Source organism: Panthera leo, chromosome B4, assembly GCF_018350215.1.
Source record: "Panthera leo isolate Ple1 chromosome B4, P.leo_Ple1_pat1.1, whole genome shotgun sequence".
NCBI classification, from domain to species: Eukaryota; Metazoa; Chordata; class Mammalia; order Carnivora; family Felidae; genus Panthera; species Panthera leo.
In genome coordinates, this window is record NC_056685.1 from 7321 (window position 1) to 908917 (window position 901597).

Below are 901597 nucleotides of genomic sequence, written 5' to 3' on the forward strand. Positions count from 1 at the left end.
GATGGACTCAGGCAGAAACAGGAAGAAACGCATGGCTTCTCACATGTGGCTGTCGAGGGAGCAGAGCTTCCTGTGTTTGAAATTCTTCGTGCAATCAAATAAAAAGAGAGAAAAAAAAAACCAAGGAAATCATGCTCTGTGCAGATTTGCTCTGGCTCAATCTAAATACTGTGCCTGAGCAAAAGTGACCATCAAACTGTAGGTGCACAGTGACCAAGTTATTCAAGAAATACTTTTGGTCTGTAATAATTTTTAAGAAAGTAATTTACCACTACAGTTCTTTTTCATTTCCCCTAGGTTTTTACTTACTGCGCATATCCCCTGTGAGATCTAAAATGTTTTAAACATTTTCTTCAGGTCTTTAAGGGTTTATCACTGGACAATTCAGCAAGACACAGTTTCCTTCCCATATTAGAGGGAAGATTACAACACAGAAGGACATTTCATATTTCATGACTTCTAGAAGACAATCTTTTCATGAGCTATTTATTTAGAATTATTGCCTCTAATGTTCCTGTCCCCTGAGGGTTTTAAAAATTCCTCTCAAGTCTTTGGATATTACAAAACTGAAACGTGCGTCAAGGTAACATCACTTTTAATTTTATGTGAATTATCCAAATACTCTACCTAAAATGGAAGATCCTTCAAAATGAAGTAAAATTCCAAGGTAACTGACAGGAGCTACTCTGATGTTTTCTTAAATATGAATTTGTGTGGGAAGGAGCATCACTATCGAAACACAACCATCATGAAGCTGAAGGAAGAAAGTGAAGAGAAAATCTTAGGTACAATATATCATAGTCTTGGGTTGTCAAGAAGCTGAGAGTATTTCCCACAGGTTCTCATTTGTCACCACAAATGGTGGTAATGACAGAAAATGGTTTCCGTAGAATGTAGCACCAAGGAAAGCCTTCTGTTCAGAGTTCCATGTGATTAGCTGTGCTCACCCACCATTGCCAAGAGAGTAAACCTTAGCAATAATGGGTAAGTGCAGGTGTTTCCTATTTTAATGTAAACCCACTACATGAAATCCTTCGTAAGATGATGGTGTGGCATGTAACTAACTTTTGTCCTCCCTGAAAAGTGACAAGATCTTGAAAATGTCTCCCTGAGGAGAGGCTGGGGGATGTACATAGACATATAAATGTGCATTTCCTGGTGTATTAAATGTTTAATGAAAAGGAGGGAGAAAGGCCTCCATCTGGAGCCAACGGGTCTGCTGGTGCCTGTGCGGAGGCCAGGAATGATTTAAATCCAAACAAGCCAACCACCAGAAGTGCGGGGAAAAGAGAGAAGATAAAGCAAGAGTAGAGAGAAGGGTGCATGAACCAGAAGGATTACCTGATAAAAGGGCATTCACGAAGTCTCTTAGAACAGGTGAGTTGGGAGCAGGCAGGAACAACAGGCTTTCCAGGAACAGGTGAGGGGGTAGAACTGGACTTCCACGTAAAATTTTAGCTCTTGTGGGAAGCTTCCAGCAAAGTTAGTAAACCTCCATTTGCAAAGGAGAAACTGCTGCTTGCCAAAAGTTATATAACCAGTCAAAGGCAATGTTTGGGAAAGTGCCTGCTGGGCTCGGTACAGGCTGAAATTTAAAATTCTTCTGTTCCAGGTTGTGGCAACTAGGACATCAGAAGCCGCGATGGTCCCCGGGACCTGTCTGAGGGCTTAGCTGTTGGAGGGTCAGTAGGGCTCAATGAGGTGGGGGTGGGGAGGGGAGATGCTGCTGTGACTCTCTCATCTGCACATCCTTGTCCTCAGGTTTCTGGCTTCTGTTCTCCTGTGTGCCCTGTGTCATGGTGACAGGGGAGCACTTAATGTCTGAGTTTACTTGGTAAAGTAGATATTACTGCCCCCATTTTATGGATGACAATACCAACAGTAGCTATTAATTATCAAGCAGTTACTCTGGTTGGGCATCAGTAGGGAACAGCGCATTTGCTTTCTTATTCAATCCTCACAATGATGCAATGAACTAGAATAATATTCCCATTTCACAGATGACAATAATGAGACTTGTCCAAGATCAACAGCTATAGAATGCGGGAGTTAGGGTTCTGATCCAAGCAATCTGGTGCCAAAAATCCATGCTCCTGACAGGTAGTGGCACTGAGGTCCTTCCTCAAAAGTTCTCAAGGTTAGTTGGAATTTGAATCAGGCACTCCAATGCCAAAGCCCACGCACTTTCGCTGTGTCATGTTAGAGAAGAGAGATAGGAAAAAGGCTAGGAGGGAATTTTGGAGGAAAAAAGACACATGCATACACAAACAAACTTTCCATCTTGTATGATGAGCTTCCAGTGAAAAGACACAGGGTCCTGCTTTCCTTTAAATGCCCTGAGGCAAATTAACCAGGGTGTGGGAGGACCCACTTATTTTTTTTTTTAACATTTATTTATTTTTGAGACAGAGAGAGAGCATGAACGGGGAAGGGTCAGAGAGAGAGGGAGACACAGAATCTGAAAATGCTCCAGGCTCTGAGCTGTCAGCACAGAGCCCAACGCGGGGCTCAAACTCACAGACCGCAAGATCATGACCTGAGCCGAAGTCGGACACCCAACCAACTGAGCCACCCAGGCGCCCCTAGGACCTACTTATTTTTTTTTAATGTTTATTTATTTTTTAGAGAGAGAGAGAAAGAGAGCAGGGGAGGAGCAGAGAAAGGGGAGACAGAGAATCTGAAGCAGGCTCCAAGCTCTGAGTTGTCAGTACAGAGCCCAACCTGGGGCTTGAACTCACAGACCGTGAGATCATAACCTGAGCGGAAGTCTGATGCTCAACAGCTGAACTGACTTAGCCACCCAGGGGCCCCCAGGATGGCCTACATCTAGTAGCACTGCATATTCACAGACGGAAGCAGGAGACACACAAAGGATCCTGAAGAAATGCCTGGGTCAGACCCTGAAACACAGCAGCCCAGAGGAACAGGTCCAACGTACCACACAGGCAGTAGGGGACTCGGGCTTTCCAGGGAAATAGATCTCTTATTTTATTTTTTTTATTTATTTTTTATTTATTTTTTTTAATGTTTTATTTATTTTTGAGAGAGACAGAGACAGAATGTGAGTGGGTTAGGGGCAGAGACAGAGGGAGACACAGAATCCGAGGCAGGCTCCAGGCTCTGAGCTGTTAGCACAGAGCCTGACGTGGGGCTCGAACTCAAGGACTGTGAGATCATGACCTGAGCTGAAGTCGGACGCTCAATCAACTGAGCCACCCAGGTGCCCCTAGATCTCTTATTTTATACTGGAATGTTTCTGAAATTAAAATATGCACAATGCCCATTTCAGTCTGAGTCACAAAGGATGACAACTTCAATGAATACTAATTGCCATTACCAGGTTTGGTCCGCAGCTTTTTACTTTCGAAAACATGATTTTTAATCATCCACAGACAGTTAGGCACTGAGAAACTAAGCAACACTAACTAAACTTGTTATATAGTAATTTGACATCAGAATGCTAATTTACTTTTAGGGAAGATAAGGAGAAACTATATTTCTATCTAAAACATCAATATCTAATATAAAAGACTGGCAAAATCCAATGGGAAGCCAGAAAGGTGCAGAATAAACTCAAACCAAATTAGTAAAATGAAGGTACAGTCTTAGAAAACATTTTATTGGCCCCTGAGAGACATTATCACTCTGCCCTCTATAATGGCCAGCACATGGACACTCACGTTAGTATCTCCCCTTTATTAAAAAATGGTTCTTATCCTCTTGGGGATGGGGAGCTGTAGTACACTTAAGAGATGCTGTTCACCTAGACCACACATTCCCATGGATGCGAGTTTTAGTATCATTCCTTTCTTTCCCACATCAGGAAGTGTCCCTAAGGTGAGTGAGTAAAAAAAAGGGTATTATTACAGGTATAACTTTCAATTTCACTCATATGCCACACTTTATTACCAGTAACAAATTGCCATGCTAATATCTTACATTGCAAACATATATATTTGGTGGTATTAAACACACACAAATCTTTACTTCTTGATTCTTTCTGGATTGGTGAATTTTGAAATGGGTTTCTCAGAGATACCATACGTGCTGTTTCTGCCTGCGAGATGTTCCTCCTCTGTTCTTGATCTGTTTTCTACAAATAATGCCTGGATAAGATTTCATTGCCTGGCTATCGTGACAATGTAGTAATTAAAGCAGTAATTACTTAAACTCACTTTGGATGAGTTAGTAATTGGTAAGTAGTACATTTGTAAGCCTTTTCTCATGATGACCTTCTCCTGTGACAACCACCTCATCTATTTTAGAGTCAGTTTCATTAACTTCAATTACCTAATAGTTCTATGTTTTGCCTTTTCATGTAAATTTTGGGATGTGAGCTATGTATAGATTGCAGCCACAGATCTCTATACATTAAAGAATCAGTGGAAAATAAGAATCTATACAACTTAATTTTATAGTTACTTTTCTGAAAAGTAGATATTCTTTAAAAAAAATTTTTTTTTAATGCTTATTTTTGAGAGAGAGAGAGAGAGTGCACAAGCTGGGGGTGGGGGGCAGATAGAGAGGGAGACACAGAATCTGAAGCAGGCTCCAGGCTCCGAGCTGTCAGCACAGAACCCGAGGTGGGGCTTGAACTCACAAACCATGAGATCATGACCTGAGCTGAAGTTGGTCGCTTAAACAACTGAGCCACCCAGGCACCCCAGAAGTAGATATTCTTTTAAGTGAGGAATATATACACTGTGTCATTCCATAAATGGGGAACAACCAGTCTCTCAGGCTAGTATTATTACAATTTTTTTCCTGATTATAAGCAAAGATTCTTTAAAAATAAGATACCCGTAACCCAAAGCAACATGCATTAACATTTTCTTCCACAGTATTTACTTGTAGTATTTAACAAAATGGAAATCATATGTATACATTTTTTTTAAGTAGGCTTCATGCCCAGCACAGAGCCCAACTCAGGGCTTGAACTCATTACCTTGAGATTAAGACCTGAGCTGAGATCAAGAGTCAGACTGGGACACCCAGACACCCCTGTTTAAGTGGTTTTATGTATTTTTTCAAGTAACAGGTTTTTTTCTTTTTCTTTTTTTAAATGTTTATTTATTTTTGAGAGAGAGACAGACAGAGAACAAGCAGGGAAGGGGCAGAGAGAGAGGGAGACACAGAATCTGAAGCAGGCTCCAGGCTCTGAGCTGACAGCACAGAGATGTGTTAAGAAGCCCCGACAAGGAGCTCTGACTCACAAACCGTGAGATCATGACCTGAGCTGAAGTCAGACACTCAACCAACTGGGCCACCCAGGTGCCGCTCCAATTAACAGTTTCTAATGCTAGATGTTTTAAATCCTTCCATTTGACTTTACTGATAACACAAAAAACATTGTGATGAAACTCATTCATTAGTTCATTAAATATTTCTGAGTTCCAAGTATTTGGAAAAAGTGCCTCGCCCCAGGCCATTTCATACCCCACCACCCACAACCTGACTCCTCTCTCCCTTGGTTTCTCTCCCAGCCCCCACCCTAGGTGGTGAGATTCAGTGGTCCACTATGCCAGACCTGTTCTTTTTTTGTTTTTTAATGTTTATTTAATTTTGAAGGGGAGAGAGACAGAGTGTGAGTTGGGGAGGGTCAGAGAGAAGGAGGAGACACAGAATCAGAAGCAGCCTCCAAGCTCTGAGCTGTCAGCACAGAGTCCTACATGGGCCTCGAACTCACGAGCAGGAAGTCATGACCTGAGCTGAAGTCTGACTCTTAATCAACTGAGCCACCCAGGCTCCCCCAGACCTGTTCTTAAATATGTTGAAAGTGAGAAAAAACAACTTGGAGAATCATGTTCTCTCTCAATAAAGCCATGCTTGCAGCCCTATTGTCTTGCAGCAGATTAAAATTTCTTATTTGGAGTAATCAGCAGCTTAGTGTTAACTTTTCTTCTATGTCCATTCGCGCTGTGGCAATCCTAATGGCCTCCAAGGTATGCAGGTGCTGGGGGCTAACAAACGACCTTGTGCGTGGAAATGCAAAGGTGAAAACATATTAATGTGCTCCAAGAATATCAGCCCAGGTATACATACTTGTTCTGTTATACACACAAACACACACAGGCATCCATGGACAGGGAGAACATTACATAGACCTCTCAAAGTTTGGGAGACCTGCATTTACAAGATTCTTTACTTCACAGCCCTCGAGCAACCTAAGTACAACATGATCTGATTAACATGTAGTTTTAATTAAGATGTGTTAAGAAGGACTATGATACTTGATGAACAGAACCACTAGTATGTTATTTGAAAGCAAAACAGTAATATCCTGACAGTGTTCTATCAAGTGCAATGAAATCACCAATCTTATCTGTGGCATTTTTCCATTTAACCATATTTATTGGGTGCCAGGGTATTCTATGGAGAACAATCCTCTCATCAGACTGGAAACACTAAATCTAATAACACTATATTTACACTGAGGTAAATATATCATTAAGATAGAAAAATAGGCCAATTTAAATTGGGGGCTCTGGAAGGTCCTTTTGGAAAAAGTGACAGTCCAGCAGATAGATACCTGATGAGTAGGATTATCCCCAGGAAGATGGGAGAAAGATGCTCCAGAAGACCCTCCTTCTGGAGGTACAAACTCTGTACCATTCTGAGATGGGACAAAGGTCAACAAGACAGGAATGAAATGCACAATGAATTTAAATTTAGGAGCTAAGTAGGTGCCAGAAAATGCTGGGCCTTGCAACCCCAAGAACAGGATTTGATTTTATTCAAAATGCAGCAGAAAATCGTTGGTTTTAAGTAGGGACAGACATGAACAATGTGTTCATACATTTTTGCCTATCTCGCAAATAGAGTCTTTATGATAGGTTTCTAAATGTGGATATCTGGGGTCAACGCCAGGAATATTTTTCAGGCTCTTGCAATCTCAAGAGAGTTCATAACAAGTCAGTTCAGTGATGAATGAGTCTCCATGTCTCTCACCCTCAATAATATGACCACTGAAGAATTCTGCCATTTGAAAAAAAGCAGTGTTGTGTTGTTTTGTCATTTTATTGTTAATTTGAATATTGGTCAATATTTGCTAATAGTTTATAGTTCTTCTTTTATAAATCACCAGTGGCTTTTGTCCCTTCTTTGAGGAGGATAATGTTGGTACACATATATACATATATATTTAATTTTTTCAATATTTATTTATTTTTGAGAGAGAGAGAGAGAGAGAGAGAGAGAGAGAGAGAGACTGAGCATGAGTGGGGAAGGGGCAGAGAGAGAGGGAGACACAGAATCCGAAACAGGCTCCACAGGCTCTGAGCTGTCAGCACAGAGCCCTACTCGGGGCTCCAACCGTGAGATCATAACCTGAGCTGAAGTCTGATGCTCAACCAACTGAACTACCCAGGTGCCTATATGTTGGTGTATATCTTACTGATGTGAAGTAGCTTTTTATATCTAAGAGCTATTACCCTAGTTCTCATTTCTTGCATATATATATATAGTACCAGTTTGTTTGCTTTTTAAATTTTACTTGCACAGTCTTTCCACTTACAAGGGTAATCTGTTATTGAAAAAAAATTCTTGTAAGTTGAAAATGTAGTTACTATTACTTTAAATCAAAATATATGCTATGTATTCTGGAGTCCCCATTCATGAAAAACACCAAGTCTCATTGAGACCTGTCTATTTCACTCGTTTACATTACTTAAGGTAACACAATGTAATACTTCTACTTACCAGTTTCTCTATTTTGTGCTGTTCATTTGCATTCCTGAAGCTTTTTCATACAGTTAGTTATTCTGCATTATATACTTAAGACTACGTTCTGAAAGCGTATATACAGTACTCAATATTTATATGTCAATCTTTAATGCAAAACAATCTTTAATGCAAAACTATTATGTTGAAAAAGGCAAAATAAATAAAAGCAATGCATTTCAGTAGCACCTCCCTGGACTCATTATTGCTACATGCTAGCAAACCGGGAACACTCTGAGGCAAGAACTCAACAGGAGACCCCAAGGCTATAGCTGTGAAGTAGCCCCAACCCTACCAGTCCCAAGAAATTGGAATTGGTCCTCGTAGGTGAACAAAGCAGGAAGGAGGATATTAGAGAAACTCTTTAGAGGTATAAAAGTTGTAGCTCCCATGGGCGTATTAAGTAGGTCTGTATTTGGTTTGGACTTACAGGGTTCATAAATTTTTATACAGCCAAATTTACTACTCATTTTTTTTTTATAAAAATCACTGCTTTAGGTCTCATATTCTTATTCACCTTCAATATTACAAATATCCACCTATAGTTTCTTGAACCTATTGAAAAATGATTTTTAGTTTTTACAATGACATTTAGGTCATTTGGGTTTTTTTAGTGCAAGGTAAGGACATAATTTGATGTATTTTTTGAAGAGACAAAATTTCCACATTAAGTTGTTGGATAATGTATGCCTTTTCTATTCAAATAATATTTCTTAAAGCAGAAGCTGGACAAAGCAATACGCTGATCAGGTCAAGTATTAGTTAAGGGTAGAAACTGGTGGTAGGATTTGGGAAGGATTAGGCCTGTTGTGGGTCCTTCCTTGGGAGGTGCTAAATCTCTGAAACATGTCCTAGTTGATGCAAACCACTCCTTATGGCTGGCTGCTCTTCCTTTTCCCCTCTTCTCTGACACCTTTGCCCTCTCTTTGCAGTCAGATGGTAAATTCATGGTATAATCTGAGTTGTATGGAAATAACTATTTTGGTATTCTGGGTCTTCCTCAACTCCCTCCCCCCACCCCCAAACTTAAATTATTGACACCAAACCATTGGCTCAGACCATATCCCCTCCTCCATATTCACTCAGCTGAGAGAAAAATGAGGTAAATGAAACTGTTCTGAAGGGAAAATGGAACCAAGGGCTAAATTCTAGGCAATTTGGGGAATTGTCCAAATTTGGAGTTTGGGGATAAACTATTTGGGAATTTGAGGATAAACTAACTTAGATTAGATAGAATGAGAGATAAGATCTGAGTATGAACACTGAAAAGATGCCTGAACAATTTAACTGGAGGAAAATGTGGAATCATGCAGTCACTTCTTTCCTAAAAGGTAAGCTTCCTTTTTTACACATACATGAATTTGTCTTACTTGAGCAGCCTCCTGGAAATACACAGAACCATGCAGTCCTCTATTTTATAGATGACTTAAAAAAAAAAAAAAAAAAAAGATGATTTAAAGCTGTTCATTGTTAGAATATCTGGGCCAGTGTTTAAATATCAGGTATGACTTGATTTTTTTCTGACACCATTTAATTCCTCTCCTGGATCATAAAGACATATATTAATCTGTAAAAATGATTTAAAATTATTTTGTGACATCTCTTGATCTAACCAAAAACTCTGTGAGATGCATCAGATCCAGGGTTGAGTGTGGAAAGACTGTTTCCTTGAGTGGTGTGCATCATAGAACACCTATTCAAGTACTACCCATTTCCAAATTCTTAGCCTTAGCGACCAGGTATGAAAGAAGATTGATAAATTGGATTAGAATCCTTAAATTTCTTGAACGGTCTCTTCCTAGTGATTTTCAGTACATATGTACAAGGAGAACCAGAGTAAGAAATTTTGGCTGATAGGTCGGTCTTCCTTCCAAAGTCCTACCGGAGAAAGGTCATTATGGAGAATATGTGAAATCTGTAAAAGTCTGTTTATCTCTGAGTCTCAGTAAAGCATCCACTGGGATCTCCTCTGGTTAGATGTAGGATTACAAACTGAAACAGATACTTCTCCTTACACCTGTACGGGTGTAGCCAGGTGGATAACGGGTGGTCCTGTTCCTCTCGCAGTCCTGGCTGTGCGCGCCTGGAACGAGGAATCTAGCACCCCCCAGCAATTGTTTCTGACGGCCGAGCTGGAAAGACCTCGCCCGCACGTTCGCGGGATCCGCCGACCTGCGGGAGCCGGCGGCCCTGCGGGCGCGCGGCCCACCGGAGCAGACGCGGCCGCCTCGCCCCCAGCCCCGCAGGTCGGAGCCTGACGATGCTGCGAGCGCCGGGCGCTTTGTGCGCTGGGCCGCCGGCTCCCGCGTGCCCGCACGTACGTAGCCTTCACGTGTGTGCTGCTCTCGAGTGCATGTGTGGATATGTAAGAATATGCTGAAGCAAATTCGGAGACAGGCGCCGAGGACAGGACCGAGGGAAGGTGGGTGTGGGCGTGCGCGGCGCCGGCTCGGCCGGGAGGGAGCCCGCGGCCCGCACCCCGCGGCCCGCTCCCCCGCGCGGCCCGCACCCCGCGCGGCCCGCCCGGCCCGGCCACACAATAAAGTCCGGGGGCGGGCGGGCGGAGGTGGAGGAGGCCGGGCCGGGCGAGCGGCCGCCCCGCGCACCCACCGCCATGTGAGCGGCGCCGCGGCCTCGCAGGACGCAAACTTTCCCCGGCGGCGGCGCCCCAACTTCCCGCCCCCAGGCCTGCCGCGCGGCGCCGAGACCCCGTAAGTGCGGGCGGCGGCGGGCCCCCCGAGTTCCCGGTCCGGCCGCCGCGCCTTCCCGGCCGGGAACGCGCGGGTGTCCGCGGCGGTGGCTTGTCAACATGGCGCCCCTGAAGCGCGGAGTCGGGGAGGGCGGCGGGGAGCCGGGGGCCCGGGGAGGCGGAGGCCGGGCCCGCGAAGCCGGCGGGCAGGCCCGGCAGGAAGGCGGCGGCGGGGCGGGGAGGCGGCGCGGAGGCGGCGCGGAGGCCGGGAGGCGGGGAGCCTCCCCCCCCCCCCCCCCGCGCCCCGCAGGCCTGGGCCCGGGAGGCGGCGGCGGCGGGAAGGAGGCGGCGCGGCGGCGGCGGGGCCGGGCGCGGAGGGGGAGGGCCGGGCGCGGCGGCGGCGGCGGCGGCGGCGGCGGCGAGGACCGGAGCATAATGGTGGGAGACTCGGCCGCGGCGGCGCGGGGCGCGGGGCGCGGGCGGGGGCGTCCGAGCGGTGGCGCCGTCGCTTTGTGGAGCCCGGCCCCGGCTGCAGCCTCTCGGGCCGCCGGCGCGGTGCGCTCGCCGCCCGCCCTCCGAGAACCGCCCCGAGTGGCCCGCCGGGCTTTGTGCAGGCGGGCGGGGGCGGCGGGGCCTGCGGGGATCCCGCCCGCGCCCCCTCGCCCTCGGCGGGTCCGGGAGGGGCGGGCCGCAGCAGGAGGACCGTGCAGGGCCTGCTCGGGCCGGAAGCCGGGGAGTCGCGTGAGCGCCGCCCGCCGGGCCGGCCCTTCCCGCGCGGCCAGGCCTGGGGCCCTCGGGCCGGGGTCCGCGGATGCGCGGCCCTGTGAGTGGGGGAGGGCGGCGGCGCGCTGGCCGTCGCGGCTCGTTGTTGGAGGGCGGCGGCCGCGGCCGGGGCAGGGCGGGCCCCGAGGACCCAGGCGGGGCCGGGTCCGCGTTCTGTGGGGTAGCCTCGGCGGCCGCCAGGCCTCCGTCTCCTCAACAGGTCCTCCCGGGCCTCGGCGCGGCGTCCGGAGCGGGGCCGCCGACTGCAGGCCCGCCCGGGACCCCGGCTTCCACGTGGACGGCCCCCCGCGCCCCCCACCCCCACCCCCGTGCGACCCGCGGTGCGGTGTTCGTGGGCCCTGGGCCCGGGTCTGGCTGGGCGCTCAGGGCAGGTGCCTGCAGGTTGGAGGGACCCACGGGTGCCCCGAGGTTTAGGTCCTGGGCCCTTAGGTCCGCTTCATCCGGTGTTTTGCATCCTACAGTAAGCCTGCCTAAAAAGAATTTGGTCTGTTGAAAAGCAGAAAGTAAAAGGCTTGTTTTGTTTTAAAGTGAGAAATGAAGTAGTTGTAGCTTACTAAATGTGGGATGCATAACCTTTTCGGGTTTTGGGGTCATTGACTCTAAAGGTTGGAAGTTATTGAGGAGACAGTCTTGGTTGTACTTTAAAAGTTTGCTTTCTGGTAAGCACTGTCACCTTTGGTTTTTCTGAATTCTAATTTGTACAGTAATTAGATAGAATATGAATTTTGTACAGGCATGTTATTTTCCACGTCTTTGGCGAATTGGCGCTGGTTATGGTCATTTTTGGTGGATTCTTTATAGGATTGTTAGGCTAGAGATTCAAAGAGTAGGAGATGTGGGATGTGTTTATGAGAGAATCAATTTATTTTTTTTTTCTTAACTCTACCTGTGGTTAACAGAGGATTTCTGTCTTTTACATGGTACTTTCTCCCCATAGATGTTCATGAGAAAACTGAATCTCCCTTTCACATTCTGTAAAGTGGGCAATTTATTTCTGCAGTTACCTGTTGCAACGTGTTTAAATACACCTGTAAATGATTTACAGAGAACGATCACTTAAAATGTTAATTTTCGCTTCTGAGCTCATGCTGAATATTCCTGGGACCTGGTTATGTTGGTACTTGGAGTGGGGTGTCTTTTTTCCGATTTCCTTGAATTGACACGTGTTTATGTAAACTCTTTCCTAACTCTACCCCTTTTTCCTTAGGGGTTGTTCAGGTAATTCTCTCACGAGCACTGTAATAGAGACACCCATGCATTTTGGCATACCTTGAGATTTTAAGTTAATGAAGAATTCCGGCTTTTGTAATAGAGGTATCAGATGCTGCCTTCATATTGCTTAAAGACCTAAACCTTTGGCGTCCTATTTCCTTTACCTTCCTTTACTATCCATCCATTAAATTCTACATAGTAAATGTCATTTAGGTAAAGAGGGTGTATCTGGAAAAAAAAAATGGAGTTAATGGTCAGACTTTGCCTTATGATAGCTAAACACTTTTCACTGTTTGAAAACCTTAACTTGGACTTAACACTGAACTTTTTTTAATAGGGTGATTAGATTTTTTTTTTTTTTTTTTGGTCATTTAGATCAGAGAGGTGGCATAGCAAAATGATCCCTGAGCCAGATGACTTGGGTCTGAATCTCCTCTGTCAAAGTAACAGCAGGCAAATTAATTACACTTACCATGCCTGGTCTCAGTTTCCCCATCTGGAATACAGGAATGATAGTAATTGTACCTACCTCATAGACCTATGGGTGCACAATAGTCTAATAGTGATTAGACTAATTCAGTTCAGTTGAGTAAAATTCAGGCTAATAATTTAAACTCCTGTGTACAGGAGAGAAGCTCTGAAATTACAGCACATCGTGCTCACATGTGTCTTGTTTACCGATTTGTGGTGTTGTGCACCTCGGAATCTGTATTTTCAACTTTAGTCATTTCAGAAAGTTGGAAAATAAGCATTTGTTTGTTGTAGTCCTTGTGGTTCATTTACTTGAAGCAGTGTTAAGGGTCTTTTCATCATTACTTTTTTTTGCTTTTACTCTTTTTTTTTTTTTTTACTGGTAAAGTATACATAACAAAATTTATCATCTTAATTTTAAAGTGTATAGTCTGGTGATATTAAATTCACACTATTGTGCAGCCATCACCACTGTCCATCTCCAGAGTTCTTTTCATTTTGTAAAACTTAAAATCCAGTCATACAAACACTGACTCCCTACCTGCCTCCCCCCGTGCCTGGCACCCACCTATCCTGACTTCTGTATCTTTGATGAAGAGTCTGGGTAGCTGAAGTACACGGTGTGAGGTCTTGTTGTAACTGTTGGTAATCAGTGAATCATTTTCTCTTTTCTCACATCTGTCACCCTGTCTGTAACTGCTTCAGGTCGTATGTTTTATATTTACTTGAAGCAGAAGGACTTTCTGAATAAAGAATAACTGCTTGTCATCTCTTCCTTTGGAAGAGGAATTCATAACCTTCACCAATATCTTTACTAGAATTTTGACAAGTAAAAAATAATTGAGTTTAATTTTTACTTGTATGTATTGAGCAGTAACTTTAAGTTACTCTTTTTGTGGTGGCGTCAAAATTTAAAAAACAAATCTGCTTTGGTGCAGTGATTTCGTGACAGTCATTAGTGATCTAAAGGTTCTCTGTATCATCAGTGGTTTTGGTCTTGATTTTTGAAACATTTGGTATCTACAAGTTCATCACATAAATGAATACCATAATAATATGAACCAAATGGTGTATATTCATTGAGTCTTAGCCATTGTGCAAAGTCCTTTACATATGCTGTTCCACTTTTAGAAATCCCACAGCACAGCAGTCTTTGTTTTAATATGAGAGGCCCCACCACCTCCTCCCACACCCCATTCCAGCGTAGGCTCTTTAACAAGAAGTGGGCAAACGAGGAGTTTTGTGAGAGAATGTGCTCTGTAGAACCTAAGTTTGAGGATCCCTGTGAGAGGAGGTAAAGTGATACAAACGAAGCTTAATGGGAGGGAGAGAACAATCCAAATCTAAATACCCAAGAGTATGGTCTTTTTGAGTAGTCAAGTCTTAGCTGTATTATTTTAAACATGTCGAACCGCCGTAAGGAAAGATCTTATCGCACATGTGTGTGCCTGTTACGAATAATTTTTCAGGCAGAAAATTCTTAAAAAGTGGTTTATTGTGAAAATGCTGTATTATACTTAATGTGAAAGTTATTTACAAGTGTAAATAGTCTATGTTTACTTGGACGTTAAAAAGTATTTGTGTAGTAGTTCATTATTTAGTAGGGACATTTAGTATATTGTTAGATACTTATTTACCTCAATTTTACAACTAATCTATGTGGAACTAATAAACATTTAGACATTTAGTCTTTCATTGTATTATATTTTCTATTCAGTAGTAAAAGGTTAAATGTTTGCCTAATTTTACGTGAATTTGAAGAAATTACAAAGGTAACGGGATACTGTTAAGTCCACATTTTTCAGGCATCCTAGGACTCCTCTGTTCTTCAGTGTTGAGAGGAATATATCTCGCAGATCACATTATATTGGAAAAATGTGTATTGATGAAAACTTGTGTGGTGTTTTATTTATTTTGTAAACTGAGTAATATTTAAATATAGTAGGTTACCTAACTTTGTTTTAAATAAATGCTTTTGTAGTTCACATTACTCCATAATTACTGTTTCATAAGATTACATTAAAATGTTGTATGTTCTGACAATAGGTAGAATGTTTTAATATCTCGTTCATTAAACATTGTTCTTTATGGAAACATAAACATTGTTCTTTATGTTTTAGACACTTGCTAGGTAACAATTACTGAAGCAAGTGAAAGGTGACAGAAGAAAGTAAGGATAGGTGCTGTGGAATAGTATATTGCATTTGAGTTAAGATTACTTTTGAGGTTTTAACACTGATTTCAGATTTATTCTGATTTGTAACTTTGTGATTTTATTATGTTCATCACATGAGGATTTTTAAAAACAACTTTGTTGTGATTAATACTTTTTTATGTTCTTCAGATATTATCTAAGTATTTAGTGAAAGGTAGACCCGCTTAAAAATTTTAATATTTTCCCCAGTTTGATATGCTTACATGCTAAGTAAATTTAAAATATAACGAGGGAAGAATCTTCTTACCTAGGTAGGCATGTATCATGTAAACACAAAAATATTCAAAATTTCCAATGGATTTGTGGAAAGTTAGTCACCTAATGCTAATTCTCACAATTGGGATTAAAAAATGCTAAGTTTTTTGTTTTTGTTGTTGTTTTTTTTTAATCAGGAAGATACAGGGATTTATAGCAGGAGAATCTGTCATAGATATATTTTAATTTGCTGTGTATTGACATTAGGTCCTTTGAGAAGTTCACCTTCCAGGCAGTTTTAGAAAGCAAGGTTCTGGGGCGCCTGGGTGGCTCAGTCGGTTGAGCGTCCGACTTCGGCTCAGGTCATGATCTCGCGGTCCGTGAGTTCGAGCCCCGCGTCGGGCTCTGTGCTGACAGCTCAGAGCCTGGAGCCTGTTTCAGATTCTGTGTCTCCCTCTCTCTGACCCTCCCCTGTTCATGCTCTGTCTCTCTCTGTCTCAAAAATAAACGTTAAAAAAAACAATTTTAGAAAACAAGGTTCTATCATCTACACCATGCTTGTGGCAGCACCGTTTTCTTAAGGTGTCACTTAGTGAACACCTACTTTACTAGGCAGTTATACTCTGGTTCAGTCTTCGCTACAGCACAAGGAGAGAAGTGTTATTACGGTATGATTATATGATAAATTACATTGCTACAGTACAGTTGTAAGTACCCTGTGACTTACAAGGAGACAGCTGGACCCAGTGGGTTAAGTACCAGTGCCAGAGGTCACACAGCATACATGATCAAATGGGTTTTGAGTTCAAGTGTATGACTGCCACACTTATACTCTATTTGGCTGCTGTTTCCCTAAAACCTACCAACTACTGGGCTCTTTTTACTGTTATACCTTCATCCACCAAATGTACATTTATAATCCTGAAAAAGCACAGAGTAATAAAAGAATTTAACACTATGCCTACTCTCCTTACAAAAAGTAGGAGGTGGGAAGAAAGGACTGTTGGGTACCTCCTGGTAATCAGAACTTTCCAAATGCAAAGTTCTGGTTAATTCCAATCTCTCTGGTAAATGACAGCTAGTAATCTGAGAGCAGGCATCAATGATTGGCTCATTGTCTTGCTGTCACTATTGGCAGTCACACTATGAAGATAACTTGGTGCAGGTGTTGGGGCCAACTTACAATCTTCATTTTAATACTTACATATAGAAGAGAAATGTCTGAGAATTTTCAGAATTCACTCCAACAATAGAGTGTTCTTGCTATATGAGAGGGAAAAGTCATTGTCTTGAGGAAGCTTTTAGCATTCCCTTTGCTAAATAAGTTCAGTTTGGATGGAAGTAGCTAATTTCTTGGAAGTAGCTGTAAGTACTGAGGCTTCAGAATTCAGTAGGTGTTTACTATTATCTAAAATAAAGTACTATGAGAACCATATGGTGAAGAGAGACCTAGATGAATGGAGTTGTAGCCTGCACAGATCCAGACCATCTTGATACTCGTCAGAAGGGATGTTAGAGTGGGATATTAAACATGGTTTTCCCATTTAATGGCTGTAGAAAGATTTTTAGGAAGAAGGCTTAATGAAAGGGTAAGCATGGAAACCATGTTGGCTTGAAAGCTGCTGTGAACTCTTTAGTTTTTTTTGTAGATTCTTATCTGCCTGTTGATTTTTTTTCCGTCTCAGAAATGCACCTGAGAAACGGTGTCTGGGAGATCAAGTCCTTAATTTTTGGGTTTTGACATGTAGCACGTCTCCTTTACCCGATTCTTTCAGTAGGAACAAGTGAGATTAATGTATTTGGGATTTCCACTGATACCATATTTAATTTTTCAGGCATTTTATTTATCATTAGAGGTGTTGTCTTTTTAAATTATAGAGTACATAAAGTTTAAGGTGATTTATTTTTCTATTGTACTTATAATTTAACCTATTTTTTAAGTTTATTTTTGAGAGAGAGGCAGAGAGGGGGAGAGAGTGTGCACGTGCACACAAGTGGGGGAAGGGCAGAGAGACAGAAGGAAAGAATCCCAAGCAGATTTCCACGCTGTCAGCCCAGAGCCTGATGCGGAGCTCGATCCCACGAACCGTGAGATCATGGCCCCAGCCGAAATTAGATACTTAACTGAGCCACCCAGGTACCTCTACATATTTCTTATATTTTAAAACATTTAATATGTAATGTCAAAAACCTGTTTTCTCTTTTTTGAAATACCTTCTTAGGTTACTACTCTGCACACCTGTATTAACACAATTTTAAGAAGTCTCTTGTAATCTCTAGTCATGTTGGATTGTTTCAGGTAAGAAACTTCTGTTTGAATAATTTGAAAGTTAAATTTTATTTTCTGAGGATTATTAGAACTAGCTTCTAGTCCCCATTATTTTCAGGTGAACAACCTGAAACAACCACGAAGCCAGTTTAAAGTTAGGCTTTCTCTTGGCTCCCTACTTCTGTAGAAGCCAGGGTACACGGCAGCTGGTTTTTAGATGGGGAGGAAGCAGCCCTGTGCACACTTCATTTCCTACTGGTCCCCGGCTTCTTACTGCTTTTTCTTTTTTTTTTTTTTTTTTTTTTTTTTTTAATTTTTTTTTTTTTCCAACGTTTTTTATTTATTTTTGGGACAGAGAGAGACAGAGCATGAACGGGGGAGGGGCAGAGAGAGAGGGAGACACAGAATCGGAAACAGGCTCCAGGCTCCGACACATCAGCCCAGAGCCCGACGCGGGGCTCGAACTCACGGACCGCGAGATCGTGACCTGGCTGAAGTCGGACGCTTAACCGACTGCGCCACCCAGGCGCCCCTCTTACTGCTTTTTCTAGTTCTACATCATGTGACAACACACAGCTTTTAGAGTGTGTTGTCATATTTTCTTACCTATAAATAATTTTCTCAGTTTTAGAGTACCAGATATGTTCAGAAGCAATTATTAAATTGCTGTTGTTAGAATTGCATTTTTTCCCCCAAGAGAACACTTTTAATAAAATGAGGCACAATGTTTAATAAGGCAAAAATTCACACAGAGGGTTAATATAACATCACATTCTCTTGTGTGTCCTGTGGGGAAAAAAGGAGGTATAGAATTGAAGTAGCTTAAATTTTTTTAGAGCCTTTACCGTTACAAAGTAATATATAAATTTGATGTACCTAACTATCTTGTTCTGAAAATAAATTTTTTTTAAAAATATTTATTTATTGTTAAGAGACCGAGAGAGTGTGAGCAGGGAAGGGGCAGAGAGAGAGAGGGAGATACAGAATTCGAAACAAGCTCTAGGTTCTGGGCTGTCAGCACAGAGCCTAATGTGGGGCTCAAACTCATGAACCGTGAGATCATGACCTGAGCCAAAGTCAGATGCTTAACCGACTGAGCCACCCAGGCGCCCCTGAAAAGAAAATTGCTGAATCGTGTTGCTGAATTACATTTATTATCATAAAGTTTTAAATATCTATATATTTATAGATATTCTTAATTCACAAGATTTCAAATACATAAAATTAAGAAATCAGACGCTGAAAAGTAATTTGACTAAAGTAAAAGTACATGTATTTTCCATAGGCGGACCTCAGGCAGTCAGGTCTCTCCATGATGATATTGTTGCAAGGTGATTGTTGAAATTAATATTCCTTCTCAACATACATCACATCAGTGACCACATCAATGTCAACCATTTAAATTTAAAAGGATTCTCTTGAAATATCTGTTGTAGACAGAAGAACTAACCAATTTAGTAATGTTTTTGTAGTACCAGCAATAGCACTTTTAATCTTATCTCAGTTTCTTTCAACTACAATTTAGAATAAAACAGTTGTATCCCATTTATTCACAGCCAAAGAAAGTAAGTTCTGCTGAGTGCCCATAGTCAATCCAACCATGGCTCTCTGGTACAATGGTATATAAATAACTTTCATCAAACTAGTAAGTTTTAATATTTACTAGATTGAATACTGTACCTTAGGACAAATTGAGACTGTCAAGTCCCAGGTAAAAGTCTAGTAGCACCCACGTCAGTATTACCCTGTGAGTGTTCAATAATGTTTGGTGTTAGTGAACTGGTATTTTCTACCTCAATTCTTAATATGGACCATAGAGAGCAAAATGGAGATGTTGACATGAAAAATGTTAGAACATAGCCCCTTGCAAGCTAGTGTTACAAAGACACCACTTACAAAATATCCTAGGCTTTACAGCAATAAAATCTTTGTATCATGCTATTGATTCGAAGTTGGTTAGAAGGCCTAAGATATTTTGTGAGTGGTTTCTAACCAACTTCATATGAATTGTATTTTAAATAGCATCGTCTTCTAGAGTTTCACCTTGAAGAATAGAGTGGGGATGTTAGACGGGTGTAGGACCGGGAGTCAGTGTTTGTTCTTCAGTAGAGGTGCCGCTTCCTAGAATGATTCTAAATACTGTAACTAATAGGAGCGGGATCACAGGAAGTTTGATTTATAGGAAGTAATTGAGAAAAATCTGAATTCTTTCAAGTGAAATGCTGAACTGAACGCTGGCTGTTGCAGCATCTGCCCTCCGTGTCCTGGACCCCGGGTGGCGGGAGGCTCTGCTTCTGGTCTCTTCCCTGCGCTGAGGCCTGGAATCTGTTACCAGGCAGTGCACGGAAGTCTCTGTGAACGTGTCCTTCACTTTCTCCCCTGGGGACTACAACAACCCTGTCATTCAGGAAATTTTGGAGTCCACTCTTATGCCCTGCTGTGCTTTATGTAAAACTTCTTTAGCCAGTAATTGTTTATCCTTCCAACAGTGGGTTTTTGTTTTTGTTTTGCTTGTTTTCAGTGAGCAAGTATATTGGTTAATATTAATAATAGTTTGTAACCTTTGGTTGGGTATCCACCTTTCACTTCCTCATTCCACTGCCAATGGTGAAGTCAACTCAAAATTTACTTGACAGTTTGTGGGCATTTACGTTCTCTGCCGAGTCTCGTCTTCTCCACCTTACTGCCAGCCGTCAGTGGTTTGTCCCTCAGTTGAACTGCATTAGCCTCAGCTGGTTCGTATTCTGTTGCTTGTTTTTATTTAAACTTTACCCCATAATCGTCTTGCCAGTTCCTTGACCTGAGAACCCTGACGGAGATTTTGGTATAATTCCTGGTATGGTGCTGTACATGGCACGTGGAGGTAGGCAAGACTGCCTGCGTACTGTAGGCACTACACCACCATCTGGGCTCTAAATCCTGCTGGATTTCTCAGCTGAGCTCATTTTCCACTTTCTGTCCTGACTTACTAGAGCCCTTTCTCCTGGGCGAGAGCAGGCTTGTGTGGGAAGTAACATGCTGCACCTGCCGTCCTCTTCACCTGTGCCCTGCACATCTGCCCTCCAGAAGCCTCTCACCTGCTGTCAGACACATGTGACATCTCCCACCATCACAGAATAACACAGAGCAGCAGACATCGTGCTGAACTGCACACCTGCTCTGGTTTTCTTTTCTCCTGTACTAACCTTTCTGAGCACCCGTCAAAAGAACCGTTTCCCCCTTCGTTTCTCCACTTCTTCTGGTCCAGTGTCCTCCACCATCGGGTGATTGAAGCTGCTCCAGCGAGGTCACGGTGACGTGACCTGTCGGGCTTCATTCTGTGGTTGTGAGGCACGGTTGACCATCCCCTCCTTGGTTTCTGAAATGCCACACTCTTGAGCTTCTCTTGAGCATTTCTGACTGCTGCTTCTGTGTTTGCCAGATGCTGCTGCCCTTTCTTCTCCTCTTTCTCCTCTTGATTTTAGAGGGAGACTGTGCTCAATCCCACAACCGTGGGATCAGGATCTGAGCCGCAATCAGGAGGCAGACGCTCAACCGACTGAGCCACCCCTGCACCCCCGAGATGCTCTTCTGCCTAGAAGTGAACGTGAGGTGCCCCTGTGCTCTGCCCTCGGAACCCTGTTCTTTTCCTGCCTGGCTCCCTCCACAGTCTCATCCCTGCTCATGGTCTGTTATCATCAACATGGTGGTAGTTACTGTATCAGCTTAGATGCTTTCAGTTCAAACTCGGAGAAGACCGTGGCTCACACTGGAAGTCCAGGGATAGGACGGACTGTGGGTCATCCTGTCAGCAGCTTGGAGGCCTGTCTTTCCCTTGTGCAGTCACCCCTGCCCCCAGCAGCAGCTTTATTCTGAGACTAGTGTCCCTCATGGTTGCAAGATGGCTGCATCACGTCTAGAACTACTGATACTCAGAGAAGGAGGAGGCTGTTTTTTAGGGGCAAGGGCATCTGTCCTAGAAGTAGAAGTGAGGAGGGTGGAATTACTATGACTGATACTGAATAACCCTCCGAGCCAAAAAGCTGTTGGGGAACTAATCGCTTTCTTTGGCTGGACAATTCTTCAGTGACTTCCCAGTGTCTTACGTTGTAGTCTCGAATCCTTCATAATGGCTTATGAAGCCCCTCCCTGCAGTCTGGCTCATGCACACAGTACCACCTTTGATGCTACTCTTTGCTTCAGCCTTGCTGGCTAATTTTAAATGTCTGGAGGCTTTGGGTTAAATGTCACTTCTTCAGGGAGAGATGAGGGACCACAACCTCTTCCAAAGTGCTTCCATACTTTTTTTTTTAGTATTTTTTAATGTTTATTTTTGACAGCGAGAGAGATGGAGCATGAGCGGGGGAGGGGCAGAGAGGGAGACACAGAATCCAAAGCAGGCTCCAGGCTCTGAGCCCTCAGCACAGAGCCTGACGTAGGGCTCAAACTCACAGACCACGAGATCATGACCTGAGCCGAAGTCGGACGCTCAACCGACTGAACCACCCAGGCGCCCCATACTTTTTTTTTTTTTTTTTTAAAGTATGTACAACGTGGGCCTTGAACTCAGTCCCTAAGATCAAGAGGTTCCTGAGATCAAGAGCTGCACACACTCCACTGATGGAGCCCCCTGGGCATGTCTGGCTGCAGCCATTTCTAATGCTGATGTGATGGGATTATTTTAGAAAACAATGTGCCTTCATTAACCGCAGTTAATAATTACATGCTTCTTGTAGTTTCCTGGGGACTGCCTCCCCTCCCCCTCGTTCCCAATAACCTGTAAGTTTACAGGTTAAAATCCTTCTTAACACAGTGGCCTAGGAGTTACTAAGCACAGGCCAGAAATGTGAATGAGACCAAACCTTTTTTGACACCTTTCTTCAGGGTTGCAGGAAACACATTTTAACCAAACTAAAACTGAGAGTACTTCAGGAACAGAGGTTGTATTAAAATAACGGGTATTTGGCACTTCAGCTGTGGAAAGTGCTCATCAGTGTCTGTTGTTGTCTGTGTCCTCTGTTGCCATACACTTTGCTATGTGTAAGGTAGTGGTTAAGATTTCATAGTTTCTGGAAGATGTAATAAAACATGGAATTCAAAGATATTATAAGCTTTGATATGTTTATTACATCAATTCAATATAAAAAACAAGACAAGAATGTGTATTACCCAGGCCTGCTCAGAGGTTAGATGTCAGCTGAAATGCATTCTTTTCTCGATGTTTGCCGCTGTTGCAAGAGTGCGTGCCGGGAGCCCGCGTGCCACTGTCTCCCCCTGCTTTGTGTGTTTGCGATCTGTGAGCTGCAAAATGGTCCCGTAACTTCTTAGTTCTCCTCTTGTCATTCATTATAATAAAATTCACGTACAGTAAAATAAGATTTGCTCCTTCATGAGAGTAAAATATCCTTAAGTGGACTGCTAAATAATTGAGGGTTTAAAATTTTTTTTTTAATGTTTATTTTTGAGAGAGAGACAGAGCCAGGGAGAAGCAGAGAGAGAGAGACAGAATCTGAAACAGGCTCCAGGCTCTGAGCTGTTAGCACACAGCCCGATGTGGGGCTCGAACTCATGAACTGGGAGATGATGACCTGAGCCGAAGTCAGACACTTAGCTGACTGAGGCACCCAGGCGCCCCAAGGGTTTTAAAAAATTCTCATTGAGTCTCATGTAATCAGAATCTACACAGTGGAAAAGTTCACCTGCAAAGTTTGGTCTAATTTCATGCATTAAAGAGATGATATTTTATAGGCAAACGTATTAGGAAGAAAGAGAGGTCTATATAAACCGATTAAATTCCTTCAAAGATTTATTTGTTTTAAAGTTTATTTTGAGAGAAAGAGCGTGTGCTAGCAAGTCAGGGAGGGCTGGAGAGAGAGAATCCCAAGCAGGCTCCACACTATCAATGCAGAGCCTGACATGGGGCTCAAACCCAGGAACTGTGAGATAATGACCCGAGCTGAAACCGAGTTGGATGCTTAACTGACTGAGCCACCGAGGTGACCCTTCATTCAAACATTTATTAAGCGATAAGTGTTACCTGTAGTATAAGCTCTCTACAGCGGATGACATGGACCTTCCTGTTGTCCCTCTGCTGTTGAACTCCTTAGCACAGTGCTGATGTGTACCTAAATAGTTCATACTCTGTCGCTTCTGAAGTACAGAATTGTTATGTGTCCTTCAAAGTTGATGTTTACCAGTGTACAGTCTGCAAATTATGACAGATTCCTCTTGGAAAAAAATATTTGAGAAACAACGCCTTTTGGCTAACTTAGCATGGGCTGGTATGGTTGCTGTGTTGTAAATAATGGCTTCAAAAAATAATTCTCGACACAAACATTATGACCCTGTTCATAGTTTTTTAAGTTCCTGAAAGACCGTGATCATGTCATTTTAACTGACTTGTTAGGAAATAATGTTATGAGTGAGTTATAGGACAGGGAATACTCTGCCATGGTGGCAGTGATCAGCCTTGGCTGTATATCTAACTGGAAAGCTCATAAAAGCTTTGGTTTTCTTCATCTCCCTGCTTAAAATGGTTTGCAGGATGTTCACTTTATCATGTTACAAAAATGACTATTTAAAACCTCTGAAAAGTAAAGATTACATTTTATTATAATTATAGTCCATCTTTTTATTCATAGTAATGTTATGTCAGGTCACCACAGACAGGGAATTCACCAACATTGATCCTTTGCTTCTGAGGGAAAAACACAGGGTTACGTTCCTGCTAGCCCTCTGCTCACGTTTTTGTAAACCGAAATGCCATTTCTGTTCTACAGTGTCATTTGCTAAAATCCTTATAAAACAAGCCAGTATATGCAGGCAAATTTAACCTTTTTTCATATGGTGTCACTTTTTGAAACATGGCAGGCAGCCAGCACTACCTGAGGAGGGTCTAGCGTTTTCTTGACCCCAGGTAACTGGACTGTAAATTTCTTGGACTTTCACCTCAGAACAATGCCGTCCACTACACTTTTTGATCTGTTATCATCTCCTGGATCCATGAATGCAGCTGCTTTTCCATCTTTTGAGCACCGTAGATGTTACCGTAGCACTTTCTGGAGTAGCCTCAGGCACGAGTGGGCGCACTTCTCCTGCCTGGTTCTGGGTGACGGGGCAGGTGAGTTGTTAGGGACAGCCCTGTGACCGGCTGCCTGAATGAGGCCTACCTGACACGTGCACCCTCTCCATGAGGCAGCCACAGCCTGCTGTGCTCAGGAGCCCTCGCTTAGACTGTTCAAGCTGGGAGATCACCAGCAGCGCGCAGAAATGCAAAAACCATGCATTAAGTAGACCGCAGAAAGGGCACTGTTTACTGTCTGGGCTGGAACAGGAGGCGGAATGGAAGCTGGGAAAGTGTCCTGTCCTGAGTGACTGCGGCCACAGGTACGGATTTCAGCAAGAGGGGAGTTCACACGTGTGAGTTCTACAAATGATGAGAATCTGCCGTAGGTAGGTATCTGAAGTCTTTCTGTGTCAGGGTTTTTATGTTCATTTCATGTTTGTATCTTTTATTTTTACCTGAAAGTTCATGGCTACAAGTGAAATATGAGAAAATTCCTCTTGTTTTGACTTCCTTTAATTGGACATCTTTTCCTAGTAGTTTTATCTGCAGAGAACACAGATGAGCACTTGTGTAGAAAAGGGTTACACATGTTAAAAAAAGGAAGACCTATTTGGCCTCAGTGGCAACGTAAGAAAAGCACAATAAGACAGGATACAATTTTTGCACCTTTGTTTTTGACTGAAAATGAAAACAAGGGTCGTTGGAACGTGTGGCTGTTGATCTTGGGAGTGTGAGTTCGAGCCTCATGTTGGGCATACAGAGAGAACTTAAAAAAGAATGAAAAGACCAAAAATCTAGAGAGGCTAACTGATATCCATAGTGGTTAGAAATCTAAAAACTCATACCCTTTATTTAGAGGAGAACTCCTACCCTCTTACAGCATGACCCTGGGAAACCATCTGTCATCAGGGTGGTGGTCTGATATTTGGTGGATATTTGAAACAGCTTTTAAAGGAAAAGTGCATCTTTTAAGAAACATGCATACTGGGAAGAGGTTAGTGGGTCAGTGGTGAACAGTAAGGGAGGAGATAGAAAATTAACAAAAGTCAAGCGCACATATGTAAAAAGCATGTCTGATTTGCAACATGAGCTCACCACAGGACATGTGGCAATGTCTGGAGACCTGGGACATTTTTGACTGTCATGCCTTAGGAGAAATTATTGGCGTCTAGTGGGTAGACGTCAGGGATTCTGCTAAGAGCCCCACAGCATAGACGCCTGCTCTGTGACACCCCGAGGTAGGTAGGTAGGTAGGTAGGTAGGTAGGTAGGTAGGTAGGTAGGTAGGTAGGTGTCTCTGTGCATGGCGACGACCCTGGATTATTAGGGAAACGTGTTTGCTATCTCTACATGCTGTCTAAGCAGCTAGGCTGTGTCTGATAGATGTTTGATTGCCAGTCACCTTGCTTTAAGGAAATTTTAGTGCTTAAAAAAAAAATCATCATCAGGGGCACCTGGGTGGCTCAGTCAGTTAAGCAGCTGACAAGCTCAGGTCGTGATCTCATGGTTCATGGGTTTGAGCCCCGCGTCGGGCTGTGTGCTGACAGCTCACAGCCCACTTCAGATCCTCTGCCTCCTTCTCTCTCTGCCCCTTCCCTGTACTCTTTCTCAAAAATAAATTAAAAACAAAAAAAAATCATACTTATTTGGAAGATTTATACATCTTGTTTTTAATTATTTTAAGTTCCAGTATAGTTAACATACAGTGTTCTATTAGTTTCAGGTGTACAATATCATGACTCAACAGTTCTTACATGTCTTGTTTTTAAATAAGGATAAACTGTTTTTGTATTTTAGTTGTTTTACTTATGAGTCCTGTAACAGTAACTCTTTGGAAAAGCTTTTTTCCTTGTCAGGTGATTAATTTCTTAAGATAAATATAATCAGATATGATACATACTTTAGCTTAAAGACTTATTTAAATTAGAAAGAAAAAACAACTAGTGCTGTCACGTTTAGATAGTGTGAAAACCATACATTTGGAGGTAGATTGGTGGATTATATTCTTTTGAGAGACAGCATAGTATGGTCTGCATTTTCATCACTATCCAGCACATGACTCCGAGTACCTACCTAGTAAAAGCACAAAGTAGTTTGAGTCAGATTAGGAATACAAACAAAAAATACCTTCATATTAATATTTTAGGTTATGTAGGTACAGATCTTTTCATTGATACTTGAAACTTGGCAGTATATAATCTGACATTTCTTTGATATTTTTTGGTGGTAGAAGAGGATATTATAAAGAGTTTTAAGTTTTTTTAAACTGAATTTTATAATTAATTGTTGTTTTCTGTTATTAAGGATCAGCTACTATGTACAGTATTGAGTGTTTGATACCTAGGTCTTGGGAACTTGAGGAAAGTAATTTAGATTTAAAATACATGGCAGGGGGTGCCTGGGTAGCTCAGCTGGTTAAGCGTCTGACTTCGGCTCAGGTCATGGAGCCTGCTTCAGAATCCGTGTCTCCCTCTCTCTCTGCCCCTCCTCCACTTGCCCTTGTGCTCTCTCTCCCTCTGTCTCAAAAATAAGCATTAAGATTTAAAATCTGTGGCAAAGGGGCACCTGCGTGGCTCAGTCAGTTAAGCATCCAACTTTTGGTTTTAGCTTAGGTCATGATCTCACGGTTCCTGAGTTTGAGCCCCACATTGGGCTCCTTACTGACAGTGTGAAGCCTGCTTGGGATTCTCTGTCTCCCTCTCTCTGTCTCTGCCCCTCCCCTGCTTGCTCTCTCAAAAAATAAATAAAGTTAAAATATATATATATATGTGTGTGTGTGTGTGTGTGTGTGTATGGCAACATGTTAATTATTAAAACACAGAAGATTCATGTAATTCTACTTTTGTAAGACTCCTCATGTGAATAAGCTGTGTCCTTTGGCTTCTGTGACTTGTGTTTTAAGTGCGCAGTTCAGTGGTTTCTAGCACATTCTCAAGGTGGCGCAGCGCTTTCACTCTCTAATCCTAGAGTATTTTCACACCCCAGAAGGAAACCCCGAATCCATTAACATATTCCCCATTCACCTCTCCCAGCCCAGGCAGCCCCTCCTCTGCTTGCTGTCTCTGTAGATGGACCCATTCTGGATGTTTCCTGTCATTGGGGTCCTAGGGCATGTGGCCTTTTGAGTCTGGATTCTCTCACTGAGCATCATGTTCAAGGTTCACCCATGTAACAGGTGTCCGTACTTCCTTCCGTTTTATGGTTCGGGAGTTTTCCGTTGTATGAGCAATAACCTAGTAGATAGACCATATTTTATTTACCCAGTCATCAGTTGATGGATATTTGCGTTGTTTTCATTTTTTGGCCGTTACGAATCACGCTGCTATGTCTATATCCGCACAAGTTTTGTTGGACATAGGTTTTTCTTTTTGATTGAGATCTAATTGCCATACCAAGGTGTACTGTGTGTTGATTTGATACCTTATGTATTTCCATATGATTATACCATGGAGGTAGCCAACACCTCTATCACATCTCATAGTTATGATTTCTGTTGTGGTAAGAACATGTAAGATCTGACTGCTCAGCAACTTTCAAGTGTACGATATAGTATTGTTAACTGTAATTACAGTGCTATGCATTACGCCCCCAGAACTCATTTATCTTCGAATTGGAAGCTTATACCATTTGACCAACATCTCTCCAATTCTCTTGGTCATTTGCCTAGAAAAATTGCTGGGTCATATGCCTCCTCTCGAGAAACTGCCACACTATTTTCAAAAGCCACTGCATCATTTTACCTGCCCACTAGCGTTGTGTGAGGATACAACTTCTCCCCATCTTAGCTGGCACTTGCTTTTGTCTTGTTTTTTTGAGTAGAGTTTTCTTATGAGTGTCAAGTAATATCTCACTTTGGTTTTGATTTGCATTTTCCTAGTGATCCGATGATGTTGGGCGTCTCTTCATGTGGTCGTTGGTCATTTGTTTATCTTCTTTGGAGAAATGTCTCCTTATATCCTGATATCTTTTTGTATCATTGCCCATGTTATAAGTGGGTTGTCTTTTTATTATCAAATTGTAAGAATTTTTTTTTGTAGAGTGTGCATAGAAGTCCTTTTTCAGATATATGATTTACAAATAGTTTTTGTCTTGTGGATTGTCTTTTCACTTTCGTGATGGTGTGCTATGAAGCAAAACTTTTAATTTTCATGAAGCCCATTTCTTGGTTGCCTTTTCACATGACCTCTCGTTCTTTTTTACACCTGCTTTGTACTCCACTGGGTGGGTGCCCCATGCTATGTTTAACCAGTCCCCTATTGATTTAATATTACAGATAGCGCTATAATAAATGGCTTTTTGCGCATATCATTTGTGATTGTGTCAGTGATATTGCTAGCCCAACTAGTAAATGCATACATGATTTTGGTGGTTACTGCCACCTTCCTCACATGAAGACTGTGGTGTTTGTGTTCTTACCAGCAGGGTGTGAGGAGGGTTGTTGCTGTGCTGCTGTACAGCAGAGGATCTTGCCAGGCTCTTCTACTTCCAATAGTCTGATAGGTGAGAAATGGTAAAATGGAGTCCCAGATTACTCTTCTAAAAGATTTCCGTAAGCACTTGGGACTAAATCTCAACTTTCTATCTTCATGCATTAATCTCTTTTCATGTGCCAGTCCTGCACTTATTAATTATATTTACTAATAATTAGTTATGTATTAATTCCTGGTAGGGTTAGCTCTTCCTCATTGTTTTTCTTTTTGTGAAAATTCTTGCTATTCTTCCTAATGAAGTTTTATGAAACTGTTTTCTTTCTTAAGAAAATAATTTTGAATATTTGATTGAAATTGTATTAACTTCTAAATTAACTTAGAAAGAATTGGCATTTTGATGATCCTGAGCCTTTCTACCTGAGAACATGGTATCTTTCCAGCTATTCAATTTTACATTTGTGTTTTTCAGGAGCATGTTATAACTCTCACCATATTGGTTTGTGTATTTCTTTAAGTTTATGACTACTAGATATTTCATTGTTTTTAATCTTTTGTTATAAATGGGATATATTTTTGTTTCTTCTAAATTGTGTATATGAAGACACTGCTGCATGTTAATTTTTTATCCTATTAAATAAAGTATTTTGATTGAATTTTTTATTCTTCTTAGTTTTCTGGATACATAATCATACCATCTGTGTGTGCAAATAGAGGTATTGCTACCTTCCCCCCCCCCCTTTCCTGTTCCTCTGATTGCTTCCTCTTGTGTAACTGCACTGATAAGTACCTCCAGTGCAGTATTAAATGAGAACAATGTAGTGAGGACCCATAATTCTTTATTTACTCTAGCAGAGAATTCTCTAATAATTCATTAATGCTGACTTTGTTGCTACATGCATGTATATGTACACATAGTTCCCTCAGTTCATTTTTTTTTACATGAATGGATGTTAAATTTTGTCAAGTGCCTTTTCAGCATTTACAGAGGTGATCATATTCTTCTTAGCTCTTCTCACGTTAATTATGTTAATGTATTTCCTAATATTGAACCATCATTTCATTCCTGGAAAACTGCATTTATTTTAATGTGCTGTTTGGTTCTGTTTGCAAAAATTTTATTTAAGATTTCTGCAAGGATATCCATAAATTTATGTGTATTGTTTATTGTTTATAATATAAGTTTGTGTGTTTATTGAATCTAAGAAATTCTCCATTTCACCCTGATCCCTCTTATGTTTCTCTCTGATGTGGACTGGATACTCCGGTTCTGCCTTAGAGCACTCGCTCCAGGAATTTGCTGTCTGCTTCCTGTGTTCAGTCCTGTTTCCTACATAGCACAGGGTTCCCAGGTCTTCCTTAATTATGGTGTATTTATTCATATTCATAGCTTCCTGAAAAGGGGTGCATAGGGCATTCTTTTCTGGGTTATGTGCAGATGGAAAATCTCTTCGCAGTAAATTCAACCTTCACTAGTTGATTGTTTGCATAGTTACAGAAATTTGGGTTGAAAATAATTTTTCCTCAGCATTTGTAAGGCATTCTCCCATCATTTCCTAGCTTCTACATTGCTGTTGAGAAATCCGAAACATCTCAGACTGTGGCAGCCTGGGGGCTCTGCTGCTTTCCGCTGGTGTTCTGACCTTTGAAGGCAGCGTGCTTTGGCCCTCCTCCCATTCCTGTGCTGGGCACCTGATGGGCCCTTTCCCCTGCACATGCCTGTCTTCATTGCTAGGTTCTTTCCTTGAATTATTTCTTGGATAACTTTCTCCCCTCCAGATACTCTTTCTGAAACTCTTGTTATTCGGATATTGTATCACCTATAAGATTTTCTCCTCTGGTCTCCTGTTGTGCGTTTCTTGTCTTTTTCTTCAACTTTATGGGACATAGCCTAAACTTATCTTCTATTCCTTTAGCAGGGTTTGTTATTCATCATCTTTAAATATTTTCTCAATATTCCTGCTTACAATGTTCTATTTATGGGTTCATAGATACATTCTCTTTTCCATCTCTTGGATATTTGTTATGTGTATTTTGAAAATCTTTACTATTCCTGCATTTTCTGTTTAAGTATCATGTCCTCTCCCACCTCCCCTGGTTTTCTGTTTGCATGATACGACCTTTTTCTTTGTTTTATTGAGAAACTGTTCACCAGTGTCTGGTGATCCTTGGCTGTCCGTCCATATTTAAGGGTGAGGCACTAGAAAGATATATGAAATTCTGCATATGGGCTTTACAGTAAGGATGTCAGTGGGCCAGATGGCTGCTTCTTAGTTTCCCTCGGACATCAGTGTCTGTGATAATTTAATTTCTCCACAAAGTTCTCATCTGGCCTCTTGCCTGAGCCTGAGATTGGGTACCTGGAATTTAGTGGTAGAAAGGAGCTGCCAGGTATTTACAATTCATCGTGTAGCTTTTTATTGAACCTCCTGTTTTTCGCTTGTATATCACCACCACCCTTGTTTCTGCCAGATGCACTTTCTGGTTCTACCTATTCATAGCCTTTGTCTCCTGTTCCCTCAGGGATGCGGATGGGTGGATGTCTGATTGAACCTGCCTGATGGCATTACAGATGCAGGAGTCTAATGGCTTCTTATCCAGTCTATTAAGTAAGGCCATTTATTCAGCATCCCTGGTTATCCCTGCACCTGCTGCCTCCTGTTCCCAAATTTTCCTGGAGTTGTAGGCCGGTGGCTTGCTTCTCATTACTACACCCCTGTGTAAATTTGATCTTTCACTCTTTGGCCAGAACATTTATAGTTGATTTATCTTTTTATCTTTTTTCATTTTTTCGTAGAGTATATGTTCTTCAAAGATATTTGTTTTGTTTGTTGCTTTTAGAGAAGAGGATAAAATAGAAAAATCTTTATTCTGTCATCTAAGGATTACTTTCTTAAATCAGATTGTTGCCTCTTCTGTTCTTCTGAAGTTTAAAATCCTGTTTGTTGCTGCCTATTGAAATTATGTGGAAATCCACACTGGTGTGGTCACTCTGGACTTCGGATCTCAGCATACCTCTCTGTCTCTTTGCACGTTACAGTCACTGTGCGTTCTGCCTTCCTCCATCCCAGGCTTTCTCACACGACTAGCTCTTTTTCATCATTCAGGTCTTACCTCAAATAGAATCTCCCTAATATTCTAGGATCATCAGGATTGGTTAGGTTATACTACCATAACAAGCAACCTCCACATCTCAGTGGCTTTAAAGAAGAGTGATTCTTGCCCATCTGACACGTCCCTTATAGATGGTCTGGGAACACTGCTGTGCACTGTCCTCATTCTGGGACGTAGGGTGACACAGCAGCCACCATCTGGCTTTACCCATGGCATAAAGAAAAAAGGGCATAGCCTATCAGAGAGAGAGAGAGGTTCTAAATCTTCCCAAATGGAATTGGTATAGATCCTTTTTACACAGATTCCATTCGCCAAATCTAGTTACGTGGCCAAACCTAATTTAAGGGCAGTGGGGGAGTTCAGTCCTGCTAGTGCCAGGGACAAGAACTACAAATATCTGATGAACACTAATGACACTGCCATGGCAATGTGACCAGCCAGTGTAAAGGAGCTGTACTAGGCAGGGTTCTCCAGGGACACAGAACCCACAGGACACATGCACGCACACACATGGAGATTGGTTTTGCTCTTTGTTTATGGAGGCTGGGAGGTCCCCAAATCTGTAAGCTGGAGACCAGGAAAGCTGGTGTTGCGTTCCTGTCCAAGTAAAGCCAGGGGAGCTGATGGTGTAAATCCCCGTCCCAAGTCAGAAGATGAGATGAGCTGACCAGCCACCCTAATAGGCCCAGGCCCCCCGTGGATTGGAGGAGGCCCACTTTTGTGGGGAGGGAAGTCGCTTTACTGAGTGCACCCATTCAGATGTTGATCTCACCCAGAAACTGTGTCTAACCAGCCTTGGGCTGGTGGCCTGTGAAATTGACACATAAAATTAATCGTCTCAGGAGGCCTCACCATTGCCTTTTATTTTTTTTATAGGACTTGGCACTGTCTGAATTCATCTTGTTTTTATGTGTATTATCTGCCCGCCCCCCCTTTCTGAGTTGTCCACCACGTCCTGAGTACCTAGAGCAGTGCTAGGCAAACAGGCGCTCGTAAACCTGTGTACGTGATGACCCAAAGGCTGGTTTTTAACAGGAGCACGTCATGAAAGCCTTTGCTGCTAAAGAGACTACCGTAAGACTGCTTCTCTCTTTTCTTTCCTGCCCAGTAAACAAAATTAGGTATGCTTTGTGTGAACTGCTGTAGACAGCTAACAGTAGTTTCCTTTAATATTATAGAGTTAGCGGTTAAGTGTTCGAAACACTTTAGTAAAAGTAGTTGAGAAATCACCTCCCATTTGTAATGACATGGATGGAGCTAGAGAGTATTCTGCTAGGTGAAATAAGTCCATCAGAGAAAGACACACACCATATGATCTCACTCATATGTAAATTTAAGAAACAAATAAGCAAAGGGAAAAAGAGAGGCAAACCAAGGTACACTGTTAACTATAGAGAACACACTGATGGTCACCAGAGGGGAGGTGGGTGGGGGATCAAGGATGCACTTGTTATGAGGAGCAGTGGGTGATGTATGGAAGTGTTAAATCACTGTATTGTACACCTGAAACTAATATAACACTGCCTGTTAACTAATTGGAATTAAAATAAAAACTTAAAACCACTTCAATTAAGAGAAAACAAAGTTATGCCAAGAATACAGTGTATGTGCTTGTAACTTAATAAACTTACACTGATGACATCAGTTTATATCACTGGTTAAAATTTTCGTCCAGGGGCATCTGGGTGGCTCAGTGGGTTAAGTGTCTGACTCTTGATTTCGGCTCCCATTATGATCTCGGGGTTCGGGAGATCAAGAAACGGGTCGGGCTGTGCACTGACAGCAGGGAGCCTGTTTGGGATTCTCTCTCTCTCCCTCCCTCTCCCTCCCTCCCTCTCCCTCCCTCTCCCTCCCTCCCTCTCCCTCCCTCCCCCTCCCTCCCCCTCCCTCCCCCTCCCTCCCCCTCCCTCCCCCTCCCTCCCCCTCCCTCCCCCTCCCTCCCCCTCCCTCCCCCTCCCTCCCCCTCCCTCCCCCTCCCTCTCTCCCCCTCTCTCCCCCTCTCTCCCTCCCTCTCCCTCTCTCCCTCCCCTCTCCCTCCCCTTCATCTGCTGATGCTAACTCTCTCTCTCTTTCTCAAAATAAATAAGTAAACATTTACAAAAAATTTTCCTTGGCCCAACAATGTGGAAATGCAAAGTTAGTGGTGTTGTCTAAAAGCAAGTATTTATACCTCTTTGCTATATATTTTTGTGAGATACTTATATGTCTTTGCTTTATAAGGAGAGAGACATTTATGTTCTATTTAATTAATTTTACATTACGAAACGTTTAAAAAAAAGTCTTTATTATCTTTCAATCTTTTATATCTTACCAGTTCTTTTTGTGCCTGTACCAATCACTAGTTCCTAGTTTTACTCCCTCTTGTTTGCAGATGACATTCTTATGAAAGGAAGTTTGTTTTTTCCTTGAATAAAAAGTTTTCACATTTCACAAAATTTAAGCTTTTTACATTTATGCTGTTATAAGAACTGTAAAATACTAGAGGTTTTAATAAAAATTTCCGTACATTAATATCCATTAGATTTGGACACATTACCCACTTTGGGTAAAATTGAAATTGTTTAAGGCAAGGCAGAAAAACTAACAGTTTGGGTTTCATACTGCAGTTCCCAAATTTTTAGATCAAGATGGTATGCCCATTTTGTTTAATAAATTGTTTAAAAGAGAAGTTATAACTCAGATCGTTCATAGTTTCATAGTTTGATTCTTTGCAGACTTCCATTTTTATGATGAAATCTGTAGAGATGGCAAAACTGTAGGTTGTCATTTTCTGTGTGCTTGTTTCTGACATGTTCAAGATGCAACATGAAATTTCTTTTTTTTTTCTTAATGTTTATTTATTTTGAGAGAGAGACAGAGCATGAGCAGGGGAAGGGGCAGAGAGAGAGAGAGGGAGACACAGAATCTGAAGCAGGCTGCGGGCTCGGAGCTGTCATCATAGAGCCTGATGTGGGGCTGGAACCCATGAACTGTGAGATCATGACCTGAGCTGGTCAGATGCTTAACTGACTGAGCTACTCAGATGCCCCTGTGAAATTTCTTGATGCAGATATAATTGACATAGAACACTGTATTAGTTTCAGGTGTACAGCATGATGATTCCATCTATTTATATATTGTGAAATGATCACCACAATGAGTTTAGTTAACCTCTCTCACCTCACATACATATTTTTTCCCCTTGTGATGGCATCTTTTAAGGTTTACTCTCTCTTAGCAGCTTTCAACACAACACAGTAAAGTATTGGTAACTGTGGTCGCCATACCGTCCTTGACATCCCCAGGGTTTACTTATCTTAGAACTGGAAGTTTGTACCTTTCAACCTCCTTCACCCCTCTTCTGTTTCTGAGCTTGTTTGGTTGTTTTCAGATTCCACACGTAAGTGAGATTGTAGAGTGTCTGACTTATTTCATGTAACATAATGCCCTCAAGGTTCATCTGTGTTGTTGCAAATGGCAGGGCATCCTTCCATTTTTATGGCTGAATAGTATTCCAGGGCGCGCGCGCGCGTGTGTGTGACGTTTTATCCGTGAACACTTAAGTTGTTTTTGTGTCTTGGCTGTTGTAATTTATGCAGTAATGAACAAGAAGGTGTAGATATCACTTTGAGATAGCAATTTTATTTCCTTCCAATAAACACCCAGCAGTAGAATTGCTGGGTCACGTGGTAGTTCTGTGTTTTCTTTTTTTTTTGAGCATCTTCCATACTGCTGTCTGTAGTGGCTGCACCAGTTTACAACCCCACCAGCAGTGCACAAGGGCTCCCTTTTTCTCCACATCCTTGCTGACACTTGATATTTCTTGTGTTTTTGATGGTAACCATTCTGACAGGTGTGAGGTGATATCTCATGGTGGTTTTGATTTACATTTCCTTAATGATTACTGAAACGTTCAGCACCTTTTCATGTACTTGTTGGCAGTCTGGATGTCTTTTTTGAAAAAATGTCCACTGCAATTAGGCAAATATTGCAGTAGAGTGAAATGAATTTTTTGGTTTCCCAGTGCTTGTAGAAGTTATGTCTACAACATACTGTGGTCTGTTAAGTGTGCAATAGCATTATGTATGAAAAAAAAATTATACATACTTAAAAATATTAGTGAAGAATGCTAATCATCACCTCAGCTTTCAGCAAGTCAAAATCACTGGTCACAGATCACCATGGCAAGTAGAATAATAACAAAAAATATTTTGAGAATTACCAAAGTGTGGTACAGACATGAGTGAGCAAATGCTGTTGGAAAATAGCACCAATAGACTCACTCTGTGCAGAGTTGCCACAAACGTTTAATTTGTAAAAAATGCAATATCTGTGAAGCACAATGAAATCAAGTGCAGTAAGAGAAGTTGCCTATATTGAGACCCTCTGCTACTTTTTTAATTGGATTGTTTTCTGTTGGGTTGCATGAGTTATTTGTATATTTGGGGGATTAACCTCATATCAGATACATGATTTGCACATATTTTCCCCATTCTGTAGGTTGCTTTTCATTTTGTTGATGGTTTTGTTTCTTGGGCAGAAGCCTTTTGGTTTGATGTAGTTCCACTTGTTTATTTCTGCTTTTATTGCTTTGCTTTGGTGTCAAATAATATATATGTATATATATGTATAATATATATATATATATATATATATATATATATATATATACATGTATATATATATTCACACATATATATTATATATATATATATATATTGCCGAGAGACCAGTGTTTAGGAGCTTGCCCCTTGTATTTTCTTGTAGGAGTTTTAAGGTTTCAGGTCCTAGGTTCAAATCCATTTTGAGTTGATTTTTGTGTATGATGTAATGGTTCATTTTTATTCTTTTGTAGTGGCTGTCTTGTTTTTGAGACTGTCTTTCCCCATGGTGTGTTTTTGGCTCCTTTGCCATAAAGTAATTGAACATATATGTGTGGGGTTTTTTTCTGGGTTCTCTTTTGTGGTTCATTGATCTATGTGCCTGTCTTCATGCCAGTACCATACTTTTTTGATTACTATAGCTTTGTAATACCATTTTTGTCTATAAGATCTTTTCTTCCGGTTTTTCTGAGAAGTAATTGACATACAGCCCTGTATAGTCTAAGGTACACACCTAATGATTTGACCTCTAGATTGTGAAACGGTTACCATAAAGTTTAGTTAATATCCATCATCTCTACAGATATGAAAAGAAATAAAGGAGCAAGAAAAAGGTGATTTTCCTCATGATGAGAACTCTTAGGATATACTATCTTCACAACTTTCAAATGTACCACACAGCAGTCTTAGCTCTCCAAATAATATAGTTTGCAGTCAGGAAGTGTGATGCTTCCGGCTCTGTTCTTCAAGATGGAAAGGTTTTAATTACACATGTGTACCCCAAATTTCTATTGAGATATATTTATTTGCCTCCACAGGCAACTTAATTTGCACTCTTTGGGGATTATTAAATTCAGACTTAGTCGTATGACAAATACTTGTTGACTACCTGCTGTGTGTCAGGCTTGTAGGACATCATGCTGGACATTGGTGAGCCCCTATTCTACAGAACACACATTCTGGAAGGAAGTAGAGCAAGCCATTACAAGAACTGTGCTGTGTGAGAACGGCCCTGACAGCTACAGGGTAGATGGCTGTGTAAGCTCATGGCAGCAGCTTTTATATTTCAGGAGCTTGAGGCTGACTGCCAGACCCTCATCATTTCCCCACTTTATGTGATTGAGCGGTAGAAAATTGAGTACTGCCCTTTCACTGTTCTTTATTTTTTTCAGTTTATTTATTTTGGGGGAGAGAGAACGAGCATGAGCAGGGGACGGGCAGAGAGAGAATCTCAAGTGGGGTCCATGTTGTCAGCACAGAGCCCGACATGGGGCTCAGTCTCATGAACTGTGAGATCATGACCTGAACGGAAACCCAAGAGTCTGGTGCTTAACTGACTGAGCCACCCAGACACCCTTACTAACTATTCTTTTATTATTGATCTCAGTACCATGGAGTATTCCCAAACACAAAATGAGTGTTTTCCTTAGTATTCACTAGATTTGGAAATGTCCATTATTTTCAGATCTGACTAGAATTATTGCTAATTTGCATATATTTCTGTTATGTTCATAATAAAGGGTAATTACTCCTTTTCTGGTTTGGATTCATCTCCTGGCTTTCCAGAGAGGTTATCTATTCCTTCCCTCTTGGATAGTCTACCTTAGCCTTTCCAGTGAATCTTAACTGGATCTCAAACATTTTCAGGTCTTTTGCATTTGAAATAAAAGTTCAAATGTGTCTTGGCAAAACCTGACAAATTGAACATATATTCTTTCCTGAAATCCAATTAAAAAGAGTAAAGTTCCTAAATGTATGAGGACAAAACGTATGAGCTAGACTAGGGTGTAGAAGAGCTGTCGTGAGCATTGTGTAAACTGGAAAGAAGTGGGTGAAGTGTTTTCGATTTAGCAGGCAGGGTAGCTACGTGCCTGCAGAGGGAAGGAGCAAGAAGCATGCCAGTTGTGTCCCAAAATAGGGGAAATCTCAGGAATTAGAATTAGTGGGGTGGTGGGGCGCCTGGGTGGCTCAGTCAGTTGAGCGTCTGACTTCGGCCTGGGTCACGATCTCACAGTTCGTGAGTTCGAGCCCCGCATCGGGCTCTGTGCTGACAGCTCGGAGCCTGGAGCCTGCTTCGGATTCTGTGTCTCCCTCTCCCTCTCTGCACCTCCCAGCTCATGCTCACACTCTGTCTCTGTCAAAAATAAATAAAACTTAAACAAAATTTTTTTTAAACTAAAAAAAAAAAAAACTAGAATTAGTGGGGTGGGGAGTGGGTGGGGTTAATGACAGGATGATTTGTCCTCGTCTGCACAGTACTGTGCACAGCCCGCTCACTACCCTCCTCTGTACTACAGACCTCATGGAAAGGACAGTTCTGATCTAGGTCCACCTGAAAGTGGGTGAGGCCACGTTGAAAACGGGGGTTGGGAGGAGGTCTAGACTCCCACTTCTGGCCATGAAGGACCACTTGCTACTATGCTTGTGTTCCCATCGCAGACCGTGGGGAACATGGGTAGGATCTGGGAAGCAGTTGTTTGCAGGCCCTGGATGATGGGCAGCGTAGGACTGATCCCTGAGATGAAGAGACAGGAGGTGAATGCCACCATTGCCCTGTTCTCTGCCTGGGGAAGGTCCTGCTGGAGCCCCAGTGGAACATGGGGTCCTGGGAGCTAAGAGGCAGGGAGTTGAGAGTTGAAAGTGTGGGTTATTGCATGGAGAGGGGGCGACTTATGTCCCAGTTAGGAATAGTGTTTGCTCTGTCCTGAAAATACAGACATTGAGTATTGATTTAACCGGAATGATTTTCTCGAGCAGATAAAAGGAAGGATGAGGGTGGGGGAGGAAGGTGTGTGAAAGAGATGAATTGACATAGGATAGGAAGTCTGTGGATGAGGTAGGATAATCATGTTATTTATGGATACTGAAGTAAGTACCAAAAAACAAGACTAAAAGTGGTTGACCGTGATCTCTTTAGGGTGGGAGTGTTGGCACTGTTTGGTTAAAAGAAATCTTACACACATATTTAGGTACAGTGAAGATAAAATTCAGATAAACCACAGACCACATGACATCCGTTTCTTTCCTGCTACCTCTTCTGGGTCTGTCTTCTGGAGTTTGTTCTGTCCCTCCACCTCCCACTTACTCCTAAGCCGCTCGTCTGGCTGTGGGCAAAACTGCTCTTGCTGCGGGTCACTAGTGACCGGCCTTGTGCTACACCTGGTGGATGCTTTTCAGTTCTTTTTGTGCCTTCTCGGCAGCACTCCTCCCTCCTTGAAGTCCTGTCTGTGCTCACTTGCCTAAGACAGCTCTCCCAGATGTGCTCCTCAGTCAGGTCAGGTCTTCCCTCCCCAGCCCGCACGTCCTTCATCCCGCTATCTCATCAGCAGATGTTGGTCCAGTGTCGCGCTCTACTCCGTCCTGTCTTGGGCCGTGGGATCTGCTGTGATGGTTTCAGTCAGCGTGTGCTTTCGGCTCCGCAGCACCCTGACCGCACCTACTCCATGCCCCCCTTGGGAGCTCTGAAAGAGACCTCGGACTTGGTAGGTCCAGACCCAGAGCCCACAACACTCCCCTCTGCAGTCACGGTCTTCACCCTAAACTCCACACGCCAGTTGAAAACACCCCAATGCGACATGCTGTGTAAGCCAGAAACCTTGACATTCGCCTCACCCTCATTCACAGCCCAAAGTCAAGCCCTGGTGATCTTTTCTCCTCTGATATGTATGCCGTAGCAGGGGTAACCTAAAAACCCATTATTTTCCAAAGCTCCTGTTGGCCTTCCTTGCCGTTTGCCTTTTTTTCCTTCAACTTTCTCCCTCCTCCCCCTCTGCCTCGTCCTTTCCTTCTGTCTTTCCCTTCCCTCTGCCCTCTTTTGTACCCACCCCCTTCCTCCTCTTTAACCCTTTTTGAAATCAAATTTGCTCTTCCTGGTTGTATAGGCTAGAGCTCCAGTTCACATACAGGGTGTCTTCTTTCTGGGCTAATAACAACTGGGGAGATGTTTCTGTAGGTCTCCTCAGGGGTGGTTCGTGTTCTGACCGTGGCATATGGCAGTGACGACTGTGAGGGTTTGTGACAGCGAGAGGACTGTTTTTGGTTTTATTCTGAACAAGGCCATTGATCTTCATGCAAAGCCAGGAGTAAGCAGAGGTGCACTGGCTGGTTGTGGCACCTCCATGGACTCTGCAGATTCAGACACAAGTGTTACCGCTGGTTTTCAGTGTGTTTGGCCGAGGACAGAAGCTCTGCAGACAGGGCGGTTATCACTGTTACTGTGAGAACGGCTGGCCCTTCTTCCCTCACGCTCCTCTCGCACCCAGGACAAGGCACCTTCTGTGGCTCCCTTGAGGGGCCCCTCCCGCACAGGCTGTGGTCCCTGAGGGTTTGGCTGGGCCCCACAGAGCACTTTGTCTCCGGTGCGTAGCCCGGCGCCGTGGGTGTGCGCTGAGTGTTTGCCACCAAGGGAAAGTACATGTGACATGATGTGACAGCAGTGGTCTGAGAGCCTTGGCTGATGGTCTGCTGTCCACCTACGGGGAAGCTGAATTAGCGTCCTGCATCCTGGTCCTGGCACTCTTCGTGCTTGATGTAGTTTTTATCAATAAACAGTTTATATGGATTCCATATTAGTTGCCCATCAGAATTTCTCATTCCTTTTCAGACTCATTTGTGAAGTTGAAGAAAATACACACATTCAGACTCCATCCCACAGTCTTTGGCAATACATGCACTTTAAAAGGAGACTTAGATTCTATGAACATTTATCTTTATGGCTAGGTATTATTTCTCCTAGAGTGGGCTGTTAAGTATATAAAATTCCATGATGCATAAAATCAGGAAAAACACTTGACTTTGTGCCTCTTACGTGTTTTCTGCAGAGAGTGTGATCCTTTTTAAATATGTGGGCAAGATCACATGATGGTTCTGGTGGTTCCTTGTTGGCTGGTGTTGGATGATGTATCTGCTGGAACTTGCATCTTGGTTTTGCTAGTACTGAACACTAATAGATGTCATAAAATTTATAGTACTTTAAAAAAGGATTTCAGGGGCACCTGGATGTCTCAGTTTGTCAAGTGCCCGACTCTTGGTGTTTGCTCAGCTCATGGTCTCACAGTTCGTGGGATTGAGTCCTGTGTCGGCTCTGTGCTGTGTGGAGCCTGCTTGGGATTCTGTCTCACTCTCTCTCTGTCCCTCCCCTGTTTGCTCTCTCTCTCAAAATAAATAAACTTAAAAAAAGTTTTTAAATAGTAGTTAAAAACTCAAATATAGTTATCTGTACCTTTAACTTAATAGAAAAAGGTAATCTACTGGCGGTAAATGATTATTGCAAAGAGTACTATGAAAGGCATTTAAAAACCCAGGAATCAATTAAAGGATTCCTTTTTGACATTCAGATTCGTCGCATTAAAGAAATTTGTATCCTGCTGAAATACACATAAAGTTTACTGCAGTCCATCCCATACCTTTTCATCTTGTAAAACTGAAAATGTACCCGTTAACCGCTAACTCACGTCCCTCTGCCCCCAGCCCCTGGCACCCACCACTCCACTGTCTGTGACTGATTGTGACCATTCCGAGAATCAGAATGGTGGGGGATGTGTCTTTTTGTGACTGGCTGGCTGGTTTCTCTCAGCGTGACGTACTCGGCTTATTCATGTTGTAGCATGTTGCAGAATTTCCTTCCTTTTTACACTGAATAGCATTCCCTTTTATGTAAACGCCACGTTTCGTTACGCATTCATCTGTGGATGGACACTTGTGTTGCTCACGTGTTTTAGCTATTGTGAGTAATGCTGCTGTAAATGTGGGTGTACAGATACCCTTCAAGACTCTGCTTTCAGTTCTGTGGGGTATATACCCAGAAGTGTAATGGCTGGATCATATGATAATTCTATTTATAGTTTTTTTGAGGATCCTCAGTACTGATGACCACAGTGGCTGCGCTATCTTCCATTTGTACCAACAGTGCACAAGGGTTCTCTTTTCTGTGTCCTCACTGCTAGTTTTCTGCCTTTTAAAAATTAGTAGCCATCTAATTATTGTGAGGTAGTATCTTATTGCAGTTTTGATTTGCATTTCCCTAATAAATCCATTACGATTTCAGGTAGTAGTGTTTTAAAAATTTTTTTTAAGTTTCTTTATTTATTTTGAGAGAGAGAGCACATGGGAAGGGCAGAGAGGGAGAGAGGGGATGCCAAGCAGGCTCTGTGCTGTTAGTGTGAAGCCTGACATGGGGCTCAAACTCAGGAACGGTGAAATCATGAACTGAGCCAAAATCACGAGTTGGACGCTTAACTGACTGAGCCACCCAGGTGCCCCTCAGGGGATGGTCTTTTAAGTTAACCAGTCCGTTTACAGATCTGATGGTCCTACTTCAGGAATTAGTGCAACATACTCCTTTTAAAGCTTCGTGTTCCTTTTAGCATCAATTCAGGTCTTAGAACATAAAAGATTAAATGAACCCCAAGCACCTTGGTTTGATGTTTTCCAGCTAAGCTGTTTAGCGGGCAGATGAGAGTTTCTAAAGGCTCCTGCCATCACCTGCTCACACCTTCTCAGAGCCCGCACCTTCCTTCTTTGTCGTGCATTTTGGTTTTAGTGAGAAAAGGAAGCATCACATAAATTTAGGACAGATGCACTGTTATGATAATTCAGAAATTTCTTGAAAGCAGAGTTTGCCATTTCCCTTGAAGGAGCATGAAATAGGTGAGGACGAGCAAGGTGATACGTCTTCACCATTCCCCAGCTGCCCACAGAAGATCTCTGGAGATTACTTTCCCTTCTCTGATTGGCAGGGTGTCCTTGGAATGTGTCTGATCGCATCCGTTCTCTTCGCAAAAGCTCGGTGTGGCTTAGTTTAAAGGTAGTAAGACACACAGACTTAGGCTTTTGTGTATGATTCAGTCTTTTATTTCAACATCTGTGTTACAGATTTCCAATTGGCAAATAAATATAAAATCTAGATGGAAATGGTTTGGTGTTGTTAATTTAAAATTTTAAGGCAATTTGAAAGGAATACAGAATTGTTAATAGCTCGTGTTTATAAGTCCCAGTTTCTTTCTTGCAGTTATGTGAAAAATGATAGGTGTGTATCAGTATTTGTGATTTACTTAAATAACAAATGTTAGTTTTCAATGGTATTATTTATATCGTATTACCTTTCTGCCTCTTAAAAAATTTGAAGAAAGACCTATCCGTACAGGAACGTGAATATGGCATCATCAGCATAATCCATGGCTCAGTGAATTATCGCTGAGTAAATATACCCATATAATCACAACCCAGGTGGAGAAACAGACTCTTGGCAGCATTGCAGAATGTGGAGGAAGAGTGCTTCCTTCTCGTCACTGCCCTGGTCCTAGAACCTCTGTGATCAGCTGTTTTGAACTTTTTGTATTTGGTTCTCATGTATTATTTTGTGAGTGGTTTTCCAGAGAATCATTAGTTCATTCAGTTTCACTGTTAATGTAGTTGTTATGTTTCATGGTATGACTAAACCACAATATTTTTATCTAGTCTGCTGGTAGTGGAGGTTGAGTTACTTCCAGTTTGGGGTTTTTACAAATACTGCTGCTTTGAAATTCTTGTACATATCTTTTGGTGACCATGTGCGTGCATTTCTGTTGGGTATATATACCTAGGGTAGAATGTTCAACTTTAACATATAATTTCAAACTGTTTTTGAGAGCAGTGTACCACTTTATACTTAGCAGAGTACGTCAGAGTTCTTTTGGATCTCAGTTTTACTGGCCTAATGATACCTCTTTTTAAACGAATTCTTAATTTTAATGTAGCCCTATTTAGCAATTTACTGTTTGTAGGTACCCTGTATAAGAAATCTTCCTCCCCCCCCCCCCAAAAAAAGGAAGCTTTCCCCATTTCAAGATCATGAAAATAGTATGCAACATTTTCTTTTAGAAGCTTATGTGTCTGTATCTGTAATCTGTAGGGAATTAATTTTGGTGTATGTTGTACTGGTTGTCTGATTGTCTTTTCCCCATATGGGTATCTAGTTGATCTGGCATTATTTATGGAAAGCATTACCTTAAATCCACTGCTCTGAGTGCCGTCCTTGTCACATAAATCTAGTGTCCATGGATGCATGAGGCTGTTTTTGGGTTCTTTGTTAGTTTCCATGAATTTATAACTGTTTTGATCTCTTGTCTTAATTGCTGTAACTTTATAATAAATTTTGATACATGGTATCAGATCGTCCAATTATAGCTTGTTATGGGTCTTGTTACTTACTTGTTTTCATTTTATTACTGGCTATTGACCATTTAAATTTCTGTATAAATTTAAGAATCCTTTTGTTAATTTATACACAGAAAATTCTAGAATACTGATTGGATTTGTACTGAATTTTAAATCCATTTGGGGAAGAATTAACATTTTAATAATACTATTTCTAATCTGTGAATATAATATATTCTTCTATTATTTAAGGCATTTTTACTTTTTCTCAATAATGTTTCATGGCTTTCTGGATAGAGATCTTGCATATCTTTGGTTACGTTTCTGACTTTTTTGGCGACATTATAAAATTGTAATTTTTTTCATTTATTCATTGTTAGTTGGGTTGATCAATGAAAGGCAAAACTGCAACTTGCAAAATAAAATGTGTGCATTTATTTGGGGTCTTAAGGATTGCCCTCTGGGAGACACAGAGTTGACTAAAGTCAATAGTTTGCTCCAGAGAGATAGAGGAGGTTAGAGTTTTTAAAGAGGAAAGAGGGAATTTACATAGCTGGGTTTTTTTCTAGTTTTGGTTATTTTTATTTATTTTATTTTAGTTTTTTAAATTTTTAAATTTTTATTTTTTATGAAATTTATTGTCAGATTGGTTTCCATAGACATCCGGTGCTCATCCCAACAGGTGCCCTCCTCAAATGCCCATCACCCACTTTCCCCTCTCCCTCACCCCCCATCAACCCTCAGTTTGTTCTCAGTATTTTAAGAGTCTCGTATGGTTTGCCTCCTTCTCTCTCTGTAACTTTATTTTCCCCCTCCCCCTCCCCCTCCCCCCTGGTCTTCTGTTGAGTTTCTCAGAACCCACATATGAGTGAAAACATATGTTATCTTTCTCTGCCTGACTTATTTCACTTAGCATAACACTCTCCAGTTCCATCCACGTTGCTGCAAATGGCCAGATTTCATTCTTTCTCATTGCCAAGTAGTATTCCATTGTATATATAAACCACATCTTCTTTATCCATTTGTCACCTGATGGACATTTAGGCTTTTTCCATAATTTGGCTATTGTTAAAAGTGCTGCTATAAACATTGGGGTATAAGTGCCCCTGTGCATCAGCACTCCTGTATTCCTTGGGTAAATTCCTAGCAGTGCTATTGCTGGGTCATAGGGTAGATCTATTTCTAGTTTTTTGAGGCACCTCCACACTGTTTTCCAGAGCAGCTGCACCAGTTTGCATTCCCATCAACGGTGCAAGAGGGTTCCCGTTTCTCCATATCCTTGCCAGCATCGCTAGTCTCCTGATTTGTTCATTTTAGCCACTCTGACTGGCGTGAGGTGGTATCTCAGTATGGATTTGACTTTATTTCCCTAATAAGCAGTGACGTTGAGCATATTTTCATGTATCAGTTGGCCATCTGGATGTCTTCTTTAGGAAAGTGTCTATTCATGTCTTCTGCCCATTTCTTCACTGGAAGACCCTGAATAGCCAAAGTAATACTGAAGAAGAAAACCAAAGCGGGAGGCATCACAATCCCAGACTTTAGCCTCTACTGCAAAGCTGTAATCATCAAGACAGCATGGTATTGGCACAAAAACAGACACATAGACCAACATGAAATAGAATAGAGACTCCAGAATTGGACCCACAAATGTATGGCCAACTAATAATCTTTGACAAAGCAGGAAAGAATATCTGATGGAAAAAAGACAGTCTCTTTAACAAATGGTGGGAAAGTCCTAGAGGAAAAAGCAGGAAGAAACCTGACTCAGCAGCAGCAATTTCTTATTTTACACATCTCCAAAGGCAAGGGGATTAAAAGCAAAAATGAACCATTGGGACCTCATGAAGATAAAAAGCTTCTGCGCTGTAAAGGAAACAACAAAACGACAAGGCAACCGATGGAATGAGAAAAGATATTTGCAAATGACATATCGGATAAAGGGCTAGGATCCAAAATTTATAAAGAACTCCCCAAACTCTACACCTGAAATACATAGTTGTTTTGAACGAAGTGTGATTGGTACTGGTCTGGCTACCGTTAAACAAATCTATACCTGATTGCTTGCTAAGACTACTGCTAGGCAGGAAGTCCATTTATGTCCCTTCTAACATGCAACAGATGCCTTGGCTTTTAAGCTGGGTTCAGCAACAATTCTGAGACTGAGACCTGAGGTATACTTGAGCCCACTTCCTCTCTGTTCTCCTGGCTCTTTTATTTATTTATTTATTTTTATTTAAAAAAAAAAAATTTTTTTTAACATTTATTTATTTTTGAGACAGAGACAGAGCATGAATGGGGGAGGGGCTCTCCTGGCTCTTTTAAATCACTCTCTTAGTGCTTTCTTCATTGTATTCTCTCCGTTCTATATAAATAGGTAGTTTTCTGTACAGACCTTCTACCCATCCACTAATACTCTCAAAGGCATTTATTAATTTAATTCATATGTAGATTTTTTGGATTTTTCCATAGAGAGAAGCATGTTCTCTCTGAATGACAGTTTTAATTATTCTTTTCCAATCTGTATATATCTTTTTATTTTTGCCTTATTGCACCAACTGGGTCTTCTGGTACAATGTTGAATAAAAGTGGTGAGTATGGGTGCCTTAACTCATGCTTATTTGTAGAGATAAAACTTTCAACATTTCATTGAGTCTGGTTTTTCTGCCGTTGGTTTTATGTAGATACACTTTTGCAGATAGAGGAGTTTCCCCTCTATTCCTATTTTGCTTTGAATGTTATGAATGGTTGAAGAATTTTATCCAATGTTTTCCTGCATTTATTGAGCTGAATTTATGATTATTCTTTATGATTATTAATGGGTGAATTGCTAGGATTCTAACAACCTTGGTCACACTGTATTGTACTCTACATATGTCTGGACTTGATTTGCTAATATTTTGATTAGGATTTTTGCATTCATGAATATGAATGACCTAAGGCCTATAATTTTCTCTCAGTGACCCTTTCCAGGTTTTGATATCAAGGTTACATTGATGTCACATAACAACTTATGGGCATATTTCCTCTTTTTCTTTTGTCGGAAAGAGTTTCTGAAAGATTAGTGTTTTTTGTTTTTTTTCTTCTTGAAATGTTTGGTAGAATATAAGGCGAAGCTATTTGGTTCTGGAGTTTTTCTTTGTGGGAAAGTTCTTAATTATGAGTCCAACCTCTTTTAATAGTTAAAGGCTTGTTTGCGGTTTCTGTTTCTTTGTGTCTGTTTTGGTAGTTGTTTGGTAGCTTAACCAAGGATTTATCAATTTTGTCTGTCTTTTCAAAGAAGCAGTGTTTCCTTTTATTGAGTCTCTCTTTTGTATGTTGTCTAGTTTATTGATTTCTGTTCCGTGTTGTGTGTAATTCCACTGTTGTGGTTTAATTTTTTATTTTAGATTTTCTTGAGATGGATGTTTAGATTATTGCTTTTTAGCGTCCCTCCCTTTTATGATATATGTTTAGGCTATAAATTTCTTTTTAAGTACATCTTAGAACTTTTGATGATTAGTATTTCATTCCTTTCATTAAATTTCCTGATTCTTATGGTGATTTTTTTCATCGACCTATAATGTTATTTAGAATATAGCAATTTGGGGGTTATCTTTTGTTACTGATTTCTTCTTCAGTTCTATCATAGGCAGAAAGCAAACTATAATTTCAGTCCTTTGAAATTTGTCAAGACTTTACCCGGTGTGTGATCAATTTTGTAAACATTCCATGTGCCTTTGAAAGGAATGTGTGTTCTGCATTTGTTGACTGCAGAGGTTTATGTAAATGAGGTCAAGTTTGTTAAATGTTTTTGTAAATCTTCTCTGTTTAGTAGTCTCCTTTGTCAGTTATTGAGAGAAGTATGTTAAAATCTGTTATGACTGGATTTGTTTTTCTTTCAGTTTTGTCAGTTGTTTTGCTTTCTATGTTTTGACACTATGCTAAGGATATAAATCTTAAAATATTTTCTAATGGGTTGAATCTTTTTATTATAATGAAATTACCCTGTTTTTCTTTAGTAACACTTTGTTGTTATGCTCTTTCCAGCTTTCTTTTTGATAATAATTCTGCATGGTATACGTATATATATTTTTACCCTTTACAAACTTTTTGTGTCCTTATATTTGAGATCTGTCTTTTGCGAGCAGCATACAGATGAGTTTTTGTTTACTTCCAGGCTCAAAATTGCTATCTATTACTGAAGCTACACTGTTTAGATTTAATGTAGTTACTGATATATTTGGGTTTTAATCTGTCATTATAATATGTTTTGTATTCATCTTGCTCCTTTTTCTTCTTTGTTGTGTTGGGAGTGGTGTTCATAAAGCAGTATTCTTTAACCTCCTTCTGATAGCTTGGTGGTTATATGCTCTTTTAGAGGCGGTATCTTTTGTCCTTGATGTATCAATTTCTAAAATTTTTTTTAATTTTTTCCAGATAATGCAAGGAACTTACATATGAATTATGTGTTCAAAATCTAGAAGACATTTTTGTTGTTTTATACAATCAGTATTTATTTAGATTTACCTACGTCTGTCCCCTTCTCGTTGCTCTTAGTCTCTTTCTGCAATTTCTGAGTTGTCCTCTGGGATTCTTGTTCTGTCTGAGGAATGTCTGCATTTGTGGGACTGCTGTCGTGAAGTCTTGGCTCATATACATGATACCTTACTCAGCTTTCAGTTTTGCAGGCAGAACAGTTTTGATTGGCAGCTCTTTTCTTGGAGATCTTTGAAGACAGGATTTCTTTATCTTCTGACTTCCATTGTTTTTGAGAAGTCTGCTTTTGAGGGTAGTATGTCTTTTCCTGTGGTGTCTTAAACCCTTCGCATTTATCACTGGTTTCCAGCAGTTTTACTGTGAAATGCCTGGGTGGAGTTGTCTGTGTTCACTTGCTTTTGCTTTCTGGGAAGGATTCTTGATTCTGAAGCTGAATGTCCTTCGCAGTTATGGAAGATTATCAGCCACTCTCTGTTCCGCTTCCTTCTTCCTTTCTCTGTTCTTAGGGTCACAGTGGAATGCAAGTCAGACCTTCTCAAGCCTATCCATGTATGCCTCATGCTCTTGTTGATCCATGCTTTCTTCTGCATGCTTTCTTTTGAAAATAGTTTTCAGGTTCACGAACTCTCTTTTCATCTGTATCTAATCTGGTATTGAACCCTTCATTGAGTGCTTTAGTTATTAAACTTTTTCAGTTCTGCCCTTTTCATTTAGCTTTTTGTATTTCATGTTCTCTGCTGCAGTTTTCAGTCTTGTAATTTCTTGAACATATCAAGTATTGTTATTTTTAAAATGTTTTTTAATGTTTATTTTTTTATTTTTGAGGGAGAGAGAGTGAGCAGGCAGGGGAGGGGAGAGGGAGACAGGATCCAAAGCAGGCTCCAGGCTCTGAGCTGTCGGCAGAGAGCTGGACACAGGGCTGGAACTCACAAACAGTGAGATCATGACCTGAGCCAAAGTTGGACACTTAACCGACTGTGCCACCCAGGTGCCCCAACAAGCATTGTTATTTAAAAAAAATTTTTTTTATGTTTACTTTTGAGAGAAAGAGAGTGCGAGTAGGGGAGGGGCAGACACACACACACACACACACAGACACACACACACATCTCCAGCAGGCTCCAGGTTCTGAGCTGTCAGCACAGACGCGAGGCTCGAACTCAGGAACAGCAAGATCATGACCCAAGCCAAAGTCGGGTGCTTAACCGACTAAGCCACCCAGGCGCCCCAAGCGTTGTTATTTTAAAGGCCATGTCTAATCCCTCACCATCTAGAACTCTTCCTGCAGTTTGTATTGTTTTTGTTTTGCTTTTCTTGTTTTGGTGATACTGTCTTACTCTTTGTGGATTTGGTTGTTTTTACGTGTGTTCCAGATCCTGTAATGAAAAACTATAGGTGTGAATTGAAACTCAGGAGGATGTTATCCAGAGAGGGTTTATGTTTGCTTCTGACTGACAGACGGCTAGGGTCCCCAGTAGTCCTGGATTACATTAATCTCTTCAGAAGTTGAGATGATTTGAAGTTTAAGAAAATGGTAATTTTGTAGTTAATTAGCTACTTTCATTTTTTGCTAGGTAGTTATTTTATGCGTGAAGAATGAATTCTTGGTAGTTTTCTTACTTGTAGGATGCAGCACTTTGGTGTCTGAATTTAAAATTTGGGGGGATTACAATATTCCCCTCCTCGTGGTAGGCACTCACTGCTGATTTTAATCGTCTTAGCCTTGTGTCTGCTGAAAGCTTTGCTGCTTTCAAAACTGCCAGGTGCTTGTATAGGAGAAATGTGACTCTATACACAGGATTTACCTCTTGGTTTTCTGTTTTCCTCAATCTTAAATTCTGTAAGTTTTCAGTGCTCTGTTTGATGCCTTCAAATAGGTTTTTTCTTCTCAGTTCATCTTTTCAGGTTCTCATGAGCAGGTAATTTGCTATTACCAAGCTACAGCATTCTGAAGTAAATTTTATTTCAGATTTCCAACAACTAATGAACATATTGTATGCCTAACTAGTCATACACAATTCAGTTTTCTTCGAAGTAATTACATGTATGTTTTTTTAAAGAACAGGTATAAATTAATAAGTTCATGTATCTCAGTTTTCATAGATTTCCTTTCAAATATTGTTAACCAAAATATGGCTGTAGCAAATAGTTGTTTTACTTTTTTTTTTAATGTTTATTATTTTTGAGAGAGCGAGAACAGGAGAAGGATAGAGAGAGGGAGACACAGAATCTGAACCAGGCTCCAGGCTCTGAGCTGTTGGCACAGAGCCCGATGCGGGGCTCAAACTCACAGACTGTGAGATCGTGACCTGAGGTGAAGTCGGACGCTTAACTGACTGAACCACCCAGGTGCCCTTGTAGCTAATAATTTTTATAATGCTGGGGTAAATACTACTTCTTTGATGGTTCGTGGCAAACACTCATTCAGAGACTGATAAAAGTCAAAGATAAGTCCTTTGAAGGGAATAAATTCAGATTCATAAAAAGTATTCATTGTGGGGAGCCTGGGTGGCTCAGTTGGTTAAGCGTCCGACTTCGTCTCAGGTCATGATCTCGCGGTCTGTGAGTTCGAGCCCCGCATCAGGCTCTGTGCTGACCGCTCAGAGCCTGGAGCCTGTTTCCGATTCTGTGTCTCCCTCTCTCTCTGACCCTCCCCCATTCATGCTCTTTATCTGTCTCAAAAATAAATAAACATTAAAAAAAAAATTTAAAAAAAAAGTATTCATTGTATTGTTTCTATTTTTCTCACATAACAGATTATTTCTGATACGGGTCCATTTTATTATGATTAAAATATTTTTTATTTTGTGAAATGTTGGTAAAACCAGTGTCTTTGGTTTGCTGTGTGTAACAAAGTGCTACAAACTGGGTGGCTTATAAACAATAGACATTTATTTCTCACAGTTCTGGAGGCAGGGCGTCCATTCAGGGTGCCGGCAGGGTTGAGTTACAGGCCTTCTAACCCAGTGGACTATTGAATTCTCCTTCTGTCGTACGTGGTAGAAGGACCAAGAGATATCTCTGGGGCTACTTTTATGAGGACATTAATCCCATTCATGAAGTCTCTACTTTCCTCATCTTCTAAAGGACACACCTCCTAGGATACCATCACTTCAGGCACTAGGTTTTTTTTTTTTTTTTTTTTAGCACATGAGTTTTGGGAAGCACATAGATGGACACCATGACCAGGTGAAAGTTATAGATCAACATTAGGAAATCCATCAATGTAATACATCACATTAGTAGAAGGAAGGAAAAAAAGTATTATATCAATTGAAAACTAGGACCTGTAGGACCTTCCTCAACATGATAAAGGGCATTGATGAAAACCCAAACTAATACTATACTCAGTGATGAAAGACTGGAGCTGTTCTCCTTAAGAGCAAGAGCAAGACAAAGATGCCCGCTTTCATTACTGCTGTTCAACATCGTACTGGCAACCTTGGCGAGAGGAATTGGACAAGGAAAAGAAATCAAAGGCATTCAAATTGGAAAAGAAGCAATGGAACTGTATTTGCTAACATGGTCCTGTTGTTTAGAAAATTCAAAAGAAATCCACAAGAAAGTTATTAGAACTAATAAGTTCAGCCAAGTTGTAGGGTAATCAGTTGGGTTTCAGTACACCAGTAGTGAACAATCAGAAAACGAAATTAAAGCAATTCCATTCACCTTGGCATGTAAAAGAACAAAATACCTAGGAGTAAACTTAACCATTGGAGGTGAAAGACTTGTACACTATAAATTATAAAACATTGCAGAAGGAAATTAAAGAAGACCAGAATAAATGGAAAGACACCTTGGGTTCATGGATGAGAAAACTAAATACTACCCAAAGCAGTTTAGAGTTCGGCACAATCCCCATGAAAATTCCAATGGCCTTTTTTTCCCCTCCAGAACGAAAAAGCCAATCTTGAAATTCATGTGGGATTTGAAAGGGCCCTGGATAGCCAAAACGATCTTGAAAAAGAACAAAATTGAAAGACACACACTTCACTGTGTCAAAACTTGCTTCAGAGCTACAATAATCAAAACAGTGTGGTACTGACATAAGGATAGACATATGGAATTTAGAAATCTGAAATAAATTCATACACATTTGGCCAATTGATTTGTTTTTCATTTTAATTTTGGCATAGTAAACCTATGGTGTTATATTGATTTCAGGTGTACAGTGCAGTGATTCAGTACTTACACACACACACACACACACACACACACACACACACACAGTGCTCATCATGACAAGTACACTTGTTAATCCCCTTCACCCATCCCCCCACCCCTCCCTTCTGGTAACTATCAGTGTCCTCTGTAGTTAAGATTCTGTTTCTTGATTTGCCTCTTTTTATTCCCCTTTGCTCATTTGTTTTGTTCAGTTCCACATATGAGTGAAATCATACTGTGTTTGTTATTCTCTGATGGACTTATTTTGCTTAACGTTATACTCTAACTCCTTTATTATGGCTGAGTAATAGTCCATTGTGTATATATACATCTTCTTTATCTGTTCATCTATTGATGGACACTTGGGCTGCTTCCATCATTTGACTATTGTGGATAGTGCTGCTATAAACATCAGGGTGTATGTCCCTTTTAATTAGTGTTTTTGTATTCTTTGGATAAATGCCTAGTAGTGTGATTAGTGGATGATAGGGTAGTTGTTTAGAGAGACCGCAAGTGTGGGAGAGGGGCTGAGGGAGAGAGAGACACTCTTAAGCAGGCTCCACACTCAAATTGGAGCTCAGTGCAGGGCTTGATCCCACAACCCTAGTATCGTGACCTGAGCCAAGTATCATGACCTGAAATCAAGAGTCAAATGCTTAACAAACTGAGCCACCTGGGTGCCCCTCATAGAGTAATTCTGTTTTTAACTTTTTGAGGAACCTCTATACTGTCTTCCAGGTTTGGCCAATTGATTTTTGACAAGGGAATTAAGTCCATTCAATTAGGAAACCATAGTGTCTTCACAAGATGGTGCTGGGATAACTGGATTTCCACATATAAAAGAATGAGTTTGGATTCCTTCCCTATACCATAGACAAAAATTCAAAATGGTTCAATGACTGAAACAGAAGAACTAAAACTGTAAGACTTCTTAGAAAAAAACATAGGGGTTAATCTTTATACTTTATACCTTAGATATTACTTTGGAATTGACATGAAAAGCAAGAGCAATGAAAGAAAAGATATATCTATTATACTTTATCCAAACTAAAAACTTTTGTGCATCATAATCATAGGATATTATCAAAGTGAAAACATAACAAAATGGGAGAAAAGATTTGCAAAATATATGGATAAGGGGTTAATATTTAGAATATGTAAAGAACCCCCTCAACCTATCAACAAAAAGATGACACAGTTAAAAATGAGCAAAGGCCTCCAATAGACATTTCCCCAAAGAGGATAGATAACCAGTGAACACGAAAAGATGCTCAACATCTTTAGTCGTTAAGGAAATGCAAGTCAAAACTACAATGAAATACTATTTCACACACCTACTAAGATGGCAACTAAAACCACATTGAGATGCCATCTCACACCAGAGTGGCTAAAATGAACAAGTCAGGAAACAACAGATGTTGGCAAGGATGTGGAGAAATGGGAACCCTCTTGCACTGTTGGTGGGAATGCAAACTGGTACAGCCACTCTGGAAAACAGTGTGGAGTTCCCTTGAAAAATTAAAAATAGAATTACCCTACAACCCAGCAATAGCACTACTAGGAATTTATCCAAAGGATACAGGAGTGCTGATTCATAGGGGCACATGTACCCCATATAGCAGCACTATCAACAATAGCCAAATTATGGAAAGAGCCCAAATGTCCATTAACTGATGAATGGATAAAAAAGGTGTGGTTTATATATACAATGGAATAGTACTTGGCATTGAGAAAGAATGAAATCTTGCCATTTGCAACAACGTGGATGGAACTGGAGGGTTTTATGCCAAGTGAAATAAATCAGCCAGAGAAAGATATCATGTATTTTCACTCATATGTGGAACTTGAGAACCTTAACAGAAGACAATGGGGGAAGAGGAGGGTAGGGAAAAAAGTACAGAGAGGGAGGCAAACCATAAGGAACAAACTGAGGGTTGAAATGGGGGCTGAGGGGAGGGGAAAATGGGTGATGGGCTTTGGGGAGGGCACTTGTTGGGATGAGCAGTGGGTGTTGTATGTAAATGATGAATCATGGGAATCTACTCTTAAAGCCAAGAGCACACTGTATACACTGTATGTTAGCTACCTTGGCAATTATATTAAAAAACAGAATGGCAAGTGTCTGCTGGGAAGTGGAGAAATTGTAACTTTCACATGTTGCCTGTGTAATGTAAAATGGTGTAGCCACTGTAGAATACAGTTTCGTAAAATGTTGAATGTAGAATTAATGATCCAGCAGTCCCACTTCTGGGGATATACCGAAGGGAATTGAAAGCAGGACCAGGACACACACTTGTATGCCAGTGTTCATTGCAGTTTTTCACAGTGTCCAGACTACAGAAACCACGCACGTGTCCATCAGCACGTGAATGATGCCACTGAACTGTACACTTAAAAATGGTTAAGATGGCAAGTTTTATGTTACATATACTGCACCATAGTTTAAAAAATTAATACTACATACCCCAAACCTCTGAGTTGTAGATTTTTGGTGGGTGAAACAGAGTATGTGAATTATATCTCAATAAAGGTGTTATAAACAAAGGGTTAACCTCTATTTTCCTACATACATTTTGTTTTTTAAAGTAGTATTCTGTCAAATCCGGGAGTCTGGAAAGATTTTTTTTTTTCCTTACTAGTATAACTAATAAAATAATTGAAATACGTTTGTTGTTATTAGGAATCGTGATCAGTATTTAAATGGTGTTACTTTCTGTTGCTAAACTAGTATAATTTGCTTTAAATAAATCTGTTAGGAAATCTACTTCGAGTGTCTGTTTTGCCAGCTCTCCACATTCTATACTTGTTACATATGGAAATTGGACAGCAACTGATTGCTTTGGGGTATTTGAGGGAATATAGTTGCTCTTTAGTCTTGACACTTGGTAGCCAACCACTTATTATCATAGACTAGACTAGCTTTATTTCTTCTCCTTTTATTTTTATTTATTTGTTTAATTTCAGGGCTTGTTGGGGAATGTATTCAATCAGTAAGTGCTTATATTGTATACTTTGTGGTACAACTTGTTAAGGGCCTAAAGTTTGAAATATATGGCCTGCTTTTAGAAAACTTGATGTTGGGTAATGTATATAAAATAATTATGTAGCAATCAATAGAGACATGGAATTAATTGTAATTGTAGATTTTACATATGTGAAGTTGGTATAATAAATAATAACTGAATACAATTTAATTGTAACTTTAACTGAATAATAACTAATAATAAAGCCAGTTATAATAAATAAAATTGTGAGAGACTAACAAAAGACCAAACACATCAAAGAAACTAATGCTAGTGTAGATTAAAATTTTATGTATGATTAGAAAGGTAACACCGTTCATTAGAGAAGAAAGAAATCTTTCAGTAAACCATGCCAATGCAGTTGATTACCTCTCTGGGGTAACCTTCTTATATTTTACCCCACGGTTTCTGTTTGGGCATGTAAGATGCTTGGATTTGCCACTCCATCCTAATAACAAGAACTGAACTGAAAAACCAACAAATATACTGAGATTATGAGAGCAGGAAGGCCACAGGACAAATGGCTGCCACAGAAGTTGGAGAGGCAGAAAGGCAAATAGAATCAAAACTTACCAGAGCAGAAACCCACCAGCAGAAACATCTGCAGGAACCATTGCTGGGTAAGAAAACCTGAGTGTGACTGATGAACTCCTGGAGGCTCAGCGTGGACAAGTCTGAGTTAAAAATCCAGGGGGACCAGCATCATAGGGCCCCCCACACTTTTGTAAGACTTATCTCCAGGAGCTCTCCCAGGTCCTTCTAGTGAATATAGGACAAAAAATGCCCTTGTGGTTCCATTGCGACTGGGGTCAGGGGGAGAGGAACCATTTTAAAGTCTGCCAGAACATTCTGTTCTTAACAAGGCCTGCCCGCTAGAGAAAGTTTCACCAGAGCCTGACTGACCTAGGGAAGAGAAATACCCAAGTCCAGCTCACTCCTAGCAATCCTGTTCCACCTAATGGGGTAAATAAAAGTGAGAAGTACTTGTCAAGTTCACAGTGTATGGGCACAGGCTCACCAAAACACTGAGACTAATCCTGGGACTATAGAAAGCATTCCCTTCCCACATTTTACACTGAATTACTAAACACCTGCTTATGCAGTTCCTTTTACTTAGTACATTCCACCTCTCTCTCTCTCTTTTTTAATGTTCATTATTGAGAGAACATGTCGGGGAGGGACAGAGAGAGAGAGAGAGAGGGAGACACGGAGCTGTCAGCACAGAGCCTGACATGGGACTTGAACTCAGAAACCATGAGGTCATGACCTGCTTGGATGCCAGCCAACTCAGCCACCCAGGTGCCCCAGCGTCCACCTTTCAAAGGAAAATACAAGGCATACTCAAAGGCAAAACAAACACAGGACTTTAACAAGTATCTGAACCTGGGTCAACATGGCAAGGATATTGGAATTATCAGAACAGGAGGTAAAAAAAAAAAAACAAAAACCAAAAAAACAACTGATTAATAGGCTAGGGACTTTAATGTAAAAAAATAGAAAACATGCAAAATTAGATGAATACTGTAAACAGATGAAAAGTCTAAAAACACCAAAAAGAAATGCTAGAGTACAAACACATTGCAATGGAAATGAAGACTACTTTTGATGGGATCAGTAGACTGGACATGGCTAAGGAAGGAATCTCTGAACTTAAGGATATGACAATAAACTTCTAAAACTGAAAAGCAAAGAGCAGAAAGACTGAAGGAAAAAAAACATGCAAGGACAATGGGACAACTACAAAAGGTATATCATACGCAAAATGGGAAAGCCACAGGAGAAGACAGAAGAACAAAAGCAATATTTGAAGCATTCATGATAACAGATTTCCCCAAATTAATGTCCAACCAGATCAAGAAGCTCAGAGAATACCTAGCAGAATAGATGCTGTCAAAACAACACCTAGGTATATCATTTTCAGACCTCAGAAAATCAAAGATTAATCCTAAAGAAGCCAAAGGAAAAAAAACACCTTACTTATAAAGGAGCAGAAATAATAAATACATCAGATTTCTTCTCCGAAACCATGCAAGCGAGAAAACAGAGTGAAATATTGAAAGTATTGAGAGGAACCTCCCCCCCCCCCCCCGCGCCCGCTCCCCTCCATCACCAAATTAGAATTGTATATCCTGCAAAACTGTCCTTCCAGAAGTGGAGAAATACTTATGAGACAAACATTGACAGAATTTGTTGCCAGTAGACCTGCCTTGGAAGAAATGTTAAATGAAGTTCTTTAGAAGGAAAAGGATACATGTCAGAAACTCAAACATACATAGAAGATCATTGGAAATTGAGTAAGGGTAAAATAAACCTGTTTTTCTTATTCTTAATTGATCTAAAAGATAAGTTTGTTCCCAATAGCAACAATGTACTTTTATGTGCTTGTGTGCATCTAGATATTTATGTATGCTCATGCATAAGTGAAAGGAATGACAACAATGATAAAAGGTACAGAAGAGAGGTATTAGGAACATTTTGTTAATAGGTACTTCTACCTGTAAATCTAAATAGTGTTATTTAAAAATAGACATGGTTAGTTTTAAATGTATATTGCAATATTTGGGGCAGCCAGTAAAAAGTAACAACAAAAAAAGTAAAATTAATATGCTACTATAGAAAAAAATAGATGCATATAAAGTATTCAAAATGACAAAAGAGAATATGGGTGGAAATCAAAAGCAGGCACGGGGAACAAAGGCATAGAAAACAGCAACAAATATGATAGACATTAATTCAATTATAGCAAATAATCACCTTAGACAACATGGTTAAAATGTAACAATTAAAAGACGAGATTGTCAGAGTTAATTAAAAAATAGGACCCAACCATGTGTTTTCTACAAGAAATCCATTTTAAATATACACTAATAGTGGGGCGCCTGGGTGGCTCAGTTGGTTGAGCCTCCGACTTCGGCTCAGGTCATGACCTCATGGTCTGTGGGTTCGAGCCCTGTGTTGGGCTCTGTGCTGACAGCTCAGAGCCTGGAGCCTGCTTCGGATTCTGTGTCTCCCTCTCTCTCTCTCTGCCCCTCCCCTGTTCATGCTCTGTCTCAAAAATAAATAAACATTTAAAAAAATTTTTTTTAAATATACACTAGTAGATGAAAATAAATGGGATAGAAAAGCTAATACCATGCTGACACTAATCAAAACAAAGTTGGAATAGCTATACTAATTTCAGATGGAGCAGACGTCAAAGCAAGGAATATTAATGGGTATGAAGAGCATTATGTGAAGAGATTCATACTCAAAGATGGTATAACAGTTCTTAATGTGTATGTGCCTAACAACAGTGTGTCAAAGTATTTCAGGCAAAAACTATTAGAACTGCAAGAAGCGGTAGATGAATGCACTGGTGGTATATTGGAGATTTCAACACCCCTCTCAGAAATGGACAGGTGCAGTAGGCAGGAGATAAGCACACAGTTGAACTCAACAATATTAATTGGATATCATCAATATCTATAGACTACCTCATCCTACAACAAAAGAATATACATTTTAAGGTCACATGGATCATTCACATCCTCAGCCATAAAACTCAATAAATTAAAAAAATTTAGAAATCATACAATATCTGTTGTTAGACCACAATAGAATTAAAATAGAAATCAAGAGGGGTGCCTGGGTGGCTGGGTTGAGCGTCTGACTCTTGATTTTGGCTCAGGTCATGATCCCAGGGTAGTGGGATTGAGGTCCCATCGGGTTCTGCACTGAATGTGGAGCCTGTCTGGAATTCTCTCCCTCCCCCGCCTCTCTCTCCCTCCCCCTCTACCCCTCTCCCTTTCTTGGGTGCACTCTCTTAAAACAAACAAAAATTCAAGAAAACAGAAAAATCACTTTAAATCTCAAAATACTTCAACATTAAACAACATATAGGCTGGAAAAGAAATCTAAAAAAATTTTTTAGATTTGAATTAAATGTAAATGAGAATGAAAATATATCTTATCAAAATTTGTAGAATACAACAAAAGCAATGCTTACAGGGAAATTTATAGCATTGAATGTATATATTAGAAAAGAAGAAACATCTAAAACCAATATTCTAAGCTTCCACCTTAGGACACAAGAAAAAGAAAATTAAACCCAAAGTAAGCAGAAGAAAAGAAATAGCAAGAATTAAAGCAGAAAAATGAAACTAAGTAGGAAATCAGTGGAGAAATCAATGCAGTCAAAGGCTGGTTGTTTGAAAAGATCAGTAGAATCAGTAAGTCTCTATACAAGCCTTAGAAACAAAGACACAGATTATTAATCTAAGAACTAAAAGAAAAGCTATCACTACTGATCCTCTAGACCATAGAAGTATAGTAAAGGAATACTGTGAACAACTCTCTGCCCACAAACTTGATAACAGATGAAATAGATCAATTTCTTGAAAGGCATAATCTGGCAAGACCCCTGCAAGAAGAAATAGATAACCTGTTTACACCTTTATAAAAGAAATTGAATCAGTAGTTAATAACCTTCCAAAACAGAAAGCACCAGACCCAGATGGGTTCTTGATTTTTATGCATCTATTAAGATAATGTAATTTTTCTTTAGCCTGTTAATAGATGCATAAAAATCATTTGATAAAATCCAGCACTCATTTATAATAAAAACTTCAAACTAGGAATAGAAATTACATACAAAAGTTCTACACTAACATCATCATACTTAATGATGAGAAACACAGGTTTCTTGATGAAATCAGGAACAAAGCAAGGATATCTCTTCTTACCATGCCCTTTTCAACATGGTATTGGAAGTCCGAGCTAAAGCAATAAGACAAGAAAAGGAAATAGAAGTATAGAAATTTGGAAGAGAGAAAACTATTTTTGTTTACAGATGACATGATTGTCTACACAGAAAATCTGAAAGAATTGATAGGTACCTGGAGCTAATAATTATAGCAAAGTTAATATATAACAATATATAAAAGCCTATCACTCTCTTATATATCAGCAATGAACAAGTTGAATGTGAAGTTAAAAACACATCACCATTTATATTATCGCCCCCCAAATGGAATACTTAGGTATAAACCTAACAAGATATGTGTAAGATCTGTATGAGGAAAACAAAATTCTGATGAAAAAAAAAATAAGTGGAGAGAGAACCCTTGTTCAGGGATAGGAAGACTTAATATTGTCAACACGTCAGTTCTTCCCAACTTGATCTATGGTATAGATTCAGTGCAGTCCCAATAAAAATCCCAGGAAGTCATATTTTGGATATCAACATAGTGGTTCTGAAATTCATATGGAATGGCAAGAGATCCAGAACAGCCTACACAGTGAGGACAGGGTGGTATTGGTAAAGCAACAAATACATCGGTGGAACAGATGTCAGAGCCCAGAAGTAGACCTGCATAAATATAACCAACTGATCTTTGATAAAAGAGCAAAGGTAGTACGATGGAACAGATATAATCTCTTCATCAGATAGTGGTGGTGGGACAACTGCATCCATATGCCAAAAAAAAAAAAAAATGAATCTAGACACACCTTGTACCCTTCATCAAAATTAACTCAAAATGAATAGAATCATAGACCTAAAATGTAAAACTTCTAGAAGATAACATAGGACACAGCTTAGGTGTCCTGGAGTATGGCAGTGACATTTTAGTAACAACACCAAGACACGACCCTTGAAAGTAATAGTTGATAAGTTGGACTTGATGAAAATTAAAGCTGTGAAGAGAATGAGAGGACAAGCCACAGACTGGGGGATATTTGTGAAAGACACCTGCTACAGGACCATTACCAAACTGTACAAAGAACTTTTTTTTTTGAATGTTTATCTACCCCGAGAGAGCAAGCACGTGCAGGGGCGTGAGGCAGAAAGGAGAGAGAGAATCCCAAGCAGGCTCCACCATGCCAGTGCAGAGCCCGACTGAGGGCTCAAACCCACGAACCACCAGATTGTGACCTGAGCTGAAATCAAGAGCTGGATGCCCAACTGACTGAGCCACCCAAGTGCCCTGAAATGTACAAAGCACGCATGAACAAGTAAGAAGATGGATGCGACTAAAAAATGAACAAAAAATTTGAACTTACGTCTCACCAAAGATGAGATAGAGGTAAAAAGTAAGTGTATAAAAAGATGTTCAACATCCTATGTCCTAAGAGAATTGCAAATTGAAACAACATTAATTTCTCACTACACATCTGTTAGAATGGCTAAAATCCAAAAAACACCAATTGCTGATGAGAATGTGGAGCCATGGGAACTTAGTCATTGCTGGTGGGAACGCTAAATGGTGCAGCCACTTTGGAAGGCCGTTTTCTTACAAAACTAAACATGCTCCTAACCATCCAGCAGTTGCCCTCCTCGTTCTTTATCAAAAAAGCTGACCATGTACACATAGAAATCTTTACAGGGTTGTCGATAGCAGCTTTAATTCATAATTGCCAAAATATGGAAGCAACCAAGATATTCTCTAGTCCGTGAACGGATGAACTGTGTTATGTCCGTTCAATGGAATATTATTCAGCACTAAAAGGAAACGAACTGTCAAACCGTGAAAAGATACGGAGGAATCTTAAATGCATAGTACCAAGTGAAGTCAATCCAAAAAGGCCACGTACTGTATGAGTCCAGCTATAGGACATTCTGGAAAAGGCCAATGATGGAGGCAGTAAAAAAAAAAAAAATCAGTGGTTGCCAGGAATTGGGGACACGGAGGGATGAGTAGGTGGCACACAAAGGATTTTTAGGCAGGGAAACTATTCTGGGTGATACTTTGATGGTATATACTTGTCTTAATGTGTATGTGAAAACCCGTAGGGTGTACGGCACCAAGAGTGAACCAACCATGAGCTGAAGCATGGGCTTTGGGGAAAATACTGGTATGCCAGTGCAGGTTTCTTGATTGTAACAAATGTCATTTCTGGTTTGGGGTGTTGATAAGGTGGGGGGGGGGGCAGGTGCGTGGGGACATGGGATTCCTGGTATGTCCTGCTGAGTTGTGCTATGAACCTAAAACTGATCTATAACACAATGTTTATTAGTGTTACATTATAAAAAGTTATTCTCAGACGGATTAAAAAGTCAATGTTTAAAAAAATTAAAACACAGGTGCCTGGGTGGCTCAGTCAGTTAAGGGTCCAACTCGATTTCAGCTTAGGTAATGGTCTCAGGGTTGTGAGATTGAGCTCCATGTCAAGCTCCATGCTGGGTGTGGAGCCTGCTGAAGATTCTCTCGCTCCTTATACCACTCGCTCTCTCTAAAAAGCAAAAACAGAACAAAACCAGGGAAATACATTTGAATATTTTTTCTGACTTGAATGTGGAAGGACTTATAATCAGAAAAGTTCACATAAAAGAATTCATGGTTAGCTAGATTTCCATATAATTTCATTTAGTGTTTACTAAGAGAGAAAAGTATTTTAGGAATAATCTTAATATATAAAGACATTAATATCTAAATAGGAAAATGCTATGAATAGGCTATCAATGAAAAGTAATTTGAAATTACTAGTAGATTGTGGGAAAATTTCAACCTAACCTAAGTAATCAATACACATTATACAATTGGATTTAGTTTTAAGTTTCATGGAATATTTGATGTAAATATGTCAAAATATTTACAAAACATATTTGTTAGACAACATAAGACAAAAACCTGGACCCACTCACCACTGGAAGCAAACTTCAGAACACACTTGATTATGTGTGTCCTCCCAGTGTGGTCCTGTTGGGTACACTGTTTTCTCAGCCTCCCATTCTTTCAATTTCCTTTTCACGTTTATCACTTCTGCAATAAAAAGTTTGCCCATATATGTATTTATCTGCAAGCATTGTATTACTTAATTTTGCTTATTTTTAATTTCCTGATTGATTTCTCTTAGTCTCTTTTTTCCCCCGTTTGTAGCATTTGCATGATGTTAAAGAAGATACGGGGTGCCTGGGTGGCTCAGTTGGTTAAGCATCCGACTCTGTTTTGGTTCAGGCAGGTCATGATCTCACAGTTTGGGGGATCGAGCTTTGCGTCAGGCTCTGTACTAACAGCATGGAGTCTGCTTAAGACTCTCTCTCCCTCTTTCTCTGTCCCTCCCTTGCTCGTGCTTTCTCTCTCTCTCTCTCTCTCTCTCTCTCATAAAAAAAAAAAAAAAAAGATACACAGATGGAAGGGATTGCATTAAATCTGGATTTGTATGGGTAGAGAATATCAGTATCACCTGGGGGCTTGCCACAGTTACTTGGACCAACTCAGACCCATTAGGATGGCTCGTATCAAAACCAGAAAATTATAAGTGTTGATGAAAATGTGGAGAAATGAGAACCTTGTGCACTACTGGCGGGAAAGTAAAAGGGTGCACCTGCTGTGGAAAACAGTTTGGTGGGTGTTTAAAAAATAAAACATGTAATTGCCAGTTCACATGGCAGTTATGCTTCTGGGTATATCAAAAGCAGGATCTCAAAGACATATTTGTACACATGTGTTCATAGCTATGTTATGTGCTAAACGTGGAAGTAACCCAAGTGTTCATCACAGATGAGTGGATAACAAAATGCAATGTATATGTGCAATGGAATAATATTCAGCCTTAAAAAGGAAGAAAATTCTGTAACCTGCTACAACGTGGGTGAACATTGAGGACATTTTGTTAAGTGAAATATGTCAGGTACAGAAGGACAAAAACTGTCTAATTCCACTTCTAATTCCATAATTCTAAGGTACTTAGATTCGTCACAAAGTCGAAGTAGTACAGTGGGTGCCAGGCGTTGGGGGAGGAGGGGAAGTACTTAGGGACTAACGGGTGCAGAGATTCAGTTTCACAAGATGAAGTGAGTTATGTGACTGGATGGTGGTGACTGCTTCAGGACATTGTAGATGTGGTTAATGCCAGTGAACGTACATGTAAAAATGGTGACGCTGGTTTATGTTATGTCTATTTTACCACAGTAAGAGAGATTGGGGGGAAAATTAGTGGGAAGTGTTTGGTTTTGTATTTTATTTTTTTAAACTATAAGCCTCTTGAGAATCACTTTCTGAAGGAGTTCATCTTCCGAAGGGGAGCCGAAAAGATTGAGGAGGTTTTTTTTGTTTTTTCTTTTTTTGTCTATCATGTCCCTCTGAGGCCACCTTGGAAGGTAGATGAAAGATGAAGCCTGTCCCTTCTTAGTGGAACTGATGGATCTTCTGAGGAATTTATAATTATTTGCACAAGGCAGTAGTATGTCTGTAAGAGACATATTAAAAAATTAAAATATGGAAGAGTTGAGTTTGCTTTAGTGTGATCCTAGAGGAAAGGTCAGTCAGAGACAGTTGCATGGACAGTTGCTCAAGTCCCAGCAAGCAGAGGGCAGAGCACAGCTTAACCAAGGGGACCAAGGTCCAGTGTTTCGGGCAGACTTTGGAATTTTGAGGGGTTCAGTTTAGTAGTAATATGCATTCAGGAGAGAGGGCTGCAGACTTGGGTGTGTTCACATCAGTGAAGACCTTAAATGAGAAGCTGTCTGTACATGGGAACTGAGACACTCATTTCCTAGGATTTTATTGATGAACAGACAAATTGCTATCTGTTTAATATCTAGCCACGTTATTAATCACGTTAAGTCAACAACAGAAGGACTTTTATCTGTTTTACTGCTATATTGCCAGAGCATCTATAACAGGCATGTCTGAACTATGTTACCAAACAATGATTTTAGATTTCATAAGAAGGAAAATCTCTGGTTGTACTTTGGTGCTTTTATGATGTGTCTCAGACATCATCGTGCTCTCCTTTCATGGGTCTGTGTTCTTTGCAAGGCTCTCCTTGGGCTCCTGAGTGTCTTCCTTGTGATGTGTGTACCTATGTTGACTCAGTTCAGGCAGATCTCAAAACTCTTTGGTTTTAACTTTACGTGTTTTCTGAAGTGTGTGCTGCTTAATTCTTGAGTCTTGAGTTTAACCATTTCTAGCAATTAAGTGACCTCACTTGTAGAGTTTCTGCTATTAGTGTCCCCACTGTATTCTTTTGGTTGTTATGTCATATAAATAGTTATATTTACTATATGGCGTTATTTTAAAACACTAGCTTTGGTTTTATATATTTCCTGTAGTTCTGAATAAATCATTCTTAATTTTTCATATATGTACTTAGAAAAAATGCAAGTTAAATTACATGTTTACAATGATATGATTACTTACTACTCTTAAACCCTTTGTGTCACATTGTCCTCTCTTTTACTTCTACATGTCATAAACCTAATGAGATCTAACAATTGTATCTTTGCTTTAAACAGCCAGTTATCTTTTAAAGAAATTAAGGAAATTCCTCTTGTGTTCCCCCACATATCTACCATTCTGTAGTGTTACCTAATCTAGAAGTAGTGTCCCCCTTGTGTAGATTCTCCTGGCATGTATTCTGGACCATGTTGGTCCTCTCTGACCTTACAGTAGTTCATGTATATATCAAACTTCCTCTGCCAGTTTTAGGCCATTTCTGGCAAGGACTACAGTTTTTTCATTTTTAGATAATTCAGTGTATCTATCGAGCACAGAAAATACTTACTTTTTTTTCTTTTTTTTTCCTTCTTTTTTTATTTTATTTTTTTTCTTTCAATATATGAAATTTATTGTCAAATTGGTTTCCATACAACACCCAGTGCTCATCCCAAAAGGTGCCCCCCTCAACACCCATCACCCACCCTCCCCTCCCTCCCACCCCCCATCAACCCTCAGTTCTCAGTTTTTGAAAATACTTACTTTTAAGTATGTAAGTAGGGTTGAAGTAGTGTGTTTTTGACTGAGCATCTGTATAACCTGACAACGTATAGTACCATAGTTCACCATTAGATGTCACTCTGTAACATACTTTACATTCTTGCCAGACAATTCCTTACCGAAACGCTTGTCAGATTCAGAAAGTTGGCATTGCTTAACAGCGCACTTATACTGATACATAGTGGTTTCTCTCTAAACACACATTCATAAATTATAATTGTTACTACCTTTTAATTCTACGTCTAAGTCTGTACTGAACCCAACTGATTTTCCTTAGTTTTCTTTAAAATTTGAATGCTGGCTTTATTTTTTGCTTATTTTCTATGTGGAGCAAAGTCTGCAAATATTACAAGTAGTGGTGGGAAGAAGTAGGATATTCAAGAATACCTTCAAACGTGTTCAGAATTCTTCTGTTAGTAATGCAATTTGAAAAATACCTTATTCCAGGAGGCTGACTGACCCCACACTCATGGGCGACTGCTGGTTTTGTTTGGGTGTGTCAGAGAAAGAGGGAGAACGGACTTGGCTCTGAAGAGAAACGTAGAGGCAGAGAACACGGAGACCTGTAGGCTCTGCTGGCCAGTCCTGGAACACAGGAAAGTGCCAAGAATGAGATTCCTTCACTCATTCCCACCCTTACAAGATAGGAAAGGTCAGGTCAGGGGGGGTTTGATGTTCACCTTATCCCTAAGGTGTGACGATGTAGGGATCAGGTGTCTCAGGGCCGAGGACACTGCTGACAGTCCAGCCCCTCTGTGCCCAGCTGGGAGTCCAGTTGTATGCATGAGCCTCTCCTGCAGCACTGTTGCTCAGTCGTGTTCCCCGCACACCTGCCAGAACACAGCCAGTGACCATTTTCCTCACTTCGCTCAGAATATTGAAATTTGAATGAAACAGCGATGTTGTTTCTGAGTGATACAATGAACAACCCCCCCCTCCCCGCCCCCGCCAGCCCAAGCATGTGAACATTCACGCAGATGCGGATCCACCCATGTCCTCTGGGACACCAGCTCCCAGCCTTTCACACCTCAGCCAGAAATAACTATCTTACAGTTTCTGTTTATGGTTTTATTTGGAAAAAAAAAAAAAAAAAGAATGTTGTCATTTATCAGCATGGTTTTATAAAATTCAAAATTTAAAACCCTGAGTATAATAAAATACCAAAGAATAAGGACATTTGAATCCATTTATATTGATCTGTCAAATTATACACAATGTATTATCAAAAAATGAAATTTTATGTTCTGCTTTTGCTTTAGAATAAGATATGCATTTTTTTTAATACGTTAGTATAGCATGACTACTAACCCTTATCGGGAAGACCTTTTTAATTCTTTGGTCTTAAAATGACATTTTTTAATGAAATAATGAAGCAAATGACAATTTTTGTGAAGTAATTGGTAATGTCGGTGTAGAAAATACAGTAGAAAGGGTGTCATACTCCATACTACAGTAGTGTCCTCACCAGGAGTTAGGACGTGCTGAGACTGTTACTCACTTATACTGATAGAGGTGCATCTTGTAATCCATATATTTTTTCCTTATGTTTTTGTGTATTCCTACAGTTAAAGAAGTGAACAGGTCATGGCACGTTTAACAAAAAGACGACAGGCGGATACGAAAGCTATCCAGCATCTTTGGGCAGCCATTGAGATTATACGGAACCAGAAGCAAATTGCCAACATTGACCGTATTACAAAGTGAGTAATTTAAGCAAAAATATCCTTGTGAAGTTTCCTATAAGATTTTTGGGGGGCAAAGGTCTAAAACCAACTTATTTATTATGCTCATCAAGGCATTACAAAGTAACAGTCGCTTTTTGCCTTATATGTAACTTATTAGAAAAATAATACAGAAGCATAGGCAACTTGTGTTTAGATGTTTTGTAAAGAAATATTAGAGAAGTAAAATACCAGTGTGTACTACTTACAATAGCTTTTTAGTTCTCAAAGATTTTTTTAACTCTTGGGAACAGATCTTTATGTCTTTTTTATCAAAAAGGCTTTGCTTTTGCGTAAACTGTCTAAAACCAGTGTGCTGTTTGTTGAGTGTTCACTGTCACACACGTTGGTCCCTAGTCCACTAACCAGGACTTTCTGACCATTTCATTCTGTGTTTTGGAAATTACATTACTTTGGTAGACCAAGATTCAGGATAGACAATTATCAGAATACTTTATGAATTCTCTACTTACCTGTTATATACTGATTATAACAGTCTTCAAATGGAACTTGATTTTGTTCCTTTGTTTCTCTGAGTATTTTTAAGGGAATAAAGCTCAATCCATCTTTTTTTAAATGGTTGAATGATATTTTTTGGTAATTTAGATAGAATTTCTTTATTTTCTACACATTCCTTAGATGCTATGTGTAAAAGTGGAAACAAGTGATTTACAGAAGTTCATTTAGTGCTTATTTTTGCCTTTATTAATAAGTAACAAAATTGAATACCACATATTTTTGTCTCTTACCTACATTCTGTTAAAGATTATAAAGTTTACTCGAGAGGGCAGGGACCAGAGAAGGAGAAAGAATAATGCCATGTGTTGCTCTAAGTCCGCATTTAAAGTTGCTATGTACATGTCCTAGCTCCTGAGGGCCACTAGCATAAAAATATTCGGTAACACTTGTATGGAAAATAAGAATAAAATAAAGAGCACATTGTAATTAAATTCAAATTAGCATGTTTTTATAAAACAAATAATTTGGGGGTGTTTTACAAAGTATAGGTTATAGTGAGGTGGTATTGGCATAAAAACATGTTTTCAAAACCTCAAGAATAACAGCCATATGTATTTTCCTGTGGTTGGGATTTTTTAAAAACATAGTTTATGTCTGTCAAAATTACCTACAGAAGGATGTGGAAATAAGATGCTGCTCTTTGGGTTTAAATTTTAAACTTCAGGTCATCCCAGTTTGACAGAACTGTCCCGGTGTTGGAGGCGCTTCTTCCTCCCGGGGCCGGCACCTGCTCTGGGAGCCTTGGAGGCGTCTCCTGGTGCCAGGCGTCCATAGTTGGACCGCGAAGGTTGCCGCTAGTTGATGGCAGTGGTGGTGCAGGTGCCGCGCAGGTGATGTGACATCTGTGTGCGTTCTCGTGAGAGAGAAGAGGTTCGTAAGGAGGAGCGCACACCGTGTCGTGCCCTTTCTGCATTAGGGATTGTTGATAAGCATTCTCTTTTCTCCCTTTTCTGTCAGCTCAGCGTTCAGGCTGCCAAGGCTGACTTTTCTCCATGACCTCAGGTCCGTAGATCTTAAGATACATATGAATAAATGTATTCACCTACCAAAAATTATTGTTTTATTAGTGTCATCTACAGATGAAAAGAAATTAACCAGCGGGTAACTGTTTAAGAGTGGTGGCCGGTGTCTCTTCCACTTCGTCTGAGGGGACCTTCTTCCTTTCTGTTACGGGTGCGCTTGATGGTACAAAGAAGAACCAGACAACACTGTTTCTGGCACAGCCTGTGTGTCATTAGTTTCCTACCAGGCCATCAGCCCCAAGGAGGAGCTGTCTGCCTAACCGCCTGGCCTGCTGCCTTAGCTCCTGGGTTGAGCTGGTGTCCTTGTCACCACCCTGGCCAAGGCAGGTTGGGAGAAGCATTGCCCCATGATAGGAAGACAGGTGGCTGTTCTGTATTCTAAATAGGTAAATACTTTTCAAGTCTTAGATTAACTTAAAATCGAGTTGCTCCGCTTACTTACAGCGGAGGCTGAACATAGAGTTACCTTTTAATTTTTACACGTATGGCGAATTCCTGATGGCTGTAGCAGAGTTACTGCGAAGAGGGCATATGTGGTCATCAAGGTCCTTCTGTGTTATGTCTGGTGATGGACTCCATTGTAGGAATGGAACCTGTCTTCAGTCAACACTTTTTAACAGTTTTGGGCTTTGGGATCATGGTTCTTTATGATATTTTGAAGCCTGGCAAACCCCAGACACTGTAGTTAACTTCTGTGCAGTGTTTTAGTTCTGCTTGTTTTTGTTTCTGTTTGAAAGTCTCTTTGAGGTCACCTTCAATCTAAAGGTTTTCATTCATCCTTGTTGTTGTTTTCCTTCGCAGTTTATTGAAGAAACTGGTTCATTTGCTCTAGGTTTCCCACAGTCTGGCTTTTGCTGGTCGCATCCTGTGGTGTATTTGCTTCTCTGCATTTTGTGGAAATTGGTAGTTTTCTGGAGGCTTGGGTGAGGTGAGACTCCTTTGCAGTAGCATGTGGTCCTACCAGGAGGTCATATGCCCATTTCTCATGCGTGAGATTGGCAGTCGTGATGTACAGCGAGTAGTACCCGTAACTCATTAAGGATCATCAACAGGATTACTTCCATAAGGATGTAAACTTGCCTCTGCATCCTGTGTGGCAGCCCCATGGTGTGTCCATGTCCAAAGGGAGAGTAACTGACTCTTTCCCTTTATTTGCCAGTGTTTAAAATGGCATCCTCTCCTGGTAACCAGTTAGTTTTTTTAAAGGGCCATTCGGAATTCATGTGTTTAAATACTTTTGATACGTTTCAGTCCATTTCTGACAAAATCCTTATTTATGCTCAAATTTTTCCATCTTTCACCAGTTGGAGCCTCTCCACATTGACTCCTAAAGTGGCTTTCTGCTTTTTCTTGCAACAGGGTTTTTCAGGCTCATCTGTTTTATACCCTTGGAACCATTGATTTCTCCAAGGGGCTCTGATTTCCTTCACTTAGAAATTGTATTTCAGAAGCATGTCTGGCCCTCAGTGTGCTCACTGCTGCTTGGTTGATCTTTCCAGGCCTTTTAGAGGGCAGAGGAAGTATATATAATTTTAAGACAAAAGAACACCCTATTAATGAATACTGATATTTTCCATTTGAATTTATGACTACTAGTTTTTCCCAAACTCTTCTACCAAAAATGTTTCTCTCTTCTTACATAGTAAAGACATCATGAATCGTAACTAGTCGGTTGTTTTATCCAACATTATATGTCAAGCTATTGCAGAGTAACCACACCAACACTAAAACCAATAAATAGTGTGTTTGATGGAAACCATCTAAATTACTTTACCCATTGTTTTCAAACAGTTGTACTGATTCTAACCTGCCAGAGGTGAGAGCGATTACATGTTCTACTTTCTTCCTCACAATTGGCATTTGGTCTTCGTCTACAAACAAGTATTCATTTTATGGTTACCACCAGCCCTTCTCTTGGTATCCACAATTCATTCTCTGGTAGATTCTTTTTATTCTTGTTCCCCAAGTTTTACTGAGATGTAATTGACATATAATATTGTGTTAGTTTACAAGGTGCATGACATAATGATTTTGTGTTTGTACCTATTGCAAAATGATCACCATGGTATGTTCAGTTAACATCCATCACCTTGTTTTTCCTGTGATGAGAACTCAGATCTGCTCTGTTAGCACCTTTCAAATACATAATACAGTGTTATTAACTGTAGTCAGCATGCTGTCCGCGACATGCCTGGGACTCATTTATCCTATGACTAGAAGTTTACAGCATTGGCTCCCTTCACCCATTTCACCCAACACTTGCCACCACCAGTCTGTTCTGTTTCTGTGAGCTCAGTCTTTTTAGATCATACAGTGTTTGTCTTTCTTCATCTGACTTCCTTCACTTAGCATAATACCCCCAGGTCCTTCCACATTGTCACAAAATGATAAGATTTCCTTCTTTTTGGCAGAATAATAATTCCGTTGTATATACACCACATCTTCTTTATGTATTCATCTGTGGACGGGCACTTAGGGAGTTTCCATGCTTTGGCTACGGTGAGTTTGCTGCAGTGAACATGAAGTGCACATACGTTTTTGAGAGTGTGATTTCATTTCTTTCAGATAAATACCCAGAAGTGGGATTGATGGATGGTACAGTAGTTGTGTTTTAATTTTTTGAGTAGCCTCCATGCTGTTTTTTCAAAGTGGCACAAACATCTAGGAGATTCTTAAGGTTTCATGAGAAGTGATTTTCAAGTTCTTGCTGGTTCTTAACAGTTGGTTGCAGCCTTTTTTACTGGAAAGTCAGTTTGGCTGGGTATAAAATCCTTAACTTCTTTCTTTTTTAGAGTTTTTATAGGTTATGTATGCTGGCTTATAGAGCCTCTCGTGGTTGCCATGTACCCTAGGAAAGAAGCCTGTGCTTCTTTACCAGTTTCTTTTAATTACCTCTCTCTGTTTTTAAACAGCTAGTGTTCTGTTCAAAAAAGGAGTAGAAAAGGAATTATAAATGAGAGAATCATTGTTGAGATTTATTGTGTATTTCAAGTATTTAAAAAGTATAATTTCCAGAAACTTCTTTAACAGGTTCTATTATTTGGGATGGAGAGTACTTTCACCAAAGGAGTCCTTCTGAAACCAAAGTACATCTATGGGATTAAGTTTGATTTTTTAATTAATGGTGAAGCTGTCTCTCTGTTTTAAAAGTACAGATTTATAGATTTGATTTCATGATAATATAAAATTCCATAGTTCTCATTTGGGAGCTACATAAACACAGATAAATTTTGACCTCTCATTAAAAAAAATTTTACAGTTTTAAAAATCAAAGGATGTTTTCTGATGTTTAGTCATCATAAAATTGAAACAAATAAGTCACTTTATCATAAAAAAAATGAAGTACAGTAGTCAGTTGAGATGAAAATAAGCACAAGCAAGGGTAGCTTCTCTTTTAGTTGAAAAGTTTATAAAGGCTAACTTGTGAGTGGCACATATGGATTCGTAAGTTCTATGAAATTTGAATAGGTGTTGTGAAACTAAAGCTTTGAAATGTTTGACTACTTGATATTTATATGAAACAAATATAACAATTTTATGCTTCAGATCATAATGTTAGCTCTTGTTTTACAGTTTTTAAGTCAAAGAACAAAGATTAAGAGTCAGGGGCACCTGGGAGGCTCAGTTGGTTAAGTGTTCAACTCTTAATTTTGGCTCAGGTCATGATTTCACAGTTCGTGTGTGCACGTGCATGCTCTCTCAAAAATAAGTAACTAACTTAAAAAAAATTAAGACTCCTATGACAACAAAATCAGTAACCAGTGAAATTTAGATTTTCAATCCCTGAGATTCCCAATAGTATTCCTAATTCATTATCATGTTATTTTTCTAAATTTCACCTATATGTTAATATTCCATAAAAGTAAGTCACATGTGTCACCTCTGTTTCCTCTTAAATCCAAACATACCATTCATATCTAACTTGGATAATTATAATGTGGCATTGGAATTTTGTAAGTATTCTAAGTAGTAGTTGTGATTTAAAGACCTGTTGAAACAGCATGGCCTTTATGTTCACCTACATGTTCCAGCATTATGGGCGGCTTAGTGCTGTTGGGAGAGGTCGGCTCACATCTGCTCAGTGCTGGGAAACGCAGGTGTGTCTGAGCTGCCTTGAGCACCCCTGTGATGGCCTGTGTTCAGAGGTGACTGTGCTTGTGGCTGATGTGATCAGGCCAACCCTGGGCTGGTAGACTAGTCCCATTCAAATTAATGTTTCAGGTTAGGGCATCAATTAATTACATGTGTTGCTTACTTTAGGGTCACACCCCACTTATAAAATGTGACCTCTGAACTCTTGTGACATGTTTGGCATTGAAATGTGTGACTTTTCCTGGAGTCCTTCCCGTCGCTATAGGCAGACGTAAGCCTGCACTGCAAGTCCCTGTGTGAGGGCTGCCTTTGAAGTTGCACTGGGTACACTCTTTACTCACTTGTTTAAAATTAACTTATGAAACTTCTAGCAGCTATTATGTCACAATTGTGCTCTGTCTCTATGTCAGCTGATTTTCTTTTCTATCTTTGTTTTTTTTTTTGTTTTGTTTTTTGTTTTTTGTTTTTTGTTTTTTTTTTTTGGAGGGGAGGCAGACAGTACAAAAATATGGAATGTTTCACAGATTTTCATGTCACCCTTGCATGGAGCCATGATAATCTTCTAGTGTGGTTCAGTTTTAGCACACATGCTGTGGAAACAAACACTCTGTCCACTCCCTCATTGGATTTGTTGGAGAGGAAGGTGATGGCCCCCGTCTGCTACTTTGGAAATAAGTTACTTTGAAAAACTACCATCTAATAATAGACTGTGGATGTAATCCCAAGAATTCTTCCCAGAATTACTAACCACATACCCTTTTCAATCTACAATGATTTATTCTTTATTGCATTTCTTTTGTGATAGTGGATGGGCAGGTAACTTTACCACCGTTACATCCTTATTTTTATCTTGCATAATAACAGCCTTGCAGAGGAAGTAACTGATTCTGAACAACCATAATCTACAATTCCACAGAGAGCTTTCTCCTGTGTGCACAATTCTTGGGCCCTCCTCTTGGCTTGGATTATTGGCTAGCTGTTTTCATGGTTGACATTTCTTTGCAGTTCTGTGAAGGAAATATACCGCTAAGGCACAGAAAAGTGTAAACAACCATTAAAGTATAAATTAGTGTTACCAAGTAGTAGAGGCCCCCCACATGGAATAGGGGCCAGCCCTTCATGCTGGCTGTCCGGGTTATCCGCACTCCATGCCTTAGTCAAGGGGTCGCTGCAGTCAGGAATTTGTAGAAGGTGTGGGATTAGCTGCACCTGGGAGTTTGGACAGGATTCAGGCAGAGTTGGATCAGACGGACTGGAAGACTTTTAGGGAAGGGAGATGAGAAGGCAGAGCATCAGACAGGGAGGGCTGCTAAGGCCAGCACAGAGGTTTTTAACCTGTAGCCAGAAGGGAATAGTGAGTTTGTTTGGAATATGGAAATAGAGTAAAATACACTCATTTTTCCCTCCCCAGATAGAGCGAATGTTCCTCTTCAATGTTACATGTGTGCGGGCTCTCCCCTGCTCTGGCCTGGGTCTGAGCCCTCCTCATATCTTGCCTGTGCAGTGGCAGCAGGTTCCTAATTGGGCTTCCAGCTTCCCACTCTTGCTGCTGCTCTGTTTCTTCCCATCTTTGGAATCAGAGAGATTTTTCCAGAGCACCATCTGACCACACGCTGCATGATTGAAAGCTTTTTTCTGTTGTTCATGAAGCCTGAATTCTTGTGCGAAGTTGATACTCTCTGGGCCTTCCTCTTCCCCGTCATCTGCTGCCATGACCCACCTGGTGTGCTGCTCTCGGCGCCCGGGACCCCTGCAGACCCTCGGATCCACTGTGATGCACACTGTGCCCGGATGCTGACTCCTCTCTCAAGTCGTGTCCCTGAGGAGGCTGTTCCTGACCCCTTCAAGTGAACTCAACCCTCATACTTCATCAGTATTTTTCTAGATTTTAGATCTGATTATATTCTTCTTAAGATCCTTTCTTTTAGGGGCGCCTGTGTGGCTCAGTCAGATAAGTGTCCAACCTTAGCTCAGGTCATGATCTCGCGGCTTGTGAGTTCAAGCCCGTGTTGGGCTCTGTGCTGACAGATCAGCCTGGAGTCTGCTTCAGATTCTGTGTTTCCATTTGTCTCTGCCCCTCCCCTGCTCACACATTGTCTCTCTCTCTCAAATATAAACATTAAAAAAAATCCTCTTTTATTTCCTCGTTGTGCACAAAGTGCCAATACCTGAACAGGACATTTGTGTGAGCCCTTTGCAGTCAGACCCTGACTGTCCTCCTTTTCATGCCCTGTTGCTCGCCACTAAGGCTTCGTGTGATGAGACTCTTCTCCGTTTTCTGAGCTATTATTTTTGATTCTTTATTTTGTATTTTTCCTTCTTAATCGACAAAACATACCCTTTTAAGATTCAACCAGATAACCGTCTCCTGTGAGGTATTGATTCATTCCTCACTGTAACCAGCCCCATTATCCTTGTTCTTGGCTCACATAGTGATATGTGTGAAATTCAGTTTTATTATTTATTATAGTCTCTTACTACTATAAAAGCATTTCCACTTCCTGTGCTGTGAGCACCTTGAAGGTAGGGCACACATCTTTCCTCTCTTTAGATCTTAGTATGAAGCCAGTAGCTAGGGAAAGGAACTGGGAGAAGGTTTCTAGGTAACCGTAAGTATTCAGTTGCATGAGCTGAAGATGTGGTTTCCAGGAGGCTTAGAATTGAGAAGCAGCCCTGTGCTACTTCGTAGATTTGTGTGAATTCTGCCCACTGCTCCATGAGGTCTGTTTTCCTTCACCTTATTTTGCTGATGAAGGTCTTGAGACCCAGGCTTATGAGATCTGGCCTAAAGCCATGTGGGTTGTCAGTTGCAGAAGAGAAATACGAGTATAGATCTATCTGATGTCGCAGTCCAAACTTTTAATCTTCATTGTTTCCTTTTGGTGTTTGGTGGGTCTACATTTGTATCCTTGCTGGTGTTGAAGATGTTAATTTACTGTCATGAACATGTGCTTCCAGATTATCATGTAACAGCAGCTCCAACGTTCATATTAACCCTGCTTTATGGACGAAGAACGTGAGGCTGTACAAGCAAATTATTTGTCTAGATTGTTAGGAATAACCTTTCTTCAGAGTATATTCTAAATTTTAAATAAATTCATCGATGAAGGATCTAGAAAGGTGTTCTTTAGGTTATGAAGTTTATTTTTGTCTGGTGCAGTATTAAAAAGAATTGTTATATACCCATCTATAAAACACCTAGTGGCAGATCATTGTTACTTTGTTTTTTTTTTTTTTTAATGTGGTAAAGTACACACACATGTAGTTTACAGTCTTAACCATTTTTAAGCCTACAATTAGGTGGCATTAATTACGTCCAGACTGCTGTGCTGCCGTCTCCTCCACCATCCATCCCTGGAACTCACTTCATCTTGTGAAGCTGAATCTCTGCACCTGTTAGTCACTGAGTCCCCATCCCTCCTCCCACAGCTCCTGGCACACACCATTCTGCTTTGACTTTGTGACAGTGACGACTCTATATCCCTCAGAGGCGTAGAGTCATATAGTAGCTGTCTTTTTACAGCTGGTTTCCCTCAGCATAATGTTCTCAATAACACACTCTGAATTTTCTTCCCCTTGAAGGCTGAATAATAGTTGCATGGAGTGTGGCCACATCAGTTATCTATTCACTTCGTGATGGATACAAGGGTTGCTTCCATGTTTTACTATTATGAATAATTCTGCTATGGACATGGGTGGACAGATCTCTTTGAGACCCTGCATTCAGTTCTTTGGGGTATATACCCAGAGGTGGAGTTGTGGGGTCATAGGTAATTCTGTTTTTAATTCTTTTGAGGAACCTCCATACTGTTCTCCACAGTGGCTGCACCAGTTTGCATTCCCACCAGCAGTGCAAGAGTTTCCCTTTTTTAACATCCTTGCCAACACTTGTTATTTCCTGTCTTTTTTATTTTAGCCATGATGACAGGTGCAAGGCGGTATCTGATTGTGGCTTTGATTTACATTTCCCTGATGATCAGTGACATTCAACATCTTTTCATGCTTATTGGTCATTCTTGTATCTTTGGAGACCTGTCTCTTCAACTTCTTTGCCCATTTTTGAATCAGGTTGGTTGGTAGTTTCACAGGTTCTGTATCTCTTGTGGATAGTAATTGCTCACCAGATCCATGATTCACAAATGTTTTCTTTCAGTCTGGGAGTTGCCTTTCTACTCTGTAGACCATGTCTCCTGTCGTACAAAACTTTAGAATTTTTATGAAGTCCACTCTCTTTTTTCTCTTTTGTTGCCTGTGTCCTTGGTCACATCCAAGAAATCATTGCCAAATCCAGTGTTGTGAAGCTTTGTGCTGCATATTCTTCCAAGAGTTTTACTGTCTGGGGCCTTACATTTAGGTCTCTGACCGATTTCGAGTTAATTTCTGTATCTGCTGTTAGGGAGGTGCCCAGCCGCCTCCTTTGTGTGTGGAGATGCAGTTTTCCCAGCTGTGTTGGTTGAAAAGACCGGGTTCCCCATTGAGAGGTCTTGGCCCCCTTGTCAGAAACCCTTTCACTGTATATGTGAGGGTCTCTTTCTGGGCTCTCTCTTCGATTGCATTAGTCTGTATGTCTGGTTATGCCAATGCCACGTGGTTTGCCTACTCTAGCTTCGTGTAGTAGGTTTGAGATGAGGAAGTGTGAGTCCTCCAGTTTCTCCTTAGTTTTAGACTATCTGGGTTATTTAGGGTCCACTGAGATTGCACGTGTTATTTCAGGATGGGTTTTCTATATCAGAAAAAAATGTCGGGGCGCCTGGGTGGCGCAGTCGGTTAAGCGTCCGACTTCAGCCAGGTCACGATCTCGCGGTCTGTGAGTTCGAGCCCCGCGTCAGGCTCTGGGCTGATGGCTCGGAGCCTGGAGCCTGTTTCCGATTCTGTGTCTCCCTCTCTCTCTGCCCCTCCCCCGTTCATGCTCTGTCTCTCTCTGTCCCAAAAATAAATAAAAAACGTTGAAAAAAAAAAATTTAAAAAAAAAAAAAGAAAAAAATGTCAACGGGATTTTGATAGGAATTGCACCGAATCTGTAGATTGCTTTGGGTAATACGGACATTTTAACGATATATGAATTCTCCCAGTCCACAAACATGGGATGTGTTTCCACTTACGTCTTTACTGTCTTTCAGCAGTGTTTGGCAGTCTTCATCGTGCAAGCTTTTCTCCTCCTTGGTTAAGCTAATTTCTACATATTTTATACTTTTTGATGCTATTGCGAGTGGAATTATTGTCATAATTTTCTTTTCAGTGTGTTCATTCTTTGTGTATAGAAACGCAGCTAAATTTTGCGTTTCACCTTGTGAGCTGCTACTTTGCTGAATTCATTTGTTATGACAGCTTTTTTGTGGAGTCTTTAGAGTTTTCTGTGTGTAAGATAATAAAATCTACAGAGGTCATTTTACTTCTTATTTCCAATTTGGATGCTTTGTATCCTTTTATCCAAGTGCTCGGGCTGAGGTGCCTAGTGGTATGTTTACTAGCAGTGGTAGAAGTGGACGTCCTTGTCTTGCTCGGGACCTTACAGGAAAAGCTCTCAAGTTTTCACAATTGAATATGATGTTTGCTGTGGGCTCATCATCTGTGGCCTTTGTTATGGTGAGGAGGTTTCTGTCTGTACCCGGGTGGTTGAGTGTTTTCATGATGAGAGGATGTTGAATTTTGTCACACCTATCTACTAAGATGCCTCCGTTCATTCTGTTAGCATGGTGTCATGTGTACTTAGGTGCATGTGTTTAGCCATCCCTGCATCTATAAAGCACCCAGTGGTAAAGCATTATTATTGAGGATATTTTAGTGTAAGTAAACTAAATAACCAATTGGCAGGACACTTGGAAAACAGGAAGCAGAATAGTCACCTATAATTTCTCTGTCCACAGTCAAGTAAGAGACCCGCTTTGATCTATTTCTTGTCATTTTTTTCTATGCTTGTGTTTTTGTTGACGTTGATTAACCTTTGACCACGTTGTTCCATGGTCACCATAAATTATTATGGTAGCGGGTGTGTGGTATTCCAGTAGGGGCTGGGGGACGCTTCTGCAGCACACCGAGAGGGGGCGAGGGGCACGCAAGGTAAACCACTGTAAGGTTCGCATCCTGTTAGTGTATTTGCCTTCCAGACAACCACAGGGGGTTGACACTATTAATGTTATTTTGTCACTAGGCACTCTGAGATGCAGAGAAGTTAAATAACTAGCCCAGGGCCATGTAGCTAGTTGATCATAAGAGCAGCTGCTCGGGCCGAGGTCTGTGTGACTTTATAGGTCTGGCTTCTCCCACTATGCTTGTCCTGCCCCCCATGCCTCCTCTGTCCAATTCTTATGCGTCCAAGTCTTCTAGTTGTATAGATACGTAGTAATGCAAATATGGGGTGTAAGCCGGGAAGGATAAACGATAATCAGTGCAGGAACCCTGGTTTAGAACATATTTGGTGCCAAGCCCTGGGCTGAGCACCTGACAGTCATTCCAGCCCTATAGCTAACTATGTGTGATCACCTGCGCGTTTGTATCGTGCTGGTGTTGTTTTGTCCTCGGATGACTCGGGTGTTTCCAGTGTTTACACTGTGTTCAGTAGTCTCCTTAAATTGTTGTCTTTCTGCCTGTTTTGATGATTTCTACATGATGGTCACTCGGGTTGTCCCCAGCTTCCTTCTGCCACACATGGCCCCCCAGCGCTCTAGTCCTTCACCAGCACAAACATGAGGAGTCAATTAGTGTGTCTGTCCAGGAGCAGAGTTCCTCCTTGGTTACAGGACGCACATGTACCTATTTGGCCTCAGTCTCGAGAGGATGCCCCACTCCGCAGGGCATGGGGTTCCATGCCCACGTGTCTGCTGCTACTTGCCATTGTTCATCTGCACACATGCTGTCGCTGAGATATTTTAATTTACGTTTCTGTATTCATTCATGAGATTAGGCAGCACTTGGTGTTCTTACAAGGTTGGCCTTTACTTTCTGTGGATGCCTGTTCTTATCCTTTGCCTATTTTCCCAGTGGGGTACTTGTCTTTTTCTGTTGATTTGCAGAACCTCTTGTTCTTCTAGACATTAATTCCTTTATATATGTCACGCTTTGAAATGTCTTTTCTTGTTCTGTTGTCTGTTAATTTTTCCCATACTGTTCTTTGTTGAACAGAGATTTTTATTTTGAGGTCATCAAGTTCATTGCTTTTGGCCTAATGTTTTGTGCTTTTGAGATTTTATTTAAGGAATCCTTCTTAATATGGCTGCAAGAATATTCTGGAGTATATTCTTTCATTAACTTTAGAGTTTTACCTTTCAGAGTTCTTTAATCCATTCATTGTTTCTTTCCCTGATGGTGGTGGGAAAGGGCCCAGTTTTAGTTTTTATTTTTCTCTTCTATGCTAAGTTTGTCTTCTCTTTTGGAATTTAAGCTTTAGGATGAGAGACCCCTGTCGGTATTTTAGGGCCTTGTATTTTGTTAGAGTGCCATCATTTGCCCACTCAGTGAGCATGGTAGTAGGTAAGGGTTTGTTTCTGTTTTGTGGATCAGTGAATGCCAAGAACCAAAAAATAGGAAGTGGCACGTGGCATTGCCTCGTTCACGTGGTTGCTGGATGTTGAGTGACCGTGGGCTCTTTGCCTGCAACCTGTCGTCCTGTCCACAGAAAGCCTGAAATCTTGAGTGGACCAGCACCAATTGCGGAATCAGCTCTCCTGTGAACTAGCAGTATTTCCGCGAGGAAGTCCCTTTCCTTCATTTCTCTGCAAATTGATGCCCCCATGTAACCTCCATCTTAATGAAGATACAGAAGGTTGTTCGCTGTCTCCAGCTGCAAGCAGCCCCTGATCTGCTTTTCACTGCAATGATTAGCTTTGCTTGTTCTATAGTTTTATAGAAGTGGAATCACACAATCCATTCTTTTCCATGATTGCCCTGATTTCTTGGTCAGCAGGTTTTGAGATTCATTTGCTGTGTATGTTGGTAATTCATTGCTTTTCATTGCTGGGCAGTATTCCAGTACATGGATATACCACAGTTTTAAAGTCCGTTCACCTGCTGAGGGACATTTAGGATGTTTCCATTCGGGGGCTGTTATGATAAAAGCTGCACTGTGCTCTCACATGCAGGTGTAGATGATGTGTATTCAGATAAATGCCTAGGGATGGAATATCAGTACTTGGGTAGGGCACTGATGGAAGTTGTGCTATACATGTGAAGCAGACAAGCCAGGAGAAGAGGGTGGAGGGTGGACATTTTTTAATGTGTGTGTGTACATTGTGTTCATATGTGTATATCAGACATGCACCATGTATTTTTTCAGAATGTCACTCGTTCCACATATATTTTGGGAACAATTAGAAAAAGATGTAAGCACAGTAAATAATAGAGTAAGGTCGGCTGGTAGATGGAGATTGAGGAGGAAAGGAGAAAGGAAGGTCAGGCTGCAGAGTGGAGCCAGGAATAAAGATACTGCAGGTGAATTGTCCCTGAAGCCCCACAGCTTGTAAAGGATGTGTTACCGACCTGGCCTTTAGTTTTCTAGTAGCTAAAACCAGGGGAAGCCTCAGATTTTAACAATGTCAGTAACGGAGTCAGTTGCTGAGGTGAACACAGCCATTTCTAACAGTAGTAATGCCAGAAAGAGATTTATTCTTAATGTTTTCATAAAAGTAACCATTTTATGTCCATTGCAAAGCTCGTGTCGGTTGGCAGAGTCTCGTCCCGTGTTGCATAGTTACAGGCTGAGGCCTCAGATGCAGTTTTAATTAAAAGGTCCTTGTTACATACACGAGTGAGGCGGAAGGGTGCCTGCTGCTGCTTGTGCTGTTTCCAGCTGGCAAGGCAACCAGACCTGAAGCTGGCAGCACATTTCCATGTCAGGCATGAAGCCCACACTGCCCCTCAGCCTGTTGTGAGTTGTGCAGCCCCACACAGATCAGGTTGCCTCACGGTGACACATGCACTGCGAAATGATGTTGTTAAAAGTTGGTGAATGTGGGGACATGCCTGATTGAATAGTGTAAGAAAGTACCTTGTAAGATGTATAATTCATCGTTACCGAAATTGAGAGTTCTGAATGTAAACTCTTTCCCTTTTTATATAATGGGACCGGTGTTAACAAGAAAGTAAGCAGTATGTGTGTCCAGGAAAAGTGTGTTTTTTTCCTCCAAATGAAAACTTTGCTTCAGATTTTTAAAGTTTCCATCTAACTGTAAAATAACTACAGATTTTACTTTACTGATTTTAATTAAAGTCACGGCATAAATAATGAAGTAATAATTTACAGTGTGCTGTTTGGTGTAATTAAAATAGAGCAATTCTTTTCTTAAAAATTTTTTTGGTGTTTATTTTACTTAAAAATTTTTTTTAATGTTTATTTATTTTTAGAGAGATAGAGCATGAGTGGGGGAGGAGCAGAGAGAGAGGGAAACACAGAATCCAAAGCAGGCTCCGGGCTCTGAGCTGTCAGCACAGAGCCTGACGCCAGCCTCCAACCCACGAAGCTCTAAATCATGACCTGAGTCAAAATCAAGAGTCGACTCTTAACCAGCTGATCCACCCACCCAGGTGGTCCTAAATTTAACTAGTTCAGAAATGAGGGAGATAGGATTCAAGGGTTATGGTTAAACAGGAATTCTGAAAGGAGGCAGAAAACGTAGCACATTTTGGCTCTCCTTGTTGGGTTTTCCCCAGAGTCACCCTGGAAATCCATGGTGAACAGTTGTCTGGTATTGAGCAGGAGGGCAGACGTCTAGAAGGACCACCTTCCGGATTCTGGCCTTGGACCTGCAAAACTAACAGAAGCCTGCCTCCTGCGCGTGGGCTGGCTCCTGTGCGACAGGTGTGTGTGAAGCAGGCGAACGGGCTTGGGGGAGACCCACCTTCCTCTAGTGAGGTGCTGATCGCTCTAGATGCTTTGTGGTGTTAGTGTTGTGTCCTGGAGAAGTTCCACACCTCTTATGTAGTCAGATGTTGTGGCCCTTCTCTGTTGTTCCCATGGCTTTTATACTCAGAGTGTCCTTTAGCATCAACAGATCAGATCAGCGTTCACTTAAACTTGTATTTTGTTTTCCAGTCCTGGTGTTCTTAGTGGAGTCTTTTCAGCCCCCGAGCACGTGCCTTGGGGCAGCTGTGGCAGGTGTCAGTTAGACAGTGAAATTAGAGGCAGGGCCAACTATATTCAGATTGTCCAGAAGACACTCAAAACAGGTTTGTTATATTTTCATCCAGATGAAGACCTCTAGATTCCAGGATAGTGTGGGGCTGTTCGTGAAGGACGGGACACATGTTCATTATGTCTTTTCCATCAACAGAAGACGTGTCAGATTGGGTCATATTTATACTGGTGTCATCAGTGTGTCATTTCCCAGTATGTGTATTTCCAACAACATGATACAAGTGGCTGAGGTTCAGATCATTATTGGAAAGGTTAAAGGTAGATAATCACTTTTAGAAAATTACCACTTGTGAGATTTCTTTTGTAAAAATGTTCAATCAGCAGTGGCTGTTTACCACTAACTATATATATATATATATATATATATATATATTTATGTGTATGTGTGTATGTGTGTATGTGTGTATATATATATATATATATAGTCTTGGAACTTGCAGAATTACCTCGGGGGAGGTGACCCACCGTAGGATTTGGAGCCTGTTGCTTGGATGCACTTGAGGGCTGAGCAGCAGTTGGGAACTCTTTGGGGACAGACTGCAGGAGAGGGGATGGGTAAGATGAGATAAACCTTACTGAGAAACCCCAGAGAAATCAAACATAACATTTAGGAAGTATTAGACCTTTATGTACTATTTCATGATTCATCCTAAGTGAAAGTAGAATAGGAAACTAGTTGGCCACCGTCTGTGCATCTCAAACCCAGTCTGCTAGTTTTGTGTCTTTATTTGATGGAGATAAGTCCCTGTGATGGGTCAGCAGCGTGTAAGAAAGTGAGAGGCCTGGCAGGACCTTAGCCTGAGTTATTAATCCAAACGTTTTCACGTGGAGCAAACTTGCCTGAAGACCTGAGAAAAGGAATAATGAGCTGGCACCCTCTGTTGTGTTTAAGGTCCTGCACACAGCAGTCAGTTCTAGACTCGTAACTAACTCATGCAGGCCAGTCTTAGGCTTGTCCATGTCCTTGCGATGGCTCGTCACTTAATCAGCGTCTACAGCTCTCCCAAGTCCTTCTTCCTTTTTAAGAAGAGGCGAGAATCACTGCTGTTTTAACAGAACAGAGTAAGGAGTTGTTCACGTTTAGGCATTATTTTATGAGCTGTGTTTGTTGACTCCTGCCAACTTACTGGTGATGTCTGTCACAGTAAACGTTAACCAAAGGTCTTGCGTTACTCGCTAAAGTTTTGGATGTGCTGCGTAGACCACACACACAAAAGGAGCCCTTCAGCACAGTGTTGATAGGTATGTAGTTCACCTTTGTCCTACCTGGTATGTCGTTTTGCTAATTCATTGTTTCCTGTTTTGAGTTTTGTTACTCTTAGATTTTGCAATCTTTTATGTGTTTAAAGCTCTCTTTTGTTTCTTCTATCATTTTAGTTCTTACTTGGCCCTTAATAGAATATATAGACACTTTATTCCAGTTCATTCTTATTTTTGCATTACACTTAAAATTTGATTTATTCAGAATTTATGGTACAGATCTAGATTATTTTTATCCAGATTGCATTTAGTTAGTTTACTATCACTTGCTACATATTGTTAAAATTTCCCTTCTTTTGTAATGCTTGCCTCTCATAATGAGATTTTTGTGTACTTGGACCTATTTCTAGGTATTCTGATCTTTTGTTTGAATGTTTCTGTCCAGTGCATTGTTTTTAAATGGTTGGTACTGTCGGCAGTAATAAAATTTTATGCCAACCTGATTATTGTCACTTTCCCTAGAAGTATTTCATAATAATTTCTGTGGGGCAGAGTTAGTCGTTACTCATTTTTCTTCTTAATACATTTTTATGATATCCTTTCTTTCATTTGTGGATGTTTCTTAAGCTTATAAAGTCCTATACTGAGACATCATGAATTTGGTCCCTCAGAAAAAAAAGCCCGCATAAAGTCTATAGTTTCAAGTGCCAGTGTACTACATTCTACAGTGTTAATTATGACATTAAGAAACGATTACCTGTCGGGGCGCCTGGAGGGCTCAGTTGGTTAAGCGTCCAACTCTTTGATTAAGGCTCAGGTCACGATCTTGTGGTTCACGATGTGGTTCACAGAGCCCCACATTAGGTTCTGTGGTGAAAGTGTGGGGCCTGCTTAGGATTCTCTCACTCTCTCTCTCTCAAAATAAATAAACTTAAAAAAAAAAGGAAAAAAAAAGAAATGTGTACTACCTGTCAACTGCACTTACTGTGGGAACTGTTTTGCAATCTATATAAATATTGCATCCTTATTTTGTGTACCTGAAACTATGTTATATGTGAATTATATTTCAATTTAAAAAATAAGTTTTTAAAGGAAAAATGAACAACTTTTGATAATCGTACTTTTTTACTTAAGATGTTAACATTAGGTACAGTTGGGTGAAGGGCATGTGGGCAGTCTACTACTTTTGCAACTCTTCTGCAAGTCTAAAATAAAAGATTTAAAAGGTGATATTGAAATTCTGTTACTCCTTTATATATCCGAGAAGCATTTATTGAGTGCCAATTTTATGCAAAGCGGTATCTAAAATAATTTTTCATCTCCTAATTTTCTGGCTGCATCTGCAGATAGTTCAGCAAATAGGTCCTAAGGCCTTCACGGGAAGTAAATAGTACCCATCTGAGAAGATTCCAAGGCTAATGTAACAGTCTTACATGTTCCTAGCCTTTAGATGACACTTCTAGATGCGTACTCATCACTTATTCTTTATTCTAAATAACCTAAACCCAGACCTCCCATTGAGAAAACAAAAGCCCTTCCCTCAGAGCTGCGCTATTCCCAGGATGTGCCGGTCCTGGGAGGTAGCACTGTTCTGCCTGGATGCGATTCTCGTGTTCAAGTGCTTCACCCCTGCCTTCTCCTGGTCGTCTTGTCCCTGTGGAAGGGGCTTCCTGAGTCTACCCCGTGTCCTTCCTCATGTGCCCTGTGTGTACCCCTCATTCCCCCCTGGACTGGAACAGCTTCCTTTTAGCCCAACACACTGTTGTCACTAAAGAGAAGAAAATTCTTACTGTGTCTTACTGCACGTTTTGTAGCTGTGTGCATGCTAGTGTGTGGTTACACTCAGCGGATTAAAAAACATCAAGGAATGATGTGATGCCATTCTTGTTAAAACAGCATACTGAGACTGGAAAAGAATTTTCTTAATAAGACATAGCTACCTGTATGTATCCTTAGCACGCAATCGTATTTGTAATTTATTTATTTTGATAAAATACATCTATCAATAACCTTCAGCAAGTGTCATGTTTAATGGTGAACTATTATAATCTTTGCAAAATCTAAGAGCGGGATACCCGCCATCACAGCCCAGTGGTGTTGTGCTAGAAGTCCTGGTCAGCACAGTAAAAAAAAAAAAAAAAAAAAAAAAAAAAAAAAAAAAAAAGGCAAGTTTAATAGACTTACTTAAACAGTTCAGTAGACTTAAACAGAAATACTTTAATGAGCGTTTAGCAAGGTTTCTCAGTATATACTAGCAGCCATCAGCCAGAAAATAGTATATAAAATAAATTCCCTTTTTCAAAAGAAACAAAAAATAGGCAATACCTAGGAAAAATCACAAAAAATATGCAAGAATTTTAGGGAGAAAAATTATAAAACTTTGTTAAAGACACAGAAGATGTAAATGAACAGATGTACCGAGTCTGTCAGTATTGTAATGATATTTGTTCTCAAATTAATGAAAATGTCAATATTTTTCATGGATCTTGGCAAATTGATTTTAAAATCATTATGGATAAATAAATGTCCAAGAAGAGCCAAGATGAGTTTGAAAAGAAAGGAGGGGGCTGCCCAAGATGGGCAAGCTTGTGTTGGAGGAGGGAGCTTCCACGCATTGCTGGAGAGGTGGTAAATGGTAGCTGGCTTTGAAAAGTAACAACAGTCTTCAGATGGACTGATGGACATCTAATAGATGGACAGTCAAGTTCTGAAGAGGGGACCATGGGAAAATGTCTTCATCCTACCCCTGCTTCTGAGCCACTTAGTTCTACTTGAACTTTCTCCACTGTTCCTGGATCTACCTCTGGAGCTCTTATGCATGTACAGAGATGATTATATAATGTTTTTGAGAAACTGGACCGTTTCATACCGTGATTTTATTCACTGATTTCCTTTTTCTTTTCTTTTTTTTTTTTAAATTGAGGCATAATTCACAAATAACGTTAGTTTCAGGTACTCACCATAATGATTGAGTACCTGTATATTCAGTATCTGTATAATTGATTCAGTATCTGTATAAATAGTTGACCCCTTAACGGTGCACTTCTACACGAGTTTTTTTTTTTTTTCAGATGGTATATATAGTATTGTAAATGTATTTTCTTTTTCTTCTGATTTTCTTAGAGACATTTTCCTTTTTCTAGCTTATTTGATTGTAAGAATGTAATAGGTAGCCCATATAACATGTAGAATGTGTGTTAATTGACTGTTTATATTGTTAGGTTTCTGGTCAGCAGTGTGCTGTTAGTAGTTAAATTTTGGGGAGTCAAAAGTTCTGTGTGGATTTTCGACTGTGCAGGGGGTCGACGCCCTTAACCTTGGTGTTGTTTAGGGTCATATGTACTGTGAAATAATCACCACAATAGGTCTAGTTAACATTTATCACCTTGCATGGTTAGAAAAAAATGTTTTTCTTGTGATGAGGACTTTCAAGATCTACTCTCTTAGCAACATCCGAATATGCAGTACAGTGTTGTTAACTGCAGTCGCCATGCTGTGTGTGTTCTCCCCCATGACATTTATTTTGTGACTGAGAGTTTGTGACCTTTTGACCCATTTCACCTCCATCCCTATACCCCACCACTGGCAACCACCAATCTGTTCTTCGTATCTGTCAGCTTGGGGAGTGTGTGTGTGTGTGTGTGTGTGTGTGTGTGTGGTTTTGATTTGCATTTCCTTGATAATTAGTGGTGTTCAGCATCTTTTGTGTACCTGTTGGCCATCTTTATTTCTTCTTTGGAAAAGTGTCTATTCAGATGTTTTGTCATTTTTTAATTGGATTGTTACTTTGCTCTTGAGTTGTATGTTCTATATAGATGTTGGATATAACCTCATGCCCAGATTTTTTAAACATAATATATCTTAGAACTTACATTGTCCTAATAAGATCGACAACACTGCTTCACTTTTTTAACAATCATATAATAATTTTTGGTATAGCTGTAGTATTACAGTTTATCCAGCCCCCTAAGATTTACTTTTAGATTCTTTCTAATCTTGTTGCCAACAATGCTAAAATGAATTTCCTGTCTTGTATATATATTATTTCACACATGTCTGAGTGTATCTATAGGATGAATTTCCAGAAGTGAAACTGTTGGCTCTGAAGGTGTATACGTTTCTATACTTGGTAGACATTTGCCCCACAGTGTAGCGCTCTTTTACATGGCACCTGTGATATACTTCCCATCAAGTCCTGTCTGTCTGCACAGTGTGCCAGACCTATGACAGTCACAGAATGCTGTTTTGTGGTCTTCCTTATTAATTAGGATTTTTTTAAATATATTAAGAATATGTAGAATTTAAGTTCGGTCTTTCAGTCTGTGTGTTCCAAATATATTTCCCAGGTTAGCATTTGTGATTTTAACTTTGGTTATCATGTTTTTTTCCCTATGTAGAAATTGCTGATTTTATGTAAATTTTTCAATCTTTTCTTTAAATCACTCTGGTTTTTGTTTCAGATTAGGCAGGTTTTATTCGCACCATGATTGCTCTCCCGTGTTTTCCTTGTCATAATTTTGTGGTTTTGTTTTCAGTACCTAAATCTGACCTATTCAGAATTTACTTATGGGCACAGACTAAGGCACGGCCCCATCTTTATTCTTTTTCAAGGTAGCAAAGCCCCCTGTCCCAGTGTCCTGTGTTCATTGATTAATCTTTCCCACACTAATTTGAAATGGCACTTTTATTATAGTCAAAATGCGTATTTGGGTCTCTTTCTGGACTTTTATGTTTGTTCCATTGGCCTACTGTTCACACAAAAGTTTAATTACTTTGGCTCAACAGTGTTTTAATACCTTATATTTCCCTGAAAGAATTTTCCTGGGAAGTTGTTTTTTAATTCTCTATAGAACTTTAGAATTAACTTGCCTACTTTGTGGTAGCATTTTATTAAATGATCTTGGAGGCAATTTGGATTTTGTTGTCTTCCATTCAGATATCAGGCATGTGTTCATCCTCTCATGTCCGTTGCATTTCAGCATTTTCTTCATACAGATCTTGTCTTTTCTTCTGTTTATCACTCTGTATTATCTTTCTTATTGCTGTTGTAAACAATTGTGGTCTTATTTTAAATTTCTTAACTTTTTTTTTTGGTTTATATGAATGCTGCTGTTAATTTTAGTATATTTGTACTCAAATGAATAATTGATTACATTATTTGGTTATTTAAAATAGTGTGTCAGCTGATTTCCTTAGGTTTTCTAGATATATAATCTGCAAATAATGATTATTTTAAATCTTTACCAACTTTTACACTTTATTTCCTTTTTTTAGGTATGTTGGTTATTACCTTTGGCATAGGGTTAAAGGCATCTTTGAATATTCCTGATCAGGTTAAGGAAGTGTTTACTCATTCCCTTTTGTTCGGGGCTGGATGGTGAATTTTACTAAATGGACTTTTAACACATATATTTCTCACTTTTGATCTATTAATAGGATGAATCATATTTCTAGATTTCTTTGTGATAAGAGATCTTTGGAGAAATCCTAGAATTAAACCCTTGTTATAGTATATTCTTTTGATATTTGAATGTGTTAATATGTTAACATTTATTTTATATTAATAATATTAGACTATATTCACATACTTAATTTAGGATTTTTATCTGTTCCTATGGGACACTGGTTTTCTTTTTCTTCGCTATTTTTGTAGGGGTTTGTTACTATTAGTTTGCTAGATTTCTTGCATTCCCTCTTTATTAAGTACTGGAAAAGTTTATATCATACTGGAGTTATCTGACCATTAAAAGATTGATAGAAGTGCCTTGTGAAAACGTCCCTACCTGGTGTTTTTCTGAAAGAGCTCTTTGCCAACTTCCTCCATTAATTTCTTTTGAAATTGCCCATTTCAAGTATTCTATTTTTTTCTGTGGTCAAGTTTTGGTCATTAATATTTTCCTAGAAAATTATAGTGTTTATCTTCTATTTTGGCACAGAAATAAAGTAGTTGCTTATAATTGTTTTAACTTCTTTGTTACTTATGGTTATGGCTCCGTAGACATGTCTTAGTATGTATGTTTTTCTGATTTGTGTCTTCATTGTTGATTAGGTCAACTAATGATATCTCTATTTTTCTCTTAAGGAAGGGCTCCTGGACTGTTAGTTTTCACTTTTTATCTTTTAGGCACTGCTTTAGCTTTTTAGTTATGTGCTTAGATTTTTTTTTTGCAATTTTTAGATAACCTTTTTGATTGACTTATTCATGAGTGTTTTCCAGTTCCATTATTATTAATACCTTGTTTACTTTCACTGCAACTAGCAAGTGTCTGCCATCACTTTTGGAATCTGAAATAAGGCTGTTTTTGTGTCCAATTTTATGCTCAACTGTAAAGAATTTTCCTTGGACCTGTTGAAGCTATGTTTGGGTTTCAGAATAAATTTAACTAGATCTGCCTTCTGCCTTGTTAATTAGGTCTTCTGCATGAATACTTAGGTTTGTCCACTAGATGTTTTGTGGATGGAGAGGAGTCGCATAATTCTGTTTTCCTGTCAATATTTCCTTTATTTCTTACAGTCTTTGCTTTATAACATCCTATGCCCTGTTTGTCTTTTTTTTAAACCTGATTTTTGCCTTGGATTCCAAATCCTGTCCATTACAGTGTCGATCCTGTTTCGTTTGGGTTGCATTTTTATGATGTGCCTGTGCCCGTTCTTGTCCAGTTGTCTGAGTCACTTTAAAAGTGTGTCCTGTAGACTGTGTATTTTTAGTGTTGTGATTCAGTCTGTCTTTTTCGTACTGTGGAGATTAGCCAAACTGTATTTATTAAACAGACAAACTTGGTTTTGGTCCTGTCGTCATGTGTAATATATGCTTCCTGTTTCCTTTTGGTGTTTCTGTGCTTCATCACATAATATGTTTTTTAGGAGTTTCTTCAGATCATTTAGAAGGTTTGTATTTTTGTTCTGAGGGTTACCTTTGTGAATTGAGATGGTGTACTTGAGCTCATTTCTGTTGGCTCCTTCCTGTGAACAATGAGGAAATTAAGACACAGTCACCTGGGTTCATGTCCCTTCCCCCATCGCACCTGGACTTGACAATTTCTGCACTGACTCTGCACATGGAAATAGGGCTGCGCCTCTGGCAGCACAGGCGGCACTGTGGGGCTCCTGGGCCTCTCCTGCCGGGTTGGATGTGCTGGGGTGTCGCTCTGTTGAGGCCAGCGTGCGTTCACCACCGTCCCCACCCTCCTCTTCCTATCCTTGCAGCTAACTGCACTGATAGATGGAGCAGCACCTTGTGAGAGTTGGTGGTCTCGTAAACAGAAAGCCGTGATCTTCTACAGACTGCATGCACATCAGTCCTTCTGCCGGGTTCACTGCTTTGCTTTTTTGAAATTTATCCTTTGAATTTAGAAGGGTCTTCTATGATACATTCTTGCATTTTCAAAATGATTTGTTGTGAATGCTTTGATACTTAAATGACAGATTAATTTGGTATAAAATTCTTGTGTGCTAGTAAATTTCCTTAAGGACTGTGGGTGCGGCCCCACGTCTTCTCCGTGCCAGGTTCTCTGGAGCATCCACAGATGGCCTGACTTGCCACATAGTATGTTTTTGTGTCTGGATGTCCAGAGGAAGCTCTTTGTCCAGTAGCTTACTGGAGGAGGCTTTTGGGGTTTGAATGGAGGGAAATGGAGAACAGCACAAATCCAACCATATGTGTAACATTCTATTTCCTTAAAAAACAAGCGATGAAGCAAAGATTCCGTAGTGTTAACGTGAGTTCACTATGGTTGGTGGTTACAAGGGAACCTAAGTGTTATTCTCTGTGGTCCCGAGTACATTTGAGATATTGCATTTCTAGAAATTAAATGAAATGCCACGTGAATGTAAACCAGGGAGTGCCTGTAGGCTTTATTGATTGAATCCAAAGTCTATTTCATTGAAAATCACATTTTTGCTTTATTGATCCCAACATACATTCTTGTTTCTTTATGTCGACAGCCATTCGTGTAATTGTTATATGTTCCTTAGTGTCATTTCCTAAGTTTTGAGTCCAAGTATTCTTTTATATTAAGAAGTCCTGTGACTAGAGATGATAAAATTCTAAATTTAGAATTTGAAGAGTGGGAGTTAGTGGTAATTACTCTAGAAGCCAGACCTACATGAGATGTTTGACTAAAATCTGTTAAGGGATTTATATTGTTGGTTAAAGACTATTTTTGAACAAATATTCCTCTAAATATACAAATAGAATTAAGGTTTAAAATACCATGGTAATTAAAAGACTTAAATATTCAGGACTTTCTTTCTTCAGTAGGGCCCTTGTAAGTACGAGTTGTAACAAAAGAGAAATCACCTCTATTTTTCTTATTTTTATTATTATTTTTTTTAGTACTAAGGGGTTTTTAAATTTGCTTTCCCTCTGTGCTCAGGTATATGTCTCGAGTCCACGGTATGCATCCAAAAGAGACCACCCGTCAGCTGAGCCTGGCTGTGAAAGATGGTCTCATTGTGGAAACCCTAACAGTGGGCTGCAAAGGCTCAAAGGCTGGTATTGAGCAGGAAGGATACTGGTTGCCAGGAGATGAGATTGTAAGTATATTTTATTTGATAAATGTGGAGGTGCTGATTTTAAGCTTTTGAATATCATTTAAATACAACCCGTAGAAATTGATTTTTAGAAGTTTAGTGATATTTCACTTCAGTATTTTTTATTAACCTTAAGGGCATACTTGTGCTGGATGGATAATTTCGTTCTTCTTTAGGAGAAAACTCAGTTCTACAGAGAGCCTGCTTTCTCTGTCTAGGTTACCTTGAATCTGTAAAATGAAGTCCCTTTTAATGTACATGTAATTAATGGTATTCCTATTTTCTTCAGTAAATGCTAGTAAAGAATGTTTCAATGTAGGATAATGTCAGTGCCATCTAGACAGAGTGAAAAGGAGGATGGCCTTCCCTGGGAAACTGCTCACTTCAGGCTGGGTGATGTCCACGCCGAGAGCCACCTGTCCATAGGGTTTCTGCAGGAACAACGGTGGCCACGTTAGGGTCCCCTGGCCTGTGTCCTCACTGACCATGACCATAAGCTGGTTTGGTGGCACTCTAATACAAATCAGGAAAGACAGAGTTAAATTTTCTTTATAGTTTTGCCTAGTTCTTACTTTGACTCCTCTTTGAAGTGAGGACATTTTAGTCTTCTCTTTCCTTTTACGTTATACTTGGATACTCAGGGGCCCATGGAGAAGTGCATTTTTTTTCTTGTGTAAAAATTGGCTTCCTGTGTAATATTTTTATCTTCCTACCTTTATATGCCTCTGATACTTCTTGATTAGAAAAGTCTTAAGTTTTGCTGAGGAACATCATTTAAAGATGGTAGGCTTCAAATATAATAGATACTAATTTTTTTTAGTTTCTGAAAGGAGTCGATTTAGTAAGTAGGTGTTTTGAGAGTGTTTATCATGAATTCTCATAAAAATGACACAAAACCTTAAAATTTGTTCTCTGTGGAAACATTTCCCAAGAATTGTGAATCGTCTTTCCTTTTCTGGCTCCCGGGTGGATGTATGGGCGCACACGCCCGCCGTCAGGCCCGAGGGGCATGCTTTCTGGGGGCAGCTGGTCCATGGGGGCAGCAGTAAGTTTAAACATTAGGGAAGTTGTTCAGTTTCAGTGCTGTGTTTGTCAGTTGAATCTGTGCCTTCAAAGTTTTAGGAAAGAAAATTCACATTTTCCATAAACACAAAATGTGGAAGAAAAAATGTTTAATGTCACTGGTATCATCTGATGTGAGCACTAGAAGTGCTCTTGAAATCTTAAGTCAGAATGTTTCCATCATGGTGATTTCTCTGTTCACTTCCTTTCAGAAAAGTAGAGCTTTGTTGCCAATGAAGAAACTGTGGGGGCCAAGTCGTAATAATTATAGCATGAGGTGATCTAAATCTCCCATCAGACATTGATAATTGATACCTTTTTATACATTGAATATAATCCAGGTAATAGAAAATGTCTAATCCCAACACACTGGGAAGTTTACATGTATAGATGTATAGTATAGTATAGATGGCGATACTGGTAATTTTTGATATTTATATATAATTAACCGATAGTAAGTGCAACTTAATCTAATCCGTAGGATTTTGGTTTGTGGACCATGTGTACATTTTTCATGCAAATGATTTTATTTCTCCTTACTTCCCGTAAGTTTTCTTCCCCTCCAAGTTGGAGGTTCTCTGTTCAGTTTACTTCAACAAGCAGTTAATGAGCTACTATACGTTCACCACTGCATTGGATTCTGTGTTCTTTTTATTTTTACATGTCCTTAGTCTACATATTTATAGCATCATCCTTTTCTTTTTCTTTTTTCATTTTTCAAGATGAAATTTTGTATGTAAATGAAACAACCAGTGTACAGGTTTTATTAATTCTGGTTGGTTCTTATAAACATTTTATGTACTAAGTATGCATGTTATATGTATGCATGTACACAAGTACAACTAGGTGTATAAAATTGTGCCTAGTTTATAGAATAAGCAAATAAAATAAAAATTCGGAGACAGTGTATTGCACCAGAAAGAGGGTCAGGTCTTATATTGTTAATAGATGGCGTTTCCACCCCATCTCAAACATTTATTTTGTTGTGTGACCTTGAGGAAATTTCTTAACCTCTGATCCTCATTCCTCACCTATAATATGGGCGTATTAATATCTATTTCACTTGATTGTTTTAAGGATTCAGTGAAATTATCTGTATAAAGCATATAGCTGTGTACTCAAAGCAAATTTTGGCCAGTGAACAAATATGCTTAAGAAATGCCTACATACAGTTTAGCAAAAGCACATACATTTCCTCCTAACCATACAAGCAAAAATTCTCATCAGGGTCTTTTTACTTTTTAACCTGTATCTTTAAACACAAGGAGCTTTGTATAGAACTTTCCCCAAGACCCTGGATTTGTTTGAGGTGGAACCACAGAGTGATGAGATTGTGTATCTTAGACCCATGACTGGGTTAGCACCTGTTCCCTGAGGGAGGTCCTGCTCCCATTTTCATACACTAAGGATACCCTAGAAGGACATGGAGCTGACGTGTGTCACGCAAACATCTCGAACTGCGTGGCCCGTGCATGTGGGCCACTGCGTCTGGGCCCATTCTGAACCACAGAGCTTGGGAAGTGCACCCAGTCTGCACTACCAGCAGTGCCCTCCCATACGGCACGTCTCTCCCCTGATGAAGCCAGTCTTGGGGAAGGGTCGCCTGTTCTGACTTGCACGGAAGCGCTCTGTAGGCTTGTGGCCACCCCGCTAGTCCAGGCATTGGGTCTGGGGCCTCCTTCATACCTTCTCCACCTTGTACATGGTGGAATCCTCTGAACACTTGAGTTCTTAAATGGAAAGGTGTAGGTTATTATTAATCCTGTTGACTTTCCGACTCCCTACCAAGAGAAGAAAAAGTCAATTAGATGTATATGGCCTTGGGAAGGAAATGCATTAAGATTTTTTTGTTATTTGTCTTAAACCTTTAATTGGGGGTTAAAATACTCTTTACTCAGGAAGTTCTGTCATTTGAAAATGGGTAGTAAACTCTTCTTTTCCTTCTATAACCTCTAAAAGTGTTAGCTGTACCTCAGAGGTGGGGAAAAGGCAGATTTTCCTTAGTAAGTCCGCAAGGCATATTCCTGGTTAGCACGGAGCTTGGATGGTCTTGTCTTCAGTCCTTTATGGTAGCAAAGACCAGGTAGTTCTGATCTGCTCCTCCGTGTTTGAGCAGAGGGCTTGTTGGTGTCATGTTTTTATTCCACCTCGGCTACCTTTTCTCTTGCTAGTTATTTTTACAAACTGATATAATTGAAAGATATGGATATCATACACATTACTTTTATTAATTCCAGAAATCACGTAATAAATGTCTAATGCTAATAGTATGTCAGGATATAATTATATATAATCTGTTTAAAAGGAAGCCTGTGTAAGTCAGGACAGTGGCCTCCATTGTACTGAGGTGCCTTCTGCTAGACTGGAGTGATTTCTGATCCAAACCAGCACGATAGCCCTGTTGAAGTGGTGACTCATTTGGAGAAAGTGATAAAATTGGGTAGAGATAAGCATCCTAATGGTGATATTTAAGTATGACCATTTGAGAAAGCAGAATAAAAAACCCAATTATTAAAAATGAGGCCATTCTCCATTTTAAATGGTTTGCTTAAATATTAGTCAACAAACTAGCAAAAGTATCTGTACCAATCAGTTTTAAAATGACAATCCCGCGAAACCGGGAGACACTCTTGTAAATTTTCTACGGTCCTCTTATACTTCCAGATTTGTATGTCATTAATACTCATGGGATCCAAGGAAGTCATTTAGAAATGTTTTTCAGAGCTTTCCAAATTATATTAATAAAGGCCAGTAGACCCAAGGCATAGAGTGAAATTTTGTGATATCTGACCATTCAGCATTTTGTTCTATCAAGGCTTTTTGAGTTTTTAAAGAAATACTGCATGTTCTCATAGACTGCTTCATCATCTGCTTGCTCTAGAGAAGTATACACTAATGGTTACATTCCATTCATACTTGATCATGATGGTTATTTCCTTTATTCTCACATCATGAGAACTGTATTTCTTGAGCAGAATTTCACCATTTGCTCGGCTAAGTTTGGTATTTAAGGTACTAAGGTAGCTCCCTTTGTAATAAAGACAACTTAATTTCTTATGAGTTAAACTTTTAACTCATAAGGTGCTCAGTAAAGACAGAAGGTCTTATGAAAGTATTGAATGTAGTACAATAGGGCAGGTATCCCTGAGTTATGGATCATTTGCAGATAAATGTATCAAATACACGTTTTGATATTGTGGCAGTTAATACTGTTTATTTCATGCTTCCTGCTTTCTTCACGGCTCCTGGCACAAAGCCATGACTCTGCCCTATTATTTGACAGGTATGTTTGATCTGACACTAAATAACTTGGTTACAAGTGTAGAAGCTGACTTAAAAGTGCCTAGCAATGACATTCTGTATGAAAGCACTCTTTATTCACCTCTCAGATCTGGACTAGGGTCTCATCTCTTCTTTCTTGATTGCTGCCATTTGAAAATCCATGCGCTTGTAGGACACTGCCACTTGGAACCCTTCTGCTGTTCAGATGCACCTGTAGGCAGGAGCTCAGGTCTTGGCTGCTTCAGTCTGAGTGCTTCCTTCTCAGAGAGTCCGGCTGCTCCTGCTGAAAAGCAGGACCTCGTGCTGCTTTTTAAAGTAGGCCCAGGTGAAAAGATAGAATTCTTTAGTTTTTGCTTTTTCTCATGTATTTAATGTTTTAACACTTTCAAAGGAGCATAATTAGGGGCGCCTGGGTGGCTCAGTCGGTTAAGCGTCCAATTCTTGATTTTGGCTCAGGTCATGATCCCATGGTTTGTGGGATTGACCCCCACATTGGGCTCCGTGCTTATAGTGTGGAGTCTGGGAGCTTGGGATTCTGTGTTCCTCTCTTCCTCTCACTCTCACTCTCACTCTCACTCTCACTCTTGCTCTCTGCCTCTCCCCACTCCTCAAAATAAATAAATAAACTTTTGGGAAAAGAAGCATAATTAATGGAAATACACATTTTGTGGTTTCTTGAAGAGATCACAAGTTATCTTGGGGATGCATGGATTTAGTGTTAATTTATAGAGGGGCAACATAGACACATTTTCCCCATAATCTTTTGCTTCTCCAGGTTCAAAGTGGCTAGTCTAAAAGTAGATGTGGTTTGTGTACTTCTCAAAACATGGCTAAGGTCACATCTTTTAGGTAAGACGCAGGAGTTATGCATCTGCGTTTATGTCTTCTCCTTCAGAAATCACACCATTATACAGCCATGGCAACAAAGGGTTCTCTTGCTTTGTTCTTGAAAAAATATTAAGGGAGGCCTGCTGAATTCAACAGCTTGACTGTCCCAGCCCACTTCATAAATACAAGTATTGAAGTAAGAATTTTTTTAAAGACTAGACCTTTGCATTTTTGTTGTTATAGTTGTCACAAATTAATCAATCCTATGTTTTAAGTTCCCTAAATGCAAAATTTCATGCCCCTTGGATACTGTTGATTTTTTTAAGTGAAATATATTTTATTATATTTATGCTGACTGTGTGCAGAACTACAGTTTCTTTCTTCCAAAGGTCCATTACCTGTCTCAGATACAGAAATATACATAGTCACTGGGGCACCTGGGTGGCTCGGTCAGTTGAGCATCTGCATCTTGATTTTGGCTCTGGTCATGATCCCAGGGTCTTGGGACTGAGGCCTGCATTGGGCTCCATGGTGAGCATGGGGCCTGCTTAAGATTCTCCCTCTCTCCATCTCTCTGCCCCACTTTCCTGCTTGCACACACTCCCTCTCTCTCAAATTAAACAAAAAAATTAAAAAAATAAATATATACATAGTCACTTATTTACTAAATGTTAAATATCTGTGATTATTAATCAACTAGAAACCAATTATAATGTGGTTCTATGTGTATTCAAAGTGTAACATACTTAGAAAGTCTTGAATTGGTAAAGAATTTCCATATTCAGTGGAATATTTTGGGTCATGCTGTCCTATATTCTTTTAAGCTTTGATTGACTGATTGGTTTTGTGTGTGTGTGATTCCTTTTTTCCCCTCCTAAATTCTATTTCACTAAGCAACGTACACTGTTGTAATAGTTTTACTTTTGAAAAATAATATTTAAAATACTGGAAATATTTAATCACCAAATTCTTAGCTCTCAATGATATTTATTAACAATTTAATAACAGAATTTGTTTATTAACAGAATTAAGGCTACGATTGTGGAGATTTACTTTTGTATTCTCTCTATGTTAGGATACCACAGACACATATTTGATGATAAAGTAAGGTTTATCTGTTCATTATGTATAAAGAGGGAATTACTTTAAAAGTTGGAGTCTCTCGTGAGTGTGGTGAAGGGTGGATTACAGTGTGGGAGGCCTAGTTATAGACACAGCTCTCCCACTGAGCCCTCTTGTTGCTGTGTTGTCTCTAAGTCAAGTTGGCACTATTTCTGGCTCCATCTAGCTTACAGACACATGTCAGCTGTCACAAGGAACTTGAAGTCTTGGAGGAAACTCGCACACGTATTACTACAAACGTCACACCATTTTGTGACTTGTCCTCAAGTCCTGTTTGTGCACTGTAGTAAACAGATTGTCTTCATCAGCAGAGGGCACCCACTGAGCATAGTAACTCATTCAATCCTTACAAAAACCCCATAAACTAGGCAGTATTACTTTGTTCATTCCCAGGTAGAAAATGATGCAAAGAGAAGCTAGGTATTCTGCCCCAGATCATACAGCCCGTGAATGCGGGAGCCGGGATTTGAGCCTGTGTGGTGGCCCCAGAGTCTTACCCAAATGCTGTTAATGGTGACAGATGTAGGTCAGCAGGCTGCTTCTCTATAGATGGTGGAGTGTTTTCTCCTGGTTCGGAAGACAGCCTGTGTGGCTCTCAGTCTGTGGTCAAGTATTGTATTTACTGCGTTCACAATCATCACTCCTGACTTGAAAAAACAAAAAAAAACCAACTTGAACCAGTTTCAGATCAAAAGGACATATATTCATGGTCTTGTGCAAAGTTTTAATGGCACCGAATTTGTTAGTAAAATGTTTTTCTAACATCACTATAGGTTTCCTGGCACATGAATTCTCTTTGAATTTTCTCTTTGTTCATTTGTAGCTTTTGTGTTAGTGTCAAAGTTTCCTCTCCAACAAGTAATTACCCTTGAGTTTGTGTGCAACTGTCTTTTCATTGATGATTAGACATTCATAGATTATCAGTTATAACATTTAAAAATTAATGTAAGTTGTATAGCAAATAATAGTTTGTGTACAAAAATCCCTTTAGCTCTGTTTATTGCCTGATGTTGAGCAAAGTTATAGTAGAGAGACCAAGATTATTTTGTTTTTATTTTGAAAGGCCTACAGTATGCAGCCTTTCTCCAGGACAGCAGCCCCAAACAAGGTGAACTGATTTTGCACTATGTTATTTTACTTTAATTCTGCTTTTTTTTTTTTTTTTTGGCATTACATTTCTATCTTTTTTTTTTTTAAGGCTTAGTTTACTCTTGTTAGAATTATTCTTTAAAATCATACTATCTTTACACCGCTTCTAGTTTTGGTTTTATGCTAGTAGGTTTGCATTTTTAAAACTTTCTTGAAGTACTGGAATGTCATTTCACATACTACACTGTTGTTCAGGCTCTATCTAGAGTAGTTGCTGACATCTAGTGAAATCCAGTGAATATACACGCTTAGCTTTTTGGCACACTTTGAGCGTTGGTCACAAGTCCTATATTGATGGATTTTGTTTACTAAAAGACAAACTGTAGGCAATTCTGCCTGTAACAAACATGCTTACATTATTTATATCCATAACAGTGTTTCCTGGATTCAGAATCTTTTGAACTTGACTTTTTGCATGTTTCATATGTTCTGAACAGCTATTGCAGTTAAAAGAATGAACAGCGCATACATGCTCTTGTATGAATACGTGTCCCCATGTGTCTCCCCTGCATTTGGGTTACACTTTCGTTCCTATAACGGTTGTGAAACACCAGGCCGAGTACAAACTCCATTGAAGAGAGATGCACTGCCATCTTCACGTCCTGGCTGGACGGGCGAGGGGAGGCTTAGAAAGAAGCGGGAGGTTCTGGAGAGACCTGAGCTGTGCGCCAGCCGTGAGCTCTCTTGCTCTCTGGTCTTGGGGATCTGAGAATTACAGGAAGATGAATTAGTGTAAAAACAATACAAGTGATGAGAGATGGTGGTTTCTTTTGTTTATGATGAGTCACATAAAAGCCACCAAAATCCTTTAAGGTGTTTCTGAACAGCCGTGAAGAAAATATTCTGAAAGAGTTTGTTTCAAACTGGAAAAGAGTTCTGTTAATTAAAAATGGAACAACGTATGTTTTCCCTACTGAAACCTAATTTGTCAACAGTTCATGAGACAAAAATTACAGTAGCTGAAGTACAGCTTCCCACATGAGCCATGCGAGGTGGGTGCCCCAGTGACCACGGTTACAGCCAAGCACCACGCACGTGCTCTGTCCCAGTCGGTGAGCTAGATTCCTTCTGCCATATTTTATGTCAGATCAGTATCCTCAGATTTTTTTTGGTATTCTGACTGAAATTACTCCACCAGAGTAATTTTGCAGAGTATGTATATCCGCAGCAAATCACCAGAAATGGTCATGCTTTTTTCTTTATTACTTTGGTCGATAAAGACCAAACTTTTAATAAAAAGCAAACCAAAAATTTATATTTTTGCACAATATACCATAGCCATGAGGATGGGTAGAAAGTGTAGGAAGATGGGAATTTTAGAACATTAGTGACTCTCTTCTCTTTTGAAGGAGCGGGTAGTAGGCTTCTCATAAGGAAGGTCAGGCAGCAATGCGTTTGGACCACAGGTGCCAGAGGAGCTGCGCTTTCTAGACAAGTTGTTGGAGTTGTTACGGATGTAAGAGAAAATGAGAAAGCTGCCCAGCCTCAGAAGCAGACTGTAGACTGGTTTATGACAGAAAACTGATGGCAGAGCTGAAGCCTGGAATTTCAGGATCCCCGTTGAAAGTGGCTCACTTGATTATGCAAAGTGTAGTTTCAAGCCTTGTCCGTTTAGTTACTGCATCTACAAGAGAAGGTTGGGAGTTAATCCGTCACTCCTAACACAGGTATTTTTTCATAAAAGCTGAGAGTGAAATATGAAAAATGAATTAATGAATTCTAAACTAAGACAACTTGTAACATCTTCCTGTTTATATTTAAATGCCGTTGGCCGTACAGACACGGAGCTAACAGAAAATGTTGAAGACCACCTGTGCACCTGTAGTTATGTTCTTTTACTTCCAAGGATAGTCCCAATAAGAAAATAAACCTACTTCCTTTTTTGGTTTTTTTTTTATGGTAATGTCCTTTGGAGAATGTGATTAAACCTTTAGTTTCACATTTTCAATTTATTTTTCCAAATTCAACAGACCCTGAAAATTTGACAACTGTCAGAACATGGACATTCTGATTAATGTTATTTTCAATAAAGCATCCAATACCATGGATGAGAAGATAAGAATAGTGAGCATCACCATTTATTACTATTCTCTCTGTTCCCACAGTGTGCTAAGTACTTACTATATTTAAAAAAAAAAAACGCAGAACAAAACAGAGGTTTGTTTATTTGAAATATTAAGCTATAGGTGTTGGTGTGGGCTATTCAGTTTACTGGAGAAATTATTCCATAGATTATATTAAAAGATGAAAGATAATGTTAGAATGGGGATTGGCTTTGGACTTACTTCATTTTGGGCTGGTTTTACTATCAGATCACTTTAAGATATTCTGAATATTAATACTGTTTAGGAAAGACATTCAAAATTTAAAGAAGCAAATTTCTAGGTATTTTTTCCCTCTTGTTTTAACACAGTTAATGTCTAAAATTGTTTTTAATGCCTAACTTGTGATGGACTTTAGTTTCAATTTTGTTCTTAGTCATTGCAGATATTGACAAAATGTCATACGAAATTATTTTGTATTTTTTGTAGGACTGGGAAACAGAAAATCATGACTGGTATTGTTTTGAATGCCATTTGCCTGGAGAGGTGTTGATATGTGACCTGTGTTTTCGTGTGTATCATTCCAAGTGTTTGTCTGATGAGTACAGGCTTAGAGACAGCAGTAGTCACTGGCAGTGCCCAGTTTGCAGGGTGAGTACCAATGAGCTTTCGTGTCCTGGTCAGAGGGTTGGAATTCATTAATGAGAGCTGCACAAAGATACCCCAGGTGGTGTGCCAGGTGAAGGGATAAAGTACTGGAGGGTGGGGGGTGTCTACTGGAATGACGGTAAATGAACACAGCACTCGATGCATATCACAGAACACTGACACATTGAGGGTATGGATTTTAGAAAGTTTTAATCACATAAAAATACACTTTCTTCTCTTGCATTACACTTGCCCCTGGACTGTGTGACTCCTTTAATGCATAGTCTTTGGAAAGCAAGAACCAGTCTCCTGTCCCAAGTTGGGTTCAGTCAGTGCTCTCTACTGCTCAGAAAACACAGCTAGCAAAAGGCACATTGTTGGAAACATTTTGTATCTACTTCCCATTTTATATCCATGTAATGTCGCCCTTATTTTTTGTCATATCATGGGTTAGTTTATTCCTTGCTTATATTTTATTTGGAGGGTGGAGGGATGGGATAGTTGTATATAAAGCATTCTAATTATTTAAAGCAAAATGAAATAGTCTGGTAGGTAAAATAGGTACTTTCCACAATTATTTTTGTTCCTATTATTTCCCCAGTGAAAAGTATACCTGGCTGTGCTTGTTGGTTGTAGAATGTGTGTGTGTGTGTGTGTGTGTGTGTGTGTGTGTGTGTGTACGTACACATGATGTGTACATTGCATATGGCATTGATGGTGATTCGTAAGGAATGATTTTATTGTAACTTCTGCTTTGTGTTTATAATTATTATGATATGTATTCGGAACCATGCAAATTGCCCAGATTACTCATGGGCTCAGTTTCTGAATATATTTTACATTACTTGAGTAAGTTAAATATTTGTTTCTATTTTTTAAAAAGTTGTGGCTTCGTAATTTTTCCCTTCTTTAATACTGACCCTAATTTCCTGCCAGTATGATGAGCTTCTAATCTTCTTTTAGTCACTCTGGCTTTGTATTATCTTAGTATATTTCATCTCACCAGCACTACTGTATGTACTCGGTGTTTTACCTCAGTATACTTTTTCTCCCACTGCTACTACACGTCATCAGCATATTACCTTCCTTTACTTTATCTCAGCAGCATACTTTCTTTACTCAGTGTATTACCTCAGTATAGTATATCTCACCATTGTTTTACATACTCAGTGTATTACCTCAGTATGCTTCAGCTCATAGCATTGCTGTGCCTACTCAGTGTATTACCTCAGTGTAGTGTATCTCCCAGCACTACTCTACATACTCGGCATATTGCTTCAGTATACTTCATCCCACAGCGGCTCTGTACTCCTCCATATGTACCTCGGTGTACTTCATCTCACAGTACCACTGTACTGGATACTCTCCGTATATTGCCTCAACAGAGTTCTCCTCACCAGCACGACTATACATACTCAGGGTATTACCTCAGGATACTTCATCCCACAGCACCACTGTACCTACTCAGTGTATTACCTCAGTGTTACAGCTTCACCTCACAGCGCTCTCATACCTGGTCAGTGTCTTACCTCAGTATACATCACCTCACTAGAGGTACTGGATGTACTCGTATTTTACCTTGATATACTTCATCTCACAGTACCACTGTACATACTCAGGCAGACAGGAGACCATTAGGGTAGCATTACAAATACAGTGTGTAATAATGACTCATAATCAAATGCCTAAATGCTAGATCAGTGATAAATCCCTGAATCTGCCTAGATGAGTATCAAGCCTTAAGTTGTGGACTTCCTCTTAGATGTCTGCAATAATTTGTGACGTCTCCATGAAATTAGTTTCATTGGTGGTGTGGGAACTGCGTTAATACCCATATTTTATTTTTGTGGATTTGGATTGTGCATTTTAAAAGCAAATATATAGCTTCTGTTTTCTGATAATAATGACACTTGAGGAGGTTAAGATACTAATGAGACCTTAAGAACAAAAGCATTAAGGTAGTAAAAATAGAAAAGGACGGGTCCCTGGTCAGATAGGGACTCTGAGACTTAGGAAATGCAATTCTGGACACCATGGTGTCTTTACAGCCATAGCTTTTTAATATTTAGTTCTTATTTTCATAGTAAAGACTTCAAAACCGTTGGGATTTTTGAGGATGGGTTAAACTTTATTGTGGATATTTTATATTCCTAAATGGAAATGCAGCAATTATACCTTTGAAGAAAATGTCTAATACTACTTTTGTAGGAACCCACTGTCAAGTTGTCAGATTCCATTCTCTATGTGTTTGCTCTGCTTTTACTGATTAGATGATTTGTTGTTGTTGTTAATTTCAGAGTTACTGGATAACAGAAATATGATAGCCACAGTGCACCCTATTCTGTTTTTCTTTTCTAGCCCTTGGTTTTCCTTCTGTCTTGCTAGTCTGGACTTCCTCATGTTGTGAGGCAGCTCCACTTGCTGTGGTGATGCGGTGTCTGTCGGTAAACACTCATGACTCACACGCTGCTTTCCTAGTCGGGGAGCCACCGTGATGAGGCTCAGAAAGCCTGTGTCTGGGTCGGGGTGGTGAGCTTTATTCTGAGCTTGAAAATTTCTGAAGAAATAGTTACTACTGTGTAGGATCTGTTCTGTTCTTTTAATTATTATGCTCAAGAAGCAGATAGGTGCTAACAATTTCTGTCCTGGGAGAAGGGACCATAATAACCTTGAAATTCTAATGGGATTTTAAATCTCTCTAAGGTAAACCTTCTGGTTGTTGTTTTTTGTTTTTTTCTTTAAGTGTCAAAACTTCAAGTTTACTTGAAGCCATTTTTGTGATCTAATATGAAAGTAACTGAGCAGACTTAAATGTTCTTGCGCTTAATGAACAGAGAGTCTGTACCCTGGGACCCAAGAACATAGTTCCAGATCAGAATTTTGATCTCCAACCTCTTACTCAACGTTTGGAAAGAATATAGATTAAGTAGATATACTAATGAGGAATTTTGAAGATAAGATGCCCAGAGCCAAATTTTAGTGCAGGTGGAAGTAGTAAATGGAAGCTCTGTTCATTACCTAAAAATGAGTATTTCTAATATAGTGATCAGAAGACTTTTGTTTCTACGTAATCTCTATCCCTTGCAGCACTGAAAATGTCACTGAGAATTGGCTGTCTGTTGGCCAGCGGTTAGCTGTTTCCAGATTTGCTTCGGTTCAAACAGCTTTATCTCATGTATCTGACTATTTACAAATATTTTAAGAAAGTGAAAAAAAGTTTTCTGAATTTAAAATAATTTTATTAACATTAATAATAAATCTCAAGAATATCACAACCCTGAGGCTATATCTTTGGAATGTCTGCATTTCTGAAAGTAATTAAACCGTACAGACACAGTAGATTATTCTTGAAAAGTAGCCTATGAATGTCATGTTAGCATTTTGATTTGGAAAAAACACTAGTAACATACTGTTTTACACTCTTATAGAGAACTCTCATTAATTTTAAAAAGGGGGACTTTAAAATTATTTCTTTTATAGTTTGCTGTGAAAAATTCAGGTAATTTAGCAGAGGATAAAAAAATAACATTTCCAGCAATGCTATCACATAGTAGGTGAATGTTCTCACAGACCTCTCCCGCGTGCGTGTGAACATGTGCATGTGCACGTGCCTGTCCATTTGTGTCTGTGTCACTTCACGTGCATGCCTGAATGTAGCCAGATCGTGTCTGTTCGGCAGTAGTATCCCAGGCTCCTCCGCTAGCAGGGTGCACTGTGACGTACTCACACAGTGCCCTGATGGCGTTCATCTGTGTCACCCACTCTGTCCTGACCGGCAGCGCCTTTCCAGTCACAGGACACGCGCTGCTGTGTCCAGAGCTGGGCCGCACTCATGCTGTCGTTATATTCCAGTGTATTTGAATTTTATATTCCTGAAATAGCCATGAAGTTTTCAGGAAAAGATGAGAAAACCATAACTTTTAAGTGAAAGTAGCTTTTAAGATTTTATTTGCCTGAAAGATCCATCTTTAAAACACAGTATGGGCCATTGTATTTTTTTTTTAAAAAGACGCACTTAGCTTACACATATTTATGTAATTACATCTGGCCACCTTCACAGGATAAATGTATTGAAGTGGAATTCTTAAATGTAAAGGGTGAGCACATTGTGTGATAAAAATCACCAAATTGCCCTTCAGAAGATTATACCCGTTTAGACCACCATGAAAGTATTTTCCGATGCTTTTTGTTACCAATTTGATAGGATACAAATGGATGTCTCATTTCAAAGTTGCTTCATTTTTTTATAGTTTCCACATTACAAATTCACTTTATGCTTTAATGCTTTGGTTATGGAAGGCAGTCCTGTGCATGTGCACGAGCCTCTGTGCATACGTGTGTGTGAACACACGTGTGTGCATGTGCATGCATACCTGGTGTGCATGTGTGTATGTGCATGGGTGTGTGTGGGCATGTGTGCATGTGCATGTATGTGTTACCAGGGGCTTCTGTGTTGTATGCTCACGTGTATACATGTGCACGTGTCTGTTGCATGTGTGTACGTGCATGTGTGGCTGTGTGCAGATGTACACGTGTGTGTGTGCGCACCGTATGCTTTCTGGCCTCCACGCCTGCTGGCGAGCATCATGATACTGTTTGAGTGATGATTGCATGAACTTTTTTTTAATATGTGGGCAAAGTAACACGCTCTAGGACCACTCCTTAGGTTGGCGCATGCTGCCTGGTAGACCTTTCTGTGGGGTGGAATGTTCTCTCCTTGCAGTTCTGCGGGAGCACCGGCCACGTGTGTTTAGTGAGCATTTGAGCCCTAGATTTCAATTTGGCAGAGACCTGGCAGGGATTTCACAGGCCTACTAAACGTGAACCAAGACTGAAACGCCACTAGGGGACACCTGCAGTTCCGACGGTGGGCACCAGCTTGTCAGTGCCCGCTTGGTTGTGGGTGAGCTCCGCTGGGGACATTTGCACTGTGACTTCTGTTTGTTGAGGGAGCTAAAGAGAAAATCCTGATGAAAGCTGCTTCCTGAAACTGGAGATAGAAATTTACTTCCGAATCTGTTTTTCTTTCCTTTGGGGTCATGGGCAGGACAATTTTCTTAAATTCCCAAGATAGGGAGATGACTTCTGTAAAGTTCAGAAGGAGTTAGAACAAAATGCTAAAGAAAATACTTTGAAAACATGCATTCCCTGGACGTCTCTGCCAAGGAACGGTAACTGTCCTTTCTGGCCAGTCTTACTTAACGTGGGAAATTCAGTATTTTCACTGGGAATGAAGGTGAGTCAGGTTTTCAACCATATTAACAAATCTGGAATGGAGATTTGATTTTTAAATAGAAGCAGCAGTTTTTGTTTTTGCTTATTTGTCTTACGGTAGACAATCAAAAGTATTATTAAAAAATGCAAAATGAACATTAGTCAAATATTCTGTGCTGTTTTTCAAGACAGCTGGATCATATCATTTTTATACTAACAAAAATAGGAAATTTCTTTTAAAAAGATCTTTGTCTGAACCAAGTCCTCTCTGAAGCGTTTGCTATTCATTAACAGGCCTGACTAGGAAAGGGTGATGGGAAAGCCTAGGGATTTTTAAAATTGGATATAGCATCTGAAACTGTAAAATCTCATGTATTGTTTATCTAATCTCTTTATAAAACCGCCTGGACCCAAACAAGAAAAAAACCCACACATACTTTGTACATTGTCTTCCCATGACGAATTTAACAACATTATGGTCAGAAAGGCTTGGATATGGGTGTAAAATGTCTTGTGGTGGTATGTTCTTCCTGATGTGTTTATTTACTTATATTTATTTATTCATTTATTTATTTGTAATTCATTTCGAGAGAGAGAAAAAGGCAGTGCGTGGGGGAGGAGCAGAGAGAGAATCCCAAGCAGGCTCCACGCTTTCAGTGCAAGCCGGACACAGGGCTTGATCCCATGAACTGCGAGATCATGACCTGAGCTGAAGTCAAGAGTCAGGTGCTCAGCCGACTGAGGCACCCAGGCGCCCCTCCTAATCTCTCATTTTTAACTCTGAGAGATGAAGAGATAATGAGCTAGTTCCTACATCAGGATGGTTACAACTTAATCTAGACAGTGTTTCCAGTATTGATGAACTTAAAATAACTTACCAAGTGTGCATAATCTCCTTATGTTGTCAAGTGCCCCAGGTGGGAGGGCGAGGAGGAAGGAGGAGGGAGGGGCAGGGAGTATTCCTGACAGCTTCGTCAAGCAGAGAACCAAAAGCTACTCGTTCCCTGACCCGACAACAGAGAAATGAAACTTATGTGCAGAGGAGAACAGAGAGGTGTATCCCACTGAGGAATACACGCTGCCTCTGTGTTTTGAATCTCCTTCTTCTTCAGTGTTGTGTACAAGGGGAAGGAACAGGTAGATGCAAAACCTATGTTCCATGCCACAAAATGTTCCTGAATGTTCCTTCCCTGTTCTCCAACCTTGGTGACCCAGAACTAAAAGTTACCCCACAAGTGCATGGAATATTGAACCATAAAATCCCTGATGACATGCATGGCACCCCCTCTCTGTGGCTGATATTTTAGCGGTTTCTTTGTGAACATGTGGATGTTTTTACCATAGTGGTCAGCTTTGTGGCAGGTAGGATTAATTTGAGACTGTGCTTTAATAGACTGGCGGCTACAAAGTTGATTGTATCATCTGAACTTAAAGGCAAATCTCCTAGACCTCAATCAGACAGGAAGGAGTTGACTTTGTAAAAAATAATAAATACAGATAGAGCTGGAGTCGGGATGAGCTAGTCGGGAAACACTGTGCATTAGTGACTCTGGACCCACTTCCCAATGAGGGAGAGGCTTGTGAGCAGAGAGGTGTCTGTCCGTGTGCTCCAAAAATCCACCTCGACCTGTTCGTAGTTGGAATTACCCTCCAGATTCTGTTACCTGTGGGTGAGAAGGCGTATTCATGGCAGCTTAAGGGAGGTTTTTAAACTTAAATTGAAATTCTTTTAACCTGAGTTAAAAAGCTCTCCAGGAAGGCCAGTGCACATGGCTGCGGGATTTAGGGTAGAGTCGCGGGGACCACGCAGCTGAGTGCGGGCACCCCACCTGCAGGAGCAGGCCAGCCGCGCTCTCTGCTGTCGTCACTGACGACCGCTATGGCGTTCTGCCCTCTGGTCTTGCAGAAGAGAGTTAATTTCAGTCTGTTTCTGCCAGGGGTGAAAAGGACTGAACACAGGTATATTTTTAGAAAGTCATCCTAGTAATTGATCGTCGCTGAGGGGCTGCTGGGGCCCCCTCTGGTATGAATGGAGAAAGGGCCGCACTTTGAGCCACTTCCATGGCCGCTTCCAAGGCTGGCACTGCTGCTGTGGAAGTTTCAGATGCTGGGGTTTGTTGTAGATGATGATTCTTTTGTATTCCGTGATAACAAACGGTTGTGGAGGATAGCAGGGCCTCTGATTTCCATAACAGGATAGGCAGTTTATGTGCAGATAAGATTCATTGTGATTCTTTTCTGTTCTGTGATTACAGACAGTCATTGAGGAGAGCTTGGAGCTTCTTGATTCCTCAAATAATGCAGGCGGTTTATAGAAACACTAGAGGCCACTTGCACCCAATTACCTGGTGCTTGTTTAGAACACAGCCTCGGGCCAAGGACTTTTCAGCACGTGCCCTAGATGTCTGTGAGCTCACTAACATTTAAGGGAGTCTGGTGGTTGGAGGCCAGTGGCACTATTTAGGTGACATCTGACAATAATACGGTTTATTCACCAGAAGTAAACAGAATGGTTTATAGTGGCCAGAGTATGCCGACACAGCTGGGTTGTGAATAATTGTTTCACATTTAGAAGGATTTTGTATGGTTGAATTCCACTACATAGAGTATTTTTCCCGGTAAGCAATGAAGTTACTAATGACTACCAGCAGTTCAGTCCCACTAGCATTTATTGAGCACTTACTGTATGCCACATACTGCACAAAGCCCTGGCCCAAGACCAGGCTCAGCTGGAGCACTGTGGACCCTGCTTTCACAGAACAGAGTCTACTCTGGGGTTGGTAAACCCACAGCCCGTGGGGCAAACCAGGCCTGCCAGATTGTGTACTGTTCATGAGTTCAGAATGGGGTTTACATTTTTAAATGGTTGAAGAAAAGACCACTAGTCTAGCTCTGTAACAGGAAAGAAGTTCTGGGTATTAGGATTCCCCAGGAAAGTGAGATACTCTTGACCTGTTTAGTCACAGACTGGGGGACTTGGATTTGGTGAGCTCAAGCAGCACACATACATGATCTAAGGGAAAGCCTCCTGGATCTCTGCATGCTTTTCTCGTCTGGGTACTTGGTGGACTGGAGATGCCGTTTCCACACGTTCATTTTCTGCTGGAACATGTGCTGCATCTGAAAAGCTGGGTCTCTGAGATCAGTCTTGAGGGTTCGTTCATGTGATGGCACTTGGGCACTATTGTCTGTAATTAACTGTGGATGAGCCTTGACCTGGTCTAAGGTTGCTCGTACCTTTTTCCAGCCAGAACCGCCATCAGACCCAGAGTGTAGCTGAATTACTTGATTCCTGTTTTCCCTAGGCCATCCACCTGGCCTTACCCAGCTTGCTCTGACCCAGCAAGTGTTTGTGCTGGTGGTAAGAATCCCTTACTCAAGAAGACGTTTAAGATTTTCTGTTGTTTCTCCCCAGAAAGGAAGGCAGCCCTTTGGTAATCTGTCATGTGTTTAAGAGCGTCTTTAGTGGGCATCTCACACATTTGAATCAGCTTCAGCCGTGTGATCATTCTGTTTTGAAAATGGTTGCAACAACTTTGGCCAGGTAATGCAGAGGCTCTCCTGTTTATAGATATTGACAGAATGATCCCTGTATGCTACCAGTGATGTGAACAGTCCCCAGAACTTTCTGGGCTTTATCTGAGCTGCGTACTGTTGGAGAGAGGCCTTTCCTGACGAGTCCTGAGGTCTGCAAGTAGAGAATATGTACAGTTCTTTATGCCTGAGAAAGGATTGGATCTGAAGTAATCTGCAGATATTTAAAGCATGATTTTTGTTTTTCTGACCTTGTTGTTAGAGCTGTCTGCTTAGTTATGTTACAAACAGAAATAGCATTTACCTTAGAAGCTCTTCCTTTAATTTCTGTCAAAGTGGCTTTTTCTCAAGCCCACTGTCTTGTTTTGCTGACAGACTTAGTTGAGACAGCACTGACGATGTCACACAGGCAGCTCACAACTCCAAGAAATCCCCGCAGGTCTTACGGTGCAGCCCTCAAACAGAGGCTACAATGCTCCATTCCTCTCTTTTGTGAAATACTAAGAGGGAAATGTCTGAAAGCCCACAAGTTTAGCAAGTGTGGAAGCATCTTATGACAAACGTTTTGTCTTCAGGAATTGTGGGGAGAGGCCATGTCTGTTCAGGGCCCTCTCTTGTTGGTGTGGGCTCCCCCAGAGGGCCCCACCCACGGACGGGCCCGTGGGTCTGGGGAACAGGTGCCTGCAAGCCCCTCGGACTGCCTGGGGGCAGCGGCTGACATACGCCCAGAGCGCTCGTGTTACAGTCTGTGCCCTGCTTTTTCAGGAGAACCCATGTTTATCACCAAAAAAGATACTTGATTTATTTTCTAAGGCTCTAAAGAACCAAAAGGGGTTAGGTTGTGACTAACAGTGAAGTACTTCATATAGCTTGATGTCGAGATCACCACCAGGAAAAACCATGTTCCTGTGCAAATGTGGGCTACCCAGCAGCCCTGGAGAGAGGGCGGCCATGCCGTGGTCGCTGCAGTGACAGACTCTGTCCCCAGAATCCCCTCTGCACAGCCGCCCCAGGCCGAGCTGGTGGTATTCGCACGCAGACCTAGAGAGCAGAGTGTCCCCAGCCTGCTTCATGGAGGGAAGGTCTGGAACAATACTTAGCATCGACATGATGTTTCATTACGTGAAGTGTTGTGTATTTCCCTCAGTTACCTGTCATCTATTAAAAGAACCATAACCCCTCAGATAGTATTACAGGACCTGATGTAGGTTGCTATTTCATTGGAGTTTACACAAATTTATGATTTCATGATCAGATTGATATTTGGGATCAGCAGTTTTAGCAGCACATCAGCATATTTTGGAGTTCACATGATCGAGTATGTAGCTAGAAGCTTTCGTTTTTGTTCTCTCTTTTAAGAGAATATAGCTTTCCCGAGAGGTGAGGAAAAAAGCAGCCTTCTTGGCTTTTTCCCCTTTGTTTTTTCCATATTTGACAGTCCACCAGGCTGTTCATTTAGCGTAGAAAGTAGCGCATGGAAGGATGTCCGAAATCATGAAGAGCTGACCGTAGCTTCCCGTCCCCAGAGAGCTCCCTGCACACTCGTCCCGTGTGGGGTGCAGGGGCCGCACCGCACCCTCCTCAGCGGCGCCGGCTGGCGGGAGGGTGGTTCTCACGTGCTGGCGTGGGTCTTGTCAAAAGTGACGGCCCACCAGCTCCTCCCCCACAAAGACTCTCAGCCTGGAGCCCAGGAAGTGTCCTTGTGCAGCCAGCAGCGGTCGCCACCACACATCACAACTCCTGCGGGATCAGCGAATGAGTGGACAAACCGGTGTAGAGCCCGGGGACCTTCCCCCGAAGTCCCCAGTCCCGTGCTCAGCGGCGAGGCCCCACTCTGGGCACGGACGGGGTCGATGCTCTGTAACTGGCATGACTTAGAAGCTGTGTGCACAGCATGTGCCAGATGAGCACAAGAGAAGCAGTGACTGCCCGCGCCAGAGTCCAGGTGACCAGTGGAGAGGGGGCCACCTGAGACACGAAGTGCGGGAGACCACATCTCCAGAAAAGAAAGGGCCCGTTTTCTGTCGAGATGGGTTAGGGTCGTGTGTGTGGATAATCCGTTCCCTGGAGCCCCAGCGAGGCGCTGGTAGTTTGTGGTTAGCTGAGAAATGTTTGCTGCTTCGTCCGGTCCGTTAGCACATCAGGATGACCTCTGGCACACACCGTTCTTCGGGCCTAATGATGTCACTGGGTAGAGGGCCGTCACCTGGTGTCCGAAGGGGGGTGCGCGGTTGTGAAACACCGGCCCGGGCCTAGTGGGCTAGGCGGCATGGCCGCCTCCGTGGGGCTGGGGGTCTGCCCTGAGGCCTCAGTCTCGACAGAGGAGGTGTGTCCTAGCTGACATTTATTTTCTGAGACGTAAATTGAAGAACCTAATTAGTTTTCAGGTCAGACTCATAGAAATTGAAGTTATTACTGAACAGACCCTGACACGTTAAAAGATAAGTAGGTATGCCTGCCTGCACTGCACTCACTCATAGGGGACGCGGATTTTTAATAACCTTTTAGACAAAGAATAACGTTGTGCTGAAATTCACCATTCGATATTACTAATAATGCTCCCTAAAGGGTTTCAGCTGACTTTTTTCTTTTGTAAAATGAGTGATTCTGCGTTATGTCATGATCAGTATTATGTCATTTGTTTTATCTGAAAATAGTGGAAGTTTTAAGTTTTAAAATACTTAAAAAAAGTGCATAGTTGTCTAAGGTATTATGTCCAGTACGACATAATATTTTCCATTTCTTTCTCACATAAAGCACTGTTTTTACCATGCGCATTTCAAAGATTTCTCTGTATCAGATGTGCTGGAAATAGTGCGTGTTTTGTACAGTCCTTGCATACCGTACAAAACCACGTTTTACATCTGGCCTTTTCTATTGTTAACAGAGCATCAAGAAGAAACACACAAACAAACAGGAGATGAGCACGTACTTGCGGTTCATCGTGTCCCGCATGAAGGAGAGGGTGAGTCCTGCACAGTCTCCGGGCCGCCCTGCCAGGCTCCCTCCCTTCATGCCTTGCAAGTTAGCACGTGACACGTCAAGATTCACAGAGCAGGATGGGGGTGGAGAACACCGCCGTCATATTTCTTTTGTGCGTGATGGCGCCACAAGAGGCTTTTATTTTTTTGTCTTGTCTTTGTTTTCATGGGCATTCCTTTAGCTGCATTAGATTAGACGTGCACTTTTCTTTTCCTGCTGATACATTTCTGTTGTTGCGTCTTTTATTTTTCAAAATCTTGAATGAAGGTACAGTTGATCTACAATATTATTACTAGTTTTGGGTGTACCGCATAGGGATTTGATATTTATATACATAACTCCATGCTCACCAGTAATTATAGCCACCACCTGTCACCATGCAAAGTTACTACAATATTACTAGCTATATTCGCCATGCTGCACTTGTCATCCCTGTGACTGACCTGTTTTATAAGTGGAAACTTGTGCTTCTTCATCCCCTTCACCTGTTCTGCCCATCCCCCTCCTCCTTCCCTCTCTCAACCACCAGTTTCTTGGTTGTATTTAAGAGTCTGTTTCTGTTTTTTGTTTGTTTTGCTTTTCAGATCCCATGTACAAGTGAAGCCATGTGGTATCTGTCTTTGTCTGACTTCACTTACCATAATACTTTCTAGCTCCATCCATATTACTGCAGTTATTGCCCAGCAATATTGTGATAATTAGTGTCTAAAGTAAAGTGGCGTTTTCCAAAATAACTGTTCTTTCTATCAGAACCCAAAAAACGCCACATTGAACTATATAGCGCATGTACGTTTTTCCAGTTAATTCTGAAGTGTTTAGAAATTGTGTCACCTGTCTCTCAATGACCTTTCAGGCTATAGACCTTAATAAGAAGGGGAAGGACAACAAACACCCAATGTATCGGAGGCTGGTGCACTCAGCGGTGGACGTCCCCACCATACAGGAGGTAAAGCCAGGCCCTCTGTCCGGTTTCTGATACACCCGTAGCTCCCACATGACTCCCAGCTCCCGGCTGAGCACGATTCTGTTGCCATTCCCCCTAGGGTGTGTGCCTGCTCGTCCTCTACTTAGAGCCTAAAAGGTGTAGCCCCTACAGGGGCATTTGCTGCTACTGAGATGCCTTGTGCTTTTACTGTGCGTGCAGATCAGGTGTCCTGTTCGAAAAGGCCTAGTGTTAAGCCAGCTGTAGATTCTGGATACTTGCTGATCCCAGGAGAGGCGTGTAGAGCCTGGTCAACTGAATATTTCGGATTCGAGGACTCCTATCTGCACATGGTTTCCTAGCACTAGCAGGTACTCAGGAGTTTTTCTCAAGGGAACATTGGAGTCTAGGACTAGAGTCCTGGGAAACAGCAGAGTGAACTTGAACAACACAAAGATTATGTAACCAGAAAACAATTTTCTCAGAGTTCTTAATTTTACCTTCTGTAGCTGAGTATTGTAATGGGTTTGTTAACATGTAATTACAAATTGCAGTAAAATCCACTAGAACATTTTAACGCATTTCCCAGTTAGGGCCGCTGAGTTACTAATTCTGTACTTTATGCATCCTTTTGAATTTCAGATCTCGTGGTTGGCCACAGTAGCTTATAGGGAGACCATAGGAATAATTTTAAGTTATTTTACAAGTTTCTTAGTCCCCTTGGCAGCTGAGAAAGACTGCAGGTGATTACTTCAGTAGGAAATGAGGGTAAATGAAGGGTGTTTTCCCTCTAAAGAGGCTGGCAGAGTCCAAAATAAAAACAAGTAGTTTTCATTTCACCTCCTGCCCCAGGTTCCTGTCCTCAAGCAAAGCCTCTTCTCCTAAACCCCAAGGTCTCTACGGGACAGCCCTTCCTGCCCCTGCTTCTGCTCCTTCCAAGCTTCCCTTAGTCTGATCCCGGCGGATCCGTAGAGAACACCAGCTGGGCTGATGGTGTCTTAGCTTTGTACGTAGCAGGTGCTGTTCATGAACAGAAAGTACTGTAAGGAAAATACGGAGGAAAGCATGATTTTTATCCCAGCAGGAGCTTACAGTTCAAACCAGAATACAGGCCGTGATCGTGCAAATCTCAAAAATCACAAAGATGCTTTGGGAAAGCTGGGTTCAGTTTCTCCACCTGGGTGTAGATCAGGTCACCAGGGGAGCTCTAGACGTTGCCGGTGCCTGAGAGGACTGAGCCCGGGACGGTCGGAAATTCACAGTGGGACTCAGTATCTGTAACTAAGCCTGTGACCCTTGATGCCAGAAGGGAGGCAGGTTCCTCCAGCAGGGGATATCTCGCAAGCCTTCTTGAAGAAAGCCCCACTGAGGTGGGCCTTGGAGGATTTCGGCAGAAAGACAGGATCTTAGTTGTTATTTAGAGGCCTTAGTATTCTAAGTTCTTTCCAAGCTGATTTCCTGAAGCGCTACCAGGATAAGAAAATGCCTGCTTGCTACTTCTAAATAACTCGTCATACCCTTCTTCCGAAAACTTTGCCTGCCTGCGAAAAACCCTCAGATTCCCTCCATAATCCGTCACGCATACGCGTCTAGCACAGCAGAAAGCCTTGCCTTGACCTGGTGTGTAGAGGAACAACTCGGACTTTGTGGGAAAGCGTCACGTAGGCCAGTGGTTGTTGCTTTCAGTCTCTGTAAGACTGTGCTAGAAAAATGGTAGGTGTGTAGTTACCATCTGCACTGACCACAGCCTTCGTCCTCCGCCCAGCCCAGCAGCAGTGAGAGGCCCCGGCTTTTGGCGGAGCTCAGCTGCTGAGTTAGTGCAGAGGAGGGTGGGGGCTGCCCGCGGTCCAGCGCCCTGCACTCCGCACTCCAGCCGCAGGTGGGCTTATCGGTGTCCTCACACGTGTCCCATCCATTCCGTGGGACACGGGAGTGGACATAGCGACATTCTGGAGTGTTCTGCCGTGCCCCTTGCGCTAATAACCCGTTAGCATAAGGCAGACAAACATTCTAGCTATTAACGCTTTGCTGTTCTGTTTCTCGCCCTCTGCAGAAAGTGAACGAAGGGAAATACCGCAGTTACGAAGAGTTCAAAGCTGATGCTCAGCTGCTTCTCCACAACACAGTGATTTTCTACGGAGGTTGAAGGGTTTTTTTCTTTTCTGTGCATGCTTCTCTATACCACTTAACCTTCGTGTTGGGAAATACCTTTTATAAAACATTACATTCAAAAAATTGATACTTTAATGATTTGTAAGTAATAATGTCAGGGTTTCAACTTTGGTAATGTGGTTATAGTTTATAAAATTGACCGGCCAAGAATTCTAGTACTAAATGCTGAAAGTATTTTTATTCTTTATAGTTTTATATATAAGCTTAGTTGAGAGGCTTTTTATAAGCAATTCTGGTCCTTTTCCATTAATGTCCCATCATTTGAAGGAAAAGAAAGAGGGCACTCTACATGTAGAGGATCCGTAGTCTGTTGAATATAACATTACAGCTGTCTATAGAAATGTTGTTTGGCTGCCTGAACTTTATGTTATTTTTAAAAAATGTTTATTTATTTATTTTGAGAGAGCGAGAGAGCAGGGGAGAGGGGCAGAGGGAGAGAGAGTCCCAAGCAAGCCCCATGCTGCCAACACAGAGCCCGACGTGGGGCTCGATCTCATGAACCGTGAGATCATGACCTGAGCAGAAATCAAGAGTCAGATGCTTAACCGACTGAGCCCCCCAGGTGCCCCTGAACTTCATTTAAAATAGACATTTTCATTTTAAATGGTATATGTCCACTTTAGTCACACTGAAAGAAAATGCAAATGGTTGTACTACTTTTGATAGTTTTGTGTTTCTGGATTTGTGGTAATAGATACTGTCTGCCTTTCATTACAGCAGACAGCGAGCAGGCTGACATAGCACGGATGCTGTATAAAGACACCTGTCACGAGGTACTGCTTACTCCCAATAATTAAACTCTTGCTGTTTTCCAGACTAACTTAGTTTAGAATTCTACTCTTACATATGTTTCAGTTTTGCCATTTCCTTTAAATATAATTTTATTTCCATGTTTGAAATACATGGGAAATAATGCAAATCAAGGAGGGAATTTTCTCAGAGAAATCCTAGGAGTTAGATTTAGTGGTTAAGTAACTTGTACAAATAAAGTATGTTTCCTTTTCTGTAACTGCTCTCAGGGATGTTGGTTACATACTGCAGGCAAATGTCTTGCACTGGGCAGACACTCAATAAATGTTGCCCTCCTTTTCATTGCCAAATTAAAGCATAATTAACATACAGTGTGATAATTAGTTTCAGTTATACAGGGTAGTGTTCTGACACTTCCATACGTCACTGAACTCCCCCAAGTGTGGTCCCGTCCGTCACCTCACAGCGTTATTACAACGTGACCAATTGCACTTCCCGCCCCCCCCCCCACCCCCCGCTCTGTGACTTACTAACTTTGTAATTGGAAGTTTGTACTCGATAATCCCCTTCACCCATCCACCCCTGTCCCCTCCCCTCTGGCAACCACCAGTTTGTTCTGTGTTTAGGAGTTGTTTTTATTTTTTTTATTGTTTGGTTTTTTAGATTCCACATATGAGTGAGCTAACATGGTATTTGTCTTTCTCTGACTTATTTCAATTGGCATAATATTCTTAACTCCATCCACATTGTTGCAAACGACAATATTTCATTCTCTTTTTATGGCTGAATAATATTCTAGTGTGTAAGTGTGTGTACCACTCTTTCCTAATCCATTCCTCTACTGATGGACATTTGGACTGTCTTCATAGTTTGGCTGTTGTTGATAGTGCTGCCTGTAAACATCGGGGTGCATGTGCCCTTGAAATCTGTATTTTTCTATCATTTGAATAAATACCTAGTGTGCAATTACTGGATTGCAGCGTAGTTCTACTTTTAAGGTTTTGAGGAACCTCCATACTGTTGTCCAGAGTGACTGTACCAGTTCGCGTTCCCATCAACAGTGCATGAATGTTCCTTTTTCTCCACGTCCTCGCCAACACCTGTTGTTTCTGTGTTGTTAGTTTTAACCATTCTGACAGGTGTGAGGTGGTATCTCCTTGTGGTTTTGATTTATATGTTGCAGATGATGAGTGATGTTGAACTATCTTTTCATGTGTCTCTTGGCCATCTGGATGTCTTCTTTGGAAAAGTGTCTATTCATGTCTTCTGCCCATTTCTTAACTGGATTTTTTGTTTTCTGGGTGTGAAGTATTATGATTTCTTTATAGATTTTGGATACTAACCCTTTATCTGATACGTCGTTTGCAAATAATCTCTTATTCTGTAAATTGCCTTTTAGTTTTGTTGATTGTTTCCTTCGCTGTGCTTTTTATCTTGGTGGGGTCTCAATAGTTCATGTTTGCTTTTGTTCCCTTTGCCTCCAGAGACACGTCTCATAAGTCCCTCCAATCATTGTCAAAGAGGTTACTGCCTGTGTCTTATTTTAGGATTTTGATGGTTTCCTGTGTCACGTTTAGGTCCTTAATGCATTTTGAATTTATTTTTGTGTGTGGTGTAAGAAAGTGGTCCCATTTCGTTCTTCCACATGTGGCTTTCCAGTTTTCCCATCACCACTTGTTGAAGAGACTGTTTTTTTTCCATTGGATATTCTTTCCTGCTTTGTCGAAAACCTGTTGTCCATATAGTTGTGGATTCATTTCTGGGCTTTCTATTCTGTTCCATTGATCTGTGGGTCTGTTTTTGTGCCGTACTGCCTTGATGATTACCGCTTTGTAATACAGCTTGAAGTCCGGAATTGTGATGCCTCCAGTTTTGCTTTTCTTTTCCAAGATTCCTTTAGCTATTCAGGGTCTTTTGTGGTTCTGTACAAATTTCAGAATTGGTTTTTCTAGCTGTCAAAATGTCAAATGGTATTTTGATAGGGACTGCTTTAAACGTGTAGATTGCTTTGGGTAGTATCAACATTTTAACAGTAGATTTGGTCTTCTAATCCATGAGCATGGAATGTCTCCATTTTTGCCATCTTCTGTTTCTTTCATCAGTGTTCGATAATTTTCAGAGTATAGGTGTTTCACCTGTTTGGTTGGCTTTGTTCCTAGGTGTCTTATTGGTGGAATTGTAAATTGGACCAATTCCTCAATTGTTCTCTGATGCTTCGTTATTGGTGTATATAAATGCAACAGGTTTCTATACATTTATGTTGTATCCTGCGGCTTTACTCAGTTTATCAGTTCTAGTAGTTTTTTGGTGGAGTCTTTCAGGTTTTCTACTTAGAATATCACGTTGTCTGCGAATAGTGAAAGTTTGACTTCTTCCTTGCCCATTTGTATGCCTTTGTATGCCTTTTATTTCTTTTTGTTGCCTGACTGCTGTGGCTGGGACTTCCAGTACTGTGTTGAATAAAAGTGTTGAGAGTGGACATCTCTGTCTTGTTCCTGATCTCAGCAGAAAAGCTCTCAGTTTTTCTCCATTGAGGATGATGTTAGCTGTAGGTTGTTCACATGTGGTCTTCATGACCATGTTCCCACTACACCTGCTTTGTTGAGGGTTTTTATAATGAATGGATGTTGTACTTTGTCACATGCTTTTTCTGAATCTATTGAAATGATTATTTGATTTTTGTCATTTCTCTATTAGTGTGGTGTATCATATTGATTGATTTATGAATGTAATCACCTTTGCATCCCCAGAATAAATCCCACTGATTGTGGTGAATGATTTTTTTAATTCTTTATTTATTTTTGAGAGAGAGCGAGACAGAGTGTGAGTGGGGGGAGAAACAGAGAGAGAGGGAGACATAGAATCTGAAGCAGGATCCAAGCTCTGAGCTGTCAGCACAGAGCCCGATGTGGGGCTTGAACTCACGAACCACAAGATCATGACCTGCGCTGAAGTTGGACGCTTAACCGACTGAGCCATCCAGGTGCCCCATGAATGATTTTTTTAAATGTTTTGTTGGATGTGGTGGTGGTGGTTTGTTATTTTTATATCCATGCTCATTAGGGATATTGGCCTATAGTTCTCTTCTTTTTATTGTCTTTATCTGGTTTTGATACAGTGCTGGCCTCATAAAGAATAGTATAATCCATTCATATATTGATGAACCCTTGGGCTGCTTCCATATCTTGGTTATTGCAAATAATGCTGCTGTAAACATTGGGGTGCACATATCCCTTTGAATTAGTGTTTTTGTATTCTTTGGGTAAATACCCAGTAGTGCAATTGCCTAGAATTGTTGACTAGTTCTATTTTTAATTTTTTGAGGAACCTCCACACTGTTCTCCAGAGTGGCTGCACAAGTTTGCATTCCCATCAACAGTGCAAGAGGGTTCCCCTTTCTCTGCATCCTCACGTACACCCTCTTTTTCTTGTGTTAATTTTGCCATTCTGACAGGTGTGATGTGATATCTCATTGTGGTTTTGATTTGTACTTCTCTGATGATGAGTGATGTTGAGCGTCTTTTCTCGTGTGTGTTGGCCATCTGGGTGTTTTCTTTGGAAAAACATTTATTTAGTTCCTCTGCCCATATTTTAATTGGATTTTTTTCTTTTTGGTTTTGAGTTGTGAAATTTTTTTTAAATATACTTTGGATATTAATCCCTTATTGTATATGTCTTTTGCAAATATCTTCTCCCATTCGGTAGGTTGCCTTTTTATTTTGTTGATTGTTCCTTTGCAGTGCAGAAATGTTACCCTCTTTGTTACAATTGTTTTCTTTTAAAATCTTTTTTTTAATGTTTGTTTATTTTGGGAAGAGAGAGAGTGCCAGTCGGGGAGGTGCAGAGAGAGGGAGACAACAGAATCCGAAGCAGACTCCAGGCTCCCAGCTGTCAGCACAGAGCCTGACGCGGGGCTCAAAGTCACAAACCGCGAGATCATGACCTCAGCTGAAGTCGGCGCTTAACCAATGGAGCCACCCGGGCACCCCAATGTTACCCTCTTTGAATGAAAGATCCTATATAGACTTCACAGCAAAACACCCCACAAAAACAAAAAAGTTCCTATTTATACAATAAGTAAAATACATATTAGCATATTAGAGGTTTTATTTGTGTGTATAGTCTTTTTTATTTGAAACACTCACCTGAAAATTTATATAAAAAGTCTTGTTTCCTGATAAAATTTGACCTTTGTTTTTTCATTCATTCCACAAATATTTATTGAGTGTCTACTATGTGCTGTGCAGGGTGTTAGGAGAGATAAAGTGGTGATTGAAGTACTGCTTTTTGCCCATGGGGCTATATTCTTCAGAATATACATTCTGAAGAAAGAGGCTCAAAAAAGAAACGGACAGAATATGTTTCTTCACAAGACGTGAAAGAATGTTATGAAAGAAAACAAGGACTAAAACAGAATGAGGGAATGTAAGGACTGCTTTTATTGGTAATGGTACTTAAGATGGGTAGACCAGAAAGATCTGTCTGCTGAACTAGCATTTAATGTGCATATGAACCAGAAGGAGGGCGGGAGCCAGGCTGGGAGTGGAGGCCAGACCTCCTGAGGAACTGTCTTCTGCTCCAGGCCCGCCTGGGACCATGGAGACGGTCTGAACAGGAACATGGCAGGCTCTCCTAGTATTCATTGAGAAATGAAAAATGTAATCTTGAGGAAAATTCAGGACTATCTGTGCACATGAGAGAGAATGCTAATTTACATGGATCTGTTTTATACAGTTTGATGCTCATGTTTTGTGTAGGCTAAAATAGTTGCTTTTCTTTTTTAGCTGGATGAACTACAGCTTTGCAAGAATTGCTTCTATTTGTCAAATGCTCGTCCTGACAATTGGTTCTGCTACCCTTGTGTATGTGAAATTTTGTGATTTTCTGTTTTTTACCTCTTAAGTGTGTGATGTACTATTCTAAGCAAGGTTATTTCCAATTTATTTAAGGATTATAATCCTTCCTAGGTATTTTTCTTTGTATCATAGTGTATACATGGGCTTAGTGAGCATAAAACCTGAAACACAGGGGAGATAACTTGGCATCATTACCCGTTTTTGACTTTAAAATGAGGAACTTCAGAATAAACCCTTAATAGATAATATAGTGAACTTCTGCTCTTCCCGTTTTTTCACAAGAAAGATAAGGCTTCCTGTATGCTTGTGGCTATGTGTGGTCCCCTGGAATGACAGGATTTCAGGAAGGTCCCGACTGGTCTGTGCCTGTGGTCGGGGCTGCGCCCAGCCCTGGGCGTGCGAGGCTGCCTGTGGAGGACGCCCCTGTGCTCCTCAGGTGCTCTGGGGTCTCTGTGATTCCCTAAGCCTGGAGCGGGACCTCAGACTTTCACATCTCTCACAGGCTCCCAGGTGCTGGAGTGCACCTTACAATGCAGTGAGGGTGTTGCGTTTGCCACTGTTACTCACGGGGGTCTCGCCTTGGAGACTGGCTCGTCCTAAGTGCTGCAGGCTGTGTTTTCTGAGAGATGAGGGTCCATATCTCTGCTCTTATGCAGACTGTAAGTTTTTGGTGCTTTACTTGAAGGCAGAATCAATCCGAGAAAAAAAAAGCTCTATGGGTTTAGGAGTTAAAAAAAAGAAGTGTTTTCAAAATACTGCACTATACTTCCTAAGTTCAGTATTAATGACATGTGTGCATTTAATACTTTGAAAATAACATGGTTACATAAAACATTTTATTTCCAGATACCTAATCATGAACTGGTTTGGGCCAAAATGAAAGGTTTTGGTTTCTGGCCAGCCAAGGTCCTACAGAAGGAGGACAACCAGGTTGATGTTCGCTTCTTCGGTCACCACCACCAGAGGTAAGCGCAGTCCTGCGCCCACCAGGGCTGACCTCTGAGTGACCCTGGGGCATCCATCAGATGGTCCTTGGTATTGGGAGGGCAGAAACAGTCTGTAGTTCAGTTTGGAGAAACAAATCACATCACCTTGGTGTTTTGTTGTTGTCGTTGTTGTTTTTGCATGTATTATCCATCGCTCTATTTGGTTAATTATCTTTTCCTTTTTTCTTGAGAGTTCAATAGATAAGTACAGGGGAAAAAATTAATAAAAACCAGGAAATCTAGTACCCAGAATAGGAAATTACTAATACTTTGCCATTTTTGCCTTTTGTTTTGTTTTGGCTTTTAAAGTTTTTATTTAGTTCCAGTTAGTTAATATATGGCAGATCAGCATGTAGCCTGACGAGGCAGCTGACGACAATTTTTGGAAATGGTGCTCGTAGTTTGGGCTCCCGACATGGTGTGATGCAGCACAGGCTCGTGCTGGGATTGCGTGGTGAGGCGGGTGTGGAAGGGCTCTAAGAATGTGGCCACTTCGTGGTTTGTGAAGACAGGATGCCATTTCAGGCACCTTTTCAAAGCTCTGTTAAAAGCCACAGACAAAAATAATCGACGTGGGAGCAGGAGACCATGTCGATCTTGTGATCTAAAGATGTGCATAAGAATTACATGAAGGGAACTGCCAGACATGGTATCCAGCCTATATTTTGAAGTTCCTGTTGCTAGGGAGATGTGTACAGCCCAGCTTAAAACTTTACATTTTCATGATACAGTATCTGTATCCCAACAGTAAAAAGTTTCTATTACTGTAAATTTATTTTTTTATTAAAAAAATTTTTTTTAATGTTTTTATTTATTTTTGAGGCAGAGGCAGAGCATGAGCGGGGCAGGGGCAGAGAGAGAGAGGGAGACACAGAATCCAAAGCAGGCTCCAGGCTCCGAGCTGTCAGCACAGAGCCCGATGCGGGGCTCGAACTCACGAACCATGAGATCATGACCTGAGCTGAAGTCGGACGCTCAACCGACTGAGCCACCCAGGCGCCCCTGTAAACTTATTTTTGCATAGTTACGTATTTCATACAAAGAATGTGAACTATACTATGAAATCATAGCTGCCTCTTTCATTGTGATATCAAAGCCTTAAAGTATTGTTCTGAGTAACATTGTCACTAATAGCCGTGACTGGACACTGATGAAAGTTCACAGATACTAAAAGTAAAGGGGAAAAATAGCAAGTCAGCTACATGATCTAAAGGCCTTTCCAAGTATTTAAATGTCTGTTGTGCCTGACGTTGTGAGGGTCTTATGTAACTGTCATCACTGTGAGAAACTATGGAACAAGAGACTTTATTCCTCTCCATAGTGAATTTTTAGTCTTCATTTAATTTAAATAGAAGTTTAGTGGCAAGAAACCTGCGGATAGTCTAAGTTTCCAAAAACGTAGTTCCGTTCCTTCAGAGATAGATGCATCCCTAGCTGATGCTGTCAAGGCAGGAGACATGGGTAATCCCACCATTGACTACAGAATGAATGCTTTGACTGTATGGATTATGAGGCAGCAGCACATTGTATTGGGTTTGTTACCGCTCCCCATCAGAACAGGGATGGAGGGGTGGGGAGGACTGGACAGGGGTACGGAGGGCGGCCTCCGTAGCAGTGGAGAAGGCCGGTGGGCTCCACCGTGGCTCGTGCTCTGGCGTCTGCTTGTCCTGCTCTGGTCTCAGACACGGTGTTCAGTCTCTCTCAGCCTTGTTTCCTCACTTGTAAAATGAGGGCTTCCGTAGCCCCTCCTGGAAGAGTTTCTCTGTAAGGGTTAAAGAAATGTTGGTACGTTCCGATCTAAGCATGGTGCCTGGTGTGCAGCAAATACTTAATAAAAGTCAGCTTATAGTACAAATATCCAAACAGGGAGGAAGTTTCATTAGTTAACCTAGAGAAACCAAGAATTCAGTCACTTTGAAAAAAACACACTACTAGGTTAGAACTGAGAATCGCAACTTTTTAGCAGATTAAAAATTTTTCATCCATTTTCCGACAGCTTTATAGTATCTACAACCATAAGTGGTATTTTGATAATGTGAGTTAATTTGTCTTATGTCATTCATTATACTATACAGATAGTATTTTAAAATAATATTTGAGGTAATCTCCTTGGGTCCTTGGCATGTTTGTGATCTGAAGAGAAAATTACAACATAAAATGCCATTTCCAGAGAGTTTTTTTTTTCTTCCAAACTTATTACTTCCTGGAATCTAAAAAATCTAAAAAATTCTGGACAGATGGCTCTCTGAGGACTTTAGTTTAGAAAATACAGCTGACCCTTGAACAACAAGAGGATGGGGGTGCCAGCTCCCCCCCCAGTCCTAACTCACCTATGACTTTTGACTCCCCCAAAAGCTTAACTATAGCCTTTCTGATAATGTAAAGTTAACTCCTGCTTTGTATGTTACATGTATTATATGCTGTATTCTTACAGTAAAGGAGGAGAAAATACATTTACAGCCCTGTCCTATGTCAAAACAGTCTGTGTATGAGTGGACCCGTGCAGTTCAAGCCAGTGTTGTTCAAGAGTCAACTTTAACAGGCCTACAGTTTTACTATAAATTCAGAATCTTTTCTTTTCCTTCTCTGGTTACAGTGTGCCTAATAAAATACTTGAACTAAATGAGTGATGAGGACATACCTTATAAGTTACACTGTATCTTACTGGCATATTTGATTTATTAAAAGCAATCTTTATCCAGTTATAATAATGAGTTTTAATTAAGCAATATGTTACCAACCAAGAGGAGATGGCTAATAAAGGCCTAGCAGCAAGTTTTCACTAACACTGTTTTTAGCGTCATAACTGTTTTTAGGTGCACATCTTGGTGGTGTTGAGTGCATTCATACTGTTAGGCAGCATCACTACCAATAAGTGTTCTTTTGCCAGTTCATCCTATCTTCGTACATAGGCAGGAGAAGGAAAATGTATATAAATCAATGGTCTTACACTAGTCCCCACTGTGTGCTCGGCACAGAGTGTGCTGCCCCTCCCCAGGGCTTATGCAGACTGTGACCAGGAAGAAAGGTGGCTGTGACCCCACTCACTGGAAGCGGGGTTTTGCTAGGATTTGCACGGTTGGCCTGCCAGAGGAAAAAGTAGCAGGGCGGTCTGTGTCAACAAGGCTGAATCTCTGCTGCAGGTGGCCACGGGCCCCGGGAGCCGGCAGGGAGCCGCAGGCAGGAAGGAAGCACACCATTCTGAGCTCATTTGCCATCAGGTTACCGAGCCGTTTGATTCCGCGTGTGTTCAGAGCCTTCAGGATTGACAGATGTGCAGACAGAGCCAAATTAGATTCTGCCTCTTTTTATTGGACTTACCCTGAATCGTAGGGTGTCTTTGTAGATCGGATTGCCAGAGATAACCAGAGAACCTCTTTAAAAGTGGCATCTGATCCCCTGCAGTCATGGAGGGGATCATAGGAGAAAGGGAACGTGTGTGTGAACCACACTGACACTTAATTACGTCTCATGTTAAGAGCAGCCTGAATCAGTTTTCTTGTATCCAAGGGATAAACAGATTATTTAAGGAGAAAAAAAAATACCAACAGGTCACAAATTAGTTCCAGGTAGTCAGCACTGTTAGTGACAGAAATGTGTCTCAAAAACAGTTTTTCAAAAGTGTACTTTACTTTGGTAGGGGGCCTAATGAAGCACTGATGTCAGATGAGACACTGTGGGCGTAATATTTACAGATCCTTACGTGGCAGGTCACGGCTCCAGCTGTCAGCGTATTTAATCTGGAAAGCCTGTGGCCTCACGTGCACAAGCGAGTTCCAAGTCTGCACTTGTGGTTTGTGTGTGTGCACCGTGCTTCCCTCGACCCTTTGGAATAGTCATGAGGCCGGTGTTTGTGACACTCCGTCCCTGCTGGCCGGAGTGGGGGGCAGGGGGAGCTGACCGGGCACACAGTTAAACAGGAGACAGACAAGAATCAGTCTCTCAGTGCTTGTGTGCTGTTCCTCACTTGTCCTGGCTGCTCCAGAGAGCGTCTCCCTAACCGTGGCTCGTGCACCTTGCTGTTTTTGGCCTTGTTTGGGACATTCCCTCTGCCAGTGGCTCCTCTTACGGGGCCTGGTATACATCGTCCTTGTCCTTCAGGCCCGGCCGCAGCTGTCTTCCTCTCAGGAGCACCCTGTCCCTTCACAGCTGTGACAAACCCAAAGAGCCTTCATGGCAGAGGCTGTGTGGGTGCAGGGGCCATCCTAGAACTAGGATGCTTGCACCCGGGACTCCGGCCCCTAATTCATAGCTCTTACCCAGCGCATCTGGGCAGCGTCTCCTCCAGCGGTCCAGTGAGGCCGGAACATGGTAGCGGCCCCGTGCATTATTGGAGGAGCTGCAGTGCCTTCTGCTGCCACACGGTGGAGTCCAGTTGGGTGACTGGTGCCCAGGGAAACTTTCTCGAGAACTAAATCGAGGTTTACATCCAGTACTTTTGGGTCAGTACCACACTTAATGCAGAGAACCTTACGCTCCTACCTGAGCACCTGGCTGCTGAACAGTAGATGCTGCGAGCCTGAATGTGATGAAACGTAACATGGGGAGGCAGCGTTTGCCCTCATCTTGTGCTCACGTATCTGCAGACACACGTACCTGTAGTTGTGGTCTGCACAGAGCGAGTCTTGAGTAACGGAGTGGCAATGGGAGGAGACGCTGGAAAAAGGACTTAGGAACAGGCTAACTGGGCTGAAGAAGGCCGTGACGGTGCTGAGGGGTTTTGAGGTATTTGAGAGTCGGCCCTGTTCCGAGAACCTGTCCCCTCCTTCCTCCTCCATGTGGGTCTCCCCTCCCCCGGCCATTGCAGAATCTCCCAAGGCCTACTTTGCAGTGGGGAGAATCTGCTGCCGTTTTGGGAATTTCCAACTGTATCTCTGCTGTTACTTGAAGGGCCTGGATTCCCTCTGAGAACATCCAGGACATCACGGTCAACGTCCACCGGCTGCATGTGAAGCGCAGCATGGGCTGGAAGAAGGCCTGTGACGAGTTGGAGCTGCACCAGCGCTTCCTTCGCGAAGGAAGGTTCTGGAAGTCTAAGAATGAGGACCGAGGAGAGGAGGAGGCAGAGTCCAGCATCTCCTCCACCAGTAACGAGCAGGTGGGTGTCCCCGTCAGTCACGGTGAGCGCGAGCGCTGCCAGTGCACGTTCCGATGGTTCTCCTTCCTTTCGTACAAAGGGGTAACGGGCTCTGCCAAAGGTATCAAAACCAGTTCAGGCAGACAGATAAGCAACCTGCTCCTGCCTCTCTTCCGTAGGCACATTAGTGCCCACCACCACACCTGTGCGGGAGTTCCGTGGGTGGTGACCACGTGGCCGCAGGTGTGCTAAATGCAAAAGGGGGCGGGTTACTCGCTCCTTCCCTGCGGGCCATGGCCAGTGTTGTCAGCACAGAAGTGTTTCACGGCATCTGGAGTAATGTGCTGTTGTTTTTATGATGCCCACAGCTAAAGGTCACTCAAGAACCAAGAGCAAAGAAAGGACGACGTAATCAGAGTGTGGAACCCAAAAAGGAAGTAAGTGGCCCGCCTTGCAGTGTCCAGGTGGCACTGCGACAGGAAGTATCTCCCAAGTTATGGTCAAGACAGTTGGCTCCAACGTACGGCACTTGTGAAAAGGCACTGCCGTCAGATAACATCAACCAGGTTGGAACCCGTCTTCTATCAGTAGAATAAGCCACACACAAACCAGAAGTCTCCTATCTCAGACCAAGTCTGGCTAAGTGGGAGGGCACTTGGCTGCATTTCCTGCAACTCTGCTGGTTTTCTAGTAGCATGATTAAAAACAAAGCACTTGTCCACTACATCAATTGGGTCAACATTGAAAAACTGGAGGAAACGAGGGTTAAGCTCAGCCTTTTAAAATGATATAGTCTGTTAATGCTCTAAATCCAAGGATTAATCTTAGCACAATTCCAAATACTTAGTGAGAAGTGGTTTAGAATTTTAGGATATCTGTTAATGATCTAGTCCAAAGAAGTGAGTCTAAACTGATAATGGTTTAAGTTTTAAATGATATTTTTGCTTAGGCTACCTGAAAAGCAAAGACCATAGTATTATATGCAATGACATTATAAATGAAGATCCTATTTAGAATTACCGTCTCTATTAATTGAATGGAAGTTTTGAGGGTTTAATTGTGGTAAAATCTGCATAACAGAATTTCCCATCTTAATTCCAGGTTTCTTAACCGTAGTTTATTACGTGGCTATTTATGTGTATCGCTATGTTTTTATCCTAACAGAGCTTGTTCTTGAACTGGCGGACTGGTGGCTTTGTTTCACATCTGAGCACTGTCCTTATCCTTTAGGAACCAGAGCCTGAAACTGAAGCCGTGAGTTCCAGCCAGGAAATCCCCACGATGCCTCAGCCAATCGAAAAGGTTTCTGTGTCTACTCAGACCAAGAAGTTAAGTGCCTCTTCACCAAGAATGCTGCACCGAAGCACACAGACCACCGGTGATGGAGTGTGTCAAAGCATGTGCCACGACAAATACACTAAGATTTTCAATGACTTTAAAGACCGAATGAAGTCTGACCACAAGCGAGAAACGGAAAGAGTTGTACGAGAAGCTCTGGAAAAGGTAAAGCCCCCCCCCCCCCCCCCCCCCCCCCCCACAACGAGGACCCTGAGTGTGATGAGAGTTTTCCCGTGGTGGGTTATTAGCAGCTTTCACATGGGCATCCGCCAGGCTGCTCCTTTGTAAAGCCAGGAACATAATAAGACACCTTTGATAACATTTCAGTTAATAGTAATAACTTGTGTTTCTTCATCGAAGGCGTTGGGAGCTCTTGATGGGTTGGAGGGAAGAGGGGTATCCTCGAAGTAGACGCAGTGTTAGGGTTCTCTTCAGGGTGATGGTCCGTGTGAGCTGAGGGCAGACTATTACGGGCTGACCTTTTCATTTCAGCTCCGTTCCGAAATGGAAGAGGAGAAACGACAAGCTGTAAATAAAGCTGTAGCCAATATGCAGGGTGAGATGGACAGAAAATGTAAGCAAGTAAAGGAAAAGTGTAAAGAAGAATTTGTAGAAGAAATCAAGAAGCTAGCAACACAGCACAAACAACTGATTTCTCAGACCAAGAAGAAGCAGTGGGTAAGTATCCGTGTTTTTCTGAAAATGTACCACCCAGTGTACTGTAGATGTGATGAAAATCCGTTCAGGAAGACATATGTGGAATGTGCAAAGTTCATACCTGAAGTAAGATCAAATGTGAAATCACCAGCTTTAATTAATTTTAAAATTTTTATTGAAAAGTCCTCTCATCTGTGAAGCCACATGACGAGTATTGCTCAGGATTATTTTGTTAAATTGGGATTGTGAAGTGTCAGTACAAATTCAGCACATCTAGTTCACGTGACATGTCCGCTGTGCGGGGAACGTATGTGGATAGGCTGGCCGGCTCTTCCGTCTGCCTGTAACTCCTGGTAGCCAACCTCTTGGTCGTGAGACTATAAATGTCAGCATCCCAACAGCAAGTTAAAAATTTTCACATTTTGCTGCCCAACGTTTATCCATTAGACTCTTTTCAGTCGGTTTACTTTTTGATCGTAACAGCTCACTGGTCTGTAACTCCACTTAGAATCTGACGAATTGTCCCCTTTCACAGTGTCCTGTTTCAGTGTCTCGTCTTCCCCTAGAACAGGAGCTCTGGGCGCATGTGTTCACCCATCTCAGCTAACTGGTGGTGGAAACGTTTTACTCCCAAAAACTCATCACTTGTTTTTTAAATTTTTTTTAATGTTTATTTATATCTCAGAGACAGAGTGCAAGTGGGGGAGGGGCAGAGAGAGCGGGAGACCCAGAATCCAAAGCAGGCCCCAGGCTCCAATGGGTTTGAACCCACACACTAAGATCATGACCTGAGCCGAAGTCAGATGCTCAGCCGAATGAGCCACCCACGCGCCCCTAGCTTGTTCTTTTTAATAAGTAACTGTAAGAAGTTTTGTGATTCTTCATTTGATCCAGACTACATTTTTTAAAATATAATTTATTGTCAAGTTGGCTAACATATAGTGTATACAGTGTGTTCTTGGTTTGGGGGGTAGAGTCCCATCTCTTACATACAATACCCAGTGCTCATCCCACCATTTTCTGAAGAAGGTCTTTACATTACAGTAAATGTTTCCTCAGAAAAGTAAACATTATAAATACTCTGATAAAGAAAAAGGGGAACTTCACATACAATTCAGGAGAATCTGTAAAGATGACCTGATAGGAAAAGCAGATGAATGAGATAAATATCACTAGATGGGAATGAAGGTGTGCTCAAAATAATGACCAGCACGAAGCCCCAACACTACGTCCATGATTCTATCTTCATGCAAAGACTAGAGAAAGCTAGAAAGTGGGCAGTAGATATATGGGAAGAACCCCCATAAGTTTACTAAAGGATCAAAATGGGAGAGGAGGCTGGAGTAGGGAATGAGGACACTGCTTTTTCTACTATGTTCCAGCTGTGAACGAGCAGAAGCTGTGCTGTTAGACCTGCTGTTTATCTGAGTCCACACGGAAATAATGCTATGCAGTATTTCCTTTCTCAGGGATGAATGGTGCTCTGCTGTGTGTACATACATACTGCATCTTCTCTGTTCACCCATTCGTGGATGGACACTTAGTGAATGCGGGGCTATGGGTATCTTTTCAGTATCTGGATTTCATTTCCTTTGGACACATACCCATACGTGGGATTTGCTGGATCAAAGAGTAGTTTTGTTTTTTTATTGGTTGAGGAGCCTCCACACTGTTCTCCAAAGCACCTGCAACACTTTGCATTCCCACCAGCAGTGCACGAGGGTTCCCCTTTCTCTGCATCGTCGCCAACACCTATTGATTCCTGAGTTAATTTTAGCCACTCTGACAGGTGTGAGGTGGCATCTCATCGTGGTTTTTATTTGCATTTCCCAGATGATGAGAGACAGGGACCTGCATAGATCTTTAGAATTTTTTTAAATTAGGTGATTGGTTTTTTTCCATTGAGTTGTAGGAGTAGTTTATCTGGGGCCTAAACCACATATGTCAGATACAGGATTTGCAAATATTTTCTCCCATTCCACAGGCTGCCATTTCACTTTATTGTTTCCTGTGCTGTGCGGCAGCTTTTTAGTTAGATGTGTCCACTTGTTTAGTTTTACTTTTGTTGCCTGTGCTTTTGGTGTCAGGTCCAAAAAAATCATCGCCAAGACTGATGTCAAGGAGCTTTATTGCCTGTTTTCTTCTAGGAGGTTTATGGCTTCAGGTCTTACATTCAAGTCTTTAATCCATTTTGAGTTAACTTCAGTGTTTGAGCAACGAAAGTGAATCTAGTTTCGTTCTGCTGCACGTGGCTGTCCAGTTTTCTGCCTTTCATTGACGAGACTGCCTTCTCCTGTTGTTCTCTTCCACCCCTTTGTTGTAAACGCATCAAGCAGACAGTGCAGGTTTGTTTCTGGGCTCTCTGCTCCACTGAGCTGTGCATCTGTTTTCATATCAACACCAGATTGCTTTCATTTATACCCATTTTTTAAATGAGGAATTGTATGAGCTTATGAGCTTATGAACAGAGTGACTAAAGAAACACTCTGCTTGTCATGTCTGGTAGATGGGTAAATACAATTAAATCTCACATTACAAAATAATAGAACGTTGCCGGACAGAAAGTATGTAGGTATGCCAAAGTATTTCAGATGCCAGAAAATGGATGTTAAGATGAGATACTAACAACAGAATGTAGTACGGATAGTACACTCTTGGAATACACCCACAAAGAAAGGGAGAGATCAAGAATGAAGGAGTGCACGCCTAAATAAATGTCAGGGTACTTGAGAGAAAGGATGGCACTGCCTAAGACACAATTTAAAGGTGGGGAAATGAAGAAAGAAGTTAAAACACCTGGTCGAGACTCACATGAGTAATGAGCACATGCCCAGGATTTAAACTCAGATGGGATTCATTTCAGCTGTTTCCAAAATTAAAACATGCTGTCCATGCTTTTCTAATAGTAACTTTACTGAAATTGCAGTAAGGATCACAGGAGACATCTCAAAAGATTGATTTTGATAAAAAAGCACAGCGTATGCAATGAGGAAGAACGAGGGTAGAATCTTAGGTACCACAGTGTAGACTGCTCCGCCTGGTCCCATCCCTGGGACTCATCTACCTTTATAGGTCATTCTGTCTGTATGGACCACCTCCAGGTGCCGACACCAAGTGCATCCTTCTCTTCCTCGCCAGTACTGGTTCATCCTCACTGTGTGTGTCTGGGGTCTCACTTTTCTGTTGCCAACTCAGCTTGAAACTGTAGTGTTTAGGTTCCCCGAGTCCAAACAGCCCAAACTAGATGAATTCTTCACCTTTGTGTAGACCAGTTTTTCACCCTCAGTTCTGTTCACATTTGGGCCAAGAATTTCTCGTACACAGGCTGCCCTGTGTACCATAGATGTTCAGCAGCATCCCCAGTGTCCACCAGGAGTGCCTGTTCTCCCCACCCAGGTTGTGACAATCAAAATGTCTCCAGATGTTGCCCAATAAGATGAAGGCTGAGAACTGAGCACTAGTTTCGGGTCAAAAGTGACCTTGATAATAGCATATCCAGTGGAGAGATACAAGTGAAAGAGTGCCTTCGGACTAAGAAAGGAAAGAGAATAATTGGAAGTAGGAAGTCTGGCAATTCTTGCAAGGAGTTTGTGAAGGGGAGCAGAAAAACAGGGGGGTCGATTGAAAGAGATGTGAGATGGAGTATTTTTTAACTGTGCTTAAACACACATAACAGTGAAGACGGTAAATTTTAAGTGTACGCTTCAGTGGTATTAAATATACTCCTGTCGTACAACTATTACCACAACTTTTTTACCTTGTAAAGCGGAAACACTTTACCTGCTAAATAACTCACGCCCTGCTCCTGGTAACCACCATTCTGTTTTGTCTTCAGGACTGCGACCGTTCTAAGTATCTCTTATAAGTGTGAGCAAATATATTTGTCCTTTTATAACTGGCTATTTCACTTAGCATTATGCCCTTAAGATTCATCCCTGTTGTGGCACAAGGAAGGTATCTTTTCTTTTTCGGGGTAAATAATGTGACACTCTGCACATGCACTGCACTCAGCTGTGCGTGTACTTGCCGATGGACGCTGGGGTTGCGTCCATGTGTTTGCTGTTGTGAATAATGCTGCTCTGGACATGGGTGGACACATCGTTTTGAGACCTTGCTTTCAGTTGTTTTGGGTATGTAGCCAAAGTGGGGCTGTGGAATCTTATGGTAATTCTGTTTTTAAGTTTTTGAGGAAATACTCGACTGCTTTCCACAGCAGCCATACTATTTTACACTCTTACCAACAGTGCACACATGGGGTTTCAAATTCTCTCCCAGATAGTAGCCATTCTGACAGGTGCGAGGCAGTATCTGATTGTGGCTTTGATTTACATTTCCCTGATGATCAGTGACATTCAACATCTTTTCATGCTTATTGGTCATTCTTGTATCTTTGGAGACCTGTCTCTTCAACTTCTTTGCCCATTTTTGAATCAGGTTGGTTGGTAGTTTCACAGGTTCTGTATCTCTTGTGGATAGTAATTGCTCACCAGATCCATGATTCACAAATGTTTTCTTTCAGTCTGGGAGTTGCCTTTCTACTCTGTAGACCATGTCTCCTGTCGTACAAAACTTTAGAATTTTTATGAAGTCCACTCTCTTTTTTCTCTTTTGTTGCCTGTGTCCTTGGTGACATCCAAGAAATCATTGCCAAATCCAGTGTTGTGAAGCTTTGTGCTGCATATTCTTCCAAGAGTTTTACTGTCTGGGGCCTTACATTTAGGTCTCTGACCGATTTCGAGTTAATTTCTGTATCTGCTGTTAGGGAGGTGCCCAGCCGCCTCCTTTGTGTGTGGAGATGCAGTTTTCCCAGCTGTGTTGGTTGAAAAGACCGGGTTCCCCATTGAGAGGTCTTGGCCCCCTTGTCAGAAACCCTTTCACTGTATATGTGAGGGTCTCTTTCTGGGCTCTCTCTTCGATTGCATTAGTCTGTATGTCTGGTTATGCCAATGCCACGTGGTTTGCCTACTCTAGCTTCGTGTAGTAGGTTTGAGATGAGGAAGTGTGAGTCCTCCAGTTTCTCCTTAGTTTTAGACTATCTGGGTTATTTAGGGTCCACTGAGATTGCACGTGTTATTTCAGGATGGGTTTTCTATATCAGAAAAAAATGTCAACGGGATTTTGATAGGAATTGCACCGAATCTGTAGATTGCTTTGGGTAATACGGACATTTTAACGATATATGAATTCTCCCAGTCCACAAACATGGGATGTGTTTCCACTTACATCTTTACTGTCTTTCAGCAGTGTTTGGCAGTCTTCATCGTGCAAGCTTTTCTCCTCCTTGGTTAAGTCTGTTCCTATCTTAGTTGTCTTTGATTTGAAATAGAATTTTTTTCATGCTTTCCTTTTGAGATTGCTCGTTGTTCCTGTTAGAAATGCAGCTGATTTTAGGACCTTCCATCCGCCTCCTTTGCTGAATTCATTTGTTCTCATAGCTTTGATGTGGAGTCTTATGCATAGAAAACTCTAAAGATGGAGCCATATACAAACCAGGTAAGTTTAGTTCTTTTCAAGTAGGGGTGTCTCTCTTGTTTGCCTGATGCTGTGGCTATACTTCCTGTAGTTGAATACAGGTGGTTAAAAGTGGGTGCCTTCTTGCCTTATTCCTGACTTTAGAGGAAAACTTTCAGTCTTACTGACTCTGATGTTTGCTGTGGGTTTTTCATATTGTGGCAGTTTCCTTCTATTCCTCTTCTGCTGAGTGATTTTTATCATGAAACGGTGTGTTGCATTTTTGTCTGATGCTTTTTCTACATTAGCTGAGATGATCATGTGTTTTTTTTTCCTCATTATGTTGATGTAGCATATTACACTGATCGATTTGGTGGTGTATAATCCTTCTATTCTCCTGAATTCCATTTGCTAATATTTTGTTGAGGATTCTATCCCAGTGTCCATAAGCCATGTTGATCTATAGATTTTGTTTCTTGTAGTGTGTCTGTCTGCCTTTGATATCTGGGTTATGCTGCATTCATAGCATGAATTTAGGGAAGTGTTTCTGGGGTGTCTGGGTGGCTCAGTCAATTGAGCATCTGACTTCAGCTCAGGTCATGATCTCGCAGTTCTTGAGATCGAGTCCTGCGTCAGGCTCTGTGCTGACAGCTCAGAGCCTGGTGCCTGCTTTGGATTCTGTTTCTCCCTCTCTCTGCCCCTCCCCTGTTCATGCTTGCTCTCAAAAATAAATAAACATTAAAAAATTTTTTTTTAATAATAAAGGAAGTGTTTCTGCCTCTTTGCAGTTTTTGGAAAAGTTTGGGAAGAATTGCTATTAATTCTTGTTTAACTATGTGCTAGTATTTAGCATCACCAGCAAATCCAGTGCTTTTTTTTTTTGAGATTTTTTAATTAATAATTCAGTCTGCTTAAATTTGAGTTAGTCTTAGTAGGTTTTGTGCTTCCGGGAGTTTTTCCATTTTATCCAGGTTATTCAGTTTTCTGATGTGGAATAGTTAATGGTACTCTTAGAATCCTTCATATTTCTGTAGAATCCACAATAAGATTTCTGATCTTAGGAATTTGAGTTCTCTCTCTTCTTAGTCCATCTAGCTAAAGATTGTCCATTTTGTCAATGTTTTCAAAGAACCATCTTTGGATTTCATTGATTTTTGTCTGTTTTTCTGCTCTAATTTATCTCTGCTAAACTCTTTATTATCACTTCACCTTGTAGGACTTCACCTGAGTACTTCTTGCAGGGCAGGTCACAAGTTCCCTCAGCTTTTGTGTATCTGGGAATGTTAAAATTTATCCTTCGCTTTTACAAGGACAGTTTTTCTGAATATAGGATTCTGCATTGACAGTATTCTCTTTTAGCACTTGGAATATATCAGTCTTCTGGCCTCCTGGTCTGGTAAGAAATCTGGTGGTGATATACTGATGATCCTTTGACATGTGACAGTTTGTTTCTTTGTACTGCTTTCATGATTCTCTTTTAACTTGGGCTTTTGAAAATTTGGAGAAAATGTGTCTTGATGTGTGTCTCATTGAGGTCATCTGACTTGGAATTTGTTGAGTTTCTTGGATATTTACGTTCATATCTTTTATCGGATTGGCAAGTTTTCAGCCATTATGTCTTCACATTCTCTCTCCGCGTTCCTCTCTCCTCCTGGACTCCCATAAGGAGTATCTTGGTGCATTGGATGGTGTTCCCCAAGGTCTTTCAGGTTCTGCTCATTCTTCTTCTGTCTTGTTAATTTTCCATTGTCCTGTCTTCACTCAGATCTGTCTTTGAATTCCTCTAGAGAATCAGTGTTTTGCTTTAAAGGACTTTTCAGTTCTGGATTTTCTTTCTCATTTCTTTATTTTAGAGCATGAGCGGGGGAGACAGGCAGGGGTGGGGGATGGGGCGAGTCTTAAGCAGGCTCCATGCTCAGCATGGAGCCTGACACGGGGCACAATCTCACAGGATCCCAGGGTTAAACCCTGTTAACTTTAACTCTCTCCACATTTCTCTTTAACACTTGTCCTAAAGATACTCAAAGAATTAGATAACATCTCTGCCATTAAGGGCCTTTTCAGGGACAGCCTTTTTCTCAGTACGCCTTTGTTATTTTTGTTGTTATGGTTGGACACTGGAAGCTAATAACGTGGTAACTCTAGAACTCCTTTCTCCCCTCTTCAGCTTCGCTGATTTTTATTGTAGGCTTGGTGCTGAGGATCAGTTTGAGGCATAAACTTAAGGACTTTTTGGGTCTTTTCTGAGTGTTTCCTTGGACATGCACTCTTATGTGCAGTTAGTTTTACATATACACTGTTGCCACCATGCAGCTGGTGGTAGGGGGCAGCGGCTAAAGTGCTAAGAGCTGAAATTGACTAAAATTAACCAGAAGTTACTGTCCACAACTTACCCTGGGAATAGCCAGCCTTCAACAGACTCCATAGTTGCAAAATAGTTCCTGAAGACTGATTCTACCAATGCAGTTGTCCACATGGGGAGAGATTCCTGGTGCTTCCTGCCCTGCCATCTTTCCAGAATCCTCTCTATTTAGGTTCGTATGCTAATGGGAATGAGCAGTAGAGGTGAGAGGTTTCTGTGCCAGGTAAGCTCACATTTGCTGCTGACTAAATGCTGCAGCTTCCATTGCCCTGTTGTTCCTGCCGTTCAGCTTGGTGCATAAAGCATACTTGATGTTCTTGGTGATACGGCTGAAGGTTGAGCCACAAATATCTTTAAAAGCAGAGCTTCGCAGGTCTCCAGTGTTAACCGCTCTCCAGTTTAAACGCGGCCCTGATTTCTCGTCTGCAGTGCTACAACTGTGAGGAGGAGGCCATGTACCACTGCTGCTGGAACACGTCCTACTGCTCCATCAAGTGCCAGCAGGAGCACTGGCACGCCGAGCACAAGCGCACCTGTCGCCGGAAAAGATGAAGGCGGGTCTCGCGGAGCACCAGCGACGAGTCCTCTTCTCAGACAAAGCGGTTTTTGTTTCCAAGAAGCCAAAATTGTTTAGAATTTGCTTCCCATTTTGCACCAGCCTTTAAACACTTTTCGTGAAGAAATTTTGCACAGTAGTTTAAATCTTTTGTTAATGCTCCTCCGGAGTTTTTCAGGGGGTAAAAGTAACATCAGTGGAGGGTATTATTTTAAATAAATTTTAATTGAGAATTTGTTGCATTTTCAGCAAATTTTAAAACATTTTTAGGTTTTACAGAGATTTTAACCTTTAAACAACAGATCTTTAAAAAACAACAGGTGAATACAAGTGAGTTTAACAAAGAAACATTTAAAATAGATCTGAATGTAAGAACTACAGAACTGTTTCAGAAATAAAACATACTACCTTGATGTGAAATTTATTTCTTAACCTTGTTGAGCTGGTTTTGTTCAGCTTAATTTACTGTTTAAAGGCATTATCTATCTATTGGTTATGCCAGTGGGTATATGATTGAATTTAGGGAACAGGGTTGACACAGCAGGTGCTAGTCCTGCGTATTTTTTCTTAAATATTTCCCAATTGTGTTTTTCATTATTTCTTTTCAATATATAACTTTTATAACAAATTATTAGCTTTGATCTTGTAGTTTAAAATTGCAGGGAACTGGGGTAATCTTTTACTGAGCTGGATCTTAGAGAAAATGAATATTTAAAATTTAAAGTTTGCACATTTCATCTTTGTCCTAACGTGAGTGCTTGTAACAAGATAAACAAAAAATAAAAAGCCAAAAACTACCTTTCTCCATCCATGAAATTATAGATGAGGCATACAAATTTCTTTAATGCTTCCCTTCCCTCCCCAAATATCATCTGATTGCCTATTATCTGGTGTCACCTCGTATATTGTAAATTAATACTGAAAGGAAAGAAAGCACTTAAGTTTCACAGAGGCCGTTATGTTTGTAGTAATGGGTCATTGCCTACTAATGAACTCCATCACTGTACACAGAATGAAGAATAATGCATGTTAATTTTCTTGTATTAAAGATGCCGTGATTTGTAAAAAGTCTGTATTTTGCGGAATGTCTGGATTAAGAAGCATTACCAATAGGAATGGATCGATAGTTGAATAATGATTTTTTTATACATAGATATATAAAATACAGCCAGGAAAATGTTAAATTCCTTTTTTTTAAAAAAAAAAATCTCGCCATTTATGTTTTTCAAAGACTGATCTTAGACCAAGTCAAATTCCCATCTATCATTTAGTTATTTTTTAAGGTTAGAGAAATAATTTGTAAATATTTATTTAGACCTTTGATATTTATTAAAGCAATTACACACCATGGAAGTGAAAGAATCAGGAGGAAAACCTTTTAAAAAGTTTTCTCCAGGTTTGTCAGGGTCACTCTAAAGATGAAAATGTAACTAAGTCTTCTGTGAAAGAATTCTCCATCCAGTCCTGATGCTGTTGAGGTGGTGACACAAGCTAACGCAGGCTGCTGCACCTGAATTAGGCAGTGACTGGGCATCTTGTTCCCTCCCTGTCACTGTGATGCGTCCGCATCGCCACGGTGCCGGTGCCGTGGTCTGAGTGAGATCGTAACCGAGAACACTTACCTTCTCTGATTGTTTTTCAAGTTTTAAAACTTCGATCCACCCCTATGAGAGCAAGTATTGTGGAAATATTTTTGGTGTAAAATCATTCCAGAGTATGTACTATTTACCTGATAGCTGCATGAAAGTAAGATTCGTGTTACTTTGGCTTTTTTGTCTCCGTTGACACGGTTGCAACATTTCCAAGTTACTACAGTGTGAAAACTGTGTGTTTAAAAAAAAAAAAAAAAAACAAAATTAAAAAAAAGAGATTGTGGCCTGGTTTTGTAAAAGTTTTAGGTAAAATTACAACTGATTGTTTTAGGAATCACTATTAAAATTTTTTCTGCAAATCATAAAGCTATATCAAGGTGTTGAGCTTGGCCACTATGCACATTGTAATTACTCATTGTGGCTGTCCAGTTCTATGATGCATTCTGGCATTTTGTAAGCTGCTCTGACTAGCAATATATAGATTCATTTAATGTGTTAACATTGGTTAATAAATGTATTTAAAAAAACTGGCTTTAATACATTGTTGATCTCACCCATTCCCCTATACCGAAGCAGACATGGCCATCTGACATGGTAACCCTGTACTATGGGTTATCCCCTGGTGACCTCAGCTTTCTGTGGACAGTGTCTTAAACATTCACTTACACATTTGAGTTTACTTTTATCAGTCCACAAAAAGACTGAAAATACTTGGACCAGTTCTTGAAACTTTTAGGTCTCATACAAAGCCCATTTTCTTACTTTTTATGCTGTAGGCTGAGCGTTCACCACATCTTGCTTCAAACCCACCTGTGATGCCTGTGTCCATGCAGGTCGGTGTCACCCTCCTGACCAGACCGTGATGCAGAGTGTGGCTCGGCCCTTGTCTGTGCCTTCAGCACCTAATTCAGTGGTTCTCAGACTTCTGACGTGAGGATCACAAGAGAGCTCATCAGGACATTGCTGGGCCCCAGCACCTGCACTGCTCACAACTTCCCAGGTGTCAGTGATGGGGTCATCCTTTCTTGAAAATATACCTGTGTTCACAAAACAGACTGCGTCAATTTTAGTATTTTACAGATTTCTGGGGCCCATCTACAGGCTCCCCACCCCTGGAGGGATCCAGATCCCTCGGGTTAAGAATCTCAGATCTACGGGATTGGAGAGACAGAAGTCTGACAGGCAGGGAGACAAGAGCAGTCCTGTGACTGTGACCCAAATCAGACCGTCTCACAGTCCACGTGCATGCAGATCACCTGGGAATCTAAACTGCAGAGTCTGACCCGGGGGATCTGGGGTCGGCGGAGCAGGTGTGGTGCCACTTTCGTACTTCAAGTGATGTTGATTCTGCTGCCCAGGGATCACAGCTGAAAGGTAGGACATTGAAGGGCACGTAAATTAACAAAACCACTACTGCGCTAAAAACCACAAAATAATGCTGTCAGATGAAAGCCTGTAACGGGCACATAGGTAATTTTAAATTATTTAATAACCATGTTAAAAAAGTAGGTGACATTAGTTTTAACACAACTTAATCTAATATAGCCAAAATATTTCCGTATTTACTATACCCATTAATGAGATATTTACATGCTTGTTTTGCACTAAGTGTTCAAAACCCAGTTGTGGATTTTAGGCCTTTAGCCATCCCCGTTTGGACTAGCCACATTTCATTCCCTGATGAATGATGACTGATGGCTGATGACTACCCTTAATGGACAGAGCAATCTGAAGGAAGGCCTCTGTCTTCCCGAGGGCGTGCCCCATCACTGCCTTACCTGTGGGCAATCTTCACTAAGCGCATGTGTATTAGAAGGCCTACGTGATACCGAGGAGCTGACAAGAAAATCTGTTTTTGCCAGAATTAGAGCTAAGGGTAGGTTCTTGGTTGTTTCAGAGCCTGAGATTGAGAGCTTAGAAATCACCCAGGCAACACATTCTAAAGTGACATTTCAATTAGGCAGCTCTGGGAAGGCATCCTAGAAATCGCTATGGGTCTAAAGGGTGGTTTGAAAACTCTTACCCAATCTAACTTCTTAATCTCACACTGGAGAGAAAGCTGAGGCCCAGAATTGCTCAAAGTCGAGATCCAGGTTCCTAATATCTGCCCCTTGAAGACTGTGGGTGGCTTAATAAAGTCGTGCAATGATAACAGCCCTACCTTCCAGGAACAGGGCAGGGTATAACCGAAGGTGTAGAATGCTAAGGGAACTCAGATGACACAGTGTAAACGTCATTAATTTAACAAATATTTGATCTACAGCATCTGTGTTAGATGCTGAGTATATAATAATGAGAAAAGACATTTCCTGTTCCCATGTAGTTTCTGATCTAGTGGGGGTATCGAATACATACAACGTTCTACTTATAAACCAGAGTTAGGTGCAATGAAGAAAAAACTACAAGACTGTAGGATACACACACAGCACAAAACGTAGAAGGGGGACGAATTAGGGAAGGCTTAGAAATCTTAGGTGAGGAGTTAGCTAGAGAAGCAGCAGTACAGAAGAACCACTATCGATCTGGGGATGCCTCCTTTTTCTCCTTCGTATGTTTACTATGCGCATTACTTTTAAGATCATAAAGTTATAAAAAGTCTTGCTGAAGGGGTCTACAGGGCTTTAAAAAGTTTTTTTTTTTCCTTCTGGGTGAAGAAAGAGATTTGATGTGGTTACGGACACCAAAGGACAGGAAGAGGGGTGACTTTTAACCACCAGAGGATAACCAAAGGATTAAGTTCACAGTGACTAGAGGAGACAGGGGATGGTACAGGAAGTGAAGATCTGGGAACACGACACCTGAGAGGTTGGTTAATGAACGAGAAAAGAAAGACGAGGTAAGTTAGGTTTAGGACAAAAGGAAGAAAGAACACTAAACTGATGTCAGCATCATGGTGGGTAAGATGTTCGGCAAAGAATCAGACCTCTATCTGCCAACCAAAGTGCGCTTATGGCTGCGGTGGGATCTAGCACCATGTGTCCAGGACCCAAGAGAGTCTCATCCACCTGTGCATCCGATAATAGGCAGACACAGCTCCCTCTGAGCAGGAGGAGCAAGTGAAGCCAGTGGGGAGCAAGGATCCTGCCCCAACCCTTCTTGCCACAGTCAGAACAGTACCTGGAGAGTGTTGACCCGGGCAGATTCCCCAGAATACAGAGCAACTGCAGACACCCAGGAACCCCAAAAGCACTTTGGTTCCCAGCTTTGCACCTCGCCCCCAACTCCCCCGCAAGGAAAGACAGCATGGGACTAACTGGAGGCTGCAGTGACCTCTGCACAGGTGAGGAGGCACACGGCCAGGGGAGCCTGGCCACCCCAGTGTTGCAGGACTCAGCCGCAGAACCCACAGTCCTCTGTGGCAGGAGGAGGAGAGGACGGAGGCAGAGAATGTCACAGGGCAGTGAGTGGATGCAGTTTCTGATGGCTGCACTCAGCAGGAAGTCCAACCTGTAGCCTCTGGGGGCACCACACATGGGGACCTCTGCACCAGGTCCAGGGTACCCCCAGTGCCCCAGAGAGAAACCCACGCGACTCCCTGCTCTGCAGCCGCTCCTTATGTTCCTGAGCTCAGCAGCCAGAGCAAGCTCTGAGACCAGAAAAGAGCCAGGCTATGGGGCAAGGGAGAAACCACAAGCATCACTCCCGCCAGAAAACAGGAGAGCGGTTTCCTTTCAGTAGCCAGTAAGATGAATTGTAAGAACCAAAGACAACATAGAGCTTAAGAATTCTGCCACAAGAGGGAACGAGAAGAGTGGAACAGGTGTACCATCCAAAGTCAGAGATAACCCAGGTAATAACAACACTAACAACCAGAACTTACTGAAGGCAGTCTCCTACTTCAAATGCAAGAGCAGCATTGCAAAAATACAAGGAACATGAAAAAAATCAAGAAAACCATCAAAAGTTAATTCTCCAATAATCAAGCTTAAAAACGTGGAATTTTGTGATCTAGTTAATAAGTGAAAAAATAGCTGTTTTGAGGAAGCTCTAAGTGCTACAAGAAAACTCAGAAAGACAATTCAGTGAAATGGGAAAAAAAACACAAGTTTAAAATAAGATACTTCCCAAGAAGATAGGAATCACAAAAAAAAAAAAAAAAAAAAAAAAAAAAAAAAAAAAGGAACCAAGTAGAAATTGTGGCTTGGAAGAACTCCACAAGTGAAATGAAAATGCAATAGAGCACATCTTCAGTAAAGCAAATGGAAGACAGAGTACCTGACTTATAGGATGGGAATTTTGAAATAACCTGATTAGCGGAGAATACAGAAAACAATGAAAAAGATTGAAGAAAGCCTACGTGCCTATGGGATTCAATAAGAAGAACAAATACTAGGGATGTGTGGGTGGCTCAGTTTGTTGAGCGTCCAACATCTGCTCAGGTCACCATCTCCTCTTTCATGAGTTCGAGCCCTGCATTGGACTCTGTGCTGACAGCTTAGAGCCTGGAGCCTGCTTCAGATTCTGTCTCCCTCTCTCTCTGCCCCTCCCTGCTCATGCTCTTTCTCTCAAAAATAAATAAACATTTTTTTAAAGAACAAATATTAGAATAATTGGAATTCCAGAAGAAGAAACAAGGGAGGAAGGGGCAGGAAATTTATTTGAAGAAATGATAGCTGAAAACTTCCCAAACCCAGGGAGAGAACTGGACATCCAAGTTCATGAGGCTAATAGATCTCCCTAATATCTCAATGCAAAAAGAACGTTTTTAAGGCACATTAAAATGAAACTATCAAAAATATAACAGAGAAAGAATTATAAAAGCAGCCAGGGGAAAAAAGATAAGCTACAAAGGAACCCTTCTTAGGCTATCTCAGTGTATATCTCAGCAGAAACCCTGTGGGCAGGAAGGAGACTGTGTAATGACATATACAAAGTGTTGAAAGAAAAAACTGCCAGCCAAGAATGCTTCAGCTGGCAAAGTTATCCCTCGTGTATGAAGGAGAAGTAAAGACCTTCCTAGACAAACAGAAGCAGGGGGAGTTCATCACTAGACCTGCCTTACAGGAAATGCTGAAAGGCTGAGATGCCTGGGGTGGGCGTCTGACTCTTGATTTCAGCTCAGGTCATGATCCCAGGGTTGTGAGATCGATTGAGGCCTGTGTCAGGCTCCTCGCTGGGTGTGGAGCCTGTAAGAGTCTCCCCCCTCTGCCCCTCACCCACTTGTGTGCATGCTCTCTCCCAATAAAAAATAAAAGAAATGCTGAAAGGATTTCTTCAAGCTGAAGTGAAAAAATACTACTTACGACATAAAAACATATGAAAACATACAGTCAGACTTAGAAAACTGTAATTGTGTAATAGGATGGTATGTTAACCACTGAACTATAGCATAAAGGCCAAAGGAAAAAAAGTATTAAAACTAACTAAAGCTACTATAATTTGTTACTGAATATATAAAAAGAGGTCATGACAAAAAAATTGAAAACGGAGAGTAAAAAAATGAAGCTTTTGTATCTAATCAAAGTAGCATCTGCTTAAAGTGGACTGTTTTACCTATGAGACGTCCAATGTGAGGCTCCTGGTAACCACAACGCAAGAACCTAAGTAAACCCACAAAGGTAAAGACAAGGAAACAAGGAATACCACCACAGAAAATCACAAATTTATAAAGGTCGGCAAAAGCACAGTGAAAAGGAAACAATGGAAGTACAAAACAACCAGAAGATAATTAATAAGACGGCACTGGTAAATTCTTACATGTCAATAGCAGCTCTAAATGTAAAAGGATTGAACTGGCCAATCAGAATGTATAAAGTGGCTGGATGAATTTTTAAAAACAAGACCCAACCCCATGCTTCCTACAAAAGATTCACTTCAGGTCTGAAGACACAAATAGGCTCACAGTGAAGAGACAGAAAAAGATACTCCATACAAGTGCAAACCAAAAGAGAGCAGGGATGGGTATCCTTAGATCACACAAAAGAGACTTTAAGCAAAAAATGGTAAGAGACAATGAAGGTCAATATGTAAAGGAGTAAAGTCATCAGGAAAGTAAAGCAACGGTCAATATGTATGCACCTGATACCACAGTACCTACAAATACTAAAGCAAATAGTAACAGGTCTGAGGAAAACAGACAACACAGTCAAGGTAGGGGGAATTAATACCTCACTTTCAGCAACTGATAGGTCATTCAGACAGAAGATTAACCAGGAAACATTACACTAGAGCCATACATTGGACCAAATAGACATTTACAGACACTCTATCCGACAGAAGCAAAATGTACATTCTTCTCAAATACACATGGAATATTCTCCAGCACAGAACATATGAGCAACTATTAGCAAATTTAAGAAGACTGAAATCATAACAGGTATCTTTTCCAACCACAATTGTATGACACTAAAAATCAACAAGAAGAAAGCTGGAAAATCTAGAAATACCTGGAAATAACACACTCTGGAACAACCAAAAGGTCAAAGAAGAAATCAAGAGAAAACTATAGAATATCTGGAAACAAATGAAAATGGAAACAACAACACACACCAAAACTAATGGGGGGGAGGAGGAGGGAGAGGAGCACCCCCACACCTCCCCCTCCCCCCGCCCATTTTAGGAGGCCAGCATTACCCTGATCCCAAAGCCAGATATAGACATGACCAGTAAGCCATACACCAAGACTGCTAGTGAATTTATAGGGAACAGTTGCTGTTTTTTTAACTCCAAATATTTAATTTAAAAAATCATAAACAAAATCAATTACCGTAATTTTAAGGATTATAGATCTTTCTGAAAGGCTACATAATATTTAATCAATTTTCTTTCCCTCTCCAAGTACTGCAATTTGAACATGCCACAAGCTTTATTTCATATTGAGATGTTTTCTTTTTGTCAAAAGCTTTTTTATCATGGCTTGCTCCTTCTCAATTGTCAAAAGGCATCAAGAAAAAAGCTTAACATTTTTAGACAACACCTTCTAGGGAAATTAGTTGAATTCTCATGGAAAAATGCCAAAACAAGAGGATGCATTTTGATTCAGGTAATAAGATGCCTTGAATATATATTCGGTTGTGCCACAGATTTAAAATTTGTATGGAGACCATTTTTGTGACTTTATTTCCACAAGAATTCAGGTGAAGCAAACAAAAAGTAGAAGGTTTGGTTATAAAAGTTTTAATATATTTCCTAGTCAAGGCCTGCAAAAATGTTACATTTTGATTTTCCCTAAAAAGTGACATATTGCTGAGACTATACCTGTTGAAGACCACGGTATTAAATATATTTATGGGTAGAATTGTTGGGATTAGTTGAACAAGAAACACCCCATGGGTATTTTATATTCAACTTCTCTAACAACTCCAAGGGCAGGCCCTCTGATATGGTAGCTTAGCATGAAAGGGTAACTTAGATATTGGTAAATCACAATATAACCTCTGCAGAAACCATGCATGGGAATATTTTCTTGTGGGAATAGTAAGAACTTGTTATTAACGGCAATAGCATTATTTCTTTTCTATTTGCATTTGCCAAACTCTGCCTGACAATGCTTTTCAAAACATGATGTGTTTATCTTAAAACATATTGATGTTAAAAACCATAATGTCATATTAAGAGCTTTAGATAATTATCGGCTCCAGATTTTATTAGTTTGCTTGCATACTCATGTACTTTCTGATTGAATTCGGCTGTTACATTAGGTGTATTTTCCTACAATTAAGTAAAAGTTTAATAAGTTCTCTTCCAATGATGAAGAACCTTCCATAGCTGGTTCCTATACTGTGTTGATATAAAATCAATTGGCCTTGATGAACCCGATATTCATATATCCTTTTTAAGAATCTATTGAGATTAGAGTTCCTTTGTCTCTTTTTTACATCCATAAGTCAATTATTTTTGAAGGATTTTATCTAATCCCATTTTATTCTTTTTTAAAATTTTTATTTAAAATCCAAGTTAGTTAACATATAGCGCAATGATGCAAGAGTAGAATTTAGTGATTTATCACTTACATATAACATCCAGTGCTCATCCCAACAACTGCCCTCCTTAATGCCCATCAGTCATCTAGCCCATCCCCCACCCAATACCTTGCCAGCACCCTCAGTTTGTTCTTTGTCTCTTATAGTTTGCCTCCCTTTCTGTTATCTTATTTTTCCTTCCCTTCCCCTGTGTTCATCTGTTTTGTTTCTTAAATTCCATATATGAGTGAAATCATGATATTTATCTTTCTCTGACTTCTTTCACTTAGCATATTATATTCTAGGAATATATATATATTCATATATATTCATATATATTCATATTATGAATTCATATTCATAATGAATATATATATTCATAATATATTGATATTACATATATATTCTAAGAATACATATATATAGATTCATAATATATTCTAGTTGCATCCACATAATTGCAAATGGCAAGATTTCCTTCTTTTTGATTGCTGAGTAGTATTCCGTTGTGTATATATATATACCACATCTTTTTTATCTATTCGTCAGTTGATGGACATTAGGGCTCTTTCCATGCTTTGGCTATTGTCAGTAGTGCTGCTATAAACATTGGGGTGCATGTGCCCCTTTGAATCAGCATTTCTGTATCCTTTGGATAAAAACCTAACAGTGCAATTGCTGGGTTGGCAACAATTATTTTTAATAATGAATAGTTCACATGAAATATTGTATCAGTTTCAGGTATATTCAATATTTATGTACAGTATGCTGGTCATTACAATAGATCTAGTTAACTTTTGTCACAAAAATTGTTACTGTATTATTGACTACATTCCCTATGCTGTACATTACCTCCCTGTATCTTATTTCATAACTGGAAGACTGTAACTCTCAAGCCCTGATACCTGTTTTTCCATCCCCTTCTCCCTTTCCCTCCCCTCTGGCAATCAACAGTTTAATTCTCTGCATTTATAAGTCTGTTTCAGTTTTATTTTCTTTGTTTTTCTGTTTTTAGATACCACATGTAGGTGAGGTCATATTTGTCTTCCTCTGTTTTTGTATTTGTCTTCCTCTGTTTATTTCACTTAATATAATACCCTTTAGGTCCATCCATGTTGTCACAAATGGTAATAATGCTCCTTCTTTATCCATTCTATCAATAAGCATTTAGGTTGCTTCCATATTTTGGCTGTTGTAAATAATGCTGCAGTGAACATAGGGGTGCATATGTCTTTTCAAATTAGTGTTTTCATTTTCTTCAGATAAAAACCTAAAAGAATATTGGTTCAGATGATATTTCTACTTTTAGCTTTTTGATGAACATCTGTTCTCCACAGTGGCTGAACTAATTTACCATTTCCACCAACAGTGTGCAAAGTTACCTTTTCTCCACATCCTTGCCAACACTTGTTATTTCTTGTTTATAGCCATTCTGACAGGTGTGAGGTGGTATCTCAGTGTGGTTTTGATTTGTACTTCCCTGCTGATCAGTGATGTTGAGCATGTTTTCATGTGCCTACTGGCCATCAGTATATATTCTCTGAAAAACTGTCTCTTCAGTTCCCGCACCCACTTGTTAATCACACTGTTTCTTGTATTGGGTTGGAGATCTTTGTGTATTTGGATGTTAATCCTTTACTGGATGTATTAACCCCTTATTGGATCATTTGAGAATATTTTCTCCCATTCAGTAAGGTTGTCTTTTTGTTTTGCTGATGGTTTCCTTCGCGGTGCAAAAGTTTTTTAGTTTGATGTAGTCCCATTTGTTTATTTTTGCTTTTGTTCTAGTTGCCTGAGGAGACAGCTCCAAAAAATATCACTAAGACCAATGTCAAATACTGCCTATGTTTCTATGGGAATTTTATGATTCTGGGTCTTACACCTAAGTCTCCATTCCATTTTTATTTTTGTAAACGGTGCAAGAAAGTCATCCAATTTCATTCTTTTGCATGTAGCTATCCAATTTTCTGAACATCATCTATTGAAGAGACTGACTTTTCTCTATTGCATATTCTTGTCTCCTTTATTGTTAATTGACCATATAAGCATAGATTCATTTATGGGCTCTCTATTCTGTTCATTGATCTATGTGTCTATTTTTGTGCCAATATCAATACTGTTTTGACTACAATAGCTTTGTAGTTTACTTTAAAATCTGGTATGATGCCTCCAGCTTTGTTCTTTTTTTCTCTAGGTTATTCTAGTTGTTCAGGGTCTTTTGTGGTTCCACACAAATTTTAGGATTCTTTGTTCTAGTTCTGTGAAAAATGCCTTTGTATTTTGATACAGATTGCACTGAACCTGTAGATTGTTTGGGGTAATATGGGCATTTTAACAGTATTAATTCCTCCAATTCATGAGCATGATGTAGTTTTCTATTTGTGTCATCTTCAATTTCTTTATTCAGTATCTTACATTTTTTTTTTATTTTAGCATGCAGATCTTTAACCTCTCTGGTTAAATTTATCCCTAGGTTTTTTGTTTTTTGTTTTTTTTTTTGATGCAACAACAAATTGGGATAGTTTCTAATTTCTCTTTCTGCTACTTTGTTAGCAGTGTACACATATGCAAGAAACTGCTGCTATATATTTATTTTGTATCATGCACCTTTACTGAATTCATTTATCAGTTCTAATAGTTTTTGGTGGAGGCTTTAGGGTTTTCAATATATAGTATCATGTTATCTGAGAATAGTGAAAATTTTACTTGTTCCTTTACAATATGGATGTCATTTCTTTTCTTGCCTAATTAATGTGGCTAAGACTTCCAATAACGTTGAATTGAAGTGGCAAGAGTGGGCATCCTTGTCTTGTTCCTGATCTTAGAGGAAGAGCTTTCAACTTTTCACTGTTGAATATGATGTTATCTGTGGGTCTGTCATATATGGCCTTTATTATTTTGAAGAACATTCTACACCTACTTTGTTGAGAGTTTTTCACATAAATGTATGTTGACTTTTGTCAAATGCTTTTTCTGCATCTGTTGAAATAATCACGATTTTTTATCCTTGTGTTATTCACATGGTATATCATGTTGGTTGATCTGCAGATACTAAATCATCCTTGAATTCCTGAAAGACATCCCACTTGATGAGGATGTGCGATCCTTTTAATGTATTGTTGAGGTCAATTTGCTAATATTGTGGTAAAGATTTCTGCATCTATGTTCATCAGCGATACTGGCCTGTAATTTTCTTTCTTCCCTTTCTCTTCTTTCTCTCTCTCCTTCCCTCCTTCCTTCCTTCCTTTCCCTCCCACCCTCCCTTTTTCTCTCTTTCTCTTTCTCTCTCTTTTACCCTCCCTTCTTTCCTTCTTTCCTCCCTCCCTCCCTCCTTTCCTTCCTTCCTTCCGTGGCTTTGTCTGGTTTAGGCATCAGGATAATGCTAGCCTTGCAGGATGAGCTAGGAACCATTCCTTCCTCTTCAATTTTTGGAATAGTTTGAGAAGAATAGGTATTAACTCTTCTTTAAATGTTTGGTAGAACTTACATGGAATCTAAGAATCAAAACAAATGAGCAAGGGATAAAAAGAGAGAGCAAGCCAAGAAACAGACTCCTAACTATTGAGAACTGATGGGTTACCAGAGGGGAGTTAGGCAAGGGGTGGGTAAAACAGGTAACTGGGATTAGGGAGTGCACTTGTTGTGATGACCACAGGGTGATGTATAGAATTGTTGGATCACTATATTCTACACCTGAAACTAATATTACACTGTATGTTAATTATACTTGAATAAAAAAAAAATGTTTGGTAACTGACCTGTGAAGCCATCTGGTCCTAGGCTTTTGTCTGTTGGGAGTCTTTAGAGTACTGGTTTAATTTCATTACTAGTAATCAGTCTGTTCAGATTTTCTATTTCTTCCTGATTCAATCTATGAAAATTGTACGTTTCTAGGAGTTTATTCGTTTCTTCTAGGTTGTCCAATCTGTTTGCATATAACTGTTCATAGTTGTCTTTTAAGATCCTTTGTATTTGTGTGGCATTTTTGTAACTTCTCTTTCATTTCTTATTGTATGTATTTGGACCTTCTTTTTCTTGAGGAGTCCTGTTAATGGTTTCTCAAGTTTGTTTATCTTTAAAAAAAACCTGTTAGTTTCCTTAATATTTTAGGTTGTTTTTTAGTCTTTACTACATTTACTTCTGCTCTGATCTTTATTATTGTTTTCTTTCTACTAACTTAAGGTTTTATTTGTTTTTTTCTAGTTCTTTAGTAAAGTTAGATTGTTTTCTTGTGTCCTGAAGTGAGCTTGTATAAACTTCCCTCTTAGAACTACTTTTGCTGTATCCCCTAGGTTTTGGAGCATTGTGTTTTCATATTTATTTCACAAAATACCTCACCAAATTTCTTCTTTGATTTATTCACTGATCCACTGGTTGTTTACTACCATGTTGTTTGGCTTTCACGTATGTGTGTGTGTTTTCAATTTTCTTCTTGTAGTTGACTTCTAGTTTCCTACCATTGTGGTTGGGAAAGATTCCTGATATGATTTCAGTCTCCTTAAACTTACTGAGTTTTGTGTGTGACCTAACGTGATCTATCCCAGAAATGTTCCATGTGCACTTGAGAAGAATGTCTACTCTGCTATTTTTGGATAGAATGTTGTTTATATTAAGTCCATCTTGTCTAACGTGTGGTTAAAGCCCATGCTTCTTGTTAATTTTCTGCTTGGATGATCTACCTATTCATGTAAAGTCCCCTACTGTTATTATATTACTGTCAATTTCTCCCTTTGCTTCTGTTAATAATTTGCTTTATATATTTAGGTGGTTCTATGTGGGGTGCATAAATATTTACAAGTATTAATATCTTTTTGTTGGATTGATCACTTTTATCATCATGGAATCTCCTTCTCTGTCTCTTGTTACAGCTTTTGTGTTAAAGTCTATTTACCCTAATATAAATATTGCTACTCCAGCTTTCTTTCAGTTTGTTTGCATGAAGTATATTTTTCCATCACTTAAATTTCAGTCTGTATGTATCTGTAGGTAAAGTGCATCTCTTGTAGGCAGTATTTGGTGATCTTTAATTTTTTTTAAGTCCATTCTGCCAGCTATGTCTTCTGGTTGGAGCATTTAGTAGGTTTACATTTAAAGTAAACAGCGATTGGGGCACCTGGGTGGGTCAGTAGGTTGAGTGTCCAGCTCTTGATTTTGGCTCAGGTCATGCTCTGAGAGTTCGTGAGATTGAGCTCCACGTCAGGCTCCACACTATCAGTGTGGAGCCTGCTTGGGATTCTCTCTCTCCCTCTCTCTGTGCCCCTCCCCTGTGCTCCCTCTTTCTCTCAAACATTAACAAATAAACACTTAAATAGTGATAGGTATTCATTTGTTACCATTTTGTTAATTATTTTCTGGTTGTTTTTATAGTTCTTCTGTTCTTTTCTTCCTCTCTTGTTCCTTTCCTTAGAGACCCTATAACTTTCTTTAGTTACTGTTATATGTGGGTCCAATGCTCTTATTTTTTGTATATCTATTATAGGTTTCTGATTTGTGGTTATCATGAGGTTCATAGATAGTAACCTATATACACAGCAGTCTATTTTAAGTCGGTAGTCATTTAAGTTTGAATGCATCCTAAAAATCACTACATTTTTATCCCCAACCCATGTTTATGCTTTTGACATCATATTTTTACATCTTTTTATTTATTGTGTGCCTTAACTAATTATTGTAGGTTTAGTTGATCTTGCTAAATTTGTCTTTTAACCATCATACTAGCTTTATAAGTTGTCTATCCGCTATGTTTTCTATATGTTTGCATTATAACCAGTGAGATTATTTCTCTCATATATTTTCTTACTTCTAGTTATGACCTTTTCATTTCTGTTTAAAGAATTCCCATTAATATTTATTGTAAAGCCAGTGTAGTGGTGATGGAGTTCCTTCAGCTTTTACTTGTCTGGGAAACTCTTTCTCTCTCCTTCAATTCTGAATGACAACCTTGCTGGGAAGTATATCCTTGGTTTTAAGTTGTTTTTTTTTGTTTTTTGTTTTTTTTTTTTCCTTTTAGCACTCTGAATTTATTGTGCCACTCACTTCTGGCTTGCAAAGTTTCTGCTGGAAAATCAGCTGATGGTCTTATGGGAATCCCCTTGTATGTAACTAATTGCTTTTCTCTTGCTGCTTTTAAGATCCTCTAATTTTTGGCATTTTAATTATAATGTGTCTTGATGTTGACTGCTTTGGGTTTATCTGTGCCTCCTGGACCTGGATATCTGTTTCCTTCATGAAATTTTCCCTTCTCAGGTTAGGGAATATCTTAGCTATTATTTCTTCAAATAAGTTTTCTGCCCATTTCTCTCTCTTCTCCTTCTGGGACCCCTATAATGAGAATGTTAATATCCTTGATACATCCCAGAGGTCCCTCAAACTATCATATCTTTTAGTTTTTTTTTTTTCTTTTTGCTGTTCAATTTGGGTGATTTCCACTACCCTATCTTCCAGATAATGGATCCATTATTCTGTATCATATAATCTACTGTTTTTTTCTTCCAAGAGCATTTTTCATTTCTGTTTTTGTATTCTTCAGCTTAGATTGGTACTTCCTTATATTTCTTTATCTTTGTGTAACTTCTCACTGTGCTTATAAACCACTCTTCTCAGTTTGGTAAATATCTTTATGACCATTACTTTGAATCCTTTATTGAGTAGATTGCTTATCTCCATTTTGTTTAGTTCTTTTCCTGAGGTTTTTGTCTTATTCTTTCATTTAGAATCTATTCCTCAGTCTCCTCATTTTGTCTGACTCTTTGTGTTTGTTTCTATGTACTAGGTAGTACAGCTATGTCTCCCAATCTTGAAGACAGTGGATTTATGCAGGAGACATCCTCTGGGATGTAGAAGTGCAATAATTCCTGGACACCACAGCCAGGTGCTCCAGAGGTGTCCTGTGTGTGGGCTATATGTGCCTCCTGTTGTGGCAGGGCCATGACTACTGCTGGGGAACTACTGGACAGGGTTATCACACTGTTAGGTATAAGGCCCAGTGAAAGCATAGGACTGTGGGGGACTCTCAGCAGGGCAGGGACCCCTGGGATTAGCAGCTTAGAGGAAGGATCCCAAAATGGTGGCCACCAGTGCTGGAATCTGCACAGCAGAATAAGATAGCAAACATGGCTGCTGCTAGTGTCTCTAGCACTAGCACAAAACAATACACACAAAACAAGACAAAAGCAAGAGTACATAATTCTCACCCCCCGTGTGCTGAAGAACAGGTGTTCTTCAGATCACTATTTCCAAGCTCCCTGCCAGGGCTGTTGGCCTGCCTTCTCTCTAGGAGCAGGGCAGTGCCCTCTGGGATCTATCCCAGCCAAGCCAGCTGACCTTTAAAACTCCAGGCTTTAAGTCCCACCAATTGCAAGAATTCATGACATTTGGCCCCTCTCATTTTCCAAGCCAGCAGCTTTGAGCATATGTTCTCCTTGTGTTCATCAACAGACGAAGAGAAAGCATTTGACAAAACTCAATATCCATTCATGATATGAATGGTCAACAAAGTAGGTTTAGTGGAAACATATCGCAACATAATAAACATCATATACGATAAACCCACAGCTAACATCATATTCAGTAGTGAAAAACTAAAACATTTTCCTCTACGATCAGGAACAAGACAAGGATGTCTATTCTCACCACTTCTATTTAACACAGTACTGGAAGTCCTAGCCACAGCAATCAGACGAGAAAAAAGAAATAAAAGGTAAAGCTTCCAGGGAACATGGTGGAGCAGGAGGATCCCTAAGCTTATCTCATCCCACAGACAAACCCTGATAACACTCACATCAGTGTAAATCACCCAGAAAACCACCTAAAGACTGGCAGAACAGACTCTCCCCAAGTAAATGTACAGAAGAGGCTATAACAAAGAGGGTAAAAAGGGGAGAGGACATGGTTTGGAACCAAAATGACCCGAAGGACTGTCCATAGGAGGGAGGGACACTGCAGGCATGGAGAGAGGAGACAAGCAGACCCCACACTGTCCACTGCAGGCACAGGGGACCCACACTAGGAAGATGAATCTACATCAGAGCTTAGAAGACCAGAGAGGCTTAACTTCATGAGGTTGTTTTTTTGTTTTTTGTTTTTTTTTTTAAATCAGTGGGGCTTAACATTGGGAACTTTAAAATTCAGTGGGCTTGGCTCTGGGAGAGAGAGTGAGTGAGCGAGCGAGCGAGTGAACAAGCGAGCGAGCAAGCAGGAGGACATGGAGTTCCTGCACTTAGAGAAAGCACAACAAACAACCCCACTGAGCTACAGCATAGGAGCAGCAGTATGAAAACCCCCTGGGGTACATAGGATGATTTATTTACTAATCTCAGATTGTACACAGGAAGGGCATGGATCTCTAGATTTCTCCAAGAATGAAAGAGCTGTTGGGTGACGTTTACATGTCGCTCCACTCCAGCCTCAACACATGGACATCTGCAGGAACCAGCACCAATACCCTCCAACTAGCTTTGCTAAGAGTGTGCCCTGCCCCAGCATTCTTCTGTGGATCCACCCCATTCAACCTGTCCCACTCAGTAGGTGTCCATTTAAAGGTGCACCACAAGCCCTGAAAGTGGCCAGGACCACCCCAAAATGACTCCTTCCCTGGGGAGACAAAGAGCTAAACACACATACCACTTCAACGGCAGCCATACCAGTGGGCTGGGGGCAGACAAGCCCCTCAGGGGATAACACAGGGTGGCCACCCTGCAGTTCAGTGCCACTGCATCTCTGCCAGACATCTGGCCTAACCCACTACAAGCCCAAGGCAGCCCAAGAAAAGAAGAAAAATTTCACAGGTACATATAAATAAAATAAAAGTAGTAGATTAATCTCCTGTAAAACATATGGGGGTTAGGGGTGCCAGGGTGACTCAGTTAAGCATCCAACTCTTGATTTGGCTCAGGTCATGATCTCAGGGTCCTGAGATGGAGCCCCATGTTGGGCTCCATGCTGGGTGTGCAGCCTGTTTAAGATTCTTCCTTTCTCCCTCTACTGCTTATGTGCTCTGTCTCTAAAACAGAACAGAACAGAACAAAACCAAAATCCAACAAAACAAAACCAAAAACCCCAGAATGTGTGGAGGTTAAAGCATAAAAGCAGTAAAATCAAGTATATCTACAAAACTCAGTCAAGGGATTCACAAAATATAAGGATGTAAAGTATGCTAGCATATACATAAAACACAGGGGTGGGGAGTAAAAGTTTAGTGCTTTTAGAATAGGTTCAAACTTGAGTGACCATCAGCTTAACAGAGACATTATATGCATAAGATGTTACATAAAAAGCTAATGGTGACCACAAATCAAAAACCTATGGTATATATGCAAAAATTAAAGGAAAAGGGACGCAAGAATATCATCAAAGAAAGCAATCAAACAAAAGACAGAAAAAGAAACAGAGAAGAACTACAAAAATAACCCCCAAACAAGTAACAAAACGGCAATAAGTATGTATCTATCAATTAATTTAAAGGGACTAAATGCTCCAATCAAAAGACATAGATGACTGAATGGATAAAAAAGCAAGACCCATCTATATGCTGCTGCTAAGAGACTAATTTCAGAACTAAAGACACATGAACATTGAAAGTGAAGGGATGGCAAAATGTTTATCATACAAATGGAAGTTAAAAGAAAGCTATGGTAACAATGCTTATATGGGGCAAAATAGACTTTAACAAACATAAAGTTATCAATAGTAATACAAAAATAGTAGGGGGCTTTAACACCTCACTTACATTAGTGGGTAGACCGTTGAAAGAGAAAATCAATAAGGAAACCGTGGCTTTAAGTGACACAATGGACCAGATGGATCTACAGACATATTCAGAACATTCCACCCCAGAGAAGCAAAATACACATTCTTTGCAAGTTCACATGGAACATTCTCCAGAACAGATCACATGTTAGGCCACCAAATCAGTCTAAACAAATTCAAAAAGTAGAAGTCATATCACACATCTTTTCCAACCACAGTGGTATAAAACTAGAAATCGACCACAAGAAAAAAATCTGGAGACAACACAATAGCAGAGAGGTTAAATAACATGCTACTATACAATGAACAGGTCAACCAAGAAATCAAAAAGTAAATAAAAAAACTACAGGGAGACAAATAAACTGAACACAACATGGGTCTAAAACCTTTGGGATGCATCAAAAGATATTCCAAGAGGGAAGTCTATAGCAGTACAGGCCTACCTCAAGAAGCAAGAAAAATCTCAAATAAACAACCTAACATGACACCTAAAGCAGTTAGCAAGAGAACAAACAAAACCTAAAACCAGAAGGAGAACAAAAATAGTAAAGATTAGAGCAGTAACAAATGAAATAAAACAAAAACAGAACAGATTAACAAAACCAGGAGCTGGTTCTCTGAAAATAAAATTGATAAAACTCTAGCCAGACTCATCAAAAAACAAAAGTGAGAGAGAGGACTCAAAATCAGAAATGAAAGAGGAGACATTCCTTGCTTCTTGACGTAGGCCTGTATTGCTATATACTTCCCCCTTAGGATCACTTTTGCTGCATCCCAAAGGTTTTGGACGGTCATGTTTCCACTTTCATTTGTTTCCATATATTTTTTAAATTTCTTGCATTTCCTGGTTGACCCAATCACTGTTAAGTAGCATGTGGTTTAACCTTCATGCACTTGTGGTTTTTCCAATTTTTTTTCCTTTTGGTTGACTTCAAATTTCACAGCCTTGTGGTGAGAAAATATGCATGGTATGATTTTAATGTTTTTGTATTTGTTGGGGCCTGCTTTGTGACCTAGTATGTGATTATGGAGAATGTCCCATGTGCAACTGAAAAAACGTGTATTCTGTTGTTTTAGGTTGGAATGTTCTGAATGTACCTGTTAAGTCCAGCTGGCCCAGCGTGTCATTCAAAGCCATTGTTTCATTGTTGATTTTCTGTTTAGATATCTGTCCATTGATGTATGCGGGGTGTAAAAGTCCCCTATATTATTGTATTATTATCAATTCGTTCCTTTATGGTATGAACTCCTTTAGTTTTTGTTTCTGGGAAACTCTTTATCTCTCCTTCTATTTTGAATGACAGCCTTGCTGGATAGAGCATTCTTGGCTGCAGATTTTTCCCATTCAGAACTCTGAATGTCAATCATATCACTCCCTCTGGCTTGCCAAGTTTCTGTTGAGAAATCTTCAACTAGCCTTATGGGACTTCCCTTGTAACTTAAGGACTTCTTTTGTCTTGCCGCTTTTAAGATTTTTTCTTTATCACTATATTTTGCAAATTTAGTTAAATATGTCTTGGCCTGCTTTTGTTGATTTTGATGGGAATTCTCTGTGCCCCCCTGGATCTGAATGTCTATTTCTTTTACCAGATTAGGGTAGTTTTCATCTATGATTTCCTCAGATAAATTCTTGCCCCCTTTTCTATCTGCTATTCTGCTGTGACTCCTATAATATAAATGTTTTTATGTTTTATGGAGTCACTGAGTTTCCTAAGTCTATTCTTATATTGCATAATTCTTCTTATTCTCTTATGTTCAGCTTCAGTATCTTCTATCATTTGTCTTCTAAATCACTAATTCATTACTCTGCTTCTTCCAGCGTGTGTTCATTGCATCAAGACTGATTCCAATATCAGTTTTTACATTCTTCATTTCTGACTTTCATTCTTTTCTCAAGTCCAGTGAGAATCAATAATGATTGTTGCTTTTAAATTTTCCATCAGTCATGTTACTTACATCTGTTTTCCTTAGATCTCTGGCCATGGCCTTATTTTGATCTTCCGTTTCGGATGAATTCCTGTGTTGGCATTCTAAGTCTCTGCCCTCTTCCCTGTGTCAGAAAAGCCAGTTATGTTTCCCACTCTTGAAAGTAATGGCTTTATGAAGGAGAAATCATATAGTGTCCAGGTTCTGAGATTCAGGAAGTGTCTCAGAAAATAATGTTTTTTAAAAAAAGAAATGAAAGGCATCCAACTGGAAAGAAAAAAGTAAAACTGTCACTATTTTGCAGATTATGTATATTCAGAAATCCCTAAAGACCACAAAAAAACTATTAGATCTAATAAATTAATTCAATGAAATTGCAGGATATAAAAGTAACAAAGAGATCTGTTGTGTTTCTATACACTAGTAACAAAGTAACTGAAAAAAATTAAGAAAGCAATCCCATTTACAGTTGTACCAAAAAGAATAAAATAGGGGCTCCTGGGTGGCTCAGTTGGTTGAGCGACCGACTTCGGCTCAGGTCATGATCTCATGGTTTGTGGGTTTGAGCCCCGCGTTGGGCTCTGTGCTGACAGCTCAGAGCCTGGATCCTGCTTCTGATTCTGTGTCTCCCTCTCTCTCTTCCCTTTTCCCATTCACACTCTGTCTCTCTCTCTGTCTCAGAAATAAACATTAAAAAAAAAAATTTTTTTTTAAAAGAACAAAATACCTAGGAATAAAGTTGACCAAGGAAGTGAAAGACCTGGACTCTGAAAACTCTGACATTTATGAAAGAAAATGAAGACAACACAAATGGAAAGATATTATCATGCTCACGGATTGGAAAAATTAATGTTGTTAAAATGTCCACACCACTCAAAGCAATCTACAGATTTAACACAATTCCTTTCAACCAGAACCAGAACAAATAATCCTAAAATTGTAAAACTGTAAGACACAAAAGACCCCAGTTAAGCAAACATCTTGAGAAAGAAGAACAAAACTGGAGTATCACAATCCCAGATTTCAGGATATACCACAAAGCTATAGTAATCCAACAGTATAGTACTGGCACAAAAAAAGACACAGATCAGTGAACAGGATAGAGAGCCCAGAAATAAACCCATGCTAGTGTGGTCAATTAATATACAAGAAAGCAGGCAAAAACACACATTGGAGAAAGGACAGTCTCTTTAATAAATGGTGTTGGGAAAACTGGACTGCTACATGTAAAATTATAAAATGGGACTTCTTTCTTACAACATACACAAAAATAAACTCAATGCAGCTTTAGTGACATATTTATAGACAAATCTCAGGCAAGGAAAACAAAAGTTAAAAAAAAAAGAAAGAAAGAAATGAGACTACACCAAAATAAAAAGCTTTTCCACAGCAAAGGAAGAAATCAACAAAACAAAAATAAACCTTACTGAATAGGAGACAATATCTGCAAATGATACATCCAATAAAAGATTAATATTCAAAGTATATAAAGAACTCCTACAACTCAATAAAAAATAATAAAAATAGGCATAGGACCAGAATAGTTATTTTCAAAAGAAGATGTACAAACATCTAGAAACACATGAAATGATGCTCATCATCACTAATCATCAGGGAAATGCAAATCAAAACCACAATGAGTTATCACCTTATACCTATCAGAATAGATAGTATCAAAAAGACAAGAAGTAACAAACATTGGTGAGGATTTGGAGAAAAGGGAACCCTCATGCACTGTTGGCGGGAATGTAAATTTGTGCAACTGTGGAAAACACTACTGAGGTTCCTCAAAATATTAAAAATAGAAACACCAAATGATCTAGCTTTTCCATTACTGGTTATTTACTCAAAGAAAACAATAATGCTAGGACAAAAAGATATATGCATCTTATGTTTACTGCAGTATTGGGTATGGATGCAGTGTTAAGTGTCCACAAACAGATGAATGGATTAAGATGCCCTCGCCCCCCACACACAGAGGAATATTACTCAGCCACACACACACACACACACACACAAAAGAGATCTTGCCATTTGTGACAGTGGGAACGGATGTAGAGGGTATTCTGCCAAGTGAAATGATCTAAACAAAGACAAATACTATACAATTTCATTTATATGCTGAATCTAATAAACAAAACAAATGAATAAACAAAAACAGAAACAGACTCACAAATACAGAGAACCTGTGGTTTCCAGAAGGGTGGGGGGGGGGTGGTGGGTAAAAATAGATGAAGACAACTGAGAGATACAAATGTCCAGTTATAAAACACACCAATCAGGGGAATGAAAAAGAAAAGTACAACACAGGGAATATAACCAAGAATATAATAACTCTGTCTGATAACCGTAACTATACTTACTGTGGTGAACACTGTGTACGTACACAATTGTCAAATCACTGTGCTGTGCACCTGAAACTAATGGAACATTATGGGTCAACTATAATTTAAAAATACCAAAGTTTTAAAAGTTACGTTTTCTCAAAAATGAAAATTTAGGCTTTCCTACTAGCCCACGTGGTAAATGGTGGGATACTGATGGCAGATGACGGTGATCTTTGTCTCTTCTTTCTCCTTCCCTGATGGCATCGTTCCTAGCGGAGGTCTTCACACAGGCACACATAACGTACCAGTCCATTTCTTGCTTTCCAGCTTTATTTCCCTAATTAGATTGTTGTCGTCGGCAACTTTGTGCCTCCTGGAACTCCGTTTCTATACTCACTTAAGTGCTCTGAACATGGTAGGAACTCCTTAAAGGCCATTAGACCCACTGACCTCATTCTCTGAACACCAAGGGGCCATCAAGCCCATGGCTGAGCTGAACTGAGTACCTGTGTCAGACAGAGATCTGGAAGGACAGGCTGGAAGAAACAAAGAGGCAGCAACGGGGGAAAAGAAGCCATTTGCAAAAAATCATTTCCCACAGGTCATGCTTTCGCAGGATCCTTTTACACAGAATCTTTAACATATGAATACCTGATTATTTGACTTTAACTTTAAACTAACCAAATGGAGAGTTTCACTATTCACATTACAAAGGATCATGGGGTCTCTTTAAAGATCTCCCTAAGTGCCTCTCCACAGGTCCTTAAACAGGTGACAGAGTCAAGGACCAACAGCAAATATGGTTGCCTCTGCTGCTAGATTATCAGTTAGGTACTAAGAGCAATTCTGAACTCTGCTGTTTAAAAAGAATCTTGACATTTGGGGGGATTTTGTTGCATTTTAGGAAATTGGAGCCCTGGAATATTCTGTTCGGTACAGGACCCCCAACACCCTTACTCCTAAGTTAAGGGAGGAGTGTTGACTGGGAAAGTGACAACCACGTGTTGGTCCTGACTCCTTTACCCACCAAGACCCCATCGACCTGACACATTCACCCTTGTGCAACCACTGCACAAGCGAAAAAACAAAAAAATCTAAAACACAAAAACAAAAACAATGCCCCAAACAACCCAAAGCATGTCTTCAGTTACCTTCTGGGTTTACTTTGAGAAATAAGTCACTTCCTCTCTGAGCAGGTCCAGCTCCCCAGGGGGGTTCTCACGTCTGGACGCAGGTTTGTTACAAGAACTAGCTGTTTATGGCAAGGAAACAAGGTTAAATGAGTGCTCGACTTCATGCCCACATTTCAGCTAGAAAATCAGTTTAAAGAACAGTGTACGTGGGGCAACTCAGACCTTGGCGATCATCTCGTCTTACCCCTTGGTTTGGAGACAGTAAAGCTCACGTGATCCCCTCTGTGTGCAGCCAAGACTACATCTCAGTCTCCGACCAGCTGCCTCTCAGCCTCTGCCAGACCTCAAACCTGGGAGAACGATGGGGCTCCTTCGCTTTACCCCGCAACTTCAAATGGTTGGTGCTCAGATATTTATTGATAAGGGAACAACAGAGAAGTTGGAACATTAAAGTGTTTAAAGACCGAACTACCAGACGCAGAAACGAACTCCTGTGGAAGGAAAAATCGCAGTCAAAAGTTACTTCTCAGAAGTTTCCTTACTACTTTGCATCTTAGAACAGGAATCAGCTGACGATGACCTCAGGGCCAAATCTGGTTGCTATTTGTAGGACCCAAAGCTAAAAATGGCAAAGCTTCTAAACCCAAAGCTTCTGAATAGTTGAGAAAAGTCAATGGAATAGTACTTCACGATGGGGAACTGAAACAAAACCCACATTTCTGTGTCTGCTTACTTGAGGGCTGCCTTTGTGTCGCACCATCAGCAACGAGCGGTTGAGACAGAAACCGCCTGGCCGGCAGAGCCCGCACCACTTAACTCCCTGGCCCTTCCACGGCAGGCTGGCAAAGATCTGGTTAAACCCTGGCTGCAGCTGGGGCCAAGACGCGGCATAACTGCTGTGCCTTGTTAGCTTTTCAGGCATAACTGCCCGCCAGCGATTAACGGTTGTCACCAAACGAATCCCTACAGCCCGTCCATGCCCGCCAGCTCCATCTTCAGAGGCGCCTGTCCATCTCCAGGAAGCACAGTGCTGGTGGCACACGTCCACTTACTTTCAGTCTACGCAACCGCTTAAGTCAACGCCTGGGTGACAAAGACCCCGGACGCACTCAGAACCTGGTAGCGCCTCTTGATGACAACACTCTGTCCCCGAGAATCACTGCTTGCTGTGCCCTAGTCACTGACCACACACCAGAGCCGGGGACTTCAGGAACTTAGTCCTCGATGGAACGCCGTCTGATGGTGACCAGGGCGGGTTCCACCTGCCGTTGCCTGGCGAGTGTGCGAAGGGACACCTGGTGGACGCAGGAAGCACAGCCACGGGTCAGGGACTCACCAACGGTTACCGCACAAGACCAGGCCGGTCCCGGGTGCCTTGGGGGCCGCTCTGGATCCACGTTCAGGCTTCAGGGGCACACTGCTGCTGGGCAGTGACCCGGGGTCTGCTGACGTCCTCCCGAAGGGGCAGCCAGCATGCATCGGCGGGGGCTGCCATCCACCCGTGGCTCTCGGCACAGTCCCTTCACAATGCAGCGAGGACGGGGAACATTTCCCCTCGGCTCCGCTCTGGCCTAAGCAGGGAACGGGCTCCAGTCGCTGACCTTTGCCCCGACCTGCCCCCTTACCGCACCTGCACGCTCTCATCCGTGGTGCCCGCTCTCGAACGACGCTGCTTCCCCGCTTGCCAGAGCTCCCTACCGTGCTGTTACCCGGGGAACCAATCCCCCATTCGAGAACCGCGCCGCCCCTCTCTCAGCACCTTCCCCTTTCCCCGTGGCTGTCCCCCACCGTCTTTCTGGTACTTCCAGCCGTTGGTCAGGTGGCAGGGGCACTTGCGCTCCAACGGCGGGTCATTACAGTGCACACGTGTGGCAACAAGGCCTGCGTGGCTGTCAGCCCTCGCTGGCACCTCGTGTAGGACGAAAGTAAGTACCTCTCGCCGTGCCTCCAGCAGCCCCTACCGCCTCCCGAGCTGTCCGCCTCCCACCGGGCTCGAGCCCTGCGGGCACAGGGATCCTCAGACCCTTCCCCCCCAGGACGTCCTGCGTCCGGCCAGCGCTTACAGAACGCCCGCTCTGTGCGGGGCTCCGCGGCGGAGCCAGCATGGCGAGCGGGCAGGTGAAGACGGAGAACGCGCGTCCACACGGGCTCAGGGAACAGCAATGCGCACAGCGGAGCTGCCGCCCCCGCCCTTCTGGGCACTGGGCGCCGGCGGGCCCTTCCTCCTGCTCACTCTCCTCCCTCCCAGGGCAGTGCTCCAGCCCGCTCCTGGAGGAGCGCAGGCGGGGCCGGCACGCTGTCCTCGGGGCGGTGGACGCAGCTCCCCCGGCCACACCATACGCCGTGCCCCACCTTCCCGCCTGCCACACACGGTCTCCCTCTCGGGGCTCGGTCCCGACACGCGCAAGAACGGAGCCTCAGGGGAGGAAGGCCTACGGGCTGACCTGCAGGGGTCGTGTGCCTGGAGATCTATGCCGTGGGGGCGGCAGACACAGCCAAACCACGAAGGCTTCCCCTACCCACTGCCAGCCCGGATGGCAGGTGCGCGGGACGCTCACGCCCCGGTGACAGCGTCGGGAACGCGGCCGACCTCTGTCCCGCCCTGTGGCTCCGGACCCCCCCCCCCCCCCCGGGTCTAGAGGCCCGACACGCTACTACGGCGCGGGGGCGCACACGGGGGGCACGCGTGAGGGGGCCTTCCGTCCGCGCGCGCAGGAGGCCGCAGGGCAGACGACCGCACGGGGACGAGACCCAGCTGCCCCAGGCTGTCGCCGGCCGGGTCCAGGAACCCACCGCCGTGGAGCCGCAGCGCGCGGAGCAGGGCGCCACAGCCGAAAGCACGACGCACACACGCACGCACGCACGCACACTCGCGCATGCGCCGTCCGAAGCATGGCCCCTCAGGACCACGTGTCTGTCAGCGGGTCTCGGGCGCCCAGCTCGCGAGGTCCGAGGCGCCTGCGTGGGGCGTCTCCACCGCCACAGGCAGGGGTGCTCAGGGGCAAACGGCGGGGCACGGGGGCCGCTGCCCCGCGGGCGCTTCGCGGCGCACGTTTGAGGTCTACTGGTTTTGGTGTGTATACAGCTGAGTTCTCGAGAACCATCAGGCTGAAGGTCCGTGCGCCTGCCCCTGCCCTTGCGACACAAACCTGAAAGAATTCTCAGATCTTGGGCAAAAGACAAGAGCTTCTGGTCGTCAGATGAACAAAGATAACTTGGGTTGGAAGAGTCAGCTGGTCCTACTTCCTGACATGCAGAGGTCCCCTGTCATACAGCTGACAGAAAGTATTTGCACACAGGACTCATGCTTACTCTTTGTCCCCCAAATCTAGCAAGAATCTGTACACTTCCAGCAAATGTGAACAAATATATTTAGATATATTTAAAAGAATTAAAAAAAAAACATTTCACAAAACATGTTGCCATAGGAATTTTTTAAGCAATAAATGCCCACATCAAAATTTAAACATTGTTCAAAGTATGATTATCTGTACTAATAAGTAATGCAACAAATTATGTAAACAGAGTCAGATACATTTCCCATTTCCCTGCAGGAGTCACTTCCTTCCTGGGATTGAACCTGTCCCAGACAGTTTTCCAGGGGACCAATTAAGAAACTGCTATTTTCAGAGCAACAAAAATAAAAGCTTTTATTTGTTCATTTGAATATAAAACAGGCGTTATCACAGATGTACAAAGCTTACTGGTGGTTTAACATACGAGAAGGTTGCCGTCCTTTGCACATAAAAATTTTGTTTGAAACCGTGATTGGTTGAGTACATGAATTTCTCTAACCAGTCACCACACTCTATGAAATAACGCTGCTAACATTCAACTGATAAAAGGGACAGTTTCCCTTGGGTAAAGTGTCAAGCAGGATTAAATATATATAATAAACAAGCACCATGAGGAAGCCGCCCTGTTGGGTTAGGTCTGTGTTTCAATGTTCATTGTGTACCCTTCTTTGTGCAAGTTGATTACACGGTTTTGTCTGACTTCAAAAGCACAAGGTCACAAGACAAACATTGTTACATTCTCATGAATGATTTATCTACAGCACAATTTCTAATACAGAACGATCCTTCTTTATTGCTGAAACGGGTTTCCTTTCCTTTTTCTTGCACAAATGACCTTTGATCCCAGCCCCCAACCCTTTGACCTCAACTCTAACATGAGAGATGATAGGACGTCACTAACCATGTTCACAACCGCACCGCCTTGCATGTGAAGGTCCTACTGGAAGTGACACCTGATTTGTTTGCTTCCGACATCAGCTAGACCTCACAAGTTATCCTGCAACTGTGTTTCCTAATCAGTACATGATCTGAAGCCTTAAACCATCCTTCCCCTTAAACAAGGTTGGTATGTGTAAGAAAATGTCTTTTTTCCGTGTGTGGTGGGGATTCCCCCCGCCCCTCGTAGGAAGCAGAAGACTGTAGGAATGTGTATCTGAAGCGTGTAGAAATATTCACACAGCAATGAAGTCAAATAATATTTTAAAAATCAACTAATTTGTGGAGATGGAAGGATGCACCCCACATGCAGACAAAGTTTTAAAAATGCCACTTAAAATTTTAAGAAAACAAGTAGCCTTGGATCTCGGAAGTCAAACAAAACTCTCTTTTAGCAAAGGGCTTACTGCTGGCGCATATAGCAAAGGCAGATGAAGACATTGCCTACAATATAACGAAAAGAGAATCTAAAGTTTGCCCAGCAACAATCTTGGTCATGCATTTCTAGCAACGAGAGCCACTGCGGGGTCATATTGGGGCAGTTACGAGAAAGATCACGCTTGGACAGCTGATACCTCTTCTTGGCTGGACACAGATGGGCCAATTCAATCAAGGAGTGTACAGGTGAGACATGAAAATTGGAAGGCGTGTGAGGCGGCGGCGGCGGCGGCGGCAGCAGCAGCAGCAGCAGCAGCAGCAGCAGCAGCAAGAGACGGAAATCAGAAACGTGTTATCCACAGGTGGCGAGATGAAGGCAGCTGTGAGGCTTTCTTGCTCCAGCCAGTGGCTCTGTTAGGAGTCCGGGGGCAGCTCATGCGAGTTCCCTGTGGGTTTTGCTCACGCCGGGGCAGGGAACCCCAGAGAGCTGGCCGAGGAGACGATCTCCTAGGTGAGTCTTTTCCCTTAAAGCTGTTCTGGACACTCTGTCCACTCCATACAGTGGCCATCTGAGGGGAATCGACACAACCCAGTGCAAATGACCACAGAATATCATTCCTTTTCATACCAAGGACCAAAAGGGGTGACACTAACAAAAATGATGAAGAACATTGTGCAGCGAATTCTTGCAGCTAAGAGAACAGTGCCACACACACCTGCCTTCCCTAATGCCCGCTCCGCGTACTAAGCACATGCTGGCACACCGTTCGCTGTTGCCCCCACAGCAAAGGAAAGATAGTGCACATTTAGCCTCAAATTCCTTCCCCATCTCTGAGATGGCAATAATTTCACTTGCTGGTCTCTGGTTCTGGAAGAAACATTTAGACCGGGCTACCGGCAATCTGTGATTGCTCACGTCAGCAAAGTGGGTGTGAGAGAATCTCTCTTTATCTACAGTACAGTGGAGGGGACACCATGCAAGTGACAGGTTCTGCATTTTAAACTTTAAAATCTCCTTTGTTCATTAGTGAATTTATATTTCATATATATATATTTGTTGTGATACTATCCACGCAAGATAATACAACACTTTTTTATATTAGCAAACATTACAAGACTTTAATGTTCTTGAATGTTTTTTCTCTTTTATACTTCTAAAGAGATCAAAATAAATTAAACGTTTTGTACATAATTACATATGAAGAAGTTAACTTATTTTATCTTTTTAGTTTAGTACAAAGTTATCTGCAAGATAGTTGCCGAAATACACCTTATGTATAATTCCTTCTCACTCTATGCTAACTTCCAAGGCCGTATGCTAGCCTTTGTTTCTTCAGTACATTTCTGACAAAGAAAGCTGCTAAAATCTAATTGGAAGGTGCTATTTGGAAGGTTTCCTCGTACCTCAACAAACTTTCCTAAAAGGATAAGATCTAGCAATGGCTTAAATCAGTAACAAGGTCCATGTCATTAAGATTTCATGACACATTAAACAGAGAAAACAATTCTTTGTCACACTACATAAATTGTTTAAAAGAACCCATCTTGAGGGCAGAATATTTTTTAATTGCTATTTTGGCTTAACAAAATACCACATTTACGAAGAAAGCACTTATCCAATAATTAAAAAAAAAAAAAAAAAAGAAAAGAAAGTTTTTGAAATGGGTTTTCCAACAAACTGAAGGCAGTAATCCAAAGTCCTTCTGAGCAAACTGCAGTGGTAAATTCACATTTCACATTTCACCCCCATGCCAACCAGGACTGCTGTGGAGTCTCGCTGAGGCGTGACCAAAGGCTCCATCCCAGTGAATGTTGCCCTCGTGTCTGCAAACTTCAGTGACACTGAGAAAAACGTTTCCTTCCCTGGAAAGGTCCATGGGAGCCAGAGACGACACTACATGTTGTAGGCCACATAGATGGGGTCCAGCTGGTCAGCCAAAAACCCGTCACGCAGGTGCATGCGCTGCTTCTCTCCACGGGAGTTGATGGGGATCACACCGATGTCCACCACAACCACCACCCCCACCACCAGGTAGTGCTCCTCCAGGACCACATTGGTCACCAAGGGGACCAGGTCCAAGGCTTCTTGCTCTGACCCATCAAGCTCAACCACCACCACCAGCAAATTTGTCCAGGTGAACACAGCGCTGGAAGAGAGAGAAAATCATCACTATACAGCGAGGTTTTTATTGAACAACTACGCTTTCTTGTCAACAAGTCCCATCCGTCTGGCTCTTTTTGGATGTGCCTGTGCGCTGACCATCTCTGAGCCCACGGCCGTCAGCTCATTAAGTGCCGCACACAAGCCTGTCGCTGGCGTTTTCCAACGGCGGCACTCATGGTGGCTGCTGCGCGTGCACGTGATCTCTGTGCTCGGCATCACCCTGACAGCGGCCCTGCCCTCTGCCCTCAGCCGCTGCCGAGGGACACGCCGCGGTCGGGTAGCACAGGAGCCCCACCACCTGTGCGCTGTGCCCCTAAGGTGAAGCCTTTTGTCCCCCCCGCCCCCCCCCCCCCCCCGGGCCTGGGGCTGGTATGCGATGAGGCCTGGGGTAAGTCAGCAGAGGCTGGAGAACAGCTGGGGCTTTGGGGCTGGTCCTGCCCTGCCTGTGCCACAGAGGGAGAGGGCACTGAGGGAGCACGAGCAGCATGGAGAAGAACTGCCAGCTTTGTGTGCAGCTGACCACGGGTCCCGTCACACTGGGGCCGGCTAACCCAGTGGGCAACTGCACACACGGGGGCACAGTAACTGTTTCTAGTACTGAGTCTGGGATGAGTCTAACACAGCAAGAGTGACCTGTATGGGGAACAATTCCTTAAGAACATCAGAGATGGACCCAGAAGTATTCTATTTGGGATCTTTCAATGGAAGGTCACCCAGAGCATTTGGTCCGGCCAGTCTGTGGAAGCCGAAGCTTGGTGCTGCTTTACAATGCCAGCCACCTGAACTTTTACGGTTGGTCGTTAGAAAGTGGTAGTAAGAGGGCGTTAGTGGCCACTGCTCCTGGTGCACACACTCCACTGGCCGCGGAGGTCAGAAGGCTCCCAGGGCGAAGGGGCTGTGTGCAGGAGGAGGCCAGGCTCCAGGGGCCTGCAGGGGGCTGCTGGTATCTGCTTCTCCAGCCAGATGCACAGAGGTTCTATGGGGCAGCAAGTGTTTGCGAAACTCACTATGTTTTCTAATAGCTTCAGAACACATTTATTCAGAAAAAAAACTCGACACATCTTGTTCAGAATGACCAGTAAATATATTAATGTGGAAGGAAAGAGCAGAGAATGTGTTCGACAGATTACTGCTTCTGGGTTTGGCCTGGTGATAAGCGCGTGTACCCAAGGAAACAGTCCTGCCGAGGTCTGTTCCCAAGATGTGCTGGGAGTCTTTGTGACTCTAAAATATTGCTCTGCATGGCCCGAGTGAGCCCATCCTGAGTTTGTGGTATCACAGGTCAGATACACATAGTAGCCACTTTGGGCATAATTTAATTATAGCATTTGACACTGAGGACACAGTATTAGGAACCAGGCTGGATTTCTGCATTGGATGGGGCAGGGCTTTGCCAGGAAGCTGTGGGCGGGCCAACATCTCTCTCCTTCCATCAGAGCTTTCCTAGGCCCAGAGATGTCAACCTCTGGAGACGACGGATGAGAAGCGAAAGACGTGGCTAGCGGGACGGTGCCGCTGTGCACAGTCACATCGAGTGACACACGTGTCGGCCTTGGTCCGAGATACCTGACAGGGCCCGCTGGCGGAGCAGCACAGGCCCGGTGAGGGAAGGAAGAAGGAGCAAGAACGACATAGTAGGCTGCACTGGGCAGTTGCCGGCGGACAAAGCCCGGCACGATCAAGCCGCTGTCCTTTCTGGTGCACACGTGAACAGAGCGGAGCACGAGGCCTGACACACCTCGGGTGAGGCCACACGGCAGGTGGCAACAGCAGTGCTTAGAACAAAACCCGGAACCCTGGAACAGAAACCCACAAGGGGCAGCAAGGAGCACCTGCCACAGACCTGTGAGGGGCAGACAGCCCTTTGCAACTACACAGAAAACGCTAGAGGGAGGCGGTGCAAACCAGTCTGCAGTATTTTCTCACAGACACAGAGCTGGAAGGCTGTAACCGGGGTGCGGCCCGGTGCCATTTCTGGGCCGGGGTCTTTCTAGGGCTTCCGTCTCCTGTCTACACGCAAGCGGACAGGCAGCTTCCGCAGATTCAGGGAGAGCAGGCACGCGTCCAAGTCTGAAGCACAGGACCGTGCGGGGAGTGATGGCCCTCCCATCTCTTCCATCCTGCCAAGCTTTCCGTGTTCCCATTCAGTAAACGGCAACAGATAACCAGCCTGCAATCCGCTCACATGACGCAATGAACGATCTCAGGCCAATCTACCCACGAGGAAAAACTGCTCACAAGACAGTTCGGAACATGCCTCCCTTTGGGTTCGAGAGCAGCTTCGTCAGGCCTCTGCTGGCTCCGGGACCCACCAAGCGCACAAACCTACAGCTACGGGTGCTGAGCCACTTTTCACTCTTAAACACCACGTGAAGGCGCTCCGTGAGCTTGAGGAAGGGCTCCACGCTGCGGCCTCCAGGCCAGCCCCAGGCACCGTGGGCCACCGTCAGCACCGCCAACCAAATGGACCAGGGAGGGAGGGAGCCCAGCTCCAGGAGGACAGGCCCCGGGGCCCCCGGCCTGCCGGAGGGCATCTGGTGTAACTGCCTCCCGTCTGAGCCTTACGGCCTGTGAAGGACCCTCACTCTGAAGTGCCTGCTCGCGCGCCTGTGTGCAGTCCGTTTTCCCCATGTGACCCTCGCGCAGACTCAACGCAAGTAAGTGACAATTTCCGGGACTCGCTCTCCAGGCGCATCGTTCTCAGGAAAACACGCAATCTGTGGACTCTACGCCAAGCGTGCCCTTTTGCGGCTAAGTTATCAGCCCCGAAGGTAAAGGTCTACAATCCAAAGCCGAGGCTCTCCTGCACAGGCCCCCCGTCCATTCCCAATGCCGCACAGTCTCTGTCCCGTGCCACTGTGCACACACCCGCCCACTACTCACCATTCTGTGACGCTTTTATGGGCTCTGATGACTGAGGTCTCGATGTCTATCGGGTGATACCTCATCCCCCGCAGCTCCATTGCCTCATCCAGAGCCCCCACCACATACAGGGCATCGTGGCGCTCTGTGTAGGGAACGGAAAACGTGTGTGAACTTCGCCACAAGGGTGCTCGAGCTGCTTAAAAACAAAAGTCTAAAACTACTCCTGACTGCGAGATGCAAAGGAGTGGGGCCACTGAGCGAGGGGAGCAAGCTCCTTTCTACCAGGGTCGCTGTGCTCCCAAGGAAATGGCCGGGCCAGCATGCAGTCTCCTGGGAGGGCTGCTCTCACACCTGTAACATCGCTCCGCACCTCAACACCACGGAGTAGAGTGCGTTCTCGGACCAGCTTCCGTGCACCTGCAGTAGGCCAGCCCACGTTCCTTGCAGCCCTCAGCCCCAGTGGGGCCGGCAGACGCGCCCCAACCCTCAGAGTGCTCTCCCAAAGCCCTAGGGTCAGGGTGCAGCAGCAGAGCCAAAATTAAACCTGGTTCCCTCTGATGTCATCACATGAGGTCTAAACTCATTCTACCTCTCAGTAGGAAAAAAAGCAGAGTTTCTGATAATGCTCATAAACAAAGATTTCCTTAGCTCATGTAACCGTGAAACGTCTTCTCACTCATGCAAACCTCGGACAGTGGCAACATGAGGTCAGTCCGTCTTTCCTTAAAAGCAAGGAGACACCCTCAATCTTTAGGGTGGTAAGTATATCCGAGAGTATTTGAAAGAAGCGATCGACATACAGAATACCAGAAAAGAAGTCTTTTCCAGTTTTAAGTCAGATGAGATGAGGACATTTATTTGCTGGCCTCTAACTATTAATACAGCAAGGACTCCAGTCTTTTGCGGGGGGTCACAGAGCTGAGGACAACGGCGCTGTCCCAGCACCCCCGACCCAAATGCCACAGGGTGGGACCTATCCCACCTCCTGAGGAGGTCCTGGGAATCCCAGATAACACCCTCCAATAAAATAGCCTATGGTTTTCCCAAATTGCAAACATGATACAAACACGATGCCAAAATATTTTTGTGCTTTGCTTTCCCCCTAAATTCATGCCAGTTCAGCCAGGCTCATAGAGCTCCCGCCATGCAGCTGTGTCTGGAAGCCTTCTTGAAAGTCACCTCCTGGGGCTGGGGTCTGACAGGATCTCACCAAGAAATCTCTGCTCCCATCCTTTGAAATAACGGAGTCCTGCCTCTGTTTTGAGTAGGACTGGTAGCTGAGACCTTAATAGCAAGTAGGACTTTACATTTTCATCTTTCGTAACTTCCCTGCCTGGCACCAGCCGCCCTCAGAGGCGGGAGCAGCAGCCTCCATGCGACCACGGCCTGAGCGCCTGGCTACCTCTCCTTCCTGACAGGCCACACTGCGTCAAGTCCTGCCGCCACCGCCCAGCTGTGGTTGCGGGCGGGCCTCGTTGGGACTGGGCGGCTGCAGGAGGGGCGGGGGGTCTGTCTACTGCACTTAGGGGCGCGGTGTCACGGGCAGGGCACACTCTGGCTCCTGTGAGAGCACACAGGACACGACGCGCAGCTTCAGCGTGGACACTGTCACACCCGCCATCCTTTCTTCCATACTCAGCTGCTTCTTGGCTGATTTGTAGCCAGCATGTGCGAGGAGCTCCTGGGGCTGGGGTCCCAAACCCACACAAGTTCTCAGGGCCTGGGGACCCGGCTTCTCGACGCACCTGCCTGGGCTCTTACCTCCGTTTGCGTCTGTGAGCTCCGTCCTCCGCAGGAACCCCAAATAGCCCGTCCGCGCCCAGACCGTCTGCGTGTCTCCGAAACTTAACCTTGAGTTGAAGTGGTCTGACTGGAGGGACTCGTCTCCATAAATGGTGAAGTAGCCACTGGCGTTGTGGGCACTGTGAACCCAGATCTGTTCAGGAAGCAACAGAATTGGGTGAGTTCACCTGGGAACATCCCTGGGGAAGAAAGTACGTGCGCAAGGCAGCAGCTGATCAAGGTGCCCTCAAGGCACGAACAAGGCCACGTGAGTCTCACGCAGGCTTCTGGGGGGAACGCAGAGGCGCGAAGCAAACCACCAAGCTGTCCACCTATGGAGAAGCTCGTCAGAACAGGAAGGGTTTGAAAGGAGGCACATCAAGTGAACGATGTTGTACTAACCAGTTTCCTTGCACTTATTCAAATATAATGATTGTTTCTAAAAAGCAATTTGGAAAAATGTTGAAAACTTTTATGATTTATTTTTCCCTTTCACGTGGTTTGCACACTTTTGGGAACCTATTCCAACACAACAGCAGAAACCAAAACCGACTCAAAGAAGGAAAGGTGTGTAATATCAAGAAACAAAACAGCCTGTGTGTGTGACACTTGGGCAAATGAGAAAGAACAACATTTTGACTCAAAGTGGTGACCATGTGAGTCATGCAGAGCCATGGAAAAGACTCGAGGTTAAGCCAATTAAGTCCCTGAAACATGCATAAAACTGCATGCAATTCTGTCTCTGCAGAGAAAAGAACCAGAAGTCAGGGTCTTCTGGACTACACAGTGTTTACAGTAAAGACGTTCTGAGCTGGGTTGTTTTCATTATTCTATTACACTGAAAAATGGACGAGTGAGCGACAGTCCACCTTGTCTGCACTGTCCCGTGGCTCTCAGACACTGTGGGCACATCCACAGCCACCCAGTCAGTACCTGCTGAACAAACCCAACCCCAGAGTAAAGAAAAAAGCGACACCATCGTATAAGGGCAATGAAACTTGTTCCTTCTTCTCAGACACAAAATTTCCTTGTGAAGACACGCTCCTGTTCAGAAAACCAGGGTGAAGTGGGCTCTGATGCCCGGCTGGAGCCGAGGCCACTGGCTAGACAGCGGCACAGGCTGGCACCCTCTCCAGGCACCCAGGACAGCACACTGTCCTTCCCAGTTTCATTCCTAGGAATTGACTGACTGATTGAAGTTTATTTATTTTGAGAGACACAGAGAGAGTGGTGGAGGGGCAGAGAGAGAGGAAGAGGGAGAATCTCAAGCAGGCTCCTTGCTGATGTGGGGCTCGAACCCACCAACCATGAGATCATGACCTGAGTCGAAACCAAGAGTCGGACGCTTGACTGGCTGAGCCCCCAGGGGCCCCAAAACAGACTCGTAAGTACAGAGTATAGACTGTGGTGCCAGAGGGGAGGCAGTGGGCAGGGGCTAAGTGCGGGGAGGGGATTGAGAGGTAAAAACCTCCAGGTGTAAAGTCAACAAATCTCGGGGATCAAAAACGCAGCACAGGGAATGTAGGCAATGGAATCGTCATCATGTTGTGTGGTGACCACACTTGTCCTGGTCAAGAGTCACATCACTGTGCTGTGCACCTGACGCTGACACGACACTGTGTGTATCAACGGTCCTTCAAGTAAACAAAGCCGCTGCACCCCTCTTCCTGGTGCCCCAGCGCAGTGGCGCAAGCACACATCACGGGTGGCTGAAGAAACGACAGTGGTGAGTCCTGACCACTGCTCACATCCCAAATGCCTTTTCTGGTTGGGCTGCTGCTTAGCCCTTCGTGGGAATCTCTCAATCACGTGTGAAGATCAGAACTGAGGGGATAAAATACTGTACAGGTCTTACTTAGGAATCTCCTTTAAATATGTTCCTAGACGGGAGCCCGTGTGGCTCACCAGGCTTAACACCCACAGTTGCCTAAGCATCCGATGCTTGGTTTCAGCTCAGGTCGTGATCTTGCGGTTTCGTGGGGTCGAGACCCGCGTCAGGCTCTGTGCTGTCAGCATGAAGCCTGATTGAGATTCTCTCTCCCTCTCTCTCTGCCCCTCCCCTCACTCATACTCACACTCTCAAATAAATAAACTTAAAACAAAAGAGTCTGTTTGTTGAGCAGTGGTGTTTTTAATAAGCTGTTAGCGACAACAGCAGGTCTGTGGGCAGCTGGGGAACCTCTGTGAGGAGGGAAGCTGACCATGTGGGGCAGGTGACACGGCAGCAAGGACGTGGGCATTAGACCCAGTGCCCATGAGGGGCTCGGCCTTGCCGAGAACAGGAGGGAAGGTAAGTGCACCGTGCCCCTTTCTGATGTCCCTCCCACTGGCTGAGTGGGGGAGGGGGTGATCTAGGGCAGCAGGAAGGGGGGTCAACCAGCGTGGGTTTCCTCCTAAATACGAGCGAATGGGTCAAGGCCACTGTTGAGTTTCTGACAGAGAAAATGCCTGTCATTCCCTAAACTGCGACCATTTACTGACACTCCATGGTTCTAGGCTGTGGCCTTGTGCCCTGGGCACGTTCTCCATGGCTGTCCAGATGCGCTTCTCAGCACTAAGTCGGCAAGCGTGCGGGAAAGGCAAGAGCTAGGACATAAGGAAACTCAGTCCACATATGTTCACTATCCTCTGCCCTAAATTCTTTGGAGAGGGCCATTCACACTTGCTCACGGAAATCTGCTTTACAACCCTGAACTTCGGTGACTCGTTCTAGCGGTAAAGCTTATTTCAGGTTCCTTCCCGGCCAGTGACTTGACTTGAGGCTTAGCGGTGCTTCCAGGTGTTGAGGACGACCCGGTGCGTCCAGCAGGGCAGTCATTTGGTCTCAGAGGCTCCATCTCTGAGCACGCCCCGCAGCTCGCCTCCCCCGGGCGGACACCCCGGAACTCACCTCACCCAGGTGGGAGTCGCCCAACGGTCCTTTTGTTTCTGGATTGGCAATTATGATCCGAACCCCCGGGAGGATCTATGTGGCAGAGGAGAACGTTCTGGTCAGTGGACAGACAGGTAGATGCCACACTAATCAACCTTGCTGTGGCCTTTATGCCACATGCCCGTTTTCCTTTCTAAAACTGTCTAGAAAGTGGTATGGCCTTAAATCAAAATTACATACCATAACATAATTACTGCATGACAACCGCATCTTACTGTAATTATTACTACAATGATAGTGCCTGTATTAAAGTGATCTTCACATTAAGAATCTGGGGACACCTGAGTGGCTCAGTTGGTTAAGCATCCACTCTTGGTTTTGGCTCAGTTCATCCCATGGTTCCTGGGATTGAGCCCTGCATCAGGCTCTGCACAGACAGCGAGAAGCCTGCTTGGGATTCTCTCTCTGTCTCTCTCTGACCCTCTCCCACTTGCTCTCTCTTAATAATAAGTAAACACTTAAAAACATTAAGAATGTGAATAAAAACATGATGACTGATACAACTTAACTCAGCATGATGCGTGAAAAATAGGAATTTTCAGACATTTCAATTAACTTTTGAGTTGTGTTTCGTATCGTGCCTGACATCATGGCGCGTGAATGTGGATGAAGGGGGAGGTTTGCAGTCGGTGCTGAAATAAGGAAGTCACTCGTGGATCAAGGTTTCGGAGGTGAGTGTGGACCGAAAAGTGAGGCAGGTGTGGTGGAAGGGAGCAGGGTGGTGGCCCCTGCCGTGCTGTCAGGCGTGTTCTGACTAGAGAGCCTGGACAGCCCTCTCTTTCCTCAATCATGCTTCCAACGTTCTCCTGCCTGTCTCTGTCTTTTATCGTAATATTCGTAGCAACCATCTCCTTTTTTTACATGTTTTTCCATGTTTATTTATTTTTGAGAGAGAGAGAGGAGACAGAGCATGAGGGGGTGAGGAGCAGAGAGACAGGGAGACACAGAATCCGAAACAGGCTCCAGGCTCCGAGCTGTCGGCACGGAGCCCCACGCGGGGCTCGAACCCACGGACCGCGAGATCGTGACCTGAGCCGAAGCCGGACGCTCAAGCAACTGAGCCCCCCGGGAGCCCTGACCATCTCCTTCATAAAGGAAGTTTGGCTTAGAAGCGTTTTGAATTTCACTGAAACCACATGCATCTGGAGGCAAAAGCTGATTCTGCAAATTTGGAATGCAGCCCGTGTGGGTTCAGTTGATCGGACCTTGCAGGGCTGAGCTTCAGTAAGAGCTCTTGGAAGGGGTGTCCTGTCCCCTAGTCTGAAGCGTGACACGGTGGCTCCGGTCTCTGTCTCGCTCAAGGCTGAGTTAGGGCAGGTAAGCACAGGGTCCTGCCATGAGAACCAACTCAGCAGCAAGAATTCTCACTGGCACTCACACTGACACAGATGATAAAGGATCCAGAGCTGACATAAGATGCTTCTGGAATTATGTCAAGTGGAGAAGAGATAGGACAACTGGGGCCAAAACTGAAAAAAGAAATCTTCGCTTTGGTGTAAATATACTTCTCACCCTCAACTTGTAAAAAAAAAAAAAAAAAAAAAAAAAAAAAGACAAACAAACAAACAAAACATAACCACTGTGGCAGGAACTACTCCTCCCCCCACCCCACCATAACCCTTCCTTGCCTGCTTTCACAGCAACCGATACCTGGGTTTATAGCGGGCCCATACACACTCAGAACCAATATAAGGTTTCTAACTTTTCTTTCAGCCAGTGTGACCGTGTGACCGGACTTCGGGTGGCGGTACTTAAGTGTGCACAAGGCAACTCAGAAAACTTCATCTGCATCTTTCCTTTCCTCCTTTTTCTGTTTCTTCTCCGGTTGGCCAGAATGTGAAAACGATGGCTGGAGCTAGAGCAGCCACTTTTGACCCTGAGGTACCCTTAGGAACAGAATCCATGCAAAGTAGAACAAGACAGAAAGTGCTGGGGCCCCTGGAGGTTTCATTTCTTTTTTGTGAAAGAGAAGAAAAACCTAACTTGTTTAAAATACTGTTGTTTTGAGTTTCTGTACTCATGGCCAAACCTATTGTTAAAAATATTCTAAAAAATACATTTCTTAAAATGTCAAAGCTCATACGCTAAGACTCAGGTTTATGGAGAAATACATCTCTCTTCCTTCAATACTTACTTTTCCTGATTCCATCAGGGGCAAGCTGTGAGGAGAGCCTCTTTCCACTAAACGCACTCTACAAAGAGAAAGAGAAGGTATGACTTGGCCGTGTTCTTGAGCCTGTGGTTCCCTTCCTCCATACTTAGCACCTGCCTGGTCAGTGCTGGTCAGGCTGCTGGGGAGCACTGTCCAATGCAATGCACTGTTTAGATGTCCAAGGAAAAAGTGATCCCACAGCGGACAGTAGCTGTGCTCCAGCAGGAACACGGAGAGAGACACAGGAGGGGCCACAGAGAACAGAGGCAAAGTCCCGTTCGCCAATCATGCATGACCACCGGGAAAAGGATTCTGCCTTGACAGGAACCAGGACTCAACTCAGCACTTGCAGAAAAGGAAAGGCGTACGGGTTAGACTGGAGCGCGAATGAGCTGCCGGCCACGGGGATGGTGGCCCAGGTCCGCAGAGCACAGAATCTACCTTCTGAACCAGGTGCATCTGACCCCCACAAGGACTGGCCAATTTAGATGGCAAAACCTTTTAGAAAAGAAACTCTTTTCCACTAAAAAATACTTCATGGTGGTTTAATCTTAAGAACCGTGGATGACATTGCTGCTGGTCACAACCACAGCTGGCTAAACCCCCGCGGTGTTCTTTCTGCCATGGTACAAGACTGGGATGCTGTTCCTTCGCCTAGGGGGCACTTTTTGTTTACAGGGTGCCATGCTTGATACTAGGGATATTCGGGGCACAGCAGTGAGGGGTGCTGGAGGCTGTGTCTCTGTGTCCATGGAGGAGGGATGCTCACCACCCCTGAGCCACCCTCTGCGTGGTCACAGCCATCCTCCTGCTGACTGGCACGTGCTCTGGAGACGGGAGGGGACAGGGGAGAGGGGCAGGAGGCCTCAGAGGGGACCCCTGGTCACAGTGTGGGGGCGCATGAGGCCCCCTCACAGCCGGCCTTTGCAGCACGTGCAAGTGGGATGCCACGGGGGCGGGAGGGTGGTCAGGGGCGGGGCCGGGAGGGAGAGCACCTGACCGGTGGCGGCAGCAACGCGATGATGTGCAAGAGCTCACCATCCCCAGTTCGGGTTGGACGACAGCCACTAAGATCTCTGGTGCTGGTCTTGGGAAAGGCTTTGATGCTGACGACAGCAAATGAGGGCTATCCAAGGAAAGCAGCCCAGATCTTACACACCGCTGCAACGGTTCTAGAACATGCCAACAGGCTTAATGACATGAAGCATCCAAGATAAATTACCCGATGCATCGACAGAACTGTAAGCGACAAATGCTCTCAGGACCCAGGCGGCATTGTGCTCACAGAGGCCGGGTCAGGAGGCTGGGACCGCTACCCTCAACTAAAGCCAAGCTCGTCTGAATGGTCAGGTGACGTGAACACGCCCGTGTCCAGTGGCTGGCCGCACAACTGTGGCTTCTGGATGTCAGCAACGAGCTACAGACGGAGAAAGCTGCAGGGACAGGAGGCTGACCTGGGTGGGAAATTGCGAGTCGTGTGGCTGGGGAAAGACAGAATGAAGGAGCAGGGGCCCAGAGGGGGTGGGCTTGGCATGAGGTCCCACCACCACACAGCCCGGTCTCCGCGCAAGCAGGGCTGCTGCCGTCTGGCTGGGGGTGGGCGGCGGGCCCGCGATGCGGCCGGGCTTCCCCACAGCCCAGCGGGTCAGGCTGGGCAGCAAAACTCCTAGCCAAAAGTTAGGGCTGTTTTGGACACACTCCCACTCTGCCAGCTGTCCACGCAAAGCCAGCACAACCTTAGGATGTGGGAAACCCCTGTCAGGCATTTTGGATGTATCCAGCAGCTGTGACTGCTGCATTAGGAGGGTGAGGACCCTGGACAGGGCACCTAGAGTCACAAATTGAGCCAGACGCTTGAAACAAGGAAACAAGAGCAATGTCCCCGGACTGTGCAATTTGGTGCCCAGGATGTCCATGGCTTTTCCTTCTCTCCCTCCGTGCAGGCTTCTACCTCGGCCTGTGCCTGGACAATCTAGGGCGAGATGACACGGGCGTGGGTCTCCTCTAGCCAGTGGGGCTCCTGGCCATGTGCATGCTGGCTGGCATCTGCTTTGCCAGACGGTGGCCTCCTTGGCCCTCTTCCTGCTTGAAGAGTTTACACGTGTCCTGTCCTTCCCTGTACGGCCCTCAGCCTCTGAGAAAGCAGGCATTTCTTCTCAAATGTGGCAGAGAGGAGGATCTACCACGAGGAATTTCTTCTCTGGCCTTTGTTAGAGCTTCCCAGGAACGCAGGAATGGGGTGCTGGAATCACTCAGGGTTGCTCTGCTGTGAAAAAGTTACAGATCCTACTGGCAAATGCCACAGAGGATGGTCCTACATCCACATGAAAAATATCCAGAGAGTAAAATGAAAAATAAAACAGCCTTACGGAAAAAGGCAAGCTGTGTCCTCAAAGAGCCGGGATGCACATCTGCAGCCCATGGAAGGAGGAATCTTCCCCGCTTGTAAGAGAGATGCTGATACCGAGCGCTGGACGGGCTGCAGGGCGACAGCGGGCACCCGGGCGAAGCCCTGCTTGGCCTGACCTTCCCAGGGTGGGAGGGTGCTGCTCACGGGTCGGGTGAACTCCGTACATCCTGTGCACCTGCCAGGCAGGGTCCGTGAGATGCCCTGGGTGCTGTGCCGCCATCAGCACCGCTCTCTGGAAGCAGCCTGGATGGTCACAGCCAGACTGCAGCTCACGTGGGAGGCTGCAAAGGTGGGCGCCCTGCCCGAGAGTGGGCTTGGCTCCGTCCCACAGTGAAGTGAGATGGTAAACGGAACCCTGTCTCCCGGGAGGTTACAAAGAGACCGAGCCTATGATCAGATCATTCTCCGGGGGACTCGTGTGGACGTGGCAGAATCTGTCTGACACAATTCAGGACCTGATTAAACCTGTCAGCCCTGGGACCAGGATTTTCCGCCCCTTCCCTTGCTGTCCCCTGTCCACTGCTGCTGGCCGTCAGCGCACCTGCTTCCCCACCCCCCTCCAGCCCGCTGTGCAGCGTCAGGAAGGGCCTGCCTCCGACGCTTCCAAACTCAAGCACCAACCCTGGACTTCCGAAAACATGTTTTTCCCCTGAGGCTGTTAATACGGACTTGAAGTTTAGGCTTTCGCTAGAAAAGAAGAAACAGCAAGGTAGAAAGTTCACGTGGGGAGACCGGTCACTCCCTACACAATCCCTCCCTTGTGCGCTGTCCTTACTCCCATCTGAACCTCACCCTGCACAGCTGCAGCCACCAGAGTGACGTCAAGGAGCTACAGACACAGGGCGCTGAAGCAGGAGGTCCGTCTGCAAAGGGCTCCTTCCTCTGGCCTTGTGGAAAAGGCTGGGGGGGGGGGGGCTGCTGCAACCTCACCACCCCCCGGCACGCTGCCCCCTCCTCTCCCTGACACAGGGTGACAAACCACGACTGTCACCCAGGGGAGGTGAGCACCTCCACTTGCACAGCTACCGTCACCCGCTGGCAGGGTGCCCATCACACCACCGGCTCAGGAGACGGGAAACAATCGAGAAATCACACTATCTGTCCCTGTAAGAATGACGGCAGCTGCCACCGCTGCTGCCAGAAATGTCACTTCGGGAACACGGACGAGCCCAGTGCAGATGTGTCCTGAGGGGGGACAGACAGAGGCCGAGGGTGGGTACCCGTCCCTGCCAGCTGTGCCGCTGCCCGGCCCCGGCCACCCGGGGAGGTCTCCGTGACCTGGAGGGTGTGCAGCATCCACACCTCCCAACACCACGACCCGCTCTGCCACACCAGCCAGAGGAGGAAACGGGACCCCAGGTCTGCCCCCGCACCTAGCATGCCACAGATGCACAGCTGCAAACTGGCGGCCTTCCAGGCCCACGTCTACACGGCAGCGTCTTCCAAAACAGCCTGAAGCATCTGAAAGACGGACTATAAGGCCGCTGGCACAAATTTTTCAGAATCCCAGGAGAGGGAGGGGAAGTTCCCAAACACGGGATGTCATGCATGTTCCGAACCCTGGCTTCAGTGACCCGAGGTGCTAGGGTCGGATTTTGTCCCCAGCTTCCCGGCAGCTGGGGCAAAGGGAGGAAAAATGAGACAAGTCTCACGGTCGGTCGAAGTCTGGATTCTAACAGCGTGGTGCTTCCTGAGCTGCTGGTGAAGCCCTACCAGAGAGGACCGCTGGGGGCACGAGGAAACCCCCAACAGAAGGGGCATCACGGCCATGCCCCCACAGGAGCGAGGCAACAGAACACTCCCCAAGCACTGCTGCCCCTAACGGAAGCTCTGCCCCGGAACCCGCGCTCAGAGCTTCGGGTCACACATAGCCCACGGCACTGCCACCAAGCCAGCAGTGGCAGGGGTGACGTGGAAGCCCAAAACCGCGTAAAGCCACCCAAAACGAGTGACACCAGGCACAAGAAAAGACGTGTTTCTCTAACACAGCCACAGGACAAAGCAGTACCGAGCGTCCCCGGTGCCCCTTCTACAACCACGGGTCTAACACGCTCCTGCCCCCAAGGTCCCCTGCCACCACTGGGCCCAGACATTGGTCAGTGCAGTTCCTCGTCTCTCCCTCAGGCTGACGGGAGCCCAGACTCCTCCTCTTCTGGTGGGTCTGTCAGCGGACACCCCAGCCGGAGGTGGGGGCCAAGACCCCGTGTCCGCTCATAAGGCTTTGATGGCAAAGTCATCTGAGGAATTAACATGTTTCGACAGCAGTGTTTGATGCACAGGAAACCTGAAGGAACAGCTCAGCCTCTCTCTCTGGGCCCCCAGCAAGGACCGCGGTCCTGGACACACAAACGCGCCGCGGTCCGGGAGCCAAACCAGCCCACGTTTCCTCAGCTTCTGGCTGACGACTGTCTTCTGGACCCCACAGGACAGCTGGTTCCCACGTCTCCTTAGCTCGTCCCAGCTGCTGCAGTTTCTCAGAACATCCTCGTGTTCCACGACCTTGGTAGTTGTGGGGGCAGGGGCAAGGTGCTGTGCAGAGCATCTGGCATTTCTCACGGGGTTACACCGCGGTTGTGAGCTGGGGGGGGGAAGCGCTCTCATCACGGGACACCCCCACCCGTGCCGACCCTGACCTGCCACGGGGCTGCCAGGTGCCTCACCGAGCGCCTCTCCCCATCCTCCCCACCGTCTAGGGAAAGATGTTGCTCTGCGTGCCCACATGGGCCTCGAGGGGGCTCACGACTCCCACTGCCACTGGCCAAGCTCACACCCCAGGAACATGGACTTAAGACAGGCTGTCCTTCTAACACAGGAAGTGCAAGAAGCTCAGGGCTGCGGGCTGGTAATGTGCCCCCAGGGAGACACAGAGATGTCTGCATGGAGCTGGGCGCTGAGAGGCACCGGGCAATGTGGGAGTCCCTCCGGCTGTTCTGGAGTTTGCTTCTACGCCCCACGGGACACCTCTGGTCCCTTTCTACGTCGATCCGCGTCTGCCAGAAGTGGTTCTGGCTCTGCTCCCTCCCACAGTAAGGGGTTAGTTAACTTACGTGCACCCTTCCCTTTTGAGAAAAGAGTGACCTGAAAAATCATTCCTGGACTTCATACGTTAAGAGTTTTGTTTTTAAAACTTTTTCTCTTTGAAAGTTATTTCAAAACGGTGGAAAACTTACAAAAATGAAAACAGTACAAAGAACTGTTTTAATATCCCTTACTCAGATTCACCCATTTTACTAGCATTTTACTCATTTGCTTAACCATTTGTGTGCTCTCTGCCCTGCTCGCTCGCTCTCTCTCTTTCTCTCTCACTCACACACACATGCACACACGACCCTTTACTGCTAAGTACTTTAGTATGCATTTCCTACAACGATGGATATTCTCATACACAGTCACAGGACAGTTGCCAACTTAAGAACGTTAACATTGATCTGATATTTTCATCTGCGGTCCCCATTCCCATTTTGTCCATTAGCCCAATAATGGCCATTACAGCACTTCCTGCGCCCCCACCCCCTCCCCAAGTATAGGACCTGCTCAGCACCACATTTTGCATTTGGTTGTAATGTCTCTTTAACCTCCATCAACGAGGAACATTTCCAAGCCCTTTCTGTCTTTATGAAATTGACATTTATAAAGAACACAGCCCCTGCCTTTTAAAAATGTCATTTAAAACCTTTTAACTCAAGATGGAACACATACCTAAATGCAAGAGGTAAAAGTATAAAAATGTTACAATAAAACATAGAGAGTAAAAGTTTTACAACATCGGGTTTGATAAAAAGAAAAAAAAAAGAAAAATCCCACGACACCAAGAGCACAGGCAGCGAAAGATGGATAAATTGGGCCACATCAAAATTAAAAGCTCTGTGACTGATAAAGTCAGCAGAACGAAAGGCGACTCATGGAATGGCACAAAATATGTGCAAGTCGTTTATCTGATAAGGGACTTATATCCAGAATATAAAGAAGTCCTACCACTCGAAAGTAAAATAATTTAATCAAGTTAGGCAAAGGACTGGAACAGACATTTCTTCAAAGGAGACACGTGAATGGCCAAGAAGCACGAGAAGATGCTCAACATCACTGGTCATCAGGGAAATGCAAATCACAAGTACAACGAGATACCGCTTCACACCCACTGGGGTGGCTACTCTATCAAAACAGGAACACTAACTGGAGTTGGCGAGGATGCAGACACTGCTGGTGGGAACGTAAAATGGTGCAGCCACTGTGGAAAACGGCCTGGTGGTTCCTTGAAAAGGTAAAGATAGGACTACCCAACGACCCAGCAGTTCCACTTCTGAGTATATACTTAAAACGTTTGCAAGGAGGGTCTAGGAGAGATAACTGCACACCCGTGTTTACGGCAGCTTCACTCACAATAGCAGACAGGTGGAAAGCACCCAAGTGCCCACTAGTGGATGACGGATCAGCAAAACATGGTCCATCCCTACAATGGAACACTATTCACCCTTAAGACACAAGGAATTCTGACACATGCTACGACACGGATGGGCCTTGAGGACATGCTGGGGAATGTGGTCAAAAAGATGTGACCACTCGTTGACCTGTGAGCTCGACCCGGGCACTCAGAGGCTTTTCACCCCTCCTCTGTCTTTGGAATGCGGGTTCCACGTGCCTTTCCTGCTCCCAGTGGCTGTTCCAAGGACATGGCCTTGGACGGTGACATGGTGCTGGGAATATGACTGAACTCAGTTGGGGCCTCTCTATAATCTTTTAAGATCTGGTGGGCAGATGTGGGGATGCAGTCGTCTGGCTGTCACTCAAGACAAGCCTCGAGGGGAACTCCCATGCTCCTTCTAACTGCCACCTCCCTCACCCCCCTGGAGGGGCATCATCTTCCCTCGGGCCGTGCTGGGTTGCACCTGGGAAGCTCCTGGGAGGGTTGTACACAACAGACACTACGCTCAGTAGAATAAGCCAGTCGCAGAAGGACAGACACCGTGTGATTCCACACGTGAGGTACGCGAAGCAGTCTAATTCACAAAGACAGAAAGTGGAATGGGGGGGGGCTGGGGGCAGGGGAGTCAGTGCTTCATGGGGACGGAGCTCCGGTCTGGGAAGAAGAGGAAGTTCTGGAGGCGGATGGTGGGGAAGGGTGCACAGCAACGTGGACGTACTTAATGCAGCTGAACTGTGCACCTGAAGGTGGTACGAGGGTAGGTTCTCAGTTAAAATTTAATCATTTGGACATTATTTTGGGGACTCTAATTCGTCGGGTTCTCAACAGGGCTATGCCTGTCTGTCTGGAGGATCCTGTCTGGAGGTCCATCAGTCCAGCTGGCTCCCCCAGGGTCTGTTCTGAGCTTGTCAGTTGTCCCTTTAAGCAGAATGTTCCAGCACACAAGGACGAAGGCAAGAGCACTCACCAAGCTGCACGCCTGCTTGCAGTTTTCTGTAAAATCACAGGTAAGCAGGAGGCGTGGGAGGAGGTCACATGTCACTTCAACAAGCTGACCACGAACAAATCCCATCATTTCGTGGCGCCTGTCACGCACGCAGCCCTCAGCTCTGGCCCCGTGGTCCCTGCACCAGCCCTGAGCAGTGGTTGGGCCTGCGTCTGAGCAAGCAGCCAGGTTTTCCTCCACAAAAAGACTATCAAAGAATGAGTTTACTGAAGCAAAGAGATGCTTCACTTCTAAGAAAAAGTATCTAGGATTCATTCCTTTTAAAATAACTTTCACTTTCTAATGAGACAGTGACTGAGTCTCTAATGAGACTGAGACAGTAATAGGACAGCCACATGTGAAAGAATTAGGTGGATGCCCTTGGCTTTACATGGACATGTGAAACCTATTAAGATCCTATCATCAAATGGCATCCAAACATTTTGTTATGGTGGTTATTTTGTTAACAGTGAGAGCAGGGTAACTTAGCAGGATATAAAGACACAGGTTGAATGAGCAGGCCAGGAAGAAAGAAAGAGGGTTTTCACAGGCCTGTATTTTTCCACACCTACCAAAACACACTACTGGCCATTTAATTAAATAACACGGCATGTGTGTGTACATTAACACGATAAGGAGGGAAGAGAGGACAAGGAGGTGACGGGGTGCTCACCTAACGGGGGACAGCCGGCATTTCCTTCTGAGCAGTTCGTCTAAGGGAGCAGGTACAGTAAGAACAGAGGCCCCACCCTTTGCGGGGGTTCTGCCGGACCCTTTCTCCTTCTCGAGGCCTGAGATCATGACCACACGTGAGGGGGCCTTACCCACGCCACAGAGCTCCTACCAGCTGGCAGTGACGGACTCCCTGCATGGCATGCCCAGGAGGGGCTCAAGGCACTCTGGCCACGCGGGCTCACAGCTCACGAGTAATCAGGAGACTGTGAACAACTTCTTCTGGAAAAAGAAACTGCAGGAGGCGGCTCTCTGCGGTGGGAGATTTCCCCCATGGAACAGGCAGGAAGTGAACTGAGTCCCTCAACTGTCAGAGAAGAAACACAGCGCTGGTAACACGGTGGCTGTGAGAACAGATGTCTGATTTTAGGGCAGGGTGGCCAGATTTAGCATATAAAAATACAGGACACTTGGTTAAATGTGAATTTCAGATCAACAATGATTTTTAGAGTACATGTCTATCCATGCATATTTGGGACATACTTGTCCTAAAAAAATTATTCCTCTTTTATCTGAAATTCGAATCTAACTGGCTGTCCTGTATTTTATGTGCAACTCCAATTTACAGGATTTGGTGGTGGTCTTCAGGGTAAGATTTAATGAATAAGCCCGTGGAACAAAAACTAGTCATTATGTTACTTATTTTTTATTTGTATTTAATTATTTAAATTTGGTCTTTACTGAAAAAAGACCACAGAACAGTTTCTCAGAAGAACCTAAAATGTTCTAGAAAAGTAAAGGAACATTTAATCAGAACTCAACAGTGTGTTGAATTGCGGAAGGGACTCAAAAATCTGTCCCAATCATTCAGAACTGGGTGGGAAGGGGAAACCAGAAAGAGGGCTGGAACTGGCATGTTCCTCCGGAACTCCCTCCCTCGTGCTGGGGACGAGGGCCCAGGAGGTTCAGGGACTGGGTCTCAGGTCACACTTCCAGGTGGTGGCAGAACTGTGCCCAGGTCTCAGTGCCTCAGTTTGTGGTTCCTCCTTTTCCTCTCAGGATCTCCTGACGGGACAGCAGGTGTCAGAACGGGGTGCAAAGAGCAGAAACAGCACTGGGTTTAAAAGGGGTACAGTCTCTAAGGGATGACGGATGGGGGAAAGTAAATAAAGAAAGCAGTCAAGGGGAAGAGCCTGCCTCCCCCATCTCCTGAAGTTTCCTTAGTGCGAGGCTGGGATGCTGCCCTGCCTCCCACACCTGCCCAGGGCCTCCTCAGATATGGCTTTGGGGCTCTCTGCCTGCACACCCAGCCCAGAAGGAGATTTCGAGAGGCTGTGTACATTGGGTTGGACTCTGAAAAGAGGAGAAGGAGACAAAAGGGAATAATGTCTTTTTTTTTTTTAACGTTTATTTTTGAGACAGAGAGAGACAGAGCATGAATGGGGGAGGGTCTGAGAGAGAGGGAGACACAGAATCCGAAACAGGCTCCAGGCTCTAAGCGGTCAGCAGAGAGCCCAACGTGGGGCTCGAACTCACGGACGGCGAGATCGTGACCTGAGCTGAAGTCGGACACTTAACTGACTGAGCCACCCAGGCGCCCCGGGAATAATGTCTTTTTAAGGAAGCCACAAACTCCAGAGAAGATTTTGGCCTTACAGGGTAGATGGAGGCTGGAAATTCACCCCGAAATTACCATGTAAGGGACACTTTGCAAAGTGTGAACTCTTCTTTTTTTTATCCAGTTATCTCCAGAGGTAAAGTCGTCTGATTTTCAAGAATACTCTGTAAGAAGTATTTCAGGAATGCACAAAACCCACACCACAACTCTGATCAATTAAATCTTCGATTATGAAGCAGCCACTTAGTTGGCTAAACAATGAATTCAAAGAGCGTGCGCCTGCCTGCAGACAGCCAGAAGCAGAAATAAGGGTGGACGATACATACTAGTAGGTGAAAAAGCCAATCTGTAACTACATATACAAGCGCCTATCTATCTATACACCCTCAAGAACGATACGTTGTTTACACGGATGAAATTATTTGATCATCACAATGCTTCTACGACGTAGGTACCCTTGATTCTGTGTGACACGCAGGGAACAGAACACAAAGAACACACGTGCTCAGGCTCACCTGCCACAAGGGGTGGCCACGAACCCAGGAGGAACAGGTCCTGCGTCCAATCGAACGGCAGGGAAACTATTGTGTCATCTGCTTCCAGGCAGAACCTCTGGGGTTAGCTCAGTCCACAAAGGGTCTGGGCAAGTCAGGTGCCCGGCACACCTCCTGGACAGCCACAGAGGACCGTGGGACCAGAAATCAGAGATTCAGTAAGAAGTGTAATGTGAGGTTCCGCGAAGAAGCTCACGCCAATCATACCAGGAGCCAATCAAAAGAAGGGTCTCATTCCAGCTGGTCTGTCTTCATCCAGCCCCCTCCTGCCACAGACTGAGTCAAAAGCTCACCTGTGCACTTCTGTTCTGTGCCTACTTCCCACGGGATCCTGACCCTTGGTTAACCACTGACCAGGGATTAATGGACTATCCTTGCTTTCCTGAGACTTAGCACTTCGGGTTGGGAGGAGTAAGGAAGCTAAGAAAGCTTTATGATAACATTGTATCCATAAGATGAAACTCCTAAAACTATTACTTTAAGTGCTGAAAAATTTCCCCCCCGCCGCCCGGTCCTATCTCAAGTCTGCAAAATGCAAGTGCTTAAGATCCAATTAGAGGTGACTGAGAGACCACGAATTCATCTTACATGAACATATTAGAAACAATATTTTAAAAACACTTTTAAGTAGTCCCAAAGCCATGCCATCATTTCCCTTGTGCACAGTGGAACTAAATTTGTTCCAGAAGTAGGAGCAGGATTATCCTTGCCACTTGAGGCAAAAATGTTCTCCATGGTGACCTCCCAAACACTGTGGTTCATAGAAAACAATGGGAATTAAAAACAGAGGCAGAGGAGCGCCTGGGGGGGCTCAGCTGGTTAAATGTCCGACTTCAGCTCAGGTCATGATCTCACAGTTCCTGAGTTCGAGCCCCGCATCAGGCTCTGCGCTGATAGCTCAGAGCCTGGAGCCTGCTTCGGATTGTTGTCTCCCTCTCTCTGCCCTTCCCCTGCTTGTGCTCTCTCTCTCTCTCAAAACTAAACATTAAAAAAATCAAAATAAATAAAAAAATAGACACAGAAAGTCCAGTACAAATCAAATCAATTTGGGAAATCTATTTGATCACAGGTTTCCACAATGTGGCTGTCCTTTGTCACCTGTCTTTCCATGCGTGCATATGCGAATGCAGTCTCTTTCTGGGGATACTGCACTTAACACGCTGACAGGCTAACCCTCTCCAAGTTAATTAGATCATAATTACGTAGGTGCCCTGGGGCTCCCAGTGAGTGTTCTAGAGCAGCAGGAAGAGTAATTAATCCCACAACTGAATCTTCATACAGTGGAAGTCAGGACAAGAGCCCCATTTTTTTTTTTTTTTTTACACTAATGGTGACAAGACAGAGAGTCGATATTTTCAAAGCTCTGTTTCACCTGCGCCCCGCCGGGACCCCCGGTCACCCTGGTGCTGTGGCCCCACGGGTCCCTGGGAAGGCTGGCTTTACCACACCCCCTCTGAGCACAGGGACACTGAGGTCACAGGGCCTGCCCAGAGGTGAACCCCGTTCACTTGGACCGCAGAGCCTCTCCGTCGCCATCAGCTGCAGCGTAGGGCACACGTGTTACATGTTGACAAAGGTCAGAAGTGAGGCTAGACACTTGAGCTGGAGGACAGCTTCTCTAGGGAATATCCAGGGTTGATGGTGTTTGAATTGGACTGGACTTGAAAGTCGGGGGTTGGCGTGGAGACCGGAGGCCCCGGGGGCACGGCTCACCGCACAGGAGGAGAATCGGCCCAGGAGGCAGGAACCGGACAGGTGAGGGGGAGGTGCCACGGAGGTTTTCTGCTTCAGAGAAGCAGGGCCCGGGCGGCACCCTGACCGGCCCACAGCCTGGCTGCAAGGTCGATTACAGGTCACAGGTCGTGGGAAGTCGGCCCTCGGGAAGAGGCAGCGAAGGACCCCGAGAAAGCGCCCGCAGGGAGGCTCCGGGGACAGGCCTCGCTGCAGGAGTGGCTCCGTCAGGTTCCAGGGCCTCTTGGCTTTGGTTTCCGGAAGTCAAAGGCGGAAAGAGGGGCAGGGGAGCTAAGTCCAGCACAAAACTTTTGGGGTCTGAAGACCTCCCTCAGCTCTGGGCCACCTGTGTCTTTGGATGGCAGGGGAGAGAGGCGAGGACGTGAGACAGCGTGACTGGCGGGCGGGCGGCCAAACCAGAGCGACAAGTGTGCAGCCCCGGGCTCTCCTGGGAGCGGCCTGGGCAGGGCACACGCGGGCGCCTCCGGTGCATCCTGACCCCGGCAGCCAGCTGGGCGCCCCGACACGAATCCACGTGACCACGGGCCATGGTGATCAGCAGCACCACCCAGTTCTCTCTGTAACGTGCGACTGCCAGCAGGTTCACGAGGACGTTTCCTTCATTTTCAGATGACCTCATCAGAGAAAAGCACCTGAGATTACAGGTTAGGACAGAAGTGTCACTTAAGAGGCCGCCGGACTCCAGGGTCGGAGAGCCGGTAAGTCTCCACGGAGCGCTTCCTGCATCTGAGGCGCCCCCCACCCCCCTCAGCCACGCCCCCACTCCTGATTCCACCTCATGTTGCCTCGTGGCACGTTTCCTCCACGGAAAGATATGCCGAGGACCTTGGAAGGCAAGGTCACGGGCACTGCAGGGAGTGCCTACCGTTCTGCTCTTCTCCAGGAAAGAAAACTCAGCCCCCGAGTCCCGCCACCCCCGATGCTCTGGGACCCGTGGACACAAGATGACAGCCTCTGCTCTGATGGCTCCGTGACTGCAGGCCACCCTCCTGGGGGAAAGGGCCGTGGTTTGACCCAGGTGTTTGCGCCCCGTGTGTTTCGAGCTCCAGGCCACACACAAAACGGTGTGTTACTCAAACAGGGATTCTTGGACCAGCCCCCGTCCAAGAAGGTATAAGAGGCATAATAGTATCACAATATTATTTCCAGGTTACTTTTCTAGGGGGGAAAGTCGATTTGTCCTAAAGCCCAGAAGTTACTACGTGAAAACGTGTACATGCCCTTGGAGCAAGTTACGTGAACGCTTCGAAGCCAAGTTTCTGAACCATGAAGATGCTCCAGATGAGACTTCGTGGCGGGGCAGCCGGCGAGGCGCAGTGGGCACGTGCTAGTCTCTGCCCTCGGCCTCCGGGAGGGGCCTCCTTGGTGCCAGAGGGCTCTAACCTTGGTGCCCCTTGAACAGAAGGGTCTGAAACGAGGGCCCCGGGCGCCAGGTGGGACGTGGCTGGCTGAACACAGGTGGTGCCTCCCAACATCAGCTCATTGCGATCGCACGTGGGGGGCTGACTGTGCCCAACAGGAGAGTGTCGTCTGTGTCCCCAGCCCCCATCTCCTGGATGCCGGCCACCCTACTCCCCAAACTGTGCTCAGCAGGCACAGCCCAACATCCACGGGGCACAAGCCCTGTTGGGAATGCCCACGAGAGTCGCGGTGGTCCTCTCCAGGCTGGCTGGCACGTGCACGGGCCGCCCCTCAGTCTCCACAAGCCCGCTCCCAACACACCCACACGACGACTCCGTGTTCCTCCAGGAGCACGCCCAGGCCACCAGCTGTGACCATGAACTCCATTCTTCCCACTGTTGTACAGCACGAGGACACACATTCGTAGGCAAGGGAAGGAGACACGCGGCCTCTGGCCATCACCACACATCCATCGGCCCCCACTGGTCATTTATGGGTCACACCCGTATGAGGTCTACGCTCACTTGTCCCATTGCAACAACGACCGGGCATGTCCCTCGTTACCAAAAAGAAACAGTCTATTTGAGGGGGAGTCTGTAGGAAAGACAGCGCATCCTCCTCCTGGCTGGGGAGGAAATTCCCGGGAAGGTCCTCACCTTGCTTCCACGCCCCCCACTGCCCCCTCCCAGTCTGAGGCAAACTTACAAAGGACCCCCTTTCATTTCTGCTCAAGGCTGCTTGGGAAGCTGCACAGAAGGTAACTTCAGTCCTGTTTTAATTTTCCACAGAAACGTCTTCACAGAAAATTACAATTCAAGTAAAGGAACGTGGGCGGAGCACTGGGGACTTGAAAAGGTGTGACTCTGTCCCCAGCCAGAATGGTGAAGGAAGAGCAGCATGTGTGGTCACCCCCCCCCCCGCCCCTACCCCCCGTTGCAGACCTCAGGGTCCAGGCACAGAGTCGCCTGCCCCGCGGGAACAGAGCACAAGCGGAGGGATGCCGCGGCTCAGGCTGGCCCAGCTCTCCTGCTTGGCTCGGGGCCACCATGCTCAGACAGGACGGACACCGAGCTCCTTCCCCCTCTCGACAGCCCTGCACGCGGGGCCATCAAGACACAAACCCGGAAGCTCATCGTACCTGTCGTGCCTCAGAGCTCGCATGTCAACATACACGGTGGTTGGGTCAGGTCCCGAGGTCCCCTGCAAGCAAGGAGACAGTGCGGTTAGCTCAAGTTTGTGCGGGAGGAACCGGGGCTGTGCTTCCTACCAGTTAGTGAGCATTTCTTTGCTAAAACCTCAAACTAAAAGCACTAAGTGCACAATTCCCTCCAAGATGCCTGCTAACTTCCAGTCTGATAACCTCAGTTCTGAAAGGAACACCTTACTAGGATTATGCTGGACTTTCACACAGCTGAACTATCAGTCACATTTACAAAAATAAGAAGGAAAAGACACGTGCCACACGTCTTGCGCAACGGAAAAGGGCTGGAACTGCCCAGACGTCTGGCTAGCAGGCTGTCAGGGATAGGAAGCCTCGTTTGCTGAGAAGTTGCTACCACAGGCACCCCAAAAGATGTATTTTTAGAGGTCAGGATGTAGAAGCAGAACACATGACACGAACTCACAGCTCGAGAAGGAAACTCTGCTTGTGCCCTGGCTTTCCTCCAGCAGAGGGAGGTCATCTTTGTCTGGGACATAGGTCAGGGAGGCTGTGTGTGTGTGTCAACAGCCCAGTGAGCCCGGGAGCACCCTGTGAACTGCGCTATCTAACACAGGGGGGCCCACAGATCTTCTCTCGGCACCGTGAATCCCTCCACAACATGCTGGGTTGACTTCTCACCAGCGATTTCTATGTAAGAGCTACGTAATTAAAGCTATATTACAAACCCAAATTCTACCTGTTTTCTTGGGAAGGCAATGTGGTACCTTGGGTAGAAAAAGATGGGGCCCAAAACACGTTTCCAAAAAGTGCCACAGCCCTCACAACTTATTTGAAGAAGTATGCTAAAATTCCCCAGCGGCAGATCTTAACCATGTGCCGCACGGGACTAAGATAAAGACACCTCCGTTAAAACGTGCTGCTCCTACCCCTCCTGGTCACGGTCTCCCCCCGCAGACACGGGGAGCAGCACACGCAGCCGGCCTCGGCAGGAGCTTCCACCCCGTGTGATGCAGACCTGGGACTCCCCGGGGGAGCCGTGTCACAGACCAGCGCTGGGTGGGGAAGGGCTCTGACGTTCTGAGTAACGCAGAACACAGCGCCACAGAAGGCCGATTCAGAAGTAAACAAGTCAGGAAACGGGTCACTAAACACAGGAAGTGGAGCAAAACGGACAGAACCCCCAAACCGGCAGGGAAACCACTGACTGTGTACACGGAAGTGTCTGTCGCGAGTGCGCGACGTTCGAAGAGGTCTGGGAGAGCAGGTCATGCCGGGTGCCAGTCCTCCGCCCGCGGCCCGCACACCCCAGCCAGGCTCCGCACTCCACTTCTAGTCTGTCCCACCGCTGGAAGCTGACCAGACGGCGGGGAGGGGGGCACTGGTGTGGACGTACAGGAAGGTCCCCTACCTGCTCGGCCGCCTTCCACAGCCTGTGGGGCTACAGCAGCAGGGCGGGAACAAGAAGAAAGGAGAGAACGCCACACCAACAGGACCACAGGGAAGCGACACACAGACACGCAAACAGAACAACCCAACAATTAAAATGGGATGAGGAAGGGGGGGTGGGGAGGAGAACGCAAAAAGCAGGGAACAAAGTAAAAAGAAGATCAAAAACAATGTCAAATATGGAAATCGTTAAAATCAATCACTGTACCATTAAAGGCTAAAGAAAAAAAAAAAAGAAAAAAATCTTAGATGTCAACATACCCACAGAGCAACGGAAGAGAGCCACAGAATGACTGATCATGGACACACAGACCCGAGTAGTTTCTTTCATACGTGAGGTCGATGGTATTACCAGACAGTTTAATTTTATGGTGCTCTAAGTTTCTTTTCTTTTCTGAGGCAATTGGACATATGAATCTTACTGGCCCAATCTGTTGAACGTTCCCTCACTGAAACACGGTTGCCCCTTGAACAGCACGGGTCTAAACTAGGCAGGGTAGCTTCCATGCGGGCTGCTTCAGAGAAATACAGGGCAGTGCTGCTAATGTATTTCCTTTCCCCTCATGATTTTCTTAGTAACGTTTTTGTTTCTCTAGCTTGCTTTACTGCAAGAATACAGTATGTAATACCCATAATACACAAAATAGGTGTTAATTGGCTGTCTGTGGTATCACCAAGGCTTCTGGTCAACAGCAGGCTATTAGTAAATTTGGGGGGAGTCCGAGGTTCTGTGAATTTTCCACTGTGCGGGGGTCTGCACCCCTAAGCCCCCACGTTGTTCAAGGTCCACTGCAGCCCTAAGTCTCCCAAGACAATCACGAAGGAGAGCCTGGACACGTTTACATCTAAAATCAGGGTGCCTAGCCCTGCTCATCCACAAGGCAGGATGCAAGAGGCCAAAGTACACTTGAAGCATGAAGGAACCAAGCACCAGGCTTGCACAGGGTCCAGGTCAGCTGTCTGATGAGGGTTTTCCCAGGACCCTGGGTCAACCCCTCAAAGACAGTGTCTTCCATTTTTCTCTCATCTTCCATGATTTTGGTGCCCGCCTCTACCCCTTTTAAATGACTTACACTGGCATGACAGAAACACTCCAGAAAGCGCCTGGAGTCAGCTCCCGTAGTGCCACGTGTTTCCCCAGGTGACCGAGGGGTCTGATCCGATGTGCCCAGAAGCACAGAGTGGACACCATCCCACGAGCACTGCGCTGACGTACAGCCACTGGCGCCAACCCCACCCCGCAACCACCACTTCTAGCCAGACTCCATGACAGCAGCAATAAAAAGTAGTCATCAGCTGGGTTTCCTGGGCTGTGGGCAGTGGCACACAAAGCCAGACTGGAAAGCTATCACCGCTCAACACGGAGGCGGGGCGAGCCTATAAAAACAGCAACGGTGCCAGGTTTAAAACAAGGCTTCCCTGCTCCTGTCACTGCCTCCCACTGGTATCTACGGCTGCTGCCTTCTTGACAGGGAGCTGACGTAGGACACGAAGAAAGACCCAGGTAAAGGCATGTGCGCTTCAAAGGAACCCAGGACTTGGGATCTATTCCAGCCGAATGCAATGTTTTAAATAAATCCCTTCACGATTCCTTGAATCGCAAACATATTTTTTTTATTCTCAAGTTAGTGAACATACAGTGCAGTCTTGGCTTCAGGAGGAGGACCCAGTGATTCACCTCTTACATATAACACCCAGTGCTCACCCCAGCAAGTGCCCTCCTTAATGCCCATCACCGAGTTAGCCCATCCCTCACCACCCCCCCCCATCAACCCCCAGTTTGTTCTCCGTATTTAAAAGTCTAACTGGAGCAAAATAAGCCCATATTCTCTCTAAATTATTTTAATTCACAGATTTTGTTGCGATTGCTCAAGGCAGTATTTCGGAGAACAATACGTATGACTAGGAATGGATTTTCCAACTTGTGTAAGCACAGAAGGAACAACTCAGCACCAGGAGCAAAAGTGGTGTACTACATTAACGAGGGCTATGGGAAGGAATAGGTAAAGGGTTAGTATATAGGTGTTTCCAAACTTCAAAAGCCCTAAGGTACACAGATTCGAGATTTCAAGATACATATGAGGGACCGTACATCTAGCAAAATTTCCTCACTGTCACAAAATTAATTTCACTTTGCCAAAGGATGCAAGCTGGAGCTTTAAGGAGATCCCAAATGGGTAAAAGTGCCCTCAAGAATTTAGAGATCATCAAGCAGAAAGCACCGGCAGGAAAGAAAATGCACCCATTCCAATCAAGCTTATTCAGAAATGAAAACAAAGCATGTTTAAGTTTTAAGTTAATCAGGAAAAAGGACTCACTCTAAGGTTCCACTGTACAATAGACATGTCATGTACAGACATATTCATACTAAAACTCATTTTTTCTAGAGGTACAGTTATCAGTCAGGCATTAAGCACTAATTGAACAAATGAGTTATATCTCAATGTCAGCTAAAGATATACAGACTCACACCCTGAACAAAACTCCGACAAGGAACTTACTTTGAATGCTTCAGCCAGGCAGTGCTTAACTAATAAGCGACTCACACACCACAGTTAGCACAATCTAATATTAGCACACAGCCCCTTAAGGCTGAAAGTAATAAATTCCTTAAAGCCTAAGTAATAAACTGCTCACTGGAAATGTGTGGAACACAGTCACAATTCCAAAGCACTGATGTTGAGCATATCCACTGTGCTGCGTGTTGGAGGAAGTTTTCCATAAATGGAGGTCATGGAAGGCAGGTTCCCGGGGTGGGTTCCGGGGAGCATGCAGGGGCATCTGGGCACAGCACAGGGGCTCATCACTGGCCACTCTGGCAGCTGAATTTGGAGCAGGGTTCCTGCCTGCAGGACCCCAGCCAGGATGTTTGGCCCTCCAAGCAAATCTGTGTATTAACAATGATTTCTTCAACATTTTAATTGAGGTATAATTTACACACAACAAAATACACAAGTTTTTCATATCTGGTTACGTGAATTCTGACAACCGTATACACCCCTGTAACTACCACCCCAGGCAGTGTATACAAATTCCCTCACTCCATACCCTAAGAGGCTACAGCTTTGAGATTTCTAACACCACAGACTAGTTTAACCTGTCATTGGACTTCATACAAAGTAATACAGTGCGTACTGAGTCTTGCTTCTTTCACTGAACATGAGGATTCTGGAGTCCTCCGTTGCACCAGCAGCTCGCTCCTCCAAGATCTGGGGGAAGTATCGTGTGAGTAAGTCCTCTATCACACATTCTTGTATCCTGCTGCTGTTGAACATTTGGGTTATTTCCAGTTCCGGGCTGTCATGAAAAAGCTTGTACAAATATGTTTGTAGACGTGTTTTAGTATCTTTCGGGCGCACACGGAGACATGCTGGCTCACGGGGCTGAAATGCACTTATAAAAATCGCTCGATGTGTCTCCAACCAGCAACGAATAAGGATTCTAGTTGGTTCGCAGCTTTACCAACATTTAGTGCTGTCAGCCTTTTGGATTTTAATTATTCTAGGAGGTGATAAATGGAATCACCAAATTTTTTTTTTGGTAGTGAAAAATCACAATTTCAATTGAATACGGCATGTTGTGCTTTGACTCGTTTCCTTTTTCTTCGAGGTAGGAAGGACTTCAGGAATTACACAGAGTATGGAATGCTTCCCAGATCCACAGGTCACCCCGCAGGGGCTGTGCTCACCGGTTTGGTATTGTCCTGATTTTAGAGCATGTGCTGTCTACACAAGCACACCACAGGGTTGTAATCCGCACTTTCCTGATGACTACAGATGCTGACCATGTTCTATGCACTCATTGGACCTTTGTACAGCTCCTTCTGTGAAGTGCTCATTTGAGTCTTTTGCTGCTTATTTTAATAGGTTTCCTTTTTGTTGTTGTAGTTTTTAAAATATATAAACACAAGTCCTTTGTCAGATATGTTATTACAAATATACTTTCCCAGTCTGTATGTCTTCTATTAATTTTCTTTAATATATTAAAATTAATTTTAACTTTGATAAAGTCCAGTAAATTGTTTTTCTTTTATGCTTAGTGTTTTGTGCCCTAAGAAATCTTTCTATATCCCACATCATAGTCTTTTTGTATCTCCTCGAAGCTTTATTCTAATTTTTTAATGTTTATCCATTTTTGAGAGAGCTTGAGTGGGGGAGGGGCAGAGAGAGACAGAATTCGGAGCAGGCTCCAGGCTCTGCACTGTCAGCACAGAGCCCAATGCGGGGCTCGAACTCACTAACTGTGACTTGACCCAAAGTCGGATGCCTAATCAACTGAGCCACTCAGGCGCCCCTGGAAGCTGTGTTCTACAAGTTTCATTATGGACGTTCATGTCTATGATCCACCTAGAGCTGAATTTTATGTATTGTCCGAGAAAGGGATTGAGGTCACTCATACCAATATAAATCTTCAGTCGTTCCAGGGCCATTGGTCAAAAAACCTTTTCTTTCCCTGTTCAATGGACGTGGTAACATGGTGGGTCTATTTCTGGATTCTTTTTTTTTTTTTTTTCAGGTTACTTTGTTTTTGTTGTTTTGCTTTTCCCTGCAGGTCTCCCTCGATGCCACTATCACATTGTGTCGATCACCACAGCTTTAGAGCGAGTTTTGAAATCAGATAGGTAAGTCCTTCCAACACTGTTCTTTTTCAAGACTGGTTATCCTGTTTCACAATTCTGTAACAGCTTTAGAACCATTTTGTCACTTTCTTCAGGAAAGCCTTCTTAGATTTTGATGAGACTGATCAATTTGGGGGGAAAAAAAGTAATCATAAAAATACTGAGTCTCCCACCCCATGAATATGGTGCATCCATGCATTTATTAGAATTTCATTTCTTTCAGCAATATTTTGTGATTTTAGTGTACACCTTTAAGTGTGCCTTTCATTCTTAAGTACTTGCAGTTTTGGGTATTACTATAAATGGCATTTTAAAAATTTCATTCTCTGGTTGTTCACTGCTACTCTATAGAAATACTGTATTTTAAATGCCATATAGTTAACATATAGTGTTATATTAGTTTCAGGTGTACAATACAGTGATTCAACAGTTTCACACAATACCTGGTGCCCATCACAAGTGCATCCTTAATCCCCATCACCCACCCCCACCTCCCCTCTGATAACCGTCAGACGCTCTCTATAGTTAAGAGTGTTTTGGGGGGAACCTGGGTGGCTCAGTCAGTTAAGGGTTTGACTCTTGATTTTCACGCGGGTCATGATTTCAGCTTGGTGGTATCGAGCCCTGAGTCAGGCTCTGCACGGAGCACAGAGATTGCTTGAGATCCTCTCTCTCCCTGCTATCCCTCCCCTGCTCATGCTCTTGCTCTTTCTCTCTCTCAAAAAAAAATTCTGTGTTCTGGGTTGTCTTTCCCCTCCCCTCGCCATGTTAGTTTGTTTCTTAAATTCCACATATGGATGAAATCATATGGTATGTGTCTTTCACTGACTTATTTCAGTTAGAATATCCTCCAGGATCCATCCATGTTGCTGCAAATGTCAAGATTTCATTCCTTTTTATGGCTAGTATTCCATTGTGTGTGTGTATGTACGTATATACCACATATTATCTTCTTTATTCATCTACTAATGGACACTTGAGCTGTTCCCATATTTTGGCTACTGTAAATAACACTGCCATAAACATCAGGATGCATAGAAATACAATTTTTTATGTCTAAACTTAAAAAGATTATTTTTTAATTTACACCCAAGTTAGTTACCGTACAGGGCAACAATGATTTCAGGAGTAGATTCCTTAATGCCCCTTACCCATTTAGCCCATCCCCCCTCCCACAACCCCTCTAGCAACTCTCTGCTTGTTCTCTGGATTTAAGAGTCTCTTGTGTTTTGTCCCCCTCCCTATTTTATATTATTTTTGCTTCCCTTCCCTTATGTTCATCTGTTTTGTATCTTAAAGTCCTTATGAGTGAACTCCTAGATCTGTCCTTCTCTAATTTCACTTAGCATAATACCTTCTAGTTCCATCCACATAGATGCAAATGGCAAGTTTCATTCTTTTTGATTGCCGAGTAGTACCCCATTGTGTGTGTGTGTGTGTGTGTGTGTGTGTGTGTGTGTGTATACATATCACATCTTCTTTATCCATTCATCCGTCAATGGACATGTGGGCTCTTTCCATACTTTGGCTATTGTTGATGGTGCTGCTATAAACATGGGGGTGCATGTGTCCCTTTGAAACAGCACACTGCATCCTGTGGATAAATGCCTAGTAGTGCAATTACTGGGTCATAGAGTAGTTCTATTTTTAGTTTTTCGAGGAACCTCCAGACAGTTTTCCAGAGTGGCTGCACTAGCTTGCATTCCCACCAACAATGCAAAAGAGATCCTCTTTCTCCACATCCTTGCCAACATCGGTTGTTGCCTGAGTTGTTAATGTTGCCATTCTGACAGATGTGAGGTGGTATCTCATTGTGGTTTTGATGTGTATTTCCCTGATGATAAATGATGTTCAGCATTTTTTCATGTGTCAGTTGGCCACCTGGATGTCTTCTTTGGAGAAGTGTCTATTCATGTCTTTTGACTATGTCTTCACTGGATTATTTGTTTTTTGGGTGTTTGATAAGTTCTTTATAGATTTTGGCTACTAACCCTTTATCTGATATGTTGTTTTATCAGATATGTCTTCTCCCATTTCATTGGTTGCCTTTTAGTTTTGCTGGTTGTTTCCTTTGCTGTGCAGAAGCTTTTTACTTTGATGAGGTCCCAATAGTTCATTTTTACTTTGTTTTCCCTTGCCTCTGGAGATGTGTTGAATAAGAAATTGCTGTGGCCTAGGTCAAAGAGGTTTTTGCCTGCTTTCTCCTCAAGGATTTTGATGGCTTCCCATCTTACGTTTAGGTCTTTCATCCATTTTGAGTTTATTTTTGTGTATGGTGTAAGAAAGTGGTCCAGGTTCATTTTTCTGCACGTTGCTGTCCAGTTTTCCCAGCACCACTTTCTGAAGAGACTGTCTTTATTCCATTTGATATTAGTTCCTGCTTTATCAAAGATTAGTTGGTCATACATTTGTGGGTCCATTTCTGGGTTCTCTATTCTGTTCCATTGATCTGAGTGTCTGCTTTGGTGCCATGTATAAATTTTATTTTGTGTCTTTGTAACTTCACACACTAACAATTGTAGTTTTGTAGTTCCATGGGAGTTTTTACATTCACTATCCAGCAGTCTGAAAAAAAAACAAACTTTAGCTCTCCACTTCCAGAGTTTGGGCTTTTTATGCCTTATCACATTGGCTAGGACTTCTAATACAATGCTAATGTTCCTGATTTTAGGGGAAAAGCTCTCAAAGTGGACCACTGAGTATGAGGTTCCAGCTTTTTTATGTTTTAGCTCAGATTGAATAATTTTCTCAGATTGTCTTCCTAGTTATCTCATGAATGAGCACTGAATTCTATCAAATGCATTTCCTGCATATATGGATACATCATACTATATTATTTTTCTCCTTCATTCTGTTAATATGAATTACACTGTTTTTAAATGATAAAGCAACTGTGTATTCCTGAGCTAAAACATGTTTGGTTAGGATGCACTTTTAACTTAAAAAAAAATGCTTATTTTGAGAGAGAGGGAGGGAGAGAACGAACAGGGGAAGGGGGGGAGAGAGAGAATGAATATCCCAAACTCCAAACTCAGCACAGAGCCCAATGTGGGGCCCATGACCCAAGCCAAAATCAAGAGTTGGATGCTAGACTGACTGAGCAACCCAGGTACTCCTGATGTACTACTCTTTGTATATGTTGCTGCATTTAATATGCTAGTATTTTGCTGAGAATTTCTTTTATGTGGGATACTGGCCTGGATTTTACTTTCTGGGAATTTTTTTTAATGTTTGTTTATTCTTGAGAGACAAAGTAAGACACAGCATGAGCAGAGGAGGGGCAGTGAGAGAGGGAGACACAGAATCTGAAGCAGGCTCCAGGCTCTGAGCTGTCAGCACAGAACCTGATGCAGGGCTCAAACCCATGGACTACAAGATCATGACCTGAGCTGAAGTTGGACACCTAACCAACGGAGTCACCCAGGCACCCCACTTTGAGAATTTTTGTCAGATACTGGCATTTAGGTTATGCTCCTTTCATAAAACATGTTTGACAGTGTTCCATTTTCCTCTTTTCTGAACAAGTTTTTCTAGGATTGGTATTTTTTTCTGTGAAATCATCTGAGCCTAGACATTCTTTTTTTTTTTCTCTCTCTCTCTCTCCTGTGAAGGTTCTGGATTGTAGATTCACTTTCTTTCTTGTATATACTAAATTACCTTCTTATAATTACCTTCTCCATCCCTGCAGTATTCTCTGTTTTGAAATTAATATTGCTAGATAATCATATAGCCACTTCAGCTCTCCTTTAAGGTTAGTATGGTACAACTTTTCTGTCCTTTTCCGTTTAATCTATTTGTGTTTAAAACGTGTTTGTCTCTCTGCCAAAAATAAATAAGCATTAAAAAATTTTTTAAAAAAAGGGAGCATCTGGGTGGCTCAGTTGGTTGAGCATCAGACTTTGGCTCAGGTCATGATCTCGCAGTCTGTGAGTTCGAGCCCTGCGGCAGGCTCTGTGCTGACAGCTCAGAGCCTGGAGCCTGCTTCAGATTCTGTGTCTCCCTCTCTGACCTTCCCCCACTCATGCTCTGTCTCTGTCAAAAATAAATAAACATTAAAAAAAATTTAAAACGTGTTTGTTGTAGGCTACATATAGTTAGGTTTTGTGCTTTAAAAATCCAATATCATGATCTCTGCATCTTACTTGGGGTGTTTAGACCATTTATATTTATTGAATTACTAACGTGGTCAAGTTTAAATCCATCTTTTTTTATTCATTCCATCTATATTTTTGCCCTTCTTTTCAGACTTGTTTTGTATTTAGTATTGCTTTATAGGTGCATTTTATCTCCCTTATTGGCTTATTAGTTTATTACCTGCTTAAAGAAAACAAAATTCATGGTCACTTTTGGGTTTATGGCACACATCTTTACCACAGCCTACCTTCAAGTGATATTATGCCACTTTATGTATGGTATGGAAACCCTGTGACCTTATACTTCCATTTCTCCCTTCCCAACCTCTGGACAGTTGTCATACTGATTTTCACATATGATAAACCTCACCACATATTACCGTTTCTGTATAAGCCATCGATAATCTTCTAAAGAGATTTAAGTAGTGGTAAAAGTCTTATATGTTTACCAATGTAGCTGCCATTTCCAACACTACTCATTTGTTGTACAGATCCAGATTTCAATCTGGTATCATTTCTTTTCTGAAAGGATTTTAATATGTCTTCCTGCGTGGGTATGCTGATGGTAAATCCTCAGCTTTTTTTCCTGTGGCTAAAAAAAGGAGTTAGCCTGTGTTCTTGAAAGATATACCCACTGAGTGTAAAATTCTAGGTTGATAGTTCTTTTCTTTCTGTAAAGATGTCCTCTACTGTCTTTTTCACATCATTTCTGATAAGGAATATGAAATGATCCCTATCATTGTTCCTTTGTATGTAACTTGCCTTTTCCCCCCATCTGGAGGCTTTTAAGATATTCCCTATAACACTGGTTTTGAGCAATGTAAGCAGTTTCCTTCATGTTATATTGGAGGTAGCTGAGCTTTGAGATTTGTGGGTTTATAGTTCCATCAAAATTAAAATAGTTCTTCATATATTTTTTTCTGGGTACAGACTCCTTCTTCCTCTTTTGGGGACTCCAAGCTTCTTATATTAAGTCACCTAAAGTTACCCCACAGTTCACTGATGTTCTTACCATTAAATTTTTTTCTATGTTTTATTTTGCAAAGTTTCCATTGCTATGTCTTCAAGTTCACCAATACTTTCTTCTGCCATCGATTCCATCATTATATTTTTCATCCCAAATATTGTAGTTTTCCTTTCTAGAAGTTCAATTGGCTTTTTCCCCCTCTTTAACACTCCATGACTCTTCTTAACTTTTTGAATATCTGGAACATAGTTAAAATAACTCTTTTAGTGTCCTTGTCTGTAAATTTAACATCTGCATCAGTTTACTTCAGTTCTGATGGACTATTCTCTCTCCTCACTGTGGTATTTACCTGTTTTGTGTAATTTTTAATAGTGTATCAGACATTTATTAAATTTGACCTTACTGGGTGCTGGGTATTTTTTTTAATCCCTATAAATCTTCTTGAGCTTTGTTCTAAGTCAAATTGCTTGGAAAGAGCTTGGTCTTCCTGGTTCTTGCTTTAAATATTTGTTAGGTGGGACCTGACCAGTGCCTCATAAATTATGAGATTCTCAGTGTAGTTGCTGGGAACAAGCAGTATTCACTACAGTCCTTTTGGCTGGTTCTTTCATGGTTTTGAGTACTCTTATAACAGGACTGATGCTGATTGGTGTTCAGAGGGATACTTGAGGCAGGTCCTCTGTGAATCCCCGGGGCTCTCCGTGTCTCTCTCCTCTGCAGCACCCTGTCCTGTCACCTGCAGCCACCTTTGTCTCCTCAGACTCAGCTCCATCTCCCCACTCAAAGAGCTCACCAGGCTCTGTCTTCCCTCAGCCCTTGTCTACTGTGCCCTGGAAGCTGTCTCAAAGCAGTGATCTGGAGAAATCACAGGGCTAACCTTGCTTCTCTCAAGGCTTTTCCTTCTTTGTTCCCTGGTATCTAGTGTCATGCTTCCTGTATTTGACCATTATCTGCTTGTTTCAGGAGAGAGGATAAATCTGGACCCTGCTATTCCATCTTGGCCAACAGAAGAAATCCCTATCCCTATTACATGTACTTTCCCCCCTCCCTCACTCCTCCTCTCTCAGATATGTTTAGGTATAATCTGCATGCAGTAAAATTCATCCTTAAGTTTACAGGTTGATTGAGTTTAGCCAATATATAGTCATGTAACCACCATCACAGGACACAGAAAAGTTTCATCACCCCAAAAGTCCCTCCTGCCTCTTTGCAGTCAATTCCTTCCCCTGGCCCTCAACACCTGGCAGCACTGATCTGATTGTTGTGCCTACAGTTTTGCCTTATCCAGGATATCATGTAAACAAACTCAAACTCATATAGTATGCAGACCTCTGTGTCTGGCTTCCCTCACCCAGAAAATTGTTCATGAGGTCCATGCTGTTCCCTGCAGGAGTCTATTCCTCCCATTCGATAATGGAACAATGACAGTAATGATGATGATGATGATGATGATGATGATGATGATGATGATGATATATGTTGCTGCATAAACAGACTACAACCTGCCCCTTGTCCTCAGGTAATAGATATGTAGCTGTTTCCAGGTCTTGATGATTATGAACGAAGCTGCTATATACGTTGTGTATAAGCCCTGAAGAGGATGGATACTGTCACTCCTCTTGGGTGAACACCCACGAGAGAACTGCTGGGTCATATGGGAAGTTCATGTGCAACCATACAAGAAACTTACAAACTGTTCTCCAAAGTTGCTGCACTGTCCCACACCCCAACCGTGATGCACAAAGACTTCAAAAATTGCCCCAGTCCTTGCCAGCACGTGATATTATTCTCTCTTCTCCTAGTGATCAGTATTGGTAGCAGTTTGCCAAATTTATTTTTGTAAAGAATCAATTTTTAATTGTACTGAGTTTTCCATTTGTCTTTTCTATTTAATTCATTTCCACATTTTTATTTTCTGTTTTCAACTTTGGGTTTTAATTTTTTTCTCTTCCCTAGAGTTTTTAAGGTGGAAGCTTAAATAGATTTTAAACTCTCCTCCTCCCTAACACAAACATTTACTGCTGAACACTTCTTTAGGTGCAACCAACAAAATTTGTATGCTATATTTTCATTAACAATCCTTTTAAAGTGTTTCCTAATTTTTCACATGACTTCTTCTCTAATTCATGGCTTATTCATAAGTGTGCTAATTTCCAAATATTTCAGGATTTTCTGGCCATCTTCCTATTATTGATTACTAGTTCAATTACATCACAGAGAACATACTCAGTGATTGCAGTCTTTTAATATTCATTGAAAATTGTTTTCTAGTCTTTCTCGGAGAATTTTTCAGGTTTGAACGAAATGTCAACTCCACAGATGCTGGTGTCTGAGTCTGCTTGGGCTGCCATAACAACATACCACAGACTGTGTGCCTTAACAGAAACTTATTTCCTCATGGTTCTGGAAGCTACAAGTCAGAGACCAAGGAACCGGCAAGGTTGTGTTCTGGTGAGTGTGCTCTTCCAGACTTGCTGACAGCTGCCTTCTTGCTGTGTGTTCACATGGCTTTTCCTTACTGTGTGTGCAGGAGGGTGTAAGCCCTGAGTTCCCCCCCTCTTGTGAGGACACCGACCCTATTAGATTAACTCCCCACCTCTAATGAGCTCCTTCAGCCTTTATTACCTTTTTGCGGGCCCTCTGTTTAAAGTCGTAACGGGGTTAAGGCTTTAACATGTGAATTTTGTGGGGATACAATCCAGTCCATAGAAGTTGAGTACAGTGTTCTTAAACTTCCGTTACATCAGGTTAGGCCACAGTGTTGTTAAAATCGTCTACGTGCTGATTTTTAATGGGAGAGAGATGTAAAGTCTTCAATTATGACTCTGAATTTATCTCCCTTCCCTCTGAATTCTGTCAGTTTTGTTTCACGTATTTTGAAGCTCAGTTTTTGGGTGCACATGCATTTAGGATTTTCGTTTTACTGGTGAATTGACCCTTTAACTATCATGAAATGGACACCTGTTCACTTTTTGGTAACCTTTATGTCTAACACGTTGTTTTTTGTTATGTTTTAAATTCAAGTTAGTTAACATACAGAGTGGTATCTGGTTTCTGGAGTAGAACGCAGTGATCATCTCTTACATATGACACCCAGTGCTTATCCCAGCAAGTGCCCTTCTTAGCGCCCATCACCCATTTAGCCCATCCTTCCACCCACCTCCCCTCCAGCAACCCTGGGTTTATTCTCTGTAGTTAAGCGTCCCTTACGGTTTGCTTCCCTCTCTGTTATTATCTTGTTTTTCCTTCCCTCCCCCTCTTCCTGCACCACCCCCCCCCCGCCCCCCGCACCATGTTCATCTGTTTTGTTTCGTCTTTTGCAGACTTTGTGTTTACTTTCAATCTGTCAATACCCTCAAAGTTAAGGTGTGCTTCTTGGAACTACATACAGCTCAATCTTTTTAGCCTGACAATCTCTGCCTTTTAACTGGCCTACTTAATTTACATTTAATGTAACTGTTGATATAACTGTTTCCTGGTCCCTTTTGTTTTTGTTCCTCCTTTCTCCCCCCCCCCCCCCCCCCCCCCCCCGGCACAGAGTATTTTGGGTATAGCGTTTTATCTGCTCTATTGACCATTGTGTTTTAGTTGTTGAGGTAGACATTAAAATTTGCATAATTTACCACAACCCACCTTCACATAAGATTGCTTTATGACAATGAACAGCAGCGTATTTCTGTCTGCCTCCCTGCCTGCCCTGAGGTTTGTTGCCCCATGTGCTGCTTCTACTCAGGCTCAGAGGCCTCAACCGTCTTTTTGTGTGTTGGGTAGTTAATAGTCTTTAAAGAAATGTAAGGTATTTACATATCTATACAGTGATAGAAAAAAGATCACACATTTACCTGTGTTTACCTTTCCAAGCATTCTTCCCTTCCTCCTACGGGTCTGACCTGCCTCGTGTGATTGCTCTACCTGAGCAACTCAGCCAGACTTTGCTGAGATGATGTCTCTCAGCTTTGCGCTGTCTACAGAATCTGTGGTTTTCTTCCCAAAAGGCACTTTCGCTGGATAAACGGTTTTAGCACTTTAAAGACAGCACTCCACTGGATTCTGACTTGTATTGTTTCTGTCTTTTCTTGTCCTTTATGCACTCTGCCTTCACTTTTAGAGCTGCTTTAACACCATCTCTAATGTTGGCATTTGATGAGGATGCGACCAGGTGTGTTTTTACTTACTTGGACCTCACTGAGATGCTGAGTGTGTAGGTTGACACCTCTCATCAGTCCTCACCATTATCTATTCAAACTGCTCTTTGTCCCATTTCCCTCCCCTGCTGGGATCAGACTACATGGAGTCAGACAACCTGAGGTCACCCCAGAGATCTCAGAGACTGGTCCATTTTGTATCTTTCCTTTTCTCCTTGTCTTTCAACTTGGGAGAGTTTCTACTGATTGGACTTGAAGTTTACTCACTGGCCCTCTCCCCTGCTGCTGGAACCATATGGAATCCTCTGTTCCTATGTCTGCAGCTTACATTTCTAGCATTTCCATTTGCTTTTTTGTAGTTTCTGTCTTTTGGTGATCTCTTCACGCCAGGTGTATACCTTTTCAATTAGATCCTTTAACATACATTTCATAGTTATTTTAGAGCGCTGGTAAATTCCAGCATGTCTGCTCTACTGACCATTTCTTCTTATGGCCACATACTAGATTTCCTTTTCTTTCTGTAGGTCTTTTGGTTTTTTACTGCAAGGCAAGCATTGCATTTAAAAGACCAGTGGAGACTGAAGTAACAAACATGCTACTCCTGGAAAGGGCACACCCTTCTCTGACCTCGTCTGGGTGTCTCAGTGAGTATGCTGCAGGTGGTCTGGGCTCTCCCAACAGCTCCAGTGAGGTGCCATTCAATGCTGGCTTCATGACAGGGCAGGACCAAGAGTTGGAATCTGAGACTCTGGACACCAGCTTTTTGCCTGATGAGGTGGTTCTCCCTTCTGTCCAGCCTCTCCCCAGCTGTCTCCATTCTGCAGCCCAACATCCAGCCTTTGGAAGGCAAATGTGCCGTGTTTGGTGAAGGCCCAGGGGGCTGAGAGGCACGTGTTCCTGACACACCTCCGTCTTCAGAGGACAAGAGTACTGCACCCAGCAGTGTGGGGCTGCCCAAAGGAAGGTACTCGATTCCTGCTCTCTGCTCAGCCCTCAGTCCCTCTGCTTCCCACCCACTGAAGGCCCACAGCCTCTCAGAGGAAATGGTTTCCCTTCCAGGGCCCCTCCTGAGGTTTCAGAATCCTGTTGCTTTGCTTTTACTGGAGGCCTGAAGAACCTTAGATGATTCTCTCGGCTCTCCTGCCCTGCAGACCCCTCTGGACAGCGCTGGTGCAGGGATGCAGAGTGACGGAGCCGTGCTCCTTGGGATTTTCACCCTCCTCCCCACACTACATGCCACATCAGTGCTCTGGCTGGTCTCTCTGGCGAATTCCTCCTGCCGCTCCTGTGCCAGGATGAAAACTTGGGTCTCTTCTCTCCACAGAGGACTTCGGTTCATTGACGCTTCTGGAAGCTTCAGCTCTCTGATGGATCATAAAACCTTTTAACTTGTATATATTAACCAGATTGTTTTAATTGTTAGGGTTGGAATGTGACTTCTACAGCCAAGTAAAAAATGGAAGCCCAGAGTTCTTTTTAATAAATGTATCTTTTACTAACATCAAGCAGAGCCGGTTTCTGTGGTTGGTATTAAGCACTTGATTGAATCAGAAATTGCTATCAGGAGTGGCCGCAGTGAGAGACTGGCAGGGAAATGAGTGGGTCTGTTAGGACCAGAGGTAGTGAAAATCCAGCTCACGTGCCAGGCCAGGCTGTGGCAGTCCGTGCCGCGTACTGACTAACCAGTTAATTAGCTAACTTTCACCAAGGTCAGCAAACCCACGTGCAGAAAAGAAGCCTGCCTGCTTTTGCAGAATTTCCCAGGAACACAGCCATGACCGTTGGCTCACATGCCACCTGCTTCTGCTTGGAGCTATGCTGGCAGAGCAGGGCTGTGCAGACTGGCCATACGGGCCACAGGCCCAGGCTGCCTGCTCTCAACCCTGCAAGACAAAGTGCTATGAAGGCTTCAGGACAGACGGCTGCCAGTCCCCCCAGCGTGAAAGCATGCAGACTGGGAAGCAGGGCGGCTGTGTCTGTGAGCGCAGCTCAAGTGGAAGGACCAACGAGCTCCTAAGCCCATGTTCCTGGTTCAAGGCATAGGCTACAACCTAGAACTTCCTGTGACTGACAATGCACCAACTCAAGCCAAAGTGAACTGACAGTGAGGTGGTCACAGGTATTCACCCGCAGGTGGACAGCCCATCAGGGTGTCTGGGACCCTACGTTCTCCCTGTGGTTACCCCCAAAGCTCCAGAGTGTCCAGAGGGGAAGACACACGTGGAAAGCGGCAGGTCTGACACCAACTGCCTGTCACCGTGGTCACTCCATGCCTAGCACACGCCCAGAGCAGCCCTACAGAGGGACGCGTGAATGTGCCTCCCCTGTCCCTCCACCCATGATCTTACAGAGCCCGTCCGTCCGTGGTGGTGGACTTTACAACCTAGTGCATGGCTTCACTATCAGCAAGGGAAGGGCTACCACCTAGAAATAGCTCAAGTGCCGACGCTTCAGCTCATTTCTTCTTTGGACAGATGGTGGGTGTGTTACTATTGGTTCTAAAAGTGAAAGCCACGTTAGAATTTTTTAGGGGGCAGGCGACATGTAAGAATGGGACAAAGAGTATGTGCTGATTTGGCCAGACAGAGGGATAGGCTGAAATAGCAATCAGTCACCCCTTTTGGTCACCAACCATCTGAACCCTTTTCCTGTATTTGGGGGACCCTCCCCCTACCTTTGGAGCTGTGAGGGATGCAAGGCCCCCGTTCTGTGTAGTAACTAAGAACGGCCCACACTGTCCTCCCCACCACCCCAGAAGCCAGCATGTGACCAGGTAACCGTGTCCACTCACGGCTCCAAAGTCTGAGCTCCCTGCAGATGTGCTGGAAGTGGGGCTGGCATCTAGGACCAGCCACTCAGTGGTGCAGTTTACAACACCAGTGTCCTCCCAGGAACAGCGCTGGGGCATGAGCTATTCCTGGGTGCACGGTCCCAACCCAGGTCCTCGAGCTCCTGGGCTGCTTGTGAGCATGACCCATGGTGTCTTGGTAAATGCATTTTCATTTAAATTGCCAAAGAAGGTTCCTGCTGCGTGGAAATCAGAACACTGACTGGTGCACTGGTAACCAGTACAGTCCATGGTCTCCAGTGTTCATCTTCATGATCTGGGACAACACAGATCAGCAGGAAAGGGTGTGTGAGTTTCCACTGAATATGACTAATTCCAGGGAGCATACAACCCCCTACGGCCTCTCGTTTATTTTTATTTTGCTCCATCTAAAAGCACTGGAGGGGGAACAATGAATTGAGAGCTCAAATTAATGAAAGTATTATAGCTATTAATTTTAGTTTGAGAATTACTTAAGATTTATATTGGCCTCTGATCTTCCTGTTGTTTTTTTTTTTTTTCCTTTCCAACAATCAGTGACTTCACTTTTCATTATCACAGTGGCTGTATTTCTCCTGCATTTGTGAGTTTTAAGATTTAAGGTTGGCTATAACTGTTACTATTGATTTAGTCCCATACAGCTATCTATAATGAGTTTTCCTCCCAGATAGTTAATTTTTTCTAAAATATAATAAAGATCAAAGTTTCTGCTTAAGGTGACTTTAAAGTCTTAGAAAAAAGATGACCTCATCTTCCCTCCCTTCTTTCTGCTGGGGAGGAGAATGCTCAGCTTTCTGTTGCAGTGAGCTAAATTTCTTACTCGAATACAACCGAAGACCTTTCAGCTTCTACTTCTGACAAGAGCAACTGTGACTGTAGGTGATGTCTTTTTCAAAAGAGGTTAATAAGCACGTGACACATCCTAACAGCACTAAGCGAAATTTATGTCAAACTTCATTAAACTGAGAAGTCATAATTTGACCTAACGTCCGCTTCTGTCATAGATTTAACAAATCCAATCGTTTTAAAGCTGTTTTTATGGCTAAAGATTCTGGGAAATGTCATCTCTAAGTATAAAAAATGGCACATACTTCTGCGTTTCTTTCTTGTCTACAATATACCAGTATTTCATGTAAAATCCAAGGCAGCCACACTTAATTTTATGGGTCCATTCTGCCACCACTGAGCTAGGACGTGGAGCTCAAGGGGGATGTGCCAAAACAAATAAAGTGGCAGGTCCTGCCTCGGAACAATAAGCGGGTAAATAAATCACTTGGCTTCTGAGACGGAAGTGCTGAGTCAACAGCATGGAAATTATACCTCAATTTTCTATTTTTATGACGGTCTCACGTCGAAATTTTTTATACTTGCCCATTTGTATATTTGACAATGATACATCTGTCAATCTTCCTGATTTTGTCTTAAATCATGCAGGGCTTCATGCAGCAGTGTAAGCAAGCGGCCAGCACTGCTCTGAGCTGCCCAGACGCCTTCCCTGTAGGCCCCCCACCCCCACAGCAACAGACTGGAACGCTTCCCTCAGCGGCCTCCTACCCACAAAAACACGGCTTTCACAGTGCCCGACTCAGGTCGCACGAAACAGCGGGTCTGCCTTAAGACACTAGAGAGGAGGACACCATTAGAAACAACTCGGGTTCTCCTGGTGTTCACTGTCCGAGCCTGCTTGGATCATGTGGTCCGTGAGCAGTGAAGGCCCTGTCTCTACCTCCCTGCTGGGTCGACGGGGGACGTTCACTTAACTTGTCTGAGCCTCAGTCTCCTCCATCTGAACAAAATGATGAACTCACCCCCAGTGAGGTGTGGGGAGATCCCACCAGATGCCACCTGAACCGCAGGGCCCAACACTCTGGTCAGAGAACGCTTGTGCCCTGAGGGTGAACGTCTTCTCTCCTAAGTTGCAGGCCCGGGACCTGCGACCTGAGCTAACTACACTGAGGGACGGGGAACCCTTGATTCTCGCTGGCAAGGGAGAGCTACAGCCAGGCCATGGCTTCCATCTGGTGGACACTCACGCCATGGGCTCACTGCGGAGGGGACTCATCGTTGCCACAGAACTACTTCACACCGGAGGCTGGACTCTTAACGAAAAACCGCGCCTGGTTTCTCCAAAGTGATTGGTATCTGCAGCTAAAGGGATCGAATTCTGGCCTTTTGATAAGGTTGAGTCAGCTCCGAGCATCAGCTGTGCGACCACACGAGATGCTGCGCTGGGCTGAGTCCCTCACTGACTGCGGGACCAGAAGCTGTTTACAGACAAAGGGATAAGCCGTGGCAGAAAGCGTCAGGTGTGAGGGGTGAAGTGCCACGGGAGGTCAGAGCAAGGAAAATACTTCCAGCTCGAGGACTCAGAGGGCCACGGAGAGAGGTTTTTGTCACATGAAGATGGCAGAAGTGCAGTCAGGCCAAGAACAGCACGAGTGGCGGTGTCCTTGAGTAAAAGCATCAGACTCTATGGTGGAGAATGGCCTTTAGTGTAAAAGTGCAGAGTTGGGAGGGATGCTTGGGGCTAGATGACAAGAGTCAGAGCACCATCCATGAAAACCATTCTTGCAAAGTAAAAACGATCCCCTACCCCGTATCTCCATGTAACATTAAGATCCCACTTTAGTCTGCAGTCATAAAAACCTGCCCACCGTGTGACTCGGCCTTCCCCCGAAGAACAGGGACCCCTTCTGAGAGTGGCAGGTGTCCCCACAGAACATGGCCTGTGACTGCACGGCCAAGGCCCCACCCTGTCTGGCAGTGTCCCTCCCCACCCACTAGGCACCTGGCAGAGGGGAGGCTCCTTCCCGCTCCCGCCGGGGCTGGTCTAGAGGACGACGCGCCAACCGGCAGGCCCACAGTGAGGACGGCCATCAGTCCTCCTGAGAAGGCGTGCCAGACAGTAACGCGTCAGCGGAAGACAAGCGTCCCCGCTCAGCGACTGCACGTGTGCTGCTGGTTCTGCCAGTTCTGCTCCAAGGGGAAAACTAAAACGCCCAACGCCTTTACACACTCAAGTCCAGTATTTGGAACTGAGGGAGGATTACAGCTTTTTGTGCTTTTGATAGTTTTACACCAAGGCATTAATGGTATTACTTCTGGGTAAATGGAATTATGGACTTAATCATTTATTTACCGGCTAATCTGTATTTTCTGTTTTTCTGAAATACTCCTTTATAAAAATATTTAATCTGTAAGAAATTCAGAAACGTTCAGGGTATTTCCCTTATGTGTGTAAACATTCATAAACTTCAGTGTTGTGTGTCTGACAAATCTCATTAGGCACTTGTGGGTCAAGCCCTACAGAAACGCCGTAGGAGCGGGAGCCATGGGTGTCCCCTCGGACCGTGGGCTCTGCTCGCAGCCGTCCCCCACGCCTGCTGTAACCTGTGCTACGACTCATGGAAAACTAATGTTTCCACTGACCGGCCCTGCCTCAGGCTTCTGCCTCTCTGGCTTCCTGGGGCACTCTGCTGAGATACCACCTGCTGGGGGGGGGGCCTTCTTGGACCCCCGTGTCCAAGTCGCTTCACTCACTGAAAAAGCCTCTGTATGTTCACTCTGTACCTCACTGATTATAAGGAAATGCCCAATGAGGGCAGTCTGACTCAGGTGACTCAAGGCTCCTTGCCGTCTGGGGGCCCTCCCTTGAGCTGCAGGGACACTGCTGTGTGTGAAGGTGGGGTGCTGCCTCCTCAAAGCCAGAAAACCCCTCCATCCTGAAGCATACGTGGCCCCACGTGTTTTGGCAAGGGACCATGAGCCTGCATTGCTTTTTAGGATACGCTTGATCTCTGCCGACTTTCACTGATACTAACCATTCAGAAAAAGGAAAAGTGGCTGAAAATGAGTTGAGAATAAAGCAAACAAACAAGTGGAAAAAAACGTAAAATGTACGAGAATATTTCAAGATGCTGCCAAGATTCCAAACTAGCACCATGCCCACGATGGCAATGCCCCTCTGGATGTAGTAGAAAATTAGAAAAGAAAAAAAGAAAGAAAGAAAGAAAAATCCATCTGCAGCTAATGTTTCTGAAGCAATCACATCACCAGTCACATGGTAAGAGGCCCTCCTTGGCCAATATCCGAGGCAGAGCAGCACCCAGAGCGCCGGTGAGGACGCGGCCGCCCCGGAGCTTTCTGAGGTCACCCGTGGGGGTGACTGTGAGCAACCACCTCTGGGGTCAGAAATGCAGGACAGTGGGTGGGCAAGTCGGGAGGAGACCTGTGTCAACATGCCCCCTTCCAGCACCTGCTGTGACTGGCGTTTCTATCTCTCAATATGTTCGAGGAACAAAGTCTACAGCTGTGCCCTGTGATGGAATTCCTATGTGGCTTCCCTGTCCTCGTGTTCAGGCAGCCCTAACCTGGTACAGAATCTCCATGGACGGGTGTGCCAGTGTTCAGGGTTCAAAGAAAGAAAGGAATAGTGAGGATGGTCACAGGTGGGCTTTTAGCCACAGTTGCCACAAGAGTATCTTACGAGGACTGCCTCACACCTATGCCACAGAGGTGCAGCCAATCACGACTGATCACTTCCAGACTGCCATCCCAGCAGCCAATTCCCAAGTCTGCTAAAGTACCTGGCATTCTTCCTACAGAAATTACTGCCTGTACAGGATTTCTTGCCACAATGAAACCTGTGTCTAGTATGGCATCTTTACAAAGCTTGACTTCAGGAGTCTGGGCCAACGGCTACTCACGTTAACAAAAGTTAAACTGTTTCGTACAGAATAAGTTCTACGAATGCTAGTTATGAGTCATGGCTACTGACAAACGCAGAGTGAAAAAAAAGAAAAAGAAAAAAACCACAAACAAGTGTGTACCAATCACATGCATTTGATTAAAGCGTGTCTTGTACGCGTAGCTCAGCGTCGGCCAAGGAGACTACCCCCACTACTCTGTGTGCCTGACATTTACAAGTCACTCTGACTGGGGCACTTAGGGATCCATGAACCCACCTGCAAGCAAATGGCCAGGTTCACTCTGCAGCCGAAGGAGGTGCTCACGGCCCGCGGGTGGAGACCCAGGTCTTTAAAGAGCTTTGAGAAAGACTGGGTGAGCGCTATCCGAGGCCGCTCCTCTGCCACGACCACACAGGTCCGCACGCGGGACAAGTCCAGGCCCCGTGCCTAGAAGCAAGGACAGCGGTGAGACGTCAGCCTTTCAGGGCTCAAGGGTGTGACCTTCTCAACCAGATGGGTGGAAGTCACACACACTCCACACAGATACTCATTCCCAGGGGCTGGTGTCCACGCTGCTAATTAAACTGTCCTAGGACATGCGCGTGGAAAAAGAAATCATTCAGGTACCAGATTATCAAAGACGCCACTGGAAACAGATCTTAAAAACCAGCAAGATGCAGCAGCAAGGAGCACGAGGAGGCCAAGCAAGGTCCTGGACAAAGTAATTAAGGGACAGGGTGTGCGGAAGCAAGGAAGCACCTGGATACACGCCCGTAAGACACGGATACACAGCAGCACACGCTGCCCACGAGTGAGAAACCCTATGTTTAACGTAACAGTGGAAAAGACACATTCCTTCTGGGTCCCATGAGACTTAAAAGGTTACGCCAAATTCTCACGATTAAGAATGTCTGAGCACACCTCAGTTCTGCGCCAAATCCAGTGAACTGCCTCGGAGGAGGGCCTCCCATGAGGGGAGCACGAGACTCTGTGCGGAGGGCGCTTCCCGGCGGGGCTGGGGGCCCGCGGGGTGGAAGGAGCCGCGTTTATGTGCGAGGCGAGTGGCGAACGATGGTCTCCAGCAGAACATGAGCAGTGGGAGGACGTGCGGCACAGGCAGAGCCACGCAGCCCTCCCGGACCCCCCCGCCCCGCACAGTGGCCTGAGCACAGGGCACGGACACAGGCTCCTGAACAGGCAGGAGACACCAGCTCAGGTCACTCTGGCACCGGGAGCTCGTGCACAGATAGGACCTCACAGACAAAAATCACACGGAAAACATTAAAACTGGGTGATACCAACGATCGTTTACACAGTTGCGTGTTTGGGGCGGCAGCGCAGCCCACATCCCGAGATGGCGGACCTGGATGGAGCCAGACATTCCAAACAGGGCTCCAAAATTTATTAAGTGTAAGAACTTGCTAACGGTGCCTAATTTCTCTGTCACGTAAGTGTCTTCATCTTTAAAATGGAGACAGTAGTTTCCATTTCACACACCCATTGTAAAGGTTAGATGAATCAACACGTAAAGTGCTTAGAAAGCACTCAATTGTGTCATCATTCGTGAAAGGTACTCCATGATTTTATAAAACAATACGGGTGGATGTAAGTGATAAGTAGGTCTTACAAATTTCTTTTCCTATATATATTTATAATTTTAAGAAACTACACCTTTATTTACATAACTTAATGTGAATATTATCTCGTATTTCTTTTCTTGTTTAAGCTTAATGCATTAGTTCTAAACAGGAAAACAAAATTCAGGATATAAACGTATTGCGTAAGTATTTATGTATACTTATTTATATATACAGACAATTTATGTACACCCATGTACTCACACATACACGATATAACCTATATATACAAAAAAAAGATACAAGCAATGGATAGTATCAGAATATAAATCAACACAGGTGTATGACTATTCTTTCCTCCCTCCTTACTTGGATAATGACTACTTCATTTACCATGAAAATATGTCTATCAAAATGTTATTGGTTTAAGTGGAAGGAAATGCTAATATTTTGATTAGGATGCACACCTATAAATCAGGGTGATCGAGGAAAACAAAAAGGAACAGCTAAATTCAAATTATCACTTGAACACCAGCATCACAGTAAAATTAACTCCACTGAACAAGGGAATTCACCAACAGAAGAAAAGGCAATTTAGGGCCTTTCAGGCAGACCTAATGGAATCACAGACATCAGTGCCACACACCCTGACCTGTAACTCTTGGTGGCAGTGGGAAATCATCTTCTAAACTAAGATTTTCACATGAAATCAGTCTTGGAAGCTTCCGGTGACAGCGGATTATACCTCGGTTTTTGTGGACAATCATTTTAGCACCAGCAAACCCTCCCCATGCCCTCTGACAGCGAGCTTCCCTAGGATGCTGGCAGGTGTTCCCCTGGAAGCCGGGTGACAGGCTGCTTACCTTGAGTGATTCTGTCTGTGAGCCCAGCCCCTTGGTACAAAGTTCCATCACTGAATAGGAGCAGAACGTGTCCCGGACTTTGTACTGACTCACGGCAAGAAGCCACAAGGCAGGGTTGGTTTCCAGCTCAGAAGGCGGGATGAGAATGGACTGGTGCCCAGAGTACACGCTGCAGAGACAGACAGAGGGGCCGGGTGAGCAGGGGGCCGCAGACATGCACTCGGCCCTCCAGGTTTGCAAACACAAAATGAAAGCGAGCTCACGGAGACACAAAAGAACTATAGGAATCATGGTTCAGTGGCTGCCTTTTTGAGCACTCGTCTGAAAATGTAAAAGCGGAGAGGCTGTTACATTTCTCCCAAAGCCGCTACGTTAGCAAAATGTAGGAAACGTGGGGATGAATTTATAAAACCGTATGCTTTCTTTAGCGGAGCGTCTAATCAAGTCCTTTGTCCATTCTTCTTAGGTCATCTCTAGGCCCAACGTGGAGCTTGAACTCATGACCCTGAGATCAAGAGTCACACACTCCACTGATGGCGCCTCCAGGCCCCTTGTCCATTTATTTTTCAACTGGCTTTTATTGCATTACTGATTGAGGAATTTTAAACCCCAGTATGTTGAAACCAAAATTCAAGACGTATGAGAGTCATCCGACGGTGAGTAATTCACATGCACACACACGCTGTCGTAAAGCTGCGCGGCTTTCTCTTTTACTTCATTACTTAGCAGTAACCTGTAAGCTGGGAATGTTCCTTAATCTGATCGCCTAGGAAGGAACAGCACAGTGAGTAAAAGAGAGCACCGCCATACTTCGTTTCAACAACCATACGCCATTCACTATGTGCACACACGCTGTATCGGCTGCACTCGGGCATCTCCGAGCTCACTCAACTGCCACTGTTACTTTGGTGAGTAACAAAGTCCCACGTAAACCAATCTTTCCTTTCAAATGAGAGTACTTCCTCCAGGGAGGAACAAATACTGACTCGAGAGAGTGGGGGGAAGCGTGTGGAGGAAACCCCACACCAGGAGCCGTGGCCCCACCACGTGCCTGGGCATGCCAGCGGAGAAGTGAAAATCATAAGCAAGAACTTAACAAGTAACTGATATAACCTTTGGATGCATTAGAATCAATACCACTTAAAAGACCCTTTTTTGCTTCAGAAAGCGCCTTAGTCCATCACTAGGTACCCCTCCGACGGTCCTTCAGGAAGGACCTGCTGTGATGCAGTGTGACGACTAAGGGGCTGCCCGGCAGCTGCCAGGGCTCAGGATAGCATGACCCCCCCACCTTGACCTGTGACCTCTCTACCCTTCACAGGTGTGGCCCCCACACCTTTCTGCTAATGCCAACCCCTGACAGCTTTCAGAGGTCATACACTGCCAATAGATGGGTTCTCAAGGCAGATCCCACAAATCTTACATCCAAGACATGTGTTTAGAAACTGCTCATTAAGGGAAGACAGGATATGTAACTACATCTGAACACAGTGACATCTGTGCGGAGAAGCAAACACACACGCCAAAGTACCAGCACAGGTGGCACACATAAGTGGGACGAGGGGTGTTTTTCTGGCCCTTTATTATTTTCTAGAATACTCTCATTCATTTCTATAGAATGTAACACACACGCACACACGCATGATCTCTAACCCGGAAACATCCAATCATACATTTCTTATCAAGATGACAAACCACGGGAAGCTGGGAGTACTTCAGTACTTCTAATGGAGAACTATTTATCACAACATGAGTCGACAACCAGCGTGTGTGGGAAGACAACCTAAGTGTTATTTGAGGAAGGAGGCGTGATAGCCAAGTGGGAGCAATTTTTTTTTTTGAGAGAGACAGAGACAGAGAGCACACGGGGGAGGCGCAGAGAGAGTCCCAAGCAGGCTCCATGCTCAGCACAGAGCTGGACTCTGGGCTCAATCCCACGACCTTGGAATTGTGACCTGAGCCAAAACCAAGAGCTGGATGCTCAACCGACTGAGCTACCCAAGTGCCCCAAGTGAGAGCAGATTTTTAAGAGGTAAGTTTATTAATGAGAACGTTTGGATCTTTCTCAATCCTTCCGAGTCAGTATGAGAATAGACACTCTGTATTTAAAGGGTTAACCAAAAGTGGGACTAGAATCAGAACCAGTTCCGAGCTGATTTTAGATGAGATTTCAAGAGCTCTGAGGATCCACTACTGTTCTTAGTAACCAGGAGAAAAGAATAGCATACCCACAACTTTGAAGTTTCCTTTGAAATCCTGCTGATGGGGAAGTTTCGCTGGGCACGCGGTGACACAGAGCGAGTGGCACACCCCAGTGGGTCCCTAGTTAAGGTGCAGTAAGTTACTTCTATAGTCAATGTCACAAAGTCACTGAGGACCCACTCTGATGATTATAGTGCTCCGAATTCCTGTAAGATTTGTCCTTGGGAAGCTAACTTAGGTCATTAAACATATTACTCGGGAGATCAAATAACATCACCACAAACCTACCTGCATTACGAAGCCCAGGCACCCCGTCCCTGCAGCTGCTTACAAGTTGTCCACTACAACTGCAGGTAGCAACCCATCACACATTTCTGTACAAATGTGGCCTAGAGTTTGCAGTCTGTGAAAACAAACTTTTCCAGCAGTTCTATACAGAACTGAGATTCTTTAAAATGAAAGTTTCCCTCTGGTATAGGAAGTTGGCACGTCTTGTGCTCTCACTTTTGGGGCCTACTGCGCGATTTTCAAAGTAACCTTCTAAGAATTACACACTTGGGGTCTGACACCAACCAAACGTCCCCCCTTGCTGTACTAATACGTCTAAGGGCCCAATGATACCACCGACCACTCTTAGACATGTTTTCCCAGCGGCCATGAGGCACAGCGCTCTCCTCTCTGCTGCCAAGACCCTTTCCTAGAGGCGGGAAGCCCCTGAAAATGGGGACACGTAGCAGGAGGGCACTGCCAAGTGGCCTGACTTGATGGAAAGTGATGTTTTGTTCGGCAACTCTGGGCACAGTCTTACTTTCTGTCCCTTGTATCACAGAGCTCCAGAATCAACTCACACACACCTGCTGTTCTCTGAATTACAGCCTTTCTTGGGAGATAATGTGTTAATTCCAGTCAAAAGCCTCCAGGCAGCATGAAACAGGAAGAAATAAAAATAATGGAAAAGGTACCTCCATGAAATTAACATTAGAAGAACCTCAGGGGCAAAACTGGGATCAAATATGGGACCATACACCAGCCAAGAGCCTAAGATCTAATGAGCCTGCACATTACGAACCTCATAAATGATAATTATCCACTAGGAAGCAAGCATCTCACTTCTTGGAGAAGTGATGGGGCACAGTTTTCTGTTAACAGCAAATGTTATTCAACCTGTTCATGAATCAGGCTTAATAATACAACTTAACTAATTTCCCTGCATGATTTTTATTGCAGCTCAAATTTACACAGTGGCTGTTTCTCACCAAGGACTTTTACGTTTTCAGTGCCAGGTTCCAAACACGGTCAGTGACGTTTGAGCCACACATCTTAGGGAATCACAATGCAGGTAAAACTTTATGATGATATTCCTTTTAATGATGGCAATTTATCATTTCCATACTGTTCCCAGGGTTTTATTTTACAAATACTATCGTAGGGAGACTCAAATGCAGAAAATTAAATACAAAGCACCCATGAGTACTTTTCTCAAGAATACACATCAGGACAAGTGATCTGCTTCATCTGAACCATTCACACATGAGAGAGCTGGGTCCCTGTGCGGAATTCAAAGCTAGAGAATGCCAAGCACACTTATGAAAATTAAGTACAGCTCACCGTTCTCCTCATTCCCACAAGTAGGATGGAAGTCAACATTAAGAAAATAATGACATCTTGATAACAGAGGACAGACAGGAAGCCCGACTCATGAATTTTTTATATGCCCTTTCCTTGCTCAGTCCAGCAGATGCTGATGAACGGTTTCATCTACTAGCCAGCACTGACGTCTTGGCAGTAGCCAAATACTTCCGAAACGGACCTACGTGATAGCAGGTTGCTTATACTGAAGACGTTTAACCTCTGAGAATTTCTGGAACCTGAAAAATTCTAGTTTAGATCTGAACTTCCAAGAGAACAAGATGGTTAAAAAGACACATGGGGGTAAAAAAAAAAAAAAAAAGTTTAAAAAAAGGAGGGGGGGCTCAGTTAGCTATCACAACTCGGGCACTTGGAGCATGGCAGACGCGGGGCGTGACGACACACAGCGCCCTGCGGGCTACTGTCTCGTGCTCTTCAGTTATCCTGATGACGGGCGGTCTTCTTCTTTACACAGTTTCACTTAGGTATAAAGCACGTACCATAAATCCACTCACTTGAAGCACGGAATTGAAAGGATTTTACTAAACTTGCAGCGTTGTAGAATTATCACCACAACGCAGTTCGAGAACACTTCCACCACACACACGTATGGCTTGGGTCCACCTGGCTCGATCGTCCTTTGACCCCAGCCCCAGTTGACCACTGTCCCACTTTCTGCCTCCATAGACTTGTCTTCTCCACACATTTCGTGTAAATGGCGTCCTATGTGTGATACGTGGTATTTGGAGCCTGGCTTCTTAGTGTGACGTTTTGACGTTTATTCACACTGTAGCTGTATTCCATCACGGGATATGACCAACACTGTCCATCCAGCAGCTAGGACGTGTGCACTGCTTCTTTTCCTCTTTTTTATGAAGGCCGCTACGGACATCAAGTCTCTGTGTGTTTTTCCTTCTCTTTGGTAGACGCCTAGGAGTGGAATTGCTGGGTCATGTAGCGAATTTATGCTTAATTTTTAAGAGCATGCCAAACTTAAAAATTTCACCATTTTACATTCCCATCAACAACATATGAGAATTCCAGTTTCTGAACACCCTTGGTTATTGTTGCTCTGTAGTGCAGTTCTGAAACTGGAAAACAGAAGCTTTCCAACCATGTTATTTTCTGGGGTTTGTGGCTGTATCTGCTCCAGTGGGTATGAAGTGTCAGCTCACTGGTTTTAATTTGTATTTTCCTAATGAATGTGAAACATCTTTTCATGCGCTTATCGTCATTTGTGTATTTGTGGTGAAATATCTATTCAAACCTGTTGCCCGTTTTTAAATTCATGTTGCATGTTTTCTTCTGGAGTTTTAAGAGTTCGTTTTGTATCTGTTTGGAAGGACTGCATCAGGTTATGATTTGCAAATACTTTCCCCCAGTGTGTGGTTTGTCTTTCCAACTTTCTATCAAGTGCCATTTGATGTGCCCAAGTTTTTAATTTTACCGAAGCCACATTTACCAATATTTCTTTTATGTATTGCCCCATATCTAAGAACTCTAACTTGAGATTATAAAGATTTACTGATTTGTCTTCTTCCAAAAGTTTTAGTTTTTACATTAAAGTCTGCAACCTATTTTGAATTTATTTATATGATGCAAAATAAAGTTTAAATTAATCTTTTTACAGGTGAATGCCCAATATTCCCAAACATCGTTTGTTGAAAATGCTACCCTTTTATCACTGAACTGTCTTTGCTGAAAAATGAAGTGACCATACGCAACAGGGCTATTTCTGGACTCTCTATTGTGTTTCGTTGACTATTTTTCCTGTATCTACCTTCCTACCTACCTTTCTGCCAGTATAACACTGTCCTGGCTACTATAGTAAGGGTTGAACACGGGAAGTCTGAGTTTTCCAACTTTGTTATCCTATTCCAAAATTGTTTTAGATATTGTGGGTTCTTCCTTTATATTTTAGGACAATGTCAATTTCTGCAAAACAAAAAATATGCTGAGATTTTTGACAGGAATTTCATCAAATCTCTAAACCTATTTGCAAAGAATTTCCAGTTTAACAATATTAAAACTTTTAATCCATGAATATCAACTATCTGAATGCTTTTAAAGACACATTTGATCTTAAAAATATTTTGAAACAAGGGCGCCCGGGTGGCTCAGTCAGTTAAGCATCTTACTCTTGGTTTCAGCTTGGGTCATGATCTCATGGTTCGTGAGTTTAAGCCCTGCATCGGGCTCCACGCTGACAGTATAGAGCCTGCTTGGGATTTCTCTCTCTCTCTCTCTCTCTCTCTCTGCTCCTCCCCTGCTTGCATGCACTCTCTCTTTCAAAATAAATAAACACATGAATATTTTGAAACAACTCTGTTATATCTCAAGTCTCAGATACACAATCCTCTAATTGTTTCATTCAACTTCTTAAAAATGTTGAAACAATCCAAAGTTACAGAAAAGTTTTGAATAGAAATACTTTTTCCCCTCTCGAATCATCTGAGGGTGAGTCACTGACCTGATGCCCCATCAACCCCAAATACTTCAGCAGGTATTTCCAATAAACAAGTTTATTTTCCTCCACAAAGCCGATTCAGGCATCAAAATCAGGGAACAGATACGTTTCTTCCACCCAAGTCTGGGACCCTCAGTCAAGTTTTGCCAGTTGTCCTGATGGTGTCTTTTACAGCAAAAGGAGCCCGTTGGGAGACAAGGCCACAGATGCCATCGGCCTGCCTGGGGGGGAGTGGGGTCCTCAGGCCTCTGTGACACCGGTGTCCACATGCTGCTTTCCGTCCCTCCTTAGTCTGTGTCTGATGCTCCCTGGCTTGGAGTCAGTGAAGTATCTTTGCCAGGAAGACCCCGGATGGCATGCTGTCTTCCCCGCTGCAACCCTCTGGGTGACACACCCCTGCCCCAAGTCTCCACCATGAAGGTTCTCTCCTTCCCTTCGTAATTAACTATTTTCTAGACGTCTGCCGTAGCAATGGAGCTTTTAATCTGTTCATCTGTTTGTCTGAATAGTGAAATAATTTCCCGTTTTATTCAAAGCGTTATCACCTAACATAATCTTTACCTTGATGCTGAAATTCCCCCAATTTGGCCAACGGGAGCCCCTCTGAAGGACATGTCACCGCCCTACTGTGAGCACTCTCTTGCACAAAATGACATCCAGGTTCATCTTGTTCATTTCCTGAAGGAACACGAGCCCATCTGAGAGGAAACCGTGTGTGCAGGATTTATGGGTGTTGGGCATCCTCATCACCACTGGGGGTGGGGTGGGGGGGATGCTCTCAGGTCTGGTCTTTAAGCAACTCTGATGGGATCTGTTTCTATAGAGGACCTCAGAAGGAAGAAGTCTGTAGCTATGGTATACCGATTTCTAGTGTTGCAGGGGCAATCGACAGAACATTGTGATTCTGTGACTGCCGAGTGAATTTGCAGGAGATGTGTTCATTAGGTAAAGGTTCCTTATAACTCCTTTTAAGAGCCCCCACCATGCCCTTGCCGCTACTAGTGAGCATCCCGTGTTGGTGCATGGGCGTTGGCGAAGCGCTCCATTGCTGGCTTCAGCTTTACCGGCACCTTGCCAAGTGACAGACAGACACACGGACGGTCTCCTATAAAGTAGGTAGGTCAGGGCGGCTTCCTTCCTAGTTGGCCACGCATGTCTACGGTCGCTGGCACTACTGCTGGAATACCACATCCTAAACTATCTCCCGAGAGGAAAAGTCACCCACAGGGCTACTGCATTTTACAGTGGGGCAGAAACCATTAAGTATTTTAACTCAATTCCATCTGCTCTCTCAAAAAGTTTAACTGTTCTAACTGAAATGTGTTTTTCAAAAATATAGGATTGGGTTTTAATCCAACTTCATATTATTAAATATTATGAATGCATTAGAATAGCTGAGGGGCACATTTAAAGACATTAGAGAATGTCGGCCAGAAAAAAGGAAATCCTAATCACTTTCATACTGTAGCATCTCCGTTTTATACCTATGTTAGCGCATGCTTACAAAAAAACTGTACGCGTACTTGAAGGTTTATGGTGAAAGCGTGCTGTCTGGTGATTGCATTAAAAATTGGAAGGGGGCGTGAAACAAAGCGGGCCAAATGTTGGTCCACGGGGAGCTGGATGGGGGCACTTCACGTACTTAAAGATGTTCAAAGTGCTAACGACAAAACCATGGTACGCTACACCAGCAATCAAACTGGAAGACGGTATACCAAAACGCTAATAGTGCCTGTTAACTGGTATCACTGGGCAGCATGATTACTGAGGTCTTTACGTTACTGCATATTTTCTACAGTTTCTTCAGGGAACACAGATGCAGTCGGACAAAACGCCAGTGAACTTCCCCAAGTTCATCCTCGCCACGAGCACCTGCTGACCCTGCTCTGGGCTGGACGCTGGGTGGCTGCTGGCTGGGGGGGCGGTGACCGCGGCTGGGAGGTGAGGGGAGTGCTCACGGAGGTTGCTCCCGGCCTTCCTGCAGCTCACGTTCCTCCCCCACCCGCGTCAGGGACAAGCCTGAAGGAAGAGCGAGCCTGAGCTCTCACCGGCCGATGTGACACAAACTCCAGGCCGAGGAAAACTGCTGGGAGCCTCGGGCTGGAGTCCTGCGCTTGGAAAACAGGGGGCCCCACCAGAGAGCCTCCCAGAATGTGCCCAGAGTCTGTCATCCCTGCGGGTGTCAGCAAAGTTCACGGAGACCACGGTCTCCAGACGCTGCGGGACGGGGAATCCAAGGGGGGCTGGCGCAGGGACCCGTGCAGGCCCCCTGCAGCCAGCCCCTCTGCCAGTGGAAGTCCTCCCCAGACGTTAGCGTCTACTCTGCCAACGGTCTCAAGGGGGGCGCACGCGACTGATTTCCTCGTCCTTGTGAAGACGCTGAGGAGGACACTCACCTGCAGAGGCACCACAGGACAAACCCAAGTCCGCAGTACGGGTCCAAGCAGATGGCCACTTCTCTCGAGGGGTAGAGCTCACACTGCAGCTTGATGGAGCGGCAGAAGGCACTGGTGGCTGCGTGGCACATCTGGAAGACAGCAAGGCCGCCTTCAGTCCACGTGGCCGGCACCCAGTGCCCAAGCTGGAGCGACCCCGTCCCGCACCCCGACGGGAAGTGGGCACGCACGGGGTCCTCCGGCGCCCCCACAGCCCAGGGAAGGAGGTGGGGAGACCCTAGACGCTGCGGCTCACGGCCCCTCCCAGGTGTGTGCCCGACGCACGCCCGTCATGCGGTAGGGCCGGCAGGGCGCGTGGATGAACATCCCATGTCAGCGACAGGAACCGGGCTCAGAGAAGGTAGTCTGCTGAAGGCCACACAGCTTCGGGCCAGAACCAGTGTTAGTCACAGGACGACAGCCAAGCTCCCGTCTCCCCGCATCACTGAGGTGACAGTAAGAGGACTCCCACGTGACGGAAGTTACTGCCAAACGGCATAAAATATATCTCATAAAATCAGTTTTCTCACAGAAGCTTTCTAGCCAATCAAGCCTAAGAGGAAAAGGAAAATGGTCCCAAGTTTGTGGTTTGAAAAACATCTGGAGTTAACATGAAGTGAACGTCCCGTGCAGCCGAACCGTGTGGGGGGCTGGAGCAAGCACCCTAATACTCAGGGCGACCCGCCCAAATGCCTGGGGGAAGCACCCGTGAGTCGCGCCGGCAACAGAGGCGAGGAGCCAGGGCCAGGGCCGCTTCCGTGGTAAGCGGGGGAGCCCTGCTGGAAGCTGTGGGTGGAGGCAGGTTTCGCGATGGATCCGCCGCGCAATCCGCACAAGGTGATGCACAAGTACTCGAGACGTGAGCCCGTACGGCTCATTTTCACTTGCTGTCAAGGCCACGATATTTGCTTAAAGAAGAAACAAGGCTGGGTTTCTGAAACATGCCTTCAACCTCTGCCCGCCCACTAGATCAGGAGTGAGCAAAATCCTAGCTACCGAAATAAGGCACGTTCCCAGATTCGCCTTAAAACAAACCTTGCCTGAACCCCTACTCTGTGCAGGCGTTATTTATAGCTTGAGAACAGTTCAGCTCGGCAAATACTAATACGTTAATGGAGTACATGCTATGTCTCAGGCATCGTATTAGGTGCTCAGGATATAAAGAAGAATAAAACACAGCCTCTGTCTGACCTCAGGAGTTTGGGTCCAGTGGAAAATTGGGAGAGAACTCCGGTAACTGCAGGGCCTGTGAGCGCGTTCACAATGGGGGCAGAGAGCATAAGGAGGGCAGAGAAGGGGCTCTCATATCGCCCTGGGGGACCCCAGTGTGCTCTGGGTCTTGAGGCTGAGTAAGCACAAGCAGAACTCATCAGAGTGACAGGAGCACAGACAGATGAAGAAAAACGCAACCAGGAAAGCTAAAGGACTCGTCTCCAAGCACCAGTCCTGGACCTGCCAACACACAGCCCAACAGCCCACGCTGGAAGAAAAACTCCCAATTCTTAGGAAGTCAGACTTGTACCTGGATAAGTCGTTTTGAAAAGCCCCAGACAACAAGCTCTAATGCCCTACTCTGAAACAGATGGTGAGAGTAGACACAGTGGGAGGAAGCAGGGATGAGGGCAACTACATGTATTTCCGGGATGTGCCTCAGCTCTTCTCTTGGGTGGGTTTACCTTCCAGAGCAGTTTTGCTTTAGCTGACGTTAACGTGAGTGTCCACTCCCTGGGCACACGGCAGCTGCACATTCGGTGGAAGGGAGAGCCACCACCAGTATGACAGGGTCCTGTGGGCAAGCCCAGAGGGCCACTGATCTGAAGGGAAGGGTCCTCCACACGACTTCCCCATTGAAGTGAAAACGTTTCTCCAGGGTCTATCAGAAATCTTCAGAGTTCAAATTAAACTTTTAAATGGTTAGTGTTTTAAAACTTAAATTGAACACACAAACATATACTCATGGGCCTTCTACTAAATCAGACATGAAATAGTGCCCGTTAGGGGGAAAACAGATGACTGGCTAAGACTCTCTCAGCGTTCATTCTATATTTGAATACTTAATGACATTTGGACCAAAAGCTGAAACCGAATCAAAATTTCTGAGAAACATGAGGACATGTGCAACCAAAGAGGTAGAAGAGAATTCAATGAGAAGACCATGACCAGATGATTTCAGTTGTTTACGCCTCTCAGTATTTAAGGCAAATGGGTTTTCATTAAATGACATCACAACATATTTTACCTCAGGTACTCATCAAACAAACAATCAGAAGTTTAATAAAAACTTACGAAGATTTCAGAGAAAAGTCTAATTATTTATCCCTCTGGGATTACTAGGGTTTACATTTCTATTAAGTGGAATTACCAAGAGTCACGTCACTTCATCTGTTTCACGTGTAAGTATCTTTATCAAATCAAGATGTAACATTATAGCCCCCACTTCTGTAGACCATGAAAATGGTACGATCTCAAGTGTGTGTTTCTGTTTGGCTATGACAGGAGGCAGCTCAAAGCCACTCACCCTGGTATGAAAAGAAATCTGTACTCCAAAAAGCTTTTGAAGAATTATTTTATTTGATATTACACTTTATTTGGTGTGTCACCTCAGATTCTACTGAAAAGCAGAGGAGAGGATTCTGGGAAGACTGTCTCCATAGCAACCAGACAACAACTGTGTCAGAAAATGATGAGACTCTTTGGAGTTCTGGAGTCCGTTTAAGTCTTATAACTTCCCGAGGAAAGTTTGGGCAATCAATGGTAATTAATTTTGGAAAAAGTAAGATATTCCCATTTAAAAAAAAAACAGTTGTGGGAGCTCATCACATTTAAGTACTCATTAATGTACTCAATTACACTCAGACCTGCCATGAAAGAAAGGCTCAAGGGACTCCTGCAGACTGAAATAATAAGATATTAGACATATCTCAAAGTCATGTGAATAAATTTAGATCTCAGCAAAAGTAAATACAATTCAATTATAAATACTAGCATAATTGTAGCAATACTTTGTAACTCCACTTTTCATTTTTTCATGATTTAAGACACTAATATGGTAAAAAAAAATAATCATTAGCTGAAAAAATGATTGTTATTGTAACTTTGGGTTTAAATTCCACTTTTTTCCCTATATAACTTGAGACTTAAGAAATGCATTTAAAAGACTTGCTACTACATATCTTGGGCCATGCAGTATATAAAGATATAACTTTGTGACATCAGCAACTGAGAAAGGCGGGCACGGAGCAGTTTTGTGTGTTCCTGAAATTAAGCGAGTATAATCCAAACTGGAGTACTGCAACTGTAGGGTGTTCAACTCAACCCCCACTGTCACCTGAGTGACACAAGCTGTAGAATATATACAAAAAGAATTCAAATGTTTCGCTACAAAAAAAATCAACTAAGCACAAAACAAGACAGTAATGCAGGAAATGAGTAACAGAAAAGTTATTTTTTAACTTCTTTTTAATGTTTATTTATTTTTGAGAGAGAGACAGAGGGAGAGAGAGAGAGAGAGAGAGAGAGAGAGAGTGTGTGTGTGAGAGTGAGTGCGAGCTGGCAAGGGGCAGAGAGAGAGGACACAGAATCCAAAACAGGCTCCAGGCTCTGAGCTGTCAGCACAGAGCCCGAGGTGGGGCTTGAACCCACAAACCATGAGATCATGATCTGAGCCAAAGTCAGCCGCTTAACTATTTGAGCCAACCCAGGTGCCCTGCAAAAGCAGTTTGACTGCAGAAATTTACATGAAAACTTAGGCTAAAAAACAAAACAGATCTCACATCAACCAAACTTTACAACTTAAGGAATGACAGAAAGAACAGACTAAACCCCAAGTCAGAAAAAGGAAGTAATAAAGATTAGAGCATAAATAAACAGAGGGTAGAGGAAGAGTTGACTTAATGAAAGCAAAAGATGGTTCCTCAAAAAGATCGACAAAACAGACAAACCTCTAGTTAGATGGACTAAGAAAAAAGGAAGGAAAATTCAAAATACTAAAATCAGAAATGAAAGTGAGGACATTATGGATTCTACAGAAACAAAAATAATTAGAAGAAAGTACTATGAACAGTCGTACACCAACAAACTGCACAACCTATATGAAATGAAGAAATTCCGTTTCATGGAAATTGAAACACAAATTATCAAGAAGAAAGACAAAACTGGGGTGCCTGGGTAGCTCAGTCGGTTAAGCGTCAGACTTTGGCTCAGGTCATGATCTCAGGTTTGTGGTTTCAAGCCCCACACTGGGCTCTGCGCTGATGGCTCAGAGCCTGGAGCCTGCTTCAGATTCTGTGTCTCCCTCTCTCTCTGCCCCTCTCCTGCTCGTGCTGTCTCTCTCAAAAATAAATAAAGTTTAAAAAAATTTAAAAAAAGGAACACATAGCCTACCAAGACTAAATCATAAAGCATAAAAAATCTGAACAGACCAAAAGCAGTAAAGCAAGATCAAATCAGTAAAGAAGATTTTCCAGCAAAGAAAAGCCCTGCTAAAATCTACCAAACATTTAAAGATGAACTAATACTGGTCCTTCTCAAACGTTTCCAAAAAATTAAAGAGAAAGGAACACTATTTTTTTAAGTTTACTTACTTATTTTTAAGATAGAGACAATGTGCACACAAACAAGGGAGGAAAAGAAAGAGGGGCTGATGTGGGGCTCGAACCCATGAACCATGAGATCATGACCTGAGCCGAAGTCCGACGCTTATCCGATAGAGCTGCCCAGGTGCCCCCGAGAAGGGAACACTTCTTAACTCATTCTATGAGATTAGTAAAACTCTGATACCAAAGCCAGACAAAACACTATAAAAACAGAAAACTACAGACCAGTATCTCTGTGAAACACTGATGCCAAAATCCTCAACAAAGCACTTACCCAATTCGGTAGCACATTAAAAAGCTTATACATCAGTGGGATTTACTTCTGTAAGGGATTGTAGGCTCTACAAATGAAAACTCAATCAATGGGGGCACCTCACTGACTCAGAGGAGCATGTGACTCTTGATTTTGGGGCCATAAAGTTAAATCCCACAGTGGGTATAGAGATTACTTAAAAATAAAATCTTAAAAAAAATCAATGTAATATATCATATTCAAAGAACGAGGGGGAAAAAACACATGATATCTCAATTGATGCAAAAAAAATCTGACAAAATCCAACATCTTTTTATGGTAAAAACACTCAATAAACTAGGAGTAGAAAAAAAGGGCTTCAACAGAATAAAAGCCATATATAAAGAACACAGTAAACATCATACTCAGCCATGAAAGACTCAACACTTTACCTCTATGATCAGCAATAAGGCAAGGATGCCTGTTTTCACTCTTTCTATGCATAGTACTAGAAGTTCTAGCCCAAGCCATTAGGTAAGAAAAATAAATAAAAGGCATTCAGATTAGAAAAGCAGAAATAAAATGATCTCTTCATGGATTAAATGAACTTGTATGTAGAAAACACTAAATATCGTACACAAAAAATTGTTAAAAATTGTAAATTCACTAAAGTAGCAAGATAAAAAGTCAACATGCAGAAATCATTTGCATTTCTATACATTAAGTGAAAAATCTGAAGAGGAAATTAAAACAATCCCATTTACGATAGCATCAAAGAATAAAATGTTGAGGAATTAGCCAAGGAGGTGAAAGACTTGTACAATTAAGAGTATAAAATATTGCTAAAAAATAAAGACACACATAAATGGAAACACACACCATATTCACAGATGTCAATACTACCCAAAACAAAACAGACTCAGTGCAATCTTTATTAAAATCTCAATGACTTTTTTGTGTAAGTAGAAAATGCATAGAATTCATACAGAATCTCAAAGAAATCTGAATGGCCAAAACAATCTTGAAAATAAACACAGAGGACTCCCCCATCCTGATTTAAAAACTTAATACAAATATACAGTAGTCAAAGTAGTGCAGTACTGACATAAAAACAGACATACAGATCAACAGAACAGAGAGCCTAGAAATAAACCCTTGCATATATTGGCCAACTGATTTTTGACCAGAGTGCCAAGACTATTCAGTTGGGGAAACAACAGTCTTTTCAACAAAGTGCTAAGAAAATTGCATCTCCAAATGCAAAAGAACGAGGTTGGACCCTTACCTCACACCACACAGAAAAGTTAGCTCAAATTGGATCAAAGACAGAAATGTAAGACCTAAGACAATAAAACTCTTGGAACAAAACAAAGGACAAAGGCTTCATGACACTGGATTTGGCAATGATTTCTTGGATGTGACCAAAGGCACAGGCCAAAAACGACACAGAATTGGACTGTATGAAAATTTAAAGATTTTGTGCATCAAAAGACACCATCCACAGAGTAAGAAGGCAATCCAAAGAAGAGGAGAAAATTAATATACAGAATATACCAAGAGCCTATAAAACTCAACAACAAAAAACCAAGCCATTTGATTCAAAGGACATGAATAGACATGTCTCCAAAGAAGACTTACAAACAGCCAATAACTGCGTGAAAAAAATGCTTAACATCACTAATCATTAGGAACAACAGTGGGCAACAGTATGGCAACTCCCTCCCAGGTTAAAGACGGAAACTACCGCCCGACCCCAAAATTCCACTTCTCCGTATATACCCAGAAGACCTGAAGAGATGTTCGTATGTCTGTGTTCACAGCAGCAATGCTTGCAAGAGCTAAAACTTGGAGACAACCCTAGTGTTCGTTGAGGGATCGACGGACAGGTTAAATGTGGTACACACATTCAACAGAATATTAACTCAGCCTCAGAAAGAAATTCTGATGCCCTCGGCAACATGAATGAACCTCCAGGACATTACGGTGAGTGAAATGAGCCAGTCACAAGAGGACAGTGCACGTGACTCCACTTCTACGGGGTCCCCAGAGCCATCAAAATCACAGAGTTGGGGGTGGGGGTGAGAGGGGATGGGGAGTTATTAATAGGTAGTGAGCTTTAGTTTTAGAAGATAAGATGAGTCATGGGGATGGATGGCAGGGAGGGACGGCTGCATGGCAGTGTAAGAATATTCAACGCCACTGAACCACACACTTGGGTGTGTTATTGTGGTAAACTTATGTCATGTATGTACAACCACAATAAAAAAAAATTGGGAAAAGGGTAGAGAAAGAGAACTCAATGCAGTAAATAACACAAACTGAGTGGTCAGACCCCCAAAGGTGGGCAAAGGACTTCCTGAGGCTACTGAGGATGTACCAGTACCTTGGCAAGGACACTGCCAGAGCCGTGAAGGTCCTCATGAGGTGACGTGCATAGCAAATGAACCCATGAACAACACGGGTCTGTGTGCCCCAGCCCACTTACAGACTTTTTATAGTGCAGGACTGTAATCGTTTATGTTTTTCCTAATCGATTTTCTTTGGCTTACTACTTTACGTAAGAATGCAGTACATATTATGCTGCATACCACGTACTACGTGCACGTGATACACACACTTGCATGTAACACGCCTAACATCATACGATATGTCATATAACACACAAGATAGGTTTCAATCGACTGTTTAGGTCACTGGTAAGCTTTCCAGTCAACAGCAGGCTATCAGGAGGAGTCCCAAGTTACACGTGGATTTTCAAGCGTGCAGGGGGTTGGCGCTCCTAACCCCCCGAGTTGCTCAGGGGTCCACCCTAGTTCCGTGCTTTAATAGGAACACGGGTCACAGCATGAGCCGTCCTCCAGCACACAGTAACAGAACCCACAGTAAAAAAGCAAGAAATCCCAGTGCACACAGTTTCACAACAGAACACTGGGATTCGAAAGCCAGCAAGGAAGAAACACACGCAGTGTTTTATTAGGGGCTGGTGAGGCTGTGTTTACACACACACACACACAGATAGTTGGGACATTCGGAAAGAGTCGGCTGACCTAGGTAACCGTGGAAGTGACCGTGCATCCTAAGGCCTCAGTGAAGCGCAAGCACACACCCCTCACGTGTGCCACCGTGCAGACCGTGTCACTAACCTTCACTCCAGCCAGCATCCCGGTTGTGGACACACTGAAGTCAAGATAAGCTAGCGTGTCTGGGTTGGAAGGTTTGTAGATCTGGGCAGGCCGTTTCTTTGGCAAATCGTCTGGAGCAAAACAAAGCCATTAGCATGTCTGAGCCAACGGCAAAGCAGACAAGCAGGTACAGGTGTCTGGCTGGTTTGAGGACTGACCTGTGTCCAGTATGGGGGGCCACGCCCTGACGTCTACGGCCGCAGCTGCCTCCCGGGACCGCAACAACTTACAGATCAGCTGTGTTGTCATCAAGCAGGCAGAGCGACTCACCTGAGGTGAGAGAACAAGTTGTGGAGGAAGGAGGTGAGCGGTCGCGCACGGCCAGCTGCTCACCACACACCCCGAGGCCAGCGGCTTTCACAGCGGGCCAGGCTGCCTCCCATGGAGCCAGCATGACGGCCAGGATGTGATCGCGGACCCAGAGTTCAGACACTGAGGCCCCTGGAAATTCCTGGAGCCGAGGAGTAGCCACGGTTATGAGCGTGCTCAGAAAGGAGTGTCCCAACCAACCACTCTGTCAGCTCTGATCCACAAAAACTGCCATGTGTCTCCACAGACACGGCCACGACTTTCTAAACAGAGAAATGGCCTGGACAGTACTCCCACACACCCACAAAAAGAATTCGCGTGTGCTATCCCCAAACTAAATTGTCCCTCGTGGTTTCTCCTCCAAGGAGAAAACCTTTTTCTAATCCTCTTCAACTTCCCCAAGCATAAGAAAAGTTAAAATAAATCTGCGCTTTCAAAAAGGAATGGGACACTTCTAAATCTTCAGCAGAGAACTTCAGAAAAATATATGACTTCTTCATCAGTTTGGTGCAAAAAACTCCCACTGTCTTTACAGACGCCCGTGAGAGGGGTCACTTTCTTGAGGGCCCTGCGACTCTAATGCATGAGGGAAGCCACCCCAGCCCCTAATGCCACAAGTGAGTGAAATCATGAAATCCCATTTCCAGAACTAGATGGTAGAGGCCGCATCCTCCCCACCAGCCCCAGAGCTAGCCCTGCCTTGGCTCTGCCATCTGAAAGACCTACGCTTGGACCAGGGCACAGGTGGGAGGAAGGGCCCTACCCCGGGGGGAGCAGGAGGAGGACGAGCAGGAGAGCCCCGGGGTGGGGGGAGGAGGAGAACCCCGGGTGTGGGGGGGTAGGAGTAGAGCCCCAGGGGAAAGGAGGAGGAGATCCCTAGGGAAGAGGAGAAGAGCCCCGGTGGGGGGAGCAGGAAAACCCCAGGGGGAAGGAGGAGAGCCCAGGGAGTGGGTGGAGGAGGAGGAAAAGAACCCCAGTGGGGCGGGGAGTCGGGGGAGCCCCAGTGCTTCCAGGTGTGGTTACCTCCACGATCATCTTCACGGTGGGCAGCGTGGTGGCGATGTTCTGCGGGTGCGGGGGGCGGACGGTTATGGGCACGCAGCCCGCATACAGGCAGCCGTAAAAAGCTGCAATCAGGTCTATTCCTAGACAGGAGGAATGCATAAGTGCTCAGGTGACGGCCCCCGGTACAGAGGTGTCAGCCTGGGGCTGCGACAGGAACGGACTCTTGTCTGTGCTGTCAATTCCCGCCGCCTGTCCTTTCGGCATGAGATGCCCAAGCGGCCCAGGTGGCTGATTTCTGTCATTTCTCTAAGGAATTACTCACACCTCTATCGTCACCAGTTTACTGAAGGATTTAATTATTGTTGCTTAAATGAACTAGCTCAGACATCGAACAAAACAAATTTGGACACAAATGTCTTTGCGAACTTTTGCCCCATGTATGACCTCAGGAGGCACCCAGCATGCAGCACCGCCCTGCAAGAGGCCGCAACTAGACCTAGGGAGCCACACAGAGCACGATGCCGGCTGTCAGCTAGGGCGTGGGCGACAAGGTACCCCGCACGCGGCTGGGGAACTGCCTTCTCACCTGGTGGGTAGACGAGAGCCACGTGGTCCCCGTCCTGCAGGTGCCCTCTCTCCAGTAGCATCACGGCGATCTTCTCGGCACGCTTATGCAGCTGCACACATGTCAGTGAGCTTGCTATGGCACCCTGAGGGTTGCAAGAATGAGCAGGTGGGATTTTTTTAATGTAACAGCTTTACTGAGATGTACTGCAGGTACCAGCCAGGCACCTTATTTCAAATGCACACTTCAACGGGCACTAGTGTGTCCCCAGAACTGTGCGGCCATCCACGATTGGTTTTGGCACGCTTTGGTCATCCCCCAAAGACCCCTATCAGTGGTCCCTTCCCTCTCCTTCCCACTGGCCAAGAAGGGCAGCACCAAAGAGACATCTAGATGTACGTCTGTCAACAAAAGATGTTTTCAAGAATAATTCTTTGACTTAAAGAATAGCTAAACGTACCAAAAAAAAAAAAAAAAAAAGTCAACCTGGTAATTCTGGGACTTTGGTATAATTGCCAAGGGCAGGAAGAGTCAGTGGTGACCCAGCAGGAAAAATAAAACAACTCGAACACGTTTTTAAGAAACACCACGTTAAAAGTCGAGGTCAAAAAAACAAATGAACAAAGCAACAAACCAAAAAACCAGTAAAGTGAAAAATGAACTCATCAAATTCATTTTATGTAGAACATCACACACATAGAAACAAGTGGAAAACACATTTGGATTAAAAAATACCTTAAAAGCACTGTTGTTGCAACTTCTTACTAATCTCCAATTATTTCAAAGTAAACAGTTGAGGAAAATAAATAAAATCTAAACCCTGCTCTTCATGATGAAACCCTATATTAAAGCAATTGACAGGGTGAAGGGCAGGCCGCCCTCTGTGTCTGGGGCCAGGAAGACTCCACGCCACGGAATTTGCGACGACACCGTTTGCTCCCACAGATAGAGCGAGCCAGCAGCGGCAGGAGGAACAGCAAGACACGGGTGATTTTCGGGGACTCTGCGGGTGCGGTAGGCGTCCTGGACCCAAAGGTCATGTGTGGAGAGAAAAGTCCAAAGGGAAGGGCAGTGAGCAGTGCTAGTGTAGAAGGGGGTCACACTGCGTGGACAGAAGTGACCAGGCCCTTGGGGTCCCTTAAAAACAGGCAGTGGTGGCCTAGCGACTGGAGGTGCTGGGAAAACACGTTAGAATTCCTGTCAAAATGGCCTGTTTGTTGGAAACACCTGCTCTGGGTGGGGGTGTGTGGGACCACCTTTTATGATCAGGATTACAAACACCGGTGCTTGATGCTTGCCAAAATCATCCTCAAGATAACTGGTTGTTGTGTGGAGGTCCAGGAAGCAACTCATTCCCCTTCATGACCTGACCCACAAGCAGCGCTTGGGACTGCAAGGGCTCCTGCCCTTTCCCACCGGCTGGGACTGGTTTCTGTGGGGACAGGTCAGTGACGATTCTCTGAATAGAGCCTTCTCATCGCACATTTTCCTTGTCTTCCTTCCGAGGAAGGTTAAAAAATGAGAAAATGGAGGCATGCGTAAGGTGAGAGAGCCACGGCGGAACGTGGCAAAGCTGGGTAACCAGACAGACCCGGAAGGCTGAGGTGCAAGATGCGGCCCAATCGTGAGAGCTCGGTGCCCCCAAAACCAGGCACTCCCAAGCACCCACTCCTGGAGACCACACCTGTCCAAAGGAACTGAAATGAACACACTCACTGAGCCAAGTGTCCTCTGAACATTTCAAAGTGAGATGGTACAGCTGATGGGGAGGCCCAGGACCACCTTGATCCCCAGACTGGCGGTGGGGGGAGCCCATCCTGCCGGCCGAGACACTCACGCACCAGCTGTCCTGGAGGACAGCCAGCACTACCTTCCTGGCCGTCAGACAGGCACAGCCACGATGCCGGTGGGTGGTGGTGTGCCACGGTGGGCAGTGCCAGCACAGAGGGCTCATCTGTACGTTACCACTGAGCTCGGCCCTCCTTTCTGTCCCCACCCTCTGGCCGCTGGTACGGTCTGCTTGTCTTAAGTAGCAAATATTCCCGCTCTGGGCTGTTCAGATTCTGGAGCTGACCTCCTGAGCTTCGGAGATCCGATGCCAATCCCCTATCAATGATCAACTTTTCCATCACGAGACAAAACCTAAGAGATTGCCAGGTATCAGTGGTTCAGAACCATTAGCCTAAGCATATCTGAAAAGATGTTTTGGCCCTAGTCTGTGAAAATTCCCACTGACATACTTAAAAAAGGTGAAATTTAATTGGCATGCTGTCCTTCAGCCCTACTGATCTCTGAAACAGCTTTCACAACACCGTCTGCAGTTCTTTGGGTTTACGGCGGTGAACAGACAAGCCCCCGCCACAGGTGGTAACCATGGGCGGGGGGCGTCCAGTTCCAGAGTCAGCGATAGGGAGCCTGGAGATCCACACTGTCCTCAAGCCCCCAGAAGGTGCCACGCTGGGGCCAGGAGCGCTGGTTCCCAGGCAGTCCAGAGCCTCTCTCAACCCCCCCTCCCCTACATGCGGGGTTGAACATGTCCATACCCCACCTTTCACGAGCCCACAAGGGCACAGGCCACACCCAGCCCCAGATTCCCTGTGGGAGCTTCAGCACAACCCCCACCTCTGGGGAAATGGCCCCGGTGCCGGCTCTGCAGAACAGGAGCGGTCACTGGCGAGCAGTCCAAGAAGTGGCAGCCCAGTAGCCCTGGTCAACGGCTGCCTGGCTACCCCATCCCCAGCCACAGGAAAGGGTGACGTTTCCAGAGAAAGAAAGTTCTAGTGAAACCACCTCACTGGAGAAATCAGGGCTGACTTTTCCAAAAATAAGTTTTGGGTGCAATCATGACAGAATCCAACCCCTGTTCTAAAGTCTGCAGATTTCAGTGTTAGGGACTGTGAATTTTGGCACCACTTTAAAGTCTTGTATTAGGTTAAATAACAAACGAAAAAAATACTAAGGAATTAAGAAAAAGCCAAATGTGATTTATATTTGAAAATTTGAAGGAACTGTCATAAACAAACAAACAAAAAGTTACAAAGAGTTGGCTGATGTTTGTTAAAAGGAGTAACAGATGGTATTTTGTATGGAAACAAGCTCCAAAATGTAAGTTTTCCATGATTTGCAATGAATTATGTCCCCATGTCCTACTATAAATCTGACATAACAGCTTGTGCGCTATCGACAGCTCTGGCCGTGGTGAAGAGCATACGAGTGGACACTGTTTGCAACAAGAGAGCTGCTCTCGCAGGTGCCAAATGGTTCACCGGCTTCTACGAGCCTTGTCAAGTCGCCAAATTCACAATCCACAGACTGTGCCACGCAGGATGGAGGCGAGCCTGAAAACGTGGTGAGCCACGTGCTGGGAAGACAATGGTGTGGATACACGGAGTTAAGTTAGACATCATCAGCGTTTAACCTCACCGGTTTCCATCTTTTTAAAATACTGCTTTTAGAAAACGTGGAACGGCGTGTGTGGCTTGCACTATACTTCCACGGGATAGTGCGGCACCAGCAGGGCGACTGATGTGGAAATTACAAACCACCACCATAAACATGGTGATTACGACCTTCAGCCACGGCTGAGCGTTTGTTGTAAGTTCTACGTGGGGCCGGGGGTGGGGGGCAGGTCCGACCCTTAGACTGGCTCAGGAGACAGCTGCCTGCACGTCCAGAGCCATGTCCAAAGGAAAGCCACCAGTGAGCCACCTCTCTCTGTGCTGACCCAAAGTGGATTCACTCATGGCTCTGATCTCCTCCCCACCCTGTCCACTTTTCTGTTTCTAACAAAGCCCTTTTTCGAGTGACTCATTTTCCCAAACGATCCAGGGTCTAGCTACAGCAGATGACCATGACCATGGGGTCAGGGATGGGAGCGCCATCACCCAGACCAGATCAGCTGACGAGGAGCCCAGTGTCCCGGTGTCACCCCAGTCGACCATCTGAGGGCTCTGCCCCCATGCTGCCACTCCTGTCATTCTATGTGGTTAGAACAGCTCTGTCTTCCTCCCCTGCGGGGGTGGGGCATCTGTGAACATGCCCGATCATCTCTGAGTCTGCGTGTGTGTTGCAGGGTGGTCTCCTCCTCCTTAGGCTGCCTATTTGTGCCTCCAAGGGGTCCGGGCAGATTCCCACCCCCACTGCAAACGGGAGAGACCATGGGGGCCACACTGGGGAGGGTCAAAAAGGTGATGCGGACCTGTCCCTTACTTTTGCGCAGCTTAGCGCTTACGGAGGACACACCATACCCAGCGTGTCGGCACTGCTGCAGCAGCTGGGGAAACTGTAGCTGAAGGGACTTGAGAGGTCCTTCCCAGGACAGGTGACAGTCATCACTCTGGAGGGCCACTGAGAGACCACGGAGGAGGAACAGTCCCCAGGACAAATGAATGTCATGCGTAGAGGGTGGAGAAAGTCAGCACAAAAGATTAAGGAGAAATCGGGATGGCAGCACAGAGCCGAAGACTGTCCGCTGGGCAACAATGTCAGGAAAGCTGAGGGAGGAGCCGATGGAGGAAAGAGAGGAGAAAAGCAGGGTGGACATGTTTCAGGGCCTCGGGTAACTGAACAGACCCTCAGGAGCCCAGGCACTATGCTTCCTACTGCAGCACACCTGGGAGTGCAGAAGAGTCAATCCAGGGAATGGGGTCCACTAGGCCCTAACAGAGGTCAGGGAAGCAGGAGCACTTTCTAAGACTCTTCCCGGGGGACAGTCTTGAACAGACACAAGAATAAATGACCCACCGGGTCAACTCAGCCCACATGGCAACTCAAGGTCATCAGAGCATCCGTGGTCATTTCCAGGAGCCACATCACATGGACGCTGGCCTGATAACTGGGTATCCAAATGAGAAACACAGTTACGTGATTGGCATTGCCTTTTACTGGTCTCTGATCTATTACTTTAAATGGCAAGAGGTACCTCTGCACATTAAGATTTTGGTATTTTGCAACTCTGAATAGCCATAATTTCTGACAACTGTATATACCCATACTTGTCAAGAGACCTATTTCTATTTCTCAGACTTTATTTCCACGGCAGAAAAATAAAAGTTAAGTATATTAAGGCTTTCACATCTAATTTTACTGTTAATACTACTTGCTAGTATATATAAGGTCTTATTCTTAAGTCCTCCTATGAAACAATACTGGAAGAGCTTGCTTTTCCAATGTGAGACGCCAACACAAACCTTAATTACACTTGGAAAATAGAAAAGACTTTCGTTCCCAAGGACTGAAGTCTATAATGAAAGCACAACTTCTTACTTACAGGAGAGTAGTTCACTAATAAAAGACAAAAACGTGCCACAGATCTGACCCATTCCCTGTATTTTGGGGGGGAAATAATGCAAAAAAGATACTGCTGAAACGATCCATAAAGATCTCAGTCAAAATAGCCACAAATAAATAACATGAAGGACATCACATAAGACTGAAGTCAAAGGGTTACGGCGGGAAGAAGACAAAGCCACAGGACAGCGACCGGGAAATTTGAGTTCAGCGTGCCTCACCCTACAGTTGAGCAGCGTGTACAGGACGTGGTCGGGGGTGGTCTGTGCCCTCCACTGCAGGACCTCCGACAGAAACAGGAACTGGAACAAAGCACAGCCGTTAGGCCCAGGCCATCCTGGCACCCCGCGTTCAGATTTAAACTCACACCTCTAGATCAGGCTAGCTTCGGTGCTTTCAGGTGACTTAAAGCATCGCTTTTCCGTGGAGGAAGGAGGGCCTCCCTGTCACAATTAGAAGAAGAATCCAGCACTTAGAGGGTTTTTCCTGCGTGGCCTGGATTTCCACGTCTGGCTGGGATTCGCAAGTCACAGGGGCCGGCGCCGCGCCTGTTCAGAGACGTCTCCCCACACCCTGCCGAAGGCTGGGAGGCGCGTTCCCGGAATGCAAGGGGCAGCCAGCACAGAAAATCCCTTCCGGCCTCCCAGAAGACGGTGATTTCTGGGGGCTGTGATGGCAAGATCAGACCCATGCTGCTTTTGAACTGGGCTCTCTCACACGTGTTGTTTCCAAATGGCCATTCCCTGAGGTCTCCCAACAGCACTGCAAATCACACAGATCACGTGTACTCTACCGAGTCAGTGTGGAGAGGGAAGGTCAGCCCCACCTCAGGTCTAATCACAGGAAACACCTGGGTAGATCCCTTAATCCGCTTTTTTAATAGAAATGTACTGTGAGGGCTGAACATGGTAACCAAGTGCTTTAAATAAACGTATTTCTATTTGTTACCAAACTGACGATATTTTGAACGGTTGACTTTGTCATGTTTCCTGGTAGCTCATACAGACAGGGGTCACCTTTTGGTGAATCATCAGAGTCCTCAAGTCTGCATGGTGATAATGGGGACTGCAGTACGCATGACAAAATGGGACATGTATGCTGCGTGTGGCCCCAGATTTCTCCTCTAGCCCCCGAGGTCACGTTAAGGACGCCAGTTTGCCAACCCGGGTTTCGCACTTCTGTTCTCTTGAATTCCGCCAGTTAAAGGGCCGAAGCCTTTTGCCGTGAGGCCGTCTGGGTGTCACGCCAGGGCTGGCAGGCTCATCAGGAACGAGCGCCCCAGGATGCCAGGACAGAGCGGGCCTCGGGCCTCAGCTCGCGCGCCCGTGGCTCCTCCCACCCCCTTGACCCTCTGCAGCGTCCCGCGACACGGCACCCCCACCACGCACGTCTCTGTGGTGAGACCGCACGGACGTGCGCGCGGGACCGAGAGGGCAGGACGCCCAAGTTCAGGGGCGGGCGCTGAGCCGGCCGGCGGTGTCGTCTGGAGCCGTGTGCGGGCACAGGGCTCGGAGAGGAACCCCGTCCGCCTCTCACCTTGCGGGCCTGATCGTTGTCCTCTATCTGGCCCAGGTCTCTGCCGCTGGCCTGCGCGATCCTCTTCCCAGACACCAGGTTCCCCACCATCACAGAGGCAGGGCCGATTTCTGGAAAGAATGTGAGGAAACAAGTCAACTTAAAACATGACCGCCCACCTCGGCAAAGAGCTGGCTCCGGGGAAACCCTCTGAAAGGCTGAGCTCTGAGAAAATCTTATCGGAACAGGGCTTCCAATGCGTCCCAACAATGAGAATGATGGCAGACACGAGCGAGTCTCGATTACAGGGTAAAACAACGTTTTCACCAGATCCCGGTGGCATCTCCCAAACCCGCTGCTGTTACTCTAATGCCAGTTGGTGGGATGCTGCGATCTATCCACTTGGATGATTGTGAGAAATAATGCTGAAGATGAGGCAGTAAACCATGATGTGTCTCACTGCTAAGCAGTCAGGACTCTGGTGTGGTGTTCCCCAGTGTCCCTGCTTGTCACTGAGCGACCACTGACATAAACTATCGCACATTTTTTATAAATACCTTTATAATGCAGGGGGTAACGCCGCACGGGCACAGTCACCTATCTCACTGACGGAACAGCTCTGGGCTCTCGCCGGCCCCGCAGAGATACGGGAGACCAAGCCCAGAGGCTCCTGTCGGGCCAAAGTTCCTCTTACACCACCATCACAGACTCAATTACCAGCACTCCTTTTACTGTTTATGAAACATTTCACAAGAAAAAAAAAAACAGATGCAATCTAGTCTGACAGCTTTCTCTTCTGTTTCAATGAAAGAAACAAGTTTCCTAAAAAACTGCAGAAACTCTTTCGCAATGTCTAGCTGCAGGAAATCCTGGGCACCCCCCAGGTTTCTCAAAACACAATCATTCACTTTGTTTTGATCACACACACGTATGCACGTCTACCAGGGAAGAGTCAGCTGTAGTGTGTGTGACACAGATGGCGGCAAGGAGTCAGGCAGGGAGCTTAAAGAAGGGAGCGGAAATAACAAAGACGTCAGCCATGTGTGTTTAGTCCATGGTTTAATAAAATACAAGTTGAAGGTCACTACTGAATCCAATTCTTGTTTCACCTTTGCCAAAGGCCACCTTACAAGCTTCTGAATCAGGGCATATGTTGCCTTCTGTTATTGCACATGGAGAGCCGTGTGTCAGCAGGTAAGACAGGTTCAGGTTCAGGGGTAGAGGCCAGCAGCTGCCGGGATGATGACCCCCAGGCACCCTGGGAAGATGGGCAGGGCACGGGCTGCCGCCTCCAGGTGACATTCTTCTCTGCAGACACATGCCCATCCAGAGTTGGGCTGCCGTAAAGCATTCAACGTTTTGGGAGAAGGCAGGCACTTCCAGCAGGACTGAAATCGGGAAAACAGCCCATGACACAGATTTCTGGGCCCCTGCTCACTGGCTTCATTGAAGGCAATTTGTAGGCGCCGTGACGCTGTTTCTGTGGAATCACAGAATACACCTTCCATGCTCTGCTACAGCAGGTCTCAATGGTCAGGTGTGGCAGATTGGGACTGCCTGCATTTTTCTCAGCTGGTAATAAAGACTCTGCAACAGAGGAGCGGTCTTTCCATATTTAACAGGATGAAAAGACAAGGCAGCGTGGCGTACGGGGAAGCGAATGTGGCTGCTGCGTGGATGGTGCACAGGCTCAACCCGGAGTCCAGCCGACTGGCCCTCCGCTTCCTGACCTGGCGTCTGTGGCGTTCTCCTTGGTGCCGCCGGTGGGCAGGAAGGCTCTTCTGAGAAGCCCATCTGGCCTAAACTGGCTTGAAGTCTTCTCCGTAATTTTTTAAGAATTCAAACTAGGGTGGGAGAAGCACTATTCTGAGGCGCTGGCAGCTCGTCCCTCCTTCCCCAGCGCTGGTCTCTACTGGATGCGAAGCTCAGACCTCACATATTTCTCCCCCGAGGTAGACTTAAGAATTATTTTTTTCCAAATGGTGCTGGGAGACAGGCGCTTTCCTGTGGCATTTATTTGCAAAATCTGTCCCCCTCCCAAGAACCAAGGGTCTCCCCCCCCCTGCCAAATGAGGTGGGTGTGGTGCAAGACATCCTCACAGACTTCACCGCCTCATGATTTGAAAACATAAGGTTGAAGAGCGCCTGGGTGGCTCAGTCAACTGAGCGTCTGACTCTTAATTTCAGCTCAGATCATGATCCCAGGGTCATGGGTTCGAGCCCCATATCAGGCTCTGCGCTGAGTGTGAAGCCTGCTTGGGATTCATTCATTCTCTCTCTCTCTCTCCCTCCCTCCTTCCCCTGCTCCTACACTTTCTCTGTAAAATAAAGTAAAACATTAAAAAAAAAAAGAAAATATAAGGTTGAGATGGACCCAAAAATAGGTACTGAAGTTCACATTTGCGTTCTCTCCCTCCCCTCCCACTTACAGATGCAGAAATGGGCAGGTCGGGAGTTTTATATCAGAGTTGTCCTCTTCCTATTACTACCCGACTGTGTCACGCAGGGGACACAGCACATATTGTGTCCTCTGGGTGCAGAACCCGCCAGCCCGGCCGCGCTCCTCCCCTTCTCCCCAGCAGGTGCAGTGCTGTCTGCGGCTGCTCCCCCTGCTGCCCTCTGGCTGCTCAGATACACTGTGTCCCAGGGACTGGTAACACTGGGAGCTGTATTTCAAGTTGTTAAATACTGTTGGTACCCCAATTGATGGGTTAAAGGGCTTTTTTTTTTTTCATTTTTTTAACGTTTTATTTATTTTTGAGACAGGGAGAGACAGAGCATGAACAGGGGAGAGTCAGACAGAGAGAGACACAGAATCTGAAACAGGCTCCAGGCTCTGAGCTGTCAGCACAGAGCCCGACGCAGGGCTCGAACTCACGGACCGAGAGATCATGACCTGAGCCGAAGTCGGACGCTTAACCGACTGAGCTACCCAGGCGCCCCAAAAGGGCTTTTAACATTTTGTGCTCCATTAAGATACTCTCACACACACGTTGTTAGCTCAGTAAATATGAATTCATCTGCTAAAAGAGGCAACTAGATCATCTACAAACTAAGTTTTAGGAGCTTTGTTTCAAGCATCTAGCAACACCCTCATGGAAAAATGGCCTCACTAAATGCTTTGGCCACAACAAGTACTTGTTCGCAGTCTGTGTCTATTCCAAAGGAGACTTAAAACTCACCACATCCAACCCCCTCATTACATTTATGGAAACTGAGGCTTCAGGGAAATGTCACCTGTCTGAGGTACGTTATAGGTCGTTAGCTGAGGTAGGGAAGTGAACCAGCACCTTGTGCTGTCATTAATATTTGTTAAAAACAGCTTTTATTCAGGGGCACCTGGGTGCCTCTGTCAGTTAAGCCTCCAACTCTTGATTTCGGCTCAGGTCATGATCCCAAACTCATGGGATTGAGCACTGTGTCGGGCTCTGTGCTGACAGTGCAGAGCCTACTTGAGATTCTCTATTTCCCCCTCTCTCTCTGCCCCTGCCCTGAGCGCTCTCACTCTCTCTCTCAAAAACAAATAAGTAAACAAACATTAAAAAATAAAAAAAAATATTTCCTTACAATAATCAATCACATAAAGCTTCATTCACCATGCTGCAGCCGTGATATCTAAACTGCCCCAACCTCCCAGCTCATCCTTTCTTCCCAGAGGAAGAAGGCTGTCCTCAGGTGCCCCGACACTGCTCTCGAGCAAAGCACCTTGGCCTTTTCATTCAGTCAGGTTTTGCCTTGACATCCGACAGGTGCACTGAGCCCCGTAGTTCTGGAAGCACATCAGGCCTTTGCAAATGACCCCCACCATGAGTATCTGTCCTGAATTCTGCCGTGAGCTTCTCTGCACCCGGGACCACTGGTGGCCAGGCCCCCAGTGGAGGTGTCTGATGGCGAACGGAGGTGGGCAGGAGACAGGGAGAAGTCAGTCACTGCCGAATGTGTGCAAGGACACACTAAGGAGCCTGACACCATGATCGATTCCATTCACAGACACCAACACACCCACATGGAGCCACTGCTCTGACCTTCCCACGGCTGTTTATGCCCTGAGACAATAGGAGATAAAGAGGTGACTTTTCATCGTTTTGATATGCCCACAGAAAGGCAATGCTTTGTGTTCTGGGGGGCTCGTCGCTTGCAGCCAGTGTGCCCGCGAAACGTAAAGAAATGGATACTTCGTCAGCGGTAACTTTATGTTTTGCTATTGCAGTTGTATAAGCCAAGGACTGAGAGGAAAAAGAAACGAAGGGAGGTATCAGGGGATCTAGAACCTAGAATGTGAGAAAACAACAAACAGCACAGAAATCCGAAGAAAACCAAAAAGCAGAGATAACTGCAAAGCCAAGGTGCCCAGAAAGCAGACAATGACTCCATACTTTCCATGAGAACCCACGCAGAGGAGAGAACCGCAAGGCTACAACGTGTACGTCCTCACGAACACATGTGCATCGTGGGAGGGGGGAAGGACAAGGGATACAGGCTCGAGATCTGGACTCAAGTCTGTCTGCATGCGTGGGGCAACCCTTTCTTCCTGCAGCATCCGCGTCCTCCCCTCACCCTACTGAGGACCACCCACCCACCCTCTCATCCGATCTCACTTACGGGGCGTCGGCCTCAGTCCCTACATTTACCACCAGGTGGGCTATGCCCAGAGGTGACCCAACGGTGTCTGGCTGACTCGTCGTCGGCTCTGCCCTGCAGCCACGCTGTACTGGGTGGAACAAACAGTCAATGGGTCTGGGTCTGCCTCTGTCACTCTCTGGCCCCATCAACCCCCCGCCTCTCTGTGACCCATTCTCCTCATTTGTGAAACAGGGACAGAAGAGTGCCTACCACGCAAGCCTCCATGAGAAGAGACATGTTAATTAGTACAACATGCCGAAACAGTGGCCGTGGGGCCAGCACAGCCCGAGTGTGTGACCCCACCGCCTGCCCCTCCTTGCTTGGACGCCCTGGGACCTCCTGTCACTGCACCAGCAGAAAACCTGGGCCCTCACCTCCCACGGTCTGGAGATAAATTTTCTCCCACTGATGACTATGCAGCCTGAAAGAACATAACTGATTAGTTGCTAGGCATCCAAGTCAGATAAAGGGTAAGAACATGTTCCCCAAACCCCCAAGCGCTAGACACACGTTCACTCTTACAACGTCACAAATGAATTTCTAGACTTCCGCACAGGCTTCAAGAGTTTCCCACACTTATTAGGCTTTGACACCTAAATAACCCATGAGACAGGTAAGGAAGCATTATTCTCATCTGAAGGAAACCGTGACTGAGAGCTTCCATGCCTGGTAAAATGCCACCCGGCCAGACCGAGGGTCAACTACTCCACTGGGATCTACATAGGGCTCCTTCCCAACATGCCCCCAGGTGCCGGGCTCCCAGCCAACCATGCTGTCCCAGGAGAGCCCCTCATCCACCATCCAGGGGGGCAGGTTTATGCCCTGGGAGTGTGGAGACCAGGACAGGAGTGGGGTTAAGAACACCTACAGGCATGGGGCCTGGTCCACAGGGCACCAACAGCACCTGGTTCCAGAGAGCCACCCAGATTCCACACAACTCTCCAGGCCACGGGACATACCTGGCTGCTTCTGTCGAGGTTTAGGCAAGTTTGTGACACAGGTATGGGGACACATCAGGACGTTGCAGGGGTGGAGTGAGCCCTCCAGGAAGAGCTGCTTCGTTTCTGACAAGTGGATCCCACCGAGTGGGGTTTTGGGGAGGGTGTTTGCTGGAACCAAGGCCAGGCAATAAACCCCAACTTGATGTATGCTGTCAATTGCCTGGAAAGTCACGAGGGAGGAAGTGGGTTAGAACAGGTGCCACAGACACGAAGCAAATGTTCAGACGGTGCAAAGTCCCGTCTGTAACATGAGCAAGCACACGCCATCCGAGTGGGGTGAAGATGCCAAGAGAAGGGGTGTCTCTCCAAATCCAGCCAAACTGGCTAATTTTATGTGGGATTTGTGGAATACCACATGCACTAAGGAGGGAAATTTTGAGGAAAAAAATACACTCTTGAGATCAGAACAAAAACTATTCCTTGTGACATCCCCAAGTGAATGGTGGGAGCCAGTTTTGCAGACCCGTGACCCCTAATCTTGGTCTGTTTAGTTATTTTCCAAGAATGAAATACACATTTCCCGGTCGATGCAATTTCTGATCCAATGGGGCAACGGTCGGGGAGCACGGGAGCACCGTTGGTGGGGGTTAAGGGAAGCCGGCGTGGAAGCAGGTGAGGGGCCCCAGGGCGGGAGCAGAGCTATACCTGCAGCACCCTGCTCATCCACTGGAAGCTGTCCTCCTCCGTGGAGTCTGGCCTCTGCTCGGCCACAATCACTATCCTCTCGTCGTGCAGGACAGTTACGGAAAACACAGCTATCCTGCGAGGACAGAAAGGAGCAGGTGCGGTGAGCACGTGCTGTAGATGCCGCCCAAAGCACTGTTCATTCCGCTACTGATGGCAGAGCCCAGGAGAGCACAGCGCCGGCTTCTGCTCCGGCAAACCTGTGAGGGGACAGGCCCCACTTCTCGGGCCAGACGGAAGGTGCTGGGCTGTGGACGTCAGAACCGCGCACAATCCACATCTTGGGTTGCACCTGTGAAGTAAGTCTCCACATCAAGGGAAACTCTGGGATGAACGAGTTTCTGCCTCTCTCTCGGGAAGCACAGCACCACGTGACTCGGACCCCCAGAGTCCCCCCGTCACACAGAGGCTGCCCTGTCTCAGTGAGTTAAATGGGGCAACGCTACATCCACGTGTCTGTCACTTCCACTCTCAGTGGCCTGCCGGGCGGCAGTAAGGCTCTACAGGAGTTATGACCTCCTTCACATGAGCCAAAACCCGGGGAGCCGCCACCGTGAATTAGTATTTACTGTGCCCAGATCATCAGGGAGAAGAGGCCACAGGACTCCATTCTCCCACACGACTGTTGCTCGACTATTACCTTGGGGTCTTTGGAGATGATCTGCTCCAACATGAATTTTTGGCTGTTCCCTTTGTGTATTTCTTTAAAACACAAGTTTTTCAAACAGATATTATTTGACTCAGAGGAGAAGTGATGAAAATTACGTATGGAGCTCAGGAAATTTCTATAAAATTGGGCATTCAGAACTAGACAGAACGTCAGAGGTCACTCACTCCCACAACTAAAGAATTTGTGCAATTTTATATAACCAATGTTGTCTGCAGACAACCCAGGGCTGAATTCCCAGAGGGCACACGCACACCCACCTTCCTCTGTAGACGAATTTCATGGGCTCCACGGCCAGCGCTGTGGCGACGATGTCGTCCGCATTGTGTCGGCGCCCGCTGACCACCATGAGCCCGTCCATCTTGCCCACCACGAAGACGAGCCCCCCGGGGCCGACGAAGCCCAGCAGGCCTGTCCTTACGAAGGGGTACTCGCTGACAGGGGCCCCCGAGCTCGTCACAGGGAACACCTGCAGACACACGAGCAGTGAGTGCCCAGGGGTGCCCACCGCCACCCTCCTCCCTGGAGCCCATTGGAGAAGCCCCCCCACCCCCCAATGCTCATCCCCCACGGTCCACATGCAAGGCTGTCCACCAGTTTCCTTCCACAGCATCCACACCTAAGAATCGATACCGAGATCATGATGATAATCTAATAAATGCTAATTAATTATTCTGCTTTAAATCCACAGTGTAAAAGTGATGAATGGAAAACCAAAAATGTACATAAGTTGTAAGATGATCCCTATTCATTAATGTTTCCTTATGAGGACTACACCAAAAAGGGAAAATACAAACGGGGCAAATCACAGTGTTCTAAGCCTGCACCTGTTTCCTCAGACCCTGCAGGTTAAGTCACAGGAAAAAGGAGAGGGGTTTTCTACAGACTCTGGCTAGCTGGGCTTCAGGGACATTTTAGAACCTGGAAGCCACATTCAACAAAGCACCTCATCGCATCATGCTCTAAGAAATGAACCCCTAAGCAACCCGCATTTTCTTCTTCTTTTCTTAAATATTAATTTATTTTTGAGAGAGAGAGACAGAGACAGAGCGTGAGCAGAGGAGGAACACAGAGAGAGGGAGACACAGAATCTGAAGCAGGTTCCAGGTTCTGAGCTGTCAGCACAGAGCCCCACGCAGGGCTTGAACTCACGGACCGAGAGATCATGACCTGAGCCGAAGTCAGAGATGCTCAACCAACTGAGCCACCCAGGCGCCCCAGCAACCCACATTTTCTCGTGCACAATTTATTCGAAAGTGTGCTCCTCGCAAGGTTAAGTATCATAACGTGGTCAAATGATAGCAATTCTGGGAAACTGAGGTGCAGCAGAGTTTACCACTTAACCGCCAACAAGGCCATTGAGCGTGTACATACGCACTGAGTGCACTAACAGCAAGCCACCCACGCGTGCAAACAAGAAACAAGTATGTGTGGACACCTACCACACACACACAGCATATGCCACACGTGTGTGCATACACACCCGCTCATGCTGTGGAGACAGTTACTTCATGTGTGCATTTGCTCACACCTGGCCAAGTCTGGCTTCAGTGGGCGGGCCGGGCCACAAGGGAGGGGCAGGTCTGTGACAGGTGTGCTCTGCCCTCATTCCTCAGCCTATCAGCTGCAGCACTTACTAAACAGGTTAACGTAAGAACAGCACGACATAAAAAAGGCCTTTCTTTCAATGTTTATCTTTGAGGGGGAGAGAGAGAGCACGCGTGAGCGTGAGCAGGGGAGAGGCAGAGAGAGAGGGAGACACAGAATCCGAAGCAGGCTCCAGGCTCTGAGCTGTCGGCACAGAGCCCCATGTGGGGCTGGAATTCACAGACCACGAGGTCATGACCTGAGCCAAAGTCAATGCTTAACCGACTGAGTCAGGTGCCCCCCAAAAAGCCCTTTTTAAAGAAACTGTTCTTGCCCTTTTTCAACACTGACTATGAGGTGAAAAAAAGCTGATAAGCTAAATTCATTGAAAATTATTAAAATAAAAAAAGGCAGGAAAAAGTGCAACCATCTTAGTTCCTAAGAGTATATTTAGCTGAGAAACTACCACCTTATCTTACATGTCTGTGCACCTGGCATTGGGGCTCAGCTCCATGACCCTACCTCGAAGGTGTTCTTGGTCATGCCCGAGAGGCCGTAATAGGACGTGCCCGTGGCAATGGCGCACACGCAGAGCTCCCCGATTTCATCCGTTCTACACAGCTGAGGAATGCCGTCCGGCTTCACTGAACACATGATGGCTAGAAGCAAAACAGGACACACAGGTAATATTAGAGAGGGGAGGGAGAGGGAGACACAGAGAGGGACAGGGTGGGGAGGGACAGAGAGAGAGAGGGAGGGAGGGAGACAGACAGACAGAGGGACAAGGAGATAGAGACAGAGGGACAGGGTGGGGAGGGACAGAGAGAGACAGGAAGGGAGGGAGGGAGGGAGACAGACAGAGGGACAAGGAGACAGAGACAGAGGGACAGGGTGGGGAGGGACAGAGAGAGAGACAGGGAGGGAGGGAGGGAGGGGGAGAGAGAGAGAGAGACAGAGGGACAAGGAGACAGAGACAGAGGGACAGGGTGGGGAGGGACAGAGAGAGAGAAACAGGGAGGGAGGGAGGGGGAGAGAGAGAGACAGGGAGGGAGGGAGGGAGGGAGGGAGGGAGGGGGAGAGAGAGAGAGGGAGAGAGAGACAGAGGGACAAGGAGACAGAGACAGAGGGACAGGGTGGGGAGAGACAGGGACAAGGGGACAGAGAGGGACAGGGGGGCAGAGAGAGAGAGACAGGGAGGGAGGGAGGGAGGGAGGGAGGGAGGGGGAGAGAGAGAGAGAGAGAGAGAGACAGAGGGACAAGGAGACAGAGACAGAGGGACAGGGTGGGGAGGGACAGAGAGAGAGACAGGGAGGGAGGGAGGGGGAGAGAGAGAGACAGGGAGGGAGGGAGGGAGGGGGAGAGAGAGAGAGAGAGAGAGACAGAGGGACAAGGAGACAGAGACAGAGGGACAGGGTGGGGAGGGACAGAGAGAGAGACAGGGAGGGAGGGAGGGAGGGAGGGAGGGGGAGAGAGAGAGAGAGAGAGAGAGACAGAGGGACAAGGAGACAGAGACAGAGGGACAGGGTGGGGAGGGACAGAGAGAGAGACAGGGAGGGAGGGAGGGAGGGGGAGAGAGAGAGAGAGAGAGAGAGAGACAGGGAGGGAGGGAGGGGGAGAGAGAGAGACAGGGAGGGAGGGAGGGAGGGAGGGAGGGAGGGGGAGAGAGAGAGAGAGAGACAGAGGGACAAGGAGACAGAGACAGAGGGACAGGGTGGGGAGGGACAGAGAGAGAGACAGGGAGGGAGGGAGGGGGAGAGAGAGAGAGACAGAGGGACAAGGAGACAGAGACAGAGGGACAGGGTGGGGAGGGACAGAGAGAGAGAGACAGGGAGGGAGGGAGGGAGGGAGGGAGGGAGGGAGGGGGGAGAGAGAGAGAGAGAGAGAGAGAGACAGAGGGACAAGGAGACAGAGACAGAGGGACAGGGTGGGGAGAGACAGGGACAAGGGGACAGAGAGGGACGGGGGGCAGAGAGAGGGAGACAGGGGCGGGGCAGGGGGACAGAAGAAATGACTGAACACAGGGAGGGCACAGTGAGCGGAAACCGCATTTGGAACGGGAGTGTGAAGGTAAAAGGGAGGCCAGGCCGGTCCTGGTCTTCCCTGGAGCCATGAGCTTTCATGTTCCCAGAAAACGTCCACTGACACAGCTGTGGTGTAAGATTCTGACAGCTTGAACTTTAATGTGCAAATCGTACTGAGGGGATGGGGACTTCTCCCATCTGGACCAAGAGACACCTGGGAGGAGCCCAAGGCCCCCCCGCACACAGCCCCTCTGTTCCCTGCAAGCCCCGCGCTCCCCCTCCAGTCATCCGGGAGCCCCGGCCGGCACATCAGGAGGCAGCGTGTGCAGCGCCCTGACGGCCTCGTGTGCGCATTTGTGGGAACGGTTCCCTGACTTTTAAAAACGGGCTCTTCTGCTAGAACCAAGCATTGCTCATCGTCTGGAGCCCCGTCCCTGGATTTTTATACCATCTGCTACCAGCCTCAGTGCCCAGCTTTGTCCAAAAGGTGGATGGCCGGCGGGAACTTGACCCTTGCAGGGAGAGAAGCCCCCCATGGGCTGCAGGGGCACGGCATGGCCCACGGCGCCCCCTAGGGGACAGGACCCCGGGATCCCAGCATGGGAGGTAGCAGAGATGCCCCGTGAAGCTTCCTGAACGTTCTTTCATCAGGAGAGGCAGCAGTGACAAGCCCGGATTTAAGTGCTCCGTCTGACCTCGCGCCAGAGGGGCACGGTGGTCCCCGGTGGGAAGCAGCCCGCTGGACACGGCTGGGGCTCCTGACTCGACCCCCGCCCCCAACGTGTGCAGCCCAGCGTCCACACTCACCGCCAGGCATCACGAGGCCGACATCCTGCACGGTGAGCACAGACAGCTTTTCTTCGGAGTCCACCCGGATGACCCCGTAGGTAAGCCCATGCATGGAGAGGACACCCCGGCCCGGGGGCTGGTTGCTGTCATCTGTGGGCCTGAAAGAGCAGTTTTGTCTGAACACATAGGAGCAAACAAGCCACCATCACCAGAGAGGCATTCAAGTGCACACACACCAGAGGCAGCCAGACACGTCTGGGATCCCAAGGATCCCCGAAGCAGATCTGAATGCCACACTGTCCTGTGTTCTTAGCGTGCCAAGGGGTGCTGGTTGTCTGTGAGACGTCAACATCATTAACTCTGTCTCTGGAATGCCCCTCCCTTACGCGTATCAGCCATCGACTGATTCCTTCCCTCCCCTCTCTCCGCAGGTCTGATTTTCCAGTTTTGAAAGTGGCTAACAAGGGACCACAATGTCTCCAAGAACACGGATGATGGCACGGAACAGAAACAAGGGAGGTGGGGTGGCCTGGGCTCAAGTTGAGACGTGCACTGGGCAGACAGAAGCTCATGGTGCAGGAATCTGAAATGACAGGCCATGCCATTCTGCATGACAAGCTTGGGGAAGTCTTTCTTCGCAGAAGGCATATGGTGAAATGCTTTCACTCCATCTTCAGCCCGTCTTCTCCATGGCCCCCGCCACTCCAGCTCACTCCACGCCAGCCCCAGGCCCTTTATCCAGCACCCAGCCCACCCCTTCTGGGGGCTTTCACACTTGTCCCTGCCTCCATCTGGAATGTTCTTGGAGCAGACATCCCCCTGGCAGCTCAAATACGCAAGTACTCATTACCCCCCAAGACGGCACAGTAGGGCCACCTGACTACCCACACCAGGCCTCCTGCATCAGAGTCTCTGCTCCCCAAGGGTTCCCTTCTGTTCACTGCATAGCCTTACCCCTGGACAAGTGTGCAGTAATAAAGGTCTGCTGACTAATTACTGAGTAAATAAAATATTTCCAAGAACATGGACTTTGTCCCTGTAACTAAAGAATCTTCCATGTGGGCTAAGTGAGGCACACGTTAGGGAAAGACCGCACTTCTTTTTCTAATTTTCTGTATATACATGGGTAGCATCCTTTTAGGATCTAAAAGTTAGAAAATAAACAGAAGTTTGCTGTTTAGCTTTAAAACTGATAAATCTTGATAATGTTTCAAGAAAATATCTTTACAATGAACCTAGAAATACAAGTAGAGAAACATAAAGGTTAAAATGTGCAAAAGGAGGGGTGCCTGGGTGGCTCAGTCAGTTGAGCACCTGACTCTTGATTTCAACTCAGGTCATGATCTCACAGTTCATGGGATCAAGCCCCACGTCAGACTCTGCATTGAGCACAGAGCCTGCTTGTGATTCTCTCTTGCTCCCCCTCTGGCCCTCCCCCACTTGTACTCTCTCTCAAAAAAACAATGTGCAAAATATCTCATTTGAATCAAGTAACTAGGTATTATAAAAAGAAGCATATATTATAGGTCAATTATACCTCAAATAAAAAAAAATAAAAGTAAACAATAAAAAGGAAGCATAAGAGAGTCTGGAAATTGAAATGGTTCTGTCTGTGAAGCATCCAAAAGGGTAGCGCTAACCAGACAGAAGAAAAGTCTGCCCAGTGATAAGGTCCACCCAGAACTACCCGGAAATGAGCCCCAAACACTGGAATCTATATTGTTCCGCAGGGTGAGAGAGGAGCCCCGCAGCAACCCTCTGCTGCTACGAATCCCTGACCCCACTATTGTCCTTGGCCAAAACACAAAGCGAGAGTCTTAAATCAGAATGCTCAGTGCCTGTTGTGGACTGAGTTGTGTCCCCAAAGCTGTCACCAGTCCTGGTCCCAGTACCTTGACTATCACCGTATTAACATGAAAGAGGATCTTTGTGGACGTCATTAGTTAGATGAGATCATCCTGGAATCGGGACGGGCCCCAAATGCAATGATCGGTGTCCTTACAAGAGGAGACACAGGCGTCATGTGACAATAGCAGCCGTACTGCAAGGAGAGGGGTGCCAGCAGCAGCGGGAGGGCCTGGAGCAGATGGGCCGTGAGAGCCCCTGGGAGCACCCGGCCCTCAGACACCTTGACCCCGGGCTTCTTGCCCCCAGAACTCTGAGGCAGCAGGTTCTCCTTGTGTCACACCACCCGGGAGGGGTGGAGGCACTTACGACAGCCCCAGGAGACAAACGCACCAAGGAATGGGATTTAAAGGTACACGTATTTGGCTGGAATGACCACAGGATAGCAAAAGGCTGGCGTGGCCATGACTCAGCCCAAGCAAGGGATACAGGGGGACCGGGATGGGCCGTGCCCGTGCGCCAAGAGGGAAAGGCTCTCTTAACATTCAAAGATGCAAGTTCTGGGGTCTTAGGCACGAGACCTGCTTTCCTAGAAACAAGACTCACTGGAGCACAATTATGAACCGTGTTTGCTACAGGAACCCTTCAACTGTAGGTGTAAAACGAAACTATGGAAACTTGGGTACATGCACTTAAAATGTGAACCAATGACACCACTCAGGTTTTACTTTGATCTACAGCTATATGTTTGTATTTAATAGAGTCCCTTGCTCGTCAGAGAAATCTCAGACACGCTCAGCCAACAGCCCTGCCTCCCGATGACACAGCTCTGCTCAGCTGGCACCTGGGTGTGCCCAACTGTCCCGAGCCCTCTGCACACAGAGACTCACTCACTTGGCAGGTACACCCGCACGGCACCACTGTCCTCCGCTTTACAGACCACAACTGCGGGCTTGGGCACGTTCAGTTCATCATCTGCATCCCTGTGGGGCTTGGTGGGATACAGACCCACAGCTCCAGTTAGGGACAGCTTCCCATCTCCCTTTCCTGCCTCTGGCCTCAAAGACTGAGCACTTCTTAGTTCACGGCACACTTTTCTTTTGAGGGAACTTTAGGACAAATGACACGAGTAACACAGGGGCAAATGGGGCACTGCACAAAAAGTCACAGCAAAGGCAAAAGCACCTGCCTGACCGCATCCCAGCCCTGCCTCACCGGCAGCCACAACAGATGATCCACCAGTTCCTTTAATCTGTATTTACATAAAAGGTGCATGTGTAAATACACCTGTATTTAAAAAAAGCAAAGCCACAATAAGCATGTTCTCTTGCAACTTGCTTTTCCACCAAATGGATCTTGCGGATCTTCCTGTGTGTGTGTGTGTGTGTGTGTGTGTGTGTGTGTGTGTGTGTGTGATATAAACACTATGTATACCGCACATGCCAATGACCCGACCGGTCTTAATTGTTGGTGGTGTTCGATAATAGTGACAGTAGTCACTTTATTTCATTTCTATACAATTAGAAGTATGACTGTAAAACACATATCTAGAAAAAGAACTGAAGAATCAAAAAGTATACACGTTTAAAATTTTAATAAAGCCTATATAACTTCCCAAAAGACTATCACCTTGCACGTCCACTCTAAGTACTGTTTTCCAATCTACCAGACGTGCACAGGGTACTGTTTTATGCAGGAGGCCACCGGAAGCATGTTGTGCACGTGAAGTATCTCACAGCAGCTCTGAGACACGCATGTCTGTCGTCCCCACTCACGGGCAAGAAGCGGAGTGTGTCAGGCAGTGGCATCTGGGGCACAGCTGCGGGGCAGACCCCGGCATCGAGCGCAGACTGGCCTCAAACCTGCGCTCGTGGCCACGGGGAAGGCGGCCTCCCAGCAGCCACTTCCGCACACCCGTGCCCACACAACCCTAAAAGTGTTCCCGCTTTGGTGGTGAAACCCTGTTCCTCTCTGTTACTTTGGTTTGCATTTGAGTGATGAACAAAGTCAGCTTATCTTTCTCTCCATTAACACCTTCCTAGGAAACAAAAAGTCCAAGTAGACTAAACTAGATATGGAAGTGAAAAAATGATCCCAATAAGAATTCCCAGAGATTTCAAAAAGATGTGGTTTCACAATCAAACACAGTGCGACGAACAACGGCTGACAGAGCTTGAGCCGTTAGTCCCCCCAGGTTCAATGCCCAGATGACGCGGAGGGCTGACGGCGTGGAAGAGCAATTCTTGCAGTTCCCAGGACTGCCGAGGGGGTCTCTGCGCACAGAGATACAGAAGGAATGCAGCTGTGAGCGGCCAGCCCCGCGACCACGGGCAAATGGCACAAAGACCTAAGTGAAGAGACGGAAGCCGGAAGGTGCGTGCCGGCCTCGGGCTCAGGAGGAATGTTCCTGATGGCCGATGGCTTCAACGGGATAGCGTGCGCACCTGTTCCCTGGCCATGCCAGTCCTGCCTCCGCGAGATGTTAGATAACCCTCAGGTAATCACGCTGTGTGACACCTGAAGAGGTAGCTATAAGTTTCAACTAACACGTCCACAGTTTGCTGTCACTGGCCACGCTCAAATCTGCACCCACACGAAATAAATGCAGTCACGTAAGCCACAAGCATTTGGGACAATTTGCATTCTCAGGATGTAATGGGGAAGTGGCCACCACATCTCTAAGGGTTTAGCGCCACCGTCTCTCACTGCAGCCTCCTGCAGGTGTGACAGCAAAGGTCCTTCCCTGCTTCCATCAGACGGAGGCAACCCCCAACTCCAGGAACGGTTGACTCAGGAACATCCAGAGAGCAAAGGGGTCAAGTCTCAGGAAACAGCCCTTTCCTTTGCCAATGTCAGGGTTGACTACAACATTTCCGAAGGGCATGTTGTCATGGGACGCACACGCCCAAGTACATGTGACGCTATCGTAATGACACTAACATTAGCCTGAGCCCTGAATTCTTATGGGCACCATGCAGACCTTCGGCACTCTACACGCACAGATGTTCACACCGTCCTGTGACACAGGCCAGTGGTCACGCCCCTTCACAGATGGGGACTCCGAGGACTGAAGGAGGCCCTATGCCGAGTGACAAAGCTGGCAAGAGGCAAAGCAAAGCACAAACAAGCCAGAATGGTGACCCGGGGTCAACAGACTCTGAAATGCACGGGGGGGGGGGGGGGCGCTGGGCCAGGCTCACTGGACCCAGAGCGTAAGGAGGTGTAAGTGCACACGTGGGGTCCACACACGGGCATGAGAGTGGCTCCTGTAACACCACCTCCCTAGGAAATACATACTTGGAGCCACAGGGCCATCAGTCTGTGTGAGGGAGGGGCGCCCTTGTGCCTGTGGCCAGCAAGGCGCTCCTTTCTGGATGGAGGACGTTCTTTCCAGGAGAGGTACCCTGCCCCGCTTGTCTGGTGCTGTCGTCCTTGACTGAAGTCTCTCTACAGCTGAACGTAACCTCATTGACCGTGGCAGCTGGCCCCCGAGAACTGAACAGCACCCGGTAAAAACGCCCTTTGAAGAGAGTGGAGCAGCAGACACTGCGCGCTTGTAACAGAAACAACATTTTTAGGAACACTCCTGCAAATTTCGGGACAGAGCCAGTCAAATCCGTGAATACGTGCACCCTTCTTCAACGTTGAGATGGAGACTTTCAAAACCACCCACACTAAAGTCTCAGTAAAATTCTTGCTGTTTTTTTTTTTGAGAGAGAGTGAGGGAGAGAGAGAATCTCAAGCAGGCTCCGTGCTCAGTGCAGAGCCCAATGCGGGGCTCGATCCCACGAACTGTGAGATAATGACCTGAGCGAAATTAGGAGTTGGACACTCAACCAACTAAGTCACCCAGGTGCCCTTAAAATTCATGATTTTTGACAGGGGAAGTTACAAGATTAAAACATCACACCTTTAATTTCTAAGTTATTTTAGTGTGATTTTCTCCCCTTTCTCTGACGAGAGCAATGCACACTTATTTTTTAAAAATTTTTAAATGTTTATTTATTTTTGAGAGAAAAAGACAGAGTAGGAGTGGGGGAGGGGCAGAGAGAGGGAGAGACACAGAATCTGAAGCAGCTCCAGGATCTGAGTTGTCTGCCCAGAGCCCGACACGGGGCTTGAACCCAGGAACAATGAGATAATGACCTGAGCCAAAGCAGGACACTTAACCAACTGAGCCACCCAGGCAGCCTGCACACTGATTTAAAAAAAAAAAAAAAAAGCCTGCTTCAAGAGCTATGTAATATAAAAAGGGAATGTTTTCTCCTCCATTATTTTACCTACTCACTTTAGAGAGAATTCTTTTCAGCCGGAAAAGGGACCATACCATACAAGCGGTGTGCAAACTTTGGTTTCATTTGCCCTGGCAACTTCTCCGCATCTCAGGGCAGGCGATCAGGGTGCACAGCAGGGAAGTGTCAGCATGTACATCAAGGGTGGGGCTGCGCCCCGAGCGGCACCTGCTCTCTGCAAGCTAACCCTCCACCACACCAAGCACACAGTCCAACCAAACACAAAACAGAACACGGTTCGCTCCTGCACGTGGGCGGTCAGAACAACTCACACAAGGCAACTCGAGTCACTGGGCTCTTCAATGCTACCTGATTAGTCCATATTTCCACTTAGATATGGTGATTCTCATCTTCAAACTATTTTACACTTAGACAAGTTCTACAGTTTTGTCTGAATTTAAAACTTTCAGATTAAAATTTCTGATAATGTAATTTATCTTGTGTTATAAAAACAAGATTATAGAACTTCATGTCTGACTTTTTTTTTATGGGGCAAAGCCATTCGTGAAAACCCCACTTCAATTCACAGGCTTGTTAACTATTTTTATTCTGGGTCACTGGTTGGGGTGTCCCCAGCAAAACTGTCCGATTCTGGCCCCCAACAGACATCCTGCCACATGGGCCCCTCCCAGCTCTCTAAATTCTAGGGGGACATTTCAACATGCAAAATGACTTTGGTGGCAAAGGGGCAACTTTATTATCCTCTGGAATTGCTGTTTTAATTACTGCTTTACATAATTATTACCCTTTCATTGCTAAAGCATCAAGGTATTAAAAGAACATCCTGCAGATAAAAAGCCCACAGAGGGGTGACCTGGGTGGCTCAGTCACTTAAGCGTCTGACTTTTGATTTCAGCTCAGGTCTTGACTTCAGGGTCATGAATTCAGGCTCTGCACTGGGTGTGAAGCCTACTTAAAGAGCCTACAAAATATTTTTTTTATTTCAATCAACATTACCACAATGTAGCTTTAAAAAGCAGGTTCTGCATCTATATTTCAGTGATGGAAACAGAACCAGACAGCAATCCCAGAGATACATGGGGCCATGAATGATTTGCCAGTTTTCATTCTGCAATTTGCCCTCTTGAAATAATTCTCCAGATAACTTTAGGTATCATGAAACCATATTTCTCCAATATTTTTGATTTTACAACTATTCCTCAAAGAAAAAGGAAACAGAAAACATGAACCTGGGTGATGACAGTTTTAAAAACAAGAAAGACAAATACCTTGGTTGCTCAGGAAGCCAGGGAAGACCTCAAAGGGGAACAGTGTGGTTTACTGCCATTACCTGGTCGACATGCATGGAAACAGACATGCATGAACAGACACCCGTGAAGACAGATACACGTGAACACAGGCACTTTCAGATAGATACCCATGAAGACAGGCACAAACAGGACACACATGAAATCAGACCACACGAAGACAAATACCCACGGGATGGACAAACACACAGATAGTCACTCATGGAGACAGACACTCGTAAGCAGGGACACCCATGGAGATGGACACCCATGGAGATGGACACCCCCAGAGATGGACACCAACGGAGACGGACACCCACGAGACAGACACACGGAGACAAACACCCATGAAGACGGACACCCATGAAGACGGACACCCATGAGACAGACACCCCAGGAGACAGACACCCACGGACACAGACACCCACGGAGACAGACACCCACGGAGACAGACACCCACGAAGATGGACACCCCCAGAGATGGGACACCAATGGAGATGGACACTCACGAGACAGACACACGGAGACAAACACCCATGAAGACGGACACCCATGAAGACGGACACCCATGAGACAGACACCCACGGACATAGACACCCATGGAGACAGACACCCACGAAGATGGACACCCCCGGAGATGGACACCCACAGAGATGGACACCCATGAAGACAGACACCCCCAGAGACAGACACCCTTGAGGACAGACACCCATGCTGTCACAGGGTGTGACACTGCAGAAACAGACAGGTGTGGAGACAGGCATCCCTCCTGCCCTTGTCCCTTCAAGTTCCCTGACTTTCAGGGAAAAGTGGCTGTTCCTAGGGGGCTGCTTACAGGGCTGGTCCTACCGATCAGACATGGCCTGGGCAGCTCTCTGCCCCAGGGGCCAGGGCACCAGCCACTGCCCCCAGATCATGGCCACAGTCCTACCACTGTCTCTCAGGACGACATCTGCATCCTGCCTGTGTTTCGGGGGTGGGGGGGGGGACGTCTAAGGCTTCCACTGAAAACTGTGAGCCCAGAACCTTCTAACACACTCACTATTGTGTTGGTGACAGGCGATCGGCTACTGACCAGGGCAAGGACATCAAGATGCCTAACAACCACGGCACCCACCGTGAGGCCGGCTCTCTGCTCTGGACAGGCAAACTCACGGCAGCCAGAGAAGCCGACCAGTGTGCACGGCTGGCCCTCACAGCCCAAACCCATGGGGGTCTGGCAGTTTTGCCATGGCTACTCCGCTGGCTAATTCATGGATGCTTCTTACAGAAGAGAACCACAGACTGACAGACCTTCCAGAAAGGGCCTGAAGTCCTACAAGTTGTGAGCCATGAACACACCTCCAATTTCACCTTCACTGCTGACCACACACAGGAACTGGGCATCATTTCTTAGTTAAATGGACTAAAAGCCAAGCGAGCCATTAGCTGCTCTAGGCAGTTTCCTGGAAGTTCAATCTCTTTTTCATTATGAGGGCAGAGCACCTGTCCCTAGAAGATTATTAAGCATAGGACAGAGCAGCTTAGACGAAAGAAGGTGGTCAGATCTCAAACCCATTTGAACAAGGGGAAACCAGTCCCCTTTGGGGCAGGCCTTTCTTTCCAAAATGGGGTGACCTAGCAGCCAAACACTTTTTTCTTTATAAATTATTATATATAAGGGGAGGAGCAAAATGTGAGGACGTAACACCTCCCATACTAGAATTCATGAAGCTAAGAATGGGTGCATTTTGGGGCGCCTGGGTGGCTCAGTCGGTTGAGTGGCCGACTTCAGCCCAGGTCATGATCTCATGGTTCGTGGGTTCAAGCCCCATGTTGGGCTCTGTGCTGACAGCTCAGAGCCTGGAACCTGCTTCGGATTCTGTGTCTCCCTCTCTCTCTGCCCCTCCCCCACTTGTGCCCTGTCTCTCTCTCAAAATTAAATATTAAAAAAACTTAAAAGAAGAAAAAAATAACGTGTGCATTTTGTCCTCACTCTGGACCCACAAGAGTGTCCATTAGCCATCCTGGATCCCCACGCAGAACGGCTTGAATAGAATGGATAAAGACATTTTTACTCAGTAACCCAGCTTCTGACCTTTTATGTGTGGAAAATCCTCTCCAGTCTTCAGCGTGCTTGGAGTCAAGTGCACAGACTCACTCTCCAAAAGCAAGAGTTGCTACCACCTCTGCGCAGACCCTGAACATGACTGGGAACATGCATGTGCATGTTCACATGCAACATTAGGAATGGGGAGTTTTCCCTTCTATTCACGGAAAGGAACATGTTCACAAAATGCAAGTGACTGGCGTTTCCATCATATCTGTTTGAAAATGACTTAAATATTCCAGGTCAACCAAAGAACAGCGTAACCAGTGACCATCCATGCGGGGTTGATGCGATGGCTGGTGACCATCCACGTGAGGCACGTGGTAGTTGGTTACGAAGGCTTCTTCCGTGTGACCGCTGGCGTGTAACAGCTTCCATATGCATCGCTGGCCTCACGCGAAAGATCCTGGTGACCAGACTGAGGCGCAAGGAAAGGTAGCGTGGAACATGTGGGTGTGCCCTGAGGCCAACTTAATTTTGATGGCGCCGTCATTCCCAATTCCATTTGGCACCCTGCAGTCGTGGCTCGTGTTCCTATCTGTTCCTGTCCCCAGACTTATCTGTGGGCCTGGGAGAGGATGCCCATCACAGGACTGTGATGTCTGAGGAGACGTCCCAGCCAACGGGGTGGGGGCCCTGGGAGGGCTGCAGGGGTTCTTCCTCAGAGCTGGGCGGGGCGATGGCCATCTATCTCTGTTCTCATCAACTCCTGACCTTATACAGCTTTGCACGCGACTTAAATCCTGTGCCGCGCTCCCCAAGTTCCGGTGGGAAGCAGGCCTCCTGCCCACGCTCTGGGGTCCCAAGCTTGCCTTCTCTGCCCTGCATTAGCACATCGCTGGGGACACGCGCAGCTGCTGTTCAAGACCTCACCCCCGAGGGCGTGTCCTCCTGCCTCAGTCTATCACGGGACCGACCTTGAAGGGCCGCCCACGGAAAGCAGGAAGGACGCACGGCCTTCCTGCTGCTGTTCTCTCGGTGGACCCGGACATGACACCAAACTGCAGCTGGATCGTCACGTGAAAACACAAACCAGCAGACATTAACACCACACGTGACTCCACTCAGAACGCAAGCTAGAAACCTTCCTGCACACGTGTGTGGGCTCGTCTGCACAGACACCTGGGCAAAGCCCCGACTCTTCATGGCGTCTGCTTTTGGTGAGTCGCACAGGGTGGTCAGCGGGATGTGCACGGGAAGGACCTTTGCATCTCGGGTCACATACTTAACGTTTTTGTTTCACTTGTTTCACTTGCTTATTTGTAAACTACACACAAGGCCAGGACACAATCGACGACGGACACACCGGGAAATCACACGGCACATGGGGCGGTAGCGAACATGAAGAAGGGAGGGCAGCAAGTCTGGAGGACCACGGTCAGGACAGGCCCCCAGCGAGGCCAGCAGGGACGGGCTGGACCCAGCCCCTGTGCTTGCAGGTGGGGAAAGGGCAAGGAGGCCATGGCTGGGCTGTGTGCAGGGTGGGGGCGAGTGTGGCCTGTGCACCCCTGCACACAAGCTGCCACGGAGTGGGGCCAGGGGAGGCAGGGGGGTGGGAGGCACAGGGGATTCATGGTGTTTACACGGCCTCCTCTGAACGGTAAGCGAAGCACACCTTGGGGCTGGACGATGCTTGTACTGAAAGTCATTTCCGCTCTGCCTCCTTCCTTCCCATACTAAGGAGAACGGAGTCATGTCTGGTCTCTGCACAGTCCTGGATTTAACCTAAAATTTCATAGAGAAGCTACAGCAGCGGGCTGGTGTGAGGGGAAAGCTCCGTGACCGAGTTGCCAGGCCGCGGCTGATGGGCAGGGCGCTAACTGACCTTGAGACGTAGCTGGTGTGGGCCGGGGCTCAGGGTCTGGGGTGTGCGCGTTAGCAGACACGGCTAGTCGCATCTGCTTCCTCTACAGGTGGGAGAAACTGAGTGTCTCAGAGGTGAACAGGTCTACAGTGACGCAAGTAGACGATCAGTGTAAAAATCTGCCTTTTCTGCCACCTAGCGTGGCCATGAGATCACAATGACACTTAAAAAGTGCTCTCCCAGACCTATACGGTTCTGGGCAGACAACGGGAGGTGGGTGACAGCACAGCACATGCCTGGCAGACACCTGCCAAGCTACCCAGTCTCGAAATGCAGCTTGAACCTTGTCCACAGGACCCAGATTCCCTTCCAGATGGTACAGTGGGGACACAGTTCGTGATTTCAAGTCTCATCAAACCCAAAACGAGGGGCAGGGAAGCACCCGGGAGCACTGCCCACCATGCGGCGTCTCAGCACGTGGGGCTAGACGTCACGATCCCTCACCCCTGCTCATCATGACCAAGCAGAGGGCTGTCTTCCCAAGCCGCTCCGTGCAGAAGTGTGCAATCGGAGGCTACGTTTCTCCAGGACCCAGGACGTCTTGAGGACAGGAAACCACTCAGCCAAGACCACAGTGCTACCCAAAACGACGGGTTTTAAAAACTGCAACACGGTTTTTAACATCACCTGCAGCCTGCTTCTTCGTGTCAGGTGTGTTGGCGGGGATTTTCATCTGAATTTCAGAAACATCCTCCTACTTCAGTTTTGGTCCAAGACACTGAAGAACGCGAAATCTGAGAATGAAGGCAGTTAAACGGTGCAGAGGCATTTATGGGGCCCAGGAGAACCTCCAACGGATCACACGATGATCTTTAAGAACCCTCTGCTTTCAAATACCTTACAAGGATCTTCCCCAAAATTATCTTTATTTGGCTACAACTGTTAAGTTGATGATCAAGTATGTTAGAATTCCAACTAAAAGCTTTTCCCTGTTTGATGCAGAAGCAAAATGGAGGGGTCACACTTCACTATCTGTCACCAAGCGTGACCATGAGGCCACAGGCCAGGGGACCATCTTCCGAGAAGCCTCGGGAGATACCCGGGCCATCCCAACACGTTCAAACGGTGGTCAACAGTGCAAGCTGAGCACAGGGCTCACATCTTTATTCTGAAACAGGCAGCCCGGAAGCTTTAAGACAAAACAGCAGAAACATTTAAACCTCACAGCTTCAGCAAGGACAGGGTGACACAGAAGACGTCAGGCCTGGCCGTTGCCTCCCTCGGGAGTCTGCTCCTCTGGAGCCACGCTGCTGCTGCCACCAGAGGCAGACACGTGAGCCACCACTGACCCTGTGAGGCATCAAGGGAGCTGTTTCCGTGCTAAGCAGGTCCAAGTGGTGACTGCCACTCATCCCAGCACCAGCGAGCGGCTAACATGCGCTCCTGGTGACTCAAGTGCTGAAGACAGTGACAGGAGGTGGCTGGCGAGCTTGGGTTTCTCTGGGAGGAAGATGGCCAACGGTGTCTGAGGACAGAGTGAGCCTTCCCGTGCACCAGAACCACGGGCCAGCCCCGCAAGCTGGGAGCACAGGCGGACACAGCTCATCCACTGCCTTTCCAGTATACTCCGGGCCCCGTAGCCCTGCCGGCTTCCATTAACCAGCAGCTCTGCCGGTGCCGGCCCCACGCGAGCAGGTGCCGCCGTGCGCCAGCGACGCTTCAGAACGGCCCGTGTGAGACTCAAGGACTCGCGCTCTATTCCCCTCACTCAATGAGAGCATCAGGGCAAATCCTCTCACTGCCTCACGTGGGTGGTGTGCCCTCCGAGGCCCATGCGGGCCCCACTTTGCTCACAGCTCTGTGTCCAGCACAGCACTGTGCTGAGGGGACAGGCACCCATGGACACCTGCTGAGCTAAGAGCCTGAGGAGGACCAGCGCCCACAAACAGTGCAAGTGAAGTGAATAAATACCGCTCTTGAGGATTAGGAAATGTTTGCAGTAAAACCAGTTTGGGATTAGAAACTGACATTTGCTGAAGCCAGTCACAAACCTTTTCTGTTTTAACCCTTTGGACTATTAAGGATGCCCGATAACTGATACGAGCTACGGAAGATTTTGTGAGGAGAGCGTGGCAGATATTTGGCCGAGGTGGTAACCTCATGTGTCATTTCTGCTAAGTCAGCTCCACTTGTGACACGTGGAGTGAGGACAGGTGGTGCAGGGGGCAGGTGGATGGTCCTGAGCCGTTCTGGTGGCAATCTTTCTGCCAGCCTGCCACCCCGACCCCTGCCCACATGACAGCCGTCTCCAGCTATGGAGGGCTACAGGACAGAGGGCTCACAAGGAGCCCTGGTCACCTGTATCCACTGCCCTATCCCAGTCCCTTGATTTTCTTCTGGTTATTTTGGAAACAGCAGACCTCGAAGGTGTGAGAGTGGCGGCCAGGGTCGTGGTTGGGTGCGAGAGCAGCCGGTGGGTCTGCAAAGAGATGCCAGCTCAGTTCAAAGCAAGGCAGATGGAATCAAGTCTCTGCAAGTGTAACCACACTCCTGCCTGCTCCGAGCAGGAGCTGACCAGCCCACGGTCTCACAGAGGAGTGGCATCTGCCAGCCGCAGGGCAGAGAAGGACGAGAGCCTCTAACGCTGCCATTCCCAGCCCTCGATGGTGGTGTGGACTCAGCCAAGGCAGGTCTGTGCAGGGGATGTGTGGGGATGCATGGGGGGAGGCGTGGGCGCATGGGGGGGGGGGGGAGGCACACGGGGCAATGTGTGATGGTGTGTGGTGTAAGGCAGGGCATGGGGGGCCTGGGGAGGCAAACGGGGAGGCCTGGGGCACGTGTGGGGCGTGGGGAGCTGGGGGAGGCTCATGGAAAAGCGCATGGGGGAGGAGCAGGGGGCACGCGGCGGGTGCCTGGGGATGTTTGAGGCACTGACCACAGGGGAACTGCAGCAGAGGCCATTCAACACAACCCCAGGAAAGAGCAACCCCTTACTTTGTCTGTTTGGGGTATTAAAGTTTTAATCTTCTTAAAGATTTTTAAACATTTTTAGAGAAACAGCGAAAACTCCTTAGCTGATGGGGCGCCTGGGTGGCTCACTTGGTTAAGCCTCTGGTTTCTGCTCAGGTCATGATCTCACAATTCGTGGGTTTGAGCCCTGCATCAGGCTCTGTGCTGACGGCTCAGAACCTGGAGGCTGCTTCGGATTCTGTGTCTCCTCTCTGCCCCTCCCGGCTCATACCATCTCTCTCTCGAAAATAAAATAAATAAATGTGTGTGTATACATACGTACACACATATATATATGTATACACATACACACACACACATGTGTGTGTGTGTGCTTATCCTTTCAAAAAAAAATCCTTCACTGACCCTCCCTCCCTCTGCCATCAAGTCTGGCATAATCCACTCTACATATCCCAATGTACACAGGAAGCTTCTAGGAAATACACAAATCATCTGATGCTAACAACTGGATCTTCTATGTGTCAGCATCATTACTCATCTTGTGAATTATGTGTGGCAATGGTGCTACGTCACACAACTGCACAATCTTAACACTTCAAGGCCAGAGGAAATTAAGAGTCCTGAGTCCAAGCCCCTCAACTCATTGGTGGAGAAAACTAAGGCCCTGGAGATAAGGAACATGCCCAGGACCCCGTGGGCCAGACCCTGGCTGTATCTCCCGGGGGTGTCTCCCTAGTGTCTACACTCAGGCTCAAACTGGACATGGTTTAATACTGATCTTGGGAGAGCACTGTGGTATCCAACCTGCTCCCAAAGCCTCCAGGATTCTGTCCAAGGCCAGACACGAATAGCGGGAGATTATATGTGGAGCGCCTCCTGTTAGAACAGTGACACCTTCTAAAAATTGGAAATTGGATTCTGGTTAGTGGCGCCATATTCCCTCATCAATTTTAAAATGTGCGACAGACTTCTAATTTCTGCTTCAATCAAAATTAAAACTTTGTTGATACTTTAAAGGTTTTCGATTTCTCAACCTGTTAGGCAGTGTGGTTGACTTTACGTTAACCAACAAGTAAAACCGTCAGAAGTTGTATTACTTACACTCTTCCACGGAGTATTTTTGGGGACCCCAACCTTTCAGTAAGGAGGGCAGAAATCACATGCTTTTGCGTGCTGAAAGCTGTGTCGTCCATTCTTATGACGGAGCACATTTGTGTGACGCGAGATACAACCTCGCCAGCGAGGGAATGCAAAGATACCGAGTCGGGTCCCAAGCTGCAAGCATGCAGGTGGTGCAAATATTCCTTTCCCACACTGCGCGGATGGCAGATGGTGGAAGACGATCAAACAGGCCCTCCCTGCACTTCTCAGCTTGGGTGGGATGGGCTTTATGCACCCGTATCCACGCCACCCCACAAGTGTGCCCAGCACCAGAGCAGGCGGTGAGGCCGACTGACTAATGAACGACCGAGAGCATGAGTGACGCAGGCCCTGTGTCCACGCACAGACCCGAAAGCCCTCGCACGTGCCACCACCGCGCGAGAGCTCAGAAAGCCAGGACCTCGTGGAAACTGCACGTCGGCAGGCCCAGCCCTGCCGTGAACACCTCACCCCACCCAGCATCGACGCAGCCCACCCCCGCATAACACCAGGCCAGACGCGGGCACATGGAAATGTGGGAGACCCCCAAGGACAGGACGTCACTGCTCGCTGTACCTCCAGACGGGCCTCACGCAGTCACTCCCCAGACTAATGGATCCGGAAGAATCCGTGCCGGCACACGCAGGGAAGCAAAGCTGGCCGCAAATGGGCCGGGTCCTGCCCTCCCCCCACGCGGTGGCACCACGCATGCGCCGCTGCAGGGGCCCAGCTGTACCTCCGGATGGCGACGGTGAGAGCCTCTGGGGAGCTGGCACAAGGACAGATGACCTCCTGGCGCAGGCCTTTACTTTGGAAGACGTTGAGGAACGCGTCGCAGGAGGAGATAGACCCTGCAGGTGAAAGGGGACCACAGTCAGCCAGAGGAAGCTCGGGACTGACTAAAACCAGCCAAACCAGCCAGACGCGAGTGCTCCTCGAGTGCTCCTCGAGTGAGGGTGCGAGGCAGGCGGTGCGGGAACACACTTCGCTCAATACCGCTTAGTACTTATGTCACCCCGAAAGATGATCCCCTCAGGCCGACTGAGCTCAAGGATTTAAAAGTGTAACTTCCGCCAATGAGCCTGCATACCTTCCCTGAGGCTTGTTCCCCCATTTTTGATATGCGTGTTCGCAAGAGGACTATATCTAAGCCAAGTGAAGACAACTCTCCCGTGTTAACCCCACCGGAGAGATACGGGAGTGCGGGAGTAACCGCCAGAAGCCTATCGGCAGACTCCTGGCTTCCTCCACAACTGCTGCCTGAGAGCAGCCATGTGCGAGAGTGGCTCACAAGTCACGGAGCCACTGGGGAAACGGAAGAACCATGTACACAACTAACACCGAATCGCGTGGGTGGGAGTCCGTGCGTACACATCACGTGTTCTGCTTTAATTGACAAATGTCAACAACGGTCAGAAACAAATGCCTCGTTCACTCACTCTCCTTCCGGCTCACGCGCCCCCCTCACAGACAACAAGCCAGCTGGGTTCTCTTCCAACCCAGGGTAGTACTTCCCGAGGTATGTTTACGGCATTCTGTGGGACTCCTAATTCACTTTACCTGGGTGGTTTTTCCCATAAAATTTTATAATGAAATTCCCTTAAAATGACAGATTAATTTCTTGACCAATAAAATTACTAAAGACCATAAACCAATAACAGTTAATATTTCTTGAGCACGCAGCATCACTCAAGGAAATACATGCAGGGACGACTTAATTCAATCCTCATAAACTCAAGATTTAGGCACCGTTTTCAGCAAAAGAAGGAGAAGGACTGAGATCAGAAGGTTAGGGTTTCTGGCACAGAATCAGGAAATGGCAACAGCAGTACTCAAGCCCCAGGCGGGAGCCAGGCACTCCTGGTCCCCTACCCGCCACCGGTCGTGGTGCCTTCAGGCTTCAGACAGTCACACTGTGAGGTCATGAGTTTGACACCGCTTCCTAACCACAGTAATGGCCGGAAAAGGAGAAGCAAAGCGCACAAACAGACCGAAGGGGATGAGGCTCTCTCCCGCCCGCCTGCCCGCCCCACGCAGCAGGTAGATCACTTACAGGGATTTGCACCATCAGCCACGATCAGCATCCGGAGAGAAGAGAGGTTGATGTCTCTCTGATCTCTGTGTGCTACTAATGCCCAGTGCATGTCCCTGGATTTGACACAAGCCACCTTTGCTGTGGGGACAGTAGAGGAAGGGGTCAATATGCACACTGTCAGACCAGGAGCTGTTTGAAGGAGGGAACCGGGGCTCCGAGGCCTCTGGATGCCTACCTTTGTACTGGCAGACCTTCTGAATCCACGACAGCGGGTTCACCTTCATCAGCGCGTATGGGATGCTGATCACGTGCATCATGTTCATGACGCTCTGGAAACAACGCACCAGGTGACTGCCGACACACTAGCAGGACAGGCACCCCGCCCCACCAGGCTTCGCGCGGGGACACGACAGGCCCGGGCCCCCATCACGGGCTTGCTCCCTGCTCCACGCTGGGGGCCAAGGGCACCACTGGCCACACAGAAGATGCCAGAGAGGAGCGTGTGCATCCAGCAGGAGCCAGGCCTTGCTCTAGGAGGTGGCAGTGAAATAGAGACTCAGAAACTGCCGATCCAAAGCAACGGCGAGCAGCTGGGTGACAGCACCAACAAGACTTTTGCAGAGCAACAGCATCAAAGAGGAGCTTGAACGGCAACAGCCCCCAGGCGGCTGCCACGACCATCGGGCAGGGAGGTGGACTGAGTGCTCACGACACCACACAGGACCATCACCCCACTTGACAGGCAGGAACCCTGTGGTTCAGGAGGTCCCGGGGGCAGACGACGGGCCTGCGGGCACAGAGCTGCAGAAGGCAGGACTGGCGTCGGCTGGGGTGAGGCAGCCCGCGCTCTCTCCACGATACCTGCTCGCCTCACGAGCGCACACGGGCAGCCTGGCTTCTCCAGGCTGGCACCTCCCGGACCCAGAGGCAGAGACCAACCACAGGGAAGCCACAGAGCCCCCACCCTCCGGTCCATGTGCTGCTCACGTGCCCTCACCAAGAGGCGACAAATCACACTTCGTCTACTCATATCCTATCACTCGTGCAAAAGCCCCTAGAATTTTCTACCTCAGGAAAGATGAAGCTTAGCATAAGGAACTTACAAACAGGGGAGTAAAGATCACCACCTGTGAAACCGACACAGCGATGCTCCAGCAGTTAAGCTATGCAAACCCGCAAGGGCTGTGCAGACCTTAGATAACCAGGCTGGGTCTCCATCAAAGCGCCTGCAGCTCTGAACTGCCTGCAGCACCCACAAGGAGGCGGCACGCATTTCTTTATGACGGGAGTGGAACTGTCAGCACAAGGGGGACCTGTAAAGCGCTTCCCCTGTGGCATAACCAAGCAGGTTTGCAAAATATTCACAAGCACTGACTCACAGAAAGGCAAAAGAACAACAGTGTCAGAGTGAAACCAAATGCAAAGGAAAAGTGACCCAGACGGGAGATGTGACTAACATCATCGCAGTCGTGATTCCAGAAGGGGGCAGAGAGATACCCTGTTTCCTCAACAGCTGCACCTCTATATGGTGGTGGTGGGGGGGGGGGTTGTGACTCCCGTGAGCGGCTGACTCCCGCAGGCTTCCTGGGCTTGGGAAGTCGCATTAGCAGACAGCTTAAAGATTCCAGCAATAACAGCTTTTCTCCCCAGTGCGAGAGGGGCTTGGGTGAGTGGCCGTGTGTACAGACCCTAATTCTGGCTGTGGCCCGGGGGGACAGGGGAAGGGTCACACTTACTGTTAGGATGCCATGCCAGAGCCCAACGTCCTTCTTGAAATCCAACACATTCACTATGGTTTCCGCTGAACAAATAAAAACGAAGATTTTCATGTAGCACAGCCCAAAGGGCAAAGAAAATCCAACATCATGTCAGGGGCAGTACAGGACCTTGGAAAAATGGTTCCCAGTACCTCTGCAGACATCCTGCAGCCTGCAAACCCATTTTAAAACGCTGCCCACCTGGAAAAGTGTTTCTAGCCTCCTGACATATCAGTTAACAGCGACGGCTTCACAGGCCACTTAAAACATTTTATTCCTTCTATTTATGTCCTTACTGCCCCTCCCTGCCTGTAACTTTTTAAAGATTCTTTTCATTTCCATCATGGGATCCCCCAGGAAAGGGAAGTGCTTTCCAGCAAACACAGGGAGTCACATCACTAGAAGCCTTGGGGTGGCTGGAGTCATAAAGGAGGCACGGGATTTGGAAGGACGGTGACAGAACAGTGTTCAAGGTTTACGGGGGACACCTCGTGAAGCGGGAAGAAAAGCTGCTAACGATACACAGTTGAAAACAAGGGCCACAGTGGCACGTGGAAGCTACGTGGAAAAACTTTTCTGAAGCCACACTTGACACCAGGCATTTCCTGACACCTCCTCTTAGGTCCGTACGCTGTCGTGCTGCTCGCCAGAGCTTTGGTATCGTGCACCTGACCCCACTTCACAGAGAAGGCAGGCGTCCCCACGTGAAGGAAACAGCCTCTGTTCCACGCCCTACGAGCATTTTCACTTTAGAAATAAGGAGCCAGTGTGTGTGTGTGTGTTTTCTCTGGCACCTGTGAAAGCGACAGCCCTGGACCTTCAAGAAAGCAGGGCAAGGAACGCGAGTCCTGAGGCTGTGAGAAATGATTAGCAGTCACGTGTCTCAAGGTGAAAGTACCTTGGAAACTAGTTTAGGGACCAAACGTGAGCCAGAACATCCCCAGGACGCAAATGAATTGTTTTTCAGAGGGACGTTGCCAGTGGCATTGGGGACAGAGAAGGAGAGGAGCATCCAACCCCCAGGGCAGCGCAGATGCCACCACCAGCTTCCTCAGGCACCAGCCCCAGGGCTGCGCTCACGTCCAAGTCCCCAGGGCAGGGCCTTGGTCACAGAAGCCCCAGCCAGGGGGTAGCTGGTTACCTGGGCGGACCCTGCCTTTTATGAGCCCCAGCCAGCACCGTGGCCACGGTTACCTCTGGCCACCTACCTCCTGGCCTCCAGGACTGTCCCGTTTGGGAGAGAGAGTGTGCATCATAAAAACCACACCCTCGGCAGCTGCTGCCCACCCTGAGAAGCTCGCAGAATCCCCATCAGAGATTTTCCCTGAGCTGCTAGGGGTGGGCTGAACATGGGCTTTTTCTGAAGATCCCAGAGACCCTAACTTGCACCCAGGGATGAACACCCACAGAATTAACTATCTGCTACAGCTTGAGCCGTGCCCTCTGATGGAAGCCCGCACACCGGCATGGCTGCCATTGGAAATACGGCTTCTGCCAAGGTCATGAGGGTTCGGTGAGGTCATGGGGCGGGTCTGATCCCATCAGGACCCACATCCTGGGGAGATGAGACACCAGAGCTCTCTCTCCCTGCACAGCGAGGGCAACAAGAAGGCACCGCCTGCCAAGCTCCGTGCAAACCTGACATCACTCCTTCCGTTACCACGGGGAGTGACTCAGTCCCTCCACAGCTGACATGAGCCTCCCAGGGACGCAGTCTTGGGTCAGGGCCCTGCCCATACCTTCCGTGTAGCCGCATGCCTGCGTGAGGGCCTGGCAGTGGGTCAGCAGCGCGATCCTGGTCACGGTCACCCCGAGCACGCTTCCGTCCTTGCAGGTCTTATACTGAAATGAGATGGGGACGTGCAGAGAGGGGTACAGAGAGGACAACGCGGCTGCCCCAGTCAGGCCAAGGTCGGCCCAACTGCTCGACACCCGTGGGCAGCACTGCAACTCACCTCTATGTACGCGGTATCGTTGTTCGCATCTTTGATGTGTGGGAACCAATCTCGAGGGGGCTTGGAGAGATGCTTCGACTCTGTGACAAACCACAGCAGCTTTGGCCAACCTTGCAAACAAACAAACAGACCCCTCTGAGAGGCGTACTACCCAGAAACCAGGCTTGCCACGTCGTCCCCCTTCCTGTGGCCCACGTGACACGAGCCAGGGGGGATTGCCAGTGCTTCCTCAAGCCTCAGACAACGTCAACAGCACGCATGCTGCCGGGTAAACCACGCCACACGGCAGGCTGACAACAGCAGATGTATCGCGTTCCGTGTGCAGAAGAGCATGTCCAGGGGAGACGCAGGACCTTCCTGAGTAAAGAGCCAGACGCCCAACTAGGCTCCTGGCTGTGGCTTACCTTTGAACTGGGGGATCTCCCCGGTTGGGCTTTTCGGCAGCCCTTTGTGGCAGGCGTCGCTCGTCAAGGCCACAGTGACTCCACAGCTTCCAAGCAAGAACCCGATCTGCTGGCTCCCTGCATCCTGGGAGAGGCGACAGACACATAAGTCACAAAGCCGGGAAGGACGGGTACCCTCCTGGCAAGACGTGGCCTTGTCCCTGGGTTCTGGGAGGGAGGGAACCTCCCCGGACTCTGCAGAACTGGGATCACAGCCCCGGTTGCCGCTTGCTGCTGTGTGACCTCGAACGGGACGGCGAGGTCACTCAGCCTCAGTTTCCTCACCTGTGCCATGGGGTGAGAGCAGAGCCCTCGAGTGGGTCTGCTGCAAAGAATAAACTGGAGGAGCGTGGACAGTGCCCAGTGTGCGCCTGGCACACAGTGGATCCCTTAAACAGCTGCTGCTACGTCTCCCTCCAGTTCCCTAAGACTGTGACCATAGAACGTAACCGTCGTGGAGAACGGAAAGGGTTCGTCTTCCTCCGTAACACAGAGCCTGACTTTACACAGAGCACATGGCCCTGTTGTGTCTGTTGACATCCACTGTGGGCGAACTAGACGCCCGTTCCCAACCAAAAGGCCTGCCACCCTCGTGCGCCCAGAGTACGTCTGTGACCAAGGACACAGCCGGACAGGCGCCTGCTGCAGGACTTGGATGCTGGCAGGCCAGAGCACCAGAAGCCCCAAATGACCAGCACTGACTTAGGAGCACGGCATCCCGCGGACCCCACGGGATGGAGCTTTCCTCGGAGGGCGGTCCAGGGGCCGCCAACCTGTGGTTTTGTTGCTGACCACATCTGGCTGCCCGCAGCAGCTCTGCTCAACCGGCTTTCTTCACCCCCACAGTCACACCAGCCAGGATTTAGAAAATAAAACGAAAGCCAGCAAGGAGTGGACATTCCTACAACTGAAACAACACGGTGAACCGGCCACCCTGGTTTGTTCCCACCGGGCTCTTCCTGAACCCGTGGACAACCCAGCAAGCTTGTGGGCAGACCAGCCCCGCCTTCCGGTCGCTCCGCCCACGTATGCCTCACTAAGAAAGTGTGTGATGACGGGGTCTCCAGTGGGTAAAATCAGCAGCACGGGTATCTTCAAACTAGCCCGTCAAGCAACTGGTTCACAGGTTAACCCTACGGTGAAATCCAGGTCTCCTCACTCGGAATCGCACCGCCAACCTCCCGATACACCATGCAGCGCAGAGAGGCGAGCAGGGGGCTGGCGCCCGACGGACAGGGATGTTCCCGTTTCAGGACCCTCACAGTACTTTTCCCTCAAGCAATGCTTTTTCAAGTGGAGTCTTTAATACTCGCTCCAATGTGAATTTGGAGGTCATGTTGCCAAACATCGAGACAAGTTCTGAGGTCACGTCTGGTGGCAGGGAGGCATTTCTTTGTGAGCCGGAATTCGCTACCTCAGAGCTACATGAGCCAACAGCTCGGGAGAGTGAGCACGGGTCTGTGGGCTGGGACCTGCCAGGGCCCACGGCCGTGCCAAGGGCTCGCAACCCATCTCGGTTTTCCTGGCAGACACCGTCCCTGCGCCCTTTCTACAACCTGCTCGAGACTGATGTCCAAAGTGACACATTCACACACACGAGACAGCTGACATAAAGAAGCAGCAGGGGACGGCAGATGAGAAGAGTAATGGACAGAATGCCACAGAGTTCAGCCCCAAATTCAGACCTCACCTCCAAGGGGCTTCTGTCCTCTTCATCTGGAAAATTCCTACTTGGAGCTCCAGGCAGCTGTGCAGAAACAGCTCTGCCCACCCAACCCCAGCGGCGCAGACGAGACCCCATCGCCTGCTCCCGAAAAAGCCTGTGTGTCTCCTTCACACGCTGAAGCTGAACGTGCTTGACCCCAGAGCCCAGAGCGGGCGGACACACTCTCAACACCACGTCAGAGCCACGGTCCTCCCCGGGCCCCGTCTCTACATGGGGCCTCCCGCCCCGCCTGCGGAAAGAGCCGCCTCCAGGCGGCCCGACCTGCCGCTGGCTTCGGGAAGCCGCCGTCCCGTCTCAGGGAGACTGAATGAAGCCTGTGCACTCTGGCCCCGACTCAGCGCTCCGCGTGCACCTTCCCAGGGAAGGCCCACACGCCTGGCCCGTGGTTCCTCCTCGGTTCGGTTGGGGCTCCACCCTCTCAAGAGCTGTGCTGTCAAGGCAGCCGGTGACCACCTCCCCGGTCACAACATCCTGACAACGATTCTTTCGGGCTCGTCAAGAAAAGCCAGACCGCACCTGACTTCAGCCTGTCACCTCCAACCCTCTTGCAACAGAGAGGCGCCACGTTAGGTCGCCTCGTGGGAAGCCTCCCGGTCTCTCCGACGACCCCTGGAGCACCCACCAGGCCAGGCTGTACACGTCTCAACCAGGGTCTGCTCCGCCCCAGCCTCCCAGGCAGGAAGCAGCAATCTCACACACAGAATAACAAATGTGAGGACGGCTCACAGAAAAGTCCCTTTCGTGAACTCACTCTGCGTCTGGGGCCCCTCACCACGAGGCTTGAGTTTACCCAAGTTTCTCCTTTGCCAGCTGAGCAGCTCCTTGGCTCTCAGCAGGTGGAGCAGGACAGAAGCGCAAAGGCGTCTCACACGTGCACGGTGCTGCTGATGCCCGTGGCCCACGGGCCGTTGTGTCTCCGGTCCTGTGGTACTTTGGAACACACGCAGTTCGGCCCCTCCTAACAGCCTGTCACTCTCCTGTAAGATTTGCACGCCTGAGGAGCAGCCTGTGTCGGCAGAGGGGGACTGTTGGCTGGGCCTGCTCGCGGGCCGACAGGGCCTCCCCGCACTCAGCCGGCATGAACCGAAGCGCAGCCGCCTCAGGAGGGTGACAGCGCCGGGCTGTCCTAGCTCTGCTGCGACCCTGCCAGGCCCATCTCAGGAGGCCCCTGGAGGCTCCCCTCTGGCTCCCCCACACCCCCTGGCCAAATGATCCAGGAACGCCAGCCCTTCCTACTGCAAACCCCTCACAGAAAGGGGAGCTTTCTCCTCCCACCCAAGAACTAGGAGGGAGGGTAAAGAAACACACAGGACACAAAATCGTTCAGCCCATCAAACAACGTTCAGGATTTGGAAAACGGCTCTCATCAGGCCCTCCGTGGCAAACCCAGTGGCGCAGAAGCGGCAGAGCAAGTGTGCGACTCCATCACCCACGCTTCCGTGCACACCTTACCCCGTGCTGACCTGCAAAGGACCAACGTGGGCTTCTGTTCAAAACTCAGAAAAGTCTTCCAAGGCACGAATGTCATGTTCTGAGCTCAGAGCCCGAGGCCTGGCACGCAGCCTCTGGCGTCACTGAGACAAAGTCATCTCCCGGTCCCGTTTCCCAGCAGAAGATGCTCTATGGACGGAGGAACCTAGCATCTTCCTCTGACAAGTGCCTTCTGGTCCCCTGGTTCAGGCCGATAACCCGAGGGTCTCCGTGGGCTGGGGAGGTGAGGGCACACCACCTGGCAGGTTGCAGCCTAGATGCCCAAGACAGTAGGCAGCCCAGTCCCAGCAGGGCCAACACGGCATAGGTGAGACTGTACTCCCCTGCCCACGCCTGTACCAGCAGAGCTCGCTTGTGGGTGCTCACACCTGCACGGACCCTTGCCGAAGCACCAGGCTTGCCACGAAGAGCTCTCAGCCTCAAAGGGGATGGTTGGGCCCCAGGGCCTAGGATAAAACACACCTAATGACATCTCCCGTCCCGTTGATTATTACTGCAGTAACCTAATACTCACACAGTTAGGAAGGTTTCCAGTACAATTAAAGTGAACAGCTTACGTGCCTGTCAAACGTCCAAAGGATACTTAACCTCGTTATTTAAATGAAGAATGTTTATTCATTTATTTTATTTTATTTTTTTTAATTTTTTTTTTAACATTTTTATTTATTTTTGAGACAGAGAGAGACAGAGCATGAACGGGGGAGGGGCAGAGAGAGAGGGAGACACAGAATTGGAAGCAGGCTCCAGGCTCTGAGCCATCAGCCCAGAGCCTGACGCGGGGCTCGAACTCACGGACCGCGAGATCGTGACCTGAGCCGAAGTCGGCCGCCTAACCGACTGAGCCACCCAGGCGCCCCTTTATTCATTTAATATACATCCAAGTGTGTATTAAGAAATGTTACACGGTGGCACACGTTTGCATCAGCAGTATCTGAAATGACGTGCTTGTGTCGTCACGTGACCCAAAGGGCAGAGGCACGTGTCTCTTTGTTCACGTGATTTTCCTCTGCAAACCAGCTCTGCTTTGGGAGACATCAGGCTATAGACTTAAGTAGAAAAGTCTAAACCCTCCATGTGATGAGAAGCACATAAATAATAGCAACTGATCACATGAGAACATCACAGAGATAACCGTCTGGTTACTGCAGTGCTAAGAACCAGTCTCTGTACGAACAGCAACCTACAAATTCTTCCAGATTATCGTTTTGACCCTATTGACGACAGAACTCAGAGGGCTTTGAGCCTTGAAGTCAGGTAACCAGCCCTCTGCATTTCCAAAAGACCTCAACCCACTGAATTTAATATCAATTGAAGGAGGAGCGTCATATGCCCCGAGTAGGCTTTCAGGTGAACCGTAGTGGAATTTACCACAGTGCCAAAGAATCGCTTAGAAGAACATGGCTATCCATTCACTCAGTCCCCAAACTCTTCCACATTTCTCCATTGTGAATATCCTAGGACTCGGGGGTGGAGCCTGGAACCCTGGCAGCAAGCACTTGCAAGTAAGCCTTGGACAAAAAACCTGACACTGATATGTGGGGTACGTACAACATATGCTTCTTATTTTCGAATACACTGTGAGAGCAAGATTTGGAATTACATCTGACAAATCATAGTGAACATGGGACTCAATCGCGTCCAAACACCAAAACGTAAGCAACAACCGACATCCCCCAAAATAAAATCAAAACCCTCTAATTTATCCAGATTTCTAGTGTAATGACACTGAGGAATGAGATATTCAAACACTTAGTTATTGACAGATCACTAGGCTCAGTGTTCTTTTTTCAAAAGGTTCAGATATAATTGACATATAACATTCCAGCAGTTTTAGATGTATAATATGATGATTCATTATTTGTATATACTGCAAAATCACCAATACACAAAAAAAGTTGAGAACTTTTAAGATTTACTCTCTTGGTAACTTTCAAATGTGCGTGAAGTATCGCTGAATGTAGTCACCCTTGTGACTATACCCCCATGACTTCTTTATTACTGGAAGTTGGTGCTTCTTCACTCCCTTCAGCCATTTCACCCACCCCACAACCACCACCACTGGCATCCACCGTCTATTGTGTTTCTTTAAGTTCTGGTTGTCCATTTGTTTTCTTAGATTCCATATTTAAGAGAAATCCCATGGTGTTTGTCTTTCTCTGTCTGACTTACTTCACTTAGCGTAACACCTTCAGGGTCCCTTCATGTCGTTGTAAATGGCAAGATTTCATTCTTTTTTATGGTTGAGTAATATTCCGTTGGTCTACACATATAATCTCTTCTTTATCCATTCATCCATTGATGGACACTTGGGTTGTTTCCGTATCTGATTATAAATAATGTTGCAATGAATATTCAGTGTATGTATCTTTTTGAATTAGCGCTTATACCTTTGTTTAGAAAAATACCTAGTGTAACTGCTGGATCATAAGGTAATACTATTTTTAATTTTTTGAGGCACTTTCGTAGTTGCTATTACTTGCTATCTCTTGTCTTTTTGATATTAGCCATTTTAATAGGTATGAGGTGAGACCTCATTGTGGTTTTGGTTTCTATTTCTATGATGATTAGTGATGTTGAGCATCTTTGTGCCTGTGTGTGTGTCTCCTCTGGAAAAATGTCTATTTAGATCTTCTCCCTATTTTTTAATCGGATTCTCTTGCTATTAAGTAGTATGAATTCTTCACGTATGTTAGATATTAATCCCTTATCAGATACACAATGTACAAGTATTTTCTTCCATTCTGTAGGTTGACGGTGGAAGGTTTCCTCTGCTGTGCACAAGATTTTTAGTTTGATGTGGTCCCACTTGTGTGTTTTTGCTTCTGTTGCCTTTGCTTTTGGTGTCAAATCCAAAAACTCATCACGAGACTGATGTCAAGGAACTTACTGCCTATGTTTTCTTCTAGAAGTTTTACGGTTTCAGGTCTTACATTCAAGTCTTTAATCCATTTTGAGTTAATTTTTGTGTATGGGGTAAGATGAGAGTCTAGTTTCATTCTTTGGTGCATAGCTGTCCAACTTCCCCAACATCATTTATTGAAGAGACTGTCCTTTCCCTGTCGGGTATTCTTGGATCTTCTGTCCTAAATTGACCATGCATGTGTGGGTTTATTTCTGGGCTATTTTATTCCACTGACCTATGTGTCCATACTGTTTTAATTACTAAAGCTTTGTAATAGAGCTTGAGATCAGGAAGCCAGGTGTCCCCAGCTTTGTCCTTGTTACTCAAGATTGTTTTGGCCATTTGGGTTCTCCTGTAGTTCCATACAAATTTTTGGAATGTTTTTTCTATTTCTGTGAACAGTTAGATTGAGTGCCATTGGAATTTTGATAGGGATTGCTGAATACCGTAGATTGCTTTAGGTAATACAGACATTTTAACAATATTACTTCTCTCAATTCCTAAGTATGGAATGTCTTTCCGTTCATTGTGTGTGTGTGTCTTCATCCATTTCGTTCACCAAGGTCTTATAATTTTCAGAGTATTTCCACTTCCTTGGTTAAGTTTATTCCTAGATATGTTGTTCTTTTTGATGTAACTATAAATGAGATTGTTTTCTTAATTTCTCTGATAGATCACCGTTAGTGTATAGAAATGCAACCAATTTTTATATGCTGATTTTCTATCCTGCAACTTTACTCAATTCACTAAAAAGTTCTAAGAGTTTTTGGGGGGAGTCTTTATTGTTTTCTATATATAAAATCATGTCATCCTCAAATAGAGATAGTTTTACTTCTTCCTTAGTAATCGAATGCCATTATACATCTTTTTCTTGCCTAACTGCTATGCCCAGGACTTCCAATACTATGTTGAACAGAAATGGCAAGAATGGGTTGATCTTAGAAGAAAAACTTAGAGCTTTTCACAACTGAATGAAAGGTTAGCTGTGGGCTTGTCATATATGGCCTTTATTATGTCGAAGTACATTCCCTTTATACTCACTTTGCTGACTTTCTTTACTCAAAAAATGAATGTTGACGAATAGACATCTCTCCAAAGATGACATCCAGATGCCAACAGACACAAGAAAAGATGCTCAACATCACTGGTCATCAGGGGAATGCAAATCAAAACTACAATGAGATACCACCTCACACCTGTCAGAATGGCTGAAATCAACAACACAAGAAACAACAGGTGTTGGCAAGGATGTAGAGAAAGGGAAACCTTGCACTGTTAGTGGGAATGCAAACTGGTGTAGCCGCTCTGGAAAACAGTATGGAAATTAAAAGCTAAAGCTACGGAAGTCTCAAAGCTAAAAACAGAACTACCCTATGATGCAGCTATCACACTACTGGGTATTTACCCCCCAAAATACAAAAATACTAATTCAAAGGGATACATGCACCCCTATGTTTACAGCAGCATTATCTACAATAGCCAAACTATGGAAACAGCCCAAGTGTCCATCAACTGATAGGTGATAAAGAAGATGGGGTATATATATGCAATGGAAAATTAGTCATAAGAAGGAAACTTGCCATTTTCAATGGCATGGATAGAGCCAGAGATCATTATGCTAAGTGAAGCCAGAAAAACACAATACCGTATGATTTCACTCCTACGTGGAATTGAAGAAATAAAACAAAGGGAAAAAAAGAGGGGGGTCTTGTCAGGGCAAACCAAGACTGAGACTCTCAATTACAGAGGACACACTGATGGTGTTATCAGGGGGGGAGGTAGGTGGGAGAATGGGGGAAACGTGATGGGGATTAAGGAGCGAGCTTGTTGTGATGAGCACTGGGTGTCGTATGAAGTGTTGAATCACTACACTGTACACCTGAAATTGACATTACACTATATGTTAACAGGAATTTACATAAAAACTTTAAAAAAAAGAATGTCGAATTTTGCTAGTGCTTTTTCTGTGTCTATGATCATATGATTACCTTTCATTTTGTTGGTGTGGTATATCACATTGACTAATTCACAAATGTTGATCCATTTGTGCATCAATGAAATAAATCCCACTAACTTATGGAATATGATCCTTTTAACATATTATTGAGTTCTGTTTGCTAATATTTTGTTGAGGATTTTTGCATCTATGTTCATAAAGGATATTTGGCCTGTAATCTTATTTTCTTATGGTATCCTTGCCTGGTGTTGGTATCAGGGCAACACTGATCTTGTAAAAATGAATTTGAAAGTTTCCTTTGCTCTCAATTTTTTGGAAGAGTTTGAGAAGGAGAGGTATTAAATCTTTCTGAATGTTTGGCAGAATTCACCAGTGAAGCCATCTGATGATCCTGGACTTCTGTTTACTGGAGGTTTTTGATAACTGAGTCAATCTACTTACTACTAACCCGTATTCAGATTTTCTACTTCTTCATGATTCAGCCTTGGAAGAGTGTACATTTATGGAATTTATCCAATTCTAGGAGTCCAATTTGTTGGCATATAGTTATTCATGGTGGTATCCCCTAACCCTTTTTCTGTGGCATCAGTTATAACTTGTTTCATTTCTGATTATATTTGAGTCCTGTTCTCTTGTTTTCTTGCTGAGTCTAGCTAAATGTGTATGGATTTTGTTTATCTTTTGAAAGAATCAGCTTCATGGTGTCACTGATTTTTTTTTCTATATTCTTTTTAGTCTCTATATCATGTATTCCCACAATGATCTTTGCTACTTCCTTCTACTAACTGGGCTTCATTTGCTTTTATTTTCTAGTTCCTGAAAGTTTCAAATTAGATTAGAGATTTTTCTGATGGACTGAGGTAGGCCTGTATTGCTGTGACCTTTCTTCTTAGAACCACTTCTGCTGAGTTCTGAAGGTTTCATATGTTCTGTTACCATTTAAGTTAGTCTCAAGCTGTTTCTTGACTTTTCTTTTGATTTCTTCATTGACCTACTGGTTGTTCAGAAGCATGCTGCATAAAATCCACATATCTTGTGAAATTTCCAGTTTTCTCCCTGTAACCGACTTCTACTTTCATACCATTATGGGTCAGAAAAGATGCTTGATAGAATTTCAACCTTCTTTGATTTATTGAGACTTGTTTTGTGGCCTAACATGTGATCTATCTTGGAGAACATTGGAAATGTCCTTGAGAAGAATGTGTATTCTATTGCTTATGGATGGAGTGTTCAGTATAAATTAAGTCCACTGATGTCAGTGGGGTATTGACATCCCTACTACTATTGAATCGCATGTCTCCCTTTAGGTCTGTTAATATTTGCTTCATAGATTTAGGTGCTTCCATATTGGGTACATAAATGTCTACAAATGCTGTGTCTTCTCAGTGGACTGATCCTTTCATCATTAAGTATCTCCCCTTCTTTGTCTCTTATTACAGTCTTTGGTTTAAAGTGTATTTTGTCTGATAGAACTACAGCTACTCCTCTTCCTTTACGTCCCCACTTCTGTGGAGTATGTTTCTGCAACCCCTCACTTTCCTCTGTGTGCGTCCTTACATCTGAACGGAGCCTCTTGTAGGCAGCAGATCGATTGTTTTTGTTTTTTCCCATTAACCCACTCTGTGTCTCTTGATCAGAGAATTTAGTTCTTTTACATTTAAAGTAATTATTGATAAGTATGTACTTATTGTCATTTTGGTAATTGTTTTCTGGTTTTTTAGTTGGGCCTCTCTGTTCCTCTTTTCCTCGATTTTTTGTGGTTTGATGACTTTCTTTAGTATTACACTTAGATTTCTTTCCCTTTGTATTTTGTGTATCTATTAGAGGTATTTGCTTTTTGGTCACCATAAGGCTCACACATAACAGCCTATACACACACACACACACACACACACACACACACATTTAATCTTGTGTGTGTGTGTGTGTGTGTATTTATATATTAAGTTTGAACATACTCTAAAACTCTTGAGTTTTTACCTGCCCTCCCCACAATTAAATGTTTTGATGTTACATTTATATCTTTTCATGTTGTGTATCCCGTAACTAAGTATCGTAGTTTTCCTGATTTTTACTACTTTTGCCTTTTTAACCTTCGTTCTAGTTTAGTAAGTAATTAATCCATTATCTTTACTGTACATTTACCTTTACCAATGAGATTTATACTCTCTCGTATTTTGCTACTAATCAAGGCCCTCTCACTGTAACATTTCTCCCACGGCCCGTTTAGTGGCAATGAGCTCCTTTATGGTTTGTTTGTCTGGAAAACTATCCCTCCTTCAATTCTGAATGACGGCCCTTGCTGGGCAGAGTATTCTTGGTTGTAGGTTTTCTTTTCAGTACTTTGAATATATCCTGCCGCTCCCTTCTGGGCTGCAAGGTTTCTGCTGAAAATGTGCTGACCATCTTAGCTGTTTCCTTGTATGGAACAAGTTGTTTTTCTCCTGCTGCTCTTAAGATTCTCTCGTTAGCCTCTGACATTTTAATTATAACATGTCTTGGTGTGAACTCCTTGGATTGATCTTACTTACAGCTCTCCAGGCTCCATGGACCTGGATGTCTGTTTCTCTCCCGAGGTTAGGAATGTTTTCTGTTCCTTTCTCTCTTTCTTTTCTGTGACACACATATTGTGAATGCTGTTCTGATTGATGCTGTCCTACAGGTCCCTCAAGCTATCTTAAATTTTTCCTGGTTTCTTTTTGCTGCTCTGTGTGAGGTCTATTGTCCTGTCTTCTTGATGGCTGCTGCTTCCTTCTGTTTTTTTCTAGTGGGAACTTCACAGGGCATTCTTCAGTTCCGTTACTGTATTCTTTTCTGTCTTTTAATTAAAAACATTTTTAATGTTTATTTTTTGAGAGAGAAAGAGATACAGAGAGAGAGAGAAAACACACAAGTAGGGGAGGGGCAGAGAGAGAGGGAGACACAGAATGTCAAACAGGCTCCAGGCTCTGAGCTGACAGCACATGCCCGACACAGGGCTCCAACACAGAAACCGTGAGATCATGATCTGAGCTGAAGTTGCACGCTCAACCGGCTAAGCCACCAGGCGCCCCACTTTACTGTATCTTAAGTGGCTTGACCTAAGTGGTATTCCCTCCTATTTTCCATCTCCCCGTTGAAGTTGCGTGTTCATCCTTCCTTCTCCTGAGTTCTGTGAGATTCCTCATGACCATTACTTTGAACTCCTAATTAGGTAAAGTATTGATCTCTGTTCATTAAGGTTCTATCTTGTTCTTTCTTCTGGAACACGTTCGTCTGTCTGCTCGTTTTGTTGGCCTCTCTGTATTAAGTGCAGCAGGTACCTCTCCCAGTCTGGAAGGAGTGGGCTGTGGAAGTAATGAATCTCCTCGTTCAGCCTTGCCCTTGGTTGTCTCCTGAACCCTTCTGATTGTCTACGCAGCCAAATGTACTCCAGATATGTTCCCACTGTTAAGGGTGTGCCGAGACCTGTCCAAGTTCCAAAGGGAGGAATCCCACTGAGCACTAGTTACAGGCTGACTGGCAGCCAGGCCCTCAGGCAGCAGCTTTTAAAGTATGCGTATACATACAGTTTGTGGGACCACAGTCCTAAATCCTGCTGGCCTCCAGACCAGGATGTCTGGAGGTGTCTCCTGGTTACAGTTGCAAAAATTAGGGCCCCTTTCATGGAGGTGCCAGTGAACTGGAGCACAGTCAAGGGAAAGTGCAAAGTTGTCCCCCTGTCCACGTTCCCTGGGAGCACCTCCACAGTCTCTAGATGTGACAAACCTGAAGCCTGTACCTCAGGCTGTGCCCCAGGACAGGTAACCTGTGCCCCAGGACAGGTAAACAGACCTTCCTCCCAGAAAGCCTGGGCTGTGTTTCAGTCTGTCGTTTGTGCAGTGCCCCGCAAGCCATCTGTCAAGAACAGTCTCTCCCCATGATACAGACCTACGGGGCCCAGGTGTCCTAGCCCCTGGCTCCCAGTGCCAGGCGTGCATGGGTATCCCTGTGCGGTCTACGGGCACCTGCAGCTCTAGCAAGGCAGGAGGCAAGTGTGGGGCTGCAGCACACTTACTGGCTTCGGTGATGCAGGAGGAGGGCACGGGGCTGGGGTGCACCTGTTGGCTATAGCAGAACAGCACTGGCAAGGTAGAAGCAATGTGCAGAAATGGTCCCCATCAGCACCTCTATCCCCAGATGGAGTTCCAGCAGGCCCTTGCCCCTGTGGCAGATGCTTTAGGGTCAGCAAATGAACCCTCTTCACACACAGTGGAATCACTTTCTAAACTGCTGCTTCTGTGCTGGGCCTTGGGACAAAGTGAGCGGAGCATGAGCCCCGTGGGTGTGCTGGACACAAGCCCCAGTATTTCCAAAGGCAGATGTTTTGGGGGTTCATCTCTCTGGTGCAGGCCCCAAGGGCTGAAATGCCTGATGGGTGACGTGAACACCCCACTCAAGGAGAAGCTCTGAATGTGTGAGACTCCCCCTGTGTGTGGTGGCAGTGCAGGGCTGGGGCGTCTGGTGAGACAGTGTCCCTGCCTCGGCCCCCCCAATCCCCCGTCTCCCTTGAAATGGAGGAGCTGGTGAGCGGGTTCTTGGGTGTTCTGCACAGGGAGTTGCTCCACATGCAGCCACAGCCGCGGGGCCAGGGGAAGAGGCCAGCTCTGCATCCCCTGCGCCACCGTCTCAAACGGCCCCCCATCAGCGCTCGGAGGCCGGGGTGCGGCAGCCCCACCCCTGAAAAGCTGCTCCTGCTTCATCTTTCCGCTGAGCTGCGCACCCAGTAACCGTCCCCTCTACTGACACAAGTGACAAGAACCTGTAGAGCCTCCCCAATGACAAAAACACTTCTGTGCTTCTCGGTCCACCTCCCGCTGAGATAAAGAGCCACTTAAAAACCAGCCACCTACACATTCTGACTTCACCACAGAACGTTCCTCTGCGGCCCAGCCGGACCCTCCCTGATGGCAACAGCATGCTCTTTACCTTTCTGGTGAGTGGCACTTCGATGGGCACGGGAACAACTTCAGCCAGCAGGCAGCCATAGAAGGCCACCATGGACGCGGCGGGGTCATTGTTGGGGAACACCAGCGCCACCTGCACAGACACAGAGCAGGAGGGATTAACCAGCAAATCGATGCCACCAGCTTTCAAAATACCGAAAAACGATGCAAACCGCCATGGGCAGCAGGGCTCATGTTCTCAGTGAGAACAGAGGCTGGAACAAAAATTAGGTGCACGCTTGAAACTACCCTTCAGCAAGATGCATTCAAGTACCGTGTACTTTCCCTTTGATTCACGTGGAAGCGACACGTATCGCCCGCAGTCCTTCCTAACGCTGCCCCCAGAAGACAACTACCCGGCTGTTCCGCTCGTCATCTTCCTGTCACGTACTTAACACAGGGTGAACCGCATCATCCTCGCTGGGCTCGGTAAGAACTCGTGTTTCCACGTAGCCTTCACAGGGGTGACCGAGCGCTGTGTGCTTCCTCACTGGGGCAAGGCTGGCAGGGTGCTGACCACAGGGCTCCATCCTGGTCCCAGGTCAGTATCAGCCCCTCCAGGCCTCAGTTTTCCTGCCTACGTCCTAGTGCTGCGGTGAAGGTCACAGAGAAAGTGGTGAGGGCTCGGTGCAAGGCCCGGCGCACAGCACACAGCCATGAATGCCAGCCAGCCGGGGCTGTCAGTCCATCCGTGGCACCCTCACAGATGAGGCTCCACGAACGCCTGCTGCCCTGGTTCCACCCACCGCCTTCCTGCTCGGCCTTAGGGACGAAAAGCACAATAATCTTGGAGTTATAAGAGGCAGGCTGATTTAAAATTACCCTGAATAGTAGGACTTGTTTTTTAAAGTTTATTTATCTTGAGAAAGAGAAATAGCCTGTGCATGCAAGAGCAGGGGACCAGCTCACAGAGGGAGAAGGAGCATCCCAAGCAGGCTCCATGCTGCCAGCCAGCACAGAGCCCAGCGCAGAGCCTGATCCCATGACCCTGGGATCGTGACCTGAGCCGGAATCCAGAGTCTGATGCTTAACTGACTGAGCCGTCCAGGTGCCCCGGGTAATATGATTTCTAAAATGTTTTCTGATAGGCCTGAGGTTATCTTAACATTGAATGATTTTTCCATGGGATGGCTTGTAATTATTCTTCCTCACGTGAAATGCTTTTCATTCCGCTTTTCACCTATTAGCCTATTTAGCCCATCAGTGTTTTGACAAGTACCCTAAAATCAGGATGGATCTTAAATATATTTGACAGCATTAACTCTTACGCTTGATGCAAAGACTTCTTGCTGCAGTACTGTTTGGTTTTTATCGCTGCGTTTTTTACTGGACGTTTGTCAAGACGCCCCTTTCTGTCAGTGCCTACTACTTAACAAGTATGTCATCTCACGTGAGTCCGTCCGGGGCTCGTCCCAGGGTCTCCCGTGTAGCTCACCTGGCACCAGCCAGCTCTCCTGTTACTGCAGCCCCTCCTGGAGCAGCCGTGCCCACCTCTCGGGCAGACTGCCTCCTCAGGACACCGCAGTAGCTGTCCCGTGGCTGCGTGTCTGCACTGCCCGCTCCGCCCTGCAGACCCCACTCCTGCTGTAGCCCGCGTCACCCCCATGTCCTGATCGGGCATCGGGGTTCCACTCCCCCCTTGCGGACAAGTTTGCTGCGTGTTCACAGGCACCCAGATCCCATGACATAACACGCACAGGTCACTTCTGCATTACTCATTCAGGAATTTAACCAATTTTTTTCTCTCAAAATGTCCTAACTAGAAGTTGCCAGTTTTTCCAGGAGCAGGTGGGCAACACACTCAATTTCAATATACAAATAAGCAGGTTGGTGTAAAGGGACGCAGACGGCAGCTGAGAACAGAACAGGCCACATCATAAATTTGTCCATGTTTGAAACTTAGCGACACAGGATAGCAGGCGGGGAAGAAATCAGCTTGGGATTCAATGAAGGTTTCCTTTCCATGCAGCACTCCTGCAGTTCACTGAAATCAGCTAAATGAGAGACACATGACCCCATAAGGCCAGTAAAAGCCATTCTGCACCACCGACGACCCGTGTTTGAGAACCCTGAGAGGTAACTGTTGCTTATGTCAACTTATTCCATCCTGACAGCACTCAGCCGTGAGCAGGGCTTTCCAGAAGTAACTGACTTGCACACGTACACATATGAACCATCAGCAATTATTTTAACAAAGTGTGTGAGGATCGCAGTAGCTGTAGGGGCTCTGCCTTCAAGTGGCAGCTGAGCTGAGAGCAACAGGTTTTAGATGTGGGTCTGGCAAGGCAATACTGAGCCTTCCGGGTATCTGTGAGCTTCTGGGTGCCGCTGCCACAAGACGTCTCTCCCTGAAACGGACCAAAATGTTTGAGGAAGTCGTTCAAACTGCAGGGAAACACAGGACATACTGCTGTTCCATTCCAAACCAATGGATGCACCTATTCATAAAGGACCAGTTAAATACCGACTTGTTAGTCTTCTTGGAGCACCTGCTCTGGATGCAGGAGTCCCTGCCAGGAGCACAGAACCGAGAGCGAGAAGATGGGGCACCCCCAGACTGGGAACAAGGTCTGGCTGCCACTCCGGCTCCGTTCAAAGGGAGATCAACCGAACCTGGGATTGAAAGTTCCCACTGCTTTGTTGCTGCAGCTCATGCTGGTGAGGCCACACTGTATAAACCTGGCAGAATTGCGTTAGATAGGATGAAACGTTAAGTTACAACGTAAAGTGAATAAAAGCAGACTATGAAATTGTATATTGTATCTCTCAATGATATAAAAGTAAGGGACAGGGAGGGTCAGATCCCTCTGAAGGCTCAGAATAAAAACTGAAGGTTTGTTGCTGTTTTGTTTTGCAGTTTAAGGAAGGGGAGTCTGTACTTCAGTCATTCCTGTTAAGTCTTGCTTCCGTTTCGGAGTCGGTCACAAGCCCTGTCTTACTGGCAGGTCCACAGTGATTCCCGTGCGACGCACGCACGCAGGCGCTCGGTTCTGAGGGACCCACACAGCTCCCCTGTATTCGCTCCTCCACGGATTCCTTGAGATGTCATTGGACCTAATCCCCCACACGGCACAGCAGGCATCCACAAACCAAGAGGCAAAGGCGCAACCCACCGCCGTGCTTCGGAGGGTCTCCTCTTGGTAAAGGGACGCCCCTCGGCCAGCTTGCCTTCAGCGCTCTTCACACCAGGAGCTGCTGCACACGCTTCCCACGTCAGCTCCTTCCCATGCTTTCCTGGAGCCTAGCCTACAGCTCACAGGCTCCCTTTTCCTCTCTGGGAAGACTTCTCAGGCCCCAGATGCTCCTCAAAATGAAAAACATCTCTCTTCTTCCAGATAGTTCATCTCCGCCTCTTACCCCTCTTTCGGGGACTTGTATCACTTTCCCTTTATAGAAAAGCTGATTATCAGTAATGTGTCTATTTATATTTTAATACAACTGGCAGGCTCCCTTCAGATGTGACGCACCTTCATGCCTTCCAAAGCTCTGACGAGATATCCCCAAACCCTATTCAGCTTAGGCACATAAAGCCCTTCTCGGAAGCCCAAGAAGGTAATTCCCCAAACAACATTAGTAAGGTCACACGCACACAAAATGTAAATTTTTATGCTAAGGACTGAATGTTCACTATTCTGGGGAAAATTATGTTTTATTCAAAAGTGATTTTCAAAGAGGGCAAAAAATTCCGTTTATAGCAACATAAGCTTATGATCAATTTACTGCTATGGTCGTGTATATTTATTTAATAAAAGTATCGGTACCCATGTGCCTGATATTAACTACATGAATAATGTTTTAAATAACTTAGAAAAGTAGTCTCCCTCACACAGTCAAACCAACCTCTACCGACAAACCTCTTTACATAGTTTATTTTCTCAAAACTGTGCCCCGCAAATTCCTACTAACGTCTTAGCTGAACAGAGGTGGTTTATTTTGTAGTTGTTATTTTAAGGGAACTTCAATAATCTGGAGGCCATGCTCTATAAGAATTTTTAACGAAATCACTCTACTAACACTATCCGTGAAATTATAGTTAAGGGAGATATTACATACAACTGATTTTTTATTGGGGTAAAACATACACAACGTTGACCATTCATTTATTTAATTTATTTTGAAAATAAAGTGCACAGCTCAGCAGCATGAAGTACATTCACAACCAGAACCATCTCCCGACCTTCTCATCTTCCTAAACTGAAGCCTCACTCCCATTAAGGAACTTCCCAGCCCCCGCCAGCCCCCTAGCTACCATCACCCTTCTGATTCCATGAATTTAACTACTCTAAGTACCTGGTACATTTGTCCTTTGCAGCTGCCATATTCCGTGTCACGTAGTCTTCGAGCCCATCGTGTTTTAGTATGTGTCTCCGTGCATCTGCCGACGGACACTTGAGTTACCGCCACCTTTTGGTTTTGTGAACAATGTTATCTGCTCAAGCCCCTGATTTCGGTGCTTTTGAAACGGAAGGGAAACTGTTGGATCAAGCAGTAATTTATGTTCAATTTCTAGAGGAGCCGCCATACTGTTGTCTGCAGTGGCAGCACACCGGGGTTCAATCTCTTCATTCTTGCCAACATTTACTTTCTGCTTTCTGACAACAGCCACCCCAATGGCTGTGGAGTGCGGTCTCACTGTGGTTTTAACATGCAGCGCCCTAACGAGCAGCGACATGGGGCGTCTTTTCAGGTGCTCACTGGCCATCTGCAAAGCTTCTCTGGAGAAATGTCTATTCAAGTCCTCTGCCCATTTTTTAAACTTATGTTTTGTTTGTTTGTTTTAGCATAGTGTGGATACTAACCTCTCATCAGATATAGAATTCGTCAATATTTTCTCCCATCTTGTATGTTTCTTTTTCAGTCTCGATAATGTCCTTTGGTGCACAGAAGTTATTTTGATGAAATCCAATTTATGTTTTTATTTTTGTTCCACGGTGTTTTTGGTATCACGTAAAAAAATCATTGCCAAATTCTGTGTTATGAAGCTTTCCCCCATGTTTTATTCTAAGAGTTTTATAGTTTTTGTTCTTTAAGTCTCCGAACCATTGTGAGTTAATTTTTTAATAGACGGTGTAAAAGGTCCAACTTTGTCCTTTTGCTTGTGGGTGGTCTAGTTTTCCCAGCACCATTTATCGAAGAGACTGTCCTTTCCCCGTGTCATATCTTAACATCCTCGATGAACCTGCTTCACCGTGCACACGAGGGTTTGTTTCTGGGCTCTCTGTTCTACTCCATTCTCCACATCTGCCTTTATGTTAGCACTGCACTGCTTTGATTACTGTAGCCTTATAGTTTTATAATCAGGGAAGTGCTAAGACCTATAACTGAGATTTACAAGCCACAGGTCAAACTTGTTCAATAAAAAAATGGAAAGAATCATAGTCCACCACAGAAGGCTGGGCCTCTGGTAATCTTCTAAAAAATTCCTCATGACGGGCCCCTGTCTTTATAATATCTTAAGTAAATCACAGCTTCTGTTCTTGTTGGTTTATGGTGCTCAGCACTGATATTTTTACTGAATTCACTTGGGAGTTCTTTGGGCACAGGTAGGATAACCCAGTGTTGGGGTCTCAGATACAAAGCAGCAAATGGAAAAAAAAGATGCTACATTTGAAGGCAAGAAAATGCGGGTCTAACCCTGCCTCACATCTAAATTGGGGTACAAAGCTTGGACAAGGGTATCAAGTTCTTGGAGTATAACATTGCAAAGGAATACTAACATATTCAATCTGTAACTTAATCAGATTGCAGGAAGAATAAAAATTTGCTTATTGGTTAAACATAGTAGCCTCTATCCAGAAATTTAACACCAGGAAAGGAATGGCACCAGCAGCGTGCTATAAAGATTTCAGTACACTGATGGATGTAAACAAAGTTTTACGTATAATTTGTCCTGCCGGCCCAGGTAGATGACACACGAATGTTTCAAAGTAGCAGACGAGAGGACAAAGGTTGGGAATGTGGCTCTGGGGTCTGCCAGAAACAGCTGCGAGTGCTGAGCCACTTATGAGTTATGTGCCTTCATCTGATGTGACACTCTCAAGTCTGCACGTCCTCATGGATGAAACAGAAGTACTACAGCTGAACTTACGGGGTTGTTGTAAAGGCTAAATGACATATTGTGTAACTGACCCCGATTCATAGTTAATGTTAAGAAAGCCTGACTTAGCAGCATTAGCATTAGGAGACACTGAACTCTAGAACTTCAAACAGCAGGTGTCTCTGTCGCATACGATGGAGCGTTTGCAGACGTGCACTTACCCTGTCTCCTGGTCGTACCATAGGTTCCTGCTTTGTACCTAATTTATGCAGAATGTTGTAAGCAACCTTCATACTTCTTGTCCACAGTTTGCCTATTAATAAAAATGATAAAGATATAAGTAAGTGGACACATGCATTTTCAGTTATGTCTCAACATGCACATAACTAGAGACGGTACTCATTCATTTTAAGCCTTCAAGTAACCCTGAGTCCATGGAACCCTGAAGGAAAATAAAAGCCAGAAACTCTGACTCATAGGCTCTGAGAGGCCTAAACACTGGAACAAGGTACGGATACACACTCTAAGTGTGCAAAGCAGGTACAGCAAAGCCACAGAACATTTATCATCACAGAAGATGGGAAGATTTCTGGGGAGGAGAGCAGGGACAAGGGCAATAGTGTGTCACTGCCAATTCATGTTACGCAAAATGACACGTTTCCACTGTTATCAGGGCCTTGCTCATGAAATGAATGAAATGAATGCAAAAGGTACTTAGGACACACTTTGCAAGGCCTGACCCCTCTTCCCTCCCCAAGTCTTGAGTTTCTCAGCATCACATCTTGCTTGTCTTGGGGATTCAGGATTTTTTGAGAGTAATGTTTGAACTTAAAGATGGCGGTAAGTATTCAGAGCTAAAGTTCTGAACTCCAGAAAAAATTGACCACAAAGGAGGATTAAAAACAGGATTGAAAACACACACACACACACACACACACACACACACACCAGAAAGGACAGCCAGCTTGGAAGAACCTCCAGGGTTCCCACCCCTGCCTCCATTCTAGCACCAGATGCTCCTGCATAGGAGGACAGGGCAGGGGACAAAGTGACTCTGACACCTAATATGAGCTCTTAGACACCTAAAGGGCTTCATGATATCAGCTTCCACATGCTTTCAGAAGCAGGCGAGGTGTTAGAAGTTACATTAACATGATCGTAACAACAGTTAGGAGCAACTTTAACTTTCCCGTAAATACAATCACTGTTTTCATCTTCTTCCTATTTTAAATGTAAGAGTTAAGAAGTTTTATGTTTATAACACTTGTTTTACTTCACATTGGATTTTGCAGCAACCTAAATTAGGGTTATTGTTTATCTTCCACAGGATTTATCAACTTATCTCCTCCTTAGCGATAAGGGGACAAAAGGAATGTTGTTATCTTAATTTCTCTAACTCCTAGGGTATTACTGGTTTACAGTATGTGCTCAATACATGGCCTTCGTTTCACTGATGTCATAGGCAACCTAAAAAGGACAAAATGACAGTATGCTCTTTGGCCATATTTCTTGAGCACTTAGGCTAATTATCAGACACGAAGGTCTTGTCTGTCCTCCACCCTCTTCTCTAGATCTGCCTCAACACTGCAGTCCTCAAGAGTGGCCACCTTACAAGCATTTGGTATTTTGTTAGGTGGCTATATTTTTTCCACAAAAACAGCCACTGGCTATTAGAAATAACTCAGTGATTTTTCATCTAAAGAAAACAAGTATTTTGTGCCTTCAAATCTTTTTAATGTGAACAATATTAGGGAATCACAATTAAATAAACAATTACAATCAATTTGTTGTAACTGAAAAACCCAATGGCTTTGTGAACAAATCCGTTACAGTCAGATGATTAGCAAAGTTACGTTTTGTTACACTTTCAACGTCATTCTCTGTTTGGATATTATCATATATTCATACAGAAGCCAGTCTACAGTCGGGAGCTTGAAAAGAGCAACATACTTTTGGCAAAATACCACTTGCTGTTTTTCAAGGAGAAAAGCTTTGCTGATTTAAGTTGCAGGAGACACAATGGTTCTTTACTGATTTACAGAGGAGAATGAAAAACTTTCCAAACAAGAGAAGTTACTGGGAAAGGGATCAATCAGAATGGAAGGGCAGACCATGCATATTCCCAGAAGCAAATGCAAAACCAGACGTGTAAGAAATGTTAAAAAGATGGGGCGCCTGAGTGGCTTAGTCGGTTTAGCGTCCGACTTCGGCTCAGGTCATGATCTCACAGTCTGTGAGTTCGAGCCCCACGTCAGGCTCTGTGCTGACAGCTCAGAGCCTGGAGCCTGCTTCAGATTCTGTGTCTCCCTCTCTCTCTGACCCTCCCCCATTCATGCTGTCTCTCTCTGTCTCAAAAATAAACAAACATTAAAAAACAATTTTTTTAAATAAAAAAAGAAATGTTAAAAAGACTTTTTCATGCTGAAAAGAAATGGCACTAATAAGTAACAAGAAAATAAATAGAAGTATAAATCCCACTAGGAAAGGTAAATCTAGAATAAAGGTAGTGGACTATATAAAGCCAGTATAAAAGGAAAAGGACAAAAGTAGTAAATAGGGACACGCAAGATATCAAGATGTAAAATGTGACATCAAGAACATGAAATGTGGGTGGGAGAGTAAAAATGCACAGGTTTAGAATGTGTTCAAACATAAGTTGTTATCAACTTAAAACTGATGGTTATAAATATAAGTTGTTGTATGTGAGCCTCATGGTAACCACCAAGCAAACACCTCTAGCAGATACACAAATATAAAGGGATAGCAATGTAAGCCTCACACTAAAGAAAGTCATGAAACCACAAAGGAAGAGAAAAGGAACAGAGAGGCCCTACAAAAACAACCGGATAACAATTACCAAAATGGGAATGAGTACCTCTTATCAATAGTTATTTTAAACGTAGAAGGACTAAATTCTCTCATTAAAAGACACAGAGTGAGTTAATGGGGGAAAAAAACACACAAAAAAACAAGAACAACTGATCTGCTGCCTACAAGAGGCTCCATTCAGACGTAAGGATGCACACAGAGGAAAGTGAGGGGTTGCAGAAAGACACTCCACAGAAGTGGGGACATAAAGGAAGATGAGTAGCTGTAGTTCTATCAGACAAAACACACTTTAAACCAAAGACTGTAATAAGAGACAAAGAAGGGGAGATACTTAATGATGAAGGGATCAGTCCACTGAGAAGACATAACATTTGTAAACATTTGTGTACCCAATATGGAGGCACCTAAATCTATGAAGCAAATATTCATAGCCCTAAAGGGAGAAATTAACAGCAATATGATAATAGTAGGAACTTTAATACCCCACTCACATCAACGGATAAATCATCTGGACAGAAAACCAGTAAGGAAATAGTGGCCTTGAACAACACGTTAGAACATATGGACTTAATTTTTATCAAACACTCCATCCATAAGCACCAAATACACATTCTTCTCAAGTGCACATGGAACATTCTCCAAATCATACGTAAGGCCACAAAACAAATCTCTATAAATTCAAGACTGAAAACATAGCAAGCGTCTTTTCTGATCCATAATGGTATGAAGTGAGAAGTCAATTATAAGAAGAAAACTGGAAAATTCACAAGTATGTGGAGATTAAACAACATGCTACTGAACAACCAGTGTGACAACAAAACATTCAAAGAAGAAATTAAAAAAATACTTTGAGACAAGTAAAAACGGAAATACAACATACCAAAACTTACGATTTGTAGCAAAAGCGGTTCTGAGACAGAAGTCCATAGCAATACAGGTGTACCTCAATGAACAAGAAAAATCTCAACTAAACAGCCTAGTCTTACACCTCAAGGAACCAGGAGAAGAACAAATGAAGCCCAAGCTAGCAGAAAGAAGGAAGTAACAAAGATCAGAGCAGAAATTGTTAAAATAGGGACTAAAAAGGCAATAGAGAAGATCAACAAAACCAAGAGCTGGTTCTTGGAAAAGGTAAACAAAACTGACAACCCTTGGATAGACTCACCAAAAGAAAACGAGAGTGGACTCTCATTTAAAATCTCAGATAAAATAAAAAATGAAAGTTATAACCAACACCACAGAAATACAAAGGATCACAAGAGACCACCAGGAACAACGATATGCCAACAAACTGGAAAAAATGAATAAATCCTAGAAACATACGATCTTCCACCAATGAATCATGAGGAAACAAAATCTGAATAGAATGATTACTAGTAAGGAGATTTAATCAGAAATTTAAAAACCTCCCTACAAACAGAAGCCTTTCCTTATGAATTCTATCAAACATTCAAAGAAGATTTAATACTTATCCTTCCTAAACTCTTCCAAAATAATTAGAGGAGGGGAATGATTCCAAACTCATTTTATGAAGCCAGTGTTACCCTGATACCAAAACCAGACAAGGACACACAAAAGAAATAAGAGGCCCTTACTCCTCATAAACATAGATGCAAAATTCCTCAACAAAATATTAGCAAACTGAATTCAACAATACAGTAAAAGGATCATACACCGTGATCAGTGGGATTTATTCCAGGGATATGTGGATGGCTCAATGCTGTCAAATCGATCAACATGATACACCACATTAACAAAATGAAGAATAAAAATCACTTCTCCATACATGCAGAAAAAAGCATTTGACAAAATTCAACATTTTTTGATGAAAAACCCTCAACAAAGGGAATACAGAGGGACCATACCTCAACATAATAAAAGCCATACATTCAAAACCCACAGCTAGTATTGTGTGCCGAGAAAAGAATCAAGACCAGGATGTCCAGTCTCACCACTTTTATTCAATGGTTTTGGAAGTGCTAGCCAGAGTATTTGGGCAAGAAAAAGACTTAAAAGGTATCCATATTGGAAAGGAAGAAGTAAAACTATCTGTATTTGAGGATGATAGGGTTTTATATACAGAAAAACTCTAAAGATGCCACCAAAACCAAAGAAATAAACAAACAAAAAACCCCGTTAGAACTAATCCAAGAATTGAGTAACGTTGCAGAGTGCAAACTGATGCACAAAATTCAACAACTGCATTTCTAGAAACAATGAATTATCAGAGAAATTAAGAAAACATTTAGAGTTGCATCAAAAAGAGTAAGTACCATGAAAAATTTCAACCAAGGGGCTAAAAGACCTAAACTCTGAAAATTATAAGACACTGATGAAAGAAACTGAGGAAGACACAAACAAATGAAAGACATTCCATGCTCATGAACTGGGAGAAATAATATTGTTAAAATGTCTATACTACCCAAAGCAATCTACAGATTTAATGCAATCCCTACCAAAATATCTATGGCATCTTTCATGGAGGTAGAACAAAGAATCCTAACATTTGTATGGAAACACAAAAGGCCCCAAACAGCCAAAGGAATCTTGAGTACGAAGAACAAAGCTGGGGGCAGCTGGCTCCCTGATTTTAAACTGTATTACAAAGCTACAGTAATTAAAACAGTGTGGCACTGGCATAAAACAGACACACATCAATGGAACAGAGAGCCCATAAATAAACTCATGCACATATGTCAATTAGTTTACAGCAAAGGAGTCTAGAATACACAATAGGGAAGAGGCAGTCTCTTCAATAAGTAGTAGTGAGAAAACTGGACAGTCACATGCAGCAGAATGGCACTGAACCACACCTAAAAATTAACTCAAAATGAATGAAAAAAAATCGAACCTAAGACTTGAAACCATAAAACTCCTAGAAGAAAACAGGTGCTAAAATCCTTGACATGGATCTTGGGGATGATTTTTTGGATCCGACACCAAAAGCAAAAATAAACAAGTGGGACCATATCACACTAAAAAGCTTTTGTGCAGGACGGGAAACCATCCACACAATGAAAAAGCAAATTACAGAACAGAAGATATTTGCAAATCATTTATCCAATAAGGGGTTAACATCTAAGTACAGAAAGGACTCAACTCAATGGAAAAAAATAATGGATTCAAAAATGGGCACAGGAACTGAATAGACATTTCTCCAAAGACACACAGATGGCCAAAAGACAATGACAGGTACTCAACATCACTCATCACCAGGGAGATTAAATCAAAATCACTGAGCTACCACCTCATACCGGTCAGAATGGCTAGCATCAAAAAGACAGGAGATGACAAGTGTTGGCGAAGATGTGGAGAAAGGGGAACCTCTTACACTGTTGGTGGGAGGGCAAACTGGGCAGCCACTCTGGAAAAACCAGTATGGGGGTTAAAACTGGTCATCAACAGATGAGTGGATGAAGAAAAGGTGGTATATGTACACAGGACATTATTCAGCCATAACAAGGCATGAAATCTTGCCATTTACAACAACATGCGTGGACTTGGAGGCATCATGCTACGTGAAACAGGTGAGACAGAGAGAGACAAATACCTTGTGATCTCACTCACTTGCAGAATCTAAAACCCAAGCTCATACATATACAGAGAACAGACTGGTGGCGGGGGGAGAGGGAGGCATTAATGGGTGAAGGGGGTCAAAGGTACAAACATCCAGTTATAAAATAAGTCATGAGACGTATAAAATGGTGACCATGGCCAATACCAGTTAATAATAATTCCGTACTATGTATTTGGAAGGTGGGGGACACGAAGTCTCAACTGATTTTGCCAAGTTAAACTGGTATTTTAACTGAGAAAATAGATATTAAGACTCTAAGATATCTTGTGCATATAGAAAAAAGAAAGAGATGCGGACATGATGCACGCACTGTCTTACTACAGATTAATTTTAATTTCAATTGGATTTCTGTGAGGAGTACGCAACCATAAGAAGAGTGTAGGTCTGAGGAAACGGGTAGGTGGGTGAGGAAGGGGTTTCAGAGCTCACGCTCAGCACAGCGGCTAAGTCACCTGCGAACAGCAGTGGAGCCTGAGAAACACATCGGCAATAATGCAAAGCATAAACCACGTAGAAAGGTTTCCCAACGCTTTTGTAGCTCAAGCACCTGAATATTTCAAAATATCTGGAGCAAAAGCCAAGTCATAAGTCACAAAAGGAAAGAAGGAAGAAAAGAAAAAGAGGAAGAGGGAGGAAGGGAGGGAGGGAGAGAGGAGAGGGAGTTTGCCTGGTAATAAAAGCGCACTGCAGCAAAGTAGAATAAATTTGCAGGTATCGTGCTGAGAACAGGAGGAAGCGAAGATTCATGATAGAAGGAAATTAGTTGCTTAGCATGATTTATTTTTATTAACTGAAGATTGTAAGATGTGTTTTATTTGTATTGGTAAATGGAGAACAGTGGATTATTCTACAGGGTTGTTAACCTTCACTCCCTGTATTTTCCATCAAAGATCCCAAGTTTCTCAGCTACCATCCGGCTTTGCAGGAAGTTAAATGAGAGCCGAAAGTGAACTACAAGACGGTAAACAGTCCAGTCTGCCAATGAGACCGAGTTCCTTGGTATGAGAACAATTCTCATTCAGTGAGCTCTCCTCTGTATTCTGAGCAACACCCGGCCATTACAGGTTCATCTATCTCAGTGTTTCTACCTATAGAGCACTTTTCTACGGTTTTTCTCGTATTGGCCAACACTCCCCTTTTACATCCTGATGAACTATCACCGTGTTTTTGGAAACGCATTGCTTACATTTCTTCAACAGGTCAAAACCAAGAGTGACCCACAGCATATGCCTCATACGGACGAGTAAACGCAAGAAAACACAGATGACTGAAGAGCAGGGGCTGTGATGCTGGGGTGTAGACACACTTCCCTTAGCCGAATTCCCTCAGACAACTTTCGGCGTCCATCTTACACCACAGCTCGCAGTAACGTGCACGGAGGCAAAGTCAGCGCTTCTCTGCTCTTTGTTCCCTCAGGAGAAGGGCTGCCCTTCCGACTGGAGTCCTCAGCCTGGAGAACCGTGTCTCCTTCTCCGATGCCCTGCCCTGCGCCGGGCAGGTACACAGTTAGCGCCTCGCGCATCTCAGCGCACGCTTGTAGGCAGCCAGGTGGGCGCTTCGCTGCGTGTGCACACGGTGGGTCCTGGGAGTCCCCGTACGTGGCAGATGATCTCTGGAAGAAGCTAAGGAGTGACAGCTCCAGCCACACCACCAGCTTCAGGGCTGGGTCTGGCCAGGGACGGGGGTCACTAAGGAAAGTCTTCCACTTACTTGACTGACACCTATTTCCAAAGAGCATAGTGAAAAAATCCAGCTAAGCCTCACCATGGGTGAAATGCTCTTTATCCACTTAGAAATACCCAACATTGCCAGAAAACGGCAAAGCTGGGAGACATATGCTCCTAAACCCCAAACCCATTTCTGTCCCTGAGACGCACAGGTGATGCTGGAGTCCACAGCAGGTACCCCCTGAGGCCCCACATCCCAAAAGGCTGGACTCTGTCGCTTATCGTAACACGGGCCAATGTAGAAATGAGTCACCTTCCTACTCCACGTAAGAGCACTGCTGCCAGGGACACAAAACTTCGATCTAGACACAGGTCACCTAATCTCACACGTGCAGACAGAGGAGGGTCGGCTCTGGTCTTTCTGTTATTCAGCTGGTCTCTCTGCAAAGCTGCAGCAGGTGCTGTGACAGTAACCCAACCACCTGCTTTCTCCTTGGCCCCTTACCCAGGGAACAAAGAGAACGAAATCTTTCTGGTACAGAAAACTACTTCCAAAAGTTCACAGATTTCATTAATTGTACTGAATGAAGAACTAAAGAAAACCCTGTTTCTCTTGCTTTTTTTGAGTAATCACTTTGGAAATGGTTTTTGTTTTTTCTGAAGGATACACATAAAAGAGTTTAGATACATATTCTTTAATTACCCATCCTTCCTGAAGGCACGACTTGCAAGAACATCACATGCATGTTCCAAGAAATAAAACCCACTATCTTATTAGGGTTATGACTGATTTTTTTTGTACCCATTTCTGGATTTTACTCCAAAAACGCTTAATAAGTAGTAACTTTTCATATTCAAATTAAGTACTTTCCCTAAAATATTTCCTTTCTAAGTCCATTTTGTTTCTGTACTGGATTTACAAACGTAAGTGAAGCACCCCAAAAGTGGCTGTTGTATGCAGGCAGAGTCAGGAAGGTGAAGCGGCATACGGAATTACCGTAAGTGAGGATGTACAGGGGCTTCCCGTTCGTGTCCATCGTGGTCAAGCATGGGGCCTTCGGGGAGATGGTCCCCCACCGCTGCAATGCAGCCTCTAGCGATGGCGGCCAGTTCGTCACCACTCCCAGCTGCTCCCCACGTACCGCCAACATCTGCGCTCCCTCTGGCTTTGGCTGGTTCGGATCCGGTTGCTGAACTAAATACATTGGAAGTTTTTTTATTTTTTTTTATTTTTTTATTTAATTTTTTTTTTTTAACGTTTATTTATTTTTGGGACAGAGAGAGACAGAGCATGAACAGGGGAGGGGCAGAGAGAGAGGGAGACACAGAATCGGAAGCAGGCTCCAGGCTCTGAGCCATCAGCCCAGAGCGCGACGCGGGGCTCGAACTCATGGACCACAAGATCGTGACCTGAGCTGAAGTCGGATGCTTAACCAACTGAGCCACCCAGGCGCCCCCATTGGAAGTTTTTTTAAAAAAATACATGCATATTAGCACAATCACCGTTCTCTTCCTTTTAAAGAAGGTAGAAGACTTACACATGTTTATTGGTGGACTACAAACATGCACACGTGCTTTTCTAGAATCACAGCCAGGACCTATATGCTAGCTTCACGGACGTAACGGAAGCACTTAATTCTTACACTTTCTAAGGCAATGTTGGGATGGTGAATATAGGGAGACCTGAGTGCATCTGTAAACCGACAGATGAACTGTGTATTTTAACATGCCTGGACTCTGGGATTGCAACAGCTGTTCAAAATATCAGCTCCTGATGTACATACACTAGTAATTCTGGACTCCAGAGCTCAAATTTCGTTAAATTATATTTTGCCCTTAAATATGGGGATGTAAGTTTGAATTTGCAACAATTACTATCAATAACCAACCCAAGTACATTTTCTTGAGTAAAACAAAAAATGGCCTATAATGCAATACAATCTTCCCAACTCTTTAGTTTACGTTAGCAACTGTTACGCTTCTCACTTTTAGAAAAGGATTCTCTCCCTCACGGTCTGCGATTGACAATCTCCCCCTGCTGGCCAGAGAATCAGCAGTGTCTTACTTGTGGTACAAAGAACAAGAAAATAAGGAATCTGGGTTTGACATAGTCCTGAATTTGCACAGAGGGGCAGGAAATGAGCCCAGCCGCATGCACACTCTGCCTTCCTCTTAATGAGCTTACGTAGAGAGCACATGTCACCCTGAGTCACGGTTTTGTATGCTTCCCTGCGTTTCTGCTACCTGGTGGAGGCCGGGCTCACGGCCGTGACTGCACCCTGGGAGGGCCACAAACATGCAGCCTGGGTGTCTATCCTGCCTTGCCCGCACTTAGCCTGTCTTTAAAGGCGGCTTTGGGAACAGTGCCTACAGTCTCTAGAGAAGATTCTTGTCTTGCAGGGGTGCCAAGATTGTTACTCTTAACAGCCCAGTCATGACAGTCCCTGGGATCACGCAGACAGAGTAAGTGGGGGGCGGAAGCCCCTCTCACCTTCCAGCAATTCTTCAAAGTCATCAACAAAGAATTCCCGTAACGGCGGCCGCTTCGGTCGTTTGAGCGTATTGACGAGCTGTTGAATTTTCGCTGACACCCGGCTACTTACTGGCACCCCTGGAAAACAGAACCACCGACAGAAGAAGGACCAGTCAGTACCTCACCAGCTGAACAAGCAGCCACAGGAAAAATGGTCGTGACACCAGTGCCAGGGCCCCATATTGAGGGTCCTGCAATTGCCACCCAGGACACCCCACCCGGCAAGAGCTTGCCCCTGAGTAGATGTCAGGGTGCAGTGGTCCCACCAGCACCACAGGGTCTGCAGAGACCCCTGGAACGATGCTGCAGATGTCCTGCTGGGGTTGGGGGAGGGGCACCAGACCCTGGGCTGCACCCAATCACACCTCCCATTCCTGAAAGAGGATCTGCTCCCCTGTCCTTCTCCGATGGAGTTCTGAGAGCTGTCTCTGGAGACCACCAGCACTGCCCTCTCTGTGGCCAGAGTGGCCTGCCCAATGTGCCAGGCACATCCGTGGCAGGCCTGCACTCTGACTATCCAGTGGCCCTCGTCCATGCCTCAGTTTCTGCTCACCTGAGTGCATGTTCAGCCAGTGCTTCCTGAGCACAGCAATTTAAATGCTCTTAATTTTTTGCATAACCCAAAACACCAGGATACGGCACATATTCACATGTACACACAAAAATAAACTCCGTATCATAACAACATATTTCTTATCTACAACAACGAACATCATTTTGGAAACTGAATAAATGATTGCCAAAAAGGCAGAAAGATTTTTAAACGCCCCAAATTAACAAATACAAGGAGCATCAGGGTGCTGACATCCTCAAGCCAGACAAGAGTGTCCTTGTAGCACATTCTACTCCGCGGAGAGGTCCTGCAAGGGAACCAGGCTGGAAGGGGCTTTCCCGAAACCCTGGCAGAGCTGCCCTCCTCCTCCTCCTCCTCCTCCTCCTCCCCCTCCCCCACTGATGGTCACGTATCATAAAGACAGATCTCAGTGTCTGGAACAAATATGACAGATCTCAAGGAAGCTTTTTATCAAATAAAAAGCTTTTTCACAGATAGCTTCAAAATATATTGGGCACTTGCAGAATTGAAACATTAAATATTTTATAGTTTGGGAAACATACAAAGATATAGCACCCAGAATTCTCAATATCTAAACACAGTATTTCTCCATTAAGTGCCCCACTGAGTAGGTTCGGGTGAACGGAAGGTCGTCTCCCACTGCCACTGGTGCTCCGGCTCGGCCACAACACGCAAGAGTCCTCCTGAGGACCCCGCCCCGAGCCTGTGATGGCTTAGGGCTGGGAGGGTTCCAGAATCTGCTTTCTGACAAGGTCCTGGGTGACTCTGATACAGGGGTCATTGCATACAGAGAAACACAGGACACGGAGGACTCACGTGGTGTCAACGGGACAACATGAATTCACCTAGGGGAACAGACAAAGGCAGACTTCACAGACAACAGAGCTATTAAATGGTGACAAGAACAACAGTAACAACCGACTGGATACAGGATGACTTTTAACAGGGACACAAAGCAACACTGGCACTGCGAGCACCCCAGGGAAACCAGGGCGGCTCACCGACCCCAGGGGCGTGGGACTGGAACGAGGACTGGGCATGCCACCCGACACACAGGTCGGGGCCTTCCTCGCCAGCCCCAAACCACACAGTGCCACAGGACACACACCCAGAGGGATGGACAGCACACCAAGGCCACTCTGGCTGCCTTCACGAAAATCACATCTTACATCACCCCTGGGTCTACCGCGGCCTGGGAAGGGCTGAGCACATGGAAAGCAGAACAGAGCATGGGGTTGACGCCCAAGCCTGCTTCTCCAGACCGGGTCACAGAAACGGCCACCATACTCAGAATGTACTGACACAGAAGGACGAGGAATGAGGGAGAGCCCCCACTACTGTACTTGATCACCGCTGACATTTTTTTTTCCGATATGGAGGAAAAAACCCTCTTTCTTCAGAAGTCTAAAGCATCACACTAGCCCATACATGTCAATCATCGGTTTACATTTAACTTCACGTTATCCTTCTCCTAACTGCTCGTGGTCTTAACACTTCCATGCTAATTTCTTAACTGCCGAACCAACATTTGTTACTGATTAGCGAACACGTCAGACTCACAAAATTTCTGTTTTCTTCTCATGACTGAGTTCCCCCCACACTGATATTTTTTCCTACAAGGAAACACTCTTGGACAACTTGGAGATCGTTTGCATTTCTTGTCCCCGTGCCACCTTCCATGGGAGCCACGTAAAGAAGGTGATAAACCAGGTTCCGTGAGTCACTTTGTGTCTACAAGAAACACATCCAATCCTGCGCACAGAAGGGCAACCTACTAGAAATGAGGATTTATAAAGAAGGAAAAATGATTGTCAGAAGACCTACCATCGCCAGTCTCCATGAGCTCCGCGTTGCCATACTTTGGTGCTGTCCGTGATGTCGTTGAGCCTTGTGGCCTTTCTACTTGTATCGAGTGTTCTGAGGTGTAAGTGGTTACATCAGGAGGTGCAGAGTGATTTTCTATAAAGAAGCAAATTACAAGTTTTCGGATCATCGCAATGGAGTTATTCTGAAGGGTAAGTGAGCAAGGGGGCTTCAAAAACTGCCACATCCCAAGAAAGGGCCAAGAATCTGAGTCCAAGTGCGCCACAGAAGTGTCAGGACAAAGATTATGTCTAAGGCAATTTATACTTCTCAAGATGGAACCACGCTGGTACAATGATATTACAGCTGGAGCCGCATCAACGCAGCACTTTAAAATGACGTTTTCAAACAGCCAGTGGAAAGAGAAATATTTTAAGTTACGGGTTTGTTCATAAAGGGCAACTTCCTTGTCTGTCCTAACGGAGACAGTGAGGAGCTCAAGCTCTACAGGTAGAGAGCCTGGGGCTTGTATCCCAGCTTCCTCCAGGCCCCAGGGGGCGTGTCGGTGCCCTCCTCCACTAAATGGGAATGACATGGCCAGTCCCCTGCAGGGTACAGTGAATGGATTAAACACACGTAAAGCTCTTAAGATACTTTATGATAGAAGGTAAGCATTCAAGAAGTATTAGCTGTTCTATTTGTTTTAGCACGCATGATACTGAATAATCATTCCAAAGTATGTTTATAACCAGCATGTATCAGCGCGGTATCACCCACGAGACTGGCCCCAGTCCCTCCCCACCGCGACAGTCACTACGAAGGGAAGCACTCACTGGTTAAGTGGGGGAAGCACAATTTTTCTATTTACTAAATAAGGCATTAAGAAAAGTGTGTCAAGGAGACCATCAATGACATTTTGCATACCCTCAGTTCTAACCACGGGCATTATACCATTAACTATGATTTGGCTATCCTTACTAGGCAGCAGCTTGACCGGGTTTCTGTGGCTCCGCATGATTAGAAGCACATGCTCCGTAGCCGGCCTGTCTCCTCTGGATGTTGCCCCACTTCAGCACCACATACGAGGACTGTTTAAGCACTGAAACCACCAACCAAAAGCACAAGAAAGACGACAAACACGGTGCCAAACAGATCGTGTAAAGAACACTTTCTATAGTCCAAGGTGATAAAAGAGGTAGAGCGTTACCCTGTTGGCCCTCAGCGGGGAACACGCATGCCGGGGACTCAAACTTTAGCCGTTCTGCACATGTCCTCAGAGAACCGATTTACAGTTACAAATAGTTTGCCCAAGTAGGCGGGTCTGCAACTATGCACGCACGGAGACTGCGGAGTGACCGATTACGAAAGTGATCTCCTATCACGAGGGGACGCCACAGCGGAGGGAGATTAACACGCACCCCTAGGCAAGCTTCATGGGGGCAACCCCCCAGCGGCCAACACATCCCGATGTGCCTGGATGGTCCGAGGCATGCCGACCCTGCAGGCACACGGACACACCCATGGCCCGGGGAGCTGGGCTGCCGGCGTCACAGGGTTTGGTCGTCTGCTCGTCGCTGATCCCCTAGGACCAGTTACTAACCAACCTATGCTTTAGGGTCCTCCTCCGTAAAATGGGGATGGTGATGATAACACCTACCTTAAGCGGTAAACACACAGAGGCACCCAAGCGCTGCTACCATTAGGCGCACAGCACAGATGTTTGCCAAAGGGAGCCCGTGAACGCACCTGCAAGGGCAGCACAGGCAGGAGCAGAGCCCCAGATGGCAGCGGTCGTGCAGTCTGAACCCGGAATCTCCGCACGGCAGACAAGCGGACCAGAGCGCCAAGCACAGCCCGCAGCAGACAGCTGGGTTCTCCACGTCTCACCTCCCTTTTCCAGGAGTGTTTGCCCCCGCATGAGCTGAACTGTGTCCCCGCTAAGTCCCACGTGCCAGTCCTCACCCCGAGGGCCTCAGAATGCGAGTGCACACTGAGACGGGTCTTTAGAGGGGTCACCAGGTATCCTCCTGAGGTAGTCGGAACAGACGCACACAGAAGGACGACCACGAGAGGACACGGAGAGAGGGCGGCGTCTGCACGTCCAGCAGAGAGGCCTCCGGAGGAACCAGCCCTGCCCACACCCGGATCCTAGACTCCCCGCCTCCAGCAGGCAGGGCAGTGAACTCTGCTGGTTAAGCTCCAAGTCCAGGGTGCTTGTCACGGCAGCCAAAGCGGCCTCACACACCCCCAAAGGACAATTTCCTGGATCTTAGCTCAGAAAAGGAACACCTCTGACAAGGGCGAGTAGGCAGCTCTGTCCTGTCACCGAGCGACGTGTGGCAGGGGGACTCGTGTCGCCTCTTCAATGTCTGAGACGCCGTTTCCACCCTCCTTTTCAGCCCTACCCACGCTTCGACCAAAAAGACTTGCCTTGGCAGTAAGAACGCTGACTCTGTGGCTAAGCGGTACGCTCGCTGGGGTCTCCTATCTTGAATGAAGGCACAGCAGGCAGCAGAGCGAAATGACAAAGATCCAAGCCAGCCACCTAGCACGGAAGCGGAGAGGCGCTCACCGCGCTGGGGCCTCACTCAACGTTCGCGTGAACCTACATCGCCAGGCAGCCACGTGGCGGGCTCACGTCCGGGCGTGCCTACGTCGCCGGGCAGCCACGTCGCGGGCTCACGTCCGCGTGTGCCTACGTCACCAGGCAGCCACATCGCCGGCTCAGGTCCGCATGAACCTACGTCACCAGGCAGCCATGTCGCTGGCTCAGGTCCGCATGAGCCTACGTCACCAGGCAGCCACGTCGCCGGCTCACGTCCACGCGTGTCTACGTCACCAGGCAGCCACGTCGCGGGCTCACGTCCGCGTGTGCCTACGTCACCAGGCAGCCACGTCGCGGGCTCACGTCCGCGTGTGCCTACGTCACCAGGCAGCCACGTCGCGGGCTCACGTCCGCGTGTGCCTACGTCACCAGGCAGCCACGTCGCGGGCTCACGTCCGCGTGTGCCTACGTCACCAGGCAGCCACGTCGCGGGCTCACGTCCGCGTGTGCCTACGTCACCAGGCAGCCACGTCGCGGGCTCACGTCCGCGTGTGCCTACGTCACCAGGCAGCCACGTCGCGGGCTCACGTCCGCGTGTGCCTACGTCACCAGGCAGCCACGTCGCGGGCTCACGTCCGCGTGTGCCTACGTCACCAGGCAGCCACGTCGCCGGCTCAGGTCCGCGTGTCTACGTCACCAGGCAGCCACGTCGCCGGCTCACGTCCGCGTGAGCCTACGTCGCCAGGCAGCCACGTCGCGGGCTCACGTCCGCGTGTGCCTACGTCACCAGGCAGCCACGTCGCGGGCTCACGTCCGCGTGTGCCTACGTCACCAGGCAGCCACATCGCCGGCTCAGGTCCGCATGAACCTACGTCACCAGGCAACCACGTCGCCGGCTCACGTCCGCGTGAGCCTACGTCACCAGGCAGCCACGTCGCGGGCTCACGTCCGCGTGTGCCTACGTCACCAGGCAGCCACGTTGCCGGCTCACGTCTACGTGAACCTACGTCACCGGGCAGCCATGTCGCGGGCTCACGTCCGTGTGTGCCTACGTCACCGGGCAGCCACGTCGCGGGCTCACGTCCGCATGAACCTACGTCGCCAGGCAGCCACGTCGCCGGCTCATGTCCGCGTGTGTCTGTCACCAGACAGCCACGTCGCTGGCTCACGTCCGGGTGAACCTACGTCGCTAGGCAGCCGCGTCGTGGGCTCACATCCGGGTGTGCCTACGTCACCAGGCAGCCACGTCGCCGGCTCACGTCCGCGTGTCTACGTCACCAGGCAGCCACGTCGCGGGCTCACGTCCGCATGTGCCTACGTCGCCAGGCAGCCACGTCGCCGGCTCACGTCCGCGTGAGCCTACATCGCCAGGCAGCCACGTCGCGGGCTCACGTCCGCGTGTGCCTACGTCACCAGGCAGCCACGTCACTGGGCAGCCACGTCGCTGGCTCACTTTCTCCTGAGCCTACGTCACCGGGCAGCCAGGTCACCAGGCAGCCACGTTGCAGGCTCACGTCCACGTGAAACTACATCACCAGGCAGCCAGGTCACCAGGCAGCCATGTCGCCAGCTCCGCGTCCACGTGAACCTACGTCACCAAACAGCCACGTCACCAGGCGGCCACATCACTGGGAGTGGCCACTCAGGGCTGCGCAGCGAGGCGCGAACATTACAGGGTCTCCACTCTGAAACAGGGAAGTAACAATTCCAATGCATCTGGTGAGTAAGAAGTAGGAGCGGTGACAGTTGGGTGACTCCAAAATGCCTTCCAAATTTACTTCTACATCATCTCCCCTCCCTCTCAACCTGCTCACAAATCGCACATGTAGCCATGGTGGGGTCACTGCCCCCGCAGCCGGCATCCGGGAGGGCACCAGAGGACGCCGCGCTGCCGTGACACGGGGCTCCAGGGACTTAACTAGGCTGCCTCGAAGCCTGTGTGTGACAGGTGCTGGAAGCGCGGCTCAAGGACTGTAAGGCTCATCCGCTCCTGGGGTGAGGCCACAGAAGGCCACCTGCAGTAGGAGAACTTTGAGATCGTCAGACCAGGTCTCCATCTTCTGCGCAAGCGAGTTCACTGCTAATCAATTTCCCTGTACTTTTAAAATAAAGAAAAAATGGTGGCCATCCTCCAGCCACCTGTCAAGGGTCACCTCTGCTGTGAACCCCACCCAGAGCTGCCCCCACAGGTGGGTTCTGTATCATCCATGCCATAGGACTTTTGTCCCCAGCAGCAGATGGTTGCTTCAGAATCTGCAATGCATGATAGCACGGGAGGGGAGTGGTTGGGAGAGGGGTGAGAGGAAGGAGAGAGACAGAGAGAAAGAAGAGGGGGGAGGGAAGGAGAGAGGAGGGGGGGAGGGAAGGAGAGAGGAGGGGGGAGGGAGACAGAGGGACGGGGTTGGGACAGGGGGGAGAGAGGGGTGAGAGGAAGGAGAGAGAGAGAGGAGGGGGAAAGAGAGGAGAGGGGGAGGGAAGGAGGGAGGAGGGGGGTGGGAGGGGGTTGGGATGGGAGAGAGGAAGGAGAGAGAGGAAGGAGGGAGAGGGAGAGAGAGAGAGGAAGGAGGGAGAGGGAGAGAGAGAGGGAGAGAGGAGAGGGTGGGAGGGAGGGAGAGAGGAGAGGGTGGGAGGGAGGGAGGGGAGAGCAGAGGGAGGGAGAGAGGAGGGGGAGGGAGAGAGGAGGGGGAGGGAGAGAGGAGGGGGAGGGAGAGAGGAGGGGGAGGGAGAGAGGAGGGGGGAGGGAGAGAGGGGGGGGGAGGGAGAGGGGGGGGGGAGGGAGAGGGGGGGGGGAGGGAGAGGGGGGGGGAGGGAGAGGGGGGGGGAGGGAGAGAGGGGGGGGAGGGAGGGAGGGGGGGGGGAGGGAGAGAGGAGGGGGGAGGGAGAGAGGGGGGGGGAGGGAGAGAGGAGGGGGGGGGGGAGAGAGGAGGGGGGGAGGGAGAGAGGAGGGGGGGAGGGAGAGAGGAGGGGGGGAGGGAGAGAGGAGGGGGGGTGGGAGGGAGGGAGACGGAGGGAGGGGGTTGGGATGGGAGAGAGGAAGGAGGGAGAGAAAGAAAGAGGAGGGGGAGGGTGGGAGGGAGAGAGAAAGAGGAGGGGGTGGGAGAGAGAGAGGAGGGAGGGGGTTGGGACGGGGGGGAGAGGAAGGAGGGAGAGAGGAGGGAGGGGGTTGGGACGGGGGGGGGGGAGAGGAAGGAGGGAGAGAGGAGGGGGTGGGAGGGAGGGAGACGGAGGGAGGGAGTTGGGACAGGGGGGAGAGGAAGGAGGGAGAGAAAAGAAGTGGGGGAGGGAGAGAGGAGGGGGGAGGGAGGGAGATGGAGGGAGGGGGTTGGGACAGGGGGAGAGGAAGGAGGGGGAGAGGAAGGAGGGGGAGAGAGAGAAAGAGGAGGAGGAGGGAAGGAGAGAGGAGGAGGGAAGGAGAGAGGAGGGGGGTGGGAGGGAGGGGGTTGGGATGGGGGGAGAGGAAGGAGGGGGAGGAAGGGATAGGCGAGAGGAGGAAGGGGGTTGGGAGAGGAGTGAGGGAGGAAGGAAGGAGAGAGAAAGATGAGTGGGAGGGAGAGAGGAGGTAGGGGAGTGGGAAAGGAGGGGGGCATGGAGGGAGGCTGGTCTTCCGGCTGAACCTGGAAACTCCCTGCCTCCTGACCTAGCTCCTTCCAGCTCTCAAGGTCCAGACCCCTGGGTCCTTCTTGGTCGCTGAGGTTACTCCACCTGCCCGCATCCTCGGCACTTGGCCAAGGCTGAAGAAAGACTTCAAAGAATGAATGAACAGAACCTGAAGTAAATTAAGGATACCTGACAACCCGAGAGAAAATGCCTCTGGTTCTAACACCGGCAGACGTGTTAATTCTGACTGTATGCCTGGGGATCCCCAGGGTAAATGGTGATAGACCCCACTTTTTAAACCATATTAACTATTTTTCAGTCCCCAGACAGCTTCTAAGTGAAGAGAGGAACGGCAGAAAACCTGGTTTTGGCATGTAGAAGGCAACGTGCTTCAGGGCCACTGACCGACACAGATGATACACCACGGGCTTCCACTCGTGGAGAATGCTCCCCCGGAGTCCCCCCAACCTGACAACGTTACCGTGGAGAAGGGGGCAGTGGGGATCCCTGCTCCATGGCCCTGAGACCACTCTGTCCACCCCGCCGCTCCGGCCTGTGCGCCTTCCAGGTGGTTCCTCGATGAAACGGTGGTGGGGAGCCACACAGGACCTTCCCAGAGAGAAGGGGCCGGCCCTCACGAGAGTCAGAACATCAGCTTCCCGCCTGGGTCCGTCCTCCACGCACAACCGACTGGGAAAGAGGACTCCCCGCGGTGTCACCTGCGGAGTCTGCTGACCGGCTCCTGGTGGTGGTGACCCACTCCTGCCTTCCAGTTGGTAGGCACGATATCCACAGACTGGACCCGGACGTGGCTGCAGGACAGCCTGGCGGTTTATACGCCAGCACCTCTCCGGCCACAGTTCCGAGTCGGGGCCGACCTAGGACCGCCTCCCTCCCACACGATGCTACGTGATTCCGTGAAGGCGTGAGAGCCACCGTCAGGTCTCTGGAAGTGCACGCTAACATCGGAATGGGAGCCTTCGTCTTCACACAGGAGCCTCTGGATTTTTATATGCATGATTTCAAGTCCGCGATGAGAGGCGAGAATTGCCAGGAAGACCGCACAGACCTCAGGCCCTGTGGGGGTGTGATGGGGACACCGAAGTCTTCATTCTTCACGCAAAGTTTAACTGGGCTTTTGTCTGGAAAAGAGCTCTCCTCTGTTGTAACAGGCAGGGCCGCGCCCGAACGGAGACACCACAGGAGACAGGGAACCGGCACCATGAGCAGGCACCCCCACATCCCACAGGTCTGTGTCTGGTCCCGCTGACCACTGACCAGCCGGGTGCCCTGCAGTCTCATGTCAACTGTCCTGAGCCTTAGTCTCCTGACTGCAGAACAAGGCGGCCACCACCCCTCACCGGGCTGCAGGAACTGACAGGGCACCCTGACTCCCTGCTGCAGGCTTCCCTCCACCTTTTCCTCCCTTAGGTGGGAACCCTGCCCCGGGAAAGAACCTGTGAAACTCATGTGCATAAAGCCATAAATAATTGTGTTACTACTTTAAGAGTTAAATGTTGCAAAACACCAGAAAAGGCGCATCTCTCTCGTGAGCACCGAGTGACTGTGCAGGCCAGGGAGGTATTCCTGCTGAATGGCACACACAGCGCATGAAGGGTTAGGACACTTTGGGATCCAAAAATCTTTACTTTCATCCTAAGTATAAAATCCAAATAAGCAAAATTTTGAGAGGTGGAGGTCCCAGGCACACTTCTGCAAAGAGACAGGAGCAGACCTGTGTCCTAGTAACACTGAAGGAGCAACACACTCCAAACAGCATGGAGGGAAAGGACACGAGGGCACAGGGGCCGTCACGGTCCAGACGGAGGGTGAGGGGCCAGGAGCAGTCACGAGAGAAGAAGGTGTGCAACACATGTGGCAGCCAAACACCCAGAACGTGGACACGCGTGGTTCGTGGGAATGAGGAGCCGAGGATGCTAATGCCTGGAGCCTGCTCCTCCAGGGACCAACTCTTTGGCACGCTGGCCTTGGGGTGCAGGGGCCAGTGGGCCGTGTCGGGAGGCACTTGGAAACGGGGGCCGTGAAGGATTTCTTGGTGGGAGATGCAGATCTGAGCATCAGTGAAAAGCAGGTGGCCTTGAAGACCGCAAGTCATGTGTGAGTGCATGATGTCAGCGAGAATGTGGAGACACAAGGGCAGGACAGGAGCCACCTGGGGGGAGGGTAGGGACAGGAGGCCATGAGTGCCAGTGACACCCCCAGCTGGGTGGGAAAGAACCGACCTCCTGGGACCCAGCATCAGAGCAGAGGATGAGCCTTCGAAGAGCGAGCACCTCTGTCCAGAAAAGGAAACAGGAAGACACAGCAGAGACACGAGACATCTGCTGCTAAGGTGTCCGTGGTTACAGAATGTTCCCCAAGGAGATGGAAACACATGGGCGGTGACATTAGCTCCACGCCCCTGGTATTTCTGCAGGTATCAGCTTTATTTACTGTCACCTAAACGTGACACAGGGGTGAGAAGCCTGACAAGAGAGGAGGGTCCTTCTCACAAGCCGGGATTGTCAGCCCCAAATCACCAAAGGAGCCCCCCGAAACCTATAATGGATACCAGAGTCTCCACTCTGCCAGAGTTATCTGACACATGGTCCGGGTTCTCCTTCCGGCCGTCTCAGAAGCATGGTTTGCAATGCTCTGAACAGGAGTGTCAAAATTATGATCATAGGACAGCCTGCCACCCATTTTTATAAATAAAGTTTTACTGCCACACTGACATGCCCTCACGTTTCCAGATGCCTTGGTACTAGAGAGCAGAGAGGAGAAGTATCAGAGCACACTGCTGGGCCCATAAAGCCTCAGTCATTTACTCTCTGGCCCCGTGAAGGAAAAGCTTGCTGAGCCAGCTGTGTAGTCTAGCTGTGGGAGACAGAGCAGGGGGACCCCAGCTCAAGCGAGCGAGCTTTGCCAACATCACCATCCTTGACAGGTATTTGATGTTTTAAGACTAAGTGTCTGAAAAGTATCAATGCAGAGATTATGAGAGAATTCAGTACTTCAGATGATTATACATAAATACGTGAGGGTAAGTTATCAAGCGCTCAGAATAAATCCCTAGGAAAGAGGTGTCTACATACAAATACACAGCAGCCACACTCCGGGCTAATCACGCAACAAGCGTGTGGGAGTGGGAGCGCCCTCTGATCTCCACCGTAGCAGGATCAGATGCAGGAAACCTGATGAGAACCAGCTTGCTTACGTGGTACACAGCAAACACAGTGTTCACGTCGACGAATCCTAAAACACTCTGGAAACGGCAAGTACTTCTGTGAACCTCTGGCTAATGACAACACACCCAGCATACGCTAATGGAACCCCAGTGATGATGCCTCCGCTGTGTCGGTCAGCAAAGGGTGACACAGACCTCACCACCACGGTACCTGTGGCCACAAAATGAGAGACAAGAGCTCAAGCCAAAGTCTATTTGCTGAACGTACAAATTTTATTATAAATGTACAACTACATTATCTATTCTGCTTTGTTCTTACTTCTTCGTCTAGAAACGTACCAATAGTTTCTGCCCAAATTTTCCACTTCCGTGTAGTAACTAATTCATTTTCCTCTCACGCTTTTTGTGAACAAGCCTCCTGGAGTTTAAAAGCGTTCCGCTAATTTTCCTACTGAGTGACGCTCCTCGACTTTCGATACTGATACAGTACTTGAGGGGTGTTAATCCTGCCTGTTCCCGTTGTCTCAAGCATGTGACATGCACAGAGTTCTGAATGAATACCGCCTAGTAACGATCCACAACATTCTGGTACTCACTGGAACAAGAGCCCTTGCCTGAGGAGCGGGGAGCGACGTCACCCGGGGCCCTCTGCGTGGCATCCTGGAGGCCTCCATCCTCGCGACGGCACACCACGCGAGAACCCACAGGAAGCAGAGCCGCAGGGAGGAAAATCTCCTGGAGGGGGCTTTACACCATACACGGAGCGGGCCTGACTTTGGGGACACACGTGTGGGGTCCCTATGTACACGGTCAGGGTGAAAACCCGTGGGATTTTGCTTCAACAACAAGGTAGAACAGCCCACTTTGTGGCAGACCCTTGTTGACCTCTGTTGTCTGTAACCACCAGGCTTTCCTCCCCCAGTCAGGGAGCAGCAGGGCCTGTCCCTCCAGCAAGTATCTCACCGAGCGGGATGAGGGGTACGGCGCTGGTGGGCTTACTCTGTGAACACACACACTGTCTCATATGCAGGTGCACACACATTTACATATACACACTCTCACAACACACACAGGCACATTCTCTTGTGCGCACCCTCCCTCACACGCGCAGTCTCTCATACATACTTCCACACATATGTACACACACTCATATACACATGCACATGCACGTATACACTCCCAACACACTCATGCACCTTCTTACATTCTGCCCTCACACACCCACGGTCACACTCTCACACACCCTCACACTCTAGACTTCTCAGAGTCTCAACAAGAGGGTAGATGCTGCCAGTTCTAGGACTTTCCACGTTGTCTGCTTCGCCATGTAGCTGTAGGTCTCCTCTTCCTCGTTTTATTCTGTTTTGCCACTGCTTTCTTTCAAATTTTTCACACTGACAGAAAATTTCCAGGTACCCTAGGAACTGATCTTTGCGCCAAATTAGAGAGGACTGTGACGTCACGCTCCCAGCAGCTGTTTTTAGATTCTGCTGAGACATGAAGCACATGAGTCATGCAGCCTCTTACAGTCTGGATAAATCTAACCCTGCAACCGGACCTTCCTCCAGGACGTCACAGGTCACGTCACAAAGGGACAGCCAGATGCGGGGACGGTCCGTGTGTCTCACGGTAAAATTCTGAGGCTTCTTTACAAGGGAGGTGAGTCACACCGTACACACTCCCCCAGGTCGGGGTGAGCAGCGCAGGTGGACTGCCTTCCACGTCACACCACCCACATGGGAGCCACGCGACACGCACAGACACCCTCTCAGGTCCTGCAACACGCACGATGAAACCTCATCTCTTTCACGGGCACACGTCTCTGCGTAATTTTTAGCTTACTCTGATCCCAAACGGAGTTCTTGGTGCTCACAAAACTGTGTCACTGTCACCCAAGGATAGAAAAGTGAACTCTAATACGACCACTTGGCATTGGACTGTTACTTTACAAAAAGGCAGAATTTTCCTATTTTCTTTGTACTCACAACAGCTCTGAGAGGAACAAAGGAAGGAAATCGTTATTCTTTTTTTCCCCACTAAACAACTAGAGCAGGAAAAGGGGCTTCTGAAGCTGCCAGCAGCCATTCATGTGGCAACAGAGGCCAGAGCCAGCTCTCCTGACCGGCTGCCTGAGCATCTACAGTAGAATCGAGGGCGCACTGCTGACACTGTTACCAGCGAGGTTAACTCTAACTTCATTCAGAGCGAGTGCTCTTGGGGCAAAGTCCTAAGAAAGTGGTTTGAGTTTCTTTGAACTCTGCCAAGTAGCTAATAATCTAGAAATAAAAGCTTGTGCGTCTGAGATGTCTGTCGAGTACTTAATTCACTACCTTTACCTGTTTCCTAAATTTGGGCTTTCTGCAGACATGAGGTTTGCTGTGGCGAGGAGGGCATGGTGTCGACAAGCACCGTGAGGAGTGTGTGTCCTGTGAGCGAGGTGAGCCCTGCCCACATCGCTATTTTAATGGGGACCTTCCTGAGCTATCCCGGAACCACGTTCAAAGCACGTAGTTCACTCTGTGAAAGATTTTTATTGGGAGTTTAAAAACCTTAATCCACAACTAAAACTGGGTGAGAACAGATCTGGATGCCATACTCCTCCCGTCCACGCTGGATAAGGCCTCATTTCGCGGCACGCACCTCCTGTGTCTACGATTCAGACAGCACTGCGGCTCATCCAACGCCCTCTCTTTCCTGCTAGTAATTCTTACCCTCCTTTCACACTATTTTCAAACATCTCAAGCAACGCTTGAGAACGTTTCCTTTACGAGCAGGAAGCCCGACATCCTCGCTGTCAGGGACCCTGGGGGCAGTGAAAAGCCAACTTCACAAAACAGAAAAACGAAAGCAGCAAAGCAGCTGAAGGGTTGGAGCCGGGCTCTGTGCCGTCCCTCGAATGGATTCCGCGGCCGACATGCACAGATGAATCCACAGACACCAAGACCACGGCTACCAGATGGCCACCGGCTTCGGGACGACCACAGCGAGGCACTCACCTATGTGCGTCTGGGCCATGACGTCGGCCAGTCTGTGGGCGGCCCCGCTCCCCCCGCTTTGGGTGGAGGAGGAAGAGGTCGTGGACGTGGTGGAGCCGTGGATGGCCTGGCTGATCCAGTGCTCCATGTTGATGCTGCCCTGGCTGGAGGTGGGGGTCCCCTGGGAGTCTCCCTGCACCGAGCCTTCGTCTTCCGAGCCAGAAGAGGTATCTGCGAGAGACAGATCTGCTATGCATCACGGCAAAGAGACAAACACCAGGGCAAACACCACCAGCACACACTAACCGCCGATGCTTTGTGTTTCGACACTCTTGAAAAGTCACGCATCCCAGAGAACGAATTCTTTTTTGGTATAATGATTTTGTTCATCGAAAACACCTTAAATAAATACGCTACAAAAAGGGTTTTTTTGTTTTGTTTTGTTTTTTTGACATTACAATCTTGGGCAGAGACATACTCACCTATTTTCTTCACTCAGTTTGCGAAGAAGCCAACTGTTTCTAGGCATGCTTACAGCAAGCGAGAAGGATGGGGGCGGCATTTTCTCAGAGGCATTGAACTTCCATGTGTTTCAAAGTGTGACTATAGCCCTTGTTTAGACCTGAGGTACTTCTCTGGGCTGTATTGTTATGTTTATTAATTTTTGGCAGAGAGAGAGAGAGCGTGAGCTGGAGAGAGGCAGAGAGAGAGGGGGACAGAGGATCCAAAGCAGGCCCGTGCTGATATCAGCAAGCCTGACACGGGGGCTGGAACTTACAAATCGCGAGATCATAAGCTCAGCCGAGATCAAGAGTCGGACGCTCAACCGACTGAGCCAACAAGGTGCCCTCTGAGCTGTATTTTTAAATTTCGTGTGAGTCAAGGTAACCACGTCCCTCCCCAAAGAGTAAGGTGTCAGCAAGGATAGTGGTGTAGAAGTTAGAATGACTCCCATCTCTTTCCCACCAAGGCTTTGCTTCCTCCTCTGGTGAGGATAGTATGTCAGCACATTACATGAGTAAACTAAACGTATTTGCTTTAACGCTCATTTCTGTTAAATTTTTTCACTATTCACTTGATTTATCTTCTCTCTGAATACTGTGCAACTTGGATTGAGATCAAACACGTCACTTTTTTTCATTAAAAGTGATAGAACTATTTTTATGTAACACGATTTCCCTAGCAGCCGTGACGTTTTCAAGAATGAAATACTGGTATACTTGTAATTTAAACCCTCGTGTAAGAACAGCTTCTGGGTCCTACCACGGGTGAGGTACACCAGGAGGAAGGAGAGACCGGAGCAGCTCGAGAACATCTAAGGAGAACAAGGGAAATGACAATGTGTCTTAAATCAAGACACGGACTCGTTTTTTCCAACACAACAGTATTTGTGAAGGACATTTACATTCATATTTTATTATCATTGCGATATGGCCAAGCTCTCTGGAAAATTTTTGGAAGTTTGTTAGGAATTTGTTAGAAAAGCAGCAGTATCAGTAGAAGACCAACAAATTCTCTCCCTCTGCTCTGCTTTGTGAAATAGTGGGATTATAATTTAAAGAAAATGTACACATTTTTTTGTATTCAGGCTTAAGGCTTCTTTCGTTTTTGTTTTTGTGGTAAAATACAACATAAAACTTACCACTGTAACCATTAAGTAGAAATTCAGTGATACCAAATACACTTATAATCTGTGCAACTGTACCCACCATTTCAGTATTTCTCTTCATCTTGCAAATCTGAAACTCTGTCCCCGTTAAACAATGACCCTCCATTCTCCCTTCCCCAAAGGCCCTGGGAACCACCATTTTGCTTTCTCCTTATACAACTGGGGCCACTTTAAGTACCTCACACAAGTGTTTTCATACAGTATTTGTCTCTTTGTGTGTGGCTCATCTCATTCTGCGTAACATCCTCAAGGCTCATCCATATTGTGGCACACTGCACAATTTCTTTCCTAAGGGTGAATGATAACCTACTTCACGTATGTAGCACATTTTGCTTACATGTCCATCTGTGGACAGACAAGGGGTTGCTTCCATGTCTTAGCTATTTTGAATAATGCTATGAATATGAGTGTACAAATACCTCTTTAAGATATTTCAATTCCTTTGGGTACAGACCCAAAAGTAGAATTGCTGGGTCATGTAGCATTTTTTAAGTAACTGCCATACTTTTTGCCATAGAGGTGTTCCCACCAATAGTGCACAAAGGTTTGAATTTCTCCCCATCCTCACCAACCACTGGTAATTTTCTGGTTTCTGACAGTAGCCATTCTAGTGGGTGTGAGGTCGTATCTCATTGCAGTTTTGACTTGTGTTTCCCTAATGACCACTGATGCTGGGCATTTTTTCATGCTATTATTGGCCATCTGTATCTCATCTGGAAAAACGTTCAAGTCCTCAGACTTATGATTTTTGAGAAACGCACATACCCCTACATCCATCCAAATATTATTATCCCCCCAAAAAGTATTCTTATGCTTCTTTACTGTGATCCTGTCAATCGATGCAGAAAAGGCCTTTGACAAAATCCAGCACCCTTTCTTAATAAAAACCCTCGAGAAAGTCGGGATAGAAGGAACATACTTAAACATCATAAAAGCCATTTATGAAAAGCCCACAGCTAACATCATCCTCAATGGGGAAAAACTGAGAGCTTTTTCCCTGAGATCAGGAACACGACAGGGATGCCCACTCTCACCGCTGTTGTTTAACATAGTGCTAGAAGTTCTAGCATCAGCAATCAGACAACAAAAGGAAATCAAAGGCATACTGTCAATCTTTCATTCCCACCCCGCCCTTTCACAAGAAAACTACAGAAAAATATCCCTCATGATACAGACACAAAAATCCTCAAAACATATTAGCTAACAGAATCGAGCAAAATATAAAATGGATAGTACACATCAGGACCAAGTGGTGACATTCAAAAGTCAATTAACGTTATGCACCATATTAGTAGGATAAAGGGACAAAAACCCTAAGTTAACTTTCAAAGTCACAGAAAAAGCATTTCACAAAATCTAAAACTAACTTATGATAAAACCTTTCAACAAAGCAGGAATAGAAAGAAATTTTCTCTACCTGACACAGGGCATCTGTGAAAACTCATAGCTAACACTGTATTTAATGTTAAAAGATTAAACGTGCAGCCCCTAAAATCAAGACTAAGGTAAGGATGCCCCCTCTTACCACTCCTATTCAACATTATTTGCAAACCTCCAGCCAGTGAAATAAAGCAAAAAGAATAACTTCAAGGCATCCAGATTGGAAAGGAAACACTGAAACTGTCTTTAATCAATTTAATATGATCTTTTATGTAAAAAGTCCCAAGGAACACAACTAAATTCTTCAATTAATAAATTTAGCAAGGTCACGGAATACAAGATAAAGATACAAAATATCTTTATATAGATACTAGACACAATTAATGGAAGACAAAACATAGTTTGAAAATTGTGAATCTGGTACAGGATTTGTATTCAGATTATATGAAGAACTGTTAACTAGTGAGGAGACAACTCATATAAAAAATGGGAGAGTGTGAACACTTAACCAATGAATATATACAAACAGCAAATAGGCCCATTAAGAAAATGCAAATTAAAACCACAATGAGATAACATTTCATATCTACCAGAATGGCTACAATAAAAAATACTGACAATATAAACATTCGTAAGGATGTTGAGAAACAAATCCTCCTACATTGCTGGTGAGAATGTAAAATGGCAGTACCCATATAGAAACAATTTGGCAGTTTCCTGAAAGTTAAGCATAAAATAACTATAGGATTCGTTAAGAAATGATCTATGTTGATGCAAACATATGTACATAAATGTGGAGAGCAGTATTATTCATAACAGCCAAAAGCTGGAAACAAGCTCAATATCTACCAACTAGTCATGGGTAAACAAAACCCATGTGGTGTACCTAACAGGATACAATTCAACAAGAAGGAATGAACTGATGATATGCATGCTACAACATGGAAGATGCTCAAAAAATTATGCTAAAGAAGATGCAAAAGAACATATCTTTTCGTTTTATTTACAAAATTTCCAGAATATTTACAGAGGCATAGAAATCAGATCAGAGGCCCCTGTGAGTGAATGTTATAAGGGGAATTAACTGCAAATGGGCACAAGGAAACTTGTGGAGTGGTGGAAATGTTCTAAAACGAGATTATGGCCATGACAGCATTATCTATATATTTATTAAAAATCACTCAGTCACACGCTTACAATAGGTTAATTTTGTGGAATGCGAATTACACCTCAAGAAATGTATTAAAGACGAATGTGTGTTCCACAGTAGTTGAGTATAAGATTCTGTGAACGGTGACCGCATCAAGCTGGATGACCGTGTTGTTTTGACCCGTTATTAAGACGGGTATTTTTTAAATCTCTAGTTATTATTCTTGACTCTTCTATTCCCCCTCACTATTCCAGCTTCTGCTTTCTAAGCTATACTGCTCTTTTATGTATGCAGGTATTCATTATTACATCCTACTGATAAATTGTTCACTTTCCATTATGTAAGGTCCCACTTTATATCTTGTATTACTATGTCTTGCCATCTATTTTGATATTAAGAAAGACTTGTATGCTTTATATTTAATGTTTCAACCTTGTATTTTTAACTACCTTCATTTTTGATTTAAATGTGTCCTGGCTGGATCAGTGGGTAGAGCATGTGACTCTTGATCTCAGGGTTGTGAGTTCGAGCCCCATGTTAGGGGTGGAGTTTACTTTAAAAAATACGGCTGTATCTCTTATAGAAGACATATAGATGTATCTTCTTTTTTTTATCCAGTCTGACAATCTCAATATTTTAATTGGGTGTTTGGTCCATTTATAATTATCATAATCACTGATATAAATGTGCTAAAATTGAGCATTTTGCTATTTTTCATTCATTCCACCTATTTTTTATATCTGTTGATTTTTCCTATGTTCTTTAACCACATTTTTTTAGTTTCATTTTATGTCTTCTATTAAATCTTACTTGTACTTTTTTTTTAGTGGTTGATGTAAGACTAACAGGTATGCATCCTTAATGGGTCTATATGGGGTCAATATTCTGTTTATTCTTCAAATCTGACACCATAAACTTTTTCTTTCACCTCTACTCCCAATACACCTGACACTACTCATTTTCTACTGTTCACATTCTACCTACTTCACAAAAGTAATAGCCACACAACAGTATAATTCCACTCACCCCTCCTTATTGTTTTAAAGCAAATTACAAGAGGAAAACATAGTATTCTGTTTGCCCAATTATTAACTATTTCCAGTGTTTTTTCCTTTTTACCGATTACATTTTTCATCTAACATCATTTCCCATCAGCCTAAACGACATCCGTTAGCGTGTTTGCAGCGCAGTCCTCCTGGCACTATATTCTCTCACTTTTCATGTCTCATTATGTCTTCATTCCATCCTTGTTTATTAAGGATACTTTCTCTGAATATGAGTTTTTTTTTCCCTTTAGGACTTTAAATATGTCTTTATACTGTCTTCCAGTCTCTATAGTGTCTTTATGTAGGTCATTCATCATTCATATGATGTGCTCTTGTATGTAGTATAGGTTTTCCTCCAATTACTTTCAAGATTTCCTCTTAATCATGGGATTTCAGCACTTTGACCATTGTGAACTGAGGTATGATTTTTTTTAACTTATCCTGCTTTGGGTTCACTGAACTTCTGGGATCTATAAGGTGGATTTTATAGCAGTCTGAGAAGTTCTCGACTATTGTTTCTTCAAATATTTTTTTCTGCCCTCTCCTTTTTTCCTTCTTGGGTTCCAAATAAGTGGGTAACATTGTACCATAATACTTGAGGTTCTTCTGTTAACTTTAATTATGTCTCCCTGCTCTTCAGTTTGGTTAATTTCTCTTCATGTCTCTTCAGGTTTACAGACACCTTCATCTTCCTCCTTCTCCAATCTGATGTTAAGCCAATCCAGTGAAGTCTCACCTTCGTGAGAACTTTACTGTTCTAGAGTCTCCATTAATTTAAAAAAAAGTATTTTTCCCTTTCTCTACTCAGCTACATATTGAGACAATATTTTCCTTCAGTACTTTAACATATTTTGATTCCCTGAATGTTTATAATCAGATTTTAAAACTCCATCTTCCACTATATCAAACATCTAAAACCAGAGCTCTCCAACAGAAATAGGAGTCTTATAACATAGTTTTAAACTTTCTAGTAGCCACGTTAAAAAATAAATAGATACAATTAACTTTTTAAATGTATTTTTATTTATCACTAAATATTCCAAATACTGTTGCTTTAATAAATAATAAATATGAAAATTAAATACCTTCCAGTGATTTTTTCATATTAACTCTTCAAAATCTGGCATGAATTTCACACTTACAGCAAATACAACTGACACCACCCACAGATGATTAGTGGTTACCAAGAGCACAATGAGGCCATCTTATGTTCATTTTATGTTGACTCCTTTTTCTGTGGCCACAGATCACATTTCCTGTATCTCTTCATATCTAGTGACTGTTTACCGAGCGGTACACATTGTGGATGGTATGTGGAGGAGACTCTGGATTCTATAATCTTCCTCTAAAGCCTTGTGATTCTTATTTTAGGAAGCAGTCGGACGTTGAGCAGACGTGGAGTGATTCTTTGCTAGTGTGGATCTGCAGAAAGCTCCAATCCTGTCATCTGCCTGAACTCAGATCTCTGCCTCCTCAACTTAGCAGAACTACTGGCCTTGCTTAGATCTCAATCACTGGGCCATGGTCTAAAAACTTCTCCAGGCAGAAAGAAAACTGTGAACTGTGGGGCTCACCTCACAAGTTTTCCTGCTCTCAGGTTAGTCTCTCACTGCTGGATGTCCGTGGCTTAAAAACAGCTGCCCCATTCATTCGGGGAAGTTTTATAGTTATTTACAGTGCATGGGTTAGTCCAGTACAGTTATTTCATTATGAATAGAAACAGAATTGCTGGCAAATTCTTATTATATTTTTAAATGTGAAAACTAAAGGAAAGCTTCACCTGTAAAAGACTGTCAGTGTAACAGTGATACTGGTTGGTTACACTGGTCAGTGACCAGTCATTTCACAGAGAAATTATGTATTTCAGGAATATGCTCTGAAGATCAGAGGACATGAGATGAGTTTTAACTCATCAGTGTTAAAGCAACAAAGGAAAAAAGAATGAGAGAAAATAGAGCTCAGCCCCAAGGTTTTGGTCAAGCAAGTATGGTTATAAACAGGTAGAGTACTGCTACGCACAGAACAGGTTGTAAATAAAAATTTTATGATGATGGAGCTGGCATTTGATTGTATGAAACTATCCCATGTGATATTATCACCAGGACCTCTGAATGACAGTTTACAAAATGTATTACACGGTATACAAGAAAGGGCTAACTAAATGGAAATATTTCACCAAAATTATACTCCCAGTAACGTTCTTTTATATTTCGTAAAGATATACGTACAATGTTTGATTTCCTAAAGTTTTGTCTTTCATCATGTACAATAAAATAACATTTCTGAGGATGGGTTCAATGTGTGAAAAGGCACATACATAATCACACTGTTTCTTGCATTTTAAACTCAACATTTCTCATAAAAAATGTAGCTCAGAAAAACGTCAATCTCTTTGAATGCTGTCTAGTTCCAAACATCTAGTTAAAATATTTTAAGTGGGTTTGTTATCCTTGTAAGTGCATTCTGTTACAAAAACACATACAAAATAAAACTTTTCACCACATTAGCAGAACAGAGAGTCCAGAAATGAACCCCTGTTTATATGGTCAACTAATCTATGACAAAGGGGGCAAGAATATGCAATGGAGAAAAGACAGTCTTTTTTTTTTTATATTTATTTTTGAGAGAGACAGAGAGAGACACAGACGGACGGGTGCACACAGAGTGCAAGCAAGGGAGGGGCAGAGAGAGATAAGGAGACACAGAATCTGAAGCAGGCTCCAGGAGCTGAGCTGTCAGCACAGAGCCTAACTCAGGGCTCGAATTTGTGAACCGCGAGATCATGACCTGAGCTGAAGTCGGGTGTTTAACTGACTGAGCCACCCAGACGCCCTAAAAAGACAGTCTCTAACAAATGGTGTTGGGAAAACTGGACAACAGATAAAAGAGTGAAACTAAACCACTTTCTTATACCACACAAAAATGAACTCACAATGGATTACAGACCTAGATGTTTAGATGTGACATCTAAAACCATAAAACTCCTGTAAAAAAACAGCCAGTAGACTCCTAGACATAGGTCTTAGCAATATTTTTTGGACATGTCTCCCCACACAAGGGAAACAAAAGCAAAAATAAGGAATTAAGACTATACAACTGAAAAGCTTTGCACAGTGAAAGAAAGCTTTGCACAGAAAAAGCAACCTACTGAATGGGAGAAGATATTTGTAAATCATGTATCTGATAAGGGGTTAATATCCAAATAAATATATAAAGAACTCATAAAACTCAAGACCAAAAAATAATAATAATCCAAACTATCTGAGTAAAAATGGGCAGAGGACCTCAAAAGACATTTTCCAGAGAAGACAAAAGATGGCCAACACATGAAAAGATGCTCATCATCACTCACCATCAGGGAAATGCAAATCAAAATCAGGTATCACATCACATCTGTCATAATGGCTAGTATCAAAAAGACAATAAATCACAAATGTTGGCGAGGATGTGGAGAAAGAGGAAGCCTCTTTCACTCTTGGTGGGAACGCAAACTGGTGCAGCCACTGTGGAAAACAGTATGGAGGTTCCTCAAAAAACAGAACTATCATATGATCCAGCAATTCTGCTTCTGAGTATTTATCAGAGGAAAATGAAAATACTAATTCAAAAAGATAAATGCACCCCTATGTCTTTTGTTGCATTATTTACAATAAGCAAGATATGGAAGCAACTTAAGTGTCCAGCATATGATGAATGAAGATGTGCTATCCGTACAATGGAATATTAGTCATATAAAAGAATGAAATCTTGCCATTTGCAACAACATGGGTGTGCCTAGAAGGCATTATACTCAGTGGAATGTCAGAGAAAGACAAAATACTGTAAGATTTCACTTGTATATGGAATCTAAAAACCGCAACAAATGAACAAAAACCAGAAACAGACTCAAATATGGAGAACTGGTGGTTCCAGAGGGGAGGTGGGTTGGGGGATAGGCAGAATAGGTAAAGAGGATTAGAAGTTACAAACTTCCAGGAGCACCTGGGTGGCTCAGTCGGTTAAGCGTCCAACTTCAGCTCAGCTCAGGATGTCCCAGTTCATAAGTTTGAGCCCCGCATCAGGCTCTGTGCTGACGGCTCGGAGCCTGGAGCCCATCTCAGATTTTGTGTCTTCCTCTCTCTCTCTGCCCCTCCTCTGCTCACATTCTGTCTGTCTGTCTCTCTCTTTCAAAAATAAACATTAAAAAAAAGAAGTTACAAACTTCCAGTTATGAAATAGAGTCACGGAAACAGAAGGTGCAGCATCGGGAATACGGTGACTAACACTGCACTAACTTCATATGGCGACACGGTGACCACACATCACAGGGAGCACTGAGTAATGTGCATAAATGCTGAATCACTATGTTGTACACATCTCTGAGTTGAAGTATGTGTTTCTATTACTCTCACTGCTTGCAAACACTCAGGACTCAACTTCAAAACACTCTAAACAGCGTTGTACCCATCCATTTGTTCTTACTGTGCAAGGTAACTAGGGTCTGCAGGAAGGGAGAGTGGCAACAAGGACATGAATAATGTTGGAACCCAACACACAGAAAAAACACGTAATTTAGGCTCAATACTTCACGTTTTCTAATAGATACCTGTGTAATTTAACTTTGCTCTTTACTTTGGTTTTGAAGATCATAAAACACAGACTGTAATTATTTGGGTAAAGAACAGAACTTAGGTAGTTATATAAAGTTCAAGACTAAATAAAAGCATAAATATGAATGGGATATTACCTTCAACCATTTAAGATCGAGGTCAGCAGGCCTGTGGATCAAACTGGCCCTCTGCCTGCCTTTATAAATAAAGTTTTATTGGCAAGCGGCTACAGCCACTCACTGACATGTTGCCTGTTTTCACACCACCACAGCAGAATAAGCAGCTGTGACAGACACTGCATTGTCCAGAAACCAAAATACTACCTGCACTTTACATACTCCAAACTGAGGTAACAGGATACATTTTTCAATTCATTTGGTTTCTTAATATAACCTTATGACATATTTATGTTTTAAGAGTTTGAGAATACATATACATCTATCCAAGCAGAAGAGAAGTCCAAATTCAGTTATAACTATGGAGGCACAAACTCTTCTCTTTCGCTACATGAAGAATTAAGTAAAATTTCATAAGACTAAAAGTCTGCATCATTTACGAGTCTCAATGAAAAGGTTAAAATACTATTTGAATAGACATACCTAGTAACATAAATTTTCCCTCCGAGTTTAATATAGAGCGTATACACCATTTCTGGACTTCTAGTTCCGAAAATCTGAATTACAGCACCATTACTTTGAAAGCTACAAGGACCGGGACTGCTGAAGCTAGCAGTGAATTAATCCCCAGGCTCGCCTGTCACTTTGGGAAGCAGACAGCGGGCCTGCTTCTCACCTGGAGGTGTGTAGGCGTCCATCGAGGTCTGCACAACCAAGGACCTGCGTTTGGAAGGCATAGGCACTGCCATCTTCCTCTCTTTGTGTTTAGCCAGCGCTGCCTGCACAGCTTCTGTGTGGACATCTAAAACAAAAAGAGAGCTCAATCACTCCATTGTTCAGAGACATCCTGAAGGCCCCAGGCTTTTTTTTTTTCCTTTCTGTCTGGTCCTGTGAAATAGTTTACCCTACAGAAACTGTTACAAACAGATGTGTGGGGAAGGAATGAAAAGAAGGATAAACCTGCTGGTTTGAAAGCTGCAGTGAAATGACATTCAAATTCATTCGGGCTTTTAATTATTCATTTTATTACCCTAGAATCTATATAAATAATCACACACTGGCTGCAGAGTGCTGTGTGACTTTTCTTAGGTGAGTGGGTCTTGATCTTTCTCTACTTCTTCAGAAAGAAATTTCTGAAGAATACATTTTTCAAGCCTCGTAATGCATTCTGATGCTCTGCTAAAGGAGGCACGTACTCCTCACAGGCTGTGGCAATGATTTTCACTAACACTTACCAAGCACTCAGGGCCAGTCACTGTGTTTGGCCTTTTGAGTGTATTAAAACCAACTGCAGGGGGCGCCTGGGTGGCTCAGCCGGTTAAGCGTCCAACTTCGGCTCAGGTCATGATCTCGCGGTCTGTGAGTTCGAGCCCTGCATCGGGCTCTGTGCCGACAGCTCAGAGCCTGGAGCCTGTTTCAGATTCTGTGTCTTCCTCTCTCTGACCCTCCCCCGTTCATGCTCTGTCTCTGTCTCAAAAATTAAAAAATAAACGTTTAAAAAAAAAAACCAACTGCAGCCACCCCACAGAATTTACTGAATGCCTACTTTGTAAGCGCCTCAGGGCTGGGTACAGTGGAGAACGAGGTGGACGAGGTACTGTATCTCACGCAGCTTACTTGCTAACAGGTAAGGGACACACAAAAGACAATCGCATAGGGCAGGAATTAGAACAGAATAAACATACGGCCTACTTAACAATGAGGCCAGGGAAGAGTTCAGTCAATGTTACGTGTGAGCAGTAAGAATAAACAGCCATTCTGGCAAGATGAGGATCTCCAGAACAGAGAGAAAACCCAGCTCCCAGGTATGGAAGCTGACGGAGCAGGTGCCAGCAGAGAGAACAGAACCATGCGGAGGGATGCACCTGGCTCCCACTTTCAGTGTGACAGGAGCACTGGGGATTTTCAAGAGGGGATGACATGATCTGACTCCGAGTCAGGGGGTCATCTGGCTGCCGTGAAGGCGGCCACAGGAGAACAAGTGGGAGCAGGGAACCAACCAGAAGGCAGTGGGTGGTCAGGCGCCAGATGGCTCTACGCAACCTTCCACACAATCCCACAAAGGAGGGACTCTGAGTATTTTGCAAATGAGTAAGCAGAGGTATGAAGCTCTCCCAGTTATTTAAGCGTGAGTGGCAACGCTAGGTGTGAACCCAGGTGTGAACAACTCTGGTGCCCACACCCTTCACCATCAACCACACCACACTCTAGCTGCTCCTATGAAAACTCTAAGAGATTAGCATTTTAGAAGAGGCCACCGAGCCACTCCCACGGGCCAACTGCAGCCTGCGTCTCTCCTTATACAAAGTGTGAAAAGACACTGTGAAAAGAAAAATCTATTAAGCAGAGGTAAGTATTCATTTACAGGTGTGGGGGAGAAAATAGAAAATATACATGCAGTGAAATGTTCAGATCTTTACAATGATAAAGTTCAATGCATGGAAATGTATCTATAGAACCACTACCCCAATCAAGACACAGGACATATCTATCAACCCACAGTACTTACGTGTGTCCTTCCAATCAAACCCCACCCTGAATAAACAGCTACTATTCAATATTTTGACTAGCTTTCCTTGGTTCTTGACCTTAATATAAATAGAATCACACTGATTTTATATAACCATATATAGACTCTGCTATAGTGCTATATGGATCAGCACTTCATAGGTTTTTACTGATGAGAACTGTTACAACATATCAATGTATCATCATCTGCATTTCTCCAGTTGATGGTTATTTATGTTATGTGGCCAAAAACACTAAAATTCACCCTCCCAACAATCCAGGTAGTCAGTACAACATTGTCAACCACAGGCACATGGTTGTGCAACAGATTCTCAAAGCTCCCCATCCCACAAGATTGAAACTCTACAACCCCACCTCCCTCTCTCTCAGCTTCTGGCAACCACCATTCTACTTTCTATTTCTCTGAGTTCGACTAGCCTAGATACCTCACGTAAGTATAATTGTGCAGAATTTGTCTTCTTGTGATTGGCCCATTTCTCTTAACATAATGTCCTCAAGGTCCATCTATGTTGTGGCATTTATCAGAATTTCCTTCCTTTTTACAGCTGAATAATGTTCTACTATATGGATACAACATATATTCTTTATTGATTCATCCACCATTAAATACTTAAGTTTTGACTACCTCTTGGCTGTTGTGAATATGCTACTATAAACACCTGTGTATAAATATCTGTTTGAGTCCCTGCTTTCATTTCTTTCAGATAAACACCCAGAATTGGGATTGCTCAGACTTCCAGGGAAGGTGGGGACGTAGGAGGGTCCTACTCTCACCTTGTCCCATGAACACATCTAGATAACAGGCACATCATTGCAACTAACCCAGAAAAAACCCTAAGACTGACAGAACAAGCTCTCCACAGTTAATGGTAGACAGGAAACCAAAGTGAAAACAGAAGGAAGGGCAGAGACCCTTCCAGAACCAAACTAACCTGTGAGACTAACCACAAACAGGAAGGAGAACATGAGTGTAGAGAAGGGAGAGGAAAAGACCCCACACCAGCCACCCCAGACACGGGGGACCCTGCACTGGGAAGATGAGACCCTGAGACATTTGGCTTTGAAAACCAATGGGGCTTAACTTTGTGAGTGTTTACAATCAGTGGGACTTAACCCAGGGTACTTTAAAACTCAGCTGGCTTACTTCTGGGAGAGCCTGAGGCCAACAAGAAACTGAGTCTCTGCCCTTGAAGAGACAGCAAAACACACAACCCCAGAGATGAAGCATAAAACAGCAGTATGAAAAACTCCTGAGGTACACAGGAAGGATATTTATTTACTAATTTCAGAAACCCACAGGATGGGCAGGGGTCTTTAGGAGACTCGTCTAAGAACAAAACAACTGGCGGGCACCATTTCTCTCCCCGCCCCCCAGCCCAGTTACCTGGATACCTACAGGAACCAGCACCTACAGTGGCCACCTAGCTCTGCTAACAGTACACCTGACCCCCACATTTTCCTTCGGCCTCACTCCACCCAACCTGCCCCACTCTGCAGGCATCCCTCGAAGTGGCTCCAGTTCCCATTCTGCAACCAGACCAGCACATCTAGCTAACACCCAAGGTGCTGCCACCCTTGGATCCACCTCATCCAGCTTGCCCACTGAACAGGAGTCCATCCAAAGCAGTGCCTGCCTCACCTCATTTTGCAAGCAACCCCACAGTGACCAGCACCACGCCAAAGTGACTCCTGCCCCAGGAGGGGGGAAGATCACCACACACACCAGTCCAACCACAGCCCCAGCAGTGGACTGGGGGCAGACATCAGGTCTGACTGCTAGCCCCACCCACCAGCAAAAAAAAAAAAAAAAAAAAAAAAAAGAGAGAGAGAGAGAGAGAGAGAGCCCTGGAGTTCAGAGTCACTGCAACCCCAACAGTCAGAGTGGGGGCAGACTGCAGGCCTCATCTCCAAGAAAAGCCCCTTAGGGGCCAGCACAAGAGAGTACCCTGCAGTAAGGTGTGACTGAAGCCCAGCACACAGGCTAAGAGGAAGCATCTAGTCTGACCCAAGGCAGCCAAGACTGGCCTCTGATAGCACAGGAACCAAACCCTGCCCACAACAGGCAGAGAGAGTCATTGTGGGCAACTGGAAGGCAAACATGGCTCAACCACAACAGCATGGCACATGCAACACACACAGGTGACACCCCTGAAGTACCAGGTTCTGGTCAACAGGGGACATTGTACAGGACACTGAACAGGGAGGCACAATAACTCTTCATAAGGCCCCTACTTGCAACATTAGGGGTCATAGCTGACTCTCCTAACAAAAGAAAACAGACACAGAGAGTGAGACAAAGTGAGACAGAGGAATATGCCCTGATGAAAAAACATGAGAAATTCACAGCAAAACAGCTCAATGAAACAGAGATAAGCAATATACCTGATAAAGAATTCAAAGTAATGGTCATAAAGACACTAGATTTGAAAAGGAGTGGAAGATTCAGCGAGACCCTCAACAAAGAGATAGAAAATATAAAAGTGAACCAATCAGAGATGAGAACTTAATAATTGATATTAAAAATACATGAGAGGGAATAAACAGTAGACTAGAAGAAGCAGAATAGATCAGTGACCTGGAGGACAGAGTAATGGAAGCAGCCAAGCTGAATAGCAAAAGAAAAAGAACAATAAAAAATGATAACAGATTAAGGGAACTCAGTGACACCATCAAGCATACTAATATTCACATATTTATAGGGGTCCCAGAAGGCAAAGAGAGAGAAAAGGGGACTGAATATCTACTTGAAGAAATAATAGTTGAAAACTTCCTAAATCTGGAGAAAGAAACAGAAATCCAGATCCAGGAGGCACAGAAAGTCCCCAGCAAAACTAACCTGAAGAATTCACATCAAGACACAGTGATTAAAGTGACAAAAAATGGTGATAGAGATTTGTTAAAGCAACATGAGAAAACAGTTACATTCTAGGAAACCTCTTAAGGCTATCAGCTGATTTTTCAGCAGAAACTTTGCAGGCCAGAATGGAGTGGCAGGATATAGTCAATGTGCTGAAAGAAAAAAAAAAAAAACCTGCAACCAACAATACTCTACCCAGCAAGGCTACCATTCAGAATAGGAGAGATAAAAAGTTCCCCAAATAATAGGCAAAGAAGTTCATCACCACGACACTAGCTTTACAAGAAATACTAAAGGGAATTCTTTGAGTGGAAAGTAAAGATCATAACCAGGAATAAGAAAATTAGGGAAGAAAAAAATTTCATAGGTACATACCAACGCAAGTACATTAATTTCTTATAAAACCAATATGGAAGTAAAAGCATAAAAGCAGTAAAATCAATTGTATCTATAAATATTAGTCAATGGATTCACAAGAGTATGTGAAGTATGACACCATATACATAAAACCTGGGGGGAGGCAGTAAAAATTCAGTGCTTTTACAATGGGTTCAAACTTAAGCAACCATCAACTTAATATAGACTGCTGTATGCACAGGATATTATATATAAACCTAATGGTGGCCAAAAATCAAAAACTGGTAATATATATGCAAAAAATAAAGAGAAAGGAATCCAAGCGTATCAACAGAGAAAACCATCAAACAACAAGCCAGCAGGGAACACGAAAAAGGAACAGAGAAGAACTACAAAAACAACCATAAAACAATAACAAAATAGCAATGAGTAGACAACTGTCAATAACTGCTTTGAATGTAAATGGACTAAATGCTTCAATCAAAACAATTGGTGAAAGGGGCACCTGGGTGGCTCAGTCCGTTGAGGTTTGACTTCGGCTCAGGTCATGATCTCTTGATTCGTGAGTTTGAGCCCCGCATCGGGCTCTCTGCTGTCAGTGCAGAGCCTGGAGCCTGCTTCTCATTTTGTGTCTCCCTCTCTCTCTGCCCCTTCCCCGTTTGTGCTTTGTCTCTCTTCCTTTTTCAAAACTAAACAAACATTAAAAAAAAAAAAACAACAGTGGGTGGATGGAATGGATAAGAAAATAAGACCCATCTATATGTTGACTGTAATAGATTCACTTCAGACCTAAAGACACATACAGATGGAAAGTGAAGGGTGGAAGAACATTTATCACGCAAATGGAAGTAAAAAGAAAGCTGAGGTAGCAATACTTTAACAAAAGAGACTTTAAAACAGGCTATAACAAAAGACAAAGAAGGACACTACATAATCATCAAGACAACAACCCACAAAAAGATGTGACAGTGGGGCGACTGGGTGGCTCAGTCGGTTAAGCGTCAGACTTCAGCTCAGGTCACGATCTCGTGGTCCGTGAGTTCGAGCCGCGTGTCGGGCTCTGGGCTGATGGCTCAGAGCCTGGAGCCTGCTTCCGATTCTGTGTCTCCCTCTCTCTCTGCCCCTCCCCTGTTCATGCTCTGTCTGTTCTATGTCTGTCTCAAAAATAAATAAACATTAAAAAAAAATTTAAAAAAAAAAGATGTGACAGTTGTAAATATTAATGCACCCACCATAGAAGTACCCAAATACATAAAGCAGCTATTAACTAACATAAATGAAAAAAATGAAAGTAATACAATGATAGTAGGGGGCTTTAACACCCAACTCACCTCAATGAATAAATCATCCAAACAGAAAATCAACAAGGAAACAGTGGCTTTAAATGATATAATGGACCAGATGGACTTAACAGCTATATCCTGAGCATTCCATCCCAAAACAGCAGAATACACATTCTTTGCAAGTGCACATGTAACACTCTCCAGAACAGATCACGTATTAGGCTGCAAAACAAGTCTCAAGAAATTCAAAAAGACTGAAGTCATATCATACATCTTTTCTGACCACAGTGGTATGAAACTAGAAATCAACAAGACAGGGGCGCCTGGGTGGCTCAGTCGGTTGAGCGCTAACTTTGGCTCAGGTCACGATCTCACGGTCTGTGAGTTCGAGCCCCGCATCGGGCCCCTGTGCTGACAGCTCAGAGCCCGGAGCCTGTTTCAGATTCTGTGTCTCCCTCTCTCTGACCCTCCCCCATTCATGCTCTGTCTCTCTCTGTCTCAAAAATAAATAAACGTTAAAAAAAAAAAAAAATTAAAAAAAAAAAAAGAAATCAACAAGACAAATTCTGGAAAGGACACAAACAAATTGATGTCAAAAACCATGCTACTAAACAGTGAATAGGTCAACCAAGAAACCAAATAAGTCGTCAAAAAATACATAGAGAAAAATGAAAATGAAAACACAATGGTCCAAATTCTTTGGAATGAAGCAAAAGCTGTTCTAAGAGGGAAGATTATAACAATACAGGGCTATGTAAAGAAATGAGAAATATCTCAAACAATCTAATGTTAAACCTAAGGAAGCCAGAAAAAGAAGAACTAAGCGTAAAAGCCAGTAAAAGGAAGGAAATAATAAATATTGGAGAAGAAATAAATGAAATCAAGACCAAAACAATAGAACAGATTGATGAAATGAGGAGCTGGTTCTTTGAAAGGATCAAAAAATTGATAAATCTTTAGCCAGAATTATCAAAAAGGGAGAGGACTAAAAAATAAAATCAGTAATGAAAGAATAAATACCAAAGAAACACAAAGAATTATAAAAGACTATTATAAAAAATTATACATCAACAAATTGGATAACTTAGAATGGGTAAATTCCTATAAACATACAATCTCCCAAAACTGAATCAGGAAGAAATAAAAAACTTGAACAGACTAGTTACTAGCAATAAAATTGATCAGTAATCAAAAATCTCCCAATAGACCAAAGTTCAGAACCAGATGGCTCCAAAGGTGAATTCTAACATTTAAAGAAGAGTTAATACTTACTCTTCTCAAACTATTCCCAAAAATGGGAGAGGAAGGAAAGCTTCCAAACCCATGCTATGAAGCCAGCATTACCCCAATACCAAAACAATATACACTACAAAAAAGGAAAACTATAGGCCAGTATCTCTGATGGACACAGATGCAAAAATCCTCAACAAAACATTAGCAAACTGAACCAAACGATACATTTAAAAAATCATTCACCATGATCAAGTGGAATTTATTTCCAGGATGCAAGGGTAGTTCAATATTCGCAAAATCAATGTGATACATCACATCAACAAGAAAAAGGATAAAAACCATACGGTCATTTCAACAGATGTAGAAAAAGCATTTGATAAACTACAACATCCATTCACAATTACAATCCCTCAACAATGAGGGTTTAGAGGGAACATACCTCAACAAATAAAGGTTATGTATAAATATATAAAAGTTATACACACACACATATATATAAATATAAATATATGCGTGTGTGTGTGTTACCTTCCTTTTAGTGTCTATAAGGACTGTAACATACATTTACTCATTTGTAATACTGGTTATATTTATTTTTTCTTCCTTGATCTTGCTAGAAACAATCTTCTCTTTCTTTCCTATTTCATTGTTTTCTACTATTATTATTTCCTTCTTTCTACTTACTTTGGCTTAATTTTCTTTTCAATTTCTAGCCCCTTAAAGTGGAAACTTCGACCACTGACTGATTTTGACCTTTCTTTTTTCTGACATAAGCACTTAAAGCTGTGTATTTCTCTCTATACATTGCCTTAGTTCCTTTCCACACATTTTGATATTTTGTATTTTAAGAACCTTTTAATTACAACCTGTTTCCTTCTCTTTAAAGTAAACCCCTTATTCACAATATACAGTTGAGTTTTTACTTTCTCAAATTCACTGACTTTTATCCATTTATACTTAACAGTTGCACTTAAGTCTTATTTTTGGTATTTATTTTCTGTTTGTTTCATTGGGTTTTCATTCTCCCCCCCCCCCTTATACCTCTGTCTTAATCAAGTTTTTTCCTTAAGTATTTCATCTTAGTTCCCTCATTGTATTGCTATCATAACTTTACATATTCTTTTTGATGGCTGATAAAGGAATTATTATATGATTCCTTAACACAGTCTACTTAGAGTTAATATTGTGCCAGTCTGTGAAATAAAGCAATATGGGGAAACAAAGAAACCAACTTGCAATAGAATTCCACCTCTCTCCATCTTTAGGGCTATTGTTATCATATATTTTACAACTGCATTGATAACTACCACTACACAATGCTATAATTTTTGTTTCACACAGCATTTTTCACAGAACTAGACAAAGAATCCTAAAATGTGTATGGCACCATAAAAGACTATGAATAATCAGAGCAACCTTGAAAAAGAGAAAAAACCTGGAGATTTCATGGTATTTGATTTCAGGCTATACCACAAAGCTATAGTAATCAAAGTGGTATGTTATTGGCATGAAAACAGATACACCGATCAATGGAACAGAGAGCCCAGAAATAAACCCACACATATATGGCCAATTAATCTACAACAATGGAGGCAAGAATATGCGATAGGTAAAGGACAGTCTCTTGAACAAATGGTATTTGGGAAACTGGACAGCCACATGCAAAAGAATGACGGAAACTGGACCACTTCTTCACAACATACACAAAAATCAACTCAAAATGGGTTGAAGACTTGAATGTAAGACCTGAAACCATAAAATTCCTAAAAGAAAACATAGGCAGTAAGCTCTCTGATATTGGTCTCAGCAACATTTTTTGTATCTGTCTCCTCAGGCAAAGACAACAAAAGACAAACATGTGGGACTAACTAACTAAAAAGGTTTTGAAAAGCAGACAGTTATTTTTAATGAAGTTAACAAAAACTTGGTATCTTCACTCTTGTGTATGAATTCCATCTGTTGTTTTTTCCTTTAGGCTGAGGTCCTAGCTCAGGTGCTAACCATCAATTCTCTGCTGGCCCTAAGCCAGAAAGACTGGGTTTCAGTGGCCATTAGTCACGTGAGGATTGGAGAACGCCCTTAGGAAGAGCACTGCCAATCTTACCAGGGTCAGTTCCTAAATTTCAGGGGTAGATTCCTCTCCCAAAATATAACAACAGGGGAGAGGGAGAGCGCTAGACCTTGTCATGGATATCGGCGAGCCCAGTGTGACCAGGCTAGAGCTGGAAGCACTCCTGCTTCCTTAAGATATGTGTTCTGGTTGTCACAGAATTTTGTGTGGACACTGTTTTAACTCATCATTTGTAATGACACTGTCCCTAAAGGGACGTCAGCTGTACAATATATCATTGTTTCCTTTCCTATAATCTGTTCTGATTTCAAGATTTTCTCTTTATCTTCAGTTTTCTTCGGCTTGACCACAATGTACCCAGGAGTGTTTTTCCTGGTCTTCAACCTGTTTGGGGTTCACTCTTCTTAAATCTGAGGTTTACAACAAATCTGGAGAGATTCTTATTATTTCTGCAGGTATTCTGTCTGCCCCTCCTCCCGTCTCCTCCGGGGACTCCACCTATATTTGTGTCAGGCTGTCTACTGGCTCATAGATCACTAGGACTTTCTTCGGTGCTTTTGATCTATTTTCTGTTACTCAGACCGAATCACTTTTATGACCTACGTTCAGGTTTCCTGAGTACCCCACTCTGTCCAATCCTGTGTTATGCCTATCCACCCAAAGTTCTCGATTTTTATGTATGTTTTCAGATAATATTTCTATTTGGCTCCTTTTATAATTTCCATTACCGTGCTCAGTTCCCTATCGTTCCTTCATTTTAAATATATTTTCCTTTAACTCCTTATACAACTTATAATAGCTGCTTTAACATCCCTGTCTGCAGTTGGCTTTATTAACTGTTTTCTCTTGACTATGGGTCATGTTTTCCTATTTCCTCACATGTCCAGAAGATTTTGGTAGAACAATGGAGCCTGTGGATAACACTTCATGAAGATGAGGTTCTCTGCTGAGTACTGATTTTTGTCCCAGCAGTCAATTAAGCTGGCCAGACTCAGGTTCTAGACTATGGCCCCACCACTAGCAGCTGGAACCCATGCAGAGTGGAATTCAAGTCCCCACAGGCAACCACAGTCCAGGGTTTGCCACAAATCTGAATGGAGTTTACACCCAGATTTGGGGGCCCCCTGCTTTGTGGCTCTTTCTCTCCCAAAATTTTCCCTCATCTCCAGCTGTTCTGAAAGTCCCGAATTCTTTTTTCTGACACATTAAGCTAGTAACTCAATGGCTTTCAGCTTGGGTTTTAGAAGTCCCAGACTATGCAAACAGGGAGTATCTTCAAGGCAAAAGCCAAATAAATAAGAATCTCACATTGTGCCACACCCTTCTTTCAAGTGGTCCCTCCATATTTAGCCAAGGTTTGGGAGTTGCTCTCCAGTTCAAGTAATTATTAATATTGTGTCAAATTGTTATTGTAATATGTGGAAAGGCTGGTCTCATACCAGCTCCAGAACCAGATCCTACATTCCTTAAGAATTTAATAGGATTGTCCAAGTCAAGTAAAATATAAGTTCAAACCTACTTGGGGCACCTGGGTGGCTCAGTCAGTTAAGCATCTGACTCTTGATCTCAGCTCAGGTCATGATCTCACAGTTTGTGAGCTCTGGGCCAACAGTGCAGAGCCTGCTTGGGATTCTCTCTCTGCCTCCTCCCCTGCTTGTGCACCCTCACTCTCTCTTTCTCCCTTCCTCCCTCCCTCTCTTTCTCTCTCAAAAATAATTAAATAAACATTAAAAAAAAAAAAACTCTACTCAGTTGAGAATGAGTTAATGGACAACTCTTACCTAAATTAAACCCTTCATAAAGTGACTTTTTAAAAATTTGTGACATTAAAAAAAAAAAAATACCAGGGGCACCTGGGTGGCTCAGTCAGTTAAGCGTCCGACTTCGGCTCAGGTCATGATCTAACAGTCTGTGAGTGTGAGCCCTGCGTCGGCCTCTGTGCTGACAGCTGCAAGCCTGGAGCCTGCTTCAGATTCTGTGTCTCCCTCTCTCTCTGCCCCTCCCCTATTCATGCTCTGTGTCTGTCTCAAAAATAAATAAACGTTAAAAAAAAAAAAAACTTTAAATACTAGAATCAACTGAAAACACCCAAGGCTTACAGGGAACGCCACCACTTGGCCATATGCTTCCTAAAAGGAAATTAGTCGAAACAAGTGACTCCCAAAATTTCAAGTCAAAGGCACAAATTATGTTTTTTTTGGGGGGTTGTTATTCTTCATATGACAACTTTAGGTTACACCATCGAGGCAGTTACTAAAACTGCAGGCTACCTGCATACCTTCACTGTGGCTCCACAGCTCAGCTCACCACTTTAAGAAAAATACTTTAGTTTTCTGATTGCAAGTTAAACTTAAGGAAAACAAATTTTAAGAATCCATTTGAGTGATTCAGTTTTTTACACAGAGTTTCTTCCTCTAATTAGTAAACAGTCAACAAAATGCAAATCCAGCTAACAGCTACTCCATGAACTTCTCACAAGTACCTGGGATGCGCTCACCTGGAATCAGCAACGAGCAAGGGGAGATGCAGCCTCACTACTCTTAGTTTCTGGCAGCTTCTGGCACTACCAGCAATTCCCGTTTGTTAAGGAAGTCAGCACACACACTAACTTGGGGCAAATCGTCAACCTCTGTGGACCTATGTGCAACACAGTTCTATTTAATGATCTATTCAATTCTCCTTTTCAAAAAGGCAACTCTGTTCTCTTTTTGCCATAGCAGGGGTTTAGAGAAATTGACAGTGTGTTTGTAAAATTTCCATGGAAGTGCAATCAAGTTTGGAGAGCCAAACAGACGGCACCTACTGCACAGAGCCTATGAGCTCATAGGTGGTGGGCAGGGATCTTGTCCCCCAGGTTCTGCTGCCTGGAGAGGCGTCTGTTCATCTGCCCGGTGCCTGTGGAAGGTGGCCAATGAGAGCAACAAATCCTCCCTCTCCTGTTTCTTCTGTCTCACATTATGAACAGGGATGCACACCCGACTAGCAAAACTCCCTTCCTGGACTGAACTGACCAATTCAAGCTCCTTCAGATTTACCTCCTAATCTTTCTTTAGCGTATTCCTCCAAAAGGCCCAATTTTTAGCAAAGTAACCAAAACAAAAGCCACAACCCTGAAACCCACTCTTGCTCTACCGAGAGAGGGAGAGAGAATGTGTACCTGGGGTTGCCATGGGACACCAAAAGCCCCACAACATGCAAACGGAACACACACATCCACACAACCTCTAGTGCACGAACCTCCCTCCTCAGTGCCCTGAGTTGTGCTTAAACAATTCACCTCTTGTGCTTAACATAAAACCACCTCCACCACCACAATGGATATCCAGCATGTCTTAGAAGTTTTACAAAGTTTTAGATGCTTTTTATATACGGTCTTCTTTTTGCCTCAAAGTTGGCGTGCTTTTCATTTTCTCCTCATTTCCTATCTGACCATGATTTGGCCAATATAATTAAAATTCTTGTGTTTAAAGTTATTTTACTTTTAAACAATTAAATGAACCATACCAAAATATTAACAGTAGTCATTTAAGAATGATGAAATGATAGGGGTACCTGGGTGGTGCAGCTGCTCAAGCCATCGACTCTTGACTTCGGCTCAGGTCGCAATCTCACAGTTCATGGGTTCGAGCCCTGTTGGGCTCTGTGCTAACAGTGTGGAGCCTGCTTGGGAATCTCTCTCACTCTCTGCTGCTCGTGCACACATGCATGCTCTCTCAAAATAAACACTTTTTTTTTTTTAAAAAAAGAATAAGGACATTACAATGTATTGATTTTTGTTCATCCTTTTTGACGTTTACTAAGTTTTTTGCTTTGAGGATACGTTACTTTGAAAACCCAATAAAAATACACTTTTAATATAAAATGATTTTAGTGAAGATGGACAGGTACATTTTAAATAAACTGTGTATAGAGGCACCTGGGTGGCTCAGGTGGCTGAGCCTCAGGTCATGATCTAGCGGTCCGTGGGTTCAAGCCCCTCGTTGGGCTCTGTGCTGACAGCTCGGAGGCTAGAGCCTGCTTCAGATTCTGTTTCTCCCTCTCTTTCTGCCCCTCCCTGGCTCATACTCGCTCTCTCTCAAAAATAAACATTAAAAATTTTTTTAAAATAAATTGTGTATCTTTCCCATAAAAGTAAAAGACTTTTTAAAAATTGCTCATACTACACACGAGTCTGCTAAGTTTTTTCACAAAATTGAGAGAAAATAGAAAAGTAGAATATTTCTAGTCACCTAGAGACCAGCACGCCCAGCCAGGGGCTGCTCTTCTGGCCTATGCCCCAGAATGAAAACAAGACTTTACCTATAGTTGACCAGGAGTAAGAAAGAAATGTTTGCTGTAAGTCATGAAGATGTTGTTTGTTTACAGCAAAACTGAACAATACATACAAGTGAGTAACTAAACTTCAGACTATTTTCAAAGAGGCAACTCTATGTGTTATCTTAATGACAAAACAATGGCATAATAAATACTTAAAAATATCTATCCATAGCACTCAGAAGGTTCCATCAGACTACGTATTGAATAATAATGTTAGGTAAAATAACAGGATGATCCCTTCCCAAAATGCACCATGGTGTTAGCACCCAGACCCCTGGGAGAGGCATGCTAATCCGATCAAAACTAAACAAGGACAGTATGTGGAAAGACATGAGCTCCCCTGTAGCTGAAGATGAGCTTCTTGAGGATGTGAGGTAATGATGGCAAATAGCGTTCCCTGCCCTATAAGAATAAAATCTTTAGATCAAAATTTCCCTCTGTGTGTTAAGGTGTTGTCCCATTCTAACCCCCTAGTGTCCTCGACTGCTAACTCAGATGCTAAACTGCTAACCCTCCACAGAGTGACCAGGTCTTTTTGGAAAAATGTTTTGAAATACAGTGAGTTGTGGGGGACAGACTGACCCACGTCACCGTGCCTCTCCGGGGCCTCCTGACCTTCCTTCTCCCTTTTCCCTCTATGGGGCTGGGGTCCTCACAGAAGACAAGGGACAAATCCTCCTCCTTTGTGGGCCAGCACCAGTGGGCACCTCTGGGAAGCCCTGGGCAGTTCCGAGGGCCCTTGGACACAGGACGGGGGCACATTAGGTGCACAGAAGATGGGAGAGGGGTATTTGCTGAGAATAAGTTCATAGTTCTTAGCCTAAAACCCAGACCAATCCTACGAGAGCTCACAAAACTAAAACCTTTTAGAAAAATACAGGTAGGTAGGTAGGTGGCTACACAACCAATCTCCCCCTGAAAGCCCAACATCTCCTAAAACGAGACTACGAAGTCCAGCAGCTACGACGCGCAGGAGATCCATTACAGCCTTCAATCGAGTGTTGCTGAACCTTCACCACAAAGGTCCTGGACATCGTTTTCACCCAGCCACGTGATTCAGACACGAGGCGTTGGCCCGGGCGGTGGAACGTGCCAGGTACAAGTGAGCAACAGCCGGAGTGAAGAGTGTAGCAGGCAGCAGCGACAACAGCGGACCACACTGGGCGAGCTCAGCCCCAGTGAGGGGCCCAAATACAGGCACCAAGAGATCAGAACACGCACCAGGAGAAAACCATCTGGCTCTAGAGCTGTACTCTTACTTCCACAGGTCAGAGAACGTTATCTTCTACAATTTCTAAGGATCAAAGGAGACGGGTACCCAAAACAGGTCAAAGATACTCCAGGCTGCTCGCAGAGAGGACAGGAAGTGGCACTCTGTCATCTCATGTAAGGTGAACACGATTTCAGTTTGGGATTCCAAGTCGGTAATAGCTTGCTGACCGCTGGTGGTTTCCACCTCGTCCCTGCACACCAAGAGCGTGAATTCTCAAAGCAGCACTGTCACAGTGCTGGCGTTTCTGCAAGCCACATGTCACAGGGCCCTGCGACAGACAGCAGGAAGAGACACAGGCACGAATACAGGCTCCCTGCGCCCACCCTGCACGTGGCCTGCGGACAGTACCCTGCTCTCCCTGCAGCTGCTAGAATGCTCTCGAAGGTCACAGGGCCTTCTCTTCACAAGAGAAAAGCCTCTTCCAAAGTTTCAGGGAGATCCTTGAACAGGAACATCTCACACAGAAAATTCCACTTGCCCTTTGGTTTCCTGCAGTAAGTAGCCCATTTGTTTGCCTAGAAGAAAGTCCTATCTTGCGATATGGCGAACAACGGGGTACTTGGAAAATAACAGTACAAGCGATCAGAACACCTTTACCCCTCAGAGGGAGGGCATATCTGTGTACACCTGGGAGTTTAAATCTTAAGAAAAACCGACATGTGGCCCCCTCACTTCTCCGTGCTGAAGCTGAAAACCACTGCCCATCCCCTGGAGCTCCCACCGGTCACGGAGTCGTCAGTGTCCTACCGTCAGTAACACGCATGTGGGCACTGAGGGCACGGCTGCCCAACTTCACACCAACAGCGAATTAAGCCACGAGAAAGCCTCTGCAACAATGCTGTTTCACAAAAACAGGGCAGTGAAGGCCATGGTTCCAGAACCTGACTACCTGGATTCCTCTAGAGGAGTGTGGGCACGTTATTTACCCATCCATGCCTCAGTTTCCCTATGTACACCTACGTACAGGGGTGGCTCGGAGAACGAATGAGTCAGGGTCCCGAAAGCCTCAGGGCAGAGCGTGGCCCGAAGTAAGGGTGACACCTGTGCCACGCCCTCATGTCTCAACCCGCCACTGCTCAGGATTAACGTCAGCCCGAGCGAGGACAGCCAAGCACTGGAGATACCAAACCTGCGCCGAGAGCCAAGAGGGGCAAGCTTGCCTGTACTCTGACCACTGTCCTGCTACCCCGTCCTCACAGCCAGCAGCCGTCCCAGCGCATCTCTTTCACGGCTGCCCTATTTGTTCTTTGGGTAGAACGCGCGCCCAGAGGCAGAGGTGCGGCACACTGAGTGAAAATGAAGAGTGAAAGCAAGAACATGGGGACGGTAGGCAGAGTGCGTTTCCAGCGAGGGTGTCCATCAGAGCAGCAGGAAGGGTCATCCCCGGGGCACGTCCACTCCTCCTCTCCCTGAGCTTCAGCTGTGAAGACAGGAAGTCCCAGAACACATGGGGTGGGGACGGACGGCTCGTGGAAGGGGGCTCTGGTCCAACAGCTGCCCATTCAACAATTATTCATTGAAACTCTCCTGGGTCACTGCTTGCACTTTTGTCTGTAGAACCGTTTCCAAGGAAGAAAGAACAATGTCACTATTCAGCCAGTAAGTGAACACGTACCAAGTGCTTTCACTGTGCTAGGCTCTGCTCTAGACATAAATTCTCTTTATTCATTATAAACTCATCCCCATGTTTAGCACTTTGAACTAATGCTTTTGTCCTTAGTGAATGGCACGGGAGATAAAACTTTATAACAGCTATAAACTACCCAGGAAAGACCCCAAAAGTTAGCAGAAAAACAAAGGCCAATAACCTTGTTCATACAAAACGAGGCAGTGACACTCTGGAATCGTGTGATAGATTCCATGAGTCCCATAAAAAGCACTTAAAGCCGTGTGTGGTACGAAGCAAGTGCTCGAATAAATGCGGACCGTCAGGACCAGGACTACTTGGAGCAAACACTAAGTGTTGCCGTGTGCTAGAGGCCCTGGTTGAACACCGATGCGTGCCAGGCGTTGCTACTGTTCCGCATTTTCTAGAATTTCAAGACACGGAACTGTGCACGATTAGTCTTTGTATCTGGCTTCCTTCTATCAGCAAAATGCGGAGACCCATCCAGCACATCCACCATGGCTCATCTGTCCTTATTACCTCTTGCCTGTCCCTGGCCCTCCGCTTTCACACATAAATTCCAGCCAGTTTGTCTCTGTAGAGGACCCTGTGGGAATCTTTATTAGAACTGAATATAGGAGAGCTGACACCTATACAGGATCACGACTCCTGGGCCCTTAGAGCAGGGCACCCATTCATTTAGCTTCTTTCACCACTTTTATATACGATTTTATAATTTTCACCATAGAAGTCTTACACGTCTTCTGTTTCAATTTTCATTAGGTTCTTTATAAGTTGCTTTTTGTTTTTTAGTTTATGGAATCTTCGTATTACTTATTGGGAAAAATTTTTAAGAAAACTAAGAAACAAGATCACCAGGAAACAACAGAAATATTCAACAGAATTAAAAGCTCCATTTAATTTTAACTTTTTTTCTTTTTAGAGAGAGCACATGGGCAGAGTAGGGGGGAGGGGGAGAGAGAGAGCGAGAGAGCGAGAATGAATGAATGAATGAATCCCAAGCAGGCTCCATGCCCAGCACAGAGCCTGTGACCTGAGCCAAAATTAAGAGTGGGACACTCAACTGACTGAGCCACCCAGGCACTGTTAATTTTTACATTTTAAAATCTACTGTACGTACAACTAAAAAAAATTGTTTAATGTTTATTCATTTTTGAGACAGAGCATGAGTGGGGGGAGAAGAGAGTGGGGAGGGGAGAAAGAGAGAGAGGCGGGGCGCCTGGGTGGCGCAGTCGGTTAAGCGTCCGACTTCAGCCAGGTCACGATCTCGCGGTCCGTGAGTTCGAGCCCCGCGTCGGGCTCTGGGCTGATGGCTCGGAGCCTGGAGCCTGTTTCCGATTCTGTGTCTCCCTCTCTCTCTGCCCCTCCCCCGTTCATGCTCTGTCTCTCTCTGTCCCAAAAATAAATAAAAAAAAAAAAAAACAAACAAAAAAAAAAAACGTTGAAAAAAAAAGAAAGAGAGAGAGGCAACAGAATCTGAAGCAGGTTCCAGGCTCTGAGCTGTCAGCACAGAGCCTGATGTGGGGCTCGAACTCACAAACCATGAGATCATGACCTGAAGTGGGACACTTAACCAAATGAGCCACCCAGATGTCCCTGTACATACAATTTTTTAAATCACATTTTGACACTTAAGTATGTAGACACAGGATTTTTGTTTGTTCAGGGTATATTGATCCATTTGCTAAACACTCATTATTTCTAAAGCCTGGATATTACTTTGGAATTTTTATGTAGATAACATCGTCCAATTTTCCTTTCCCATCACTGTCAGCATCCATTATTGACACATTATTCTGTCCTAGAATGAACTGGGAAGGGTCCTTCTCTCCTCTTTCCACTCTCTAAAACTACAGAGAATCAGACTGGTTAATTGCTTGATAGTGGGATATAACTTAAATACAAAGCCTTCTGAGCCTGCTGTGTTCTTTGTGAAAAAGTTTCTAGATACTCTTTCCTTTTAGTTATGGCCATGGGACTACTCAAGGTTTCCACTTCTTCATAAGATTTTATATTAGGAATTTGTCCATTTAAGTTTCAAACTTACTGTCCTATAGTTACACTATTCTGATTATCTTGTTTTCTCCAATATATCTGTAGTAACATGTCCCATTTTTAATTCCTTATACCATTCACTTGTCTTGTTTCATATTTCTGACTGCAGATTCTCCAACATTATTAGTATTTTCCAAAAATAACTTTCATCTTTGTTGATCCTCTAAATGTTATCATTCTCCTTTCATTTTTTTTTAACAGATTTTTATTTTTAGGGAAATTTTAGATTTAGGGAAAAACTGAGTGGGAAGTACAACATGTTCCAATTATCCCCCTCACCTCTACACACACTTACGCCCCTACACTGATGTATTACTTTAGTACAACTAATGAGACAATATTGGTACGTTATTAACTAAAGTCCATAGTTTACGTTAGGGTTCAATCTTGGTGCTGTACATTCTTTGTGTTTTGATGAATGCAGAAGGACATGAATACACGGTCACAGTGCCATATTGAATAGATTCACTGCCTAAAAATCCTCTGTGCTCTACCTGTTCATCCCTTTCTTCCCAAGCACCTGGAAACTGATCTTTTTGCTGACTCCACAGTTCTGTCTTTTCCAGAATGTCATGTATTTGGCACCATAGAGTCTTTTCAAATTGGCTTCTTATATTTTGTAACATGCATTTACAGTTTCTTCGTGTCTTTTCAAGGCTTGATAATTTCATTTTAGCACTAAATATTCTATGCTAATGGATTACCACAATATATCCATTCATCTGGGTTTTAATTTTTAACTTTTTTTTAATGTTTTTATTTATTCTTGAGACAGAGAGTGAGCATGAGCAGGGGAGGGGCAGAGAGGTAGGCACAGAATCTGAAGCAGGCTCCAGGCTCCGAGCCGTCAGCACAGAGCCCGACGCGGGGCTCAAACTCACAGACTGTGAGATCATGACCTGAGCCAAAGTCGGACGCTCAACTGACTGAGCCACCCAGGTGCCCCTCCAGTCATGCACTGTTTTTATTTTTTATTTTTATTTTTTTACTGTTTATTTTTGAGAGGCAGAGAGACAGAGTATGAGCAGGGTAGGGGGCAGAGAGAAAGGGAGACACAGAATCCAAAACAGGCTCCAGTCTCCAAGCCGTTAGCACAGAGCCTGACGCAGGGCTCGAACCCACAAACCGTGAGATCATGACCTGAACCGAAGTCGGAATCTTAACCGACTGAGCCACCCAGGCACCCTGATCCATTCATTTGTTAAAGGACATCTTGGTGCTTTTAAGTTTAGGCAATGAATGAATAAAGCTGCTATAAACATTCATATGCAAATTTCTGTATGGATTTATTTCCAACACATTTGGGTAAATACCAAGGAATATGATTGCTAGATCATATGGTACTGGTAGGTTCTGTTTTGCAAGAAACTAGCAAACGTTATTCCTAAGTGGCTGTACCAGTCCACATTCCCAGCAGTAATGAGAGTTCCTGTGGCTTCACATCCTTGCCTGCATTTGATGTTGTCAGGGTCCTGGATTTTTGTCATTCTAATAGTGGTATCTCATGATTAATTTGCAATTCTCTAATGATAAATGACACTCAGCATCTTTTCTTTTGTGTATTTGCCATCTGTGTGCCTTCTTTGGTAAGGTGTCAGTTCAGATTTTTCCCCCACTTCTTAATGGGTTGTTTTCCTACTCAGGGTCTGAAAAGTTTCTTGTATATCCTAGACACCAGGGTTTTGTTGTTTTGTTTTGTTTTGTTTTTATCAGAAATGTGTTTTGCAAAGATTTTTCTCCCAGTCTATGGTTTGCCTTTTCATTCTGTCTTTTGCAAGGCAGAAATCTCTAATTTTATTGAAACCTAACTTATCAAATTTTTTTGTCTCTCGCAGATTATGCTTTTGGCATTGTTCTTAAAAAGTCATCACCAAACCCAAGGTTTATATTTTTATATTTTATATTATATATACATTTTTCATATATATTATATATATATATATTATATAATATATATTATATATATTACATTATATATATTACAAATATATTATATATTATATATATATTATATATATTATATATATATTATATATTATATATATATATTATATATATATTTCCCCTATATTCCAACAATTTTATAGTTGTTGGTTTTATTTGGGTCTATGATGCATTCTGAGTTAATTTTCCAATGGTATGTGTTGAAAAGACTATCATTTCTCTACTGAATTGTCTTTGTGTCTTTGTCAAATATTGACCATATTTGTGTGCGTCTGTTCTGGGCTATCTATTATGATACATTGATTTATATGTCTATTATTACACCAATACCTCTATCTGTACTATCACTAATTTTATAGTAAGTCTTGAAGTCAATTAACATCAGTCCTCAACTTTGTTCTTCTTTGTTGTGTTGACTATTATTTAGGGTCTTCCGCCTTTCCATGTAAACTTTAGAATTGACTTGTTGATATTCACAAAATAACTTGCTGGGATTTTGGCCAGAACTGTACTGAATCTATGCATCAAATTGGGAAGAACTGACATCTTGATAATATTGAATCTTCCTATACACGTACATGGAATCTCTATTTAGTTAAGATTTCTTTTATCACTTCTATCATTTTCCTCATATAGGCCCCGTACATTTTTAAATTCCATCCATGTATTTTATTTTGGGGGGGGGGGGGGGCTGATGTAAATGACATTGCCTTTGAATTTCAAATTCCGATTATTTGTTGCTGATATATAAGAAAGCGATTGGTTTCTGTATGTTAACCTTATATCCTGCAACTTTGTTATAATCACTTATTACTTCCAGATTTATTCTTGATTCTTGGGATATACTTTTGATTCCCTTTTACTGTCCTATTGGCATTAGCTAGGACTTCCAGGACAATATTGAAAAGTAACAGCGAGAGGGGACATCCTTGCCTTGCTCCTGACTTGGTGGTAGATCACTTAGTATGATGTTAACTGTAATTTTTTTTTAGATGTTCTTTATCAAATTGAGGAGGTTCCCCTGAGTTCCTAGTTTGCAGGGAGTTTTTAATCATGAACAGTTGTTAGATTTTGTCAAATGCTTTTTCTGTATCTATTGGTAGAGTCATATGGGTTGTTGTCCTTAGTTTGCTGATGTGATGAATTACATTAATTTATTTCCAAACATTAATAAATCAGCCTTGCATACCTGGAATAAATCCCACTTGGTAATGGTATATAGTTTTTATACATTATTGCATTTTATTTGCTATTTTGTTGCAGAAATTTATATATTCATGAGAGACAGCCTGCAGTTCTCCTTTCCAGGAGAGATACTAACCTGTAGTTTCCCTTTCTTGTAATGCTTTTGTTACAGTTTTTGGTATCAGGTTAAATGCTGGTCTCACAGAACGATAAGGAAGCATTCCCTCTACTTTTGTCTACAGGAACTGAATGTAAAAATGGATACAATCTCTTCCTTAGATGTTTGGTAGAATTCACTAGTAACCCATCTGAGCCTGGTGCTTTGCTTTGGAAATTAATTACTGATTTTTTAAATAGACACAGCCTTATTCAGATTGTCCATTTCTTCTCGTGTGACTGTTGACAGATTGTGTATTTCAAGGAATGGGTCCATTTCACCTACATAATCAAATCTGTGGACATAGGGTTGCTCATAATATTCCTTCATCATCCTTTATTGTCCTTTATTCCTACTATAAGTAGGAATAATCAGTTTTTCATTTCTGGTATTAGTAATTTTTATCTTCTCTAGTTCTTTTTAGTTAACCTAGTTTATTTTTATTGATCTTTTCAAAGAACCAGTTTTTGTCTTCTTTGATTTTCTTGCTTTTTCAATTGCATTATCTCTTAAGTTTTACTATTTTTCTTTTTTTTTTTAATGTTTATTTCTGAGACAGAGAGAGACAGAGCATGAGCAGGGGAGGGGCAGAGAGAGAGGGAGACACAGAATCAGAAGCAGGCTCCAGGCTCCGAGCTGTCAGCACAGAGCCCGACGTGGGGCTCGAACTCACGGACTGTGAGATCATGAGTTTTGTTGCATCCCGCAAATTTTGATCACCTTTATTTTCTCTTTTTTAGTTCAAAGTATTTCACAAATTTCTTAGGCTTCTTTGATCTGTGTATTATTCAGAAAAGTGCTGTCTACTCTCCAAGAAAGTGGGAGTTCTCCGGTTATGGGTCAGAAATTTTTAGGATAAGTCCACTGTGGTCTGAGAGAATATTTTCATTCCTGTTCCCTTCCACTTGAGGTGTGTTGTACGGCCCAGAATGTGGTCTGTTTTGGTGACTGTTCCGTGTGAGCTTGGGGATGCGTACTCTGCTGTTGCTGCACGGAACACACTCCAAACGTCAATCAAATGCAGCTGATCCCACTCAACTCTTCAGTTCAACATGTCCTCACTGAGCTGCTGCCCGTTGGGTCTGTCCACCCGGATACAGAGATGCTGAAGTCTTCACTGTAGTGGGTTTGTCTATTTAGGCCTGCAGACTTACGGTTCCTGCCTCATGTATCGTGATATCTTAGTAAGGCAGGTATACATTAAGAACTATGTCTTCTTAGAGAATCAACTTCTTTATCACATGTAATGCCTGATAACTTTTCTTGCTCTTAAGTCGGCTCCATAAGAAAACGTAGCTATTCCAGCTTTTTTAAAAATTAGTGTTAGCATGCGGAGCACCTGGGTTGCTCAGTCGGTTGGGTGTCCGACTTCGGCTCAGGTCACGATCTCACGTCTCGTGAGTTTGAGCCCCGCGTCGGGCTCTGTGCTGACAGCTCAGAGCCTGGAGCCTGCTTCGGATTCCTTGTCTCCCTCTCTCTCTCTGCCCCTCCCCCACTCGTACTCTCAAAAATAAACAAATATTAAAAAAATATCAGTTAGCATGGTGTATCTTTCTCCGTGTCTTCACTTTCAACCTAGGTCTTTATATTTAAAGGGCATTTCTCATAGACCACATACAGTGGGTTTGTCTACTCTGAAGGTGTAAGTGGAGCAGGCAGGTCAATGACATTTAAAGTGATTTGCATGTTTGGGTTACTGTTTAACAGGTTGTTACTCTTACCTATTTATTGCACTTATTCTTTGTCTTCTACTCTTTTTCTGCCCTTTCCAGTTTTAACTGAATGTTGTCTATGATCTGACTTTTACTCCTCTCTGGGCACATCAATTATACTTCTTTTTTTTTTTTTTTTTACTTTATTACGTAGTTGCCCTTAAATTCACAGTATGCATTTATAAATAACCCAAGTCCGCTTTTATAAGACTTCAAGGGTAGTACAGATGTTTTATAACAGAGTACTCTCAATTCCTCCCTCCTGCCCCCTATAACATCACTACCATTCATGTCACTCATGCACTTGCACCCAGTACATTGTTCCTATTATTACTCTGAACAGACCTTAATCTGTAAGATTTGTAAAAATAACAGATTCTATTTCATCTTCACGTAACCCTTCTCTAACATTCCTCCTTTATGTAGATCTGAATTTCTGACCCCGCCACTTGCGGTCTACTGATGAGCCCATTCATCATCTCTGTTACAGTGGTCTCTGACTTCTGGCATTGCCCTTCCATTCTTTCCAGGTTGCCCATCTCTCTGCTTCCAAGGCCCACCCCTAGTTTTCCCTGTGACTTCATTCTGCTGACAGACCAAACAGGGGGTGCTGGTTTTCCATTTGCTAAGCTTCTTTCTTGTACAGACCCATGTGAAGTGTGCATGCTGTCATGGAAGCCGAAACTATCTCCTCTACTCCATTTTACTGTTATTTCTCATTTCTCCGGGACTTACTCAATCTTCCTTTTCCAACTTAAGTTAAATCCTTATTTCTTCACTTTCCAGGATTTCATATTACCTAATGTAAATATTTTAGGCTATCAATTTCTAGGTAACACTTCGCTGTACCCGACAAATTTTGACTATTCTTTCACCTGAAATATAATAGCCTCTTAACGTCTCCCTGCTTTCAGACAGGAACCCACCCCAATTCAACCAACCTATCCCACACTACCTGCTACACACGGACATTTCCAACATGCACATCTGACTGTCATTTTCTGTTAAAATGACTAGGCCCAGACATCAAAAATGAGTTCGTTTTCATTAGTTTTGGACAAACAGGCCTTTATGGTCTGTCTTCAACCACATCTTCCATCTTCCAAGTCTCTCACAGCCGTGGTTCTAGCGTGGCTCCGTGGGATGACACCTTCTGCCGTGGCAGTTTTCTACGCCTGCACTGCCCAGTGCAGCAGCCGCTGGTCTTAAATACGGCTGGCGAAGCAGAACAGAATTTTAATTTTAATTAACTTAAATGTAAGAGGTCCCGTGTGGGTACTGGCTACCACACTGTGTGGTGCAGCTGGACACAGCTGGGCCTGTCTTTCACGGGGAATACTGAACCAGGTATGCGGTCTGATTTAGTGCCTTCTACTCTTACTCTGCCGTGCAAAATATGTTCTGATGTATACTAAATAATGAAAAAACTTATTTCAGACAGAATCGGATCTCAGAGTCAGGAAGCATGTTAAAATCAGTGAATTCAAGCTGACTAGAGAAGGAAGACCTTCTCCATGTAGTAAATTAAACTGTAATGTCAAGGAAGGACTCACTACGGGGTAAACACACTCTGTGGAAGCAAATACAGCGTGTTCCGTATTCTTGGCTCACCGACAGTGCACAGCAAAAGCGCAGCACGCCAAACTGTCTGCACCCGTGTTGAACGGGGGCCAGGACACCAGCAACACTGGAGTAAGTCAGACTGCAAACCGTCAGCAGCGCACAGCCAGCCTCGGGAAGGGGTTCGCGCGTGGAAGTTTGCAGCTCATATCATCTCTCAAGTTTGAAAGAGCGATTTCATTTTTACCACATAGCAGTGGTTCTCAAACTCTTAGACCCAAAGGATGTTTTTTAAACTGTTAAAAAGGGGCGAGAACATTTTAAAAGCTTTTGTTTATAGGACTGACGTCTTGATGTTCACTGTATTAGAAAGTAAACTGAGAAACTTTTTAAAATGTGAGATTTCGCAATCACCATCTGCACCAACTGTCAGAACGCAGCACGTGTCCAGCAGCCTCAGGACAATCCGCGTACGACCAGGAGGGGATGGGTGTGGACACAGCAGATCACGTGACAGTGTTACTCTGGCAACAGTCTGACCTCACAGATGTCCCTGGAGGGTGGGGGTCCCCCTGGGTCCCTGGACCTGTCTCGGTCTGCTGCGCAGGAGGGAGACAGGGCTCTGTGGTGTTCCACCCGGAGTGAGTGTCGGGCCCCTGGAAGGCAACCTCTCTGGTCCATGCACACATGTGAACTGGGATGTGCTTTTTAAAGCTGTGTGTCAGCTCACCAAGAGACAAAACCGTCATTTTAAACATACTATAGTAGGAAACTGTATGCTCCATGTTTATTTTAATGTATCCTAGCTGGTCCTGGTAGGAACAGAAACAACACAAATCTTCAAGTTTTTTCTAGGACTCCTGGTTGGGGGAAAAGGGTGTAAAAAAAACAGCTAAACTCCCTTTAAGCTCCAACCTAGACTTATTCAGTAAAAGTAACAGAGTTCCTAATACAGAGTTTGACATTTTCTAGGTACTCAGGAAATGCCTGTTTGTTCATTCATGCATTCATTCACTTTCCAAATCAAATTTAAGTTTCCAAATAAAGTTATTTTAAAAAGAGGAGAGGTACACACTACTATAAAGAATTCCAGTAGGACTTCATTACAATGGAAGACCATGGGTTTGGAAATGAGATGGAAAAGTATAGCCAAGAGAGATTAAATTTGAGGCTATGTGGTTGACTGGATTGAGTGTTAATTAGGGCAATTATCAATGAGATAATAGAATTACTTCTTGGTTGACGTCATTTGATCACTAAAGCATCCAAAGTACTTCTGCTGCAAGCTGAGTGGTCTAAGAATTTTAGAAAACAAAATCTCCTGAGGGCCACAAAACTTTTTCTTTTGAGTCTCTTAAATCTTCCAAGCTGGCTCAGGAAAAAACAAACCAGAAAATCCTGACACCTGTACACTGGCCATAGACCACAATAAGCTCTTAAAGTTTCACATCATATTTTAAAAAATGATATGTGAATATACACTGTAAGAGAAAGTAACTTACAGTGTATTAGTGAAATGTCTAAATTAAGAAAACTCATGACTAGTCTATTTTAACAACAGGAAATAGCAGAGAATAAGGTCATGAGTGAGACCATCAAATGGGCTGAATCGTGACCCACAAGCCCTCACGAGCACTCCTCCAGGGTGGCCACCACGAGACACTGGGGAGGTGCTCTGTGTGGGTCATAGGAGATGACAGTCCTGATGAAACCCCGCTGAGATTCACAAGCACATGCGAAGAGCTTCTGGATAGGTTTCCCCTATATGTAAATTAAGCAGTTATTATTTATTCAAAATTGACAGTAGTATGAATTTTAAAAAATTAGAAGTCTATAAGGAATAACATTTTCATAGTATTCTTTACACAGTAAGTGAACAGCAGGACAAATCCCACCATCTTTAACTTACAAAAACCTTAATCCTCTAAAGCAGAACTGGAGACCATCACCCACACAGCTGGAGGGCACCAGTCACCAGGAATTCCCACCTCACGTGCCCCCAGGCTGACCCAGCCTCAAGGTCCTGTTGCTGTCACCTTCTAAACAGATGTCAGATCTCACTGGCATGGATGCCTCTCCTAAACGTGCATCAATCTCAGAGTTTTTCCAATTCCTCTACATGCAATCCACAGGCCATAAAGCTGCCAAAGTCCTTCCCAAACCCTAAATCCTCTCCTCTTGTGCCTTTGCATAAAATCTTCAAGGAGTACCCTGTCATCTTCAATATAATGTCTAAGTTCTCAGGCACAGTACACAACAGATCTTAAAATCTGGCCATCCCACCTAACTTCTTGCTTTTCCCCAAATGTGCTATGCTCCTTCACCTTCCTTCCTTCCAGTACTATTAACTAGGCACCATTTTCAATGCTTGCCATACATGAACAAACAAAAAAGACCCCGGTCTTTGTGAGCCTTACATTCCCACGGTACACAGACAGGTGGATAAATTGGTATACAGATTACTAACATAGGTAGCAAAATGACAGATAGATGGACAGATGACAGGCAGGTAGGCAGGAAGACAGATGGCTGATAGTGCTGGGGTTGGTAACTCAATGGACACACATGAAATCAGGAGGGGAAGGGTAGGGACTACACACAAGGTGATACCGCGTCTTACCATTTTAACAGGGTGGTCAGGGAATGCCTCACAAAAGCAGTAACCCTTGAGCACAGATCTGATGGAAAGGTAACAAGCAATGTATATACATGAGAGGACATTCTAGGCAGCAGGAGCAGGGAGTGAAAGGCCCCATAGCAATCAGGTGCTCAAGAAACATCCAGAAACCAGCAGAGCTGTGGGAAGAGGATGATATGAAAGACCAGGGAATAACGGGAACCCAGACCACACACACGGTAGATGCGAATCTTACTCTCAGACCGACGGAAGCTACAGGAATACAGAGCAGAGGAGTGTCACCAGCTAACACTAGGTCACTGGTCCAGCTCTTCCCTTGGACTGTGAGCTCCTTTGCCCAAAGCAGGCTGAGCTCTGAGCTCACTCCCGAGTCTGGGTTCTAACTGGAAAGGGCAGACACCAAGCACAGCAGGTGTTACACCACCTCATGGGGATGCTGTCTGATGTGAGCAGAGATTCCGAAGGAGGGCTCCAGGTGGCCCGGATGGAGACAGGTGCAGTCTCCTCCACTACCACCCTCCACCCACGCTTCCCTCCCACATCTACTCCACTCTCCCTACACAGGCTCACGGAAATGCACCTGAGGCCAAGGCAGCACCGTTTCCTACTTTGTCAACCTCTCTCAATGACAGAGGTTTTCTTTTCTCCTTGAAAAGAAAAACAATGAGGCAAGCAGCACCTCGCCTGTCTCCTACAATAGCCAGGAGGATTAGCAAAATATACCTTAGCAAATGCCAGGTAAACTTAGGGTTATCATCCCCACCCCTCCTCATTAGGAAACAGAGGTAACACAGGAAATAGACTGTGCTATGTCTTGATTTCCAATTAAAAAAAAATTTAACACAGAAAGTTAGAGCCTGGAGAACAAGACAAGTTGCAGTCTTCTATGTGGTAAGAAGCCAGATAACAGACCAGACAAAGCTAGACTTGCACCGTTTTGATGAGCTATTCACTGGGCTATCATTAACAATCACATACCTCCCTGAACTTCTAGTTTCTCATCTAGAAGATGGAAAAAAGAACACTTAACTAGTCTGTGAGAACTGAAGATACCGGTGATAGTAAACGTGTGTCTACATGTACATGTCTACACATCCGCATGTGTCTGTGCGTGTCGGTGTCCACATGCGTCTACATGTGTGTGTCTGTGTACAGATCTACACATGTGCCTACACATGTGTGTCTATGGGTCTACATATGCACCTGTGTGTATCTATGTGTGTACCTATGTGTTTACGTTTGTGGGTCTACATGTGTGCTGCGTACCTATGTGTCTACATGCGTCTGTGTTTACACGTGTATCTACATACGTATTTACTTTGTGGGGTTATATGTACATTGGTGTGTGTATGAGTGTGTGTCTATGTATGTACCTGTGTCCACTGTATGTCCGTGTGACTCTGTATGCATCTATATGTGTCAGTACTTGTGTGTCCACTGTATATGTGACTGTGTCTACGTGGGTGTCTGTACCTGTGAGTCTCCCCTATATGTGACTATGTGTATGTTTATGTGAACCTACTTGTGTTTACTGTACACATGACTTGTATTGTATACACACGTACAATACTAACGTAGTAGCATTAAGACAGTGAGGTAGCTGAAGCATTTCATAGAAAGCTGACAGCCCGTGTGTGCCTGCCTCCACCCTCCCGGCTATCTGAAAGAGGCCTGGTCACCAGAATGAGGATGGGTTCCTGACACATGCTGGCTGTTCACACACCTCTGGAAAACAGAAGGTGGGGTTGAGAACCAGCTCCCGCTTCATTCCATCCCCACACTGTCCCCACATCCAGGCGTCCTGGGGTGTGTGGCAAAGGGGCAGCCCTCAGCATTGGCTGCCTTTCAAGCCCACTCTTCTTCCGCAGATGATGACCAGTGATACCCTAAGATCTGCCCTACCTCTTCCTCCCTCCTGGGAAGGAGCACAGCCAAGATGTCAGGGAGACAGCTCTGTACAGGAAAGGGTGGGGGGTGAGGGTTCATCCTGTCACCCCCACTACTGGGAGGAGGCGTGAAAACAGAACTGAGAGCCTTATGTGGTCGACCAGCCCAGCCCTAGGGTGAACTGCCTGAGCTGCCTCGTGCCGTATCCTCGGATTCCTTGTCTGCAACATGAAGGCACAATAAGTAAGTCACCTGTTGGTTATAAAAACCACAGGAGACAGAGCCTGTCAAAGTGCTCTGCTGAATAGAAAGTAAAGCAGAAACATGATCTTTTGACTGCTGTCATTAGCAATCCACATGTGGCCTGAACAATGACACTTCCTGACAATTTTCCTTAAAAACTGTAGTGAGGGAAGCAGGAAAAAGCAACTGGAATGTAGGTGTCAGGAAAAAATCTCTCAAAACATAATTAAAAAATTCATCACTGTGCAAGTTTCCTGATGCTAAATTAATGAAAGAAATGCAAGCCAGCCAAACCCAGGTGATGGCTCCAACAGAACGGAATTACTAAGACACAGCACCATAAAACACAAAAGAAATAACAGAGAACATAGAAAAGTTTAAGAATTTTCTTTTTTGAAAACTACTGTTTTGAAAAACAAATCCTGAGGTTAAAATGAAAAATTATACTAGGAACCGAGATAATAAAAACCAAACTGCAAAATTTGTCTCCCGGGAGATTACTGTTCAATTGTCACTAATTTCTAAATAGCAGACAGTATCTATAAGAATGTGAAAAGAGTCACTGTTTACTGAGCTTTAATGTGTACCCCTGAGGGTATATTTGTTTATGAGGTAGAATGTCACCAGCTATGATCACACAACCAACCAAAGGACATTCAAACACACTGCACCTCTGCCTCGTCACCACACAGCTGCTGCAGACATGCACCCACCCACCCACCCATTTCAGCATCACATCACAGACTAGGGGGTCAGTGACCTCACGGCCGCACGGTGCCTTACCCGACCGATAGCGCTCATCTCGTGACCCTGAGGACCTTCGGCGGTGATAGCGAGTGGAAGAGGCAGGAGTGACTGGAGCCCGGCGCTCAGGAGGCAAAGCTTGATCCACCCCTGGGTTAAGGGAAACAGCAAAGTAAGATAAGGCTTTACTTGGCAGCCAAAGTCCATCCACTTTGCAGAGTAAATCATTCGGAAGAATAAAGCCCTGACTCACTGCATGCCTACAGCCAAGCTAGAGCTCACAAGGGCATGGCCGGGGTGGGGAGGGTTGGGGACAACGGACAGGAAAGGGAGAAGCGTCCTGGGCAGGGGCAGGCTCATACCCCGACACTACAGCCTTCAGACACCAGCACAGCCTCCCTTACAGCACAAATGTCTATTAGGTCATGTGAAGAGACTGAAGTCTCTAGAACATGGGTAAGAAAACTAGAGCCCAACAAATCAAGTTGTGATTTTCTTTATGTAATACACATACAGGAAGGGTTATATTAATTCTCAAGGAAATTTAAAATCACGTTTATCATTAAGTTACCTATGAAATAAATTTTATAGGGTATCTTAACACCACAATTCAGGTACCAGGATTGAGCATAAATTTTCATCTTTGTTCATTCAAAATTTCTAACTCTGAAACCTTATTCCATTTGATGTGAAATAGCTGAAAATTTTTTATTTCAATATGGCTTTGATGAATTACCTAAAATGATAAAATGGTCAGATAAAAACGACTTGAGAGGTATCTGTCAAAAGCTGACCTAAATCTGGCAACCATGATACCTGTTGGACCTCGGAACTAGAGCAGCAAGAAGCACAGTCTAGATAAAACTAAGTAAGTTGACGGGGAATATTTCATCATTATAGTTCGGAAGTAAAGACGTTCTGAGCACTGAGCAAACAGTGATTGTTGCTTCTTCAGAAAAGGACCAGGCAAAACCTGGCAGAGAAAGTAAACCAGAGACAGCAGCTTTATCAGAAACTATTTATGGTTTTCCACGATGGCTCCGCGAGAGTTATTTCCATCAGGGATTTAATACTTCTCTCGTGCTGGTGATTTCTGCACCCCAATTCTTTTTTCTTGAAGTAGGATCTACACCCAATGTGAGGCTTGAACTCACAACCCTGATATCAAGACTTGCACACCCCTCTGCACCTTAATTCCTGGTGGCATGTTTGTGGTAGATGACAGGTTAGGTTAACCTCACTACGGACTAACTGTACCCGGTGAACTGCGTTAAGCACTGTGTGGAAGATACCCGGCCCACAGTCGCCTGGTGAGGTTCCGTGAGCTCCTCGTCTAGCAGGCGCATTGACGCTTCTTGACGACACAACAGTCCACAGCTACCGAACCTCACCCAGTTGTAGTCTACAAATCATCTTTCTAAAAAAACTACTCTGGATTCTCATTAAAGAGATACACAGAATTTATGACATCAAGGAGTACTATTAAGTCATAATGAAAATTGGTCACTTGGCATTTACATCGTATTTATAAGCATGGATTTAACAATCCCTCTTAATTACCCATTTTAGACAATACATGACTTCTTCACACCAGTGTAGCCGTCACTACACCATTATTAGGATCATGAGTCAGTAGTGTGTTGCAAATACCCTTCTAATCTTACGTGCTTTTATTATTCTGGGGTTAATATCTATCTTTGGGCTCCATCATCTTGGTTTTCAATGTACTTGTTAAATCCTTCAAAATATCCCAACAGAAATGAAAAAATCTTTCCAATGCATTCCTCACTGTGGGCAATCACTGATAACCTGGTAACAGTCTTAGTTTGATTTTCTTTTTCCTTAGAGACCCTCCTGGTGGATCCCCTCCTGTTCTAACCCCAGCTGGCTGGTCCACACCTGCTGCATAACCACCAGGGAAGCACTCCTGCCTCCCAGAACTTGCTTTCGCCTAGAAGACTAAGCAAGATCATGTATAAATTTGAAATCTTGAAAATGTGTATGGATAGATTTATTTAAAAGTTACGTGGGAGCGCCTGGGTGGCTCAGTCGGTTAAGCCTCCAACTTCAGCTCAGGTCATGATCTTGTGGTTCTTGAATTCAGGCCCCACATCAGGCTCTGTGCTGACAGCTGAGAGTCTGGAGCCTGCTTCAGATTCCTTGTCTCCCTCTCTCTCTGCCTCCCCAACCACCCCCGCCCCCCGGCCCACTCACATTCTTTCTCTCTCTCTCTCTCTCTCTCAAAAAATTTAAAAAAAAATTTTAAGTTATATGCATTCATTACCTCTCAAGTATTGTTCTCAAGTTACATGTCACTCTGACGGTATATTCTTTACGAAAAATCTGTTTTTTTCTTTTCTCCTCTACTTTCACAATTTTTTCTTTCCTGCCACCAAAGGAGTTGCAAGCCTGTGTCTTCTGTGGTGAGGTTATCACCATATCTACCTGCAGCAGATCTTTTATGTGAGCTGTTCCATTTACCCAAAGAAGAGCCCTCCCCAGTCCCCTGTCTTGTGAGACACCTGTCAGTCAACACAGAAGCATTTGTCATTTGGGGCTGAAGCTGTTCTCACCCTCCAGGGCACAGGCTCCAGTTCGGCACTGCCTGGCACCCCGACTCCAAAGGTTCTCAGTTCCATGTCTCCAGAGAACGAACATCTCTGGGGGAGTGGGGAAGACGTGGACCACCCGGTTCCAAGGCGCTAAGCCTACCCCTCCCCCTCTCATGGTGCCCTGAAACCAGCACCGTCACTTGTCACATCCTCCCCCCTGCTAAACTTGGCAGCCTAGTCGTCAACCCCAGAGATCGTAAAACCCTGTCACGGACTCTCCCACTCTTTCGTCCTGTGAATGACACGTCATCCGTTTGCAGACATCTCAGTGCAGTTCCGGGAAGCAGAGCTAAATGTGCATATTCAAGCCGCTGAGGTCAAACAGTGCCTGATTTATGCATATATTCAAGTCTGGCGTTCAACTTCAGCCGTGCCACAGACCTAGTGCATTCAAACACGCTTCCTGGAATTAACTTTCACCCCGCTCGGGTCCCCAGGTGACCACGTACTTCTGGGAAATGCAGTCACGGGACACAGACCAGTGCCCGTCCACAGAGGTGCACATCTGTCTTCAACCAATTTCGCATGCAAACACCGTGCACGTTTACAGGCTTCACAGGCTGAAGTTCACAGCTTACAGCACAAGTTTTAAAAGGAATGAGGTATTTTGATAAAAGAAAAACAGCTTCAACAGGTCACTGGCAACAGAGCATTTAAAACAAACTAAAATATTAGCGGAGCATGTGCATACCCACCATTAATTTTAATCTGACCTCACTGCGAATGAAATCTGAAGTACTGTCAAGGTATGTTCTGACGGGAAGAAGCCATCAGTCAAATCTGCAGCTGAAATCAGAATTTCCAACGTGTCACCACAGGAGGACCCAGAGGTAGTAACTGAGGGTGCTTCCTGTCGAATTCCATAAAGTGAGTACACGAATCATTACTCAAACACACAGAGCTCAGCACACAGCTAGCCGAGGGCCCATGTTCACACCACAACTGGAAACCAGCTCTCAGGAAAAGCACAGAGCAACCAGAGTGCCTACAACAGGATGCGTGAGTCGGATCTGAGAGACGTCACTGGAAGGTGAGCCGTCTCATGGGAGGCGGGGTAACCCTCCAGAAACACACAAATCTCAGGGGGGGGAATGAAAACATGACAGGGATGGAGAGGAGCTATCTCCTGGGCACTTACTAAGCATCAGGTCCCACGTGAACTGAGGGAAAGAGCACCAGAGACAACATCCTCTCGGATACCCATCACTGTGACCCTGGGCCTCAGTTTCCCATCTGTACACAGCCACGACACTTTCAAGTAGCACGTGAATGTTCTCGGGTAGCTGCCCCTTCCCTTGAGATGGGTGCCCCCCCACACCAGGGATCTCGCTCTCCCTCTCGCTCTCCCTCTCTCTCCCTCTCGAGATCCACCCCGCCAGCACTCCAGGCTCACAACAACGCTCTGGTGGCTGGGTCCTCGTGGCAGAGGCCGTGTGCTGCTTGGTGCTGCGCTCTTGATACAATGGCCATTTGTCACATGGCTGAATCTAGCTGGTACCTTGAAGCCACCAAGAAGTGCCTTCATGATCTCACTGCCAGACTAGTCATCCACCAGTGATCTTCTCAGGACACAGTGCTGCCCAGGAGTTAAATCCAGGCTGCTGAGAGCCATGAGGTCATCTGACAACAATGTGGTCTTCATCTTCTTACTCAGGAGGCTGTGGTCAGGAGCTAGGATGTCTGTGGGCTCCTCTCCTCCCTGGGCCGAATGGCCCCTGGCCCGCAGGAGGGGCTCAGTGATGTTCCTGAACCAACATGGGATGTTTTCACAGCACGTGCGGGTCCTCGCAAGGCTCCTGCAAGGCTTCAGTTCAGCCATGACCATGAGATTTTGGTTTTCCTCGAGTTGCAAAGGGACGCCAAGTACGACTCATGAGAGGAAGGAACCCCAGTAGCCTAAGGGGGGAGGAGAGGGGCGGCCAGGATGGGAGAGAGGGACCCGGCCTCCAGGCCCCTGACCTTCAGCGACGCCACTTCCAACACATGATGAACAAAGGACTCACTGAAGAAAATTCTTGACAACGCAGTTCTGTCACTCCAACAACCCACCAATTCCAGACCCTCAAATACAAATACACCCAGTGAATTCATCATCACTACAGGCAACCAGACACCAGAAACCACAACAATCCCTACAGTAACCCGGAAATATGGCCATCGGGGCTCCAGCACTCTGACGCACCATGTGCCATGGGCCAGGAGACCTGTGGTGTAGACAACACGGGGTCATTCAGGATGGCAAATGTTCCAGAAAACATCAAGACTTTTCCAGACAGCAAGGGAAAGAAGACACTGATAAATCTTGGTTTTCAACATATTTTCAAAAGAAATCATGAAAGATACACAGAAGAGGACTTGAAGAAAAACGTATATGAGAGTCAAAACCAGAAGACCTTGATCCAGACTCTGGTCTGACTCTTACCACATGCACAACTGGACAAATCCCTCAGCTGCTACCTCAGCTCCCATGTATGTTGGGGTGCAGACATGGACACGGTCACCTGTGACATCCCCCAGGACCCTTGCTGGAACGGACACCTCTCTGGCCTTATCCCCTGGCAGACAGTGCCTGTAGAGCCCAGCCACATCCCAGCACCTAGCAGAGCCCGCCACATCCACGGGGCTCTGACACACACAGATCCTGCTTCAGGAACCTGGTAAAATTGCTGAGGACTTTTCCAGATTTCAAGTCTGCACAAGAACAATTTCTGGGTTGTCCCCTACTCTTCTAGTATCTAATTATACTCTCAAAAAACAGCACTTACTTCTAAAACAAGTGCAATCAAGCCTTTGCCAGAAAATAACCAGTACAATCATTGCACATACAGGTAAGAAATTTACTGCATCTGCTTTGTATTGACTCAGATGAGAACACAGCACAGAAAGACAAGTTCTGTCACCTTAACATCTGCCCCAACCATCAGCCCGAGTCTTATGTTTCTGCCACTGTTGTTTCTACCCCTCAAAACAGAAGTCCTTGCCAAAAATCAGTATGAATTTGCTACAATATTCTTGTTGATGTGTTTTAGTTTGATTAGATATCATAATGTGGAAAAGTGCAGAAGATCTGGAACTTTAGGGAGTTTTAAGTGCACCCAAACTCTCGGCCTCTGCCCATCGGGTAAGAGAAGCTCAGGAAGGATGGAGCGTGCAAAGTCAGGAGCAGGGCTTCAAATATGTGCGTTTCTCAGACACCTCACATGCTCTTTGCAAAAACCCACACGAGCCAGTTCCAGAGGGGATGCATCTCCAGCTGCCCGGGTGAATGATCAGAGATCCTGCCACCAGCTCTGCTCAAGCTCCAGGGGCAGCTTTGCTGCTGTAACCACTGATAACTGGGGAGGAAAAATCCGGCTGGTAAAACACCACTAAACATAATGGGAAGTCCATCTGACCAAACCAACAACTGTGTGTGAGAAAACAAGAGTACTTCTCAGGCAAATGACAGCAACAAATTGTGTCCCAAGATCAAGATCATGGATGGCTTCCCAAGACACAGGTAGTTTACCTCTAGTTGAGAGAAACTTATTTCCTACTGCAATTCAATCTGGAAAGAATTCATGCTAAGTCAGACAGGCAACCTGATTTAAATACCCTTTTTTTCCTCTGGGAGTTAACCCTGCAGCTTACACCCCACCCATCATCAACAAATGGCACAGCATGACTCGGCTGAGCAGGCCCCCAGGGACAGGCTTGTGCCCCTGAAGCCCAGGTTGGGACAGGCAAACATGGCTTCTGGGCCGAGGGATGCACTTTGGGAGACTCTAACTCCTGTTACAGAAAGACGGCCTGGGCCAAATCGTGCACCGGGCACCAGAGAAGCACAGCAGTTGTTCGTGTGAAGAACCACAACCGGCCGCCCCCAGTCTCAGGGAGACCACAGCACTGGCACACTTGATCCTCTGACTCTGGAACACAATGGCAAAACACTCCGGTCTATATCCTTCAACACAGGACGAGAAAGTTCATCTCCTGTGAGACTATAAATTGCACAATTCACAAGCTAGGAGCTCTGCCCCTTGCAGGAGACTCCTTCACAAACCTGCAAACCCAGCAGACTCCTCATTAGCTGGGTTTCAGCTACAGCTGCCTCCACACAGGCCTGTCGTCAGGATGGTGGGTCTGCAGTTGAAGCTCTCAACACCGGGGTTGTTGAGCTGAAATCCAGGATTCACGATAATAATAAGACACAATTCAACTAACTAGTGTGCAGAGGCCCCAAATCGTGTTATTCTTTAACCACTAAGGTATGGAAACAAGGAGAGCACTACGTGTCACCGTTTACCACTTAAATGTACCCAAACTGGAAATCAAATAGAGCTGTGCTCACAGATAGGAGACGGCTACGGCACTAACAGGTCCATTTGTCTGGATGTTCGAGGCATCACACAGAGCTAAGCACCACACTGGCCGCCAGCTCTGCCCTCAGCTGGGCTCCCCAAGACCCACTGAGCACCAGCACCTGCCGGACACATTTGCTTCACTGCCACATGTGGTCTGTGGCCAGGAGGACACGGGGCAGGGCCCTGCCTGCTACCTGCGTGGTTGTATAGGTGGCCTGCCCCCCAGCAAATGGCCTGTAACGTGCAGATGGTTACTCGTTCATCCTGGTGGGGGTGGAATCATCTCATATTCAACCACCACTGACCTACAACTTCGTAATCATTTCAGAAGTAGGATGCTGTTCAGGGGCCTGTTCTAACCCCAGAGATCCTTGCAGAAGTGACACCTGACATGAGCTTCAAATGATGCGCAGATGCAGGCAGAGGGCACCGGCACATGCAGAAAGCCGGCCTTGGAAACGGGTGGCCGTCAGACAGAGTCCAGCAGCAGGAAGGTGCGTGGAGGTGAAGAGCAGCTGGGACTGCCGTGTGCAAGGCCCTCCTGACCCAGACCCGGCTACACTCTGCGCATGGCCATCTGCCGTCTCTGGTAGGAGCAAACGTGGTACAGTTAACCTAACCGAGAGAGGTCCCCCCTGCGAGGGGGCCATTCATGCAGGTCCCACGGCCGATTCCCAGGGAGCAGGAAAGCAGCAGACAGACTAGCTCCCTGTTCTCATTATCAGAATTCACCCAGATTTCCACAACCACGCAGTCACGGGAAATCCTCATAATTGAGCCACTGAAGGAAAGGCAGGCTGGGCACAGAGTAGACCAGACCCACATAAACCACTCACCACGGGGAAATATGCCCGGACAGTCCCAAGAAAAGTAAAATCCAGCTAACATACACGTTATTAGAAAGAGGAACTATATCTGGTTGAGAAAGTTTCGCTACTTATGGTAACCGGAATTTTACTACGTTACGTCCCCATGGCCTTGTCACAGGGGCCGTGAAGACTCAGTGATAGAAGATATGCCTGGAGAGACTGGTAGAGCAGAGTCTTCTCCCGTTTTTTAAGTTTCATCAGGTTTAGGAATGAGTGAAAGAGGTGCTACGTAACGGAGCACTAGTACCCAATGAGTATGTCTTAAGATTTTCTCCTTGCAAATGATCTTTAACGTATTCTTTCTGACCCTTCGTTAAACACACAATTTTCATCTTTCCTTCTAGCTTCTGGCACACTTTTTCTCATCTGGATTTAAGGCAGGGCTCAACACTGCTCCTCAAAAACACAGTTATCTCCTGGGCAGACGGGGCCAGGAAGCAGCCTGTGTAGGGAGCACAGTCCCCGGACTCTGGCACCAGGGCTCAGATGCTGGATGCACAAGCCATTCTGGTTCAGAACTGTGCGTCCCAAACCACATCTTAGGAATATTTGTAGCATACTTTACAGAAGTGTTAATATTTTCTCTGGTAAGTAAAAATAATGTGTAAAAAAAAAAAAAAAAGTTCATCAAAACACAAATCCCCTTGTAAAAAAGCAGAGGGTGGGTTAGGGTCACTACAAACAAGATGCTTTTCATGAGATCCTACCCAAAAGAATGACTTCTCAGACTGAGCTCGTCAAGGAATAACACTCTGAGAAGCTGCTTCTTTCCATGCTACTTCCCCAAAGTTCCACATAATGAACAACTGCTCACCCCAGCAGTTTCTCAGAAACAAAGATGAGCAGAGAAAACTGCAAAACTGACGGGGAACCTGGTCCCCCGAGCTTAGAACCATGGGGGACCTGCCTTCCCTTCCCTGAGGGCATGGGAGGTGGGGGACCCAGGCACCCAGAGCAGCGGCCCCAGACAGGTGCTGCCTCCCCACGTTGTGGTCAGGCGCACGCGGCTTATGTAAACCGTGATGTGGGCCCCGCAGCTAGAGCCAACTCCTCCACGCACTCCCCGCCTCTGTCCCCAAGCTGGTCCAGAGAAGAGGGGCAGGAGCCACAGCCAAGGCCTCTTCTGAGACCCTAGGGCCAACGCAACATTACATTTCTCTATTTCTTCCTGATTTTCAAATAATGGCTTTTATTTGGGATTAAACCCTAAGGGTAAACTTAAAGCTTACGCACATTTGTTTTCTTTTTCTACTAAAAGATGCACTGAACTCAAATTTGGGGCTTCTCATATTCAAAATATTGCCCACTGGAGTAACTCCGGCCTCTGAATAGGCTTATTACCTCTGAGTATACACTCTAGGATCACTGGCTCGGTTTTCCTATTTCCCAGTGGCATGGTGCCCTCTGGAAACCTGACGGTGCTGCAGTGCAGACTCGCCCCCAAGCAGAGCTCAGGGCCAGAATGGCCCAGCACACCCTCGCTGAGGCCAGGGACATAGGGTGGCGGAGGACCAACCATTTCAACTAGAATTTTATGATTTGTCACGCATTCTTCTTTCTCTAGTGTTTTGTAAATGGTGCTCCAACTGCGAAAATAGGATTATAAAACACGGTATCATATTTTCACAGGAAAGACTCAGAACTGGGCCCTGAGGCAGCGGGACAATCAGGGTCCGGGGATCGTGACAAGCTCTGTGACCAAGGGGCGGTGGGGCCCTGGCTGAGTCACAGGAGCTCGCCTGGAGGCTGGGGCTCAAGCCCGGAGCCCCGCCTGAGCCTGCACGCGGCTCCGGTCCCCCACGCTGGGCGTGCACGGCGGCGGCAGGGGGAGGCCGGCCCCGGAGGCCCCCCTCCGGGTCTCTCTCAGTGGAGTGCGCTCACCGAAGCGAAAGTAAAACAGCGGCCGGTTCCCCGCGGTGCTGGCCGCCCGCTCTCTGACCGCGGCTTCTCGGATGTCACACACCCCGATGTTGCCGGAGTGCAGCGCTCTTCCCGGGGCTCCTTCACTGTGCTGCAGTCTACACCGGACCACGGCAGCTCCATTCGCTGCTGTAACAAGTTGAAAAAAACTAATTAATGCAAACTTTAGTTTTTTTAAAATTTGTTACAGCACTGAGCAGAGCTGCCGACCCCATGCAGAACGGCACAAAGAAAACCAAAGGACAACGCGACACAGGGCCACCCTCAACGCCCAGCCAACACGGGTCAACCATGTCCTCTGCACCACCGCGGCTCAAGAATGCCTTCTGGGGACGGGCGGCACCGTCACAGGAATTAAAACCCAACAATGTCAAGAGCCCACATCTGCCCCCGAGCAGCCCTCCTCCAAAACGTGGAGGCGCCTCCTGCAGAAAGGAATTCACAAGGACGGGCCAAGGAAACGGCCAACAGCTTGGCGGTTCTGTTAGAAAACCGTCTGGCCATCTGCCCACATCTACTCTGAAAGCCTCTCACACATGGGTGTCAGCCAGCCAGAAATCGGATTCGTTTTTAATTCACTGAATAGAACCGAGCTTCTTCCTTCCATGAGCCAGACAACAGGAAAATCCAGCCCATCGGCTAAGTCAGGCCAACACAAGACGCCCACCTTTACGTTAACTTCTTAAGTATCAAGGAAGGAAAGAAAAATACACAGAATCAAAACAAAACTACAAACACAATGGAGACTCAACACACGAATTCAGTTCCCTGGAACGTGCTCTGTGGGACGCGCCCCTTGCCAACCTAACGGAACACCAGCTGGACATGTCATAGCCTGGAGAGCAGAGGGGCAGAGCGGGGGTCTGTACGCTGTGTGCACCTGCAGATCTGAACCTCTCACTGGGCTTTACACATGTTGTTTCAACAGTGAAAACTAGGAGTTCAGGAAGCACCTTCGAGATTTAGGTTGCTATCCTTTATTCTTGAGGACTTGGGTCAGCCTGGAACCATTCCTAAAGCCTAGCCGATTTTCAAGGTCACCTCTGACTGAACCACACCTCCATCAGAACTAACGTGTTGGAACTCCAGCCTGGTAGCATTTTCTTTTCCCTGAAATGTGCAGAATGCATCTCAAGTGCACAGAGATTCTACAAACCTCCGCACAGGAAACACCTGAGTGAAACAGACTTTGTACTTCAGGGAAGATCCACGGCATTTTACAATCACATTTCAGAACACACCCAACCTTTACCATTTCATAATCCCAGGCAGGATGTTATTCAGTTTCTAGATTCTAGATCTGCCCCCCTGTGAACCAACAAAAACCTTGGCTTAATATAAACTATAATCAATAGCAATAATTTTTAACTCACTAAACCAAAAGTTATGTTTACATCATAATGTTCATATTTTTATGGTTACAAGAAGCATTTTAGAGTAATCAACATATTCTTGCCTTCTACAGATGAAATACCTACTAAATTTATTGCACACATTTATAGAAAAGTCACGTGTGCCCCCCTGTATCCACAAAACATGAGCAACCACACAGAGAGTTTGACGTGGCCTGCACATCAGAAGTGTGACTTCCGTGCAAGTTGGGCTAGAGGAAGGGTCTGCACTCAGAAGCTTCTCTCTCATGTCACACTTAACTCTTAAAATTAGACGCTTTATGTACTCATGGAAGGTACGTACTCGGAGGCTGGGGCAGGTAGGCTCCAATTAGTTTTGACCTCTTCTTTTCATATCCTTTTTGGGTGATGTCACCTGTAAGAGAAGGAAAGAGGCATTCAGCATGGTCTCAGTGACGAGGGGTCACTCAATGGACTCTAAGACGTCGCAAGTTACCTCCTTTGTGTCTTGTTTGCCTTGTACTTCTATTTCAAAGGAGAAAGCACCATATGTCATTCACCTTGGCCCTCCCCACCCTCACAGAGTCATCTAAGACACATAAAAATCCTCGCTAGGCTCACATTTGTCCCAGACCCTCCTCACAAGGTTCCGGCTCTGACTGGACCCAGAGTGAGTCTTGTGACTTTATTCACATGGGCCGAGCAGAAAGGCCCCCAGTCTACCTGGCTCCCAATAGCTTAGCCAACAGGAAACTGCAGGCATCTACGCTGGGGATAGATGTCCACCAAAACCATTGCTGATTAGTATTTTCCTCCACTGACTGACCTGCTTGTTGGTCCCACAGACACTCAACTGCTAGGGTGTTTATGAAATAAATGACTCAGACCAGATGAAACATGAAATAAAACAGAGCAAGAAAATGTGGGACCTACAAAAATCCAAAGTATGCAAGCAAGGTGCTTATCCTTAAAGCATAAATTAAAATTTTAAAGCCACAGGTTCACGCACAGAAGAGCAGGGGGGCTCACCATGCTGACCTTTTCCCCAAATGCGGAGTACCAAGGACAGAGTGGAAGCACTAACACACACAAAATGCTGGGTTTGCCCCTGAACGTTTTGTGATTATTTTTTCCTAACATTCGGGACAAGCCATCATTCCCAGAAGAGCTTAAAAACTCAAGTTTTAATAAAAATACAGCAAATGAGAAGTTATGACTCATACACAAATTGGTGAATTTGCTTTTCCTAGTGACATATGCTCACTGAATCTGAGCAAACCACAAGCACCCTGTATAAAGACTGCCCGTGACCGACCCGACAAACTCACAGCTCACTTTGCAGGCCGTGTGCCAGGTGAAACACACACCTAGTTTTTAAACAACCAAAGTTTCTGGAAAACGTATCCCACCATCCACGATGAGCACTTCCGATGCTGACGGCGTGTCAGCGGCCACTGTCGACACACAGACGGTCTGCGGCCCTTAGGTGTATGTGCTATGGCTGCACACATAACACAGTTAAGCACCAAGTCTGCTCAGTTGCTTCTGGAGACGCTCCATCAGGTCCCCCGTTTTAAAAGGCTGTCTAAAATCTCAACAACCAAAACATCCCGTGTGCACATACACACTCTGGGGCATGTTTGTGATTTACCAGGAAAACAGAGTAAGTTACCGAATTAGGATACGGCCGAGAAGTGGCAGTCATCGGCCATGCCTTCTGATTTCTGCCCACGACTACCACGCCTCTTAAATGTTAAAGACGAGGGGCACCAGCGTGGCTCAGTCAGTCAATCATCCGACACTTGATTTCGACTCAGGTCATGATCTCGCGGTTCTGGAGTTGGAGCCACGAATCAAGCTTTGGGCTGACAGTGCTGCTTGGGATTCTCTCTCTCCTTTTCTCCCTCCCTCTGTCCCTCCCCTGCTTGTGTGCCCGAGCACTCACTCTCTCTCTCAAAATAAATAAACTTAAAAAAACAAACATTAAAGGCAAGGAGCCATCTGGCTTTGGAAAAACGGATAAAACCAATCTGCAGAAGGAATCCCAGCGATGCCTGGAAGCTGTGTGGTCAAGGTAGGACCACAGCGGCCGAGGAGGGGGAGGGTGGTCCATGGGGAACCAGGCCCTCCAGGCTGCTTCACATCAATCTGCCTGAGGGCAGAATAAGAAAAGCAGTCAAGCCCCAGGGGACGGTTGAAGCTCCCAGTCCTGCTCACAGACAAGGAGGAGCCCCCCCACCTCAGATGACAGATGACAGGACAGCAGGACCACCACGCCTTCTCTCAGCCCCTGGGTTCGCTGTCCCTCACCACGCATGCTTCCCCAACGTTCTCTGAAAAGAACGCTATCGAGGAAGCCAGTTCCCTTGTAATTTACGGCTCCTGCGTCCGCCGTGGCTCATGTCAGCCTTTCCCGGACTCAGAGCCCGTCTGCTCCCTGCAAGGGAGGGGAGGGGAGATGAAATCAGGGACAGGAAGAGGAAGGCACAGGTGAGGTGTACGTCTGGGACCACCGCACACACAGCCTCCTGAGCACGAGGTAGACACCTGCTGTTTACCTGTACTCTGCAGGGTCCTACACCTGAGTCCCAGCAGGGTAGGCCAGCACCTTTCATGGTGTGTTCCGTACCCAAAATTCAGCTCAAGTTTCAAAAACTTCTCAGATGAACATCTATGTGTGGGGGAAGGAAGTCTGCACCTAATTGTCAGCAGAGACCAACCACAAGGAAACTCAGTTTTAACTCTGTGTTACTTCAGGAAGCTCCCATTAAGACTTTAGGCCTCAAGGAAAATAAGCCCTTTCCAGGTGAAAACACACTCTTCACTCTTCATGAAGTCAGAAGACGTCAGTGTTGTTCTCCAGAGCATCTCTACCCACGTTCCTGGCCTGGCTCAGAAGGGGCTGGATGGTGGGAGGAGTCAGTGCTTCTGAGCAGGTGATTCGCTCCAGCCCCACTATGAAATCATGCTCGCAAGCACCGGGCTCACAGGGGATTCCAGATCCCACTCTCAGAGACCCCAGGTTGCTACCAGCTCTTAAAACGTACAGGCGTGGAAAAAGAGACACTTTTTATTAAATAACTTCACCTAAATGAGGGGGCGGCAAACTACAAATCCGGCTTGCAGACTGTTTTTGCACACAACGCTTTCCTGGCACACAGCCGCACCCCCTGTGTGCACCACAGCCCGGACCACACGGCCCACACCAGAGGGATTTACCACGACAGACAAGTTTCCACAGCCCCTGTCCCACGCGTCCCAAAGAGCCTTTAATCCTTAGAACTACTGATTTGACAGGCAAATGGTGCTCCTGTTTCTGGCCCAGGTCCCCAGATCTAAGAAAACAAACTCTGACCAAATCCCAAACAACTTCCCACCGAAGCCACACCTGAAACCGTCCACTCCAGCCAACACGGACGTGGTCAGCGTTCTGGCCACCTGCCCACGACATGCCCCCCCCCCCCCCCCCCCCCGCAGGACCATCCTGGCCTTGGGCTCCAGCCGCAGAGAACTCTGCACAAGTCATGGTAGTGCTTTCCTCACGAGGCCTTGGACAGCTGCTGCCAGCTTACTCCTGTCACACACACAAGTGACTCCCTCAGAATACGGGCAATGCCGTCAGGACTAGCATCCTACATTGCTGAGCCCCAGACCCACCGTTTCACAAACAGGCACCGTGTGTCAGTGGGTTTAGTCACACAAGCCGGCACTGGAATGTCACAGAGTGACTTCCAATAAACAGCTGGACAGAGTCTGTGCTCATCATCGGGGCACACAGAGGGTGATTATTTAACTGTTTGGGGATCATTTGGGAAAGAGGCAGAGAGGGATGCTCAATGACTCCATTATTAGGGTGTCTGAGACAACAGCTTCAGTGTGTGTTCCCCGAAAGGATCCAGTATCTGTGCCAAGGGCCCAGGGTCATTCAGGCGCCCCAAGCATCAGGGCTAAAAACGCTGCCGCTTTTCCATGGAGAAAGTCCAGTTACTTTGAACTCTGCAACTACTTTAGCATCAATCTGTAGCCACCTCTCACTGTGAGTTTATACAGGCAGATTTTCTCGCCAGGGGCTCTTACGTTCTGCCAGTGAGGTTTTCTGCGCTGATACAGTAACAAAGACACGGAAGTTGGAGAAAGAGGAGAGAGATGATTGACCGATGAAAGGAGGATGGATGGAGCGATGGAAGGAAAAAGGATGAAGGGGTACACAGGACGGACACGAGCTGGCTGGCTTCACACATGACTCTGTCCTCCCAGGACGCCTCCCCAGTCTCTGCCCAAAGCTGATTGACAATCCGTGCCATGATGTAACACCACCGTGAAAACATGCTTCTCTCATCATCCAGGCTGAAGGCTCCATGGGCACTCCTCTCTCCTCCTCACCCTGGATCTGTGGTGAGCATGCAGCCTTCAGGGTAAAACTGTGACTCTGAGTAGAAGGGCCACCCTGGGAGGAGCCACTCCTTCCTGCCACACCAACCCTTGCTCAAGTATTTGCCACATAAAATCCAAACGGCATACTTCCATACTCCTGTGTTGAAGACACCTGTCCACGTAACGCCTTTTTCCTTTCAGGAGTAAGAACACAGGACACAAAAGTGCAGAAATCATCCTTTCTCAGTGAGAAGAAAACGCAACCGATCTTTTGAAATACTTCCCACTTTAGCAAAAATTTCCATATTGTCATCCTCCAAGAAGCTCAATAAAACTTAAAGTTTCATAAGAAATTGAAGTTATGTCTTTCGTTACAAAAAAAAAAAAAAAAAAAAAAAATTTGCGGACAAGTTCTAAACCTAAAACGAAAAGCCAAGTAAGGCAAAACTACCAATACATAGCTGAGCAACACTGAGCAGAGACCTTTCTCACCTTCCGCAAAGGAAGCATCCTCTTATTACCATCGTAGCCCAGAGTTTCCTTGAACCCCCAAGTCCTTGAAAAGAAGCCAAGCAGGGGCGCCTGGGTGGCTCAGTCGGTTAAGCATCCGACTTCGGCTCAGGTCACGATCTCACGGTCCGTGAGTTCCAGCCCCGCGTCGGGCTCTGTGCTGATGGCTCAGAGCCTGGAGCCCGTTTCAGATTCTGTGTCTCCCTCTCTCTCTGCCCCTCCCCCGTTCATGCTCTGTCTCTCTCTGTCTCAAAAATAAACGTAAAAAAAAAAAAAATTAAAAAAAAAGAAAAGAAGCCAAGCAAATGCAGGGCTGAAGGAGACACTGCAGGCCCCCATCTTTCTGACCCAGCCTCGCACCATACACTCAGGCCCCACGAGGGTCTGTGCAGAGCCACTGGCCCTGTGATGCCTGGCTGGGAAGGGGGAGCCTGGACCACCAAGACATCTCAAGGTGACAGGATGCTCCCTAGGAGTGAAACTCAGGCCACAGAGCCAGGCTGGGATCAGAGTAAACAGACCAGCCTAATGGGATGGTTTCCATTCCCAGCATTAGGACTTTGATTCTTCATCTGAAGCTGGAACGAATGCTTATGTAACAAAGCAATCATTCCCATGTTTGGAATTTTACAGCTGTCAGGAACCTTCCTAACATCCCTCTCCTAGGCTGATGGCTTTATAAGGTATCAGGAGCACCCTGGAAGGCACTCTCCCCCCCCCCCCCCCCCCGGCCCGGCTGCTGGAGGCGTGTTAGCCACTCTGTGCTGAGCTTTTCTTTCTGCAGAAAGAGACTGCGGCGTCTGTGCTTGCACCCGCCTGTCCAAGGTGGTGGGAGCACACAGACCCGGGACCCCTTCTGTCCCTGAACACAGCTGGGGGACCTGCAGGGTCAGTTTACTTCCCCAGGCCTCACCTCTCTTTTATAAAATACCGGTAATAATATCTACTACCTTCGGGGCACCTAGGTGGTGCAGTCGGCTGGGCGTCCGACTTCAGCTCAGGTCATGATCTCGCGGTTTGTGGGTTCGAGCCCTATGTTGGGCTCTGTGCTGACAGCTCAGAGCCTGGAGCCTGGTTTGGATTCTGTGTCTCCCTCTCTCTATGCCCGCCCCACACACACACACTCTCTCTCAAAAATAAAGATTAAAAAAATTAAAAAAAATAATACCTACTACCTTCTACTGCAGTGGAAAAGGTCAAATACAAGGGACGGGAAAGGTCTCAGTGAGCACCAGTAGACGGGAGAAGGTACTTTCAGCCCCACAAATGCTTTCTGTGATCTGTGACCCGTTCATACTGTGAGGGACACTGGGGTGCCCAGGCAGCGTTCCCACCCCGGAAGACCTCCAAGCACCTGCTCAGCTCACTAGCATGCGGCCAACAGGCAGCAGGCAGCCATAAAAGGACCCTCCCAGGAGAGGAGGCCAAAGGCCGTTTACAGAAGCAGAAACACTGAGGAAACGCAACATTACGCCCTCTAAAACGTCCACTTGCTTCTCCTCTCTCCCTGACACCGCTACCTGGGCCAACAGTCCCACATCGTCTGGACAGCCACTTGCAGCCCATGACCTCCAGCCCAGCGCCTGTCCTCACTAAAAGGGCAACACGGCCATGGGACCGCAGTACTCAGCACACGGAAGGCTGGTCACCGCACTCAGGGTGGACACCAAGCCCCCTGGCGGGGCCCGTACGTCCTCACAGAGTGTGGCCCCACGTCCTGCCAACACACACCCCACAGCCACGACGCTTCCTCTGACGCCATCTAGATGCAGGGCTGCTTTCACTGCCCCCAAGTTTTCTAAGATGGAAGCCACGCTTCCAGTGTAAAGTTCAGAAACTTGAATTCCATAGGGCATTTTAAGTAAGGTGATTGGGGTGAAGACAGTCCCTTCTGTATGAATGCAAAATCACCAAGGCCCATTTAAACCCTCAGTATGATGGGAAAAGACTCTGAAGAACTACCAATTAACACAATTGGTATTTTTATGTTTATGTGAATGACCAGAAACTTCCGTAAGGCATTCAGCTAATGCCATGACCAGAAAGACAAATATCATAAATGTGCCACTGTGATAAAATCCTAATCCTAGCCAATAAGGTCTCAGATATTATCACTTAAGGTTTTACTTTTTGTTGTTAAATATTATCATGTGGCCCCTGTAGCTGCCTTTTTTGGTTTGTCAGGAACTCCAACTGCATGAAGGTTTAAAGAAAATAACCCATTGGAAGTCCGTTCTATTCCAAACCACACAGGAGGCGTCTGCCCAGCCCCGCAGCAGACATGCAACCAAGCTGCGGGTGTAAAGGGGACCCTGTACCAGCACCCCCCCCCCCCAGCCGGACAGGACACCAGGGCTCTTCAAGAATCCCAAAAGAACCTGTCAAATTCTTAGGATGCTGTAGGTCTGCTGTGCAGGTGAGGGAGGCTTTGTAAGTGTGAGGCTGCTTTGTTCTCTGGCTGCAAGGCCTCCCTCCTGCCCGGTCAGTCCAGAACATTTAACTTGCTGTGATCACTTGCTATAAATACATTAAACAAGCGTCCTTTCTTGGTATTTTCTGAGATTCAGAGATCCTTCCCTCAGAAAAGGAGGAAACAGTCTCACACTCCAAGAACAGTGTTCCTGAAAAGACCACAGAAGTCTGAAACACAGCTGCTCCCACTTTCCAGACGGGACTCACTTTTGTGGATCCCGAGTCCCACAGGTAAGCAGGTTTTACTAGATGCTGTGACTCTTTCTCTGTGGGAGAGCAGGAAGGGGTAAGGTTGGGTGATGGACACCATTTTTCATGATTTCTAGCTAGAAATTCAGAAGGAGCTGAGGGCAGGGTCCCGGCTGGCCCCCCTCTCTCATCCAAGCCCCAGAGACCCCATGAGTGAGCCTCCTGCCCAACGACAGGGACAGCGTCTGTACCTTGGATTGGGAGGGGACGAAGCACAGAAGGGAAAAGGACGGGTACGGGCTGTCTCATGATTCGGGATCTTCCTGGGCACCTTACAAATAAAGGCATTTATACTTCAGAGTTCCCGTAACCATCCTCCTGCTCATCTTCCAGTGAAGGGGTGGCCTGACCTGGCTACCGCACTTGCCCACAGGCCCGCCAAAGGCACCACCCAGGACCGTCAGGTGCCCATCCTCTGAAGCTCCCCCGCTGTCCCACCATGAAATGTGTCCACACCTTCTGCAGAAGTGGAAAGAGGGCAAACAGAACCAACAATGTCCGTGTCACTCCTAGGACCAGGACGGTCTCAGGCGTGGCCCGTGGCAAGCGCGCAGCAGGCAGCAAAGGCAGGGCGTGTGGGCCAAGCACCGGCAGTGGTTATGAACTCCACCCCTCGGTGCCCGGTCGGAAAGGGCTACATGGGCACCAAAGGAGAACGAGAAAACTATGGAGTTTACCAAAGGCTTCGTACTGAAACAACAGGAGGAAAACAGGCCCATTAGTAGATACAAAAGTTCATTCCAGTGCAGAAACCCCAACACCCAGAAAATCGTGTTCCTGAAACAAAACTCAGAACCATTATTTATACACATCAGTTACGGGAGTGCCAGCAGAAAAGGATCCAAAAGAGAGGCTGTCCTAGTTTTCCACAAACATAAAAGTACTATCTCCCTGTTTCATAAACACACCCTCACTCACCTAGAGTTTGGTCTTAAGTGTTCCTGGAATCATTTAAACAGCTCCACTGAGGGTCGCTACAGCTATGGTAGTCTGCTCGGCTGTTTTTGTGGCAATACCAACAAGGCAAAGCAATCTGAGAGGACGCCTGGTCTGCCCCAACACAGCGTCACGAGAGGAAGCTCACAGAGAGGTGAGAGACCTGACCACCTGTGCCCTGCCAAAGAGACCCAAGGCAACACGGAAACAGGTTCCAAGCAGGGTCCCCAAAGACAGCTACTGCATACCCTGTTGGGTGCCACTGCTGTTTTTACTTGGGCCAGTCTGATGGGAAGGCAGCAGCATCTCAAAATGGTTTTACTTTGCTTTTCTCTAACAGCCAATGATACCGAGCCTGTTTTCGTGTTGTTGTTTTTTTTTTTTTTTTCCATATGCACATCCTCTCTAGTGAAGTGTCTGTACATGTCTTTAGCCTGTTTTCTCACTGGATTTCTAGGGATAATGTTGAATTCGGAAAGTTCTTTATGTATTGTGAATGCCAGTCTGTTGTTGAGCATGTGGGTTGCACATACTATCCACATCTGTACCTGGTCTGTCCACCCTCTTTCACAGAGCAGGTTTTAATTTTCATGAAATCCAATTCATCAATATTTCTCTCTTAATTTTTGAAAGGACTGTGCTTGTAGATTCAAGTCTACAACCTGTTTGCCTAAGCCTAAATCTTGAAGATCTTCTATGATTTTTTGCTATAAGTTTCACAGGTTCACATTTTACACTCACATCTATGATCCTTAAGCAGATTTTTGTGTAAGTGTGGGATTCAGATCTAGATTTTTTTTCTTACGGACATCCAACTGTTCCAACATGATTCTGGAGAAGCTTATCCTTCCCCCAATGAATTGCTTTCGCTCCTTGGTCAAAAATTAATGTGGCATGCTTACGTAGCTGTGTTGCTTTCTGGGCTGTTGGGATTTAATGAGTACTTGTCCCAAGGACACCTTCAACGTCCAGATGTCATTCTCTAAGTGTCACTGTCATCCTAAAGAAATCATTGATACGTTAACCCCTAAAGCTTAAAATGACCTAAGGGGTGGCCTGGGACTGGACACTGCCATGGCTGGAGAGTGGCCAGCTCTCAACTCAGGTGGGCTCTTGGGGCACAAAGGACCCAAGTAGGTTCAGACTCAGGGAACACAACTGGGGACCTGCCAGCAAGTGCAGGCCACCTACAAACTTTCATAGGACATTTGGGCGGGGTCATGCCCTCTTCTGCATATCCACACACAGGGGCCTACTTCCCCTCACAGCTACCTGCCCATGGGTCAGAGGTTAGGGCCCAAAGTGAGCTCACACTCACTCCCTGCAGCACACCTACCCGCCCCACCTGCAGGCCCCAGGAGCACTTCAGGGAGCGTGGAGATGCTGGTGAGCACCGCACATCAGGCATAGTGATGCAAGCCCAGTCTTCCTCCCTAGAAATAAGGAGCCCCATCACCCGCCCCCTTCTTTCAGACTGAATAAAACAGCACCAAGGAGTCACTCTGACCTTCAGGAAATGCAGAAATCTACAGCTCAGTAGGGCATCCCACCTAAAACAGCAGCAAAGTAACACTGAAGCTTTGGCCTGCACCTGAGCTCGGAATTTCCTAATGCCATCAGAGGGTCTGGAGTTTTAGTACCATTCACTCATTCATTCGTCCAGCAAACACGTATTAATACCTACTATGTGCCAAGCAGTTGGTAGAGGATGGTACATGAGAGAGACATGGCCCCATCATCTGCTGGACCGAAGATAAAAGTTTTTGAAACTTTTTAAAGGTGGAAATAAAGTAGTGACTAAGTTAATGATTCTAATGACGTTCTTAAATTGCCCCATCTGGCCGAGTAATGGGAAATAAGAATGGGTAAGTATGATGGCCCTCTTGTTGGGGTCAAGAGACAGAATATGTCAAGATTTTTTAAATCATTTTATCTTCAAATTGTATATATATTTTTAATCCTGCTTTCTAAAATAATGGCTCAGTCCTGTAAAGTCTTGCTGTTAATTTCAAGGATTTTGGAGGCAGGGAGGAAAAAGGAGAGGGCAGATATGCCAGGAGACACATGTGATAAACTAGTTATTTGGATAATTTTATGTAATCATTAAAAAAGATGTATACTTTTTGTGAGACCGATGACCTATGAGAGTCCCTCCAGAAAACATGCTGAAGTGCACAAATCCACCTGCGAACAAGACCAAAACTATTCTGAACTGTTGGGAATAAAACATCTTCACAGCCCCGGCACCTAATGTGTGCATGATAAAACTCTGATGAACCACTACCTACTTAAAAAGAAACATGAAAATATAAACTTTTTACTCACGGAAACACTGTGCTTTTTAAACATTCTGCCCAACTTGGATCAAGTGGCAATTATTAATAATACATTTTATTCAAAAGGCCAATAATAAAGCATAATGTATACAATCTTGTACCTGATGATAAACTGTTTGAGGTATCTGCTTTACTGCTGGAATCAACAAACCTCTGCTGGATATTTGACTACACACATGATTAAAGGTAACTTTTTAATCTTTACAAAATAACAGACACTGGCACCATACATCCCAATAGAGGAAAGATGAGCACACAGAATGACAAAATAGAAAAAAAACAAAAACAAAAAAACAACTTTTACATAAAATAAGAAAAAATAACAAGTAACTAAAGCTTAAATCAACATATAAAATGGCTTGAGGGGCCCCTGGGTGGCTCAGTAGGTTAAGCGTCCGACTTCAGCTCAGGTCATGATCTCGCAGTTTGTGAGTTCAAGCCCCGCGTCGGGCTCTGTGCTGACAGCTCAGAGCCTGAAGCCTACTTCTGAGTCTGTGTCTCCCTCTCTCTCCGCCCCTCCCCTGCTCATGCTCTGTTTCTCTGTCTCAGAAATAAACATTAAAAAAAAAAACTGGCTTGAAAACATGGTCATGTTGCAAAATAGCTTCCAGAGCAAAGCAGCTGACATAAGCCCAGAGACCAGGGTGAGTAAGTACAAAAGTGAAATTACACTTGATCAATGCGTAAGAAGTACAACGCCAAACACATAAAAAGCCTCACATGCCTGCTGCGTGCCGAGCCCTGGTCCTGGTATGAGGCAACAGCAGAATACAAACCAGAAGACCCCTGTCATCCCTGTCGTCATGGCACTCAAGTTCAAACTCCCACACGGTAATGACTTTTACATCACCAACACTCCACACATCAGCCAACCTCCCTGACAAGCTCCACTGCTGTTAGTGGCCGGTCAAGGCACAGACCATGAGAATATCAGGTGGGAATGCTGGAAATAAACCTGCACAAATCCTAATCGTGATCGCTAGCCAAAATGAGATTTGGATGAACTACACAAAAGTACCTTGACCTCTCAAATGAGAGTCAAAGATATTTCCCACTGAACAAAAATGGAAACCAAAATTTCTGGAATATAGCCAAAATAGTGATTAGTACACTTATGGCATTAAAAGTTCATATCTGAAAAGAAAGGTCTGAAATCACTAATCTACCCTTCTTCTACCTTAAGAAAGTTGGGGGTGGGGGATCCAAAGCAAGTGAAGGGAAAGAAATAACAAAGGGCAGAAATCAGAGAAACTGAAAACAGAAAAAACCAAAAGCCTACAAAGAAAATCCCAAGGAATCCATAAAATTAACTGCTAGACCTACTAACTGACTTTAGCAAGGTCACAACATACCAAATCAAATCATATTAATATACACTAATAATGAGTATCTGGGACTAAATTTTTAAAAACATTTTACCTTTACATATCATTTACAGTAGCTATACAAATGAGAAGTACTTAGATATAAACCTAACAAAACATCCAAAACATGTATAGGATCTGTAGGATTTTTACAGAATCTGTATGCTGACAAGTATGAAACAGTGAAGAAAGAAATCAGAGAAGATCCATACAAATTAAGAGACATACCATGTCCGTGAACATAAAGATGCCAGTTCTCTCCAAATTAATGGATACATTTAACATGATCAAACTAAAATCCTAGCAGAATTCTTTTAGATATACCCCATTCTACAAGATATATGAAAAGTCAAAGAAACCAGAATAGCAAAAAAATGAGAATAAAGTTGGAGGTTTCATGCTACCATATTTAAGATTTATCATAAATTTACAAAAATCAAAACAATATGACCACACACACGTCTAAATGCTTTTTGACAAGGGTGCAAAATGAATTAAATAGGGAAAGGATGGTCTTTTCAACATGGCTGGAGTAACTGGTATCTATATGCAAAAAAAAGAATCATCGTCATCTCAACCTAACCCTCAAATAACTCAAAATAGATGACAGAGCTAAATGTATTAGCAAAACTAAAATTTTAGAAGAGAACACAGGGGAGAATCCGTATAACTTTGGGTTAAACAAAGAATATGAGCCATAAAAAAATAATGAAGTGGACTTCATCAAAATTTAAAAATTTGTTCTGAAAAAGGCACTCTTCAGAGAATGAACACTAAGCTAGTGACTGGGAGAAAATATTTTCAAACCACACCTCTAACAAAGGACAGACAGCATCCTGATTAAGAGCCTGGCAAAGACATGAACAGACATGTCAAAAGGGTGGAACAAAAGCTTGCGAAATAAGCACCATGAAACGCACAGATCTGGGCACCAGAGAGTTAGTTTTACTATATGTTAATCTTAAAAACAAGACAGAATTCCTATGAAAAGTAGAGACAGCATCACAGGCTACAAGGCATGCAGTGTACCAGCCTGAAGAAAACCACTAGGTGTCCCCCACTCACGGCACCACCTGACTACCCCCGCGAGCCCCCAGCAACCACCTGGAAACCCACAGTTTACACACAAGGTGAAAGAGAAAACGCAATTTCAGCAACATTCAGAAGTATTTCTCCAGCTCTTAACCTCCTGTTAAACTGGAAAAGGAGCCACACTTTGATGGACCTTCTACAGAAAATTAGGTGGCATTGCTAACACTTTTGAATTCCTTTTGAGAAGAATCTTCCTGTCCATTCTCACCCCCCCGCCAAGGTTTTCATAAAGATTCTTACACACCTGATAAACTCTGTAGCTATAACAGCTTATGTCTGGACCCATCACAGGGACTTAGCCTAAAGTTCCATGTCATTCTGATTTCAAAGCCAAGTCAAAAGGCATATTGACATAGTGATTATTTCACCCAAGAATTAAACTACAGCTTCCTGATCATACTACTTGAACATGGCAACTTCCTTCTATTTGGGGGTAATAGGTAAAATTGGCCTACCTTTGTGAGCTAAGAAACAACTGCACGGAGGGGCACCTGGGTGGCTCAGTTGGTTGGGCATCTGACTTCGGCGCAGGTCATGATCTCACGGTTCGTGAGTCTGAGCCCCACATCAGGCACTGTGTGGCAGCTCAGAGCCTGGAGCCTGCTTTGGATTCTGTATCTCCCTCTTTTTCTGTCCCTCCCATTCTCGTTCTCTCTCTCTCAGAAATGAATAAACATTAAAAAATTTAAAAAAAAAAAAGGAAAGAATTCATGGAAAGACCTCCCCTTCAACTCCCTGTAGTTTACAGATGGAGTACCCCAGCCTTCCCCACTAGAGCGTGCCTGTCCAGTGTCCAGAGTAAGGGTGAACAACAGAGAATATTTATCCCCAAGTCTCTGTGACGTATAGAAATCATTGTCAAATCACCACTGGGCAGAAATTTGTTCACATGCTCTGGAGAAGATACAGCCCACACTGAACACACGAGAACAGCTATCAGCAGGATGATGGTCTGTGCTCCCACACCCAAGGTCAGAGCTGCTTCCAGATTCCCTTCATGCAGAAGGACAAGGGCTAGTCGTCCCAGATACACACACTGCACCCTGTTGTTACTCCCCTGAAGTTTTAGGGTGGAAATGCAGTGAGTGATCCTGCCTCAAACCGAGGATTTCATTACCAGCTTCCATGTTAGGACCAAGATAGTAAAAGATGAATAAAAATAGGTTCCTAAAGCTACAGGATGCCAATTCAGAAGAAAATACCCTGAAATCTCAGTGATCTAAATTATAGACAGTGAAACTTTTTCCTGGTATTTTGTGTTACCTTACTTGGCAACTAAATAATTCTGTATATCTTCTTTTTAAAAAAAAAAAAAAAAAAAAGCATAAAGACTAACAAGATGTGCCAGCTAACCTGCTTCTTTCCAGCTTCATGTCAAAGAGAGGAAACAAACCAAAATGACAAAGGTACCACACCTTACATTTGCATGGTCCCCTTTCTTGCAGGGCAAACCCTCACTTTCACCAAACAGAACCTACTCCAGGTAGAGGTGGGAAAGAGCACAGCTAAGCTCGTTTACATCTGTTTCCTGACACAGTTACTCTCACGTATTCCTTTGTGAGCTCATGCGAATGGCTGGCGGGTAGTGGGTTTAATACCTTCAGTCATGCAAACATCTTACAGGCGTGACTTAGGAGATTCCATGGGTGAATAGGGCCTACTCCCGCCCCAGGAGACCAGGCTCTCGTCGTCGCACTGTATCCTTGCCTCTGCAGCATTCTGGCCGCCTCACTGGACCTGGGCTCGCCCTGGAGGGAGAAAATGTCCTGCCGCACAGAGCAGTCGTGGCTCCCAAGTGCTTTGAGGAGCCATTACAACTCCAAACATTTAAAGGAAACAACCAATACGTAAAGAAGGGATTAGTAACACTCCATCAATTCCTTCAATCCCTTTCAAAGATTATATAGCCACAAAAACATGAGCCGTCCGGGAGTCTAAGACGCGCTGCAGACAGGGCTGCCTCTACTGTCCACGGCTACAGCACGTGTGCCCGTGACAATCAGGGCACGGCCTGTCAGCTTCTCAAGCTGTTGTTTTTTTTTTTTTGAGAGATAGAGTGAGACCAGAGGAGGTGGGGGAAGAAGAGACAGATAGAGAGAAAGAAGAAGGGACAGAGAGAGAATCTCAAGCAGGTTCCATGTTCAGCACAGAGACCAATGGCCCTGGGGTCATGACCTGAGCCAGAATCAAGAACCAGATGCTCAACCGACTGAGCCACCCCAAGCTTCTTCATCTATTAACCCCTCAATCTATGAATCTCATTTCTCTGCAGCACATCCCCAGTTAAAAAAAAATGTGTCAAGCTTCCCTTTCTTGCTGTGTATTATGACAACAGTAACCATACTGAATATATTTTCTCAAATGACACTGGACCCACCCTGAGAACACAGACCTGGTCTCACCTCCATCTGCCCCACCATCCACCTGTGGAAATCACTTTAAAGGCAACCAAATCAGAAAGGAAGAAGTAAAACAATCACTATTTGCAGATGGCACAACACTGTACGTAGAATACACTAAAAATAAATGAATTCCATAAAGGTGTACAATACAAAACATACAAAATCTGTTATATTTCTATACTAATAGGAAGCTATCAGAAGGAGAAATTTTTAACAGCCCCATTTACAATTACATCAAAAAGAATAAAATACTCAGGAGTAAATTTAACCACAGAGGTGAAAGACCTGTATTCTGAAACACAGATGAAAAAAACTGAAGATGACACAAATACCCCTTGCTCACAGATCAGAATTACTAGAGTTGAAATGTCCATGCCTATCCAGAGCAATCTACAGATTCAATGCAATACCCATCAAAAAAACCAGGGCATTTTTACAGAAGTAACATAAAAAAATCCTAAAAATATATGGAACCTCCAAAGACACTAAATAGCCACAGTAATCGGGAGGAAGAACAAAGCTGGAGGCATCATGCTTCCTGGTGTCAGACTATCTTCCTAAAGCTGGAGTAATCAAAACAGCATGATAAATGGCATGAAAACAGACACACACATCAACAGACCAGGAGAAACACCCTGGAAATAAACCCAGGCTAACATGTTCAATTAATCCATGACAAAGGAGGCAAGAATACAAAATGGGGAGAAAAACAGTCTCTTCAACAAATGGTGCTGGAAAACTGGGCACCCACATGCAAAAGAATGAAACTGGACCACTTTCTTACACCATACACAAAAATACATTTACAATGGATTAAGGACTTAAATGGAAGATCTAAAATGATAAAATTCCCAGAAGAAAACACAAACAGTAAACTCTCTGACATTGGTCTTAGCAATATTTTTTGCACCTGTATCCTTCAGGCAAGGGCAACAAAAGGCAAAAATAAATACATGGGCTCACATCAAACTGAAACACTTCTGCACAGCGAAGGAAACAAAATGAAAGGGCAATCTAATAAATGGGAAAAGATATTTATAAGTCATATCCAGTAGGGGTAATATCCGAGATACATAAAGAACTTACACGGTATCAAAAAAACTAAATAGCCCAACTTTAAAAATGGGAAATGGACTTTAGTAAACGTTTTCCCAAAGGCATACAGTTGCTCAACTCACTCATCATCAGAGGAATACAAATCAAAATCAGGTATCACCACACACCTGTGGGACGGCTAGTATCAAAAAGACAACAAACGAGTGCTGACAGTGCAACAGTGAGGCACCGTTGGTGGGAATGCAAACTGGTGCAGCCACTGCGGACCGCAGTGCGGAGGTTCCTCAAAAAGTTAAAAATCGAACTATCGTAAGGAATTCCTACTTCTGGGTATTTATGTGAAGATCAAAAACACCAATCTGAAGAGGTATCTGCACCCCACGTTCACTGCGTTATTTACAACAGCCAAGATAGGGAAGCAGCCCAAGTGTCCACAGACAGATAAATGGAAGATGTGGGGCATTTACACACATACAGGAATGTTACTCAGCCTTAAAAAAGGAATGAAAGCTCGGCCACTTCTGAAACATGGATGGATCTAGAGAATATAATTCTGAATGAAGTAAGTCAGAGACAAGTCCGTATGATTTCACTTCTGTGGGGAATTTAAACAAAGCAAATTAGAAAGAGACTCACAAGTACAGAGAACAAATGTAGCAGGATGGGCAGAAGTTGGGGGCAGGAGAAATAGGTGAAGAGGATTAAGAGGTAGAAACGTCCAGTTATAAAATAATAAATAATTGTGGGGATGTCATGGACAGCATAGGGAATATAGTCGTTAATAACGTGGTAACTTTCGATGGTGACTACACTTACAACATGGGGATCAGCTCATGATGTGTAAAAACATCAAATACACCCAAAGCTAATAGGATATCCAACGGCAATCACACCTCAACAAAAATATCACTCTAAAGAGTCACGAGCATTGGTGAGCAATTCTCTTTTTCAAAGAAAAGGGAGAGTGCTGAGACACCATGGGGCGTCTACAGCAGTTTGTTGGCACAAGGAGATTAGGGGGGAGGTATGGCAGTTAAACTTGGTCACGCGTGGTGGGTGCAGCTGGACGACGACTGCTCTTAACAGAGCTACCACTGTCCACGTTCCAATGCGCTTTCCACACACAGTACCTTCGGGAGACACATCCAGATAAATTCATGACTCACTGGAGCACGACCAAGGACGAACACAAGCCAGTATTCTAACCCCTGTATCCCGTGAATGCAGGATTTTAGCCTTAAGCCAACACAACTCAAAGTGTGTAAGATTTACAAAAAGCACACAGGTTCACTGAGACTCAAAGAAACCACAGCAGAACTATTTTCCTGCTCCCATCTTTGGGCACAGAGAGTCTTATAAAGTTCGGTACTAAAATTTAAAAAGTTCAAAATCCTGGGAGGAAAAAAAAGGTGTGTATGGATGCAATTCTGTATGTGCCTGTGTCTGTATATATGTGTATCTGTGTGTGTCTGCATACATATGTGCCTACCTGTGTGTGCATCTGTGTGTACGTGTGTGCATCCATGTGTGCATTATGTGCTTGTGTGTATGTGCAAATGTCTGTGTGCATGTGCATGCCCGTGTGTGCATGTCTGTGAACATGTGTCCTTGCATGTATGTGCATGCGTGTTCACGTCTCTATGTGCACATATGTACGTGTATGCATGTGTATGCATGTCTGTGCCTGCCTGTGTGTGCATGTGTCTGTGTATGCATGTGTGCGTGCCTGCATGTGTGTGCATGCCTGTGTACATTTAAATTGAAGCGTTCAGAGAAAGCGATTCTCTCTGGATCATGTGTATTTACCAACGTCTTGGCATTTTGTAGGCACAGACAGCTAATAAAGTATAGCAACCATTTTTAAAATCCTCTAATGAAACAAATTACTAACTCAGTGTCATGGAAAAACCAGGCTGGCTGACACTTTGGCTGCAGCAGGAGCTGGTAACTCCATAAGGAAAGAAGAGAAAACTGAAAATTTTAATTTACACTTTGGAATGTCTCATTAACCCAGCCCTGTAACAATGACTGTGTAAAGCATACAGCACTGGGGTGCATGGTGTGTTGGGACATGAGGAGAGAAGCACCTCGACTCCCAACTGCTGTGCCACACACTCCCCACATGCACTCGCCCCAAGGCAGGATGGGGGAGCAACAACTCGGCCGCAACAGGCTCAGTTCACCAAGCCCTGGGCAGAACAACAAACACGTTTAAACACACACACTATTTAAAAACACACTTCTGAAGGCATTACGTGACAGAGTCGATTTAAACACGGTCACAGTAAGTTCTGGACAACCAGTTGTGACAGGTCCACCAGAGTCCACACTTCTCAATACGAGGACTTTTCTGATCTCTGGTGTCAAATTCCAGTTATGACAACTTGTGTCCTCAAGGGGGAAAGTGACACACACATTGGTCGTTACAAAGTGATAAGTGGTGAGACCAGGAAAAGAACACAAGTGGAGAAAAGGAAGCGTCAACAGGAACTAAATATAAAAATATTTAAAATGCCCACAAAATGAGATAAGCCAAGACAAGAAACAGAAGAGAGACCAGAGAGATACACACAAGGAAAAGCTACTGTGGACCAGGAAAGGGAACTGAGAAAAAATCATGGCTCTACTTCCTACTCAGTTCAGGAAACCTCATCTCTGAGCTCTGGGTTCTTCTCCTGGCAAAGACTCAACAGGAGGTCCACGAAGCTGCCACGGCAGAAACAGAAAACACACAAACAGGGACTCTTCCGAGCAGAAGCAAACCTCGTCTCCTCACCCAACCCTAAGGACTGCCACAGTTGAGGCAGCAGAGAACCACGCAGTGCCTTCGTGGTCTTCAGTTTAATGGAACCATCCACAGAGCCTTCAATCCTGCCTCTACCTGGAGACGGACCAGACCCAAACCCGCTCGCTCTTCTTGCTGCACAGCTGGACTTTGGTCCCAGCTTCTTCCAGGGTCAGAGGTGTCAGGCGTGTCAGAGGCATGCCAGCTGTGGCTGAGACCAGTCCGCTACATCAGACACGTGGTGACGCCATGACAGCTGACGCACTGGCCCATCCTGTCCCTCCCCACAATGCCTGAACGTAGAGACTGCCAGGAAGATGGCGGGTGCACCCACGGCCGCCAGCACTTGTCCCAAAGGCCACCTGCTGGCCAAGAACTCCACATGAGTTGGAGTTAGGCCATTAAAATCTTGAGACTTGTTGTAACAGCTAGAATTATGAAGATTAATCCAAAAACCAATTATCTTTTTTAACTAGACCCTAATTATGTGAGATTGCTTTAGACACCCGTGGACTTGAGATCCAAACACACCTGAGCATGAGCACCTTACAGCCAACAAGCTGGGGCCCTGGACGCCACTGCCTTCCCTCCCTAATGGATCCTGTACACACAATAAGCACTGCAGCTTGTGAACACTTGCTGTACGCTGTTTTCTTTGATCCTTACAACAATCCCACTGGCACCTGTCAGGGCTCAGTATGGGAGAGATCTGGGGCTCAAGGCGGAAAATTACATTAACTGCTTGGTGGGGGCCACAGGGTTCGAATCCAGCCGGTCTGATAGCGAACGCCATGCTCTCAGCCTGTGACATTAAGCTTTCCCCTGAAGTGCCTGATCACCCCGAAATCTTCTGTGTTTCAGTCATTTGCAAAGGAAAGGAACACCAAACCAAGGAAATACATAAACTGGGGGGAAAACGGGGTGTTACCAAATTTTAATACAGTAAAGGCTACGATAGTGAAAAAGTCGCCGCCACATACGCGCCACCAAAGCTTTCAACAGCATTTTAAATGCGTTACTCTGTCTCCCCAGCCACACTGTGCAGAAGGCAGTGCTAACAGCCCTGCTGCACAGATGAGAGGACTGAAGCCCAGAAAGGTGAGGAGTGGAATCTCATTCGCCAGCGTTTCCGCAGAGTAAACCCTCAACACGTGCAGGACAAATGAACACAACGTGGGTGTTGCTAATGATTAACGGAAACCCCCGCCGAGCTCACCGATGACGAACCCATCAGGGCTCCCGCCGGTCAGGGGGACGGAGGCCCAACAACACGGACCGGCCCGTAACCACACGACAGCGTGGGGTTCAGCGTGAGGCTCTGCCTGCCCAGAGCTCTCGGCTCCGTGCAGGCGCAGAGGGGACGCCCACTTGGCGTCTGAGCTGCACCCACAAGACACGGCCCGTAAAAGAGCAGGCGCAACGGTCTAAAATTCACAGCCGCTGCTAGAACGCCTCCGTCCGCCCCCGGGAGGAAGCCGCGCTCAAGCGTGGGTGCAAAGCTCAGTACGCACCGCGTCCCGCCCCACGCCGTCCCCGACCGGGGCGAGCCCTCACGTGGGCCAGCGTCCCGCTCAGAGGTCCCGCGAACTCTCCTGCCGGCGTACACCCAGCCCCACCTCTACTGCGCAAACTCGGCCTCTCACAACGTGCCCTGGCAACGCCCAGAGGAGCCCCCCCCCCCCCCCGGGGTCGACGGGCTCGGGACTCACACCCGGAGCCCTCTTGTCGACGGGGCGGGGACCACGCCACTCTCCGGCCGCTCCCTGCACCCTATCCTCCCCGCAAACTCACCGCCGGGGCTCCCCAAGGGCATACCCACGTCCTCAGCAGTGACAACGGAGGTGTCCGCGCCTCCGGTACCGCCCCGGCCCGCCCCCAGCGCTCAGTGGCCGGGAGCGCTCACCGGGAAGACGATGTTCCCGAGTTCTCTTCGGCGCCGGCCCGCCGGCCCTGGAACCGCACTGCCGGCAGAGCACCGCCCTCCTTCCGAGGAGCCGTCGCCGCGGGGCTGCATGGACCCCGGGGGCACAGACACCCTGCGGGGGGGTGGGGGGGGCGCCCACGCCGTCCCTCGTGGGTCCGGGACCCCTGGAGCTCGGGGCTGCTGCGGGCGCGGGGCGACGCCCCCTGTCGGCCGGCTGCGCAGGTACCGCGTGAGAGCCAGTGAGCGCGGCGCGGTCTGTGCCCAGGGCCCTCCGCGCGTCCACCCGCGCCACAGCCCCTCTGCAGAGGGGGTCTCTGCAAAGGCGCCCCCCCCCAACAACGCCACACGACCGAGGAGACGCAGGCGGCTCACCCCGCCCCATCCCCCGCGGAGACCCCGGGCGGCGGGCGCTCAAGAGCCGGTTTGGGCTGCAAACCCGCGGTAAAGGGCGGGCGGCCCCAGCCCTGCGGGGAACGAGGAAGCCCAGGCCCGACGGGACGTCCCCAGGAGGGCGCCGGCCCCCGGTCTACCTCCCCACACCCACCGCGCCGGGGTGGGCGTGAGCGCGCGTCACAGGGACCCCAGCTCCTGACCCGTTCCCCTCAGAGCTGCCGAAGGCGCCACGAGGAAGACACGCGGTGGCAACCGGCACGTCACGTGCTGTCCCGGACAAGCTTCGGGGGCGGGAAACCGTCCCCGGGGACGACGAGAAAATCACCGACAGCGCTGACTTTACCGACAAAGTGTTCGTCCGCTGGCTGTGAAGGACGCACCACCCCCTCGCGTCAGGGATACACCTCCCTGCTCGCGTAACAGACCCGCCCGAGGAGTGGTGGACGCGTCCCGCTCGCGGGACGGACGGAGGGGCTCGGAGAGTGAGGGCGGCGCCCCGCTCGCGGGACGGACGCGCCCAGAGACTGACGACGCGCCCGGCTCGCGTGGGGCGTCCGCCAGGGGCAGGAAGTGTGGGGTCCGCGGGAAGCCGGTAGCGCAATCACAAGGAGCTGTTCTACGGTTTGGTATGGAGATTCACTTCATTGGAAAACGAAGCCATTCCCACGAAAACTTTGCCTTAGAAGCATAAAGGACTTCAATTTCTCCAGAAAGGTAACACGGCAGGAAATAGACGATGCGTCAGCTGCGTCTGCTGCTCGAGGCCCCGGAATCGCTGGGAAACCACCCCCCACCCCCACCCCCACCCCGGGCCTGGACCACCGTTGACACCGCAGGCAGGTCGGGCAATGCGGGGCCGCGCGGGCAGCACAGACGACGTCAGGGCGACGGTTCCGGCCTCCTGCTGCCCCGGCCAGGACACGCACAGCCCGTCCGCCTGCCCCAAATCACAAGCCCCACGGACTGACAGAAACCGTCCGCCGGGGGCACCTGGGCCTGCGGTCGCCGCCAGCACGGACACTGGAGCAGCCCCATTAGCTCGCTGGGTCTGGGGCTCCCGCGTCCTCTTCCTGAGCAGCACCGCGGGCCCGCAGACGCTCCCTCCCTTGTGTCTGGGGCTCAGGCTCACACCCCCGGACCCCGCCGCCGTGCGTGCGTGCAGCTCCCGCAGCCACAGGAGGCCTGGCCGTGGCCCACGCCGGGTGTGCTGGCTCCCCGACAGCCCAGCTCAAGGCGAACACGCTCACGCAGTCCCCATGGAGGCTACCGAGTGACGCGCAGACAACGACGCGGGAAGGGCCGCCCCGCGGGCACCCCCACCGAGCAAGTCGGCTGCCAGGCCCGGTGCCTCCAAGCGGCACAGCACCGCCGGCCGCGCCTGCAGGCTCCAGCTTAGTGCACGAGCTGCCACAAGTTCTCACTTCAGATCTCCAGACTGCCTGGCTGCGCACGATGGCACAGGAATGCGACTGTGTGGCCGGAGCCATCACTCTCAGTGTTACCTCGGCCTCCTTCGGAAGCTCACGTCTTCAGGGCTTTTGTGGAAGCTCACCCCCTTCAAAGTGCCACCTGTTCCTCCACAGAGCGTCCAAGATCGGAGCCTCCACACCCAGCCCCTCCTGTCTGATCCAGAAACGGAGTCAGTGTGTCCAGGCGTTGGGGGCCACAGTGGGGTCCCTGCAGTCCTGCGCCCCAGACCCCAAATCTCCATCCACGATGACTGCAACTCAAGGTCATTTGTCCGACCAACAGTTTGTGCCTGGGGTTTTAGCAAAGAAATCGGAGACAGCCTCATCTTGGCCCCAACTGTCACAGCAGAGACCACGAGACTGGCCCCTCAGACTCCAGCCTCACGGGAAGGTGGTGCCAACCTGAAGTCACCAGCTCTACCCACAGGGTCACAGGCTGCCTGGACTGCTGTGGGCAGCATCTCGTGTTCGCTACCCACACTCCCAGGACTCGACCACAGAATCGGCCCCACGTACTTGGGCATGCAGCTCAGGGAAGCCTTCGTGACCTCCAGCCTCAGTTTCCCCATCGGCAAGCTGTCCATTCGCTGCCAGCTGAGGCTCCCAAGTATAAATGGGCTACATTTTAAAGAAACAGTGAAAAGGAACTGAAAGCAAATTTTTCTGCCAACTACATTCCTTTCGCCTCCCCTTCCCAAGCCCACAAGGGCTGCCACATGCCTCTGCCTGTCACGCTGCCATCCGCCACATCTTGCTGTCCTCCCGTTCCTCCTTCGAGACTCTCCTGGCTGGCTCACTGCCCTGACCCGGCCATACACGCTGTCATTCTAAAACGGAAAGCACTCTTTTTCTGTTTCTGGGAATATCTGAAGGGGTTCCACCTTCTCCCCAAACCCCTCGGCGCCTGCCAACTACACCGTCCCTCGCACATGGTGGGCTGGCCAGGCATCAGGGTCCCAGCCCTGCACCCGTGTCCCCAGCTCCCTGCCACTGCCTTCCTGGGCATCAATCCCCTAATGAATAAAGGAGGAGGAGCCCAGGGCACTGCAGGATTGAAGGGGCACCACACACATCACTGCTCAGAGCATGTGCTGCTCTCGTGACAGCTCTTATGTGGGGCTGCTGTCAGGGCCCGTGTCTCCAGCTCCCCCAGTGCCTCGCAGCCCATCACAGAAAGTCCCTGTGGGGACAGGGCCCGGCAGAGGGCCAGGCCATTGTCCTTATGTCCTCAGGGGGCAAGACCTCTGGCAAATGAATGGTAGATGGTGACATGATGCTCCATCGTGAGATTAATCTTAAAATAGCATTTGTTCTGGCCAGTAGGATGAGAAAACGCTGCAGGCATTTTGTTGCTATCTGATTTCTAACACGTCCAGGAAGAGATGCACGTACCCCCACCCAACTTACATCACTTGGCCTCCAACACCCGCAGGGCCTCGGATTTCAGATGCCTGATTCTGCAGCGCTCCCTCCAGGACCACAGTTTCCACAGCACATACCGCCAGGAAGAGCAGAGCAACCAGGAGGTGGGCCCGGAACAGTAGACTCCAAGCCCCCACAGCACGCACAGAGACACTCAGAGCCACCGTCACACAGGTGGGCAGAGGAGGAGATCCCCACCACGTCTCATCCCTGCTGGCCTGGGTGCCCCTTCTGCGCTCCCCTCACTGCAGTCTCTCCCAGCTGGAAGTCCGACAACCTGCCCCCCACACCCTGAACCAGCTCGTGCAAGGGATCCCTGTGAAAATCCACGCTTGATGAACAGGGGAAAGGCAGTTTAGGGGATTTCTTGGCAAGGATGTCAATGAGGCGTGACCAAAAAAGTAGGAGTCATTTCCAAAGAGGGCAAATGACCTCTGGTGTGGGCCCAGCTGTCCAGCCCCCAGACCGCCACAAAGGGCTCCATGACCTGCCCCTGCCCCACCTGCTTCAGTGATCTCTTCTCCTCTGGCTCCCTGTCAACCGTCCCACAGACACTGACTAACCAAGAGGAAGAGAGGGAAGACTCGGGACTGCCCTCTCAAGCACCTAGCATCACCTTCACACACACTAACATCTCAGACTCAGCTGTGGACAACCTTGTCCTACAAACAAGAAAACCTATGTTCACAGACACTAAGGCACTGCTCCAAGGTCAACAGGTAAAAGTCCACACTCCCATCACACAGCCTGCCCATGCCACGATGGCTCCTGACATGGAGTGCAGGACGGTGCCCACCATCCACCAACATGTAACGACGCACAACTCAGCTCCTAATGGTAGAAACTCAGCCAGACTTGAACTCTGGGGACCACATGCAATCAGCTCCGAGAGGATCTCCCTTGTGCTCAGAAATCTGGGCGACAGGCACACACTGCTGCACACCCTCATTCAAGTGGAGGAACCCCCCCCCCCCCTGCCTGGCCAGTGCCCCACTCATACCTCCCTGGATTTCCTGCTAGGACCTGCAGGGGTTGGGGTCCCAGACCCTCCTCTCCAGCTTGCTCTCCAGAAGCAGGTGCTCCAGGGAAGTGGTATGTTCCCCCAGCCTGCCCTTCCCACCACCTGCCCCACACCACACTCCACTGCTGGGGACAGAACATGTTCACACACTCATCTGCAAAGTCACAGATGTAGGCTGTTCTCCGGGGCTCACACAACCAGACAAGACAGAGCTACACGAGATGGACAGCTAGTTAGTTCAAGTGCCATTTATTATGTACCAGCTGGATGCCATCACTGTGTTAAGAGCTACCAGTCCTGAGGTGACAGAACAGGAATCCAGGCTTCCCTGCAGATCTCCTTCACAGTGGACATGGTTCCCAGAAACAGTAAGACTGGGACAGTTCACTGCTAAGGAGTCAGACTGGCCTCTTAGTGGCCATCAGCACGCATAACAGATCACCAGCTTAATGAACAAGCAGTAATTGGAGATCAGGGGCCCTGAAGCCAGGCATAGAAGGAGGAAGCTGGGGTGTACCACAAAGATCAGGGGCAGGAGCGTTCCTTACATAGGAGCATCTGGACAGTGGTGGGCAGATGTGAACCTGGACTCCAGCAAACCCCACACCTGTAGTCCACACTTAGAGATCAGCTCAGAAACAGAGACGCTCCAGCCCGTGCCTGGGACAGGTCCTCCATGGCATTTCATCATCCTCCACTGGGTGTCTGGATGCTTCCCAGGTTCTTGCTTTCATAGCAACAAGACGAGAAGGTGATCGCCAGTGTGACATGTCTTAGCCCAGCAGTAAGGAACAGGGGACTGAGCACAAGTTTGCTATGTATCAGACAAATGAAAAGCCAGGTTACCATTTTAGCGCTCAGCAGCAGAGCTATCTACTATGTATATTTATCTGTACCAATTATTATCTTTAGAACGTTAAGGATGACTAATATTTACTGAATTCTTACCTAGCTTCCAAGCACTACACCAGGACTTTGTGCATGACCTCAACCAGTAGCAGCAAATCTGTGAAGGAAGTTACATGTGATCATCCCTAATTTGGGGACCAGGAAAGTGGGGTTTGAAGGGCTAAGTGAGAAAACCAGACTGTATACCACATCTGTCACCTCTGAGACCCTTGCTCCCACCTTTTTTGTTTTGCTTTTAAAAATTATTATTGTGCTCCAACTTTTTTTTCATGAACTTCCTATTTACCCTGAATATACGCATACTTGCTAAGTAATACAGGTGCACCAGCACATGCCAGTTAACCGTGACCTTTCCCTCTTCCAGATGTTCCTGGTCTCTCTGATCCTGCCTGCCAGGCTTCAAGACACAGCAGCACTGAAACCAGCACAAACAAGCAGTGGCTGGTATTTTAAACAGGACTGCCAGTTCAACAGTACAGATAAATTGGACAAAAACTCTTTCATTGAAACACAGACTGAAGTCCAGAAGGACAAGGAGAAAACCCCAGTGAAAGAGCAAGAGTACAAATGATAGTGGACTGTTTCAGATGCCCCACGAGCCAGCAGGTTTGAAGGCAGCATTATTACCTGTCTGCTCTGGGGCTGCTGATCAAACCTGTGGCATAGATCATTGGTAACTCAATCAACCCAATGTGGACATTCTGATCATTCTAATACGGCGGCACAGAATGACCAGGATTAGTCACACTGGGGCACAAAACACACCCTCTTTCCATTCCTGTGTTCTTTACACCTCCTTCCTCAAAACCCAGTGTTTTCTCCTAGACAAGAGGCATAACACGGCCAAATTCACTGTGATCCTGTAGACATTCTCAACATCAACGTGCTCTGAGCTAGCAACCTAATGTGCATTGAAATCTTTATTGCTGCTCTCAACACAAACGTTGGTGCACAGCTGCTTCTGGAACGCAGCACCTCATGACCAAGGGCATCCTGCCCCGAGTGTCCCTACAGTCTCCAGTGCACAGCCCTTTGGGGGGGGCTGTCACCCAACCTGCCATCAGGAGCAGCGAAGAGTGACAGCAGTCTAATCAAGAAGGAATGGTCAGGAGTGCCTGGAGCACAGGGTGCAGTACTGCCTATAAAGCGTTTTTATGTGTACACAAGAGTGTGCCCTGTGCAAACTTCTTAGTCACCAACTCTTCTGCTGAAGAAGTGCTTTCAGTGGCTTAGCTAAAATGAGGGGCTGGCAGATTGATCAGAGTTACACATGAGAAAAATTGTGCCCACCTTTTTTTTTTCTTTTTTTTTTTTTTTTTTAGGAAAAAAATGTTACCAAACAACCTTAATCTTAGAATTCAATGTAAAATAAACAACAATTTTGTTTTCAGGCCAATGTGCTACTTACTGATCCTATTCGGGATCCTATTCAGATAAGTTAAAACAGGCAAAGCATGGCATTTACTTTGAAGAAACGAAACCAAACCCCTCTAATTTTCCCCATTTCCTAAAGACTGAGAACTGTGTAATCTTTACAGACGTGTGAAGGATGGATTCCGATGCCTGCCCAGCCTCCAGCAGGGAAGTTCTCTTCCATGACGCATCAGACCTCTCCCGGAGGTTGACCTGGTCAGGCAACAAGGTCACTCCACACAGCCAATGCCAACACACATGCCCGTCCTATTTACCACCTGTCCCACCAGACCTGACAGTCGGAATTTTGGATGCTTGTGCTTACTTGGGAGTATTTCCTCCAAGAATGGACCAATCAAGTTCCAATAGCATGTGATGACCCCATGTCTGTAGCTAAGCAACCACAGTGGTGACACAAAGCACAGGGTTTTAATGTCTTTCTACACAAACTGAATACAATTTAATTTTTTCACATCCACGTGTTTAAGACTTCCCACCTGGTGGGCACACAAGTGCTAATTCCCAGAGAAACAAGCTGTTCAGGAATTTTAACATTTACCGTTATTATCACTATGAAGCAAGAATTATCCTTAAAAATGCATAATAATCTCATTCTCACATTCACCAACTGATAGTCACACAGGAATGTTTCCTGTCAGGTTTCTGATCAGGAAAAAAAATGGATTGCTGGCAAAGAGATAAATATGTAAAACTATGCAAAATACCTCAAGAAAAGTTAAGAAATAACATAACCCAATTACTTCTTTAAAATGTTGTAAATGCAGGTGAATTTCAATAGTAATTTGTCTATAATTAAAAGTATCACAAAAATCTTTCAAAATGTTGATACTCGAAGAATAACCATAAATGGATATAAAATGCAAGCCAGCAAGCTGGCACCAGGGTTAATTCTGGGCTGTTATTTTTAACATACGCGGTTATTATTTACTCAGCTAAAGTATAAGCCTCTCCACCCCAAGACTGATTTTCATAGGGAGGCTGATTTTTAGTAAGTAAAGGCAGTTTTAAAAGAGGTTGGGACATCTAAAAATAAGCGGTAAGCACTCTCCCAGGGGTCGCAAGGCCAGCTTCACATCCGATGTCAGCACCACAGATAAAGGTTCGCCCCGCTCTGCACACACGATAGTCAACGCTCCACAGCAGCATGAGAAACATCAGCGCTAACACTGGACTAAAAGAAAACCATCGGGCTCATAGGTAGCATTCAGTTATACGAGCTGTGGCTTTAAGACCATGTTTATGCTCAAAACTAGATTCCTTTGATTTGGGGGCAGGGGAGAATCCTCTGGGTGGAGAAGCTTCTGTTTCTAAGGTGAACTGGACACTGCTGTCTGGAGCCTGCCTGTCACAGGTCAGCAGATGGTGGAGCAGGGGGAGGTGGGGTGGCTTTCCCTGTCTTCCCCAGCAGGCCAGGACTTGTCCACTAGCGCAATGGGGCCAAAGTCTTCCAGGTCCAGTAATGCACCTAGCGACCCACTTGCGTTGGAAATCAGTGACAACACGCGATTTATTCTGTTTTAGCAACAACCCAGCACATAGGTGAATTTTAAACATCAGACTGTGTGGAAGTGCCAGCAGAAGTCACCCTGTAGCTGTCCCTTGTCCTTACTTGAAATCGGCTGTTCACCCCCTCGAGTGAACTAGCCCTCCTGGCTCAGGCGTCACGTGTATCACCCTCGAAGAGACAGCATCCGGTGGCAGGAGGCTGCCAGCCTCACCCACATCTGTGGCCGGGCACGCAGACACGGGAGAGGGGCCAAGCATTCCCCACCGAGAACTGGGTGTGGGTCCCACCACCCTGCCCAGGGTGTTATTTTCCAATACATCCATCAGCAAACTCCCTGCTTTCTGCTTCATCAGCAACACGTGTTTATATCAATGGACTTACTCTAAAAAACAGGAAGCAAATTCAGATTTCAGATTAACAGGGATTGTGTGAACTCAGGATCTCAACACAAGACAAACACAAGCAGCAGGAGCACTGGCTGCACCCCACACGTGCAAGCCCGACAGGGCCCCAGGGTTTTCTTGGGAACTAAGACACAACAGGGAACATGGGCTACCTCAATCACTTTCTGCCAATAGCAAGTACACCCACTGTCCCCTGGGCGCACGCCTTGTCCTAGAAACAACCCCAAGCAGCAAGCATCCAATCAGCAGGCAAAGGGTGTCTTCACACCCTGTGGGGGATATGGGGCCACATCATAAGTCCTGTGTTTTGGGAGCTGAGAAGAAGACACAGACGTCCACAGACTGATGCAGGGACTCCCGAGGGCACCACAGGGTGATGCGCTGAGTCTGTCCCTGCCAAGGCCTGGATCTCCGGTGACTCTGCACTGAGCCCCACAACCCACAGCGCAAACCCACTGACACCCAATCCCACCCTGCAGAGTCTGTACCCCAAGCAAGGCTCAGTGTGGACCCCATTTCCCAGGCCCAAGGCAGTCAGCAAATCAACAAAGAGTTGTCTGGAACACCTCCCAGAGACAGCTGGGGCTTGTCCTCTGCCTTGGGCGGACAGTGCAGTCTGTGGTTGACGGATTCCACGAGAGCAGCCTGACACTGGACTCTGCTGCCCCCATTCCACACACAAGCCCCCACCTTGCCAAGCACATGCCTCTTCCTCAACCACCCTCCCTCCCCGTCTGCAGTCCACCATCTTCATGGAGTGTAATCCCACCACTCAAGGCAAAGGCACCACTAACCTACCTGCCACCGAGATGGAGACGTGCTAATTACGCTACGATGCCACTTAGAAGATGCATCACCATTTCAGCGATGCTAAATGAAAGAACAAAGGAGACTGCAGGGGGGCCTTAGGACCCTTCCATGAAGCTCCTTTGCTGCCATGGCCCCAAGTCCCCTCCTCCACGCACCCCCTGTGCGCCTCCCCCACACCCTTCCTCCACATGCCCCACCTCCACGCACCCCCTCACACACCCTACCCCGCCCCAGTCTGAGAGTTCACGAGGCCCTGTTTATATCTCAGCGGCCAAAAGTAACAGGTGCTCCACATAAGCTTTCTTGGTGATGATGACTAAACACAATTTCTCATTATACCTAGACCACGAGGAGAAACAAATCATGAGACCAAACAAAATGGGGACGGCTTCTAGATAAATTTTTAAAAGATTATACTGAAGGCCATTCATCATTTTCCATCAGAGTGAGAACAAAATCAATATTTCAAACAGATTTGCCCCTGGCAGAGATGCCCTTTCCTTTCTCTGACAGCTCACTAATACTCCTACATTACACTGAATTTATCTCAAGGCATCCTATTTGTGCCAACATAAAAGGTCACTCTACTAACAATCAACAGCCACCCCGACTGATGCGTTCAACAGCAAGAAAGCAAACCCTGCAACACTCAGATGTCATCTGAAGCAAGTCTAGAAGCATCCTCAGTGCAGTTTCACGGCAAAGAAACGTAACATCATGACGTCATGCTCTCCCTACACCACCAGATGAAATGCTCACTGCAAACACCACGCAGGGACCCGGACACCTCCAGAAACAGGTCTCCTTAGCGGTGCTGAGGAGATTTCACATACAGAAGAAGCCACTAACCTCTGCCCTCCCCTCTAACTCAGGAGACAGCCCAGCTCCCATCAGAGCCACCCCTGTGACCAAGTATGACCCTGTTTCAGGCTGCAGCCCCAGGACAGCTCCGAACCCTCACAGAACAGCAAACAGCAATCCCCAGTCACCCCGCAGCTCCAAGCTCTGCTCCCCACCGGACGAAATCTCAGAGTAAGTCAAGTCTGTCACAAGACCCAGCAGTGGTGTTTATCCAGACAGGACTCTCCGGGGGACCCTGAAGCCCAGCGCTCTGACTCCTGGGCTCGCCAGGACCTGCAGGGGCACTTCCTGCTTATGTCCAGGCACAGGCTCCACCCTTTAAGGACCCAGTTTGACAGAAAACCACACGTACGTTAGGAACCTCTGCACAGGATGGACTTCACCGGGGACAGCTGCCCCTGTCCCAGGAGAGGCTGTAGACCTGGTCTGATCAGAACTCCTTACTGCTCTCCCCCACCCCCACGACAACAAAATTTCTGATTCCAGCAGGCAGCTCTTCACTGCCCTCAGCCTTTAAGTAAGCAGCTATTACCGTTAAAAGAAAGGAGACTCCCTGTTCGTCGAAAGACTACAGCCTCAACAGCCATCACTTTATGCAAACGCCCCCACCGACCCAGAGCCTAGGCTCTGCGTGTGGGGTCACGTGGACCTTCCAAGTCATATTCAGTCCCCACCTCTTTGTCCACTTCGCTTACAGCGTGCAGACTTTTCTTCATTATCTACCCACCCTCCAGCCCAGGAGCTCCCGATCCGGCCCCTGCCATGGTCACGGGCCCATGCACCGGCCATTCTCATGGCCACAGGGTAAGGACTGACCCTCTGGCAGGCACTCGGCATCCCCAGCCTGTCCCCAGGTCCTCAGGGCACATCCAGGGGCCTTCCAGAACTACATCAGTGGTCCGCAGCCACAGGGAGGCACCACAGATGGGGCATAGAGCCGCTAGACAAAGTCCTGGCTATCAGGCCCAGTCGTTCAATCGCTGACGCCACCGAGCCGGCCACAGGCAGTGGCTACGGCACTGAAACACCTGTGCAAACCACTCCCGCAGTTAGACGCCCAGCCAATACGCGGCATTGCCCACACCTCACATCTCAGCAGAGGTGTGGGCCTGATAAATCCCCTTCACGGCCAAAGCCAGTGAGCATCAGGCCCGTTACCCAACAGAATTCGAGCCCTCCCAAGTGCCTGACAGCGCGTGGACACATCAGGGAGGGACACGGCCCCTTGCCGTTAACACACACGGCCTGGGGTACAGAAAGACTCCAGACCCCTCCCTGCAGCTGCTCCACGCGGTGTCAGAGGAGGGGTGGGCTCCGTCACCAAGAAAAGAGACCTTGAACCCCCAACACAGAGGGTGCCTTGAAGGGTGGCTTTCCCCAAAGAGAGCCTTGCAGGAGTCCTGGAGGGCAACAGAAAGCGTGAAGCTCAACTCAGACAACGACGACATCTCTCCCCAAAACAGTCACGAGCAAGCTCTGGCGTCACCACCACACCCACCAACTGTACTTACACCTTGAAAAAATCTCAACAGTACTGACGTGGAAAGGTCACGCAACAGAGTTCAGAAGGCTGCACGGAATTTCCCTAGACGCACAGATTTTTGAGCTAAACTCAGTAAGCTAAGATACTGGGTAGTTTTTACATAGGACCTTCAATGAACACAGCTTAACGACAAGCGGCATAGTATTTAGGGTGATCACACCAGGAAGCCCACGGTGAAATTTAAAACAGAGATATCTTGACAAAATTATCAAAAAGTAAAACTGAAGCGTCAAATGATCTTTAAACAATACTATGTAGCTTCCAACAACTGTAATGTGTATCAGGTATAAGACCTACACCCACATACAGAAAATTATTAGGGATGTAACAGGGGAAGAAAAATTAGAAACAATTTTAAACGTATTTACAAAAATAACGTTTCCACATCCACAGGCTAAGGACTCCCACAAACTGCGCATCCCAAGTTAAACAGTGTGTGTCTTGCATGGGAAGAGACCACTTCTCTCCAGAAACCACGTGAACGCCATAGCCTCACAGGAGTTTCAGCCCACGTGCTGTCCTGTCTGCCCCGCCACCAGGCCCCAGGCGGCCCGTGCCCCTCTGTGCTCAAGCCAGACAAGGCAACATCCCAGCACCCCACGACCTTTCTGTTCTGTGGCCACTGACCCTTAGCCACTGAAGTTGGGCTTTAGGGGAAACAAGTCAAAATTGGAAAATCACAGAACCTTTAGCCTTTTAAAAATCTGCATTTTCAGTTAACACAAATGATCTGAAAGGGTAATATGATAGGCACTGATTCTGCTTCTGTGGTTTGCTGCCTACCTCTGCATATTAAAGTATACTTGTGAAATACATATGTCCTTTAATCAACATTTACAGGGCATACGCCATTGACCATGTGTAATAGTCACGTGATATCGTTTTAAACGAGAAGTTTTAACTCGGAGTTGAGACATCACTCAAAAGTTAAGCCCCCGACAACCGTTAACTGAAAATACTGCACAGGACGATTACAAAACCAGGGACAGGGTTCAATACAGATCCTGTGGCTTTGTTTCCCTCAGTGTGCACGCTAATATATAAATGTTTCCACTTAGCATTCTCACAAATCTTTGAGCCCAAATTCCCTAATTTTCATAACCACAGGTAAATAAGTATCCACATAGGATGAAAGGGAACAAAGCATCAGTTCCTGAAAGCGAGTAACTGATTCCAGGCACTGCAGAGTCCCAGCCCCCACTATCCCGGCAAAGTCATGCTGACAGGAGGAGCCTTTACTGTGGTTCTGGTTTCAGGGGACCACTGCTCATAACTGCCTTTGCTCTTTGAGTCCCTGTGTCAAAGAAGAAGACGCTATGTGGCCCCTGGTGCCCAAGAACAGATCAGCTCGTTAAACTTAAAAAAAAAAAAAAAAAAAAAAAAACCAGTAAAAAAACTTAACCCTGTTCCAGGTCTAACATCATCTCTGCCACCCAGGCCCGTTCCTGGCCACACTCCAGCTGCGTGACCCTGGCAGTCACGTCGCCTGGAAGATGATCTCTGCATCCTGCCAGCTCTAGAGACCTTGCCGATGCTGTGATTTACTTCTCAGTGAATGAGCTAACGATAAAGGGTTAAGTGATAAGTCATTTGGGCATGAATAGATTAACATGGAAGTCCTGGACAAAACAGCACAGGCCTCCTCTCCCTCACAGAATTCCACTAGTATTCAGCCCCCCTCCATTATAGACCTTATTTTTAAAACAGCTGGCGATTCACAGAAGAGTGGAAGGTATAGACTCTCCCATGCAGCCCTTCCCCGCACCATGCACAGCCTCCCCCACCATCAGCGTCCCCACCGGACGGTGCATGTGTCACAATCCGTGAACCAACATGGACATGTCATCGTCACCCAAGGTCCATAGTTCGCATATGGTTCACTCTGGCCGCTGTACATTCTGTGGGTTTGGACGCATGTATAATGACACACACCCCCGACCCACCTCCCACCCTGGCATCTTTCATCATCTTTTATCTTTTTTTATCATCTTTTTTATCATCTCCATAGGTTTGTCTTTCCCGGAATGTCTAGAGTTGGGATCATACAGGATGGAGCCTCTTTAGACTGATGTCCTCACTCAGTAACATGCACGTACAGTTTGCCTTTTTATAGCCTGAAGCGCATTTCTTTTTAACACTGAATGAGATCCCACTGTCTGGAGTAACACAGTTTATGTGTCCATTGACCTTGAAGAACATGGTGGCTGCTTCCAAGTTTTGGCAATTCTGAATAAAGCTGCTGGCGACAACCATCGTGTAGATGTAAGTTCTCAGCTCCCTTGGGTAAACGCCAAAACTGCTGTATCCTGTAGTGAGGGTACATTTAGTTCTGTAGGAACCCACGAGACGGTCCTCCCGAGTGGCTGCCCCCATCCGCGTGCCCGCCTGCCGTGCATGAGAGACGTGTCCTCACCAGCATGTGCTGGTGTCAGGGGCCTGGATTTTCCACTGTGTCCCTAGCCCCTTACAACTTTCTAAGGAAGGTAACTTAAGTCAGACAGGGCTTGGCATCTGCAAGGGGCTGATCAGGCAGGAAGGAGGCTGTGAAGGCTGGTGACACAGTCACACTGGGACAGGGAGGCTTCCCAGCTGCCCTCAGGTCACACACACACTTGGCGGAGCCAGGAGAAAGGCCAGCCTGGGTCCCCGCTAGAGCTCCCATTCCGCACCAGGACAGGATGCACAGGAGAGCCTCAGAAGCTCCACCAACCGGGGGCAAAGGCCCGTCACTGTCGCAGGTTTTAAATTGAGAAACAAAAGTGCAATGCCCTGAATGAGAAACCCATACAGCTCCGAATTCTTTGCATGGCTGCAGGGTGTGTTTTCCCTCATGTAAGGAGCTCATACACTAGGAGGTGTTAGCCTGGACCTTAGAACTCCTCTGAGGACCTGGGGGGTAGGACCATGAGGTCCCCAGGGAAGGACCCTGACCACGTGGTAAGAGTTGGGCAGCTAAGGCGCAGCGTGGGGCTAGTCTTGCCCACACCCCATCCCCCGACTCTTACAAGCTGTGACTCTGGGGTATTCTAGACACCGCCCTGCAGTGACCCCCTGGCGCAGAACTGAGTGTCCATGCTAAGGGAAGGCAGGTCTACCCAAGGGACGCTAGTCCAGACAGACCAGAGACACCCCTGAGACGATCCTGTGCTATTCTGAGCAACCCTCAAAACTGAAACGTGCTGTGTAAGATGGAGAATGTGGGAGAGTCCACACAAGATGTACCTGCTCAGATCTGGGAGGAGGCGCGAAGCGCACACCACAGGACAATCTCTACGGCCCTTCGGGCCACAGAGGAAATCACAGTAACTTAGACGTATACCTGACCATAAAGCACATGTGATAGAAAATAAGCCACGAACAGAAACATCTTCAGATCTGGCAGTCACACTACCTCACCGATGAAAGATCTCTGAGGGAGGTGACTACTCTCCAGTTGCACATAGAGATTAAAATGTGAAGGTCTAGCAACAAAACAGAGTTCTCTCAAGTGTCAGCATTTTGTTTTTTAAAACTAAGGACGTGTTGGGGTCCTAGTGTTCAGGGTGGCTCAGTCGGTTGACTGTCCAACTCTTGGTTTCCGCTCAGGTCAGGATCTTACCGTTTGTGAGTTCAAGCCCCACGTCGGGCTCTGTGCTGACAGTGCAGAGCCTGCTCGGGATTCTCTCTCTCTCTGCCCCGCCCCTGCTCACACATGCGCTCTCTTTCCTTCTCTCTCTGCCCCTCCCCTGCTCTCTCAAAAATAAATATTAAAAAAAAAAAAAACCCAAACCACTAAGGACATTATCCTCTTTCCCCTTTTGAACTTCCATTTTAAATAATCACTTTTACTTAGAAATTCCAGAACTTGCTAACTTGATAGCTAAAATTAATAGTTAATAGGTTCAGGCATTACTGAATTGATTTATTTTTTTAATGGAAACAATAGGATTAGGAAATCTGCTTGAAGGACCATCAAGGTTTTAAAACATAACATTGTCTCTTCCTTTGACTCGTGAACAAGGTGGTGTGCCCGCAGACAGGTTCAAAGCCAGATGGTGAACATACAGAATCACATCCCCAAGGGCAGAAGGTCAAGAATGAATGCAGAATATGCTGAATAAGATCATTTTACACACGTCATTTAAAACATCCCGCATATCTGGGACTTTATACCATGTCATTTAAAATATCACACGTATCTGGGACTTGGGTGGAACAAATATCAGGAAAGCATTCCTAACCAGTGTAATGGCTCAGTGACAGATCGTTTCATATCAAATTTGAAATTTAATTAAATGGTCATTTTCATTTCATAGTTTCAGGATTTCTAAAGCTCTTATATCCTCCAACCAAACTTAGACTTTGGCTGGGCTAGGCAGTCTCCACATCACAAAGAGCCTTTGCGTCAGAAGCAACAGAATGCCACTTTTGATGAAGATTTTGTAAGTGGAGACAAAAGCCCCTGGGGACCACAAAGGCAGATTAACCTGTAACAGAACAGATATAAGTGCATCCTGACAGAAAACAGTGGAGAAAGTACTCAACAGAACAGGAAGGTGAACACGGTGTTTCTCACGCAGGGGGCGGACGCTTGAGGAAACATTGTCAACTCCAATGCGGGATTGGGCAGAAAGCTCCCTCTGGGGTTTCCCCTTCCATACGAGGAGACAGACCTCTGGATTGCCCACCTGAGAGGTCAAGAATATCAGGAGAGCACCCAATAAAAAGCCTGGCAAGTGGAAAAAGAAAAGCCAGGAAAACAGAGCCAACACTGAGCACCTGTCATAAGCCACCCCGTTCACATATTTAATCCCAATGTCAGTATCTGGTGGAAGAATCCATACCCAAGGGCAGACAGGACTTGTGTAGTCAGTGGTTCTCCAACTGGGGCTGGTTGAACCCAGATTCTCATCCAGGAGGACAGAGCCCAGGGTCTGCACTTCCGGGCACCCGCAGTGGGCAGCAGGGGAGGACAGTGCCCTGCCCCACACTCCCTTCTCCACAAGAGCTGGTGCTGGACTCTCCTTCACGACCCACACTGGTCACCAGCAGAACAACAGGGAGGAACACAGAGCTTATGCAAGTAAGGGGGTGGACCTGAAAGAGCACTAACTGGGGCTTGCGGTCAAATGCAGACAAAATGCAGGACACACACGCACACCCTCACAAGAAGAGGTGAAGCCCTACCTAGCAGCCCCATCAACGCCGAGTGGACCGCTTTGGAAAGTTCCGACTGGTGGAAGGGACGGAGGCACCCCCTAACTGTGTTCGTGCTAAATTACAGAATCCAGGTGTTTACATGTTTTCATCCCGTCTCCTACAGCTGTACCCGCCCGCCTGTGGTCCGATCGCCATCATGGGCACAGACCCACATGGCCCAGAAACCCAGTCAGAGCTTCTTCATTCAAATTGTAACAGAAGTACTTTGACAATGTTTTTAGAGATAAAAATTCTCCCCCAGAGACTGCCTCATGTAATGAATTTCACAATAAAAGTACCTTCTGAGCTCTTTCAAGAATGCATCCACACTCATGACTTTAACTATTTGTACGCGGATAACTTCCAAGGGCATTTCACTCATGTGTTACATCGAAGTATCAGTCTACACTCTAACAGCAAACTGATAGTGACTCCTGGACGTTTTATGCCTGTTCGTGCCTCCATCGCGCTGGAGCACCATTTCCTCCAGGTGAGGCCCTGGCTCTGAGGTGGGGAATGCTCCACACCTGTCCCCACATCACCCAGTTACGTCCTGAGGAGGGAGAGAGGTGTCCTCACCGTGGGAGACGCCATCAGACCTGCTCCAACAGTGACCGGGAACAGTAATTTAACCTGAATCTTTTCGGACCATGCACTCAGGATACAGACTACCGCAGCAGGCAGAGGGAGGAGTGAGCCTCTGAAGGGATTAAGGACAGCGAAAGCAGGTCCACCACAGCAGCCACAGAGCAGGTGCTCTGCCTCTGGGAACACAAGGTCGTGTCCCCCCGCTGGGCTTCCCTGGGTCTCCCCCACCTGTCGCCCCAGCCCTGTGGACCCGGTTAGCCTTCAGCGATACTCACTTGGTCTCCATTCGGACACATTCGTGACCTTTGCCCAATTCATAATTCAGTCCCAAACGACCTTGGTGTCCTGGCAAGGGGACGCCTGTGGCATCTACTTTTTCTCCACAGCATCCGAAGAGCAGACCTGCCTTCGTCGCCTTCCTGACCTGGGTTCCCAGCTGGCTCGTCGGCAGGCGGTGCTGATGGCTGGAATCTCCCTCCTTCGTTCTTGCCACAGCTTGTTTAAAAATTAATGATCTTGGTACTTCCGGGGTGACTTTGGGGGCAGTAAATTTCTAAAACGATGGGAAGATTTGGGTTCACTCTTCTTTCCGCTCTCAGCAAGGGTCTGCTGGAAGCAGACTCCCCAGAAGAGAGTTCTGTGACCCGCCTCCTAGAGAACAGCTAACAGCTACGTGGACAGAACACCACGTGTGACGGCTACAGCAGGCTGAGAAGTCCACGCCGGTTCGTGGTGCTTCCAAAATCAGCATAAACGTTGCCTGAGGGACACGAAACACTGTCGTGAGATCAGCAAGTGACCAGCCTGGGAACGAGGCTCTCTCAACCTTACGGTGCAAAGCCACTGAGGAAATTCTGTCTACCTGAAAGGGAGAAGGCGGAACTTCACAGCAGAATCGAGCTGTTTTCTCCATCCCGCTCACGACACCAGCGGCGGTGGCTGCTCCTCCAGGGCTCACGCGGCACGTCAGGCCCTGTGCTGCTCAAGCGCGTGCGCGTGAGCTCCTGCAGGGGGCGCCCAGCCGCTGTCCGTCCCAAGAAGGATGCCGGCCTTAGGCCCGCAGAGCAGGGATGTGGAAGGAACCTGGATCATCGGCCTCACGTGAGAGACAACCTTCTTTGTTCTTTAAGCTATTGTGTTACTGCGTTTCCGTTGCAGCACCTGCCTCTACCCCAATACTCGGGCTGCTTGCCCCTTCGCTTCTTGTGCGAGGCACAAGCACACATCGCAGCGACGGTCGGGCACACCACGGACTCATCCACGTCAAAATCCACTGTAGGTGATCCAGCACCTCCACGTCTGGGTCTGTACCCAGGAAAACCGAAAGCAGGGTCCTGAAGAGACTTCTGCACCGTGTTCGTAGCTTCATTCACAACAGCCAAGAGGTGGAAGCGGAGGCCGCCCTAGTGCCCAGTGATGGACAGAAACTGGTAAAAGGTGTAGTTCATCCATACAGTGGAGTATCACACAGCAAGGAGATCCCACAATGTGCTACAGCACAGATGAATCTTGAGGACATTACAGTAAATGAAGTAAGCCAGACCTAAGAGGACATGAGCTACATTACTACACTTCCCTGAGGTACTCAGTGTTTAATGAATTACAGGGATAGATGGATGGCGGGGACGGCTGCACAGCAACGTGAATGTATTTATTTGTAAATATTTGAGAGACAGTGTGAGCACGTGTGCGTGATCGGGGGCGGGGGCGGGGGCGAGGGAGAGGGAGAGGGAGAGGGAGAGGGAGAGGGAATCCTAAGCAGGCTCCGCACTGTCAGCACAGAGCCGGATGTGGGGCTCGAACTCACAAACCGTGAGGTCATGACCTGAGCCAAAATCAAGAGCTGGGCACCTAACTGAGCCACCCAGGTACCCCCAGTGTGAATGAATTTAATACCAGTAAACCACACACTTAAAAACAATCACGATGGCAATTTTATATAAATAATTCAATTTAAGACCAGAGGAGAAGACCCACTGTCCACATTAACTCTATTCATATCATAATCCACTAGAATTACTGTTACAGTTTGCTAATAGATGGCTTTCTGCTGGAGATACATGTTGCATGTTCGTTGCACACAGTCTGTGAGTTGACAGGTGAACACAGGTGGAGACCAGATATTAGCAACATATCACAGCAAGGCACCACCTTCCTTGCAGGACGGTTCTCCGTGTCACTCGCTGTTCCACTCAGCAGCCGACACCCAACCTCAGCCCCGTACGGTCCTCCCGTCACAAGCACACACGCCAGGAAGCACTGCCCTGATACTTCTGCACGGCGGGGCAGGGTGGGAAGGAGCAGCAACACTCTCAGCTGCAAACCACGCCTCCTGGAACCCCTCACACCCAGGCCGTGCCCACGTGGGCACGGAGGCAGCCTGGCCGTGCTCCTCTCCCGGCACATCTGCCTATGCTCTGGAATGGCCAGGAGTCCTAATGAAAACACCGTCAGCAGCTTCTGAGGTGTGAGTACCTTTGTGAGAATCACTGAAAATCTGTCGGAGGAGATTCAAAGCTCTCCAGGAGGCCACAGATGTCCCTGTCACCTGCGGACAGTTTCCCGGGCCGGGGAGCCTCACATTTATGGCGTGTGCGCCTGCACCCCTACCTCCCAGCGGCAGACTGGGGTGCACGCCCACGCCTGTGGGCTCGTGGCGCCTCCTCTAAGTGGGACCCCAGTGGCCTGTGAGCACCCCCGCCGCAGGCAAATCCACTCAGTGCCGCTTAACCGAAACTTTTCTTGTTCTTTTCAGTTCCAAGCTACACAGCCCAGGCAGAGCAAGTCGTCTCGGTAGGAGAGGGAGGTAGTAATTAACGAGCGACAAAGAGGAGGTCCTGCTGGTACCCTCGTGCGTCCAAAGTCTATTCCCTCTCAAAAGAAATCACCCTCCTTTCTGCTTATACGGCTGCCCATTTGTGTCATTTTTGGTTTTTGTCCTTGAAAGATATAAAAGCTATTTCTCAACAGATGGTCTATTTTACTCCTGCTTAGGAATAAAGTAGCTGAGTACTCCAGAAGGCAGAGACCAGGAAAGGAGGAAAGGGACAAGGGAATGATCATAAACCCAGATTAGAGAGAAGATGCCCACAGGCGTACAGGTTAGCAAGAGCGTCAGAGGTAATAACGGGCATTTTTCTCGCTTCTTCCATTAGCCAGTGGTGTACCCTAAGTTCCCCCACTTAACGACTTCTTGTTACACCTGTTAGGATTTCTGCCACTATTATTCTTAACTGTTAATTTCTCCTTGCTACCAAAGAAAGGCTGAGCTCCATTTCTCCGCTAACAAACTCTTATTTGCACGCTGGCAGGTTAGGCCCCCAGTTATCCTGACATCTCCCCCTCCTGACTAGTCGGCCTCCAGGACCTGGCTCACACTGCAGGGCTGCCAAAGCTTTGCAAACAGTGCCGTGCCCTTTGGCCGCTACCTTCAGAGCGCCCCCGTGGCCGAGGCTGACCTACGTGCCAGGCCAAGAGACGGCGAAATTTCCCGCCTTGCTAAGCGTGGATGCTATTTTATCCCATAGTGTAACTCCGCTTCTTGTGATTAGATATCACATGTCACAATGGATAAAATGTGTTGGAAATGAATGCATATCTCAGATATGAAGTGGAGTGTGAGAAGGGCTTATCAGGTGCCTTGGTTATTGGATATGTGGTTGATTGAAAATAGTTTTCTGGACCGGGGACAAACATCCTGATGGGTTAGCTTCTGCCTTTATTTACAGAAGAATCACCCATTTCATAATTGCTCTTCCAAAGGGTAGCATCATGGGACAGATGTTTATACGATGCTGACCAGTGTGCTGAGGGGTCGAGAGAGGCAGGGCATCGCTCTGAGTTCAAATCCATACTATTACAGGGGCATCTGGGGAGCTCCATCAGTTGAACGGCCATCTTCAGCTCAGATCATGATCTCACAGTTCACGACTTCGAGTCCTACATCACGCTCGCGGCTGTCAGCACACAGCCTTCTTGGGACCCTTTGTCCCCCTCTCTGCCCATCCATGCTTGTGTTTCTCTCTCACTCTCCCTCTCTCTCTCTGTCTCTCAAAAATAAATAAAAATCATTAAAAAAAACCCATACTATTGCTAAAATGGTAACAACCAATCACACGATTAACGAACGGCGATTGCTCTAACTGCACAGGGCCTCCTGCGTGCTGGGGCCGAGTAATAAGCCCGGTGCTTCCTGAGCTCCCTGAAAGCTCACTCTGGTGGTGAATCCCGGCAGGTGGAGACTGGGAACGCCCACCAACAAGACAGGCCGTTTCCACCCGGCAGGTGCAGACTAAAGGAAACTGACAGTTGTATGTGAGGAATTCCTGGTCTGACATGCATCTTGTAGAAAACCAGGATGCAACCAGGTACTGCGTCCTCTGTGCAGACCACCGGGTCTGTAAAGCTTTGCACGCACGGAAGGCAATGTCTGACGGCAGAGCCTGGCACTGTGCCCCATCATCAACAAGACAGGCTGCTGGGGAGGAAGGGCCCAATCACACCACAGCTCCTGATAACCACGAGGAGTCATCCACGTGCATGGGCTCCTGGCCGTGCTCAGCCACAAGTGCCAAATTCTGGGACTGAAGTTACCAGCAGGCCATAACTAGCTGTAATCCCATAACGTACATAACCAATTGGGTGAATACAGGGTTCCCTGAGACTCCAAGAGATTAGCCCAGAACCTGTGATCTAGAACAGAGGCAGCTGCCTCTCCTATTAGTCACTCTTCTCTAGTGTGGGAATTCTCGATCTAAATGAATAAACACACTTCTTAAACCACAAGAAGCCTGAGGCTACCTCGAGCAGAATCTTTGAAGAGATTCTTTCAAAACACTCTCACCCAAAGGTCAGTGCACAACCACAACAGGAAGCTCTCAGATCTCGAGCCTCATTTCCCCACTGGACAGACGCAGACACGGATGGTCACAGCAACAGCCTCCTGGACCCCGATCCATCCGTCCCAGCCCTCCCCTGGAGAGCCCTGTGCCCACCACCCGCCTCTCAGAGCAGGAAGCCCAAAATAACTACCCGCCCCCCATCCAGGAGCTGCAGCAGAAAACCAGCTTCATCTGTAAAGTTTGTTTCCAAGAAGGTGATCTGCCCCTGTGTTTCTTACTGGCAAACAAGTCAAAATCATCATCTTGTGCAAGGCAACCAAAACAGGGTGGTTTTTCCCCACTTAAAAGACCTCCCTGTCTTTGTCCATTTAGAAGTGACATTTTTTTAGGGGCACCTGGGTGGCTCAGTTGGTTAAGCATCCGACTCCTCGTTTCGGCTCAGGTCATGATCTTGTGGTTCTGTGAGTTCAAGCCCCACATTGGGCTCTGTGCTGATGGTGCAGAACCTGCTTGGGATTCCCTCTCTACCCCCTCTCTGCCTCTCTCTCTCAAAATAAATAAACAAACTTACAAAAAAAAAAAAAAACAGGAGCGCCTGGGTGGCTCAGTGGGTTGAGCATCCAACTTCAGCTCAGGTTATGATCTCGCGGTTCGTGAGTTCGAACCCTGTGTCGGGCTCTGTGCTGACAGCTCAGAGCCTGGAGCCTGCTTCGGATTCTGTGTCTCCCTCTCTCTCTGCCCCTCCCCTGCTCACATTCTGTCTCTCTCAAAAACAAATATATTTGAAAAAAAACATTAAAAAAAAAAAAAAACCAGAAGTGATATCTTTGGAACTCAAGATTCCTGAGTTTGGCCATGTGAACTTGGTCACGTGGACCTCAGTCCGCCTTTACAGCTTAGAGATTTTTCTAATTCTTGGCTATTTTGGTGTAGTGACGATACCTAAGAAAGGATCAGAAATGACCCTCTCTCTCCATAAATTCTAATGGCAAATGCAGTAAAACCCCCACATAGTGAAGTTCTGACGTTCAAATCCTAATTAACAAGATGTAAGAAGTAGGTCACTCTCGTAAGCACCCACTGATGCTATCTTCTGTAAGTCAAGCTGTGAGATTCCACAAGCCAACCCTGTCCCCTCTGAGCAGATTCTCAGAGCAGCCCCCCGGGCCCACAGATATGCAAACAGCCACACACAACCAAACCCTGTGGCCCCGGGGCTAAAACAAAATGCTTGAGTCCTTCCAACTAGCTTGTTCTTCTCAAAACCACATAGCAGACAGCCTTCTAAAACACTGTGTATGGGACCGATGTGTTCAGCAAACGTTCCCTTCTACACAGATACAAAGACAGAAGCTTGTGGAATTACAAAATGTCATTTGCATGAAGTCCAAGAAACTGAGGGCTTGAAGTACTAAGAATGTTTCAAAAATCCTATGGAAGGGCGCTGGCTGGTTTATTCAGCAGAGATTGCAGTTCTCGATTTTGGGGTTGTGAGTTCAAGCTCCATGTTGGGGGTTGAGTTTACTTTAAAAATGAATGAATGAATGAATGAATGAATGAATGAATGAATGAATGAATAGGGATGCCTGGGTGGCTCAGTCGGTTGAGCATCCAACTCTTTACTTCAGCTCAGGCCATGATCCCAGGGCATGGGATTGAGCCTTGCGTCGGCCTCAGCACTGCTTAGGAATCTCTCTTTCCCTCTGACCCTCTCCCCGCCTCACTCTAAAAAATAAAATTTTTTAAGTTTTCAAAAATTAAAACAAAATAAATAAAAATAAAAGTCCTTTCTGATGCTTAATAACATCATGAAGTCCAAACTCACGTCTTGGGTGCTCAGGACGATGGCAGAGTGGATCTGTCATGTTGACATCCCACACAAGACACCGCCTCTCACACAACTGCTTGAGCCCGGTGCTCAGGGAGAACCCACAGGGACTGAGACTGGCAGGCACTAACACCGTCCCGTCGGGGACAGGCACGTCCCACCCACCTTCCTGTCCTTCCTGCTGGCTGGGCCCGAGGCCCGTGGCAGAGCAGCAAGAGAGGCGAGTCGAGGGTGGAGACAGACCCCCTACCTGGGGTCTATTACAGAAAAAAAGTTTACTTTCATTGTTTGCAAAACCTGAGACAAATAGGACAGGAGTGTTTGCGGACTGGCAGTGTCTAACTCCGTGGCGGGTTTGGGATCGAAACCTAACAGGAGGAAACTGAACCCTGCTGCTTAGGAGACCGAATTCCGGCCTATATTTTCCACGTGCCCCGTGGATGGTCCGTGAGCTTAAATTACAGGCCTTCTCACAAAACAGGTAAGAATCTGCTTCTGGTATGGGGATTCTGGCGGCTACCTCGCGCCCTCCTCCGGGGACAGGGTGCGGCCGCCTCAGTCCCGGAGAACGCGGGTCACAGGCCGCTGGATCAGAGCCACTGTCAAGCACCGGAGAGGCCAGTCCCCACTCTCACGCCGGCGCTCCCGAGACGAAAGCCCAGGGGCCCCACCAGACCTGTGTCCGAGGGCCAGGCTCCCCACCAACGACCCAGCCCGGACAGTAACGCCCTTTGCTTCCAGAACCAGCCTCTTGGTTCAGAGCCAGGCCTGGAGAGGAGGGCAGCAGGGGAATGAGCGGTTTCAGATCTTCACCTGCTGTCCCCGAGTCACACAGGGGGACACAGGGGACCCGTGATGCGCACCGGCATACCAGTGCCTCACTGGTCGTTTGACCCCAATTCCTCGAGGGCACGTTTAAGTTAACAAACCCTGAAATCAGCAACACGTAGCATTCCTCACAGAGCACACCTCACAAGAGGGCGACACCTGGTGGCACCCGTGACACAGGACTTCCTGTGCATCCCACGGCCGTTTCTGTCACCTCTTTGACCTGAAGCGACAAACAGTCCCCGTGCTAGGTCCTGCAGCGAAGTGGGCCGTGCAAACACAAGTCCCCACGCCGACTGGGGACCATGATTCCCTGTTACTTTTTCCCTATTTACTCCTGTTCACTTACTATTATTTCTGTTTTAAGTACTCAGGACAAAATGGGTCTGTCTGGTCACAGAAACCACGGCAGCTCCCGTGGGGTCGGGCCACCTGGATCACACCTTCCACATCGAACCTGAGAACACACAGCCTCGCTTAAGAAATCACTGGGCCGTGCTCAGGAAGCGTGGCCTCTTAGGTCACACTTGCCACGGTGGTAAATTCTTAGACTTAAAGCCGTGGTCAGAGTATGAAGGTTGTACATACGTATCTGCACACGGATGGGTGCGTAGGTTCATGCCGTATCGTTAACGCGTATCCCGCATTCCTCCCGGGAACTTGCACCGGAAGCACAGTACATCTTCAGGCAGAGGCGACATCGTTTCCTGCGGTTGGTGCGATTAGCGTAGACCTAGTGGCTGGGCAGAAATTGCCCCTGACGTGGACCTACACCCTCTGTGGGACCACCCCCCATGCGGACCGACATGGCCCCCACAGCCCCAGTGGGGACGCACCCCCACAAACCTACAGCCTAGCCTCCACAGGACCACCCTCCACCCAAACCTACACCTTCCACGTGACCACCTTCCATGTGACCACCCTCCACGCCAACCTACACCCTCCACCCTCCACACAAACCTACACCCTCCACGTGACCACCCTCCACACAAACCTACACCCTCCACGTGACCACCCTCCACCCAAACCTACCCCTCCACCTGACCACCTTCTGCAGTACCACCCTCCACGCCAACCTCCACCCTCCACGCCAACCTCCACCCCCCACGCCAACCTCCACCCCCCACGTGACCACCCTCCACACAAACTTACACCCTCCGCAGGACCACCCTCCATGCAAACCTACACCCTCCACATGACCACCCTCCACGTGACTACCCTCTGCACAAACCTACACCTTCCACGTGACCACCTTCCGCAGGACCACCCTCCACACAAACCTATACCCTCCGCGCGACCACCCTGCACGCAAACCTACAGCCTGCCTCCAGGATCTGCCCCCGTATCTGAAGCACTCGCAGCAATCCCCACTTGGAGCCCCCAGCTGGGGGGCTGGGTGGTTACCGTGTGGGAAGACAGGGAGGTTCTGTAGAGGGCTGGTGAGCACAGAAGCCCAGCACTGTGAATGTGCTCAATGCCACTTAACTATACACTTGGAAATAGTGAAAATGGTAACTGTTAAAAAAAAAAAAAAAAAAAAAAAAAAAGAGAGAACGAGGAGGGGAAGGGCAGAGACAGAGAGACTCCCAAGCAGGTATAGAACTGTCAGCAAGGAACCCGACAGAGGGCTAAAACCCATGGACCGTGAGATCATGACCTGAGCCGAGATCAAGAGTCAGATGTTGAACCGAGTGAGCCACCCAGGTGCCCCCAAAATGGTAGCTTTTAAGCCATATAATTTTACGATTAAAAATTAAAAAGTTGTCAAGTAATATATAATCTATAACTCACAGTCTCCATTTCTCACATCTTGTACGATGTGTGAAGTCCTGAAAATAGTTGGCTCTGTTATGAAAGATGAACATACCTGAGGTTTGTAAAACCCACACAAAATCTTTCAAGGTGTTTGAGGTAAAGCCAGAAAGCAAAGGGCCTATTGGAAGTAACGCCCACCGAGCTCCTCAATTGACGGGACGTACTGAAGATACACTGAGCACACATGTTCCCCGGATGCTGAGGCGGCCTCGTCTGGCCCTCCAACTCTGACCACCATCCATCTGGCCCCACACCTTCACTGCCCAAGAAACACCAATAAATCCGATGGCTGCACATTAGGCTGACCGGCAAACTACAACTGTGGCCAGGCGAGCCAGAACCCCAAGTGCTTAGAGGGACAGGACCCAGGCAGAGAGGTCCCCCACCCCGCCGCTCCCCACCCTGGGGTATGATCGTAGCCTACCTCCGCCCCTGCTTTCCTGCCGTGTTCGCCACTGACCTAATGAGCTGTGTGGCCAGTCTGTGGGCCTTCTGGTCCCATGATGTTGGGGACAGCTGGCCTGGGAGGCCCCTTCCCAAAAGATACAGGCATTCTTCCAGCTGTGAGAGCCCTCCTGCTTCCACGCTACAGCTCCAAGAGGACCCTCGGCCCTTCTCACACCTGGCAGCCCCCCTGCCCCGGCCCCCTGGCCCTGATGACCTCCTTGTCCGCTGGCATCTCCAAGAAAGCACCTCCAAGTTCAGAGACACCGCTCTGCTCTCACTCCACAGCACCGCCAAAGGCTCACCCACTGAGCATCCACACAGCCACTTTGGATTTTACCTTTCCAGGCCAGGCCGTGCGTATAAGCTACAGTCACAACCGGCCACTGGATTCAAATTCCACTCTGCGACGGGTTTCTTAACCTTTTACCAGACTGCACGGACAGCAGGGCTGAGGCACATCCTCAGAATTCTAACACAACGCAGCACCCAGAACATTGCATCCCTTGACAAACATACCTCCTGCTTCTCTTCTCCTGGGGTTGCACGGTAGAAGGGGACTAACCCTTCAGAGTTCCTGCCCGTAACACCGGGAGAGAAGAGCTGCAAGCACGGACGCCATCATCAAATGCGTTCGGGAATCACACGCGTGCAAACCCGAACCCCTACTGCGGACTGCCGGGCCCAGGAAATGTGAATCGTGATACTAAAAAGAAAGACTCCACAAAGCCACATGAACAACATATGAAAACAATCTAAGGGTGCGGGGTCTTCTGATTCTGTCCCTACCAAGAGCTCAGATAATCAAATAACTCCTTTTTTAAATTAGCACTTTTCTCTACCCCATTTAAGAACCATCGTGAGTTTCGTGGTTAGATACATTTCAGCCAATCACTAGGATGGGTCTTTATTCCCGAAAGAGAAAAGGCACTCAGTCCCACAAAACCCTGGGGAGGAAACCCTACGCTGACTTTAAAACGGTTTACGGGAAGAGGCTGTTGAGCCAAAGCTGTACCAACGACCCGCCGACCACGGCTCACGGACACCCCAACCCAGGCAGTCTGGGGACGGTTTGAAGTGAACAGCACGGGGGACCGGGAAGGATTAAGCTCACAGCAGACGCCAGGCAGCAGCAACCCCCGCTTCCTCAGCAGCACAAGGGGAGGGATGGCTTTCAGGTGGAGGAAACCAAGTGAGCGCGCGGTCCTGAGAAGCCCGCCTCCAACGCCAGCTTCGCCTCCGCCGGGCCTGCTCGCCCAGCACGTCTCCCGCCGTGGCGTCTCCCGGACAAAATCAAGCCGGTGGCTACCGGCCTTCACTGACTGGAGAGCACGTTCCGTAAAAGCCCGGGGTCCCTGGGGCTTCAGGTCCCGGAGAGGGCCAAGAAGAGGACTTCGCAAATCCCCTCGCGCGTCTCTGACGGCGGCCAGGTTTGGAAACCACGCGAGGGACCAGCTCCACGGTGCCGGGCACGCCACCCTCCTCCAAGCATCTCCAGGCCGCGGCCGGCGGGGTCGGGGGGCCCTGGGGGTGGTCAGGCAGCCCCGCACAGCAGTGCCCCAGTCCAGCAGCGCACTCGAGAGACACGGTCTACCCCAACAGCGCAGACAGGCCGGCGCGGGCGGCACGGAACCGTCCTTGCCGTGGACACGGGCTGCTGCCTCAGCGCTCGTACCAGGAACGGCAGCCACCTTGACGTGCGGCACCGGCCACAGTGGAACAGCTGCAGACACGAGCACCACCCGTCAAGGGCCAGGAGCAGCGAGGGCCCTCTGCACGCTCCAGTTCCCGAACCTTCTGGGCACGGCTCAAGCCACTGCGCGTGACAGTCTCCACGAGGTTCCCCGGGAGCCGTCCTGCCAGCACACCTGCCCTAGCCAGACCCACGCCCCTTCTGCGTGGACACCCGTGCCAAGTGTCCTCACTGCTTCCAGTGGGCAAACACGGGGCCCACGAGGGGGGCAACCCTGTCGGGAAGGCTGTGGGAAGGAGGTCAGCGATACACGTACCGAATTCGTGTTGCCGTGGAGATAAAACTCCCGTACTCGGCACCTCTTGCCGCACCGACAGCCACTTGGGTAAAAGACATCTCCTTTGCGTCGCGTTCAGCCTGCACTTACACACCCGTTTTCCCTCTGCAAGAAGGCCAGCAGTAAGTTTTGCGTAAGGCAGATTAACAACGTGAGCTACGGCATAGGGTGGCTCACCGTGTCTAATACGCAAACACAGTTCAAAACGCTATGATGACAGAGCAAGTTTAGACATTTTAGCACAGGAGTTCCCTGGTAACAGCTTCACACACAGCACTTTCCACTAGTGGAAAGGAAGATATTTCCTTCTAAAATATCAACACCAGCAAAGAGCTTCCTAATTTCCCTAACTGAAATACAACGTATAAACCACAAAATCCCTCCTTTTAAAGCATGCAATTCAGTGATTTTTAGGGTGTTCTCAAGGTCATGCACCCATCCCCCACGTTTTCACCACCCCAGAAAGAAGCCCCCCAGCACCTGGCCAGCACTCCCCTCTTGAGTCTCCATAGATGCACCTGTTTAAACATTTCATATGAATGGGATGTTCAATGGGTGGCCTCCTCGGACTGGATTCTTTCCTTTAGCACGAGGTTCATCCACATCCCTTCCTTGTTCTAGCTGAATAACTACCTCATTGTACAGAGGGGCCACATCTTGGTTACGCCTTCATCCCCTGGTAGACATTTGGGTTGTTTCTACTGTCTGGCTATGATGAATAATGGTGCTGTGAACGTTTTTGCATAAGTTCTGTGTGGACGTACATTTTCAAGTTTCTTGGGCATATGCCTAGGAATGGAATTTCTAGGTCACGTGGGGATTCGACGTTTAACATATCGAGGAAATGCTGAACTTTGCAAAACAGCTACACACTTACATCCCCCCCCCCAGCAATGCACGAGGGTTCCAATTTGCGTCCCACCAGCACCTGTCACCTTCACAGTGGGTGTGAAGTATTAATTCATTGTGGTTTCGATTTGCATTTCTATAAAGACAAGTCATGTTGAGCATCTTTTCGTGTGCTTTTTAAGGCACTTATATATCTTAGGAGAATGTCTATTCAACTCCTTTGCCTATTTTTAAATTGGGTTGGTTTTCTTTTTACTGTTAAGTTGTAAGAGTTCTTCATGTATTCTGGATATTAGACTCTTATTAGATTTAATTTGCAAATAATTTTCTGTACGCTTTTTTCTTGCTTGCTAATGTCATTTCAAACAGTTACAAACATTTTTAATTTTGATGAAGCCCAATTTATTTTTTCTTTGGTTTCTTCTGCCTCAGAGGTCACCTTCTGAGAAACCAGTGTCTAACCTAAGGTCACAACGATTTTCACCTGTGTCCTAAAGGTGTTCTGAACTGAAACACATCCCCCAAATTTCATATATGGAAGTCCTAAATGCCTAGGACATAGTTATGTGACTATTTGGAGAGAGTGAGTTTAAAGAAGGAAGGTAGAATGAGGTCACTGGGTGGGTCCTAATCCAATCTGGTGCCCTTATAAGAGGAGGCGGTCAGGACACAGACACACAGAGACACACATGGAGGGATGACCAGGAGAGGACACATGGGGAGGATGGCCCTGCCCACGCTCCGACCCTGGTCGGACCTCCAGCCTCCAGGACATGAGAAAATAAATTTCTATTGTTTACGCCCCACGGTCTGGGGCACTTTGTTACAATAGCCCTAGTAAGCCAACACAAAGGTTTTCTTTTCTTTTTAATAGTTTTTGCTCTTAAGTTTGATCCATTCTTGAGAAATTTTTAGTAATTTTTTTTTTATGTATGGTGAGATAGGGTCCAACTTGCTTCCTCTGCACGTGGGTACAGGACACACCAGAACCACTAGCCGAGAAGACCAGCCCATCCCCACCGAGTGACCTTGGCACCCTCATCAAAATCCAGCTGACCAGAGACATAGGGGTTACTTCTGGAGTCTCAGTTCTCTTCCATCAGTCTGTCTGTCCTCATGCCAGGACCACACTATCTACATTAGTGGGCCTTCGTAGGAAGGTTTAAAATTAGAAAGTGTTGGTCTTCCAATTTTATTCTCTGTCAAGACTATTTTGGCTTTTGACTTCATTTCTAGGGAATTTAAAAACTGTACAGTCAAGGACTGACCTTGCACAATGAAAGGGTTGGCCCTTGTCCCAGGCTCCTGGGGGTAACTGCTGGGCCCTTAGAATTTCTTACCTGGTCGAGCATCCCGGTTTGCCTGGGGGCTCAGGCTGCGCCAGCTATGCCCACCAACAGTATGGGTCATGATGGGTCATAGGCTAGTCTCAACCCCTGGAAGGGCTGGAGGCAGAGGTCAGGCGTGCAGGCAGTCAGTTGCATCTACGAAATGCCCTGGACCCCAAGGCCGGGGGAGCTCCCTGTTGGCCACACTCGGTGTGTGGGGGGAGGTCTGAGCTGTCCACCGACCACTGGGAGGAGCCAGCCAGAGGCTCCACACCTAGACCTGCCCCAACCTTGCCCTGTGTGCACTTCTTTTTGGTGATTTTATCCTGTTTCCTTTCACTGTGAGACACCTTAAATGTGAAGATAACAGCTTGGCTGAGCTCTGTGGGTCCTAGCAGATCACTGAACCTAAGGACGGTCTTAGAAACCATCTGACTTGCACAAATTTAAAAGCAAGGCTCTCTAGGCACTGATAAACTTTTATTCCAAAGTTCTATTGTTCACACTGAAAAGCCCCATTCTGGCTCCTCGCCAAGCTGTCAGGGATTACGTAGGTAATCTACGTGATGTGAGCCTGCTGGTCGTTTGGCATCATCTGGTATTTTCCAAACCATATTCTACAGAAAACTTATTCCACAAAGGACCTTTACACAACCAGCACTATTTTTCAAAATGTGTCCAGGATATGCAATATTCTGAGATAGGAAAGGAAAAAAGTAATCTCTTCAATGATTTTCCAGAAAAAGAAGTTAATGGCAGACAACTTGCCATCCGTCTAGGCCAGTGGCTTTCAGACTGTATGCTTAAAATTACTGAAGATCACAAAAAGCTTTTATGTGACAGTATCTATTATTAGTCACCATATTAGAAATAACAATTTTATGTTTGTACTAACTCACTTTAAAATAAACTCACTACATGCTAATCAACACACTCCTAAAGAAAAAAAATTTCCAAAATTAAAAAACACCAAGGTTAAGGGTTAAAGTGGCAATGAGCTACTTTGCTGCACATTTCTGATGTCTGACTTAATACAAGATAGTAGGACCTCACACCTGCTTCTGTAGCAGTTTGTTGTGTATGTAGTTTTAAGGGTCATGAAGAAAATTGGGCCTCACGCTAGTAGAGACTTGGAAAAGGAAGAGAGACACTGAACAGTGTTTTTCAGGCAATTTTTGGTATTTGTTTATGATGCTACATCAAATCTAACAACTGTTTCTTTCCTTAAAGGTTATTTGAAATGTGGAATCTGAAATTTTTCAGGGAATCTTTTGTGCTCAATGTCTTTTATTTTTTTACTTAATTTTTAAATTTATATCTAAGTTAGTTAGCATCTAGTGCAATAATGATTTCAGGAGTAGAATCCAAGGATTCATCCCCTTCCCAGCAAGTGTCCTCCTAAATTCCCCTTATACATTTAGCCCATCCCCCCACCCACAACCCTCAGTTTGTTCTCTATATTTAAGAGTCTCTTATTGTTTCGTCCTCCTCCCTGTTTTTATATTATTTTCTTCCCTTATGTTCATCTGTTTTGTATCTTAAATTCTTCACGTGAGTGAAGTCATATGCTCTTTGTCTTTCTCTAATTTTGCTTAGCATAATCTAGTTTCATCCATGTTGCTGCAAATGGCAAGATTTCATTCTTTTTGATCGCCAATACTCCACTGTGTGTGTGTCCATGTGTCTGTGTGTCTACACACATCCATACACACACACCACATCCTTTTTATCCATTCATCCATCAATGGACATGTGGGCTCTTTCCATACTTTGGCTATTGTTTGTTGATAGCGCTGCTATAAACATGGGGGTGCATGTGCCCCTTCAAAACAGCACACCTGTATCCCTTGGATTAATACCTAGCAGTGCAATTGCTGGGTTGTAGGGTAGTTCTATTTTTAGTTTTTTGAGGAACCTCCATACTGTTTTCCAGAGTGGCTACACCCGCTTGCATTCCCAACAATGCAAAAGAGATCCTCTTTCTCCGCATCCTCACCAACATCTGTTGTTGCCTGAGTTGTTAATGTTAGCCACTCTGACAGGTGTAGGGTGGTATCTCATTGTGGTTTTGATTTGTATTTCCCTGACGATGAGTGATGTTGAGCGTCTTTTTATGTGTCGGTTGGCCATCTGGATGTCTTCTTTGGAGAAGTGTCTATTCATGTCTCCTGCCCATTTCTTCACTGGGTTATTTGTTTTTTGGGTGTTGAGTTTGATAAATTCTTTATAAATTTTGGATACTAACCCTTTATCTGATATGTCATTTGCAAATACCTTCTCCCATTCTGTCGGTTGCCTTTTAGTTTTGCTGATTGTTTCCTTCGCTGTGCAGAAGCTTTTATTTTGATGAGGTCCCAGTAGTTCATTTTTGCTTTTGTTTCCCTTGCCTCTGGAGACATGTTAAGAAGCTGCTGCAGCCAAGATCGAGGAGGTTTTTGCCTGCTTTCTCCTCGAGGATTTCGAGGGCTTCCTGTCTTACATTCAGGTCTTTCATCCATTCTGAGTTTATTTTTGTGTCTCATGTAAGAAAGTGGTCCAGGTTCATTTTTCTGCTTGTCACTGTCCAGTTTTCCCAGCACCACTTGCTGAAGAGACTGTCTTTATTCCATTGGATATTCTTTCCTGCTTTGCCGAAGATTAGCTGACCATGTGTTTGTGGGTCCATTTCCGGGTTCTCTGTTCCCTTCCACTGATCTGTGTCTGTTTTTGTGCCACATGCTCAATTCTTTTAAACTCATTGACCACCTTGCACAAAGTCAAAAATTAAACCAGAGAAAAGGCTCAGTGCCATGTGCGGCCACTGAGACAAGAACAGAGAATGACCCTGACTTATCAGTAAAAAATAATTCAATCTATAAATACATTATGATAATCAGCATTGGAGAACGTTTACTTATAGAGCAGACTGTTTTTGGACTGAAGCCACGCACGCATTGAGCTAGTTACAAACAGACAAAGCCTGCCCATCTCTGCCGTCCTCACTGAAGCAGGCTGAAGACCTCTTCTCCTGGGGACACATTAGCTTGATTCAAATTCCTTTCTCTAGATTGTTTCTAATTTTATAAACAAGCTTTCATTAAATAAGACCAGTACTGGCATCAAATTCATTTTACTAGATCATGTGACCTGGACGCATTAGGACTCCGTTCCACTGATCAGAACAGAAAACCTCAAAGTTGCAGCAGCTTCAACAATACTCAGGGGTGTTGCCTGCTCACGTGGACAAAACCAGAGCTCTAGGTGTGCCCCCCAATCCTCCAGGACGTGGTGGCCACCAGGGAAAGCAGATGGCCACACCTTAAAAGCTTCCCTTTACTCCTTAGTCAAATCACTGTCAGGTGGCCACAGCAGGGCAGCACAGAGAAGCAATGCCACTCTGTGATAGGACAGCAGGACCTGAGGTGGGTACGGGACACACACACCGACGGGAGCACGAGACGGTCACCTGGTTGGTGCTCCACACGCAGCTCATGACATGAACAGAGGTGTTATTGTTGCCGCTGTGCCATAAACACGAACACTAAGCTCCGGAGAACTGAAGACGGCCATATGCTCTCCCAACAGACTGCGAGGAACACTTACATGTGTGCACACACACATGGCAGTCACGTCTGTGCGTGTGCACACACAAGGACAGAAGCAAGACCGGGCTCACGTCTGGGCCACTCTCCAGTGGGGGAGGTGGGGGGGTTCGGTGCCCTGCCCGGCCCCTCCCCTCCCACCCAGGCTTCTCCTCCTGACCACACCGCACACCTCCCTGGGCCTGGAACGCCCCTATCTTTCAGGGCCGCCTGCTCTCCCTTCAAGCACAGCCCCGAAGCCACTCCTGGAGCGAAGTGTTTCCCACTCACAACTATGACGAGTCACCGAGTCTGCAGGATGATTAGAACCAGCGACCTAGGAAGTGCTTTCCTGGAGCTTGACACCTGCTCAGGAGAGAAGCTGGGGTGCGGCCCCTCCTCCCCACTCCACTGTCCCCCCCAGGCAGGTCTGCACCCCGGGAGGAGAGCCCCCCCCCCCCGGCACTGCAGGAAGCAGGAGGCCAAGCTCCACGTCCTGTGAGCATCCAGGTCCGAGCACCACTCAGGAGCACAAGCCTCGGGGACACCGAGCTTTCTGAAAGGGACAGCGAGCTGAGGGAGGGAAGCAAGTGGCCGCCCTGCAAACCCCTGATGCAAACCCTGTGCCAGAACAGAAGCAGGGGCTGTCTGAGCTGAGCTGCGGGCGACGTCGTAATTAAAATGTTATACCTAATGTCAAAGAAAAGTAGCAATTTAGGTCACTGTGCACATTTAAAGCGGTACAAATATAGCGGCACTTCCGGAACCGAAGAACAGGAGGCTGGCAGAAGATACAGAGCAGCTCAGCTCACCCCAGAAAGACAGGGGGCAGAACAAGTCATTCCAGGTCAGTACGGGGGTGCTCCGCAGCTCACGTGTCCAACCCACCCAGAGGGGAGTGGGGAAAACGACGTAAACTCGCTGTTCGGTTTTACTTTCAACCGGGGGGCTTCCCTGATCACCCTGCTCCTCCGTCTTGTCCCGAAGCTCACGGCAAGCGCAGGTACTCACCCACAGACCCGAGCGTCTGGCCGCAACACAGATCACTAATACCTGCTACATGGGCAGAGGCCACCAGGGACACATGGTGCTTAAAAAAAAGGAGTCAAGGGGCGCCTGGGGGGCTCAGTTGGTTAAGCATCTGACTCAGGTGGCTCAGGTCATGATCTCACAGTTCGTGGGTTCAAGCCCTGCATCAGCCTGGAGCCTGCTTCGGATTCTGGGTCTCCTTCTCTCTCTCTGCCCCTCCTCTGCTTGTGTTCTCATTCTCTCTCTCCCCTCTCTCCCCCTTCTCCCTCTCTGAAAAATAAATTTTTTTTTTTTTTTTTTTTTTTTTTTTTTACAAAAAAGGAGTCCACACCACCAAACTTAACACTGTGCCCTCCACAAATCTCTACCAGAAAAAACTTTACCTTCCAGACCCTGTCCATCCAGGCCAGTAACCACAAGTGACAAGTAGCTAAAGGTAATTGAAATCCAGATCAAACGTCTGGTTCTCTGTGGGCAATAATCCCTTTGCCATGACTCGGCAGCCACGGGGGCTCAGCTCAGAGTTGTGTGTCCATCACTGTTGAACCTTCCACTGGACAGCACTGTTCCAGACCCTCTTGATGTCCACAGACTGAAACCACCAATGCTTTCTCCGCATCCCTGCCACGTAAGTAAGTGTGCTGTCACCACAAACGGATCTGTGCTGATTCTGTCCTTTCAAAGTCCCTCCTCTTCTGTATCACAGCCATCTGCAGGGCGCCCCCTTCCACACCCAGGAAAATGGACACAGAAACCCAAGTTGTAGAAAATCAGAAACAAGATCAAGGTCCCAACCCCCTCCCCTACAAGTTTTGAAAATTCCCCTTAAAATCCAGGATAACCACCAGGGTAGCAACAACAGACACCCCCAGGGCATGTGGCAATGGGGAACCCAGACAGCTCAGGTCCTCTGCTCAGACACGGCCTGTGGCTTCCACCCCCGGCTCAGGTCCACACACTGTCCTCTTTCCTTTCATCTCGCCAAGGGCTTCCCTGCCTCTTCTTGATGCTGAGCGGCCCCTCCTGCCCACAGAGCCAGCATGTGCCCAAGACACATGTGAAGGACAGGCCAGGCCACCCTGCAAACCACCCGAGGTCACCAGACAAGCACCAGTTCATGCCCTCGCTGCACCATCACAATGTCCTGTGCACACAGGGAAAACGGCAGGCCAGGAGTCTGACCTCCACACCTACGCTCGGCTTGTCCTGGCCTCCGTTCTAGAGCAAGCATGGTGCTCTCTGAGCTGGATCCCGAGCTCCTTCGTGGACTTCTTGGAGGGAAGGAAGCCCTGGTTCAGGACCCATGGCTGGAGCTCCAACCTCCTGCCGGGTTGGATCAGGGCCAGCAGCGATGCTCAGGACTGCTGTGCCCCAACATCCACCCCCAGTGTGTGCTGAGCCCAGAGCATGTTGCAAAGAGAACCAGAACTCAAGGCACAACTTTTTTTTTAATGTTTTTTTATTTTTGAGACAGAGAGAGAGAGACAGAGCATGAGCAGGGGAGGGGCAGAGAGAGACAGAGCATGAGCAGGGGAGGGGCAGAGAGAGAGGGAGGCACAGAATCCGAAGCAGGCTCCAGGCTCTGAGCTGTCAGCACAGAGCCCGACACGGGGCTCGAACTCACGAACTGTGAGATCATGACCTGAGCTGAAGTTGGACGCTCAACCAACTGAGCCACCCAGGCGCCCCAAGGCACAACTTTCAAACTTCTCGACCACATTCCCAGTGTTAACAGACTAAAGTTCAGTCTTCACTGATCAGGACCATCTTCTGGGACAACGTACACCTGCCGTCTTCCAGGGACCACAGAGAAAAGTTCGTGTAGATTTTTCACCAGCACAGCATCAGCAAGAAGTAGGAACAGACTCAAGTCCCTGACAGCTGTAGACACCCCGTCCTCCCTCCCTCTCATGGAGGTACAAACACATCAGCACCACGTGACTGTGCCGGAGCAGAAGCACAGAGGTCTCAGAAGGGAAATGACCGGTCAACTCCGGTTCTTCCGGCAAAAGTCTGGGTGCACCCAGGGGACCACTGGACCGAGGCGCAGGCTGGAGCCTTCCGGGCCTCCCGATTCGCCACCCCTTCATCCGGACGTGATGACGCCACTCTGCAGGAGCCACCACCAGGTGTCTCCAGGGAGGGTGTCGCCCTGGATCCCCCCACCCCAAGAAGGCCACACCTGGGAACTGGAGGGCAGACCCTCTCATCTCTGCAGCAAGAGGCTGCACATTGTCTTCGTGACGCGGGAGCAGTTGTGCGGGCCGCTGCCGGTTGCCATGGGGATGCGCACTCTGCCGTAGCCAACGGAGGCTATCAATGGAAGCTCTCGAAAGGCCAGGAATTACAGCTCATTTCTGAGATTTACTCTCCATATTTTCTATTCACTATTTAGATGGAAAGCATCATGGGGTTCTAGTGGAAATAAATTTTCTCTGCAATCTGTCACATCGAGATAGTAGAAATATAGCTGGGATTTTAATAGGATCTATGCAAAGGAACAGATGGTACTATTTTAGGAACAGCGCTTGCTGCCTTTTTAGAAACATAGTAAAGTCCTTGCCAAGTAAAAGGGTTGTTTATGTCTTTGCTTTGGAAACGGAGCGGAAAAGTCCTCCTTTATTATTCTGATATATTCAGTATTTAAGTATTCTGGTACACTAAATGTATTAAATATTCAAAATAAGTAGTCACATTTGGTTTACTTCATTCCTATAATGCAACTGTGAGGATGACGAAGCACCCTGGACCAGCTGGGTCTGACCCCACTGGCCCGTGTGAAGCCGACAAAGGTCTCGGGAAGCATCACGCAGAAGCCTCCGTGGCTCCGGCCTTTGTTCACGGACGAGTGGCTGGGCCGCCACACGCACGGCCATCACAGAGGGAGCCCACGTTTGCTATTTTATCCATGGTGTACGGAGGCCATTCCAACACTGAGCTAGGGCCACTTTGCAAGCAGAGGCTCGGTGCTGCGGGAAGCCCTCTCCCCACCTTCCCCTGGGCCCTGACCCCGTGAGCAGGGGGCTCTCCCTCCACACGGAGGCCCATGCTCTCAGGGCCCCTGCGGGGGAGGGGCTCCTGGTTCCTCGCAGAGGCCGAGGGGCTGGACGCACAGTCCGTCCACGGGGGTTCCGTGCCTGAATAGTCGGGGAAGCAGACTACGTGTGTTCATGACAGAGGGTGTGAGAACCAGGGTTCCCGGGCCCACGCCACACCCTTTCTGATCTGTGACTAAAATAAAAGCCTCTGGGGGGAGAAATCATCATGTTAACTGGCTTTTCACCAAGAACCCGACCCTAGAAGGCAGGGCAGAGCAAGAGCCAACAGCAAACTATCCCAGGTGATTCCTGGAACCAGGAACAGTGGGTGACAGCTGGAGGGGGGTGCAGGTGACAGGAGGGAGCTGTAGACGGCACTCAGGCAACAGCTCGTCCCTCCCTATGTGGACAGTGGGACCAACCACGTCTGCTAAGAAGGAAGACACGCCTCCAGGCACCCGCGGAGGCAGCGGACAGCAGCCTCCCCATGCCGGTCACCATAAAGGCGCCTCGACACCCGCCTTCCGTGACCACGTGAACCCTGAGGTCCGCTCCTCCTCGTTCACTGAAGACACAGGTTCTGGGCTTCCCATTCAAATGTGGAGCCTCAAGGCAGAGAAACCCCACCCAGGGACCATGCACAGATGCCTCCAGGATCAGACCGCGCATGCCTACTCTGGGTAACCTTCTGGCATATTTTCGAAAACCAGTGCAAACTACAATCAGCTAATTCAAATGCAACATGCAAATAAAAGCAAATGCAAACGTGCACCTACAAGACGCAACCCTCCCTCCACACCCTAGATACCTGACTTCGGTGTGTGTTTTTATCAGCGCTTCATTACCGCGTACACTGTCCCCATCAGCTACGTCCTCAGATGTGCTCGCTTTCCTGCGCACGAGGAGTCTACCCACTACACACAGGGACTTCTTCCCCACGGTCTGACCATCTGCGAGTTGTAACGGCAGCATGATTTCCCCATCAGCTTTGTGTTTCCTCCACCACCAACTTGACATCAATAAAGAGAGTAAGAGCTGTGCATCAAAACTCAAGTAACTCAAGTTTGTGACAAGCTAGAATAAGGAAATGTTGGATACTTAGGACAGAAAGTTCCTTGGCCACCGGGTCCTGAGCCCCAGGCACTCCCAGCTCCCAAGAAGTGACATGGGCTGACAGCACAGACCCCGTCACATGTCAGCGACAAAAACAAGGAAGAGAAGGCGGATGATTCATAAGCAGGAGATGTGGACAGTTCAGGTGCACGGTGGTCTGGGGACCGGCCACCTGCACATAAGCACCTTGCCGGACTCAGACCTGCTACATCCGAGTTCTAACGTGGGGGCTTAACGAGCTCCCAGGGCAATCACTTTGTACTCCAAGTTCAAAAGACCCACCTGCTTTGAACCAACTGCATGTGGCTCAAAGCAAGACTTTCATACAGGGAGTCCTCACCCCACTGTTCAAGGAGAAAGAACAGTCTTCAGAGAACAGCCTCCCACATGATGCTGATGACCCCCCCAGATCCTACCGACTCTGTCCATGGAGGGCAGGACCTCGTAGGCTGCGCCTTTGATCAGCCCATTTTCGTGGAGTCCCCTGTGCCCTCCCTTCTGGTCGGACATGATTTCACCTTCCAAGCCCAGGGCTGAGCTCACTCAATCCCATGTTACCCTCAGACACCTTTGTATTTAACGTTACTTGTGAACAGCACTGCCTGGTTTTGCCACAGTTTCATCCTGACCGAAGCCCCAGGAGGCAGGTGCCACTGGAGGTCCACCATGCACACAGGGCCCAGAGCAGTGACATCAGAAGGCGTGGAGCATGAGGCGGCAAGCTTAGGTTTGCACCGCGGTGGCGGGTGCCGACAGTCCATACCCTTTGCTGCCCTCTTACCAGCACAACTAAACGGCTTTCTGACAAAAGGAAACTGGAATTTGAACAGGAAGTTTCTTACAGGTTAAGTTCCAGGGGGCACGCTCCAGGAATCTTGCCTGGAGAAGGACTAAGGCAGCAAAGTGCAGGGAGGGGCGTCGTGTGATGAATGGCTGAAGAAAGTCCATTCTTCTGAAAGGGGGAAGGCTGGAGAGATGTGACAACTGTGCCAACGTCTGAAGGGCCATCAGGGGAAGAGGGAGCAGATCTGATCTCAGCTGTTTCTGGAGGCAAAGCAGAGAACTTCCAGGGAGCCTGTCTGAGGCGGTGCACAGGGCACAGCCTGTGAGGATGCCAGGCGTACGGGCAGCAAAGGGGTAGGGGTGGTTAGCTCACCCCTGCTCGGCTGGGCCGAGGGCCGGTCATCTGCTCCCGTGTCCACGTGAGCCTCCAGAGAGGCAGCAGCCGGGGGCCAGGATACGGCCCCCAAGGGAGCCCAGGCAGCCCTGAGCAACCCAGCCGCAAACCCGGCACCTCCCCCGGCTCCGCGGCCGCGGGGGGAGCACCCGGCAGCCCCGAGCGCCCTGCAAGACCGCGTCCCCCTGGAAAACGCTCTTGCCCCTAGAATGTCTCAAGTCACGTGGATCCTATAGCTTCAGCTTTGCAGGGCTCTAAGTTCCCCAGACCAACTCTTGGGAAAATTCCTTGACGATCCAGCTCAACTAATCCTGCTGTCGTTTCAGCTACTCGCTGTTTTCTTTCGACTCGGACGCTCATTCCCCCAGGGGACAGAAGTGGCTCTCTGTGGGACAGGGGAAACGCGGGGAACCGGAGAAGCCCTGGGGAGGCACCACCCCACGAGGCCAGGTAGACAGAACCCAGCAGGCCCCGAGGGACCTGTCACCTCCCGCTGTAACACCTTCCCCATCCGGGGGCTTCCTCAAGTTCCCACCAGGCCAGCAGGACGGGTAGAGGATTTCCTCAGGAGAGGAGCCCTGGGACATGCGTGGGGTAGACATAAGCCTGTACCTGACGGGGTTTGCACGTGACTACCGCGCGACCTTGGGGACCACTGGACGACCACGCTCAGCACCCAGGACAGGGGCTCAGAGCAGCTGCCACCAGTCACCCCGCCCCCAGATCTGGAATGCGCGGTAGCTCGAGAGGGCTCCTGTGCCCCTTGAGTGTCCCCGTGTCCCAGAGGCGAGCCTCACATGGGAGAGGATGCAGAACCGCCCTGCCCCGTCCAGGCCCCGCTCGGCCACCAAAAGTAGCCAGACCACAAAGGGACAGTCACGGTGACAGCTGCAGGGACCGTGGCTGGCCATCAGGAGCCAGATAGAGAAATAAACCTCAGTGTGCAAACTGCCCACCATCGGGATTCGGTCACACTGACACGGATAGCGACGAAGAGGAAGAAACACTGATGCAGATGTCAAGGCAGCGACACCCGGCGTGAGAGTCGCCGTAGAAGCCTGAAGCTGGCTGCAGCTCCAGCCCCAGAGGACGTGGTGCTGGGCCCACACGAAGCCACAGAGGACACACTCTGGGTCTGTGGAAGGCTGCACAGGACGTGGCCTCGGGTCTGTGCGGAGCCTGGACGTTCACTCCCCTTCGACCCCCAGGGGGCAGCAGCAAGGATCCCCCCCGTGCGGAGTGTGCTGGCCACGGAGGCACACGCCCTCAGCGTCACGTCCACCTAACACAGACGGTCTCTCCCACATACTCGGAGTCGAACGGGGTTTAACTCTTGCGATCACCTCGTGGGACAAGCGAGCTCATTTCACAGACCCGCTGTCTGGCCACGAGCCTGAGTGGTCTGCCCGCCCCTTTGCTGACTGTCTCCCCACCCGCCAGGTTTGCTGCAGGGACAGAAACTCTGGGGTCTCTGGGCCAGACCCAGAGTCGGAACCTACGGTTGACACAAACGTGCACAAATTGGTGTTGTAAAAAGCACCGGCCCTCGGTCTTTATGCGGCCAAGGAACCCCGCAGGTGAGCCCAGGCCACGGTGGCCGGGGAGGGCACTGACAAGCACCAGACCGCCGACCCTTGGCCCCATCCCTGGAAGTGGGGTCGTCACACAGTCTCTCACACACACACACACACACACACACACACACACACACACACACACACGCCCTGTCGTGTGAGCCAGCCACAACCCAGAGCAGGCTGGGCCCCACAGACCTGCCTCTCCCAGCTCTCTTCCATCACGCTCACGCAGCTGGGACAAAAGTACAGGTCCTTTTGTCAATTCACAACAAACCAGAAGGCAGCTGTTAATTCCATCACTTTTCAGATAAAGAAAGTGAAGTAACACAGGTCAAGGCCAAAGGAGGCGGGCAGGGCGGGACGACCACGCTGGGCTCTGCGAGCCTCCGTTCAGTATTCAGAACGCGCACGTACAGTCTCGGTACCAAACACGCTCATTTCCAAGGTGAGTCGCCCGTGGCAGCTCCCAGGACAGGTTCCCACCTGCTAGCCGGCCTTCGACACCTCGAGGTCTGGGGGGCAAGCGTCCGTGCTCCGCTTTCTCTGAGGGAGAGAGCAGTGCACGTAGCGTTCGGGCCGCCCCGTGTAGAGGAGGGTGAGTGCCTGGCCTGCTGCCTCATAACTGTGCACCCCAGGCTCCATCGTCTCCCTCCACACCTTTCAAGGGCTGCCCAGACGGCCCCGTCTTACAGGGGCGCCCAGCCCACGCTTAAAACGGAGCCTCCTTGCTTCACCGAACCCAGTCACGCCCGCCCTCCCTCCCTGGGCCGGCTCCTCAGAAGGGGCCCCGCCTTCCAGTCTCCGTAAGCCCGGGACCTAGAAGAGCACCTAACAGGAAAGCCGGTCCCTCGTCAGCGTATCCGGAAGAAAGAAGGCACATTTCTGGCACAGGGTGCTGTGCTGGCACAGGTTCTTGAATGGAATGGGCCACGGCGCCTCAGTTCCAGAAGGCTGTGGATCGCTACTGGGGTGAAAACCCTCCTTTTGGACAGGAGCAAACCCAGAGCCAGAGAGGCCAAGTGGTCTGTGCCCAGCTCACAGCATGAGGGGGTGGAACCCGGCCACGCTCCCCACCGCGGGCTCCGGCTGGTGCCAAGCACCAGGTCACCCGTCACTTACAGAGTGACCCAGGCAAACATGATTCAATGAGCTGGTATTTTCCACCACTAGTGACCTCCACGGTTTCCATGTCCTGGGAGGCAGCAAACTGGTGAAGCTCATGGAGGTTTCTCCCTCCTGAGCAGGTCTCCCCACCTCCCGCTCCACGTGGACACCACACATCAGTGTGCAGGACGCGTTCTGGAGCCCCATGTGGCCCCGCCCCTTGAGGGTCCCCAGCTTCAGCCGACCCCAAGTCCCGGCCCCTCTACCTTTCAGCGAGCCCAGAGCCTGCACCTGTGTGAAGCCCGAAACATGCTGAAATGCGTTGATCAGAAGACTTCTGTATCTCCTCCTGTCTTCAATTTAAGGTCTCGTAATGAGGGTGTTCAACAGGCCAAGGGGCGAGCAGGACAGCCTTGCTCCCACCCTCACTTACCAGGTGCCCCGCGAGCAAGCTCAAGGGTAGATGCCCTGTGAATGCCACCAGCCTGGCACTGGCACCCAGAGCCTGCGGGGCCTGCATCCGGGCACACCCAGCCGGCCACAGCCACGGTCACCTGCACACGAGGGTCACAGCCCTGCCCCAAGGAACATGCCCCCAGTCGGCACAGACATGGCCAGTAGGCCAGGGCAGCTGTCCTCCCAGTCCCCCATCTGTAATCACGTTGTCCCAAATTCTCAGACTAATTCCACAGTCTGACTTGAGAATAATTACTCTAAACTCAAGTTCCCTTGACTTTCCCCCACGTCGATGGCTATTCCTTCCCCAACAAGGCTCATTTTAAAACACCCTTCCCATTCAGCATCACAAACATACTTACTGTCCTAATAAGGTTTTCATTCAGACTCTGGAAAGCTTTGTACCTGAACTCGGAAACAATTAAGCTGGTGCTCACGGCCGACCCATCCCTGAATAGGCCTGAGGGACCAAGGTGAAGGGGCCCCAAGCACAGGCAGCAATGACCAAAACGCAACCGCAGGAGGCCCCGGGGCGTGGACAGGCCGTCGGAGGGAAAGGCCACTCGGAAACTACCTCTGAGCCCGTCCTGGAAATCAGCACACAGGAACGGGTGCAGGCAGGACCGTCCCCACGCACAGCTCCACGCCAAGGGGCACCCAGGGAACCACCTGAGCACGTGACCGGAGGCCCATTGACTCTTGATGCCACGGCTGCCGCTGGCAAACCCACGTGGCATTGCGGACTCCCATCCCAGAAACCACTTCTTCATCCTTTTTATGCACCCACACCACATGCCTTCCTGTTCTTATTCTGTCACATTAATTTCAAAATTTAATCATTTTTATCAGATCTGCAGGACAACGAAAGGAAGAAACATAAATGAAAGACCCAGATAAGCACACAGGGTGACACAGACACTTTGGTGACCCGACTACCCTCTTCCTAGAGATCCTGGGAGGATCTCACACAGGACATGGAGCACCAAGGAAAACAGCAGAGTCTGAGGGGAAACGGTGCCTCAGTTTCTCTGGCTGGTCCCCTCTAGCCCCTCTCCTCCATCCTGAGTGTCCGCGGATGTCCACCTGGACCTTCCCTGAAGACAACCCACCAGCCACCTGATCACTCCATGGGAAATTTCCAAGGACCTTGAACAAACTCAGTTTGTCCCACTGCCCTCAAACTCATCCCCCACAAAGCCACCTCAGGAAACAGCACCGTCCACCCGGTGCTCAAAGCTCCCTACTGTCCCGCGATGGCACGGCCGCGTCCCCACCTGAGGGTACCCCTGGACAGTTCCCAACGAACTCTCCGTGTTCTTCATTACAAACAGAACAGACGACCTCCGAAAGCAAGTGTGTGCCATAATGAATTATTCTAGAGTGAGCATCCATATAACCGGTCCCAAGACAACCAGAACTCTGCGACCCCCCAACCAGAAACCTGTCTGTGCTCCCCAAGGACCCTGGTGTTTTTAGCTATCCCTGTGCCTCTCTGCTCCTTCTCTGTATTCCAGATTATGTCAAACCCCAGTTCAAACTCTTTCAGGCCTAACTCAACTTTAAGATCATGTCCCAAATCCTACATGGCCTGGGAGCCGGGTCCAGATGGCCCCAGTGACCCCACGTCCGGGGCCCCTCCCTCCGCTGTCAGTGAAACCTGGCACAAGGAATGCTGTGAGAAGAGGAGGTCTTGTGAGAGGACCTCCAGGGACGCTCAGGTGGTGAGGGGGACAAGATCCTTGAGGTGTATGCAGCCCCGCCAACATCTGGAGCCAGAACTACCCGGGTCAAGGCTACCCACGGACCCGGGACGCTAAAAACGGGAAGAACAAAGATTCGCTGTTTGAGGCCACGACGTTCTGGGGTAACTTGTTAAAACAACAATGGACGACTAACACGCACAGGCTAGTGGGGTGCGGGACCTGCTCCCGGCTCCCTCTCTGGTCTCTCCCAGCGTCACGCGTGGAGCTCTGCCCACCAGCAACGCGGCATCACTCTCGGCGACTCACCGTTGCCAGATTCCCTTTGCCACAGAATATCTGCAGACGCGAGAAACGTTCAGTGAAGAAGCATTATGTGATCACGTGATCTGAGTAGGTATGCAGAAATGCCTGCACACGTATGGACTCACCAAGACGGTAACAATCACACCTGGTGTCCGCTCTCCCAAGACCCGGTTGGAGGCTGCTCTGCACCGCACACGCCATCCCCCCCACGCCAGCCCTCGTCCGCGGCCTCTCCAGAGCGAGGCTGCACCTCCCCCACCTGCTCTCAGCGTCCAACAGACGCCGGCAACGAATATTTACTTAACCAAGACCCGTCTGTGGATAAATCTGAAAAATGGTCGTTAACACGATTCTGGAATTTTTATCAGAGATCTCATAATTAAATGTTTCCATTATTCTTCCTGTAGTACTTCTAAATGTTTGGTGCAGAGTTGGCAAAAATACCAGTGGGTTCAGGCCAAGACGCTCTGACCGCGGACCCCAGACTCGGAGTCCACGCGGGATGATTAACAGGCATTGTGTTTGGACACTTGTCTTTTGTACTTAGATTAAAATTAAAAAAAAAACAAAAAACAAGACACTCAAGTAGCTCACATTCTATTTCAATTCCCTTGATTTCTGTAGTAACGGGCCCCCTTCCCTCCGCTTCCCCAGCCAACTGCTAAAAAGGGCCAGCTGGAAAGTATCGATGTCTGGGCCTCTGTTCTAGTGTGAGGGAAAGACGGAGACAGAGACACAGAGACAGAGGGAGAGAATGTGGGAGACACTGGTGTCTCGGCTCCATAAGGAGTTGGCAACACAGCCAGAGCTGAAGTAACAAAAACACTTAAAGGAAGATGCTCTAGCGCCTACCAGTTCTTACATTAGTGTCCTCGTTTGCATTCTCCCTTACGTAATTTTCTACAAATTGCAAGATAATGCATTTTGCTGCCAGATACACTGTTACCAAAGAATTACACACGTAATAAAACCCAGCTCACACCGCAGGCCGTGAGCTCTCTCAACACAGCCCTCGAGGCAGGAATTCCTTTCCCTTCTTTCCCGATAAACAGGTTCCAAGAAAGCACGTGCCCAAAGTTACACAGCCAGCCCAGAAGGCCCGGCCCTCTCCTCACTCTTTCCTTGCAAGGACGAGCCCAAACTGTCCACACAAGTAACGAGTTACACTCCTCTGAACTTAGATGTTCAACCCCTGAATCCAAAACCCTCTCCTTACTCAAAAATGCATACATATAAACATAGGGGCACCTGGCGGGCTCAGTTGGGTGAGCGTCCAACTCTCGACTTCAGCTCAGGTCTTGATCTTAGGGACACAAGTTCAAGCCCTACATTGGGCTCCATGCTGGACGTAAGGCCTACTTAAAAAAAGTATACAGATACATAGGATTATTTGAGGATAAGCTGCCATATGAAACACAGGACTGATTTGCCTGTGTTGGCCTTATTTAATTACATTTAATTTCAAAGCACGGCAGTAGAAAATCCAAAGTTTCTCCAAAGGGGTAGGTGTAGGCCCTTCGACGGAGCACACGGCCCGTGGCAGGCTGTGGAACAGGGAGGCAGGCCAGCCCACGGGGGGGTCCGTGTAGCAAACGGACAGCAGAAAACAGGGGACACAGGCGGCTCAGCACCACAAAACCCGTCAACATCAGCATCAGACGGTGGCAGAGGGAAACTATAAGTTACAAACAGGAAAGGTCTTTGCTGGCTCGTAAAACACGACACCTTCATCACCGGTTCTGCCTCCACCAGCTGCACCATTCCTTCCGCTCGCGTCCGCTCAGCGGGGCCTAAACAACAGAGCACAACGTTTTCCACCCAATGGTGAAGACGCTCAGTCAAACGTACGGTAGCGACTGGACAGGTCTGAAAGTTGCCGTCTGTTGGCATATTCCAACCAGGTCTAAAATGTGATGAATGTGCACGGAAACCACACAATCTGTCACTGCTGGATAAAGGACAATGGGAAGTATGAACTACTAACCTCATCAGTGTGCTTTCCAAGAGAACCTTATTCTCCATCTATTTAAAAAAGTGGGATAAACCATTAATGTTTTGTGAAATGACCCTTATACAAAGATTCTAGGTACTGCTTGGTATTCATACTTAATTCCCACAAGTGGTCAGTGTTCGGTTTGGGTTTTTATGGAAACACTTGTTTTGACTGTTTCCTCTAGAAACCCTTAGCAGAGAGTTTGTGCAGCAGCCTTTTCCCTACGAAGCAGTTTTTCCTCATCTTTCCATCAATCACGCTATTCCAAAAACGAGTATTCCTTTTACATACAGCCACACACAGCACACATACATTTTTAGACCATCGATGCGCAATCTGGTGAGGGTTACGAGCCAGCAGAAACAGGACAGCTTTGCTACAAACCATGAGCTCACAGAGTTCTGGATAACCAACCAATTATCTTCTGCACTTACAAATGACCATGTCATTCATTAATCCATTTGTAAACATTTATCAAACACCCACTAAGAATCTGCCACTGTTAACTGGCTCTCAGGGAGCATTCTGGTGGAAGGAGCCAGAAGGCAGAGAAAACAGTGAGCAAACAATAAAAGATCAGTAGGAGTTAAAGGTAGGAGGCACCTGGGAATAACGACTCTAGATTAAGTAGTCAAGAGAGGTCTGAGTTGTCAGAATGGAAAGACAAATGCCCCAAGATTCAGATGTGGGGCAGGGGCCAAGGTGCAGGCTGGCACAGCTGGCCAGCACTCAAGCCATCCACTGTCAAAGGATCATCAAGGGACTCTTCCCTTTCTGGTTAAGGAAATGTCACTTTCCCTCGCTATGACCTCAGACTGATAAGGCGCATATGAATCAATGTTTCAGGGATGCCTGGGTGGCTCAGTCAGCTAAGCGGCCAACTTCGGCTCAGGTCATGATCTCACACTCCATGAGTTCAAGCCCCACGTTGGGCTCTGTGCTGACAGCTCAGAGCCTGGAGCCTGCTTCAGATTCTGTGTCTCCCTCTCTCTCTCTCTGCCCTTTCCGCACTCACACTTTGTCTCTCAAAAATAAAATAAAAACAATGCTTCAAAAGTCAGAGGTTCTGTCAGATACTAACCCTTACGACAAGAAGCCCGTTAAGACTTTTCCAGCTCTGGGACTCAGGTTTCTCCGCAACAAAGGGTGTTCTCTATAGAAGGCATTCAGAACGAAGAGACCCACTGAGATGCAAAGCCAAGCCCCAAGTGTATCTGGCTCTGGTAAACACTTCTCTAAGTTACTTCAGGCAACACTGGAACAAAATGAAAAGTGTCTGTTAACTCACTTAGCCAGCTAATAGCTCAGGACCTGTCACAACGCTCCCCCACGGCTGTCCCATTAAGCACGTTAATGGGAAGAACCCAGAGAAGGAGACAGAACCCTAGAGCCTTCACGGAGACCCCAGAGACGTCCCCCGACTCTTCCTGTAATTCCCGCTCAGCAAGACAGGCAGGTGGTGGGATCAGACCAGTGACTGCCAACCAGGAGTCTGAGGGAGACCGTTCAAGATTTTGAACATTTATGAGAATGGTCTATTTGCATCTGTGAGATCACACAAGCTAATAAAAGGCGACATTTCTCCTTTCCTCGAGAATTATCATCAATGCACTGTGTGAGCACTGGCTGTACTTCCTGGTGGCCACAAGTTTGGAAGGCAATTCTGTGTCTGTGATGAGGGGTCTAATGATGACAAGAGTGCCTGGGCATGTGGGCCACCAGACCCTAGACATGATCCGTAACTGGGCACAGAGCCAGGCCTGGGTGTCTCGTCTTTGTGGGGGAGCCCTGGAGCAAAGAACCAGACAGGACAGGGCATGGCACGGCCAGGTAGGACCAGAGGACAACACCGCAGATGGGTGGCCATGGCACATGGTTATTTGAGCGGAAGGCACTCAGGAGACAGCAGGTGCAGGGAGAGACTTTCTCCTGAACTCCCCTCAGATGCCTGAAGACAGATCCTCCAGAAAGACCTCTGCATCCTCGGTCCCTCCCCGGGAGACCCACCAACCAGGAGGACGGACTCTCGTCACAGGAGACGAACTGAGAAGTAGGCTCACACCCAGAAGACTGTCAAAAACTGTCCCCCTCCCATCTGTTCCTCTGAGGACCTAGCCATCCCCCCCAACCCGTTCACTCCCCGAGAGGCCTGCACCCCGCCTCCCCCATGAGGATGGCACAGGAGCCCAAGTCTAAGCCATCCCGGGAAGGGACCAGCTTCCCTGGGCATCTCCCGTGTGTACACGAGGTAACACAGATTAACAAACTTCTTTTCTCTTCTCTCATCCATCTTGTTTACTACGGGGGTGTCAGCTAAGAACTCAGGAGGGTAGAGGGAAGACTGCTTTTTCTCCCCGACAGAACTTCTACTCAAGAAGGAAGCTCTTAGCCCAGAACAAGCACTCCCGCCTCAGGGCCCCACGCACATCCTCAAAGCCTGTGACTTGGCGGCTTAGTCAGCGTCATGCCTCACGTTGATGATGACGCATCCTGCACAGAGCTCCTGACGGTCCTCCAGCCACGGGTGACGGCCGAGAACCTCCCACCACGAGGACTGCACACCCGCCGAGGCTGTGGCCGTCCTGCCCGCCCACCCCCACCCCCGCACCGTGCTCTGCTCACACCTGTGTGCTTCCCTCCCAACCGCCAGGGGCGGCGTGGCCACCGTCCCTGAGTCCCAGAGTCACATCGGGAGAAACAGGCGCTCATTCGACCAATTAGCCCGTCAACCTGAGACACAGAGACCTCGAGACGGATCTCTGCCCTGGACCAAACGCCCTCCCCATCCCCCAGCTCCATCCACTGGCACCCCGTCTGCCACTGTGCCTGACGTGGCCCGAGGGACAGGGCGCTGGGAGGCCCAGACAGTGCAGTCGCTGGAGCCGACGGTGACCCACGAAGGGACCACACGACCCAAGTGTGTCCCAAGCACCCACCGCACACGGCACTGGGCTCCCGGGGCTAAATCCCGTGAGGAAGGGGGCACGCGTACAGCAAGAAGGAAAGCCGGGCAGGAAGGCCGCGAGACGGCGCAGGAACTGAGGGCAGACAGCAGAGCTAAGCAGCGTTCAGTGGGTGGCACTGGGGACAAAGAAACAAGAGCCGGTGACACGTGAGTCCCACAAACACTCATCTTTAAAGGACACCTCGCTGCTAATTAAGACTCAGTCAGGATTTAAGTTCTTGACCGCCTGACGTATCACCGTGCAAGCTTCTCCGATGTCCTCCACTTGCTGGCAACCAACCCGAGTCGCTCCCGGGAAGAGGCCCACTCGATGCGTCACGAGTTCTCAGGCTGGTTTCTAAGCAAACTTAGCCCCTTGGCTGTAACTCAATAACTAACATGCTTGAAAACCCACTGATGGCCAGAAAGATCAGCTAATTTCAGCAAGTATTAATTACCACACGGTGCCCTCAGCAACAAATGGCTTTCTGGTTCTTTTTCATACGTGTGTTTTCTTGTTCTTGGAGGGGAAGAAGCCTCACAAAGTAGGGCTGATGATCAGCATCTGGCCAGGGGATTCCACACCGCCTGAAGGAGATGTTCTCACACACGTGTACGTATGTGTTCATGCATGTACACACACACTCGGTGGGGTACTGGCGGATCGGCACCCGGTAGGGTTTCTCGTTTCAAAGCCCCAGTAATAAAGCCCCCGAACTTGACCACGTGGCAGGCTATCTGTTCAGGCCTACTGTGTATTTTTTCTTCTTTGGCTTCCCCTGGAGTCCACACCTCAGACAGCTGTACGCGTGGGCCCGCACCCGCGGCGAGTCTCCCTGGCTCGCGAGCGTGGTCCCGTGGTCCCGTTCCCCGCAGTCTCCTTGCACTCACACTGGACTTCACGGGCAGGGAACCTCTTCAAGCAAGTGACCGCAGCCCCTCACTCTTGGTGCCAGTGCAGCTTGTCTGCTGGGAAGGAACCTCCAGACACCAGGAGGTTCCTGTTCCGGTTGTAACCACTGGAAGACAAAGTCCTTCCGGAGTTAACACTCGCCCTCCTGCGAAACCACCGATTCACCGTTGTCAATACCATCTGCACATGACCAGCACGGAAGCCACATTCCGGGCTTGGTGGCCACCACGACCTTGAGTGATGACAGAAGGGTCTCTTCCTGGTCTCCTCGCGCCCCCTGGTTCTCCACGCTTCTTGCTGTCTGCTCAGCCGCGTGCCCGCCCCACTCCTGTTAACGGGACTGTGGACAGAGAAGGCACACCACCAGGGTCGGGTGCGGGCATGTTTCAGCAAGATATTTCTTTACAAAAAAGCAGGAATTTTACTGCAGGAAGTCTGCTGTATCTTTTGTTATTCCCAGTTTTGATTTTCCCAAGGTTCCAAAAATGATCCTCGCCGCGAGGGTCCCAAGTACAAAAGGACAGGCATCAGGCTATTTTCTAATGTTTAAAATGCTGTAAAGAGGTCCACCCTCAAGAACTTTCTGTCAGTAACACCAAACAAGGTAAATTTTCCTGTTGAGAAAACGGAGCTCCAGAACCACAACTATGCTCTTGACGAAGTTGTGTATGGATGCTTCTGTCTGTGAATCGTTATTTTAAGAATGGTGGCTCTCTATTCAAAGACATCACTTTGCTGTAAAGAAATGTGATTTATCATTTTCTCTAATTTCAGTTTCAAGTATCTGACACATGAAGAGACTCCGGATAAACTATAAAATCTCTACTAACCAGACAAAATTCCTTTTTTTTTTTTTTTTTTTTTAGCAGATACCACCATTTTTTTCACCCCACATGTGTGTGTGTGAGCATGTGAGTATACATGTGTACTTATGACTGCAATTTTAACTTGACCATCCCAAATTAAGATGCTTTCCATTTTAAACATTGTTCGAATGTTAAATGTTCTATTACTACACATTTGTAATGGGATTTGTGTGAACAGTCTTCCAGATTTCTTCCTCACTGAAAACCAATGTATTCCAAACCATTTTCTCTTGCTTAACCAACTTCTCATGTTTTCATCGATAAACAATCCACTGCAGAAAATTCCAGAAACCAAAATAGTTTTCAACAGTGAACATAATTATGACAGGCCAGCAGCAGTCTAACAATAGGGCAGAACTAAATGTTTATTCATTTTTTTGAGGAGGGGAGGGGCAGAGGGAGAGAGGGAGACACAGAATCCAAAGCAGGTTCCAGGCTCTGAGCTGTCAGCACAGAGCCGGACGCGGGGCTCAAACTCACAAACTGGGAGATCGTGACCTGAGATGAAGTCGGACGCTTAACAACTGAGCCATCCGGTGCCCCCTCAACTTGCCCGCTTTTAAAAGGAACAAACACAGGTCAAGGTTCGCATGTGTTGATCTGTACACGACCTGGGCAGAGCCCCCACTGACCTGCAGGGTGTCAACGGACAGGGCTCTCGCCCGTGTGGACCCGCCTAACAACCACACACTACAGCCTCCATACCCCCTGCATCCACCTCCTGGAAATCGTCCCAGGCTTAGATCCACCTACTGCACTGAAATCTGAGTCAAATGCCTTCCCGTAATCCAGCCCGCAAATCCCTCAGGGCTCACGGCCAATGGCGACCAACACCCACAGCTTTTCCTGAGGCGTCCTGCAGGCTGGCTCTGCTATGCGTACAGTTATAAGGTCTGGCTTGGGGTTTATTTTTTCCCCCATTATAGGTGAATACTTAAGTGTTCTTAAAGCTGCAAGCTTTCCCTGTTTTTTGTATTTGTTCCTTAATGAGAATAGAAAGTTTTCAAGTATCCTTCATCCTAAAACATCTCCTACCAATAGCAGCTGTGTTTTACCCCCTGTAAATAAAAGGAAATTAATTAACAGAATTTACCAAACTGAGTCAGACCGATCTTCAGGAGAAAATGAGAATTATACACAGGTATTCAACAGACTTTCTCAAAACTAGTTTAAGTCAGGGACCAAGAAACCTGAGCCTGGGGGCCAAATCCAGTCAACACCCTGCTTTTGCACAGTTATGAGCTGAAAACTGGGCGTCTACTCTCAGGTGGTGGAAAGAATCAGAAGAATATTATTTTGTGACACATTAAGATTCTACCAAGTTCAAATCTAAGTGTCCCTAACCGCAGTCACCCTGGGGCACAGCCACACTCCTTGTGCCTGGCACGTGACTCTGTCACTCTGCAGTGCTGTGACGGGAGCTACGTGCGCCTCACGACGACGCACGGGAGGCGGTTCTACCTCGAGTGCCACGTAAATCCTGTAATATCTTACATCATCACGTCAAAACAAAAAGAGAAAAGTGGATTTCAGATGCACCCCTTTTATGGCGCCTGGCGGGCTCAGTCAGAGGAGCGTGTAACTCTTGATCTCGGGGTCGAGTTCCAGCCCCATGTTGGGTGTAGAGATTCTAAATAAATAAAACTTAAAAAAAAAATTTAAACACACATAAATATGATCCTTTTCAGCATAGAAGAGCAGGCAATACTTAGTCACAGAGATGAATGACAAAGCACTGTGCTCACGAGGCCAGCACACGACAGCTGGGCCAACGTGCCCAAACTCTAACACTAACTACATCACAGCAGAATTCCACCAAGAACAAAATTGAAACTGCAGCCGATGTCTCAGAGGCACGTCTGTCAGCCAGGCAGGGAAAGGCGGTCAGCAGCAGTGAGATAAATTGTGTCTGACCACAGCGACTCAGGACCTGTGTCCAGAGGAAAATAAACTTTGTAAAGAGCAGCAACCTTTCAGCAACAGCAGCCATTTGACGCTTCAGAACACGAAGCAACATCGACAATTAACACGGCAAATTATTCCAAGTTTTCCTTGGCTCTTAACGAACCAATAGTTCCAACACTGCTCAGTGTTTATTCAAAGGATCGGAGTCTCAGATGCCAGAACTGTCCCCTAGGAATACTCTGGATGGACCAACTACAAAGGACGGTATTTTCAAAGCTGAGATGACACTTGTTCAGAACAACCTGAAGTGGGATCTGCTGAGAAGTGTTAGAAGTCATCGCGGGGACGGCGTGCAAGGGAAAGGCATCGGAGGACAAATTTACAGGGCTTGTGGAATCACCCAGCATTTAAGGTACAGGGTGCTCACTGTATCATTTACCTGCAGCTATGCTGGGGGAAGATTTTAATCCCTCCTGCTTTAGCGGAGGAGTGGGGTCACGTGAACCTCTCTGGCTCTCGTGGGCTGAACCAGCTTCCGTCCTTTAGTGTCCAGGGCCGATCAGCCAGTCTCCTTGGTCACGATTCCCTGGGCTCTGCCTGGGTCCCCTCCGCACATGGAGGACCAGGGACCTCAAGGCAGGAGGAGCTCACCACAGGGCTCACCTGCCTCGTTTCCCGTCTGTCAGGTCAAGTCCTTTGGAAACTGATTGTCCACATCCTTTGTTGTGCTTTGAGGCAGAAGGGTGATGCTGCCGGGGGGGGGGGGGGGGGGGGGTCACCCCACCTTGGATAGAAGCCGGAGTCCACGGTTACTCAGTGATTTGCACCAGCTCCAAAGCCAGACGCCTGTGTTAAACCTCTGCTTTGTCATCTTTTGCAAGGACAGGCATACCTCGTTTTATTGAACTCTCTAGATTTTTTCTTTTTCCTTTTTTAATTGAAAGTTTGTGGCAACTCTGTGTCAAGCAAATCTATTGGCACCATTTTGCCAACAGTACTCGCTCACTTCAGGTCTCTATCACATTTTGGTCATTCTCATAATATTTCATACTTTTCATTATTATTATATTTGTTATGGTGACCCCTGATCGGTGATTATGACTTGTCAAAAGCTCAGATGATAATTAGCATTTTTTGGCAATCAAGTATTTTTTAACTTGGGTATTTACATTTTTTAGACATAATGCCACTGCACACTTAATTACCATATAGAGTAAACATAACAGGTATGCACTCGGAAACCAGAGAGTTCATTTCACTCACTTTGTTGCAATATTTGCTTTCTTGCAGTGAGTCTAGACCCAAACCCACAATATCTCCAAGGCATGTTTGAACCTTTTGGCATCATGGTCTTTACCTGTGAGTTCCAATTTTAAAAGAAGGCATTTTCCACAGCCGACTATCCCAATTACACTGACAATTCACTTGTGCAAATACAGGTAATAGTATTTGCCTGTTAAGGTTTTTAGGAGGATTAAAGGAATCAATGACATCTTTACGAAGCACTTAGAACAGTGCCTGACATATAGCAGGTATTACATTAAAAACTGCTATTTTGGAGGCCACTTCGGCTAAAACCACCCATTTGCTTTTGACATTTTTTTAAAAAAGTTTTTAATATTTATTTATTTTGGGGAGACAGAGTGCAAGCAGGGGAGGGGCAGAGAAAGAGAGAGACAGACTCTGAAGCAGGCTCCAGGCTACGAGCTGTCGGCACAGAGCCCGACGTGGGGCTTGACCTGGGTTGAAGTCGGATGCCCAACCAACTGAGCTACCCAGGCGCTCCTGCGTTTGACATTTTAAAAACGTACAGATATAAACAAGAAAACAAGAAATATATTTTCAACCTGACTTGTTGGAAAACTCAAACAACCAGACAACAAAAGTTATTTTCCTCTCTCTCTCTCTCATTTTGACCTTCTATCATATTCGAGCAAAACTGCATCGCAACTCAGTTCAGTCTTCTACTACAAAGCCTGGCAATGCCACACAGAGCCTTCTTGAAGGTGAAGAGAAGAGGAAAAAACTTACCTGCCCCCTTATCTGCTACAGATTTGCCTACTGCTGTTGAGGGGAAAGGCACCAAGCTGCCCTATGCTGCAGGTACAGGACCGCAGCGTCACTGGGGAGCTGGAAGGACACCCCCGCCTATGGGCAGCTGGGCCAGCTCAAGCCCGGGGCCGCCCTGGTCGGCGTTAGGGCCCCGGCTGCCCACGGGCCAGGAGGAGAACACAGCCTTCCATCAACGGACCAAGTGTTGACAGTCAGGAACATCCCTGCACCAAGAATTACACTAGAGTATACGCACATCTGTAAGTATAAAGTGAGTACTGTCCTCCAAAATGTTTAATTCACTTAAGGCACACTACTGCAAGGTCACCACCTACACTTTCAAAAATATACATTCTACATGAGTGAAATGGCCTTCAACTAGAATTAGCCCAGAAAGTTTCTTTTCCATCTTGGTTCTGCTTTTTTAAACAATGAATATGAGGAGTAATCAGTTTTTCCCATTTTAAAAGAAGGCATTTTCCACAGCCTACTATGCTGGTTACACCCAGAATTCACAAGCACCAAGACACAAAACCATGCTTTTCCACTTGATACGTGCAAGTTTAGTTTCTACCACATCACCAAATGCACTTAAATTTCAAACCCATGGAGAGAGAAGCACTGTTACACACAGTCACAGAAACTCACCATCGCAAAGAAAACTTTAACACGGGAATTATACACACTCCAACACAGTGCTCTGCTCACAAGTATCCAATAGCTTAATAACGTAATAGAAATACTGCTGAGCCTGGGTGGCTCCATTGGTTAAGTGTCCAACTTCAGCTCAGGTCATGATCTCACAGTTCGTGGGTTCCAGCCCCACGTCAGGCTCTGTGCTGACAGCTCAGAGCCTGGAGCCTGCTTCGGATTCTGTGACTTCCTCTCTCTCTCTCTGCCCCTTCCCCACTCACACTCTTTCTCTCTCTCAAAAATAAATAAACATTCAAGAAAATTAAAAAGAAAAAAAAATATTGCTGAGTCTGAATAAACAAAGAAACTTGATTAGTACTTACAACACATCCAGGAAAATGGAACATCATTTAGCACAAAAGCTGCGTCTGTGACTTATTGTTAAACTCAAGTGGCTGCCTTAGCAGCACGTGTCCTCCTCTGCTGGTTCGCCTGTCACCACAGCACACCTCCATCCTGACACCCTTGCAACTTTACAATAGAAAGAAGATTCCAAACCACATCAGAGAAACAAGAAGGTGCTTTTCAAAATCCGAAATCGTTTTTAAGAGATACATTAAAAGGGTTTTTTTGTTTGTTTGTTTTAGAGAGCAGGTGCCTGCATGCAGGGGAGAGGCAGAGAGATGGGGAGAGGCAGAGAGATGGGGAGAGGCAGAGAGATGGGGAGAGGCAGAGAGATGGGGAGAGGCAGAGAGATGGGGAGAGGCAGAGAGATGGGGAGAGGCAGAGAGATAGGGAGAGGGAAAACTCCAAGCAGCCTCCACACTGTCAGCATACAGGCTGAGACGTGGGCTTGAACTCACAAACCGTGAGATCACGACCTGAGCCGACGTTTAACCAACTGAGCTACCCAGGTGCCCCTCTAAAAAAGTTCTAAAATCAGTGCTTCTTTTAGAGCATTCTTATATTAAAATCTTCAGTCCAAACAATGTAACAGCTTACCTGGTCACTTCTCAAAAGAGCTGCCATGTAATTTTTGCCAATTGGAAACTAAATCATGACTACTATTTATTGAAAGCTTACTTTTAATAGACCTTTAAAAAAGGAATCCTACAAATATGCTTTTCTTTAGAAGGCTGTACTATTACTCGTCTGTTCACATGATACACAAACATTGGCCACCAGGAGACACGACCAAAGCCTTTACTTCTACACTTGGCTTTCTTCTTTTATTTTAAAAACCATTCCAAGAATAAACAGTGCTAACTCACTGGCACAGTTGCTATTTTTACAGCTCATTTAGACTTGAAGCTGTCACACTCAGAAGGCAGCAGTGACACTCGGTGTGGAGGGGACGGGCCGGCCGGTTCCAGCTGTGGGCACCCACAGTAGGCTCCCAGGCCAGCGGCAGGTGGAAAACAGGAGCCTGTCTGAATAGCGAGCGGCTCAGGGTCCTTGAGTATCTCACCACAGAGACAAGGCTTCTACGACACCACGGGCACCACAGAGCGGCCCAAACGGGAGTGTAGTTGTGGCCTCTGTCGATCCTCATCTGCAGAAATGGCCGCTCACTGGACAGGCCAGGGCCATGTGGACAGGCTAACAGGGCAGCTAGGGTGAACCTGAGGGCCAGATGAGAATGGGGCTCTGCACACCACACCCCTGCTCCCCCAAAGCCCTTCCTCTGAATCAAGACTCAGATGAGAGACATCCTCCTCCACAAACCATGAAATGACAGCCACACAGCCTCAGAACTGACACTCCAGGAGTTTAAATCTATTTGTGATAACTGACCTATTCTGGAAAAGTAATTCTAAGTAAATGGAAATAAGACGCTAAACTCCACCACAAAGTGGGCTCCCAGAGCGTAGATCAGTGGTTCTCAACAAGCCTGGGAACTTGTTAGAAAGGCACATATTGGGGCGCCTGGGTGGCGCAGTCGGTTAAGCGTCCGACTTCAGCCAGGTCACGATCTCGCGGTCCGTGAGTTCGAGCCCCGCGTCAGGCTCTGGGCTGATGGCTCGGAGCCTGGAGCCTGTTTCCGATTCTGTGTCTCCCTCTCTCTCTGCCCCTCCCCCGTTCATGCTCTGTCTCTCTCTGTCCCAAAAATAAATAAAAAACGTTGAAAAAAAAAAAAAAAAAAAAAAAAAAAGAAAGGCACATATTTGGGCCCATTCCAGACCCACGACATCAGAAACTCTGGCCCAAGGACAGTAACCTGGCATCTGTGAGGCTGTGGCTAACACACAAAGGGGAGAAACAGCAGAAAATTAACCTGGCTGTGGTTCCTCTTGGTCAAAAGTGCTTCCTAAGTCGTCTGAGTGTTTCTGGAGAAACTGTTCGCAGCTTCACTTACATGCCTTGAGCATCAGCAAGAGTTTCTGATCAAGGCTCAGAGCACAGTTCTGGGGTCAGCTTTATGGCACAGAAGGGGTGTCCTGGGCCATCAGTCGCCATCCTGAGCTTAAGAGTTATTGGGGACACAAGGAGGAGGACGGGGCTCTACAAACTGACATGACATTGCCTGACCCCAGGAGGGAGACCCACGGCAGCGTGGGAACAGTCAACAAGGAACATGGTCCCTTTTCCACGTTCAGGCGTGGAGGAAGGAAAATGGTTTTTGTTCATTTCTATAGCCCTAAAAAAAGAGTAAATACTAACCCACTTGTGAAATCAGAGCTCAAGGTCTAAGTTAGGCAGAAAAAGCCTATCTTCAACAAGTCTCAGATCCAAATGGGAGCAGGAAGGTACACGTGTCCTTAGGGAGAAGATTAAGCTCCTTTCTGACCTAGAGATCAGCTGTGGATCTCCCAGAATGTTTCTGCAGATGCCTCCGAGAGATGTTCCCGGGAGAAGTGAACAGCATGGCTAGACCACCAAGGCCTGCCCGTAGTTTCTTGGGCCTGAGACAGTGTGGGCGTCAGCAGCCCTCCAGACTCAGGAGCGACACTGGCCTCACAGAAAGGGAAGGGGGCTGCCCAGGAAACTTCCCACCCCAGGGCGAGTGCTTCTTAGCCCAAGCAGTCAAGGAACAAAGTAGCCAATGGCCCTACTGCTCCCAGCACCAAGAACAAACCTGAGTGACCAAAGGTCTTCAAACTATGGTCCCTGGAAGAAATCCAATGAGCTCAGAGTGAGTTTTACATTTTTCATGGGTTCTTGAAAGCCAACAACAAACATGACTACATAAGAGACCCAGACGTGGCTAGTACAGCCTAAGACATGTGCCCTCTGCGTCCTCACAGAAAGTTCCCAGCTCCAGCCACCGTGTTTCTACAAAACAAGGTCACCGACTCTCTAAAACCAAAGCACTGGGGCATCTAGGGCTGGAGGAGACGCTTCCAAACACCCTCAATAGGTACATAAGGTCCCATCCTTAGCTCACATTTGATTTTTGTAAAAGCTACAAGGAAGGCGGTTCATCTGAGAAGCAGTACAGCTCGGGACCCATAAGAGCATGCGCTGGTGAGGCAGTGAGCAGGTGTCCCCGTGCGGCGATAACCAGCCCAAAGCCAAGTGCCCAACCACCCAAAGCACGGCTGGACGACGCCCAGTGGCAGGACGGCACAACCGAGGTTGAAGGCTTACAGTCCGTGCTCAGGGTGACCTGGGCATCACTGTAATGCAGGCGAACATACGTGCACACGGCCATCAGAGTGAAGCCACACGTCTGACGTGCAGGACCCTGTGGCCAGTGTAACCCCCTCACGTCCCATGTCTATGAGCCGACAAGCGCCAGCACTCAGAAGTCCCACCATTTCTGACCCACGGACCTTCCCTGCGACTCCTCTGCCTGGACCTACGTCACGTACCTGAGCCGCTCACTCCTGCACTATTTCTGCAGCCTCTCGGCAGTCGCGCACCATGCACACCACAGACCAGTGACCTCGGTGCCACTTGGAGGGGGTCCCTCCAACGGGCAGAGACTCAGTCTTGCACCAATGATGAGTCCATGCGCTTCCCCTGCCCTGCACAGCTCCAGCATCAGCCCAGCCACCTCCTGGCCCGCCCGTATGTGCCACAGAGGAAAACACCTGCTCCAGAGGTGCACTGTGTCCTCTGCAGACACAGAAACGGCCTTCCGGTTCGCTGAGAGTGCCGTCCAGAATGACACACGGAGGAGCCCGGCAGAGGCCCTGCTGACTCTGGGCCGGAGGGGGACCTCTGTCCGAGGCCTCCCGGTCTCCACATCCATCACCAACCACATGAGCCCATCCCCCGCCATTCCCAAAACACAGCCTGCAGCTCCCATTCTTGCTGTCGCACAGGCCACACCCACACGTTTCCAACTCTCCACAAGGACCCAGCACCACCCCATGCAGAGGCGGCACCCCTCCCCTGTACGCAGCAGGAGCCCACAGCCCCTCCCCTGTACGCAGCACGATCCACGGCCCCTTCCCTCTACTAGCATGATCTACAGCCCCTCCCCTGTACGCAGCATGAGTCCACGGCCCCTCCCCTGTACACGGCATGAGTCCACGGCCCCTCCCCTGTACACGGCATGAGTCCACAGCCCCTCCCCTGTACGCAGCATGATCCACAGGCCCTCCCCTGTATTCAGTATGATCCACGGCCTTCCGGTCATTACAGGGGTTGTTACAAATTCTTGTGCAGCACCATGGGACTGGATAGAGTCAGAGACACTGGTCTCCAAAATTCCTATCCCTCCCAGAACATTGCCCTACACAAGCTAAGCAACCAATTAATTCTAGAATTAAGTATCAGCAAAATACTCCCTTTCAAAGAAAGAAAAGATCACAAGGGACTTTAGTAATACCGAAAAGTTCCATTAGTCATTAAAAATTGTTTGCTGCATCGTGATGAAAACATACTATTCCTCATTTAGCTTTGGTAAGAGCCTATTTTTTCAAAAGAAATCATTTATCAGGATTCCTGTACAACAAGGGCATCATACATCACCTCGGCGTTGCCACAATTGGACCGGCCTGAGTCCAACAAACCTCAGTACTTTCTCCAGCAAGAATTCAAGAATCTGAACTGGCCAATTGGTGTGCAATGATACAGAGACATCATTAAACCCTGACAGTCCCACGGAGAAGCTGCTCAGCTGACCAGGGTAAACATCGCCGCTCAAGTATGACCCACCGGGAGGAGAGCCCTTCCCAGGCAGACGCAACAAGTGACAACCGCCATGGCAATCATCTGTTTGGCGGACATTTATCACCGTTGAGTCCCCGTAACAGTCGCCCACTGATGAAGCAGAAACCCTCATCAGAGCGCCCTCCCCACATGCGCCAGAAGCCTGACTCCTCAAGCTGGCCTCACGAGCGACCTCCACAGGTGGCACCACACCCACCACGCTGCCCACTTCCCAGAACAGGTGACTTTTACCGCCTCCTTCCACCTATCCCCTCTCCCTTCTCCCTTCCCCAGCCTCTCCCCTCTTCTGTCTCTCACTTGTCCCGGGATCAATTTCTCAGTCCGAGTGAGGCAATGTATTGGCAGGATCCACCAGGTTTGCTGGGAAATGTTTTTCCTCCTGTGTTTTCACAGCAATGATCATCCTTAACCTTAATCTAAATATGCATGCTCCAGCCCCCCCCCCCCCCCATAGCTGCCCGTAACCGACTTCTGCCCTGGGATTGCCATGTCACATGTGCACAGGCCCACCTGCTAAGGCAGCTGTTGGGGAGGCACAGGGCACACAAGGGACAGATCAACCACACTCAAGATGCAAGCAGCTATTTCCGCAAAACGTCCTTTAAATTGACCTTGATTTCGGAGATTATACAGTTCTGCTATTTAACTCGCATGCTGCGTTACTTAGGTGGTCTGGAACGAACCCAAGGTATCGCCAAGGTGTGTCTGTAACTCGCGACAGATCAGCTCTACAGTGGAGTGGATTTAAGATTACCAAGGATAAAACTTCCCAGTGGCCCCCAAGACAAAATAATCGAGCACCCTTTTTCTGTAACTTCTACAAATCCAACAGGCATATGTACGTTTTCTTGCATAAAGCTCCAAAAGACCAGTAGGCAAGGTTTAAACGTGTGAGCCCAGGTGAGAAAATGGCTCCCTCCAGCCCCACAGGTGAACGTCTGGAAAGCCACCACCCTCTGCGACCAGTGTGTCAGAAGCCCACTGTGTCCAATGTTCAACTAAATAGTAGCCAATCCTATTAGACCAACTAAGTAGGCCAGAGATTGGGACCTCTCAGAAGTCCTATCCATCGTGGATTTTTCTACAAACAACAGGGCATTATGCCCGAATACTAAGATGTAAAGATAAAAATATTTGCAGAAAACAAGACAATCACCCATAAAAGGTACCGCTGTCATTCTACAAGGGAGATATTTTAAAGCACATAAATTTTAACAAACGTGAACTCCTCGGGTTTCATTGCTTCTGTTATCAAATGTAGTATATCATTCCAAAAGTCAAAGCCATGTAACTCACATCCAAGGAAATGAAAAATAATCCCAGTTATTAGCAATCATATAAGAACCCTGCTCAAGGGGTCCAATTGTTCAGACTATAAACAACGATACACTAAAGAAATTGGAATAATGAAATTTCCAATATTTTTTTTTTTTATACCATTGAGGCCACCCAGCTCTTTTTTTTTTTCAACTTTTTTTTTTTTTTTTTTTTTTTTTTTTCATTTTTGGGACAGAGAGAGACAGAGCATGAACGGGGGAGGGGCAGAGAGAGAGGGAGACACAGAATCGGAAACAGGCTCCAGGCTCCAAGCCATCAGCCCAGAGCCTGACGTGGGGCTCGAACTCACGGAGCGCGAGATCGTGACCTGAGCTGAAGTTGGACGCTCAACCGACTGCGCCACCCAGGCGCCCCTGAAATTTCCAATATTAGTGAGAGACTAAACATGGTTAAATTTACATGACTCTAAAATGATACAGAGTATCACATCCGATACAGTTCATTCACATCCGAATTCTATTATATATCTATTTTATGATTAACTGCTTCAAATTATTAACGGCATTCACATACATTTTCCAAACTAAGCCAAGTACAGTAATTTTATAAGAGAAAGAAACTGTTAACAGAGTTTTCACACATCTCAAACTCACAACTGAAGGGGCACCTGGGTGGCTCACTCAGTTAAGCATCTGACTAGTTCAGGGCATGATCTCGCGGTCCATGGGTTTGAGCCCCGCGGTGGGCACTGTGCTGATAGCTCAGAGCCTGGCGCCTGCTTCGGATTCTGCGCCTCCCTCTCGCTCTGCCCCTCCCCTGCTCACACTCTGTCTCTCTCTCAAAAATAAACATTTGGGCACCTGGGTGGCTCAGTCAGTTAAGCGTCTGACTTCAGCTCAGGTCATGATCTCCTGGGTCTGTGAGTTCGAGCCCCACATCGGGCTCTGTGCTGACAGCTCAGAGCCTGGATCCCGCTTCGGATTCTGTGTCTCCCTCTCTCTCTGCCCCTCCCCTGCTCACGGTCTGTCTCTCTCTCAATAATAAATAAGTATTAAAAAAATAATAAACATTAAAAAAAACCTCACAATTGACATGCTAGGAAAAACACGCTGTATTTTATTCATGAAAGCAGCTTTCTGAAATTACTACAGAAGTCATTCTGTGGACCCTACCAGTAGCAACTACAAACTCAAGAGTAACAAGACTATTTCTAGAAAACTCGGGCCATGCTCTGGAGGTCTGAACTCATTCTGAATGGTCCTCCTGATGACTCTTGATTCTGTTTTCCACTCAAATATTTTGCAGAGGACTCTAAGAAAATGTCACAGATAATTTTTTAAAACTGATGCTTTTCTTATATTAAGTCACATTATAATGTATCTTACTGACTAGATGGTCAAAAATGTTTAAACATTTACCCACATCAATAAAGAGAACCATTCCTTTTAGCAATAAAACTTCCTCTTTTACACATTAACATCAGTAATGTAATAGACTGATCATTTTCCATAAAGACTTTGCACAACTCCTAGCACAGATTATAGCAAGAAAAACTCCATAACAGTCTTTCCACAACTAAATAATTAAGAAGAGGGAACTACATATTGCTTATTAGAACGCTTGTGTTGTTTTACATATACATAAATTCAAACGAAAAAATTCAGTAGAGTTATGCTTTGGAAAACAGCATTTCCAGTAATGGGAACAGTGAAATAGAAAACTAGTCCTCAGGTGACAGCCTCACGTGGCATGTGACAAGTGAAGTACCCAGTCCCAAACCCAAGCTTATTAACTGAGAAACACAGAAAAAAAGCACTAGGCCCAGAGGGTCATCATAACAGGCTGGGAACTGGGAGAAGTGGCAACAATTCCTCCATCTTCTTGAAGGGAAAAGCAACTCTTTTTTGAGAGATATGGATAAAAAAGGAAAACAATCTGCCCCACTGCAAACATCCTTAAGCTCTTAGTAACACAAAACATGGCACAACCACAGAGGTTCTCAGGCAGGTTCTCGGAAACCAGAGTGTGGAAGGTACACAGTTTTTCAAATGCTCAAAGCCAGTTGTCGTGAAGTTGCTATCACACCAAGGTCTCATGCAGGCCAAGTAGAACCTCCTTGGTCATCGGCCTCTCCCAGCACTTGGTGCTTTATATATACAAAGGCAGCTCTTAAAACTTACTTGGTTTAATAGGATTCCATTCACCAGAGAAGTGATTTGTGAAATTCGACATGCCAATTCTTCTCACCAACATGGCAGAATGGCTTCAATATACTGAGCAGAGCTGGGGAGAACCAGGAGAGCTGCTCTGATGCTGGGCACTCAGAACCGATACCACCCATCAGTGTGCAGGCCTGGCTTACAGAGAAACAGACCCAAGGATGGAACTAAACCTGTTCCATCCAATATGGCTGTGTTTTCAACTTCACCTTGTAAAAAACTAGAGCATGACGTTGTGAACACTTATTTGAAACTCAGAGAACTGGGGTGCCTGGGTGGCTCAGTCTGTTAAGCATCTGACTTCAGCTCAGGTCATGATCTCATGGTTCGAGCCCCGCATCAGGCTCTGTGCTGACAGCTCAGAACCTGGAGCCCGCTTCGGATTCTGTGTCTCCCTCGCTCTCTGCCCCTCCCCCGCTCACATTCTATCTTTCAAATAAACATTAGGAAAAAAAAAAACATTAAAAGCCTTTGAAACTCAGAGAATTAGATAACAAATTTTATTATGAGTATAATTCACTAAGTATATATAAAACATTTAGCAAGATCTTTTGAGATTGCCTTTATAGAAAGTAAATTCTCATTTGAGGGTCATGTACATTAACTGATGGTCTCAAATACCAGCAGTAATTGGCATTAAGTATATCTGCGGAAACTTCTTTTGGCTGGTCGAGGCAGCCTTGTTTTTAAAAGGTACCGATCACGGACCATAGTGTCCAATTAAGTGAATAAACCACTAGATTTTAGGGCACATCCATCAGTGATTAGCAATGATTTGTTTTTAAAGGGAGAAAAGGGAAACATCGGGATTATAAATAGGAATTAATACAGGCAAATGGAAACTTGAAAAATCTGTCACATTCAGGTCAATGCCGTTTTCCCTGTGCCATAAAGATGCCCGCACGCCGGTTTCTTAGACTTGAACACACTGGTTGTGATGTGCCGTGTGTGAGGACGGCCTCCCCAAGAACAGAACCTCGGGCTCGTCTCTGTGCCCCAAGCAGCAAGCACCACGTGAGGCACACAGTAAGAGCTTGTGAATGTCTGTCAAGGGAATAAAGGGATGAATAAAGGGTTTGCTATGCTGTCACCGGCCCTGGGGCTCATGAAACGTAGAGTACCTTCCTGCCTCAAAGGTACTTACATTTAACCAGTTTAAGATTTTCTTTCTGTGAAACGTTCAGACACACACACACGCACAATTTTTTTAAGAGACTGGGAACACACGTTCAGTAAGATGAACTTGGCCATAACTAAACATAAAGATCATTTTTCACTGTCGGAGAAAGGAGCTGAGACGGTGTCTTTTAAAATGTTGTAACTTGTTTCTCCAGAAGCAGAACCTGAAGTCTGCCTCTGACACAGCCTGTTCTTTTGTTCTAAGAAAGCAGAATATCCTAGCAGTAGTCCGTCAAAAGCACAGTTCCCCCAAGAAATGGCAAACAGACATTACTTATTTAAAAATAGAAAACTTCAGACAAATATTGTAAGATTTGAAATATCCTACTGTCAAATCTCAAACCTGGACATGTTTTTCACACAAACTTCTTATTTTCCCGGTTTACTTAAATGCCCTCCACCCTTCTCTCATCCTGAAAGTCCTACTCCTCCTTCCAAACAATCCCTAAAAATGAGCTTATGTGTCATTTTCAACACAGTGATAACTGTGTTGATTTTTAACTGCTTCCATGAGCAACATCACAAAGATTCTGCTACTTAGTGACAGAGCACAGCACACTCGTCTCCCTCCGAACAAAGAGCAGCAGGAAGAAGATGAACGTTTCCTGGCGGCTGGTAACTGTTAAGCGGCTACCAACAAAGGCTGTGATAAAGAAGGGAAGGAACAAGAGAGCTGATCTGTCCCTTCGCATCTACAAGCCACCCCGGGCACGGTGAAGTCGGTCTTCCCTTCTGGGGACAAAACCCACTTCGTAGCGCTGTTACGAAGAGTAAGCAAACACACGCCCGCATGTCAATTACGTGATAGGGATCGTTCCCACATTACTCCAAAGGTACAAAACCTCGCCCAGTTCCATGCCGTATGCAGCCGGCAGAGAACAAATGTTTTACCCTACACTATGCCTGCGCTAGCCGCCTGGTGCCTCACCAGAGCCCTACTGGAGCCACGTTCCTGCTAATGCGTGGTGTGCACACATACACGTCCACATGGCGCACGCACATGTAGAGCACGTGTACAGCACCTGACCATACCCATACACACATATACGTCCATAGAGCGCACGCACATGTACAGAGCACGTGCGTACTGTGCCTGACCATACGCGTACACACATACCTGCCCATAGAGCACATGCGCATGTACAGAGCACGTGCGTACAACTCCTGACCATACGCGTACACACATGCGTGTCCATAGAGCGCACGCACATGTACAGAGCATGTACATACAGTGCCTGACCATACGCATACACACACACGCGCCCATAGAGCACAGGCACATGTACAGAGCACGTGCGTACGGTGCCTGACCATACGCGTACACACATACACGTCCATAGAGCGCATGCACATGTACAGAGCACGTGCGTACGGTGCCTGACCATACGCGTACACACATACACGTCCATAGAGCGCATGCACATGTACAGAGCACGTGCGTACGGTGCCTGACCATACGCGTACACACATACGTGCCCATAGAGCACACGCACATGTACAGAGAACGTGCGTACAGCACCTGACCATACGCGTACACACATACACGTCCATATGGCGCACGCACATGTAGAGCACGTGTACAGCACCTGACCATACGCATACACACATATACGTTCATAGAGCGCACGCACACGTACAGAGCACGTGCATACTGTGCCTGACCATACGCATACACACATACACGTCCATATGGCGCACGCACATGTACAGAGCACGTGTACAGCACCTGACCATACGCATACACACATATACGTCCATAGAGAGCCCACACATGTACAGAGCACGTGCGTACTGTGCCTGACCATACGCGTACACACATACGCGCCCATAGAGCACACGTGCATGTACAGAGAACGTGCGTACAGTGCCTGACCATATGTGTACACACATACACGTCCATAGAGCGCACACACATGTACAGAGAATGTACATACAGTGCCTGACCATACGCATACACACGTACGCATCCATAGAGCACACGCGCATGTACAGAGAACATGCGTACAGCGCCTAACCATACGCGTACACACATACACGTCCATAGAGCGCACGCACATGTACAGAGCATGTACATACAGTGCCTGACCATACGCGTACACACATACGCGACCATAGAGCGCACGCACATGTACCGAGCATGTATATACAGTGCCTGACCATACGCGTACACACATACGCGACCATGGAGCGCACGCACATGTACCGAGCATGTATATACAGTGCCTGACCATACGCGTACACACATACGCGCCCATAGAGCACACACACATGTACAGAGCACATGCGTACGTTGCCTGACCATACGCATACACACATACACGTCCATAGAGCGCATGCACATGTACAGAGCACGTGCATACTGTGCCTGACCATACGCGTACACACATACACGCCCATAGAGCACATGCACATGTACAGAGCACGTGCGTACGGTGCCTGACCATACGCGTACACACACAGGTGCCCATAGAGCGCATGCACATAGAGAACACGTGCGTACAGTGCCTAACTGTATGTAGCGTACGTACACATAGCTTTTAACCATATAGCATATATACATATACAGTGCATACGGTGTCCACAATTCATAGTGCTTACAGAGCACACACACATACACAGTACACACATACTGCACACATAGTGTATCTGTACATAATATATATCCATGCACTATGTAAATACACAGTGTCCACAAAAATAGTGTATAGTGTATGCATATACAGTATATGCACATATAGACCCATAGTGTATGTGTATATAATACACACGCCCATGTAGTATATAATAGTTTATATATATATGTAAATATTATGCATATGTATAGTCCCTACACATAGAGTATGTACTTATGTCTATACAGTGTGCATGCATATAATGTATCCATGATGCATATATATACAGTGTACATAGCATACATACATACAGCATATATATGGGCAAAAACAGCAAAAAAACACATATGCATAGTGTATACACATGCATTTACAGTGAATGCATATATACCCACAGTATACAAACTATAACGTATATAAACAGTGCACACAGTATATGTAAAATATCCATATATATGTAGGGCATATGCATATAATGTACACACATACAAATGGTGTACATACAGCTTATAGCCATAGAGTCATATACAGTACACGTGTAAATAATGTACACAGCGTATATGCACACACAATGTACACATGGTACACATGCACACTCACAGTACATATCTACAATGTACACACACATCCAGCTATAAATACATGCGGTGTGCATGCACGCACATGCACACGCACAGCAGATACACCAACCCGATGGAAGGTCCTTGCTTAAATGTCACCCTTTTACATTCCATACAAGAGTTGCCAGTTCTATGTAAGTGACTTTTTTCCAAATCAGAACTCAATGTTTTTTTGCTTTTTGTTTTTATTTTTCTCAAGTTTTTAAAATTTATTTTTAATTTATTTTTGAGAGAGAGAGCGCGAGCAGCAGAGGGGCAGAGAGAGGGAGGCAGAGGATCCAAAGCAGGCACAGTGCTGACAGCATACAGCCCAACACGGGCTCGAACTCACGAACAGCGAGATCATGACCCAAGCTGAAGTCAGATGCTCAACTGACTGAGCCACCTATGTGCCCCCACAACTCAGTGTTTTTAAAAATAATTTTGTCCCCCTCTTCTGAGACAAACCCTCGTACTTGATAAAGTTCCTACTAAGATGCTTGAGCTGTAGATTCTGTGTCAGATTATTCTTCATTTTTTGATGAAACAGACAAATGTCCCAGAACAAGGCCACCTGCCAGGCGTCAGAGTTGACGGCCAGCAGCCACACAACGCAGAGCGCAGCCTGAGCCAGGCAGGGCTCTGTCCTGAGGGGCCTGCTGCCAGCCGCTCAGCGTCAGTAACTATTCTGACATTTCTGTTTTTATTTTTATACCTCCTTGTTTCTTGAATTGCACAAGAAAAAAAAAAAAAAAAGAATAGCCCAGTGCCTGGGGGGCTCAGTTGAGCATCTGACTCTTGATTTCGACTCAGGTCGTGACCCCAGGGTGGTGGGATCTCTCTCTCTCCCCCTCTGCCTTCCTCCCCCACTCATGCACATGCTCACTCCCTCCAATCTGAAATGAGTGAATAAATGAATAAAAACAGCCCGCATGTTCGTATTTTTAAAAAATTAAAACTTTCTAAACCAAAGACTGGTATCCGTCAGCAGTATACCATCAACATTCACTAAAAATGTGGCCCCTGTGAAATAAAGGCTCAAAGTCTCCAAACATAAACAAGCTTCTGAAAACACAAAAATCAAGGAAACTTACCTAAGGAAACCTGTCCATCAAATTATTCATCAAAGCTATGAGTCAAATATGTACTTGGAGATTTTTTTCAACATTTTCTCATTGCAATATTTGGACACCGAGGGTGAAAATTAGGAACAAATATACCAGTACCTGGAAGATTCCTACAAAGTTGTTTTTGTGTGTTTTTGATACAAATAAAACCAAATCCTGTAAGTAATGGACTTGGTTATTCTTTATTTGAAGCTCTGAATGGGGTTAATAACCAGGAGGGAGTAAGGTCATGTCTGCAGGACGCAGACAGGAAGCTGCACCTGAGCCTGGGGTCATTAAGTTCTGTGTGCATTCCATCCTCAGGCTCTGCTACAAGAGAGAAGAACCCAGCTTTAGAAGCTATTGATCTCCCAAATCTCTCCAATTTAGCTTCTCCAAAAGCGGCCTGAGCCCAAACATCTACTAACATCCGAGCCCGCATGCGCTTATTAAGTGTGTATAGTTACCCGAGAAGCTCAAAGAAGAGTCCACACGGACTCTGACAAGATAGACCGTCCAACAAACTCAGCCCACCACAGCCCATACAAGAGGTCTCCTGCTACCCTCACTGGTCCGAGGGAAATCCGAGGGAGAGCTCCCGATCTTGGCAATTCTCTTTGGACCTGATCCAATCTAATAGATACAGAAAATTCTCCTTAAAAAAAAACCCACAGTCAATTCCCTAGAAAAACCTAAGGAAACCTAGTGACCCTGAAGTGGAGGAAAAAAACAATGTTATATAGTTTATACTAATAACAACAGGTTTCCAAATGGAGTGTGCACAGCCAACTGGCCATGAGACCCTGTCCTGTCCTTGGGAGTCACTGACAAGGCCGCAGGTTTCCACCTATTCTTGTTTTTAGGTAAAATGGGGCCCAACACTGCCCTAACACCAGCTGTGAGAAGTCTTCCTAGGCTCTCGGATTGCCTGCTTATCAAAAAGAAACAAACGTATGTATGTGTCTATGATTTAGTTGCAAAGTCTGGCTCAAGACTGCAAGAACACAAGTGGAAGGAAGTTTCTGAGTGTCCAGTGCACGTAAAAGTTACTTTGGGAATAAGATTAAGGAAAGGTTCACCCGGAAGAAGTTATTTAGGAACTACAGAACACACAAGCCAATCAAGTACTCTGTAGAAGTACTCTTTACCCAAGATTTACAGGAAGACCTATAATTTTAAACACTCTGGTTATGGCTTGTGATGGTTCCACTTACGATTTTTCAATGTTTAGACTTTACAATGACGCAAAAGCGATATGCATTCGGTAGAAACAATTCCTTGAATTTTGAATTTGGATCTTGTCCCGGGTAAGCGGCATGTGGGATGATGCCCCCTCACGAGTGGCTGTCAGCCCCGCGATCATGAGAGTGACAACGGATGCACGGACAATGACAATCGTCCGCGCCCACACCACCACTCTGCTCCTCACCGCGAGCGCAGGATTCAGCCCACTACGTGAGACAGTCAACACGTCATCATCAAACAGGCGTGGCGTTAAGGACTCTGCCCAAACCTAGGCTGAGGTAAGTGCTCTGAGAACGTCTAAGTAGACCCGGCTAAGCGGTGAGCGCTCAAGGTTAGGGCACTGGATGCACTTACCACTTACGGTATTTATGGAGGATTTTGGAGGGATTTGACCCCACCGTAGGTTGAGGAAGATCTGTAGATGTGACGTTGTAACAAGTTCAGAAAGAAAACAGCCAGGAGGTGAGGCACGTGCTATGGGGCAGAGACACGGGGACGGCTACATGCCTTGGACAGATTTATTAATTAATCTAGAACTCTCATTTTCTATGTAAGTCAAATGAAAATGACATTGCCTAGTTCACTGGTTTCTCTGAAGATCAAGTTTAAAAGTGTGCAAATGCTTAGCTCCTAAGAAGCTCTCGATGTAAGTTATTTCACTATCATTATTATATTTAATATTAATATTAAATATAAAAAATTAACAAATATGAAGTGTACAGCCAAATGTCAGAAAAGCCAAATTCTAGCTTATTCATCACCCCAATAAAAAATTCACTGAGAAATCTGTTGTGAACTTAAAAATGCAGAAATCTAGAGGGCCATCATCAACGACCATGGCCAGATGCTCTTCTGGAAGAACCACGTATTCTGGTATCACCCATGAAGCATGGAAGCAACCTGTGTGCGAAGACCAGGGCACTGGCTGTGGTTTGCCACCACCGTTATTCTTGACCATGTGTAAAATCGCTGGCCTCTGGCCTCAGCGTCCGTCCCGCACAGCAGTCCGCACACGGCCCTTAGTGCCCCAGCACCGACTCTGCCTTTTCCCCACAGTAGGTTCCACTGAGGCCAAATGCTGGTTTTAAATCATCTTAACTACAGTCCCACCTAACTGTCAACAAGGACAAAAACCAAACACTCAGATAGGAAATGAAAAACACCCGCAAACCCTGTCCTACTCAAGAGACATTTTGTTCCTAAAACAACGAGAACGTTATGATAATCACTAAAACAACAGCAACAACCATTTAACATGTGTTTTTGAGGGGTACCTGGGTGGCTGAGTGTCTGACCTCGGCTCAGGTCACGATCTCATGGTTCGTGGGTTCAAGCCCCATGTCGGGCTCTGTGCTGACAGCTCAGAGCCTGGAGCCGGCTTCTTGGATTCTGTCTCCCTCTCTCTCTGTCCCTCCCCTGCTTGTGCTCAGTCTCTCACTCTCAAAAAAAAAAAAAAAAGGTTTAAAAAAAAATCTAATGTGTGCTTTTGAAATGTTTCAGCTGATCAGGACCATCTTCACCAAGAATGTTTTTTTAGGAACTCAGCCGACAGGTCCCACGTGATCTCAAAGCCTGCACGCTGACCCTCACTCAAAGAGATCACCTTTTGTGGTGGAAAAGCCACGGACTCTATTCAAGGACTGAGGACACATGAGGGTTTCCCTCTCCACAATACAAAACATGTGACCTCTCCAAGCTCAAAGAATAACTATGTTCATGTTTTTAAAGTCTCCCACTGACCTTGTTAAACAAACAAATGCTACTATTTACACTTTATCTTTCCTCCTGTGAGAAGTGTCTCCAGCTAGGGAAGCACGAAGCTCACAGATACCTCCTGATTCTCCAAATTCACGTCACACGAGGCCCACTCCTCAAAGACCCCAACTCTGCCCATCAGGAACATCAGGACGATACTCAGCAAACAGTTTTCAAAGAGAAACTCAATTTCTGATTATCCAATACTTCCAGAAAAACAGCAAGTCTGGGGAGAATCCATTCTGTGCTTGGTTCGGACTTTGGCACTTCCCGAAGCTGCTTCCTCCGGGCACCCCCAGGACAGTCCCAGCTCATGCTGCCTTGCAACGAGGAAATGAGAGAAAACCATGGACCGAGCTGTGTCAACACCCAAGGAAAGATACAGCGGGATGAAAGAATCTGTCACCACTCACACCTTACTTCACTATTGGAAAAACTTCCCTTTTTTGGGGACTATTAAAAAAGACAGAGGAGAGGATGACACACATATTTCTGGAGTTTTTTTTCTTGGGAATTCCTTAACCATTATGCCAGGACTCAGAAAAGTAGGCAGAGTAATTTGTAAGAATCAAGAAGATAAGGCAGTATACTGATGTGAAAACAAAACCATTAGGTATGATCTGATTTTAAGTTTCCTAGGACTTCTAACTAATTTTCTAATTTTTGAATGTTTATTTATCTTTGAGACACAGAGTGCAAGCAGGGGAGGGGTAGAGAGAGAGAGAGACACACACAGAATCTGAAGCAGGCTCCAGGCTCTGAGCTGTCAGCACAGAGCCCAACATGGGCCTTGAACTCCTGGGAGATCGTGACCTGAGCCGAAGTCAGATGCTCAACCGACTGAGCCACCCAGGAGCCCCTAGGATTCTAATTTTAAAAATGTTGTTCCACTGGCCTTCTACCACTTTAAATGAAAATAAAATTATTACCACAACCTGAAAAGAAGCTGGTCTAGCTCTGATTGGACTTTATAAAGTGGCCCCACAGCCTAAAGGTCCATCATTATGTTTGTAAGTGATGCAAAAAGGAACAGTCCCACCACACACTGCCCTGCACTTGGGCTGGTACAGACCCAGCATGGATGACAACCATCACGGTGGCAATGACCCCGGGATGAGGGCAGGGACTCTGCGCACAGAGGGTGCTTATAAAGAACACTTTCACCAAGGTTTTTTTTTCACTGTGCAACAGAGAGTTTCCAGATAGACTTTTCCATCCCCTCAGAGAACCATCCTCGTCTTCTACGAAAAGGCACAAACGAGTAAGGAAATTGCAAAGCACAAAGCTGGACAGGACGTGACGGAGTCGGAGCCCGAGCCCAGGACTGCTGACTTCGGCTCAGGTCATGATCTCGTGGTTTGTGGGTTCAAGCCCCACATTGGGCTCTGTGCTGACAGCGTGGGGCCTGCTTGGGATTCTGGGTCTCCCTCTCTGCCCCTGCCTTGCCTGCACTCGGTCTCTTTTAAAAATAAATAAAAACATTTCATCATTCATTTCCTTCTTCTGATAAAAAAGGAACTACAAAGAAACATCTACTGTTAAACCACACATACAAAATTCGGAGATTAGGAAGGGCTTGGGAGCTTTCCCCAGTCCTTCGGAAAATAATAGGTAAGAGCTACTCCAAACAGAATTTATAAAAATTTAGAAAAATATCATTTATTTTTGGTTTCCATAGAGTAACACACCACAGCCCTTAAAAATTTTAAGTTAAAAAAATTTTTTCTTTTAAGTTAGGAACTGTACTTTTTCTAGTACTAAAATGGAGAAAGACTGCCTTTGCCAGGGATAAGGTGCAGGCCGTGACTGGGCACTCGATGTCCGACGGTGCTGGGCTGAACCCTGCCCGTGCGTTACCGCGGCCGGTCCTCACAAGTGCGTGACAGAGGCAGCAAGAAACGCCCTAGTCTGAGAGCCCTGCAGGTCAAGGGCAGGAGGGGTCTCCAGACCCTACTCTCCTGCTTGGTCCCCACAAATTCTGAGCAACAGATCTTTGACCTGAAAGGATGCTCTGTTCTGCCTTTTCAATATCTTTTATTACAGGGTTAAAAAAAAAAAAAAAAAAAGTTAAAAGTCTTACAGTCATTAAAATGACTGGGTATGACCTCCATTACTGGCCGAATTCCAAAGTGGCAGATAACACCGTTTTTTTCTACTTTCTAAGAGTCTAACAAACTTCAAATAGAATTAATGTAACACCAGGGCACCTGGGGGCTCGATCTTACAGTCCTGAGTTCGGGCCTCGCACGGGGCTCTGCTGATAGTGTGGAGCCCACTTAGGATTCTCTCTCTCTCTCTCTCTCTCTCTCTCTCTCTCTCTCTCCTCCTTCCCTGCTCACTCAGGCACGTAAGCTCTCTCTCCAAAAAAAAGAAAAAAGAAAAAAAATTAACAATTAAAAGAAAGGTTTAATGTAACACTAACTTGGGTATATTTTGCCCTGACTCTGAAGTTGTAAAGGGAATTTTTGTAACAGAAAAGTCTTTCTGCCACTGCCTTGCTTAACAGCGGCTTAGTTAAGTGGTCTAAAACAAAGGAGAGGGTCACCATTCTCCCGAAGGTCATACAGCTATAAACGTGAGACAGGTGCCCTCTGCTCCCAGCCTGGCACGGTCAGGGTCTCCCTGGCAGACGATTACCTCCTGGAATCCCTTCAGCCACTTTCATGCGGCTCTTAGAGACACTGCAACCTAAACCGAAAAGTGCGTTTCCTGAGAAAACTACATGAATCTAAGTAGCCAACGACTCTCGACGTGACCCAGGTGATGCCAGGCACAGACAAGAGCACCTGGCACATCGTGGACGTCCTGCGCTCGCTCCGCCAACCAGGGGTGGCACCTCACACACCCGCGACGCGGTTCGAACACGTGCAGACGTGAGGCCTCAAAGATTCTGGATCCTCTGCTGCCTACAGCTCTCCAGCACTGTGCAAACCGTCCCTCCTCCAGAGAGACCACCCCACCCACCGAGCAGGGAGGCCGGACGCCCTCCGTTGAGTAACAGGGGTGTTGATTTGCATCAACGACACTCGCCACAGAACAAGGACCGAGTGTCGTCTCCTCGGCGTCTTCTGTACTTAATACGATTTTTAAAACGCCACTAAGAGCAGCGTGTGCGCAGACGTGTGACTGCGTGTGTGCGTGGCAACCAGGTTACTCCTCCAGCAGCAGCGATACGGTTTCTCTCCTGCACGGCACGCTGTTCTACCGTGTCGCTGTTGACGGGCTCGTGGAGACGCCTGGCCTCCTTCAGGGTCCGGTGGGGCGTCGTGCGGGTGGGCCTGCTCCCACCGCCGTCCACAGGCACCCCAAGCCCTTCCACTCGGCCAGCCCTGCCCACCTGCAGGCCCGCCTCGTGCCTCCGGCTCCCAGCGCATGTTATACACGTCTGCGCCCACGCGGCTCGCCCTCCGAGCCCGCCTGTTTGCTGAGGACTTCCTGTTTATCTGGTCTCCTTAGCACCTAAACTGTGCTTGACACACTAATTATTCACCACAGTTCGTGGCCGATTTAAACAAATGAAGCACGTGGTGTCTCTGAATTAAAGGATAAAGGCCTGCTTACTTAAGACACATCCTGTTACCAGACAAAGAGGATTTTTTTGAGTATGCATAGTACCAACTGGGTGGCTTACTCGACAGGAACCGATGCTTCGGAAGCTCTGACCCGTCACCCGCGGTTCCCAAAGTGCCTCCACCGTGCCCTGGGCTCTGCTTCCCACGCTCACCGCAGCTCGCCCGCGATCGGACCGACCACAGGGCTGTAAAGCTGACACACAGACACACAGACTCTTGAACGCTCCGCTCTTCTGAACTGCAACGTCAGCAGAGCCCAACCCAAGAAGCAGGAATGGAAACGCCAGGCTCCAGACACTTGAGTGTTCTACAGCCCAGAGAATTTTCAAAAAGCTAAAAACAATCCCCACACAGGAAAAAAAAAAAAAAAAAAACATTGGGATGAACACCTTCAAAAGCGTATTCGATCATTAATGGGCAGCCGCCAGGTGGTAAAGCTGGTTCAAAGAACATTTGGGGAATTACTTACAGGCACTTGGGACAATGACGGCGGCCTCAGAGGGCCGGCTAGATGGGGCAGAGGCTGGGGTCAGGACACAAACCAGATGTGTCGCTACCGGAAAAAAACGCGCAAGTGACGGAAACGTCACTCCTGGCCTTTCGTCGGCAGCGACTAACACTGGGCCAAACCAAGCTTGGATTATCAAGCCACGAGTGGGCCTGTCACATGTGTCCCGCCCCACCCGACAGGCACGCTGCTCCCCTCTGCCACATTCTCAAGCTCTGGCCGACTTTTCTCAGCGTCCGGCAGGAAGAACTGTGCTCCACTCGATACGTAAACCAGCCGAGCTGGGCTGGGGCTCCTATTTGATTTTGAAAGGAGAAAATACACTTTATTAAAAACTAAAAAACAGAAGGGGCCTAGCAGGATCGCTTTAACCCAGGGTCACGGATTCCCCGACGGTGCATTTGCCGCCTCGTGATCCACGTTGGGCTTGGGGATGGGACCCGACGCACCCCCCAGGGCTAGACCACGTGGCTTCCACTTTGGCCAGCACACCGGCCCAGGGAGCCATGTGATGGCACGCGGGGAGGGCCACAGCCACAGCCACCAAGCCGCCGCACAAGGGACTCTCAGCCACAGGCGCGGAGGGAAGCGGCCTCCAGGTGGCTCTGGGCCCCAGGTCTGCCCACGCCCAGCTGTGGCCCCAGACGTCCCGAGCAGTGACACATCAGTAACCACCGGCGGGTGGGGAGCTCCCACGGGGAGCAGCGGCCGTCACCTCCCGCGTTGTAGGGCAGGCCTGCAAGTCCCCACTGAAGGCAGCAGGGTCTGCGGTCTGCACCCCCAAGGCTCCAGAGCTGGAGCTGCCACTCTCTCCAGGGCAAAGCTCACCCAAAACTGAGCAGCGGCTACACACGTGTGCAATTACAGTAGGTGAAAATGGGAACGGCCAGGGTGGGTCGGGGTTGTGATCCCGGCAGCTTCGAGGTCTCTTTGGACGGCCCTTGGGGTTACAGGGTCCAGTCTACAGGCTCCGGGGGCTCCGAAGCTGGGACAAGAACCACTCCCTGGTTTAGTTTTACTGGAATCAGCTCACGACTGACTCCCGTTCGGAAGGCTGTGCGTGACACTTCGCACCCCACACCCTGGAGCCGGAGTCACACATGAGGTCAGTGAGGACGACCCCGGCCACCTCAGGGACGGCAGACAGACATGCACACCGAGCGCTAACAGCGGGGCGATAGGCAGGTGGCGGCCGGCCAGCTTCTCTCTGGAGAAGGATCCGGAACAGCGCTAAGCGGCTGCTTTCCCCACAGGGCCCGGTTCTGCTGAGCTGACAGGCCCAACTGGAATCGAGGCTCTGGATCGGCTCGCTACCTGGATGAAGAGCTTTCAGAATTCACTTCGACCCTCAGAATGGGGGCCTCATGCAGCTTTCTCCTGCACACACCTCCTCTCTTACGGGGAAAAGAAAAATCAATCGGGAGAGAACGCAAAGGCCATAGAATACAGCCACCAATTTAAACATTAAAATTTAATAACACTCCGAATCGAAGACGAGTTAAATTACATCTCCAAACCTCTAAAAGCAGCTCAGGCTGTGCAGGGAGGGAGGCCATGTCTGCGAGTGAGGGGCTAAGGGACGCACTCACATGCCCCTGGGACGGGACGGAGGCAGCCCACACGGAGCCCTCCCTCCCTCCCGGCCGTCCGATGGGTCTGTCGGGAAGAGGCGCGTGTGCGGGCCACGAGCACGGGGGAGGAGACCCCTGCCCACCCACACCCGCCCCAGCATGACAGCCACACGGAGGAAACGAGTCACTGGCTCTCAGCTCGCAGGCGAGCTCGCCAGGAGCACCACCGGGAGCACGGCCCGCCATGGCGCAGAAAGAGGAACCAGCAAACGCCACTCACTCTCCCCCAAGGCATCGTCCAGCCACGCATTCCAGCCTCCACCTAGGTGAAGCCGGTTCCTTCCCAGCACCAATGGCAGGGGCGGGACCCCGAATGTGGCCCGCCTCCCCTGCAGAAGCGTCTGCTTGGAGAGGACACCGGTTCCAGGCTGACACCCAGTTGTGCACTCCTGCTCCCCAGCGAGAAGAGCAGGACACGTGGCACCAGGGAGGAGGCTGAGGGAGGACGTGGCCTTGCCACAGCTCCCACCAAGCAGCCACCAGGACGACTTAGCCATCCGAGGCCACAGCCACTTGCCAACAAGGGCCCGATGACTCCAGCGGCCGACGGGCCGTCCTCACGAGGCCGAGGAGGTGGTCGATGGTCCAGCACCAAGAGAACCGGATGCTGACGACACCCAAACCCACCCTGAGGAAGGCCGGAGAGGACACAGGATCACACCTCCGCGGGAACTGGGGTTCTCAACCCTCATCTTGAAGTAAGGCTCAGGCCTCAGCCTGTTTTAACCGCCAGAAAAGTCGGACAGTTAGCCACGGATCATTCACGGTGTTTGTTAGGGACCTACTTTCTCCCAGAGCATCGTGCTGCAAAACACTGGTGACACGACCCCTACCCGGGGCACCCAGCAGATGCCCAGGTGAATCCAGATAACATGATAAGTGAGGCGTGGGAGGTTCTAATAGGAAATCCCACAGACATTTGGGCCTATCATGTCCACAAGACAAGGGAAGTCCTTAAAGTAGAAATGTTAGAGGGGAACCTAGGGGGCTTAGTCGGTTAAACATCAGACTCGATTTTGGCTCAGGTCATGATCTCACAGCTGGTGGGATCGAGCCCAAGTCGGGTTCTGTGCTGACAGTGCGAAGCCTGCTTGGGATTCTCTCTCTGCCCTGCCCCTGCTTGCTTGCGCTGTCTCTCGAAAATTTTTAAAAATTTTTAAAAAACCATAGATGTTATAGAGTCTTTGTGTTCCCCCTAAACTCCTATGTGGAAACTGAACGCCCAGGTGATGATGTTAGGAGATGGGGTCTTTGGGAGGGGAGGGGGGTTTGAAGGTGGAACCTCCATGATGGGATCAGTGTCCTTGTAAAAGAGGCCCCAGGACGCTCCCTCGCCTCTTTGCCATGTGAGGACCCAGGAGAAGATGCTGTGAACCGGGAAGGGTCCCCACCGGACACAGAATCTGCTGGCGCCTGGACCTTGAAGCCTCCAGAGCTGTGAGGAGCCAGTTGGTTTCTGAGCCCATCTGTGGTGTTGGGGCCCAGCAGCCTGAGCTGAGACAAGAGGGAACCTGAGAAGACACGGGATAAAACAGCATCCTCTTAGGGATTCGGACGATAACAGAATTTAGGAGAACACCAGAAAATCCTCGCTTAAAGAAACGTCCAGCCTGATGTAAAGGGAGCTGCCCAGCACGTGTGTGAGTACAGGGGAGCAGCCGTCGCCCGAGTCAGGATGTTCCTGAAAAACTGGACCCGAATTACGTCGAGCAAATAGCATCCAAAGCTCTCTCAGCGAGACTGCTTTTAATCACCCTAGAGTGCATAATTCCATAAAACCAACAACCACAGCCTTATTAGCTCCGCAGGCCATGGGTCTGGCTTCAATGGCATACGTCCCAAAGCCCTGTTTGCTGCAGTGGGGCCAGGGAACTGAGCCGGGTCAGCGCCCAGGGAGGCAGGAAGCCGGCAGGAAGCCGGCCCGAAGCCTGTGCTGCTCACATGGCAACACCCTCACGTCCCTGGGCTTGCCAACGCCGTCCCAGGCAGGTCTGAGAAGACAGTCATCCACACGTGAGGAGTGTGGCAAAGTGCATTCATCAGGGGTGGCACCAACGGCAAGACCCGAGGATGAAAAAACCCTGACCCTTGAAGAATGACCTTGACCCACACCTCAATACACATAAACACACCTAAATCACCACATTAAAACATTGGGGGAGAGAGGACGTTCGCTGTTCATTTCGCATCACACATTTCTGACTGTCACATGAGAGGGGAAAGCAATTTGCCCAGCCAGAAAACAGGGTCTTTTAGAGACCCAAAAGGCCCCTGAGACACTATGGCCTTGAAACCAAGAGGGCAGGGCGATCACAGCATGGATGGGACAGAAATGGCCCTGCCACCCTGGTGAGGGCTCAGCAAAGCGGCACCACACTCCATCCTTACTAGGGTCTGTCTGCCATCGCTTCTTCAGTTCTTTTTAGGTTTCCACCTAATTAGCTCTGAACCATCTCCAGGAGGGAATGAGAATTCAATCACCTGAGCCTCTCTTAACAGGTAAACAAAAGGAAAGCACCGAACTTAAGCTTCTGCAAAGGCTGAGAACAGGGTTCCAGTACTGTATTCTTGTTAAAACCCCAAATTTCCTTCCAAACTGGTAGAGACTGGCATAAGATTAGAGAGCAAGCATGTGTGAGACCCAGAAAGCCCAGACTGTAAAGGGGGAGTCAGGTCCATGGTGGTGAACTCGGTAGGGAACCTGAGGGTCCCACGTTCCTGCTGGGAGTTCTTGCTGCAGGCTGGACCAGAGACCCCGCTCTCAGCCCTCGGCTCTGGAGACCACGCTGGACAAGGCTGCAAACGGGCCACCCCTGCAGTGAATCACGCCCTGGGGAGACTGTGTCCAAGCTGACGAAGTCACCTGTGAGCAGAACCCGCTTGGCTATATCATGCGTAGCCCATTCACCCACGTCGCTCCAAAAACTTTTCAAACTAGAACCCACAAAAACCTGTTCCTGTACGGAATATTTAGTAAACAGAACTTCACAAGTAAAATTCCTACTGTGGAAAACAGATTTTCAGGAGCTCTGATGAAATACAACACACACACATATCCAGCACATTTCCATCGCCTCTGTTCCCCATCCCAGACATGCCTGTTTCAGGGAATGCATGCGTCTCAAAATGCTAACATCTCATCCATTAATAGGAAGTCCCGGTCCTGTCCCACAAACCCACAAATGCTACCTGGAAGCTGGGGAAACCCAGGGGCTTGGGGATGGTCAAGGGCATGAATTCCAAAGCCCGACTACCCGAGTCGTTGTGAAGTTTACACAAATTATCTGAATCTCCTAAGCTTTAATTTCCTTTTCAGTAAAATGTGGATGACAGTAGCTTCCTCCTGGGTCACAGGGTTAACACACAGCGTCAGCTGTCAACACGCAACTCACTGGGGCTGCGCTAACAGAGCAGGCCATCAGCATTATGTATGAAAAATCAACACCGAGGATTTAGCGAAAACCAGAAAGTCTTACACGTCTATAAAAATCATCAATCTTACCTTTGAGCTGTTAAGCAGCAAATACAGAGTCGTCCTGTGCATAGGCTCTAGTCTGACCACCCCCCCAACCAAGCAGGAAAGCCCCCGCCCATCAAGCCTTCTCCGTGTGACATCCCACAAACCACTTCCAGTGATGCAGAAGGACAGACTAAGGGCCAGGACTGCAGCTTCAGGATTTAAGCTAAAGGGGTTGAGTCTGAAGTCAGTGCTGTGCACTCAATGCACGTACGTGTCCCCAATAACCGGGTGAAGATGCTGTCTGCAGGGCTTAAGGTGCTGCATGCTGCCAGGGCCAAGGGCTGTGCGCCCACCCTCTCCCCAAGGAAACCTATGCCAAGACCCCTCTCAGCCAAGGCTCTGCATGTCCAGAGTGGAAAGGACCCTCCTGGAGGCAGGTGCAAGCACCCAGGCTTGCGGACCACTGCCAGGGACGACACCGAGGTGCTGGGGGTACCAAGACCTACACAGCCTCCTCGTGAAAGTACCAAAGCCACAGGGTCACCTTAGGCCAGTGCCGCCTCACATGCACTGACTCACATGCACTGACCACAGCCCCTCCAACAGCACAGTCCGGTTTACCGAGTACTCCAGACCACTGGGCAGCCTGCGTCCCCTTCAACAGCCCCCATCGACAGCCCTCCCCCAGTATTTGTGACTTTTCTTTCAATTCACCACATCAAAACATAAAAATAAAACTCCATACACAGTTATATTAAGGAAACAAGTTTTTTTCAAAAGTAACTTAGGGTAACTTTCACCAGAACTATTGCCATTGCTGTTAAAAGTGACTTTAAATTTGTTTCAGGGCACCTGGGTGGCTCAGTCAGTTTAGAGTCGTGACTCAGCTCAGGTCATGGTCCCAGGGTCCTGGGATCAAGCCCCACTTGGGAGACATAAGATTCTCTCTCTGGCCCTCTCCCCCACTTGCACTCACTCGCTCGCTCTCTCTAAAAATAAATAGAAAGATGAAGATTTTAAAATTAAAAAAATAAAACTATGTTTTTTTATGCCATCTTCCCTTATCAACTAAGACTCCAAGAAAAAGAAAAAAATAGAATCATCATGAATTCCATTTTGTCATCTTGGAAATACACATATTTCCTAAATATTACAAAGCAGTGATGAGCGAAACGAGAAAAATAAACAAGATACCTTGCATTCACAGATAAGAATATTGCGAAAATGTTCACGCTACACAAAAGCATCTATACTTTCAGTGTGATTATCAGAATCCCAATGCATTTTCCACAAATATAGAAAAAACAATCCCCAAATTTGTATGGAACCACAAAAGAGCCAGGATAGCCAAAGCAATACTGAGAAAGAAAATCAAAGCTGGATGCATCCCACTTCCTGATTGGAAGCTATGTTACAAAGCTGTAGCAATCTAAACAGTATGGCATCATCACAAAAACAGACACAGAAGATCAAGAAAACGGAATCAAGAGCCCAAAATAAACCCATGCACATACACCCAACTGTTCAACCAGGCACCAAGAACACACAATTGGGGGATGTATCATCTCCTCAACAAATGGCGCTGGGAAAACTGGACGTCCACATGAAGAAAAATGAAGTTCGATCCCTATCTTACACTACGCACAGCAGTTAACTCAAAAATGGATCAAAGACCTAAAATGTAAAACCTGAAACTACAGTACTCCTAGAAGAAAACACAGGGAAAAAGGTCCTCAACATTCATCTTGGCAACAGGTTTTTTGTTTGTTTTTTTTTTTTAACCTGACACCAAAAGCAAAACCAAACAAGAGGACCACAAACTAAAAGCATCTGTGCTATGAAAGAAACAAGCAGCAAAATGAAGACAGCCCACGGAATGGGAGAAGATACTGGTGAGTCACCCATCCGATAAGGGGCTGATATCCAAAATACAGAAGGGACTCCTACCACTCAACTGCAAAAAAGCAGTTAAGAATTGGGCAAAAGGCTTCAACAGACATTTCTTTTTCCAAAGAAGACATCCAGATGCCAACAGACACATAGATGCTTGACATCACTCTTCATCAAGGAAATACAAATCAAACCCACGATGAGGTACCACCTCATACCTGTCAAAATGGCTAAGCTCAACGACACAAGAAACAAGTGTTGGTGAGGATGCAGAGAAAGGGGAGCCGTCTCGCACTGCTGGTAGGAATGCAAACTGGTGCGGCTGCTCTGGAGAACAGTGTGCAGGTTCCCCAAAAACTTAAAAACAGAACTACCCTATGACCCCGCAATCCCACATCTGAGTGTTCCTCTGAAGGAAGTAAAAACACTGGGTCTAAGACATCTGTGCCCCGACACTCCCTGCAGTATTATTCACAGAAGCCAAGAGTCCATGAAGGGGTGACTGGGCACATACACGGTGGAGTATTATTCAGCCATAAAAAGGAGATTCTGTCCTTTGCAATAACATATATAAACCTGGAAAATGTTGTGCTAACCAATACAAGCCAGACGGAGGAAGGCAACCCCTGGATCATCTCACCCCCATGTGGACTCTAAAAAAGCAAAACTCAAATTGAGATGCGTCCTCTCTTTCTATGGTTTTGTCTTTTCCAGAATGCCATGTAAATGGGATTTTATAGAATGTAATGTGTGAGACCGTATTCTTTCATTCAACACCAAGCCTTTGCGAATCACCCAAGCTGCTGTGTCAATAACTTGTTTCATTTGACAGCGGGGTAGTTAGTATTCCACGGTCTAGATGGCCGTACCACAGTTGGCCTGTTCATCTCTCTTCGGCAACTACGAACGGAGCTTCTGTAAGGGCTCCAGGACAGGTTTTTGTTGGGGAGACATCCAGGCGCAGACCGCCGGGTCACAGGTGAAGCACATGTTCACTTTTGTAAGAAAGTGCCATTTCTGGAGCAGCCGTGCCAGCCTGAGTTCCCACCAGCAGCAACCACACATACCAGTAGCCCCACCCTCGCCAGCACTCGGTACCGGCCGTGCCTCCGTCCCAGCCACGCTTCGGCACGTAAAAGCGTCACGCTCTGGCTGTCATGTGCCTCTCTGTGGGACTGGTCATGGCCAACAGTTCCTGTGCTTATGTCCTTATGTCCTTGTTGATCAAGCATCCATTCGAATATTCTGTGCGAATTATCTCATTTGTGTTCTTTGTATGGAACTGTGGGGTCCTTTACATACTCCGGGCGCAAGCCCTTCGTAGGGTGTGTGGTTTGTGGATACTTTCTCCCAGCGTGTAGGTGGCTTCTGCTTTTTTCCTTAACAATGTCTCTACAGAGCAGAAGTTTTTCGTTTTGGCGAACTACACTTAGGTTCTTCTTTTGTGAGCCGCCGTATTATGTCCAGAATGCTACCTTCAGGGTAAAAAGAGTTCCTCTGATGTTGTGTTCTGGAAGCTTTAGATTTTACATTGGAGCTATGACCCCATTACAGTTGACTCGTGGATATGGCACTTTTCACTTTGTTGCACATGGACGCCCAATGCTTCCTGCACCATTTGTGGAGGAGATACTCTGCTGTCCGCTGAACTGCTTTTGCACCTTGTCAGAAATCAATGGCCACATTTATGCGGGTCTATTTATAAACTCTATGCTCTATTGATCCATGTTCCTTCCTGAGTATATTATAATTCGCGACTTACTTTAGCAAGTGTCTCTTTGTGGGAAAAAAAAATAACATTATTGTCTGGAAGCAAAAACAAACTAATAACGCTCTACATGACATTACTCTTCTTGTAAGGAAGGTGCAAAGCCCTGAACACTTAGATGCCTTCATGGCTCTCAGGCACATACACATGTAAAACCTGAAAACATTTAGGGTGAAAGCAATTCATTTCAAAATAGCTTCCAAAGGCTGTCAGCGTGGAGCCAGTTTCTCCGCGCAAACACCATCCATTCAGCAACAGCCTGAAAGTCATAAGGAACTACTCAAAATCTGTTAATTAAAATTATAATACGAACATATTCGCAGATGAAGACTGGGGGACCTATGCAGACTAGATCATAAACGCCTACAAGGACAGTACAGACAGGTCAGAAGCTGGGAGTGGCTTCCAGAGGAACGAACCTGACAGAGCAGGAGCACAGACACTATCTCTAAACCGATCCTGAGAGTAACTTTATAAACCAAACTGGGGACCAGAGTGGTGGCCGAGGGCCTGCCCCCTGAAGGCCTCAGACCTGACGGCCTGTCCGGTCCCCTGAAGAGAGGGCTCGACTGCTGGGACAAGAGCAACAACAAAAACAAGTAATTATCGGGGGAAAGCATAGAACTAGCGTGTGGTGCTGTAAGGGCCTAGGACCGGACGCTGCCTTGGGGGACACATGGCCTCAAGACACAACATGCATACGGACACACAGCTGCTACCCGGCCCCAGAAAGGTGGAGATTACTGACGCCCACACAGTGCCGGCCTTCCCCTCCCTGGATGACGGCTCTGGATGGCAAGGCCCTCACTTCCTTCTAACCCAGAAGTCCAACAAGATCTCGGACACCGACCCCTCTCCCCAGAATGCTCTCCTTTAAAACCTAGCATGCCATGAGCTACGCACACGCCAGCCTGGAGGCTTCCCCATCTAGGACCAGCACCTCAGGCCCTGACCGGCTGAGAGAAGGGCTCATTAGTCCTTAAAGACGCACACCGAGAGCGGCTCCTCGCTATTTGTCCACGGTGCCCTGTCCCTGAGAGTCAGACGGGATGCTCCCCACGCCTTTGCCTTCACAGCGCCAGAAATTCAGTTAGAAATAGGAGAAGGAAGCTGGAAACTACTAGGACACGAGAATGAAGTCTCCAGCAGTACACGTCATCCTGAGGAAGCGCTTGGAGGGGGACCATTCCCGCCTCAAGGGAGTAGCATACACATCAGTCCACACCAACTGCTATCAAGATGCCGGTGTGGGAAACCCTCTACCCCATCGTCACCAACGCTGCACAGCAATGCCCCCTGCCCACTGCGCAGAGCCCGCGGGGCGGCCATGTTTCCGTAGCAAACAACAAAGGGCACGCATCCCACGTGTTGTCTCTTTGGAAAGAGCCACCAGGGAACATTACACCATCTTCCAAGGAGTGAACGGCATGGCCCCAAACATCTCTGGAACTGTTCTTTTTTTTTTTTTTTTTAAGGTTTATTTATTTTTGAGAAAGAGAAACACAGAGCATGAATGGGGGAGGGGCAGAGAGAGAGGGAGACACAGAAATTGAAACAGGCTCCAGGCTCCGAGCTGTCAGCACGGAGCCTGATGTGGCGCTCGAATTCACGGACCGTGAGATCATGACCTGAGCTGAAGTCGGACGCTTAACCGACTGAGCCACCCAAGCGCCCCTCTGGAACTGTTCTTGACGCCACCTTTCCCTTCCAGTCCAAACGGCCCAAAACAAAATTCATAAAAATCTCTGCACTAAGAAAGACGTCAGGCATCTCCTTCTTTAACCATAAATCTTCACTGTTAGGGTAGGACGTAAAATAACAGGGTCCCCAAACCAGTGGCCCTTTGGCATGTTGTGTCTTGTGTCCGACAATGACACACCTTTGTTCTAAGAACTCTATTTTTATACAGAATCGAGAGTGAGACAAACTATCTCTGGTGACTTAAACTAGTGTCCCGGCTTGTAACGCATGGTGAATAAGCTGGACAAAGGGAACGACTGAAGGGAAGAAAGTAACTCGAAGTCTGACCCCTGAGGAAACCGGACTTAAAGACGGAGCAAGCAGCCAGTGTCGTGGAAACGACGGGAGCCCTGGTTGAGACTGCGCCTCCTCCTTGGGGCTGGTGACCGAGAGGCAGCCTCTGAGCTGGCCTCTTGGAGTTCCCTCCACCTCCCTGGACCCGGGGGGAGGAAGGAAGTGGAGCCCCAAAGCCATTCTTCACCTCATCCTGCCCAACCGCCTCTGGCTGGGACCATCTTCCAGGAACTCCCCCCGGAAACAATGGCTCTCTGCCCTTGGCGCCCCAGCCCTGCCCGTCCTATTCTGGGGGCTCCGTGACCAGGCCCCCTCCACCCCCACAGTCACCTGCAGGCACCTCTGGAGGCTCCGGTCACACAGTCACAACGCACACGCTGAGCCCCAGGGGCCAGAAGGAATCTGCCTCTGGCCCCGCTGGATCCGCCCAGACCTGGAGATGGTCATCACCCTCCCGTGTGCCTGTTCTTTGCTCCTTAGTCCCAGATCCCCGAGCTGAGCTCCAGGGACCCAGGAAGTCGTCTAAGAATGTCCAGGCTCAAGCTCTTACCTTTCCCTGGTCAAGATCAGCACTGCAACATGGATTCCACACGTTTTGTCATAAAAACAAAACAACGATCTCCATTTATCAGAGACCGTGCAGGTGCTTTGCATTATTAGTGTAACTGGTAAGCCAAGTGCACACCCACACGTGCATCTTTTAAAACTAGTCTCGGGCACCTGGGCAACTCAGTCGGTTGAGTATCTGACTTCAGCCCAGGTCATGATCTCACAGTTCGTGAGTTCAAGCCCCGCATCGGGCTCGCTGCTGCCACCCTGGAGCCCACTTCAGATTCTCTGTCCCCTTCTCCCCACCCCTCCCCCACTTGCCCTCTCAATAAATACATACATACATACATACATAAAACTAGTCTCATGGCTACATTTTTCTTGATAGAACCAGATAGTTACCCATTTGGAGGACAAATAACCACACTTTTAAATTATTCTTAAAAACAAAAAATGCCATCGATGTGCACAGAAACTTCCAAATACCCAGCTGATCTGAGCCCTGCACATAAACAGAGGCTGGTGATGGAAGAGAACATCCCTTTTCATTTATTTACATTCCAGGTTGGAAAAAGCACAAAGTCCACAGGACAGAAAGGCAAATAAGACTCGTCAGGCAAATAAAACTTGGGTTCAGCGGAGAAGCAGCATACTCCCCGCCCCCACATCTAGGGACTGCGGGACAGTGAGACTCAGAGGGTCATCAGAAACCTTCTCTGTGCTCAACAGTCCCTACGAGTTCAAGGCCACCTGAGGGGCAAACCACCAGGTCACGCAATGCAGAGGGACCATGTGGAGACATACAACACGCTGCTTACTGGGAAATTCTGGGCCACAAATGGTGAAGGTTCTGTGCAACTGATTTTTACATTTCATTCAAAAATTATGTGCCAGTCTTGGAGAAGAGCTAGAACACTATATTCAAATATAATTTTACATTTCTAGCAAAAAACACAGTGGTCACATAGGAAGAAGAAAAAACTAACAGGTCATATATTTGGGATATGAATTAAAATGCAGTTTCTTTCTGTTCTTAACGTGTAATTTCCAGGGGCGCCTGGGGGGTTCAAGTCGGTTAAGCGTCCGACTTCAGCTCAGGTCATGATCTCGTGGTTCCGTGATCACCGAGTCTCTGCAGAGAGCTAAGGGTCTTCAGGAGAGTCACAAGAGGGTCCCCTAAGGACAGCAAGTGCTGCAGAAATCAAGCCCATGCCGATCCCCTAGAAGGACAGCCCGACTGTGGTGCATTTGGGGGTCAACCTCGGTTTCCCCACTGGAGGTCCACTCCATGGGAGAAGGTTCTGTCGTTCACCTGTGAACTTCCAAGGTCAAACGAGGGCCCACAGGGGTGACGGGCTGGGGGACAGTGTGCAGCAGGCCCTTCCTGCAGCAATCAAAACACCCCATTTATTACTGACAACAGTCATAGCTGAGTCACTGGTGCAGGAATGCGCCCAGCTCGGCTCATCACAGCTCGCTGTAACCAAGCAGCAGTGCGCGAATCCTATACAGAATCTAGTAACGGTAACTGAAAGAGCTCACTGTATATAGTAAGATAACTTAAAAACTCCTGTCGCATTTTGCAAGCACTAGCCAGGAATGGACGTGGTGAAGGTCATGGGCCACCTCAACTGTTTATAAGCAACACCCTTCCTTACAAAAGCCTTTTTTAACTGCACAAATTCCCAAATCTTCCTGCATCCACGTTTACATGAGGAAAAAAATTTAACAGGTATCATACAACCCAAGGAGAAACTTCCCATTTTAGACCCCACCCCGATCTGCACGGGCTCTTTGAGCAATTATTTCACACACAAGGGCGTGGGGAGACAAGAGGAGCCATTCCTGAGTATTCAGTGCTTCCTGACACGACGTCCTCAGCACTGGGAAAGGCCCCATCACAGAGTTACGAAAACGAGTACAAAAATTAGGTATTTTCTCAAGATCACACAAGCGCTGAACCACGAAGCAGGGCCTTGACGCCCAGCTTTCTGGGGTCGAGCTGCATTTACGCTATTCGGTGCCACTGACGCCACGAGAGATGGCCATCCTGGATCCTCTGGGCTTCAACACCCGGTGACCCAGAAGATGCTGGGGTATCTGCCCTGTAAACAGCCCTAAATCTGACACCATACTTCCCGAGTATCGGCCACTTTGGGGCTGCCATGGAGAGGTGTCCGGGACCCGGTGGAGGGAGACTTCTCCACGCGTGGGATTGGGGGCGGCCAGGACGCAGGCTCTAGAATGCCGGGAAAGGAGTCCCACGGGATCCCCTCCAGGCTCCAGGCGGGGCAGCCCCAGCTCTCTGGACAGGCTTCTGAGGGAGCCGGCATGTGTCCTCTACTGGAGTCACATCCGGAGCCAGGTACACGACTGCGGGGAAGACAGAGGCCAGCTGAAGACAGACCTTCTCACCCCTGCAGACACACAGCCATCGGTGAGTTCACAGCAAGCGTCTGGGACCCTCGCGGGATGTTCATCCAGAAGACGCATGTGAACAGGGATGACTCAGAGGCTGCTCCTACAGCAGAAGGCAAGACAGTGAGCTCACCTCCTTCAAGAGGGTCCCTCGGACCGTCAGAAGGAACGGGATGATGACACCGCGAGTGCTCAGTCCCCTGGCCTCTATGTGGAGGGACAAGACCTGTGTGCATACAGCGTGAGGAACACCACCGGGTAGAAACAGCCACGGAGACTCATCCTGCCGGTGCTGTGTATGGGCCCCTGGACACGCGGCCCAGGACCAGTGCAGACACCGCAGTGTGCCCCACCTGCTCGCAGATCAGCAGGGGCCACCCCGCTCCAAGCACCTCAAGCCTGTCCCCACACAACCCAAGTGGTGCTTCGAGGCTGGCTCACAGCTGGCCAGACCCCAGGATCCTGCAGATGCCCCTCTGTTTCACAGGCAGGCAAACACCCACAGCATCACGCGGGGAAGCGGCCAAGGCTGTGACACAGCGGCCTGACGCAGCCCCGGCCCAGGGAGAGGGAGGGCCTGGCCTCAGCCTGGCTCTGTGCAGGCACGACGTCGGAGGGCAGCCGGGGGAGACGCCGCCGTGCAGGGACGGAGGGCTGGCTGTTCCCAGGACACAGCCACACCTGCAAGAGTCATCAAGTGGGCACTGGGTCATTTGTCCCCACGGACACTTAACCCTAAGCTGGAGGGTCAGGATGACGAGTCTGGCATCGCAGCATGCACACGACACAAGTTAGATTTTGCCGCAAAGATGAGTCTTCATTAAGACCGCTTTCACTCAAAACTGCTCGAGCTCACACAGTAAATTTTTAAGGCACCTTCCCAAAAGAAAATAATGTTAAAGAAATGAACGTCTTAAAAGGTGGACTTTTTAAAATTCAAACAGAGTTAACATACAGCGTTCCATTAGTTTCGGGTACACAAAATAATGATTTGACAATTCTAAGTATTTCCCTGTGCTACAAGTTATATGAATATTTTCACATATTGATATTGAGGAAACTAGCTTTAGTCTCCAGAACTGACATCACAAAGACCCCAGACTGTGCCCTGTGTGACAGGACTGGACTCCATCATACCCACCCCCAGCGGCACTCCCCCCAGGACCTCACTGGGCTTCCCCCCAAACCAGAGGCGTCTGTCCACTGTCCTGCCCACCGCAGACAGCAGCCCACGTGCTCTAGCAGCCACGATGTCGGGCGGCTCTTCTGTCCAACAGGGCGGATGTGGGGTGAGGCCCTGTGGCCCCGGGTCTGACCCGGAGGCCGTGAGTGGGGCAACAGAATCGTGTCCAGGCTGCTGCATTTCAGGAGGCTGCCTGACCCCAGCCTTTCTCGTCTGCTGGAGCAACCAGCATGATGTAGGAAACGTCCCGGGGTTGCTGAGCTCCCTCGGGACAGCACCTGGCCCACCCCACGCCGTGCGATGCTCATTTCTATCCCCAGGACACTAGAAACATCGCTATCCCCCTGAAAAAGTCCAGCTTCCCCTGTGAGGGTAAAAAACTAGGTCCATCCTGAATACAGGGAAGCAACCGGAAACGGTCGGTCAGCCACAACGGTCTTCAAAGCATCAAACACAAAAATGACTGGAACGACTTTGGAACTGACGCCCGTCAAGTTTCAGCACGGCAGAGACTCAACGCACCAGCAACGGGGCAACAGTGTCAGCAAGCCGAGCGCCCCAGAGGCACTGCCGACCCCCAGACAGGAGCTGGACGCCAGCTGGTGGGGTGTGAGCACACAGCCCCCCCAGCGTGGGGTGGGGGCATCGCTGGAGGCGGGAGGGCACGCAGGCTCCTGTTAGAGCTTCCCGCGTCGACCATCGTCCCTGGCACGTGTCTGAAGCCTCTCGGCCACCGGCACCTGTGCTGGCCGCAGAGAGAATGCCTCGTGGGCGAGCCGGCCAGGGCGGGCTGTGCCGGGTGACCCCGCCTCAAGGCCCCACGACTGCCAGAGCACAGGGGGCTGGCCCTCTGGGTCCGAGGATTCTGCCCCAAGGAGCTATCTGCAGCTCCCAGAACTGCAGGGGCCCCAAGCAGTGCACGTGCATCCTGCCACAGACACGCGAACACGTCGTCCTCCTCCCACAGCACAAGCCCGCCCTTCATTTCCCCCGTCCTTTACTCCACACACAGGTGCTTCTGCAACGTCCCCTCCGCACTGCTCGTAAATCTTACGGGTTTCATAAGCAAGACTTCACCGTCAAACATCCTATCTGTAGGAGTCACGCTTTCACTTTTTGAAACATTCCTCTAACCGCTGTACCAGGCCCAATCCGGTGCGTGCCCTCCTCCGTCTGACTTAACACACGTGTGGGGGCTCCCCCTACAGACTATCCACAGCAAATCTGCAGCCGAGTGCTCCCCAACCTCAGCAGCCTGCAGCATGTGCCTCCGTGACGTGCCCGCACACCTTTCAGAGGACCTTACCGAGCTTCAAGGCAGAGGGAAAGGTGAGGGGACGGGCCCCTAACAGATTAACTGGCATATCCACAATGCTTACGCAGGAGAAGCTTACCATCAGGCTGACAACGAAATAAAAGATCACAAACATGAACTCGCAGAGCCCAGGGTCCCAGGCCCCAACCTGGTCACTGACCAGCTTCAAGTGCCTGGGTCACTACGGTGGGTCCTCAGTTTCCTCTTCTGTGACGGGACGGAAACACCTTCCCACACTACCAACGAGCATGGAGACATGAGTGAAAGGTGTTGCGGAAAAGATCCCATAAAAAAAAAATCCCTGCCTTTTAATGGAATTCACTGTATCGATACAAATATTGACTAAGTCATGTAATACTTGGTACTAAACTTTCATCTTCATGAGACGTAGCATTTATTTACCTGTTTATTCCATAGGTATTTACTCAACTCTTGAGAAAATTATACATTAGGAGACACGACAAGACAGTTTCCCCTGAAGGAAGACCAAACCCCAAGTGGAAAGCCCACGCTCACTGAGCCACGTGAGGCAGCCCGTCAGAGGGCGAGTGGCGTCCAGAGAACCCGCCTGCGTCCTCGCCCACTGCCTCCTGCTCCACCTGTGCTGCCCAGAACCGGCTTCCCGAGCGTTTCGACCAGCATGTGAGACACAGCAGGACCTCCCTGGACGAGCTCCCAAAGCCAGTGCAGGGGAGGAAGGCGGAGACAGACAAGCAAACCACACTTAAATCCACCCCAGGACCTGGCCCAGATTACCCCCCTGAAGGGAAGACCACCCGTGGCCTGGCCTCGCCCCGAGACCCAGTGCCCCCACCCCTCCCGGGCCACTCAGAGTGAGGAGCCCCCGTGCAGACAGGGCGCACAACGGCTTTAGTGACAAAGGAGATAAACATTTTTACTGAGTATCAATCAATCATCAATGCTTGCCACCACAGATGCAAATAGTAAAGATATTTTTTAACTATTTAAATTAATTTGTCTCAGGGCACCTGGGTGGCTTAGTCAGTTAAGTGCCCCACTTCGGCTCAGGTCATGAGCTCACAGTTTATGGGTTCGAGCCCTGTGTCGGGCTCTGTGCTGACAGCTTGGAGCCTGCTTTGGATTCTGTCTCCCTCACTCTCTGCTCCTCCCCTGCTTACACTTTTTCTCTCTCTCCTTCAAAAATAAATAAATGTTAAAAAAAATTTGTTTTAATGGATTTGTCTCATGATTTGCTCCTAATGAGACATGATAAAACTAGGCTTCTATTATGTAAGTCTTCAAATACCCTTGAACTGTTTCTGTCCCTTCTTATTCTTGTATACAATAAGCCTAAGGTTAGAGGAGCACAAAAAATACCACTGATAGCAGCTGAGATGACGAGGGCAGGACTTGCCCCCACAAGGGACTGACCCCAATTCCTCTCCTTTCCTCACACACAAACACCAAGAATCCAGGAGTTAGGAAGGAGTGTGGACCAGCCCCTGACTGCCAGCATCCCGGGGGGTCACCGCTACCCGGCAAACAGACCCACAGCCAGGATGCTCGCCCCCAGCCCCACCTCACAGCTCCAGAGAGCTCAAGCCTCTGCACACGTCACCGCTCAGGACCACAGCAGGTGCCAGAGAACACTGTTAGCCTGCAGGCAGGTCAAGGGTAGAAGAAGCTGATCAGATAACCACTCCTCCGTGGGGAAGACCCACACGTCCTTCCAGACAAGGAGCCACGGGTGTCCAGCGAATCAACTTAAGGGTAAAGCATTTAGCTCACACATAAAAAAAGGAACAGGTGAGAGCTGCCATTGGGCCAATGTGGCGCGCGCACGCGCACACACACACACACACACACACACACACACACACACACACAAGCTCCAGCCTCCTCTGCAGGGGCGTCTTCCCTGCCCTTGCCCTCCAGCGCCACTACAAGGGAGCACTTTGCTGCCTTTCCCAGAGATCCCCAAATTGTGCCCAAACCCTCTGGTTCAAGCCTTGAAATCAATAAAGAATCTCAACATGGACTTTCTCTCCCGAAATCTAAATCCACCCCTCCCCCGCAAAAAACATACAAAGCATACAACTATGATACACATTTCCTGGAGGAAACCATTGAGATCCCATCCAGACACCACAAGGACACCTTGTCCCCTCCCACCACCATCAGCTGTGCCCCAGAGACCCCTCCCATCCTGCACCCCCGGGGGCCACTGGGGCCGCAGAGCTCAATGAAGCCACTCAGTCCCCAAATCCAAAGCAAAGCAGGGTACGGGGGCATAAAAGAAAACCCACCCCATGCCTCGCTTATGTGCTGACGTTCTTAAGAGTGAGAACAAAGAATCCTCATTTGATGGGAACGTGACAGCAGTCGAAACAGAGCAAAATCTCTGCGGCCAGGGAGAGGTGGTTACCGGGATCTCTGACACCAGTGGTAAATCTGCAGCTTATCTTAAGCCACTCCTGGCAAAACAGAAGCTCGTGGACGTTAGCTTTTCTGTTTACAGAGCATAAATCTCTACAGCCACACCCAGGGACATCTTCCCACGCCTAGAAATGTCTGCATCAGGCACACACGTGGAGCCTCATCCCTGCTTCATACACGGAGGTGACACAGGCCACGTGAAACCAGGACCCCAGAAATAAGAAGGAACAAGTCAGCCTGCAAACCACACCTTTCCTGGTTGTGAACGAAGTCCAGAGCCAGAGTCCCTGACTTCTCACCACTGAACAGAATAAATGCCATTGCCCCCTGGTTTTGGCGGTGATGGGGGGTGCGGCAGGGAACAGCAGCTTCTCATTTGCTCAATGCCAAGAGAAGTGAGGCTTCATTGAAATGATTAGAATTAGTCCACTGTGTGCATGGAGCGTTCCCATTGGAACACAACACCCACAAAAACAGACATTTTTAAAAGGATTCACAGAAACGTCAACTCCTTCGAGTGCCTTTCTCCTCCTGCTGCCAGGAAGGTATTTACTTAGCAACAAATCTAGTGGTCTGGAGCCAGCCTGCCAGTCAGTAGGTCAGGGATGAAAACCCAACAGGGGCTGACACACGCCCTCAGGCCACCAAATCCAGCCACCACACGTGGAGCCCTAAGTCCCTCACTGGACGTTGAGCAGAAATGAAGGGCAAACCAGGCACCCGATTCCCCACCACCCACCTCCACCTGTCTTCCCAGCTCATGGCATTTATGAGTACTAAAGAAATATAAAAATCATAGGTTTCAAAATAACACGTTTAGATTGAGAGCATAAGACGGAAGCTAAAAAAGCAAGGATGAATGGCCAAGAAGCTTTGCAAATTCTCCCAAATATGGTTTACTGAATCCCCAAACTCACACACCAACCCTCCCAAAGGAGAGGCGACGAATTCAGCCTCAACCATTTCTTAAAGTTTCACTTGGGTTTACAGAGTTCCCTTTTCCCTCTTAATAGATGAACAATCCAGTAAGTAGTTATTTCATTTCAGGGAAAAGACTGAAACCATTTTTAAAGTCCATACAACAAAACACCACATTCTCATTCATCTCTGTGCCTTATAATAAAAGGCCTATTCAGCTTCAAGCATCTACAGGACAGCTTCTGTTCAACAGCATTTATGTGAACAGACATGGGAAAGTCAGAAAACACTCAGTCTGAGTTTTCAGAACCCACAGAACACATGTTTTAACAGCAAAGTGTAGGTCACCTAAATATTCTATCTTTGCTGTCACCCAGAGGGGAAAAAAAAGCTAAGTAAATGTCCCATTCCCCACCCCCCCAAACAAGTATTCCTCACACGAGTGATTTCTAACCACCTCCTTCTTATCAACATCAACCAAACAAAACCTGCAAGATAATTTCAACATATTTATCTTTGATTCCACTGAAACTAAGCTGAAGGGTTTACAAATGGTTTATCTTTAGAATCCAAATGCGGGACTCTAACAGAAATTAGCTCCTTTTATTATGGGTACCCTAAACTTTTCTAGAATGTTCTTTGAGAGACACATCCATAAAGCTTCTGTAAGTTTTCCAGTAATTGCTGTGGAATGCAGAGGTTGGGCTGAGAGGCATATGTGTAAACCCACAAACTGCACACATTCCCAAATTCTCCACTCACAGGATGAGTCCTTTTTAAGGACTCAGATAGGAGTACAGTGGTTGTCTGGGAAGGGGGAGGATGATTTTTAGAGAAGATAAAATGGTTTTCATGCAGAAACAACCGCTGACCCTGACCCCTCCTCCCGCCACTGCCCACGTGCACGCCCATCAGCTTAGCGGGGACACCCTCTCTCTGGACCTGCCCGAGATGTCACATGGCTGCCGCCATATGCATTTGTGCTGGCTCGTCTCCGTTTGTGCTCCCCTCTCAGGCCCCAAGTCCCCACGCAGGGGCTGCCAAGGGGGCGCTGGTCCCCTCACTCACAAGGGCATGTTTACGGACACACCCTTAGCGAAAGGCACAGCACCGAGGCCACAAGCAAAACAAGGGAAACCATTTGGTTGAAATGACTAATAGCTGATAAAGTCTGGATGGGGCTTCAAGAGAAGGGAGACCGTCCAGGTCACTGCGTTCTCAACAAAAAGCCACACACCACCCACCCACACAAACACACAAACGCACACACCCACACACCATCTACATGAATCTCAGAAACGTGCAGCACAGCCTGGACCCCATCCCTTGTTGAGTGGCTCCGCGTCCGCTGGGCTCAAGGCGCTTCACGTCCTGGCCTTCCCTTCCTTGCTTAAACTGAAGCAGAAATATTAGCACCCAGGTGGGAGGGCCGGAGGGCTCCAGGAAACCAGCCTCGTGTGGGGCGCAGCAGAGCGTAGGGCACACGGGAGCTGCTGCCGTCCTGGGCCACCATGTGTTACCGGCTGGGCTGGGTCGTGTGCTCCTGAGGCCGCTACTAAGCCTGGTCTACACCCGCTCGTCTCAGACTCACACTGACCCCCAATCCAGAGGAAGGGCTGAGCTGGGAAAACCACCCCCACTGCAGAGCAAGTCCAGGGAGGACCACGTGCTCCAGAGGGAGCCTGGGACCAGCGACCGAGGGTGGGTGGCGGGCTCTCGTCATCAGACAGACAAGAGGGCACAGACACCCCGTGCGTGGCGCTGGCCAGAAGCCTTTGGTCCTGGTATTCCGGGCTCCCCGTAAGATGCAGCTCAAGCAAGGTGCTAGCGCCGTCGGGACTCCAGTTTGATGCCAGGCAGGAACACTGGACACCTGAGAATTTCAGGCAGAGGCGTCATGAAGACCGTTCTGCCAGGTGTGTGTCTCAGGGGTCCACTGTGGTGGCAGAGGGACAGCACCTGGTGACCTCAGGACGTGTAGGGTCACTGGAAGCCGCCCCCAGGTGCTGTTTTCAGAGCACCTGGTGTACATGTCCACAGGCACCCCAACACGCAGAGGACCCCACTCAGAGGACCTCAGTTCGTGGCACGGCCGCGCCTGGATGATTACATGAGCCCCCATGGCACCACCTGTCGAGACCACACAAGGATTCGGTCCCTCTGAAGTGCCGCGCGTTTCAGGGACACCAGCCTTGTCGCTGGGTCACAGGAGGGGCCCGTCCTCCCTTCCCGCCGTCGGCAGGCAGACGCCTGTGCCATGGAATCCAGTGTCCATCCTACCAGAATTCAGGTGTTGAAGCCCACCCTCCCACGTGACAGAGTCACAGGCGGCCTGTGGGAGGCAAGGAAGTCATGGGGGGCCATGGGAGGTAATGGGGGGTCGTGAGGGCCCCTGATTTGGTGGTTAATACCCGTGTAAGAAGAGGCCAGGGAGCTGGCCGCTGGAGGTTGCGTTCAGGTTCCCCTCCCTCCCGCCCCGGCAGGTGCAGCCAGAGTGAGAACCAGAGGGACCCCCGCTTCCTGCACCTGAACTGACCACACGTGGACTCCAGCCTGCAGAGCCACGAGCCACCAATGCTAGAGCCCCCATCTGGGGTCCTTTGTTACCGCGGCCCGAGCTGACGCCTGGAAGGGCCTGTGTGTAGGGGCCACTGCACCCGCACACAATGGCCGCCACCCACCTCCCCCCACTTTCACCGGAGCAGAAATCAACATGACCTCCCAGCTGAGCTTCGAAACCATCTCCCCGCTTCCTGCTCCCTTCCAGCCCCAGAGTAGGGCCGCCCGGGCCAAAAATGGCCCAGAGCCTGGGGAGGACACAGAGCAGAAGGGACGGGCAACATGTGACGGCCACCGGAGCCTGCATGGGGCACACGTGTGACCGTCTCAGTAGCAAGGACGTTCTCCGCACCCTCAGCCGCTTGCTGCACGATGCACTTCCCCACACACATCCCTCTGGTCTGTGCTTGGCAAAGCCCAGCTTGGGCAGACACCAGCTGGCTCCCACGAAACGTGCCGTGGCCGAGTCAGGGTCACAACAGGCTCGAAGCCGTCTCAGGACCAAAGCCAGGCAGTGATGTGGACGAACATTTCCCAGGCCTCCAGCCATGCCTTCACTGCATGATAAACCGCGTGTCCAGAACCCGCCCTGCCAAGATTTACGTGTGACGTGTTACATGTGAGTGTGCTGCACGTGCACGTGAGAAACCGGGCCACGGGATGGCCAGGCCACCCCCCACCCCATCTCCATGCCTGTCCACACCTGTCTGCTCCCCGGCCCCCCGCGCCTGTCCACACCCCGGCCCCACGCCTGCTCACAAAGAAAACCAAAGAGCTTTCTTTCTTTCTAGCCAATCATCCTACTTTGCACTACAGTTAACCCATGAACAGCGTGGGGGTCAGGGCTGACGACACTTGTGCTCCGAAATATCCACGTGACTCCCCCACGTGGAGGACTCCCCCTCCTGTGACTCCCCCAAAAACTTTACAAACAGCCTACTGTCGACAGGACGCCTTACTGATAATATTAACACAGATTTCACATGTGATATTACATACTGTATTCTCACAATAAAGTAGGCTAGAGAAAAGAAAATGCAAGGAAATTTTAAGAGACAATACATTTACAGGGGCTCCTGGGGGCTCAGTCAGTTGAGCCTCCCACTCTTGATTCCGGCTCAGGTCAGGATCTCGCAGTTTGTGGGTTCGAGCCCCACGCTGGGCTCTGTGCTGACAGCACGGAGCCTGTTTGGGATTTTTTGTCTCCTCTCTCTGTCCCTCCCCCACTCTCGTGGCCTCTCTCTCTCTCTCTCTCTCTCAAAATAAACTTTAAAAATGCATTTACAGGGGCGCCTGGGTGGCGCAGTCGGTTAAGCGTCCGACTTCAGCCAGGTCACGATCTCCCGGTCTGTGAGTTCGAGCCCCGCGTCAGGCTCTGGGCTGATGGCTCGGAGCCTGGTGCCTGTTTCCGATTCTGTGTCTCCCTCTCTCTCTGCCCCTCCCCCGTTCATGCTCTGTCTCTCTCTGTCCCAAAAATAAATAAAAAACGTTGAAAAAAAAAAATTTAAAAAAAAAATAAATAAATAAAAAAATAAAAATGCATTTACAGTACTGTTTTGTATTTATGGGGGAAAAAATCTATAGAAATGGACCCACGTACTTAAAACCCATGATGCTCAAGGGTCAACTGTACATGGTTTAAATTACAACACTTTCCTTCTAAAAAAGTCCTACAAATGCAACTAGTATTGTCACCACTTCAAGTTTTCAGTAAATTTCTAGATAACCAGGTAAAAATCAAAAATAAAGCTACATTAAGGTTTACAACACTCTCCAATAAATACAGCCATGCTTTGAAAATCACCATTCCCGTTTTAGACATCTAACTGCATGAGAAAAGCGGAAATGCTCTTGATTTTTCTTAAAACAGAAATGACCACTTTTTACAGTTTTAAGAAATGGCTACTTTTAGAACTACAATAAGTCTGTGGATCCAGCCAGATGCTGTGCATTGGCTCGCTCGATTTCAATTCCAGCTGAAGCTAAAAACTAAAAATATGCTTCCCAGACACGCGGGTTCCCCGTGTGCTCCAACACGGTCTGGAATGCAGCTCACTGCTCTGAGAGCCTCACATCAGGTAAAAATAAAATCGGAATGTGCTAAGCAGAGACTACGCGGAGGGCTTACCAGGGTGGGGGAAGCAAGCACCACAACAGGGAGAGCAGGGGCCATGGGAAGGCGGGAGGCCTGCTCCGAGCTTGGCTAGCAGGCACTCTACCCACCCCCGGGCAGTGGGGCAAGCGGCGGACCTCATCACACGTGCGGCGAAGGTGGGAGTGAGAAGGGTGCACAGGGGCGTCAGGGTCCTTAGGTCTCTGGGGACGGGGTTCCTTGGGGTCGGCACGGCTTAGCCGACCTGTCCTGCAGGACACAGGGCTCGGGAGAGCTCCTTGGTGTCAGACACGAAGGTCTGTGAGGTCTGGAGCACAGAGCAGCGGACAGACCCCTACGGCCACCTGCACGAAGTCCCCATGCCATATTTCCATTGAAGCATCTGGCTCTAACCCCTCAACCCACACAAGCTGCTCCTACTCTCCCTTCAGGAGCACGGCAGGAGGAGACCGTGTTCTGCAGCCCAGACCCGGCTTCTCAACGGGCCGGGGCTCAAGGGGACCCTACAGCCGCAGTCGAGCCTCCCCGGAGCGTGGCAGGGGGCCCGCAGAGACGTGCGCCCCCCACCAGGGCCGGAGCTTCTGCGGCAGAGGCTGGCAGAGCGCTGGGGGACGGCAAGCAGACACACCCACAGAAGTGGGAGACCTACTCGTGCTGATTTGTAGGGACTGTTGTCTCGGGGCGGGCGGGGGGGGGGGGGGGGGGGCTCGCAAACAAGCCGAAACCTGTCCCAGGAATGCGCCACCCCCAGCTTGCTGCAAAGATGTCAGACGTTCACGTTTCAGTTCCGATGTGGAGGTGCACACATGAGACCTACGTGAACCTGAGTGCCAAGTACATAAACCAGGAAAACAGGAACATCCAACAAGCCTTTTTACCCTTCTCAACAGTTAAGCGGGTGAGTTCTGCACGCCGATACCCAAACCTGGATCAGTGCCGACTCAGGACTTCTGTGGATCCCTAATATGCTTTAATTTTTCATTCTAACACACAACGTGTGAAAGCCTAGTCTCCCGGTGATCCCGTACAACGCACGTTAATGGCAGGAATGGACTGTGTACACAGCGTAGGGTTTTTTAAAGGCTCAAACAACAGACGCAAAGATGAGAGTAGTCTGTTCGATTTTCTTTTGCAAAGTTTAAACACCTATTTCTTAGAAACCACCTCTCATGATCATTTAAGGCACAGGAAAGGCTGATACAATGTAGTTCTTCCTAAAACACTCAGAGGTAAACAGCAGAAATGCTGTATTAGTTCCTACTTCTGCTGTAACAAATCACCACAAGCGTAATGGCTTCTAACCCCCAAATTTCTTCTCCTACAGTTGCAGAGATCAGAAATCTTACCAGGCTAAACTCAAGGTGCGGGCAGGGCGGGTTCCTCCAGAAGCTCCAGGAGCACCAGGCCCCCTCCTTTCCAGGCTCTAGGGATCCCTGAGACTCCTTGACTGACAGCAGGCCTCACACACCTCTGCCCTCCCTGTAACAGTGCGGCTAAATCTTATCTCATTACAATAAAACAGAGTCTGATTATATAAATGTTTACAGTTTGGAGCTTTTATTTTTTTTAAGTTTATTTTTATTTTGAGAGAGAGAGAGAGAGAGAGAGAGCGTGCGCACACGCGCACATGAGTGGAGGTGGGGGGGGGAGAGAAAATCCCAAGCAGGCTCCAGGCTCTGAGCTGTCAACACAGAGCCCAATGCAGGGCTCAAACCCATGAACCATGAGATCATGACCTGAGCTGAAATCAAGGGTTGGATGCTTAACCAACTGAGCCATCCAGGCACCCCTACAGTTTGGAGCTTTTATAAGTAACTATAACATACACATACATACATACACACACACACACATTTCTCCACAATTACAGACATGAATTGCCTCCACAAAACACATTTCTCAATTCTATGGTCCCACATTAACTAAAAAGGCAAAGAACAAGGACAAGAACTTTTTAGTTAATTTGAGTTAATTTAGTTAAATTAACTAAATTTAATTTAGTTAACCTGGCCACGCAGGACATACCCCTGGCCAGTCAGGGAGCAGCAGTACCCAATGGGGGGGGGGGGGGGGGGGGAGGGAACACATGATCTCACTCAGGCCCAGGCCACATGTTCCAGGTTTTCTCTATCAAATTGCTGGCTTCCACTTTTCCTAGGCATTCTCAAAACCAGTCTATCACAGAAATTATAGTTCAAGGGCACGGAAATGGCCATCACTATCTGAAACATAGGTGCGGGCCAATCGAGAGAGAGACAGTGCAACTGCTTTACGACAAGACAGAACATCTAAGTACCCCAGGCGGACGGCTGCCTGTGGGTGCTCACGGGGACCCTGAGAACAGGGATGTGGGTGTGGGGGGGGGGTACGCTCCTGACCTGTGACCTGAGAATTACAACCCACCCCCCACCCCCCAATGCAGAGTGTCGGGACTCCGGGCAGTCAGGCGCCAGGACTCAAACACGTGACATTTCACATCCATGCAATGTTTTCTTCCTAAAATGGGAAATCAGGGCCGCATGATGGGATTTCTACCACCATCTCAACCACTGGCCTCAGGGATCTTAGGACATCATGAGAATCCGAATCTGTCAGTTTCACACCAGATTCCAGAATGTCCTGAAACGTTCCTTTCAGTTTGCCAGTCAGGATTCTCTGGCCAAATCCAGTGAAGTCTAAATCCCTGACCAAAACATCATGTCACCACAAATCACAAGATGAATGGATGCCCTGCCCTCAGCCCTGGTCTAAATATATAAACCGTCATTTGTACAAGATGGTACTTGAGGCAAAATCTCAGCGGAAACCAGAAGCCGTGAAATCTCATCATCCCCTTTTCCGATTTGGATGTGAAGGCTATTGCCGAACCAGGTCTCGGAGTCTCAGAACACACGTGTCTAAAGTAGGATGTGCACTTTAATTCACAGCCCCCTCTGTTTGGGGAACTGGTTCCTCCCACGACTACAAACCACAGTCCGCCAATACTTGCGGGTCACTGACCCAGCCACAAAGATTACACAATGATCAAGCCATAAAACTGCCTCCTTGGGAGTGTCTCTCACACTCGGAAGTAAACGAGGAAGTGCGGGGTTGTGCAGGGAATCCCCCCACCGAGCGGAACCACCAGAGCACGGTGGCTCTCTGCTCCCCAGCCCCGGGGACAACAGCCCTCTAGGAATACACCAGTTCTGTGTACACGCCATTCTGGGCCCATCTCACGGGTCCCCTCTTGGGAAGCACCCCCTCCCCCGAGTAACCCAATGGTCTGTCCCAGGCCCCACAGCAGCCAGGTCCACACTCGCCTGGTAACACCTGAAGGCCGTGGTCTTCCTACATGGACCCCGGGAGCCAGAGGCAGAGTTCCCCACTGGGAAGTTTCAGGAAGGGAGAACCAACCAGTCCCTTCTCTTCATTCTGCTCTGCAAATGCTCAGTGGTCTCTTCCAGGCGAATTCTGTGTAAATGAGGAAGGGCCTGCCGCGTGAGACCCGCCCATCACAGCCCGGACATCAGCTCACAAGCTCCACACTCAGGGTCCTCATTTAGATGCTGGCAGGCTCCCCTCTGCCTCCAGAAGGCACAGCAGGGACCCCTGCAGCCACCACCCACCTGACTTCCCTTCTGGGACTTGACTTCTCCGTAATGAAGAGGAGTGTCCCAGTACTCAAGATCTTGCTATCCCCCCCTCCCTAGACCAACCTTCTATAAGGGTCATGTTTCTCCAGTTTCAGAAATCAGACTCATCCCAAGATCAAAAAAGACACCTGCACACAAATTTGTGGGATCCCTAGCTCATCCCCTATCTCAGATCACCACGGCTCATTTCCACTTCGGAGCTTTACCGCAGAGAACCCAACTAGAATCTGAAAAGGGTTTTCAGCAATAATTTGACAGACAGCCAGAACTTACCAAAAAAATCCCCAAACACAAGTTCCTGTATTCATGACATCCCCAATCTTCCGCTACACATGCACACATGCACACACACACGAACCCCACACCGAGAGGTAACACTGATTTGATCTTATGAGCCCTTAATCACACCCAATACAGGGCCAAGCACAGAGCAGGCCCCACAGCATCCTATTGGACTGGGTTCTCCAGCCCAAGGGAAGAGGGTGCTTGGTGCTCAGCCTGGTATTTAAGGCTCTGGAACATCTTCCCTCGTTTTCATCCCAGAAGGCCTTGAGGACACAGACTCGACCTGGATCCACAAGACAATTCAAGTATATGCCCGACTCTGAGGCAGAAGACGACGGTACCTCTAACCTGAGTGACCAGGTACTAACGTAAACATGTACTAACCCAAACACGTACTAACCCACCGAGCTTCAACGAAAACACAGCTGGGATTAGGGCAAAGACACATCAAGAGTCTGCATCCTTGACCAGGAGCTGACCACACCAACCCCTTTCAGGTTTGCAGGCAGACGTGGAGAGGACTGTTCACGACCATTTATGTCCAGGACTCCCCACCAGACGGTGTCTACTTTCGTGGATAAACTACAGCTACCGCCTTCATCAACAGAGACCCAGGGAATCACGATTTACACTCCTCAGAGCAGATAAGGGGGAAACCGACAATTGGATTTGAGCATTTTACGGGTTCAGACGAAGTCAAAAGAGGTTTTGAAGGCCCTCTGCGCCACGTCACTAAGCCACATGAACCTGCAGGGTCCTTACGGCTCTTGCCACTATCCCACAGGGTGAGCATTCCAGAGGACACCAGGGCCAGACAGAAGCCCCGGTGCCAGGTTCTCCCTGAAATACGCACAAATGCTCGCCAGCAAGTCTGACAGAACACCCGTCTCCCTCCCGTCACCCGGAAAAGAAGTCACCACACACAAAGCTCGGCTGGAAAACATGTTAGCACTCGCATTCGGTTCTTGCCACTCAGAACAGACTTTCTGGAGGTAAACCTCCCTCAAGCCTGCTGCATACCTTCAAAGACACAACCCAAGCAGGTTCACTGCACAGGTGATCGTGTATAAAAACATGGCCATTTCATGAGATCATCATCCCCGTGACACAATTAATGCACTCCTTACCCCGACACACAGCACAATATTTATTAAAAATATGACTAACTTGCTCTGCTGAAATTCTGAACATGTTCAAAACAGAAAACCCTGTACTGCAAGCCTAGTCCTCATCATTCCTTATCATGGTCATCATATAAACAGAATATTCCACCAGAAAAGGAAAAGGTAAGAACACATTTAGCTGCCATGACTCACTGCTCTAAATTTAACGTAAAACATCTAAAATTATCAAGAGACAACTACGACTACAATATATTTAACTATTTCCACCTAAATTCAAGTCCCTGTTAAGCACTGTGACCTTTTCTCTAATTGTACAAACTTCCCAAAAGTGAGCTCTAGACTTAACAAGACGACAACTTTTTCCAGTTCTGGAATCGAGATGAAATTCGCAGAAGGCTATTCCCTCAGCTGTCAGGAACTGTTCGTTTGTGAAGTATCAAAGAAGGGAAGGATCCATGCCCTTTGTTCACCCCAGGCAGCAAAGTGAAATGGACTGGAAACACTGGGCAGGGTTTTGTAACAAAGCCGATACTCAAATTAAGATCAAGGTGGTTTCCTGAATGAATAATAGCCTCCATGATGCCTTTTCAAAATGAGTTCATACGATCTGATAATTAACTCAGAAAACGACGTAAGTCATTCTTTTATCTTGGGAAAAAAAAAAAGAGGATAACTTCCCCCCCCCCCCCAACAGTTTCCCTTTCCTTCAAATGATTCTGTTTAATCTAAAGTTGAGACTATTTAACAGGATACTCTCATGTTCCTTGGCTTTTCTAACTGAAGATACAGTGCTCTATCAGCTTCAGGTGTACAATACACCGATTCAACAATTCTATACATTTCTCAGTGCTCTTCGTGACAAGTGTGCTCTACACGCCCTTCACCCATTTACCCGTCCCCACCACGTCCCCTCTGGTGACCATCAGGGCATTCTCTAGAGTTAAGAGTCTGGGTTTTGTTTTTGTCTCTCTTTTATTTCTCCTACTCCACATAGGAGTGAAATCATACGGTATTTCTCTTTTTCTGATTGACTTCACTACAATTATACTCTCTAGATCCATCCATTTGTTGCAAATGACAAGATCTCATTTTTACGGCTAATATTCCATTGTATACATGCCACAGCTATCCATTCATTAGTCAATGGACATTTGGGCTGCTTCCATATCTTGGCTACTGTAAATAATGCTGCTGTGAACACAGGGCTGCATAGATCTTCCCCAATTAGTGTTTTTGTTTTCTTCCAGTAAATACTCAGTAGTGGAAATACTGGATCATAGGGTAACTATTTTTAATTTTTTGAGTAACCTCCATACTGCTCTCCACAGTGGCTGCACCAGTTTGCATTCCCACCAACGGTGCATGAGGGCTCCTTTTCTCCACATCCTCGCCAGCACCTGTTGTTTTTTGTGTTGTTAATTTTAGCCATTCTGACAGGTATGAGGTGGTGTCTCAACAAGGTTTTGATTTGTATTTCTCTGATGAGGAGTGATGTCAAGCACCTTTTCCTGCGTCTGTTGGCCACCTGCATGTCTTCGTTGGAAAAGTCCCTGTTCGTGTCTTCTGCCCATTTTTAATTGACATTTTTTTCAAGTGTTGGGCAGTGGGTATCTAGCTTGAGCTAATATTACAGTGGCCAATATTTCCCAAAGAGAACCAATGACAAAAAATAAAATAAATGTAAGTAAATAAAACTAAAGGCAGAACTGGTTGACGTGCATAGAAGGGACAAAACGCCCCACGACCGGCAAATTTTTCTTCTTCTCTGCAACAACTGTCAAGTTGCTGGTTTCCGCCTATTTTTTGGAAGCCCTCTGCCAGAATTCCTGAGGCTGTTCCAGGAAGTCTACTTTTCCCATCCCAGGGAACCAGGCCTGCCTACCCTCTGGGTCCCATGTGGTCTTTGTCAAAGAAGAACCACGTCCCTAAAATACACTTCCTGCCAAGAGTCCTCTCACCAACAATGTCTAAAACTCTCCTTCATGAAGCCTTCCTCGATTTATCAAATGAAAATCTGAACGTTTACTTTCATTCACTTACTCTGGGCAACAAAACAGTTTATGCTTTCTATTTAACTAAAAGGTAAAAAGAAGCCTGGGACTTGTTCACTCATGACTGACTCCCACCTCCGAGAACGGCCTGACACTCCGCAGTTATTAGCTGAATTAAGATCAATATTTTGTGTAGAGGTTGAAAACCATCTGTGACTTCAGACCACTGGATCTGGATCCATGGGTCGAGGCGCCCACAGGACCACAGTGTGCACTGGGGCCATTCACAAGTGGTTTCCAAATCCTGTCCAAATGGGTCTTTTCATTTCAGGGCTTTCCAGACACAGCTGCTTCGGTTATTATTTTGGTTTCTTTATTTTGTTTTGTTTTAAGAAATCTTTTACATCACTTACCACCAAGAATAAACCCATTCACCTACTTTTCACAAATAAAATGTCAAATATATCAGGTAAAAGATGGTGACAAATTGGGGTGCCTGGGTGACTCAGTCAGTTAGGCCTCTGACTTTGGCTCAGGTCATGAGCTCACAGTTTGTAAATTCAAGCCCCATGTCAGGTTCTATGCAGACAGTTCAGAGCTTGGAGCCTGCTTCAGATTCTGTGTCTCCCTGTCTGTCTGCCCCTCCCCTGTTCATGCTGGCTTGCTCTAAGCATTAAAAAATGTTTTTTAAAAAGACGGTGACAAATAACATGTGAAGGTATTTTTAAATCCGGTACATTGAGTGTAGCTCGATCTTTAAATGAGGATGTGACGTTGGGAAGAAGTCACCCAAGGATTCAGTTACCGGAGAACCTAAAACCTCAAGGAGTCAAGTATGGGGTAGGACTGCAAGGCAAAATTGTTCTCCGAGTTTTGATTTCAAAAGAGCAGAGGTGCCTAAACGAGCTGTCATCTGTACTGCTGCACACCACCCACCCCCCCCCCCCCCCCCGAGGAGATCCGAGGAGCACGACAGGCAGGTCACGTCAAGGCAGCACCTTCAAAGCCATACTTTCTCGTCCTGGCCATCCTACAGACAGAACTCCACGCATACCTGATAGAAAGGATCATTCACAAGGAGCTGCTCACTGCCTTGAACTTGCACAAACCCTCAAGAAGCAAAACCAACGGTCAAGTTCCAGAGCCAAGGGTGTGTTTCTTCAAAGTCAAGAGGGCCAGGTTTCACAGGAGACACGGGGTTCTGTTATTAGAAACACTTGCTTCCTTGCTGGTTTCATCCTTAAATAAACTTAGAATTTGAAGTGACTAGCGACCATTCTCTGCAGGTCGATGTACGCTTTGGTATGTTTCGGCCCCATGCTTTGCCCTGGTTGTCCTTAAAATGCACCTTCACACCTGTGAAGGGTGGCACGGGACAGACACTGGGATGGTCAACGGCAGAGCTGTGTGCTGCCTGCTCTACAGGAGGACATCAGTCCCGGTTTTGCACAGGCAGCGCCTATAGATGGCATTTAGAACAGACGCCTATAAGACTTCTGATTCCATTCCAGAAGGACTCTGAGGAGCAGGGGTGCAGAAATCTAAGCGTACCTGCTCCCTACAAGCCAGTGGGAGGGGGTCCGGACAGGAGGTCCCGAGCTTGTACAGTCAGCACGCGCTCCCACCCCTCCCACCGCCAGGGACGCTGAGCCTCTGGGTGTGGGCCCCGGGGCGGTTCTCAGGCCCTAAGGTGGTGACTGATGAACGCCAGGGTGTGTGGATTCCCAGAAGCTAATGAACAGAAACCCAACCTTTCAGCACTTCACGTCCGAGGTCTGCTCAGGCCGAGCCAGGGACGGACGTCCAGCTGCAGAATACCCTGTCCTCGGACGGGCCGTACCTCAGTGTGAGACCTGCCAGATAACCAAGGGAGACTGCAGCTCACCTAACAAGTCGTGAAGAGAGCCACACAGATGCATGTCGCCGGTCCCCAGACGGCCCCACACCCCAGGCCGACACCGGCACTCTCTGCTCAAGTAACAGAGGCCATGTCAGCAGACGCACGTCGGAAGGCACCTGTAACCTCCTTGTTCACCTCCTCTCCTGGAAAGCCCCCCCGCCCCACTCAGCCAGGGCATCTCCCCTCGGCCTCCGTGTCTCTGAGAATTCCAGTCCAACAGGTAAAATAAGGTGCTGTTGCTTCTATAAATAAGCAGCACGTCCTGGCATCCGAGTGGAATGTGCCCGCGGACGTGGGAGGGACGGCACAGCTGAGGTCATACCAGCTGGCGAAGGAATCCCACTTGGAGGGGAGTCAAGGCACCGAACACGGTTCCACTGGCTTCACATTCCTGGCGAGGCTGGAGCGAGCACACAACGGCACCCACTTTCCTCACCCTGATGGCGTGGATTCCTCACCTTTTATTAACTCTCACCGTTCCCAACTCGTGATCATTGCGATGGGAACTTAACAGCAGGGAATTCGAGCAAGTGCACGATTTGCTACTGAATTTCAAAGCCACAGAGTCCTAACAAAAGTGGACGTTATACCAGGGACTGTGCCTGGAAATGGGGTCCACCAGGCTTCTCCTCGTGGCTGGAAATGTGGCCACTGCAGCCACTCCTTCAGGCCCAGAGCCTCCCAGGCAGAGAGATCCCAGCTTTCCCTGTGCACCTGCCCTTCGCCCTTTGCAACCCCAACATGTTCCCCACTCCGGGCCCCCGCCCTGCCTTCCTCCACCCTAAGACTCAGGGACATTGTTTTTCCACGCAGATGGCCAAGAGGCCTGGGTCACCCCACGCCAATGCCTACACCACCACCAAGTCTGGAGCACTGAGGACCAGAAGAGCTAGCTCAGTTATCACTGCCAGGATCTCTGGATTTCAATTTTGAAATCCAGGATTTCAAAACACAGCTACAGTAAAACCTTGGTTTGTGAGCATGATTCGTTCTGGGAACATACTTATAATCCAAAGCGAATTTCCAGAACCATTGGCTCAGTTGTGATCACGTGACATTCGGCATCATGTGCGACTTGTGTTGCAAGACATCGCTCGTTCATCAAGTGAAAATCTATTAGAAATATTTGCTCATCTTGTGGAATGCTTGCAGAACAGGTTCTTTGCAATCCAAGGTTTTACCATACTTCTGAATTCCAAGTAGCAACCACACATTTATTTTACAGAACCAGTAATACGGACTAATAGGTGTAAGGGTTCTGTACTTGGCCAGGAATCAAAGCAGGGCTCCACCTGTGTTCGCAGTACGAGGTCAACACAGCACCACATGGTGCAGACCATGGGGGCTGGGGCTTCCCATCAAAATACTACTGGAGACTCACCGGGATGGGGCCGGGAGGGAAGCCAGGAGCTGCCCGCAGCCCCCACCTGAGACCAGTAAACAAAAATGCCGTGAGCGGCTCAGAGGAGAAAAGAGGCCATTCAGACCTGCGTGTGCCCTCAGGAGCCGGAGCAGGGCTGCAGCTGTCCACCCCTGCCCCAGCCAGCACAGACCTCGGGGCGCCCACGGCCCTTCTGTGCAGGTGTCATTACTGGCACAGCCTGACGGGACAGAGTCGACCCTTACCTGCTCTGTCCAAATAGAGGCCAACGGGCACATGGGGTTGCTGAGCTCCTGAAACACACTGAGTGTGACTGAGGGACTGAACTTTTGATTAACAAGCTTCTTTCGCAATGTATTCAATTCACGTGATTAAATATAAGGGAGCCGGTGGCTACCGGCCACCACAGCAGACACCGCATCTGGAGAGAGTCCGTGTGGGAGGAGGTGGACGCCCAGCAGCTCATCCGGTTCTCCAAAGTAGCTCACCCCATCGTCACCACGAAGGACGTCCCCAGGGAACAGGAGACAACAGGTGTGATGGGAAGAACCCATCCACGGTCAGAGCGCCTAGCTCTGAATCCCAGTCCTAACGTGTACACGACCCGTCTCCAACTCCCGCCGAAAGCGGGGACAGTGCACCGGGGAAGGAAGGACAGGATGACGGAGCCTGCCCGCCACACACTCCCAGTTGTCACCCTTTGCAAACCAGGCAACTGCTGCCCCAGACTGTCACAAGAAGAAGGACTGGGGAGACTGTTTCCCGTGCTCCTCAATGAAACATAAATGGAAATCACAGTGAAGTGGTGTAGGATCTGAGCAGCCCCAGGTGGGCTCCTGCAGGCGGCTCTTTCTGCCAAAATCCAAGCGACCAAAATAGAAACCTCGTGTGCGTCACTCGCTTCTTCCTTTGAGGAGAAACCATTTGCACAGCTGTTAAAAGACAGCAAACAGCTTCTATCTTCAGCCTAATCACCAAGGACTACCATGGCCGCCTCCGCAGGCCTGGAAACGTGCAGAAGCTCTGCAGGCGGGTGGACGGGACCAAGGAACAGCTTCCTCGCCAAGGGTTTGCCTCCCCAGATACATCCAACCAGCGCCAACATCAAGGTCACGCCCATCCAGTCCCAGGAGAGATGTGAAGAGATGTACCACGTGCCGATCGCTTCACCAGTGGAGGAAACACCCGCACACAGCCACCCGCTGGGAAGAGATGCTAGGCTGTCGCTGAAAATCCCTTTCTGCCATTTTCACTGGAGTTTAGTTGGCAATGAAAACCCAGACCTGGTGCATCAAGTTACACTCATCCTCAAAGCAGCAGAAATTTGACCCCCCTCGCATGGTCCCCAAGGGCTGAGGAGATGCTATCCAGAGATCAAACGCCACCAGCTATTTTGTTTCCAAATCAGTTCCTCTGTGAGCGCAGGATGGTTGCTTGCTCGGATTCCGGATTCCAGAGTGGGCTTCTACCACCACAGGAGAGGCTCAGGGTTTAGGGAAAGACACGGTTGGTGGAATTCTTCACCTGGGGCTCCCTTTCTCCCAGCGTCGTCCCCAACGACCGCGGAGAAACAGCCGAGCTCTGCTCCTGCTTTAGCGCGAAAGTCAGGCTCACATCTCCCCACCACCCAGTCTAACCCTGAATTGTACGCTTTTGTGGGGGGAAGAAAATCATTTCTCACTTTGGGCTCCAAAACAAGCACTGAATTTCTAACAGTTTCATCAATTAGATTTTCAAGCAGCAGTTTATGATCTGAACTACAAACTGATGCAAAATTCACAACTCACTGGGCTGCAACAGTAGGTCCAATTTACGTTACAGATAAACCCAGATGAGAGCGCCAACTAATGTGTAGATCAGCTCACAGGACGGCTTCGCAAACAAACCAACTACTCAATCAATGAGTGTTTTCAGTCAAATGCAAATTAATTTGCTTTCTTTATGAAAGACTTTTTTTCTCTTTTCCAGTAAGAATTTTAGCGTTAGGGAAAATTCACAAATGTGTGTTTGTCCTGAGTAGGCCTGTGTCGGCCTTCTCGGATGGAACCCTCCTACGGGAAGCCAGCCCCACACTGGAGAGACCATCCGCCTGAGGCAAAGAAAGAAACCTCGCTGAACCTGCATCTCCCACCGAGGCAACCGACTGAGCCACCAGGCACCTAAGTGTCCGATTTCAGCTCAGGTCATAATCTCACAGTTCGTGAGTTCGAACCCCACATTGGGCTCTGTGCTGACAGCTTAGAGCCTGGAGCCTGCTTGGGATTCTGTGTCTCCTTCTCCCCGACTCACGCTCTGCCCCCTCCCTCCCTCTCACAAAAACAAACATTATAAAAAATACTCGGGCGCACACACAGATAGGCTGTGGGGCTCCCAGTGACCTGCATGTTACTGATTCTATGGCTACAAAGCTCGAGCACCACGCGGTTGATCCAACTCAGCCCTGCCAGACTGGACTCGATCATCCTCATGCCCTGAAAGGATGGTGATTCGTGTACCAGACCCCAAAGGGCAGGTTTGGGAGGCAGACGGGGGGCTGGACAGGGCAATCACAGAAGCTCCAGGGAGAGGCAAGGCCCGAGGGGAAAGGTGCCTGCTCCAGGCCAGAGAGACAGAATATCTCACCTAACCGAGTAGCAAAGTGCTGAAGCCACAGCCTGCACAGGCCTCCCCAGGCTCAGGGACCCCGCTCGCGGGCCTCCCTGGGGCCCTCAGGATGGGCCTGGGGGACAGGCTGCCGGGAGAACGCAAAGAGGGGAGACAGGACCCTCAACAGAGTGGTGTCTTCAGCCACTGGCGGGAGGGCAGCTGCCCTGTGGACCCCCACGGCACAGGGTGAGACCCAGAGCCAAGAGAAAAGGCAGAAAAACAGGTCCCTTCCTGGGAAGGGGTGGGGGGCAGGGGGAATCTCCTGCCAACAATAACAGGAGACTGGCTGCCATGAGAAAGTCTCCCCCAAGAGACTGGGGGCTGAGAATGGGCCAGGCGGCGCTCCCCTGCCCGGTGACCAGCAGCCGCAGCCTATGGAGGCAGGGCATGGAGAGACACCCTAGCTTCTGGCCCGAGGCTGGATCAGGAACACTGGGAAAACCTCCAGACCCCCCAGCCCAAGAACAAGGTGGGGTCACAGGAACTGAAGGGGCTGTGACAACAGACCCCAAAGCCCCCTCCCACAGCAGTGACTGTGCGGGAGAGTGGGGCCATCTCAGCACAAACACCCTTCCCTTTAGTCTCTACCCTCCCCCGCTGGTGTTCCATCAAGAACATACACGTTACATTAACTACACTGGAACTTAAAAACTTAAAAGAAAAAAAAAATTGAAGACACATGAAGAAAGCAATTAAAAAAAAAAAAACAAAAACAAACAAAAAAACCACCACGACCAAAAAACAAAACAACGCACAGACCCAGAGCAGAGAGGTCTCAGAAGTCACAGCCAACAGAAGGGGAAGTTTTCAAACTTAGAATCAATGTGTTAAGGGTTCTAACGGGACATGCGGCCAACACATGAACAGATAAGTAACTCTGGCAATGAGGAGGAAACCATAAGGAGGCAAGAAAAGGAACCCATGGTAAGAGATGGAGAAGGCCTTCCACACGCTCATCAGTGGATTCAACCCAAGTGAGGGGGAGGCCTGAACACGGGTCAAGAGTCACCCAACTGAAGCTCGAAGTGAAAGGAGGGTGTCCACGTGGGGGCGTCCATGTGGAACAGGGAAAAGTAGGGAAAGGAAATATCTAAAGAGACAACCACCAAGGATCCCCAAAACTAATGAAAGACATAAAACCACAGATTCCAGAAGCTCAGAGAACCTTGAGCAGGAAAACCCACACCATTTTTGTGTGGTTATTCTCAACAGTAAGAGATTAGCCTTCAGGGAAACAGCAGAATTATCTGGAGAGCTCTGTCCAACTATACACATCCCAGATCCCTTTGCAAAAAAATCCCTGCCTTAGCAAATCTGTGTCCTTCAGGTATGCTGGATCAGGGGAAACTGGTTAAAAATCATTCGGATCCAAGCACTTTAAAATGACAGTTGAGACAGAACACATGTCAGGCTCACTCCAGGCAGAAGCAAATAAAATCAACAAAACCTATCCAGTGCCTCCGTGGGACAGGAGACCTACCAAAGAAATTTTCTTTTTAAATCTGAGAGGACGGTCTCTTCCTATGATAAATTTTAAGAAGCCAGTTACAGTTATCCGAGCCCAAGTCTGGTTGGAAGAACCTCACTTCAAGAAAGCCAACAAGGAGAGAAAGGTCTAACCGTGGGTCCACAAACGCTGGGGATTAAAGACGTTATCACAGCTGAGGAGCCATCATTCTGATCATCTCAGGCGCCAGCTAAAGAGCTGTGCACACGTCGGCAGACCGGACCAAAGACAGTCACCGCGATACACATGTAGTGCACGTGCCTGTGGAGGCCGCAGAGGCCACACTGGAGGCCTCATCAGCACATTCCCAACCCTAAACATCAGGCCCGCCTGGCTCCCCGTTCCCTGTGCTCACACATCCTCGGGATGCCAGCGTGCATGCACATCCCCCCCGCCCCCCGCCCCCGAGGCACACTCCTGTGCACACGAGCCAGTTAGGGCAGCCCTTGCTCCGCAGAGACCACAACTTCTCCAGACGGAAGATCGGCGATTCATCCTGCACTCCTGTTCTTCTCACCCCTCAGTCCACACAGCCACCAAGCGTGGTCTGTCTGCTCGACGCCCCATAAACGTTCTGTGCGCCCCTCCACGCAGCCACCAGCTGCTTTAATGACTGGCACACACCGGCCTCACTCCGCGGCCACGCCCCCTTCCCCGAAGCACCTCCCCAGGCCGCAGCCACGCCCCTTCCCCGAAGCCCCTCCCCCAGGCCCCTGTGACTATCTACACTGTCCGTAGACAGAGGTGAGGGTGTGGAGTCAGGACCTGCCCTCATACTGGTTCCACCACTAACCAGCTATGGAACCTTAAAGACAAGTTAGACTCTTGCGTTTCTCAAATGTAAACTGGGGCAACTGAGCCTCCCTCAGAGGGTTGTGTGAAGCCTGGATGACATCACAGCCCTCCACGCATGCTAACGAGACAGGTGCCTATGTGTCAGGATTCCCCACCGCCACCGAAAATACAACCTGAACCACGCGGACACAGGGCAATGCTCACCGTGACCCACCAACCGTCAACACAAACACTGCCTACCACAACCCTCTCCCCAATCCCATCCTGAACACCCCCACTCTCACCTACTGCCCCTGACAAGAACACAGTGCACCCAGCTCACACATGCGGGCTCCCTTCCTGTGCTCCCGGGTCTCAGGCACCCCCTTCCGCGACAAGAACACCCTTTCCGGGAAATATTCCCTTCCTGTGTAGGCCTGTCTGCTCATCCTGCATGTACCGACCCCTCCTTTTTTAGAGAGTTTTTTAGAGCAGTTTAAGGTTCACAGAAAAAATGAGAAAAAGGTACAGAGATTTCCCACACACCTCCTGTCCTCCACATACGCACAACCTCCGCCATTATCCACATCCCCACCTGATGGTACATCGTTATCAAGGATGAACCCACATGGACACGGCCTCATCACCCCGAGTCCTCAGTTTACATGAGGCTCGCTCTCGGTGCCCTGCATTCTGGGGTCTGTTCAGATGCGTGACGGCACGTGTCCACCACTGTAGTATTAACACAGGTAGTTCCACTGCCCTAAAAATCCCCTGTGCTCCACCACCCATCCCTCCCTCCCAAGTCCTGATCTTTTACCGTCTCCATCGTTTTACCTTTCAAGAAGATCACACAGCTGGGGTCACAGCACGGAGCCTTTTCAGATTGGCATCTTTGACTTAGTAACGTGCACTTCGGATTCCTCCAGGCCTCCCCCTGGCTTGACAGCCCATTCCTTTTCATCACTCACTGATGTTCCACTGTCTGGATGTAAGCTTATTTAGCCATCACCTACTGAAGGACATCTTAGTTGCTTCCGAGTTTGGGCGATTCTGATTAAAGCCACTGGGAACATTCACATGCAAGTTTTTGTGGATGTAAGTCTTCAACTCTGTGAGTGACTACCAAGGGCTGTGGTTGCTGGATCGTGCGCTAAGGGCATGTTTAGTTTTCTAAGAATCGGCCAAACTGTCTTCCCAAGTGGCTCCACCGTTCTGCGTTCCCACCAGCCACAGAGTTCCTGTCGCCGCACACCCGTGTCAGGATTTGCCCTTGTCGGGCCAGGACTGTGGCCATTCTAATAGGCGTGTAGCGGGATCAATCCTACTGCTGAAGCAATTTCACTTTGCTTTCAAGCACAGCGTGCATTCGCTACAAGAATGGCAGTGTCCTGGCTTGCCAGCCCCAGGACAGCAAGTCGCTGACCAGCGCGCACACAGACCCACAACCATGTCTCTCCTAAGATTCTGTTTTTCAATCCGAAATATTTCGTTTTAAAATGCTGCTGTGGGGACAGGGGGATCCTGGGTGACACAGTAGGTTAGCATCTGACTCTTGATCTCCACTCGGGTCATGATCTCATGGTTTGGGAGTTTGAGCCCCACCATCAGGTTCTGCACTGATGCCGTGAAGCCTGCTTGAGATTCTGTCTCTCCTTCTCTCTGCCCCTCTGCTTGTTCTCTCTCTCAAAATAAATGAACCAACTTTAAAAAATTAAAAATAAATAAAATGCTGCTGGGGGGCACCTGGGTGGTTCAGTCAGTTGGGCATCTGACTCTTGATTTCAGCTCAGGTCATGATCCCAGGGCTGTGGGATTGAGCCCTGTGTTGGGCTCCACGCTGAGATTAAGATTCTCCCTCTCTCTCCCTCTGCCCCTCTCCCCTGCTCTCTAAAATAAATTTAAAAATAAATAAAATGCGGGTCACCTGCATTTATTAAAAATAAAATGCGGGTGGCTCAGTTGGTTGGGTATCTGACTTCGGCTCTGGTCATGATCTTGTAGTTTGTGAGTTCGAGCCCCATGTTGGGCTCTGTGCTGACAGCTGGGAGCCTGCTTCTGATTCTGTGTCTCCTTCTCTCTGCCCCTCCCCCCACTTGCACTCCGTCTCTATCTCTCAAAAATAAATAAAAACGTTAAAAAATAAAAAATAAAATAAAAATTTTAGAATAAAATGCTGAAATGTACTTTGTGCATAAATTGCTAAAAATTGACATGTAAAACAAATGCCTTCAAATTGTTTACACAATAAGTAATGATGACAAAGTTACAAATTTGCCAAATAAGATTTTTTGCAGTTTTTAAACTGATAACATCTGATGCATTCTGGGTATTCAAATGCCTCACATTTACGTGAATTACAAATATCCCTCTGAGACATGTGTATCTGGCACGAGAGAAGCAAAGGCAAGCCTTGAGCGGAGTTCTGGCAGACCTGCGGGCTCGTCAAAGCAGACGGTCCGTTTGCGGAGACAAAAACGGAGCTGTTGGCCAGTGGTGCGGCCTCGTCCGGGTCCCTCCCAGCGCACGGCCCGGGCTGGCTCAGCCGGCCAGCCCACGTTTCTCAGAGGCCCCGCACACAGCTGCCGCTCACATTTTAGATGGAGCCCTGGCATGTGCACACTCCCGCCCCGTGTTAAAAATACTGCCAATGAGTGCTCTGTGTCACAGGTCACATGGGTTAAAGCCACACTGCAGCTGATTCCGCGGCCATACCCATAAATTATGTGTATTTATAGCTGTGACTACTGAAGAATAATTTTTAAGTCATCACAGGTTCTGTTTGCTTTTTTCCAAGTAAGTTAAAAACTATAATGTTATAGACTCCAAAACCATGGAATAACTGATTTGGGGAACAAAGCCTCTCTAGGGATTTATCAGCACTCGAGCACATCACCCAGCAGTTTCCCTGGGTACAAAACCACACTCCGCCTATGCCCATCAGGAGAAACACCCCAGAGGGCTTTGCTGGGCACAGAGCCCCCACATGTGCACACAGCTGAACGGCAGCCACATTATGGCCCAGAAGCACTTTCCTTCATTAAAGTTCGAGCTTTCTTTTTCCACAATGTTAAATCTGAAAGGATGATGTACGTTAACACACACACACACACACACACACACACACACAATCACAATTCCATTTTTTTTTTCCAATTCAGAATTCAGTAAGGTCATGATCACTTTAATACAGCTGTTTTTCCACGAAATGGAGAAAATCAGAATCCTTGTGACTGCCTCCGGGGCTGGGGCAGACACTCTCTCTAACCCTGAAAACCTTTGCTGTAAGGACAACACAGTGAGCTCCCCTCACTGAATCAGAAAAGCATGTTGTCACCAGAACGTCTCATCATGCTATTTACCTAGCTTGGGTGTGAGCCGTCTGGCGAATTGTATTTCTGTATGTGTACCTTGGTGTTGGAGTTTCCTCGCAGCTGTAAGGAATTGCTAGAAACGGAGCAGCTCAAACACCACCAGTTTATCTTACAACTCTGGAGCTCGGAGATGGTACAGGTGGGCCTCAGGGCCGACGTCCAGGGCTGGTCCTTCGGAGGCTCCACGGAGAACCGGTCTTCGTGCCTCTTCCCGCTTCTGTGGGTGCCCACCCTCCACCCGTCTTCACAGCCAGCGACGCCGGATGCCCCAGGGATCACACTCTGGTGCCTCCCCAGTCCCGTCCCCCTCCATCTGCCTCCCCGGCCCCCCTCTCCACCTTCATGGACCCTCATCCCAGCAATCAGGGCCGGTCCATGCCAGTCACCTGACCAGCAACCTCTGTCCCCCTTTGGCACGGGCTACTCAGGGTGGACGTGCATGTCGGAGGCCATCCTCAGTGACAAAGTTCCAGTTTTTTAATGTATGAATAATAATCACTTATAAGGACTCTGTGTCAAAGCACAGGAAGTCCCTTACTTTCTGTAGACCCAGGGCTCCATTTGCCATCACAAACAGAACCTCCCACTCCCGCACATGGGTGCTGAGAACAAGGGGGCTTGACAGATGGGTGCCCCCGCTTACCCGGCAAGGGGTCAGACCAGGTGAGAGAGGGTTTGCGTGCACGTATAAAAGATCTATCCATTGCCACATCCAAAGGGCACTCACAGAGAACACAGCTGCCTCACAGCCACGTTCGGTACACCTTCAATCTCTACTGGGAAAAAGTCGGCACTGAGCAGAGACCTTCTGATAGGTCATGAAGTCGACAGGCCACAGGGGACTTGGGTAAGGAGGATGCGGTGTGTGTGGAAGGGCAGCCAGTAGGTCACAGGCAGCCTGTGGCCCCTGGACCCTGAAGGAACCCACAACAGCCTCCCTAGGAGGCAGGAGCCCATGCCCCAGCTCCCCAGAACCAAGGAGCCAGGAGCTACTCCATGACACGCAGGGACACCAAGAGCAGGCCTGGGACATGCACACTCATGCCCCCGACCGCAAGACCCAGCGTGGCACCAGGTCAGCAGCCACCAGTGGACCGCGAGCTCACCCCGGCCCAGGCTCTACACAGAGGACGACACAGGGTTAGAAATGGCAATGTCAGCAGAGCCATCTGCTCACAGAGGGGCTCGCAGGGTTTTAAATGCCGAGGTGGGGGTGCCTGGGTGGCTCAGTCGGTTAAGCACCCGACTTCGGCTCGGGTCGTGATCTCGCGGGTCGTGAGTTCGAGCCCTGCGTCGGGCTCTGTGCTGACAGCTCAGAGCCTGGAGCCTGTTTCAGATTCTGTGTCTCCCTCTCTCTGACCCTCCCCCATTCATGCTCTGTCTCTGTCTCAAAAATAAATAAACGTTAAAAAAATTTTTTTTTAAATAATAATAAATGCCCAGGTGGTTGAGTGACACCACACACAGGACTGAAAACCATGTGCCATCACACCTGTGATATCAGACCTGCAGCCCCGCCGGCCCGGGAACTGCCACTTGGAATAAATCACCGTAACCGTGCCCAGTATGAGTGCTTGCACAGCCAGGGTGAGCCCCACTAGAATGTTCTGTGCCCGGTATCATCAGGGTCACGTGCAGCTAAGACCCAGGTACACAAGGGCTTGGAAGGCCACTCAGCCGGACCGATGGACTTTCTATTGTTTCTAACACCAAAGATTTCACGTGTGTTTCGTTATGTTTCTGTGGCTTCTTACCCCGTCTGCTTTATGGGAGTATTTCCCACTCTTTCAACTGCGGAGATACTTCAACCATAAGTTTACAAAAGTAGCTTCTAACTGCGCTCGATCACTCCGTACTCGACAAGAAAGCAGCAAAGAGGCACATGGAGAAGAGGCCGTCTCCTCCCGCACAGCAAACCCACACTGAACTCCAAACAACAACACGTACGGAGGGTCTCCACTTGCAAAACCTACACGCGGGGCCCTCCGGGCAGACCGCGACGTGTGGAGACAGGGCAGTGGGGCTACAGCACCGCCAGACTCGGAGACGAGGCCATCTGGGTAAATTCGGGCTCCAGACTTAGGTTAACCGAAGCACGAATAAAAACCACCCACAACAGTTTGTCTGAAGAGAATGGATACCTGGAAGTGAGGGGGGGGGGGGAGGAACGGAATGAAAACGGTGCTCGGAACAGCAGAGGAAAGATGGCCTCTTATGTTTTTCTCCTTGTTGTGATGGGTCTCGTAGGACAAAACTGAATTTAGTCACTTTACTACTTTTGATTGTTCTGAAGCAGAGTAGAAAGTAACTGAATTTTTAAATAAATGTGTTTTCTCTGGACCCTTAGTTTATTCACTGGCTCTCCTATCAACATAGGGATGGGACTAATTATTTAGTCATTGTGGCAAACTACACTAGACTTTCTGGTTTTGCTTTTCCCACTGAAGACGCATGTGAACATTCTCATAGTCGCAGTTACCTGGTTCTGAGGAGACCCAGGTCCCCAGAGAGGAAGAATCAAAACCTTCAAGACGCTTGTGTTCAGTTTTGGGGAGACTGGGAGAGACACAAGCCTGAGGGCCACTGACGGGTTCACACCGAGAGCACGACCACCCTGACGGAACAGTAACGGTCTATGAAACAACACGCACGCACACACGCGTCACTTGGATGCACGGGGAGGGATGGGAGAGGAGGGACAGGACGGGTGGGCGGCGAGCCCCACCGGGGGCGGGGTCAGTCCACCAGGGCAACGGGAGCAGATGGCACTCGGTCCAAGTACACCAGCATTTATCGAGAAACCGCTAGACCAGGAGCTATATTTGTTGCTGGGACAAAGACAGTCAGTTAGACCTTGAGCAGCTTAAATGTTCTCAACGTAAATTCCAGATCGCAAATTTCCTAGAAGTGCTTAAGCTCGTTACCCAACATCAACCCAAGGATCGCACTATTTAGATCCCGTATTCTAATCCTAAACTGCAAAGCATCAGCACGCACCGGGTCATTTTTCCGTTCAGAACACTGAGCAGATAGAAAGGCTTCAGCAAGAATGGGGTGCGGGACTACCCAAGGGTCCCCAGAGCATTGAATCGGACAAAGCTCAAGTACGGGAAGAGCCAAAACCACCCAAGAGAAACAACGTTAGACATCAAGAGATCACTAGTGTGTAGGCATTGGATGCGGCCGGCTCTGAGAAGGGGGGCGTCGTGGCTGCAGCTGGCGGAGAGGCAGGGGAGAGGAGACACAGGCCACAGAAGCAGGATGCCAGGAAAGCAAGAGCCGCTAGTCAGAAGCTTCTCCGTGCAGCCGGAATGCACTCCGAGGGGAAGAAGGCACAAGTAAATAGCATGAGCCCCCAGACTTTGTTTCCGTGGTAAACGTACTTTAATAGATCAATCTCTGAAAGTGTCTACGACAGCAAGAGGATATCCCAAGAAGAAATCTAGCAGACCAAGCCAGAACGGTTGAGCTCAAAGCCCTACTCTGCTACTGGACCCACCAACCACGTGCATTTGCACCCGAGTTCCTTGTGTGCAAGCAAGTCCACTCTCCTGCCTCCCTCAGCACTTCCCCCTCTCACCTGCACACACACCTCTAACCGGCCCAGGTGAGGCCGCTGCCGCACGCCCCAGGAGCACGGTCCACCAGCCACAGGGTCAGCAAACAGATGGAATTATTTGTATTACCGCAAATCCTAAGATTGAAAAAGGCCTCAGAGACACATCTGAACCTTTCACTTCATGCTTGCCACCAGATCACAAAGGAAACACTCTAAGTAGGATGTTTAGACCATAACAGGAACAGGCCTGCTTCCTCTTTGGCATCCACTCTCCTGGACCCTCTCAGCCATGGTGTACAGAACTTGGCCTCAGGAATGGGTGCCAAACGGTTTAAACCAAAGCGTCCGACTCCAGCCCCTTCAGGAAGCAGCAGGGCTGTCGCTGGTCGGCTATAATTTGGGGGCTCCTGAGACACAAATTCACACGGTGTTTTTTTTCCAGCTTTGAGATGTACTTGACCAAATGCTGTCAAAGCTTCAGGCGTACAACATGATCTGATGTGTGTATGTGTAGCAAAACGATCACCAGCAAGGGCTAGTCAACGCCTCCCTCACCTTACACAGGTGCCCTTTGTGTGTGTGTGTGTGTGTGTGTGTGTGTGTGTGTGTGGCCTAAACACGGAAGATACTCTCAGCAACTTTCACAAACATAATGCAGTATCACTAAGCCACCACGGTGCACACTAGTTACCAGAACTTACTCATCTTCCAACTGGAAATTTATCCCCTTCAACCAACCTCTCCCCATCCCCCCACCACCAGCAACCACCATTATATGCTGCTTCTTGTTCAGTTTTAGACAACGTGGAGTGCATATGGAGTCACAGAAGAATTTGGCTCCCCGACTGATCTCACTCAGCCTTTCATACTTGTCCATGTCGTTACAGATGGCAGGATTCCCTTCTCTTTGTGGCTAATATTCTTGCCTGTGTGTGTGCAACATGCTCTCTCTCCATTCATCCCCTCGATGGACACGTGGATTGCTTGTCTTGGCTACTGACTGACTTCCTCGGAATATATGCTCCAAAGTAGGACCGCTGGATCATATGGGGTTTCTGGTTTTAACTTTTTTCTCCATCATCCTCCCCAACACTAGTTATTTCTCATCTTTTTGATAGATTACCGTCTTCACCCGTTAGAATGGCTACAATCTCACTGTGATTTTGATTTCCTAATCAGGGGGGCTGAGCACATTTAGTGGATTGTGATTTTTTTTTTTGGCCATTATTTGTACGAGTTCCTCATATATCCAAAAGGGTTAGATCCGTTGCTGATCACATAGCACGTAGGACCGACTCCAATCCTGAAGCTGGGACATCTGGCTGCCCGCGCAGAGCACCAGGATGTAAGCACTCCAGGAAATCACGTGCTGACGTCACAGGATTTATCCCACGGCGGCTGAGGTACCTCCGGGTAAGGAAACCGCTCAAAGCGAACACATTCTCCCTTTTCCACTCAGTTGCTTCAGTCACAATCTCTAGCTCAGCGTCCACCGCACAGCAGGGAGTGTTCAAATCTTGTTTGGCCGGATGGGTCTGGACCCCAAGCCCACAGGCCCTCTTCCTGTGCATCCGGCCGCTTGAGCACAGGCACGACCGTCACTTACGGTTCTCTACCTGCCTGGGCCTGTGCCCCGGCCCCCCGACTTGCCCGGCCACACCTCGCTCTCCGACATGGTCAGCTGCACTGTGTGTGCACACAGCACTCACACCACACGTGCAGACACAGTGCGGCCGAGCAGCTCCTGCTCCCGGTGGGTCTGCACCCGGCTGGCCCGACTTACAGTCGTGGCCCTCAAACCTGAGTCAGCTCAGGAACCAGAGAATTCCTGGTGCCACATGACTGACTGCTAGACCTCTCCTCCCCTCGCCGGCTTCCGGTCAGTAGGGCTGGGCTGGGCTGGGCTGGGGCGAGTCACGTGTGCTTCTGACAAGTTCCCAGGAGATGCTGGTGCTCCTGGCAGCCCCCCACCCCACACACACCCCAGGCTTCCATCAGGTCCGTCCCCACACGGCCCCAGGCTAACTCTGTACAGTTTGCACCATGTGAAGACGCTCTCCCCAACTTCCCAGCCACAGTTGCCCCATCTACTTGGTCTAAAACAGTCATGCCCATGACTCAGGTCGGCCCCAGGTCAGCAGCCATTAAGAAGGACCTTTCACAACCACACTTATCAACACAAACCTTACAGGATAGATTACTGGCTAGAAAAAACAGCTGATAAAGCTGATAAGAAACAAGTGATGAAACTATTTCAGAACACAGAAGTATTGGTTTAAAATACAGACAGGTGGATGGGGGGACAGACCCTGGGGAAAAACCTGCAAGAATACGCGTTACAATATTAATAACAGTTATTTCCAGTGGTGGCATCACCTGTGGGGTTTGCCAAATAATTTTCAATTAACACAACTTGCTAATAGCTTTCCGTTTGTTTGAAGATCTTCAGGGAAGAGCAAGCTTCTGTAAAGCTTCTTCAGAACATCCATTTCACTGGTTACGTTCGGTGCCACCCCTCCCAGCGTCAGCGTGCTTCAAGGAGAAGGCACGGCCTTGGAGGCCACAAATCACACCCGTAAGCGGAGAACACATCTCGCCAGCACACGCCGACGGGCCCCAGAGCAGATGACACGGTCAACACGGAGTTCTCCTGAAAGCTTCGGAGCATGGACAGGACAGAAGGACAGATACTGACTTGGCCACTCAGCTGCGTCTGGAAACCCGGCTCTTTCGTTCCACTTGGTGCACGCCACATCAAAAGGCACAAAGAGCTGCTATGTTAGATTTTAATCCAATTGCGTTTTTATGGAGTACTGGTGTCAGAGCAGCATGTCCTTGAGTGACCCGGACCCCACTCCAACGCACCGGCCTTTCCAGGACAGCCTCCTCAGGTTGGCTGCAAAGCCCCGAGAAAGCCCTTCATAAACACCTCAATGACACAAGACACATAACCAAGCCGCCTGCCCGTTCAAGGAGGATTCGCTGCCCTGCTCACAGGTACAGCTGAAGAGAATGCAGAGAGGGAGAGCCCAGTAGGGGCCGAGGAGAGAGTGGCAGCGTGAGCCCCGGGACCAGGCAGCCTGCATGCACATCGCCACGACGACACAGGTTGGGGGACCGTCAGCCTTGGGGCAGAAGGGCTGGGTCCCAGGCAGCGGGTAAAACCCCAGTCGCCCTCCTCCCGCCACTCCTCTGGCACGCACCCAGGCGGGACCCACCTTTGCCCACCCCGGTTTCTACGAGCAGAACCACAGAAGTGAGAACCGCTCCCACCTCCAGGCAGACACCGGGGAAAGATTGCCGTGGACGCCCTTCTGCCGGACAGCCTCCTGCATTTTCCATCTGGGTTCCCGAGGTCAGCTATGAACAGTAAAACTCGCGGGCCTCGATCACAACCGCTTCTGGCCACTGTTCGTGCTAAGCATCAGCAAACAGCTGGGACAGCACCAGGAGACAGACCCTCTACCACCCGCCGGCCAGAGGGGATTCCTCAACAAGGACACCGGCAGCCTTCCCACGTCTGCCGGCCTCAGGCAGACTGACGTGCGTCCCGTGAGGCTAACTAACAGCCACAACTAGCTCAGCAGAGGAAAAGCACATCAAGTCTAAATGTGTCCTAAAAGTGGGCAGTTGGTAGGAGCCAATTCCTAGATCAAACACGGCTCAGAGGCCGTCCTTCACAGTCTGCACAGCGCTGACGACGGGCTAGGGCGCTCCACGGGGTCGGGAAGGCCGTTAGGGGGCGGGTATGCCCGGGCCCGGCCAGCCCCAGCCACACCACACCCGGCTCCGGAATGCTGGGTTGGCACAGAGGAGAGGGGCAGGAGGAGAAGGCTTGGGGAAGAACAGGAAGAACACCAAGGACTCCTGCCACGTCTGACCTCACACACACGCGCTGTCATTTCCATCGGGGTGACTGCACTCAGCGGCTCTTGCTACATCCAAATAAATACACCACCTTTTAAATCTACTGAATCTCTGATTACTTACAGATGGGCAACAGTTGCCTAAAATGCCAAAAATTTTCTAGGAAAATTAATGTGAAATTGTCTATAAGTTTTTAAGTGACAACCCATCAATTTAAGGTAATTAAATACTGGAGGACATGGCATCAGATGGCAGTGGAATAAAGCAAGGAGGATTACCACTGAATTTCCCTGAAAAGGGGCCAGCGAGATTTTCTTAAATGACATGTCAGAAGACATTTTCATAGCCTGGAAAACTAGAATAACTGCATCTAAATGAAACACACGACAAATCATTCCAAAATAAGAACCTACTTAAACATTATGTTCACCAAGAAAAGCCAGTAAGCTATGAATAGATGAAAACCACCTACTAACACAGAGCCACTATTTCCACGGGGCTCTCTTGCCAAACTTCAATCACGTCACTCTTATCAAGTGCTTATGTGCTGGGTATTTTCAGTGCACAGCATGTGGTATTTTCATGACCACCTTCTGACCGAGCTACACTTACGATCCCCGTTTTACAGATGGCAAAACAGAGGCGAGGAATAGTCAAGGGTCCTGCCAAGGTCACACCGGTGATGAGGGCCGCTGGGCCACCAGCTGCAGGGCCCCTGAGCATCACCTCAAACTGCACCTGCTGCCAGAACTCCCTGTGTGCACCTTCAGCAGCGACCGTGCCCAAGATGGGGTTGGGGTGGGACCGTGCACCGTCTCGTCCAGCAGCACCCGCGAACGGCTACAGTCCCCTCCTGCTCCCTCGCTTCTGCCCTTTCTTCTCCCGGCACGTTTCACCTTCTTCCTTTTTACCACGAGCTCCTCAGACGGCTCCACTAGTTTGAAGAGGGTCCGTGCTGACCCTCTGACAGAAGATACTCTGTCTGCCTCTTCAGGTCAGGATGCCAGAGCTGGGAAGGTGGCCGAGCAGGACAAGGAGACCATCCAGGTGACCCTCACGTCTGGAGGAGCTGAGCCCACGAAGGACAAAACCACCTCAGGTCCCACCAGACAGGGTGTCAGGAGCAAAGCCCCCGTCTCTGTTCATCACAGAACCCTCAACTTGTCTTATTCACAAACAAACCCATTGATTTTAGCCCTAATAACTGTTCATATCTACTCTCCGCTTAGGGGACGTTCTCCTACAAACTACTCATGAGAAACCAGATCAACAGTCCCATCTATTACAGAACAACTCGTGTCCTTCCTTCTGACTCTGCCCCCATCATTAAAGTGAGATCCGATCGCGTCTCTCACTGTGACAGTTCTCACAGCTTTAAGAGAAAACCTGAGAGTGGCTGATGTCAACAAGGATCCGTTTGCCTCATGGGGTAAAGGTCCAGAGAAGGGTTGGCATGCAGCGGCAGCCCCAGGACAGACCTCCAGGACCTGCTCCTCCTCGCACCAAGAGGCTGCTTCTTCAATTTTTTTTTTCAACGTTTTTTATTTATTTTGGGGACAGAGAGAGACAGAGCATGAACGGGGGAGGGGCAGAGAGAGAGGGAGACACACAGAATTGGAAACAGGCTCCAGGCTCCGAGCCATCAGCCCAGAGCCTGACACGGGGCTCAAACTCACAGACCGCGAGATCGTGACCTGGCTGAAGTCGGACGCTTAACCGACTGCGCCACCCAGGCGCCCCAAGAGGCTGCTTCTTCACCAGACATTGCGCCGTGGCCCCGGCAAGGAGAGAGGGGGAGGGTTACACGTTTTAACCCAGAGAGGGACATCCTCCACCCCAGGAATGCTGATCGACATCCCCTTCTCTAGGAAGGTAACCCAGCCACCCCTGGTTGCGTAAGGGACTTTCAGGTGGGGCCACTTCTTCCCCAAACAAAACCGGAGCGTTCTGAGAAAGAAAGCTGGGGGAAAACACATGGTTGTCGTCGTGGAGACCAGCAGTGCTGGCATCCTGGTTCTCGGCAAACCCAGGAGTCGCCGCGAGCATCTCATCTGAGCACAGGAACATCTCCAACCCAGACCGTGGTCACTTGATGCTTTCACCAGGAGGCACGAACCCTGCCTCCACTCGGACACCACCCAGGAAACCATGGGTTTGCCAAGCACATCAGACTTCACCTGGGTTAAGAAAATCCCTCGGCCTCCCTGAAGGCCCAGGAGGATCGAGAGCGCTGCCTGCTTCGGCCCCAGCATGGCCACCTCGGGGCAGGTGCAAACCAGGCAGAGCCCCCCAGGGACGGGACGGGCCCCCCGACCCCGCCAACCACCCCGGACCTTTACGGGAAGGCCCCCCTCGGCAGTGCGTCGCAGCTCTGGCCAGGATGCCGGGGTCCCACGCAGCTCATCTGCTGTCCGCCTCACCACGGCCGTGACGAATCCACCGCAAGTTCATGGCACACGCAGTCTGGTTTTTGTTCACGATTTGGGGATTTACCCAGATACGAACATGCAGAACCACAAACCTGAAAGGTCATCAGCGTCTGAAACAGTACGTTTGAGTAGCTGCAGGGAGTTATCTGGTGAGTAAGCAGCAGAACGGAGGTCGAGATGAGGAGGCTGACCTCGCGCCGACCTCTCTCTAGGCTGAAGTAACACCCGAGGTTCAAGGACATACAACATTGCTACACACGAGCCAAAGAGGACCGCTGTGCACGGCCCTGGGTGGTTTACTCCTTCACTGCACGCTGACACCCGTATGTTCAAGAGCCTCCCAGCGCCAAACTCAAATGTGCACATGCCCCAGAATCGTTTTAAACGTTTATTTTTGAGAGAGAGAGAGAGAGAGAGAGAGAGAGAGAGAGAGAGAGAGAGACACAGTGAGAGCAGGGAGAGGCAGAGAGAGGGAGACACGGAATCCGAAGCAAGTTCCAGGCTTAAGCTGTCAGCACAGAGTCCAACGTGGGGCTCAAACTCACGAACCGTGACATCATGACCTGAGCCAAAGTCGGACCCTCAACCGACAGAACCAACCAGGCGGCCCTAAAATTTTTTCTAATGTTTATTTTTGAGAGAGAGGGAGAGGTAGAGAGAGGGAGACACGGAATCCGAAGCAGGCTCCAGGCTCCGAGCTGTCAGCACAGAGCCCGACGTGTGGGGCTCCAGCCCACAGACCGTGAGATCATGACCTGAGCTGAAGTTGGACACTTAACAGACTGAGCCCCCGGGAGCCCCCCAAGAATTTTTAAATAGCCCAAACAAGCTTACTTTCGGCACTGAGATCCTGCCTGCTTTGCCCTCTATCAGGCGACGCCACCCTGCAGGAGCCCTGAAGGACGGGCAAACCATTAACCAGCAAGACAAGAGAAGCAGGACCCTGCATCAGAGGGAGAGAAGAACATGGGGGTGGGGGTGGGGAGGGCAGGAGAACGAGCACGCTTCTTTCACTAGCCCCGCAGGGTGCCACGGTGCTTGGTCATCGTGTGGGGCTGCCCTCTGCAGGGCAGGGGAGCGGCAGCGTCCCTCTCTCCATGGACTCCCCGTACCACCCCAACCCTGTCCCAGTGACCAAAGCTGTCTCCAGACATCAGCACAAACGCCCTGCCCTGGGGTCAAGATTGCCGAGCTGGGAGCCACCGAGCAGATTCACGGCTCCCGACAGCTCAACCAGGAGTCGGGTTTTGTTTCTGTGGGTTTCAATCCCAGGAACAGCACGACCAGGGCTCCCTGGGAGAGCGTGTAGGACGGATTAGAGAGGCTTCTCACTGCCTGGTTCCAAGGAGCACGAGACACATGGTTGCCACGTGGCAGCAGTAGGAAACAGCAGGCCACGGGGGACAGACCCCAACCCTCAGGCGTGCCAAGCCAGGGGCTGTTTGCCGATGTACGAATTCTGACAATAATGTGGGCACGTGGCCGTGGCCGCCCCTCTCCTGACAAAGGAGCAGATCCAAGATGAACAGGAGCACAATATGTGGTCCTTCCACAGCCTGGGTCCCACGGGGCATCAGGGCCACCCTGGTGCCACCGGAGTGGAGGGTGAAGCCCAAGGTCTGGGTGTTGGCAAGCACCCAGCTCCATGCCCCAAATGTCAGCTCGAGGGCGATGCCCCACACAGAAACCTCCAGAACCGGACCTGTTCTAGACAGAACCAGCGTCCGCAGGATGAAGCTCCGATGACACAGAAGACTGCCCACCACGCTTCTGTGGACTCAGCCCTGCTTGACACACCGCACTGCCCTTCCACGGAATCTCGTTACTGGGACTCAGCATGAAGGTCACCAAACGGGAGACGTCGTGGCCAGAGTTCCAGGCGGCACGTGTCCCCAAGGAGGGGTGATGGTCTCCCCTCAACACACACTGCTTCACAGAAACCTCGCCATCTGCCATCAGTTCCGCCTTGCTTCTGTTGGGTCCCCTGGACTCAGATCTGGACTGAACTCTCTCCAATTTGTGGCACACGAGAAAGAGCCTGGCAGAGGGGAGTGGCCCTGGCATGGCACCAGTTGGCCCTCTGGCTCACCGCTCACGGGGACCCCAGGGCCCAACTGCCGAGGATTCACCTTCTCTGCAGGAAACGGCACCGCTGGCTGCACCCCGCTCCGCACTCAAACGCGGGATACAAGATCACGGGCTGACCACGCCTCCCATCCAGGAGATGGGCCACTCAACTCCTGCCAGAGCACTCCCTCCGCGGGGCTCTCCGCTTTTCCTTTGTTCACATAATTCAAGACACTTGTCGACAAGGAAAAAATGCTACAAAACTGAACAAAAAAAAAAAAAAAGTTTTCTTTCTAATTAAAGATTCTTAAATTCTTCCATATACTTTTTTTAATAGTTGTAATTATAACCATACTTAACGTTAAGCACTTCAACTAAATGAGAGGTTAATTATACAGACTGGAGTAATTATGAAAAGTAAAATAATATATAAAATGTCATAATGAATAATTAATAAGGCCTCTTTGATCTGGTTGAGACCAGGGACACAGTGCTAATAGGCTCTGTCTCTTTGGTGCAGGGATAATTCTACTGAATAAATCGCGTATCTGCTACCAAAAGCAGTTTTTAATAAGCATTTAACCCTGCCTCAAAAACAGGGCTGCGCATTTTCCAATGGTTGCATACTTAGATACACAAAACATGAGGCATGATGACTTAAGTGCCTCGTGGCACAGAACAGACACAACGTATTTGTGACAAGCGTTCTGGGACTCTGTTTACCTTCTGTTGTACTGTGTTATGGGAACACCTTATCACACGAAAAAACTTTCAGGACAGGGGCACCGAACTGAGCAGAGAAGCCTCAGGCTGGATGCCCACCCTCCGAGAACTCGAGGTCTCCGAGGAGGGCAAAGCAATCCAAACAGTTCAAATCAACAATTAAAGTTATTTCCTGGATGACTTACTGAAAATAACAAAGTATTTCAAATAATTCAAACAGCTACAATTATTTCATTTACAGACTGAAGATAATTAAAATTAATGCTATTACTTTATTACTTTAACTAATGTAGGAAAATATTTGATGTAGTAAAATACCTTGTATTTACTCCATTTCCCATCTTTTAGGGAAAGAATAGTGAGTATTCTGGAGTCTTATGTTCCCATCCTTTTATCGGTCCCTTGGGGCGCTTATAGCCTTGTAGCAATCTTCATTTTAATTAAATCTGTGTAAGAATAGGTTACCTGCAGGGACTGGATTCTGCTTCAAAAAGGAGTCTTATGATCGCATCTGATACATGGTTAGCCATCAACATCAATGCTGCCTAAATGTGTCACCTTGTGACAAGTGACAACAGGGTGGGACCGTTAGTACTGAGTACCCGGAGAGGTCAGAACACGTAAAACGTGTTGACGGGAGCGGTCTTTAACGAGCAGACCTGTAGAGGGAACTCTGATCTGACACGGGGACACATCTTCATCAAATGTTCACCCAGCGCTGAACAGCCCCCTTCTCCAGCCAACCCCGCCAGAGAAATCGAAAATTTAGGAATGAACGGCAAATGCGTGCAGACCCCAGTGACTCCGGGGCAGGGCCTACAAGGGGAGCTGGGCATTTGTACACAGTTCAGTGAAGACATTTCCTACTTCACAGGAATCCATGACAGGATCCAATCCTCACTTCCACTTTATACTCAAAGATGTGGTTTTCTAGTAAGTGAAGGACCAATACTCAATAACCAATATTCCAACGGACTTTGAAACCTTTAGAAACTAAACATGATTTAAGAGTGTTTTTAATTGTCGCGCTCGCTCCCGGCAGCACACAGACTAAGAATGTTTTCAATTGTTAAGCTGAGCAGAACCTGTTTCTGGGAAGGCACCAAAGCACATGAATGCCCAGATTTAAGTAAAGAATACAACAGGATTAACAGAAGAGTCCATGCCATTCTGTAAAAATCACCTAAAGAGCTCCCCAAAAAGGCAAAGCTAGTCATAAAAAACACTGAGGGTTCCCTCTGCCACCAGGTCTGAGAAAATAAACTCTCGAAAGTGGTGCCTCGGGGCAAATTACGGTTCTAATTTCTCAGAAAGGTGCGGCAGGATCGGAATTTGCGTCTGGACGGTTGCTGGAGGGGCGGTAAAGTTAACGGGGACAACCTGTGTCCCCGTGACTCCTGTTCCGCAGTCGCCTCCCACACCTCGGGGCGCACCGGCTCGTGGCGCAAGCAGCGGTCACTTGGGGGAGAGCACGTGTCCACCCGAGTCTGCCTGAAGCGGCACCCGCCGGCCCACGCGACCCGGACGTGCTTCCCCCAAGTCCCCTCGGAGACCAGGGAGGGGCGCGGGCCACTCGAGGCGGGAGGCGGCGCGGCAGCTTTCTGGCGAGTCTGACCTCCGCGCGGTGCCTTTGCGAGGACGCGCACTCGGGCCCTCAAGAGATCCGACCGGGAGCTCTGAGCACGACGGAGGGGAGGAGCGGCCACCGCTTCCCATCACACGGCCAGGCCTCTCCACCACCTGCCACCGCTCCCAGAGCGCTGAGGCGTTAAAAGTAATCCGGCCGGCCTGGGAGCGAACCAGGGTCGGGTTCACCCGGCTGCCGGCTGCACGACGGAACCGATATCCTCGCTCGATGTTCACTAAGATACTCGTGTAAAGAAGGGCTTCTCAACACCAGCCGCACGTCACACCCTTCCAGAACAGACAGCAGACCCCCACCACGGCGGCCGTAACGTACGGCTCGGGCTGAGGCTCAGCTCTCCCTCCGGCTTCGGGGCCGCCCTCAGTCCCCCTCAGTCCCCCGAGGTAAACACGGCCCTTTCCACGTTTATTCACATCAGCTGAGTCTACTAGGCCCTGCCTGATGGCAGACACGAGCGACTGCACTCAGCAACACCTTGCCTGCCTACTTCCTGGCTCCCTGGCCTAAAATATAATGGTCCTGGCCGCCCGGGTGGCTCAGTCGGTTAAGTGTCTGACTCTTGACTGCGGCTCAGGTCATGATCTCACGGTTCGAGAGTTTGAGCCCATGTCAGGCTCTGCACCATCAGCCGTCTGAGATTCTCTGCCCCTCCACTGCTTGCATACTCTCTCCCTCCCTCTCTCAAAACAAATAAACTTTAAACAAAACAAACATAATGGCTCTACCAAGCTGATAAAGCTGGACTCTGGCCTCCAAAGAAGTGCTAAAGTCTGAAGGAGACATTCCAAAACCACCTCAATAAGCCTCTCATTTGTGCAACGATCACAACAAAGGCTCGGGCGTCTCCTGTCAGCAGTCGAACCCTGTCCTCCCATAACCAGACTACACGTGCAGGTGCTCACGTCACTGGCAAAGGGTGAAAGGTTAGGGCACAAAGCTGTTCCTCATCTATTCCAGGTAAGGGAGTCTCCTCAGACCCAGCCGGCCACCCAAAGCCACTGTCTGGACCCCTGGCATTCGAGCCACCTGCAGAGTGGGCCCCAGGGGGACAAAATGCCCTCACCACTGGACCGCTCTCCACACAAAAAACAAAGACTTGTTAAAAAAAGAAAAACAAAAACAACTGCTAAAATCTGGGACTTATGACGGTAATACCGTGGATTAAGAAAACAGAACCAAAGCTGCGATCAAGGAAAAGCCAAATAGGCACCAAATATACATACAGTGTCTCAGTGACATTACCGAAGAGGAATTTTACTGCAACTTTTTCACTGGGTAACCCTGCTCCCAGCAGGGCAGCTGGCACAGTGAGCGGCCAAGACTATCTCTGAAGTGATGTGGGAAAACACACTCGACTCCCCAGACAGACACAAGTACAGCTCTCCTCCCAGAACCTCTTCTGGAAGCTCTCTCCCAGCCTTGCCTATTGAAGGGACAGTCCCCCAGCCCCAGCATGCAGAACCTCCCAGTCGGCACCACTGCACCCTCCCACCGGTTAGCCAGGCTGAGCCGTGCTGCAAACCCCAGCAATCGGTCAGGGCAACCCCGGCTTACCAGCCACACTAGCAGCATTTTGTGGGAAGGAACCCTAGCAGAAACATTAGCATCTACAGAAACACGGTCCTTCAGACAGACTTCCCAGGAATAGCCAGCCAAGGGAACACACCTATCCTAACCTCTCTCGACATCCTACTGGCCTGTTATGATGATTTGTTATTTTTAACCTGCCTGCATGGAACAGCTGCACTTTCGGCCACGAGGTCACTCCCGACTCACGTGACATCAGCTCAAGGGAGTCCAAAATGACACTAAGGATAAGGTTTTCACTGGACGTGCCCCCCCCTTCTTCCAGAGATGCAGATTTCACACCAAACGCAAACTAGGTGGCGAATCCAAGGGATGAAATCCTACATCGAACGAGAACATCACGAACGCTCAAGTTCCTCACGTCTGAATCCAGAAACAGTAGCTTTGATCTGGACTTCCCTTTTAATTTCCAGATTTTCTCCCACTCTTTATCATGAAAAGTCTCAAACATACTTAAAGTTGAGAGAATGATACCATGAAAATGCCTCACGTTTCTCCACGAGGACCAGCCGCCAACACTCTCGTGCCGCGCCCGCCCGCATCGACCTGCGCTGCCCGCTGTCACCCCTAATTACTCAGCCAGATACAGTCTTAGGGACAAGGAAGCTACAACCGGAAGCCATCATCACACATAATTAACAGTTTCCTATTATCACGGTCTAGCTAATATTCAAATTAACTCAACTGTTCCCAAAAAACGGCTCTTACAGCTCTTTTTCTTCTCCAAACCAACCCAGCCAAGGTCACGCACTGCCTTTGGTCATTCTCTCTTCTCTTTCATCTGCAACAGCCCCCAGCCTTCACCCCACACTTAGTTTTCAGGATCCTCACTCCTTCAGGCATCCAGGTCAGCGGCCCGATCCACGGGTGTCTCCTGCAGGGTCAGGAGTTGCTCCTCTATCCACCCCGATTTCTCAGGGGCATGAGGCTCCCCACTCCACCTGATCCCAAATGCTTTGTGGCCAGAATGTGGCTCAGTAACCTTGCTGCTTAAGGTCACGCACTCTCCGCAGAGCGCAGACTCACAGCCCCCAAAACGGCATATCCAGGGAGGCTCTGGCCGCAGAGCCCACGCCGGGCAGGTGCACCGTCAGCCCAGAGCCGCCGCTGCAGCCTGCGCACAGGTGTGCCCGGCAACCTCTCCGTGGACAAGGGCATCCTCCCGCTCCATCGGCAAGGAACACCACTGGCCAACCAGCTCCCAAGGTCCCAGAGTCCAGTGAAGACGCCTCCCAGCCGGCCTCAGCACCGCTGGGCTTAAAGGTGGACACCGTCTACTTCCATCACCTGCTCCCTTGGTCCGCTGCCTCCAGCCAACAAAAGTTCCCTCCCCCAACCTTGTTTTTGAGCTTATGGATTTTTATTTCCCTTTATTTACCCTGTAGACTTTTATCTCTTCAGTGCGATGTGGTGAGTAATCGTTGTTCTGACACAAAATTTGGCATTAACTTCTGCTCTTATGTAAATATTGCTGGGAAGACCTAATATGCAATAGGGTGACGATTGACATTATTTTCACAAGACTTTATAGAATCACAAGATGGTTTACATCATCCTAACCCACATTTCTCCAGGACTTTGGGCTGGGTTTTTTTTCCAGATCCATTCCCTACATTCCTAACATCTGAGTGGTTAACATTCCTTCTTCCACAAAACTGTGGAGACACAGCAGTGTCGAGGCCATAGCCTCAGCCACGTTTGGGGGATGCTTACGAGGCCGACACTGAAGGGGCAAGACGTCTTCATTCTCCACAAGAATTTGTGAGTTTTCCCCACCTTCTGCGGAGGGTTTCCATATTCGCCAATGGCTGCTGCCAGATTTCATCCACACGTTAATCCTCAAAATACATCTACACACCTGATAGGACATTGCCTTGATTTTGCTCTGTGACAGGTTATCAGATGTTCATCCAATGAAGCATCAAGTTTCAAAGCGGGGTGAGAACTGGGTCAAATCTCACTGTGACACTGGACTCCAGAAGGATCCACACACTGGGGAGGGAAGGTGGGAGGGGCACACACCTCAAGAGAGGAAGAGTCAACTCCTGATGGAAAAGGCCACCAGGTCACCACAGAGATGGGACCATCAAAGGACCACACGGAGAGAAGCCCTAGAGAAGTAAACTGGGTGTCTTCCCCGAGGGACAAACCATTCATACCCGCCACTTGTACCCAGACCTGCTGACTACAGATTCCCGAGTTCTCGTGTTTTCGCTATTCCAAGGGCCAGCTCTCCACAGTACTCACGATTCCAATTCATTCTCTCTTTTCCAAAGACGAACAAGAGAGATTTAACTCAGAGGTAACAACCAACCCAGTGGAAAACAACCCAAGCTCTTGCCCAGGACTAATCCCTCCACGGAAATGTGAAAGGGCCAGGTATCTACCGATGCTTCCTTCCACAAGACGGGGAGCCACAGGCCTACTCGGGCAGAATGGGAGAGTGCCAGCAAGAAGGGCCAACCCCTGCCGTGCGCCTCATCTCAGGAGTAGATTCTGCAAACTTTAGAGGGTGTGCTGTAGGGCTGCACCCTCCCTGATCAACCCCAGCCCAGGTCTACACGTGACCTTATTGCAGGACCAGTCAGAAGGGACTCTGTAGAGACATCAGCGTGACTGGGGAACCGGGACAAAGCACTGAACCCATGCATGACGCATGAATGAATTTCCAACATTTATGAGAAGAGCGTGCACTGTTTAGGAAAACGCTCTCTGCTATGACGTTCTACTACATGGCTGCTTCCTCATACGGGTAGATCTCACATCAGCTAACTCAAGAAGACGACATTCTAACGGCAAGACAAGGCTTTACCAAGAGCAAAAGTACAGTGCAGATCCAATCACACAGGACAACGTAGCCTGAATACTTAAATTCCTGAAGCACCATTCTTGCAAAATGAGACATTAACACAAATAATCACCTTAACGCGAGAAAAGGCCGCCTTCTCCCAGAAGGTGACAGTTGGACTGTGAGTCACAAGAAAGGGCCATCCAGGTAGAAAAGGCTCTTCCTCTTACAGCCTGTTCATGCAGTGAGACTAGGGTTTCAGGTTTACGGGCACTTGGAGGTTTCTAGCACTTCTACCCCAGAAAGCTAGAAAGCTGGAGGTCTCCAGGGTGTGCAGGTTTAGAATCACACCAACACTTGCCTGGTGCAAAGTGCGGACAGGGGAGGCATCATCTACTGTGCAGATTCCAACGTCATGTTGGGATTATTCCGTGAGATGTCCTCAAGGCAGACCCGTGACCACCGGGAGGGAACAGCTCAGGAAAAGGAACTGTAAAACCCACGCGTTGAACTTAAGCTCTCCCTCCCGAGGTCTGGGTGAGGTCACCTCACGCCTAAGTGAGAAAGGTCCCCCGTCCCGAAAAGTAGGGAGCCACCATGTCAGCGATGTCACGAAAGAAGCAATTCTTCTTATGCCACGAAGCAATCCACACCGTTCATTTCCCACTTTAGAAATGCTTTTGTCCTTCCTGCTTCACTCTGCGGGGACCCCCCAGAGCAGAGGAAGGGCCACCAGGACGCGAGGGCCTGCTGGGCTATGGTTACTGACGCTATTTGTCACAGCAAAATAAGGAAAGAGAGCCAACCTCATCGCTTTCTCACAGTAGTGGCCCACTTGTTCCCAGGCCCGTAAGGGACACACGGGACCGTCCTCTCCCCTGCCCTCGAGCTTCCCGGCACACGCATGGTCTGTACAGAAACCAGCGTGCGAAGGGGCTCACTCAGCTCCCGTGGGCCTGCCTGGGATTCACAGTTGGCGAGCACCCAGCGTTCTCTGCAGTGCACCTGCTCACGGGCCACACGGAGGCCCGGGACAGTCACACATGAGAAGCAGTGCTAGAATTCATCCTCCCCGTGTGAGGGGTCGGTCCCGCCGTGAACCACACAGCCAGGGGGTCACCGTCCTGCCAGGCCCGGCCCCCACCTGACCGCCCCATAGACAGGAGGGCACCCAGCACCCGTGCCGGGGTGGGGGGGGGGCCGCGCAACAGGCTGCCTCCTGCTGCAAAACCACCGCTGCGCGAGCATGGTGTCCACATTCAGGACCCCCCCAGGGACGGCACACACGGCGGCCAGTGTGGGGACCCCTACAGGTAGGGGAAAGGCACCGACGGGCAAGCCCACCCCCACGTGCGGCACAGAAAAAGCCAAGCGGCCTCCAAGCAGCAACACATGTCAGCTCCCAGTTGACAGGGGGCAGAGGTGCTCAAGTGAGGACAGAAACCAGGAAGGCCCGACTCAAACAGGGCTGCACCCCCACAGGCCCACACTCCTGAGACGGCCTTCGGGCCCTTGGGGCCTCGTGGCAAGGCAGCAGAGAGCCCACGAGGCCTGGCACCTGACTGGACGTGCCAACGGGGCTGCACACGCATCGTTACACAACCCGATCGCCACATTCCTCTTCTGAGGCTTTCCCAGCCGCGCCCGACTGGCACGCTGACACTCTCTTCCTCCGTTCTATCAGAAGAGGGGGGAATACAGGTCCAAGATGATTCACAACAGACCACGGTCAGTCACATCTCTTCTGATCCCAAAGGATCTCTAGGTAGTACCTCATGCCGGGTCAGAAGTGAGACTCTCCTCACCGACTTTACTCGCTCTGTGTAACTGCAGAGAATTCACCTTTCTTAAAATGTGTAAGAGACAGCACAAGCATGAGCAAGGAAGGAGCAGAGAGAGAGGAAGAGGATTCCAAACAAGCTCCATGCTTTCAGCACAGAGCCCGATGCAGGGCTCAAACCCATGAACCTGGAGATCATGTCCTGAGCCAAAACCCAAAGTCATACGCTTAACCAACTGAACCACCCAGGCACCCCAAAACGGACCCCATTTTAACGTGATCTACTAGTCAATCAAAGCTATCGTAGCCAACATCACTGGCGTAAAGTCCTATTACTTAGTGGGAAAAAAAAATCAACATGTATTTAACTCGATTAGATGAATGGGTTTATATCCCTGCTGCAAGAAGCAAAGACAAGAAATAGTGCCTACTAATTCGTAGTCTTTGCCAAATGTGATGAAGGACATCATTTTTCTGACCATGCCCGTTTTAAGAAAACATTTCTATTCCTGTTGCACAAATACTACAAATGGCTACTTCAGAACCTGGCTGTTTCACGCTGGAAATTCAGCAAGCACCACTCACTGGCAGCCCGCATACGGGAGGTTCTGGAAACTCCACCAGAATCGTCTGCGGGGCACGCCCTCCCTAGAATCTCTGCTCTTCTGGGTGGGGCTGAGGAGTCCGCATTTCTGGACACACTAGGATACACCTGGGTATGCCAGGCGGGGCACATCTAGGGCACGAATGCCCCGACGCCATGACTGCCGATTCCCAAATTAAAAACAAAAATGGCCGCGCAGGCTTGGTTGACTAGATTTACGTCCCCAGGGACACGTCGGCCAACTCGGGCACGTACGCATCAGTCATACTCGTGTCTTCCGCCCCACTGCGACTTTGGTCAGAAGACCGGCTCGAAGGGTCGGGGCCCAAGGCTCCCCACACGGGCCCCACGCGTGGGGCACGCACGTCTGCACCTGAGACACAACAGGCCCCCGTGTTCTCACACGGACAGGACAGTCCCTTCCGCCTTCTGTCAACTGCAGCTGGTGCCCGTGGAGCTAATTTAAGAAAGGAATGTGATACGAATCCACGTGAGTCGCACTGAACTCCCCCCACGTGCTCGCCAGAGAAAGAGATTCAACAACCCAGTGCAGGAGTGCGGGCAAAGGGCCAGTGCAGTCCCACACTCGTGAGGTCATGAGGTCACCTATGATGTGCAGAGGGAGGGAGTCTGCAACCCAGCTCACCAAAACTACTTGTTATTCAAATCACAGCACTTTGAGCAGGAAGGGGCTTGGCCTTCATCGTTACCCCTCCATTAGGCCCGTTTTATTCGATAAACGTGCATTAGGCACCGACGATGCATAGAGAATCCCCTCCCTGCAGGGTTCCGGGCTATCCATTCAGAGCATCAAAAAAAATTTTTTTATTGAATTCTGGCTGGTTTGTAATGTTACACATATCAACACTTCTGGGTTTTTTTCCCCCCAGTTTTTAAAAGAACTCTCATTTGATGCATTTGCTTTATTAAATCCTACTGCACACTTTTGAATTACAAGGAACGATTACTGGGATGCTCCAGGGATGAGTGGGGGAGGTCACAGACCTGGAACGCAGGGTCGAGAGCACAGGGGTGGCCTGCAGGGGGAGGGGAAGAAATGGAAGCAGGCACCCCTCTCCCTCGCCCACCGCCTGGACCCCAGGGTGCGCGTGCACTCACGGGGAGAGGACAAGAGGTTCGCACTTAGTGCAGAGACACAAGAAGCCTTAGGAAGAAGCCAAGTTTTCAAGGGGAAACGAGGTGAAAGATCAGGATTCTCTACACTCACTCCTGGCTGAAAAGACGACGACACGCCACAGGGGGGTAGAGCACGAGCCCTGGGGCGAGGGCAGGGGTGCGGGGCAGGAGGCCTCACGGGAGGGTCAGTCCACAGCGAATCAAGCCAAGGTCTCCACCCCAAGGGAGGCTTGCTGATGGAGACCCCACAGACCCTCTGGGAAGTCTGCAGGCAGGTTTCAGAGAGCAGAGGGGTCGTCACAGCTGCTCCTGCCCCGCACACGGCCCCCATCTCCCATGTGGGATGGGACCAGCTCCACCTCGGCCAACACACAAGGGGCCTGGGGGTTCAGGGTCCCCCCCCCCCGCCACCTCCCTGCAGAGGGCCAGGCGGGGCCGCAAAGCCCCTCCAGTCCACGGCCCTGCTGTAACCTCCCCACCCCCAGTCATTCTCGGAGGAGCAAGAACAGCGACCACAACCTGAGACACACAGTCAGGCCGTGAAAACGTCGCAACCGCAGCACCAATGAAGCGACAGCCAGGCCTCGGACAGGATGGTCGGCATCAAAACTTTAAACCGTGAAAGTAAAACAGACCACTCAGGAGGAAAGGACACAAAACACGGGGCTCACGACCCAACCAGGCACCTGTGATGGGCGGTAATGTTCCAGAAAACACGACAAAGACCCCAACAAGTTGAAGCTAAACGTCAGCTTTCCGTGACGACAAAGGGGGAGAAAACTGCAAAAAACGTTCAGGAGGAAAACAGGTCTCGTACCAGGAGACAAAAATCTCGGATTTCCGTCCACAAACCGAATCCAAAAGGACGGCAGAGCATCGAGCGGGCGTCGCGAAGAACTACGGGGCAGTGGGTGGCGGCAGTCACACAGGACTGGAGGCAGCAGGAAGGGGCTCAGAGCCCCATGGTCCGCGTCCCTGCGAGGACGGGCTCTCATCCAGAGGGACACCAAAGCCAGGAATGGGGTGCGGGAGGCACGGCACACCGGGAGCCTCCCTGTCCCGAATCGCTGCAGGACTTGGTCCCGTGGGCCGCCTGCCTCCCCCAGCCAAGAAGATGCACCGTTCACACCAGCTCATCCTCAAGGGCATAAGGAGACCGGGAAAACTTACCAAACACGGACTGGACGGGGGCAGTTAAAGTAATTTTTAAACAAGTCTCAATTTTCCACAACGAAAACCATAAACACGCCTTTTAAATGTCTGCTCACCTGTCACACAATCATCGCGCAACCAAACACGGAACGCACCAGAAGGCAGTGCACTGCGAACCAGTACTGCGTCCCCCCCAACAGAGGGCTTGGGGATGCCTTTTCCCCTCCATCCTCCTGTGTGACAAATGTTATTTCAAATGCGAACAGAAAACAAACGCCATAGTTTAGGAAACACTGTCAATCACCACCACATAAGCTCCCTCAAAATGTTTTCCCACCCATCATTCTGGTTTTGGTTTTTAAATCAAGTGGGTTTTTCCCCCTAGAAAATTACGCATAGTGTAATTACTTTTTAGACTAAAGCGAATTAACATTCATGCTGAACCAGATATATTTTGGAAAGAGGATACGGGGGAGTTAACGGGAATCATGTTCTCCAGCGAACTCTGGCCTGCGCCAACTCCCACCAGCCCCGACCGGAGCCCTGGAACAGCACGGTGGCCAGGCTGTGCTCCTGATGCCCAGACGCCACCCTGGCCGGCCCCTCACTGCTCCCCACACCGCCTCGCTCAACGGTGACAATGTCCAGGGTCCACCGTTCCTGCCTCTGTGCCAGAGCACAGGCGCCCACGACCCCAACACCCAGAAAACACACCACGATCTACAGACCCAACATAAAAGGTGGCAGACCCACGGTCTCTGCACCACCACCGGAGCGACAGGCAGGATTTTCTCCCCACTTCGTTAACTCCATGATACTGGGTCATAACATTTTTTTCTAATTTTTTTTTTTAATGTTTGTTTATTTTTGAGACAGAGAGAGACAGAGCATGAACGGGGGAGGGGCAGAGAGAGAGGGAGACACAGAATCGGAAGGAGGCTCCAGGCTCCAAGCCATCATCCCAGAGCCCAATGCGGGGCTCGAACTCACGGACCATGAGATCGTGACCTGAGCTGACGTCGGACGCTTAACCGACTGAGCCACCCAAGTGCCCCTGGGTCATAACATTTTTACAGCAGTTACCAAAACATTTCATTTTGCATTTATGATTAGCCAAGCAACTTAAAAATACAAAACACACCAGAAAAATTTTATAGAAAGAGGTTTTTCTTAAACTGTCAAATTACTTTAAATTGGAAATTAAGCTAATTAAATCTGATTCTCTAGATGGGGGCATTAGAGGGGGCAGTTTAAAAATGTTTTTTCTTCCTAACTTCACACAGACCCACTCAGTTGAGAATTTCCTTCACCGGAAGTACATATTCCTGAGGCTGAAAACCACTGCATTAACATGTATGAACGGTAACGTTTGCTTTTTCACCAGCCAATTTGAACATGACCCATAGTGGCAGGGTGGGGAAGGGCAGAGGACACGAACATCACAATTATTCTATAGCAATAGGATACTTTTTAATTAGAAGTATTATATTTATCATAATTATATGCACGCTGTGTTACTTAACTGAAGTTCCTATCTAATAAGGAAATGATTTTCTTATTAGAATAAAGTAAGCATAAAATGTATCTTCTGTAAAGCAAAATACCAGAAGCAGCTTTCCTTTCCTCATGTTACCCAATAATTTTCAGATTTGGGGTTGTGTCGTGTTCCAGCAAATGCTGTGAATTAGACGGAAATCAGAAGTCAGAACACAGCATGTGTTATTTGAATTCTTAATAACCAGAGTATGTTGAATGCTAGAAGATGAAATGAATTTATAGTTTAAACCAATTTCTCAAGTCACTTGGCAAACGATACTCTGTTTTACATAAAGTATAGGTTCTTTCTGGCAGAAAAATCAAACTTTGAGGTAAGAGAAGCAACACTGTTCTCGTAACAAACACGCACACGGCTCCCTTGCAGGGGACCATCTGTCACCCACATTCAAGCGTTTGGCGCTTTGAACCATCAACACGTCGAAACTTAAGAGAAACTTTAGACCGTATTTGCTGTCCAAAGTTCACATGGACTCCCGCCGTCTACAGGCACACGATTTCCTTACCGGGAAGGGCATCCCGCGTCGCGGAGGACGCAGGCCCAGGGAGAGACACACACGCACCCACCGCCTCCTGGTTCCGCACGGAGACGCTCCTGTGGGCTGCCTGCCTGCGGAGAGTCAAGTCCAGAAGCACGTGCCAGGCGCCCCTGCTCCAGGTGGGGGCTGGGACCTCGCTCCCACTGGGACAACACACCACAGGCACCTTCAGGGGCCAGGGCTGTGGTCTGCAGAGAAGGAAACGGCCACGCACAGGACTCACGACGCCACCCGCCCACTGAGGCCACACACCCGGGTCTCAGCCTTGGAGCCAGTGGGTCCTGCCTTGGAACGCTCCTGGGTCATCCCTGTCCTCAAGCTCACTCCTGCTCTCTGTGTAAGTTAGCTGAGCGGTTTTCACTTCTTGAGTTTATTTATGTTGAGAGAGAGAGCACACACGCACACAAGCGGGTGAGGGGCAGAGAGAGAGGGGACAGAATCCCAAGCAGGCTCTGCACTGTCCGCACAGAGCCCGATCCATGCAGGGCTCAAACCCACGAACCACGACATCAGGACGTGAGCTGAAATCAAGAGTCAGACGCTCAACCAACTGAGCCACCCAGGGCCCCTGGCTCAGCTGTTTTCTGCATCTTGCCGCCAGAGCCCTCAAAGCCACCACCCTGCAGCCAGGACTCTGCTTCACCACAGCTCAGGTCTTCCGCACGTACGCCCACCTGCTCACCGAAGACACTGCAGACCCCCCAACGCTTCCCTGACCTCCAGGCACATCACAGGTGTGCTCAGAGGAAACCTGAAGTCCCAGAGTCCTACAAGCATCTGCAGAGGACAGACACTGGGCTGAGCTCTGCTGTCCTCCCCCGCCCCCACCTCGGGCCGGTACACATGCCCACCCCCCAACCGCCCAGGGTCAGCACCCCCTGGACACCCTTCCCAGCCTCACCTGCTGGCCCTCCAGCTGCATCTCCTGGAACCTCCTCCCAGCCAGCTCCCGGCCCTGACGCCCACCAGAGCCCAGGGCCTTCACCTCTGCACCCAGCGCTGCCTTCCACGACCACCAGCCTCTGCCCCACCTGCATCACCCCAGTGAGCACCAGTCAGCACCCCCAGCACAGATCTGGGACCATATCTGTCCCCCACTCTGCCCTCTGCCTGGGAGAATGCACCACAGACAGCTGGAACGAATGCATGGATGACTGAATAAATTTTTAAAAACACAAAATAAATAATACATGAGGCAGTTAAAGGCTACGTATTCCTACAAAAGGGATTAGGTAAAAAACGGAATTTTTCTTTAACTTGTTTCATGCCTCCCAATGAAATGTATTCAAAAAAAAACATTTCCCCAGGATGTACAGCTTTGACAATATAAGAACACAGGGCTCTGACAGCAACTCTGAACATCCACACGCATTCACATCCTCGAAGTTTTCTAAATACCGTCCTCGGAACAAAAAAGTCTCGGTCGAAAGCCGCACCGGGCACGTAGCTGCTGGACCAGCGAGGTGGGATCTCCACCAGGTGGCCCGTCGCCACAGTGAAAGGGAGAGCGGGAGGAGGAACCGCAAAGAGAACCGCCTAAGGGGTAATCCGCAGACCCCTCGGGGTACGAAATGAAAGGGACACCGCCGCATCCCGAGGAAGATGCTATCGACCCTGCTCACGCTAGCTCACGTTAGCTAACCCGGATCCCAGCTTGTGATGCCCTCGTGTCAGAGCCGACGCAGTAAATAAAACGGACAAATCAGAACCCGGAACAGTCGTATTTCAGCAAGAGTCTTGAACGTGCACCACAGGCGGTAAAGAAGCCATTGGCTGCAGACGCGACCAGCTTCCTTCTCCACCCGCCCCCTCGGGCGGCACTGAGCCCCAGGCAGGGCTGCATGAGCCACAGAGGGCGGCCAGGCTGCCACCCCGGACTGTGCAGGACGCAGACACGCTGGAGACCTGGGACCCCCGGCTCGCTCTGTGGTCAAGGAACAAGCCGCCGTCACTTGAAGCCACCACATGCTTGCGATTGGCCACCACAGCCAGGCCGACCCAGCACCCACACTTAACTTTGATCTCCCGCCGTGAGAAATAAAAACCACGTGACACAAGCACCCCCAGCCCCTCCCAGGGCAAGCCGCTGTGCCCAGACCCTGACTCTGTGTGTCTACGCTGAAAGCACAGAACCCACGCGGGGCCGCGTCTTTCGCGCAGAGACGGCATCATGGCAGAGGACCCTGTTGAGCTGCTAGCCGTTCGTTCTCGGGCACCTGTGCAGACCAGCAAATCCACGCCCCACTCCCTTCTTGCCGGCTCTGCCGTGGTCTGTGACAAGCCGGGCTGTAACTTCTGCCATTTTCCCGGGGTGCGTCCAGTCCCTCGCGGCCTCTGGGCCACGCACCCGAGGGGGTTCGGCGCACCTGCGGGTGAGAGCCGCTGGCCACCCTCGCTCCAGGTGCGCGGCCCAGACCCTCAGCTAGGCTGTCCAACCCAACAGCCGCCTGTGTCCCACACGGCCCAAACCGTGAGCAGACGTGCCGGGCACGCTGCTGGGATTTCCTTAAAAAGGAAAGGGAAAGGCAGACGTTTGAGGTGACGTTCACAAACTTCCATGAACACGTGCAGGGAACCAGAAAGTTCTGTGCTGGACATCGGTCACCTTTCCTAACAAAACAAGCATCTTTCCTTGCAAAGCAGGGCCCGGTGCCTCCCAGGACTGCAGGCCGTGGCCCTCAGACAGCCTCGCCCAGGACGGTGCTGGGTCGGGCCCGCCCGGCTCGTCCTTCCCCAGGGCCCTCACCCAGCCGAGTCCCTTCCATGGTCACAAACGTGCTGTCCTCACCGGTGTCTTGTGCACGGCCCGGACCCAAGGGGGAAAGCTGGTGTCTCTGCCACCAGCGGCCATCCCCTCCCTCAGCTCCAATGCTCATGTCGACTCAAGACTGATTTACGGGTCAAACCCTGGGGTAGGGGTTTCTGTCATGCTCCCGTTTCACAGCCAAGTTGTTTTCTCTTCTAACACGAGTGATTGGTTCCACTATCCTGCTCGGCGTGGGAGCTGAACACCCAAACATGTCCACTGTGGTGGCTCCCGGGGCAGCTGGGAACGTGGCCCCGCTCCACACCAAATACTCCAGGCTTGGGGGGGGGGGGGGGGGGGGGGGGAGCTGGGAAGGCCTTGGTTCAGGCACGTCACTAAGAACCAGCACTCATGTTTCCTCGTGTTCTAAACCACCCGTCTGTCAGAAGCCAACATCTGGTTGTCTGGAGACAACGATTTTCCGAGAAAGATGTGCTCACGATCCAAACTGCCCACAGCACAGGGGAGGGGCCCTGCTCCTCTCGTGAAGCAGTAGCAGGAGGAGCACGGCCCGGGGAGGCCTCCTAGCAGCCCCTCCACTTTATCCCAGGCAGCTCTCCAGGCCTGCGCTTTCGGATGGGCACGGGGAGGGGAGGGGAGGGGAGCCACATGCTGACCTGAGCCCACCCCCAGGCCCTCTGGACCTCAGCTAAAGGGGGAGGCAAGGGCCCCCATCTGTGACCCCACCCCACTTCCCACCAGGAGACCCAAGAGCACCCAGCTCAGCACTCCGGGAACTCAGGAGACGCCCCCCCTCAGACTCGGAGGCAGCCCTGGATGCCGTCCAGCGCGTGGGACAACCGCTGGACAGGATGCACCCAGCAGAGGACTCCCAGGGAGGGTACTCGAGAGGACGGAGATCAGGGCCAGGCGCGTGTTTGTACAGAAGACGCAGCAGCGACAGGCCCCCGGGCAGGACCCGGCCGTCAGCCAGGAGTAAGCACGGGCACGGGGCACCCTCGTTCTATGCCCATCACAGCCTAAAAGTGTCACAGTTAAGAGACCCCACAACCTGCGTGGCAAATCAGTAACCATCAGAGGCTCATCAGTAAACCTGGGGGGGCGAGCCCGCAGCCCTCCTGGCCAGCATCACCCAACCCCGCCCTGCCCCCCGGCGTGACGGCCTGTTTCCACCACAGGGTCTGCTCCTGGAAAGGTGAGCTTTCTCACGTGGACACTTTGGGCCGCGGGCAGTTTTTCAAGAATGTGCTTTGAGAACCACATGACCAGACCACCAGGAGCCTACACGTGAAGCTCCCAACGACTAATCGACAGCCTGGGGCCCACAGAAAAGGTGCAAGACGTGCCGGTGCCATTGAATCAAGGTGACAGGAAGCAAGGACACTGAACAATCCCTGGGGTCGGGGCTAAGTTCAGGACGCGAGGTCCTGACCGGCACACATCCCTGAAGCCAAAGGGCTCTGAGGACTCCCCCGGGGTCTCAGCCGCCCTGCCCTTCAGGCCTCTGGAGCAGCAAGGCCCAAGTGCTGGGGGGCAATCAGAAGCACCGCAGACAGGGGAGGCTGTTCTGAGAGCACGGGACTTCCCCAGGGAGCCAGGCCTCCGGGCAACAGCTCGGGCTCAAGGCCAGGATGTGGGCTCCCAGGGCAGCTGCCTGTGAACGGCCACAACTGTGACCCAGAGGCTTGCTGGGGAATCACCAGTCACAAACTCAAACCATAACTGTGTCTCTAGAATCTCCCAATTCAGAAACTTGAGAGGAGGTACAACTTTGGAGGAAAGAAGTGTCCCCCTGAATGGGAAGCAACGACCCTTAAGGGTTCTCAAGCCCCAGGGACCCAAGTTCCCTTCCCTGAGACCCAGCAGGGATGAGACTAGGGCCGGCTCGGAGGGGACGTGCGGCACTCCGCCCCGAAAGGACCCTGTGCTCTCGGGTCTGGGCTGTCCCAACTCGAGACGGGGCTCCTCAGACAGGCGATGACCACCAACTACAGCATCGTGTGCACTTCCCGGGGCCACCGGACACTGGCTGTCCCACCCCCACCTCTGGGAGGGCTCCGGCCAGAGGCCACAAGGAGCCCACACGGCCACAGGACGAGGCAGGGACGCGCCAAGGGACGGTGGCGACATGCTGCCTCCCCCCTGCACGCTCCACAACTGCCTGCCAGTGCCGATGGGCGTGTCGTCAACAACTCAGTCTCCCTGTAAGGGCGGCCGGATGAAGGGTGCAGAGAGCCACGAGTCCTTTGCAGGGGAGACCACCCCGTGCACAGCACCAGAGAGCCCCAGCATTCAGAATCCAGCGGGGCTCCTTCCCAATAAAGTCCTACTTTTGTCCAAAAGAAGCCCTCGTTCTCAAAAGGCCGATTTCCCACATCCTGTGGTACGGATGGCATGCCTGCTTTCGGGTGAGAGAAAGCGTACTTTAGAAGTAATTAGAGTATTAACAATGACTAAACTCCACCTAGCACTGGACACGTGCCAGGCACGATGCCTAGATTTACAGACTCCCCATTTACCAACCCTACCACTCAGAGCAGACGGCCACACAGAGGACTACCAAATAAACAGGACCGTCAAATGACCCCAGGAAGTATATAAATGGCTCCTAGAAAATAGCCTTGTCATACTCCTGGCTCTCAGTCCTGAGTCTGAGTACACCACAGAAACGTCCAGGGCAGAGACGCAAAGTTGTGCTGTGCTGGTCTGTTCTGTACTACGCAGTGCTCCGTGGCTCTGTGCTGTTCTAGACTCTTCTACACTATACTACACAATACCGTGCTGTGCTATCTTCTATACTACGCTACACAATGCTGTGTTCTGCTGTGCTGTGCGGTCTGTTGTATCCCATACAATGCTAGAGTAGTCTGTTTTATACCACACGGTACAGCGCTATGCTATTTGGTCTGTTCTATAGAACACCGTGCTCCGCTGACTCTGCTAGCATATACTGGGGTCACACTTCACGAAAGTTATGATTTTATGATACCTTTTTTCTAAGCTCTTTTCAAAGACAATATCCAAATGCAATTTTTCATTATATTTTTAAAGAATGTTTGCTAATATGCACATGCATATTCACTATAACCACTGCCATTACCTACCTCATAGAATTAACTCTTTCTTACAGCCAGCTTCTATGGGCTTTCGCCTGTCTTTTGCAGTCTGGTTTCCTAGTGAAGAAAGGCATACGGCACGCAGTGGGATGCTAGAAAACCAGCACTGACCCGGAATCATCAGCATGTACCCCCGTGGCCCCATGTCAAGGAGGTCGGCGGATGATGGGCATCAGGCACACAGTAGACTCCAAAATGACAGAATGGAGGGGGGATCCAATGCTCTGGGTTGAGCAGAGGGTTGATCAAAAACCCCAGCTCAGCGTGGAGCTTTGCTTCAAATCACAAATGCCCTAAGGAGACCGAGGAGAAGACGGCAGGAGGCGGTCTTACAAGTGTTGACAACTGGCTTCAAAAGTGGGGCCCCTTGGAAGGGAGCACTGACCTCCCACTGGATTCAAGGGACACCAACGCTGTAGATTTATAGGGAAAAGTGAAAGAACCTGACAGCAGATGTCCCAGCTCCAGCCAAAGCCAACAGGAGGAGGAAGAAACAGAAACTGTGCTGTTAAGCCGGTATAGTTGTTAAGCTGGGAAATCTTTAAGCGTTGAAGATCATACAGTCTGTTTGTTACCAGGAACACTAACCACTATCCAGTCCTCCCTGGCAAACACTACCATTAACCCATCTGCATTCTGTACAGCATACTCTATCATGTGTGCAGGAAATCACATGCAAAGCTCATAACAACTAAGGATGTTACTTTTCTCTTGATGTCTGTGATGCCTCTCCACCATTACAACACCAACTCCTACAACACAGGTAGATACAGATTTCACATACTTTCAGGCACCTCTGCCTAATGGCTGGGCTGTTTACATGTGCTATCCCTCCCTCCCTGAGCAGAGAGCCAAGGGGTTGCAGGCAAGGGCTGACCAGTGAGAGGCCCCTACCAGACAGGAGTGTATAAATCTCTCTTGTACACACACACACATACACACACACACGGAAAAGTAAAGAACTGCAAAAACAACTGGAAAACAAAAGGCAATTACATGCCTATCAGTAATTAGTTTAAATGTAAATAAATTAAATGCTCCAGAAGAAATAGGGTAACTAAATGGATAAAAAAAAAAAAAAAAAGATCCATCTACATGCTGCCTACAGGAGACTCACCTCAGACCTAAAGAGACATACAGACTGAAAAAGAAGGACTAGAAAAACATACACTGCAAATGGAAGCGGGGGAGCCAGGATGTCATGACTTAGACAAAACAGACTTTAAAACAAAGGCTAGAACAAAAGACAAAAAAGGACACTATATAACGATGAGATCAATCCAATAAAAAGATAGGTCTAAATAACAACAGACACAATGGGAGAAATTGACAGTAACGTAAGAGTAGCGAACGTTGACACCCCACTTACATCTATAGATAGATCATCACAAAGAAAACCAATGAGGAATCCATGGCTTTGGATGATAAATTAGACCAGACTGACCTAATGGATACATCCAGAACATTTCACCCAAAAACAGAATATGCATTCTTTTCAAGTTCACATGGAACATTCTCTAAGATAGATCATGTTTGGCCACAAAACAAATATCAATAAATTCAGAAAGATTGAAATCATGTTGAGTATCTTTTCTGACCACAATAGTATGAAACTAAAAATCATCTGTAAGAAAAAAAATCTGGAAACAACACACATACATGGAGTTTCAACAACATGCTTCTAAACAATGAATAGGTTAACCAGAAAATCAAAGATTAAATCAAAAAATACATCAAAACAAATGAAAATTTGTCCTGGGCCACCTGGGTGGTTCAGTCGGTTAAGCATCTGACTTCAGCTCAGGTCATACTTCAGGATTTGTGGGTTCAAGTCCTGCATCAGGCTCTGTGCTGACAGCTCAGAGCCTGGAGCCTACTTCAGATTCTGTGTCTCCCTCTCTCTCTGCCCCTCACCCGCTCAATCTCTACCCCACCCCACCCCCCCCCGCCCCATCTCAAAAGTAAACATTAAAAAAACTAAAAAACAAAAAACAAAAAACACAACAGTCCAAAATCTTTGGGACACAGCAAAAGCAGTTTTAAGAGGGAAGTTTATAGCAATATAGGTCTATCCCAAGAAACAAGAAAAACCTCCAAATAACCAACCTAACCTTACATCTAAATACACTAGAAAAAAGGAAAAACAAAGCCCAAGATTAGCTGAAAGAGATAAAGATCAGAGCAGAAATAAATTGAGACCAGAAAAAAATAAAATAAAATAATAGAACAGATCAATGGAAGAACCAAGAGCGGGTTCTTTGGAAAGATAAACAAAATTGATAAACCTTTAACCAGACTTAGCAAGAAAAAAAAAAAAAAAAAAAAAAAGAGAGAGAGAGAGGGAAAGGGCCCAAACCAAATCAGAAATAAAAGAGAAATAACAACTGACAGCACGAAAACAAAAGGATTAGAAGAGAATATTGTTAAAAATTAGAGTCAACAGGGGTGCCTAGGTGGCTCAGTTGGTTAAGCATCCCACTTCAGCTCAAGTTATGATCTCACCGTCCGTGGGTTCGAGCCCTGCATTGGGCTCTGTGTTGTCAGTTCAGAGCCTGGAGCCAGCTTTGGATTCTGTGTCTCCCTCTCTCTCTGCCCCTCCCCTGCTCATGCTCTGTCTCTGTCTCTCAGAAAATGAATAAACGTTAAAAAAAAATTTTTAACCAACAAATTTGGTTAAATTTTTTTATAGCCAACAAAATGGACAACCTAAAAGAAATAAATTCCTAAAAACAATCTTCCAGAACAGAATTAGGAAGGAATAAAAAATTTGAACAGACCTATTATCAGCAAAGAAATTGAATCAGGAATCAAAAAAATTTCAGAAAACAAAGTCCAGAAGCAATGATCAGCAAAGAAATTCAATCAGTAATCAAAAAACTCCCAGAAAACAAAAGTCCAGAACCAGATGGCTTCACAGAAAAATGGTACCAAATACTGAGAGTTAATATCTATTGTAATAGGTAAGAGTTAATACCTATTGTTCACAAGCTACTCTGAAAAACAGAAAACTTTCATATTTATTGTATGATGCCAACATTACCCAAATACCAAAACCAAATAAAGACACTACAAAAAAGCAAACTATGGGCCAATATCCTTGTTGAACATAGATGCAAAAATCCTCAACAAAATATTCGCAAACCAAATTCAACAGTACATTAAAAAAACCTTTCAGCATGATCAAGTGGGATTTATCCCAGGGATGCAAGGGTGGTTCAATATTCACAAATCAATGTGATAGATCACGTCAACAAGAATGAAAACCATAGAATCATCTCAACAGATGCAGAAAAAAAACCACTTGACAAAGTACAACATCCATTCATGATAAAAACCCTCAACAAAGTTAGTTTAGAGGGAACATACCCCAACAAAGGGCCATATATGAAAAACCCACAGCTAATATCTTAAATGGGGAAAAAACAGAGCTTTTCCTCCACAGTCAGGAACAAGGCAGCGATGCACACTCTCACATTACTACGTAACACAGTGCTGCAAGTCCTGGCCACGGCAATCAGACAAGAGCAAGAAATCAAAGGCATCCAAACCAGCAAGGAGGAAGTAAGACTTTGACTATTTGCAGACGACATGACAGTCTATGTAGAAAACCCTAAACTCCACCAAAAAACTAGAATTGATAAATGAATTCCATAAAGTTGCAGGATACAAAACTAATATACAGATATCTGTTTCATTTCTATACACTAAAAATAACAGAAAGAGAAATTAAAACAACCCCTTTTACAACAGCACCAAAAACAGTAAGATACCTAGGAATAAACATAACCAAGGAGGTGTAAGACCTACACTCTGAAAACTAGGAAACCTTGATGAAAAAAATTGAAAACACAACCTGGGAAGATATTTCATGCTCATCGATTGGAATAACAAATGTTATTAAAATGTCCATACTACTCGGGGCGCCTGAGTGACTCAGTGGGTTAAGTGTCTGACTTCGGCTCACGTCATGATATCTCACAGTCTGTGAGTTCGAGCCCCGTGTTGGGCTCTGGGCTGACAAGAGCCTGGAGCCTGCCATGGATTTTGTGTCTCCCTCTCTCTCTGCCCCTCCCCCACTCACACTCTGTCTTTCAAAAATGAATAAATGTTAAAAAATTTTAAATAAAAAATGTCCATACTACTCAAAGCAATCTACACATGTAACACACTCCCTATCAAAATACCAAAAGCAGGGGGCGCCTGGGTGGCTCACTTGGCTAAGCATCCGGCTTCTGCTCAGGTCATGATCCCACAGTTCCATGGGTTCCAGGCCTGTAGTGGGCTCTGTGCTGACAGCTCAGAGCCTGAAGCCTGCTTCAGATTCTGTGTCTCCCTCTCTCTTTTTCTGCCCCTCCCCCTCTCATGCTCAGTCTCTCTTAAAAATAAACAAAAAATTTTGTTTTAAGTTTTTGCACAGCAAAGGAAACCAACAAAAAAAGACAACCTACAGAATGTGAGAAGATATTTGCAAATGCTGTATTTGATAAGGGGTTAACATGCAAAATATATAAAGACCTCCTAAAACACACACACACACACCCAAATCTGATTAAAAGATGGGCCATAGGACCTGAACATTTTTCCAAAGACAACATTCAGATGGCCGATATCCAAAGACAACATTCAGATGGCCGATAGAGACATGAAAAGAAGCTCAACATCACTCATTATCAGGGGAATGCACATCAAACCCACTATGAGATACCACCTCACGCCTGTCAGAATGGCTAAAATCACAAACACAAGAAATAACAAATGTTGGAGAGGATGAGGAGAAAGGGGAACCCTCGTGCACTGTTGGTGGGAATGCAAACTGGTGCAGCCGCTCTGGAAAAGAGGACGGAGGTTCCTCAGAAGGTTAAAAATAGAACTACCCTACAACCCAGCAATTGCACTGCCATTTACCCAAAGAAAACGAAAACATTAATTCAAAGGGATACGTGCACCCTGATGTGCACTACAGCATTACTGACAATAGCCGAGATACGGAAGCAGCCCAAGTGTCCATCAGTAGACAAGTGGATAAGGAAAACGTGGCTTATAATTACAATGGAATATTACTCAGCCATAAATAGAATGAAGTCTTGCCATCTGTGACAACGGAGAGCTAGAGAGCGCAGTGCTAAGTGAAAGAAGTCAGAGAAAGCCAAATGCCATGTGATTCGACTCATACATAATCTTAAAAAGATAACATTGTTACAGAGAATAAACTGGTGGTTGCCTCAGGGGAGGTAGGTGGGGGATGGGCAAGATAGATAAAGGGAATTAAAAGGTACAAAGTTCCAGTTGTAAGAGAATTAAGTCATGGAGACAAAAACAACATCACACACACCACATGCTCACACAGTCACACAAAGATGCGCACAGGCACGCAGTCGCGCACACTCAGAGGAGGGCCGAGCATTAGAAGCGTCGCATCCTCCCCAAGGGTCTTCTAGAAATTAACGAGCCCACTTTACTGCACCTGGCTCGCTCTCAGGTAAGGAGGCCAGGCCAACACCGTCGTCTTCTCCACGGTCTCTCAAACTTGAATCGAGCACACTCTGCTGATTAGTCAGAGTCCGCAAAGACGTGTGTTTTGACCCCAGACTGAATGTATTCATTCTCCCCGTTCCCTGGGTAACAGCACTTCTGCGAAGCAGGGCTGTGCAATATGGGGTCACTTATTCAATAGTACTTCCTGGGATCTGACCCACTTACAATGTTTTTTCTGTCTGAGTGATTTCCTCCTGACTAAAATCATGAGATAATTCCTTCCCTTCCTGCTCTTTCTTTCCATGCCCTTTCATCATCTCAGAAACCAAATCATAGTTGTCAAAACCAAAGGCAAAGAAACAGCCTTCAGAACTAATACCACAGCAGGAGGAGCCAGGGACAGAGGAACGTTCTCCGGAAACACACAAAACTCCAAGTCAGGAGCCCTGGGTCCCTCTCAAGTCAGAGATGCCCAGACGTGATGGGGACCAGCGTGCGGCCCAGCCCGGCGTCGTGGGCACAAAACGACGACTGTGTCCTGTGTTACTCATTCACGGAGCAGCAGTGAAGAAAGACGGAGACACACGCATGCCACGCCCCCGCAGGGCGGTAAATTTTAAGACCTGCACCTGCTTTATGAGGGACCGGACACCAGAGTGCCTAGGAGAGAGCGTTCGAAGGCCACACGGCCGTCTTGGGCTCACGGAGAAAACCGCGCCCTCACAGCATCACGACTCAGCTGTCCTACCAACACGAGAGGCAGCGAGTACAGACTTCAGTACCAGGTGCTCCAAACATGACCTGTGCAGCATGGCCAAGAGCTCCCATAACCTGATTTCTAGGAATCTAATTTTAAACATCTTCACAGCTAACAGATCACAAAAATACAGCATTTGGAACATTGTAGCACAAGTGCTAAAAAAAAAAAAAAAAAAAAAAAAAAAAAAAAAACCTAACCAAAAATAAAAGTGGCATTTCAGGCAAAACCCTGGAATTAGAAGAACAGAGTTATATCCTAAAGCTCTTCAAAAACCTTTTTTTTTTTCCCTTCAGCTACGCTCACCCCCATAGAACAACGATGATCACAGTCACAATAGTTAAATACTTTAGTGGAAATGCCAAGACTCTCTTTTCTAGAAGGACCTCCCACCTGCACTATAAAAGTTCTGTGTGTCCCCCCTCCCCTCACCCCCCAGGGGCTCGAGCGTCCCCTCCCCGCATCTTCCGCCTTCTGTTTGCCTCTCAGAGCCCTGAGCGAGGGGCCGAGGCCTGCGTCACAGCCCTGACTGCTAACCCATCTGTTAGGACAGACACACAGGACTGAAGAAAGGCAGGCAGTAACTGCAGGCGGGACGCGAGAGCAAGAGGTGCCTTGGTCCCCGCGGACGCTGTCAGCTCCGTGCCACAAGGGCACCTCCCCACTCATCCACCACGTAGGTGAGAGGCGGCTCCAGAAATGCAGGAATTACACATTCACACTAAACCCCCACTATTCCCAGCGGCAGGTGCCCCTTCCAAACGGCAGGGCGGTGGCCAGCCGGCTGCACGCACTCCCAGATCACGCTGGCGGAGGCTGCCCGCAGACCCCAACGGGGCCCGCTCGGAGTTTAGCATCGGCGCAATGCCAGAATCCGCGCACGTGGTCCACCCCCCACCTGGAGGCCCTTCTGGAACCTCCCGTCTGCCCGGTTTGTGAGCCTGCAGAAGCACCCAGTTCAGACACACGTGGGAAAAGACCGTGTCCATGTGGGGCCCGGCTCCACCAGCTCCCCTTCTTCCACGGATCGTGGCCTCTCCTCTCCTGCCTCACCGGCTCAGCCCCGACCCGCACTAGCGTCTTCCCCCACGGCACCTCCCCAAGGGAATGGACACCCTCTGGACGGGTGGTCACCCCCGGCCCCCACCCAGCTGCTCTGCTCAGGCACAAACGAGTCCCTGCCCTCCTGGTTCTCAGCCACGCTTCAAATTGTCTTCTGGAAAACCTCCTTCCTCTGGGCCTTGATGAGCTACACCGTCCAGGTCCCTCCCCCTCACACAGGGCTTTTTCCTCCCTCCACGGACTCTGGCCTCCTTGCCTCCACGCGTGGGCCCTTGTCCACCCTGGTCCTCTACCCACTCCAGCCCGTGTGCTCTCTCCAAGCACAGCTCCCCGTCTTCAAACTCCCAGCTCACATGGCGTCCAGAAGCATTTCAAGGTCATGTCCAAAACGAGCTCACCTCCCCGATTCTCTCGTTTCCCACAACCACCACCAGCGGCCTGGAAACCGCCACCATCCAGCCCACGCCTCCCTTCTCCCCCCAGACTCATCGTTAAGGCTCCTTCGTTTGCTTCCCCACCCCCACGCTCCCTCCTCTTCCCCCAGCCAGCTCGGGCCTTGATCAGCAGTGATGCTGATACTGCACCAGGACATGGCCCCCCAGCCCACTCTCCACCCGAAGCACAGCCCGGCTCCTCTCCTGGGAACACCTCCAAACCCCTCGTGGTGCCCCAATCACCTGACAGCTGAGGACTCCTGTGTTCTGGCCTCAGTTTTGTCGATACAGAGGTTATCGCCCCACAGGGGTGGTGGCCCCGTGCCCCAAACAAGCACTTCATACTAAGTGTAGGTGAACATGCCTTCTTAAAGCAAACGCCTTTCTGAGAACTTCGGGACCTTGCCATGAAATGCCGAGAAGCAAGAGGCGAGGACCAGGGGCATGAAGAGCCCACCCTGTTGGGCAGCTGGCATCCCCCGGCCGCCACAGAGGGCTCACCTCCGCCACCTGGGCGCCAGCGGACCCGCACAGTGACAGGGAAACAGGTCTGGTCCTAAAGCTGTTTGCGCCAGTCGTCCTGTTAGATTACTCAACTGATAAACTACAACCCCATGAGGAGAAACTAATCCAATGAAAAGTAGGATGTTTGGCAAAAACTAGATATAGGAAAATTTATTTTTTTAATTAAAAAAAAAAAAAAGAAAGTGCCTTCAAATTAGGTATGGAGAAAACCACAGTAAAACGTTAGGGGAAATACATTATTAAAACCTGGGACTCTAAACTGTGACATGAGAGGGCACGGCCACAGGCATGGTTTAGGCAAGAAAGTCATGTCCAGGCTTTGGAGGTAAGGTATCTACGTACCATCTCCAAGATTCATCGTTCAGACCTCTTCAGCTCACAAAACATCAGACAGAAGGGTTCCTACTGTCCAGGAAAGACGTCACGGGATCCCGGCCCCGTCGGCACCGACATGAATGGACTGGTCCTCTCCAGGAGGCCAGCATGGTCCGGGCGGAGAGGGACTTGGGGTAGCTTCCTCACCGAACACAGGAGGGGCTGGGTCTCTCTTGTAATTCGACATCCAGCTTTTGAATCGCAGTTTCAAGAAAGGGTAGAATTTTCACACACAGTGAAAGAAAGCAACCAAACTGATGAACAGAACAGCACAGAAGGCAGGCTGGACAGGCTAGAGCTGGTTTGGGACAACCAAGGCCAAAGGCACATAGTCGAGGCCGCTACACGGGGGATGGTGTTCTTCACCCCGCGCCCCTGAACAGAGAGCGAGAAGAGGAGGGAGAATAGCTCCCCTGACTAAAAGCTGTTTGGGGTGGGTCCAAGCATGTAAAGAGATCTCAGAACCTCCCTCCCTAGAATTTTCTTCACAAAGCACAGCAGAAACCCCCATAACCCTGCATCCTGGGCAGCTGGAAGGTCAGAGTGCCCGCGGAGACACAGATGGAGAAGCATCTAGCCCATGTGCCAGCAGAGCTGTGCAAACACTTCAAGATCCATGCATCAAAAGGCTGCCATTTCTGTGAAACAAAGATGCACACAAATTTAGGCCTGGGCAGATGGAGAAGTACAGGCTAACAGGAGGCCTGGCTACCCTCCCCATACAGGGTCCCAAACCAATCTGCATTTCCACAACAGGGCACGAGGGATCCCTCTTCCCCACATCCTTGCCAACACTTGTTGATAAAAGCCATTCTAACAGGTGTGAGATAATATCACACTGTGGTTTCGATTTGCATTTCCCTGATGAGGAGGGATGTTGGGCGTCTTTTCATGGACCTGTTCGCCTTCTGTAGGTCGTCTTTGGAAAAATGTCTATTCAGGTCCTTTGCCCGTTTTTTTTTTTAACTGGCTTATTTGCTTATTGCTATGGAGTTGTACACATACAATGGAGAAAGGAGGGTGTGTTCAGTAAGTACTATCGGGGTATACTGGAGAATCACACACAGGAGGAGGAAACTGGACGACCCTTCCCTTGTGCCCCTCACAAAACCAGAAGACCTGAAACGGTGAGACCCCTATAAGTAATACAGAGAAAAAGATCCTTGACATTGGCCTTGGCAACGATTTCGTGGATAAGACACCAATATCAACGGCAACAAAAGCAAAAGCAAAATTAAACAGTTGGGAGTAAACTTATAAGAGCTTCTGCACAGCAAAGGAAAGCATCAGGGAATTGAAAAGGCAACCTCCAGAGTGGGAGAAAGGATTTTCCATCCTTCTACCGGACAAGGATTTCTATCCAAAATAGAAAGGATCAACATTTTGTTTTCAACATAGTTCAACTCAGATGCATCATAATATGTAAAGTTCTTTTTTGCAAAGTGGGGTGCTTTGCAGGAGACAAGCCTTTATGAGATTCAATAGAAGGACCTAGCAATTACATTTTGCTCCGGGTGGGAGAAAACCGTGGTTTGGGGAGATGCACTGAAATTCTGTGACTTCCTCACTAGAAATCATCCGGCTGGCAGTCCTGGATGTGGGTCCCAAGCCACCTTTCCCACCCATGAGGCCTGGACATTTAACCTTTAACCCTATGTTTTCCTTCTTAACACTACTTGTTTCCTGTGGTTAAGGGATTATCCAATAAAATGATACATCTGAAACTACGTTGTAAACTAGCCAGCAAAACATTGTTTTATCATCGTTAATCTTCCGAATTAACTTTAAAACGCTATGGAAAAATAAAACGGTATTGTAGAAATAAAAATTTTGCAGTTTTAAGATTACAAATGATTTTTTTTAATGTTTATTATTTTCGAGAGAGTGAGAGACAGAGCATGAGCAGGGGAGGGGCAGAGAGAGAGGGAGACACAGAATCCGAAGCAGGCTCCGAGCTGTCAGCACAGAGCCTGAGACAGGGCTGGAACTCATGAACCGTGAGGTCGTGACCTGAGCTGAAGTCGGACGCTCAACCAACTGAGCCACCCAGGCACCCCTCCGCAATTTAAAGACTTTTAATCCTAGAAGTCCAGTAAGGATATCTAGTTAGGAGAATGGGGAAAATTCACCTAAGAAACACTAAATAAACTCTAAGTACAGCAGGATAGAAGTTAGCTTTCCAAAACAGGAACACTCAGAACTGTTCAAAAGATTGAGTTTTCTTTAACAGAAGTCTGGTAGATTCTACCTTTTCAAACACCTGTGACAAGGCGCAAGTTGAGGGAGCCTTGCTCCTGCCCACGCGCCCATACGAAATGCTGCAGAACCTGGGACAGGGCTGGGTCCTTCCCACGAGGGAACCCTCCCTGAGCAAGGGCCTCACACTGTTTCCCACAAAGGCAACCAATCGCAGCAAAAAGGTGCCCCAGAGGAAAGTGAAAACAGCAGCTAGGCTCCTCTAAGGGCTTGAATGCCAAGCCACCCCACCAATCTTACTTGGGACCCACGAACCCCTGAACAGAACCTGCTGACCCAGGGAAGTCATCAGGTGGAGGTCACCCACAGAAGGTCTGCAGGGGGTGCGGGCCTTCACCTTCCTGCTCCCCCGGTGCTTGACCCTTGACCCTGGGGGTAAGTGTGGTGGAAAAGGGCAGGGGTCACTGTTGTGCACATGACACACAGCTGTCACAGCACAGGAACCGCTCGTGTCCTTCCTCCGCCGCTGGGGCAGGGGTGCGTTTATTTGAAGAAAGTTTCACCCAACAGACGCCTGAAAATCCATTCTCTTCCAAGTGGTCTTCTACGAACAGCCTTTCCCTTAGTACCTACCAGGAAAATTGAAAACACAGCAGAGGACACCATTACCTTCCCCCAAAGGCTGGCACAGCCAAGCCCACCGGTCAAAACACCTGCCTCCTTGGCAGGATACACTTACAGGAAGACAGAGGATTATCTTCAAGGGGGAGAAGCCACTGGCTCCCAAAGGCTGGCCAGCTGCGCTGGAAACCCTCACGGAGCCACGCCCCGGCCCCGCCCCGGGGCTGGGTTCTAAAGGCCAGGGTTAACGGCCTGAAACCAGTTTCCCAAGTGATTGCAACAAATGGCCAGGTTTCTGCACCGCAGAACAGACAGGTAATAAAGCAGAGCTCAGGCCAACGTGCTGGCCCAAGTATTTGCCTGCACCTGTTCAAAGTTTCAACCGCAATGGCAGTTCCCACTGGCCTGGCTTTCTGCAGGTGGCTGCAGGAGTGTCCCACGGACTGCTGGCCGTCAGACTGCCAGCTGGGTGTGGACACAGCTCATGGGCCAGGTGACAGTGCCTTTGTTGAGGTGCATGATCAGAGCCATCACACCTCCAGGGGCCAAAAAAGAGCGGAAGTCCCCAGAACGTCTGTGGCCACAGCACCTTCCTCTGGCAGCAGGGAAGACAAGGAAAAATTTGTTTGAACAAAAATGCTAATTTGTAAGGACCAACTATTGTTGTGCTTTTTATTATCAACCTTTTCAGCACCGTGTCAAAAGATTTAATGACATTAATCATAACTTTCACTCTACTGGAATACAGAAGTACTTTGGTTAAAAATACCTGTGGAAAGGGGCGCCTGGGTGGCTCAGTCCTTTAAGCGTCTGACTTGGGCTTGGGTCATGATCTCACGATTCATGGGTTCGAGCCCCACATCAGGCTCTGTGCTGACGGCTCAGAGCCTGGAGCCTGCTTCGGATTCTGTGTCTCCCTCCCTCTCTGTCCCTCCCCCACTTGCTCTCAGCTCTCCGTCTCGCTTTCAAAAACAAACAGTTAAAAAAAACTTTTAAATACATATGGAAATGTGCAAGAGGCAAGGGAAAAATGCTCTCACCACTAGTATCCTAACAGGACCACCAGGAACAGTTTACAGATTGCTTATAGAAGCGGGATTACAACGTACATCGTATTCTGCCACGAGGAAATTTCTTACCAAGAACAGGGTCACAGGTCTGGTGTTGTGAAACACATAACAAGTGTTTGCACTAGAGTCCATTTTTACTAGTCTCTGCTGACAAATACACTTTAGAAAGACCAAGACCCCAGCAAGGTACAGCAGTCCTCCAGCAGATGGGCAAGACCACAGCAGAGGAAAACTGGGGCCCTCCAGGCAGAGAGGCCAGGACAGGCAGGACAGGTGGGGAGTGGATGGCAGGTCAGGGCTCACCGGGAAGCTTCCCTGACACTCTCCAACCGTCCTCGCAGACCTGCAAAGGAGAGAGGTCTAGGCCACTTACTGCCCTTTTCCGTTTTACAGACTTAAAAATGTTTACGTGTCAAATGTTACGGAGAGTAATGCCTCAGCTGTCAGGGCCAGCACCGACCCTGCAAGTCCTCAGCCACAGCTGGGTCGTCAGTCACACGTGACACCGTGGCCACCTCGGAGCTGCAGGACCAGCCTGCAGACTCCCCATCTGCACCTGACAGAACGGCGACGGCAGCCCCACGCAGGGCTCTCCTCCCGACCCAGGAAAAGTAGAACCTAAAACAAACATTCACATGCTAACAAGGAGGCAGACAACCTCTGATCTTACAAAACAGTCTCTCCTTCACAGCGCAGACGATTGAGGGCTTAGCTCAGTCTTGCGCACAGTAACAGAGCCTCCGCTGCTCCAGACCACAGCCAGGGACCAGGGTGGGAGGGGACAGGCTGGCCACACGGAGAACCCAGGGGGTCCCTGAGGTTAGGCACAGCACCTCCCTACACAGAAACCACTCGGTGGCTCCCCAGTGACCAGGGACCACCCGGCCATGGGGACGAGGGAGCAGCCGGGGAGAACACCGAGCCTCTCCACCAAAGCGAGGGTGGTGCTACAGGGCGGAGGGAGGACGGCGCCAGCCGGATGGCCGGAGGAGGGAGCAGCCAGGGCACAGGAGTCACCCCACCCCGCTGCCCCCCAGGTGGGGAGGGCCCAGCGTCCACAGGAACCCGAAACACAGCACAGACTCCCCTCTGCACACATTCCGCACACACAGTCCGTGCACCACGCACGCCCACAGCCTCAGGAGCTGGCGGCTCTGCTGTTAATGATTCACCCCTGCCCGAGTCCAGCACCTGGAAGGAAGCAATCTGGGCTGGGCTGGGCTGGAAGGAGGCCGGTCCCAAGTCCCTGCACTTCCGTAAACTCGCATACAAAGCAGGAAGGTCGGATAAGGTCATCTCCACGGACGTGGCCTCATGCTTCAGTGTAGCTTTCTACTCAAAAGTCATCCTGCTGAAAAGTACACATTGAGCCTTGTACAGTCAGCTCGCCAGCTAGGACTTACGTGGAGAGAACACACAAGCAGGGCCCCCAACCACTCACGCGTGCTCTTGAAAACCAGGAAAGCCCCAGATGCCACCTCTCATTAGGCTCAGTGCCCAGGACCCCTGGCCCAAGAAGCCCCCTGCCTCAGCCTGAAGACGGCCAGCCAGGGGAGCAGGAGAAGGCGGAACCCAGCAGCCCCGGGGGCAGAGTGCAGCCACAGCCAGCACCCTGGGCCCCAGGAGCGCCTTCTTCCACTCCCTGGAGGGCTCAATCCTCACCTAACCCTGCGCTGGCTGGTGGCGGGTCCCACTAGGCTCTCTGCCCCATCGACAGGCTTAGGTTCCGGGTCCTGCCGGGTTATAGGAACGGCTCTCACCGCTCCCTCAGTATCCGGTGCAGACGCTCACACGGTCAACTGAATGAATGCTTAAGAAAAGGAGGACAATTCAGAAGCACTCGGGCAGCAAAGGAAGCCTCCAGCTGAGTCTGGAATCAGGTGTAACTGGCCTCCCAGGATGGAGGTTTGCAGGTGCACACGCGCCCTTCCCCAGGGGTGGGGCCGGGCGTGCTCCGCCGAAAAGTCCACTCGAGCTGGTGTTAAACAGTACACATGTCCCAGGGCGACTCCCCCAACCCCAATCTTCACATTTATCACTATACCTCCCTTAGGAACGACAGAAACCCCACAAGGTAGGACAAAAAGGTCGTCCAACATCCCAGCCGACACCAGATTAGAGCACCTCTGGTCCCTGTAGCTCATGGAGCATGTGCCAATCTTCCATTTTATACCCACTTCAGCACAAGGCGCTAAACCGAGGCCAGGACCCTCACGGTCACCCACAGGAACAAAATACGATCCTGCTCCAAGCCAGGGGAGGGGACTTACGGCAGGGAAACAGGCCCCCCGCTGCCTCCATGCAGACCTGACTTCCCAGCTGGTCTCTGGGCTCAGACAGGGGACCCTGAGGGCAGAGCATCTCCTGAGGGAACAGACACTACCCCTTGAGGCACTAGGGCCACCTGGAGCCAGCAGACCCCTCCCCTGATAGACCCCAAGACAGGGATTGATCTAGTGTTCACTACCATCAGCAGGTGCCCACCCTCCTTTGCACCCCCCCCACCCTCCCCCACCACCACCCCCCCCCGGCCATGAACTTGGAAGGATTTCTGGCACTTTGGAGACCATCTTTTTTTTTTTTTTTTTCCCTCTATGCCAAATTTCTTTTTTTTTTTTTTTTCAATATATGAAGTTTATTGTCCAATTGGTTTCCATACAACACCCAGTGCTCATCCCAGCAGGTGCCCTCAATACCCATCACCCACCCTCCCCTTCCTCCCACCCCCCCATCAACCCTCAGTTTGTTCTCAGTTTTTAAGAGTGGAGACCATCTTTGAAACACTAGTCCTCGGTCTTCCTGACGCTGGCCTCGCTGAAATAAATTCCTTTCCTATCTCACCACTACTCACTTCTCTGCCTTTGGATTCTGTCAGCGGCAAGGGGCCAAAACCTGGGGTGTTGGGGACCCCCAGAGCCAGGTGTACTTGCACCCCTGTGCCCCTGCTATAGCAACGTGTGGTTTCTTAATTATAGAACTATTTAGTTTTTCTGCATACAGCCGGTGCTGCAACAGGCTTGCAGAGCCTCCGTACACGTGGCCCCACGTGGGGAAGCATTGGCACAGCCACGAACGGTCAGCCAAAAGCCTGGGAAGAGCGTTACGATTTTCCAGAGGCCAACAAACTGGCAATGCCTAGACAACTGGAAGTTTGTTCAAGGTGTCTTGCTCAAAACAGGTCCTTTCCAAAGGTTGTCAAGGATTCAGGCAGTCAGGACCCCTCCCCACCCACACCCCCCCCCCATATATGACAGCTATGGGTCAGAAAGAAGACAGAAGGGAGGAGGAAGAGAGGACTGAACTTAGGGTTTACAACAAAGGCATAAATGGAAATTAAATACAGGCCTCTGGTTATCTCAGAGACCAAGTTAGTCTAAATTACAAGTAGCAACATTCACACTTAATTCTGAGCCTACAGGTGATCTGGAACCACTCCATTAGAAGGATAAATCGAAAGAGAAAGTCAATTCACAATGCAGAATAATGACTCAGCCAGACTAACCAAATTAGTATAATCTACTAAAAGTCAAATCGTATCTTTAAGATTGGGTTATTCTGCAGCTCGGGGGCAATTTCAGATTTAAGATAAACTAGAAAATGATCTTGTTTCCCTTCGTTCTGATAACCACGGCCCTCGTGAGTCCAAAGCAGAGCGGCTTTCCTGGCTTACAGAACAGGTGCAACCCAGCTATGCACAAATGACCCAAAGACAGAATGAATGCTCCATGTCCTGTCCCAACAAGTCACGGGACTTCTAACAGTAGTGGCACTCTCGCAAGACAAGTCTATGGTAAACACACAGCACATGGGGCGCCTGGGGGGCTCAGTCGGTTCAGCGTCCGACTTTGGCTCAAGTCATGATCTCACGTCTCATGAGTTCGAGCCCCGCGTCAGGCTCTGTGCTGACAGCTCAGAGCCTGGAGCCTGCTTTGGATTCTGTCTCCCTCTCTCTCTGCCCCTAACCCACTTGCATTCTCTCTCAAAAACAAACATTAAAATTATATATATATATATATATATATATATATATATATATATACATATATGTATGTGTATGTATGTATATATATGGGGGGGGGGGAGAAAGAGATATCTCTAAACACACAGCACAGAAAACCACCTTGGCACTGGCATTTATTTAACAAGAGAAGTCATCAAGGGTCTCTGATACCAGAACATTTATCTTTATTAAAGAAGAGCTACATGTATTCTAACCAAGGAAATGGGAAGTTGTACTGTCCAAAAATACTCAAATGGCCCACATTCTAGGAAAGGGCCTACATGCCTGTATATGCACACTGTTTAAGCACCAGCTTAAATACATTCAAAATTCTGATGCAAACAGGAATAATCAGGGAATAGGGGAGGGTGTAACTAGTGAAAAGAAAGCTGGATGTTTTAGAAAATTTCTTGAGACAGTATCCCCAGGATAGCCAGGTATCACAAAAATCTTACCTGTTTTAAACACGGTTATTCCTGCCAACATTTACCTGGATTAAGACTTACTTCTATACAGCAAAGGAAGCTGGAAGATTTGTCCTGATTTTTTAATTTTTTAATGTTTACTTGTTCTTTGACAGAGAGTGAGAGAGCATGGGCCAAGGAGGGACAGAGAGAGGGAGACACAAGATTCCGAGGCAGCTCCAGGCTCTGAGCGGTCAGCACAGAGCCCAACACAGGGCTCCTACTCGCAAACCGCAAGATAATGACCTGAGCCAAAGTCAGACGCTTAACCAACTGAGCCACCCAGGCGCCCATATCCCGATTTCACTTACGAGTGGAATCTAAAAAAACAAATGAACAAAATGGAGACATAGTAAAGAACTGGGTGTTGTCAGTGGGCTGGGGGGGGGGGGGGTGGTGGAGTACACGCTTCTAGCTATAAAACAAGTCTTTGCAGGGAGGAGAAGTCAACAGAGACTACAGTCAATACCGTAATAACTCTGGCGACAGAGGAGACTACACTTATCATGGTGAGCATTTCATAATGCATAGAATTGTCAAATCATTATGTTGTACCGTGCACCCGAAACTCATATAGCATTGTATGTCAACCATACTTCAATTAAAAAAAGATTTGCCCTAACAAGATTCTCTAATCACTAGATTATCTTCACAATTATGAGTAACCACTAAATAGCTTCCTCTCAAGGATCCCAAACTAAAAATAGGAGAACAAAAGAAAGCCACATCCTGACGACTTTATTAAGCAGATTATAGTTATGAAAATAAAGGATGTTTGAGGCTACATTCCTAAAATATCCTTCGAAGAACTGTACCAGCTGGCAATGGTTACATCAGGTGGAAGAAATATTCAGATTCTATGGGAGTAAATAGGTCTTAAAAACCACGGATACCATGAAAGCTGTCATCTTTTAAAAAATCGTATTTGCTACTTTGGACCTGGTTAACGTTCTCCATGAGGGTGGGCCTGGGGTCAGGGAGGCGGGAGTGAAAACCAGGGTCAGGAAGGGCTTGAAGGGCAAAGCAGGCTGACGCGGACCTAACCCCCAGCCACCTGGCTTCGAGCAAGCTCCCGAGCAGGGTGGCTTCTCAGGAGGCACGTGTAACTCGGGTCAGGAGTGCTGAGAAAGTGGCGCCTAGAGCGGGGCCTAGCGCACAGAGGGCAACCGCTGGGCGCGGATGGAGGGACCGCCCGCGTCCAAACCGAGCTCCGTCTGCAACGTCAGATTTCACCGTCCAAACCGTGCACCACCCGTTCCTACTGACAAGACTCCAATTCTCTGGGGACCAGAGAGAAGCACGGCTCGGTAGGTGTGGCCCTCAGCCCCGCAAGAGCTGGGGATCAGAAGGGGCACTCGGAGCGAGAGTTCTCTACCTGAAGCTAGAAACCGATCGCCTCCTGAGCGACCGCTGGCGGCTTAAACACAATCGACGCCCTCCTGGTTGGTAACGGGGAAGCTGAGAGGTCACCCTTTCCTTGTAGAGACGCTGAAGACACTACTCCTGGATCCTCACTTAGAAGACTTTTCCCAGACACAGGACCAAGAATTAACAGCATGGTCTCTTGACCAAAACAATGAAGATTTCTGACAAAAATCAAACACGCAGCCCCCTGGTTCTAACGGATGCAGAACAGAAAGGTTAGCCTCTGCAGAGGGGCTGCGTTTTCTGTCCACTTGCCACGAGAGGGGAGTTGCGAACACACAGAAAACGTGCAGGGTCATGTAACAGACACCCTTGTATCCGCCCCTGGGTGGCAGATTCAATTTTAAACGCCGAGTCGGGGAGGCAGCCCGCTAAGACAATGTCCGGAGTGAACCCGCCCCATCACCGCCAAGCGGGGCGAGGACGTGAGCGTCCTCCCCGGCTCGCGGCTTCAGGAGGGACGGCCACCGCCGGGCCCCCCGCCCCAGAGCACCCGCGGGCGCCACAGAGCTCCTCTATCGGAGCCCAGATCAAAGGCCGGATCCCCAGGCGTGGTTCACGGGAAAGGCAGACCCACAGTCGAGGATACCGAGAACCGTCAGGAAGACGCTACTAATGAGCTTCTAAACATGAGCAATCTAGTCTCCTCGTCTGTTCAAAGAGGAGGTCATCCCCTCAGAAACTGTTTTAAAAGGACTCAAACCCATCAATACAAAGCCTCCAAGGCACCAAGGAATTACGAAGTTGACTTCGCACCCCGGTTTCCAGGAACGTTAGCGTTCCCAGTGCTGTGCGGCCCACACTACCTTGTGAGCCACCCGTCTCCGGTGACAGCACTCCCAACCAGCGGCCGGTCACCTGCCCAACGGCCACGGAACGCGCCCACCCGCGCAATCCGCCCTGCACATTCCTTTCCCAAGGCCTTGCCCTCTCGAAGCACGGGACGCAGAACAGAACACCGTCAGAGCGCCCCTTTCGCTCACACGCTTTCCATCAAGGGCAGACCTCACCCAGAATCCTATTTGTGCCAAACACTAAACAAAGTCATCAAACAAAGTCAAGGCTACTTCCTGCCTGGGTCCGGGGCCAGATCTTCCTAATACAAGGGAAGAATTCTAAATTACCAACTGTCATAAATCCCTTCCTCATCGGGGATCTAAATAATAACTGCTCACATCTACATATGAAAAAAGAAAAGCAAATTCTACTTTTCATATTTGTGTACAAGTGAGAGAGAAACGTCTCGAAGTCTGCACGCTGATATCAACAGCAAAACAGCCCCAAGGGCGAGTGCTCGTGTGACTGCGTCCTGCTGTGGTCCACGGGGAAAGCGTGGCCATCAAAGGAGGCCTAGAGTCACCTGTGCTAAAAAGCGAAATGAACTCGCAATCCACCCGCAAAACCTTATTTTTACCGAATTTCCTGACATGGTATCACACCACCGCAGTAACTTGTGGCCGTGGAGGGACAGTACAACGCACATTAGTAACAAAGTTTCAGTCCTGGAAAGCTGGTAGGCTATTTCCTGAATTTTAAAGGTGTGTATTTTAACGACTTAAATTTAATCATACCCTTGCTTAAGGAGTGCCTTAAAGACTGCTTTATGTTACTAAATCTCACCAGCTCTTAACATCCACTATGTTGGAATACAAGAATTGTTTTGAAGCCTGGTCACGCTCACTTAATCTAGCACAAAGCCCATCTGTACCTTGTTTCATGTTACTTTTAAATAGTCATTGTATATAATTGAAGCCACAACTTCGAGATAGCATTAAGTCCACGTGGTACCGGGGTGGGGGAGCTGCCTAAAAACCCTACCCCTAGTTTTTATTTTAAAAGCAGCTTATGAAAACAGGAAAAGTAAAAGATGCTTATGAGAGCCGACACACAAACCGAAACAGTGCTCAATCCATGTGACTGGCAAGGCAAGTGTGCAGGCCAAAGCCCCAAAACGTCACAGATGTCATCACACAGGGTGAAGCCCTCGGGCGTTCAGCAAGCGGGGCACAAGGCCATCGCTACAGCAACCCTGCCCATCCCCAATGCCAAGCTCTGAATCTTGGGAGGGGCCTGGCCTCTCAGAACGACCCGAGGCCCACAGAGTCTCACCTGTGGGGCTTGTCAAAAGATATCTGTACTCACGAATCACCAGACACAGGGCATGAGAAGGGATGTTCAGCCCAGCACCTCCCCACATGCTGAAGGCTGACGAACACGCGTGTCCAGAAGAAAGAGTCCCAAAGTCACAGCCAGTGGGGCTCTGAGCCTCGTCATCAGGGGGCAGATCCAGGCCACTCCTCCAGGAAGCTTTGGGAATAACTCCAACTGGAAGCCCAACGCAGTGCAGAGACGCGGTGGGACTAGAACTTATGTGGGACGTGCTTCCCAGGAACACCCGGGCCAGAACATAAGTAGGACGTGCTTCCCAGGAACACCTGGGCCAGAACGTAAGTAGGACGTGCTTCCCAGGAACACCTGGACCAGAACCTAAATAGGATGTGCCTCTCCTACTTCCCCCCCAAAAAATAGGCTTAAAGGTGTACTGACCAAAGAGCCCATCAGGAAGGAAGAAGTTTTGTCTTTAAAAAGGGGGGGGGGGGGCATTGGGGTGCCTGGGTGGCTCAGTCGGTTAAAGCGTCCGACTTCAGCTCAGGTCACGATCTCGCGGTCCATGAGTTTGAGCCCCGCGTCGGGCTCTGGGCTGATGGCTCAGAGCCTGGAGCCTGTTTCCGATTCTGTGTCTCCCTCTCTCTCTGTCCCTGCGCCGTTCATGCTCTGTCTCTCTCTGTCTCAAAAATAAATAAAACGTTAAAAAAAAATTTAAAAAAAGGGGGGGGGGCATTAGGCTCTGACACTATTGGTTCACAGCAAGTGCTCAGGTAACATCAGTTAAGAAGTGTGCCCTCCCACACCCTCCTTCCACTTCTGTTCTCACAAGGCTGCTCAGAAGTCACTCTAACCTCAGTCCACCTGGATAAACTCACTCACGGCCGGCCAGGGCCAACAAGCACCAGGTGCTCTAGCCCAGTGGACACACCTGGGACAGAAAGCAGACCCGGATGTTTACCAAGCAGATAACACGTCATCACCTCACTGAGCCTCGATACCACCCCGGAGGTAGGGTCAGGTGCTCCCCCTGACAGCTGAGGAAACTGAGGCTAGGGAGACGAGCCAGCTCACCCAGGATGGGCCCACACATCCTCTCCACCTGGACGGAGATCAGGAAGAGGTCTTCTCAACAGACACACCTCAAGATCCTCCCACAAAGCCCTACAAATAGGATTTAGGAAAACATCCAAAGAGATTCAGGAAGCATAGAAGAAGGTCATCCATAAGTTAAAAATGGAATTTTGTGCTCTGAATTCCCACTCTACTAAAATCCAGCCCCCTCCAGCTGATGGCTCCTTAGCAAACCTGTCCTTTCTAAAGCACGTGGCCAACTAAAATATTTCATCTGTTCCTTTCCTCTGACAAGAGCAGGCTTTGCAACTGCTCTTAAATATACTTGACATCCTTATCTGAGGATTTGTAAGCTACATTTTGTCAGCATACAGGTAACTGTCACACCGAAGTGACTGGCCATGCTGTGTCTGCAACACAAGAGGTAATCTCTAGGGGTGCCTGGGTGGCTCAGTCGGTTGAGCATCCGGCTTCGGCTCAGGTCACGATCTCGCGGTCTGTGAGTTCGAGCCCCGCATCGGGCTCTGTGCTGATGGCTCAGAGCCTGCAGCCTGCTTCAGATCCTGTGTCTCCCTCTCTCTCTGCCCCTCCCCTGCTCATGCTCTGTTTCTCTCTGTCAAAAATCAATAAACATTAAAAAAAATTTTTTAAGAAGTAATCTCTATCTGTGGTAACTTATTCATGAAGCAGCTTCGGAATCTCCCCAGAAGGTTAATTAATAACAATACAGTTTACATTTCCGTTTTCATTTCAGGTAGAGCAGCCTACAAAGTCTATTTTTCCCAAGAAGTATCTCTTGATACTTCCTCAGAAAGACCATCAGGGTGAATCCGTGCCAACTTCCTCTTTATCGAGAAGGGAATTTCAGCTTGGCGAAGAGGGGGAACAGGGGATAACACAGGATTCAAAAGAGATGCTCCTGTGTTTCTCGAGAGTGCCGGAGTCAGGGTACGTGGCTCCGGGTCAGAATGAGAGCACGATCAGACCTCCCACATCAGGGGACAAAAGTGTGCTCGCTAAAGAAACTCTGGGACATGTTGGCCTCCCCTCTGCAGGCTTTCATTTGTCCCATGCACTCCTGGCACAGGGCAAGCCCCACCCGTGTGAGGTCTGGTCACAACACAAGCAGAACCCTTTCTGCGCTCTTGGAACCAGGTGTTCCTCGGCACAGGACCACGTCCCCAGAGCAGGAGCCATAGCTGTGAACGCCTTCCTCCCAAACCAGACACTCAGCCCTGAGCCAGGTGGATCTGAAGCTTACACGTAATTTTTAAATAGCTTAAAAGTTATTAAATGTGTTATTAAATTATTAAATGACTTGACTAACCAGATAATTGAGTTAAAAAAATTAGCTGTTCACAATTGTGAATAAGTATGTGAGGAATCCTCTCTCTGGAGCTGACAGAACTAGATTGGATCTGGCCCGTGGGCTCCAATCTTTTCATTAGGACACAGATTTCCAACCCAATCAGCAAACACCCAACTTACAACCATCAGCCCAGAAGAAAAAGACATACTTCTAACCTGGTATCAATCACAGAATCCCTTCACTTCTCTTTATCTTGGATAGTTTGGTCTTTTTTTTTTTTTTTTTTTTTTTTTTTTTTTCTGATTTTTAATACCCACTGGACAAAGCCCTTCAGTAAGGAACGCTCTCGATTTGCAAAGCACACAGCACAGAGAGCCCATTTTACTCTCCAGGATTTTCAACAGCAACAGCACTGACTAGCAGCCTCCTCCCCCGAGGGGACTGCTTGCTGCCGTGTTATCTTTTACAACTCAGGACCTTAGCGCTTCCCCACTTTGTCTCGAGGGATTATTAACATTAAAAACCCCAATTGGGTCCAGAAGAAAGGAGTGCACTTTACGTGTGTTCGGAGGACAAACACTGGTGTCTCCGGCATGCTGACTCCTACTTTCTTACCCCACACCGGCTGGGGTTCCCAGAGTCTCCTCTTTGAGAGCGCTATTTATTATCATCACCAGCAAACGGAAGCAATTACTTCTTTTGAGACATGACAAGTTTTTGACCCTCTTAGCAGAAAAGAACAGAGCACTGGTAACAATAGGTCATCTCTGAATGGCAAGAAGGAAGGAAGGAAGGAAGGAAGGGAGGAAAGAAGGGAGGGAGGGAGGGAAAGAAAGAAAGAAAGAAAGAAAAGAAAAGAAGGAAAGAGAAAGAAAGAAAAGAAATTACACAAAAGAAGGAAGAATAGAGAGAAAGAAAGAGAAGGAAGGAAAGAAAATCACAAAAAACTCAAGTTGGAGACCTTGACAGCAGAGGTGGAGAAGGAGAAAGCGAAGCATCAGGGGAGCGCCAACCCTGTAAAGCGTCCAGAAATCCACCGCGGCGCCCACGGCGCATGTTACAACAGATCAAACGTCCCCCGCTCCCAGGGTCAACAGCGATACGCAAAACCAAGTCAAGTACCTGCAGCCAAGAATTTGATTCTTCTTCAGCATGCTTGAGCGATTATGACAAGGACTGGAAATGAGCTTAATAATATAGGATTTGAACTAGTGAGTCAGCCTATAGATATAGGCCATCAAAACGAAGATTATTCAACACATTCTCTTTACCATCCAGAAGAATACAACTCATCCCATAAATCACTGCTTAAAAAAAAAAAAAAAAAAAAACCAGCTCTAAAAAAAGCGACAACCCATGTGAAAACGGCTGGGATGAGGAAGAGGCAGAGAGTGACTCATAACATCCAACAGCTTGTAGCCTCCAAACCATAACAAGAGTATAAAACCAGTGGGCCCAGTATAAAACAAAATAGAGTCATTGTTACCGCTTTGACCTCATAAAGCTCAGATCTAGGCGTAACTACAGCGCTGCAAATATGTTATGAGCACTCAGAACAATTTTACAGGTCTATGCCTTTAATGTGTGCGTGTTTACTCTTCCAGCTTCCGGGCTAAATCTGACATCTATATTTATTCATCGAGAAAAGAACACTCAAATTTAACTATTTTCCTAACTCTGAAGAACTCTTATAATTTAAATCCACACATTTCAAATCCCACACATATCAACGCTGCCATTTTGTAAATATTTTTTTTTAAATACAGGTAACAATATTGTGGGTTTATCATGCCAAGCATTCCATTTCATTCACCACAATACTTATAGCTATTTGACAACTTTGAGGCAGATGTAACAAAGTAAACAAATTCTGTTACCAAATTTGAGGTCTGATTCAGGGTGGGGTCCACGTGGCCTCACAGCTGTCATTTCCCCACTCTGGGGACCCCTCCCTTCCTCTCCTCCAATGACAACAAATTATCAATGAGCGCCTGAAGGAAAACAGTTTTTCCACACACTTGTTCTGAAGAGTCAACTATATCCTTTCAATGAGGGTAACGTACACAAAGTGTGGGTCGCATTAGAGATGGCCGGGCCTCACAGCTTTGGAGGGTGGTCCTAAGGTGTCAGCCAGGGCAGAGCCCTGAAGTCTGTAGAGCGGGGCCTCCGAGAACACAGGGGTAGGACTCGAGTTCCAGAGCTAAGTGCCTCTCTTATCTTGTGCCCAACGGCCCCGAAAATGCCACACTGAAAGTCAACAAACATTCCGACTGGCCATCCCTTTCAGATTTTATTCTTTGGTGACAGGAATGTGCATATGAACTGCTCGCCCGCAATTACTTAAAAAAAAAAAAAAAAAGTCATTGGCCCCTTGACCGACACAAAGAACCGTCGTCGTTAGATTACCTTTCACTTGCCTCCTTAGGTAGCCACTCACTAAGAAAGTGTCCCACCAGACTCTGCTCCAGATCCTAACAGGTAAAGTAATTTGGTGTATTAATTAGCAAAGCAGAGCATGAACTGAGTAACCCCATAAGCAAAAATTAGGAAGTGAGCAAAGTAACAACAACCACAAAATGTAGAACGTGGATTTCTTAAAACCTGCTCTTCTACAAACACCAACCAATTTTCACAGGCTGTATCGGGAGGTGGTTTCCCTAAGTTCTACCAAAATAAGAATTCAGCCAGTCCTGGGGGAGAGAAGGCCTCCATCTGTGGCAAGCGCAGGGTACACACAGACCGGGACACAACCATCAGGGAACACACAAACGTATTGCTACATTTCGATCAACAACTGAAAATTTTTTTAAGACCTGAGTCTTTTTTAAGTTTTCCGTTTCTTCTCTACTTTTCTTGGTGTTTCCATTTAAAGTTTTTCCTTAAGCCAAAATGAAATTATTTGGGGGCCTTCTTAAAGCCAAATAGGAAAAACGCACCATTCCAAAAGGTGAGATGTCGCGAAGGGGAGGGAAGAGGAAATGATTGAGGGGAGAGGAGCCTCGGCCGGTCACCCCACCTGGTGCCCTGCAGCCAGCCAGCTCACCGGCATCTCCCCTGCAGGCCCGTGTTTGAGCAGACAGACACGGCCCACACCCACGACTCTACCCAGACATGTGGACCAGAGGCTGTCAGTGCCCCGAGGAGGGGCCGCCTGCCACATCTCCCCACAGAAAACTCCTGCACTTTGCTGACGATGCCGTTCTACAGTGAGAGGCTTTCCCCAGCGAGGGAGGCACAGGGTAGTCACACACAGCGGAAAGAAAAAAGGAGGCAACCAGCAGAGCAGGACGGAAAAATCGGAGTTCTGAAGCTTGAGAAGTCAATCTGCAACCCTTTAACAGTGACCCTAGAAAACAACACAGCACCAGCATCCGTAACAACGCCCAGCAGACAGCACAAACCCATACTGCACCGGTGCAGAGAAGTCCACACCAAGACTCCCATTAGGGGCTGGCAGGCCATACAGGAACGTGTTTCTTCAATCTCTATACACATTGTTTTCCACCCTCCTCAGCAGGAACCGAGCACTGGAGATTGCACGTGTTTCCATAATATTTTCTGATATTACAATAAAATGATGAAGACTAACTCACAGAATTCTCTCCACATGAATCATGACCGAGGGTTAAATGTGATCAGAGTTGTTTGAACGTTTCACTTTGCAAGCGGATGTGCTGAGGGAGTTTTAAGTTCCACGATGTAAAAAGACAGATTTCTGACCCTTCCAATCTTTGGCTTCTCTGATGCAATACTGAAAAACAAGTTGATTCACCAATTTAAGCCAGGAACAACTACTCTATGTGGTTACAAGACCCGAAATTCCAAAGAAGACTCCACCAGTTCAGCATGAACAAAGCAAGCCAAACACGACACGGCTAACGAGCCAGGGCAGAGGGGGTAGGGCTGGACAGGTCAGTGCGCCAACCCTCTTGTTTCATTCTTCAGTGTTCAGGCCAAGTCTCACAAGGCTTACACAGAAAGACAATAATGTACTTCCCATATGCAGACACATACCCCTCTCTCCGCCCTGACACCCAATGGGAAGTTGACGAAGCCCCTTTGAAAAACCTGTACAGACAGAAGGTGTTCACGGAGAATCAGACTGAGCAACCCTTGGTCTAAAGTGTTTTTGCCACCCTCTGGTCAGCGGGAACAAGAGTGATGGCTGGTGACAGGTGAGTGTCATCTAACAGGTAAGCGTGCCCCCAGGTTCGGGTGCCTAAGCCACAGCCCCGTGCAGCACGGGGCCAGGACACATGTCCTCAGCACTGTCCCAGACTCGAGGAGCAAACGCAAGCTGATGTCCAGGCTGACGGGGGAGGTGGAGCAATCCTGTGGAGCTCAGACGGCTTCCCACTTTGCCAACACAGATGCGGTACCGACACAAAATGTCAGGGGAACGCAGACACAGCAAAAGCGTGTGGGGGTAAAGCACGAATGTCAGGGTCCCATAAGGAATACTGAGCGGGGCAAACATGACTAGGGCCGGGGGGGGGGGTGCCTCAAAGTGGGGCGAACCCCATCTAAAAACACTGACAAAATCGCAGAACTTGGGCAAATACTTTCCAGTGGAGACTCCATCCGTTCAAGCAATCTGCCCACACCGCACACTTTATCCACCAGTTTGAGTCTAAATACTGTTCTCAGCAGGCTACTCCTCGTGTGCCCTGCCTTGGGGTCCTGGGAGGCACTAGCAAAGCCCTCTCGCCTTCCAGCAGCCAGAATAGTGTCTGCTGAGCACACACAGTCCAGGAAACAGCCTCCTCTCCTCCCACGGGGCTGCTTCACATTACAGAACATTACAGTGCCCTGCAGAACCCCAAGTTTGAAACAGAAAAATAGAAAGGCGTCCAGTGCCTGTAACCCTGAAAAGGCAGTTAACACGACACCACAGCCCCCACGCCAATCCCTCCCTTGCCCTGAACGTGTTAAAAAGGAAAACATAAAGTCAACATTAGCTCCTCCCTGCCGATGAAAATTGGCACGAGTGAACGTGCGTTCTGGCTCCCCGCCCTAACAGAACCGTTACACACGCGCGCACACACTCACACACACAAAAGTTCACCAGGCCGAAGGGCCCCAAATGTAAATTCAAAGCCGGCCGGCCTGTCCCCACCCCACATCATGGGGTGGCCTCTGCAGGGCGAGCCGGGGACACGAAATACATATTAAACACTTCACATTTCGGAACTTTGGTGGTTCCTTTCTTGAGAGGCCGCAAAACGCGACCTAAACTTATGACAGTTGAGCACATGACCCCGCCACTAAGAGCAGATGAGAAGCCGCATCTAACACTCCGTGCGGTCCCTGTAGCAAATCTGTCACCAGTGTGGATGTGCGAGATGAGCGCGCGACAGCAGAGCTGCTGCGGGGGGGTTGTGGGGGGGGGGGCCGGCCGCGGCCCCCGCCCTGCCCAGCACGACACACGGAACAATAGTGCGCGCCCCGCGCCGCCTCCAGCCCCCAAGTGCAACGCCAAGTTTCGCGTTAGAACCAGGCCGGCCGGCACCCCAGGCCGCGCGACGCGGACGTGTCCCCAGCGCCGGCCGCGGGGCGAGCGCACGGACGCGCACCAAGGACACGGCTCCCCGCCAGGCGGGCGACCCGCGGCCCAGGTTCCCCCCCCACACGGCTCAGCCCCCCCCCCCGCCCCCCGCGCCCCGCGCCCCGCGCCCCCCGTCCCCGCCCCAGGCCCCGCCGCAGCGCGGACACCCGCAGGCACCCGCAGCGCAGGGGACCCGGGCCCGGGGCGGGAACAGGGCCGCGCGCACCCCCGCCCGCCGCCCCCCGCCCGCTCCCCCCCGCCCGCCGCCCGCCGCCCCGTCCTCCCCCCCCGCGCCCCGGCCCCCCCCCGCGCCCCCGCGCCCGCGCGGCCCGGCCGGGCCTGTTACCTTCCGACAGCTCGAGCTCCAGCTCGGCCAGCCGCGCCCGCACCTCCAGCGGCAGCGCCGTACCCTCCAGGCCGCGGTCCGCCATGCTCGCGGCGCCCCCGCCCCGGCCGCCTCCCTTTGTTCGCAGGCCGCGGTCTGGCCGCTCCTCGCGCCCCGCGGACCCGCACCGAGCGGCAGGCCGGGCGCGGCGCAGCGAGCGCTCCTCCCCCGGCGCCTCCTCGGCGCGGCCCCGCCACGCGGCCTCGCGCCCGCGCCCCCGCCCGGCCCCCCGAGCGCGCCCCCGGACCCGCCGCTGCTCCGGGGCGCGCTGGCGGCGGGGGCGCGCTCGGGGGCGGGGCGGGGGCCCGGGGCGCGCGGGGAATGCGGCCCGGGCGGGGGGCGCGCGGGGGTGGGGGGAGGGGTGGGGGGGAGGGACGCTCGGGGTCCGGGCGGGGGCGCGCGGGGGTGAGGATGGGGAACGAGTGTGGGGGTCGCCCAGGAACGAGAAGCGGGGGGGGTCGCTCGGGGGGCTGGGCGGGGGGCGCGCGGGGGCGGGGATAGGGAACGAGTGGGGGGGGCGCGCTCGGGGACCGGTGCGGGGGGGGGGGGGGGCGCGCGGGGGCGGAGATGGGGAATGAGTGTGGGGGTCGCCCAGGAACGGCGAGGGGGAGCGCTCGGGGGGAGCTGGGCGGAGGGCGCGCGGGAGCGGGAATAGGGAATGAGTGTGGGGGGGCGTCCGCGAAAGGGGGGCCGCGGGGGCGAAGATGGGGAACGAAGGGGGGCGCCCGGGAAAGGGGGAAAGGCGCTCGGGGGGGCCGGGCTGGGGGCGCGCGGGGGTGGAGATGGGGAAAGAGTGGTGGGGGGCGCCCGGGAATGGGGGGGAGCGCCCTCGGTGGGGGGGGGCCTGGCAGAAGACGGTGATGGGGAACGATTGTGGGGGTAGGGGCGCGCTCGGGGGGCCGGGCGGGGGCCGGGCGGGCGGGGATGGGGAACCGGGGACCGAGAACGAGGACGAGGACGCGCGCGGGGGCTAGGGAGGGGCTGGCGGGGCCGCGTCCGCGGGCGGCAGGGGTGGGGGGTGGTGAGCTTTCGGCCGGGGGCGCGCACCGGGGGATGAGGCGGGGGCGCGGGGATGAGCGCGAGGCCGCGCGCGGGAGGTGGGTCGGGCCGGACGGGCCGGCGCAGCGCGCGCTCCGGGGGCGCGCTCGGGGGCGCGGGGCGCGCGCACCGGCCCAGCCCCGCCTCCGCCTCCTCCCGGCTTAAGACAAAAATGCCTGCTGGAGCCCGGGCCTAACGTGCAGTTAACACTGAAGTGTTCTGGGTCTTAGCTGAACGATTTTCTGTGGATCCTTGGGGGTGAGGGTGTAATGACAGTGCGGCCGTGGACTAGGCGCTAGATGCCAAGTTCCTAATTCTGGATCCAGAACCTGCCAGCCCGTGCCCTTGGGGTGATCAGCGTCCCAGACTGGGCTCCACTTCCCCACCTGAGGAAAAGAGGAGCGACGGCGTGGCCCAGCCCCCACTTCCCACATCAGCGCCACCAGGCTGTGACCCGGTGGCACATGGTCAGGGGGACCCGGCCGTCCTCAGACCCTCGGCTCCTGTATTTCCCCACGCCCTGGCCACGATGGTCCTGTGACATGGCCCTCGGCCCTTTTCTCTTGCACTCCTTGTATGCTTTCCTCTTGGTGGGTCAGCTCCCACCACATCGGGGTCACCGTGGCACCGCTGATGACCAAGTCTGTGCCTCTGTCCTGATTTTGAGAGGCTCTCTCACACATCCCACTGTCCAACTAAAGAGCCTGCTGAGATGCCCCCATACCCAAACCCCAAAAACCCAAAGTAAGCCAGCTCCTTCTGACTGTTTACTTCCACCGGGAAGAGTCCTGGACACTTCTCTTCCTCAGTCTCCATGCACCCTCTGCTTTCCAGTCCTCTCAAGGCTCTGGCACAAGGACTGAATCAACTGAGCTCATGGTCACTCCTGGTCGCCCCCTGCTGCTCCCCTGAAGCCTTCCCACTCAGTTCGCCTGCGAGTTCGCACTCCACGCTGTGGCTGGGGTTGGCTCCCAGAAGCACACTGCCATTCCTTCCCGGCCCAGGAACGATCTACTGAACACAAGCCCAGCTCTGCCAGACTGGAGACCCTCCGCCACCAGCTCCACCCTGCAGTCCCGGCTGCATCCCACAGGCAGTGCATCCCAAGGAGCTGGTGTGCTCCTCCTCAGGAGGCTTGCTCTTTCTTCTCTTTAGCGCCTTTCTTCATGGTGTGGCTTTCCCTGAGCACCCACTCCCCTGCTCTGCCCACACCCTCCCACATGCATGCCTAACATCAACCCCAGAAAATCTCTTCCTCCTTTGCTGTGCTCCTGAGACTTGCTGCCCTTATCATATTTGACCTTTTTATTTCTCTTCTTCACTGGTGGAGGCCCCTCAACACCAAGGCTTCCTCCTCATCTTTGTCCTTTCCCTTGATGTGGCCGTTGTGACAACTTAGGTGTTGGCTTTTCTCACACAGAGCTGTCTTGCCAGTGGGGAATTGTGAGGGAGCAGCAGATATCTTCAATGACAAGCCTGAGAAGGGTGAACCCCAAACTCCTCTGCTTCATGTTCTACGGGCGTGAGTCCAGTGGACCGTGGGAGCCAACCTGTATACGCCATTCCTGTCCCCTGTTCATGATAGACAGACCACCATGTTGTAGAGAGCCCTGCAGTCCAGTCTGTTCATGCTGCAGGTGGAAGGCTTTACAGAAATAACACTCAGCAGAACTGGGATTCACAGCCCGTCTGCAGAGCAAAGCCCTGGGTCCCTTACAGCAAAGTGGGGCTGTGCCTCAAACAGTAAGTGAGGTCAAGTCAGTGGAGGGCAGGATGATGTCCCAGTAAGACTACAGATTCCCTTCTTAATGCATGGATGGGTCTGGGTCATTCACGTATGACGCTGGAACTCAGGTCAGCTCCAAAGAAGACTACGGTCTGATAGTTCTATTCTGAGTTGATGGCTCTTCGCTTCAGCAGGCTCTTGTGTCCCTACACACACACACACACACACACACACACACACACACACACAAGGGGTGGTGTACACTTGGCTTTTCCAACGGCCTGACAATTTTATCTGGAAATCCTGCCATGTCCTCAAAGCACGCTATGTCCGAAATCCCACCCCGCCTACTGCCGATCCTCGACCTCTGCTCATGACCTCCGAATGCAGCCTCGCTCCTAGTGATCCGTGCTCTGAGCCCTGCCTCTTAGCAACCTCACACATTCCCCCGCTTCTGTGCGCTGCCACCACCTAAGTCAGGCCTCCAGCACACTCCCCCCCGCCCCCCAGCAGTCTCTTCCTTCTAATCTTTCCTACCACGGCTGCTACAGTGATCTTTCCAAGTGCCACTTCGAACAGGCCAGAGTCCCTTTGCTCTACAATCTATCCTGACTCTCTGCCTGCAAGCTGAAAGCCTCCTTGTTTTGACATTGAAGGCTCACAGGCCTGGCACGGTTTCCTTCCCTACCTTCTGCTCCACGACTCCCCACCACGCACCTGCATTCACCTGCAGAGTTCCTCCACCTTCCTGTCACCCTCCCTCACCCCACCTGTGTCACAGCCACACCTCCGATCGCACCCGTTCCTGTCCACTTCACATGCCACTTCTTCCGTGAAGCTTCCTTCCTAACCTCCTCATTGGGAAGATTCGAGCCCACTTCTTGAATCACACGCCTCTTTTTCTACCTGTGCCACCTGGATTCATAGTCTATGTGTGCGTCTTACCTGACAGCTAGTCTACAACCTTCCCACTGTGTTGTTTAATGACACATAAACAGCATATTGTTTCTGTTATGCTTGTGGGTATGTATGTGTGTGAGTCTATGGATAAAAACCGGGTTCAAATGTGTGTCGAGGTGGACATAACAATACCCAACAGAGGCTTATTAGAATGAATTGAATAAGCGTGAAGGGCTATTTGCTTCAAAGGTCTGCCAAAAGCCCTGAAAATTCCATCATCTGAGTTGCATCTTTGCACTACGGTCGATTATTTTCAAAAAGTCACTGGAAAATCTTAAGACAGCTACCTGAGAGTGGTTACACATCAATGGCATTTATTAACACACCGGCATGGTTTAATTTACCAAACAAGCCATCTTTACGTAACAAAACCCAGAGGGTCTGAGACACAGCACAGAACATTCCCGGGTGAGGAGAGAGCGGCCCCACAGTGGTGATCCTGGCCGACTCGGAGGCAGCTTGGCCGAGGCCAGTGGATTAAAGAAACTCTGAAACATGAAGCGGTCAGCTCTCTGCTCCCATTCCGTCCCAGTGAGGCCCGTCCCAGAGACAGTGTTTGGAGTTCCATGCGGGGCAGCTACATAGACCTAATTACTTAACCATCATGCCAGCTAGGATTTGGGGGCCTCTGTCTGTGTCTTGCTGTACTGCCTGCCATGGGTGATGTGTCACAATTATTTGCCCACGTATGACAGCTCACCTCTACTGTTTTCTGTTTCGCCGAGCTCCCAGCCACTTCTGAGTGAGAACTCAACCGTTCACATATCACTCGGCTCTAGATTTCAGACAATCTGGTGGGGATGGAAGAGAGCAGTAAAGGAACGTACTAAACCAGGCGGAGAGGGCTTACTTATTAATGAGGTAACTGTAGGTAGAGAAAGACAGGCAGGTGACAGCCTCGCTCACAGATGCGTATCTCAGAGTTCGTACCTCGACTTCTGAAGCCTTACTGCTGATAAAAGTTGATCAGTTCACTCCTCATCAGATTCATGAGGGATTTGTTAATCCTATGCTTTCTCCTGCATACCCCAATCTTGTGAATTTTTTACCTTTTTCAAAGCCACTAGGAATTGCTGGTTGTAAAATACCACGGTGGGTTTTCTCCAAGTTTTTCTATCATAAATCCTGGGGGCTGCGGTGCCCACAGCCCTCCTATGCCCCAGCCTTCCACGGCTGAAGTCCTCCTACAGAACATGCCTGGCAATTTCTGTGTGGGGTCAAGTTTCATTTGGGTCTTACCATATTATCAGCACTTCAACTTGGGTGAAGTGAGTTGGGTTTAAAGAAAGGAAAAAAGTGAATAATCTGATACAGAAAGTTTGGGTTTAATTAGTCAGTACTTAAAAAGCAGCTTGAAACCTTGAATGAGACTATTCTATGCAAGCAAGAAGCCATTAACATTTTATGATTTTTCTTACATCCTTACAGAATTAACTAAATAATATGCATGTGACTAAGTTTGGTGAACCACACGGGTATTTGCATCTCGCCTGTGCTGACTGTCCTCCGCTGGAAGTGAAGACACAAGAACAAGAGTGTGGGCGAAGGAGAAGAGAGAAGTAATCCCAAAGAACCCCACAGCACAGTTAATTTGCTTTTCCTTGCCATTGCCGGAAGTGATGACGATTCACCTGAGTCAAAGATGTTGATGGAAACACAAGTGTGTGAAATTTATCCTCGACAAACAGCCCGAGTGTTTCCTTGTATTCATTATTACAAATCAATTTGCAATTATCAATAAGGTAATTATTTCTGATCATTTTAGTGAATTGTTAATCACTTCTACTAAAGGTGATGTGGGAACACAAAACAACAAATTATCCAAAGATTCATCCTGTTTGGTCTTAGATCGCATCATATTTTTATAGCATATTTCCTCTGCCAATTATGATTGACTAATGTCTAGCTTAATTAAGCTAATGTCAAGATTAATTGTCATTCCCAGAAATCGTATCAATTAATTGCTGAGACAAGTCACACATAGGCTTTTTTTATTCAAGGTTTTACAAAGTGTTCTCAGATATAAGGTTTTTTTAAGGGCTTAAAACATAAGTTTTGGAGGTAGAAGAGAGGAGAGTGGTTGAAGACTAAAATCTTGCCATCAGGGGCTCCTGGGTGGCTCAGCTGGTTAAGCGTCCGACTTCGGCTCAGGTCACGATCTCGCGGTCCGTGAGTTCGAGCCCCGCGTCGGGCTCTGAGCTGGTGGCTCAGAGCCTGGAGCCTGCTTCCGATTCTGTGTCTCCCTCTCTCTCTGCCCCTCCCCCGTTCATGCTCTGTCTCTGTCTCAAAAATAATAAAATAAACATTAAAAAAAAAATTTTTTTTTTTTAAATCTTGCCATCAAATCCACAAAGTGGGGACGCCTGGGTGGCTCAGTCGGTTAAGTGTCCGACTTCAACTCAGGTCATGATCTCACGGTTTGTGAGTTCAAGCCCCACATCGGGCTCAGCTGACAGCTCAGAGCCTGGAGCCTGCTTCAGATCCCCTGTCCCCCACCCCCTCTAGGACCCGCCCCTGCTTGCATTCTCTGTGACTCTCAAAAAAAAAAAAACTTAAATATTTTTTAAAATCCACAAAGTGTGGGGCACCTGGGTGGCTCAGTTGGTTAAGCGGCCGACTTCGGCTCAGGTCATGATCTTGCAGTCCGTGAGTTCAAGCCCCGCGTCGGGCTCTGTGCTGACAGCTCAGAGCCTGGAGCCTGTTTCAGATTCTGTGTCTCCCTCTCTCTGACCCTCCCCCGTTCATGCTCTCTCTCTGTCTCAAAAATAAATAAACGTTAAAAAAAATTTTTTTTAATAAAAAATAAAAAAAAATCCACAAAGTGAAACAGCATCATAAAAGAAAATTTTCAAATTGACCTCATCCTTTCAAAATGGAAAATATCTGTATATACCAAGTTCAGCACACTCCTGAATGGCTTCCACTATGCCAGGTAACATTCTACCACAATGTCTGTTGCAGACTCTAAAAAATCCACTTGTGTAAAATCCAGAATCTTGCTATTAGGAAGCTAATTAAAAGCAGTGTTTTTGAGTGAGTCTGTACTGGCTTGCCCACACACCCTACAAAAGTAAGTAAAAACAAAGATCATGATGCTTATACTGTCCACAGAAGACGGTACACCAGTCTGAGAGAATCCCAAGGACTCAGCTTCCTCACCATCACCTTTCCCTGCACAGCAAGATAAAGTTCATCCTTTGAGAATGGGACTAGGCAGGAACAGGAGGACACAGGCAATCCAGGGAAAGCCAAATCCCAGTTACAGTAGAAATTTTACCCTAGTTGGTGCTGGTATTTCCTCTTCCTGCCATGCTCACAGTCATATTATAATGGACTGGGGTGAGGTAGGGCAGGTTCCCAAGAAGCAGAGCCTGAGGCAAGGATCCAGAGGCACTTGCTTGATTGAAGGCATGTTACAAGAACCTGTAGGGAGTGAACACATAACGGCAGAAGGAAGAGAGCAGACTACAGTGGCCCAATCCATAGACTGATGGGGCAGTTGTCTGTGCAGCATGAACTACACGGGTCCACTTCTATGTGGATTTTTTGGACAGGACTGTAAATGTATCTTCTCTTCCTGATGATTTTTCTTAACAGCATTTTCACTTCTCTATTATAAAAATACACTATATACTATACATAACATACAAAGTAGGAGTTAGTCAACTGTTCATGTTATCAGTAAGGCCAACAGTAGGCTAGTAGCCATTAGTTTTGGGGGGAGTCAGAGTTATACATGGGTTTTCGACTGTGCAGGGGTCGATGCCCTTAACCCCGCATTGTTCAAGGGTCAACTCACTCTTAAGCACAAGAAAGGTTGAAAGGTGGAAAGAGAAAGATAATGGGTGGAGGAAGGGTAAGAGAAAGAAACAGAGGAGGCAGCAGAGAAGCCAGGGAGAGTAACACGTGGACCCCTCCCCTCCCAAGGAACATGCGTGCAAGGAAACAGAACCGTGTTAGAACAGAAAGAGAGACTGATAGAAGAAAACACAGGTGCAGGCAGACAGAGCTCCAAACCAGTGATTTTAAGGACGTGACAGATCCGATAAAAAATTTAAAAACAGGCAAGCGAAATACTATTCTGAAACATTGCTGTGGAAATTGGATGTTGTGTTAGGCTCTTAGGGCTTAACAACGTGGCACAAACTGGGTGGCTTTGAACAAGAGACACGTGTTGTCTCACAGTCTAGAGGCTGGATGTCTGGGGGCGCCTGGGTGGCTCAGTCAGTTGAGCGTCTGACTTTGGCTCAGGTCACGATCTTGCGGTTTGTGCCTTCATGCCCCTCATTGGGCTTGTGCTTGACAGCTCAGAACCTGGAGCCTGCTTTGGTTTCTGTGTGTGTGTCTCTCTCTGCCTCTCCCCTGCTTGTGCTCTGTCTCTCTATCTCAAAAATAAACAAACAAACAAACATAAAACCATTAAAAATTTTTTTTAATTTAGAGACTGGAAGTCTGAAGTCTAGGTGTCAGGAAAGCCATGCCCTCTGATGGCTGGGGGACAATCCCTCCTGACTCCACTGTCACACAGGCATTTTTATGTTGTCTTCCCTCTGTCTGTGTCTCTCTCCAGGATTCCCCTTTTTTATAGGGACACCAATCCTGTTGGATTAGGGCCCACCCTAGTGACCTCCTCTGAACTTGGTTGACACTGCAAAGACCCTGTTTCCAAATCAAGTCACAGTCTGAGGTCCTGGGGTTTGGACTTCAACACATATTTTGGGTCACACATCCAACCATAACAGATGTTAATATGGGAAAAAAAACCAATCTAGATGAAAACTTTACATCCCAAACACCAAGAAATTACAAAGGGCTAACTACATAGGAGCAAATTATAAGACCAACAAGCCAAAATTGGGGAATTGAAGCAGCAGAAGAAATTTTAAGTAACACCTTATATGTAAGTTCAAACATTTTTGAATAACAAGAAACGATAAACTAAAACAAAAGCAACGAAACACAATTTTAAAAAGGGATTGTTAACAGTCCCCAACTTATAGAGGCTCCACGTATCATTTTCCAGCTTTTACACTTTATGAGGGCACAAAAGCCATACGCATTCAGTACAAACCACACCTCGAACTTTGAATTTGGACCTGGTCCCAGGCTGGCGGCGTGTGGGATGATTCTCCCTTGTGAGCAGCTTCTAGTCAGCCCCGTGATCATGAGAGTTAACAACCGATGCACTGACAGTCGTCCTGCACCCACACCGCCATTCTGTTTGTTACTTTCAATATTCAGTAGATTACATGAGATATTCACCACTTTTTTATGCAAGAGGCTTTGTGTTAGGTGATTTTGCCCAACTGTCGGTGGATGAAAATGTTCTGAGCACATTAACATAAGCTAGTCTAAGCTGTGATGTTTGAGGTTAGGTGTACTAAATGCATTTTTGAGTTGACAGTGTGTTCAAGTTACAATAGGTCTATTGAGAGACATTGTAAGTCAAGGAAGATGTGTAGGTTTCTTCCTAATAGTGCTCGGTGGTTATCATCAGTTGACCAACTGATAAAGCTACTATTCTTTGTCACCTAAGAGTTTCACATTAATGTCACCACATTTTAAGTCACATTAGCAGATGGAAACCTGCTTGAAGAAGGCCTCTGGTTCTGCAATTTTTTAGGAGACCAAACCATTAACTTTTATTATAATATCACTGTATTATAGTGAACGTATTTTATCTGCAGGTAAGTGGACTTCCTGGCACTGGCCACAGAAACTTACTACTGCAAGAGGCAGCATGGTGGGACAGGCCTCCTCTTGAAAGTAGGGTCTACCAGAGATGGACGGTGCACGTGGACGGTACCCGCGTGTGTTCTCAGCACACGGCTCACCCCCAAGAGGAACAGAAGTCAGTGTCTCGGCTGTATTATGTAGTTGTCAGTGGAGAGAAAGTCTGGCATCAGGTGCTGTGTCATGGCTGGTAGTAGGAGTCTCTGAAAAATATTTCGTAAGCATAATAATGTACACACCAGTCCAAACTGGAGACAAAGAATGAGGGATTCTAAAGGGATGGTTCCAGGGGGAAAAATAAATTAATTAATAGAATGAACACACTGATAACAGTTTGAGATTGATTTATTTTGGTGATTTATTTTGATTTACATAGTTGTAATAATGTAAATTCTGAAAATTGGCATAAAAAGCAATATAGTTGGGGAGGAAGAGAGCAGGACATTAATGTGTGTCAGCTTAGAGAAAAAGAGGTAGATAAGAAAGCTAGGTCCTCATCTTGTGGATGTAGACAGTCAATATCAATAAGTAGTTTGTGTTTTTTTTAATTTTTAATGTTAATTTTTTGACATTTTTTATTTATTTTTGAGAGACAGAGAGAGAGAGACAGAGCATAAGCAGGGGAGGGGAAGAGAGAGAGGGAGACACCAGATCCAAAGCAGGCTCCAGGCTCCGAGCTGTCAGCACAAAGCCCAACATGGGGCTCGAACCCACAAACCATGAGATTATGACCTGAGCTGAAGTCGGACGCTCAACTGACGGAGCCACCCAGGCGCCCCAAGTTTATTTTGAGAGAGAGAGAGAGAACCAGCAGGGGAGGGGCAGAGAGAGGGGGGGACAGAGGATCCAAAGCAGGCTCCGTGCTGATGATGGAGAGTGTGCTGCGGGGCTCGAACCCACAAAGTGTGAGATCATGACCTGAGCCAAAGTCAGACGCTTAACCAACTGAGCCACCCAGGCGCCCCGTCAATAAGTAGTTTTATGGAAAGGTGAAAAATACAGACATAGCACTATAAGCTTATTATTTAGAAATACAGAGGGAAACACCAAAAGCATCACCATAAATGTGACTGTGCTTCCTTCAGGAAGGAAGATGGGAAGGCTCTGGGGACGCCTGTTTTTATCACAAGTCTCCTGGTACAATCACATACTTTCACTGTGAAAAGTAACGTCTACAGAAATGTGCATACATGCTTTGGCACTTAACAAAGAAAGTAGAAAGCCAACTAATTCTCAACTATGTTAGAAAATTGATTTTCATTGCAAGTCTAACTAGATCATTTTTTAAACATTTCTATTGCAAAATGTAACATACAGAAATGTGCATAAATGTTATTGGTAACATTCAAATACTTAGAAAGCCAAGTAACTGTGAACCAACTCAAGAAATTAAACATTATGTACTTCCCAGAAGTCCCTCCTAACTACAATGCCCTCGTTCTCACCAAGACATTCTTCTGACTTGTAATTATTTCTCTGCTTTTCTTAACCAGCATTGGATGCATCCCTATAAAATACAGTCTAATTTTGCTTACTTTTGAACTTTATATGATAGAATTATACCATAATTATAATTTATATGTTTTGTTTTTATTCATTCAACTGTAGGTTTGTAGATTTATCCATATTGTTCCATGTCGTCTACTTTTTCTTTTCCTCTAAGCAAATATTCTTTGAATGAATGTATCAAGAGTTTATTGATCCATTTTATCATTCCACTCATTGGTGGGCACTTGGGCTGCTCCCAGGTTTGGGCTATTACGAGAAAAATATAGCAATATAATATACCCTATTATTATTAAACATTTTATTTAATATTTATATTTAATAAATGTTGTTTGATGATTGTTACATATTAATAATTAATGTTGTTTAATAGTTATACTTATTTATGATTAAATATTATATTATTTCAGATATGATATGCTGGTGAATATAGTGCAACTTTCCCCCCTGCTCTGAATTGCTCCCTATGCCGTATGTTATCCTGCACACATAGGCTCTTTTCTGTTCCACTCATCTATTGGTCTGTCCCTGCACTGATAGAGCACAGTACTGATACGACACCTAAACATCTGACACACTGAGCTTCACCTCTTCCTTCCCCTCCTCTGCTCTCCTCCTTCTTCAAGCTTGGCTGTACTACTCCCTGCATTTTTGTTTATATTTTAAACTCTCTCTCTTGTGTCACTCCTGCAAAATACTCCTGGGATTCTGAGTGGGGCTGCACCCAACCTGGAAGTCAACATACAGATAAATGGCCTGTTTGCATTTTGAAACTTCCATTCTACAAACAGCGTATCTCTCCGTTTTTCAATAATGTCTTTCAGTAAAGTTATAGAATATTCCTCATAAAGATCTTTCACGTCATCCTTTTATACTTCTTTTGTTTGCCATTTTTGTATGCTATTTGTAAATGGCATATTTTAAAATTACATTTCACATTTCCTTCTTTTTTTTTAAGTTTATTTTGAGAGAGAGAGCATGCAGGTGAGGGACAGAGAAAGGGAGAGAGAAAATCCCAAGCAGGATCCACACTGTCGGCACTGAGCTTAATGCGGGACTTGATCCCACAAATTGTGAGATCATGACCTGAGCTGAAATCAGGAGTCGGACACTTAACCGACTGAGGCCCCCCGCCAGGCATCCCTAAAATTACATTTTCTATTTGTTGCTCTTATATAGAAAAACAATTGAACAATTTTATTTTTATTAAATTACTTTATTTATAATTTTTATAATTTATATTTTGTTAAATATTATTAATTCTAATATTTTATTTGCAAGAAATTTTTGTTTAATATATATGCAATCATTTCATCTGAAAACAATGATAATTTGCTGTCTTCCTTTCCAAAGTTACCAGTCCTGGGGCGCCTGGATGTCTCAGTCAATTGAGCATCTGACTCTTTTTTTTTTTTTTTTTTTTTTTTTTTTACATTTTTTTTAAGGTTTATTCATTTTTCAGAGACAGACAGAGATAGAGCATGAGAGGGGGAGGGGCAGAGAGAGAGGGAGACACAGAATCCGAAACAGGCTCCAGGCTCTGAGCCATCAGCCCAGAGCCCGACGCGGGGCTCGAACCCACGGACCGTGAGATCGTGACCTGAGCCGAAGTCAGACGCTCAACTGACCGAGCCACCCAGGCGCCCCAAGCATCTGACTCTTGATTTGGCTCGGGTCATGATCCCAGGGTTGTGGGATCCAGCCCCACATTGGGCTCTGTGCTGGGCATGGAACCTAAGATTCTCTCTCTCTCTCTCTCTCTCTCTCTGCCTCTGCCCCTCCCCTCCTTGTGCGCACGCTCTCTCACTCTCTCTCTTCTCCGTAAAGTTTGAAAAAAAAAATTTTTTTTAAGTTACCAGTCCTGATTTTTTTCTTCTCTTACTGTAACAGCCAGGACATCCTGCTTAGTGCTGCATGGCAGTGGTGATCCCAGGGATAGGAGACGTCCTTTTCTTGCCCACCTTGCAAAGGGGAGGTTTTCAAACACTTGTTAAATACAGTGTTGATTGTAGATTTTTGTAGCTTCTCTTCATCTGATTAAGAAAGCCCTAGTTTACTCAGTTTTTAAGCTGATACTGAAATTTAGCAAATGCTTTTCTTGCATTATTGGGAGGATTACAGTTTTTCCTGTATTGACCTGCTAATATGGAAAACAATTAACTGATTGTTTTAAATGTTAAACCAACCTTGTATTCCTAGGACAAATCTGACTTAGTCGAAGTCTATTATCCTTTTAACATAATTGCTGAATTTGGCTTAATATTACAGTAAAACTCATCAACAACTCCCCCCAAAATAAACTGAAATTAAAAGTAATACTTGGTCATTTTTTTCCCTTTTCCTTTCTCAGAGGCTGATTAAAGTTTTTAACCTCTTCAGGGGTTGTGGACAGGGTTAGGGCAGCTGTCAGTACTGCATCGTTTCCTAAGAGGTGGAGAAGTAGGGGAGAGATCCCTGAATCCTAATCTGTAGGCACCTTTGAAAGTCCAGGTGCCATAGCTATCAGAGTTTTCCCCACTGATATTTAAGCCAAAAGTTGACAAACAAAAACAGAAAGGAAAAGGGGAGGGGGGGAGAAAAGACAGGAAAGCATAAAAGATGAAAAATACCCCACACATAAAACAACAGCAGGGGCTGAGGCATATTTGCAATTCCATAGCCCTCCCCAGAAGTCTGGAAGAAATCAAGGGATGTGTGTTTATACAAAGGATTTATTGGGATCTCATTACCACATTGTGGTGGGGCTTTAGCCTGTTCTTAAAATTTTTACATTTGTGTCCATGAGTGAAATTAGCCTAGAAATATTCCTTATGCATCTGTCCTTGGGATCAAGTTTTACCAGATCATTAAATAAGTTGCAAAGCGCTTCTTCTGCTGTCTGGAAGAGGGTAGGGATGGAATCCTTTCTTCCTTGAGCATATCAAATAACTATCTAGTGAAACCAGCTGGCCTGGAGCTTTCTTTTAAGGGAACACAGGTGGTGCCCATTTAATTCTTTACGGGTTTTACATTGTTGCAGTTCTGTTTCTTCTTGAGTCAGTCTTGATATACTTCCTCCCAAATTTGTCCACTTCCTCTCATTTTCAAATTTATTGGCATAAAGTTGTTAATAATACCTTCTTTCTAAAGTGGGTGTGTGTGAGGCATCTGTGGTGATATTCTTTTTTTTTTTCAATTGAAGTATAGTTGATGTACAATGTTATATTAGTTTCATGTGCACAGCACAGTGATTTAACAATTCTATACATGACTTGTTGCTCGCCAGGGCAAGTGGTGTCACAATCTGTCACCATAAGAAGTTATTACAATATTATCTACTATGTTCCCTATGCCGTACTTTTCATTCCCATGACCTATTTATTTTATAACTGGACATTTGTACCTTTTAATCCTATTTTGCTCACCTCCCAACCCCTCCCCCTCTGTCAACCACCAATTTGTTCTCTGTATTTATGACTCTCTTTCTATTTTATTGTGTGTTTTGTTTTTTAAATTCCACATATAAGTGAGATCATATGGCATTTTTCTCTCTGACTTCACTTAGCATAATACCCTCAAGGTCCATCTATATTGTTGCAAATGGCAAGATTTCTTTCTTTATTATGGCTGGGATACACACACACACACACACACACACACACACACACACCTACTCATCTTTACCTACTCATCTACTGATGGACACTTGGGTTGCTTTCATATCTTGGCTACTGTAAATAATGCTGCAAAAAACATCAGGATGCATGTCTTTTCAAATTAATATTTTTATTTTCTTTGGGCAAATACCGAGCAGTGCAATTCCTGGATCACAGGGTACTTCTATTTTTAATTTTTTGAGGAACCTCCATACGGTTTTCCAGAGTGGCTGTACTAGTTTGCGTTCCCACCTACAGGGCATGAGTGTTCCTTTTTCTCCACAACCTTTTCAACACCTGTTGTTTCTTGCGTTGTTGATTTTAGCCATTCTGACAGGTGTGAAGTGATATCTCAATGTGGTTTTGATTTGCATTTCCCTGACGAGGAGTGATGTTGAGCACATTTTCACATGTCTGTTGGCCATCTGAATGTCTTCTTTGAAAAAAGACATTCTGCCCATCTTTTAATCAGATTTGTGTGTGTTGAGTTGTAGGAGATCTTTATATAGTTTGGATATTAACCCCCTCATCAGATATATCATTGGCAAATATCTTCTCCCATTCCATAGGTTGCCTTTTTGTTTTGTTGATGGTTTCCTTTGCTGTACGAAAGCCTTTTATTTTGGTGTAGTCCCAATAGTTTATTTTTGCTTTTGTTTCCCTTGTCTGAGAAAACATATCTAGAAAAATACTGCTAAGGCCAATGTCAAAGAGATTAGTGCCTATGTTTTCTTCTAGGATTTTTTTGGTTTCAGGTCTTACACTTAATCCATCTTGAATTTATTTTGTGTATGATGTAAGAAAGTGGTCCAGTTTCATTCTTTGGGATGTTGCTGCCCAGTTTTCCCAGCACCATTTGTTGAAGAGACCATCTTTCCTCCATTCCTTCCTTTGTTGTAGATTAATTGACCATAAAAGTGTGGGTTTACTTCTGGGCACCCTGTTCTGTTCCATAGATCTGTGTCTATTTTTGTACCAGTGCCATACTGTTTTGAATACTATAAATTTTTGGTGTAACTTCAAATATGAGATTGTGATACCTCCAGCTTTGTTCTTTCTGATGATTGCTTTGGCTCTTCAGGGTCTTTTGTGGTTCTACACAAATTTTAGTATCTTTTGTTCCAGTTCTGTGAAAAATGCTGTTGGTATTTTGATAGAGACTGCGTTGAATCCATAGATTGCTGTGGTTAACATAGACATTTTAACAATATTAATTCCTCCAATCCATGAGCATGGAATATCTTCCCATTTGTTTGTGTCATCTTAAAATTTTTCATCAGTGTTTTATAGTTGGTTATTTGCAACTTCTATTTTTTATCAGTTTCACAAGTGGTTTTGTCAGTTTTATTAATGCTACTAAAGACCAAACTTTTAGCTATTTAATTTTTGGTTTTATTTTACTTAATTACTGCTCTTATCTTCATTACTTACTTTATTCTTCCTTCACAAATTGAGGATTGACCCAAAAAATGAAGATGTAGATGAGGTGGACAATTTGGGGGAGATTCTACCAAGAATGACTCAAGAACACTCACTCTGGTGTCTTGCTATCTCTGACATCCTGTTTGTCATTGCCCTTGAAAAGTACCTTTGTTTGTTGGTCACCCAAGATCTAGAATGGATTTGTCTTCCCTCAGAGCTCATCTTTGTTCCTAAGATTGCTGGGGATACTAACAGTTGCAACCATCTCAAACCAATTCTATAACCCCATTTTTCTTGGCTTCTGTGTTCCAGATCATGTGTATTCAAGTACAAAGAGCTGATCTGTGGCCCCAAATTCCCCAGAATTTTTTTCTTGCCTTTTTTTTTCTCTGCTCTGTTTCCTTCTAAGGCAGCTTCCTTAAAATCACCCATGGCTAGGGTACAGAGTGGGTTTAGATATGGTTTATTCTTACTCTAAGTGTGATTGCCCTTTTGGGGGCCCCAGGTTAAGGTCTGGACGTCTCCTTTAAAGCCTTGGATATCGGGCCTGACTTCTTCTGTTCCTTCTGCCTTGTAGGAACAAAACGCTCACCAAAGTAAAACTCACATGTAAGTATAACAAATGTCCTCAGGGCATGAGTACTTTTGATGGCCATGTTTGCTCTCATGTATAAACAGTGTATACTCGTGCTTATAGCTCTCATTACAGACTTTCATAAAATAATTTACTACTGTCTTCAGATTTTTGAGACATTTAAAGTAATTTTTGAAAAACATGGAAAACTGGGTCATATAATATTTTTCATTGTTTTTAGCTGGAGGATTAATTTGACTAATCCAGACTGGTGTTTCTGGAAACCAGAAGCCACTCTTGAACTTCAAAGTATTTTTATGTTTCTTTTACTAAAAGTAAAAGAGACGCATACACAGACATAAAGAATGTGTGGACTGCAGAGAAGGAGCTATGAACGAGACAGACACAGTGTAGAGAAGGAGACTGTCTTTGGCCGAGTCTTGGAAAATGAGAACAAAAATCCAGACAAAGATGAAAATGTGGACCCAAGAAGAGTCAGCAGCAAATGCAAAAGCAAGAGGTGTGGGGCAGAGCACAGTCAGGGAGGCCACGTGGTGAGGTTCCATCCTGCAGCCGGGAGCTCACAGGGACAGCTGGAGGCTCTTGAGCGTGGATACCTTCTGACTTGGTCCTGTCGTGGTCACTGCCTCCTCACTGACCTGATGTGAATTCATCCCCCATTTCTGCCCTGCCCCCACTCATCAGAATCAGTAGGAAGGCTTTTCCTGCACCAGCCCTCACAGCAATCACCCTCTGATTTTGCGGTCTTGGCCCCGTGGTTGGTTTTTGATCTAAAATGAAAGTCCTGGTGCCAACCAATTTGCACCCCTGTGGTCCCTCCTGTGACAACTGATGGTGCCAATCACCAGGACCCTGAGAGAAGAGAAGTGGCTTGTGAGGGAAGAAGCTGAGTCATATCTGAAGCACACAGAATTTGTGAAACTGAAAGTTTGAGGAAGCCGTCGGATCTACGAGTCCAGAACTCAGAAGAATACTTGGAATGAGAGAAAAGACTTAAGAGTGATTAGATTACACCCCTGGTAACCGAAACCTTGGGAAGCCTCGCTGGGTCATGTGAAATAAGATCGGTGACCCCAGAATGAATCTAGAGACCACCAACACTTCATGGTCGGAAGAGGAATGACAATGGCAGCCAACGACTGAGGAGCCTGGGCCACTGCTTCAGCTTGCTCTGATCCCGGATAGCAGGAGGTGATGCAGTGTCTTAAAAGGTCTAACTTATTACCAGAATCTATAGTTTAGTTTTGTCTGTTTCGGGATTTTATATAAATTAATCACACCGTACATATTTTTTTTTTTTAATTTTTTTCATCTTGATTTATTTTTGTGAGAGAGAGAGAGACAGAGAGACAGAGAGACAGAGAGACAGAGTGTGAGCAGGGCAGGGGCAGAGAGAGAGGGAGACACAGAATCCAAAGCAGGCTCCAGGCCCCGAGCTGTCAGCACAGAGGCCAACGCAGGGCTCGAACTCACAAGCTATGAGATCATGACCTGAGCTGAAGCCAGATGCTCAACCGACTGAGACACCCAGGCACCCCGACACTGTACATATTCTTTTGGAATTTGTTTTTTTCCCAATATTGTTTATATGGGTCATCCTGTTGTTATCTGTGTCTGGTGTTTGTTTAATTTCATTGTGGCTTAGAATCCTATTGGATAAATAATCTTCAACTTATATATCCATTCAGCAGTTGGCAGGCATATGAGTTCTTTCCATTCAGGGTTATTCTGAATAATGCCACTTGGAATGTGCTTGTACACACATCTTTACACATGTATCTTTACACACATAAGCACTCATATCTTGGAGGCACATCTGGGGGTGGGTTATTTAGTAATAGTGTATGATTATCTTCAGCTCTACTAGATAATACTAAACTGTTCCCAAGCGATTGCACCCACTCAGCCTCCCCTCAGCCCCAGGTGACAGATCCTGACATGTCATGTCCTTGCCAACATTTGATGGGGCCAAACTTTAAGTGTTACGGTAAGATAGCAAAACAATAGTATATCTGTGTTGTGTTTAAGGTTTTATTTTTTATTTCCCCGATGGCTGATGAGATTCAGCACATGGTCATATGTTCATTGGTCTTTGGATCACCTTTCTGTGATATGTTCATTAGAGACTTTTTGGTCATTCTGGTTTTTCTGGCTAACTTGCAGAAGTTCTTTGTATATTCTAGATACTAGTCCTTTGTCAAATATCTTTTCCCACAGGCCAGCTTGCATTTCCATTATTTTTTATGGCATGCTTTGATGAACAGAGTTCTTAATTTTAATGTGTTAAATTTAGTAATCTTCTTGTGTGTGTGTGTCATTAGAGCTTACTGCATTTTGTTTAAGAAATCCTTCCTATGGCACAAAAACAGACACTCAGATCAATGGAACAGAATAAAGAACCCAGAAATGGACCCACAAATGTATGGCCAACTAAACTTTGACAAAGCAGGAAAGAATATCCAATGGAATAAAGACAGTCTTTTCGGCAAGTGGTGCTGGGAAAACTGGACGGCGACATGCAGAAGAATGAACCTGGGCCACCTTCTTACACCAGACACAAAAGTAAACTCAAAATGGATGAAAGACCTGAATGTAAGACAGGAAGCCATCGAAATCCTTGAGGAGAAAGCAGGCAAAAACCTCTTTGATCTTGGCTGCAGCAACTTCTTGCTCAGAACGTCTCCAAAAGCAAGGGAAACAGAAGCAAAAATGAACTACTGGGACCTCAACAAAATAAAAAGCTTCTGCACAGAGAAGGAAACAATCAGCAAAACTAAAAGGCAACCAACAGAATGGGAGAAGATATTTGCAAATGACATATCAGATAAAGGGTTAGTATCCAAAATCTACAAAGAACTTATCAAACTCAACACCCAAAAACCAAATAATCCAGTGAAGAAATGGGCAGGAGACATGAATAGACAATTCTCCGAAGAAGACATCCAGATGGCCAACTGACACATGAAAAAATGCTCAACATCACTCATCATCAAGGAAATACAAATCAAACCACAATGAGATACCACCTCACACCTAACATTAACAACTTAGGCAACAACAGATGTTGGTGAGGATGCGGAGAAAGAGGATCTCTTTTGCATTATTGGTGGGAATGCAAGCTGGTGCAGCCCCTCTGGAAAACAGTATGGAGATTCCTCAAAAAATTAAAAATAGAACTACCCTATGACTAAGCAATTTCACTTAGGTATCTATACAAGGGATACAGGTGTGCTGTTTTGAAGGGACACATGCACCCCCATGTTTATAGCGGCACTATCAACAATAGCCAAAGTATGGAAAGAGCCCAAATATCCATCGACAAATGAATGGATAAAGAAGATGTGGTATATGTATACAATGGAATATTATTTGGCAACCAAAAAGAATGAAATTTTGCCATTGTCACCTTTGTGGATGGGTATTATGGGAGGGTATTATGCTAAGCGAAATTAGTCAGAGACAAACATCATATGACTTCACTCATATGAGGAATTTAAGACACAGAACAGATGAACATAAGGGCAGGGAAGCAAAAATTATATAAAAACAGGGAGGAGGACAAAACATAAGAGACTCTTAAATATGGAGAACAAACAGAGGGTTAGTGGAGGGGTTATGGGAGGGGGGATGGGCTAAATGAGTAAGGAGCATTAAGGAATTTACTCCTGAAATCATTGTTGCACTATATGCTAACTAATTTGGATGTAAATTAAAAAAATAAAATAAAAAAAAAGAAATCCTTCTTATCCCAAGGCCACGAAGATATTCTCTGGAATCCCTTTCTAGAAGCTTTTACTTCCCCATCTGGGCTGCTATGTTTTCTACTTCTGGTAATCATGGACTAAGACCCATGGGATGGCCTCCCCTCCCCTGGAGAAAACAATCATAAAACCTGGAAGCATTACCAAAAGCAAGAAGCAAATACTGTTGGGGGGACCCCACACAGACTGATAGAGGTTCATGCTCTTTGGAGGAGGGAGATGGGAAGCTATGTTTCCAGGTCTTTCGATCTGGGACTGAGTGTGGTCTACACAGCAAACATAGTCTCTTTGGCATGGGGAACCAGAGACGTGTAGCCAGGACTACAGCAGAGGAGCCCCATAGATGAGAAGGCCAGACGGGGTCCCCATATCCTGCTTCCCATATGGCCACTGACCCCAAACCACGCATGCACACAGCAGAAGTCCCCCCACTGAAGACAAAACATCCAAACAGATTGAAGCCGTCTGTGCCCCATTTCTGCCAAGAAAACTACCCACCAGGGAGAGAAAGCAGTACCCATGCCAAAGTCACAGAGTTCTGAAGCCCACAGTTTAATTTTCATAAAGACCCAAATACAGTCCAAAACTACCCAACCCTGAAGAACCAAGGAAAGAGGACACATTTTCAAGAGAAAAGAAAATCAGTTGAGTTGGATTCCAAGTTTGCTTCTAGATGTTGAAATTTAATACTTCAGTCTTTGGTCTTTCTATTAACTTTTGTATATGGTGTTAGTAAGGATCTCTTCTTCCTCCCTCCCTGTTTGGCTAGTCAATTTTCCCAATAGTGTTTATGGAAAAACCCCACTGATCTGCCACACATCCCATGACCATAAACCACTTTTATTTACTGCTTTACAGTTTTATAACCTTCATGTCTTTTAGTCCTGATTGCATTGGCCGAGGCCTCTGAGACGGTGTGAGCTGACACTCTTACCCGGTTTTCAGCTCTCAGGCCCACTTGCTACATTGCACCATTGAGTATGGTACTTGCTGGAGGCCCTCTTGCTATCTTTTATCGGGCTAAATAAGTTCCTGATTACTCTTAGTTTGCTAAGAGTTGTTTTTTTTTTTTTTTATTATGAATGCATGGTCAACTTTATTGAATGCTTTTTGTAAGTCTGCTGAGGTGACCATCTTATGTTTCTAATTTAATGTGTCAATGTGGTGAACTATTTTGATTGATTTTCTAATGCTAATCTCTTCCTGGGATACATTCCTCTTGGTGATGAGGTGTCTTTCCTGCTTGTTTTACTGATCTCAGTTCCTCAATATTTTGTCCGGGTTGCCTGCATCCGAGCTCCGGAGACAAACTGGCTTGTACTTCTCCTTTCTGGGGAAGCCCTCCTCTGGTGTCTATACCAAGGTTGTGCCAGGCTTGTGCAGCAGGTTGCGGGTGTGTCTTCTCTTTCTGTTCCCTGAAATCACGTGTGCGAGGTCGGTGTTGGCATTCCCGAAAGGCTTCCGAGAGCTCACCAAGGTCAAGGCTGCTCAGCGGAGCAAATGCTGGCCGGGTGGCTCTCAGGGCAGCCTGTTTCTCTCTGCTGGGGGCTCAGCACTGAGGCATCTCTCTCAGGAGCGCCAGGGTTTCAGCAGGAACCACAGCCCGTCTTGACGTGCACACACCCCCGACAGGACTTGCTGCCCCAGGTGGGGGTGCAGAGGGCAGTGCCTCGGGACAGAAATGGCTGTGCTACTCTGGCTTTCCCGTAGCTTTCTGTTTGTGTCCAAAACTGACCTCGGAGTTCCCACTGCTTCAGATCTTTAGCACTTCCATGGTATTTTCTGTCCCTAAACGTGCTCCTTTTCATTTCCTTTCCCTTCAGCAGGAAGGGTGAGCCAGACACCAGAAGCCTCAACTATGCTTCCCCATTTTTCATGTCAGAGGTACGTCTGTACCCTGGTGTCATGACAGGAGGTGGGACGGTAACTCTTTTTTCTTCTCTGTGCAACAACATCAGCAGAGGCTGGAGGCAGGTCTGTCTTCACACCCAATCACAAATTCCAATCAAATGGGCAAAGGCTGAGCAGGGAAAAAAGCTCATATTTAAACATTTTGTGAGTTAGCAAATGTCTTCGTGTCCTTCCTTAAATGAATAAAAATGGAAAGCTTAGTTTCAGTTGTCTGATCTGAGAAAGTCCTGTAATAAATGTCTTCAAGATGCACATCTCAGAGTAATAGAACCAGAGTCAGAAGTACCAGCAAAGTCTATGACTGCATATTTGCTCATGTGCTTGCAAGGAGAAAGAAAATGTTCAGCTATGCCTGGCTTTCATCAAAATGCCCGTAAATTTTATCTGTTTTCGTTCCTGGGGTTTAGTGTCTATAATATTCACAATTTTCAATGTTCCTTGAATAAAGAAAAACAATATGATGATGTGTCTGAATCTTTGTTCCACTTTGCTGTGAGAGACCTGTGTAAATTTAGCAACACTAAGGTATTATTGCTTTTTCCACGACAAAAGAACATGGACTTTCTTCAGTCTGAATCCAAAGTCATTGTTATTTAAAATAAAAGAAAGAGTCAGGAAGGGAGTTCTGGAAATAACGTGCAGTGGGTTTTATACATCGCAGCCCACTCCTATTAAGGGCTGGTGCAGAGCAGACGGGCGCGTGTGTTCTCTGAGAGGATATGTCACTCACACGCGCGTTCCTTTATTGGAGGTTATGTCACCAGGGGACAGCTACAGAAAGCATGACACCATTTGGTGGATGCTTTTTATTTACTCATTTATTAAATGTTTATTTTTGAGGGAAAGAGAGAGCGTGAGCAGGGGAGGGGCAGAGAGAGAGGGAGACACAGAACCCGAAACGGGCTCCAGGCCCTGAGCTGTCAGCACAGAGCCCGACACGGGGCTCGAACTCACAAACCTCGAGATCATGACCTGACCTGAAGTCGGACGCTCAACCGGCTGAGCCCCCCAGGTGCCCCTACTGTTTCCGTAATTTCACTGTGCAGTCAGTCTTTCTCTGTCTCACTTATCTCACCTAGTGTAACGCCCTCAAGTCCGTCATGTTGTTGCAAATGTCGGGACGGCCTTATTTCTTATTGCTGAGTAAGTGTGTGCATATACCACATCCTCCTTATTCACCCATTGATGGACGTTTAAATTGCCTCTATTTCTTGGCTATTGTGAATAATGTTTCAAAGCACACGGGAATATAGACATCTCTTTGAGATCCTGTTTTCATTTCCTTTGGACATGTGCCCAGAAGTGGAGTGGCTCTACTGGGTGGTGGTTCTATTTCTAATTTTGTGAGGAACCTCATTACTGTTTTCTGCAGTGGACATTCCGACTCCACTCGCACCAGCAGGGCAGGAGGGTCCCCTTTCTCCACATCCTCAGCAACACTTGTTATTTCTTTCTTCTTGATACTATCACTCTGGCAGGTGGGAGGTAATATCTCACTGCAAGTTTGACTTGCGTTTCCCTGATGATGAGCGATGTTGCTACACGCGATTTTATCAGTCGCATAGCAATTCACTTTTCCTTCCTTCAGATTCTTTGCTCTTATAAATAAATCCACAATGAAATCCTTATATGTGATACTTTATGTATATTTCTGATTGTTTTCTGAAAATAGAGTTCTGGAAATGAGAAAGCATTGCTTCACCAATCAGAAAAGCCTCGGAATGGTATGAGCTTGTGCAACATTTATTATTAAAGCCATCGTGCTCAGCCCTGGGAATGTGGACGTGGAAACGACAGAGCCCCTGCCGTCCGCAGACCTCCCCACCCTACGAGGCCCCGTGAGCTCAGACTCTTCTCCAGGGCCACCGTGGCAAAGGCTTTGCTGTAAAACCAGCTGTGCCGTGACCTCAGCAACTCAGCCCAACCAAGCCCAGTCCCGGCCCCTGTGCACAAAACCCAAACCGGCAGGCCACGCTCAGCCCCATCAAGGGCCATTCTTAGAACAGCCAGCTCTCGTCAAACTGGGGATTTGGTCCAACACGGGTGTTTGTGTGTTTATGTTATTTTAAATTTCTAGGCTAATCAAAGTTTTGTAGATGAGATTCTATCTTAATGAAAGCTTTCCCTGTAAATCCTTCGGTTAAGTAAAGAAAGTTGTTACCCTTTTACGGATTTGTTTTTTAAACCCAGTTTCCAGAAGCTTAGAGGGAAACATGCTGGCACACTGTCCCTATATGTTGAAATCTACAGTGCCTGAGTGAGGGAGAGAAGTCACCTCGGTTCTCCTTTGGAGATTCCAAGAGGATAGGACCCGTTTGTGCGTGAAAGTGGGCATATTATAGTAGACACATTGTGGACGGAACCACAGAGGAGCCTTAACTGGATGCATGTCAGGGTCCCAAGGCCTTCCTGATGCTCACCCCTGTCCACTGTCCACGGCCGGGTCAGCCCTGGCCACCTGTACAGTCCTCGCCATCTGTAGCCCTTTCCCTCTTGGTCCCCATCCTGGGCTTGGCCCCAGAAGCCCCATCCAGCAAACCTGCCCAAGCGCTCAGGTCCTCCGAGCCCCTCAGGATCTGGGTCCGAGCCCCCTGTCAGGCAGCTGCCACTTGGGGACCTGAATGTTCTGCAGTCAGATCCCTGGGAAAGCATCCTTCTCCTTCTGGGAGCGTTTGCATGTTAACACAGCATTCTTGATAGCCGTTTGCACCAAAGGAAAAATGCAAGAGATTCGAGCATGAGGGCCCGTGGCCCCTGGGCTTCATCCCTGCCCATGGGCACTGCCCTACACCCTCGCTGGCCCCTCCTGGATCCCTGTCTTGACACACTGCCTTTGCTGTGTGCCCATCACCCTTTATGTCTCCTCCTGCCACTGCAATGGAAACTGACTCTGTGTGACCTTCTTGTCAAAAGGGCGTATCTTAACATATTTTAACATGTTTTAACTCACCTTGAAAGAAAAAGGCAACGTCACATATGGGAAGGGTGTGCCTGGTAACACGGCTGTCAGGATGCACATGTAACCCTGGCGTTCCCAGGACAAGCACGGAACGGCTCTGCCAACACCATGCCTTGGGAAGGCACCTGGAAGAGACAGACCTTTCGGTGAGCCTTGGGGTCGCTCCAACCGGCGAGGCCTCCCAGACGCTGTGGCTCCCCGCATGGCTCCTGAGGGGCCATGTGTGACGGCAGTGAGCCCCCCGCAGACACAGAGCCAAAGAGGAGCCACAAGCTCAGCAGAGGACAGTTGCTCCTGACGTGGCAGAGCTCGGGCAGGACTCAGAGCAGGAGTTTCTGAAACACATTTGAACCTTCCAAGGGGCCCCTCGGGCTAGCGAGGGGACAAACACAGGTGGAGTTAAAACCTTCGACCGTCGGGGGGGGCGGGGGCGGGGGGGTATCCTAGCAGATGTGGGGGAAATGTATTCAGTTAGAAGCAAAAGAACAAAAAGCCAACAGTGAGCTAAATGGTCAAACACACACACCAACGAAAAGCGGAAGTTGAGGAAGATTAAGTAACGGTTACCAAATGAATAAATCAAAGTGCCGCATCCCGCAGAACCAGAGACCCCTTCGGTGTGATGCCCGTATTATGCATTTTGCCGTATTTGAACATTATCAGTTCTCAACTTCTCCAAACAGCTGATCACTTACGCTAGAAATGTCTCGTACGCACGATTGACCAGGGCGGCTTTTCCAAGCAGAACTCGGGCTGCGCAGCGCTGTTTGAGGAGCTCTGATTAGATGTCCATTTCTAGCCCCGTCAGCACCGACGTGCGAGTCAGAAAGACGGCGGGAGCCTGTTGCCGCCCCGCAACCCGGCGCCGTGGCCAAACGCTGAGGGCCTTCTCTGCTCACCTGGCTGGACACCCAGCCGCACCGTGGCTGCGTGGATTCCGACGCTCGAAGCTGGCTCTGGCTGTCGGAGGGGCCGTGTGTCTCCGGAAGATCAGCTGGGCTTCTCCCCACAAGAGCTGGACCCCAGAAGCCCCAAGACAGAGACAGAGTGAGCAAGCTGGCTGCTGTCCCAACGTGGAAAGGAGGGAGATCCACCAGGGCACGGACACGGCAGGGAGGGTGGCTCCACGGACGGGGCCTTTCCCCGAAGACACCGCCTGCATTGTGCAGAGAACGGTTGCGATGAACTGCCTGGATTACAACGAGACCCGTCACTGAGGTTTTCTGGGAAACTGTCATGAAGTGTTCCCTGGCCTGCGGTGTCTGTAAGGCGAACGTCCCCTGTGGGACTGTGAGGTCGTTCCCTCACGACCGTATGTGCAGGACACTCCCAACTGCTCTGAGCACCCTCTTCTGCAGCGTCATTCTCCTCCCCACCCCAGCAACTCAGCAAAGATCCCATAAGTCTCTGCAGAACACAGCTCGAAAAACACGGAGTAAGAACCTTCTGAACCAGGTACAAGCCACTTCTGATCAATCCTGGCTGCTGTGAACACCAGCCAAACGATAGCAGGCAAGGAACATTCCTGACGCCCACCATACGCCCAACAGCATGCCCGCACTGTGGCGGACACGAGGTCCACGTGGCAAGAAGCTTCCTGTGTGTCTCAGCAGGAAAGGACACGGGACACCTGTCAAACCGCAGCAGGGGCCTTGCCAGGAGACGGTGACAGTTCACACCCTGAATAAGCAATTGATTCACGTTCCTTCCAAAGCTCCTCGTGCCCACGTGGACAGAACCTGAGAAGTGGCTTCTCCCTGAGAGGAGCGTGTTATCCACGCCATGGCTCGAGCTCTCTCTGCCGCTATTTACGGGGACCCCCCCCCCCCCCCCCGCCGACCACCTCCCTGTGGTTATAGCCACACGAGCCGGGAGCACCAGCCGACCAGGCCGCTCTTCAGCATGTGAACCAAGTAAACTCAGAGCCGACCTTGAATCTTCTCTTCTGAAGCCAAGATGAATAAAGCTGTTGGATAAAATATGATTTCTCTTCTCATGAAGCAGAAACCGGGAACGGCACCCATAATGCAGCCTCTTTTCCCCTCTCTCCTGCCCGCTGCACCAGGCAAGCAACAGGCTTGGTTCAGGTCTGTCAAAGATCTGTGTTCACGTGCTCTTAGGACTAAAATTGCTTCTGGTGAGACACCTCACAAGCTCGACCACAAGCAGTTAACTGAGACAATTTACAAGGGTTATCATGCCTGGTTCTTAAAATAGTTTTCCATTGGAAAAATGAAGAGACTTACTGGTTTTTTTAGACAACCATATATCTTCCTGGGATATGTGAAATCCTCTGGCCCCTTCCTGCCCTTGCACTATTTTTTGAGTATCAATTTAGAAGAGATGTTTTGTTTTCTTTTTTAAAAAAATTGTTTTATTTGAGAGAGAGTGTGTGAGCAGGGGAGAGGGGCAGAGGGAGAGAAAGAGAATCCCAAACAGGCTCCCCACTCTCAGCACAGAGCCTGACACAGGCTCGATCCCACGACTCTGGGATCATGACCTGAGGTGAAATCAAGAGTTGGATGCTTGGGCGCCTGAGGGCCTCAGTCGGTTAAGCGTCTGACTTTGGCTCAGGTCATGATCTCACAGTTCATGAGTTGGAGCCCTGAGTCAGGCTCTGTACTGACAGCTAGGAGCCTGGAGCCTGCTTCAGATTCTGTCTCTCTCTCTCTCTCTCTCTCTCTCTCTCTCTCTGCCCCTCCCCTGCTTGTGCTCGCTCTCTCAAAAATAAATAAACATTTTTAAATAAATAAATAAAATCAAACACCCAATTCTCAGCAACAAGGACAAAAACTCACAAGGCATAGAAAGAAACAGGAAAACACGGCTCATTCAAAGGAACAGAATTCACTCTCCCTGAGAAAGCTTACACATGAGATTTATTCCACAAAAAACTTTAAAACAATCATCTTGGGGCACCTGGGTGGCTCAGTGGGTTAAGCATCCGACTTCAGCTCAGGTCATGATCTCACAGTTTATGGGTTCGAGCCCCGTGTCGGGTTCTGTGCTGACAGCTCAGAGCCTGGAGCCTGCTTTGGATTCTGTGTCTCCCTCTCCCTGCCTTTCCCCCGCTCGCACTCAGTCTCTCTCTCAAAAATAAGTAAACATTAAAAAATTAAAAAAAAATAAATAAATAAAAGGAGACACCCTCACCCTCTGAATGCACACATAAAAGAACACATGCAGAGTTGGACGCAGGCCCAAGGGAGGCATGCACCTAGATGACGGTGCTGTGGCTGATCTCCTGACACTAACATCTCAGGATAAGGTGGTAGGTGGACGTTGGGAGAAAGAGGTAAGAAAAAAGGAACGTAGGTCAAGGGACCGAGATTTACTGAGTACTCACCCTCTCCGTGTCAAGCACCGAAGTTGGCACTGTGGATACACGCTGTGGATATCCTCACACAATCTATGAAGGAGATAATGCTATTCCCACTTTTCAAAGAAGAAAAGCAAGACCAAAGGAGGTGAATACAGCTAGCAAACGTCTGGGTCTTACTCCGAAGCTCTTCATACCTGTTACGGGCTGACTTGTGTGCCCCCGAAATTCACATGAGGACCTCAGAATACGACCATATCTGGAGACGGAGTCTCGGAAGAGGTGAATAAGGTAAAGTGAGATCACTACGGTGGGTCCTCATCCAACGTGACTGGTGTCCTTGTAAGAAAAGGAGATCAGGACACACACATACACGTGCACAGAGGGCCGACCACATGAGGACACGGGAAGAGATAGCATCTGCGCGTCTAGGAGAGAGGTCTTGGGAGACACCAGCTCTGCCCATGCCTGGATCCAGCCTCCAGGACGTGGGACAGTGAGTGTCCATCGTTGAAATGCCCCACGGTGTGATTTGCCATGGCTGCCAAGAAACCACGGTACCATAGTCAAACACACCATGGTGGGAGCAATGGGGCAAAGCTCTTTCCAAACAGGTTCCCAGAAATGCCAACAGGAGAACTGAAGAAGATGGTTCTCAGGTCAACCAAGTGTGAATAAACTAGCTCGAACAAACTTAAATGATTTTCTTACAATTAGAGAATTTCTCATATTTGTATATGCTACTATGAAATGAAACTCTGAGGGGGCACATAAAAAGCAGAATCTCCAAAATGTATCCAGACACGTAGGGACAATGTCATTGGAGGAAACGTCTTTCCATTTCAGACACAGCAGTTCATTCCGTGGCTCCAGCATGGACAGGACCTCAGATATGTCCTCGGGAGGGGAGGGCCATGACCACGTTGGGAAGGGTCAAATACCAATACGGTTAGTGCTTCAAAGAAGTCAATTTGGGACACCTTTACCTCCTTCTCCTTGTTCTTCCCATTAATACTGGTCTTATGAATGTAAATGAAATTCATCTGGGATTTAATGTTGAATGTTTGGGTAATAAATTATCAGCTCTTTTTCACTTGTCCATTGATAAAAATTTAAAGTATATCAACTGATTTCCTACCACAGTACCTGTGTTTTTTCGCAGACACCCAAAAACCTCAGATAAGCACCTTGTATGTAAACCTTCACACCCTGACCACGTTCTTCTAATTCACACCCCTTGACCTTTCTTGAACGTTAGAAGAATAAAAAAGGGTCATATGTCACATGGTAGGAGGCATGTTTCATTCCAACCGCCATACCCTTGCCCTCGTGGCCATGAAAATGGGGAGATGTTATACCACAACTGGTCTCTACCTTTCCTGCACAACTGCAATAATGATTAAATCCACGAAACAGGTTATGTGCATGATTGACCCATAGAAATAGGAAGGAGTTGACCTCCAACTTAAGAAAAAGTATCTATTTGGGGCTCCTGGGTGGCTCAGTTGGTTAAGTGGCTGACTTCAGCTCAGGTCATGATCTCACGGTTCGGTTCGTGAGTTTCAGCCTTACGTCAGGCTCTGTGCTGACAGCTCAGAGCCTGGAGCCTGCTTCGGATTCTGTGTCTCCCTCTCTCTCTGTTCCTCCCCCGCTCGTACTCTCTCTCTCAAAAATAAAGATTAAAAAAAAAACTTTAAAGAAAAAGTATCTATTCAAACTATTATTCTTTTTATTTAACTCAAAAATTTTTTAAATGTTTTTATTTATTTTTGAGACAGAGACAGAGCATGAGCAGGGGAGGGGAAGACACAGAATCTGAAGCAGGCTCCAGGCTCTGAGCTGTCAGCACAGGGCCCCATGTGGGGCTCGAACTTACAAGCTGTGAGATCATGACCTGAGCTGAAGTCGGCACCTAACTGACTGAGCCACTCAGGCGCCCCTCTTTGTTTAACTTTTAAATTTGAGTATAGCTGACACACAATATTATATCGGTTTCAGGTGTCCAACATAGTGGTTCAACTTCTTTATAAGTTATGCAATGCTCTACACTCTATTTTTTAAGGAACTGTCAAAATTCGTATAGACAAGTATTTTGCTATCTTGTGAGGACACGAAATTTCATTGCTCCATAGTATATATTTTATAAACTAGTCATCTATTAAGCGTAAGGTTCCAGAATGACATTCTGCCATGTGAAATTCTACACAAGTTCTAGATCTGTGTCCTCTGAGCTTCCCTCAAGGGAAATTACTTATGTGTCTGGAATGTGCCCATTTTGAGAGAAAAAATTGGAGACCACATACATCCTCAATAGTAGAGTAATTGTTAAATGACTTACGATGTATTCACACAAAGTGATGATGGGATGGCATCCAAATTTTTGTTAACATGGGAAGTGCTCAAAATATATAAAATTCCATGTATAAGCTCATCTATGTAATCTTACACAGTCATTTTAAAAATTGGAAGAAGTAAAAATTGGAAAGATATTCTGGAGGATTTCCTTTTTTCAGCTTTATTGAGATATATTTGATATATATGTAGCATTGTGTAAGGTGTAAAATGGGATGATTTGATACACATTTGTAGTGTTAAATGGTTAACACCCTTATTATCTCACATAATTATCGTGCATGTGTGTGTGTGTGTGTGTGTGTGTGTGTGTGTGTGAAGAGAACATTTAAGATCTATACTCTTAGCAAATTTCAAGTATATAATACTGTACTGTTAGCTATAGTCACCATGCTGTGACTATACATTACATCCCCAGAACTTATCCATCTTACAACTTGGAGTTTGCATTGTTTGACCCACATCCCCCCATTGCCCCCACCCCCAGCCCATGGCAATCACCACCATACACTCTGCTTCTACACATTCACCTTTTTAATTTTCTTTAATTTCAGCTTTTTTAGATTGCACATGTGAGATCATATTATTATGTTTGTCTTTCTCTGACTTCTTTCACGTGTCAAAATGCCTTGAAGTTTCATCCATGTTGTCACAAATGGCAGGATTTCCTTTCTCTCATAGCTGAATAATATTCCATTAAACACACACACACACACACACACACACACTGGATTTTTGATCAATTCATCCATAGACTGACACTCAAGTTGTTTGTATATCTTGGTTATCGTGAATAATGGCGCAATGAACACGGGTAGACATCTCTTCAATATCATGATCTTGTTTCCTTCAGATGCACACCCAGATTTAGGATTGCTAGATAATATGGTAGTTTTATTTTTAATTTATTTTATTTTTATCTGAGGTGGGAGGAGCAGAGAGAGAGGGAGACAGAGAATCCCAAGCAGGCTCCACACTGTCAGCACAGAGCCCGATGCAGGGCTCAGTGACCGTGAGATCATGACCTGAGCCGAGATCAAGAGACAGACACTTAACTGACTGAGCCACCCAGGCACCTCTATTTTTAATTTTTAAAGTGTGGGGCTCACTTTAATTTGTGAAGCCCAGTGTGGGGCTCAAACTCACAATCCCAAAATCAAGAGTCACATGGTTTACCGACTGAGCCAGCCAGGTACTCCTATTTTTAATTTTTTTTGATGGACCTCCATACTGTTTTCCACTATGGCTGCACCAATTTACATTCCCACCAACAGTGCATGAGGTTCTCTTTACTTCACATCCTCACCAACACTTGTTATCTCTTATCGTTTTGATAACTTCACAGGTGTGAAGTGATAGCCCATTGTGGTTTTGATTTGTATTTCTCCAATGTTTAGTGATGTTGAGTACCACCTGTTGGCCATCTGGATGTCCTCTTTGAAATAAATGTCTATTCAGGTCCTCTGCCCATATTTTAATTGGACTATTTGTTTTTGATTTGAGTTGTACATTAACTATTTACCAGACACAAGGTTTGCCAATATTTTCCCCATTTCGTAGGTTGCTTTTTCATTTTGTTGATTATTTGCTTTGTGTGCAGAAGCTTTTAGTTTGAAAAAGTCCTATTTGATGATTTTTGCTTTTGTTGCTTGTGCCTTCATTGTCATATTCAAAAAATGTTGCCAAGATCGATGTCGGGGAGATTTTCCCATTTTCTTCCAGGAGATGTATTGTTTCAGGTCCCGTGTTTTAGTCTTTAATCCATTTCCAGTTAGTTTTTGTGAGTGGTATAAGATAGGTGTCCAATCTCATTCTGTGATTATCTGGTTTTTCCAACATTTATTGAATGGACTATCGTCCCACAATGAAAATTAGTCGACTGTATATGTGTGGGGTCATTTCTAGGCTCTCTGTTCTGTTCACATGGGTCTATGTGCCTGTTTTTATGCCAGTATCACACGGTTTTGATGACTTAATTTTGTGATAGTTTGAAATCAGAAAGTGTGATGTCTCCGGTTTTGTTCTTTCTCAAGATTGCTCTTATTGTGGTTACATGTGAATTTTAAGATTGCTGTGAAAATTGCCATTGGAATTTTGATAGGGATTGCATTGAATCTACAGATAGCTTTGGGTAATATGAACATTTGAAACAATATTAACTCTCGCAGCACCTGTGTGGGTCAGTCAGTTAGGCATCCAACTCTTGGTTTCATCAGATCATGATCTCCCAGTTTCGTGGGTTCGAGCCCCACATCAGGCTCCGTGCTGACAGTGCAGACCCTGCTTGGGATTCTCTATCTCCCTCTCTCTGCCCTTCCTCCACTCATGCTGTCTCTTTCTCTCCCAAAATAAATACATAAACTTAAAAAAATAAACAATATTAACTCTTCCATGAAGACAGGATATTTTTCCTTTTGTTTTTTCTTTTATTTTTTTCTTCAAAGTCTTACAGTTTTCAGTGTACAGATATTTCCTCTCCTGGTTAAATTTATTCCTGGGTATTTTGTTCCTTTTAATGCTATTATAAATGGAATAAAAATTTTCTCATTTAGGTATTTCATTTCAGTGTATAGAAACACAACTGATTTCTCTATGTTGATTTTGTATCCTGTAACTGTACTGAATCTGTTGATTAGATCTAACAGGCTTTTTTGGTGGAGTCTTTAGAATTTTCTAAATATAAGTTCATCTCATCTGCAAACAGAGACAATTTTACTTCTTTCTTTCCAATTTGGTTGTCTATTTCTTCTTCCCACCTAAGCACTGAGACGAACTCCCAGTGCTATGATAATGGAAGTGGTGAGTGTGGGCATCTTTCTCTTGTTCCTGATCTTAGAGGAAAAGCGTTCACCCTTTTGCTGTTGAGTATGATAGAAACTGTAGGCTGGTCACACGTGGCATTTATTATGTCGCGGTATGTTCCTTCTACACCCAATTTGTTGAAAGTTTTTATCATGAAAAGATGCTGAATGTTGTCAAATGCTTTTTCTGGTTCTATTAGATGACCATAGGATTTTTATCCTTCATTTTGTTAACACTGTGTGTCACATTCATTGATTTGTGTATATTGAATCATCCTTGCATCCCAGGGATGGTCCCACTTGATCCTAGCGTATGATCCTCTAAATGTGCCGCTGAATTTGGTTTGCTAATATTTTGTTGAGATTATTTGTACCTATGTTTTTCAGGGATATTGGTCTTATCTTAAAGTGTTTTCTTATCTCGTACTGTCCTTATCTGGCTTTGCTATCACTGTAATGCTGGCCCTATATCATGAGTTTGGAAGTGTTCCCCCTTTAATTTTTTGAGTTTGAGAATTAGAATGAAATCTTTAAATGTTTCTCCAGGGAAGAAATTCTCCAGGGAAACCGTCCGGGCTAGGCTTTTCTTTGTTGGGAGATTTTTGACTACTGATTCAGTCTCCTTACTTATTTCGGTCTGTTCAGGTTTTCTAGTTTTTCATGAGTCAATATTGGTAGGTTGTATCTTTATAGAATATTATCCTTTTTTTCTAGGTGGTTCAATTTTGGGCATATGATTGTTTTTGGTAGATTCTTATGATCCTTTGTATTTCTGTGGTATTAGTTGTGAGGTCTCTTTCATTTCTGATCTGAGTCTTCTTTTTTCCTTAGTCTAGGTAAAGGTTTGTCAATTTTGTTTATCTTTTTAAAAAAAAACAGTTCTTAATTTTGTTGATCTTTTCTATCATTTTCCTGATCTCTAGTTCATTTATTTCTGCTCTGATCTTTGTTATTTCCTTCCTCCTGCTAACTTTGGGCTTAGTTTGTTCTTTTTGTAGTTCATTGAGGTCCCAAGTTAGGTTGTTTATTTGAGATCTTTCATTTTTCTTCATGTAAGCATTTAACACTGTAAACTTTGCTCTTAGAACTGTATTGGTTGCATTTCATGTGTTTTCATATGTTGTGTTTCTGTTTTTGCTTTACAATATTTTTATTTCTGTTTTGATTTCTTCCTTGACTCCAGGGTGTGTTAATTCCAACTCATCTGTAAAAATCCAACTTTTCCCCTCTTAATGATTTCTAATTATTGTGGTCAGAAAAGATACTTGGTATGACTTTAGTCTTAAATTTGCTGAGACCGTTTTTTGTGGCCTAATACATGATCTATCCTGGAGAGTTTTCAGTGAGCACTCGACAAGAATGTGCATTCTGCTGGATAGAATGTTCTGTATGTGTCTGTTAGGTCCATTTGTTCTAAAGTGTGGTTCAATCCCAGTGTTTCCTTGTTGATTTTCTGTCTGTCCATTGACAATAGTCAGGTACCGAAGTCCCCTACTGTTACTGTGCTATTTCTGCCTTCCAACCTGGTGGTATTTGTTTAATATAGTTAAGTGCTCCAATGCTGGATGCATAGATATTTACAATTATTTTATCCTCCTGATGCACCGATCCCTTTATCATTATATAATAATCTTCTCTTACTACAGTTAGAGTCTATTTGGTCTGATAGAGGTACGGCTACCCTCACCCTCCTCTGCTTTGCACTTTGCACGGACCATCTTATTCCATCCATTTGAGCCTCTGTATGTCCTTGAAGCTGAAATGAGTCGTAGGCAGACTATGGTTTGGTCTCACGCTTCCAAATCCATTCAGGCACTCCACGCCTTTTGATCGAAAATTTGATCCTTTTACACTTCAAGTAATTAATAATAGGTAAGGACGTATTAATGCTGTCTTATTCATTGGTTTCTTGTGCTTTACAGCTTCCTGTCCCTTTCTTTATCTCTTGGTGCCCTCCCTTGTGAATGGATGATTTTCCATAGTGCTATGCTTTAATTTTCTTCTTTCTGTCCTATTCATCTACTATAGGTTTTGGCTTTGTGATTAATATGAGGCTTACAGAAAAAAAAATATCCTAGAACAATGAATTCTGCTCTGGTAACAACTTCACTTTGATATCATCCAACACTCTGCCCTTGGATTCCCTCCCCTTTTATGTTGTTGAGGTCACAATTTATATCTTTTTATAGCGTGTGTCCATGATCGTAGCTATATTTTTAATACACTTATCTTCTCTTTACTAGAGTTGGCTAACACACAAGCAGATCACATGACTAGACGGTTGTGGGTGTTTGCCAGGGCAGCTCATTCTCAGATATTCAACACTCATATGTTGCTAATTAGCCTGGAGACCCTCTCTCAGCACTTCTCCTGAGGCAGGTCTGCTGGCAGTCTCCTTTTGCTTCTGTTTGTCTGCAAGCGTCTCTTTGTCCTTCATTTCTGAAGGGCGGATTTGCCAGGAACAGTGTTCATGGGGCCCGTTTCCTCTTCTGCACATTCCCGCTGCCTCCAGCCTCACGGTTTCTGCAGAGAAATGCACAGATAATCTTGTGGGCTCCCCTGTAGGAGGTCAGGTTCTCTTCTCTTGCTGCTTTTAAGATTCTCTCATTGAGGGGTTCCTGGGGGGCTTAGCCGGTTAAACATCCAACTCTTAACTTTGGCTCAGGTCATGATCTCACAGTCATGGGATCGAGCCCCATGTCTGGCTCTGTGCTAACTGCAAGGAGACTGCTTGGGATCTTCTCTCTCTCTCTCTCTCTCTCTCTCTCTCTGCCACTCCCCTGCTCATGCTCTCTCTCTCTCAAAATAAATTAAGGACAAAACTTTTTAAAAAAAGATTCATTCATGTAAAAAAAAAAAAAGATTCTCTCTTTGACTTTAATTTTATTATAATGCGCCCTAGAAAAGATATTTTTAGGTTGAATTTTTTTCATGAACTCAAACGTCCCGATCTCTCCCCAGATTTAGGCTGTTCTCAGCCATTATTTCTTTACACAAGCTTCTGTCCCCTTCTCCTCCAGGGCTCCAATAACCTACAGATAGCTTTTCTTGATTATGTCACGGTTCACATGGGTCTTCTTCGTTCTCCTCTGACTGAAGAGTTTCAAAGTTCCCACCTCCAACTTCACAGATTCTTTCACCTGACCCATCAAATCTGCTGCAGTTTTCAGGCCACTCAGTGAATTCTTCCGCTCCAGAATTTCTGGTTGGGGGCTTTTTTTTTTTTTTGATTTTTATCTTTTCTAAACTTCCAATTTTGTTCATGTATCGTTCTCCTGATTTTGTTGAATTGTTCTTTTCTTATGGCCGCTGAGTTTCCTTGAAACGGCTATTTTGAATTTTTTATCCGTAAATCCCAGAGCTGCACGTCTGTGGCGTCTTGCGGTTACTGGAAGTCACTGTGATCTTCTGGGGGTGTCTGTTTCCTTGTTTGTCCACGTTCCCGAATTGCCGTCTTCACATCTGAAGTATCAGTTCTGGTCTTTACTACCTGCTTGCGGGAGAGAAATGCCTTCTGTCAGCCCCGCTAGGGATTCCGATGCTGTCTCAGACCCCCTACGCGTACTCCTGCTCCATGCTTCTCCATCACTCTTACAGCAAAACCCTCAGGCTCGCGGGCCTCCTCTCCCCCCTGCAGTGCACCAGGCCAGGTGTTCATAGTCTCTCTCGCTTGCCCAGAGGTGGTGCTAATTCTCAGCTTTGTGGTCTCTTCCAGGCCCGCAGATTCAGGACGGCTTTCTGTGCACGCTCACTAGCTATCTGCAAGGGTCAGCCTCCCCACTAGGAGTGTGCACAGGGGGCTGGCCATGGACAAGGGAGGTCTGCGGGTGAGGCATACCGAGTGCTGGCGGCACCAGGGGCCAGGAGGGGGGTCCATGGATGGGGTGTCCCCGCAGTCTGCAGGCAGGCCTCCTGATGAAAACCTGACAAGATCAGTAGGATCTATGTGTCTCAGTGCCATCTGTGCCCTGGCTGTGGTTTTCCGAGCCACCCCCACCCCAAGTCATGTAGCTCCCGGCTCAGCCGTCCGGGTGGAGCACGAGGGAGATGGGCTCGTTGGCAGCTCCTGCACGGAGGGGAGCTGGCTGCTCACTCAAGCCTCTCGCTTCCCCCGAGGAGAAAGCGCGGGCTGAGAAAGGCGACGTTGGCCTGAGCTGTGCTGCTGAGTGGTGGCGATGCTGTAAACTGTTCCTATCCCCTCCCCAGGGCACCAGTCTCAGAGTTTTCTGCTCCTTTGGTATCCGGAGCTTCTCCACGGAACTCCTGGACGCCTACTAGGCTCTGTCGTCTACAGGTGATGGTCTAAGACAGTGTTCTCCAGGGACCCCAGGACCGTGGCCAAAAGGGGCTGGAGCTGGTCCACCGCTAGGACCAAGGTCTGTGAACCTGTTTCCCAAGGTTCCCTGCTGGCCCCCTGGCTCCCACAAAGACACTGTCGTCCGTGGATGGATGTTGAATCGTTATCGCTGGCAGAGGTACGTACAAGTGAGGAACATCTCTTTTGGCCCCTTGTGAATCGCTGTCCAGATTTTCTTATTTTCCTCCAGTGTCCACATTGTAGATGCTTCATAAGTAGATATTCCCTATATACTAGGAATTAGTAAAAATATTTGTGGAAATTCTTGCTCACATAAGTTGTTCTTTCATTTGTCAAAATCATTAGCCACTGCCCGTAACGTACCTACCAACTGCTTGTTTTCCATGAGTCCCTCAACTCTCTGATGTAGGTGAACATGTTGGAAACGTTGGTAGGAGGCACTGTGATGTGCAGAAGGGAGGCGGATGAACAACTCGGATTTTACTCTGCCCCGCAAGTTGGATACTGTATCTAAGTGCTTTTTTTCACATTTTAACTTCTGTGTGATACACTGTATCTTAAAATGATAGCCTGTTGTAGTTTGGCTGGCAGAATGTTTCCTTTCTTTGTGACTCACACGATAGTGGTGTGCCTTGTGGTTGAAGGCATCTTGGGTTCCATGAAACATAATCATTCCTTACGGACTTTCTTATATGCTTCAAGCAGCACTAATGGAGATAGAAATTTCAGCATGTGCTCTGCTCAATCTCCTGGGATAAGTAAAAAAAGCAAAAACCTTTTCTCATAATCCAAAGTCTATTTTTTATCTCCATATCCTGCACATGTTTTTAAGTAATGAAATTTTGTTTTTAAAAAAGTGATTTATGCACATTCACAACTTACAGAAATTACCAAAAGGTGATATTAAAAAACAAAACAAAACTTTTAAAAAATGTTAGCATGGCTGGGTGGCTCAGTTAGTTAAACATCTGACTTCAGCTCAAGTCATGATTTTGTGGTTCATGGGTTCGAGCCCCAGTTCGGGCTCTGCGCTGACAGCTCGGAGCCTGGATTCTGCTTCGGATTCTGTGTCTCCCTCTCTCTCTGCCCCTCCCCTGCTCATGCTCTTTCTCTGTCTCTCAAAAATAAATACACATTTAAAAAAATGTCATCGTAAATCCCTCCGTTGAGAAATAAACAGAATTGACATTTGGTAAACATTATTTTGGAAGTCTCTAGAAAAGAACGTTTCCTCTGAAGTCACTAAATGGACGTTCCGTTCCATTTATGGGATGGCTGTGTCAGGACGGAAGCTACCCTCGTGTAGGATCATGTACATCTCTCCGTAACGTCATCGCTAGCTCTTGAACCGCTCGGACCTCTCTCTGTGTCGCTCTGACGATCTCAGCCTTCTCCCCATGCCATCAGTTTGGCTCTTCAGTCGCGTCTGTCTGTTCCCTTTTTGCGGATAAAAGATACTCGTCTGCGAAGTTTCGCTTGGTTGGCGCTATGGCTCTCTGCTCCGAGTCATGTCACCTTACCGCCTCGTGGGAACTTCTGCTTCATCGGGTCCGTGCAGTTATGCATTTCCCTAGGAAGCAAGAAGCACCTGCAGAGAGCTTGCTTCTTCGCCTGGGCTGCTGGTCTTTGGCCCACCGTGCTCCCTCCTTCCCCAGGTTCCGGGATGCGCTCCCGTCTCCACCTCACTCGCCGCGCACTCCGGCGGCGCTGCGCTTGCCCTCGCACACGTGAGGGAGCTCTCGCACCCTCCCGACCTCGTCGGAGGCCGCTGTCCCCTCCTTCGGAGCACGGGAGCTGCCGCGGTCCAGCCGGGGGCACGTGTGGGCTTGTGTGGGGCCAGAGGGGTCGGCGGGAAGAGCACCCCGGGCTCTGAGGCACCTCCGGGGGGCCCGGGGCCCGTGTTCTCTTCCCACGTCCAGGTAACCGGCTCTGTGACGGCTGCTCCTCCAGCCACGTTTCCCCCCGCCCTGCTCAGCCAGGACATGTGTCCAACCTGGCGGAAAGTTCTGGAAGCCAGCAGGCCTCAGGGCTCCTCCGGGGCTGGCAAGCACCGGAAAGGGCCCCCGGCGCTCCTACCCCTCCTGCTCCCGAGGACCGGCCTCACTCGGCCGGATGGTCCACCCGGCGGACAGTCTGCTCGCCCGCCGCTGTTGGGCGTTAGCGGGGATTCCCAGGCTGCTCCTCGGCGTCGAGGGGCAAGGGCAGGATCCGAGGCTGTGCCCGTGGCCCCCTCTGTGCCGGCCACCAACGTCCACACCTGTGGGTGAGAGGTGGCCCACCTCCTTTCTGTTTGGCGGGCTGATTTTACTTCCCGGCTCACGGGGTGGGTGTCCCAGGCAGGGCTCCGTCAGGCTAGCCCGGCGCTGACTTGCTGTGTGTGTTTGAACTCGCAAACGCCGGCTGACCGATTTAGACAAAGTGCTTCCTCCGCCCGCAGGCCGTCCTTCTGATCTGGGCGCTGACTCATCACTGCATGGTCACACGGCGTCTGCCTCCGGTGGTGTCCGCCTCCGGTGGTGTCCCTTGAATTTGACACGGTGCCCGGCTGCCTCTGCCGACCACGAACAGCTGCCACCGTCCCCTCGGGGAGCTCCTGAGGCCCTGCGGTGCTTTCACTTGGCTTTGCAGCCTCCAGAACCCCAGCTCTGCGTGGTACGGGGGCCTGCAGGCAGTAGGGACAACGGGAATTCACACTATACTCCCGAGCCCAAGCCAGGGGGCCTCCGGGAATCCTGCACTCGTTTCAGCTGTGCTGTGGCCTCGCTTGATGTTCCACGTGTTTCCTCCATCACACCAGTCAACGCAACCAGTTAACTTCTGTAAAGGACATTCCTAAAAACTAAAAATAAGCAGAAGCCGTAGCTCACACTAGGGTCACTCCTGGCGTCGTGCGTTCTGTGGGTTTCGACAAACACACGAGGACACGTGTCTGTCATCACGGTGTCACACGGAGTGGTTTCACCGCCCCCCAAATATCCTCTGCGCCCCACCTGGTCACCCCTCCCTGCCAGCACCTGGCAACCCCTGATGTTTTCGCTGTCTCACGGTTCTGCTTTTTCTAGAATGTCCTAGAGGTAGGGTCATGCAGCGCGCGGCCTTTTCAGACTGGCGTCTTCCACTTGGTCGTTCTCCTTTACGGCTCCTCTGTGCCCCTTCACGGCTCAAGCGCTCATCTCCCTCCAGCACCGCATCATGTCCCGTCGTCTGGCTGGACCACAGGTGACTTATCTATCACCTACTGAGGGACATCTTGGTTTCTAGCTGGGTGATCACAGGCTTCTAATTTTTTGTTGTTAAATACCAAAAGTAGGAGCACAATTACCGGATCGTATGGTGAGAGTATGTTCGGTTTTGGTGATTACTTTTGAACGTTGATGATCTGTCAGTTGTAACAAATGCACCATCTGGTGGGGGTGTTGACGGTGGGGGAGGTGGGGGGGCGGGGACATGTGTGGGAGTCTCGGTACCTTCTTCCAATGTTGCTGTGAACCTTAAACTGCTCTAAAAACAAATTCCTTTTAAAAAAATCCCCAAAACAGAAACATTTTGTTTGGAAGTGTTTCAACCAACACTTTCATTGACTTATGATTTATTCACATAAAAACTTTAAAAAAAAGTTTCCTTGGAAATGCAAAGCGGGGAGGCCACAATTACTAAAGGACACTGTCCCTCGTTACTGAGCTCAACTGATATTTGTGGCAGCACCGGCGAAAATCACTCCCAGAACCAGCCCTTCAAAGTAAAAGCCCCAAGGTGTAGACGCACGGGTGTCCATGGACAGAAGCGCAAGTGTCCACCGGCAGACAGCGGGTGTCCATGGACAGAGGCGTGGGTGACAGAGACAGCGGGTGTCCACGGACAGACGGCAGGTGTCCACGGACAGATGGCAGGTGTCCACGGACAGAGGTGCTGGTGTCTATGGACAGAGGTGCGAGTGTCCTCGGACAGACGGTGGGTGTCCACAGACAGAGGTGCTGGGGTCTATGGACAGAGGTGTGAGTGTCCACGGACAGACGGTGGGTGTCCATGGACAGAGGCATGGGTGACAGAGACAGCAGGTGTCCACGGACAGACGGCGGGTATCCACGGACAGATGGCAGGTGTCCACGGACAGAGTTGCTGGTGTCTATGGACAGAGCCGCGAGTGTCCTTGGACAGACGGTGGGTGTCCACGGACAGAAGCGCGGGTGTCCACAGACAGACGGCGGGTGTCCGCGAACAGATGGCAGGTGTCCACGGACAGAGGTGCTGGTGTCTATGGACAGAGGCGCGAGTGTCCTCGGACAGATGGTGGGTGTCCACGGACAGAGGCGCGGGTGTCCACGGACAGACGGCGGGTGTCCACAGATAGACGGCGGGTGTCCGCGGACAGATGGCAGGTGTCCACGGACAGAGGTGCTGGTGTCTATGGACAGAGCCGCGAGTGTCCTTGGACAGACGGTGGGTGTCCACGGACAGAAGCGCGGGTGTCCACAGACAGACGGCGGGTGTCCGCGAACAGATGGCAGGTGTCCACGGACAGAGGTGCTGGTGTCTATGGACAGAGGCGCGAGTGTCCTCGGACAGATGGTGGGTGTCCACGGACAGAGGCGCGGGTGTCCACGGACAGACGGCGGGTGTCCACAGATAGACGGCGGGTGTCCGCGGACAGATGGCAGGTGTCCACGGACAGAGGTGCTGGTGTCTATGGACAGAGGCGCGAGTGTCCTCGGACAGACGGTGGGTGTCCACGGACAGAGGCGCGGGTGTCCACGGACAGACGGCGGGTGTCCACAGATAGACGGCGGGTGTCCACGGACAGATGGCAGGTGTCCACGGACAGAGGTGCTGGTGTCTATGGACAGAGGCGCGAGTGTCCTCGGACAGACGGTGGGTGTCCACGGACAGAGGTGCTGGTGTCTATGGACAGAGGTGCGAGTGTCCACGGACAGACGGTGGGTGTCCACGGACAGAAGCATGGGTGTCCATGGACCGACGGTGGGTGTCCACGGACAGAGGCGCGGGTGTCCACTGACAGATGGCAGGTGTCCACCATCAGATGGCACATGTCCACAGACAGAGGCGATGGTTTCTGTCCATCTATTCGGACATCTATTTTCTGTCCGAAAATATCAGATGGTTTTCTGTCACCACGCCTCCGTGGGTGACCCCAGTGTGTATCCAATGGCAGGTACTCAGATTTCGGAGGAAGGACGTCCTGGCTCACGCCACCATGGGGATGGCCTTCAGATGGTGCAGCGGCAGCACTGTCGCCAGAAGACGTGGCCGCGGGCCCTCACACGATGCAGCTGGAGGTGTCCCATCTGCACAGGCAGAGCCAACAGGGAATGGGGACCCAGAGCTCAGGCCACAGAGGTGCGGCTCCGCCAGAGAAAGGGCTCCAGGCAGGTGTGGGGATGGGGGGGGGGGGGGGGGCCACAAAGCAGGGGGGTGGGGAACGATCTCACAGCCGGAGGGGGGTTGGGAGGGCCTCACATGGGGAGGGGGAGGACGGCCTCACAGCAGCGGGGAGGGGGGTGGTGGTAGGGGGCGGGACAGCCTCACAGCGGCGGGGGGGGGGGGGGTGGCTAGAGTTAGGGGGGAGGGGGAAACAGCTGCACAGCAGGGGGAGCGGCCTCACAGCAGAGGGGACGGCCTCACAGCAGGGGGGCGTGATGGTCACACACCCTGTGGGGGGGACGGTCGCACACCGGGGGGTGCACTGGGTGCTGGCTCTCTGGACTTCTGCGCTGTTTGGTGTCACTGACCACACCGGCTTCTTCAAGTTTCCTCCATGTTTTCTGATTGGACCCACGGCCTCGGCTTCTCCCCCAGACTCCCACTGGCCTGACCCGTCAGTGTATGTGGTTCCAGGGTTCTTGACTCCTCGCTGTCTACACTGGCATCGGCAACATTGTGGATTCACGTCTACACTTCCCGCTCGGAGCTCTGACAGAGGTCACAGATGCCCCTGTTCAGTCACCCATTGGGTCTCATCGCCTCCCCAAACTCGGTGGCCACGACCTCCTTCATGTGGGACACTCTCTCCCTGTCCCCAACCCCAAATGCTTCGTCTACTCTCCAGCTTCCTGCTCTGTGCCCCAGGACACTAGCCATGTGGATTCGACCAGCCAGCTGGTGGTGTGGGCCTCACGGGAGTCCTGCCAGGTATCCCCCAGGGGTGACCGCTCTTGTCACATCACGTGGCTCTCTCTGCTGGTCTGTCTTGTACCTCGGGCTCCCGCACCATCCCTGGTGAAAAGCCCATATTTATTAAGCTGACCTCCAATCACCCAGTTTGTGCATACCCCACCTTTCCCTCCAGGGGACCCACCTGGGGAGGGGGGTGGTGAGCACACTGGTTGGTGGGGTCCAGCCCATCTGTCCACCCAGCAGCGTGTTTCAGTGCCCAGACCCAGCACCTGTCCACCTGTAGCGTCTTTCCCATCGACTTACAGCCTCGGACTCTTCAGAGACCGTCACTCTCTGGCACACCGAGCCCAGCCTGGGTGCATCCTCCGAACCCGAACCAGCGTGAGCTGCGAAGTCCAAATGTGAATCCGCACCTGGTCCTTCGTCATGGCCACAGCTGTCTCTGCTGGGAAGCCGGCCAGAGGCAGGACCGAGCTGAGCATCTTGAGCCACACGCCCTTGACCTGGGCTCCGACGGGGCTGCTGGTGAAGGGGTGGGGCCGGTGAGAGGTCAGACGGAGGTTGTGCAGGTGGCCGTGGCCTTCGAGTCCTTGAGGCCCAGGGAGGGCCACGCGGACCACGTGGTTGGGACAGATGCAGAGGTGCGAGCAGGGCACGCCTGGTAAAGCGGCAGTTTCCACGGGGGCATCATTTGCTGACGGGTTGCACCGTCTCCAAAGTAAGTCAAATGTTCTGGAAGGACCCGATAAAGGCGCGTCCTGGCAGGAGCCTGCCTGCAGAGGAGACCAGGCACCAGCGAGCCCGGCTCGGGCCAGCGGGCCACACCTGCTTCTGTACATAAAGCTTCGCTGGCGCGGGGCCACCTCATCAGTTTCTGTTCCATCTATGCCGCTCCTGCCGGGCGACAGAGCTGAGGTGCGACGGAGACCGCGTGGCCACAAAAGCCAAAATGATTATCTCTGGGCCTTTACCGAAAAACGGGCGGATTCCTGGACTAGAGAGTGCGAAGAGGTCGGGGTCTGCCTTCCGCCGCCCTTGCGGGTGCTCTGAGGTGTCATTCCGCTTCAAGAATGAGCATCCACGTTTTCCGTGATGCACACACGGTTCTCAGCCTCGCCAGCTGCCAGCCCTGCCCGGCTGCATGGCCACGTGGCCGTGGGCTCTCTGCTCCCGGAGGGAACGGGGGACCCCGACCGCTGCCGCGTGGTGTGGCGTGTCCCAGGCGAAGCCACCTGCCCTGTCCGGGGGCATTTTCTAGGGGCTCAGCATGGAGACCTGGACGGGGGCCAGCTGACGCGGAGCCCCCAGACCCGCCTACTTCACACTCCGGGTACGGCCGTGGGAACAGGCCTGGCCTGACTGTACGGGCTCTCCTTCTGCGGTCCTCTCTGTCCCTTAGCTTACATCTGGAGGTGAATTGTCCTCGCCACCGCCTTGAGTGTCACTGTGTGCGGTGCGACCCGGCTGTCACGGAGAGCTCCCTTCTCTAAGGAGCGCCTCCTCACCTGACGGTCAGAGAACATTCCCACGGCACCTCTGCCTCACAGTGCCTTCAGCAGGTGTCGGGACAATAAGGAAGACCCTCGTGTTCGCCGGGGTTCTCCAGAGCAAGAGAGCAACGGGGCACATACGGACACAGGCAAGGGGACGCTCAGTATGGGAACTGGCTCACGTGATTCTGGCGGCTGGGAAGTCCCACGGACTGAGGTCTGCAGGGGCGCCCACGGTCCGAGGCTGAACAGGGCTGCGTGCCTGAGGGCTGGAAGATGGGCGCCCAGCTCAACAGAAAGAGCGTTTCTCCCTTCGTCCGCCTTTTGGTTCGACCTCAGCCCTCAAGGGACTGACTGATTCCCGCCGCTGGTGATCTTTCCTCAGCCCACCGAGTCACGCAGAAGTGACGTTTCTCTGTCTGGGCACCCTCAGCCCCACGACACTGGCCTTCACGCTTCACAGGGACAGGTTCCCTGCCAGGCCCCTCGGCCACCGTTGCCCGACCCTTCCCCGCACCCGTGCACCCCGCACAGGGTGCCCACTGCCCCCTGCACCTGCAGCCTCTCTCTCTGCAGCTGGAATGTCTACATGCTCACACTCCTGGAGCTCAGGACACGGGTGGTTTGCTCTCGTCCTCTGGTGACCGGCATGGGGCACATGCTCACGAGGCCACAGAGGTAACGGTGGTGACATGACAGCACTGTCCTGCTCCTTCTGTTCGGGGGTTTGGGGAGAAGCTTCTGTCGTAAAGGCCGCGTGTGCGGCACGCGGAGGCGCACACGGTGGAGACTGGAGGGGGAGGAGGAAGGGGAGGCCGCGGAAAGGCCCCACTGAGACCCCAGTCAAGGGACGGCTCGTTGCTCCCAGGGCATCCAGACGGAAAGGCAAGGGGCCCAAAGCAAAGGTGGTTAAACCATCGGGAATGTCAGACTGGTCATGTCAGACGGGCAAGGTTACCACACCCCCCGATGGTCGGAGCAAAGGACATACGGCCCCCAGCGCCTGACACGCTGGATAAAGTGGCAACAAGGTCATGGTCACCGAGCTGACCCAGGACATTCAGTCAACACTGCTTTCCTGTTCCACATCTTTGGGGAGCACCCAGGACAGAAAGCACACAGCATTCTCTTGTGAAGGACACGCATGTTATTTCCACCAGAAACCCTGTCCGGACGCCCCCTGAACTGTCCAGGCACCAGCTTAGCGGTACACAGCCCTCTCTGAATCACTGGCCTCCGTCTCCGCTCCTCCTGGGCCCCAGGCGACAGACACCAAGGGAGGATGAATGTCTCTGCTCCTCGGCGAGGAAATGCGCCCATACGGCAGAGTTTCCAGGAATCTGATAGATCGAGTCAATTATGGAACACCAGACTTTAAACCCACATGGGAAGAACTTAATCACTTTTAAAAGAAAGAGCAGACGTTTGTCCTGGGGCAGAGAGAATGAGTAATAAGTAAATAATTTATATTGGATTCTAAGTTTGCTGGGCAGTATCCAGTGCGAGGCCGTGCACCGCTCAGAGCTGTTGGCGTTTAATGACTGAAATAAGAACACAATAAACGCCCTGCGGTGCCGAGGGCTGGACGCCGGTTCATAGATTTAACCCAGGCGGGTGGAGCTCTTCTCAGTAGGAAGCTGGAAACAGTTTTGAGGCTTTTGTCCGACTGCTACCTCAGGACGGGGCCCAGAGCCTGAATCGTCGGAGCTGAGAGGCAGCCGGTGCGGGGGGCACATTCCTCCACGCAGGCCAGCCATGGGCAGGGACTGATGTAGAATCTGCCACTGACATGCAGGTGGGCGTGCCCCAAAGGCCCCTCGGAAGTTGTCAGGGGCTCAGGTCCGCTCGCCGAAACCACGTCATAAAGACACAGGTTAGGGGCCTCCACCGTCCACACCGTCCACGCCTCCACGTGGCCGAGGCATAGCCCATGTGGCGCTCAGCGAGCCTCCAGCAGCCTGCCCGGGGGCCCCTCGCCCCGAGAGGAACTGTCCCCGAGAACACGCTCCAGCAACCCCCCCAAGCAAATCTCAGGGTCTGCTTCCCCCGTGTACGTGGCAGCTGCCAGGGGGTCAGGTGAGCGGATGGGGCCATCACAGAGGTGTGAGTGCGGTTAAAGAAGAGTGAAACCCGGTGGTGGGCAGGGCAGCAGCTTCAGGGAAGCTGAGCCATCATGGTCCTGCAGAGGCAAGAGGAAGAGGGGGAGAGAGAGACAGAGAGAGGGAGGGAGAGAGAGGGAGAGAATGAAGGCCTCCTGCATGTTCCTGGACTGTCCGATCTCCTGCCGTTTCCCCCACAGCCTGAGCCCAAGCCAGAAGCCAGAGGTCAAAGGGGCCGGTCGGCCCTGGGTGCTGCCCAGAGGGGTGAATTCTGGGTGCAGGATGGCCAGCCCAGGCAGGTGGATGTTGATTCTGAAAAGGGTGAAGGATACCGCTGTGCAGCACGACGTTACCTGTGACAAACCTGAACACCTGAGGACACCTGAGGAAGGCTCCTGGGGACCCTCCTGGGGGCACTGTGGCTGTCAGCTGTCTGGAAAGGGAGATGGAGGGAGAATGACAGTGATACAGAGGGAGGGAGAAAGAGGAAGAGAGGAGGACGCCAGTAGGGGCAGAGGGAGCAGAAGGCAACGCCCCAGGACACCCCAGCGCCAGGGCTCCGTGGTCTGCAGAGGTGTGGGGGGCTGCTCCCCACCGCAGAGGCAGCCTCGACGTCCACCCCGGGATCCCAGCTCTTCAGAAGGAGTTCATCATCCACTCTCACATGGAGAAAGAGGAGAAAAAGGGAAACGCGGCCATTTCCCCAAAGGTAAAAACCTCATTCGCTGTGCAGACCTGGGACAGAATTTTAGGTCACAAGTGTCACTGTCTCTCTTACTAGCCACAGATCAACAAAGGGAGCCCTCAGGGGCACCTAAGGGAAAGAGAGCACAATGAATCCTTCCAAATCAGATCTGAATTCCAGAATCTAAATGTGGTGGAGGTGAACCATGCATTTTAAGTGAATACTTCTACATTAAGCTCTTTAGAAAAACTTTTCTTTTTCATCCTCTCCCTATCTGACAGCAAGTGAGCAAGCGAGTGAGAGAATCTCAAACAGACTCCATGCTCAACACAGAGCCGGACACAGGGCTCCCTCCCATGACACTGGGATCAGGACCTGAGCCGAAATCAAGATTCAGACACCCAACCAATTGAGCCACCCAGGCTCCCCAGAAAAGCTTTTTAACAAGTATTTGAAATACACCAGGGTTTTAATTTTGCCACTAAAGCTACATTTAGCATTACAGTTTGGATTGCGTGATTTGTAAATAATAATTAACAAGAGGCATTTTGAGGCACTTCGATCATCAATATTGTGTTTACTCAGTCAGCTTCCCATGCTACCTGTTGTATGCCAGGCACTGTGCTAGGCTCTTAGAGGGTGTTCATGAGTTGGTGGCATTTTGGAAACCCTGAAAGAGACTTTTTAAAGAAATACTTTCAAATGACACCTAGTCTGAGACAGAAATATCTATGGTGTATATTGCAAAAACAAACTGGCAGAATAATAGATAATGAAACTTCATTTTTATAAAACAAAAATCATATTTTGGTTTTTAAAGTAATAGCCAATTCACTTGTGTATATGGTATCTATTACTTTTAAATTATTAAATTTATTATAATTTTAAAAGTCTACACATCAAGTAACTAGAAACAGAAGAACAAACCAAGCCCAAAGTTAGCAGAAGGAAGGAAATAAAGATCAGAGAAGAGATAAATAAAATAGAGAAAAGGAAACAATAGAAAAGATAAAACTAACAGTTGGTTCTTTGAAAGGACAAACAAAATTGATATTTAACTAATCATTAAAAAAAAGAGAGGACATAAATCAATAAAATTATGACTGAAAGAGGAGACATTACATCTGATACCCAGAAATACAAAGGATCAAAAGAGACTACCAAGAACAATTATATGTCAAGTAATTGGACAACCTAGAAAAAATGGATAAATTCTAGAAACATATAACCTACCATAACTGAATCAGAAGAAGTAGAAAGTTTGAGCAAATTACTAGTAAGGACATTGAATTAGTAATCAAAAACATTCCAAGAAACAAAAGTCCAAAACCAGATGGCTTCACTGGTGAATTCTATCACACGTTTAAAGAAAAATTAATGTCAATCCTTCTCATGCTTTTCCAAAAATTAGCATAGGAGGAAAAACTCCCAAACTCACTTTACAAGGCCAGCATTACTCTATACCAAAGTCAGATAAGGACACTTTAAGAAAATAAAACAACAGGCCAGTATCCCTGATTATAGATGCAAAAATTCTCAAGAAAATAGCAGTAAACCAAAATCAACAGTACATTATAAAAATCATACACCAAGGGGTGCTTAGCTGGCTCAGTCAATACAGCATGAAATTCTTGATCTAAGAGTTATAAGTTCACCACCCCCCCCCATATTGGGTGTAGAAATTACACAAAAAAATAAAATCTTAAATAGTTCAATATTATTAAAAAAAATCATACACCATGATCAAGTAGGATTTGTTCCCTGAGATGCAAGGATGGTTCAATATATGCAAATCAATAGCAGTACACCACATTAACACAACAAAGGATAAAAATCATATGCGCATCTCAATAGATGCAAAAAAGCATTTGACAAAATTTAACATCTGTTCATGATTAAAAAACTGTCAACAAATTAGCTATTGTAGAAATGTACCTCAACATAATAAAGGCCATATATGACAAGCCCTTCCTCTGAGATCAGGAAGAAGACAGAGTTCCTGCTCACACCACTTCTGTTCAACAGGGTCCTGGAAGTCCTAGACAGAATAATCAGGCAAGAAAAAGAAACAAAAGGCATTGGAAAGGAAAAAGTAAAACTGTCTCAATTGGGGCACTTGGGTGGCTCAGTCGGTTAAGCGTCTGACTTAAGCTCAGGTCATGATTTCATGGTTCATGAGTTTGATCCCCGCACTGAGCTTTGTGCTGACAGCTCAGAGCCTGGAGCCTACTTCAGATTCTGTTTCTCCCTCTCTCTCTCTCTGTCCCTCCCCTGCTTGTACTCTCTCTCTCTCCCTCTCTCAAAAATAAATAAACATTTAAAAAGAACTGTCTCAATTTGAAGATGACATGATTTTACGTACAGTAAATCCTAAAGTCTTCACCAAAAAAACCGAAAGTTAAATCCAATCCATGAATTTAGTAAAGTTGCAGGATACAAAAATTAGTTGCATCCCTATACATTGAAATATCTGAAAAAGAAAGAAAGAAAGTGATTCCATTTGCAGTAGTATCAAAAACAATAAAATATTTAGGAATACATTTAACCAAGGAGGTGAAAGATCCATATACTGAAAACTGTAAGACAGTGATGAAAGAAGCTGAAGAAGACACAAATAAGTGGAAACACATACCATGATCATGGATTGGAAGAATGAATATGGCTAACATGTTTATAGTATCCAAAATCTATAGATTTAATGCAACCCCTATAAAAATTCCAATGGCATTTTTTAAAGAAGAAAATAAATCCTAAAATTCATATGGAACCACATAAGACCTTGAATAGTGATAGCAAGCCTGAGAAAGAAGAACAAAGCAGAAGACATCATATTTCCTGCTTACAAACTATACTACAAAACTAAGTCATGAAAACAGTATGGTATCAGCATAACAACAGACACATAGGTCAATGGAATACACTCATGAGCCCAGAAATAAACCCAAGCATATACAGTCAACTACTATTTTGGACAGGAAAGTCAAGACTACTCTATGGAGAAAACAGTCTCTTTAATAAATGATGCTGGGGAAATGGGGTATTCACAAGGGATGAAACTAGACCCCTATTTTCACACCACTCACAAAAAAATAACTTGAAATGGATTAAAGATTTAAAACATAAGGCCTGAAACCATAAAAGTCCTAGAAGAAATCATTGGGAAAAAAGCTCCTTGACATGGGTCTTAGTAGTGATTTTTTTAGATATGACACCTAAAACACAAGCAACAAGATAAAAAAACAAACAGGTGGGACTATAGCACACTAAAAGCTTCTGCTCAGAACAAAGAAACTTTCAACAAAGTGAAAGGCAACCTACAAACAGGAGAAAATATTTACAGACCATGTTTGATAAGATGTTAAAGTCCAAAATGTATGAAGAACTCATATAACTCAATAGCAAAAAAAATCTACAGTCCAACTAAAAATGGGAAAACAACCTGAAAAGACATTTTTCCACAGAAGATATCCAAATGGTAAACAGGTACATGAAAAGATGCTTGTTATCACTAATCATCAGGGAAATGTAAATCGAAACCACAATAAGATATCACCTCATACCTGTTAAAATTGCTAGTCTCTTTGATTTCATTTTGTTGTCTGATTAAAGAACTCACCAAACTCCACACCTGAAAAACAAATAATCCAGTGAAGAAATGGGCAGAAGACATGAATAGACACTTTTCTAAAGAACACATCCAGATGGCCAACAGGCACACGAAAAGATGCTCAACGTCACTCCTCATCAGGGAAATACAAATCAAAACCACACTGAGATACCACCTCATGCCAGTCAGAGTGGCTAAAATGAACAAATCAGGAGACTAGAGATGCTGGAGAGGATGTGGAGAAACAGGAACCCTCTTGCACTGTTGGTGAGAATGCAAACTGGTGCAGTCACTCTGGAAAACAGTGTGGAGGTTCCTCAAAAGATTAAAAATAGAACTACCCTATGACCCAGCAATAGCACTGCTAGGAATTTACCCAAGGGATACAGCAGTGCTGATGCACGGGGGCACTTGCACCCCAATGTTTATAGCAGCACTTTCAACAATAGCCAAATTATGGAAAGAGCCTAAATGTCCATCAGCTGACAAATGAATAAAGAAGATATGGTTTATATATACAATGGAATACTACTTGGCAATGAGAAAGAATGAAATATGGCCATTTGTAGCAATGTGGATGGAACTGGAGCTTATTATTCTAAGTGAAATAAGTCATAGATAGATACCATATGTTTTCACTCATATGTGGATCCTGAGAAACTTAACAGAAGACCAGGGGGGAGTTGAGGGGGGAAAAATAGTTACAGAGAGGGAAGGAGGCAAACCATAAGAGACTCTTAAATACTGAGAACAAACCGAGGATTGATGAGGGGTGAGGGAGAGGGCAAAGTGGGTGATGGGCACTGATGAGGGCACCTGTTGGGATGAGCACTGGGTGTTGTATGGAAAACAATTTGACAATAAATTATATAAATAAATAAATAAATAAATAAATAAATAAATAAATAAAATTGCTAGTACCAAAAAGATAAGAAATAGTAAGTGTTGGGTAGGATGTGGAGAAAAGGGTACCCTCATGCACTGTTGGTGGAAATGCAAACTGGTGCAGCCGCTCTGGAAAACAGTGTGGAGGTGCCTCAAACAATTAAAAATGTAAACACCATATGATCCAGCAATCCTACCATTGCTCATCTATCCAAAGGAAAAGAAATTAGTAACCCAAAGAGACATCTGTCCCACCATGTTCACTGCAGTGTTATTCACAGTAGCCAAGACATGGAGTCAACCTGAGTGACCATCGATGGGTGAATGGATAGAGAAAATGGGATGTATGTAGCTATATTTTATATATACATATGGGAATACCATTCAGCCATTAAAAAAGCCATAAAAAGAAGGAAATGTGTCCATTTTGAGATGGACCTTGAGGGCATTATGATGAACAAAGTAAGTCAGATAGAAAAAGACAAATACGGGGAGGCTGGGTGGCTCAGTCGGTGAAGCAGCCGACTTCGGCTCAGGTCATGATCTCACGGTCCGTGAGTTCGAGCCCCGCGTCGGGCTCTGTGCTGACAGCTCAGAGCCTGGAGCCTGTTTCAGATTCTGTGTCTCCCTCCCTCTCTCTGACCCTCCCCCGTTCATGCTGTCCCTCCCTGTCTCAAAAATAAATAAATGTTAAAAAAAAATTTTTTTTTTTTAAAGAAAAAGACAAATACTATATGGTCTCATTTGTATGTGAAATAAAAAACAAAATCAAACCCAGAAACAGAGATCAGATTTGTGGTTACCAGAGGTGGAGGGTGGGGGTGAGGGAATTGGAGGAGGTGGTAAAGAGACATCAGCTTCCAGTTATAGGGCACTGGGATCTAATGTACAACACAGTGACTGTGGCTAACACTGCTGTGGGTGTATGTGAAAGTTGATCCAAGAGAAGTTTCTCAAAGTTCCCATCACAAGAACACCTCTCTGTAACCATACAGGATGGACGTTAACTAAATGTGATGATCATTTCCCAATATGTGTAGGTCAAGTCATTACGCCATACACCTTAACTAATACAGGGCTGCATTTCGACTATCTCAATAAGACTGGAAAAAAGAATAAAATAAATAAAAACCAACTGAAAAAAATGTGATAGTTATTTGTCTCATTTGTTTTGAATCACAATAGTAATTCGTGGTCATTATAAAAATGTTAAATGTATACACAGATAAAGTCACTCCCTTAAATGCAACTTCTTAGAAGTTAGAAATGGTGCTTTTTTCTGCTGTCCAGATCTTTTTCTATGCTTTTATATAAGTAACTTTTAAAAACAAAATGCTCTTTTATTATGCTTACTGCTTGATAACATTTTTAAAGACATTATAAACATTTTACATATCAGTTTATATAAATCTACTTTATTCTTTTGAATAGCTATATAATATTCTCTTGTTCAGATATATCCTAATTTATTTAACCCTTCTCTAGTGATATAAATTTAAGACATTTTAACAATTTTTCTATAACAAATAATGCTCCCTGGGCATCTTGCAAGCCTGAAAGTTTATCTGCATTTCTACCTTTTCCTTGAAATATGATTGCCAGGGTTATGTATTTTAAAAATCTCTCTGGGGGGCGCCTGGGTGGCGCAGTCGGCTAAGCGTCCGACTTCAGCCAGGTCACGATCTCGCGGTCCGTGAGTTCGAGCCCCGCGTCGGGCTCTGGGCTGATGGCTCGGAGCCTGGAGCCTGTTTCCGATTCTGTGTCTCCCTCTCTCTCTGCCCCTCCCCCGTTCATGCTCTGTCTCTCTCTGTCCCAAAAATAAATAAAAAACGTTGAAAAAAAAAATTTAAAAATCTCTCTGGGAGCACATGGGTGGCTCAGTCGGTTAAGCATCTGATTTCGGCTCAGGACATGATCTCACAGTCTGTGTGTTCAAGCCCCGCGTCGGGCTCTGTTCTGACGGCTCAGAACCTGCAGCCTGCTTTGGATTCTCTTATCTTCGTCTCTCTGCTCCGCCCCTGCTCGTTCTCTCTCCCCAAACTAAATAAACATTAAAAAAATGTTTCTAATAAAAATAAAAATCTTGCTGGAGTATCATATTGCCTCCTGATTCAGTTACCTTCTCCCCCAGTAATGCCGTGTAACAAAGTACCACAAAGATTGCATCTGATACTGAGCGTCTCTTGTGCATGTGTGTGGCTGGCTGGCTTGCCTGTGTGTCCGCAGATAGCCTGGGCCAGTGATCTTGGGTGGCCCCGGTTGGGTGGTCTGGGCCACTCCACTCCACCTGCCTGTATATCGCCCTCCAACAGTTTGGCCCTGGCATGTTCTCCACGTACAGGGAGGGGTGCAGAGAGAGGGCAACTCCAACGCCCACCTGTCGAGTTCCTGCTTGTGTTTTGCCAATACCCCGTGGACTGCCATAAGTCACACACTGAGCCTAGACTCAGATATACCACAAAATTGGGAGAGAAGGGGTGCTGATTTAGGGAGGAATGTGGAACTGGACTCTTCAGATAGTGTGAGCCCATTTACGGTCCCCCAATATCAAATAAGAACCAACGTGTATTCTACCACAGGCTCATCAACATTGGATATTATCAGCTTTTAAAATGTTTGCTAATCTAGCAGGCAAAGAAAATCATACTGATCATCACTTTAATTTCTATTTCCCACACTACTAGTGAGATATATTTTTTTTCTATGTGCAAACTGGCTGTTTATATTTCTTCTGTGAATTGCCTTTTCATATACTTTTCCTATTTCTCTATTGTTTCTTATGATGTTTAATTTTTTTTCCAGGAAAGCAAGGACCCAATTTTCCTCCCCAGACCACTGTTTTATTTATAAAGGCAAAATGAAAGATAAGACAATTTTTCAGGTAATTCAAGCAAATAAAATCTGCATCATGCACTCAATTATCTGGATATTCCAAGGACAAATTTTGATATGAATTACCTCTGCAATTTCTTTAGTTCTCTGCTTAATTTGCAGCTTCATCCAACAAAAGCTAGATTATTTTCATTGTACTTAGACCAAATAATTTAAAACTAAAACATTGCTCCATTTTCCCCTTAGCAAAATTCCCCTTACTAGAAATTAATTCCACCTCTTCTGATTTCAGTAGGTGTGTCTAACAAAGCCTTTCTTACTGATTTTACCTGAAATCTTCCAAGGCTTTGTATTTGGGCATGTTCTTTTTGGCCCTTTTGGCTGAACTAATGAGTCAAGTTGGAGAAGAAAAATGGGTCTCAATTCCTCTCTGTTCTGGATGGCCTCTTCCAAACTCTCATCCTTTTTTAAGGAGATCGGGCATGGCCTCAGAGAGAGGTATGTGGCCAGGAGTGGAGGCAGTGCCCAGACGTCAGAGAAGGGTAAAAAGCAAAAAGATAGGATATTCCAATAAGAAGGGCAATAAAAATAATAGAAGATGCAATCACTACTTTCAGAGGTTACAATTTTCCCTCTAGAAATGGGAAACACCAACTTAAAATAATTAAAATAAAATCTGGGGGGAAAGTGGCTGCGTGTAAATCAACTTTTAAAATTAGGGGCCCCCCAGGGGGCTCAGCTGGTTGTGTCTGACTCTTGGTCTCAGCTCAGGTCATGACCCCGGAGTTGCAGGACTGAACCCCGTGTTGGGCTCTGTGCTGAGCATGGAGCCTGCTTAAGATTTTCTCTCTCTGTCCTCTACCTCGCTTGTGCTCTCTCGCAAAAAGAAATTCAATAGCATGCCTAGATACTAGCAAGAATGACTAATTAGAAAACGTGGAAAGAGGGAAAAGAGAGAGCGCACATGCATGAGTGTGCTACCTATCTTGACAGGACCTAAAAATATAAAACATCTTTGCAAGTTTTAAAGAAAAAGGTGAATACCTTGGCTGACAAAAACTGCGGAGCATCCTTATGAGATCAGGAAGTCCTTCTCTTTCTAATAGTGGCTAATAAGATCCGACTGGACCGACACACTCACAGGAAAACCACAACATTCGGAGAGCACACAGAAGTGGCGGCCTGCAGGCCCAGCGATGACAAGCACACAGAGGGCGGGGCAGCCCACACCAGACGACACCTGTTTCTGCAGCCTCCACACGGGGCCGCTGAGAAAAGCAGGGCGCACAGCCCCCAAGGGTGCCGGCGGGAAACCCCACACTTTATGGCTTGGAGCACCACACAACAGTCCAGGGAAACCACGAGAGAGAGAGAGAATCCAGAAGGGAAATCCACAGAGGGGAGCCTCAAACCCTGTCTGTCTCTAAACTGCACATGTGTGGGCAGAAGCTAAGAATATCCGCTCAAGACAGAAAGTCTGAACCAAGACTGGTTTGCAGTCCAACAAGATGACTGCCTTCTGAGACCAAGAAGCAGCACTCCCCAGAGAGAATGAACAGGCAGCAGAGGTTCACGTCTTGAATTTCCAGGATTTCCAAAAATGCCTTATAAACAAACACACACACCTAGGCGAATGGAACCCATCCTCCAGAGAAAATAAAACAGACTGATATAAAACCTGAGATGAGCAGGTGTTGGAACTAACAGGCCAAGGTTTTGAAATGGCTACTATAACTATCCTCAGCGAAGTACAACACAGAACAATAGAAATGACAAAAAAGAAAGAAAGAAAGAAAGAAAGAAAGAAAGAAAGAAAGAAAGAAAAAGAAAATTTCTAGAACTGAAAAAACCTGTCCGAAATAAAAATTTCACAGGTGGACTTAATAGCCAAATGGAGCTGACAGAGGAAAGGATAAGTAACCCTGAAGATCAATAAATACAAATGGCATAGTGAGAAAAAGCATAAGGATTAAAAAAAAACAAAGATGAAAACTCAAAGGACCTAGAAGGTGACATCAAATGATCTTATGCAAAACTGCATAAAGGGACAGAACAAGTATTTGAAGAAATAATGGCTGAGATTTCCCATCTTATAAAAGACATAAATTTACAGATTGAAGATGCTCAGTAAACATGAAGCTGGATAAATACAAAGAAGGCTGTGCTGGGGCACAAACAGCTACAGCTAAATATGAAGACTCAATCTTGAAATAACAAGAGAAATGCAACATTAGATATGGGGAGCCACGCTCCAATTAGTGGCTGATGTTTCATGGCTATGAATGGGGCCAGGAAGAGCGCTGAAAGGGAAAAAAAAAAAAAAAAAAGCTGTCAACCCAGAGTTCTCTCTAGTGAAAATGTCTTTCAAGGCAAAATTGGGTCTATTTTTGCAAAAAGGCATCTGGGAAATTCCAGTTTCCAGTTCCCCTTCCAATTCACCACTCGGTCCTAACAGCAAGTAAAAAGCTGAGCAGACTGAAAAATTAACACTCTTCTTGGATCCATGGTTGTGGGGGAGTGTGGGGAACAGGACAAACCACAGCCCCCAAATTGGAGAGACAGGCATGGAACACGGAGAATGACAACCCGCCAAGGAGAGACTCCCAAGCAGAAACCCCCTGAGGAACCTGCACCAGGGTATGAAACCTGACCTGTGACCTGACCTGTGATTAAGTGCAAGCCATTCGGTGTGCACAACTCTGAGAGTTAAAACTCCAGAGGGATCCAGTCCTAGGTGTGTGGGGGGTGGGGCACAACAGCGTGAGTTTCACTTCCAGGAGCTCAACCAGGTTTTCACAGTAAATACCAGAGAAACACCCCCTCACAGTTCCAGCAGGAGGGAAGGAAAGGAACCAGAATACTCTGTTCTGAACAAGGTTTGTGTCAGGAAACTAGCTAACCAGATCCTAACCTGCTAGAGTTTCATCAGAGCCTAAATGACCTAAGGAAGGAAAATGGCCAAGTCCAGCCACTCTAGCCATCCTGAGAAAAAAAACCCTGAGAAGCATTTGTGAAGGTCACAGTCCAGGGGCACAAAGTCACTAAAAGACTGAGCTCCAATCAGGACTGTGGAACACTTTCCCTCCCACACACCTCACCACTGCACCACTACAGGCCTATTTAGAGCAGTACATCATGTCCAGATTTCAAGAAAAAAAAATTCAAGGCATATCAAAAGACAAAAAAACAGAGACAGAGCGAGCATTAGAACCATTCATGGCAGGGATGTTGAAATTATCAGGAAAGGAATTTAAAACAACTATGATTAATATGCTAAGTGTTCTAATGGATAAAGTAGACAGCAGGCAAGAACAGATGGGCAATGTAAACAGAGAGATGGAAATCCTGAGAACCAGTAAAGAAATGCTGGGGATAAAAAGCCCTGTAATAGACACAAAGACTACCTTTGATGGGCTTATTAATATATATTATGATATGGACATTAATATTATGACATGGACATAAAAATGTTCAGCACAATGTTACAGAATTGAATTTTAAAAATATGTAAAAAGAAATACATATCATGACCAAGTGGGATTTATCCCAGGTGTGCAAGGCTGGCTCAACATCCAAAATTCAAATGACATAATCTATCACATTAACAGGCAAAAAAAGAAAAATCACATGAGCATATCACTAGATGCAGGAAAAGAACTTACAAAATCTAATAATGTATTCGTGGTAACAATTCTCGGTAAACTAAGAACACAGGGGGCTCTCTCTACTTGATAAAGTCTATCTACAAAAAAACTTACAATAAACATTATACTTTATGGTGATCAAATTAAAAATTTTCCACTAAGACCAGAAACAAGGCAAGAAATTTCCTTCATGATTCTTTTTCAACATCATGCTAGAGGTCCTAGCTAATGCAATAAGGTAGGAAAAGGAAATAAAATGTATATAGATCAGGAAGAAAGTCATAAAATTGTCTTTGTTTGCAGATGACATAATCATCTATGTAGAAAATCTGAAAGAATCAACAACAAAAACAACCCTGGAACTAATAAAGGATTATAGCAAGGTTTTAGGTTACATGATTAATATACAATAGTCAATTGTCTTCCTGTATGAGCAAGTGGAAACTGAAAATAAAAACATAACACCATTTACATTGGCACTCCCCAAAATTAAATACTTAGGTATATATCAAACAAAACATATGTAAGATCTGTATGAGGAAAACTACAAAACTCTGATAAATGAAATTAAAGAACTAATTAAATGGAGACATATTCCATGTTCATGGATGGGAAAATCCAATATTGCCAAGATGTCAATTTTTCCCAACTTGATGTACAGATTTAATGCAACACCCATGAAAAACACCAGCAAGTTATTTTGTGGATATCTACAAACTAATTCTGAAGTTCATAGGAAGAGACAAAAGATCCACAATACCCAATACAATACTGAAGGAGAACAAAGTTCTTCTAATGTAACCTGACTTCAAGACTTAGTAAAAAGCTACAGTAACCATGACAATGTAGTACTGAAGAAAGAATACACAAATAGATCATTGAACAAAACAGAGAACCAGGAATAGGCCACATAAATATAGTCAACTGACTTCTGACAATGAAGCAATGACAACACAATGGAACAAAGATAATCTTTTCAACAAATGATGTTTGGACAACTGGACATCCACAACCAGAAAATGAATGTAGACACAGATCTTACACTCTTTACTACAATTAGTGACCTGGATCACCCTCAATGTAGAACACAAACTTTACAATTCTTAGAAGATAATGTAGCAGAAAACCTAGATGACCTTCGGTTTGGTTTCGCCTTTTTAGACATAAGACCAAAGACATGATCCATCAAAGAAATAATCGACAAACTGGACTTCATTAAAATTTAAAACTTCTGCTCTGCAAAAGGCAATATCAAGAGAATTAGAAGACAATCCACAACTGGGAGAAAATATTTGCAAAAGATGCATTTAATAAAGGACTATTATCAAAAATATGTACAAAGATAAATTTTAAAACTCAATAGTAAGGAAAAAAAAATCACCCAGTTAAAAATGGGTCAAATACCTGACCAAAACCTTACCTAGGAAGATATAACAGATGGAAAATAAGTATATGAAAATATGCTCCACATCTTATATCATCGGGGAAATGGAAATTAAAACAGCAATGAGATACCACCGTATACCTATTAGAATGACCAAAATCTGGAACACTGACAACACTAAATGCTAGGAAGGATGTGGGGCAATAGAAACTCTCAGACATTGGTGATGGGAATGCAAAATGGCACAGCCACTTTGGAAGACAGTTTGACAGTTTCTTATAAAAATAGACATATACCCTTACTGCACGACCAAGCAATCATGCTCCTTTGTATTTACCTAAAGGATATGAAAACATGTTGACACAGAAACCTGTACCCAGATGCTAACTGCAGTTTTACTTATAATTGCCCAAACTTGGAAGCAACCAGGTTGTCCTTCACTTGATCTTGGCCAAAAGGCCAAGAAGCAATGACAGGATGTCCTTTAATAGGTGAATGCATAAATAGACTGGTGTATGCAGACATTGAAATATAATATCATTCAGCACTAAGGAAAAAAAGGAGAGAGAGCGAGAGAGCCAACAAGAGCGAGAGCGAGTGAGCTCTCAAGCCATGAAAAGGCATGGAGGAGTCTTAAATGCACGTGACTCAGTGAAAGAAACATATCTGAGAAGGCTACATTCTGTATGATGTGAATTAATGACATTCTGGAAAAGGCAAAACATGAGGACAATAAAAAGATCGCTGGTCGCCAAGGGTGGAAGTGGGGAGGGATGATTAGCTAAAGTACAGAGGGTTTTTAAGGCAGTGACACTACTCTGTATGACATAATAACAGTTTTATGTCATTATACACCTGTCCAAACCCATTAGATTTACAGTACCACGTGTGAGCCCTTACTTAGGCAAACTGTGGACTCAGGATGATTATGATGTGTCACTGTAGGTCTGTCCCTGGTGAAAAAATGTACCATTCTGGAAGTGACGTTGGTAGTGGTGGAGTCTTTGTGTGTGTGTGTGGGGGGGGGGCAGGGAATGTATGGGGAATCTCTGTGCCTTCCTCTCAACTTGACTGTAAACCTAAAACTACTTTAATAAAAAATAATGTCAAAAAAAAAAGAATCAAGGCAAAATATCTGCTCATATAATATAAATGAATTTGCTAGGGTGCCTGGGTGGTTCAGTCAGCTAAGTGTCTGACTTTGGCTGGGGTCATGATCTCACAGTTCCTGAGTTCAAGTCCCATGTTGGCTTCTGCTCTGACAGCTCAGAGCCTGGAGCCTGCTTCAGAGTCTATGGCTCCCTCTCTCTCTCTGCCCCTCCCCCGCTCATTCTCTCTCTCTCTCTCTCTCTCTCTCTCTCTCTCTCTCTCTCCCTCCCTCCCTCCTTCCCTCCCCACCTCTCTCTCAAAAATAAATAAAACCTTTTTTAAAAAGGAAGAATAAAAAAAGTGAATTTGCCACCAGAAAACTAACACTGCAAGAAATGAGAAAGCCAGTTCTCCACAATGAAAGGAGTTGGTATCAGATGGAAACTTGGATTGTCAGAAATGAGTAAAGAGCACAAGAAATAATAAATATCTGGCTAAATACAAGTATTTCTTTGCTTTCTTTGTCTTTAATTTCTATATACCACAAACACCTATTTAAAGCAAATACTATAACAGTACCTTTGGAATTCATAACACATGTGGATAAAATATATCTAACAGCTATAAGATAAAGGATGTGGGGTACAAGAAATACAGACCTATATAATTACAAGATTTCTGCATTTTATGTGACATATTAAAACGGTGACTGTAATTACAATGTGAAGAGTTAAGGACATAATATACAGGTTCCTGTTCTAATGGAATAGTCATGCTCTACCTTGTCTTTTCCACTAAATGCAACTATTAAACAACAGCAACAACAACATAATGCATGGAGCAGCTAATTGAAGTCCCTGAAAACAGCCAGTAGCAGGCAGACTGAGAAGAAGAGTGGAATCTGAATTATCACCAATAAACAGTGAGTTTACTCCTGTTTTCTTTCAGTGTTGTCCAGCCTGGACTCTGGCTAGCCTACAATCTAGAAGAGAGAGTGCAGATAGAGAGGGCTCTGGAAGAAGGTGTCTAACTCTGGCATGAGTAATAAAACCAGAGTGTCCCAATGCTGAGAAATCTCCTACTTTTTATTTTATCTATTTACACACATCCCAATCTTTAAGCAATTCTGTAGCAGTGGCAACAGCAACAATAAGGGCCCACTGCAGGAGCTTAACTGAGGGAGAGGACACGTCTCTCCATTTGGAGATGGTGTGATAGACAAAAGCAAATGCTATTGCTTTTTCTTGTTCTTCTCTGGATTATTGGTTCTGGACACATGAACAGTGACATGAAGCATAGAGCAGAGGACTGTTAAGTAAAGCTCCCATTTTCTGGTTGGAAGATTGAAACGGAGAGCTCTGGGAAATTTGAAAAGTGCCAAGGAAATTGTGGAGAAGGAGAATCTCAGGAAAATGAATCCATAAAGTTGTTTGTGAACATCTGGGTTCACCTCTGAAATATGCACGCATATGACCTTAAACATGTATACAATTTCCATAGGATTTAAGCAAGACCTAGAGTCCCATAACATAATATTCAAATTGTGCAACATACAATCCAAAATTGCTTGACATAAGAAGAACCAGTAAAATCTCAAGTTGCATGGGAAAAGACTTTCTGAGATTTTAAGTCAACTATTACAAAAATGCTCCAAGAAGTAAGGGTTAAGTCTCTTGAAATGAATGGAAAGATAGAAAGTCACAGCAAAGAAATAGAAGATATAAATAAAAACTAAATGGATAATTTATAAATGAAAAATACAATCACAGAAAAACTTAAAACTCAGTGGTTAGTCTCAGTAACAGAATGGAGATGACAGAGGAAAGAGACAGTGAACTTGAAGGAGAATTAATAGAAATTTTCCAACCCGAAAAACAGACAGAAAAGGATTTTTTTTTAAAAAAAGATCATTTCAGAGATTTGGAGGCCAACATCAAAATGTCCAACATTCGTGCCACCTGAGTCCCAGGAGAGAAGAAAAAACACGGTCAGAAAAAAGCACTTGAAGTGTAATAGCTGGGAAATTTCCACATTTGACAAAAGACAGAAGCCTCGGTGTCTTTTTGAGTTTTAAGAAACTCAGTAAACCCCAAATATGATAAACCTAAAGAAATGCACATTCAAACACATCATAATTACACAGATGAAAACTAATGACAAAGAAAAAGCTTTGAAAGCAACCATAGTAAAATGGCACGTTACTTATATGGGAACAAGGATTCAAATGACTGAAGATTTCACATCAGAAACCACAGAGGCCAGAAGGAAGTGACACATTTTTTAAGTGCTGGAAGGAAAAGGCTGTCACCTCAGAACCATATAGCCAGTGAAAAAATATCCTTCGAGAATTAAGATGCCGTAAAGACTATGACAAAACAAAGAGAATCCCTTGCCAACAGGCCTGCTATGAAAGAAATGCTAAAGGGGATCCCTCAGACAGAAGGAAATGATACCAAAAAGAACCTTAGAACATCCGGGTAAATATAATAGACTATTTTTCTTCAGTTCCTGAAAATGTGTTTGGCAGTTGAAAGCAAAAATTACAATACTGATTGGTTTTCTAGCACAGGTGGATGTAATACATATGACAAGTGCAAAATAAAGTGGGGAGGGTGAGAGGGCCCATGTAGTGATAAGGCTTCTGCGTTCCATTTGAAGCAGTCAAGTTATAACTTGACTGTGAAAAGTTATGTATATTCTAGTCCTATAATATTCCTTTGAGTTGAGTGTCCGACTTGGGCTCAGGTTATGATCCCATGTGCTGACACCTCAAAGCCTGGAGTCTGTTTTGGATTCTGTGTCTCCCTCTCCCTCTGCCCTTCCCCCATTTACACTCTGTTTGTCTGTCTGTCTGTCTCTCTCTCATAAATAAGTAAAAACATTAAAAATTTTTTTAATAATAAAAAAAGAAACTATACAGAGAGGGGTGTCTGGCTGGCTCAGTCAGTGGAGTGAGTAATTCTTGATCTTGGGGTTGAGTTTGAGCGTCACCGTGGGTGTATAGATTACTTAAAAATAAAATATTTTTAAAAAACTACACAGAGAGATAAAATAAAAACTGCAACAGATAAATTAAATATTTAAGATATTCAAGTAACAGGAGTGTCTCGGTGGCTCAGTTGGTTGAGCGTCCAACTCTTGATTCCAGCTTGGGCCATGATCCCAGGGTCATGGGACTGAGCCCCATGTTGGGCTCCATGTTGAGCATGGAGCCTGCTTAAGATTCTCTCTCTCTCTCTCTCTCTCTCTCTCTCTCTCTGTCTCTCTCTGCTCCTCTCCCTTGCTCGTGCACTCACTCTCTCTCTCAAAATTAAAAAAAATATGTATTCAAATAACAAAAACAGCAAGGAGAAAAGGAGAAACAGAGGAGTAAAAACCAGAGGAAATAAGAAAACAACTAATAAAATCATGGACCTCAGTCTAAGCATATCAATAATTACATTAAATGTAAGTCACTTAAAAACACAAATTAAAGACAGAGACTTTCAGAATATAGGGGGGAAATGACTAAATATGTGCTGCTGACCAGAAATTAACTTCAGATATAGTGATATAGACAGTTGAAGAGTAAATGGATGGAAAAAATATTCTATGAAAATTCTAATGGAAATAAAGCTTGAAAGTGACATCGGAAAGTGGTGGAGTAGGCAGCTCCAGGTTCTCCTCTCTCTAAAGAAACATTGAACAACCAGCAGAAACTGTAGGAACCAATTTTCTGAGAACTCTGGAATATAGTAAAAGTTTACAGCAGCTATGCAAACACTATATCAAGAAAACAGCACTTCAAATGGTAGTGGTGATTTTCCTTGTCCTGGCCCCGCTCCCTCGCTGGCACGGCAGCAGTCTTGGGTCAGTAACCATCTTAGCGTGGCAGCAGTTTTAAAGCAGTAGCCCATGTTCCCATTGGGGAACCCTTTCCCGGGGCCTGGCAGGAGCAGAGCAGACCTTAGTACCAAATTACTGTGTATGTCTGTGTTACCTGTCTGGGGTCTACCTGAAGGACCAACACAAGGCAGTTAAGTCAGGGTCACCTAACTTGGAAGTCAGGCTAGAAAAATGATAAGAAATGCATGAAAATACCACAAGCCAAACCAAAAGCCCTCAGCTACCTGGATAAAACTTTTGCAGTATAAAATATACAATAACCTGCCTAAGGCATAAGCTGGGGGGGTTTCCTAGGGAAACCAGGACATGCAAAAGGAGCCATGAATACTGGCAAATTTAGAAAGCAGCACACATGGCCCGGCACGATGCGTGCTCAGAAAAACCTGAGAGGACCCGAAACTCTCACCTGGGGCTTATTCAGTGCAAGCCTGGCTAACAGTTGAAGGAGGGTCTTGGCACAGCACCAATTTGCAAAGACTGGGAGAGGTCATGCTCGCCCTCCCTGTATCTCTGTGTGTCTGTCTCCCTCTCTCTATCTCTGTCTCCTCTATCTCTATCTCTCCCTTTGTCTCTTTGTCTCTGTCACTCTCTCTCTCTCTCTCTCTGTTTTTGTTTGTTTCTTAATTCCCACAGTTCTAGAAAATCTCATCAAGACACTGGCTGCACACAAGCTGAGGATCAGAGACTTCAGGGAGCACATCAACAAGGAATACAATGTCTTTGAAACAGCAGTGTGAGAAAGTCTCAAATCAAGTAACCTAATCTTCAACAACCTAAAAAAAAAGCAAGCAAAGACTCTGATTTTGAGAGTTACCGCTTTATTATAATCAAGTATCATTCTTAGCAGCAGCAGCAACAAAAGGCATACAAAGAAACAGAAAGCATGGGCCATAGAAAGGACAAAATAATCAACAGAAATCATCTTGTGGAAGTCCAGACTTCAGACTTATTAGACAAAAACTTTAAAATAACTGTTTTAACTATTCTCAAGGAATTCTGAAGGAGAATACAAAGAGCCAACACAAATCAGGAAAATGATGTACAAACAAAAAGAGAATATCAACAAAGAGGTAGAAGCCATAAAAAGGAACCAAAGAGAAATTCTGGAGCAGAATACAGCAAACAAAATAAAAAATTCACTAGATAGTTTCAACAGCAAGTTTAAGCAGGTGGATGAATCAACAAATGTACAAGAGGAAAATGAAAGTTATTGAGTCTGAAGAAGAAGACGAAAAGAAAAAAAGAACAGGGGTGCCTGGGTGGCTCAGTCAGTTAAGCATCTGAATCTTGATCTTAGCTCAGGTCCTAGCCTCAGGATTGTGAGTTCAAGCTCTGTGTTGGCTCCACACTGGGTGTGAAGCCTACTTAAAAATAAATAAAATAATAAAATAAAGTAAAAGTAAAGAACAAAGCTGAAGGGACTTGGTGGAACAGCCAACATATGCATATATGCATATTCTATATGTATATATGTATATGAACCAGTACACACATACAGAAATCCCAGAAAGAAATACAGACAGGAGCAGCCTGGAAGAGTATTTAAAGGAATAATGATCAAAAATGTACAAATTTGATTAAAAAAAAAAAACCCATAACCCTACAAATCCAGGATGTTCAATAAGCTCCAAGTAGGTTAAACTCAAAGAGACATACATGAGAGTCACTGTAATTAAACTGTAGAAAGACAGACAGAAAGAGAATGTTGACAGCAGCAAGAGCAGAGTGACTCATCATGTACCAGGAATCCTCACAAGATTAGTGGCCATTTCTCACCAGAAACTTCGGCAGCCAAAAGACAGTGGGTTGGCATATTTAAAGAGCTGAAAGAAAATGTCAACCGAGAATCCTATATCTGGCAAAACTGTCTATTAAAAAGGAGGGAGAAATAAGACCGTCCCAGAAAACTGAAGTCTGAGGGAATCCACTACCACTAGACTTGCCACGTGGGTAGAAATGAAAGAACAGAAGACAACCTCTCACAGCCGTATACAGAAGTGAAGACTTCCAGTGAAGGTAAGAGCACATACAAACACAAAAGTGACATCGTATGTTTGCAACAACATGGATGGAACTAGAGTGTATTATGTGAAGCTAAATAAGCCAGAGAAAGACAGATATCATATGATTTCACTCATATGTGGAATTTAAGAAACACAACAGATGAACGGTAGGGGCAGGGAAGGAAAAATAAGATAAAAACAGTGAGGAAGACAAACATAAGAGACTCTTAAGTACAGAGAACTGAGGGTTGCTGGAGGGGAGGTGGGTGGCGGTGGGGGGTGCTCTAAGTGGGTGATGGGCACTAAGGAGGACACTTGTCGGGATGAGCACTGGGTGTCATATGTAAGTGATGAATCACTGGATTCTACTCCTGAAACCATTACTACACTGTATGTTAACTAACTTGGATTTAAATAAATTAATTTTTAAAAAATAATAGAAGAACTAAAATAATTCCATGGAAATGAAAAAATAAATAAAAATACAAATACTAAAATGTAATTTTAAAAATGCTATAGAAATGCAAAGTTATAAAATAAAATGATCTCTATCTCCAATAAGGCATACGCAGTGAGTTATTATCAGAGACATCTATTTAGCATGCTATTTTTATATTACAGGATAAGAACATGCTTCTAAGTTGCTAAACAAATGTATTTCTACGCTAAAAAAAAAAAGTGAGTATATTGTGTTTGGTTTGGTTTGTATTTCTACTTTTTACTTCCCATAGGATTTTTTTTAATTTATGAATGTATAAAGATATAATTTGTGACAACATAAACAGGAGAGGGCAGAATTGTACAGGAGCAGTTGTATGTGCTTTTGAGTATGGATTGCTAACAACTAAAAAAAATTTTAAATTTAGGTTGATAAACATAATCTCTATGGTAACCAAAAGAAAATATCTTTTTAAAAATATATACACAAAAGGAAATGGAAAGAGAAGCAAATGGTTCACTATTTTTAAGAAAAAGATCAACTAAACACAACAGAAGGCAATAAGGAGAAAATGAGGGACACAAAAAGATGTAAGACACAAAGAAAATCGCAAAATGGCAGAATTCTTTCTTATCAGTAGTTACTTTAAACTCTCCAATCAAAAGGCAGAGATAGGTAGAATGAATTAAAAACAACAACAACAAAAACCATGATCCAACTATATGATGTTTACAAGAGACTCACCTGAGATCCAAAGACACAAATAGATTGAAAGTAAATATTGGAAAGATATTCCATAGAAATAGCAACCATAAGAGAGCTGGATGGGTATACTATCATCTGACAAAACAGACTTCAAATTAAAAAAACGTTGGACTGGGGCGCCTGGGTGGCGCAGTCGGTTAAGTGTCCGACTTCAGCCAGGTCACGATCTCGCGGTCCGTGAGTTTGAGCCCCGCGTCAGGCTCTGGGCTGATGGCTCGGAGCCTGGAGCCTGTTTCCGATTCTGTGTCTCCCTCTCTCTCTGCCCCTCCCCCATTCATGCTCTGTCTCTCTCTGTCCCAAAAATAAATAAAAAACGTTGAAAAAAAAATTTAAAAAAAAAAATAAATAAATAAATAAAAAAAGTTGGACTATTGGCTGGCTCAGTTGGTGGACCACGTGACTCTTGATCTCAAGGTCATGAGTGGAGCCCCACATTGGATGAAGAGATTATTTAATAAATAAAAGTTAAAAAAAAAATGGGGGCACCTGGGTTGGTTGGGTGTCCGACTCTTGACTTCAGCTCAAGTCATAATCTCACAGTTCGTGGGATCAAGCCCTTCGTCCGGCTCTACACTGAGAGTGTGGAGCTTGTTTTGGATTCTCTCTCTCCTCTGTCTCTGCCCCTCCCCCCCCCCCACACACACGTGTTCTCTTGCTCTCTCTCTCAAAATAAATAAAGTTAAAAATGAAAACAATAAAAATGTTTACATGGTGGAAATATTTAAAATTTCAAACCTGTTAAAAGAGACAGAGAAAGACATTCTATATTAATATGTGCATCAAACAACAGAGGTCCAAAATATACAGAGCAGGCACTGATGGAGTTGAAAGGAGACATAAAGGACTACACAGTAAAATGCAACAAAGCATAGACAATGCAGACTTAAAGGGAGGAAAGACTTGAACAACACTCTGTTTGCAACAGATACCTACAGAACATTCCACCCAATGACAGAGTGCATGTTTCTTGACAGCACACAGAACATAAGCTCCACAATAAAGCATGCGTTAGGCCACAAAGTAAGTCCCAATAAATAGAATAACTGAAGGCATGCAACGTATCTTTTCTGATCACAAAGAAATGAAGCTAGAAAAGAAAACAGGAAAAATCCGCTAACATGTGGTAAATACAGTCTTATACAATCAATGGGCCAAAGAAATCATCAAAAAGGAAATGAAGAAATACTTAGAGATGAGTGAAAACACAACACAATGCACCAAAACTTACAGGACACAGCAAAGGTAGTACACAGAGTGAAATGTATAGTTGTAAATGCCTGAATTTAAAAAAAAAGACTTCAGGGGAATATAAATCAAAACCACTAATAAAGGGTTAGTAGCCAAAATATATAAAGAACTGATACAACTCAACACCCAAAAAGTGGATAATCCAGTTAATGAATGGGCAGAAGGCATGAATAGACACTTTTCCAAAGAAGACATCCAGACGGCCAACAGGCACATAAAAAGATGCTCGACATCACTCATCATCAGGGAAACACAAATCAAAGCCACACTGAGATACCACCTCACGTCAGTCATGATGGCTAAAATTAACAACACAAGAAACAACAGATATTGGTGAGAATAAGGAGAAAGGGGAACCCTCTTGCATTGCTGGTGGGAATGCAAACTGGTGCAGCCACTCTGGAAAACAGTATGGAGGTTTCGCAAAAAGTTAAAAATAGAACCACCCTGTGATCCAGTAATTGCATTACTAGATATTTACCCAAAGGATACAAAGATCCTAATTCAAAGGGATACATGCACCACTATGTTTATAGCAGCACTATCAACAATAGCCAAACTCTGGAAATAGCCCAAATGTCCATCGACTGATGAATGGATAAAGATGTTGTATGTATGTGTATATAGATATATAGATATAGATATAGATATAGATATAGATACAGATATAGATATAGATAGATGTGATATATATATATATATATATATATATATATATATATATACATACACAGACACACACACAATGGAATATTACTCAGCCATAAAAAGGAATGATATTTTGCCATTTGCAATGACATAGATGGAACTAGAGAGTATTATGCTAAGTGAAGTTAAGTCAGCCAGAGAAAGACAAGTATCACATGATTTCACTCATATGTGGAATTTAAGAAACAAAACAGAGAAGCAAAGGGAAAAAGAAAGAGAGGCAAACCAAGAACAAACTCTTAAAGAGAACAGACTGATGGTTATCAGAGAGGAGATGGCTGGGGGTGAACTAAATAGGTGATGGGGACGAAGGATCCACTTGTGATGAGCACGGGTGATGTATGGAAGTGTTGACTCACTGCAGTGTAACTGAAACTAGTAGAACACTGTTAACTAGCTGGAATATAAGTAAAAACTTTAAAAAGTACCCATAATGAGATATACCTTACACAGCTAACATCAAAAAGACCAGAAATAACAAGTGTTGGCGACAATGTGGGAAAAAGGAATCTCTTGTGCACTGTTGGTGGGAATGCAAACTGGTTCAGCCACTGTGGAAAACAGTATGGAGGTTCCTCAAAAGGTTAAAAATAGGATTACCATATGATCCAGTAATTCTACTTCTGAGTATTTCACTGAAGGAAATAAAAACACTAATTTGAAAATATATATGCACCCCTGTATTTACTGCAGTATTATCTACAATAGTCAAGGTATGAAACAACCTAAATGTCCATCGATGAATGAATGGATAAAAAAGATGTGGTGTGTATACACGCTGGAAACTTAACTATAAAAAGAATGAAATCTTGCCATCTGTGACAACGTGGATGGACCTAAAGGGTATTATGCTGAGATAAGTCAGTCAGAGAAAGACAAATACTGTATGATTCCACTTATACGTGGGAATACAAAACAAAACAAAACAAGTGAACAAACAAAACAGACTCATAAACCCAGAGAACAAACTAGTGGTTGCCAGAAGGGAGGTGGTATTGGGAGGGACAAAACAGGTGAAGGAGACTAAACCCAAAGCTAGCAGAAGAAAGGAAATAATAAGGATTAGAGATGAGGTAAGTAAACCAGAGAATAGAGAAACAATGAAATCAACAAAACAAAAAAAGGTTCTTTTGAAAAGATCAACAAAATTAACAACCCTAGACAGATAGACACAAAGGAGAGAAGATGCAGATCACTAAAATTAGAAACGAAAGTGGGACAGTCCTACTGACCTTATGGAAATAAAAGGATTAGGAGAAAACATTATGAACAATTCTTTGCTAACAAACCGCATCACCTAAATGAAATGGACAAATTCCTAGAAACACACAAATGCCTAAACAGATTCCATACAAGGGCACCTGGGTGTACGTTGAGGTCCAATTTGAGCTCAGGTCATGATCTCGCGGCTCATAGGTTCGAGTCCCATGTCGGGCTCTGTGCTGACAGCTCAGAGCCAGGAGCCTGCTTCAGATTCTGTGTCTCCCTCTCTCTCTGCCCCTCCCCCACTCATGCTCTGTCTCTCTTTCTCTCTCTCTCAAAAATAAATAAATGTTAAAAAGTTTAAAAAAAATTCCAACAGTCTTTTTTGCAGAAATGAAGAAGGTGATCCTCAAATTTGTGTGATATTTCAGTAGACCCTAAAAGGCCAAAACAACCTTGAAAAAAACAAAGTTAGAGGACTCCTACTTGATTTCCAAATTCATTGCAAAGCTATAGTCATCCAACCAGTGTGGCATTTGCATAAGACAGGAGGAATACGTGGGGCCTAAGGGAACAGAACTGAGTCCAGGTATAAAACTAGGTGTGTGTCCACAGCCGACTGACCTTGGACAAGAGAGTCAAGTCTGCTCAATGGGGAAAGAGCAGTCTCTTCAACAGATGGAGTGGGGACAACTAGATTTCCACACAGAACAGAATGAATTTGGCCCTTACCTCACGCCGGATATAAATATTAACTCAAAATGGATCAGTGACCTGAATACAGGAACTGAACCCACAAAACTCCTAATAGAAACACAGTGAGGTAAATCATCACGGTCTTGAATTTGGGGATGGATTCTCAGAGAGGACAACAAAAGAATGATCAGCAAAAGAACAAATAGATACGTTGTACTTCATCAAAATTAAAAACTTTTGTATATCAAAACACATCAAGAAATGAAAAGACAACCTATAGAATGGGAGAAAATGTTTGCAAATCATATATCTGATGAGGATTTACTATCCAGAACATATAAGTAACCCCTATTACTCAACAGCAAAAGACAAAGAACTTAGCTGAAACGTGAGCAAAGGACTAACGTCAACATTTCTCCAAAAAATATGTACAAATGGCCTATAAGCACATGAGAAGATGCCCAGCCTTGGTCATTAGGAAAGTCAAGACCAAAGCACTATGAGACACAGCTTCACAGTGACGAAGATGACTAACAAAAATGGGAAATACCAAGAGTTGGTGAGGATGTGGAGATAATAGAACCCTCACACATGTTGGTGCTGCTGTGGAAAACAATCTTACACTTCAAAGAGCAAAATCATTTAAATGCGCTCTCTGACAATAATGGAATCAAGTCTCAAAGTTAGAAAATATTTCGAAGTAAATGAAAATGAAAATACAAGGGATCAAAATTTGTAGGATACAGCTGAAGCAGTGCTTTCGAGGGAAAATGAAAGCATTAAATGGTTATATTAGAGAAAGACAAATTCTCAAATGAATCATCAAAGTTTACACCATAAGAAATGAGGAAAAAAAGGAGCAAAATAAACCCAAGGGAAGTCAAGGGAAGAAAATAAAAACATAAGAGCCAGAAAATCAAAGAAATTGAAAATAGAAAGTCGCCACAGAACGTCAATAAAATCAAAAGCTGGTTCTTTGAAAAGATCAGTAAAACTCATAAACCTCTAGCAGGTGGGCAAAGATAACAGAGAGGAACACAGGGTCTTCCACATCCTAAAACCAGCTTCATAAAGATATGTCATCAGTAGGAATACAGTGCGATCTGATGTTGAGACCATAAAGTACTCCAAGTTAGAAGTGTGTAGGGGCTCCTGGGTGGCTCAGTCGGTTGGGCGTCCGACCTCAGCTCAGGTCATGATCTCACAGTCCGTGAGTTTGAGCCCCGTGTCAGGCTCTGTTCTGACAGCTCGGAGCCGGGAGCCTGTTTCAGATTCTGTGTCTCCTTCTCCCTCTGCCCCTCCCCTGCTCATGCTGTGCTCATGCTCTGTCTGTCTCTGTCTCAAAAATAAATAAAAACATTAAAAAAAAAAAAGTATGTGCAGTGTCCTACAGCTGTCAGATAACAGTATGTTTCCCTCTAAAATTGCAAAATCCCATGCTATGACTTACCCCGCAGCACTCTGGGAAGGCTTTGTGCGCAGCTGGAGAACCACAGATTTAATCAATAAACAAATAGAACCAATGGTTAAAAAATCTTCACATAAAGTAAATATCAAAGCCAGGAAGTTTTATAATCAAGTTCTACTAAACCTACAGGGAAGGAACAGTTAATTCCAACATTACATAAACTCTTCCAGGAAATAGAAAAAGAGAGAGAGAATACTCCCAACTAATTTCATGAAGCTGACTTAATTTTATTTTTTAATACAAAAAAAAAAAAACAAACAACAAACAAAAACAGTGTTTAGGTGGTATATTGGTGCCTAGCAAACCACTTGAAAACCTTGTGGCTGACACACCAAACATTTATGATCTCTCATCGTTCCATGGTCGGCAGGACTCACATGGGCTCTCCTGCTCCACATAAGGTTCCTGGGACTGTGCGGTCACAGGGCCCAACGGGGCTGTGATGCCCAAGATGGCTCCATCGCACAGGTGTGGCTTGGGGAGTGGTGCCTGCAAGGTCGGGTCAGCTGGTGTGAGGGGACGACGGGACCCCCCCCACCACATGGTCTCAGAGCCTGTACTCTACCACGTGGCCTCTCTCTGTGGATTCTCCAGCAAGTTAGCCAGGCGTGGTGCATGGCATCTGATGTTCTCAAAGGCGAGACCACCGAACCTACAAATCCTTTCTAAGACCTGCGCCCAGAACCAGCACACGTTAATTCTGCAGCACTGGAATGTTTCAATTTTTTTTAATGTTTTTATTTGTTTTTGAGACAGAGAGAGACAGAGCATGAGCAGGGGAGGGGCAGAGAAAGAGGGAGACACAGAATCTGAAGCAGGCTCCTGGCTCTGAGCTGTCAGCCCAGAGCCGGACGCGGGGCTCAAACTCATGGACCGTGAGATCATGACTTGAGCTGAAGTCGGACGCTCAATCGACTGAGCCACCCAGGTGCCCCCGCACTGGAATGTTTAAACTGAGCTGTAGCACCACTCCAGATTTGACAGGAAGGGGCCAGCGACACGGGGCGTGAGTTCTGGGAGACATGGTTTGTCTTCGAGGAGGGCGTCATCACTTACGAACACAGAGGACAAACTCTAAACCGAATTTTAGCAACAGAACTCAGCACCATATAAGAAAGGTAATGGTGAACCAGTTAGACTTATTCTGAGGTTGTAAAGTAGTTTTGCATAGAAAATCAAGTGATGCGGGGCGCCTGGGTGGCTCAGTCAGTTAAGTGTCCAACTGTTGATTTCAGCTCAGGTCATGATCTCGAGGTTGGTGGGCTTGAACCCCACGTGGGGCTCCTCGCTGCCAGTGCGGAGCCTGCTTGGGATTCTCTCTCTGTTCCTCCCCTGCTCTTGCACATGTTCTCTCATGCCCTCTCTCTCAAAATAAATAAAAAAAAAAAATTGACTAATGCAATTTACCACCTTTAGAAGTTAAATGAGAGAAATCTCATGTCACCCTCTCAGCAAATTCCAAAAAAAGTATTTGTTAAAACTCAACACCCATTTATGACAGTGTCTTTCAACAACCTGGGCATGGGTGGGAGCTTCCCTCACATGACAGAGAGTATAAACAAAAATCTGTCACATGGACTTTTAAGAGCTAAAATCAGGAAGAGTTCCCAATTTGCTGCAGTCAAGCTTGAACTGGGAAATCCAGACAGTGGTCTTGAAGGTTTCTTGTTACTAAAAGGCTACAAATCTCCTTACAGACAAGTGAGGTGGCAGAAAATGCAGTTTCCCAGGACAAGCAATTAGTATATGTAACATCAAGACTGTTATATTCCACAGAAGATTATTTGAAAGTAAGTATGTGAGTTCTAGACGACACAAAAAGGAGCTTCTAAGATACAAGTACTCCATGTCCTTACCATAAGATCCAGAACAGCGACACAAGCCATGTCCCTAGTGTAGGATCCAGAACAGTGACACATGCCAAGTCCCTAGCGTAAGATCTGGAACATAAGAGGTCCTTGACCTCTAAATCTTATAAATGCCAACACAAGAGGACCCTGACCCGAGTTGCGCCAAGATTTACATCCTCTTACAGATTCAATGAAATCTTTCTCAAAATCCCAATGACAATTTTTGCAGAAACAGAAAAATCCATCCTAAAACTTGTATGGAATGCCAAGGGTCCCTGAAGAGCCAAGACAATCCTGAAAAAGAAAAAAACTGGAGGGCTCAGACTTGCTGATTTCAAAACTTACTACAAAGCTGCAGTTTTCCAAACAGTGGCAAACCCACAGATAAAACAGTCGAGAGCCCAGAAATAAATCCTTGCATTCATAGTCAAGCGATTGTCAACAGGGTGCCAAGACCATTAAATAGGGGAAAGAACAGGCTTTTCAATAAATGATGTTGGGAAAACTGGATATCCACAAACAAAAGAATGAAGCTGGGCCCTAACATATGCCATATACAAACATTAACTCAAAATGAACCAAAGACCTACATGAAGAGTTAAAACTGTAAAACTTTCTTAGAAGAAAACACAGGGAACTGTTCATGATTTTGGATTTGGCAATGATTCCTGGGATATGACACCAAAAGCATAGGCAACAAACTTAAAGGTAGATAAACAGGGCTGATTAAAATGTAAACTTCTGTGCAGCAAAATCCACAATCAGCAGAGTGAAAAGGCGACCCATGCAATGGAAGAAAATACTTGGAAATCATATATCTGATAAGGAGTGAATACCCAGAATATACAAAGAACTCCCGCAACAAAAAACAACCCAACCAAAAAAATAGGCAAAGACTTGAATAGACATTTCTCCGAAGATAACAAATGACCATGAAAATATTCTCAACATTTCTACTCACTAGGTGAATGTGAATCGAAGCCACAGTAAGATACCAGCTCACACCCACCAGGGTGGCTACTGTCATAGAAACACACACGTGGTGGCAGGATACAGAGAAATTGGAATCCTTGTCCACTGCCGATGGGAATGTAAAACGGTGCAGCTGCTGTGGAAAACAATATGGCGATTCCTCAAAACAATGAAAAACTTAGAATGAGCATACAATCCAGCAATCCCATTTCTCGGTCTAAACCCGAAGGGCATGAAAACAGGGGCTCCGGCAGCATGACTTACAGCAGCCAGGAGGGGGGCAAAGCATCAATGGCCGAGGAAAGAAACAAAATGTGGTGTTTACCTCAAGTGGAATATTATTCAGCCTTAAAAGGGAATGAAATTCTGCCACCTGCTGCAGCACGGATGATCCCTGAGGACATGACGCTGAGTGAATCAGTTTTCTGATAAAATTTTATGTTTGTCCGTGTGTTTCAGATATCAGTTTTCTGATGTTCAGCTTTATTTTTGTATTACCTTGGTTTTAATTACCCTTTTTTAAAGTAGGCTTCACACCCAACGTGGGGCTTGAACTCACGCCCCTGGTGGCAAGAATTGCATGCTCCACCAGATGAGCCAGCCAGGCGCCCCTCTGATGTTCAGCTTTAGCCGTGGCTTTGATCAAGTATCTGCTTTGACAGCGGGCTATTTGTTATTTGGCAAAAAATGTATTTGATGCGTTTCTAGCCACTCCAAATATGCCCATAAAATTATTTGCAAGACTTAAGGAGAAAATCTTGAAACTTATTTGAAAACCATTACAGAATGACTTAAAAGAGAGAAATATAGTTACAACTAGGAAGACTGAAGATCATAAAGATGTTATTTTCCCCCAAATTGTTATGTAGATCCAATATGAGTGTAATCAAAATTCCAAGAGGGATTTGGGTAATTTGAGGAGTTCATTCTAAAATTTGTATGGAAGGGCAAAGAGGCAAGAACAGCTAGGACACTCCTGAAGACCTGCCCGATAGAGATGTGCCTAATATCAAGACTTGTCAAGTTGAAGGATGTAGCCCCGTGTGGTGGTGTTGGCTCACGGATGGACAGATGGACCAGAAAAGAGAGCTCAGAAGTAGAACTGTACATATTTGTGAATTAGAATTTTTGTAATTTTAAAATATGAATACCTATTGATGAGCAAGATGAAAATTATTAAATTTTAAAAATTATTAAAGCCATTAAAAAATACAGAAATTTTGGGGCCCTGGGTGGCTCAGTTGCTTAAGCATCCAACTCTTGATTTTGGCTCAGGTCATGATATTGTGGTTCGTGGGTTCAAGCCCCGTGTCGGGCTCTGCCCTGACAGCATGGAGCCTGTTTGGGATTCTCTGTCTCCCTTTCTCTCTGCCCCACCAATGGTCATGCTATTTCTTTTTTTTTTTTAACGTTTATTTATTTTTGAGACAGAGAGAGAGCATGAACGGGGGATGGTCAGAGAGAGGGAGACACAGAATCTGAAACAGGCTCCAGGCTCTGAGCTGTCAGCACAGAGCCCAATGCGGGGCTCGAACTCACGGACCGCGAGATCATGACCTGAGCTGAAGTCGGCTGCTTAACCGATTGAGCCACCCAGGCGCCCCGGCTCATGCTATTTCAAAATAAATAAGCTTTAAAAAATACAGAAATTTAATTAGTATATCAAAGAATACACCACAAGGAAAGAGAAGCCTTCCGAATGTTAGCCCTTCACCTTACTTTACCTCCCACGTAATCGGGAGGTTGGTTTTTATTGTCGTTAATTTAGCTGTGATTAACATCCCACAAGCAAAAGTCTCACATTCACATTTTTAGGGGTCCTAATAATGTGTTATCAAGATACTATAGTGCACTGTTTTAAGTGAAGAAATTAGTAGGATTATGAATTTATTTATTTGTTTGTTTGTTTATATTTTACTAATTTAAGCAACAGGATCATGGCAGATTTTGAGCCTGGGCGAGGCAAAACCATCTTTCCTATGAAGAGAGAAAAACTCTCCAAAGTCCACAGCTTTAGAAATCCCACACACTGCTCTCTGCCCCTCCCCCGTTCATGCTCTGTCTCTCTCTGTCCCAAAAATAAATAAAAAATGTTGGAAAAAAAAAAAATTTAAAAAAAAAAAAAGGGGCGCCTGGGTGGCGCAGTCGGTTAAGCGTCCGACTTCAGCCAGGTCACGATCTCGCGGTCCGTGAGTTCGAGCCCCGCGTCAGGCTCTGGGCTGATGGCTCGGAGCCTGGAGCCTGTTTCCGATTCTGTGTCTCCCTCTCTCTCTGCCCCTCCCCCGTTCATGCTCTGTCTCTCTCTGTCCCAAAAATAAATAAAAAACGTTGAAAAAAAAAAAAATTTTAGAAATCCCACACACTGATGATTGGCTCCATCGCTCCAATACGGCAAAAACTCTCCAAAGTGGGGAATTTTGTGAGATCTCTGAGTGAATTTCTTTTCAATCTGGGACTCTCCTTCTTCAACAATCTTTCCCGTTGCTGTGAAAGACTTCTCTCTGTGAAGCTTGTCTACACTGCTCTGCTGGTGTTGTGCAGATGGGCAGAGACATGGCCTCCCCTCATGTGCACTGTAGTGTGTAAGTGCTATTAGGGATGGATAGACACTACGGAGAGGTTATTTTTAGAGAGAGCGAGAGCAGGAGCTGGGGAGAGGGGAGAGGGGAGAGGGAGTGGGAGGGAGAATCTGAAGCAGGTGCCATGCTGAGTGTGTGGAGCCCAACGCGGGGCTGGAACCCACAACCCTGGGACCATGACCTGAGCGAAAATCAAGAGTCAGAGGCTCACCTGAGCCCCCCACGCACCCCTCCCCCAGACAAGTTTTAAGGAAGAATTAGGGCAGGAGGAAAAACAGACACCAGGAGGGAAGGTAGATGGAGGGGTATAAAAGACATGAGGCAGAGGGTCTCAAGACTTTAATGACACAGAAACTTATTCATGATAGAACATTAGTGAAAAAAATCAGATTATAAAATAGAATGTGCAGTGATGTCCTATTTATGCAAAAAATATATATTTTTTATACACACATGTATATATGCGCCCATGTATATATACACACATGTATACAGTCACACACATATATGCATATGCATACGCACTCCATCAGAAAGGTGTATACCACAACATTAGTGGTTAATTTTTGGAGTATATGTAATTTTTATTTTATTTTTGTGTATCTAGTTATGATCTCTAAATTTTCTAAAATGAACATGTGTTATTTTTGTAATTAATAAAAAAATATTTTAAAAAATAAAACTGAGTTTTCCACTTCTGACTGTAAGGGAGTAACAGCGTCCAGACTTGTCTTCCTATTGTAACAGCTAAAAATTAGACGTAACGTGTTAAACAAACCATCTGCAAACAGCCACAGTACATAAAATTGGTTCTGAATGTTGAACAACAGACCATGCAGGACTGTCATTCCTAGAACAAGGGAAGCAAGGGAGATGAGCCTTCAGCAACCTGGATTTCTCCCTGAAGGCAAGGTGTGGTCTTGGCATGGGAGGAAAAGCATGGCTGGGGTTGCACTGAGTTGGGGAGGCACAGACTGGGGACCCAGGGACGCTGATGCAGCCGAAGTGTGTGAGGCAAAATACTGAGGAGGAAGAGAAGGTGACACAAGCCAAGGGCTTAGAAATGTGCACCAGATGGGGTGCCTGGGTGGCTCAGTCAGTTAAGCATCTGACTTCAGCCCAGGTCACAATCTCACAGTTTGTGAGTTTGAGCCCCTCATCAGGCTCTGTGCTGACAGCTCAGAGCCTGGAGCCTGCTTGGAATTCTGTGTCTCCCTCTCTATCTGCTCCTCCTCTGCTCATGCTCTGTCTCTCTCTCTCTCTCAAAAATAAATAAACACTAAAAAATTTTAAAAAAGAAAGAAATGTGTTTTCTGAGTCTTCTGCTGGAAACCACTTGTTCATGATCAAGGTAAAACTCCTTCGTGCAGAGCAAATCCCAGAGAAAGAAGGGGTATTGAGACTCTACTGCAGAACAATTTCAAGAGCTTACTCGGGGCTGGCAATTGCTCATATTCCCTGTGGTCGGGGCGGACAGACCTTGCTGAACACATGGGCAACCAGTAGATGGCCTGAGTAGTGAGGCTAACATAGTCCTGTAGGAAAGACTAATCTAGGCCTGCCTTAAAATAGCTTCAAAACAAGCCGTGAGGGAATCTGACAGGACTGAAAATAGCTTCAACACTTTAAGGAAATACAACAAAATCTAGTAATTGAGAATCCCAACTCACAATGGCTGGTATCCAACGAAAGCATTCCTACATATGCACAGACACATGAAAATGTGAGACAATCAGAAGAAAAGTCAGTCAATAGAAACACACCTAGAAATGACAGAGATGAAGGGATTATCACACACGAACATAAAAGTTACAGATGTGCTCACTATGCTCGAGAATGTGACGGAGCACACGTGCCTGAGGAGGGAAGAAAGGAAGACATGGAAGATGAAAAAAAAAAAAAAGAACCAAATGGAAATTCTAGAGATGAAAAATTCAATAACTAAAACAAAAATTATATGAAATGTTATTAACACCAGACGGGATATGAAGAAGGACAGCTCGGTGAACCAAACATACAGCAAAAGAAGGCAACTGAAATAAAACAGAGAGAAAAATGGTAAGCAAAGCCTAGCACACCAACGGGGAAATCCAGTGGTCAAACAGGTGCGTGGTCGGAGGCCCAGCTGGAAAGTGGCGGAGGTGCAGAAAATATTAATGATGTAATTTTCCAAATTTGGTAAAGTGTATAAGCCTGTATCCTAGAAACTCAACAAAACCCCGACAAGTATAAACACAAAACCACAAAGCAAAATAATAAAAGCATTTAAAACTAGAGATAAAAGGGGTGCCTGGGTGGCTCAGTCAGTTAAGCGTCCGACTTCGGCTCATGGTTCGTGAGTTCGAGCTCCGCATCAGACTCTGTGCTGACAGCTTAGAGCCTGGAGCCTGCTTCAGAATCTGTGTCTCCTCTCTCCGCTCCTCCCCAACTTGTGCTCTGTCTCTCTCTGTCTCTCAAAAAATAAATAAATGTAAAAAAAAAGTTAAAAAAAAACTAGAGATAAGAAACAAAATCTTCAAAGCAACCAAAGAAAATTGACACAGCAGTTTTTTTAAAAAGCATAAATTGGACTTAAGATGAACACTTGTGGGGGGCCCGATGGGCTCAGTCACTGGAGTGTGCAACTCTTGATCTCGGGGTCATGAGTTTGAGCCCCGTGTTGGACGTAGAGCCCACTTTTGAAACACGGATACTCTGACAGCAAACTGGCAAAGAAAAAGGGGGGTGAGGGGGAGAGAACTTCTGCACTTTAAAAAGACTCCATGAAGAAGTGAAGAGAGCAAGCCTCGGACTGGGAGAAAATACCTAACACATTTATCTGACAATGACCTTGCACCTAGAATGTACGAACAGCTCTTACGATTCGGTAATAAGACAACTCAGTTTTTTTTCCAACGGAAAAAATATTTGGACAGACAGTTCATAAAATAAAGTATGCAAATGGTCAGTAAGTACCAGACAATATGCCTAACATGGTGCAAGTTAAAACCGTGAGGAGAGTGTACTAAGCACCTCCTAGGTGGCTGAGCTTTCGAATGCTCACAACATCAAGCGCTGATGGGAACGTGGGCACCCGAAGCCGGTTACCACTGTGGGAAATGCAATGGCACAGCTACCCTGCAGATCAGCCTGGCAGTTTCTTATGAAGGTAAACCGTGCGGCCAGGGAGGAGTACCTTAGGGGCACCCTCCCCCTCGTCTCTGCAAAATTGAAGTCCTCCCCGTGCTTCCAGAGAGAACGGCCTTTGGGAAAGCTGGCAGGTGCCCGCAGGCCCTCTGGGAGCTAGGACGAGCCCAGTTGGAAGCCAATGCCTGTGTCTTTAAACACTGGGAATTGGGTAAGGTACACCTCAACAGTGACTCGACACCCCGCTGTGGAGGACTCCCCCTGCGGGACGGCTCGCCAGCAACCCTCGCCACCCAGCCGGGGACCCCGGCCCAAGGAAGGCTGACGGGTCCTTGTCCTGTGCGGTCCAGGGTCCTGGCAGGTTCAGGGGGACCTGGTGAGCCAGACCCGGCATCTGGTGGGCCCTTCCTGCCCATCTTCCCATCTGCAGCCTCTGCTACGGTGTCCGCTCTTCACTCGTGTGGTACGTACGTGCCACTGGATTTACGGGGGCGAAATACACATGCCAAAAATTTGCCGTCTTAACTGCTCGTAGGGCACAGCTCAGTGCCGTGAAGCACACTCACTGTCATATCGCACCCCCACCATCCTTCCGCACATCACCCTCCCTAGTAAACCCTGTCCCCGTTCAACGATAACTGCCCCCCCGCCCCCTCCCCAGAACCCACCATTCCGCCTTCTATCCCCGTGAATCTGATCGCCCCAGACATCTCTCGACAGTGGGAGCACACAGTGTTTGTCCTTCCGCTTCTGGCTTATGTCACTGGAATTTGTGCCCTCCACGTTCACCCATGTCGCAGCCTCTTCGAGGCTGAATCACGTTCTACTGTACGCACGGACCTCATTTGGTTTATCCATCTGTCAACGGACACCTGGGTTGAAAACCTATTTTCCTTTTGAAAACATCACCAAGTGAAGCTCGCCTCCCTCAGAAGTGACTGCAGCCCCGACCGTGGTTTAGGTCAAGCACTGAAATCTGATATACTTTCAGTTCTTGGATCGGTGCACAAGTTCGGGAAGACACCTTGGAGAGCCCTGTCTCTGAATCTGCACGTATGAATGCGTGGCTCTGGCAAGGTGGTCTCCGTCCCTTTCGTGTGTGCGTGGGTGTGCGATGTAGGCGTGTGTCCGTCGGCAGACACGGGGGCCCAAGCTCCATGTTATGGCATCTTTGACCGATGCAGGCCCCTCGTACCCAGGCAGGAAGTGTGCTGAAACCTGCATTAAAGCCTGGGCTTTCTTCCGCCAACACCCTCTCTGGACTGGTGTTATTTTTATTTGCTATTTATCATTGTTCTTAGAAAATCTAAAAATTTCAATTATTAGCATGAGTGTTACCACTCATCTTTATATTGTACAACGTGGTTTTAAATGCAAAGACCAGAGCATTTAACTTATATGCAGAATCACTGAAATGACACGATTCTGTTTGCTGGCTGGACCCCAGATGATGCCTCCCGATGGCAGTGAGACAAAACGAGACAGACTGTGGAAGGTTGGAAGGGGGCCAAGAAGAGCGCATCCCTTGTTCTGAGTGGCAGGGGCCACTTCCCCGGGCCCACGGCAGGCAGGGGTCCTTGTGGCCCAGCTCAGGTGCCTGGGGCGGGAGGCAGGGAGGACAGAGGCTCCAAGCCCCAGCACCTGCTCTGCCATCCTGTGAGACTTCACTTGCAAACACAAGCTGTACGGCAGTGTGGAGAATGTGGAGACAGACGTGCCCAGCCCAGGCCGTGCGGCTGGGGTTCAAGCCCGTGACACTGCAGCTAGTGGACAAAGTGTCCTTCGGCTGCCCAGGGCTCCCACCGGCAGCTGACCTGCTTGCCTGGTGGCCTCTGCCACCAACAGCAGAGGTCATGCCCTTGACCTGCTCGCTAACGCCTCCCCAGGCCCCCTTTGGAACTTGGCCAGCAGTCAGGCGGGGCTTGTGGGCTGGAAGAGCCTGGGTGGATGTCACTTGAGGCCCGTTCCCCCGCCCCATCTGCGCTCCTGGCCCCGCCCACAAGTCCAGAACACCTCCTTCCTCTGCTGACTGTTGGACCAGAGAGAGCACAGCGAGTGTGTTGTGAGCTAAACCAAAGCCAGGTGCTGAGCAGAAGCTGCCCTTGCATCCGTGGCACGTCCCAGGTACGTCTTGTGCTCTGCGCTCTATCTTCCGCCCCAACCGACAAGGGGTTTGAGGCAGCCGCCTGCCCTGGGTATCTGGCACCTTCCAGAACCATCTTCTTACCTAAACGTTAAACGGTAAGCTCTCTAAAACTTCTGCAAAAGGGCCTTCCTTTCTGTGTGCTGCCGGCACCGGTAAGACCTCCCCGATCATGCTGTTAGCCTTCAAGTCCGCGGCTAGGAGTGAGGCCGACTCTGGAGGCTCATGGTCCCACCGCTGGCATTTCCCCACCTCTGCGCCCAGACATCCCCGGTCACTTTGCAGGGTTCCCTCTCACCTCATACCCCGTAAATGTCACGCTGCAGCCAGGTCGGCCTGCTTGTGCAACCAGATGGCGGCAAATGTGGAGACGGACCCAGTGATGCCAGCACCGCCGTCCCGGCAAGACTCAGCGCCTCCTCTAGCGGCCACCCGGAGGCAGCAGGTGGCCCGGCCTGGACACACAGAAATCTTACTGTTCTGCCACCCCTTACCTGCCCCTCACCACCGCACCTGCCCCGTGGAGCAGATCACGGCCCGGACCTCCCGGCTCACCTCGCACGGCCGCAGGAGGCGCCCACCGAGAACGCGGTGTGGACAGACCCCTGGCCGCATAGACCTCGGTTCAAAAGTCACCTGCCCGGTTCTGCTACAGAATTTAGGAGACGGGAGCTGACAATTTGCTTAAAAAGCATAGTCACTTCAGAATGGGATGGAAACAGAGACTGAAGAGGTAGAGAAGGGGGTGCTGACCAGCTAATCCCATGTCTGGATGGCAGTGGTCGTGGCGGGGCACCCGGGGCCAGCTGGGGACATTGGTGGCAGGATATGGAACTGGGGGAAAAGACTGTGGGCTTTTTCTTTTTCTTTTTCTTTTTTTTTTTTGACCAGGGGAGGGGCAGATGGAGAGGGGAACAGAGGATCTGAAGCAGGGGAGAGGCAAGAGGGGGGGCACAGGATCTGAAGCAGGGGAGAGGCAAGAGGGGGGGCACAGGATCTGAAGCAGGGGAGAGGCAAAGAGAGGGGGGACAGAGGTTCTGAAGCACGGGAGAGACAGAGAGGGGGACAGAGGATATGGAGCAGGGGAGAGGTGGGGAGGGGGGACAGCAGATCTGAAGCAGGGGAGAGACAGAGAGAGGGGACAGAGATTCTGAACCACAAGAGAGGCGGGGGGGGGACAGAGGATCTGAAGCAGGGGAGGGGCAGAGAGAGGGGGACAGAGGTTCTGAAGCAGGGGAGAGGCAGAGAGAGGGGGGCAAGGATCTGAAGCAGGGGAGAGACAGAGGGGACAGATTCTGAAGCACAGGAGAGGCGGGGGGACAGAGGATCTGAAGCAGGGGATGGACAGAGGGAGGGAGGGACAGAGGATCTGAAGCAGGGGAGGGGCAGAGAGAGGGGGACAGAGGTTCTGAAGCACAGGAGAGGCGGGGGGGGGACAGAGGATCTGAAGCAGGGGAGGGGTGGGGGGGACAGAGGATCTGAAGCAGGGGAGAGGCGGGGGGGACAGAGGATCTGAAGCAGGGGAGAGGCAGAGAGAGGGGGACAGAGATTCTGAAGCAGGGGGGAGACGGGAGGGGGAGAGGATCTGAAGCAGGGGAGGAGGAGAGACAGGGGACAGGGGATCTAAAGCAGACTCCATGCAGAAAGTCAGAGCCGATGTGGGGCTTGAACCCACAGACTGTGAGATCGTGACCCGAGCTGAAGGCAGACGCTTAACCGACTGAGCCTCCCAGGTGCCCCAAGATTATGTTTTTTCAATAGTTAATAGTCATCATAATAAACATATTCACTTCCAGATGAAATCTCCCAAAATCTTATTGTGAGACTTGCTTTAGAAAACATAGCCTCTGTACATCATGGTTTTTCCCTGAAGTGACCACACGTGATTCCTTACTGAGACTTTCTAATGAAGCACTTTCAAGTCTGGAAGCCACTACGGTGAGAAGCTGCACAGGCAGGGGGACAGAAGACTTTGGGGCCTTTTGCAACCATTTAAATTAAAAGTTGGCGGACGCCTGTTTGGCTCAGTGGGTTAAGCTTCCAACTCTTGAGTTTCAGCTCAGATGCTGAGATCCAGCCTGGAGTCAGGCTCTGCTCTGGCCGCGGGGAGCCTGCTGGAGACTCCCTCTCTCCCTGCCCCTCCCAGCTCTCTCTCTCTCAGAAAAAAACAAAACCAAACCAAACCAAAACAAAAAAACCAAAAAGCAAAAAAGTTAAAAGTTGGCATTTTACCTAATATTTTTGTACTTCCTTTGTTTTCCCCGTAATGTGGGTATTTCCCCTCTAAAAATGTTTTAAATGGATCGTGGTAAGAGCACACATGCAAGATCTACCCTCTCAGCAGATGCAGGTGACAACGACACAATATTGTCACCTACACGTGGTGCAGCCGACAGAGAAACCGGAGCCCTTGAACAGCGTTCAGTGTGGGAACACACACTGGTGGTGTTTCTTAGGATACTTTGAGTGGATTTGGAAACCCAACTTTTTCTCAGGGTGGAAGGTGTCATCCGCGCTTTTTAAACAGTTACCCGGCCGCTCCTGCGGGAACGGGAAGGAGGGAAAGTGGAGGATGGACGCAGGGCTGCCCCAGGGCCCTGCTGGCCTCCTGGCCCCGCCCAGCGCCCCGGGGCACCCAGGGCATAGGCCTCCCGGCATCCCCCGGGCCTCATCCTCAGCGGGCAGGCGCGCCCTGCCCAGGTGCCGGTGACTCACGGCCCTTGGCCGTGCTGTGCAGGGGGGGCTGACAAAGCCCGCTGTCACTCGGCAGACCCCCACCTCTCGGGGGCAGGTGAGGCGTGCGAGGTGCCTGCCCTGGGGCTCCGGCGGTCCTCACCTGCCCCCTGTGCACACACGGGGGCCAGAGCAGACCTGCTAGAGGGCGGCCCTGGCGTGGACGGCGGGTCGGAGCCCTGACTGCAGAGCCTCGGGCCTGGCAGGGGTGGCAGGTGGGGGAGGGGTCAGAGCCGGGGAGGCGTGGCTTAGGCGGCAGGTGTGCGGGGCGGGCACAGCGAGGTCGAGCGCCGAGTGCAGCAGTCTGACGTGACAGGAGCCGCTGGTGGAAGACACACCCGGTTTCCACGACTTTGTGCAAAGAGCAAAGGACATGAATCATCTCATTAATAGTTCAGGGCTGAGGGGCGCCTGGGGCCCAGTCGGGGGAGGGTGCAACTCCGGCTCAGGTCGTGATCTCAGTGTCCCTGGGTTCGAGCCCCAGTCGGGCTCTGTGCTGACTGCTTGGAGCCTGGAGCCTGCTTCGGATTCTGTGTCTCCTCTCTCTCTACTCCCCTCCCCTGCCCTGCTCGTGCTCTGTCTCCCTCCTCTCAAAAATAAACATTAAAAATATTTTTTAAAATTCCGTCTTGATTCCAAGTTGAGATGATGTTACGAATACGGTGTGCGAACCAAATATTTCAGGTTAATTTTACCTTCTTTGTGCATCCTCAATGTGTCTACTAGGAAACCGGAGGCGGCCCACGGGGCCCACATTCTGTTAGCATTGGGCAGCAGGCTGGCTGGTGATTAAGGGCCGGCAGTGCATGTCGGGCGGCCTGGGCCTGCGCCAGGTGTGCTCAGGTAACGGTGTCTGAGCCCAGTGACAGAGAACACCCCAGGGCCCGTCAGGGCAGGACCTGAGCCAAGGCCAGCCTGCTCCACTGACGAATCTCGGACGGGATCCTGATGAGCTGGAGACCCTGGACGGGGGGCACTTACTTCAGACACAGGTGAGCTTCTGTGCCGAGGCACCCCGGCCGGCACAGATGCGAGCGGGGGAGGCCTGGGGGTGCTCACTCCATGGGGGGGGGGGGGTCACTAGGGATCCTAGGCGGTGACGGAAAGTATCTGCTGCTCATTGACTGAGTGACCACCGGCCCGTCGGGTCAGGAGCCTGGTGCGCAAGCAGGACACTGGGGGCCCGGGCCTCTCCCAGGCGTGACGTCTGAGGCCGGCCAGGTGCCCCGCATTGCTGAGGGCGTTTAGGGTGTGATCTCCCCATCTCACGGGGCTCCCCCGCCACAGACCCGGATCTGTAGGCAGGAATCATTAAAGGCCAGTCGTGAGCTGCCCCCAGGAGGAACACAGCATCAGGCTCTCGAATCAGAGACCAGAGACGCGCCTCAGGACAGCCACGGCTCCAGCTCGGCCGAGCACCGGGACCTCCACCTTCCACACGATTCTGGCATCTACAAAAAAGCATCGGTTTCCAAATGGTTTTTCAAACACCTGGGCAAACCTGATCTACAATCGACTTGCATTTAAAAATCTCAGGAAAGGGGCGCCTGGGTGGCGCAGTCGGTTAAGCGTCCGACTTCAGCCAGGTCACGATCTCGCGGTCCGTGAGTTTGAGCCCCGCGTCAGGCTCTGGGCTGATGGCTCGGAGCCTGGAGCCTGTTTCCGATTCTGTGTCTCCCTCTCTCTCTGCCCCTCCCCCATTCATGCTCTGTCTCTCTCTGTCCCAAAAATAAATATAAAAAAAACGTTGAAAAAAAAAAATAAAAAAAAAAAAAAAAAAAAAAAATAAAAATCTCAGGAAAAAGGGCGCCTGGGCTTCTCAGTCCAGTCCGTTGGGCGTCTGACTTCGGCTCAGGTCACGATCTCTCGGTCCGTGAGTTCGAGCCCCATGTTGGGCTCTGTGCTGACAGCTCGGAGCCTGGAGCCCGGAGCCTGCTTCGGATTCTGTGTCTCCCTCTCTCTCTCTCTCTCTCTCAAAATAAATAATTTTTTTAAAAATCTCAGGAAACATTCAGTCCCCGTAGGTTCAGCTGGAAACTCTGTGAAGACAGAGGTGATCAGGGGATGGCTGGAGAGGCAGGTGAAGGGATGCTTGGCTGTGGCGTCAGTCTTTCTGTGCAATTCCCGGATCCCCTTTCCATGGCTGGTCCCCACCAAGCTCTTCCCATCAGATGGTGGACGGGAGCGGCGAGTTCCCAGTTTCTGGACTGTCTCCTCTAAACTCGGTTCCTTGGTGTCGCGACGGCCACTGGGCCCCGGTGCCGCCCCAGACCCCGCCAGGAAGGCGTCGGGCGGAAGTCCAAGCCGGATGTGAGGGTCAGGTGTCTGGGAACTCTAGGAGCTGGGCGGCGTGGGCACCGTCAGCAGTGCCGCCGGCAGCAGGCGTTTGTGTTCCCTGCTCCCCCAAACCTCAGGCTCACGCTTACACTGCGCCCGGGTGTCAGGTGCCATCTACACCGTAGGCACTGCTGCACAGAAACAGACATCGCCTCCACTTCCAGGCCTGGGTTTCGGTCCTGTGGTACCTGTGGTCTGCAGAGCTGTCCCCCTGCGAACCTGCGTGGCACGTGGGCCCCCATGCGGTCCCCCCCCCCACCCCGGACTTGGGGGGTGGGGGGCTGCGATGGCAGAGTGAGATGGAAAGTTCCAGATGGGCAGAGGCCATTCTGCTGTAAGGGTCCCACCACGGGGAAGGCAACAGCTGTGCATCGCGTCTGGGGGCCCTAACCCCACCCTGCGCCCTGCGCGCAGGGAGATGCGGTCGCGCACATTCCTGCCCTGGCAGAGGTGACCTGACGTGTGGCAGGTGGAGGAACCCGCCCGTTCGCGGCGTGCCAGCCAGCCCTGGACACCCCAGCGCCCCGTCCAAGATGGGCTCTGCTCCACCTGAACCCTCGCCCACGAAACCGCTAGAACAATGGCTGTTCCATGCCGCTCGGTTTTGCAGGTGGATGTTATGTAACAATAGGTAACAGCGGCAAGTCTGGCGGTAGAGATAAGTAAAAACTAGTCCGTTGCAAATGTAACAGGTGATCTCGCTAATCATGCAGAAGAGCAGAAGAGGATCCTCTGGGCACGTAAAGTGGAGGTGCCCCTAGTCAGAGAGATCAGGGAAGCCTTCCTGAAAGAAGGGACGTTTGAGATGAAATCTGAAACTGGCAAAGAGGGACATAAGGGGAGAAAACAGCAGGCGCAAAGACCCTGCAATCGGAGACGCCATCGGGTTGGAAAGGTCCTTCTGGTGCAGGAGCTGGGGGCTCAGAGTACAGCACACCAACACTCTGGGTCACATCTTAGCAGCTGGTGGGGCCTCTCAAGACAGAAGGAACCGAGACGCACAGCCACCCTCCCGGCAGGGCCCTCGGTACATCTCACCCGAGGCCTGTGTCGGCGATTCCTCGTAAAGAAGCACACATAAAAATGGAGGCCAAGTGCTTCTTGGGAAGCACCCCTGCAGCAGCCCCACCTGCCACTGAACAGACACCGTCCTGCAGCGTCCCCAGAGGACCCCGTGCTGGGACAGCTACCCTCCCCCGGGGGCGCCTACCTGCAAGCTGGAGGCTTCCAGAACCGCAAGCAGGTGGGCTCCCTCCCAGGTCCAATTTCAATCTGGCTCTGCCGGTGTCATCAGGGTCCCTTCAGAAGGGATCGTCTTACGCGGTGACAGTGTCAGGATGTAAGGAAGGCTCGCGCCCCGGAACCTTCTGCCGCCTAGCCTGGAGTCCCCTTATCTGGTGTGAGTGATGGCAGGTCTGAGACAGAGCCCCCTGGGCTCAGAGGCAGCACGTGAGGCTTGGGTTTCCCTCCAGCTGCGTCCACTTATGCCCAGCTGCAGCGGGTGCACCACACCTACGTCACAGGACCCTCGTGAGGGCTCAGCGAGACAGTGCCTGAAAAAGATGCGGGAAGGTGTCTTCCTCGCTCAGGGGCAGGAAGACGCCAGACCAGCCATGGACCCCGGAAAGGGTGGCGGCCGGGTGGAGCCGGGAGGGCTGGGAGCCAGCGGCCAGCACGGCCAGACCGGCCCAGGGCACGTGGTGCTGACCTGCTCTGCCCAGACGTGCTTTGGGGAGGCGCTTCTGGTGCCCTGGCTTCCCCGTCCAGCCTTTAAAGGGGAAGCTGGCCACGACGGAGACTGCCTGGCTGGCCCGGGGGCTTGAGGGCTACCCCTACCCATAGTTCAAGAGCCTACGGTGGCATCTCCATGGGGGACCCCCACGAGCAGGCCCCGGGGCACGGGGGGCATCTTTAAGCCTCTGATTGAGCCCCGATTCTGATTTTTGGCTCCTTCCTAAAGCAGCGTGTGTGTGTTATAGAGGGTGTTTTTGTACCCTCCTCTCAGAGGATGGCCCGCGCTCCCAGCTCCAGGTGCCCCGGCGGCCGCTTAGCCCTCGAGCCAGGCCTTCCGGAAATAGCCCAGGAACGTGCATCTCAGGGAGCTCTCCCCTGGATTCGAGCGGATCTTCGGCCAGAGCTCCTCACCTGGAATCGGCTTTTTGCCTTCAACTTCGCTCCACGGCAGCAGCCACCCGTCTGGGGCCAGGAGATCCGAGTGGCTCTCCGAGAACCCAGAGCACTCAGCCAGCCAAGTGCTCCCTGCAAGGGGAGGCCCTCCTCTGGGATTACTTTTAAGTCACGGTGCATGCAACCATCCGGGCCTCAGCAGAGGCTCGCGCAGGCCTGGCCAGCAGCCAGGGGGGTACTCGGCCCCCCTCCGTCCACCGCCCAGGGCCGCCGGGGAGGCCGGACGCCCGGAACCTGTCTCACTGGGGAAGGCGGCTGTCAGCCTACGTAAGCCACACGCCCTTCAGAGCCGGCCCCCGCCTCGGCATGCGGACCTGTGGTGTGGGCGGTTTCCTACACTCTTCCTCCGGTTTATTCTCGGGGATCGGCCCCTGGCGCTGCTCAGACACCTTGCTGTGTGGACTCAGGTCAGCAAGCACCTTCTTGTTGCCCAATGGGAAGGAAGGACTGTCTGACCTGAGGGCTGCTGTGATGGCCAAAAGGCACAGATGGACACCGTGTGGCCACCTGGGTCCTATCTCCCACCTGGCATCTCCCTCTGCTCACTCAAGGAGGGGCTCCGACGTGGGGTCGTGGGTAATACCTGGGTAATACCTACCACTGTCCGGGACTGGACAAAGCTCCTGGGGCCTGCTGTCCCCTTCCTGGCTCCCTGACTGGCTCTTCCAGAACCATCTCCCACATAAACCACTCACACTCAAATGTCAACCCCAGCTCTTCTTAGGGGGAGGCCCCAGCCCAAGTCCTGAGAGAGATTTCGGCTCCCCGGCACCCCCAGGGCCGGCTGGCAGGCAGGCCAGCAGCAGGACCGGGGCCCTACAGCTGGGTTGGGCACCTGACCAGCGCATGGGCTGAGGCCGGGGAAGAGCCCGGGGCCTTGCTGAGTGGGACTGGCACCCTAGACACCCCAAGCGTGTCCCTGACCTTTTGGTCAAAGGTGGTGCCCTCTCTGTGACACAGATCAAGGGGTAGCCATGCAGGGAGGGGTGGGCAGGCATGCCAGCCCCTGGAGGCTGGCTGACTGACGGGAGAGGTGTGCTCCTGCCTCTTACCTGGGGCAGGTACCCTGAGTCCGTCCCTCCTGTGAGGCAGGGACACCAGTCCTACATGTCCCCGTCTCAGGGTCGCCCCCCCTCAGGACCAGCTCGGACCTGGACTCCGCCTCCCAAGTTAGGTCAGAGGACCTTTCCAGCTCTGTGTGGGAGGGTGAGTCATTCCTTCCTCCATGGCAGGGACAAACCTACCAAATGCCTCCCAACCACTGACTCAGTGCTCCGAAAAGCCGTTTTTGGAGCCTCACTGAGGGCTCGGTGCCAGTGAATCAGAAGTTCCACTATGGAAATAGAAATTGCAGAAGCACTATTTCCCAGCAGGCAGAGCAGGAAGGGAAGGTGCCCACATGCACAGACGAGGCCGCCCACGCAGGCCCTGCCAGCCTGAGGCTCCTCTGAGAGAGGGTCAGGTCCTGCCCCACACCTGGAGCCCAGTCAGCAAAGGAGCATCTCATCCAGACAGGACCTGGGTCTGTAATGGGGGGTCTGCACGGGGGCAGGACCCAGGTCAGTATTAGGGTGTCTACATGGGGACAGGACCCAAGTCAGTAAAAGGGGGTCTACATGGGGACAGGACCCAGGTCAGTATAATGGGGCCTGCACGGGGACAGGACCCAGGTCAGTATTAGGGGGTCTACATGGGGACAGGACCCAGGTCAGTATTAGGGGATCTGCATGGGGACAGGACCCAGGTCAGTATTAGGGGGTCTACATGGGGACAGGACCCAGGTCAGTATTAGGGGGTCTACATGGGGACAGGACCCAGGTCAGTATTAGGGGATCTGCATGGGGACAGGACCCAGGTCAGTATTAGGGGGTCTACATGGGGACAGGACCCAGGTCAGTATTAGGGGATCTGCATGGGGACAGGACCCAGGTCAGTATTAGGGGGTCTACATGGGGACAGGACCCAGGTCAGTATTAGGGGGTCTGCATAGGGACAGGACCCAGGTCAGTATTAGGGGGTCTGCACAGGGACAGGACCCAGGTGAGTGTTAGGGAGTCTGCACGGGGACAGGACCCAAGTCAGTAAAAGGGGGTCTACATGGGGACAGGAACCAGGTCAATAAAAGGGGGTCTACACGGGGACAGGGCCCACGTCAGTATTAGGGGATCTGCACGGGGACAGGACCCAGGTCAGTATTAGGGGGTCTACATGGGGACAGGACCCAGGTCAGTAAAAGGGGGTCTACACGGGGACAGGGCCCAGGTCAGTATTAGGGGGTCTGCACGGGGACAGGACCCAGGTCAGTATTAGGGGATCTGCACGGGGACAGGACCCAGGTCAGTATTAGGGGGTCTACATGGGGACAGGACCCAGGTCAGTATTAGGGGATCTGCACGGGGACAGGACCCAGGTCAGTATTAGGGGGTCTACATGGGGACAGGACCCAGGTCAGTGATGGGGGGTCTGCACGCAACAGGACCCAGATCTAAACTAGGCCTGAGCCTGCTTTGAGTGGTGTCTGTACCCCAGGTGAGGAAACACATTGCTTCCCAACAACAAAATCCAGCCTGAGGCCGGATCACCCCTGGGGGTCAGGCCCTGCATCCTGGGCAGCCAGCTGGTGGGGGTGGCTTGTCTGCGTCTCACACGGCAGTTCTTCACTGACCCAGGGATGCCCTGGCTTAGAGACGTGCTCTGCCCCCATCTAAGGCCCTATTCCCCCAAAATGTTACTGAAGTGTGGACAGGTTCCGAGGCGGGAACCCCCCCCCCCTCAGGGCAGGCATGGGACGACGGCATGTGAACAGGCGGAGGAGGGTCCTGAGTGGGTGGCTGCTGACCCAGGGACCATCTCTGGAGAAAAGCCGGGGCTCCCTCAGGTGGCCCTAGAAGCACACACCTCCCCGGGAAAAGCGGCAGCGCCGAGGGGACTGCAGATGGCCTCCGCGTCTCTTCCTGCAGAGGGTGACCCCGATCCGGTTTAACTGCAGTACACGCTGCGAACCCCGCAGACGTGCCTGGCGCCAGGTCTGGGCCCCACATGACCCTGTCTGATGCCCCGGTTTGCTCTGAGAAGCTGACAGAAGGAAGCCTCAGCCCCTTGCAGAGCCCACCTGTCACTGCCAGGCCCCCATCACGGGCGTGGGCGTGGGCGCCAGGGCTGGGTGGGCACCCCTGTCCTGGAGACCATTCTGGAACATTCCACCTGAGATCCTCGGTGTCTTGCTGGCCTGTTTCTCACCCCCTCCAGCTAGTGGCAGGTGCCAGCCTCCCTTTCCGGCCAGCTGCTTCGCTGTGGGAGGTGTCTGGGGCCGAGCAGGCAGAGAGCATCTACTGCCAAGGACAAAGTCCGGGGTCAGGATCCGGTTGCATGGGCTTCAGGTGCCCCCAGAAGTCACACCTCGACCGGGAAGAACGCAGGTGATGGTCGCAGTGGCCACGTCCTGCTGGGTAACAAACAGCCCTTCACTCAGCATTTCCACAGCACAGCCTCTGTGGTGTCTGTGTCTGGGCGTGGCTCAGCCAGGAGCTCTGACCCGGGGGCTGCTGGCCTCTCAGAGGCCTCCCCGCAGGCAGCGTGGAGGGCCCTTGGTGACCTCATCTTGGAAATGATATCCCCGCTCTCTGCTGCGTCTATTTCCTACTCGGGAAGAAGAGCCGCCAGGTCCAGCCCACACCAGGTGGGAGGCCACAGGGCCCCCCCAGGGGCTGCCAGCCACAGCCTGACTTACACCGACAGACCCGCCCTTCGCCTCTGGCCCCGTGCGCGCTTGTCAGGACGCCCAGGGGCCTCACTTCCCCATTCAGGAGAGGAGGGGGGAGGCCCGGTGAGTCGCCGGGGATGCAGCGGGGCTTGCCAAAACCTTCTGCTGCAGACGGGTGTGCAGAGCCTGGACAGGAGGATGGGCTGACCGGGCTCAGTGTAGCCAGGGTGTGGCTCACACCAGGCGTGGCGGGTGGTATGGACAGGAGTCCCTGTGAGTCAGGCAGGGGGCCCAGCTCCCTGTCTTACCAGGAGCAAGGCTGCGGGCCCCGGCTATGGGGCAGCGGTGGGTCCCTGGCTGGGGTCTCGAGAGGGCTCACTTCCCTTCCGTGGGCTGTGGCCTGTCATACCTGTGCTGGGCCAGTCTCAGGGCTCTCGGGGGACGTGGAAACCACTCATGCCACTTAGGCAGACTCTGTAAGCTCGCAGGAGCATCTCATCAACGCAAGGGTAGGGGTACCGCCAGGTCTCACAAGGGGCTAGACCAAGACGGACCATCCGGAACCCGGGCCAGACCCTTGCCCGGCCTTTCCCAGGTCTCTCTGTTTCTTCTGTCTCCCTGCCTCTCTTTGTCCCTCTGCCTCAGGTGACACATAACCAGAGGTGGCCGCTGGGGCACAGCCGGAGAGGTGGGAAGGACAGGGAATTCTCAGAGAAGAAGGGGTGTGTTTGGTGGGCTCTCAGCATTGGTCCCTGTGTGGATCTGGGGGATGACAGACCCTTGGGGACTGGCTGAGCCCAATGGCACATGGGGCAGAGAGGGTGGCCGGGCTCCGGGCTGGGTGGTCCTGGGGGGGGCCACGTCAGCCCCTCGTGGTTCTGAGCTCCCAGAACCGAGGCAAGGGAGCCTTGCTCTCACCGCACACAGGGTCCTCCTAGGTCCTGGTCTTAGCATTTTCATGCATGATTTCCTTTCCAAACACCCAGCAGGTAGGTTTTACTTCCTCTATTTATCATGAGTTAACAGAGGCTCAGAGAGGTTAGGTGACATGCCCAAGGTCACACCGCTTTTAAGTGACAAAGCAGAAGTGGAACTTGCATCACCGGGGCTCCCCAGGCGGGCGGGAGCGGGACAACACACCCGTGCCCCCAGAGCCGGCCACTGCCCTCGGGCTTCTCCCGAAGGAGGTGGGCTGGTGCTCAACCCTGGAGCTTCGCTGTCCCTGTGTCGGCGGAAAGGACTCGGCTCCGGTGGTCCACTCAGGGGTGCGCGGGGAGCCCCTGGGAGCCGGGCGGTCCTGGCCGGCAGCCGCCCCTCTGCGCCCCGGCGCCTCCGGTGCGTCTGCAGCAACATGGGGCATCCATCGGTAAGCTTTGATATCCATCATCTCTTGAAATGGCAATATTTTGGATGTGTTGAGTAAATAAGCTATATTAAAATTAACTCAGCCTGCTTCTTTGGTTTACTTTTATAACGTGACTAGTAGTAAATTTAAAATTACTTGTGCGCCTCGCATTCCGTTTCCAGCGGCAGCGCTGCCTCCGCAGCCCGGGATCCTCCCGCAGGAGGGCGCTGCCGGCGGAGGACTCGCCTCCACGCCAGTGTGGACGCTTCCGCAGGAAGCGGTTGGGGGGGGGGGGGCTGCTCTCTCCGCCCCTCCCCCCTCCCCTGCATAACTGCCCCCCACCCAGGGGGCAGCAGCCACGCCCACCCCCCCACCCCGGGGCAGATCCAGGGCCCCGGAATCACGGAGTGTGTCCTCGACGCCGAGAGGCGCTTAGAGATGCGGGAGCCACGCGCGTCTGTGCAGGAACGCTGGCGGGCGAGGAGCACCTGCCGCCGCACCTCTGACCCCGGCCGGGCCCCGCCTGCAGGGGTGCGCGTCACCGGGACACGGCGCCTCCCAAGCCAGGGGCGGAGCGGAGCGGGGCGAAGGGGCCGAATCACCAGCGGCCCGCGTTGCCGGGCCGGGGCTCTCGGGCCGCGGTGGACGCCGCGCCGCCTGCACGCGGCGCATGCGCCGCTGCCTCGGGCCGCGCGTGGGCTCGCTCGCGCGTGCGCCGCTCCCTCCGGCCGCGCGTGGGCTCGCTCGCGCGCCTTCCTCCCGGCGCAGAGTTTCCGGCAGGACCGCAGGAAGCGCGCATGTGCGGCCTCGCTCTGCCCGCAAGCTCTGCACGGGGCAAACTGTGTTCCTTTCCACTTCGGGACTGCAGGGGCTGGTTCGGTTCACGGAACTCGGAGGTTTTCCCCGCCCAGAGCTGATGCGCACAGTTGAACAAGAGCAACTCACGGAAGAGGTTGTTTTTATAATTCGTTGCTGATCCCTTTTCTCCTCATTCTGTGGGATTTACCCAGCTGCTAGCCCCACTGAGCACCCGGCGATAGCTGCCAAACGTCATCTACAGCCGGGTAAGTGGGGACGAGGCGCTGTGGGCGCGGGAAAGCCGGTGGCTGGGGGGGCGTGGCCTCCAGAACCGCACCTGACGGCAGGAGCGCACGGAGCCGAGGGGCAGCTGCAGGGGGCCGCGCACACTCCCGGGGCAGCCTGCTTCCCGCCGGCTTCTGCGGTCTTGCGGGGCCACAAACCCGGAGCTACAAACGCACTGGCCGCATTCCTGCGCGGTCAGACCTGGCCAGTCTGGACACCGGGAGCCCGGTGTCCGGAAGGCTCCCAGGAGCCAAGCCGTCACCAGCCTTGCAGTCCTGCCCCCGCCCCCACCCCACAACAATGGACGTCTGTGCTGTCCTTCCCGGCCCTCCCCTCCCTCCTTCCTGCCAGGAGCATCACCTCGAAGGGGGCAGGAGGGCTCCAGTTCAGAGACACCTCGGGGAGACCGCCTCTGTGTGCTGTCAGGACGGACTGGCTGTGCTGTGTAACACACACGCCCAAACCCGGAGGCTCACACAAGTCGCCTGCGGTGGCCTCCGACCCCCACGGGCCTCATACCTGGCGCCTGGTCTCAGGCAGGCCGCGGGTCCAGTCGGGAAGAAAGAACGCGGAGGATCAGGAACCGGCTTTTCAGTGTTCGCCCTTGGGTGACACATGGCCCTTCAGATGAAGGTCGCGGTGAGGCGCGTGCCTGCTTCCTTTCAAGGGGGCGGGGGAGCAGACGCTGTGTCACAACTGAAGCAGAAAGGTGCGGGGCCCGGGCTGGGGGCTTCGGCCACGGAGGAGCACGCTCTGACCCTAGAAGGCACGGCGCGGGCGGCAGCTTGCAGTGGTTAAGGAGCCGCGGCGGTATTTGGGGCGGACGCTCATACTGCCCCACAGACGAGGACCCTGAAGCAGGGCGAGACCCCTCGGCCTCGACCAGATTCGATGCCTGGGCTTCCTTTGTGATGGAGACGGTGGAGGAGCTGGGGATGTGGGCGGGTGGGGAGAGCTGGGCTCTGGGCCTGGTGACATCTGGTCAGTGAGGTTGGCTGGAGGCAGCAAGGACACACAAAGGAGGGCAGGAGGGTGAGAGCCAGCAGAGGAGTAACTCCGTTCGTGCGACTGGATAACATTTCTCAGATCCTTCCTTTTTAAAAGTGAAGCGGAATGCAATTGATTTTATTTTTATAGGCAAGAAATGTGCACGGCTCCGAGGACCCCAGAGTACCACCTGGTGCTCAGCGAGACGCACAGGTCAGGGTCCATCCCTGATCCTAACCACAGACTCAGCTTTTGCCAAGTCCTCCTGGTCCTGCGGGTGTTGGTCCCATCAGGAATGAGTTTGGACAGCAAGAAAGAGGCCGGCCTTTTTTTCCGTGAGCTCGGTGACTCTTGTCCCGTGCAGGATCTGTTCACACCACACTCGTCCCTCTGGCCCATCACCTGCACCCAGCCTGGGCTGGTCCAGGCTCAGCTTCCGTGTCTCTGGAGCCTGGCCCAGGATGAGGGAGCCAAGGTGTGGTTCCCCAGGTCCCCCGTGCCAGGGACACAGGGCTACGCTCCCCTGGGGGGTCTGGCCCCAGATCAGGAGGACGGGGGGGTGGTTCCCCATGCCCCCCACACCCCAAGAAAGGACACAGGGCTCCACTTCCTGGAGACTGGCCCAGGACCTGGAGGAGGGGGGTGTTCCCCATGCTGACCCACTGGAAGGTGACCCCGCGTGTGTGCTCCGAAGGGCCCTGCCATCTGCAGTGGAGATGGGTGTGCACAGACCCGTACCGACACTTCCCGTTGGCCCTGCTCTGTCATGCTCTGTTGGGACCTCGTGTCCTCCTGCGGACCCAGCGGACCTGTCCCGAGCGCGGGTGTGCTCCCGCCCTTCCCCATGCTTCGCAGACCCGCACTCTCCACCCGCGGCTCACAGCTCCCCTGGTGGCCCCCATGCCCTCTCTGCACCAAATCCAGCCCCCCACACACTGCCTTCCTGACTTCCTCCCTTTTCCCAGCCTCTTTCACCATCCGTCCATCCAAGTGGCAGTGGCCTCCTAAGTGTAAGCCAGTGACATCCAGCTGCATCTGGAAACTCAGCCCCGGGACAAAGTCCAGATCCCCGCAGAGGACCCAGCAGAGGACCCGCCAGCCGGCAGGGCTCCCCGTTTCTCCTGGACACTCTTCCCTCCGCCGCCGACCCTGCCTCCCTACGTCTCCCTCCACCCAGTCAGCGCCTTCCTATTTCCACCGCGGTTGAGTGAATACGGTCCCCACAGCCACATCTAGAGATGATGCAGCAGGGAGCGTCTGTGGAGGTAACCGGGGCTAAGGGAGCCAATGGGGGGACCCGCGTCCTCGTGAGAAGACACACACACAGAGCTCCCCCCCACCCCCACCCCCGGGCACAGGGGAGGCGGGGAGAAGTCACTGTCCCAAGTGACAGCACTCACTTCCGGGACCTGGCCCTGCCCCTCGCCTCAGGTCCCACCTCTGGTCCTGAGAAGTGTGTGGGCTCTGCTGGCTGCACTCCCGAGCACCGAGCACCGAGCACTGTGCAGGTACCTGTGGGGCTGGGAGCTTCAGGGAAACCACACCTCTGCGTGTGTTCTAGGGGGGCCGGGGAAGTGACAGCTGGAGAGAAGCCCCCCACCCAGGGTGTGGCCTGGGTGGGGCGGGGGGGGGGATCGAGGAGGGAAGCCAGAGATGAAGCTGGATGTTGTGTAGAACGAGAGAGGGGAGACACAAAGTGGAGGAATTGTTGAGGGAGAAGGACTTGGAGATTTGGAACGTTTGAGAAACTGTGTCCCGGAGGGAACACTGAGCAGGTGGCTGGGCGTCCACGGAGCCAGGGGCAGGCAGGGCTGTGCTGGCAGCCGCGGGTTCACTAAAGGGACACGCAGGTGACACAAAGGGAGGCTACCAGGTCCCCAGACTCTCCGGGTCGGTCGATGGGTACCCTGCTGCCACCATGCCTCACCCTTCACGCAGAGACTGACCCTGATCTGTGGGTCCTCTGGCGTGGCCACCCCCACTCTTCCTGGACCACGGACACTCCCACATGTGGCTCCATCTACCTCCTCGAGCTGCAGGCCCAGAACAGCACCCACGGCCTCTGGGGGCCCACTGGGCCGAGGGTCGGGGACCCCAGAGACCGAGCCCCGGGGCCTGCGCAGGAAGACACCAAGGAGGCCCTGTGGGGGCAGGGGCCATCTGTGGCTGAGCCCGCCCTCACCGGTTACAGGGAAAGAGGACCGGAGAAATTGAAACGAAAACGTGCCACCAACCCATGGGAGAGGGGAAGGAAAATAAAAAAAAAAGAGGTTAGAGTGGAAGAGAGCCAAAGCATAAGAGACTCTTAAAAACTGAGAACAAACTGAGGGTTGATGGGGGGTGGGAGGGAGGGGAGGGTGGCTGATGGGTATTGAGGAGGGCACCTTTTGGGATGAGCACTGGGTGTTGTATGGAAACCAATTTGACAATAAACTTCATATATTGAAAAAAACAAAAAACAAAACGTGCCACCAGCATTTCGGGCAGGCTGTGTTTGGTGAGCACAGGCTGGCCAGCCCTCCTCGGTGTCCAGGCCACTGCTGCCCATAGCTGCCCGGCCAGGATCCACATTACCCGGAAGCTGATTTCCAAACTAGCAGAGCGGCCTGAGCAGGCCATGGCCCCGGGCACGAAGGCCCTGAGGGACTGATGGGGCCCAGGGGCCCACAAGGATAAAGCTGAGACATGATTCTGTTCCCAGGACGTTGGAGGCCGTGCTACAAAACCTGCAGCCTTCAAGTCTTTCCACCGCCCTCTGGCGCCCTCTGGTGACAGAGTGCAGACGCCCACTTGAGGCCAAACCCCTTTCCTGTTTTGGAGTGAAGACTGACCTGGCCCAGCAGGAGCTGACGTCCTGAGAGGAGGGGCGGGGAGGGGGCACTGTCACTCAGGCCGGGACCGGACCAGGGCAATCGCTGAGTACATGTGCTGGGGGCCAAGTGGAGCTGAGCCCCTGTGGGGGAAGCGACCCTGGCTGGCCCTATTGGGTGGAGCTTCCCCTCCATTGGATGCTCCCCTTTCCTTTGCTGACGCTCAAACATGGCTGCCTGCCCCCCACCCCTCAGCAGCCCGCTCAGTCCCCCAGAAGAGACTGCGTCCATCTCTGCACCTCCTTCCAGCCTCAGCGATATAACAGCCAGAGGGACTGACTCAGAAGTCCATGGAGCAGTCCAGGCCACTGGCTTCAGAGAATCCAGATAAGCTTAGAACCTGTCAGCACACTTGAAAATCACTTAGAAGACTGACGCATGAGGAAATAGACGCTCTGAATACCAGTTACTAGTAAGGAGATTGGCTCAGGGATCAAAAACCTCCAGCAGACAAAAGTCCAGAACCAGATGGCCTCACCGGGGAATTCCACCGAACATCAAAGGAGGGATTAACACCAATCTTTCTCAAAATCTTCCAAAAAATAGAAGAAGGGGTGGGGGGAACACTTAAAAATCCATTCTGAGTCCAGCATTACCCTCGTACCAAAGCCAGACAAGGACGCGAGAAGAAAAGAATCCCACAGGCCAGGGTTTCTGAACATAGATTTTAAAAAATCCTCAAATGGTCAGCAAACAAAGTTGAGCAACACTTTCAAAGGATCACACACCATGATCAAGTGGGATTATCCCTGGAATGCACGGATAGTTCAACATCTGCAAATCAACATGATACATTAACTAAATGAAGGTTAAAAATCACATCATCATCTCAATACATGTTGCAGAAAAAGCATTTGATGAAACTCAACATCCGTGCATGATAAAAATTTTCAACAAAGTGAGAATAGAGGGGACACACAGCATAATAAAGGCCATGTATGAGAAAGCCACAGCTAATGTCACACTCAGCTGTGAAAAGCTGAGAGCTCTTCCTCGAAGATCAGGAATAAGACCGGGATATCTGGTCTCAACACTCCTGTTCAATGCACTACTGGAAGTCCTAGCCACAGTAATCAGGCCATATGAAACACACAAGGCATCAAAATTGGAAAGGAAGAAGTAAAACTGTCACTGTTTGCAAATGACATGGTACTTATATAGGATACCCTGAAGACGCCCACCCCAAAACCGTTAGACCTAATCAACAAATTCAGTGGTGTTGCAGGTTACAAAATCAATACACACAAATCTGTTGTTTCCATATACTGATATGATAAACAATCGGAAGAAAAATTAACTGTCATTTACAATTGCATGAAAAACAATAAGATACTCAGGAATAAATTTAACCAAGGAGGTGAGATATCTGTACGTGAAAAGCGATAAGACATTGATAAAAAAAAATTGAAGACACAAATGAAAAGCTATATCACATTTATGCATTGAAAGAATTAATATTGTTAAAATGTCCATATTATCTAAAGCAGTCTACAGATTTGATGCAATCCCTATCAAAATTCAAAGGGCGTTCTTCACAGAAATAAAACAGACCGTCCTAAAATTTGTATGGAACCACTTAAGGCCCTAAATAGCCAAAGTAATCTTGAGGAAGAAGAAGCAAGCTGGAGGCATCACATTCCCCAATTTCAATCTGTATTACAAAGCTACAGTAATGAAAATAGTATGGTACTGGCATAAAAGTAGACACATAGATCAATGGAATAGAATAGAGACCCCAGAAATAAACTCACACATATACAGTGAATTCACGACAAAGGAGGCAAGAACACATGATGGGGGAAAGGTCAGTCTCTTCAGTAAATGGTGCTGGGAAATTGGACAACTGCATGGAAAAGAATGAACCTAAGACCCCTATCTTCCCCCATACACAAAAATTCACTTGAAATCGATCAAAGACTTGAAAGTAATACCTGAAACCATAAAACTCCTAAAAGAAAACATAGGCGGTAAGCTCCTTGACATTGTTATCTTGGATTTTCTGGATTTGACACTAACAGCAAAAACGACAACAAAATAAACAAGGGGACCACGTCAAACTAAAAAGCTTCCGCCGAGCAGAGGAAACCATCAACCATCAACCTACAAAATGGGGGGAAAAAATACTTGTAAATCATGTGTCCAATAAGGGGCTGACATCCAAAATGTGTAAAGAACTTATAAAACCTAATAGCGAGGAAACAAAAATTCGATTAAAACATGGACAGAGGAACTAAACACATTTTCTAAAGAAGACATCCAGATGCCAACAAGCACATGAAAAGATGCTCAACATCACTGATCATGAGGGACATATACATCAAAACCACAAGGAGGTACCACTTCACACCTGTCAGAATGGCTAAACTCAACAGCACAAGAAACAACAGGTGTTGGTGAGGATGTGGAGAAAGGAGAACCCTCTTGCCCTGCTGGTGGGAATGCAAACTGGTGCAGCCACTCTGGGAAACAGTGTGGAGGTTCCTCAGAATATTAAAAATAGAACTACCCTACAACCCAGCAATTGCACTACGGGGTATTTATTTGAAGAAAACAGTAACAGTAACTCAAAAAGATGCCTGACTCCTCTGTTCACTGCACTATTATTTACAGTAGCCAAGATATGGAAGCAGCCCACGTGCCCGCTGACAGAAGAATGGATAAAGAAGATGCAGTGTGTATATACATATACAAACCTAAAAAGAATGACATCTTGCCATTTGCAACGACATGGAGGGGACCTTGAAGGTATTACGCTAAGCAAAATAAGTCAGACAAAGACAAATACTGCATGATCTCACTTCTCTGTGGAATCTAAAAAAATAAAGTAAAATAAACTCATAGATACTGAGAACAGATTGGTGGTTACAGGAGACGGGGGCGGGGAGTAGGCAAAATGGGTGAAGACCATCAGATGGTACAAAACTTCCAGTTATGAGAGAAATAAGTCCTAGGGACGCCATGGTGACTGCAGGTGATAACACCGTATTGTATATTTGAAAGCTGCTAAGAGAATAGACCTTAAATGTTGTCATCACAAAAACAAATGGTCACCGTGTGCCCAGTGAGGGATGGTAAATAAACTTAGCGGTGGTTTTTTCACATATTTCAAATCATTATGTTGTACACTAACTGATACAACGTTTTAGGTCAGTTACTTCGCAGAATGATTTAGCTCCACCTTAAGAAATGTTAGGGCGGGGCGCCTGGGGGGCTCAGTTGTTTAAGCTACCGACTTCAGCTCAGGTCATGATCTCACAGTTCTTGAGTTCGAGCCGCCCCGCGTCAGGCTCCGTGCTGACAGCTCAGATTCTGGAGCCGGCTTCAGATTCTGTGTCTCCCTCTCTGTCTGCCTCTCCCCCACTTGCACTCTGTCTCTCTCTCAAAAGTAAATAAACATTAAAAAAATTTTTTTTAAGAAATATAAGGGCTCCAGGAAACTAACGGCATCGCAGACGTGAGTTAGTAGGGGGCGGCTGCAGCCAGGGTGCAGGCTCCTTCTTACCGTGAGCACCACCGGCTCTCGCTGCAACACAGAGCTCGCCCCCGTGCCTCACACGGCAATCTCAAATATGATGCCAGCTCCCCTCACTTTCCTCAACTTTCTCTTCTCCAGGCTGACTCACTGGGCCCCTCCCTTCTGGGGAGACCAGGATTTGGGGGCCTGGGCTGCCCTGAGGCCAGCCCACCGTGGAGAGTGCTCCACGGCCATCCTGTGCCCATTCGGGGTGCATTGTCAGAAGCCCTCGAAAGTAACATTTGCCCCAAGATGGCTCCTTCCTCACCGGCAACGGCGTCTGCATCATCTGGCACCAGACACGGCTCTCGTGGGCCCTGGGAGCCAGGATCCCTGGGGGTCTCAGAAGATGTGCACTTCTCAGCGAGGCTCGGAATCGCTGCCAAGAGGGACTAGCCCTTGGATCCATCGGCGAAGAGCGTTTGTCCTGTTGACCTTCAGTGGGATTGCTGCAGGCACAGGTCACTGGGCCCACCCCCAGGCCCTACCCAGCTGGCCTTGGAAAGCCTGAGAACCTGCATTTTGACAAGTTCCTGGGGACCCTGCTCTGAGAAGGACTGGACGCGGACTCGTGAGGGTCTCACGGCGGGATAAGGGTGTGGCCAGGACTGAGCTCAGCAGGTCAGGAGAGCAGCCAGAGAGGAGGTCCCGGAGGCCCCACCTGGACGGATTCAGGAGGCTCCCTCGTGCAGCCCGGCTCCAAAGTAACCCCAGCTGATTCCTGTCAACCTTGCTGCGCTCAGACTCAGAATTAGATGATCGTGTGTATCGCTGTGTACGTGCACGTGTGCGCAGGCAGGTTTGCTGGGTCACACCTCCTGTGGACGATACCGTGCTGAACAACGTGCCTAAACCTCCACGTTTCCTGCAGCTGTGTTTCCCCGAGTTCCTGATTCCGCTGAGGCTGACATTGGACGGTCCCGGCCAGAACCCCAGGACGCCGCCCTCACTGCACGACCCTATTCAGAAAGCGGGAACACGTGTGGTCCTCGGGCAGGCGGGGCCCCAGACTGGCAGGTTGGGGCATGCCCACCCACTGCCTGACGTGTAGAAAAAAACAGAAATGTGTTCTACATACTTAACAATTAATTTAAAAGTTTAAACTTTCGGGGAGCCTGGGTGGCTCAGTCGGTTGGGCGACCGACTTCAGCTCAGGTCACGATCTCATGGTCTGTGGGTTCGAGCCCCACATTGGGCTCTGTGCTGACAGCTGGAACCCAGGAGCCTGCTTCAGATTCTGTGTCTCCCTTTCCCTCTTCTTCTCCCCACTGTGTTCTATCAAAAATAAACATTAAAAAAAAACCCAAAAGTTTAAACTTCCGTGTTTATAGCTGCAGAGAGCTGCCCAGGGCCCAGGCTCCAGGTTGCTCTGGCGGGCGAATGGGGGCCGCTGTATGATGACAGCCCATGCCACGTCTCAGGACTCACGGGGTGGACATGATACGTGTATTTCCCTCCAGTGCTCCCACGTGGCCCCACTGTCTGTGGTTCTCCCTGAAAGTGAATGAGCCTGAGGCGGGGGGAGCCGTGCAACCCAGGGTTTCTGGGCTTTAAACTGTGTGTTTGAATATTTTTAATCTTTTGTTTTTGTTTTTGTTTTAGAGAGAGAGTTGGGGGGGGAGGGGCAGAGGGAGAGAGAATCAAAAACAGTCAGTAGGTAGGCACTGGGAGGGGTGGGGCAGCGGGGGAGGGGGAGGACCCTCGAGGCCCTGAGGATGCAGGTCTGCACTGATCGCCGTGCTGCCGTCCTGGAGGCTGGCTGGCCTCCATCTGCCTGTGAACAAGCCAAGTCTACACGGGGACAAGGACAGGCAGGAGTGTGGACCCTTGGAAATGAAGGCCACAGGGAGCCCAGGGGTCCAGCCAGTAGGGGCGTCAAAGCAAACCCTCCTGCTGGCATAACGGGCTCTCTCTGGTTCAGTTCCACAGAGTGAGCGAGTCAGCTTAGACGTCTCCAAATACAGAGGTGGGGACAGCGATGCCAGGACCCCTACCTCGGTGTGCCCGCAAGCTGTGGGCCTGGAGCTCTGAGAAGAAGCCCTGGCACCTCGCAGGGAAGAAGGCGGACCTGAGCGGGCGGCCTGAACTAAAATGCATCCAAGTTAGTTGCACCTGTTTCCTTTCATGCTTTTACCTGGCTACCAGGACGCTCACAATGGCACGCGGGCTCACGCTGCATTTCCGCTGGACAGCACCCAGCTGGGCCCACAGGGGCGTTGGTGGGCTTGCTGAAAAAGGGCCAAGGATGAGGAGAGAAGCCCCGGACCCCCTCGGTCCCCGCCGCACACAGGCCGGCACTGAGGCGGAGGACAGGCCTCCCCTGTGACGCCGCTGCAGCCCCGGCTCGTGTGTCCCATCGGGAGAATCAGGATGGACAGCCCTGTGGCCGCGGGCCTCCAGCCCAGCCTGTCGGGGCTCGTGGTCGGGTGTGTGTCCCCCCTGCCAGACCGCAGGACGGACAGCCAGGGAACCCAAGACCGCCGCCCACAGACAGTGGAGAAGGGATCCAAGAGGGAGGGGGCAGGGGAAGGGCCGGCCCACCACAGCCCACCAACCCCTTCGCCCTCGCGATGCTTCTCACGCTGTCAGCCTGGCGGCCTCCTGGAGGAAGCGGGGCCACCCTGTACCCTGAGACCCCACCAGCGCTGCGGCCTGGACCCTCCTAGACCGGCTGTCGCCACACAGGGGCTCCAGGACGGCTCGCTCACCTCCCGCAGGCCTGTGGCGCCCCCCCCCCCCCGTCCGCACCCTGTGAGCTGGGCTCCCCCACCCCCCGCAGCCCCGGCGCTCAAGCCGCGGTTCTCCCAGCCTCTGCCCCGCCAGCCCCGCTCCACTTCTCGCGAGGCGGCAAAGCGCGGCTCCTGAAAACGTGAACTGCCTCGCTCAGCGTGTTTGCGGGACGTACCGCCCAGCACGCTCTGCACAGTCCCGGCGCCGGGCAGACAGCGTTAGGCAAGGGGGAACCCCGAGCCGCCCCAGCGCCGCGCCCTCGAGGCCAGGCCATCGACGGCGGGCCTCTCGGGCGGCGACCGGGGCCTCAAGGGCAGCAACGCCGCCCGGGGCTGGAGCCACACGCGACTCCCAGCGACGCGGAGCAGAAGCCGGCAGGTAGGCCTCGCGCGTGAATCCGGGGGAGGTGGGCCCCGGGGCCGGAGAGGGGGCCCTGGTGACGCCTGGGGGCGATGAGCCTCCCCGACGTGGGCCGGCCGCGGGCCGAGGAGTGGCCCGAGGGCCAGGGCAGCCGCGGAAGCACCTCGAGGGCGTGAGCCGGCCGGTGGCGCCGCGTGGGGTTCACAGCCACGGCGGTGGCCGGCCGGGGCTTCGGGGACAGGGGTGGGGCGTGTGGAACGTGAGGTGTGAGGGGTCCGGACACGTGTCCCCAGGGTCCCAGCGGCCGTCTCCCTAGGAGCGTCCCCGTGCGTCCAGGGCCACCCCGCAGGCCCTCTCCAGAGCCTGGGGGGAGGCCCGCTGGTGTGACAGTCGCTGCTCCAGAACGGAGGCGGCCGCCAACTCTGGCCGGCGAGGTGAGAACTACCCAGGCGGCTCTGACATTGTGCTAGCACCCGGCCGTAACGTGGGTGCCCACGGGGCTCTGCCCCGCATGAGGAGGTGGGCCCTGATGGGGGGCGTGGACCCCTCGGGGGCACCCTGGAGACACCTTGAGCTCGGCACCGCCCGCTCAGCCCCAGGGACTATGTGTGTCTCCAGCACGTGGAGCCCCGACAGTGACAGTGCGGTCCGGCGGGCCTGCCGGGGCGGGGGGGCGGGTGGGAAGCCTCGGAAGGGACGGTGGAGGCTCCCACCCGGAGCGCAGAGGTCACCGTGACCTGCCAACACTGAGACCCGATCTGCCCAGCGGCCCCTCCACCCGCACTCATGACCCCTGCGCTCTGTAAAAGCCACCAAACGCCCCCCCCCCCCCGCCCCCCGCTTTGGTCTGGGCAGCTTTGGGTGGAACCCGTACACGCTGCCCACAGAGGCTGCCGGGACGGCACACGGAACAGCCAGACCCTGCTCCCGGGACAGGTGGGGACACCGGGATGCGGTTCTCCAGGTACAGGATCATGGCGGCCAGGACCCTGTGGACAGACCGGCCGCCTCACATCTGGGTGGTTTCAGGTCACCCACAAGTCTCTCTTAAGACACCTGGGTAGTCACACGTCTACACTGCCCCCCCTGTACACACCGTCCACCCTCAGACACCCAGCTGGTCACTCGTCTACACCATCCATCCTCAGACACCCGACTGGCCACTCGTCTACACCGTCCACCCTCAGACACCCAGCTGGTCACTCGTCTACACCGTCCACCCTCAGACACCCAGCTGGTCACTCGTCTACACCGTCCACCCTCAGACACCCAGCTGGTCACTCGTCTACACCGTCCACCCTCAGACACCCAGCTGGTCACTCGTCTACACCGTCCACCCTCAGACACTTGGATGGTTACTCGTCCACACCATCCACTCCCTCAGACGCCTGGACAGTCACTCGTCTACACAGTCCACCCTCAGGCACCCTTGTGGTCACTCATCCACACTGTCCTCCCTCTGTCAGCTGATGGTCATCGTCCACACTGTCCACCCTCCATCAGCTGGATGGTCACTCGTTGACGGTCCACGAAACCAGGTCCATGCAATCTCTGGGCTGTCTTGTGTTCTCCCGACCCTGCCCCTGTCTCGGACCCGTCCCCCCGACAGTTCCCAAGGGCAGCTGGCTCCGCCTCACGTCTTCTCCCAAAACCATCCACCGGGCCGTGGCTCCTCACTCACCTGCACCCAGCACACGGGCCCCCTGAACTGAACACGGTGGCCGCGGCTCCACGCGCCATGCTTGGTTCCGGCCAACAGGGACATCCCGGGACCCGGAACGTGGGATCAGGCCGCCCGCACCTGCTGGTAGCAGAGGGACGACGTGCCAGGGAACCCGGCCGCCGCTGGCTGGGTCCGGGGCTCAGGCGCTGGCGGTACCACTTCAAGTGCTCGCCGCGTCTTCGTCGTCACGGTATGAGGCGGGCACCATGAAAATCCACTAAGCCGAACGGACCAGGGGCACCGATTAACCCGCTGGTTACCTGTGAGAAGAGACTCCGGAAGAGACCACTCTGGCCAACATACCTGCGGCCACGGAGGCACTGGTGTCCTTGAAGCGGCCTGTGACCTGGACCTTAAGCAGCCAGCAGGTTAGAAGCCCTGGAAGGCAAGGAGAAAAGGAACGGAGGAGCTCACGGAAAGCACACAGCCCCAGCGCACAGATTCTTTCGTGTGTGAATGGTCTGCGTGCACCAGGTCACAGCCGGGACTGGCAGCTGTGAGCCGAGATAAAGGTGCGCCTCACCGGCATTATGGGAAACGAAAAGCAGGAACGGTACACCAACGTCCAATAAAGTAAAATGTCGGAGCCTGGGAACCAAGAGGGAGATTACCGAATGGTCACAGGACAGATCCCACGAGAAGACACGCAATCCTGAAGTGCCCAAACACAGGTGCCCCAAGTACCCCGACCGAGCGCCACCGGAGCTGGAAGGCGCGAGCCCCCGGGAGCAGGTGTGCAGACAGGTGCACCCCTACAGCTGGGGAGGATCCGAGGGCGCCTCCCTGCGCTCTCCTCCAGGCCCCGAGGACGGTCCCGCGGCAGACCGCCGCCAGGTCGCCCATGTCGTACGGTGTTCTCTGACCACAATGGAACCAGACCAGGAGCCGGTGACACAGAGACAACGGGAAACTGCCCCACCACCTGGAGCGAAAGGACACACTTGTACATACTCACCTGGTCAAAGAATGTAAAAGTACAAAGAGCTGGGACTCAGCTCACAGGGACGTCTACAGCAGGGAGCACCTGCCTCAGAAGGGACTATAAATCAACCACCTTCGATCCTAAGGAACGGGAGGAGAAGAGCAAATCAAAGCCAAGCAGGAGGAAGGACAGGTGCAGCGTTACTGACCTACAGTCGTGCCCACCTGACTTGGGCACCGGTCCTGGGGCTTCTTGCGTGTCTGCCTGCTTTTCCCTCGTGACCTGACTGCCCATCACCCACAAGCACCTTTTGACCATTAATTCTCGACAACGACCGTCTGCGTCCTTACCACCCCCCACCCTGAACCCCAAGTTCATGGCAGGAGAGTCAGTAGGAAGAAATCTTCATTTGACTTTGCAAATGAGGCCCAAGCTATCAGAACCTTGTCCCAGGATGAAGTGACTCCTGGTGTGGTTTTCAGCGGCACGGGGCACTCCTGCGGCAGCCTGGTCTCCAGTCTAGCGGCCAGGGGCTGGGATGCCGCCTTTGCCAGGAGGCCACCCAGGGTCCCTCAGAGCCACAGTGTGGGCAGGTGCCGCCAGCCCTGAGGGCCAGACCTAACCCCCCACGTTCCTGCCCTCGCTGTGGCTGCAGGGAGCAGACCTGCAGTCACTAACAAAAGGTGCTACTCTAGCGCTGTGGACCATGGACGGCACTGCTGCCCTGAAACCTTGGCCACGTTTGGCGCTGACGCCCCGCCTGGTGCTGCCTCTCACATCCATTCCTACACTTGGACGTGGCGACTCCAGTCTTTTTGTGAGAGGTGCGTGGCAGGCTACGGGGGAGGCCCTTCTCCAGCGTCATTGCTGCTGCAGGCAGCGTCATTGCGTCATTGCCCGGGACAGGCTCTTTATCCTTTTGGTGGCTCCCAATTGTCTGGGAGCCTGAGACCCAGCAATCTGGGCCACACAGCTGGGCCTCTTCAGAAGCCCCGATGCTGCTGGCGCTGTGTGCGTACTGGGCACGCGTCCTACGTCCTGTGGCTGGGGCGGAAGGGGCAGTGCTCTGCGAGACAAATGGCCGCCCCCGGGGGGCACCCGCTTTGCTTCTCAATGTTCTGGAGGGTCCTCGCACACTGCGTGCGGAGCCTCTGTACTGACGGGGTCATTGCAATGACGAGTCATGAGTTTCAGCTAGGCAAGGTGGCCACCGTGGCTCAGAGAAAATCTGGCTTAGGAGGAATCCAGGCATTGGGGGCCCTTGCCATGCCAGGGACACCCCCTGATGGCTGCATCTCCCCATCTCCTGGACACACAATTGCCAGCCCCTGCTATGGAAAGCCTTTCCTCCCTCGGTCAGCTAGCAGGCGGTCTCTCCTGGTACCACCACCCGAACCCTGAGGGCCCAAGTGACCGCCCTTTCCTTGTGACTCCCCGGCCCCCTTCAGCTCAGAGCAGGACTGTGGGGGCACGGGGGCCAGGCCCACCTGGCGAACACCCAACGCACTAGCCACGCCCCACAGCCTCCGGTTCCGCAAACACGCAGAACCTGAGGGGGGAGGCGGTTGTTCTGTTTTCCGTTTCCTCCTCTCTGCCTCTGCATGGTGGGCCAGAACAGTGTGTCAGAGGCAGGGGCCCCAGAGAGCCTGGTGTAAGACCACGACAGGCCACAAGGCAAAAACAGGGCTCACAGCTCGTCAGGCCCCACAACCTGTGGCCATCTGCTGGTGGCACTTCTTCACCCGTCACTTTTACTCCACGATTCAGGACAACACAGGACTTTAATGTTAGTAAGAGATGCGGATGTACCAAGGAACACAATGCAACAACTTCAACTTCTTGGGGAAGGAGGGCTTAAATGCTGGGGCCCAGCTCTTGCACCCTCCCACAGCCATGAAAGCACAGGCCTCGGCTGGCCTGCTGGCCCAGGTGAGCAGCACGTGGTGACGAGGTCTGTGTACCCCCCACACATCCGCGAGCAAGTATGGCCGAGGGTCGGCAGAGACGCTGGGAGGAACCTACATCAGCCAATCCTGATGTGTGATTGTCATTTCAAACCATTGGGTTTTGGGGGGCTAAATGGAAACAGCAAAGCAACTCATTGCCCTATTTCTTCCAAGTTTTCTAGGCCAGTGCTGTGCACAAAGAATACATACTCAATAAATATTTTGTCAATTTAACAGACATTTATTGAGCATCTATTATGTTGCAGACAGTGTACTAAGAACAGAGGGTACAGAGGTGGTCAGGATGGGCTCACTTTCTGCCTTCGTGGAGCACATTCAATCACTGCTGCAAGGAGTTCCATGAAAGCAATTCCTAGCAATGCCGAATGATGGCTGAACGAAACCCTATGGTGTTAGCAAAGAAACAGAACTATAGACAGTGAAGGACAGAGCGCCTGGACAACACGCATGCACCTGCAGGGCTTCTCTAAATAACAAGACTGGCATCACACATCACGGAGGATAACGAGTGACACGGAGAAAAGATACTCTCCGTATGGCGAAAGCAGAATTAGGTTCTTACCCCAGACCATACACACACACACACACAGGCCAGCAATTCCAAACAGATTGGGCACACGCGCACGCACACATGCACACGCGCACACGCACACAGATTATCCTTACGCCTGCAGAGTAGGGAAATACTTCATAAACAAGACCAAGACGCTAGAACTGTAAAGGAGAAGATTGATAAATTTTACTACATGATAATTAAAAACTGTAAGATAAAACATACTCTAAAAAAGTTAAGACAACTGGTAGAGATTGAGGGGAAAAATTTGTAACATACATAACAGACAAAGAATTAATAGCCAGAACAGATCGAGAACACCACGTCAGTAAGAAAAAGGTAACGCCGCAGAAAAATGGGAAAAGGATATGAACAGGCAGTTCACAGACGAGGAAAATCAGTCCATTAACATCTAAGTAGACCTGTGTGCATCAACTCGGTAATATACTAACACGTTCGTCCATTCAGCCTTGAGCAGCGCTGGCATCACCGGTATTTAGGGATAAGTCAATTACTTTGTTTCTGAGGCTCACATCTGATTTGAGAACCACAAGGACCCAATCATCAAGCAACTCTATGGGAACACCTCAGGGGAGACAGGCCATTTAACAAGGAACAAAAGATCCCGACATAGGGTATTTACCTTTGTGGCAAATCTTGGGTTTAATACTCCCCCAAGTGCCTTAAACCACTGCATCTGGGGGTACCCTCACGCTGCAGACGCTCAGTGTGCGAGGCACCATGATGACCCAAACACAAGTTGGAGGCAACCAACCATGTTTCATTCTCTATATATACACTAATGGGAAGACACAAAAAGTATTTCTTAAAAAGATGTATTCTTGAAGAAATTTTTAATTAAGAAAAATCAAAAGAAAAATTGAACAGTGCCTAAATCTTTATTTTTCATAACCTACATTTTTCAAATTAGACAGTTTTACACTGAATGACACAAAAGGAAACTTAAATTACCAATAGTTTACATGTAAGCTTGATTCCAGTCTTAATGAAAAGTAGAACAAAAACAAAAGCCCTCAAGAAAGCTTCCGTATTACATCCCGCTCTGCTCCTGACTTGGATTGTCTGCTGCGCTCCGGGTGACAGGCCACCAAGTGCACGAGAGCACGACTGCAGCTCGCAGGCGGCAGGCACAGACGTGCACCTTCCTCACCCGCTGCCCTCGGAACAAACGGAGCCGGTGTTTAAATGTAAACCTTGTGCTCCTGGCTAATCCAGCAACAGGAAACATTTCCTGCCACCCGCTAGTGACAATCAGTGATGCGGGGACAGGAGGGCCAGACCAGGAACATCAGGACACCAACTCTTAAAAAGCAACTACTCTACTTGAAATTCATGTCTGGTGAAATGGGGCCAGATTCTCATCCCTCTATTTCCAAATTAGAAGTATCCTCACACAATTTTACAAGTTAAAACGTCATTTGTGATTGCCGTATCTGACTCTACACCCTGAGGTACTGCTGAGGAAAGGAAAGAGTGACGTTTCTAAAAATGGACAAAAGCCTCAGACTGCTGGCTGCTTGCGCCAGAGCGGCCGCCCCCCGTGCTGCGTCCCAGCCTCCCCTTGTGTGGGCTCCCCTCCTTTTCTGTGAGTGTAAGATCTCACAAGGATCTCAGAAAGATGGGCTTTTTTGGACATAATATAGCTATTTGGCATATCATCTTTGCTTAATTAAAGAGTGCTATAAAAATAACACTAGAGCGAGGTTGCAAATCTGGATGCGACAGACTGGCCACGAGGACAAGAGCTGCAGTACGGTGCAGGCATGGGTGCAGTGGGACGGCCGCCACACTGGCTAGCCGTGCCCCGTTGCTGTCACGAGTGACCACCTCCGTCCCGTGTGCAGTAGATGGCTACAGCTGGCTCTAGCACACACACCCCCCGGCCGGGGGAAGGACACGGCACTCCTGAAAACCAGTGTCTCAGCTCCACAGGTCCGCGGCTCGGGGATGACGAAGGCTGACGGCATCCGCTCCCTCCTCCAGCCAAGACCGCTCAGTGTGGACCTCCTGTGGCTCGCCTTTCCAACTCTTCTCACAGTACTCATTAGCTGGGGTGTCAGAGGTCAATTCTTCCTGATTTTTTAAGTCCACAATCCCTCAACTACAAAAAAACGAATCCCCATGTTCCTTTTACAGGCATCTGCAACATACTAGCACTGTTTTTTCTAAGTAAAATCTGAGTACTGGCAGCTTCTCTGAAGGACACGGTCAAGCTCACCAGGGCGTGTTTTCCTCTGGCAGGGCGAATCGCGCGTAGCTATTTATGATTTTAAGTAGATTATCTTTTACGTTCTCCTGAAGATCCTGCCAGTTTCTGCTTCCTACATTATGCTTTCACATTAGCTATGATTAGTACATATTTACAGACTTTTAAGAAGAGCATGAAGACATCGGAAGGCTTTAACAGGACTTTCCGTTTCCCTTCTGCAGCAGCAAAGAGGAGAATCAGTCCAACACACCAGCATAAGAGGAAAAGAAAAACACCTCAACAAATTAAAATAATATTCAAACCACAACATTTAGTTTTATCTACATCCAGCTCAATAGCAACATTTATAATATATCAATAATTTTTATCAGATTTTTCTCTTTAGGGTACCTTTTTAATATGTTCTGATTATTTACAACTGTACAAGCAAAGCACACACTCCCAAGTGCACATATTTAATACAGTATCGACTATTTGCATTTACAGGATTTCTCAACAATCTGAGAAAGGTCAACTGTTGCAGATCTTCAGGGTACATCACAGACACCGCTGCCAGCCCAGCTCCCACACTACGGAGCGCTCACTCAGAAACCCCGGCGGCGGCGGCCCCACGTGACAGAGCGGCTCTGGCGCCCACTCGCGCCCACCCAGGGGCCGGTCTCCGCCAACTCTAAGCTGTCTTCTACAAAAGTTAAGGCAAAGTCATTTTCAAGTTTAAATAAAATTCAAGTCTTTAAATATTGGATGGAAATAATTTTAAAAAAAAAAACACCTCAGTCTTGTTAAATAACATTTTGTGGAATAAACTGTATGGTTACATTTAGCAGGAAGTATTTTAATGTCTGCTGCTTAGAATACTTAAAGAAAGAATTTAGGCATTTTAAAACAAAATAATTTATATTGAACTTTATTATCCACTGCTAGCGCTAGTGCATGCGTGTTCTTCAGAGTGCAGCACTTCCGGAAGGGAGTCAGTGAGACCCTCGTCTCGGAGGGAACTGTTGGCCTCACCGCCACGGGCACCGCACACACCTCTCTCACGACTTAAGTAACACTTCCACTGTGTGCCGACACGGAGGTACGGGGGGGCTCCCACGGAGCTAATGCGGGGGAGCCGCGGGAGCCACGGCAAGAGCCACGGTGGCTCCCGAGCCCTCCGGGCCAGCTCGCAGGAGCAAGACAACATCAGGGTACAATTTCGCGGTGACGCGTCGGTGGGCAACCAGGTTTACGTTTTCATGTAGGTTCTATTCACAATGTGCTTTGACTCTATCTTACACAACAGCCACGGAGTCTGGATTGAGAGGCTGGTTACTTGCTTGCAGCACATAAAAACTCACGGTTTCAGGGCTCTCTTGGGTGCATCTTGCCCAGTAGGTCAAAAACAGGCTATACTTAAAAAAAAAAAAAAAAAAAAAAAGCCAAAAAAAACAAAAAAAAAAAAAAAAAAAAAAACAGAAAAAAAAAAAAAAAAAAACAAAAAACCCCAAACAACTGCTAGCGTCACTTGCTAAGATTCTGAATGAAGTACAACTCCCATGCCAGCGAGGGCACCACCTGACCCCACCCCTTCTCCAGGCCACACTGACTGTGTTGCCTCCAACCTCGATCCCAGCCGTCTGCAGCCCACCCGTCGGTCTGGACATCTCAGAGATATGCACTTGCTAACCAGTTATTTTAAAAAATGAAGTAGCATAGTTCCGCTTAATTTAGAAAAACTCACTATATATAGAGCTTGCATTCATAGCCACATGGAGGCTTAATAAAAATATCAATTTGTTAGGATAAATGCATTTACTATCCTGAAAAAAATCAGACTTATGCATCACCTCCAGTTAAGCACCAACCTAAAATAAGGTTTATATTAATTAAATCCTGAAAAATAGATTTTTTTTCAAGAGGGGGGAAAATCCGACTCACGGAAGAAACACCACTTGCAGGCACCTCAGCGGCCCGTCTACGCTGCAAGCTCCTAACCAGCGGCTCACTCTCGGCCCCGAGTGGGACAGTGCTGAGTTGTGGCGACCTCAGTTCCTCACAGCCCTCCCAGACCTCGGCGTTCACTGAGGGGACTTGGGAGGGGTGCTCTGTTCTCTGTGTGGACGCTTCCCGGCTGCTGGGGGCGAGGGCCGGCGGCCTGGCGGCCTCCTCTGGTCTTTGGGCGGTCCCGGGTTGGACTTGGGGGCACAGGGCTCTCTCTCGGCGAGCTTCTTTTCTTCCTTCCCACAACCAACAGCATTTGGCTTTTGTTCTTTCGGGGGCTGCAACGGGGAAGACGGAGGCTCTCTACTCGTCCTCTGACAAATTTCCGCATAGCTGGGTTTTCGCAATTCCTGGGAAACAGACACAACAACGCTGGGATTAGGCGCACAAAATGACGTCTCCAAACATGTGAAAACAAGGTCTACTTCAGGTAAAAGTGAACAGAGTTTTCAGCAGTAGCCAAATTCCACATTCAAAAGTACCGTCACCGGTAAAGGTTCATCAACATCAACAACTTCTATTTTCCCGCAACACAGGGTTCCCTCCGAGACACTCTAGAAACATCCTGTAAAAATGGGTAAAACCAGAAAAGGTGCTCAGACACACAGTACTGGCCTCTGCACACTCTCTCGCCATACGGAAGCCTCCAAGGGGGTGTGAGAAACGGTGCCCCTGGAAACAGGCAAGAGCAGCACCTGCTTTCTCTGCCCACGTTTCCTTCCAAGCACGGCACTGCGCATGGCACGGGCTTCCTGGAACACCTGTAAGTGATGCAGCCCATCACTCACCAAGGAACGTCAAATAACGTCTGTGCCCATTTCAAACTACTAGAGGCTGGTGGTGTGGTTTTGGATTCAGGAAAGGTGAAGACAGAGTTAAAAACTTTCTAGAGGCGTCCGCTTGTTCCCTTGGCGGCTGTCTTTTCTCTCGTTCTGCTCTGCCATGCCCTGCTCTGAAGCGACACCCACCATCTCCCCCAGCAAGTGGGCTCGGCCTGCGGAGGACGCCATGCGGCTCTGCTTTGTCTGGCTCTCGGAGCCCGCCACCGCCCCGAGCAAGCGGTCCGTGCGGGCCATGGGCTACGACCTGTACAATGCCTATGATCACACAGTACCACCTATGGAAAAAGCCCTTGTGAAAATGGACATTCAGATAGCTCTTCCTTCTGGGTGCTATGGAAGAGGAGCTCCCTGTTCTGGCTTGGCTGCAAAACACCTCATAGATGTAGGAGCTGACATCATAGGTGAAGATTATAGAGGAAATGTGGGTGTTCTACTAAATTTTGGCAAAGAAGGGGCGCCCGGGTGGCTCAGTCGGTTGAGCGTCCGACTTTGGTTCAGGTCATGATCTCGCGGTCCGTGAGTTTGAGCCCCGCATCGGGCTCTGTGCTGACAGCTCAGAGCCTGGAGCCTGTTTTGGATTCTGTGTCTCCCTCTCTCTGCCCCTTCCCCGCTCATGCTCTGTCTCTGTCTCTCAAAAATGAATAAACGTTAAAAAATTTTTTTTTTTAATTTTGGCAAAGTTTGAGAAAAGGTGATCGAATTGCACTGCTCATTTGTGAACGGATTTTTTATCCAGAAATAGAGAAAGTTCAGGTTTTGGATGACACTGAAAGGGGTTCAGGAGGTTTGGGTTCTACTGGGAAGAATTAAAATTTATGCCAAGAATAGAAAATGAGAAAACATACTTTTCTTAAAAATAAAGTGTCTCTGCTTAAGCTGTTTTGGTGTTTTGTACTTCTGTAAACTTACTGGTGTTAGCTTCTAAAACTGATTGTTTTAGGATTAAAGAAAAGATACCTCAGTTGGGGTCACAAAGGAACTTACTTCCTCATGTTTTTATATATTTGAAAGTAGTATAAATCAGTGTGGTGACCTAATACAAAGTGTTTCCTTTTTTTAATAGAATGTATATCAATTACAGATCCAAAACTCCCTGTATTATTTAATTCACTAAATGCTGCCTCTCAACTTACTAAATTGCTTTGTAAATTACAAAAAAAAAAAAAAAAAAAAGAAAAAAAAAAAGAAAACCTTTCTAGAAAGGGGAGTCTGGGTGCCTCAGTCAGTTGAGCGTCAGACTCCTGATTTTGGCTCTTTTGGCTCAGGTCGTGAGCCCAGGGTCATGGGATTGAGCCCCGCATCAGGAACGTGGGGCCCGCCTGGGATTCGCTCTCCTCCTCTCTGCCCCTCCCCCAGCTCACTCTCTTATCTCTCAAAATAAATAAAGTTAAAAAAAAAAAAACTTTTTAAAAAAAGTTAATTTTTCAGCTTTTGAAGGCTAAATAGTAGAAAAGAAACTTAAAACTATTTCACGTCCATAAGCCATTTACTAACTTAAAAATAATTACAATCTGTAAAAATTTTTTCTTTAAAGATTCAACCCTGTAGACCTAAGGATTTAACTCCCAAACGTCAATGGCAGAAGTTCACCCAAGATCACACTGAGGACAACACAGATGAGAACAAACAGGGCGAGCGCACCAAGGGCAAAGCAGCAGGGAGAGGAGCTGCAGGGGCCCGTGGCCAGGACAGAGCTGCCCTGGGTGGGGGTAGGGGCAGGGGCGGCCGTGCTTCTGCTTGGTGTCTGCTGTGACAGCAGCGGTCTGAGTGAGCAGAATCCGCAGACAAGGCGGGGCAACGGTCCAGAGACTTGCAGACAACCTCGCTCAACCAACAGAGAAACAGAAAGGTCCCGGGACAGTGGCAATGAGAAAGAAGCAGGACACTTGGTTGAAAGTTAGTAGCCAATACACAAGGTATTTGGTACAGAAAGCACAAATCAGACTTCACGGCAGATAAGCTGGATAAGACAGACAAGATGCAGGAAAGGAACCATCTTCTCCCCACATCAACGTACCGTGGCAGCGCCATTCACTTGCACCGATTTACTCGCTGTTGTAGTGAGGGCAGAAGGAAGTCTGTCCACATTCGAGGTCTCCCTCTGCTTCTCCACCACCTTGGGATCCCTGCAAAAACGCCACCCACGGTGTGAATCTCCCACACACGACAGGCAAGGGCATCTGACGGCATGGAGGCCTGGCGGCAGGTGGTACTTACTCAGGCAGGTGGGAGGGGGAGGGGGAGCGCCCATAGGCTGCAGACAGGGTGCAGGCAGCTGGCGCTAAGGGCTCTCTGGGGCTCACTGCGGGGAGCGTGTTCGTGCTTGCATCCGCATTCAGGCCCTGAAAACCAAGGGATGACAGTTTAAATTGGGTGAAGAAGCCCTCACAGCTCTCTCAGAATGACCTTAAAATACCAGTAACAGTTCCTGGTCTGAATGACAAGGAGGCTTGCTGCCTTCCTCCCCAGGACCCAGGGTCATTCCACCTGAGCTGAACATACAGCCTCCACACAGGGGAGCGGCTGGAAGACACGCCATCCAGCAGCCAAAGAAGCAAAGCCCTGTCCTCCAGGGAGCCCCCGCTCTGGCCACAAACACCTCTTCACTCCTGTGACATGGGCCACCCTTGGGCTTCTACTTCTCCACAGGCTCCTTTTCTCCAAGGAATAAATATCAGAGGCATCCTATTCCTGACACGCCAGTGCCTAGCACAGCCTGGCACATGATGAACACTCGAGTTCCCACCTAATTCCCACATGGCTCATTTTTGTAACTAAAACCAAGAAAATCAACACTTCAGTACAGATAGAAGCCTGAGGGCCTTGTGGTGAGAGGTGGGTGTGGGCACACTTCCCGCTCGAATGCACAAACCGTCCCCTGGAAGGAGGTGTGTGAATTCCCAACTGAACAGGCGAGGAAACCAAGGTCTGGAACAATTACATTAATTTGTGCGCAATCATGGGGCAAAGACGTGAATAACGCTAGATGCTCTTACTCCAGCCAGTGACCACACACAGCGACACTTCACAAATGCACAGTCTCCCTCCCGCTGTGTGACGAGTACGTAATTGGAAGTGACATTAAGCGCAAATATAACGTTTTCTTATGATTCTATTTTCATAGCAGATTAAAGGTTCAGCAGTGGACTGAACTGAGAGCATGTGGGGGGGCAAGGCGAGCAGGGCAGTGCTGCGGCCCCTGCCGGAGTCCCCACTGCTCTCACACACAGGCACCAGGGCACAGAGAGGGACGCTGCAGGGGCTCCACCTGGGTGTGGCACCCGGCCAAGACTTTTTACAAGTAGCCATTCTTTCTTCAAAAAATAAATGATACAGGGGTGCCTGGGTGGCTCAATCGGTTCCACATCCAACTCTTCATTTCAGCTTAGGTCATGATCTCACAGTTCATGGGATCGAGCCCCTCATTGGGCTGGCTGCTGTCAGTGCAAAGCCCATATCGGATCCCATCTCTGTCTCTCTGCCCCTTGCCCACATGGTCTCTCTCTTTCTCAAAAATAAAATAAACATTTAAAATACATATGTATAAATAATATAAACATTCAGGGGGGAAAAAATAGGAGCAGTTATCATGCAGCAACAGGACAAGGACTGAACATGGGGCTCTGTAAGTCCTGCCCTGAGCCCTGGCCTGGTAACTGAGGGACTCTGTGGTGGCCCTGCAAGTGTCCACAGTCTGGACGTGGCTGCAAGGCGGTGCCTGCCCCAATCCAGAGGCCTTCCATCTGAGGCAGTAGGTGGGGAGATTTCCATTGGAAAAAGACACAACGAGACCGGTGGAGAGCCAGGCAGACAACTCGCAAGAGGACAAATGCTACCATGGCAACTTGACAGCTGTTCCTGCCTCGACCCGGCTAAGCGCTCACCCAGGCACCACACATCACTCCCAGCACAGACCCTCCAAACCTCATTAACAATCGAAGAACCCAGAAGGAGCACTGCAGACTAACACTCTCTGACTTCGGTAGCTCCCCTCATTCTTGGGCCTGCAAACAGCACCGAAGAGTGAGGGCAACTGGTGTGGTAGCCCGTGGAGCTGGCCAAAGCCACCGGAATTACAGTAAAATCATTCTCGGCTTCTCCTTAGTGATGTCGATTACTAAAAACGATATCACTTCTGTTATAATTCAGGTTTTTGTTTTATTTTGTGGACTTGTAAAATAAAGTCAGGTCCTGAATAATAACCATAAAAGTGCAATCTGAGTCTGCAGCGAGAGAGAGAGTCTGTGTGGCACACGACACAGGTTTCCACCTCTGACCTTGGCAGGCAGCGAGGGAATGCACTGAGAGGGTCTAGTCGTACGTTCAACTCTGACCCGACTACTCCAAATCCACGTGGCCTCCACAAACCACTTACCCTCTCTGAACCTCTTCCACATGCACACACCTGCCTGTGTGAAGCACCTGGAGAAGCACTGGACTGAAACTCAGCACTAAGCAAACATCAGCAATACGGATCTTACCCTTTCTTTTGATGATCCAATTAAGAAGCTAGACAGCCTGTTTTCAAACAGGTCCTCAGTCTTCAGGTGGCCTGCCGCTCCTGGCAGCGGAGGGAAGTTGGACAGTCCTAATTCAAAGCTCGGGGATGGGGGCTTTGGTGGCGTTGGAGACTGAGTTTGACTCCTCTGAAAGAGAACAACACTGTCATGCTGCAGAAGCTCAGACTGTAAGATATGAAGACACGCAGCAGAAAAGTAAGGCAAACAATCCGTTCCCTAGCCTTCTGATTTCCCCCTCTGCCTGAAAACAACACAGGTCATCCAACCATCACAACACTTCGTCACCTAGTCAAAGATCATTTGTTAGGCAGCAGCAACCATCAGGAGCACAGCTGTGAAGCTCGACCCTCCTGAGGCTGTCATTGGCCGTACAGCCACTTCTCTGAGATTCCCAGACTGTCCACTTCCTGGCCCACGGTCAGCCGACCAGGTGGACACAAGCGTGCAGCTGAGGAAAGCATGGAGACGGTGACAGACAAGAGAGCACTGTGAAACAACTTGACCCCACCGATCAAATATCACAATAGCCTGAGTATAGCCCCTGACCTTAGTCCTTTCCAGACAAGGTCTGGGTTATTACAGGAGAGCCTATCCTCTAAATTATAAACAAGATAGTGAAAGAAATAAACCAAAAAATGTCACTTTGAACTCTCTGAAACTTATGTACGAATTTTACACAGATTTCCATTGAAAATGGTTTAACAAGGCAGAAGGGGCTTCAGTTATCTGAAAACTTGATTTACTCACTTTATATTTTATAATCACTACGGAAAAACATGGTATTTGATGACAGATTTTTATCAGATTCTTTGACTTCAAGAAAATAAACTCAGAATAATTTATAAACCCAAGACCCCAGGAGAAAGGCAATGATGTATTTTTATTGAAAAATTATCAAAGCAACTTGCTTTAACAGGCTAGAAGTCATTCTGTGGGTGTCCAGTCCCTTGGCTGAAGAAGACAGGGAGGAGAACGGGGATAGGAGTTCAGGTGGGAGGTAAGCGTCTTTGGGTAAATATGGGCTACTCTGACTGGAAGCAATGCTTTCATGGGCTCACATAGCTGGAAAGGGTCAACACTGCCCAGCAACTTACAGCAACAGAAAGATTACTCCCTATAGAGACAGAATCTAGACAAAATCTGGTAGAACTCAAGAGACAGCAAGTTAAAGAGTGAAAAGGGACCCACACTGATAAAAATCCCACCCTCTCTCACAGGAATTCATCCCAAATGACAAAACAAGATAAGGCCATGGCCAGAGATGTAAGCAAAACAGATCTGAGTAACATACCTACCTGATGGAGAATTCAAAGCAACAATCATAAGGATACTCACTGGGCTTGATAAAAAAAGGTATCAGGGAGACCCTTACCACAGAGATAAAAGAGTTAAAAAAGAATCAATTGGAGACAAAGAATGTAAAAACTGAGATAGGAAACAGGCTTGATGCAATGAACACAAGGCTGGAATAAACAAAGGAACGAATTAGTGACAAAGAAGACTAAATAATGGAAAATCATGAAGATGAACAAAATAGATTTAGGGGACTCAGTGACTCCATCAAACATAAAAACATTCACATTATAAGAGTCCCCAAAGAAGAGAGAAAAGGGGCAGAAAATTTATTTGAGGAAGGAACAGCTGAAAACTTCCCTAATCTGGGAAAGGAACCAGATGTCCATATCCAGGAAGCACAGAGAACTCCCCTAAAAATCAACAAAAGCAGGCCAACACCAAGACATATTGTAGTTAAATTTGCAAGATACAGAGATAAAGAAAAAAATCTTAAAGGCAGCAAGACAAAAGATGTCCCTAGCTTACAAGGGAAAACACAAAAGGCTAGTTGGAGATTTCTCAACAGAAACTTGGCAGGCCAGAAAGGATATATTCTGAATGAGAACAATCTGCAGCCAAGAATTCTCTACCCAGCAAGGCTATCATTCAGAATAAAAGGAGAGATAGCAAGAGTTTCCCAAACAAAATCAAAAGGAGTTCGTGACCACTAAACCAGCTCTGCAAGAAATATTAAAGAGGACTCTGAATGGAAAGACCAAAAGTGACAAAGACAAGAGAGGATCAGAAAAATCTCCAGAAACAATGAAACAAGTAATAAGACAGCACTAAATACGTATCTCTCGATAATTACTTTGAATATAAATGGAATAAACACTCCAATCAAAAGACATTATCAGAATGGATTAAAAAAAAATCTATATGCTGCCTGCAGCAGACTCATTTCAGACTGAAATGACACCTGGCAGATTGAAAGTGAGGGGATGGAGGGGCGCCTGGGTGGTTCAGTAGGTTGAGCGTCTGACTTTGGCTCAGGTCATGATCTTGCAATTTGTTGAGTTTGAGCCCCATGTTGGGCTCTGTGCTGACAGCTTGGAGCCTGGAGCCTGGAGCCTGTTTCGGGTTCTGTGTCTCCCTCTCCTGCTCGTGCTCTGTCTCTGTCTCTCAAAAATAAATAAAACGTTAAAAACATTAAAAAAAAAAAAAAAAGGTGAGGAGATGGAGAACCATCTATCATGCTAATGGACGTCAAAAGAAAGCCAGCGTAGCCAAGCTTGTATCAGACAAACTACATCTTAAACCAAAGACTAACAAGACATGAAGAAGGGCACTGTATCATAATAAAGGGGTCTCTCCAACAAGAAGAGCTAAATCAATTAATAACAAACAAAAAGGGACTAATCGATAATAATATAGTAATAACAGGAGACTTTAACACCCAACCTACAGCAACGGACAAATCATCTAAGCAGAAAACCAACCAGGAAACAGTAGCCTTAAATGACCTACTCACCAAATGGACTTAATAGACACATTGACAACATTCCATCCTAAAGCAGCAGAATACACATTCTTTTTAAGTGCACACAGGACATTCTCCAAAATACATTACATACTGGGTCACAAATCAGGATTCAACAAAAACAAAAACAACAAATACAAATACCATGCATATTTTCAGACCACACTATGAAACTAGGAAGTCAACCACAAGAAAAAAATTAGAAAGCTCTCAAATACATGGAGGTTAAAGAACATGCTACTAAAGAATGCATGGGTTTACCAGGAAATCAAAGAAATTAAACACACACACACACATAGAAATAAATGAAAATGAAAACAACGGTCCAAAACCTTTGGGATGCAGCAAAAGTGGTTTAAAACAGTTAAGTATGTAGCGATACAGGGCTACATCAAGAAGCAAGCAAAATCTCTAATAAACATCTAACCTGACACCTAAGAGAGCTAGAAAAAGAACATACAAAGCCTCAAGCCTGCAGAAGGAGGAAAATAATAAAGATCAGAGCAGAAATAAATGATATAGAAGCTTAAAAAAAAAACAGATCAATGAAACAAGGAGCTGGTTCTTTGAAAAAATTAACAAAATGGATAAACCCCCCAGAGTTATCAAAAAAAAGAGAAAGGACCCCAAAAAATAAATTCACAAATGAGAAAGGAGAAATACCAACCAACATCACAGTGATGTTATGAAAAACTATACGCCACGGCTCCTGGATGGCTCAGTTGGTCGAATGTCTGACTTTTGATTTTGGCTCAGGTCATGATCTCACGGTCAGGAGATCAAACCCCGCGTTGGGCTCCATCTTAATATTTTCTATCTCCCTTTCTTCCCCTTCCCTGATCACAGGTACATGCTGTCTCTCTCGAAAGGGAAAGGGAAAGGGAAAGGGAAAGGGAAAGGGAAAGGGAAAGGGAAAGGAAAGGAGAAGAGAGAGAGAGAGAGAAAAGAAAGAAAGAAAGAAAGAAAGAAAGAAAGAAAGAAAGAAAGAGAAGAAAAGAAAAGGAAAACTTGTGTTGCCTGAATCGATCAGTCGGTTAAGTGTCCAACTCTCAGTTTCAGCTCAAGTTCGTAAGATTAAGCCCCACACTGGGCTCCGCACTGACTGCAGAGCCCGCTTGGGATTCTCTCTCTCCCTCTCTGTCTGCCCCTTCCCTGCTTGCCTACACGCTTTCCCTCAAAATAAACATTAAAAATGGTGCACCTGGTTGGCTCCATTGGTTAAGCATCCTACTTCGGCTCAGATCATGATCTCGTGGTTCACAACTTTGAGCCCCGTGTCGGGCTCTGTGCTGACAGCGCAGAGCCTGGAGCCTTCTTCGGATTCTGTGTCTCCCTCTCTCTCTGCCCCTCGCCTACTCATACTCTCTCTCAAAAATAAAACCATTTAAAAACAATTTTTTAAAAAACCAAACATTAAAAAAACACCACAAATGCACCAAAAACAGTAAGATACCTAGGAATAAACCTAGCCAAAGAGGTATAAGACCTACACTCTGAAAATTATAAAACACTGGTGAGACAAACTGAAAAGGACACAAAGAAATGGAAAGACATCCCATGCTCATGGGTCAGAAGAATACTGTTAAAATGTCCAAGCTACCCAAAGCAATCTACACATTTGATTAAACCACTGTCAAAATAACAGAGCTAGAACAAACAAGCCTAAAATTTATATGGAACCACAAAAGACCCCGAATAGCCAAAGCAACCTTGAAAAAGAAAAGCTAAGCTAGAGGCATCACAATTCTGGACTTCAAGTTATATTACAAAGCTATAGTAATCAAGAGAGTATGGTATTTGGCACATAAACAGACACAGAGATCAAAAGAATGGAATAGGAAACCCAGAAATAAACCAAGAACAAAATAGGAAACCCAGAAATAAACCCACAACTGTGTGGTCAATTAATCTGTGACAAAGCAGGAAAGAAAAGCCAATGGGGGAAAAAAGCAGTCTCTTCAACAAATAGTCTTGGGTAAACTCGACAGCAACATGCAAAAGAATGAAACTGGACCACTGTCTTACACCATACACAAAAATAAATTAAAAATGGATTTAAGACCTAAATGTGACATCTGAAACCATAAAAATTCTAGAAGAGAACACAGGCAGTAACCTCTTTGATACTGGCCATAGCAACTCCTTACTAGATACATCTCCTGAGGCAAGGGAAACAAAAGCAAAAATAAACTACTGCAACTTCATCAAGACAAAAAGCTCTGCACGGTGAAAGAAACAAACTACAAACCTAATAAAAGACGACTTTTGGAATGGGAGAAGATACCTGAAAATGACAAATCCAATGATTTAGTATCTAAAATACATAAAGAACTTATAAAACTCAACACCCTAAAAACAAATAATCCAATGAATAAATAGAAGACATGAACAGACATTTCTCCAAAGAAGCCATCCAGATGGCCAACAGACATATGAAAAGGTGCTCCACATCACTCATCATCAGGGAAATACAAATCAAAACGACAAGGAGATACCACCTCACACCCGTCAGAATGGATAAAATTTACAACACGTGAAACATCAGGTGTTGGTGAGGATGCAGAGAAAGGGGAACCTCTTGCACTGCTGGGGGGAATGCAAACTGGTGCAGCCGCACTGGAGAACAGTATGGAGGTTCCTCAAAAAGTTAAAAATAGAACTACCCTACAACCCAGCAATTGCACTACTGGGTATTTATCCAAAGAATACAAAAATACTAATTCAAAGGGATACATGCACCCTGATGTTTATTATCTACAGTAGCCAAACTATGGAAAGAGCCCAAGTGTCCAGTGACAGATGAAGGGATAAAGAGGCAACATGTATACAATGGAATTTTACTCAGCTATAAAAAAAAAAGAAATGAAATCTTGCCATTTGCAAGAGAGTGCAATGCTAAGTGAAATAGTAAGAGAAAGACAAATACCATAGGATTTCACTCATATGTGGAATTTAAGAAACAAACAAGCACAGGGAAAAAAGTAAGAGAGAGAAGGAAACCAAGAAACAGACTCTTAACTATAAAGAACAAAGTTGGTTACCAGAGGGGACGAAAGAAGTGGGGGATGGACATGAGGGCACTTGTCATGACGAGCACGGGCGACATATGGAAGTGTCGAATCACTAGACTGTACACCTGAAACTAACGGAACACTTTAACTCCCGACAAAACTTTAAATACACAAATAAAATGCACTACAAGTTAAAAAAACAATCCCCACTATCTCTTTGGGGCATCCCTACCTGCCTCTCGCCTTTCCTATGGTCTACGGTTCAGGTGCGTTTTGGTGACTCACCGTCAGAACCCAGCTTACGCTTACCATCCACTCAGCTGCTCTGTGCTCTCTGTAACTCCCCAAAGCCCTAAGTTATGCAGCAGCCTGTGACCTCAAAGCAGGTTTCAGAGGTTTTATTGTAAACATCTGCATTTTTCTGAGATGAACACAGGTTTTTAGAAGACCACATTTCCAGGGATTCAGATTTCACAAAAATGTTACTAAATCTTGATTTTGCAGGAGTACTCAGGTAGGCAGCACTGTCTAGATGCGGGAGTTACAAAATGGCAGTGCCTTCAGGTGAGGTCCCGTCTTGAATGCAGTGTTTAACAGTGTTTTAGGATCTGAACAGCTTGAGACGAGGTGAATGAGGCCCTGCTCCCACAACCTGGTTGGTCCAAGTACACATGCGCTATCATAGTCTCTAAATTCCTGAAGTCACCAGAACGTTCCAACGCAGCCACAGGTGCACTCCCCTTAATAAATGCACCTGCATCATGGGCCTGGCCTTCTAAGAGGCTCCCTGGTATGAACACGTGAGTCAGGTATGCAAAATGCAACAGGAATAAATGTCCCCTCTGAAGGCAATTTAGTAACCAATTGAGAGTAATTCAGTTCAGGGAACTAATATCTGAAGACATACTCTGATACCAGTCTTGTTAGTCCAAATGTTAGAAGAATTCATTAATTCCAACTGTAATCAGCCAATTTAAACTGCCTCACCAAAGGGTTCACCAAAACCTAGACTAAATCAACCAACACAACAGAATTACGACTGTTTTATTAACTACTTATCTGTACTTTCTAACTAGACAGAGAAAATGTACCTTGTGTGACAGGAGAGCACATACTCACTGGCTCAGGGGGTGGACCAAGAATCTACTGAAGGTCCTTCCAGTCCTTGAAGTGCAAGGATGGACATCCTTCCATCCACCCACAGGTCCACATGAGCTAAGCTGGCATACTTCACATAGAAAGGTATGGATCCAACCCCACATCAAAGCCCAGAAGCATTATCTATAGGAGGAGCTACATAATCAACCCAAGCAAATGTGGCCATGCCTCCAGTACGCAGCGTTCGCTCGGGCCCACCCTTAGTGGGGTTGTTCTGACCATTAGAGCACAAGGCAGTAATGCTTTCCACATAGGAGATACAAAGTTAAGGGTTTTGAATGAAAAATACTGATGCACTAATTCCTACATAGGAAAGTTTATTCTGCTTGCCAGAACTATTAAATTCAGTTCATTTAACTAGTACTGTCCAGTTATCCACACACAGAAAACGCACAATGTGTGTGTAGACCACCGCGTGTGCACACTGTGGTCTTGGCTGTGCCTACTGCACAGCACACACACTGTCACGGTGTGGTGACATTCCAGACTCTTTAGTGACCAGTATTTTACAGTCGCCTCCAACTTCTCCTCTTTAGGCTGCAATAATGTCAGTTATCACCTGATGCATATCAGATTAAGAGAAAACCTCTTAACCTTCATTCATGTAGTTAAATCTCACATTTAATATGAATTAGGCTTAAGAGTCTTGCAAAAGTGCCACGGACTAGATGTACTCACTGTCAGCTTCTCCTCCCGTTTCTTCCGGTAACCAAAGGAATTCTTCCTAGAAAAGAGGAAAGCAAAAGACTAATTTTTCCCCACCGGGAAGATTTTTCACTGAGCACAGGTATGGGCACACTTATTCAGTCTTTATTCCTTTGTAACCTTTTACAGATGACTTTTGATTATAAAACCCCAACTTTAGGGGCACCTGGGTGCTCAGTCAGTTAAGCGACCAACTTCAGCTCAGGTCATGATCTCACAGTTCGTGGGTTCGAGCCCCGCGTCAGGCTCTGTGCTGACAGCTCAGAGCAGGGAGCCTGCCTCGGATACTGTGTCTTCCTCTCTCTCTGACCCTCCCCCGCTCTCATTCTGTCTCTCTCAAAAATAAACATTAAGAAAATGCTTTTTTAACCCCAACTTTAAGAAATATAAGCAAAATAATAATTTCATAGTAAAAGACTACAAGTGATGTCTAGATAGAGAACTTAAAGAAAAACAAAAAGAAAAAAGAAAAAAAACATTTACTGACAAAGTTTTCCTAATACTCATTTAGAATTTTTGTTATGATAGAAATACCTGAACGTCCATTCAGTTGAAATGACAAGATATATAAAACCTGACAATGGGCCATCCAGGTGAACTGTTAAACGCTGGTAATGAAATGTATCAGATGAATCATTAAAATGGAAAGACCCCGAAGTAGCATGGCCTGCTCTCCCTCTCAGCCCCAACATGACCCACCGTGTCAGCCCCTCCCACTACCAATGGTCTACTCCAGGGTTTCCAAACCCCAGGCATTGCCTATCCCCAGCAGCTGGCTGCGTGCACAAGGCTCTAGGTCTTTGTGGGCAAGCGCCCGGAGTCCATAGCATACTTTCATGCTGTGGATGGGCTTATGTGGCCTAAGAGTTCAGAGTAACTCTCATTTAGAGTTGTCTTTACTTACTTATCCCTTTGTCATTTCAACTGAATACACTTGTACAGTGTAAGCTGGAAAGGAGTTCAAAGAAATAATCTTGACCAATTCCTTTCCTTTACACAAAACCCACAAGCAGCCTTGCCCAGGATGGCCTAGCTAATTAGGACAGGCTGAGAGCCTTCCACTTTTGTGCCGAAAAAGGACACTCTGGGGCCCCTGGCTAGACCCTCTAGGAGAAGCAACAGTGCAAACTTCTAGGACTTCGGAGCAAAGCCATACCCTTTCCTTTAGAAAGTACTCCAGAAAGGTCCTGCTTTCAACTGGCTCCCAGTGGAGACTACATGCCGGACCATGGGACAGCAAGTGACCATGGACTCGAGCTGCCCATCAGAAATGGGGCACTGAGCCCCAGGGAAAAGCACAAACGCCAGCAACAGCTCTCGGTCCACTGCTGAGGCCTCCTCACGGGGAGTCCCTGAGAACAGTGATGGGGGTCGGGGGGGGGCGGGGGGCAGGGTGGTCAGTTCCAGACTAGCACCAGGGACAGCTGTGCAGCGTGTGGACCCCTCCACTCCACTCCACTCCACTCCCCAAGACCAGTGTGCAGGGGAATCTTTCCAGACCTAGAACTTCAAGCAACATTTGCTGCATCCTGTGTCTGGAGGCAGAAATAGCTCTGCAGCAGGAGGCTCAGGGTCTGGCTGGACAAAAGCCTCGCAGAGACTCGCCCTCAACGTATGGTGACGAGGAGCCCTTGGGAGGAGGCCCGGGGAAGAGACAGCGTGCACACACCTGCGACGCACACAGCACTTCAGACAAGACCCCGACAGCCGGGAGAGAAGAGGTGCATCTATCTCGGGCCAGGGCCCCAGGGGTGCAGCGATCACGTTGGGGCCCTGCCACCACGCCTGGCCCATGTGTCCCTACCGGTGGGCCCTGGCTGGCTGACAGCACTGACCTTTTTTTGTCCTGGCTGGGCCTCCACCACTGTGTCCGCACCACAGGCATGTCTGTGGACATGGTGCCCGGGCCACCCGACCAGGGCCAGAGTGTCCTCAGAGGACAGTCCTACCTCGGGAGACGTAACACGGGCTCCAAGGTGAGCGTGGCACAGGGCTGGAGCGTGGAGCATAGGCGGGAGGACTCTTCGCTATCACACCTGACTTTTCACCAGCACCGTGCTTCCTTCCTGGGCCCACAACTCTGAGCCTGGCAGTCGCTCTCAGCACGTGACACACCTGAACCCAGCTGGCGGTCACTGCCACACAGGGTGGGAGAACCACAAGTGGTCCCAGGGGGCTGCCAGGGCCCCTCATATTGCTCCTTACCACCCAACAAAGTTAAAGGAAAATGAAACAAAACCTAAGAAAAAGAGGGACACCTGGGTGGCTCAGTCAGTTAAGTGTCCAACTCTGGTTCAGGTCACAATCTCACGGTTCGTGGGTTCGAGCCCTGTGTCAGGCTCTGTGCTGACAGCTCAGAGCCTGGAGCCTGCTTTGAATTCTGTGTCTCCCTCTCTCTGCCCCTCCCCTGTTCATGCCGTCTCTTTCTCTCTCAAAAATAAATAAACATTAAAAAAAATTAAAACAGAAAACAAAACCTAAGAGAAAGAGGGTTGCTGGTACAGGGGCACCGGCGGGGGACACAGCCACTTTGGATTCCCCTCCAGCTGAAGACGCCTAGGCACCAACACCCTGTCTGTTGACATGGCAGGCGTGAGCACCAGGATGTCCCACGGGGGCAGCCGCAGTCTGGAGGGTGAGGGGAGCCCTCTGTTGGGAAAAGCGCAAGGCGGTTCCTGCTGTCCTGCAAAGTCCTACCGCAGAGCAAGAGCACACGTGACTGTGTGGCCAGAGGTGGCCCACATGGGTCAGCCGGGTGCCCCTCAGTTTCCGCGACGCCAGGTGGCCCTGTCCTTCCACTGCCAGGACGCTTCCTGTGGAGCTTTTCCCAAGACGCCAGAGGGAGATGGGGAGGCAGAGAGTGGGCCTATGGACTTGCCCTCCCGCCGGTACTTCCTCTGAGCTGTCTTCTGAGGAGGACAGACCGGCACCCGAGGCATCACCCAGGTGGCAGGCGTGGCCTCCTTCAGGTCTGGCCTCAGCTCCGCAGGCCCTGCTGCAAGCCTCTGGTCTCTGCTGTCCCCCCCCCCCCCCCCAGCCCCGTGGCTGGCCGCAGGCTCTGTGTGTCCTCAGCAACCTTCACCTCTCCAATACCCATCGAGCTGACTTTACGGCAAATGTCCTGGTGATGTGTGGCGGCAGGCTGCAGCCAGCCACTCAGTCCCCCGGCCCCACCCAGGCCAGACCGTGCAAACTGACGTGCTACCAATGCAGTGCACTGTGCCTCTGGGCCCCTCACATGCTCCAGAGCGCCAGGGACAGAGAGGAGCCCACACTGCAGGAACCTCTGTGTGCAGACACTGTGCTGATGTGCAACACTGCGAACATGTGCATCTAAAGTTTTCCAAGTTGGTGAAAGAAATGCTTAGGCGGGCTGAACCCGTGCAGGTTACCTGTCAGAAGGGATTTCCTTCCAGACAGCCCCATGCACAGCCGACCACCGAGAGACCAAATCGGACGACGCACTCACCTCCGCCTCTTCTAACCTTACTCCCAAACAGAGGAGGAAGGGGCAGGAGGCGGGACAGTACGCACGCTGCCTCAAGGAAAAGTACGGAGGTCCTGGGCACAGCCCAACATCAGAGGCACGGGAACGACCAGACACCGAGGGACCCAAGGTGTTAGTGTGTGTCCCACGGACAGCACGGGCACATCTCCACAGAGTGTGGCCAGCGGGCACCGCTTCACCAGTACGGCTTATTTTTCTAAATACATTTAGTACAAATGGTCTGGTCTGCCACAGCCTGGTCTGCCTGGCGCACAACCCACTCACTACCATGGAAATGGAGCAAGGCTGAGATGCTGGGCCCCTACACGGGGAGGTGGGGGGGAGGAGGCCTCCGACCCGCAGCGTGGACACTGGTGTGTGCAAAGCTCCAAGTGTCCACCAACAACTGTGACCTAACGTGGTTCCTGTCCACCTGCAGCTCTCTCCACAATGTTATATAAAGAAGAGGAAGCCTGTCAAGTCTCTGCTCTCGAGTGACCCTCTGAGTAATTACATAAAACCTTCGATCTGATGCTGTGTACTGTATCTGAAGAGGAAATGCTAAACCACGCCTGCAGAGATGACACTGGACAACGTTCACAGCCTACTGGGACAGGCCGCGGCTGTCTGATAGCAGCTCGCAAGGACTCACCTCCCTCTCCCTAAACCAGGGGGAGATTCCGCACTGCTCTGCTCCACGCGACCAGACCCAACCTCCCTCTTGGCGTAGGCGGGAGGGTTCTGTATCCGTGTTCTAGGAGGACCTGTCTGCCGTGCCTGTGGGCTCCGAACGCCATTAATTAGACGGTCTGCAGTGAAGTTAAATATCGAAGGGCTTTCTAACAGTCCAGGTCCTCTCTCTGCACTGGGAATGGCATGGCGTAGATGAGATTTGCTAGGATTCCTGGAAACAGAAGGTTTGCACATGCTCAGTGTTAAAGCCATCGTGGCATCATAAAATGACCTTGCTAACATGAAATGACTCAACTAAAAGGTACTTTCTATTTAGAAAAAAACAGTACAAACGTTACTTAAGAAATAGTTAACGCATGCTATGTCCACTAATGCGAATCTACAAAGTATCGACGTTCTGTGTTGCGGCGGCCCAGGTCCAAATTCAAAGCGGGCCCCCACGGCCACAAGCCGCAGAGCACCTGTGCCTTATGCAGGCACTCCGGCACACATCTCAGGGTATGACCTCAGTGCAATTCTAGGCTTCCAGCGGTTTCATCTCCACTGGTCACATGTGTCACAAGAGCTCGTCAGAAAGAGCTTCCCCATGTACTAAACGTGACTCGAGCAAGTGGGAAGGACTCCCCGCTTCAACACGGCTCATTCTGCTCCACTCAAGAGCACAGCACAGCGTGGCAGACCTCTTACCACAAACCCCGGGGAGCCACCACGTCTCCACCACTCGTGGAACTTGCCTGCTTCTTGGAGGGTACTGTCTGAGCGAAGTCAGAGGAGACGCTGCAGGTTTGAAGGTTGGAGACGTAAACCCATTTATAAATCCAGTATTTGGAAATGGAGTTACCTAGATTCATTAAAAACAAACAAGTCAGCAAGCCATAAACAGCCTTCACGCTGGCTAACGGTGCACCTCATGGTTGTTGGAGTTATTTCTCGACTTGCCAAGTAGGCTCTGCTCCAGTTAAGGCTTGAAATATTTCCCGGATGAAAAGAACATGGTGTTAGATTATTGCCAATGACCGATATTTCCTGAACCAGGCTGGGGCTGAGGCCTTCTTCTGGGCCGACTAAGGTGACCTCCCCAGAACAGCCCCCCAAGGAAGCCAACCTACACCTGTGGGGGCTGGAGCTAAGCATACGCTGTGACAGAAAGCAGATGTTAGACACAGCTTAGGACCAAATAAAATTGTTTGCTGATTAAAAAAAAAAAAAAAAACAAAAGCAACAGAGGGGAAACTCTGGGGGCAAAAGATACACTTAGAACTTTGTGAGAATCCTCAACATGCCATCTGAGAATAGCTGCCAGAGTGAGACTATTTAAAAATCTATCAATCACACAGGAACTAGATTTTAACTCACGTAAGATTGTGAATCATGGTAAGACCAGTTGTGACAAATCATTTCCTGTATGTACTCTTACATACAGAACTCTGGTATTTGAGTAATTCTGCTCAAGAGTTTAAAAATAAATTAGTCCCTCGGGGGCACTCAGGTGGCTCAGTCAGTTAAGCGTCTCACTTTGGCTCAGGTTATGATCTCACAGTTCGTGAGTTCGAGCCCCGTGTCAGGCTTTGCAATAACAGTTCAGAGCCTGGAGCCTGCTTTGGATTCTGTGTCTCCCTTTCTCTCTCTGCCCCTCCCCCACCCATGCTTGCTCACTCACTCTCAAAAATAAACATTTTTAAAAAATAAATAAATAAGTCCCTAACCCAATCATTTGACATTACTTGCTGAGAATGAACAGGTACTATCTCTTCACATCTGCTCCAAATGACACAGTGTGCTTTTGAGCAAGCAAAAGGCCTCATTCCTGAACCAGGGTCAAAGGAACCACCTGAAATGGCCAACCGACCCCTAGTGCCAGACAGGCACAGACGCGATGAGAGCGGTCCGAAAAGCCACGTAACTCCAGAGGAAGCAGACAGCATAGTGCGCCAGCTGGCCTCCCCTGGAGAAATTCTTCAATGCCAGAGCTCAAGGACTCTACTCCCCGTTACGGTTCTCTCATGATCTGCCGGCCACATGGCCACTGGTACCTTCAACAGAACATAGCATTTTTAGCATGGGGGGGAGGGGGAGAAACCTTGTCTGCAGTGTCTCCAGACCTCAGGCCCTGATGGTGCCCATGACCACCTCTCCCTACTCCTGTGGCCCCACAAGCCACAGGCACAGAGTGCGCGGCCTCAGGACACACCAGAGACGCCACACAGCCTGGCTTCCCCTCTGAGCTCCCTGCCTCAGCCTCCATTTCAGCTCAGAGACACCCAGCACGCCAGCCGCCCGGTGCCCCCGCACACCCACTGGCTCTCCTACAGCCCCCTTCCTTCCACCTCCTGATGAGCTCAGCAGAGAGGACATCACACCAGGTAAGCCCCCACTGTAAGCTTCACAGTATTCTGTCCAGGTCCCGTTTTCCCAGTTCCCGCCCGCCTGCCTGACACCATGGTTTTTCCCAGGCTGCGTGCTCTTAGGGACGCTCATCTGCACGTGTGCGACAGGCACGGACACCCCCAACCCCACCTGAGTTGCTGCTCCTCTCTAACAAGAGCCCCACGTGACGTCCCCACATGGTGGGGCCTGGCTCACAGGCCTCTGCCGCGTCCCCCACGTGACCCCAGCCCCACACAGCTTTCCCCAGCTCAGTCCATAGTCACACCCTCGAGGCTTCCCAAATACAACCTTCCACACGGTGTGCCCTTCCCTGTCTCTGGCCCCACCGACACCTGCCCTGCGGCCTCATGCAAGGAGGGCCTGTCCATCAGCCCATCCCCACTGTCCATGGTGGGAGCCCAACGACCGGGGCTGATCACAGTCCTGATTCTGTCCCATGCCCAGCTGGGGCCCGCCTGACCTCTCTAAGCTCTCCAGCGACACAGCTGGGGAAAACCACCTGGACCCACTACACAGGCCAGTCAGTCTGGGGCTGGTGGGAAGAATAAAGCTATAGGTCTCCTTGTCCTCCACTGTTAGAAGCCTGTTAAAACATCTGTGAGTCCTTAAAAGTGTCTCCCCTGGCACCCCCTGTGCTCAGAAGTAACCCCGTCATCCCAAAGCTTGGATCACGTTTTGTGTTTTACTGGAACTACACGGCTTAGGAAGGTGCTGCTACACAGGAAGGCAGGTGGACCCCGCCAAGAATCAAGATTGGAGCCTTCAACTTTTTCAGTGTACACAGCGGCACACTGATCTCCCGATTAAATTGAGGTCTGCCACAGGACCCGAGGGTCCGTTTCACCACGGCAGACTGTAGACCCGTCCGGTTCCCCTAGAGGCCCGGGGCCCCACCCTTCTGAGCACCTGGTGCAGTGCCCACCGCAGAACCTCCGGCTGCATAAGCTCCAAACACCGCAGGACTCACCAGCGGCGGATCAAGATAGCTGTGTGTGGCCGACCACGTCTGGGGAGCAATCAGGCTGTACAGGGGGAACTGCTGCTGAGGGCTGTAGACCGGAGGTAAGTAAAAGGAGGCTGTGTAGCGTTGCTGCGCGTAAAGGCTCATGTCCAGAGGTCTAAATCCATTCTTTGGCAAAAATGTGTTTATAGCTATTGCCTTTGCTTTTATCCGTGCCTGTGTGAAGACACAGAAGTGTCTGTGAGAATACTGAAGAAGTGATTTGCAAATACGGAGAGTCTAACGAGTGGTCTTGCTTACCTTAATTGGTTTTCCTTGAAAAGTCTTGACTTCTTCTCGAAGATATTTGTAAGCCTGAGGGCAAAACCATCCACAATACCACTGTGTTATTCATCTTAGAAACACAAGGAACTGGCAGGTAACTCACTACCTGAGCTAAGGAATGGGGTCATCAAAATACGACGGACAGAACCTAGAATGGGGAATCTTAACCTACTCTGGGTCAATGGTTCCTTAAAAGAACCTCTAAGAGTGAGGGAGCCTCCAGCAAACAGTCTCATGCTCAACATGTGACCACGATTCGAGCAGGACTAACAGACACCGTAGAGCCTCCTCCCACAGGCCACCAGCCAAGGGTCCTGACCTGCAGGTAACAATGAATACCAAGTCCCCAGTCATAACCCCAATCTGAAAATGGAATTACACAGTTCAGGAGAAGAAAACACTGAGATTGCAATATTCCGAAGTCCCTGCCTACGTGGCTCCTTATTCTTCTCCCAAGTGCACTCCTTAAGGCTCTGAGCCACCTGATCTGACCTGGGCCCGTCGCACGCGCCCTCCTGGTGAGGACAGCTCGCACCTGCCGCGCTCACAGCTCCTACCTGTCTCCAACTGCCCAGCTCCTCCTCTGTCCTTTCCCTTCCAGCCCATTAACACCCATCCTTCAGGTTTCTCTCTTCTGAACTTCATTGCATTCATGTCACGTAACACGTAATATACACAGCTGACCCTCAAACACGGGTTTGAACCACAAAGGGCCACCCACATGCAGACTGTCGAGAACTACAGGACAGTACTACAAATGCATTTTCTCCTACTTATGATTTTCTTAGCAGTATTTTCTCCAGCTTATTTTATTCTAAGAACACAGTATATAAGAGACAAGGTAGGAGTTAGTCAATTGTTTATGTTATCAGGAAGACTTCAGGCAGCCCAACAGTAGACTAGCAACAGTTCACACTTCGGAGAATCAATCATTACACGTGGACTCCCCACCATGCGGGTCGGCATCCCTAACCTCCACGCTGTTCAAGAGCCACCCGTACTGGCAATCCCTTTAAGCACGTTAACGTTTCCCCCAGCAAGACTCCTCCTTGAAGGGCAGAGAGACCATCATAACTCCCTGCCTCTCCTCCCAGAGGGCCGCAGGGCCGTTTCAACTGTCTTACGACACACAGGGACACCTGGTGAAAGTTAAGGTGGTGTTCCAATTTCCCAAAACACTTTCCAAGTATTAAAACTTTTCTCCGCCGGAGAAAAGAAAACATAAAAGAAAAGAACTCATTTTCACATGCTGCTCATCTTACATGTCCTTAAGAAATAACGTCATACGTTTTACATATTGCTACAAAAACTATCTGCACAAACACACCTATTTCAGTTTCTACAACATGATTTCTCCTGCACTTTATATCATCAAACTTAGCGCCACAATGCAACAGTAATCTCAACACCCACAGTCAGGCCCCCTATGTACAACTTAGGTTAAGTATTAAGTACTGGTAACGCTGGGCTTCAACAGCGGTGGGAAGGACTTACCTGCTGTGCATCAGCTTCTGTTTCAAATGTAATAAACCAATTATCATTATAGGCAAATTCACAGTTTATGAATTTCGGTAAATTGTCTCCTTTGAACAGTGCTTCTACTTCCTACAGGGACAGAGAGGCAGAAATTAATTCTCGGCTACGCCGCATCTGTCCTTACCAAATAGAAACGGTACGGACACTGGAGGACAGATTCTTAGACACAGAGTCCAACATACTGATGGCTAGTAAACCTCTTCCAGAAGAGCAGAGGTGCTGAGTGTGGCTTCCAGAATCAGGTCCCCACTGCCACAGAAAGTAAATCCACTACGTACCAAGTGCTTTTCTTAGGACCAAGGTCCCTTTAAGGTAAATTAACGTGCTGACATCGCTGCACTGCACTAGAGAGCTGGTAACTACACACCTGGGGAAGGAGGGTGGTAACCTGAGAAATTTAAACATTAGCTGAACTTTTGGTTTTGGCCAAGACGGGTCAGATTTATGCTCCCCAAAACCAAAGACAAAATGTAGGAAAAGACAGTTTCAGAAAGCAGAGCTCAGGCCATACAGGGCAGATGAGCCCGCGAGTGCCCAGCTTGGGCCCGGAGTCCCCATGGAGACCCCACAATTCAGTGCCAGGAGGTGAGCGCTGACCCATCCCCACGAGTCCAGGGCTCTCAGTGGGGCTCGGTGTGCATCAACAGCCCCTGAAGTGACCAGAGGGAACAGCAGCAGAGCTTGCCGGGACGGGGGTGGGGGAGTGTCTCCCCACCAGACACAGTGGGAAAAACTCCCAACTCACAGGACCTCAGGCAGTGCACACAGAAGGGCCCGGCTGCAGTGTGCGGAAGAACGAAGAACCGGCCTGGAGTGAAGGCAGCCTGGCTCCCACCTAACAATATGCCTAAAGGGTCAAATTGAACCTCAAACAAAGCTCAAAAATGACTACAGGGGAAGAATGCAAAGACATTCAGGACCCAATAACACAAAATCCAAATGCCTGGCCTCCATTCAAAATTCACCAGATACACAAAGAAATGAGAAAATATGACCTAAGGGAGGGAAGTCCATCAAATTAGACCCCGAACTGATACAGATGACAGAATTAAAAGGCAAGGATATTAAAATAGTTGTTAGACATATATTCTATATTCACAAAAGTAAAGACTGAACATGTTCAATAGAGATATGGAAGAAGAAAGAAATAAAGACCCAAAATGAACTTCTGGAATGAAAAATGCACTAAGTAGGATTAATGGTTAGTTAGAACTTTGGAAAAAAAAAAAAAAAAAAGAAGGGAGAAGAGAAAAACTATTTGAAGAAATAATAGCTCAGGACACTTCAAGTACAAGAAACTTACCAGCTACATCAAGGTGTATCACAATCAAATTGCCTAAAATCTTCAAGGCAGTAAGAAAAAAGAACAGTCACTACATACAGAGGAATGGAGACAAAAATGAAGGACCCATCCTCAGAAACAACGCACACCAGAACACAGAAGAACATCTTCAAAACGCAGGAAGGATAAACAATCTTGTCAATCCTGGATTCTACACCCAGAGAAAATATCTTTTATAAAGGACAGTAAAATAGACGTTTTCTCAAACACACAAAAGCTGAAAAAACTCACTACCAGGAGACCTGCATCCCAAGAACTAAAGGAATACCCAGGCAGAAAGGAAGCTAAAAGGAAGTCTAGATCTAGACATGGGATGAAAAGCACTGTAAATGGTACATGGTGGATAAATATGAAACACATCTTTCTTATTTTTAATCTCTTCAAAAGAAAACTGACTCGTTTAAAGCAAGCACAACAACAAAGCACTATGTGGTTTAGGACTACACAGAATTTCTGAGCACAGACGGGCGTGAGAAGTGGGGGACCATCCCAGAAAGGTGAACAAGTGGTACTATATTAAGTAAAGGCAGATGCTGATACACTTAGGTGTCGACTACAAACCGTAAAAGCCGCCACTAAAACAAAACAAAGAGTTATATCTAATAAGCCAAAAAGGGAGATAAAAACCACGTTAACCCAAAACAAAGGGAGGCAAGAAAACAAGAACAGTATAGACAAAGAAAACAAGCAGCAAGATGCTAGATTTCAACCCAATCACACAGTTAGTCACTTCCAGGATAATGGCGCCAGCTCCGCACTCAGAAGCAGAGATCTCCGGGGTAAGGAAGGCGCGACCCAACTGTGGGAGGGTCACAAGAAGTGCCCGCTAACCACGAAGACACGGACGGGCTACGTTAACACAAAGACGATGCGCTGTGCCTACAGTAACACAACAAAGCTGCAGCGGCTATGTTAACACCAAAGTCGATTCCAGAGCAAAATACTGCCAGGGAAAACAGGGCCATCTGATAAAAGACAGTTCATCGCCCAAATCAACTATAATTTAAAAACTTTTCTGAGCACCAACAAGCACATGGCTGCTTTCCGAAGACTGCTGGCCACCGGCCCCCAAGAGGGGCTCTCTGCCACCTGTGCTCGGGGCGGCCTCCTGTCCTCTCACTCGGCTTCGCATGACCACATCTGTCCCCGTTTCTTTACTTGGTCAACGTTTAATTTATCATAGTTTCCTCTGAGCCTTCTCTCTTAAAATTTCCATGGTTCAAGTTTTACAACACGTGTAGGATATGCTGTTTGGAATAATATAAATACACCACGATCAGTGTCCGCAGTGAAAAGTAGAAAATTCTTCTTGGTTAGAGTCTTTACAAGTATCTTACAGGACTTATGTCTTAAATACTATTGTGAGTTAATACAGGCACCCAAACTGGCAGGAAGAAACAGGATGATCCTTCATATTTGGAACCTTAAAAAGAGGACCAAAAATTCAATGCAATTTCTTTTTCTTCACATACTATAATACAGAATGAGTAAAAACGAGCCTCAGTTGAACAGAAAGTAAACCCTGCTAGAACAGTGCCATACGCACTGATAGGTGTGATTTTTTAATCCTATCAGAGATTTGTTAGAACTCTCACCTTTGTTACACTCCACCAGGAACTGTCCTTCCTAAGCCTGCACGTACACTAATCTATCTTCCCTACGGAGAAGGTAGAGAATGTCCACAGCATGAATGACCCAGGCCTAACTCATGGAAGACCCAGGACTAACAAAGCAAACTTCCTGGGTCTTGAAGTGTCCGCACAGCAGCCAGCCGGCACGCTCTAACCAGGCCAAGAGCCGCCTCTGTTAGAGCCCCACCTCACGGCTTTTCATCGTCCCAGGTGTGGCCAGCGGGTTCCACTGGCCTGCAGGGTTTACACAACGCGCCCAGCATGAGCATCTGCACGAGTAACACATTTTCCAGCAAAGCAGTGACAGCACGTCACTCTTCAGGACTCTTAAGCTATCAAATACTGTAGTTTCCTAAAATTACTGCCTAAGTCGGTACTACTCAAGTTTTGATCTCCAGGCCCCGTTTCCACGGAAGGGACGTGCCTGCCTCCCCCTGTGCCAGCATCAGCCCTGATGTGGGCAGGCCAGCCGGCCGGTCCAGGCACTCGTTACCGCACATTCTCTCAACAATTCCGAGTTCCCCTCTCGTCGTGGAGATGCTTGTCCTGAAAACTTATTTAACATAAAAACCTGTTCCTTGTCTTAACTTGTGGGTTTATTATTTTTAACGAGTATTTAAACCTTTCTCACTTTTAACTTCTAAATAGTGAGTTACCAACTCTCCTGTACTGTGTAGCGTGAAGTACGCGGTGGAGTTCTGGGACACTATCAGCGTGTAGGTCCTGCGAAGAAAGCATCGCTGTGCATATTCTTAAAAATATACCCCCCCCCAAAACACAGAAATACACAAAAATAAACAAAAAACCCACACAAAAAAACGTGCAAGCGTGCTTTGGAGGAGAGAGGACTTACTTCCACAGGGGTGGACTCGGAGATTTCACGCAGTATCACGATGCAGCGGTTCTGATTTGGCCTTACTTTTTCTCCCTTCTCGTCCACTTGGACTAAAGGTAAAGCTACAAAGAGAAGAAGAATGAATGGTAAAACACAAATACTAAAGCTGCCTAACCATTTGTACGCTGTTATAAACACTCCTGTGCAGTGTGCTACATTATATTTACTAAATGCACCGAAGAAACCCGCATACAGTGGGTCACTGTGACACAAACCACCAGAAGTTTTTAAACCCGTCCTGCATGTTACAGTTCTCTAAACAAAGGAACATAGGAATTCAAAAAGTCCTTTAAGAGCTACAGTAAATTTAACACCCTGTACCACAGATTCTAAAGAAAAACAACTAAATGGAGATCACAACTCAGAGTTAACTGGCTTCCTATTTCCACGAGTCCCTATCATAAAATAATTTTCTGTCCTATTATGACTTTCTATTTTAAACTCACAAGAAGGTGCCACATGTGCCTCACCCAGCTTTTTCCAGGGACGATACACCCACCGTCAACACAAGGAAGCTGGTGTTGGGGCAATGGTGTGCACACAGGGACAGGCCTGAATCAGACCTCACCAGTGCTTACATGCACTCCTTTTCGTTATATTTTGTTTTTAAGGTGTCATGTCTACGAAACCGTATTGTGTACGATCAGAATCGGGGCCCAGTGCTGTCCACCCCGACGAGCTCAAGTTAGCAACATCAGGAATGGAAGAATGACTTTACTACAGGTTCTATTCATATTTAAAAGGATCATAAGGAAATATGAAAAGCTCACACTAATAAGTTAGACTACTTACATGAACTAGAAACATCCGTAACAATACACACCACCAAAGCACACCCTAAAAAGACAGTCACCAGAACAGGCCTGGATCTAAAAGAGAACTCAAGGCCCAGACAGTGTCCTTGGAGAATCCTACCAAATATTTAAGAAAAACATAAACCAATCCCACAGGACAACCTCTTTCAAAACACCAAAGGTAACACACTCCAATTCAACCCATGAAACCAGAAGTTCTCTGCTCTCCAATAAACTAAACAAAGACATCAAAAGCAAGAAAACTATGCACCAATACCCCTGTGAATACAGATTAAAAATTCTTACCAAATTTTGCCAAATTGAATCCCACAATATCTAAAAAATGGTAATAAATCATGACAAGCAGGATTTATCTCTGTAACGAAAGGTTGGTGTATTAAGCAATCGAAAATTAAGCAATGTAATTCACCACGTTAATGGAGTAAAAAACAAACATAAAAAGCCATACAATTACCTCACATATACAGACAAAGTATCTGGCAAAATCCAACACTACCCCCCAAAATACTCAGCAAATTAGGAACGGAAGGGAAACCTCACTCAAGAAAAATCAGCATCTAGCATCACACTTACTGAAGACAGGACAAAGCAACACCACTGTCCCCTCCATGCCTGGTCACCACTGTACCAGAGGTTCCAGCAAGGGCAGTCAGGCAAGAATCAGTATATCAGAATGGATATAAAGAGGGAAAACTCTTTATATTCATAGGCCTATATATTCATAGGCCAACAGGCTCATTTCTATGCAGAAAATCTGATAAAATCTCCAAAACAACTAGAATTACAGTTTAACAAATTTGTAGTATGCAAGATCAATATACAAAAATAAATTACAGGGGTGCCTGGGTGGCTCAGTCGGTTGAGCGTCCGACTTTTGGTTTTGGCTCAGGTCATGATCTCATGGTCTGGGAGTTCAAGCCCTGTGTCAGGCTCTGTGCTGACAGCCCGCAGTCTGCTTGAGATTCTCTGTCTCTGCCCCTCCCACATGCGCTCTCTCTCTCAAAATAAATAAAGTTAAAAAAAAAAAAAAAAAAAAGAATTGTGTATCTACATACTAGCTCCAATTGGAAATTGAAATTAAAACATTATTTAAAATTGTGTCCAAAACAGGAACGGTTATAAATCTGGTAAGATATGGAAGTCTCTACACTGAAAACTACAAAATATTACCAAGAGAAAAAACTTAAAACTGTAAACAAATGGAGAGATACTCTGTGTTCATGGAATGTAAAACTCACTGTTGTTATGATGTCAATTCTCCCCAAATTGATGTATGGATTCAGCGCAATCCCAGTAAAAATACCAACTGGCCTTTCTGAAACTGAAATGTGGATTCTAAAAGCCATATGGAAATGGAGACCATTTCGAAGAGCCGAAACAAAGTTAGGAGATTTTGCACCTACTTTAAGACTCCCTATAAAGCCAGAACAATGAAGACACTGGTGCCGGTGTTCAAACCTACAAGCAGATCAAGGACACAGGGCCCCGGGTGTAGGGACAGATGATCCCAACAAGCGCACAAAGCACAGCTCAGGGGAGAAGGGAGTCCTTCCAGCAAACGGCATGGGGACAGTGCACACCCACATGTGCAGGGGCAGAGAATTTAGATCCCTACCTCGAACCACATACAAAAATTAGCTTCAAATGGAACACCTAAAAATGACCTAAAAATGCTAACCCTACAACTGTAAAGCTTCTGGGAGAAACCTTTGTGACTTTGGACTAAGCACAGATTTCTTAGGTACAACACCAAGAGCAAGATCCATAAAAGAAAAAAATTAATCAAGGGACTACACAAAAAATTCAAAACTGTTTTTCAAGAGACACTATTATTATTAGAAGAATAAAAATGAGAAGCTAGAGACTAGGAGAATGTATCTGAGCTTCTATCTGGAACACAGATAATACACATCTCAAACGACCCCCCCACCCCCACCCAATCTCCGATATAAGGAAGGTGGTGGGTGGAGGGGGCGTGTGAACAGACACTTCAGCAAAGACATAAAGAGGGCCAACAAGCAGGTAAAAAGATGGCCCGGTGCCACAAGGCAGCAGGGAGACAGAAACCAAAGCCACGATGAGGTGAGCGCCACGAGAACACAGGGCACAGAGGTGCCTGTGCGCAGCAAGGGCCCACACCTCCCACCCTGGGAATGGGCCGACAGTTCACAAGCTGCAACACGTCCAGCTGCTGACCAAGACGGACGGAAGCCTCAGTCCGCACGGAGACTCTCACACCAGTGCTCAAGGCATTTACTTGTAGTCACAACCCAGGAATAACCAAGCCCACAGACTGGGGGGTGACTAATCCAGATGTGCTCTATCTACTGCATGGAATACGGCTCAGCAGTAATCGTGCTGAGTGTCAGAAGCCAGACTGGGGCGGGGGGGGGGGGGGGGGGGGGGGGGGGGGGGTTGGGGGATGCTATTGGATGACTGATTCCATTTACATAAAGTTTTTAGAAAATGCAAACTAGTCTGTAGCGACAGCAAATGAGTGGTTGTCTGTGGGGGCAGGAAACTCCCGGGGGTAACAGGAGGGTCGTCATCTTGATTCTGGCAGTTGAGTGAGAGAGTGTGTGTGTGTGAGAGAGAAGATGTGCAGCTTCCCTAATGTACACTTAAAGCATGCATATCTGAGGTCCGTAAACTCTACTTCAATAAAGCCGTAAAAACCAAACCAGCAGCAGGGACCGGCGAACCTCTCCATGCCTCTCATACCCGTCCTATCCCAGTCCATGTGCCCCCTTAAAAGCCCCTTTACCCAGGGGTCAGTCCCGCTCAGGTACGTCCACTCTCACACCTGCACCTCTGAGCCGAGGAGACACAGTTCTGTTCTCCACACCCCTGAACTTTGGATCCACGGGAGCATCTTGTCCACATCTGAAATATGCTTGCAGATTCAGCATTAGAACTTTAACACTGATTCTTACTGAAAACACAGGCCCAGTTCACTTTACTGGTTCTAGTGGCCACGTTGTGGCTCTATCACAATGTATTTCTTCATGCTCTGGTGACAAATATCTGAGTCTATTTTTAAATTAGCAACTTCAACTGCATGAAGTATAAAAAAAAAAAATCTGAACCAGCTTTCTGTACCATGCACTACACACCATGCAGAGTACGATATAAAAACAGAATTTATGCAATTCAATCAACACTAGAGTTCTGGTGTCATAGTAGGAAATATTCAAAATGTCTACAGTGGATCTAACTTTATCTTGGGCATTTTGGGGATAGGGTAAGATTTAAACCGAGATCTCTGCTCACAGAGGCTTATTTACGTCACCCTCTTCAGAACAACAACTAACACGCTAAGCACACTCTATTCGTCAGGTTATTACATGTGCACATGCATCGGTAACGTGACAATTCAAGACCCTCTGCCGATACAGTACTGGAAGGGGAGGCGGCGGGGCGTGGAGAGGGTGACAGGGCTGTCTGTCCCCGGAGAGAAACGGCTCCATGAGGCAACCACACGGGGCAATTAAACATCCTCAGGGTCTGCACGAACGACTCCTAGCCAGCATGCGCCAGCTTAGAAATGATCCACGGGGCAGCCAGGCTTCCAAGGAATGCCCGGGGGAAAAAAAGAAAAAAACCTACATCTAGGATTCCAAATAACAGGCAAAGAGCGTTAACAGGGTCACGAGCTTTTAGTTAGGAAAGCCGCCGGCCTCTGCACGTAGGTCGGACCAAAACGCACTCCCGCGGAATCCTGTTCTGAACGTAAGACAAAGAGACACTGGAAAGCATATAGCTATCTTGGGAAACAGTGGTTCCAATTTTCAGAATCCAAGCTTCATAGATGATGTTTGCTAGTTTCTTCACTCCCTGCTCCAATAATTTCATGACGTTATGACATTTTCCTAGGGGCAGAAAGTACAGAATTTTACCTCCAACTAAGTTTGGAGGTAAGATGCTCATTCTGTTCTTCTATTAAGTCAAATGCACGCAAGAAAAAATCATCACCGACTGTTAGCCACCCAGCTAAGCCAGGGAGTATGTAAACACATCTGCCTAAGTGTCTGTGATGGGAAGTCACAGTGGTGACACGGGAAAACGGGGTTTTAGTTCTGCCATGACTGAGGACCAGCAGCCCTGAGAAGGGAGAGTACGGAAAGAATTCATCTGGTGCCTGCAGTCGTGTTACAGAAAGTGACTTTTTGTAATTAAAAACAAGCCCATTTCAAACAGATATTCAGTGTACTGTACACTTAATTTAAAACTCATCCCCAGTGAAGCCGTCCTGGGTGGGAGGATGGGAGCGTGGGGTGGAAGCATTACAAAGGCCGTAAGAGAACCGTGGGCAGTGACGGTCTCACTGATGCGTATCTCCCTGCTTCCAAACTGCCCCAACTGTACCCTTAAATACATGCAGCGCACTGTATGTCAGCAACACCTCAGTCAAGTGGTTTTTATAGAAACACGAAACAAAATGTCAGGTTGTAGAAGCCTTCATCTGCAAAGCAAACCAGGACACCAGTGACCACACCTGTGGCATGCCAGACAACACCTGAAATATCCACGTTTCCTGAAGGCCTGCAGGCCTCGGATATAATGTTTAAACCTCCCTCTGATATCGCCAAATGTCCACAAAACAACTTCACGTACAACATCTTTTTAGAGAAAAACAGTAGTATTTCAGCAAAATTTCAGCAGGAAGTTAGTATTTAAAGAAACCCTCTTTGTCGGTAGAATGCTAATTAAAACATATTCTACTTTACCCTGAACACCATTATCTACTTTATGGTTCACTAACATCACAGCTGTCATTAACCTCCGCATTAGCCCCTCTCACGCCCACTACCTACGATCTGGACTACACAGGGGGTTGGGTTATGGAGCCCCTCGACGCCCTCGCCACACCCACGAGCCACTCAGCGAGGCCAGGAACATGAAGGAAGACCCCAGTCACCATCAAGTACCTTGCACCCAATGGCTATTGAGGTACAAGCTCACACAGCCGTCAAGACCATTTGTGAGCCAGCCCAGACCGCCGTTTACTTACACCTCAGCACTTCGACAATCAAGTTCATGTCAGTACTGAGCTTCTTGACGTGGTCCAGGTTAGCTACCGTGGTGATTGGCACGTACTGATCACTGTCCATCTGCGATATAAGGTACATGTCACTAGCAAGGTTCTCCCTGCAGAGAGAAGACAACAGCTTTGAATTAACCTTCCTTTAAAAGCAAGCTTCGGGGGCGCCTGGGTGGCGCAGTCGGTTAAGCGTCCGACTTCAGCCAGGTCACGATCTCGCGGTCCGTGAGTTCGAGCCCCGCGTCGGGCTCTGGGCTGATGGCTCAGAGCCTGGAGCCTGCTTCCGATTCTGTGTCTCCCTCTCTGTCTCTGCCCCTCCCCCGTTCATGCTCTGTCTCTCTCTGTCCCAAAAATAAATAAAAAACGTTGAAAAAAAAAATTAAAAAAAAAATAAAAAAAATAAAAAAAAAAAAAATAAAAGCAAGCTTCGGAAGAAGCAGGAGTGTGGCATGGGAGTCCTTCAGAGTCAGATGGGAGTTCAAACCCCTTCCGTCACTTGCCATCTCTCTGACCGTATGTAAAAATTTTTACAGACATTTGGAGAGGCAGGGAGGACAAAAGCATACTGCACTTGTTACAATCACAGGGTAAGCCTTTGGAAACATATTTATAGCTTATTTTTGTTCTAAGAAGTGTTTGAGTAGCTTACTAAAGACACAAACCCACGTTTTTAGGTATGAAAATCCTGAGAAAACTACGAAAAGGCCGGGAAAGGCTGGTCCCCAGAGTGCTCACTGTTCAGTCTGGAACACGCACCAGAGGAGCTGCAGACCCAGTGGCAGCCAGGTTACAAGGAAGGAGACGTGAGCAATGACATGGCCCACGGGGTCCCTCCAAGGAAGCTGCAGGTACCAGCAGTTCAGGGGAAGGTGAGCCACTTGCTGCCGTGTGGCCCACGCTGCAAGCTTCTGGTAAGTCTCCATAACCAGGACGGAGTGCTCAAAACCTCTCAGCACAGACACACTGGTTCCGCAGCAGAGGCGGAGGACAATCTGTAAGATCCACGAAGCCACACAGCCACAGACCTCCACCCCCACCTCTCAGGTGGCCCAGGGGGGCGAGAGCAGGGCTTGAGCAAAAGGCGCACACCCAGCTCCTCCAGCACACAGCCTCACGGCCCAGGCTCACGGCCCCCGGCTCTCCATCTCAGAGCACGCCCTCAGGCAGGGTGCGCACGCCCTCAGGCAGGGTGCGCACGCCCTCAGGCAGGGTGCGCACGCCCTCAGGCAGGGTGCGCACGCCCTCAGGCAGGGTGCGGGGGGGGGGGGGGGCGAGGAAGGAAAGCTGGGGCCCCACCCGGCCCCACCCCTCCTCTCCCCACCGTGCAGCCCCACAGTCTACGGGGCCCCCATCAGACGCTCTGAAGTCCGAAAGCAGGCCCAGAAAAACACTTTAAAAATCACTACCACTGATGGGAAACTCTACATGTGACACATCAGTTATCTTCATGCTCAAAGAAAATTACACTTAACCCAATCCCATCCTCTTGTATGTATGGTTGTCGCTTTGAACTTTAAAGGTTCTGCTTCATTTGTCGAGAAAAAAGGTATTACTCAGGAGAAAGAACAACTAAAACTACGAGTGGCACACATACAGAACGCTTCGTTACTGCAGAGTCTGGCAGACTATGAGGACTACTAACAGCAAATTGTTCTCAAACTTCACTGTGCTGAAGAGTGTCTCTGTGAGGCGATGACCTACGGCCCCGCCTTGAGAGTCTGATTCTGTGGGATTTGCGGGGGGGGGGGGGGGGGCGTGCCCAGGACTCTGAATTTCAAAAAGCAACCCAGGTAATGATCATCACGATGGATCCATGCAGACGTGCGTGGAACACCGGCCTAGATGATTATGTTTGGTTCTCCACTGTGTCAAAGGCTAGGACTACTCCACATTCTCTACTTCCTATTAATAGCTATACACAGACATAGATACCAACAGACATACCCCCTCGTGTGTACACAGTGTCACATCTGTATAGAAAAACCGGCACAGAACACTCCAGACAGCAGGGATGAGAAAAACCACCGGCGTCCTTACCTAGACAAGCAGAACTCCAATGTCTTTTTGAGTACTTCTCGGGGGTCCTCCTGGGTTTCTGGTTGAGACTCATTTCCTCCTACATAAAAGCAATGATCAACTTAGGAAAACAGCCTTAGAATTTGCCAAGCAGATGATTCTGCACAGCAATTCTCATGATTTCAATGTACATGTTAATTTACCTACACTGTGCCTTGATAGTAAGAAACTTGCTATTTTACCTACTAAAAAAAAAGAAATCAGAGGCAAAAAATTTAAAACCCCCTCTCCCCCAAACAAAAACAACAGTTTCAAAAATAATCTGAGGGATGCCTGGGTGGTTCAGTCGGTTAATAACGCATCCTACTGTTGACTTCAGCTCAGATTATGATCTTGTGGTTCTTGAGTTCAAGCCCCACGTTGTGCTCTGTGCTGGCAGCGTGGCATCTGCTTGGGATTCTCTTTTTCCTTCTCTCTCTGCCCCTCCCCATTTCAAAATAAATCAACATTAAAAAAAAAAATAATATGAGCAGTAAGATTTATCAGCAAAGTTTAGAGGTCTTCCCCCCCCCCCATCCTGAAAATAAGTGTAAATTATTTAATTCCTTGTCTCAATTCAAAAGGCCTTTCAGGCAGACTGCAAGAACACAGATACTAAAACCAAAATGAAATATAAAGAAAAGAATCAAAATAAGAAAAAGGCAAATACAGGCCAGGAAGATAAAGGCTGGGGATTACAAGCACACGGGCCATAAGGATGATGCAGTCTCTACACTAGAGCCTTATGAACCTGCTTTTAAATGTCCAAGCAGGCATGGGGCACCTGGGTGGCTCAGTCAGTTGAACATCCAACTTCGGCTCAGGTAATGATCTAATGAGTTCACAAGTTCGGGCCCCACATCGGGCTCTGTGCTGACAGCTCAGAGCCTGGAGCCTGCTTCAGATTCTGTGTCTCCCTCTCTCTCTCTGCACCTCCCCCACTCACGCTCTCTCTCAGAAATAAACAAACATTTAAAAAAAAAATTTTTTTAATGTCCAAGCAAAGTTCCAAGTAAGAAGCCTCTGGGCCAGAGATCCTACTGGAGGATACCAAGTGAGCAGACCCTCAACAGGAGACAGACTGGCCCGAGCCTCTAGAGGCGACTTCTTCTAAGATGGAGGATGGTGGGGCGCCTGGGTGGCTCAGTCGGTTAAGCGTCCGACTTCGGCTCAGGTCACGATCTCACGATCCGTGGGTTCGAGCCCCGCGTCGGGCCCTGTGCTGACGGCTCAGAGCCTGGAGCCTGCTTCGGATTCCGTGTCTCCCTCTCTCTCTGCCCCTCCCCTGCTCTCGCTCTGTCTCTCAAAAATAAATATTAAAAACATTTAAAAAAAAAAAAAGATGGAGGATGGCACAGTGGACAATGTCTGAGCACGTGTCCCATGAGGCACCACTCACGGACCAGGGGGTGAGCTGGCACGCAGGGTGAGGTCCTGGCACCCCTGCACCTGCACACCACAAGAGCAGGATTTTCACACTGGAGTCTGGGGTGACGCCCCTGCCCTTCCCCCAGGACTCTGCACTCCAGGCAAGGACCCCATTTTTAGGTGGCCAGGATATCAAAGGCACCAAAACACTAAGAACAGTTTTCATATACTTCTACATAAATCTGCACACATACTCACGTACGTGGAGTTTTCCCACAAGAGACACCAGTTTAAAAGTCAAAGACTGACAACAGTAAAGACAAAGTGGGGCATTTACTGAACAAGTAAGCGCAAACTCTCTGCTCCCAGCGGGAAAGGCGATCTGCAGCTGAATGAGTCAACATGGAACGTAGCATCAGGTGGAGTCAGACATGAAGGAGACCGCCCCCGTGCACGAGGAGAGACTGCCCGGGCTGCTCCGGACATGGCGGCCACTGCAGCGGTGGCACAAAGCAGAGGCCAATGGAGGAGACGGTGGGCCTGGCGGGGATCGGGGGAAGTGCGTTCTCCAGCAGGGGTGCCGCCAGAGCACGGGACTGGGCGCCTGCAGAGAGGTCGGCACGTCTGGGCAAGTCAACGGGAGCAAACGATGAGGCCACAGAGGCCGGGAGGCGGCAGTCAGAGCCTGCGGGCCTTGTGGGCTCCTGCAAGGAGATGAGGATTCTAACCTAAATGTGATAGGAAAACAATTTTCACCTTGGAGAGATGTCTCCGGTCTGTACTGAAGACGGACAGTGAGGCACAGGAGGGAAGAAAAAAGCCTGGTTAGGACGCCAGTGCAATAATCGAGAATAAACTAGCATTTGGGACAATTCCAGGTAAGGGTGGGACTTCAGCCAAGAATACAGAAGAGCGGTGGTCTAGGACCGACCCCTGGGCAGGCCAATCTCCCAAGGAGAACAGAGAGGGTGTGGCCAAGGAGGGGACATGAAGTCAGCAAGAAACACAGGACACGGCAAGGTCAAGGGACAGAAGAAGCCAGAGTTCATCACTGGAGGCCTGGATAAAGGCAGTCACAGTGCTGTTGATGAGCCTGGGGCAACAGTCTACCTGGATGGGGCTTGAGAGGGCATGGGACACGAGCACATACAGGCAGCTGGCCCAGACAATGCTTCTGGAGAGTTCTGCTAGGGGAAGACCGGGTGTAGAGGGCAGGCTCATCTAACGTGAGAGAGAACAGCGCTATGTGGAAGGCTCCTCCTATGGCAGAGAAAGGGTCCACGAAGACCCTGAGAGCACAGAAAAGGGTCCCAGACAGAGGCTGAGGTGTACAGGTGTCAGGGTGGAAAGTGTGCTTCTGATGGCTCCAGTCTTCACGTGAGGTCATCTGCTTCTAGGCAAGATGGTGGAACCGGAGGTCCCCCCCACCAGCAACACTTCGGCATCCACCCTCGGACAACAGTGCCCAATGGGAGCTCTGGCGTCCAGGGAGGAGACTGTGAAACCTGGGTACGGTCCAAGGCTGAGCGGAGCCGTTTGAGGAGGCAGGCTCTGCATCCAGGCAGCTGACTTGCCAGAGGCCCCAGCTACAGACCCAGAAATGCTCTGCCCCTTGAGGATTCCACCACACCGTTCGGCTTGGGCCTGTCACCAGCATCATTGCTAAGGACCCCAGGAGGAGCCTGGCCCACCTGAGTCCTGGGTAATCAGCACAAACACCTCGGTCCTGGCTGTGGGCCCCAAAGTGGGCCCAGCTCCAGCCCCCCAGGCTGCAGTCCAGGAGTCCCTAGAGCAAGCCCAACACAGTCAGACTGTAAGTACCATAAGGGCACCAGAAGTGGGCTCCTGCCACTCTCTACCACAGTCCCTGAGCAGGCCTGCTGGCCAAGGGCCCCCCTGGAAAATACCCACAGTCAGTGCCTCTGGAGACAGGCCAGCCGACCCAACCTCAGGCTGACAGCAGGTTCTGAAACAAGCCTGTGACTTGGCTTCAGCCCCTCCCAGCAGCCCACAAGCAGCTGTGCCCGCCCAGAGACCCAGCAGGAGACACAGCCGTCCCTGTCCCCAGAGCTCCCAGGGACCACACAAGATCCACAGCCAGATTCCAATGTAAAGGAGACATACAAATGGCCTGACAAAGGGTCCAAAATAATCATCTTTTAAAGAAACTCAGTGAGGGGCACCTGGGTGGCTCAGTCAGCTAAGTGGCCGACCCTTGATTTCGGCTCAGGTCATGATCTCACAGTTCGTGAGTTTGAGCCCCGCGTCCGGCTCCAACTGATGGTGTGGAGCATGCTTGAGATATTTTCTCTCTCTCTCTCTCTCTCTCTCTCAATCTCTCTCTCTCCTCTCCCCTCTCTCCACGTGCATGCTCTCCCTGACTCTTAAAATAAATAAACTTAAATAAAATAAAATAAAATAAAATAAAATAAAGAAATTCAGTGAAATCCAAGAGAACACAGACAACAGAATCAGGAAAATGATGCAAAAACAAAATAAGTTTAGTAAGGAAGAAGAAACCATACAAAAGAACTAAACAGGGGTGCCTGGGTGGCTCAGTTGGTTGAGCGTCCAACTCTTGATTTCGGCTCAGGTCATCATGCCAGGGTCGCAGGATCAAGCCCCACATTCAGCCCCCTGTGCTGAGGCTGTTTGAGATTCATATTCACCGCCCCCCCGCCTGCTGGTGTTCTCTGTTTAAAATAAAACAAACAAATAAACAAAAACAAAAACCAAACAGAAACCCTGGAGCTAAAGGACACATGGACAGACCTGAGAACAGAGTCAGACATGCAGAGAAACTTGGCAGATGTGAGATGGGTCATGTGACATTAGCCAGTTAGAGGAGCAAAAAGAAAAAAAAAGAAAAGAAAAACAGTGAGGAAGTCTATGTGAGTACTGGGACACCATCTGCTGGGATTCTGTGCACTAGCATAAACTGTCTGAAAAAAAACAAGAAAACAAACCCATTCATAACTGCATCGAAAAGAATAAAATACCTAGGAATAAACTCAACCAAGGGGTGACAGACCTGTACCCTGAAAACTTTAAGACACTGATAAAAGAAAACTGAGCAAGACACAAATACATGGAAAGATACTCCATGCCTGTGGATTGCAAGAATATGGTTAGAATGTCCACACCACCCAAAGCAATCTACAGATTCCATGCAGCCCCGACCAAAATTCCAACGGCATTTTTCAGAGCTAGAACAAACAATCCTAAAACTCATATGAAACCACAGAGACCCTGCACAGCCAAAGCAATCTCAAGCAAGAACAAAGGGGGCACAAATGCTCCCTGATTTCAAATTATATTACAAAGCCAAGTGATCAAAACAGATTGGTATTGAAATAAAAAGACACACAGATCAGTGAACAGAATAGAGTCCAGAAATAAACCCACATATATACAATTCAACTGATTTTCAACAAGACTGACGAGAATACTTAGTGGGGAAAAGGTGTGTCTTCACTGAACGGTGCTGGGAAAATGAGGCAGCCACATGCAAAGGAATGAAACCGAACCTTGATCTTACAATACGTACAAAAATCAACTCAAAACAGACTGAAGACTTAAATGTAAGACCTAAAACTATAGAACTCCTACAAGAAAACGTAAGGAAAAAGCCCCTTGAGATGAGGCTGGGCAATAATTTTTTTGGTCTTGCAAAACCATGCAAGTGGGACCACATCACACGAAAAGCTTCTGCTCAGCAAAGGACACCATCCACACAATGAAAAGGCAGCCTACAGAATGGGAGAAGATATTTATGGGATCTAGACCTCTTTGATAAGGGGTTAATATCCACAACATGTAAGAAATTCATTCACAATAGCAAAACAAAACAAAAATTTCATTAACAGTGGGCAAAGGACCTAAATAGACATTTTTCCAAAGAAGATGTACAGATGGCCAACAGTCCATTAAAAGATGCCCAACATCACTAACCATTAGGGAAATGCAGATCAAAACCACCATGAGACAACATCTCACACCCACCAGGATGGCTAGTATCAACAAACCAAGATAACAAGTGTTGGCAAAAACGTGGAGAACAGGAACTCCTGTGCGCTGCTGGTGGGAATGTAAACTGGCACGGCCACTGGGGAAGACAGTGTGGAGGCTCCTCACCAAATTAAAAATAGAAGTAAGTACCATATGATCCAGTAATGCCACTGCTGGATGCATATCCAAAGGAAATGAAATCAGTATCCGGTAGAAACAGCTACACTCTCATGTTCGTGCAACGTTACTCACAGTGGCCAAGACAAGGAAACAACCCAAGGGCCTGTCGACAAATGAATAAATAAAGATGGGACGTATACGAACACTGGGATATTACTCAACCATAAAAAAGGAGGCATCCTGCTATCCGCGACAACATGAACGTTGAGGCGCTATGCTAAGTGATACAGTCAGGTACAGAAAGGAAAAAAAATACATGACGTCACTTGTATGTGGACTCTACCTGAGGGTAGACCCACGGTTACCACGGGCTGGAGAGTGGGGGAAATGGGGAGATGTTGGTCACAGGATGCAGACTTTCATTATCAGACGAATTCAAGTTCTGTGGATCTAAGGGACAGCGCGGTGACTACAGTCGACAATCCTGTACTGTACACCTGAAACTGGCTAAGAGGGTAGACCTTAAGTGTGAACACACCAGAACAAAACAACTACGTGAGGTAATGGATATGTTAATTATGTTAATTAATTAGCTTGACTGTACTAATCATTTCACAGTGAATACGTAATATCAAATGACCAATGCGGTATATTTTAAATATATTCAATTTTTACTTGTCAATTAAACCTCAATAAACCTAGAAAAACCGTAACCTCACCCCGCCATTTCCTTACATTGTTTCCTTACACTTCTCTTTTCTATTGTGGTTACCATCCTCCCACATGCCCTATCACGAACTTATTATGTGGGTTACTTGTCTGTCTCTGTCAAACAGATATAAGCTCAAGTAAAGCAAGGGCTCTCACCAGTCACATCACTGATGGACCCAAGTAAATGTGGCACATGGTAAGTTCTGAATAAATACTTTCTGAATGGAAAACGAAAACAGTAAACAAGTTTTCCACGTGCAGGAACATCGGCCCCTAAGAGAAAGGAGACGTACGACTTTCCGAGGCCCAGGCTCAGGAAGTGAGAAGCCAGACAGAACTCAGTGGGCATGCTGCGTTAAGGGGCACAGAAGAGGGTGCCAGGACAGGGGGCACAGGGAGGGGCCCGCTCAAGTAGGCAGCCGTGTCACGGCAGCGGTGTGATGGGAGTCCCTGAGACCGGGACGAGCCCCCTGGAAGTCGAGTAGCAGCACGCAGACCTCTCTCCCCACGGGGCTGGAGACGTGCCTGCCACCCCCACTGGACCAGGGTGCCTCCCGCTCACAGAGCATGGGGTCCTGCCTCAGGGGTGGGAAGGAACCGGCCCGACTAAGCTCCACTCCGCTCAGGCCTAACAAATCTTTGAGCAAGCTGTAAAAGTATCAAACATTTCCAAGTAACTTAGATGTACGTTGGAACGATAACCAAAATACTTAAAGAAATACAAAACCATTAAGCGCCCAACCAAGACAAATTCAATCCAACCAAAACTCACCACAAATGTGAAGCAGGAAAATAGGACTCGTTATTAACAGCAACCTGTCCAGAACTAACACAGATGTTAACATGAATTGACAAAGACATTATAATGGCTAGCCTCCACGTGCATAAAAAGTTAGGTAGAAATGTGAAAATATTTAAAAGACGCACAAGACTTCTACAAGTGAAAACGACAATGTCTGATATTAGATATAATGGAAACTTTCCAAAATGAAACTGAGAAATAAGAGTTTTTAAAAAGGACCCAGGACTGGTGAGCTCCGGGACAACTTCAAGAGTCTTATACAGGAAAAACCAGAGATCGTGAAAGAAAAGACCGGGATGGGGGTGGGAGTCACAGATAGAGGAGCATCATTTGAAGAAATTACGGCCAAAATTTTTCCAACTTGGATGAAAATATTTATAAACAGATTCAAGAAACTCAATGAACACCTACCATAAGAAACATAAAGGCTGCTTTTAAGATACATCATAATTAAATCCCCAAAACCACTGACAGAGAAAAACAGCTTGAGGGGCGCCTGGGTGGCTCAGTCAGTTAAGCATCTGATGTCGGCTCAGATCATGATCTCACAGTTCATGGGTTCGAGCCCATGTTGGGCTCTGTGCTGACAGCTCAGAGCCTGGAGCCTGCTTCGGATTCTGTCTCCCCCTCTCCCGCTCATGCTCTCTCACTCTCTCAAAAAATGAATAAACGTTAAAAAAAAGAGAGAGAAAAACAGCTTGAAACAGAAGTCTGTGTGAAGTGCTGACAAAAAAATCTGACAGAGAATTCTACACGAAGCAAAAGCAAATGTAAAACAGAGATGGTTTCAGAGACACCAAAGCTGAAACAACCCATCACAGCAGATCTGCACTATGAGAGAAGCACCGGAGTCCTTGAGGTGCAAGCAGGAGCATAAGCAAAAGGAAGCCTGAGGGGTTTACACAAAGGAAGGAAGACCACCAGAAGTGGCAACTACAGAACAGCCCCATTAACAACAGCAAAATACACATTCTTCTCAAGAAAAAAGGGAATGCGTACTAAGATGGCCCATATTATGGGCCATGGTACAAATCTTAATAAATTTAAAGGGATTCAAGTCACAGTGTGGGCAGGGCAGGGGCAGAGAGAAAGGGAGACAGAATCCGGAGCAGGCACCAGGCTCTGAGCAAGCTGTCAGCACTGAGCCCGACACGGTGCTCGAACCCACAAACCACGAGATTGTGACCTGAGCCAAAGTTGGATGCTTAACGAACTGAGCCACCCTGGCGCCCCTGAACTGAATTTAAACACACACACACACACACACACACACACAATATACCAGGATACACAGAGATTGTGCTAATAAACGAGTATTTAGGAGGAGATTTATAGAAATAAGTGGCCACCTCAGAAAAGAAATGCCTCCCATCAATGAGCTCAGCTTCCATTATAAGACACTAGAAATAAAAATTAAACCCAAGTAATGAAGAGAAAGTAGATTATAAATATCAGAAAAAAGAAAATGAAACAGGAAGGAGAAAAACGATGCAGAAAAATCAATGAAACCAACTACCACTTCTTTCAGAAGATCAACAAAATTGACAAACCTCTACACAGATTCATGAGAGGGGGGAAAAATAGCTATGAATTACCAGTAATAGTAAGAATGATGCGGCATAGCTACAGATCCTACAGATGATAAAAGAATAAACAGAGTTTTATGAGCAATTCTACACGATAGAGTTGACACTTTAGATGAAGTGGACCAAATCTCTCTTTGTGAGACACAAGTAACCAAAACTATCTCAAGAAGAAATGGACAACCTGAGTAGGCCTACATAAAAAATCAAACTGGGGAGGGCACCAGGGCGGCTCAGTTGGTTAAAGCACCAACTCTTGATTTCAGCTCAGGTCGTGATCTCGTGGTTTGTAAGTTTTGAGCCCCACATTGGGCCCCATACTGACAGCATGGAGCCTGCTTGGGATTCTCCCTCTCCCTCTCTCCGCTCCTCCCCTGCTCATGCTCTCACTCTCTCTCAAAAAAAAAAAAAAAGGTAGCTGAAAACTTTCCTTCAAACAAAACTCTTAGGCCTGAAGGGCTTCACTTCCTTCATTTCTTCATCTAAAAAAGAAACAATGGCCTCTTCAAAAAAAATTAACAGAGGAAATACACTGAAAACTATAGACAAACATCCCTCATGAACACAGATATGAATACTTTAAACAAAATTCTGGCCAATCTAATCCAACAACTAATCAAAAGTGTGTTACACCATGACCCAGTGAAGCTTATCCCAGCAATATAAAGTGGATTATATACAAAGTCAATCAATGTAATTCATCGAACACACTAAAAGAAAAAAAGTATGATTATCGCCACAGATGGAGAAAAAAGGCATGATAAATGCCAAAAACCACTCCCGATAAAAACTCTCAGCAAATCCTAACAGAAGGGCACCTCACGAACCTGATAAAGGTCATATACGCAAAACCACACTAACATTACACTTACTGGTGAAATGGCACGTTTCACCCCTACGATCAGTCAGAGGTTTGCGCTCATGATCTGTTCACCTTTGTAATGAAGGCTGTAGCCAGGGCAATCAGGCAAGATAAAGAAATATAAGGCACCATATTGGATAGGAAATAAAACAATGTTTTTAACAAATAACACGACTGTCCATGTAGAATATACAATGGAATCCACAAAAAGTTCCTACAACTAGGAAGTGAGCTTAACACATTTCCAGAGTGTATCAATTCACAAAAATTAATTATATTTCTAACTGGTATAAAAATTCCAAATTAAATTTTTTTTAAAAATCTCTTAACGATAGCACCCCCGCCCCCCAAAAAATGAAATACGGATAAACTGGATGAAAGATAGGAAAGACCAGTACACTGAAAAGTAAAAATGTAGCCAAGAAAAATTACAGAAGACCTAACTAAGTGGGGAAGTGTAACAGCTCATGTGCACTGCACTGAGACGTCAAGTTTCTCCAAGTGACCTACAGATTCAGTGCGATCCCAATGAGCATCTCAGCGTTCTGAAGACATTGACCAGCTCAGCCTAACCTGTATGGACATAAAAAGGAACTAGAATAGTTCAAATAATTCTGAAAAAGAAAGCTAACACCACCTGTTTGTAAGAATTATTTACAGTAATCAAAACAGTGGGCACTATTGTGAAAACAGACTTAACAGATGGAACAGAAGAGTGCCCAGAGATGAACCCACACGTAGGGACAAATGATCCTGACGACAGCCACAGACAGCCCAGGGGAGAAGGGGGTCTTTCCAGCAAACGGTGCTCTAACAGCTGCACACCCACACATGAGGGAAAGAAACAACTCTGCTGTCTACCTCACACCATATACAACAACTGACTTAAAATGAGCCACAGACCCCAAAAATGTGAAACTTAAAACTACACAACTCCTGGGGAGACACCTTTGTGACTTTGGATTCAGCTTAGATTTCTTAGATACAAAACCAAGAGCAAGACCATAAAAGAAAAAAGACCTGATAAACTACACTACAGACCAAATTTAAAACTTCTGCTCTTCAAAAGACACTGTTGGGAGAACAAAAGACAAGCCACAGACTGAGAGAATGTATTCACAAATTATACACCCCGATAAGGACTTGTATCCAAAATGTATAAAGAACTCCCAAAAGGCAATAGTAAAACCGAATAACGAGAGACAACTTGAACAGACCCTTCACCAAAACAGGCATACGTAGAAGATGTTTGACACCATTAGTCATTAGGAAATGCAAACCAAAACTAAAATACGATTCAACTACCTACCTTCTGAATGACTAAACTTAACAAGACTGACCACACGCAGCATCGGGGAGCATGTGGAGCAGCTGTGATCTGCTGTGAGCACGACTGTGGACGAGCACTCAGAGGTCCACTATGGACCACAGCTCTACCATCTTTCCGGAAGACAAACCTACCAGGTGACACATCTGTTCCGTTCTTGCGTATCTACCCAAGAGAAATGAAAACATCTGTCCATACAAAGCCTTGTGTTAGCAACGTTCATAGGAGCTTTATTGGTAATAGCCAAAAACTGGCAACAACCCAAATATTCACCACCAGGTGAATGGAAAAACAAACGGTGGCATACAATGGAACGGAATAAATACTGCTCCGCAATAAAAGGAAATGACCGATGAATGTTACAACGTGGTTGAATCTCAAAATGAGTAAGCCAAGTAAAAGAAGCCTGACAAAAAGAACACATGATGTAAAACTCTATTTACATAAAGTTCTAGAAAGTGCCAAGAGTGACAGAAAGCAGATCAGTGGTTGCCTGGGGCAAAGAGAGGACACAGGAAGCTTTCAGTGGTGACGGATATGTTCATGATCTTGATGGTTTTACAGGTGTATACACATCTTACCGAATCTGGTAGAGAAATCAGTGTGGAGTGGAAGAGTCAGCGAATCAACTCGATAGTGCACCCAACACTGCTCCAAACTAGGGAAAATAAAACTTACAGACAAGCTGGGATGCACTCTAAACACGTGATGTTTATCGTACATCAATTATGCTTCATTAATGCCCTACACCCCCAAAAGCAAAGAGGAGGAAAGGGCTGGGGTCTATGGAGAACAGAAGGTGTAAAACAGCCGTCCAGGGGTTCCACCGCACCGTAGCCTTGGCCACGCCAAGGGCTAGCCGGGAGTCTGTGACCCCGAACTGACGATGAGAGCATTCCACGTGCTACCCATTTTGTTCAGCCACCTGCGCCCACCTGCTCAGGGGTCAGCATGTGGCAGGTAGAGAGCTGACGCAAGGAAGTAACCGAGGAGACGCTCTGGGTGCTGCAGGCGGAGCCAGATCACAGCGGGGGCCACCAGCAACAAGTGCCAGCAGCCACAGTGCAGGCGCGGTGTGCCCGGGGCTCACCCTCCCCCGGAAAAATACACACACACACACACACACACACACACACACACACACACGCTGCTGGACTACGGAAGTCTGATAAGCAAGACGTGCAATGAGTTGTGTTCACAGATGGCCTCCCGGTAAGAATGCGGCAGCGGCGCCGAGGGAAGGGGGCCCTTCTCTAGCTCAGGTGTAGCTCCAGACAGTCAGCCGGGACACCAGATGCACTCACGGTGCGGTGCGTCTGCTCCGATCTACCAGATTCCCAGTAGATAATCTAGGGCAGTTATTTCTCCCACTCTGGTGGCCCCATCCAATGGTTAGTGAGGAGAGAGCGGCCTGCCCCACAGTCTGCTGGCACTCTGAACTGTGAGTCGTCTCTTAGATGACAGTGGAATCAAAATTGGAGGTGAGCCATCCATGCCCCATCACCCCTGGGTACTTCTACACTGGCCACATCCTGGCCCCAAAGAGAACTGCTCTGTTCCTTCTTCTGAAAACAGCCTTCAATACTCCCTTCCGCGGAAAACCAACTTCCTTTGGGGCTGACTCTCTATTTCAATACTCACGTTCCTTTTCTGTACTTCTACCAACACCCGGACCTATGGCCCATCTTCTGCTTCTCCTGATTAAACCAGACCCACCTTTCAGGAACTGCTCAGATCTTAAATGCCTTGTGGCACCTTGCCAACCAGAACTCATCTCTGTATCCAGATAAGAGGGAGTTCAAAGTAGAATCAAAGGAAGCAGTGAAAGGCAACAACGTTTAGAGGAAGATTTAAGAAGCTAAATTTTAAAAAGCAACATAAAACAGTCCTCAGTGTACATAAAAATGAATTCACGAAAGAGCTTTACCAGTCTCGTTGTTTTCCGGCGGAGATTCATACTCTGAGCGGTCCAGAGCCGACGTGCTCACAGCTGGTCGGTCCGGCTCCTGCAAATCGGACAGCGCCACACTCTCATGACCTTTGTCACCATCACCATTGGCATCCAATCCTGGAATCAGGAATATTACCCCGAAGGGCAGGATTAGAAGAATAAATTTCTCTTAAAACAAAACAAGCAAAACAAAGGCTTAACAGTTGCAGTTACTTGAGTTTTTTTAACTTGATTGTGACAGATCTCTTGGCTCTTAAATACAGTAACAAACCAGGACACAAATCTTAATTGGTAATTTCTTAAAGGCGGGTTAAATGGGAACAAAGACCAAGCCTTGAGGGCAGAGGCCCTCCTCAGCACCAGCAGGCTCCGGACTCACCCTCCTGGCCGCAGGCTGTGCAAGGCCCAGCCGGCTCCTCCCAGCTTGCACTCACACCGCCATCCGCCGCACCGCCCGCTTCCAAACGCAGCACGGGGGTCCCCCACACTTTAGCATTAGGGTTTAGCTCTGAAACCTTGGCTGTCGGTACCTAGGGGAAAACGCAACATACACATTTGCATCCCAATTCTAAACAAACACAATTTTACTCATTAATTTAGAGCTGAAACGCCTCTACATGAGAGAATTACACGTGCAAAGTAACAAAAGTTGAGGCACTGAGCTGGGCCTCATTCACCATCAGGTTCCTCATTTCCTACTAAGTGCAGGCTCTCGAGAAACTACAAATGAAAGACGAGGTCCCCAACTTCATGAAGATTCAATAAATAACTGGGGATCCAACTGTCGTCTCTGTTCTAGACAACCCAACACAATTCACAGATTTACAGAGACGAACAGAATGTAGATGGATAAAGTTCATACGTCACAGACCTCACTACCGTCCCTCGGCATTTACATGTTTTCGGTCTGTTTTTTCTTTTGTTTTAACCCCTGCCCGTCTCTCTCCTAGTCCAATGCCGCTGTAAAGCCTGGGTGCCGAGCAGACTCTCCACCGTGCAAGCACACACATCCAGCTTTCCCACATTACTGTATTCAAGCCACCAAACTGGCCCCCTGAGCTCGTGTACACACTGCATGCTCTCTAAGGTCCTACCCCTAACCCGGGTCTCCCCCGCCGGTGGCACCCGAGCAGCTAACTGCACCGAGCGTTCCCAACACAGACCCACGTGGTCCTAGGAGCGCGGCGCCCGGAGGCAACACACTCGCAGCCACTGCGGTGCTCCTCTTGCTACAACACGTCTGTCTGGCCCACGAGCCCACATAAACTCCTGTATGTCCCTTTGGTTGGCCACTGTATCGCTCATGTCTGGCCGCCCTGACCTCAGGACAGACATGCCTGAGAAATACGCTGAGGAACGAATGTGTCATACGCAACAACACACAATTTGCATGTTCCACTATCCAAGGAACTGTGCAAAGTCTTAGGCCACAACCGAAGGGAGACCTATCCTTATGTCATCTACTACTCCTTAAGCAGTAGAAGCTCAAATCCAAATCAAGTGTTAGGAACTTAGCACAACGTTAAGCAGTTAACCAGTATTCAAGCGATCCTCTTGAGTGACAAGGGACCAAAGAATGGAGACGTGTGATCAGGAGCAGATGACAGGAAGACTGCCTCTGAGTCTGCTAGATGCCAGGCGCACTCTATGCACCTTCCTGGGCTTCGTCGCGACAACCCTGACGGTCTCACGAGCAGGAGACCGAGGCAGACAGAGGTGAAGCAACCTGCTCACAAAGACAGTAAGCAGAAGACCGTCCTAACCCCGGCAAAAACGGAACACTGTCAAGAGTTTATGACCGTCTTGTAATTCACAGGAAGAACACCTGCCCCCGTTGTATGTGAGGCGTGGGGCTTCTCCCGCGGTCACGTGGGACTCTCAGTGCCTGTCGACAACTCACGCTTCACCTGCTTGGCTACCTGTCTTGCTTCTCCACTGAAAATTCAGGGCCAAGCAGTGGTTATTAAACCCAAACGTGAGCTGACCTTAAACAGCTGCGTCCTGAGGCGACTTCACATAAATGACCGACACCACTCTTTCCGAGCACAGCATCCACAAATCCTGACGCTCTAAAGAAACTCAACCCCCAACGCTAGGCTCCATAAAGCAAACCTACTGATTCACACACCTGTGTGTTCTGGACAGGAGAAAGCACGGCCCCACCGATGGCCTCCCGAGTAGGGAGTGAGGGTAACTAGGATCAGAGAAGGGAAAAGGATTGGGGATAAAGTATAAAGTAGGTGACCCGGTCGGGGAGGAAAGCGGCCAACCCTTCATCTCAAATTAGCACCGCCCGCTCTTCGATCGGCCGCCGAACCATCACTCGGAGCAGCCCACTGGCTTCTGAAGTGTCTGCCCCTCTGGTTCTTCCACCTGCAAACTGGACCCGGGTGAGAAAGACGTGCACCTGGGCACAGAGACAAGACGGTCCGAAGAGAAAGCCCACGTTAAATGTACTCGAACTAGGAGCCCACCCAGACACACGTCACAGCTGAAGAGCCGCTTTGGAGCAAGACACACGGACCTCACAGGAAGGGCAGGCGGCCCCAGGGTCCGCGTGGGCACCACACTGGACCCCGGCACGTGGACCCCAGCAGCTGACCGGCAAGCATGCCCGCTTTCGTAAACAATCGTGTGTGTATCAAAGGCCGAATTTTCTAGTGTTTTGCCTCCACAATTCAAGAAGTGAGCAATTACTTGCATGTAACTCTTTCTGGCAAAACTCCCAAATGTGGGAATGGAAAGGAAAGAGAGAGGGTTAATGGTTAATTCCCTAAGTTGTGGAATTTATTATTTTTTTTTTAGGCTTATTTTTAGCCTATTATTATTTTTAATAAATTATTAAATTTATTATTTTCACATCATTGGCATTAACATTTGAACCACATCTATCTCCTTACTATCATCAATCATTTTTCTTGCCTAATGCAACAAAAATCACTAATAATAAACTAGTATCAAGAAGACAAGTAACAAATGTTGGCGAGGATGTGGAGAAAGGGGAACCTCATGTACTGTCGGAGGGAATGTAAACCGTGCAGCCGCCCTGGAGAACAGTCTGGAGGTTCCTCAAACAACTGAAAATAGAAACACCAAATGATCTAGCAATCCCACTTCTGGAGATTTACCCTGAGGAAAACAGAAATACTAATTTGAAGAAAATGCAGGCACCCATGTTCACTGCAGTATTATTTACAGTGGCCAAGATATGGAAGCAACCCAAGTGTCTCCTGATAGATGAACAGATGAAGAGGTTGTGTGTGTGTGTGTGTGTGTGTGTGTGTGTGTGTGTTGTGTACATACACAGCGTAAAGGGACTCTAACACCCTGCCATCTGTGACAACGTGGATGCACACAGAGAGCATTATGCTAAGTGATATAAGTCAGACAAAGATAAATACCATATGACCTCACTCATATGTGGAATCTAAGAACAAACAAAGAGACCGAGCTCACAGAACAAATTGGTGGCTGCCAGAGGTGGGGATGGGGGTTGGGAAAATGGGTGAACTGTTTTTTGTCTCAGTTTAAATAAGCTGAATCTATAAATAAATATACGTAATATATACTTATTTATTTTATAAATAATTCTACAAATATTATAAATTATAAGTTATAAGTATTTTATAAATAATATATATATTGATAAATAAATATAAATGAGATTTGCTGTTAGAAATACGCCTCTCAATTATGCATGTCCAAAAAGACTGCTTTAAGGGCAAGAGTAACTTCATGTTTGTTCAATGTTTGCACTTAGTACAGACTGTCTGAAAGACACTCAAATTAGCTGCCCGTTACAGCAGCTTCTATGAAGCTTCTTCCAATTGAGCAGGGCCTGCCTGGGCACTGTGGTCGGAAAGCCCTTGCAGGTGCTTCCAACTGACAGGAGACAGATTTCAGAGCCAGGTAAAGCAGCAAATTTGACCTGCCTCGTGCAGGTACCATACAAAAGTAAGAGAAAGCATAGGTTTTGAGTCGTCTATACTGTCCAAGTGCGGCCTTTCAGAAATGACGTTAAAATTCAACGGGCAGATGTCTACCCTGCACCAGTCAGGCGGTGTGAGGAAGGACAGAGGCCGCACAGGCTCAGGTGCACACACAAAACATCCACACACAGAAGGGGGGCTGTACCAAGCTGCGACTGATGGCCAGCAGCGCTGGGTTCGGTGCTGACAAGAGCTGATGCACAAACTCTGGCTTAAATACACTGAACAGTAAACTGAGTCACGCTCTCCAGTTTGAAAATGGTTAAGCTGATGCTACAGTAACTCATATCCTCATATGAACATTCAAATGACTGCTCATTGCTTAAAAAAAAACAACAAACTCAGTGACAGTTAAAAGCAATCAAAACAAAACGCTAGCATTTCCCAACACCATAATAAAAACTGCTAAAACATACTTACTAAATGTCCGCCTCTATTCTGCCATCCCCAAATTGCAGCGTCTTCTGCCACTGGTAGCTGATATGGGGGCTTCTCCATCCAGAACAAAGCGACCTCTAAGTCTGGCGGCTTCCTGTGCAGACACTCATCAGGCATCTGTTCCTCTTCTAAAGCGTCTTTCCCAACTGCACGAGCCCACGGACAGCCCTCTGGATAGCTGGTGCAGCCGTCAGCCAGTCCTCCGGAAAACGTCTGACTCGCAAACCCTCCCGCTGGGTAACAGGTGAGTCCGCTCGAAAACTGGGAGTACCATCCCTCCGGGAAGCCCTGCAACCCTCCTCTTGCGAGACTTCCAGGTATCGTCACGGCGTCTTCTGTGAGTGACAGAACGTGGTCCCCACAGTGTGGTGCCACCATTTCTGCACCGCCACCTGGGATGGCGGGAATGACCTGTAGCGCCTGGCGAGGAGGGTCTGTGGATCTGTCCACGTGGGCAGGATCAACACCGGTCACACAGGAATATCCCTCAAGAGTCTCACCTAACTCCATTTCTCCAAAAGTCACCTGAGGGCTTCCCACAAAAGCCACTCCGCTGCTAAATCCAGGGCCATCAAACGTGGGCTCGGCACCTCTTAGCTGCAGACAGGGTGCGCGCATGCTTGTCCCGCGCCTGTCGAGGCTGCCCGTCTCCCCTCCCTTACCTGCTAGCGCTGGCCTGCTTGTCCCCGACGTGCTGCTACCCGAGGTGTCAGAACCTTCCTCCGCCGACTCTGAGAAACCCTGCTCCGGTCCTGGTCCCGCATCTTCACCGCTGTTAGCAGAGTCCTTCTCTTCTACTTGTGACCTCTGCTCACCTGAACTTGAACTCTGGTGTAGAGGTGGCACAAGATCAAGAACTTCATGTCCGTGGTCCTTCACTCTGCAGGCTTCATCACTTGCTTCTCCGTGGCTGGTTCTGGCACCAGGGCGCTCTGTTCTGTCGGACCTACTATGAGCCCGTGTGTCCTGATTGGGTGCTGCCCTGCATGCTGCTGTACTGGTGTCCCAGTTAAAGGTGGCTTTCCAGTCTGACTTTGCCTTTCCTCCGCCGTTCTCACTGGTCTCTCTGAGACTGGCTTTCAAGGACTCTCTGCCGGCACCTGCTAATCTTTGCTGGTCACTCTCTGCACTCTTCACACACATTTCATCTTCTGTTTTAAAATTCCGGCCAGTTTCACTTTCCTCTTCAGTGCAGCCGAAAGCAAACGCGGAGGAGACAGAGTTACTCTTAAGACATCTGGAGCCATCAAGAGCCTTCCCATCCAGGGGCACTTCCCGCGAGCTTCTGAGGGCCGGGGCGCCCATTCTTTGGAATACTCGCTCCGTGTTTGTGTCGGGCGGTGCACCAGTTAAATCACAGATACGTGCTTCGGCCTTGCCAGGCCCGGGATCCACACGCGGGTCTACCGGATGTGAAGATCTCCGTTCAAAAGCCCTCTGTCCACGACCCTCATCTGCAAAAATGCTCATTTTATCCTTATCCCGAGAAGATGAACAACTCTCAATCTGCAAAGACAATTCTTTATCTGCAAGCTGCATGCTCCCACGTTTCAGGCTGCAGCCAGCCCATCGCTGCCTCTCGACCATCGCTGGACCCGGGGAGTGTTCTGGTCCAGGATCACCAGGTCTCTCAGGGGCTACTTCCTGGAAACTGGCATGAACGGGAAGACACTCATTTCCGAAGCTCAGGGGAGGAAAACACCTGTGTGAACTTAGGTCAACCCTACCTAGACGTGTGGAGAAGAGACTGTCTGGTCTGCCAGCATCGGAGCTGAAGTAATCGTTGCCTTTTAGCAGTCTGACAGAATTATTTTCTCCTTCCTTTTCAGAGTTTACACCCCGACCTCCACGGGCTGCTACAGCCCCAGATCCCCCACTTCCTGCAAGCAAATCGGCATGTGAACCTCGCGTCGGACTCACTAGTTCCTGACTCCACTCCTCGCTCTCTTCGGGGATGGCGTGCACGCGTCCTAGCGAGCCAGTGTGTGTGTCACTACTAAACTCAGTGAGCACGCCCACTTGACGTGAGGCGCTGCTCTCGGTGTAATCGTTAGGGAACCCGGGGCAAGCATGTGCCCTTAAAGACACGGTCAGAAGTTCACGACCAGGGCGAGTACTTCCCTTAAAGGCTTCCTTCATTCCCCCCGGACCTGGCAGGCCCCATGGGGCCAGCTCTCCCCGCGGTGCGTCTAACCGCCCTGGGCCCCGCACAGCTTTCTCTGGAGGCCGGGACCCCCTGCGAGTCCCCTCTGCGGGGACAGCTGACCAACCGTCTTCTACCACAGCTGCTCCACATGCGGGGGCTCCTGGCTCGGCGGCAGCGTCCAGGCAGGCGGGATCTACGACACAAATGCTGTAAAACTCGCTCCCTCTCCAATCCCTGTGTGCCTTGTGACTGACACGCACACGGTCTTCGCCCTTCATCTCCCTACCTGCCCAGCGTGGACGGGCGGCACCACTGCCGATTTCAACGGCCACCACTCCTCTCCCCTCTGGCACCGGGTCGGGCTGGGCGGCCGGGGAAGGGCCCAGACGGCTCTGGTCGGAGGGCAGCAGGGCACCAAAAGGACACTCGTCCCCTTTGGAGCAAACACCTTCAGAGAAGCCCGGGTCGCTGACAGCGCCCGCACGGTGGGCATCCGAGACACCGTCCCGGCCCTGCTCGACAGCAACAGTTTCTGAATTCTTGTCACTCCCGCGTGAGCGTCCGCACCGAGTGCGGGGTGGGGACCCCGAGGAGGAAGCAGAGCCCACCGAGCGCCCCCGCAGACCCCGCAGACCGGGCCCGTGGGGCTTCTCCCCTTCAAGGGCATCAAATAATGAGGACAGAGCTGTGCTCCTCTGGCTCTCCGGCTCTGCCTCCTCCACAGATTTCTGCAACAGGCCGGCTTTTTCCCCGTCATTGTCGCCACCGAGTTCCCTGCTGAAGCAACAACCCATGTCCGAAAGCTCGCACGCTCGCATAACACGCCGGGCCTTCTCGCAGCCTCCACAGGCGCGTCTCGGGGAACCTGCTCTGGTTTCCGCCGGAGGCCAACACCCAGATCCCAAAATAGCCCCTTGCGCGACAGTCACATGCCCCTGCCACTCAAATCCAAAATCCTAAGTGCCACAGGCCCTGCCCAGCAGCCAGCCTCCTCCACGCACTAAAACCCAAACAACACGTGGATTCCAAAGATTCAGACTCAGAAAAGCAACAAATAATTTTCACATTATTTTTCCCATTCTCATAAACTCAATTAAAAAAATGCTATAATTGTTATACGAGCCAGAACAAGGCACTTCAGACTCCTGCCTTTTCCAGTGTTTCCACATTCTCTGAATTCTGTATCAGGGGATGTGGCAGCCACAGAGGCTGGCATGCATGCTCCCTAAAGAGTGCTCTTTAGGGTGTACAGGCAGTAGAGTTGCACCTCATTCCCTGCCTCTGAGCCTGAGGTCTGTGGGCGTGGAGGAGATTCGCACAAGAGAGGCACAAGGTTGGAGCTGGAGCGGTGTCCTTAGGGATGCACGGTGCAGTGTTTTTGGTGAAAGACACATTGTCTCGGATTTGCTTTAAAACACCCCAGCAAGTAAAGAAACACATACCTACAATTTTTATAAAGCATGTGTGTGTGTGCGCGTGTGCATGTGTGTGTGGAGGGAAGGAAGAGGTAGCAAAATGAGAGGGGGGAAACTGTTCAAGTTCACAATGGGCACACATGGTTCACTTAATTATTCTTACTTGCACAGAGCTCTAAACATTCTCCTTAAGAGAAAGGAAAGAGCGAGGCACCTGGGTGGCTCAATTAAGCATCTGACTCCGGTTCAGGTCTTGATCTCCCAATTCACGAGTTTGAGCCTCGCATCAGGCTCTCTACTGCTAGTGCAGAGCCTGCTTCAGATCCTCTGTCTGTCCCCTTCACACACGCTCGCTCTCTCTCAAGACTAAACATTTAAAAAAGAGAGAGGGAGAAAGGAAAGAGCAAGAGAAAAAGAGGAAAAAAAGAAAACCAACACCCACCAGGCCAGGACCAGGACCAGGAAGTCCCTCAAAAGTTCCCAAAGCCCCTCCTGATTGAGGTATCTGCCCAGGTGTGAAGCGGTTTGTGTCACTACACGTGTAAGCTTTGGCAAGTAATCTGATCTCGGCCTGTTTTCCCACTTGTAAAATGGGACCAAAAGCAATACCTATTTTAAAGAGCTGCCGTGAAGACAGTAAGTAAAATACTCGGAATGGAACCCTAACACATTCTGGCCCCAGCCCACGTCTACAGTCTCTCCTTTCTCTGCGATGCCACCCTCCTTACCTTCTCTCTCTCTTCCAGAGAACTCACCCAACCAGCCCCAGCATGGCCCGTCTTTCCTCGAACCATCCATCACGGCCCCCACTCCTGTTTCCCAATCTCACCATCCTTCCTAAGGCCAGCCCTCCCAACTACGCAAGATGACCGCTTCCCATCCCCACACGCTGGCCGCTCTTTATGCCTCTAGGAAAGCATTCTAACACAAGTCTTGGTGCCTGTAACATCAGCCACCTCAAACCAGGGTCTGTGGTGGCTGATGCAACCACAAAATTTTATTATTTTTTTTTAAAGTAATCTCTACCTTCAACGTGGAGCTCGAACTCACAACCCTGAGATTAAGTGTCGCATGTTCTACCAACTGAGCCTGCCAGGCGCCCCCTAATACATTCTTCTTATTTTTTAATATTACAAATACAAAATTTTAAAGATATGCTCACGTGTGCACATAAGGTTAGTAGCACACTGGCACTGTGTGACAATACTTAAATTGACCTACTCTACCAGAAAGAGAGTTGGATTTAAAATGTTACAAATTCATTCATGCCTGGTGAGAGCCAAGTAACTCCAGGTATGCCCCAGACACAAACTGGCAAAAGCTATGGGAAAGTCGTTCGCACGGCATCCAGCAGCTCAGGCTGTGGTAAATTCAAAGGAACCCTGGGTAAGCAGACCACAAGTACCCGGTGAAGCAGCTTTAGTTCCAGCAAAACATCACTTGCCACACTAAATGAACATCATAAATTTGCATTTTACTGGTTTGGGCAATTAAGTTTTATATTTGGTAAAAATTACATGCATTAAGAGTTTATCGGTAGTTCTATATATTATTAGAAAAACAATTTAACAACAACCTAGAAAAAATTCTCATTTAAAAGGTTACAAAAAGTCAAGCAAAATGGTGAACTAAGAAGCTCAAAGCTTCTAAACTCCCCTACAGAAATATCAAGAAAACAACCAGAAGCTTCTAAACCAACTCTATAGGGAGCTCTGAAAAAAATCACAGGTTTATGGCAACTAAGCAAACACACAGCAAGAAAAAACTCTCCATGGGGCGTCTGGGTGCTCAGTCGGTTAAACGTCCTACTCCGGATCTCAGGGTCATGAGTTCAAGCCCTGCACTGAACAAGGAAGGAAGGAGGAAGGAAGGAAGGAAGGAAGGAAGGAGGGAAGGAAGGAAGGAAGGGAGGGAGGGAGGAAGGGAGGGAGGGAGGGAGGAAGGAAGAAAGGAAGGAGAAAGAGAGAGAGAGAGAGAGAGAGAGAGAGAGAGAGAGAGAGAGAGAGAATGCTCTCCTCCACATGGTAGGCATTTCTGTGGCATGGAGTGGTCTTGGTCTAGGGGGCTCCAGACCCCACCCCGCCGGAACTCTGCAGAGGGAACAGAGTAAAACCTTATCTGCAAATTAGTGTGTACATGTGTTCAATCCTAGCTGGAGTTTTCCCTGCCTCACATAACTCAGAACACAAATGGGAAGTGGCAGGCAATGCTCATAAAAGCTGTAAGGCAGCTTCAAAATCACACCCCCCTGGGGCAAGGGGTTACCGGTGGAGACACAACCAGAAACCACGTGAAGCTCAAAAAGACTAGGGTGCAACTCTTTGGGAAATCAGGGCAATCAAAAGCAGCCATGTACATGGGAAATTCTGAAAGCCATGTCCAGTCAAGACATAAGCTCAAAAAAAGTCCTGAGAAGACCTTAGGCTTTCACCTCAGGTTGATCCCTAGTCTCCAACCAAGCTGAACTACTCAGTGACGAACTGTCTCAGAACAGAGGCAGTATGAAGACTGGGAAGGGTAACTGTATTCTCTCTCTTGTTTTGGAGGGGGAAGAAGGTGTCTGGTCTGTTTCAGTTCATGGTATTAAAGGAAATCTGTCAAAATATTAGCTGAACACAAGTTAAAGGAACAGAGACTTCAGCGAACACATATAGTCTCTCCAAATTAGTTTGGAAAAGTCTCAAAACAGTGAGACGTCATACACATTATAAATAAAATCAGGAGTGCCTGGGTGGCTCAGTCAGTTAGGCGTTTGGCTTCAGCTCAGGTCATGATCTCGCAGTTCGTTGGTCTGGGCCCCACATCAGGCTCTGTGCTGACAGCTCAGAGCCTAGAATCTGCTTTGGAATCTATGTCTCTCTCTCTCTCTCTCCCTCTCTGTGTGTGTGTGTGTGTGTGTGTGTGTGTGTGTGTCTCACCTGCTTGTGCTGTCTCTGTCTCTCAAAAATAAACATTTAAAAATAAATAAAATCAAACACCCAATTCTCAGCAAGAACAACAAAAAATCACAAGGCATGCAAAGAAACAGGAAAACATGGCTCATTCAAAGGAACAGAATTCACTGTCCCTGAGAAAGCTCAGACAAGGGATTTATTCCACAGACTTTAAAACAATCATCTTGGGGTGCCTGGGTGGCTCAGTTGGTTAAGTGTTGGACTTCAGCTCAGGTCATGATCTCACAGTCAGTGAGTTTAAGCCCCATGTCGGGCGCTGTGGCTGACAGCTCAGAGCCTGGAGCCTGCTTTGTATTCTTTGCCTCCCTCTCTCTCTTTCTCAAAAATAACATTAAAACATTTTTTTCAAAAAAAACAACAATCATCTTAAGACTGCGCCTGGGTGGCTCAGTCAGTTGAGCATCTGATTCTTGATTTCGGCTCAGGCCATGATACCAGGGTCCTAAGATCAAGCCCCATGTTGGGCTCCACACTGCTCATGAAGCCTGCTGAAGATTCTCTCTTTCATCTCTCTCTGCCCCTCACCCACTCACACACACAAGCATGCTCTCCCACTCTCTAAATATTTAAAGCAAGCAAATAAAAACATAATCATCTTAAATATGCCCAAAGAGCTGAGGAAAAACACGGACAAGGAACTAAAGTTAACCAATAAGACAATATAGGAACAAAACAGGAGTATCAACAGAGAGAGATTTATTAAAAAAAAAAAAAAAAAAAAAGCAAACAAATATTCTGGAGCTGAACGGTACAATCACTGAACTGAAAAATTCACTAGAGGGGTTCAACAGCAGACTTGGCAAAAGAATCAACAAATCTGAACAGGGGACAAACGGAATTATCTAAAGGAGCAAAAGAAAAAAGAGGAAATTAGTGGAGCCTGAAGGATTTATGAGACACCAACCAGAGGTCCAACACACGTACTGTGGGGGCCCCATGGTGGGGGCAAGAGAGGAAGGGCAAGAGAGCATTTGAAGGAACAGTGGCCAAAACTTCCCAAATTTGATGAAGTACAGGAATTTACAAATCCCAAATCTCAACAAACATAAAGCAGAATAAACCCAAAGAGACCCGTACCAAGACACATTACAATCACACTGTCAAAACACAAAGAATCTTTAAAGCAGCAAGAAAAAACTCCTTGTCAAGTACAAGAGGTCCTCAATAAGAATGTTAGCCAATTTAGCACGAGAAACCTTGCAGGAAGAAAGGCAGTGGGTGATCAAGTGCGGACAGAAAACACTGTCCATTGAGAAGTCCTTATCCAGCAAATCTCCTCAAAACCGAAGAAGAAATTAAGACATTCCCAGATAAACAAAAGTTGAAGTAGTTTGTTCACAGCAGGTCTGCCCTGGAGGAAAAGCCAAAGGAGTCCTTCGGGCTGCAGTGAAAACACAGGACACAGGAACTGGAGATTCTAGAAGACGCAGAGCTCTCTGGTGAAGGAGAAACAAGAACAGGCACAAGAGCCAGGATCACTGCCATTCTGCCTTACAGCTTCACTTTTTATTTTCTTCAGGATTAAAACTATCAATCGATATTGTTGGGCATAGTGACAAAGATGAAATGTGTGGTACCAGTAACATAAGGGAGGGAGAGAACTTGACAGAAGTAGTTTCTGTGTGCTATTGAGGTTAAGGAGAAATCAATTTAAACTAGACAGTTGTAACTTTTGATGTTATATGTAATCCCTATGGTAAGCAGAAAGATATATAGATGATACATATAAAGGTAAGTTTGTAGAATAAATGACTAAACTGTCAATTATGCCATGTTGATGCTAATGAAACTTTTCAATTTAAGTAAAGTATGCCTTGCAAAGTATCAATGAAGTACGTTACACAGTTCATGTCCTTATGTGTCTTAAAACTCCCAAGAGCAAACACATTAAAAAAAATTTTTAATAACATGAAGAATAACTTCTTAAAATATAATCAAATACATAAGTAATACAGATGATTAGAAAAGGATGAATCAATGAAGAGAAAAGTTATAGCCAAGAATGCCCTTGCAGGACATAAAAACCATCAGGATAGGCAAAAATTATGGGGGGGGGGGGGGAGGACTGGATTTGACTCTATTACAAACAATAATTTGGTTACTTTTCAACTGTATACCCTTAATCCATATTTACACTACTTTTTAAGTTTATTCATTTATTTTTGAGAGTAGGGGAGGATCATGAGAGGGGGAGAGAGAATCCCCATGAAGCAGACTCCATGCTCAGTGCACAGTCCAACTTGGGGCTCGATCTCATGAACCATGAGATCATGACCTGAGCTGAAATCAAGAGTTGGACACTCAACCAACTGAGCCACCTGAGCCTCCCCATATTTACAGTAGTTTTAACCGTCTTTTCTATACAATAAACTTATAAAATAAAACATCTATTTGTCTACTTCAAATTACATCTCAAGCGCTAACCTCTCTACTGAGGTCCACCTGGCCCCACCTGCCCACTTCACTGCTTGCTTTAATTTCTAACAAGAGGATTTGCTCTCCACAAACCTTTACTTCTCCAGTTTTTTCCATCTCAAAAAAAATGAAAATGCCATCCATCAAGTTGCTCAATGACCCCTGGTTTATCTTTTCCTCACCCCAACCTCTACATCCAATCCATAACTTGGTATGGTTGAACCCACTTCCGAAATAAATTTGAAATCCACTCGTTCCTAGTCTGACCCACCACCATCACTTACAAACTTTCATTCCTTAGTAGTTTATTTGCTTTCTTTGCTTCCATGCTCGACTCACTGCAACCCATAATATATAAAAATGTAATGAGGCCAAAACAATCTTCCTAAAAGGTAAGTCACACTATTCCCCGCCTAAAATCCTCCATTTTTATTCCAAGTAATTTCATCCACTCAGAAACAATGCAAATTGTGCCACATGGCAAAGAGACGGATTTTGTCTGGGGTATTATTTTCCATGTTTCTCTTTTTCAATGAGATAACAGATGCCAAAGAGGAAGTATCTTTGGATTTGGACTCTGAAGCCAGTTGCCTGGGTTCAAATCATGGTTCTGCCACTCTGCAGTTGAGAAATCTTGAGGAAATGACTTAAGCCTCTTTGGGTCTCAGCTTCCTTTTGTCAAAGATCAATTTCTGATGCTCGCTGATTAGCTAGGGCTGTAGTAAATAGTTACTTCTCAGTAAGGTTTTATTTTGGGGGGGAGGAGGAGGAAGGAGCTGTATAATAAATACAATTAGTATTACCACCGGCTAAACGCAAAGCTGCTCCTGAATTGTTCAGACGTTTATTTGGCCATCACTACGGCAATTCTCCTACTCACACCAACTCGGGGGAAAGACTGAACCTTCCAGAGACTGTGACACATGCTCACTCAGCAATCGAAATGACTGCAGACTACCGAGCATCAACATCTGCAGCCACTAAACCCGCCACCACATGCACACACTCAGGTGCACCATGAAGAATGGCAGCCAGAAAGCTTTCAGAGCAACGCCATCTAGAGTAACGGGAAAGAAGTAACCGTACAAATGCCGCAGAAACCAAATGGCTAAAGGAAGAATGGCACCGTAATGTAAAGAAAATATACGACACCGGGTACAAGGAGACACACAGATGAAATCATGCCCTGTGGGAAAATGGGTGAAATTGATGTATGCTGATTACAGCTACATAAAAATGTGTGCACTCTTATTTTCTGTAAAGACGCTCAAGCTTGTTATAAATAAAGCTTTATTAAAGGACACACATGCTGTAAGCCCAGATGTCCCTTATAGCACCTTCCAGCTCCAGTATTTAAGGATTCTGTTAAGGACACGAAAAAGATAGGATAAGTAGGCAGAGAGGGAAAGATGAGGACCTGAGGTCCCTGGATGGGGACACACCTTTCTTGGAACAATGCTGGGAGTGTCTGACTAGGGCCAACCCTGTCAGGCAAAAGGTCCCTCTTCAGAGTGTAACAGACACCACCACCACCACCTCAGGGTCCCCTCAGGAATTTGACAATCAAAATGCCGAACTCAAAAAAGTGGCTCATAAAACTTATGTTATATAGGGGAAGCATGACCCGCCTGACTCCTCACTCAACTGCATCGAGACCATCGGCAGGGACAACCCAGCACCCAGAGCTGCCAAGCCAATAAGGATGGGACCTGAGAAGGAACAAGGGGGAAGGGAAGGGAGACCAGAACCTTCTAAAGCGAGGACCCTTGCCTAGTCACGGGCATTTGGAAAAGCCCCCTCTCCGTAAAGAGAGCTTTCCTACTATTCTTCCTTTCTGATGTTCTACTCTAATAAACTTGGGCCTGCTGCTCATTTTGAGTCCACCTCTTCATTCTTCAAAGTGGCGAGACAATGAATCCCAGGTATTGTGGTAAAAAATCCTGCAACACTGTGAAAACCTAAGTGTGCAACACCCTGTTAACACTGGTAAGCAACATATCCACTTTACAAAACCTCAGATCAGAGACGGGATCTGCCCAAGGGACACCGGGGGTCCTGAATACTAATCAGGGCTGGACCAAGAACTTGCCACATGTCTTTATAAGGCGTTAACTCTTAAAAATGACAAAGAACATAAGTGAAGCAGTACTAGTTGCAAATTATTTCTGCACAGAAATGAAATGCTGAGTTCTGGCTCAAGAGTTTCCATTCTTTTCTAGATAGGTCTTGTCTCAATACTTACCAACCAAGTGAAAAAACAGGCAAAAAAACCTCATAGAAGCCAAAATCTAATTTTCAGTCCTGCAATACGTTTTAAAAAGATATCTATCTGAATATTATGTTGGACTGTAAATCAACCATGGGAAGGAGGGAGATTAGTTCTAAAAAAAAAATTTTTTTTAATGATTTCTGTATAATTTCCCTTAGACAACTAAAGGTCTTAAATTTAGAATTTTAATTACTTAAAACATCATAGAATTCATTTAAAACATCAATACAATATACGAAAAAACTCTATATTTCATAACAACAATGAAATAATATTTTGGAGGGTATCTTTCATTTTTAAAAATTCTACCTTATTAAAAGTAAATCAGCAATCCAGTCTCCTTCAATTTCTACATGAACTGCTTATAGTTTGGGGAAATAAATGAAGTTTACTATAAAGTTTATAACATTACTTTAAAAGTTTTCCTTTTCTTTTTTAAATTGTGCCTGGTTTATAAGATCACTTGGACGACTGCCAAGCTAAGTGTAGCATGGCTCCAAACACACCTGACACAGGCACAGGAGATTAAAGCAAGACTTAAAAACCAATGGATCTCCATTTCCTTATTCTTTCATTAACCACAACTAAAATGTGAAACAATTTTTCTTACTAAAAGCTTACTGTAACTTGTGTACTTTAAAAAACACAGGTTTCAAAATGTAGAGCTAATCATATACATTCAGCAGATTATCAGTGAACACTAAAAACAATGTGATGAGTCTCTGACACTCAATGAACACAGGGCACACTGCGTCTAGAACTATACACACAGCACACACACACAAGCCAGATGAGGACGTACGGTACTGAACACTTCCAACCCATGTGGGTCTCTCCCCCACTTCATCCCCCTTTCTTGGGAAACATCAACGTTTTCTAATTCTGTTACAATAAATATTTGTTGTGAGGCAGTATCTGTGGGCCTCCACAGTGACTGATCTCAGAACTGAATTACCTGACTCAAAGCTGGGATGGAGCTGGTCTGAGAAGTGGTTTGAGATATGGGACCATTCATCTGTAAAATTGAAAACAGCAAACACACCATCACTACGATATAAAGCAGCATTTTCAAACCACAGTGATTTAGCAAAAACAAAACCCACTGAGGAAAACACATTTTTACATGACAAAGAAATTCAGTGAGATATTCAGAAAGAGGTAGGAGCCTTGAAACTTAAAATATCTTAAAATTCTGCCTGACCACCGTAATTAAAATTCCTTATAACTTCAGTGGGGAAAATTAAGAAAAATCTGTTTTTTGCTTGACATGATAAAATCTTAAAATAAACAAAAACAATCAAAATAAAAAATTTATAATTAATTCTTTAAATACATTCTTTAAATTAATTCTTTACATACATACCAGTACAATAGGTACAATGTTATTAAAGTATTTATAAATCACTGCATTTTTCTTAGGAATTTAAAATCCAAAAGCTCTAAGTGTCTAAAGCTATTTGTTTTCTCTATCACCTAAGTACTTACAGCTTCCTCTACTAAGCTACCCATAAACTGATTCAGAATATAACTCCTATATTTAGCTTATAAGATATGCCAGAGTTACTACTTTGATTTACTTCTGAAATCCAACGGAGCATCTGTTATCAGAAGAGGAGAGGAAGACATCAGGCCAATTCTGGCCTCGACCCGCACTCACCAGATGAGCGCTGTCTTTCCCTTCCTGGACTCGCTGGCCCTGCGGTTCAGCCACGACCTTAGTGTCCTGATCAGAAGTCATGAGCTGTTTACTTGGTGGCCGCACTGGGAGAAGCTGAGTGGCCAGCGAAGGATGCTGTGGAACGACAAAGACAGCACATTAGTAACTGGAAGTACGGAACACCAGGGGTTCTTACAATTAAGTGACTAGGAAGTCTGCAAACCCTCAGGTTTTCATGTGCTTATCCCTCTGGAGTCTAAGCAATTCAAAGAAATCTGCCGGCGATTTACACCTTTGTACTAAGCCAAGAATATACCAAGACTAGAAATCATGTGCTAACACATACAAACCCACTGACGCCCACAAAACCATTTTTTTAAAAACGGAAAATTACAAAACTAACAGAACTCCCATTTGTGATCTGATGAATCCCAAATTTATATGTACGTATCATTTCTGACTAGCACCATCAATCTCATTTTCTTCCAGGACAACAGTTATCAAGAACTGAACAATAAGCAGTTGAAAAGGAATCCCACACCAATGGAAAAGCACCTCCAGACAGCAGGACCAGAGTTGTGAAGCTAGCAGCCTTTCCGGCTCAGCTCAACAGCTAGACCCTGAACTTCAAACAACGTATCTCCTTTGATGTTCCCGAACGGCGTACACAGTAACTCTGGTCCATGAGGCGGGACCACAATACCCATGATTTCATCAGATCAGTCTGAGAACCAGGGTTCCCAGACAGCCAGGCCTGACCTCCACCGCCTCACAGCACCCCAAGGACTGGATTTAATCCCCGTATCTCTCAGGCACTTCTGAAAACACAGCATCCACATGTCAGATACAGAGACTTAAAAGCTAGCTATCGGTCTCACGAGGTGACCATGCAGGTTTTTGGTTTCCATGATGGCGATGGCGCTCCCTTCTCTCAATAACCAGCTTATGAACTTCTCAAAACGCTTGTTATAATGAAACAATCTGATGATCAAAGGCGATCTCAAGCACTGGTCAACTCTATCATCAGAAGCACAAAATCACTTCCGTGCTATTAGGCAGGTTTGGCAGTATCAACTACCCAAAGAGAAGAAATGCTTGGGACAAATCCATTTCAGAAAGGTCAGTATTTTCCAAAATACAGGATGAATGACAAAGGTTGAAGTGTAATAGTTTGTAATACTTGTGAAACTGTAATAGAAACTACATCGACTCTCACGAAACATCAAATCCAAAAAATAAAGACACAGGACGGTAACCAGACTGACAAGTCACAGAAAGTACTGTAGATGCTTTACCATATTAACTGCTGGATTTCTAAGATTCTTAAAGAAAAAATGTTTGGTTAAAAACAAGGTAAGATAGATAAATGGGGGGGGGAGGGGAATTCAATTACAAAGAATCCTTTATTACATCTACTACCTCCATTTTTTTTCCAGTCAGAAATATGTGCCTCCCGGTCCAGTGTGCCCATGCATGCTGGCAACGCTCCACCACAAAAGGAAAGAAAGGAAGTCGTGGCAGTGTCCTGGGACGACAGCACGGCAGGCCCGGTCTGTCCCAGGCGCCCCAGCCACGAACCAGTAGTGATCCTGACGCCACACCAGTCCACCTCTTCGTTACCAACCCAGCCAGCACACACAGCTTTCCTCAGGCCCTACACCCGGAAACAGGGGTTCCTGTGTGGGCAGCACAGAAGGCACACAGCATTACAACCAGACTTGGTCGAATGTTTCAATCCAGAAGACGGTTTGGCAGGGCAGCACTGATGACAGCTCCAGCAGAGAACAAGCCTCCCAGGCACCCATTATGAGACCACAGCCGTCCTGAGGCCTCAACGACTGCCTCCAGAAATGGCCAGAATGCAGGTCTCGGGGCTGGACTAGAAGGCTGGGGACAGGGTGGGGGAAGGTGCCACCAAAGCAAAGCCTGTGCCGGCCCCAGACCTAGCGGTCTGAAGTGGTGACAGTGTCCAGAGGCAGCCTTCACAACGGCCTTCCAGAGCCAAACAAAAGGAGTGATTTCCTTGGTTGGATTTCACCTGTCGCCGTGGAAAAGCAGAAAGACGACACCAAAGGGCCCTTCCTCCTATCTTGTGGTCTCTATGCTAGCCGGACATTTTAAATTTCATCTGTCAAGGCTACACCTGGAAATTTTATCAATCTTATTAAACACTTGGGACGGTACGGTCCTCTCAGATCTATTTCTAAAGAATCCTTTTCCCATATACCAGAAATGTCTGTTTCATAATTAAACATTTGTTAAGGGCTCCGGGGTCCCATCCAGGACCCCACATCGCATTTAGGTGTGACTTCTCGTCTCCTCCACACTGTGACAACTCCTCAGCCTCTCCTCATCTTTCCTCTTCACTTTCCAAGCGTGAAGGGCTCTCACGGCCACACACGGACAACGTGCGGAGCAAAAAGAATGAACAGGTAACAAACACGTTAGGATCCACGACAGTTCAAAATACCACCACGCTGGTCACCTGCGGAGACTGTCAGGATTCCAACTCATTCTCCTGAAGATTCCTAAAGGCAAACAACCGTCAGCCCGCCTTCCTTGGAGGATGGCAGCGGCATAACCGAAGAGCTGAGCAGGGCGAGCTGCTCTCTACGCAGGAAGCACCACTAATAAGCGGGGAACGACTGAAGTAGAAAATCACAATAATGCAACATCTAATGAAATAACGAAGGCAATTACCATCGACGTCTGCTGAAATCGGGCAGAGAGCTGACAGAAAACTTTATAATGGCTAGATCGGACGGACACTGAAGCCACTTTTCAATCTCATGACTGAAAGTGTAACAACCAGCTGTTACACTCTTCTTGGTGTGAGCGAAGAGCACCGTTTATGAAGTATTCTTGCCAAAAAAAGAACCTTCAGTTAATCAAACCTCTAGATCTGACTCCCAATTTAAAGGAAATTCTGGGGCGATACACGTTAAATAACACCAACACAAAGCCATTAGCTAAATCTAAAATGTGGGGCATTCTAGAAGACAGATGACCTCATTTCTGCACGAAATCTACGACATGAAAAAATGGAAGAGATTTTTATTGCTACGAAATACAAAAGCTTTAACCAAAATAACCTTATGTGAGAACTGTAACGAGACTGAAATAAATTAACTCTAGAATGACATTTTTGACAGGAAAAATTGAATGTTGCCTAGGTAATAAAGGATATTATAGAATGATTATTAATTCTGTTGAGTGCAATCCAGGTGGTGTGGCGGTGGAAAAGTCTTATCTGTGAGATATACAAACTAAAAGACTATGGGTACAATTATATATCCGGAATTTGCTTTAAAATATGCTAAAAACTGTTTTGGTAAATTTAAGAGACAACACAAAACAAAAATGCAAGAATGCAGCAAGTGGCTAACAGCTAGAACTGGATGACGGGTGCACTAAGGACTGCTATACCGCCTGCCCTCTCTACTTCCGTGGTTAAAGTATTCTGTAATGAAAAGTAAAAAGAAAAATCTAATTAGGACATAGTTACCAATATCCATCTGAAACTTCACACACTTACTGTTGTTTAAAATCTGCACTAATACAAAAATATGTAAACTATCTCATGAACAATGTTTAGCTTTAGCAAAAAAAATAAAAATAAAAAAATAAAGAAAAATACAGAAAAGCAGAAACTAACACAATATATTTCAACTATTTAAAAGATTCAGAGATTACCTTAGGTTAAATAAGCAGGATATGAGACTGTGGACAGTATAATTACAAGTATGTTTTAAAAATTCACACAGCTGACTTTGTGAATATTTAAAAGTAATACACTAGATGACTAACAATGTATGACCAAGAGTTAAAACACCAGGATAGTGTCTTACGTTGTTTCATTTCTGTAGTCTCAATTTTCCAAATACCTTACTGTTTTATAATCACACATGCTTAATGAAACTCATCCGGCTTGCTGGTGCTGTGTTTACCAAGCAAGCATCGAACAGTTCAGAGCCCCCCATGCGGTACCTTTCCAACAACAGAAGTACTGATCGGCAGGAAAAGCAACCAGGACCCTTCCCAGTGGGTTGTCAATACAGATTAATAAAAATGCCAATCAGCTGTCACACCATTTTTTTGTGAAAATTCACAACTCAGTCTTGTTCTCTAAGACAGGGGGTCTCAGAGGGTGGCCTGTGCCTGTCAGGGGTCCCAGAGACCTTCCCAGGGGCCTTCAGATCATACCAATTGTCACAACAACTCCAAGATGCTGTTTGCCTTTGTCTGCTCGCAAACTGCCGTGGAGTTCTGGTGTGGTTACAAAGGAGAAGAGTCAAGGTTATGGGAAGGGACTGTTAACACACTCCTCACCGTTCCAGCTATTCATCCGTGTGAGGTCAGATTTCCTTCTCATCCTTCAACCAAAATAACAGATCACTAACAGATCAAATGCAGAAACACAGAAGAAGCAACCTGAGATTCTATTAAATTAGACACTGAAGAGATTTATAAAAATACAAAACAATGCCATTCTCCTCATTAAATTATTTTTTTGTTTTGGAAAAGATTGCTACCTTTTCATAAGCAATGATATTTATTTTACATGTAATGGCTTTGCTATTATTGTTAAAGAAAAACATTTTTTTAAATCTGAGTCGTAATTTTTAATGCAAATATACAGATAAGCCCCATAAACAAAAGTTCTTCAAGATCTTCAATAATATTTAGAACTGTAAAAAGGTCCCAAGACCAAAATGTTTGAGAACCACTGATATAAGGCAAAAGGAGCGCTATGTACAGATGCCTGGTTTCCATGGACAGGAGACAGCCTGTGTTCACGGACCGGAAGCCATGGTATTCCTAGGATGGCAACACTGCACGTCTACAGAATCCATGCAATCCCTATCAAAATCCCACCTGCCTTTTTTGCAAAAATTGATGAGATGATCCTAAAATTCCTATGGAAATACAAGGGACCCAGAGTAGCCAAATCATCTTGAAAAGAACAAGCTGGAAGACTCACACTTCCTAATTTCAAAACTTACCACAAAACTACAGCAGTTAAGACAGTGTGGTATTGACATAAAGAGAGCCATACAGAACAACAGAACCTAAAGTGTCCAGAAATAAACTCTCACATTTATGGCCAGTGAATTTTCACAAGGGTGCCAAGACCATTCAATGGGGGAAAGAAAATCCTTTTCAACACATGGTGCTGGGACAACTGGATATTCACATGCAAAAGAATGGAGTGGGGCCCTTACCTCACTCTCTCTATAAAAACTAATTCCAAATGAATCAAACACCTAAATATGGGGCACCTGGCTGGCTCAGTTGGAGGAGCATGCGACTGTTGATCTCAGGGTTATGAGCTTGAGCCCCACATTATGCACAGATATTCCTTAAAAATAAATTAAAACAAAAACAAAACCTAGGGGCACCCGGGGGGCTTAGTTGGATGAGTATCTCACTCTTGATTTTGGCTGAGGTCATGATCGCAGAGTCATGGGATCGAGTCCTCTGTCGGGCCCCGTGCTGAATATGCAGCCTGCTTAAGAGCCGCACTCTCGCTCTATGGGGTGCCCAGGTGGCTCAAGCAGTTAAGTGTCCAACTTCGGCTCAGGTCATGATCTCGTGGTTCATGAGTTTGAGACCCACATTGGGCTTTCTGCTTTCAGCACAGAGCCTGCTTTGGATCCTCTGTCCTCCCCACTTTCTCTGCCCCTCCTCTGCCCTTTTTTTGTCTCAAAAAATAAACTTAAAAAAAGAAAAAAAAGAGTCTCTCTCTCTTTGCCCCTTCCCTGCTCACATACTCTCTAAAATAAAAAACAAAACTACACTCAACTAAACTAAATGTAAGAGCTAGAATTATAAAACTCAGAAGAAACCACAGGAGTAAATCATCTTAAGCCTGGATCAGGCAATGCCTGCTTACATAGGACACCAAAGCACAAGCAAAAGAATTAAAAATACATTGGTCTTCATCAAAATTAAAAACTTTTGTGCTTCAAAGCACACCACTACCAAATTGAAAAGACAGCCCACAGAATAGTTGAAAATATTTGCAAATTATATCTCATAAGGGATATGTGTATATACACAGAAAAAGAAAGAGAAGAATGTGTTCCTAAAACTCAATTATAAGAGACAAATAAGTAAAAAATGGGCAGAGTATGAATTGACATTTTCCCAAAGACATACAAATGGCTGATAAGTACATGAAAAGATGCTCGACATCATTAGTCATTAGGAAATGCAAATCAAAATACAAAATACCACTTCAAACTCATTGGAATGGCTATAATCAAAAAGACAAGTAACAAGTGTTGGCAAGGATGTGGAGAACTGGAATCTTAATACAATGCTGGCGGGAATGTAAAATGGCACAGCCACTTTGGCAAACATTTGGATGTTGAACACAAGGACATCACATAAGCCAGCATTCCCACACCTAGGTATATCCCCAAGAGAACTGAAAGCATTTATCACCCCCAAAACTTGCACGTGAATATTCAAATAGCGGAATAGCCAAAAAGTGGAAATAACCCAAGGAATAAACTGGAAGAGGTTAAGAACTTTATCTTCATACATGTGCTTGGCATACCTCAGTGGATTTGCAAATAACAATGACACAATCATAGTTTGAGAATTTGATAATTTCTACAACAATCAAAATAAAGATAGAGACCTGGAGACTTCCTGACTCCAGAACAACATGAACATTTTTTTTCTTGGTTACAAAAGGGTAGTGTGTAAACACAGATGATTTGTCTGTGGATCAGAAATCCAAAAAGGGAATGAATTAGTATTTGGATCTGTGTCATGCAATGGTTAGTCTAAATGCTTCACAAAGTCACTCAATCAACCTCAATTTTCTTAGCTCTCATGCCCACTTAGCAGCCTGGGAAAATGCGCTCAGACATGACTCAGTCAAGGTCACCAAGCTAGTTGAGTCCAGTGAGCTAGTCCATATACACACACATAATTTCTGCTATTCAAATCTACGTGCCCGTATGGAAATTCAGCGGTGCAGGCAGCTCGCCCTGTCAATCCATGCCAATGGGCGCCCCCACTGTGACAGGACCTCAAAGTACCTGCAGCTTCCTTCATTGGTCTTCATTCCTTCTCCCCCCCTTCTATGGTGACCTTCATATTGCCCAGTGCACACATAATGATTTTAATATTTAAAATAAGCACTTTTTAAGAAACCAACATGGTGCCCAAATATAAGCCAAATTTAACTTCATCTTTTTATACAATAAAACCAGTGATCTGATTCAACGCCAAGAAAAAACAAAAAAAAAGCTGGCCGTGTTGAGAGATGATATGTTGCATCTTACTGGGGAATTTTCAAGCATATAGATTTTTTTTTTTTTTTTGCTTTATGAGTTGGCCTTGAAATGTACACATTTCATAGGAGAGGAGATTCTCCTATATGGGGGCCACAGAGGAGACAGCTTTTCTCAATCTAAAAACATTGTTCTGAAATAAGGAAGTCTCCAGTTCTACAAACCACTCTCCATTCTCCATTTTCACCCAGCCATTCAATACTTCCCTGTCTTTCTTTGCACCATTTCTCTTCTCCTCACCTTGGGATCCTCCTCTCTCATTGAAGGCCTCCTTCTCTTTCCTCTCTCATTCCTTCTTCATGTACCCACAGCCTTCTGTTCTTTACAGCATTCACCACACCTGTGGTTCTCTCCTACCATCCTGAGTCTCTTTTAGGAATCCACATTTTTCATATATATCCCACCAGTGATACGTTACAATTTTACCCCCAAGGGCTTACAATTTACCTCCAAGAGCTTCCTATTGTCAGTAACACTCAAGTACAGATGGTTTGGCTGCAGTGTTGTGTCAACACTCTATTTCTATATTTGCATCCACAAAATGAGGGAGGAGTCAAGTTTGCTAAGTTTTCTTCTAACTCCTCTGGTCTGTGGCTGAGAGCAAGCAGTCCAGGGACAGTACAAGATGCTATGACACAGACATGTGTTCTGAGAACTCCCGCGTAACTGTTTGGATTATTTTTCAAAAAACAGTGACTGAATATTCAACTGGATAAGTAAACACAGTTTTACCCAAATATGGAAAATGGGCTGTTGAGAACCTTAGAGACTGCCCTAATTAAGTACTATATGATCCCTTTGAGAATCAATTAGAAAAGCCAGAATTTGTTACTTTCAATGTCTAGACATACTATGTAGAAAGACAGTTTACCCATCAGACCTCTGAAACTAAATAAACTCAGTGGAAAAAACAGAAATGGTCAAAGAAGCTAAATCAAATCATTAAAGCACCATCACAATGTTTTGGGATTTGGAAGGACATTTGTTAATAATAGTAACTTTCTTTTAGGGACTCAGTATGCACACCTCTAAATAGAGGTGTAAGAAAATGAAATACCATGATAGGAATTACAGTTCCTCATTCACTCGGCTTGTGCTGCAGGCTGCATTACTGTGTTTATCTCACAGCTGTCAGCATCGCTCTGTACATAATATTTAAACTATATGTTCTGTCTCAGGGAAGAATAATTTGTGAGCAGCTCAGAGCACATTAGTCTATGTACCTACCACAGCATAGATCTCCAGAGATCATATACTCGACTGAACCTTAGGCTCGAAGGTGGGAACATTTATAGAGCAGCAGAACCCTGCTTCCAGGAGAGCAGTTACTCTTTGTTTTTTCCAGATTCAGTATCTACAAGATAGTTTTCCCACAGTAACTGTGGCACTCAAAGACACGGACAAATGAAAGAAAGGAATCAAGCTTTAGTAGAGTAGTTGCGTAATTACACATTTAAACTGGCACCCAGTAGGGGAACAGTCCTAAACAGATGCTGCCAGTAAGCTTCAAGATCAATTTTTTTTTTTAAAGCTAGCTTTAAGATTTTTTTTTTTTTTAACATTTTATTTATTTTTGAGACAGAGAGAGACAGAGCATGAACGGGGGAGGGTCAGAGAGAGGGAGACACAGAATCGGAAACAGGCTCCAGGCTCTGAGCCGTCAGCACAGAGCCCGACGCGGGGCTCGAACCCACAAACCATGAGATCATGACCTGAGCCGAAGTCAGCCGCCCAACCGACTGAGCCACCCAGGCGCCCCAAGATCAATTTTTTAAATTTCCTTTTGCACGTGCACACCTGCGCTTCTACTGAGAGAGACAGCAATGGGGAAGGTGACTCATTTTTTTACACTTCCATCTGATTCTGCTCAAGGGGCAGAAAATCAGACACAAGGCACACTTATTTCTTACCCAGACAGGATCGGAAAAGCATCTACATAAGAAGTATACCCCAAAAGTTACATTTAAATTTTTTCCCACTAACTCCTTTTAACTTAGAACTTATTTAGTAATTTCACACACACAATGAAAAAGGTCCCTTCCAGCTTTAAGACTTAAAATTGGTTCATGGAATGTTATCTCGCCCTGAAGAGGGCAATTATTTGAAAAGATCGTTTTAGCTAAAATTTTCATTAAAATACAATACAAAACAAAGAGAAAGTTTAGGTCATCTCATTAACCCTCTGGTTAAAACATTAAATCTCTGCAAACTCCAAGCAGTCCAACACTTGGTGATAAGGAAGCCTAAATACTATCTGACACAAGTGAAACAATATGAAGATTTAAAGATCGCATCTTCTCACTCTGCTCGCGACTGGAACGGTCATTTTACAAAGGAGGGTGCAAAGCCCAGGCAGGCAGTCATACCCTTAGAGGCAGGGCCCAGCTGCCCTCAAAGTGTGACCTCTTCCTCAGACCAGGAGTCACTCCTCTTCCGGTGGAGGAACATCTCCTCAGGCAGTTACATGCCCCGCCCCCATCTGAAACTCCACCCCCCCCCTCCCCCCATCTGAGATGAGATGGGAAGGGTGCCCACCACATGGGGCATATCCTTCCAGGGCGCAAGCTCAACTAATCCACACACCTGCCTAAACGCTACCAGAAACCTCCACACCAACGCCGCTGCCTCCACAGGACACGATGCAACCTATTTCATGTAACCTAAAATGGAAGGAGCGAAATATAAGAAATATTTTTCACAAAGATACTCCATTCCAGAGTTGAAAAGCAAGTTGTTCTGAGTGCAGCCTGTTTAGAATGTATTCTGACCTCCGCTTGTCTGTAATCAACATTTTCTCAGGTAGGAGCTGTTTCCCACGTTGCAAACCACAGCCACGGCCAGCCAGGGCTGCCACAGTAGCTGGCCAGGCGGCCAGCCCACCCTCTTCCCGACTCGTTCAGGCCCCTCACTCCTTGGATCGGCATGCCCACCTACTGTGGGGGGTGCACCCACCTGCTGGGTGGGGTGCACCTCTCCGAACGCCATCTCTCTTCTTAGCCACACATGAACCTCCTGGTAGCAAGTAAAACGTATCTGGAGTCCAGAGGAGGAAAAAACAGCTTACTGCTGGCAGTTCATTCTATGATCACCTTACGGACAAACAGCAGAACTGCTTCATTCAATATCTTTCAGAATTCATTTTTACCCTAGGAAAACGGCATATATGTGGTTCTCCCTTTCTTTAGGACACAGTTTTGTTAACTTCATTTTGAACATGGGATCCTTTTCTTGGGATTACCCACACTCTCCATAAAAATCTTCACTTTCTCTCATTTACAGCTGAACATAAAAAGCGCCGACGAAAATGCAGTACCAGCATATACCTGCACCAAAGAAAAGTCAAGACTCAGTATCATAAAAAAGTCTTTCAAGAGACCCAGAAGTCCTCTTCATAAACGAACTCTGGATAGGACATTGCTTCAAATCTTTTCAAAGGAAAAAGTCTCTATTTCACCTCAACCTTATCAATCTTTTATTTCTTTAAAGACTGCTGATCACATTTTATTACTTTCCAATTTATAGTCCCATAACTACAGCTTTTCAACTGACAGCAGATGCTAGTTAAGTGAGATGGGGGGGGGGGGGTTGGTGAGCAACCTTAGAACTCAGCATTTCAGCAAATAACAGAATTCAGAGCTGGAAAGCGGCTCAGAGCTGACTTAATCCTGTGCTGCTCAGACTGCAGTATGCTTATTATTCCTAGGAGGGCGCCAAAGAATCAGAACTAAAGGTGATAAAATTGTCCAAAGTCCAGAACTATTTATATATATAAAGTGATTAAGTAATAAATAAATAAATTTAATTAGTTTAAAAAAAAAACAACTGAGGCACCTGGGTGGCTCAGCTGGTTAAGCTTTGGACTCTTGATTTCAGCTCACGTCATGATTTCACAGTTTGTGAGATAGATCCCGGATGTTAGCACAGAGCCTGCTTGGGATTCTCTCTCTCCCTATTTGTCCTCTGCTCACTTGTGCACGCGTGCTATCTCAAAATAAATAAATAAACGTTAAAAAAATAAACATTAAAAACAAAACAACCAACACAACAAAAACCTGTACACCCGACACGGACAGAATATCTTCATTCTGTAACAGACACGTAGCTTTCAAGGGCATTAAATTAAAGGAAAAGCTTTGTCTTGGGAAAAGGTACTTCTGATCTGTGTCAACCAGCTAACCAATAAATCAAAACAAAGCAAGAACATCCTGAATGTGTAGTGTTTCTACAAACGAAGAATGAAATTCAGCACGTCATGAAAACATTCCAAAGGGTCTGTAGGACTCTAAATCAGTAAAGAGCTGTTTGATCCAACAGATGGCAGTGATAAAGATGGCAACTTATCTTCCCCAAGTGCTCACTACAGTCCTATAGACATTCTCTAAAATCTTGTTATGTGAATAGGCAAGCCAGCTTCCTTAAAAATTAAAAGCCATTTAACAGCTTTAGAAGTGGTGATAAAATACACCTTATTTCAAGACCTATATAAATGTGCATCCCTCCTTTCTCAAATTTAGTATTCCTAACAGATCTAGATTTCTTAGCACTTTGGTGACAGAGAGTGAAATATCCTGCAACAATTATAATCCTACACAAGCTCTTGAAAATCAGGGGTGCCTCAGTGGCTCAGTCGGTTAAGGGTCATCTCTTGATTCCAGCTCAGGTCATGATCTCAGTTAGCAGGATCCGGCCCTGCATCAGGCTCTGCGATGACATCACGGAGCCTGCTTGGGATTCTCGATCTCCCTCTCTCTCTGCCCCACCCCTGTTTGCATACGCTAAATCAATCAATCAATAAACTGAAAAAAAAAAAACTTAAAAAGGAATTCGGACCTCACAAGTCAAAGCAAGGGACCCCAAATACAGCCTGAACGTAACACAACTTAAAAAATCTTCACGAAAACAACTGACTTTTTGTCAGCAGTTTCCACCCAAAGAAGATCTGGAGAAGAAACATACTAACTAAGGGAGCGCTGGTCCTTTATCTGTGCTCGGGACCCTCCTCTCTTCCTGCGTCCTCCCTTCTTCCTCCAGCACTGTTCAAACACACCTGGCCTAGGTGGTCTCCAAAGACAGAGCACGCGCAAGGGAGGAAGAGCCGAAAGGTCAGAGAAGCAGGGACAGGAAGGATAAAGCCAGGGGGCCGGGGGCCTGTCCAAGCTTTGCGAAGCTCTCTAAGCTCTCCAAGCTCTGCGAAGATGGACCATCACCTGCTTGCTGCTGAGGTCTGCCTGTGCTGGGCACTCTCCCTCCTCAGCCTCCAGGCAGCTGGATCATACTTTCCACTCTCAGCCTTTTTTCCCCCTCCCTTCTCACCCCCACGGATGCTCTTCCTCTGCACTAAGCGCAACACAAGCTCTGGCCCTGTGTGACCGGAAGTAGCCGCGAATTCAAGCAGGCGATTCTAAACACCAACACGTGAACCCTTCACCACTTTAACTCGTGTGTGCTCCGTGGCTTGGGCTTTCTCCTTAGACTGATTCAGTCCACCAGACCCTCTTTTCTTTCTCTCTCACCTAAACCACATCCATAACCCATCACCAAGACTTTCCCTTTGTTTCTTTAAAGTACAACTTAGTTACAAAGTGTGAAAAGCACAGTCCTTCTAGAATATTCTCCAATTTTTATAGTGTCTTACCCATGTACCTAACAGTTTTCCTTGTGATTTGTTTTTATTGAGACACTCCAAAGTTTTCAAAGTCGTGCGCCTGTGTTTCCACACTACTGTACCAGCCCATACTAGTTATGTCCTACAACTGCAGGAAGGAGCGGAGGGCCCTAAGCCCGCGTGGGAACACCCCGAGCTGGCTCCTGAAAGCACACCACCCAGCTGGTGGGGAGAGGAAGTGGGCAGCCCACGCCAGCCCCGCAAGGCCCACAGATGACTCCAGGGGCTCCTCCCGCACCCCACGCCCGGGGGTGTTCTCCCACCTCTGTGAGTACTGCAGGCTGAAGGTCAGTGCAAGTGATCGGCTCCCCAAAATCCATCGTCTACAAAAATCCATTCCCACCACCCTTCTCCTGAAGAGAAATAAAGCAAATCTGACAACCCCTCCATCTCAACGAAACACAGCATATCATCTACCCAGCTGCCCAAACCAGAAACCTACCAATGCATTTTCAACCTCTTCTTCTCAAATTAGCCTGTATCTTCCCATCTCTATTACCGATAACCACCATCTCGGAACCAAATCACTACCTGACTTCTTACACATCTCCAACCCCACCAATTCCTCACAGAACGACCTTCCTGAAACAGGAAACTATCTACTACCCTGCAGTTCACACCCCGAAGGCCTGCTCTTGGCATTCTCCGTCTTCCCACTGCCTGGGTTACAAACCCATCATGCCCAGCGGCGCAGCGTGTCAAGAGCACGCTGTCTCTCCCATGCTGGGAGGGCAGGAACGCGTCTATCTTCTCGGCCACTATATTCCTGACACAGTACCTATCAGAGTAAAACCTCAGGAAATACGTGTTTTAATCACACTGTGTCTTTCATGCAATAAACACGCAGGAAGAAATTTTTGGTCTTTAAAACGATGATTCCAAGTAAAAGCCTCTGTTGCTGCAGACTACAAATGATGTGTTAATGTGGGAAATGGTAGTATTTTTAGGTCGGGGCAAAATTATCGTGGGTTCGGTTTCATTTCATCTCAGATGCTCTCAGATTCTGGATGTATGTGTGCATATGTGTATACGTGGAATCTAAACATCCAGGAGAGCCAAATACAAAGCGATGCTGACAATAAAAAATTACATTTAATTATTAAAATAACAAGTTATTTTATTCTTAGGAAGAAGTTCCTAAGTGGCAAACATATGCTAAAATTTTTTTGTATTGAATGTGGAGGTCAAAGATCTTTTTGAAAATCTGTAAGCCGAGTCCTTTCACTGCAAAAACAGACACATACCAGAAATGTTAAACACAGACACAGAAGTTTAAGGAACTCCCCCCCCCCCCCCACACCACCTCCAGTCCACCGATGAACAACAGGTTGGGCATCTGAGGAGGAGTCAAGAGCAGAGGCTCGAGGCCCGCCCAGCACCCCAAGTCCCCATTGACCAGGTAGTGACGCTGGACACTCCCATCTTACCTACTGTGAGCATGTTTAGGGCAGGTGCATCACAGCGTGTGATTAAACCAACGCAGTCATTACTAATCACTAGGGAGCCAGAGGCTGGACCTGGGGAGACAGGGGCGCCACGGTGACTCACAAAGGAGCAGCCAGAGTCTAAGACCAGGGCTCAAATGCCAGGTATGGCAACTGAACACGCTTTCACATTTCCCAACATGACAATGCTAATCAGATGATATTAAAATACAGTGAATACCACCTAGCACGAAGTGTTCCCTGCAAAAGGGATACCACACTTAAAAAAGAATTTAAGTTCTACAGTTGTGATTTCAAAAATATCTACTACTCTAGATAATCTTTCAGTTTGATATTCCAAAGGATATGTATCCTAGCACAATACGATCTCCATTTTATAAATAACTGGATCATGACTCCAAGGCCATTTAGGATTATAATTCAACACGTGAACACCGTAACCGTAACACCGTAAAAGTTCCAAGCGAACTATCAGTCAGCATCAGCTCCAGTAATTCTGAATTACTGTCCAGTGAAATAAATGAACTTCTCTCAGTCTTGGGGTATGAGGTACCCCTCACCCTAGTAATACTCACTGTACAGAGCACTATTAAAACTTTCTGTTTCAAACCAGCACTTCTGAAGCTTAACTATGCTGTGTGGCATAGGCTGCAAATGTATCAGGTTACTTGGACCTAACGCGTACATAGGACGCCTAACATTTCCAAGAGTTGGGTCCTGTTTGCAATGGACTTGGAAGCAAGAAACTAGATTGGCCCCATTTTCTGCTCTTCATCGTGTGATATAAAACAAACTGTCTCCAGGCCTCAGTTTTCCAAACAGTGAAACAGGTGTTCTGAAAAACAAATTAAAAAAAAAAACAAAAAACAACAAGGATTTTAGATACTCCGAGTCCCAAGCCAAATGCGCGTTGCTGAGGGTGAGGAACTGTGGCAGTGTGCATTCATTTCTCACATCCTGTAGGAACGCTGCAGGCTGTTCCAATCTGAAGTCATTATGCACACAGCAGGAAGCAAGCAATAACAGTTGTTGAGCATGGTAAACTAAAGGCCAAGAGAGGTGGCAGTGCTCACCTAAGTCACCCCCTCTCAAGTCTGAGCCCTCTTTACAAAAAGGTGATGAGTATGAACAGAGGTGGTGACAATTTCAAAGCCTGAATATGGAGCCCGGCACCAGCAGCCTGGATAGCAAGGTTTACAACTGTCTGCCAGTTCAGGAAGGAAACCACTGAATTTATATGAATTTCTCAAAGACAACATGTTAACTGCAATCTGAATATATGATACAAATTGGAAGATCTGTCAGTGCCTTCCTAAGTTGTTTAAATTATCTAAAATGATGAACAACACCTTTAATTTTCTTGAAATGAATGCTTTTTTTTATGTTTCAAAAAATAGAGTTTAATAGCTGCTGTAAGATTCTGCTTTAGAAAAAAACCCCGTAAAACGCCAACTTAAAGTTCTGTAGCATTCGAAAGGTTAACGAACGCTCCCACCAACTTTAGTTCTTTTGTGAAACCCCCCCATCAAGGGAGTACCTCGAGACCACCTTCCGGGAGTTCTGTAACTGGAGCACAAGGCAGGACTGAGCTCAGGGAGGACAGCAAAGGCACCACACCCTCTGCCACCTGCTGACCAGCTGCCCTGCACACTCACTTTGCACTCCCGCTCACTTTGCACTCCCCTGGGCTTCAGGCTGAGTCTTTGGAGCTCCAAAACCCAAGGACTACACCTGCTTATCAGAAACTACTTACCAAATCTCAGTTAATAACAGAAGAGTCTCGGGGAACGTCCTATTTCCAAGTGTTACACCGCTCACATGCAGACACCATGCGAACACTGTCAGAGGCTTCCCTCCCCATCATCCACCTCCACAGTGAACAACGGTGCTGAAAACAAAATTCTCCATGCAACGGAATTTAGGCTGATCAGATGTACTATATTATTAAACACTTGGTAAATATATGGTTTACAAATTTTCAATACACTTCCCTAACTGCACCGACACACCAAATTGTAAACTGGAAGTTAGTGATCCAGCCCTGCTCACAAAATCACCTAGTAATACAATTAGGGGCCATTAATGATCCTGGGACAATGCCTGACCTGCAGCTTTTTCTCTTGAACTGTCATCTTGCATTTTCCCGAAACTTAGTGAGCTGACAGATCAAAAACCTCCACAGTGACAAGCACGCTCTCAATATCCTGAACTTCAAAGGAAAAGTGCCAAGAATGTCCCTGGTCTTGACTGAAACTACTAAAACTTACGGTCATTTACGACCTCAAGGCACTGTGTGCAGGGACACACTTCACCGGTAAGTGGAGGTTCACGGGGTCACAAAAGACTTAAAATCTGCAGTTTTTTGTGGCGATTCTATTTTCTCCTCCTGGTCCATTCACCCTTAGGGTTAACTCTCCCACAGAGGTGGCCTGAAAGGTAATCATTGCAGCAAAACAAATGAAAACACATCAACATATACAAAAAAGTGTGAAGAGCTGCAAGCACAGACAGACTGCTGTGAACTACTGTACTCATTTCGACCTTTGGTCCTCACGGACTGCCCCCCCCCCCCCCCCCCGCCCCTACTGTGTAACCTGTGAAGAAGAAAATACCGCTGACTCATCAGTTACTCATTTTGTACGATGGTCTGTACTCAAGTGACCTGCTGAAGAGACACCGGAAACAGCTTTATATTCTGAAAACAAGAATCACTGAAGATTCAGATATTAATCAAAAAGGAACATGAAAACTTCCAATCCCAGGGAAAAGTTTCATCCAAAAAAGTTATTACAATAAACTTCTGCACCAAATGACAACTAGCATACTATCATTTGAACGTTTTTACCTCCTAAAAACACAAGAGAAAATGGTTTACGTTCTACATGTCTAGATTTTTAAAAGGTAACTTTCCACAGGCATTTTGAGTCTACTTTTATTTTTTTTTAATGTTTATTTATTTGTGTTGGGGGGGGGGGGGCGGAGGGCGTGCTCAGGGTAGGGGCAGAGAGAGGTAGGGGGACAGAGGATCCAAAGCGGGATTACGTGCTAACAACAGCAGGTAGCCCAATGTGGGGCTTGAACTCATGAACCGATCCCAACTCGAGCCGAAGTCCAAAGTCCCTCAAGTCTACTTTTAAAAATTCCTGCTGGGGCGCCTGGGTGGCTTAGTCAGTTAAGCATCTGACTCTCAGTGTAAGCTCAGGTCAGGATTCGTGGGCTCAAGCCCTGCGTCAGGCTCTGTGCTGACAGCGCAGAGCCTGTTAGGATTCTCCCTCCCTCTCTCACTCACTCTCTCTCTGCTCCTCTCTCTCCCCTCCCCCACTTGTGCGGTCTCTCTTTCAAAATAATAAATAAATAAATAAGTAAATGTTCCTGCTATTCTGTGATTCTGTGACTCTGCAGAGTTGGAAAGAGCCTGGCAGCTATACAGTACTACAAGCTCTCTGAGGATACATATGTTATATATGGTAAGGAGAAATTACACAGATGGTAAAATTTAACAATGAAATACAGAGAAATAACATAATTAACAAAGAAAAATGTTCAGAAAGTAATCTTTAAAGAACTGGTTTTAAAGGACACGATATTTTCAGAATAAAATATTTGAAAAGGGGTTTTTTAACATGTTCAGAGAGATATAATCAACTTGTAAACTCAGGCAACTTGTAAATCTGTATCAAACCAGTCACTATGTTTTTATCCTTGTATTTTGAACTTTGACAATAAAACAAAACTTTTCGAAATCTGAAAACAGAATGTTCTCATTCTTCAGAAGTTTCTAAAAAAGGAATCTCTTAATTATTCTGTCTTAATAAAAGCTGAAATAACAAATATACTTTACAACTGATAAACACAAGCAAACTTAAGGCAAATTTTTAAAATATTGTTTTACACATTATGTTTAATATAAATGAAAAAGTTCCTAAACAAGCTAGTCTTCATTTCGCCCAGGGCTTGACCTTTGCACTGTGATAAACACAACATAAACACGAGGGCCCTCCACCTCAGGGCCAAGTAATACCCATCTGTGTGTGCCCTTTCCTTTCTCCCCATGCCACTCTCCATAAATCGGAGTAAGATTGCTTAAAAAGGCAATAGTCATGGAATTCTCCTGCTGAAAACCCTCCAGCTGCTTTCTATTGTTCTGAAGACACAGAGCAAAATTCTCACCTATGCGGAGATCTCTCAGATCCCATGTGATCCAGCTGCTACCTCGTCTGACCCCTTCTTTACTCAGCCTCATTCAAATTATTCCTCCAAACGCTGTGCTCATTAATGCTGTGCACCCATCTTGTTTCCATGGCCGGCTACCCCCCCCCCCCCCCGCCCTACTGCACTCTTCCTAAGGGAGCCTCCTGGCCCCTCAAGGCCTACAAGGCCAACACAATGTATGGCTCTCATACGTGCTCATTGGTTATCTACGTCCCTCAGTGGACAGTAAGCTCCAGAAAGGAGAGCAATCCATCCCTTCTGCTCACCATTATAACCCTAAGATTTATTCATAAATTATTCAGTGAATACTCTGTACTGTTCAAAGGTCTAGGTGCATGTCACTGAAGAAAACAGAAACCCTCAACCTCAGAAAGTTAACTTTCAAGCACCATACATAAAATATGAAGTTACAGGGGCGCCTAGGTGGCTCAGTCGGTTAATGTCGGCTCAGTCCGACTCCTGGTTTCAGCTCACATCATGATCTCACGGTTCATGAGTTTGAGCCCTGCATCTGGCTCTGTGCTGACAGCGTGGAGCCTGCCCAGGATCCTGTCTCTCCCTGTGTCTGTCTCTCTCTGCCTTTCCCCTGCTCGCCCTCTTATCTCTCTCAAAAATAAACAAACATTAAAAAAAAAAACAAAACATGGAAATTACTTGGAACATTACAGTATAATAAGAGCTACAAAGAGAAATAAGGGAACGGAGATCAGGGGGCCGGCCATAGGACCTGCTGTAGTAATATAACAGTAACAGCTAGACTACTCGAGGGAGTGTGTGCTGAGAGCCATCAACAAGTTTTGTGGATGGAAGCTTCAAGAACCCAAATGCCTGCCTGCATTCCTCTAAATAAAACAACACACTTTCCCTTCTAGATCCTTCTAGACCACAAGCCCTAGAGAAGAGCTCTAAAGCTCTGGTATCATTTGTCTTTGTACTGCGCACGTCCCACCGATCAAAACACCTCCTCAAAGAAGGCATGAGCCCTTATCTTACATCCCTACCCGGCCCTGCAGCAATGACTCTCCACAGGGAATGAAAAATGGAAAAATCCACTTAAGTTTAAAAATACATTTTCACTATTGTAAATTGCTTTGTTTGGGCTAATATAATTTGTTTTCATTTTAAAGCCAAATAAAGAAGAAACATTTGTTATTAAACAGGGGGCACATTTCTAAAGACTGAGAAAGAGTACAATCTAGGTCACGTAATTAAATGAGTCCATCTAAAACACGGCAAGCACTAGATAGAGCTATCAAACCACTAACATTTTGTAAATACAACCATGCACTTTCCACTGCATTCATTTCAAGTGAAGATTCTCGTGTCTGTTACACAGGCATGCAACTACTATCCGCAAGTCATTTCCCTACAACCAAGTGAGAGGTGTCTTCAGACACACCTTTTTCCATCCAGTTAGTTTACTAAACATCCACAGAGGGCCCCCAATTTATGTTTCAACATACAAGTTTTCAACTTCACAATGGTGCAGAAGTGATACACATTCAATAGAAGCTGTACCTCAAATTTTGAATTTCCACCTTGTTCCCAGCCAGCAGGCTCCCAGACAGACAGCCCCATGACCGTGAGAGTAACAACTGTACCCACACCGCCATTCTGTTCGTCACTTTCAGTATTCGATGAATGACACAAGAGACAGTCACCACTTCATAATCAAACAGGCTTTGTGTTAGAGCATTTTGCCCAACCGCGGGCTAATGTAAGTGTTCTGAACATGTTTACAGTAAATAAGGCTAAGCTGTGAGGTTCAAGGTTAGGTGTATTAAATACATTTTTGATTTAACATTTTCAACTTACAAGAGGCCTATCAGGACATAAGCCCATCCTAAGTTGAGGAAGATCTGTATGGGGGGCCTGGATCTGAGCTTGGCAAAGAGGTTACAAAAAAAGCATCTCACCCACAAGGAGCTTTACTTAATTAGGGGCTGTGCCTAAGGTGATACAGAAACAGAGAGGAACTAAGCACGACTTTAGAAATTAAGGCAAGGATTCTTGAAGGACTCCTGAAATACCCTTATAAGGATGGATTAAAGAGCAAAGTTAAGAAAAAATAAATTTAAAAAAAGACATTCAATTTCAAGCAAAGAAACTATGGGGAGCAGAGGCAGCACTATCTCCAACATCACGGTCCTGAGGTAGAGGCAGTGGTCAGTTCAGGCCAAGCAAAGGTGGCCTGGCCAGCAAGGAGGATGCAGAAATGCCAAGGCCCCTGGAGCCAGGCCCCTGGGCGTTTCTTATTTAGGCAGGGGACAGTCACAGAGGAGTTTTTAAAAAGGGCCTAACAAACAGGATATGCTTTTAAAGCAGCCTCTAGCCATAGTGTGACTAAAACGGTGTGCTGTAAAAAAGAGATATGTTATTTCTGTCACACAAATACTATCCTAATTTATAAGTTTTTAAACCAAAAAATTTGCATATTAGACTTCATAAAGAACATTTTCAGTGAAGACTAAGTCTCATCTTAAGGATTATCAAAGTCTCCCTAAAAATCAAGTAGCATGCTTTTAAATTTGAGTCAAATTATGAAATGTCCTTCACGTTATACAATTCACTCTGTGACCCAGGTCTCACTACCAGGGAAGTAGGACGGACACTAAAGACAAAATCAAACTGCGACAGGAGATGCAAAAGTGGTGGCATCACTCACCTGCAGCCCTTATTAACTAAGTGAAGGCAGCTTACTAGGAAAATGGTGAAAAGTCAGTTTATGAAAGCATTAAAGGGACAAGAGGGCCTTGGGGGTGGAGGAAGGTAAGAAGGAAAGGAGACATGAGCGGAGTTAATACTTTTCTTACCTGTTCCTAAGGTTAAAGACATTTATTTACATACAGGAAAAACAAAGTGTTAGATCGTTAGCAAAAAAAAAACCAAAAAAACATTTCCACATTGGAATTATCTTCCTTCTAATAAGAGAACCTAATGGTTTTTCACTTTACAATTCCATATTCTAATAAAGAAATTCATTTTCTAGTCAAGGTAACTCCAGGAGAAGTAGAGTAGCTCCAAAGGTATTAGCAAGTACAACAATTAGCAAACAGTCTGAGCTGAACTAAACTACAATCAGATCTGGTGAGTTTTCTCTCTCTCTCAGAAGGCAGTGCCTCATTTACTGTGTACTCTAAAATTAGCTCTGACAAAAAAAGAGAACTCTTTAAAGGAATAAAGTTTTACAAAAGAGCAAAAGCAACAAAGCCCAGCAAGTTTTTAACTATGTATTTTCTATAAAAACTACCTCAGTGTTTGTTTTCTTCTGTCCATAAGAAAAAGGTTCAGTCAATGGCCTTTTAGGAGGAATTACAAGAACACACGGAGATTTTCTGGCATTTACCAAACTGAAAGAAATACTTAAGTACGAGAGAATTCTTTTTTTTTTTATTTTAAAAAAAATTTTTTTTTAATGTTTATTTATTTTTGAGACAGAGAGAGACAGAGCATGAACGGGGGAGGGGCAGAGAGAGAGGGAGACACAGAATCTGAAACAGGCTCCAGGCCCCGAGCTGTCAGCACAGAGCCCGACGCAGGGCTTGAACTCACGGACCGCGAGATCATGACCTGAACTGAAGTCGGCAATTAACTGACTGAGCCACCCAGGGGCCCCAGTACGAGAGAATTCTAAGAGCACAACCATGAGGTTATGCAAGCGTATTTAAAACTTGTGCCTTTAAGGGGAGGGCAATAACAAACACAACTTAAAGTAACATAGATCCATACTGCTTTTAACAATCTCCAGGGACCATCATAAAGAGACCACATGTTACTAAAATTAGAAGACCAAAATTATGATCCCACTTATCACTATGGAAAGTATGAATCCAGCACTACACTTTGAAATAAGAGTGGAAGGAGTCAGGCACTTCGCACTTGGTAAATGGGACCACAGGTCTAGCACTACAAAAACTTGTAAATACTGTTGCAAATCTACTTAACAGGAGTTAAACTACCTGAAGGTACTGTTTATTGTATTACTGTTAACAACCTGGTGCTCCCAACTCGCACTTTTCATATTTTAGACTTACGTTTTATATATGAAGACTGCTTCATACAAACAAGTCACTAAAATGTGTCCACAGAGGTTAAGTATGTATTTGTCAAAACTCATGCTTATTGGTGGAAATCATATTAAGTTCAATAAATTCTCCAACTCTCAACTTCCTTTAAAGCACAATCCCTGGGAACCCTAAATAAAATCACTATCTCCCTGAACATGCTGCCATTTAATTTCATCTACTCTTCCACGAAAACACGTTAAAATGAACGCTAGCACTTGCATTATCATCTATTTTCTCTCTGGCTTCTACTCAAACATAGTGTAACTGCTTTCTCAAAATACACATTTTATCCTCAGAATCTGCTTTCTCTGCCCAGATACATGTGATCAAGCAAAAACAAACAACCAAAACACACCAAAACAAAAACTCTCCAAAGCATTTTTCAATTTTTTATTAAAATTGACAATCACCGAATATTGAAAATAGTAATAAGGTAAACATTTTCAAGTTTTAATAAGAACTTATTATTAATTTCTATTAATAGGTTAATGAATAGTAAAACACCCAACTTGTCACAACAACCCTAAGAGGCTGACATTATTACCCCTTCTAGAGATGGCCAGTGAAGCACCAAGAGGGTAAGTCATTTCCAACCCGTAAGACACCATGCCATTCTTCCATGTAAATAAGTCAAGTCACATTAATGTTTCAAAATACAGGATGAAATTTATCTCTAACCACAGGCAAGTTTCAAAGGGAAATACACAAATCAACTTTATGGTTGAATAATAAATTTGCTAATCTGATGCTTCACTTTAGCAACCCAAGCAAACTCCAGTCGAGAGATCTCTCTTATAGCTTGTTTCATCAAACTGCCTGTCCCTATACTAAATACAGAGGAAAGCGAAAAAGACACAACCATTTCAACTTCTGTAAATTACCCTGACTGTAAATTAGAGGGAGCCGGGCAGGTGGGGAAGTATGGAAATTGCACATTGCTCACACAGTGCACCAGGGAACATCTCTTCCCCTCCCCCCCCCTTTTGCAAAGGACAACTTAGCACCTATTTCAAGTGCATTTTAAATTCTTAACACAACTTAAGAGACCAACTTTATAAATAGCATTAAGAAAAAAAAAAAAACTTTCGAAAGGGAAAGTAATTTGTACACTTACAACATTCGTCTTCGAGTTGGCATTATCCTTTTTTAAAACCCTCACACTTACCAAGTAATTTCCCTGCACAGTGCAGCGAAATCGTTCGGTTTCCTCAGTTATCCAAAACTTCAAACTTCCGTTTAAGATTAGGACAAATTACAGTGCAGCCAGGAAGACGGTGTCGAACGCTTAAGAGTTACCCTACGGATAATTTTCTAGTTGCATCTCATCCAAAATTAAAGGCCGTTTTACATAAAAATAAGAAACGAACATGCAACACAAAACTGCGCCGAAATCTTAAGTTTACGTTCTGATTGGACACGACTGAGACGCAGGTGGTAAGAGACTGCTGACCTGTCCTTTTCACCACAGTGTACCGTGGTCCTAGTTCGAACGCAGGGCATCCTTAGATTTGATTTCTCTCTAATTCCTTCAGAACCCGCCTCTGCTCAAGCCCATCGAGAGGAGAACGGGAGCTCCCCAGACACACCCGGAGCAACAGGATCCCCACTTCCTGGTCCGAATGACCCCGTCCCCTCCCCGCCCGGCCGGCCGCCGGGGCCTGGGCCTGGGCCCGGGGCGGAGGGCAGGGCGAGGCCTCTGCAGTGCGGGCCGGACGGCGGCGCTGGCCCGGCCCCGACCCCCACGCCCCCGGCCCCGACTCCCGGCCCCGACCCCCACGCCCCCGACTCCCACCCCCGACCCCCGCGCCCCGGCCCCGACCCCCGGCCTTGCACCCGGGCCCCGCAGCCCGGCGCGGCCCCGCCACCGCGGCCCTGCCCGCCGCCCGGCCCCGTCCGGCCCGCCCGCCGCCCGCCGCCGCGTCCTCCGGGAAGATGGCGGCCCGTGACAGGCGGGCGCGGCGCGGGTCCGAGGCGGCGGCCCGGCTCCAAGCGGGAAGCGGAGAGGACGGAGCGGCCCGCTCGCCGCCTGCCGCGCTCACCTGTCAGCAGCGCCGCCGCCGCCCGGCCGCCGACCGCCGCAGCCCCGGTGCCCGGCGACCGCGCCACACGCGGACGGGGCCGAGAGGGAGGGGCGGGGAGGGCGCGGCCGGCCCGGACGAGCGGCGGGGGCGGCGCGGCGCGGGCTGGCGGCGGGCGGCGGCGGCTCCTTCCCGTTTCGGGCCCGAAAATGTCTCAACCTCGCGACTCCGGCGCCCCAACGCTCCTTCCCGTTCGCATGAGAACACACAGCTCCCACTTCCGGGGCTCGGCGGAAGTCCCGCCTCGCGCGCCCGCGCACCCGCGCGCCCTCGGACTCAGCGGCCAGGCCCGCCGACTGGCGCTCTACGCCCGGGAGAGCCTCTCGTCATGGCAGCGCGGCGTCCCGATTGGCTGCGTGCGGCGCCCGGCCCTCCCCTCTGCTTCCCGGCCTTTCCGTGCGCGCGCCCCTGCCGGCTGCGCTTGTGATTGGCGCGGGCGCGCACGCAACCCCGCCCCGCCCCTCCGTCCCCTCGGTCCCCACCGCCCCCGCTGCGACTTGAGGAGGCGGCGCCGTAGCGTAGTCCTGCGACCTCCGCCTTGCTAGCAGATGGCCGTCTCCCGGCACCCCGGTCCCCGCCTCCCAAGACCACGACCCCCGACCCCCGACCCCCTCGCCCGAGACCGCGACCCCGTCCCCCCCTCACCCCGGGACCGCGACCCCGTCCCCCCTTCACCCTAGGACCGCGACCCGGTCTCCCCCTCCCCCTGGGATGGCGACCGCGCCCGCAGACCCCTGCCCCTCAGTGCCTGAACAGACACACCCACACACCACTTCTCCCCCCGCTCCCGCCCGGTCCGCCCAGGCGCAGGTTGGGCCCCAGAGAGCCCCGGGGCGCTGGGCGTCAGCTCCGTGCTGCGGGCTCTCTCGGGTCTCGAGTCACATTGTGTCACCCACCCACACCCGTGGTGCGGGGACGGAAGACAAGTGTGTTCACCTCCTTGAAGCCGGCTCCCTACTGAGCACTGATCGTATGGACGTGTGGACGTGGACATTTGAATTAGTCCCATTACAGGAGTTCACACGTACTGAAGGTGTTTTCTGGTCACTGCCCAGCCTGTCCCTGCACCTGTGCTTCCCATTCGTGCTGCGGAGGGACGTGTGCATGCAGGTGTGCGCTTGGACTTCCGCGTCCTCAGGGCCCGGCGCGTCCTCAGGCCCTGGTGTTGGGTGCACTTTGCTGTGTGACCATGTCACCTCCCGGCTCTAAGGAGCTTGCACACTACATAGTGATATTAACGGCAAGACTTTTTTTTTTTTTTTTTTTTTAATGTTTATTTTTGAGAGAGAGAGAGAAGTAACAAAGGAAGGGCAGAGAGCGAGGGAGACACAGAATCCGAGGCAGGCTCCAGGCTCTGAGCTGTCAGCACAGAGCCCCATGCGGGGCTCGAACTTACAAGCTGTGAGATCGTGACCTGAGCCGAAGTCTGACGCTTAACCGACTGAGCCACCCAGATGCCCCTTCATAGCAAGACTTTAAAAATAAAAACCTCCGAGGGCTGAAATTCCCTCCAACACTGAAAGCACTAAGTGTAGCGTTTAAAGCCCCGGGGGCTCAGTCTCGAGCACCCAGCCCTTGATTTCAGCTCAGGTCCAGGGTTTGAGCTCTGTGTGGGGTGTGACAACCAGCTTGGGATTTTCTCTGTCCCTCTGCCCCTGCCCTGCTCACTCACACTCTCTCCCTCTCAGAATAAACTTAAAACACAAAAAAACAAAAACAAAACACGCTTCCCAAGAGCACCGGTGGGGCGGGCGGGGGAGCCTTTCTCAGGTGGGCTCTATGTGCATAACTGCTCCTATAATGTTCTGGACTCAGGCCCCTCCTCTCTGCTGCTGAACTCACCCCTAGGCCCGGTGACGTGGACCTCCTTGGACCAATCAAGAATTCCCTAAAGACGGTGAATTACGCTTTCACCATCTTGCTTATGTCTACATTCAGGCAGACATTACGGTACACAGATAAGTTCCTGAATTACAGAAAAAACCAGGAACCTAAGTGATACGGGGATACTTCATGTTGACATGACATCTCTTATTTTGTACTCACGTTGTGTGATCCTTCCTCGATCAAAATGCTTTTTGTAGATATCACCTCACCCCTGTCAGAATGGCTAAAATCGGGGTGCCTGTGTGGCTCTACTGGTTCACCACGGGACTCTTGATCTCAGCTCAGGCCATCATTTCATGGTTCCCGACAGCATGGAGCCTGCTTGGGATTCTCTCTCTCCCTCCCTCTGCCCCTCCCCCGCTCTCTCTCTCTCAAAATAAATAAACAAACTTGAAAAAAAGAATGATTAAAATCAACAACACAAGAAACAACAGGTGCTGGTGAGGACGCAGAAAAGGGAACCCTCATGCACTGTTGTTGGTGGGAATGCAAACTCGTGCAGCTGCTGTGAAAAACAGTATGGAGTTGCCTCCAAAAGTCAAAAATAGAATTTACCCTACAATCCAGCAATCGCACTCCTAGGTATTTACCCAAAGAATGTGAGAACACTAATTTAAAGGGAGATGTGCACCCTGATGTTTGTAGCGGTGTTATCAACAATAGCCAAACTATGGAGAGAACCCAAGTGTCCATCAACTGATGAATGGATAAAGAAGATGCGGTGTATATACACAATGGAATATTACTCAGTCATAAAAATGAATGAAATCTTGCCATTTGCAACAACGTGGATGGAGCTAGACAGTATAATGGTAAGTGAAATAAGAGAAAGATACCACAGGATTTCACTCACATGTGGAATTTAAGAAACCAAATAAGCAAAGGAAAAAAAGAGGCATAGACAAACCAAGGAACAGACGCTTAACTGTGGAGGACACACTGATGGTCACCAGAGGAGAGTGGGTGGGGGATGGGGGAAATAAGTGATGACGATTAAGAGTACACTTATCAAGAAGAACTGTTGAATTATTATGTTGTACACCTGAAACTGATATAACACTGTGTGAACTGTGTTGGAACTAAAAACAAATAAAATCAAATTTACAAAATAAAAGAAAAACTGTTTTTTTGTTCCCCTATGATTTTTTTGACCTGTGTTTCAAAAGAAACATCCATTTTCACCCTGGAATGTGAGGTTATAACCTAAAACACATTTTTATGGCATCTCTGCTTAGAAAAAATCACTTTTAAAAAACATGTTAGCATAAATATCGCAGCCCATGTACCCTCTCACTTCCCATGTCACACCATTACAAGTTCTACCTATCCTAAGAAATAATTCCTCCCCCTTAGGAAGGTTTTGCTTGCTATTACCTCTCTCCTGACTTGTTTCAATAGCACAGTGGCCAATCTTTTTCCTATATACTCACTCTACCACCCATTGTGCCAACACACATCTCCTTAAAGAGCCTCCTCATCCTCCTCCCCTGATTGTCGGCCCTTGGGGGGAAGTCCAAGTTGTGTTTTATGGACCAGCCTTCACAAATTGGTCCCCATACATCTCTTCCTGCCCCAGAGTTAGACACCTGACCTTCATCACATCCACATGACAAGCATTTCTTAAGACACTGGGATGTCACCGGCTGTAGTCATGAATACAGTACAGGCTTTACACTGTAGGACACACTTTACTGACAATCCTGTTAAACAATGGAGGAGGAGGAGCCTGGCTCCCAGGCGTCTGCTGCCTGCAGAGCTGAGCCTGGAGCCTCATTTCACTTCTGGGCACATGGCTTCTTCAGTGCCCTCCATCTGTATGTATTTTCCTCTGCCTGGAGTGTCCCTTGTCTCTTCCACTTCTGGTAAAATCTAGCTTCATTTTCAAGGTACAGCTCAAATGTCAACCATTTAAATCTTTTCCTCTGAGACAGTTGGCTTCCTTTCTGGGTCCTCATAGCACTCTTACTCATAGCTCTATCAAAGCTGCTAGAACTTGCCATTTACACGCCAGCCAACCCCAACAGTGGTCAGTTGCACAAGGGCAGAAACCATGTGTGATATCTAGCCCCATGTGTGTGGGGTGGCATTGTACCTCCTTAATAAATGTCTGTTGAATTAACCAACAGAAAAAAACAAGATACTTTTCTCTTATTAAAGGCCTGAATTTCAGTGAGTATCTGAGAACATTTTTTTCTTTTATTCTCCCAACATTTCCTGTGAAAAAATAAACACTTTTTCTTCATTGTGTATATCATCATTGAAAATTACATATGTTAGCAAGCTCATTGTGGCTTAAGCACACTGCTCAAACTTTATTCCAAATAATTTAGAACTATTCACTTATTCTTAAGTAAACAAGAACTCACCAGGTACTTGCTCCCCATCAGGGGCTGTGCTAAGTGCTGGGGAGACAGCACAGAGCAGCACAGCACAGGAAGCAGGTGAACAGACATGAAAGGATAAAGAGGGAGAAGGTTACTATGTACCCAGAGAGCAAGCACAGAAGGGGCCAGAGACAGCTTGGAGGAGGAATCAGAGAAAGTGATAAGTAAGCCAAGGCCAAAGAGACCAGAGTAGAGAAGCTGCTGATAAGCATCCCAGCAGGGAGCGGAAGGCCAGTCCAGATCAGAACAGAAGTATTTGACCTGACAAAGCAAAAAGCCTAGTTGATAAGGTGGGTGGAAGGCACAAGAGCCTGGAGGGGCAAACAAGGAAGAATCTCAGGGGTCTTTGTGGTTCACTTAGGATTTCACAGTGAGTGGAGATTTTATTCTGAGGTAAGAGGGGATTCAAAAAAGGTTTTAAGCTTTGGTGGCTCTCTGGCCCCCAAAAGCCACCAAAATAAAAATACAATAAGGAACTAGCTTAGTCAAATTAGGTGGAACTATCACAATGAAAAATACCGGTAATACATTAGAATACATTGGGGGAAATAAAGAATGCATGAGTTTGTACTAAGAAATACCAAATAATGGGTAAGTAAAAAATATACCAGCAATGAGGAGGGAAAAGGGAAAGCTTTCCTTTATGGTAGAATTCTGACTAATAAAGTGAAACATGACCATGTTGGAGCTGTCATGGGGTATATTCTGGCAGGAATCATCGGTAAAGGCTAAAATCATTGGGGGAAGGTTGTTGAGGAACAGGTTATGTTGCCATTTCACAGCTTATCAATTGCTTACACTTAAGTAATTTCAAAGGGGGAAAGGATGTTCTTATACTGGATACATATGGCGGACCCCATCTGACTCAAGTTGAAAGTTGGCTTTCCCAGTAATGGTGGCCTACAAACTCAAAAATTAAGATGTCCATTATCTTCAAAAATATCAAGGTCAGGAATGACAGCAAGAGGTTGAGGGATTTTCCAAACTAAAGGCAACAGAGGAGATATGCAAGTGAATGCAGTGTGTAACTCTAGGCCAGGTGCTCGATCACAGTGACATTTGCTATGATGGACACAGAACTCCAGTATGGCCTCTATCCCAGTCTTATCAGCAAGGTTACGTGTCCTGAATTGGAATGATTTATTAACTTCTTTCACGGCTGTGTAAGAGAATCTCTTTGGTCATAGGAGATATAAACTGAAGTATTTAAGGGTGACTGGTGAAGGTCTCTGCAAGTTTCTCTCAGATGCTTTGGTGAGATGCACACACACACATACACAGAAATACACCTGGTAAATCTAGGTGTAGAATATGTAAGCGGTCACAACTTGTCTGTGAGTTTGAAACTCTTCAAATGGAGATTTTTCCTTTAGAGATATGGATGCATTGGTGAATGATATGATATTATGTCCAGGATTTGCTTCAAAACCATCTAAAGTGGTCAGTAGGAGTATATAAGAAATAATGGGACAGGCTGGTGAGTTGAAAATTGTTGAAGCTCCATAATGGACGCCTCACGATTGGGGCTCTTTAAAAAAAAAAAAAATTAATGTTTATTATTTGAGAGAGAGAGAGAGGGACAGAGAGCAAGCAGGGGAGGGGCAGAGAGAGAGGGAGACGCAGAATCCGAAGCAGACTCCAGGCTCTGAGCTGCTAGCAAAGAGCCTGACGTGGAGCTTGAACCCACAGACCACAAGATTATGATCTGAGCCGAAGTCGGCCGCTTAACTGACTGAGCCACCCAGGTGCTCCAACGATGAGGGTTCTTGAAACTACCCCCCTCTTCTGCATGTGTTTTAAATTCCCCATGATAATAAAAACATGGTGAAGAGATCTTGCATAGTCCATGAACAGGTACTGGTCAAATGCAGTGAAAGCCAAGGACTGCCTCCCGGGGCATGCCACAGCCTTCTGGCTAGAGAAGAGGGTCCTGGGAGAGACCCCTGGGTCTCCAAGCTGGGAAGGCTGGGAGAGTGGGTGGGCATGCCAGCAGGTGCCAGCCTGGAGGGGGGGAGGCCTCAGGGCAAGGAGTGAGGGGAAGGGAGAGTCATACCCCTGAGGGGCCGCAAGGGAGGTGCGGGTTACCTGAGTACAGAATTCTGGAAAGAGGGACTCTCTCTCGAGAAGGTTAGGCAGCATGCTCTGTGACATCCTCAGGCTGGCTCCTGCGTGAAGACACGCAATGATGACCTAGGCTGGCCCTTCAAGACCTCTGCGGTTGGATTTGGGTCTCCCTTGGAAGTAAGCCCAGGTGGCGGAGGGTGCCGCCTGGACCCACAGCCTAGACTCACGCTATTCCCTTCTGGGACAGCGGCCCCACCCAGTGCTGAAAGGCCCAAGTATCAGTCCAGGCCCGGGAAAAGACTGCACTTCGCCATGATTGTCTGCCTGTGGCTTCATACAAGGAAGGACTTGACGAGACACAGACATTCTGAAGACACTTCCCAGCTTGGATGTTTCAGGCAGAGAACTAGACTTAATAAGCATTTGTTTTTTATTATTAACTTAGGAACATTTTAATCTCGCAGACCTGGCAAAGTAGATGTTCTTTTTAACCCGATATTCCTCAACACTCAACTTCTGAAGAAATGAGAGGCATCCCTCCAAGGGGAGAGAGAGCCACTGTCTAGACAGTGCTGCCTGTGTTCCAGGCAGTCATTCCCCTGCCTCGGTGAGCCTCATCCCGCCTGGAGCTGGGGGCCCCGCCCCTTCACGAAGGCTGAGCACAGGTGGCGCCAGGTGCCCGCGGTTGCGCACACAAGTCTGCAGACAAGTGGGCGTGTCCCCTCGCAAATTTCTCTAATGAAGACTCTCTGCCTCATTGTTTTGTGAAATAGACCCCCCACCCAGTCCTCAAAGATGCCCCCCCTGTTGTGAAGAGGGGAGCCCCCAAGTAACAATAGGCTCCGTTTTTAAACATTAACCACAACCACCTGATGGGGCTTGAAATTTCCCCTCCCCGATCGTGGAACCAGCCAGAGTTTCCCCGAGCACACTAAACCACCCGCACCTCTGTGTGTTTCCCCTTCTGTCTCTCCCTTCTTCCTCTGGCCAGTACTCATCCATTCTTTCCAAGACGTAACTCAGACGCTTTGACCTCCTCCAGGAAGACTTCCCGGAATACCCGCCTCCAACCCACTGCCAGCTGATCAGGTCATCATTCATGCTCCCGCCCCACGCGGGGTGAACCTGTAACACAGCTCTCACTGTGAGGCACAGAAACCCCACTTATGGGTGCACTTTATCTTTGGCTTATTATAAACTTCGCAAAGGCAGGAGCTTGATCTTAGAATTTGCACCTTCACCATTTGTCACAGTGACTGGTATTAGTGAATGCTTGCTGAACAGAGATCATCCCAACTTTGCTAACTCACTCACCAGCCTCCTATAAGCTTCTGTCAATTCTTAGTGAGCTACCTTTATTTATTTTTTAAGTTCATTTATTTATTTTGAGAGAGAGAGAGAGACAGAAAGGGGGGGGGAGGGGCAGAGAGAGAGGGAGAGAGAGAGAGAATCCCAGACAGTCTCCACACTGCCAGCACAGAGCCCGATATGGGGATCGAACCCACAAACCGTGAGATCGTGACCTGAGCTGAAGTTGGGCACTTAACGGACTGAGCCCCCCAGGCGCCCCAGAGCTGCCTTTATTTCTAACACCATTCACTACATAAAGCAAATGCAGCAGACATGGAATTCTTATCACTTGTACCTTTTTTTTTTTCTGGATTCCATGGTGACAGCTATTTTTGTTTCTTTGTCTGTTTGTTTTGACAACTTTATAACCTTAGATACCACATGCCAGAGTTGGGTGAATTATACTTTTCCATACATTGGCATTATCACAATGGTGTTTTCCTCTGGATATATTTTAGTCACTCTGACTAGATGTAGGAAACACTGTTTCCTTAATCCACTCAGTGAAACACTTGGGTCTCCTTGGTGACAGGGACAGTTACTGCAGTTGGGAGCTGCCACCTAGCAGGCACTTTCTGTCCATCGTTTTCACCTTCGGTTTCAAAGGATGACACTTGGTGACCTTCCCCCCGCCCAACTCTGGGGGTGTTACTCTCAGAGCACAACACCCACGTACCCATCGGGTGAACAAATGTGGGACACACACACACAAATACGCATTTCAAATCTTTCATTAGGTCAAATATCTGAATTTACACTTTTGTTTAGAATCTTCTCCTCGTCTTTAGGTGTAGAGGGTTTCTCTACCACTCGGGTTCCACTGAAGTCTCATAGTTAATGCCCTTCCCATTATTTTACATACATGAAAAGTGAGCTAATGCAGAGTTTTCATGCTTTTTACAAACACCATGACACACAGTAAGAAATACATTTTAGAGGCGCCTGGGTGGCTCAGTCGGTTGATCATCCAATTCTTGATTTCAGCTCAGGTCACAGTCTCGGTTGGCGGGACTGAGCCCCGAGTCAGGCTCTACACTGACAGCACAGAGCCAGCTTGGGCTCCTCTCTCTCTGCCTCTCCCTCCTTAAAAATAAATAAATACACTTAAAAAAAATAGTCTATTTAAAAAAAAGAAATACATTTTATTTTTTTAATATTTATTTATTTTAGAAAGAGAAACAGAGCAAGAGCGGAGGAGGGGCAGAGAGAGAGAGAGACACAGAATCTGAAGCAGGCTCCAGGCCCCGAGCTGTCAGCACAGAGCCCGATCTGGGACTCAAACTCATGAACTGTGATATCATGACCTGAGTCGAAGTCAGACATTTAACCGACTGAGCCACCCAAGCTCAGGCCTCTAAAAAAAAAGAAATACATTTTATATCACAGCCCACTACACACACACACACACGCAGCAAGAGTCTCATGAAATATTGGTGATGGTAGCACAACACTATCAATGTGGTTAACGTCACTTCAAAATGGTTAAAATGGCACATTTTATATATATCTTGCCACAATTTTTTAAAGCTTCACGAAGTACTATTTATCCTACTTTGTGCAGTGTTCTCTGATGTCCTCTATCATGCTTTACTTTTGTTCATTCTAGTTGCGATATTTAAATCAATTTGTGACTCACCGTGGTCACAACTGCCATTGACTGGTGCACAGCTGAACCGAGTGAGGGTGAGGGAACGGAAGCTTGTTCCTTGGCTTTCACACTGCTCCTGGGGCTCTTTGCTTTTCCAAAGCATCTGAAACAGCATAATTTAAAAAAGTGAATAACACAAACTAATAACTCCCCATACACGCATGTATAATTCACTATGTGTAAAGGCTGAGTTTGGAACCATATTTGGAAAAATATGGCTTAATTGCATAGCTGTAAATTGTATCTTAATTTGCAAATCTTTCTTCCTCGATTTGAAATTTATAAGTATCTGATTCTGTCGGTTCTTGGTTTCATCTGTAGTGCAGACAGTTACCGTACGTGTGTGAACCGGGTGGATTTACTCTGTAGAGACAAACACTCAACTGCTGTGTCCATGGCCTGAGCTGGAGGTCTCTGCCACACACCATTGTTTCGAGACGTTTGGCTGTGACATCACGAAGGGAAAAGAAATGGCAGTATGAGGCAGTGAGGGCAGGGAGAAAGGAGAGAGGTTTCCTCAATGGGGAGGACTGAGCGAGCACCGTGAGAGAGTGGGGAGCCCTGTGCAAGTTGGGCGAGCTGCTCTGTGGCTGTCCTCTGTCATTTCTGTCCACATGACAGACTTCTGTCCAGCCATCCAAAGTGCTTTTATGCAATCATATTAATAATTATCAATAGCATTTCTTTGCCACTTCGGATGCGTCAGGTGTTTCTCACACGCAGGATCTCCTATCCCCACAAGGACACTGGAGTGTAAGTCACCACATCTGTTAAAGGTGAACCCCAGAGATGCACAATCATATGCCCAACATTCCCATGCCAGTGAGTAGACCGCAGACGAGAATTCCAGCGTCTGCGCATTTTCCACAGCCCCAGGGTGTGCAAATCCCATCGTGGAAATTTCATATTTCACTCCGTGGAAACTTATTTGCTGTACCTTCCTTAGCATAACAAAGTGGAAGACAAGTAGTTTTCTACATAAAGAATCAACCAGACGTAGGCACCTGCGGGGCTCAGTAGGTTAAGTGTCTGACTCTTGACTTCGGCTCAGGTCATGATCTCATGGTTCCTGGGTTCGAGCCCTGTGTTGGGCTCTGCACTGACAGCTCAGTGCCTGCTTGGAATTCTCTCCCTCCCTCTCTCTTCCTCTCTCTGCCCCTCCCCTGCTTATGCACACATGTTCCTTTCTCTCTCTCTCTCTCAAAATAAATAAATAGACATTTAAAAAAATTAACCAGGCTTAATATATTGCTCTCTGATAAAATTCAGTTAGTTGTAATACCTTTACTCAGAGAACAATAGCTTCACTTCTCCCCAAAGACATTAATGTGTTCTGTCAGTACAACTCTGGTTATATAACCTTTACTGATGAAGATACAGGTTATTTTATTTTAAGTTTATTTACTTATTTTGAGAGAGAGAGACGCTCAACCTGCTGAGCCACCCAGGCTTCCCAGATACAGGTTATTTTAGGTCTGCTTGAAATTAGAATTCTGTTGAGCACCTGGGTGGCTCATCAGTTAAGCATCCGAGTCTTGATTTCAGCTCAGGTCATGATCTCATGGTTTGTGAGTTTGAGTCCCGAGTCAGGCTTGCTCTGTGCTTGTGATTCTCTCTCCCTATGAGAGAGTGCACCACTTGCACTGTCTCTGTCTCTTTCAAATTAAATACATAAACTTAAAGTTTTTTTAATTAAAAAAATTAGAATTCTTTGTCTTGAGATCACCATATCCTAGCATATTTGCTTAAATGCAGGTGGATGTGGCTTTTCTTGATACGCTCCCCCTTCCTCCCCAAAAAACGGGACCATTCGATGAACACCTGTAAAGCCCCTATTTTGATCTTGAGTATGATGTTATTTGTTAAAGGGTGCACAACAAAATGCTTCTATTTTTGTAGGTAAACAAAAGAAATACTACATATGATACAGGCTATGTTCTCAAAGATATTGCAGTCTTTGGGGGTTAGAGGAGACATTTATGAACCAGACAACGTGTAACAACATGGTAAATAATCAGAAGACAAAATGTGCCAAAAATAAGTGCCATCAATAAGAGGGGTAGACGGAGGGTTAGAAATAAACCTGGTCCCGGTATAGAATTTTTTACAAATGCTGAATTCTATACGGCATTTTGTTACGAAGTTTGGCATTTATATTTACGAGGTCTAGAGGGCTTTGGGGGTTTTGTTGTGTTTTGTTTTGTTTGTACTGTCTTCGTCTGATTTTGATATCGGGAGGATACTAGCCCGTGAAATACTTGTTTCACGAAATGAATTGAGAGATGTCCCCTCCTCTTCTGTCTCCTGGAGGAGATTATGTAGAATTGGAGTTAACTTGAAATGTTTGGTAGGCTGTGGCAGTGGAAATGTCTGGGCTGGAGGCGCTACTATTTGCTGCAAAGTGCTTGCTTTCCCCATGAGGCTTGATGGCGTGGCAGTGAGGGACGCTGCAGGACCGCATCACTTGAAATTGGTACGGACTAACTTGCTGAAGCTTTGACTATTCTCTGAAGTTCCTGCAGTGAGGTAGGTAGTGTTCGTGCGCACATCTTTCCTTTGCCCATCGTATCAATGCTGTGAAATCAAAAGGGCGGGATTATCCTCACCCGTTAACTGTATTTCAGTTCAAGAAACGGGCTCAAAGGTTGAATGACTCATCCGTGCTCACTTAACAAAGCAGGAAGGAGGAAGGGCATTTTGTTTCATGGTGGGTGACCTCCCTGAGCTGTCACTGGAAGAAGCAACTTCTCAAGGCTCTTAGCGATAACACAGGGGCATTCTGCCGGATGTTTAAGCCCAGTAGCAGAAGCACTCCTAGAGACCCTGGTTTGCCCCCTGGTCGTTAAAATTTTGCTCACATCTCACTTGTATGAGACAAAAGGTCTGGCCTCATCTGCTCCCCAAGATGTTTCCCCTTAGGTTAACTCCCCCTGTAAACAAGGCGGCATCTCGCCTCGTCTGATAAGCAGAGAGGGTCACCGGAGGCGGGCAGGAGGCGAGCACTCACTCTGTCCACACACAGCCCGCCCTCGCCCCACGTCTGCCGCCCTTGACAGGGACCTGAGACGACGAGTTAGGAAGACGAGCAGGATGTCCGCAGTTCCAGCTACGCTCAGCGAAACGAGAGAAACCCGGAAGTACCACCTTACCCCACCTCTCCCCCCACCACACTCCCGGAAGTACCACCTTACCCCACCTCTCCCCCCCCCCCCACTCCCGGAAGTACCACCTTACCCCACCTCTCCCCCCACCACACTCCCGGAAGTACCACCTTACACCACCTTGCCCCCCACCAAACCCTCCCGGAAGTACTACCTTAGCCCCCCCCCCCGCCCGTCGCCCCACCCCACACCCGCCGGAAGCACTGCATTACCCCACCTTGACCCCACCGCACGCGGACGCTCAGCCCTACTTTACCTCTTCAGATTTTCTAGATCTCACCCATCCTTCAAAGTGGCGCTCACACCTTACCTGCCTCTGACCGCGATCGTTAACGTGTTGCACGTGCTGCTTTGACGGTTAGCTCTGGGCTTTGGGGATCTGATCCTTCACGAGTTCATTCACTGCGCAGCGCCGTGTGTTGAACGCAGAAGTTTCACAGGCCAGGGTCAGGCCAGGTGGCCTACTCGCCAGGCCCTGGTCACGCCCAGCCACCCCTCCGCAGCCCCTCTCAGCAGCCTGCGATGGACCCCTTCATATTTAGAACTGATTCCTAACCAGCGCAAAGTGAGGTCAGGGAGAAAGGATCCGTTGTGTTTGAGCAATGACTGGCGCTGGCAGGATGGAGGGTGGAAAGTGAGCTGGGGTCTGGGGGCTGCTGGATGGATTCCCTCCCACCACTTTGTATGAACATCTTCAAGTACACGGCCACATGTGCCACCGCCCATGTTCAACTGTGTTTATTCTATACTGTTCTCAGTGGTTTCTACTCACTTCCCCTCATGTGCGTGATTCCTTTTCCACTAAAGCAGCTCAAATGGAAGTCCGTGTGTGAGAAATTCTGGGGCCGGGCCCAGGCCTGGCGCCAAGGCGGGTGGGGTGCGGGGACCCGTGCTCATCTGAGCCCCGCGTGGCAGTGGCCTCGGCCCAGCCTCTCTCTCCACTTCCTGCTGAAGTCAGTCTTGCCCAGAAACCTGGCCTATTTGGCTCCCGCCGCGACACCCTCTGCCAGTCTTCCTCCCCTCCCCGGCCCTCCTTTCCTCCCCTCCTTTCCGGGAACTTGTGACAGTGCCTCCCTGCAGTTTCAAGGACCACACGCTGTCTGTTTTTTGCTGCCCTGACCCATATTCTTGTGGCCCTTTCCCGGGAGGTGTCCGCCTAGGTCAGATCTGAGCACTGCTCACTGGACGCTGGGTCGCACCCTCCTCCCAGACCCTGGTTTCCCCTCGTCCTCAGCTATGCAGGGCCCGTGGCTGTGGCCCCATGTGCTTTGAACTGAACCGGCAGGGGTTTGGACAGGGCAGGAATTCCTCCCAGTGGCCGTAAACATCACGAACGCAGCCGTCTCTCTGTCTCCTTCGTGGCGGTCACCCCAAAATACCTTATTTCCCTTGCTAGACTCGAGCCTCCAGGTGGCATAGAGTGTGTCTTATGTGTTTTAAATCACCCATAGCATCCCACTCATGAGGTGTTCGTGGGGTTTCCTGAATTGGTGGACACGGTTCGCCGGCACGAGTACAGAAGGAGTAGCTGTGGTCGCATGATCTTAGAACGACTGAAGGGTTTGTGATGTGGATTTACTTTTGACTAAGAAGTTCAGGGTCTCCCAGCCACAAAGCAAGCAAGCCTTACCTACGGAAAGGTAGGCAGCGTCCAAAGAAACGGGCACAGACACCGTGAAGAACTCGGGCTGCCAATGGAGCCAGGGCCTGGCCAGGCCAGAGAAGGCCCGAGGCCGGATCGGTAGGACGTGGGGACATTTGCCGCGGTTAGAAGCCTCCAGAACAATGTGATACAACCTGATCTGCGGACCAGGGTCTCGAGTGCAAAACACTTCACTGGACTTTGAAAGGAGCCTTTGTCTCTTCTGAGGTGGCCTGTCAGGCCAGGCTCAGGGACCAGGCAGGGGCCAGTTTCTGTCCCGATGATTGACAGGCAGCGCCTGGCTTTGGGCCGACCCTGGTGCCTCAGGCCAGGCCGCGGTGGCGGGCAGGTGTGGGACATCTGTAGGCCCAGATGAAAGCCCGCACAGAACACCTCTGGAGAGCTCTCTGCCCCACACGTCCCCCACCACAGGCACCTGTGCAGCTCAGCTGGGTGGACCGCCAGTGGCCGCAAGTCTTCACAGATGCCCGGGTCGCATGCGGCCACACTTCTAAGACAGCTCAGTCCAGCCCTGTCGAGACAGCAGGTGTTGGGGAAGGACAGGGAAACAGAGCACTTTGAGGCGGGGACAAGCGTGGTAGCGTGGCTGTGATGTGCCACAGGAGGGGTTGGGTCAGAACACTGTCCCACACCCCGCTCTGCGTGAGGGACATGAAGGACCCTCTCTCCCACGGCCCCTCCTCTGAGAGGACCCAGCTGCCGGCCAGGAATGGCTGCAGGCCACCTCATGCAGCCTGGCGGCCAGGCGTGATGGGCCCAGTGGGGGACACACCGCCCTGCCCTAGCTGCCTGCCATGACAGTGAGCTCGACCAAGTCGCTTACCCTTTCTGCACCTGACTTTGCTCATCTGCAAAATGGGGATCCTAACATCTGCCTCAGCCAGCCGCCCAGGCACCCAAACAAGCCACTGTTGTATCAGCAGTCAAAATCCATCATTACCATTTGTTAGATATTTGGTGTGCTTTTCTTTAAGTTTATATCTTTATATCTTTATTAATTTATATATTATATATAATAAACATATATATATATATATATATATATATATATATATATATATCTCCTATATATTTATTTTAAAGTTTATATCCACGCAAGTGGAGGACGGGTGGGGCGGGGGGGGGGGGGGGCAGACAGAGGATCTGAAGTGGGGTCTCCGCTGACACAGGGTCTCTGCTGACGTGGGGCTTGAACTCACAAACTATGACATCCTGACCTGAGCTGAAGTTGGATACTTAACCAACTGAGCCACCCAGGCATCTCTTGGTGTGTTTTTTTTTTTTAAGTTTATTTATTACTTATTTAAGAGAGAGAGAGAGAGCAAGCAAGCACAAGTGCGAGGGGGGCAGAGAGAGACAGAAAAAGGGAATCCCAAGCAGGCCCCACATTGTCAGCACAGAGAGCCTGACTCGGGGCTCAGTCTCACGAACCGTGAGATCATGACCTAAGCCGAAATCAAGCATCAGCCGCTTGACCGACTGAGCCCCCCAGGCACCCCTGAACCACTTTGCCCATTAATACACTGAACTCTCATTTTGTCATTGGGCTTTTTTCTTCTGTTCAGAGTTTCATCTTTGCCCGTAGTTGATACGCAGGACCAATAGAGAGTGATCCTCAGAACCGAAGCTCAGACTGCCCTGTAGACTGCAGGGAGGACGAAAGAAGACAGCAGAGTCGGCAGACCACTCAGCTGCACGGAAACCCGTGTCAGACAGAGAGAAAGAGACCTCACTGTCTGTCTACATACCTGGATGGACCTCCAGCTGCCTCCGAGGCATCTCAGATGCACACAAGCACCGACCCCAGGACTAGATCGTCAGCCGCGGGTAGAATGGCGCTAATTCAGAACTAGGCAAAAGCTTGAAAGAATGTTAACCTAATAGATCCTTCAGAAACATTTAGGGCAATATTGCATCCATAAAGCAAAAATAGACTGCCAGTGGGAACGCCAGTACAAGCAAGAGTTACAAGGAACTTAAACACAATTTTTGAAAGACGTAAATTATAACATCCAAGAAACAACTGAGTAACAGGATGGACTCAAATGTAAAACCTCCAGGATGTGTTTGTGGAAATCTCCAGCAAGGAAACATACACTAAAAACACAGAGACAGGGGCGCCTGGGTGGCTCAGTCGGTTGGGTGGCCGACTTCAGCTCAGGTCATGATCTCTCGGTCTGTGCGTTTGAGCCCGCGTCAGACTCTGTGCTGGCAGCTCAGAGCCTGGAGCCTGCTTCTGATTCTGTGTCTCCCTCTCTCTCTGCCCCTCCCCTGCTTGCTCTCTGTCTCTGTCTCTCTCTCAAATAATAAACATTAAAACACACATACACACACACACACACACACACACACACACACACAGAGACAAGACAAGTTTTCTGCTTCCGGTGATGCTGGGCTGGCTGATTCTGATCGATCCTCCCCCAGACACCTGAAAAGGCAGCAAATTAAAATCTTCTGGAAAACATCTGGAGACTAAACAAGATGTGGGGAAGGATGGGAATTTGCCCAGCTCTGCATGTACTTGCCACTGTGGAAGAGGTGGCCGAGAAGAAGGGGCTGGCTTTGACCCGGAGCGAGGGGTCCAGGCCTGCAGTCACAGTAAGCCAGGAGCAAATCAGACTTCTGTGGCTACAGTTACTCTTAATATGTTGTCTTTTAACTTTTATATTAGGGTTGAAAATAACTTACACATGACCATGCGGTGTTCCATTGTTCTGTCCGTATACTTACCTCTACCAGTGGGAGTTTTGCTCTGCTGTGCTTTCGTGTTATGCTGTTTAGAGTGTTTCCATTTCAATTTGAGTAACTCCTTTGAGCGTTTTCTGTAAAGCAGATCTCATGGTAATGAAATCCCTCAGTTTTCTGCTTCTCTAGCAGAGACTTTATCTGTCCTTCATTGATCTGTCCTTCATCAATGTCCTTCATTGTCCTTCATTGCTAAGCTTTCCTTTCCACACTTTAATGTCTATCATCCTACTCTTTCCTGGCCTGGGAGGTTTCTGCTGAGAAATTTGCCTGTAGTCTCCTGGGGCGTTCTTTAAGTGCAACATGTCATTTTTTTTCTTGCTGATTCCAAAGTCCTCTGTCTTCAACTTTTGACAGTTTAATAATAATGTGTCTTGGTGTAGACCTCTTTGTCTTCAATCTATTTGGGATCCTTTGGGCTTCATGAATCTGGGTGTCTATTTGTCCATTTTCTTCCCCAGATTTGGGAACATGGGGCATTATTTCTTTAAATAAACTTTCTACTCCTTTCTCTCTCTCTCCTCCTTATGAGACTCTCAAAATGTGTATACAGTAGTCTCCCCTTATCCACAAGGGACACATTCCAAGACTCTCAGTGGATTCCGGAAATCACAGATAGTACCAAATCCTATGAATGCTATGTTTTTTCCTATACATACATACCTATGATAAAGTTTGATTTATAGATTAGGGACAGTAAAAGATTAATGACAATAACTAATAATTAAATAGAACAATTATAACAATATGCTATAAAAATGTCGTGTGAAGGTACTCTCTCCAAATTTTATTGTACCGTACCCACCCCTCTCCTCGTGATGACATGAGATGATAAGATGCTTACGCAATGAGATGAAGGGAGGTGAATGATGTCAGCGCTCTGACATAGCATGAGGCTGCTACTGCCCTCCTGGCGATACTTCAGAAGAAGGATCATCTGCTTCCAGGCTGCAGTTGACCACAGGAAATGGAAGCTGGATAAGGGGGGTGCTACTGGACTAGTGACTTTGATTGACAGTGTTCCATAAATCCCCTGAGCTTTCTTCACTCTTCTTCATTCTATTTTGTCTTTGCAACTCCGAGCAGATGATTTCAAGTGGCTTGTCTTCGAGTTCACTGGTTCTTTCTCTAGCTTGCTCAAGTCAATTGTTGAAGCTCTCTGTTGAATTCTTCAGTCCTGCCATTGTATTCTGCAGCTCCACAGTTTGTTTTTAAATAATTTTTCTCTTTGTCTGCTGAACTTCTCATTTTGTTCGTGTCTTGTTGCCCTAATTTTTTTTTTTTGAGTTGTCTGTGTTCTCTTAGAGCTCACTGAGCTCCCTTTTTTTAAAAAATATTTTTAATGTTTATTTATTTTTGAGAGAGAGTGAGAGAGAGAGTGGAGGAGGGTCAGAGAGAGAGGGAGCTGTGCTCCAGAGCTCCCACAGAGGTGTTATCATCCAAGGATGGTTGTTACGTTGTTCTGGGGTGGGGGACGAGGGCTGTGACCTCCTATTCTGCCATCTTGCTGTCATCACCTGCACCCCTCTCACGTAACCTGCAGGGACTGTAGCCCTTGGGGGAGCCCCACACCACAGGCACCGGGCAGGCACCTAAATGCACTGCCAGAGTCTTTCTCCCCAGTCCTAGGACCTCATGAAATGAGAAGTGTTTTTCTATCACTTGTGTCTTTCCTGAAATTACTTCCTTTTCTTTGGTGTTGATGCTGATTGAACAATACCAGTAATTGATAAACCTCTAAAAGTTTTTTTAATGTTTACGTATTTATTTTTGAGAGACAGAGAGAGAGAGCACAAGCAGGGGAGGGGGAGAGAAAGCGGGGGACAGAGGATCTGAAGCAGGCTGTGAGCTGTCAGCGCAGAGCCCGATGCGGGGCTCAAATTCAGCAAACCCTGACATCACGACCTGAGCCGAAGTCAGACGCTTAAATGCTGAGCTGCCTGGCGCTTCATAAACCTCTCAAGCTTTCCTCATCTGATGCTGTTGTCACTCTTTGTGATTAAATGAGAGCTTTGACCCAGGTCATGGCTTTCTTAGTAGCATATTTCACTGCCTAGGCAACATGTTTCTTTACCTGTTGCCCAGGATGTGTTTCTTACTCCTTCGGTTTAAAAGAGCTTTGCTAACCTGCCCAACTTGCTGTAAAATCTGGGGAGCTTAATCCTCCTGCCTGAAGCCAGAGCAGGAAATAAGCAAAGTAAACACTATGGAACAACTCAAATAACTTGAAACTGCACTGTTAATAATTTTTTAAAAATATAATCCTTTGAAATCCTGGCAAGAAGGAAAAATGTGTGAGGGTGTTTGCAACCTCGGATCTTAATTTCTCTTTCTTAATCCTGCCTGGCGCAGAGTGTTCCTGGCTGGCCAAGAAACCTTCCCCCACCCCTCGACTCAGGCCCCACAGCGTGCCTCTCCCACTTCACATCCTCACCATGCCTACCCGGCAGCCCTGCAGGGAGGGGCTCACACATGGCTCTGCAGGGGAGGAGGCAGCGAGCCAGGTTTCTGGCCTGCCCACCATGCCAGGCCCTCCTTTGTGCAACTGCCCTGGGAGCTGACTCAGACCACAGTTCTGCTTCCAAACTGCTGACCCCATGAACCCTGATGGACTGAATCAAATTATACACACAGCAACCCCGGCTGCTCCGTGTAATGGCAGCTTGGAGCCTGGTTCGCACCACAAAATACAAAGTCTGTACTTATGTTACCAGAGTGCTTACAGAGCTCCCGTCTACATGCCCGAGGCACTAGGCGGCATGGTCTAATGCAAAAGAATCTCTAAGTTATAATTTCATTCAGCCTGAAATGACAAGATCTAAGCAGGTTCCAACTGGACCTGCTTCCCTGTTGATGCCGGGCTGCGGGCCTCAGGTATCTTCAGGATCCCAGAGTTTACATCTCTGGCCTCATCTGTACCCCGAGCTGTATGCACACATTGTCCTTTAGACTCCGTCATTTTGTGAAGAGAATAAACTGCAAATCAAAACACAAGCAAGCCTAAACCCCCAAGCCTCCAGACAGTTTGTAAACATTCCTGACAACGGGAGAGTGAAAGCTGGTCTTCCTGGTGAGTCTGGAAATCGCCCTCCTCCCAACCGTTACCTACCGTTCCTCTCTCTCTCTCTGTCTCTCTGTCTCTCCCCTCCTCCACCGCAAATCAGCGCACCTGATCTCCTGTGTAAATCAGCACAGCAGACCGTCACTGCGACACTTCCTTCCTTACCCTGAAATGCTTTTTAATGGATTTTCCTGATTACAAAGCAGCACATCCTCACCGCCATTCATGTGGAAAACAGAAAAGCCCAAAGCAGAAAATAAAAACTTCCTATATCTACCGCTAAGGAATAAACATTCTTTAGTTGTTGATACAATGACATGCGTGTTTGTTGTCCTGGGCGTTTAATGCTTGCAAAGTGGCCTTCCCACGGTCTGTGATACCTACTGCTCTATTTATTTATTTTTTATAATTTTTTAATGTTTGTTTTTGAGACAGAGTGTGAGTGGGGGAGGGGCAGAGAGGGAGAGAGACACAGAATCCGAAGCAGGCTCCAGGCTCCGAGCTGTCAGCACAGAGCCCGATGCGGGGCTCGAGCCCACAAACTGCGAGATCATGACCTGAGCCGAAGTCAGATGCTCAACCGATTGAGCCACGCAGGAGCCCATACCCACTGCTTTATAAGTGGGACTGGATGTGTGGTAGTTTCTGGAAGCTTTCCTCAGAAGTCCACTTGGGACCAGGACGATGATGCCACCCCTTAAGGATGGAGGGACGTCCGGGTACCTGGGCTCCTGAGGATTTCCTGGAGCAGTGGCACCATCAGGCCTGGACTCCCCACATGCCTGCTTCTCCAGGAGAGGAAATGCCCTACGTGGTTCAGACCGCTCTCGTTCTGCGTTTCTCACTCACTTCCAACCTGATCCTAACTGTTAGTCTGCTATACTTGCCTGTCGAACACACGGAAGTACCTGCCTTGGCCCCTCAAGTTGCCGTTAGCCTCTTTCTTTTACTTGTGCACACATCCTCATTCGCACGCACTTCTGTTCGCTGCTGGCCAGGGCCCAGGGCAACTGTTGTGAGCAAGGCAGTCGAGGTCCTGGTCTGTGTGGAGTTACACTGCTGAGCAGGGGACGCTGCAAAAGTGAGTCTTTGAGATCATTCTGGGTGGTGGTAAGTCTGTGACGTAACCAAACTGGGGTGCGTGTTATTTTCCTTTTCTGCTGTAACAAATTATCACAATACAAATTTATCACCTTACAGTTCTGAAGGCCGGAAGTCTATGATGGATCTCCCTGGGATAAAATCAGGAGGGTTCATTAGGAGGCCCTAAGGGAGGACGTGTCCTTGTCTCTCCCATGTGAGGTAGGCCGCCCACACGAGTGGGTTGGCTTGTGGCCCCTTCCTCCTCCTTCACGGCCAGCAGTGGCGGATGCAGTCTTTCTGACGTCCCATCCCTCCGACCCTGACGATCCCGCCTCTGCCATCCACCGTCAAGGAGCCTGAGGCTGCGTGGGCCCCACCCAGGTATCCTGAAGAGCCTCCCCATTTTAAGGTCAGCTGATTAGCAGCCTCAATCCACCTGCTGCTGAAATCAAGGCTTGCCGCCCACAGTGACATACCTAGGGTTCCAGGAATCCGGCGGAAGATACCTTTGTAGGCATTATGCTGCCTGCTGTGGGGTGTGCGCTGAAGGGACCTGGGCACACGTGTGTCTGTCAGGCAGTGTGGTGACTGGAGGCCCCCGCCAGGAGCCACGCACATTGACAAGAGCAGGCCTTCCAGAGTTCTGCTAGGTATAGGGAACAGAAATGACAGATGCTCTGAGGCTGCAGCGAGACCCTGCTGCCTGGAGGGACAGGATGGAACCTGTGGGGCGGGGAGGAAGCATCCAACGTGAGGTGGTAGGGGCACAGGAGCCCTGGGGGGCTTGGATTTACTCTCTGTAGAATGGAACCAATCAGAGGTTTTGAACAGCAAGGTGAGGTCACGTACCGTGCACTATAAAGATCACTTTGTCGCTGTGTAGACAAGGCTTGTAGAGGGCTACAGGGTAAATAAGAAGACCGAACCAGGAGTGCCTCGGGGGCTCGGTCTGTTGAGCGTCTGACTTCGGCTCAGGTCATAATCTTGCAGTCGGTGAGTTCAAGCCCCGCGTGGGGCTCTGTGCTGACAGCTCAGAGCCTGGAGCCCGCTTTGGATTCTGTCTCCCTCTCTCTCTCTGCCCCTCCCCTGCTTGTGCTCTCTCTCTCTCAAAAAAAAAAAAAAAAAAAAAAAAAAGATAAAAAGCTCTTACTTGGACCATTCAGCTTGCTTCATAAATTTTCCTTCTCTCACTTCACAAACCATGGTAGACTGCTGCATGTTGAAAATAAAAACCAGGGCGTCTGGGTGGCTCAGCCAGTTGAGCATCTGACTTTGGCTCAGGTCCTGATCTCATGCTTCATGAGTTCAAGCCTCACGCCGGGCTCTGTGCTGACAACTCAGGGCCTGGAGCCTTCTTCAGATTCTGTCTCTCTTGCTCTGTGCCCCTCCCCCACTCATGCTCCATCTCTCTCTCTCTCTCTGATCTGTCAAAAACATAAACATTAAAAAAAATTTTTAAAAATAAGAGCGAACCATTAGGAGGGGGTTGCAGTAATGGGTTAAAGAAAATTGATTAGGGTGGTGCCGTGAGATCTGGGGCAATGAGAAGGTTCAGGATGTGTCCTGAAGAGAGAGGCCACTGGACTTGCTGATAAGCTGGCCACAGCTAGTGAGGAAAGAGAAGAATTGAGGGTGAATCTTGGAATTTGGGCCAGAAGAACTGATTGGCTGGTCACAGCACTTATTGAAAGGCAGAGAAGTGGGTGAAAAATGGACTTCAAGTGGGAGTCAAGAGTGCGCACTGTTTGGGTCAGGTGTGAAGATTCTAGGGTCAGGTGTGAGGTTGGGGTCAGGAGTGAGGTATCTGGCAGGGTCCTGGGGAGGTGGTGAGGTTCATGAGCTTGGCATTTGTGCAAGTCTGCTGGGCTGCCTTACCAGCATGCCTTGGACGGACAGCTTGAACAATGGGAATTTGTTTTCTCAAAGTTCTGGAAGGTGGAAGTCCGTGATAAGGTCCCGGGGTTGGTTTCTGGAGAGCCACCTTCTCTGTGTGTCCTCACACGGTGCTTCCTGTGTGTACATGAAGAGAGAGCTCTCTGGCGTCTCCTCGCCTTCCTGTAAGGACACCTGTGCTGTCAGAGTGGGCGCCACCCTCGCTTCCAAGCTCCTTCCCAGGGCACCCAGAGCCCTTCCTCACCTGGCCCCTCTTCCCTCTTCACACTCACCTCTTCCCACTTCCTGCTCTGCTCGCAGCGGACCCTTCCCACTTCTCGAGTGGTCACGCCGTAGCTCAACTTCAGACTTACACAAATGCTGTTCCTTCACCAACCGTGCTTTCTCTACCTGGGGTGCAGAGTGGAGCCAACAAGGGCCAATCAGTGGGCGGGGTGGAGAGGAAAGGCAGAGGCGGGGTCAGAGCCAAGGTCCTCAGGGAAGGAAGACACCTGTTCAGAGAAGAGCAAGAACAATGTCACGGGACAGGTCAGACAAGGCCGCCAATGCTAAGAATTGGGTCTTGACTGGTGGATGTAGAAAGAAAGGCATTTCATTCATCAGCGGTGACTTAAAGAGGAGGGGTTGGCATGAGTGACGGGAAGCAGAAACCACACCGGGAATCCTGCTGGACCACTCGGGCTAGACACAGACTCTTTCCAGGAAGTACTGAAAGGTGTCTGGCAAGAAGGTCCTCCTTCCTCTTGAACCTGCTTCCATGGCATCTCTTATCTATGAAGGGCATTTGGCATAAATGATACTGATGGCTTTTCTCCACATTCATCTTTCTCACGTATGAAAGAGCACTTGTGCTCCAAACCAGGAAACACGGCACTAAATTACGTACTTTGTTCTCTGATTCTTCCTTATGCCTTCGTTTTATTTGTTTGTTTGTTTGTTTGTTTGTTTGTTTTTTATGCCTTCGTTTTAAATCCCCAAACCAGCAGGTGCTCAAACTTCAGTTATTCAACAAGTACTTTGGGGGCATGTTCAAGGCGTCCAACACCACCTGGTGAGGCTCGTGGGGAGGGAACGGTCAGCTGTGGTCAGTGTGACTTAACACGGAAGATGGGGCTGAAAATGGCCTCTGCGTTTGGCAACCAGGAAGTTCTCGATGTGCCTGCTGATTGACTTGTGGCCTGATGGCAGATAAAATAAGTGAGGAGAAAAAGTTCATGATGGGAAAATTCTTTTTGTGATGTGTTGAAGAATTTGGGGTTATTTAGCCTGATAGGAGAAAACTGATTTAGAAGCTGTTCTATGATATATATATTTATTTGCTTTGTAAAAAAATTTCTAAATTTATTTTTGAGAGACAGAAAGAGAACATGCACGCAAGTGGGGGAGGGGCAGAGAGAGAGGGAGACACAGAATCAGAAGCAGGCTCCAGGCTCCGAGCTGTCAGCACAGAGCCTGACGCGGGGCTCGAACCCATGAACCATGAGATCATGACCTGAGCCAAAGTTGGACGCTTCACCTACTGAGCCACCCAGGTGCCCCTGTTTATTTGCTTTTATGTTCAAAGTATTTTTGTTCTTATTGCAAAACGATAAAATTTGAAAAACAAAACGCTTGTAGAAGTAATCAATGAAAGTAATCTATAATTGCACTGCCAAGAGAGGGACAAGAGGCCTGTAGACATTTTGTCATACGTCCTTCCAGACTTCTAGTTACACATAGTTATGATTTTAAACAGAATCATGTCTCATGTTTATACTGTTTAAAACAATAGCTTTATCGAGATATAATTCATATATCAATACAATTCACCCATTTAAAATGTAAAATTCAGTGGTTTTGAGCATATTCACAGATGCGTTCAAGCGTCTGCACAGTGAGCTGGACATTTTCGCCACCTCAAGAAGAAAACCCTCACCATTTAGCTATCACCCTGAACTCCTCCTCCCCCAGCCCCAAGCAACCACGAATCTACTTTCCATCTAGATTTGTGGACATTCCACATGAATGGAATCATACAATATCAGGTCTGTTGTAACCGGCTTCTTTCACTGAGCATGTTTTTCAAGTTCATCCATTTTGAGACGTGTCAGTACTTCATTCCTTTTTATGGTGAAATAAAATTTCATTGTATGAATATGCCACGTTTTGTCTACCCATTTGTTAGTTGAGGAACATTTAAGTTGCTTTGACTTCCTGCTACTACAAATACTGCTTCCGTGAACTTTTCATGTGGAAGATTTTATGTGGACGTATATTTTCACTTCTCCTGGCTGTGTACCACGAATGGAATTGCTGGGTCATAGGGTGACTCTATGTCTGATCATTTGAGGAGCTGCAGACTGTCTTCCAGAGCAAATGCACCATTTTCCATTCTCATCAGCAGTGCATGAGGGTTTCGATTACTCTACATCCTTGCCAGCACTTGTCCTCCTCTGTCTTTTTTATTCAAGGCCACGAAGACTCAGTCCTCTGTTTTCTTCTAAGAGTTTTGTAGTTTTAGCTCTTATATTTATATCTTGGGTCCATTTTGAGTTAACTTTTGTATGAGGTGGCAGATAAGGGTGCGATTGTACTTTCTTGCAGATGGCTGTCCAGGTGTTCAAGCACATTTGTTACAGAGACCATCCTTTCCCCATCAGATATCCTGGCACTCTAGTGTAAAATCAGTTGACCATAGTTATGTGGGTTTATTTCTGGACTCTCATTTTTATTCCATTGACCTATATGTCCACCCTCATGCCAGTACCACACTGTCTTGATTACCGTTGCTTTAGTAAGTTTTAAAATTGGGAAATGTGCATTCTCTTACTTTGTTCTTTGTGAGGATTGTTTTGGTCATTCTGAGTCCTTTGCAATTCCATATGAATTTCACAATTTCTACAAAGAAGCCAGCTGAGATTCTGATAAGGATTGCGTGAGTCTATAAATCCATTTGGAGAGTATTGCCACTTTAACAATAGTAAGTTTTCCAATTCATGAACATGGGATGTATTTCCACTTAGTTAGATCTATTTAATTTCTGTCAATAACATTTTACAATTCTCAGAGTATAAAGTTTTAAACTTCATATTATTCCTAAGTATTTTTGATGCTATTGTGAATGGAATTTTAACTTCACGTTTTTGCTGTTTCATGCAAGTGAATAGAAATAAAATTGAGTTCTGTGTATTTGACCTTATACTCTGCAGCCTTGCTGAATACATTTATCAGTTCTAGTAGTTTTTTAGTGGATACTTTACGACTTTCTTTATACGATATCATGTCATCTCTGAATAGTTTTACTTCTTCCTCTTATTTCTTTTTCTTTCCCAATTGCCCTGTCTAGGACCTCGGGTGCAATGTTGAATAAATAGGTGACAGTGACATCCTTGTTTTGTGTCTGATTTTGGCATGAAAACATCTAGTCTTTCACCAGTAAGTATGATGTTGATTGTGGGTTTTGTTTATTTTTAGTATTCTTTACTGGGTTGAAGAATTTCTTTTCTATTTATGGTTTGTTCACTGTTTTTATTAAGAAAAGTTGTTGAATTTTCTCAAATGATTTTTCCGTATCTTTTGAGATGATTCTGTGGTTTGAGGGTTTTTTTTAATTTTATTGATATGGTTTATTACATTAATTGATATTCCAATGTTAAACCAGCCTTATGTTTTTGTAATAAATCCCACTTGATCATAGTGTAGAATTCTTTTTATGTGTTTTGTGTTCCACTTACTAAAAAGTACTATCTTGTTGAGAATTTTTATACTCATAAGAGATATTGAGCTATAGTTTTCTAGTGATGTCTTTGGTTTTGGTATCAGAGTAATATAGCCTTCACAGACTGAGTTGAGAAGTATTCCTTCATCTTCTACTTTTTGAAGAATTTTTGAAGAACTGGTATTGAGTCTTCCTTAAATATTGAGTAAAATTCACCAGCAAAGCTATTTGGACCTGGGCTTTGCTTTGTGCATAGTTTGTGAATACTGATTCAGCCTCCTTACTTGTTACAGATATAGTCACATTGTCTATTTCCTCTTGAGTCTGTTTTGGTAGTGTGTATCTTTCAGGAATTTTCCCATTTCAATTGAATTATCTAATTTACTGGCATAAAATCGTTCATAGTATTCCTTTACAACCTTTTTATTTCTGTAAAGTCAGTCATAATATTTCCATCTTTCACGTATGGATGTAGTAATAGGACTAGTTCTTTTTTTCTTGGTAAATCTAGACCAAGACTTGTCAAGTTTATAAATGTTTTTAAAGAAACAGCTTTTGTTTCCATTGATTTTCTTGATTTTTTTCTATTTTTCTAGTTCATTCATTTTCACTCTAATCTTCATTTCTTTCTTTCTCCTTTAGATTCAGTTTGCTCCTCTTTTTCTGGTGTGTAAGGTGAGAGGTAGTTTACATATTTGAGACATTTCTTCTTTTTTTTAATACAAACATTTACAGCTATAAATTTCCCTCCAAATATTGATTTAGTGGCATCCTTCAAGTTTTGGTGTGTCTCATCTTCATTTTCATTTATCTCAAAGTATTTTCAGATTTCCCTCTGAATTTCTTCTTTGGCTCATTGGTTATTTAGGAGTGTGTTGTTTAATTTTCACATACTTATGACTTTATAAGTTTCTTTCTGTTATTGATTTATAATTTCATCCCATTGTGGCAGGAGAACATACTTTGTATTGTTTTTATCTTTCAAATATATTGATGTTTGTTTTATGGTTTAACTTATGGTCTATCCTGGAGAATGTTTTCTGTGCACTTGAGAAGAATGTATAGTGTGGGGTCAGGTGTTTTAGAAGATGTCTGTTAGGTCTCCCTGGTATATCCTATTGTTCAAGTCTTCTATTTCCTTGTTATTCTTTGCCTAGTTTTTCTATTCGTTGTTGGAAATGGGTATTGAAGTCTCCACGTACTGTCAAATTGTGTATTTCTCCATTTCTGTTAATTTTTTCTTCATACATTTTGGTGTTCTGTCATCAGATGTATATATGTTTATAATTGTTTCTTCCTAATGGATTGGCTCGTTTGTCATTTTAAATGTCTCTGTCTCTAGTAACATTTTTGTTTTGGAGTCTATTTTGTCAGACATTCCATGTTCATGGATTGCAAGAACAAATTGTTAAAATATCTATACTACCCAAAGTGGCCTACCCATTTAATTCAATCCCTATGGAAATACCAAGAGTATTTTTCACAGAGCTAGAACAAACAATCCTAAAATTTGTGTGACACCACAGAAGACCTTGAATAGCCAAAGCAACCTTGAAAAAGAAAAGCAAAGCTGAAGGCATCATAATTCTGGACTTCAGTTATATGACAAATCTGTTGTGATCAAAACAGTATGATACTGGCACAACAATAGACAAATAGATCAACAGGACAGAATAGGAAACCCAGAAATGAACCCACAACTATATGGTCAATTAATCTTCGACTACACAGGAGAGACTATCCAATGGGAAACAGACAGTCTTCTCAACAATAGTGTTGGGAGAACTGGACAGCAACATGTGAAAGAAGGAAACTGGGCCACTTTCTTACATCATACACAAAAATAAATCCAAAATGGGGGCTCCTGGGTGGCTCAGTTGGTTGAGCATCATGCTCTGTCTCATGCTCTCTCTCTCTGTCAAAAATGAATAAACATTAAAAAAAAAATAAATCCAAAATGGATGAAATACCTAAAGGTTAGACCTGAAACCATAAAAATGCTAGAAGAGAAAACAGGCAGTAACTTCTTTGGTCATAGCAACTTCTTTCCAGATATGTCTCCTGGGGCAAGAGAAACAAAAGAAAAAGAAACTATTGCAACTACATCAAACAAAACAAAACAAAACAAAACAAAACAAAACAAAACCCTTCTGCACAGTGAAAGAGACAACGAACAAAACTAAAAGACAACCTACAGAGTGGGGGAAGATATTTGCAAATGACATATCTGATGAAGGGTTAGTATCCAAAATATATGAAGAATTTATAGGGGCACCTGGGTGGCTCAGTCAGTTATGTCTCTAACTCTTGATTTCAGCTCAGGTCATGATCTCATGGTTCGTGGGTTTGAGGCATGCGTTGGGCTCTGCGCTGATGGTGTGAACCCTGCTTGAGATTCTTTCTCTCCCTGTCATTCTGCCCTTCCTCTGCTCTCTCTCCTCTCTCAAAATGAAAAAATAAACTTAAAAAAACCCCAAGTCTATCCATAAAAAAAAGAAATCATCACTTCTAAAAAAATAATAATTTCTAAAACTCAACACCCCAAAAATGAATAATGTCATTTAAAAATGGGCAGGAGACACGAATAGACACTTCTCCAAAGAAGCCATCCAGTTGGCCAACAGACACATGAAAAGATGCTCAACATCATTCATCATCAGGAAAATGCAAATCCAAACCACAGTGAGATTCCACCTCACATCAGTCAGAATGGCTAACATCAACAATGTAGAAACAACAGGTGCAGGCGAGGATGTGGAGAAAGGGGAACACTTGTGCTCTGTTGGTGGGAATGCAAACTGGTGCAGCTGCTCTGGAGAACAGTGTGGAGGTTCCTCAAAAAGTTAAAAATAGAACTACCTGGGGGGCATCTGGGTGGCTCAGTTGGTTAAGCATCTGACTTTGGCTCAGGCCATGATCAGGTTTGTGAATTCACGCCTCGCATCAGGCTCCATGCTGACAGTATGGAGCCTGCTTGGGATTCTCTCTCTCTCCCTCTCTCTCTCTCTGTTCCTCCCACATGTTCTCATGTTCTCTCTCTCTCTCTCTCTCTCTCTCTCAAAATAAATTAATAAACTTAAAAAAAATAGAACTATCCTGGGTGCCTGAGTGGCTCAGTTGGCTAAGCGTCCAACTTCAGCTCAGATCATGATCTCATGGTTCACTGCCGTCAGCACAGAGCCTGCTTCAGATCCTCTGTCCCACTCTGTCTCTGCCCCCACCCCACTTTCTCTCTCTCAAAAATAAACATTAAAAAAAATAGAACTACTTTTTGATCCAGCAATTGCGCTACCAGGAATTTACTCGAAGAATATAAAACTACTAATTCAAAGGGATACATACACCCCAATGTGTTTTTTTAACCCTAGAAGTATCATGGCCTAGCACCCCAATGTTTCAGCAACATTATATACAATAGCCAAATTATGGAAACAGCCCAAGTGTCCATTGATTGATGAATGGGTAAACAAGATGTGGTATATATATATATATATAATGGAATATGACTCAGGCATAAAAATGAATGAAATCTTGCCATTTGCAATGACATGAATGGAGCTAGAGAGTATTATGCTAAGTGAAATAAGTCAGCCAGAGAAAGACAGATACCATAGGATCTTACTCATATGTGGAATTTAAGAAACAAATGAGCAAAGAGGAAAAAAAGAGAAAGAGAGAGAGGCAAACCAAGAAACAGAGTTAACTATAGAGAACAAACTGCTGGTCACCAGAGGGGAGGCGGGTGGGGGATGGGTGAACTAGGTGATGGGGACTCAGGATGCACCTGTCGTTATGATGCACCGGGTGACGTAGGGAAGTGTTGAATCACTACATTGTACACCTGAAACTAAGATAACATTGTACGTTAACTAACCAGAATTAAAATAAGAACTTTAAGAAAATGAAGCCCATTTTGTCTAATGTTACAATAGCCACTCCAGCTTTCTGTGGTTACTATATGCATGATACATCTTTTTCCATTATTTTACTTTCAATCTATGTCTGTTTTGAATCTAAAGGGTGTCTCTTGTGACAGCATAATATTGGACCTTGCTTTTTAACATCTAGCTTGACAAGATTTTTATTGCCTTTACTTACTGGATTGTTTAACCCACTCACATTTAATGTTATTGGTATGGTTGGATTTATGTCTACTATCTTACTTTTTGCTTCATGTGTCTCATGTCTTCGTTGTTCCACTATTACTCCTTCAATGTTTTCTTTTGCGTTGAGTAGATGTTTCTAATGTAACAGTTAATTTCTTTACTGGTTTTCACTGTATAGTTTTGAGTTATTTCCTTAATGGTTGCTCTGGGGCTTACCATATGCATCTAGTCAGAATCGACTTCAGATTTGTAATAATTCCAGTGAGATAAAGAAATGTTCCTCCTGTATAGCTCTATTCCCTATCCCACCTTCCTGTGGTATAAGTTAAATACGTGTTATTTCTGTAAACCTCACAGAGCCAACAACATTTTGTTGTTATTATTATCGCCTTATAAAATGTTGTGTATATTAAGGCCTAAGTAAGAAGAGAGAGTGACCAGTGTGCCTGGGTGGCTCAGTCAGTTGAGCATCTGACTCAATTTTGGCTCAGGTCATGATCCCACGGTTGGGGAATGAGCCCGGCCTCGGGCTTCACGTTGAGCATGGAGTCTGCTTAAGATTCTCTCTGTCCCTCTGCTCACTCTTTCTCCCTAAAAAAAGAGAGAAAGAGTGATCATACATTTTGTTATATTAGGCTTTTTATTTCATCCCTGATTATCTTCATTCTATTCTGAATGAAACATGTTCTATTCTATGGAAACGTGTCCTGACCGCAACACGGCTTTGCTGTGACTCTTCCCTTTTGTGCTGTTGTTGCAAATTTTTATTACATTTCTATATGTTGTCGTGTTAACGATACATCATACACCTATGTTTATATACACGCTTTTTAAATTAGTTAAGAAAAGAAAGTAAATATGCATTCATATGATCATAATTATGTGATTGTCTTTACTACGCTTTTTGTTCTGGTGTGTATGCAGATTTGAATTATCATTACTTGTTTTCAAGACTTCCTTTAGTATCTCTTATAAGGCGATACACTGGCAACACATTCTCTCAGCTTTTGTTCATTTGGGAAAGTCTTTCTTTCACCTTCATCTAAAGATAGAGGAATCCTGTTAGCATTTTTCTCTTTGAGACACTTGGAAAGTATACTCCTTCTGAATTCCACTGCTTCTGCTTCTGGAAGACGTCAGCTGTCAATCTTACCGGGGTTCACTTGTAAGTGACGAGGTTTTTTTGTGCTTTCAAGATTTCCTCCTTGTCCTTAGCTTTCAGCACTTTTAGTATGATGTGTCTATTGTGGGACTCTATTTATCCCACTTAGAGTTTATTGAATTCCCGCTTGGGAGGTTTCAGCCATTACTTCTTTGAATATTCTTTCTGCTTCTTTCTCTTTTGTCCTTCTATTTCCATTACATGTATGCTGGTGCCCTGAATATTGTCCTACCCATTTTCCAAGGCTGTATTCGTATTTCTTAATAATTATTTCCCTGTTCTTTAGATTGCATAATCAGTATTGGTCTGCCTTGAAGTGTGCTTTTTCTGCTGGTTCTAATTTACCCTCTAGTGAATGTTTCATTTTAGTTGTTGCAGTTATCAACTTCAGAATTCCTATTATTTATTTATTTATTGAAAATAATTTTTAATTTTTTTAGCATTTATTCATTCTGGAGAGACAGAGTGAGCAGGGGAGGGGGAGAGAGAGGGAGACACAGGAGCTGAAGCAGGCTCTAGGCTCCGAGCTGTCAGCACAGAGCCCAACATGGGGCTCGAACTCACGAATCGTGAGATCATGACCTGAACCGAAGTCGGACACTTAACTGACTGAGCCACCCAGGGACCCCTCAAAATTTCCATTTTTTAAATTATTTCTAGCTCTTTATTGATATTTTCTCTTTCATGGCATTGTCATCATACCTTCCTTTACTTTGTAAATTATAGTTTCCTTTAGCTCTGTGAACACATTTATAATGGCTACTTTGAGATTTGGTTAGCGCCTGGTCTTATCACTCTCACAGGCAATTTCTTTCACTTGGTTTTCTCTTCTTTTCTTTCTCTTTCCTTTTCTTTCTTTCCTTTTCTTTCTTCTTCCCTTTTTTTGGTGTCTGGTTCATATTTTCCTTTGCATGTGTTCTAATTGCAATGTCTATTTGTCTGGGTTTTTTCCTGCCTTATTTTTTCATGTAGCAACATAACTTTAATATTTTCCTGTCAGTAAAAGAGTCTTCTTTGGTATGATTTTATATGGCTGTAGAATACATTACTTATGAATGAGTGCCCCAATTTTTTAAGCCCACTCTCCATATTTGGGCCTTTCCCACTTTAAGTTTTCATTAAGCAAACTTATTTTCTATTTGTATTTTTCCACAAACACAAAAACAGATGATCAGCTCTTCTGTCTCCTTCTCCAAACAGGATAGAAAATTATGGTCTTTTTAAAAAAATTTTTTTTAACATTTATTCATTTTTTGATAGAGAGTCAGAGTGTGAGCAGGGGAGGGACAGAGAGAGAGGGAGACACAGAATCCGAAGCAGGCTCCAGGCTCTGAGCTGTCAGCACAGAGCCGGACGTGGGGCTCAAACTCACAGACTGCGAGATCACGACCTGAGCCAAAGTCGGACGCTCAACCGAGCCACCCAGGCGCCCCGAAAATTATGGTCTTAAAGTGTAACAAAGCTGATAGAATTTAGACACTGAGACAACTATGTAGTTATAGAATATAAGCATTGATAGACCTGTTTAAAGGCTTGTTCAATCCTTTTTTATTTCCTTCTGGACTCTCAGACGTGGCTTTGTTTCTCAAAGGGGATGCTGACGACATTCTTGGGGAGGCCACACTTTCTACGTTCCACGGTGTTTCGTGGCCCTGACCCTCCCATTGAAGTCAGCACTGCTTCCCAGCTATCGTGACCACAAAATCCCCCTTTCCCTTTGACCAAACGTCATTGAAAGTCACTGGGCTATCTGCTGTAACAGTGTACTTTCGGTCTTGATGGTGGGTGAGGGGATGGAGAAGAGACACCTGCCCAGGGTGGCAGCCTAGTGTGCTGAAACACCATGACTTCAGGCCCGCTGGGGCGGCACAGAGGCAGGGCTCACGTGCTCAATCCGCAAACAAGCTTATGAGATAGGGGTCCCTCCAACACGGCGTGTGTGAGGAGACCGAGGCTCCGAGGCAGGGAAAGTGACCGAAGTTCCACAGCTGGTAAGTCACCGAATCGCAGTCTGATCTCTACCAGCCCCGTTGACCGGGGTCAACAGCCACTCCCTCTGTGGTGTCAGGCGGAGGTCCTGCGTCCCCAGCACAGTGTCGATTCAACAGGAGGTACCCAGGACTTGTTGCTAATGTGCTTCTTGTTCCAAGAGGTTGTTACACGGATGTTCATAATTGCTCACATTCATATGTATGTTATGCTTCAAAGTGAAGAAAAAAAAAACAGAACAGAAAAAGGGGAGTGTTTATGTCGAACAACTTTTTAAAGGTCTGATCATAAGTAGACAAGAGAGAAAGGAATCAAAGCATCAAAACCATGATAAGATCAAAGCCTAGCAAACCAAGTTCTGAAGGGGTAAAACTTGCATACTTAGGAGGATTGGGAAAGCATTCGCTTCTCATCTGCAGTTGATTTCTTTATTTGTGGGGCACGGATAATAATGTTCTTCATGAGCCAAATTATCCTTATTTATTTATTTAATGTTTATTTGTTTTGTGAGAGAGAGCAAGAGAATCCCAAGCAGACTCCGCGCTGACAGCACAGAGCCCGAGGCGGGGCTCAAACTCATGAACTGTGAGATTGTGACCTGAGCCGAAGTCACATGTTCAACCACCCGGGGGGCCCCGAAATTATCCTCTTTGAAAACATTTATTTTCTCAACTTCCGAATGTGTCCGCTCAGCACTTCTTCTCATTCTTCCCTTCCCTGATTTTTCTTACCGTTCCACAATGGAGAGCGAGTGTGTGGTGATTTGTTCCCTGCGCCTCTGGAAATACCTGTCCGGCAAGTGGCTCCCTGAGACCCCATCCTCCTCGAGGCCACATGTAACCCAGCAGCCTGAGGGGAGATCTGAGACCCGAGGGGAAGAAGGCCGGCTTCACAGAGCGTAGAGCGCCGTGTCCCCATCCTGACGCGCTGGCTTTCCCTCTGCAGCCCGTCCGCCGTCCAGGGTCCAGGGGCTCCTTCGGGTCTGTCCTGACGGACGTGTGATACACGAGCCATCCTCAGCTCTTCCTGTCCGGCTCTCGCTGCCGTCCTTTCCTGGCACCCTGGGCCTTGGCGAGGCCTCTCATTTCATCCTTAAAGTCCCGGGCCTCTGGCAGCAGCGGTCCTGTGATAGTTTTGGCCAATGCTGACCAAAGACACGGCCCCAAAGTAATAGAACTTCGAGAACCACAGATAGAGTCAATGCTTGCACAGGATCAGGGCCTTTTCTTCACTGAAAATAAAAGGAAGTTTATCCTCCGTTTTTCCAGGCTCCTCTGCAAATGGAGATCAGTTGTACCTGCCCAGCAGGGTGTCTCTAGGTTGAATTGATACTTACGTGTCTGAAAGCCTTGTGTTGTATTTCTGCACGGAGGGAACTTAGGAAGGGATTAAAGGATGGTGCCTGAGTGGCTCAGTGGTTAAGCGTCCGACTTTGGTTCAGGTCATGATCTCACGGTTCATGGATTCAAGCCCCACGTCGGGCTGTCAGCACAGAGCCTGGAGCTGCTTAGGATTCTGTGTCTCCCTCTCTGCCCCTCCCCCACTGTCACTCTGTCTCTCTGTCTCTCTCTGTCTCTCTCTCTCTCTCTGTCTCAAAAATAAACACTAAAAATTTTTTTAATAAAAAAAAGGAAGGTACTAAAGATAACGTAGGTGGGAAACCGACCCTGCCCAGGGATAATCATATGGAAACTTCCTCTCTTTAAGGCAGAAAACTGGCTTCTAAGTAACTAATTATCCTCTGACAAGGCATAACAATTTCCCCATCAAGAAAGCAGTGTCCTTGCTCACCTGGGTGAGCTCATTTTCTCACGCACTTTAGCTGTTATATTACAGCTTTACTCTTCAGGACAACTCAGTTCACTTTTGCCAACCATTATACCTGCAGTGAAACCCGGTGCTCTGGTAGCTTTACAGCTGACTGGTAACAAATGAACATCTTTTCTGGGGAGTATGGATTGGACTACATTTACTCCTAGCCACTGAGCTGCTGTCGGAAGATAATTCTACTCTTGACAGGTGTCCACTTTTTAACTTTCTTTTCAAAACCAGGAAGGAGCTTGGGGCGCCTGGGTGGCTCGGTCGGTTGGGCGCCGGACTTCAGCTCAGGTCATGATCTCACGGTTCGTGGGTTCGAGCCCCACGTCGGGCTCTGTGCTGACAGCTCGGAGCCTGGAGCCTGCTTCTCGTTCTGTGTCTCCCTCTCTCTCCCTGCTCCTTCTCAGCTCACACTCTGTGTCTCTCTCAAAAATAAGTAAATATTAAAAAAAAAAAAACAGGAAGGAGCTTGAGACTGTTGGGGAACCACTCAGAACCCCAGAATTAGTCTGAAGATGACTTAAATTTTTTTTAATGTTTATTTTTGAGATACAGAGAGACCGAGTGTGAGCAGGGGAGGGACAGAGAGGGAGACAGAATCCGAAGCACGCTCCAGGCTCTGAGCTGTCAGCACAGAGTCCCATGCGGGGCTCGAACTCACAAACCGTGAGATCACGACCTGAGCACCCAGGCTCCCCCAGTATGAAGATTATTTTAAACTCAAGACATTTGATCTAATGGATATAGAAAGAAGCCTCCTCAAAGCTTGCCTTACCTGATAAAAAGCAGCAACTTCTGGGAAAATGACTTCCCCCCGTGGGGGGGGGGGGGGGGCGGTGGACTACTAATCCCAGCAGAGAGATCAGGGGTAAACCTACGGAAAATCCTGTCTGGGAGAGTCTCGTGGCCGTGAAGAAGACAGAAAGACCACTCACACCTGCATAGATGAATATTATCTCAGACTTCTTATCTCCTGTTTGTTTTCCTAAAAACGATTTGTCTTTCCTAAAGAAACCTGTTTGCTCTTCCCACTGGAGGCCTTCCTCCCCTCCCTTTCCTACTAAGTCAGGCACACAAGCACCCCCCCCACCCGCGGCGCCCCCCCCCCCCCCCCCACCGTGAGTTCCTTCTCACCAAACCTCCCCAGGTGTGCACGTTGCAGGCCTAAAGAAACTCTTCTCTTCTTTTGCTAATCTGTTTTTTGTCAGTTTAATTCCGAGTCTCCCAGGAAAAGCTGTTCCCCTTCCAACCTGGCAGATCTGAGCTTTGCACCTCCGGAGGGCTTTAGGTGTCCTTTTCATCTCCTGAAGGGAAATGAACACAAACATTGTGAGTGGGGCAGGGATGGGAAGGCGGCCGAGTTCTGAGAGATCTGGAATCAGAAGTGCGTCTGCCTCTCTCACCTGCCCCCTTCTCCTTCTTCATTCGTTTTCGCCACACGCCCCTTATTCCCCGGGTTTGCATCTCTCAGCGTGCGTGCGTGTGCGCTCGGAGGACCACCCGTCCTGGATTCCTGGGGAGCTGGATAAAATGCAATGCACATCTAGGCCCTGCCTCAGACACACAGAATCAGAATCACCTGCAAAGGGCTCTGGGGGTTTGCACGTGTTATGGGCTCTCCGGGTGACTCTTGGATGTATGAAAATTTCATAATTCCTCTGGCATCTGGAAAGAAACTTAGGAAATTTAAAAATGAATGTGTCATCATCCCCATCTTCCAGGAGTTCACGAATTCACCCAACAAAGAAGAAAAGATGGGCAGAATGATAGCATGGGGGACAATGGTGCTAAGTCTCATTGAAGCTCTACAGAAAGTAAAATGTAGATGCCCATATTTATAAACTTGTCCACAAGCCTAGATTTCATTAGGTTTTTTTTAAATAAAATTTATTTATTATTTCAGGGTAGGGGGGGAGCACAAGCAGGGGATGGACAGAGACACACACACAGAGTGTGAGCAGGGGAGGGTCAGAGAGAGAGGGAGACACAGAATCTGAAGCAGGCTCCAGGCTCGGAGCCGTCAGCACAGAGCCCGATGCGGGGCTCGAACCCACAAACCACGAGATCATCACCTGAGCCGAAGTCAGACGTTTAACCGACTGAGCCACCCAGGCACCCCGATTCTGTAATCCGAAGACAGCCCACATTCTCAAACAGCTTATAATCTAATCCAAGAGACCAAAAATGCAGCAGAAGATATGAGGGAATTAGCAAATTATAGACACTTGTGTGTAAGCAAAAGAAAACTAAAGAAGAACAAGTTAAAACTATGTCATTTGGGGCCATTTCTCCGCTAAGCAGCTGCCGGGGAGGAGACCACGGATGAGGCCGCTGTTGATTCAGCCGGGTGTTCAGCACATGCTTGTGCGGGGGCTGCTAGGTTCTTGGCCCTGGCGGTGAGGAGGGGGTGTGCACTGGGCGACAACTGTCAGGCCTCGGGGTGGATCTGTGCACTTCGTGACTCACCCCGAGCTTGCAGCATAGCGTTGTTTGAAGAGTGGAAAGGAGCCCAGGGGCTTCCTTGATGTGAAGGCTAGGTTTTTCCTGTGCTCCTTTCTGAATCTTCAGATGACAGGAGGCAGAGAGGGAGAGGAGGAGGGGGAGGAAAAGGGGAGAGAAGAATGTGTGCAGGTCCTTACAGAGAAAGGGGACAGGAAGCCAGAGCAAGGAGACTGTGGAGGCCGGGAAACACACTGAGGAGTGGTGACGGGTTCCCCAGGCCCAGAACAGCTGACACTGCGAGGGAGACCAGCAGGCAAGCACTCACACCACAGCACCGGAATGGCACAGAAGCGGACGGCGGCAGGCACCCAGGAAGGCAGGGACCAGGTCGGCCTCAAAGCAAAAGGCTCCTGGGAAACTTGAAGTCCCTTCCCTCCACCTGTCGCAGGAAGGCAGCTGAGGCCTGGAGAAGGCTTGCTGCCTGGTTGGGGTCACAGGGAAGGTCTCTCCCGGAGTGGGTTAAGTGAGCGGCCTCAGGACTGTGTCATCCTCACAAGATGTGAGAAATGTCCAGTTTCTAAGTGAGGGCCCGTGGCACCTCCTCAGTGGTCCATCCGATGGTGACCACGCACACGGAGCTACCAGTAGCCCACCAGCCCTGCTTTTATGAGTGGACAGCCCAGAACTATCAGACTCTAGAGGAGAGCACCCAACATCGAATTCAGACACCAGAACAAGGAGGAGAAAGACACAAACATCCAGAGAAAATAGACACAATGCAGGGGGAAGAAATGAAAATGCTCGAATTCACATCCTCAGAGAGAGGAGAGTAGATATTGCACTCATGAAACAAGAACAGAATGCCTTAAAAAGGAGTACCCGGAAAGGCATGAAAAGGGGGAAAAGCTTTTGTAAAACAAAACAAAACAAAACAAAACAAAACAAAAGAACCTCCAATAGCATAAATGCCGATCTCGGCAGCAGAATTGTTGGAAGGTGAATTTTTTTTAATTCTCAAAATCCGAAGAGGAAAGGGGTGAGAAAGAGCGAGGTAACAGGACACACTCGTGCTGCGGGGACTGGCGAGACTTCTCAGGAACAGGAGTCCCAGCCAAAATGGGGAACAGGTCCATCCGGAGGGGTGAGGGGCACCTGCAGGCGTTGGGGAACTCCAGCTGGGGCCTGAGTGCCTGCTGCGACATGATGCCACCTGCTACAGCCCTGGGCGTCAGGAGGTCGTGCACGAGGCCCCAGCACTCTGAGGGCACTTTGCATCCAGACCCGACACTATCGAGATCTGCAGACGTGGAGGGTCTCCACGCCCTGACCTCGCACCCACTCCCTCAGGAAGCCAGTGGAGGGATGAGAGTAAACAGGAAGCACAGCACCTGGGATCTGGGACGAGGAACCTGACGCAGTTGACAGGAAGCCACGCCGCGACTCCTGGGTGGACCCTGGGCACAGTCGTTCAGACAGGGGCAGGAGGACGGAGGCCTGCGGGACCTCAGCACAGAGAAGATGAGACAGCGAAGGCCAGGTGTGTCTGTGCCCGTGAGGGAGACGGCTGTGCTCACGGTGGAGCGTGCAGTGAGTTCACGACGAGTGCACGGAAGGTTGAACTGAAAGACCAAGACAGTTACTCACTTCGGGGAGAAAAAATGTGCAAGAAAGGAAATGGAGTCGTAGTTTTCCATGTGGATAGTGTTTACACAGAGAGAAGGCAAAGAACCAAATATTTAGGAGGGAGCACGTTGAGAACTCATGGCTGGGGCATGTGTGCTCATATGCGTGTGTGCTCGTGTGTGCGTGTGTGTGCTTGTGTGCACCTGTGTGTGCCTGTGTGCATGCCTGTGTGTGCTTGTGCATGCACCTGTGTGTGCACATGTGCGCGTCTGTGTGTGCCTGTGTGCATGCCTGTGTGTGCCTGTGTGCGTGCCTGTGTGTGCTCATGTGTGCACCTGTTTGCGCCTGTGTGTGCTCGTGTGTGCATGTGTGCTCGTGTGTGCATGTGTGTGCACCTGTGTGTGCGTGTGTGCCTGTGTGTGCTCCTATGTGCACATGTGTGCTGGTGCCTGTGTGTGTGCATGTGTGCTCATGTGTGTGCGCCTGTGTGTGTGCATGCGTGTGCACATGCAATGAACAGCCAAAATCCCAGCACACAAAATGAAAGTCAGTGGATAATGCCTGAAACAAAGGAAGCGAGAGGAAGCAATGATAAGTGCTTTTTCAGGGCCAAATTGGGTGAATCAGCCTCACTGGTCCCGGCGTGGCCTGGACATCACCATGTTTAAAGCCCCTGAGTGATTCTATGTGCCACCAAGATTAAGAACCCGGTTGAGGGCAGAGATTTTCCGTGGGCCAGGTAGGCGGAGAAGAACCCCCCTAGCCCATGAACGTCTCTCGGCAGCCTGTGCTTCTCCACAACACACCTTCTCGGGGAGAAAGAATGTCTGGGTGTTCTATGGAGGCACCCCGTCCCCGTGTTGATTGGGAAGGGAGGGGGCAGAGATAATGAGGTAGTTACTGGTCACCTGCACGGTCGGAGCCCTGCGTGGGGTGAGCTGCACACAGTACTCCCCATGGAAGTCACGTGGGGATGGGGTGCAGACACTGGTCCGCCGCTCTCCACAGGTGCACCCTGGCCCCCGAGCACTGGGGGGTGGGGGGGTGCCTCCCAGGAAGGACAGAGGCCACGGTGGTTAGCGAGAGGGCCGTGGCTACGCTCGCCGGCCCAAGTACCCGGCTCTGCCGAGCCTGTAGTGAAAAGTTCTCAGAAGAGCAGGCTGCGTCTTCTTGTGCGGTGTTTCCCAGCGCAGGGCTGAAGCAGGGAGGTGGAAATCAACCCGAGAAGGATTTTGACTCAATCAAAAATAAAAACATTTCTCCCTCTTCCTCTCTCTCCCCCCTTCCTTCCGTATATCGTGTAATATATGCTCATAGCACTCAGGAAAAATATTCAAGCAGAGGCTTTTAGCAACAGGGAGAAATTTAGATTCAATATCCACGGAGATCTTCTCTGTCTCCAAGACCCTGTAATCCTCAGGCATGAACACTTCATGAATGTGGAACCTGGTAATTTGTAGTAATCATACGGGCTCCGGCCATAGTGTACCTTAAGCTAATAAAAAGTCTTTCTAAAGCAAGTCATGTTACTTGAGAGCAAATTGAGGCCAAACATTACAGCGATTCCAGATGAAGAATTTGTATGCTAATTAACATAGTTCTTAGAAAGTTTCCAAAGAATTTTGTTCTCCTTGGCAACCCTCTATTAGCGAATTTTGGTTAAGGTACTCGACTTCCCGCTAATTCCATCGGCCTTTCCCCCAATTAGCCCCAAACTGATAGGGCTTAGCCCCACGTGGGCACCTCAACTGTGGACGCAGAGAGAAGGTTTTACCGAGTTGCTTCCAATCAAACAAACACGGAGACAAGTCACGGAAGGTGGAGAGGCCGAGCCCCCTCAAAGCGCGGCGTCTGACAGCTCCACCCGCTTTGGGCGATTCCCGAAATGCTGAAACTCCTCGGGATCCGAGGAGCGCGGCCGACAAACCGAAGGGATGGAGACGGCTTCTCTGAGAAGCGAGGCAGCCACGGAGGAGAGCTTCACGGGGGGCCGCTCCCATCGACACTCCGGAGAAGGTGCTGGAAGAGAGTGTGCAGTTGCGTGTTGGCTGCAGTCTCGAGGGGCGACCGCACGAGGCGGGTGGGGGACAGACGCGCTGTCACGCAATTACTGTGTGTCGTCCAGAGGGCGCGCTCGCCCGGCTCCGCGATTCGGATCCTGGGTCACACCGCGCCTGCGCTCCACGGGTCTTGGCACCATACGTTAAAAGGCGTGACAAACGGTAGCAGGTTGAGACAGGGATGGAAAACTTGGAAACTGTTTTGGGGGAATCAGTGAAGGCACCAGGAATGGTTTCTGAACTGGGTGGTAGCATTTGAGGCAAACAGGATAGGTAGTGACAAATATTCGGAAGGAAATGGAGAAAAGGATTTATTTGTGCTTCGTGCGGCAGTTAAAACTCGTGTTTGGGCCTCTGTGTTTACCTTCCTCTCTGGCCTCCCTGCTGCCCCGCCACACTTCAGGCAAGCGTGCAAGTGGAATTTCATTGCCTGGGGCTGTGCCAGGAGGCTGGATGACAAGGGCCCTCCCTGACCTTTATGGAAGCTGGTAAGAAATTAAACAGTTTCCTGTGGGAGGGTAGAGAGGAGTGGTACTTTCAAGAAGTAGGTACTTTTAGGAGAGGGGCACCTGGGTGGCTCAGTCGATTAAGTGTCCAACTCTTGGTTCAGACTCAGGTCATGATCTCACGGTTCATGAGTTCGAGCCCTACATTGGGCTCTGTGCTGACAGCATGGAGCCTGCTTTGGATTCTCTCTCTCTCCCTCCCTCTCTCTCTATGCCCCTCCTCTGCTCTCTCTCTCTCTCACTGAAAATAAATAAATAAACTAAAAAAAAAAAAAAAGAATTAGGAGGAAAAGATATCCTGGGAGGAATAGAACAGGTGTAGGTGACCTGCCTCGTGTTACTAACCTGCCCCCCTCCATGAAGGTGCCCTGGGAGGTGGCAGGACCTGGGATGGCCGAGCAGCCGCACCCACAACGGCCCCAACGGGACCCTGAGCATTCCACTGGCAACGAGCACACACGAAAGGACTGAAATAAGAATGTCCCTGAATATTTGGCTCTGCGTAGGCCCCTGGGAACTCCTCATTGCCCTGGGGTCATCGGGTGTTGGCCGGGAATTTTATTACCACTGAGACAGAATGTTGCTGTGGACACTACCAGAGGGAGACTTGGATGTAAGTCTAAGTTGACTTACAGAAAGAAAGTGCAATCTCTCGCCTGTCTATATTTACTGTTAGGTAACTGTAGATTTGTAGAGGGCAAGGGCCATTGAGTACCAGTCCTGAAATGAGGATTTTAGTTAATGTCAGAAAGAAATTTCTAGCCACTGACACTGTCCAGAGGTGGGGTGGGCTGAGGTGAGAAACCATGGACTCTGGTCACAGGAGGGAACTTCAGAGCTGTCCTTCAAGGGTATTTTGAAGGAGAATCTCACGATGATAGGTACAAATCGGATTAAGTAATCCCTTCCGTCCCTTCCAGATCCGGGGTTCTGCGATTCTGTGAACCCATGGGGTCCCTGGCTCAGAGTGGGAGCAGGATGGAGATTCCAAGCGGCTTGTGTTTGCACCGGTCCTTGGAAAGCAGCGGCAGGACTTCTGTCCACGAGCTCTGCACTGCATCGCAGCCGTCCTGTTGGTCTTGGTCCGCCTCCTAGAGAAGGTGTCTTTTCAGAGGAAAAGACAGCTGCGTCGGCTTGGATTGTTCTCAGAGGTGCTGTGCTTTGTTTCTTCCTTGAAGTCCGATGAATGTGTTTTCCTTTCCTTTGTGGTTTTTTATTTTTCTATTATGTTTTTATTTTTTCCATGATGATTTATTTATTTTGAGAAAGAGAGAGAGAGCAAGTGGGTAGGGGAGGGGCAGATAGAGAAGGAGAGTCCCAGGCAGGGGCCAAGCTGTCAGCACAGAGCCTGACGTGGGACTCGATCTCACGAACCATGAGATCACGATCTGAGCCGTAAACCAGGAGTTGGACACTCAACCGACTGAGCCACCCAGGTATCCCATTTTGTTGTTGTTGTTGTTTAATGGTAACTATCAGACTGTACTGAGCATCAAGAGAGAAGAAACTCTGTGTGAAAACTGGAAGTACCAGTGGAAGAATCAGGGACGAAGGAAATGAAAGATGGAGATTGAGAAGGAGTGGAAACATTGCAAGTAGCATTTGCAAGCCAAGCTAAACGTTTCATTACCGGATGTGTCAGAGCTCCAGTGTTGGGTTTGGCTCGACTGTCCTCCGGTGATACTCTGTTCCATGTCAGATGAAGCGGGTGTTTTCAGAAACCAAGTACGGTGGCCTGTGTGTGCGCAGAGGTGCCCTGCCGCCCACGCAGCGTCCACACCCAGGTCTCTGGAAGCTGTTCGAGCCCAGCCATGGTTGAGGAAAACATCATTTGAGCGAGCTTTGGGAGCAGAAATTGGTTCTTTCATTTTAACTATCTGTCATTTTATTGACAACGTAAGGAATCCCATCAGTTTAAATATTGGTTCCAATATCAAAGTGTCGAAAAGTAACTTTTCTTTCCCAGACAAGCTTATTGAAATTGTTTTTGTCGCTCAAGTGAACCACTAGGAAGTTCCGTGTGATGCTACGTACATTGAACACAGGGAAGGGAGGGTGTGTGCGAGGAACCGATCACTCTGCTTTATTGCTCTCTAAGTACAGAGTGTTCACTCAATTACAACTATTAGAGTTCTGTAATTTACGGATACTAGGAAGTAGAGGTGACCAAAATTATTTTACAACAACAGTGAGAAAATATGGTTTTCTCAATTTGTAAGGATTTCTGATTTTGATTCCACATCATTTGATGTGGACTCATTTGCACGTCAGGAAAATATTTTGGAAAATCTGTTTTCGGCCATGGCAGAGTTGCCTCGGTTGGACAAACCCTCCTGCTAATAACAATGATAAACTCTATATCAAATATGAAGAACAATAGTGTGAAGGCAGCAGCAGCAAGTGGAAGCAGACAGAAGCTGGAAGGACACAATCGTTGAAATAAAGGAAGCAAACCAGCGGATACCATTTAGCCACATTCATCTGACTTCTCCCCAACAGCACATCCCAGCCCCCTCAGGGCTCATGACACTAGGGCTCAAGCAAAATGTGGCGATTTTACCAAGATAAAGAGAGAGAATTTGGAGGTTGATGCTACCAGAGGGCTGGAAACTGAAGAGAAAATCCCAGAAGGGAGGGATGCACCAGACTGGACCTCTCACCTGAGTTTGCGCAAAGAGGGACACCTGTTGGAAGATGGCAGCGTAGGAGGACGCTGGGCTCACCGCGCATCTTGCCGATCACTTAGATTCCACCTACACCTGCCTAAATAACCCAGAAACCGCCAGAGGATTAGCAGAACGGAGTCTCCGGAGCCAGGCGCAGACGAGAGGCCCACGGAAGAGGGTAGGAAGGGCGGCGAGGCGGTGCGCGCTCCACGGACTGGCGGGAGGGAGCCGGGGCGGAGGGGCAGCCTGCCCGCCAAGCAGAGCCCCCGAGTCTGGCTGGCAAAAGCGGAGGGGCCGGACGGACTGTGTTCCGACAGCAAGCGCGACTTAGCGTCTGGGAGGTCAGAAGTTAACAGCTCTGCTCGGAAAGCGGGGAGGCCAGAGGACAAAGGGAGGGAGAGCTGCTGAGCCCCCGGACGACAGAGCTCAGCTTGGCGGGGAACAAAGGCGCCAGCGCCATCTCCCCCGCCCATCCCCCAGCCAAAATCCCAAAGGGAACCAGTTCCTGCCAGGGAACTTGCTCGCAAACACCCAACTCTGCTTCTGCGGAGCCAAACCTCCGGCAGCGGATCTGACTCCCTCCCGCTGCCACAGGGCCCCTCCTGAAGTGGATCACCTAAGGAGAAGCGAGCTAAGCCTGCCCCTCCTGCCCCCGTGCACCTTGCCTACCCACCCCAGCTAATACGCCAGATCGCCAGCACCACAAGCCTGGCAGTGAGCAAGTAGCCCAGACGGGCCACGCCACCCCACAGTGAATCCCGCCCCTAGAAGAGGGGAAGAGAAGGCACACACCAGTCTGACTGTGGCCCCAGCGGTGGGCTGGGCCAGACATCAGGACTGACTGCGGCCCCGCCCACCAACTCCAGTTATACACCACAGCACAGGGGAAGTGCCCTGCAGGTCCTCACCACTCCAGGGACTATCCAAAATGACCAAACGGAAGAATTCCCCTCAGAAGAATCTCCAGGAAATAACAACAGCTAATGAACTGATCAAAAAGGATTTAAATAATATAACAGAAAGTGAATTTAGAATAATAGTCATAAAATTAATCGCTGGGCTTGAAAACAGTATAGAGGACAGCAGAGAATCTCTTGCTACAGAGATCAAGGGACTAAGGAACAGTCACGAGGAGCTGAAAAACGCTTTAAACAAAATGCAAAACAAAATGGAAACCACGACGGCTCGGCTTGAAGAGGCAGAGGAGAGAATAGGTGAACTAGAAGATAAAGTTATGGAAAAAGGGGAAGCTGAGAAAAAGAGAGATAAAAAAATCCAGGAGTATGAGGGGAAAATTAGAGAACTAAGTGATACACTAAAAAGAAATAATATATGCATAATTGGTATCCCAGAGGAGGAAGAGAGAGGGAAAGGTGCTGAAGGGGTACTTGAAGAAATTATAGCTGAGAACTTCCCTGAACTGGGGAAGGAAAAAGGCATTGAAATCCAAGAGTCACAGAGAACTCCCTTCAGACGTAACTTGAATCGATCTTCTGCACGACATATCATAGTGAAACTGGCAAAATACAAGGATAAAGAGAAAATTCTGAAAGCAGCAAGGGATAAACGTGCCCTCACATATAAAGGGAGACCTATAAGACTCGTGACTGATCTCTCTTTTGAAACTTGGCAGGCCAGAAAGGACTGGCACGATATCTTCAGTGTGCTAAACAGAAAAAATATGCAGCCGAGAATCCTTTATCCAGCAAGTCTGTCATTTAGAATAGAAGGAGAGATAAAGGTCTTCCCAAACAAACAAAAACTGAAGGAATTTGTCACCACTAAACCAGCCCTACAAGAGATCCTAAGGGGGATCCTGTGAGACAAAGTACCAGAGACATCACTACAAGCATAAAACATACAGACATCACAATGACTCTAAACCCATATCTTTCTATAATAACACTGAATGTAAATGGATTAAATGTGCCAACCAAAAGACATAGGGTATCAGAATGGATAAAAAAACAAGACCCATCTATTTGCTGTCTACAAGAGACTCATTTTAGACCTGAGGACACCTTTAGATTGAGAGTGAGGGGATGGAGAACTATTTATCATGCTACTGGAAGCCAAAAGAAAGCTGGAGTAGCCATACTTATATCAGACAAACTAGACTTTAAATTAAAGGCTATAACAAGAGATGAACAAGGGCATTATATAATAATTACAGGGTCTATCCATCAGGAAGAGCTAACAATGATAAATGTCTATGAGCCAAATACCGGAGCCCCCAAATATATAAAACAATTACTCATAAACATAAGCAACCTTATTGATAAGAATGTGGTAATTGCAGGGGACTTTAACACTCCACTTACAGAAATGGATAGATCATCTAGACACACGGTCAATAAAGAAACAAGGGCCCTGAATGATACATTGGATCAGATGGACTTGACAGATATATTTAGAACTCTGCATCCCAAAGCAACAGAATATACTTTCTTCTCGAGTGCACATGGAACATTCTCCAAGATAGATCATATACTGGGTCACAAAACAGCCCTTCATAGGTTTACAAGAATTGAAATTATACCATGCATACTTTCAGACCACAATGCTATGAAGCTTGAAATCAACCACAGGAAAAAGTCTGGAAAACCTCCAAAAGCGTGGAGGTTAAAGAACACCCTACTAAAGAATGAGTGGGTCAACCAGGCAATTAGAGAAGAAATTAAAAAATATATGGAAACAAATGAAAATACAACAATCCAAATGCTTTGGGACGCAGCGAAGGCGGTCCTGAGAGGAAAATACATTGCAATCCAGGCCTATCTCAAGAAACAAGAAAAATTCCAAATACAAAATCTAACAGCACACCTAAAGGAAACAGAAGCAGAACAGCAAAGGCAGTCTAAACCCAGCAGAAGAAGAGAAATAATAAAGATCAGAGCAGAAATAAACAATATAGAATCTAAAAAAACTGTAGAGCAGATCAACGAAACCAAGAGTTGGTTTTTTGAAAAAATAAACAAAATTGACAAACCTCTAGCCAGGCTTCTCAAAAAGAAAAGGGAGATGACCCAAATAGATAAAATCATGAATGAAAATGGAATTATTACAACCAATCCCTCAGAGATACAAACAATTATCAGGGAATACTATGAAAAATTATATGCCAACAAATTGGACAACCTGGAAGAAATAGACAAATTCCTAAACACCCACACTCTTCCAAAACTCAATCAGGAGGAAATAGAAAGCTTGAACAGACCCATAACCAGCGAAGAAATTGAATTGATTATCAAAAATCTCCCAACAAATAAGAGTCCAGGACCAGATGGCTTCCCAGGGGAGTTCTACCAGACGTTTAAAGCAGAGATAATACCTATCCTTTTCAAGCTATTCCAAGAAATAGAAAGGGAAGGAAAACTTCCAGACTCATTCTATGAAGCCAGTATTACTTTGGTTCCTGAGTTTGCGCAAAGACATTTCACAGTCTTGGCTGGCTCTTAACTACATGTGTGTGGCTCTTAACTACACTCCTCCCACCCCCGCACCCAGAAATCAGTAGCTGGAAAGCTGAATAGCTGAGGAGGTCCTGGGCTGCCCAGTGCTGGAGACAATTTGGAGTTCGATTTCCATCGAGTGCGAAGGGCTTGATAGACACTGTGGCTTTCCCAGAAGGGACACCCCTTGGGGTATTGGTCACATTTCAGGCTAAGAGTCTTCTGTGTTCTTTTCTGTAATGCTCACTGAGGTGCAGCCACAAGAGGACATGCAGGAGAGATTCAGGAAAGAACAAGTTTACTATGCTCATGGGTCCCAGAAATGGGAGGCACAATGCCATGCGGGGCCACATAAGGAAGCACCAGAATCATCAGGAGTAAGAGGAAAGTGGAAATCAAGACCTTTACTGGGATTTCTGTAGGAAAGAAAGGCAAGATGGCAGGGCAGACAGCCTAGGACTGGCCTGGTTGAATAATTCCATCAGGCCCTAAGCTGTAGGGTATGTCCCTGGCTCTGAAAGGAAGACAGAAGAATACTGCCTCCTGGGTGCAGGGGCCAGATAGGGGAGTTCTGGCTCCAGACTGGTTAGTTTGCAGATCAGAGGCATGCTTCCCGATGAGCTTTTTGGCATCTTAACAATTGGCTGGCCCTGGAAGGGGCAGTCTCTCCCCAGATAGAAAAGTTTTAAATATGTCAAAATATATGAAAACTTTTAAATATGCATGATACAGGAGAGTATACTCTGGAGCAAAGAAGAAAACCGAAGCAGACCTGTTTTTTTTTTTTTTTTAAGTTGATTTATTTAGTTTTGAGATTGAGAGTGTGTGTGGCAGAAAGAGAGGGAGACAGAGAATCCCAAGCAGGCTCTGCACTGTCAGCGCAGAGCCTGACATGGGGCTCAAACTCAGGAAACATGAGATCATGACCTGAGCCTGAGTCAAAAGTAAAATGCTTAACCAACTGAGCCTTCCAGGCAACCCAAAGCAGAGCTGTCTTAACAAAGATTAAAACCAGCCTTCCAAAGGATCAAAGTAATCTGCCACAAATTTAACTGCCTACCAGAATAATAAGCAAATGTCTGCTCTTTATAGAGAAAGGTAAGACAATCCAGAGTTTCTACAGTGTATCATCCACAATGTCAAGTATACAGTGAAAAACCACTAGATATGCCAAGAAATATGAGACATAATCAAGAAAAAAGTGAATAGAAGCAGACCAACAGATGACCTAGATGTTGGAATTAGCAGATAAAGACTTTAAAACAACTATTATAAATATAAAAAAAATTTATAAAAAAATGTGAAAAGATGGACAGAACAGGTGAGTAGATGAAAATTCTCACCAGAGAAATGGGAACTATAAAAAAATTAATGGAAGGAAAATTCTGGAAGTAAAAAAAATACAATATCTGAAATGAAAAATTCAATAGACTTAACAGCATAATGGATACAGAAGAGAAAGGATCAGTTAATTTGAAGATACTTCGTTAGAAATTATCCAAATTAGAGAGGAAAGAATGGAAAATAAAAGAATATCCAAGATGTGTGGAACTATAAATTGGTTAAAAATATATGTTAATGGAGCTTAGGACTCTAAGGAATTGAAGGAATGGGGCAAAATAAAGAGAGATAATAAAGTATAGAACTGTCTCTTCTATATTTGAAGAGATAATGGACAAGATTTTCTTTAATTGATGAAAGACACAAACTCACAGATCTGAGAAATTCAGTGAATCCCAGTCAGAAAAAACACAAACCACTCCTAGACATATGATAGTTAGATTACCAAAAAGGGTAAAACTTAAATATAGCTAGAGAAAAACTGCACATTACATTCAGGGGAATAACTATATAATGACAGCTGAAAAAAAAAATAAAATGATAGCTGATTTCTCATCAGAAACAATGAAAGCTGGGGCACCTGGATGGCTCAGTTGGTTAAGCATCCAACTTCGGCTCGGGTATGATTTCATGGTTTGTGGGTTCAAGCCCTGCATCAGGCTCCGTGCTGACAGCTCCGAGCCTGGAGCCTGCTTCGGATTCTGTGTCTCCCTCTCCTTCACTCACACTGTCTCTCTCTCAAAAATAAATAAACATTAAAAAATAAAAAAAAAAAAAAGAAACTCCTTCACTCACACTGTCTCTCAAAAATAAATAAACATTAAAAATTTTTATAAAAAAAAGAAACAATGAAAGCCATAAGACAATGTAATAGTATCTTTGAAATTCTAAAATTACTTACAAATTAAAAAAAAAAAAAACACCAAAAACCTAGCAACCTAAATTCTATACCCAGTGGAAATATTCTTCAAAATAAAGGAAAAATAAAGACATTTTAGAAGAAAAAAGATCTCACAACATTTTGCACCAATGGGCCTGCACTACAAGAAATGCTAAGGAAGTTCTTAAGGTTTAAGGGAAAGCATCCAAGATGGAACCTGGATCTGCAAGAGGTACCGGAAATTCAATATACAGGTAAATTTAAAATATTATTTTTTCATAAATTTAAAAAATCTGTTTAAAAGAATAGTAATGGGGGGGGGGCGCCTGAGTGGCTCAGTTGGTTGAGTATTCGACTTCAGCTCAGGCCATGATCTCATGGTTCATGGGTTTGAGCCCCAAGTCGGGCTCTGTGCTGACAGCTCAGAGCCTGGAATCTGCTTCGGATTCTGTGTCTCCCTCCTCTCTCTGCCCCTCCCCTGCTTGTGCTCTGTCTCTGTCTCTGTCTCTGTCTCTCTCTTTCGAAAATAAATAAATAAATGTTAAAAAAAAAAAAAAAAAAAGAATAGTAATGGGAGTGGCTCCGTTACCTTGGAGAGGTGAAGTACTGGGAGATCCTTTGGCCATGCTGTGGGCTGGAGATGAAAACAACATAAACATTAAACAGTAGAGCTGCCTTAAGTTGCTGGGAATTTCAGGAATACAGACCCTTCTGAAGCTGTTCCAAATTTTGAAGAGACATTTGCCAGTACATTCACAGAAGATGGCAAAGAGTACCATGAATACCTGAAGAGCCCTCCTGGGTCTCCTTCCAATTGTTGAGGAGTAGAACAGCCGAGCTGCTGGGAGCCAGAGACACAGAGGCGATCAGTTGCAAGGTAATAGACTGTTTAGAGGTCAAACCAGTGGGGGTGGCAAACTGACACCCGATCCAATCAGCGGCATGGACAATCCTGGGGTAACAGTTACCTGCAGTATAGACATGAAACTTACTACCCCCACGGATACAGACACTGTGGTTACAACCAGCCAGCTCCCTATGGTTACTGCTGATGGAAATGTCAACAGCTTTTAGTAAAACCGTTCACTCTGTGTATCTTCTGTTGGTCATAGTTTTATATCTGATTTCAGAGAGTGGATTATTAACTTTTTAGAACTTGTGACTTTTTTTTTTTAAATGAGATCTTACCAGAGATGTGATGGTTGCTGGGAATAAGTACTCCCCTAAAAAGGTTGTGGATTATACTGCCTGACTTCTACTGCAGATTCTTCTTTGTTTCATGACTTAACAGTGCATTCCACTTGCTATCTGTTTTCCTTGTTTGACCTCCAAGAGTTCTGTCTTTGTTTTACACAGAAATAATTTTAAAATAGAAAATGCTTGATTTTACTCTGTGAGATAAAGAAGTAGCCATTTACTCGGATGTGCTCATTCCTAAATTTTTACAGAGGTTGGTACAGTCAACTCGTGAATGCACAATTGTGCTTTCTTGCACTGTGTCGTAGGTGACCTCAGCAGTTGAAAGGTAAAACGATGGAAGATACTTCTTTTGGCTCTTGTTGTTATGACCGTGGTATTTTGTAATTACTCCAGGTACGAGTCAGCTCCACAATCGTTTTGGTCTCAAAAAGGGATGTCAAGAATAAAGCTGTAAATAAGGAAGGAACTCTTCTCAGTTTCAGTGTCTTGATCTAGTGGTGGGTGAGATGAGGGCACACGACCATTTCACACAAACTGTAAGGCTTTTTGCTAACTTAAACATAGCAGATCAAAACTCACATGTTATACAAAAGCTTAACTCTGTAAATGTTCCCCTTTCCTTTTCAATGGTATGTATATGACGCTGCATTCTGACTACTTACTTTTATGGTATTTAACGTGGATCGATTGAACAGTGTTATAGGCACTTACAAATGTGCCCCTTGCTGCTCCCTCTTGTATAAATATAGTGACGCTGTAATTTCCTTTTGTGCTGATCATTTTGTTTCAGGCCATTATAATGGGTTTATTCAAATAAAATACTACAAGATTTTTTAAAAATAAAGAAATAGTGATGATGATGATGATGATTATGATAATGGTGATGATGGCATATTGGGGGGTTATGATGCACATAAAAGTAAAACAACGCGATGTGCTAAGGAATAAATGAATATTATATTGTTTCTTACAATGAATATGAAGTTTTATAACATTAACTTAAGGTAGACTGTGATGAACTGAAGGTGTGTATTGTAATCACTAGAATTACCATTAAAAGATATTAAAAAAAAAAAGACAGCTAAAAAGCCAATAGAAACAATAAATGAAATACCAACAGTTACTTATTAATGGAAAGAAGGGAGGAAAGAGAGAATAAAGAACAAATGGAAACAAAGAGCAAGATGGCAGACTTAAACCCAGCTTTATCAGGAATTACATTAGCTAGAAATAGTCTGAATATTCGAATAGAATCATTAGACTGGGAGAAAACCAAATCTAACTATCTTCTATCTACATCAGCATGTTTTAAACTTAAAGACATAGACAGATTGAAAGTAAAAGGACAGAAAAAGACCCACCATGAAAAATCTAATTTCAAAAGAGCTAATGTGGCTGGCTATATTAATATCAGAAAATGCTATAAAATTTTATAAATTTATATGAAGTTCATAGACATGCAAAAGGAATACACTTTAGAGAGGAATGGAGGTGCAAATTACTTTTTTTCCAGGTATTTTGCAACTGTGTAATAGAAGCAATTTACCCTCTTAGAAAAGGAATAGCTCTGCATAATGGTTGAAGTAAACTAAGTATTCAGATTTGGTTTAAGTGTCAAAATGTATGACACGTGTCTTTAAAACCATGAAAGGAAATGTTTTAGGGGAAGCAATTTTCTCAAAAGGAAATTTGAAATTTGATATCTATCTTTATCGTATAATTTTTGCAATATTACACCCCAAAAAGGACTTCTTTAATTAAGCTGAATTAAGTATAACTTTGTTTTGAAAACTTTTGAAAGATATGTTAAAACCCCTCGAAATAATTGAAGTGATATTCTCAGGTGTTACAAAACTAGGAATGGGAAATATTTTTTAGTAAGTACATTTAGGCAGGCAACTGCACCTGTTCTAGAATATACCAAATTTAATTATGTAGAAAGGTATATTCACCCCATCCTCGGAATTTATTTTAAAAGGCAAGGATTTAAAAAATTAAGTTATCAAATTACCATGATACCCAAACCAGACATAGACATTGCAAGAAAGCCATAGACCACCATCCCTTATGAATATTGATGCAAAACTCGACAAAATACTAGCACACTGAATTCAGCCCCATATTAGAAAGATCACACACCATTACCAAGAAGCATTTATTCCTGGATTGCAAGAATGGTTCAACATATGAAGATTAATCAGTGGAATATGATACATTAATAGAATGGAGGTGAAAAAACATATAATCATCTTAATGGATGCAGAAAAAGAATTTAAGAAAATTCAATGCCCTTTCATGATGGAAACACTCAATAAACTGGGAATAGAAGGAAACTTTCTTAACGTGACCCATATGTGAACAATCTGCAACTAAAATCGTACTCCATGGTTACAGAGCGAAAACTTTAAAGTCAACATCCATTCATGATAAATAGTCTCAACAAAGTATAGACGGAATATAATAAAGGCCATGTATGACAACCCCACAGCTAACATCATCCTCAGTGGTGAAAAGCTGAGAGCTTCTCCGCTGAGATCAGGAACGAGACAGGGATGTCCACTTTCACCACTTTTATTCAATGTGGTAGTGGAAATCCCAGCCACGGCAGTCAGACAAGATGGAGAAATTAAGGCATTCACATCAGCAAGGAAGGAGCAAAACTTTCACTCTTTGCAGGTGACACGATACTCCATATTGAAAACCCTAAAGATTCCACCAAAAAACTATTAGCACTGATAAATGAATTCATTAAAGTTGCAGGATTTTTTTTCCCTACGATATTCCCTGTGCTATGTACTTTTCATCCCCTGACTTACTTATTTTATAAGTGGATGTTCGCACCTCTTAATCTCCTTCACCTAGTTCGTCTATTTCCTAACCCTCTCTTCTCTGGCAGACCCCTATTTGTTCTCTGTATTTATGGGCTTCTTTCTGTTTTTCATTTTGTCTTGCTTTGTTTGTTAGATTCCAGATATAAGTGGAATCATGGGGTATTTTTCCTTCTCTGTCTGACTTACTTCACTTAGCCTAACACCCTCTAGCTCTATCCATGTTCTTTCTAATGGCAAGATTTTATTCTTTTCCATGGCTGTGTAGTATTCCATTGTGTGAGCTTCTGATTTGCTCACTTCTGTGCCCCAGAGCCTACAGCAGTGCCCAGCATGTTAGTATGAAATAAACACGTGTTGAATGGATGCGTCTCAGTTGGAAACTTTAGCTCTGAGCCACCTGCCATCCATCCTTGGGGCTATGTGGTGCAAGTCTGGAATGGAAATCCTGTTCCATGACCCCAAAGGAGCCAGCCCTGACACCAAGAGCCTGGGACAGAAATAGGGCCACCACAGCTCATCTGATGGCTGGGCTATAAATGGAACAGGAACTTGAATGACTCCGATGATTTTAATAAACCAGAGACTCCTCCAATACTTGGGAACAGGAAGCCTTATGGTCCAATGAGACCCCACGGGGCCCTGGCCTCATTCCACAGGAGAGGACGAGCCCCCTCTCTGGAGTATCTTAAGGTGGAAAAGTGTTGACATAGTTATGAACAGACATGGATTCCAGCTGTGGTTTGCCATTAACTAGCTGTGTCAAGTCTCATACCATCTCTGGGCTTGAGGTCTGTCCCAATGCGAAGATGGAAACTGGCTAAATAACAATATGTAACTGATTAGTTCATGAACTCGACCAACATCTGTTGGGAGGGGGCTGTGCCAGCGACAAGTCTGTAGCAGGGCTACAAGGAGGCCCCTGTCCTCGGTGACTGCCTTGTGGGAGGCCTGCAGCCTGGACTGCTTTCTGAAGACAGTAGTGTTCACAGTGACAGACTTGATCTGAGGTCATGAAAGATCCAATTTAGGAATGGGGGCAAGGCCAGAGGAGTAGTAACAACTCACAGAAGTAACAGAAATTAGGAGAATCGGTTTGTTTGGTTCTCTTGTGGTTCAATATTAATGATTCCATTTCCACTATTTTGAGAACCCATGGCATTTGTATTTTAAGGGCCATATTTTTGATCATCATGTCTTCTAGTGTGCCAAACCTATGAATAAATCCTGAACCACCCAAAGTTTCTCAACCTCTCCCTTCTGTCGCCAATGTTCCACGTGACAGATGAATTATAGGTGAATCTGTGCGTCTCCAGAAACCTGGAAACCTCCTCACTCTTTACCTCCCCTTTTGGGGTCTAGTGCATTCTGATGCATTTAATGAACCTGAAGGATACATGATATCTGAGTGTTACATGTAAATGACCATAGATGTTTTGGTCTTATTCAACACGGAGTTCTCAAGGATCAATATTTAACTCAGGTTAGAGTTAACTCAGTCAACTTTTCTATTATGTATGGCTTACAAAGAGAGGAAAAGAGACAGGTTGAACTCTGATGAAAGGATTGAAATCATTTAGAAATCCCACAAATATCTCAAAACCTCATTTTAGGCTGCTAGCTATTTCGTCCATCCACTCATCCACCCACGCACCCATCCATCTATCTACGCAAGCACTCATCCACTTACCCATCTATCTCTCCACCAGCCATCCATCTGTGATCAACACATTGCTTATCGTGGTAGAACAAAATCATTGGAGAGATCCTTTCCAGTTCTAAATCTCTAAATTTTATTAGTTTATGGCTCCAGCACCATTCTAGCTACTGTGAGGTATACTGAAATACAAAGCACAGACATTGCTCCGGATTTTTAAGCTGACTTGGGGGATTTGTTCCTTGACTTCTCTAGCTTCTAGAAGCTTCCACATTCCTTGGCTCACGTCCCTTCCTCCATCTTCTAAGATAGCGGCGTGTCATTTCTCAGACCCTCCCTCTGTGGCCACATGTCTCTGTGACACAGTGGGGAAAGAGTCCCCACTTTTAAGAACGGGCACAATTAGAAGGGGACCAGATGATCGAGAGCACTCTCCCCATCTCAAGGCTCCATGCCCATAATCACATCCCTTTCCATGACAGAAGGTACCACTCACGGGTTCAGAGGACTAGGACATGGATGTCTTTGGGGACAGTTTTCTTCCTGCCTCAGTACGTGCTTTCATTATCTCCAGTTTCTCGAAGAGAACATTGAGGTTCAGTGAAGCAAACAATTCACCAAGGCTCTGCAGCTGCCGAGGGGGAGGGGTGGGGAGCGGTGTCTCGTTCCAGCCCCAGCTCCTGGCCTCCTGGCCTCCTGGCCTCGGAGTCAGAACCTCAGATGAACAGATGCACAGAAAGACCAAGAACAAACTCCAATGTCATGTGCACGGTGCACATGGGCGCAGGTGCTTCGACAGTCCCAGGTGGGCAAGGGGGGAGAAGGAACAGGGGTCTGAGTGACCCACAGTCAGGTGTGCGGGGTGGTCGCAGGGTTACAAGATGGCAGATGGCCCTCCATCCCCACAGCTCCGCCCCTGACACATAACAGAGCTACTAGGACCTCGTCCATGTCCGCCCCGCACCCCCCTCCCGCCCCCCCCCCCCCCGTCCCCAGCAAGCACACTTAGCTTCCCAGTGCACCACAGCCAGCGAGGCCCAAGTGTCTGCCCCGGACGCTCACCAGGCACTAGGGCCGCAGGCTGAGTGCTGGCACCTGCAACCTTGCAGGCATGGTACCCAGAGGGGAGCCCTCGGAAAGAATCTAGTGAGGACCTGCCCATTCACATCCAATGACTGCCCAGCTGTCACAACTGTGAGCACTGATATAAATGAGGACTGTCGGAAAAAGCAAGTTACTCAGGTGCCCAGTCTTCACAGTCAGGTCCCTGTTACCTCCCTCCTCCCGGCAGTGAAGGTTGGTTGATTGACACAAACACAGAGCTGGGCCTGTGAATCAGCTACTGTCCGTCCTTCAAGGAGCCAGTGGGTACCAGGCAGATGGCGCCCAAACCACCACAGTACTGTGTGCAATCAGTGCAAGGAGGGCAGGTGGACAGGGCCTGGGCAGGCCAGGGCAGGACACTCACCAGTGCTCCTGGACCAGGAGGAGCCTAGGCAGGGGTGGGGCCAGGAGGGAGGCAGAAGTCAACCAGAGGTCCCTAGGAGTCCTGGCCTGAAGGATCTGGGCCCATGCTGTCCCGCAGGGATATAATGCAAGCCACATCAAATTCTGAGTGATCTGGTAACTGCTTCTCTAGAAAGTAAAAGGGGGGAGCGCCAGGGGGCTCAGTTGGTTGAGTGTCGGAATCTTGATTTTTGCTCAGCTCATGATCTCACAGTTCGTGTTTCAGTCCCCACGTTGGGCTCTGTGCTGACAGCGTGGAGCCTGCTTGGGATACTCTCTCTCTCTCTGCCCCTCCCCAACTTGTGCACCCTTTCTCTCTGTCTCAAAATAAACTAAAAAAAAAAAAAAAAAAAAAAAAAAAAAATATATATATATATATATATATATATATATATATATATAAAACCACCTCTGCTCCAGTTTTGGTAGGAGGTGGCCTGGACATCAGAACTAAAACGCAGCCGTGTGAGACCAGCCAGTGAGAGCACAATCGTCACAGCCCAGCTGCTGCCAGGAACCGTGCTGGGAGGTGTCTGGGACCCCTCGCCCAGGTCTCACCCCACCTGAGCCCCCTCTTCTGGAGACTGCCCTTCGTGCCCTGCCTGTAACTTCCTTATTTCACTCACCGTGTTTGCTTTAAGATCCTTGGGTTGGGGTGTACATCTTACTCTGTGATACACGGTTGTTTGCTCTTCAAAAATCTATTCTGAAAATATAGGTATTGGCAGGTATGAGATGTGGAGAACACAGATTCACACCGCTGCGGGTTTTCACTCTGTGGCCCAAATCCCCTGCTGCTGGGGACATTTGCGCAGCGTAGGATGTCAGGGGTGAGCACAATGGGTGCTCCGTCGGTACTGAGTTGACGTGGGCTGGGTGCCCTCTGGCTCTTGGGCCTATTTCCTGACTGGCTTTGCTCCTAAGTCAACAGGCAGGAAAGGTTAAGCACCCGCACAGAGGCGTGAACTCCCATCTCCGGCGCTGGCCCAGCCCTTCCATGCCAGGAGGCGTCTACATGGGCAGCAGCATGCTTCTGCCAGCTTCTGGGAGCAGCCGCCTGGGTGCCGGCTCATGTCCCCCTGCTCCGTCCCCGGCAGCCACAACTCTGCCGGGCAGCACCTGCCGTAGGATGGGGGAGCTGGGGGAGGGCGCCAGGCCTGGAAGAGGCTTCGGGGTGCAGCACTGCCTGGGCGAGGCGAGGCTAGTCCGGCGGGCTCTGCAGAATGGGAAACCCAGACCCGACCCATCTCCAGACTCCACCCAGACTCAGGAGCCTGGCAAGTTCAGAGTCTGATTTCTGTGCAGTGAGCACTGGGTGGAATGAGATTCGAGGTGGCTGCAGAAAAGAGTCTGGAGGGTTTTTAGGGGGACAGAGCCCAAGATAACCAGGTTCTCCAGATGCAGAGCCGAGGCTGACAGTCACTCACAAGCAGCATCTTTCTCGGTGCCAGGAGGCTTGCCAGCGTTTCTGAGATGGAATGTTCTGGAACAGTCCAACAATATCAGAAACCTCATTAGCAGAGTTGGGGGAGCTGCTGACAAGAGTCCAAAGAACAGGCCCACAGGGAAGCTTGGGAAGTGTCTCCAACCCGGAGAAGTGTTTGGCACCGGCTCACCTTGGAGACGTGGACTAGTTCACGTTCACTCAGATTCCAAAGTAGATTTGAAAACTGGGTTGTTTAAAGTCATAAGCATAATGTGGCACACTTCCTGGTGACAACCCTGATGTTTACCACAAAGCGTTGCCTAATGCAGCAATCAAAAGTCGCCCCGTCAAAAGTGTGGGCGAGGGTGGGATCCTAGTGTGGCCGTGGCCACAGCTGATCCGAGGACAGTTTCCACTCACCCGGTGGCCAAGGGCGCCCACCTCCCCACACAAGTGAGCGGCATTCGCGGCCCCTCGTGCTGACCTGGAGCAAGAGTATAGCAAGAGGAATGAATGTGGCCATCTGGCTCTCCTTTGGAGGGTGGAAGGGACATCAGCCCCGCATCCGGCTGAGAGGTGGTTCCCATGCGCTCCACCCTCGGGGACTCGCCATCCACCGTGTGGGTCTTGGCAGGAGTCACACAGAAGGGAAAGACCGTCCTGTTCCACACCGCCTTCACTCATTGCCCTCTTGGTCTCACTCCGTGCACACTCCCCAAGCCCAAGAGTTGGGGGGCACACTGGCCTTCCCTTTCTGACATTTGGCGTGAAGCCGAGCCACGTGGAGTCTTGTATTTATGCAGTCTACTGGCCAGCCACCAAGCCCCGCGGCTCTTCTTGGTAGCGCGAGTTTCAGTTGTGGGTGAGTGGACGTCATCCACAGTGATTCTGTTGTCGCAAGGAGGCTGCGTAGCCTGGTGGTAGGAGAGCCTCACAGGTCAAAGCCGAAGCTCCCCTGGTGCTCAGAAGGAGGTTCCTGACTGCAAGGAGTCAGGGGCGCTGGCCGCAGGCTGGCCTTCGGGCTCCACTGGGGAGCACGCACGGGGTGGGAACAACCCTCGAGACCTGGGTCTCAGGAGGGTGACGTTAGCTGGACCGGCTGGCTGCACCAGGGGCCTTGCTGAGAAATTCGAACAATTGCCTCTGGTCACCTGTAACGTGTGTCCTGGGCTGTGGTCACAGCACACTGCTTTCCGTCAGCTCACACCCTACTTACAGGTGCTGTCATTCTCACACCAGCGTGGAGAGCCCCCCAGAGGTCATAGGGGCTGGATCTGAACCACTGGGTGGTCACAAGCAACACATGATCTCCATTGCCTCAGGCAAGCAGCGGATGCGTACAGGGGGAAAGACACAATCCTCTGTGACTCGTGTCCTATTATTCACACTGGGGCATCACAAAGTATTTCCACTCGTCGTCCAGGTCTGGTCCACCGCCTGGAGTCTGGTGGGGCTCCGCGTTTTGGTTTTTCGGATTCTCTTACAGCACATCACTTCCACAGGGAGGCGAATTGTGGCCAAGACCAAGACGACAGATGACAATACATACCTCACTACAAAGCGGTGCTGCTGACGTGTGGGGTTGACACTGTGGGCAAATGTGTTTCTAACACCGGGTTGTGGCAGCCGCATCTTGAATCTGTGCTCCCTTCTGGCTCCCTCGGCCTCCATCAGAAAGGCCGAGAAGGCATTCTGACTCTCCCCGCATTCACGCACGGTCTGCAGCTTTACCAGCCTTGTCAGTCCGCGTTCCCCAAAAGTTTGGGAATGCCGCTCCCACACAGGATGGGGGCTCCTGGGTATCCCCAGACATACCCTGTGGCCGTTTTCGAGACTCCGACACAATGGGCCACGATCGCTGTGCCGTAGCGCATCCTAATAAGGGTCTTGGTTTTTACATTTCGTATCTGAAACGTGTGAACAAGTGACTTCTAGCTGGGAAGTTGTGGCACGGAACCAGATGTTCTCCGGATGAGGATGAGTAGTGAGTTGCTGCAGAGTCCTTGGGCCGTCGGGTTAAGCCAGGCCTCTGCCGGCCACCGGTGCCGTAACAGCCCCGGACTCCGAAAGACGAACCTAACCGACCGTTCCTTGAAAGAAGGAACTCGTAGGGCAAACACTGTGGGCGAGCGCGGGAGGAAGGAGGCGGCTCCGCACCGCAGGGCGGACACGTCCCGCTGTGCGAAGGTGTGGCCGGGCCGGTCCGGAACAGCAAACGGCAGCCCCATCACCAAGCACTGCGACGAGGTGCACGGGAGGGGCAGGTAGGTGGTCAAGGTCCCGTGATGGTGACTCAGTGAGCGAAAGGTGACCGCACAGCAGGCTTGCGCCAAGCCACCGGCCTGTGGGCAGTGGATCAGAAGTGTTCACGGACGGGCAGGGTCCTAACACTCATACCGCACAGCTACGCAAGGCGAAGTACGAACACCCACACAAAGGCTCCTTTTAGGCAAGAAGTTTGGTCACATTCCCCAGGCACAGATTCTGCTGCAAAACGTACTTTTCATCTGTGACAATCACAGCAACAAGAAAGTACAACAGAGAAGACCAATTCCGCACAACAGGCATGGAAGACAGCCTGTTGCCGTGACGGACCCCGACCGGGGGAAGTCGCCGGAAAGCACCGCAGGGCACCCTTGAGGGTCCTTCGCCACAGCCAAGGCTTACTTCCGCCACGAGGCTCACCCTCTGAGGAGCCCGAGTCACCAGACATCTTCATACACGGTGGAAATCAGCTCAAGAATTGGTGACCTGCCTTCGCTGCAGGTGGCTTTTCCGAATCTCCTCTAAAAGGGCCCCCAGACACCAGCAGCCTCTTAGTGCTTCGGGACACACACCTGTCCCCAGGAAGCCACGCTGAGCCAGGCAAAGGGCAGGTGCAAAGGGAAGGACGATGATTCTCATCACCACGCAGGTGGTGTGCGATGCTGGGCACCTCCGCCCGGCTGTGCGGCTCCGGACCGCGGGGCTTGGGCGTTCAGACACGCCTCCCGGCTGCGCAGCTCCTGCGAGTGGCCTCGTTTTCCCACAGCCCCTCCCCCAACGTCACACCCATAGACGCACGATGACCGGAGGGTGTTCCATACGTCTCTTCTGTTCATGTGCTGGTTCTTGTCCCTTACAAAGCTAGCAAAGAACTCAGAGTGTGCATGACGACGCGCTCGCAGGGATGATTTCATTGCCACACGTGGGAGCCGAGTATCTCTGGTAAGAAATCTGGCATTTAATACACTTGGCTGGTTCAATCAGTTAAGTGTCCGACTTCGGATCGGGTCATGATTTCACGGTACATGGGTTCAAGCCCCGTGTCAAGTTCTGTGCTGACAGCTCAGAGCCTGGAGCCTTCTTTGGATTCTGCATCTCCCTCTCTCTCTGCCCTTCCCCCACTCCCTCTCTCTGTCTCTCTCTCTGTCTCTGTCTCTCTCTCCTAATATAACTAAACATTAAAAAAAGAAAAAGTGGGACGCCTAGGTGGCTCAGTCAGTTAAGTGTCCGACTTCAGCTCAGGTCATGATCTCACAGCTTGTGAGTTCGAACCCCGCATCGGGCCCTGTGCTGACAGCTCACAGCCCGGAGCCTGCTTCGGATTCTGTGTCTCCCTCTCCCTCTGTCCCTCCCTCGCTCACCCTCTGTCTCTCTCAAAAAATAAACATTAAAAAAAAAGATATCTAACATTTAATATACTTCATGGCAATGAAGTACATTACCTTGTGCTGACCCAATAAAGTTTTCATATAAAATTATGTTAAAGTCAGCCCTCATATTAACATCTCTTACTTTATGCCTTATGCTTTTGTGCACATACCTTAACTAATCACTGTAAACAATCCTTTGGGGGTGGACATGATTTCTCCACTTGGCAAAGAGGGGCCAGGGCTCCGTGGAGCTGACTCACCCACCACAGCACATGCAGCTTGTACAGGGCAGAGCTGGGGTGGGGGGGGACTTGAGGCCTTGGACTCTTCACCATGGCAAGTGTTTATTGTTTTTTTTGGCAAATATGATCCCAAATTCATGAGAGAACAGTAAAAATATGAAAGGCCTGTCAGTTTTTTACTGATAAGATTTACAAAATTACCTCACATTTCTTTTCTGACACACATGTTAATGTATTTGCTCTTTGTCAAGAGTCCTGTTTTGGGTTTCTTTCAAAGAACGGTTCCTCTTCTGTTCTACGTGACCAAGTAGGCTTCAACTGTTCTGTGTAAAACCAACATCACGTATATTGACTTTATATTATTATTACCATTTTAAACAGTTCTGTCCCCTCCATATACTGTCTATATATAATGATTGCATTTACAGGCCAGTGGGGTCCCATCCTGTTTGCCACTTAGAGCCACGTGATTTTGGGGAGGAGCAAACCTGTAATCCTATGTTAACCCCACACCACAAAGTTGTTGGGAATACTGCTGATACTAAAAAGTATAGCACTTTGTAAACGTTAATGACCTGTAGAAATGTAAGAAGTTGCTCGATTTTTGCCTAGAGGGAGGAAGGAGTTCAAGAAAGGATAGTTGTCTGTCTGAAGCCAAGGATTGGTTGGACTTACCTAAATATTGGATTTTCAAGGAGGATCCGGCCACGTAAGCGTGAGGGCGACGGGAGGGGCTGAGGGAACTCACGGGCACCCGAGGGAGAGGAAGGGCACCAGCAGAGCTCTGCGGGGCTGTCCAGCAGTTCAGCAGGTGACTGTGGCCACAGAGTCCTGATTATCCCAGAGGCTTTCTGTGCAAGTGCCACGGAGACATAGGAGGCATATTTATCTAACCTCCTGATAACACAAAAAAGGGCATTATAGTTAATAACTGAGAGAATCGTGATTCAAAATTATTTTCAACTTCAGAACATAGGAAGTTTCTGTAACAACAACAGGACTTGTTGAAAGGATCTGAGAAGGTGACGGAGAAGCAGAACAGCTAATGGTCAAGAACAAAAATGCTGGGCCAGGCCACCTGGGTTCAAACCCAACTCTGCCACCGTTAACTGTTTGACCACAGGCTAGTGAGCAGCTTCCTGTGCCTTGGTTTACCCACCCGCCTTGTGGGGTTGTAGGAATTGAGTTAATACGTAGTTAAGCGCTTCGAATAGTGCTCAGCACATGGTCACAAGTCCATAGGCCTACCACGACATGTGTTACCTGAGGGAGTCGCCGCACTGTTAGCAGAAGTTACAGTAGTAAGTGTCTAGATGCACCTCCCTTATCAACTTTCTCGTCTGTCAGACGCCAGAGGGCTTGTCTCCACCGGCCCCCCCTTGATGTTCCTAATGCACTTTGTGGGGCTAATTGCAACCCTCTGCCTTGGATCAGGCTTTGTCTTCTCTGCCCTGTGTTCTTGGGACTTAGCAAGTCCTTTTTCTGCAGTCTGCAGGGGAGTCAGGGCGCAGGCTGCCCTCTGGCATGGCAGCGTGAGGATAGGTCTACTTACAGGGAGAAGACGAGTTTTTGATTTTCAGAAATGCCCGGTTTGACACATCTGAAATCACACAGGTGGGCATTTCACAATTGATTGGAAATGTCAGACTGGCATTGAGAGAGAAGTTGGGACTGGAAATATCTGTTTTTTCAGGGGAATCCATGCAAGGCAACCGTCAGGGGACCTTAAAAGAGAGACTTCAGGGAGGAAGAGCAAGGGCTGGAGGGCAAAATCCTGAGGACAAGCTGGGCGGGGAGGCAGGCAGGTAAATTAGCCAACAGAACAGGCAATGAGAGATGTCCGGGGAATGGAGACAGGAGGGTTTTAAGCAGATGGGAAGCAGTTGGGAAGACAGAAAGCGATGGCCAAGGCATCAGAGAGAGGTTGACAGTTGAGGCTGGCTGGGGGCGGGGGGGAGTAGGAGCCCAGGAGGCAGGGATCAGACACCCGGGGAGCCTCTGGGGGGCGGGGAGGCTGGGAACACAGACCGGGGTCTGGCTTCGCAGACCGGGGGCGGGGCCGGGGCCGGGGTGGGGAGATTGGTAGCCCCCACCCCGCGGACGACTCTGCTGTCGCGTTACTCATTCATTAAGATTTCGCTGTATTCACAAGTCCAGAGTCGGTGTAGGCCGCAGAAAACGCAAAACCAGGGCGTCCGTTCCTGGGGAGCCCACGCCAGCGGGCCACGACCACGGTGCCCCGAATCCTCCGGGATCCTGAGGCAAACACCCCGCCCTGAGACCGCCCTGGGCCCTCGAGAACCCCAGAGTCCTGGAGTTCCCCGGCCCCTGAGATCCCCAAGACCCTGAGACCTTCCGAGGCCCCCGGGCCCCCCCCCCCCCCAAGAACTCTGCAGTTCCTGGGACTCCGGGCCCCTGGACCCCCGGAGCTCCCGGAATCCCAAGCCCCTCGAGGCGGCCGGATCGAAAAGCACAAGCCCGTAGGCGGCCTGTCGGGACCTTGACCTCTCCTCGCCGCCCCGCCCCCACCCGCCCTAGCAGGTCCCAGCAGGTCCCGGCCACCTCCTCCTCCGGGACCTCCGGCCGGGCGGGGGAGCCAAGCGGCGAGGAAGCCGTGCAGGGGGTGGGGGCGGGGCCGCAAGGAGATCCCGGAAGTGACGCGAAGGCGGAAGTCCCGCCCACTCCGGCGGAAGTCCCACGCATCCGTCCGCGTTCCCTCGTGTGTGGCTGCTGGCATGGCGCACTACAACTTCAAGAAGATCACGGTGGTGCCGTCCGCCAAGGTAGGCGGCCGCGAGGGCTCATCCGCCCTCGCCTCTCCCTGCCGGGGGACTGGGAGAGCCCGGCCCGTAACTCGGGGATGGGACAGGGGTCGCCTGCTCCGGGCTGCCTCTCCTCCCAGGCCACGTCCTCCCAGATGCGGGCCCTCCGGCGTTAGGGGTTCCCCCAGGCAGCAAGGCTCCTTTTTCAGGCCCCCGGCGTCAGGCGTCAGGGTCCGTCCCCAGGGGTGAAGGTCCGTCCTCAGGCATCAGGGTCCGTCCTCAGGGGTGAAGGTCCGTCCTCAGGCATCAGGGTCCCTTCTCAAGTGTCAGGGTCCCTCCTCAGGCGTCAGGATCCCTCCTCAGGGGTGAGGGTCCGTCTTCAGGTGTCAGGGTCCGTCCTCAGGCATCAGGGTCCGTCCTCAGGGGTGAAGGTCCGTCCTCAGGCATCAGGGTCCTTTCTCAAGTGTCAGGGTCCCTCCTCAAGCGTCAGGGTCCTTCCTCAGGGGCCAGTGTCCCTCCTCAGGAGTCAGGGTCCCTCCTCGGGCGTCAGGGTCCGTCCCCAGGGGTGAAGGTCCGTCCTCAGGCATCAGGGTCCGTCCTCAGGGGTGAAGGTCCGTCCTCAGGCATCAGGGTCCCTTCTCAAGTGTCAGGGTCCCTCCTCAGGCGTCAGGGTCCCTCCTCAGGGGTGAGGGTCCGTCTTCAGGTGTCAGGGTCCGTCCTCAGGCATCAGGGTCCGTCCTCAGGGGTGAAGGTCCGTCCTCAGGCATCAGGGTCCCTTCTCAAGTGTCAGGGTCCCTCCTCGGGCGTCAGGGTCCGTCCTCAGGGGCCAGGGTCCGTCCTCAGGGGTCAGTGTCCGTCCTCAGGGGCCAGGGTCCGTCCTCAGGGGTGAAGGTCCCTCCTCAGGAGTCAGGGTCCCTCCTCAGGGGTGAAGGTCCCTCCTCAGGCGTCAGGGTCCCTCCTCAGGGGTGAAGGTCCCTCCTCAGGTGTCAGGGTCCCTCCTCAGGGGCCAGGGTCCCTCCTCAGGCGTCAGGGTCCGTCCTCAGGGGTGAAGGTTCCTCCTCAGGGGCCAGGGTCCGTCCTCAGGGGCCAGGGTCCCTCCTCAGGGGTGAAGGTCCGTCCTCAGGGGTGAAGGTCCCTCCTCAGGCGTCAGGGTCCCTCCTCAGGCATCAGGGTCCCTCCCCAGGGGTGAAGGTCCCTCCTCAGGGGTGAACGTTCGTCCTCTGATGTCAGGGTCCTTCCCCAGAGGTGAGTGTCTATTCCTCGAGTGTCAGGGATCTTCTCCAGACCTTGGGGTCCTTCCTAGAGAGGAGAGGTTCCTCCCCAAGAGGTGGGGCGGGTCAGGGAAAACTTCGTGAAGTAGGTCAGACTTTTGAACTTGGTCTTACGGATTCCTAGACTCCGCTAATGGAGGGGTTAGGGGAGGTCTCTGGGCTTGATGTCTCTGTTTGCACTGGGTACACGAGCAAGAGTGTGTCCATTCTCAGTCACTTTCCACATCTAGGTTTACTTATTTAATGTGCTTCCGAAGTCAAAGATACGTGGATTGAATTGCAGAAGTTTTTCCCTTTAATATTTTTTCTGGTTTATGCTTGAGTTACATGACTAAAGTTTCAGAGGGTTCTAGGTATTGGAAGTACAGGTGAGATTAAGAATGTGGGATGAGGCTCCTTGGGTGGCTCAGTCAGTTGCATGTCCTACTCTTGATTCGGCTCAGGTCACAATCTCAGTTTGTGGGATCGAGTCCCGCATCACACTCTGCACTGACCATGTGGGATTCTCTGTCTCCCTCTCTCTCTGCTCTTCCCCACTCGCTCGTGTGTCTCCGTGTCTCTTTTTCTCCAAGTAAACATTTTTTTTTTTTTAAATATGGGATAAAATTTATTTAGGCAGCCATCCGCTAAATGTTTTTTTTTTTAATTTTTTTTTTTCAACTTTTTTTTTTTTTTTATTTATTTTTGGGACAGAGAGAGACAGAGCATGAACGGGGGAGGGGCAGAGAGAGAGGGAGACACAGAATCGGAAACAGGCTCCAGGCTCCGAGCCATCAGCCCAGAGCCCGACGCGGGGCTCGAACTCACGGACCGCGAGATCGTGACCTGGCTGAAGTCGGACGCTTAACCGACTGCGCCACCCAGGCGCCCCTGCTAAATGTTTTTTAAAAGCCAAAAACTATGAACGTGAACCAAGTTGGATATAAAAGAGTAAAGATTTAGTTAGGAAAAGTGTTTGTAGTTTAAAATATATGGTATTGTTAATTGTTGGTTTTTGAGGTTTCAGGTAAGTGGATAGAAAATAAACATTTTTGGTGTACTGTCTCTTATTTAATTACAGGACTTTATTGACCTGACGTTATCGAAGACTCAACGGAAGACTCCAACAGTTATACATAAACATTACCAAATTCACCGCATTAGACATTTTTACATGAGGAAAGTCAAATTTACTCAACAAAATTACCATGACAGACTCTCACAGATTCTAACAGATTTCCCCAAATTGGATGTAAGTGATTCTGGGGGACACATATGGCAATATCAATGTGAGCCTTCAGATAATTTATTACTAGTTTGTGTACTTATCTGACAGATAATGAAGGAAACAAAATTATTCACTGGGCAGACTTTGTGAGTTCATGGCAAAGCTGGGAAAAGAACACAGGTTTTTTTTTTTATTCCTTAGTATTCTTCCTTTCCCCCAAACTAAACTCCATAAGAGGGCCCAAAGCTATCTCCGCCACCATTTTTTTTTTTTTTTTTTTTTTTGTAACTTCTAGGATTGCAGGCACCAACCCACGCTCTATAAACGCTATGGATTGTGAACCTGGCAGCTCACCAGCCTGTATGGGCTTCCTCTTTCCAAGGCTCCTTTGTGGCCTCAGGTTGTAGCAGTGGCCTGAGGTCCACCACTGTTTGTTTCATCAGCCAGTGATGGTCAGTTCAGCACTGTCCTCTCTGTTGACTGGTGGGAAGAAATTGCCTGGGGGAGCTGTGACTTCTGCATTCCGCTAAAAGAGTTGAAGTCTTCATTCTCTAGCATAGTAGAGTTTACCTGTTGATTAAGCCGTGGAAAGCCAAGAGCAGACACTGCTCGTGAAATCCCCGTGTAGGAGAACACTGCTGCAGGGTTATTTGGGGTGGGCTCCACAGTGCAGGGTGAGAGCCTAAAGTGGCCACTGTCCCAAGATAGTCCGTAAAGCTAGGTTAAGCCAGGAGGCAAAAGTTGGTTTATGTGACAAGAGTTTCTTTTATATTTACTTAAGGTGACAGTAGTTTGTTTAAAAAATTACAGATGTGCTTAAAATAAGAGTAGAGATTTCTGCTAGCGGACAGGCGCTTAACTTTACACGTGTCTCCTGGGCATGCTGTAGGTGCTCAGTAGAGGCTCGTTGAATGGGTGGATAGTTTGTTGGGAAAGGGTCGCTACCCTAGAAATTACCTAGGAGGAACCAGAAGAGTAAGATGATTGGAAACTGGTGTGATATTTGGAAACACCTGATCTGGGCAAACAAAATGCTTTGAACTAATTAGCACCAGATTTTTGTGGTTCTTTGTAAGAAGTTTTATCTTTTTCATCCTTGGTATCATTTTTTAATACAATACATTTAAATTGTGAACATTGTATTCCTTTTTTCTTTCTTTTTTTTTTTTTTTTTTTAACGTTAGCTATCTGAGAATTTTAGAGAAGGTTAGCATAGTTACATTCATGGAATAATTGATATGTCTCAGGTACTTATCTAGGCCCTGGGAACACAGTAGTAATAAGTCCCTGTCCTCATCTAGTGAGGGGAAATGTTGTAAACCTAGAAATCTCTAGAGTTTGTAGCAGAGATCTGAAGGAAACGAGCTGCGGGGCTGCCTGGAGAGAAAGCACTGTAGGCACAGAAGCAGCAGGTGCAGAGGCCCCGAGGTCCAGAGTGTGAGGTCTCAAACAGGAAGACCCATCAGGGTGTGTGAGAGGGAGGGTACCTGGAGATGAGTCAGAGATGGTGAGTCGGTGAGCCGCCTGGTACAGGGCTCGAGTTCTGTTGTTAGGGAAACCTTCCAAGTTGAGTGTGGGACGTGCCGAGCTTTGACTTCTCTTTTAGAGGATGCGTGGCCTATGGGGTTAGGAGACCACTTGAAGGTTGACGCACCGACGTAAACAGCTGGTGGTGGTTGGAAGAGCTGAACTTGCTCGTAGCATCTTGGGCATCTTGCAGTTGCCATCCATCCAGACGGGGAAGGGGGTGGTTTGGACGCGTTGGTCTGAGATTCTGGTAAGGTGTCCGAGCCGAAGTGCGAGTAGTCTGGAGCTCTGTGCGAGGTGTGGCCTGGAGATGTGCAGTGGCACTCAGGAACCCGTCAGTGCCTTTAGATCCACGTGAGGTCACCTAGGAGCTGAACCTGGAGAGAAAAGTGCTCCTAGGAACTCTGATGTTTAGTGTTGGGTGGAAGCATAAGCCAGCGAGGGAGTTTGAGGAGCGGCGAGGGGAGAGAAGAGCCAGACGGTTGGTCCCAGAGGCCAGTTGAATGGAAAGCCCCAGGAAGCATGAGTGGTCAGCTGTCTGGTGCTGTGGAACGCTCTGGTAAGATGAAAGGAGTTCGGGGAGGGAGCTGATCTGATGAGCCGCTCTAAAGGACTGGTGGGCACGATTCGGACTACACTGGGTTCAAAGGAAGAACTCTCTGTGACCTTCCTCGAGAAGGGGAGCAAAGGAACGGAAGGGTTGTGGGTTCAGGGAGCTTTCCAACTGTTAGAGCTGAGGGGGAAATGACAGCGTGTTTGCAGGCCTGGTTTCAGGTGTTGAGTAGGAGGGGCAGGGGGTCTGGTGCACAAATGGAGACCTGCAGATGAGGTAAAGGGGGATCAGTCTGGGGCCCAGGCTAGATGGGCAGGCAGAAGTGACCCCTGAACTCTAAACAGTCCTCAGTCAGGAGAATGGACTGGGGAGGAGATCTGGGGTTTGAAGAGCGTGGAAAAGGTAGGACATACTTCAAAATTATTCTTCAAGAATTATTGACACATGGGGATGAGAAACCTGTCCCAGAATGACCGCTTTATTTCTGTTTTAGGATATCCATCCATTTTATGCTGATTTGATGAACATTCTCTATGACAAGGACCATTACAAGTTGGCCTTGGGACAAATAAATATTGCCAAAAATTTAGTGGACAAGTAAGGTATCTTTTAATACAGTATCTTTTAAATTATTGCCTGAGGTGAAAAGTATCTTATATCTTTTTATTTCTTTAAGCGTGGCTAAGGATTATGTGCGGCTTATGAAATACGGAGACTCTCTCTACCGCTGCAAGCAGCTGAAGCGAGCCGCCCTCGGCCGGATGTGTACAATCATCAAAAGACAGAAGCAGAGTTTGGACTATTTGGAACAAGGTACCTCTTTTACGTAAGCAAGGACAGTGTTTAGTGTGTGCTGTTAAGGTACTCGATTCTTGTCAAGAACTTATTTTTAGGGTGCTCTTTTTTGTTTTATTTTAGACCTAACAGGATCAAACCATTCCTTACCCATCCTTTGAGAAACTCTGACAGGCTAGTTATTACTGAAAAAGCAGCTGGTGCTTAAAATGCTTATGAATTACTAGTACAATTTTTTTAAATGTTTATGTATTTATTTTTGAAAGAGAGAGAGAGACAGTACAATCAGGGGAGGGGCAGAAGAGAAAGACACAGAATCCGAAGCAGGCTCCAGGCTCTGAATCCATGAGCCTTGAGATCATGACCTGAGCTGAAGTCAGAAGCTTAACCGACTGAGCCACCCAGGTGCCCCATAAATTGTTTGTTCTATTAAGAGGACTTGGGGCGCCTGGTGGCCAGTCTGTTAAGCATCCGACTCTTGGTTTCAGCTCAGGTCAGGATCTCACAGTTAGTGGGATTCAGCCTTGTGTTGGGCTCTGTGCTGACAGGGTGGAGCCCTGCTTGGGATTGTCTCCCTCTCTCTCTCTGCCCCTTCCTGCTTGTGCTCTTTCTCTGTCTCAAAAATAAACAAACATTAAAAAATAAATTTAAAAGTAAAGTTTAAAAAAAAATTTTAAGAACTTTTCAATATCTGGGGCGCTTAGGTGGCTCAGTTGATTGAGTATCCGATTTTTGATTTTGGCTCAGGTCATGATCCCAGGGTCGTGGGAACAAGTCCCATGCTGGGCTCTGCACTGAGCATGAAACCTGCTTAAGATTCTGTCTGCCCCTCTCTCACTCACACACATTGTCTCTCTCAAACAAAAGAGGGGCGCCTGGGTGACTCAGTCAATTAAGCGTCCGACCCTTGATTTCGGCTCAGGTCATGATCTTGAAGTTCACGAGATTGAGCCCCACATAAGCCTCCATGCTGACAGTGCAGATCCTGCTTGGGATTCTCTTTCTCCCTTTCTCTCTTTCTCTCTCTCTCTCTCTCTGCCCCTCCCCCACTCATGCATGCATGTATGTGTGTGTGTACGCGCACACACTCGCTCTCAAACTTTAAAAAACTAAATAAAATAAAAGCTTTGCAATATGTGTTAGCATGAAATTGCCACTCCAGCTTTGTTACATGATAGTTTAATTAAAGAGGACGGTTCTGAATTAAAGGAGTATTTCTAATGAAACAGGTATTTGCCTCTATACATAGATTTTTACACTGAAGTGTTCTCGAGTCCTTTGGGTTTGTTCCCCCTTTCCTGACATCTTACAAATGATTTGCGACAAGCTTGTAGTACTTGACTGCTTTGCCAGTGCTTCCAGCGATCTGTTTTGTTTAGTCTTGAGGGTGGCCTCATGGTGTCACCGCCTTGCAGATGATGCACCTAGTCGTTGCGTGGAACTAACCCAGTGCCTTGGCAGGAAGTGGTGGCATGCACACTTGCTTCAAAAATGCTTTCCAAATATCCCACTTAGTAAGAGCGGTCTGGGCACCGCTTAGATATGTGTTTCTGGCCCCACTTTTGACCTATTGAATAGGACTGTGGGTACAGCCAGAGTCGGGAAGTACGCTGCTGTGTGCTATGGTGCCTCTGCAGGCAATCTTTTTTCTATTCATACTTTTTCTGTCGCTCACATTATAAATGTTGGAGTGGGGTTAGTATAACCATGGGCCAGGAGTACAGCTATGTGAAGCAGTCAAGCAGAAGTTTGAGTTTCTTAATTGCTCTTAAGAAATCAAGCACATGTTATTTCCCACAGTGCGTCAGCATCTGTCCCGTCTGCCAACTATTGACCCGAATACGAGGACCCTGCTCCTGTGTGGGTACCCAAATGTTGGCAAGTCCAGCTTCATCAATAAGGTTAGTACGTGTCTGGTGATAACACAAGTGACCGAGGACCTGAGACCCAAGGGCTGCTATGTCCTGCCGTGTGGGCTGGAGGATGGCCAGCCGGTTAGTCTGTCAGCACTGTTGCCGCCTTAAATAGCCGTTTACTTGAAGGGAGGACTGACGCTGTCTGAATCTAGGTTTCGGCTGCTATTTCTGTTCTAGTATGCATTCCATAAGTTTCTAAGGGATTTTTTTTTTTTTTTTTTTTTTTTTTTTTAACGTTTATTTATTTTTGAGACAGAGAGAGACAGAGCATGAACGGGGAGGGTCAGAGAGAGGGAGACACAGAATCGGAAACAGGCTCCAGGCTCTGAGCTGTCAGCACAGAGCCCGACGCGGGGCTCGAACTCACGGACCGTGAGATCATGATCTGAGCTGAAGTCGGACGCTTAACCGACTGAGCCACCCAGGCGCCCCAGTTTCTAAGGGATTTGAGATGTTAAGTCCGGTTTTGTTAACACGGAGAGCCTTTCCCAGGACGTACTGTCTCAGCCTCATCTGGGGGTGGTAGTGCTGGGGGCGCTGGGGTCTACCGTGGCAGGCTGCACTCGCTGAAGTGGGCTTCCTGAGGCACTACGTGAATGTCACTGGTTGATGTGTCACTGCTCACATCAAGCATTCGGTCCCCGTAGTGGGAAGTGGCTGAGTTGCTCTTGATTTGACTGAGTTCATTAATTGGGACTCGAGGGTGCTGTTTATTTAGTAACTTGGTGCTTCAAGACCACTTGGCTGAGTTTGAGGGACTTGAACAGAGTAGAAACCACACGTAAAATGTCGGTTCATAAATAAGTAGATAAAATAAAATGTCAGTTCACAACCAACAACAGCTCAGGTGCCAGACAACGACAGTTACATATGTGTGGTGCTTGCTGCCAGGAGCACTTCCACTTGAAGCCCATTTGCAGGTTTTTATTTTGTCCCCGAGTTGTGCTGACGTGACAGGCTGAAGCTCTGCGGTGTCTGGGCCGATGTCTCAGATGCTCGTGAGCTAGTGCTGCGGCGCTAAGCCACTGGCCACTTGATTAAAATTAAACAACAAACAGTTCAGTTCCTACGTTGCACTGATCACGTCTCAAGAGTTCATGGGGAGTTGTGGCTGGTGGGCCCCGCACCAGCAGTGTAGATAGAGCAAGTCTGTCTTCACAGCAAGTTCTGTGGGGCATTAGTGGGGCTGGGGTGGAGCAGAGCAGAAGCTGACGGGTACCCTCCTGGTGCTGGGTCTTCCTCCCCTCCCCGTCCTGTATTTGGACTCTTGTGTCCTGGCCTCGCCTGGTGGCATGAGGAAGTGGAGCCTGTCCGTCTGTCAGCAGCAGCTTCTGACCTCAGGAGTGTAATCATGGGAGCTCTCTCGCTCTCCGTTTGGTTGTTTGTCTTACTGCCGAGATCATTAGTCTCCATAACGTACAGGTGCCACATTTACCTTCTTTGACCGGGAATAAGGTTTGGAGCTCGTGTGATTGTGGAAGTTTTCGTTGTTTTGTTTCAGGTGACGAGAGCCGACGTGGACGTCCAGCCCTACGCATTCACGACCAAATCCCTGTTTGTGGGGCACATGGACTATAAGTACCTGCGTTGGCAGGTGAGCGTTCCCACCGTCAGACATGGGGCTCACGTCTGGCTGGTTTTGTGAACGGGGTTTGATTTTGGTGGTCCCTGAAGAACTATAGTCTCTCCCCAGGTCCCAGTACACTTACAGGAAGACTCCGAAGGGGTGGGACAGGTTCTCGGGGTCACCAGGAATGTCCTCATGAAGAAAACTCCCAAGCTTCGCGGCTGCCCGAGTGCAGTGCTTGTTTTTCTGTGAGGACTCGGGAAGCCGCCAGCTGCCAGAGCAGATGGCTACATCACGTTAGCAGTGGTGCTTCTCATGAAACCAGAGTCTCCTTGTCGTTTCTGACCCTGTCCTTAGAAAGGATGTGCATTAGCCACTTAAAAGCATGGGGCAGTTTCCACAGTTGAATTTAATTTTGTAAATGATAAAGTCATTCCTAACACCTGGGAGTGTTTGCCAGTTCTGTTCTCTCTGTCAGGGCACCCAGTAGGCTGAGTCAGTAGAGTGTGTGACTCTTGATCTGTAGGTCATGAGTTCTAGCCCCATGTTTGGCATAGAGCATATGTTTAAAAAAAAAAAAAAAAAAAAAAAGGGAGGGGACGCTTGGGTGGGTCAGCCGGTTGGGCATCTGACTTCAGCTCAGGTCGTGATCTCACAGCTCGTGAGTTCAGGCCCCACGTCGGGCTCTGTGCTGACAGCTCAGAGCCTGGAGCCTGCTTCAGATTCTGTGTCTCCCTCTTTCTCTGCCCTTCTCCTGCTCGTGCTCTCTCTCTCAAAAATAAACAAACATTAACAAAAATTACTTTAAAAAAAAGAGAGAGGAGTCCTTTTCTGTAGGTCATTGACTGGTTCTTCAGTGAGCTCTGCAGGGTCGACTCATCCCCCCCTTTTTTGTAATATTTAAAGAATAGGTACTGTTCCGTCATTGCTTTTTTCATTATGTCAGTTGGGAGACCCACGTCTTATTTACTAGTATTGAGAGGGCCGGGTTGGGTATGTGAGTCACCTCCAGGATATGCTGGGCAAGAAATTTGTGGGTATGTGTGCTTTGAAGTAACAGACTTGACGCTTAGGTTGTTGATACTCCCGGGATTTTGGACCACCCTTTGGAGGATCGGAACACCATTGAGATGCAGGCCATCACGGCCCTGGCTCACCTGCGCGCCGCGGTCCTGTACGTGATGGATCTGTCCGAGCAGTGTGGGCACGGGCTGAGGGAGCAGCTGGAGCTGTTCCAGAACATCAAACCTCTCTTCATCAACAAGGTGCGTGTGGGGACGGGTGTTTGCGGTTCATAGCCTGTGCCGCGAGGATAATCATTTCATTGTTTTTCTTCCCTGTTCCAGCCTCTTATAGTTGTAGCAAACAAATGTGATGTGAAGCGGATAGCTGAACTTTCGGAAGATGATCAGGTAAACTGTCTGAATGTTTTGAGTCTTACGTACTAATTCTGAGTTTATTCGCAGACAACCAAAGCTGAGAAGGAATTTCAGCAATACTAGTAAAGATTTTTATTCCACAGTTGAGATCATTCCCTCAGTGGTTTGTTAGTGGCAAACTACACCTGACATTTTCTGTCCTCTGCTCTTGGAGGCTGTGCAAGTACCTGTGCATTTGGCAGGACGGCGTGTTTAACCCCGGAAAGGTCTTGTGCTTCTTTAGGATGCGACTGTTCTCCGACCTTGGTGCCTGGAGGATGCAAAGCGCCTTCAGACGGGCTTTGGCCCTTTGGGTCTCTGCCGGCTGGTTGCCCAGAGCCGTGCTTCCAGAGGAGGTTCCTGGGGAGGGGGGGGGTCGGGGGGGGGGTCACGTGCCTGCCACACACATTTGTGGGGGAAATGAGTTTGGGAGGTAAGCATGGAGTGAATGATGAAGAAGGGGCACCTGTAAACTTGCCAGAACTGTGAGTACATAGTGTTCGCTGTGTTTTCCATGAGGCAGGTAAGGTGGTTAGCCCTCATTTTCCACCCACACTTGGCCCCGCAGCTCTCTGTGATAGGCACTTTGGGGATAACTGCCTGGAGAAGGTTGGCACTAGTAACAGGTTCTCAGATTCTTGGACGCACCCGGGCCTACAGGGCCAATCTGGGAGGCACCCTGCGTGGTGGGTGACACTCGAGTTTTAAGAACCAGTGCGCTAGAGTAATCTTGATGTGGCTGCGTCTCCTGGGGCATGTGCCACCGACCAGCTCCGTGTAGAGGGTCTCTTCCTGGCACCTCTGTCTCATGCTGGCTGGACGTCTTAATACCTGGTGAGAGGGTTTTAAACAGCTGTACTGGTTTAATGGGCACTGCAGCATGTTCATCAAGTTACTAACTAGATAACCACTGATATCAGAGAATTCACTTGTTTGAAAGGACTCAGATCCCTATTAAGTAATTTCAGTTTTTTAGGTTAATCACTTTGGAAGCTGCAGACAGGGTTTGGGTTGTGACGACCAAAGGTTAGGGTGAGTGTTGCACCAGGTGCTCAGGCTTCGGGTTGAAATGTGTCTGGGTTTCACCGTCTGCCAGCCGTGATGGGGTGAGGTCTCCATCCTGGAGTCACTGGTAGCAATTGCTGCATTGCTGGGCTACCAGTCAGTGATGTCATCAGGCAGATTGAAAAATCTGAAAGCCGGTGGGTGGCGGATGCCATTCTGATGTGACTGTTGGGTTAACACTAGGGCGTGGCCTGCAGCCTGCCCTGTGTATGCTGTCCGTGCTCTGATCGTGGGAGCGGCACCATGTGAGGAACATGGTTACGGCTAGCTCAGGTAGAGGCACAGTGGCTTGCATCACGTGCTAGTCGGTGGTGGGGTTAGCTGTCAGACCCTGCTGTTGCCCAGGACCACTGCTGTTTCCAGGAGAGGAGGAAGTCTAACTGGTAAGTGGGAGCCTGTAGTAAAGGTGTTTGACCTTGTTCGTGAGCAGCTTACCTGTCACAGGATTGGCCCCCTACGTCTGAATGAGGTGGCCTTGGTGAAGAGCTACGCAAGTGAAGCCCCTCCTTTGGAGTGCAGTGATTATTCATTTTTGTAGTGTTTTCTAAGGAATTCTCTTAGGCTGCAGACTCTATGCATTTTACTTAAAAGTAGTATTGAAAACATCTTAAAAGTTTTGTATCTTGTTCCTTTTTAGAAGGTAACATCTCACAGAATGTTCCAGAGAGCCTCTGGTTTGCTTTTGTAGTCTGGTTTGATCCTCCCAGTAGTATTTTCTTTGTCACAGAAGAATATGGGGGGAAGGAAATCAACATTTTGGGGAAACGTCCTTTAGAAGAATTTGCAAATGAGCCACGGCCAGGCTAATTTGCATTTCTGATCCCAACATGAAGAGCAGTAAGAGTTGTCTGTAGGGAAGTAGAAATAAATAATGGCTCTCTTGTTTTCCTTCTGTCTCTGCAGAAAATATTTGCAGATTTGCAGGCCGCAGGATTCCCCGTGATTGAGACTAGCACTCTGACGGAGGAAGGGGTTATTCAGGTGAAAACTGAGGTCAGTGCTCCATCCACACCTATACTGCCTTTCTCGTGAGAGGTGTCTGCCGTGGGGAGAGGCTTTCTGTCCAGGTTGGAGAGCGTGTGTGCCACACTGAGCCCTGGTTTCCCCCATCCCGCCCAGTCCAAACAGGGGGTTTAGAGGGATGATCTGACTCCCTCCCCGGGGGGGTTGAACCTCGTGCACAGCCTGCTGCCCTTCTTGACCTGCCGGGATGTCTGTGCCAGCTGTACTGTGAAACTTGTTCAGAAGCAGGGAAAAAAAACAAGAAAAGAGACATTTCCTGTTAGATTTCATATGCGATTCTGATCATTTTACGTCCTTTTTATTTTTACCTGAAAGGAAAAGAGATGGCAGGGTCTGATGCTGTTGGTTGGCTTGGCGCTGTTGCTCCAGGGCCCAGGGTGGGCCTTGAACCTGGCTAGGGAACACGGCGCGAGGGTGACTGGTGGTGGAGGCAAGCCCAGATGGGACATGGGGTGCTGCCCCAGCTTGGGCCTGGCCTGGGAAGGGAGAGGCCTGCTCCCTCCTGAGCGTGTGGTCTGCCCCCGGGGGGTCACCTGGATCTTGGGGTGATCCCCAAGATAGCACCAGTGGATGTGACTCCTGAGGACAAGCGCAAAGTGGGACCCAAAGCTTGGAACACAGTCTGCTGGTTATTGCGGAGTCTGGTTCCTCTCCCACACCCCCACCTCCAGCCCGGAAGGTGGGTGCCTTGTGAGTCATGTCCCGTTTTCTCACCTTCCCAGGCTTGTGACAGGCTTCTGGCGCATCGGGTTGAAACCAAAATGAAAGGAAATAAAGTGAATGAGGTGCTGAACAGGCTGCATCTAGCCATGCCAAGCAAGAGAGATGACAAGGTGAGGCTGCCCTTCCAAGGAACTTGGGAGCGAGATGCCTGTGCCCTCTGTCCGCACACACCAGCACCTGCCTCATGCAGGGCTCATGGGTGAGGCTCACGGGCGCCGTGTGCGCACACACCCACCCCTGTGGGCATCACAGTGGGCTTGAGTTTCTCGTCCAGAGTAACAGTTGTGTCCTGAAGTATAAAAGTGCCAAGGTAAAGCCTGCTGCTCGCTCCACCAGACATAGTTATTGGTAACTGTCTTAATGTTCCCATAAATCTTTCTGGTGTGTGAACATATTTTTAAAAAAATTTAAACGTAAACGTGTATTACATTCTTTAAAATTATTCTGTTTTCTTGCTGTTACAAACAGTGCTCTGTTGCATGTCTTTGTGCATAAGTCTTTTATTTGCAGAGTGAGTTTTCAGTAGGCCATTGAGAATGACATTGTCCCCCAGAAATGCCTTCCTGGGATATGCTGAGCGTCCCCTCATCATTGGCTGCTGTCAGTTTAATCGATGGTTCCTTTAATGATCAGTTCAGGCAAGCATTTTTTTTTATTTTTGAACAATTTATTTTTGAATAATCTCTACACCCAACATGGGGCTTGAACTCACAACCCGGAGATTAAGAGTTGCAGGCTCCACTGAGCAAGCCAGCCAGGTGCCCTGCCAAGCCTGCATTTTTCATGTACTTATTGGCCTATTAGTTCCTCAGGTCATTTATCTTTTACTCGTTTAATTTATAATTTTTATCTTAAGGAAATCAGACTCTCATATGTTCTTTTTTAAATAGGCTTCATGCCCAAATTGGGGCCCTTTGTGGGGCTCAACTCACAACCCTGATACCAAGACCTGAGCTGAGGTCAGGAGTCGGGTACTCAACTGACTGAGCCACTCAGGCACCCCCAGACTCTTGTATGTTCTGTGGATTTTTTTTTTTTTTTTTTTTTTTTTTGTCATTTGCTTTTTGATTTGGGTTTTCTTTCTCAGCTTCAAAGAGATTATATGTTTTTAATATATGCTGTGAATATTTAATAATTTTCTAATATATGCTATTAGCTAATATTAATATTTTTTTATGGTAACTAGGTTTTGTGTCCTGCATAGAAAGACCTCCCGTTCATTCCAAAAATATCTTGATAATATTTTTCTCCTATACTTTGTCCTGTACTTAATTATCTTAATTTTACCTGTTTTGAACAGAAGTTTTTGCTCAGTCTTGCATTTGATTTGTTCTTAGGCAGCAGGTGGAAGCAGCCACCCAGCTCTGTTTTTGCCTGGCTAGTCCTTAATCTCAGGACTGAGATTCGAATACTGTATGTTTTTGTTGACTTCTTGTATGGACTTGCTTCGTGTCTAGATTTCTGTTGTCTGCTTTGTTTTTCTCTTGTATCATTTCTTTTGTTCATAATTTTCTCGAGAGTCTTGGTGTTTATTTTTTCTAGATAAACTTTGGATCAGCTGTGGAGTCTTCCTGGTTTCCGTGCCCAGCTGGCCCTGCTCCGCCCCCCAGTCTGTTGGTTCTGAGTTGGTCTGGCTTCACCTTGCCCTTGCAGACGGAGAGCATGCCTCTGGCTTTTCACTCTCATGTTCCTTTTGCATTCAGCAAGGTGTTTCATGTCACTCTTTCTGGTGATGTCTCCTCAGGAAAGGCCCCCTTTCATCCCTGAGGGAGTGGTGGCGCGCAGGAAGAGAATGGACATTGGGGAGCCCAGGAAGAAACGGGTAGGTCTACTTTCGCGGGTGCAGAAGGCCATGTGTGTGCACTGAAGGTGTCCTGGCCTTTACCGTCAGGCTCTGTGACCACAGCTGTGGCTGACGAAGGCCCCTTCCCTCGTGAGTGGGAGGGAGGTGGCTGTGGACACTGCGTGGATGTGAGCCGTAGAGCCAACCGGGAATAGCCGGGCTGCACAGGCATTAGAGGGACGGGCTCTCAGCTTGGAGCAGAGGCTGTCTCCTGGGGCAAGGGGGTGCCTGGCGTTCATGTGCCTGGAATGCCGGCAGGAGCTGATGAGAGTTATCTGTTCTTTGGTTTCAGGAACGAGACCTTGAAGTAGAGCTGGGAGACGACTACATCTTGGACCTTCAGAGTAAGGGCCAGCATCCCTGTCGGGACGCTGTGGGAGGGCTTCAGTGCCCTCTTGCCCTGTGGCTGTGCCTTCATCTCTTTCTTAGAGATGAGGCTGTGTGGGGGTGGTTCTGTGGCTTCAGGAGGAGGGTGGTTTGCAGCGTGCATGGTGCAGGTGCTGGGGCCACTGCTGCCTTTGTCCCCCCTGCCCCCGCTCGGCCCGTGGTCCCAAGGTGCTGGGCGACCCAGGAGGTATTTGGAGACCCTCTGCTGTGCTGTTCTGAGGTGTTATGTGCAGGCGCTCTGTTGTCTTCATGGAGAGATGTGTGTAAGAACTCATTTTGGGCACGTGGTGCTTGAAGGTATTAAAAACTGCAGTGAACATAACTTTTTTTTCAACCTCAGAGTACTGGGATCTAATGAACTCTTCTGAGAAACACGATAAGATACCCGAGATCTGGGAAGGCCACAATATAGCTGATTACATCGACCCTGACATCATGCAGGTTTGTGTCTCCTGTTGTATTATGTGATTTTTTATTACTTCTGTGTCCCTGATCGCACAACCACAGCTGTCTGCCCGGCCGTACGTGCTGCCCTTGTTCCTTATGCACCGTGAGCTTCTCCAGCCGTCACTAACAGCCTCTCCCTCCAAGGCTCTGCTCCCTGTGCGGTTTCGGCCACGGCTGCCTCTGTGGGGCAGGTGCGTTCCGGTGGCCATGAGCCCCTGTCCTCCAACCCAGCCTGTTCTCCTCTCCTGGAGCTTTGCTTAGCCTGTGGTGTCCACGGGTCCTTTCACTTTAAAAACAAAACTTTTCTTAAGCCCTGGGTCCTTCTTTCATTGCTCTGCTGCCTTTCTCTCCTCAGCGAAGCTTTTTGAAAAAACAGTGTTTCCCGTCAACACTCCCTCATTTCCTTCCCGGATGCTGCCCTTGTACCATTTCAGTCTGCGGGTCTCCAAGGAGGAAACCCTACATGAACCTCCTCATCCCTGTTCTGTTCCTCCTTCCCTTGAATCTTCTGTACTCTCTGGTGCTTGGTTCTCCTCCTTGCCTGTGTCCGAGCTGTGCACCTGTGCTCTGCTCACGCACGGTCCATGCTCCTGGCTCAGGAGCCAGGTCACAGCCTCCTTCACACTCTACATGTGCCTCCTCGTTGTTGCTCTCTGAGTGACGTCCATTTTGAGCCTGTGGGTTCGCAGCCTGCGACTGGCCTTGCCCGTTCCTGCCCACCTCCCTCCCTCCATGCTTTTCACATCAGCCAAGGCATGGCCGCATCTGACTGCAGCATTGCTGTCAGGGTTTCTTTGCTTGGTTATAGAGTGTATTCGTGCATACATAATTTGTTCATTTATTTTCTAGATTTTATTTTTTAAGTAATCTGTATACTTAGTGTGGGGCCTGAAGACAGAACCCTGACATCAAGAGTCATGCTCCACCAACTGAGCCTGCCGGGCGCCCTGTAACTTCTTTTTATTTAAACTGTACAGCCAGCGGTGGTGTTGGCTTGTGTTTGAGGATGGCCTCAGAATGGATAAATGGGATATTGGAGACCTATGTCAGCTCACATAGATGAGTTCTTAGTTCTTCAAGGACGGAGGTTCTGTCCTGGGTCTGTTGGGAGTGCTGGGGAACGAGGGAGGTGTCATGTGCACGTGTCCCCTCGATGTCTGGAGTGAAGAGAAGGAGACAACATAGAAGCGCTCACGGGGTGCCGTGGGCTTAGTGCTGCATGGTCTTCATTTCCTCCCAGATGCCGTTTGCTGGGAGCTGAGTTCTGGGGCATCCTGTGTGGGGCCAGGCGCGGGCGCTCACTGCCCCCGAGAGTCACATGAACGTGGCTACACTCACGAGGTTTTCATTGTTGAGTTTGTTTAATTCCTTTTCAAGAAATTGGAGGAGTTAGAAAAAGAAGAAGAGCTGAGAACGGCAGCAGGCGAATATGACAGCGAATCCGACAGCGAGGACGAGGAGATGGTGGAGATCCGCCAGCTGGCAAAGCAAATTCGGGAAAAAAGGAAGTTGAAAATTCTGCAGTCCAAGGAGAAGAACACACAGGGGCCCAGGATGCCTCGAACCGCTAAGAAGGCAAGTTCTGTGCTTCCAGAGCAGCAGGACGGGTTTCTGCAGCTTTGGATTCTTGCACAGCCCTGCTAAAAGCAGCATGTCAGCCTAGACGTGGCCATGGGATTGCACGTACTTGGTTTGGTGATACGTACTGACTTTTGAGGTTGGTCGAGCCCTGATCTTTTTATTGTGCTGATGGCACCCTTCCTGCTGACATCCAGGCTCAGCATTGTTGGGTTCAGCCTCTCTGCAGTTGTGCAGATTGAGGTTGTGATTCGTAATTTGTGACAGTAAAGCCATCATTTAACATGTTCTTATTCTTTAACTTCTTTACTAGTTAGTGCTCCTCTTTGCAATTTACAGAAACCTAACGCAGGGCAGCTTAAATCCTCAGGCAACATGTTAGCTCCTGTGACTAGTTAGGACAGGGAGAGTCACACTTCAGGCACAAATGGGTCAAATGATGTCAGAATTCTTTTCAGTCTCTGCTCCATCTTTGTAGGTCTGTTTCTCTCCTGCCCCATGCTTTTGTCAGGGCGGCAGGTGAGGCCAGGTCCTGTGGTCACCCTCAAACCACAGGATGTGACAGAAAGCGGGGGGTAAGCTTCCCAAAGACAGGATGATGGTTAGGGCAGATACCTTTCGCATTAGTGTGTCTGAAGTACTCTTTTCACATGATGGCAAATGAGTGGTTCCTGGTAGGCAAGACCTCCATTTGTTTCCCCAGTGGCGCTCAGTGGGTTTGGGAGAAGCTGCTGTCGCTGGAGTCTGCATCGTGGGGCATGTCATGTGACCTCAGCGTCAGTGATCCTTGCATGCAGAGCCCCTTGCAGAGTTGTGCAGAATTCAAGGTCGTGAAGTGTATGTCATCTTGCACATAGTCACAGCCTGGGAGATATTGGTTTCCGTGGGCTTCAGTGAACTGTCCAAAAACATGAACATGGGCCCAATTAAAAGATATAATTTCTAAAAGAAATGTATCCTAGATAATTGTAAAAGGTACATTTTCCTGTGAAATTTTTTTTAAGCATCTTATCAAACTAATTTTTCTGAAAACATACCTTTTCCCCTGTGTTCAGGTTCAGCGGAAAGTCTTGGAGAGTGAGATGCGCAGTCTCGGTGTTGACATGGATGACAAAGACAATGTAAGTGCATGCACATGGTCTCAGTCACATACGTACGTGGACATGTACAGCTTTGCCTTAGAAAACTAGACTCTTAGAAACCTGGGGGGTTACAGATGTGATCAAAGAAGAGATATGAACTTTGAGTATGTCTGTTGAGGAGTGTCGCTGGAAGTGGCTGGCTGAGAATGGAACGTGTTTGTCCCACTGCTGTCCATACGCCCCGTGGGACGGCTCAGGACACTCAGCTCAAGGGACTGTGCTGCTAATGCAGGGGTGTCTTCATCATACTCCATTCTTGTTCACCACGTGAGAATTTAAGAATGCCTTGCACACTCCCATCGTTTTGCATTAAAAGTCATCCCTGAGCATGGGACTGCTCCTGGGCATTACGGTGATGTTTCAGTAATAACATCAATGATGTGAGGTGGCCTCTGCACTTTCTTCTTTCTCTCTCTTTTTTTTTAATGTTTCATTGTGTACGTATATACATCGAATTCTGTTTCAGGTTAATGAAAATACGAAAAATACCAGAAACAAGAAAGAAAGAAATCACTTGTGTTCACAGTGCACAAAAATAATCTAGGTTAACATGCCGTGTGTATCTTTTTATTTAATTTTTTCTGCAGAGGGCTTTAATCTTTGTTTCTTTAAGATGTAGTTATAACCATATTCTGTAGATCGTGTCTATATTTCACTGATGTATAAGCAAATTTTTTTGTTTTTTAAAGTTTATTCATTTTGGGAGAGAGTGAGTAGGAGAGGGGCAAAGAGGGAAAGTCCCACGCAGGCTCCATGCGACAGAGCTTGAGCTCAAAACTGTGAGATCATGATCTGAGCTGAAATCAAGAGTTGGATTCTTAACCAACTGAGCCACCCAGGCGCCCCAAGCATTTTTTATTTTGGGGTAATTTTTCACATTTTTTTGAGTAAAAAATTTTAGTGTCTTTTAGACCTCAGTTTGGTTGCTGTTCAGAAATTCATTTGCTGTTTATATGCTAACTAATTTGGATGTAAATTAAAAAAAAAAAAAGAATTTATTCACTGTTATAATTGAAAATAATAATCTTCAAAGTTATAGAACTCAAAAAAAAAAAAGCATTAAGTACTGATTCAAAAGACAGTTACTACAAAATACCTGAGACTTTTCTGTAAATGATTTATAAAATCCAGAAAATTTGGAACAAATATTTGAGAAAATTTTCAACTTACGTTGTTATAAAAGGAAGAATTTTCAACTTATGTTGTACAAAAGGAAGAATTTAATAATCCTATTATATATAAGGTATTTTTCTAAATGACATACATATTGAAAGATGTATCTATGAAAAAATAGAATTTTAACTATGGTTGCATCTGAGGTCTTATCTCAGTTGTGAAGATCGTATCTTATCTCAAATGAAATAATCATCAACTCTTGTGAAATTTTACATGATGGTAATGAACTTAATATTAGTTTATCCACATAGATGCCCACTTTTACTTTTAAAAGTCTTAGGGCAAGCTTTATTTTAAAAGTTAACTTGCCAAGAAATTTCAACAGAGTCAACTTTGAGAGCAAAGTATATTCCAGAATAGGTTGATAACATACTAATAGCTGAATGATAGATTTGGAATAGTCTGAAGGGAAAAAGCAAAAGGTACAGGATATTTTACAATGTAGAAAATAGGAAAGACAATTCTTCAGTTTTCATAAAACCATTTATTTGGCATTACTGTAAATTCAACTCAAGCCACTGAGTTTAATTCAAAGAGCCAATACATGAATTTCTCATTGTTTGAAGTTGACATTCCATCTAAATGACACTATTCACTACTAGTAAAATCTGAGTTTCCAATTTTTTTTTCCAATTTTATATGACATAGTCTTGTCCATCCCAATTATGAAAAATATGCAGGGAAATATTTTAAATGGTCTCATTTCTGTGTTCAAAAATCTATCATTATACTTCAGTAATCTTACATATTGCCAATTTTCATCTCCACAAACAAAACAAAAAACAAAAACATAGTGGAGAAAAAAACTACTAAGAAGAAGGAATATACTACACATAAGTAAATGAATAAATATCTAAGCTTATATTTAGCATGTCATTTTGCCTCTGGGGAACATGAGAGAGTTTGAGTGTTGTTAGGAGGTTACTGTTTGTTTATCCAGCCACTAGTCATGAAATCTCTAACACTGTGAATAATCATCACATACCAATTCATTCTGTTTGGCTCACTGAGCATTTTGCGTGATGTCCCTGATGTGTCCTCCACCTCTAGCACATAGACTATGTGGGCCCATTTCCCTCCAACCTCCCTTGTCCACTCTTTTTAATGCTGTTTAATCTTAAAATAATTCTGATTTTTTAAATTAAGTTTACTAAATTCTAGGTGTACACTTAATATTTAGCTTCAATATTGTCAAATGATTTTTCCAGAATAAAATACTAAATCTGATTTTTAAAAAATTCATTTGCTGTTAACTCAGAATATACGGTGATGTGTAAGAAATACACAATAAATTGGAATTAGTGTCTGGTAAGAATACAAATTGGAATAGAATGTCAGAGAACAAAACATAAGCTTATTTTTTATATTTTTTACTTGAACTTGGTTCCAAGTTCACTTGGTGACTGAAGTCTTCATGGAGCATCTTAGGTTCTGTTTAGCGACCAGATACATGAGGGTTTGTTGAGTCAACACAAGACGGGCTTAGGTTGTAAATAGTTCAGACCTGTTTTCCTGGGAGCCCAAAGACTAGAAGGGGTTTCAGATAACTATTGGAATTCTGGTCTTTTTTATGGATGAATTATGCTGGAGCATATTCATTTTTGTCTGAAATAACTTTTTCATATTCTGGATTATTCTCTCAAAACATTCCTAGAATTGGAATAACCAAAATCAAAAGAAAATTGTGTTACAGCTCCTTTCCAAAGGGGTTAGACTAATTTGGATTTTAATTAGCAACGTTTGAGACTACACTGCTAGCCTGAAGCATTATTTTATTTTATTTTATTTTTTTAAATGTTTTATTTATTTTTGAGACAGAGCATGAACGGGGGAGGGGCAGAGAGAGAGGGAGACACAGAATCGGAAGCAGGCTCCAGGCTCTGAGCCATCAGCCCAGAGCCCGACGCGGGGCTCAAACCCACGGACTGCGAGATCGTGACCTGAGCCGAAGTCGGACGCTCAACCGACTGAGCCACCCAGGCGCCCCTGAAGCGTTATTTTAATGAACATCTGTTAGCGTCTGATTTCTGACTGTTCGTTTGTGCAGGCTAACTGCCTGCGCTCCTGTCCAGGTGTTTTGTTGTTCTTTGGGGACAGGACATGGGTGAGTGAGGCGCCCACCAGCGCGAGCACAGCGGCCTCTCCCAGGGGCAGGCTTTGCTTCGCCTCAGCGCTGAGCTTCCTGAGGGCTGTCCCTGTGTTCAGGTAGATAGCCCCAAAGCTGGAGAGAGAGGACACACTACAGCAAAAATAGCAGTTAGGATGCTAGTTTTACCACCTAGGGGAAAGGACAGCATTCAGGAATGGCCAGCGTTAGGTAAACGGTTTCTAATGGAGTTACAGTTGCTTGTAACATAAAGCAGCCGTGTTAAGTGAAAAAGTACGTTTGACGAATAATGTGAAGTTAACTCTGTGTATGTGTGTGTGTATTTTTTTTTTTTTTTTTAATGAGTAGCAGGCAAAAGTTCATTAGAGTATAAGAGAAGATCAGAAAGGAAGAATAGTATGAAATCTCTTTACGGAGAGGGGACATTTGAAAGTGAGTGCCCCAACTGTGTATAATTTTAAAGAGCTTTAGTTTATTTGATGATGTCATTAAGAACTCCTGAGTGTTCTGTCTCCTTCTTGGTGTGATTTCGTCTGTCACCAAGCGTGGGAGCCGGGCTGGGGTCAGGCAGCACTGAATTTGCTGTTTATGCTTCCCAGGCCCATTATGCAGTCCAGGCCAGAAGGTCCCGGAGCGTTACAAGGAAGAGAAAACGAGGTGACTCTGTTCCACCCACATCAGTAACCCGGAGCCGCAGCTGCTCTCGGACTCCACGGGATGTCTCCGGCCTTCGGGACGTCAAGGTCAGTCCCCTGTGATATGCGATAAAAAATAGTGGTCTCTACTGTTGATGACTCCAGGGCTCAGGGCACATACCCGCAGCTACTGTTTAGAAGGTGGGGACCGTAGGTGGGTGCTTGTGCCCCTGAGAGACAAGCTGCGTGTTCTGGACCCTTCCCTAGGTGCACCATTCCTTACTGCTGTCCTTTCTCAGGGGTAGACAGAAGCATGGTGTCATAGGGCACCAGGTGGTGTGAGCCGCAGGCCAGCCATGCGGGAGTCCCAAGCCCCCACCTTACAACCAGACCCTGCAGGGATCCAGCCCAGAAGGAGCTGTTTGGGCCAGTCTTTTAGGAAAGACATTTTGGATGTACACAGTCTCTTTTGCTGAAACTATTTAAATTAAATGAACACAAAAATTGTTAGTTTCAGCATTTTGAAAATTCAGGTACGAGAGAAAGTCTGTATATAAACTGGCCAACAGTCTACTTGATGGAAACTTGGGATTTCCTTTCCACCATGCCTTTTCCTTCTAGAAATCTGGATTTTAATACTGGCATTATCATTTGTCCGATGTGAGTAGAGTTTTGTGGGCTGGTTCTCTGTTTTCTCGTGTGTCCCTAAGAGGGAGTTACAGCAGATGTCCCCTAATCTTCCAGGTTCTTCTAGGCACAGAGCTTGTCTAGAAATAACATTCATTCCCATCTTCATTCTCATTGTGCAGACAGTTGACTTCCTGCAGACACGGTGGGTCACAGGGGGACTTGCCATCACTTCTCACAGAGTAGATCTGGACACTTAAGACCTGCTCTTAACTGGTAATGAAAAAGCACACAGACACTCAGCAGCTAACGTGTGTCCTTTTGCTTTCCAGATGGTGAAGAAAGCCAAGACTATGATGAAAAATGCTCAGAAGAAGATGAACCGCCTGGGAAAGAAAGGAGAAGCAGACAGACATGTGTTTGATATGAAGCCCAAGCACTTACTCTCCGGAAAGAGGAAAGCCGGAAAAAAGGACAGGAGGTAGAGTCCTCTGCAGCTGAGATGCTTTGGCTAGACTGTTAGTTTCCTGGTCTGGTCCAGTTTCACGAAACGGGAGTCCTGGCTATAAACTGAAAATTGCGATGACATACCTGACGGGCTTGTTGCTTTGCTGTATGTTGGGGTGTGCAGGTGTGGGAGACGTTTGTCACCGCAATGATGGTAAGGTACCTTGAGCCAACTGTGGTTTCTGCATTTGTTGGGGTTCCGATTGCTTCAGGTCTGCAAAACTGGAAAGATTGATTGATGCAATTTTTGTTTTGATGGAGAAGAATCTTACTTTCTTCTGCAAGAGGGAACTTTGGTTTGTGTATGTGTATAGTCTCGCAAAGAAAGCATCTCCTTGCAGACGTGGGCAGAAGGTTGGCGGCCCTGCCCTGCAAATGTAAGAGTGAATGCCAGTGCTAGATTATTTTCTAGTTTTTTTGTACAACGTGTGCATCGTTGCAATCTGTTTTCAATTAGTTTATCTAAAATAAACTTCTGAAAGAAAGTGGTTTTGGTTGATTTAGGGGTTTTTTTTGTTTTTTTTTTTGTTTTTTTGGGTTTTTTTGTTTTTTTGTTTTTTTTTTAGTTACAAATCACTGTCAATTTGGCCAAATGAAAAGGGAGAAAAATTCTTTCGTTTTTCAAAACAAAACACTTTGTGGGGTAAAATGTTGCCTCAGGCACTGTAGCAATTGAGCTGGGCATCCCCCGCTGGGGGAACCCGGAACTGCGTATGTTCAGAGAAGCAGACACCCTAACACTCCCGCAGAATCCCCTCCTGGGCTCTGTTTTCAGTTACTCTGAGTGGAATTTGTGCCGTATGTGTCAGCTCAGAACCCCCACAGACAGTGCGATGTGGGAAGTTAGTGTGTCAGAGTATTAAGTGCTTAAAACATTTCTTGACCTTAAAACAGTGCTGTTGTCACCACTTCCCACATAGTCTCAGGGAGCGCGCCTCCCAGGGCAGAGCACTTGGTGACTGTGCGGTGTGGGACGGGCTTCTGTCTTCTGTAATGTGATGACATTTTCTTCTTACAGCACAGGTGTGTCTAAGAGCTGCTGCATTTTGGGGATACAAAGTAAGGTTTTCGTGTTACGTGTGCTGAAAAGATTCGTTAAGATCTCATTAGGAGAAACAAACGCATGTGCTGTTGGGGAGGCCCCAGGAGCCCATCTCTTCGCAGGGGCACAGAGAATCTGCCTGTGGTAACTGTTCTGTAAGTCAAGTCTCTCTGGAGGCTCATGTCTTGCAGGGAAGAACTAGGCTGGGAAATCCGTTAATTTTGGTCCGTTTTAGCCCTTATGTCTTAATGTTCACATATCCCCCACCCCAGCCCTGTGGTAGTCACTGTGGCTGCTTGTGGGTGTCGAAGTGGGTGCTAGGAACGTTGTCCCCTACAGATTGGGGTTCTAGGTTTAGACTGTGGATTGCTGCATTTGGTGGCGGAGGTGTAGACAGGGACAGACTCCCATTCTTATAGTCCCATCCCCTGAATCTGCTTCAGGGAGTTGAAAAGGCCAGTTCTTATTTCTTTTTCTTTTGTATTTGTCCTGCTGTACTTCTTTTGTGGATCAAACATTTAAGGATTAGGACTTAGAAGATCAAATGCATGTTCAAGGGAATTTGGAACAAATGCCCAGGAACATGTACTCAGAGAAGAACTGAGACGACCTCGAGTTTTCACCTCTGGCTGGCATGGCACACCCTTACAACAATCAAAAAAATCCAGCCATTCTGGTGAAGGGAGAGTATCTGATTTCCAGAGTGACCACATGATGAGATTCAAATGTCCAGTTGTCAGCAAAATCACAAGTTATACTTTAAAAAAGCAGGAAAGTAGAATATGGCCCATCAAAGGAAAAAATGCTGTCTCTTAGGAGGATGAGATGGTGGACTTTCCAGACAAAACCTTTAAAACAACCATCATAAAGACACTCAGTTAAAGGAAACCATGCACAGAGTCCGGAAAGTGAAGTATGAACAAAATAGAAATACCAGCAAAAAAAAGAAAAAGGTGCCCCCAGTATTCTGGAGCTGGAAAGTGCAGGTAACAAAAACAAAAAGATAGATGGGATGATGTCAAATCTCTGTGCTTCAAAGGCAATAACAGTGAAAAGGTAGCCTTAGGAAATGGGAGAAAACATTTGCAAGTATTTATCTTATAAAATTAATATCCAGAACATTTAAGAGACTCCTACAACCAACTACAACTATCTGATTAAAAAATGGGCAGAAGGGGTGCCTGGGTGGCTCAGTCAGTTAAGTATCTGACTCTTAATCTTGGCTCAGGTCATGATCTCAGGTCCTGAGTTCAAGCCCTGCATTGAGCTCCATGCTGGGCATGGAGCCTACTTAAGAAAAAAAAGGTGTACCAAAAACCATAAAATACCTAGGAATAAACCTAACCAAAGAGGTGAAAAGTCTATACACTGAAAACTATAGAAAACTTATGAAAGACATTGAAGAAGACACAAAAAAATGGAAAAACATTCCATGTTCATGGATTGGAAGAACAAATATCGTTAAAATGTCCATACTACCCAAAGCAATCTACATATTCAATGCAATCTCTATCAAAATAACACCATTCTTCACAGAGGTAGAAAAAACAATTCTAACATTTGTATAGCAACAGAAAAGACCCCGAATAGCCAAAACAATCCTGAAAAAGAAAACCAAAGCTGGAAGCATCACAATTCCAGACTTTAAAAGTATTAAAAAGCTGTAATCATCAAGACAGTATGGTACTGGCACAAGAACAGACACTCAGATCAATGGAACAGAATAGAGAACCCAGAAATGGACCTACAAACATAGGGCCAACTAATCTTTGACAAAGCAGGAAAGATAATCGAATGGACAAAGACCATTTCTTCAGCAAATGGTGTTAAGAAAACTGGACAGCAATGTGCAGAAGAATGAAACTGGACCACATTCTTACACCATATACAAAAATAAAATGGATGAAAAACCTAAAGGTGAGACAGGAAGCCAATTCCTAGAGGGGAAAACAGGACCTCGGCTGCAGCAACTTCTTATTTGACATGTCTCCAGAGGCAAGGGAAACAAAAAAATGAACTACTGGGACCTCATCAAGATAAAAGGCTTCTACACAGGAAAGGAAACAATCAACAAACTAAAAGGCAACCAACAAAATGGGAGAAGATATTTGCAAATGACATATCAGATAAAGGGTTAGTATTCAAAATGTGTAAAGAACTTACCAAACTCACCCAAAAAAACAATCCAGTGAAGAAATGGGCAGAAGACATGAATAGACATTTTTCCAAAGAAGACATCCAGATGACCAAAAGACACATGAAAAGATGCTCGACATCACTCATCATCAGGGAAATACAAATCAAAACCACAAGGAGATATCACCTCATACCTGACAGAATGGCTAAAATTAACAACTCCAGCAACAACAGATGTTGGTGAGGATGTGGAGAAAGGGGAACTCTTTTGCCCTACTGGTGGGAATGCAAACTAGTGCCACCATTCTGGAGAACAGTATGATGGTTCCTCAAAAAGTTAAAAACAGAACTACCCTACAACCCAGCAATTGCACTACTAGGAATTTGTCCAAAGGATACAAAAATGGTGATTCAAAGGCACATGCACCCCAATGTTTATAGCAGAATAATCAACAATAGCCAAATTATGGAAAGAGCCTAAATGTGCATCAACTGATGAATGGATAAACACGTACGTGTGTGTGTTTGTGCGTGTGTGTGTGTACACACACAATGGAATACTACTAGGCGATCAAAAAAGAATGTAATCTTGCCATTTGCAACAACGTGGATGGAACTAGAGTGTATTATTCTAAGCAAAACAAGTCAGAGAAAGATACATGATTTCACTCGTGTGGAATTTAAGAAACAAAACAGATGAACATAGGGGAAGGGAAGGAAAAATAAAAACAGAAAGACAAACCATAAGAGACTCTTAAACACAGAGAACAAACAGGGTTGCTGGTGGGGTTCTGGGTGGGAGGATGGACTAAAGGGGTGATGGGTATTAAGGAGGGCACTTGCTGGGAGGAGCACTGGCTGTCATATGTTAGCGATGAACCACTAAATTCTATTCTTGAAATCGTTACTACACTGTATGTTAACTAACTTGGATTTAAAAAAGAAAAAAAAAAGGTGGGACCCCTGGGTGGCTCAGTCAGTTGAGCATCCAACTTTGGCTCAGGTCATGATCTCATGGTTCATGAGTTCAAGCCCTGCATCGGGCTCTCTGCTGTCACTGTGGAGCCTGCTTCAGATCCTCTGTTCTACTCTCTCTACTTCCTGGATCATGCCCTCTTTCAAAAATAAACAAACAAACAAACAAAAAAGGCAGAAAACTTGGAACAGTTATCCAAAGAAGATACACAAATAACCAACCAGGCACATGAAAAGATGCAGAAAATCAGTACTATAGAGAAATCCACGACAAGCTCACTCCCACTAGGACCGACACTCGAGAAATAGCAGGTGCTGGCAAGGTTGTCGAGGAAAGGAGCCCTTGTGCACCATTGGTGGGAATGCAGACTGGTGCAACCGCTCTGGAAAACAGTATGGAGGCTCCTCAAAAGTTAGAATCCTCATGAGCCAGCAACCTCACTTCTAGATATAAACCCAAAGGAATTTGAAGTAGGATCCCGAAGAGGTATGCAACCTCATGTCTCTTGCAGAATTACAGTAGCCGCTAGCAGAAAGCAGAAGTCTGTGGGTGGATGGATGGATGGACGGACGGATGGATGGGTGGATGGATGGACGGACGGATGGATACAGGAAATAGCAAATGCACACAGAGGAGTATTGTGCAGCCTTTAAAAGAGGAAGCCCTAACACATGTGAAGTATGGGTGGACTATGAGGACCCTGCCAAGTGAGAGGAGCCATTTGCAAAAGGACAAAATGCCTGGAGTCCACCTTGAGGTACCCAAAGTAGTCAAAATCCTAGCAAGAGGGAATTGAAGAGTGGGAACCAGGGGAGGAGGAGATATTAGTGCTTACTGGGTACAGAGTTTCAGTTTTGCAAGATGTAAAAGTTCTAGAGGTTTGTTGGACACCAATGTGAATATACTTAACTGGTATTACACCGTTAAAAATGGGTTAATATGGTATATTTAATGTTTAAGGGTTTTTTACCATTAAAAAAGCAAAAACTCCCAGCAAAGAAAAACACTGGACCAGATGTCTTCACTGGTGAATTCTACCAAATATGTAAAAGAACAATTAACACCAGTCCTTAAACTTTTCCCCCAAAATGAAGAGGAGGGTATACATCCTAACTCTTTCCATGAGGCCAGTATTGCCCTGACATCAAGGCCAGGCAAAGACACCACAAGAAAACTGGAGACCAATATTCCTCATGAATATTGACACAGAAGTCCTCAACAAAAGGCTAGCCAACCACATTGCAAGGTGACCAGCACATTGTAAGGATTATGCAGCACGATCATATGAAGTTCCTAAGAGTCAAGGACGGGTCCACCTGCAGAAGTGACTGATGTAGCCCATTAACATGGTGAAAGACGAACCACATGACCCTCTCAGTCGATGCAGGAAGAGCATCTGACAAAATTCATTACCCTTTCACGATAAAAGCACTCAAAAAAACTAAGAATAAAAGGAAACTACTTCAGCGTAATAAACACCATCTCTGGAAAACCCCAGCCAACATCATTCTCTCACAAAAGACTAAAACTTTCTCTGAGATGGGGAACAAGCAAGCACACCCTCTCTGGCCACTCCTATTCAACAGTGCTGAAGTCCTAGCCAAAGCAGGTAGGCGAGAAAAAGGCATATAAATTGGGAAGGAAAAATTAAATCATCTCTGTTCACAGACAATACAATTTTATATGTAGGGAACACTATTTTGTACAAAAAAAAAAAACAATCCTCAGCAAATTTTGCAGGATATAAAGTCAAGCTACAAAAATCAGTTATGTTTTAGGGGTGCCTGGGCGGCTCAGTCAGTTAAACATCCAACTCTTGATTTTGTCTCAGGTCATGATCTCATGGTTTGTGAGGTCGAGACCCACGTCGGGCTCTGCACTGGCAATGCGGGGCCTGCTTGGGATTCTCTGTCTCTCTCCCTCGTTCTCTGCCCCTCCTCCACTTTCTCTCTCAAAACAAAATAACAAAAATTTTTGAAAAATCAGGTTTTCTTTTAATGTTTGTTTATTTTGAGAGAGAGAGGAGGGGCAGAGAGACAGAGAATCCTAAGCAGGCTCCACACTGTCAGCACAGAGCCCGATGCAGAGCTTGATCTCACAAATCACAAGATCATGACCTCAGCTAAAATCAAGAGTCGGACACTCAGCTGACTGAACCACCCAGGCACCTGCAAGATCAGTTATGTTTCTATACACTAACAATGAACAACCCAGAAACTAAATTAAAATAATTCCATTTACAATAGGATGAAAAAAAATAAAAATTTTTTTAGGAATTAACCGAGGAGGTGAAAGATGTGTATACAGAAAAGCATAAAACATTGCTGAAAGAAATGCAAAGGCAAACTTGGAAAGACCTCTTGCGTTCCTGTGCCGGAGGACATGATGTCACCCGCAGTGGTAGGCAGATTGAGTGCAGCCCTTACCAAAATCCCAGCCATGCTTTTATAGAAATAAAAAGTCCATCCTAAAGTTCATATGGAATCTTGAGGAATAGCTGTGATAATCTTGAAAAAGAATAAAAGTGGAGGACTCATACTTGTTGAGTGCACAACTTGCCGCAAGGCTACAACAATCAAAGGGGTACGGGACTGGCCGGAGGTGGCTGTGGATGCCAGCAGGGCAGAAAAGCCTGGGCAGCCTTAAGGACGGGGTCGTGTGGCGTGCCGGGAGCTTCCTCTGTTGTAATAAGGGTTCTACAGACAACTGGAAATCTGGAGAAAGAAAACAGGAATGGAGATAGTAAATTACAGTCACTCCATCTGGAGGCAGCCCATGGAGAGGGGCAATTCACCACAGCCGCAATTTTCAAAGACCTTCTCTGGTGGGGTGGGAATTGGCCCTCTGGTCCAGGCCTTGCAGCCTCAGAGAAGCACTCTGTGGTCACCTAGGGCCCGAGCCCCTGCCTCGCGGGAGGGAGCCTGAGTCCCCCGCCCCGCCAGCTGCACACCTGCGAGTCTGGTTGTCTGGGTGACACAGTTCCTGTCCCTGGCTCCTATAAGCACCCTCCATGCTGGCTGCAGGCTGCCTACTTGGGAACTCTGCCCTCGTCTAGAAAATCTGACATTACCTTTATTTGTGCTGAACTTCTGTCCCTGTTCCAACCTCTGCCTCAGACTTCTCCCACAGTTATCAAAAAGAAATTTAATCTTATTAATTCATTTAACAACTTAACCCTAACTTAAAGCATACCCTCAAGATCCTTTCTCTGCTTGACGCTCTCAGAACTTGGGGTTTCAGCCTCTTACCCTCTGTTTTGTGTGTGTGGTAAAATACACATAAAACCCACCGTTTCCAAATGTATGTGCAGAGGCATGAAGAACATTCACGTGCTTGTGCAGCCATCAGCGCCATGCGTGAGTTCCGCGTGAGTTAAGACATTCTCACATTGGCAGGTTAAGCCAATATACATGCTGATCTTCTCAAGTCCAGGACAGTGGTGGAATTTGTTCACCTCATGGATTAGCATGGAATGAAGACCAGGAAAGGCAGGACTGGGACTTCGATATTGGCTTGCATGTAATTACCCCTAGACTCCAGCTGGGGTGCAGCTGAACTGTTTGGAAAGCTGGATCATTTCAGGTCTTGTTTTCAGGATGTGTTGGGTGAGACCAAGCAGTCCTAAATCCAGGCAAACTCTTCCACCAAGACAGGACACTTGTGAGTATCTGCCCGTTGCTGGGGACCATGAGGCTTTCTGTTCTGGCTGGCAGATCGAGGCACTCTTCAGGGTCCCTGGGGGTGCTGGGCACTGTTGCCTCCAATCTTCTGCTTGGTTTTTTTTCCCCTTACGCGTGGGGGGACCCATCCTTAGCCGTAGTCTTGAGGAGTGACTACTGACACATAGCCAGTTTCTTTCCAGTGGCCCAAGTTATGACGTGGAATGGGTGAACGTGTTATAATTTGCACTTCGCTATGATGGAAAACTTACCAGCACATTTCTGATTTCCATTGTTCCACGGGCTTTTGGCAATCCCTGGAAAGCATCATCTGTGCCCAAAAAACAGGCTTCAGGAATCATTACCACTGTTTGGGTCTCCTTTTTTGTTTTGTTCTCTTTAATTTTAAGCTTGCCTTATTCCAAAAAGGATTTTAGAAAATATGTGGAAATTACAGAATCAAAGATTCCAGTGATCCCCCAGTACAAGTGCCTCCAGAAGGCATTTGTCTAAAGGAGAAGGTTTGGACACCATTAAAGCAGGGACAGGAAAGGCATGAAATACCACCCTTAAATCCAGGGTCACAGGGACCCACAGAAGCACCGTGTTCTCTTTGAAACCTGGCGCGGGAGCTGAGTAGCTCCTGGAGCCCCTCCGTATATGGCGGCTTCAGTGTGGGTGTGCAGGCATGCCTGCACCTGCTTGTACTCTCTGAGTGAGGACTTTTCCAAATACTAAAGTAACTGGCTGGTTAAGAAAACCACACGCAGCCTTCCCTTAATCCACCAAGGAGGGTGGTGAAATGTATACTTGCCTCACAGCTCAGTGTAAAATTAAGAATAGAAATGATAGGGGTGCCTGTGTGGCTCCATCAATTAAGCATCTGACTCTTGGTTTGGGCTCAGGTCGTGATCTCACGGTTTGTGGGATTGAGCCCCACATCAGGCTCTGTGCTGCTGGTGTTAAGCCTGCTTGGGATTTTCTCTCTCTTTCTCTGCCCCTCCCCACCTCTCAAAATAAATATACTTAAAACAAAAATAGAAATCACAGGCTTGGATTTTAATGCTGGATGACATATATTTAATACTCCATTATAGCTGATAATGCCATTAAACCCCAGGACCTATGTGCAATATTACAGAATGTCAGAGAAGAAGAGAATCTCAGAGTGCATTTTTAAAAAGAACACACTGTTCCGGGGCCCCTGGGGGCTCAGTTAAGTGTCCGACTCTTGATTTCAACTCAGGTCATGATCTCATGGTTGTGAGATTGAGCCCCATGTTGGGCTCTGCTGACAGTATGTATGTGTGTGTGTGTGTGTGTAAATACACATGAAATGGAATATTACTCAGATAGTAAAAAAGAATACAATTTGCAACAACCTGAACAGAACTTGAGGACATTGGGCTAAGTTTAAAAAAAGCCACACAGAGAAAGACAAATACTGTGTGATCTCGCTTATCTGTGGACTCTAAATAAACACCATGCTCATAGATACCAAGAACAGATCGGTGGTTGCCAGAGGCAGAGGGTGTGGTGTGGGTGACATCCTGGGGATGCCATGGACAGCATGGTGACCATAGCTAGTAATGCTGTATTGTATATTTGAAAGTTGCTAAGAGAGTAACTCTTAGAAGTTGTCATATATTTGACAGACTTGATTTTAAAAGCACTCTTATTTTGTGCTTTTAATTTGTCCTTGTATATATTTATCGCTGTCCTGCTTGCCTTCTTTTGAAATATTTTGTATCTTACATTAGTCCCTCTACTGATTAGAAAGTAATACAAAGTGTACTTGTTACTGTAGAAATTAGGATAGAGAGAGAGAGAGAGGAGAGGATATATATATATATATATATATATATATATATATATATCTCCTTACAGAACTCTAATGTTAATAAAGTTAGCCTCCACATTAGATTCCACATTTCTCCATCTGAATTTATATGTAGTTGAACTCTATCCAGATCAGGAGGCCTTTAAGGCAAATTATTTCCCAGATTAAATAAAATCACCCCTAGTTTAACAATTTAAAAAGAAACGCGGCCCATATACATTAATATGGCCTCTTTTTTAAAGACAACCAGATCAGGGTTTTTTTTGTTTTCTTAAAAATGTTTATTTTGAGAGACACAGCATGAGCAGGGGAAGGGCAGACAGGGAGACACAGAATCTGAAGCAGGCTCAAGGCGCTGAGCTGTCAGCACAGAGCTTGATGCGGAGCTTGAATCCACAAACCATGAGATCATAACCCGAGCCAAAGTCGGTCGCTTAACTGACAGAACCACCCAGGTGCCCCTGGCCTCTCAATTTAAAAACAAACCAAAGGTGCCCCTGGGTGGCTCCATTGGTTAAGTGTCTCACTCTTGGTTTCGGCTCAGGTCGTGATCTCGAGGTTTGTGAGTCAGTGCGTGGGTCTGCACTGACCGCATAGAGCCTGCTTGGGATTCTCTCTCTCCCTCTCTCTCTGCCCCGCCCCCATGCACGCATGCCTTCTCTCTCTCTCTCAAAATAAATAAACCTAGGGGTGCCTGGGTGGCTCAGTTAACTAGTTAAGCATCCGACTCTTGGTTTCGGCCTGGGTCACGATCTCATGATTCGTGGGTTTGAGCCCCGCGTCGGGCTCTATGCTGACGCAGAGTCTGCTTTGGATTCTGTCTCCTCTCTCTGCCCCTCTGTGATCTTATCTATGATAAATTGTGTTTCAGCACACATGCGTGTGGCAAACTTCACAGTTGACAAATCTGTCAAGGGTATATGGGGACTTGTTATATTGTCCTTGCAATTTTTCAGTAGGTTTGAATTTTGAAAATAGTTGGAAGAAATAATAAGCCCCTGCCGTCACAGAACTCACATCCCTGGTGGACAAGTAAATTACATGCTGTATATTACAGGGTGGTAAGTGATAGAAAAAGAAACCAGGAAAGGAGGGTAATGGTCAGATTAGGCATCACTGAGGTGGCCAATATTGAGTGGTTTTGAGCAATCGTGAGTCATGGATATGTCTGGAAACAAATTTTCCCCAGGAAGAAGTTTAAAGATGTTAAGTGGGAGCAGGAGCAGTGAGAGGGCCTCAGGGCCTGCGCAGAGCTGGCTGCAAGGGGAGTCATGAGAACAGTGGTGCCAGGCATGTCATGGGTCGGGGGCGGGGGGGGTGGTGGCAACCACTGACGGGTTTCCTCTGCTGAATGCTGAGCAGGTGTCAAAGGGCACACTCCCTGGCTGCTGTGTTGGGAACAGGTATCAGGAGGCAAGAGCAGAACCAGGCCAGTCAGGACGCAGTCCAGGACTGTCTTACTTAAAATCTTTAAAATAAATACATAGAATTGTCACAGAGACAGCGGGCCATCTCAGTATGAAATAGAATTCCATAGAGATTTAAATTAGGGAGTCTAAAGCATGTAGATTAAAGGTAAGTATGCGAAACATAGTTCTTTGTGTATTTAAATGCGCACAAATCCAGTCTCAAGTTCACTCGGTGAAAGTGTGGAGAGAAGTCCAGGAAGGATCCAGCTGAGGAGTGGGGAAGAGGTGCTCTGAAATACTACAAACAACCCATGGGTCCCCCATTCCCTGGGAAGGTCCCCCAGATTGGAATGAAACTGTCCAGCAAGTGTGCTCTTGAGAGCAAATGGGAGGACATTTTCCCCCTGAGAATTATGTGAGGTGCAGCCCAGGGACTTGCTGACAGGCCTCTGAGCTCCCAAAGCCACTTGACTTGTCATCTGTGCCTGTCCACTCTGTGGGGACCAAGCAGGAGAATAACACGTGCTCCCACCCTAGTGTCTCGTTTTCTGCTCTTGTTCTCTGGCCAATATAGATTTGAGGGCAGAACAATCAATTTTATAGAAGACTACTTCTGACCCTTAAAGGGGCTGTCGGTTATATATTTTGGAGACTGTGAACTTTAAAAGTTTAAGATAAAAATTTAAAAATGTCTCAGGGCAGCTGGCTCAGTCGGTTGAACATGTGACTTCGGGTCAGGTCATGATCTTGCGGTCCATGGGGTTGAGCCCTGTGTTGGGCTGTGCTGACAGTGCGGAGCCTGCTTGGGATTCTTTCTCCCTCTCTCTCTGCCCCTTCCCTGCTCATGTTTTCTCGCTCTCAAAATAGATAAATGAAAACTTCTTACAAATGTTTTTTTAAATTTAAGTTTCACTGGCTTTAAAAAGCTGAGAGTTGTAAGGAGTCCCTCAGGTCAAAGAACATTCATACTTCCGTGTTTCAGAGAACAGCAGCAATGTCTACCACTTGCTGAGCATTTACAGAATGGTTCAGATCTACTGTCCAATACAGCCATCATGAGCCACTGTAGCTACTGAGTTACTTACCCACGGCTGGCAGCCTAAAACTTGCCAGAGAACTAAAGAACTAGAAATCATAAATGCATTTTGAAGCTATATGACATTTATCATATTTAAGCTACCATAAGTGGGTTAATCTATTACGGCATTAAAATTTTAACCAACCAGACAAGAATATCAAAACGTAATTCTTTTTGTTTTTCAATAAAATTAATACTTGCCACATGGTCTTGCCTGAAGTTTCAAGTTAACTGTTCAGGGTTAACATGAAATGGATTTTTCTACTGAATTTATAAAATATTTCGCTTTGTGGGGCACCTGGGTAGCTCAGTTGGTTGTGTCTGACTTCGGCTCAGGTCATGATCTCACGGTTCGTGGGTTCAAACCCCATGTTGGGCTCTGTGCTGACAACTTGGAGCCTGGAGCCTGCTTCAGATTCTGTGTCTCCCTCTCTGTTTCTCCCCAACTTGCTCGCTCGCTCTCTCTCAAAAATAAATATTAAAATATATATATTTAACTTTGTTTAATAATTTTTCATCTTTTTCATTATTTATTATTACACAGCATTTGATAATACAGCCGTCTTAAGATACCAAATCTGAGAAATCTATGGCAAGAGTTTTAGAAAGTGCATTAAAGTACAATTTAATATTAATTTATACATATTCTATAACCCAAATCTATTTAACGTGGACATTAGTCTATGAATTTTTTTCCCCCTACAATATGGCCTGACTCTGGAACAGTGGCTTTCAACTGGGGGAAACTGTCCTCCAGGAGACACTGGCATCTGGTGTCATTGTGACTGTCACGGGCAGGGGTGTTAATAGCTTTTAGTGGGTAGAACCCAGGGATGCTGCTAAACATCCTCTGACACACAGGATGAACCCTCACAACAAAGAATTATCCAACCCAAATGTCAAGTGTCAAAGTTAAGATATCCCATAGAGTACAGGATGTCTTAGAGTATAGGATGTCTGATCTGACCCAATTTCTCCTTTACAGAGAGCCTGTCCACTCCAATTCTACAAACTCCACTTCCAATGTGGGCCTTGAACTTATGACTCTGAGATCAAGAGTTGTATGCTTGACTAATTGCAGGGGTACCTGCAACCCTGTCCACTGTAATTCTGAAAGCACACTTTAAAAAAATTTTTATTAATATAATTTGTCAAATTGGCTTACATACAGCACCCAATGCTCATCCCAACAAGTGCCCTCCTCACTGCCCATCACCCATTCGAAACCCCCCACCCCCTGCATCCACCCTTAGTTTGTTCTCTGTATTTAAGAGTCTCTTGTGGTTTGCCCCTTCCCTCCCCCTTCCCTTCCCCTATGGTCTTCTGTTAAGTTTCTCAAGTTCTACGTATGAGTGAAAACATTTATCTGTCCTTCTCTGACTTATTTCACTCAGCATAATACCTTCTAGTTCCATCCATGTTGCTGCAAATGGCAGGATTTCATCTGAAAGCATAGTTGTAACCAATATCATTACCAAAAGCAATGTTCAACTTTAAGTATCAAAATCCTTTCAGAATGATTAATCCCTAAAATCAACTTAGAGTGACAAAAATCAGAACATAAAGCATTTTATTTCCCTTGAACCTGCTCTACTAGTTAAATCTGCTCACACAGAATATTAATTTGGACTGTTTTGAAGTAGCTAAGCAAAGAGCTCCCACTGTACATCTTTCCAGACTATGGTAAAAATTTAATGATTTATAATGCATTTGGCAAAGAGCAAAGTGCTCTCAAGTGTGCTGACAATGGTTATCACAACATATGAAAACTGAAGAGCTTCATTTATTTGTTCGAGTATGTTAGCACTGTGATTAGACAAGTTAATTTGCCCTTTTTTTACGACAGCCTCTCATAAATGTCTTTTACAAATAGCAATGCACACATATGGGGGATGTAATATAAAATCTAAAAGTTGGTTGTATTTTTCCACACAAATACTGATTGTAAAGTATCAATGTTCCAAGTGAGAGTTCTTACAGGGAACCAAATTTTAAAAAATCATATTAAGTTTACAAAGTAGAGAAATTTTTCAGTCTTTTACTAATCCTTCATCTCCACCTGAAATTCACATTCGGTGTATTTTGTCATGGTCAACAAACTGACTCAAATGATTTAAGTTATCCCACCACTTAAAGAGGAAAGCCTCCGCAACAATTTGAAACCATGGAGTTATCTTAATTTCACCACTGGCTGCTTTTTTCAGAAGTTCTTTTAGCTCTTCCTTTGTCACATAACAATAGCTCTTAATCTCATTGGGATCTGGATTCAAAGTTACATTCTTCTTCACAAACAAAATGTAATCAATTTCATGTTCCCCCCAGATACCATCTGATTGAGCCTTGTAGTGAATTCGTGTTAGATAATTAATTTCTTCTGGAGGAACCTAGGATGAAAATAAAATAACAGTTGATTTTATTGAAATAATTATATTAAAAAAAAAAGGCACAGTCACTCAAACCAGATGTGTGACATTCTCCTTCACACCTTAATACTTCTTGGGGAAAAAAGTACCATTTTAACTGGATGAGATATAGTTTATTTACTCAGGTCTTATTTAAAGGTGACAATTCCAGGAAAGAAAAAGATGATTTCAATTTACAGAATCAGATTTGTAGTTCATATTCCTGAGTATTTCCATAAGAAACCAATCATCTTTGAACTCATCTGTTATAAAAGTGGCCAACTTTTTTTTTTTTTTTTAACTTTATTTATTCTGAAAGAAGAGAGTGCATGCAAGTAGGGGAGGAGCAGAGAGAGAATCCCAAGCGGGCTTTGAGCTGTCAGCATGGAACCTGATTCGGGACTCAAACTGACCAACTGCAAGATCATGTACTGAGACCAAATCAAGAGCCAGATACTTAACCCACTGAGCCACCCAGGTGCCTCCATTAATAAACTTTACTGGTTAACAGATGAATCTACTTCAGCACTGAGCTAAATTCTGACAAGGAATATGAGGAAATCAAAATTTAAATAATTTGTAATGAAGGTGCTTTCTAGGGCCAGTAACTCACAAGTTCACAAAGCAGAGAACTACCTTAAATTTAAAACTTTATTAAAAATGTTTTAACGTATTTCAATTTTCTAAACAAGATTTCAGCTTGTATGGTAGTGCAGTAAAATTGGTTACCTCTTCCGTGGGGATCCCGAATTCAGCCTTTAAACGCCTCTGTGCTGCTCGCCTTACTCCAATTGCATCATTTTCTTCGAGCTCTCCTGGATTACTTAATGGATGACTACAACAAGTATTGGTAAAATAACCTGGAACATATTAACATAGATGTAGGTTAACTTTCTTCCAAGTAAATCTAAAAGATCAAGAAAATTTATAAGAGTTTTAAAAACAACAGAAAATCAAGTGGCTGAGATTTTCTAAATAAGTTACCATGAGCTATCAGCAATCATTTTGTGAAACAGACATGTTTAGGTAAGTTCTTTATTAATGTCTTCTTAACCAGAAAGATCAAAGTGTATAAATACAAACTTAAAATACATATAATAAAAATATATACTAAGGGGTGCCTGGGTTGCTCAGTTAAGCATCCAACTCTTGATTTCAGCTCAGGTAATGACCTGACCATTTGTGAGATGGAGTCCACGCTGACAGCTTGGAGCCCGCTTGGGATTCTCTCTCTCCATCTCTCTCTGCCCCTCCCCCACATGCACATTCTCTCTCAAACTTTAAAAAATATATATTAAAAGATGTATATGAATATACATACATATATATATAACAATTTTTATCTTTATTTTTATTAGGTTGCAGTCAATACATAAGCTTCTTTTATGCAAAATATGAAGTTAAGTCTTTCACAGGGTTTCCCTTTGACCCAGGTTCCCGAGAATTATGAGTGACAGAGTCAAGTGACAGTTCCCAAGAAAATACTTTATTAAAAGCACAGGCACCTGGAAAGGTGATTTTAGCATCTGATCTTTGCTGTAGCAGAAGCTTATTTTCAGTGTTGAACAAGAAGACACTAAAAGCTCGATGCAATAATCCTGAAAGCCAAAGAGAAGCAATTACTTTAGTTTGAAAATAGCAGTCATTCGCCCCATTCCCAGCTTGGGATCCGGAATACTAGTAACTTGCTCCACTTTTGCTTTTTTCCATAGTCTCCTGCTATTTAGTGAGTTTGCACGACTATGACATCCCAGCCACCACGGGAAGGAGAAGGCGAGCAGGTGGCCAGATCTGGCCACGCTCCTGGTCGGGGACACTGAGCTCCGCGGCCCGGGGCTGTGTGACAGCGGGGGGCGGGGGGGGAGACAGGTGCTCCCCTGCGGCCAGACCACAGGTGGCGCGCGACAGGGTTAGAAGCCACACGTCCGGACCCGGAGAGCCGCCTGGGCCAGCCTGACCGAGGGGAGGGCGCTGGGACACAGCACCTTTCTCTATGTTCTCATTCAGGTGACAGTTCTTCTTGGTGTCGGCCCCAATCTTATTGTCATTCTCATCGATGAGGATGCACATCTCCGCCAGCAGCTGCACCTGCTGCTCGTCCAGGCCGTCGGTGTCTATCTCGGGCATGGTGGCGGTCCGTCGGACCTGGCCCGCGACCCTGGCGCAAACACAGGTCACCGACCCCTGCCGTCAGTCCACGTCCCCGGAGCGGCGCGCGGCGGGCCTTCCCCCTCCAAGGGGGCTCGCGGTCGTCCTCCCCTCCGCACTCCCGGGGCTCCCCTCCCCTCCCCCCGGGGGCTCCCGGCCCTCCTCCCCCTCTCCGGGCCCCACTGGTCAGCCTTCCGCAGCCCCTGCTGGACGGGCGGCTCCCGGGCCTTCCCTCGACTTCTACTCGCCACGGAAAGTCCCCAGGGAGAGCGGGAGCGGCTTCGCGCGGAGAACGCAGCGCGACGGGGCGGCGCGGTCCCCCTCGGCCCCCGGACCCCAAAGACCTCCGTCTGCCTACCTCCGACACCGGCTGCCGGGGAAAGCTCGCTCCGCCGGGCTCCCCTCCCGCAGGCTCCGCCGCCAGACCCGGGACCCGCCCCTCGGCGCCGGGCGCCCAACCATCAGCGCTCGCGCCAGGGCACGCCACATGCTCGCCAGCCAATCGCGCGCCGGCTGCGCCAGACGTCAGGGTCGCGCGATGGCGCGCGGAGGGCCTCTGGCCGGGTGGCCTGGTTCCAATGCTGCCGGCGCTCTCCGACGGCCGCTCTGAGGAGCCCGCTGTGCTGCGGGGCAGTTTTAACGGCGGTGCCCCGAAGATGGACGGCGGGGCGAGTGGCCCCGACCGCATCAGCCAGTCGGCGCGCCCCGGGCGCTGCGTCAGGGGCCCCCAGAAGTCAGAGGCCCGCGCACGTTCGCCCTCTGAGACGTCGTGACGTCTGTGCGCCTACTTCTGCGCAGTCACCTGACCTCCGGGGCCGAGACTTCGGGCGGCCTCCGCGGGTGAGGCGTCCTGCCTCCCGAGGACCGGCCAGAGCAAGGGTGGAAGGATTCCGCGGGAATGCGGCCCGACGCGACGTCCCTGTTGGTGTTTTGGTCCGGCAGGCTGCGCGGCACGCCCACCCCCGACGTCCCCACACCCCCGAAATCACACCCAGACACCCCCCCCCCCACGTCACACCCCCTTGCTCCCCTGTCACAACCCACACCCCCAACACCCCCGCACATCACACCCAGCCTACGCCCACACCCCCCCTGCCCTCACCCCCACACATTCCCCCCCACATCACACCCCACAGACCCCCCCCCCACCCCCACACCGGCCACACACCTCCCCACACCCAACACCCCACCCCACCACTCACACCACACCCCCTCCACGTCACGCTACCAGACTCCACATCCCCCCACGCGCATCACACCCACACCACACACGCCACGCTATATACACCCCCACCTACACACATACCTTACTGCTGTCTTTGAAGGGTTAGTCTCCAATGAGGAATTTCTATACATTCTCAAGTGTTTATTTCCCCAAGAAAGGTCATTTAGCAAAGCTGATGCGGTCAAGGCGGGGTAAGGGACATTCTGCACTTGGATAGGGTTAATTTGCCATTCAATGGTAAAATCTGTTGATTTGTTAACTGTTAAAATTTTATCTGTTAAAAATTGTAAATTATTAAAATGACCAAAGTTGCCATCAGGTGACAATCATTCACTTAAATAAATTGAATAAAGCATGGTTATATATCAGGAGTATTAAAAAACTATTAGAGTGCACAAGGGAGAGGGGCAGGGGCAAGAGAAAATACGAAGCAGGCTCCATGCTCAGTGCAGAGCACAAGGCGCGGCTGGATTCCACGACCCTGGGTTCATGACCTGAGCCAAAATCAAGAATCGGATACTCAACAGGCTGAGCCACCCAGGCACCCCAGGAGTATCATAATTCAGATTACATGTGAAATTATTTTCCATTTTAAAATAATTATAAAATGTCTACGTAGCTGAAGTTCCTCCCTCTCTGCCTGTGAAATTTAAAATAATTTTTATTGAAATACAGAAAGATTTTTTAATGAAATAATTACTGCTAAGCAAATTGCAGTGCAGGAGTCCTTAAACTTTTTGGTCTCAGGACCTTTTATAGTCTTAAAATTTACTGAGAAACTTAAAGAGCTTTTCCTTACTGTTTGTATCTATCCGTATTTACTATAGTAGAAATATTAAAACATATATTAAAATATTTAATTCATTTAAATATTTAATTCACTTAATGACAAATATAACACAGACAAATAACATTTTAATAAAAAATAATTATGTTTTCCAAACAAAAATGTCAGAAGAGGTTTGTGGGAGATTTTGTTTACATTTTTGCAAATCTCTTTGATGTCTGACAATAGGAGACAGCTGTTACATATTGCATTGGCTGAAGTATATAAAGAAAATCTTGCTTCACACAGATAATGCTGGAAAATTGGGAAGTATTTTATTAAACTTTTCAGATGATCATGGTTGTTCTTTTTTGATAATACACCAAAACACCACAAGTAGTGGTTTTTTAAAGGATATTTGTTCTTTGGAATCTGAAACCACATTAGTGAACATTTTATATTCTGCTACATTAACATTGTTGCTTTTGACTGAAACTTGAATGTATATTTTCCCATGCATAATTTTGTAATATCCGGCCACTTGGAAAATGTTGCTTCACTGAATTAAGCAGGTCTTACAAATGTTGACACATTTCATTATTCCATACCAATCACCTTTGTTAATATCATCACCAATTTCATCAGAAAAGTCTTTAAGCATTGGGAAGCTGTCAAACCCTTGGTGGCAGATACATGTTTTTTTTTTTTAAGTTGAATTTTAGCATGATTATTCAAATCTGTTTTTGGCAAAAAAAAATATTATCAGTTATTTTCTTTGTAGTGACAAGTTCACTTAGTTTTGTTTTGTTTTGTCGTTTTTTTTTAGAAAATGTCTGCAGAGGGGGCACCTGGGTGGTTCAGTTGGTTAAGCATCTGACTGCAGCTCAGGTCATGAGCTCGCGGTTCCTGAGTTCAAACCCCGAGTTGGGCTCTGTGCTGACAACTCAGGGCCTGGAACCTGCTTTGGATTCGGTGTCTCCCTCTCTCTCTGTTCCTCCCCTACTTGTGCTCTCGCTCTCTCTCTCTCTCTCTCTCTCTCAAAAATAAATAAAGAGTAAAAAAATTAAAAAAAAAAAAATGGAAACAAAATGTCTGCCAAACACCCTGGCTTTAGTAACCTTAATGTTACTCATTCTTCCCGGTAAAAATAGGGTTCTATGAAAAAAGTTCAGCCTGCAACCCATTCTCAGAGGAGCTTTTCCTCAAGACAACTATTGTAATTCAGGATGTAGCAAAAGTGCTTTATGTGTACTCCCTGTTTTGTTACATAGAGTATTAGATAAATACTGAAGAGTTCAGATTATTAAAATTAATATTTTTTACTGCTTCATCAAGGACATTGGTAAGTGCAATTGTTTTTTTACTGCATGTGCATGGTGACGAAGAATACAGGGACTCCTAGTACTGTTTGGTGGCATGGTCTTGGTAAGTGACAAGGTACTAGTTTTATCTCCCATCCTTCCCCCAAAGCTTGCTTTCGCACCATCAGTGTAAATATCAACACAGTGAAAATGGCAAATAACTTTTAGTGTTATTATGAAAATAATAAGAAGTCTGTGACTGGTAAATGGTAAGTAACTTTTAGTATTATTATGAAAATAATAAGTCTGTGACTTCTTAAAAGTCTTGGAAATCCCCGGGGATCCGTGAGCCACACTTTGAGAACCATAGCCCTACGTCTACTACCTTAGAAAGTCCTAGCAGACATAATAATGCACAAGCACACATTCCATTAGCCTCAGAGAATGATGTCACCACACATCATATAATCTCTAGGAAAACTCTGCTGTGTGCTCAGGAGAGCATGAAGGTGAAAAAGGCAATTCACATCCTAGTACAAGGCTGAAATTCATTGTGCCCTAATGGAGCCTGGAAGGGTTTGGGGAGCCACAGGAGTCCATGGCCCACTGAATGACAACTGCAGGTGCATTGGAAGCCCCCTGATCTTGGACGACCTCAGTCCCTACCTGGGCTTCGCTGCTTGCTGCTGAGTAACGCTGTACTAGAACCTCTGGCCTTCTCATCTTTATCTGTGATTGAAGGTTAGATGGTCTTTATGTTCCCTTCTAGTGGAGATTTGCATTAGACACCCTGCTATGTGCTTTTTATGTCTATTACTTCACTTTATCCTTAAGAAAGTCTACAGGATGTTATCCTTACTTGTATGAAGAAACTGAAGTTCAGAGATGATGTACTTTTTTTTTTTTTTTGGCTCCCTTTTATAACGCGATGAATGATGTGACCAAACACTCCAGACTTACTAACATACCACAGTATTTGCATTCCATCACTTTAACTTTGAAGATGTCAAGTTATGCAAAGTAATGACATCATACTGGGGGCAATCATGTCCCTATCAGGAAATCTTTACATATAAGCTTGATAGACACAAAGAGATGCAGAATTCAAAACATACGACAAAGGGAGCCCATATTACATTGGAAATGTGTAGGCCTATCTATTCAGATCATATAGTTGTTTGGTTTTAAGTTCTGCTTTTTAGCGAAGTTCACTGTAGAGCTGGAGTATTGGGTTTCTTGCATAGTTAATATTAACAAAAAGAGAGCTCAGTGTCTTGCTCTATTACCTTTGGCTGCTTTGCTAAATATATTGGAGTTCCTCTTCCCATAAATAACAATGCCTCAGTCAATGGCTGGGCACTGCTATTTTTTTTTTTTTTTTTAAATTTTTTTTTTTTTAACATTTATTTATTTTTGAGACAGAGAGAGACAGAGCATGAACGGGGGAGGGGCAGAGAGAGAGGGAGACACAGAATCGGAAGCAGGCTCCAGGCTCTGAGCCATCAGCCCAGAGCCTGACGCGGGGCTCGAACTCACGGACCGCGAGATCGTGACCTGAGCCGAAGTTGGACGCTCAACTGACTGAGCCACCCAGGCGCCCCTGGGCACTGCTATTTTTAATAATGTGAATGCTCTTGGGTTACAAATTACGTGGTATTTTTTTTTTTTTAAATTTTTTTTTTTCAACGTTTTTTATTTATTTTTGGGACAGAGAGAGACAGAGCATGAACGGGGGAGGGGCAGAGAGAGAGGGAGACACAGAATCGGAAACAGGCTCCAGGTTCCGAGCCATCGGCCCAGAGCCTGACGCGGGGCTCGAACTCACGGACCGCGAGATCGTGACCTGGCTGAAGTCGGACGCTTAACCGACTGCGCCACCCAGGCGCCCCCAAATTACGTGGTATTGATAAAGAAAAAAAGGACATCAGCTACGTGACTTGGAGACTGGTGCAGAGCTACTCACGATATTTGTTCGTTTATATGTACTTTTGATCAACAGAGTTTCTAACCTCATTTGGAACAGGTTTATAGTACATGTTCGGTCGTTCATTAAGTAGAGTTTTCCTAACAGTTTTTACCCCAAATAATTCCCTCACTTTGTAAGAATCTGGGTTTCATGATGAGAACAATGCCGATTTGTTTTATTCAAACCCATGAGAACTGTGGTGCCTGGCTGGCTCAGTCGGTGGATGGACTGTGTAACTCTTGATCTTGGGGTGCTAAGTTCAAGCCCTACATCGGGTGTAGAGATTACTTACAAATTAAAAAACAAAAAACCCATGAAAACCTTTCTTGACTTGAACCAAACACATTCCTAAAAACAGCTGGAAGACCAAAAATACACTCACTGTGAGATTAGAACAACTGTTCCTTTTCATTTAGCACATGGACAGCACACAAGGTAACAAGCTCTATTCAGGTAGAGAAAATATGGCAAGTATGTACTGGGTGAGACCTGATATAGAGACTAAGGTTTTGAAGTGAGAAACAGGTCAGTACCTGTTCACAGTGTCATGGATGAGGGACAGGTGACTTGGGTCAGGAAAACAGTACTGGTGAAGTTCCATGGTGTGGACTGGACCATTTGGTCCACGAACTGTGAATTAACTTTCCTCCTATCCTAGTGAGGGCAGGTATGGGTAGGAGAAAGGGACTGAGTAGTTGTTCAGGTGATTATATTCCAGCTGATCATGGTTTTCTCCTTTTTCTTGTACAGAACTGCATGCATCTGATAAAAGGAATTAGAAAACTTGACCTCTGCCATTGAGGAGTCTATATATTTAGGAGAATACCCTTTAGCAAACTTCGTGTGTGTGTGTGTGTGTGTGTGTGTGTGTGCGTGCGCACGCGCGCATACTATGTCCCAAGCACTTTTCCAAGTCATGGGACTGTAACAGTGAACAAGATAGAAAAAAATGACTGCTTTTAGGATTTACATTCGGGTAGGGGAAACAGTAAACAAACACGCAAATAATGTCAAGAGGTGATAAGTACCATAAAGAAAAATAAAGTATGGTTAAGGGATGGACAATAACTATCTAAAAATAAGTAAGGAAAACATCCCCAAGGTGGTGATGTTTGAGCAGAAATCTGAATGAAGTGCTAAATATGGTGTTACTCAAGAAAAAAATATTATATATATCACATGTAACACACA

At 46.8% G+C, this 901597-nt stretch overlaps 6 protein-coding genes, 7 long non-coding RNA genes and 1 other non-coding gene across 39 annotated transcripts; 6 read left to right on the plus strand and 8 right to left on the minus strand.

The window, feature by feature from the left end:
* The first annotated feature begins 9994 nt into the window (after window positions 1-9994).
* On the plus strand, window positions 9995-143551 carry ZMYND11 (zinc finger MYND-type containing 11). Of its 12 annotated transcripts, none has more exons than XM_042944712.1 (16): window positions 9995-10036; window positions 68783-68917; window positions 94276-94435; window positions 101790-101834; window positions 104407-104568; window positions 116201-116278; window positions 117149-117241; window positions 119271-119358; window positions 120107-120162; window positions 124924-125001; window positions 125842-125960; window positions 130872-131079; window positions 131427-131495; window positions 132289-132561; window positions 132889-133074; window positions 141296-143551. In XM_042944712.1, the coding sequence occupies exons 2-16, from the start codon at window positions 68802-68804 to the stop codon at window positions 141416-141418; spliced, it is 1854 nt and encodes a 617-aa protein (XP_042800646.1). In that variant the 5' UTR covers window positions 9995-10036; window positions 68783-68801; the 3' UTR covers window positions 141419-143551. The 12 variants fall into 12 exon arrangements, with proteins under 12 accessions (XP_042800646.1, XP_042800645.1, XP_042800643.1 ...); XM_042944711.1 differs by lacking the exon at window positions 9995-10036 and adding an exon at window positions 10060-10141; XM_042944709.1 differs by lacking the exon at window positions 9995-10036 and adding an exon at window positions 10307-10430.
* On the minus strand, window positions 75074-75177 carry LOC122225725. The gene has a single exon (XR_006205329.1). It is a non-coding gene; the product is annotated as a U6 spliceosomal RNA (small nuclear RNA).
* On the minus strand, window positions 143162-167729 carry LOC122223787. 2 transcript variants are annotated; one of them, XR_006204474.1, is made up of 5 exons: window positions 167385-167729; window positions 166067-166167; window positions 144271-144381; window positions 143825-144051; window positions 143162-143245 (listed from the first exon to the last, which is right to left on the minus strand). It is a non-coding gene; the product is annotated as an uncharacterized LOC122223787 (long non-coding RNA). The 2 variants fall into 2 exon arrangements; XR_006204473.1 differs by lacking the exon at window positions 167385-167729 and adding an exon at window positions 166293-166772.
* Window positions 167730-169684: 1955 nt separating this feature from the next.
* Window positions 169685-581917, minus strand: DIP2C (disco interacting protein 2 homolog C). Of its 8 annotated transcripts, none has more exons than XM_042944701.1 (38): window positions 581763-581917; window positions 378594-378665; window positions 376860-377024; window positions 367194-367304; window positions 336159-336284; window positions 325554-325763; window positions 313250-313384; window positions 310810-310929; window positions 309316-309513; window positions 300467-300558; window positions 294192-294302; window positions 281130-281253; window positions 280726-280835; window positions 280510-280612; window positions 278750-278814; window positions 277249-277342; window positions 277032-277151; window positions 275715-275829; window positions 259610-259749; window positions 257304-257440; window positions 255455-255663; window positions 254489-254603; window positions 253802-254003; window positions 248241-248350; window positions 246926-247006; window positions 241437-241560; window positions 240869-240990; window positions 239695-239806; window positions 239498-239607; window positions 231489-231619; window positions 222795-222963; window positions 220631-220801; window positions 197507-197568; window positions 182536-182593; window positions 180360-180434; window positions 177449-177623; window positions 175706-175829; window positions 169685-172805 (listed from the first exon to the last, which is right to left on the minus strand). In XM_042944701.1, the coding sequence occupies exons 1-38, from the start codon at window positions 581845-581847 to the stop codon at window positions 172553-172555; spliced, it is 4836 nt and encodes a 1611-aa protein (XP_042800635.1). In that variant the 5' UTR covers window positions 581848-581917; the 3' UTR covers window positions 169685-172552. The 8 variants fall into 8 exon arrangements, with proteins under 8 accessions (XP_042800635.1, XP_042800634.1, XP_042800636.1 ...); XM_042944700.1 differs by having other exon boundaries at window positions 376860-377027; XM_042944702.1 differs by lacking the exon at window positions 376860-377024.
* On the plus strand, window positions 190221-197261 carry LOC122223790. The gene is made up of 3 exons (XR_006204477.1): window positions 190221-190393; window positions 195577-195665; window positions 197157-197261. It is a non-coding gene; the product is annotated as an uncharacterized LOC122223790 (long non-coding RNA).
* Window positions 317021-325504, plus strand: LOC122223789. Its single transcript, XR_006204476.1, has 3 exons — window positions 317021-317962; window positions 319690-323406; window positions 323959-325504. It is a non-coding gene; the product is annotated as an uncharacterized LOC122223789 (long non-coding RNA).
* On the minus strand, window positions 404289-572243 carry LOC122223788. Its single transcript, XR_006204475.1, has 3 exons — window positions 572189-572243; window positions 405004-405061; window positions 404289-404869 (listed from the first exon to the last, which is right to left on the minus strand). It is a non-coding gene; the product is annotated as an uncharacterized LOC122223788 (long non-coding RNA).
* A 97894-nt stretch (window positions 581918-679811) lies between the features above and the next one.
* LOC122223793 lies at window positions 679812-690023 on the plus strand. Of its 3 annotated transcripts, XR_006204479.1 has the most exons (4): window positions 679812-680138; window positions 681295-681619; window positions 682110-682409; window positions 689450-690022. It is a non-coding gene; the product is annotated as an uncharacterized LOC122223793 (long non-coding RNA). The 3 variants fall into 3 exon arrangements; XR_006204478.1 differs by lacking the exon at window positions 679812-680138 and having other exon boundaries at window positions 681134-681619; window positions 689450-690023; XR_006204480.1 differs by lacking the exons at window positions 679812-680138; window positions 689450-690022 and adding an exon at window positions 682576-682643 and having other exon boundaries at window positions 681134-681619.
* A 6635-nt stretch (window positions 690024-696658) lies between these two features.
* On the minus strand, window positions 696659-801466 carry LARP4B (La ribonucleoprotein 4B). Of its 3 annotated transcripts, XM_042944721.1 has the most exons (20): window positions 801345-801466; window positions 798326-798440; window positions 778630-778719; window positions 764231-764365; window positions 763529-763588; window positions 747327-747477; window positions 746924-747064; window positions 734198-734276; window positions 732131-732267; window positions 726263-726366; window positions 722395-722505; window positions 720877-720930; window positions 720583-720792; window positions 717962-718068; window positions 717187-717438; window positions 713021-713066; window positions 705320-705484; window positions 703056-703180; window positions 702856-702964; window positions 696659-700346 (listed from the first exon to the last, which is right to left on the minus strand). In XM_042944721.1, the coding sequence occupies exons 4-20, from the start codon at window positions 764309-764311 to the stop codon at window positions 700074-700076; spliced, it is 2205 nt and encodes a 734-aa protein (XP_042800655.1). In that variant the 5' UTR covers window positions 764312-764365; window positions 778630-778719; window positions 798326-798440; window positions 801345-801466; the 3' UTR covers window positions 696659-700073. The 3 variants fall into 3 exon arrangements, with proteins under 3 accessions (XP_042800655.1, XP_042800656.1, XP_042800657.1); XM_042944722.1 differs by lacking the exons at window positions 778630-778719; window positions 798326-798440; window positions 801345-801466 and adding an exon at window positions 788966-789004; XM_042944723.1 differs by lacking the exons at window positions 747327-747477; window positions 778630-778719; window positions 798326-798440; window positions 801345-801466 and having other exon boundaries at window positions 746924-747002.
* LOC122223792 (deoxyuridine 5'-triphosphate nucleotidohydrolase, mitochondrial-like) lies at window positions 700349-701677 on the plus strand. 2 transcript variants are annotated; one of them, XM_042944724.1, is made up of 2 exons: window positions 700349-700426; window positions 700533-701347. In XM_042944724.1, exon 2 carries the CDS (start codon window positions 700939-700941, stop codon window positions 701341-701343), a length of 405 nt encoding a protein of 134 aa, XP_042800658.1. In that variant the 5' UTR covers window positions 700349-700426; window positions 700533-700938; the 3' UTR covers window positions 701344-701347. The 2 variants fall into 2 exon arrangements, with proteins under 2 accessions (XP_042800658.1, XP_042800659.1); XM_042944725.1 differs by adding an exon at window positions 701519-701677 and having other exon boundaries at window positions 700355-701300.
* A 20989-nt stretch (window positions 801467-822455) lies between the features above and the next one.
* On the minus strand, window positions 822456-840388 carry LOC122223795. The gene is made up of 4 exons (XR_006204483.1): window positions 840278-840388; window positions 826122-826239; window positions 825853-826022; window positions 822456-823111 (listed from the first exon to the last, which is right to left on the minus strand). It is a non-coding gene; the product is annotated as an uncharacterized LOC122223795 (long non-coding RNA).
* A 5104-nt stretch (window positions 840389-845492) lies between these two features.
* Window positions 845493-854183, minus strand: LOC122223794. 2 transcript variants are annotated; one of them, XR_006204482.1, is made up of 5 exons: window positions 853446-854183; window positions 852858-853079; window positions 847506-851509; window positions 846842-847008; window positions 845493-846004 (listed from the first exon to the last, which is right to left on the minus strand). It is a non-coding gene; the product is annotated as an uncharacterized LOC122223794 (long non-coding RNA). The 2 variants fall into 2 exon arrangements; XR_006204481.1 differs by having other exon boundaries at window positions 845493-846163.
* Window positions 854184-854871: 688 nt separating this feature from the next.
* GTPBP4 (GTP binding protein 4) lies at window positions 854872-878943 on the plus strand. Its single transcript, XM_042944726.1, has 17 exons — window positions 854872-854965; window positions 857276-857446; window positions 859996-860099; window positions 860179-860315; window positions 862098-862198; window positions 863715-863807; window positions 864854-865045; window positions 865127-865192; window positions 867167-867256; window positions 868009-868119; window positions 869754-869831; window positions 870145-870196; window positions 870580-870680; window positions 872064-872261; window positions 873320-873385; window positions 877289-877432; window positions 878284-878943. The coding sequence occupies exons 1-17, from the start codon at window positions 854918-854920 to the stop codon at window positions 878434-878436; spliced, it is 1905 nt and encodes a 634-aa protein (XP_042800660.1). The 5' UTR covers window positions 854872-854917; the 3' UTR covers window positions 878437-878943.
* Window positions 878944-892151: 13208 nt separating this feature from the next.
* Window positions 892152-895827, minus strand: IDI1 (isopentenyl-diphosphate delta isomerase 1). Its single transcript, XM_042944727.1, has 5 exons — window positions 895507-895827; window positions 894986-895158; window positions 894506-894598; window positions 893730-893860; window positions 892152-892982 (listed from the first exon to the last, which is right to left on the minus strand). The coding sequence occupies exons 1-5, from the start codon at window positions 895635-895637 to the stop codon at window positions 892665-892667; spliced, it is 846 nt and encodes a 281-aa protein (XP_042800661.1). The 5' UTR covers window positions 895638-895827; the 3' UTR covers window positions 892152-892664.
* Window positions 895828-901597: the final 5770 nt, after the last annotated feature.

What these genes read in the sequence shown, in the direction of transcription:
- IDI1 (XM_042944727.1), bottom strand. Translation starts at nt 895,637, where the DNA reads ATGTGGCGTGCCCTGGCGCGAGCGCTGATGGTTGGGCGCCCGGCGCCG. An exon ending in GAATGAGAACATAGAGAAAG is followed by an intron (nt 894,599 to 894,985) that starts GTGCTGTGTCCC and finishes TTTGGCTTTCAG; the next exon opens with GATTATTGCATCGAGCTTTT. An exon ending in TGCTAAAATCACCTTTCCAG is followed by an intron (nt 893,861 to 894,505) that starts GTGCCTGTGCTT and finishes AATATGTTCCAG; the next exon opens with GTTATTTTACCAATACTTGT.
- DIP2C (XM_042944700.1), bottom strand. Translation starts at nt 581,847, where the DNA reads ATGGCGGACCGCGGCCTGGAGGGTACGGCGCTGCCGCTGGAGGTGCGG. An exon ending in TCTGGCATGGCATCCTAACA is followed by an intron (nt 277,343 to 278,749) that starts GTAAGTGTGACC and finishes CGTTGTTTCCAG; the next exon opens with AGCGTCATGAACATGATGCA. An exon ending in ACAACGATCAGGCCCGCAAG is followed by an intron (nt 247,007 to 248,240) that starts GTGAGAGGCGGA and finishes GCTTTGTTCCAG; the next exon opens with TTCCTGTTTCTGTCGGAGGT.
- GTPBP4 (XM_042944726.1), top strand. Translation starts at nt 854,918, where the DNA reads ATGGCGCACTACAACTTCAAGAAGATCACGGTGGTGCCGTCCGCCAAG. An exon ending in AGTCCAGCTTCATCAATAAG is followed by an intron (nt 862,199 to 863,714) that starts GTTAGTACGTGT and finishes GTTTTGTTTCAG; the next exon opens with GTGACGAGAGCCGACGTGGA. An exon ending in CCGGCCTTCGGGACGTCAAG is followed by an intron (nt 877,433 to 878,283) that starts GTCAGTCCCCTG and finishes TTTGCTTTCCAG; the next exon opens with ATGGTGAAGAAAGCCAAGAC.
- LARP4B (XM_042944721.1), bottom strand. Translation starts at nt 764,311, where the DNA reads ATGACTTCTGATCAGGACACTAAGGTCGTGGCTGAACCGCAGGGCCAG. An exon ending in GCTATCTTGATCCGCCGCTG is followed by an intron (nt 718,069 to 720,582) that starts GTGAGTCCTGCG and finishes TAATGAATCTAG; the next exon opens with GTAACTCCATTTCCAAATAC. An exon ending in CCTGGTTTAGGGAGAGGGAG is followed by an intron (nt 713,067 to 717,186) that starts GTGAGTCCTTGC and finishes CCTCTTTTCTAG; the next exon opens with GAAGAATTCCTTTGGTTACC.
- ZMYND11 (XM_042944712.1), top strand. Translation starts at nt 68,802, where the DNA reads ATGGCACGTTTAACAAAAAGACGACAGGCGGATACGAAAGCTATCCAG. An exon ending in GGCAGTGCCCAGTTTGCAGG is followed by an intron (nt 104,569 to 116,200) that starts GTGAGTACCAAT and finishes TATTGTTAACAG; the next exon opens with AGCATCAAGAAGAAACACAC. An exon ending in AGACCAAGAAGAAGCAGTGG is followed by an intron (nt 133,075 to 141,295) that starts GTAAGTATCCGT and finishes TCTCGTCTGCAG; the next exon opens with TGCTACAACTGTGAGGAGGA.
- LOC122223792 (XM_042944725.1), top strand. Translation starts at nt 700,939, where the DNA reads ATGCCCTGCTCTGAAGCGACACCCACCATCTCCCCCAGCAAGTGGGCT. An exon ending in GGCAAAGAAGGGGCGCCCGG is followed by an intron (nt 701,301 to 701,518) that starts GTGGCTCAGTCG and finishes ATTTTGGCAAAG; the next exon opens with TTTGAGAAAAGGTGATCGAA.